We start from the raw sequence: 907112 nt of genomic DNA on the forward strand, positions 1-907112 counted from the left end.
TCAATCAGAGCTCGCTTTTGAGAGTGTGGGCTACAAGGCTACTTCTGAGTCAAAGATGGACGTTTCAAACATCGCACTTGGGGAAATTCGCGTTCTCCGAACTCGTGGGGTCGACATTGATCGCATCGTGGAACTTGCCGAACCATGGGAATGGCACGGCACGTTCTCAAAGTTCGACCCTCGATGGACTACTCTTACACTGAACGTTTCGAAAGTGTATCAACCGACAGGACAAACCAGAGGAGAGGCACTAGTCACCACACTGGTGGCCAATAACGTGGACAATTTGCCTCTCAAAGACCGACAGGACATGCACCATTTCAAGGACGTGGTACGGCGACTGACCTCCAGTTCAGTCATTCGTCATTTCCATCGCTTGTTATACTACCCTGATACTCTGGAAAGAAAAGCTAGCTACGAAGCTACGGTGTTGTCAGTGCTCCACGAAATAGACACTTTATTCCAAGGTGACAACACTGGCTTCATTGTATCTAGTTCTGATGTCCGCGACGCGGAGCAGCAAAGCTGTACATGCAAGACAAATCTTTCGGATCCAGAAATTAGCCGTACATCTCCGCTTCGTCCTCCTTCCGACTCCGAATGTCCTTACATGGCCGAATTCCATCGCCCAGATCCCATCGGCCATCCCTACAAGACTTCCATTAACGATCGCATACCACGCATTGAGACTGCAGCTACCGGTGCAGACATCAAACTAGACTGGCGAGATCACAGTTATGGCAGTACAGCCAATAGACAGGGTCAATATCGGCGTTTGGCCAGAACAAAGAACGGCTATCTGGGTCTGGTTCCAACTAGCTGTGAGGTTGAAGACGCAGTATGGCTGCTGCAGGGCGCTGATGTCCCTTTTATCTTACGGGAATCAAAGCGCCACACTTTCAATGAAGATATGGGAAAAACATGGGAGGTGATGGGCGATGCATACATCCATGGTGTCATGCAAGGAGAGGTGTGGCAAGATGTCAAAGATCAACTTGTTGATATTGACCTGGTGTGAACATTTCGAATGACCTAGTCAACTGCATACCAGCGCTTTACAACAGGCCGGAAGACCTTCTCCAATCTCACCTACTGGACCCAGAGGTTATGCTCACGAGCCTCTGAAGTCGTTGGTATTCCCTGAAGCCGTTAGCACGAGGTTCAAGTAGGGCACAGGAAATACTTACCGTAATGGATCGAACCTCCCTTACCCGTACCGATGGTCTGACTTCCGTAGTTGGCCAAGGCACCTCGATCGTTGTTACCAACGTGACTGACGTCGCCTCTCTGCATACTAGGGTCGTTCTCATCTCTGCGCTGCTCCTTCGTCAACTCGATCATTCGCCGCAGCTCCGCCAGTACATTCTTGTATGTCTGATCCTCTCTTTTGGAGAACTTCGTCATCTCCACATGACTCGCATCCACAACGATACGCTCATACCCCGGCGGAGCGGCCGAGTAATCTGGAACGATGATACCGAATTCGGACATTGGGACGCTCTCGCAGAAGCAGCATACTTCTATGGCACTCTTTGTTCCTACGTGCTTAGCAAGAAGTTGACGGAAGCGTCGATCGGTGTCTTGCAGCTGCGCATTCTGGCTTTGAAGCTCCTCGACCATCGAAGAGTTGACTGAGTGGAAGATGCGGACGATCTTGGTGAGGAACGAGGCAACATTAGCCAACTCTGAGCCACAATGAGGTGTACCCATGAAGATTACGCCGCGCGTATCGTCTACCAACGTTACGATGTTGTCGACATTGGAGTCTTGCGAATTGAGAAGGGCTTTCTTAGCTACTATACCTCCCATACTATGAGCGACGAAAAGGATCGGGCGATCAACGACACCAACTCGGAGGCTTGCTAGCTCTGAGCAGAGTTTCTCCGCGTGCTGCGTTGGGTTTGCAATCGATACGACATCCAGCAGCTTGATCGTTGCTGCGGCATAGCCCCATGTGATGATGCGTGCGTCGGGAAGGTCGACAGGAAGTAGATCATGGGGCCAGAAGCACGGTTGTTGTTTGGTATCCACGGTACGTTCCGTCCAGGTCCCTGTTCGATCTCCACCAAGGCCATGGATAAGGACGATACTGCTAGAGATTAGCAAGTTCTCTGGCAGTAGCGAAGCCTTCAGCACTTACTCCACTGCAGCCTTATCGGGGTTGCTAAGTACCAGTGGCCCATAGGCTTTGGCTGCTTCAGTTGGCATACTGGATTGTCAGAGTAAGGTCGCATGAACATCAGTGTCACTCACCTTGTCTCTATTGCTGACGATAGCACCAATGCTTGCTCAGTGGGTGCTGGCGCCGCCGAAATGTCTTGCTCACCGCCGCGGAGGTCTACACGGGGTGTAGCTGATTTGCGTTTCGAGAAGAACTTGCGCATTGTCTCGCCTTCCATTATCGCGGAATTCGGACAAGTATACATCGAACTCTGGCAGCAATCAATGGGCCAGCGCTACGACAGCTTTCACATCAATCGCTTGATGGTTTTGCAAACTCAGGCTGATGTCGCAAGCACGATTGCCGAAATTCCGTGATCAGACGGAAGCATACTTTGCTATGGTCACACAACGGACGCCTGCAGCTTTCGGTCTGTTTTGGGTTATGGCCTGGGAACAGCAAACTCATGCTCTCGTAACATATCTCTTGGGCCCGCCCTTCATCCCCTAAGGTCATAGAGAGGAAGATATGGCCAACCAGATAGGGATTCATCGTACCCAACAGCTTCCGTTGGTAATAATACGAAGGGCTCGACTTTTGATCAAGGAATTGTTCATGCTGAGGGAAATCTTCACTCCGGAAATTTCAACATAGCAGGCGGGATCCTTGAAGCCGCTAACATTCCCTTAAGTCGTCTCACCGATCATTATGCATGACACATAGCATGTTATATGGACAGTAGTGCCATTTTCTTCTCTCCCGAAAACATAGTACATTACCATTCCCTATATCCACATCGTGTACACTTTCCAAGAATTCTACATGCCGCATATTAGCACTGACGATTGAAACAGTGACCCATTTACTCACCCAAGTCCATGTTCGTAACAATTGTGTGGGGCTACTTGGGGAGGCTCAGTTTGTATGCGCTGGGGCGGTGCGAATCGCTGCTCGTATGGATTGTCGTATGTTAAGCTACGTTGTGGAAGGCGAGTGTGAGCTTGTTGGGGTGGCTCTGGACTACTGTGCGTTGGTGGCGACGACTGGAAACCTGCCTCCGGTGAGGCGTTCAGTGCAGGCGGCGGCCCGTAATTACTGTTATGATGATAGCTTTGGTTGCTCTGGTACGAACTCCCGTCTGCATTCAAGGGCGCGAAGGAGGCCTGACCTTGTGGGGGTGAGGATGGCTGCTGAGGATTGCTATAGCCTTGCTGTTGGCTTTCATAACCCTGCTGCGGTGACCCATACTGCTGTTGTGTACCAAGGCTCTGTGTTGGGGCCTGTGGTGATTGATGGTAGCCTGGATATGGAAGGGCTGGCGTAGGGTTTGCGTAATAGCCCTGTGCTGACATCGGTGGTTGAGGTTGCCAGCCACCGTAATAAGACGAGTTCTGCCCTTCACCAGGTCGAACAGGAGCAAAAGCTCGGTCGGGTGGATCTTCTGGTTCCGCTTGTGGGGCGTATCTACTATCATGCCTCTGGTCGGCATGCCGAAATGCCTGGACAGCTTCGAGTTTGGCCTTGCTAGACTTCCACGGGTTCATGACTTGTTATTGGCCCACGGAGCGGGCCGTGTGAACGGGCTATGTGATTGAGACCAGCTGAGCTTATCAGGGCGACCAATAAAGTCTGAGTCGATGCGATCGTGATAATTTCCGGTCAGGTAAATCGTGACGAAGTGTTTCAAGCAGGGCTGAGCAATGCTGGAGGAGGACTCTTATCTGCCCCGCGAGGCAGCAAGTCAGATGCATATTAAATTAAGAGGTCGCTTCCAGTGAGGCTCTGGAGAGTGAGCTTTCCCGGTGCTGGAGACATGTGGCGCAGAGACGGCACGCGCGAACCAGTGGCGTCGCGTTCCGGTCAAGCGTAAGACGAATGACATGAACAGTGTATGCACGCGCTGCGTATTTCATGCGGTCTCCTCTTCAGCTTTCCGTTTGCGGCTGTGCATATTTTGACTTAGGTGGCGGCCAATGAGAAGTGTAGTATGTAACATGGCACTGCCTGGACGGGCGGGGTGTGCAGCTCAGCCCGGCCTTGTGTCACCGTCATCAAACAAATAAGTAATGTGTTGGCCCGGGCAGTCGATAACAGCGACAGACGGGCATCATGGCAAATATATTTCGCACTCGCGATCCTATACTGCCAGGTCCTGGTGCACACATACCCACTACGTTTACTCAGGTTCCTATGCAGAACCTCGCTCCAGCGGCAAGTACCCTTAGTAACGCATCGGTAACCGATAAGGAAAAGTTCGTGAAAGCCTGGAAGTATGAGGGCTACAAAGAGTTTGGAAAGTGGATGGCTTCAGACGACGACTTTTTTGTGTTTCGGCGCTTTGAGAGTCTAAATGCGACAACAATAGCGTACTTGCAGTACCGGATCTCGGAGCTCGAACGAACATTGGAAGAGATTCATGAGGCGAATGAGCAGGACGAAAAGGGGAAAAACTCCAGCTTCAAATGGGATGAGAAATATCAACAGGACCGCTTCCAAATCATGAACGAACTCTCATGTCTACTCCTACATTACAGTAAGTACCGAAGGGTTCTACAACGCGACAATACTAACCGCGACAGATCAATTTATCGACGCATTCTCCAAGATACGTAAACGCCCACGAGCAGAATCCCGTCAAGTGGACTATGCCGAAAACTGGCTGAAGCGTGGTGCCATCACCGCGTCAGAAACACGTTTCGTCAAACACAAGAGCGATTTGATATCGATCAATGAGAGAGTTCGTCCACCACTAGGCCGCTGGCTAGAGGCGTGTCGTTCCTTACACACATGGCGAATCTTCAAGGCGAAGTTTGTAGAGGACCTGCATGTCCAATCGGACGCTACATCCTACTCTAGCGACCATGCCTTCGAGAGCTTCACCACACTCAGCATAATAGCCTTAGGACTTTCTATGCTACTTGCGCCTTTATGGTGGATGCAGAATGTTTCTAACAACAACGATCGGCTGGGGATTATTACGGGGTTCGTGATCCTCTTCACTTTACTAGGGACAGGCGCGACCATCAATAGGCCTTTCGAGGTGGTGGCAGCGACTGCGGCGTACGCGGCGGTGCTTATGGTGTTTATGCAGATTGGGGGTAAATAGCAGTGCTAGAAAGGTGTCAAGTATCTCGTTATGCGGATGTTGTGGGCTGGTGTTGGGAGTCGGGTGCGTAGTCGAAAGCGAACCTTGGAGGCAGGCCCAGCCCCGCTGAAACATGACTAAGCAGCGAGATTGCCTCGTTTCCACATCAGCCACTTGGACCTTCATCTCCCACCTCATCGCGCAAAGTCAACCTTGTTTTCAAAGCAACCAGACAGTAGGGTGTTGGCGACTCGCAAGCCTTCTGCTGTTGCTTTCCACCTCGCTCGACCCTGGAGCAATGTGGATGGAAACTGCCAATGGAAAGATGGTTTGAAGCCACCATCTGTTCTTCTGGCGTCACCGGGCATGATGCTCACCTCCCGACCAACAAAAGTCCGTGGTACGAAGTCATCGGTTCGCGTTAGCATCTCCGAGCTGCAGTTTCGAAGCGAGGAAGTCCGTGGGCCGGTCCTGCATCGCATCGCATTTAGCCTATAGTCTCTGGGTGGCGGTAGCTGATCTGAGTGGTAAGATAATACAATGGACTATTTTACGACTGGTGCTTGGATACAGACGAATACTGCCTAGACGATCATGTTGATGTACAGAAGAGATGCAGATGAGATAGTATCTTGATGATCGGTCTCGATCCGCATCATGCCTCCCTACTACAGTTCATCTACGCCTGCACCACCTCCTGCAGGCCATCGTTCGCGCTTAGCCCATCTCACCAACACCGCTTCCGTACGGCTCACCAAAGAACCTAGCGCTTCCGCTACCATGCGGCCCCTTCGGAAAGCCTAGACCTAGTCAGCGGCACGGGACGTCCAGCCTCGCAGGATCGCCTACCAGGGTAGCAGACCAGGTTCATACTAGAAAAGAAACATATCATCGATTCGATAGCTGGCGTCAGGTAAACGAACGTCAGAACTTCTGCTTGGAAATGCAGGTTGGTCACATCACTTGCATGTCAGCTTCACTCGGAATGCGCCACATCCAGTGACAGGTCGGGTTATGCTTACGAGAGATCGAGCAACACATCGGATCGGAGAGCTCACAGCCTTTTCTTAGCAATGAGAATATCGGACTCTACAAAATCAGCGTCTGTCTTCTCATCCGCGTACTCAGACGTTGCTCACAAAGTACCTCGCTGCGAAGACTGTAATGGCGTTAAGGAATATGAGTTCCACATATTCGACGATGAGGTGCAGCAGGATCATGCAGAAGATGCATACCTTCTCATCTTCCTCGACCTTAGCGGCTCCCATCTGCATACTGTTTTCTTACCTCCAACAGGTACCAGTCGACCCGACGATCCGTTCGACTCATCGCGGCCTTAACCCGAATGCTGTTACGTGTTCGCAATTGGTGTTGCGCTCTCTGAGTGAGCTGAGCAGTAGCATGTACCTATAGGTCACACAACTATTGCACAGTAAGATGCGCTAAGAAGGATACGGCCTACCCACGAGGGTGAATCAGCCTTCTAGAAGAGAAGGAGGAACAAGTTTGGCTCACCACCAACACGATTGACTACTGGCGGTGAGGCGAAAGTGTGCATCCCAAGCTCTCAACAGCATCGCGAAAGCATCAGCCTAGTCTCATAGGTGTTGGAAATAACGCCTCTTTTGGCCTGGAGCCAGACCTCCTAGAATCCTATCCAGTGGACGACCAATGATCTCTCGCAGGGTCGGATGTGGGAGCTTGATGCACCATGATACCTGCGCCGTAGGCCGACATCGCCAGACGTCAGCCCTCGTATCTATTCACACCAACATCTTCAAGAGATCCATAGGCCATGCAAACTTCGTTGAGACGTCCGTGCGAAGAGGCATCCCTCGTGTCAGCAGAGGTAGGCTAACGAAACTTTGTGAACAGCTAGGCATACCTGGCCTAGGAAATGAGCCTCACGACAAAGTATAAATATTACAGCATCTACCCATCATCTAGTCTCCACCACAACAGTATCATTAACACCTTCAACTACATTTCGCTCAAGCAAACCAACCCCACACACCCTTCGAAATGCAGTTCACCACCACCATCGCCCTCCTCATCGCTGCCGTCAGCATCAACGCTGCCCCAACGGAGATGAGTAAGCGCCTCGACACCATTCCCCTCAAGTTCTACTCTGGCGCAGGCTGCAACAGCGGCATCGCCGTGACGACCGCTTACATCCCCGCCGATGGCAGCTGCTTTCCTACCTCGCCCATCTTCAGCGGAAACACAGACTCCGCGTTGATCCTCCCCACCGACTTGCCGGCGCTGCCTGCTGGTTGCACTCGTGAGTTACCTTCACTGAAGAAATTGGTTTCGGGATGTTGAGAACTAATCTGATCGTATTAGTGGTTGCATACTCTGACAACACTTGCTCGAGTGTCAACAGCATCGTCTACGATGTCACTGGTCGTTGCGGTACTTTCGGTCCTAACAAGCCTATCTTCTCCGCGAGGGCTGTTGGTACTTGCCAGTAGATCTCTACTCAAACTTGAGGATGATATGGCAAGCGTTTCTGCGAGAATGGTTTAGTGCTCTCTGGTCGATGTTCGGATCTCTTGAGTCAGCGGCGCCGGGTCCAACACTCCGATACCCGCTGACGAGAGAGGGGTGATGTGGTGTAACACCGTGGCGATGAACTCTTCTCGTCGCTCTTTAGCTAGATTCTTTGTATGGATGGGGACGCCACCTCTTACTATTACACTTTTGTCATAACCAACGTTGCCCAACCTTATATACAATCGTGCGAATCTCTTAACATTACCAAACATTACAAAAGCTGTACATTCTATAACATGTCTAATCCTGCTTCCTCGAACTCCTCTTAACAAGCGTCTCATCCGAACTCGCAGCATCCTTCGTACTAACGACATGGAACGAGAAGTCTAGCTCGCCCACCAGTCCCTTGACGGCCTTCAACAGCCGTTCAATATCCATGTGTATACATCTCGTACTTATACTCATGACTGCGAACGCGGCGTATCCTGGCTCGGCGATGTGTCTCAAGCTCAAGATCTCGGGGTCCACCATTTCTAGTTTCCGGCTGAGCTGCCCACCTGGTGGGGCGTGTAAATAAGGGGGCAAGGGCTGTGCGTTTGTGACGCTGGAAGAGAGCATTGCGAGTAGCGATGTGATCTCATGCGAAGTTACTTTTGCGGAGAGGATGACGCGGCGGAAGTCGTTGAACCATTGCGCGGAGTGGTGGTCCTGGAAGGCGGCTTCTTCTGTTTCGGGGGATGTGGGGTCGGCGGATTGGCGGTTAAGGGAGGGGTGGGTGAAGGCTTGGGAGGCGTAGCCTAGGAGGGCCGTGTAGTTCACGATGCTGATGTGTGTTGTTAGTCACGCTCAAGCCATTACAGTGCTGCATTGTTGGGGGTAATCCGTACTTCTCGACGTAACCAATGATTTTCTCGTACTCTTCTTTGGGAAACTTGCCTCCAAGTGGGAACTCCCACTTGACAAATCCGGCATGCATCTTCAGCCCTTGCAGGGTGAGCATCTGTTTGGCGAAGACCTTATTCCGAGCCTTGACAAGCTGGTAGCCTGGACTTTCTTTGTCAGTCTCTTCGTCGCCGCCTAGCTCACCACGAATGCGGCCCATGACCTGTTCGTGCATGATGCTGTACATGTTTGCGGAAAGGTATAGCGCGCCACCAAGTTTCTGTCGGAGCGCAGAGTGCTCGGTGATGGGGTAAGGAAAAATAGTCCAGAAGAAGGCGACAGCTAGACCACCCACCACAGTGGCAAGACGGTAGGGGCCGAGTGTGTAGATGGGGTATGCAGGTTGTCCTGTTGTTGCTGTCGCGGCTTGTTCTCCAATCTTGCGAACTTGGAGTTCATAACCGACGATCATAGTAGCAGTGACCACACTGATCATTCCGACGATGACGAGATCCATGCGTTTCAATGGGATGTAGAAGCCGATTGCGACGAAGAACCAAAGGAAAACCAGGATGCCCGCAGTTTGTTGCCCAGGAATGTACCAAATGAGCCAGGCTACTATCATTGCGACGGCGGTACCTGCGATCCTGAGTATGAACTGGAAAATTGATTGACCAGCTGTCGGAGTCATAGAGATGGCCACCATGATCAACGCCCAGACCAAGCGCTGCTCGACGAAAAATTGTTGTGTCGGACGGAGGAAAGCGACAACGGCTATACTCATCGTCGCACACGCAGCACGGAAACCAAAAGCCGACTCATCACTTCGCAGGAAACGTGAGATGCCACGCACACCATTGCCAAACTTCTGCCATGCGTTTGCAGGCGGCAGATGCTCGGGGTCTTTTTTCTCTTTATACGCTTCGCCCATGTAAACAGTCGTGTTGCTCCTGTCGAAACCTGCAACTGTCGTTTCGTCGTCGGAGGTGGAGTCCTGGCTCGCGAAAATGCTCTTGGCCCACTTCTTGAAGCGCCGTCCACCAGGCCAGATGAACTTGCTTTTCAAAGTCGCCTGATCGCGCTCATCTGCGAATTTGACGAATTCGATCACGGATCGACTTATAGAGTTGAGTAGGAACATGACATAGAGTACCATGAAGAGCTGTCGTTGATCCCGGTTTCGTGTGGTGATGCTGGGCATGAGCTTCAGAGTTTCCTCGTCCAGTGCTGATGGAGACGAGAAGTAATCATCGCGAAGCTTGATGCCCTTGGTTTCGACCCAATGGCGCAAAGTAGGCTCCTTCCTGCTGAAGAAGGCGTCGGCTTGCTTCTGCATATACTCCGCGAAGCCCGGTTCTCCTGGCTTGATAGCGTCACCCTTCGCCTCAGCGTCGTCCTGGTTCTGGCCCTTCTTCTTTTTCGGCGGCTTGGCCAGCTGCAACTTGAACATAACGTGTGCAAGTCCATCATCGAGAGCCTGGAAGATGTTGTTGAACGGCTCATGAACGAATTGAAACATGTTGTTCCATTCCTGAACGGTTTGCCTTCTGATCTCCTCGTCATGTTCGTCTTCTTGTCCATCCCAGTGGTTGATTTCAGCCGCCCGCTCGAAAAGATCCATAACTGAGCCGAGACCCAAGATTGGAAGCATGATCGCCCTAAGGTTCTTGAACATGCCCTCGAGGTCGTCTGGCGTGAGTTTTCCATATGCGATCTCGCGCTTTGCAAACGGTAGGTCCGCGGTAAGCTTGCCGTGCAACGCCTGCAGTGAACCAGTCATCTTCTTGATAGCCGTTACTTCCGATCTGGGTTTTGCCTTCTTCTTCCCATCTCCGTCCTCTGGCACGTACTTTTCGCCGAACATGTCGCTTGTTTCCAGGCTGTGGATGTAGTTCTTGTGTGCGCCCAGAGTCCCTCGCAACAAACCAATGTATCCCGCTGCTTCCTTCATCACCACCTTACGCGATGTGACAGGAAAGATGAATAGGGCCACCCCCGTTGCGATCGCAAAACCAGTCAAGAACGCCACTAGCAGTCTTCTGATGAAGGACTCGCATTGCGGTACTGTTTGGAACAAGAAGCCATTAGTCGCTGCAACATTGACCTGAATTGCATAAATGATTGCCGGAAAAGCCAGTTGCGGAAACTTCGCCTTCATAGCATTGATGACATAGATTTGGAAGAAAAGCCACACTCCAAGGACTGCCGACTGCGAAGAGTTATACCGTTGTGGTGGTGCTCCAGGTACAGTCGTATGTTGTCGGGCTTTGACTCCCGACCAAACCATGAGCATAGCGAGAGCCGAACCAACGCAAGTCGCCAGTATGTTCATCGTCATCGTCTGAATGAACTTTGCGCGCGGCATGATGCAGAATCCTAGGATACTGATAATAGCCGTGAGGTAGCCCAAGGTAGTGAAATATTGCGCAACGGGCGTCGCCTGATACATCGCAAGGCAAATTGTCGGGGGCAGTGCCGCCTTGCCCATCATCATGAGCGTACCCGGATCCAGACCGAGTTTGGTCCACGCTGCCTTGAGTTTTGACGGCTTCTTCTCTTTCTTGTCTCCATCTTTCTTGTCCTCTGTAAGTGTCGCATCCTGGTGGTATTCGTTCGACTGTCCCTGCTCGCCGCGTGGTGATTCTCCTGCTGTATTCGTGGAATCCACCTCTTCCTTATCCGCAACATTCCGGCCCGTCGCGGTAGACGCCATTGTGGCGCTGTGAGTTCAATCGACTACCCAGGTAGATGAGCAGGTAGCGAGAGATGAATCGAGCAACAGTCAAGACATTATTGAGAGTCCACCAGGGCTAGATCTCCCAACGAATCCCCATAGGGGTCACCGATCCTCCGCACGCGAGAGTCGCGCCGCGTTCGGCATTTTTCACACGCGCGGTCGACGTCATGGTCCGTGATGTGAGTGGCTAAGCAGCGCGCTAAGACAGATCTAAGGTTTAGCCACAGGGACATCCCAGCCATTCGGGCCTTCGGTCTGGTTGTCATCCGCTTGTAATTGCAATGTCGCAATGTCGGCATGCGGCGTGGGCACGCGAAGGTTTATCAGATTCGTCCGGTCTATCTGTATTGGTAACGCCGAAAAGAAGATGCTTGGTAGTTCGTACGATCTGTGGTATATGCTGCTATATACAAACTTCAAAAGCAATGCCCTATACAACAATGCGCTCGAAGCTGTACTTCGGCACGCGTTTACTGATCAGCATTCCCATCTCTCTCTTGCTACGCGGCTCCTTCTTTCCTCCCTTGCCGCTCTTCATCTTCTCCACGCCCTGGTCTGCCTTGGCTCCAAGCGGCAGCATAGGCAAGTCTTCTTCCCCACTAAGCTTGCTGGCGACACCGAATGGTTTGCCTTGTACCTCCAACGTCTTGTTAGAGGGCTTCTTGGATGTCGGTACGGTGGAAGCGTAGCGTAGGAACTCTGAAAGTAGACCACGGATGAAGTGAGCTTCGAAGAAACCACTAAGTGCTACAGATGCATCCCGGTTTAACGATTTCAGCATATCTTCTCCGGTTTCTGAAGCGGAGACTGTGCCGACAGAAGCCAACCAAGCTCCTGCGCCAATGGCGTCGAGAGTGGTAGAGAGAAGAGAAGCGATAATGGCGACTGCATGGTCGTCGGGGTCATCGCCTGAGTTCTCAGCATCCGGCGACTCTATGTCTACAAAGCCCAGTGGCGAAGACCACCCACCGTTCTTCAACTCCAGATGCAGAAGGCGAATCAGCGATTCGAGATCTCGTCGCGGCAACATTGAGCGAAGAGTTGCACTGACTATTGGTGCTGAGAAGGTATGGAGCCGGATCAGAGCGGGTCGCAGTGTGTGGCTGCGCGTCAACAGACCATGGTCAAGCACCGATAAGGCATGATCGATTTCGTGCGAGGCTGCTTCGAGCTCGGTAGCAAAGTCCAGGTCCATGTCATCGTCTGATGGATTGGTGCCATTCGTCAAAAGCTTAGTTGCTTCATTGTCACTTGGCTCGTCATCTATACTTTGGATGAGAAGCTTGATAGCTTGAACGACCTCGCCCACTGGGAGGAACTGGGTGTGATTGAGTACCGCCGAGAGGATGTGCAGATCGGGATCGTATTCGACCAAAGCCTTGACGATATCCCCATCCACGATAGCGGAAGCTGACTGCATTTTTTCGTTTGTTCCATCAAAAAGGGATCGGCGGATGGACTCCTTGGTAAGATGTCCAATCTGTAGAAGCCACTGAAAAACGTTGGGTGGGAAGAAGCCGACCCTCAAGTGTCCTTGTGATTCCTCTTCGGTGGCATCTACCCAATAGAAAATCTTACTCAATGCGTATAGTGCATACTGGCGGTATTGCTGTCGTTGGTGGCCAGGAATGGTTTTAGGCATTGTCCATCGGGGCAGGTCGTCCTTGGAAGTTTCATCGTCGAGTTTGTCAACGACCATGGCGTCCTCGTCAGGAAGACTCGGGCCCCCTCCGTTCGTCAAGGGTCCGCCGTTTATCTCATTCTCATGCTTCTGAGCGGCATCGGTAGACTCAACTTCGATACCCAGGTCTGTCGCAAAGGATCGCTCGAACTTTGCAATCTTACCCCTTGTGGCGTATTTGTTGAGCTTCCATTTTCGCTCCTGCCACTTCTGGGCGTCGGCTGTACTGAGAGTCGATTCTGGTGCGATTCCCTTACCAAGAGCGTCGATAAGAAGAGTACCTTCGGTCTTGGTCCTCTTGCGCGATCCTGCTCCACCAAACTGCATACCAAATATCTCGTCCTCTCGGGCAGCAACAATCAGTCCGGTATCGGCGTAGTACGCCACGAGGCTGCATGGTGAAACCTTCTGCTCGTCGCTCTCTGGCTGGGTATGCTTCCTCTTCTTCGATGGGCTTAGAGACTCTGATGTGGACGGACTAGGACTCATGGATTGCACAGCTTGCAAAGAGTTGTACTTGACATCGAACACTCGGCATGTATTTTGCGACGTGGTGAAGATGACGTCTTGTGAAGTTCGGAGGAACGAGTCGACAGCCGACCCGGGAAGCACAAATTCCGACTGAAGCTTTGGTACGGTTCCAGACAAGTCGTAAGATAGCAGATTTCCGCTTGCGAAAATGTGAAGGGCACCACTGGAAGGGTATAGAGCGATCTGGGATGTAGGAGCCCGTGCAGCTGAGGCCTTTGGTTGCGGTAGGTCCAACGAAACTAGGTGTTTGAGCGGCGAGAGCTGGTTCGTAGTGAGATCGACGGATCTTGGCTGTACTTGAACAAGGGTGAGTGTCCTCGTCTTGTCTGCTTTACGTTCGATGATGCAGAGAACCTGAACAAGGTCGAGAAGATCCGAGGTTTCGTCTGGAGTGGGATCCAAGATGGTAGCGATGTCTTGTCGACTTCGCAGGAGCCCTCGTATGACCGACCTGGCACTAGCGAGCGTGACATGCTCGATATCCACGTCGGTGCCTCTGGACGGCAGGAGGACCTTCAAGTTCACGGCCCACTTAACATCCTGTAGATCGGCCGACAGAGACATGACATCTCCATTGTCGTATGTCGCCAGTATATCGTGCGTCGCGTCATTAGCTGAGCCGCCAGGTGCGACAGGGAGCGAGTCGAGTGTCGAGATGCGCGCAACATCGGGGGGCGTATACGAGGTCTTGCTGGTCTCAGTGTGGTCGCCAGATGATTTATCGTGGAAGCACACGAGTGAGGGCTTCTCGGCCGGTGACGACGCGGCTAGGGAAACGTAGGTGAAGCGCTGTGTCGAAGTTCTCGAAGAGCCCTTGCGATAGATCGAGTATGGGGCGGCCGCGAAGGTTGCGCTCGGCGGTAGCGCATAGGAAGTGACGAGTTGAGGATTTTGGAGCTGTAAAAGATTTGAGCGCATATCACATGTCGCAATATAAAAGTACCTACGCTGTATATAGAGACGCCTTCTCCATCAACACCGACTGCGATTTCGGTGCGCTTCCTCTTCTTTATGCCGCTAATGCTGCATACTCCAGCAGCGTGAACATGGCCGTTGGTGGAGCCGATGGGCTTGGACAGCGACGCCAATGTGAAGGGAGCGCCAATCGGTTGGTCGAACGACATGATGTTTGCCAGACCCGGGTATCTATTAAGCTGAGGTCTGCGTGAACCGTAGGGTGAGGCGCGTGCTTTGGTTGCGCGGTCGATTGTCTGTCGAAAAAAAGATTGGAGCTTCGGCAGAAAGGCAGGCGGTGCGAAATCTTGGCTGAGGCTAAAGTGTGGCTCTTAGTGGCGCCCTTAGCGCGTCGGCGCGTCACGTCGCGTGTCCCCAGAAGTGTCTTCGATCATCGTTGACGGCGACGACGACCACACGCCTTCACCCTGCACCTCCGGCTATTGCAATCACCTGCCACACCCTGTTCCTACTATATCTGCTTCTCGCTCATGTCTGGACTACTCGCATAATCTCACAATCTGTAAATGGCCCTCACAGCAGTACAACCTGCAATGAATCTAGAGGGCAAGAACGTACATCCATTCTTTACCAAAGCTACCAGTATGCCACCATACTACTCGTAAATTTCGCGCTTACTTAATTTCTAGACGGCCACGCACCAGACCCATCTCCAATCGCACACGTAACTCCCATCGATCATGCACACGACGATCCAGAAACCACCGAGGCCGATGCCAATTCCACTCAAGGACAGAAGAAGAGGGCACGAAAGGCCGATCCCACAAAGAGCAAAAAGGTAGCTTCTCACGCGAAGAACCAAGCCTCTCTAGACAAATTCACTCGCCCTCCGACGATACAGAACAACGATCAAGCCAACTCGGGCAACGCGAACATACCCGTGGAGGCTTCATTAGAGGTCGACCCAAACCACGAGCGGAGGAAGAGACAGAAGACTGCGTCGCCAGAGCCTTCCATTCCACCAACTTTAGCCCAATCTGAGCCCAATGCATTCAATTGGCACCAGCAACTGCAGGTGGAAGCTACGAGGCCAATTGAGGTGCAAGGGTTACCAGAAGCAGCCCTTCATACAGACGACATGGTGGTAGATTCTATACAGGAACAAGCTGCCGCGCCCAACACACAGCCTCTGCCAGACTTGGATGCAGCCGCCTTCCCATCCGGTCCCGTCGCAGACGAATCTCAGAAAACAACCCCGAAGAAGCAGATAAGAGTCACCAAGAGCGGCAGACTAGTCTCCAGCCCACCGAAACCAGCCTTCGATACCGTAGCGTCACCGAAGAAAAGGAGAGGTCGCCCGCGCGCGAAACCAAAGATACTTCCCACCGTGACAGTCATACGATACGGAGCTGATGCAGCAAGCCGATCTGCTTTGGGCCAGAAGATTGAGGAGATTCTGAACGCGAAGAAGAAGCTGGCAGCGCGTCCAGCGGCCCAAAAGAAGGCGACATCGAAACCAGCTGGGCCGGCCAAGAGCACACATCCCTTCTTTCTCGGAAAACCCCCGAGTGACGCTCTCCCGGCAAAAGTCGTCGCACAATTGCCACCTCCGACCCCAAGGAAGAGCGCTGTGACCCCGGGAAAGCTGCGCGCCGAGACTCGACGAGACCCATCGCCTGAGGGTCCACCAGTTTTTAGGCGAGGATTGCAGACAAGTAATGCGGGAAAACAATCTGGCCTCAACGAAGTCTCCTGGCCCACTTGTGAGAACGCGCATGTCCGCAACCTGGAATCCCCATCGCTGCGTCTGGACAATACCACATGCATGCAATTGCCACTCAGACCTCGCAAGTTGAAGCAAGCTGTGCTGATACTACCGGAACACGAGAACGTGGTCGCGAGGCTGGCGCGAGGCCTTCACGGTTGCAGTAGGAGCGAAAATCGATCAGTTTCTGAGTTTGAGCCTCCTGAAGATGTTCGTCTGCCCAAAAGGCTACTCACTACGGGGTCGGAGATCCAGCGCCGGGTGCGTGAACAACTGCTGGCTCACTTGCCTTTTTCAGAGCTCCCAGAGAATCCGCCGTCTCACCCCGCTGTCAAAGATTTGTTCCAAGAAATCGAGCATTGTCTTACGCCATTTGACGAAGCCAGATGCGAGTCCCAACCTTGGACTCTGAAGTACTGCCCGAAGAGTACATCGCACGTTCTGCAAACTGGCATGGACGCAGTGGTTCTCAAAGACTGGTTACAAAGTCTGACCGTCATGGCTGTAAGCGGCGCAGCAAAAGTCGCTACTACGCTGGATGTCAAGCAGCCGCCACGGAAGAAGCGGAAGAAAGCTCTAGACGATTTTATTGTCGCGGACGATGAAGAAGATGAGGAGGACATGGTCATGCTCCCAGCTGTGGAAGGGGCCAGCTTCACACAGCCGAGATCTTACAGACTACCGCAGTGGACGCGTAACAAGAACGTCGTACTCATTAGCGGTCCACACGGCTGCGGGAAAAGCGCGACTGTGCATGCTGTCGCAAAGGAAATGGGCTTCGAAGTGTTCGAGATTCACGCCGGTATGCGCCGTTCAGGCAAGGACATACAAGATAAGGTTGGTGATATGACCGGGAACCACCTCGTAAATCATAAACGCAACGCACCGTCTGTGCAAGAGACTGCTCAAGCGCTCGACGACGCGAATGATGCCGAAAGAGACACTGCTCTAGAAGAGGACATCAGCAGTGGCCGACAAGGGACAATGACATCCTTTTTCCAAGTCAAGTCCGGAGCCGGAGCGGTCAAACCGAAAGTCAAGGCAAAGATACCAGAAGTCAGCAAAGGCCCAGCACCCGTAGCTCAGGCTACACTGCCCATGGCACAAGCCTCTCGCAACTCGCAGAAGCAATCGTTGATCCTCATCGAAGAGGCTGATATACTCTTCGAGGAAGACCAGCAGTTCTGGGCGCAAATTACAAAGATTGCCTCTTTGTCCAAGCGTCCCATCGTCATCACCTGCAACGATGAGCGACAGATACCCATGCAAGACTTGCCCCTTGCAGCTGTCCTTCGGCTATCACCCCCTCCCGTGGAATTGGCTACAGATTACTTGCTTGTTCTTGCTGGCAGGGAAGGTCACATCTTGGAGCGGCAGACCGTGAAAGAAATGTATGAATCGAAGGACCACGACCTACGAGCTAGTATCATGGAACTTGACTTCTGGTGCCAGATGTCTGTAGGCGATAGGAAGGGAGGCCTCGAGTGGATGTACCAGCGTTGGCCACCTGGTAAAGATTTGGACGAACACGGTCAAACATTGAGAGTTGCCAGTGAAGGCACATATACATCTGGCATGGGTTGGCTATCACACAACGTCTTCGAAACGCAGGGCAATCCGGCGTTTGATAAGGAAGAAGAGCTTTTGCAAGAAGTCTGGGCTGATTGGGGTATCAGCCCGTCGGCGTGGGGAGTCTCTGAAGCAACCGGTGCACAGTCACCCGGAACACCCAATACGGATCGGGCTGGCCAACTGAAAGAGCTCGCGCGTCTGGAGGATTACACCGACTCACTCAGTGCCGCTGACGTGTTCTGTCGTGTCGACCTGCCTGCATACGAGTCCAGCTCTGACCAGCCTACCGACTCCACCCAGCCACTGATCACCGACAAAGCACGCCTTAGCTATACCCTTGCCGCACCTCTACTTCAAGTCGATCATAGCTCAGACTTCTTGAATCTCGACACTGCCTTTTCCACACAGACGCATCTCCTCATCCAGCGTACATACCCGGACCTCTCGCAAAGCCACAGCCTATCAACAACCTCCCATTTGCGCACAGAAACCGACTACGCAAAAGCCATACTCCAGCATCGCAGAAACCGAAATGCAGACACTACCCTCACACGTCTTGACTTCGCGGGAGCCCTTGACCCTCTCGCCGCGCCACCAGATCAACTCCTCCCCGAGCGCACTTCATTTACTCTCACACCATCGTCGTTCGACCGCACATTTAGCATCATCACGCTCGACCTAGCGCCCTACGTCCGCAGCATCGTAGCCCACGAGCAGATCCTCGAAGAACAACGTGTCCGCATGTCGAGCTTACTGACCAGTGCTGGTGGGATAGGAGGCAAAAGAGGTCGAACCACGCGAGCAAGTCGTGTAGCACTTGAAGGAGGCGTTAGGGAAACGAAGAGGAAAGATAGGTGGTTCGATGCCGATGTAGACTTTGACGCTGTTATGCGTACCGCAGGTAGGGAGTGGGCGGGCATGGGTTGGAGGGGTGAGAATTGGAACGAGGAAAGTGGAGAGGAGGGCACGGCGAGTCTGGCGGGGACGCAGGAAGGAGTTGATGATGGGGATGGGGATGGGGATGTTGTGATGCAGGGCTCTCAAGTGTGAGACCAAGATCTGGTTGATGTATAATGTATATAGATGCATGATGTATGGGAGCGTTCAGCATTGCATTTTGGGAGCGAAGTACGGGATATTAGCATAGATGAGTACACACATAGTAGGGCTGAGAATATTACTACCACACACCACGTTGAACAAAACTTAAAGTACTACGGTTGAGGAATTGATAGCATGACACTCAAGAATAGCGATTACCTCAAGAAACTAGCTATGCACTACCACACAGAAAGATAAGTCAATAACGCCAACCTGACCCTGTCGGGCAAACAGGTAACCTCAGCGCCAAATTCCAAAGAAAGACGAAACTCTCGTTCTCATCACGCGCCAATACTATACGCCACTGCCCACTGCCCACTACTCTACACAACACCATACCACGCACCCTCAAGCTTAATCCTTTTTGCGCCGCTAACAAACTACGTAGCCGACACCAACGGCAAACTCTGCCTCCCGCTATCCCCTCTACTCGACGCATTCCCCGCCGTGCGCATAAGGTGCGGACTAACTTTTGGCAGAGTAGGCGTAGATTTCGGCGGCGTCGAAACATCGGTTTCAGACTCGTAATCCGAGGTGAGTTGGGTGGAAGGCGCGTCTTCGGATTCTGCGTCGCTGGCTTCGGTTTCGGGGTCGTTTTGGGTGACTGGGTGGGTGGGTTCGGTGGGGGTGCTAATTGTGAGGGAGGGAGAGGCGGGCTCTGAGGCTGGAGGTGCTGGTGACGCAGAGTCAAGAGTGGGAAGTGGTTGTTTTGGTGTGGGAAGGGGGTCGAGGAGATCGTCGTCATCGTCTTCTTCAGGCAGGGCGACCTTGATGGCTTCATCGTCCACTACTGTTGACATGTTGATAGAAAGATCAGCTGGTGGTAAAGGCGCTTCTTCTGCTACAGATATGGATTCTACCCTGGCATCTGGCGTTGAAGGGTTGTTTTCATCGATGCGCTCGTAGAAGAGCATGAAGACGTTGCCTTGGTGCGCTTCTTCCTCGGATACTGGATATACGCTGTCATCGCTGAAGCGCCACCACTGCTCTGACTGTGATGCCGATGAGTCTTCTTGTGAGTCTTCCATCGCAACGTCTTCAGCCTCCTCGTCTTTTGTTGACGAGACTTCGGCGTCTTCATCGCTCTTGGGCTTAGGCGCAGGTTTAGGGTGCGAACGGTAGCAGACGTAGTGACCGTTACCATGCGAACCGTAGTGCGTGACAGCGGCGCGCAGTCGGTATTGGAAGGGCGAGTCTGTCATGGGCTCATCCCTTGCTAGCATCGACTGTCTAGGATCCTTTGGCCACTCCTCTTCCGATGCAGCGGGCTTTTGTGAACCATGAGGAACGCCACCCAAGCACCAGTTGCCAAGATCCAATACTGATGGATATGCGACGCCTGCGGTGTTCTTGAACGGCATACCAGTATACTCGTTAAAGCTGCTTCGGTTGACGTGAAGGACTAACGATTGGGGCGCTCGCGCAACAACTGCCTGTTTCGACTTTGTGCTCTGCACCCAGTTTTTCTTTGGCACGTTGAGAGTCTTCAGCAGTGTCTTGTCTTCGAAATCCTCCTTTTCAAGTGCTTCCTGTACAGCGTCTAGTCTAGCCTTCAGCGGCGATTCCGGCTTGCCAGCAACTAGGGGTGCAAGTGTCTTCTCCAGTTTGAGCAGCGTGCACTTTGCGCATTCGACGCCATCGATGAATTCCAAGGTGGTATACTCGTCCAGACATTCTCGAACGTCGTAGTTGTAGTTCCTGCCAAGAGATACGGTGATGCAGTTGAACGGTATGAGCGTGAGGCCTTCAGAGTAGCCGCAAGATGTGCAGCCAACGCGCTGGGCAAGACGTCCCTCGAGCGGGTTCGATGGAATCTGAGGCGATGTCTCTTTCTTGTCCGACCCGTCTTCCGCTTTCTCATCCAGGTCCTTAGAGTCACTGAGGCTCTTTGTAACTTCAAGCCACGAGACAGACGATCGCCTCTTACTGCTCGCAGTCTTCTTGACCTCCTCGTCGAGCGCATCCAATATCTTGCTATAATATTCTTGCGCGTCCTGCTGCTCGAAAGTGCTCATCGACTTCAACTTGCCACGTATCCAGAAATGCTGACCCGTATTCGCAGGGTCGTTAAGCTTAGTGATGATGTCGAATAGCGCGCCATTTGTGCTCTCGGAGGTAAGCGCGGGGTGTGCGGAGGTCGTCTTGGAAAGGTGGTCGCGTAGCGATGGGAGGGAGGCGAGGCCTTGGATAACGCTGTTCTGGTAACAAGAGTTGCTGATATTGCCCAGGCCTGGCGGCACGTCGCTGGGGCCATGCGAGAAGGCATTTGCGACACCTCGTACCCCTTTCTGTAGTAGATTTCCCGGACTCATGCCAAAGAGGCTCCCGAACATGCCGCCCTGTTGTGTGGTGTCGTTGTCGCTGGTGTTGGAGGTTGTTGAGCTGAAGGAGGCGCTGCGCATACGCAGGACGTCGGTCGCCATCTCGAGAAAACGCTGTATAAAATCCCAGACGGGAATTCCGAGTATGTCCAAGGCTTTGAAGAGGACGTATAGGCCGATGATAGCGCCTAGCAGAGCGGACGTGATGGTGGTATGCGACTGGGTTGTGTTCCAGCGTTGTTGATAGGCCTCGAATTCGGGGTACTCTGCGTAGCTCATAGCTGGGTGCAAGGTAGGAATAAATTTGAAACGCTAGGCTGCTACAGGCAGGCTGTGGGAGCGGCGGTAGCGAAAGGCTTTTGAACTAGGAGAATGGGTAACGCTTGCAGGCGCAAATGGTGGGTCTTTCAACCTTCGGGCCAGCGCATGGATGTAGTCAGACAGAGCAAACGCGGCGGTGTGTTTGTCTGCGACATGGGAGAGAGACTGGGTGCGACAGTCGGGGCGAGACGGGCGGCGGTGGTGGCGGAACGGCGTGAATATCGCGGGCAAGGGCGAGGCTTGCGATTCTGAAGGGTCGTCGGGGAAGGTGCGGGAGCGCGCTAGCGGCTCAAGTGGATCCGGAATTTTGGGTTCGCGTTCACGAGCCAGTGGGGACTTTTGGCGATTTTGGGTCCATTTGAGACTTCTTTCGACTGCACACGAGATTTCACTAGAGAGTATACCACGTACTGCGATTAGCATACTAAGTCGCGCGTCCTTGCTCAATCTCTCCATACCACCGGAACTTTGTAGCGACAGCCAGAAACCAACACAATGGCCAAGACAGCAAAGGTCAAGAAGCGCCGTATGTTCCATGAATACATCTTCCTCAAGTAATAACTCCTAACAACCACGCAGCGGTGAGCATTCACTCCCGCACCGCCCGTCGCGCCGTCTCCCCCTCCCTCAACCTCGACAAAGCCGCCCAAAAACCCGCCCATACAACCCGCGACTCTGCCTCGCCATCGCGGCCCTCCAAAGTAAACACCCACGCCCTCGCCGCAAAAGATGCCGGCATCCAGAAGAAGCAGAAAAAAGGCACGAAAATGACCCGCGCCCAACGGTTACGCTACGAGAAGGGTCTCGAACGTGCCGAGGAAAACATGGAGAAGCTCGAGAAGAAGCGGATGAAGAGTGTAGGCAAAGAACAGAAGATCAAGGATAGGGCCAAGGGATGGGAGGATGTCAATGGCGATGGCACGAAGAAGACGAAGAAGCAGGTTGCGCTTGAGCAGTTGGAGGCGGAAGAGAAGAGGAAGGAGAGGGAGTGGGTCAGTGATGAGGATATGGACGAGGAAGAGGTGGCGGCCGAGGAAAGTGCTGAGGTGAAAGATGGCGAGGTCAAGGGCGACGGCAAGGAGGTGGATGTTGAGATTGCGCAGAGCGTTCCGGCGCCTGTGGAGGAAGAGGAAATGCTTTGAGCTGGAATAGGCAAGAAAGAAGGGTTCGAACACAAAAGTCACGAAGCATATGATACCCAAAACTTACGAATTGATACGTTGGAATTCTCTTCATCGTCAACTCAACGACCACGCTCGTTATCGATTGAGATGATGTGCTGATATACAAGCCAGCTCCTTCCTCAATAACAGTAATCCAGCTACCAGTACCGCTCTGTCCATAGAAGCAGGCGCACAAATCATCAGCCCCTCCTACCCCATCCATTCGCATAGTCATTATCTGCCTCCACCGCTGCCCTAAGCTGATCCTTGTACGAGTGGTAAAGATGCTTGATGCGCCCGTTCTCCTCCATAGTATCCACGATCTTTCGTGCCTCCTTCTCCCTCTTGCGATCACTTCGTCCATCTCGTTTGACCAGCTTCTCCGCGGTCAGATGTCCCTCATCCTTGAGGTAGTCTTTGACCCATTGGTAGAGATTGTAGCGCCAGTGATACAGTGTATGCGCAACTTGAGCATTAGCTTTGCATGTTGAGCCGAGTGGGAAGCGGTGGGATTCGGGAGGTATCCGATCTCCTTGGTAGTTGAAAGTTGGCTTTTCGCCGTTGAGGTGGGTTTCAGAGTCGGCAGATAAGGCCGAGTCACTGTCGCTATCGCTGTCGTCTGAGGCATTGGCGAGAGGTTCCAGTGTCTCCGGGTGGTAGGGCTGGCCTTGGAAGAGGACCTCGAAGCTAGCTGTGTGGTTGGTTCGGTTGCATGCTTCGCAATGTGGTGACATTACGGCCCTTTCGGCAGCGCTGAGTTCGTTCATTAAGAGCAACGGTCTTGCGCGAATGGCTCTGGTAAAGTCTGCTGTCCAGGCTGAGGAGGTGTATTTGGACCCTGCGAGGCCCTTCACCTCATCGTCCAGCTTGCGGAAAGTCAGCACGTAGACGTTCTTCTCCGCATCGAAAGCTGGATGGATCTTCTTCATGACCATCCACTCGACAGCGTGCTTGAACAGATCCCGTGTTTTCGCGCGCGACAGACTGAACGCTAGACGCATTTCATCGAGATCGTCATTGACAGACGGTTCTCCGATCACATTGTCCGGATCGTCGTCGATGAAATGCTCATCTTCTTGGTCTTCTTGGAACATGTCAAGGGCGTTGGCATCGCGGTCTGACTCTTGCTCGTCGTCTTCGATGTCATCCTGGTCCAGGATCTCAAGATCGCTGTCCGGCTCTTCCTTGATAACCTCGAGTTCAGACTCGGAGTCCGTTTCCACCACAAACGCTCTTTTGCGCCCAGGTGTCGCAGAAGAGGGCGGTTCATTGGTACCAGCACGTCGCCTTTTCAATGCCTCTAGAGCTTCCTGGCGTTTGTTTTTGGGCTTGCCTTGCGTGCTTCTCAGTCTGCCGCGATCTGGTAATGGAGACGATCGCAGAAACGCAAGTTCCTCTTTCAATTCGTCTTGCTCCTCGTCGTCCTCGTCCTCGTTTGCGCCTCCCTCGCCCTCTTCCTGTTCCTCATCGTCTGACGCAGAATCCCCACGATTTGTAAGTTGGGGCGTGGCTGACGGCTCTTCCTCGTCTTCTGAAAGTGACTTTCGTCTTTTCAGTCTGCGCCTCGTGCTTCGAGGTGGACTCTGCTCCTCTTCTTCCTCAATGGACGGAGAACGCCTGCGAGCAGGCTTCCGCCTCGAGCTCGGTACCGGCGTGAGAGGTTCGTCCTCTTCGTCATCTTCGTCTGGTGTCGAGGCCTTCTTCGCAGTCTTTCTTCGGCTGCTGCGAGGTGCAGACTGTGACTCTTCCTCCTCTGGTGTACTCTCCTTCCTTTCTCGCCGTTTGCTGAGCTTCGAGGACTTCTTCTTTTTCTCTTCTTTCTTCTTGCTCTTCGGTTTCTCCGATGTATCAGATCCGATCTCGATAACACGGCGTTGTCGTTTGCGCGGGATGACTGTGACTGTCGGTTCCTCGTCTTCAGATTCGCTGGGCGTCGGTGCTCGTCTCCGCTTTCGCGACTTCGGTTGCTCCACTTGTACTTCGTCCTCCTCTCCCGACGTATTTGAGCTGGCAGAGCCATTGTTGGATCCGTCAAACATGCCACGCGCTGTGCCCCCGTCTAGCATTCCCAACCGCATCGCCTTGTTTGTTTCCACTACTAACTCGTCATCGCTCGAATTATCATGCTTGTTGTTGTTGCTCTTGTTGGAAACTCTGCTAGGCGCTCGTCTTGTCCGTGTCGTAGCCGTGAGGTTCGGCCGCGACGGCGAGGTTCCCATGGTCGTGGCGGTAGTCGATTTAGTCGCAGGTGAGGATTGGGAGGCAGGTGAAAAGTTGATTTTGGTCTGCCGTTTGCGATCGCGCGCCTTCTTGGGTGCCATCTTGGCGTGTCCAGTCTTGGAGTCTGCTTCACTCTGAACGTCTCTCACTGATGTGTCGCCCCAGATTCTATCTTGCGCAGCGCCGTCGCGTCGGACGATCGCGTTGCGGAAACGTCGCTGTAGATGTGCGAGTGTCGCAAAACTCCGGGGAGAAATGCGCGACTATTATAGTACCCAAAAGTTTGTAGAGAATGCTCTAAGACGGCAACAATGCGTCTTCTTTTCGATGACGGTGGGGCGACAGAAAGAGTGCGCATCTGCAAGGGCCTGGCGATTCAGGCAGGCGCGCGAGCACGTGCGCTAGCGTCATGCGTCTACCGTCAACTGCATAGAACGAACCTGCAACACAAACATTCGTTAAACAACATCCAACAACCTTACGAAACGCCTTTGCCCTGAGATTTCTTCGCTAAGACATTATTCTAATTAGTTCGATTCCACGCATGTCCCACTGATCTTAGCGCTGAGCAGAAGTGTCGTAACCTTGGAACTGGTCAATGTCACCGCACTCGCCAATCAACAGTCAGGTTTGGATTCCCGTCGAAAGCGCCCCATTCAATACATGTATAACTCCTCTTTGTCTAGCTCAGCCTGCTTACTTCATCTCATCTGGATCCAATCCTCCTTGAAATCCTGCTAATCATGCCTAGCTGCAGTCTAGTAGAGTGCTCTGAACAGTCCAACTGGTCTCTTCTTCAGAAACTCTACATCACGCCTTTGACGCAGACTTTCTTCTGATCGTAATTCGATCCGGTCATCGATATTTTCTCTCTTGCGCCTCGCTTCGAGTCTTTTGTCCTGGTCTTCGAAAGATTCTTCAAGCTTTCTCAGCATAGCATCATGCTCTCTCTCAGCGGCTTGTAAAACCTTCACCCTCGCTGCTTTCTCCGCTGCTTCCTTCTCCTCGTCTGTTGGAACATAATAAGTTGGAACTAAAATGCCCCTTTTGTTAATTGCTGATTGACCGTACGCGTTGAAACTCATTCTACGAGTCGGGGTTTGGGCCGAGGGGGTCGTCAATTTGTTGTACAGTGCCTTCCCTTTGAGTATTTCTGGCTCTGCTTCTAGCTGCGGCGGGCTTTTATGCGCGGTCTTGTCGGCCTTCGACTTCCCGCGAAGGCTTGGTCTACGAGCCGGTACATCAGCCAATAGCGGTATAGGAATCTTACTTCTCTGCGCTCTAGTCGTGATTTTCGGCCCCCCACGTGGTTCGGAATCGCACATGTCTATCATTTTCGCAGCCGCTGGCATACTCTTCCTGAAATAGGTTTGTGGCATGCCCCTAGCTCGAACAGTGTTCGCGTGGTCATTCCTCTTCTTCTCCGCTCTAGATCGAGCGCTGTTGATGGCTTTGAGGTTCTTTTGTGCCTGTGCCTCTTTACGTTCAATACGCTCAGCTTTTATCTGGTCGTCCCAGCCGTTCCCCCAATAAGAATTTTGTCTCTGCACCACAGTACCCTTTCTTACAACTGCAGGTGGTAGGCCCTTTCCGTCATCTGGGGGCTCAACCCACTTTTTTCTTGAATTTGGGTTCTGGCTCTCCGGCACGCAGAGCTTCCAAGGCTTTGACCTGTTGGCGATAGTTCTTCATCTCGATTTTGCTCTTTGGTGCCAACACGGGGTCATACAGGCCCTTTCCCTCGTTTGGGGGCGGAACTCGCTTCTTCTTGAAATCGGGTTCTGGTTTTCCAGCCCACAGTGCTTCCAAGGATTGGAGCTGTTTGCGGTATGTGCTCATCTCGATCTTGCTCTTTGGTGCTAATACTAGGTCTTTCATCGTGTTCTAAAGGACTTGAATATATCACTTCTTGCGTGGATGGATGCTATTTCAAGAAGTGGGGTTATCGATGGGAGATTGGGCGTAATATAGGTATGTGACGTTGGAATGGTGTCTTTGTAGTTGTATGTGACTGGAAGAAACATGGTTGCTTGATATGCTGATGTTCGCTCCAGGCGAATACTGATTGAAGTGATGAGTAAGTTAAAAGGTATATGTAGCTGTCGATAGTATAATGCGTGTTCTAAAGAAGCAATGCAAGGATGGCTATGTCGAGGGATACTTATACCCAGCACATCAACTAGGTTCACATACTCCTATGTGAAAACGCGTTCGTTGCATTGAATGTGGCTTCACATGAATGTCTGGTAATGAAGTGTGCCCGACAAACAGTTCTAACCTTTACGTACGGACTTACGTACCCAGGTTTCCACAAGACGTCTCATAAGCCACTGCTACAAACCCGCTTGATATCCTCAGAGGCGACGATACCCTCGTTTGACGAGCTTCAGGACACCACGCTACCCGGTTCCGATACCTCAATGCACCTAGAAGGTCTTGGATTTACACTTACATATAAATATTTTTAATCCGCAGCAAAGCTACGCCGTCCCAAGGTAATGAGAGCAAACATAAAAATACTGCAGGGGAAGTTAAAATAGAATAGCACGCGTGTTGGAAGGGCGATCTGGACCGACATGTCAGCAGACATACAAATCAGTCGCATGCGGTATTCAAAGTATACGCTCGACTTGAGATGTGAACATCTTTTTGTCGAACTCCAGCATATACCCGTGGAGACGATGGTTTTTGGTAATACCTGTTCGCTGTATACATAGCCCCAAGCTATCGCAAGCGGTGAGAGCTGACAAGAGAGTTCGGCTGACAGCACGTTCCACAGGTTCGCCATGCTGCGCGACACTGACTGCAGGCGTCAGAATCGGAAGTCGGCAGCATGTAGTGTCCCTTGGCGCACAGCTGCAGAGGTGTTCACGGAAGGATCAAGCGCGTCAGACCAGGCTGAACTGTGTTGGTGGTTCTAGACGCGCATGGCCAGAACGTGGGCGTGTTCAAGCTTTCCCGGATGTTCATCCGCACGAAGCAGCTTGTCCCGATTGCCTCTTAAGGTTATGTTTTCCAAGGTTGAACAGATCGAGAGAGCTCGATTCGTATGTCGAATGAACTGAATGCGCTCTCTTCAATTAAGCGAAGAGCATGCACGTAGTAGGCCTCTGAAGTGTTTTTCGGACGACACCCGGCTACAACGGCTGGTATACAGACCACTGGGTCGCGATGATGTGTTCACTGGTGCACTGCGATGATGCGAAATCCGGTTTTGAGAAGTATTCGACGTTGAACTAAGGATTTCAATGTTGTTGTGCGGACTGGGCTTCAGTCATGGTGCAGCTGTCACCGAGATCACGCCATCTGTGAGCCTCAGGCCTGGGCTGGGATGGACGCAGTAGCAGTAGTGAATCTTAGCCCCAAGCTGTCGTTTGAAGCGTGAGCCGGAAACGGTCAAACTATATTTTCTGCAGTTCGTCGTCGCATGAACACGATGATATGGCGGATGCAGTAGCTGCAAGGTGGTTAGATTTTGCTGTCAGTGCTGGGGAAGGCATCCAGCTTCCCCAGTCGCGAAAAGAGGGTCCCCCATGTCTCCCCGATATGATCCGAGGCTGCGCGCTCCCTGCCACCCTGCGCCGACGAGATTGGTTCATGCGCGGACGAGACTCACCCTGAGGAGGCTGCACAGTGTTCGCGAACGATACGGGCGAGAAAGGCCAGAGCGCGCGTGAAGCAGTCTGGAGTTGCACACGCGGCCCACTCTGCTGGCTTCAGTCTGCGACGTTTCGGGCTGCGGAGTGACTGGGGGCTCCGCGGTGCAACTGGTAGTTTCTGACTTTCTGTTTGGAAGGGCCGAAAGACGCGCCAATCAGCGGCGGGCAGTGGCAGTCTGGAACGGCAGGTGCCACCGGGACCGCCTGCATTCCCTCAAGCTTCGCCCAGACACCTCCCACTTGGCCTTGACGCTTAACCCACGACGGCCACCCTCGACCTCAACACCACACACAGGCCATGTCGCTCGTCTGAATCTCCATGGGCTTCTTCTACCGGACACGAACTGCTGCTGGACCAGTATAACCGCCGACCGAGCATGTGGGAGGCCGAGTCCTGGCGGCATGGAGCGCCTCTCCTGGACCGTCGCGCGCCCGATGCCACCCGACCCTACGTGAGTATCACGACCGCGACGCCCTCCACGCACGCGACTGACGACCGCTACCAGCACTGTCCCTCGTACAAGCTGCCTGCCCACGGTACCATCGAAATTTCGCCCGGCAACACCATCACGCTCGACCAGAATGCCGTCTTCCGCCCGCTCTGCACCAACACGGCCACCCAACAGGGCAACATCGACGACGGCACCGGAGGAATCACCAGCGTCGCCGACATGCGCGACCCCTTCCACGCCTCCATCACGCCCCAGGCCTACGCGACAGGCGCCGCGACCGTCATCGCCTGGATGCTCGTCATCATGCTCATCATCACACCACGCACCTTCTTCGTCGGCAACGCTTCGGGACGCTCAGGGCTCATGGGACGACGCGGCATGATCAGCGGCGCAACAGGCAGCGGATCCATCATTGGAGTCGGAAGCCGTCCATGGCTGCAGAAGGCCGCGGCCCTGACCGTCGCCATTTCCCTGACGCTCGCCACCGCCGACACGTTCAAGATCGCCGAACGCCAGTACGAGGAGGGCTTCATCGACGCCATGGAGCTGCGTGACCAGGTCGTAGCTGGCATGGAAATCAAGGTTTCGCGCGTTGTTTCCGACATCTTCCTCTGGCTTGCACAAGTACAGACTCTGATACGCCTGTTCCCGCGCCACAAAGAGAAGGTCATCATCAAGTGGGTCGGATTCGCTCTCATCCTGCTCGACATTGCATTCAGCTGTCTCAACAGCTTCGGTCCCTATGAGAACCAACGCCGCCCCGCACATTTCGACACCGCGATCCCCGCCCTCAGCTACCTGTTCCAACTATCACTCAGCATGCTCTACGCCGCCTGGGTTATGTACTACGCCATCACCAAGAGACGATACGCCTTTTACCACTCCATGATGTGGAACATGAGCGTCGTTTCCCTACTATCTATCATCGCCATTCTCACACCCGTCGTATTTTTCATTACCGATATCGCCAACTACACCATTGCCGGATGGGGGGACTACTTCCGCTGGGTAGGGGCTGCTGCTGCTAGTGTCATCGTTTGGGAGTGGGTGGAGCGCATCGAAGCACTGGAAAGAGAAGAGAGAAAAGACGGAATCTTGGGGAGAGAAATATACGATGGAGACGATATGCTCGACAACACCCCATCCGACTCCAAATGGCCTTCAAAGCGCAAGGCCCAGCTATCAGAAAAAGATGAAAAGAAGACTGGCGGAGGCTCTGGCGGCTTCGGCGCGTTCACATCAGCACATGCCGGCCGCTTCAACGATCTTGCCCAGAGGTTCGGACGCAAGATGACCGAATCGCCACGAGCAGAAGCACGAAAGAAGCGTACTATTCACATTCCTGCACCACCACCAGTTGTGCGACGGTCGGCATCTGCTACACGCGGAGACCGCAGCTCGCGGAACTATGTACGGGTGCAGACCCCGCCTCCGGTACCAGTCATCGCATCACCGGTCAGTAGGACAGACACCACCAGTGCTGACTCGACTGTGTACACAGTCCGCTATCATCCCATCAGCGATACACCTGTGAATCCACGGCACGCACCGACAGATGATCGACCAGGAAATCGTGAAACACAGCCACAAACACAAGATTCACCACAGGAACCTCAGGCTCAACCAGCTGATCCCGAGGATCCTGAGAAGGGAGGAGAACTGGAACCAGTTACCAGCAGGAGTAGATTTCAATGGCAAGCACTAGGAAACCCATTCCGACGAAAAGGACGAACCCCGCCAAAGGAACTCCAGAGGGGGCAGGTCATCGAACCACTCGCGGTGGACGATGTTGCAGCCAACATACCCCCTCGCAACTACAACGGGTTAGCTCTAGCCGATCGCCTGGGCACCTTTGCCGCGCAGCAAGGCGAAAAGCTCAGGTCGAAGAAGAAGCCTGGGTCACAGCACGAAACGACTCTACCAGTCACGATCATTCCTGCCCAACCCCGGGGCCAAACCTGGTCTCCAGACATCATCCGCCAACAGCAACAAGCTCAACAGGACGAGTCCTCTGCCAGTGCGGGTACGCAGCCAGCGAGTGCGCCAACTCCGAGCGAACAAGATCAATCTCATGGAGGGACTAATTCAAGCGAGGTCATCAACTTGTCGGCCTCGCCAAACTCAACACGCACTCCCCGTATCCGGTTCTCGCCGGCAGCCCCGCTTGGTCGCCAACACAACACTGGTGGTCTCGGGACAGAGGTGCGACAACCGCCATCTGCACCGAGTTCACCGTTGCCACAAGATGAGTCGACATCCACCATCGACTTTAGCAGGCCCGAAAACCACACTCGGACAGATCACGACAGGTAGCTTGTTGGCGCACCATCTTCTCTCGCATGTTTCTGTTTATATTTCGAACGTTGATAGCACGTATATACCCCCACATTGAACGGCGCATTGGTGGCATGGATCGAGGACAGTGGAGACTCCACACAGCATTGGCATGGAATGGCGCAATTGGAACTTAAAAATTCTTTGGTGTTTGTATGAGGGATGGATACCCGCCGGCCATAAGGTCAGGCTCTTTGATTTAGGTGGAATGGCGCAAGCCTGCAATGATAGGTGAAGCAGTGGATACTGCGATTTATCAAGCGCCATAGCATGTACAGCAAAATATCAATGAATAAGTAAATCATGTATTTGCACTTGTCAGTAACTCATACGGTTGTTAAATGTCAAGCAGATGTGCCAAGGCATTGATAAGGCTGTGACGATCTGGTAGGGCATGGGACGGGCGTTAGTGGAGCCCGGTTCCTTGCACCGCCGCATCATAGCTCCATGTTATCATCGCGTGTAGCACCTCCAGTCTAAGCTGTGGCCCTGCATTCTGTCCATCGACGACGTGCAGCTTGGAAATAATTAGTCGGCCGCGCATCTTCTCCAGGCGACAATGTCTTTATTCGGTGATGATGACCCGCCGCAGCGCGCGAAGCCGTCGTCGTCGCTCTTCGATGACGATCCCAAGCCCGCGGGCAAGACGGGCAACAGCTTGTTCGCAGACGACCTCGACGCCAACGACTCGCCCTGGGGCTTCCCCACGCCCAAGAAAGCCGGACGCGAAGCTCTCGTTAAGTCGCTGCTGCCTGCCTCGGACGTGCCCGACTCGTACATTGACGCTTTCGACGCACTGCTAGATGCTGGCGACCGCGAAGGCAATGGGGTCAGCGTGGAGGGTGTCAAGAAGCTGCTGGCCGAGAGCGACATCCCCGGTCACGCGCAGTCCAAGATACTCGAGATTGTACTACCGTCTGGTGGCAGCGCCGAACTGGGCAGGAACGAGTTCAATGTTGTCTTCGCCCTGATTGGGTTGGCGCAAGAGCATGAGGACATCACCCTAGACAGCGTCGACGAGAGGAAAAGGAGTGAGTGTTAGCATTGTCGCGCGTGCCGCGAAAGAACGACATTGACGCCCCGCCAGATCTTCCCGTCCCAACGGTGACGCTGCCGCAGTCCACCAAGGCCCGCGAACCATCACCTCCTCCCCAACAAGCCCAGCCCCCGACTCCTCCCGCGCCGCAACGCCAGCCGTCTGCGCAGCAACCGTCTCCTGCAAACAAGTCGAGTGCGCCTATGCGCAAGCAATCCTTCGGCGACCCAGAGGCGGATCCTTGGGGCAGCCCCGACCTGCACAGAGGCCACAGCCACGCGAGCTATACCAGCTCCCAACCGCACACCAACGGCTCGAGCTTACCCCCAACCGCACGAACGACAAGTCAGTTTACAACACAATCGACCGCCGCTTCTTCCAACATCCCGCAGCCCGTCCAGCCAAGTTCTTTGAGCAGTGAAGGTGGCTGGGGCGGATACAATGGCGGAGCGAGCCAGCCATTCGCTGCCCCCGGCTTGGGAGAAGAAGGCTTTGGCGCACCCGCAGGAGGAGAGGGTGGGTCCAATGCGACACCAGAGTTGGGCAGATCTATTGGACGACTGAATCCAGGCGGTAGTGGGAACGAAGAGGTCATAACCATCACTGCGCTCTCAGAGAAAGAGGGCATGTTCATGTTCCAGCACCGCAACTACGAAGTTGCCAGCTCGAAACGCACCACAAAGGTTGTCCGTCGATACAGTGATTTCGTCTGGCTGCTGGACTGTCTGCACAAGCGGTATCCCTTCCGACAATTGCCATTGTTGCCCCCAAAGAGGGTCGGTAGTAAGTACACATCCTGCTGTGGCCTTGATACGTATTGAGATTTCTTAGTCAACGGCAACCCAATAGCTGCAGATGCCACTTTCCTCGAGAAGCGAAGAAAGGGTCTTACGCGCTTCACCAACGCGCTCGTACGGCATCCAGTCCTGAACCAGGAGCAGCTGGTAGTCATGTTTCTGACAGTACCTACGGTAAGTTTAATCAGTTTGGGGACCGTCTAGCTTGTACTAATTGGAACAGGAACTCGCAGTTTGGCGCAAACAGGCCAACCTTTCCGTCCAGGAAGAATTCACCGGCAAACCCCTACCACCGGATCTCGAAGACTCCCTCCCGAAGACCCTCCCTGAGCTCTTTGATACCGTCCGGTCCGGCGTCCGGCGCAGCGCAGAAACCTACATCACCCTCTGCAGCATGATGGAGCGCCTCTCCCGCCGAAACGAAGGAATGGCAGCAGAATATGCACGCTTCTCCTCTGCTCTCAGCGGACTCACAGAGTCAAGTCAAGAAACATACGCCGTCGACACAAACGACGTTCCATTGTTGAACGAGGGTATGAACGCTACAGCGCGACACCTCGACTCCAGCAGACAGTTGCTAGAAGACGAAGCAAGAGGATGGGAAGAAGGTGTTCTCGAAGACCTGAAGAGACAGAGAGACACTCTAGTCAGTGTACGCGACATGTTCGACCGCCGAGACAAGTACGCCCGCGACAACATCCCCCAACTGGAAAAGCGCATTGCAAACAACGAAACCAAACTACACAACATTCGTCAGAAGCCCGCCGAGCAGATCAAACCCGGTGAGGCGGAGAAGGTGGAGGATGCCATTTTCAAGGTTAGTTTCCGAATCCCCTTTATACAATGAGATCATATTCTAACGCGTGATACTAGGACAAGGAATCCATCGTCCAACAACACGCCCGCGGCGTCTTCATCCAAGAATGCATCCGCGACGAACTGCTCTTCTTCCAAAAGTCGCAATATCACGTTAGTAGACTGCATCAAGAGTGGGCACAGGAACGTGTCAAGTATGCGGAGCTGCAGGCGGATAACTGGAGGGCTTTGAGTGAAGAGGTGGAGAGTATGCCTCAGGCGGAGTAAGCAATACGTACCTTTGTGGCATTGAGAGAAGAGGAGGATAATGTTTTCTTGTCATTTGACCAAAATGGCCAAGGACGAGAAATCAGCGGGGATGGATGAGTGGATGAGGGATGCTCGTGCTCTTGTTTTTGGAACAGTTGGTTGTCGGAATGTCATGAGCCAAGGTTGTAATTTGTACATGTCTCTTACGTCTTGTTTTGTTGGTTTCGTTTGCGCGCATTTGATATCAAGAGATCGACGTATATACCTGTGTATGGATGAGGTTGGATGCTTCTGCCTTGTCTTCAATGTGCATTTGCTGTTTGCTTGTCCTGTCGATACTGTATTATGTTCTGCTTAACGAGTTCTGTGAGATGACGAGGAAGATGAGCGCTCGCCCTACACGACTGTGGTATAGTGGGACTAAGAAGACCGAGCTGTCGATGATGAGATGTCGTGTCGGGGTAACGTGCTCCAGGTCCCAGTTGCCGATGATAGCCTGCATCACGGGTCCTTAATTCGAAAGAAGCCCCCCTGTCACATCAGTACACCCAAACCCGTATCTTCACACTGCAAACAGGAGCCGTGTTGTGAATTCAGGATTGATTTCTCATTGCATGCAAGGCCGGGTATCCCCCATTGCCCGTAAACACAGTATGAGGAAATACGCCATGCAGAACCATCCCCACCCGACTACAAAGCCCACTCTCTCAGCTTGCTTTTCCTTTTATCTCAGACCCATATCCGTCGTCTTGCTTGATCATGTGGGCGGTCGGGTCGAGGTAACATTGTTGTATCGTATCGTCAGGTAATCATCGTCACATGCGCCTTCTACTCCAGCCCTCGAAGCGTACGGTAGAGAAATAATCTATCGGTGCTGTTGCAATGTGAGTTTGCGTGCTTTTGTATTGTTCAAGTATGGGTGCGAGACGTACCTTGACGAAGCCAATGTCGGAGCTCTTCTCGCGGAAGCACTGACGGCAGATGTTGAGGCCGTACTTGCGGATCAGACCAGCGGGGTGGGTGCAGACGCGGCTGTGAGTACTGTGTTAGCCATCGCGTACTGGTATCCTGGCCCGTTGCATCAGGTGCATCCAATCCCTCCCCTCGCGCAGACCAACACGGTGCGCTCGCCCTGGCCCCAGCCGCGTATATAATCGGCGCCTTTTCCCCCTCCTCCATCTACTGTATCGAGGTTTTGGATTCAAACGTACCACTCGCGGGAGCCCTTGCCGTAAGTCCTAGGGCGCGAATACCAGACCGACTCGTGAGACATGATGTGTGGTTTGGGGGTTGTGGACGGGGGATTGTCGCTTGCTATTTTCGAAGTCAGCTAAATTTGTAGCTTTATGAGAAGCCCTGTGGCGACTTCGCAGAAAGGGCTACTGACAGTATTGACTTGTTGTCGGCGGAGTTGAATCGGGCGTGCGTAGGCTTGTCGGGGTCACGATGCTCGACTGTCGAAATCGAATATTGTGTGGGGTGGTCTGTGCTGGCCGCTAACCTTGCCGGCGCCGCCGCGGGGGGCAGCGCCCTCTCAGAACTGATCGCGACGTTTCGCTGTGCCAAGAGATCGCCATAATCCACGGTTTTACTCCCAAAGATGCCGCATGCGGTAGTTTCACTAGTAAAAAGTGGGGTTTTGGAGCTGATTAGATCTGTGACCGCCAGATGCTGTATCGCCGGAGAGCGGCTGCTTGCTTCTGCACGTGCACTCTTGTGCTCTTCGGGACAGAGCTTGGAGTCAAGAGCGTACAATGGAGGGATGGAAGCAACTTTACTTGTGTAATGTGCCAGAAGCTCTCGGATAGAGTATAGTAATAATGTACATATGAAGAACATGGAAGATGAAACGACTTTTGAAAAGTGGTGTCTCCCTGCACATACCGCGCCATAATGAAACTGCAAATCTGGTGCGGCATCCATACACAATTATATCGTACAGGTAAGGATCTCGATCTTCAAGCACCGATCAAATGTCTACTCACGACGGTGATTCAAGTTGACCACTAGCGTGCCACTCCTGCTCCTTTTCACTGGTCAGTTTCGGTACGCCTTTCGCTCTTGTGGCTGAGCGACTTACTCTACTTTGTGGAATCTTATCCTTCCGCCATTATCCAAGGTAGTTGGACTGTATGTGTCGGCCTTGAGGGGTGCCCTATGTATAGGAGGAGAAGGCTCCACCCGTTTTTCCTCATCCAGAGATGACGATACTGTTTTGTGGTATCTGATCTTCGCGCCGCCCTCAAGGGTCTTCGTCTTGTATTTGCTGGGGAGGGGTGCGCCTTCCTCTAACAAAGATATCGCTGGGTTGTGGATGCGGGGTGGATTTGATCCCTTGTTTGTAGCCGAGGTGTTATTATTTGTAGCTGGTGTGTGCCCTTTTGTGAGGTGCTGCTCTTCGGCTGTGAGAAGCTCCATCTCTCGGTCAAGAGCCGCGATCTCTTCTTGCATGGCCCTCCGCTTTTCGCGGTTCGCTTGCTGCCTTTTCCACTCGTCGCTTTCTTCGCGTTTTCCGACATTGAGATCAAGAGGTTGATCAAAGGGATCGATGGGTCCGCCGAGCAGCCGGTTGACTCTGTGCTTCTCCTCCTCTAGCATCGCTGCGAACTTCTTCCTGGTCTCCTCAAAATGCGGTCTGTTCCAGTAGTCCTTTCCATAGTTCGCCCGCAAATCGCGATGAAGGTCACCCACAAGGTACAGACTACCTGTCAGGACGATCGATCCTTCAGGTTCTCGAAGATACTTCGCTGTACAAAGCGCTCGGAGCGGCCCGCCTTCTTCCACAGCTAGCCCAGTGATAGTGGGCTCGATTGATTTTGCTATGGCGAGGAGTCGTTTTGGATGCATTGGTTTCACCCAAGGCATACCATCCACCGGACCAAAGGACGTAGTGACGACATTGTCTCCTCGGTGTAGTATGTTTCTCAGGAATTTATGTGCATCTTTCCCATCGGTCATTGCAAGTACCCATGTGATAGGGCATCCCCTGCGTGGCTTTTGAACACCAGGAACCTTCTTCGCCCGGAAATTCCGTCCGACGTGGCCACTCAGCAGTGTGGCAGCATCGGCGTTATGAGCTCCATCTACCAGGATAAACTCTCCTTTTTGACTAACTCCAGTCGTGCCATCCGCGCTTGGCACACCAAAGATAGGCGGTACTCGAACCGGCTCTAGTCGTCCTGGGTATGGAATGTTCCTCGAGCCGTGCAAGCTATGTTGCATCACAAACGGTTTCATCTCTTTGCCGAAACTTTCCATTACTGCCATGGTAGCCCTCGCTGCGAGGACAATGTTTTCTCGTTGATCGGTCGGTTTTGGCGGCCGATCTTCGTTCGCAAACAGAGTCTTCGAAAAGCCCGGGGGATCGTATTCCAAACGAGGTCCTGCCCCGATGCTGCGAGCATGTTCCTCAATGACGTCGACGACGTTACCCTCATTCTTAGGATTGATAAGGTAGGGTACGTCGGGCCTGAGGATGCCAGCTTTGTGGAGTGCGATCTCTTCTAGGGTGTCACCTAAAAAGCCCTCATGGTCTCGCGCTATCTTAGCGATGACGGAAACCGCTTGGTTGTTCAGTATATTGGTAGCGTCGAGCTTTCCGCCCATGCCAACTTCCACGATACCAACATCTATCTTGGCTTCGTTGAAGATGTGGAAAGCAGTGGCGGTCAATATTTCGAAGTTTGAAGCACTGATGCCATCTCTTATACTCAGGTCCAGGTAGTGCTTCTCGATCTTGCGAAAGAGGGCCTCTTCCACGGGCTTATGGTTGATGCTTATACAGTCCCATCTGGAAAAGTTAGATTAGAACCACCTCACGTGACAGCGTGCCTACCTGTCGATGAGATGTGGAGATGTGAATTTGCCAATCGTGAGTCGCTTGGAAAGAAGTCTCGACGCATAGTGGCAAATGGATCCTTTGCCGTTGGTGCCAGCGACATGTATCGATTTCCACGGAAACTGGACATTTTTCAGAAGCAGACTGATCCGTTCCAAGCCAGGCTGGATCATGACCACGAGACGAGTAATTTACAGTAGCATAGGCAACTAGGGGTCCAGGCAGACGCGGAATGTTCTGAAACGATGTACCTGCAGATTATGTTGACTCATTGGAGCGAGTGGACCAAAAGCTGCGGACAGGTGCGACCTTGCTGCATTGGGTAACTACGGCTTGGCGGTCACGGTCGCGCCTGGCGAAGACGAAGGGTCGTTTGCTGTGGGAACATCGAATTGTGATACACTGTGAAGTGAAGCTGAGACAAGCTATTTAGAGGCGATAATACAGACTAAAGACGCTTGCTGTATTAATGTTGGGCAGACAAGTGCCAGCGCTGTCATCCCATTTGGAGTTCTGCGCCTCCCCCGGACCCTTCAGCCTCACTGTCCTGGTTTAGGCGGCTGCGACGTGCGCCGCTCTGCCGCCCTAGTTCCTTCTCCGACCCATCCCATTAGCATCATCCGGCGCGTCACCATCAACACCGCACCTCACCCATCTTTTCCGAAACAAAGCAGATCACACATTCGGCGCAATGGGTATCCCGATCGGATGGAACATAAATCGCGAAGAAGACGCGAGGAAAGACGCACTGAGGGCTGACATTGCCGGCTCACGCTCCCCCATCCGCCGCCGCGTCAGACCCAACAGATCACCGCGCCCTCGCAGCGCCCTCGACACGGATTTCCTCGTCTCCGGTCCGCATATTGAATGGATACCTCGCTCGTCGCATCGCGCGCGTCTGGCACCGCCACCCGTCCCCGAAGTGTCGAGGACCGAATACCGCAGCAACGAGCCTTCGAGACACCCACCTACTCTACAACGCGACGAGAGCAGCGTGCGCCGGTCGCGCAGTCGCCTCGATAGCTACATGCGCGCGTATGGAACGCGCGCCACTCCCGACCATGACCGCCCCTTGCCCGCTTTCACACCGGGATTTGCGCCAGCGGCAGCGTCGCGAACGCCCGAAACGGAAGCACAAGGTGACGCGCAAGACCCTTTCGCACGCTTGCGCGAATATAGATCTTACCGTCGCGCCACCAGACGATCAACGCGTTCTCAGAGCCCCCGTGCTGATCGATCGACGCGAGATGATAGTGCGAATGCGCCTGAGGAGAGCCACGAAACAGGCGAGAACCACGCTGTGGCATTCCCCCCGCTGCGTAGAATGGGTCGCCGCACCATTGCTGATGGACCGTTGCCTGCCAGCTCTTTGCGCGAGTCTTGGAGTCCAGCAGGTGCGCTGGATGGCTTAGGCGACCGGAATCGCAGCGTCAGTCCCTTTGAAGATCAGTTGCAATGGGACAGCTTCCTCACCACCGTCGTGGACGATCCTGTCGCACCAAGTGCGGGGTCATCATTCGCATCAGCCGCAGCGGCAGCCTCATTCACAAATTCGCATCCCAGCTCACGAGCAGGAAGTGCCAACTCGGCGGCATCTTCGCAAACTCACCTTACAGTGCCATCACGACGGCCTTCACCCCCACAAAATGAGCAGTTCATGCGGGCATGCGATACCTCCGAGGACGACTCAGCCTCCGATACCGAAGAAGAAGAGATGGACGTACGCGGCAGCATACGCCGTCGTACCGGCACAGAGGCCCGCAGGAATCGCTTGAACATTTCAGACTCGACCGCTCCCCGTCGAAGAATGCGCCCATCGTACTTCTCCAGCGAACCTCCTGCGCGCGATACAGAACGCTACGGACTCCGCGTAATCGACCGATCCCGCGACGCCAGCGAGGTCGTTCACAGCTTCTACAACTCTGGCATCTGGCGGGACGCCGACACGGAAGCGCCGTCGAGACCGCAGATTCCCCAGCTCGACGGACCAGCAGAGGAACCCGTGAGCGCTAACGACTACGAGGGTATGCCTCCGCTCATACCCGCTGAGTCGCCGCAACCGCCACCACTAGATCAAGAGCTCCGTGATGCGCGGTCCTTGCTGGAGCGCCTCGCGCGCAGGGAAGATGTCAGCGACGACTTTTGGGCATCAGTTGGCTTGACGCGGTCTTTTGCTGACCCCGTCGAGCGCTTCCAGGAACTTGAGCGATTTTAATCTGGCTTGTTTCTTCTGCATTCTTAGGTTGGCTTGGCTGGTCCCGCCACTTTGGTTTTCCTCTTCTGCTGCTATCACGCTGTTTGCGCTGTATTCATTCACCGATTGGCATTTAGCCGCTTAATGCTCGTCTTACGAAAAGTTATGGTAGTAAGGACGATGACCTGTTTGGATTGGTTGGATCGAACTGCTTCAACGATTCCTGGACATGGATTTGAACATCCACTTAAATATCTTTACATAGCTAGCCATCATCCCCGAAGAAGGGTCAGAATACAATAAAAGCTCACCCAGCACATAGCAAATCACTCATCACTTCTAACCGCGTACTCCGTAATGTAAAGATTGCAAGAAGTTGAATTCATATCGGATCCTAGACTGACTCCTGAAGAGGGATGCAACCGCCCCAATGCTCATGTGTGGTATCGAAAATGTCCAGTATAAACGCCATGCTCCCAGTTTTGTGAACCGCTCCTTATTTTGCTGTGCGCTCGATTTGCAAAGCAACGAGCTTCTCCGTGTTCTTCAGCCACCTCTCCGCAAATACTTGATCGGTAAAGCGCTCCGCTGACCTGCGAGCCCTCTGTCGCATGTCCAGTGTGTCTTCGGGAGAAAGCGTGAGGGCTTTGCGGAAGCCGTCGGCGTATTGCTCTGCGGTTGTGGCATGGAAGCCTGGTGAAAGGTTAGTAGTGTTCTGGACGTGGTATTGCGAAGTGCCTAGACTTACCAGTAGGTTTTCCGTCGATCTCAATTACGATATCCAGCTTGGGTCCACCGGAGTTGTTGACCACAGAGATCATGCCAGCAGCCTGGTATTCCACCACTCCGATTCCGAAATGCTCGTTCCACATGGCGTTCACACCCACACTGGCTTTGCGCATCCACTCGAGCATCTGCGGCCACGGCGCATCGCAGATGAACTCGACATTATCCTTGATGTGCAGCTCATGTGCTAGAAGCCTCAGTTCGTAGACGCGCTTCGCATCGTCGTGCGAGTTCCGTACTGAGCCTATCAGGACGAGCTTCGGGGTATCGTTGGGGTACGCTGGGAGTTCGGGTTTGGAGTGCAGGAAGGATGCAAAGGCCTCGAGGATCAGTCGGTGGTTCTTTTCTGGTCGGAACTGCGCGATGTAGAGGAGGTAGGGGCCGCGTTCTTTCTCGCTCGACTCGGAGACTGGAACGGCTTCTATGACTTCTTCGACTGCTACGGGCGGGAAGACGACGTCGATTTCGATTGCCTTGCTTCGCTTGATACGGTATGGTTCCCAGAGAGACTTGATGTGGCTTTGCGTCCATGTAGAGTTGGTCATTACCACGTCAATGGTGCTGCCGATTTTGCTGTACAGTTTCGCAAAGAGTTGCCAATACTTCTTCTTTGCAACGCCTCGATATCCTGCGCCTGTCCCTGCATTTATGCCTTGACCTCCAACCTGTAGCGAATCTAGCATGTCGGTGGAGATGGTCGGATAGTGGACGTATGCGCCGGTTGGTACGGTCGGGAAGAGGAAGGACGATAGGCCGAGAGCGAAGGCGTAACCCATGGTGTCGATGAATATGTCGGGCACGAGAAGACTGAAGGCGTCGTAGGCGAGGATGAGAGAGCCGAGAGATTGGCCCAGTAGTGTGAATCGCGGCCATGTGCTTGCGAGTACCCAGTCGCGGGTTGTGAGGTAAAGGAAGTGGACGGTCGGGGGGTGTAGCTGGATGTTGAAACGGTCCTTTACACGCTTCAATATGGCGGCTTTGTCGACGTCGTGGTCGCCAGTGTAGACTATACAAGTAGCCTTCGGCCAGCGCTTCTGGTTTGCTCGGATCGCAGCCCAAAGGACTCGTTCGCCGCCGCCTCCTGCATTGCTACAAGAATAGCCTGTCAGCGAGAAATCCTAGTCCCTCAGAGCATGCCACCCATACCAGAAAGGGTGGAAGAAGCCCACTATGCCGTCCCACTCGCTATCCGCCGGTCCGTCCTTCACTGCACTGCCAGGAGGTGTGTTCCCGACCTGTTCCCAGTCATCGTCCTCTTTCTTCTTGTTCTTTTGCTGCGCCTCGAATGTCTTGGTCTCGCTTGCTACCCTAGCCAGTAGTAACTCTCGTCGTGTACGGGAGGATCGTCGGAGATGTTGTCCCACTATTTCCGCAGCGAAGCGCAGGGTCTTGGGAAGAAAGACGGTAGCCAAGAGTGCAGGCAGTAGTAGCGAGAGGAAGATGAGTAACAGACCCATCGTGGAACAACGCCGAGCAGGGACAGTGGGGAGAGACAGACAACAAAGACTCAGTCAGCCATGGGCAAATGTTTGGGCAAAGCGACAGCTGTTCAGGTGGGATGACGGTTCCTGGCGCCGGCCCGAGAGCGTGGGACCCTGACGCGCTAGTGGGAGCCTCTTCCTCTCGGGAATCGGACATTTTGATATACAGCTGCAGCACCAAAACCACTGCAAGATGCTGTCGTCGCGCCTCCTGCGGCAGCCAGCATGCCAATTGCTTCCGAGAACCTCCAACACGTCTACATCTTCGATATGCCGACCATCGGCTCGCGCCTTCCACGCTTCGACCCCGCGACAGGATCCCCTCGTCGATGCCATCCTGTACCTTCCCCACGAGCTGATGTCGCTCGTCCACACCGCCGTACCATGGTATGCCGCCATACCAATCACCGCCTTCATCACCCGCGGTCTTCTTGTTACGACATTCGGGACTCGGTCGCGCGCTCTTATGGCCCGATACATCGGTCTCCAACCGCTCCGAGAAGCACTTGCTTACAAGAAACGTGACGAGGTATTGAAGCGCGGCGGTTTCAGATCAGTAAAACAGGGCATCGTAACTGCGAGTAAAGAGATAAAGGAAGTCACGTCGGCGATTGATAAGAGATGGAACGTCAGCTTGAGTGGCCAAATCATGTGGACGGTTGGGCAACTACCTATATTCATCGCCATGGCCGAGGTCATACGGCAGAAATGCGGCGCTCATGATGGTCTGGTAGGCATGGTGGTCGCAGCCGTCAAAGGCGAAGGCACAACGATGACGAACGAGCTTGGGGAAACAGTTGCGCGTGTAACACCTTCTGCATATTTTGAGCCTTCGCTGGCAACAGAGGGGGTGCTCTGGTTCCAGGACCTACTTGTTCCAGATCCTACAGGTGCCCTCCCATTCATTGCATCAGCCATCATGTTCGCAAACATCTACACCTCGAAGAATAGTGTCGAAAGCACTAAAAACCGGAGGTGGCCTGGTATACTTCGAAGGACTTTACTCTGGGTGGCTCTATTGATCGGCCCTATGTGTCAGCATCTACCTGCCGCACTCATGCTGTACTGGTCATCGAGTACAGCCTCTGTCATGCTATGGAATCTCTGGCTGGACAGAAAGTACCCAGCGCCACGCGGATTTACGGCGTGTAAGAGGCCGCTTATCATGCCACCACCACCACCACCTGTTTCGAAAGGGCGGAAAGTGTGAGGTCTCGCCAGTGTTGTACACTGCCATGAGCCTTGGACTACCATCAGAACACATCGCTGCCACAGGCGAATCTTAAGAGAGCATCTGGGTGAGGAGACAGGCGGCGCAGGAAACATCTGAACGAGTAGCTTACAATGGAGCTACTCGCGTCTTGTTGCCTCGACCTTTTCAGTGTGTCTTGGGGGCTGTGGTCATTACCAGGAGGTCCGAGTATACGGTTTCTCACCACAGATGCTCGCAGTATCCTCTATACGGTCTAGACTGCGTGTAGGTCCCAGTCTTTAGCCAGCAGCTTACTGCCTCTGGGGAAGGGAAGAACACAAACTTTCCTACCTAAGTCGGAGACACGACAGAAAACAGACCACCCGCTCTATAAACGCCAGAACAAACACCCCGCCTGCATCTGAACAAGTCTCAAACCCCGGTTCCTACTCAACAACAAATTCGCCAGTCTTGGTCTCGGCATCTACGTGAGTTCATTTCATGTGAGTACGATATTGAGCATATCGGCACAATGGGGCATGATTGTTGTCGAAGTTAGAGAACGGTTGTGATCGACTGATCGCAGACACGTGATCGCTTAGCTCTTGGGTATATAGCTAGGGATTTTATCCTAACTTTCTTTTGTAGTAGAATAATTACAATATACTTAATTATCTCTAATTGTTAATTGTCTCTAGCTCTAATAGTTATAAGCCTAGCTGCTTAATTGTAGAACTAATTCCTACTGCGCATTAAAGCTTGCTAGAAGATAGATTAATTAATCTTATTTCTACTCTACTCTCTCTAAACGTCCTGCGATTAGAACTCCTCCTGCGCAATTACTTAATTACTGCCTACCTCTTTGTTATCCTCTGCATCTATACATTAATCCTACGCTCTAACTCTATAGATACAAGTAATCGCGACATAGCTATTATAGCTACAGGTGTACTTCTTAAAAAGCAATCTAACTAGAACACCTAGTTCGCGCTTCTTAAGCAATACTATAATAAGAAGAGCATCTAGAAAGAGATTAATTCTAATCTTCTAGATATTATATATATAGATACTTAGAAGCCTAAGTTCTCTAACCTTCTAGTTCTAGAGCCTATAGCTCTAGCTTCTCTTCCTATAGATCTAACTAAAGATTAAAAGAATAAGTACAATAAAGCTACCTATAAGTATAATACTCTCTTATAAGATTATAACTATAAGACTAAGAATAGTGCTGCGCTTATAGCCCGCTAGAACTATAATTCTAAGCAATAGTTAAGAAAAAGCAAGAAGATTAACAATATTAAGAACTAGATTATACGCACTATTGCGCCTAAGCACCTATTACTTGCAACTATAAGTAATAATAAAAGAATAGTCTAGTCTTTTATAAAGACTCTTAAGACTACACTTGCTTCTATAGATTAGACTATATAGTATATAGTTTACGTAAAGTATTGTGCTTATCTTAAGAAGACCTAGAAAGAAACTACTAAGAAGTAGTTTAATAACTAGTTAATAATCTACTAGGAGGTAAAGATCTTTAAGCTCTTAGAGGTCGAAGAACCTTTTATAATTACTAACTTTCTTGCTATAATTAAGAAGTTTAACTCTAAGTAGGCCCGCTAGTAGTAATATAATTAATTATTTGCTATAGCTCTTAGAAAGAACACGTTAAGCCTTAATAATCTTAGTAAGGTGTTTAGCGTTGTTCTCTAGAAGATATTAATTACTACTAGAAAGAAGAAAGCTAACATAATCTTTAACGTAGTTACAGGTTAACTCTCTACTTCTACTAAGTTAGGCAAGAAGTAGTTAAGCTTACTACCTAAGCCTTGCCTCTGCAAACCTAACGCAAAGTATAAATAGAAGCCTATCTTATACTTCTAATTATAGACTATAATTACTAGATCTAGGCTACTAGGTATTCTACTAACTAAACTCTTAGCTTAAGATAAGTAAAAGATCTAGAAGCGCTATTGCGAAGAGAAGTAGAGCAGCCTACGTAAGAAGATTAAGTAATCTAGCTAGAAGATAAGCGCTCTAGCTTCTAAGTACCTAGGTAACATAGTCTTAATAATTATTTACCTAAAGAAGCTAATTGCTAAGTTTAGGCCTTCTATCTTTAGTATAGGCTTTAAGCCTTACGCGCTCTTAGCTAGTATAATTCTTAATAGTAGAGCTGTAGTCTACTTAGTTAATAATAAAGCTTTAATTAAGCCTAATTCCTTTGTTAAGACTAATAGAGAAATAGTTAAGGCAGGCAGCTAGATTCTTCTAGTAATTAGTATTAGTAATTACGTACTTTGTCTTGTTCTTAGCACCTCTAAAGAACCTAGAAAAGCTAATCTTACGCTTACTAGCGTTAAGATCGTCTCTAGTTTCTACACTAATATTGTCTTAGAGAAGCTTCTTAGAAATAGCAGTATATAGTATATAGGCTATAATTGCATAATTAGAATAGGTACGCTAGAGGCGTCTATTATTCTTATAACTCTTAAGTGTAGATTTAACCTCTTGTTTATTAAATACAACACTTCTATCTATTCTTCTAATTCTATAGTTGTAAATGCTGTTGCCTGCTTATAAGTCCTATAATTGCGCACTAGTAACGCTAACCTTTAGCATTAAAGATTAGGCTACTTAGGTAAGCGAGCTCTTAAGGCTCTTATTAAAGCTGCCTAGAATATAGAGATTACTAGCATACAGCGTAGTAAATATAATAATTACGCTACTACCTATACGTCTTAAAGAATCTCTTGTTAGCCTTATAAGCTATTACTACGTCTCTTCTTTAGAATATTATAGAACCTATTTAACTTCTCTACAAGCTATGCGCTTAATAAATAGGCTCTAATTATTAAAAAGAATTATTTAGGCAAGCTGTATAATTACAACCTAAAGAATAAGACGCTAGACTCTATAATAGAAATTATTATAAGCTTTATAGCTATAGTTAAGCGCTGCTATTAGTAAAAGATTATAGAAATTTATTAGAATAATAATACTATAACACTGCCTTAGAGAGAGCACTTAAGATATAAGAAATAGGCTAAAGAGAAGAGAATTATAATTATAACGCCTCCGCTATATACTTATAAGCCTAATAGCTTAGCAGAGAGAGCTAGCTAAGAGCTTATTACTAAGTTGATTAAGATGCGCACAAGCGCTAATCTTCTAGCTAGGCTCTAGCTAGTAATTATAAATATAGTAGCTTAACTCTATAGAATAAGTCTGTTAAAGCTTTATAGCTATTAATCTCTAGATTAGGTATTACATAAATAGTTTAGAAAGTATTTCTAATATTATTAGCTACCTAAGATTAGGCACTAGGCTACTAATCTTCGCCTAGATTAGAGTAGAATCTATGCTTATAGCTGTTAAGCGTATCTACTTAATAGTAATCGCGTAGCTAGAAAGCACTGTTAAGACTTTAAAGTTAAGCCTCGCGGCTATATAGAATATCTTGTTAGCTATTAAGCTTCTAATATATATTATATATAGGTACTAGCAATTAATTAGATAATTACAACTCGCAACGTTACCTTTAATAAGTAGAAGTTCTATTAAGGCAAACGTAAAGAGAAGCTAACTAAAGATTAAGCACTTAAGTAGATTAAAATGCTTAATAATAGCGAGCTTATTAATTCTATAGAGGAGTTTAATATTCTTTCTATTAATTAAATAGTAAGCATAGTAGAGCTGTTAACTACTAAGTAAGATCTTAGAAGTAACGTAGGCTATAATTAAAGTAATAAGGTTAGCCTATCTATTAAACATAATTAAGGCTCTATTAATTTAACAGAGATAGAGCATAAGGCTAGTATTCTATTAGGAATTTCTAATAATTAACAGCTTTCTACTAGGCTTACTACTCTAGAACCTACGCCTAAGCGTAAGATTTTAGAGGTAGGCAATTAAAGTAATTACAGAGTTCCTAACAGTTAAAGAGCGGTGCACACGCCTAAGAGAGCTAACCTGTTAGAGCCTAGAGGTAGAGAGCCTTCTATACACAGATTAGAAGATCTAACTCTATCTATTAAGCTTATTATAATAGACTTTAGTTCTACAGAAATAGATAAAAGACTAGCTTAACTAGAGCAAGCGCTAAAGAGACTAAAAGGTAGACTACCTAAATTAGCAGCCTTCTCTTAATAATTAACGTAGCTACAGAATTAGCTAATAGCTAAATTCTCTAGAACGCGCTGTAGCAAGAGAATTACAGGTAAATAGCCTAAGCGCTCTCTTTCTATAAATGTCTATTAACTATTAAAATACCTAAAAGGTAAGAGCAAACAGCTAGCTTAGCCTAGTAATTAACTAGAGAGTAACAGCGCAGGTAGCGTAAATACAGTAATTGTAGGCTTAGTTAATAAGTAAGCCTAGATTAACTTTTATAAGACCTACCTCCCTAGTCTTTAAGAAGACTAGAATAATTAAGCTAGCTACAAGACTATAAACTCTATTATTATAGCTGCTGCGCTTAGTAAGTATAAGCTAAAAGCTACTTACTAACACCGCGATAATCTTTAAGAGCCGCCTAGATTATAGAAATAACTAATCTAGTATCTAATGCGCACGCTCTTTAAAGATGCCTCTAAGAGAGAGATTAATTAGCTAAGTAAGAAGAGAACCTAGACAGAAATCTATAGGTTATAAGCCTAAGATTAGCTACTTCTATTAAAATAGGTGTAGACTTATAAGTACAATTAAGATAGCTATCTTCTTAAATACAAAGCTTAAATTATAGTTTATAGTAATCTCTAGAAGAAGAACTTAATTAACTTAACTTATATAGTAATACTTACTACAAAGTTCTTCTGCGCTGCAATAGTAATCGCCGCCTAAGACAATCTAGAGATTAAATAGTTTAATGTTATAGAAGTATTTCTTAACGCAAAGATTATAGTAAAGAACCTAGTAATCTATAAGATGCTAGATAGCTTTAGAAAGCTAGAATTATATATGCAGCTTAACTGCGCGCTCTATAAATTGCAAAACTCTCTACTATTATAGTATAAGAAGTTCTTAGAAACGCTAAGAGCTATTAGCATAATAGCTTCTTAAGAGAAGCTCTACCTCTTCTTTAATTAAGAATGTAAGATTCTTATTCTCTTCTACGTTAATAATATCTTGTTACTCTATTATAAGAGTATAGAGTAACGCGCAATAGCTATATAGGCTAAGATCTTTAGTAAGTATAAGATCTAAGATTAGAGAGATATAGAGTAGTTTCTTAGTATTTGTGTAATTAGAGACTAATATCTAAAGATAATTACACTTATTTATAATACGTATATAGATAAGATGCTTAAGAAGTTTAAGCTTAGAGATAGATCTTTCTCTTTAACGCCTCTGCTATTAGAAGAGCTAATTAAGAATACTAGAGAAGTAACTAAGCCTAAGATTAAGAGATACTAGAAAATAGTTAGCTCTATGCTTTATACAGCGATTATACTCTAACTAGATATAGCGTATACTACCTTAAAGCTCTTACACTTTCTTACAAACCTAAGTAATAAGTATAAGAAGGCTGTAGAGCGAGTAATTATATATCTCTACTATACCTGCTTTAATGCAATCTAGTACAGCAACTATAATAGGCCTAATCTAATAATTACTAGAGACGCATTCTTTGCTAATAACCTAGAGACCTACTAATTATCTTATAGATATATTACTATATTATATAGAGGCGCGATCTTCTAGAAAGCTATAAGGTAGAGTATAGTTACTACCTCTACTATAGAAGCAGAGCTGCTCGCTTTTAAGCACACTACTAAGAAAGCTATAGCGCTTAGGCGCTTTCTTAAGAAGCTAGCGCTTAATCTTAGAGAACTCTAGACTATCTAGTGTAATAATTAGCAGACTATTAGGCTAGTTGTTAGAAAGAATAAGCGAATTAACACTTAGCTTAGGCATATTAATATCTAGAATATGTAGCTGCAGTAGGAATATACTAAAGAATTATTTAAGGTTAAGTATTTAGAGACCGCAATTATACCTATAGATAGATTAACTAAATTGCTTACTTAAAAACAGTTTAAGAAGTTTAAACAGCTACTTAACTTGTAAGATTTATAATATTTAATTCTTAAGAAGTAGATAGAGTAGAGAGATCTTTATTTAGACTACTACTATAAAGGTTAATTATACTTAAGCTAGATCTTAGTTACTCTAAACAGCGCCTAGTTATAAGAAAGTAATTACTAATAATTAACGTAAGCATAAAGTAGCTAAATTACTAAACTTTTCTACTAGACTAACCTACATAGCTACTAACTTACTAACTACTATAGCAGCAATCTCTCTAATTATAACCCTTATAGTTATTCTTATTAAGAGCTAGCTTACTATTCTAGCTATTCTTAAAATTCTTAACCTAAGCTCGCAGACAAGTAGTCTTAGTAGCTTAAGCCTGCATATAAATCTTAAGCTATATCTACTTATACTTAGCACGCATTATCGCCTTCTTGTACTTAGCCTGTTCTAGCAGACGCTAAGCATAGTAGCAGAACCTATTACTTGCAACACTAGATATAGAGCTATTAGATTAACAACTACGTAGCTAAGAATTGTAATACTAAGAATAATTATCGCGCAGCTAAGACTAATAATTGCGCTACTAAGACTAGTAGTCGCGCTACTAAGACTAACAATAACTATACTAATCCTGCTGCTAATCCTGCAGCAGCTAATTTCTAAATTAAAAAACCTATAGCTAGAAAGTTAGTAGCAGCAGCTACTAGATTAAGCTCTAATAATAATATCCTAAGTATTACGATATTAGATTAAAGGCTACAGGCAGACAACTCTAAGCAGAAAGCGCAGGTAGAGCTATCTAGCTACTACCTATATTAATATCTCTTATTCTCTTGCTTAGTATTATAGACTTACTATAGGCACTGCGTTAATTAGACTTATAAAAAGTTGTAGGCAGAGCACTCTTTAAGCTCTTCTTACTTAAGAACTTAGAAGTTCTACCTAATAATTTAGCTAGAGTCTTAGAACTACTCTTAGCTTCTTTCTTCTACTTCTTATAAGCGCAGAGATTCTTGTAGAGCTGCTTACAATGCTTAATAGCGTTCTTAGATCTCTAGCGCTATTATTAAGTTAGCAAAGAATTAAAAGAGCTAAAGAGAAGAGAATTATAAACTTACTTAAGCACTATAGTAATCTGCTATACCTATAAAGTAATTGTAAAGGTCTTAATTAGCTAGATAGCAATTATAAGAATTATAGAATAAACACTATGTAACCTAGTAGAGTTGCTTAAAGTAATTAGGCTCTAGAATATTATTAAGAAGTTACTAATAGATATAGCGCTTACACTAGAGACGTTAAGAAGCGTTATAGTTAGGTATTACCCTAACTTACTTACGCTAATAACTAGTATGCGCTAGGTGTAGATAATCTAGAAGAGTCTTAGGCTTAGAAGCCTTACTCTTAGACTTCTTAGAAGAGTAACTATAACTATAGTTTTTACTTAGAGACGCTTACTTCTCTTAATTTTAAGCGCCTTAGTTCTTAACATAGTTAGATTGCTAAGAGCCTAAACTCTAAGTCTAGAAAGCATTATCTTTAACAAAGATACTACTCTTAGAAATAGGCTTAATAGTCTCTTAGACGTTCTTGTAGTTAAGCTTAGTAAACTAAGAGCTTTTACAACCTAAGTAGGCACGCTTAATATATAATTCTAAGCGCTAGCGATTCTTATAGAGGTTGTTACTAGAGTTACTAGACGCTATAAAGCTCTAAGATAGTTAAGTGTTAGAAGCCTAATTACCTTATGTAAAGCTGCTAGAGAATAGGCTATTAGCTGCTGTTATTCTAGAAGAGAGAGGTAGAACTTAATTAGTAGACGCCTAGAGTTAATTAAGGTAGGTAGGTTAAGCGCTTAACCGCAGAGCGCTGTTAAGCAGAGCGCTATTACGCTAAGTGCTTACTCGCGCATTATAATTGCTGCTGCTAGAAGTATTGTAATTAGAGCGCGAGACGCTGTTACAGTAGAAGCTAGAGCGCTAACGCTCGCGGCTGTTGTTAGAGTTAGAAGTAGAGTTATTAGACTAAATTATAATAGTTAGCTATTAATTTAGGTATAAGAGCAAGAACTTACTATAGTAATAGAGAGAACAGAGAAGTAAGCAGAGTAGTGTGTTAAGAGGAGTAGAGAATTAAGCGCAGGGACTTAAGAGCGCTAAGGCTTAAGAGCTAAGGATCTTAAGTAGACAAGTTAATTAGATAGGCAGCTTATTAGATTATTAGCTTAAGCGTCTTAATAATATAGAAGAGGATAATTATAGTAGAGAAGAGAAGAATTAGAAGACTTATTATTATAAAGTCTCTAATCTTAGCCTAAGCGCGTACCTACGTAGAAAGCTAGCGTAGCTTATTAAGCTGTTAATTACGCTACAAACTCTTACCTAGAAGAGATTAGAAGCCTAGATCTTACTGTTAGGATTGTCTCTTACTAGTTAGATGCCTAGATTCCTATAGCTATTAGCTGCATTTTAGGCTATTATAAGGCAATTCCTAAACTAATAGAGTTAATTCCTAGGCTGTTAGGCCTTGTTTAAATAAACAAAAGCTTACTACTATTAGTGTTAAGCATAATTAAACGCTTAGTTAGGCTGCAACCTACTACTACGCTCTAGATCCTTAAGCCTAGACTCCGCTAGAGTATACTAATTACAGCAGATTTAATAGGAATAATTTTAGTAGGGTAGATTAATGCTCTTGCTGCCCTAGAGGGTGTGTTAAAGTTAGAGAATAGTTATAATTAACTAATTACAGACACGTAATTGCTTAGCTCTTAGGTATATAGCTAGGGATTTTATTCTAACTTTCTTTTGTAGTAGAATAATTACAATATACTTAATTATCTCTAATTGTCAATTGTCTCTAGCTCTAACAATTGTACACTAGTATAAGGGGATGTGCGTATAGTAATCACCTAAAACCTTGCGACCACCCCAAGTGAGGAATAGCCTATGTACAGAAAAGTTTGTGGTTTTCCATGATTCGAATCAGACAATCCCCAGGAAGGCGCCGTGTCGCATCGGTTTGTCACGCCGTAATAAAATCCTGCAAATTCTTTGGGGGTACATTGTTTCAACTCAAAGTCAAGTAATCAAGCTTTGCGCAGTCATGAATTCCGCAGTGCAGATGATCAAGGGGGTGTTCAGCTAAACTGCTCTTCAACATCTCGAAAATGCGCTAGCGGTTTAGTATGACCTGGCACAGGAGCCAAGGATCTAAGATATACCAGCTCACTCCAAGACGAGCTGAGGTCGTAAAACACTCAAAGCATCCATCGTATGATGCGCTAGCTGATAAGTGATAGGAATGCAAGAGCGTTGGTGATGCACCTGTACCTGTTGGTCGTGACTTGGGGTGTAGGTGTTTCGAGATGACATGATGTTCACCGTAGAACATAATAACGGCATCGCTGCTGCAGATGTTCAGAAGTGGTCGAGAGGACCAACATACGCCCCCTCACGAGAGTCGACTGTTCTGGAATTCACTGCCATTTTGATCTCGATCTGGATCGAGCCACGTGAACGTCGTCCAGGGTTATGAACCGGAACATACCGAGCCCGCTCGTTGCCAAGTCGCATGCCCATGGTAAGCGAAGTGGAAGCTGCTGGAATGACAAAGCAGACGGCGATGACCATATGCTGAAAAGATCCAGGTGCTGAGGGAAGTATTACCGGATGTCACCGCCTGGAATTGATTGGGTATAGTGTATCAGCTTGCTGGCTGTGATTCGATGTGGGAGGGTTGTCCGGCTAGAATTTCTTCCCCGCGTCGAACTTCGCAGAGCACCTGCATCGACGTCACGGCACTCTGCGACATGGGAACGACAGCTGCGTCTCACACCGTGAGGAGGCGGGCATCGCGTACTACAAATGTGCTGGGTAGACCATTCTAGACTCGCAATCCTGGCGCAGATCGTATGATAAAGCTAGGCGCCGCGAGATTACCAGCAGTTTGGCCATTCAAGTGGCGGTTATCATGGCTGCAAGAAGGCCATGAAAAAGTCTTGTCACCGGGGTTTGGTTGGAGCTGAGATCTTGGTGTGACAAGTGGTCCAGCGGGTTGCTTCTCCGCCGTCTTCGCTGCGCGCCCGAGCTCGGAATCTTCTAGGCGCAGCGCAATCAAGCCTACCGCACTGTCTGGGAGCTGGCAAAAGCCGGTGTGTTTCCCGTTGATCGTTCGATATTCTGCTTCCACCCGATCACCGGCTCCATCACTAGCCAGGATACCAAGGTAGGGCTGATGACAGAGTGACGACAGGACGAATAGCCCTTGAATATATACTGCCATAAGACTTCGCCAAACCTGAGTGACTAGGAATAAACGCCCTCCCACACGACTCCGCGGCAGCCAGACACCAAGATGGACTTTTCTAATCTGCCTGCCTTCCCCATGGCCGCGAACAACCCGATGTACTCTCCCAACAGCGATGCCTTCCCATCACCAGACGAAATCGACGCTTACCTTACGGAGTCGTATCCCGCAGTTTCCGACTATGGTTTCAATACCTACGACAGCAGGAGCGGCCAGTGCTTCAACCGATCCATCACGCCAGGAGCCCGAGATGTGAACTGGAGTGCACCGGTACCCAACAGCTACGTCAGCACACCATCACTTGTTAGTGCAACGAGCGCAGGCGGTGAAGCTCCTCTGAATGCATGGCCGAATTACAGCTCAACGCCCTTGAGCTGCCCAGCGGATTTCCAACACACCTACACTGCAACCGAATTCCCCAACGGCTATCCGTCCAATCCCTCTCCCTTGCCGACGCCGCCCACTGGCCACGGCAGCCCAATATCCCTATCGCCCACCGCACCCCACGGCATCTCTCCCGAGGACACCTCCCTCAAGCCGCCTGCTCCACGCAAACGAGGCCGACCTCGCATCCACCGCCCCGCCTCTGAGCCTTCCGCAACTACTACCGCCAAAATCGCCCGGACGCAATGCATGCCCCACACTGAAGTCGAGCGCAAGTACCGCGAGAAGCTCAATGCAGAGCTAGAGCGACTACGTCGGGCTGTACCCATGTTACCGCAGAGTGATGCCACGGATACGGGCGCAGTGAAGCCTAGCAAGAGCATGGTACTGGCAGTGGCCATCGACTACATTAAAGAGTTGGAGAGGCAACGAGATGCAGCCGTCGAAGAGGTAGAGCGACTAGGAGGCAAGATGAGATTTGGAAGGGCAGGGGTTAGGAAAAGGGAGGATGGGGATGTTTGAGCGGTGGCGTGATACTTTTGTAGTAACGCCGAGTGGTCATAACGGCGTCATGACAGGCACTTGGGATCGCACGATGGGCGACCATGACTCTCAAAAGTCCGTTCTGGCTTCTCACGTCCTTCTTCGAATTACGGCCTTCGCATACGGGTTCAGTCTCGCACTTTGGGTATACATAATGCTTGGAGTTCACGGTGTTTTACAAGGTGTGGAGGGAGGGTGGCAGAGCGTGGCTGGTACACGCTGCATGGTACACAGTATCTTGGGCACGATGCAGCGGAATTACGTACCACTTAACATTCGGATACACGATTAGATACCCAGATTATTATTAGTTTAGGGGGGTTGCGCTCTTATTGCGCGGGGTTGCGGGTAGACAGCAGTGACACACTGCAAGAAGACAGTTCAATGTAATATATACCTTAAATGTTGATTCTCCAGCTGCAGCCATGTATGCTGATGAACGCAATAAGACGGCGTAAGACGCCTTCTAACGCCAGGTACTCAGCTGCATGTCGCTTTAATGAGAAGCCGTAGAAGTTGCGAAGTGTTGGACGATAGGGATTGTAGCACAAACAGTACTTCTCTTATGTTGCTGCGTCCGTAAATACGGGGAAGCAAACAGAGCCAGTCCGCTGTAATTGATCGGCTCACTAACTGCATATCAGACTACACTGAAGCACAATCCAGATATCGCGAGCCTCGTCGCCTCCACTTCTGCTTAAAGTCATCATCACTCATTACAACGACTTTGAGGTTAGCCGCCCACGGTGGGCTGCGTTAGACACAGTCCCTCCAAAAAGATACCTGCTCCGATGTGAGAACAAGTGGAGACCGCGATGCATAATATTCGCAGATTTGTTGCTGGGTTTCAGTGAATCTTCGTCACAACGACTACTTCATTGCATATGAAATATACATTCCGGATACATTGTAACCTAATAGATACAGGAGGAAAGACAGTGGTCTGATCAACCTTGCTGTCAGACCAGCTTGCCTGTTCGCATCCACATGCCCCGAAAACGTCAATACTTTCAGCGTGTATTTGATAAAAAGGTTAGCTACAGCGTTGGATAGGGAGACTAACAGCAACACAGCTGACCGATCAACCCGCCATGCACATAAGCAAAGATGACACATACATATCCTCCGCCTCATCCCGCTTCACCCATTTCTCCCTGCGCCAGTACGTGTACCAATCGGTATCCTTCCCCCAAAGCCTCCAAGATCCGCTTCTAACACACATCCAGCACATCACCCACCCAAGACACACATAACCAGAATAATACCTCCGAAATCTCACATCATTTTATAGTGCATGCCAGCGGCTCACACACAGCCATCTCATGTCGTATCCGTATAGCACTTTCCGGTCTCAACAACAAGCACCAACACGGACGGCTCACCTCGTCGCAGAGAAGCCGTTTGTGGGAACGTGGGATACAGTGCAGCATGCGGATTTGTTGGGATAGCGATACAAGGCAATCAAACGAGCATACTCTGCGATAGATGAAGAGCTGGAGCTAGCTTCATACAGCTGGGGTGCACAGATCACAGTCCCACGCTTCCATGGACGACAGGAGGGGGATGGTAGGTAAAGCGGCGCATCGTCTTCCACACTGTCGCAAAGGAACGGACGTCCTGGGAACGATACCACAGAAAGTGGAGTGAGACGTCCATCAAATCGTGGAGAAATGTGTTTGATGTGGAAGGTAGGTAAGCGGCGAATGGATCTACACACAGGTTCCGTTCGTTCCAGCCCCTCTCCCCCATCGATCCTGCCCACTCTCCCCGCGTACTTCCACTCCACCACTCCACCAATCCACCAATCCGTTTACGGAGACAGACACTAGCGCGATATTTCGAAGCCACCTGCACCAACCTTGGGCGTTCTTACTCGGCACCAGTCACACCATTCTCACACCACTCGACTGTCTGCACGCGTATCGATGGCGCTGGAGATAGCCGAGAAAGACGAGGCGGGGAATCTGGTGGCGCAGTATGTTACTTCTGCGGAAGGCAAGAGGGTTGATGTGATTGTATGTTTTATGCACGTTTCGTGTTACTACGACATGAGTTACCAGGTTTACTTCCAAGGTTGCGTTTGATATCTCGGTGTTTGTACTGCAAATTCGACCCCAGAAACGCGTTGGCGAAACAGGTGTTTACGGTTACTGACATACCATCTCCACCATTTTAGTACCCCGGAGAAGCAAAGAGCTATGTGCAACGCCTTCTGGATGTGTTTCTCCCGGCGGGGTATCCGCAGAGTGTGACGGAGGATTATATTCGTTATCAGATCTATGTATGTTCTACTGAGACCTTTCCTCTTCTGATCTATGATAGTTTCGGTTAAAACATCAGGAACACAGGAAAGCTGATGGAGATATGTTGATATAGGACTCGCTTCAAGCGTTCTCGTCGTCAATTGCGGGGATGTTGGCGTCGAGGGCTGTTCTGGAAGGTATGTCTCCGTGTGCGGTATGGAGTATACTGAGCATATGTCTTTACATTCCTTGTGAAAACCACGCGCTCTGCATGGCCAACAAGGCTCTCAAGAGCAATCACCGTACATCACAAGCACCAAACATGGAGACACTCCATCACGATGACACCCAACAACAAATCTCGTCACCACCCATCTAACCACCCACCCAGGCGTCGGCGTCGGCGACTCAACTGCATCCCCCACCTCCGCCCTCCTCCTCTCCGTACTCCAAGAGTCCACCGGCCGCATCGCTACGATCCTCTTCGCGCACCGTCTCGGCACTGCCCTCGAACCAGAATGCAAAATGTACCGTCTAGCCGCCGACGTCTTCAACGATACAGCCATGGTGCTCGACTGCTTATCGCCTGCATTCCCCAAACCCATTCGCGTGGCTGTACTGAGCTTCTCGAGCTGTCTGAGGGCTCTGTGTGGAGTTTGTGCAGGGAGTGCGAAAGCGAGTTTGAGTGCGCATTTTGCGAAGAAGGGGAATTTGGGGGAGGTGAATGCCGTGAGTTCACCATTTTCTGCTTTTCTCCCTATGAACCAGCGAGCAGAGAAGTAATCGGACGACTGCAAGCACGTGTCTTACAATGGGTATTAAGACAATGTGCTATCATGCCCAATACACAGATCTGCATAGATAGCTTACGACTTATGCTGTGGGGCACAGTGTAGGTTGGGTACACATGACCGTGACTGACTAATGCTTAGAAAGACTCGAGCCAAGAAACAGTCATATCTCTAATGGGTATGCTCGTAAGTATCGCCGAGCTTACACGCTGCTGATGTAATGACTAATACGCCGGCTAGGCAGGCAGTCTGGTAGTATCCTACATCACCTCACCCTTTGCGACATGGAGCACACTCATCTTCCTGCTAGGATTACATCTAGTAACCAACTATGCCGCTGTGAGAGCCGTCAGCATCGCATCCCTCAACAGACAGCGCGCCAACATCCTGTTCAGCAACATGTTCCAACACGGCGTTGTGCTGAGTCCGACCGAAGTGTCTAAGCGCGAGCGCATCTTCCACAGAGGTGACGTATTGCGCTGGTCCGACGACGAAGTGCTCGGCCAGTGTAAGATTGGCGTATCTCTCCAGGATATGCTAGGCCGGATTGGGGAGCAAAACACGCAGACGGGCTCGCTCGCTCTGCGGACTATACAAATCTCCGAACTACTAACCGTCTTCGCCGGCGAGGCCTACATCATGTGTCCCGCTGCATCCGCATCTTATATCTCCATTGCACTGAAAGCAGAGTGTGGACCGACGGATCATCTCAAAGCATGGGCTCACGCACTGTTGTTTGCGAAGAGGGCCCGAGATGGGAATGGGCATTCGGGTGATCAGCCCAATGAAGCACTACCTCCGACCAAGGATCGCCTGAAGGCTGAGTTGAGGCAGACGTTGGAGGACGTCCGGGCGACGTTTGGAAAATATGGGGACGAGATGAGGGGGAAGGGATGGGATCTAGATGTCGCTGCGCTTGAGACGCAAGCCGGGACACGGTTGCAAATGGGCATCCAGAAAGTCGGATGACGAGGTTGCATGAACCTCAACTGCCTTGTCAAGAGCCGTGAAACGAACGACGTGAAAAACACCAAGGAGATACCTAGACGGGCGTCTTGTTGGGGAGACAGGTAACCCGATCGAAGCACTCGCGTGTTGCAGGCTGTCGTGGGATCCAGGGCAAACGTAACCAACGTCGCTTGGTAACGACGTCAGCAGATTGACTCATCGGCAACGGCATAGGATCGGCACCAGCATGTAGCGCTGGCCCTATGTTTGAAGCAGTTTGATGACCACCAGCATGTCTTTTACCTCTTTCCTTTTCCTGCTCACACAGTGTGCCAGCGCAGACGCATCAGTGCATCGCTCAAACAGTGGTTACGGTCCACATCGGTCCGGTTTCATGTACACCTGGCGTCTCTTCGGCGGGCGGTCGCCGGTTCCGAAGCAATCAATGCTTGAGTCCAAGCTCAACACCACAATGTGGAGTGTGGACAGGCAATGCTGTGCAAAGAATGGAAACTAAGGCTAAATGCCATGAATCTCGTGATTGCTCAGAATCATGACACAGGGCCCATATGGCCTTGGTAGTGAGGATTTCTTCAAGTCAACGTCGGGAAGCTGGTACCGAGGGCGTGGTCGTTGGGGCTCTAACAAGCAAAAAGGCGCACATTATGGACGCCACCATGCAAGGAGAGGACATGTCGTTCCGACATGACTGAGGCTCGAACAACAGAGACTCCGCCAAGGTCAGCGTGTAGTTTCAGCGATCGCGGTGCTCCGACGGAGCGTGGGATGCGGCTAAAAAACGAAACCCCACGAAGCGGTGAAGCGGGTGAATCACGACTACGCGAACAAAAATGGCCCACTTGCTGCGTCATGCTGTGTTCCTGAGGCTCCGAGCTTTTTTTGTTGGCGGCTCAAAATTTTCGGAGCGGAAAGAATTTGGGTGCGCGTCGGCGCGAGCTGAGTCGTTAGCCGGCTACTGGCGGTGCTGCAACGACACAGCAGTCCTTCTAGAAGCGCCACATTTGCATCTTCACGAAGCACGGCAGGGTCGGCGCTTGGAGAAAGCCCGAAGGCGCCCTCAACAGGTGGCAGCGCTACATCGAATGGGTGAGCGATTTCCGAGGTGAAGGCTTCGAGGGTGGAGTGTTACAGGCGTTTCGCTGGACATGCAGGAGGTTGACGGAGATCCTGGATCGACGCGCAGGGCAGATGGATGCACTAGGCAGGTTCGGGTAAATTTCTAGAAGGATGAAATCGTTCTAGAAGATATCTTCGGTGGCACGGTGAAAGAAAGTGCGATGGGGCAGGGATTGGGGGTGGTGGCCTGATGAGTGATGGTAGCGCTGGTGGAACGTCAGCATTCGCTCGTTTGACGACAGCGAGACGCTGGCGGGATACTAGATAGTAGGACAGGATAGTATAGCCGGGTGGATAGAGCAGCGAGGCCAAAAGAAACGGCATGCACTGCAGTTGGAGGTGAGTATCAGTGTGCACTGTTTGCTAGAGAAGCATGCTAGAAGGCGCCGGCGGATCCCAGGTGGAGCGCGGTTGGCTGAGGGCGGGTTTGCGTCAGTAATGGGCGAGATTGGGGAGCACTTGGAGGACGAGTCTGACCCCAGGCGTAGGGCGAGGGCCAAGCGTGTGGCCGTGCGGGCTGGCGTGGTGTAAGACAGCAGGAGCGTGATTGGCGAGGACGACTTGATCAAGTACCGTTGCGCGTGCACATCACGCGGCAGCAGGTGACACTGGGCATGGTGTTGTCGTGGGCTGTACATATCGTGACAAAGCAAGCAAGAGACACGGGCGGGCGGGCGTGCGATCGATCTACTTTCCTTTGTTGTGTAGGCAGAGTCATAGGGTGGATTAGTGGGCGGCCGTCGTTTGCGGCGTGCTGGGAGCTGCTCGGGCTGCGCATTCCACGTCCCTGGGACATCCACTGTGCACTCCAACTTTCCTTACGAGAGCAATGGCGACAATCAATTGAGAGAAACTGGAGAAGGGTGCTCTTTATCGTCTAAAAGGGCCGTTTGGCGCAGGCTACGCCCAGTCGGCTGCTAGAGGGTGCTAGAGAGGGCTGCGGCGACGCACAAGGCTGGGGGGCCAAGGTAATCTATGCACGCAGCTAGTGCCGGGCGTCGCAACCAGACGGGCATGGCTCGTGGTGATGGGGCTGCGATGGGTGAGATATGTCGCGACCGTGCTGGCAGTCTGCGGTGCTACCTCCCACGCCCTCGGAAAGCGACGCGTCGTTCGTCGGTGACGGTGTCGCAGTGTCGCAGTGTCGCAGTCTGTCACAGCAGGCGGCCAGGTCGGGCAAGGCAGCGCCCATCGGCGTGGCAAGACTGGATAGCAGGGGGCGGTTTCGGCCAGGATGATGATGCGGGCGTGCGTCTTCCAGAAGACATGGGCGGCCAATGCCCAGGTAGCGCGTGCCGCCGCTTTTACGGCAGCGAGCCCTCAGCCATGGGCCCTCGATCCTTCGTGATGGCCAAACCGCTGGTGGGCCCTGGCGTGTGCGTCCTGACTGAGCTTTCCGCCCAAGCATTGACCCAAGACTCCCTGACTCTCCACTGCCGCTTGCTCAAAACCACGCTGAGCCGCACCTGTCCAGCCCATGCCTAGGTAGCCCGTCCCATAGCCACGTCCTGACGCATATCAACCCACACGCCTACACCACAACGTATATACCCGCCCACCACCCACCACTCCCCCCGATGCTGCCGCCGCCGGAGCGTTAACTTCCCACCACGCCCAAGACACTAGGTTCGCCCGAACCTCGTGCCGCCAACGCCAAGCTGGCGCAACAACTGCAACTCTGCTCCTGTGACGGCTTCGACGAGCAGAGCAGGAACAACGCCCGCCGTGTCTACAAGCACTTCTGGCGCAGCGTCATGGTCACACGCAAACCCGGAACCAACGCCCTGTCCATCCGCACCGACTCGACCGCCTCGTCCTCGCCCACGCCCTCGCTGCACGACTTTGATGCCCGCGACGTCAAGATGGCCCTGTCCGACTGCCAGCCCGCCCCGCTGACCGTCTCGATACCCAAGAACATCCCCAGCCCCCAATGCCGGAAACCAAACCTGCAGGAGATCCTCAGCAACACCGCCCCGCCGCCCTACACCCTCACCTCCTTCATGGCCTTCCTGTCACAGAACCACTGCCTTGAGAACCTCGAATTCACCATGGACGCCTCCCGCTACCGCAAGCACTACTCCAAGATGGTCAACCGCCATCCGGGCAGCCCCATCTCGCCCTTGTCCGAAGAGTGCGGCTACGTGCTGATGCTCTGGCGTCGATTGATCGATGCCTACATCCGCGAGTCCGGCCCACGAGAAGTACGTTCTTTCAATCCTATCTACCCAACCTCCACTAACAATCGCAGGTCAACCTCCCCGCCGAAGTCCGCGACACTTTACTAAGCCTCTCCGACTCATACGTCCCACCCCACCCATCTGCATTAGACAGTGCCGTGGCCAAGATCAACGAGCTCATGGAGGAGAGCGTACTAGTCTCATTCCTCAACTCAGTCAGCCCACAGAGCGCCCACCCCGCCAGCCACGACAGCTACGCCGGCAGCAACATCTCGCGCTCATCGACCCGCAGCTACGAGGAGCGGAGTATGCTCTCCCGCTCGTCACAGCCACCCGTGCCTGCCCACCAACGAGCATCGGCACCGTCGTCACTGACGTCTGGCTTCATGGCCTCGAGACCCTTCTCACACTCTCGGTTCCACTCCCAGCCGACCTCTTCCGGTCAAGCACACACCCGTGTTACATCTGGCTACACTAGTGGCAGCGATGCATTGACCGATGACTCTGGCAGCGCCAGCAGCCCGTCGGGCATGAGCGACCCACTTACACCGCCCGGCACACCGCCCATGAGCGATTACCCCATGGCAGACTTCCACCAAGCCTACTACGACACTGGCTCACATAGCGGCACACCCAGTCCTCGCAACAGCCGAGGAGAGCACAATGGCCTCGCCAGCGCTACTAGGGATAGCTGGAAGCGAGTAAGCAGCAAGCTCTGGCCCAAGAAGAAGAGCGGTGGCCAGCTCCGAGACGACGAACCAGGCGTTGTCGAGGGTGGTCTGTTCTAAGCCACCCACTCTTACATTCTTCACCACACCGACATTCCGTCATTCAAAAGCGACACGATTACGAAGATGCAATCAGAGCGATTTGCATCACCTTGACCTTGCATACTGGGTTGCATAAACACCGGCGTAACTGATTTCCCACCCCGAGTCCACGGGCATGCGAAGGCGCAACTGGCTCACACGACCCGGCGAGGTTGTTTTCGGCATTTCCACTTCCTTCTCAACTTCAAACTACTAGACATTTTGCGAAACGGCGTTGCGAAACTTGGCGGCCACACTTCCTATATCCACTTGTAGTGGCTAGGCCCTGGCGTTACATTTGACGTTTCCATCTATCAAGAGCATATCACGAATGACCTACTGGGCGGACGGTTCTGAATATTTTCTCTGTATCATTACGGCTACTTTTCACTTTGCCCCAAAGCGGGACGTGCTTCGGATTTGTTTCCGAGGTGCATTGACTGTTCATAGGCATGGATGGGGTTCGGATTGGAGTAGATACCAAAGCGCATGAAGCGCTAGAATCACGACTGTTTACCATGTTGGTCAACAACACACAAACACTGTTTCAATGCCGTTCCCTTGCTGTGATGTTCTTACTCAATTAGGCAATATCGGATACAGATTGTCTACGCCATCGCAATGGTACCTCCGACTCCCTTTCTGTACCAACATATCGGAACTTCACTCCCTCCACATCAACAAATCGCATCTTACAAAGCGCCCACCAACCTGATGCCTTGCATCGGAGCTCTTTCGTCCGGGACAGCATGTAGATCTTCTCTTGCGCATAGGCTGCGCAAGGAATCGCCGAACGCAAAGCAAAGGGATATCCTCAATCAATCCCTTTCGGCGTATAACCGGGACGCCCATCGGTGGTCATATGGGACACACCGATAATAGCAGTCTCCTTTCCACTCCTTGAACACCGACTCCGCGGTATCCCTTGGATCCTTTCCGCCCCTACTCCTCCCCGCTGGGCTGGAGACGGTCGCCGAGGACCCGGGCGAATGAGCTGCTGGATTGGGAAAGCCCTTCTTTCCATCGTGTACTTTCAGCTACGCCATTGATGTGCTACCCATGGCCACGGGTTGGGTAAGGGATGCGGTGCCCGAGGTGCCCGGTGCGAGGGCAATCGGGCAAGGAAGATGCGTGACGTGTGAAGCGTAGACCAATGTGTTGGGTGGTGAACTTGAAGTTGGGGTGGAAGGATGAGTAGGCGGAGACTTTGTCATGGCAGTTGTACCATCACGGGGTGGCGTCTTAGGCCACGTGCTGTGAGTCGGTCGATAATTCCTCCATTTCATGCGTGCACGATGAAATCCACATGGCGATTGCTATTTTCTTACACGCCTCTCCCTTTCCTATTCGGATCCGAACCACACGCCATACTCCGAGTACGAGCACACCAACCAAGGCGTAACGATAGGCCGCCTCCGCGGATCTCTATCTCACATCATCCCATTGAACCCAAACTCTATCCCTAAATCACATACATGGCACACCGATCAGCCTCGCGCTCCAGCTCACCACGCAGCTCCAACGACGTGTAACCGAGCGCGCCAGCCCGCTCGCCGACCCCAATCCTCAGGAACATGGCCATTACCAATCCCATGCTCGCGGAATCCGCCCTTCGTGTCCAGAACGCCGTTCACATGTCGTTGCCAAGCCCGAAGTCCTCCTCTTCGTTGGGTCGACTGCAACTGTGCCGCACGCAAAGGATGCGAGTGCGAGTAATGTTGGTGGTGGCGTAGGGTAAGGTAAATCACAAACTCATGCATAACTCTTGATCCTCCCTCGTGCACGAACGTTTGGTTTGTTCTATTCTCTTTTTAGGTAGTCCCTGGGGAGAGCTGGCACGTGGAGTTGGCGTGCATTGCATTGCCGCGAACGTGGTTTCGGGACCCCGTTGTGCTGGGCAGGATGAGGTAATCGCTCCTGGGACGACGATGTGATGTCTAAGGGGAGTTACATTGCTGATGGTATACGGTATACGGTATGCATCTACAAATCTCCTATACAAAGTGCCCGGGCCAGGTATCCTCTACGGCATCAGCGATATCCGTAATGTGCTATACCATGGCTCCCTTGATATTGTTGTCGTTCAGCGCTTACGGCGGCTCGAGGTACCATGCGGGTAAACTCGTTTCAAAGATGGGACGTTGAATCGATGTTCAGGCATGACATGTTTCACTTGAATACTGGTGGAAGACTTGACTCGGAAGCCTCTGGGATGCCTTGTCTTGACGAAGAGTGTTGTTCCGAGAGGTATTTGATATCGTGTTGGCGTGTGCTGAAGCACGACCTCAACCTCAGGACCGCGACGCTTGGGGCGGTAGATCTCAACAGCGCAGAGTCATGGAGCTTTTCGCGTTGTTGATCAACTATACAAGCTAGCGACGTCGCTCCGTGTATGTATATCCGAGTTGAACGTTGTCAAGGTCACAATGGAAAGATACCCAGGTATGAGGTACGCTACATGACTAAATGTTATCGCTTTCAACGATTGCCCTCTCGTCAGGTATCGCGCACACACCAACCAAGAACATGAGCACTGCAAGTGTTCGTTCGCAGTAATTCAGCCTCCATCAATCTCAGAATCTATTCACGGTATCGCAATCTCCCATTCCCGCAACTCTATCGCTTTATTCCCGCGCGCACACCGAGATTGTCCTGTCTTTTTCCCCATCCACCCAAGCCTGCCCGGCACTTGTACCCAGCGCACAGCCTCCCGCGCGGCCATTGCATTGCAGATAGACTTGCCAGCAGCGCAGCACGCCGTCCAAACCTACCAGTAATCATTACGTTCCAAGCCGGACTACAATATACCAAGACCAACCGACTAACCACTTGACGGCAACACCCGTTCGCCGATGCAAGATCCCCTCCGCGGAGCAGAAAGGGGAGGTAAAGCCGTGATTCGTCAATGTGCAGGTAACATCGTTATCGACGGACTTGTAAACCGCGAAAAATCACTCCACCGGGCTAACTTAATCCTCCCAGCTAAACGTACAACCAGTCTCTCAATTGCATAGCTATTACCAACGACGTCGAAATTCGCGCAGGCACGATGACGAAGCTTGCGCAACGTAATGACCTGTTTACCCTGGCCGCTGCGTGCGACTTACCCCTCATCTCTCTTCCATCATCGCATCCACCAGCGTGGAACACACGACCCTGGGCCAAGAGAGGGGTTTCGCAGCACAGGCAAATACGAGAGTGGCAAAACTTCTCGAAGCCTTCTAGAAAACACATCCGTTCGCTGGAGATAAGCCACACGATGTGACGTCGAAGGTTGTAATCGTCACCTAGTCTCGACGATCACCTAGAGATACAACAGCAGCGTTGTGGAGTACCAAAAGCCCGCTGATCTTTTGCTCGTTACATAGTGGGGATGTTACCCATCTATGTTCACGTAAGACATAGTCAGAGTATGTCCAATGTCCCTGCGCGTCCTCACGAATAGGAAGATGGGGAACTGGCGGAAGCAAAGAAGTTTGTCTTAGTATTCCCGACCCCGCACGCACATTAGGGGGGCGCAGCTGAACCGCCGACGCCATTGCATGTCGAACATCGAAATCGCGAGTTTCTAATGACACAAATCTCCAGGCAAACCAATCGACGCGATATGGCCCAAGCATGCAAAGGGCTCGTCCAACCCGCGTGCAGCATTATACCTTTCCCGCCAGCTCTCCTTATCCCGTTAGCGCGAAGGACGGAGCAAAAGCAGCGCACACTGATCGTCGCCTTCCCGTTGAGGTCAAGATAGACAGCTGTGTCAGCGGATCAAGACACTAGTGAGGGGCAGGAAGCAGGGCCAAAAGCAGCACGCCGCTGATCGCATGCGCCATGAGACAAGATCGTGTGTGACGAGCGGCGCTAAGCAGTAACTGCCGTTAGGATAGTGGGCTCTCGCAGCCACTGCAGTTTGTTGATCTTGGTGTGCGTGTGGTGGGATGGATCGGAGCACATGTCGGAATGGAGAAGGAACAGGTTGTGATGGTGCCTTGCATGCTTGCAAGTAATCGATGATGGCGATATTGGTATGAATAGCATCACAATAACCGACTAAGCGATTCGCTCTGGTCGGTGCTTGGCCAATACCTTGTGCCTCTCTTACTCGGTACGTATATCGGTGTAGGAGTATGTATATGGGATGTATTCCGGATAGCTTATGCCTCTGCTTACAATTTTCAGCCCCGCTTAAACTCACGATCGGTAGGGCAGTTATCTGCACTACCCTCATCATGTTAAGCAAAAACGGCATGATGTAAACTCGAAGTTCCGCCCGTACTACTGCACACACGGGTCGCTAGTGCATTCAAACATGTACAATCTGTGTATACCATGTCAAAAGTTTAGACAAGGCGGCACGTTACACCGCGTCACCCCCATGCGGCCATGCCGCATCGTGATCGAGCAGCAGTGATCGTGGATCGTGATCGCGCTTTTCGCGTGGACACCAGCACAACATCATGGAGATGAGGCATCACCCCTACTTCCTAACCCCCGACAACATTCTAGACCTTCCAAACCGAGCAGATTAATCAACTTGCGCTGCGCCCTCCACCATCGGGCCTCCTCTCACGGTCTCTGCAATAGGAAGGTTCCCACGATACATTCTTCCCTGCGATCGACGATGAGGCTGACGCAAAATGTTGAGCTAAATACCAACACCATGGGCTATCGGTCCTGTAGGTTTCTCACGATACCATGGGCATTCTACAGAAGATTGGCATAGAGAGGCACGTGAAAGCACGCCATTCCATCTGTACTCGCGCCTTCCTCACCGCGTCCGTTGCAGAAGGTTATTCGATATCCAACGTTCCTGTTGGTTCGGTTTCTTGCAGAAGGTTAGACGCAAAACTCCACTGACTGACCGATCCGGGCCGTAGACTGCCATGATGCCGTCTGGGCGCGTGTGTCGAGTTATTTCCATATAGTACGTCTTTAATCTATTTCGCTTACTATTTCCCTTGTTCCCCGGTAAACCACATGAAGGTCAACACACGACAACGACAATGTGTTAGAATGGGCTTCGCTCAACGTATGCTCGCACAATCTATATCGCGGGTTCTAGAAGGCGAATGCATGATTGAGTGTACTTTTTGCGAAAGTAGAATGGTCTTGCATGATACGGGAATACCCTTTCTCGCTTCCCCTGGTCTTGAACAGACTGCTGGGAATCGTCTTTCTTTGTTCTTCTGGTATTCAGTATTTACGATCATGTCCTATCATTTACCTCTACGCCTATAGTGCAATATTTCTCGTCTATAGCACTTTACGGGAAATCTGCTAAGTTGAGTTTGGTGTCCTTGGGTATGTCTTCTATGTTAGAGATGGGAGAGTCGATTCCATACTGAACCCTACGACCTGGAATATGTTCTCCCTTTTGTCCCCAGTGTAAGGAGACAGCTGTTCAACTTCATCGGCAATGGTTATCACACCACCATCGAGTCTGCTGACAACTATGCGGCGAAGTCGCTTGTGGCAGGGTGTTCCGATGTAGGTCAGCACAGGGAAGTTGAAGGCGATCTTGCGGCAGGGTGGTGAAGTAGCGGATCCTTTGGCGATGAGATGGCATACGAAGGGCGAGAGTGTAGATCTATGCTTTGTGAATGCGTCGGAGCGTACTTGGATCAGAAGTGTGTTTTTGAGGACTGACCAGTGTAGACGCCTGAAGTCATCACTTAGTGTCGTCACTTCTTTACATTCGATTGCACTTTCGCTGTCACTTCCATTGCCGCTGTCTGGATCGATTTTCTATGTACTTTCATTTGAGCTTTTGCTGGCTATCTACCCGGCCGCCAGTGTCACGACGCGTCCTTGTTGTCGTCGTTAGACATGGTGGGTTCATCTTGTGACAATGAAAGTGCGAGATGTCGTAAACATGAGGGACACAGTAAACTCTTCATGCAACCGCGGTAGATTGGGTAAATGATACTACAATCGAAGCTTTGTACATCGATATGGCTACCTATATTCGAGTGAACAGAGGTCGAGAACATATCCCTCATATTCAGGGTAGACTTCGCGATGGTCAATCTTGATAAGGTGTATTACTATTGGTATCTGTAGATGGTGAAACGAACCGAGACTCCATCGCTTAATACCATTACCAGTTTCCGTTATGCGCCCCTTGGACATATGAAAGAGATATATAATACACCATCAGCTCAAACCCATTCGATGACATACGAAAAGAACAGAAATCGGACGATGCGCTCACGATGGAGCGGCAACAGTAAAAGTGCAAGAACACCTGCATGAGCTTACACACAACATCCAGGTCAACGTGTCTAGGACGCGATACACCGTAGACCAACACGTTGACGATGCACCTAAATCTCAAAGTGTATTGGAAGCAATTTGCGTACACCACCTCGCCGTACGCCTTCTCGCCGATGTGGAGAGCTACACCCGAGGACGGCGAGATGTCATCCCTTTCACCGATAGTCGCCGTCCGAGAAGGTCCGTGGAACGGCACGATGCGCGCGGTTGGTGTGAGTGAGGCGTGGGCGGTGGAATGAAGGACGTCACATGTCTGGGATTGGGTCGCCAAGCATTGACACGAGGATAAGGTTTCCAACCGAAGGAGGACTTGTACGGTGTACTCGCTGCTGGGCTCAAGCCACGCACCATAGTCTCGGAAATCGTAAAAGCAGCAAGTGTATGAAAGTCGTGGCGGTTGCCGGTACGTAAGGGGGATCCTACCTCCCAGAGGGTCGGGCGCATCAGCGGAGGTGTATCGTACTTCCGAACCGTGAACACTAAAGGAAGGTATTGCCAGCTATGGGGCTAGTCCACTTCCCCTTCTTAGCTGCCCGCATCTCAGCGTACAGGGCCGGGTTGATGCCTTTCTTCTTACACCTCTTGAGTTCAGCTTCGGACAGAGTACTTGTGTCGAAGTCGCTCGCACTCCATTTACTACTTCCGCTTGACTTTGAGCCAGATCGACTTCGCTCGACGTTGTCAAGTATAGACTGAAGGGAACGTTCCTCGGGTATACACCGTTGCTCTTCTGATATGGACGTTGTTGATCTTGAAAAGTCGGAAATGTGGGCAGACGTCCGATCAACCGAAGTCGACTTTGCTATGACTAGGCGAGTAGGGCTTGGAGGAGGATCTTGCGACTTGTCTGTCAACCGCCGAGGCATCATCTTCCGGAATAGTGACTGCGGTGTGTGGTGATCGAGGCTCCCATATTCAAGGGGTGTCTCTACAGGTGTCGACGTTCGTCTCGAGCTTCCACTTGATGAGTTCATTGAAGACGGTTTGGACATGATACTGGGTGGAGGATTGGTCGGCGGATTATCTTCCAGGGTGAACCAATCCGGCGAAGGAGCCTCCACTTCAGGTGGATCATGGCCATAGATGCTCTGATCATCAGAAGCTGTCGTGTTTACCGAATTGATAGTTTCCAGTGAAGTCTGGCGTCGCAGATGGGGAGGAAAGCGCTTGATGTTACTGATTTCCCTCTTGTTGTTGCGATATGATATGAGCCCGCGTGGATGTCGTCGCGTGGATTGCGGCTCAAGTTGGGGATCCGGTTCGGCTGACCGCACATCTTGAGGTTCTTCATTTCGAAAGGGACGAGAAAACTGGCGGGCTGGATTCTTTGGCGGCGGCGCATCGACAGGATGCGCTCGGAGTGGATTGAGGCCTGATGAGGCAGGACGAGATGTCGCTTGACCGTCAATTGAGGCAGATCGACTGCGCGCTATTGGGGGTGGGGCAGCTTCATCCAGGTCTTCGTCGGATTCGTCAAAATCAAAAGTTCGGTGGTCTCTGTACTGCTTCTGCGCCTCGAGGGCAGCTCTCGGCGAACGACGGATGGCAGGCGGCAGGGCGTCGTCAATGTCCATGGCAGGTTGTGTGAGGTCGGATCATGGCATCTGGAAAAAGGAAAATAAGATGTGAAAATGACCCGATACCCAGCCTTCACGTCCCCGCCCAACCAGCCAAAGTACGTTCAATCATGACGCAGAACGGGCTGCCAGAATCCTATGGCGTGGGTTAGCGTGATCGGAGAATGCCTGTACCTTGCATAGCGTTCACGATGGGATCCGTCGACATGTCAGATCAGATCTGGTGTTGAGCATTAGCGTAGATGTAGAGACGCACGCTGATTGCAGCTCGTCAGCTTCTATATACGAGTGCCTCGGAATGTGTAGACAGTCTTCTCATTTGCAGAAAGGCCGAGTGGGATGCGGAGACGGACGGCAGGAATCCTGTCGATTACGCGGGTGGCTAAGGTTTTCGGCCGTTTTGGCCGTTGGAGACTGGCCAGCCGTGCCAACGGTCTCGCCAGTCACATGGGCAGGCGGCGTTCTTACCTCTGCTGGGGAAGGTGTTCGGCGTCACTCGAGGCAGGCGCAAAGTCAAAACGCGTTTCAAGCGACCAAGACGTGTCAGCAGCGGGCTGGGACATGGATGGGGCGCTGTGGTGGCTCCGAGCTGATCAGCGATGTTTCGACTTGAGGCGGGACCGACAGGCACAGCACGCTACAGCCGAAAGGGGCTAGGCGACGACCACCCAACCGCAGGTGGCTCCTTACTTACTTGAGCTTCACGGTCGCTGTGCACGCGAACAGCATGTATGCCACCACCACGACTCTAGGAACCCCGCCGCGCACCCTCCGTGCCCGCTCGCCATGAGCAACGACGCGCCCACGCCCATCTCGGACGACGAGGTCGTGGCCCTGACCAAGGCGGCCTTTGAGCACTCCCGCCAGGACATCAACCACCGCGCCGCCGCCGAGACGCCCCGGGAATTGCAGCAGCAGCAGCCCGGCATTACGATTGACCTGGGCCACAAGAACATCGCCCGCCTGCCTGACGAGGTTATCGATGTCATCCGGGCCGAGATTGAAAGGTACATGGCCTTGCCGCCCGCGCCTGCTTTGCCTGTAGTCGGCGGTAGAGAAGACGTACTGACCTGTTAGGCTCGCTCTTTCCCACAACCTCCTCTCGACCCTCCCCTCGCGCCTCATCGAATGCAGGCGCCTCCGCTACCTCAATGTGCGCTACAATGCCATGCGCGAGATTCCCAATGCCGTACGTTGGCCCCCGCAGTGCTCTCCGCCGGCAAGACCCGCTGACACCGCCCCAGATCCTCGAGATGACATCGCTGGAAATCCTCGACGTGAGCCGGAACAAGATCAGGGTCATCCCGCCCAAAATTGCAAACTTGACGTCTTTGAAGGTGCTGGCAATCGCAAAGAACAAGATTGAGGAATTGCCCGTGTGTCTGGGCGAGATCAACAGCTTGCAGGTCCTTAAGCTAGACGGCAACCAGCTGGTCTTCCCCCCGCCCGACGTGTGCACCATCAAGGACAACGCCCCCTCACCCGCAAACGAAAACGAGCGCGATGCTGTCATAGCCACACAAGTCAAACGCTTCATGCGACAACACATTGCAAAGGAGCGTCAGCGGTCCGATTTGGAAAGACTGCGTGTCGAGTCTTCTGGGGACGAGAGCTGGACCGAAAGCAACCCGGAGACACCCCGTCCGTCCAAGCGAGCCAACGGGGGGCGCTTCCCAGTCAGGCCCAGTGTAGGCAACATCGATGGCTTCTCCGACGCCAAGGCAGACTCTCCTGGCCTGCCTGTCCCGCCTATCCCGGTTCGATCACACTATCGCGTCGGTTCCACAACGAGCAACGGCAACGGCGCGGGCATCGTCGTTTCGAAGAAGCCTCCGGTCTCGCCACTGGTCTTGACAAACGGGAATAACGAGCGTAATCGAAGCCAGAGTGAGGGTTCAGGGCCTTCGTCGCACCGCCAGAAGCGGATGGGCATATACACCAACAAGACGTCTGAGCTGGGTTCCGTCGACGAGCTACGGCGGACAAGTCACTTCCGCGGCTTCAGCCAGGGAATTGTCGTTCCTGCACACTCCGCCGCGAACGGCCTGTCAGGTCCTGCGACTGCTGGTGTTTATGGAGATACCGGTACCGTCAGGTCCCTCGCGAACCGACCACTATCCGACGTACGAGAACACCGACGGAACTCGCGTGCGCCGGACATTGTCGTCGAAGCTGCCAAGAACTTTCTCTATGCTATTTCTCAGCTGCACGATTGCGTTTCACACATGGTACGCTCAATCAAGCTGACGGCCAAGACGAAAGAAAGTTTGCGTCGCAAGGAAGACTTCTACCGCAGGTACTCAACTACATACCTGAACATCCGAGCGCTGAACGAGGTCTTGCATAAGTTTGACCGGCTGGTCGAAGAGGACGAAGAAGATGCCCAGAAGCTCTCCAGAAGCGTGTACATGTATGCGCTGAGGTGCCTCGAATCTTTCATGTCCATCAGTCTCTCAATTGCCGAAAACCGCGTCGAGATCACCCAGAATGCAAATGTGCACATCATGCGGACTTTCTTATTTCTCCAGCAAGCAAGCATGATCGAGATGAGGAATGCCTGTTCGATTCTGGGTGCGCAATTCAAGGACACCTCGGCAGCTTCGCGCAAGCCCATCAATCCTGACCCAGTAGCCACAGTGCGCGCACGCCCATCGAGGGTGAATCGTCGATTCCAGGCATCACCGCCTCAGCGCAACGGCGGCTATCAGATGCCTCCACCAGTCATACTGCACAGCAACGATAACAGTCGATCGAACACTTTGACGAGCATTAGTGCTGCAACGCCGCGTTCCGGAGAATCGTTCTCAACACTAGCGCCGTCCATGACCCGATCGAACACACTGACCAGCAGTTTCGACGAAGCAGATGAAGACGCTCAATTCGACCGAGTCTATTCGAAACTCAGGAATGCATCCGACAGCTGCAGGCAATCCATGCCACAGATCACACGCATGATGCGAGAGCAGTTTGACGGTCTGCGACGCGATCTCGACAACGAGGATCCACGAATAAAGGCGCTAGCGAACCTCATTGATAAGAGCAATGATGTCCAACAGATGACAAATCCTCTTGCGGCCCGCCTGTCACAGATGCAGCTTAAAGACAGCTACACTAGGAACCAACCCGAGTTCTGGCAGCAATGCATGGGTTTCATCAGGGTACGTTGATCCATGTTTTGTTTCGAATCGAAGTTTCGCGAACTGGATGTTGACTGACATTTGTTTCAGGCTTGGCAAGAACTTGCCGCAGCGTACACCCAGCAGGGCCGAGAACACAAGCTGCTCTCTGGAGAGATCAAACAGCTCATGCGGCCACTGCACAAGATGGTCAAGGAAGCCACTCTGGCCATCAACGACAGCCCGTGGTCGCATCTCACTAGTAGCAATACGGGTTTGATGGGTCCACCGAGCTTGTCGTCTATCACTTCACGTGTCCAACCACCTAGGTTCATGAAACAACCCAACGGGACGATGTCTTCGAGCGGCGGACCTTCGTTCCCGGGCCCCATCAACACGTCTATTCCGGCAATGGCTTCAGTCTTCTCGGCGCAGCCATACTCTAATGCAAGCTTCGGGTCGCAAGGCTCGGGTGGGTACGGCACACCCGTTCCGGCGACACCCCTCAGTGCCGCCCTAGGAGCAGCTGCTCAAGCGACTGTCCCAAACACGCCTCGCGTCTCTCAACCTTCCAACACGCTCAACGTCTTTGAGCGGGCTGATCGCTTGCTCAGCCAGACCAGTCGACGTGTGTGATTTCATGATACATGGGCCTCAAGATACACATTACATTGGACCGTAACGTACCTCTGACCTCGCCTACACAAGTCATGCTGATGCACAGCAACGTAAGTACGTATTCTCTCTTTTACTCTCCTGCTTCCTATACTTGTACTTTCCAGAATGATCTTTTTGTTTTGTATTGCATACTATTAGCGACGGCGTTTGTCCGGATTTCACTCTTTTTTCCTTTAGCAACGGACGGGCATATTCGGGCTTGCATATTGGTCATGGGGTTTGAGAGTGGTTGGGATCAATCTTTTTTCTATTGCATACTGGGCGTTTTCTTGTCTTTGGTCTTGATGGAGCTCGATGGAAGATTGCTTGATCAAATGGTCGGCTGGATGATGGATTGGTCGAACCTCTGGTTAGGTCGGAATGATATGGCGCACATACGACACGAGTCTTAATGTCTACAATGAGGGCTGGCTGCCTGGTTAGTGGCAAGAGATGGGTTTCCAGTTCGCTGGCAGAAATCGTAGCGGAATATATGGCGTTAACTGCCATGACGCTGAGAATGAGAAGCGATTGTTCACGCACACAAAGTGCCCAATGCAGCAGACACAACGACAAGGTGTACTCGTGGAGTGAAGAACACCTAGAAACCGGAACACGGATATTAACAAGATGGAAATATGTCTTATTGATACGTCAAGAGCGTTATAGTAGCCAATTTCGAGAACCTCAACGCCGTTCCTGCCTTTGTAAATGTAACCCAACCAACGCTACCAGGCGTGTATAGACCAACCCAACCAAGTATACACACGAATACAACATCCTCGACTCACCCCTCAAAGCCTAACATTCGCACCAATCTTCCCACCCTTGAACCAAATATCTTCCCTCCACTCTCCAATCCTCACGCCCACATACGCGAAAGCACTGAGTTTCAACTGCCCACCCAGCGCCCTTTTGATAGCCTCATACCCAAGACTACCAAACGACCAGTCCACGGGCAGACGAGGTGATTCCGACAGGCCAGGCGGAACAGCAAAAGGCAAGTCGTAGACGATTTTGCCCGCAGTGTGGCCTTCGTAGTAGGCAGTTGCGTCCATGCTGGTGATGTACATGGTGGTGGAGCGGAAGGGGGAGGCGAGAGTGAAGACGGCGGTGCTGGTTATGAGGTGCATGGTGGTGCCGCGGATGAAGTGGGATCTGCCGTCGTCGTCTGGGTCGGGGTTGGAGGGATCGGAGCCGTCGTCGGGTTTCTTTGGGGTGGACATGTGCGGCATGGGGCGTTCGATGGGGAACTGCGAGAGGAAGCGGCCGATGAAGGGAACGGCCGGGACGGACTTTTCGTGAGTTTGTACAGTTATCGTGGTGTTGTAGCCTAGTAGCTGAGTTAGTGATTGGATGCGTGGAGGTGATTGTGAAGCACGTACCTGAGATGTACTGGGATAGTAGTTCTGCTCCTATCTTCTTGCCCTTGTCGCCACCGTATGTGTAGGGATCCCAGAGGACAGAGGCAAGCTTGTTCGTGTTGTTACCAGGAGAAACTTCCATATCCTTAACCGTCGCACTGCCGATGTGAGAGCCATTGGCAAGGATGTTGATGTTAAAGTAGGGGACTGTAGCGGAGTATTTCGAAGGATTCGTGAAGTTGACGAGAGCCGTGATGGTAAGGGAAGTAGGCGAAGTTTCGACAATGGCTAGATTGCCAACCTGTACATTGATCTTGCTCGCCTCGTCTTTACCGTCACCGGGCTGAGCGTCTTTGCCGCCACGGATCGCTGCACGCCAAAAGTTAGCTAATTGTAAGAGTCGCGGCCAAACTTGGATCACGAACTGGTTACGAACGTTTGACTGGTACGACACCTTGCGCCGGAATGCCTCGCACTGCGAGTTTGCCCATGGGCGTATCCACGCCAACGCTGACGGCAGCCTTGAGGTCCATCAGAATTGATTTGCCGCCGAAGAGCAGAGCTTGCACGACCTCACTGAAGAGGTCGTCGTCGAGAATCTCAATGGGTGCGTTCTTGATAACGGATTGAACAAGGAGGGAGGGTCCTTCGGAGCCATGACCTTCGATGCGGGTGGAGTTGGCCTTTTGCCACTTTTCGAGGTTCATCTTTCCAAGCTTCTTCTTGTGGTAGTAGATGTCAGCATCAGCCTTGACTTGGGTGACATCAACGGGGAAGTTCATCTCATGGGGGAGTCCGATATCGACATTGACGATACCAGAGATCTTGGGACGGGCTTCAGGTGTGCCAGGCTCAGCGAAAGGGTTAGGCAAGCTGAAGTGCATGTCGGCAAGAGAGAAGTTCTTGATGAGGCTTCCCATAGACTTTCCGGCAAAGGGAACCGGAACGGTGATGTCCTTGAGCAGCTCACGGGCCCAGTCGGGTGTAGCTGGATCAGGGAACTTGCAGCAGTTGATGTAGATGGTCGCGTCTTGGCCCTTCATGTAGTCGCCCAAGAAGGCGTCGAGCGGAGACTTGGCCGAGTTGGGGCAGACTTCAGTCATGCGATCGGAGAGCTTGTCGACGTTGCCAGTGACATCGACCTTGACGTCTGAGTTGGGCTTGATTTCGAGCTGGCCTGTCTGAGCGGTTCCAACCATGATGTGCTTGTCGGATGCCGAGCAGCCCTCAATGCCCACGTCGACGGCCACTGGGGGCAGCGTGATCTGGACAGGGAAGTCGTTCTGCACGATGATAGAGGCGTCGGCACCAAGACCCTTTTGCCCATGCTTGGCCTCGCCTAGGTTGAGTTTCGTGATGTTGTAGTGAGGAAGAGTAGGGATATCGCCGCTCTGGAAGACCATGGACTGCTCAACGAGCTGCTCGCCAATGTTGATCAAGCCAGACTTGAGAGGGACTGAAGCCTTGCCCTTGAGCCTTATCTGCCCCAGTCGGCCATCGATCCAGTCGTTGGCGACGCTGCGAATACCGTCGGGCGAACCAGGCTGGACGGTTGCAATGAACGAGACATGTGTCGTGTGGCCGTTCCTGATATTTACCTTCAAGCCAGGTATCTTGGCCGTGCCAATCAAGACGTTGCCGTACTCGGGCAGGTAGACGTCGGCATCGAAGGGCCCCGTCTCAGCCTCGTGCGCAATCCAGGTGCCGAAGCGGCCGAGGTTGCGCACGCTCTGCTTCTTCACTTTGTTCGCGTCCATTGTAAAGTCGCCTTCTATGTGCACCTTCGCGCCGTGGTCCGTCAGGCCGTCCATGGAAAGCTTGGTGGGCTTGAAGTCGGCGGCCTGCATCGAGTACTCCTCGATGCTTTCCTTGGCCAGGAAGCCGAGCATGATGAAGACGACGAGCAGACATAGCAGGATGAGGGCCAGTATGCTCGGCCATCGCTTCTTCCATAGCGGGACTTTGCCACTGCCGCTCTTATCTGAGGAGCCACTGAGCGAGCGCAGCAACGAGCGTGTCGCGGGCGTGGCTTCCTCGTCGGCTGGTCTGTCGTGCTCATCGCGGTCTTCCTGCGACAGGAGCGGCGTCTGTTCGGTGGTGCGACTCGACTGCTGCGAGCGTGCTGAGCGCGACGAGCGGGCGGACTTGTGCGAGGCCGGGCGCGAACTAGAGTCGCGGGTGTTGGCGGCGGAGCCCCACTGCTCCTCTTCAGGGTTGTCCATCTTCAGACGGAGGGGGGTCCAGGCGAGGGACATGACATGCGGAGAGATGGAGGGGGTCGAGGTGAAAGGAAGAAAGGAAACAGGGCGGTTGACGGGCGGTGGTGGGTGTTGTTCATCGTCTCGTCATGAACTCAGCCACTGCCTGGGCCGGATAAGACGCCCAGAGCGACGTGTGCCCGTGCCTGCCGCGGCCGCTAGCCCCGACCCCAGCGTCTCCACAAACATGCGTCACCCGATTAGTGCGCTTTCACAATAATTCACTGCTGACAGGCCAGGACGTGTGACTCAATTGTCTGCTGTTGGGACGACATAAATATTTTGGTTCACTCTGTCTAGCTTCAGACACGCTATTGAAGCAACATGCCCGCTTTCCGTCCCTCGCCCGCTGCTCTGCGGAGCTTGCGCCGCTGCTACTCTACCTCACCAGCGACACCGCCGACATCGCCATTCGCACCCCGACATCTCCTCTCTATAGCAGACCTCACGCCTGCTGAGCTGACCACACTCGTCCAAAATGCGCACCAACACAAGACGGCCATCAAGCAGACAGGCGAGGTGCCGCATTCCATGCGCGGGGCATTGGCAGGCAGGACCGTCGCAATGACCTTCAGCAAGCGGAGCACGCGCACGAGGGTATCGACAGAAGGCGCCATCGCGGCATTTGGCGGCTCTCCCATGTTCCTCGGCAAGGACGACATCCAACTTGGTGTATGACGGTTCCTTCCACATCCCGAAAGCCCGCTGACATAGTATTCCAGGTCAACGAGTCTCTCTACGACACCTCGCTCGTCCTCTCCAGCATGACGGCCGCCATTGTAGCCCGCGTAGGCCCTCACTCCGACGTAGCCGACCTCGCAAAGCACTCCAGCGTGCCCGTCATAAACGCCCTCTCCGACCTCTACCACCCCCTCCAGATCATCGCCGACCTGCTCACCATGGCCGAAATCTACCCCTCCACTTCCCCCACCTCTCTCGGTCTCGAAGGCCTGAAGATCGCATGGATAGGAGACGCCAACAACGTCCTCTTCGATCTAGCCATCGGCGCAACAAAACTCGGCATCGACATCGCCGTCGCAACCCCCGCTGGCTACGAAATCCCCCAGGCAATGCGCGAAGTCATCTCCCACGCTGCGCAAACCTCTCCCCACCCGGGCAAACTCATCGAAACGAACACACCCGAAGAAGCTATCAAGAACGCTGATATCCTCGTAACAGATACCTGGGTGTCCATGGGCCAGGAAGAAGAAACCGCCAAACGCCTAAAAGCCTTCTCGGGTTTCCAAATCACATCTGAGCTGGCAAAACGGGGTGGTGCCAAGGACAACTGGAGCTTCATGCACTGCCTTCCTAGGCATCCCGAGGAGGTTGCCGATGAGGTCTTCTACGGACCCAGGAGTGTTGTATTCAAGGAGGCGGAGAACAGGTTATGGGCTGCCATCTCCGCGCTGGAAGCGTTCGTAGTAAACAAGGGGAATATTCAGTGACTAGATCCGTGGTTCGAGTAAGAGATAATTATACGAACTTTGATCTTCACATCTACGATGAATATATACCAAACTACCTAAACAACTATTCAACTACACGTCCACCTCACTCCCTCTTCTTCTCCTTCTCCTCACCAGCCTCCTTCCCTCCTTCACCATTCACCTCGTCTCCATCCGTCCTCTCTTTCAATCCTTCAACACCCTTTCCCCAAGCCCCAGCCTTCTTCCCCCACGTCATCATCCCCCAAGCATGTGTCCAACTAAACTTCGGCGGCGCATCGGGATGCGTTCTGAACGGACTCGCACCATGCTTGAACATATCCTCCATTTCCCTTTGTCGATCTTTTTCTAGTTCCTCTCTAGACAGGATCTTCGTATTCGGCGGTAGCGACTCTGGTGATGGCGCTGGAGTGGCAGAAGGGGCAGGACGAGATGCAATAGATGAAGGTTTCTCCCAATGTCTCGACTCTACCGGCAACGGCCTCCACCACCCTGTTCCATCCCCACTCTCAGCACCTGTCGTCGATGCCGATGAGGCAGCGGCAAACCTCTCCCACCACTTCCTCGAACACATCTCCCAAATCCTACTCTCCGCCCTCTTCACCGCAAACTTCTCATCTTCACCCGTCAAGCCCCCTATATTCGCAAAGTCCGGACTGCCAGGCCCAAACTTGCGTTCGTCCGTAAAAGACGTGCCCGCCCGGCGAGACCGATTCGGTGGGTCGTCTTCGAGTGCGTCTTCAGCCAGCGTGTCAGAAGAGTAGGAAGAGATGTTTGGTCGGAAGGGAGAGTTGAGATCTTGGTAGATTTCCGAATAGGTTTCTGGGTACACGGCGTCGGAGTCTAGGGTCTCTTGGCCTGGTTCGCTGGATGCAGAGGGAATTTTGGCGGGGAAGAAGATGCCGTCGGGGCCTGCGGCTGCGGTGATTATCAGTCTGCAGCGGGCTTCGTACATGGCGTCGAGGAATGTGATGAAGCGTCGCGCTTCGCTCTTCATCAGCAGACCCATGATAGGCACGTCGGTTACGATGAACGTGTGGTACGTTGATGCCAGCGTGATGTAATCTGCGGGACCAAGGACCGCGCCGCAGAGTTCCGCGAACGTGAAGAATGCTACGCCGTTACATTGCGCGGGAATCTCCAAGGGCCGGTTGTACACGGTGAGTGTTGCGGGTTCCCAGGGGATGGGGTAGGAGTGGTTGGTTGCGGACTCCACAATGGTGTTGAAAGATTCTCCAAATTCGATCATCGTTTCGGCCGTGGTGGGTTGGATGAGGTAGTTCTTCGGAAGGTAGGTTGATGGGGCGGTGGAGTCTGTTGATGCGTCGGAGACTTCTGCAGTACCCGTCGCCTCAGCTGCTGAAGTTGAAGTCGACGTGGTGTTCGCGAGAGCTTCGGATGCAGGCATCTGCACACTATCTCTTTTTCCCTCCTCTTCCTCCCTCTCGATCTTCCTGTAATCCTTCTTCCCTTCCATCTCCCAAACCTCGCAACGCGCCCTGAGCACCTCTAAGAACGCGGCGAACTCTCCCATCTGGCCCGCTCCATCGTCTCTACGCGTATACGTGCTCTTGCTCATACTCCATCCCAGACGACTGAGACGATTTACCGGGCGCGAAAACTCCATTCCTGCGGCTTTGGCTAGCTCCTCCGGCATACGATTACTAGTTGCGATGAGCACGCCGCCAAGCTGGAAGAAGGACGTCATGAGATTAGACAGGATCTTGCTGGCCGCACGATCGGGGAGTTGGAATTCGTCCAAGAAGAGAATGGGAGACTTCTCGATGAGGTCGCGTGCTACGAGGAGTAGGGAGTATTCATCGTGAGTAGCTCCTGGACCAGCGACTAGCGATCTCGACATGCGAAGTTGCTCGAGACGCGAGATGGTGTCGAGCATGAAGGTGTTGAAGTGCCAGCGTCGCTTCTTGCGGTTTGGTAGACAGTCTTGAAATAAGTCTATGAGCATGGATTTTCCCGTTCCGACCTCGCCGTGGAGCATAAGACCTTTTGGACTTTGCAGTTGCATAGCTTCATCGTGGCTGGTCAAAACGCGCGTCAATGCTACAGAGTCTCTTTTGTCTTTTTGCGCAAGGAGAGATGTCCAAACGCCTCTTCTACCGAAGCGGTTGACGTGGGTATCCGATGATGATGCATCTTGACCCGCATCGACGGCTCTGGTGAGTTGTTGGAGTCTCTTGGAATACTCTACACTCGGTTCATAGTCAATCAAACGGTCGTAGAGTTTCTGTAAATGTAATGCTGCATTTAATGTTAGTACATCCTCACACTAGTTTCGGCCAAATGGTAGACGTCATACCCAAGCGATGCTGCGCAGGATCAGGTCGGATCTTCTGTGTAGCAATAAGACTGCGATAAAGCACCAAGGGGTTGGTGATGGTGACACCGGTGGAAGGCATTGGTAGTCATTGGTTGGAAGAGTCAAAGTCTATGTGGCATGATGTTTGAGTGTTCGATATGGCCGAGGTGATCTGCTATGACATTGGACTAGACTGCAATCGGCGCTAGCGCTTTTGGGAAGTCCCGATATTTTATCGACGTGGTACGCGGCATCGAACGAAGAGAGGTTGGAAATCAGAACGTAGAAATCGAATGTTTGCTATAAACGCCGGCCTTATGCAACGTGGTATCGTGCTTGGTATAAGTTGAATCAAATGCTTGTGACGCCTGGAGACCACGCGTCGGCTATCTTCTTGACTTCTTGGATGAACTTGCGACTTGTGATTTGAGTCGAGCCGATTCTTTGCTCGGCATTTGCTGTTACTGGAGAGTGCTCATCTGGGTCGTAGAATCTACATATTGGCACCAGAGTCAGTATGCGCCTTAACCGAGCATCGTCCAGGAGTCTTACGGATTTCTCAACAGCTTGATATAAGCTGTCTGCAACGCTCTGAAAGCCTGATGAATGTTAGATAATAACGCTTTTCTCGATAGTTTCAAGCTTACGGGTTTCATATCTGCATCTCGCAGCCCAACAGCAGTCGAAGTCTTGCTGTCAAGCGCAGTAGCTGGCCTTCCTTCCATGTCGACCACAATGACAAACTTGACTCCGGTGTTGGTGAGCCAGCCATACATTGCTAACCTCTCATCGACGGCCTGGAGAAGGCCAAAGTCTTGATCTGCTGTTTTGTGTGGTAGGCGGGCTTCGAAGATGTCTAGACATGACGAAAGAAGGAACTGGAATTCCAGTGGCGCCCTCTCTTCTGCTGGGAAAAGTGATATATGGAGAGGGTTGTTCTATCAAAACGGTTAATTCTATCTGGTTTGGAGATGTATACCACGTGTACTAACATGCTTGCCAATTACGCCGATGCACGCAATGGACGGGACCTGGGACAGTCATCAGCGCATACTCCAAATCCCTGATACTTTCACTCTTACCCGGCCTGACATGTTGAAACGATGTCACAAGCTTTGATAGGTTTGGTGGATCTGGGAGTATGCGGAGTAGGCTGGCCGACGTAGACCGAAAGGGTGATGGAGGGAGGAGCGATCGCCGGCTAACCTATCAGACGCCACCAAAATCAACGACTAATCGATTTCCGCCAAGCACTTTGCTGCACCTACCTCATCGACACAACTTCGCGACTGCTCGACCGCCACCCCACATCTCGCCTCTCCACTCCTTCCCTCCCGCCCTTCCTTTGTGTCTGTCGCCATCATGTTTTCGACAACACGGTCTGCGGCCTCAATGGCTCTGCGAGGTTTGTCCCCGCCACCCCGAAAGCTCGCAGCCGACCGGGACTGACAGTGTGGACAGCCAAACCCGCGACGGCACTCATGCCCTTCCGCGCCGGAAGCGCTGCTTTCCTCTCCTCGAGCTCATCGGATAGGGCTACGACCATGAAGACACCCGCGACGATCCCCGGCAACCCTGGAGCGCCACCACCGATGAAGTCCGCGCGAGTTGAGGTGCCATTGCCCAGTCAGGAGGGAAAGAAGGGTGCTATGCAATACGCATTGTATGTGATATCTTGAACAGGCCCGGGGCATGAGACAGGGCGGCAGGATGGGATGTACACAGGCACAGGCTAACGTGCGGCAACAGGACCACACTCGACCAAGTAGCCAACTGGGCCCGCCAGAGCTCCCTATGGCCCATGACTTTCGGTCTCGCATGCTGCGCCGTCGAGATGATGCACTTGTCCACCCCACGATACGATCAGGATCGTCTCGGTATCATTTTCCGTGCCTCGCCCCGACAGTCCGACGTCATGATCGTAGCCGGAACCCTCACAAACAAGATGGCGCCAGCGCTGCGACAGGTCTACGACCAGATGCCTGACCCACGATGGGTTATCTCCATGGGCAGCTGCGCCAACGGAGGAGGATACTACCACTACAGCTACTCGGTCACAAGAGGATGCGACAGGATCGTGCCAGTAGACATCTACGTACCTGGCTGCCCGCCTACTGCCGAGGCGCTCATGTACGGAATCTTCCAATTGCAGAAGAAGATGAGGCATACCAAGATCACCAGGATGTGGTACAGGAAGTAGAGAGTGTGTTGGGATGTGCGGTCTAGTCATTGGTCGTTTTATCTGCGTGTTTTGAGGGAGCAGATTCCTCTTGTACAAATCGATCTTCTATATGCATAGTCTATACCAAGTCAAGGTGTGATGGGGTTACGCTGTCTCACCAAGTCCAAACATCTTGATCGAGTTCTTCCATGCTCTAGATCATGATCAGCATCTTCCTGTTGTACACATCAGAAGGGAAAGTGTAAACTTACGCGTCGCAAACCTCCTCTACGGTGATCTCCTTGATCTTTGCAATCGCATATGCCACGTGTGGTATCGTAGCTGGCTCATTCCGCCCCTTGACCATCATACCCTTGGCGAACTTCTCCTTCTTGACCGCCTTGGGTAGCGGAGGTGCGTCTTGCAAATACTTGGCTGATGCATGACTGGGTCGCATCTCGCACCACGGGCCGTCTGTCTCAATCTGCAGACGCTCAAGTGGTATTTGCTTGACGACTTCGATGTTCTCATCGGCTAGAAAACCAAGTCAGCCGAATAAACAGTCGCGACGAGCTCGAAAAGACTCACTCTTCATGCTACACCCGTTAACCCCGATATCAAATCCTAAATCAACAAGCCGTTTCATCTCCTCTGCCGTTCCAGTAAAACTATGCACCAGCCCTCGTTTCGGCAACTTCTCCAATTTCGCCGTGAGAATCTTCTCAAAGTCCCCGCTCGCAGCCCGCGAATGGAGGAAAAGTGGTAGCTGCACATCAATCGCGATATCCAACTGTGCATCAAAGTACTTCAACTGCGGCTCCTTCGCCGTCAAGAACAGTCGATCATAATCAAGTCCAATCTCGCCAAACGCCACCGCGTGACCCGCTTCTTTGGCCTCGAGCGCCAGACTCTTCAACGCAGATAGCAGTTCAGACGGGCCTCCAGGATGTGTGTCGAAGTGTTTTGCTGAGCATGGATGTACACCGACGGTCGCGTAACATAGTCCCGGGTGCGCTTTGGCGATTTCCACGGCATGTTTGGATTCTGAGAGGTCGGAACCTGTTACCATGAACTTCTTGCAGCCGGCGTCGACGGCGCGTTGGATCACGTCTTCGAAGTCATCTTCGTGCCGTTTGGTGCCGTGATATTCTCCCCGGTAGATGGGGTCTGTGAAGTTGATACCGATCTGGGGTGGGTTAGTGGCGGATGGGACAAGGTGGTGGCATGCAGACCGACATCGATGTATTTGAGTTGGGGGGTTTCTGTTGCCATGTTTGAGATCTTGGATTCTTGAGTTTGGTTTAATGCAGATTGGGCTAAATTGTGATTAGTATGGAATATATGAGGATGGTAGTCACTATATGGAAGAAAGCGTGATGACGCACTTGCAAAATTGCTAGACGGAGCTCCGATGGGGCTGAAAGGGCGCAGGTTAAGAGGCCGAGAGACTTTCGGGCTGAAACTGAAGTGTCTCGAAGTTCGAAAAGATCTCAGAATCATTGGTGACACTGATGGATGGAACGTATTCGTTGGATTGATCATTGTTGCCTCAAAGTGTATATGACTAAGCCGCTTCTAGCCTAGTTTCAATGCTGGCATCTCTCGCACAGCCACCCTTCATCACAACTACTAACCTCTACGCCCTTTTTTGTCACTACAAACCCAGACTGCATCAAGCATTCATATCCCCCGGTTGAATTCTGGAGTAATATAGACCATAGACCAGCCAGGAGACTAGTCTGTTCCTGTTTTACGGCATTCTGCGTCATCTTAGATACCTAGGTACTTTGCGCACTTGCGCGCTTCTACTGCCGACTAGACAACAACCGCGAGCACAATCTGGAATTTCGATGGAGAATCTGTGGCATCTTCGCCGTGTGGCGGACAACGCCGCGAAGGCTTGCTGGATCTGCTACAAGCCATCTACCAGTGTTTTGATTACTCCTACCAACAAGGTGCGAAACGATGAATGGTAGGCTGTATCTCAAGCGTACTAACTTGTTTAAAGGACTTCTTTTACATATGTCCTGGACACTTGGTCGATCGTGGCTTCTGTCAGCCGGAAGCTGATGAAGCCAAACGAGTCGCAGACCAGAAGAAGCAAGAAGAGCTGGATCGCGAGATCGAAGCTGTGAAGAAGGAGTACGAGGAGAAGCAGAAGCTCAAGAAGGAGAAGCGAAAAGGGAAAGATAAGGAAAAGGACAAGGAGAAAGAGAAGGAGGCCAAAGGCAAAGAAGCAGAGGAGGACAAGCAGGATGAGAAAGCCAAAGACGACAAAGCATGTGATGTGCACCTTCACTTCATCACTGCGCTAACTCCCTATGCAGATCAAGGAGCTCTCCAAAACCAAGGATCAAGCCCAGGCTGAACTTGGCCCGCGCATATACCAACTCAACAAGTGGGGCCGCGTTCACAGACTCCTTGTTCCAGCTACATACTGACCCTGCACAGGAACTTCTATCAAATGCGTCTAGACAAGTTGCGGAATGCCGAGATTGCCAAAAGGAATCGCGAACGACTGAACAACCCTGCAAACTTTCCGTCCGTGCCTAGCGGAAATCCTTAGACGCAGAGCGCGTCCTAATATCGACAATGGTCAATGTCACAGACCAGTCGTTGTTCCCGTCACCTTGGAGAATTCATACCCGCATTCCGCCCGGCAGCAGGCAGGATCGGCTTATGCGAACAGCGACGGACCCCACGGCCGCCGGCCTTAGATCCTTCGAAGACGATGCAGTCAGCTTTTAGCGGCCGGTTCAAAGGCCATGCTTACCGAATGTCATACGTGTCACGCATATCATCTGTTTATAGTTACGGTCAAACCAGATCTTTCGCCCTTTGGTACTCTTCGCCTAGGGACGTTAATCGCTAGCAGTGTGACGGGGATATTCGGATACATTCATCCGTTCGACAGGTGCTACTTTCGATCGCCCACGCTCACACACTGCAGATATACTCGCAGGATTCAGCCTGTCACACTTCGCTTGTGCAGACATTGTGCGGAAGTGGCTTGGGAGCTTGTAAGACGGCAGTAACTCCTATACCGATCTAAGCTATCTTCATGCAAGTTTGTATATCTGGTCTTGGCTACTCCCAATTGAAGTGGGGTTCTAGTTCGCTGCATCTATCGTCAAAGTCCTGGGGCCAGAGAATAACTCATGGCCATCGAATCTGGTGCGCTCATGATGATGAAGCAATGATCAGCTCACTCAGTTGGCTCACTCCAGCCGTACACGAACCCACATGCTGTGTCATGGCCCTTCATCTATACCAGAGTTGCTTATCAGTATGTTCAGCAAGTTGTGGTACCCCGAGATCTTGGTATAACAACCAACGTTGTATATCCAATCACTTCCGACCGGCACGCGTCGTGACAGGTACAAATCCTCGCTACGCAAGCCTAAACGAGAACAAACTATACTGTAATCGAACGAGTTGCAGTCAATCTGACAACAGTGACATTGTGACCGATCTCTATGGGGCAGAGAGGAAGTGGCATGGGTACACAGCTTGTTGTTACCACGCAATCTCGCACCCCGCCTGTTCACCCTTTCGCTTATACCATTTGTCACCACATCGCGTCTACTGAGTCATCTCATATCTGCGCGGGTGGTGACACGATAGGAGTCTTGGCGATGTGCTATCTCAGGAAGGATGCCCTTCTTAACGGCACCCGCTGTGCCAAGCATCGCAACGGCTTGGGCACTTGGGTGTGTGTGCAATGAGGAAAACTGCTCAATAGTAAGCCGTTTCGAGTATGATACTATGCAGCAGTCAAGAGCCATACGTTGTCTCCAACTTCCCCAACTTCTCCAACTCCTGGAGGCGCTAATGCTTTCCAGCACTTGGCACTGCATGCCATCTACTCTCCGCCGCTTCGCAACGCAGTCCCTCCAGTCCTATAGTGTCTCCTCATACGCTCACCTGTGCATGCCTCAGCTTTACACCACATCTTCAGATCTTCGCTAAGACTACAGTGTAGGCCGTCTAACTGCCGCCACTAAACGCGCCCTCCAGCCAGCCTCTTCTTTAAGCTGCTGATGGGTGAGCACAAATGGGTAATCACGCGAACAAATCTCGAACCCTGCCTCAAACAGCGGACTGAACGGTAACAGTAAGCCTCGCTTCCGATCTGCGCGCGCGTCAGCATCGTCCCGCGCATCTACTCAGCGACACATCACGTACTGTATCACATGCATGCTAGCAGCTTAATTTCCCGCTTGACTCGTCTTCCTTTGTATATTGGAATCGCTTATATCTTCTCACATGGTGAAATCTATGACGGCGCAGATTCCCTTTGCAGCATAATCTGTTGGATGCGTAGGGCGTAATGTCAACACGCATCTTGTGACACCTGTTCACGTTTAGCCTTACAATAGGGTAATCCTACGATCCTGCAGCCACAATCCTGCCAGCTCGTGGTGCCTCCGCTGCTTTAGTCTGTTCAGGCGTCCCAGGGAAAAGCTTTTGCGAGAGTGGACCGATCCTGCGACCCTGGGTCAATGTCAGCGTAAGCGCTTGACTGAGTACAGTGCTTCGCGAACTCAGTTCCCGGTGATGTTGAAACACTTCCCTATTAGTTTTAGTTAGTATTGAAGTATGTGAGATGCCGTATTATGCGGTTGTAGATCTCGCGAGGTCGAGTATCGGAGATCAAGACGTGCATGCGCCACCGATATGTGGATTTTGGTGACGGGTGACAATGTATAGTTACGTGTAAGACATTAATTTAATGAATGCTGGTGACAGCGTCACAAGTCATGAAATTGCGGACTTGCAGTGGACGAAACTTGACAGTATGCCTTTCAACAGCAGTAGCAATAGCAATAGCAATAGCAACAACCACTCGAATCAGGGCGTCTCGTCTGTCATACTATACAGTAAAGCTATAGCAATCACTGGAGACCAGAAAAGAATGTATCTTATCTGGCGGACAAAAACATTGAACCGAATTGCTTCAACTCCATGTTTTCCCTCTCCACACTATCCTCTAAAAGTGTCCAACGCATTTTTCGAAACTCAACCCGAAAGCCTAGGAACTTGGGTATATGCGTGGAGCAGGATGAGATCTAGTCACCCTTGGATTATCAAGGCTTTTGATACCTGAAGCAATGTAGTAAGGAGAGGATGCGGGAAAAGCACAGCGATGTGGCTCTGTCATAGACGTTCTCACCTTTGGTTCACCACCAAAGCATGATGTAATACCTTAGTCAAGCCCATTCTATCCTTTGATACAGCGATGACAGAGAGACGAGGTCACTCAAAATTGCGAGACTTATACCTTGCCTACACGGTGAGGCCATCTCAAACGTGACCATGGTGAATATCAGACCTAGATATAGGACACACCGAAACTTACACAAGCAGCATGACTTAAGAATCTGACGGGAACCTCAGTCAAGACGTAGCTATTCCTCGAGTCAATGCAACTCATGTCATATCTCACCTGCACAATCCGTTCCCCTGGGGGCAATGTTGCAAGACCAATTTTGGAGAATAAAGATCCGTTGATGTCGCTGACCCACATTTCACGCGAACAGAAAAAAAGACCTCCAAGGCACCACAACCCGTACGCATCTACAATACATCTTCACCCGCCCCCTACATCACCCCAACACTCCCTCACTCCCTGACCACTCCTTCCAAACCACCCAACCCGCAACCTAATCTCCTCCGAAACACCCTCACCCCACGCCTCGCATGACCCGTCCCGCTCCGTCCTGTCAGAGAAGACCGACATCCGAAACAGGACATGATCCGTGCTCCGTTCGGAGAAATTAACATGAACGTGGGATGTGGAGAACCGAGACCGAGCTATGAACGGGTTGAGCGTCAGCACTAACGAGCCGCACGTGTCAGACTCGTCTGAACGCGTGTGCTTTTGCTCCGTGTAGAGAGGGAAATACGCGTGTCTGGGTCGATGATCGGTTTTGTTAGGGATTCGGTAGGGTGGGAGTGGCGTGGGTGGTATAGTTGGTGTGATGGGTTCGGTGAGAGTGTGGTAGTTGTTAAAAGGTATTATGACAGTGGAACAGATTTACGTGAAGGGGTTGGAGTTTCTTGCTGTTGATGATGGCATGGGTTGAGGCAAGATAGCTCAGGTAAGAGCTTGGGCAAGAAGTAGTCTATGAAGCTACCACTAAGACACCTTCGATAAGCTGGCCTTCTACTTCGATGTACAATCAAAGAGAGAGCATCTTCGAGAAAGTAAATGCACGGTTATCTGTCCTTCCAAGTTACTATGCACAAGCTCTTTAGACGAGCATGCACACGCGAGCAGATGATAGCATATGTTCAGCTTGCTGTACACTTACTTGCTGACAGGACGCGCACGCCTCTGCCCAGATACTCTGGTCCATGGGCATGTGCCTTGAAGCTTGGCAAGTATCGATTCGCCGCATACAACTGACGCGGAGTCATATGGAATCCTGTCGACGAAGAGAGTCGGCGTAGCTGATGTCCTGTGAAAAGGGGGTAACGAGCGTTGGCTGATGGTGGTGGCGTGCCAAGGCCAAGTGCTGAACGCCGACTGACAGCTGAGCTTTTTTTTGCCCCTTGGCTGTGCGCCAGCAGGAAAATTCTTTTGCATCATTGTTGATGTCAGATGGATCGAATCTACCGTACAGGCTCGCGGCTCAAACGGGTGTCAAAAGCCGGGAAGTAACGATCCTGCTTGCCAAGACTATGGTTCTAGTGTTACTTTCGGCCTCGCCGGCGAGGCTTCAGGTCAATGAGACGTTGGAAAGATTTTCTTCATGCATTGGCTTCACACACATGCTGTATAGTAGGTCAAAAGACTGTTTGGATGTCCTCGCTTGAAACAATGATCCTGGACTTCCTGTCCTCTCAACGCCCGCTGAATCGATAAAACATCCTTGAAATGCAACAAATTTGCCGCTCTGAAGGGCACCAGAAATGTCTTGGGCCGCGTAGATATATCTCTAATGTGTAAGACCAAATGTCGTCATCAGTGTCGTTATACCAAAGCGCCCCGGCTCCGCCGCCGAGGCAAAAGAAATTGTGAAGCATTCTGCGCGCGTAAAAACTTTTCGTGAAAATGAGGCGATGTCTGAGTGCCGCTCTATGGTGCGAATGCTAATGTGAAGATAGTCTAGTGTCGGCTCGACCCAGACGATGTTGCTGAAGGGTCCGGTTCGACAGGTAAAGCTGCTCGGATAAGCCACAGGGTTCGTTACTATGAATATTGTATGATCTCCAACATCCGGCGGCGCTGTACATGGCTCCAGGCCAATGGTATCAAGTTGTTCGAAATCATGCCTCGTCGTGTGCTTCGTTAATAACACCTGGCTTGGATGCTAGGCTCGAGGGGCCGGATATTGAGCCCATCGAGCCAACACGCTCTTGTGGTGGGGGCTCGTCTCTCATGCAGGCGTTTTCTAGCATGTTGGTCCATTTCCCACTGGTTCCAGCATGACTATGCTTCAAGTGCTGTCTGAAATGGTCTGCGCGGAAGAATTTCTTGGCTTGGTTGCATTCACCAAACTTGTGCACGTGATTAAGATGCTCAGATCGCGCTTCCCAGTCGGCAGGGTTGGGGAACTCTTCACCGCAATACCCACAAACATCTGCCACGGCTGGACGAGTAGGTGAGGGATGGAAAGCTGCCTCGATCTTGGCCAGAGTGGCGCACGACCAAGAATGACGGCGTAGATGAAGGGAGTTTTGATGGCGCTCCGCCTCGTTCTTATTCTTGAAGCGATTGGGACAATACAGGCAAGTGTACTGCTTCTCTAGTTCGTGTGCTCTATTGACAGGGTCAGCGTGGTCAATCAAGGGTGGGCAGACCAAATGGCGGTGGGCAAGCGAGGATCCATGCACTTACCGTAACTCATCTTCACTGTCGAATTTCTTGGGTTTCTTAGGGCAGCATTCGCAAATATAAGCCCCTGGTATGCGGCTTGCAATTGAATTTTGACGCGAGTGTAGCATGCTCTCCGTAGACATTTTTCGTATTTGCGGATGCTCGGCCTCTGAAAAGCCCCGTTGATGCGGAGGTCGCGACAACGACCCGCGGGGACTAGGGTCCAACGACCTATTAGCTGCATATGGCGAGACTGCGCCTAACTCTGTTTCGCCCAGAGGCGACAACGCACTGGGCGATAGGCGCTGATCTCCGCAATAACTTGCCATGCTACTTGGAGCGGTTGAAAAGCCAAAAGAGGAGCCAATCGAGCCACTACGTTGACTTGCGGATCCAGCGGAGGACAGTGAGTTCTGGGTTGACTGAAAACGCGAAGCTGTGCAGTTCCGGTTGACGAGCATTTGCTGGGAGCGACGGTGGTAAAGGTCGTTATGGCCAGTCGGAATGGGGCGGTCATCGCGGGCGGCTTCAGAGGGCGGGGACGAGGCCCGCCGTTTCAGGCCACCCTTTGGGCCTAACTGATAGTCCTCTGACTCGGCAGGGCTGCGCTCGTTGATGTTCAAATCGCGCATTCCATTCTCTTCCATGCCAACAAACTCAGGGTCCGAAAATATGCTATGATCGTAGCTACCACGGTGTTGTGAAGAAGTTTCGTCCAAGGGACCTGGCGTTGAGATGCTGCCGTAACGTGATCTATATGAATCCGCCGAATCGAAGCCGGGACTTCGCCAGCCGCTGTAGCCAGGTGATGTAGCCGGTACAGTCAGTGGCTTCAGTTGGCCGTTGAGCTTGTGTGAAGAAGCGTGTGTATCGGTGGCGGGGTCTTGGGTGTTGCCAGAGGGGAGTGGTGGTGCAGTCGTCCGTGTGGGTGTATTCGGGCCGCCAATTTTCGAAAGCAGTTGTTTGTCGTAGGCTTGCGATGAGTTCTGGAGGGCTTTCTGGCCGAGTTGTCGCTCACTCGTAAGCCTGTCGCTCATTGTTAGTTACTCAACTGGCACACAAGACGACTGAAATGAGAAAGCCAGCCATTTGTATGCACAAGGGATACCAGCAACCCTTGACAAGTTCTGGACCAATCGAACAGCCTGGGAATCCTCCAAGAGACCGGGATCCGCCAGAGAAATGACAACACGGCATCTTAACCAAAGACACTCAAGTGCTGCAGGGCCTTGCAAGAGCCCTGATGGTACTTGCTCTATGATATGAAGGAAGATATAATAGCGTGTTCCGTACCTGTGGTTCCCGAGAGAGGGCCGAGCTTTGCTACTACGGTCGTCTTCGCTGGTGCTGTGTTCGCTCATACCGTCGATGGATCTTGAGACGGAGGGTTCGCGGCCGTGGTTAAACATATCGAGCGAAGGCTCCCGCGGGTGGCTGCCTGTGGCTCCACCGTATAAGCTCGAGCCAGGTTTAACTGTCGCGAGCCGATTTCCGCCAAAGCCGGTATCCCTTGGGCTATTTGTGTTACCCCATTGCCAACCAGGGTCTTGACCACCTCTGACTTCGATGTGACGTGGAGGAGGCAAGGGAGGTGGTGGCTGTTCGCGTGCCTGTGAAAACGGTACAGTCAGTGAGGGATTCATATGACGTATTGTGTCTCGGATGAGGCTGAAGTGCTTTGCGACTCAACCAGGAGCTATTTCTGGCGTGATGAAGCCACAAAGTGCTCTAGACCTCTCCGTTGTATCCAATAGCTGGAGCACAGGCTGACATACTCTCGGGATAGCCATGGCGACAGCCGGGGTTGGTATCGACGGTCGGCGGTGGTGTGGTAGTTGGTAGTGGTGGGATTCACGCTGAGAATCATATACGCGAATACTCGGTGTGGAGGACATGGCTCGTGAGGAAGATGAGGTCGCCGGGGGCCCGCCACTAAGGTGCAGCTGAAGCGTACCCGCGCAGCACGCGAGCAGCGCGAATGTGGCGAGCGCGACGAGCAAGAGTGAGTATGCTCGCTACTGGATAGTGTATGCAAGCACGGACCCTGGAGTAGAATCGTTAGCCGGAAAGTACACGGACTGGCCGAAACAGGCAGGGAATGGTAGCAAGAGGGCGGGCAGAGGCAGCTGAGCTTGAGCGATTGCGTACTAACATGCAACGTACCTGTGCGGTCGGTCGAGGGGACGTACGCGTCGTGGGATGGCTTCTCGACGGCGAGGCTTACAAAAGCGAAAGCGGGGGCGCTAGCGCTTGCGGCTGTTGAAAGTTCAGCCCTACGAGGGAGGAGGGTCCTTCAGCTGAACGGGAGGGTTCTGGCCAGCACCGCCACACAACGATATTGCTTCTTCTCACCCGAAACCAGTCGTCATATGACCAGTCTGGCACAAGCAATGCAGTGGAGAGTCGTCAGGTCCTCGGAAGCGCACAGTTCCTGCTACACGGCAGCGAACAAGATGGCGCGGGAATGCGGTAGGGTCCCTAGCGTCGAGGCAAGTGGAGTAAAATGGAAAAGGAAGCGTGCTTCGCCGCCGGCGTCTTCTGTTCCGAAGAGTCGATGTTTCTGCAGAACAGAGGCACCGCTGGACAGCAGCAGCAGCAGCAGTTGGCAGACGGAGCAGAAGAAACGCCCTCCACCGGGGAGTGCGGTTAGCATAAAGCATACGCTCGAATGTCGGTGATTGGCCATGCCTGGTTGCTCCTGGCACGGAGCGCAGTGGAGCTCCAGCAGGGGTAAGATGCAACCCTTAGGCGGTCGGAGGAGGGCTCTGGCTTTCGAGAAGCTTCAAGGTCCACGCCGCGACGCTCGTCTCGTGCATAGGGCTTGCCCTTAGCGCCTCGACGTCGACTCGTAGATTGCAGTGACGGCCGACGACTTCCCAGCAGCGTGGGCGCGCGCGCAGGCGAACCAAAGGAAGGCGGAACAATCAATCGAGGATTGGCGCCCGCTCGTCCAGCATCGACAGGATTATTACGCAAACCAAGTAGAGCCGACGTGCGAGGACGTCAGGCCGGTGCAACGGTGAGAGGGCTGGTAGGGCAGGCGCAGAGGGCTGCCGACGGCGCAGGCCCGCTGGCTGACGAGGGCAGCATGGCTGGAATCTGACCAGATTGTCCAACATGCAGACGTTGCGCTTCGCCTGGATGGGCATGGGGGACTGAGGTGCAGACGGCACAGCGTCAGACGCAACCGTGTGGGTTAGACTCGAAGGCGGGTAGCGGGAGGCCAGTGCACGGATGCTGAGCAGTTCCAACAGCGTAAGCCCCTCGCAGCCTTACACTCGACTCTCTGGGCATCAGTCAGGCTGAGACGGCTGTCACCCAGATGCGCTGATCTGCTGATCCGTCGTCCATGGCCTGCACTCAATCACTGCGGGGCGTACACACTATGCACCCAATGCACCCATGGTATTTTTGGTACCTGCACCCGTCGTACAGTCCGAGAACGGCTCCCTCTATCTGAGCCCTATCTCGCTGCATCCGGGGTACCTCGTGCTGTCACAACACGAGTATACTCCGGGGTATCGGCTTGGGGCCGAACCTACTATTGCAGTCGGAGGGCGACAGTGGTACCTCGTAGCATTCACCGGCGAGTGGGTCCTGCTCTGTGGTCAGGTAAGCGGCGCTCCAGCTGCTTTGAGACAGCGCGAACCAGCAACGCGTGCGTGATGTCAGCGACTTTGTCAACCTCGTCGGCGACATGGAATATGGAATTGGCAACTACCGCTTCTCTACCCGTCGCCAGAGTCTGATGCGATTCGCCGAGATGCGGGACGAGGCGGCACCGCCAGCCTTGCGAGCAGCCGGGGAGTACAAGCAATTCGCTATTTCTGTCTCTCGGTAACGGCTGCAATATTGCCTGTCTCACGATGCCAGCAACACCACACCACCGACACGACTCAAAACATGGCATTCATTGACCGCTGTCCAGAATTCCGGCTGCTCGGGCAACTCAAATATGCTGGGGGCGCAGCAACAGCGGTCTTAGCCCTTCATAGAACTGGAATTTGTCGATTCGGGCTATAGACTCATCCATGTTAATGGTATGCAGTCCCTGATCCACTGTGTGTAGCTCCGCGGTCTTGCGGAAAATACCGCTAACTACAACGACACATGACTCTCTCCATGACAGTTATTATTGCAAAGGGCTTCACTAAACACTGTGAACTACGGGTCAGTACGGGCAAGGCGTGGAACATAGTCCATGCGCCTATAAGGCTACGAACTACTAGCTCGGCAACGTAATTGAAGCTGGTGGTGTCTTCACTGCGATGCTTGGCCGTGCCCTCTGGTATGCAACTTTGGAAACTCATATATCGATGCAAAGATTTTGAAAGTAAACACACTACGTAGCAGTCAATCGAGTGTGTTGCAGCATCTCCAAATTTAACAAACCACTTATCTGATGCAATTACGGGTGGTCCGCAATTTTGGCGGGCACGCGCGATCAGAGACCCAGGACCCTCGGCCAAAATTAGACCCTCTTCTTGCACACCTCCAACAACTCGCGCCTCTTCCAAGTTTATTGATCGTCATACCCTCATCTCCGGCGTCCGATTGTTCTCGGAGCCCTTTCTTTGGCTATCATGGCGCTCATCGACAGAGTGCCCGGGGACCTGAACCTGTACATTGGTGGGTACGTAATGTCGACGGTCGACCATCGTTTCGCATCTACCCCATGGCCCAGGTCTGGGGTCAGCGGACTACTGTCTAACCAGTGTTGCGTAGCATGTTCACTCTGCGACGGCGCGAAGCCCTCCAGCAAGCCAATATCACGCACGTCTTGTCGGTATTGCGTACACCACTAGATCAAGACTTGTTTGGCCCCTTCAAGCACATGGTTGTCGAGGTCGACGATGTCGACGACGAGAATCTATTGGAGCATTTCCCTGCTACAAACCGCTTCATCCAGGAGGGGCTCCAGGGAGGTGGCGGAGTCTTGGTGCATTGGTAAGTCAACATCCCGGTCAAGCTGAATGAAGCCTTGCATATTCCAACAACTCTGGATCGCCGCCGACGACTGCCCTGCTTGGCAATTTTGCCATCTTCACAAAAGATGACCGCCCCAAGGCGTCGTCACCAGCATGCAAGTCATGCAGCCGCATTTTGCTTTCCGCGCGTCCTGCATCCTCTTTTCCATCTTTTCTCGCCTTCCGTTTTCCGCGTTTTTTTCTCCGAACTACACCGCCCTGTCGCCACTCTATTTGCCCTCAGCCACTCGTATCAATATGCCAACCACAACCTCTATTCTAGTGCTATGGGCAAGTCACGGTCGGCTACCGTCGTCATCGCGTATTTGATGCAAGAGCACAACATCAGCCCATCGGAAGCTCTGTCGCACGTTCGGCAAGCGCGATCCATCTGCGAACCAAACGAGGGCTTCATGAAACAGCTCGAGCTATACGGTGAGATGCAGACACCAGAGAACGTCGATGACACCCCGGCCTATCAGCGCTGGGTCTACCAACGCGAGATTGAGCTGAGCCGAGCGTGTGGCCAAGCTCCAGAGGCGGACAAGATCCGCTTCGAAGACGAACATGTCACCGATGAAACTTCCGGCTTCGAATTGAGATGTCGTAAATGCAGGTAAGTGGAGCTGTGCGAGAGAGATTTGATGCCACCCTACTGCCTGTTGCCGCCGTCTTGCTCAGCGCTTACAAAATTTCAGACGAGCATTAGCAACGTCAACGTATCTACTATCGCATGGGTCCGCTTCCTCCGTCAGCGATGAGACACCGGAAGCTAAGAAAGCCTCTTCGCAGAACTGTTCCCACTACTTCCTAGATCCCCTGTCATGGATGCGCCCCGAGCTCGAACAAGGCAAGTTGGAAGGCCGACTCGAATGTCCAAAGTGTCACACCAACGTAGGCAAGTACGCCTGGCAGGGCATGCAATGTAGTTGCTCAGAGTGGGTCGTCCCCGGTATCAGCCTGGCGAAGGGTCGAATCGACGAAGCAAGGAAAGCAAACTTTGGTATCCGTCGGCCACCGGGAGCATCAGGTGCGCCTCCGTTGGGGGCAGCTCAGGCAAAGGAGAACCTATGAGATGGTTGGATGAGGTTGCCACGTGCTGTTCGGTGAGATGGAAATGCGGCTCGTACTTAGCGTCTTCACCGGCGGCTTGTACCTTGATCATATACTCAAGATGGATATACCTCCGATCCACTCACCACCACGAGGTCGATGGTGAGGTCCTCTTCCGATCGGAAATAACACTAGCCGGGCAGCGACAGGCAACGAGCAGTAAGCATGATTGATCGATGGATCGCTACCAATCGATCCAAATCCTTTCCGCCATCTCGAAACCCACGACCAGAGCACGGGTACGCCGCCCGAGGGGTATCAATGTGCTATGATTCATAGCGAATGAATTAGTGATACTATGTCATCGAAGTCCTTCACTCCACATCTCCTGATAGCTATGAGCCAAAGGTGCTTGTACCCGGATCATTTCGCCTATCAGCGTTTTCAAACTCCGTCACTGTGACACCTGAATAGTCATTCTTGATGACATGACACGCCCCCAAAGTAACAACGTCCCCATAACCAATCTCTTGCTTGACAGACCCCTCTTGTGACAAAGGCCGGCCCGAATGATACTCATCTCAAGCATGAAGATTGTGCTTGAGTGCTGCTTTAAGGACACGTGCTCATTCGACTCCTATATCATTCGTTCTGTATAAGTTCACTATCATAGTACGTAGCATACAAGATAAGACAACGAAACCACCACCACCAAGGGTTCATCGAATCGACGTCGCACGGTTGCGTTGTTGGGACCACATTCATCCAGCAGTATTATAGCGCGCATGACATACACCTGACTTTTTCGCAACAACACTACACGGCATACGTCACAGCACAAGAATCTTTGAAATGGGTAACAGGTAAGATCGATGCAAGTATAGAAGAAGTGAAGTGTATTTTTCAGAACGCCTGATATGACCCCCCTCAGCCCCAAATAATGAAGAAGCTATCTGCTTCGTATGTGCTCATAACCCGTAGGCGTGTACCAGACCCAACACCAAAGACTATAAAACACCCCAGCGCCATGCAGTGAACGACAGTAGAACAACATGAAAGCCAAAGAAAGAGAAGTAATATGAGCAAACTGGTATCCGCGCCAAGAAGAATACAAAGGAAGGATAACGCCGGTTATCGCTCCCATGTACACGCAAGAACAGCTACGCAGTCATTCATCCTGACATCTTACACAGAGCCCTCCGAGCTCGTCGAGGCAACAGCCTCACTCTCCGCACTGGAACTCCTTGTAAGCTCCTCACCACCCTCACCACCCTCGAGACCCAGTCTCTCCATCTCTTCGGCAATCTCCTCGTACCACTTGCCGTGGCACTTGCGATCGACCTCACCAACCTTACTCAGCTGCTCACAGATATCCGCAACTTGGGATACGAACTCAGGTAGACCCGTAGTAGCAAGCCCCTCCGTGGCTGTACTGGCAGCCTTAACGCGCTCACCAGAACTGCTAGCGCTAACGCGGTTGAAGATGTGTGTCTTGAGGCGCTGGAAGAGGACTTTCATTACGGGGTCAGACAGCTTGCCCGCTTCGGCTTGGGTGAGGAGACGGGTGATAGTGGAGGAGAGCTGGGAGCGTGTGGAAGGCGGCATGTTGCGGGAGGACTCGAGGAGAGAGGAGATCTTCGAGGGCGTGGTGGGGTCGGACATGTAGCCGTTCTCCTTCAAGACCAGCCACATCTTGTTGGCTTCGGACTTCCATTGCGCGCGCACGTCGCGTTTGAGCAGGTTCTTTGCTGTGAGTAGGATACCGCCGATGGTTGTGATGCGGAGCGCGTCTTCGCGGATGCGGGAGATGCGTGCGCGGTCCAATTCGAGAGTCTCTGGTAGCTCGGACTTTCTGAGCGGTGGTGTAGCGATTGCGAGGTCGACGAGACCGCGGGCATAGATCTTGTGTGCTGTAGGGCGGTTGATGGGGTTGGCCTGACTCCAGGGATCGCGACGGTCGGCTTCGGTGTGCATGTTTACGGCTGCGCTGCGCCACCATCGGCGAGTGCGATCGAGAGTGAGGTTATGCTCTTCCAGATCCTGTGTGAACATGCGCTGTTCGTAACCAACAGCCTCTTTGATGAGTGTCGGTGCGGCATTCATCAACAGGAAGTTGGAGTAGTCTAACGACAAGAGGTCGATCACATGCAGGATCTTGAAGAGCTTTTCGATCATGCTGGAAAGCTCACCCTCTTCTTGAAGCTCCTCAGCAAGCAACTGAACCTCAGTGTCTCGGAAGGGCGCGCAAAGCTTGGGAAGAATGCTAGCAATGAAGTCGAAGAACTTTCCGTATGAGAAGACACCTTGACTGCACTGCCTGCCAACATGCTCAGGGTCCAAAGTCTCCGAGATGAGTGTATGCATCGAGTTGCCAGGTTTGAGAAGTCGCAGTAGCTTTCCCCTGATGTTCTCTGCCATCGCGGCAGTCCAGTTCGTGCTGTCGCCCTCCTCAAAGCCCCGTCGCATCGCGTCGCAGAGCTCACGGTTGAGAGCATCGCGGAGGTCGGCCGTCGGCGAGGGGTCGATACGGTAGTCTTTGTCGATGGAAAGCTCGTGGACGAGAATGCGATTGTCAGGCACAACAGTAAAGACCTTCGAGAGCGACTGTGCCTGATGGCCCTGAGCCGTGGAGTCGTGAATCTCAGATTGTCCAGAAGCTGCGAGCTCCGAGGCGGCCTCAGCCTGCTTGGCCGCACTATCGGCTGATAGTGGTGACTCCGGTGTTGACTCGCTCGCAACGCGCGGTCGAACAGTGTCTCCGGCGAGCCTCTTCTTCGGCCTTGACCTCCGGCTTTCGCGAATGGCCTTCCTGATCAAGGTAAGAGCCTTGTCGGGCCCCGCCAATTTCTTAATTCTACTAAGTAGAATAGCCTGGTTATCCCTGATACCATTCCTGTACTCATTTGCGACCTCATCCACCGTCGCATCCTTGACGCTCTGCCAGATCTCGTCCAGGCTGACGAATGAAGCCACCATTGTCTCGACGAGCGCAGAGGAGTCGCGAGCTTTCCAGTCGTTGAAAGCGGTAACGAATGCGCTATGGGCTAGCAGTACGGTCTCGGTACGCGTGGGGGAGGGGGTGTATGAGTTGAGCTTCGTCAGCTTGGCCAAAGCAGACTCGAAGCTGATAACAAGGTCCTTGGCTTTGGTGATGAGATCCTGTTCTTGGTCTCCGTCTCGACTGAAGACGTGTGTAGGGTGTCCCAGGATGAGGTATGAGGAGAGGAAGGTTCGGACGGCTGCGCTGCGGGAGGCCGGGTCTGCGTCGGGCAGTAGCACAAACAGTGTCATGATTCTATCTGTTGTCTTGAGTAGCTTCTCGTCTGCGAGCATGCCGGTGATAACTTCGAAGCTGGTCTCCTGGACCATCTCAATTGACAAGCCAAGTTGTAGCCACGCTGCGACGATGTTGTGCCTAACTTTACCCCTCCAAGCAGCTTGGATCCTCTTCGCAGCGTCTTCGGTGGACACGATAGGGCGCTCGGTTCGTATCTTGACGTCGGCCGGGGGTGAACTAGCAGTCCGTGGCCGTCTGGGGTTGCGCTTGTACTCCAGCCTGCGTTTCTCGGCCTCTGCAAGCTTCTCCTCCATCTCGGTGCGGTATCGTCGTTCCTCGGCGGCCTTGCGCTCCTTCATGTCTTCAGCGATCTTCTTGGCTCTCCTCACTTCCTCAGCACAGGAAGCCGCGACCTGTGCCAGATGCTTCTCGCGGGCCTGCTGCGCTGCCAACGCCCTCTCTTCACTGTTCGAGCCACGTGGGGTAGCCTTGGCCAACGCGGCGCGCAGCCTAACTTGCTCAGCATGCGCGGCGCGGTCTGCTAGTCGCGCTTTGCGATCCTCGAGTATAGAAGCACGGCGGAGGTGCTGGGCAACATGGTGGCTCTGGCAGCTGTTGCGAAACGATCGATTGGACGTGTGCGAGTGTGTCGACGACAGCGAGTTTCGGCGGGACGAGGTGGCCGATGACTTGCGACGATTGCTGGCATGGCGGTAGAAGCGGGCGGCGATGCGTGGTGGTGGAGCAAACGACTGGCCGTTCTCGGCGTCTGATGAGAGGATCATGTCGGGCTCCTCGGGGATGTCGTCGTTCTCCCGCTGCAGCTGCGAGCTGACCAGCTCCAGTTCGGAGTCGGTGAGGGACATGGTGTATGAATGCGACAGCGCTCTCTAGCTCAGGAGTCGCGCGAGTGTGTCGGGTTCCTTGGGCAGTGTGCTGTGGAGGGTGTTTCCTAAGATGTGAAACAGAGCACGGTCTCGGTGATGCTTTTTAGTGTAACAAGCCACAAGCGGACGCAGTAAGGAATAGCGAGTATCTTCGCGCAAGAGTCAAAGATGGGAACGGGAACGAAAGGTGCAGATGTCCGTGGGGAGCGTGGTCACCGGACGAGTTGTATTGATGGATGATTGATAAGCTGTAGTGCCCCGAGAACGCCTGAAGGTGGGCACCGTGCGCACTGCAATGTATACACCGTCGTTATTGTAGCAGAGTAGATGCGCGCGACGGCCTCTGTCGCATGCAGAAGAAGGTGAGATTGGTGGCTGGGGAAGGGTCCATGAATCACCTGCCTGACCGGAATACAGCATATGACGAAGTGAGGCCGCATACTGCCAAGACCTGGTAGCGGCTGAGCTGCCGAAGTTAATCGAACCGCGAAGATCTTCGATGCAATCCACGTCTCCACTCTCAGCCTTACCGACAGTGCCCGTCTCGTTCCTCGTCCAGTCGGCCTTTTTGTGCGCTAGAGATGATCGTCTGTGGTTCTCTCCAGCCTGTATACCGAAGGGCAGGATGTCCACGTCACATCAGACCTCGAAATACTACCTAGGTGGTGTCTAAACTCGCGTCTTGCTTGGTCGCTGACCCTTGGAAATCTCTGAAAAGAAAAGGCAGGCTGGAAAATGGTACACGCGCTATACTAACACTATATTTCAGAAATACTGCGAGGTCCTATGCATCACAGCGGCCTCCATCGGATGTCACGTGGTATCGATCCATCGATAACTACCTAGGTAGGTACTCGTGTATACCTCTCCGCGATGCCTGTCGCTTCAACGCTTTCAACAATCTCAATTCTGTTCGACCCATAGCTGCCCGCAGGCCGATCGTGGATACGTTATTCAAACACTGTATCCTGTCGGCTTTGCCTTTGGGCGCTTCTCGAGACGTTTCGTATTCGATTTCAGTCGTTCTGTGGACAAGTCAGTATACTGCTCTACGATCGGGCACGCCTTGGTCTTACAAGGAAGCTCAAATATCTCCACCGTCTTCGTCCGTCGTAGCATATGCCGAAGTTGGAAAACGGCGATCGATATGCCAACAACTGCGACAAGTAGCCCAAGTACGCCGAAGATTATTGTCAGACTAAGTGAGTCCTCCTCGGTATGAGACACTGCGCCTGCTGAAGGTTTCGTATTGGAAAGTTCGAAGACGGGTAGTGTTCGCGCCGACAACGTCGAACCAGGGGAAGTCGTGTTTGCGATGAACATATCTGCTGACGACAACTGCTATCGAAACAGTAACCGGATGATCTTGGGTGGGTCCGGGAGTATACGTCGCAGTGAAGATTTGTCTGGCGAGTGTATCTGACTTGATGTACGGAGCAAAAGGGCTTGAGTATGGGGGACGTGAAGTCTGAGTGGACTCCATGTTCTCTTATGCTCATGGCGAGAAGGAAGTCGCGTGCGCCACCTTGGGTATTGCACCCTCGAAGATGCGATCAAGTGCGATCAGATTGCCAGAAAGCACTCATACCCACACAAAAACTGTGCGGAAACGTGCGACAGCTGTCAACCGGTGTGGCTTTCCCTGATAGTAGACGTCAATTCAACAAGACACGAGGTGCGATGAACTGCGACCGCGAATGAGAAGACGGCATTGCTGTCAGCCTTGTCAGTGCGGCGCATGCGCAGCCGTTCTCACGCGTGGGAGAACTGCGACCAAGTGCGATAGACCCACCAAGAGCACCGACGTATGTGACGCGCATCGCCAGATATGGACGGCATCCAAGAAGTTCGACAAGGTTTGGGGTCTTCGGCTCAATTCTTGGGAGGCTCTGCCAATGCGACAAAGTGCGACTACCAATCAAGATGACCAAAGTTGGCGGCAGGCAACAAGGAGTGAATTGCTTTTCGACCCAAGTGGGGCCAGACGCGCTGCAAAGCGCGTCTGGATACATATCTTTACTACACAGCCCATCAGCAGACATGCGACAAAGTGCGACAGCCAATAGACGGGTGAGCCGCTGTTCCACCAAGTCGTCAGCCACGAAGCGAGCTGCATAAGCTCGTATCGCCAGTGCAGCATGGCTACGAGTCGCTCCCGCCGTCGCACTTCGTCGCAGAACATTTAGATTGGCCTGCTCGCACTTTGTCGCGCTTTCTGAGCTACCTACATGGAAGAGACTCTTACTGAAGCATGGTCTTCTAAGTAGGCGAGATCTGTTCAGTACGTGCGATAACCCCTCCACTCTCGCCCGCAACTCGCCTCAGGACCTCGTCCACGACTATTTCCACGTCAAATACTGAGATGTCGGCTTCCAATCGTAAACGACAAGCTAGTCAATCTGGGCAGGTTATGAACGCGAAACGAAGGGCCCAGGAGTTAGTCGCGACGCGAAGCCCAGAAGATCACCATCAAATTCGTGGCCAACGTTGCTGCAACTGTGCATCTCCAACACCCCGCACCTTGCCCTCTTGTTCTGAGTGCCAGCACACTATATGTACAAGATGTCCTGTCGATGATCCGCTCCTTCTGTTTCCTCGCCTGGTGCTTGTCCAACAGCGATATGAGGATATGAGCAATGAGGATGAGGATGGGAATCTAAGAATGGGGTTACCTACATTCCGGAGAGATCAAGAACACGAGATGGGCCATAACGCCGAAGAGGGGGAGCATCAGCAAGAACTACAGTTACAATCACCGCCACAGCCGACCGAGAAGCAACGACAAGTGGAAACAGGCGTACCCAGCAAGCGCAGTTTGAACATGAACAAATGTGAACGCTGTAGGTTGGATAAAAAGAAGGTGTGTTGTCTCCCTATCCTTATCACTGTATACACCAGTGCAGCTTTTGAAGACAACAAATATTTGTGACTACTACTATGTCTCACCTAAACAACCCGAACCAAATACTAACAAAGGAGTGATAGTGTCTTCCCGTGGATCGAGTCTGGCCGACAAGGTGTGATCTCTGCATCAAGAAGGGCTTTTCTTGTTCAGAAAGCAAGAGAGTAGTTCGCTCGACTAAACATGCACCCGCCACCCCACCCTCACCGATTAACACAACTCCTCCACCGACAACCACTTCTGTCTCTTTTGAAGAGCGCCTCAAGCAATGGTAAGTGTATCTTTGTGCAGAGATTATAATGTAAGATCGAGAGAACATAAAGCTAATTTCCTTTCTGCAGGAGCTTTCTCTTAAGTTATCGCAAGATGATGCTAGCGGCTAAGAATCGGCTCCAAAATCTAGAGAATGATTTGACTTCTCTCTTCTGGTCACTAAAGCCTACTACCAAAGATATTGGATCAAGCTCGTATTCTGGGTTTTCGCATTTTGCAGAGCTTGACCTTGCCAACATCCTCTACCGGCATTCTAATAAGCTCCTCACACAGAAATCAACGTCACAGGATCTTCCAGGCTGGTTTCTCATCACTCATCTCGATCAATGTTCCCTTTTAGAAGACGAGTTTTTCGCCTGCTCCGAGTGCTCCACTGAAAATTCGAGATCAAGCCCTAGTAGATGGGGAAGTCCTCAAGATACATGTGGTGAACTGTTGTTACTTCAACATCGCGCCATCTGTCACGACGATTACGAAGACTGCAACGACTACTCCGGTGAATATTGGGACGCACATGTACGTTTATCACATGAAGTACAAAAGCGGGCAAGTGAGTTGTTCGAGTCCTACGGACTCTACGGAAGCGCGGAGTGCGCAAAGAGCTTTGGCGTCTACCATCCCGATGTACTTTGGAAGCATATACGCAACTCTACTAAAGATCTCTCCGATAGGGATTGTCTAGAGAGATCTCAGCTGCACATGTGTATGGACGATCCCGGTTATCTTGGCCTCGACGATTTGGATGTCTCTGAGCTGAAAGATAGGCAGGACATTCTTGGAAGAACGCCTCTACTGATAGCATGCCGGGAAGGATGGTACGAGGATGTGGATATCTTATTGGAAGAGGAAGCAGCAGACCCTGGGCTCACCACCATATATGGCAGCCTTCCCTTACACTACGCAGCTGCGAAGGACTCGATCGATATCTGCCGGCTATTGTTATCGCATAAGACGAGATTTGACATCAAAGCCAAGGACTGCGTGGGCAAGACCGCATTAGACTATGCAAGGGAGAAGGGACATTACGAAGTAGTAGAACTGTTGTCTGCTGAATACGCAGCAGCAGATCAAGCACTTAAAGAGCTGGAAAGACCACGTAGCCTCCGGGCGTGATCAGAAAACCATGAGGTGCAGGGGTCGTATTTTGCATAAAGAGCGACAACATCGCGAAGTCCAGATCTGGTACATGAGCGAACCTTAAGTTTTTCGCGGTAGGGAACGCTTCGTCGGGGTATACATCGATTCAGTGCCTACAAGGGCTACATGCAACCCACATCCTTCACTCCAAGTCCATCCTAGCTATTCCAACCCCGCGCTCAAGACATCAACAAGTTTCAGCCCTGTCACACAACATATCCCACAACATGACCAGGCGTCGAGCGGCGAGCGGGGAAGCGTGAGATAAGCACCGGGATCGATCGATTAAGAGCACCTGCAGAGCCACGCTGCTTCGCCTACGCCTGCATCAACGACCAAATGCCACTGAATCCGGGGTCTCGGAACCGACATCGCTGGCGTTTTACACAACCGCCGTATCTCGACATGTGGTGGAAGAAGGCCGAGCCATATGCCGTACCACGCCGTTCAGTGGGGGCGATGAAAAGACAGTGCTGACACATGATCGTATTCCTAACCGCTATCACGAAGGCGATGCAGCATGTGCAGATGTTGAATATCGAAAGCGAGTGGTGAAGGAGGGTCGGAAAGGCATGTGTTTGGCGACGTGTCAGATGAATAGAGTTTGGGGATGTGACTAGAGAACTCACACTGCTGCCGCTGTTGTCAGAGGGAGAACTACTGCGGTGAGGAATGTCGTGGGTTGTAATGCGATGCGGCACGAGCCGTAGCTTGTTGGCACTGCAGTAGTCATGGCGTTGCGGCACCACGCTATTCGCTTGAGAAGACGTCAGGTTGGGGTGTGGGGAAAGATAGACATCACTCTACCAACATCTCTTCTCGATAACGATCTAGAATCTGAAGAGAAAGTGTCAAGTGACAGAGATTATAGTCAACTCGAAACATCAACTCCCATCACCGCCTTCCGCGGACGCCACGTCTCAGCTGCCGGCCGGGAGAGCCGTCATGCACCCAAGATAGAATGACCTACATACACGCCTGCCCTCTCGTATGCACGATCTTCCGAGATTCATCTTCGCCGCATATGCAATGTCTCATGTAAACAATCACTGTTCGTCATCAGACCTGCGTTGCGCATTCTCCGATCGGAAGATCGTCCTCGGAACTGCCTGAACCGAAGGGAAAGTCTTCCGCAACATATGCCTGACCTTCAGTATGCATGTACAGTCGCGCAGCCTACAGCTGACTCAAGCGCGTAACGAGAGGGAGAGGAAGTGTGGACGATGACCGGCATCTAACATGTGGAAACGCCCAAATGCACAGCCCGCTCAAATGCCATACCAAACCATACCGCATTCCAACACTGACTGACAGATGACACTTTAGACTCGCCAGTAACCTTGCACACCCTCCCCTGTCCCACCATCTTTACCATTTCGCTTCCACCAATCTGAGTAACACTCGCTTCCCCCATCGCACAACCGCAGCCAGCAAAGATCCCCACTGTGACGCAAGGAGACAAGAGTATGTGTGGTACAACCGGTCCCGCCCATCTTTCGCTTGCAAAAGCTCCCGTGGTGACACAACGTCCTGCAGTTCCAGAAGCCGGATACGAGTAAGCGCGGGCTGCGCAGTGAAAGATGGATAGCCCTACGTTGCTTGCAGCACGCGGATGTTGTACAAACGTCCGCATAGTACAGCCAGCCACCGCCATTAGGTACGGCCTCGAGGGTCATCTGCCGCGCTAGGAATGCAGAACATGGTGGGGTTCTCGATGCTTATCTGTGATCGATATGTGGGTTTGGTTAGTAATGAGACAGTGAGAAACTGGGCAAGAGAATGTTGCGCGTTGAGGTGAAAGAGGCTTGTTTGTGCAGATGCAATGGCGTGATGGAACGGGGTATGAGGTGCAGTACTGTGCATCACTGTGCGTCGGGGACTTTGCAGGAAGAAAAGGCGTAGTCATGTGCCGGGCTGGGCGGTGTAATGGCTTGACCGGGAGCAGAGGTTGTTTGCGCGCAGTTTGCTGCGGGCTGCTTCCCGCCGGCAAGCGCGCCATGGCTACTATCACAGATGAGGAAGAAGGAAGAAGACACCACAATCAGGTTTGAACAAAGTATGTGTGCTTGGCTAGGTGTTTGAATTGATGTTGAGCGCTTGTTGCATCTTCTCTCGAGGACACGCTAAACTAAGGCTGTTGGTACAACACACCCATTGACCCCCCATCCGTACCACCTCCGTAGACCAATTACAAAGTATCAATACTGAAACATGTCCGAAGAAGCTTAATCCTTCCTTCTACTACTACCAAAAGGGTAACAAAGACCCACGACTGCGCTTGCCCCCTCGAGTCCCAGACAAGGACGAGTAAAGGTATAGCCGCCGAAACCAAAGAATTGGTTTTGAACGCAAGGAAAAGAGTACAGAGATTGTGAAAAGAGACTTGGCTGAAGAGCCACCGCTGCGTGAATCATGATGTGATGATGACGCTCGCTTTTATCGCCGCAGACCTTTTTGGAACCGCCCAAACACCAAACAAGTAATCCCAGTGAAGGGAAAGCGCAGTACAGACAGACCACTGTACTGCGCAAGACAAGAAAAGCCTCTCTAATAATTGTTGTATCAACATAGGAAATTCGTGACTCTGTGATGAGAGCCGTGGTGGTCGTGGCTCCAATGAAGGGCCGAGATCTTGTTGTCATACAGTCGTACACTTTCGTAGAACATGCCCCTTGGGCCCGACAAGCACAAGGGGAGGGATAGTAAGGGTACAGGTTTGTGCGCAGGATAGAAAGACATTACTCGCACGCAATTATCGACAGGGGAGAAAGGAAAAGGGTTGCCCGTTTTGTTGGAGGTTGGGGTTTAGTGGCCCCGGACGCCACCCGACGAACGACCGAGAAGGGTACCAGGGAACCGTAGGTCGCTAAGGAATTTGAAAAAGGCACGCTTGCGCGAAGGCGTTTTCGGGAGTAATGCGGCCGCCTGTTGCATGGGACCGACAATGTCTTCATCGCCGAGTTGGGGGAATTTTCCCTCGCTCTTGGGGTCGTGCAGCGTTGGCATCTTGCTAAGAGGGCCTGGCTCCGTGGGTGAATAGGGAGCGAGCTCCTGGCCGGTGGCAGCCGCATGTGACTTGGCCAGATCGTGGTTCTTCTTCCATTCGGCGTCGATTTCAGCCCACTTTTGCTCGGTAAGAAGGTAGTGCCTGGATGTCACTCCATAGTGTTCCGCGGTTCGCACTTGGTGCTTCGCGTAGTTGCGCCGTGCTTGCGCCCATTCGGCAAGGTGCTCTTCGATGGACGCGGCAGTGCATACCTCAGGGACGTAGGGCTCGGGTAGGATGGTGAAGTTCGCATGACCCAATTCCATGGCCCACTTGTCCCTTGGGTCGGCGAGCATGAGACGGGGTATGTCGGATGAGGGAACCATGTACCCGGCATTCGGTCCTCGGATTGAGGCAAAGGATGTCTTTGAGGACAGAGGGGGCGTAGGGTATGTGCGCATTGGCGGGGTGCCGGCCGGGGTAGGGCCCACAGATTGGGCTGCGTCTGCGACTGCTGGCGACTGCAGTGGCGACGACGCTGGTAGGTCATCGTTCCGGCAGTTCACAAGCAGCGGCGGTAATAGTGGCGTCGTGGCATAGCGCTCCCGTTCCACCTCCTCAGGGTCAATCTCCATGGCGTTGGCCTTGTTGACGTCGATGGCCATTGGCGTAGGCGCATCATCGCTCAGTTGTTCCTTGCTTGCCAGGGCAGGCGTAGAAGTTGGCGACGCGTAGTCTTCTGGAAGATCGACGGTCGAGACATGGTGGATAGAACCAGCGAGCGACGAGGATCGCGTAGAAGGAACCCTTGAGGGGGTTGCGCTGCGTGAAACTCTGCTGAGGGTCGAGCTACGGTCGCGCACTCTGCGCGACAACGAGGGAAAGCGCCTCTCGAGCTTGCCGGCGATGCTGTGCGCGGAAGCCTCCAAGGACCGTCGGCGCTTGGCCAATCGCAGTTCCGAGTCGCAAGTGGTGAAGTACTCGTCCTGAGGCTCGTAGGCTTGGGATATCCTGCAGTCTTGCGCGTGGCTGTAGGTGCCTCCGACGTCACCTAGACGTGGATTAGTATGGCGAACACGGACGAATCGCGCGTAATACTTACAAGAGCAGCGGTACGGGTCCTCACTGCCATAGTCGTATTCACGCTCAAGAGGTTCCTCGGTAAGCTTGGGCAGCTTGCCTGAGCTGTTAGGGGCCTCGGTGGGTTCGTAGGTTGGCGGGCTTGACGACAATGACGAAGCCGAGCTGGGAAAGCGAAAGTGGCCCCGGGTGTACTGACTTGGCGTGGGCGGTGTCGAGCACTCGGACGCCGAGTAGAAACCAGAGTCGGCATTGGAGTAGATGGACGCAGTCGGGTCGTCGTACATGTTGAGTGAGCTTTTGGAAGACTTGCGGGCAGCGATAAGCTGGGGAAGCTGGAGAGGTTTAAGGTCGTGCATGGTGGTTGTTGGTTCTTTTGGCGGTCGGGACGTGACGTGAATGGGCGCGAGCGACCAGGATCACATCACCAGCTTTCTCAAGCAGCTATGCGCGGGCGCGACAATACGCCAGCACGTCGGGGTTGCGGCGCGCTGCTTTGGGACGGAGAGGCGGTCGGGCAATGTTTGAGAGGATGCCACGATAGCCGACCACGTATGTCGCTATGTACTCTTCGGCCTGTTTATGCTGCAGCAGAGACGTCTCTGGGGCTGGATGCGAAGTCAGCGCCTAATGCGGACGGCACGTGAGCGCGGTGGGCTCGGATAGGTCAAACTCACCGAGGCGCGCGAGATGATCAGACTGCAACCGGATTTGCGAGTGCAAGCGAGAGACAGCGCAGCGATAAGGCGTCGACTTGAATGGCGAGAGAGTGTGACGTGGGCAAGCAAGAGAAACGGGCGGTGGACGGGGTGTGGGATAGTCGAGCATTTCTGTGTGGACAGCGACCGCACGGGTTCCACTGCTACGGTGCAACTCAAGCCTGACCTTGCGCCTGTCTCGATCGGGCATGGCCGCCCGGCATGTCGACTGCTTCCGCGCGACTCAGATAGCCCGGTACACGAGGCCGTGACACTGACACCAGCCCTGGATTGTCTCCGCGCAGCCAGCACGCCAGGGCGCCGTCGCTTCAAGGTCCCCCAGCCTTCAATCCGCCGTTTAGACCACCGCGTCCGTGTCGCTACAGCCTGACCACAGCAGGTGGCTTGAATCAAACCCTACTCAACAGTACGGGGCCTGCCTCGGTGTTGAATTTTCACCTGCCCAACCTAATTATGCGATATGTCGTTGGTGGAGGCGCAACAAATCATCCCTGGCCGTTCCCACTCACGCACTTTAAACTTTGTCGTCGTGGGAAAGCCTCTGAGCAAGCCATGCAGGAACAGACGCTCAGTCACATCGTCCTCTCCAGCCTTCACCGATCGACGACTCGTGGTGTTGAACGGTGCCTCGTCTGTATTGCAAAGTGCCGTACCACCAGCGCTGTGGTTGTCATCCGCTGTCTACCACTCAACTACTGCGACCGCAACCGTGGCTGCCACTTGACAGACTCGTTTATCGGGCGGTGCAAAGGAACCGGCGTGGTTCGCCAGGCCCTTCTGCCCTCCCGCCGTTCTTCTTGCGCCGTTCTTCTGGCCCTTTGCCGTCTCGCAGCAGTGACATCGACAGGCATCTTCTAGTAGAGTCCATTCCATGTCGCTTCTCCCGCCTCTATCCCGTGTCACGCCTATCCACCGATTGGCCCACTCTGAATCGTCAAGATCGGCCAAGGAGGCTGTGACATGTAACCGTGAAAACAAACAAACAAAGCCTCACGATCTTCAAAACACTGACTGCTCCAACTGAGTCCGTGTCTCAAACACGATGCCTTATTGACGAGTCAAGCGGTCGATCACAACGTTCTGCGACAAAACAAGGCGCGACAACACAACTTCGTGTGGGCGGTACCTGACAGGATTCCCGGAACTTTCCCAGAGGAGGTTGGGACAGTCTTTCAGCCCAATGAAAATCCTCCAGACAAATCGGGGAACTTGTTGGAAGCGCTAGACCGTTGGGCCGTTGCTCATTGGCGTTCAAGCCCCTGACGCACTATCTTCCATTCCTTCTCCCCGGTGCCTTGCTGTCGCTTGGCTCAACTCCCTGTTCGCACGCTGAGCAAGCCTCACACCGCCAGCGCATTGTCTAGCTGAACGTCCGCCCGTATGGCGTTTCTCGTAGCGGCCGGCAACCTTGCCGACATGTACTTCGCGACCCACGATGCTATGTAAGCAGGGTGTCTCAATTCGAAGAGAATCGCGCGGTTTGATCGCCGTGCTGTACCTCACACGATCGAGCCCAGCAGAAGAAAAATCGGAGCGGGACTATTCTGTTCCAGGCTCTCGGGACCTCGCAGCATGACGACAGGGAGAAAAAGCAGCTGGTTCCGGTCTCAGGTCGGCAGGCGCCCCGCCTTCTTCGCTTGTCTCTCTCCTTGGCCAGACGACCGGACGGCACGGACATGCAGAAGCGGGAGAATACCGTTGCCAGTCCACCCATCCACACCGGCCGGCAACGCTCAACGTGCATGAAAGAACAGCCAGTTCAGTCTTAAAGCTGACTGCACACGGAAGAAGGAAATCCTGTACCTGAAAATTTTGCATGTTCTGGACAAACACGTGGCGGGCTCATATTGACATGCGCGCGCGCACTTTGCTCGCATTCAAAGACTGCATTTTCCCATATTGAACTGCTTTGCTGTGGAGGTGCGCGCAATCATTCCGACGGTTCGTCGCAGGATTTGGGCGAGACCGGTCTGGTGTTGCTGATCTCTCAATTTCACCGGATGATTCCCTAGACTAACGTGGCACTCCACCGACAGTACAATGCCGCGGCATGGACATGGGACATGGGGGTAACGACGAACGTGGAAGTACATCTACGGGGATCATTTTAGCTAGGCGCATGAGATGAATCAGCACACGACTTTGTGGAAACGATGATGTAATATTTCTCCATGTCAATGCTGTTGCGCGCTTTTCTTCTTGTCGGCAGAACGGAGTATCATTGCAGCGATGTCCATGTGCGATCGTGGTATTCCTGCAGAAACTTGGAAGAAAAGTAAGCAATTTTACGGTCGAAATCAAGAATCTGTGCGTGTGAACTGCCGTTTTCGATTAGCACGGAAGCCATGCGCTCAACGGCGTAGAAAAGGAAGAAGGCGTAGACTAGAGCTGCGAACCTGCGCTCGGGGACGGCCCCTCAGCAACATTCTCTTCCCGCCCAATCATAGCATTCGGACTTTCTGTCCACACAGCAGCGTTCGAAGAAGACGCGTTCTAGGCGACGTAATTGCCAGTAGGAGTACTCGCGCGGTGATGGATGCTCCTTAGTCACATGATTCGCTTTCGCTCGCATTCGCGTCCTCGATTGTGATGAGGTCAGATCCAGTATTTGCTCCATAGTAGTTTCTGCTCCTCGGAGCCTTCAAACTACGCAATGCATACTTTGGTTAGCCCATGTTACATTTCTGCAGCCCAGCCTCCATGGAAAGTCTTGGGTTACGCGTACCTGGAAGTCGTTCTTGATTATGTTTGTAAAACCTTCCGAAAGCTTAGGCTCGCGGTATCTGGAAGCAAAGCCACTGAACGCAACGTGCGGCAGGATAGTACGAGATTCGCGGTTCGTCTTTGGTGGAGATCGGATGTTAGCATGGGAGTTTCTCCGTGTGGTAATGGGATTTCAAGGATTCCGGATGTTCCGCACAACCAATTTCCACATCGGATAGTGTGATAATAGGTTTGAAGCGACCGCAAAGTCTATCTTCCGGCACTCACACACGGGAGGAGGCTCAGTAGGTAAACTTACTTCTGGACTAAGGTTCAATGCGCGGAACGTATCGTTGTGCTCGCACAGCTTTGGTGTCGCAGTAAAAAGTACGCAGCGGATGGGAACTTTCAGCTTCTGCGCCAACATAACCCACACAGCGCGTGTTTCTGGATCGGCGTTGGTATTGTCTGAACAGGTTAGCTTAGTATGCGGAATGTATTGGGGCCCCAGATCAACATGAACATACCGATAACCGCGCTCGTGCCTTCTTCGATGAGTGCAGTAGCAGCCTTTACGCACTTCTCGCGCTGTTTCAGAGTGTTACTCGGAGTATAGAAGGGTCACACGACACGTGCGGCAGGATAACTCAGTCAGCAGCTTACAGTCTTCAGAATGTCTTGGTTGACACGCCCGTATCCGAGTGGCTGTAGATGTTTCCAATAGAACGATGATTTACCTGAGCCCGGACTGCCGCAGAACATGACGATCTCGGGGCTTTCCGTTTGTGCAAAGGCGTTTGCTGCAGATAGAGTTAGCACACGGACGACGGGGAGACGGCTGAGAGCTTGCGTATCAGACTTACGTGCAGGTGTTGAGTCTTCAGCACGTACTCCCGTGTAAGCGGTCGGGTCAAAAGCCCTGACGAATGGTCGGGGATCTTCATGGCGGAAGTACTCTTCTGGCGTATGAAATGGTATACCGACATTAGCAGCAAAGTCTCTGCATAGACTTAGTATGCTGGTATCCATGAATGCAAGACTCGGGATCTTCACGAACCTGTCGACACACGAGTGGTCCTTTACACCGCCAGCCACCGCCTCGCGACCACCAGCATCCCCAACGAATACAGAGTTCTCTAGATCGATTGATTCTGCATTCTCAAGATCATAGTCCTCCAGTAGCTCATACCACATCCCGGTCCTGGGCTTCCTGTACCGGTCACGACTCGTCGCAGCGTAAATCGATATCGGAAAGTCGAGGTGGTTGAAGACTGCTGTCACCTTGGTCTTGAAGTCTGCTAGTCGCTTCTGATCTGACTTCACGGTCTTGGGGTCTGGCTTTAGACTGATTCCACCTTGATTGCTGATGATAGCGACAAGGAAGCCTTCTGCATGTAGCTCTTTCAGCCGTCCTGGAACGCTACTGTCCCACCACTTCCAGTCGTTTGCATCACGAGCGAATGTTTTCCCCGACGCAGATGTAATAAGTGTCGAGTCGAAGTCAAATGCTGCTATTCTGCGCCTGCCCTTCGTTGCCGACTGCGCTGCCACGCCAAAACGTCCGACTAGCAAGCTGTCTTTGACTATCCGCCAAGTCATCTTTTCTGGCTCTTTCTTTGAGGCAGGTGTAAAGAAATTGGCCACTGCCTTGCCTGAGTCATGTCAGCAACGACGCACATCTAGCGATGGCTGACGAACTTGTTGTAGTCGACTGTTGCCGCCGCTTCGATGGAGGTGGCGAGACGTCTTTTCCGTTAGAGCTCGGTCGCTTGCTGAGGCCAGGTCGAGTAGACATTTTGCAGTTTGTGTTATTGCCAAGGTGGGTGCATGGTGATGAACGTTGATCTCTGTTGATAAAGCAATGTCGGTGAAGTTGCTCGCTTGCGCTTTCCTTCGGCGCGAAACGCGACCTCGCGCGAGCACGTGCCTGAACTGAGCTCACCCGGGCAGTCACGACAACACAGATAGCACTTCTTAACGGCATTTCGCTACAATTATTACATGTTCTATCCACTACGAGGTGCCGTTTATATCTATACTGGAGCCATATCCGCCGAATCAAGACAGGTGATGTACATCTGCAGTTGCTCTCGCTCGTCACTGAATCAGATACACGATAGAAGACCGAACCAGCCCAGCTTCTTGATCGAACACGCGATCGCTATGATTATCCTTTTGCCTCTAGGCCGATATGATGCATCGGTAGGAATGCCTTCTGTTGATGATCCTACAGATCAGAACCCAACACTTGGTATCTGAAATACCCTCAGCCTTTTAATGGTGACTATCATCCGGAGACTATCCGGTCCATATCCATTACTCTCGATCAGGACGAGACTCTTAATCACCTAGGCCGTGCTTGGGTAGCAGGAGCTGCAGGAGCCTTGTATTTGACACGGGGGTCTAGTGCGAGCCGATCTGGCAAATCCAAGTTCACGCAACCCTTCATCTGCGCCTGGAACTTTTTCAACTCGTTTACTCCCTCCTCGAGTACGGCTGCATTATTGAAGTCTTCAATCCGGACCGTAGCTTGAAGTGTATATACGCCACTCGGGTCGAGGAGCTTCAGACCTCTCCATGTCGGCAGTGTGGCCTTGGGGCTCTTCTGGACGTTGCGAACGCCGGGCTCGTGGAGGATGCGGTGGAGGAATATGACGACATTGCCGAGCACGAAACGGTAACCCTCGACGTAGAACTCAGTCACAAACCTGCGCTGTGGTTAGAGGTGAAGGCAGGAACAGGAAGGTGGTCTCACTGATTGGGCCCTGAGGCAACCATGAACGCATGTGGATCGCCAGACAACAAGTCGGTGGTGTTGGTGAAGCGGATGGAGACACCTCTGTCACCAGTATCTGGTACATCCCTGAAAACGAAGGACCATGTTGGCTCTCCCCCATCTTCTACATCAGCGGACAGAACCTTTGTGCTCTCCTCTGGCACGCCATCTTCAGCAGCAAAGTCGTCTTCCGACAGCTTTTGGACCAGCCGGGTGTGGTACAGGACGACGAGAGCAGCTTGTTTGGCCTGCTTCTGCGCGACAGTCTGGGTACCGCCGCGACGGCCAAGATTGGAGCCCGGCTCTTCAGGCTCGCGCGTGGGCTTGTAGACGACATGGCGCTCAAAGACGCGCTGGGGCTGCATCATGGCAACCCCCGCCAGGATGTTCAACACCTGCTCATAGCGCGCAAAGGTGACCTGGCCGTAGAGGCTCAACTCGTGCATGGTGAGCAGGTCGGGTCCGCACGTCCGCACCGCAGTCGGAGAAGCGAATATCAATATGCAATTCCCGCTGGTCAGGATCTGGAGAAGGCGGCGGGGTGATAAGGCGAGCGGGCGTGTGCAGCGTTGTCATTGGCGGCGAGCGATGCACTTGTAAAAGTTTGGAAAAGACAACCGGGGCGCCATGGGAGCTATGACCGCGAACGTTCAAGAACGACTCCAAGTGTTGCGCGTAAGCCCACAAACGCCGAGGCTTGCGCTGGAATTGGCTTAGAAATACCCATTGCCTTGACATCTGCTCATTCGAGTGTGGGGAGATGCCGCTCACGTGTGAGTGGGAGGGTTGTTGGTTTGCAATCATGGAGCGGCCTTCGGCGCAACCTAGTCTTCCTTCCGCAAACGCGAACAACATATATGCGGCTCCCCTCAACCTAACTGCTCCTCAATAACTCAACAAGTTGTTCGTCCACCAGCATCTGTCCCGAGATCGCTTTCTTCCGCTTCTCCAATACAAAACACCGTCTGAAGTCTTCTGCGCAAGCTTTTCAGTGATACCAATCTCAATCGCAACCTGCACATCACACCACCACCAACAACCCCACCTCACCTCTGTCACAATGAACGCTACACGCGCCCTCGCTCATCGTCAGCCCATGATCCGCTTCCTGGGCAAGCGCAGCACTCCTCAGAGTATGTCTCGCCATTATATGGTGTCATAATACACGGCTAACGTTGGTTTCAGAGGTTGACCACACCCCGCACGTCCACCCTGCCTCTCCCATGAGCGAGCTTCCCTCATCCTTCGCGTCCTACCGCAAGAAGGCGCAGCAACACGGCCCACTCAACCACATCCCCAGCGCCTTTGTTGGTGGCCACATTGGCGGCGCAGCCGGCAGGAACCTGGGCCCCATCGAGGCAGGCAAGGGCCTATACTTCGACCGCTCCGAGCTGCCTGCACGCTTCCAGAGCCCATCCATGACAATGGCTGAGATCGAACTGCTCGAGTCTGGTGGTGCCAGCGCATTCGCATAGAACAAGAAGACACGAGGAAGCGACGATAAAAGAAGGCTCGGACCCGGATACGCCGGATGAGCTGGTGTACATATATACCCACACGCGCCTGGAGGCGCACAGCATGCGGACTGCGATGATTTGCTTGATGAGGTTCGGACACTAGGTTTATGTTGAAAACTTGTTATATTAAGATGAAGTTGTAACGATGTAGGAAGTACTCCTTATAACCCTCCTACTTCTCTTTGTTATGAGGTTTGACAGTAAAACAGCTTGTCAAAACAACAGTTTAGGGTCAAAAGCGACAAGTACTGGTATTACTTTCATTTTATACCCATCAAGATCGATACTCGGGATGAGATGAAGATTTGGGAGACTGCCATCGACTGGCACTGTATGAAGTTACTGTATGGGGATATGGACTACTACGTTTGTAATTCGAGACAAATTCACAAACAATTGATAACACAACCATATTCTGAAGGACCAACCATCGAGCTTACATCAAGGTCGGAACAACCCTTACGATGCATCTGTCTCCATGCTCAGCATTTGGCTCATCCTCCAGGAATGAGGACAACTATATTCTCCTGCCGCAAAGAACGAGCGCCTATGACGAGCAATTCAACGTAGGCGTGACTGAAGCCTGCAAACTCGTCAAAATAGACATTCTTTACGAACACATTTAAGTGTCGGCTGCTTCTTGAAGCTATTGCCTTAACCACTTCAAGACGCGTTCAACGAACGATATGCAGTAGTCTTTCAGCTTTTACTTTACTTTTGGCATTGCTGCCGTCCATCACTACTTACTCTGCAGGCTCAACAAACCCACCAACACCCCACCAATACGTCACAACCCAGCTACTTCCTCCAACACTACCGACAATTTCTCGTATTCAGCGTGGGCGATGTTTGCTTATTCCTCGCTGCCAACGCGGGCTCCAACGGAGGAATCTCGGGCGCAAAATGCCACGCCACCACCAGCTGGCAACCCACAGCCTAGGCTCGCCAACAGCAACCCTCCACGTGCCTAACCACGTTGGCACAAGGCGCGCACGTGAGATAGCGCTCGATAAGACAACGCATGGCACCACGCGCCTCGCCTTTTCCCACGCGAACCAGCGCGCGCACAAAGAAACTTTCTTTTGACCACCGGATGAGTGCTGGTAAAACTCACACCCGGGTGCATCAGCTCAGCTACCGGTTTCGGTAGGAAAGAAGCGAGCTGTGGAATGCAGTCTCTTCCGGCGGTTAAAAGATGGGTGTTTTGCGTGCGAGCTGAGGGTTAAGTTTGGGTCGGCGGGTAAACGTTGTGCAGATGGACAGGGACTGTTTCTGGAGATATGGAGAACAATGTGGATTTGGAGACGGATGATGGAGATTTGGGATATAGGATATAGGTATCGTGTACTGAATTCGGTTCGCTCTGTTTTACTCCAGAGCTACATCTCTTTCTGATCCAAGGTTCGCCGAAGTGAGGAACATCTGGAGACAAGACCTTTGTCCTATATTGCCTGCGGATATAGTCTGGGACTTTGAAAAGAACCGTTTCGTTATGCTTTATCCGTCACATCCAGTGTACCTGGATTATGCGCTACAGCTTTCCCCTTCTGGTCTGTGAATAGCACCTAGTCAATCAAATCAGTGTCTCGTTATCTTTACCTCTCCCTTCGCAGATCTCGAAAACGCACCTTTGGTGGATGCTTAACGCCCTCTGCATCAGCTTCTTCTTGGTTGTTCACGATCTTTTCTACCTTCTCATGCTGTCAGCTCTAGCCTCAGAGACTTGTGTGCTGCAGATGCAGGCGTGGCTAGCATACATCGCCCTCGTGCCTTCCACCTCTTATCCGCGTGTATACATGATCGCCTTCTTTTATCTGCTCGCCGTTCTTGGAGGTGACATCGGTATCCGCATCTTGGGACTTGATCGCGGGAGTGTGCGCTTCAATCTCATCGAGAGAGTGAGAGAGGCGGTTCGCCATTCTGGACAAGTTGTTGCGACTGTGGGTTTAGTTTTCAGAAACGTTGGTACGCAATTGACTTGTGTTGGTTGCCATTACAAACATCTCTCCGTTCTTTCCTTACTGTTGGTCATTGTGGTGTTGGCCCACGGTCACGATGATGTCATCCTTGCTGGCACTCTCAAGGGGGCAGTTGCGTTGTCCATCAACCGCGAACAAAACATGATCAACGCAGCGGTTATCCTTTAGTCATGTTCTCAGCCGGAACAACGTCGGTCTACAAGAGACTTCAACACGCACAAAACTCCTGACTGAGAAAACCAAACTACCTAGGTAGTGTTCACTATTGAAACAGCCAACATGTGGAGCCCAGCAAAGCACCAACACCCCGTGCTAGACCCTTCCCCGGCGCATTATGAGATTACCAAGGGGCAAACACCTCGCACATCGCAACTTGGTTCCTTCTGAAACGAGCCGCAAGCGTTGTTTGGACGTCAGGCGTTCAGTGTTTTCTTTGTGTGCTTGTCGCGACATAGTCTTCGCAAATGGCCAGAAGTCTCATTGCTTTTGCGGATCGAAATTTCACAAGGTCGGTCTGCATCTGGGATCTGTGGCTGAGTAGCCTTGCTTAGGAGAGTGTGATGGAGGGATGAAGGTAGCATGCATTGCGGCCCAGCGTTGTATTTTCGGAGGCATCGGCGCTTCCTTTTGGCAAAGTACGCACGGTGGCTAGGCGTGAGGCGCAGCCACATCGTCGCATCGGCATGAGTCGAGTGCTTGCGCGTTCGTTAATAGCTCAGCTCGTATAATCAGGGGATGTCGTATTAGCTACTGTAGAGCGTTTTGCCGATGCCGTAGAGGGAGGTTAGCACAAACAATGCGACTTTCATAATGGTTCACGTCAATGCAGGAAGATGATGATTTTGAAGTTGCGCAATGCGTCATGTATTTTCTTTTGGTAGATGTGAACCTCCGATGTCCAACTTGTATGGGTATCTAAGATGTTCTCCCATACACCAGCCCTAAAGTCTTATACAAGGAAGCGAAGAAAAGCAGGGCAAGCCCGCTCTAGTCAATGAGCGACAAGAAAAGTGAGAATGAGCCCTCCAATGCGCAAAGTATCCCCATATACATCATGGAATCTGCGATGCAACAAAATGGCAAGGCGAAATCTAGAAGAGCAAAGCTGAACAAGAACCGCGGTATCTGACGGTTCCCTTTCCGTCTACTCCGGTCACCGGTCCCTGCCTGATGCGTGAAAAAATGAGTCGTAACTTGGTCGTGCAAAGCGCTGACCCTGCCTGCGCTAGCGAGATATCAGAATCTTGGGTATATGGATCGTGGCGTGGCTGAAAGATGCGTTTAGATGATCTTCCAGTTGACGCCGTGGTAGCGGGTGGTCTCAGACAGACCGAGCTCAGACCAGACAGAGCGGGAGAGATCGATGTCGTACTTGTTGACACAGCCAGGGCACATGTCCATGATCTTGGCTGTGGCAGTCTTGCCTTGGTACTCAATCTCGATTTCCTTTCCGCACCATGGGTTGGAAGACTCGCCAGTCATGACGTCGTGGATGCTTCCGCCCATTGCGTTCCAGGCACCGATGCTGATGGCAACGACCTTGGAATCATCGGTCTGGAGCTTACCGCAAGCACCAAGGTCGCCTACGTTCATGTCGTAAACGGTGATCTCGACATCGTCGAAAGAGGCACCAGAAGTTACGCCACCACTGGAAGAGCCAGAGCCGTAGCTAGGCGCAGCGCTTGAGGGAGCAGGAGCAGGAGCTTGAGAGTAGACAGGCTCAGGGGCTGCGGTAGTGGTTGGCTCAGGCGCAGGTGGAGGCGCGACGTAAGAGGAGACTGGGGCAGGAGCAGGAGTGGTGGGAGCAGGAGGAGTGTAAACGGAAGTAGGGGTCTCCACGGGAGGAGTGTAGACGCTGGAGGGCTTCTCGGGAACAACTGGAGTGTAGGCTGGGGGAGCGGCCTTGGAGGAGGTGGGGGCGGCCTTGGTAGGAGCAGCCTGGGGAGTGACCACAGCAGAAGACGAGGGTACGACTACAGTGCTGGTGGTGGAAGGCTTGCTGGGCTGCTCGTAGAATTCGCCAGCGCTGGTGGTAGTGGGCTGAGCGGTCGTCTCGTCGTCCCAGACGGTGGTGTAGACTACGACGGTCTCAGTGACGACCTCGGTCTTGTAGACAAGGGCGCGTCTGTCGAAAGGCGCAGCCACGGCGTAGGAGCCGAAAAGGATAGAGGCGAGGACAGCGGAAGTCTTCATTTTGGCGGTTGGGAGTGTTGGATAGCTGAAGGAATGGTGCTATGGATGTTTGTTTGGGATTTGCAGGAGTGACAGAACCGACTAGCAGTTCGAATGAGTGGTATTGTGAGTTGTCGCGTTGACAATGTATTGTGTCAGGAATGACAGTGTTGAAGACAGAATGTCTTTAGGGAGTGAATGAATGAACAAGAAGACCTCGAGCCTGTAGAATGAGTGTTACAGGAGGGAGGGAGCAGGTTGAAATATAGAAAGAGTGTGTGGGTGATGGTGTGGGTTAGTGAGTGAAGGAAAGGTGGGCAGAGTGGATTCCCACGAGCTTTTACGCTAGGGTCGGCACTAGGCCGGCCCCTGGCAACGTGCCTGGTGCCATCGGTTGTGCATCGCATCCTCCGCTCACCACGACGCATCTAGCCTGCTTCTGTCATCGGGGGGCCTGCCACTCCGGGCCGGCTGCTGGTGGAACGGCGTGCCATGGCGGCCTCAACAACACCGCAGACAAGCTCGAGTCGTCGCCCCACTGTCACGCTCATTCGCCCATGGCCGTCGCTCGATTGAAATTGTCGGCGCTCATCTCCACCGCAACGAACTCCAGACTTCCTTTTCCTTGTGTTCATGTGCATGCGCTTGCCAAGGGCCCTCCCACCTCTATCGATTGCCTTCTTTTTCCTTACACTGACAGTGCGCTGGTTTCCAGCTAAATATGGCCAAGCTCAAAATATCGCAAGCTGACGGGTTTCATGCTTCCGCAAGTGGCATGGCGACGGACACAGTCAGCCAATCACAACGCCGTGCCTGACGATCACTGCATCGCGGAGCTCTTCGCGCCCTCTTCCGCCAGGGGCATGGCTGGAGCTGAAGCCGGTAAACGAAACATCCCAGGCACAGCGTGTCTGCGCCTCGTTCGGGCACATGTCATCATCGCAGATGAGGCACCGACCGCTTTGACTGAACCTGTCTTGGGGAAATGCTACACACGTGTATCGCAAGGAGTCGCGCCATGTCTCCCTGGACTGACAGCAGATGGGCTAGAACGCAGAAGCGGTATGGCGACGACGGCGCGTGGCTATGTGGACACGCTCTCGTTATTCAGACTTTGCCTCTCCGTACTCACCATTGGCTGCGTACGCTCCACTGCCTGCCAGCCAGCTCCAACTTGCTGTGCGCCGATTCGCAACGTGGGACCGGTTGGCGAGCCGTCACAGCGTCAAGGTGACATATCCTCCTGCGGTTCTTCTGCCGGACCGTCTCAACGAAAGCTGTCGTTCGCTCGCTTTGTTCTGCACGCTGCCAACTCCACAGCTTCTGGACTTTGTGATGATGGCATTCACAAGCCGTCAGCATGCGCTGGAAATGAATTGTGGGGCTGCTGCACCTTCGGCGTTGTCCTACTGGGCGGCACTGGTTCCGCGCGGCAGCCATGTGCGAGAATTTGCGCCCTACCTTATCCACTTATCGATTGCGATACCTATCCATCTCCACACGCATCGCATCGCGGCCTATCACATGTGTGTGGTGAGTAACTCAGTCTCGCTCTTGGGTAGCAAAAGAGTTTTCATCGTTCGCTTCTCGGCAGCATGATGCATGCTCATCGAACGACTTTGACGTTCACCCGTCCTGCCCGACCGCGCGTCCTCACGGAAGGCCTAGGTCGTTTCTTGTGTGCAATATGAGAACCTTGATTTCGTCACCACTAAACGACTGCTCTTCAAGTTCACCTGGAGAGGTATTCCGGTTTGACGGGGAAAGCCGCAGAACAGCAGTTGGCGCTACGGCACTTCTGATGCACTGCTCGTTCAGTTCCTATGGTTCGCCAGGTTTGGCTTGAGCAAGTCTACCAAACATGGTGGATCGTCCAGGACCGAGGATTACCGCATTGTTCTAGATCGCAGGATTCTTCGCTTGTCTGTGCCAACAGACCTGTCTCGGCATTTGTGACTAGAAGTTCGGAAGAAGGCTCATGCGTGCGTAGACCTCTGTGCGTATCCGATGTCAGCTTTGCTTATGGTACGCTAGAAGACGTCGAGATGCTTTTGCCGTCCAGCCTGCAAGACATCGTCATCGTTCAAAGGCCGCGGCAAGTTTCTCGTCAATAATGTGCGTACCATGAACATGTGTGTGAAGGATGAAATCCCCGGCAACAGATCATACCGTTGCCCCGGCCGATCCTGGTCCGATCGACTTTTCAACAGGTGATCTTCGTTGCTTGTATGCACGCGATCTCGATCAACTTTGCATTCTCCCACACATACATCGGACTACTCGGATGGACGATGTATGCTAACAGACTACGCTAGCTGAGGTGTGGTTGTGCGACATTAGCATCTGGACAACTAGCCGAGAAAACTGCTACAGCAAGGTTACCGATGATGAGAAGAGACTGTATGCGCTGAGTAGCGGCAGAGATCTGTGTGGTGTGCAAGCGTGGGAAACGGAAGATGCACCGATGATGAATACGCCATCGGCTGGTAGCTGACTTTGAAATGTGTATTGAGCACAGTACGTAAGAGATTTCGATTGTTATCGCAGTTGATTGGCACATGTGGGTCTTTGTCGCGGCTTTAATCACGACTTCGTCTTCCCAGACACGAGTATCGCATTTTCATTCAATTGTATCTTGCAAGGTGGCTCTGTGTCCATGGCTTTCTGTAGTGTCTTGCTGGTCTTCGTACTGCATCAATTTCGAGTGCTGGCCCCAAAACCACCGCCTCCAATGACCATACAAACAAATAATCTTTCTCTTTCTGCTGGCCACAAGACTATTGGCAATAAATATGTAAGAAGTTGACGCAGGAGCCAAGGCGTTCAGCTTCATGTCACACGAAGTCGTACCGGAAGTTGGTACATCTCCTGTCTCTTCCGAGTGTTAGCTCATGGTCACACAATATCAAGTCAGCTCGCGTGAATGTGCCATCATTACCAAGCAATTGTACCTAGTGATCCGTGCGGTTCGGTTGGTTTGCTTTCCTATGAGTGTGAAGCTCAAGGGTTGCCTACTAGATAGTACAAGCCCTCACAGCTGAAACCGAAAACAGCATTATCAAAACACTCATCGCTCGTCGCCTCATTTCTGTTTGCAAAACGTCTCATCAAGAAACTCTTTCCTAGCACCCATTCTTCACCAGGCTCTGCAGATTCCGAAGGCCTCAAATGATCGTCGTGGAACTTGACCTCATACACCTCTCCCTCGTCCTCCTTCTCCCCAGCTACCCTGCTCGCCTCTATGATTGGTAGTCCAGACTGATGAACAGCATTCTGATTGTACAAGCCCATAACAAATATCGGCGTGCAAACGAGTTTCTGCGTACCTAGAAATCTGTCCACATCTGTTTGTAGCCAAAAGACGTTCTTCTCGTCTCGAACACAAGTGTCCATGTCGAGAGGTAACTGTTCGTCTACTGCATGGTCTCCTCGCAAAAGGTTTCGTAGGAAAAGCATGCCTAAGCTCTCTGCGACGGCGACTACAAATAGCTTGGGTGCATGCTTATAGACTCGATAGGTGAAAAACGAGCGGCTGTGGTCAGGGAAGTATATCGCTTTCAGATCTGGATCGCGATGTACAACTTCTCTGATATTCTCGTGCGTGGCAAGAGCGTTTATGGCGGCTATGGGAAGGAAGGAGTTCTCTTCGCCGAAGATGGTGCACCTTATGGTATTCTGCTGTATGAAGTGCCGGATGAGGATGTATTGAGAGGTATCAGGTATGGTTGTAGGTATGATCATTGACGATGACATTGCTTTCTTGAAGTTAACAGATGAGAGCTTGAGCGACTAGGCCAGTGCTGTCAAAAGCGATTTTAACTTGTTGATGAAGATGCCAGGCGATGATAACTCACGACGATTAGTTCATAAAAAACTCATGCTTCAAGCTGTCGTTGAGTTTGCTTGCTCGTACAATGACAAGCATATCGTATTTCTTGTGCTTGTTTTAAAGTAATGCGTATGCGGTTATACATGTGCTACTGTTAATTGAAAACTTATGTACGAAGACATCCTGGTTATGTCTTGTCTTCCGCCTTGTTGTTACAAAACCCATAATCCATCTTCCATCTCGTTTGTCTTGCCCTCGCCCTCCTCTTCCTGCTTGTCGTCATAATCTTCATCGACATCTCGGTCCGGAAATCCGCGGAAGAAATACCATCTCCCCTCACATGTAACGCCCCAATCGAACCGCGACTTCTCCGCATTTGCATGTTTTTCACTTCCGAAATCCTCCATTTCCCATACGGCCGACGGTTCCTCTACCTCGTTTCTGAGATGTTCTTGGGGGAATCCCACATCATACACATCAGGCTCGCGGACGTCATGCTGAACCTCCAACGGGAAGCAAGACAGCCACGGAACCACTTGATCAAATGTTCCTGTATCAAGTACCGGCGCACAAACCAGCGCTTGGTTGTTGACAAGCTTGAACATGGCCATACGGTGTGGGCCCCTAGGAATTATGACGTATTTCTTCCTTTCCATAGGGAGATCATTGTCGTCCACATGAGCCAAGAGTGCAGACAAAAACTCCATACTGAGTCCTAGCTTGGTGGTGAGGAGGAAGAGTTTCTTACCCCTTTGTTCGATGATATCCGCGAGCTCGAGGGCGTCATGAACATGAAATAGCACGTTTTTTGGATACTCAGTCTTCTTTATGAATGCGGTGACGTCTTGACGGTTTGCGAGAGCGTTAATAGTGCTGCGCCGAAGATATGATATCTTTGCACCTTCGAATGTGAGGTTGAAGGTGCGATCGTCGATAGCTTTGATATACTTGGCGTATTCTTGCTCATGCGCATGTGTGACCAATGGTTGGGCCTCTTCAGATAACATTTCGAAGTCCATGCTTCAGGTGTGCGGATGAAAGATGATTGGATTGTCTTAGATCAGTGACTGTCTTTTATACTTGGTTTGGTGCTTTGTTGTTTGGTGTGATGCTGTGCCCACGTGTATGTCTTGATCACGAAGTAGAGCAGGGTGACAGGATCTTAAATCGTCGTGCCAATGGTGTAGTTGGTCCTAGAAGTCCATCATGCACACATTCCCTCTTTCTTCATACGCACAACGAAATATTGCCGGGCATGAATGCCAACGAGGAGAGGCGTGTACGACGAGCGGTCGGGATCGGAGATCATATCCATGTCCAGCGGTGATGTATTTTCGGGCTGTACACACAGGACTGGTTGTTTGTGAGATGTTTTGGTGACTGCCAAAGCACCCCCGGTATTAACTCAGTGCATCTGCCCCCCCCCCCCTTTATGTGAATTTTCAAACATCCACTTTTCCTCTTTTGATCAAAGTGCTCTGCCGACCTGTTCTTTCATCATAGCGGTACCGGAGTTACATATACGATGGGAAAGAATACACGTCATGGAATTGTTGCAAAACTGCTCTTTCGATTTACCCATTTTCTGGATCCGAAAGCCATGTTCTCAAGTGTATCCATGGAAAGCTCAGCAAGACTCATAACAATAGATCACCGCGCTCATCCCATCGCACGCGTTGTATGCGAGCAATATCACTTGACGCACCCCGCGGGAATGGTATTGCGAAGCATGATGCATAGACCCGAGGTTTCAGGCTGGTCTTAGAAGGTGCATGACGTCAACACCGCTAAACTACCTACCTAGATAGGTAGTCCGCCATTCTACCTAGGTACGCGCGTGACCACGGAGGCAAAACCGAGACACTTTTCATTTGGAATTTCAAAGGTGTACATAAGCTTTCGGGGTTAATTCATACGAATGCTGCATCACTCAGATCATTGCAGATATTTGGTAAGATATGATGGATCGTAATTAGTTTTACTAGTTATTACACCCAAGGACTTGGTGACCTTAATGCCATGAAGTTAAGCCTCGCTCTCAAACGTCATGATTCACTAAGAAGTGTCTGTTCCTCAACTGGAGCTCAGCCTGCGCTGTAACAGCTGCTGGCATGCTCAACAGTCAAGCGTGATTTACTTGCTGACCATCAACGGGCATCCAGCATCCTTGAAGATGGGGTTCAACTTTCCAGCGGAGAAGTCGATCAACGCATCTGTAAGATCGGTAACGCTGCTGACGGTGCTGGGAATGAGGTTGACAGCCAGCTGGTAAAGCAGGCAAGTAAGCTGAGCAGCGGTAGCATCGCTGGGCAGCTTTCCGTCGACGATGATATCGAATGGAGTAGAGAGAGCGTCGAAGTTGCCCTTGCCAACGTTGCCACCGAATAGCTTGGGGTACTTGACGTACTGGGCAAGAATCTCGTTGGTAACATCCATGTTCTTGTAGGGCTCGACACGCGAGAACCAGTTCTCGGGGATGCGCTCGGGGACGTGACGCCAGCCACCTGGGGCAGAAGAGTCCTCAACGGCACCGAAGAAGGACTTCATGGTTGCGAGATCTGGGACGCCCTTGTCGCCGTAGCTGGGGAAGAGCTCGTAAAGGAAGGAGGCAGCTCCGTAAAGGAGAAGCGAGAGGGGACCGAAGTAGAAGTTGGGGTTCTCTGCGACAGAGTCGTCGTAACGGTTGCTGCGGTACTTGGAGAGGGCCTCGCGATCGAACTTTCCACCGGAAGTGGTGTCGGCAACCGCCTTCATCTGCGCGAACAAAGTGCCGTTGAAGTTGTAGTTGTCTCCGTTGGCAAGGAAGAAGTCGTTGCGGGTGAGCGACGAATCAGCCTCGAACTTGTTGTGGCCGTTGAGACCGGGCTGGCTGCCCAGAAGAGGGAGTGTGGCAGTGCGAGACGTAGCGTCACATCCGATACTGAGACGTCCGGAGAGGACATCACCACCAGCCTCAATACCGAGGACAGCGAGAAGGACGGCAAGGTCGTAGCCTACGTTGTAGACGTTCTGCTGCGCGTCTACCAACTCCTGGAAGTTGGTAATACCATCGTGAGAAAGGAAGTTGTGCTGTCTTCAGTTAGCAAATGTCTGTCAATCTATTCAATGAATAGAACGTACGTTGGCTGCGGCGTTCAGTCCTGGGCAGGGTCCACGGATATCGTTGGAACCAGGGGGGGTGTAGGCGTGAGCCGTGTCACCATCTGCTGGCACCTTGATACCACCCTTCTGGCTACCGGGAACACCGTTCTTGGCTCCAGAGTAGGTGTAAGGAGCAACGTAAGGAGCAGCGCCCTTGTGAACAGGATTGAAAGGGCAGTTGGCCTGGCGTTTTACTACGCCGTTGCTCGCGAACAACCTGGAGTTGACACCAGGCTGGCCAGCGACCCAGCCGTAGCTCATGGCACCAGAGGCCTGGAGGAGGAGAAGAGAAAGAGTATGCATGGTGAATAGTAATCCCGAAGTGTACTGCTGTGATTTACTCGAGATGACCTGAGAGGATGCTCATCTTTCTGTCGTCTGAGTCTTCTACTTATAATCTTTTGCCATCATCTCCTATCCAACTTCTGTTCCTAGATCGAGAGACGTAGATCGGGACCGAGGCAACTTCCTTGCACGCTGTCAAAACCCTACATCTCCGCCAGCAAGTCTTCGATATCCGCGCACCTCGATTGGCTGAGACATTGCTTCCACCCCTGACTTCGCACTGTGTAGTCGATGATCGACATACCCCGGAGTCGATCGGCGGCAGTGTTCTGAGGTCTAGGCGGGGCAAGATAGGTAGTTAGGAGCCATGTCCGAAAGCGAGTTCGCATCCGCTATGGGACTATTGATGCGTACCTGCTTGGTAGCTCTTCATATGGCAGTGGCGTTGCAGCTGGACGGAAGGTTTACGCTCCGCACGGACTAGTTCACGTCTCTTGCCCGAATCAGCTTGGCGTGTCGATCATTTTCCCAAAGAAGTTGTTTGCGCTCACAAGGTCCCATGCGGATGGATTGCGGGGAAAGCAAGTATCCAATGACGCATGGCCTATTTCCGCCAGACTGTGGTCATGTTGCATACGCTCAAGAAAAGATCGACAAGAACTACTATGATCGAAATAATACCGAGGCAGCTGTCTCAATGCCGCAAGATCTATAGGCTGATGTAGAAGTTGCAAAGACGTAATTGACGTGGGAACTGGCGGTCATTGCCATATCAGAGACTACGTTGGCTCAACGTCTCTTGTTGTGTGCGTCGGTATGTGGAGGTTGCCGGCAGGTGCGAGACCAGTCGCCGAAGCCACGTGTGATGATGCTCTGAGGCCCAAGATCTGACCAAGGGGTGTTCAGACCTGGTTCGAGGATTGAGTGGTAGAACAATAGCCAGAAACCTGGTAAGATCAGTTGTGCGGCGAAAGACACCGATACATTCCTTTTTTGGAATGCCTGCTCCCGCAGTGTTCATAAATCTCCGAACAGTAATATCGATCAACTCACAGGCTGCAATTTCCCTTAACCCAATGCTGTGGACTTGATCCCGGATACAAGAATTTCCAAGCCTTTCGAACAGATCACCAAACTCTCATCACGGTCTATTCCGTCTGTTGCGCGCTTGAAATGACGACCTGTCTTAGAACTTGAAGCCTGCCGAGGCAAGTTCCAGCAGTTTGCGAGAATTGCCCCCACGTTGGAGAGAGCGTGACGAAGAGCGTATCAAATCATGCTGAACAGTTGCGTAGGTCGACGCCGTCAGAAGCCGGCTCAAAGGAATGGACGAGTGCAGCATGGGCTACAAGATCATGGTGTCACACTACAACGCGTGAGCCTCGAGATCTCGATGGAGTTTTGCTTGATGGAGCATTCTACTTGCTCGGCGTGCAAGTCCGTCGTCATACTCAGTCCACTTTACGATTTTGAGTAGAATGAGCGATCCAGAGTATGAAAAGTCATGCACAGCCCTGCAACGAACATGTAGAGAATACTACAGCTCTACCAGGGTATCCATGAGGGACCACAGGCCATGACGGGAACGCGGAATTGCACCGTGCAGACTGCCAGAATTTCTCCCTTCCCAGTAAAGCATAATCTGACTCGCGTCCAGCCTGACGCTACGTATAACGGCAAACCTGGGGCTGACACCACGTGGGCGAAGATCCCTGAACGAGACATCATCCCAGAACCCCAGAAGACACTGAGTCAAGCAAAGGGCATGCATAAATCTTGCGTTGTCTCTTGATGCCTGTCCCGCATACCTATGATACCATGCACGACGTCGATTCCGAGCTCTTCATAAGATCATGGCGAGACTCCCGGTATGACCCCTGGTCTTCGATGTAACTGCCATGCTATTAGTCCAGGCTGAGTATCGCTTGAGTAAGAATTGCACACTTACCTCTAGCCCCTCTCAACAACGGAGAAAGCATATGCACCTTCCAGACTTGGGATGGAAGGCCTAGGATAGCTGGAGGACGAGCAGTAGTATGTCGAAAAAACTGCGTCGGGCTTCACTGATTAGCTAGGCGGCCTTTTCGACAGGCAGCTCACTGTCGCAGTAGCAGCACTGGAAAACCAAGCGACAGCATGGAGCTTCCAGGCCGTATCACACGTGAGCTCTGTCTGAGCAAGGATAGCTTGATCATGGCAGGCAAAACAATTCAACATAACCGAAGCCGTCCACTATAACCATCCTCACCGACCAAAGGAACGCCAAAAAGAAAAGCGACAGTACTCTCCAGCGGGGAATTGAACCCCGGTCTCCCGCGAGTTGCCAATGCTGGTGACAAGCGGAAATACTGACCACTATACTACTGAAGAAGAGTTGGTATCGCTGATACCAGTGATAGCAAACCTCAAAATTGAAACACATAATACCACAGACAATCAAACCCACTCAAGATCATTTGTAAAGATAATCGACCATGCTCTTGGAAGATGTTGTAGTAAAGCAGCGGAATGTGGGTATCAGTGGAGACAGAAGAAACTAGCGAGCGGTGAGAGCAGCAAGCCTCGGCAAAAAGATAGATAGCAACGACAGAACTGTAGCATATCGAGAGCGCAACAAAGTCAACTCAATTCTTTCAGGTAACGCTAAGAGTAGACGATTATATACATATCGCGATATGGAGACAAGGACGCCAGTCATGCGGATGGTATCGAGCGCCAACAATATGATGCAAGTCGACTCGAATACGCCTCCGCGCCGAGTAGGATGGTACAGTATGCGAGTGATGTGTATCGGGGAGAGGATGTGACAGGTCCTCAGCCCCAATGTCAGATTTGTGAGTGCGTAGCTGTACGCTTATTTGTTGACCTTGGACTCGCGGCCGATAACGGGGTTCTGACCGCTTGCGAACTTGCTGTCGGATTGAAGCAGCTCGTCGGGTTTATCTGCAAATACTTCATTTAGCCGAATTCCAAATGCAAAGAGGTTTGCACAAGCTTCCTCGTCGGAGTTTGACGTACCGTGACGAGCGTAGAGGTGGTAGTCCTCATCTGTGTACTTGCCGACGTGGCCGCTCTCAACGTCCTTTCGGGTGAGCGAGAGCTTGTTCTTGGGCAGGCCCATGGAACCGAGGTAAGTGACAGAGTTCTTCCACTCAACGTCCTTACGCTTGTTGTCCCATTTTAGCTCCTCGGCCATGATGTCAATAACCTTGGGGAGAGCTTCCAGAGCAGCCTGGGCGTTCAGGAAAGCCAGGCGCATGCGGCGCGCGATTACGTCGGTGGCCGTCTGGGCGTACTCGTGACGGACGCAGTAGCGGACCTCACCATCGATGTATGGGTAGAGCTCGGCCATCTTGACGCCGCGGACAGGGAATCGCTGTTCAGTGGGCGATGCGAGAGCTGCGACGGTCCATGCACGGTCACCGTAAGCCTGGCAAAGGTATTTGGCTACGTCAGTCTCAATGCCGTAGTGCTGGATGAGGTTGATGAACAGGGTCTTGGAGAAGCCGTGAGCACCAACAAGTCGAACACGGTGGGTCTGGCAGGTGCCGTCAAGAGGAGCCTCGTCCTTGACCTCAGTTCCGCTAACGAGAGTGGGGTTCACAAGCGGCTGAGTCTTCAGGCCGTACTCCTTGATCGCCTCGTCGACAGTCTCTTCGGCCATCTGGCGGTAGGTAGTCCACTTGCCACCGGAGCAAGTCATCAGGCCGGAAGGAGAGGTGGTCACCAAGTGGTTGCGGACAAGACCCTCAGTCGCGCTCGCGTTGGGGTCACGGACGAGAGGGCGGATACCGGACCAGGCAGCGAGGACGTCGCCGCGGCGAACGTTGATCTCAGGCTGCAGATAGCGCTTAACCTCCTTGAGAATCCAGTCAATCTCTTCCTCGCCAGCAACAGGATCTTGCTTGATATCACAAGCAGTGTCTGTTGTACCGGCGATGGTGTTGCCCTGCCATGGCAGGAAGAAGATGACACGGCCATCGGAAGTGTTAGGATCAATGAGACCCATGTTCGAAGGGCTGTAGTAACCAGGAAGAATGACGTGAACACCGGAGCTAGGGGCGACGATTTCCTGAACCTCTTGGTCGTCCATCTTGCGTATGGAGTCGGTGAAGGGACCGGTAGCGTTAATGATACCTTTGGCCTTGATGGAGAATGATTCAGCCTTCTTGCCATCGCGCTCAGCAATGCAGTCCTTGGCCTTTGCTCCGCACAGACGACCATTGGCATCCTTCTCAAGCTCAGTGACTTCGAGATGGTTGACAACAGTTGCGCCGTACAGCGCAGCGGTCATGGCGATTGAAACGTTCATGCGCGAGTCGTTGTGTGCACCATCTGGTGACGTCAGTTCCTGCTGCAGAATGAGTGACCGTTGAACGTACCGTAGTAAACAAGGGCTCCGACAAGGCCTTCCTTCTTCAACATAGGGAACGCATCCAGAGCCTTGCTCTTTGTCATGTAGTACGAACTCTCAATGTTCTCTGAACCAGCGAGGAAATCGTAGAACTTGGTACCAGCCCAGAAGTAGGGAGCTTGCCACCACTTCTGGATCGGAATCATGATCGGGAGCCATTGTGAAAGATGAGGCGCGGTGTCCAAGAAGTAACGACGCTCACGGAGAGCTTCAACGACGAGAGCATATCTAAACGAAGTCAGAAATCGCATGGATAACATTCTGGGGCAACTTACTGGTTGTAGTCAAGGTTCCAGACAGCCTTCTCTAGGTATCGCACACCACCGTGTACCAGCTTTGTACTCTTACTGCTAGTACCACTGCTGAAGTCGTCGCGCTCGACGAGCGCAACCTTCAGACCTCTTGTAACAGCGTCAAGCGCAATACCGGCTCCGGTCGCGCCACCACCAATGACCAACAGGTCATATGGCTCTTCCTCAGCCTTCTCAGCTGCTGCCGCTGTCGAGCCACTTCCACCAAGCCACTTCTTTGCCTTCTCTGCGACCTGCGAGACGACGCCTGCGCTGCGCTTCAATTGCGCAATCTGCTCATCGCGGCTCTTGGCAGAGGGGAATGACGGTGGTCGGAAGACACCTCCCTCGCCATATGTGGGTGGTGGGACTGCGGCGGCTTCTGAGCCGGGAATATCGCGAGGTCGTAAGGTAACGTAGAGGGCGGATGCACCGACTGCTCCAGCACCAGCTGTGTAAAGCAGCGGCTTGATGAAGCGGCTTCCTCGTCGGGCAGCCATGATGCTTTATGGGTGGGGTATAAGATCTGGAGATGCGGTCGCTCCAGGCGGTGTTGGTCTAATGTACAAATGCGTCGATGGAAAATGCTATAAAGATCTGCTGAGCCTGGGAGGCTTCATCGACTGTCAGCGCGCCCGCGCATCGGAGATAACGTTGGGTGTAGGCGCGGAATTCAACTCACCTCAAAATTGAGTTACAATGGCATGGCGACCATGGCGCTGTGTATAAATTATTCCGTAGGTTTAGGATGTAGGACAAATGGGCAATTGGGGGCTGCAAAATCTGATTATCATACGCTTCGGATGACGACAGGTGGAGTTCGCGGCGACTGCGGTCCACTTTCTCCTCCATAAACTCTGGCGGCTCATCTCCAGCCGATTTCCACGCGTCTGTGCATTATCACGCCGAGATAATGCGGCGGGGTCGTGCCTTGATGTCCTACCAAAGCAGCGCGTGGCATGGCAACTTTTCCTCGCGGCCGCGCATCTCTCAAACCTCAAAGCCGCTCATGTAGACAACATAAATGCACAGAGTCGACATGCAGCTAGCTGCCACTAGGAAGAGGGCTTCCGCTCCCATCACAGATTCGGCGGGTGCGGCACACCCCAACGCCCCAGCCCCCGGTTTGCCAAGAGCAGAGCCTCATGATGATCTCATGCCATGTGGGGACAAGCCTGACATGTGTCGGAAGCATTGACTTTTGTTGAGCATGTTGGTGACGATCCCGTCTTTTCTTGGACGCCTCACCCCTTTCACCGTACACTCAGGTGTGGCTACACGAGGTATGACAGCCCTATAAACTTGTCGGTGTGTCCTGTGTTGCGGTGCTATCCGCTTCAGGTAGATTCGCGACGTGTTCCCATTATTCGATGACGGTCGTCTGAAACGCAGGTCCAAGTCTTCCAACGCAAGACTGGCATCAGAGAATCCCTCCTGAGTTCCGACTTCGTCCATAAGCTTCCGTAAAGTATCAATTGGTTGGCGTGAAGAGTGCGCTTCTCGAAAGGTGACCGCCTGGTCGAGATCCATACCCAACGTCCGCATGATCCCTGGAGCGATCTGTGATACCCCGAAGGTCGCTCGACAATCATCAAGGAAGAGTGGCCGAAGGAGAACCGGCTCATCAGAAGCATTCTATTTGGGCAGCATCATCCCACCGCGATGGCAGATTCCGCTTGGAGAGGCCGTATGTATTGCTTCCGGCGGAATACGCAGGTTGGCCTTCCGAATAATTCATCCAATGACCTGGCGCGGGCCTGGTTGGCTGATGGTTCGAGAGTCGGGCGTGTTGTGGGCCGTTACAAACGGTAGACCGTGTTGGGCATGCCGGGCGTTGTCGTCTAGATCCAGCTTATCGATTACTGGAGCTCGAGCCCAGACACCAGAACGAGACCGCATCACACCCATATTACAGTATAGCAACACCAATGTGTAACAACAGGGTATATCTCGAACCTACGTACAACTGATTAAGCGCCAACAGCTCCATCATCTACACTTGAAAGCCCACAGCACCGCGGTAGACGGCACCGGCCATCTCAAACACCCAAACGCCTAGCTACCCAAACACAACACCACACATGCAAAGACCCGTCCAAATCATTACTCCATCCCTCATATCCTCAACACCCACAGCAACAACAAAACATCCAACGCCACAACCGCAGCAGCGATACTCAGCACAGCACCCTGATGGACCGCACCCAGACGCTCTTGCCTTGTCCGCATGCTGATAACCGCAACAACGCAGAGCACCAGTGTACTAATAGTGCCTAACAGGACAGCCGCATCAACAACACCTCTTTCCTTCTTCCGACTCGTCATCGTCATGAGACCCAAGATGAGGTCCATGACAACGGCTGCACCCAGCGCGGTAGAGTAGAAGCGCAGTTTAGTCATTTCGATCTTGTGTTGATGCGTTTCTACCTGGCCGAGCAGTGCGCGACGCTCATTGAAGAGGTCGGCATCGTGGTGTGGATCGCGGAGAGAGCGGAAGAGCGTGCTGAAGTAGCCATCGCGGTTCGATGACTGCCCGTGGGTGTCTGTTGTCCCGTAGTTTGCGGCGTGTATTATGGGGGATGAGTCGATCGTATCATCATCTGAGTCTTCGGCAGCGGAGAGTGATGCCTCATCAGCTCTGTCGTTCCTGCCAAAGAGCTTCTTTGTCTTTCTTGCTAGTGCTTCGACAAAATCTTGGCCGGGGTATTTGATGGGCGCGTCAGGGTCGACGTAGATGTAGTAGCCAGTCTCTTCGTCTTCGGGGTGGTCGTACTCGTTCCAGTATCTCTGCTGCACTTCCGGCTCTGGCTCGGTCCGGCTCATTGGTGGAGGATAGTCTGAGTAGGGCTTCCGGCTCTTCTTCCGGAAAGCTTGTAGTGGTGGCGGATCGACAAACTCCTGCACTGAAGTCGCAGACGACTCCTCATAACGAGAAGCCAGTGGGCTGGATTGTCCATCGTATGAGGTGTTGGATGTCGAAGTTGCTGGAGGCGATAGTCCGACTTGTGAGCCAGTTGCGCTCTCCCGGCCTCTACGACTCCGCTTCTTCACCGGCTCTGGTAGTTTCCGGATATCCTTTTCAAGAAGGGATATCCAGAAGGGGGCGGACATGGCGCTGGGTTTGCAGCAAGTCCAGACAGCATGAGCTTCTAAAGAGAAGCCTCGAACGCGTTCAACCTGCAATTGTTAGTATACGGATTGTGTATAACTTTGAATATCGACGTACCAAATGACTGCGGTCAAGGGTCTGGATGAGCGCCATTGCTTGGTTGCCTTCACGCCGAATCTCTAGAACAGCATGAGGGAACTTTTTTGCTGATTCTGCTCGAGCGGCCGAAGTCCAGTCGTCATCTGCTAGATCTTTGTACAGTGTATCTTTCAGACAGATGTCTTTATCCAGTGTCGCCCATATGCCTCCTGTTGAGTTGTTGTGGAGTCCGGTGAATCGTGTGCGTTTGGAAACCGCACCAGCGATGGGCTTGGTAGATTGGTGCTCAGCGAGCCACTGTCGAACCGCCGGTGCATCGTCCTTAGCCGATCCGTTCTCAGAATGCTTCATGTTGTCCTCTCTTACGGAAGTGTCGAGAAAGCTTTGCAGACGCTTGCGCTCCATCTTGGCTGTCTTGACGGCTACCGGTGACTGCCCCTGCGCATCCGCCTCTGTGCATACAACAACCGCGGCTTCGCCAGATGCGCAACACCGCACTTGACCAGCGGCCTTTATGCCGATGCTTCCCTGCAGTTCTTCCGTCGCTCCAATCGTACTTGCGTTTTGCTTGAACGCGAAAGCTTCAGGGTGGTCCAAGACAACCACCCCAGTGGTGTCTTCGCTGCCAAGGTACGGGTCGAGGTTGGTTGTGGAGGAATGACGGCGGAGAGGCGTTCCTTTGCCCGATGCGTGCCGTCTGGCCTTGCTGACGTACAGGCGCGTATGTTGGAGCAACAAGACCTGTGTCTCGACGATGTGGTCTGGATGTATCCAATACGTAGCTTTGTTGCCCTTGGACCCCAAAGGCACCGTGTTCATCACCAAGTCAAAGTCGAGATCTCCGCCCTTCTCAATGCTTCTAGAAATGTGTGCCGCGGACGACTGACCGTTGGTGTGCTCGGCATGCGACGTAGACGTGCCATCGGCATCAAAAGCGGAGCGGAGCGCGTCGAGCACATCGATGTATTGGTCCAGGAGATAGCCCAGATCCAGCTGGAACAGGCTATCCGGCCGGCTACTGATCTCCTGCTTAAACACATGACTGAGTTCCCTGTCCTTTGTCCAGCGCTTGTATTTCTTGAGGATCTTGATGAAGCCCGTCCGTTGGGTGACTTGGAATCGCGAGAGCGACCTGATCTCCTCGCCGGTCCTGCGGTTGTGTCAGCGGGCGTTCTCTCTACGCGTGTTCCGGCGCATCCCGCGTACCTTGCGACGTCTGCATCTATCTTCGCATATCTCTCCACGATCCGCGCGGGGAGACGCCCGCTCGCCGGACTGCGTCGCGCGCGCAGCTGGACTAGCGTCTTGCTGATATGCTCCAGCCTGCGCTCGATCTCGCCGCTCTTGCTGCGCACGAAGAGGTTGATGCGGTCATGTTGTTGTGCCAAAACATTGAAGAAGGTGTCGCCGAATGCGCGCTCGGTGCTCTCGCCCTGGCCTGGGATAGATACGGCCTTGTTCGTGCCGGGCGTCGTCTGGTGCTTGATAAGGTCTTTGAGATAGTCGTAGTCGATGTTATCTGCAGGCGCGTGTCTGTCAGCGGAACGCTCTCCGTGTCGCGCCGTAGCGTGCGGGCGTGGTACTCACAATGGCCCCATTCTGGTATGGACCTCTGTCTGAGAGTGTCGCCGTACTTCATTCCAACAAATTGATAAGTGGGGTGGTGGAAATAGGCCCAATTGGTTGCGTCGTGTGGGTTTGTTATGAATTATGAAAGCGATAAACTGGCACCGTCAGATAAGCCCTCGAGGGTTCATGATTGCACGGTCGTGCAATATACGTGCGAGCGTTGCACGTTCACACAGTCAGACAGCAATTGAGCCGTTGGACCGTTGAACCGCCGAGACAGGGCGCCAGCCGGACTACGTACCGTTGGTTTCAACTGGGTGAATCAAGATAACACCTCCGCCCTCGTCATGCCAAGATATCCGGCTTATGACGCGCTGCTAGCCGAGTATGTGAAATTCAAATGTGAGACGAGTGCGGAAACCTAGAGTGAAAGTGCCAGAACAACATGGCGCTATGAAGGGTGTATGTACTTATCGATCGAGCGCAGGTGTTCCTCGATAGCTTCGATCCACGCTATGATGGAACCTTGGAACCCTTCTCCGGTGCTACGCAGGCATCCTTGTACGTGCGCAAGGGCCCACATCCCATGCAGCCGGGATATCATCTCCACTCAACACCCAATGTTATCGTATGACGGGGAGGGAACTGCTGAACGTGTTCCCTGGTGTTGAACCTCGGTTGGTGAGGTAAGCTTATCATTCTCCAAGGGTCAGCCCAGAGTGTCTACAGTACAGCCTCTACGTGTGACCAACCACTACTAATAACCTAGCATCTTCAAGGTCCATGTCTCCGCTAGAGAGCTTGTTGCTTCCCGCACGCCATAATCGATTCGAATTGAGCAAACGACATTAGCCGTCTGCCGTGTTGCAGAGAAGCATCACGATCCACAGTTCAAGGCGGCAATCGGCATGTACCGCGCAATGCCGGCACGTTGAACATCGAGACGAAGCCTCAGCTGTGGCTGCCATCACAGTCAATCTAGATCGTCAAGCAGCAGGAGGTATTGCCAGGAAAGACGACAGAATGTCACTACACCAACGCGATTGGCCAATGCAAGTATCTGGAGAAAATTGGAGAAGAAAAGCTTGCATCTAGACAAGGATAGACGTGCAGCTTAACGAACCTCCACTTGCCTGTTGCGAGACGAACCAGGGATGTTCTCTACACCACACAAGACATCTCTACATAATTGGAGCCGCGGAAGAAATTTGTCGCATGATTATTCCTTGCACACAACCTTCTCTTCAGTACGATAACAACATGTCCCCGCATCTATCTGGTCAATGAGAGACAACAGCAATGAATACTCATCAACCGTCCCCACACGATAGCACTTGCGGCCGCCGGCCACCCGTCGCAGGGACCTGGACCCATTGCCGAAGTGGAGCTTCATCATGCCCATCCCGTGGAGCCGCGGTAGTGCTGGCTCAATTGAGCGCCTCCGAGAAGCCACACGACTCCGGAAGTGCTAGACGATGGAGACGAAGTGAGTCAGACCAAACATTATGAAGTTGATATACGAGAACGAAGGATGAAGGTAGCCGTTAGTCTCATCACTAAGTCTACCTTTTTTTCAAATCACAAGTCCTGAAGAAAACGAGTGGCAATCCCACATATCCAAGTGCACAAATTTGACTGTCGAGACGAGGTTTCTGCAAAAGAATCCGCCAAACCAGTCCATATTTCCTCAAAGGATCGATATGCATACCCGAGTTCCACGGGCTACGGCACTTGTCCGCCACATTGGCGATGCTTGTATCAACATCTGCATGCACGTCTGCGCGTCGCCATTTCATGCAAGTAGTTCTGCGTCTTGAAAGGTCGCGTGCTCACCTGCCTATACCAGCTCCGCTATGACGGACAGGGGTGCTGCATATGTAGGATCGCTAGAACGCCTTTTATGACATCGCGCTTGCATGATCCAGACCCAGACGTTTGGAACCTGTCTGCCACTTGCGATGCGTGTGTTGCCCACGTGGGTGATCGGTGTGGTTTTCAGGGCTTGAATGTGGCATGTCGGTTCGAGTAATTGTGAGGATTCGAGATGTAATACTGCCGGTGGTAAGGCGATGAGGGACTGAACGCGACTCAGAATTGAGGTTTGTGGGCCGCTTCGCTTGCTTGCTTGCTTGCTGCTTCATGTGAAGGACGGGTTGCTTAGATATCGGTTACATATACGATTGGTCTTGGTGATGCGGTCACATATGACTTGGCGACCGCTGAAATGTCTTGATAATGATGATATAATAGCATGCGCCTCCACACGTCTGAGTCCAATGGCTCGCTGCGAGCAAGATCAGTGATGCGATTACCCTACGTAGTTGTCAGAACGCGTGAGCTGTCTCCAAACAGTACGCAATGTACGCACAGTATCATTCCAGCGCACTCCCTAAAACGACATGCACGCCGAGAGAATCTCAGCACTTCATCATCGCCCAAAGCTTCACACCTTCACCCCCCTCTTGGCCCCTCCCTTCCCCATCCACCTTCCCCTTTCCCACAACAATTTCCTCCAACATCTGGAACCCCAAATGCGTATACACATCTCTACTCCTCGGTGACGTAGACTCCAAAACCACAGGCCACCCCTTCTCCCTCGCCATATCAAGGACAGGGCGAATGAGGTCACTGACTTTAGCCGGGTTTGAAGTAGAAGGGTGAGTGCGGTCGTTTGCTAAAAGGACTAGATGTAGCAAGTGAGTTGCCTGGGGAGGAATAAAGCGTTTCCGGACGTGGTGAGCGAGGGAGTTTAGTTCCGTTACGGCGGGTGGGTTGTGTGGCTCTTCTTTGTAGTTTTCTGTTACTTCTTCTAATGTCCTGCGTGAATTATCGTTAGTAACTTCCGACATCCTCTCCCAAAACATTTCTTTCCCTCTCGACTCCTCCAATCCTTGAGGGAGAAACATCTCATAATAATGTATCCAAAACTTACCAAACACTAGCCACCCCACTCCCAGGAACCGTCATACTCCTCGATCCAGCCTTGAGGAAATCAGGCACGATAAACGCAAAAACCTCCTTGTTCATCTCTTCCCCAATCTCTGTCTTTCCTGATCCCTGCATTTCATCTAGGAGAATATAGCGTTGGAATGCGTCGGCTTCGAATTGCTTGCCGAGAATTTCGATCGCGTGGTCTAGCGTGTCTTCTACGAGACCGGCAGGGACGGGTATTTGCGACATTATGCTGGTGAATGAGGAATGCTCAGGAGTTTGAGAGTAGGGCTTCAGGAAGTCAAGAATGGTGGGTGTTGATGCGGATAGAGGTAGATGGACTTTTGGTAAACTAGTAGGTGATGGGGTCGGTCCGAATTTTCAATGCTCCGGTCCGAGTTCTCTACATTATGAGCCGGCTGGGCATCGTGTAGAATAGTATGTATTAGACCTCGCTAGCTTCATCCGATCGGTTGCTTGTTCGTACGAGGCGTCCGCGGCCCCCGCAGCCGTACCTGTGCACCTGTCATACGCTGTAACATACTCGAAGGACTGGATTCTGTTGTGGGGCAGGACGTGGGGTAGGCCGTGCATGACATGTATACATCACGCGTAGTACGTCTCACGTTGTGTCGAAGAAGATGGTGTTTGGTCTCAAATGAATGAAGCGTTCCGACTTGGAATGCCGTCTTCTGCCTTGATTGAACGCCATACTATACACGTAGATTAAACGCCCGCATATGTTGACACTGAACAAATTTGGTACCGCCCGCTTTTTAAGACGTTTAACCTGGAGGAAGCAGGCTGTTGTCGACAACATCCTGCGCCTCCATTTCCTCCACGTCGGCACTGTTGTGTAGCGGGGAGCGCGGTAGAGCCATGAGACCTGTATGTGGTTAGCAACTCGGCTGTGCCTGAACATGCCACGGTGCTTACCAGTTCTTGCGGACTCCAGGATACCGAATGGAGCAATTAGCTTCATGAAGGAGTCAATCCTGGTAGGCTTCGCGGAAACCTCTACTATGCAGTTGTTTGTGCTGATATCGAGCACCTTTCCACCGAACTGATGAGTCATGAATGTAATGGCGCGCAAATGCTCGTGCTTGTGTCGGAGTGCCTGACTGACGGGCAGGTTTGTCGGGTGGTAGTCTTTCCGCAAAGACTCGCGAGCAGCCTCCTGTGCCATTGCGTTGCGCTCCTCATCCGTCATGTCTGGTTCGTATTGCTCTTCCATCTCTGGGGTCTGAGCCATTTCTCGGTGGTGCGCAAGCAGCTCCTCAAAGTACTCCGGGCCGAGAATCGAGACCTTGGCGAGGAGCAGTTCGCGCTGAACGAGGGGCGATTGGGTGTAGTCAAGCACAGCCCATACGGGGACTAGGTCCTCGAGCTGGCGGCGGGCTTGTTCTATGACACCATCCTGCCCTTGCAACACAATTGTCATGCGGGAGAGGTCGTCCACCTCGGTGTTACAGACGACCAAACTGTCGATGTTGAAGCCGCGGGCAGCCAGGATACCGGATACGCGGGACAGCACACCGGGCTCGTTCTGTACCAAACAGTTGAGGATGTGGCTCTTGGGCGGAGCTTGGGATGGGAGCGGTGTTTCGTAGAGGATGTTGCTGACGGCAGCGGGCGCCGACCACGCCGGGGGACGGTCTTCGGTGGGCAGAGGCGCGATGCGACGGTGAAGGGCCTTGTAGGCCAGCGCCTGGGTGGACGAGGAGCTGGATGCCCGTTGTTGCTGGCGGAGAGAGCCGGCGCATTGCCTGTTGAGCAGACTGCGCAATGGCAGCATTGCTCTCCGGGAAGCCATGGCGGGCAGTGGTCGCGGTGAAGGCGGGTAGTGACTGCGGATGGGAATGGGGTTCACGTCAAACCGCCCCAGAAAGTGAAATAGAATCCCCGGCCGATTGTCGGAGGAGCCACCAGGCCACGAACAGGCAGGTTCAGCCGCGGCACGCTAATAAGCGAGTCGCTCCTGCCAGAGCCTAAGATTCATCGACAAACACCAACTCGAGCCTCACTCAACCGCAACACGACAACTATCCCTACGGCCACCCGCATCATGTCTGAGGAACGTCGCCCCCGATCGCGCTTTGACAGCGACGATGCTGAGCGCCCTGTTCGCTCGCGCTTCGACTCAGATCGTCGCTCCAGGTCGCCGTCGCGGAGGGAATCCGAGTCGCATCGCGCCCGTAGCCCTATCGCCCGTGAAGGCACAGACAGCCCTGCATCGTCCAACTTCAAGAACGAGGCGGCAGCAAAGGCGGCGGCTGCGGCTGCGAGGATCAACGCGCAGATTCAGGCGAAGAAGGGCATCCAGCATGTCGACGTGCCACCGATTCGCTCTGTAAGTTCACCCATATCTTTCCAAGCACGACAAAACTAACAGCCCAGGCCGCTACTCCTCCAGTCGCCAAGTCGCCTGCCTCAAACTCCGCCGCGGCCATAAACAACGAGACGTATCAGCAGGATGGTGACTACATCAAAGACATTGAGATCAATGATCTCCGTAATCGCTACACACTGACTAAAGGAGCTACACAAAAGAGGGTAAATAACTGTTTTTGCTGTCCACTGATCATGTAGGATCATGCCTTCTCCATGCTCTGCTGCGCTGCACCTGGTGCGTGTGTAGCGGGGCTGGAGTTGGTCTCTGTTTGCGCATCTCTCTATGAGAGTCAGAGCTTACTTGATCTAGCACCCCACCCCATTCATCAAATGCTAACCTCCATGTGCCATCTAGATCAAAGACGAGACTGGCGCCGGTACGCATCCCCGATTACAACCATTAACCTTTAGAGTACCTGCTTATACATGCAAGATGTCACTACTCGCGGAGAATACTACCCTGACAAGAACATGGCCACTGCTACTGTAGGTGGACACACAAGATCTCGTCGACGAAGCTAATGGGAACAGAACCCGCCGCTGTACCTCCGCATTACTAGCACCTCTAAGGAAGGTCTGGACAAGGCTGTAGAGATGATCGAAGAGATGATGAAGGAAGACCTTCCTAACCTCGTAGACGAACGTCGCTTCCGCCGCAGGGAGCCGGAGAACTTCGAACGCGACGAGTTCGGCAGAGTATGTTGCCCTGTCCATCATCCAACATGTCGCTAACTGTTCCCAGCGCAAGTGGCCCGAAGAGAAGATTTCCGTAGGTCTTGAGCCTATCAGCGGCTTTAACTTGCGCGCACAGGTTGTCGGTCGCGGTGGCGACAACGTCAAGTTCATTCAACAGGAGACAGGCTGCAAAGTCCAGATCAAAGGTCGCGGTTCCGGCTTCATGGAGCCAAACAGCGGACAAGAGAGCGACGAGCCCATGTACCTTCACATCGCGTTCGTATACCCCGCCATTCTTACCCTCCAATTACTGACAGATCATAGTGGACCCCGCCCAGAAGGTGTAGCCCAGGCCAAGCAACTTTGCGACGAACTCCTCGACAAGGTAAAGTCGGATTATCACGCTTACAAGGAACGCCCTCCACCGAACCGTTACGGCGACCGAGATGGCTATGGCGGTGGACGACCGGGATACGGCGATCGTGGCGACCGTGGAGATCGCGGAGACCGTGATCGCAGCCAGAGCTACGGATACGGTGGAGGAAACGGAGGGGGCGGCGGCTACGGTGGCTACGGTGGCTACGGCGCTCAGGGTCAGAACGGTTACGGCGGCCAGGACACAATCATGTCTCCTGCTGCTGCAACGCCGACTGCTGATGCTAACAACCAAGCCTACGACGCGAATGCGGCACAAGCATGGATCGCCTACTACCAGCAGAACCCAGAGGCTGATCCTTATGCGGCCTACGGTGGGTATGCAGCGTATCTCGCACTCCAGCAACAGCAGTATGCGGCGTACTATGCTCAGAACGGTTATGGCCAGACGCAGTCGCCTGCTCCCGGCGCTGGCGCGGCTGCACCACCACCGCCGCCGCCTTCAGAGCCATCCGGCTACGCTGCTCCTCCGCCGCCTCCACCGGCTGCATCGCCTTCCAACTATGGCGCAGTCCCTCCACCTCCCGGTTTGTAAGTCCGAAACAACGAGTATGATTTCGCGCTTACGACAGCCACTCAACTTGACTTGATTGATCGAAACTAGTCCGATTTGCCTTTGCATATTGACTGACGGCGGGTTTGGTGGATTGGTTTGAGGGTTTCTACGCTTCGGCACGTTTAGTTACAGGTACGGAGCATCGTCTCGGGCACGGTAATAGTCTGTCAATCTGGAGTTGTCACTTTAGTTAGGATACCAGTGCCATTGCTATAGCATAAATTCCAGAATGGCACATCGCCCATCGCGTCATCTCTCAGATTACTTTGACACGTGCTGTGATTGGGTCAGAGGGTGTCCCTCTCCGCGGTACTGATGACTCGCGTGCCTCTCCGCAGTCGGCTCGGTATATTCTGAAGGCACCATTTTTGACCTGCTCGCACCGCGTCGCCGCCACAGACAACCTACGAAAAGATGCGGTCGCAAATCCTTCGTGCTGGTCAAGCAGCCAACTGCAGGGTGAGTCTACACATGCCATTGGCCGCTCAACATCTCTCCAAACCTCATGCGACTTTCGCAGTAGTCATCGTCATCGCGCTTCTTTACTACACCTTCAAACAGCACAAAAGCGCTGACATTACCTCTATAGACCCATCTCTCCTCCCTCCGCCAACCGCTCAGATGCCTAGCCACATCGCACTCGCCACCATCCGCGCGCAACGTCGACCTCGCCTCCCGCACCCCACCGTACGCCAAACTACTCTCGCGGCTCGAAGAAGTCCGGCGCGTACTGGGTTCCTCTCGCCAATTGACTTTGGCAGAGAAGATTTTGTATTCGCATCTTGAGAGTCCAGAGGAGTCTTTGTTGAGCAACACAAATGGCGGGAGGGATATCCGGGGCCAGGCGAATCTCAAGTTGAAGCCGGATCGCGTGGCCATGCAGGATGCGAGTGCGCAGATGGCGCTGTTGCAGTTTATGAGCTGTGGGTTACCGAGTACGGCTGTGCCTGCTAGTATACACTGCGATCATATGATCGTAGGGGAGAAGGGCGCCGATACCGACCTTCCACAATCGATAGCGGGTAACAAGGAGGTTTTCGATTTCCTTGAGTCGGCGGCGAAGAAGTACGGAATCGAGTTTTGGCCACCGGGCGCTGGTATTATCCACCAGTCTGTTTTGGAGAACTACAGCGCTCCGGGCTTGATGATCTTGGGTACCGACAGCCACTCGCCGAATGCTGGAGGTCTGGGATCGATTACAATCGGTGTTGGTGGTGCGGACGCGGTGGATGCTCTTGTGGATGCGCCATGGGAGCTGAAGGCACCCAAGATTCTGGGTGTGAAGCTCACCGGAGAACTCAGCGGATGGGCATCGCCAAAGGACGTCATCCTGAAATTGGCTGGCGAGCTGACCGTCCGGGTATGTCAATCTGAACATGACCAAGTACTTCTGGCTAACATATATGTAGGGTGGCACTGGCTTCATCATTGAGTACTTCGGCCCTGGTGTGCAGTCTTTGAGCTGCACAGGTATGGCGACTATCTGGTAAGACCCTCACACCTTTTCAACGAATGGAGAAATACTAATACGATGTAGCAACATGGGCGCTGAAGTCGGCGCAACTACCTCGCTCTTCCCCTTCTCTCCTGCGCATATCCCCTACCTCCAAGCCACACACCGCGGACCGATCGCTGAAGCCGCCGCAAAGATCGCCGGTTCACCAATGCAGCAGAACTTGCTACGACCTGACCCGGAAGCCGCTTACGACAAAGTTATTGAGATCAACCTCTCGGAACTTGAACCACACATCAACGGACCATTCACCCCTGACCTATCAACACCTCTATCCAAGTTCAAGTCTGTAGTTGAAGAGAAGGGATGGCCACAAACATTCGGCGCGGGCCTGATTGGTAGCTGCACAAACAGCTCATACCAGGACATGACACGGTCAGAAGAGATTGTGAAGCAGGCTCTGGCAGCGGGTCTCAAGCCTAAGGCAGACTTCTTCATTACACCGGGCAGTGAACAGATCCGAGCAACGTTGGAACGGGATGAAACCCTTCAAACGTTCACTGCTGCTGGTGGCACTGTATTGGCAAACGCTTGCGGGTGAGTTCTCAGTCTGTCCTGATTCATTCGAAATACTGACAACCTCAAAGTCCCTGCATTGGGCAATGGAAGCGTACCGACGACGTAAAGAAGGGCGAATCCAACGCTATCCTCACATCCTACAACCGCAACTTCCCCGGCCGCAACGATGGCAACCGAGCTACCATGAACTTCCTCGCTTCTCCCGAACTCATTACTGCCATGTCATACTCTGGCTCTACGACCTTCAACCCAATGACCGACAGCATCCCGACACCAGACGGCAAGCCTTTCAAATTTTCGCCGCCAAAGGGCTCTGACCTCCCTACCGCTGGTTTCGCAGACGGTAACCCAGACTTCATGCCTACGCCAGGCGTTCCAGACCCCAGCGTAGATGTTATTGTCTCGCCTACCTCCACCCGTCTGGCACTCCTTGATCCCTTCCCTGCATTCCCCGGCTCGGAGTTTACAGGCCTGCGGGTACTCTACAAGGTCAAGGGACAATGCACAACAGACACCATTTCGGCTGCCGGTCCATGGCTCAAGTACAAGGGCCATCTACCCAACATCTCTGAGAACACACTCATCGGTGCAGTCAACGCCCAGACTGATGAAGTCAACGTTGCCTACGACTTCGACGGTAAGACTTCTGGTATTCCAGAACTAGCAAAGAGGTGGCGCGACCAGGGCATCGAGTGGCTAGTCGTAGCAGAGCATAACTACGGCGAGGGCTCTGCCCGTGAACACGCCGCCCTACAACCCCGATACCTCGGCGGCCGCATCATCCTCGCCAAGTCATTCGCCCGTATCCACGAGACCAATCTGAAGAAGCAAGGTATCGTCCCTCTCACCTTCGCCAACGAAGCCGACTACGACGCTTTCGAAGCATGCGACCAGGTCGCTACAAGGGGATTATTGGACGTGCTGAAGAGTGGTGGCAAGGGCGAAGTCGAGCTTGTCCTCAAGAAGAAGGACGGTAGCGAGAAGATCGTCAAGACCAAGCACACTCTATCCCATGATCAGTGTGGATTTGTGATGGCTGGTAGTGCGCTCAACCTTCTAGCTGCGAAAGGCAGGGAGATGAAGGAGGAGGTTACCCGGAGTGCGGAGCTGACTGATTGAGTCAATTTTGTATAAGCAGGCAAAAGTGAGCATCTACGGCGCTATTGGTGTCATGGCGCATGAATTATCCTAGCAATAGACTATTCCCAGTCATTTCAATACGCAATGAATTACCTACGACCAAACCGATGTAAAGAGTGGCAGCCTGGTTTTGATGTTCGATCCCTCCCCCACCAAGCCTAAAAAATATCTGACAAACTTCATCTGCCCACCTCCTCACAACATCATTTTTTAATACGTGAAACAGATGAGTGGAGAGCAGCAAAAGGGAAGCAAAAAGCATCTCGGGCGGGGCTCGAACCCGCAGCCTTTGGATTAACCATGGATACAGTTAGTAGAAGTCCAACGCGCTACCATTGCGCCACCGAGACCGTCAAGCGGAAATAAAGACTTCTGGAAATTTCCAAGATCTGTGCGTTTATATACTGAGCACGCATCACAGATGTGATGGCTGGGGAAGCTGTGTTTTGTGAGATCGTATGACTGGATGAAGTTTGCATGTGAAAACGTGAAGGGTGCCACGTCACGGGCGCGAAGTGGGGGTGTGCAGGCATGGTTCGTTCTTTGTTCGACACGGGTGTGTCGAACCGGAACCGGAGCAACACACAGAGACGATACCTTTGTTGTTGCTTAGACACTTATACATAGATACTGTGCCTACTTCTCGAAGGGTGGTACAGATCCATGGCTAGAGAAAAGATAGAAGAAGTCCACATCAAAGCCCCTCAATCTTCTCAACCATCTCCAGCATAACCTCATCCATCAATTCATCCACCTCTCCATCACCGCTCTTATTCCGCTCACACACTTGCCGCAGCTGCAGACGATTCGACTCCCAGCTGACCCACGCAGCAGCCTGAAGAAAACAATCTGTGACGTCGTCCAGCTTCTTGAGCGCAGAGCCTGCGACTGCTGCAGCTGGAAGCACGTCGTCTGATTCCTCTTTGGCTTTCTTGCGCCGTTTGGATGTTGATAGCGATAGGAGCGCTTGACGAGTGCTCTCTGCATCTGGCGCGAAACTGAAGGTTATGCCGGGTACCGTGTCTTGTGTTACCGATGCCGTGGACGCGGGTGTTGCGGTGAGCCAAGAGCGGAGGAGAGCAATCTTGACCTTCTTTTCTGCTTTGGATCGATTTAGAGTCTTTTTGGGACTCGCCGCTTCGTCTTCGTTACCCTCACTTGATTTGACGGCTTCTTCGTCTCCTTCTGCGAGGCGTCCAGCAGCTCGGGTGAGCCAGTACTGGCCGACGCGTTTGGGATCTGCACTGAAGACTTCGTAGAGTTTTGCTTCAGTGGGTAATGACGCTCCCTTTTCTAGTCTTTGGGCGTATATGGTTTGAAGTACGGCCCATAACATGCCTTCCAAGGTGTTGACCCGGAGAGTCCATTGTTGCACCGCGCTGCCACCGCCCGATCTCCATCTCTGCTTTTCGATCAAGATGATGTCTGGCGAGCCTGCTAGAATCGTGTTTTTGATTAAGCTGTAAGCTGTCTTGGACAAAGCATCCGCAGAGTACATATCCGATACTTCGTCAGCACCCTCAGTACTTTGCTTTGTATTCTTGCCCTTTCGTGGAGATTTCTGTTCGCTCTGTATCCTGTCCCCTGGGGCTTCCGTAAGGTTAATCTTCTCCCATCTCAAAACCTTCATGTCCGCATCTAGGCTATCCTTCGATGGGTAAGATACCTCCGCCTCGCAAAACGCCAGGTTCTTGATTCCCATGTCGATGCTCATAATACGGAGCTTCTGATTTGCAGCTCCAGATTTTGGCCATGTCGGTTGACTCTTGGAAAGATGAGATATTCCGATATCACGTCGGAACCGTTCCTGTAGTACTGCTTTTGTTCCCGATGATGGTGCGCCAATATGTACGAGTAGTGTTTGCAGGACCTTGGCTGTCACGGCGCGAGATTTGGGTGCCATTGAAGCTGTCGGCCTTTTTGTCGGGTTTCTAGTAGTCTAGGATGCAGAATGATCGACGAAAAGAAGTGCTATTGACTTAGCACAAGCGGAGAGAAGCGCCGGAGGCATTGTGACCGCGGCGCGTTGACAGAACCATGCAAGATGAGCAGTGGCGACTCAACGAGTTGTGGCCATGTTATCAAGCCCCAGCTTTGGTGTGTAAAGGCGTGTTGGTGGATAAAGTTCTTGAGTGGAGAGTTGGAGAAAAGTCGAGGTAAACGCGTCCAAACTTAGCGTCGAGCGTACCCACGTGATACGATCATGGACATCACGAACTTCGCAATAGTTTGTTTGATATATAAAATGTCGTTTCTATTCTGCTGATATATCGTTATAGTGCTCTTTGCACGTTTGTTCTTAACGCTGCGTTAATCTCCACCACAAAACCAGTTCGTGTCTCTTCACCTCCATACCAAGTAACCAGATGCTTCTTTCCCTCGACTACCCTTCACAAATAAGATCGAAATCCGGAAAATCGGGATCAGGACCAATGTTCGTACTCGCAACCGCACTATTGAAGTCCTTAACCTGTGCATTCTTCTGCGCGTCGTTGCATTTGTCTATCAAGTCTGTTAGCGATCCGTTCCAATCTCTAGTGAGTAAGAGAAGAAGGATGACTTACTCTTCTGCTCATCACAATCATTAACACTCAACCCCCCATCCTGCCTCTTCTTCCCCTTCTTTCCCCTACCTCCACCTCCCCCATTACTATTCGCAGTGTTACTGCACCCTTGAAATTGATTATCGCAACTTCTCTGCGCCGCAGAATCAAAACTGGTAAATGTGTCCCCATCGACTTGGAAAGGTCGTTCTTTGTCGCCTGAATTTGTAATGGGTGATGCACGCGTTCCGCCGAGGTTGCCGTCAAAGGTCTGCAGATCGGATACTTGTCGTAGGAAGAGGGTGTGACGAGGAACTAGTGACATCTCCCAATCCGAGGAGACTAGGGCGGGTTGTGGAGAGGCATGTGAGAGGGCGGGGAGGGCGAGATGGATTAGAGCTAGGAGGGCTGTGGGAAGGAACATGGCTGTGGAGTGGCTGGTAGTTGTTGGCACGTGTAAGTGAGGTAGACAGAGACGTTTGCCGGTGCTGGAAGGATGCCGGGCGTGAGTCGTTGCCGGTATGAAATGATTCTGCCGCGCCTGAAAGGTGTCGATATAGAAAGGTGTCGCGCGTGAAAGATGCCGCGCGTGAGAAGTGCCGGTATACAAAGATTTGCCAGGCGTGAAAGCTCTTGCCGTGCGTGAAAGCTCTTGCCGTGCGTGAAAGCTCTTGCCGTGCGTGGAAGTTTGCCGTGCGTGAATCTTGCCGGTGCTGGAAGATGTCGGTATGGAAAGAATTTTCCAGGCGTGAAAGGTTTGTCGTGCGTGAATCGATGCCGGTGTTGAATATTTGCCGCGCGTGAAAGATGAAAAGTGCCGGGCGTGAATGAACGTCGTGCGTAAAACCTCCTCGATACCAAAATCGCCAATATCCTCCGAACGTATGCAGGCACAGCCTTTGAAAATAATTAGTTGAATCGCACCAAACGAATGTAAATATCGCAATCTCTCCAGAGAGTAAAGGACCCAAATCCCCGTTCCAAACACCCACCCGGGGCCAACCGCACCTAAGTATAACCTACGACCCCAACGCCAAACGCCTCCACATGGCGTGGAAGCGCCGAACATGCATTATCTCACGCCAAACGAGTTTGGGGCCCAGCGGTCACAAAGCTTGTTTGGGCAAGTCGACACGTTGGTTGCTTGCGACGGTGCTGAAACACGATCCTTGACTCGACCCCTGGCAACGCATAAACATGTGCACGCTGCACACGTAAGAAGGACGAGGCGGGCAGAAGGACGGCCTTGTCTGAGAGTGAGGGGGAAAAGGAGAGCATGATAATGGTGATGTAATAGAAGGAATTGGACAGTAACCACTTTTTGGCTATGTTGATTTCGATATTTCGCGCTATGGATTGGGGTATGACTATGCTAAAACAAACAAGAAAGACAATGACGCTCTATTACAACGGACGTAAAACAAGTGTAACGATGCAAAACGCAACGTACACTGACAGGATGATGATGGGGAGTGAGCGGATGAAAGTGGTTGTTGTGGTGCCTCTTCCGTAACGTGATGGTATACGTCTAGTTCTACATTGTGCGCAGCCCTTGCGGGACTGACTGACCACGATGGTGACGGTATACACGAATCTAACATCGCGGAATCAGCGCCTGGAATGCAAACTCACAGAGACGCCATTCGTGCATTATAGCCGCGATTGCACATATATACATCCTCCGCCGTGCTGTCGTCTCTCAAAATCGCTTCTAGCTCTGACAAATTCCGCAGGTAGTCGTTGGTATCGTAATGGACCCTCATGGGCCTATGTACTTTGGTCGGGCTGCGCTTCGCCTAGAAGTTGGCAGCCGCGTTGGGGCGTCCTCCTGGGTTGTGGTACTGCTCCAGGTTCGACTGGAAGGGCGACGAACCAGTGCCGTTCTGAGGCTTGTCACCGAGGGCTGAGCCAGTGCCGGCCATGAGGTCGTCGTCATCCTCGTGAACACGTGCTTGGCGCTTCTTCATGCGCCAGAAGACGAGGGCGATGCCACCGAGGAGGAGGGCTCCACCCACGCCACCAACAACACCTCCGATAACCTTCTTGTTCGAGTCACTGATGCCACCGCTGTTGTCGCTGTCGCCTGCTTGTGCAGTGGGCGGGTCGGTGATGACGGCTTCACCGGTGGAGGAGACGGAAGTGCTGGTGCCTGTCGAGGTCGCCTTGGTTACTCTGCCATCGCTCAGGGTTGTGTCGACAGTTGTGGTATACTCGAACACCGAGGTGGAGAAGAGGGCGGAAGTCCTAACAATCGGAGTCGTTCGTACGGAAGAGCTGCCATCTTCGGTGGCCGTTGGTGAGTTAGCGGCGCCGCCACCTCCACCAGTGCGACTCGTGCCCGCCGCGGTTGTTGAAGCGTCGTTGTTGTTATTGTTGTTGCCGCCATCGGAAGTGGGTGCGGCAGCGGTAGTCGAAGGTGCGGGAGCGTCGGATGTGGGATCGTTCGACGGCGGTGGGTTGTTGGTAGTTGAGGGTTCTGGCTCGGGGGTCGCGGATGTTGCTGGAGGGGCGGCCGACGACGTGGCAGGTGGTGCGGCGGATGAAGCTGGTGGTGCTGCTGACGATGGCGCGGGCGTGGCGGATGGTGATGAGCCGCCGGTGCCTTCGGCGTCCTGCCTCTTTCCCTGGTGGAGGTACTGGTTGATGCCGTCCATGTGTAGATCCTCGAGGGTGAAGGCCGACGATGCGACGGTCAAGACAAAAACGGAGAGCCAGGCCTTGGGCAACATGGTGGGCGGTTGTTGTTGGTGGTAGCAGGCGGACTGGTAGCGTTTTTACGATGGAGCTGACTGACGCGCGTTTCACGAACAGCCAAAGTTATATTAAGGGCGATACAGGGCGTCGCCTATGAGCTATGTGGATGAATCAAACGAGTGAACGGGTAGAGACAAGAGAAGAGTGTAGCGAATGTTAGCCGGAAGCCAGTGAAGGTGCCGAGTTGATGGACACCTGGGCAGCTGATCACTCTCTTCCACCTGGGCAAGGTTGACGCTTGGTCCCGAGGTCACGTGGACGAAGCTAATTTTACAACCCCGGCGATTAGCCTGCGCCTCGGGGGCTCAAGAACTGGGTTCCAGACTCTTCATAGGGGCAGAATCTCACCAGCACTGGCCACGCAAAACGGTGGTCAGTCACAGTCATTGAGTCAATCTTGCTTCGAAGGTTTTGCATAATAACCATGAGTTGACGTTGCACAGTGAGCATTCGTCCTATGGGATGTAGAACGACTGCACCTAGGTAACGAAGGCTTTTTATCCTCTGTACGTATCTGGCCGTCGTATACTGTACCACAGCACTTGAAAGCGCCCTCAAAGGCACTGCATCAGTTGTCGAAGTACAGACCTCGTTTATAAAAAGCGCCTGGGACCCTCACCACCCTGCATATGCTCCCAGAGTTTTGTCGAACAAAAAAATCTGTCCCTCAACAGAAACACCAGGGAGATTTGCATACAGATGACCCGAGAGACTAGTAGTCTTTTACTAGCCCACCTCTGCTTTTTTAGTCCGACGTCCCGCTGCATTGCTCGACGCGCATCGTGACTTATCAAAGCCTCCCATCCCATTCGTCCAACCCGCCAATCTTTACAACTTTTGCTGCTTCTAAATCCGTTTCTGCAGCGGCCCCATTTCGCGGCTCCCTCGGCTGGACAAGCTAGTTGCGGCATTCTCTCCGTCTTGGACGGTGCGTCATCAAGCCTTGCATGCAGCCCTGCGATTTAACAGAAGCAAGAAATTATTGTTCCCTATAGCCGTACGCACGCGCTGTGTGTGCTGTAACCTTACTCGTCCACCCCCCGTTGTCGTCACGTAACGCAACCATGCTCGCAGCTGTCATGTCGCACAGCGTGTCGCTGACAACTCACGAAGCGCTTTCCGGTGTCTTCGGCTCTATCTCGCTGGCTTCGTGGATCTTTCTATTGGTGAGTAACAACTTGATACGGCGACGTCGTTGTTCTTCATTTCCTATGCTTTCGCGGTATTGCAGGGAGCTTGACACGTATCTCTGATACCGACCTGAGCTATTGATAGAACCGCGACCGGAAGCTGCAGCACGCGACATGATGCATCACCAACTCGTACTCTAACACCACGCAGGTTCCGCAACTAATCGAAAACTACAAATCATCCTCCGCTGATGGCATCTCCCTCGCCTTCCTCGTCGTCTGGTTCGTTGGCGACATAACCAACCTTGCTGGCGCCCTCTGGGCCGGTCTCGTCCCCACCGTCATCGCCCTCGCAATCTACTTCTGCTTCGCCGACCTCGTCCTCATCTCGCAATGCGTATACTACAACATGAAGAACTCGCGCCGCGGCGAGCGCAAAACCTCCGTGCAGTCTACAAACAGCGTTGAGGCGCCCCTGCTGGGCAGACGCGATAGCAGTAATGTCGGCCTACCGGGAAGTCACAGGCGCGATTCGGCGGCTAGTCGCAGGCGGCGCGCGAGCTCCCTGCCTACGATCCCGGATGTGGGCGATGGCGCGAGCGAGTGGGTTAAGAATGCGCTGAGCATCGTGGGCGTCTGCGTTGTTGGTGCCGCGGGCTGGGCTATCGCGTGGAAGACTGGTGTATGGGTTCCGCAGCCTCAGCATAACACGGAGGACACCACGGATAACCCTGTCGGCGCCATGATCTTGGGATACGCAAGCGCGGTGGCTTATCTTGGAGCGCGCATTCCTCAGATCATTAAGAACCAGAGGGAGAAGTCCTGCGAAGGCTTGTCGCTGCTCTTTTTTATGTTGAGTCTTTTGGGCAATGCTACGTATGGCGCGGGGGTAAGTCATCTTCACTTTGCTAGAAGTCACGGCGACTAACATCTGCTAGATCATCTTCCACTCGCAGGAAAAAGAGTACATACTCACCAACCTCCCCTGGCTCATCGGCTCCCTCGGCACCATGGTCGAAGACATAACCATCTTCATCCAATTCCGCGTGTTCGGTAACGGCGAGGCATCTTCTGCTCTCGAAGCATGATGCGCTCAGCTGTGTTTATAAAATCATCTGTCTTGGTTATATCTGGCGTTTTGATATCTACCGCAGAGTGACGGTATGATCTACTCTAAAAGTTTGTGTGTATGTATTTGTATCAGTGGCTACGATACCCAGTCGAAAAAAGATAAACGTATGTTTGGGCGCCGGTGGCGAGGTAATGTTGTATTATGAGACCACTTCATTCAAGAAAAAGGTGAACACCCTAGAGGCTACGTTGACTTTACTATCTATATTGCATGTTTTAGATCAATGTAGGCTGCGGACCAGTTCACTTTTTCTTGTATGAGATGAGACCAGATTTCGTATGTCACCTCACTTCAACCTGCCTTGGTGCGCTTAATGCGCAAGCACTCACCTTCACTTCGTCCGCCTACAATCAGCCTACAACCTTGGAACTCATTCGCGTAAGACGTGATCAAGTACAACCAACAGACACCGTACAAAGACGTCGCATCGACGCGCAATTCGATACGACTCCAAGAATCGCAGAAAGTATCTACACGGCCAAATCGCAAGCGCCATATCCCTATCTGAGCGTCTACCTATCCCACGTCGTGAGACATGGCTACTTCTTCGTAAAGTCAACAAATGCATCGTGCTCTATCACGCATAGTCAAGAGCGTGAATTGATCAACAAGTTTACGCAACATGGTGCATTAGTGTGCTAAAGACCGAACCCTTTGATAGATTTCCCGTGGGGTATATCTCCCCTTAAGCAGTCTATAAGCGCCATAAGAGACCTGAAAATGAGATCCGTAGTTTCTACCATACCAGCCTTGCCTACTCATCCCGAAAGAACAGTCTACTTAGCATGAGCGTACTTCTGCTCGTGAACGCCAATGGCGCTGCATTATATTAGTCTCTTGTCTTGATCGTATCTTGAAAGAGAAGACTTACCGTCCAGAAGGATCTGTCTGGTTGCTCCAAGTAGGCGTCCATCGCATGACGGTGTCGGCGCAGTAGCTGGGGAAGTGCTCGTCGAACATACACCTGTACCAGTACGCCTCCTTGGTATCCGGGATGTCGTTGCCCCACTCTGGCTTCGGGTTCTTCATCATCTCATCGGTAACGTGGAGCTCGGCAGTGTCCTTGAGCGCGTCGATCCATCCGTAGCCTACACCATCAGAGAACTGCTCCTTCTGTCTCCAGAGGATCTTCTCAGGGAGGTAGGGTTGGGTTTCTGGCTCGTCCGTGGTATCGAAAGCCTTGCGCAGAATGTACTTCTCGATGCGTCCAGCTTCCCTGTCAATAAGCTTGTCGGCGGGGTCAATGTTCATAGCTGTGTTGAGGAAGTCCTTGTCCAAGAAAGGCACACGCGCCTCGACACCCCATGCGGATGTTGATTTGTTAGCGCGAAGGCAGTCGGCAAGATGGAGGTTCTTGACGCGGCGAATGCATTCTTGGTGGAAAGCAGCCTTGTCGGGCGCGTTGTGGAAGTAGAGGTATCCACCGAAGATCTCGTCACTTCCTTCTCCTGAGAGCACCATCTTGACTCCCATAGCCTTGATCTTTCTGCTCAGCAAGAACATGGGTGTTGAGGCGCGGATAGTCGTTACGTCAAAGGTCTCGAGGTGGAAGATGACATCTGTGAGTGCGTTGAGGCCGTCTTCGATGGTAAAGGTAAAAGTGTGGTGCTTAGTTCCGAGGAAGTTGGCTACTTCCTGCGCAGCGATGGCATCGGGTGCGTTGGGCAGACCAATTGAGAAAGAGTTGAGCTGTCCAAGGAGGAGATCTGTCTGGAGCTCGTTGGAGTCATCGATACCAACAAGTTGGTTCTGTTGCTCGCTCGTGTTGCCGGTAGACGAGGCAGCCTTCTTCCTAGTGAGCTCGTTCAACCGCAGGGTTTCCCGCTGCGCAATTGAAGCGACCAGACTCGAATCAAGACCACCAGAGAGAAGTACACCAAAGGGAACTTCTGCCATCATGCGTTTCCGCACTGATCGCTCGAATGATGCCCTCAGCTCCTTGTAGTCTACTGGTTTTGTAGGGATGTTCTCAGGCTCGACGAGCCACTTGGGGTCGTAGTAGCGGGTGAGCGAGTCGGTCTTCGAGTCGTATACGTGCCCGGGAGGGAAGGAGATGATGTTGTCGCAGACGGGGTGTAAGCACTTTAGCTCGGAAGCGAAGAAAACCGCGCCTGGTGTTGTGCTCGATCGGCCCATGTAGAAGGTGGTGATACCGATCGGGTCGCGTGCTGCGATGACACGATCTTGCGCCTTGTCGTGAAGGACCCAAGAGAACATGCCGTCGAGTTTCCGGGGAGCATCGATGTCATGTTCGAGATACTGCCATCTGTCAGCCTCCGTCCCTTGTGGAAGGTATGCCCAATCTCACCAGAGGAATGATAACCTCGCAATCCGAGTGTGTCTTGAAGTTGTACGGGTTCTTGAGGGACTTGCGGAGGATTCGGTGGTTGTAGATCTCGCCGTTGACAGCCAGGGAAACGGTTCCCTCATCGTTGACAAGCGGCTGTGCGCCGGAGTCTGACCCACGTTAGCTTCCGCCAAAAGTAATATATGGCTTGTGATCTCTTACCGACGCCGACAATGCTCAAGCGCTCGTGAACCAGGACTGTCTGTCTTTAGTACTGTGTGTGACTCAGTGCTCCAAGAGTGCCTCACTGGTGTTGTTCGCAACATGATTACCAGCTGTAAAGTGTCAGTCATTGCGATTGTTGGCGCATAAAGAGTCACAAAGAATGCTTACACCAATCCGGACCTCGATGGCTTATCTATCAGTCAGCACAGAGGTTCTCGTGATGCAGTCGCTGAATGGAGGGGTTTCGAGGAATCACGCACCGAACGGCCTTTCCCATCTACAATTCGTTAGAATGTGCTCCTATGCAGTCGATACAGTCGGAACTTACCTTCAGGGCCGTAGGTTTGAAGGTCTGCACATCGGGGTGCCTTTTTGGAGGGTCAGTATTTAATCAACATAATCGCAACACGTCTGAACGAGAGCCAATTCGACATTATCGAGCGCGCAAGAGGTGTGACTTACTTATGGCACGCGAATATGCCACACATCTTGTCTGTTGGAGTTGATTTGGGGTGAGATTATAGGGCTTTGTCGGAGTCAAAGAGAAGGCGCGTGTTTTATCTTGTCTTGGCCTTCAAATTTACCAGTCATCACTCGCAGCTATCGCTCGCCCGCGGCGACTTCGGGCATGCTCCGACCCGCTTTTGACTGTGCGTTCTGACCAAGGGATTGGCACTATCTACCGTCTCGAACTGTAGGCATGTGACGTTGCGAACCGTCACTCCACAAGTTTGCTCGCACTTTGTGCTGCTCAAATCCCAACCCCACAACTGCGATGACGGAGATGTCGCATCTTGCTATTGGCTCGTGCGCTTGCGAACATCGCCGCGACTAGACACCTCTCACGCGACACGGTCAAGGCACAAGCTTATACAAGTATACGTAGACATTATTTTTGTTAAACAATTTCGCAACTTTGCAACTCCGAATTATGTAGCTGTTGATACATGGACGCTTCCACACAATCGTGGTCATGCCTCCCTAGCAGCTGCCGCTTCGTATGTGTAACCAACAAGCAGCCCCAGTTCCATACAAGCAAGAGATACCCACATGAAAGAAAAACACAGTTGTCCATCCTGTCGTCCAGCGCCATACCACCACCCTATCTCCTCATCTCCGTGTGTTGAAAGATGCCGCCCAGTATCCCGCCGTCTCCGCACAATGTAGATCCGGGGTCGCTGTGGGCGCACGGTGCTTCACGGGCTGTCCTGGGCCAGGTAGCGTGGAAGGACGCTCAGAAGAGGAAATAAGCAATCAGGAAGCTGATAAGGCAAAGAAGGGCTGTGATCTGGACAGACACGCCACCGGCGGGGACTGGCCGTGTGTCCATGGATGTCGAAACTCCTTGCTTCGAGTCTTGGGCGGATCCTGTCTTTCGCTGGCGAAGACCAGTGGCTTCGCTGACCTGCTGTGTCAATCGCGCGATCTGGGCCTTGGCTTCAGCAAGCTGGGTCTCCACGTCGCTTGAAGATGGCATAGCACTAGCGACAGTTCCAGCAGCAGAGCTGAAGCTCGACTGCATGTTGCCGCTCGATGAGGGGTTGTAGGTCTCGTTCCTGATCTCGCCCAAGTCTTTGCTTCCTGACGGGCGCTCCGAGGGAACGGAGACAGGTCCAGAAGCGTCTGATACGCCGCGCTGAGGAGTCACGGCCTCGGGTGACGGAGAGGAAAGCATCGAATCGCGGCTAACGCCGTTGGTTCTCGCAGGAGTTGCGCTGGAGGCATCGTCGGGTGCGAGGAAGAGGACTCTGATCTTCTTCTCTTGGATAGAAGACTTGGCGGTCTGCTCGATGTGCGACCACTACGAGTAACTATTAGCACGCATATAATCGTATCGCCCTACTACCATGACGTACCAAAGACCCGACGTTGGTGAACTCCTTGTCGGCGGTGACGAGGACAGATTGCACGAGGAACTTGTCGCGGCACTTCGCATCTGGCGGTGGGTCTTCCTTCATGGCTTGGAGGAGAACTGGTCGCATGCGTTAGTTTGCTGCAGACTCATGTGGATGCGCGCATAAGGGTATGCATACTCTGAACTTCGACATCTTTCCCAGGCTCGATGCGTCCGCTGTTCGGCCTCACACAGTATCTAAACCCGTCATCAGTGATTGTGGGGAGAGGTATCGCGGGCGTCGTACTGCTTGGGAGCCGTTGTTTTCACCTTGATTGTGTCAGCTGGATGTCCGAATTCCACATGACTTCCAGAAATCCACAGAGAAGCGTGCTTACCTTGAAAGCAATGGGGTCAGAGTGCGGGTTCTTCAGGCGGAGGGTCTGCGACACCTCGTGCTGGAAGGGTCCTAGCCATCTCAGTATGTTTGTCCGCTCAATGCCATGGACGAAGCTTACGTTTGAAACCAAGCTCTACGGGGTCGAGCTCGACGGACATGGCGGGCGCGTGTGGGTTGCAGGTATTGGGTGGTGGTCGTGTCTTCCAGGGTTGGTAATCGGATCCGCGGTTACGGGGTACCTAGGCAGGGTCGCGACGAACCTCGGGAACCAGGGGAAGGGAGACGGGCGCGTATAATGTATTGAGAAGCTGAGTAATCTGGAGATGGGGCGCGCAAACGGCGTGGGTATCGCAGCGGGTGTGGATTGGGGTGGGTGCGGATAGTAGGGAGAGGAAGGCGGATGGTAAGGACAAGTTGCTATGACGTGCAGCGACGCCTCTTGATTCTCGATCGCGAGCTGCCTCTAGTGCCCACCCACGTAGATACTCCCAAGGCGACGACAACCATCACTCCTCCTACCGAAATAGGCTGCAGTGACAGAAGTAGCCAACAAACATATTCATAGTGAAGATCACTGTACCAAGACAACCATCCGAGGATCTCACGCGCCTCATCCACGGTCCACCTTCTCTGTGGTTCCACCGCTACCGCCTTACACCCACATCCCACGTATAAAGCTAGTCTCCTCCACTACACTCACTTCTCACTTTGATTCGCTACTAAACTACAACCTGCGCGATCCAAACGACCAGATCCATCACCAAATAACCCACAACTTCCCACATACACGATCGTCACCATCGCCACATTCACCATGGCCGGAGATCTAGATACCCTCATCGACATGGGTTTCCCCCGCGAACGCGCTGAGCTCGCCGTCAAAGCCACCGGCGGTCTCCAGTCTGCCATCGATTGGCTCGAGACCAACCAGGACAAGTCCGTCGACGAGATCAAGCAAGAGCAAGCCACTGCCGCCGCCAACGCCTCAGACGAGCCACCTGCCCTCCAGCCCGGCGAAGAAGCCAAGTCGCTCGTCTGCGATGAGTGCGGCAAGAGGTTCCGCTCCGTCAACCAAGCCCAGTTCCACGGCGAGAAGACTGGCCACGAACAGTTCTCAGAGTCCACTGAGGAGATCGCGCCCCTCACAGAAGAACAAAAGGCACAGCGCCTCCAAGAATTACGCGAGAAGCTCGCCGCCAAGCGCGCGATGCAGTCAGAGCAAGACAAAGAAGACCACAAGAAGAACGAGCAGATCCGCATGAAGGCCACAAAGGAGTCGCAAGATCTCCGCGAAGAGCTACAAAAGAAGGAGCGCTTAAAGGAAGCCGCCGCCAAGCGCGCAGAGAAGAAGGCAGACGAAGACGCAAGGAAACGCGTCCTAGCCAAGCTCGAAGCCGACAAGCAGGAGCGCAAGCGCAAAGCTGAGATCGAGAAGGCGAAGCGCGCTGGTCAGGCTCCTCCACCCGCCCCTGTACAGGCGCCCCTAGCTACGTCCTCCGGCCCTACTACCAGCAAGCCTGCGAGCGCATACACTGAGGCGCGTCTGGCGCTGCAGACACCCAGTGGAAGGGTCATGAAGAACTTCCCGGTTGAGACTACGCTGTTCGAGGTTGCGCATGCGCTGGAGCAGGACGGCATGACCGTTTCGACTTTCACAACCAACTTCCCCAAGAAGATATACGATCGGAGTGACTTTGGCATGACGCTCAAGGAGGCGGGTATGGTGCCCAGCGCGGCTTTGATTGTCGGATAGAAGCCGGACCCTTTCGAGGGCATACGGTGTAGATGTTTGTGAACATGTATGGGGCGGCGTTGAGGTGGTGCAGGTGGTAGATACCCACAAAGGGATGTTTATGGTAGCGTGGATGCATGTGTCGGCAGCAGTAAGCCAGACCGTAGATGAAGTCACAATGAATGACCCATGATATACATGAAGTACAGATGCAAATATGTTGGTATGTGCTAACGCCTCTTGACGCCTACTAACGCTCGTCCGAACCTCAGTCATATTCATCAATATCATACCTCCCCGCCTCCCTCTGTGTACTGCACCACTCCTCACTCGCCAACCCACCCTCCTTCCTCCTCACCAACGCCTCCGCATCCTTACACCAATCACACGCAAAGTCACACTCCGGCGTCTCCTCATCCGCAAAGTACTTAGCAATGAGCTTATGCCGACACTTACTCGTAGTCTCACAGTAACCCACTAGTGCCTCTAGACTCTTCGCTCGATGCGTCATCTGCTGCTGCTGAGCCTGTAATCCTGCTCCTGCTTTGGGCTGACGAGCAATATCCCTCGACAGTGAATGAGCAGCGCGATCACGATCTTCGCGGCCGTAGTATAAGATGCAAATTGATGCTTTGCCGTCTCGGCCTGCGCGACCGGCTTCTTGGTAGAAACCCTCGAAGGATTTAGGGATTTGCCAGTGCACCACGAAACGTACGTTTTCTTTGTCGATGCCCATGCCGAAGGCTGTCGTTGCGACAACGACGTCGTACCCGGCTTTATTGGCTACCCAGCCTGATAGCGCGTCTGCGCGGTCGGAAACAGAGAGGCCGGCGTGATAGGGTTTTGCACCTATGCCGTCTGAGCGGAGGCGTGCGGCCAGGGACTCGCAGTCCTTGCGGAACAGCGTGTAGATGATACCCGGGACGTTGTCTGAGCGCTGGTTCTGGGATGCCAGTTGCGAGGCGCGCTCAGGATTTGCGGCACGGCGGGCGTGAATGGATTTGAGAAACTTGATGAAGTCGTCGTAGTGGTCCTCTGCATCGGATTTAAAACGGACTTCGTAGTGGAGGTTTGGTCTGCTGGTGCTCATGCGGAACATTTTCAGCTTCTTCGGGTCCAAGGCGAGCGTAGTGATGATGTCGTCTCTTACACGCGCTGTTGCAGTGGCTGTCAGACATATGACTGGTACGTCCGGGAACTCTTTCTTGAAGAATGACAATTGCTGGAATGAAGGGCGGAAGTCGTGTCCCCATTCGCTGACACAATGGGCTTCATCGACAGCGATGCGAGCCAATTCTCCTTGAGAGTGGATGACTCGAAGGATCTTGCGGAAGTTGTCGCCCTGGCAGAACTCTGGTGTTACGTAGAGAAGACGAGTCAAGGGATGACCGCATTGGAGATCAGCTATGATCCTCTTTTTGTCTACCTGTGGTGTGGTGCTGTTGATCGTCTCGACTCTGATGTTGGCATTGCGCAGAGAGGCAACTTGGTTGTTCTGATGACAGGTAAGCTTTTGTTCTGTAGATGAGGTAGTGCGGAACGTACCATCAGTGCCAGCAATGGAGATATCACAATAGTGACTAGCAAGATTAGCGACTATGGTGGTTGTCCGTCAGTTTGAACCTACTGCCAAAGTCGACCACTGCAGGCAGCTGATAGCACAAACTCTTTCCAAATGAGGTCGCTGCCTGTAGGAAGACATCTTCACCCTCCAAGGTAGCTGTTACGACTTCACGTTGTAGTGGGCTGTGAAGGACATCAGTGAATGCAAAGAATAATGAGCAGAATGGCATACCGAAAGCTTGCTTTCTTGAATACCTTCCTCAGCGTAAAATCGAGATTCGAGTACGGTCTTTTCCTTTTGGCAGGCATGACTCGTGAAGAACGGGGAAACGAACGGATGGGAGGGTCGAAGAATTAGATTCAAACTTTTCACCGCCCGTGTGGTTGTAGCAGTGGCTTTACTGATAGGCGAAGGCCCATGTTGGTCCTGCCAACTGAGAGTGATAGTACAAGAGTTTCGGGAAGTTGCGTGTTAGCTGCAAGCAAGAACGGGACGCGTCGCGCACGTGGAGGTCAACCGCGCTAGCACGTGAGGCCCCACAGAAATATCCAATTGACTCCAGCGACTGCCTTCTCCATCATTTGTCAACTAGAGCCTACTTCTGCGCATGTCAAGGTAGCCGGTTCGCAAAATGGCTAAGATGCCTGCATAACCCGCCCACCACTGACGCGCCGCAAACACCCGTCTTCACGTCTAGATGCTCTCACCAGCAGCATCATGTCTGCTCCAAACTCTCCAGCGCAAACCCCACCTGGCTTCGTAATCAAAGACTTCTCTACCTTCCCACCAAAGACCCGCCTCTCCATCGCCGACAAAGTAGCAAAACTTGAGAGAAAAGTTTTCCCAGCAATCGAGCATTTCAACTACGACGTAGAACTCAAGAAAAAGAACACGGGGCTCCTCTTGATCTTCAAAGAAGAAGACGCCGACAAGCTGATCGGGTATCTTGTCTACCAACGGATGAAGAGATTGGCTTGGCTACATAAACTCTGTGTCATCGAGCAAGAAAGAGGGAGAGGGCTTGGTAGAGCTCTGATACACTGCTTCCGCCATCAGATGGAGAAGGGGGGCTGTAGTACAGTCTTTCTATGGGTAGACGAGAGTCGTGCTCCGGCTAGAGCACTGTATGCATCGTGTGGATTTCAGCAGGCGGAATGCCGGCCTGATTACTATGGGCCGGGACGAACGGCCTTAAAACTTGAGCTGCCACTCGACGACTGAATATGACGTTGAAACCGGTATGTGGAGTATAAGAGGTTGTCTCTAGTTCAGTTGCAGCGAAGGTAGACACTGTCAACGAGATGGAATGGGCAATTGAGTGTTTATTCAAGAACAGGACATCAATGTCCTTTCATTCATTTCGTCATTTTGCCATCTAAAACCCCAAAAAAAGCTATGTAGCAACGTTATCTATCCCAGACTGTCGAAGCCCCTACTCCATACGCCATACCATGCAATACTCGTTCTGTCGCCGGCTCCTACAACTGAATGTCGTTGTTCAGCAGCCGTACTTCCTCACCCGGCTTGAACGCCGGCAGACCAATGTACGGACATCCGTCACACCTGAACGCATCGCCCAGTGCACAGTTTCCACAGCTGCCAACCTTTCCTTGTACTGTGAAGTCTACCTCGTCGAGGTCGTCGGCATCCAGCTTGAGCGAGTTCAATGCTTTATCGGCGGAGGTACGTTTGGCGACGTCTTCGGCTTCGAGTTTCTCCTTCATGCCGCAGGTGCAGTCTTTGCACGCGCGTCGTCGCTTGCCGGGCTTGGGTTGACATTCGAGTGCTGAAATTATGTTAGTGGAGTCATATATGGCAGTAAAAAGGATTGACATACGTTGAAGGACTGGACGAGCCATATCTGCCTCTGTAATGAGGTCGTCTTCATCAATGAGGTCGTCATCCTCGCCTGTGATGATTGGATCGTCGAGATCATCACTGAAATCGACGAAGCCCACGCCTGCTGCTGGCTTGACGGGCTCAGGCTGGTTGCGCTTGCGATTAAGGTTGAGTGGGACTGAACCATCCGGGTTGACTGTGCCATTTGCACCATTTGCGCCGTTTGTTCCGTTTGTTCCATTCGCGCCATTTGCCTTCTTGCCGAACTTCAGCGGTATCGACACAGGCTCCTCCTGTTCGTGCTTGGTCATGCCGTCGGCCGTCTCCGTGAGTCCTGCCAGGATAGCCTCTGTCCTCTCTGCGCCCTGGAAGGGGCCTGCCTGGCTCTTTAGAACACCTCCCACATTCAATGCGCTGACAACTTTGTTCATGACATCCCGTGCCAGCAATTTGTGACTTTCGCGCGTGGTACCGTCGGCGTCGGCGAGGAGGAGAACAACATCGTATGTAGACGCGGGGAGGTTGACCAGACCAGCGGCGATACGGTCAAGCATCTGCAGGTCGGTCGAGTTGCGATCGTGGATCTCGTAAACTTGGTCAAGTCGCTCTGGGTGCGCCGCAATCGACGGCGTGCCGATTAAAAGACATCGCGGGGCCATGGTGGGGTATCGTGGCGTTGTGTGTCGATGGAGGGGTAGATGAGTGTTGCAAAACTAAAGTGTATCGAGATATGAACTCTGCGAACAGGTAGTAAATACGTGAGTGAAGAAATGAGTGTTTTAACGAAAGGCGCGTTCTCAAAATAATCTGCGGCCTCGGAGGCGGAGAAAGCGCTGCTGATGCAATCACTGAGAAATCCGCGGCGATTGGTCATACCACCCTGGGCTGATTGGGAGCTGACCGGAACACGTGATTCCGGATCAAGTGGGATGGCGGCATATGTGCGAGTGGATCCAGGGCGCATTAGCGTACGAGGAACAAACATCTAGAATCTGGGGTAATCACCGTTGCGCTGAAGCCATGGCACGCAGGAGGCTATTGCAAACGCATTTTTGAATTTATGTCTTCTTGATAGCATCGTTGATCTGCAATTGACTCATAGACTAAGTGTGTGCATGGTTGTGGTGCTGCGTCTGAAGGAAATATCGCCCACGCGACACCGCTGGGGGGATTCAGGTACCAGTGACGTACCCTTCCCCTCGTTCCTTCCTCAAAAGCTCAGGGTCACCGAGATCCGACCGACAACAATGTGTGTTAAGTTACTCTATACAGGTAGAAGCTATGAGCACAGTTGCAGTAGCTGGAGCTGGGCAGCTGAGGGCGAATCTTCTAGAGGCGCGTCGTTCCAGGGCCCATCTTGGTTGCGATATAAAGGCAGGAGCTCCTCCCAGCTTCCCCGCCTTTCAACGCCAGTCGCGTGAGATGCATTGCGCCTTCCTTTATCAAACCAGCCACCATCGTCTCTGCTAACCTCGTCTTCACTAACACACTGCTGCCACTTGTCCACAGATCTGCAAGGTACGCATCTGGCCGCGTTGCTTCACGCAAGACGACGCCATCGGGTCAAAGCTCCCATCACGAGACCATGTACTGACCCGCTTGAGCTTCTTACAGTCACAGTAGCTCCGAGCCCGCCGTTGCAGGATACTTCAATCCGTTCTGACTCTCTTCCATCACATCACAAACAACCTCTAGTCAATCCATCGACTCAAGACATCAAACAGTAAGTACTGTCTTTCATCTTGTCTTGATACGCTCCTGCCTTCTTTGCATTGAGTCTCTGAGGTCTATACAGCCTCAATTGCTCATCGGCGTCAGACGGCAGGAGGCTCTGGAGCAACCCAAGCTTGTTCGTACACCGTACTGACATCTGAAGTGACTCGTTCTCACAAGTTCACTGATCGCGACCATGCCGGCATTGCTGATGGCACCGCCGAGCGTGAGACGCGACTTCCCAAATACTTCGCCAAGTCTGGCCATGCTGACACCGACCCGACCAAGACAAAGAAAGGTGGTAGCGGCAAGGGCAATTGGTGAGTACAGTCTACCTGCTTCCTTACTATCCACTCCACAGACAGTCGCACCTCGCGGGACAGCTCTTCCTTCGTGAGTGGTTGTATCATAGAACTCATGACTGACAACATCGTTCTAGGGGCGCCGCCGGTGACGAAGTCGAAGACATCAGGCCCAACATGGCCTACGCCCGCCGTCGAAGCAACTCGTCCACCCACAACATGAAGGACTTCAAGACCAAGTTCGAGACGATCGAGACCGAGCCCGTCTTTGAAGAAGAGATTCACGGTCCTCTTGGTGAGGAGCTCGAGAAGCAGAGCACCACCTCGACGGAGAACAGCATCGCTGAGGAGGAGCACGACAAGAAGATGTAAAGGCTGAGTGTGGAGCCTACGGACAATGGCATGGCTTTGTGTCGACTGGCTAGTCGACATGTGGGAAGCCATTGCTTACCGCGAACAATTTGACCGAGCAGATATCGTCATCTTTACGGGCTGATCTGCTCACACATGTACCATGTTTCTCTGGGAGGAGGTATTACGTTCTCTAGTACGGCCATGCAAGTTCACACGGGCATGCATGGTTGGAAGTTTACCACAATGGCGTTTTCTAACAACTGTAACGAGTATGATAAATGATAATGAAACACAAATACAAAGCACTTGACTCTTTTACTTGGTGACTCGACGCAGATGGTGTTCTCGTCTGGACATATTACTTAGGCAGATTGCGAATGGAATTGGGTGAGTGCTTTAGCAGATGAAGGTAATGATCAAGCGATTGCATTCCGTCTCTTTTGTGCATAGCGTCTGTTGTTAAGTGTAGTGAATCGCTACAATGGCGACTCGAAGGTTCGTTGTGAATCATTTGGACTAGCGGGCAGCTGGCTAGTTACCTAACTCCGTGCGCTAGCGTTACTTTGTTGTCAAGCAACCTTGGAACGCAGCGAGGAGCAACCTCATCACCGGCGCGCTCTTTCGCGTTTCAACCGCCATCTCCAGCCTCTCGCATCATGTTCTCGCCCGAGGCGTCCATCGCGAGCGCGCGCAGCTCTTTGCGCAACCCCCGACGCAGACCGCGCATGGAATCTGAGAGCCTACGAAGCAGGAAGCGCAGTAAACTCAACGACGCGACCTTCAAGGACCCTGCCGACGCCCACATCAACGGAAACGGAAGTGCCTCGACAAATGGCCACGCGGTACAGAGTGTCGACCACTCGGTTGTTGTGGTCGACATGCCCTTGAGCATTCGAGAGAAGAAGGCGGCACCGAAGCGCGCGCCCAAAGAGGACACGGGCACGTATCTTGTGAGTAGATGCGCATCTACGCGAGATGGCACTGCTAATGTGAGACTGCAGACCAAGAACGTAAACTACAGTGTCAAGAAGCTGCCTGGCTTCCCGTCAGCGCTCCTCCGCCCATCGAGTACGGCCTACACATCGTCACCCACCGCAATGCGCGCCTGCTGACAGATATCTCTAGCTCCGATATATGCCACTGCCCTCCCCTCCGCCGGCCTCGCGCTTGCCCTGACATCAGATCGAGCCCTCGTCTGGGACTACAGCGCCCCGAACGGCCCTTCAAAGGTCGTCTCTCTAAACCTCAACTTCGGCCTAAGACCAACTGAACCTCTACCACTCGGCGCCATCGTCCGCAACGGCCCCACCAACGACTACGGTATCGTCGCGCTCGCGCCTTCGACAGGCAAGATCAGCTTCTGGGAGAACATCGACAGCGCAGACACTCGAAGCTTATACCCCCAGCGCCAGCAAGGGGTGGATGGATTTGTGAAGCTGTACTCTGGGGAAACCATAACCGGCCTGGTCGATGTCGAGCACGCGGGCTACGTCCTGGTATTCAGCAGCGGCAGACTCGCTCAGCTAACCCTGCGCGATTCCCAGGGTCGGCCAAGCGTTGCGACAACAGTCTTGAGCGCACCGACTGGCTCAGGAGGTAGCTTCTTCAGCTTCAAAGGCCTTCTCGGAGGATCCATCCGGAAGACCATCGCCTCCGTCAAAGCCCGGACATCGCAGTCCAAGGGCCACATGGAAGTTATCTCGGCGACGCGGAACGGCCTCTTTCAGACCTGGGACTTGAGCTGGTCAGGACAGAACAGCCACCAACGAGACGTAGACGTATACGATGCGATCCTGTCTGCAGTTCAAACAGACACCGTTCCAGAAGTACGCAACCAGCAGGATGTCCACGTGCTGGACTTTGCCATAATGGAACAACAACAGGGTCGGGATGCTGTCAATCTTCTGGTTTTGGTGGCACTCTCCGGTCGGGACTCGATGGACTACTTCCTCCTGGAGGTGGATCTGTCTAGGACAGCCGGTTCCATTAGCAGGGCGATACCAGTCCGCAACTTTCATCAGCCGCAGCTTACCAAGGAGCCGACCGGAACGCTTCTCCTGCCACAGCCTGGACACACAGCCTACGTCCAGTTCCCAGGAGCCGTCTTCGTCGCATCCCTCGCTCAACCAGAGGAGAGCCCTGAGGCACAGCTGCTCGCAGACTCAGGCCGTTCTAGTTTACCTTTCCAGGACACCGTATATTTCCGCCCAGAAGTGACTCTTGCAGGCACTGCCCTGGAGACCGCGATACGGAAGGACAAGAAATCGACTGCTCTCGTCTTCGTCCAGCAATTCGGCCTTTTACAGATCAGCGCATTGCCTCCTACCACAGACGATCAGGATAGAGAGCGCGTGAAAGTGACCGCACGCAGCAAACTCGAGCAGGCCACCTTCTTCAGTACCATACCCTCCAACATTATAGACTTCTCTGTCAAGTCACGCTTTTCCTTCGCAGAGGAGGAGACTGCGGAAGCTGCTCTTGCTATTAGTACCGGTATCTTGAGCTCCTCGTACGACTACTTGGAGAAGGGAGTTTCGAACTTGGACGACCAATTCCAGCAGCGCTCCTTCGCCCTCCGTACCCTGATCACTCAACTACAGACCGATTATCCCCCCATATCATTCCAGACAAGGTGGCGGCTATTGTGGCATGCAGAGAAGCTCGCGGCTGCACACAAGCTCTGGCTCTGGTACCAAGACAAGCTGCAGGACCAACAAGCACACCCGGATACCTACCCAGAGAAGATTCTGATGAGCGACATTATCAGAGCCTTGAATGAGCGCTACAAGAGCGGCCTTGATTCTGAGCTAGGCGAGAACGATACCATTCGGCAATTCTTCGTTAAGGACGTTGACAGTCTTCACACGCTGATACCTTGGGGCTGGTTCTATCTGAGGACCTTCTATATGAAAGAGGGACTAAAGCAAACACCGTCCATCATGCAGAGACTCGGTGAGGGCACCGATGTCATGCTTGTCGCTTTGGAAACAGCTTTCGAGTTCCGTCAAGCAAATGTGGAAGTATACGGTCTCGACCCCGATTGTCTGGACGACAGTATCCTCAAACCGGATTATGGCTACGATATGCTGCCTCCGTTCTGGACTTCGTCTCACAACATTGTCAGCTCGATTCGAAGCCTTATCGACGTTGGCCGCAACCTCGCGGTGGACAACTACGAGGAAGGTTACCAAGAACTCCTGGCACAGAAGATCGGCAAAGATAACCCTCGCTTGGTGAAGCTTGGATGTCAGACTCACATTGAACGATTCGAGTGGGCTCTCGCTCAGAGTGATGAGAAGACACGAGCCATGGGCCGCAGCCTCAAGGATGAGTGGAACAACAACGTCCGGCCATCGCACATCATGGGTTTGATGGAGATTGGACTCCCTACCGAAGGAATGGAACTGGCCGAGCAGTACCACGACATGTCGACACTCGTCAATCTGATCTGGGAAGAGTCCAACTGGCTCGAGACGGAGAAGGCGAACACCCGCAGCAAGATGGAGCAGGCAGAAAGCACAGTCAAGCTGAACCGGATAAAAGAGCGCATTGCGCGCTACTTCGAGGTCTATGGTGATGACTGGGCTGGAGCGTTCTACTCAAAGTACATCAACGAAAACCAAGCAGCGCAACTCTTCATGAAGGAGTATCTCAACCAGCCGGCACTCACGAAATTCCTGCGAGCCGAACCGTCACGCGCCAGGCTCGCATGGATCAATGAAGTCTGCGGCGAGAAAGACTACGAAACTGCTGCTGAAGTTCTCTTTGAGGCTGGCTCCAAGCAGGAGACGAACGCGTGGTGCCAGCGCGTTGAGCTCTCCATGGCCAAGCTTGCGTTACTCTGCAAGAAGGAGGCAAAGCATGGCGACGACCAAGCAATAGTCGACCCGCGCAGGGAGAAGCCCAAGGCGCTGAAGGTGCGCGAGGCCATGTACCAGAGCATCGACCAACAACTTGAGTACACCAAGATCCAAGAGGAGGTCTATGAGCGCTTGCTACCCATCATCACCGGAGCTCTAGATGAAGATTCTGCTGTTGAACTCCTCATGGCCGAGTTTGGACAAGGCCGTTTGAAGGATCGACCAGCACACCAGACCATCCTCAAAGAAGGTTTCGAGGCTCTGGTTCACCACAGGGTTATCGATCCTGCACTCATGGTTGATATTCTCACGCTCATGAATGCAGACGACACCGAGGAAGGTGTTACTTTACTGGGGAACGACGAATTCATCTACGCTTTCAAGGTCTTGACAGTCAACTGGAACAACATCCACCGGACCACTCGCGATGGTCTGCTCAAGCTTTTCTGGAAGCGACTGTGCATCAAGGACAACTGGGCTTTGATCAATAATGAAAAGGAGGTGCCTGATGCCAAAATCCACGATGTGTTGCAAGGCACAGTCATGGCATGGACATTCCGCACCTTGTCGGCCATGTGCAGTAAGTTGATATCTAGTACCATATGTTTGTCCATCACTAATCTGTTGCAGTTGACAACTCTTTCATCCGGACCTTATGGCCCAAGAATCTTCGGGACCTGCTAGGCGCTGGAGGAACTCATGGAGAGCTCTGTGTTCGCTTTGCTGCCGAAGATCTTCGCAACCCGATCATCAAGGACAACCTCTTGGACGACGACATCCTTCGCGAGCAGGTTAGCAAGAACAGGCTCACCGATTGGTTCAAGGCAGCCTGGAACACGGGCAAGACCATGTACGCCCGCGAGCTGGCACTGCAGGGCAAGGTTCCTCCTCAGTCTATGCCGGCAGCCCCTCAAATGGCGGAGGAAGAAGTAGAGGACGAGGCGGAGCAGGACGCTGCTGGGTCGGAGACGTTCGACGGAGACGACGAGAGCGCACAGCAGGAAGACGTGGTGATGCAGGATTCATGAGAAGTCGTGATCGTATTCGGGGTTTCATCGGGCGCAGTGCATTCAGGACAGGCGCGCATCAAGCATTGGGCACGGCGTTTGAAACGTGTACTCTGCAGACGCGGACAGCGTTTATTTTCTTCTTTGTTATCAAGTGTATTTCTAGCGATGGTTTTGCCGACGACAGGCGTCATATCTCGTCCCATGTCAGTATCTGACTAGAGATGAGAAAGAGGATGATTAGAGTTGGAACCCAATGTACAAAAGTGACTATCTGGGTAATGCATGAAGTGTTAGGGGAGAGCCATGAATAGTGACATGCATAACCGCCTATCGGCAAGGGTCTCGACTCTGTTCTGTGGAGTCAAGCGACGACAAGCGTTCATTTGCGCGGTGGGTACCCAGCCGTGTCAGGGAACCGAGTGTGGCGCGAGCGAGAGGGCGCGGAAGCCGACACGCACCAATGACCTGACTCGGTAACAGCCGTTGGGTGACTTGAGGCCGGGTTGTGAAAAAGTGGTGCTGCGCGTTGAGATGAGAGGTGGGAGATGGAGATGGAGTACATGTCAAGACGACTACCTTTGCTTCTTTCTCGTCGCACCGAAACCGTTGGCCATGCCGTGAGGCGAAGCCACCGACTTGACGTAGGCGGCATGCATGAACAGCATGAGGCACAGCAGCGGTGAGGCTGGACAAGACACACGACAGGCCAATACGTGCTAGCCGTGCCGGTACTGTTGCGGCTCTACAGCAGGAAAGATCGTCGAGCTGCGACGGCGATGGCGATGGAGTTGTCGATGGCGATGGCGATGACGAAAGACAGAGTCTTCACCCTGCTGATTGCCGTCGCGAATCCGCTGACCAGGCTTCCCTTCGCGCAGGCGCGCTTGTTGGCTGGGAAAGGATGCGTCGAATTTCCGAAGGCGTCCCAGGGCTGCTTTTGCTCGGAGGATGCTAGTTCTGGTGTGGACTGTGCTGCAGGTACAACAACAAAGTGACAGCTCAGTGGGGAAAGGACGGCTGCGCCGCGAGCAACCTGGGATGGGCTGCGGAATGCATGAAAGCCAGAAGTGAGCCGCTGCATCGGGCTGCCTACGCCTGCGCCCACGACGACGGCCAGCGTGCACTTCCGTCTCTATGCAGGCGGGTGTAAATAGCTCACGGTGGCAGTCCCGTGCTCTCAGTGAATTGGGTGCTACTAAGAGTCTAGCGAAGGGTCGGTTGATAGGTTGCTAGTGCACGCCCCATGCCCAGTCGCTCCTTCCCCTTCTCCACGTCTTTTCCGCGTCGAGAGTCGGTCGCTCTTTCTTCACTATACGTGCCTGTCCTACGTGCCTTCCTCTGACCTCCCCGTCCATTCGCACGCTGCTCGTTGCAGCACCACAGGTCGCTCCCGCCTCGCCCTCGACCCGCCGTCTCAGCAACGCCGAGTCGCGTTCGCCGGTTGCATAGCCTCGTTCCCGGCCTACGGCTGCGGCTCTGTCTCGCTGCTGTCACAACCACCAAGCCACGCATCTCTGCACCACTCCCGTCCTCCCTTCCTCCTCCCCTCCATTATCCGGACACCATCGACACCATGGCGAGCGGCAGCACGAGCTCCAACGTCGTCGGCGTGCACTACCGCGTCGGCAAGAAGATTGGCGAGGGCAGCTTCGGCGTCATCTTCGAGGGCACCAACCTGCTCAACCAGCAGCAGGTCGCCATCAAGTTCGAGCCGCGCAAGAGCGACGCTCCCCAATTGCGCGATGAGTACCGCACATACAAGATCCTTGTGGGCTGCCGTAAGTACCGACCTCGCTTCCCCTTTACCGCTTGTTTTGGCGCTCGTGATCACCACCACCCTGTATATCAACGCAGATATGCACCTCGACTACGTCGCTAACCATCTGCAGCCGGGATCCCTAATGTCTATTATTTCGGCCAGGAAGGTCTACACAACATTCTGGTGATCGACCTCCTCGGCCCGAGCTTGGAGGACCTGTTCGACCACTGCAACAGGAAGTTCTCCATCAAGACGGTTGTCATGGTAGCCAAGCAGATGGTATGTCCCGACAGCATCACTGCGCTCTCCCCTGCTTACACCTCATCTAGCTGTCACGGGTTCAGACCATCCACGAGAAGAACCTCATCTACCGCGACATCAAGCCCGACAACTTCCTCATTGGCCGCCCTGGCTCAAAGAGCGCCAATGTCATTCACGTCGTCGACTTCGGTATGGCGAAGCAGTACCGTGACCCCAAGACGAAGCAGCACATCCCGTACAGGGAACGCAAGTCCCTCTCCGGTACCGCTCGATACATGAGCATCAACACCCATCTCGGGCGCGAACAATCCCGTCGCGACGATCTCGAGGCGCTCGGTCACGTCTTCATGTACTTCCTGCGCGGTGGACTGCCATGGCAAGGTCTCAAGGCTGCCACCAACAAGCAGAAGTACGAGAAGATTGGCGAGAAGAAGCAGACCACCCCCATCAAGGATCTGTGCGATGGCTTCCCTGGTACGTTGGCTGTATTCACTAATTCTATCACTACTAACAATGCGCAGAGGAGTTCAACAAGTACCTCAGCTACGTGCGTAACCTCGGCTTCGAGGACACACCCGACTACGACTACCTACGGGAGCTGTTCACTCAGGCTCTCAAGAGCACCGGAGAGGTCGAGGACGGCGAGTACGACTGGATGAAGCTGAACAACGGCAAGGGCTGGGAGGTCCTCAAGTCGCACCCATCGGCTGCGCAGGCGATGCACCACTCCAACGCCAACCCCAACTCATCCATGGCTGTGAACATGCAAGGCCAGCAACACAGGCAACAAAAGACGCACCTGCCTATCGACCACCACCGTCTCAACGAGCCTCTGCCAAAGCCTGGCGCGACCCGCGCTCAGCCCGGAAGGAGCCCACGCGAGACCATGAACCGTGATTCGCAAATCAAGCGGAAGAGCATGGGCGAGCTTGCGCCGCCCGAGGGTGCCTCGACGCAGGCCCAATTCCAACACAGCCAGCCCAACCTGGCACAGAACAACCGTGCTGCGCCTGCCAGCAGTCCGAACCCGCAACCGACGCGACAGAGTGCCGAAAAGCCTAGCTTCATGCAAAAACTGGCGAATGCCCTGTGCTGCGGCGCCAGCAAGTAGTAATCGCCGTCGCCAAGCTTGGTTTCCTTCCCTTTGCGTTGCATCCTGGAGTCCGTTCTTTGAGCGATAGTGTTCCCGGTCACGTTTTCTTCCTGTATAGGTATCTTGTAATGATTGATAGACGGGATCGAAAATCTCCTTCCACGGTAATAGTTACGACGACCGAGCGACCGAACCGCCTCCCACACCAGCCTGGATTCCTCATCAGCGCCGAAAAACATCATCACCACCCTCTCCTTCACCTCTGCGCTCCCGCGTTGCGAGACTACACCAGCTGGCAGTAGTGTGGGAGCGATTTTCCATTGGGCGCTTGCGGCGTTGCGGTGTGCTTGGGGAGGCTCGCACTTGTGGCATCTCATTTTCATTATTCATTTTGGCACGAGGAAAATATAGCATGTAAAGGAGTCTCTTCTGACGGCCCATCGCGTGTACAGGGCGACAGACGGATCTCGTTCTAGTTCAGGTAGAGTAGTCGGGCGAATAGACGCACTTACTACACCAAATTTCATCTTTGTCCAGTCGTGACGTTTGCCATGGCCAAGCTGACCCATGGATGTCTGTCTGGCATTCTTGGTAGCGGCGATCTGAGGGGTCGGTCATGGGAGGGCACCAGGGAGCTATGGCCTCTTTGCGTATGCGATTGGAAGGTGCCGTAACAGCGGCAATCCATGACTCCATAGCTGTGCGTGCCTATAGCGCAAGAACTTGACTTGTAGCTTGGTTTGCACTTGAATCTCTTCGAAAACCCCTGCGCATTCTTTTGGATTTGAGTATCCGCCCATTTTGACTTTTTCCTTCGCCATTCCAATATTCCCACACGTGAGGTACCCGCGCAGGGTCCAACGCGACTTCCCAACAACGAAATTAAGCTCGTCCACCCCGGGGCCCTGCGATTCCATCACCCGCACCCTCTCCTACTACCGGCTCATCGATCAGCGGCGCCTTGCGAAAGTTGCGATGGCGTCGGGACGCGATGTGCGCGATATGCTCGGGCTGCCTGCTGCCGGCGGTGATGCGCCAAAGGCAGTAGGTCCAGCAGCCGTGGCAGCGCAGACTCAGAAGCGCTCAAAGCCTGCAGGAGGGAGCAGGAAGATACGTACGTTTGGCAGTCCTTACGTCTTTCCTTGGGAAATCGTCAAAAGGTCGAGACTGACTCTCATTCGACCAGAGGGCGTCGCGCGCGAGGTTGCTGCGCTATATGGCGAACGGCCGCCGCCTGTCGCCGTCTACGAGGAGAAGAAGGCGTATCGGGCGAAGAGACAGAGCACTGGCCCTGCAAAGAGATGGTATGTACGCGCGAGGCACTGCGGAGGATTGGCTAATTCGCGCTTCTAGGGTACAACAGCCGTTTATGAATCCGGCGCGCAACGATGGCCTCGTCCTCAAGCACTGGCGGCGCAAGCCCACGACCGCACCACCCGTACAGGAAGCCGACGACGCGCCGATGCAGGAAAGCGACACCGCCGACAACTACATCGAGACGTGCGCCGACTACGCCAAATACGACATCAAAGTAGACATGCCGGGCTTCACAGACGAGGAATACAACCAGTACCTGCGGAGCGATGACTGGAGTCGCGAGGAGACCGACTACCTATTCGAAGTAGTGAAAGACTACTCGTATCGCTGGCCTGTGATATGGGATCGCTACGACTACAAGCCGACGCAACCACGCCCGTCAGAGCCAGCAAACAGCGAGGACCAAGCGCTAGCCACCATGCCCTTTGCGCCGTCAAAGAAGCGGTCGCTAGAGGACCTCAAAGCGCGCTTCTACGATATCTCCGCCAAGCTCATGAAGCAGCGCATACCAGAAGTCTCCATGGACGCCGACCAGTACAGTCTGTACGAGATGCTCACAAAATTCGATCCGGTTATGGAGCGGAATCGAAAGATGTTGGCCACGGCGCTCATCAACCGCACAATGGACGAGGTCAAAGAGGAGGAGTTCCTGCTCACCGAGCTCCAGCGCATCAACATGGCAGCCAACCGACTCGATGCCGAGCGCGAAGAGCTCCGGGCACGACTGGACGCACCACCGCAGAACCAGGCAGTTTCCGCAGGACTACAAGCCTTTACATCATCACAAGCCCTCCAGGCCCTCTTCCAGCAGCTATTCCAGCAGGATCGTAGTAAGAAACGCGCATCTGGCGGTGGAACAGGACCTGGTAGACTCAGCCTCTCCGCAAACGACATGGTACACACTCCTGGTTCAGCACAACAACAGCTCTCGGCAGCAAATCGACGGCAAAGCATGGCACAAAACCAACAACCTACCGCCCAGACGCCTGTCAAGCATCTCTCTCCACATCAAGAACACCGTTTCAATGTCTCAACACACGAGAGACTTACCTCGGGTGTCACATTTGGTTCGGACAAGCTGCTTAAGATGCGACAAGCGAAGAGCAACGTTCAGACTCAAAAGATCGGCCAAATGCTCGCGGCGTTGGGCGTTAGTGACATCGTCAGCATACCAACGAGCAAGGTCGGCGAAGTCTTCGAGAATCTTGTCTCGAAAGTTAGCAAGCTACTCGACGTGCGCAAGGTCCGAGAGAAGGAGGAGGGAGAGTGCAAAGTCTTGCTTGCTATGAAGGCTCGACGAGACGGCGGTGGTGAAGGAGGCGAAGGACAACCAAAACAAGAAGTCCCTGATTCCCAACAACAAACACCCGGTGGAAACGACGACGACGCCGACGGGGAGAACGACGATGAAGAAGACGAAGATGACGTTAACAAAAACTACGGAGATGATGCCGAAGCCGATAGGGATGACCACGATGACAACAACGATGCTGATAACCCCGACGACGATGCCGAAGGCGAGGAAGACGAGGGTGGTTTCAACGGCGAAGACGACGACGGTGACGTGGATGCAGAAGGCGAAGATGAGAGTAGTAAACAGCAGTCTCGAGCGACGAGTCAGGGGGCACCCGGACAAAGCCATAAGAGGAGCGCCAGTGTGTTCTCTCAAGGCAGTGAAGTCAGTAGCAAACGGGCGAGGAAATGAGGGGTTTGGCTTTGACTGGAAGTGTGGTTTCTACTTTTGACTTCTGCTTTTGATAGCATAGCGACGGCGTTGGGGTTACATTGGCAAGAAGAAGGGAAAACATTCGTCATTGGGAATATGATACGGATATGGATATGGATAGGGAGCTGGAATAGCCCTGTTGGTATTGTTAGCCACGATGCATCACTATCCACTGCATACGCAAGAATGTACAACATCATCCTACCACATGCAACTATCATATCTTCGCCTTGGCCTCCCCCTCTTGTTCCAGCCTCGCAAACAATGGCGCATTTCTCCCCCCACGAAACAGATCTAACATCTCCTTGCCCATCCAAGCTTGCCTGCTCTTCGCCAAACCTGTCTCCAAATCCGCAAATCGATCTGCTTGGATGAATATGCCCGCACCATTTGCCTTGCTGCCCTCATTGAATAACCAGCACACCGCAAGCGCCACAGCTTCAGGTCGATTGATCGGCACACCCGCTTCTGCCATCTGTTTCGCATAAGCATCAGGCTGCATAGCCAGCTTGGTGTTGTTCGCCGTTAGGATAGGCGTAACCGTAATCGCAGGCGCAACAACAGATATGCTAATCCCCAGTTTCGCACATTCCTGCTTCAACGCCCTCATCAAGCCCACCACCCCATGTTTCGCCGCAGAATACAACGGCGCACCCGCTGAAGCCAGATACCCCGCTAAACTCGCTGTCAACACGATAGAACCACCCTGTGGCCCGTTTTTCCTCAGGTAGTAGATGGCGAGTTTGGTCGTAGCAGCTGCGGCATTCATGTCCAGGGTCAGCGTCCGGTGATCTGGTTCCGCCAGTTCTCCCTCGCTATCCAATGCATCGTCGAAGAATTGGTCACCGTGTTCGGCTATTCCCGCGTTGACGAATACACAGTCTATACGGCCGAAGCGCGCGTAGCCTGCGGCGAATCCGGCGCGTTGCGAGGACCAAGAGGTGATATCGCAGGTGTGAGTGAGCAGATTGGACGCTGCATGCTTGAAAGTTGGAGGTGGCGGTTGCAGATCGAGCAGGATGAGGTTGTGGGACGGGTTCAGGGACGAGAGGAGCGTTGCTGTTGCGAGACCGATGCCGGAGGAGCCGCCGGTTATGAGGATGGTTTTTGGACTGCTGGAGAGTGTTCTTAGGTCGGAGGGTGAGGGCGTGAAGAGTGTCATTGTGCGTGGTTTTTGCGTGGATGGTGGGTAATGGCGAGCCTGAGATGGATGTGGTTTTGCTAAAGTAGTACTTGACAGGAAAGAAGTTTTATAAGATCAAATCCAAAAGAGACGGGAGACGAGGGAAAGAAAAGGTGGACATTGTCGATGCGGTTGGAAATATGAACACAATCTGTTTACCTAGGTTATATGTTGTAGTTGCGGGGTTGGCCTCGGAGGTGTCTAGATTGAGTCGACTCCTGGTATAATCGCCGCTGACTCGACTGTAGCAATAAGGATAGTCTTACGTGAGCTCGCAACTATCCACCTGTATGTAGTAGCATACTATATTATCTTCAAACTACTACGACAGTACTTTGAGCCTGCGATCAGCGACAACGACCCTTGACAGTTGTTGTATAGAGTTTTCGGAACCTAGATATCATCGAAACTTGATGTCCCTTTTGAGAAACCGAGAACCGAAAGGAAAGATAGTAGATACCTACGCATAAAGTTGCGGTGGTGTAGGCCCAACACGCCCCGGCGCGAAAGAGGGAGCGACGCACGTGTCGGAGGTCTAACCGCTTTCGGAACGTACACCTGGAGTTTCGCGATCTCGAGCATACGAGCTTCAAGATTCCCAAGTGACCAGCTCACCCAACACTCAAATTCCGCGCTACAATCAGTCCTCCGCGGGGAATCAGGATCGCAGACATGTGGAAACCAACATTAATGCTCGCAGCCGCGCTGGCGGTGCCGTCACAAGCGCTGCACTTCTTCATGGACGGAGCGGTCCAGAAGTGCTTCTACGAGGAATTGCCCAAGGACACACTGGTTGTTGGTACGACGCTTCCTCATGATTGAGTCTCTCGGCGCGGAAATGTCATAGAACCAGCGGAAGAACCCACGGCTAACAAACCCCAGGCCACTACCACGCCGAAGCATGGGACGACGCAACCAAGACCTACCAAACCAAGCCCGACGTCGGCGTCTTCGTCACCGTAGAGGAGACCTTCGACAACAACCACCGTATCGTTGCCCAACGGGGTAGCTCGAACGGACGCTTCACCTTCAGCGCTGCCGACAGCGGTCAACATAGAATCTGTGTGACACCCCAGAACGTACCGAGCAGCGGCGGTGGCTGGTTGAGCTCAGGCGTACACGGCACCGTCAAGTTCACGTTGGACATGGCGATTGGCGAGACGAGCAGGATCGAGAGCACGGACAAGGACAAGGTCCAGACGCTGGTACAGAAAGTCAAGGACTTGAACTCGAGGTTGCAGGACGTGAGGAGGGAACAGGTCTTCCAGAGAGTATGTTTGGCGTCCACTCCTCGCTCGGGGGAAATAATAGGGAAACACCAGCTAACATCTTTTCTAGGAACGCGAAGCCGAATTCCGCGACCAGTCCGAACACACCAACTCCCGCGTCGTCCGCTGGACCCTTATCCAGCTCGTTATTCTGGGCGTCACATGTGTCTGGCAACTATCGCACTTGCGAGCTTTCTTCATCAAGCAGAAGCTTACCTAGAATCGTCGTCGATTATACACAACTTGTTTCGTTTCCGGCGGGCGCGATGATATGACAGGAGATAGGGAACAAAAGGCATACTTTACCTGGTCCGGTGAAACGCTCTTGTATGTGAGCTGTAGGATATGGCGTTGCAATAACGGATTGGTGGGGTTAGCGTTTGTGTATTTGAATGAAGCATGGCATTACGCTGAGTGTATCTCCAGAGATGTGCGATTACGTCCTATTTCCTAGTCGTGCATCTGAGCGGATGCTTGATTCAAGCATATGCAGTTGGAAGTGCTAAGTTGATTCAGCACCGAGAGATTACCAATACCGGCGAATGATTCACGCCCGACAGATCTTGCCGTATCGATAAGTGATTCACGCTCGGCATCTTTACCATATCGGCAAACCATTCAGCACCGGCAGATTAATCCCGCGCGGCATCTTGCTATACTGACACTATTCAGTAGCGACACATTCACGCGCGGCATGTTTACCATACCGGCAAACTATTCAACCCCGTCAAATTGTTCAGCCCCGTCAAACCATCCATGCGCGACAGACCATTCAGCCCCGTCAAATCTTTACGCCCGTCAAAAGATTCAGCCCGTCATTTTCCACCACTCACATGTTTACCATACCGGCAACCTGTTCATCACCGACAGACCTCGGGATGAATCACGCCCGGCAAACTGTTCATGCCAACATACACTATATCGATATACTCATACTGTCACCAGATCTAGTACCCACATATACGCTGCGGCAAGGTATCAGCATGCTAACCATCTGATTCAACCCCAGCACATTGCCAATACTAAAGACAACCACTGCCAGCAATCTAGCCTCCAAGGCACGAGTAGAGCGGCCTTTCCCTAGCTCATGTTCCCGCGCTTCGTCTGCTGCATGTTCCCGCCGTTCCCGCCCCCACGCAGCCAAGCAGCCTCGCGCAGTCCAGCCTTGCATATGCAGTACTATCAATGCAGCCAAACCAATCGAAGCATCTTCTACTTACATGGGACCTGATAAACCTAACCTTGAACGGGTTCACTCGACCCTTTCTGAATGTTCATGATGCAACGTTACTGCAGTTCAATGAATTTGTGTAACAGTAAGCAACCCCTGAATGCGAACTGCCGTCGATGGAAACAGGGTGTACTGTCTTCAGCCTCATCTCGATAAAGTCGATGTATCTAGGTACCGTGAAGAAGACAATTATACACACAATCACGCCTAAAAGTCTACGCTGATTCGAGAACCGGAATTATCCCACACCAAAACGAATGGAAACGCCCCTGGTCAACGGTTGGGTCGCTTCGCCAAACGCACGTGGGACGATCGATATAATTTGGAGCTGCGCTGTCACTGTGTTCTTATGCAGTTGGTCGGTGTTATTCCTCAATGTACCCGATAAGCATAGCTTCCGATCGTATCTGTCGACAAAATTATCATGGGTCGCCTTTACCATTTTCTTTCCAGAGATCCTTGCGTCGTTCGCTCAGGTCCAATATCTCTCCGCACGACACTCGGTAGCCGCTTTCCATGAGCTCGGATATTCCGACTGGTCCATGACCCATGCCTTCTTCGCCGACATGGGCGGCTTTATGCTTGATTCTCCGGACTATCCACGCTTTCCAGTAAACGCCCATCAGGTTCGCTACCTTGTGGAGCATGGATTTGTCGACTACCCTAGCATACACCGCGACACCATACAAGACAAGAACAAAGCAGACGCTTTCGTTCGTATCCTTACATCTATCCAGATACTCTGGTTTGCTCTTCAATGCATCGGACGCGCCGTTCAGCAGCTCCACGTCTCGATGCTCGAGCTCGACGTGGTTGCTATCGTGCTATGCACGATCCCGACATTCTACTTCTGGTTCCACAAGCCATTGGACGTTGATACGACAGTCATTTTGTATATGGAGGGATCACTTCAACTGAGCGATGTGCTGGCATTAGCAGACCCCGACATAGCGAAAAGACCGTGGAAACTTACGCCGCTCGACTTTATCAACCCGCATCCAGATCCTTTCCAGATCCTCGATCCTATCATGTGGGCTTTCGAGTACTTGTTACGAATTGGTACTGACTCCAAGCACGTACCCATCACGCGCTTCAAAAACACTGCGCGTATGAACCCGGGCAAGGTGACTGTGACGGAATGGATGATTTCCACGACTGCGGCACTCACATTCATCTTGATACATTTCATCTCGTGGAATTTCCACTTTCTGACATCTTTGGAACAAACTCTTTCGCGAGCTGCATGTTTGACCCTTCTCGGAGTTGGCTTTTCTTTTGGCAACCTATGGATCTTGATGATATGGCAACTACGCAATCTTTGTCGATGGGCGGGCGTCCCACAGGTCGATACTGTTACAGAGTACCTCCCTCATATACATCCTTTCTTTCAGTACTTGCTTACGATAACCCATATTGGGGCATATGGTATCGCGCGAACCTTCATCATTGTAGAAGGATGTGCTGGTCTTAGAGCACTTCCCGAGAGTAGCTTCCGTAGTGTGGAATGGTCGGACCTGTTGCCTCATATATAGCAAGGCGGACGTAGACTATCTCACGCAATCATGATGGTGATGATTACCATGAAATTTCGACATATGTGTATGACACCATCCGTAGGAAAGATACATAGCAATGTTACTGAAAAGAAGATCCCGATGTCTAAATTACAGACGATTGCCCGGCAAGGGATTGTCGTCCAAAACAAGTCCTCAGCCTTTGCATATGTTGGCGATGCATAGTCCTGAGTGAACCATATTGTATGTGGTATATAGAAGCCAAAATCGGAAAGAGAGACAGAACCGCGTAAAGCTGCAGCAACGATCATAATGAAACCGTAACATAGCAACATGTCTGACGATTGAGACCATCCAGATAGAATACAGCGTATGATCGGTCTCTGTCAATGTTTCCGTCCGTATCAAAGACGTCCGTACTGCCGGGCAGCGCTCATATCAGCCACAGCTGAGAAGACGCGCCATCGCGGTCCATCACTCTGCATCTCAGATCTCCGAACATCTTTCATCAGATTACATGCGCGCAATATATTTGCACCGCGGAAGAATCATGCACGCGCGCATCCATAATAACAACTCGAACCAATCGTTCACGACCATGAACAAGCAGCGCATCATGATCAGTAAACGCTGACGCGACAACTCCCTTCTGATGACTTCACATCATATAACCCTCGCGCTTAATTTCGCAACGAGAAATTTATCCAAAACAGCATGCAGCATGCGTCGCGGAACATCGGATGTAGTCGAAGTCAAACAGTGGATAACGGGCGTCATGCGCGTGGAGCCGACAAACCTTGAAAGGGTCACCGCTTAACACACACCCAAGGGCGTGACGATCTTCTAGCGTAAGAACAATGACACCTTCTTCCAGGGCGAGTAAAACCTTCCGCGGCACACGTCTTGGACGCATGAACCATTTCCGTCAATATGTTCCTCGCTATCTGACACTCTGACGTCGACAGATCCCGAACCGGATTTCTCCAGAACTCTAACACCCACAAACGACGTCAACAGCCGTATCTTGTCAGGACCAGCCAGCGCCAACGCCAGCGCCAACAACAACGCGACCTTGGTTTTCTGAAACAAGCCATGCGAACTCTACAGCCGCATCGGCAGCATGGCTGATGTCGTTCCTGCCGTCGAAGCCGTTACTATCGATACCACCAAATCGCTTCGCGCGATCCCCAGCGCTCTTCTCAGCCCTACATGACGGCATGCAGTCCAACCGCATCGGCCGGTTCCCCCAGCACGCCAAACCCACCTAACGTGCGTCCCACATCACTTTCAGCGCAATTCCGATAGGCCAGCGCAGCACGAATCGCTGTGGTACACACCCACCCACAGGCCAGGGCCCCGACGCACTGCACGTCGTCGTTCGTGGCAGGCCCAGATCCGACGTTTTTCGGTGGAGCCACATGCGTTGGGTCACCTCTGCTCGGTGAAAGTGTACCGAGCGGAACCACGCCATTCATGTCAAACTGTTGAAAACTTGTTATATTAAGATAATGTTGTAACGATGTAGGAAGTACTCCTTATAACCCTCCTACTTCTCTTTGTTATGAGGTTTGACAGTAAAACAGCTTGTCAAAACAACACAAACCATGTGTCTGTATGTGCAAGCTGATGAATTTGGGTCTGGTAGGTACTGCGACGGCGTGGAGTGGTTGGTGCCGGGCTATGATACCATTGTGATACTCGCCATGTCCACTTCTTTCTTCTTTCGACAACGACAGGCAGTGAATGTCACGCAACCATGGAATCATAGATGCATTGCATCCTTACACCACACCAGGTGTCTGTCTAGGCACACGCACATAATACACTACAGACACATTCATCGCTATCCCCGAGCCTCGGCCCGATTTCCACTGTTCTTTTGCTTGCAAATCTCAAACCTTGTGCAACATGTCAAGGAAAAAGTTAAGGGCTACTAGAATGCCCGAAAATTCTTCCTTGGGGTTTGATAGGAGATGCATACTCGAAAGCAAAAAATGAGAGGCTGAGGGCTGTGTTACTGCACCCCGCTAGCGTGGCCGCGGGCGGCACCGGTAGGTGCTGAGTCCAGATCTCGCGGCGCTCTCATTCTGCCGCTTATTTGCTTTTCAGCCCGCGTTTGTGCATCGTCTCCGCGGCAAGTCGGATGCACGCTTGATGGATGTGGTGGTGGAGGCAGCTGGCAGGGGATTAAGGTGCTGACAGGTGCTGGGTGTGGAAACTAGTTGCTGCCCGTGCAGATGGTTGTGCTTTTGTTTGTAGTATGCAGAGCCGATGAGGTTGCACTTGGGTCGAGAGGCTGAATCTAGAGTGTGAGACCTTGATGTGGTGTCAGCTTGTGTTGTTCATGCTGTAGTGTAAGGAGACGTACGATGCTTGCAGTAGGTGGATGGTAGAGTTAGGCATTTTGGTTGAGACCGGCGTTGCCGTTGCTGAGTGCAGCGTTGAGCAGGTAGTAACTGGATATGCAAGCCATGGCGACCGCTGGAGGACTATCACAAAGGAAGGAGGCATCACTGAGCAATGTTGGACGCTGAAACGGAAGATTGCTTAATGCTGGTATTGCTATGGGGTATCATTGCTAGCTACAATGCATGTATACATCCGCTTGTTTTTCCCTTCTCTTGCTATCGAAACTTTGCTGAGTACGATGTAAAGACGAAGAACTGGCTCTCGCAATCTGAGGAATAGTGAAGTGTTGTACAAATTAATAATGCTCCAGTGGAGCCGGGTGTATAGAAAAAAAGTAATGAAATCTAGTCGCAGGCGTAACCAAAGCCCACTGGAGCCAGCGATGCCGTCTATGGAAATCATCGCTTTTTGTTGCACATACAAAGCCATCTCTTTCGTCAAATCATCGTACCATGCGCCCGCTGGTTCGTCGCTCAAAGTCATGTCCGCAGGATTGTACTGGAAAATCAAGGAAGAATACTATACAGTCGAAGAAAAGTGACCAAAACGCCGGATGATTCAGTTCGGACCAGCGACAACTGAATGCAATGTGACCGCGCGACCGCAAATGCAAGAGGCATGGGCATCAGCATCGCCCGGTTTCTGGGAGAGCTTTGGGATGTCGCAAATCGTCCGTGAAATGGTCAGGTGCGTGTCATGGAACGGTCGCGGCTGTTCTGGAATGTGCGCGATAGTGCGGCAGAACTTGGCCTCCGCGGAATACCACCGCGCATGCCATCGGGTCACGCTCAGTCGTGGTTACCTCCGCGCCTGCGGTGCTTTCCGGGGAAGTCAACCTCAGGATGCACGACACGCATGTGGCGTGTCAATGCGTCGTTGCGCGAGAAAGTTTTTTCCTCGACACAGAGTGCGCAGCGGACCTTTTGCTTGCGCGCATTGTGTATCGTGTCCTCGTGACGGGTGAGGTCATAGGGACGCGAAAATACGGTGTTGCAGGGCTTGCCGGTCGTGGGGTTGATGCGCTCACACTTGTGGGGTCCCGCCTGCGAATTGCGCTCCAAAATAGCCGCCGACGTCATAGCCTGGCTGAGATTGGCACTTCGATGACCCTCACGCTTATGCTTCTGAAGCTTTTGTGGGGTCTCAAAACGCTGGGAGCAGCCATGATACGTGCATGAGTAGGTACCAGACTCGGCGCCCGTCGATGTTGGCTTCGTAATGTAGCGGTCTGAAAGGACGCTGTTCTGGCTGCCACTCGGTGGCTCAGCTTCGCTCGCACTTGACTCCATTGAAGTCAGGTGGGCAGGGAACTCAGGTGTCTGGTCGACGCCCGACGACATAGTGTTGGGAGTTGATCGATACTGAGATGGTGCGTTCATAGGCATGCTGTGCATGTTCTGTATTGATGGAGTGGCGAAAGTAAAGCTCGATGACTGTGGTAATGATGGAGCGGAGGTTGTGGAGAAGTTTGGTGAGAACTGTGGTGTTACCCAGCTGTCGCGACGGTAGGACTGCGATGATGGAGTGTCGAAGCTGGATTGGGTGGCAGTCCTATATTGGTCGCCACCGGTGTATTGGCTGTCGTACTCGCTAGCGCCACTGTCCGGGAACAATGGAACTTTGGATTCTTCGTCGGATTCCCGGTAGTCTAACAGAGCGTCCTTGGGCGAGATGGTCTTTGGCTCAGAATCGTCGCTGGGCTGCATCTGAGACTTCATAGCGTAAGCCGCATCAGCCTGGCGGTTCTGCTCACGTGCCGCAACAGCAGTGTTCATAGCCGAGTTGAACGTGTTGCTAGGCTGACGGTAGGGTGAGCTCTTGCGGAACGGTGAGTCACTTCTTGAGGCAGTGCTGCTTGGCGACTGTGAGCGAGCGTACTGTGCTGCCTGGAGCGCACGCTGGACGTTCTGGTCGCTGCTGCGGTATGGCGACAGCAGCGACGACTGAGCTGGCTTGGAAGACACCGCCTGGGCTGAGGCACTGGGTTCATAGAAGCCAGTGTCGGCAGCAATGTCGGTGTAGGTCCTTTCGAACTTGGGGATAGGGCGGGCGTCTGGGTCATCGTAAGTACAAAACTGATTGAAAAGCCAGGAGTCTATCCTGCAGAGGTTCTCACCATTGGCAGGCATCTTGAAGTCGATGTCGTCCTGTGCAGTGTGTGGCGTGGCAGGAGAGTCGTGGCCGTAGCTTGATACTGATTGACCGGCCGAGTGTGCGTAGTCTGGTACGTCATCACTCTGCTCCATGAGCGCTTGTTTCATCGACATGTGTGCAGACATGGTGTGGTCCATGCTGACCGAGTTTGGTGTGTAGTTGCTGTTGAAGTTGTTTCCGCTCATAAACGAGTCCTGGGTAGGTGTATGTGTGGGTGTAGGAAGATGGTTCTGGAACGACCTTGGATATATGTCAGCCATGGTCGATGAATAAGCCGACGCAGATTCGTGCGAAGGCGAGTATTCGGGGGAAGATACGTACTGGTAGCCCGCGGAGGGACCGACGGCCTGATATTGCGAGGCACTTGAGCCTACGGAAGACGAGGACGATGCGCGCTGGTGGCCGCGGTTCTGGTTCTGGTGTGGTGTGTGGAGCGATTGGCCCTGCACGTTACCATAGTTCCAGGACTCAAGTCCCGTGCTGGTGTTGCTGGCCGAGAGCATAGGCGGTTGTGCGAATCCCTGGGGAAGCTGCGGTGTGGGTGTCGACTGCTGGATTCGGATGGCCGGGTTCGCGAAATCGGTATATGCGCTCGTCATGTACGAGTTGGGTGCACTGCTGGATGGAGTGCCGTAAGACTGCTGCTGGGACTCGAGGTAGTCGTTGAGGAGCTTCTGGTCGTAGAGATGTTGTGCGGCGAAGTGCTGGGGCAGGTGTTGGTAGGAGGAGTGTGAAGACGGAGGTGACGGTATGGTTGAAAGGTGGTGACGTTGTGTGGGTAGCGCTAACATAATGGTCGGGAGGGAAAGTAGGGGACCAGCGCGGGTGGCAAGTTGCTTTATACTAGTGGGCTACCGGCCGATGACTCGGTTAGTCTTCGCCGATTTGAGTGAAAGACCACTTGATGAGGTGATCTGGGGCAGCACGCGGTCGAAGACGCTCGAAGAGTTCAGAGTCTGCGTCGGCTGTGCTCGGAGTGTCGGAATTAGGGTGTATGTGTGCGTCGTAAGAGATTGCAAATTGCTGAGCGACAGTTTAAACGGCTTGGGCTGCTGAGTACGCGGAATCGGTTTCCTTTCATACCTCATCCTATGACGCAACCCATGTTGGGCGTTGCAGGGGTGGCTACGCTAACGATACGCCGACGCGCAAAAGCGGCGCGATCGACACCACCCTCACGCACCCTGCATACGGCCGCCGCGGACCCTGCCTGTCCGACCGAAGGCTGTGCACCTCCCGGCAGACGCTGTCTACCATACAGAGTTTTCCACATGCCTTCGGATGCCAGCCGAGAGGCCTTCCCCCAGCGTCCATGACTTGCTCCCAAAATACTGTGCAATCGCTTGTACGCATCTAGGCGATCTCTGCAGGCATGCTCTCCACGTGAAACGGAGCCCTACGAACCGAACCGTTACTCATCGCTGTGCCAGTCGCTCTAGTGTGCCGTCGGCATGTAGCTTGTAGGGCATCGTGCGACGGACCAATTCCAAAGGTCTGCCATGGTGACACGCCCGTATCTGGTCTAACAGCTGGCCGTTTAGGCTCGCTGGGACTACGATGCTCCAAGATGGGCTGAGCAGCATCGTTCCATGCACAACCTACTCGACAGCGCATGTGGATTACGAATACCAGATGGAGTACGCGACGGGCACCAGCCACACCTCGGCCAGCCTGTCCATGGTCACATGTCCTCACGCGTGACTCACAGCGGCTCTTTGACATTTGAGTTATTGATCCAAGACCGTGATATGCTACTGCTTTCAGCTCGTGTGTACTGCACGCGAGGCCACGCGGTATCGTTTGGAGATAGCCGTCAATGGCCTACCCCATACTCTGTTCTATTGATAGTGGGATCTGGTGGCCAAACGGCTCCCGAGGACCACTCTGCTGGCTAGTACACTGCACATCTCTTGAAGAGATGCTGAAACTGGAGATCGATCCACGAACCAATAAACTGGGATGCGCACCTACCAGCTGCGATACTACTAGCATCCGAGGTCAGCTCAGATACCGTCTATCCTGCAGGTGGAACCTCGACTTCCGCTTCGGCATTGGCAGCATCCTCTACTCAACAACGGCACTGCCGTGCGACATCCCTACACGTCGAGTACAGCCAAGGTCACACAAGGAAAACTCTTCACTGAGACTCTCCCTGCTGAACAACGGCATATGCAACGTGCTGCAAGCATCTTGTGGAGTTGCAATGCAGCCCTAAACCAACGTGGCATCGCATCGAAGGCCTCGAACGGGTAAGATCGGTGGAGAAGGACACAAATGCAGGGTCCATCGGTGGCTGTGCAGCCCTATCGCATGCACGGACAATGTAACTGTTCCGGCGGCCGCGAGGCGATCTGGACCGTTCATTCGCGCGTCAAAGTCACTAGCCACATTTCTAAGCCGGTGCCCTGCGACCCGAGGCTTCTGTGACCTTCGATCCTATACTGCAAATACTCTTTGATATTCTGCATTCTTCTGCCATGGAGAATACTTATCCTTCCAGTCGCATTCGTATTGCGTCCATCTCCGTCGGACCGAACGAATGCTATTTGATCGCTTACGAGGGTCCATGACATCATCCCTCCGAAGTCTCCTCACCATCCCTTCCCTCACCATCCATCCAAACGACTGCCGCGCAGAACTCCTGCTTTGCGATTCTATTTTTGCGAAGCAATATGTCCCCAATGAATATCCTTTCCCTGACGTCTTAGTCGGCAACCTGCTGGTCATTGAAACTGCCCATCACTTCTGGAAGGCCGCCCGATGTGGTCATCGATCGCCAACGGCTGAGCGGGCACCATCCCTAGCCCCTGTGCCCGCCAATCCGCGAGCGCGGGATGATGAGACCCTGCGTCTGCTTGTTTTCGACAAAGTTTCTTCCGGTCCACCTGCTATGACAGGAAGTTTGACTGCCGATCATGACGCCTGAGGCCTGATAGTCGCGTGTTTGTGACTTCTCCACTCACAACGCAGCTGTGACATATTGGATGCACCGGTCACTACACATCTTCAAGTATGTATGGATAGCATAGTAATGCTCGCTCAGGGATTTCTATTCCTATCCTCTTATCTCTTCTCCATCTGCCGGGACAAGAATTTTACAAGTTCTGCTCGCATATGCAGGGCAAGCGCCTTCCGACGTTCTCCCACCCAACGGTTCTTTTGGGGTTCGTGAGGCTTGGAAATGTAACAGGGCGTCGACCGTTTCCGGTTTTGTGCCTCATGGCATTTCGGGACCTGGTTTGCAACGTCATCCGTCATGCGCTCAGTCACAACCGCTCTCCTGACTGATGCATCACCAAGATAATTGCTTCTTTGTCACTGGAGATGCGACCTGATCTAGCGGGTGCTGCGACACCAATACCGCGATGCGGAGTTCATCCGGCCGTTCGGTCGGTCGAGTTCGGAGATCTGCCGACTCAAATCTCACCACACCCTCTGCGCTGACTGCATTCTCCGCAATCTGTTGGCCCTCAACACTGCAAAAGCATTCCTGCTTCCCCTTTCGTTAACCGGTGGCATCACCTCGGCCGCACCATAAAGCGACTTTACGCCGAGATACACTTTAAGCGCGAACACGCGCGGAGTTGCGTTATCTCCGGATTTCACGCGATCCGTTGCAAACCATTCATGCGTTACTCAGCGCTGACAGAGCATGAATCTATGTCGCAGTCGGTGGATTATCCGTCGCTGCTCCGAAGTAAACCCATACGTGCTGTATACGAGAATCCTATACACCATCGGCGCAAAATAGCCGGGTGTAGGCAGCTAGTCCACGTTACGAGCCTCTTGCGAGGCTGATGATGGTAAGCAAGCTAGCTTACGATGGATCAGGCATCGGTACGCTCAACGCGGGTCTCAATACGGGTGTTCGTGCGCTAAGCCCTCTGTCGGTGGGTTGCGCTTTCTCAGATCTTGTTCTCTCGCTAATCTGCGATCAGTAGTGTGTCTCCACATGGCGACACTGTCAGCGCTGCTCGTTTGGGGCCGCGTAGGCTTTGGCCACCTGCATGTCAGCCTCGCAAGCCTTGATCCTTGATGTAGGTGTAAGCTTTTGGGCTGTATGTAAGGTTGCCTAGGTATGCTGGATGTCTATCGGCGAAAATGTACCGTGGAACTGGATTCCACGTGTACATGGGCATTAGCGTTAATGTTGTTGATGCCTTAGCAGCGATCTTGGCCTTCGCAAGCATGTGGAGAGTTTTGAGATATAGAGAGCTTTTGTTTTCATGTGATGTTCAGAGTTGGATGGTCTATGGTGCACATCATTCATCTAGTGCGGCTGCTTCAATGACTCCGCACTCTATACTCCTTCTCCCCTGATCAAACTTATTGCCATTTCTATAATTACGATCCGGATCTACCAAGGCCACACGAACATCTCGATTTGCGAGTGGGAAGCAGACGTATCTCTTGCAAGGCTACAAATTCTTCGGTCGATATCAGCACTGATTGTAAACGACTAGCTTCACGCCAAAGATTTACTCAAGTAGATACTCAGATATTCCAAAGACATAGAGAGCAGGGTCTTTACCAATAGCCTTACCTAAGAGCTCAACATGGTACGGATTCTCTTCATTCCTGGCGACATCATTTCCTGGTGCTTCACGCAGTCCGTTACCAGCCTAGGTAGGTATTCCAAAACCCAAATGCTACGTGGTCAGTCGCCGCTTTGCTAGCTACACCTATGAGCTTGATGTATTCCAAATCTCATACGATTAAGCAGCTGACTCAAGGTATATCTCCAGTTTGTTAATCGCATGCTTTTTGTTCGAGACAGCTCTTTATCGGTGCAACCCGTGCCACGGGAATCTTTGTTGATATTCTCGCCATATTCACCACAGAGGAGATGCGCCCGTCGTATGAGATGAGAGCCGAGTAGTTTGATCCCGAAAGCTTTGCAAGCAGTGTCATTTCGTGTTTGGCTTTTCGGGGCTTAAACTGCTGGCATATTGGACACGAGGTGAGTCCGGGCTTCCGCCTCAGCGAATGCGCAGGATGGCGCTCAAACGGGCAGTGGCCTCAGTATTCCTCGCAGTACTCTGATATCCGTGAGTACATTATATTCTTGGTTGCGCAATCGTCAAGAGTGCTGGGGCGGATGCTCCTGCTTATGCTGTTGTCCATCAGCTCAGCAAGGGCACGCTAGCAGGAGCGCCTTGCCATATTTGGCATAGACCAAACATTGAGCATCGAGCCTTGGGCACCTCCTTCCCCTCCAATCCTGCCACAGCCGCACCGTTGCGGATCGCGCTCACCTGCACCCACTACGCTCGCAGACGGGGTGGCGGTCTTGTTTATCTCACACCGACGCTCTCCAAATGCACCACGAGTAGCGCATCTTCGTTCTGGCACCCTCGCTCGCCGCGGATCCGACAACGCCTCCAGCTCAATTACTCAAAAGCAGAGTAAAATGGCCATCGCTCCTGGGTATCCCGGCTTGGAAGTCACGATCAACGTTGATGGTCAGCCTTTGCCTGAGTACGAGGACGAGGACGAGGACGAGGACCCGGCACCGAAAACAACTACAAAGTATATTGAAGCGCGCTCAGACAGTCATTTCTCGATCGTGACTGAGTTCAAGCCACCATTCCCAACCCAGTATCATGTTAGGTCGTCACTATGTATTGACGGAACCGGCATGGACAAAGCGCTCTGCTTGCGAGAGGACCTCTTCAAGAAACCTTTCGAGAATACGGGTATTCGCCGGCGAGAAGGTGAACAATGGGTCAAGCAAAAGTTCTCTTTTGCTAAGCTGAACATTGGTAAGTACCCTGGATACCGTCTGATTTCGTATGCTGATAGGGTTTTGCAGTCGAAGAGGCCCGTGAATCCATCCCTAATGTCGCTGCTCTGAAGCAAAGTCTCAGCACCACTGGGTGCATCACTTTATCCTTTCAACTCATCAAGAGTTTCAAAGAAAAAGTGATGGAACATGTACCGTCCGGTTCGCACACTCGACTTGCAGCCATGAGGGAAATACCTGAGAAGGCGCTCAAAGGCGACGCATTATCGCACCAAATACTGTACGTCAGAACGGACAAACCTGCCACTCATCGAAGAACTAACCCTTTGGAAGCTTTTCAGAGCCTCAAAAATGCCGTCCGAGACGTTCTGAACGTACCCACAGGCTGTATAAATTCCTAGACGAGGAGCCATTCGCAACCTTCCACTTCAAATATCGGTCACTTGGTGAGTCATGTTTACGCTCACACTGTAATATTGGCTGATAACAGGGTCTCTGCAGAGAGCCTCAGGGCACTTCGGCTTGTTACAGTCAACGATCCTCCCTCCGTTCCTCTGGAAGAGAGGCCCGAAGAAGAGCTTACACCTGCTGAGCTGAGAGAGCTGCTGCGGCGCGTACGAAGAGTATGTATGCGGTGAATCGCTGGTGTTGATACTGACGTATATGTAGCGAGACCCAGAAAGTGCTTCCATCAAGCAAGAAGCCGAAGCCACTACTAGAGTTAAGCGCGAGAGGACCACCAAAGACGACGATGAAGTGACCTATGTCGAGACGCCACAACGCAAACGTCCGCACGTGGAGCAAGAGATCATTGTGATAGACTGAGAGAGGACATCTATTCTGTCTTGACGTCGCTGAGCCTAAGGAGGTGTCGAAACGTTGAAAAACCGTCTACTTCGAAGTGGAAGCGAACTCCAAACCCTGGGCCAACTCCAGGTTTACGCATGGAAGTATGCTATCAAGTATGGATGCATGGAATCGCCTCTAGGAGCGTGTATGAATGATTAGGCTAATCGTCATGGGAGAACATATCTTCCTCCATATCTAGGAATGTTTAGAGATAGCCACTCGGGAACTTTAGTCCCCGCTCATGTACCTACAGCATGTCAGCACTTGTTAATATGACATTTGCCTTTACCTCCTTCGCTCCTTTCACGCCTTGTCTGCGTCTCTCACCTCGACTCAGCAGTAGTTAGTATTTAAGAACCCGAGCATCCTGCTTTCGAGATCTTCCTTTCTTTTTCCTTCCCACCAGTAACACGACTTACTTCCAGATATCTTGTTGCACCATGGCTGTTCATCCATTCTTGCCTGGCCTTGCCGTCGAAATCATCGTCAACGACGATCCACTTCCCGGGTACGACGACGATAGCGATGATCCCGCGTCGCCGACGACGGTCACAAAATACGTCGAGGCGACATCTGGAGTAAATTTTGCGATCAAAGTCTCTATCACCAAAGGATATCCCTTCCCAGTCGGTGACATCAAAGCAGAGATCAGCCTCGATGGGCTAGTTGTGGCACACAAGGTAATCCTCGAAGCAGAGTTCTTTGGGGAGTATCTGTTTATGGGACGTCGTACCCAGATCGGTAGGCACCCAAAGATACAGAAGTTCTGCTTTGCCGAATTAGAAATTGGTAAGTTGACTATGGAGAACCCAATCATATAATCTTCTTTAGAATGTTCAAGTTGAGCTGATAATTCTGAAGTTGAAGGTAGCATGTCCCTCCCTGATCTGGCCTCGATTGGCACCATCACTGTGGGCTTTACGTACGTACGAAATCTGCGGTTGACCTCACCGAAACACGTGCTTCAGAGTATCTCAGCATCGGAACAGGTTTCTGAGAAGGCACTGAAGGGACATACCCAAACTCATCGAGCTGGGTACGTTATTCCGCACTTTGTGAAGGTAACGCTGATATGTATAGTTTGTCAGAGCCTGTTGCGCATCCATGTACAAGGGTCTGGGATTGTGACTCTGTAACTAAGTCTCCGTTCGCTACCTTTAAGTTCAAGTATCGCTCCCTAAGTAGGTCAAAGTAGCTTCGCGACGTCATTTCACTAGCTGATTCGTGTAGATGCTTTACGGATCCTAGGTCTCATTCCACGTGAACCAACCCCACTACCTCTGGAAGAGCGGCCTGAAGAGGAGCTCACTCCGGATGAGCTACGCCAACTCGTCAAGCAATTCAAGGTATGTTGATGGCACAGGTTCATGATACCACATACTCATTTTTGTAGGATCGCGACACAGCTGCAGCCAAGGTGAAGAAAGAAGCCGTCGACAAGCGCAAGCGGGTCGATGAGGCTATCGAATCCAGCAATAGCGAGGAGGTCATCGTTGTAAGGTCTAGAGATGGGAATCGTCGCCGTGGTGCGAATGACGAGGTTATTGTACTGGACTAGGAGTGTCTTTTCGTCGTGCAAAAGTTCGTGCTTCATGGCTTTCCTCGGTGGGAGATGATGGGATAGGGATATAGTGAGACCTCTTGAAGGATGCATATGCTTATACTCCCACTCTATATACTGGTTGAGTGCTATATTTCTCGAAAGCGACCTACTGCTGTAGACAGTAAGGCCATCATATTCAGTTTCCATCATCACTCGTCCCCGAGTTCTACGTAATATAACTGTAGTCAAAATTTGTGCGTGACATCTCTCACCTTCTCGGTTACATGCACTCACATCAAACCCAACCGGGATGTCATACTGCCTTTACCTGACTGTCGCTACACGCTAGCGTACAGTTGGCTTCATATATATTCAGCGCCCTTCTCTCCCACCTCTTTCCTTCTACCATCATCACCGTCTCTCAAATCGGATTACAACATCAACATGGCGATCCATGCCGACTACCCTGGCCTGACGGTTGAGATCTACGTCGACGGCAAACCACTTGAGGAATACAAGAACCCGGAAGAGGAAGATGTGCCTAAGACAACCATGCGATATGTTGAGTGCCGGTCAGGAGCGGAGTTTGCGATAAAGACGAAATTCAGGGCACCTTTTGGGCCGATGGATACGTCGATAATCGCTTGTCTAGACGGAACAAGGGTGCACTCCCAAGCTGCGCAGCCGCATGAGATGCTCACGAGGGTCTACAATCAATTTCAGCACGAATGGAAGGAAAATGGCGGATGGCGAGCATCTAACTTTCTCTTCTCTAGCCTCGATTTCGGTATACAAGTTCTTATCACAAGCTGCATTGGAGCTTTCACATGCGGAGATGCAGAAACTGACACGTCAAAGTGGAAAATAGCAAAGGAACCGCCTGCGAAGAGAATCTCAGCTCGGTGGGAATCATATCCGTCACATTTACAAAGGTTCTGAGCAAGAGACCATCGCCACGTCCAATCAGTAGGAAGGTGATCTTGGGGATGATTGGGCCAATATTCGAAGAGGATTTCAAAGGCGACTCACGCTCTCATTCAATAAAGTAACTACGCAATCTAGTATCGCTGATTCATGCTAATACTAAAGTAGGCTTGCTGCAGATCGAACCATAAAAACTCCTTCACGGATTACAACTGTGAAGGAAAAAGAGCCTTTCGCTACGTTCCAGTTCAAGTACCGCTCGATTGGTGAGTAGTCAACCGTTGGAACTAAGTACAGAACTTACATAGCAACAGCCGCACTCAAATCTCTCGGCATCATTCCACCCTCACCGATCCCCTCGTTAGACCCGCAGCCGGATCGAATGCTGAACGAGGAACCACCTGCTACTACTCCACAACCAAAAACCGCCAGCAGCACACCCACTCCGTCCCAACAGGATTCCAGCCAACCCATTCTTACCGAACACGACGGACTCAGAGATTCCGAAATCATTGCTCTCATCAAGCACTACCGGGGCGACACCAAGGGACTGGCGGGTCAAAGCCGGAAGCGTCTACTGCTACTGCTCAAGCATTACGAGGTAAGGACTTCAAATTCGGGATCTGTAAGCCATTAACCATTATGCAGGAAGAAGACGCGGAAAGCGTACAGATCAAGCAAGAGCCCATCTCGAATGCATCGCAGACGCGGATCAAGCGCGAGTACGCTGATGATGGCGCTGCACGCGGACAGGGAAAGAAGCGCAAGCCTGAAGTCATAGTCCTGGATGATTAAGCAGCATGAACGGCGACTAGATGAGAGGGTTGAGAGTATGGTTTTCGGTGGTTTGTTCAGTGATATTGATCTGCTTTGCGATCTGGGTTTTGGAAAGAGACGTGGTATTTAAAAAGGACTTGGAAGGGAACGGGCTCAATGTCTCCTTCAGAGGCCCCTGCGATGAAAAGCTTCCAGAAAATGGACTGTGAATGACTGTCAGAGAAATGAATGCGTTCTGATTAGCGTCGAACTATTGCACACATCCTCTCGACCACTTCCTACCAACGTGCAGCCGTTGCGGTAGGTGTAGCATACGTGTCACTCCAACTCGCAGTGTACTTTGAACTCCCCACAATCGTCTGACTCTTCACATCCGCAAACGTCGCGCTCGTCACAATACTATCGGTACCAATCCATGTGCTCCAAGCAGTAGCTGTTGTAACACCATCGACAGGCCCGACTGGAACAGCGGTAGTCTCAGCCCAGGCACCAGACCACACGGTAGGTCCAGGGATGATGTAGTCGGTGACGCAGGGAGTGGTAGAGGTCTTCGGCTTCCTTGTCTCGGTGGAGCAGTATACCTGCATCGTGTCAGCGAACAAGCTACGAGCCAGTACTTAGGTAGAGGAAACTTACGTTGTGCACAACACCAGGATCATCGTAGAAGTACGCTCCAGGGAAGCTCACGCCCTCAGGTAACTCGACCTCGCCATCGCCTTCAACCTCGATCTGAACACAGTCGGGGTAAAACTGTGCGCCTCTCTTCGGGTTTGCGAGATAGCTCACATCGCCCTCATGCAGACCAACCATTTCCGCACGGATGATGTAGTGTCCTGCCTTCAGTCCATCCGGCACCCTAACATTCATATGACCAAAGTTCATCGCAATATCACCGGTAGTACTCCACTTGCCAGCCTGTGGGAACGGATTACTTTCAAACTTGCCCTCATGCCAGATCTTCACAAAAGAGTTCTCCGTCGGCGGATCAGGCGAGATGTAGATGAGCGAAGGACCGTGGTGAGAATTGGCGATGACTTCGTCTTTGTTGTTGCGGTTCTCGTGGTGCCAGTCGAAGGTTAGGTTGTCGCCGGGTTGTACTTTGATGGTGTCGTGGGCTTGGATGTCGCCCATGACGTTGCAGCGCATGTCGATGGAGTCGAGGTCCTTGACGGGCGAGTTGTTGTAGCCGCCTTTGCCATTTTGGCCGTTGTACGCGGGGATGCGGACGCCTTTGAAGGTTCCTTGGTCTATGCCGTTGACGAAGACGCCCTGGATCGATTAGTATGAGATCTGGGTGAGCTAAAATTGTAATGGTCGTACCCAAATGAAAGTATGGGCGCAGGCCTGACCTGCAAGAAGCGAGAAGAAAAGAGCAGAAGTGCGAGCCATGATCACGGACTGTAGGACAGACTAGACTTGAGGAATACAGAGAGCATCAAGCAAGAGTTGCTACACATATCGCAGATACATATATATCCAGTTTTGAACAATCATACCTATGTTTCGATGCGTCGTACAGTACATTGGCAGGTGATGAGGCTAGTGTATTGGGATGCATTTACCCGATCGGACTCAGATTGTTAATATATCATGAGTTCGCTGCCGTCCAAACAGAGCTGCAGATCTGGAGGCTCCAGCGGGAACATCGGACGTGTCTCCGACAATGTGTAATTGGATCCGTAGACTGTGTTGGATGATCGTGATCGACGGGTGTGTGGTAGTATATACTACATGAAGTCCAAATGTTCCATATCCATGGGGCGCTTCTGGCAGGATCATGACGGCCACGCTTGCCTCGTAACGAACCACTTGACCAGGGACGTAGTGATTGGGGCTTTTGCACCCGCGTAAGGACATGAATTCGCTGCATAAACGCGTGGTCGAGGAAGCCCTTAGATGTCATCATATCGTCTGGCTGCTGACAAGCGTAGGCCCTCTTGAGAGAAGGATGGATCTGAACATCAGAAGTGACGTGTATGATTGCCTGAAGGCTACAGTGATCGAGTCGACATTACTTTCAGCAAGACTCTGGATCATGGTCAACAATAGGTACGGTACAAAGAACACGTCGCGTGACAACGCGGATTGAAATAAGCCTGCCTTCAAGGCTTCTTCAAGATCAGACGGAAGGTCCACGAGATTCTAATGAGGAATACTGCACGATGATGGAATGTGACCTCTGCTGATTCCCAACCTATCAGTATACTCAGAATGAGTTTTCCAGATCGGGCGCCCAGCCATGGGTCTAAATCTCTTCTTCGCGCAGCGCGAAAACAGGCTCATTCATCAGAGAAATGGGAGCCTGCCGTTACGTAGTGTATTTGTTGCTGGCGGTGATGAAGAGAAAAAGAGCGACGGCGAGGAAAATCGCGGTTTTGAGGCTGGGGCGGAGCGGAGCTTCGGTGGTGCTAGGCCGGATTGGGAGCGCTAGGGCAAGAACATCTGGCCGCATCGCCAACTGAGGTATCCACGCAAGTTCAAGTGCGTGAGCTTCCTACGACGTTGCATTATCCTGTGCAGTTGTTGCCTTGAGGGAGGAACACTTGACACGTCTCGGCACATTCTGCTGCATACAACTACAGCTGCCCGTCTCGCGACTGCTACACTTCACACCGCCCCGCCAAATCTCCCATCGTGGGCGCCCTCGGTCCCTCCACCACCAACCTTCGACAACCCTCACCCACCCCAGACCTCCTCGCGCAGCCCAGATAGCTGCAAACGCCCAGCATGGCCGACTTCGAGGCGCTCAAGGACCAGTGGAGCGACATTGAAGACAGGGATGGCGTCCGTCTCAGCTGGAACACGTTTCCCAGCACGCGCATGGTACGATAGGCAATATCGGCGCGAGGGACGCAACGTACTGATGCGGTCTACAGGAAGCTTCCCGCCTAGTCGTTCCCATTGGTGCACACTACACGCCTCTCAAGGAGAAGACGGACACTCCGCTGCTCCAGTATGAGCCTGTCAGCTGCAGGGCGCCATGCAAAGCTATCCTCAACCCCTACTGGTATGCCTGGCATAGTCTCTTGCAACTTATCTCATACTGACATTGAGGCAGTCAAATTGACATGCGCGCCAACCAATGGATATGCCCCTTCTGCTTGAATCGCAATCACCTGCCCCCGCACTACAAGGACATCTCCAACCAGCAGATGCCCCCCGAGATGCACCCGAACAGTACCACGATCGAATACCGCCTTCCCCGACCCATACCGAGCCCGCCCATTTTCATTTTCGTGGTAGACACATGTCAAGAGGAAGACAGCTTGAAGGCGCTGAAGGACTCGATCATCATGGCTTTGAGCCTGCTCCCAGCATACGCGCTGGTTGGTCTGGTCACATACGGTACAATGGTAGGTACAAGAAGCTACAATGAGTGTTATAAGCTGACATTCATAGACACAAGTACACGAGCTGGGCTACACCGAATGCGCCAAGTCGTACGTCTTCCGCGGAAGCAAGGACTACTCCACCAAGCAAGTGCACGAGATGCTAGGCCTTAGCCAGATGGCTCCTCGACCTGGTGTCCCACAGCAGCCTGGACGACCACCTATGGGCGCTCCAGGCGGTGTTGGCACGCGCTTCATCCTACCCGTATCGCAGTGCGAATTGCAGTTGACCAACGCTCTCGAATCAATCCAACGGGACCCCTGGCCGGTCGCGAACGACAAGCGTCCCTTGAGGTGCACCGGTGTGGCGCTCAGCGTCGCTGCTGGACTCCTGGAGACGAGCTTCATGAACAGTGCCGCCCGCATCATGTTGTTTAGCGGTGGTCCAGCCACCGAGGGACCTGGCATGGTTGTTGGCCCGGAGCTGCGCGAGCCTATCCGATCGCACCACGACATCGACCGCGACAACATCAAGTACTACAAGAAGGCACTGAAGTTTTATGAGGGCCTTGCGAAGCGCATTTCCCACAACGGCCATATTGTTGACATCTTTGCCGGATGTCTGGATCAGGTCGGCCTTCTTGAGATGAGGGGTCTTGCGAATAACACTGGTGGACACATGATTCTGACGGATAGCTTCACCTCATCCATGTACAAGCAATCCTTCGTGCGCGTTTTCAACAAGGATGCGGACGACAACCTCCTTATGGGATTCAATGCCGAGTTTGAGGTGCTGACAACCAGAGAGTTGAAGATCACTGGTCTTATTGGACACGCTGTGTCGCAGAACAAGAAGTCAGTCTCAGTTGGTGAGACGGAATGCGGTATCGGAAACACATGCGCCTGGAAGATGTGTGGCATCGACCCTGAAGCCTCATACTCGATCTATTTCGAGATTGCCAACCAAGGCGGGTCCAACGTGACCTCTACGCAGCAACAGGCTCTCATTCAGTTCCTCACATACTATCAGCACTCCGCTGGCCAGTATCACTTGAGAGGTATGCGTTCTTTGAAATGTGTTTAAGCTAAGCACGCATACTAAACATTCACAGTTACCACCGTGGCCCGACCCATGAGCGGTCCATCTGGCGACCCTGCTATCGCCCAGTCCTTCGATCAAGAAGCTGCTGCTGTCCTCATGTCGAGGATAGCAGTCTTCAAGGCTGAGGTCGACGATGGCCCTGACGTCCTCCGATGGGTCGATCGCATGCTTATCCGACTATGCGCTCGCTTCGCCGAGTACAGAAAAGATGACCCGTCGTCATTCAGGTAAGTCTTTCATCACTTTGGAACATATAGTTCTCGCTTCAATATCAAATACTAACTACTCGATCAGGCTTGAGAAGAACTTCACACTATACCCGCAGTTCATGTTCCATCTTCGTCGGTCACAGTTCCTGCAGGTCTTCAACAACTCGCCCGACGAAACCGCCTTCTATCGTCATGTCTTGAACCACGAGGATGTTAGCAACTCCCTCATCATGATTCAGCCGACACTTGACAGCTACGGCTTCGACCACGAAGGCGGTCAGCCTGTTCTGCTCGACTCTAGCTCCATCCAAAACGAGACGGTGCTATTGCTCGACACATTCTTCCACATTCTCATCTTCCACGGCGAAACAATGGCTGAGTGGCGGAAGGCTGGATACCAAGAGCAAGAAGGTTATGAGAACTTCAGGGAGCTTCTGGAGGCACCGAAGGAGGATGCCAAGGAGCTCATCCAGGATCGTTTCCCGTTGCCTCGATTCATTGTCTGTGATGCCGGCGGGTCACAAGCTCGTTTCCTGCTCAGCAAGCTCAACCCTTCGACCACACATCAAACTAACAGCTATGGCGGTGCTGCGACAGCTCAGACCATCTTCACCGACGACGTCAGTCTGCAGACCTTCATGGACCATCTCATGAAGCTCGCAGTATCGGGCACAGGCTAGATTCGCTGTACTTTGTAAGCTTAGTTGTCATCGATAATGCAGCGACGAGGCAAAATAAGGGTTGTATGTGTGGTCTTTGTGTTACATCATTAGCGAAATGAAATCCTTGAATGTCTACATATCTTTGGGTGCGACCTATGGTGATCTCATCAGGTTCGATCTTATTGTGGATGAACTCTCCACATTCGTAGCAGTCTCTGCTTCAACATCCTTGTGTTGCCGTTATGTTCTCTTCCATGATCTAGCGACCTCTCCCTCGTTCATCGAATCTGCCATCTACTCGGCTACATCTTACTAACATCCCAATCTTTAGCCTCACTCCCCTGGACATGTTCCTCCGCCAACACCTCCCCGGTACCCGGAACCTGGAACGGCTCTGCAGGCAACGTGATAGCAATGAACCTCGCGGGCTCGGTCTCGGATGCGTTATGCCACTTGTGCATCGTGCCTCGCTGGATGATATGATCCTATTCCCATTCCATCAGTAACGTTGCAACAAAATCACGCATCCTTTTTAACAGCCCCAAAAACAAACCGAAACGGGGAAAGAAAGGAAGAAAGGGGACAGAAAGAAGGAGTACGTACACCAGGTTTCAAATCTACCATTTCTCCAGTAGCAGTCTCCATACGGACATCGCCGTGGGTGCAGATTACGTAGTCGATGGATACAGTGCGGTGCATCATACTGGCCTGACCAGGAGCGAGGTCGCAGACAATGAGGTGGGAGCCAGATCCATTGGCTACGATGCTGCGGCCTGTGTAGCTTGACTCTCCTTCTTGCGATGTGTAGGCAGAGATATCTTGGTCATTTTGGAGGGAAGCTGGGATGGAGGACGTGGCGTCTAGTCGGCGAATTGTGTTAGTATGTCTGCTTGATGATATGTCGACGGTGTGCAGTATTATCACCATTTTCCTACAGTCTAGCAATGGGATGCCGCGCACCGTTAGAAGAACAAGACTTACAAGATCGAGATGTTCCACCAATACCAGGGTACCCGTAGTATTGCAACGCTGGGCTCGAGTGGACAGTGCTTTTGCCCTCTTCGTTGTGGGTGATGATGTGTCGTTTTGCTGGGGGTAGCGAAGTAACTGAGTCGTACATCTGAGATGCCGCGAGACGTGCGTCGTTCTCTGCCATTGTGAAGTGATGGATTTGATGAGGAATGCGAAGATGGATACGATGAGGTACAGACGAAGAGACACTTCTTAAAGCATGTCAGCAATGTAGAGGTGATAGATATCTTGGCGTAGGATGCATTGTCATCTTATACGACAACTACCTCCCGTGTCTACTAGAGTTAGAAACCACTCTACGGAAACTTTCCACATTTGGACAGGTAGCCCGTGTAAGCGCAAGTATCCCTTCTGCATGAGGTTTAAGTGTGGAGCAGACGCAGGGGTGGAAGTGCCCACTTGAAAAGTACCACGTCAAATCAGGTGGATGGCCTGTGAAAAATACACATAACGTGTGATAGGGAACGAAAGCGAATGGCAGAATGCTGCATTGGTATGGATACGCTAAAACCACGTTTTGTCTACGTAACGCCGGCTCATCGATGAAGAATGGTGCAGGTGGTCGAATGCAGAAAATCGTAAACTGCCGCGGCCATTAAACATGTACAACGAAGCTGACAGCTGTCAGAGCTGATATCAGCGCGTCTAGGCCTTCGCCTTCTTGGCCTTCTTAGGCTTGGCAGCGGCCTTCTTCTCCTCGACCTCCTCGACGATGGGCTCGACAACGACCTTCTCCTTCTTGGTGCGCTTGCTCCTGGGCGTTACTTCCGGGACGGTCTCCTCGGTGACGGTAGTAGTCTCGACTGTGACATCTGACTTGCGCTTCCTAGTCTTCTTCTCTGGGGCAGGCGCGGCAACCTCCTCCACCACCACCTCAGCTGCCTCAACAGGCTTGGTCTTTGCACCCTTCTTGCCCTTCTTTGCTGGCGCAGGTGAGACAGCCTCGACTACCTCTGTGACCTCAGCAACCTCTGTAGGTGGTGCTGCTGCTTGAGCCTTGGCGCCCTTCTTACCCTTCTTGGCCTTGGGGAGCTCAGCAACTGTGGTCTCCTCAGTAGCCGCCTGAGTAAGAAGCTCTTGGGGCTTCGCGGCTTCGAGCGTAGTGATGCTGGTGTGCTTAGGGACACTGTCGACAGTCTTGAGCGCCGGTGCTTCGAACTCGTAATCAAAGACCTCCTTGAGCTGCTTAGCCTTGCTTGTCCTTCTCTTGTTCTCGTTCTCCACGCGCTTCTCCCACTGCGCACGCTCAACACCGCGCTCCATCTCGAGACCGGCCTTCTTGTTGCGAGGGTCGACCTTGAACCGCTCATTGGCACCCTTGAAGAGGTCGGGGTGTACCTGTTCGGCAGGAATAAGGTGGACCTTAAGAATGTGACCGAACAGTAGGTAGTTATTCATAGTTCGTGCAACGATGTCAGCGACTTCTTCAGATTGGAACTCGACGAAAGCGAAGTGCTTGGAAGCACCAGTCTTCTTGTTGCGTGACAGGCGTAACCGGTTGACCTTGCCGAATTGCGAGAAGTACTGCTTCATCTGGGGCTCGAAGAAACCGCGGGGCACACGACTGGACGCATTGTTAGTAAAGTGTGGTCTAGAATGGACAGGTTTGCATACCCAACGTAGAGGACACCAGGCTGGTTGGACTTGGGTGCCGCCTCCGCCTGCTTGATAGCTTTCCGTTGCTTGGCGCTGAGCTTGGGAACCTTTGCTTCTTCGTCAAAGTTGACGTCCTCATCGGCGTCGTCTGAGTCTGAGTCGCTGAAGCCAGCGAGGAGAGCTGCCGTCTGGTCGTCTTCGCCAGCATCGTCTGCGTCATCTTCCACCGCTGTGACCTCGGTAATCTCGACCTCGGGTTCAGTCGCCTTCTGCTTCTTTCCTCCCTTTGCCTTCGCTGGCTTTGCGACTGTAGTAGTCTCCTCCACTACGGCGACAGCGTCCTCAACTGGCTCGGCCTCAGCAGCTTTGCCCTTCTTGGACTTCTTAGCCTTCTCCTTAGGGGCCTCTGCTACGACGGTCTCCTCTGCGACTACCGTCTTGCCCTTCTTGCCACCCTTCTTGGGCTTTTCTTGCACTTCAGTCACCTCTACGACGGAAGCGACAGGCTCAGCGACCTCTGTGTTGGTCTTGGCGGCGGCCTTGCCCTTCTTTGCTTGCTTCTTAGGCTTCTCCTGTATTTCAGCGACCTCGACTACCTCCGCGACGGGCTCGGCCATCTCGGTATCGACGTCGGCAGCGGCCTTGCTCTTCTTGCCCTTCTTTGGCTTGACAGGTTCGGCAACGGCGACGGGCGCAGCTTCCTCTTCAATGTCCATGAAGTCGGCGGCTTGCTTGCGCGCAGATTTCCGCGTTGGCTTGGCTTCGACGGGCGCGACATCGTCCGACTTTCTCGGCTTCTTCGCTTTGGGCGCCGCCTCTGATGCGCCTGAGACAAGTTAGCGAACGTGTTCAGGAATTATCAACGTCGCAATTACTAACCCTTGCGCTTCTTTCCTTTGGTGTCTTCGGCAGCCATTGTGATTTCGTGTAATGGCGTGGGGTCTGTGTGGTCGCGAATGTTGTTACGCGCAAAAGTTCGGAGGAGAGCTCAGACGCGGGAACTTTTTTCGTGGCAGTCGCGCTAATGGACACTTGCCAAGATAGTCCCCAGCCCTCACCATTAACCTTCAACTCCATATACTCACCTCACACCAAGCGAAATACTTCGAACCGAGAATAAGTGAACGCCCTTACAGCATTTTACTGGGCTATCAACTCAACTTGCTCTGTACACCACTGTTTACCCAAACTTCAACATGGCACCCATTGTAGACATGAGCGACAAGAACGCGTGGGATGATTCTCTGCTGATCGATTCCTGGGATGAGGCGGTGAATGAGTACAAGGTACGTTTCTACACGCGTCGTTCTCGTAGTTTCCGCGAGGATATCGACTAAACAGAACAGAAATACCACAGTATCCACCAATCGGGCAAGAAACTTGAAGACGTCCTGACGGAGGAAGAGCTAAAAGAAGCACGGGGGTAAGCAGCTCTCCAAGCCTTTACATCACGATACTAACGTTTCTAGGGAATATGGGGACCTGATGGATGAAGCGGAGGCCGTATCGGCAACAGCAGAGACCAGCGGTGTCGCGGATCATGAAGATGTAGATACGCCGCTGTCAGAAACCAATGGCGTTGCTCAAAGCGGACCGTCGCCGCAGCAGGTACGTGTACATATGAAACAGCCCAGTGCCGAACCCTGTCTTACGAGAACCAGGAACCAGATCTCTCCGGGCAGCAAGAACCGCAGATCCAATTGCCAAGTGCTGAGGCTCCTCCGGTGCCACATGCTGCCGGCACTCTTGCAGATGCCATGCCGCAGGCCATCCTTGGAACAGGTAAGTGGTGGTTTTGACAGCCGTTACTTCCGGATAGTGTGGAAGTTTGACAGTTGGTGACATGCTGCTAACTCTGAACAGTGCAAGACGAGAATATGAAGAACATTATGATGTCTTGGTACTATGCCGGTTACTACACCGGTCTGCATGCTGGCCAGCAGCAGGCTCGCAAAGAGCCCCCAGCGACTCAGTAGCGGATCCAGAGAATGACGCATTTTGGAGGCAGTGCGCATCACACTGTGGCTGCCGAGCAAGTTTAGAAGACGAAGCAGACATATTGAGGCTTGAAAGTCGTTGTTTTGAACCAATGGGGTGAGGATTGCCATGGTCTAGTCCCTGCACACGACTGACGACCTACACAGTTCGTGCCTCAACTTCTCGGGAACACAGGCTGCGAGATGAAAGCTCTGCAGTTCCATGCGGCTCACGAGTTCCCAGCCCCATAGTCCAGGCATCCTGATTAGTTCTGTCCCTGCGTCTATAGCCTTGGTGGTTCTTAGATTACCGCATTGGGCTTGTCTGGCGAGAAGCGAGACGGATCTGCGACACCACCGCGACAGTCTCGAACCCACCTCCAACGGTTCGAGTCCCAAACACCCCCCGCCGTTGCGCCCAAGCAAGTGCGCATCACCAAAATCTCGCCATTCTTGCAGCCGATCAACGTTTCCCCCATGCCATGCCGAGCGCAAGGGGCTGGTGTTTCGCCATGTGCGCAACGGCCTGCACGCCTTCCAAATCGAACAATTTCATGCGTGGATTTAAGGAATAGACAATCCCCAGGCATAAACTTTCTCCTCATCTCATCGCTCTTGCCTCATAATACCAGTGCTTCACTGTCTCTTTCTCTTACTTCATCTGCTTCTTACTGTCCGAGCCGGCCCTCGTAGTGCCCTTTCAATCCTTCAAACCTTCTATCGTATATTCTAGTGCTTGCAGCGCAGGCTTACGTTCACTTTCACGACACTTTTACACGATACGCAATCTAGTCATAATGAAGTACTTCACAGCACTACCCCTAGCGGCCGTACTTGCCTCCGCCGAGATGCAGGTTATGAGCCTTGCCCCCGAGGTCGCAACTGGTGCGATGACGCACACCGTAAGTCTACTTCTATTACTTACTATTGAACTTAATCTGACATACAATAGGTCGTCGTTGGTGGAGTCAAGCCCGTCGAGACTGGTATGGCACCTGTACTAGGATACAACCCCGAGTCCATCAAGGCCGCCGTCGGCGACATGGTCGTCTTCGAATTCATGCAGAAGAACCACACCGCCACTCAATCAACTTTCGCCGAGCCCTGCAAAAAGATGGAGGGAGGCATGGACTCTGGCTTCATGCCCAACCCCGAGGGCAAGCCCGGTGTCACATGGAACATGACTGTTGAGACAACAGAGCCTCTCTGTAAGTTTTCTAGATTTGGCGATAACATGAACGACAGCTAACATCATCAAGGGTTCTACTGCAAGCAACAAAACGGCATCCATTGCGGAAAGGGCATGGTCTTCAGCATCAACGCCGCCGAGACTGGCGACAAGACCATGGCCGACTTCAAGGGCCTAGCCATCAAGACCAACGGCACCGGCCTCGTCGCCGGAGACCTCCAGTCCGTTGACCCCGGCGCCGCTGCCGCCCCTACCACTGTCACCGTCGAGGCTGGAGGTGCCGCTGCAACTGGCACTGGTACTGGCACCGGTGCTCTCGCCTCCGCCACCGTCGTCGCTGGACAAGGAACCGACGGTGCCGGTCAGACCTGCTCCTGCCAATGCCTCTGCGGCATGGCCTCCTTCCCCGAGACCGCCGCCATCAACAACTTCGGCGGTTTCCCCGGCATGATCGCATAGACGCCTTCACGAATATAAACTTGGAGAAACGGTGTAATGAGAAGGAGCAGGAGAATGGATCGACTAGGTGTATGCGCTTGGTTGATCTTGTGGGAGAGGTGGTTGGTCGAGAAACAACATTCTTACGACGGGTTCGGGCAAGAAAGCTTCTGGTTTAGCATTTGTTCCCCCCGGATCCTTATACCATTTTTATCATTTGCTGGGGCGTTTCGCATTATACCGTAATCCACATGCTGCGATGGTAGCCGCGCGGTGGTGCTGTTTGAGTTAAAAACTTGATTGTAACGTTGTAAAAATCTTTAGTATTAGAGCTAGATCCAAGAGATCGCACTTTCACAATCTTTGCCATCTCTAGAACTGCTGTTAGTGCTTGTTGTTTGCGTTGTAATCGTGAGAGAGACTCGTATGTTGCATGGGAAAAGGGCGCAATGGGCTCCTCACGGCGTTCAAAATCAGAAATCGGTGTATTCGGTATATCCATAATCAATCCAAGCACACCCCTTCGCCTTCTAATCCAAACCAAGGAAACTCCGCTTCATGATGATAGGCTTCTAAACAGCTTGACTGTGATGGTGGTGGTGGCGTCAAGATGTTGTCGGTTCTCGCGTTGCGCATCTTGTCTGACCGCTCATTTCTTAGCGCCCTCAGCGGCCCTCTTTGCCTCAGCTACACAAGGAGTCAGCGTCGCCGTCTCGACAGTATCGCATGGCCATTTTGTGGCCTGGAAACTCGAAATGCGAGATGGGAAGCTTACCAGCTGCCTGCTTAGCGCGCATGATCTCTGCTACGTTCTCCTTGGTGCGCGCGAATTCGGTACCGGATTGCTGCAGCCTGTTGTTAGCCAACACCCCCCTCGAGGCTGATATAGCGAGTCTTTCTAGTGTAGACATACAGTGTTCTTGCCTTTCTGTTCAGGAAGTTAGCGATTTATTGTTCATAAGACCAACGACAGAGATAGCCGTTGTTCGCGGCGGCAGGAACGGGGCTCGAACATACCTTTCCAGCTTGCTCCTTGAGGTTCTTCTCCCTAGCCTTGTCGCGCTGGTTGCCACGCGCCATTTTGTTGTCTTTGTACTAGGAAATCGACCAAAAATTGTCCAAGGCAGTCTTCTAGGCTTTCTGTGCCGGCGTGCAGGCTGTTGCGAATTAGGAGATTTATTGAGGGCGCGCTGAGGAATTAGAGGTTTGGGTAGTCAGCGCGGCGGAAGTTCTGATAAAAATAGCGCGTTGTTTGTTTCCGCTGGCCAATTAGGGCAAGGGCCAGAACGTGGAAAGTGGAAGCCGCGATTCGGGGCTTCTTCGCCACGTGCGTGGGCATTCACGATCTTCTTTCCTTATCGAGATCGTTGTTCGCTTTTGCGGTCAGTGTTCGTTGTCGCACCGAAGACATCTGTTTGATGGATTTGATCTTCCTTGCTCTGCGCGCTTCGTTGGCGGCGGCGGCAACAGCAGCTGCTAGCATGGGAAGAGCGAGCTAGGTGCGACAGTTGGTATCGCGACACCGTAACGCCTCCTCAGCACGCATTCGCATCCCGTACATTCAGCCCTTCTACACCGATAAGCCATACATGACGTTTCCCACATTTCTGATCATCCAGCGAATCACCGCAACAGTAGTCACTGCAGCAGGCTGAGCACCCCGCACAAGGCTGAAAACAGACATTACAAGCCGTGGTGCACCCCGTTGTGTGCGCTGATATTGGGCAGACAAGATGAGCCACCAACTGTATAAGAATGCTGACCGTGCCTCTTTTTTCCAGTCTTGTCTCGTGTTCGTAAAATCATCAGTCCCCTCACACGATACAACCCATGCCTCTCTATTCGCCCTCTTCCCTACGGTGTCGAGCCAGGACTTATCGTAAGAGAATACGCCAGCTCTACAGCCGCGACAGAGATCGAAGTAAAGACTACGTCTACCAACCACTGGACGAACGCAACGATGAGATCCGACTGATCACTTTATTACCCGCGGCGGATCGAGATAGCGAAGTGATTTGCGACCTCAGCATCGTTCGACTTACAAAAGAAGATGTGCCACAGTATGAAGCGCTCTCATATACCTGGGGTTCAGCCGAATCACCATGCAGGCTTCGGGTTTCGTCGAGTAGCGATTACAGCATCGACATTACCGAAAACCTTGCGGAAGCCTTACCGTATCTCCGCGACCCCGTCTCGCCCAGAGTGTTGTGGATTGACAGTATTGCTATTAATCAGAAGGACTTGAGCGAGAGAGGTCAGCAGGTCCAGCGGATGGCTGACATCTTCAGCTTAGCAGAAAGAGTTATCGTTTGGTTGGGGTTGGACGATGCCGCCAGCAAGACAGTCATGGAAACATGCGAGTTTCTCGCTACGAAGGTCGAGGTCGATTATGGAAAGGCGGATCTGAGAAGTCTGTCGGATGAAGCACATGATGCCCATTGGAGCGACGTAACAGAACAGCTTCCCTATGACATAGCAACCTGGCAGTCGATTGTGGGATTTTCGAGGCGACCATGGTTCCAACGACTCTGGATATGGCAGGAGATCCGCCTGGCTAAAACAAACGCAATGATAATGTGCGGCGCCCACACATTGCATTGGGCAAAGCTCCAAATTTTGCTGTGTTGTATGGCGTACAAGAGAAGTGTGATTCCATGGGAATCGGAAGACGCCGTAACAATCTTGAATCATTGCTTTCATCTTGCAAGTGCATTTGATGAACGGGTTTTAACTTTGTTTATATTTATGCGAAATTCTCGATGCATTGATCCTCGAGATCGTGTATACGGTATTCTGGGGCTGTCATCCAGAACGGGAACCCGAATAGATTTGCGGCCCGATTACGAGAAACCAGTGATAGATGTATACATCGACCTGATGATACACTATACAAACGTGTCGCATCGCCTTGACATGTTGGGCCTCTGCCAATACGACGAAGTAATAAGAGACTGGCCATCATGGACACCTGATCTCAGGACCTTGGTTGTAAGCACCACCGCGCAATCGCACGCTTCCGGAAGTTCCGCGTGCGAGGTTGCGCTTTTGCGAGACAGGGTGTTGAGAGTGACGGGAATAAGGCTGGGTAGGATCACCAGCGTAGATGGTTTTGATGGGTCACGCGAAGATTGCAATTCCAATATCCAACGATGGGCAAAAAGCCTAGATATGGCTTCTGAACACGTCGATGGCAAATCCATGCCCGAAACGTTTTGCCTTGGTATCTGCGGAGGTGTTGTATCGGACTATTACGTGCCACCTTCCAAGGCCTTTCCAAGTCTAGAGTCAGTTCTAGCGTTTCTTCAGGACACTGTAACGCTTGGTGACAACGAGGTTGCCATGTATCAAGCCGGGGACATTCTATCAGATCGGGTGTTCCACACGTGCAACCGGCGAGCGTTCTTCAAAACATCCTCTCACCATTTCGGTATATGCTCCCCAGGTGCGTGCAAGGGCGACCAGATTTGTGTGCTGCTTGGATGCGACACTCCCCTGGTCATTCGTGCAGATTTAAATGGGAGATATAAGATCATCGGAGAAAGCTACGTATGTGGACTCAGTAACAACGAAGCATTCTTGGGTCCCTTGCCAAATGCATCTAAGGAGGTGTTACATTATGACGCGGAATCAGGGAGCTACTTCTGGGCCTTTCTACATACGGAGACCGGCAAGATTCAGGTCGAAGATCCAAGATTGAACACTGAATTGCCATCGGGATGGCGTCGAAGAACTGATGCACAAGGCCAATTTTGGCAACAGTTTAGCCATGGGAGTGCACCAGACGCATGGACAGATGATGATCCGAGGTTGACGAAATCAGAGCTGCTAAAGCGCGGAGTGCTGCTGGAAGACATTGAGTTTTCGTAGTCAGCAAACATTACCATCTCACGTTGCATCACAAAAGAATATTACTCCTGCCTAGGTAGCAATGAAGTCCAGATTCGCGGCCTATCCGTACCATGTTCAAGCGGACAAGACGCATCGTGATTAGTGCCAAGTGCACACCGAGATTTGCGGACGGGAATTCTCTTGCTCGAGAACTTGCTGTATCTTTGCGAGCTGAGCTTTCGAAAGCTTGAAAGCGATGTCAGTGGTGTGAAGGTAGTATGGCTCGTGGTGTGAGGCAAGGCGGCGATAAGCGGGGCTTATCTGTCAGACTACGCGCTAAGCGAGACCCTGATCAAAGTGATCGCGCTCTCCCGCGCTATTTGCAGAACATTTCCCCTCGCCTCTACACCAACATATCCACTCGATCCACCACCATGCCTATTTCGAAGAAAGACAGAGTACGTTGAATATTAAGGTTATCTACATAGTATGGGATTTACTGACATCACCCAAGATCCAGCGCGAGCACAAGAAGGCTGACAAGGCCGGCACCCGCGCGCCAGTCAAGGCAAACGGCCTGCCCGTCAAGGCGCCTAAGCCGACGTCCATCGTAGGCACTCTCGCGCTTCTCACCTGATGCCCTTGCATTGCACGGCATCATAGCGCATAGCTGACCACCCGATTCAATACAGTGCCAGAACTGCCGCCGCGAAATCGTCAACACCAACAAGGCGCAGCTCGAGGCCCACGCCGCTAGCCACGACGCTACAACATGGCCCAAGGAGAAGTGCTGGCCGAACGATTTTTGAAGAACTGGGGCCAGCTCCGAATAAGAGGCTTGATTGAAGTTTGTGGAGGCACACGGACACGGATACCTTCGCTATGAAGAGTGAACAAAAGGAAGGCGAATGGTCTATTTCGCTCCACGATGAGGGACGCCCTATCGAAACATGATCAACACACAGTCCCAAGGAAGGACACGTCACACCGTGGTCACGTACGCTCGCTGTGGTAGCCGTACGTGAACGTAGCGTGCGAGCAGTGAGTAGCTATATGGAAGACTCAGTATTTGAATTGCACCTGTCACATACCCTAGAACAGAACTACTTTTACTTTACGCTATTTAGTCGCACATACAACAACTTGCAAGGACTGTTCTGGCCAGCGACCAGGGTTGACTGCTTCTCCAAATCTGACATCTAGCCATCAGAGTCTCTGCGCAAGAGTGTTCAAGATATGTAGCTAACACCACAGCGCTAACCCAGGACCCTCCCGCTGTTTCTCGATAGCAGCGGTGATCTTTCTGCTCGATCCACTCCCTCCTCTTCATCGTCGCCTACGCGCTCAACGTCTCCATGGCTACTCTTCGTCCTCCAAACAACATACGCGTACCCAAGCGGCGGATAGAAGAAGACGCTGCACAAATTTAGCCCTGGCTTACTTCTTCCGACGGCCGTAGACTCACAGCAACAATAGACTGGCGAGCGCATCACGCTGGACCCGTCTCCTAACATATTTCGGATCTGTATAGTAACCTCGACCCGGGCCAAACGCAGAGTCCAAGATAAGCCAAAGCCATAGTCCTGTAGCAAGGACCGACTTCGCGATCTCGAACAGGAACGCCTGGAACGGTGTCGCAATGGCCTTGCGCTGGACGTATACGATGAACACAATACCGGCGGACATGAGCGCCGTTATGGAAGATGCGCTGCAGACGTTAGTTCATCTGCGCATGAAGGCATTGGTGAAATGTGTCTGTGGGTGGACGGTGCACGTACAAGAAGTAGTAGTAGTTCTCTTCCCAGGGATATGTCATCTGTTCCCATGCAAAGAAGCCAAGTATTACCATTGTCGGTATTGAAACGATGGCTTGGAAGATACCAAAGCCGCGAAGGGCCTGTTGCCCAAGGGGGCGGCTTTCGATACTCGCCATACTGGTGGAGATATTCAAATGTGTAAGCTGATGGCTCAGTGCATACAACAGGCAGAAGAAAGGCCTGATTTTGCTAGTATCCTACTTAAAATTGGACGGAATATTGTCGTATCTTGTACTCTCGAGACCTGATACCGCAATCAGGTGCAACTGCTGCTGCCTGGCGTGCGAAACATCAGGCCTGAAGATTGTGGCGCAGCATAAGCATCCTATCAACGCAGCCAAGATATGCGAGGTTCGCCTTACTGTGCCATTTGATTGCACGCATCCTGAAGCCTTGCCAGATAAGAGTTATTTAACAGTGATAAGCTACTTCGCCTCTCACTTCTTCTCCAACCTCGCCTTCTCATCCTTCAATATTTCCTCAACAGTATCCTCAATACTCGGTCCCTTCGGCTGCCATCCCACCAACTTCTTCGCCCTCTCCGCCTTACCCCTACTGTTGAACCCCCAACTCACAGCCTCGAAGCCCGCCTGCTCGATCGCCTTATCTTTACCAAGTTGTTGCTCCTTCAACTCCTTCTTGCTAACAAGACCCAGCTCCGTCGCCTTCTTACCCATAAGACGTGCGAGGTCAGCCCAGAGGTGCTCGCCGTTCTCAACGAGGTAGTAACCCTGTTCGTTCCAGAGCTTCGCGTCGGTGTTGTTGTTCACCGCGGCTTCGGTGAGCAGGACGAAGAGTTGTGCGAGGTCGGAGACGTGTACGTTGTTCCAGCGTGCTTTTCCTTGGCCGATGATGGGGATGTATTCGCCGGTCAAGATCAAGTGCGCAAGTTCATACGCCTGTCGACTCCGGGTGTTCGATGGGCCTCTACCGCGTCCGTAGATGGTGGGTGGGCAAAGGATAGCTGTTTTGACTGATTCGGAACCGGCGGAAAGTACGAGGTCGTCGACGTTCTTGTGGAAGGCGTCTTTTGGTAGGCCGGTCAGGTCTTGCACAGCGGTCCAGTCGTTGTACTCGCGTTCTGACCATTCGCCTAGCTTGTTGTCGTCACGCATTGTTTCCCAGCATAGGATGCCGGTGCCGCCGGTGTGTAGCCAGAAGCCGGGATTTTCTTTGGAGTGACCGGATGCAAGGCCCTTTGCGATGGCCTTTGCGGCGCCTTCGTGATCGGATGCATCTGCGGTGTCTGCGATTGTTAGTGTCGACTCTATGGCTGAGTGAGGCTATGGGTGGCTCACGAATGACTACGTCTGCCTTTGCTGCCTCATCTTCCAGGGTCTTGGAGTCGTCCAATCCACCGATGACGATCCGCACCTTGGGGAAAGCTTCTGTGACAGTCTTTGCTTTTTCCTCTTCACCATTGTCAGCATAGTGCACCGTCAATGACACGAAGGATAGTATTCACCTGTTCGTACAAGAGCCGCAATCTCGTAATCAGAGTGCTTGTCGTACAGCGCAAAGAGGGTGTCGCCTCCAATGTACCCGGTCGCGCCAGTGCTGCATGGAAAGAAGTGTCAGTAAGGTGGATCAGCTTTGCGATGCATATACGTACAGGAAGATCTTGGGTGCCATGATTAAAGTAATTGGGATATAAAAAAAGTGCTTAAGTTCTCTAGAATGCTTTCTGATGCCTGGTGCTGATACACTCCATATCATAGATGTAGCGCGACAGCTGCGGGTGACGTCATCACGCTAGAAACATCGGGACCACTGGAAGAACGTTTAATCGCACGGCAAGCGTCGGATCTAGCCCTCCTGGTTGTGCACCTCACACGTCACTTTCGCTCCTGTTGTTCTTACTAACGATTTCAAATGTCGATGTATTTTGGAAGAAGCCGATTAGCAGGTAGGTGGCGCGCCGCATAGCCGCACTTCTTACAACTTGTATCGTCACAGCACGTTATCTGCTCCGTAGATCATCCTTCACTTACAAATGCGGTACAATGACATATCGGGAGGAAAGAACACCAGCTCTGTGGATACGCTTGCGCTAGTACAGGTACATGCGATTGTGCCTCACGATCTCGGTAGGAACCGGCCATATCGTTTCTGCTCAGTCGTCTTTGACACCTACCACGCGCCACCGCTCGTGAGGTGGCATGAGCTGTCACATTCGACACGTGACGGTCTCAATGGTGTGTATGTCTTGGTATGCGACCCTAGAACAAGGATCTACGCAGAATATAGGGCTCTAATACCTAGGTATGCCCAGGTGGGACTGCAACATGACAGTGTATGATACTTCGATAGGGCGTATGCTGACGAGGGTAGTTCTCGTTTGAGCAGATGGAGTTGATGCATGTGCTGATTTGCAAAGATCTAACATTCTTCTCGTAGCGCTCAAACCGCCTGTTAAACTCAGATCGCGGCCTTCTCATGTACTTAGTGTCTTCATGATTCTTCGCGTTCCAGCATCTCCATTCCTCTAGCACGACTCTTGTCAATCAAACTCTGCGATACCCGGACGGATGTGTTGGTATATTGGAAGATTTGAAAGTCGAACAGGTCGTCAACCATATCATCCAGCTCCTTTGCAGTTGTGTGAATCTGGGCCTGCAACTTTCGTATTCCGATCCAGTGAGCGACACGCGCATGAACAACATGGACAAGTGTTTTATGAGCCCGAGCCCTCGTCGTCATATAATGCTCGCCTAAGAAAGACGGCATCCGTTGCCCATACAGTCGGCCCAACCTTTTGCGTATTTCGTAATGCATGAGACGTAGGATAGAAGCTGGCCATAATTGAGAATGCTTGTCAAGAAAAGCAACATGGCCGAAGAAATGGTGAATAGACTTGGCCCGAGCTGCACCAGCTGGGTTGTATTCTGTCGAGGTGGAGGTGTGCCTTGGCCGAGATGTTTGAGTCTCCCGAGGATTGAGAATCAACTGAAGCCAATGGCAACCACGAAACCGTGATGGCAAGGCATAGATACGTTTCCACAGGCCAAGTCCAGAGTCTGAAATGGATGGCTCGACAGTCGACCGTACATGTTCCGATTGCCTACGCACATTTTGGAAAGCTTCTCGATGGCTTTCCCTCATACGATGAAATTGTACCTTGATCTGGAAATAGTCCCTGTCACGTAGTGATGCTGCCGATAGTGCGCGAGTCCTCTCCAGTTCTTTGAGCATCTTGTTCATGAGCATCGCATTATGAAAAATGTTATGGACCGTCGAGCGCAAGTCTCGAGCTCGTTTCACAAAATACCGGTTTGCGAGGAGGTGTGCAGTCGTCAATGCGTCACCTGTAGCTATCCGTAGTGGTAATGTGCTAAGGATAGCTTGCCGTGTACTGTCATGATACTCTACAAGGTATCTGTGTAGCTTAGGGCATTTCTGTTCGATGTCTCTACGGCTATGCAGATGTTCATCCTTTACCATCTTGTGATACTGGCCTCGGCATAAAGAACGAGTCGTCTCCCCGGATGTCGTTCCCGAAATCCATGGCTTTTTGGGCAAATCTTTCCAATTATAGTTGTAGAAGGAATTAGTGTTGCGGGAAAAGCTTGCGAGCAGTGAGTATGGAGAGTTGCGTGTCAAAGCTTTGAGGTCTTCTCCTAGCTCTTCCAGTCGTTCTTCGAAATACAGCTGAAATGATGCATCATCAAAGCGTTCTTGTTTCCGGCTATCCAGACTTGACGGTGGCGATCTATCGTCGAAAGTGCGCAACCTTGAGTGTTTTGGGGCATTTTTCTTCCTAAATCTGCTGCGAGGGGGAACCAGGGACGGATGCGTTGTTGGAGTAGGTACGCGCGCACCAGAACTGAGCTGCTTTGTGGTTGGCTTTGGCAGCCTCATCATGGAGGTGAGCTGATGAGTTGGTGGGCGCTATTGCTGTTAGAGATGCGTGGCGTGAAAGAAGTTCTGCTGAAGACCGGGATTCGTGCACGGCAACGGCGCTAACACCAAATTAGGCAAACCCTAGACGCGATTCTTGTGAGTAAGGGGTTACTCAGGTGCAACACAGCAACGACGATAGAGTGCGCCTTTGACCAAGAGAGCAGCCTGATCTTGGTTCGTCCTGGTCGTTGGGATGGTGCTTTGGTATACTTTATGACCAAGTACTCGATATTAAGACAGGTTCAGGTAGGCCACTACGGTTTAATAATGAAGAACTATCGGCATAACTATAGAATACTAACATCGTCGCTTGTACCTCCCAAACCAAGGTACAGCTCCAATCGCATCCTCCTCCTCATCGCCTAAGCCACCTCCTCAACCTCAATGAACCGACCGCCAGCTTTGGTAAAGGCACTTCCCTTCCCACCCTTCAATACCATATCCAAGAAAGCCTCAACATACGTAGTCGTAAGGCCCGTCATCTTACGACCCTCAATAGAACCCAGAAGCTCTCCAACCTGCGCTGGCAACTTCCCATCCAGACCCAATGCAGAAATGACCAAGGGAAGATCCGAGAAGCTGTAGTGCGCTGAGCGCTTGACTTCAAACTCCTTCTTCCAGCCAGTGAGGTTTGGCCAGATGGTCTTCCAGGAGGGATCAGTCTCTTGTGTCTTGTTTTCGTGACCCATCAGCATGAAGGGGCCGTTGAAGCCGGTCGTTAACACAGAACCGAACATGGAGCCGTCGAGGTTGACTCCGCCTTTGAGGGAAGTCATTGACATCATCGCGCTGGCAGCTGCTGCGCCTCCTAGGGAATGTCCGATAACAGCCATTTTGGGCGCTTTCTTGGAGCTCACATATCCCGGGAGTAGCTCCATGATGGCTGAGGCGTTCTTCATTTGCTTGGAGACGAATTCGATGTCGGCGACTCGTGTGTTGAGTGCAAGCTCAATCTCGGCATCGCTCTCAATATCGACACCCGTCACTATGGTGCCACCCGGGAACTCAACCATATCTGCATCGTAGGGATGGTCAATGGAGAGCACTATGTAACCAGTAGCCGCGATGTTCTGGAGCATCGCGTTGTACAGGTGTCGAGATGTAGCGAGTGCGCCTGAGAAGAGCACAACTGGCAAGTCTTTCGAGCAACCGCCTCGTTTCGCTAGAGTCATGCAGGTCTTGAGGTCTAGTGATTGGAAGCTGCCGTTGGGAAGACCATATGCACCGAATTTGGTGTCCATGAAAGATGCCGTTGCGGGAGGCATGTAGGGTTCGATCTTTTTGCGACGGCATTGGGTGGTGGGGTAGAAGCCGGATACCATGATAGACCGAAGGCGGCCATCGTTCGCGTATGGATCTGAGCGAGTATGGTCGGTCAGTGAGGCGGAAGCAATCATCACATCTTGATGATGAGAGGCGACGATTGGAAGTGTAGTTTTGGCAAATGTAAGGCCAGGCGAGGATGCCAGAAGTACCAGCAGAACTGAGGTGCGAAGTCCCATGATTTCGATAGTTGATGACGGTGGAGATAGTATGTGGGATCTTTGAGAGTTGGAAGCGAATGCAGAGGAAGGTGCTGAGAACCAAATTCTTCGAGTGCAGGAGTGGTATCTATAGTTTTGGCTGGGTGTTAGCATCTACTTGCATGAGATGCTCGACCCTCCTCCGGACGCTCTATCGTGACCAAAAGCGGACATGAAAGTGGATACAACTATACTCCGGTTCTCTTGCTAGTGCTAGTGCAGCAGAGCCGCATTTTCGACCGACATGGGTAGTGGAGATGACATCGCTCGGCGGCTTGTCGGTGCCATTGGCCTCTAGTCCCAAGGAAGTCTAGATGCGTTATTTCATTTCCTAACATGGTCAAGTTAGCTGGCACCGCCTCTAGTGGGCCCGTTGCTCGTATACTTCGTCCTTCAGCGACGCGATACCACTTCCCAAAGCATCTTTTTACGACATCCTGCAAATCCCCGGTGCTGTGATAGACGACACCTCATCGCTTGCCTTGCATTAGCAATCTGCCTCTGTCGCTACACATCTTACCTTCGCACAAGCGCCACACATGTCACCCAGCATCGGGCCGTATGATGGTCGTAAGGCTAGACGGAAAAGGTGCGAAGCCTGTGTTAAGCGCAAAATCAAAGCAAGTGATTCAACCCTACCAAGTCTGCCAGCACTAATTGGTTATAGTGTAACGGCGGCGTTCCTTGCGATTACTGCAAAGGGAGAAGACAAGCGTGTGTGGTGCCCACGAGGTCGGCAGTTTCGAGTTTTGTCTTCGTCAACCCGGGGGCCGAGAAGCAGCTTCAGCCACAATCGCCAATTAGTCCAGGGAGAACTGAGCAAAACATGGCGTACTTTTTCAGCTCCTTCTTACCGATGAATGTCCTTTCCAGTGGTGGTCTACTACTGCAAAAGGAGTTGAAAAGCATGATGCATTCTTCGATCGCTCTGAGGGATGCTCTCTGTGCAGTAGCCGCCTTGCACCGATGTCAACGGACCCAGTGGGAAGTTTCAGGGACCAAGGACCCTGGAGAACGCCAGAGCGCGATGCAGCTTTACGTAGGATCCGTGAGAAGTGTCCAAGCCCGCATTACCCACAACAAGTTTGCGGACGATCCATCAACACTGTGGACGACCTTTCTGCTCGGCCTTTTCGAGGTAAGCGCCAACCCCATATAGGAGGTGACAACGGCTAACATGGCTTAGCTAATGTGCGATGCCAGCGGGACCAACTGGCTCTCGCACTTCCTGCACGGGACTTGCGCAATCTTGCGGCTCCAACCACCTTCATGCCTTGCTCTTCAAGACCAAGACAATACACAGAAGCGTAACTTCTTCCTTTCAGCCCGTATATTCGAGATATCGAGGGCCTTGATCTACTCTGAACCGACTTTTCTCAGTCAGCCTGTGTGGACTACCGCACTAGCAGAGCTCTGGAGTGGCGAAGGTGCAGCACTCTGGCACCCGAAAGAAGCGCTCTTCGACATTTTGCCCAGCTTTTCGGAGTTGAGTATACGTGCTATCCACTTCTGTGAATTTGAAGCAGATCATCTGACAGAGGAAATGCAAGCTGAGCGTGCACAGTACCTTGCTGCTGAAGGCTTGCTACTTCAGCAATCCTTGCATGAATGGTGGGAGCTCAGCAATTGCTGGCAGCATGCATCAGGCGCATCAGACTCAGAGCTTCTCGTGGCTCACATATACTACCACGCCATTAGCATCTACCTTTCGGGCACTTACGACTATCATGTACATTGGACCAAGCCAATAGCACCATGTGCGCCGATTCTAGCTCGCTCTCAGGTCGAGTGGCACATGCGTCAAATCCTTTGCCTGAGTCGCAAGTTGCTGGCTAATGGGGTTGCGGGTGTGCTACTGCTTTTTCCTTTGAGGGTCGCAGGAGCGCGTGTCCGGGATGCTCATGACATGCACGAGGTCTTGGATTTGTTTCGTAGCGTGCTGCAACGCGGGTATGCCGTCGCTGACGCAATGATAGCCGATCTATTGGAACTGTGGTCGGATACAACTACAACTTAGTTTCAAGGTCCAGATGCGCACTCCAATCCTGGGTTTCCGTTGTCTTCTGTGATGGCTATCCGGTTTGATCTTACGATATTGCGTCGACGGTCCAGACCAATAGACGCGTAGGAACATTCGCAGCCGCGTGATTACGGGCTTGGATAAGTGACCATACATCACGAGGTAGTCGCCGTCATGTGAAAGCTCCTCCAGCCCGGTAATAAGAAGGTGAATGTTCGAGAGGGTTGTATCGGGGGTGAGGGGCCAATCAGGTTGGTGTTATTCGCTCTTGCCGCGCCTTGCCGCATTCGGTGCTAGCAGGAAAGGCTTGGCATCCCAGCACCGCTCGCAGCTTTCTGACAGCAACGTCAACGCCGCCGCCCACGCATTGCACCTCCACACGCAACTCTCACACCGTCAAAATGGCTATGGGACCGTCTGAAACCCTCGCAAAGACCAAGACCACGTACGTCCGCGCTCCACCCGCACGCAGCCCCGGCCACCTTCCCCAAAAGAATCCGTTCTTCGACCCGCCTCGCATCGCACACCCATCGGAGTAGGAAGGAGATCATGCTGACAGTGGCATAGTTGGCACATCGGCTCATGGGGTAACCCCTACGAGGGTGGTGGCCGCCCCGGCAAGGGCGTCGTCACCTACGCCTTGAGCCCTAACCGACAGCGCCCTATGGCTACCTTCATCGGCAAGGGCTTCTGGAACGTCATGCGCCGCTCAAGGAACCAGGTCCTCTACTTCATCCCCCCTCTGGCTATCGCATACGGTACCATGCAGTGGGCTATCGAGAGGTGAGTCAATGGATGTTACCAGGAACAGCAGGATCATATATGGGTAAAGGTGCATTGAATGGCAGGCTGACAATGACATCAGGAACGAGTTCCTCAACTCCAAGACTGGCCGTGCCATGTTCGGCGACGAGGAGTAAGCGGATGTATAATAAGAGATGAAGGAGGGTGTATAGCACCAGGAGTTGGAGGAAGGAAGCGGAACACTACAATTCTCTTTGCATCGAGCCAACGAATAGACTGTACAACCAACATGCACCTTCTTTTCAATCGCATCGCATTCCTAGTCTACTAGATGAACGTCTGTCGCCCCATACACGGCCCTTCGTTGATCACTTCATACTGTGGAACCACACCATCGTCAAAAGGTGCAGTAATGGCGACTGTGTCTTGGTCACTCGGATAAGTCGTTATGTGTCCCTTGCCCGTTGTATCCGCAGCGACCACCAGACCGCCCTTACCCCCAGGCAACCACAGCTCCTGAGACGGGTCCTGGGGTAAAGTGATACGCGCGAGTCCAGATAGGAAGTGTACGATTCTTCAAAGTGTCAGCGCAGCTCAGCGTACAGCCAATCTACTCACTGTGTTGTAGGCGCATTATGCAATCCGCCGTCAAATCGCGGTGGCTGGATGACATAGCCTAGACTCGTCACATTGCCTAATGCTATGGCACGGCTTCCCGCGGTCCCTGCTGTTGTAGATACTGTAAAAGGGTATTTCAGGCGCCAGCATTGAATGGTGGTGGTGTTCTCAGGTGTGGTGACTAAAGCAGGTGCAGTCAGGTAGGTAGCGTTTGAAGCATTGGGTGCTTGGGCGGATATGAGAGAGGAGAACGTGAGCGCAGCGAAGGTTATGACAGAGCGACGCATTGCTATGGTGGGATTGATTGGGAAATGGAAGTCTTTGGCAGTTCGAAGACCTTGTGTGTCTATTATACCGGCCCGGATGAATAAACATGGCGCTGACTGCGTGTGAATAAGGTTGGTGCTTTCGTGCGCTATAGCTGCGGGCTGACGACCCATGGTAATCGCCCCGGGCCAGGATGGATGATGGAACTAGTCGGTCGGTGCATGTATCGTGCATCTGCATGATCTACATGCAGTGGCTTGACGGAGTTGTTCGGGTGCGAACTTTACATGAGATCTGGATGTCACATGTATTGTAGTGCGCTGATCAGAGACTTTACTGTATTATCACTTGAATTCCTACTTGCGCGTCTCTTGGACATGGAGATGAATACGCGTGGCGGTCGGACCGAAGCAGGGAACCTACTCTAGAAGGAGGCAATTGGTGTCTACACGTACCGCACATTCTTGTAGAGCATTGAGGCGGAAATATAAGAGCTCAAAAGCAAAAGAAACAATCGAGTCAAGGCGTGGTTCTAGACTCTGGCACATGTTCACGCGTAATGCGGGCAGGCAGCCCCGCTTAGTAAGGCGGTCGGCGTGTCGGTGGCATGGGTAGAACTTCGATGATTCTGTCATATCCTAGCTTTCGCCATCGAAGCGCACCCGCCACAAGACATTCTTCTACTGCCAGCCCGAGGCAGTGAACAGGCGCGGTAATACAGTCACTCTTCTTTACTTGTCACATATCCCATTCCATTGTTATATTATACCCCACCCCGCAGTCCCGGCACCTCTGTTCCGCCGCCATGTCGACACTCCTCCGCCGCCCAGGCAACCTAGCGCGCCTATCCCGACCCTGCCTCAACGTTGCCACGAGGGCACCACGCACATTACGCACACGAGCACCGATACCACAATGCATATATACCCAGCAACGAGTGCGGAGGTTTGCGACCGGGCCCCCGGAGGAGCCCAAGGAGAAGAAGGATGACGAGCCAGCGAAGAAGGACGGCACGCCTCACAAGCCTGAGTTCAGATTGTCTGGAAAGAAGGAGGGAGAGCCTCAAATGGCCAAACTTACGCCAGAGGAGGAGAAGATGCTGGATCAACTAGTCTCGTTCGTGTCGATGGGCGTCCCCAAGTCACAGAAGCAGAACATCAAGGAGGCAATGGACGAGATTAAGCGCACTGGAATACCACCAGAGCTGCGACAGGAGATGGACAAGCTGGAGAGAGGCGAGAAGCTGGATCTGGCCACCGCGGCCAAGATCTCGCGGTTAACAACCAATATGGCACGCAAGGCGGCGGACCAACATCAGCAGAAGTTCAAGGACGGCTCCGAGGAACCACAGCAAAAGTCGGGTGCACACGACCCAGGCCCAGGCAAGGGATCCAAGGGTGGCGCTGGCGGAGCTGGTGGACCAGTGGGGCCCATGTTCGGCGGCGGTATGGACACCAACACGATCCTCATCAGCGCCTTCCTCGCATACCTCACATACAAGACCATCTTCCCGAGCGAAAACTCCAAGGAGATAACATGGCAGGAGTTCCGAACGACCTTCCTGGACAAGGGTCTGGTGGAGAAGATCGTCATCTTGAACGGCAACAGAGCGAAGGTCTACCTGCACCGCGAGGCCGTATCGTCCATGTACCCCGACTCGCCTTCCGTAAACCAGAATTTCTACTACTACTTCACAATTGGTTCCGTCGAGGCCTTTGAGCGCAAGATGGACGACGCGCAGTATGAGCTAGGCATCCCAAGCTCCGAACGCATACCCGTGGCATACTCGAGCGAGATCTCCTGGTTCGGCACCTTCTTGTCCTTCGGTCCCACCATCCTCGTCCTTGGTGCGCTCTTCTACTTTACAAGACGTGCGGGAGGCGGCGCTGGCGGAGGCGGTGGTGTGTTCGGCATGGGTAAGAGTCGCGCCAAGAAGTTCAACCACGAGACGGACGTCAAGGTCAAGTTCTCAGATGTCGCCGGTATGGACGAGGCCAAGCTAGAGATCATGGAGTTCGTCTCTTTCCTCAAAGACCCCAGTCGATTCCAGAAGCTCGGCGCCAAGATCCCTCGTGGTGCTATCTTATCTGGATCCCCGGGTACTGGTAAGACGCTTCTTGCCAAGGCGACCGCAGGAGAGTCCGGCGTTCCTTTCTTCAGTGTCAGTGGTTCTGAGTTCGTCGAGATGTTCGTCGGTGTTGGTGCATCGCGTGTCCGCGACTTGTTCGCCAATGCGCGCAAGAGTACGCCTTGCATCATCTTCATTGACGAAATCGACGCTATTGGTCGTGCCCGATCGAAGCAGAACTTCGGCGGTGGCAACGACGAGCGCGAGGCTACTCTCAACCAGATCCTGACAGAGATGGACGGATTCAACACCACTGAGCAAGTTGTTGTGTTGGCTGGTACTAACCGACCTGATGTATTGGACAAAGCGCTTATGAGACCTGGTCGTTTCGACAGGCACATCAGCATCGACAAGCCTACCATGGACGGACGAGGACAGATCTTCGGTGTCCATCTGGCGAAGATTGTCACCAACGAAGACATGGAATTCTTGAAGGGTAGGCTAGCAGCTTTGACACCGGGCTTCTCTGGTGCCGACATTGCCAACTGTGTCAACGAAGCTGCTTTGATTGGTACGTAGTGACGCTCCTCGTAATCGCACATCTACTAACAATACGTAGCTGCCCGTGCTAATGCCGAGACTGTTGCCATGGTACACTTCGAGCAAGCCATCGAGCGTGTCATCGGAGGTCTCGAGAAGAAGTCCCTCGTCCTGAAGCCCGAGGAGAAGAAGACCGTCGCCTACCACGAGGCCGGCCACGCTATCTGCGGTTGGTACTTCAAGTGGGCCGACCCTCTCCTGAAGGTCTCCATCATTCCCCGTGGCCAAGGCGCTCTTGGATACGCCCAGTACCTCCCCAACGGCGACACATACCTCATGAACGTCAACCAGCTGATGGACCGCATGGCCATGACACTAGGTGGCCGTGTGTCTGAAGAGCTCCACTTCGACACCGTCACCTCCGGCGCATCCGACGACTTCCGCAAGGTGACCGCCATGGCCACCGCCATGGTCAGCAAATGGGGCATGAGCAAGAAGATCGGATACATCTACTTCGAAGACGGCGAGGGCCAACAACTCACCAAGCCCTTCTCCGAAGACACCGCCAAGAACATCGACATGGAGGTCAAGCGCATCGTCGACGAAGCCTACAAGCAATGCAAGGACCTCCTCACCGAGAAGAAGCACGAAGTCGGCCTCGTAGCAGAGGAGCTCCTCAAGAAGGAGATGCTCGGCCGCGAAGACATGATCAGGCTACTTGGACCCCGTCCCTTCGAGGACAGCCAAGATTTCCACAAGTACTTCTCTGGTGAGTATGGCAAGGCGCCTGGATACATCGAGCCGCAAGGCAACGATGGTGTCAAGGGCCCATTGGTTCCTCCCAGCCCAGCGACTTTCAAGGACCTGGATGCCAGGAGGTGATGGTGGCTGAAGATGTAGTTTTATCGATCTCGTTTTTTTCTTTCCAAGGTGCATTGTGGCATGGTTTTATGACATGGAGGAGTGCTTGGCGATGATTCAAAGGGTTTCATTCCACTCTAGACGTAAGCATGCGTATGGTGTCGTGGCTTTTGTAGCATGGACAAGTGCGCATTGGCTTTGTAACAGTATTGTTCGCCTGGTCTGCAAGAGTAGGCTGGCGACAGAAATATCCATTGTAAAGTTCAAAAACTTCATCTGCTTGAACTTATTGTGACCCGCCTGTGAGCCTTCATTGTCAATTTGCGTCCGGGACTCCAGGCAGGCTATCGCCTCATACAAGGAAAACAATGAACAGGCCTGCAGCGTGCAGCCTATATCAGGCCAACAACAGGCGACTGAGAAGATGTAGCGTTAATTCAGGCCTCACGATGTTCAGTTTCTCACCTAAATAGGGTGCTTTAACTGGATTGTGGGTCACAGTAGCGCAATTGGTAGAGTGTTTGTCAGAGGTGGATGGTGTATTGCATTGATGAAAGCTATGGAGAGTGAGAGTTGAAGCCCACTGCGCGTGGACAAAGAAAAGAAGAAAGCAAGTACTTTTGTTGAGTTTGATGGATTCGTGGATTCGCATGCTGAGAATAGAAAGGTAAGGACGGCAGAAGAAGAAAATAGCTTTTGAGACGTCAGAGACATCCCGGGACATGAGCAGAAACGTGAGAATTTGAGAGAGCGCAAATGATGTGCAGAATCCCAAGGGAAGAACTCTTGTCGCAGTTGTCATGGATCGCAAAACCGTCATACTGCATATGAGTGCTGGAGATGTTGTCGAACATGGCTAGGCGTCGGCGAAAGCCTATTTCCTTCTCCGGTCTTTGGCTTTGGCGGCCTGGCGTATCAGTGCTGCAATGCTCTCGGTGGTCCTTTTTCCTCGTAGCCTGACACGACGTAATTGTTCCAGAAAGCTCGTGACGGGCTTTTCAGGACCGTTGACAATCCAACGTTGCGCTGGCTTTGGATCGGCGTCATGATCAAGGAGGAACTTGACCATGGCCTCGTCGCTCTTCTCCACGGCTCGGACCAGAGGATGCTCGAGGTTGCCTTCTGGGTTTCGCAGACCATTTGGACTCAGACCAAGCTTCAGGTACCCTGTAGCAAGTTTTATGTCGCTTCTCTCAACTGCTAGGGTCAAGAGAGAGCCGGAGCTGGAGACTGCGGCTGAACGATTCAGATAGAATTTCGAAGGATCCAAGAGATTTCGATCGATCAAAGCCCCAGCGAGACGGCTCATGGCATCATTCTCTGTTTTCATGTGAGAATAGTAGAGACATTCCACTAGCTGGCGTTTCGTTGCGGGGGTATGGTTATGGTCCATTATGCGGTGGAGAAACTCAGTCGTAGGAGCACTAGTAGCCCTCATGACCCACGATGCTATCTGATTGGGTACAGGCTTACGAAGATGCTGAAACCACCAGTCTATAATGATAATGGCAACATCCCAGTGTCCAGAAGTGGTAGTGATATCGAGGGTGTATCGAAGCTGCATCATCGACTTGGCCTTCGCTGACTTTGTAAGACTGCTCTTTGCGTGCTTCAAGAGCTGAGCCACGAAGTCGACAGCTCCGAGTTTTGCAGCGACAGTGAGAGGCATATCAAAGACTTCGGTGCTGTTCCATACGGAGACGCCTTGAGAGAGGTAGTGGGAGACAAGTTCCTTGTCTTTCATCAAGATGGCGATCGTTAAGCAAAAGATTTCGACCGGATCGCTGGCGAATTTGTCACACATGAGGAGGGTGGGTTTGGTGGCGAGTTGGAACAGCCGGCCCTTAGGAAGGTGATTGACGATGGCGTGGCAAACCCGGTCCGTGTAGGCTGCCCGGTCAGTCTCCGATGTTTGTGATGTAGTAGTCATGAATTTTTCAACGACGTTGCGAACGAGACTGGGTAGGAGTTTCGGAGCTCCGTACAAGCTTCTGCATCGGTACGAAAAGAACAGCTCTGCGTGCCGGCAGAGTAATCGTCTGGCTGCCGGGTCCGCGTACTTGGTCATAGGCTGTCTGCCAAAGCACTCTTCAGAGAGGAAGGCGGCGAATGTTTCTAGATCCAATAAGTTGATGTCGTGAGTTCATAAGATGACACTCACTGCAGACATCGCGGCGCCTCCATGCCTTGCTGACTCCAACACTCTTAACGTGGTTGGCGATGATCTTCTGGAAGATCTCCGGCGGAAGGTCCAACAGATCCATCATGATTTTGCTGGAAGGTAGTCGTTGAAGGGCTAGTCGAAGTTAACCCAGTGGGGTGCAGAAATCCAGAGATGGTGTTGAGGAAAAGAAGTCTTATATGCGAGGCATAGAGTCGCCTAGAAGCTGACTTCGGCAAGAGCGCTTGTGGGTGAGAGAGTCCCAGATGAGAGTGAGTGAGTCGAGATAAGATGAGAGAACTTCAGAATCTAGGTGATTAAGGTAAAGGGAGGTTTGCTGGATATCATGCCGCGCATGGCGAGAGACATCACGCTGTGCAGTGTGTTCAAAGCCATATGGAAGCGCGTTTCGCACCACCGGAGGAGTATTCGGGAAGGTGGGAGCGTATGCAGCATCTGGAATAGATGAAGGCATAATGATCGTTCGTCGATGAAGTCGCACTCGTTGGTGGGGAGAAGAGGTGCACGGATAGTGATGACGCACCTACTTACCTACCTAGGTAGGGAAGGAAGGCACCGTCAGGGCACGTGATCTGTCAGACACGACCTCGGGAAGCTCGAAATCATAAACATGTGGTTGAAGCAGAAATCCTGTTCTCGCAAAAGCGTCTTTCTAGAAGTAAATATGTACACTAATCAAAGTTCACCAACATTCTCTCCTACCGGCCATTCCTTCCGCATCGAGCAATGCGATAAGTACATGCAGCACAGCAGCTCATCCCCGATTCAACGGATCTAGCAGGTACCCTGACCGTTAGGAGTACCACTCTTGTAAGCACCCTGAGCATCACCGAGGCACTCAGCAACCGTAACCATCTTAAGACCATTGTTCTTCGCCCAGTTAATCAACCACGGGGTAAGCGTGTTAACCGTGCTGGCATAAGTCTCGTGCATGAGAGGAATGTGGCCGTTGCCACTGGTACCAGCCTGTTGGAACACCTGCTGGCTCTGCTGGGGGGTCTTGCCGTTCCAGTCGCCGGAGTCGACGTCGTCGGTGATGACGCGGTAGCCGAGGGTCTTCATCGTGGGGAGCACGTTGCCGCCGGTGGCGAGGTAAGGCGGGCGCATGTAGGTGGGCTTTACGCCGATGATGTTGACGAGGGCTTGCTCGAGGCGCGTCATTTGCGACGTGAGGTCGTTGGTGGAGAGGGAACCGAAGTTCGAGGGGTGGGACCAGGTGTGGGACGCGATTTGGTGACCCGCTTTGTAGGCGTTCTGGAGGGCGCTCTTTTGGTTGTAGATGCAGCCTGTTCTTGTTAGATGGTGGTTTCATATGGTAGGACATGGAGCATGTGCATACCGTAGAGCGATCCAGTAACGAAGAAAGTACCCTTAGCTCCACCAGCGGTCAGAGTGTCGACGAGCTTCTGAGTGTATTGAGATGGGCCGTCATCGTAGGCAAGGGCGATTTGACCAGGGTTGGCGCACTTGGTGATGACTTGTCCGGCAGCAGGCCCAGCCCGCTTCATCATGTCGAGGGGTTCGGGAATCGGTCCAGCGATGGCAACCGCAGCAAAGGCCGCGACAATGAAAGACTTGACACCCATGTTGATGAAAGAACGACTGTTTGAACGACTGATGTTTCGAACTGCTCACATTGTAGGCCAATGCCCTCCATCTTATGTATAAACGCCAAGGCCCCGCCCGCTGTCCTGAGGTCATTCCCGTGAAGCTTAGGGGCTCTTGGCTCGTTTATGGTAGACGACATGCTTAAACTGCTTGAACCGGGTCATCGGAGGCGGCGAGAAACCCTGTCCGGTAGTTGCTATAGTAGAAGCTCGGATGTTTGGTGACACCTGTCAGTGTGCCGATGTTCTGGCCAAGCTAGGTGAGGCATGAACTCTGTGTCAATGCGAACACCCAGGGAACCAGATCCGCCTGTGTTGAACGTCGCTCAAGATCCTCTTGGATTGACATCACATCAATGAAGATGCGCCGTTCGCCCGGAGCGCGTTCAGATGTAAATTCGCCGCGTTTCATTTCTCAGATTCCCGCCGGCTAATGTCTAAATCCGGGGAAGCTTGGAAACACGCCATGTGGAGCCGCGTGACATGCCGCGAAATTAATATAGAGGTCCAGAAGGCGGTGGAAGAAGTCTTCTGATGTATATTGGGAGTGGCGTGTCCGTGTAATGTACTGCGACATCGCATCTTAAGGATGGATTCCTGTCGACCGCTGCTAATCTCGTACCGGCTACATACAGTAGCTGCACCACACTAGAGCGGCGCGAGTGTGGTCTCTGAAAAGAACTAGGAGGGCGTGCTTAGCTGTTGCATGCTGAATTCGATGACCCCTGGAGGCCCATCAGGCCACAAGCCGAACTCGTTTCCAACACACGCCGCGCCATCCGGTGCTATAAGAGGTATCCTACCAAGGAATTTCGAGAATAGCGACTCTTCAACATAATGGGCAAAGGGCGACGCATCAGACAGCGTAGATGCTCGTGAGAAGACGGAATTGGTGGCAGACTTGACAGTATGTGCTAAGCGCTGTCCTTCCGGGGAGTTGAACCCACCCAAAGCTTGCCAGGCTACCTTGATAGCTACGAAGGCTATAGTATTGGACTGCGGTGCACCTTCACGCTGCTCGTACTCTTTCAATTCCAGGCATCTGGCGATCTTCATCGCGGCGGCGTTTCGCAATGCGGCGTTGACAGGCGATGGAGATAGTGAATCTTTGATCTGAATGACGCATATGTATGCGGTGTTGTAAAGCATCAATGCTGTTGCGGAGACGTGGTTTGCCACTCCCAGTGTCTTCGCCATGTAAGATCGCTCAGTCGTTTCAGCTAGTTGATTCCGGTTCAAGACCTCCCAGAACGGACGTAGCGCTTCCAAGTTATTAAGCACATCCTCCACTTCAGTGAGCAAGGATTCAAAGCTCTCTGGACATGCTTTCGAGTGCAGTAGAGCATTTCGCTGGCTGATGAGGCGGGTGCAGTCAGCCAAGATGGAGAAAACGTGGTGTTGGAAGAGTCCCGACTCGTTGGAATGCGCAGATGGAATTCGCTTCCACTCTTCGGTAGCGTATATGGAGGGCCTGGATTCCGCAAGTGCCCCAACGATGGAAAGAATGCGCAGGCCCCGAAAGATGATAGCGTTGATGCCTTCAGACTCCTTGGGCGGGCCTCGTAGCATTGCAATGGCGTCGAGACCTCGCAGGTGTTTCAGAAAATTTGTTGGTCCAGTAGGTAAAAAGATTTCGAGAAGCATGCATGACAGGGCCGTGAGGAGTGTCTCGTTCGTCGTCTGAAGCTCTGATCGAGCAAGATGTGAGTTGAGCTGTCGCAGCACCTTCCCATACTTTTGATAGCCTTTAGTCGTGATGTCACTTTGTCGATGCTGGCTACCGAAGAAGGTGGTAGACAGGCTCACTATGCCTTTTCGCAATAAATCAAGGCCAGGGTCGTCATTTCTCATGGATGCGGCATGGCTCTCGATCATGTTGCAGGCTATCTCAACAGGTCCACCGCGTAGCAGGTTTTTTCGCGTATATGCTAAGCAGATATCGTCTTCAAAGGCTGCGAGAGATAGCTGGTTCGGACTCGCTATCTTGACAATTGCGTTCTGGGTTGTGTTTGTCGGCTTGCTTTCCAACGTGATACTCTCGTTGATCCAAGTTAGATCTTTGGGTCCTTGACATTTGAGTCCACGCTTGATGCATTGTCCACATTCGGGGCGGTTTTCGTCTTGTCATGTCAGCACATGCAGCAGGTCTCCGCAAAGGTTGACCAGGTGAACGGACATACCACATTTCACACGCCGACGACGACAATTTGCGCAACCTTTCGAACGACCACCGCGACTGACCATGCTGTACTATGCATACAAAAGGACAGAGTTGCGCTGTATCGGCTCGTCAACTTGCAGGTAAGCAGGGATCTTGTAGACGGGATGTGTCGCGATATTCGACGCGATGCGAGGATGACTTCGGGCTTTTGTTCGACCCTCGATCGACAGAATGCACGATATACATGTTGAAAGATCAGCAGCGAAAAGGGCAGAGAGCGTCGAAGCTTGGTGGCTGAGTTCGCTAAGTGTTCCCTGTATGTCAAAGGAGCGGGTTAGGCAGACGCCAAAATCTCTTGGCAGGGCGCCCGAAAATGACCCCTCGACTGGCGCGGTTGGTTTTCCTCACATCAGCAACAAGTGCATTGGATCTGAGAGAGTCACGATCACGGAATTCATAACACGCACGGAAAAGGCACTGGCAGTGGTGTGAGGCAGGCTCATCTGAACCAATAGTATGTTTCAATTTGAGGACCCCTGAGGTAATAAGATATTAGGTGTCTGTAAGGACTGTATGCTATCGCAATAGAAAGAAATGAGACGCTCTGGAAAGTCTCTATACGGGAGCGGACATCACACCATGCCACTCAACCGTCTGATCACAAAAGCAACCGCATAGACCAAGAACTCATGCTGAAATCCGATGTTACTCAGGCTTCAAGGTTCTTGACTATCGATGTTGGCGCTACATGCCAATCATCCTTTTGACCATGCCCTGCGCCAATCGGGCAACCTCACCGTTGTTGCAGCGGTCCTCGTTGCCACCGATGGCACTGGCCTCACAACCGTCGGGGTAGAAGAAACTGGCCAGCGCAATGATGATATAGGCAGCGATCAGTAAACTACCTTCGAGATAGTTACTGCGACCATCCAGTACCAAGAAGTTCACCACCAGAACTGTGACGAATAGTGCAACAGTCTCGAAGATGTTGAAGTACAGTGTCATCTCCTTGCCCATGATCCAACCGAGGATAACAATGACAGGTGTGATGAAGATAGCGATCTGGATGGAAGAGCCGACAGCAATACCGATAGAAAGATCCATCTTGTTCTTCATCGCGACAGTGACTGCAGTGACGTGCTCTGCAGCGTTGCCAACAATGGGAAGAATGATAAGACCGATAAACGCTTGGCTAATACCAGAACTCTCAACCATGGGCTCGATAGCGTCACTCATGAAGTCGGCGCAGACAGCAACGAGACCGGTGCTGATCAGAAGCATGAAGATAGCAGCTTTGATAGACATGTCAGGTGCTTCATCGTCTTCGTCATCCTCGTTGAGAGCCATGGCAGCCTGTGGAGAGACAGCAGGGTGTTTGACTGCACCACCAGTGGAGTCGGCGCGGCCAATCTGGTCTGGGAGAGACTTGGATCGACGGAGGGGTGCACGTAGAGCTGTGTTGTCGCGAGGTGCTGCCATACGAATATTGGGTGCAGGACCGCCAAGTGGGGCGAGGTTCTGAGGGTTCGAGAAGACGTTGTTGGAGAGCAACGAAGGAAGAGCAGGCCGGTTGTATCTGCGAGGGTTCGAGTTCATAGTAGTGGCACTGTCGTTCTGTACTTCCTCAGCGAAGGTAACCTTGGGCGTGGGCTCATTCGGCACGACCTCCTTTTCGGGAATGGTGTCGACCTTGTTGCGATCACGGCGGTCCTTTTTGCTCTTCTTATGCCTACGTTTTTCCTTCTTCGTCACCGAGCGCGAAGTTTGCGAAGCGACTTCGAAGTCACGAACGACTGGGACGTATTGATCGTTATCGGCCTCGTCACCACTCATGACATCGAATGAGTGTCGGCGAGAAGTAATAGGAGCTGCGTTGTTGGCAGTGGCGACGCTATTGGTTCTCTCCGAATCGAAAGGACTCTGGTTTAGCTCACCCTCTGGCGAATTGAGGGCCGAGAGCGCATCTGCATCTTTGGAGCTAGCGCTAGACTTGCGACGAAGCCTCTTCACCATACGCTTGGCCTTCTTCTTCATAGTGCCATCAGAGTTTTTGGAGGAGCTGTCGCTATCGCTACTGCTGGAGCTGGACGAAGAGTCGGAGCTGGAGGAGTCGAAAGCACCGGCAAGGACACCAGGATGGGACTCTTCGTCAATGATATGTTGGGGAGTGCTAGCATAGAGATAACGATGACTCTTGAGCTGGAAGACGAGGTACAGGCCGTAGACTAGTAGGAGGATGACACTGGTTCCACGACTGACGGACAAAGTCTCGTGATCGGCGATGGCGTTGTTCTCGAAAGCAGCGTGGAAGGCAGTGGGTAGCAGAAGACTCATTACAGCGAGGGCCAGCATAACACCGCTCATCTGAGTGACGGTGTTGTTGTAGACCTGCTCCTGATACTTCAGACCACCGAGTAAGAATGCCATGCCCAAAATGAGAAGCAGGTTGGCAAGAATGGATCCAAGTAGAGACGCTTGCACGACCTCGATCTGGTCAGAGGCGAGCAAGATGATGAAGAGAATCAACTCGACAGCGTTTCCAAAGGATACGTTGAGCAGTGCACCGAGCGCATCTCCGACACGGGCAGCGACGACTTCGGTCGCGTGTGCGAGCAGGCCAGCCAGCGGAATGATGGCGATGGCGTTCATGGAGAAGACAATCTCGGGCTTCAGGTGCACAAGCTTGACTACAATACCAAGAGGCACGAAGACGAGCAGGAGATTGATCCAGCTGTGTGTGATGGCATTCTTGGTGTGGGATATGAATCGGAGGCTTCCGTTCTTGACGCGCACGAGCGAGTAGAACGGACGCTTCTCGGATCCTATGGCGGGAGGCGTCGTTCCATCGGGCGCGGTATTGACGCTGCCATTGTCGATGTCTGTGGAGCTATTATCGCTGGCAACGGGCTTCTCGCTGTGGTCGCTGGTGCCATTAGCACTACGCGACGGGTTGCTGCCATCTAGGCCAGGATGGGCGGTCGTGTGGGGGTTGTGGGTCGGAAGGACGTCGGTCTGCGTGTCTTTCTTGCGTCCCAAGCCAAGTGCAGATGCTGCCTTAGACTTGAAGCTGCGTATAGAGGGGTCGTCGGGTTCTCCCATCGGTTTTGGTGTTGTAGAGTTTGGGGGTGGTTGAGTACAAAGATGTACTTGGGGCGGTGGTAGAAGTGTGGCCAAGTAAGTGAGGCGCGGCCACCGCCTTCCTTATCAATGCTCGGCAAGCTTGACCCGGCTTGGTACGTGCTTAGTATGCAGGTGGATACCGGAAGTCGAGCGAATGACGTCGATCAGCCAGATTGGCTGCTACACGTGGACGGCGCGCACAGCCTCAGTGGCGCGCTATGGCTTGCTCAACTTCTTGTTTGCGCGCGCCGAGTCTAGAAGGTGGCTGAAAGATGCAATCATCAAACGCATCCTTCATAGGATCTGTGTGTCGTGACATGTAAATGATGAAACTTAGATGGGAAGGTGCGCCTACCACGCGTTATCGTAGCATCCCTGACATGTTCTGGGAATTGGAAAGCGTGAGGCGACGACTAGGAAGCCGCGAACGTCGGCTTTTCCCCGCACGGTCATCATCATCAATACAGAAGCCGCTGATCGTTGACATCAATCACACAGCGCCGCGCCTCCTGACATCCACTCTGCCATCAGAACGTACAGGCTCCCAATCTAGACTGCACACGACGCCTCACGATGCAGGGATCATGCCGAGACGGATAGCCTCGCCAACGCAGACCGTTTGTCACCTCCCTTATCCCCGAACGCTTAGCGTTCTTGTACTACCTGGGCATGCAACAACAAAAGCTTGAGGTATTTCTTGGATCTACTGCTACCAGGTCTATTGTACCCGAAAGGATGCAATATTCGCATGTGGGCCCTTGATTTCCTCAATATGAACCTGTTAATTCGGAGATTTCTGCTGATATCTGGTTGTGGTTCTCGCTACCATGAAGACCCTCTTGATGTTCACTTGGAAGACATTCTCGCTCGGGCTGTACTGTCGAGATACTGGGACCACATGGCATCTCTGTGGACACTCTTTGAGCACAAGATCAAAGGTTGAAAGCTGATCGCAGCAACAGCGCGCCAATCCTGCACTTGGAGTCAGATGACTACGCGACTTGATACCTGTCGATTGCAAACGCGCAAATTGCTTGGCAGCGCAGCGATGAGTACAACTCAGTCGTAAAGCCTTGCACCATAAGCTCTCTACCTTTCGGACACCATCATGAATTTACTTGATCTCCCAGCAGAAATTTTCTCTGCTATCATACACAACTACCTGCGCGACTACCTATACAATGGCCGCGGATGGGCTGTGGCAGTCCAAGTACGACATGTTTGCAAAGCCTTCGCGGTCGCAATACACGACGACATGTTTGGCCGATACTCCGCAAGTTTCTACCGCAGCTTCAGTGACGACCGCAAGCAGCGTCTACTCGCACCGAATATGTACACTATCCTCTCCAAGATGGGCCCCACCCGCTGCCACTCGACGTACATTCTTGATCACATGGAAGCCACGGTCAATTTCCTCATGGAATTCTCATATTATCAATCGCAAGCGCAGCGCGAACGCTACCGCCTGGCCCTCTGTAACGCCATGTCAGCGGCACTCTCGGTTGACGACATTCTCGCATATCTCTGCCAGGGATCATTCGATGACTCGGTCAAGGTCAGGAAGAACATGGGCCGCGCAGATACGGTGGGAATGCTCGCTGCTGCCGCTGCTGTCAATAGTGAACCTGCCCTTCGTTTCCTTGTTGGCAAGGTATACGACGTAGGTCTACGTAGCGAGCTTTACGGCACGCCGCTTACCGCCGCTGCGGTCAATGGGCATCTTTACTCCGCTTCTTTCGTTTATGAGCGTATGGAAAAACGCTTCTACAGGCGCAAACAACTGCACAACGCGATCAACGCATGCATGTTCGAGCAGTGTACTACTATCCTTCCTACACTCATGTCCTGGTACCTGAAGTATTGCTACTCTGGAAGACTGATCAGGGAAGCAAAGAGGGGCTGGATCGACTGGGCAGTTCGGAATGGTGAAATGGACGTACTACGATTCAGTTACTATCCCGAGGATGCGATCAATTACATACGCCGACTGGAGCCAACGCCCTTCCACTCAGCCTGTCGATACGGCCACGCGCACATCATTCAGTACCTGCTCCAAGCCGATCCTACCCTGAAATACGCAATTCGTAATCATGAAAAGGGTTCTATCGGCTATAACGAACTATGGCAGGGTCTTACAGTGGCGGTGGAAAATGGCTGGCTTGTGGCTACCAGGCTGCTTATCCGCAGTGGTGTACAGATCACACAAGGAAAGGAAGGCTACGACACATCTATGCCAGTGCTGTGGTATGCACTCAAGGGAGGACATATCGATATGGTGGTGCTATTGCTGGCTTATGGTGCTGTGGTGCCGAAGAGGAGCTCTGAGCGCAATGGCATTTGGAATCTGGCTGCGAATCACAGTGTAAAGACGGCAAGATTGCTTCAGGACATCTGGGATGAGCAAGAAAGATGTAAGTGAAGGTTAAGGTTAATGGTGTACACTAGTGGGTGTGCGCGTTCGTCATCCTATAAGCATGCGACTCGCCGTAGCAGCTGCCTCTTGCTATCTAGTCGAAAGGGTTCATCTAGACCTACAGAAAAAACCTTTGTTCGGGTGAGCATCATGCAATAATCGGTCCTGTAAGCTTGTAATGGAATGATTTACCGTGAGTTGGCTGCGGTGTACAAGTAGCAGTAACGCCCGCCCATTAGGTCAGCCCGATGCACGCTGTAGATCCACCCGTAGACGCCACGGAAAGGCCCCACACATCCCGTCGTCACGTCTCTTCCGCGCCGCCGCCACGCGTCACAGCGTACAACGTACCCTCCTGCGTCCAACTTCGCTTCCTGCGCAACTGGCAGTAAAAGCGACAGCGCCATATGATACCTGGATTCTTGTAGCGATCCCGAAATTAGCGACAGTGTAGCCGCGCATCCATAATCATCCCGAGGTCTGGAGAACCACCAGCCTCCCTAGCATATCGCAATCAGCATCTTACTTACCCTCACAACTCACCCTACCTAGCCCAGCCCTCTCAAGATGGGTCGCTGGACAGACATGGATAGCGTAACTTCCCTTCTACACCTCATCTCCTACCAGACCACTAACACAACCCCCAGGACGCCGAGCGCCTCCCCCCAGGCTTCGAGCGCATAGGCTACGACGTCGACACCCAAACCTACACCTTCCGCGACGCATCCGGCCGCATCTACGAATCCGAGCCCGGAAACCGATACGGCGAGCTGCGTGCAACGGGTGAGCACTCGCAGCCCCCGTCCGACGAACAACGGCGCGAGCAGGATGAGATGATAGAAGAGGGCAACAAGAGTGCTGTGCGTATGATGTTGCCGTTTGCGCTGTTGGTGCTGGTATTCCTGTTCCTGGTGTTTAAGCTTGTGAACAGGAGTGATGGGAGTGACACGTATGTTGCTGGCTGTGGGAATGGGGAGCGGCAGGCGCGGGTCGAGAAGGGGGATACGTGTTGGGCGATTGCGGAGGCGAATGGATTGAGTGTTGAGGCTTTGCTGGGCTTAAGAGCGAATCAGGGTGTGGATTGTGTGAACCTCAGGATAGGGCAGAGCATCTGTGTACCAACGTTGAAGTGAGGGTGGTCCTCTGCCGCTCCTACAGGCCCGCTTTACCTACCCATAAGGATGTCAGGAAACGGAAAAGAGCACATTAAGAGGAGGAAGTGGTCACCGCATTCCATTCAGGTCAAGATGCTCCCGAATTGGTCACCCATCAAATACCGACGAAGAGATCCTTCCTCCCAACGCGGTAATTTGTTCATGAAGGGTTAATCGACTATGCAACTGATTTCTCCAGAGGCTCTCAAAACCTTTGGAAGACCACTATGAGTATACCCGGAGTAAAAGGAAAGCGTTGGTGACCCTTGAGATGCAGGCACAAAACGGCTCAGAGACGATCAATCTCAATGTGCCAGACCAAGCCCACAACACCTCACGCATTAGCTTCAAGTTGAATGTCGCGCCACGAGCGGCTCGGAAGTTCTGACTGTATTTCTCGACTCAGGCTAGACGCAAAATGTGCATCACCACAGCTTTAGGCGTACCGCGCGGATTACAGCCCCGTAGTTTTATTGATACGAACCGCACATGTTCATCATGTGATAGTTATATGCATAACTTATACCTTCTACTACTTTTATGGCTAATCTAGAACAGGTGTTTGATGCGCCGAGAGCTAGCTGACGCGCCGAGCATTGCAGGAATCAGCCTTGTTCGAGGTCTCCAAACTGTAGGAATGGTAAGCCGGCGTAACTTCCTCTCATCCAGGCAGACATTGCGCTAATACAACTTTCAGGGTCGCTCGGTAAAATGTTGTTCGGCCATGAGAGTGGTGCAAAATCTGCAGGTTCACAAAATGGGGATGGAGATACAACCTGAACCGGTAAGGCGGCGCTCGTCTGTTGTCATCCTTGCTCTTCAGCCTCTCGTAGCGTCGGTTCTTCCCGCATTAAGCAGGTCTCTCGTGTTTACCCATTTAAGATTCGGATATAGCGGTTTTGAAAGGATTCTGGGTGGACGTTACTCCACCAGGGCGTAATTTGGCCCACAGCTACACCTTGGTGTATTGAACTATCTTACGCCCGATACTTGGCTGAGAAACATTCATCGGAGGACAAGTCTTTTTCCAATCCTACCGTCCCAGTTCTCTCGTACGCCCATGATTAGCGTAATCCTTCACAAGAGTTGCCTGTACGCGGATTGGCTCATACTTCCCGCAATCTACATCTTCCCGTGTAGGATCACGACCCGGCAGGATTCCAGCCTTGCTCTTGCGACGGTCGATATGCGTGCAACCCGAGTGAAAGACAGGTAAAAACAGCACGTTCCAGTCGGAGTCAGTCGCATAAGGTATAAAGCCAGCAGCTTTTCTTCTTTGTTCCATCTCTCTTTATCCTCATCAAGTCAATAACAACAACAACACCACCACACTCGAATTTGCCTCTCTTCTCATCGAACTCTTCACGATGAAGCTCTCTATTCCTCTCATAGTTTTGGCTTCGGCCACCAGCACCATGGCCGGCTGCTATGGCAGCGGCAAGCCCTACCTCAACGACTGCAACAAGAATTCGTTCCTTGATGCTGCTGACGACCTGTGTAAATCATTAACCCTCGCGGGATATTTCAACTATCGCCAAACGAAGACAGCATGCGCCCCGGCCAGGTGCAATGGCATCAAGATGAACTACGAAGTGGGATGGAAGGGTAGCAGCGGAGGACATACCTTGGCTGTAGAAGACTGCAAAAGGCGACTTAAAGAAAACATCAACAACTGTCCATTGGGCGGCACTCAGACGGTCGCTGATTGGTTTTTCAAGTAAGTGGCTGTGTACATGTCGCGAACTGTGCGATGAGGACGAGAGCTAACGCCATGGGATTGTAGGTCTGACCCCAATGACGGTGGCTGCTGATCGAACCAATTCGGTTGGTTCAACAGCGTCGAAGAAGTTGAGATTGGGTTCTGTGGAGGCGGGCAAGTGAGGGCGATATACCAGAGACACAGCGTACCGATTTTGGATAGACGATTAATGGACTGCGATACTTGCCGACTTGACTCCTGTGCTCTGCTGGTTTCCTCCCCATACGTTGAGTTTTGAACCGCAGCCTGCCCAGGTTGCGTTCCTGAAGTGATATTGTAGTCAGAGTGACTAAGGAGTAGCTGACGCAGGTGGCAGGAAGTCCAGATTAGGCGTCCCATTAGCTCAATTCCACAACAGTGCATCGGTCCGCAACCCTTCTGAGGTTGCATCCAAGGATGCCAACACGCCTTTTGGATACGACTTTAGTGTCCTGGGTACAAACCAAGGGTCGAATACATAGCGAGAGCGCACACTGCGTAGCCTTCACAACCCGATGTTCAAGATTATCACGTGTTCGACACCATTCAGGTTAGCTTCGGTCGCGACGGCTCCACTGCGGACTTTCCCTCCAAAGTCACATCAACCGACAAACCTCACTCCTCAACTCTCCCAACACCATCATCAGTGCATTCAACTAGAAGCGTGCAGGAGCTCGATGGCTCTTCACTCATTTCGATTACATTCCGTCATCTACCTAGGTACCCAGGTTACCATGTAGTAGGTCAAGGCCTCGCTCCTGGATCCTGCGAATCTGGTCACACCGAGGCATATCTACATCATTCCTTCGTCTACCCGCAGCCGACCTCTCCATAGTCCTTCTACTCGTATCCACCACATGAATGTATGAGTCTCTTCGCTGTGTTACTACTGGTAAGCATGGAACGTCAAGTAATAAGTAACCATCAATCCAGATACGCCATCTCTTGAGACTGAATTGCTCCGGGCAAAGAAAAGCGAAACTTACCAGATTGCGAAAGACGGATCTATCTCGGGTCTTTAGTACCCAGATTGAGATCAGGATCGGCGCCGTGATCTATCAACAACTTGCAGATATCGAAACGGCATTGTTGAGCAGCGAGGCGCAGAGAAGTTGACAGACCCTTAGCATTGGGGCGTAGGCGATCAGAATTTGCGCCGGCCGCCATGATGCGCTCAAGTACATTCAAGTCTCCTCTCCGTACCGCAATGTTAATCAAACCGTGAAATTGGGCGCGCTCTGTCCATTCGGCTGAGTTCATGTTGCTACGGTCAAACAAACCGGTATCCAACAAGAAGGATACGAGAACACCGAATAGCTGAGGACTGAAACTATGAAGCCTGCCATATACGCTGAAAGGCGGTTCGGCTATAGTGAGGAAGCTCCGTCTGAATTCTTTTCGCATACTTGGCGTGGACAGTGCAATCAGCCTACCTAGGAAGCCCATCAATTCAGATGCGCAGGCTTCTTCGAACCAGTCCCTGAGGTGGCGTATCTCCTTGTGCTTGGTATTTGAGATGTACCATTCGAGTAAATCCAGGGCAATGGGCTCATTGCTTCGTATGGCGTGCGTAATGCCTCTTACGACCGTGGTGGTTTGAACTTTCATGACCTGGCTCACACTTGACCGCTGAGTATGAGATAGTAGAGTCTCGATAAGATCGAGGTCATCGTTTTGCACGGCCAACTCTAGCGCACAACCCAACTCAGATCCTGTCGATAACTTTGTCCACATAGCACCCTGTTCGGTAGTAAGTGCGCAGACAGTATCCTTCTGGCCCATGACAACCGCGACACTGAGAGCCTCTTGACGCCCCGATGACGAAATTACCCTGCTCTTGCTCTTATCACTCGGGTTATAGACGAGCTTGCAGATATTCGGGGTTTCGATCAGAGCGCCGATTACGCCACGGACCCAAACACAGCGCTTTTCAGGCGAGGTATCACCGCTGACGCTAACGAGAACGTCGACAATCTTGTTGATATGCGTGGGGAGAACGTGATTGGCGCCGTACAGCGCTACCACTCGGTGCTCGAGGAAGGGTCTGAGTATGTTTCGCAAAAACGCCGAGTCGCGCTTACTCAGGTTCAAATAGGCTGAGGCCGGCTGCTTGGAAAACACCTGTATCTTAATATGGTCGCAGAAGGTCCCTGTAGTCGTCAGTAATGCTGTCCGTTATGAGTGGTGACATAATCGATTACTGCACACACTGCGACGAAGCCAGGCCCGTCGGATGCCCTCCCCATTGACGTAGTGCGCCATGACGCATTCGAAGATTTCGGTTGGAAGATCGAGCAGTTCCATGGCGGGATACGTCCGGTTGCGAAAGGTTGTAGTTGCAGCAATGGCGAGGGTTATACCGAAAGACTTGTTGACTCGCCGATATTGTGTGTGGCGAGGTACAGACCGCAAGCACGAGATATCTGCAGCTGGTGATCTTTAGAGTCTCGGTAATGGTGAGTGATCAAAAGAGAAAGCGGGGTGTAGTTTGACCTGGTCAATGCATTCACCGACGTCGAGGCGCTAGGTAAAATTAAGGTCTAAGATCCTCGTCATGAGTTTAGGCTACGTAGAGACCCTATTATACCAATTCTCGCACCGCCGTGCGGATATCACTAGTAAACGCTCATACGACTGGACTTCTCGAAACCCCATCTGTATCATCACATTCTATTCTTTTTCCAACAAGCCGCGAATGTGAAGATCGACCAAACTCAACAATTGTTGTGCGAAGCTGCAGATCAGGTCATTAGTCCGTTCAATACTTCTAGAGAGAGTTTTTGTGAGAGAGCTTACCTTTGGCAAAGAATGCGTAAGTGTCGGCGTTGTTGAGGTTATCCGTGGAGTTGAGCGTGATAAAGTTATCGTATCCGTATTTAACATCTCCGACGCTGAACAACGCATGGGAGAGCTCATGCGTCATCGTCTTTGTCTTGTCGCCTTCATGACACTCTGGATTATCAATCTGGTACCACGCATCGAACCATAACGGGCAGAACCTGACGTGAAGTTCCTCGCCAGCCCACACAGTCATCCCCAATACACCCGGTTCACAGCCGTCGAGGTTGTTGCAAAAGATCTTGACACGACCCTCGTTCATGTTTCGACATTCAGATCCCATCGCGAGAAAGCCGTCGTTGAGCTTCTTGCGAATCTGCTCAGTGTCGTCCTTGAAGAACTCCAAAATCCTCGTGTGATTGCCAGCGTCGGAAAGCGAGTTCTGCCATGCGGAATAGGCGCGATCAGAGCACAGACTGCGACATTGGTCTAGAATGTCGTACTGTTCGTGGGTGCAACCGCCTTGGAGGTTGAATTCGGTATTCCACTGGTTCGAAAGCCACGTCTGACGGGTCGCGGCTGCTTCAGATCCATCAACATTGACGGTAAGAGTGTTTGAGACGAAGGAGATGGTCTCTACGACCGATGATCCAGAGGTCGCATAGAGGAAGGTGCCTTGCGACACCAAATCTATCATACCGCCAGCCCCAAGATCGTAAACATGGGCGATATCGAAGTGCACGTCGACTGTCTCTGAGGGTGACAAAGCCTGGAATGAAGAGTCATTCAGCACATTGAGGTCGATGTCAACGTGGATACCGTAGAAAGGGAGCTTGTTGCCTGTACAATGCATTAGTATCTGCTCCGCCGTGCATTGGAAGCGACCTACCATCTTTCACGACAGTGATCTTATTGACGGCCAAGTCGCTTAGAAGACCATCAACTTTGACTAGGCGCAAAGGCTCGGATCCGGCGTTCTCGATCGATATCTTGACATTGGTGTTGCCCGCCATTTCCAAGTTGACTTTGACTTGAGGCGAAGAGGAAGCCGAATTTGATATACTTGGAAGAGCTAGAGAACTAGTAGCCAACGCGAACGCTGCAATTAAGCTATAGTAGAGGAACTTCATCGCTTCTAGCCGTTCAGTCGGTTGAGGTGAGGTGTACGGGAGACGAAGTCTATGATATGGCAGTATATTCTATACAGCACAAAGATATGACAGGAAGAATACGCAAGAAAGAAGTGGTCAAACGTAGTAAAAGAGGGATATATAATACGGGGGATACGACCTACCAAAGGAGTGGGGCGAGAGAGGATCTCGTGATTAACCCAGGGGCTAACGTCCACCTGACGACGTTGACCAGGACCTTTTATCCTTTACAGATGAGTTTATACCGTTGTTTGTCTATGAATAATGCCTACTATATGCCAACTGCAAGGCAATTTGACCAGGTGTGTCGTGGGCCCGTCTTGTGGCCTTGCTATGCACTGACGCCTATCAGCTCCTTCACTACCCCTTCCCAGTAGATACCTTGATCAGTCATCCTCTCCAAACGCGCCAAAAGGAGCATAGACTAGTCTTGATCTTTCACGAGATGAGTTCTCATCCTGCGACTAGCGTAACATGATCAGCTGAATACGTAACACTACCATCACGTCAGCAGAACTTGTCGAGTACCCGTAGCGACTACAACCATGATTCGACTGCCCAAGGATACCTGAGTAGTGTGTCTGCCGCATAAATGTAGTTCACCTCTTTCATATCACATATCCAAACCAATCACTTGGTGCATACATCCTCATTATCTATACAACCTGGTCAAGGTGTTCTGACTACGTCTCCTCCTGCCTCAAACTCAGAGGCTCAACTCCACAGAATACCAATTCTCACCCACCAACAAAGAATCCAACATCTCACCCTCGTCTATGCCTCGATGGCCAAGAACAGCCTCTAGCAGAGGCAAAGTTCTCTTTGCGGGGCCACAATGAAAAATTGTGACGAAAAACCGAATCCGTTTGCCCAGTTTCTCCACCTCATCTCTCGCCCAAGCAATGTAGCGAAGTTTTCGAAGTTCTGCAAGATCCCCAGTCTCGTAGTACTCGTACTGGATTTCGACTGCCCAGTACGTATACTTGTCCTTCGCCATTCTCTTGATGGCCCCAGCGAACTGAAAGCGACTTGGCCAGCGCAGTCCATAATGGACTGTAGCTTCTCGACGCATATCTCGGTTTTGACAAAGGTTTGCCGATGCACGTGTATATAGCTTGAGAGCTTTGAACAGCTCCCAACCGTACTGTCTGGTGCTCACCTTCACCGAACTTCTGCCTTGTCGCATCCTCCTCTCGTTCTCGACAGGGTACTGAATGACGACCCGCATGAACGAGTTCAGTGTGCGTTTTGCAGTTCGGCTGAGTCGCTCTGTGACTTGGAGATCGATCTCTGCAGGAGTGAGTTCAGCGAATAGGGATTCAGCCTCTCGGCATATTGCTTTGCAGGCGAGTAAGAGGTTCGTAGACGATTGGTGTTGCTCCAGATGTTCTTGTAGATTGATGGAGCCGGGCGCGGAGGTGCGTTGTGCCGATCTGCGTGAAGAGTGTATGAAGCACATGTCAAGTGCGTAATAGTAGATCCTGTTGCGGATTTCTCCGGGCAACTGGAACAGCGGACTCTGGGTTTGGGCGTGCATGGGTGGAGTGGGATCATAGGAGAGTTTCGCCATCTTGATCGTCGATCTTGATGAGTGTCAGCTTGTGCGCACGCATTACGAAGAGGTTGGTTTTTGCGAGCTGCATTTAAGTAAACCATAGCCTGATCGCCAGAGGTATGTCCTACGTTAGCAAAGAATAAATTAGTAACCATCGACTCCCACTACAATACAGAACACGTTCTGGCGCTCGCTGGCACAACCCAAATCTGAACGCTTGACTGAAAAGTATCGCAAATGACAGAACGCTCGATTAATTAGATTTCTAGAAAAAGCAGTACTTACTGGTCTCGTAGCGGATGTGACTGATCGAAAAAAATGAAGCCACAGCACTGGAGATCAAAACAACAAGAGCGTTTGCAACTAGCGCGGTGTCACCAGATGGTTGCCTGGCAAACGGACGGGGACGCGTTGATGACGTCGAGAAGATAACGTGGGAAATGAGCGGTCAAACAAGACTACTCAGTCTGAGAAGGGAAACTCGCAAAGAGCGGCGATTATAATTTGGATAAGGCTGCTGAGATATGACAGGATGACAATAACAGGGAAACTACGTACTTACATCGTGTTCTTCTGGCTACAGTTACCATCCTGGTAGCCAATCGCATTGAGCCCGTGGACTGAAGCGTTGCCACGAGCATACAAATCCTGGGTAAACCGCGATCTTGTGACCAGCCTTCGATCACCTGAAGAAGCAACATTCTCCTGTCGCGGTGAAGGCAGATTACCAAAACATCGACCCTGCATCGCATGTCTTCCTGTTGCTTTTTTACTTGCTGCTGCCTACCTTCTCTTTCTCTACCACAATCTCATCGCCGCGAACCTCTTTTGCCGGCACCAGGGAAAACATGACCGAAAGGATGGAAACTGACTGTTCCGATAGACATCGAGCTGCATCGCCAGCACTGACGGACATCTCGGAGCTGACCACACTATCAAGATCTCCAAGCCCGATCCCTGAGTACGACGCCTACGCTTCTCCCAAGAAGTGCCAGGCCATTTCGAGCGCATCAGATGAGCAGGAGCAAGGTGGTTTCGGAACTCTCGATAGGATTCCCATGGAGTTACGACAAGACATATACAGCCTCGCGTTCAATATCTACGAGCCTGTCGTAGTCAAAGAGTGCTGCCACCCTGGAACAACGGAGCGGATGCTAGAGCTATGTCCCAAACATGGCGCCAAGGCTCAATCTGAAGCAGGTCGTTTTAACATCCTCCAGGTCTCCAAAGCGATCAGGACGGAGGCGATGTGGGTCGTCTTCGCCAAAACCCCTCTTCTCCTCAATACAGAGGGCAGTATAAGCAAGTACTACTCCACCCTCCCCCGCCCGCGTACTCTCCGCAAGGTTATCGGCTACAGGAAGCCCACTACATGCAAGAGCGCAATCTGGAAGACAGCCAACCAGTTCCGTACCATCAAGATCGATCTCTCGGAAGACCTGCTGCAATACGGCAATCCGTACGCCTTTATCGATCGTCTGGTATGCATCGTAACACTGCTGTGCAAGGAGCAAGACAAGGAACCGGTTGCTTCGAAGTCGATCCACTTGAACCTCGGCAGCTTCTTCCAGCAAATGCTCCCTTTCAACGAGAAGTCCCAGCTAGATTCGCGGTATGGAGAGTATCTCGACTGGTTGTTCTTCCATTCCGACACCCACGAGCCAGACCACGGCAAGCTCGCGAAAGGTGTAATACGTAGCCTGCAGCGACTGGTGGCTACGATCGGCAAGCACTCTGGTCGCGAGCAGTGGAAGATCTTCGTGAAGACTGAGCTTCCGGCGGAGGACGAGGGCGGTGCGGAGGCGCTGCTCGAGTTTCAAGCCGCTTGCGCGGAGCAGGGTGTGGAGGTGTGTGAATTGGAGAGCTGAATGCTCGACTTGAGACAGGGCGCATGACCATCGTGTGCACTGAAGCAGCCATAGGAAAAGTCGTCGGTCACGTCTGGTAGGGCATCGGCGCGTTCGTGAGGGGTGCGGGAGGTCGTATCATGGCAGATCGATTACGGGGTTGCAAATGTCAGTATAGCATAAATGAATAAAAGCGTGATATTCAGCTGCACGTTTGAACTTTATGAGTGCGCTTGGGCATTATATCGCGGAGCAGGCTTTGAATCGCGTGGTATTGACGCGTAACCTGCGAGAGTATGCACTCTGGGACGGATGACGCGACGAGGCGGACATGAACAACGACGCTAGTTACGTCATCCATCCATGGATCTGCCATGGATTCACGCACAGGGGAAAGAACACCTGACCGCGCAACACAGGAGCATCAGCACATCTACGTGCAGCTATTGAAAACTCCTATTTTGGATCCAGGAGTCTTAAGTCTGACTATCTCAGGGCATAAAAGACTATCCCAAAAGGCTAAGCCTCTCAAACATCTTCACCACAGGCGCCTCCCTCTTCTTCCCAACCTCCTGCAAGCTATCCCAAAGCGTCGCATCCCCACCGGTTGGCTTCATCGCCTCGCCCTCAACTCCAACCAGTACCCCATTGACACCCTCAGAGCTTCCAGCAGCTACAGGCGGATACATCTCCTTGATAGCATCTTGACACCGTTGCATGACCTCGTTGACAGCGTTGGACACAGCGTCAGCACGCTCTCTCATACCCCGCCTAACCAAACCTTCAACAAGCCGCTGAATCTCTTCTTGCATGCTATTGATACGCTCAATGAGGCGTTCGATGGAGTTTGTGAGATACTCTTCTTCGTATACTGTACCCTTCTTACCACGCGCACGCTTCCTCTCTTCTCTCCGCTTGTTCTTGCTTGTCTTGCGTGTGGTTGTTGTGTTCACCGTACCAGTCTGGTTCGTGTACCTGGTCATGAATGTACCACCGCTCGTTGTATCTGTGGGTGCTAGAGAGATATTGTCGGGGATGTTGGCGTCGGCAGGACCGTCGATCATACCCTCGTAGAAGGCCATTGGATCTTCTGCTTTCTTGGCCCTGAGTTCCTTGAGCCGAGGTACCTGGGCTTGCAGTTGGCCCTTCATGTCGGCGAGGAACTCTGTCATGTCTGCACTACGCTCGATGAGGCCGGGGTCGATGACTTCGGTGATGAGAGTGGGCTCGCGGCGGAGTGTGACGATGCGAATTGCTTCGGCGAAGTGGCAGCCTCTGCATAAGAGACGTGCCGCGGACGCAAGGTCGGAGAGGTAGTCGAGTGTTATTGATGAAGCTGACAGGTAGTCTTTGGATTCTGCGAGGCCTTCTGCGAGATCTGTCGCAATGCTTGAGAGTTCATCTGCGCTTACGTCGGCGAGAATAGCAGACGACAAAGCCTCACGCCAGAGGTTGGCTGAACGATAGCAAGGCCAAGCGGAGGCATGATCGTTGAGGTATTCGTACGCCAATGCAGCTTCTTTGTTCTTGTTGTTAGTACTCAAGAAGTCTGCGTACAACCTCATGATTTCTTTCAGACGGGTGCTGTCGTATTGGTACATGCTCAAGGCTTCAGGGTAGAGATCGTGCTTTTGCACATAGTCTTGTACCTCATCGTAGGCTTGAAGATCCTTGAGATGCGTGAGCGCTTTCGCTCTTCGTCCGAGCTGGTCGTCGATCTTGAACTTGCGACGAGTTTCGGGCAGATCTTGCAGAGACTGCAGGTGTGGCAGATACTCTCGCGGATCCTATTGAGAGTCAGCTGCTAATATGACCCATGCATTCGATCAGCATACCTTTTGTGACTGTTGAGCGATCAGCAGGGCAAGGTCAAGGTTGTACAGTCCCAAAGATGTGTCGTATAGTTGGTTGACGTCTGCAAGGAAGCATATGTGTTCGGCGGCCTTGTCAGTGAGGGGATCGTTAGATGCTGTGACATGTTAGAACTGCGGAAAATGCAAATGTATAAGGCTCACCTTGTAGGCGACCTATCATAGCAAGACCTGTTTCCAGAGCTGGTGGTGTCTTGGAGACATGGGCTGTGATGATGTTTTGCAGGTGCGCGTCCTTGTACTGAGACTTCTCTAATACGGTTAGGAAAGCGTCGCATATCCGGTTTACTTTGTTCTCGACTTGATCTTGGGAGAGCTTTGACTTCGTAGCTAGATCTTTCGTCTTCAACGTTTCCTTATACATGGTTTCTGATACGTCCTCGTTACTAAAACAGTCAGCAACCATCTTCCAAGATGTATGGTTAATCGCTTACCGGAGCTGCGCCAGGAGCAAGTCAATATGTTCTATCTTCTTGATCTGTGAAATAATCTTCTCCAGGCTCGCCATGAACCGCTCCGGATCGTGATCATGAAGTATGTTCAGATCGACGCGCTGATTACGACAAGCAAAGAAGGCTTCATCGTAACGCTCTGCCTCGACGTTGCGACGGATAGCAGCAAGCACAAGCGCTCGCGGATAGATCGTCTCAAGATTACCTCTTGGCATCTGCAACACGACTGAGTATGTCGTAGGCATCACAGTAACGATCTTTGCTCCTCTTTCAATGCTCCTGCATCTCTCATCCTTTTGTGGCTCGTCTGCGGGTACTTCGAGCTCTGGTGAATGTCAGAACATGCTTCCTGTTCTCATATCGTAGGGTGGGCTTACCATCTGCACTAGCGAGATGCACAAACTTGAGTAGATGTTGTGTCGTTGTGAAAATGAGATGCGCGGTAGTAACCACGAAAGAAGTGCAGTTGCGGACCAGTATGCGCTCATTGGCGTATAGCACCCCACTCTTTGTCAATCCAAATGCCAATGTCTGGCCATGTTAGCTAGCTGATGCGACCTCGCGGAGAGTAGATTTGCGTACCTGGCCTTCAACATTGATCACTTGAACCTCGGGCGCAAATGAAGGAAACTTGTGCACAAAAGGCGTTAGGGGAGCACAATCCGATCTCAGCTCATCTACAACAACCTGATGTAAGGCACCATTCTGAAACTCGATGTACGGAGTTTCTTGATGGACATTAGCCAAAAGTAGAGAAGCGTTCTCGGTCTCCATTATGTGTCCTTGGGGCAGTAACACATCGCCTTCAGACTGCCAGAGCGAGCTTTCCTCTTCGTCCCAGCTGTCTGCTAGTACAAAGATCTGATCCTCACCAAAGAATGTGACGTGGCGTGGTGACCCATGACTTATCGCATCACTGCGCCAGAGGAGACTAGGCTTGGGTATAGGCCGCTTGTTGAGATCGAGAGCATATACGGCAAGGTCGCTGTCGGAGAGCACTGCCAAGCGATTGCCAGATTTTGAAAGCGCTACGTCCATGGGTTTTGAGTCGAGAGCCAGAGTGTGAAGTGACATGGGAGGTGGCACATTCGCGATGCGAAGTGGTGTGAGTTTCAGGAATACTTGCAGTAATCAGTATCAGACAAATCACGTATCTAGAGTTCATCACTCACATCCATCTATTGAAGCAATCATGCCAAAATCGTTCGGTGGGGCGACTGAGCCGGCCGAGATTGTAGACGCGTACTCAAGCACTTGGAGCGCATCTAGACCGTACTTAGTCATATTAACCTTGCGTTGACGAGGGGCAACTTACCAGGAGTTGACAAAGCTACTGCGAGCGGACGCTCGGCATGCCAACTACATATGACTGTCCGAGGAGCAGCCTCCGGAAATCGAAGTTCTTGCTTGAGATAGTAGTGGTAGTTACTCATCGTCCAAAGTTGTACTTTGTCAGGATATGATACAGCTAACACATTGGAGTCGCTATTCCACTTAAGTGTTAACGGAACCGAGAGGGCCGCAAGCTCTTCCGGGGTAAATCGAAGATCGAATTGGCCGTGGCGAAGACCATTCCGCTCGAAGAAGACTACCTCAATCTTATCTCCGGTCCGGCGAGTACTCGCAATCAGATTGCCTGATGGTCTCCAACTGAGAGCCCCTTCAAGGCCATCCACAGGCTCGCTCACGCTGTCCAGCTGTCCTTCCCGGGAGTAGACACGGATCATGCGCCGGCGCTCTTCTTCGACCTTGCTTACTGCAAACCATGCGCCGTCACCTCTCCAGCTTATTGTGACAGAACGATCGTCTAGTGGGCTAAGTACACCCTCGTCGATACTTTCGGGTACTGTTGGATCTTGCAGTGCTCTGGCTCGTTTGCCTTTGAACTGTGTCTCTTTCTTTCCCCAACCAACCGAGACATGACTGGAGACGTTGACATCTTCGGGAGTGAGATTGATACTCGCAATGTTTTCGATATCGCGACTCATCAATAGTAAGGTGTCGGCCTGTGTGGTGATGGCGAGAAGTTCTTCATCTGGTGACCACGCAGCAGCAGAGATACCGGCATCGACTGAGCCCACGATCTCAACTAGCTCTTCTGTGGATGATGGCTCCTCCCGCACAAGCACGATGTCTCCTCCGGCCAAAATCAAACATGATGTCGAAGTGTCGGCGAAATGGTGCAGGCTCAAGATTGAGTCATGGGTAAGCGAGGGCAGCGGGCACGGCGCATCCCACGATGCGATGCTTTCAAGCTTTTCCTCGACGCCGTTGCGAGTATAATGCAGCCTCTTGAGTTCGATGGTCGCACGTGATTCCGAAGGGCCGAAGGCGCATACCAGTGCATTTGAGGCGGCGTCCCATGCAGTCGCCGTTAACGGTAGTGGCTCGTCTCCAGAAAATCGCAGGAGCGACCTTCCTACAATCTTGAGGTTGCGCATTGCCGAAGAATCATGGGCTGTGTTCGTAGCAGTGTTGCGTCCTGTTGCTCGAATGACTGGTCACTAGCCCGTTGGCAGAATCGCGCTTCCGAATTTTTGGTGATGCTAGCGCCGAGCTTCTACCGAAGAGTAATGCAACCCATCTCATCGTCATCGAGGTGTTGCAAATGAATCACGTTCTCTCACCTTCCACCCCCTTATCTCTATCTGCACAGAAGCAGATGCTTCTTTTATAGGGCCAAGTTATAGTAGAAGAGAATTGCGGCCCCTTATTCCGGAGTCGAAGAGACAGCTCTTACCCACTGAGGTATCCAATGAGTAATATCACGACTTGTGATTTGCATGCGTTAGATCACATGGAAGACAGACAATGAGATTGATGCTGTGGTGTCTATACAGGTCTCCGAGCGACCCTCCAATATTCTACAAATCCCGTGTCCCTCCCATAATCCAGGATCGTGCCCACGCTCCGAATGACTGCATCTATTTGTTCTTCTTTGTCTGCCAGACTGTAGTAGGAATTCTGTTAGATGTGTTCGTGTAGTTGTTATCAGCGAATCGGGCGCCTCACCAGCAAGGAGGAATGGCAGGGAGAATCCGGTGGCTGCAGATGTTAGCACAGCCCAGTAATTGCGACGCGCCAGTGCGTACCCATGAATCCCCAGTACTTGAAGGCGAAGCCTTTCTTCAGCGGGTCAAATGGCAAGTTGCTGCGTGGGCCCTCGGGGTAGTGGTATGGGCTGGCGAACTGGGCGCGGGTGGACTGGAAGCCGCGGCGGGCGACGAGCGTTGGGGCCGAGGCGGCGCGGAAGGTAGCACGGGCAAGCATCTTCGGAGGTCAGCTGGTGATCCAATTGGCGTGGAGTTGGGGCGTACTTTGTCTGTGTTGTAGAGTGGAGAGGTTGCGGAGTTCTGGTCGCGGTGGTTCGATGAGTTGCAGCTCCCACGGCTGCCATGTCTTGGCAATGACCCGCTTAGTAAGGCCCATCAAAGTTTCTCGATCTCCGTTGCGCCTGCCTTCTATAATCTTTCGCGACAGGTCAAAACTGCCTGTCTGGTCCACCACGCAACCCACGAGACAACCGCACTCAACCGCGCACAGAGTGAAACCAACCACCCACCATGGACGACGACATGTTCGACGTCTTCGAGGGCGGCCCGTCCACGGACACCGCGCCTCGGAAGAACAAGAAGCGCCAGGCGAATGGCACCGTCAAGTCGCCTGAACCCGTCGCTGACACTGCTATGGCGGATGCGCCTGCACAATCATCTGAAGCCCCGAACGACAGCAGTAGCGCGCAGGCTCTGAAGAAGAAGCAGAAGCGGGACGAGCCCGAGCCTATAGTTACCGACGATTTCGAGACAGAGCAGACGCGCGAAATGGCTGCCGCAGCGGGTCTTCAAGCGCAGTCGCAAGAGGGTCAGGCAGTGGTGCTTTCGCATCAAGTCCGCCATCAAGTCGCACTCCCTCCGGACTACGACTACGTGCCCATTTCCGAGCACAAGGCCCCCGCAGAGCCCGCGCGCGAGTGGCCTTTCACTCTAGATCCTTTCCAGCAGGTCTCGATCGCCTCGATACAGCGAAACGAAAGTGTCCTGGTCTCAGCGCATACCTCGGCCGGAAAGACCGTTGTGGCAGAATACGCCATTGCACAATGTCTCAAGAACAACCAGCGAGTCATCTACACCAGTCCTATCAAGGCGCTCAGCAACCAGAAGTACCGAGAGTTTATGGCAGAGTTTGGCGACGTCGGTCTGATGACTGGTGATGTCACCATCAACCCCACTGCAACCTGTCTGGTCATGACGACGGAGGTATGTACGGAACGGGCTCGAAGATGATCACGGCTAACCTATTCAGATTCTGCGCTCCATGTTGTACAGAGGTTCCGAGATCATGCGCGAAGTAGCTTGGGTCGTGTTTGACGAGGTTCACTACCTGCGCGACAAGTCAAGAGGTGTCGTCTGGGAAGAGACTATCATTCTACTGCCAGACAAGGTCCGCTACGTCTTCCTCTCCGCCACCATTCCCAACGCCATGCAGTTCGCCGAATGGATCACCAAAACCCATAGTCAGCCGTGCCACGTTGTCTACACCGATTTCCGTCCGACGCCGCTACAACACTATTTCTTCCCTGCTGGTGCCGACGGTATACATTTGGTCGTAGATGAAAAGGGTGTGTTCCGCGAAGAGAACTTCCAGAAAGCCATGTCTTCCATCGCGGACAAGGGCGGAAGTGAGGCCAAGGACTTCATGGCGAAGCGCAAAGGCAAGGGCAAGGACAAGAAGACCAACACGGGTGGTAACAAGGACCAGACGGATATCTACAAGATCGTCAAGATGATCATGGTCAAGAGCTACAACCCGGTCATCGTCTTCAGTTTTAGCAAGAGGGAATGCGAGAACTACGCACTCTCCATGAGCTCTCTCGCTTTCAACGACGACTCCGAAAAGGCCATGGTGACCAAGGTCTTCAACAGCGCCATCGAGATGCTGTCCGAGGAGGACCGACAACTACCCCAGATTCAACACATCCTCCCCCTTCTCCGGAGAGGTATCGGTGTTCACCACTCCGGACTTCTGCCTATCTTGAAGGAGACCATTGAAATCTTGTTCCAGGAAGGGCTGATCAAGGTGCTCTTCGCCACCGAGACTTTCTCAATCGGATTGAACATGCCGGCAAAGACAGTCGTTTTTACCAGTGTGCGCAAGTTTGACGGAGTATCGCAGCGATGGGTCACGCCTTCAGAATTTATCCAGATGTCCGGTCGAGCTGGACGTCGTGGTCTCGATGACCGCGGTATTGTCATCATGATGATTGGCGAGCAGATGGAGCCTGCTGTGGCTAAGGAGATTGTCCGCGGTCAGCAGGATAACCTCAACTCAGCTTTCCATTTGGGCTACAACATGATTCTTAACCTCATGCGAGTTGAAGGCATCTCCCCCGAGTTCATGCTGGAGAGGTGCTTCTTCCAGTTCCAGAGCACAGCAGGTGTCTCCAATCTAGAGAAGCAGCTTGAAAAGCTCGAAGAAGAAAAGGCGAACACCAACATTGTTGACGAGCCGGCCATCAAGGACTACTACAATCTGCGACAGCAACTGGACACCCATACCAAGGACATGCGGGATGTGATCATGCAGCCCAACTACTGCTTGCAGTTCTTGCAAGGTGGCCGAATGGTCAAGATCAAGTTCAAGGATTATGACTTTGGCTGGGGTGCTGTTGTAGCATACACCGCTCGCAAGGCTAACAAGGGCGAAGTTCTGCCACCTCAAGAATCTTACATTGTTGATGTTCTACTACCAGTCAGTAGCGACACCAAGTTTGTCCCAATGGTAAATGACGGCCTGCCGCCTGGTGTGCGCCCACCTGCGGCGGGAGACAAGGGCAAGATGGAGGTTGTCCCTGTGGTCCTGAACTGCATCGAATCAATTGGCCATCTCCGTGTCTTCCTGCCCAACGAGCTCAAATCGACAGAGCAACGGAACAACGTTCGCAAAGCACTGAGCGAGGTCAAGAAGCGCTTCCCTGACGGAATCGCTATCTTGGATCCCATCGAGAACATGGGCATCAAGGACGACAGCTTCAAGAGGCTGTTAAGGGTAAGCTTCACTATCAAGAATCTGCATTCCTGTCTAATATTGTGCAGAAAATCGAAGTGCTGGAGTCCCGTCTCCTCTCGAACCCTCTCCACAACTCGCCTAGGCTCCCCGAACTGTACAGCCAATATGCGCAGAAGATTGCGATTGGTGAGAAGATTAAGAGCATCAGGAAAGAGATTGCGAACGCTCTGTCTGTCATTCAGTTAGACGAGTTGAAGAGCAGGAAACGTGTGTTGCGACGCCTCGGTTTCATCGACGATGCCGATGTTGTGCAGCTCAAGGCCCGTGTTGCATGTGAAATCAGCACTGGTGATGAGCTCGTGCTTAGCGAGCTGCTTTTCAACCGCTTCTTCAATGAGCTGACGCCAGAACAGTGTGTCGCTTGTCTCAGTTGTTTCATCTTTGAGGAAAAGACGCAAGAAGTACCAGCGCTCAAAGAAGAGCTTGCCAAGCCATATCGCGAAATCCAGCAGCAAGCTAGGGTCATCGCAAAGATGTCACAAGAGAGCAAATTGACAGTCAACGAGGAAGAATACCTCAAGTCGTTCAAGTATGAGCTGATGGAGGTCGTCTTTGCCTGGTCAAAGGGTGCTACGTTCGCACAGATTTGGTACGTCCGCTTTGTTTCCGTCGCATGTAACGACAACTAACTTCGAGCAGCAAAATGACAGACGTGTACGAGGGAAGTCTAATTCGTCTGTTCAGACGATTAGAAGAGTTGCTTCGACAAATGGCTCAGGCCTCCAAGGTCATGGGAAGCGAGGAACTTGAGCAAAAGTTCACGGCAGCACTTGAACTCGTCCGCAGGGATTTGGTCGCAGCCCAGTCCCTGTACCTGTAATGCGTGAAGCATGTCTTGTATATTATGGTCTTGGTGGGAGTATTTGGTAGCATCATCGTTCAGCAGGTAAGTATGGCACTCACATGGCGTTCTCCTTTATGCGGTTGAATCAAAACGCCACTGGACATACCATTGTCTCAGGCGCACGCAAGGAACTTTCGACGCTGTGCCCCTCAAAGGAAGGGGTACAGCGTGAAAGCATCCTGGATAGAAATTCACTAGATCTGATGTTGTGGTCTTGCACCACGGCTGAGGATCCCCCACGTACATTCATCCAGATATGCATGGTGACATGATGTGCAATATAGCTTAGCATGGGTCTATTCGCACTTTCAGTACAGTCACATTCTATGAACGACACTGCGATGTACCAACGAAGAGTGATGCGTGAGATAATGCCAAGAAAGTTTAATATATTCTCAATGTATGAAGAATCGCTTGTAATCGCTATCATTATGCAAAAAGAGTACAAAAGATTTCCACCACAAAACGCCTTGCCATGCTTATGCACATTTAAACCTCTTCTCCATATTATATACCAACTCTCCGATTAGACGACTTCAACCGTCGAAGAAGGTCATAGAATCAAGGCAGCAACGATCGCAACGACGAAACCAAAGTACGTCGCGCTGGGCTGGAGCAGCACGTTGCCCAGAGACGCAGTGCCGCAACATTCGCGGTCATATGTAACGTTGTTTGCGCGGGCGGCGACTTCGAAGACGGAACCGTTGATGGGGCCTTGGTTGTAGAAGTCGACGAGGAGGAAGTTTGGTGGGCGGTCCCAGTTGGCTGTGGGGGATATGTTAGCTATATGCAAGATAGAAAACGGATGCGAGGATACATACTGGTGCAGGTATTGGTCATGCGACCTAGACTACCTTCACCTTCCAACGCATTGGTCTGGTTGATCTCCGCTACGTTGGGCACAAGGAGGTTCAATCCAGCGAACGAGATCTCGGCGTTCAGGTTATGGTTGGCCATGTACATGATTTCCCTCATCTTCTCCTCGGACATGCCCTCGGGTCTGCCCAGTGTGCAAGGGAAATCGGGGTCGGTGGGGGAGAAGGGTGTCTCCCACATGTTGTAAAACTCCCAGAGCAGGTATGGCACCGCATCAGTGTCGAAGTTGTAGTCGATGAAGGTGACGACACGGTTGTTGTGGAGAATCAGTTCGCCGAGCGTTGGCCAGTCGTTCAGCTCCATGGCGGTCTTGGGTGGCTGGTAGACATATTCGATCAAACCGGACTTCTCGATCGCCTCGGCGAAGTTGGAAGATGTCACGAGTGGCTTGCCGTCGTCGGTCATTTCATCCCAGTTGGAGTTGCCGAAGAGAATCGTGATGACGTCGAAGGGGTGGTCTGCTACCCATTCGGTGACTTCGCGGAGGTAGTCTTCAACAGTACCGGCGTTGAGCAGGTCGCATGAAGAATGGCAGTAGTAAAGCGTGCCGTTGACGTAGTGGGCTGAGCCCTGCAGCATACGGATGCCATCATTGAGTTGTTGCGTCACGCCGTACTCTTGGTTGCGCGCAATGTTGTTCTTTCGCGTGTAGGGCGAGTTGTGCGCAGCTACTTCGGTGATATTGGAATACTTGCGGTTGCAAAACTCGAGGTAGTTGTTGCAAGGCTGAGTGTTGGAGGGCAGCGCTGGAGCGGTCTCGGTGCCAGTCGGTGTGAGTGTTCTGTTGTTTCCTCCGATATTTGTGACGGGTGGTGCGCTGCTTGTGATTGAAGCCGTGCCGTTGGACGAGGCTGTGCTACCAGACGCTCCAGACGACGCGGCCGATGTTACTGTCGCAAAGGTGCTGCCCTCGAAATCCGAGGGGACGGTTGGGTTGGGAGCCGCATCATCGCCTGTCAGACTCCGCTGCGACCCAGATAAAGTTATGACTGAGGGAGAGACCGAGGCCGAGCTACTCTGGGCTGCAGTGAGGCCAGCAAGCCACACCATGGAAAGTATCGCCCCTTTCATGATCGCCGCAGGGGTGATATGTCCCTAAAATCCACGACCGAGTTATGGGCTCGCAGGCAGGAACAGATATCGGCTATGTCAATCCTGCTCAAGCGATAGTGGTGATGGTGCAGTCGTCCCGACGTATGCAGTGAAAGCGCCGGCGGGTTTGGTTGCTATGCAGTGCTGTGCAGTGCCGTCCGATCCGAGTACGGGGTAAATGAGTATGGGCTACAACGTCGTATAACAAAGTCGCGACCGAGTTCCCCAAGTGAAAGGATGCGGGGAGAATGCAATGGAGAAGCAATACTTTTTGGAGAAGAGCCGCTGCCGTTGAGAAATCCCAGACGACGATTGTTTTCCAAGCGCTCGAACGGACCATCCGGGACTCCCTAGTTAGGCAATGTGCCATGACGTAAGGCTCTGTTTTAAGGTTGCAAGCCACGCGGGTCTCTTCTCTCATCCAACGATCTGCAACAGCCGCGCCACCATTTTAGCGCGACACGTCATGTGCGCGAGTCTGGAACCATCAAATTGGGGGTGGCTGCAAGAATGGCCCACCTGGAGATCTCTAGGCATATCAACAATAATTCATCGCATGTATATATGTGAATGCATGCGTGACTCGGAATCGTCAAGTTATAGAAGCGCTTTTGCATTGATGAACGATGCATTCCGTGTATATTCAGGTACAGATTAAGATGGGCAAGTATAACGCCTAATTGAGACTCCACTCACGTACGCGACCATGACTCCCTACATCTCACCGCTGGGACTATATTCGTGGCATTGGCTCTATGCACTAGACGAGCCACTGCTAAAGAACTCTTCAAATCGACTCTTCCCCTTCAGCTGCTGAATCTCCCTCTGCAACACATCAATCCGATAATTCTTAAACGCTTTCTCAATCCTCTCTTTGCTGTCTGGGTCTTTGGTCACGGTCCTGGCCGCGCTTGCTGTACCCGTCAAAAGGCCCAGTTCACCCCCAAGGAAGAGACCGCCAACAGAAAAGAGAAAGTAGGTCGCCGCATCGCCCCAGCGCGAGGGCCCGGATATTTGTGCGGTGATGTCTGGAACGGGCTCGGTACGGCCATCGGCGAAGCGTACTTCTACGGGCTTCTCCATGGCGCGGAAAGCCTTGAAGTACGCAAGGCGCATGCTTCGCAGTCGATATGCTGTGTAGATTCCTAGACCCAGTCCGACTGCTGACGCGAAACCAGCGTGCATCGACACCTTTCCACCTGCACTTTTGAGTACTTCGCGATCTTGTTGATTGAGGCTATTTCGGATTAGCTATCGACAATCAACGCGCAAATCTCGCCCTACTTACTCATGTTGCAGATGCTCCTCTGCCAGCTGACGGAGATCTTTCGACCTACGGTCACGGAATGCTGCTAGTGACTCAGCCATGTTATTTGTCTGGGTAATCGTAGATATAGAAAGCTTGATGATAGATCAGATGAGGTTAGATGACTGGCAATTGCTGGCACTCGAGGACTTTTTTAACTGAATTTTGTAGTTCGTGACAAGTTCGTGATGCTTCTAGTCGCAACGATGACATCATGCGGACATCGCGGAATCTAACCGGGAAAGCTCCAACAACACGCGAGCACGGGGAGAAACTGACAGACAGGCCGAGAACATGGTTATTTCAATTCAGGGTCTTGAGACCAAGCCCTGCTACATGCATTTCAAAAACAAAGTCGCCATGCGCGTCATGCTTCCGTCAAACGCCATGCTCGGAAGAGCTCGTAAACGCCGTGGGACCATCAGAGGTCGCCTAAGGATATCGCCCGTAGAAATGTTCAGAGTTAAAAACAAGAAGATGTTCTATAGTTTGGGCTTGACTTCTGGTTCTGCAGCACTGGCTTCTTGGTTCCGAGTGACATTACCGGTGCCTGCGCCTTCTCCGAAGAAGATGACCTCGACAGTCAAGTCGTCCCTGTATCGGCGCGAAAAGGGACTTGGGAGGGTGAGGAGAGCACTTAGTTGATCCTGATCCTTTCCGCCAAGTGCATTCCGAACAAGATGCGTGGCTGCGTTCTTGTCTTCAACCACGAACCGCTCGTTCAGGCTAGTCTTGGTACCCCACTGTTGCTGACGGATTGGTGCACGTTGACCCTCTCCCTTCTCCGCTGCCTTCTGCTCGACAGGCAACTGCTTTTGTGTGGACCACCAGCTCTTGAGCCAGGACTGAGTCTGTGAACCTTGACTGGCCGGATTGCCCTGAGCGTCGAGCCACTGACCAACTAAGCCTACGACCTCCTCGTTGGTAAGCATCTCCCATAGACCATCAGTAGCCATGACGACGAAATCACCCTTCTCTGGCTCTACCTTGGTAGTTGTGATGACCGGCTCGGCAGTGACGTATGGAGGAGTCTTGAGTAGTGTTGAAGGCGATCGCGAAAAGTAGGACTTCTTGAGCTCGGCGTTGGTCTCTGCGGACCACTTATAGGATGCATCGCCAAACGCCCGGGATGGCTCCAGTCCACCTAGAATGCGACCATTCCGGACCACGTTGGGCTCACCCGGATGCTCTCGACGCAACCGCTCAGCCTCGCTTGTAGTTCCACCGGTTTGATCTTCAGACAGGGGAGTCACGGTCCACTTGCCATTGGGCCCTCGTCGACCCAGAATCGCGCGGGAATCACCCGTACAGGCGACTCGCAGGAGTTTGGATCGGCTGTCGTAGAAGGAGAGGAGTGCGCAAGAACCGGAAAGGGCGGGGGCCAGCAGCTCAGCAGCAGCAATCTTGGATTGAGCCTTCCGGACCTTCTTGACAGACTCGTGTACGATTTCGTTGTCTAGTTTGGTGAAGCCGGTCTTGATGGCGCGGTCGATAGCATCGGGGCTCGGAAAGTGGAGTGCTGGGTCCTCGACGGCCGACTTGTAGGTTGTGTTGAGCTCGCGTGCGACGTACGAGATGAGAGTCTGACGAAGCTTGGCTGAGGTAACCCAGCCGCTGCGGAGATTAGCACTGGCGAGACATGCGACCACGATCGACACCTACCTGTGTCCGTCGAAAACGCCCCAGAACATCCAGTCGCTGGCCGAGGCGCCATTCTCCGTGGCTGCCAGGTTCGATGGTACCTCGATGATCTTTTCCGCATGGTCGTCTTCGATGGGGGAGTTGCTGGGAATCTGCACCACGTCGTACCGCACAACGCCTTGCCCTCTGCCCACGAGCCACGACTCCTCGTTCTTCCTCAGCTTGGCTGTGGCTTGGTCGGGATCCAACATCTCCAGCACCTTCCTACCGTAGTCATCCGTCTCTTTTGAGATGGGCCCAGTGATGGTTCCGGTGTAGAGTTCGCCGGGACCAACGACCAGTGCCTTGCGCGCGGGCTCGCTGCTTCTGGCGCTGGTCAGGTTCCTGGCTTGGTCGGCGGGAGACTGCGAGTGTCCTGTGGAGGATTTGTCGTTGTAAGCGTAGAACGCACCCGAGGCGACGGCGGCAGCCACTAGCGCACCTGTGAGGGCGCGGAACTGCATCGACGACGCGAGGACGATGGGCGAGGTGCGCTGGCGGTAGTGATGATGAGCCCGGAAGCCTAGGCCATTGCTCGGCGCAAAGACGCCGACACGGCAGCGGGCAAGCTTGCGCAGGCACGGGCGACGTGCAGAGCGAAGCACTTGGAAGGCAGCCCGCATCTGGCAGGTGGGGTGAAGGGGAGTGGGAATGAGGTTGGCAGCAGCAGTAGTCCACGGGTGAAATCATGGTGCAGGCTGGGAGAACGCCTAGTCCAAGCGCTTAAGCGGGGCCCAATCATCCACTGCGAATAATCCAAACCACTACGACGTCATCACGTTACCCCAAACACTTAATTTTCGACACTCCAAAATGTCTTCACGAGCGTTGCGGCGGGCGCAGCGGGAGCTTGAAGAGAAGCAGATACAGGAACAACTTGCCCAAGATGACCAAGACGAGGAAGAGTCGGAGCCTGACGTAGCCCCCAAGACAAAGGCGAAACCCAGCCTGTTTGCTATGTTGGGCGATGGTGGCGACCAAGATGAAGAGGACGAAGAGGATGAGGGAACAGATCAAGACGCCGCGCGCAAGGCCGAAGATTCCGATGATCACGCGGATATCGAGCCAATGCCTGCATCGAAACCCTCAAAGAAGAGCAAGAAGAAGAAAAAGAAGGCCAAATCCAAGGGTAAAGCTGCAGAGGCTGACAAGGCCTCCGCCTCTACCACAGGAAAGTCAGATCTTGATGAGATTGATCGGGCATTGCTTGCCCTCAACCTCTCTATGAACAGCCAAACGGGACCTGGATCAGATCAACACGACCCCATTAGCGAAGAGAAAAAGCAACTCTTCTCTGTGCTGAGTGTGGACACGCAACATTTACATGCCGCAAACGAGATGAAGAGGCTCTTCGGTCGAGCCGCTGTGCAAAGTGCCGAAGACGAGGCGCGGCCTCGACAGCGTGGTCAGCAAGGTGGCATCGCTGCTGCAATTGCAGGACGTAACGCTCCTGGTAATCGCAACCTTGCATCGTTGGGACTTCGACGGAACATCTTCATCCAAGGTAAAGAGGAGTGGCCACGAGCTACATCTGGCGGCCTCGGCATGGAAATTGTAGAGAAACGAGCGGACGGCACTGTCGAATACAGATTCGTTCACAACAACATGTATCAAGATGTCCAGCGCCAGTTCCAAATTTGTGTCGCAAGTATGGATTCTGAGCGTATGATCCAACTCTTGCACCACAACCGTGAGTTGAGCACTTTCCATGTCATGTAGAGTACTAACGTCATTCACAGCCTTCCACATCTCCACTCTGCTTCAAGTCTCAGAGATCGCTAAGCAACAGCGAGAACCTGCTGCTGCGTCCGAGATGTTGGAGCGCGCTCTCTTCACTTTTGGGCGCTCCGTACATTCTACCTTCTCTGCGAACTTGGCGGCTGGTAAAGCCCGGTTGGACTTTCGCCGTCCAGAAAACCGCGAGTTCTGGCTTGCAGTATGGCGCTACATCAATACATTGGGTGTTCGTGCGACGTGGCGAACATCGTTCGAGTGGGCTAAGATGCTACTTGCAATGGACCCTGAGAATGATCCTTACTGTCTTCGACTCCTCATTGATCAATTAGCCTTGAGAGGGCGAGAACCGGGCGCCCTAGTCAACCTGGTGGAAGCAGATTACCTCCAGCGGCAGTGGAAGGTTCCACCGAATCTCGCTTTCAGCGTTGCGCTTGCTCACGATCGCATCAAACAGCCACAGAAAGCACGCTCAACGTTGCGCAACGCAATCAAAGAATATCCATGGCTAGCAGCGCGGCTGTGCAAGGAGCTGGACATTTCCCCGATACCAAAACCTGTGTGGGGAAAGGAGCCAAACGGCGAGTATCAAGAGCTGCTATGTCAGCTGTATGTACCCAAGGCGAAAGACCTGTGGAACAACACCGAAGGGACGACTTTGCTAGTGGAGATGTGCTACGCTTTTGAAGAAGAGCTGGGAGCAGGAGAGGATCCATACTGGCTTGCACAGATACCAGAGACGGACCTTGCTCGACATGTCATCCTTTCGGATAACCAAACGCTCATGGCCCTTCTTGACCCTCGCGTCAAGTCCAAATTCACATCCGTTTCCGATCCACTAGCTCCCGATGACAACATAGCGTCGTACGATTCCTCTGTACCTGGGCGCCCTCATGACCCTGCCTTACAAGAACGGCTGCTCGCCGAACTTGAGCAGTTCCGATCCTACTATGAACGCATAGGGATAGATGGGCTTATGCGGCCAGGTGAGGATAGGCAGGGCTTGGTACGGGCGCTAGAAGCAGCGGGCAGCAACATGGAGGAATTCGAGGAGAACACACGACGCTTTGTGGTTCTACGAGGGAGGCTGGCACAAGAAGGCGTGCAATTAGAATTCGACGAGCAAGCAGCTGATGGCAATGGCACTGGCTCGGAAACGGACGAGTAGCGTTGAAGAGTCATTGTGCGCACTGTGCGACCTGATCAACGGGAACGCATCATAGCAAACGCGTCTCATGTCACGGAATGACGCTGGATACTTGGAAGTAGAGTTTGCGGCCCAGGCGAAACATGATGCCTAATCTGGTGGACTCATGGATGTCATGTCTTGATAGTAATGCGTGATATTACATGTGCAGCCCCACGCGTCGACTGCAAGGGTGCATAGATGCAGAGCTTCCCTGTACAGGCGACGCGGCATCTGAAACACATGGGACTCTGGAGTAATAGAGTCAAATCAGAGTCAGCCACGTCCGTGCTTGGGTGCGCTAAGAAAGTTGAGACCCTCGTGGCGCTCATGACAGTGACGTACCCAAGGTTTGTTTATAGATGCAGGCTGAGGTGCTGCATCTCCGCATAAGCCGCACCGCACCGCCTCAGGCCGTCCATCGACCCTTTCCACTACATGTATATTGTCCGCACGTGCTCGTATTCCTGATTCGCCCTCGGTTCCTTCCTACTGCCAGCGGCAAACCTGACTGAAGCTTGCCAGCCCCCTCACTCGTCGCCATGAGCGGCGTGCGTGCCCACATCGCCAGTCGGCTGCGCAGCTCCTCGCTCTCCGCAGTACCCCCACCACAGCACAGTTCCAACTACTCGCCCGACCTGGCCAAAATCGCGGCTTCCGTTCTCTGCCGGTCGCCGCTGCCTTCGCAAGAGGGAAGGCCCGTCTTCATCCTCAACGCCGCCGCTCTCCCCGACTCGCACGAAGCCGACTACGACTCCCTGCTACCCTATGTCCTTGCGCGCCTGCCCGAGGAAGACGAACTGCTGAAGGGATTCGAATACGAGGTCGTCTTTTTTGCCGGCGATGGCGATGGCTCAGCGACAAACAAGAAGCACCGGCCTGGCTGGGGCTGGTTTCTGCAAGCGTACCATGTCCTGTCCAGGGCCATGCGCAAGAGGCTCCAGCGCCTGTACATTGTGCACGAGAAAGCTTGGGTACGGATACTGACCGAGATCTTCTCTACCATTGTCAGCCCCAAGTTCAGGAGAAAGATCTATCACCGTGCGTATTCACAACCCCGCAGCGCGAGCAATGCTGACTCCTTCTAGTATCCAATCTGACGCAGCTTGCCCGCGAAATCCAAATCGAGAACTTGCTTATCCCTCCTTCGACCTATCTTGCCGACCGTCGCGTGTGCGAACACATCTCCGCGTTCAATGGCAGCGGGAAACGAGCATTTGGCGCTCGCGCCCCTTTTCCCACAGGCAGCAATGGCAAGACACGCTTCCCACGCGTGCTGCGAGAGACGACGAGCTTCGTGCTCATGGAGCAGAACATTACCTCGGAAGGCCTGTTCCGCGTACCACCACACTCGAGGCTGCGTGACGCACTGAAGGAAGCATACGATAGGGGCCAGAAATACATCATCTGGAAGGACAACGAGGTGACACTGCCTGTACCACCCTACCCGCACGCCCAACATCAAGAGGAGATACTGGCTGAGGTGGCCCCTACCGACGCGTACTCAGTCTTCATGGCGGCAGCTCTGATTAAAGCGTGGTATGCATCCCTGCGCCAGCCTATTTTCCCAATCGACTCGTACCGGGACTTGAAGCGACTCTATGGAGACAGCCAAGAGGTTCTTGAACTCGACAAACTGACCGACCTGTTCTCCCCTTCTTCGGAGTGGTCCTTGCTGCCTGGCATATCCCGCGAGATCCTTTGCAGGCATCTTCTGCCTCTCATGAGTGCCATTGCCGCACGACAAGAAGAAAACAAGATGACGGCAGAGAATCTCGCCGTTTGCTTTGCACCCGGATTACTGTGTGGACCTGATCAGCTTGAAGACGCCAAAATGTCCTCGATAATAAGAAGGATCTTCACACAGGCAGTCGATATGTGGACCGAGGGGCTTAGAGAAGCATGCGGGCAGAACGAGGAGGCCTTCTACAATGAGCTCGAGCTACCCAAAGACGAGAATGACTGGGAGGATCCTGCGGATGCGAAGCGTGATTCTGCAGATAGCAAAGGCTCGTTGGAAGATCAGATGAGCGGTATTACGCTACTTGACAATGAGAAGCTGCCTACCTATCACGAACCACAAGAAACACAAGGCGAGGCGTTACCACCTCCTCTGCCTCCACGCTCACGCGCACCGTCGGCCAAATCCTCTGCCGATTCTGTTCAGCGAAAACCTGCACCACCCCTTTCAGTACCACCTCGCTATTCTACTGTCATATCTGACGCGCCCGAAGACGTCGCCGAGTCACCCATAACTTACGCTGCCACCACCGATGGCTTCGCCCCACCCCGAAACGACGACAATCGCATCGGTCAGCCCCCTAATATACCACCGCGATGGAATGCACAAACGGATGAGAAGAAGTCTGGTACGAGCAATCCAGTTCCAGTCCTTCCTATGTCAGCACCAACTCGCGCTCAAGAAGATGCGCCATTTTCTCACGTTTCTTCTACTACTACTGCTACTCCTCCTATTGTTGCGCCTAGACTCAACATTCCTAAGAGGAAAACCCTGACTGCGATGCAGATTGACAATGTCTCCAAGGCCGTCGTCGCACAGGATGAAGCTCATAAACACCCCATGGGCGGCATGGCGCTTCCAGGTCTTACAGGTAATAACTACAGTAACAACTCTATCGCGAAGAGAGGTCCATCCTCAACATACGCATCGAGCGAGGGCGTGAGTTCACCTCAATTGACCTCTCCCCAAAGCGCAGTCTCGGCACCGGCGTCAGAACCTGCCTTTCGCCGTCCCAGCATTCCATTTTCCGCAACATCATCAACAACAAGCCGTAGCCCTAGCATCAACTCACTCGCCCGACCCGTATACCCGGTAACGCCTCAAGTTCCCATTATCAACGCACCCACCAAAGCATCCACACTCCCCATTCCAGCTGCTGCGCCCCGTCTGCGTACCCCGAGTCCAAGCCTGATGCAGCGCATGCCCAGCTTCGAGAACTTTGCCAAAGATCAACCAAAGAAAGATGACGCAGACGCCGAGACTGGGGTTGCAAGAGGCCGAACATTGAAGCCAAAGAAAATGAATCTCAAAAAGCAGTCTGTCGAGGACCTGAGGCGCTTGTATGAAGAGCGTGCTGGTACTGCTAGTGTGCTTGTCCAGACTGCAAAGCAGAAGGGAGTTTGAGTGTGTTGCTGGTTTTCAGGGTGGGGTGTTATGTTGAGTCGATGTCGATGTCGCCGGCGTGCTGCATACTTTACCGTTAATTGGGCCTCTATATCTTTCCCTGGCCTTTCCTTCATATAGATCTATACCCTCTCATATCTCAGTATCTCAACTATATTACCCACACATATCTCTATGTAGCTGCGCTGTAATTAATACAAACATTCATACTCTTGTACCTACTATTATGTTCTGTCTCATCGATTTGTGCGCGCAAGACATGAAAAGACACATGATGAATCTTGGATAACCGGATGTATGAAGTTTGCCTGCTACTGCTAGTTTCTACACTGCACATCCGTACGAGCTCTTAGTCCACCGACCTTGAACACCTTCATTTGAGAAATGCACTCGTCGTTCAGTACCTGTGCGCCTTAACCCCGCTAAATGATGCCGCTATGCAACGCCACTCGAAATTCATCAAGCCTCGAATCCTCCGATAAAGCTCACCGAACCAACTGCTCCATCGAATGGGGAACGCTCCCATCATCAATCTTGGAACCGTACATCTGTCAACTCATCGGTCCTTGGTTTCCGTTCGTGTTCTGCCACCATCCCGGGTCGTACTCTTCTTGCGCATGGTGGTGCCCCTCATGTGTAGTTTGCGGGTAGCTCACATGTTCTGTCGGCTGCACGTAGCTCCCTCGATGCGCATACCCAGTGTCTGCCTGGCTATGCGGATTGCCGTATACACTGCCGCCAATACTGGGATTGAAGCCGTTGATATGGCTCGATCGCCAGTCCTCGCTGATTTTGAAACCATCCCGACCAAGGCGATCGCCTACGTCTGTGTTGTGGAGAACGCTCTCGAGGCCCATCGGACTTATTTGCTGATAGGTATGACGTGGCAGAATCGGTCCTGGCACCCCAGGAATAGGGTTCCAAAACATGGATTCTGCCGTATCGGTAGATGGAGATGTCATTGCCGTAGACATGTTGGGTGCGGACGACATGGGCTGCGAGTACTGATATGTCGGTAAAGGCATCCCTGTATTATAATTATGATGGGTGGGTGTATGCCCTACAACAGGAGATGGTTGGTGTTGGCTCGATACCACACTACCCGGCCTCGAGTTGGCGGGATGCGTAGCCAATTGCAACCCTGGTTGAGGAGCAAACATCGACAGGCTCTCCCTCCTCTGAGGAATAGGCGGATGAAGACGGCCAGGACCTATGCGATTGCCGGTAATAGTCGTTGTATTGGGGGGTATCAAAAGAGGATCTGCCGGAGGACTGATAGTGCCCTGCGGCTTATTGGGGTCACGTGTTGGTATCAAAGAGGAATTGCCCAATTCTTCAGGAAAAGGCAGCTTCCACGTCTTCGCCAGGGTGTATATGATGCGGAAACTCCTTGCCCCGAAATAGTGACATTCGTGAAGATCGTCTAGGCCCTGCATGCCGTCGATGAGATTTTGTCGAGAAATGCTGTTGTCCTTTGAATATAGCAAGTGCACAACACAGACAGTGAGTAATACGTGTGGTATGAGCAGGTGAGCCTGACGAAAGTCGTAGAACTGCCGGTAGACCCGGACTAGGTCAGATACTTTGTTGGCCGCATCTACGCAGATGTCGCGGGGGCGTATGTCGGAATGAATAAGATCGACTTTGAGCAGAGGCCGGAAAAGGTGGACGATAATGGTCCAGTAAAGCATACTACGTCTAGTGTCAGTTCTGTTCGCAAAATGGACACAATTGTTCAGACATACTGTAGTACCAAGATGTGTGGCTCGGGTTCCTTCTTTCCTTCCAGGCTTATCGAAGCCGGCAGTTTTCTGTACCAGGCTTGGTATCTATGATAGCAATCAAGCAGTTTACTGCTCGTAAGCCGCTCTTTTGGCGCAAAGAACATGTGGTTGTTGTCATTGACGAGTTCCGAGAGCGATGCGAATTCCTGGAGGAACATTCGAATGGTTACAACTCCACCTCCTGCGATTTGTGAGGGGGCAGGATAAGCCTCAGGAAGGTCAGACGTCTCTTCCAGCATAGGCTTTTCGAGAGTAATGGCAGCTCGAGGAAGCTGAGATATGCGGCCAGTAACGATCGTCCAGATTCTGCATCAAGTCAGCCCAGTCAGGGTAAAAGTAGTCGAGATAACATACGTATCCACAGTGAAGCAGCCCCAGAATGTGACCTTTCTCACTTCGATCTCACTTGGTGTCAAGCCAAGCGTAGGGTTGGCGCCATAGTTCAAGTGCAAACCAAGCTCAACACACATACGAAGACACCTTCCCATGTATGAAAAGCCTGAGCTTTCTCTCCCTGTGCTTGGCTCACGCATCGACATAATGCAGAGCGCCTGAACAGTCGTCAGGCTCGGGGTTTCATCGTCGAACAGAAGTCGTCTGGCCTCAGCGAAGAAGTGATCGCCTGCAGTACGGAAGTTGTCAGGATCCGTGCGACCTGCAGGATCATCCGTGAGATGACATGCATATGCGCATATAGCATTGACCAGTAGGGAGCAGCAATACTTGTCGCGCCCCGCTCTGAAGTCCTTGTAAAAGCTCTCTCGGCTGAAGAGCACGTAGAAGGGATGACTCCAGGTGAAATAGAGGTCAAGCAGCGTCTCAACAAAAGCCAAGTCATCGGTCACGTTGGTCCACGTTGACCCTTGACGCTCTGGCTTCACGCTGTTGGTACGCAACCGACCGCCACCGAAATTCTCATCCTCGGGTACCAGGCCTAGGCTTGCGGAATGTCCAAAGTGCCTGCTCTGGCCGGTGGACGTCACAGCTGGCTTCCCAAGCAGCACACTCAGATCTGACTCGAGGCTTTGAACGTCAATGGGCTCGCTCTGCGTCAGCGTCACGTTCTTGCGCCATGTTTCAGCTAGGGAGGCGAGGTCGAGGCTGGGGTCTCTTCGGATATGATTGAGGAATTCTTGGACATGTTCCTCAGGTAGGCGTCTCAGCGAATTGACAATAAACTCGGCGCTGGATGCATTCTCGGGGCCAGAGGCGGCGACAAGGGAGGCGTCGCGCTTGGTCCCAGTATTGTTTGCGATCGTCGGGGCAGCCTTAGTGCGACGACTTTCGCTTTCAGCATCGTAATGACATTCAGTCTTGTAGACGGCAGTGCAAGTCGCGCACACGGGTGTACCACCGTCACACTGTAGATGAGGTGTCAGCAGGAGGGCACTTGGCGAGGGACCGGGAAAGTTGCCCGGAGAGTGGCCCAAACAAGAGTTGCAGACAATCCTCGCTGGTAACGAGCCGTCCGCGGAGGCGAATCTCCAGCATCGGGCCAGATGTAGGAGCTCAATGTGGAATTGGATCATGCAGTGGGAAGATTGATGCTTACTTTGGACTTGCGTTTCCGGCAGGGCACACAGGCCGACTGGACACAACGCCGCTTACTGGCTTTTGTGTCCTGCGCCTGTGAGTTATCTTGGTCGTCTCTGTTGGAGGAGGTGGCAGTAGCGGCGCGGGCCATGGTTGATCACGAGGGGAATGAAGTGACAGTCCGCGTAGGCTCCGAGGACGAGTTAGTTATTCCATTCTCTGGGCCGGGTAGGAAAGTAATATGGATTAGCCACCCAATGTCGAGGCAGGAGAACAGCGGGCTCGGATTAGGTAGCTGTGACGTTGGCGCCCGTCGCGACGTTCAACGTGCCTGCCTTAGTTTGCGTTCGGCAAGATACAAACGCCCATGGATGATTTTCGGCAGGGTGGCAAAGCCAGAGGCGGCATCCAAAAGGATCGATGCGCGACCACGACGAAGAGGCTCGATTGGCCTGGGACCGGATCTAGATTGGAAGTTAAACGCCTACTGCAGTAGCCGATGGGCTGTAACAGGTGAATAGCGTGCGACAGGCTGTGCCACACGTGGGAATTCGAATCGAGATCCCGGAATGGCATGCGTCACCTGACATGTCCGCACGCGAGGGGCCTTTGCGGAGATAGAAGCGAACTTGGGACGACTCTATCGGTGGAGCCTGGTTTCGGGTACTGCAGCATCTGCTTGCGACAGGACAGAGTTTTTTGGAGCACCACCAGCATCAACGACTAGCTTCGGCATGGCGCACCGAGCAGTGGACGAATTTGCCATGGCTATCTTCACATGGATGATGCAAGGCGGCACACATGCTTGTGCGCGATCTCGATGTCGGCCGGACAAGGGAGCGACACTGACAAGAGCTGCTTGTAGACAAGAAGATAGACTGGAGGAAGAGGGGTTCGCGGAGCGTGTCCTATGTCATGTTGGCTCGCGGCTGCAAGCGAAGGGATCTCCAACAGCCAGGGTTCTTGCTTTTGGTGGAGGGGAAGGCCCGATAGCATCCGCTGCCAATGCATCCTCCTTGCCCTCTGGTCGCCCTCTTCTCACTGTGTGGCGACTTTGCGGCCCCCACACTGTCTTCCGCGAGGCTGGAAGTCCTTGCCGGTGAACATCGGCCTCTCTATGGACAAAGACACCAGGGGCCGGTGCCTATTACCATTCTATCGGAATGTCTGGACTAGTCTACAGTTGCATGCCGTATCCTATAATTTACCGATAAGATGCACGTAGCAAAGGTCGAGATGCAGTTCTACACTTTTGCCCAGTCGGCTCGCATGTAAACTATTCGTCTCGCCGACGGACCCGTCAGCTCGGCCGAGGGTTGTAGACAAGTTTGTATGATCATGGGTAGCATCTGAACTAGTTCTCGCTGCTGAACTTGCTGTGTTCAGACTCAGATTGACCTTTGAGCCCCTCTGTGGACTCTGATCTTGTGGAGTCGTGACACTTTTATCTATACATCAAGTCTAATAACTTTCATCCATCTCGGCGCAAAAACATCGTACACTTGCAGCTGGCGCCTTAACTCCCGTTATACCCGACTTACATCATCCGGCCTATCAAGCGCCATTGACAGGTTGGACACCCTTTAGCGGTGGAAGCAAGCTCCTCGCGCCTTGTCTCGCCTGCTGGGCCAGCACAGCATCCATGATGACCAATGCAGCCATCATCTCGACAATGGGTACTGCACGAGGCACTACACAAGGATCGTGCCTGCCCTTGGCCTCCAAAACTCCTTCCTCCTGGTCGTATGTGACTGTGGACTGCGCCTGTCCAATTGTCGCTGCCGGCTTGAAAGCTACGTTGAAGTAGATGGGCGCGCCGTTGGTGATACCACCCTGGATACCACCCGAGTTGTTGGTCTTGGTGGTGAGCTTGGGTTTTGAGCGGTACTTGCTTGCATCGGGGTTCTCGCCTGCCGGGACAGCAGGAGCTTTGACGAACGCGTCATTATGAATTGAGCCTGGTAGTTGTGCGCCTCCGAAACCGGAACCGATTTCAAACCCCTTGGTTGCGGGAATCGACAGCATAGCGTGTCCCAGCTTGGCCTCCAGCTTGTCAAAGCATGGCTCTCCCAGGCCTGTCGGGCAACCTCTTATTACGCAAGTCACCGTGCCACCTATGCTGTCTTGTGCGTCGCGGTACTTGGCGATCAAGTCCTCCATGCGCTTGGTGACATCGTCGCTCGGACACCTGACGGGCAGGTACTCGTCTACCTTGTTGCGTGTGATCGAGTCGATTAGCTTGAGGTACTCTGGGTTCGTGGATGCGGTAGGGTGTTCGGGTGTGGGAGGGAAGAGGAATTCGTTTCCGATGGAGTTGGTGAATGCGATGATCTCGATACCGTAGGCTTCGCGCAGGTACTTCTCCGCGATCGCACCCGCTGCTACTCGTCCTGGGCACCATTAGCAATGGTACGGTGTTTGTGCCGGAATCCGCTCACCAATGGTCTCTCGTGCGCTACTTCGGCCACCACCTGAGCTAGCCTTCACGCCGTACTTCTCCAGGTATGTCCAGTCGGCGTGGCTCGGTCTTGGGTACATGTCCATCGTCTTGTTGCCGTAGTCTTGCTTGCGCTGGTTCTCGTTCATGACCCTGACGCCAATCGGGGTGCCCAGTGTGATGCCAAACTCTGTGCCAGACTGGATCTCTACGCGATCTTTCTCGTCGCGGGGGGTTGTGATGGCGGACTGGCCCGGTCGGCGGCGCGTCATCTGGGGTTGGATGTCATCCTCAGTAAGGGCCATGCCCGGCGGGCAACCGTCGATAATGGCGCCGACGGAAAGACAATGGGATTCGCCATAGCTATCGCAGGTCAGTAGACGTCGAGCAGCTATACGGCGCGTATGCATACGTGGTGACCCTGAAATGCGTGCCAAAGGTAGACATTGTGGTTGTGGTGTTGGCGGGATTGTGGGGATTCGGCTCCCTTGTGAACGGCGACTAGTCAATGAGATGCGTGCTCGGTGTATCCAAACGTCTGTCTATGTGTTAAAAGAGCGCCGGTTTGATTATTGTCTTGTTGCAGGTCCAGACGCGTGCGCTAGAATAATCAATGTCAGAGTCACTCTAGGAGTTTTATTTATTTAGCGGGGCGCGGAGTACAGCCGTCTGGGAACCCGAGATCGGCCCCCGATGGTAAGGCTGGTATGAACCAAACGACGGTACCCTCCCATCGGTGCGTCAACGCAATCCCATACAACATTTAAAGTCAGCATTGCTGTGCGAGGAAAGTCATTCGTTCAGAGATTGATGAGGTTGCCAATTTGCAGACACCAAGATATCCCCGCAGGCAATGCGAGCGAGCATGGCTGGATCCCACTCCGTGCATGTAATTGAAGCATCTCAACTGCATGATCAGATTCAGAAGAAACATGGAACAAATGGCAAGTAAGTGGGCTGTCTTCGCCATCGGGATGGTGACTGGATTATGTTGCCATGAGGATGTGCTTGCAGGGTCAACGTTGTCGCCCAGACAGACAACCCCACACCACATGACATGCGCTGTTCTTGCGCTGTACAAAGCTTCCGGTCAAGGAAAGACTGGCGACCACATGTGCGTGGGCGAGTGGGCCGAACAACTCAAGACGATGCCACGCGCGAGGGCGACTGCGCCTGGAAACGGGTTCCTTGGTTGAGGGCGCAGATGGCAGGAGTGGCAGTCGCATCATGCTAGTATCAAGTAAGATGAAGGGGCGCCTAATCGACACTGGCGCAGAGAAGGCGATGAGAGAGCATGGCGAGAACAGAGTTTGGACGTGTCTGAAGGATGAATGGAGAGTGGGTGGACTGGCAGGCACGAAGATCATCCGGGATTACTAGCGCGGACCCTGCCGTGACTTCTCAAGAAGTTTTGCTTGCAGCCAGCAACACGACGCCCTAAACACCCCTCTTTCCCCCATCACATCCCCCACCAAACCGCCCAACATGACTGAGTACGTCAAGGTCGAGAAGATCATCCCCAAGTTCCCGCCGCCGGCGTTCAGCGACATCGCCAAGGCCTCCAACGACGTATGTTTTGGCTCCCCGCGACGAGCTTCCCCATGGCGCCATTGCTAACGGAGCCGCCCTCCAGCTCATCAACAAGGACTTCTACCACACTGCCGCAGGTCCGCGACTCCAATTGATCCGCCTGCCCTCCCACTGACGCGCCCACAGCTGCCCTTGAGGTCAAGCTCAAGGCCCCCAACGGTGTCAACTTCACCGCCAAGGGAACCTCTGCCCACGATGGCCCCGTCACTTCCTCGGTAAGCCCGCCATTGCACGCGGAAAAACGCCATGGCTAACGCGTCCACCAGCTCGAGGGCAAGAAGTCGCTTTCCAACGGTACGACAAACGGTTCCTTTCTCCCCCGCTCCACGAGCTTCTTCATACCCCTTCATACGTCTTCCAACTTTCAATCTTATATATTTCACGTCAAGCAGCCTCCCGGCAAGGGGGGCTTTTCGGACGCCGGCTACGGAATCAACTTGCTGACAACGAACGACGCAGGCATCAGCATCACCCAGTCATGGAACACTGCCAACATGCTGGCCACCAAGGTCGAGCTCAACGATACCTTTGCCAGCGGCTTGAAGACTGAGATTCTCTCCAACTTCAACCCCGCTGCTGGCAACAAGGGCCAGAAGGTCAACCTGCACTTCAAGCAGCCTGCCTTCCACGGCCGCGCTTTCGTCGACTACTCGGCTGCTGGCGCCATTGGCACCACCGCTGATGCTGTCGTCAGCCACGAGGGCATGGTCGTTGGTGGTGAAGTTGGTTACGATGTGCAGAAGGCTGCCATCACCAAGTACTCCGCCGCTGTCGGATACACCACCCCTCTCTACAACGCTGCCGTGACTGCCACCAACTCCCTGAGTGTTTTCACCGCCTCGTACTACCAGCGCGTCAACCCCGCTGTCGAGGCTGGTGCCCGCGCTGTCTGGGACTCAAAGTCCGGCAACAACGTCGGTCTTGAGCTCGCTGCCAAGTACAAGCTTGACCCTGCGTCTTTCGCTAAGGTAAGACGGTCCCTGACATGCACGAGGGCGTCTGTACTAATCCCATCCAGGCCAAGATCAACAACCTCGGCATTGCTTCCCTCGCCTACAACACCAAGGTCAACAGCGGTCTGACCTTCGGTATTGGTGGCTCTTTCGATACCCAGAAGCTGAACGAGGCCGGCCACAAGCTCGGCACCAGCTTCACCTTCGAGGGTTAAGCACCTCGGAAATAGATATGTTTGTGGAAAAGAGATGAAGGAGCTGGCTTTTAGATTCTTTTGGTTCTCGCGAAGCAGTATCATGTCAATCTAGTGCCGATGAGCGAACGGAGCATACTCCATGGGTATGTGCGACGATTCGTCTCAATACAATTTACTAGGACTCTGGACCCCGATCTATATGCTCCTAGTGATGATGTGTAGTTACTGAATCCGTACCCGTAGTGAAGGCATGGGAGCGTGATAACAAGTTCGTTCAAAGAAGAGGAAGGCAAGTGAAAGCTGATCAATCGGGTATGGTATTTTTTACTTCTTGTTAATTCCGGTATATGCAATGCCCAGTCGTGGTCATGTAGCCGTCGCCTCATGAGCTCGAAACATATAGCTTCGTTCTACTTGTTGTCACATGTCGCTGTGAAATTGCGGATGCTTCATGTTTGACGTGTAATTGGAGCTCAGTAGTCGTCACCGCGACTAAGAATCTCCTTGCAGTTGGGGCGAAGCACGAATGTCTGTATTGCGTTAGCAAACATATCCACAGTGTTGACCAATGAGCTTGACTACTTACATGTTCACTCTGTGCTGTATAACTGCCCTTGATATCGCACAGCGGGGGGTAGGCCTCGACAATCCCCGCGCTGACCAGGTTGTTCAAGCCCAAGAGGTACTTGTCATGGCCCATGCGATCAAGATACCGCCTGCAGAATGGCAGAGTACCGAAGTTCTTGGTAATGGAGTTGAGGAGTGTCTTTGCTGACGAAACGCGGAGAGCGACTTTGGGTGCGTCGGCCTTCTTGGCGTAGTGAGATGTTTCCATCTGTAGTACTTGTTAGATCAAGCGTAGCCTTACTACTAGTCGAATGACTTACGTCGTCCCGAACGTATCCCTTTCCTGTGCTGCCGAATGTTTCGATAGCGAATGTTTCTCCTTCTTCCATCTTTGTTTGGTCGCCACCCTTGACGATCGGTACAGTCTTGCCGCCGTGGATGGTGTAGTGTCCGATAGAGTGTCCGTTCAGATTCCTTATGCACTTGACGGGCAGCATCTGTCCCTTAATTTCCACCTCGTAGCTCTCCATGACTTCCTGGATAGCAGCGCCAATATCACTCATGCGGACGTCGATACCGGCCTCCTTGATACCAGCGTTTGTCGCAGCCTTGCATGCGTTGATGAGATTGTCGTATACGGGGTCGAAGGTCAGGGTGAACGCGCTGTCCACAATACGTCCGTTGATGTGTACGCCGAAATCGACCTTCATGACATCTTCGTAGTTGATGACCATTTTGTTGCCCGCATTAGGGGTGTAATGCGCTGCACAGTGATTTATGCTCAGACCAGTCGGGAACCCCATGCCCGCTATTTGTGCGTCACCATCCTCCAGACCCTGGTGTCCTGTCAAGGCGCGAACCGAGTCCTCGATACCCTCCGCGATCTCGGTAAGCGACATGCCCGGCTTGATCCAGTTCTGAGCCCATTGCCGAACTTGACGGTGAATCTCTGAGCCTTTGCGGTATTCGGTAAGGAAGTCATTGTTCATGCGGTCAAGGTGGCGCTTCTCTTCGTCGGTGGTCCGGTAGGCGTTCTCGTTGACGTATTCTTGGATTTCGCCCTCGGGGTACGAATCGTTGGGGAACAGCTCATCGATGCGGACTCGTGGCGGTGATGTCTGCACTTTGGGCCCTCCTGCGCCGCCTGCTGCGCCAGCCTTCTTCTTCTTTCTGGGCTTCCTCTTCTTCTTCTTTTTCGCAGCGCCTTCGCCGGTTTCTGGTGCTCCATCTTCGGCCTCGTTGTCATCGTCTGAGTCATCGTGATCCGCGTCGCCTGTGGGCTTTTCGCCGTTCTCTGCTGCGCCGTTTGTTGGTTTGCCGTTGGTGTCGTCCACTGTACGCTGTTAGGCGATGTAACGCGAGAAGTAGCGTTTCCATACACTTCATGTTGGCGACTTCGTCCGCTACCTTGGCCGCCATGTTGGCCGTGTCGAGAGTGCAGTAGTGCGTGTCTCGTGGACAATCTCGAAATTTACGAGCGTCTGGAAACGCCCCGCTAACTGACGCCGGTGGAGTGTCGCCCACTGACTGGGTTCTGAAGCTAGGCCATGCTTGTCTTAGCCTCGGGAGCTTGGCGATGACGTCCTCCATGCGCGCCGAACATTCACCCAAACTCATGTTTCTGCATGGGCACCCTCACCTTCGGATACTGGTAATGGGCAATGCCACCCCGCCCATCTAGTTTACTGCGATCAATCGCTCAAACGTCGACTTCTCGACTGTCGCGCATATCCTCGCCATACGTCTGCCACTCATGTCTCCGTCGCACGGGTCCCGCTCTTTCGCGGCGCGTACAAGTCTCGCATTTCCATGCTACGGCTCCACGATACGCGGATGCCCTAGTCAATCACTACGAGACGCTACACCTCACTTCGGCGGCGTCTGCTTCTGAGATCAAGCGCCAGTTCTACACGCTCTCGAAGAAAAACCACCCGGACCACAACCGCAACGACCCCGAAGCCTCCACACGTTTCGTCGCAATAAGCGAAGCATACCACGTTCTCTCTGTACCAGAGAAGCGGGCGCAATACGATGCGCAACTAGAGCACTCGCAAAGACAATCGCGCTGGGGAACGAGCGGGAGTGAATATCCGCAAGGGAGTTACAGTTCCGCTGCATATGGCTCAAGGCCGGCCAGCGGGCTGAACAAGAAGCGCAGTACTTTCCGAGGGCCACCGCCCTCGTTCTATAAGGCTGGCGGCTATGGACGTCACGGTGCGAAGCGAGCCGAATACGCATATTCCAACGCACAGGAAAATGGGGAGGCTTCCAAGCATGCTGGTCAAGAATCCTACGGCGAATGGGGTGGATTTGGCCCTGGTCAGCAGAAACAAGGGAATCAAGTTCCACACTTTGACAACATCAGGCATAAAGAAACGCAGGACAATGTGAACGAGCACATTTGGGCCAGGCGGAAAAAGCTGCATAGGAACATCAAGGTAGAGGAGGAGTGGGAAAAGGGCAACATGATTGTTAACTTCCTCGCGGTTTCTGCTGTCATCGCCATGATCGGGATCACGGCCAAGTTTTTCGAAAGCCGGCATGAGTCGCACCCACGTAAAACTAAAGAGAGCGCTTGAGCTGGTGGTGTCATCACTGTCTATCCTAGCGAAGAAAACAGTATAAAGATGAATCATATTCGCAGAGAATTTAGAGGCCAACGTGAACGCTACATTCATTGATCTACCATTTGTACTGGAATTGAGGCTGGAAAAGAGACATGTCTGGTTTCGATCCTGTATGAGGTGCCGCTGCTTGATATACTAGCGACCTGCACATCTCCTCAAATTCTATCCGACTTCGTTCCGATCTGTTTGGGCGTTCCCGTCCGTCTTCGGCTCTATTGCGATTCTCTAGGTGTTCTAGGGTAGGCCTCAGAAGGTTCCATAACAAGTATGGCACCGTACGCGTCATCATGCAAGCTGGCTCCTGCTTCGCGCCATGAATGTACATGGTCCAGTCCATGCTCAATCCTGGTGAGTGCTTCCGGAATGCGCACCCGCTTTCGAGCTCCGTCGGCAGTTGCAGTAGGCCTTCTTGATGTAGTTGACTGAAGTAGGTCCATGTCGGCTGGAGGAAGAACATGTGTACCCACCAGCGTGGTACGATGATGCGCGTATCATGATCCCTACGACCAGTTGTTGGATTCAACGGGTGATAATACGTCGTAATCTTGTCCGGATTGTCGATAGTCCAGATGTTGCCGCCGAAGGTATAACGCTCCCAAGCATCCCCTAATTTGGGGCTGATGTCAGCCAATTGATAAAGAGGGTCTCCATGAGTAGTCGTGGGTCTACAAATATATTAGTGGCAACTCGTAATGAACATTTTCAAAGATCGACTTACGAGGGTGGATTCTCGATGCTGCTGCGATGATACCAGACGGCATGGGCAAGTTCGTGGCAAAGAGCGATAGCGATTCTCAGGGAAATCGCCTCTTGATCGTATCGAGACCCATGATTGACAACGTGACGAATTGCGTAGAGGTGGTGAGTATGGAGCTGGATCCGTTGACAGTACGTAACCTCGGAAACACTCGCGCCTGTGCCGAAATATGCCATGGCATCGAATTGGAACCCGTCCTCGTCGAGTTCATCAAACCCGAGCCTTAAATATCTTGGCAGGGTGATATTAAGCATTTCAGTTGTCATCAGGTGAGCTGTTTTAGTTGCCTCATATGCCGATGGGGCAAGATAATACCTTCGCTTCTCCTCAAGGTACTTGAGTTCCCCATGGAGGACATGGTTGTGGAAAGACATGGAGGATGCTTGTCTAGTAAGCTGCGTAGCAACCTTCAGAGCAGGTAGTAGCCGCAGATAGTCCTCGTGGCTTAAGTTCACCCACTGCGCTGGCTGGAATAGCGGATGTATGTCTTCGCAAGTAGCATTTGTGGGCGTTATGTTGTTCAGAAATGCCAGTGCAGGCCGATGGCGAGCATAATCAAGACTTGTAGAGACATCGGGAAGTGACCGGAGGTATCCGTAAGGGTCCGGAGTGGGTCGATTTTCATCGGGCAAATCCAAAGCGCGCGTGCAGCAGTGCGACATGGTTGAACAAATCTGAATGGTATTCTTCTCGACAGCGGACATCTTGCACAGATAATATAGAAAAAGAGACAAATCGGGAGTTTGGCTATCAGAAGGGGCTACCAGGGTTCGCGACACTCTACCCATGGACCTGCACTGAATGTCGTGACTCGCAGCCAACCATCTATTCAGATGCCAGCCCACCACAATCTTGTCCTTCCATCAAGTAGTCTTCTTCGTTATGCGATAACTGCACTAGTTAGCTGTGGCTCATCAGAGATGTTTTGAACTTACAGGAACAGCTTTTCCCTCGAGTATACCTCCTTATCAGGATCATCGTCAACCTCCTGTACGTTGAACATCTTGCGCGCCGTCTTCATGAACGTCAGATCCGCCCGTCTCCTCCTCTTGAAGCAGAAATAGCACACAGTGTTGTCGCCGATCAAGTCTTGCAGAGTCTTTTGCAGCAACGGAAAAGCAGGCTCGAAGTACACACAATCTGCTGCCAGGATGATGTCCGGGTGTGCTGGTAGGTGTGACGGTGTCGGTTCTCCCCAGTCGTATATCGAGGCGTTGACGCGAGAATCCAAAGAGTTTAGTGTGATGTTGCGCTTCATGAGTTCGAACATGGGCTCTTGATCCGTGATATGTAATGTGGTGTCGACTTTGCATCCTATCGCGACCGCCAACCCGACAAGCCCGCCTCCGGCACCAAGCTCGACTATCTCTTTACCTGCGACATCCTCTCGATGTTTTCGCAGCATGTATTTGCTCAGTACCATACCGGCCGGCCATAGTTGACCGCCGCAGCCGTTTTTCAGGTCCTCATGTAGTTTGAGTGGGGGTGACAGGAGGCCGTCAAAATCTATCTCGGAGGCGCCCGCAGGTTTGATGGGCGCGGGAGGAACGAGGTCCTGACTAACACCGAAAAAGTCGTTTTCCTCGGCATGCAACATGTTGGACAGGTCAATCAGGAACCGTGGTCACATTTCGTGAGCATTGGTTGTGCCTCTGCGTAGGCCCAAAACGGCATTAGCGTTACCGGATGTAGGAAAGCGCCGTCCCGGCCTGCGATCGAGGCCTTTGTGACACTCCATCGACATCTGGTGCCGGCACTCCATCGAATTGTTGAATTACCATGCTCGCGTATGACGCGCCGCAAAAGCATATCACGAAGTCACGAGCAGCAGAAAGTGGTGCTAGAGATAGTTTCGGCTAATGCACCTTTCACCCGGCTTTCCTGTTATTGACCTTGGAGAGCCTTCCTTATCTTATCGTCGCGCAGCGATCGACACGATCTCCTGGTCAAGCCAATGGCATCTGCACATGCTGCCTATCAAGCGCCTCAATGCTGGGCACTTGTGAAAGGGAGGGAAGCGGACACCGGGAACAGGCTACGCTCAGCCGAGGTGGCTTGCTTGTACCTGCTGCAGCTTAAACCCTTGCCCACGTCTTCCCCGCTACATAGCCTCGTACTCATTACCTGGATCTCTATATACATCGTTATAGCAGGCTGATTAACCTTGACACCGAACCTCTACTGATAACTCACAACATGGGCTTGCCTACCGAGGTCCTGCAGGCCTGGGAAGCTTGCGACAGGACTGATACACTCTTTGTGCTTGTCTGTTCGGTCTTCTGTATGTATACCTTCCATGACTATTCACTATATTGGCTGACCCTGTCAAGGCTGGGGTATTATTCCAGCTGTAGGCATAGCTTATTCAGGTTACACTACACGCTCCAATTCCCTAGCAGCAGTTATGCCAGCTATCCTAGCAGTGATAGTCTGTTCGATACAATGGTTCCTCATTGGATACACCTTGACATACGGAGAAGGAGGAGCTATCTTTGGAGATTTCAAGTACGCCTTTCACAGGAATGTGCTAGCAGAGCCTGTTGGTACCATTCCAGCAGTGCTATTCAGCTTCTTCCAATTAGTATTTCAGGCCACAGTTTGTGCCATTGCGGTTGGCGGCGCGTGTGAGAGAGGAAGAATACTGCCGTTGATACCATTCATATTTGTGAGTCCTACCTGTAGATCGATGGCATATCTGTGAGCTTGACTGAACAACGATAGCTTTGGTCTACCTTCATCTACAACCCGTTAGCCCATATGGTCTGGGGCGGAGGTTTCCTTATGGACTTAGGCGTTCTCGATTTCGCAGGTGGTACGCCCGTACATATCAATTCTGGAGCAACAGCAACGGCGATTTCCGTATACCTTTCATACCCCTTGTTCCGCTCGCGCAAGTCCTCGACTCGTACACCAGCGCATCTGGTCATCCACCGGCCGGTCAATTCTTTATGCCAACTTCTCGCGATGATTAGCATATGGGGCTCATGGCTCGCTTTTGACGCTGGTACCACTCTGGCCTTCAACTTCAAGTCAGTGATGGCCTTGTGTGTCACGAACCTCTGTGCTGCCAGTGGGGCGCTCACGTGGATGCTCTACACCTATGTAGAGGTTGGGCGCTGGAGTCTAGACTCATGCTTCATGGGCGCCATCTCTGGACTCATTATGATCACACCCTCGGCGGGTTTCATCGATCTACCAACAGCCTTCTTCTTCGGAGTGCTTGGTGCACTGTTTTGTCGTCAAGCGCTTCGCATCAAGTTCAGCGACTTCGCTCGGCGCTGGAGATGGGTTGATCATGGAGACACCTTTGCGACACATTGCCTTGGTGGCATCTTAGCAACGATCTCGACAGGGTGTTTTGCTCGGAAAGAAGTCGCAGGGTATGATGGAGTCACGGAAATTGTCGGTGGAGTATTCTTCGATGGGAACGTACGGCAGCTCGGTATCCAGGTTGTGGAGGCTCTCGTCGGGTTTTTATGGTCTTTCATCGGAAGCTATGTTATGTACGCGCTTATTGACTGTGTACCGGGCTTCGAAGTACTGGCCGAAGACAAGTAAGTCGCGTTGACGATTGGAAAGATGGGGCTAACAGATGATCAGGGACATCATAGCAGGCCTGGATGCAAGTCAGATGGACGAAGAAACGTTGTGGACCGAAACACAGAAGTATTATCCCTATGCCGAGCGCGAAGGCGAGCTGCATCTCGAATGAAAGACTGGAAGTTCACAGTCACAAGGATATGACCCGGTTCTACAGTGGTGCATGAAACAGTCACTGTAAGATGCATCGGTAACAATATCTCAATCACACCAATACTACTCTTTCAGAAGCAACCAGAAATCACCCACAAGTCTATTGACGTAGCGCAGGGTCGTTATGTTGATATTCGTAACTCGCTTCAGATTCATGTAGCAAACCCACACTTTCATCCTGACGGACGTCTCCAAGCTTTAAGTACACAAGATAAGCACCAATTCGAAACGCTTAGCTGTTTATTCGCGTCTTCGTCCCGCACCCAAGTCTCCTAGCATACTTACGCAAGCGCCCACAGACTTCACCAAGCGTCGTTCCTGGAACATCCCGTGGATCAAAATCATCACCTGCATAATCACCAAACCTTCCATTGGCCATAGTAATCTCACAATATGGATAAGAGATACTCCGGATGCGCGCGTGCACCCAAAGTGTCGTGAGTTTGGGATGGAAGCGTTTGCCAAGACATGCCTACGCGTCTTCTTCGGAGGAAGCTAGCAGTTCCTGACCCGCACATACGTAAGGCACGTCAATAGCAGCGTAGCCAATCTAGACGGATGTCAATGAGCTTTCGAGACTAGATCGCAATTTTTGGGTCCTCCGCCTCTCAAAATCGTTTAGCCTCGCGCTTGCGTACCCGCTCTAGACTTTACAGCCCTTCCCAGTATAACATAGATAGCCACGTAAGCCTCCAATCACAGACTACGCAATTGAAATGGGTAGAGTTTAGCAAAGAATTCCGTTCCAGGGTCAAGATTGACGTTGACGCTCGGCGTGGAGATGCCGATTGTGGAGATTGAGAGGTTGGGAGAAGTATCGATGGAACAGACAGATTACACAGAGTTGCCCGACAGTGAGAAATCTTTAGAGAGCATATATGCATATAGATACATAGCTTCTCACATCATTTAGGAGAATGTGTCGCAACATTGCCACCGTACAGTGCGTAGTTCAACAACAAATCCGATCAACACAGATGAAGCTTTCAGCGGCGGGCCTAAACGTGCACAGCTACCCGCCTGCTCCGCCAAGGATGAGGACACTACGAAACAATACAATGTCTTGCGTATGCTTGTGACGACTCGTACATGTAGAGGAGAAACATGCAGGACGGTGGGCCTAAGACTTAGAGAGCAAGGGTAGGGGTGCGAGTACCATGCCTCTGTTTCGTTTCCCCTGTGGACATCGCGATCCAGATGTGACGTCGAGACGTCTGAACAATACATATAAAGCTCCTGGTCGACAGCCGTGCAAGCCTTCATCACCACCACTTCTCTTTGCATTCTCGACCCAACAAGTACCTGCCCATCATGAAGCTCACAGCTCTTCTCAGCATCGCCCTCCTTGCTCAGGATTCTCTCGCTCACCCAGGTCAGAGCGCCGCAGAGCATGCACAGGAAGCTGCTGAGCGAAGAGCCTACCTCGCGAACAACAAGCGGTCCCTTGCCCACTGTGCTGATACACTGAAGGCGCGTGGCAACGACATCGCTATGCACGCTCGTCGCAGCGCCATGGTAGAGAAGCTTCGAGCTAAGCGGGCTATCTCCCAAGGTACACTCCCTCCCATAGTACGCCGATGGCTGGATACTGATATGTTGCACAGATAAACCGTACCTCCGGATCCGCGACCTGGATACCGTGCTCGCCACTGATCACAAGTCAAACTTGACTGGCATTACCACCGATACTGATCCTGCCACCCTCTTTGCAGGAAACAACTCCTGCGTCCTTACACCCGAGGTGACCCAAGGCCCCTACTGGGTCGAAGGCGAACTCGTGCGTGAGGATGTTACCGAAGGCCAAGAGGGCATTCCTATGACACTGGACATCCAGATCATCGACGTGAACACGTGTGAGCCTGTTCCTCAGGCTTTCCTCGAGATGTGGCACTGCAATGCTACCGGCGTATACTCTGGTGTTGTAGCGCAGGGCAACGGAGCCGGCGAGGACGACGAGTCAAACTTGCAGAACACGGCGTTGCGTGGCATCCAGCAGAGCGACGAGAACGGCGTCGTGTCGTTTCAAACTGTTTTCCCAGGGCATTATACGGGACGTGCTGTAAGTGTTCACCAGGTCTCTAGTACCCCTTTTCTTAGTACACAAGAACTAACTCGAGACGATGTTGTAGACGCACATTCACGTCATGTCTAGACTCAACGCGACTGTAAACGCCAACTCGACACTCTCAGGCGGCCACATTACACACGTGGGCCAGATGTTCTTCGACCAGGATCTCATCACACTCGCGGATACAGTAGAGCCGTACGCCAGCAATGAACAGGAAATTACTTCAAATGCCGACGATTCCATTCTTGCGGAGGAAGCTGCGGATGTTGACCCATTCGTAGAGTATGTCATGCTCGGCAACGACATCTCAGAGGGTCTTTTTGGTTGGCTGGCATTCGGCATGGACTCCGCCAACGCCTACAACATCACCCCAGCGGCGTACTGGACTGACGAAGGCGGCGTCGAGAATGAGGACGCTGGTGGTATGGGTGGGGGCCCAGGTGGTGCTCCTCCTTCTGGCGCTATGCCTTCTGGCACCGCTATGCCTACCGGTGCCATGCCATCGGGAAGTGCTATAGAGTCGGGTACAAGCATTGCTGTAGCATCGTCTTCGAACATCGCAATCGCCACATCTGCTACCTCCTCAGTTACCAGCGAGGTTACCCCTAGTACCTCCGCGTTGGCCACGCCCTCGAAAGCCCGTCCGTCCAAGGTACTACTTTCCAACGGCCCCCAGATCGCACATGGACGTGGCAAAGGTCAGACGGGCCAACCTCACGACCAGAACCAGTGGGCTCAACACGATGTTCCGGCACAGGGGCACTAACAATGTGTCTATTTCAAGATAGACCATAGTAGTTCGAGGAGAGAGTCAAGCGTAGAGACATGTTGCTTGCAGGACTAGGTTGCGGGTTAGCAGTGGTATTTCGAAGTGTGCTAGAGTTTTGAACTGGGGGAAGCCAACTTCAGCCACTCATTTGGAGGAAAGTCTTTACCTGTATATTGTGTACCACTGGACAAAATTGTCACACTACCAGTGTGTCCTGGACTTCGGTGTTCCTCGTTTCGATGCTCTGCGTGATGATTGACCGAGAGCTCAGCGGTGAGCGTTGACAAAAGCGCATGTCTCCCATATGCCTGCATAGCCAACCGCTTTATTCGAAACTGCGCTTCTCAATTTTCGAGTGCCTTCAATCCGTCGACCAACGCGCCAAAGCTCTTGACCCTAACGTGCTTCTTTGGATCCTCACCACTCCCTGCGTCTTGAGCGTCATGTACCATGCTCTTCTCTAGCTCGGCGTCCAACTGCCTTTGAACTTGTTCGCGATCTAACACTTTTCTCGCCTCCTCGAAGCCCCCAATATCTCTTACGCTCTTGAACCCCATCTCCCTCAACCTTCCCAGCGCAATACCCGACCGTCTTCCACTCCGACAATACAGCGTGATTCGATCGTCCTTTCCCACGTTTATGCCTTTCGCTGCGTAGATTTCGGGTAGTTGGTCGATGATCTGGTATTCGATATTTACGGTGGGTGCGATGTCGGAGGTAAGGTAGCCGGTCGAGAACTCGGCTGGGGAGCGGACATCGATCAGAAGGTCTTGGGTGGTCATCGTGGTCATCGGCGTGCGCATGCGGTATGGCATGAATCGGTATAGACGTGGGAGAAGAGAGGATGTCGGGGCAGTTATGCGACAAGATGGCGGATGCAATGGAGGGGTGGAGGGGTCGCTGCGATCGCTAGCTTTAACCCCACATGGCAAGCCCACCCTGAAGCAACAGCAGCCATGATTGATCTGCGACGATGTACTTTAGCTCTGCTACACTATAATCCTATACACACTCCCCTATATTAGAAGTCTATGACGAAAAATTCCTCATGGGCTCACGGCGGGGACTCGGGATCTGGTCCTTCCTTCTGACGGCCGCCTACATCACTCGATGTTTGTCTGTCACAATGCGATTCGATAATAGTTGGTTTGAGAATTTCTTTGATTCAGAGAGCTGGAGTCCAGTGGACGGCTCAGTACATGGTTCTATGGGTACGAAAGAACATCTTTTGTCTTCCGGTGCTCATCATGTAATGCTTTTAACCGCTAATCGCAGCAACACACCGTTTGCTGTAATAGCGACTTCTTTCCTCTTCCGAACGCCAAAGACCTGATCGATACAGGCTTCCAAAAGCCCCAATGGGTATGCAAAAAGTATGAAATGTTGCGCAGATACTTGTGATCTGCCTTTGCAGAGTATGCGGAATACAAATGAGCCCACCCGGAAAAGAAATCGCTGAAGTGGTATAGAACAAACAAAAGAAACTCGGGCATTGGTATCGTAAGTGTCCGTGACATAAAGGACAAGAATAGATGCAGTGTGAACGCAAACATTAGGGTATGTCGGTGACCAGGCGCCATCCAGAGGCGGTCTATGAAGAAAGGCGCAATGAAGCGCAGTACACATGTCTATGAACCCTTTAGGTTCGCGGTCGAGAAATTGAAGTTGAGGAACTCGAACTTGTCTTTCGAATTGGTTCGGCTCTCTGCTGAAAATGTGCTTTGTGCACTGTTGTCGATGGAGGGTGAGCCTCTCGTAGAGTGTTGAGCTTCACGCGGCTCAAGAAGCAGCGATCGGCGATAGTAGCTTTGGACGTTGGCCTGGTCGCTTGCGTGCATTCGCTGGATTTGGCTTTCCATCCAGTCCTGCATTTCTGGTATGGCAGCCAGTCGGTAAGGAACTTGGAATGATTGGAGCTGACCGATGATCTTGGCTGTCTTCATGTGTTTGTCGAAGTTGATAACGGAGACGCTGTCAGAACCGGAATCTCCGGGGAGCTGCCGTGTGGTGCCATTGCCAACGTCGATAAACGTTAGATCGGTTAGATAGATACCAACAAATGGAATGCATGGCGCGACGTGGTTCTGCAGACGCTGTCGGAGGACAGCATAATTACGTCCCACGTCGGTAATCGCCTTCAGTTCTTCCAGGCGAGCCTTGGTTTTCGTGGATACAATCTCCCATGTACGTTTGAGACGCATAACCATGGATGAATTGAGTGAGCAGATGATTGCCATCAACGAGTCGTAGTTATTTAGTTCCAAGCATTTGGCTGCAACTTTGACCCACTGCTTGATAACAACTGCACGCTTCTTTGCGTCCTCGAGCTGCAGGATGGTGTCGGCAACGAGGTTTGCCAGGTCGGTTGAAAGCGTTGACATTGCTTTGACGTTACGAGCCTTCGAGTTCTTCTTCTTGGTCCATTCCAGGGCAAGAAGCTCTTCGGGTTGGATGGCGCAGAAGAGTCTTGACTCGATGATGGTGAATTGTCTGGCAAGTTCCAAAGGATCGAAGTCCAAGATGCTGCATTGCGTCCTGCCCTCTTTGCTACCTCGCAGAGCGTTGAGTTGGCTCTTAGTCACAATTGGCGACGGCACATTGCTGTCTGCAAGAGTGAATGCAGGGTTCGAAGCGCCTGTCTGACTGAGTGACGATACCAACCGAGGTACAAGAGCCCCAGCCCTTACTTCCGTTACCTTGGAAGTGAGCTCGGCGAGTCTTTTACCAGCAGCAGGCATAGCAGCCCTAAGCTTTCCGGTGGCGAACGCAAGGATGACGCCTAGAGCAACAGCGTCGCTCTCACCACACCAATGGCTTTCCAGCCAACCCTTGAAGACATTGTAAACACGAAGACGCACCGGCACACCGACGGTCTGGCTGTTACCGATGTAGTCAAAACGGTCAATTAGACATTGCGCGAGGTCGAGTGGCGTAGTGAAGAGGCGGAACGTCAGATAGAACGCGTTGACGAAGACGACATCTGGGGTAGATTCGAAAGTAGTCAGCTGTTCCACAAGCGCTGGGAGGGAACCGCCGGAGATTTGGCCCTCTTTGTTGTAGATCAATTCGTGGACATAGGTGGTCTCTAATAAATGCTCTTCGCCAGCAGCGACATCTTCGCTTGCTAGAGACCGGAGCTCAGAGGAGCTGCCAAAGCTGCTGATCAAGGTTTGGCAACTCTCCTTCTTCGTAGGCGAATGATCTGGGGTAGTGGCACGCGTGGACGTGTGGGACAGAATGCTTGCAGAATCGCCTTGTGCACTGAAGTAGGTGCTGCTGCCATCGTTGACTGAAACGTAGACGCTGTCAGTTTTGGTCGAACCGGCAAAACTTCCCTGAGTCGTGCTTAAGGGACTATCGGCGGAATCAGACGCATGCGGTGGAGCCAGAACCGGAGTAGGCACCGCATTGAGAGGAGGCAATGATGACCGGGACGATCTGAACGACACTGCAGTTGGGCTCTCAACAATGACGGGCTGGGACGAAGGCTGGAGGCTAAGCCTGTTGGTTTCGAGTGGTGATGGTTGCGGCACCTCAGGTAGTGGCTTTGACTCTGAGATGACTAGTGGTGGAGGCATTTCGCGTTCCTCGACTGGCGTAGCGGGTAGTGGCTTGTTGGTTTCCATGACGGTGTCTGTGGGCTTGGGCGATGCGGACCTAGCTGTGGACTCCTGGTTGTCTGTGTCGGGTTCTTGAAAGATCGTTTCTGAGATCCCGAGACCAGCAGGTTCGGTTTCGAACTCGAAATCACCAATCCTCTCGATCACAACCCTAGCCTTGGTGACGCAATCACCAGCAGAACGTACACAGCTTGTAGCGGCAGCCACGATCTGCTTGCCTGCTTCAGGCGCCACCACCTCTTCAACGTCGGTGTCGGCATTGATAAACATGTCCTTGGTCGCTTGCACTAGTTCCGTCAAACGGGTGTACATGGTGTCTCGTGCTTCTTCCAGTTGCTCGGATCGTCGCGAGTCTCGTTCCCATACTTCCTCGACAACTTTGAGAAGTTGGCGGCACGCAATCACGGAGTGCTGGGTAATCTGAGCAAGCTCTTCCGAAGACCGTGATTGCAGGTGCAACCCAATAAAGGAGCCAATGTAGCCCAGGAAAGCGTCGTGCGCTGCGTTCAGCCTCTCGGTGGCCAGGTTTCCTTTGCGCGCACTTGCTGATTTACCGGTGTACGACAAGCGATGTGTCATGGAGATACGTTTCGACTGTACTGAGGAATGGGAGGGGAGTATTGGTGATTGCAGAGAATCTGTCTCTGAGGGCAACGAAAAGGCGACTGATAGGCGGTTCAGGTTTCTCTGCGGCTGAGCAGTGGTGGTGTACCAGTCGTCGTGCACCGATGGTGCACCTTGCGTAACCGGAGAGTCGCAATCGTTCGCCGAAAGCCTGTTCTCGCTGGAGGGGGCTGATATTGCTTGTGGTTCCACAGCAGCATCGACCGAGTCGGACGGCGGGGTGAGTGGTCGATGACTACTCGCGTCGCCAAGCTCGAAAAGTGACAGCGCCACTGCGTCCGTCGTCCAGATGTCAAGGAAACGCACGGCCCGAGTCACCAACTTGAATGATTTGAACACAAGTTCGTCCATGTGTTCGAAAACGGGCACCTGCAGCTCGTTCGACTGCAGGGCTTCTTGCAAGGTCTTAGCTGTCTTGACGAGTGTGGAAAGATCTCCCAAGAGAGCTTTCCGCATGCGCCGCAGACTTACGTGTGTGAGGATGAGGCGTGAATCCTTCTGCAAGCACTCAGTCCGTTCCTGTTTGGAGTCAGTAATCGGGCCACAAACACACTCTATACCAGTCCACAAGCTTCACTTACAAGGAAGAGGCGGACGCCAACAATCATGCCCTTGACGTAGTCTTGTCTCGAGAAGGCACCGAGATCGCCATTCTCTCCGTCGCGGACCAGATCCCACAAATATGTTAACGCGGTCAGAAGATTCCGTATGATGGGGTTGTCGTAGGGTTCGCAGTAGTTGGTAGGCAGCCATCCGCGGGCCCCTGAGGCTAACAATGTTCCATCGGCCCAGCCATTAGGATGAACAGAGTGGACGAGGATTACATCGCCTTGATTGATGGCGACGGTGATTGACGACTCGTCGGTGGATGACGACACTGTCGTACTCGGGCTGTAATGGTAGAAGGCACGGAGGTAGTTGTGAAATACGGGTTGCGGATGTTGTTGCTGTTGCAGAGCCATGGCTTCACTTGAAGTCTTCGGGGTTAGAGGCGGCGATATTTGCGACTGCGATCGGCTGGAATGTGTTCCCCTCGATGAGGATTGACGACTGTGGCCAAAGGCTCGCGAGCGCGACCTCCCGGGCGACTTGTGAATGTTTAGTGGCGCCACTAGTGCGCTCGATCGCTTATCCATCTCTTCTTGCTCAAAGGACGCCATGGCGGAAGAACGAAAGGTGGATGAGATGCTAGAGTAGAATGCTCCGTCGATAGTACGCTAATTGGGCAGCATTTGGTAGACGATACAGAACGAGAGTCAATTGGCGTGGCGCAATACTTGACGTTGTTCGAGTCCTGGCGTATACCGATTGCTTTGCTCGGCTGTTTGCAAGTTAATAATGTGCTCAGACAACTACCACGCGACAAACGGAGACTGACATACCCGACGTGACGATAGCTAGCTGTAGTGTGAAGCAGGTGACAGATGACCCGATGTGGATGCGAGGCCGACGGATGGGCCTGTCGACGTGGTGTTCGGCGAAAGCTGGGACGGGCGTCGTTTCCGTTACACAAAGACAGTAGCAAGGAGAAGCTCAGACACGGTCTGTCTCTCGTGAAAGTGTGCAGATGTTTGAGAGTGAAGACTCTGGAGCTAACTGGAAGGAGGGGCCGCAGCTGGGGATGGGCCAGTGTCTTGTAATGGCAATAGCAGAGCAGCGAAGACCTAGAGGCGCACAAGGGTCGTGCCTGCCACTGCAGGGGAGCGTGGGGTTGTCGCTTCCAACGGTTCGTGAGGAAGTCGCGGCCCAAGCGAAGGAAAGAGCGACCAAAAGGAAAACAGACGCGCTGCCAGCAGGTCAGGTGGGTTGGGGATAGGCGACCGAGGTGCAGTCGAGTGACAGGAACATTGCCCTTCTCCACAGTGGCCGGCTGGAGCTGTTATTATCACATCCCGATGGAGGATCCTACCGCCCGCCTACTCGAGAAAAGCTTCGTGTGAACAGGACAGGGGCCTTCTGTCAGGCGCTGCAGGGATGTTGGGCCAGGGCTAACGGAGCGTTGGTGCGTGTGGGATGCGGCTTGCTCCCAACCTCGACTATAGCCCGCAGGCATCCTTAATCGCGGCGGCGAGACCACCGACCGTGCAGGCCAGCCAAGCCAGCACTTGTCCCCGGCATTTCTCCCCTGCCCGCTCGTCATGTTGAGATACCGTGCATGGGCTGCATTCACCCAGCCGATCCGCCCACGGCAGGACGACAGGACGACAATAACAGCAGCTGAGTGTCTTCGCCCTCGCCGCTGCCTGCTCATAGGCTGGCAAAGTCTTCCCAACGCTACTGTTTGGCGCCGCGAACAAGCAGCAAAGCCGCAGCCCTCATAGGAGTACGCTGGGTGCAATCAAAGCATAACAACATACAGTACCCGCAAAGCACGCGGACGCGCGCGGACGCGAGCCAGGACCTGCAGCATCAGGCTTGTCGACCCACCGCGAACCTTCTCCCCGGTCGCAGACTCGAGACCTGCATGCGGCAAAGATCAACCCTCTGCGTGCGCCGCCTCTAACTCGGCTTGGCAACTTCCGCCGGCTCATCTTCCCCGGCTCAAGTGCCTCGCTCCCAATCAAGTTGAATCAACCTAGCCCAATTTTCTTCTGCATCCTCCGCAGTCCGTCCTATTGGCCACCTGCGTGAATATCTCGACATTGCTCTTCGTACGCCTGCACCACTGCAAGCCTCCGTCTGAATCCCCCGAACGGTCGGGACGCCGCAAAATTGATTCGGGCCTACCCCGTTTGCTATCCGTCTACCGTACTGAGCATAATCAACCACACGAGAAGCGAATGGCCATGCAATAATGCCCGCCCGCCGTAAACGTCATCTTCGATATGGGCCTCCTGCCGGCTGTGGTGGGATCGAGGCCACCACCCGCCCTACCCCCACTTGCAGCAATGGATCTGCAACTGTGACGATTCTGCGCATCCTGCAGTTATGAACGCCGACCTGACGACAGCATCCCTACCGAGTATCACATGCCGGTTTGCAAAGCATTGAACTGCCTAGACATATCCCTGCTGTTGTTACCTTCAACGTCTTAAGCATCATCACATATACCATCTGTTCACGCTTGCCATTGCCAATTGGACCTTGGTCAACAGCAATATACTTTGCTGGGATCCAGTAGTTAAGCGACTCCTACTTCACGACGAGCATTCCACGACCACATCTGAACCTGACGACGGGCAGCGTGTGGACCTTGACTTCTTCACGGCGTGCATCCTCCAAGGCTTGCTTCAACGGTGCATTTCCAACAATCTGCGCAGCACCGCTTCGAATGGCCATCAAGAGAAGATGTCTTTCAAAGACTGCTACGTTCTCCTAGAACTCTAGTGTACGCCCTTGAACGCCCTGGCCGGCCGCTTGTCCCAGGCTTGGTCTAAACCCCCACTCCCCACTGTTGAGCGACTGTCCTAGCTATCGAGCAACCTACTACGGCTAGACCCGGCCAGACACTCTGTGAGTCTCTTCAAGCATCTCCGCATCGTCGCAGTGAAGATGCGCCCAATCCCGACGCCGATCCCTTCGTGAAAATCCACATTCGAAGTCTTCACCCCTGTTGATATGCTCAAAAGCGGCTGGCTCTTCGATTTTCATACTGAAAGAGACTTTGATCTACATCTTCTCTTTCCTAAAGCAGCTGCAAGCGGACCGTGAGCTCTTCTTCCGCGGTACAGACGCGGGTAGTTTGTTTTACCAATATCAAACACCAAACCGTCACGCCTGACTACAATCTTTAACAATGCAGTATGATAATATCATCGTATGCGCAACTGGACAGCACACAATGGGGGCAAAATAACTGGTAGACGCCACTGCGAACTTGTTGTCACAACAATAGAAGGTGTGAGACTAGCACTGGCGAGGCGACTATTGAAAGCGGCGGAAGGTAACGTACCGCCAACCCCCTTTAGCCAGGCAAGTTATTAGTAGACGTTCCCAAGGACAGTGCCAACAACGAGAACGCCGTCATTCGGTTCACGACGCTCCCGTGCGCGACGGACCCTGGCCGAGTTTGGAGGATACGCGGTGACAGCGGACGGAAGCCAGCCGTGAGGGTGTGAGTCAAGATACGTTATTGAGAACTCGATCGTGCTTAGCCTTTGGGCTATCTCAACACACGGTGCAGCTTTGTTGATCGTCATTCTGGAAATCCCCCATTGTCGCACGAGACCCAAAGAGAAGTCTAGGTCGAGAGATCGACATCACAGGCCATTCATCTCAACCTCAGCCCTCGCAGGAGTGGATCTTGGTACAGGTGCAGTTGTTGTGTAAACAATCTCGAAATCCTATTTCATCGTGGTAGCGTGCAGACGGCGCAAAGAGGTGTTTCATCGTTTTGATGCCCCCGCGTCGTTCGCTCTCGGAACTACTCAACAACTCGGCCCTTCTCTCACTCGGATTTTCATGATAAACATGCCACTGAACAGCTCCCGCCCAGGAAGCTAAGGGCTGTAGCTTGGTCACCAAACCTACCAACCTCCCGACCGCGGGAATGCGTTAGCTGCCGGCAGCCAAATCGCCGACTTTGCACTGCTGCGCAATGCACGAACCAACACAACGAGCCCAATATAGTAGTCTTGATACGACGTCATGTCGAACCTGCTTGCTCTTTCGTAAGTTGGCCGACAACATCGACATCGGACGTTGCTGTCCATCCATGATTGTGAACTGTTTCTCTGTCACGGACCTCCCAACTGCGCCGCAAACCCTTTCTCAGCCACCAAGCCCGGACCACAAGCCACATGCGAAATGCAACACCGACCCAGGAACGCGGTACGCATGGTGGATCCATTGCAGAACGGACATCACTCCGATGCAGCATTACCGAGGCTCGGTTGTTACTATCCCTTTGGAAGGACTGCGGACGTCATGTGAATGATGTTGAATGCGCCTCTGCGGCGTGGTTTACATGGACACGAGGTGGCACAGCTCCGGATCACATTCAGACGAGCGATCGATATGACCGTTGCTCCGTCTGCACAAACGAGCGATCGATCGGTACCCGTTTACTAACGAACATATCTTTCATGGTACTGGTCATGCCTACGGCTGACGGCGCAAGACAACCACTAGGCGGCAACCAACGGCGACTTGTTGCGCTCAAGTCCGTTTGTTTGGGCATCTTGTGCAAAGTAGGTGTATGTAACGTTAATTACACATGACTCTGCGGCATGAGGCGATGCCAAGTGCCTGAAATACCACCAGGGAACTTACCAGCGGATGGGAATCGAGGATGCCAAGCGATAGCGAGTACGATGCGCCTCACCCAGTTTGCGCATCCCTCTCGGTTGCCATGCACGCATGCGTCTCATCACGTCTTCCGTTTCCACGCGCGCTCGGCCCATACCCCTGTCACCAATGTTGCGTAGGGCGCTCAAAGATCGGCCAAACAGTTAATTCGTCTCCTTAGACGTTCAGCATACCTGTTGCCCAAGGTAAAAGAGCCGTGGCTATCGTTTCCCGCGTTTGAGAGCGTCCCAAAAAGTCGCTTTCTTGATTGAACCAGATTACTTGAAGAAACCCATCAGAGCACCTCAACGTTGTATGTTCCTCCAATATCTTGAGGGAACGACCCCTTGGTTCCTGTAGGATCTCACCTCGCCCCGCCACCATAGATTTCTGCCTGCGGCGTAGTCACCAGTCCTCCGCGTCATCTCCCCGAAGCCTCGAATACGCCACATTCACATCAGGAAGAATGGCTGTGGCTGCGATGCGATGCGACGAGCTCGAGAGACCCCTGGCCTTCGTTCGCAGGCGACTCGACGCCACAGCGCAATGCTGCAGCACACAGTTTCGTGCAAGTATGCAGGTCTGACCCATACTGTGAGGCTGCCTGTACCTGCATTTCCTCACACGCGGCTGCAAGGTTTACTACATGCAACTACAAACACCACGCGTAAAACGTCATTTTACTCAGGGATCTGATACTAATGCAATTTGCAGGCAGTTGGCATCACACGCATCTCCAGAGCCAACTTATTACTACACAGCAGAAACATTCATGCGTTGCAGCTACATCTCCATGCGCAAGCAATTGTCATTCTCAAAAACCTCATCCGAAAACATTGCGCAAACACGAGTTCCCCGTACAATCCACAGACCAGAGCTCGTCTCAGTATCCGCTTCATCCCCATTCGCGGAATAAATTCTACATCCCTGTCAGTCTCTTCATGTACAAACCCGCTTCCAATTTCGCCTCTTCGTGAACCGCGCAAGGTACCCGCATGTTCATCTTAGAATATGTAGGGAAAGCTGGTGTCAGATCATACTTGAGGCGTGTGAGGCCTGTCTCACGTTCTTCTTTGTTCTGATCTCGTTACTGGAACAAGTAAGATGGTGCAGAGGTGTTGAAGACTGCTATTAACACCCTGGTAAGCTATTGCAGTGGTCAAGCGGAAGGTATTGCGTATGTGCGATCTGCAGTGAGCATTGTTGGTGGTTGTGGGGAATTGTTGGTTCCGGCTTGAGAAAGAGCCTCGGGAAGGTCCGACACGAGATGTAACGTGCACACGTGGCTATGCGGATGGAAAAGAAATCAACGTACCTCCAGATAAACGGTATCGGGTTGCTTTTCCGTGTCGCGAGGAACGACAGGACCGCTTCTAGATGTCGGCTTATGCGGAGTTTGCTGCTTTTGGAATCAGAAGCAATGTCTTCTCGCGACACGACACAGAAAGAAACGATTCAAGATGCAACAACACTTCGGAAAGGACGGCAACGCAACTCGTAACTCTCGACCACGTTTCGATCACAAACGTCTATCGGGATCGATTTGCTTCTCATCATGCGTTGCGATGCGATGCGATGCGCGCCATCGTCACATAGATCCCAGAACGTGGTTCTAACGAATCTAACTCTCGCGCCAGGCGGCGGACTGCTTTCGCCATCGTGACTGCTTCAAGATTCCGACTTGGCGACTACAATTAAGTTTGCTGTATGGGATCCCCAAGAGACTACTGTAGGTCGGATCAAACAGATCTTGGTACTTCGGACAATACTAACAAGATTCTAGTGTGTATACTGTATCCTGTTTTCGCTACAACTTCGCCCGTTACAGCTTATTGCATATACGAAACCTACCTTCTTTTTTCCTTTCCATCTTCGTCAGCTATCCGTACTCTACCAAGATTCCGATTTGTATCATACTTCTTTATTCCGCCTCCACACGACTCACGACCCTGGTCAGTTATGCCATTGCCTTGCGCATAGCCGCGACTCACGTACACGCGCTTTTCATGCGTCAAGCCTGATCAGGCGTTGCGTGCTTTGTCACGCACAACACGCATAATGTTTTCGTCATATTTGCTTCTTGTATCTATTGGAAGGATACAGAGTTTACGATCTGCTACGAACACATGAACGGCATGACGAGAAGAGACACTTGGCTGTGACTGTTATCGTCAGCTTGCCAGGCTCACTGCGGTGTTGCGATATAGTGTTTAGCAAAGTGGAGTAGGACCGCCAGGGTATATGCGCGGAGAGCGTAAGCAAAGCCAGGCGAGAACAGAAGGTTCCATCCATGTCTTCACCCACGTGTCGGCTTGTCCGGACAAATGGGGGTGGGTAGAGAGTGCCTGGGATCATTCTTCAGTCATTCTAGTTTTTAATTGCTGTTGTTAAGCTAACGTTTCATAGTTGACAACTCGTAAGAATGCGTGACGCAACACTCATTCGCAATGCAACATCGCGACCTTTTTCCGACATGCGCACAACAGCGTACTTGCGCTGAAGTACTGCGCGGTGTCTAGACTGCTGCTCCCTATCACTTGCTACCTACCACCGGAAGTACATGAATCAGCTGCTTGTGCGCTGTGGGCAGTGATCGACCCCGTCACGCGCATTGCCGCCCTTCACGACACGGGCCCATCAACATGAGCCTCTCAGCCCAAGTATTGCTGAAATTTTTATCGAGCTTGCACACCTTGGTATCTGCAGTCGAGACTCGGTCTGGGTGAGATTGTGCGGCTCCGGCGCGGCTCTAATATTGTATACTGAACTCATCCGATGAGGCCGTAGAATGGCCATGCAGACGGCGCCTCGCACAGGCTATGATGACGCGCATGCTGACAGGACCCCTTCGCATCGAGGCGTTCACTCATGTTATCGCAACCCTCTTCTTGGGATATTGCCTGCGGTGCTGTCACGCAACGTCGCTCGCGGGCCGAGGAACGGCCTTGACGGGCCTTCTTCAAGGTTGCTCCTTGTTCTAGGCTCGGCGCCATGGGCAGTATCGCGCTGTCATGACTTGCATATCAGCGTGTTTTGTCCCTTGAATGTGAAGGGTCCCTGGGGATTACACAGCGGAACTTGTGGCCGATTTACATGGGGCAACAGAAGTCAGGTGAACGATGTGGATCGCGGCTGGAGAATGGCGTGTTATGGTTACGCTCGCGACGCCTCGGATGTACAACAAGTTCTATTTGGTATAGATGATCGTCTTCGTCGTATGCAATGGATGTCTCCGAATCGAACACGTCAGTCAACAATGCCGAGTAGAGTGAATGCATTCTACTGTGATAGTCTCGTTTTGGAAATATCGCATCCCTCCACTCCATATTTCAGCTAGTGCAATGCCTTACAATAGCATCTTAGACGAGGCATCGGCGAAAGCGACGCCAATCTGAGAACCCATGCTCGTTCAAAGTGTCAACTTCAAGCGTGGCTCTCGCAGACTCGCGGTCCCGGGTCTAACGGCGTGTATGGCCGTGGAGTGAATTCTTAAATCCCTCAACCTCGGCAAGATTTCTAGATGCTATGATCCTCTCTACCATGCCGATTACATCCGGACTGAGCGGATGCGAGCGTATTGATAATAATAGTGTACTACGCCGGGTCGATTTCGGAATGTCGTCGGATTGTACATGTGGAGAAGACAACCCCATGTTGTCGCGAGGAATGTCGATGAGGTCGATGATGAGCGTCGCTGTTGATGGCGCGTAGCCGATGCCTCGATCTTCTACTGATGCAACAGTTGCTCCAGTGGAAAGCTGATGCGAAAGATAGTGCTACTTCGGCGCTTGAGCGAGCTCACTGCATATCCATTTCGTCGTCATCATAGTCGGCTGTACCAGAGTAGCCGTTCTCCAGCTCTTCTCTGTCCCGATCTTTTCGTTGTTGCTCTCGTGAAGCTGCGATCTTCCTACTGACTGTTAGCACTGACTGCTCACCACTGTCGCCCAGTACGTACCTCAGTCCATCGATGACACCCGTAATGAATGTTCTACCCTCTCCTACCTCCATACCTCCTACACCGTTCATCTTGAATCCGCCGCCCGCATCTAGGACGTCTACACCACTTCTGAGCTTGGCCATGCGCACTTCCCTCAGACCTCGCAGCAGTTTCCGTACGTTGTCCGGTTCCTCAAAGTCGTCTGAGGCCGTCTCGAGCAGCATTTCGCCTAGCTCGAGCCAGTGGTATGGTAAAGCGTCCGCTGATCCACCTGCCGTTGAGTTGAGTAGGAAGGGTGGAGAGGTAGGAATCGTGTTATTTGAGGGCTGTGGCGGCAGTCGAGGCGGTGGGGAAAATGTTTCTGCGTATTCGATCTCGTGCTCAAGAATGGCGTTCAGAGAGTGCGTGTTCAGCCATGGCGGTGGAAGTATGTTGGCGCGGCGCTGGCGCTTGAGGAGTAGGGCTAGCCACAGAGGGATGTCTGTTCGGTGTGGAGGAACGAGGGGTTTTATGGGGCCCTATAATGCATCAGCATCTCAAGTCATGCAGTGCGAGTATACAAGTAATCATGGCGGGGTGTTGGAGGGGCAGACATACACCGAGAAGCTCCAGTCCCTCGAGTCTTTGTCGCGGTATGACAGTAACGAGCTCCATTTCGCATAGGAACGCTATTTCTGGGGGCGTCAGCCCCGGTGGAAGAGGCAATGCCATGTTGCGACGCGTCGTTTCGCGACTTTGGGTGGCTGTTTAACTTTTGGGATCGAACATTGAAGACGCGCCCGGGCCGCGGTGCGCTAGCTTGATCAGGATTACCCGTGTCTTCAACTATCCATTGATGTGTGTCATTACCACCACCCCTCTAGCTAATCAGTCAACTGGCCAGAGCAGACCGATGGCACCTCTGGTGCAGATGTGGGCTTTCCCCAGCGCTATAGCGTTCATTGTCTGGCTCATGGCCACGTGGTATGGCGAAGTGATTCACCAAGTCCCGAACCCCTACCTGGCAAGTATCGACACCAAAGAAGCGCCTCAATACTAACAAGTTATCAGGACGAGTACTTCCATGTTCCCCAGGCCCAAAAATACTGCAAAGGCGACTACTCATGGGACCCAAAAATCACAACTCCACCTGGCCTGTACGACTGCCTCTAATAACGGCTTACTGAACAAAACTAATGAAAGACCAAAGATATTTGATCTCCAAATTACACAAGCCACTGTTAGGCTGTGAGATAGGTTCTTTGCGCCTTGTGAACGCCCAAGCCCTTTGCATCATATTGGTCCTTAGCTATGGTATCCTGCGTATACTGCGAACGCGTGATAACCCAAGCAAAAGCTCGCCCGAGAGTGAAGAGAAAGCAAGGCCGGACCATGCCACGCAAGACTCTACCTCTATGGTTGATGTTCATTCCGCTCTCAATATCGCGCTGTTTCCTCCTCTTTTCTTCTTCTCAGCGCTGTACTACACAGATGTGTGGTCGACTTTGGCGGTTTTACTGGCGTTTTACGCGTACCTGGCGAACTCAGAATCGACTCGGACTGTCACGAAATATTCCAGCGCGGTGTCTTTTGGTGTCTTTGCACTTCTTTTCCGGCAAACTAACATCTTTTGGGTGGCTGTATTTCCCGCTGGACTTGCCGTTGCCGATGCACTCAAGAAAGATGCACATTCGACGATCTCAGACAAAGCAGACCCTATGTTGGCCATGCAGTCCGCTTGGAAAGACGGCACTGTTCAAGACTGTTCTGTTCAAGATGCGGGGCTCCAAGGTATGATTTGCAATGGGTAATTACTAATGCAGTTGCTGACAGTCTATCAGATGTTGTTGTGTTTGTGCTATCTTTGGTCGTTGCAGCCTTACGGAAACCCTTGCTCGTGCTCAAGGTTGCTTCACCTTATATCACCCTCTTAGTTTTGTTCGCTGGCTTTGTAGCCTGGAATGGGAGTGTTGTCCTTGGTAAGCGTAACCCTGCGCCTCCACATCGACAAACTGCTAACACGAAGAGGGGACAAATCGGCCCACACAGCTACCATCCATGTTCCTCAGATGCTCTATATCTGGCCATACATAGCATTCTTCTCAGCGCCCCTGGTGGTCGGGTCTTTGCTTGGACCGCTTGTTCCTTTTCTACCCATACGTCTGCAGACAATGTGTCACGACTACCGCATCGCCTTCAGCTTGGGGCTTCCAGCGCTGCTCACGACTGGGCTTTTCTTAGCCTGCAGCTTTCTCGCTGTCCGTTTCAACACCATCATCCACCCGTATACCTTGGCCGATAACCGACACTATGTTTTCTACGTCTTCAAGATGCTCCGACTATATCCAGCACTGAAATATCTTGGGATTCCAGCATACTATGCCTGTGCATGGTCCACGATCCAAGCGCTTGCCTCACCAACGGAGACCGTCTCACGAGTGGTGGAGAAAGCACCGGAAGAGAAGATGAAAACCAGCACTTCGAAAGACACAGCTGATCGCCAACCCTGCCGGATAAGCTTTGTTGTTATATGGCTAGCCACGACTGCTCTATCAGTGGTCACTGCGCCTCTTGTAGAGCCCCGTTATTTTATCCTTCCGTGGATCATCTGGCGGCTTCATGTGCCGTGTGGTCAAACCACGAAGTCGAGCAACGGATACGACATCAGACTGGTTCTGGAGACTGTCTGGCTGCTCGCTATTAACGTGGCAGTCTCATATACGTTCCTGTTCCGCACATTTACGTGGGCTAGCGAGCCCGGTAACTTACAGAGGTTCATTTGGTAAGGATATAAATGTCGAATCTCAGCGAAGTTTGGTGGTACTACGGATCCATGTCTTCAGCAGGTACCACCACAGTTGGATTTAATTTGAGTAACTTTGCGCTTTTGAGCGCACTTGAGCTATTGTGGCAATCTCGGCTCTTTCAACATGGTGCTCGTCTGAGATGAATCACAGAGACACATCCTTGTAGTATCGCCCTCCGTTCATGGGGTTTCCCCCTTTCTGAACTAAATCCACTTGTATCTAAATCATTTCTATCAACTTTAAGAGACACTTCATTCTATCCAAAGGACTGTCCCCATAGTTAATATGGTTCATCCGAGAAGTGCGCCCGACTTGCAATTTCCCTGCTCTGCTAGCAGAGTTTGTATAATTAGCACCTGTTCAAGCATGGAATTGGTCGAATGGCCTAGGCAAACATGATAAACGCCTCACTTCGACGTCCATGACATTATGTGGTTGTACAATACTCCTAAAAAATAGCCGTGTTCACTCGCAAGAATGAACGCCCTCTCCACCAATCCAACGATGTGCTCTTCATCGGTTCTCGTTGCCCATATAACTTTTGACTGCGCGCCCTGATCCTCTTTTTGCATATTTTGTCCTTCGTCCTGGAATGTGCATACTCATTCGCTCTCATAGAAACGTAGAATGAATACCACCCAATGCGCCCGCCGTGCACCTATCCATTGTATCATCTCCTTTAGTTCTTGCCATGGTGCTGCTCACCCATTGTCAATCTCAGCACGAAGTTGACAATGACGGCGGCAAACAAGGCAATGGTCAAAATGGTAGGACCCAGCCTGTCGTCGAAGCCGCCCTGGCCCCTAAGTCTTATGCTCCTTGCGCGCCAGTGGAAGGTGAAGAGGGCGTAGATCATGGCCATCATGGCAACGAGGGTGAAGAGGCCCGCGGAAATCTTGCCAATCTTGTCGCCGAAGTTGAGCAGGCCAATCGCGAGGCCGCCGAGGATGACGGTGAAGTTGAGCCATGAAAGGAAGGTGCGCTCGTTTGCGAAAAAGACTTTGGGCTCGACGCGCGTAGGGAGAGCGATGCGCTTGCCTAGAACAGAGGGTTAGTAAGCGCAGTTGGTGAAGGTAGAAGGACGCGACGTACCCGGGGCAGTCTGGAGAAGCGGTTGGGTAGACATGACGATGGTGATAGCAGCCCCACTGAAGTTGCGACGCGAGCTTTGCGATGGTGTTCCTGACAAGGTAGAATGGACAATTGACGGGCGCCGGTTGATCCAAGGCTTGGTGCAGCTTCAGACGAAGAGAGTGGTGGTGAAAGAGGGTTGGAGAGAAGAAGTCTGCTTCACTATGCCGTCAAAGCTCGATGTTGCGGGTCGCGATGGGAACCCATGCACTCGCGACTTGCGTCGGCCTATCATGACGCCCACGTGACAGCGTTGCATAGGCGACGCTCATTGGCTGTGAGGCTGCATGCGGGGATGGCCCGGTCCCTCTGTGCCACGTCCAACTCCGGCCGCCGACGCTAGCTGTGGCCAAACACTGATCCTGGGAGTAAACACGACATTCACACTGTTCACTGCACAGTATTACCGTCCTAGGCATCGACACACTTTAAAAGTCACAGGTCCCTACATCAATAATCCCTACACACATCAATCATCGCTATGGCAGTACGTATCTCCATCGGCCACAACATAGAAAGTATACTGACAGAGGACAGTCCGCGTCACCGCTTCCCACCACCGAGCTGGAGCAGATTGCCCAACAGGTATATCATCCTACATATCTCAGGATGAAAGTGCATGAGCTAACAATGGCATTTAGGCCTGCGAGCAAGCCATCGGTTCCGCAGAATCATATGACCACACCAAGGTTGGAGAGTGGAACAGCGAGATCATCGTAAGTCTCAATTACATTTCCCTGCGCTAGCTTGCGCAACCATATGCGCCACTAGCCCCGTCAAAAGCTCGCGTCCGGTCTCCAGTGTAGAAGAAGCCAACTTCAGGCGGCTTCGCACACCTGCGAGTGCCTCAGGGCTCTGTTGTTGACAACAGAAGGCGCCAGCGAATGGTTGCGACACCGATATGCGCAGCCACGCACGCGACCTCACCCCATCTAGATCTTCTGCTAACGTCCACGCCAGCAATCCATCCTGAAGACACTCATCAGCAAGACCACACCTGCATCCGAGACCTCCACCCCTGAAACTCCCGCGCAACCCGCCTACAAGTACATCGCCAACAGCACGGTAATCCAACACATTGGCTCTCCTGCAGAGCCCGAGAAGCACGGACGCCGCGGCATGCACAGCGCAGTCGGCGCCTTCTGGAACAACGAGAAGGATGGCACATACAGCTACAAGTGGGAGGCTGCCGAGAAGAAGGGCATGGACATCGTCATTACCATTACCTGGATCGCTATCTAGAGGGATTATAGCGCACAGGGCGATGATGCTCCCGTATGGGAGCGATCGCATCTCCCGTACAGACGATCTATCAAGATAGAAAGAGCCAAGACCCAGAATGCGAAGGAGGGGGCAAGCGAGAGCTATGTGAATCGCTTGCTCCAAGGTGCGAGGTGAGCTTGGGATGGGTTTTGCGAGATCGATGTTCTTCTTCTCCTCATGGTTACGGCGTTGAAACCTCAAAGTGACCTCAGTGTGCATAGTTTTGCGCTTCTTCGAGTTGATATGGCGAAATTGATACCTACTACTTTTTTCACTCGATGTCTTTTGCCGCAATGACAGTTGAGATTGCATTGTATGTGTTGAATATGGTATCGACTATTCACTCATGGGCTCGTCTACATGGACATCGTGGCATACCGCTACTGATCCCACTGCATATCCCGTCCGCCCATACAACCACGGAAGCAGTGTGGCAGAATATACGCTCAGTACGCGAAAGTAAGGAATGACCACGTCAACTAAGCAACAGGGTACAGAGAAAGAAGGTCAAGAACAAATAACAGCTTTTAGGCCTCTGCCTTTTGGCTCTCGGCCTGGGTGCCTACGCCATCTGTGTGCGTAGTGCTACTCCGTCCGTTTACGGCTTGCTCCCGCTTGCTGATAAGCGCCCGAAGCTCGTCTGTGGTGCTCTTGCCGCCGTTCTTCTCAGTGATGAGGCCCTTAAGCCAGGCGTTCTCTGTCTGCAGTTGCTGAATGGTAGCCTCTAGCTTGGCGACCTTCTCCTGGGCCTCCTTCTGAGATTGCTCGAGAGCCTGTTCACGCTGCTTCTTCTTGATGCGGAAGCGAGCGCTCGCAGCAGTGTTACGGCGACGCTTGTCCTCCTCGGCGGCTACGCGGGCGTTCTCGTCGAGGGATTGTGGGATGACGGGAGCAGCATTGTCGAGCTTGCGCTTCTTCGAAGCCTGGTCGTAGCCTTGTGCGGCAGGGGATAGTGACGAGGCAGGCGAAGCGTAGTTGGGTGCGAGCGGGTAGTGGGCAGGCTGAGCGTGCGCCAGTGGCATAGACGGGTCAAACGCTGGAGCCGTACCGAAGTTGTTGAAGTCGGTGAACGGGAAGTCGCCTATGAGTGTATCAAAGTCAGCCATGGATGTTCAAGGCTACTACAGTCGGATGGTGATGTGAGTGTGTGGTGCTTCTGCTCAGCGCAACAACCAACTACGTGCTTGCAGGGATGTTTAGCTGCATCAGTATCCCATGTGGTGAGTGGCTAGCACATAGGGTGTGGGGTGACGATGCATACTGCACACAAGGCGGGGTGTGCATGCGCCTCTTCGACGCGTAATTGGACGAAGAGTACGATGCCTGACAAGGACGAGTCTCGATTGGCAACAACACAATCGACAGGATAAAAGGACGGCTGTAAGAACGGGCGAATGCTTACCATTCAGATTGAAGTCCATGGTCGCGTCGACGCTAGTGCTAGGGTTGCGCGGAAACTCTCCGTCCGTCTTCAACGGCTGAGTTTGCTCGGTGTCGAAACCGAGGCCAAAGTCACTGGTAGAAGCAAAGTCGACGCTGGCGTTGCGAGCGCCGTCCGCGTCGAAGAAGTCGCCGTTCAGGAAGTCGGAGAAGTCCTCGGCGGGCGCTGGATCAGCGAGCAGATCCTGCTGTGGCGACAGCTGGTTGAGGTTCGCGATGTACTGGGACACGTTGGGCCCTCGCTGCCCTTTGTAGGCGGACATGGGCGTTTGTTTGCTATCCGGACGACGATGTAGTCAAGTCGCTGGTAATATGCTGTCGAGAAAGTGGGAGTCGGCTGTCTGCTGGGCCCGATCCGATCGCGCTTGCGTGGCAGAAGCTGATATCGCGAGATTGAATTTTGCTGCGGCGTCGTCGGGTAGTTTGCTGAATTGGTGTAGACGTTCTCTTGCGCGAGCCGTTCAGAGAGTACAAAAAGCAAGAGGGATGTGTGCGGGTGTCGTGACGTGGATGAACGTCAAAGTGAGTAGGGCGTTCTCGATCAATGGGAGCCCCGCGGTAGCTGACTACTTGGTATTAGCGACCATAACCCCAGGCCGCGTTTACGCCGAGCCTCACCCCACGTGCGGTTGGACTTACAAACGACTGTTGCCTTCAAATTCGAAACTTTGAATGTAAAGGCAATTGTGGGTAACTGCTTAGACCGAGAACGTTGAACTTTGATGAAGCGATGCTTCTCTCATGACCGCTCTCACCGTCAGCATATAGGACTCTGCTCACGGCACCTGAACACTGACTGTTTGTAATCAAGACGTTCAACTCGCCGACAGCCAATCGTGTTCGAGCATCTTTGTCCGAAACTGGACCGGCGATCTAGGTGGATCCCAGACTTGAGAGGCGGCACTTTCCATGCGGCATTTACATGCTATCTTCGGCAAGAAATAAGTAATCAATCCTCACTTGAGTCTTGCGAATGTGGTAAAAGATTCCTAGCCATGATACAGCTGTATGTGACTGTAGGAGTACGTATGGCTGTCAACGAGACACAGTCTTGAATTGATCTTGCAGGCCTCTCTGGGTCAGCTTCACGTGTATCAACATTGGTAATACTATATGGTCATCTATGACGGACCAGCACCATAGTAGGTCTCGAGACTACCTAGGAAGGGGAACAATCATTGTGCCTAGCCGCACAAGGGCCAAAATCAAAGACACCAGATCAGGAGTGTTCACATTCAAAAGTTTCGAGGCGATTCGTGGCTTAAGAGCACATGTCTGCCGCTACGTGGTACCTTCAAGGCTGAGTGCGATGGCCAGGTGGGGAGGCCATGTCACGTGGTGTCCCACGTTCCTCCTCGACGCGTCGCGACTGCACTATCGATAACATCGTCCGATCAACAACGTCCAGCAACCCCTCCATGTAGACCAAAAGCGCATCGACGTAATGGCTACCGCCCCCGACTACAAGAATATCCCCCACTCCCACCGTCTGCCCGTAAACCACCGCGAAGTCCAGCGAACCTTCACCAAGCTCTCCCGCCAGTCCCTCGTATCGCTCGCGCTGCAATGGCTCAGCAAGAAGAACCGCGATTTCTGCAAGCCATACCTCCTCAGCGATCAAATACAGGATGAGGATGAGGAGGAGATATACGAGCCGGCGCAAAGCTATGAGGTGCTCCAAGAGACGTACAAGCAGCTTGCCGCGCGCAAAGGTGGCAGGAGGGAGGTGCTCGACCGCATACTCGAGGGAGACTGGCGACACGGCATATCCATGTACCAGCTGGCAACGGCTGAGATCCAGTACCTCCTCGACCATCCAAATGCCTTGCGCTGGACAGCCAAGCGTCTTACCAAAATACCGAATGCGCGATCACCAGTAACGGACATGGAAGTCACAAACGATTCAGACCACCTCCCACGCTTCCAGGCGCAAACCTTCATGTCAAATCTCGCGAGAGAACTGACGCCACTAATGAAGGCGCATTACCTGATGACACGGATAAAAACATCGCCCATGACCATACTACGCGTCTACATACACGATTCGCCCTACAGCAACGAGGCATCGCTGACCGTAGAGTCCAGTAGCACGGACAGTGCGAAAGCCGTATTCTTCGTCTGGCCAAATGGCTCGCCTTTTGTATATTCTTCGCTAGCAACGCTCACCGGCCAGGTCGTCGGGGATGAGGGGCGGCATCTGAGGGACATCGTACAACAAGCAATACCGAAAGCCTTCTCGAGACCTTCTGCGCGTTACCAGTTGACAAGCACAAACTTTACTACAAAGTCACTCGATGCGCTGCTCACGTACCGCGGTCCCGGCAAGAGCAATGCGGCAGCAGGTGGTTGGAGCATCTTTCAGGATCATAGTTTCAGCCAGAATGCACTAGATTTCATTACCACCCAGAAAGGCGACGGACAAGACAAGAGTGCAGGCGAAAAGGGCAGTGCCGCCGGTGGACCCAAGACCGGACCAGGTAGGCCTAAGCGACCATTGGACGGCAAAGAGTCTTCAGAGGCCAAACGTAGAAAAGAGATAGCTGCTGGCCGGTTCGGTAGCTCGGCGCAGCCCGACGATGGTCAAGGCCTTGAACGAGTCGAAGTTCGCATTGATGACCCATTCCCGTCTCCCGTCAATGGCAGCACTGCGACGCAAGTAGACGGTGACACATCGAGCCTCGATGTCCAAGCTTCCCACCAGGCACGTCGTGGTCGTCCGTCTCTTCTTGATAGAACCGCGGAAGATATCGAGGAGATACAAAGCGAAGAAGGCTGGGTACCGAATGTGCGAGTCACTTTTCAAGGAACGCACGTTTTCGCTGGCATCAGACAACTGGTTGAAGAGGGTATTGTAGATGGGGAGAAGATGCCAGGTTGGATGACTGGCGAAGCAGGTGTCACAATAGGCTCGGTCAAGGGCGGGCGCATTCGGAGCAAGGGAGGTGTCCCAGGTGTATGAATTGGTGCTTGAATTCACAATGCGCGGCGCTGGCAGGTGTTTCTGATATCTATATACCCATTACGATGATGCGGCGTATGGCGTTGTTCTTACACTACGACACAAGTCATGATATTGTGCTTCTGTAGAGAAAGTCTAGCTTCGAATGTCAACTTCAAGGATTGAAGCTGCGTTTCGGCTTGCAAGCGAACCTTTGAAGCCATGACCAGTCAGATGCAGCTTCCTACTCTTGTTTTTGTATGCTCAAAACTCTTTAGCGCCTCATGGCACTTCCAAGTCTACAAAGTAGCTTAAGCAGCAAGCTCTTTCCTTGTCTCCTTCTGCACGTCATCTTCCATACATCCTGACGCGCGTCCGAACCTGATGTTGACCACCGATAGCGCATCGTCGGCGACTGTTCGAGACGTTCCCAACGCTTAGGGGCTTTTTATTCAGAGTTGTTTCTTGCGCTTAAGATGCATAAGTGCTCTGCCCTCGCAATTCTTGACATTCGTCGATGCCATCTGTCACCGAAGACTACAGCTTCTTGTTGGCTATGACGCGGGACACCGGCAACGTGTTCAATTCCTGGCTAATCTACTGAGCATTTCAATCCAGCTAGTGTCCACTTTGAGGGCCCTTCAACGAAGCCTCGTGTGGCTTGAGCGACTCTTGCGGCTCAACTCTTCAGGCCGCAAGGCCGAAGCTAGTTGAATTCTTCACGAGCCACAGCTCACGAGCCACAGCTAGGCCTCTACATGGCTAGCCGGAAAGATCGGAGTCTCGCCCAGCCGTGGCTAGTGAAAACGATGTCATGCTGCAGGAGCATGCATTCGCGGCCTTGCATAATGTGTTGCTACTGAACCGGGGATTGGGTGTGGCTTGCTGTGGCTAGAGCACGGTCGCGTTGCGTGCCGATACAGCCGTAAGGCTGACCGTTACGCGCAAGGGTCAGAGGTCATGTGCTCTCGTATTTGGCGTAGAGTAGCGTTTAACCGAACGAGACTGAGAACACTGCAGGATAAAGTGGGTTATTAGCGTTGGATGAAGCTTATGGTTGGGCCAAGATAAACGTTTGTGCCGAGCCGACTTCCCCTACGTCGAGCCCGTGACTCCACCCAAGAGGCTTGGGAGCGGGAATAAGTCTTGACTGCATTTTGAGCTGATAGACATAGTCTTGGCGTGCTCTGAAAGAAAGCATATATACTCGAGTAATACCCCTAGCATACACTGCCACAGTCGATGGTAGCACCACCTACAAGCATCAGTTCCAACCCAGTAGCCTCAATATCAAAGTCAAACAAGATTCGAGACTATCAAACACACTCCACTATCAACCAAGACCCCAACGTCATCACCTTTACCACTCAGTCCCCGACCTTCCTGCCGATGACTGACTACAACAACCAACGCATCGACGCACAAGACTTGACTTCAAGGCTTGTCTCGTTCGAGAACAAATCCAACAACAAGAACTCCACCACCAAAACCAATGGAGATACCGCCTCCAATTCAGTTCTGTCCCAGCGACGTCCCCGATCCACCTCTATTGACAGCGGCATCATGCCCCGTTTCACCAAATCAGCAACAACGTCCACAACGGGCACCAACGACTCGCAGTACTCGCAGTACTCTGGTCTCCGCGTCATGCATGCTGAGCCCAGCTCCAAGACCCACGCTGAAAGTGTCGGCGTCGCGCCAGGCGAGTTCAGCAAGTCGCGCGTTCACAAGCGCAGCCGCAGGAACACCCAAAGCAGTGTTGGCAGCGGAAGGAGTGCAAAGAGCGAGGAAGCCAAGGAGTTTAAGTACTATGGCCGACACAGCAACCAGTGGCTCTTCAATGACTTTAGCGTCACTGACGCTGTCTCCAAGGGCTTCAAGAGGGTCTTCAGCAACAACAACGGTAGCAAGGATTGGTACGAGGACAGGGACCGTTAGATGTGGCATTCAGAGAGAGACTGCTTCGGGCAAAGGGACTGGACACTCGTTTCGTCATGTCGAGGGAAGGCAAGAGGCGCGTTTGGAGGGAGAGACATATATCGAACAACAATACCATCATTCACATCATCATCATCACCATGCATTCTTGTCCGCGTGTAGCTTGCTAACAGGAGAACTTTACTAACTAAAGCGATAGGTATAGTCATATACGCCGTCGACGCATAATTTCACACGTACTACCCAAGAGAATCCTTCTGATGGGCAAATGGTAAACCATGAATGTGTAAAGATCATGCTAACATCAAGACCGAGGTAAAGAATTGTAGAATAGAACGTTACATCAGACTTCATAATAGTCGTAAGGCGATCCAATTACACTAAACCAGAGACGATCTCGTGAGATCAGGTATCATTCGCAAAGAAACGCCACCGCTATGGAGAAAGGGCTCATGTCATGCCCCTCAGAACGCCAATACACCAGAAAAACGCCTCCATGTCTACATTGCACTCTGCACTTATCCCTAAAGCATCATACTTTTCCGTCGACTAGCGGCGCGTTCGGCTCTCAGCGTGCTCGTCTCCCTCTCTCTGTCCCGTACTTTTGCGTCCTCCACACCATCGACCTTCGTCCTGGGGTCGTTCGTGCTAGCACTGGCCGCCGGTACGCTTCCTATAGTGGGAGGCTTCTTTTCTTTCACTGCCGTTCGAGCACTCGACGTACTCCTAGCAATATCATTAGTACTATTGCTCCTCGCTAAGCTCGTAGTACTACTACTTTTCACATTACCGCTGCCAGTGCGCTTATGCAAAGAAGGGAGCGCGCCCTCCGCCTTCTCCCTTTCAGCTCTGCGCTCGTCTGACACCGTTGACGTGGAAGATGTGGGCATAGCGGAGTGGCGCCGTGCGCTTCTCGCTGTTTTGGCAAGTTCGTTGACGCGGGCACGTGGGTTGGACCCAGTGTCAGCAGGTGAAGAGTCCGTGAAGTCGAATACAGCCAAAGTGTCCTTCTCTGGCGGTGCTTGTCTCACAGCTATCGTATCTTTGCTTGAGAGAGCAAGATCTGCAGATTTCGCGGCGAGAGGCTCCGACACTGGTCCTGCAGTTGTAGTAGCGACTCTTCTCTTAGCAGTGCTAGTCTCGGTAATGAGCGCAGATATGGCTTTCGAGGTCGTTGACCGTTCTTCTGGCTCAGTCATTGACGCGGGCGATGCTTTAGAATCTTGGTTTCGGTCAAGCTTCTGTCTCAACGGGCTTCCAGCTTCAGGTTCTTCCTCGCCCCTCGGTTGCGTCACTGTCGATACTGGCTTCCACGCGATTTCGCCATCGGCGTCACGCTTGACCAATGTAGAAGGTACATTCTGAGTATCTACACTGGCCCTGCGGTCGATCACCGCGTCTACCAGCTTGGCGTCTGGACGCCGCATCTTCACGTTGAGACTGGGCTCTTTGTAACTGACTTGGGGACGGGCTCGTCTACCCGGTCGTCCGGCTTGACCGGTCTGATCTACCGAGTTGAGATTTCCTGGTGGTGGTGTATCCTTGTTGTCTGGTCGTTGTGTCGACGGCTCTGTGGATGGTGGAGAGAACGTCTCTTCCACGGCGGGTGTCTTCGGGGGTAGAGAGTCAAGTACAATCTCAGCAGTAGGCACAGGTTCAGGCATTGGTAAAAGCGGGAGTTCTGACGTCGCGTTGCGCGTGATATTCAATCGGGGGCGGCTGCGAGCCTTAGGTGCTGGTTTGTCTGGCTTCTCTGGTTTATCTTGGCCTGAAGAGCGTTGCTTCTTTGGCGACAAGACTGGATCGGTATTGACAGGTTCTACCAAGTCAGATTTGTGTACAACAATGCTTTGGGGGTACTTACTAGCTGAAAGGACGGGAGGGCGTTCTAGTGAAGAAGGCCTGGAGTCATCATTTGACGCCTCCACGTCTGAAGCACCTGGCGCATTCCGGCGGCTGAACCTGAAAGCATCACTCTTGGCTTGGTTCACTTCCTCATCCTCTTGCACGCTGAACTTCCGCTTGGCCCCAGTGCGCAGAGGCTTCGCGACTGGCTCTTCAGTCTCTTCCGGTGATTCGAAGAGAGATACACGACGTATATTGAGCTTGGGCCCGCTCTCGCGTCGCTTCTTACGCGTCTCGAGGTTCACTGATAATGCAGGTTCTCCGTCGTCTGCAGCTTCTTCTCGCTGTTCTTCTATCGCGGGGCTGGGGTCGAAACCGATGGGGTCTTCGTCTTCGAATCGGGCAACTGGCGGAGGGCCAATGTCTGGGGATTGACTGTCTGGGTCTTCTAAGGTCTGCTGAAGCTCGTCTGCACTACAAGAAGTTAGCTTCATGCGCGTCTGTACGTGTCACTGCTTGGAACGCGCTCCAGACGTACCCCATTGTCCTGCGAGGATAATATTTGTCTTCCGTGATAGTAGGCAGCATGGCATTCTCAACCTCCTGGAGACCCAGTCCACTCCTCCATTGCCGCTCTTCTCCGCTCTTCCTTTTCGCAGTCATCTGGCTTTTCCGTCTTCCTCTGTCTTTCCCAGACCCACTTCTCGTTTGCGATAGGCCAGCTACCAGGCTGCTGAGCTCTGATAGCTTGGCTTCAAGCTGTGTTTTGACAACATCAAATTGGTCGAGTGCCGGACGCGACTCAATCGTGTTATGGAGATTCAAGACTTGCTCGCGCAATGCCAAATTCTCGGCAAGAAGTCGCGAGCAGTCAGTTTCGAGGCTGCGGATGCGGATAGATTGGATCGAATTCGTCTTCGCGAGTTCGCGGTTTTGCCTCAAAAAGCGTCGTTTGAGGGCTTCGATGGATTCCGCCGACGGCTGGGGTGCAATCGGCGGCTCGTTGAGACGCGCCATATGCGCAGATAGGTATGTCGAGATTAATTATAGTTTTGTAGACGGTCGCGCAGTTGTCGTGGCGTTGCTACTCTAGGGCGTCGGTAGGTGTTCCTTCTGTGTTCGTCATTGCATGTTTACATAGCAACAAAGCTAAGTTCAGACGGGTTAGCGCCAAGGGCGCGTCCACGTGACGAGAGGGGCACCAACGCGTTCACCGATGCAACAGGGCAGCATCTGATATGGTGATAGCATACGCATCTCTCGAGACGAAAAACCGAAAAGCGCAACACATCAGTTTTCACGTGTTCACCCGGGGCAGGCTTTCCTCTTGTTGACGCATCTACACAAGCAAAAACACCTACCTACTGTTTCCGACCTCGACTTCGCCCACAACAAATCTGACCACGTCAACTAAAGTTGACAGATTGGAAAGATGTCGAACTTCACACGGCCTCTTCCGTCGCATCTTCGCAACCAGTCCATGGGCGGGTCCCAGCAACAATCCCCCGTGTTGCTCGCGCGCATTGCAGAAAAGAAGGCCGAATTAGCCAACTTGAAGGACTTGCAAGCGCTAAGCGGAGGGCTTGCAGACCAGATGCAGATGCTCGCTGACAAGCTATCGACATTGTCAGATGGAACAGAAGGTATGTCAGGCGTTGCACGCAGAAAGCTGGATCGATAGGTTTCGCAGCCGGCACGATAGGAACATCATACTAACGTTACGGTTGATCAGCGGTCGCAGCTGTGCTTTCAAACTGGCATAATGTGCTAAGAGCTATAAACATGGCTTCAAGTATGTTCTCCATTCTCACACATTCAGCAAGCACTAATCCGCAAAAGCAAAACTTCCAAAACCGAAAGACGAGGATGAGACGGAAAAGAAGGCAGAAGATGGGCCACCGTTGCCCCAGACGCTTGTCCGCATTCCTACACAACACGCTCCCGCGGTCATAGAACAGGCGAATGCAGCTACTGCGGAGGACTGAGCGGTCCTGACACGTGTGTTAACTTCTGATTGAGTTTTCGCGCTGCTGGAAACTCTACGAGTAAGGGCGGACGACAAGGGCGATAATCGACGCGTGATCGACTAAACGTGCACGTCTTCGTACTTTGATCCGCAAGACATTGCGAGCAAAGATGTCTCGCTAGGGGAGATGCATGCAGCGGAGCCCAACGTCTTCTGCGATTGGGTTTAAGCCGCAGAACAGCGTGTACGTGGAAGAACGGTGAAGACTGTACCAATCAGAGACCAGGAGGATGAGAAGACGTATAGTAGGAATTGAGGCTCCCAGCCTCGCATGTGCAATTCTAATGCTACAAGATAATGCTTATCTGCATCTAATGTCTCACGTCCAGCCACACAAGGCGACGTTTTGCGGACTATTCAAGTCCTTTCCCAGCGCTATGCAACGACGCAGTCCAAATCATGATGTGCCTCGTGGACACCCGTAACTCCAAGCAATGAAAATCGTTTTCAATTCGTACTGACCAACGCCCAGTGGACACCGGGAGTTTACCAGCTAAAGCGCAGCTTACTTCTTCTGCTTCGGCATCTTCTCGTAGGCATTTGGGCTTGGCTTCCTCCGTTGGCGCTTGTGCTTTTGCGGGGTACTAGAACCCTCGCCGTGATCGTGGACGTCCTCACAATCGTCGTGAGCATGTTGATGTGGCCGTCTACCGCGTGCTCCACCCATGCGCCCAGCAGGCCTTGCAGTGCTGTTGTCGGGCTCGGAGTCGGAATCTGAGTCTGACGATGAGTCTGATGAGTCGTCGTCAGAAGACTCGTCAGCGGCGCGGGGTTTGTGGTAGATGCAGCAAACTTCAAGTTTGTTAGTCCCTGCCATAACAGCATCGCGCGAACCGTATCATCGTACCTTTGGAAGACTTCTTGCCCATGCCTTCGTTGTCGACCACGTCTTCGGCCCATTGAATGTGTCGGCGTTCTGATGGCTCTGCGCGTAGACGAAGCACACCTGAAGGTGCTGACAGACGCAATACGGGCTGCGGTCGAACCTCCATCGTTCGGCTCCCAGAGTTTGGTGTGGCACTCCTGGGAGATAGCGTGTGCGGGGCGGCCATATTGGTGAAGTGCGACATGTTGCTGGCGCGGCTTGTGTAGGGAGATCGGACCCTTAAGAAGTTGGGGTGGCAGTGGGGCGTAGCTACGCAGCGCAGGGACCAAAGGGAATCGCGAGCTGCAGGGCTGGGGATGAGCCCTTATCGAGATCCAACGTCAGAGCTTGGGCGGAGTGGTGGTAAATGTAATCAAAGAAAGTAGCAAGAGGGTGTGAAGGGTGAGCAGCGAGTCGGTAACAGGTCAATGTCGTGTTGCATGTACGTCTTCGTTGTTCGATGGTGATTTGTCTCGTGAGAGGAGAATGGCCAATGCGTCATAGTCAATCGGTACTTCCTCGGTGCAACCGGCTCCTGGCCAGCCACGTTCCGTCCCCACGATCGCTTCTGTCGGCTTCCATCGCTAATGCTGTATTGCCGCACACTTGCAAGCCCACGTCGTGCGGCGTGACCCAGGTCACGCTGCATATATACTGCTGCACGGCTCGCTGTGCTATATTTTCTTTTTCGTCATGAGGGACCCTCTACTATCCGTCCGCGGACATCATCATCGGTGCTAACAAGAGCATGCGGTTTGACTCGCGAGGAAGCCCACCTCTTTCGAACATCCGGCAGTTGTGTATACCACACCCAAGAGCCCGAACAGATCAGTTGTTGCGTTGGAGCTTCTTCTGACGGCTTTTAAGACTCTGCGAACATGGCCTCAGCCTTGCATGGATGAGCAGGAAGTAATTGCGTTGTACTTCGCAAGACGGAGTTTGCGTGTGTCATCAACACCAAAAAAGCCACTGCATCACCAGAGCATGCATCATACTTTCTCGACGATACATACTAAGGTAATACAGTCATTTCATACTAGAAACCCGGATGCAACTAAATTGGCTTTCACTATTCCTTCAAACACGGTCGCCCCCAATAACCAGCGGACATCGGCTCGCTTTCCAGGCATCTCACGACTTCTACGCAGACGCTGTACAACCGATTACAGCCCCGGCTGGGCTTCTGCCGAACATGGGCGCCTAAGATTTGACCCAGTCAAAGTCTCGACAAAGAAGGGAAAGTCCAGCAGCATCTGAAGCCGTGAAATCTGCTTCGAGGCACTCAATACCAACGCCGTCGACTTCTACTCATTACATCAAAAACCGCGCGATAACATGAACATCTTCGCCTTCGGGAATGATGGCGTATTAGCCCTCAAATGAGCCCTTCTTAAACGCGTGCGAGTATCGTTTCCTGGTATCCCAATCCTTCCGTGCCATATAGGGTCTCACGCCTCCCTGTTTGGATCTTTCGAGCAAGCGCGTGGTTTTCGAGGCGATTCAAGGTTTAATTCACAAACGTCTTTCATTGGGTTAATCTTTGCATGAATCTCAGAAGGCATACGGCCAGACCAATCGAGTAAAGGATCAACCTGGTATTCCCCAGATCCATTAGGATTGTGTGAACCTGATCTCAGTCTACCTCAGTCTACAGAAGATCCCATGACATCGCGTTTTGGGGAGTACTGGAAACTGGCCTACCAGCACTGATTGCATTTCGAGGTGGCGGTGTACGTCCGTTTGTTTCGAACCGCAATGGGTATGGAATTCCCAATGACTGTAGTTGTTGATCGTCCACGAGTGCGAAAATCAAGGATGAAGCGACGCATACTCTAAGCGCTACTTTTCAAACGACAAGATCGAGCCTAGGTCGAGACCATCGAGAAATTCCAGCTCCCAGATTGTAATATAGCATCTGTATTTGTATGTGGGAGACTGGGAAAGGAAATTAGCACGACTCGAGTGTACTACCATTGAAACAGGACGCACATGGAAGAACGAGAAACTCCCCCAGGAATACGTAGGTCCCAGGACGCATAGAAAGGTGAAGGTCGCCCGCCACGAAGTCTAAGATGTGACATTTGTCGTACAACCCACTTTCTGGCGCTTAGGGTTACAGTTCACACCAATGCCGATCGATCCATGATTCAAGATTCGCAAAGAGTCGTTCTCGATGTGTGCGTGCGCGACGAGGATATACCCTTTCACTAACAAGTAGACTCAAGACTGAAAGTTAATGATGAATTACTCGAGTGCACTGTCGTCCAACATGACATCACATGGAGTAATCTCCCGACAACAAAGCCGGATACACGAGGCTGTAGTAAAGGCCTAGACATTATGCCGGTAACCATGCGCTCATCAAACACCAGAAGCCGATTGTGATGGCGATTTCGATGGCGAAAGACGGGTAATCTCCCTAGTGATGAAGGGGTCTCGCAGGGCGATGCTCATGGCGGTGAGGCAGATTTGGCTGTTCCTTCGTGCCTCAACAGTCGTCGTACAAAAAGCGATGCACGACTGCAACCACATTCTGCGCATTCAATGCTATGAGTTTCATAAGGTGCGATGAGTTTCACATGTCAAAAGGGGAGCAGAACAAATATGACGGGTGAAGGGCACAATCTCGATAAATGACGGTTGTTAAGCGGAAGCGGGCTCGGGGGAGCCTACATGCAGAACGCAGGGCCGTCGCAGGTCGTGCACAACCAACGCTCGGCCGCTGCGGGATCGGGAAATGAAGAGAGCGTGGAGCGACTTCGTTCTGGACCAGTTTGAGCTCCACAGCGTCGGAAAGGGGGAGGATTGTGTTTTTGCGGGTCCTGGGCGACCAGAGGACGAGAGTGGCTATGCAGCGAAAAAAGATCGCTGAGCTGCTGTGCTTCGGGGAACGTAGCACGAGACTGCAGCGTGGAGAGACGGGCGTTCGCGTGTACATAGTATGGTTCAGGGGCCCAGGGCGCTTCTGAGCGGTCGTATGGCCTGGAGCGCACAACGGGAGCCCTGGCCGACAATCTGTTGTTGAAGCGGAACCGACGAATGACGGAAGTTCACGAAAGGGTTCCTGCAGTAGCGACGCCCAATGCGGCTAGCGGGTCTGCATGGGGCGCGATTCAAAATAAACGGTGCGGCCTAGCTGCCTCCTGAAGCTGCAGGCCAGTAGGGGTTTCGGGTGCAGCGCGACGGGTGGATGTGCAGCTGGGAAAATACGACGATAGCTCTATCGATTGCGTGCAGAGAGACACGATAGCAGTGAAGACGTCGGCACGCAGCTGGCAGTGGGCGAGGGCGTGAATGCAATCAGCGGGCCGGCTCAAGGTCAAACATGTGGCTGCGCCTAGGGACGAACGCGGGCCCTTCACTCTCTGCTTCGGCGTAACAGGCCTGACCCGTGCAAGGCTTGAGACATCCGCCCAATCAGGAGGCCTGTCAGCCAGAACCGGAGATCAGGCTCCTGTGCGGCGCCTCATCTACCCTTCGCGCCCATCCGTCTTCTTTCCTTCAACTCACCTCTCCGTGGGCCTGTCGCTCTTTTTGCAACCACCACCAGCAACCTTCGCAGCTCTATCGTATCTTACCCCAGTCATTCTTTTTTGGGCCGAAGTTTGTTTGCTTGTGTTGCTCACCTTGGCTATTGCCGTCCGCTCACTCCTCGACTACCACGGAACGAGTTTCGCATATACTATTCTGCCGACTAGCTGTCACGACTGAGTTACGACTTCACGTTGTTAATACCTGCATCGTAGCGTCACGTCGACAATACCAAGGACGAGCTTCCCCGGACCATTACTAGCTCTATCGATTGCGACCTCACATGCGACATCGGTCTTAGAGCCATGCCGCACTCACATCACCAACACATGCACCATGTGCACCGCGACATCCACGTTGGCCCTCCCAGCAGTGCAAGCCAGACGATCCAACTAGCTGAGCGAGCCTCTCGCGTACTGGTGGCCCGCGCCAGCGCAACATGTACCAACGACAGCGACCCTGGCTGCACCAAGCCAACCCAAGTACCAACCATTGCTATCGCACTGGCTATCATGTGAGTTGGCTGACTGTTCAGCCGTGAATGCGCTAATGAAATGTAGTGTACCTGTCGTCGGTGTCACGATCGTCCTATTCTTTTTACATCGCAGGAACAAGAGAAAGCTCGCTGAGGAAGACTCCAAAGACAAGTACAAGTCGCACGACTGGGGCATGGAGGGTGTCGCCAAGGCCGGCAAGAAGGGAGGCCCTGAGATGAGCGTGTCGGAAAAAGAAATCCCAGGAGGCCACGACCGAGGTCTCTCGATCGAGACTGGAAGCCCGTACATTCTGCCCGTCGGCCTGCATGGCTCTCGGGAGTCGTTCCACTCGCTATCGCGTTCGCAACACGATCCTCACGACCCCTACGGCCCCGTAGCCTATCTCAAGGACGACCAGAGCATCCGTAGCGCAAGCCGCGGCCCATATGGAAACGACGCCAGATCTATGTACACCACTTCAAGCGCAGGAACAAAGAAGGAAGGTCTTCAGGCTGGCCTTCTTCAGAATGCACAGAGGATGTCGACCTCGCACCCCATCCGCGGCGAGTCTTTGTCCCCCGACGGTTCGCGATCCCCAGACAGCAAGTTCCCTGAGGCGGGTATTCCTCTCAGTCCTCTGAACCCACGATTTGAAGAAAGGTCTTCTCCCATATCGCCTCCGTCAGCCGCCTCGCCCTCAGATGCGCCCACCACCCAATATGCTTCCTTCAAACCCACCGACGTTCCCACCATCTCTATTCCTGAGCCTGGTGTCACCGAGAAGCAAGTCAGCAAGTCACCCGTCCAGACCACCAACGACATCCCCGCATTGCCACGCGTTCAGTCCCAAGCTGTTGTATTAGAGAACACCAACACGCACAGCATCATTAGCACTTCGAGCTACGGTGATGGTTTCCAAATCACACCGCCATCTCCCAAGGAAAGTGAGGGACCCAAGATAGTCGCACCTAAGCCTCGCTACTCGACTGGTCCTCAGAACGTCGGTCTTGGAGTGGAAGATTTCAGCACCAGCTCCAACCGTCTGTCCATGAGCCTCCGCCCCATGCCTTCCGATGACCCTCAGGAGAACCCCGAGGAGCGCGCCAACCGTATCCGATCTTTCTACAAGGAATACTTTGACGACTCGAAGCCCGAGCCTGCTGGCGGCCACCAATACACCGATTACGTTGAAGACTACGGCTCGGAGTACCAAGACGGCACTGTCTTCGACCCTCGCACCGGTGCCTTCGTTGTCGCTCAGCCGAACGCTCCTTTCGCTGAGCCCATCACTCGTCGTGCCATGACTCCTCCCCCACGTGCTCCTCCCCGGTTCCGAAGCAACACTGCCACTGGTCCTCGTGGCCCGCACATGTCGAACAGCTCCATGGCCTCCTCACAATATCCTCCCCCGCGTGGCATGTCTTCAATGAGCGGACGCTTGCCCCCGCCAATGAAGAAGCCGTTGCCTCCTCCATCTGCTTTGTCCTCTCTCCCAACACCCGCTAAGCTTACCGAAAGCTCCATGGTCTTTGACGCCGCCGACTTTGCACCGCCAGTCTCGTTCCGCGAGAGGCAAAACGGCATGCGACCTGACAGCCCTCTTGGAACTCCCAGGCCTTACAGCCCGGCCGTACGACCACACACCCCCCTCGTCGGATCCTACGACGAACTGCCAGCGCTACCCAGTCCCTACTTGATGCGCAAGTCGGGTACCTTCACTGCACTCGATTTCGCACCACCTGCTCGTATACGTGACCCTGCTGGTGGCGGTGCCTCAGATGCTGGCTCAATCCGATCAAATCACTCTGGTATCTCGGCAGTCGGCCGATTTGCTGTTCGCAGCGGAGCCAACCGCGTCAGCAGGATACCAAGGGACGTTTTGGGTACCAAGGATGACTTCATGGTGCAATTAAAACCCAGGATGAACATGGTAGAGGGCGCCTAAACTAGTCGCGACTTCCTCAGCACACATCTTTGATGACAGACATAGCGGCTCGCTGGCTGAGCTTTCCGCACACTCGACCGAACATTAAAAGCTCATATCATGTCGACTTCTTCTCTATACAATGCTTTTCAGCGGCCCTGATGATTTCCTTGGTATCGTGGCATAGACACAGCGCGCGTTGGCTACTCTCCGTCTTCACATCACAGCAACAACCTGTACAGACGGTCTGTCTAGTACGCTTTCCTATTTTTCTCCATCGCGGTTGTGCAACGAACGACCGGCAGATTACTCGTTTTTAGGGCGGTTTAGCGATGGACTGGCGTTTACCAATGTCTAATTTTTATTCTTCTGCGTTGCTGCGAGATGGCGAAGTTGAGACGTAGAGGCAGCTTGGTGGTTTGGAGACCGTGGAGGCTTGAGTGATTGTGGAACATCTAGCGGAGCACATAGAGGAATGGAAAGAAGAAACATTACTTCAAGCGCATTAGACTGGCCACGCGTGATGTTGTGCATTAGACGTAACTAGTGAACACGTTTTTGTCTAGTAAGGAGCCTCAACGTCGAGCTATGCAATGCAATAGTGTGGAACCTGCGATGCCCCTCTGCTGCCCAGGTGGCTGGCCGCGCAGATCCGAAGCCTAGCGCAATTTCGCATCCTTCCGCATCCGCCTGCGCCATCGTCGAGAGAATTATCCACGTAGATCATCGACGCCGCTCCTCTATTACCCGCGCAAATCTCACTCTTACATACATTGCCCTCCATTTTATCCACTCCACAGTAGGGCTTGCACAGCCACACAGTAGCCAACTCCACCCCCAAAGGTCACCAGTAAACAGTGCCCAGCGCGACGTCATGACCAGCCACGCACGCGCGTACCGGCCAGACCATGTTCATAGCAAACGTGCGCCACGCCGGTGCTTCAGTCGCGCGCAATGTCCAGACCGATGATTTGCCCTCTGGCGTCTTAGGCGCGTGGGCTAGTGCCGATGTGTGTCGTTGGTGAGAAGGGCGCCGCGTCGCCAGCGCCTTCTTGCGGTGTCTAGTTTTGCTGTTAGGGGTCCCGTACGTCATAGCTCGCGATCTTCGACCAGGCTCCATAAAATACACGACTGCTGCTGCTGCACGCGCGTAGGAGATTGCGTTGCCCCGGATTCAAGGCATTCTTGGCCTGGACATTCAATCGACGAAACGTTTCGGATCTGCGCTCTCTACGTCGTTCGTCTGAGACCCTGCCATTGCTTGTTCACTTTCTTCTCTCACAATCCTCCGCTGCAGCACGCCTTGCTTCTTCTCCCTTTCGACGCCTGGAAATCCCCAAGTCGTCCACCATGGGCATCTTCTCGCGCCGCCGCAAGTCGGACGACACCGCCGTCACGCAAACCGCCCCAGACCTCAGCAAAGAGCAAATCAAGCGCGCAACTCGCACACGCAAAATATGGGCGCTGATCACATCGTTCTTCCTCTTCATCACACTCATCTTCCTGATCCTTGTCAACATCTCCGGTGTACGCAACAAGGCCGTTATTAGGGATTGGTACTTCATCCGCCTTGACTTGAGCCATATCGTGCCTGCCAGCGTACCGAATTTCGCCCTTATCAACACTATTGCGCAAACGCTCGGACTGCATGATTTCTATCAAGTTGGGCTATGGGGTTTCTGCGAGGGATACGCGGGTGAGGGCGTGACTTTCTGCAGTGAGCCAAAGACGCTATACTGGTTCAACCCTGTGCAAATCCTGCGTAATGAGCTTCTTGCCGGGGCTTCGAGTAAGTTGCTTCACATCTCGAGTCTTAGATGTCATGCATTGGAAACAGAGTAACTAACATGCATGTCTACAGTCAACCTTCCCGCCGATATCAACGACATTCTCGACCTTATTCATCTTGTCTCCAACTGGATGTTCGGTCTCTTCCTCACCGCAACAGTCTTGTCCTTCGTCCTCATCTTCGTCATGCCCATCTCCATCTACACACGCTGGCTGACTCTCCTCGTCGCAATCCTCGCCTTCCTCAACGCCCTCTTCGTAACCGTCGCCTCGGTCATCGCAACCGTCATGTTCATCATCTTCCGCAACACTATCGGTGGTGTGGCTGAGCTAAACATCTCGGCAGAGATAGGCACCACCCTCTTCGCCTTCATGTGGGTGGCAAGTGCTTTCGCCATCTTTGCCTGGCTCGTACAGATGGGGCTTTGCTGCTGCTGCGCCTCAAGGAGAGATGTCAAGAAGGGCAAGAAGAGAGGAAACGAGAAGGCGTACCACATGGACGCTGCTGGTACAGAGGCAGGCGGCATCAGGGACACCAACATGGTCGCCGGCGAAGCGAACGAGAAGCCGCAGAAGAAGAAGTACCAGTTCTGGAAGCGTGGTTAGGAACCTCTTCCATCAACTTCAAACCTCTTCGAGCACATTACACGCATAGACATGGACTCGGACATTGAAGTCCTAGAAGCTAGCCCATAACACGCCGAGTGCTGGCTACGCAAAAAGAGAAATTTGGAATCTGTAACTTTCAGCGAGCGCGGCGTTGGTTTGGCATCTTTGGTACAGCTCAGCATAGCACAGCGCAGCGTTGGACTTTTGCATTCGACATGACATGACGTTGATCACGGACATATTCATTCACCTATACATACAACCTAATGATATCGTTATTATAGCTAGGAGACTCATTACGCATTCCTCGCTGGGTATCTTAGTGGTGACCGTCCCATGACTTAACTCCAAAACTCACAGCTTATCTGTATTCAGTTTGCTTTCCCCTGTGCTGCACCCTTGTTCATCTTCTCCAACGCATCCATGTCGATAATCCTCAACTCCGTCCTTGCCCACAGAATGATCATGCATATCACGCCCGGCAAGAAGCCGCCTCCCACCATGAGCCCTTCACCCCAGCCACGCGCCTGCCAGACTTCATACAGCGCCAATAGCCCACACACGGCCCTGTTGATTGGCACAATAGAGTCCGCTATCTTATCCGCTGCCTCTTCCGAGATGTACGGTACAGGCCGCCTTACACTCTTCTCAGTCGGTTGTTCCCATGATGGTGTCTTATTGTAGATTCCATATCCACCTAAAGGTTTCTTGGCCTGCCCCTTCCCTTTCAATGGCTGTTGGAGTGTCGAGGGTGTGACGTCCACACCATCGATTGGCTCCATTTGCGTCGGCGGTAGTGGCAGGAAATATAATGTATACGCCGTTGCTAGCAGGCTCGCTATAGAGACTAGACTTGTCGGGAGGGTGGACAGGGCGAAGAGCCGCGGGATGTAGAGGAGTGTGGGGAGTAACGGTAGCGCGAGGAGGAAGAGCGTATATTTGTGCGTCGTGGATGTGTCGTGCGTGCTAAGGGTCTGGAGGAGGGCTGCGCGGTCTGTGTAGTTCTGTCAGCAAGGCGGGGATTAGGCATGGAGGAGGGGAAAGGGTACCTTGCTCATCCATACCCGCTTCTACGGTATCTTCATCATCGGATTCGGACGGGTACTTGAACGTCTTGCGCAGGCGGTGCGCTGCTACTGTCTCGGCTTCCTTGAGTTTCTCCATCTTTTTCTGCGTCTTCTGCGCGAGTTGGTGCGAGATTTGGAGGATTGGTGGACGTTTGTGTATATTGTGAGGGAAAGGGTCAGACGAGATTATATTCACAGAAATCGGGTGATTGAAAGGTGGCCTTTCGTGGCTGCCTGCGCGCGTGCGGCAAGGCAACCGGGTTGTTGGACTGTTTAGGTCGGCGGAACGGATGACGACGTTTGTGGGGGAGATCTGGACCTGGACCCTGGGATTAGCGCCCTGGACCTGCATGCCTCATCTTCGACTGTATCACTCGACTTTGCAACCATGACAGCAACGTCTCCAATTCTCTACCTGTGTTATATGGATCTTCGGCTACGGTAAATTCCGATCCATCATGGGCGGCTCAACCTTTAGAGGTCTCTCGAGATCTTCTCCGCCAACGAACCGCGGTCTCACGTGCCTCCGACGAGGCCTAGCTGGCGCCTGATTGATCCAGATATCGCGTTCCATATAGCAACAGCAATTGCGAAAATCTCGAGCCGGTTTTTGGGACTGTAGCCTGGGGCTTCGTACAGAAGCTGAACTATAAACTCGGTCTAATCTCTTGTCCTGGTGGAAGCTCTGTCTTCTCCATCACCATCGCTTGGGTTTTACTTATCTTAGTTGCTTCGGCCCTAATACGCTTCTTTCGCAGGAATATCCCTCCTCCTCAACTACCTCGAAGCACAACATGCCCCTGGAACTCCAACGCTTGCCGAGCACACGAGAGCTGATATGCATCGCTCATCCTACCTACCTCGACGACACCCTAAGTATGCTGAGCGACGTATGTAGCGACGGGAAATCCAGTTGCCACCTCACTCCTCAAAACGAAGCCCTCGCCTCCAGAGGTCCTACCGATGCTGGTAGTCTACAAGATACGCAGTGTCAGTTCTTTGAGTTCCTTCCACGCGAGATCAGAGATGAGATCTATCGCTACGCACTCGGAAATCTCAGCGCTGCTTTTATGCACGGTAAGACTCAGGTAAGAGCAACGCATCATATTCATAAGGGACCTATTGTAGATACTTATAAAGCACAAATTCCGTGGATGCGCGCGAGCAAGCAGATGTACCAAGAGGCCACCGAGCAGTTTTATCATCTGGCTCGCTTCAACATGGACCTGGACATGCGCTACAAGTTTCCTCACGTCAAAGGCGTCACGCGACGGGTCAAGATACGCCACGCCCCCACACTTACCCGCGCGAGATTCCTTTCAGTAGTGAATCTAACGGTAGTAAATCTTCGCCAAACGGAAGGCTTGACCGAGACTCTGCATTTCGACGCAGAAACCGAGCAGTACAAAGCACTGATTGATCTCTTCCCACGCATGGTTGCATTGCGGCAACTTAAGATCCAAATGAAACTCAAAGTCCCGCCATGCGACGAGTTCTGCGATAGCGAGTACCAACCCTCACTCTTGTTCATCCGAAGTCTACCTCGTGCGTCTCTGGCAAGATTATGCGTCGAAATCGAGTATGCTTATGAGACATACCATTACAGCCCCACCGCTTGGACGCTTGCCGCGAATAACGTCGTCAGTAGGCTCTCTGATCCTCTCAAGAGAGAGGTCGAAAAGTGCGCACTGCATGCAGTCAGGGGTGACGATCATCAGTGGAAAGAGTGGAAAGAGGAGCTTGCACCTAATGTGAGGCGGTTTATCCATCTCTCGCTAGGTTTTGATATCACTATGGCAAACTACAGATGAGTAAGACGTCTGAACAGTACTTTGGTAGGCATATGACTGTTTTGCTATGGCTAGTTCGACATTTACGGGCCGGATTCCGTAGAAAACTCCATGCTATGGTATTGCAGTGCCAGAGCGAGTCACGACTTCCGAAATTTATACATTACACCCAACTCATCAGGTCTCTTCGAGAAAGATGTATCGCGAACACGAGAACTATTCCATGGTAGCCTACTTGATAATATCGTGTGAAGGTGAACATATGATCTTATTGGAATCTTGAGGCCATCGTTAGAGCATCTTGTATTGCATTACTATGAGCTCTCATCACTACGGCAACGTATTCATGGTCTCCGATCATTGTGTCGTGTGAAGGTCTAGATTTTGTTTATGCAACGACGCTAGAGCGAACTTCCAATAAGACAAAATCGTCATTTCTGTCAATCTACTCGCTTCTGATTCATCGCCTGTACTTGCCCGATGTTGTGACTGTGGTCCAGATAATCAAGGTGAGGCTTCCTGTCTTTGCGCTAGCTCTGTTTGCTCGTCTCCACCCAGGTCCTACACTTCTCGACCTTTAGACGTGCCGACCAACACGTAACTCCCAAACCAATCCACAATCATGGATGTCGATAGCGTCATGAGATATCTTGGTGTCTTCGAGGACAAGTAAGCAGATCAAATCCCGGGGTTCTTCCTTTACTGATCTCCCAGGACCACCAAGAACCAGCGCGATTCACCTCTACTTCGTCTCCCCGCCGAACTCCGCAATAAGATCTACGACTACGTGTGCTCAGATACTCAAGTCCGCATGAGAAGGCCGCGTCCAGACGCTCTTGCTCGCAATCACCGAGGAGCTCTAGCGCTACTGTCTACCTGTCGCCAACTTCGCCACGAAGCATCTTCAACTTTCCACACAATGGCCGTGTTCGATATCAGCACCTTTGTGCTCGATGATATAAAAGAGGGCAATATTGTTCTCAACTTAGAGCCTTGGAACTCAATCCAGTCGATTCAGATGCCCGGTCTAGAGGTGGAGCGATGGTGCTATTTCGCAGATATCTATAATGGCGAGTCTCTAGGGAAGCTATTTGGAGATCACATGTACACTGGATTTTTACCATCACTGAAGCATGTTCTCGCAGTGTATTGTATTGATGAGGGCGAACCCTGTTCGCAATTCAGCGACCATGAAATCGCCGACACTCTTAAGCTGGCTTTTGGAAAGAAGGATCTTCGCATTCACATTCAGGTCGAATTTCAGGGCAGCGTCTTGGGTAGATGGCCTGATATTTGAGCCGGTGCAGAGAAGTACGTAAGATTTTCCTGATTAAGCAAATGCGAAGACACGTGCACTGTCCAAATTTTGTTGTAGCTGAGCACCTAATCTTACCTAGTTTCTTATTAGCTCACGCAAATGTAGATTGCCTTGGTTATAAAAAACATCTGACGAGAGCATGATAGCGGCGATGGATGATCACATGCTACACGATCGTTTGACTTCAGGCTAAAGCCATCAGCAGTACCTAGCACCTAGGTAGCAACAACTGTAATCCACTACACACAAACACACATCGCCTTTCTTTCTCAGAAGTTCTAGAGTGGCTTTTTGACTGTCAAAGATATAGATCAGGCAGACAGAAGAGCGAAGCCGGAACTGATCGAGTTCATGTGAATCCAAACCTGTAGCAGCACGTACTATGGCGAACAACGATCAACTGGATAACACTATCCCCATATTTTGCACAGCAAAGATACCACGCGATGTTATAACCCCGATCCATTCTCCCAAAAAATGCGAGTAACTGACATCATTCTCAGCTTCTTGACGAGTTTTTCATTGAGGCGTTCGATGCGCCCGAGCTGAAGGCCGTGGAATGCACTCACGTAGGTAAACGGATCTAGCACACCCTCGAACGAAAGGCATGCTGATCCATACCACCCAGCCATCCTCGTCGACACGACCGACGTCACCAAACTCACATCACCCACACACGCCCCAGTGCAACAAGACCTCTCATACCCGTTCCTAGGCTGGAACCTGGACGATCTCGTCAAGTTCGCGTGGCAATTCGACGGCGCCGAGCATGGCATCGTAGGCACGGAGTTCGTCATAATGGATGAGCAGACACTCGAGGACAAAACCGTGATTCTTGTGACGCCATCCGAGGGCTACGACAGTGTACAGACAGCGCCTAGACTGACTGCACGATCGGACTTTCGCTCTAGCCTAATTACGCTGAACGTCAAGAGTATGGGAGTTGGTGGTGATGAGCCATGGGAGGAAGCGGCGGAGCAGGGTGGACGGGTGATTAGACTGTATGACGAAAAGAGTGTATAGTAGATGAGTTGGGGATTATAATGCGTCCCATTTCATTCTGCAGCATTCTTCCCCTTCCATTCCCCAGCCGCCTCCTCATAAGTGCAGAACTCCACGTCTCCTTCCCACGCCTTCAGCCACTTGATCACCCTCTCAACCATGCCGATGACATGCGCCATACCACTGGTATCTGGATGTAAGACTAACGGGAATACCACTACATCTTTCTCTCCATTACTCTCAAGCATTTCGCTCCTGATCCACTCAAACTTGTCCTTCCACATATTCTCCATAACGCGAACGTCGACGTAGCCGTGCGAGTTTGGTGCATTGGGAAGATACTGGAGAGGCGTCATATCTTCCGTGTACCAATTTGCCGGAATCTCAACGAGAGTTTTGGTTGTGGGCGCACTGGGTTTAGGCAGAGGTTTCATCCAGTCTTTCGCGGAAGCCTCTTCGGTGTACTTTGGCGCTTTGATGGGTGGGAGGTTAGGGAGGTAGTAGGGTTTGCTGTCGTGGTGGGAGAGCGAGGAGTCATAGAGGAAAGAGTACTCTTCTAGCAATTCCACGGTACTCTCGCGGAGTTGGTAGAGCGGTGCGCGATATCCCAGTGGACGCTTCCCTAATAGTTCCTGATAAAGACTTATACAATGCTCGAGAACTTCGCGTTCTTGGGTGGGCGTAAGCTGAGGGGCGCCTTCGTGGCAATAACCGTGTAAGCCTATCTCCGCGCCGCTGCTCTTGATGGCGGCAAACTCTTCTGGGAAGGATTCTGCACTATGCATCGGCACAAACCAGGTTACTTTGTTCGCGATGCCGTGCTTTGCGAAGAGCTTGAGTAGTCGTGGAACTCCGACATGGCCACTGAAGAAGCCAGTACTGTAGTCCGCGAGGTTATTATCGGGGTGTTGGCCAGTACCAAGCCAGCCCGATACTGCGTCAAAATCCACGGAAAGTAAGATCTTGATCTTCGGCTTCTGTATTGATTGAGGGCTGCCGAGAGACGCCATTGTCGGGATAGCCATTGCTGAGGGGGTTCTACTAGCTAGAGAGACTCCTTCGGTTGCGGTACCGAATATCTCGGCCTCGCCAGTCGCGTTGAGAGATGGTGTTTCGGGCTCGACAGCAGTGGCCTGTGATTTGCGAACTTCGTCCTCGGACCACACGATACGACCTTCCATACCGCCATCCACAGATATACATTGTCCGGAGATATGACCTGCAGCGCGATGACTTGCCAGGAAAGCAGCTGCTCTCGCTACGTCGGTCGGTTGAGCGATTTTTCGGAGCGGTACACTGCAATCGTTAATAAGATATCGGAGACTCAGTATGAGCGTCAGACTCACGTAGCCTCCGCCTCCCTCCACATCTCTCCTGGGTCGTCCAACCTCCCTTCAATCAACTCCGTGTCGACCCACCCAGGCGCCACAGCATTGATTCTTGCGCTCTTGTTCAATCTGACAATCTCGTTCTTCACTGTCTTCACAAGACCGTATTGTAGCCCTGCTTTCCCACTCGCATACTCCACATGACCTGCCTGACCGAAGACTCCACACTCCGACCCTGTCACCACGACACTGACATTTTCCACCTCCTTGCCGGTATCATTTTGCAACTTCTCAACGGATTTGAGAAAGTGCTTGATGGTCAGGTACGTACCACGCACGTTTACGGCGTAGGTGCGATCCCAGAGCTCGCTGGGCATATCCCAGATAGGATAGCTAGAGGATTCATCTGTAATGCCTGCGTTGGCGCAGAGGATGCTTATAGGCTGCGAGAAATGGCTGATGGCTTGGGAGATCGAACTCTGAATGGAGGCTTCGGAGCTGATGTCGCCTTGAAGGCAGTAGAGGTTGGGGTTCGTTGAAGCGAGAGGATTTGGGCGAAGATCGTGTGCAGTGACTTTACACCCTTGTGCTATGCAGGCGTTAGTTACGATTGGGTGAGAGCGAAAACATCAATCAAGATGATGGCGTTGAGTGCTTGTCTTGTAGGCCGAAACCCTGGAGCGCGCTTTCCACCGCAGGGTGACTTGACAAAGACCCTGAGTCTACCATGGACCCTGCGAATTTCACTCGATATGCAAGACTCTCTGACAATTATCAAAGACACAAGACCATTACATACCTAGGAACTCATCTACAATCGCACTACCAATTCCTCCGGCGGCCCCAGTAACAAACACATGCAGCCCCCCAAGTTCGAGAAACGACATGATGCACCTTGACGAGGCCTTCACTGCTTCTGCGGCCAGGTGTTCAAGTTCAGGCTGTCACTCTATCAACTCAGCTCCACAAGATGCGCGCCCGCATACGTAATGTAGCAACAGCCGACCCGGCACCCACGATAAGCCCTACGTTATCACCTTGAGGAGCTTCCAAAGAGGGTAATGGCCATCACTTGTCGCATACTGTGATTTCTCCGCGCGCAATCGAGATGGATGTGCACACGTAATCCTGAGTGCAGATGGCGATAGCGAGGCTCAGTTGAGCCTGCGTGAGGGGGTTGTGATACCTAGGTATCAACCCCTCTTCCGCACACCCCAGCTCGAAGGAGCTGGAGCTAGAACACGCGAAGAACGATGGACCAGCTTCTACGAACTAGCCTAATCAATCAGGCGCTTTGGGTATGAGGTGTGTCTGCGCCTACGGCCAAAGCTCAACAAAAGAAAACGTCCCACGCGTAAGGGCTCGAAGGGCATCGCGACTGCGTGCTTGTTTACTAAGAACGCCACTGTGCCCTTCCGCCCCGCCGGCCCACCTTGACGGACCGTCAAACTGCCCAACGTGGTAATTTTGACAAAAACCATTGATTTCAGATGGCCGAAGGGCACACTGCTAGAGGTTAGGTGACCAATGAATTGGTCGGTGATCTGCGGGATACGGGTGCTTGCAGAAGGGCACGAAGGCGCGACCAATTGGGAAGAAGGGTGTGTAGGAGGTGTTAGTTGGTCGGGCAGAGGGCGAACGGCACGGGTCGGTAATGATGAGGATGGTCGCATACGTGCTCTGAGCTGCATGGGCAATAAGTTTGTAGTAATGTTCATTGGTTTTGGCCACTGCATATCGCAAGCGCAGAGTTTCCTTCTCTAGATGATGTAACATGGGCTATTGTGCGCACTTTGCTTCCCATCTTAACTTTTGTTGGTATCATAACGCCGTGGCTCATTGTTGAATTACAAGGTGATGTCCTCGGTGCGGTAGTGGTCTGCTACGATGCGGTAGAGGTATGAAGGTGCGTGTCCGCCACTAGAAGACGTTAGCTTACATTCAATGCATCGAGCTGTTCAAATCGCGACTTACAGGTTGGTGATGTAGAGATCCACAAGGTCTGCGGGAACATAATCGTACAGTGGATTCTCAACATCGACCTTGTCGACGAACTCGCCGTCGTCATAGGGAACTACACTTCCGGCGTCACCGTGCTCGATCAGCTCGTCGATGTCGAATGGGTAGACCGGGCTGAGCTTGTATACACCACTGAGCACGACAACAGGTGTCTGGTGTTCCTTTGCAGCCTTTGCAATCATGTGTGCTCCAGCTGCGGCTACTAGACCACCGTTGGCTAATACGGTATGGGTCGCCAGAATGACCTTGTTGACGCGGGACATTATGGCGAAGACATGGGAGTCTGGTATGACGTAGACTTGGATACCAGCATCGGTGAGGGGCTTCCACTTGTCGTCGTCCTCATCGTCATCTGGATTCGCCTCTCGTTTCTTGCCTGTAAGAAGAATGCCATGCGTGGCAGTGTGGTCGTGGGGATACGTCTCGGCGTGCACGACTGTGAACTTGCGTTTTCGTGCGGCGAACAGAAGGAACTTCTGGACTGTGGTGGACGCGGTGTGGGTGAGGATGATTTCGTTGGCGTGGATGTGCTCGAGGGCGACTTCGGCAATCTGCTTGTCTGAGGTTTCGAGCTCGTCCTGAAGTTCCCTTATGCCCTCCATAACCTCGCCCTTCAGGTCCAGGTTTTGGCTCTTGTTGATGCCCTCGAGGCGCTCCAGATTGAGTGCCGTCAGCGTGCTCTTGCCGTTTGGCGACGCCTGCCCTGTAGGGGTGCTTGTAGTTGAGGGTGTATCTGCTGGCTGGGAGAAGAGGCCAAAGAGCGAGTGGACGAGAGGAGCGGACGAGGTAGGCGCGTACGAGGTGTGTGAGGTGAGTAACGGGGGCCGTCTCGAGGGTTCACTAACGTCGGAGGCGTTATCGGTGAAGACGCTCGTGGGCATGGGCTCGGCAACGGCATGCCGAAGGGGGCTGAATGTAGACATGCTCGAGTTGAGCGCTGGTCTGTGGAGGGAGTCGTGATGCGCGTGTGCTTGTGGTGTCGAATAGCCGGGTTCGCTGCCGGTTGGTGTTTGCCCTTCGGCATGCTCGTCGACCACCTCGCGTACCAGACCCAGTACGCGCCGTACGATGTTTCCTACAACCACCTCTCGTGGTTGCGCCGATGTCAACCGCCTGCCGACTTGCTTTATGCGCTCAATGAGCTTGGCGGCATCCCTGCCCTTGAACTCGCCCACTACGCGCAGAAGAAGGGCCGTCGTCGCAATGGCGCATGGTCTCGAGTTCCGTATTTGTCGCCGTTTGAGAAGTCTGAGGTAGGGATATTAGTTGTGGTTGCGCTACTGCGCGGAAAGTCGTATCTCACGAGATGAAATGCTCCACCGAGGCATCCACTGGAGTACTCTTCAGTGACTTCAGGTAGGTCGACAGACCCGGCGCCTGTATCGTCGCGCCCTGCATAGTGGGAGAATTTGCAGATTTGTACTCGAGAGTCCCAAGATTTCGAACGGTATATGGCAGTTATGTGGGGTGGTGGGGTTGTTCCTGGATGACTCTGCGGGTGTCTGTGTGCGTTTGAAAGGGGTTCCGGACGACCAGTATAATTTTAAGGGTTCGAAGTATCGGCCACGCGCGTTTTGTTTGTTACGCACTGTTGGGGACAGTTGCTTGTTCAAGTCTTGGTGGAGGGAATGTGTGAGTCGTATAACTAGATTGAGCTTTCGGCGTTCCGATTGGGCACGGGCTCTCCAGCGGTTCGTCATTGGCATGTCCCCAACCTTCTGCTTAGCTGCATAACCGTCTTCTCTCGACAAAGTCACGCCTCGGCCTGTTGCTAGTTTCGTCAGTGCTGGACGAGCATCTTGACTGTGCTGCCGCCGTGTACATTCGTCCCAATAGTCCCACCGTCACGGCCACGGAGGTCCTACCGGCTGCCTAGACATAAGCATCCGCGCACCCAGCACGCAGGCTACCCCACAGTCCTTCGCCATTCTCCAACCTCGGCCCTCGATCTCATCTCCCGCTGACGATGCGAGTGCAATAGCTGCACAGAGAGAGACGCGCAAGATGGGCGCCGACAGGAGTGACGGCTCCGGCTCCGGCTCCTCGAATACGGAAGCGGTCGCATCCGGATACGACGAAAAGACACCTCTACTCGAGCAAACCCAGAAGGGCCCCTACGAAGACACCAAGCGGCGAAGGAGATGGCTGTATCCGTCGCGCATATCCGACGGCATCGTCGCGGTGGTGGGCGTCCTCGCAACCCCCTTTGTCTATACGGGGCAATGTCTGGTGGCCGCCTTCTACTACGACGAGGATGGCCACTTCTCCTTTCTCGCCCCGATCTACCACATCTCGCGGACATTCACTCGCGGACGTCGGAAAAAGGTCGCGGCGCACGCTTCACGAGCCTCGGCTGCCCCGGACCGTAGCGAGAAAGGCACGCGCAAGAGTCGCAGTTCGAGTGTCGCGCAGCCCGTCATGAAACAACCCACGAGACGGTCACTGTCAATAGCATCAACCTCGACCGCCATGACGTCCGACTCGGAGAGCGAGCGATCTCCTTCACGCGACCCAGACACCGACAGCCCGTCGCGCCATACCCGCTCCAAATCGAGCGCAACCGCACGAGCAGACGAAATCGCCCCGGCCAAGCGGTCGATACGCATCACGCTACATCACAACGAGGACGCTTTGAGGCAACGCAAGGCAGCGAAGAAGGCCCAGTCGTCCAAAAGTAATTCCGTTTCCTCCGAGGCTGCCGCTTCCCTCAAGTCCCCCACTGGGCCGGCAACCGCGTCTTCGAAACAATTGACCAAGTTCCCACGAGCGCCCCAACCCCCGCGCCCCCTCGTGCCACGCCGCCAGCCCTCGTACTCCGCTAAAGGCGTATCCGCTGTCGGCCCGCACCAGAAGACACTCATCATCGATCTCGATGAGACCTTGATCCACAGCATAGTCAACGGCGGTCGCTTCCAGACCGGCCACATGGTAGAGGTCAAGCTCCAGGCATCCGTCGGCGCCGACGGACAGGTCATTGGTCCCCAGGTGCCGCTCTTATACTATGTTCACAAACGGCCGTATTGCGACGATTTTCTGAAAAAGGTACGCACACCAGCCAGGCACGCCTGATGTCACACTAACGAAACGACCAGGTTAGTAAGTGGTACAATCTGATCATATTCACCGCCTCGGTACAGGAATACGCAGATCCCGTCATCGACTGGCTGGAGGTGGAGCGCAAGTATTTTGCAGGCAGGTACTATCGACAGCACTGCACTGTTCGCAACGGGGCTTATATCAAGGACCTTGCTCAGGTTGAGCCCGATCTCAGCAAAGTTATGATTCTTGATAACAGCCCCTTGAGCTACGTCTTCCATCCTGGTAAGCTCACCTTCGGCCCAGTGCGCCCACATCCGCTCGTACTGATTGTGCATCTAGACAATGCCATTCCCATCGAAGGCTGGATTAGCGACCCAACAGACCACGATCTGCTGCATCTTATCCCGCTGCTCGAAGGCTTGCAGTATGTCACCGACGTGCGTGCGCTGCTTGCGCTTCGGCTCGGCATGCCCGCATCCGCCTAGTCAGGTAGCCACAGTTTTAGTGGCATTCGCTCTAGTACCTCGCTTTCTAATACTTTTTGTACTATAGACCCGTTGCGCCGAGCAGTTGACTATGTAGCTCGTTGGAGGAGATACCCAAGATGTTATTCGTTCATGATCCACGCCTCGCTTGAAAGACGTTGTTTTTGAGTTTCTTTTACTCATTACAAACAAGGGATTACCCGCCCGTCGGCATGCAGCTCCGATCTGCCACTTGCGACTTGTCGCATGGGCCTGTCGTCTCGCCCACGTTTTCAAGCCTGCTCCCCCACGCCTGTCAATTCCCTTGTGTCCGGGGCATGACATGCGTGGCGACGGGTAGTCACTCACCATGTTCTTACACATCCCGCTTATCTCCCGCAACCTTTCAGCCCCACGACGCCCATTTCTTCTCCCGTGGCTCCATGCAGGGCCGTAATTGCTCTCGCTTGAGTCCCATCAGAGCGAGCACGTTGAATGCTTATTACATTAACACACCGCTGCCCCTGTCGCTTCCATGCCTTTACAACGTGGCCGTCGCTCTGAATTGTTCAACCTGCATTTCAATATCTTGTGCCAATGCATTTGTTACAGAGAAGACGCCTGCGCTCAAGTTCGATTCCATCAAAGAACTGTCGCCCTAGGCTCAAAACATGGACGTAGCAATGGTGGATTCGAGGTTCGTCTACCACTGGTGGCCTGGCTATAGCTAACAATGTATAGCTTGGACCATCCATTCTTTGATGACGCCATAGAAGCAATACACAACACCATACTGCAAGAACATCGTCAGCATTTCGATCACCATATCAGCTCAACACTTCTGCTTGAAGAGCTCCGTCGTACATCCGCTGGCAATGGGTCGGCAGACCGAAGACTAGTCGTCTGCAGTCGAAAGTTTACATTGTTCATTCGCACCTATGCACCCTACTTCGATGTCCTTGGCACGTGTATCAAATTGCAGTCAGCATGGGCAGGCTGGTTCTGGGCAACTGTTCGATTGGTCTTCAAGGTATGCATGTAGTACATTTGACACACATCTTGGATTAACCCGGAAGCAGATGAGCGGCGACTGTGTGCTTTTCATGGAGAAAATTGCCGATGTACTTGAAGCTATTTCGCAAATCATACCACCTTATCAGGAAGTTTACAACATCTGCAAGCGAAACGGAGCCGAGTCCCATGGCGAGACTGAAGATCGTCATCTGGCTGCACTTCTGTCTTACGTATACGCGGATCTTGTACAGCTGTTCTTGGAGCTATATTGTATCTTCTGTCGCGGTGCACAAAGTACATCCATTAGTGGTACGAACGTCCTCCACGGTGAGACACTATGGCGACCCTTCGATTCCCGATTTGCCCACCTTGAAACACGGCTAGGCCAGCACAGGAGGTGGTTAGAAGCAGAAACCGCGGACCAGACTCAATACTACGCAGACATCTCACAGCACCGCAGAAGTTATATCGACTTTTTGCAGCGTCAAAACGGAGTCATGGTCAACGGTCGTGTGGAGCAAGACGAACAACGGCTTGCAAAGCGGTTGAGGAGAGTGGAGAAGGTACAGCATTGGCTGTCGTCTTCTACCGCGATTGCCACGAGGTCTCTAGGCACTCAACAAACTTGTCAAGAGTCCTGCGCTTGGCTCTTACGCGTTGCCGCATACACCCAATGGAGGAGTCAGCGCTTTGATAGCAGCACGGCAAATGACCAGGAAGCTTTAGTCGGCAGCTGGCAACATCGCGTGCTGTTTGTGCAGGGTAAGTCGCCGCGCGCATAATACAAATCTTCTATAAACTGACAAGAACTCAGCGAAATCTGGCTTTGGAAAAACCGTCATCTCGCGTTCAGTCGTTGAAGATCTAGCTGGTGAAGCGGACGATCCTGATTTGTGCGACGAACCGCCAGCCACTGCAAGCTACCATTTCAATCATCTCCTATCTGAGAATAATCAACCTGATGATGCTTTCCGGGCTATGGCATGCCAGCTGCTTCACGCTCGTCGGCACGACCGATCGACTTTGGACACTGTCAGCCTCTTATTGCGGAAAACGTCCTTTCGAGAGCATGCCACCACTGATGAAGCAGTCGATGTTCTTCTGCTTCTACTTCGGCAGCACCCCACTTTCCTTGTATTTGATGGCATCGATGAGTGCAGCGATACCGATATGCTCCTCGCATCGTTAGCAAGACTCTGTCGTGGATCTGACACAAGAGCTATCCTCTTCAGCAGACCGAACCTGAAGATACCTCTTGAGTACCAGAAATGGGCTTCAGATGCTCCTCACATTCTCTCGCTTACCGGTCAACACAACGTTGTTGCTATCGATCGATTTGTAGTACCAGAAATGAACCGCCTAGCAGATCAAGGCTTCTTCGGTATCTCTATGGATCGAGGCCTCATGTCGGAAGTCGCGAGGACGGCAGATGGCGATTTTCTCTGGGCCAACATGTTGTTGAAACTCCTTCAGTCGCCGCTATTGTCGTCGGACGAGCGACTGAATATTCTCCAGGGAATGCATTCAATACAGGGCCTGGAAGCGCTATTCCGTATCATGTTTGATGCATTAGCGCGCCATTCGCCGACAGAAAAACGCGTCATCACCGACGCATTCCGATGGTTGTCTTTCCCAATCAACCGCATGTGTCCGGGGGCACTACACGCTGCCCTAAACACACACAGACCCGACGTTCCCGAGGGTCCACATACGACCGATATCATACAAGCCTTGCCAGAACTGACATGTGGTCTTCTCTGCATTGTCAACGACGAGATCGCTTTCACCCACAAATCCATACGCGATTACCTTCTCAACCCAATATCTCAAGGCTCAGAGTTCAGTCTTTGCGATACAAGCAGCGTCCATGGCCACCTTGCTGCACGATGTCTATCATATCTCGCTTACGATGTACCAAAACGCCCTCTCGGTGCCCTGCAGCCTCATAGTCCAGCCATGCCACCTACCATACCTACTAGTAGTGGTGCGAGCCAAAGAACAAGCGCGTCGGTAGATAGCGGATACAAGTCCCTGTCTTCATCAGACGGAGACAACCACACCCATGCGATACCAACAATACCAAATCAACACAACAGCTTGAGGGCGAATAGTATCCGCACCGTGCCTTTCGATACCCATTTGCCTTTCCTACGGTATGCAGCGCTCTGCTGGCCCATCCATCTAAGCCGTGCTCTATCGTCAACTTCACACCATACCACAACCTCCTCAGCAGATACACTCGCCTACCTACCCACATTGAGCGCCTTTCTAGCTTCTCGTATTGCGGTCACTGCCTGGGTCGAAGCTTCTTTTCGGTACAGCCTACCGCCTACGCTCACTCGTCTCATTGGCCCGTTGTCGGATCTGAAGGGCGAAATATCGCCTGCGACTGTCGAGGGCAAGGAGCTAAGGCTTGTGGTAACTGAGATGAGGATTTTGAGTGAGAGGCTGGTGGAGTTGAAAAGAGAGTATGAGGGCGTCATGAGGCGGAATCCGAGTTTGATTTGGCAGATGGATGAACCGGGTGGGAATGCTTTTTGGCCGGTTTGGGAAGATATCCTTGCAAATGGGAGTGGAAGGTAACGGCGAAAGCGCGCAAAATTTTGGTTTGAATCATTCGGGGTTGGTCGCAGCGGAGTTCGGTATGTGTTTACACATGAATTCTCGATGGATGGCGTTTTCTTCATATTTCACAAAGTTATATAGACTGGAGTAGATTTTTGATATGCGTACCTTGTCGCTTTAGCTAGTTTGGGATCGCTAGTGATATATATATATATATACCCATCTTCTCGGTCCAGAGCTCTAATCATCCTCTATTCCAATCAGCCCGTTTTCGAAACTGAAGACCCGATCCACATGCTGTGCATTCCCGAAAAAGCAGAAGCAGACATGCCATGTCTGCTCTACTTTTGCTACTTGCGAGAAAATGGTTTTCCGAAACAAAATAGATCTACAACCGGGACATGTAGCTGGACGAGCACTTCGTCCTTACGGATATAGTCAATGTTCAGAAGCATCCACGAGATGAAACCTTTGCCTTCCTGCTGGGCTGCGAAAAGAATTGCAAGCACACTCTATGTGAATGTCAGCAACTCAATCTAGAAAGGCGAGAAAGTAAGAGGGTATAAAGATGCGTGTATGGAGGACTTCGGAACGAACTCTAAGTTGGCAAAACCTTCTTCTGTATCCAAAAACGGGCATCGTAGCCGTGATGGCCGGAGGTGTTTTAAAGATCGCATCAACAGTCGCCGTGTGATAGCATGGCCAAAAAGCACTGGTTATTAGTCAAATGAACTGTCGGTACATGCAAGCCTACCTATGTTTGTCTCTTTCTTCTCCCGCAAAACATCGTGAGAAGCATGATGAATCGAAAACGATGTCATTTCACTCCATGGTGTGAGTAGCAAGGTTGCGTTCAAGCATCGAGCTGTTTACTAAACCGAAAAACTGTCTCTGTGAGACTGATGTGCGCTTGTTCAGCACAATGGCTTAGATAGTCTATGTGATTGGTTTCTGTGGGAAGGTGCAGATAGCAAGATATCCAAAACAACACCGCCTCGTCCCAGGGAATTCTCGTCCTCTGAATTGATGGTACTAACACATAGATGCTTCCTCCTGGAACAGCCATCTCAACATTTGATGTTATGACTACATGGGTATAAATTATTCTTTCTTCTTCTACCCTGACCTTTTCAAGACCATACTTGAGCTTTCATCGTCCAAAACGACAAGAGGGGCATTGCGTGTCTTTTTTCCAAAAACCTCTTTCCATGCTTCATATGTTCTGCTCTTTGGGAAAGCTTCTTGGGATTCCAAAAAGGGAGAGACGATAATTGATGTTCTAGCAGCAAGTCTGCTTGCATCACGTTTCTCGACATGCCCGATGTTGAAGGTGTCTACGCATCCTCAGGTCGTTGATCTGCGGAACTTGAACGAGTGAATGTGAATGTTTGCGCTACCGTGGTTCGCAGTTATGATGAACTTACCATGTGGGGGAGGATGTGGAAGTAGACGTGGATAGTGTGGGACGACTTGCGCTGACGCCAAGTCTGAAGCATGTGATTTCGCGTCTCCGAGGTCCCCACGATTGGCCAATTGCTGCGACACGTACCTTCACCTGGTGAAGTTTACAGCCACGACAACGATGCTTTTGCGCTCAATTTGAGACACATTATCTCATCGTTCCTCAGCTTGGCACATTCGACCAGGGAATAACTCACCCCGACCTGACCTTCATCCTTCGCGACAACCCCACCATGGCGCCCCCGCCGTCCTCACTCTACACGCTCTCCTTCGCGATCGCGACCCTCGCTACGCTGCTTGTCGCAGCAACACTGCGTCTACTTGCCATCCTTCCAAATGCGCGCTCAAAGTCCACACCACTGCGCAAGCGCCCGCTCGCAACACGTATCCTCGTCGTTCTTGGATCGGGCGGACATACACACGAGATGTTCTACCTACTGCGCGATCTGGACACACGGAAATACACACATAGGACGTACGTGGTCAGCAGCGGAGACGCGTTCTCAGCACAACGCGCCGCGGAGTTTGAGCGAGGACTCGAAGATGGGAAGAAGGAGCGGCTGCGAAAGCAAGAATCGGAGAAAGAGGCGGTACAACCAGACGGCACGGGAAGAAGACCAGTGATGGAGATTACAGATGCGGACGGCGCAACGCATGCTCTAGAAGAGAAGAAGGCAGAGAGACCAACATGCACTGGCCCAGACCACTACAACATCGCCGTCATCCCGCGCGCGCGCAAGATACACCAACCGCTCCTCACAACGCCTTTCACCTCACTTTACACCCTCCTATCTTCCTTCACACCTCTCCTCGGCGCACCACCACTTCTGGCCGGCCAAGCTCCTACAACACCATACGAAGCCGCAGCTGCCGACCTCCCAGATCTCATCATCACCAACGGCCCAGCCACGGCTGTAATCCTTATCCTCGCAAGCCTCATACTGCGCTTCTTCAACATCAAGGGAGCGAACAGCAGAGGCAAGTGTAAGACGGTATACGTGGAGAGTTTCGCACGAGTCAAGACACTGAGTCTGAGTGGGAAGTTGCTGCTAAAGGTCGTGGATCGCTTCCTGGTGCAATGGGAGGAGTTGGAGGGCGCAGGAGGACGAGCGGAATACTGGGGCATTCTGGTATGAGCTCAAGGACGAATTCATGGGAAAGGTTCAAAAGATCATGGTATGCATAATGCAGGCGTTTGATGTACATTTACAGCGAAGATACCCCACAGGCCACAGAAAGCCTAGCTAAGTTTTCGGCTTCGATCCATGCTATATATACAAAAGGTATGCTACAAGTCTCGTGTCACAGGCGTGATACATTATCATGCCATCGTCTCAGTCACCCTAGTCGAGGTCGGCTGTTTGACTGGGAATCTGCTTCTTGCCCAGATACGGCTTCGTAGCACTCTTCTGCATGTGCTGACCCAATGCCGCCAGCAAGCTCTCCTGGTCCACAAGCGGCTTCTCCTTCTGGCTTTGCACCTTCTTCTGGTGCTCAAGCTCCCACCTCAGTTGCATGGGCGTCTTCATTGCCTGCGCCGCTCGGTGCTGTTGCTTTGCAATTTCTCGCGCAACCACACCCTGTTCGGAGTGCTTTGCAATCTTGATCGGACGCGGTGCTTCGGGGTCTCTGTCTTTCTTTGCTTTGATGGAGAATTCGTGGATATCGCCGCGGAGTTCTTCTGCAAGGGTGTCGGGGAAAGGTGGCGCAACGAGCGTATAAGCCATGGACTGCGACCCTTCGACAATGTTTCGTCTTGTGTCTACCTCATAGGCCGAAGGAAGCTCAGGGTCTATGCTTATTGGAGCGGCGGACTTGAATCGTTCCTGCTCTTGTCTTTGAATCTCAGCGAACTTTGCCTCGAAGTCGACTGGGCTCCTGCTATTCGTTGCGTCTTGTTGAGCTTGGTTCTCCTTGTTCTTGCTCCGCCAACTACTCAAGCTTGTGAATGGCTGGCTCACCTTGGCCAGGGCCCTTCTAACTAATGTTTGCTTGTCTTTGCCTGTCTCTTTTGTGGTACCAACGTTTCCAGTGTCTTCTACGCGTTCCCATGGCCATTCCAGTCTTTGCCGTGTGCCTGCGATGTATCGGTGGAAGATGGGAAGTCCAGTTCGAGGATCGTATTGGTGTTCTTCGGGTATTGTGTCGTTCCCGTAGTCAGTACCGGTGTATGGATCAATGCCGGTGGTATGCCGCTCCATGTAGATCTTCTCGACAACGACGTCCTCGTAACGCTTCTGGCTTCCCTGGTCTATCTCGGCTGGTACCACGAGACGTACATTGCTCAAGGGCATAGGCACCTCGTTCTCTATCTTGGGCCCCATGTCTGCGGCAGCAGCATTAAATACATTGCTGTCGTAGTATTGCTGGCAAAAGTTAACACTCAAAATTGATGACACAGCCAGGCGGTAATACCATGTTCATGCCTTGAATAATGACGTCGTGTGTTCGAGCTATGGTCTCTCGTACCACACCGATCTTGCCCGCCTCTTTTCCTTTCAGAATTACGACACGATCACCCTTCACAATTGGAAAGTATTTCTTGTCGTCCACGACCAGCGGGTACTCGAGCTCGAAGCCCTTCTTTTCCCTATCAGCGTTCCGGCTCTTCTGCATCTTGATAGGTATCTCAGGCTTCTGCACTTGGACGCCGGTGATGGCACCGTATTTCTCAGCATCTGAGCCGGCGGCGCGGTTTGGTCTCAACGGACCAAGCTTCCAGTCCTCTTTCGCATTGGACAGAGCTTGCTTCCTGACACCCTTGACGTGTTCACGTTCCCACCTTTGACGCTCAAGTATGGCTCGCTTGATTTCCCATTTGTCCTGTTTGAATTCCTGGCGCTTCTTGCGTTCCCGCTCGTGCCATTGGATTGCGTTTTTGACCTTGCGGATCTCTTTGAGCTTTTTGGCCTGACGGGCGGCATTGCGCCCTGGCCTGACGACCAATTGGCTCATGGTGGGCGGGATGGCGGCGGTAGAGATGGAGATGGATGTGCGAGGGTTTGCGGACTACCGAGCCATCGAATGGCGGGCGGCGGGGGTGTAGTGGCGGATACGACCGGGGATATCAAATCGATAGGGCGTGTCGTGAGGTTCGAGGCCGGTGTTGTTTCCACGGTGATGGGTTGTCGGCATTCGTCCCCCCAGAAGTGGTGAACAGTGCATTCGACATGGTGAGCCAAAATTCCGCGCCGGCGCCCGGGCGGTGTGGCCGCCGCGGCAGAATCCCAAAACACGTCGCCGATGACATGGTGCATCAACCCTAACCATCACCACGCACTTCAGGTGTCTTCCCACCATGGCGCTATTACGGCGCAGACTGCGCTGTCATTACTGCAACACACTGTCACGCGACACTGTCTCACAAATACCCAAGACATTTCACTGTCCGCAATGCGACGCCGTGAATCACTTCGACGAAGTACTTACTCTACCGCATAACACCCGAACCTCTCCAACTGACGTGTTCCCCAGCGCGGAAACATCACCGATCCGCCCATCGAAGAAGTCGCGACCGCCCCTCAAGCCTCCTTTCAACACCTGCGCTCCCGCTCCCCAACACCCGCCATGTCCGTACCCGGTGACGACATCTTCTGCGACACATGTCAGCGCAACCAGACCCTCTACGCAAAACTCTTGGGCGAATATCTTCCGGAAGAAGATGATCCGACGTATGAGCAATTCTTAGCGGCGTACGAGGACTACAAGGACGAGCTCGAGACCCGGTATCCGCAGGTCTGCAGCGATTGTCTGCCTCGAGTCCAACATCAGATCCGGAATGCGAACCATATTGCCAGAGCAGACAACCTGGCGCGTATCATGGAAGCGAGTAAACAGAAGCGCACAACTGTACGCACCTACCGACAAGCATGGACATTGAGGCTCATTTCGCTGGCGAAGTGGACCTACGTCGCGAGCACAGCAATAGGAATTGTCTGGCATGCTGCTGGACTGTACATGGGCCCGGATGAGGGTATACGGGCGTACCAAGTTTTCAGCTGGGATACTTGTTGGACTCAGGCAAAGTCGGGATGCTGGATGGACGAAATCTGTGTACTTTCGCCCGTGATACTCAAGTGGCTGAACTTTGCGATTATCGCTGATGCTCTCACAATCTGGTGGAACCCCAAGTTGAAGGTCAAGACGAACAGTCTGACAGGACGGATGCGCGGGCTCATGTCACTATGGATGATTCGAATTACTGCCGTGGCTCTTCGTTTTCTAACCCTCTACTACTGGAAAGGTCACACCATCAACAACGACACGTTGACACTATTCCGGTACACACATGTGTGTATGCTCGGCATATTGACCTTCTCGTCCATCATGACATGGAAGGCTGTCCGCATAGTCTACGGCGCCGCGCCCTCTTTTCTGAAAACGGCTCGCGAGCCCGTACCCAGCGCACCCGATAGCGCACAGAAGGCAAGAAGAGGCTCTTACCACCCAGCTCATCCCCAAGCAAGCGTCTTCGATAGTATAGCGCCCGATTTTGCAAGTGGCATTGATCAGTGCAAGGAATCCTCCCCTCTCCCCCCGTCCCCCACCATCTCAGAAGCCTCCTTCACCACACATGCTACCGACGTCACCACACCCTATGCTCAGCGATCTACATTCTTGGGCGCAGACGACATGGACTGGACACCGACCAAGAATTCTGGAAGTAGGTTCTCTTCACAACCCCCAGAGATTATACCCAACCACTTCTCCAAGACGACATCTCGTCAGCCAGCAACACCCCCTCGTTTCAGAGAACCCCACTCCATCTTCTCAAAACCAGACCCGAATCCGTTCCGTCACCGGGTTCCTGCACCGCCGCCACCATCGCTCGGCGCCAACCAAAAACCTAACCCCTGGAAACCGAGTGTCTGGGCGCCTCCCCTCAAGGAAAACGCACCCAAGTTCTTCAAAGGAGACCAGAAGGCACAAGGAGGTGCGGGAGAAATACCGGGTCTAGATGGCTTTGGTGTACCCAAGAACGTTAAGAGGGATGCTGAGCTCTTCGCCAGCCCGAAGCTCAAGTACGAATACTACGGGACTATGAAGGACACTGGACTGGAGGACACGTTTAATGCCATGTTTACGAAATAGGGTGGATTGCATACACAGGGATTCCCAAGATGGCATAGGTCATTGGCGTTTTGTTTGAGATACCCGGCGGCGCTTCTTTCCTATGTTGCATCGGTCGGAGTTTGTTACTACGGGGCGGATTGTGTAAATTACTGTCTCTTTTCGATCAACGAATCATGGATGACATAACACCTGAAACGTATTTGGTGCACCATATTCACTACCAAGTCCTAAACGACATGGCGACGCACCCAACATCACTCCATGGCATACGCATACGGAGTGGGCGCTTGAACGAGTCAGATTCTATCTAACTCTCCAGCATATCATGACTTTTCATATGCCGGGTAGAAGCACAGATAACCCCGATGTAAAGACTCCGGTAACCCCCCATAGTGATCCGCGGATTCCATCATTCGTTCATGGCGGGCTTGTGGTCCACGTTCGTTTCCTTCCTTGACTCCTTGCAGACGAGTCCTCTATGACCTGGGCTTCTCCTTCTTCTCCTTCCACAGTGCGGACAGACCGACACCGGAAACCTTGACGACCTTGAAACGCACACCGGGAATATCACCCTTGGCCTTGCCCTTACGACCGAAACCAGCAAGGAGGACCTCGTCGTTCTCGTCGACGAAGTTCAAGCAACCGTCGTTGGGAACTGGCAGATTATTAGCCCACGCTCTCATTGTTGCCACAGGCTCGTCGCCGATGCCTCTTCAATCTCCGCATAGTGACATACCGAAAGCGGTGACCTTCTTTCCGTTCTTGATCAATTGTACACGGACACACTTTCGGATAGCGGAGTTGGGCTGCTTGGCCTCAACACCGACCTTCTCGAGGACGATGCCCTTGGCGTGGGAAGATCCACCGAAGGGAGACGACTTGTAGGCGGTTCCGAGGAGACGCTTCTTGTAGTGGAGATCGGCCCATCGTCCCTCGCGGCGATGGTTGCGGAGCTTGCGGGCGGCGTTGAGACCTCTTGGCTTTCCTGATGATGTTGTGAGCAACTGCACAATATACGCCCGTGTCAGGACGGCGAAGGCGTGGAATTGTGCATTTCGCGTCGATCGAGGGCTTCTGGAGGGAGTGGCTGCGTACCTTTACCCATGGTTGCGGTATTGACGACGGGTGTGCTGGGGGAAGTGTGGTTAGTATCGCGGACGTCGAAGTATTTTCGAGAGCGGCTGGAATCAGTGTGCGCCAGAGCCAAGCCCCACAGCTTAGCGGCGTTCGCCCGAAGGGGCTAGTGCAACACGCCATCTTATCTTATCGGGCCATCGTCATCGCGTCTGGGGAGAACATCAATGAACACCGGCACGTAATTGTAGCTCAAACCAGTAGACTTCAAGATTCGTAGTGACTAGTCCAATTGCCTACCGCAATACTCACTCATTTCTATTACGCGAACCCAGCCTCATAACGCGCCCAGCGCATGCACTACCATGACTTCGAAAGACGACAAGAAAGTCACCAAGACGCAAACTAATCGCCTACCTGCGCCTGCGCTGTTTGTCGGGCCACCGTCACACAATGCCTCCAACACATCGCTGCACGAAGTCCGAACGCCTGCAAGGGCTCCGCTAGTCCGCCAGCGCTCACTCCTTTCTCCCGACAACAAGCGACCTCTTCCACCCACGACCACCAACGATGGCGACCACCTCAGCCTCACCTCCACGAACCCCTCGGCGCCATTCCAACGGCGACAAAGACAACACAGCCAAGCCGCAGATGCCGAAGCATCGTCGCGCGCCGAAGCGATATGGGCAGAGATGCAAAACACGTTGGAGGAGGTTGAGCTGAGCGCCATCAAGGGCCCAGGCATGACGGTCTTCGGCTCTGAACACTCTCGAGCACTAGATGAGTTGCGAAAAGCGCAGATAGAACTTGCGAAAGCATGGGCGCGCTCCGAAGAGGACGAACAGACACCCGAACAACAGAAGAAGTCGCAGGACAGTAAAGCGAACGACTTGCAACCCCAGAGTCTTGCGAATCACCCTCACGATGGAGCAGGGTCGGGAAAAGGCGAAAAGTTGTTCGACAGGATAAAACTGGAGGAAGAAACCGAAAAGGACATTGAGTTGAGTCGGAAGAGGAGAGAGGAGAACGACCGATACTTTGAGAAGGTGAACAAGGGTGTGCAAGAAGTCGTTGTAAGACTAGAAGAGGTCGCAAAGGCCATGCGAGGGGTTGAGAGCGAGAGCAAAGAGATTTGGGGTCACGGGAGTGAAGACAGCATGGACACGGCGAGCGTCACTTGAGACGCCGCACAGCCTGAGGGGGAATTATTCAAATCACTATGCCCATAACGGGCAGTGTGGTTTTAGGTGGACTTTAGGTTCTGGGTCCATCTGTCAGAGAGACGAAACAGGCTCTCGTACGCCCTCGTCATATCGAGAAGACGCACGCCTTCTATGGAAGCCTCTAGCAGAAGCAATATGCCCAATTGATGGGTCGTAGGCTTGGTGGTGATATACGAATAAACTGAACATGCTGATGTAAGCCACCGGCAACAACGACAAAGGTTACAACGTGGAAAATCGTTTACTCCACGACCAATGGGTTGTACAATGGGTAGCATGTTGAGGTCGCTACGCCGAGCAATACAGGTAGCGTCTCAGATTTAGTGTCATTATGATCAATGGTAGAGTTTGGAAAGACATCTCATATCAGCAGAATCAAGATTACGTGCCTTCGTTTGCGTAATCCATATAGATTAGATTGAACGCTTTACCGTCTCCTTTTCACGCTCTTCAGCCATTACATCTACACACACCATCTACAAGAGATAGCGGTACTCCGGATTCAGATCGCCCATTTCGGTCTTTTCATACTCCGTCAATCCTACATCCCTGACGCTCTTATTCCTCTTCCGGTTCGAGAGACTGCACATGACAAAGTACGCGCAGCAACTGAGTGCGCTGAGGCACACAAAGCCGATAGCGATTGAATATCCTCGTGTATACTTTGGCGCATCCGTCTTCAAGAATGAGTAGACAGCGATGATACCACCAATGTTGCCTATTAGGACCTGTTAGCATGCGAAACCTTAAATAGTACATGAGAAGAATTGACTTACCAAAACCGACTTGCCATGCACTCCCTACAGCTCGACGGTGGTGACCCCCCAAGTTCATGTTGAACCAACATACGATCACCGGCATGGCGGTGTAGGCTCCCATGGCGACAAGGAAGAGTGCTGCATACTGCAGGTCATGGTTGTCGTGTACGGTAATAAGAATAGCGAATCCAGCGATGCAGACAGCGATGGGGACTACGGTGAAAATGAAGCGGTGTTTGAGCCTGTCCGAGAACCACGCGACAAGCATCGAGAAACCAAACGCAGCAGCCCATGGAGGAACACTGTGCAGCTGTGTCTGGATCTTGGAGTAGCCATAGCTCTGGATGATGGTGGGAGAGAAGTAGGCGTATCCATAGGCGGGTACGATCAAGCCGAAGTACATGAGTCCGCCAATGAGGATCTTGGGGTCCTTGAACACATTGACAACGTCCTTGGCCTTGATAGGTCGTTCAAGTGCGGAGCGTCCTTGGTCGATTTGAAGTCTGGCTTTGACAAACGCGCGTTCGGGTTCCGAGAGCCACTTTACTTCCTCGGGGAAATTTGGGAGTAGGAAAAAGAAAGCGAACGAGACCACAACGGTCAAGAGTCCTTCCAGAATGAAAATCCATCTGCCAGAGTAAGTGACTGTCGACGACTTCCGCGGTCAAAACATACCTCCAACCCTGATATCCGCGCATACCGTCCATCTTGCCAATTGCAGAAGCTAGCAGTCCACCAAAGGCTCCGGCAAGAGTCGTTGAGCTGAAGAAAAACGAGTATCGCTTCTGCGCCTCGTGTCTGCGATACCACATACCAATCAAGTAGAAGGCACCCGGGAACATGCCTGTCTCGAACACGCCAAGGAAGAACCGAGTCGCAAGCAGACCAGAGTAGTTTTGGACAAAGCCTTGCAGCATAGTAACGAGTCCGAAACCAAACATGCAGATACTGAGCCAGACGCGAGGTTTCATCTTTTTGAGGAGGACATTGGACGGGATCTCGAAGAGGATGTAGGGGACGAAGAAGATGACCAGAGCAGTGTTGTAGCGATTATCTCGTACCAGATCAAGTTCCTCGCTGAGGCCAAAGACGTTCGCGTTGGCAATGTTGACACGGTCCAGGAAGGCCAGGAGATACATGATGCAAAGGAAGGGAATGACATGAAGGTCAATCTTGGTCACGAGTTTGGACTCCGTGGTGTTGGGCGGACATGGGACAAGCGCCGGGTCGTCGTCGTAGGTATTGTCATAGTGAGGGATTGGATCTGTCTTGTCAACGTCCGGAGACGGCACGTCTTCTGCGGATGATCAGCATGTTTCAACAACTCTGTATATATGACAAAGAGCGTAGGGAGATGCAATTATGATCTGTGCGGCATGAAGCTGACGATGAGCTTACAGCTGACAAGATGCGTCAAGCATTCCGCGGGAGTCATCAGGGCCAGCTTAGCAGAATGCGGCGACTTACTCTGTTTCCTTCCGAACATGACGACGGTTGGTGAGCTTGACTCTATCCGCCTGGGTGATTGACTAGTGTTCGGAGTAGGTCCGATGCCAAATTCACACTTGCATGGCACTTGCAGAGGCGGGAGCGAAGGCAATATATCCTGGAAAGCGGACAGTGAAATGGAGTCACAGCGAAGGCCGAGGTCGCTGGTACCCTAGCAGAGGTCTGACCACTCTCGCATCGTCGACGCTCGCCAACCCCGCATCTTTGGCTTTGGCCCTTTACCCATGCATGCGTAAGCGATAGAATTTCTCATTAGGGAGTGGCGCTGCCGGTCGCCAGCGCGAAGTCACGGGTACTCAAGGCCATGGCGCAAACACGGCGTGCTACTAAACAGCGACCGCTCGGCTTTGGAACAAGCAAAGAGGCAGGCGACATTGGCCGGCTCAAACCTGCTGGAAAAGGACCGTAAGCGTGCGCCTCGCGTGTGATGTAACCATGTGATCAGCAGTGTGGCGCCGGGCCTAAAGGGAAAAGATGCGTCGGCACGTATTGATGCGGAATAGCAAGCGCGCATCTTTCCGCATGGCATTGTCGGAACAGTTGCAGAACTCCACCTGCAGACGTAGTTGTTGCCAGGTACTGTCTGGGCTGATGTCAACTGGGGACTGCGATATGGTGGTGAAGGGCGTGTCGGCGGTCGCGCTGAGCAGAGGCCAGGTTTTATATCCGAAGGGCCAACCTTGTAGTTTTGGTTTGGTCGGGCAAGCTGGTTCGGCAGCCGACATCAACTCAAGCCTGGGCGCGCGAAAGTCTCAGCGTCGTCCACACTCCTTTCCTTGTGCCTCCTCTCCTTCAGCCTCTCGACCCTGCACTCTCAACCTCGCCATCCTCCCAGCACCGCATGCCAGGCCCGACCCACTGCGTGGAAGTGTGACTGCGAGCGACCCGTTACCCGTGGACGATACCCCGAGCGGCTGGCCTGCTGACCCGAGATGGTGAATGCCAAATATGTCGCCTTTACCGTCAACAAGCAGACTCCCTTCTTGCAGACGCCAGACCAGGCCTATGCCACCGTAATCAACTGCCGGCGGCCAGGCGGGAAGCGCGCGGGGCTGGCGCACGAGGTGCGATCCCACAATGTGCCGCTGGCCATGGTCGAAGGCAGTCTGAAGCGCAAGCGGGGCGACGAGTCCAGGAAGGACTCTGAGCAGGCGGCCAACCCGGCCGCCTCTTTCGGAAACGATGCGACTCCACTCACTGCGGCACCGGCCCGTCCACTGCTTAACCAGCAGTGGCAGCAGCGCAAGCCAACGCGGTTACGAAGGGGCAAGATCCTGTCCAAAGGCGTCGACCTGGACTGCTGGTTCATCATACTGTCCTACTCGGACCCTGCGCAGCTGCTCGAGATGCGTAGCAAGATTGCCTCGTGCTACCGGTTTTTGCGGGATAACCCCATGCTCTGGAAGCATAGCAGGGTTTACTATTACGGAACCGACATGCCGGACCCACCTCCAGGTCTCACCGAGTTCCAGTTCGCCCACTTGCGCCATGGGCATGGCTGTATGGACTGCGGCGCCCCAAACACTCGCAAGACCTTCTGGGCCTTCCTCCGTCGCATGTGCAAAGACTGTCTCAACACCCAAGTCATCAGGGAATACGATGCCATTGACCAGCTGAGAGGTCCAAACGGCGAGGACGTATCCTATATCCGCGCTGCATTGCCCAGTGGCATCTTCGATTCATGGGGTAACTTTGTTGGTGTGGGACCAGCGAGTACACATGCGTTGAAGACCATCTACTTGCGGTCAGACGTGCAGAAGCTCGTTGCCGAATTCCACAAAGAATCCAGAGAGAGGGACCCCAACACAGAAGAGACGGCTACATGGTGGACTACATGGCTTGCCGACAAAGCCAAGAAGGTAGAAGAGCGCCAGATGTTTGCAAAGAAGATGGAGCAGTGGGAAGAGATGCAACGCAACGCTAGAACTTCTGACTACACTGCAAAGAAGTTACGGCGCAAGAACTTCTTCAAGGAAAAGGCGTCCCAGCTCGATCCACCCATCAGTATCAAAGAGCTAGAAGCGTGTCCAGCATACAAGCGTGCCATTACCATCCCCAAAGACCCCAACAGCACCTCCTGGGATCTTCTCAAGCCCAAGATTGTAAAGGAAGCCGCCGAAAATGCGGCCAAGAGAAACATGGAAGAATCGCGGCCAGCAACAGCATCGACGTCCGGCATCTCTACGCCTACCGGCAGCCTGGACGGTTACCCGCACACGCAGCCATATCTCGGCATGATCATGGGTATGCCTCCGCACAATGGCATGTACTGATCACATTTGTTTTAAGAGTTCACGCTGCGATGATTAATACGCGAGAAAGCTAATGTTTGGGGTAATGATTGCATTAATGCCATGGCACAGGAGTTGGAAATTCGGTATGGCTTCTGGTTTCTTCACGCACACAAACCCAAGTGAGCATTTCTTTGCAAGGCGTTTATCAAGACTGGGAACTGCATTGAAGGACAAGCGATAGCAGGCGTTAACTGTACTGGCTTCTTTTTCATTACCGATACGTATCGTACACCCTGGATATAATTGAATCGAAATTTTGCTTGACAAATACATGCGCCGAGGACAGTGAGGTACCACAGCTGGATCGATAAAACTGCCTCTTCGAGCGATGCACCCACTTTTGTCGTTCACGCCGCTCATCGGAGGGCAACGGCATGTGGGCATGGCACGAGTCATTCCCGGCGGCTTAGTACACGAAAGCTCTGATTGGCCACCATGTCCTACCCAGAATAACAAGCAGCGACGAGACACCAGACACCGCCTGTAACACCACGTGTCGAGCGTGGCGATATCCACTGCTAAGGACATCAGACAAAGATGCCGCAGAGCCTCATCAGGTACCCCTCATCTCGCTGGCTGGCCTGCGTCGATCGACGCCACCACAGCGAATCACAGAGCGTGGAAGTCGGCTTATGCACGAGGACAAAAGCCCAGCCCTGCGAAGCTACAAAACCACGGGTCTCCCTGCCTGATAGCCTCAAACTCGAAACCGTCATCTGCTAGAAGGCGTGGATTATATAACCCAATCGGCGGAAATGGCTTCACGATCGGAAGTGTGTCGCGGCGGCATCAGATATCGTAATCCCAAGGGTCCAGACGATTATGCTCCGTAATGCGCCTGATTGGTGCAGAGGCTATCAAAGTGGGTCGATGCCGTTGTTTCCAGAAAGATTGTCGCCATCTGAGTCCGAGGCAACAAAACATTATCTTTAAAAGCTTTCCCGTGCCTACGCCCTATTCGCGTTTGTATCTTCACTCTCTTTGAACTTCCTGCCTTTGTGCTACTACCAATTGACCTTTTAAGAGGCAAACTGCTCCCCAAGTAGCCTATCAACAGACACCCAGCTGTTGCACAAATTATTCTGCTCGGCCGACTCGATCTCCAACCCACTGCCTGCATAATGGCATCTGCCTCGCGAAACTTCTCTCGTGCCCTGCGCACCGCCGCTCCCTCGTTCCGCACCACCTCGACCCGCTCCTCTGCCCGCTTCGTCGCGCCCACACAGAACGCTTTCCGCAACCAACGACGCGGATACGCTTCTCAGGAGGATGGACCAGACAAGCATGAGGGCAACCCAACTGGCCTAGCCTGGGGCGCTGGCGCTCTCCTCGTCGGTGCTGGTGTGTACGGCCTCTACACATACAAGCCAGAGTTGTTCGGCCAGACCAACAGCAGGAAGATCTTCACACCCAGATTTGAGGACTACCAAAAGGTCTACAACCACATTGCCAAGAGGCTCGAGGAGCACGATGACTACGATGATGGTAGCTACGGTCCCGTTCTCCTACGCCTTGCATGGCACGCCTCGGGAACGTGAGTATTTTGCTCTCTTGTCTACTAGACACATGAACTGACAGACAACAGCTACGACAAGATGACGGGTACTGGTGGTTCCAACGGTGCTACCATGCGCTTCGCTCCCGAAGGTGACCACGGCGCCAACGCTGGTCTCAAGGCCGCCCGCGACTTCCTCGAGCCCGTCAAGGAGGCCTTCCCCTGGATCACCTACTCTGATCTGTGGATCCTCGCCGGTGTCTGCGCCATCCAAGAGATGCAGGGCCCCAAGATCCCATACCGCGCTGGCCGCACCGACCGCGACGTCTCCTTCTGCACACCCGACGGCCGTCTGCCCGACGCCAGCAAGGACTCTAGCCACATCCGCGCCATCTTCGGCCGCATGGGTTTCGACGACCGCGCCATGGTCGCACTTTCTGGTGCACACGCCCTAGGTCGCTGCCACACCGACCGCTCTGGCTTCGACGGCCCCTGGACCTTCTCTCCCACCACCCTGACCAACGACTACTACAAGCTCCTTGTCGAGGAGAAGTGGGCATGGAAGAAGTGGAACGGCCCCAAGCAGTTCGAGGACGTCAAGACCAAGAGCTTGATGATGCTGCCCACCGATATGGAGCTTGTTAAGGACAAGAGCTTCAGGAAGTACACCGACCTGTACGCCAAGGACAACGACGCTTTCTTCAAGGACTTTTCCGAGAGCGTCATGACACTGTTCGAGCTCGGTGTACCGTTCCAGCAGCCTGAGGACCAGCGCTACGTCTTCAAGAGCTCGTTCGACTAAGCTTGTGCGAGAGTAGGAGAGAAGCAGTGGGGGTTACTTTGAATCAGAGATATCCATCTAGACTATTAGACCGTTGCTTTTGTTAAAGGCAGCATGCGCTAGATTACTTTTGGAGGTTATACATTTATTGTTACTTGCTTTGTAGACGTTTGAAATACAGTATATGAACAAGAAGTCGTGAACATTGTCTCCAGTCATTATGTTCTGGAGATTGGGCCGGGTGCCATTGTGACGATTGATGTAGATGAGAAAAGAATTTTGATTTTTTTATTAAACTGATGCTGCGTTCATGTATCGCGGAACATGTTGCAGCAGAACTGCCCATATCAAGTAGATAGTCTGTAGCTTCCAACATATCGTAGTCACTTGCGCTCAGGACATTGAAGTGAGTATGTTTCCGATCACCCATCGACCTGCCCTACTAGTCGCTCTTCAGCGCAACAGCAAGCTGTGCCGTCTTCTTCTTCCAGTACGCCTGATGTTCCTTTTCAATCTCACGCAGCTCGCCCAACTCCTGTCTGCCCAGTTCTTTCACCTCCTTCTCTAGGTGCTTGATGTCATCATCAGGGAGTCTTGATGGAAGAGGCAGCGTGTCCTTGCGATACCTCGAAGGTTGGTATATGAACTTTGGAAACATGGTCGTTGGGGTGGCGACGTTCTTGTCGTGGGCGTTACTTGGTCCTTTTTCTTCGAGAAAGGTAACTCGCTTCCTGTTGGTACGAGACTTGTCGCGTGCTGGGGAACTCTCGTGTTCGGGAACGAAGAGCGTGGATTCGGCGTCCGTGACTTTTGATGGCGAGGATGATACGGGCAAGGCCGATTCATCCGATGGCTGCTTGGTGAATAGCATATTTTCCATAGCTTCCTCGCCTAGGCATGTAGCTCCTAGCTTCCAGATCTCGCCCAAAACGACTTCCCACTCTTTCTGCAATTTCGCTAGTTTGGCCGTCTCTTTGGTGATCAACTCGTCGTAGTGAAGCATGCGAGTCTCAAGTGTCTGATCAAGACGTACACTCTTTCCCTCACTGTCAGTGCGCCTAAGTGATAGAGTGAACTGAGAGATGGGTTGGTAGAGCTGAGTGGCTAGACGTTCATACTTCGCTGGGGCAGAAAGCTTGAGGGGCGAGACATTAGGGTCCTGCTGGTTACTGCTGCGAGTAACAGTCTGCAGGGTACTTTCGTAGAGGGTATGAAGAAGCTTTCCGAGGGTCTTGTTGATCCTGGAAGAAGCAGTCTTGTAAATATGGCGACGGTACCTATTGCTGGCATCTGTGCAGTATGATATTAGCAGTCCGCACTCAGGGAATGAAATAGCTTAGCTATACCTTTGAATTCTACGCCTAGAGGATGCATGTTCGAAGACCTCTTTCTTGCTACTCTCTTCTCTCCGCTCCGTACGCTTGAGTGAGACCCGGCGCTCAGCAATGTCGTAGCGTCAGCATCGTCTCCGGTGAAGTTGGAGTTGCTGATATTCGTCTGACGTGTGATGTTGCCTTGTTCCCTGGAAGTACCCTGGTTTCTGAAAACGGAAGCAGCGGATACCGTCTTCTTCGTCGGCGGGCCCATGTTGCCGCGCGCCCGCAGTTCAGGTACGTTGCGCTCGACCTCCATTCAAGCGACCTGTGTTGGGGGGTGTCGAAGACGCGTTGCGAGTACTGAGAGAGACGAAGGCGAGCTTTGGTGCAGACGTAAAGCTTGTGTGGTGTTCCGGCTCAGTTGAGGAAGGCACGTGGTGACAACAGGAAAGAGCACTCATATTAGTCACATCATAGGGCAGGAAGCGGCCATTTTCCCTTCGAATATTGTGTTATTTGGAGTATATCAGGCATCCCAGCCTTGAAGTTGATGCGTATCCTGCTCTTCGTATGTATACATATAGTTGTTACACGGGTGACAGAAGCTGGCTAGACATTTGCAACCAAAGAAATACCGTGTGGTATCAAGACCATGCGCCTCTCATGCTCGCCGTTGTATTATCTACTTTTTACGGTGCCTGTCCCTCGGCTGGCACAACTACGCCCTTCTCTTCCAACATCTTTGCAAGCGATCCATCTTGATGCATCGACATCAGGATATCACAGCCACCGACAAACTCCTTGTCAACGTATAGTTGCGGTATGGTTGGCCACTCGGAGTATTCTTTGATACCTTTTCGAATTTGTCAGCATGTAATGCCCCGTCGCTCGTCCTGCAGCCACCCGAAATGTGCCGCAGGCTCGAGTCCTACAACCAAGTTGCCAAAACGGCGTGGGAACCGTGAAAACGTACCTTGCCTCAGATCCTGGTCTTCCAGCACGTTGAAGGCTGTGAACTTCTCCGGATCTACACCTTGCATGCCCAAAATCTGTATGCTGGCTCTCGAGAAACCGCATTGTGGTGTCTCTGGTGTACCCTTCATGAACAGGACAACGGGCGATGACGCGACAGCCTTGTCGATCGCAGACCGGACTTCGTCGGAGAGCAATCGTGCTTGGAACGGTGTGAGGAATCGTGCCGAGGGACTGGGTCGAGCTGTGCTGGCGCGGGTGGCGGCTCGGAAAGCCTGGTGACTGTCAGATTGAATTGATAATCAGATGTACGTTTAAGGAGCTTACCGAGGGAATTGCGCGTCTTGCAAACATCATGGGTGGTTGGAGTGGTGTAGGGAAGAAGTTCTGGTGATGCGATCACCTCCGCTGTTCGCCGCACCCGAAGTTTTGGATGAGGTCACAACGCCAAGGCCGCTGAATCACCAGCCTCCCATTCGTCCTTTTTCACTTTGGCTCCTCCATACATCGACCGAATAGTAGACACGATGTGAAAATACAGAGCACATGGTAGATAATCAACACCAGGTAGCATTCACGAAATGTGGGCTCACTAACGACTATCTACACACTGGGGCTTCGCGATGGCCAAGAATCCTAAAGCTACCTAGACTCACGGTGCATGCTAACCAACGCCTTTAGACCTCAGCGAATGTAGACACTACTATCGCCTCGATGGATTCCGTCGCTTCAACTTTCAATAGGTGGTCTGCATCACACTGTTCGTTCCAAAAGAGGGCATGCCTCAGACAGGTTACAAGACCTTGTGATGCGTCTCATATCTGGAAAGATGAGATCCGACCTTCCTTCGTGGGCATATGCGAAACGGTATACAAGCTACGAGCTGTCATATGGAAACCTCGTTCCCATGGCAAATATTGGCAATCGAAGTTGCTAGCATCGAACTTGATCTACTTGTTCTATACTCGGTTTGCTGATCTCATAACGCCCATGTGTGTTAGCAGCGTGGGACCGGCAGATCATGTCTTCGAATCACCTGCGATTGTCAACTGCTATGCACATTTGAGGAATACGGTCACTTGATAAACTTGTCCAAGGATATCCACAGTGAGTGTGGCCTCCCAGCGTTCGATATGATCACTGCCAAGCTCACCCGAACCTGATTCTTAGGCCTATACCACCCTCATCCTCACATGGTTTTTCATCTCATGCGTCTTTATCTCCGGCAGGACTCCTCTGCAACATCATGGTCTTCCCATTGGCTCCGCGACAGTGGAAACATCATACAATATGACTTCGGCGAAGCAAAGCTCGCATACATTCCTCAGTATACCATCAATGAAGTCGCCTCCGACGAGAACGTCAGAGCTGTCATGTCGTTCGACAATAGCCTCAGTGACTAGCTCCGACACCCAAAATGGTCTTATCACCGAGATTATCCTATCAGGGAGATGAGTGTTTGTCATCTGCATTCTGGGCAAGATCTCAATGAAGTATCTCCGGGTGTTGCTCGAAGAAGATCATGTTACGGACTCTGAACTTCTCATAGCAGAGAAGAGGGTCACCTCAGGATTTGCAAATTCACCTTACCTCCTCGCAAGCTTCCTCTGCGCCCAATTCCGGCTGGAAGGTTCCACGAGGGTGAGGTCAAGATGAGTGACTTCGTGAAGCAGCACCGAAACCGTTGGTATGATATTGCTCCAAGAGGGATGAAGCTTGCACGTACCGTGCAGCAGAAGATAGAAGAGATTGGCGATAGAGGCGCTGAGTGGAAGACTGTGGTCGATATCATCGGCCAAATGCTAGAAGTGGACGTGGTGAATACTAGCAGAGCAAGTGATGTAGCCACTGCTCTGGGCAGCCTCTTAGACACTTAGTAGGTCGAGAACTCTTGGAAATGCGTTTTTGAAGGTCGCTCAAATATCAGGCACTCTTATGGTGAGTCTCATCCCGTTCATTCTGCGATGTTCCCTTTGTTCGTGCAGCTCTGGTTTACGGGAATGGCAGGTTCACAATTTCTCAATTTCAATACTATACCCTCCACATAATCTTAAATCTTGTGATTAATACGCCCATCAACTTCTTTCCTGTCATGAGGATATTCTGCTCTATGATCACGAGCCTCTCGCAGGTCACATAAACAATACTGCAATGAAATACCACCTTCAATTGCGTTATCGGACTCTCATTCACCCACAAACAACAATCACTTCAGGTTCATGTGAGCTCACCATGAGTGCAGACTTGGTGTTTGGTGATTGTTGAACAACAGAGGTCATACAGAAGCCCACTGAATGCTACACATCTCCTCTCTAATATCTCATTTCTTGTTCTATCGCACCTCTCCTGTTTCATTATGGGAAAGCCTCTAAAGGACTACAATGATGCAATGGCTGCGTGTAGGACCCGGCTGATCCACAACACTACCACCGCAAAATTCGGCGACAAGACATTCGAATTCTTTCCGTTGACAACCATCCGCGAAATTGCTTCTGGAGGCAGCACCAAGAACATCTTCTTCTTCTCCGGGCTTGACACCGACACGGTGGATGGACTGAAGAATAGGATTCGGTCAGGTGGTGAGCGTTTGTTTGCTCTCGCTATTTACTGCGGTCTCTCGCCACCTGACATGGTTTTCGTCTTGACACACCACAATGATGATGCCCTTCCTTTCTCGCCAGAGGACTGGCTTGGGACGACCGAAGAACAATCAGACTCGGTCTACAGTACTATTTGCGACGCGCAACATCTCTTTACTGTCCCTGGACTTCACATATTTCAATACAGGACCAATCTCACGGGGCATACCGTTCCTATCGAATTCAACAAAGGCGTCAAACCCGACGTTGGCGAGGGATCCGGAGGGACCGTCTACAAAGCCAGAATCCACAACAGCTGTGCTCCCTTTTTACGGGAGGCCCCGGAACCCGATGACTGGTCTAGATACCTTGCACTCAAAGTCAGCAAATTTCGGGAAGATGCTGAAAGGGAGTGTGATTTTCTCAAAAGTCTTGCACGTTCTCCAGGCTCACACGAGCACATCACTACGTTCTACACCGGCTTCGTATTCGAGAAGAAGATATACCTCATCGCGGAGCTAGCAAATGGCAACTTGGACGAGTTCATGGCAAAGCACCCTGAACGCCGAGCTGTCAAAGATCTGGATCGGAACTGGCTTTTGGTGCAGCTCCGGGGTCTTGCGAGTGCTCTAGACGTTATTCACGGTCATATGGCATACCACCATCACGATATCAAGCCTGCCAATATCCTAGTTTTCAACGATCCTGCCGCTGACGTGAAACACAGGTTGAAATTCACGGACTTCGGCTGCGCAGGCTATGGCGGGCACCTCAGCGCGTTCGGACGTAGTGCAAAGTCGAAAATCAAGGGTAACACACCAACGCTGCCACCGGAGACGTATAGCAACGGGGCAAGCTCTCGCCCGCATGATGTTTGGTCGTTGGGATGTGTCTTTCTCGACATTCTGGTGTGGTATTGGAAAGGTTGGGAATATCTGAAGAAGTTTCGTTCCGAGGTGATGGAAGAGAGCGTAGCTTGGTGCTATTACACTATAGAGGACAAAACCATGACGAGAACTGGGGCAGTTTCGACTGCTCTAGATGCGCTTGGGCCGACCGAAGCGGAACTCGTTTATATCATACAAGATATGCTGGAGATCGAACCAGGTTGCCGACCGAACGCATCCAGTGTGTTGGAGAGACTGGGCGCGGTAGATTAGCAGTGACATAGATTCAGATACTTAGCTGAGAAGGAGTTTCGAATCGCTGACATATACACCCGCTATTGTTCGGTGTTTTGATCCATTTGAGATGTTCCAGAGGAAAAGCATCTTCGAAAGGCAAATTCCGCGTTGTCGCTTGGAAAAGGAGCTTAACCCTAAGATATGAGTAGGCTGACCGTATGATGTGGTGCGTTTGAGAATCACCATGCTCCACGCCCGAGCTACTAGTCTTATACTAGATTCATCGATCGGGTTAATTTCAACCCGACCAGACTAGTCCATGCAGTGTGCGGTAACCAACGATGTGGCGCGTATACACCCCGACAAACGAGATGGCATCTTTTTTTTTTTTGAGATCGCACAGCAACCCTTCTGACAAAATACATGGTTACGAGCGTACTCGTCTCTAATCCAGAGAGATGATATGCCCTTCACGAGTCCGAATTAGCTTGTGGCAACAGTGACTGTTTCTACAGCGAAAGCGTGCGTATCGGTGAGAGTCGCACGTGAAAGGATGCTCGATTTATGTCGTGCTCAAAATACGGAAAAAGCGCATTCAGAGATTGTGCCATGCGGATGATCGATTGCCGGTGATTGCTGAAGCTTAGAAGGCTGCGTCGCTTGTATGATCCGCTGGAAGGTGGTCTACTTGGTGGCCACGAGTACATATCTTCCTTTGACCGGAAATTTGCAGTACGGCTGATGTTCTAAGGCGTCCCGTACATGTTTGAACTTCGTTGTATTTATCCGTTCTGATACCTGGACGAGACCGGACGGCTGAAGAATGACGAAGTGAATCAATCAATCTGCTTCACCTCGCAGCAGCGATTGATAGGTATCTCGCCGAAACTGCGCGAAGACCCGAAGAGCAACGACCCCTCTCGCGGCCTCCATACTGGCCTGAACGTATTCCCGGCCGTCGTGACGTCTCGATCGCGAGAAACCAGTCTCATGATGAGCTAGTCATCAGATATCGACGATGGTAATGCTCGAGCAGGTGGGGTGGACCTAGGTTACACTGCAGTTTGGTGTCGGAAAATCCAAACCCGACGTTGACGAGGCGATCGAGGTCTCGTTAGACCGTCTGCACCTACGCCTCCTCCAGGTTGCCGGCTAAAGTCGTAGTGATGAAACGGAGCCTCAACTGGTGCCGAGCCTAATGTTGGTATATTGCAGTACTGCTCTTTGATAACATGTTGAGCTGCGTGTAGGAAACATGATGCCGATGCTGTCCACGGAGGTTGTCGATAGCTGTAGTGGATGCACGGTTTTCTGGTTGATGCCTGGGTAATAACACCACTTGTGCAAATTTCCTGCTCTTTCAAAGAGATTGCGGGTACAGGTCTTTGCAGCGAGATACGCCGGTGGCCCATTACTCCACTACTCTCGAGCGCGGGATGCCGCTCATGGTAAAGCCGATAGGGCTGAAGTTTGCGATGCGACGCCTCAACTATACTGCGGGTGCAGCCTCGTGCAGTTCCAGAGCCAGCCTCGCACAGGCGGTGCGCCTATAGGGAGTACCGATATACGCCTATCCGAGTACCAAGCTCGTATCTGTGGTGTTGTTGCTGGGCATTTCAAGCCTCGAGGCGTAGATATGGTATTCGGTTGTCGCCTCAGGCCTTGGAGGTCACTACGACAGACGCTACCCCCCATTCTCCACCAATCCCCACAGATTCGCGTCAGCAATAGACGAAGGCGATGGAGGTGATATACTTGGCGCACGAATACCTTGACTGATGGCAAATCAAGTGATTGGTGCGAAATTGGCGGCTTTTGCGACGGTATGGCAAGTCTACGGATAAATTCGAGCTCCAGCTATCGGCGAGCGCACCACGGTGCCCGCGCTGGTCCGTTCACTATCCTACTGCCCCGAGCAAGCAACGCCTAGTGGCCTTCCTAACGGCATATTCACCGTCCAGCCATAGGACGGCTTTAGAGCCAACAGACGCGCGGGTTTTACGGAAGCTTGGTGCTTCCATCTGCTCTTGACATGGTACTATCTCACTATCTTCAAACCTCACACATACCGCGATTAAATCCAGACCTGGTCCTGCAGCCCACCACCCCACGGATGAATCTACAGCGCTCAGTCTGAGACGTCTGTATTTCTCCAGACACAGCCCCCACCACCGCCTCATACTTTTCGACGTTTCGGAAATGGTAGCGACGGTTGTCGGAGTCCGCCAGTTGTATACCGCCCGTCGCATTCTCGCCGAGATCCAGCACCGCATCAACGGCTTCAACACGTACGGTTAACACTACTAAGCAGAACAGCGCACAACTCTACTCACCCATGGCCACCATGGTGCAAACCGGGAGCGTGACCACCTCCCGTCTCAAGGAAGGCGCGGTCATAGACGTGCAGGAGATCCCGAACGGCGCCCGGCCGGCGTTGCTGATCCTGCATAATGAAGGCGAGGAGGACATTGTAGGCATCTTTGCGGATGTCCTGGGCCAGAAATGGGAGTCGGCGACATCGGTGGACGAAGCGCTGGCAGGGCCGCGGGAGACGGTTTACGGCCTTAGCAGCGGGCTAGCCAAACCGCAGTTGGACGCTTGGGATCGCTCGAGGCTGTTGATCAACACACATCGAGTGGATGGCGGTCATGAACTGGACGAGAGCATCACCGACCGATGCGACTACGAATACCTCTACACGCGAGCGCCCTTTTTCCGTCGCGACGTGTCGCGATACCTCTCTTTTGTCCTGGGCCAGATCGGGCCTCACCGCGACCTCACCAAGAAGGCGCGCACGACGCTGATATCGACGACGTTCCCCGATGTGCACGCTGCACTTCCCAATCTTGACATTCTGTCGGTCGGCGCAGATGCCATCGAGATCCGAGTGGACCTGCTGGAGGAGCCTTTGCCAGATGGGACGGTCAGCAAGATACCTAGCTTGAAGTATGTCGGCGAGCAAGTTATGGTGCTGCGTCAACGCACGGAGCTACCAATCATCTTCACTACGAGGTGCACCAAGGAAAATGGCCGGTTCCCCATGGACGACCCCTCTCTGTTCTACCGATACCTTGCGCGCGCGATACAATGGGGTTGCGAATACATTGATGTGGAATTGTGGCTGCCAGAGGAGATTAGGAGGAAGCTGGCCGAAAACAAGGCGTGCACCAAGATCATCTCGGCGTTCCACGACTTTTCGGGCAACTTCAAGTGGACCTCGCCTGAAACACAGCGCCTGTTCGAGATGGGAGCGGTGTATGGGGACATTGTCAAGATGTACGCACTCGTCAATTCGATGCAGGAGAACTACGAGCTGGAATACTTTCGGTCGACTATCCAAGCCAAGTATCCTCATCCTCCCTTCTCTGGTCTCAATATGGGACCCATGGGCCAGCTATCAAGGACCCTGAACAAGATATTCACTCCGATTACTCATCCATTGTTACCCATGATTGCAGCGCCTGGCCAACTAAGCGCAGCCGAAATTAACGCAGCGCTCCACACAATGGGCCAGATGCCTAAGCAGGACATCTACGGCATCGGCAGTTTTCGATCAACGTCGCAAGCCATGTTCTTTGAGAAGTGTTTCAACGAGCTTAGTCTGCCGCATTCATTCGGCTTTGCAGAAAGAGCTCCGAAGGCTTCGATTGAGCACATCCTCCGACGCAACAACTTTGGCGGCGCCTACATCAACCCGCCGTTGGCAGCCTCGGCACCCTACCTGCCCTCCCTTTCGAATGCTGCTCGGGCCATCGGACAAGTTGATACAGTGTTAGTGCCTCCAGGGACCGGCAACGCCTCCTTCATAGGAGACAACACGCGGTGGAAGGGTATACGTGCGACACTGACTCGCGATTTTGTCCCGTCGGCATACAGCGGACAGGCAGCATTGCTGCTCGCCAGTAACGAGGCTGATGCGTCGGCGTCCATATTCGCACTGAAGAATCTAGGGATCGGGCCTATATATACCATAGGGTTCAAGTCCCACGGGCCCTTATCTACTGACGTGTCACCGGTTCGATCGATAGACGACGTGAAGCGCCTGCAGCAGCCATTCGTTATCATCTCGGCTCTGCCTGCTGAGAAGTCGCTACTGGTGGTGCCCCTGCTGAAGCACTACAGGGTTGGCGGAAGGAATGGAAGCCCCAACGGACATGGGTGCACAGGAACGAAGGCTGCAGGCAAGGTGTTCGTCGACTTGGCCAGTGGACCCCGAAAGGCCGACCCGTTGGCAATCGCGACGTCGGCGGGATGGACAGCATATGGCATTGCGGACGTCTCAGCGTGGACGACGGTTGAAACGATCCGGAAGCTCGTGGGGCAGAACGTGTGTTATGACTTTGTGCGTCTGGCGTCCGGAAGGGGACATTTTTAAATTCAGCAATTAGCAATGTACACTTGATGATTGATACGTCCTCACATGCGGCGTGACAGGAGCGAGGCAGCCGTGGCAGCCAGGGATGGCGGGTGGCTCTTGATGACGGGCCCTCGTTGACGGGGCCCTCGTGGAAGCTGTAACCGGGGACGGGGCAGCAGCTAGCACTAGGGCGACGCACGTGATTGGGCGACGGGCGATACCCCAGATTTTCTAGAACACATTGGTGCAGTCCGGCGCTACAGGCTGCAGCTACGCCGAGACGAGCTGGGTGCGTGCGACGGGCGCAATCTACGTGCCAAATTGCCAGTAGCTGCATGGCTGAGAACCGAGGCACGGGGCGCCGTCTGGGACGGCATGCGATGGGCGATTTCCTGACGTGCGGCTAGCCTCTTACCCCAGTGGCCTCATGATGGCCGTGTTTTTGACTGCTCGACTCGGCCCAACGGTTCCAAGCCTCGCTCGTCTGCATGGGCTGCTCTACCGTGCATGGCTAGATACCCCGAGATCGTCGTCACGCGTCCAAAGCTCCCCAGCGGTTCCATCACTACCTCTTCCTAGTCACTGCACACTCTGAGTCGCAGCCGAGTGGGCGCGCACTCCCGCCAGAGCAAGCCTCGCCGTCCGCGCACCCCCTGCCTGTCTCCACTGCCATAGGCCTTAATTTGAACCTACATCTCACGCCGTGCTGGGAGCGTGCTTTCTTCTTCCTACCGTCCAGTTCGCTATCATCAACATCACTTGCAGCCAGAGAATGCTTCTGGTCCACCGCCCTGTAGCGTCGCCATGTCCACCGAAGTTTCCCAGTCACTGGCCGCAATGGCAAGGCCGCAGATTGGCATCGACCGACTACCCGCCCGCCGCGTCTCCAACGAGCCCCGCGAGGCCATGAACTGCAAGAGCTGTCGAAAGCGAAAGGTAGTGCTTGTCTGCTTTTTTCGTCGTGCCCACGTGCTAACCGAAATTCAAGATCAAGTGCAATCGCACACGCCCGACCTGTGAAGCCTGTCAAGTGTTCAACTGCCCGTGTATATACGGTATGCTCCACCCTCAACACTACGCGAGTGCATCCAAACACGGACTGACAGCCATTTCCAGATGCTGTTCCCAAGAAGAGAGGCCCCAAGACCGACGTTCTCGAGGCCCTCTTGAAACGTGTCGACGGCCTGGAAAAGCGCTTGGTTTCCGAAGGCAAGAGCGATGACCCAACCGAGACCGACCCCACCTCCCAGGACAACACCACCTCAGCCGACGTCAAACGAAAAGATCTCGCATCCTCACAATCGCCGCATGCGTCCTCGCCCCGTCGCGCGAGTGGCACCAACCATGCAAACCAGTTGATGTCGCCCATCGAGCCAAGGTACCTACTAGCAGCCTGCCATTCTCGCCCCTGCACATTGCTAACAGCATCTAGTATACAGTCCCCGACCCTGGCTCCCGACCTACTTCTGGACACCTATTTCGCCAGGATCCATGGAAAGCCCTACTACATCCTGGACGAGTCGACCACGAGACAGCGACTACAGGCCAATCAGCTTCCCGGCCACTTAGCCTATGCTATTTACGCCGTGAGTGCCAGGTACGATTCGCCCATCCCTGAGCATTCTTGATCACAATTAATATATGTACCCCAGATATGCACCCCACTTCGGAGGATACAGCTCTGCAGTGCGCATCGGGCAAGAGTATGCCCGTCGTGCTCGGCTGGAACTCGAGATAGATGAGCCCTCTATCGAAACCTTGCAGACGCTCATGCTCCTCTCGCAAGCAAGCTTCCAGTTGGGCAAAGGCAAGAAGACCTTCATGCTGCTAAGTACGAAGTCACTACGATCCACACTTTGCGCAAGACTGACTCCATTCTCAAGATTCTGCCATCAGCATGGCCTTTGCGCTCGATCTACATCGCGAACTACCGACCGGCATCAAGGTCACGCCCGCCGAACGCGAAGGACGACGCCGGCTCTTCTGGTCATGTTACCTCATGGATCGCTTCGCTGCAACCGGCTCTAAGCGACCCTCGTTAATTGCGGATGAATCGATTGTGCTACGATTACCGAGCTGGCAGCTGCACTCTGGCGCAATGCTAATAGACGGAGACTACTTTCCAAACGGATGCAATTTGCAGTTCATGGGCGGCACTGGAAAAGGTGGACAAGGAAGCATGGGTATGCTCATTGGCATAGCTCGCATCCTGGGTATAACAAACCGCTACCTTGCAGCGGGTGGTGTTAAAGGCGATTCACATTTCCCTTGGCACTCATTATCCAACCTATCCAAAATTCGCCAAGAACTCGACATATGGGCATCGGAGACGCAGGATACTTTCACTTCCATCGAAGCCCTCTTTGGCCAGCCCGACAGCACTATACTTGTCCTCAGCAAGTTGATCTACCACCTCATACATTGCCTCATCTACCGGCCTTTCCTCCCTGTGGATCTGGCTGAGCTGTCTGGGACGTCGCAGCATCAACCCTGGCAAATAGAAGCGACCAACTTATGCTTCCTTCACGCCAACGCAATTGCCGAACTCGCCGAGATAGGAAGGGCCTCTTCCATAATAGATTGGCCAGCCTTTGTCGGCTATTGTATATGCACTGCTGGTACCATTCATGTACATGGGGCACATTACCCAGGAAGAGAAGGAGAGGTTTTCTCGGTCAGTGCAGAGTTTCTGTCTCGAGAGATGCAGCAGCTATCCGAGCTTCGTTTTGTTTGGGCTGGGGCCCAGCACCAGCGCGACACTCTGCAAACCATTTACGGATGTCACACAGAGCTAGTCCAGTCCTTGGCAAGCAACCCCATGCGCTACGCGCCAGTCTTTCAACTTGAGGACTTCTTCGACAGATATCCAGGCCAGGTATTCGATGGAGCGCACGTTACATTTATGGATATTGCGGTCGAATCCATTCAAGAAGGGTAGAGAGCCAGGCCCTTCCCTACATGTTCATAACGCTAATAATCTAGTAGCCTTGCCACTTTTAACATCGAACAACGGAACAACATGTATATGACCAGCGGAGTCATCGGGAACGCTCAAGGCTACCAAAAGCATTCAGCACCCTCACAACAACCGCAATATTCCAACGCCCACCCAAACAAGAGAAGGAGAGCTACGACTTCATCCTCGAAACCCCAAACACAGCCACAAGCTATCCCCCCGACACCTACATCAGCCACTCATCCTCCTACTGTCCATACTCACCGACCGTCGGATGCTGGTACCTCGGAGTCAAACTCAAACCCAAGCCCGGGAGACAGCAGAACACATCCTAATGACTCCGGTGTACGACCTTACACCCCACCGTTGCCAAACAACTCACTGAATCCACCGAATGCTAATGGTGGCGGACTTGCTCTTCCATTCTCGCCAAACTTCTCGTTTTCTCCATTGCCGCAGTTTGCGAGTCTGGCGCCATCACCGGTGTCGCGTGCAGCGAATCTCCACCAAAACCAGGATAACAACCATGCAATCCATTTCGACCCTATGCTGAGCATGCCGACGCCGTACGAACAGCACCCGACACCCGGCGCAGGGAGCACATCGGGCACATCGGTGCACACAGACCCTGACAGCAAGGACCCTTTCCTCAGCTTGCTGGAACAACTTGCCGAGAACGAAGTCAGCAGGGGCGGTCCAAGCGAGCTGGACTTTTTCTTGAGCGGACAGAGCACCTGAGCTTACTGCCGCTTGCGCCGAAATCAAGGCGGCGAAGTATGAACTCCCGCAATATCACAGCGGAACCGCGGAACGACCGTGCCACGATCATCACAAGGGTTTAAATTTGGTTGTGTCTTCATTTCACAGTACATTTTGTAGTAGCTTCGAGAGCTATCATTTACGGCTCAGCATCGACCGGCTTGGTCCGGTCCGGGGTCTTGCAACCAAAACCAGCGCGGCGCAAAACAGAAGGAGTCGGAATACAGGAAGGCTAGCTTCACAGCCTAGGATCTACGGAAAACGAATGTCACGGCCGCCATATGTAAAAATGTATAATATCATCAATAACAATTGAGCCAGTGCTCTTACAAGAGCAATCGATAGCAGCAAGTGCCGTCAGCTCCACATGGACCAGACAATCGTCAAACGAGTTCCACCACCTTGCGGACAAGGTACCGTTGATTTCCTTAGACGCCCACACCAGAACCCTAGTGTCGGCGTCGAAGTGGAGGCCCGTATTGAGTGTCATGACGGAGAGCGGCCTCGGTGCCTTTATCGGCAGCTCAGCCGCTAGAGTGCGGAAGCAGGCCATATCGAGTCAACTTGCATGGTGACGGCTTGGTGTTCGCGTCGACGCTAAATATACCCCGGTTCGATGCGCATTAGCGGTGTATCTCGCATACGAGTAACCCGGGGTTCGGTGCTGTCATGGGGGATCTCCAAACACTCGTACTCCAGGGACCTGCCTTGCTTGGGCGAGATGGTCATGAATAGCATCAGATCAAAACACACCACCTCCTTTCTAGCTGTCTAGAACACTGATTGACACGGAGCGGTGAGTCCGAAGCATGATTCTGGACGCTCGACGCAGGCACGAGGTGCCTGTGCTATGCAGGTCATAGCCGTTTTGGCCCTCCTCTCCGCTGCACTACAGCACAGCAAGTGTCTCCACACCGTGGCTTGCAAAAGTGTGTGCGCTTGTAGAGTGCGAATCCGGGGAGCATCGAATCCTTCGTGACGTTAACGCGGAGAACGCGCCTCCGGTGCCTAATGTGCCTACCGACAAAAAACAACGTTTAGGTACGATTCATCGTCGTCACCGCCGAACCACGTTCTGGAAGGCGCAAACTGCCACTCACATGGGCGGAAAGGCGTTCGCGCCACAGGAGACAGCTGCTAGGGACCAGGTTGCTGGCAAAACTCTAAGTGGTGGAACCGAGATTCTCCGCTTGACAGCATCGCGGCATCTACTGCAGGGTCCATTAACGAACGAGAATGATGATATTGTTGGAACGTCAGCAAAGCTCATTTCCTGTCACAAGTCATTTCGTGTGTAGAAGGTGTGCTGGCCCAGCTAGTAGCTTAGTTGCGATAGGTTGCAAATGTGGGTCTGATGGTGCCGGTGGTAATGCACGGTGAAGATTCGGACAGCATGCTAGATGATGGATAGGAAGCCACCCCGCGAAAAGCTCCAAGCGAAGGCGGGGAGGACCCGTTGGTCCTTTCCTGTCAATGCAGGGCTGCCAGGGCTGAGCGGCAAATGAAGTGGGAAATGAGCTTGTGATGAGATTTGGCAGGCTCGCATGATGACCAGCGCCAGCCACGCAATGGAAGCTGTCTGTCTGCCAACTACTCACTTAAGTAGCTAGTCGCTGCTTCACGTTGATTAAATTGTAACCCTTGTCGTTGTAAATTACGACGTTGAGGTGTGATGGATGAGGTGTACGTAGTTACACGTCCGAACATATATCGCACCCGACACCCAGGAACGCCGATGACTAGAACAACTCTAGAAAGCGATGGCCTGACCTATACCACACGTTAATATGAAGCGTATCGTCCACTTACCAGGGTCGCAAAATCGATATGAAGATCGACTATGATCATCCCTCTCCATGCCACACTTCGGGTAAAATCACGCTACGAACGTCAACCCTCTGTGTCTTGATCACGTACGAACAAGATTCAGATACGCGCACATGTACTGTACACGTAGCAATCGGCCTTTTACACACATCACGAGACGAGAAGCTACTCGAGTCAATCCTCACCGTGCATGCTTACCGTGCAATGGGCGTTTGGCCAATTTGCCCGTTGCAAAAGCCACCGGCTACAATGTGCCATCGACGTGCAGTAGAGCCTTTTCGCACGGTCGCTCGCTAAAACCCCGGATTCACGTATAGCGTATCGCGTTTGCATTAGTTTCGGTTTGACTATAGGACCCTTTGGCAGTTGGTGACGGGTAGGACCTGTGATGGCGGGGGAACAAGCTCTCTCCAAGGTCTTGGGGCTGCAGGGACTTATGTCAGAGGGGTCAGAAGGTCTGGTGCATGTTGGTATTGATCTCCGAGGAGGTGTGGGTGCCGTTTTTGATTCGTCATGGTGTACGGTATCGGTGTGGCACAGTGGTGAGATACAAGATTCTCATGCGAAGCAGGTTCGAGGGACAATGCGTTGGAAGTGCGAGTGTGTAATTAGCTAGATGATTCCTTTGACTGCTCTGATCTTTGCCAGTATAGGCTATCCCCTCTAATCTATACAGTATCATGCGTCGGACGACTATGCAAGATACCAACCGGTCTAAGTCATGGTGACGAGTTCTTCGGCCGACACGGGGTGGATAGCCTGCGGGAGAAGCACATGTTAGCATCCATATCCTCAAACGCCGATCGCAAAATGCCGTTCCTTTCCCCCGCAAACGTGGCAGCTGCAGCAGTCGACAGCCGATGCATTGCCGCGTATGCATGCACGGATGCACGACGAAACGGGGAAGGAAGCTTGGGTGATTACTTACCACACAGTTATCAAAGTCCTTCTTAGTGGCACCCATCTTGATCGCTACACCGAAGCCTTGCAGGATCTCACTGCTTCCCTGTCCTAGGATATGCAGACCGACGACCTTCTCGTTCTCGCCCGCGCAGATGATCTTGTAAGCTGTGGGCTGCTTGTCATCGGGGTCCATCATAGCGAAGTACATGGCCTTGAATTCGGTCTTGTAGATTTTGATCTTGTCGCCGTACTTCTCGCGGGCCTCGGGCTCAGTCAGGCCGATAGAGCCGATCTCTGGGTGAGCAAAGACGACAGAGGGGATGTTCTCGTATTCGAGGTGTGCCTTGGGCTGATTGTTGAATAGGCGGTCGGAGAGGCGTCTTCCAGCGGCGATGGCGACGGGGGTGAGTTCGAAACCGCGATCACATACGTCACCGATGGCGTAGATGTTGGGAAGAGAGGTGTTTTGGTACTCGTCGGTCACGATGTGGTTCTTGTCGTTGAGCTTGATGCCGAAGTCTTTGATCTTGAGATCTTCAATTTCGGGGTCACGCCCAGTTGCGAAGAGGACTTCTTCAACTTCAACGGTCGACTCGTTCTTTGTCTCGTTGTTCTGGTAGGTGACGCGCTTCATGCCGTTGCCAATATCCTCAACCTTTGTAATTTGTGTACCCTTGTAGAGATTGATGCCCTGACGCTCGTACTCTTGAGTTACGGTATCTTGGATCATGGGGTCGAAGGTTCGGAGGAGTTTGTCGCCGCGAATGAAGAAGTGTGTTTTCGAGCCGAGTGCGTGAAGCATGCCAGTCATCTCGACACCGATGTATCCAGCGCCACTCGTTGCGATGCTCTTGGGCTGCTTCTCGAGATCGAAGAAGCCGTCACTGCTAATGCAGAGTTCCTTGCCAGGAATATCGGGTAGCTTCGGTCGTCCACCGGTCGCGATGAGGATATGCTTGGCCTTGATGCGCTGGGAGCCTCCATCATGAAGCGCAACCTCGACTTCGTCCTTGGCCACAAACTTGGCGCGCCCTCTGAAATGCTCAATCTCGTCCTTGTTCAGGTTGTTCTCGTAGATGCCGTTCAGTCGCTTGACGTAGTCGTCTCGCTTCTTCTTGAAGTATGGCCAGTCGAACTCTGGTACCCCGCCAACCTTGAAACCGTATGCGGGCGCATCCTTGAAGGTCTCGGCAATCGCTGCTGCGTTCCAAGTAACCTTCTTCGGCACACAACCGACATTCACGCAAGTACCTCCGTATCGTGAAGATTCGATCGCGATGACTTTTGCGCCGTGTTTGGCGGCTCGTCGTCCAGAGGCAATACCCCCGCTGCCAATTCCGATTACTAGGTAATCGCACTCCTTGGGTTGCGACGACATGGTGATGCTTGAGGTCGAGAAGTGAGACGAGAGGTTTGATAAGCGTGCGGATGCCACTGCGGTTTGTGAAGGGCGGAAGTGCGTTCGGAGGAGAGAAGTTTGTCCTGGAGATGGAGGGGTAATGGTACGGAGACTCGTCGAGAGAGCTCGCAGTCTAAAGGTAGCTATTCTTTGCATTAAAGATGCAGCGCGGCCGACGGCGGATACTTATGGAGTACGTCAGAATAAATAGATTCCAAAGCTACTACTGCATTCAGGCTGGATTGGACGACTTAAGTAATCCAACCACGCAGGTGCAGTACTTAGGTTTGCGGTATGGCTGCTTTCTGTGCAGGCTAGAAGTTCCAGACTGGGGACGAATAAGACAATGCCTGCAACTATCACGCAATGCTATCTCAGCGACTGATGTGTTTCGCTTGGTAATGCTGCGATTTAAGATTTTGCGATTATGGGAGCAGCCGGCGATGACGCGACCTCGGCCTTACGCGTGCGGACATCCCGGGGGTGCATGCGCTAAACCGCTTCCGATAGCTACTTCGATCATCGCTTCCAGGCCAGCCCACCTGCGACACACGACTCCACGCAAGTTCAGGTCGGTCAAGTCAATTGAAGCTCGACCGGTGTTGGCAGGAAACCATGCCAGCCTATGAGAGTGGTTCAAACTTTCTCGGATCCTGAATCCTGAATCCTGAAGCATCGACAGTCACCCAAAGAGATCAGACCATCCCCACCACGGGCCTTGCGACATTGCCGAGTGTCGCACTCTCAGCTGAAAGCCTCTACACCCACTTCTACGTAACTCAACTACCCTCGTCATGGGTGGTAGGCTTTCCATGCCCAAGGCCGCCGATGGCATGAGCGAAACCTCCAAGCCGACGTCGGCCAATGCGCGAGCGCGTCTTTCACGAGGCGGAGGCATTATCAATGGCCGTGTAAGAGACTTCTTTCCAGATTTAAAGCTCCCTACGTCAGCTGATACGTCCCAGACCATCATGGCACCCTTAGCCGCCCTCACCATGGCCGGCCTCCTCTTCGTATATGCGCGGACGTCGATACGCGCGGCGAAGCTCAACGCGAAGAAACACCGAGAAGCAGACGGTGGGCAAATTAGTTGGCACAAGGAGAGCATGAGGCGGCATGGTCAGATGGAGAGGCTGGACGATGATAGAGGGACATTCAGCGAAGCTCTTATGGGAGACATTCGTAAGAAGAAACAACAGAAGGTCGAGGAGAACCAGAAGGCGCCAGTAGAGAGGTCCGATAACGACGCTGAACTGAGGAAGATCATGGGAAAGAAGGACTAGTTCCCGAGGGACAGGCAAAGCTCTGATGGAAGCAACGCACGAGGGTCATTCCATAGGCCATGATGTTATGGCCAAGAACAAAAACTATAGAAAGCCACATCAACATCGCAATCTATGTGTCTACGAAAGATCATTATCATCAGCTTCGTTGCTGTGAAGAGGCCAGAATTGCACCATGCTGCTAATGAAGCTGCACGCGAGCACGTTTAGCGGCTAAGGCGTTCACCGGTTTGCTCAGCATTGTCCAACACCAGTAGAGAGGTAAGCTTGGGTACAGCAGAACTTAAGTCGATCTAACAACACGGTCCGCGGCCGGTAGTGTCTTGTCACACGCACCCGGAGCAGATTCACCTCTACCTAGGTATGCAGTCTGTTTGATCACAGACAGCGAAAGCTTAAACTATAGCAATTGAACGTGGCGAAGTAACACAGCAGGACATGGTATACATATTCACAGCGAAACACATGCGCTCGAAATTGCTAGCTGCTGTAATGATGAACTGTGATTTGCCAGAGCTATAGACATGGATGTATTAAGCTTCACATGTGAGCGAACCCCGCATCCAGCTGTGGTAGCTTTCAAACGCAGGCCATGCCACGAGATTTGGTTGAGTGATGGCAGGCGCGATTCAACAGCAAAGTCATGTGTTGGTGTTAAGTTGTGGATCGATTGCCGAGCGGTGGATGAGGGATATTATAGATAGGTACATGTGCAGGTCGTTGCGTCGATCGTTCGCCTGCGGCCAATGGCTTCATCCTTCCGTGGCCGTTAGACTGTTTCGGGGATGCGAGCTGCACAAAGCGTGAGGTTAACCCCACCATTCCATGGCCGCCCTCCGCATCTATACACTCTCGCCAACATCAGCCATTGTCGCCCGACCTTCCTCTCCACCACAAACCTCCGCACTCGACACCAATCGCGCACCCACGTTCCCTCCATCCAGCTTGACGACGCCGCGGTCTTCATGGAGCTTGCCCGGCTGCTGGCCCGATCGCGATTGCCGTAGGAAGACTGCACCGTCTTCCACAGCTAGCGATAGCCAGTATGCCTAAGCAGGACGAGGGGAGGCCAAATGTACAACAGGACATTCCAAATAGACCCAGAGATCTGACCGAGGTTTCAAGAGCCGTCCTGCGCAGCGAGCAGGCCAAGCGATGGACCAAGAAGTACCGCACCGAGGTCGCTGCAAGCTCCAGCAGTCTGCTCTCTACATTTGCGGCTGTATGTGCATCCCTATCAGACACAGCGTCGTCGATTTCGCCAGTGCTGATAGCTTCCAGTATCCTCTCGACTCGGTCAAGACCCGCCTGCAAGCGTACGCCAGCCCCCCAGCATCACGCAAGACACCGCTAACACGGCATAGCTACAAGTTCAACTCCTTCGCCGACTGCGTCCGCCATACCTACAAGACTGAAGGCTTCCATGGCTTCTACCGTGGTATGCCTCACCGCCCACAGCTGCATGTCCAACACCCGCTAATGTACGCGTCATAGGTGTCTGGTCTCCTCTCGCAAGCATAACCCTCGTCCGCACCGTGTCCTTCTCCATATACCAGCGATCCAAATACGCGCTTGATAATTGGATTTACCAGACTACCGGAAGCTCTCCGCTTGTTATCGCTAATACCCGGGATGCGTGGCCTACGTTTTCGACGATTGCGTGCTTCGGGCTGGCAGGTGTCAACGCGGGTGCCGCAATCACGGTAATCGCATGTATGACAGATCTACTGCCGTTCATGTGTTGCTAGCTAATTCAGTCAGGTCCCTTCGAATTGACGAAATTGAGCGCCCAAATTTCCGTACTGATGGCCGAGCGCAACGATGGCGGCGGCAAGAACGAAGCGGTCCGCAAGAGCTACCAGAACTTGGGAACCTGGAAGACGGCACAAAATCTGGTCAAACATCGGGGTTGGACAGGACTGTACTCTGGCTTCCATTTGCATCTACGTGAGTGGGCCGCAGATCGCTCCGAAGACATACAAGCGCTAATAAGAAACAGTAAGAGATTCCATCGGCACCGGCATTTACTTTGTGACATATGAGAGTGTGAAACAGGTTTTAGCCAACGCGCGAGGTACTTCACCTACACACCCACTGGCTGTAGTCGTGGCTGGAGGACTCTGTGGACTTGTTAGCTGGGCCTGCGTAAGCTGTCCTTTTCCATGGGCTCTTGATCATGCACTAACAGGTATCGCAGATTTTCCCGATCGACACGGCGAAGAGTATCTACCAGCGGAACTGTCTCGTCGGTGGCAAAGACAAGGCCACGCGCCCGAAGATTCATTTCTTTAGTCGCCGGATGTATCGAGGTGAGCGCACGTTCCCCAATTTGCAAGGCTTCTACTGACTCAATCAAGGCCTCGGTGTTTCCATGTCTCGTTCCTGCATAGTCAACGCCATTTTCTTTACTGCATTCGAATTCACCAAGAAGCGCATCAACGGCATGTCTTACGACGAGGAGCTGCTTCGTGCCAACGACCTATAGCTAATTCGACATTTCCATATTTGAGGTTTCACTTGTACCTGCATAGGGGCATGGAGTAGGTGCATATTTCACTTGTATGCAAGTGGATATGTAGATTATCCTGGATCTGAATATGCCACTACGAGCATAGTCCTGAACATGACACGCGTATTGCGCGCCTGGCCTCGAAGATATTCTCAAACCCCCCTGTGAACTTCTCAAAGATCTCGTTCAGTCCTTAACCACCTCCGCCTGGCACTGCTTCTTCTCGTTCTCATCCGCATGCCCATGATAATTGCACGGCTTCAGTTCGCCCTCCGGTAGCACTGACTCGGCGATTTGACTGTAACGAATGATGACGCGCATGAGGAAATCGTGTGGCAGACTGGCTCGAAGTTCGAGTTCGCCATTTCCAGCAGTGTCACTTGAATCCCCAAAAACCCGGCAATGCGTCTCCACAAAGAGATCGAGGATTGCGTGATCCTTGGGAAGATGAGCAAAGCCATAGCTCACAGCCTCGTAGTATGCAGTCTCCTCGATAAGGTGGTCGATCAAGCTGTCGCGAACCATTCTGTAGAACAGTGGAGACAGCATTCGATCGCCAAAAGCGAGAGCTTTGGTACGTGCAAGTTGTGCCCGACCTGGCCTCCTTATATCATCCACCTCATCGCACCACTCGGAGTCGTCCTTTGGAAGCCTCTGCGAGTACACCCAGTCGACGAAGATGCTGACTATCACCTCGTTAGTTGAGTGATGTATACTTCGACATGTTTTGCACTCACATGTGCTGCTCTCAACGTCTTCCAGCGTAACGACACCATCTTGCGCCTCTTTCCAGGGACCATGCAGGGCCTTCTTGAAGTACTCGGAGTGCTCAACGAGCAGAGAGCGATGAACATGGTACCTGGTTTTAGTGTCGCCTACTTCGACGATGACGAAGACGGGCTCTTGAGCGGCCTCACTAGTATATGATTAATCCACAGAACTCTTAACCGAGCACCCTTCTAACGTACCTTGGACGCTTCATTCTTGCGATGTTCTCCGTTGGCGCTGTGTGTCCGTATCTCTGAGTTATCCTTGGGCTCACCCTCGTGTCGTCAAACGTGAGTTTCTAGGATTGTAGTTGCGGTAGGAGAAGGAAGGTGACGGAGGAAGTAATCGAAGAAGCTAACTTGTTGGTGAGAGTAGTAATTGGGTCTGCCCAGGCCGTCTAGCTTGCCTTCTTTCACTTGAAGACCCACAGTCACCGTGATGACCTGTGATTACGAGCGTAGTATCTCTTTCCGACCTCGTAACCGGCTTTGTCTGGTACAAGCTCTCAGCTACATCCGCGATGTCTCAATAATGCATTATAAGTGACATTCTCATGGCAAAAAGGACACGTCAATAAAGACACGCGACAGACTCTGGTGAACTGTGCCGTGTAGATGATGTGGGGTAGAAATGGGGAAAGTGGTTCAAGTATTGTTGGTTAGGTAATTACTGCTACCAAGTTGAACTATCCTCATTAGCCTGGAACGTGATTGCGGTAAGTACTTTATTTGTTTCCCTCATGGTAGAGATGGGCGAAGATACTGGCTTTGGGTCATGATATGTTGAGGTAAGCGGTCATATGAAAGGGTGATTCCTGACTCACGTTATCCGATCGAGGGACGCTAGCGCATGATTAGGGATTGTAATCATGTCCATGCATCACTTATATCAAGTTCCTTTCATAGCCACAAACCGAACATCACAATGGCTGGTATGGCGACCGAACTACCGCTCCGAAAAATCACGACGTGTACCCGTTTGTTGCACTTTTCGAAGTATTCATTGACCTGCCGACCTAACATATCTCATGACGCCGTCTTTGTTCTTCCGGGAGGGCCCGTATGCAAGTCGTGTCACCGAATAGTCGTGACTGTCCCACCCCAGCAATGGGAATATGCCCGCTGATGAATCCGTTTTGCAACCCCGATAAAGGCAAATGTCGAAGAAAGGAAGGGAAACGAGACGCTTAGTCGAAAAGACCGAAGCCCATGTCGTCGTCTGACTCCTCCTTCTCTGTTGTGTGTTAGTCTCCGTTCTATGCTCGGCGAGGGATGTTTGGTAGACGTACCCTCCTCCTTCTTCTCCTCGGCAGCTGGCTCGGCACCGGCAGCGTCGCCAGCGGCAGGGGCAGCGCCTCCGGCAGCGGGGGCAGCACCGCCGCCTGAACCGACGTTCAGGAGCAGGTCCTTGACATCCTTGCCCTCAAGAGCCTATTCACATATCAATTCCGTGTTCTGCTCCAGCGTATCCGTGTATGCGCACCTTGGCGAACAGAGTTGTCCAGATGGGCTCGACCTCCTCGATCTTTGCGGCCTTGATGAGAGATTGGAGCTTGTCGGCCTGTTCAAATTAGCCATTGTGTCCGCGCTTGCGAATTGCACCTCGGGAGTCGTACAGTGATGTCGACACCGTCATCAGCGAGGATGAGAGCGGCGTAAGAGGTGGCGAGCTCGGAGGTAGACATTGCGACGGATGTGATCGTGATATTGTCGTGAGTCGAGATGTTGAGAGTGTCGGCGCTGGTGAATTGAATTGATGGTGTGGACGGCGCTAATCGTGGCTTTCGCTTAGCGACGTCTAGCTGCATCTGGCGTTAGCGCGTTAGGCGAGGTTGCCTTGCCCCTCGGTGACGTCCGGGCACTTTCCCCGCTATCAAGCTGCATCTTGGCTTCCCGACCGGCTACTTCCAAGTTCGCATATTGCAGAGTTCCAGCTTTCACCACCGTTCGGATTAGCCTCAACCCCACCGAAAGATTCCCCAACCAGCGCCGATCAGCGTCTGCAGCACACAATGACTGACTCCCCACTCCCACGGATCCCGCTGGATCCGAAAGAGCAGCCCATCCTCGACAAGCTACAGTCCATACGGACAGAGCTGGAGCTACTGAAGCGCGACCGGTCCACCTATGTCAAGAGCCAAGATGTCTTGAAGCTCTACGACCAAGTCATCGAGCAGGTCATAATTCTCAATGAGATACGGGAAACCAAGCGCCTGGAGCAAAACAAAGGTATGTCACGTTGCCACCTGCCCAATGTGGGTTGTTGATGCTGACATGGTCGCATAGTCGATTACATGCTCGATGATTGCTTCCAGCTCATCTCACTTGCGTATCTAACAGTCGGAAAGAACCACGAACCACCAGCAGTGTTAGTATTCAGCGATGTCATTTGCTATGTATGGAATTGCTGACAGTGTTCAAGCTATTCATATATCTCGACGATCAAGGTATTAATACATGTCTGAGCTTCATACGCACGGCAATGTCTGACATCTCACAGCGCCTCTTGGATCATCTCAAAGAAGCAACCTTCTACTCGCAAAAGGATCTGGAAGCCCTGGACAAGAACTTGCAAGACTGCCGGCGTTATGTTGAAAGGGGGCAAGAAGGACACAGCCCGCACCTGCTTACTCTCCTCGATGCTCGTATCAAAGTTTGCGAAGAGACACTAGCAGAACTGAAGCTGAACCTATCCGGACTAACACCCGAACTGACACCGAAGTGGGAGAAGCTTGTCTCGATACTAAGATCCCTTTGCGGCTGCAATGCAAGATCCAAGGTTAGCAGACTCCGGATAGGCCGTTACCGTGTACTGACCGGAACTGTAGTTCCCACTTGAAGAGGTTGAGGAGTACTCAGAGGAGCTCAACAAACTCGACGAAGAGCTGAAAGAACACGGAATTCGCGCGTATGAGACCGAGGGAACCACTGAGGAGAAGCTGGCCGAGATGGTCGACAAGATGCAACTAGCCAGCGAACACCCCGAGGCCGCACCAGACGCGAAGACTCTTATCGGCACGCTGTTACGCCGTAATCTGCTCTGGGTCACGTTGATCAAGCAAAAGTTTGTGTATTTCACTAGCCTTACGACCCGGACTAACATCTGAGCAGGCAAGGACGCATAGCACCTGCTTTCAAAGACACATACGACAAGCTTCTTGCTATCCGGAACAAACTCGAGAAGCTCACCCTAACGCAGGCATGGTCCCTTCGTGAGACTGATTTATGGGACTTCCAGCGCCAGCTTGACCGCATAGACGAGGCACGCATTGACGGTAATTTCGTCGATGCACTTGGACGGCCATCTGAGATCTACGAGCAGAGGGTATGTCCTCACAAACATTGTTGTCTGTAAGCTCACAGGCTAATGTTGTATAGACACTACTATATCTTCTCAGGAAGAGCTACGCTCTCATCTACCAGCTGCTCTTAACTTCAGAGCCTGTGTCTGAGGCATTACTGCCAATATACAACCAGCTGACCACACTTCGAAAATGCTTACTCGAAGTCAAGAAGCTGGGAGGTGTATCCTCACCAAGAGAGCTGTACCCATACAGTATGAAGGTTGGTGCACCACGCCATGAATACATCGATACGTATACTGACTCATATATAGCTGAACTCAATTGACAACATGCGGGTAGATGGCAAGTTCATGGTGGGCGATGAAATACCCGATGGTCAAGGGCGTGTAACACAACTTCTGGAGGAATGTTTCGAGCTCGCCTACGACCTGAGGAATGACGCCGAAGACAACAACAGCTCCGCTGATGTCACGCCATCGACCGAAAAGCCCGAGCCGCTTAGCACCTGATCTATCCTCTCTTGTATTGGCGCTGTACATCCCGGCGTAAGACGATCGCTCCCAAACTGGCCACTCACATCTCTTCTGACCTGTCTTATTCCCGCGATTCTCTCACTTGTGGTAAACACGTGTAGAACCCTCGTACTTTCTGTACTTCTAACTATTACTTAATATGGGTCAATCATTCGAAGCTGTTCAATTTCGTCTTCTGGTGGCGTTGGTGGTGGAACATCTGCATCCTTGAAGGTTAGGTGGCTTCCGTACGATATGCCTACAATTATCAGCGTCTTTGCTATCAGCTTCGGCTCTTCCTCTTACAAAGCTCTTCGCCTGTGGCAATGTCTCTCAAAGCTCGATACGTAATGATTTGACGTCCAGTATCCCGCATCCATCCTACGTTTTGTTCCTGGGTCGAGTGATTGAACATGCTTCCCAATCCGAATATGATGGCTTGTGTGACCTTGCTGTTACCGTCCGTATCCACGATTGGCCAATTACTAGCATGAGTCAGATTTCGAGTACTTCCAACTACCTCTAACAAATACTTTGATCAAATGTAAGGCCATCAACCTGCTATAACTGCCGATGCCCGCACATGCGTACGCATGCTATATGTCCAGAGGAGGTGGTAGCGCGATAGTACAGCAGCTCAAAACAAAGAACTACGTACTAAGTGTAATGATAAAGCGAGGTCTGCTCTATGTGCTTCTTGTTTTCTTCTATTCCTAGGATCAATACAGGACATATGTCTATCGTGGTCCCCGCTGGTATGTCTTTGGTAGCAAAAACACCACGCCCTACATACCTTGTTAGTCATCCACTACAATTGATCTGCCATCATCTCGAGAAACGTACCTTTTGGCGTATCAACCTTCAAGACAATATCTGGACATCGTTGAAGTGGGATATCGTCCGGCGCTGTTTGGAAACCCATGGTACCTAGCAAGATGATCGGCGCTTCGCAAAGCAGCAAGAATGATTACAAGGATACAACGAGGACACCAGTCAGTAGTCCATTCCTTTCAAACCCACGACATCACTTTTGGTAATTGCATCACAAAAATTTATCACCGCGCTAAATCCGCGGTCCGAAGGCTTGGACCCTGAGGGTTGCGCCCCACTCAAGCTTCGCTCATGGCTGGCCGCTTTCGTCACAGGTCCTCGCAACACGACTGCCAGCACGATGGCTCAGCAACGAGGGCAAGCAATGGGCGACTCCCTTAAGACGGCACACTCCGTCAGCCTAAAGGTCCTGCGGTATGTTGGCGAGTCCTTTACGCTGCTTCCGCATAGCGTCCTGGCGCGAAGCTGATCGTCGCATCGTCTCATGACAGTCCAGCCGACTTGTCTATCGATGCATATGCCATGATATGCCAATCAACTGGGGACTCTGCATGTTGACGTCGTTTCTAGATTATCTCGTCCATCTCTCGCGGTCCAGCACCCTCTCCCGAACTCCAAAGATCTCGGCATATCGCCCAAGGCATCGCTCGCGTACCCCACACCGAAAGACACGAAAGACCAGTTCGTCCTCAGTCCCGTGTTAAACCTTCCTGAGGCGTTTGGTAGTGCCTACGTCGGCGAGACCTTCTCCTGCACTTTATGCGCGAACAACGAGCTCGATCCGTCTGACAACACAAAGGCGATTAGTGGTGTGAGGATACAGGGCGATATGCAAACACCGTCAAATCCTACAGGATCACCTCTAGATCTGTCTGGTCTACAAGAAGAAGCAGAGAACGCGTCCCCAGGACCGGCGGAATCATTACAACGCATCCTACGATTTGAGCTCAAGGAAGAGGGCAACCATGTCTTGGCTGTGACCGTCACGTATACGGAGACCGCACTAGGAGAAGGGAGGGCAGCGAGCGGCAGAGTCCGAACATTTCGCAAACTGTATCAGTTCGTTGCCCAGCAGTTATTGAGTGTGCGCACCAAGGCTGGAGAGATTGGCCAGAAGAGTGGATCTTCCCGATACCTCCTGGAGGCACAACTTGAGAATATGGGCGAAGCTGCAGTCTGCTTAGAGGTACGTCGACGCGTTCTAAGTCTCACGATTCATGTGCTGGTACTATCATTTACTCCAAACAACGAGTCAGAGCGTCTCCTTTACGTTGAGGATTTCGGCTCCATCGCTAGCTCGATCGCAGAGTCCGATCCGGCAGTCTTGTAGATCCGGCGCTATTTCGCTGCTTCAGATAGCCTACCACCACAGCCCTGCCCCTAGTAGGCATTGAACCACAACTGACTCCAAACAGGCAGTCAATGTAAACCCGAAACCACCCCTCAGATCTACGTCGCTTAATTGGGATATGCAAGCCTCAGGTATCAATGCGCCGATATTGAGCCCACGGGATGTGGTGCAAGTCGCGTTCCTTCTCGAGCACCGGCCCAGCGACAAGGACGAAGACATGGCTGGTTCCATGACGGAAGACAATAAGAGAGTGCTGGGTCAGCTTGCTATCCAATGGCGGAGCGCATTGGGCGACAGGGGCTCTCTCAGCACCGGATGGCTTACGGCTCGACGCTGAGCACGTCTTGTCCAATAGACTTTGCGCCGCGCTCCAACGTCGGTACGGTTTGTATATCTCCGACCGAAAGTTCTGACGCCCGTACCTGCAGTTCCAAGCGCTTGGTCTTGCATTGCCGATCTACCACGGTAGGTTTGTGTTGATTGAAGTCATTCGGAACCTGCTCCGTGCGCTGTGTCAACATGAATCGAGTAGCCCGGATTTCGTCGCCGAAGATTGAAAAGCAAACTCTTGACTATATTTATTCGCGTATGACTGTACCTCTGTCTACCACCGGCTATATCGAGGTCCATGTATAGATGCGTGGGATTGCGGAGATTTCGGTGGAAAATTGTAATGCCGAACACGCTCAGAACGCTGTCACGCAGTCCATGGCTAAGTCCAACACAGACAGCCGGAATGCGGAGGAGGATCTCTTGGACGATCGACGTGTGGAGCGAACGCAAAAGCAAGGTCGATATGGACGATCAAGACATTGGATGCAGCTGAGGCCACGCGAATAATTCTCCTCAAAAAGCACGTCTAGTCTTACGGCATTGACCACTAGTGCGCCCAGCAGACCGAACAACAGAGCAGTCAACTTTGAGGGAATCCGGAGAAATCAGTGGAAGCAATGGCAAAGTTGGTGAAGCGCGGCAGAAGGAGCAAGGAGCCCCATGATTCCGGCGTAATGGCGCAGATGAATAGGCGACAGACACGGGAACATGTCATGACAGTCTGACGAACTACTCGAGGGTTGGACGATCGTGGGGGAGTCATTTTATCTCGGTCAAATATGGGAGCTGGAGATGTTTGATCGTCGGGCCCCCAAGAATGCAAGATACGCAGACGCCGAGTGATGGAAAGTAGTGCTTGGGTGTATTGAGCAGCACAGACGGAGTATTTTGAGGTGGCTGCAGCTGTCAGATTACATGGGAGAGCACAAGCAGTAACCGTTTGAGGACCTTGTGTGTCGAAATCGGCAGCCTACCGCGGATCGACATGGCTATATGCTACATGCGTCTCTGGGCGGGCGTATGCAGCTCCAACACCGAAGACAAGACAGATACGGTGACATGTCCTGGTGGAACCGATGTGCACCGTTTTGTACAGTCAGGCAAGCAGAGTTGAAACGACAACGGTTTAGATGGTGGTCAGAGCATACGACGGCGGGCTGGCTAGAGTGTACCGCAGGTACATGTATGCGTGTATGTGCAAGGCAGTTGTAAGAGTTTGGGTGTGCAGCAAGAGGTACAGTATGCTGTGGCATTGGCCTGACATATGACAGGTTCGGTGCATAGATAATGCTGGACGGGTGGAGTGTGGGCGGCAGTTTGCAGGTCAGCGTGGGGCGGTCTATTTTCTTTGTCTCGGGAGGTTGAAGATGTGCAAGCACTGCGCAGAGTATGGGGTCGCGTACGGGACACAACAGGCAGGCCCCTATTCGTACCGCGAAGTTAATACCGTGTATGCGTGCTGTACGCTGAAGGTGAAACACATGCAAATTGCACACACACCACCATGGCTGTGGGCGCAATAACGGTCGTGTTGGTGAAGGCCGTCGACGACCCCTGAACGCGCAATGCAGCGCGGCCAGTGCCTCTTCGCCCAAAGCAGGCTGGGCTCAGGCCGTGCCTTCCCAAACCAAGCGGCGCCCCCTGGTCGTGCTTTCCGAAGACAGGGTCTAGCAGCGCGACATGGGACGACGGCACAGCGACGGGCGGAGACGCCTGTGCGTCGAGTGGAGCGACACGGCCACGCTGGGCGATGGAGGGCGTACCGTGGGACGCTGTGTCTACGCCAAACTCTGCGGGCAGATGAAGGTGCTGCGCGCGGGTGCCTTGCATGGACAGGCTCGCGTCGCCTCGCGGCCGGCCTCGCTGACAGGCTGCGCTGCACGAGAGTGCAGCAGTCCGGTCCAGGCCGAGGGGCAGTCGAATGCTCGACGCGGGAGCGGTTAAGCGCTAGACTGTCTTCCGCCAGCGATAAGAGTGTTTGTGGGTTAGCTGCTCGAACAGGCCGGAGTCTGTCCCTATGAATTGGCCTGCGACCGAGCGCAGAGCACTGAACCCTTCTCCGCCAACCCTCTCCCCATTCACTCTTTTCGCCCGCAATCCACCGACCGACAGCAGCTGCAGCTCCCTCTCGCGCCGCCACACCACAGAGCAACCACTCTGTCTACACGCAGCGCCGCTATCCCGCCCCGCCCGTCGCCCGTGCAACCGCGCTCTCTGTCACCGTCGCACTCGCTCTGCCCTTCCCGTGCATAAGCCTCACCACCACCCGTTGCTGCGGACCCCCAGTCTCCAATGACCTAGAGTACAAGGCGACTCGACGTCCCACACGCCGTGACCGCGCAACCCCACGACGCTCTTTAATCGCCCATCTTTTTGGATATCCTATGCCCACCATCTAACATGGCGCCCGCTCCCTCGTCCACCGCCGAGCAGTCGTCCACCCCGCTCGCCGACTATTTCTTCATCTCCGGCATCGAGTCGTCGCAGGTCTACGACGAGCGCACCCAGAGCAATGGCATAGTAACCTCACCGCTCGCGCAGCCCCCGGTCGACGAGACCATTGAAGAGGACCGCGCTCTCGAGACCGATTCGATCCGCCCAACGTCCCAGGATGGTCTCTCCAACGGTGACTCCACGCGCCGGCGCTCTGCGAATCGATTCAGCGAGAACCGCCAGTCCAATTGCACCATCATTGGCCCAGATCCCAAGCAGACTGCGAGCAATCGGAGCAGCGCCACCATCAAGGGCGTACAGCTTGGCGGCTCCGGCCTCAGCGACCAGGACTTTGACATTGCACTGCGCAAGTTCGCTTCTGAGCGCGACACCTTTCTCGAGGAAATACAGTTTACTGCTGGTGTTGCGCAACAGGCCCGCTCCACCCCCACGAGGCCGCGACCCAGGCCACAGCGCGTGTCACAAGCTAACAATGACGATGGCGTCGGCAATCTCAGGTCCGGCGTTGGCAGCATTCGCCGGCGCATCTCGACCATGCAGAGCAGTCTGAAGCGCCAGTCGTCAACAGCAAGACAATGTAAGTTGCCTTCCACACCATGTTCGACCAGGATCACTACAGGGCTAGGCCCTGGCCTTTGGCTTTGACATGGGTTATTTACTTTTTGATCGACGCATACTGACGTGCATGCAGCCTCAATCCGAACGTCGAAGCGCATGTCCGGGTACAATTCTGTCATACCGGCACCGCAGCCCTTCAACCCCGAGCCGGACATGCATCCTCTGCTACGCCGCTACGAACCTGTTCTCCTAGATCGCTACCCGCCACGGAACATGGTCGAGGAACTCAAGAGGCGCAATCCCTTTCCCGATTACGTGCCCATGTTTGCATTTCCTAATGATGTTAGTGTCGTCTCATCTGACGAGCGCCCAAAGAGCCAATGGCACGGTTTCGCCATGACCAATGGAGATGGCTCCAAGCTTTATGGCATCACCATCATCGTATGGCTGCCATTGAACGCCACAGCTGCAGAGGGCCTCGAGCGCCAATGTGAGGAATGGCGAAACTTGCACATGAATCCAGAGGAGCGCGAGCTGGCAAGCAGTTTGGGCGAGCGCCTAGCATTGGAGCGCGCAAAACTATCGCAACTACTGACTAAGCTTCCGTCTGTGGCCCCCGACTCGGAGGAGCGTGACGATTTGGACGACCAGATCGGAGCCGTTGAAGAGAAGATTCAGCTCATGACCGACTTACTTCGTCCCGTAAGGCACGGTGCCGCCTCCAAGATCGAGGGATTGACCGATGGAGAGACTGGACTCTGGATCCCCCGTGCCTATGGTGTCATGGGTCGAGATGCGAGTTTGACGCCTTTCTGGAAAGAGTGGCTCAAGGCCGTTGTTGTTCCCATGACTACTGGCGCCATCCTGCGAGTCCCCGCCAGCTCACCGCGAGTAGGCATGTGGCAGCCGCTCGAGCGGTACGTGGTCAACCTGTGTGCAGAGGCTCTTAGTCCGATTACCTCCATTACGCAGGTTGAACTGGCAGTCCGTGAGCTTCGCATGTACGCCCGCAAAGAGGCGGTCAATGAGCTGCCTGGATCCAGGAACATCGACATATATGCCCTCTTCCGATGCATGTCCATCCCCAACATCATTACGCTATTCGAGTATGTGCTCTCGGAAGCCAGGATCATTCTCCTCTCCTCACACACGGCCATGCTGCATCTGGCCAGTATGGCGATAACGAACCTACTGTATCCCTTCCAGTGGGCTGGTGTCTTCATTCCAGTCTTGCCTGCTCGATTGGTGCAGACGATAGAAGCGCCATGCCCATATATCGTGGGAATCGAGCGTCGTTACGAGCCCGCCGATTACCCCGACGACGACTATGTGCTCGTCGACCTGGATGCTGATTCAATAGTCTCTAACGGACCACCACCACCACCACTACCACGTCAACAGCGACGGAAACTCATGTCTCTCCTTCAGCAATCTGCACCGCATCATATGCGCTACGGTGTTCCTACTGGCCCCCCTGCTTATGCGATAGAAGCCTTCCCATACGATACCTTCGCCTCTGAGAATCCTGGGGTATTCTCGTACCGAGCACATCCTTCGACTGTCCAAAATTACGTCGGGCTGAACTCGACGTCTTTTGGCACAATGGTCGGATCCCCCAGCTCCCGACCTCTAATCTACAACGCCTTCTTACAATCGAGTGCGTCGAGCCGCGGAAACGACCGTCCTTCCACAGCGACTACCATAAAGACGTATCAATCTCCGCCTTCGCCCAAGGTTTCTCCTGTATCGACGGTCTTCCCACCCATGCCCAGTACTCCCATCTCGCGCAGCGATTCCGGCTATGCTCTCCAGGCCAATCTGCGTGAGAAACGATCCGCTCACTTCGAGACCTCAAGTCGGCGAAGTTCATCGGTAAGTTTGCTCTACTCTGTACACTCTGATAGCTCATTGACTAATGTGGCTAGTTTGGTTTCGAACGTGTCCCTCAAATCCGGCGCCCCTCTCAGCCGTTCCTTGGCCATGCACCGAGCGCATCAACATCATCTCTGAGCCATGAATACAAGGCGGGGTCCTCGTATGCGCCATCAGTGTATGCTCAGTCGACATTGGCTGCATCCACTATCATGCCCGGTATGGCTACGCACCAAGTGCGCAACACTGCAACAACACAATGGCAAGAAGGTCATTGCTTGCAGTGGAGACCGCACGAGGACAAAGCCATGTGTTCAATATGCGAGGAAAAGTCTGATGACGGGTTGTATCGTTGCACCGGTGAGTTTCAGATCCGCTTAGTGCAACTTACTTTTCTGACAATGAGTAGGCTGTAGCACATACGCCCATGGTAGGTGCGTCGACACGATCTGCATCGTCTGCCCCACAGCCTTTCGACCTGACCAAGTGCGCGCGTCGTTCGTACGATGCTTCGCTAGCCTGTTCTACACATACAGACGCTATCTTGTGCCCGCTAGTGGTGAGCGCAAGAAGTCTGGTATGACCTACCAATTCAAAATGGACGAGTTTGTCAAGAGCTTGCCAGCCGAGAACGTGCAGTATATCGAAACACTGCAGCAGACACAAGGTCAGTATTGCTACTACAGTCTTTTAACCACATACTAACAGACAATAGCTTTCAATGAATTCATTCATGAGCGCGAGAGCAAGCCTGCAGACGATCCTACCATCAAACTCTTTGACGAAGTTATCTTGGCGAAGCGCAACCGCGGAAAATCATCATTCTTTTACAAGTCGAAGGTCGACTTCTTGTCCGATACAACGGACCATCTTTGGCGCACTGCGTCTGCGACTCCACCGAACTCTCGCTTCCCGGGCGATTATCGTTCTGTGATCAGCCGAAGTATGTCGTCTACACTCCCTCAGCCGGACACTGCTAACATATTCGCAGTCCCCGCAAAGCTCGATCCCACACTCATGAAAGAACCGCGCGTCATTCAAGGCGTGCCACGCGTCCCTCAAGGGAAAGCCCGCCGCAAGCCCATTCCATCCATGCTTGGGCCTAATGGCGACAGCCCGCCACAAATTCATACCTCATGATCTCTACACCAAAACCTTACGCTCTCTATAACGACGAACCCGACCTCCATGCCTCTCCCTCCTTCGTCACAACCTCTCATCTTTCCGTCTCATCATTGTACCACATGTAACATACCTAGCGACGGAGTTTCGGCGCACAACGGCATTGCGAGTGGACCTCGATAGTCCGCTGGCCGGTGCTTGTTTCTCAGATTGGATATCTGATGGAAGGATAGAATGTCATCTCCGAAACCATCTTGCATTACATGGGGTGGTTTGGAAATGCTTTTTGCGCGGATCGATTTGGATTCCGACTCAATGCGTATTCTCTCTCGGCTGTATACTGGGCGGCGCAAAAGAAGCATTTGGTCTTTATGCGAGTATACCTTTGTAATGCGTTTTCTGCCCTCTCGCCCCAGATTGGCATATTCTATTGGTTTTTGCCTGCCACATGCAAGATGTTTTGGCAGCAAATAGCTAGGAAGCGGCGAGATTCTTTTGTATATTATTGCATTAAGCATAACATGAGCAGTGGAAGAAAGAATCCAAGTAATGGACAAAGTTTACTACAGCATGGAATGCTGAACAAAAGTCATCCCTTAGAAAGTCCTTATCCCGCGAAACTCTGTTATCGCCCACGCGATTCGAAACAACGCGTACCACGTTTCTAGCACTGCCACAGGATGCAGGAACCCGTCCAATCACGCACGTGTTTCTATTCTTGCTGTTCCTGACTAGCGTTTTAGCGCACCCCTTCTGGGGCAAGCGTCGCTAAGCTTGGCAAGCGTCCGCGTGTGCCGAGCCCCTTGCCTTGGGGATCAGGTCGAGACTCATAGAGCCGCTCTGCTCTTCTTTCTCTCTTCATCAACAGTCTTCGTTGTACATTCATTCTTTTGGATCCGGTCTCTTACAGTCACTCTTTAGACAACACTATCGTTAATACAAAGTTGCCGTTTGTACCACGTCTCCGTTCACCTTTTCAACCAACCAACCCTCCCACTTCAACCGCAACTATGCTCGGACGTACCGTTTTCGCCGCGACCTTCTTCGCGCTCGCTCAGTTCGCCATGGCTAGCCCTCCTGGCTGCCTCCTTGGCGCTGTCAACCAGTACGAGGACCCGTCCGACATGAAGGCTGTCTGCAAGTCCAAGGACTTGAGCTCGAAGGTGGCGGAGCTCTGCGGCAACGATGCTGAGGCTGCCATGGAGGCGATCGCGGACATTTGCAACGACGTGGATGTTGATGTTTGTAAGTACAGCCTTTCGCAGCGGATGCGCTGTCAGCCACCGGATGAGAAGATCAAGCATGGCAAACTCTACTTTCCATGACCGCATGCTGACAGGACATGTAATAGCAACTGCCATCTCCTCCGCCTCCGGCTCAAAGACCGCTACCGGTTCATCCCACAAGCCCACCGGCACCTCGGGCTCTACCCTCGTCTCTATGTACCCCACCGGCTCGAGCGGACAAGGAAGCAGCAACGGCACTGTGCCCGCTGCCACTGGAGGACCCAAGCCCTCTGGCAGCGCGACTGGCTCTGGCGGTCTCCCCGAGGCCACCGGTGCTGCTGGCAAGGTCGAGTTCGGCCTTGCCGCTGTTGTTGCTGGTTTGATGGTCGCTGCTTTGTAGATGTGAAAATGATACATCTTGCGAGGGAGATAGTGTGCAGATATGGAATAGATGAGGAACACTGGGCTGTTTATCGAAAATGGAATAGAGGCGTAATTGCATAAACGGGAAGAACGCTGCACATCGTGCTACTCAAAGTCACTTTCTTCGTGCGTCACTTCTGCTTAGTGCATATGCAGCATGAGATGCTTCGAATCTCACTAAAGTTTCGACATTAAAGGATCAAGGCAAACTCGCTCTACCTAGCAAGCCCCAACAGCATTCTACGTGGGTTATTCTCCCGCTGCAATTTTACCCGGAAGCGTTGAACTCAGTAGCGATTCTAGACCACAGCGAACGATGCCCGATATCCGGGGGGCGCGGTTATACGGCCACCACAAACAATTTCCACCACTTTCTCCAACAATAGACATTACCTAACTGCATGGTTGTATGTTGGGACCCAAACAATGCGCGCATTGCTACCGAATCTATGCGTTCAGCCGTTTCACGGAAGCCGTCCATTGCTGTGGATACTAGACAGAGAAAGTAGATGTGTGAACCGCAGGCTACGTGCCCCTCCTCAACCCCACCTTCCTTTGAGTCATACCATGCGCCATGAAACCTGATTTCAAGCAAGATACTGCTGGAAACTCCAAGCATCTATACTCAAACTCTCCAGATGGCAAATTTTCGTGTGACTATATTGCATCTTTTTTTCGGCTTAGTCATACAACAGGTACATCCCGTATCTTTCCGGCAGAATGGCCGAGCGGTCTAAGGCGCTAGCTTCAGGTGCTAGTAGAGCAATCTGCGTGGGTTCGAGTACGTTCCCCAACAATTAAGACGTTGTGACAGTCATTAACAGCAGTATAGATCCCACTTCTGTCAACATCGTCTCTTTTTGCTCTTTTAGACAACTCGAGAGTTTACAAGGAGATTATGCTTTTTTGACAAGCTCGTAGCATACGAGCTGCAAGACTATGCTATGATCAATTGGACTATAGAACAATGGATGACGTTGCGTTTCTGTGTGCGCTTCATAGTGCTGACAAGCCCTTCCGTGTGGGCTATGTTATCTTCACTCAACAGCAACTACTCTACTTGGCTTTTTTTTAGTCCGCAGACAGTTCCTCAATCTAAATGTCAGAATTACGCTGTATATACAGTAAAGCATGAATTCAAATACGGATAGCTACATGTACAGATCTGTAGTCCTAAGCATAGTAGAGTATACGCGCAGAAGATAATACCTAGGTAACAGATGTGTGATGAAGGACACGGAGAAGTAGACAATCAAGTATTGTTCATACGCGTTTGCACAGAGTATGTAATTTTCACTATCCCACGAAAAGAAGCTTCATGTGAATTATCCTGCGTTCCAGCCGAACAACTACATCACTTTCATGAAGTACGTCTTTCCAGTTCTGTGGCGCCTTCCATGCGGTCATCAGCTCTACGACTGCAGCCGCCCTGCGCTCAGAGAAGCCTGACGTTCCATCTTCGGTACTTAGAGGTTTGTTGATGGCCATCCTTCTGGTCTAGTGAGGTCGAATCACGAGTGCGAATGCAACTGCACACGCATATTACTGCACTCGGATCAGCTCCTGTTTCTTCGAAAGACCCAATGTAGTGCCCTAAGATGTGTTGTCCCCGGGTGGAAAACCCCCACCAAATGCACATCGCTCGCGCAACGGTATCTCTTACCTTTTGATCCTGGAAAAGGAATCACGGAAGTCTGTAGCAGGGAAATCGCGTTTGCGCCTATCCGCTTAGCGCCGACACCTAGCTCATCGTAAACATTGGCTTAATATTTGGGGGAGGTGCAATTGGCTGCGCGCGAGTAAAGACGGCTTTGGTGAAACTAACGTCCATTAGGCCCGCTAGTGCTTTCCTCGCATAGCCACCTTTATCAGATGTAGTATATTCGAGTTGTGCGTTCGCGTATCTACCCGCTCTAGCATCTTGATAACCCCCATAGTCATGCAATAGACGACCACGGTTCCATCAACTAGCTCATAAATGAATTCGATAGGTCTGTAGGTTTTTCGGGGTGTAGTCCCGCGTCCCTGCGGTTCTATCATGACATGTGCCGCAGTCTCGAAATGTTGCGACGAGTTGGTAGGGTACGAAGGATATTTAGCTCGACGCCAGGACCTCATTCCAGTGGTGCTGTGATTCATAATGGCTGCTCGCAAGTTTGGTTGTGCAAATCTGCCTATCTCGAGGTCCGCCGTTCACGCATCCCAGAGTGTTGTGACTCTGTGCCTTCTTCGTGATTCCATCTCGCTCCTTCTCTTCATCGATGGCGTTCTCTCGGAAGTCATGTTCCGGTGCTTATGGCAGGCGCTGGGTTACAAATCCGCTCGCGAAGCGGCTCCTGCACATTGAGTGCGTCTCTCAGGTCTCGGTTTCTAGGAAACCTGCGTCATGACTTGTCAGCGATGCAACCATTTGCTTATCCAGTCCGTGAAGCTGGCTCCGTTCCACTGTTGACAGGTGCGAAAATGTCCTCCTGACTGCTATACATAGCTATCTTTCCGTACCATACTGTTGTGCCGTAATCAGTTCAGCTGTGGTAGGCTCTACGCTGGTGCGTCTCGTCAACCACAAGTCCGACAATGAGTTCCGACCAGTGTCAAGCTTGAGATATTTTCATCTCGGTGTTTTGAAAGAAGGCGTGCCCTCAATTGGCCTCACTTGTGCGCGTGCCCAACATAGCCTTCCTCCATATCGTTGGATCTTCCGTCGTATCGTAGTGGAGTAGGAAGTTTCGTTCATGGAGGTGACATGGGAGCCCTCTGGTATTGCAAAGCAGTACCATCTCTTCCTTTCCAAACTGTCTGGGACTCCTTCTTTTAAAAGGTTGTTCCCTCTCCCCTCTCTTTCTCTTTCGTATCATCATCATCACATCGAGCCATCCCAGATACTAAAAGCTTTCTGATCTTTACCATCATTACCCATCATTCCACTATCGTTTGAAGGCCACAGTACGCCCTCAGCACAACTTATCATTTCTCATCACACCACCGTCATCATGATGATGAAGACACACACTGCCGGCGCCAAAAGGCAGGAATCCAGATTCTTGCAAGATTGGAGGCAACCAAACAGGACCTCTCCTCCGACTTCCCCTTCTCCTCCCACCACACGCCCCACTACGCCATCATGGCGGTCGCCATCAGATGCTTCGCGAAGCCGATCATCCTCAGATTCCTCTTCCTCTTCCTCTTCATCCAACTGGAGGACAGGGTCACCACCTCGACCCATCCGCAATCAGGCAGGACTACCACCACCTGATGAGCTGATGGAAGGGGATATCGTCTACCTGACCCCAAAGACGATCCCAGACTCCTCCATCATTAGGAGTCACGTAAACCAGAGCGGCTTTGAAGATCACCCTATAGTCGTCCTGGGTAAGGAGAGACGAATGGGCACCATGATCGTCAGTTTCCGGCTGCTTACCAGCTTCAACGGCCACACAGTTGAGGAGAAGAGACAGGGCGATCGAAGACATCAAAGAAAGTTCTTCATGATGGTTGAGAACCATCAAGATATGGTTAACTCCACAATCAACCCGGTAGCCAAAATGGCTCCAGGTTTCAATGCGTTGAAGAGACGGAGCTACGTCAACCTCTCGCCCAATTCTCGGTTCGAAGTAGAATACGAGTATCTCGAGGCCTTTGGAAAGGATCCACTGCGGAGGCTTGACGCCAGATCAGTCTCATATATCAAGAGCGCATGATCCGACACCTAAATTCCTCTTCCGACAATGCCGAACGCCACCGATGGCTCATGCCTGAAGGTCCCCGGCTCTTTTCTCTCGACAATGCTGATCGCCACCGATGGCTTACGCCTGAAGGTCCCCAGCACCCTTATATCGACAATGCCGAACGCCACCGATGGCTTATGCCTGAAGGTCCCCGGCACCCACCCCAGCGTCAAGGTCCGAATCCCGAAAGGGTTGTCGTCTTCCCGGTACGCCTTGCGAAGTCGTACGGATCCGAGGGACGCATCGACGACCTCCAGACTGCATCATGTGCTGACAGAACTACAAGTCACAGTCTCATGTAGTCTTCTACCGGGCCACTGTAGCTGGGTGATCGAAGGATGGTGCGGACGCGGTTGGATTGTTGGAGTTCATAACGTCTGCTTGCGCCGCTGTAGTACTATAATAATTAATGTCTCATTCGTTAGATCTCTGCATGCTCGCTTCATCATGGCTTCGTGATCGCAAATATCGGGTAATAAATGTGTCGTGGATGGATGTGTTGTGTGCGAAATTTGTGAGGGGACGTAATTACGTCATCCCGCACTAACTACGGTTGCGCGGTCACACTAGCGCGTACACACACAACATCGACCTGAACTTCGCTCATTCCAAGGTTGTTGATGCGAACACCTTCCTGAGGTTACCTAGTCTTCTGATCATCTCAGCCGCACACGCAACCGTATCTACGGTGCTTCCTCATCCTGAGCTCAGTTATGACCCATACTCAGGTAGTATCTTGTGTGGCGCAACCGACAATGACGATGGCTACTGACGACTTGTTATTTCGATCTCAAACTACGATATACTCACTTGTTTCGGTCTACTATCGTTCGTCCGCATTAGAGAGACTGCACACAACTTTTCTTTCTCGCCACTCGCTGAAGGGGACAGTTTCCACCACATCAAATGATCTCTCACTACCTACGGCCCTGTAGCGCTGTTGCGATGCTCTTCAATTGGATGTTCTTATCCGTTACTCCCACGTTATCATCCCAATGTCGACTGTACCACTAGCTACAAAGCCGGTCGACTGATGGCCTACGAATAGCCTCCCTTCCATCCGTTCATGAACATTGTACTAGTGAATACAAACATGACTGGAAGGTAGTGGCGAGATGACATCAGGAACTACGAGAATCACAGAGATGGTAGTTCTATGACCTTCACTTGCGTGCCTTGGCTGCTCCTCTCTGAGTCTCCTTGTATTTCCTTACGCACAAGCCATTTATTAACGCACATAGAGCATTCCCAAAAGCGCATTCCAAAAGTACTTGCACTCTTCAACTACTAGCAAGTTCCTGGTCCACTCCTTCGCTCACACCCAACTCTCGTTCGCCTCCAGGCCTGGCCTCGCTGAAACCTCGTGCGACCCCCTTTTTCAGCAGTCCCATCATATTGTTCTAACAACCGCGCAGGGTTTCCTTCTCTTCGATACACACCATTCCAAGTCCTTCGGGCGCGGAATCTTCCTATATCTGCTATCATACTTCTACAACCACAGCGCCCTTCAGCTCGTTGGCACACCCGATTTTAATCACCCTACACCCGACATCCACCGTGCCTTGGTCACAGGATACCTACCGTCTGCTCTGAACACGTGCACGCCCGTATCTCAGCTGCTATATAGCTCTGATACTCTTTCTCTTCCTGTATCACTAAGGCAACGCTCACCACCTACGATCGGAGCACAGTGTCAACTGCGAAATTCTTCTGGCCCGGCCGCTGACGAGTCGATGGAAGGAGATACCGGAGACTTATTCTCAGGTCTTGGACCTACGCACATATTCACCCAGTCACACGAGCGACAACATGAGCGACCATACGAGCCATCTGCTTCTCAATCGAACCTTGAACATGTTTCATACGCTTACGATCAAACCATGCGCCCTTTCTCTGGCGGATACGGACTCAACGGTATTTACCCTCGCGGATTAGTACACACTACCATCGCAAGTCAGGAGGAGCACGTTCAAAACGATATGGGAGCTGGTCGCTATTCTGATACCGTGAACAGCCCTGTCGACCAAGCTTGTAATGTGACTGAGCATGGAGCCGGCGCACTCCTCAACGTAGACATGGGGGGAACTTCCAATAGTCCTTCGAACACCTTGAATGGGTCAGAGCACGACACCATGATGTACAGACTGAAGGAGCCGACCCAAGAGCTAGGATTGGAACAACGCAGTCACGAGACCGCCATCTCCGATGAGCTCACGGAGCGCATGCCAAAGCTGCCACTCAGTGCCGGGGCGCCCCTAATACCAAGTCTGAAAACGGAGTTGTCTTCAGCGACGGAAGCGATGCACTCAAACTCGAGTGCGCTGACCGAGAACACGATGGAATCTACAACTCCAACGTACCAATCACCGCCACATCGACGGCATGTTACGTCACCCGATGGGGCAAGTCAGATGCCTTTCTCCACTATAGGATCTTCTGTGTCTTTGTTTAACCCTGTCCGGGACCAGACCCCACCCCTTCGACGGACTCACCATCCCATTACCAGCACACCCGTTGTTGGTAAGGTTTACTACATCCCTGATGGTGGTTACTTTCCTGCCTCAGTCATTCACATGCAGAAACAGCAAGAAGGCTTCTTCAAACATCCAGTACTTGTCGTTGATGTGGATCATAACTTCGCGTACTTCTATGCACTTACTAAAGCCCCACCAGTTGCCATTGGGGAGATGGCAATGTGCCTACGCATGGGCAATAGTACAGCAGATGAAGGTATCTACACATTAAGACTGGCGAATGGCTCACTCCCCATGCAGACCGAGACATGGATGAACCTTGAACAGCGCTTCTACATCGAGTGTGAGAACTTGAATGATTGGGCGATTGATGTTCGTATCGATACGGTTAATTTGTGGAAGCTGTGGAGGCGCGTACAGCAACTGGAGGCACGCCAGAATCGTTTCCTCTACAAGCCGCTTCCACGAGACATGAGTTTGTTGCGGCCTGGAACAGTCGTCATGTTGTTGAATAATCCGCAGTCATCGACTCTTGGCGCCCCTGTCCTCATAGTGGAAAACCAGTACCCTTGCCTCCGCTATCTGCGCATCAAAGCCTTTAGCGAGAACCCTCACTTCAACCCAGCATCACGGCGCGCTGTTGGACCACCTCGCCATCGGTGTTTGGAAATCTGCAAGTACCCAAAATGGGGACATGATGGCACGCCAGTCATGTTGGTTGAGTCTGATTCCCCTGGGATGCGTGAGTCATCTTATGTTGAGGTATACTCAGCTCCCAGTACAAGCACTTTCGACCTGTGCAAGACCTGGTGCTGGCCGCCTGTTGTCATTCGCCCCCAGTCGATGGCTGAACTTCGTAACTATAGCTCATCCGTAGGAGCGCGCTTCAATTCGCATACGTCTTTCAGGTCGTCATCTGTAGGGCCGACAACCCCCTTCCGCAACGGAATTCCACAAATCCAGCATGGCAACGTGGGATACCCGCCATTGCCACACCAATATGGCTACCAAACAGCCGCGTATCCTTCACCGCCGCATACTTCGTTGGGGTTCCACCAACCTGTCCAGAACAGTCAGCCCACTGGTGTTTATGGATATCCTAGCGACCCGTACCCACCAAGCACTATGGCATACCCGGTACTCACACCAAACATGTATCAATCTTGTAAGTGGCACACAGTACGACATGAATGCAGCTAAATGCTGACCTCGATAGACCCTACCATACTGATTGACGGCTATGGCCACCTTTACCCGCGCATGTAATTGTTCGCAATGGTTAGTTTGAAGAGGACGTTGATTCTATTTGGCCGCTCACGATTCGGACAGGATCGCTGGGCAATCTAAAAGTGCATGTGAGAGAGTCATTTTGGTAAACTTGTAGTTGTCAAAACACTCTGTAATTCAGACGATCGTCGGTAGTCTTAGTCTCTTGCGACCGCTTCATAGTGTTTCTATAGTCTAATCGACATGTAGTTGTGCTCTCCATGCCAATACACGCAATGTGAGCACCTCAGCTGTTTTTTTCCAGCAAGGAAAGTTACCCATTGCTGCTCAGTATATGGTTGCGAGTAACCTGCGAAGTGCCCCTCGTGTCCTGAGCTGGATGTGCATGTTGTCAAGGCCTTGATACAACCCTCGAGCTTCTTCCTCACCTGCCGCCTTCGCCCAGCAGCTGATACAACCACCCTCCCATTGAGCCACATTGTATCGTGGACAATTCCCTTCGCCCTCTGGTATATTGCGACCGCCGCTCTCTTTCCGGTAACAGCATTAGTCGGCACCGGTGGTACATTCGGCAGAAGGAGACACCGCAGAGGCCCCTCTCCCGTATTGCCCACTCGCTGTACACCAAGACAGGAAAGCCAAGCAGCCGGTAAAGGACTGCCAGTACCGCTTACTTGTTTCGCAATAGCAGAGAGATTAGACCGCAAAGCCCAGAAGCTCAACCTGGATGCCGGAACTGGGCCTGATCGCCGCGCGCATCACCCGAGTCGCAGAAACGCCAGTAAAGATTATTTCGCGAGACCCTTCTCTTACTATGCACATCCCTCCTCGAGACGAAGACTACCCAAGACAGCGTCGTGGAGATTCAAGACCGAGTGCGGGATGGGTCCTTCGGCGACAGGCAACCGAATACGCTCCACGCAGTCGCCGACCCGAGTCAGAAACAACAAACTCCCTCATTCTTACGATCTCGTCCGACAGCGACTGTCGTTGAGAAGCACCATTGTCTGCATGGCTACAGATCCTCGTGTAAAATCTTCCGATGCCACAAGCCACCAGGGTCGAGATTCGCTTTCGACACTCGCCGCGGGATGCCGCAACCTACTATAGTTGACGATAACCGCCATCCACGAAGACACTAGTCAGCACTATCACGCCTTCGGTTCGCACCTTGTCGAAGGACCCGAGGTCTAGTCCTGTCTCCACAAACGCCTGAAGATCCAGAGCAGCTCGTGACCCGTCACGATCGAAGAATCCCATCGCGACCCTCTTCCATCTTATCGTCTACCGACGCTCGCCGTCTCACCGACATTTCTACACCGAGCAGAGTGCGCTGCTAGCCCCACCTGGGAAGCCAGATGCGTCGAGGAAAATATCAAGTCCAATAATCGGAGGCAATATGGGTGGAGATAAGGTATTCAGAAGTCGAAGAGTGAGGGGATACGCTCAATATCGGCGTTGCACATGATATTGTGCAGCCCCTGTTGAAACAGGCTGCAAATGAGATGCGTGTCAGGGACTGCGTTTCGAAAGGCACGCTGACAGCGCTCTATCGAACCTCATTTAATACTCGGGTAATGGTTGCGTGCTGCACTGTCATCCACGCGAGCCGGAAGTAGTGCCTAAAGACGACCTGTAGAGGTTTGTCGCAGCGCGTGGACGTCTGGGCATCTAGAAGCGGAAGTGCGTGGGCATGTGCCTCGGTGTTACACAATATTGCATCGTTCACGCCAGCGGCCGCTACTGTAGGCAAAAGGAATCGGTTGCCACGTGTTGCTACCCCTGGCACCACGGCATTATCTTGACGAAAGCCTGCATGAGTCGTCGCGCTCTGAGGCTGCCGTAAGCGCCGAAGATCTTAGCCCTGTAGAGCGACCATGGGATTCTTGCGAAGATAACCTAACGATAATTCTCTCGCGGCTAGAGCGGGCACGCTTCGAAAATTCTAAAACCCTTCGAAAAAAAATCGACCCCAGATCAGCAGTATGGTCTGATGTTTGCCAGGGTAACGGCATTTGCATGCGGCAAGTCGGGATCTTTGGCGGCGGAGGATGCTGCACCGGCGTCGCTTCGAAATCACAGAGGCGCCGGGGGCTAAAGAGACTACCGTCGATTTTGATGATCCGAAGCCTTCGCTGGGATGATCAATACACTTGCATCGTCGTTTTCGCTGAGCTTGGCGAGAACGAACGCCTACTCATCCGCTAGCGGCGTCTGCGCTCACGGAATGTGGTTGAACGGGAAGGACCCTTTGCCAACCGCCCTAGAGCTCCGGGAGAACGCTACGATGCGAGCGAAGAATGCATTTTCGTCCCTGTGTCATCATCGCGTGGCTCCAAATTAGTTCCGAGCCCACCGCCAGTCTGAAACGCACGGGTGGATGCTTTTTTTTTCTTTGACCTGTAGCACGTGCTGCATCACGCCGGGCAGCTGGGCATCGTGAGCGGGACTATTCCGGAGGAGATTGTGGCGGACCGTATGGTGAGCGTATCGCTGCTTGGGCTGGAGATGTCGGCTATACTCTGCTTACCGTGCAATCAACGTAGAGGGATCTGCAGCAGCGCAGGCGTACAGAGGCTACGACTCGTGGGAGTTAAGTCGGAGCAATGCCGAAAGCGACAACGATGGGCAGATTGGGCACACCGGAGGCTTGAGGCTTGAAGGGTCCAGCATGGCGGAACTGTGGCAGTAATGCGGGCCACAGCCAAGGAGGGCGATGTCTCGCATGGCAGGCCAACGATTCGCTGTCGCTGAGGTGGGGTTGCACACGTGGAAAGTGCGGCACATTTACCACTCTCCAGGCTGAGAAACACGACAATCTCCGCAGGCATGACCGGCCCTCACAGTCAGGCATCGATCGCCTGTAGACGAGATGCAGATCTGCCGAGCCTCTTTACACATGATGACGCGCGGACATGGTTGCTTGCAGTGCAGCGTCGCGAGATTTGACAGAGATGCCGTCAGCGATTTGAGTGCATCCGACAAATGCAGCACCTCCTGCATGTCGAGGAACGCAGGCATGCTGACCACAGCGGACATGGTGCCAGGCAAGGGTGCAACGTGCATTCCACGTTGTGGTGGCCTCAGCAGCAAACCTCCGGGCCTCTCAGTAACGGCGACGTGTTCCACATGGCCGTGGCACAGTACGACCAGTTCGTGGCAGCGGTCGCCACCAGAACGTTACGCGAAAACGGGTCCCAGGAGGTGAGCAAACGGCGGTGCAGATGCGAAACCTGGGTGTCGCTGGCATGTAAGAGGCTGCTGTGTCTGCGCAACGGCGCTTTGCTGCCTGGGGCGGCGGCGTGACACAGGTCGATGCTCTGGGACAGGTTTGTGGAAGGGGCAGCAGTCTCAACAGAGCACAGAGGCACAACAGGATGCGCGTATCACTGGCCGTACCGGTCTTGCGTGCAGACGCAGACATGCCGCAGCGTCGTCCCCTTTGAGCACCGTGTCTCGCGTGGTGGCTGACTGAGATGGGGGCAGGCGCCATCGTCGCCCACGACAGAGTGCATGCAGCTGCTCGCCGCGTGCTGGAGACGTCCAAGTCGTCGCAGTCGCAGCGAGCCTCTTCCGGCGGACCATGGCATGGTCGCGGCCGGTCCCCTTTGTCGGCGTGCGGCGCTCACTACACCCAGTCATCGGCAGCGTCTCACCGTGGACAGGGGGCGGCAGAGGACAGGGATGCCTCGTGGAAGCCCTTGGCCAAATACTTTATTCCCATGCGTTGGTGGCCGTGCATGCCGCCATGTGTCTCGTATGCGACTAGGAGGCCGCTGCGGTTAGTGCCTTTGTCATGGCCCAGCTTCAGGGCTAATTCGGCGCCATGCTAGGCCATCTTAGCTGTCTTAGGAGGGCGGTGTGAGGACTGTTCAAGCGGCAGAAGACTCAGTGGTCACGGACCCCCAGACTGTGAAGGCCAATCCCAGCTAGGGTACCCACACATTGCCCTTCAGTGAGGTCCGCGATTTGATTCTCCGCGACCATCTTCTGCTCGGCATGCCCTTCCAGACGACATCTCTTCTCCCCTTGACTGTGTCTGTCTCCTCTGTGCCTGACAGCCTGAGCCCTCCCACCAGCGAGCCCCTCCACCCCCGACCCGACCAACACCACCACCACCACGACACCGACCGACTGCCTGTCGCACCTGCCTCCACCGGCTCAGACGCACCTTCCGCGACTTCTTCAGCGAGCAAGAACAGCCCGCCCCCGCCTTCCTCCCGTGCCAGCAGCCACGCGAGACGCTACACCCTCTCCCGCTTCCCTCTCCTCCGCAAAGGCAGCCGCGAATTGAGCAGAACGCCCTCGACGACAAAGAGCCCCGCCGAATCGCCCTTTTACGCTACAGGCGCACCACGCTCCTCGCAGTCTCTTGCGCGTGGGCCCGATCTTTCTCCCGCACGCGAGCCCGCCAGCCCCCACGACGACGGCGACGTCATAGCTGAAGAGGCGGAAAACACACATCGTTTGCCAGACAGGCCGAGAGCAGGCAAGCCCGACAAGATGCATCAAACAAGTTCGCGGTTACTCCGCATGACCGACGATGAGCGGCCCTTTACGAGGGTGAGTACAACCATCCAGCAACTTTTTGAATTCGCCGAGATCGGCCCAGCCCATAATTTCGTTATCTCTGTCACATCCCATGGAGTCGGATTCCATCGTAGGTATTCCTACTAGACAACAGCGACCACCTGGGGAAAGCTGGGGAAGATGGTCACAGTAAACACTGCGATCCACTTTCAAAAGCCACCAAAGAGTAAAGGAGCCACCTTTTTGAAGCTTGCGCAGAATCACTGGGCGATCAGCTGCGACGAGCAATATCTATGTTTCCGAGATTTTCACATGTCTATGAAATCACGGAGGTTTGTTGTAGTGCTGGACTTACTGCGTGCTTTTTCGGGCCGATTCGAATTTCCGTCGGGAATGCGTCCGCAATCTAACACCTGCGTTGTGCCTTGGAACTTCCCGCAGCCGCTGCTACAGCAGTACCGAATTTTGAGCATGAGCAAGAACTTCGCTAACACATCAGTTTAGGACTTCAAGGACCTCTTCTCAACGCTTATGGTTTCGCTTCCCCTCACAGCACACCGCGTTCGCTTTAGGATGATTGACTTCACCTTTACATCGGATGAAGCAATTACCAACCTTGGATCCCTCAAATTCTCTCAGTCCAACCGCATGCCAGATCCGAAGGACTCATCACGTGTTGTCACGACCACCACTACGACCACATTCTCAATGGCCAAGGAAATGGCTCGCTCCGTTTGCCAGAAGTTTCTTGAGGCTAAATTTGTGGAGTCGGTAGAAGGCAAAACAGATTTCATGAACAAGAGCTCGGTCTGGCAACTCACGCCCAAGGGCATTCACATTCTGGAGCGCTTTTGTACCCGCAACGGCATCGCTTCAGCCCACGTCAAGGCTGTCATTGAGTCTAACAGGAACCCGAGACAACTGGTTGTTCTTGAGCGCAACACTGAGACCGACAAACTTCATCATGATGAACAGACGGTTGAGATCATCTTCCGCCGCTTCATTGGTACCACTGCCAATGAGACCCAGTCAGATTCTGACTCGATACATGAGTTTTCAAAGTGTGATGTCGGGGTCAAGCTTGTCAAACACCGACCCACCTCTCAGCGCCAGTTTGAGTACACCTTCAACGGACGCAACGCCGCACAGTGGTTGATGGACTGCTCAACTATGGTTGACCCCCGTGAAGCTATCGAGGTTGGCTCGCTATTCTTGCAGCTCAAACTTATCGCCCCAGTTGATCCTCGCAACTCAGAACACCAGTTCCAACCTTCAAAGCAGGTGCACTACTACATCACCAACCACGGCGAGCGCGTTGCTGGCTGGCTTCTTGAGGAAGTTCCATCAGGCGGAGATGTAGCAGTCAAGTCAAGAGATGGCGTTGCCCGCGATTCCAACAGCAACCGTACCAACGTTATCATCCGTAACCCTTCATGGCGTCTATTGTACCGCGAGTTCCTCAAGGAAACCATGTGCGAGGAGAATCTCTCCTTTTACCTTGAGGTCCAACAGTTCAACAAGCAATATCGGGACGCTATCAACGACAAGGGTGACAACAAGGTCGAAACAATCCGGGAAACCCTTGCTGCCGCATACGGTAAGACTCAACACTGTCCAATTTGCAATTCATTTCTAATCAATCTCAGGTCTGTACAATGCATTCCTGGCTCCTGGCTCTCCCAACGAGCTCAACATCGACCACAGTCTTCGCACACAGCTGGCTACTCGCATGACTCGTGCCGTTGGCGACGATGCAGCCATGTTGCAGAGTCTTAACGAAGTCGCCTCCTTATTCGAGAAGGCTCAGCAGTCCATCTTCAAGCTGATGTCTAGCGTACGTGCTACCTACCACGTTTGCGACTATGATAGGTTGCTAATCTCACCATAGGACTCTGTGCCCAAATTCGTCAAGCATGCCAAGTACGGCCCTCAGCTCCGCGGTCTTGATGCCGCCGCTGCATCTGCCTACGTTGCTTCGCCTACTGCCACCCGATCATAGAATGAATATCGCGCCACCTCACGACCGATTCTGAATCTCTCCGCCAGATGAAACGACGACGATATGCGAATGCTGAACCATCTCTGGCCTAGTCGCCTTACTTGGATAGCTGGCATCACTTTCTTGGTGCATTTTTCTTTCGGCTCATCGACCTCTTCTCCTACTCCATTGCATCGAGTCATAGACTGCGGCGTTTTTGGGGTTCCTGGCCAAAACATTAGCATCGGGTGGTCGTTTGTGGGACTGTTCCTCTTTCCTTAGACCTACTCGACCTTTTGTTTACCTTTATTGTCATTTCTTTTTCTTTCTTCACCTGGGCGGTCATAGCGGGATGGCGATCTGCGAGCACTCGTCACGGCACGTTTCCAACAACCGAAGCTGGAAGCTGATCTCTTTTTCTTCTACTCCCCGATCGATACGAAAGTTTAAGACCGAAACTCGCAGTAGGTTGTCCAGATCACTCATCTGGGGCAACCGCGCGCGGCTGTATTCCGGCTGTTATTCCCGTAACTTTTACACCTTCCGACAAGCGAGAGTCTCAATGAGGATGATTGGGTCGACATAGCCACGGTTTTCTCGCCGAGTCTTTTGTCAGCTTAGGTTGAGGAAGGGTGACCATGATGTTGGATGTAGGGAAGGCACCCGTACGACAGACGAAGGCACTTGATGCGCATCGGACGGACGATGCAATGCGACTGAACCCTAGCGCACCCTAATAAGAGGTTTCCGATGATACCCTATGCTATAGAAGAACTCATAACGATACTACCTATTCTGTCTTATTGCTGGTAACGACGTCAACGCAACTAATGCGCTCAGTAATGGCAAGCCATAGTATGCCTGCATCGTTGGACTGCACGGCCGCCTTACCCTGAGCTTCCGCATTACATAAACATGCGCACCACCCTCGTGAAAACATCGACCACGCCTTTGCAAGTCTGAGCCCAAACTCTTTAGCATCCCCTAGCGCTGCCCCTCTGATCCAACATCTCAGTTACCATCTCACAAGCACGACCGAACGTACCCTGCCTCATCGTCTGTCAGAAGTCAGGACGAAAGACTTGACCGCACTTCGCGAATCATGTTGATCGACAAAAATGCTAGGGGTCTCTGAAGTTAACTCCGAAAGCTACTTCTGTGGGCTTTGCTGGTAGGCTGGTGACATTGATGGAGATCACCGAATATGTGGTGCGTTGCTGGCGCAGGCGATGTGCTCCGGGGTCTGTGGTTGGTGCGGAGGAAGACCGGGGAAGCTGTTTGGCGGAGGGCAAGGCTACGCATCGGAGCAGGGTGCCGGGAGTCGTTGTCGGAACTCGCTTTCGGCGAAAGCCCCGAAAATCGAATGAACGGAAGGTGTACGTGAGATGGGGTGTTCATGCAGTGATAAGGTTCAAGGGGTGAGAACTGTCATACCATCAAAGTGAATGCAGGGTGCGCAACGGCGATGCCAGCAACGCGGTAACACAAAGAGCCAAGCCTTTATTATCTTTTTCTACCGTGATATGATTGTCGGGTACTTGTGCCTCGATGCCGAGCTCAGATCTACAAGGCATATGCATCAGACGCGATCAAAACGCCGGTACTTGCTCAGTACGTCAGCCACCTGCATCTTCTGCTGCATAGTCAGCGTTTGCGACTCGACTTCGGAACAACCCTCTCGGGCCGGTGGCCATCGTGCATCTCCGACCGCATATAGCCGTGCAGTGGCTTTCAGTGGGTTGCAGATTAGGTTTGTCAGATAGGGTTTTCTTAGAACAAACGGCGCAGTTCCCATGGAGTTTGGTGTACTCCGCCGTCGAGATCTCTTCGGTCGGACGCATGTGATGCAGGGGAATATACATGGATTGCGGATGACAAATTCCGTCTCGAACGGCCGTGGTTGCGTCTCGCATTCGATGTATACGGCAGGTGGTTGCGTTTTGTCCCCATGAATACTCCGACGAGTCTACGAGCATCCTCTTCTGTCCAGTGTGGAAAGGGGGGACCCTGCATTGCATAGTTAAAGTTTGAAATGCCACATGGTCATGCTGGGTGGCAGAAAACGTGCACTCGGTCCCGAGGATATGGTAAGTTTTGCAAGCGTCGCTGTATAGGATGGAAGAAGAGACTCGAATGTCAGTGGCGCTAAGCTTACTCCACAGATTACTCATAGAGTGCGAAGTGAGAAGGTAACGGGAAGTTTCTCACCAGTGCAGGTGTAGTTGGAGAAACGCAGCCAGCGTAGAGGTCCTGGTGATTGGGGAAGAGCAGTATGCGATCTGCACGTCTGTTGTGCGTGTACGGATGGACACCTTGTGCATAGACATACCAATGGATTTGATGCGCAGGGTGTTCACTCGCTCCGTCATCGATGCCATGCATGGCTAGGTAGTCGTTGCTTGTAGCGCCAAACGTCTAGGCCCGCATACTCCGATCCTGCTCATGGTACGACGCTCAGCTGCGATCGACAGGTACACCTTCCCCGTCGAGCAAGCCTCTGCGAACCGAGGTATTTGTGGCTTGCAACGAAGAAGGCTTGTATCTCGCGGGAATTGCGGAATTTGATGCCATATTCGGGGTAGGGAGGCAATGACGTTTTAGAGCTAAGGAGGTAGTGCGGAAGGCTTGGGTGGAAAGAAGGTTTCGGCATGCGGTATCTTGGGCCGAGGCAGATCGGTTGACACAAGACAAACCTTGGAAGCGTCGCGACCACGTGAGCTGGCGTGAACGCGTTGCGCGTGGCATCCAGTCCGTGCGCTCTGTTTTCGGGTCTGACGCGATCTTCGAGACTGTTGCGATAGCAGCGATTAGGCACCAACATACAGTCAACACCACAAAGCACCACCGGGTCTAATTCGCGCATCTCAGCACCTCTGTCCTCAATCGCTTTCGACTCGCTTCCCCGCACATACCTCCTCTACACGTCGACACCATGGGCCCGGCGCCGCCCAACAGCCAGATGGCTCCTCTGCCTACAAACCTGCCCTTTCGGCTCGTGAGTAAGACGATTGGGCAAGGTGCATATGCCTCGTACGTTGTGATCTCTCCTCGTCGAGTTTTGGGAGTCATTCGCTCATGGTAGATCTCCAGCATCCGCAAGGCCGTCCCGCATAACTCGCCCAAACCCGTCATCGCGATCAAGTTCATCAATAAAGAACATGCCCTCAAAACCGGCCGCCTCACTCCGAAACAAATCAAGATGGAGGTCGTCCTGCACACACACCTCGGAAAGCACCAGAACATCATACACTGCCTAGGGTCTGGGGAGGATGCGCTATGGACGTGGATCGCCATGGAGCTGGCCGAGGGCGGAGACTTGTTCGACAAGATCGAGGCGGACGAAGGTGTGGGCGAAGACATTGCGCATCTCTACTTCACGCAACTGGTCAACGCCGTGACATATATGCATAGCATGGGTGTTGCGCACCGAGACATCAAGCCTGAGAACGTGTTGCTGAGCGCCGAGGGGGATCTCAAACTCTCCGATTTCGGTTTGGCAGCATTGTTCAAGAAGGACGGGCAATTGCGACTCTGCAACACTGTATGCGGCTCGCCGCCGTACATCGCCCCAGAAATCGTGTCAGGGAGGCGGAGCAAGAGGGCCGATATGCTAGACACTGGCTACGCGGCGAACATCTGCGATGTCTGGAGTTGCGGTATCGTACTCTTCGTCCTCCTAGTCGGCAACACCCCTTGGGATGAGCCAACCAAGCGCTCTGCGGAATTCAAGGAGTACGTCGAAACTGGGGGACACACTACTGATGAACTTTGGAGCAAGATCCCAGCGGAGCTACTCAGTCTGCTCCGTGGCATGCTGAAAGTCGACCCGAAAGAGCGCTTTACTCTCGATGAGATACGCACACACCCCTGGTGTACACGCAAGAACCCCTACTTGACTGCCAGCGGACGCAATGCGAACCCAGTAGGATTGGCGACCCAGATGTTGTCGCAACTACGTATCGACTTCACCAGGCCGCCAACGCAGTCACAAAGAGAGTTCTCGCAAGATGCAGACGAAGATGGCGATGCGATGGACATAGACACTGATGCAGATCCTCGCCGCTCAAGTGCTGTAAACTTCCTCTCATCCACACAACCCGAGACTCCATCAGCAGAAACACCCTTCGACTGGGAACGACCCCCACGTCTCGCCTCTCACGACGGCATCTCCGCCTCGCAACCTGTGACAATACCCGACAATCGCCCTATCAACTTGAGCTCTACGCCCTGCTTATCTCAACTCCCGTCATCGACACAGGACATGCTATCGCAAGACCCATCCATGACGCAATTCAGCTCAACTCCAGGTGTGCCTCTGACCTTTACGCAAGCAGCTCGAAAGTTCGCCGATATCCTTCCATCCTATTCCCTGGCGCGTTTCATCTCTCCGCATAACCTTGGTCTACTCTTGCCTCTCCTTCTTACAGCTCTGCACCGGCTAGGCGTCCCTTCGCCATCCTTTACCGAGACGCAGATCGAGGAAGCGGAAAGGGCGGGGACAGCCTCTATACGGGTCAAGATGGCGGATGGACGACGACAAGGCTTGAACGGCCATATCGTCATCGAAAAGGCCGTCTATGATGGAAGTGCTTACTGGGAGGTGAGGTTTGTCAAAGCCAGTGGAGATCCATTGGAATGGAGAAGGTTCTTCAAGAACATGGTGCTTTGTGTTGGAGATGTTGTGCTGCGGCCCAACTAGGCCAGGCTGGAAACGGAACGTGAAGCACGATAGATGACGATATACCCCGGGCTATATAATGATGGGATCGGGATACGGGGCTTGGTAGTATAGATTAATCGCAAATTCAACTTTGGTCAATAGTGCAACTCTGAGAAGTGCAATGGTATTAGGTGTCGCAATGTACAGGAAACGGACAGGCGAAGCCCTATGAACATTGATACACGAACGCAGAAACACCACAGCCTATCTACAGAATCACAGCGCTGAAGATAGCAGCAACGGTAATGACCAACCCACTTGCACCTGTGATGCTCGCAGCGCTTTCGTCATCCCCATCTCCACTGCCTCCGCCTCCGCCTCCATTTCCCTTGGGCTGGTCCTCCGCCTTCAGTTCACCTGGACCGTACGCCTTGAAACCCCCGGAGATGGAACTCGCATGTCCCGTAGAGCCCTCGACACACTTGGTGTCATCCTGGAAGGCGTCCCAGGCTTGCTTCCAAGCAGCGTCAGGATTAGCGTAGGTGGTCGCAGTGTAAAAGATCTTGCAGTCACTGGCTTCGTAGATGTACTGCAGAGGTGTTCCAGAAGCGTCGCCTTTTCGGACTTGGTCCTGGGACTGAAGACGCGATGATTGGTCTCCGGCTCGTGTAAGTACTTGCGGGACGTTGGCGAGGGCAGAGAGGGAGGCGTCATTGTCGGAGTAGGCCGATAGGGAAAGAGCGGTGCTGATGTTCAATGCGACTTGGGCGTACTGCTGCCAGAAGAACAGAGGGGTTACTTCTAAATCATGGCGCACCATGTCAGCGCATGTCTCATGTGTAAAGCTTACAGGGATGTTACTCACCACCACCCTTTGATCCAGTCACAGTTTGGATAGGCTTGTTCTCGGGACGGCCACCAACTGTCACAGCTTTTACACCGGCGATGTTCTTGAGCTCTTCGTGGAAAGAAGCGCAAGATGAACCACAAAGGGCATCGGTGTACATGATGATGTTGGACGCCTTGAATGGGGTAGGGCGTGTGCCGTTCGTGAAATACCAGTCAGGGGGAAGGATAGACACTTGATCGGTATAGTTGTACCGCATTGTTCTCGTGAATGAGTCGCCGTTCAATTCGACCGGACCATCAAAGTCATCCCAGCCCTTGAAGTCGGCCCCGTCAGCATTGCGGAAGTGCCACCATGACCAATATCTGTACATGGAGCCCTCTTCTATGCTCTCATTGAGCAATGAGGCATACTCACTAGCCTTGGCGGAATCACTTCTGATCTCATTGACTGCATCGCCAATCTTAACAAAGGCGTCGCTAGCCCTGTATCGCTGTCCAGAGAAAGGCTCCATTTCGGGGAACAGCTGAATGAATGTGTCGAGAAGTAGGTTTGTGCTGCCACCGCCGTTCTCGCGCAGATCGATGATGAGTTTCTGCTTGTTCTCGCCCACGCATTGAGTGAGGAAAGAAGCAACGGTTTGCTATGTGGCGGAGAAGATAACGTCAGTGTATGTCTGGTATGCATGCCGGGTATCGATGACTTACCTGGAAATCCGTGCCGAACTCACTTTCGGTCAAGTCGCTACCCGGGTTACTGAATGATATGATCTTGAGGACCGCTATATCATCATAACCCTCTCCGCTAAGGAAGGCTCCAACAACAACCCCATTCGAGTCTGCTGCAACAATGTTCTCCGCATAGGAACCAGGAGAGCTTCCCATAGTCTGTCGTTTGTTGCGGTTTGTACCGAGAGGGATTCGAGGAACTGGACCGGGAGCACTAGGTGCAACAATATGGTTGGATACAGAAGGTAACTTGGGTTTTGGAAGAGCGACGGGGGAGGAGTCAGAAGCACCCTTTGTACTAGCTGAGAGAGGTGATTCGTTTGAACCGACGCAGAAGGTATCGAAGAAAGATTGTCCATCAGTTACGCCAACGAAGCTGCGATCTGTGGCAGCGTAGTTGGGAATGGAAGCTGTCGAACCATTCGCCCAAGTGATATCAGTGCTAGGGCCGTCATATCTCTTTTGATCCATGAACGAGCCAGTGTTATCCGTGTCTCCCTTCGACAGCATGTCGTTGAGTAGTCCATCGGAGTCGATGTACTGTGACCAGGAAACAGACGTCAGGAAGTCGTACGGGTTCTGACCATTGATTTCCGTGATTTCGGAAACATCTGAGCTACCCTCGGCCACACTTGCAACATCATCAGCCAAATAGAGCTTTGGAAGCGCTTTGCCGTCCTCGGAAATGGAGGCAACATTGGCCTGTCTGAAGAAAGAGAACACCTGAAGTATATCGGGCCGGTAGTTGAAATGGAAGTTTCCGGTCCGAATAGTGATGTTTTGGATGGCGAGTTGAACTGCATATTCGCTGGAGAAAGAACCAAGGTTGTTCTTTACATTGTCCAGTTCGGCTTCGATGTCCAGGGGTCCGAACTCCCAGTCATCGCCAGGTTTCTTCAGCCATACGAGTTCAGACTGGAACTGCCAAAGCTCCTTAAGCTCATCGATAAGCTGAGAGTTTCCTTGGACGTCAACAGGGACTGAATCCAAACAGTCAAACGCGGCCTGTGCCTCGATACTCGTCGATTCCTGGAGTTGTGACGCAACACTCGCGCATGGCTCAGAGGAAGAGGATTGCGCTGCGACGAGTGCTGTCGAAGCCAAGAGCAGGGTGCTCTTCAGCATAATGATGTGTGTTGGCCACGAGGCCGATCTTGCTCGAAGAAATAGGAAGGATTATTGAACGACGCACGGGCAGTGAATAAAACAAAGTAAATTGCTCAACAAAGCAGTAGGAGACCCACGTGGCCGAGAAGGAAGTGACAGCTAGAATGCTGGGAACTCCAAAGCTGGTGATGTCTCAGCTGAAAGACAGCAGGACGTTCCTACCTGATATAGGAGTATAAACGAGTAAACGAAAGCAAAGGCGCACCCTGAAGTGCTTTACCCTCATCGGTCTAGGCTTTCGGGAGGCCTGAGCCGCAATCAGATGGATGAGTGATAGCGTCAGGATCTCCGCAATCGACACCCGCCTTTGAGTTAGCTAGCCTGCTAGTAGGGCTGAAAATCTACAACCTACCAATAAACATTGCTCAGCTGCGATCTATGCACCGCCCGTCCGGCGTCCATAGCCCATCTCTGCACGATGGAACAATGCGAGCCACTTCAAAGCGCATCGCGGGCGTGTCATTACGTCTTGGCTCAAACATACATGTGCATCGAGGCGTTTACTGAGGGACGTGGATTGGAATTGCGCGAGACCGTAGGCGAGTCCACCCGCCAATGAGATCATCAAACGCCAAGTGCAATAGCTTTTTCTTGCACCTTAACGTCGCTTTTGGCTGGTGTGCCACCGCACAGCAGTAGCGCGCCAAGCATGGCACTGTAGCCTGCAGCATTGAGGGTGAGGCGCGGATGAGTATCCAATGCAGCATGGCGCTTGCATGGCTAGGCGAGCGATCAGAGCTATCACGGCCACCGGTCAGGGTCCACCAGACAGATTCTTGACGAGAGATGGCAAGCTGTGAGAACAGTCAGAGTTTGTGAAGATGTGCAATGTTCAGGTGTTGAGCGTAATGGATGAATGTTGTTGTTCATGTTACGTTCTGTGACGTAACATGCCCCTGAGGTCGTGCCAAGACCTCCACGTTTGACAGGTACATCTCATGTCGTGCACGCAGTTCAAGCACTACCTCTCAAAATTTACCACATTTAGAAACATGACGAATCGGATCTGCCTGGCGGAAGCCTTATTGTACGGGAAGCTCGATGCATCATCTTGAGGTACACTACAAAACTAACGGGATGCCATTCATGGATAAGTGCCATCTGATACTCACCCGGACTCGCCAACACTAGTCCCGATCCCCTACCGGTGGGCGCAAACTTCGAGACAGTGCGTAGTACATGGCTTGATATGGCTGCCTCCCGAGGTGCAAGACAGCTCAGAGGCTGAAGTATCAGGCAACCCACATATTCGGCCCGTCAAATACGAGATCGACGTGTGGCAGGGCGAGAACACTAGACATACAATTCGGCCCCCAGCTGTAACGACATTCCACCGCCTCATCAGGCCCTCAAGCATCATGCTGAAGCAGCTGATCAAAAGATCGGATGCCTGACTGAACCGACTTTGGGACGTGGCTGACGATCCAAGGGTGTGTCATAACATCATCAAGACTCATCCGCTTTTCAGCATCCAAATTGAGCAACTTTTGCGAAGTTAGAACGACTTCGTTGCGAGCACACGTAGGGCATGTAGTTGTCACTTACCTCGCGAATCAGCTCTTCCGCGCGCTCGCTGACATGACCTGGAAACTTGATACTTTTGCCCTTAAAATTTGCAATCTTCTTTTGTGTACTCTTCACGTCTTTCATCTCGAATGGCGGCTTACCCACAAGAAGCTCGTACATCAGGACGCCCAGACTCCATTGATCGATTGCCTTCGTGTACCACCCTCCGCTCATCCCGGGCTTGAGTGTCATGACCGCAACCTCAGGGCTTAAGTAATCTAGTGTGCCGCACACCGTTGATCGAAATCCTGACTCAGAGTGTACGGAGTATCCAAAGTCAGCAAGCTTGATCTCGCCGTGGAAACCAAGAAGTATGTTCTCCGGCTTTATGTCGCGGTGCATGATGTTCTTGCTATGCATGTAGCGTAGTGCGGACGTGAGTTGAGCGATGTAGACGGCTGTTTGGTGCTCTGTGAACCTACCCTTGGGCTGCTTGTTCATCTTCGAGTAGAGACTGCCGCCCGGAGCAAATTCGAGCACAAGGTATATCGATTCGTCGTCGTGAAACCATGACAGTAACTTCAAGATGTTCTTATGCGCGAGGTTTTGGTGAATCTCTAGCTCGCGGCGTATCAACTTCTCCTCTTCTTGTGTTGTAGCCTGCGCCTTTGATATGATCTTGAGAGCGCAAACGTAATCTGTCGCGAGATGACGGGCGAGATACACGCGCCCGAATTTCCCACGACCAAGCGTACCGCCGACTTCGAAGTCGCGCGCTGTGAGCGAACGATGGGGATCGGAGCCGGTGGATAGGAATGAAGACGCTGCGGGGTCGCTCAGCAGTTCGTCGCTTGTGGAGGACATATCGCGGCCAGTAGCGGGCTCATCGATAATGGAAAGTCGTTTTGATGTTCGTTGGAGACACTCTCGCTCGTCCACCGTCTTACTCCTCGTCCCTGGGTTGGTAACCTTCGGTTGCCTGGTTGTACGGAGGGCGTTGAGCTTCGCTTTCGTGTTCTGTATCTGCCCACATGTCAAAAGCAAACACCAAGGTGAGAGAAGCGATTACTTACCGACGACTTCAAGGTTGCAAGAACAGAGCTAGAATAGGTAGCGCTGGGGGAGGCTGGGACATATGCGTTTGCTGTGGACTTGCTGGGCGCCATGTTGTTCTACTGGCGGTAATCGTCAGGTTGACAGTTCATGTTATTGGGATCGAGGACTTTGCTGCACTCCATAAAGTGAAGGCGCGTAAATGACGACATCGCGCTCTCATTGCTCTAGTTTCAGTCTCGTTTGGTCCTCGTCACCAGGTGAACGCAGGTCTCAGTTTTCGCAACACCGACCACCACAACAAACGCTCAACGCCCATCACCGTCACTGTCAACACTGCAACATGGCTTTCCTCACTTCTGATATAGTATGATTGGTTGCCTCTGGTATAAAGACATTGACTTTCAAGAGTTATTCATCAAGACTCGAGTCCGGCCTGGCGCCGTTGGGCATATCGCCTGTTCAGCTCGCTAGGTCAAGGTCGCCGATTCGAGCATCGACAAAGACAGAAGCGAGACAGCACAGACGTGGTCTGGTTTAAGAAATTAAGGAGGCTGTCAGCATACGGTGCGTGAGAGGGGCACCTATCTAAGTTCTGTCTTTTTGCTCTTTTGTGTACGCCATCTTTTTGCTCATGTGATGACGTCTACACGCATAGAGCCAAGATAGACCTTACGCTGCTTGACTGAACGTGAAGCAGGTTGCCCCTCTCCCTTGCTGTGCCATTCAGTGCTCGCGCATGCATAAGGTAGTGTAGCGCACTTTGGCTCAAATCCCTAGCAAGACTATTAGCATGCGTATAGCAGTAGGGCTCTAACCGTACAAGAGTGCATGTGAGAAGCTATCACGGCAGCAGGCCTAGCCGCTGCTCAACCACTTCCACAATCTCCCTCCAATCTTTCATTGCGCCACCACCAATATCTCCACACGCTAGCTCTTTCTCCATAGGTTGCAGTACCTCGTACCAGCCTCCATTCTTTACTCCCCACTCTTCTTCCAGTACATGCAACTGTTTCTTGGTGATGGGCTGGAACCACATGGCGGTATTCATGCTCGGAGCGACTAGAATCCTCTTTTTCTGTATGCCGCCATCTTCTTGCGGCCATTGCACGCCTGGTATGCTCCTCACTGGATCGATCAGACCTGTGGTGTCCCATGCGCGCGCGACGGACAGTAGGAGGTTATCTGACCATCCCTGTGTGATCTTGGCGAGTAGATCAGCACTCAAGGGTGCAATGACCATGATGTCTGCCCATCGCCGTAGCTCGATGTGGAGGATCTTATTGCCTCGGATCCATGGCTCTCTCCACTCGTCTTCGTCAAAGTATACTCCGTCCACGTTCGGCAACGCCTCTATTTCCTCGATCGAAGGCTGCTCCACGCTCTGGCCTTGCAGGAAGTTGGTTGCCGCAGCCGTGAAGATGAGCCGTATTCGTACGTTCGCGTGTTTCGCAAGCGCGTTGATCATGTTCGGTATCTTGATGGTCGCAACAGAACCTGAAGCGCATAGAAGGACGTGGATGGTGTCATCATGGTGGTCGAAGGCGAACGGTTCTGTCTTGAGCGGATCGTGGACTTGATGCTGGACGGGTCTGATGTTGAGCGGCTTGAGGTCGCGTACTTCGGCGGTCATACTGTGCTGCCTTTACTAAATTATCCGTAGGTGTAAGTCGCGAGCAGATTGTCTGAGGTTGAACGTCGGCGTCGCGTAAGCATGGCGACCGCATTACAAAGAAGGTACTAGGGTATGCATTGGTGGGGGAGGTGTGATGTAGTGAGGTTTGACGGACGCTAACTTGGTCATCGGGGAGCTTGGCAGGAACCTTGGGAAAGGAACCTTGTCGCCTGTCGCGACGCGTGAGACCTCGATGCCAAGCGACACAACGTGCAACACGTCAAATACACTCTGGATGCCTGATACTTCACTCCGGACCAACCGGTACCTCCTTCAGGCTTCAGTCACGGTAGTTCACGACCTGACCGGAGTCCTGGTGGCTTATCTCCGTCTTGCTCCGCCGACTGCAGAGCGGAAACTTCACGATACTCAATTCTTCGGACGAACAAAGAAATCGCTCACGAATTCGGCCCTTAAGTCTCAATATCCGTCGAGTTACTATGTACCAACGGAAGGTGAAGCTACAGTACTCGTGGCGGATACACAGGTATGATCTCATGCATAGCGGGGTTAAGGAGTTAGTGGCAAGTGAGGTCAATGCGGGTGGGATACCAGCGTCATTGTAATCAGGTACCCGATAATTAAGCTTAGTTTACTTCGTCCGTCCCAGTGCCTATCTCACACTTAAAACCAAGTCCCTTCCGGTCGAATTGCACAGCAGTCTGCCTTCCTTCTGAACCCAATTTCATCACTCGATACCACAATGTCTCTGCCCACTGCACCTCTCGGTCGCGATGGCCCTCAAGTCAACCGCCTGGGTTTCGGCCTCATGGGCTTGTCCTCGTTCTATGGCAAGCCGAAGCCAGACTCTGAACGTCTGGCAATGCTTGACTTGGCCCATAAGCTAGGCGAACGCTTCTGGGACTCTTCTGATGTGTATGGTTGTCGGGTCGTTGGGTCTGACAACAGCTAACAGCTATTCTAGTTACGGCGACAACGAAGACTTGGTAGGACAGTGGTTCAAGGCCAACCCCGACAAGCGCAAGGACATCTTTCTTGCTACCAAGTTTGCTTTCAAGAGCTCGATCGGTGAAATAGACACTTCCCCAGAACACGTCAGTCAACCAATGTAAAAACTGCGACTGAGACATACGCTGACTTCGTAAACCCACTTTTAGGTCAAAGTAGCCATCGAGAAGTCTCTTCAGCGTCTCGGAGTCGAGCATGTCGACCTTTACTATTGTCACCGTGTCGACCAGAAGACGCCTATTGAGCTCACCGTGCAAGCCATGGCCGACCTCGTCAATCTCAAGAAGGTAAAGTATCTCGGTCTATCAGAAGTCAGCTCTGAGACGCTACGAAGAGCGCACAAGGTCCACCCCATCTCCGCTGTACAGGTCGAATACTCACCCTTCGCGCTGGAGATCGAGAGCAAGCAGATCGATCTACTTAAGACATGTCGCGAGCTTGGCGTGGCAGTTGTCGCTTACTCGCCGCTCAGCCGCGGTATGCTGACTGGCGCCATCAAGAGCCCCGACGACTTTGAGGAAGGCGACTTCCGTAGCTATGCGCCCCGATTCAGTGCCGAGAACTTCCCCAAAAACCTGAAGCTCGTGGACCACATCACCGAGATTGCAAAGGCGAAGGGTGTTACGCCTGGTCAGTTGACACTGGCGTGGTTGATGGCACAGGGTGACGACATCTTCCCCATCCCGGGTACTACCAAGCCTGAGCGCCTGGAGGAGAACGTCGGGAGTGTGAAGGTTGAGCTAAGTAAGGAGGAGGAACAGAAGATTCGCAAGGCGTGCGAAGAGGCAGAGATTAGCGGTGGACGCTACCCTGAGAGCTTTATGAAGATGTGCTATGCCGACACGCCGTCGCTGGATGAGTACCGCGATAGTGGTGCGGACAAGGCTGGAGCTGACGGAAAGCCGACCCATACAGCGGATATCATTGGTGGATCATAGAGTACCACGTGGAACGATAAAGCGCGGAGAACGTTCATAAAATCCTGAGGCGTTCTACGGAATGAATGCTATGTAGATGCATGTTCACCCGGACACTCTGACCTTTCAACTCTTGAGTCGCATACCGAATGAATCTGCACGCTAGGTCGCATAGGTACTGACTGACCATGTATTGAATTTAGAAGCGAAAGAAAGCAAATACTCCGAGAAGTCAGCCTAATTCCAAAGCTGGAGAAAAGGATACATTCCATATCTAGCGTACAGCAAGCCTGACTATGACATCACTTTGCCTCACAAACCCAGCATTCCACGTCTTCCAGGGTCGATCATGAGTCATATGCATGTCAAAACAGCGGAGGAGCTCTGGGACGAGTTTGTGGATTTCCGCCAAGGCAACCTAAGGAAGATGTGTGATCAGTATACCAGCAATAGACGCGACCCTATTATAGCTCATCTCCTTGAGAAGACTTACATTCTTTCCGATACATGTCCTCGTTCCTGCACCGAACAATAGCATCCCCCTTTCCATGTCAAACTTTCTGGCCTCGCTCACTAGCCAGCGCTCTGGTCGAAACTGCAGAGCGTCTTCGCCGAAGAGCTTCTTGTCGTATTGCACTGTCTGAGCATTGACGCCGACGTGATACCCAGCCGGAATGTAGATGCCAGACAGAGTAATACCCTGTGCAGGAGCTATACGACTCATGTTGAATCCGGTACTTGGAAAAAGGCGAGAGGCTTCTTTAATGCACGCACTGACATACGATAGGTGTTTCGTTGATTCTGCGAAGCTAATAGGTGTGCTGAGAAGGTGTTGCTGGGTCTGTAGTTCCCGGGTCGCTTTAGACATTGCATCGGGTGTTCTCATAAGGTAGTATAAAACTGCCCTTAAGTTGATGGCGACAGAATCAGCGCCGGCCATGATACCAGCCCAGGACTCCAATGTGACTTCTTTGTGTGTGAACCAAGCTTCACTATCTTTCTGTCCCACTTTACGTAGGAGCTGAGAAAGGATGTCTTGACTCTGATCGTTCGCCTCCGCCGGGCATTGTAGGCGAAGTTGTGTCTGGCATTTAGCTTCCACCACGGTAGCTTGTACGGCTTTGAACTGCTTCAAAGTGCTAGGAATACACGTGGCTGCCAGCATGATGATGTTGCGCATGTAGGGCGGTGCCGCAGTAATGACAGCAAGAAGCGGGGCAGCGTTGTGCACAGATTCAATGAAGGAATCCACATGTGTACCTTTCTCCAAGAAACCGAACGATTGGCCAAAAAGGATGTGCCCAATTACATCATGAGCAAACAGTTCGAGCCAAAGCCCCAGGTCTACCTCTTTGTTCGTTTTAGCAAGTTCGTGCAGTCTCATTTTCAACAAGTTTGTGCAATCATCGATCGCATCTTGATGCTTCAGAATGCTGGCCATTAGATAGGCAGGCTGAACAATCCGACGATACTTGGTGTGCTTCTCTTCGTCTGTCTCGGTGAAAAGGTCTGCGTGCTCGCTAATGCCTCGGGGGCGGAAAGAAGCATACCTGCCGATTTAGCAGACATACGCAGCATACTCATGGTACCTGTAAGCGTGACTTACCAGTCCGTCTTGCTCAAAGGTTTCTGAGTAGTGTAGATGAGTGATATCGCGTCTGGATCACTGGAGCTAACTTCGTTCGGAGCGATGCGTATAAGAGGACCATACTGCTCATGTAGCGCGCGTAGGGCGACCTCAAAATCACCAAGAAACATCTGATACACTGTTCGTGAGTTTCGTGTTAGCATGATTGGCTTTTGAACAAGCTACTTCCCGAGGCGAGGAGTAAAAACAGTGGTTGCGAGTGCCTCAAGGCAGTCAAGAAAGCAGATTTGAGGGAGTTCTTACTACTCGTCTATTAGCATTTCTCCTACCGAGAGAGAGGTTGGAGCATGGGCACCTGAGCCACGTTCGCGAAACGGCAGGCCATATGGGGCCCGGTACACGTGCAAGTGGGTGTAGAGTACGACAATAGACGATCCACACAACCCAATATACCGCAAGGAGAAGGAGGATGTTGGTTGCAGAAGGCACTTGCACAAGTTCATTTAGTGCCATTTTCGCTTCTCGCTATTGTATTGATTGGACTAAGGATTTCCAAGGGCAGCTGCCATGTAGGCATTGGACGCTCTTAAGTAGATGTGCCAAGCTTGTGTGCAACCACTCTACGATGGTGTGTAGGTACGGCAGTTCCCTGCGTACCACTGGGAGCCCCGCGAGCGACATGTGCATATGAACCCTGGGGAGTGCAGTTACTACCTGGCCATGCACACGCTTGAAGGTGCATAGTCTAGCGTGAGGAGTCGCGAGAACATATGCGTAAGCACACCGGACGAAAAGCTGATGGTATCCGTAGAGATTGCGCGAGGACGGAGCATGATACGGGCATAAAGGCGATGAAATCGAGGGCTTGTGGGAGAAAAAGCATGGTTGCAGGGAGAGGCTGGAGTGTGAGGGCATGCGCCGATGGAGGAGGAACCGGCGCTAGTTGCGTTCAACGGATCTTGGACATGTTGCCGCATTGGGACGGAATAATCCTGGCAGGCCATCGCGCGATTCCGCTGACCTCACACTCGAGTCAACTTTCCACCACCCGGACATTCTCGTGTTTTCGCCCTGGCCAGCCCCTCACGTCGATACAGGGATAGCAAGCGGACGCAGCACATCTGTCTGCCCAGCCATTGGCCCCCGACGCATCCAGCAAAATACCCGTGCACGTCATCCTCGCCCACACGTCGACACATCTCCAGCGTAGCCATGGGCTTCATCACCGGCTTCGTAAGTGCTACCAGTCGCTTGCAATGACACCAGCTAACCTGTGCAGCTCGGAGGCGTCACACTGACCACAGGCGTTCTCTACCTCAGCATCTCCCTACACACACAAAACCGCATAACACAAGCCGCGCTCCTACGACAGCAACGCCAAGTCCTCACCGAATTCTATGAGCCCAAGAAGCCAGAGCCAGAACCCACAAGCCGGGAAGCTCCCGTCGGGCTAGCCGAGATGGCCAAAGACCGCTGGAACCGAAGCCTCGAGGAGGGCGTGAAGAAGGTTTACACAACAGATTGGCGGAGAGTACGGGAAGAGGCCGAGGACAGGGCGAGCGCCATCATGCAGAAGATCAGAGAGAGCAGCAAATGAGCATTGGGTCGCGCGTGTATACTAGGAACAAGTGAAGGCGGCGCTATGGCACGAATGCGACGATACCCCTCTGGCGACTGTACAAATACTCGGGTTTGCAATACGACCAGCATAGATTTTCCGAGTTGGACGGTAGGCTGCTTGTGCTCAATCTCTTTCGTTGCGTTGTCTCGTGATCTCAGTCCTCGACTTTCAAGCTACTCCCCGCGTTTCCGCTGATATTGTTCGTTTGCGTCCGCATGGCAACACCGCGCGTTTGCCTAGCTCCCCTCTCACCTCTCAACCAGCAACACCACAACACTTTGGTTTCGTCTTGAACAACAGCGCAGGCGCCTGCACAACCATGGCGTCTCATGGCAAGGTGATGGACCTATTCGACGAGCGCTATCTCGAGTTACAAGATGTTGTTGGCAACGTCGAGCCGCTACCCACTCTCGTACCTTATGAGCAGTACAAGGCTCACGCCATCACCTACCGAATGGACACGAACCACGACGTTTTCTTCGCGCTTCTCCAGGACTTCACGGAGCGCAAGGCGTTGGAGACCGACAAGGAGCTATGGACGTGGTGTGTGCAGTGGGAAGTCAGTCAGTCAGCGGCTCGCCAATCCCTCGCGGCACCGCAATCAGCAAAGAGACCTCGCCTTGATTTGGACCAGCCAAACACCCCTACCGCGCAGAAACCGGCCAGCAACGCCCCTCCGATGACTCTGCATGCTCGCTGTATCGATCCCGATCTCTTGCACGAGGAGGACATGTTGCGCATTCTGGTCGATATCGTGCAGGTCGACAGCACAGTGGTACCCAACTTTATCGAGTTCCTTTACAGGTGGATCGACTTTTACGAAGGGGACGGGAAGGCTCTGAAGGCGGCTCTACATGGCGAGATTCCGAGTTTGTGGGACTTTGAATACCATCCGTTCCTTGTTCCTCAGGAAGTCAAAAAGGAAATGAATCAAGCAACTGGTGTCGCCAAAGATGGCGGGAAGGACGGACAAGGCGGTGACACAACCACTCAGATGCGACAAAAGCCTGACCTAGCGGCACTTGAACGCAAGACAGAAGAAAGCGAACGTCTAAAGTACCGCGAAGTACACTTCGGCATACAGCCCCCAAAGACAGACGAACCCCTGCCGCCTCTTATCAACATCCCTCGAGACCAGTACAAGCGCGCCAAGTATTACGAAGCTTGCTTCAAATCGCGACAACGCGCTTTCTTCTTACTCGTAGAAGCAGGAGTCACCCCACAGAATATGAGAGACTACCAAAGAGATCAGACAATGAGCCTGCAAGAGACGCCACCGCTCGTGGACGCAGGCGGTCTCAAGAACTACGAGAAGGACGCAAAACTCGCGCAGGCTTTCAAGTCGCTCAAGGAGCGACATAGAGCAAAGCAATTGGAAATTTCCATCAGCAACAAATTGGCGGACGAGGCTCAGTTTGCTGCGCGCAGTGCTGCTCCCCAAAGCCCATCGGGTGTCCCTCTCATTCCTACCACGACCAGTCACGCCCATCGCCCGAATGTAACTGACAGTCTGTTGCGCAAGATTCAGCAGACCAAAGATGAGGGGCTGCAAAGGATCAACATCGTTCCTACACCGCTTGTGGGTAAGATGAAGAGCACGCTGTTCCGAGGTGCAAGAGACAAAGCAGGCTTGTCAGAGATGTTCGCGCGTAGTAATTTCCCATCCAACCCACGTTCTTCAGGCAACTTTGACGGCGGTAGGCCGAACAAAAACAATGACGGCGATGGGAGTACCGATGAGGATTCTGACGACGGCATGAGTGTCCCAAGGGCCAGAATGCGTCTGCTGCCTACACCCTCATTACCATCACTCGCAACACCCCCTCGTCCGAACCTACCATCGCTCAGGACGCTTCCTTGTCCATCTCTACCACCACCTGCATCGCTTCCTCGTCCATCTCTACCACCACCTGCATCGCTTCCTCGTCCGAACCTACCACCGCTACCGCGCCCACCGCCTGCGATGACCTCCACTCAACCTCTAAATACGTTCATTCCTGACACGACATTGTTCCCCCACCTGCGACACCGACCAAGCCATGCCGCTCTACCTACTACAGCAGTTGCTCCTGTTGCAGAACAGACACCACCACATGCTGCGGCGCTCGTGCGGGATACTACTCCAAATCGCGCAGATCAAATGATAGGGATGCTTAAGCAGCAGGTGAGTCAGGCGGTGAGTCGAGTGATGTCCCAGCAGAACGTCCAAGCTGGAGGAGCGAGTATGCAAAGCCCTCATCCTTATACTCAACCACCTGTTTCGGCAGTGTCTCAAACTCCGAACATTACTGTATCTGGACCGCAGTCACTTTCTCAACACCAACAGCCTAGGGGCTTCCAAGGAGGATTCGGTCCTTATGCTCGACCGCCGCTACCACCTGGATTCGAACACCAGCATCATTCTCCATTTGTATATGGGGCTCATCCTTTGAACCTTCCGCCGGCGGGTCTTCCCCCTGCCTGGTTCCAGTCTGCTACTCACCAACCAAACCTGTCTCAGCAAGCTTACACCTCATCTTGGCCGACGCCACTAGGACGCTCTGATCATGCACCACCTCCGGCTTTTGCACAGCGTCTCGTAGCTGCTCAAGAGACACAGGGTCATACCGCGAGCTATGGTCAGCGACTTCCAAATGCCGGACTACCCGAACCACGGGCACCAGACCTGCCAAGTCTTAGCAGACCAGTTGATCAGGGTGGATCTATTCAGCAGCGCCGACAGCTCCCTCTCAATTCTCTACTGGCTCCTCCTCAGACGACCATGCAGCGCACTGCTCCATCTCCGCTTAACCTGCGACCACCAGGTTCTCCTCTCTCATCCTTCGCACCAAGTCTGCTAGCCACTTCTCCCTTTACGACATCTCATCGCGGTATTCCCATTCAGATCTATTTGCCTAAGATCGTCGTACCCGCAAACACCATCGGTCCCGGCGGACTGAAGTTAGGCGACAATGGAGTAGCCGAGACTGACGCCTTCCTCCTTGGGTACACACATCCCAAGAGTGGGAAGATAACCCTCAATCGCGCAGTCTTTCTACCCTTGGGCGTATGGGCCAACGCGCAAGATAGAGTGCGAAAGGGTCACTACAACGTGCTGGAGAGCTATGCAGCACCGGATGGAAGACCATCAGTACCGCATCGCGCTGCCTATGAGAAGGCGAAGCAGGCTTACGAGATGATGATGGTGGAATCTCCAGTAGTGAGGGAGCGAGAATTGACAAAGAGGTGGAGGGCGAGTAGGGGAAGGATGACGGCGACTCAGAGGGGTGCCGTCTGGGAAGGTTGGGCTTTGGAGATTGACAGAGAGATCGCTCTGGACAAAGCGGACAGAAGGGGTGCTTTTGTACAGAATGCGCTGGTTGATGGAGTGGATGAAAATAGTGATGAGGCTAGGAGGAGGAGGGAGATTGAGGAGTTGCTAGAGACGGATGAGGCGTGGGATTATGAGGAGGACGAGAACGACGAAGACGAAGACGGAGTTGAGCAGGAATACGGGGATGAAATGGAGGAGGATAATAGTGATGATGATAGCGACAACGGTGACAGCGACGACGAAGATGACCATGAGGAGGATGAGGAAGACGGGGAGGATGAAGATGTGCACATGGAAGGTTAGGCTCAGGTTGATGAGATATGACGGCGTTCTGTAGCCGTTTCAAGGGATGATGTACCGAGCCGGCTTGACCCTTGTTCTCTTCTCCGTAGCAAAGCTAGTCTAGATACACCGTCCACCATCCACTTCCAGGTTAACTCCTGTAATGAAGCCAGCCTCTTTGCTCGCCATGAAGATACACGCATTTACCACGTCGTCCACTTCACCAATCCTACCCATGGGTACATTCGACGTGAACTTCGTCCTGTTCTCCGGTGTATCTTCCATTCCTGTAAAGGCAGAGAAGAGACCCGTTCCTGTAACAAGGGGGCAAATGGATACGACACGGATCTGATGAGGCCCGTACTCTGCCGCGAGGCCTTTTGTTGCCTGAAGTATGCATTAGTCATTGGGAGATCGATGCTAAGTTTAGATAGAGGTAGGAGATAACTTACATTCCAGATCGCGCCTTTACTCGCGTTATACCAGACTAATCCCGGTCTTGGTCTGGTAGCTCCAACACTGGCGATGTTGATGATCACACCTCCCTCTTTGCGCTCGATGGCTTGATTGACCCAAGCGTTGCAGCCAAGATAAACACCTTTGACATTGACATCGAAAACCTTGTCAAATTCGTCCTCTGTGACCGTCGTCGTGGGTTTGTTGGTATACGACCAACCAGCGTTATTGACGAGTATATCACAGCGCCCAAACTTCTCGATACAAACCGAGACGGTGGCTTTCCAGTCCGAGGTTTTGGTCACGTCCATCTTGTGGAAGGCGAGAAAGGAAGGGTTTGTGGCTGCGGTTGCTTCGCCGCCTGACTGGTTGATGTCGCAAACCAGGACTTTGGCGCCTTCAGAGGCCATGCCTTTTGAGATTCCGGCACCGAAGCCTGAGCCGCCGCCTGATGAGGTTGTTAGTGTGATGTGAGAGGATTGATGAGGATGCGCTTTACCGGTCACGATGGCGACTTTGCCATCTAGTCTGCCCATGATGAGAGATTTGATGAATTGAGCCTCAGGGTATAATGCAAGTGGGTCAACTGTGTCTTTTTGGATATAGATTTGAATTGCTAGGGTCGATGCTGAGTCTCAATAGCCAGCGGCGATGTTGATGTTATGATTACAAAGGGACAAGGCGCTCCTGCCTGCCATCTCATGGACCCTGATGTCTGCCACCGGTATCGCATCTCCAATCATCATCAGTCGACTAGTCGTTCTTCGGAGTCGAGCACAGCAGTGAGGGGTAAGCGCGATGCCCCGCATGGAGTTGACGTCGTGTTGGAGGACCACCGAGGTTTGAGCCAATTGGAGAACGTCTCCGCCGACGTTTCGCTGCTTTGAACGTCTTCGGCGTCTCTTCGGATCGCCTTTCCTGAAATATCCGGGTGTCGCTGCAGATACGCGTCTGGCTCGTGTAGGCTATACGCTGGAAAGTGGGGAAGCTCTGTTGTCTGCAGATGCTGGCCATGGTGGCCGCGGAATCCATGCGCCTTCCAAGATCGTCTCCTCCAGGCAACTTCACTTCACCCTCACCAGCTTTGGTCAACGATACGTAGAAACTTAGAACGAATTTCCGAGGCATCTCCATACGTGAACGAGTTTCAAGTCAAACTCCAAATGGCGTCAAATAGGAAACACGAGCTACCGTTCAAGGTGCGTCGATACGAACTCGATTGGATTGACTCATACTAATATACCCCAGCTGAACAATCCAGACTTGCTTCATAGCCTATCTTTCGTGAATGGCGATTGGGTACGAGCGAAGTCGGGAAAGACGTTCGAAGTGGTCGGTCAGTCATCACAGCATATCTACTTATCTGAACACCGAGATCTGACAGGCGAATAGACCCTGGAACAGGAAAGCCGTGGATAGAGTGTCCTACGAACGATGCATCTGACGTCGACAATGCTGTTGAAAGCTCGCATGCATGTTTCCAGGAGTACAAGAAGATCAGCCCGCGACAACGAGCACAGATGCTTTACCGCTGGGATGCCCTCATCAAGGAGAATAGGGAAGACATAGCGACTATTCTTGTGTATGAGACTGGAAAACCTAGAGCCGAGGCGTATGGAGAAATCGACTACTCGACAGGCTTCACATGGTGGTTTGCTGGCGAAGCCGAGCGTATTCAAGGCAGTGTCTTCACTCCCGCACTACCAAACAGACGCATCTTCACGATCAAGCAGCCGCTTGGTGTCGCTGTCGCGTTGGTGCCATGGAACTTCCCCATCGCCATGATTCTTCGCAAGGCTGGGGCTGCATTGGCTGCGGGCTGCACGATGATTGTGAAACCCAGCCCGGAGACACCAATCACTGTACTCACACTAGCTTACCTCGCTCAGAAAGCTGGGTTTCCCAAAGGAGCCTTGAACGTCCTCACTACAGATCTTGACAAGACACCAGAGCTCAGTGAGGCGCTTTGTCGGCATCCGCTTGTGAGCAAGGTCACGTTTACAGGCTCGACGCGCGTTGGCAAGCTAGTCGCTAGGATGTGTGCAGACAATCTGAAGAAAGTCACACTCGAATTAGGCGGCAATTGCCCTGTCCTGATTTTCGACGACGCGAATATCGAACAGGCTTTGACTCAGATCTTCGCGTTGAAGTACCGACATGCGGGTCAGGCGTGTATTACGGCGAACCGGATATACGTTCAGTCTGGAATCTTCGACAAGTTCCTCGAACGCTGGAACGCAGAGACACAAAAGATCGTCGTTGGTCACGGTTCAGATGAGAAGACGACGATGGGCCCAGTGACTACTCCACGGGGTGTCGAGAAAGCCTTCGCTCTTGTTGAAGATGCGAAGAAAAAAGGCGCGAAGATTCATACGGGCGGTAACAAGGTGGAAAAGGACGGTGGCTACTTCTTCGAACCTACCGTCATCACCGGCATTACGCCAGACATGGACATTGCCAATGAAGAAGCCTTCGCCCCGATCAGCACATTCATTAAGTTCGAGACTGAGGATGAAGCTGTCAAGGCCGCGAACGACACCAGTATGGGCCTCGCATCCTACTGCTTCACGAAGAACGTTGATCGCACCTGGAGACTGTTTGAGAATCTGGAGGCCGGCATGATCGGGCTGAACACTGTAAGTTGACAATGAAAACATCGGAAAGCATACTAACATATGCCAGGGCAACTCTTCTGCTGCAGAATCGCCATTTGGTGGCATCAAACAATCCGGCTATGGCAAGGAGTCAGGAAAGGATGTCGCAGTGAATGAGTACCTCATTACGAAGACGGGTACCTTTACGCTGGAGGAGCAGTCGTGAAATAGTAGGCGGTTTTAGAAAGTCGTCAATGTCTCGAGCATATATACATATATACATCGCTTTCAATTGTTACGCGTCGTGGCTAGCTTCTAGGGGCCATGTCTGCAAGCTTGATTGGTCCGCTGCAGGGTGTTATGACGACCCTGATCCAAACTTGTCTTGCTTGCACGTTCACCGTCACTCTGATGTTTATGCTATTGTTGGTGGCGAAACACAGTCGGGCAATCGTATTGTGCCGGGGCGTCTCAATCACGCACGTGATGACGTTAGTGCCCGCCCGCGCTTTGGAGCTTACCGACCGCGGCGCGCTGCTTGTACAGCTCTCGAACTTCCAACAACACCACCTCACCGAATTGCCGGACCTCTTTGAAATATAGCCGCCATCATGGACGACACGGACATGACTGATGTCGCTTACGATATTGACATTGATGTAGGCGCAGACATTGAACCGGTAGCACAGCCGTCGCAACCACAGCAGGTTGTCCAGGTGAGCATTGCGCCAGCCTGCACGAGAAGGCGCAATTGACTGACATGCGCGCCATCACAGGAGCCAGCCGAGCAAGAACGGAGCGTCCCCGCCGCCTACCTCGAGGACATCATTGTCCACGAAGCATGGCCCGAATCGCTAAACCTCCAGGGCGTGAGCGACTTCGACCCCAACGACCCTCTCTACTGGGCTATGGAGCATTGCCAATCAGACCCGCGCGTCAAGCAACTGCGCTGGGTGAACGACAACTCGGTCAACCTCGAATTCTACAACAAGGAAGACGCGACCGTCGCCCTAGGCATCCTCACTCACCCCGACGTGGGCGACACCAGCAACATCTCACTGCAAGAGCCCCGCACAGCGCAACCATACTCAAAGAAGCCCAACAGTCGCCTCGTGATCAGGCAGTCCAACGCCGGCGACCAGAAGCCGAAGGGCGCAGCAACCAAGAGCAACTACTACCAGCGCAACCCAGATGTGGCTGGCAACCACCAGAGGGAGCCGCGGCGGAATCAAAAACCGCAGAAGGACTTCCTAGATTATGGCGACGAGGACATGGGCTCCAGGGACCGATCAAGGCGGGGGTACAGCCGAGACCAGTCGATGGGCGACTCAGGCGCTGACCGAAGGGGCCCGCGCCGGAACGGACGAAACAACCGGGATGACCGCGATGGACGAGAAGTTCGAGGCCGCGGTGGCAGAGGAGGTCGTGAGCCCGCTGCTGGTAGACTCAGGAATGACGATGTTGATTCCTACCGGCCAGGCTCAAGAAGGTACTTCGGCGCATTGCCCCATTATCCTGTCCACAAGCTAACAGACCCAGTCCACAAGAGCCACGCTTCGGCCGTCTACGAGGACGCAGCGCCTCCCCTGCCTCCGACGAAGAAGGCGACGGCCGCTTCGGATTCGCAGAGAACGCGACCCACGCGGGCCGCCGTCGGTACCGCAGCCGGAGTCGTAGCCGCAACGACACCCGACGTCGCCGTGAACCCAGCATGGATCGTTGGACACACGACCGTGCAAACTATGATCGCGGCGGCCCTGCGAGTGGTGGACGTTGGCAGAAGGACTCTTCTTTCATTGACACTTCGCCAATGGGCAATCACCATCGGTCAAACGCCATCGACGCAACATACGGATCAAAGAAGTCAAGAGGAGGGGATTCGCTACTTTCTCGCATGACCAAGAACGGACAGCCCGTGCTTCCGCAACAGAAGCGGTCGCTAGCTGACAGAATCACACGCGATGACGACGATCCCGCTGAGTCGTTTGGTCGCCTCAAGGGTGACGACCGCGATCCCTATGTCACCGACTTCTCTGAGCCGTCACAGCCTCGACGAGGTCTCGCTGATCGCATCACACGCGATGACGATATCAGCATCCGTGGCCAAGGACGTGCACGCAGCCAGGAAGGAATCAACATCCGCGGATCTGCTGATCGGCGTGGCGGAGGAGGAGGTGGTATCAACATACGTGGTGTGGCGAGCGGTGCCTAGAATGCTTCCGCTACTGAGCGTGATGGACGCGAGACAAGGAGAGATCGCTGGTCTCCCCAATATAAGAAGGATTCCGATGATATTGGTCTGATCAGTCGCCGTCGTAGCTTTGGTATCATCATGGAGGATCCTGAGTTTTGAGCATGGATTGGGCATGGCACAGTATCGGCTGCTAACAAAGCGAGCCTGGAAGAAGTTGCATACTACTCTACTCTACGGTCTTACTCTGTAATTCTTGTCTTGCATACTATGCAGGGCAGTTGCCGCTTTTGGGCATCAAAATTGGGCGTCTTTTTGCATATGGCGAAACGAAGGTTCGAGCATAACTCGAAATACCAAATCATGATCACAAGTTCAAACATGAACCGGTTGCCATTCTTTTCAAGTCTAGTTCGTGTGAAGATATGTCTTTATGACTTAACATACAAGTTACTTACACCCGGACGACTGTCTAGCACGGAAGACAAGCGGATTGCTATCATCTCCTTGTTGTATCCCGTTCTGAGTCAATCGAGCAGCAATCAGTGATCACATCCACGCGAATCTGATATTCTCTTGTTCCAGCAAACATTTGTAGATGGTATATAACCTTCCCTCCCCACCTCACTCTCGTTCCCACACTCAACACTCCAACACCACCAAGCAACCACTATAGCCCTCATCCACCAAATGCATGTGTGCTACACTGTCCATTCTACTAACACCTCTGTAGGTCCCAGCCTGGCCCCAAGACGGCTTCCATTCTCGCCATTCATTCCCTCTCCAGGATTCCTCCCCACTCCATGACAAAGCGCAACTGAGCTCACGGTCTCGCCATAACTACAAAAATATAAAAAGATACCATCGGCACTAAAGGCAATATCGACATCGGGTGTCTCCAACCACTTAGTCACAGCGGACCGGTGCACGTTGTCCAGTCATCCATCTCCAAACCACCACGCTCCTTAACCGGCGCATACCTCCCCTCCGCCACCCACTCGACCTTCCCTTTCCCCCTTAATAACCGTGGGCAGAGCGGCTGAACCGTTCTCACAGTCCCTCGATTTCAAGTTGCCCAACATGAGCCGAAACTGCGGTATGCGTCGATGTCTACATCTTTCTATCATCTTTAGCTTGGGTTGAGTCAGAACGGGGCTCGGGGGGTTCTTTCTTTCAACTCTTTCTTCCTAATATATCCATACCGTTGGGTCGATCACCTTGCGCTGGGCGCTGCGAGATCAGACGTCTGGCATCTGCTGGCAGGTAAGTCGAACGAAATTTCCTACTGTTTCCTGGTGGATGGATGCTTGCTTGGTAGGTGTGAGAACAAAAGGGAAGATAGAAGAATGGGACTAGGTAAGTACGCCTCCTTTCATTTTGCGTACTGATACATTAGACTTCGGCGAACATGGTCGGAGTGGCATAGAGAGAGCATAAGTGGAAGTAGGTACGATGGATATATGTAGTCAACAGCGCTATTCAGAAGGCTACGGTAGTTACAGCGAAACCCGTCTAAAACCTCGCCTCAACCTTTTGCTCTGTGTCTTGCAGTGCCCATTGGCTCCTCGCCTTCTTGCTCCTCACAGCATCGACCTGTTCCTTTGTGAATCCCTTCGCGACTGTCGCTGGGTTGTATCCCAGTCCAGTGATCTTGGCGATCTGCTCGTCTGACTTGTCTGTCGCGGCGCTTCCATCGTGCCTCTTGTACACTGTGCATACTACGGCGCCTCCAAGACCCAGGTTGTGTTGTAGAGCAACCTTTGTATCCTTGATTGATCGGTTGTTTGCCCAACCACGCATGTGCCAGACGAGCTCAGCGCATTGAGCGAGACCTGTGGCGCCGAGGGGATGGCCCTTGGAAATCAGACCGCCTGAGGGGTTGATGACGACCTTTCCGCCGTAGGTAATGCCACCCTTGCGGATAAGTTCGTGAGCCTTGCCCTTGGGAGCCAAGCCGAGGGCTTCAATGGTCACCATCTCGTTTGCAGAGAAACAGTCGTGGAGTTCGCACACCTTGACGTCGTCTGGTGATACGTTGGCCTCCTCGAGCGCCTCGCGAGCAGCCAACTCGCTCATGCTGTATCCTACTAGCTCAATGGCGCTGCGGTTGAACAGTGACGGTGTGTCGGTTGCTAGTCTTTGGCCAGCAATCAGAATAGCCTGGTCTTTGAGCTCGGGGCGCTTGTCTAAGAATTCCTGCGAGACCAGGACTGTGGCAGCAGCTCCGTCGGAGGTCGGGCAGCATTGGAGCTTTGTGAGGGGTTCGTGGATCATGGGTGCGTTCATGACTTGTTCGAGGGTGTATTCGTCTTGGAATTGCGAGTAGGGGTTGTTCTTCGAGTGGGCGTGGTTAATGCGACCGATCTCTGCGAAGTCCTTGAGTTCGGAGCCGTATCTATGGAGGTGGTCAGTATGATAGAAACATGGGTTGATCCCGACGTCGGGACTCACTTCTCCATATGTTCCCGTCCAGCGTTTCCGAACATTTGTGCAGCACCCGGTGCCTTGGTAATACCCCGCGTCTCCTTCATCATGAGGCTCGTTGTGCCTGTGGGGTTTGCGCGATCTTGGAAGAAGCTCTGTAGACTTCCGGGGAACATCTTCTCAAAACCAACGACCAAAACGCAGTCGGCCGCTCCGTGCGCGATCATGTTGCGTCCCATGTAGAGGCCGGTCGAACCAGTCGAGCAGTTGTTGTTGACGTTGTATACGGGAATGCCAGTCATGCCGAACTGGTAAAAGACGCGCTGACCGCAAGTTGAGTCGCCATAGCAGTAGCATGCGACGCCTTGGTCGACATCGTCGTAGTTGATGTGCGCGTCGAGCATGGCCTTGACGCCTGCCTCAAAACCGAGCTCAGGGTAGTCCACCTTGCCACGAGGCTTGATGAACTTGGTCATGCCCACGCCGAGGACGTAGACGGGCTGCTTCTTGCCGACCATGATGGCGGTTGTGAGTTGTGAAGGTTGGGATGCGAAGAAGCTTTAGCGGTGGAGTAGGTGCGATGGAGACGTAGCAGTACAATCAAACTATGGTGGTTCTGAAAGAACGGAGATAGTGGAGAATAGCGAGACGCGCTCCATGGTGATGTATATAGCGCGACGGTTGTCCCCGCATCCGCAACACCCGTGGAAGTTTGGCGCGTGGAGATGCCGAGGTTGACTCGTGAATGACAGGGGCGGGTCTGAATAACCGACCCTCCGCGCAAGGGTAAACTTCTAACAAGACGCGACAGTAGACAACCACCACATAATATTAGTGACCCCCTCAGTATATACGCAGAAGCACGTATACTGTTCTATAAACATCGAGCCGCTCTGGGCGAGTTTGTTAGAGCAGTAAATTCGAAGGGGTACGCTGTATTGGATACTGACACCTTATTCTCTAGTCAGGAATTAACTATCTTTGTACCTGGATTCCAGCGTGTAGAATGGCGCGACACATCGAGTACGAGAATTTGGCATGGCGATCATTCTTCTTGGGACAATTCCATGAGCGTCTTGTATCGAAGACCATTTAGCCGACACAGATCTGAGGTTACTGTAGAAGAAGCCTATGTCTTCCTGGTCAATGTAAACGCTACCTAGGTACACTTGACTTCTACTTCTACTCTTTGCTCCACCCACTTTTTCTCTTTTATAACTCCTCTACCCTTCTTTATCTTCCATTTTACTAGGACGAAAGCAATTTGTACAAATACACTAATCAGGCCATTCTTTGCATCCTTCCCTCGTAGCGTATTTGACACAGTGATTCTGAGTCAACAACTCCATCCGGCAAGCGCAGATGATGAATTGAATCACCATGGGACCTGATATCCACGTTGTATAATGCTTCCTTTTCCAACCGTAGGTAGCACGGACCAGAGGCAACCTCCTTCCAGGACTCAATAACCTCATCACTGAGCTCGAGATTCCATGTGCCACGCCATGTAAGTGTAGCTATTGCACTTGCAGTATGTCGCTGATAAATTACCGCACAGGCTTGTCCGGGTTCACTGTTCCAGAGCACCATGGTTTGGAGCTGGGGCATCTTCAGTGCAGCCGAACTAGCGTTCCGCAACAGTGTATAAATGTTTTGGCGAGGAGCTGTCCGGACCAGTGTGGATGATGTGAGTGTCAACGACTGCAGGTGATTCCAGGTACATGGCAGCTGCTGGCATGAAGTGAAGAACTGCTGGGCGTCGATCATGTATGAAATAGAAAGGCGCTCTAGATGTTGGCTTTTGGCGGCAAACGCTCTGGCAAGGTGGAGTTTTGTAGCTGAGGGAGTTTCCACACGTTGGTTCAAATGTGGCGTGGCGTCATCAACTGCCAATTCAAGTTGGTTGTTGAAGTCCTTAAAGATAGATAATCTCCTAACGGAGTTTGGAACGCTTTCCAGGACCCAGGGGAACAGTACTATTAAGATTTCAGAAAAAACCAAAATACATGTTTGATGTAGGTGGAAGGGGTAGAGGTGGGTCTTCAATCTTATACCAGATCCGATATAAGACAATCTCAACAGAACGAGTACGGCCCCTCTACATTTCTAGGCACAAAAGCGTGTAGTGAAGAAAGGGCTCAACGTACGATATGCACGCAGGATCCGGTAATTGCGCCGGACAACCCACGACTCATGGACTATACTTCCTAGCCGAGGGAGTTTCTCCCACAAGGCCTTTAGTACGTTGGGAGAAAGCTCATGTCGAAGTTGTCGACGTATGCAGAAGCCTGTAACGGCATTAACGGCAGGGATGTTTTGAGGGATGTTCCAGGGGAGCTCAGAGAACAGGCGCAAAACGGCGGGCCGGCCAGGAGTCTCGAGCTGCTGACCATTGACCCAACCGTGTTTTGGGTCGTGCCATCTAATGGCTTTCTCCTCTTGCGTCCAGTCTCTTGTGTCTTCATGCCCAGGCCCAAAACAGTAGTTTTTGAACCAGTGTTGTGAGTCACTCGGTGAAGATGCGCTCAGTTCGAGTGTCAACTGACCGGCAGGCTGCCAGGTACTTAGGATAGAAAAGAGCTTTATGATAGCCCTCTTGAACGTGGTAGATCTATCACGAGACGCAATGGCGGGTCGTTCACAATCGGTACAGGCGTATCCAGGAAGAGCGATATTGAAACAGATGTGCCTGACAAGAGGCCTTTGTCGGATAACGAGGGTTTCTAGTTCGCTTAGACAGGATGGCTGCAATAACAATTGGGAGAAATTCTTGGGTTCAAGAATGGCCTGCCACTCCTTACAGACGGCTGCGCATTGAGCCCAGCCAGGGTGTTTCTGACCCGAGATTTCGTCGAGGATTGAAAGACGGATATCTGCAGGCAACGAGGGCCAGGGAAAGGCAGTGACATCGTGTCTCTCCGTTATTTTTGAGGTAGAAGCTTCTTTGGCAGTAGTCATGGTAGAAGGAATCGCGTAGGTTCGAGTTTTCGGGTTTTCGTGGTGAGATTGATGATGGAGGTGCACAGTGCGCTCCTTTTGTAGTCAACGCCCAGATGTCCCGGTTCCGCAGCGATTAAGACACCTGCTGACTTCAGTTATATGGTTGCCTCGAGTTCAACCGAGATTCGCTCTAAGGAATATTTCATGGTGGTCAATGATCTTTGGTTTACGTCTGTGTGCGATTCCATATCTTGGTTGCCATCCACTTCACCCCATGGTACAGCGATGACGCAGAGCCAAACGAACCACAACTTCCGTGACATCGACGACCTGGACGAAAAGATGATCTCAGAGATGAGAGATGTCGTAAGCATAATATACTGGTGGTCAATGATTATCCTCAGTTGTCCAGTCCCCACACCACGTTTTCAGTGCAGAGGACGCTCACGGGCAGCAAGAGCTCGTCTACGGCACAAAAGAGAGCCAATTCTTGTATCTATTCCATGCGACACGATTCCTCTGCGCGCTGCCGGATGTTAGGTTCCACGGACTACTAGCGAAGACCAACTGTTGTATATGTTTTGTGTCTCTTGAGACGAATACAATGAGCCACGTCCTAGCGCATCTATTGTATTTTTCTTGCTGTCTTCAGCAAGTGTCGTTCGCGTGATTGTTGGGGGAGGACAGCGTCTAAGAGTAAGCGATAATTATGGCTTGATCGTGACATTAGAATTTTGATCCTCCATGATGGACTGCAGAAAGTAACTTTCTTGTCCCCTCTTGTGACTCGACTTGGGTATCGTCCAGTCGTCTTCTCACGTTTCGATGCCCTCGTATCTGCGTCCTTGAGCAGACCCGATCGTCGAGGTTGCGTGTATTGACCAAATCGCATCCACCATATTTTAAACTCTCAACTGACGTCCTCGTCCTCCTCATCCCTCTTCCTTTCTCGCTCGTCCTCTTGCTCCTTCAGATGCATTGCCTCGACCAGCTCACTACCCTCCATACCCACCTCTTCTCCATTGCTGCCGTCTGTCGGTTGCTTCTCTCTTATGGCTTTCTGGGCTTCCACTCTCTCGCGGACCAGCTTTGCAATTGCATTGTCTGTTTGCACATTGAGTCCCTTCATCTTCTGCTCCAAATCCCTCTTCAAGTCCCAATTTGGCTTTTTGGGCTGCAACTTGAATAGGTCCAGTCCCTTGTCTTCTGCGGTTTCTGCTTCTTGTTGCGCCTTTGTTTCGAGCGCCAGCTGCTCTGCCTTGTATTCCAATGTGTTTGTAGGGTCGACGATCGGTGTATTGTCAAAGCCCAACTTGACATTCCGCGTCGTCGCATCGTAGTTTCGGCCGGAGAGGTATGTGGCTGCTACTGAAGCTTCTTCTCCTTCTTCTGTGCGCGTGAGAGCTTGCGACGTCTCGGCCTGGAGCTGGGTGGATGGCGAGTCGGCAGCTTCTGGCGCGTCTGATATTTGTTCTTGTTTCCGTTTCAGCGACTTGAGTTGTGCGAGGCGCGACTTCCGGTCGTTGGCGGCTGCGGATAGCTTTTCGTGCGAAGACATGGTGAGAGCTTTGCGGTTGCGCCGGGCAGGAGTATGCTTGCGTGCAGGGTCGGGACGTGTCCAAAGCTGGTCTATGACGTGATGCTATGCACAAAATTCCTCCTGAGAATGCGCGGAAAGAACAGAGTGTGTGCTGGGTGGCTGCTGGAGTGGTCGTGGTTGTTGTGTGGCTGCGGAGAACAGCTCGGGAGTCCAAGATCTTCTCCGGTTAGCGCTTCTGACCAAACACGCACCTTCTCAAGTTTTCGTGCTCCTCGCCATCCTCACCAGCTTGTTCGGCATTGACACGTCATGGCTCCGTGAAGACGACAGCACCTGCATCTTCTCATGCCCCGGTTTCGCGTTCCCAATGCTAGCCTCATCGCCAGCGCGGACCTTCCCATCCTGCCGTTCCTCGCTCCGAGAGTCTTCGCCCAGTCATCGACACCGAAAGCACACAGGCAACAGCATGGAAGGCCTAGTACAACACGGGATAAAGAGAAGGATAGACCACAAAGCTTAGAGGAAAACAATAGAGTGGAAGACCACGACGTTACCTCAAAGCGCCGACAGATAACTGTACCAACATGTCGCAAGCGACCAACACAAGACGCTCCTGCTGCGGGGCTCCTACGCACTTCTGGCCATTGGAACAAGAGAACCGACGGTCCTGTGTCTGTTAATCGTCTCTATGCGGATATATCGACATTCACTCGCCAGTATGCCCGCTCATACGCAACGACCACATCCAGCAACCAAGGCACAGCGAATGAGAAGACGCTCTCGCGACCTCAAGCTCGTCGGGCTCAGGCCACTCGCACTCGTGCTCCCTCATCCTCCGTTCAGCGCACACCTTTGCGAGCCGAGAGACATTCAAAACAACTCTCATTGGAACGGGCTCGACTCGACAACTACGTCTCTAGACTGCCTGCCTCGTTTTCACGTACAAGGCGCGACCAAGATGGCCGATACAGGTCCCTCCAACGCCGCGTGGCAAACCTCGTCAGCTGGAACCAGACGCATCTTGATCTGACTGGCACTTCACCAAGAGAGATCGGCCTTCAACACGCGTTTGCGGCACTGGATCGGCCCGTCTACGCATCTTTGCGAAGAAACACACGTAGCGTCGTTATAGAACACGACCCACGGTGTGCGCGATTGAGTTGGACGCTTTTTGCGGGAGACACTGGATCAAGTCCGCGCCAAGTATCGGACAGGTGGAAGGCTCTCGACATCTCGACGCGGAAAGCCTACGCTCATAAGTTGCTCATTTACCTCCTGGATCGTAAGCCTGGCCGCGCTTTATACTTCATCCAAGCTTTGGTTAACGATCCACGTGCCTGGAGCCGGAAGAAAGAAGCTATTGCCGACGCTCTCAGTCATCTTTCCAAGCTTCATCGACACCGATTGTATCATGACCGGAGTTGGGGTACTGACCTGGAAGCACGCAAGCGCGAATTCGTCCCGGCGTTCTTGCACGTCTTTGTCAAGACGTTATCTAGCAAGCCCGATCTCTGTTCCCAAGACTTACTGTACAATCTTGTTGAGCTGGCCAAGATAGAGGATCTGAAGAAAGTGTTCGATTGCCTCGTGGAACACAAGGCACGCGTTGACTACGATACAGTGCTACACTATGCCACAGCATTTGGGCAGGCCGGTGAAGTGCAGTATGCGTTGAAATGCCTCGAGGCATTAAAAAGCCGACATTCAGCTAAGTCGTGGGAGTCTGTTGTGGCGCGTCAAAGACTTCGCTGGGTGTGCGCTGTCATACTGCGAAGGAGCATGACTGCAACCAAAGACTTCTACCACACTCCATATATTGTCGCTGCCTTTGTAAACATGGGTATCCAGATGGACTTACTTCTTTACAATGTTGTCATACACAACGCAATGGAAGCTGGAGATCATGCCACGGCTTTCAAGGTGTACAACACCTTCGAAAATAATGACCTACAGCCAGACAAATACACGTTCGGGATAATGCTCCATGGATGTACCATGCAAAACGATCCGGCCTTTTTCCAAAGATTTGCACAGTATTGCGAAGAGGTAGCACAAGACATCCAGGACTCCTGGCTAGCAACGGAGTGTCTCTACTATCAGTATGTACGCTACAGAGTTGAGGGAAACGTCGAACAGACCTCTGCCATGCTATGGCACTCTTATTCCAGACTTTTCACGACCGCGCCTCTGCAGCCATTCGTTGGCTACGGAACCGCAAGCCTAGGGAACGCCGTAATGTCACAAGATTCATCTACGCCAGAGTCTGTGCGCATTTCACCTTCACATGTAACGCTATACATCATGCTGCAGACAGAGATTCAATCAGCCTTGGCAGTTAGCAACATGCGAGTCTATAACTTGTATCTCAAATTCAAGTCGGTCGTGCAAGAGGGGGGCCATCCGGCATTCAATGAAATGGCTCGACAGCCGCAGATCTGGAACGCCTTCCTCTACGCCTTTTGTCAAAAACAGCAATTCGCAAACGCATCTCAGCTCATCCAAGACATGACCAATGGTCCGGCAAAGCCCAATGTCTACAGCTGGAATATCTTTATGCAGGCTTTCTTCAAGACAGGCCAGATACAAGCGGCAGAACGGATTTTTGAGATTATGCGCGACAGGGGCACTGATCCTGCCAAATACACCTGGGGAGTCATGGTGCGAGGATATGCAAATGCCCAAATTGTCGACCAACTCGACGATATCTTACCACATCTAGACGCCGAGGACGAGTCGGATCCTAATCTACTGAGGTTTCTGGCGAAAATAGTCGATCGGAGAAAGTTGATGACTATATTGGAAAAAAGCAGGCTGCAGAAAGAGGCGATTGCGCTCGAGAGAGCGGAGCAAGAAGCTGAAGCAGAGCGATACTGGTGGCAGCGGGCGCTCGAAGCTGTCGAAGTAGCACCAACAAACGATGTTACTTCGGTCCAATCCAGTACGACTGGCTCTCCAGTTGGACCTTCAACTTCTCCAACCGAAGAGCGTTCTGGCGCGACTGGCTCTTCTGTTGTTGAAACCACTGTTTCTCCAACCAAAGAACAATCGGGCTTACATCAAGAACGAGCCAGCGATCTCGAAACTGCAATGGAGCCTCCTGGGGTGCCCCATAGCCAGCCAAAAGCACCGCGCATCAACCGGCAAGACCCTGAAGTCCAATACAGGAAGCTCCAAGAACGGTTGGGTCTTGTCCAGCCTGCCCCTCCCACGATTGATGATGTCGCGCTCAAACCGACCAAGACCTCCCAAGCGGCGCCAGTCTTCAAGAGTATGATAGACATAGACAAGTCCAAACCTAGGGTTACGGAGCCTGGTAAAGCTGCCAGCATGCGCAAGAGGGCAAGATTCAATCTCGCCAAACCCAAGGGTGGAGGTGATTTGAGATAATGCGGCTTTGGTAAGGTTGTTTATGTAGTTCCAATTGGATGTATGTAGTCTGCAAGCCCATCGACGGAGTTATCCATGACGAACTACACCCTGCTTGATATCCACGCACATGTGTTCACAGCCAAATCTACAATAAACCGCAGATGCGATTACTCATACAACACACAGTATCCAGACCTCGCCGTCCTTCTACTATTATTACACACGCCAAGCAGGCCGGCCATCTTTTTTCCCTCAAAAATACGATGAGGGACCAGTCAGAAGTCTGGAACAGGACGGATAGCTCATAATTCTAGCAAGCCGCTGTTGAACCAAACTCCACCATTGAACCCCGCAATGACACCAGAGAACATGGGAACTCTGACCGACAGCCCGGGCACGCCGAATGGTACTCTTGTCTTTCTGAAGTACAGATATGACTCCGGATCCGAATGTAAGGATATTGGAAGAAAGAGGCAAGCGTGACGACCCATATTCTACTACTTGTAATGTTGCATCACACAACCATCTCAATCGACAGACTGTTTGGTACGGTTCGGCAGGATGTTGACCGCGGGGTCGGGGCAAGATCTACGTTGCATGTACAGCCTCGCAAGCATGCAGCATGCATGCTACGTTACGTAGCTACTGCCGACTACTGTATACTAGCGGACGCGTTGGGAGCGAACCGGAGTCTCTCAACAGTATTGCCGGCCGCTGCCAGCTAGTGGTCTAGGTCTAGATCAAAACAGACCTGCTGTCGGGCCGCGTACACCTCAAGCACACGAGTGGCTGGGCGAGGACAGATAACCACATTCTTTGTTATGCAGTGGAATAGGGTCAGACGGAGAGCGATTTGGAAGTATTCAGAGTCGATGAACATGATGAAAATAGTTTTCTCGATGGCGTAGTGTGGTTGAACATAGAAAAGGGAGCAAAAGACCGGTGTAGAGTTTGTTGTCAATCTATTTTTCTCTCTGCCTATGTAAAGAGAGCTCCAACGTCATCTGCGGGCCCAAACGTGTAAAAGAAAAGGTGTATGCCCAAGTAATTGGCGTGCGTGTTAAATGGTAAAAAGATGGTGATGGAGAAAAGGCGTTGGCTAATTACAAGAGTGCTATATTGGTCGCGTGAGAAAGCGTCAATCCTCGAGATCCCAGCATCAGTGTGATAGAAAAAGGTGACAAGACAAGGAAAAAAGCTGCCAGCATGCATCATCTCACACAGATCCAAGAGAATCAAAAAGGTCCCACCTCTTGAATCCTTGCCGACAAATCGACGTGTAGTGAAATATGCATACTGCGCTGGTCCAGACTCAAAAACGCTCGTGCTTTTGTTTGTTGTGCCCTCCGAGGAAGACTCCCGTTGTGTGGAGTGGGGCATGCGGAAGGGTTTTCCGGCGTCCATATGGGCGAACTTGCATGTGCATGCAACAACAGTACAACTAACAAACGCGAAGATCGATACGATGCAAAATGAATTGATGACCACCCGATGAACGCCTCCGTTTGGATATATGTCGAATGAGAGCTAAAGGAGATGGGTAAAGATAGAGTCGCAATATACAGGTAGCGATGGATGGGAAAATACAATGACAACAAGCGCGGACGATTAGAAGTTTTGCGCGATTCCAGAGTTGCCTTGTTGAGGGAAGACACTTGGGTTCTCGATCCTCGTGTTCCGTCGTGCTGATACGTCTCTTATGATGGGCTGTTGTTGGGCAGCGTATGGATCGTTGGAGGCATATGGCCCGTTCTGGTAGTAGTCTTGGTTGTTGTAGTACTCCTGTGGGTGGCCATTGGCCATGCCAGGGTAGTCGCCAGAGTTGTCAGAGTGGTTGGCTGCCGAGTATGACGACGAAGCGTTGGAAGGCCCGCGGTGCACACCGGCCTGGTTGTTGGCAGAGTTTACAGCGGCAGCACCGTTGACGACACCGAGGGCGCCGATACCGTCCGAGTCCATGGTCTGGCGACGGCCATCTACGAGCGGGTCGTTGGAGTGGGCGTCGGAGTAGGCACCGTTTGTGGGAGAGTGTGGGCTGGTGTATCCGCCAGGGTTGCTGTTGCTGTCCGAGTAGGTCATGCCAGACGTGAGGGTGGTGGACATCTTGCGGTTGGAGCTGGTGGTGGTGTTGCCCCAGCCTCGGTAACCGCTGTCGTCTTCGGCCATGGCCAGTCCACCGACAGCAGGGAGGGTAGGGTCGTGGTTAGGGTTGAAGCCATACTCCTCGACTTCCTTCCTGCGTTCGTCCTCGGCGCTCTGGCGCTGCTTGCGTTTGCGCCAGAAGAAAATGCCGGCCAGGACTAGCAGAGCAACGACAACAACGGGAATGACGACAGCAATGGCAGTCTTACCACCAGTGCTGAGACCGCCATCGTTCTCCTTTTGCGCGTTCTGCAATTGGGTCGAGTCGGTGCTGGAAGGGTCAGCAGCACCTGTTCCGGAGGGGGAGGCGCTGTTGGTGGGTGCTGCAGTAGGAGAATCTGGAGTGAAAGTCCGGATAACGGTGACAACTGACGGTGTCTCTCCAGCTCCCGTGGGTGTCACGGTGGAGACGATGACTTGGGTGGAGGGTTCGGCCGACGGGGCAGTGAAGACGCTTGTGTCGACGAAGCTTGGTGCAGCGCTGCTCGTGGCAGGAGGAGGAGCCGCGGTGGATGATTGCGCTGGCGGTGGTGCGCTCGACGGCGCTGGCGCAGGAGTTGCTGAAGTTGATGGCGCTGGAGCCGCTGAGGAAGCCGGCGGCGGTGCCTGGCTCGACTGGGCGGGAGGGTCGCTGGTTGGGGCGGCGCTGGATGCGGGAGCGCTCGAGGCGGGTGGAGGAGGCTCTGAGGAGGGCGCGGCCGCTGAAGGCGTGTTAGAAGCCGGCGGAGGACTTGAAGGAGAGTCTGCAGGCGGACTGGACGAGGCGGCGGGAGCAGAAGGCTCCGTAGGCGCAGGCGCTGCGGACGGTGTTACAGACGGCGAAGGAAGATCTGACGAGGGCGGATCTGAGGATGGGGCAGAGGCAGAGGCAGAAGGAGCAGACGAGGACGGAGCAGCCGGCGCAGACGAGGCAGCGGGTGCAGAGGAGGGAGAAAGAATGGAAGTAGACAACGTACTCTCGGTCACATTGCTGGACATGATGGCGACAATGGCAGCCAGCAGCTGACGGGCCTGGCAAAGGAGCGACTGAGGCGACGACGAGCGGCGGCGACGCGAAGACGGATAAGAGGTGCCGCGCGAGGGAGACGGACAGTCAGCAAGGGGAGAGGTTCGCTGGAGATGAGGAAGTTAGAGTTCCGTGGTACCGCTGGCGGGCTGTAGCAGGCGCGGCGATCTCGTGTCTCCGCCGTGGGTCCGCAGTGATGATGTATCGACGGACGGAGGCTCTTGGGTTGCCAATGGATGGCGGGCGAGGTTGTGCACGAAGGTTAGTGGACCTGCACGGCAGCGGACAGGCGACCCCAGCCAGCACCTGTTGATAGAGCTGCCGAACCGAAAGCGCCCAACAACCACAAGCGCGCTGCTTTACCCTGCCGCCCGTGCGAATTGAGTCTGATTGCGATCGGCCGCTGGCTTTTGTGAAACAATACCGTCGCAGCTCGCACGCAGCGACACACGCGACGGGCCTGGCAGCTTTTCACCACGCCCACGCCAAGGCCTGATGCCGCTCCTGGTGTTGCATCCAGCAGCGACTGGCTTGGAGCTTCGCACGGAAAAGCGGGTGTCTAATGCAGCTTCTAATGCACCCTCGCTGACTAGCCGCGCTCCCAAAGGGGGAGCTCATAACTGCTGAGCACTCACTAGCGACCAAAGCGGCATGGGCGTGGCTGTGTGCGTCTGAAGTCTGAAATGCGAAATCTGGCACAGCGGCCCCTTGAGATCGCCTGCTCTCCCTGTGCTGGATGCAAAACACCGAATGCCCTGCGTTGCACAGCGCCGCGATAATGCGCCTGTCCTCGCTGCCATGGCCGTGGCATGCCGTCATCCGCCAGGCCCTTGCCTGAAATTTCTCCTCCACCCCAGTCGCAATAACATCATCCGCTCGTGTTCTGAGCGAGCTTCCTGTTCTTCGCAGCCCGTGCGCCCGTCATTGGCTCCGTGGCGTGCCACTCTATATTAAGACGGCCAGAGTACCCTCGGCACGTTACCTCCCGTCTGCTCTACTGTACGGACAGCGCACTGTGGCTTCGCAACTGCTGCAGCTACTGCTATCTTACGAGGCAGCACGTCGTAAACACCACCACTAGATGCGCGCTTTTTATCAGCTGTCTTCGTATCTCGTCATCTGCTTTTGCTGCTGCCGAGCGCAGGGTTCGTCTCTCCACCTGCGCCCTCACTAGTGACAAACAAATTCTCACCGAACTATCTTGTGAAAACAACCAATTCTCGTGTGATTAGACACCATTACCCTGTCGCAGTTCGCTGCCTTGCTCGGCACCCCAGCTGCAGGCTTTCACCTCACCATCTCCACACTGTCATGCTTAGTGTACCATCACCTGCGCCTTCCCCTTACTGCTAATGCTGCAACGCTTCATTGTTCACTAGATTGCGGAAGCCACGTCTATCACTCGTCCACTCTCTGACTGCGGAACGCCAGAAGCTTGATCACTAGCGTACCAGAGCATCGTCTGCGAACTAGCTAGAGCACGCCCGGAATTATCGCCTTGCGCCCTTGCAGCTTATCCTTACCAAACTTCTTCTCGTACCACCGCTTGCCCTGCAACGCGCGCGGAAGCATAGTAGAAATCTCGTTGAGAACAAACGTGCGTGCAGGCACGCACTGCCAGCCCCCAATCATCCACCACCCCGTCCACTCAATCCACTCGCACAGATAATGCGCGTGCAGCGAGTACTTGAACAGGCCGTTCTTCGGTATCATGTATACCTTGTCCACATTCTCCACGGGCTTGCCCTGCTCAGCAGCTGCCTTGCGTTGCTTGCGGTCTGCTGATCTCCGGATCTCACGCAGGTCGTCGTCGTGGAACATGTTGGCCAAAAGTCCCCAGCACCAGATCACGAGCCCCAGAAACATGTACTCTTGTCGCGCTGCCCACTCGTCTCGTGATGTTGGTCCGTAGCCCGCGAGATAGCCGCCAATGGAGATGGCGTTGAACATTTGGAACCCAAATGCCATGATCCAAACAAACGGGTGCATTGGCGACATGCTGGGATTGAGAAAGAGGGGAGATACAACTGCGCGGTAGAGGTAATGTAAGACCTGGTGTCTGATTAGTACAGCTCCTGTAGAACCTCCAAATATACGCACAAAGCAGCCAGCCATAGTCCAGTTGCCCAACGGTAGTTCTGCAAGCCCCAATTCTTTCGGGAGCGTAAACATGATGTACAGCAGGGTTATGAAGCCTGCCGACTCCATGGTCGCCCATCCTATCTTGCCATCGATGTTGAAACGCGACTCAATTGACGTCTTGCCCTGTGGGTACCAGTCCAGAACCCATTGCGCCGCAGTAATCTTTGTTCACGAAGAATGTTAGCAAGGACAGTATCAAGTGGCACTGGGTCGCGGCACGGTGCCCAGCCATCCATCGGGTGTATCCTTACAATAGGAAAGAACTGCCAGATCCAGCAAATCAGCTCCCAGTTCTCGCGCGACGGCGGCAACCAATTCTCCACAATCGCCATGCTTGTGTGATAAGGTGTGTCTGCGCAAAGTGAGATCTGACGACGCGTCGAGAGAATTGCTAATGGGAACCCGGTGATCAGGTGCCCTGGTGTGAATTAATCTCAAAACAATGATGTCACTAAACACTGTTACATCCGCGCCAAGCCGAAGCGTGTTTACGTTTCCTCGGTCGCGGTCCATTTCCATCACGCTTCGGTCCGGATGAATTGACCCGCTTGGACAGATCTACCGAGCGCACCACTATTCTGGATCCAGATCGATGCAAGATGCAAGATTCTCACTGCAGCGATGAGCCTCTCAGTGCATCTTGCTGGCTTGATAAACAGCCAGCGTTCAATTTTCTTCATCAAAAAACCGTCTCCTTAGCTCAATTGGGAGAGCGCCAGACTGAAGTCTCAGTCACTAAATCTGGAGGTATCGTGTTCGATCCACGAAGGGGACAACGTGCCTGAGTTCGCTCAGGATTCTTCGAACTTTCTTTTTGCGCCTTCGTGAACCAAGGCAGCATGCTGTCGTGCAGGGTAATGCATGCACTGCGAATCTTTTGGCGTTACCCCTTGACTTGCTTTTTGCACATGCACTATTGCATTGTAAACCCTGTCGAACGAGATCACCGTGTGTTGGAACAGAATTGAGTTGTCAGTCTGTGTGAATAGCGATCAGGCACGTTGGTGTCGGAATGGGAGTCTGGTGTTTAGATGAAGAGAAAACGATCATGTATAAACACTATGCTACGCTATGGTGCTCGCTAATAAACAGCTCGAAATACAAGAGCCAAAGCTCGAATTGTTAGAAGCGCGATGCTTACTCCGCTCCTCTCGCACCACTTGCGTGCATATCCGCGTCGGTGACGGGCACACTCTCCCTCCGCAATTGCTCTGGAGCTCTCGCTTCGTTGCCCTTCTTGATGCCTCGCCCTCCTGGCGTCAAGAATGTGTTGTCCAAGTTCGGTAGATCCTCACCAGGAGTCGGAGACCAATGCTTGCTCTTCCATGGTGTAACGTGGAGAATGTACATGGTGTCAATCTCTTCAAGAGTACGGCCGTGGGACTCGCAGAGGAAGAAGTAGACAACGACTGCACCAGTGAAACAGCAGGCGGCGAAGACATAACCGTATCTGTAATCGATGGCGGATGTAATGTAAGGTGTGACTGAGAGTGGTATTAGTAAAGTCGTGGAAGACTTGGACGAAGTGATGTCGACTTACAGAAAGAGATGAGGAAATTCCATGTCCAATTGCTGGCCGTTGCGAGAGCCATTGCCTTTGCACGGTATCGGCTAGGATAGATTTCTCCGATCACTGCCCAAATGATTGGCCCCCATGTCATAGCATATCCGGCGATGAAGAGGCACGCAAACGTGATCATGGCGTATCCGACGGGCTGGCTCGTGGTGCCGTCGCCGTTCTCCAAAGCGAAGTGCCCGAGCGATGCGAAGACGAGGAAGCACATGAACATCCACAATCCTCCAGTAATCAATGCGGGTCTTCTTCCAAATCTCTCAACGATGTAGAGACCAGGGAACGTCATACCAAAGTTGACGCCTCCCAGGATCATGGAAGTGACGAACGGATCTTCAATACCGACGGATTGGAAGATGGTAGTTCCATAGTAGAAGTAGCTACAAGGAAGTCAGTACAAAATGTGTGTCAATATTCAGCATCGACTGACTAGTTGGCACCCGTGAGCTGCTGAAGGGCTTGCAGACCGACTCCGAGAAGTACACGATACGCCATACGTGGTCCTGTGAAGATCTCGTACCAAGGGTGGTGACCTCCTCCCGCTTGCTCGGCCTCCAACTTCTCCTGGATCTCCCGGACTTCGCGCTGGACCTCGGGGTGTTCCTGAGGGACACCGTACGTGATGGCTATGGTGTGTATCGCCGAGTCAACCTTGCCCTTGCGGTATTCCCATCGTGGAGATTCCTGCATAAAGAGAATTCCGAATATCATCAGTGCTGACCAGATGAAACCAACGCCCATTGGAATCTTCCATGAAGCTGAGCTACCATCGGACTTGGTACCATAGTTGATACAATAAGCCGTAAAGATTCCGAGGGTGATGAAGAGCTGGTAACACGACACGAGTGCACCTCGGACGTAGCGGGGCGCAGTCTCCGATTGGTACATGGGCGTAAGGACCGAAAGTGCTCCTACACCCAAGCCGGCGACCCAACGACCAAGGGAGATCTGGTACCATATGTTTGTTGTAGTAATCTGCACAATAACTCCGACGCAAAAGATGATGTTCCAGAAGACGATGGAGTATTTGCGACCAAATTTGTCGGCAATAGGGGCGGCGATTAGAGCACCCATTAGAGTACCGATAGACAGCAGTGCGACAATCAAGCCAGACTTCCAATTGCTGAAAGCACGCCTGCCTGTCTCGGGGTCCGTCTGATCCGCGAATTTGTTCAGGAAATCGGGCATCTCCAAGAACCCAGAGATTTGACCAGTGTCGTATCCAAAGATGAACTAGAGGCTGTTAGCTGGATAACTACACATCTGTTCGATTGCAACATACACCACCCATCGATACAATAATGGCCATCGCGATAATGCGCATTCGGAAGATCTCTTTGACACCGCCCTTCAACATCTGCGGCTTCTTCTCCGGATCCTGGTCCATCATCGTGGAGGAAGCAGGCGAGGCATGCGAATGCCCACGGAATCGATCGAGTATCGCCATAGCTGGTGGAAGAGAAGAAGAGTGCCGATCGAGTGTGGAGGATAGTATCAAAAGACCTCTGGGTCGTGGGGTCTCCAGGTCTCTATAAAGCGCCCACGTTTGCTCCGCTTTTGGGCAGTTGGAGACCCCAATGCCGTCATAACGGCATGATTAACCGTAAGTCTTCACCGTGTTCACCACGACTACTGCGCGATCTAGCAAAATCCAAAGGCATCCCGTGGTCGTGCGCCGTGCGGTTGACGACGTCATGGTTTGCGTGATCCAGGGCGGCCACTAAATGCATCGCAATCGACCACCCCGGGCAATCAAATGCTTGATACAGTCAAGCTATCGGCAAGCGCTGCGGTCCTAGTGGCTGCGGGCACACTCCGGGAGCAATCTTAGAGCCTCCAAAGCTTGGCCTATGCACTTTCCCCCGGACATCAACGTCGCAGAACGTCATCTTCACTTCGACATGTGGGGTAGCGCAAGAGCCGTTGGGTGTCAGTTGAGTTGTTCGTTGGCTATCGTCGCATCGGAGCCGAGGTATGCCGATATGTCAGCGGAGGCTCGGACTTTGCCATGTCGTGGGAATGATGGTAGGTGAGGATGATGACAATGCAGCGCAAGAACTCCAGCCAGCGCTGGCTTGGCAACCGACACGACGATCATTCGAAGACAAATATCTACGCAACTAACCTGTCACCTTAGCATGCTTAGATTCTTACCACGAGATACGAGCAGGAGTACAGATACCACGATGTGCATCGGACGAACGTTCACGGAGCGGATCTTGTCGGTGTTGTTCTCCAGTTTTTTCTTTTCTACGGCCCTTCGATACATGCGTATTGTGGGTCACGATCGCCACACCACGGGGCTCCCACTGCCGTTACGAGCCTCCGGATTTGAAGAATTTGAAAGTCCCCAAGTACCGGTACCTAAGCATCTACGTCATCTCGCTTGGTCACCACTGGGCATGTTGTTCACGTTTCTAGAGTTCTAGCCTCCGCGGCCCAGCTTCCGGATCTAGAATTCGACATCAGAAGTTCGGGACTTGCGTTCTGCCGCAAGCTGCTGCATTGATAATAACAGCTGCGAACTTCGTACGAGAGTGCGTGTAAGCAGTGCATCAAGAGCTACTACCAAGTATTGAATACTATACAGTCTATAGAGAGCGCTGTTCCAATACTGTTAGGAGCGACTGGAGAACGTTGAAGATCTTTGGGTCTACGACTTCGTGTAACACACACGCATACATGTAACGACATCTCGAGCAGTCGTCTTTCCATGAGTAGGGAAAGTGCATAGGCTGTCCGTTGTAGTGGTTCTTTCCCCTTCCACGTTGACGCTGAAGTCTACACACTTCGCATCGACAGACAGAACCCTGCGCACCAATCGTACCTGCCATTTCTAGCGGTCCATCGGTGACATCAGCTGAATCGTAACTGGACTGTGGACGATCGAAGTAATCTCACCTCCTGTGACGAACCCGTTGACAGCCAAGATCTTCGCCTCCTGCTGCGACAAATACCTCGTCTATGCGATACATTGTTGAGAGCGGGTACACGATCCGTACCTTCCCAGTTCCTGACGTGGCGTGAGCCAACCACCTCCCCGTCTACCCACATAACAAATGAAAACTGACCCGATGCGGCAACTGTATTTAATAAGTGTTGATCATAGACAAGAGACACGGGTACGGCTTCCGATCAATTAGAATTCTACCCCGTTAGACATCTGTGGGTAGCGTACCCGAGACATAGTTTCTTTTCCAGCTCGATCTAGATGAAATTACTTATCCAGTTGTACGACTACCTTTCTCTCCAACGTCATTCGCAACTACAAAAACCTGTTGCTGTCATTAATCTTACCATATACATGCGTTTGAGGGCAAAGATCTGTTCTCGCGGATATAAGAACCGGGTATAGCGACCCTCTACCGATCAAACCTAGGAAGCTATATACGATACCAGCCCGTGCATCCGTATTGGCACATCTTAGTCTTGGTCGTACAGGTCTTGAGTGCGTACCACAATAGGCAATTTCGCAGTTCGGACCGACAGGCGTCGAAACTAGGCGTCAGACACGGCTACATTTGCCGGCGAGATACGCTTCATGTAGTGTACCAAGGAGTCTATCCGCGTTACTGTGACGCTACAATGGCTAGTTGCAATAAGGGACAGTAAACAACAGAGTCGATGAGTATACGGGCTTGAAGTTCATCAGTGAAAGCCGTGGTATAGATGCAAAGATTGCAATTTTGTTACAGCTATATGAGTACCGTCCCTTCCGACTTCAGACCAAGGAAAGACTACTTTTACCTAGTGGCCCCAACAAAGAGTCGAGACATCCAGACATCGCGGTCGAAGATCCTCAGCATCTGGGCGGAAAGCATAGAAAGCACATATGATACGAACGCCTTGATTTTCCTTTGAGACCTACCCGTACCCACCCAGAGAAAGATGCAAGTAAGTAGTATTGAGGCACCGTCGCAATGCTAAAGGTCATTTCGTGAAGCGTTAATTAGGGTTCGTCGTGTTGTTGAAGGTGCCCGACACGCCTCGATTGGGCATGGCAGGAGCGTTGTTAGCAAGCCCCGATGACGGTACTCGCGTCATAGAGGGTAGCGCAAACGGTGGGGCCGGTGCAGGAGCTGGAGGCTTTCGAGGTAGATGTGAAGGTGTACCATACTTTGCGATGCTGCTTTGGGATGAACCCGGGTCACCAGACTGAGAAGCAGTTCGGTTCATGGATGTGGCCGAGTTGTTTCCCTGCATACTTTGAGGCGACCCAAACGGCGGTGTGGAAGTAGCGGAAGGGTTAGGTCTTGACATCTGACCAGGCATAGAAGCCTGGGCAGACATTTGATATCCACCATACCCGTTCATCTGAGGCTGTCCCTGCATCATGTTTGGTTGCATTCCAAAGGGCATATTACGTCCACCGGGAACAAAAGCTTGGGTTTGCGGGTTGAACTGTCCCCGGTTATAGCTTCCAGGAAGAGGGTGCTGGTTGCGGTTTGGCTTTCCGTTGTAAGCATTTGAGGCGAACTGTCCATATGGGTAGCCAGGCATCGGTGGCTGGTGAGGTGCGGACATTGGCCGGTTACCGGGACCGTTTTGGGCACCATATGCGCCCTGACCCATATGGAATGATGGCTGCTGATTTGGTTGAGACCAGCCCGAGTTCATAGGCATATGTTGAGGTTGCTGATAGGTATCTTGGTAAGACGCCATCTGTGGATTGGCCATCTTTGGGGTGACCTGGGAGGGCATACCAGCGCTCTGGAACGATGACATGCCCCGCTGGAAGTCTGTTGAAAGGTCGTAGCCATTCGGCATCTGTCCATAATTGGGGTATGTCATCATGGACCCATTAGGAGCCTGGTACTGCTGACCAGCCCAGCCATACTGTGACTGCGCTTCTGGGGGCATCATGCCCGGGTACGGGTTGCTGTATGTTGCCGGAGGCGATGCACCAGGGTTCATAGTCGCGTACGGCGCATTCTGCCCAGGTGCTGGATAGCCGTTATAGTAGACCGCATTGTCTCCAGTATATGTAGCCACAGGGTACTGTTGCGGGTAGTAAACATTGAAGCGGGACCGAGCCTGAAAGTCGTCGTCGTCGTAGTTACGCTGCTTCTTGGGCTTCTTCTTCCCAGCGGCTGAGCTTGATCGTGAGATATCCTTCCCTTTGTCTTTGTCTTCTCCAGATCCGTTGCCTTCGGCCGTGCCGGGCTCTTCACTTTCCGCACTACCGAAGATGCGCTGACGAGCCTCCCGATAGCGCGCTTCTCGCTCCTCTCTGGATAGAGCGGCTTTGTCTTTGCTGCCTTCACCATCGTTACTGCCCTCGCTACCACCCATTTCAGAGGTCGTCTTCGAGGCATTTTGCGAGTTGGCTCCAGTGTTTGTACCTGATTTGCCATCGTCGCGACGCATAATCTTCCGAGCAGGGAGCTCTACGGGAGGTGTGTTGGTGCCCTTGGCGGGATCTACCATCTGTGAAACGGGGGGAGGACTAGTAGTAGTAAGCAACAGAGCACGCGAAGCTCGATGAGTACATACATTCTACAGTAAGGAGTACGTGTAATTTTCACACCCGTCATGGTGTTGTCAACTACATGGCCGAGCAAGTAGTAGTCGGCAAGACGGTGAGCAAGCATCCTGTAAAATGTATTACAGTTCGGCAGACACAATTCGTTTTCACTGCAAACCGTTAGTCAAAATTTCTAGCAGATCTGCCACACATGACATACCGAGAGTCTTTGATGAAATCAATGAAGTCTTGTTCTATCTTCACAACGAACAACCGGTCACGTGGAGACCGTAGCGCCTCGAGCAACTTCTCGTCTGGAATGGCGGGCATGTTCGGAACACCATTTAGTGAAGGCATGCCGTTGACCAGAGGCTGTGGCATGGGCCCCGCGCCGTTTAGTGACTGGTTAGGGTCGTACAATGTTTGCGGACCATTGGGTAGCGTCGGAAACCGACCTGCGGGAACCCCTCGATGAGGCTGAGGATTCATCACAGCTATTTCATGTAACTGGTCCCGAAAAGCACGCGCAGCGCCATGATCAGACCCCTGCCTGGAGTCTGCAACGACCGAGTCGGGCGGAGATGTGACATCCTCTTCCTCGACTGCCCTGAGGCTAGCACTATCATCCGGGCGCAAGGACTCCTTCTCGTCCAGTGCAAATGTTGTCGCAGAAGCAACGCTCTTTCCATCAATGCTGGGAGGTTTCCCAGATCCATCTGATGAAGATAGCTGAGTGCTGCTGTCCTCAGTGACAGACACCTTCACCACAGCGGCAGACTGAGGCCTATCGGGGACATCTCCTTTTGCATCCGTGGAGCGTGTTTCTGAAAGCTCAGCAGGACCTGTCTGTTGCGCGGGCTGCGATATGGCATTTTCAGCGCTGCTGCTCGCATCGATATCCTCTCGCCTTTCCGCGAGTATTCTGGGCGCTACTTCGCCATGCATGGGTGTGGAGCGCGGCTTCTGAGCGACCGCTGGTATTCTGGGTGTCGCAACAGGAGGTCTCGCTTTCGGAGCAGAATCCTTCGACATCTGGGGCTTTATGGCGGAAGCCGCAACCTAACGCTGTTAGTACACCGCCTATGGAAATTGCTTATTGAAATCCTACCTTGGCGAAAGACAGAGGCCTTGGGGGCGCTTGTTCTGTAGAAGCCGGTGTCGCAGATGCCATGGTTGTGAGGCGATGTTTGGTACGGTAGAAGACTAGGTAGGTGGTAGGTTGCGACGTAGATGGCCTATGCGCAGCGCGCGGTAGTTGCCCAAACGCGGGGATGGCGAGACGGGCTTCTAGGCAGTCTCGTAGCAGTAGATCTACTAATGAAGCGCCAGACGCCTGCTGGTATAGCCGAAAGAATCACCAAGCTCAACGCCGTACGTGGGTCGTCGGGGACGAGAATGAAGGTGGTGTTAACCGAAGTGATGGACGTAAATTTTTTCAGGAAATAGGGTGCTCAAGGAAAGTCGCGATAACCGGAGCCAGAAAGCTGGACATGTTGGTGTGCCGACATTCGTGGGAAAAGTGTAGAGGTGTATGGGTTTGCTGGGAGCCAAGGTGAAGTAGCCTCGACGACAGGCCTGCAACGGAGAACTTTGGACGTCTAGCGTGTAAGAAGCTGCCAAGCACCCAGAAGTAGGGCGCGAGACAAGGGACGACGGGTGAATTGGGTCGTCGACGGGGAGCAGTGCAGGGCGGGGACCGGGCTGTTATGCGGGGTGCAGCGCAAGGCGAGTGAAGGATAGAGAAGCGATGATGGAAGCCGCCCGTGGGCGGGCTTAGTCATGCCGCTCCGCCCAATTCTCCGGCCAAGCTGAAGCTGCGCTTTACCGCATGCGACCAAGGCCCGTCGCGTTTCCTCGCCGAAAGTGACAGAAGAAGATTGAACTTGGCGAGGCTTGATTGCATCTTTACCGGCTGCTGCTCTGACGCAAGAGTCGCGTCGTGCTCCTTTCCCTCCATTCCCACCAGCAGTACTGGAGGACTTCGCCAACAAAAACACCCATTGGAGTCTACTTCTGCCGCATCCAAGTCCGTCATGTTCCGCCGCCCGGGTGCAGGCCGCTCCAAGGCTTCCGCAGATACTCTCTGCCAGAAGTGCTTGAAGAGAGGACACTACAGCTACGAGTGCAAGGCGCCCGCGCAGGAACGCCCGTACAAGTCTCGACCGTCCAGGACACAGCAACTACTCAACCCCAAACTGCAGCCTAAACTCACCACCGAGGTGCCCGAGGACCTGCTGCGTAAGAAGGGCGTCGCCGATGAGATTCTGAAGAAGAAGGAAGAGGATCGCAAGCGCGCGCGCTCACTCTCTACGTCGTCTGCCGACTCTGTCTCCACCATCTCGACCAACCGCTCCCATTCCCGCTCGCGATCTCCCCCACGACACAAGCACAACGGACGAAGACATCATGGGGACCACGACAAAGCGCTGCGGAAGCGTAGCAGGCGCTCCGTCTCTATGGACTCGCGCTCCTCACGCGCATCCGACACTGCAGACAGGAACACAAGGCGGCGCATGAGCTCCTTCAGTCCTGGTGAGCGAGGCCGCCGAAGAACCAGGTCCAAGTCAAGATCCGGGTCAGCGCGCATGCAGATATCACATGGGAATGCCAGGGGAAGAGCGCCGCGAAGCATGAGTGATAACGACAGGTCGCGGAGCAGGAGTGTAAGAAGAGACGGGCGGCGACCAGCTCGACGGTCAGTCTCAAGATCGCGGTCGGGGAGCGCAGATCCCATGGATACGTCAGACGAGCGTAACCCACCAAACGGAGCAACAAGAGGCCAGCCAGGCAACTCGCATTCAGTACATCGTGAGCCTTCCAGGTCACTCTCGCCACACCACAGCGGTCGCGATCGCAGCCCGAGTCCCTACTCCAAGCGCAAGCCAGTGCGCCGATCGCGTAGCCCATATGAGGCAAGAAATGGAGGACGGGTTCGTGACAGTCCGCGGGGACCGACAAGAAACCGTTTCGACGATCGATCGACCATCACGAACAGCAGAGCTGCGCCGCCGCCAGCGCAAGCACCTCCACCCCCACAAAGAGAGCGCAGCCTGAGCCCGTATAGCAAGCGATTGGCCTTGACCAAAGCTATGCAATCAGGGTAGACAGAACCACGCCTTACAAGAACAGGCCTGCAGCCTACATCAACTTAAAACCCCACGAGATAGGCGACTTGGCGTTAATGTAGGCTGCAGGCCTGTTCAGGTTTTTTCTTGTATGAAGTGGAACAGAGGTTTTGGTGTCTGGGGAAGTGGCCAAAAATGTATATCGGCACTTGGAGACTCACAACGAAAGTAGACGGTGAACAAAGGAAAGTAGTACCACAATGGGTCAGGGCGATCAAGGTTGGAGGCGCTATGTTGGCTTCTGTGGGCTAGGGGTCTGGGACTGGACCAATTTCAAGCATTATGGGAAGGCGTCTCGTAATAATTTAATTGTCAAACGAATAGAGTCAAATAAGCTTTTGCATTGTTCTTTTCGATTCGTTATACGCCTCCTCTTTCTTCTTGTATAAATGAGTGTGGTATGATACCCCTTCCTTCTCTTCTCGCCTCATCTCATCACCGTCCCATGTCTTGACATGCCATCTGCCATGTTAATTCCCCCCCTTCAGCAATGTCAATAAAAGATCTGCTCATGGTTAATTACCAGACGAATACCATAACATACCGATTCCAACCGTGGCAGCCCTTCGTTGATGAAAGGCTACTAATTGTATGAACGAGGCCTCAATTGCGGATCCGAGGATTCTCAGTTGAAATCGAAGACCCACTGTCGTATCGAGATAGGATCGCGACCGAACGAGTCTTCTGTAACGTTCTCTTCCATGTCGTTGACGACTGTGGAGGGCGACTGCCCATATACCCACTTGAAAGCATTTTCAATTATTCCAAGATCGTCATCCCCATAACTATCGTAAATGAGGAATCTCGCTGCGAAATCGTTCCGAGTCTGTTGATGTTGGATATATTGTCCAAAGGTGATGTTGCAGCGTTCCCGAATTTTTCCAAAGTCTGCCATGGCCTTCAGGTAAAATCTCCCGAAAGCGAGCGCTTGGCGGCTCATCAAGTCAGCGCGCTGTATCTGTCCGAGTACATTGATGTAGGCTGCCTCAATGATAGCGTGTACCAGGTCCGAATCCGTCGAGCTTTCTAGACAATGCAGGGTGAGGCTGGCGCATATGTATAGCTTCATGGCGCAGTCCACGATGAAGGCCAAGAGGACTGTATCAGGCTTGTTGAACCTGCCATGCTCGATTAGCCCCAGTGACCATAGGGTCTCTTCAGATGAAAACCATGGTGTACCGTAGGGTCCTGGTCGTGGCATGAAGGTGTTGATCGAGGGTGCGGTAGGGGCGCAACATAGGGGCAGCACCGTCGTACCACCTCTGGAAGACCTCCGGGCTTGCTGATTAGAGGTTCCGAACATCATGGCGTGATGACCCGCTCCTTCCTGGGCCGATTGCATATGGAAGCTGGATTGATGTCGACGTGCGAAGATCTGACCTGGCTGAGGATCTGGGTAGAAAGACATACTGAATGATTCTTAAGAAAAGACGACAGTACCCTTGCGATATCGGAAAGTCTTTATACATGCTATCGATTATTATCTGTTGACTGCATAATTGATATTATGGTTGACTAGTAATTTTGAATGGGGTGCATGGAGAACCTTGGTTGACGCGAGCAAGACACGCAATACTCTAAGACGATACTGGAACATGATGTTCCTTTGCACAAATCAAAGATGTGATATGAAGTATCTCCCGCGGACTGTACACAATGATGATGAGTTGTGTTGTTGGCCAAACCCGCCCGAGGTCATGACGCGAGGACGGACGGCAATTGCGAGCTAGGTAAGCTGCTAGCGCGCCAAGCAAATTATTCGTGTCATTCAATTTTCTCCGCGAAGCTCCTGCTCTTCTTTTCTTCACATATTGTCAACGGTCTCCAATAACCCTAAGGTCCTTCCTTTACGAATGGATTTGCCTTTTCCAGAGCAGACCCAGAAGAAATGCACAGCCGTTCTAATCCTGCAACTCGTCCACGTCGACTTCGGTCGGTATTGGAGTTGCGGGTTCGCTTTAGGCCAACATACTTCGGTGCGCACCAATCTCAGGGGACTTGTGATCCTGGTGTCCACGTCGCCGTGATGAAGAAACGTAGATTTCATCGCGGAAATGATTCCCTGATGATTATTATGCGTGGCGTTGGTCGCTATATGCGCTGACCCGTCACGGGTATCTAGGTCCGCCCCCAACTACTAGTAACCATAAGCTGCATGGAGCTGAAAAAGGAACCAACCATCCTTGGTGATTGGTTTGCTGCCGAAGTTCGTTGTCGTGCGGATCTAGACTGTTGGGGTCAATGGCAACGAGTAATGCTGGGACACCCAGCTGAAAGACATCCCCGCGCCTCCACCTTGTGTCACTCCACAAGAAGCGAGATACGCAGCTTTGCATTGGCGGACAAGAGAGCGGCTGAGAAGCGGCTTCGGATTCAGCCTGAGTACGACGCCAGACCACTGGTTCCAATAACGGCATTTTCGTATCCTGTTGCTTTGATTCGGTCGTTCATTCCACACGCGGTATTCGTTGCAGCAGGGCATTCTTGGCAGGTCGGCGCCGCATTCTCGCTGACTCTAAACCAGACCTATGTCTTTCTTGGGTCAGACGCCTCTGTCGGGCCTGCAGATCACTCGTGTTTCCTATGCTGTGACTCCATTGGCGACCTGCGTCCCACCGCTGCTTGTATGGCTGAGTAGAGGGTCGCCTAGCAATATTACGATGCAGTCAGATCGGTAAACCGGATTGCATCCCAACGAAATGCGCCACGAACGACATTCGCGGACTTTCCACCTACACACTCCTGGTGCCTTCTGTGAAGCACGATCACAGGCCTACACATCTCCGCTCCAACGTCTGCGGCCCGGCCCTCTTTCTACGGCATCCTACAGCTGTCATTGCTTTGAAATACAAACTTCTCGCATTTCCTGCGTCTCACGTGTGCATGTTCAGGAACGTCATGAATGCATATCATGGCCTTCAATCTTCCAGGCGTGCTTGTTCTGCTTAGCCTAGTCACCCAGTCGTCATCACAGCAGGATGATCCCGTCAAAGGATTCTGTCGACGATGGGGCCACTCAACGGCGCAGGTCGACGCAAGGCTATACATCGATGGCGGCATGATCGGACAAGTCCCCTTCAGGTCAAACTACTCAAGTAAGTGAAGGGTGATATATTCATAGATTCTATTTCAGCTGTCTAACTATCGACCCCTAGATGATTGGCTTTTGTTCAGTGATTTGAACACTTCGACCAACGATGCGGGAATGCCAATGCAGTCCGCATACTCGAAGCCCGGTCATATACCTACCGTTTCGGGCGGCTATACTTGGGCAGATGAAACGAACAAATGCTTCTATCAATTCGGTGGAGAATTTGCCCCAGGCACTAGCCCCATGGATTTCAGCATGTGGACCTACGATGTTCTTCTCAACCAATGGAATACTACTGTAACAATTGGCGAAAAGGACCCACAACGAGTATCGTATGGCGCAGGAACGCAAGTCGAAAGTCGTGGGCTGGGGTTCTACTTTGGCGGCTGGCTCAGCAACAAAACAACACCCGGTTGGACTGGACCTCCAATGGCTACGAGCGGGCTGGTTCGGTTTGACATGTCTACCGGAGATCTACAGAATACAACCGGTCCAGATGACATTGGGAGAGCTGAAGGACAACTAGTATATCTACCTGTGTCGGATAGCGGCGTGCTCGTTTATTTCGGTGGCATCGAAGACTCGTACCGCAACGGCAGCTTTGACGCAGTAGGTGCAGATGAAACCTCAGCTAAGTCTCCGTGCTAACTAGTCGTATCAGGCAAACATGAGTGTATGTCATCGAGAGAGCTGTTATGTTTGGCACAGCTAATCCGTCCAGACCATACATGTCTACGACATGGCTTCATCGAAATGGTATACACAGACTGCTTCCGGCGATATACCTGACACCCGGAGGCAATTCTGTGCTGATGTCACCTGGCCCGATGACCATTCGTCGTTCAACATGTAAGAAAATCTTTCTGGTCGTACAATTGTGGAACACCTGAAGCCGGCTCCTGAGATCGTCGATATACAAACAAAAGAAAGGCCATCGAAACTCAAGATCCCCCAAGATGGTTCAGAGTCTAAGAAGTCGCTGGGATATCATACGCTGCCACTGTTGCAGTATCGTCTGTAGACTTAGTGTATAAAGTGTGCTATGTCGATCGACTTATGCTGACGCGCAACAGATATCTATATGGTGGATACGGCTTCGAAAACGCAACAGCGTACGACGATGTATACATCCTATCGCTTCCATCATTCACATGGATCAAGGTCTTCAGTAGTGATGAAGTTCCCTCTCAAGTTGGTCACGGCGGTTGTAGCGCAAATGTCGTCAACCACGCGCAGATGTTAGTCATAGGTGGCTGGTTTCCCCTCTACGACAAATGCGATGCGCCCGAGGGACAAGGACAACACAACATGGTTTTAGGATATAACGGTGGGGACTCGAAGCTTTGGGATAAGTTCAGCCCTCAGCTAGACGACTACGTAGTACCTTCACCTATTATTGCCGCAGTTGGAGGCGGGTACGTCTTTACGGGCCATCATCCAAAGTTGCCACGGCTAATAAGAACAGGCCTACCGGAGGCGCTACAAAGACCTCGCCAGCAACCTGGGGTCATCCAGATCTCGCTACTTACTATACACTCAAACCTACTTTCACAGCAAGATCGGCAACTCGCTCTCTTCCGTCGGCTACGGAATCAGCATCTGCTGGAAGCTCAAAGAAGTCAAACATAGCAGCCATCGCTGGCGGCACAGTTGGAGGATTGGTGGCACTGATCGTCATTCTGTGCCTCATACTGTTCTGTTTACACCGACGAAAGAAATCTTTGAAGAACAAGGAGGGTGAGACTCCATCTAGTCTCCCACCTGCAGAACTTGCCGTCACAGTCCCCCAGGAGATGGCCGACACAGATGCTAGCAAGTATGTTTCCATGCACGACCAGGCAGACTCTATCGCTCTTGCTCACTATCCTGGTCATGTTCAACAACACTCACACTCCGCTAGCCACGACTACAATTCGCCCTACTCGGCTCAAGGCCCTCCCTCGTACGGTCACGCTCCCCCATACATATCTCCTGTTGAAGGCGGGCACACAGGTCGGTCACCACCTGGAGAGCAATTCTTCACCGACGACATTCGCAACTCTCCGCCAGGTGCTTGGAGCACCCAGGTTCAGTACCCTCACTCTATACTGAGCCAAGATGGTCAGAATTCGTATCCCACTCCAACCACAGCACGACAGTCTCCGAGTGATGCGCCTCAACAGCACGCTCCAATCTACTACCCACGACCCAGCGATCCATCGACGCGTGCGCAATACTCTCCACCTTTGTTCTCTGACAATCGAGGAAGTCCGGCAAGGACTCAATATAGTGGCGACGAACAACCCCGCAACATTAGCACTACGCACACTCCTGCGCAGTTCTACGCTCAGTCACCACCACACGGTTCCCCTGGGAGAGACAACAGAAGACCTATTCAAGGAAGATTTGTGGAGGAAGGACACATGTGAGATGGATACATCTTCAAGCTATTTACGAGTTTGTCGAAGGAGCTTCTTGGAATCCCGGTACATAGCTATCATACCTCAGCAGTGGAATATAAACTTTCCTCAACACAGCTGTTATAAATCCCTTCTGCCAGGCCACAGCTAGAATATACGAAATCCGGAGCCAACTCTTCCATGGAGAAGTCTAATATCCATTTACGTATCGTGCATACGCAACTAAATTTGGATACGGTAACATCTCGGGCCATGTTCTCATTGGAAAGAGCGCTTCCACTGCCGCCATATCTTCGCTTGTCCAGTTCACTACAAGATCGTCCCATGCTCTCACATCGAGGGCCTTGTCGCACTGTGCTAAGTGGAAAAGGGCGAGTGCGGAATCGAGTTTGGTTATTTCCCATTCGATGGGCCAGATGTCTGTGATGTCGTCTTCACGAGCTACCGGCATATCTTCGATAGAGAGTAGGTCTATGCTGGTAGTCTGCTTCTGCGTGTTTGGAAAGCGATCGGTCATTTTCAGCGATATATGGCTACTAGGATAGATACCAATAATTAAACAGCGAATTGGTTAAGAAGAAAGAAATTTGCCTGTAATGTACCCTTCAAAGTCATCCAAGCCATCACAATGGACATGTTGTAGAGGTTGTGAAGCTGTCAGCCTTCGATCGAACTTGCTCACAAGCGTGACGACAGATTAGATTACTAGGAAAATTCTGCTGAGAATCAAATGTGAAGCTGTACTGTTCTGGATCAAGTGAGTGTTGAAGGCTGACCGTCATGTGGAAGTTGGGGATTCAATACTAGCGCGTTAACACGTGTGATCGCGCCTCAGTTCCGCCGACGTTCACACGTCACCCACACGTTTGGTCGAATGCGAGGACACATGTCCTCAGCGACACCACAGCCCTCGCCGACTCGCCCATGATAACGCGACACCTACAATGTTCAATGTGCGCTCGATTGTGCTGCTGGTAGTGTCCTACGTCGTCATCCCGCGCCTGACGTTTCTCCCCCAGAATGTCCACTCCATCCTCATCATCTTCGGGCCCTTCCTCATACCCCGCGTCCTCGACTGGATCAACCTCGCGCGCGCAACCGGACGAAGTGTACCAATACGGCCGACGCCCCCGAGAGTCCAGCATGCGCTGAACTTGCTCTTCGCGAGCGCTGTCGCGTGCCTCATCCTCTCCTTGTCGCGCTTCGCGCCGGACAACATATTCCTCAAGACACAGAGCCACATACGGACCGAGACCAGTGTCTTGTTTGCGCGGCTACGACATCTCCGGCCGCTTACAGACGAGGACGATGCCCTAAGGACAAAGTTTACCTCGAGTGTGCGCAACAAACTGCTATACCTGGCATATGGCCCGGACACGCTGTTGAACTGTGTCTGGTGCACCACAGCCAACGGAAACGACCAGCAAAACCACTTCTTGTATTCGCTCCCCAAGATCGTCACATCGCACATCTTTCAACTAGGGGTTCTTGGTCTCGCGACATCATCGCTTGTGGGAAGCGAAGGCTCGCGGTTCCGCACACACGCAACGATTGTGGGACTGCTCATGATGGTGGTGGAAGTGTGGTACATGGGCACGTACGACATCACGCTCAACAAGCGCGCACAGTATGTACAAGACATCGATTCAGCCTACTGGCGTGTCCGCTTTCTGCGCTACGTCACCTTCGCAGTGGTTGACATGGCTTTCGCATTTGTCCTCTGGGCTACAAGCACGAACCGCTGGCTCGCCAAGCCTGTTTCCATCGCCGAACGCATCGAAGCAACCACACGAACGTCCGAAGACACCTTCAACAAGATGCGCGCGCTTGCTCTACTTACAAACTCGGTAAACCGCGATCCAGCGTTGCGAGGCGTGCGCGAGGAATACTGGAGGACGGAGGGCAAGGTTACAGCGGAAGTCGTGCAGGACGAACTTGTGACGGAACAAATTAATGCTGCCATTAGCAGAATGGACTTCAGCACGCTTGAAGGACGAGTTGGCGAGGTTGCAGATGGTATCATGAAAGGCATCGATAGTTTGAGGGCAGGTCATACATTGACGGCGAGTCAGGTCAGCGATACGTCGTCATCTCCGGCATCGTGAAGTTCACTTTGCGACGGATAGAGGTGGTGGCGGGCTATGTACGGAAACTGTTGTTTTCAACAGAAACCTATACAGAAGTACGTGCATGCATCGTGACGGGGCCTCGGTAGATAGCGCCATTGAAAAGACTGCAATCGGCATGGCCGTCCTAGAATATGATACACTGTTGTTTTGAAAAGGTCACTTGAGCATTTTTTCCCTGCGGTGAAGTTCCCCATCGCTTGTACCGCTGATTACCGAGCTACTTCGCCCTCTCCCACAGGACTCCAACTTCATGCTCTGGGTGTTCAGTCCGACATCGCAGATACTGCGCATCATCACTCGTGCTACCCCGACGTTCAAACAGGCCCGATATTGCACCGCTATGTTATACAACCCCCCATCTCCATGTCCGGGGATCGGACGCGCGAACTGGTCGCGGATACTAGCGGTAGGTACAAGGATACCGCAGGCTCGGCACACACGCCCTACGCCCGCCATGCGCATCCTTAGTCCTCAGGTACGCTAACGTCACGACCCCGGTTTCGACGGCTTCTGGAAGACGCGTCTTTCGGCGCTCTCTTCGACGGCAAATTGCTTGTGTGATGTCCAACCAACGGTAAAGACGTTTGATGTCATAGAAGGAAGAGGCAAATGGGTGCAATCAGTCTCCAAACTGGTTTCTCTGGAGAGAGGGTCCAAATCGGCTGCAAGTGGAACCCTTTATCTTTGCATTCTTGAAGAGAACACACTAGACCGCCGCCGTAATCCGCAGGCGGCTGGGCAGACATTACATCGATGGATCGTTCGGGTAGGTGGGTTTGCTCCCGCGCGTGTGATAGGGACGCGTGTGACTCTTGACCGAAATTTTTCAAGGCCTTTGTATAAGAGCACGTCAGGGTACCCATCTTCTCATTCCACATTAGACTGCTTACTTCCCCTACCACACAGAAGCAACCGTAGACTCTATTCTCACCCGTTGCTATCTCAATTGACAGCTTAACGACCACTCGATCTTACACTCAGCAATCATGGCACCCAGCGCCGTCACACCCCCGAACCATATCGAGACTGTTACCGAACTCACCCAAGACGGTATCAAATCTGCGCTTCTCAAGAACGCCCCAGCACAAATCGACTCTGCATCCCTCACAAACTCCATCACAGCCACATCACCAAACGAGCCCGCAAGCAAAAGCCAAGATGTCGTCGACGCACCTCTCGCTGAACTCGATGCCTCCAAGGTTTCTTGCACATACACCAGCACCCCGCGCTCCGTTCCTGCTGTAGGCTCAGCAGAGATGGCCAGCCAGAAGGTTTGCACCGACCACATGGTGCAAGCTCAATGGAACGTCGAGTCCGGCTGGGCAGCACCTGAGCTGAAGCCCTACGGCCCGCTTTCTCTCGCACCCACAGCCTCATGCCTGCACTACGCAACCGAATGTTTCGAAGGCATGAAGCTGTACCGCGGATACGACGGCAAACTTCGTCTCTTCCGCCCTGACCTGAACTGCCGCCGCATGCTCATGTCCACGAACCGTATCGCTCTCCCCGCATTCGACCCCGAGGAACTCCTCAAGCTCATTGTCAAGCTTTGTGCAACAGATGGAGCCAAGTGGCTCCCCAAGGACCGACCAGGACAATTCCTCTACATTCGTCCCACCATGATTGCTTCCGACCCCGCTCTCGGTGTTGAGCGACCAAAAGAGGCTCTTCTGTTTGTCATCCTGTGCTGCTTTGCACCCATGGGCGACATGAGCGGTGGTATCAAGCTGCTCGCTTCCCAAGACGACATGTGCCGCGCATGGCCCGGCGGTTTCGGTTACGCCAAAGTTGGTGCCAACTACGGTCCCTCGCTGGTTGCCCAAGGCGAAGCGAGAAAGCGGGGATACCACCAGATCCTCTGGCTCTTCGGCGACGACTGCACCATCACCGAGGCAGGCGCGAGCAACTTCTTCGTCGTGTGGAAGACCAAGGAGGGAAAGCTTCAGCTTGTCACTGCCGACCTCAATGAGCGTATTGTCCTCGATGGTGTCACAAGGAGGTCTATCCTAGAACTCGCCCGTTCAAGACTCACTTCTTCCTCCCCTTCAGCCGATTTGGAGACTCTCGAGGTTGTTGAGCGCAAGTTCAACGTCTTTGAGATTGAGGAAGCGGCCAAGGAGGGCCGTCTTGTCGAGGCTTTCGCGGCTGGTACTGCGTGGTTCGTCGCTCCTATTAGCCAAATCCACTTCCGAGGAAAGGATATCGAGGTCCCTATGGTCAAGGGCGACTCTGGCGCGTACGCGAGCTACTTCAAGAACTCCCTCAAGGGCATCATGTGGGGTAGCGATGGTATGGAAGGACACGAGTGGGGCCGTGTCGTCGACGAGGAGTAGATGTGTTGACACACGTGGTGTTAGAGTTGCATTTGCATGGAAAAATGGCGTTTGTTTCTTTCGGTGGTCAGCCATATCTTTCGGTATTAGGCAAAAGCGAGGAGCAGAGGAACTGTTTAGTTGTACGTGCGTGTCATTTCCTTGCAATAAGGGTTGCTGAGAATATAGAGACTAGATGATCAATCAATATTCAAATTTTACAAGACATCACCTGCATTATTCTCACTATCTCAATCCGGTTACTCACATCACACTTTCTTGTACAAATCATGAAGTATAGACCTGTCTCTTCGATATCGAGGTATTGAAGAGTCGATTACCACAACAATAGGACGAACATCACAACACACACACATCACTCAAGCACGCAGCTCAATACACCCAACCAATCGCCAACACTTCGTATCCCCGATTAAAGATTATCCTATTCACAACTACACGAACCACAAGTCCATCTCTCGAACATGCTACTCTACAACAGACCAGCGAACATGGCAACGATGGCAGCACCGGCAGGGACACCGAAAGAGCTACCGGCACCCTCGAAGCTGCTGGCAGTCGCGCTGGGCGCAGACTCGGACTCGGATCCAGTGCCAGTAGCGCTGGTCATGGCGCTGGTAGCGCTGGCAGCGGCGTGGGATTGTGTGGCAGCGACGCTGGCAACGGAAGCCATGGAGGAGGAAGCAGCGGCGCGGAGGGGCTCGGCGGCACCGCAGTAGGAGGTTACGGTGTTCTCGACGGGGGGCTTGTCGAGGGAGTCTACAGTAATGGGTTAGATCATCTACCAGCTGTTCTCTTGTTCAGTGGATGGACTTACCAGGGCAGTTGTTGTAGCAGACGAGAACGTCACGGTAGACGTCGCAGAGGCAGATGAAGTCGTTGCCGTTCTTGTTGCAGTCGTCGATACGAGATTGGTAGCCCTGGACACAGGTGTCGACAATGTTCTGGGCGTCGCACTTGTCCTGCGCAGCAACGAAGCTGGCAGTGGCGGCAAAGGCAATAGCGGTGATGAAACGCATCTTGATATTCGACGTTTGGATTCGGAAGTGTGAAGTCGGTATGGATATCGAGGGCGTCGGTTCAAATTAAAAGGGTATTAAGCTGTAAAACGTTGATGCCCAAAGCGAATGGTGGGTATCGTAGTCTGAGTAGTGAATATCACCGAGAAAGGTAGGAGACGGATAGACTTCGAGGAGTGCGACGACGAGAGAAGAAGAGGGAGAGAAGAGAGCAAGACGACAGGGAGTAAAGAAAGGCCATGATTTAAACTTTCCACCCCTCGGGAAACCCGCAATCCCTAATCCCCTCTTGTCAAACACCAAACAAAACCAATAACCTTAATCCCCTTTCCCCGGAAGTACCAAGACTGAGAGTCAAGGCGAACAAAAGCATCAGTGCTTCCCCTTGCCGCGCATCTCCTCAAGACACGGACTAACGCCGTGTCGCTTAGTGTGTGCCAGGCTCGGAAGATAATAGCGGAAGAGAGCTGCTTTAGCGCGCCGGACGCTGTCTCCTCCCTCCTAAAACTAAAATTAGTGATTTCAATGCACCAAGAGCGTATTTTTTTGGCCTCTTGTCTGCTGTATCCACTATTGCTTCCTTCGCCGGTCGAGGTAGGTGGGTAGGACGCAGCTGAGCTGGCACATGCAAACACAGCATTGCCCGGCAACCTGCGTGGGCGTGTGGTGGTGCAAGGAGTGAAGACGACGCCGGAGGGAAGCCACAACAGAAGCAGCTTGCATTTCGCTTGTCGAAGCTACCCGAGTCAGGATCTTAATTGGCCAGCGGGCATGATGAACGCCAGGGTGCTGGTCACTTCACGAACCAGCGACGGGGATCAAAGCCGTTGCAAAGGGGATGGGCGCCAAGAAGAGGCTATAATACGGCCGCCGGAACTGCGCCCCTTCCTCTATGGCTCGATGCTTGCAGCTAGCTAACGATCTATGGCGCATCTCCGGACTTTGCGAGATCTTAACATGGGCAACTATACATCGTAAACCCACATCTCATGACATGCTGCTATGCATTCCGTGTCCATAATTCGGCTTCTGCCGAAGACGTTGCGGTTCTTCGTTGTAAGCTAGCGTCGATGGAATTGTTACCCAACAAATAGCCTCATCGTGGTGACTGATCGGCAGGCACGGGCGTTTGCTCCCCAAATCTCGCTATCCACGCGCTTGAGGCCCGTGGCTGGCACATGTAGATGAGTTCCCGATGATTTTGGAAATTACATTGGGAGATCATGTGCCGTGCCGCGATGGACTGATATATGTTCCTCCGGATTACCTCCATGAGAGGCGATCAGATTGCTTAGATTCATGTGAACGATATCATGTCACCAAAAAAGTAGCATCTGAAACCTGGTACACGCCAATTCAACATACATCAGACGTATGAAGATATCACGTAAACTCTTTTCATACCTCATCATCCTTGATTGTCGCAGCGCCCATGTAAGAAAAGCGCTATCCTACTTCCAATCCTCTGAACCCCAAACGCCACATGCACACGTGCAAGCAATGCAAATATGTCCCACGCATACGCTGGAGGTGAGCCAGATTAGAGACAAGTTCTGAAAGCCAGGTATCATATACCATCCCAAGGAGCGTGCTCTCGCCATATACTAATAATGCTCCTTTCCTTTCGCAGATTTTGTACAAGGACGACAACGCCATGTAGTAGTCTTCCACACTTCCTCGACCGCAAATACAGTCAACGCGTACGGCTTCTCCGGGACAGCAATGTGTTTATTCTTGTCCGAAACCGACGGTTTCCTCAACGGCAATTGTAAGTTTCTGGTTGAGTGCTTCGAACGTTTTGTACGGTGGTAAATCGAGACGGTTGAAACTGAGCATCTTGTTAGCAGTTGACGCGTGTATTGACTTGGATGGGTATCGTACCATGTATGTGATTTTGGCAATTGGTTGGGCTCACCAGCCTTTTCGATTGTGAATCTTCTCGGTCCATCACTACCTTGCAGATCCTTGAATCCGTTGACGGGGATACGCGATGTACCAGTAGCGAATTGTAGGAGACGGGACTTCTGCTCAGCGTCCCAACTGCGAATGCACTTCCAGAAGTTCTGGATGACCTCGTCGTTCTCGGTGTAGCCACGGTAATCGGTGTGTTTCTTCCAGTCGTCGACGTCGATATCCGCAATACCACCGATGAGCAGTTCGAGCTCACGTTCGTCAAAGACGTTCACAAGATCCGCAGGGATGAGTTCGTGGAATCCGGTGATGAAAGCCTGGAATTGCTCTTCAACTCGTTTCTGGATGCGCCATTCGGTGATGAGCCTAAGCAATTAGTACAGCTCTGGAATTAAGCAAGGTTGGGGTTACATACTCAACGTATTCGTGTTTGTTTTCGTTAGTCACCTCGATGTCATCACCGCCGGGCTTCAGCTCAATGCTGACGGTTTCACCGAAACGTTCGTCGTCGGTTGCAAAGGTCAGCTCTAAAGCGTCTGTGATATCATTGTTCCTACAGTTGTTAGCTCATGTCAACTTGCAGCAAAATGTTGAACTTACAGCATCCATTCCAAGTTGCGATGGAAATCCGCATCGACACCCTCCATATCCTGGAGAGCGACCTTCTTCCTCAAGATCATCTTGTAGAAAGCTCCGATGAAGAAGGCATCCAAGAAACGGCGGTGGAAAATGGCCAGACCAACAACACGACCAATGAACTTAAAGTAGTTCAAATGTTCGGGGTTAATGCCAGAATGAGGGTTGATCTGAAGGGTGTAGTTGTCGTGTGCAGAGTATTCGAACAAACAGTAGAAGGGGTTAAACATCTCGTGGGAAAGCAGGAAGAAGAATTCTCGAGAAAGACCTCCGTAATCCAGACCGTCTTCACCGTCGAACTTGATCATTAGTCGCTTCTTGAGATCGGCAGCACTCTGGCGCATAATCTCGTGGTAAGAATCTTCGAAAATATGCGTTCGGCGCACCTTGACGTGACATTGGCCACTGACAATGCGCAGTGCGGGTTGCGATCTGAAGTAGATGAGCTTGCGACGGAAGTCGCGCTTGTACTGAGGTACGTTCTGGTCCAACGAAGAAGGCAATCTCGGATCGTCCCACGTGGTGGTCTTCGTGTTATGGTCCACAAAGTACACTCTGGCTGTGTTGGTGAGGCGCATTTCCCATCCAGATGGTAGTGGTCCAAGTTGAGAGACGGGCTGTTGTTGAATTGTGCTTCCGTTCGCGGCCTGACCACCGTACATCCTAATGTACTGTTGTCGGCGCGGATCCACCCAAGTTGTCGTTCGCGTGTTGTGATCAACAAAGTATGGCCGACCCTCGGGGGTATGTCGCTGCTCCCAACCAGACGGGAGCTCTCCTGTTCCAGCAGTGGTCGCTCCAGTCGCCATCATGCTTGCGGCGTTGGCTGAGCCAGCGGGCGGCGATGGCTGGCGCTCGGTGAGGGTGGGTGAGTTGGCTCCCGTTCGGTCTTCGGGCAACATGCGGTTCTGATGTCGCATGCGCTCCTGTTGAGTCTGCGCAGCTACATCTCGGCGCTGGTCTGCTTCGTTGAAGCCTGCGCCTGGCCTGATCCAGGTGGTCTGCCTGGTGTTGTGGTCGACGTAGTAGGTTCGCCCTAGGTGATCCTCACGGCGCTCCCAGCCATTCGGTAGTCTTCCTTGCGCATCCTCAAAGGCGCTGTATGCACCACCGCTGTTGCGAGCTGGGTTTGCTCCATTTGGCGCGGGACCAGGTCCAGCGGGCGGGCCGGTTGGCGTGCCTGCTGGAGGCGCTTGGCTGAGACGCTGGGCGGCAGGTTGGCCGGCGACTGATGGTCGTTGCTGACCAGGGTATACGTCAGGAGGGTGGAGGTTCGTCGTCGACTGTTGTGGAGTTGGCACAGCGCCAGCAGGAGCCCCGTTTACGGATGGGTGCGGGGATGCGGTCGGGCGGGTGGCGTTCTGGCCGCCTTGGCTGATGGGCGCGGTGAGGTTAGTAGAGAGGTTGAGGATAAGCTTGCCGTGGACGACCATGTTGTCGTTTGACTTTTTCAGGTCGCGCGTGAGCATCTCTGAGGGGTTGTTAGCATATGGCGCAGGAGCGGCATGGATCAGGCCTACCATCCCCGCCCGCGTCGAGGTCTATCACCGACCCTATGCGGACATTGATGACGCCCAGGAAGCCCTGGTCCTTCTTCTTGAACTTCTTCTGGTCAAAGATCTGAACCGCGAGGACGCTCTCTTCGTTCACTTTCCTGTGTCGTGTGTTAGCGTCATGCGAAAGCGTGGGAGGCGAGGGGAGGGCCCGGGGCAGCGTACATGTCGAAGCTCTCGTTCCAGTAGGGGTTCAGCGTCTTCTTGATGACGCTCGTGGTGCGCGTCTGCTCGCCATTGATCGTGGCCACGGCGAAGGGGTCCGGAAATCCTGTAGCACATGCATGAGCAACGTGACGCCATAGGCCTGGCTGGGGGCATACATACGGAATACATCGCGCTTGTAGAGCCCATCGGCGGCGATGACTGCATCGTGTCAGTGTCGTCTCGGGGGTCACGGGAGGTCAGACGTACTGGTGATGCGCAGGTTGGGCTGGCCGGCGCCGTCCATGATGCGCGGATATGCAGCGCACCAGCAGGGCGCGCGGGTGCGTGAGGGCGGGAGCTGGAGAGGACGGTCGGGGGGCGGCTCTCAGAGCTCGCGGTGGTATGGGGGGCCTCTTCGCGGAGGGCCGTCGTGGTGGTGATGTATGGCGTCTCTGGGCTGCGGCGGAGCGACGAGGGTACAGTACACCAGTACTGGAGGAGGCTGTGCGGTGCCAAAGCAACCGTGCGCAGTCTACAAAGGCAAATGCGGCGGGCGTTCACGGTCCTGCCCGAAGAGCTCCCGGCCTGCGATGGCAGTCGCTTATACAATCCTTTGCAATCGCTGCCAGTCTGCGTCCCGCCTGTTTCTCTGCTGTCCAGGCCCGGCGGCTAGGGCGTTGAGCGCTGCGGCGTGAACGATGCGATTGCGCGAGGATGCCTTGTGCTGCCTTGGCGCTTGCCCCGCCTGGTTGGAGACCGATGCGAACTGCTGACAACTGGAGCCGAACGACTTGCGATATATGCTTTCCGCTGAGGATTGGGTTCAGAATAGTAGCAACAAGACTTCTGGCAGGTGTACTCCCTGTCTGGATGGCGAACGCGTGTCTGTCAGGATTGCGTTTGCCCTCGAGACGCATGGCATCGATGATGTCAAACCCGCCCGACCTCCCTGTCACCGCCCGCTAGCATATCCATGGACCGAAATAACAGCGTCTCCCTCGACCACATCTTTGCTGCCGCACATGGTGCTGGAACCGTCTCCAGTCCCATCTACCTTTTCTTGGTCTCATCCGTACATGTTTCGAGCTTCTGGGCGCTCGCTGCAACGCCTCAGCTGCACCCCATCAGCCGACCTCGCCTCAAACACTTTGTAAACCACCAGTCAAACACCAAGACTATCATTCGTCTGGACCCGAGCCACATGCAAGGCCACACATTCCTGGGTAAACGGCACCGCCACACGTATGGTCCAGCTCAGATCACGTTCCGCCTGTTCCGTATTGCCGTATGCTCAGGCCGAGTGGGTACTGCCGCCAGTTCACTGTAATACTGCACCGCCACATGTGCCCATCCAAACATGTCTATCGAGTTTCAGAATGAACTTTTTTCGCTGTACTCCTAATCTAGTGCGAACCATCCACCTGCTCCAATGCAACCATATGCTGAAATCTAATCTCTATCACGCCAAACTCCACGCTCATCGTCTTACTCTCTAAAACTATCCCCAATCTCGATCTTCTGCATACCCAACAGCGCCCGTAGTTTGAGGTACGTCTCGTATCCACTCAATTGCATTTCGACTCGCATGTGTCTCGTCCACGCGCCCAGCCAGCTAAGGAAGTTGCTCGGCCAAAGCACGCTGCCGTTGAGGTTGTCCAGACTCTCTTCATAGACCGTACGACTAGCGTACCGGGCTAGAATGAGAAAAGTGCGCATGGGACCTTGGCGTGTATGTAGACCTTCGTCTAGAGAGCGCGCTTGAGGAATAGTTAGTATGGAGGTCTGATGGAGAATAATAGCACGACTTACTTAGATCGTTCGTCTTCAAAATCAACAGAATCACCCTCGGAACCTGTCCAAGCAGCTCAATCAGGCTCTCGATCAACCCGTCTCCCAAAGCATCTCCAATGACTTTCTTTTCTTCGCTGGTCCTGCTCGTCATCACACCACCTGTGCCACTCTCCTTCTTCGCCAGCACGGTATAGTCTCTTCCTGTAATTGCCGACGCGAATAAAGGGAAATGCTCTTCTTTGATCCCTGCTACTTGGTAGGCGTACTTGCGCATGCCAGCTTCATCAGCGTCCAAGACGGCGAGCCAGAGCTTTGCATAGTTGCGTCGCAGGGGCAAGGGGATGTCGCGATAGAGACCGTGATCGTATAGGATAACATCGAAGTTGGCCTTACCTCCGCGAGCGGGGTTGTGCCGTATAGCGATGTTTCCGCCGTGAGGGTCGCAATGGAGGGGTGCATCTCTGCCAAAGATCATCTCGTTGAATATCCTAGCTAGTGCTGCCGACACTTCATCCCTATCAATGCCATGTTCATCCAAGCTCTTGAGATCGTCTGTCCGAAATCCGGATACGTATTCCATGACCAGCAGTCGGCGCTTGGCCCAGAGAACTTTAGGTATGACGACGGGCACATCGCGGACGTGGGAGAAGTACTCTCGCGCGCGCATGGCGTTCTTCCCTTCAAGGGCGAAGTCGAGTTCTTGTGGGAGAGAAAGTTGCATTTCGTCGGATAGCCAGGTCAGGTCGTACTCGGGGAACCAACGCTTGAGCGTGGTGAAGGAGAAGCTTGTCAAGGCCAGGTCGAGTTTGGCCCATTCGTCCAGCGCGGGATGTTGTACCTTGACGGCGACCTTCTGGCCAGTCTCACGGACTGTTGCGCGGTGCACTTGAGCCAGCGAGGCTGCGCCTATGGGCTTTTCCTCGAACTCCGAGAAGAAGTCTGAGAGCTCTAGACCCGTGTCTCGACGGCACATGTCCTGTATGGATTCGAACGAGGATATCGGGCATTGGTCTTGTAGCGGTATAAAGGTATCGCACCATTCGTTCGGCAAGAGGTAGTTCATGCTGCTCAGATGTTGTCCCAGCTTTATGAAGATGGAGCCGTTCTTCTCGAGCGTGCGGAGGGTACGTTTGGCGCATCGGAGGTGGCAGGCTTTGAGTTGCTCGTTGTAGTCGGGCTCATCGTCACGCTTGAGTATGTCGCGATAGCTGTGGGAACAGGTATATTAGCTATCGAGTGTTCAATTGGACTGTACCAGACACATACTCTCTGATGTTGAGGACCAGCGTCGCAACCACCCTGTAGCTGCGCTGCGCTGCCACATAGGCGTGTTTGGCATCGTCGTTTACTGTGACGACAGCTGCGCCGATTGCGACTCCACCGCCAGTTATCAGCAGTCGTCTCCTTCTCTTGCTACCCTTTGAGCCCCTCCCCGCACCTTTGGCCGTGGCATTGGCTGCCTCGTTGGCTTGGCTTGCAAACGTCCTCTGCGCTCCCAGCCGGGTCGAGAATGCATTGTACCCGGCCGACGTGTTTCGCTGTTGCCATAGGCCTTGTCGCTGCGGTGTCGTGTGTCGTTGGGACCGTATACAAGCTCGGCAAGTCCACGTCCTTCGGAGGAGCGGACTAGTAAGGGCGCTCAGAGTCGACATTATGTGTATACCATGGTCGGCAGGGTCCAAGCACTGCAGAGAGTAGGGCGCTCAGACAGAGATGCGAAAGCGAACGACAAGCGGCAACAGACCATGCGCTTCTAGCCACAAATGTCGTCGTTCGACATTTTTCGATGGAGGCGTCGCGCGAATCGGAACGCGGACGCCACACCCTTGTCGGTTTGCGGCGACCATCGACACTGCCGAGCCCCATCACATGCTAAACCACCTTGCCCAGACACAGTACTGCTTGAACAATCTCACTTGCATATCAATTTTGCTAGCTTGACTACCTAGGTAACACGCGCCTGTAAAACATATTCGGTATCCATAACCAGCTGCACCGGGTAACAGACGCCGTCTAATAGTTACCACTCGTTAATGAAAGCATCATGACACCCTTCCTTCTACTGGTATAGTAATTTCCCCCGTAGGATATCCAGTCTATTGCGCAACGCCTGAACTGCATCATCATTATCCGTTCACCCATTTGCCCACAACCGATCCAGCAAATTGACCATCATCCCATGCCCATGTCTACATATCGACCGTTTCGTTGAAGCAGAGTACACCGTTGCCCTTGAGATAGCCATCGACTCCGTCAGGTGTGTTCTGTCGACGCGGATTTGCCACATGAAGGCTCGCGGGTTGGGCGGCATCTTCGGCTGGGGAATCGGTGATGTCCGTAACGAGGACTAGGCCGGCTGTTTTGATCGATTCGATCAGGGCAGGAGCGAGTGACTAGTCTTTGTTAGAATTGAACTGCGTATTGAGTCGTATTCCTCTCACCAGTAAACGTGAACTGCAAATCAGGCCCATGAAGTTGTTGTCTCTAGCGATCTGTACAGCCTCCTTTACAGACGTTGTCGTGCGGCCGCTGCTCTGAATGATGTTTGTATTTCCAGAAGGCGACTGCGAAGTGTCGGCTCCGAGCTCATTGCAAAGGAGAACGGGATCTATCTCAATGTTAGCATCTGTTGCATCGATTCTTTTATGACAGAACTCACAGTTGGGCTGTTTCCAGTTGATGACCGTGCAGATATCCTGGTTGAAGGAGCTAAACAGCACACTTCTCAGTGTCCCATCTATCTCGCCCGCACCTTGCTCCCTCAATTGACGTGCATGTTCAAAGACTACTGATAAGATCTTGTCTGCGAAAGCGTTCATGTCGTGCGTCGGGCCGAGCTTGAGGCGTTCTTCTTCGAGCCGAGATGGGAAGAGAACGTGCAGCTCCACATGAATGTGAGCCGGAAGTGCCGATAAGGCATCTTTCAGCGTAATGAACGACGATGCCATGATTTGGTAGATGTTTGGTATGTTGATCGAACCATTGTTGCCGAGTTCTGCAGCAAGTTGGTCTGCGGCTGTGGTTGTTTGCGCGACGCCGATCGCAGCGAATTGCGCATACGTAAGGATGTTGACCGGGACTTCTAGACCGTGATGATTGACCTTCCATCTCGGATGTAGCACCGGTATGCCATCTGCAGTCAGTTGAACAAACAGCCGTACATATTCACCAGACAAGCTGGAACCCGTGATGAGTGTGTGCGGCTGTGAGTCCAGTTGACTAGTAGCCTTCCAGTAGGTTGCAAAGTGTGTAATCTCGAGCGGTATTCCGTGGAACGGCTTCACCACCTGGAAGTCGAAGGTGACTCTGCCAATGGCTCGTAGTCTTGGGTCAAACAGTTCGAGATGCCATCGGCCCGTGCTTTTCGAACGCTCCGTAAATACCTTTGAAGAAGCCACACTGCGAGCGATAACCTTTGATCCTATTGTAGGGTACACGTCGAAGTCGATAGAGAAGGTATCGAGATTCTCGATCTGGAAAGAGATGACCTTGAACTCATCTTGTATGGGTAGCAGGATATTGCGTGGTATGAGATCGGAGCTCTTCGAAGAGATGGTAAGCCTCGCGGCAGGGTACTTCGATTCGTCATAGAATCGAATGGCGTCTTTGCCAACCTTCTCGAAGTTGATGACTACGAACGTCTTCGTGTCCAGGAAGTTGTGACCATATCTTCGGAAGGGTATGATCGGTGGTGGTAGGATGAACTCGGGAATGCCGTCAGGATCGCCTTCGATATCCATGGCTGTAGGCATTGAGCTGGATAGCTGAGAGGATATTTGAGGCGAAGCTTGTTTCTGTGTCATGAGCCCGACACCGCGTCCAACAGAAGCAAGCAGCTGCATGCACTCTAGATGCCCTTCCCATGTCGCGTAGTACATGGCAGAAAGACCCTTCTCATCCACAATGTCTACGTCGACTTGACATTGGAGTAGCGTCTTAAGACACTCCACATGACCCTCGCTCGCAGCGTGGAAAAGTGGCGTCCATTGATAGAGTTTGTCTGGTTGGTCGAGGTCGGCACCGTATTTTCGTAGCATTAGCAAGGCTTCTGGCGTCTTGCCCGATCGTGCCACCAAGTGTTGAGGGAACAGTCCTTCCGCATCCGAAAGCATCTCTGCTGACCTTTGTAGAAGGAGCTCCAGGATTTCTAGCGATGCATATTGGCATGCGAGATTGAGCGGCACATGCTCTCCAGGACCCAGACGCGTAAGATCAGCACCTCGCGAAAGGAGTATCTCCACGCAAGCGAGCTTTGAGTGAACGATGGCATGTATCAGGGGCGTGAAGCTGTCCTGATCCCGGAAGTTCACTGTTTCTGGAGCAGCGTTGATGAGTTCCTGCACCAGCTCCACGTACCCATGCATACAGGCGTAATGCAACGGTATCCTGCCGTACACGTCCGTCGCATGCACATCCACGTTACTCGACAGGCCAAGTTTGAGTACTTCGATCCTTCCGCTGATGGCTGACTTATGGAGACAATTTCGCTCGTTGATCTCATCCTCTTGCTGGAGATTCACAAGATTCGAGTCGAGCAAAATTCTCAGTGCAGACTCTGGCGCTTCGGCAACAGTGCTGAGGAATGCCCTAGAGATGTGGTCGCGTGCATCGGGGAGGGTCGATAGGCGGGCGAGGCATTCTTCGATCTTGCCTTGGTTGGCAGTGTTGATGGCTTGCACAAATTGGTTGTCGAGCTCGAGTTTCGCTTCGAAAGCAGGTTCGGAGACGCTCGGTTCGGCTGTGGGATGGGGGGCTTGCACTCCTTCGCCTTCAGCCCATCCTGAGAAATCAAGGAGTGCCTGGGTTGCTTGGTCGGACAGCGTGCTGATGACCTCTCGGTTGAAGCATGGTTGGACTTCGACGGCGCGCGCGAGGTAAAGCTGCTTTTCCCTTGACTGGTATGGAGTCAGCCAATGTCGGTGATGCGCAGGTGATGGTAACGGACTTTGGATGTTTTGTCCCACTAGGCACAGTTAGCAGGCCGTTGACGACAAAGGGTGGGTGCATCAAACCTTCTTGAGAATCTTTGAGAAGGCTGTTTCGTTCACTTCCACAAATTGCTAAGTCAGGTTAGTGGGGGCAGCCCCGAGTGCGTGCGGACCAATCACCTCAAGTTTGTTAAGATCCATGCTAAACTGCTTTAGCCCCTCCTCGAGGGCAACATATCGCGAGGATGTCTTGGAGACAGACTGCGGGTGTTGCTGCATGACTCTCTTCTTATCGAGAAGCGTGGTCAAGCGCAGACGCAACTGCAACAACGGTGAGCGCTGGGCACCCCACACGCAACGAATAGAACATACCTCTGCCTCTTTCTGTAGGTAGAACGTGTTGACCTTTTCGAGCTCACGTTCCTGCGCATCAAGTAAGAATCTATGTATATGTCGCTGGCACAAAGACCTACCACTCGGAAGAAGAAAGTGGCCTTGTTTGCCTGCAAAGACGATTGCGGATCCAGGGATTCATGTTGAACACCCTCACTCTGTGGTGGTATTACTGGGGTAGCGCTAAGTTTCTTGATGAGCTACGGAATTCATGATCAGTGAAGCCTTGATAGCAGGGAAAGCATAAGGACCTTCTTGAGTGCTTTGTAGTCGACAAAGCTGGCGGCGTATTCTGGAATTTCCAGTTGCCGTTTCTGGATGTGCTTTCCGAACTTCCTGGAAAAGCGTGCTGAGTCAGTAGTGTCTTCTTTGGAAGCAAGACTCGTCGATGAGGCTGTCTTTTTCAAAACCACCAGTGGGCGGGGTTGAAGGGTCTCCATATGATGGGGAGACGTACATGATGCTAGTAGCAAGAAGAAACTCAAAAGTGTTGTTCTCGAAGCCTCGCGGCAATGCGCATACGATGCACAAGCGATGGATCCAGTTCCGGGTTGCGTTGCAGATCCAACCATACAGGACCCACGATGTCAGGTGTGTGGTCTTCAGCCGCCGCCTATTCGGCAGTGGAGACAGGAGAAAAGCTCAAGACGTGATGAGGCTTGCTGGTGACAGCCCAAAGAACGGCCGTGCGTGGTTGGTAGGGAAGTCGAGAAGTGAAGTCACTCACGATGCAGCTGGCGGTACCCTGCAGTGGACCGCTCAATCCATAGACTCGCTTGGGCCTGGTCAGACAGCGTGTTAGCAGGTATTTGGAAGATGCCGAACGAGGGGCCTGGTTTGAGAACGCCACCGACGACTCATTGTAGGAGGGCCACGAGATTGTGCATACGCTGGCAGAAGGGCAGAATGCCCATGTCGTTCACACGACTGTAGAGCGCGGGCGAATCAGCGGGCGTATAGCCGCCACGAGGTTCAGCAACTGCTCACGGACGGATGTCGTTAGGTCGGTCGCATGGGGCAGGGGAGGTGTCGCATGCGGATATTCTGCCGAACAGTAGTCCCGTCGCGCTGCTAGGATGCTGCGAAGGATCACATTGCCCAATTGACGCGTCCGACGTTGTAGTGGCAGCGCCGCCGGGTTACGTAAGGGCCAGCTGTGGCTCCTGCTAGCTCAGCTAGGTAGCTCAACCGCAGAGGATTGCATCTCCGGGCACCTGATCGCGACTGCCGATGCACACGCCGCTCATCATGTTCGCACGCGCGCGCTGCTACAGCCATCATCGAGGCTCATCGGCATGTGGGTCTATACACACGGGATGGCAAGATTCTCCGCGATAGAGCCATGAATTCCGGCAGGTCTCGTCATCCTGCATGATGCTACCTATCTCATCTCCAACCTACAGTGGGACAGTCCAGGAGTGAGCTTTATATACACATGCGCAGTAGCCGCAAGGTAGTATCAAGGAAACACAAGTGGAAGATGATTCAATGCTTGAGCTTTATTCTCCACTCTCAATACGACGTTGCCTTGACGCCTACAGCGCTCCCTTCAGTTTTAGTCTGTAAGCCAAGCCAGGCTACGTCCATGCCAGCTAGGTAATCATGTATCAAATGAACAAGTAACAGGTCTATAGGGTATTAGACCAAAACGAACCCATTTTCCCACCCTCGCAAGTTTGCCGACACGACTGACTCTTCGCTTCCCATCCAACGCAGCGTTGCGACCGTCTCTTCAGTCACCATAACCACTGATACTCACAAGCCATACATGTCCCATCCATCGAGAGGATCGTCGGAGCGTTTGTTTTCTGCAGACTCGTGGGGAGCGCGTGCGCTATCATAGGGCGTGCGCGTAGCCACATTTGCGTTCAACTCGACGTCAAGTCACAACTCATCATCATCCATCTCCGAAGGCTTCAGCAGACCACCGACCTTCATAGCCCGTTCACGCTCTTGCTCCTTCGCAGTCTTTGCAGCCTGTTCACGCTCCTCGGCAAACAACTCAGCATTGTCGCCGGAGAACTCCTTCAGGGAGATCAGGAAGTCGCGCAGGATGACCTTGAAACGGTTCAGGTCGGAGTTGGTCGCAAACAGTCCGTCGATGAAGGATGCGATTTGAGCACTGAATTTCATTAGTATGGGTCGTACAAGCTAACGGATATGACTTACGTCTGGAGGTTGGGGAAGGCAGTCGCCAGCAGGTTGCCGACAAAGTTCCGCAGGAACTCTCGGTTCGGGGTGCCTGCCTGTGCCATATCTGGCGACGTGTAGATTGGACCCTGCAGCTTCTCTGAGTCGACAAGCCAGAACATCTTAGCCAGCAGCATCGACTGGGACTTGAAACCGGCTTTGTGATCGCTATCAGTAACCACAAAGAATACATCCTGAAGAATGGTCGTGAAGAATGTTTGGAAGAAGGAGTTGCAGGTTTGCTGGTCTGTTTCGGACATGTTGGAAACCAGCTCGAAGCACATGGACAGACCGGCGCTCTCAACCTCACGGTTGTCGTGCTTGCTTGCCCACATGCAGGAGTCAATAACAAACTTGAATGATCGGGCATCGAGTCGCAGCAGAGCCGGGAAGCAGCGGAGGTTGATGGTGCGTAAAAGCTTGAAGAACTCGACACGGTGTTCAGGGTATTCCGAGAAGTCCTTGTTGATCATGTCCAAGGTGCATTCGAAGACGCTGTCCATGATGTTGATGATCTGGTCCTCCATCATGCTCTGCGAGAAAGTTAGCATATATTTTGATGGTGGCTGAGCGAGTCCGACCATGTGCTTGCTCAGATTGGGTCGCCAACGTACATGTAGCTTGTTGATAATCGTCGTCATGACGTTCAACACTTCGGCCTCGCGAGCATCAGGTACATTGTTCTTGTAGTCGATCAAGACAGCTTCTAGCAGCTTCGGTACAATGTTATTGTGAATCATCTCCAGGTCGTCGGCCTTCTCAACGTATGTGTTGATAAGTTTCAGAATCTCCTTCTTGATCGTACGAAGGCCGCGGACCTTGGGCATCTTTGTTGCGACGTTACCCTCTCGCTGGACAGCTTCGTCGATGAGCTGTGAGCTCGCGCGGTACATTGTCAACATGTCGAAGTATATCCGACCGATCTGGGGGTAGAAGTAGGGTCCAATTGAACCACATGCTGCGACATTAGTCTTCATAATGTTACCAACAATCTTGATGACTTCTGAATCTTGGAGGCAAGCGGGGTTCTGGTTAGCTTGGGCGATAATGTTGTCCCATGCGGAGTTTGGCAGGGACATCAGATCGGCGATCAGGCGTTCCTGCATGCTCTTCTGTCCTTGCGCGCTAATCATGTAACCGCAGGCTTCGTAGAAAGTGTGGACTTGCTGGGGTGAGAGGTCGGCGGTGATCTTCCTCAGGTTGCGAACAATCTCGTCGATGAAGGGCTCGGTCTCTCCGGGCTGAAGAGCAACAAAGTGTCGTCGGCACTTGTTCGCGATCTTGATAAACGTATCGCAAGCCATGTCCTGTACACCCTCGTGGGTCTCGTGCATGAACTCGAACAGCTTGTTGACGACTGTCTTCAGGAACTTCCAGTGGGCCTTGAGGAATCGAGGATATTGACCGACAATATACATGATGTTACTGGCGACAACGGCTTTGTTGTCCTTTCCTCGCTTCATCTCAGTCAGGCCGAGTAGATCCTTGATGACTGTGACCAAAAAGCGCTTCTCTGTCTCCTCGTTCATGGCGCCAGAGATGGAACCGATAGCCCAGCAGAGGGTGTTGCAGTTAGCCCATGACCACTCTGAGCCGTCGACTTGGCGGGCCAGCTTCTCCGACATGATTTGCTCGGTGTCGTTAACGTCCAAGTGGGTAAGGAAGACGAGGCACTCGCGAGTGGACTTGTACAGCTGAATCGTATCGCTCTCCTTCACGAATTCACGGACGATTTCACCCTCATCGTTCTCGACGATGAGGACTTCCTCGGGCCTCACCATCTTCTCAATCATGACTGTGCGGAGGTTGGACAGAATCTCAGTGTACTTGTTCTTCCGTAGAGGGTAGTTGGCCAACTCGCGACCGCCGTTGCCGGGAATGCCCATATTCAGGAGAGGATTCATGTCCGTTATGGGAAGCGCCTGCATCTCGTCGTACAGCTCCGAGACGAGCTTGGTCCAGTATTCCAGGCAGATCTTGAATACCTCGCGATCGTCGATCTGGCTTATGCGAATGAGGTAGAAGTGACCATGCGTAAGAAAATCCCTGTTCATTAGGTTTTCGATGACATTCAGGTGCATGGTGAAGAAGTTTGTCAGGAAAAGCGCCAGATTCAGAACGAACTCCTGGTCCCGACCATTGCTTGCAGAGTATGTGCTCTTCAGGTCCAGTGAAAGAGGTATGATTTTCGAGATGGCCGTCAATGTCTCGGTGAACATGGAAACGAGCTTATCGTCGTACGCGGGTTCTGTGTGTAGACCGGCGATTTCAGTCAAGCACTTCAGGGTGATGTTGCGGAAATCGGGGACTTCGAGGAATCGGCTTCGCAGGGTTTCGATCAGGCTCTGGCCGCTAGGGGGCGTCTCGAAGATGTAGCCGAGGGGAATCCAGTTGAGGAAGCGCAATAAGGTTTCGAGTGTGGCCTTAATCAGAGACGCCTCGGTGGCTGTCCGCAGAACCTCTGAACAGAGCTGGTAGATGGCCGTGAACTCGTCGCACATGCTCTGCTTCAGTTCCTTTCGCTTGACCGAAGTCATCTGCTCCTCCGAGTAGTCAAAGACTTCCTCAGACAAAAGTCGCAGGATGACCATGTTGTTCTCGCATATTCCTAAGCTGCTGTGGCAGGACGATATGATCTCGTTGATGAAGGTCGGCCAGTTGTGGGGCCACTCCTGCTTCAGGACGGAGACAAGGACGAGGTTGAGCTTGTTCAGGAGGGTGCGCTCGTTGCGGAGGCTTTCGTCGTTGTTGGACAGCGAGATGATCAAGTTCACGATGAAGTTTCGGATACCTGACTGGGTTAGCAGCGCTCGGAAGACGGAGTGTTCTGTAGCATACCCTGACACTGGTCTCGAGGCAGCACCTTCCATCTAGTCATGATGACATTATCGAGAACTTGGAGTCCGAGGTCTGCCGACTATTAGCAACGAGGACCACCAGCCTTGTAGCACGTCGCTGCACTCACACTTCGTCTGCGGGTACTGCGCATCGGATAGGATCTTGTCAACAAGAAGCCATGCGTCTGGGTTCTCTTTGAACTATGCGAGGGTTAGCGGGACAAGCCTGTAGCGATAGTAAGTGAAGTCGCCTACCTGGTTCAGCGTGGCCTGAGCTTGCTTTTGCTACAGTGGGCGACATGTTAGCCGTGTTCTCATGAGACGCCTTGGTCGGGGTCGCATAGATACATACTTGCTCACCGCGGCCCTCGTAGAAGGCGCGCACTGTGGCGTCGAGCTCTTCAATTGACAGAGACATGGCGGGCTGCAGCGCGGCGGGAAAAGCTCCCAATCAGCCTCTTGATATCGTCTATATCCCCAAGAAGCTCAAGCGTCGGCTCAGCTTCTTGCAGCGGTTGCGTATGGGCGCGTGGGGCGTGGGCGGAGGGCGGGCGCGCAAAGGTTCGCTGCCTTGCAGAAGTTGTGTACAGACAAAGGTGGGGCACTTGGGCGGCGGAGAGATTGTGCGGGCACGCTTGCCGAGCTGCTACTGAGGCTACTAGTAGTCGGCGTTGCTAGAACTGAATCGGAACCGTCTTCCTGGCTGCTCGCAGTGGTGGGGGTGTGAGGCGCTGACGTTGTTGCAGAGGCACGGGTTTCGCGGTGAAGTCGCGTTTGTCAACTGGAACTACCCGTGCCGAGAGACAAGCACTAGTGCTAAGGGCTCCACCTGCGATCGACTGATACCCTGCATCCTTCCTCCTCACATCACTACCTCCGTGGGGTTGTTGATGCATGCAGTTACCTTAATGCATTTATCCTGATCCAATTACTATATTTAACAATGCGGCTCACTGAGAATCTCACCATGGCGACCAAGACTGCCCACTCTGCGATCACGGCACCATTTACACCCGAACTAAGCAGTGTCTAGAGATGGTATACGGCTTCACACAGCTTGGTGTTCTCATTATCGTCAAGACATACGTCTATCATGATCCGATCGAGCGACCAAGTGGCCGATGGTGGTCTTAATCAGACTAATGGACAGCTTGGTTACAGCTGGACGCCTTAAGGCAGCCCGTCTGATGTATGCGAGACATCTGATGGCTTGCATTTGCGCCAGATGCAAAAATTCCACCTCAAGCTTTCATCACAAACGATTACTGCACTATAGGTCGAACATATTTGATCGTCCCAGACTTTCGGAGGAGAGCGACAAATGATCACTTTCAAGCTACCTCTCTGTACACGGCTCAGAGAAGGAAAAATTCCCCTTGAAATCATTACATCAATCATCGCTTTTCGTATCCATATCTTTATGGTATTCCTGCATACAAATTCGCAGCCATGGCGTTCCGACACGTCGGTCGTGCGATATGTGCAAAGCACTCACTAACACTGCTATAACATACAAAGAATCAAGGACACGTAGAAGCAGTAATGAGGCACATCTTCTCACCTTCGCGGTGTTGAATCTTACGTCGACGCAAGATGTTGGAGGCCTGCACAAAACACATCTGAATGCATCATCAAGGGGCCAGAAACAGTGGGGTGATCTATCGAGGGGCTCCTTGCATAATGTGTGCCTTGCCGCCCGTTCGTTACAAAGCCACGTACGGCTTCCATACAACTACGTGGTTGTTTTGCAAAGCCAAAGTCAACTTCCCAACTGCGTGTAAGCGCCAGGCGTGTCGCGCGCGCCAAAACATCGCACATTCGAGCCGTACTCAGATAGATACACTCATATCAGTATCTGGGCCCTCACAACTTATAAAACATCATAAACGACTCGCATCATCCACTACGGCAATCTGAACATTTTCAGAACAGCACTCGTACCTTCTGTGACAAGCAATCGCTTTGTGAGTGCTCAACGTTTGGTGGGTGCCAATCGTTGCGCAGCAGATTCGCTTGTGGCACAGCACATCATTGATGGGTCTTATCCGGCTACTACTTCCAACTTTAATTCACATGTTGTCGGCAGTGCAGAGCTAAGAAAGGATCGACAGCCATGAATTCACACCCGAATAACGCTGGCCATCGTAAGTCAAACCGAATATCGCATCGCTGAGCATGACCTAACCTCAGCATCACCTGGGCAGCCTACCACAGCATCCAAATTCCCAGTGATGCTCCTTTCAGGCTCGGCGTCTCACCTGGAAAAGGATGGGGTGCATTTGCCACGCGAAAGATCCTCAAAGGACAAAAGATCCTACAAGAAAAGCCACTTTTCGTCATCCGGAAGCCCCATTGGATGATCGAGGAAAGAGATGTGCTTGCCGCCTACTCCGCACTATCCAAGAAAGAGAAAGCCCAGTTCCTCAGTGTTCGAGACAATAGCGAAGGCATGTTTCCAACCAAGGAGAGAGCTTTTGCAGAAAATTCGATCACTATCCCCGCACAGCCTGGCAAGGCGCATGGCTTCTTTTTACTGCATTCCCGATTCAACCATTCTTGCCTTCCCAACTGCAAGATTCCGGATGACGCTCAAGCTGGCGATTGCATAACCAGCTACGCCATCCGTGACATCGAAGCCGGCGCCGAGATACTCTTTGGTTACGAATCAGACTTTGACTACAGAACCAGGGACGACCGTCACCGCATACTACGCTTCGAGTGTACCTGCCGAGCGTGTGACAGAACTTCAGACTTTCACATTCTCAGCGAAAAGCGACGTATCCTTATGAGAGGTCTCGATCACCTCAATTCTGGTCGCGATATGGATGAATCATTTCGTGGCTCTAGTACCAGACCGATCATCGCCGATGCCGGGTTGAGAAAGGCAGCGAAAACATACAGTATCCCGTTGTCTTCCAGGTTCATATACACTGTGCTAACGATGGCGCTATGTGAGCAGGAGGGCCTGTTAGATGAGTTTGTCGAAAAACGTATGATGCCAGGTATTGTGCAATTGGCTCAGTATTTTCGCACTGAGAGCAACAGAGGAATGGTCATCATGTCTCTAAAGCAGAACGGTTGGACTGAGAGATTCGTTATTGCGTCGCATATATGGGGATCGCACGATGCAGCGGACATCGCTTTTGCACAGCACTATCGTTTGCTAGCTAGCGGTAGTCAAAGATGATCCTGAGTATGCGGAATCATCTGATTGCCCAGGTGTAGATACAGCCTCTGCATCAGCTCACAAGCCGCTTTACTCCTTGATCCTCCCATCCTTTACCATCTCCCGGATAGCATCAATACTGCTCTCGACCGCTTTCTTTGCCATCTGTCACCTGGTTAGCAACTGATCTGACACATGCACATCTCATATGCGCAGTCTCAACAGAATGATAGGCACTTACACCCTTAAACTTTTGAATCTCCTTCTCCGCCTCCGGAGTCCCCTCCTGCACATGCGGCACAACAAACTCAAACATGTACGTCATGTTCAAGTCCTCGATCTCGCCAGACGGGCCATCGGAGACAATATTGCGGATATGCGTTCCATCCTCCTGCTCAAAATCGACCTTGAAACATCATCAGCCAAAACGTCGACTTTGCGAACTATTTCTACTTACCCAACTTGGCCAGTAGCTCCTGACAACTTCCTTGGCCTGGTCCTTGGGCCCCATTCCTTTCTTGAACTTGACATCCCGGGTTACCACGCCATCCTTTTCTTCGAGTACGTCGCAGCTCTCAATTACAGGGACGAATTCTTGGGCAAAGCGTATCTTGCGCTGTAGGCCAGCCCAGATCTGTGCTTGGTTGAGGACCGGGGTTGCGTCGGTAGGATTGATGCGGGAGGTGTAAGCTATGTTGAAGTTCACCATGTTTGCGTTTTTTCTTCAGGATGGGATATGGTTATGTGGTGCGATAGTTGGGTTGTGGAAGTTGGTGGTTCGCGTGTCACAGGCGGGGGGCAAGGCGAGTGTCTGACGTCAACTGGAGATGATTGATGAAGGCCGGAAATATACAAATTACACGTTCGAAGTCGCTCTATATGCTTTATCTGTATTCTCTGCTAGGGAATTATTGGAGCAACTAACATGCCGAGCAGTATCCAAGGCTTTGGTAAGCACCTAATGTTCGGCTCCCCCCAGGGCCGAGCTACGTAGAGCCGCTTATGCAAGGTACTCCTAGAAAAGCGCGAAAGCCGAACATGACTTGATAGCTCGCTATTGTAGTATTTAGCATAAATGATGTGCACAGTAATGAGCGAAGCTGGCAGCACCTAGGTAGTATCTGCGATACCGTCAGTCTTGGTGAAGTCTTTGACCATTGCAAACAAGTCTTCATCAATGCATCACTCATTTTAGCAGCCGGAAATTAGAGTGGTTCAAGTCTCCAAGTCCATCAAACGTGGCGGGGCATGATCTGTCATTGAGGTATCATTTCACCAGCTTTTCGCTCTAGATATCCATAGTAGCTACTCAGCACAGCCCGCCGGAACGCCATGCTTTTGATATGCACATCATCCTTCCCCCTTGTTCGCGGGATTCCTCTAAGCATCCTCAACAATCTGGGTGTGGAGACCCTTGGGGTCCTTGACGTTGACGGCCTGGACGTAGGAGTAGAGCTTCTCCTTGGCGCCCTCCTCGTCGTTACGCTTACGGGAGATGCGGACACGGAGGCGGAAAGGAACGCCCTTGATACCGGACTCCCAGACCTTCTTGTTGAGCTGGGGGTCTAGGCGGACGTCGTTGGTGCCCTACATCGAGACAATTAGCCTGAGTTTGTACGAATGACGACACCATGGCAGCACTCGCACGTAGCGCGCGTGCCATGGGCCGTTGGTTCTTCCATAGCACATACCATAGCCTGCTTAGCGAAAGCGCGGATCTCCTTGACAGCCTTGGGGGCCCTCTTCTTGAAGCTGACGCCATGGACCTATACCCAATGTATTAGCCTTATGTTCTCTTCAGTCTTCCGCCCGATGCCTGCGTGACCAAAAGTGGGTGCTCAAGCCAGTGTGATCGGCCTGGTTGAGCACCCACCCAAGGTTCCGCGAGACCATCTGTGGACTTCACAAAACTGAATCAACATACGCGCTTGTGGAGGTGGATGGTGTATTCGCGGGCGACGACGTCGGCGATGGCGCTGCGGCCGGTCTTTCCGGCAGACTTCTTGCCGGCGGACTTGGTGGTTGGGGCCATTTCTGAAGGGAAAATGTGTTAGCAAATGCTCATTACAGCGATCAGCTGGGATTGCGATTCGCGACTATTGCGCAAATCGACTGATCTGAACACAGACTGGGAGCGCAATACATACTGACAGAGGTTCTCGCTGCGGGGGTTAGTCGACGATGTGGATGCGAGTTTGAGGCTTGGAGGTCGAAAAGTCACGATATTCGAAAATCGGATGCCACCGGTGTGCCCGCTTACTTAGCGCGTCGAGCACGGACCATCGCGCACGTGAGACCAGGCTGGTGCAAGCCCTGGAGTAACTGGAACACCATGATGCGTTTGGCTCAATAACAAAGTGTTTCTATTTGGGTATCTGTTGCTTTATAAAATGGCTTTTCGTGAATTTTTAGGTTGTTATCCAGGCCCGCACCAAAGCAATATTCGTAGAACATCCTTTTGCCTTCCCAGAACGCCCGCTCCGCAAACTCCTTACACATGACCTGGCAGGTCGAATTCCTTACCACGCTTTTTGGTAACATCTAGATCATCCTCGTCATCATCTTCATCTTCATGGTGTTCGCTTTCATCGCTGCTACTCTCCTCATCTTCGTCGTCCTCGTCGTCTTCATCGCCCGCAACGAAGCGATTCAGCCGCCCACCATCTTCACCCCAGAACTGCAATCCTTCGGGATCACGATCTTGCGAAAGATCCAATGTCGGGATGTCTTCGAACAAAGCTGGGTTCAGATCGTTCCTAAAGCGCACGAGCGACTGCGTGAACCGCTCTAGAACGTACTGTGGGAGTGACGGTTCCTTAACCGTGGTACCATCTGTCGCGGGACGTTCGGCGCGGTCGTCGTTGCTGAGATCGATGAAGGGCACATCCTCAGCTCGAATATCTCCCGTCGGGTTGAGATACGCATCGAAGGACTGTCGCACGCGTTCAAGCATTTGCTGTGCAGCATCAGGCATTTGAGGCATCTGTGGCATCTGTGGAAATTGCGGTATCTGTGGGAAGTTTGGCAGCGGTGGAAACTGCGGCAAAGATGGAAATTGTGGCATCTGAGGCATCTGCGGCATGCGCGGTCTGCCAGGAAACTGCGGCATCTGGAAAGGGAAAGAGGGCAGCTGACCTGGTAGCCATGTCTCTTCAGGCTCATCTGGTTGAAAATAGTACCGAGGCGAACGAAGTGGTGCTTGGGAGGAGGGCGAGCTGACGCTCACAGGCGATCTCGAGCCTGAATCGAGGTCGGCGTCTAGTATCGCATTGGCAGCCTCTTCACTCTCTGGCCCGTTCAGAATGCGAAGCTCGTTGGTGTTGTACGAATCGCATGTACCACATTGGTTTCCAAGCCAGTGATATTTGACAGAAGATTTTGCTGAACAGTCGTTACACTGGACGACTGCCCGTGTGTTTGCGAACTGCTCTGGCATGGGTTGACCCTCGATTGCTTGAGTCAACTTCTGCCACTGCAGATCCATACACACAGCACTCTTTTTGCAAATTGGGCATTTATACGCAGTCTGCATGTAGAGGTTGTAGCAGCCTTTGTGGAGGTAGTGTCCGCAAGGCATTGACACCACAGCAGTAGACGAAGTGAAGAGATGGTCGCCGCAGATAGGACAGTCGCCCTCGGTAGCACGCGGGAGGCATTTGTGCGAGGTCGCGTGAGAGATGGATATGCAGACATTGCAACTCTGCACACCGTCAGTCTAAGCCAAATTCTGTCTCAAGTAGGATCATACCTTGCAGTGATAGAAGTCTTTGCCCAGACCCTCTCCTCGCCGGCAGATACCACAATCTGGGCAGTGGTAAATCTTCTTCTTGCTGTTGTTGTCCCAAAGCTTACAAATGTCACAATAATAGCATGCAGCTTCAGTCTCACAGTTCTTGCACACCTCGGCTGCAGGCTGGGGCGTACCGCATGCCATACACAGCATGTTCTGTGTCAGCTTCCTATTCAGGTTATGGTCCTCGACCGCATCGTGGCAGTGTCGGCACGTGTACCAACGGCGGCATTCGAAGCATTGTACTTTGACGTTGCGTTTGTAATGCTGGCAGCCGAGAACAAGCTCCCCTTCCGCGCTGTCCTCCTCCTCGTCTTCGCCGTGCTCTGCGCCGTGGTTGTGATGTGGCCGATACGTGGGGTTCGTGTCGCCCTCGCGAAGATTGTACGAGATCTCGGGGGTCACGTCCGTCGTGGACGAGTAGGGCGATGACGCATGGACATCGGAGAAGAGGGACTGGCCGGAGGTAGGGGTGAAGGGGCGGTCGTGTGATATGAAGCTCGCGGGGGACGTCGGGCGCATGTGGTTGTACTTCTCCGTCATGAGATTGTGGATCATGCGGGCGCGTTCCTGGTCGGATATGTTCAGGGCGCGGATCTCGTGGATGCGCTCGCGGAGATGGGCCATGCCATCGTCAGCGGGGAGCAGCTCTGCCATGGCGCTGGCATGCTGGCTGGGGGTGCTGACGGGACGGAGCGACGAGGGCGACGGCGCAGTCGAGCGTGACGAGTCGACCTCGAGGTGACGGAACTGATCAGCGAGGGAGCGGGATGGATTCGCGGACATGTCGACTGGGGTGTCTATTGGCAGATCGTCATGGCTCTGCTCCTCGTCAACAACAGCGCTGCGAGGCCGCTGCGAGAAAGACGAGTAACGTCGGAATCGGTCCCCCAGCGCTGTGGGTCGGCCGTGAGGTGCTTCGGTGCTGTTTCTTTCACGTGCGCTCACGGAGCCCGCGTCCGTTTCGTGCTCCCGCCGTGGCACTGCTGCAGACGCAGAGTCGTGATTGTCACATGCTAGAGACCGAGCTCCGTCATGGCTCGCCTCGCCAACGCCTGAGAAGCGGCGTACATGGCGCACAACAGGCTCGATAATAAAGGACGAGAAGAGACTCATTGGGTCATGGTGCTCATTAGGGAGGTGTGGGAGAAGAGAGGCTTCGTTTCAGGACGCCCAAAGGCCCGCAGGCGCTGCTCGCACTGTGCTTCTCTTGACCACGTTTCTGTGGCTCAGTTCTGGTCATGCTCTCGAAACGCCACACTTGCCACGAGAGAACCTTGGAAAGCCTGCTGCCTGTCTATTCTCGGGCCTGCCTCACTCCGGTCCGAATACGCAGTACGCTCGTTGTCGCTTTTCGTCTTGTCTTGCGAACTCGACATGGCCGATCCCGCACCCGCAAGCATTTCCGAAATAGGCCCACATCAAAACATTCTTAATCGCTTTCACAGACGCGATCGCACTGTTATCACGATCACATCGGAGGCCCACACTGGATCCCTTCGCCGTCACAGTCCCACAGGGCGTGGTGCCGGCGGATCCCCCTAGCCCCGTTACCTACACGCTATCGTCAGCGTCCTCAGTCCACCCGGAAGAGCTGGAAGGCATCGTACCTGAATACGCCAAACTCAAAACCACACCACGCAGAGGTCAAGACAGCCGGTGTTGACGTACATCTCGACTGGATGTATGGTTTGTTTTTGTGCGGGAACGTTTTCACCGCACGGCAATGCATCCGTGGTCCATTCTCCACGCGACAAGCCCTTCTCTCGTCCGACCTCACAAGCGTTGGTGTCGTAAGGCCACCGACTCACTAAGCTGATGTACCGTATATCAGAAAGATTCCGCTTCATGTCTCCCAATTGAGCAGGTTCTGAGAATATCCGTCGATCATAGCAGAAATCCATGGAAATTACAGAGGACGGTTTGGCGTTCCGGTGCCTTCTGAGCCACGCATGACGGCCGCCACAGTGGCAATCCGCATCCTTCGACACCTGGGCAGCTCCACCTACTCCTATACCCGCTCTGTACTACACACCATTTGTCGTGGCGACTTCCTGACAAGGCAGTTTAGATGAAAAACTATGGATTGCGGCGGACTTTTCGCGGTCGCTAAAAGGACCGAAGCCATCCATCGTCCTCTACCGTCCGCGGCACCACGATACAAAGACATACTTTGCCCGTTAACGCCTGACTCAATTTAAAGAGTTTTCGGTCGCGCATGCACGACCACGCCTCATAGAGCAAGTCTTGGAGAGAACATTGATTACTGCTGCGAAACCTGGGTGTAGAGACGAGCCATTGCAGCCTCGATGTCAACAATTCCACGGTACGACAGCGGCATGACGCATCTCGCATTTATGTCGCCGACCTGCCTCCCATGGAACCGTACTTCACGATACTACCGTAACGAGCAGATTCCACAGTATCCATTGATTGCAGTCGCCATATCGTGGATGAGTGAGTAGACGGCGTGAGATGTTGACATGTCTTGTTGTTCACGCTAGACATCCACACCAGACAAGCTCCTGTAATAATTCCCTGGATCGTCGCGCCAGCCCCTGAGATACCCGCAAAAGGCAATTCTTTCGCACTCTGTCGAAAGCTGTATGCGATCCAAGGTTGAGGTCGTTTCGAGGCGCGTTCTTCCCGCCCGTTACCCGTGGGTCGCATCGCCAGGTCAGGCAAGATGTTGGGAAGCGTTGATTGCAGTCACGATTTTCTGGATGACTATGAGGGGCGGTGCCAACAGCTATGACTCCTCTAGAGCACCAAATTTCCACATTGCTATAAACAGCGTCGCCAGAAAAGGTATTTCAGCGTAAAGCGTTGAAGATAGCAACACTTTCACGGTTCACAATGAAGACTAGATGTGCGCTATCGAAGTTTCCATTCACCCCTTAATCTCCTCTATATATCATTTCGGCATTGTCTCCGTTCGCGACATGAGAGTAGTTCTCTAGCATAACTTCCACTTGGGGCTCGGCATTATTATCCACTGCTCTCAAGGTCACTTCCTCCTATAGCAACTTTTCCATGAGCCGAATCTTCCCATGTCAAGGACTCGTACCTATTGCCGCCATCTGGGTACGTCCGTGTTCAGGGTTCTCATTCAGCCATTTCGCTGTTTCTTTCCGATACTCTATCTGTGTCAGAAAATGTACAAGCTCCTCGGGGCAGTCTTACCCATGCAGTCCTTCGCACAGCCCTTCAGTATTGGGAGGATTTGGATGAGCGCTACGACCTGGCCAAATCCCCACGTGTCTTCGGATTCGCCCTGGAGATGCATGCGATTTGCGGACCGGATGGTCCATACCATATACAAATGAAGCAAAAATTGGGCGACGGGAACAATCACCAGTCCTAGTTCCGTCGATGGGTTTCGGAGATTGAAGATTGGGGGCAGGGGTAGTCTTGATGATAGATCCGTGATCTTGGCTCTTATCGGAGTTGGAAAGAAGCTGATGCACTTGGTGAGAAGGGCTCCGATCGCACTATTGACCTTCTTCTCGCACGAAGCCATGGCGCCGTCGTATGTGCTGTATATCTGTCGAATGGAGATAGGCAAGAACATACCGACCAACACCGGGGGTTTTTCCGATTCGATGAAGCTTCCATACAGTAAGCCGAGCATGTACAAGCAGGTGATACTAAGGTATATATGGTCGGCCTGAGGGTGCTGTTGGTCTGGACTTGTGATACCCTGATCGCGGTAGCAATAGCCAAATTTATCGACGTTCCACTTCCCTAAGGCTATACCGAAATGCACTGCATAAGCCAGGTAGAGTACACAAAATACCGTTATCCACAGCGAGGTGGATAAAAGAAACTTCATCCATGGTAATCGTCGTACCTGTATAGGTTCTCGCCGGGTATCGTTCGGATGCAGATCTTCGCCATTCCGTTTTCGTATCTTTCGAGAAAGCCAGACAACAAAAATCGAGGCTGTGAATGAGACGCTGCCAATGTTTAGCCAGAATGGCCTAACATATTGCACTGGCTGCTTACGCGGTAAAGTTAACAGTGTCATAAACCACATGTAGATGATATAGGCTCAGGCTGTTTCGTTGAACTATGGCAGCGATGAGGAGTGCGATGCCTAGTTAGATTAGCAACTGCGTAAATGCATCAGCAGCGACGGAAATGTATTACCGTTGAAAATCTGGACTTCGCTGATTGATCGAAGAACCTTTTCCGTAAGTTCGAGTCTCTGTGAACGGAAGAACTGAGTTCGTTTCATTTCCGGACTGTTCTCATCTATCAGATTGCCCAAGGCGTCAAAACGCTTGCATCTTGCATGCAAAATTGCGCAGTAGCCAATGCCTGCAATTACCAAAGACAGACCTGCCAGAATGGCAAAGGCTAGAATGATCTTGGAAAGAGTAAGCATAGATAAGATTTATGTGCATCAAAGTTGAACTCACCCCAACACCAGCGATATCAGGGATGGAATTCCCGATGTTCTCACTTTTGCAGTCCATGGCTAAGAAGATTAAGATACGAAGCAGAGGAGCGAAGTACAACATTGCGGAACCACCAGTGGGGCGTGCTGACCTCTTAAGCATGCCGAGTACAGAATCCATAGAAGGGTCTGGGCTTCAGCTTTGGTGGCGGAAACAGCAAGACGTGATTGGCAAGGAATATAAGAGGGGAACAATCAGCCTCAGCCCGCTATTGAAAGCTGAACAGCGATCCAGCCTTCACAGTCAGCTATGCAAGTGCGCAGAGAACAAATGTCCGCGTACTCATTAACCACTCATTAAACACTCATAAATCATTACATACATCAAATCGTCCTCTACCATACAACAGCCCTCCTCCTTCTCGTCGTCGCAGTACCCTGCCTCACCGCACTCTCCCCCTTCAAATCACTCACACACTTCAAGTTGTTCGGCCTCGCGGTATCCCTCGCGCTGTATGTCCATTTTCCTGGACTTCCACTCACTGCTACCATGGTCCGCTTTATGGTGCCGTTCAGAAGCAGCGTCATGACCTTGTTGTCTCCGTTCTTCACATTCGAAGTGCATGTCGCAGTGATGCTGCCGGATTGCTTCGACTCCCAGGTGTACGTGTCCAGGGTGACGGTGTCAGCCAAAGTGGGGTTGATCTTGACAGTGACGGTTGCCTTGCTGGTCTTTGTGGCGTCGGTTTTGGAGGTGACGGTGAGTTCGAATGTGAAGGATGTCTGGGTTGTTACTTTGGGTGCGAGGAATGTGGCGCTGGGGCTGTTCGCGTTGGTGATGCTAACGGTCGCCGAGGAAGGCGCGGTCTTCGTCCAGCTGAAGTTCAGATCAGTGTCTTTGAGACCCTCAGCGGTGTTGGAGCCCAAGAGTGTTACACTGGTGCCGACGCGCAGAGCAGATGCGAAACTTGCGACAGAAGCAATTGGGGCAGTCTGTGGTGTAGCTGGCTCATCTGGGTTGGGGGTGGGCGAAGGGGTAGCCGAAGGAGTCGGGGTTGCGTTAGGGTCTGGGATGTCTGCGGGACTGCAGGTCTTGGATGGCGATGGCGGGCTGGGACCTGGGAACGGTGACAGAGGTCCGTACTGTTTACCATCAAGGAAGTCACCCTGAACCAATCCCCGAATATCGTTGAAAGGATAAGCTGGTGGGTTGGTTCCGGGCACATCAACCTCAGGGAAGATCCATTCGCTAACAGCTGCAATAAACTGACCAGCCTTGATACCGTCCTTGGTCTCCTTTACTGGTGTGTTGGTCGTAATACGGTACTCGCGGGTGAAGGGGGCTTGAGCTGGCGAAGCAATGCGAGCCTCCCATTTGCAACGAGTCTCTTGCTTCGGAGTGGCTGTACCTATGCTGCGATATGTCTCCTTGCCCGTGCAAGGGTCGACGTCGATAGCACTGATGAAGACTGTAGCGCCGGAGCAGCTGGACAGGAAACCGATCACGCGGATATCGGCAAACTCCACATTCGGTGAGTTGTCAGGAACGCCAATGAGGAAGTCCTCAACGCGAATGTAGTTGGGTACACTCTCGCTAGCTTGTGTCGTAATGTGCAAGCTGATGCACACGATCGACGAAGCGAGGATTTCATTGCCACCAACCTTGAGACCAGAGTACTCAATGAAGTCGCCGACCCTGAATGGGACCATGCTGAGTGGATCTTGGGGCGTGAACGACTGACTGTTGGGCCGGTTTGAGCTTGAGCACTTGGCGGTGTTTCCAGAGTATGGGATACACATAGGAAATCCCGAGAACGATGTTACTGACGGACTAGCTGTGTCGGCAATCCAGTATTTCTGAGAGTCGTATTGGGGTCCGAATAGGCCATCAGGGTCGTTGATTCGGACAGTTGGACCACTGGCGATCTGGAGCGTACCGTCTTCGTTGATTGCCGAAATATATCCTTGGCTGCCTTCGAGTCCAAAGCGTTGGGCGACCGAAACTTGTCCAGCAATGACTTTGCCGTTCACAATGTTACCAACGACGGTAGTCTCGAAGCCAAGGGCTCCAGCATCGCAGAGTTCTCGGAACGGTGCCCACACTACGGGGAACTGAACGATGAGATTCTGTGGCACTTCGATATTCCAGTTGTTAACTGAGATTGAGCCACCGGAATTGTATTCTGTGCTCTTAGCATTGCAACTGCATGATATTAGCATCGAAGTCATATCCGAACGTGACAGACGTACCCGTCCAGAGATCCAGTAACGGTGAACGGCTGGATGTTCGGAAGTTGAGCTAGGCCAGTTGAGGCCAGCGCAAGTAAAGAGGCGATCCTTGATACGCGAGACATCTTTGATTGTCCAATTGGATGGATTGTGGTTTGATCTGGTTTGAATACTATCAAGGTGGAGAGATGAGCTGGTTATATATGTGTCGTGGAGGCTACCGTCTCGCACCAAGTTGCAAGGTAGTCTTAATTCTCGAAGTCGGACAGGACGACATAGTACTAGTGCACTAAGACGAACACTCAGGGCTTGTTAGCCTCAGTATCATGGAGATAATCAAGCGAGTACTGGTCTCGAAGCCTACCTAACGCTTCAGCCAGATCACAGCTGCCTTTGTGACCAGTAACACATCGATGGCGGACGCCGTCGATATTTCCAAGACGTTCGGTAAGAGTGTAGGAACATGGGGCGGGCTGCCACAGGATGGTTATTGCGGTGTAGTTCAAGGTGCCGGGATACTGCTTGGACTTCCTCTTCTAGAAGAACAAGGATCTTTTCTCTTTCTCAGAGATATGATAGGCTTCCCCATGATCTTTCGCTAGTTTAGTAGCCGCAAGAATACCAGAGACTGATCTCGACCTTCTCAGCCCTGCGTGGGCCATCGTACCCATATGGGGAAACCTGGGGTGCGGAAGCGGCTGACAACTGCCAAGACAAAGCTTCTCGTATCCAGATGTACGACTACCAAGATCTGGGTCGCCGATGGCTTGGATCGGAGTTTAGCGACCTGAGCTGGAGTCTCCGCTGCCGACAAATTGCCGCATCTCTTGACGATGGTCGTGCTTTTTTGTACCACGGCTGCAGAAGGAGTGATTTGGAACTTCCCAGGTTTCGTAAGATTAGTTGCACGCGCGAAGACTTCAGAGGTGATGCGGAGCATGAGCAAGGCGCTCAAAGTAACATGAACACAAAGTCAAGAAGCTGCTGACTGCATGCGCTGGCAAAGTCTTCAGCTACGAGCTTGTCGTGCCAAGAATGAGGCTTGCAGTGTGTGATCTGCATCATGGACTATTTTGGTGTCTGTTAAGCCTCGCGGCCTGCAGATCTGACAAGATGCGAGAAAAGAAATGCGAAAACTCCGACTTGCGACAGCCGAAACGGGAAGAGAGAAGCGATGAAGTGAAAGCGTGGCTGATCCAGAGCTACTCAGCTGGGTCTTCCTCGACGACGTCTGCCTTGGCATTGCATGTGCGGAGGCAAGTGCGGAGTGCTCGTATTGGCGCTGCCCCCATTACGGATGCTCATCAGAAATGTCAAATGCGCATTCGGATCAGTAGGGTTTCGTGGAGGCGACATCGCATTCTGCGGGCTCACCGGACCAGAGGTGATCGTGGACGGGAGGTGGTGAGGTTCCAGACTTCCGGAGTCGCTTAACCTTGGAAGCTAAGGTTATGCGCGCCATTCACGTGGCCTGGGGCTGGAAGCACTGACATGCATTCCTAGAACTCGCAAGTTCGCAGTGGCCACTGGGCCATGAAGCAGCGCTCGTCAAAAGTTCAGCCAGCCAGCCAGTCACTCAATAGCTATCGTGCCATCACATGTTTGCAAACTGAAGATCATTGTTCTGAATCATTACATCGTGGCAAAGCGAAAAGAAATCGTCTTTTGGAACTACGTACACGGGAAGCGCCAAAACCATTGTAGCATTGGCCGGACGGCCTACCTAGGTATCATGGTAACGCCGGAGCGCCATGCTGCAGCCGTGATGTACAGCGACAAATCGATGAGAAACTTCAGAGGACATGCCTCTGGACGTCCTTTGCCGTAAATGTGCGTATAAAACGAACTCGAAGAGACGAAGTAAACAATTCTAAAACCACATTCATACTCAATCGCCGAGAATGCTCTCCTCGTCACCATTAACTTCGGCATCTTCTTCACCATTCGCAATTGGCTCCACACCATTAGTCTGCTCGGCATCGCCATCAGCCATCTCTTCATCCTCAATCCCGTCACCAGGAACCTCCTGTTCGTGCTCCTGCTCTTCTTCATCGTCGCTATCTAGCTCAACTACTTCTGCGCTCTTAGCCGATGTGGCATTCGGCTTAGCCGGCTTTGATATCTTCTTAGTGACTTTGCGCAGTTTGGAGGCATCGAGATGGTTCACAACCTCTCTCCAGGTTGGCGTGAGCTTCGATCTGTTACGCTCGAGACGCTTGCGCACTGCGTCTGAACCATCGCTGTCGAGGGCTCCGGCATGTATTGCCTGTACAATGCGGGCGCCGAACCGGCAGAACTGATCGTCTACTAGAAGGGCGCGCACTTGCTTTTCGGATACACCATGCTCGTCCGCAGCATCTTCTTCGTCACTTTCAGGCTCGTCGTCCGGATCGATAGGTTCATCATCAATGTCTGGCTCTTCTAGGCGCTTGTGAGTGAGCTTGGCCAGATAGTTCTCCCAAGTCGTAAGGATCTGGAGGATGAGTTTCGTAGTGTTGCCATCGATGTCGCGACAGAGAGCTTCCCAGTCGTCGTTGGCTGCATTTGAGCCGCGACCCTGCGTCTTCTTGGGCGTCTTCACCATCCTCTCCTTCTTGACCCTGAGGTTGCAAAACATGGTGTGTATGTCTAGGAAAAGGTTCGTCGCGTTTAGTCGTACTTCTGATGTGCCTTTTCGACCCTCCATGATTTTCATCAGTAATGTGACGCAGTTATCTCTTCGCTCGACCAAGGCCATGAGTTCGTCTTCAGGCATGCTGGTACCTTCTTCAACATGAATAGTGCAAGCCTTGCACTTCCACATGAAGTATCCGAACATTAAGTAGATTGCATGGCTGACAAGAGTGTCGTCTGCCTCCTCAACTTCTGCGTCTGCCTCATCGACCACTACTCCGCGCTCGATTATCTGCAGTACTGAGTCGACGGGTGGCGTGTTCAGGGCGGCTTTCTTCCCCTTGCCTTTCGACTTTGCAGGAGTAACAATCTGTTCAAGCAAAATAGCGTTCGAGACAACTGCTAGTTGCGACATCTTCAGTACGACATTGGATACCCCACGAAGAACATTCTCATCAAGATTACCTCGCACGGAGAAATCCTTGTCTCGTCGGAGCGCGTCGAACGTGTTGATCAGGTCATCCCAAAGCGCTTGCACCTTGAGATCCACGGTTTCTCGTAACTCCTCGCTCTCTTGGGCGTGGAGTATAGACTTGATAGCTTCTCCAAGGACGCGCTCGTTGTGATGGGTGAGGAACTGTTTGTTGATGTCGTCAAGCAGGGTTGCAAGAGCAGCATTCTGCCGTAACTCCTCAAATACATCGAGGTTGAGCTCACGCTCCAATTGAAGACACAATGCTGCAGTTTCGGGTAAGGCGCCGAACTTCTTCAGAAGCTGAGGAATGAGCAAGGAAAGCCGCCGAGCCATGTCTGACTGCTCTTCCTTGTCGCTCTCGCGCTGCGTCTTGGTCTTCTTCTTATCTTTCTGCATGTCTGCGAAGCGCTGTAGCCGAATACGGACCACAGCACTCAGAATGTCCAGGAGAACAGTCTCGTGCTTCTCTTCGAGCCGACATGTTTGGCGAAGCATGATTTCGGGATCCTCGTTCTCGTCCTGCGCAGTCTGAGAATGGTCGTAGAGGAGATAGCCAGCTACAACCTCCCATGATCGAATTTCGGGAACAACGTCGTACAGCGCTTGAGCCGCGAGCGAGCAGCGAGTCTCAATTCCTTTGGCAATCAGCTCCAATTCTGTGCCAGGAGACATGCGTTGGATCTGTGAAGGGAGCTCAACCTCGTCTTCATCGTATGAGAGCAGCTGATCGACGAGGCATTTCAATTTCAGCCATTCCAGCCGGGGGTTGTGGTATTCTTCCTCCTCTTCGTCGGCTGGCGCCAAGGCTTCATTGAGAGCTTCTTCGCCTCCCATGTCTTCTACGGTGGCCTCATATGCGGCGTTGACGTTCTCAGCGAAGAAGCCTACCACAGCCTTGCGGACCTTTGCATCGGAGTCGAAGATGAGTTTACCGACGGAATCGATGTCATCAGGCTCTAGGAAGCCTGCCTCGCGAAGAATGTCGAGCAAGTCTACGGCCGCAGCACGCACATTGACCTCGGCGTCGTGCGTGGCCATCTCAACAATACGTGGTCGAAAGCGTTCCGTGAAGGTCTTCAGCCCCGCCAATTTACTTTCATCTTTGAAGAGTCGCGCGAGCTGGTGGAGCACCTCTATGCGTGTCGATGGATTTGGATCTGAGAGAACCCAGCCCAGGTAGCGAAGTTTCGTGCCATCGAAGAATTTGTCGGGGTATGCGATGATCCAGTCTGCCAGCGCTACCACACTGTCTACCCTAATCTTAGGATCCACGTCGCGATAACGATGGACATAGACTGCGGCGAACCAATCATCTAGCTGCCCTCCCACAAACTCTAGCTTCTGGTTGTACTCTTCTATCTCGTGGTCCGCCGCGGAGACACGTGCTTTGTTGACTCTAGACTTCTTGGCTTCCGCTTCGCTTTGACGAACGCGCTTTGCTGTGTTCTCGACGAGATCTGCGGCAACTTGGGCTAGTGCAGTCGTGATGGCTAACGAAGCAACCGTGCTTGTGTGACGGAAGGGACGGTTGCCGGTCGAGGACATGGCGCCCAGCCACACCGAGATGTTCTCGATAAGCTCTGCGCTCTCATACAGGAGGCCTGACTGCGCAGCGGTTTGTATGAGAGTGATGAAGAAGCCCTGTAGCGCGTTCCTGAAAGCATTGCCTCCGCCGTCTTTGGCCTTGGCAATCAGCGGGTACTCTGTGACTTCGTACTGCGATGTGTTAACAAGTGAAGAGTCGTGTGCGAAGTACCGCAGCCTACCTGCTGGAATTCTTCTTGAATCTCGGCTACGCGGTTTGGCGCGTTGTCTGGATCTGCTATGTCGTCTTCATTTATCCGCAGATCGCAGCCTGAAGCTTGCAGCACCAGGTTGACGATCTCAGCCACAGCTTTTGCTTCATGCTCGTTGAAGCGCGCGACCCATCGTGCAGCGACATCCTCGAGTCGGTCTCCGCTGGCAAACACATCGGCTGCCGCATGTTAGTTTGTGTGTGTTCCCGACGTACCCGCACACGTACCATATAGTCCTTCGGTCTCATCGGGCAGCGCGCTCTTGCGCACAGGCGCCTTTCGCGGCCGCTTAGACGTCTTCTTGGTCGCATTGCTGGCGGGCCGAATCGCGAGACTGACACTCTCGCCGTTTGTCTTTGCCTTCTTGGATGCGGGTTTGCGCGCAGAAGCCTTGGCCTTGTTCCTGCGCCTGCGCTCTTTCAGTTCCTCCTCATCTGGCTCGTCTTCGCTGCTCTCCTCAGACTCATCATCAGACGGCGGCTCCGTCGCGTCGACTCCGCTGTCGTTGTCGTCGCCGCGCTTGCGCTTCGTGCTGCCGGTTGGACTTGCGCCTGGCGCGAATCTGGCTGGTCGCTTGGATACGCGTCCGGATTTGCGTCGCGCGGCCGAAGATGCGACTTGATCAGTCCCCGAGGGTGATTCGGTCGCGCTCATGATTTTTGCGCGCGATTGGCTCGTTGATGAATCTCGAGGTGGAGGTGGAAGTGCGCGGCGCGATCGGTACAGTTGAGGCGGGGACGGTGATGGGAGACGCGTTGTATGTCCGAGCACTTTTAGTGCAAGGTTGCGCGCACGTGCGTCTGACACTACGCCATCGACGTGTCGCCTTAACGCTCCGTCACGTCTGCGTGCACTTGTTGCCGCCCCTTTGTCAGTCAAGCGTTGGATTCCCAGATGCATGTGCTTCACTTGGCAGGGGAATACTCTCGATACGGGCAGCCATCTGGTGCCTTGTCGGATGAGGTCGATTGGTCTATTATGTACAGTGCTTATAGGGAAAGTGGAAGTGGAAGATCAACAACCGCTCAGGCAGCAGCCTTGACTGGCTCGCCTTCCTTGATGTCCAGCTTTTCAACACCCTCAACAAGCTCTGTCCCCTCGTTGGACGCGGTGGTGGTATTCTCGGCTGCTGCAGGCACTGCAGCCTCGCCCGCAGTCTTCTCTGCCGTCGCACTTCCAATACTAGGCTCGTCTCCTCCCCATAGGTAGATCTCGCTTTCTCCTATGATCTTACCAGCCTTCTCCCATCGCTCTTTCCTCTGTTGTCTCCGCTCCGTGGAGATCTTCTCAAGCGCAGGCCAGTAGACGGAATGGTCGTACTTGAAGTCGATTTCACCGCCAGAGACTTTCATGAGCTGTGATGTGGGCACGTGGTTGGGTAGAGGCTCGTTCGACTTGATCTTGGACTTGGTGACGGGGTCGATAAAGGGGTTGATGAGCTTGAGGAAGGCATTGACATACCATGGGACTATTCGTGATGTCAGTAGTGCATACGTGGGGCATTGAAGTGGTCCTTACGGTGTGTGAGCAATGCCCTACCAAGTCGCTCGGGGTAGTGGTTCTGCAAGATGTCAAGGACCTGTTTGGCGATGCCCATGCTAGGGGTGCCACCAGCTCCCGTGTTCCTGAAGTCGATCAACAGTGCAAGACTCTCCTGGCCAGGCGGGTGCAAGTCTATGGTGCGCTCCAGCATGTAGACCAAGTGCTCTACCCGCTTGGGTGTCTCCTTCGTGTTCTGGTTCTGCGGCAGCAGGTACAGACACGGCCTTCCCTCGTTGTCGAAACCAAGCAAGACCTGCTTGCCGGTTTCGTTCTCCTCTGAGATGTACTCGGCAGTGAAGCGGTCGGTGCCGTACTCACGACGCCATACCAGCGTCGAGCGCAGGCGCTGTATTGCTTGGGGAAGGTTCCACTTGGTGGCACGCAGGTATCGGAGGAGGCATTCGCGAGTGAGCCACATGCGCTCATCGTCGCTGATTGGTGAGGTTTCGGCAGTCTTTGCAGACGTGGTGGGCAGTGTTTCCCATGTGCGGACATCGGCGAGAAGCTCGTCGTATTTGGTTTGCTGCTCGGCGGTCAAGGCAGGGGCAGCGGCGGGCTTGCAGCCGGGTGCAGGCTCCGCAAAGGGGCCAATTGCAGACATTATGTTCAGGATGTAGTTGATCTGCCCAAGTTGATCTCGTCTCCTGTTCTTGTTCAAGTATCTTGGGTGAGGTCCTTATTGCCGTGTTGGCGATGGTGTCAGCCTTGGGCAACTTTTTGGGAAACATGGCGGTCCCTGCATGCACGTCGATCGCCCTAGGCCGCCTCCATGCTAGCCCCACCGACACGCGCGACGCGTCTTCGGAGTTCGCACGCGCAAAGTGCTCTCCCGGCCATCACCCAGAATACTCACAGTCACACACAACATGGACGACCTTACGACCGAACTCACCGAGCGCTTCGAGCGCTACTGCGACACCAAGGATGACCAATTCCCCGCCGATGTCCTCGCTGAACTGCAGTCAATGTCACGGCTGTATTCCATCTCGCCCGAGGAGCTGGATTTCAAATGGCAGGCATACAACATGAAGATGGGCGGAGAAGAGAGCAAGATGGACGTCAAGACGGCACGAGACTTCAAAAAGACGATACAAGATGCATTGGAGCGCGAGAGCAGAGGGAAGGCCCAGCAGAGAAACGAAGTCAAGCGGGGCCAGCCAACACCACGAGCAAAGGGTGGGGACATGTATGATATGTATGTTTAAACAGTGGAAAGACATCTAGGACATTGTCATTGACTGGACGCAGACTAGAAGGACTCGTGCCGGGTACCCCACGTCAAAGCACAACGAACGGCGCCAATGGCAGTACAGTAAAGCGCAAAGCCAACTTCCAGACACCGGGAGGCAAGGCCACCAAGGCTCACGAGATGAGTTCGCCCGGAGGATTCATGACACCGAAGGCTGACGCCCCAGGTGGTCCGTATGTATACTGGGTGCACACCGCAGACATGCTCTAACGCCCACTCAGTGTCTTTGACTTCGCTTCCCGTACGAACGCAAACGACATCACCGAACAATTCATGCAAAGCGAAATTGCCATCCCGGAGCCGCCGTCAGAAGAACCGAAAGAACCTCGCATTAAACTCAAGGCGAATACGGACATGTCCAAGTTCTCATACCGCACCATGGCCATGAAGCTCTCTGAAGCGTCTGAAGTCTTGGATGATAGGATTGACGAATTCCGTGACCTACTCAGGGACACAACGGGTCTGGACGAAAGCGCCTTCGGCAACCCCAATTACCCGTCACCGAGCGAGATCATTGCAGTCGGAAGGATTGCAAGCGACACAAGCGAAGGCAAACTCAACACGGCATCACTTGTTCTTGAAGGCTCGCGAAGACACGGCTCAGGCCGACGTGTACCGCTGAACGTAGAAGGGCTATCGTCGTATGACTTCTTTCCTGGCCAGATTGTTGCGCTGCGAGGTACCAACGCTTCGGGTGACTCATTCGTAGTGTCGGAAGTCCTATCACTTCCACTGCTGAATCCGCCTGCTACAAGACCCGAAGAATTGGATGCCATCAACGCGAGATATCTCGACACGCCCGATTCCGATCCGGAGAATGTCCGACCTCTCACCATCATGATTGCGTCCGGACCTTACACGACCGACCAGAATCTCGACTTTGCCCCATTACACACCTTCCTTGACAATGCTGCTGAGGCATACGCGGACTCTATCATCCTAGTGGGCCCATTCCTCGACGCAGAACATCCTCAAATTCGGTCAGGAGACTTCGATGCTCCACCAAATGTAAGCCCAGATCAGGCTACCATGACTGATCTATTCAGACACCACGTCTCGAGCGCCATCCAAAGCTTCAACAAACGCGTACCAACATGTAATGTTCTTCTGGTCCCCAGCTTACGAGACGCGCATCACCACCATGCTGCATTTCCGCAGGATAAGTTCATCAAAAAAGAGCTTAGCCTGGGCGCTGCAGGAAAGATGGTCCAATGCGTGACCAACCCAATGACTGTCAGCATGAATGAAATGACTGTGGGCATGTCGTCGATCGATATCTTGGACATGCTACGTAGGGAAGAGCTGGCAGGCGGCAAGGCACGAAGTACGAATATTTATGAACGGTGTGCTCGAAACGTCCTCGAGCAGCGGAGCTTCTTGCCCATTTTCCCGCCAACTGGAAGAGAAAAGCAGCAATTCATGCCCGCGCCAATCGAGGAGAAGGTCATGAAGAATGGGGCAGGGAACAGTGAGCGGAAAGAGGGTGAAGAGTTGGAAGAGGAACCGTTACCCAGCCCTTTTCTTCCCTTGGGCACCATGCTCGATACGAGCTATCTCAAATTGGGCGAAATGCTGAATGTACGGCCTGACATACTCATAACTCCTAGCGTGCTTCAAGGCACAGTCAAGGTATGCTAAGATGGCTCGCCCATTAGAGAGCAATATGCTAACCCTGACCAGGTCGTGGAGTCTGTACTGGTCGTCAACCCTGGCACTTTAGCTAAACGGCGCGCGGCAGGAACATATGCCCGCGTCATAGTACAACCAGCTGTCGTCAGTGACGCAGAAAGGGAGAAAGGGGTTGCAGTCGCGCACAAGCTCTGGGAACGGACGCGTGTGGACATTGTAAAGATATGAACGTTGGATGTTTGTCATAGGTATACCCTGGAATTGAGCATCAGAGATGTGTCTGGCGTTCCCCCGTGGCAATGGGCATGGAACGATCACTGTCAGGTGCAGCTCAGCGTGTGGTGTTCGTGATGATCATGTCAGAGGCACTCGCGTACACTGGCTGTATACTAGGAGATAATTAAAGAAGACACTAAGCTGGTGCGCTGCAGTCAGTCTACGTCACACTTGGTACTTGATCTGATCGCGGAAGTTGGGATGGTAGGTGCATAGTCACCGTTGAGAAGTGCATGTTTGCCCTAGGCAGACGGCGAACACATGATGCCGCGTCACTTTTGCGACGCGACTAGTAGGTCGACAAACCGATGTTACTCCATGTCACTTCGTCGCGCCTCCTTTGCGCATGCACTCCTGAACTTGATTGGACCCGCACCTTAACCAAAGGTCACCATAGATTTTTTGCATTACACATTCACTGCGAGCATTTTGCCCGCGCCTGTATTAGGAAGGCACTAGCTACCCGCGCACGTCAGCAATATTTACCAGTGAGAGCAAGCGGACTTGTGATGGTCTTTTGCGACCTGCTCCGTCGGTTTCTTTGCTGTAGCAGCAAGCGCACAGATATTAAGGAGACGCACGAGCTTCCTCGTCGACCAGAGCAAAGTTCGCCTATCCCCAGCATCCCAAGTCACAGTCCTCAACACCACGCTGAATCGCCTCAACGTCCACGCGACTCCCTCGACGGTACTCAAGAAGACGACTCCGCATCCTCTATGCCGCCCAAGCGCAAAAACACAGACAACGCCGCCGCTATGGACCGTCCAGAAAAGAAGACCAAGGCTCCCAAGAAAGGAGCAAAGGCGGCCCCCGAAGGTAAGTCGACGGTTTCCTCCTTTCATTCATGATTATCAGTCATTGGTTTGGCGGCGATGCATGTCAAGCTCGAAAGATGCAAGGCTAGCTTGTCGCCGCGGCCTTAATTCCGGGGCTTGGGTGCACGAGCAAGGGTTGAGTCGACTCGGCGGGGTCGGCCCTACAATTGCTGCCTCGTCGGTGCGTCACAGCTCGCCCAAGTATCGCCAACTCTGTCTATTGTCCACCACGGTTCGGCGACCAAGACGCGCACCCAATCTGTGAATTCACTTTGCGCGATCCTTTGTCTCTCAACACTGCACCCATTCCCTATCACCAAATTCTGCGCACCGACTTGCGCCCTCCACCCCTCCACCCCGCCGCTTCCTCACATCGAGCTCGCAATCAATAGCTGGAGTTCGATACAAGGCGCTAATACAATATGCCTACAGTCTACACTGCTCAGCAGAAAGCTGCAATCCAGCAGTTTATCAGCTTTACTCAACTTGACAAGTCCACCGCGGTCAGGGCACTCAAAAGCCATGGCTGGGATGCACAGAACGCCGTGAACGCGTAAGTACAGCTTTTCCTTTGTTGTTCATATATACAGTACACATTTGTTGCATGCTTGTTATATCTACGCACGCATCGCGCCATCCTTTCCAGACGCAGCGACCGACCGACCGACCAACCACCCGACTGGCACCCGAACACAAGACGGACATACTTGCGGATACATATCTGGGAAGGGGCAACACGATACTTCTGGGAGCTATGATAGTACCATGTCACGGACAAGGAAGCACGAGGGATCAAGTCGTGCAAGAAGCTGCCAGTCACAGTGACAGATCGAGTTCAAAGCAGCTGCGGTCTGCGGGCACACGCACCTGCGACTTCCAAGAACACAACGCCATTGTAAAGCTCCTGCACTTGCAGTCCAACATGGTCTTACTTCGTCCCGTTCGAGGCGCTGGCACAATAGCACGCCTTCTCCTGCGGCATTTTCACACCCACAACAAAGCCCTCGACAAGCCTCCTCGGTGCAGTCGTCCAGACACACGCCACATTCGCTCGTCAGGTCAGATCAGTCGTGTGCTATCTCCGCAGTCCGTCATGTTCGGTTCCTCACAGGACAGGGCTAGGCAGCTAGCCGGGCGTAATCGACGAGAACGCATCAGTTCCATCAGCTCATGCTCTAGCTCTCGATCTATGAGCCTTTCAAGTCGAACTTCTCATCTGAGGGATATCCATCCCGCTCAAGTACACGCAGTCAGCACAATCAACACCGTCGACGACGAACGCCTCTCTTCTGGCAACACCGCTACTTCCTCCGATTCCACCGCGTCCAGTATCGAGACCTACACAGTCAAGGGAGCTTTCCAACCGCTTTCCGTACCACACCTGGTTGAGGGTCTCGACTGTTTACAAACGGAGCAACATCGAGTCCAAGCGGAACACCTAAGCCGGGTGCTACACAGCAGTCTCAGTCTTACCAACGTTACCAACGCACCCGAAAGTCGATTCGCACTAGCCCGTCATGTTCGATACGGCAGTCTGGGAACAGACTCGGTTATTCTACAGCATCCGCGCAGTATCACGGCCCCCCTTCCAACTACATCCTTGCCGCAGACTACACTTGAGGACTTACTGGAGCTCTTGCACACCACTACTGTGCCTCCACTCCGCACTTCCGTATCTGATCATCACCTAGGATCAGAACCGACTGTGTCGTTGCGCGGTGGTTCTGGCATCGACGTTGGCTCTGGGAGCCACAGCAACGACCACAGCGAGCATGACATCTCAGGAAGACGCAGCCCCCAAGTTTCAGGCACTCCGAAACAAGATGGGACCTGGACTATCAGAAGCCATTACTTGAAATGCATGGGTCCCATGGACTATGCTTCATATGTGCACTCCCACCAACAAGAGACTCGTCGGTACGAGTCTCTGGGGATATCCCAAATATGGCCGAGGATGCAACAGGCCTATTTGCATTTGCCCATAACCGTAGGCGTACACTACAACATCTTTCTCCAATCACTCCCACCTGGAGGTCGGAGTGATCTCGCCAAGTTCTTCGGCCTTGTCCCATTGATCCACCACAAAACGTTCTCGGATTACCTTTTCGACAAATGGAGGATGACGCGCCTGGAATTCTTTCATCGCTTGGGACCTGTTGGCAGGGCCAGATTCTGCAACGTCATCGTCGAAAGAATGAGTTTGGTGACAGGGGCTGAGGAATTGCCCGTGCTCAGTGATGCCACGTCGTTGCCCATCGACACAGTGCATATGTTCATGACTGCGGAAATGTCTGTGCAGCTCAATCCTCCCATAACACTGAAGAATTATCAGTATCGAGTGTACCTTTACGATGTGCCTAGATTCCAAGTCACTAACCACGAGCTTTTCGTATTTAATTGCCAACTGGCAACTCATTAAATACATTGACAAAGACTGACAAGTCGCGCAGTTACTACACCACCAGCAACAACAGCGGCAGTTCCCAAGCCACATCTGCGATGAAGACCAATCTCAACAAGCTGTTCGATCGGTACCAAGAGGCTGGTGCACCACACAAAGACATCGTCGGAGTAGAGGGCACGATGCGGTATTTCGATGATACTGGCGTCGATGCCGAGGGTCTCGATGCGTTGGCGGCTCTTGAAATCGTCCAGGCTCCTACGATGGGCGAGATGAGCCGCGATGGCTTCGTCAAGGGTTGGTTGGAGCGCCAGTAAGTGCCAACATTTTCCAGATTGTCTTCGAGGTCGTTTAGAAACTAACCCAAATGCAGCTGCGATACCATCGACAGGCAGAAGGCGTATCTTAAGAATCTCAAGAGCGAGCTCTCGGGCAACAAAGACGTCTTCACCCGGGTGTACAAGTACACATTCACCATCGCCAAGACTGCGGACCAGAGGGCTGTTCCACTCGAGATGGCGACAGTGTACTGGGAGTTGCTCTTCAGTTCGCCCTTGTCTGCTGTTCAGTGGTCAAGTCCTAACACTCCATGGCTTACTTGGTGGACTGAGTTCCTCAATACCTCGTGGAAGAAGAGCGTCAACAAGGACATGTGGAACGAGACACTCAAGTTCGCGCAACTCTCGCTGGAAGATGAGACTATGGGCTTCTGGAACGAGGAGTCTTCATGGCCATCTGTCATCGACGACTTTGTCGAGTTCGTCAAGAAGGAGAAGCGGGGTGACACCGGGGAGCAGCCGATGGACGAAGACTACTATTGATCTGGGTCAAGACGGTCTATGAAACTAGCGGGGAGTTATGGTAGAGGATATGCTTTGCTGCTATAGCAGCTGCCGGCGTTTTGCTCATCAGAAGGCGGGTTTACTTGATGCATGTTACGAGATTCACGGGAGCATTCCATACCATGGCCAGGTTTACAGCACTTTGAGCATCTTCTAGAAATAGTCTAGCTCAGCATGATACATCACCGTGCGCCATATAATTTGTTTCGTTTGTGCTGGGTGATTACACACTGGAACAAGTGACCGTCGACAGCAGCGCAGAGCAGGCGAAGAAACAAGATGCCGCTAAGTATAAGATGCGCGCAGGTCGTGCAGTCGAACCCAAACATATTTGCATTGCTGCCACGGACTGCATGACCATTGTTTGTCGCGTCCGTTGTTGTTCGGCGAGGAAGGTTGGTGGTGGTCGCTGCGCGCTTGGTGTGGCTAGGGCCGGCGTAAGCGAGGTGCCACTAGCGTGTCCACTGAGCTGCGGCGCCTTCGCAAAATCCATCAACGCCAACTTTTGACGACACCACATCGACAACTAACCACACAGCAGTCAAAGTGCGTATACCGAGGCGGACTGCTGTTACTGTACTGACGATATCCCAGATGGTCGCCGCTAAGAAGCATGTCCCGATCGTCAAGAAGCGTACGCCGAATCTGCCTCCATGACCTCGAAAACTCGCGACTGACGTATCCGTTTACAGACCGCAAGCGCTTCAACCGCCACCAGTCGGACCGCTTTATGTGTAAGAGACACCGGAGCTGGAAGTGAAGGAATTGGCATCTGACACTGGACAGGCGTCGACCCCTCATGGCGCAAGCCTAAGGGTATCGACAACCGCGTCCGCAGGCGGTTCAAGGGCCAGGCTGCTATGCCCAAGGTACGGACTACCAACCACCCAGACGGAGGAAGAATCTTGTCACCGAGAGGATACTGAGCGGACACGGAATGCTTGATGGACCAGGGCTGACGGAACGCCTCACAGATCGGATACGGCTCCAACAGGAAGACCCGCCACATGATGCCCAGCGGCCACAAGGCCTTCGTCGTCAACAACGGTATGCTACCTATCGAGTACGACACCACCCCAGGATTCCGCTAACGGATGCAGTCGCCGATGTTGACCTCCTCCTCATGCACAACCAGACCTTCGCCGCAGAGTACGTTCGCCAGCTTCTGTTCCACCATCCACCATACTAATGAATCCTTCAGGATCGCCCACGCTGTATCAGCACGAAAGCGCATCGAAATCATCGCCAGGGCGAAGCAGATCGGTGTCAAGGTTACTAACGGCAAGGCCCGCGTCAAGACCGAGTCGTAGATGGGTGTGGATTTTCACTTTGGGGCGGGGCATACAAGGCGTCTCTCTGATTAGTTACGATCTCAATGGGAAGGCTTTTCATCCTCTTCGGCTCACGGTACCCTTCGATACGGTATGGGGAGAGGCATGCACTTCAAAAAGCATTGCGACATGTTACTGCGGAATGACCAAAGATATCAAGGGACAGGAGCAGTAGGAATGCAATGAAAAAACGAGCCAAATCAGGATCTCCTAGATGACGTAGAATGTGATGCTTTTTGATCTTAGACTAACTGCAGAGCCACTTTGATGTCGCAACCTCAACTGCCGGCCGCGCAGAACAAACGCGTGTGTTGCGGTATCGTCCGTAGAGTGCTGCATGTAGTCTGCGCCAAGCATCGAATGCGCAGCAATCAGGCTGATCTTCTTCACATGCCACAGATCAGGTCATGGCTATCGAGATGACGACTAGAGTTTGCGGTAAAATATGCCGCGCCGGTTGCTGCTCAGTCTTGCGAGCTGTTCTTCTTGGAGTTAATGGTACTGCATCCATGATGTTGGAGTGGGTTACAATTTTCAGCTAGACTTTTATCGCAGAAGCCTTTGACCAGCGACGAGTGTACCTTGATGTCGATTTCGCATACATGTCATCGACAAGCAACATCGGACCTGCATGATAGCACTATGCATATTCCTGTTGGATGTAATACTACCGGTTATTTTGGTCAATTGCTTGAGCTGCCTAAGCATCAACATCGCTGACGGGCATGTTTCCGCATAGGCATCGCCTGCTCGGAAGATGCGCAGCCGCAAGCCATGTCCACTCCTCAACCTACTCACCGCCATCAGATTGATGAGTGAACGCGACGCACATTGATAAGGAGTCTGATAGTAAAGCCGTACGATACGAGTCACAAAGGGGCAGCGCAAGAGCCATGGTTGCTTCTTGGCGCCGTCGCACGTACGCTGGGTGCAGCCGCGTAGAAGCAAGTGAGGCGCCGCGTGGGCTCAAAGGAAAGCTGGTATTTGTCGCGTGGCAGCGGGCGTTGTAGGCAGGGTTTCGGCTGTCTATTTGCTTGTCTGGCATGGGTTGTGGAGATGGAATGTTTCACGAAGTTGGAGAATCGGCGCGAATGTTGCAAGTACGGGGAAGGCGATCTGAGGAAGGTTGAATTGCGCAGGCTGGCGCTTACTCTGCTTTGACGCACGCATCAGATTGTCGAAACATCCAAGCTGCTTAGAAGAATGCTCTTTGTTGCTCCAGGCGACCCGGGGCTCCGAGTCCGTTGTTTTGTCATGGTTCCTGGTGCTGGTGCTGGTTCCATCGGCGGCGGACATGTTGAGCGCCTCGCTACCGGCTGCGCTTACGGAAGTTCCGCGCACGATCTAGCAACGCCTGTCGGTCCACTCAGTCCCTTTCGCATCCGCACACCTCAACCCAGCATCACACCGCTCTGAAGCTGCCCTCAGTCTGTGCCTGCCCTTGCAATTTCACACTCCCAGGCGACTGCTGGACAATCGACCTTGCTGCGTCGCGTTATCTGGCATTATCTGTCCACGAGTGGCTGGCACCCCAGGTGATTGGCCCAGGGCGGCACTCTATCAACGCATGTGGGTTGCTGCGAGGGAGGCACGAATGCGGAGCCTGGCATGCCACCACGACAATCAGCGGATCCGTGGGCGCGCGACAGGAAAGAACCGGGAACGTGTACCGCTGAGAATAGCTGATTGAGGCAGTGTGTCATGACGAATTTCTGATGAGGCCCGTTTTACTGAGGGTCCGATACGCTCGGGGGCGGCGTGCGAGGACGCGGTGCTCACGTTGGCATTGGCCTTGGATGTCTGACTATTGCTCCCCGGTACATGGTCCACACTTGTACCCACGGTAGGTCGAAGCGCATCCCAATTTCCTTCCGTCAGCCTGGGAAAGATTTTCAGACCCAGCACTAAATTAGCTCCCGTCTTTTAAATATTTCGACACCCCAGCGTCTTTGTTTCGAGATTCCTCCTTTCACGCGCACTCAGTGAACCACGCTCGTCGAAGGCTTGCCTCGCTCCTCATAGCGACACAGTCGTGCACTTGCACGCAGTGACCGGCGGTCTTCGGCTAGTCACATTCACAACACACTCCTGAAGTACCGGATTTCTATACTACCAACTCGCCTCTGTTCAAGCGGAACATCGCAGCATCCAACATTGCCACTGACGATCACGACCACGTGCTTTACCGACGGCAGACTTTGCTTCAAGAACTTTCCGGAGTACTTGCCACCCCCGGAATCTCAGACCCACCACGACTGCCGACTGTCCCCGGAGGACATCACCGACAGTGACCGGAGGAGTTTTATCAAACGTTGTTCGAAAACCATCGACATGGCGCCCAACCTCTTCATAGCTACTCAAAAGGCCTTCGCGCCCCACAAGTGGTTCAAGTCGAACAAGGCAGAGCAGTCATCGAAGGTCGTTGAAGAGTGGACCAGCCCAGTACCCGGCCAGTACGAGAGTATCCCCGGACGAGGCTGGTTCCTGATCGCAACTCTCAAGGACGATTCCAAGCCAGAAGGCCATCCCAGTTCATACATCAAGTCATCAACTGGCAGAGTGTACATTCCCCTGGACCGTCCTGTTCCTCTGAAATACTCCCATGCTATCGGTCGTTATTTCTTGGAACCCGAGTTCAACAAGCGCAAGAAGACTGTCATGATCAAGAACGACAAAGGCAAAGAAGTACAAGCAGGCTTCTTCCGGGTCGACGACGTGGCTTGGGTCAAGTGCTGGGACGAACACGACACCTTCATTCCTGGGAACGCAAATGGCGCTGCGGGTTATCAACGTTGGGTCTTCGATCAGCAAACACAGCAGTTCCGTCACATGATCAAGCGCGACGATCCCAACTACGTTCGGTCCCGAAAGAACTCTCCTGCCCGCGATGCCGACAACCGCAGCCAAGAGTCAGTGAGCACTGAGTATCGCACTAGCCGTCCTGGTAGCACCAAGAACGGCTTCAGCGTTGCTAGCACAAGGGCCAACAGCTTCCGCTACCAACCTCCGACTCCTACTTCAAACCCGACTAGCCAACGCCCTTCCAGACAGAGCAGTCCCAAACGTAGCGACAGCATACCTCTTGAAGAAGCCAAAATCGCCCTCCGACGCTTGGCTCGCGAGCACGAAGAGGCAGCAGCTGCCTTGGCTCGATCTCGCATGAAGCGCACCGACTCCAAGGATCGCGTGGAGCAGATTGAGCGCGGTCGTGTTTCCGAACGGGTCGGTAACTAAAAGTGTTTTACATTGGGCGTTCGGCAAAGCGATCTGATGGCGCCCGGCTATCCTGCGACATGGAGCTTGGCATTCAACACGTGGTAGTACCGACTTCATGGTGCTACGATTCCCCTTTACAGCCTTGTAATCTTTCTAGAGTCATGATTTCCTTTTCACGGCCTGAGGTTCAACGAGTTCAGTTCATTAGCGATTATCGGTCCTTGTGCGGCTGAATGCCAGGTGGAGTTCAGTTTAGGTTTCCTTTTAGACTTTTGGCGCTTCACTTCTTCTTCTGTACGGCGCATTACTACAAGGGCATCATGCACGGTATACCCAGATATGGTTTAAGCCCTTCGCGGCTCTGTTGTCAAGCTTCATAGACATTGTTTTGTAGGTACAACGTGGCGAATGTATTCTTTTCTCATGCGTTCGCAATGCTGTTTGCGCTTTTCATCCACGTCGTTTGACATTCGCAGCTGTTGTATACCCCCTTGTTAGCTGTTGGGTCCTACGTGTAGAACGGTATGATAATCTTCGGCCGTGCTGTGTGCTGAGCGCATTCACCTCCGCCTCTTCTTTTAGTATACGAGCATCAAATTCAGCTTTTCTGTCACGGCGACGACGCTTCAATACTGCGAGTCGCTTCACGCATACCGCGCAACTTCACGCAGAATTCCTTCCTTGAAGCAAGTGTCGCGTCTACGGCTCTTTTCCTTTACATAAAGTACGCTGTTTTCGCAATCTGTCCTTGTACCCTTCTATTGTCACAGTATCGATTTTGATCTCTTGACAACTACCATATCAGCATTCCCGCTTATCACCATCTGCTACATCCCGGCCCTTGCGCAACCAAGCAAGCCTCCTACATTTCTCTGAGAATCAAGATACGAATACTGCTGAAAGTCTTCTGTACGAAGATGCCGCGATCATCGAGAGCAGCAGGTGCGGACCATCACCGCCGAGTCCGTTCCACTCACAGCTACGACGACCGCGAAGATCATGCAGCCACAAGTCACCGCGTGCAGTCTATTCCTCATCCACATATTGTCGAAACGGAAATCAGAAACCTAAGCCACGATCTTGCCCTCGCTTTTTCCCAGATAAAGGTGCTCGAAGGAGAGCTCGGCTTGGCTGATCAAGAGATCAGGTTGTTGAGAGAGGATAACGCGATGTTGCAAGATAATAACGCGACGCTGAAGGACTGTCTGGACGGCCGAGACGACGCCGAGCGCGAGGTGATAACGGAAATGGAAAGCCGTCTTGAACACCTACATGAGGAGTTACATGACCTAGATGCCATTCTCCAAGCAGTATTGGATGCTGTGGGCGTGACGGACAGCAATGAACCGTCTGGGGTCTACTTTGAGGGGGACTGGGAAGACATGGCGAGGTTATGGCGGGAAGGTCATAATGGACGGAATGCAAAACATGCAAGGAACAATCTGGCACCTGTTGGTCAGCAACGAGCTGATATCAGACTTCCGCACGAGTCAATGACTGAGACGAACGCTTCTGGCCCGTCACGCCACTTCGAGCGCAGCAACGCGCCTAGCCCGGAAGAAAGACCTTCACAGCAAACTTCCCCAGATATGTTGCGACAGATCGAATCGGAAATGACTATACTTCAACTCCAGGATCGTATGGAAAGAACGGAGGCTGGAATGAGAGCCTTGACAAGCCGATGCGATGCGCAAGATCAATGGCACGACCTACTAGTTGAGATGTTGCATAGACAGGAGATGATCTTGGCGGATATACTCAGTACTATCTACGAGGCGCAAGAGGAGTATGACGATGACGATGACGAGTCATACTGTATGTGCGGTGAGCATGGAGATGAGCTTGATGGTGAAGATATGAGTGCGATATTAAGAGGTGGAATGGGTGGGAGAGACGAAGACGAAGAGTTTGTGTATGATTATGGTGGGTACACGAACTGGGACCAGATGGACGCGACTTCGCAACAGGAGAGTGGGAATGGAAGTCACGGTAGCGATGACGACGAAGAGGTCATCCGACAATTGCGACAGCGGGTTGAAAGCTTGAACGATCAGGTTCGTAAGCTTACAGAGACGGCGCACCAGGACAGTGTTTCTCGATCGGGAGGCGGCCAAGAGGAGAAAGAGGATGAACCGAGTCTACGTGGTGGAAGTGGGGAAAAGGAGGTTGATCACGATGGCAATCGCGAGCATATCGATACCAGCAGCGTCCCTACTCTCACCCCAGCCTCACCACACTTGCTTTGTCAACGAGCCGCAACTCGAGTCGGCAATTCGACCATCGACTATATCCTCGTATATCTACCTCCAGGTTTCGTCATTCCCGGAACCAACAAGCCAGAGCTTGTTTTCCACAGCGCCGCGACAATCTACTATTTCCCAACAGGAGCAACAGAAGACTTTGTAAAGCGAGAAGCCTGGAAGCAAAAGGCTTGTGGAAATGGGCACTGGCAAGAAGTCGCGATCCACAAAATACAGTCAAAGCAGGTGTTCAAGAGCGCGATCGCAAGCTGGTGGGAGACCATGGGACTAAGCTGGAATGTCCTGACCGGTGGGGTCTGGAACTTTGACGGCGATGAAGGTGATATGTACATGGTCAACGACAATAATCTCTTTCTTACGAATCGCACAAGAGACGTAGCCGGTGCACAACTCCGCGGCGGAAGTGACTACGAGACGGACCCGTCGTTCCAGAACGAGAGTGCAGCGAATGAATCTAGCAGCATGTTTGAGCAGCTCATGCAAGAGGCCGCGACATTGTGTGTGGGCCCTCCAACCTCTCAACGTGGAGATTTTTGGATGACTCTGGCCAATGTACTACAAACACGCAACTACTTTCTCGAACGCGAACTCGAGAACTTCAAGGAGCTAAATCACAGTCTCATGCAGGATCTACATTGGCAGATGGATGTACAAGTGGAGATGGAGGAGCGGCTTGACACAGCCCTAGCAGAAAAGGACGCAATCGCTGAAGAACTGGAGGTTCTCAAGACCCGCTTGATGATTTTATTCGAGAGTACTACATCTCGTACGTTATGCACAGATGAAAAGGAAGACGCCGTTTCGACTGACCAAATCCCCGTGGAGTCGCCATGCCTGGGAACGATGCGAGGCGGTAACGAAGATCCATCATCACCGGCGACATCTACGAAGGACACGACTCTACAAGCATTCTCCTCCGACCCTTCCCATGCGTGTGCCGCTGTCAAAGCGAAGTCTTTCGAGTTCTATCCAAGACAATCCATCATCGTCTTTGCTGGTGCCTCTCCGCACCTATACCAGTTTCCTCACAGGTCGACATTGCCAGAAATCTGTCGCATCCTCGAGATTGATGACGGAGAGGAACCGCTCTCCAATGATCCGTATATCGCGCGCGTCTTGGAGATCATGAAGATCCGCGAAGAGATGGGCATAGAGTTACCTGAGAACATCAGCGATGAGCGTGTCACTATCAGCATATGCGATGTTCCAAGTGACTGTCACTTGGATCGCGAAACAAAGATAGCTACATGGGAGGTGCATGAAGGAGATGTGGACGTTCTCGGGAAGCTACTAACAAAGCTGGAGATCGATCTAAACGCATCGAAGTCGTCTACCAGTACCTCGGTCAGAACCGCATCGAGCGAAGAAGAGCACGACTACTATCAAGATGTTGGCGATTTGGTCAATTCGCTCAACGACGCACTCAAAGACGAGGTTGAAACCAGCTCGCCGAAGTTCTGTACGTGTCGGATAAATCCCGTAGATGACAGTGAGAGTTTCCCTGAGATGGAAGAGGCAAAGCAACAATGTTTGTTACCCGTTCGTGGCGGTGGCAGTGATCCCGGTCACTGGAACCATGATGCACACGGCAACCGAGAGTTCCCGCTACAGTCTCCCAAGTTGCCTGCTGCACCAGGTGTCCCACCTATAACGCCGAAATCCTACGGTACGTTGGCACCAAATACTTCTAACTTACTTCCAAACGAGGCGATCATTCCGGCAAAAAGTCCCTTGAGCATGCGACTGGGCCGCCTCATGTTCCCTGCCAAGTTCGTTCATCGGCACGAGGATAGCATCAGCCACTTTGACTGGCAACATACTAAGCGACTGAATCCTCAGTTCAAAGACAAGCGCTCCAGAAGTTACAAGTATACAAGAGGTACTCAATGCGAAGTTTGGGCTATGCAGCTGGACGAACATCGAGAGCACTGCGACTATTGTCAAGTAATGTTCATTGAGGAAGACTACGCTAGAGTTAATGCTATATCTACGTATAAAAACGACGCTTCGAGGCCGCCAATAGGAGCTAGGAGATCTTCGGAGAACACCATCTGGCCTGGAATCCGCAACGAAACAACCCTCCGCACTGATGACCACCCAGACTCCGGCCTGAGGGGCGGTGCTGGTCATGAAAGAGATCTGAGGCATGGAGGGGAGGAAAGTGAAGACTGGCGATCCGAGTGGGATGATCTGGCTAGCCAAACTCAATCCTCAGGCTATCAGCCTCGCACGTTCCGCAACTCCAGCACGCTTTCCACAAAGACAATGACTTCACCTCCTTCGCCCGTTGACCGCAACCTCCGCAAAGATCGCTGGCCTCAGTCATGGGATGTTTGTACCGCCGAAGAGTTCCTAAGAACAGAGCCCTGGATTTCAGATTCCGAACACATGAAGGCAGATCGCCGCGAATTTCGTGCAGGTGAGTCCCCTAAACCACCATACAATACTCGGCACAAGAGCCCTGATAGCCTGACGCCATCAAAGACTAGTAATCCCTTTCTTTTGGAGCTACGAAGGTCACGGCAGGAGTCAGTCCTTGAGAGACCACTTACGAACTGCGACACCTTGTCTATTAAAGATAGCGACAGTATTTTGGAACTCAAGGCTGACGCTTGGCTGGATAACCCGAGGCCGGCACCCCCAAGCCCCTTCCAACGCAATTCCGCAGCGCCACGGCAAGTCTCCCCGGGCTCACGTCAAGCAACCTCCAACGGCACATGCGTATCCACATCTACAACGCCGTCCAATTCGGTACCTAGAGAGCTGTCATTCAGAAGTGATCGCCGCGAGTTCTTCCCAGCCAGCAAATATCACACCTCATCAGATAATGCCTCCAGTGTGACGATGCGAACAAGGCGCAAAGACGTGCCTTTGTCTGAGGTCTTGAGTGATGAAGCCTACGAGGAACACGTTAGATCGAGACCCATGGGGAAGACCAACCCAGAATTACCAAGACCAAAGCTGGGTGTGAGGCTGTGCAAGAAGTGTGCAGAACTCTTGAATTTGCTCGCTGAGTATATTGCAAAGTTGAGTCAGCGACTGACGGCCAGGGCGTCAAAAATACCAACGAACACACCTAAAGTTCCTCGTCACAAAACTTTAGGTCCGAGCGCGAAGCCCAAAAGGAAGCCAAAGAAGAGTACTTCAAAACTAGCCATTCGAACGCCAGCAGCGCCAGCGCCGTCAAGAACGGGCTGGGAAGCCTGGTACATGAACCGCCGGCTTCCTTACCCACCATTCGACAAATCACTTCCGGTCACACCTCGCGCATCAACGTCAACTCTCACCAAGGCCTTTGAACCCAAAGGGAAGTTTCCAGCAACGCCTCGAGCCTCTTTTTCACGCATCGACTGCGCGCGCATCATCGCTCAAGCACAGGACAGTGCACATGCAAACTTTGTGAGCCAAGGAACGGACCAATGGCATGTGCCAACCGTTGCCGGGCCATCAGATCTGGTGAAGGAAGCGCTCATGTGGTTGGATTATGAAGATAAGTCGGGGAAGATAGGAAAGACAGTTTTTGATGGAAACATGGCAGACGAAACTGAGTACGATTATTCCCGTAACGCCAAGCTGGCGGTAGTGTAGAGGTGGGAAGTTTGATTGAATGGTAGTCTTTGCTAGTCTACAGACTCACAGCTCTCTGTCCCGAATAGTTCTATACTGTTGATACTTCATGTTTGCCTCGTGCTCTTTGGTCATATTCTGCATGAAGCCCTGGGCAAACTCCGTTTTGACCGCCCATGAGGCTGTTATGCGTAAGAATTGCAAGGCGAAGACCGTCCAGACTAGCTGGATACCTTCGATAAAGATTATCTGCTTGTAGGCTGGAACGAGGATGAAGGCGAGTAGGCGAACAAGCGGAGTGACGGAGAAAAATGTACCCAGGAAGTTGAAGATAAGGTGCTAGTCGGCATGTTAGTGAGATGCCATGCCGAAAAATGAAGATAAGAACTTACTTCGCCCAGGTCCTTGAAGATCAACATTGGTGACTTCATCTTGAGAAGCTGCCGAAGCATATGCTCCACGGTGAATATAGACAGCATGCCAACTGTCATATCGAGCACCCATTTGACGAAAGTATTGCGCCAGTTCAACGACGCTCGATGCACTCTGCCCTGTGCGATCCATTTCTTCACCACCTCTTCCTCTCTATCTTCGTTCTCTTCGACTTGCTCCTTTTGCTGTACTGGAGCGTCTCGGTATCTCGGTCGAGCGGGCAAGATCCTTTCAAGGCCAATGAGCCACCAGTACTGCAGTATAGCGAGCGCTAGTGAAATGATCACTTCTCTTGGCAACGTTCGCCGATAGAAAGATTCCGGTATCTCACTATCTGCAGTTCCATTGATGCCATTGGTTCCATTGAGTCCATTTCTAGTTTCGTTGCCATGCTGGAGGGCAAAGGAGAGCGAGGCACCGTCGGAGGTGTTGACCGTGTGTTTGGCATCGATTGCTAGTTGGCCAGTTTGGTCTGTTAAACCAGGAATGGTAGCATTGGGCATTGTCCCATTGGTGAGAAGGTTGAGAAGTGTCTTGAATGTTTCATCCTGCGTTACTTCGTCGAATATGTTTTCTTCGGCATAATGGAAGTAGAGCAGCGAGACGGTGCAGATGGCGGTTGCCTGGAGGACGGCGTTGCGCATCACTGGCGAGAAGAGCATGGTTGATATTGTCGGTAGAGGTATGCGATGGATGACGGAAGAGAAATATGAGATGGACGCAATCTTAAGGCGGGTTGCCATATGAATACTGCGCCGCGTTAGGCAGCCACTCGTGTCTGCCTTGCAGTGCTATCACATTGGACGCCTGATACGCGATGCGGTCCGAATATGATGCAACGGCATCAGTTATCCGCCATCTTGATGTCGTTGTCAAGAAGGCTATGCAAGGACATCCGCCTATTGCATCGCATCAGTCGATGATGCTACCGGGTCTCGGAACGTCTCAGACACTATCCTCTTTTCGGAACGCGCTGATCTCGGCACGTGCCAGGGGTCCTTCCCGACACCCGGTGTTGCTTCAGAACGACGTCAAAGGCCAGTTTGGAAGTGAGGCTTTGGTTCTATCTTCTGCATTTTACCGTAGGATCTCGTCTAGTAGGAAGTCGGAAAGATGTGAATACCTATAGCGGGCCTGCACTCTTGCGTCAGACGCAACCTTGGAACTCAGCTGAATATGTCATCTAGCGAGAGCGATCAGTAATCTGTGCTCAACATTTAGGTAAGGAAGATCTTTTGCTTCAAGACATTGCGATCAAGGTATCACAAGGCGCGCGTTAGGAGTTACAAGATACGCGTAATCTTTCGGCGCACAACGTACAAGGAAGCCCAGATGAGAGCCTATAACCGGCGAAGCCAGTTGTTAAAACCGTTGGATATCTGCGGATGAATAATGCGGTGGTCAAGTCAAGAGATACATCGTAGAATGTTGAATGAAAGCTTGTACCAGAATCGGCTAGATGGCCAGTTTCTCACGGCACCTAATTCACCACACTTTGCCACCAACCTCGAGGCAGCAGTATCGTGCCTACTATTTCTCATGCGCACATGTGCTCAGATCCGTTCCTTCGCGACTTTTCACTACTATACAGTCCGGCGACTTCGTTGACCTTTGATCGGCAAGTTCTTAACGAACGCTTTCTACGTTCACCTGCACTCGTCACCTTGAAGTCACAAAAGTCTCCGTTAATCCCCCTTCCTCATTACCATCAACACACTCGAAGAACTTCAACTCAACCTAGACGCAAAATTCAGTATGATTCGCTTATTTCTCTACGCAGCCACCCCCTCCGGACTCAGAATGAGTTGGTTACGGCACGCAAGCCTCGCACTCTTTCCAGAAGAATTCCGCGCCGATCTCGATGAACTCCACAGATACTTTCCTAGCCTGGCTATGGTGGTACCAGGAGTATTGTCCCAAGTATCGGCAAAAAACGTCGGCTGGTTCTTCGCGACACTAGAGAGGACTGCCATCATGCTGACGACTTTTCTAACACAGCATCCGACTCCGGAGCAGATCCAGCGTTACTGCAAAGACCTGCAGAACTACATGGAACTGGAATGTCGTGAATGTCCCGCACTCCGCGAGTTAGATCTTAGAGAACTCGCCACCTTCTGCGAAGCAAAGCTAGAAGCTTGCCGCCTTTACGGCCCTTGGGCTTCCAGGGAGGAATCCAGCTTGCCTCCGCTAACTAATCGTGAGGCCTTCTGGATTGTTCATGCTTTCCTCGAGCCCGTGACAATACAGGTGTTAGGTGCTATGGCCCAAGCGCACATACCTACGTGCCGCTCGAACATGAGCTTCCGCGAGTTCGTCCAAGCAAGTTGGGGTTACAAGAATGGGATGTTGCACAGCACTACAGATCTTCCCTGGACATATCTAGGAGATTATGACGATGATGTCGACCCTGACATGGATGACGATCTTCAACCGACTGGCGAGCGTATTCTGATTGAGGATTTCTGCGTACCAGTGCGGATCGTTCCTGAAGGTGTCGCATGCGCAGTATGTATGGTCGACGTCGACGAAGACAACAAGAACGAAGAACGACCTGTGATCACCAAGTGTGCTCACTACTTCCATCAAGTCTGTCTAGACAGCTGGGTCAATGAGTCAGCTATGAACGGTGCGAACGCATGCCCACAATGCCGTGCAGAGATGTGTCAAGCTCGCGCACGTGAACCTGTTTCACGGCTCGAGAGCGAGGCGCAGGAGGCCGAGGATGACGACTTCATCGACTCTATGCAAGAGGAGACATTGTACGCCGAGGGTAAAATCGATCGCGAAAGCGGGTTGTTTTCGCGTCTGCGCAGCCGATTCCGCCGGAATTGAGGAAGCCTGTCATCTATAGGGGCAAACACGTCGGCAATAACGGCTTAGTGATATCTGGTCAATTCCTGCCCGGGCTCCCGGCCTCTTCGATAGCGCCGTATCATGCAGATGGGGTGACGGAGTGAACCTTGGAATGCAATGGCCTTGATAACGGCCTTGGAATGTGGCAGTAGGGCTAGAATAGAAACGCTAGATGTATAACATAGTACCATTCATCTTGGCAGATGGTCTGTTCAATAGTGTAATGGATTTCTTACGCGCATTTGACTGTTGGGAGATGTACAGACGAGTGATCGCGCTCGCATTAAAGGATGAGGATTGCTGGCTCGTGATGTGAATGTAGCAGCCGTGTCGTGCCCCTCACAGAAGGCATGCGCGGAGGTTATTGAGTTTTCGAAATGTGATAAAGATAGTTAGGGCGTTTAATTGCTGGGAGGCATCAACAACGATGATGATGACCTCAGGTACCGAGCTGCTCGAACAGTCGGCGCCACTAGCCCCTTCGGGACTAGTACCCCACCATCGTGCCGGCAATTTTGAACTGCTCGAACTTCTGGCGCACCGCGCGACACTCACTCATTCTCCAACCCCTCCGAATCAGACGCAGGATATCCATTTCTTTGCGCTCCCACCCCCATACCGCAAAAATGTCCACCACCGTACGTACAACCGCTTTGCTGTCCAGCGCAAGGGAGCACCCCATGCGCACAAGAACAGTAGGCTAAGTACTCAAGTTACAGAAGCGCTCCGCTGCCGCCAAGAAGGGCCAAAAGGTCACCAAGAAGTTCATCATCAACTGCTCGCAGCCCGTCAACGACAAGATCTTCGATATCCAGGCTTTCGAGAAGTTCCTGCACGACCGCATCAAGGTCGAGGGCCGCACAGGTAACCTTGGTGATACCATCCAGATCAGCCAGCAGGGCGATGGCAAGATCGAGGTCATTGCGCACCAGGAGTTCTCCGGCCGCTACCTGAAGTACCTGTACGTTTAGCAACTGGCGCTCCAGATGGGAAGAATGTTGGCTAATAGCTTGACAGCACCAAGAAGTTCCTCAAGAAGCAGCAGCTCCGTGACTGGCTCCGCGTCGTTTCCACCTCCAAGGGCGTTTACGAGCTCCGCTTCTTCAACGTCGTCAACGACGAGGCCGATGAGGACGACGAGTAGATCTACGATACCACTTAAAAGATACCAACATGGCTTGCATAGTATGGAGTCTAGGGTTCGGACAATAGGATGGGTGAAGGTCTACATGGCACGTAGCACGATCTAATGAATTGATGCACCTGCCACCTCAATTGCATGCTCATGCGTGATTTACTCTCTACTTTGAAAGTCCTGGTTTCAGCGCGATGTCCGAAACACTCAATTCTACGCTAATGGAGTTTTCTGAGTCTGACGGTGGGGCATGTATGGCGTGAGTCTGTTTACAGGAGTAGGGATCCCTGAGAAAAGTTTGCGATGTCACACGCGAGAACACGTTTAGCTCGAATCGAATGGCATACCCACTTACTCCACACGATGCTAGGGAGAAGGGTGCAATATCTTCCGCGCAAGCGCAGACTGTGGACCATGCGTCGTGCCTACCCAGTCACGATCCTGAACACAGCTGCGAAAGAAACTCAGGCACAGCGCATCGTCTCTAATAGTACGAATGGCGGCGGAATCAAAAGCTGAATCCATGTAGAATGGTTCAAGTCGTCTGAAGATACGCAACGAAACGTCGAATCCACCATGTCTTCAGTCAAGGCTATTCCAGGTAGGAAGTGATGATGCAGATTTGCGCCGCTCTGGTGTTTTATGGGGGTGGAAATCTTGTTACATGTACTAGAAAAAGTTGATGCATCCTGTTCACGGTAGATCGACGTACGTGGGACATCTGGGTACTGTTCCCATGCGGGTACTAGCGATGCGTTGGTGCGGGTACACTCGTTGCGAGAAAACTATTTCTCGCCAAACGCGATCCACTTGGTATAAGACGTGTTCAGACGTGTCCTGGTGACGCGCTTGCGTGTATTACATGTCCAGCTGTCAGTGGCATGCGCAGAGATTTCTGAGTATGCCCGGAGGTAGTGCTATAGGATCAAATACGAGCGGTTCTCGGACTGGATGGATTTGAGATGTTCCGGGTTTTACTCCGCATTCCGATCCGGGGTTGCTCGGCGTTCAGTACAGAAAGCGAGACCGACGAAGCTAGAAGCCATGATGCTTATTTTGGTTCGTGACAATAACAGCCTGAATGAGACGGAAAAGACCCCGATGCAAAAAACGCCACAGCGGGAGCGCCGTGCAAGACTGGGTTGAAGATCAAGAGAGGTATACCGAATCGGCCCGTCGTAGATCGAAGCTTTGCGGATGAGGCTACAAAGAGCCGCAATGCAGGGCGCTGCTCTAGAGGTCTAGACACCGCGAGTTGTGTCTGCATTCAGCGACCACAGAAGCGGTGAAATGGTGTTCGTACTGCCAGTGTGGTCCCACCATGACACGTTCACGGGCCATTGGATGGCGTCAGTTTCAGGTCAAATTTCGCCATGATGACTCTAACCCTGAAGCTACGCGTGGCATGCTGAGTTGCACATGTCAACGGGAATGAGATCCTTGAACGAACCATGGGTGCGCCACATGGACTCAGTGTATGGTTCAGGTAGCCAGAGACATGCAGAGAATGCAATTGTTTTACCGAATCGGGCGCTTCAGTCTTGGCAGATCGCGGACGCCATGCAAGCGTCGCCGTTGTTAAGCGAAGTATCGTGAGATTTCTAGGTGGTGTTTGGAGGTTTCGTCTGCCCTGATCCACATGTACTCGTCGGGCATTTCCGACGCGAAAGTGGCTGCGTGATCGGAACCGGTGCGGTTTCCATCGAGTAATGTAGACCAGTCTGGTCCCTCAACAAGTGGATGCTTTGACACGACGCATCGTAGGTAACAGCCAATATCGGGCCGGAACGCCAAAGTGTGCAAAGAAGCTGCAAAGGATCTGGGACAGGTGGAGTACCCAGTCAGCGTTTCTTCTCGCTCCACGGTGGGTGTAGGAAAAACTCGTTGCATTACCTAACGCCGGCGCGGCTTGGCATCTGTCGCCATCACGATGCAGCACGAATATGACTGTGAATTGACGAAGACGTTGCACAATTAGCAATGCGCAATGTAGTCGAGTAGGGCGCATGAGCGGTGATCAAGTACGTGTCAGGTGCACCTTCTGATGTGACGATGCGCGCCCTTGAAGAGTGCGGGGAGTCGCGCCGGTCTATGGGCAGTCCGAGGAGATGCTCGAATATTCGTCCCCAGAGTCGCACTCTGCAGGCGATCACAACGCCATGTTGCGGGGAACAGGGCATCAGATGTGCGTCAGCGAATGATGGCTAGCGGGCGGACAGTGTGCCGTTGCGATGGACGAGCACCCCCAGGGTTTCCGGGTGGATACCCTCTGGTACAATGTGCGTGCTGGAGTGAATGGCCGTCGGCGAGTCACATATGTTGGCCGCATAGTCAAGCCACCACGGTGCTTGTTGGCGGCGGCCAAAGCACGAGCTGGAATTCGGAATGCGTTCGGCCTGGTGATGAATCGGCGGTCAGCAGTACAGCGAGCGCTTAGTGATGCAGAGTGATGGGTAATCAATCCGTTGCATACACCGGTATAGGGCGCGACAGTCACGACGCTCTCGTACCAGCTCAGCTGAGAAGGTTTCCCAGGTGTTGACGTCTTTTTAGTTGGCAGGCACGACAGCTACTGGGCGATCGCGAGAGCGGCAGGCCGTGCGTTCCTTCCTCCTGACCCAAAAATTCCATGGAAGGCGCAGGGGTGGGCTTGCCAAAACCCGTTAGCGGGGCGTGCGCAATCCCTGCATCTGGTATAACCGATGAAATCATGCGAAATCGAGTTTCTCTCATGTAAAACTTCCCTCAGAATGCGTCTACGCCTTTAAATAAGACCACGCCCTACCCCGAGCTACCCCTTTGGTTACTTTGACAGCTAGAACATGTTCCTGCCACAGACTCTCTATAATCACCTCCATTCCCACAAGGTCAACTCTTGAACGCCGCCGCATTCAACAGTTGCTGCACCTGCATATCGGATCTCGGCCCACGCCCTCACTCCATTGGACAGCTCCTTATCTCGCAGGTTCACAGCTGCCAACATCCACTCACGTCACTCAATCTCAGCCCTACCCCGGATTCTTTATCAGACATGCCCGGTCGCCTGTTGAGCACCCTCGCGAGGGTGGCTCCCACGCCATTGCCTAAACTGGACCACGTCAAACCGCACGCCGAGGGCCTGCTTCCGCCCGTCTACTCCTACGACGCACCCCGCGTAAAAGCAAAGTCAAAGTCGGAAGAGTCGCTCGTCATGGACATCTTCAACCGCCACAAGCATGACAAGCATGCGAAGGAAAAAGAGGAAGTCAAGAAGAGCCCCAAGGTCGAGGCTCAGGGCGCGGCTTCCATGAACATGAGCGTTGAGTCGCCGCCCATTGTCTTCTACAACAGCCCCCAGTCTTCGACCGGCGCTATTTTCTCGGGTCAGCTCGTCATCAACGTTCATGACCCCTACGTCACCGTGGAAAAATTCGAGATGCGCATGCTCGCCATCGTTTCCACTAAGAAGCCTGTCGCCCCACACTGCCCCGATTGCAGCACGCAAACCACCGAAATCCACAAGTGGGAGTTCCTGACGCATCCTACTTCGCTGCGTCATGGCCCACACACGTTCCCCTTCAGCCACTTGCTGCCGGGACACTTGCCTGCGACTACACATGGTAGCCTCGCCACAGTCGATTACTACCTTTCCGCTGTTGCTACTACCTCATCGGGTAAGATTACCTACAAGCGCAATCTCGACATCAAGCGCGCCATCTTTCCCGGAGCCGAGAAGCACTCTATTCGCATTTTCCCTCCCACCAATCTTACCGCTTCGGTGAAGCTACCACCGGTCATCCACCCGATTGGTGACTTCCCCATTGAGATGCGCCTATCGGGTATTGTGCAGAACAAAGGAGATTCACAAACACGATGGAGGCTCCGCAAGCTCAACTGGCGCATTGAGGAGACGCAGAAGTTCATTGCTCCAGCCTGTGCCAAGCATATTTCCAAGGTCGGGGGTGAGGGCAAGGGCGTCCTTCACGAGGATGTTCGCGCCATCGCCAGCGAGGAGGTCAAGACTGGCTGGAAGACCGACTTTGAGAAGGGCGAGATTGACGTTGAGTTCCAGGCCGCCTGCAACGTCGGCCTCAAGCCTCTTTGTGACATGGAGAGCCCAAGCGGCATGAGCGTCAAGCACAACCTGATCATCGAGATGGTCGTCGCCGAAGAATGGGCGCCCCTCAAAAAGCTCAACCAAGCCACTCCTACTGGCGCCGCTCGCGTTCTCCGCACTCAATTCCACCTCGTGCTCACTGAGCGCTCTGGTATGGGTATTGCTTGGGATGAGGAGCAACCTCCTCTCTACGAAGACGTGCCTATCAGCCCCCCGACTTACGTCGACGACTGCGAGTTTCCTTTCTCCAACAGCAGCTCCCGCTCCGGCAGCTTCAGCCTTGAGCAATAGCTACCAGCTTTCTATTTCCTTTCTTCGCTTATACCCCATTTTACGATGAGATCATCGACGCTTCACGAATCTCCTTACTGTGCCATTGGTCTATTTTCGCTTGGAACTATCACTAGTGGACTGTAGGATATACCCGGCGTCGCGTTTACATGCTCGCCACTCTTATTGGAATTTTTTACGGCGTTCGGCTCATTGCTGGTGTATTTGGGTTGAGCTCAGTGTGAGCCGCTCTTGCATCGCATGGACATCCAGCAGGCGTTTTTCATTGGCACAAAGAAAAGTTCAACTCATACATCACATTTCGCGACTAGCATAATAGCAAGTAATACATAGTACAAGCAGAATCAACTTCTACGCTCTGACATATTCTGTTCCCATGCTTTCTTAGAGTATATTGCAGACCACTGACTACGTTCCCTTCTAGGCGCATGGACAAAGCGGTATACATAAGCCACTGAGGCCTCCCAAGAACTGTTTGCGGCGTACACGTCTTTACACATACTAACAGTATCACCGGACCCTACCCATCAGTCAGATCAATTCACACCGCTTCGTCGTACTCTCACATCGGTTGCGCCTTCCTAGAAGGGATCTCACGATACTCGCCCCTTACAACTCGTACCACAAAGCCACGAGATGAAAATCCTGCAACCACGTTCCACACTAGCCAGTATTCTAGAACACACTCCCCACATCCCTGATACATGCACCATGGTACCACCAGCACAACTCGCATCGGCACTTCGGTACCATACGCCAGTGACACATAACATGCACTTGAGCGGGTACATTACCTGCTCGCCCTGACACCTTCCACCCTGGCCCCTGTCGGGGATCACTCGCATGGTCGGGCTTCTCTGCCGAACCGGTACTTTTCAGGCTGCCGGCCTAGAATAATTGGCATGCCAGGGCCCGGACGTGCGCGACAAGATGGGAATTTGATTTCCTCCATGTTTTGGTGATGCGATATGTCTGGATGGTATTTCCTATTTAGGTTATCCACTTTTGACCGAGGTCGTCAGCCCAGACCAGAACCTTCATCTGCATGCCTGCGCATATGTCACTGAAAAGCTTCAGGATCGCGGCTCTTCTTCCACTTTTCGCCTCTGCCGTTCAGGGTCACGTACGGGATAGGCGTGTGAAGACGTCGGTTCATGGATGCTGTTGCCGAGGTTTATGTGGGGTGCGGCTACATGACGTACATCACATACTTTGTTCCAAGCCATCACCACCCTGAAAGTATATCCCCGACGAACGGTGTGCACCTTGAGTTTCTAGAGATCACAAAGTGTACATTCCTTTGGAATTGCAGCATCAATCTTACCATCGCTAGCCGTATCTCTTGACGCACATGCCCTAGGGTATTCACAGCAACTCCTACGGTTGCACAATCGTTTTTTGGCATCTAGTCGTGACAGTCGCTACTTCATTGGATCAATATGGAACTGCTCCGAGGATGAGCTGGCGTCAGGTGGAAAAGACCAGAAGTGTCCCGGCACTTGGCTATATAGGGAAGCTGCAAAGAAAGCATGCCGACTCGCTCCCACACAACAGGATTGGAACGTGGTACCTTTCGCAACGTCAAAAACCGTGCCGTGCTACATTCAGGTGTACAAGGTCAGCGTATGTCTTATATGCAGGTCGCACGGATACACTTACCCATGTTGAACGTCAAGAAATTTTCCCAAAAAAATCAAAACACTTATGAACTCGCCGGAGCCGTGCTTGGCAGACCACTCCTGCTGGGTTATGCGAATCGACATACTGGTGAAAGCGAGACGACCGCCTATCCTCCACCAGTCTGTGGCTTTGTCAAAACGGTCAGACATGTACTGCTCGCGACCAATCCTCCCAACCAGTCTGCCCCACGACCACTTTCGTTCTCCTTGCTTGACCGGTTGGAACTTGTTCAGAAGATGCGGATTCTTTATTTCCATCGTGGAAAACGTCCCGTGGGCCACACGAACCGCTGAGCTTCGGTCCAACAGCCGTACTACCTCTGAACGCCCGGGTTGTGAGAGATAGATATTCGCTCCCCATACGATACTTGGGCTTGTGGTGTTGATGAGATCGCTCACATAAGCGCAATACTCGGTGTTGGGAGGCAATCGCCAACTGACTGTACCGCCCCAGCCAGCCCTGCAAAGATACAAATACCAAGTCAGTCTCTGTCCTACATGAAACTCGCAAAGTCACTTTCTTACCAAGTCCACGACGGTAGATGGGTACGTCGTGCACATGCCTCTGAGATAAACATGGCCTGATGCGAGCCCGCACGGTGAAACCACGACGATATGGCCAAGGCGAAAGTGATCTGGGCGGGGGCAGCGGTTCCAGCAATGTCACCCGACCACAACGGGATTCCATTGAACATATGCAGCGATGTGGTTCGTTCGTACATCCCAATAACACCCTGGACTAGAAACGGCACAAAATTTAGTATTGCTAACACCGGCAGTTCTCAAAGGCGGACTACTTACAGGCTGGTAGAGTATCTGTATCCTGTGTCAAGTTTCGTTTTGTGAATTCACGCATGTGTTCGCACAGTCCTCGCAATTGGGCTCCAACAGTTATCTCCTCGACGACAGGAAAGCCATAGTCAATCCGATACTCGTCGTCATTAGCAATGACCAAGTTTCTTTGATGCGCATTACTGCCTCCGCTGAACGCACCGCCTTTGAATATGCCGCTCAACATGAAGTCTACCAAAATGGTGTTGGTGTCGTTCTCATGACTTACGGGTTGGTGGAATAGCGTTACATCTGCGCTTTCATGCGAAGCCATGCAGCGACATTCCCAGTAAGTCTGGTGTTCTGTGAAGACGATACGGCGATTGGAGAGCACTCCTTCTTGGTATGTCCAGCCGCGGGTCCAATGGTGCGATTGAAGTATCTCTCGCCGCGGGTCGGGGAGTATGGAAAGAAGCAGGCTTCCGCTGTCGATGTAGTACTTTGGCTGAGGTTTGCGAGGTGTCTTTCCTACTCCAGGAAGGCCATGGCTAGCACCACTTCCTGCAGCTGCTACGATGGTGAACTCGGCTGCTTCGTATATGGTAGTCATTCTTGAAATCAGGTAGTCTTTTTCTTCTGAATCCGCCTGGTTTATGCAGCTCCGGTCCACCCAGAGATAGGTAAAGTCGAGTTTGCGTGTGACCTCGACTGCATCCATGACCGTCGCCGGCCAGTCTCCCCGATCGGCGGGAGTAGATCCCCAAACATAACTCAAAGCAGCGTACGGAGTCCCCCAGGGCTTGTCCTCAACCTCGGGAGGATCTTTAGTACAGTCGATAAGACGAAAGCCTCTGGTTATCGGTTCTTCTGATGCGCGTTGCTTGCAAGCGGCACCGTGGCCACTGCGACAGAAATCGAGCCAAGCTCGTATTCGCTCAAGATCAAATGAATCCATGAGTTCTCTTGCTCCCAGCAGACTCCGATTGATGCCGTCGCTGGGCTCGGCTGCCGACTTGCAGAATATGGCTCCCACAGCCGGAATTTCGTAGTCTAGCCATGTGGCATCGTGTCCAGTTGGTGGGACCCACTCAATATCTGGAACGACTGCCATGAACACTGTATCGTGGCGCTCTTCGAGCCAGTCTGGGTCTTTGAGCGCGGTCCTCACCCGGTCCGCATTGAAAAGCCAAGCATCGGTGCTACGGAACGCGAGTAGTTTGTGACGTGCGTGTACATCTGGCTGAACTCTGACGGATCGAAAGAAGTCGCACAGGGAACACTTTGAGGGCTTGGACAGCCGAGTGCCAAACTGATGCACTAAGACGGCATCATCGTAGAAGTGCTTGAATCCATCGCAAGCTTTGTAGATCTTAGACAACTTGTCCGGGTCGTGTGTTCTGAGATTGTAGTATTTGTAAGCCGATTCGAAACCCTTTTCGATGTCAAGCATTTGACATGCCGTGCACAGTGGTGATGTTGGATCAATGGCTGGTTTCAGTCGCTTCCTTGCTTCAATTCCGTCTTCTGGGCTGTCTTCTTGTCTTCTCTTGCCTGCCTTTCTCGAAGATAGGGCGCTCATATTGCCTTGGAAGGAGAAGTATTAGGTGGTATAGGCGCGTCGGTTGTTTTCTGTAAGATACGCGATGATACCTATGTAAGCCTGTCTTTTGTTAATGATTGCTAAGATGCATTCTGTCACAGGTGTAATATGTTATTTCGCAATATCGGAATCGTTCCATTTGGAACGTGATGGAATGCATGCTCGTATTGATACACACAGCTGAGTGCAGATCGGCGTTCAACACAGCCTCCTCGTTGCCTGAAACCACCTGGGCAGCGTTAGCGCCGCCACGAGCGCGTCCACCCAAACTGAGCGAATGGCAACTACGCCCAGTTTTTTCGCCAGATTATCGTTATCGCGCACTATTCCCACATCAGGAGGTTCTGCGAACTGAGGCTGACCATTTCCTATGCAGCGAGCAATTCGTTGTCAGGCGCGAACGCAACTGCGGGTATGGAACGACAAATTCCCACAGCCTGGCCTCGCTTTGGATCTAGAGCGGCACGCTTTGCTTCCGCTTCATGCAGTCGCTTACTTCGTGCCCACTTTGACGACCAGCTTTCCCTTTGCTCTCCCTGTTCTGAGCTTCTCATAAGCTTCGGGTACATGTGCGAAAGCAAACACCTCATCCACAACAGGGTTCACTTTTCCATCTGCAACAAGCTTTCCCAACTTCGTGAAGTCTTCGAAATTCGTAGATGCAAGTCCGAAAGAGAATGGCCGTTGCCCTCCTCCAAGCCACGTCGGTACAAGGAAGCGGAACGCGAGATCATAGATAAAGGGTAGGCTCACTTGAGATCCGATCTGGACGTACTTCGCTGCAGGCTTGGTGAAGGAGGGTGATTTCCAGTATAGCTCAAACTGGTGTCCAATGTTGTCGAGGACCATGTCATAGTGTTTTGAGCTATTTGCCAGAATGGTAGGTACATCGTTCTGGCGATAGTCGATGACTTCGTCGGCCCCAAGATCCTTGCAAAGCTGAGCATTTGCGCCTGTAAGGGATCAGAAAATGCGTTATTGTCGCGACTGCTGGACTGCGAGAAGCTTACCAGAGCATGTCGTTATGACATAGCATCCTAGGGCTTTTGCGATCTGAATGGCAAAAGTACCCGTACCACCTGAACCACCGTTGATTAGTACTCTGTCACCGGCTTTTACATTCGGTGCGAGGCACTGATATGTAACAAGACCGCAGACTCCCAGCGTTGCTGCTTGCTCCGCCGAGACACCATCGGGTATAGGCACCGTTCCAGCTTTTGAACCGATGATGTATTCGCCCAACGTGCCAAACTGTTGCTTCGGCTCGAGCTTGCCAAAAACCATTTGCCCGACCGTCAGGTCGCAATCCGGTCCTACTTCAGCGACTCTTCCGGCAAAATCAAGTCCGGGAGTTGCTGGTTTTGGGATGGCCATTCGCCCAACAATGGGTAGCTCTGCAAGCTTGTAGTCGACCTGGTTCAGAGCAGCAGCATGAACTTGAATCAGAGATTCTCCACTTGCGAGTGGCCGCTTCGCTGTCGGCAGCGGTACTGATTCATTGAGCTGTATTGCCTCCTCGAGCGTGGTACTACATGTTGACCATTGCCATGCTCTCATCGTTGCTGGCAGGCGCATCGTCTCTGTTCCGGTAGTAGTAGTTTGCGACATCGTCCAAGTAACACTGTGTGCGTGGTAGGAGAAATGAGAGGTAAAAAGACAGAAGTGAGTTTCAAACCCGATGCGCTGTCATATACAGTTGCGTTGCGGCTGGTCGTCAACCAAGACTGTGGCTATCATACGGATCCCCGCACGGGGAAGCTGCGAAGAGACCATGGTGTACATCGCAGGATGAGTAAACCATCAAGACCCATCAAGATCGATAATCAGCGAGGTTTCATGCAGAATGGAGTTGATTGTCAGCACTGTGCATAGGACATCATTGACACGAGTGAGGAAGCGAAGGACATGCGGGCAGAATGATCGCGATTGCTGCGTTGCTAGCGCCGGACTTCGCACTACCGCTACACAGGCAGCTACTACCCAACACCACCGCCAAACATCCTTCACTCGCGTGGCCCTCAGCATGTTAACTACGCGGTATCTACCGTTCGCGCCAGAAGTCACTATCCTCGGCAATGATAACCTGCTCGTCGTCGGACACGTTCCCTTCAGCAATGCCATCCATATCGTGCCTCATTGGCGTGTCGGCCGTACGACCCCTCCACTTTCGACGCTTTGGCTCGCCAGCTGCATATTTTGCAAGCACAGCACTGACAGATGGAGGCGGGTCTTCTTCCTCCATGTCCTCTGGTTCGCCTTCGATGTGGTTGTCCATCGCTTCCTCATGTCCTTTATGGTCTGACATTCTTTCCTCTTCTGTCTCGCCAAGTATTTCGTCATTCATGACGCAGTCATTTCCTTTGGATTTCTTCCTTGTGCACTCGTCCTGATCTTGCGCCTTTCTCTTTGGACCGGCGCGAAAAGGTATCCGGGTCTGATTACTGTTGTCGTCCTTCACGAGCATGGCGTCTAGACTTGCAAAATCGTCATCGGCCTTCTTTGTAAGAAAATTGTCAGTCTCATGCTTCGGCCTATCCGATGGCGCCTTGGGGTCTTGTCTGTGGGACTTTGGCTGGTCTTTCGCCAGCACACGTCCGTTCCGTGGCCCGCTCGTATCCAAGATCACTTGCGCTGCTCGCTTCTCTATGGCATCACGGAGACCCTCGAGCACCTCAAGGCGTGTTCTTACGTCCCACCCGAAGACGATCGTTCCTTTGCGGGATGTTACGTCGATGCGATATCTGTCGGATGATATTTGGATAGTGACCAGGTTGACGTCGCGAACACTGGCGACGGAAGGATACTCGGTACGGACTAGAAATACCAGCGTATCTAGATACTCATGTCAGTTTTCTCTCATAGACAAGGAGCGTTTGGGACGATTAGTGACCTACTGATCAGCTGTATACGCTCCTGCTCGGACAAAGTGCCTCCAATATTAGTGAGCGCCATGAAATGCGAGTGAAGGGGATCCGCATTAGTCATGGCAAAGGATTGATCTCTGGAGCTGTGACACTCTAGATTGATGCGGCAAGAATCAGTGGTATTGCCTGGGGTGAGGAAAGAACGCACTATCGACGCTACAGTTATAGTGAAATCGACGCTCTAGCAAGACGTGTTTGCATTCACTGGCCGAATCGCGTCTCTTCCAGTTCACTCGATCAGCAATCAACGATCGAAAATTATTAGATTACTGATAGGTAGTTTGACTGTGTAAGTTTGCTATCAGAGACCAAACATGCGTAGTCTGACAAAGCAAAGTGTTCGCGCTATGCTTGAGGAGCAAAACATCTGGATTCTCTTTCACCTCAGTTCTTTGATACGATATTCTTTTTTGAGATGAACGGCTGTCTCACGATCTCTAGAGCTTTCGAGTATACTCTTGCTCAGCACTAGAGCAAGAATGCAAGATAATATCCCATTTGGTGCCATCTAAATTATCTAAAGCAAAGTTTGTACAGATGGTAAGTGCAGGTGTGGTGTCCAAGGATTGCATCTAGATCAGGAATTTTGATATTGGAAAGCTAGTTCTACGAGCGACATGTAAGCAGGACCGTACTGGCAGCCTTAAACTTTACCGCTTAGGCGATCTATTGGTAGCCCTGGGGGTATCGGTCAGGTTCGTGGTTGCGCTAGGTTGTAGATTGGCGATGACACCAGCGACTTTGATAACTTGATATATAGATAAATCTCCTTCAAGGACATTCGTAGATCAGCGGCGGGGGTAGTCGGTCAATGTATGCGGTGTCAGGTGGGCGCGTGGGTTGACCACCTCAGACCATGGGACGGGCGGTTAGCGCAATGTCCGTGCCCAGCTTGACATCAACCATCATCGATCTCTGGTAACGAAGCTGCACCTATCCTCACCGTATCTGCGCCATAAACGCAGTGCATTGATTTCCTTACTCGACCAACGTCCTGGAGACCTAGATATTGGCGTCGCATACCCTCTACCTCGGCCTAGTATCAGCGCAGCCAACTCCGCACCACCTCGAAGCATCTAGCTTCGCGCCTCGAATCGACCGCGCCGTACCTCGTCTTCCTACCAACACACACTCTCTTCAAGATGGCATCAAGGAAGAAGGTCCTCCTCAAGGTATTTTAGCTCCCAACAAGGTCTGCCCTTCACGGCTAATGCGCGCAGGTCATTATCCTCGGAGACAGCGGGGTCGGCAAGACGAGCTTGATGAACCAATATGTATGGAGAACCCATACTAGAGCTATACACGACGCCAGCGATGGCTAGAGGATATGGACACTGGCTTATGCAGTCTCTACAGGTCAACAAGAAGTTCAGCGCAAGCTACAAAGCCACGATCGGTGCCGATTTCCTGACCAAGGAAGTGTTGGTCGACGACAGGCTGGTTACCATGCAGGTGTGTACATGTGAATCTGCGCGCTTGGATCTTACTGACGTACGATAGCTCTGGGACACTGCCGGCCAAGAGCGCTTCCAATCGCTCGGTGTTGCCTTCTACCGCGGTGCCGACTGCTGCGTGCTCGTATACGACGTGAACAACTCGAAGAGTTTCGATACCCTGGATAGCTGGAGGGACGAATTCTTGGTTCAGGCCAGCCCGATGGATCCTGAGAGCTTCCCATTTGTAGGTGCATACGGGTAGATTGGGTGTACATCTGTACTGACGCGGACAGGTCGTCATTGGCAACAAGATCGATAAGGAGGAGAGCAGCAGGATGGTGAGCCTCTATAGCGACCGTTCAAGGCTTCATGCTAACAGCCCCAGATCTCGTCCAAGCGCGCCATGACGTTTTGCCAATCGAAGGGTGGTATCCCGTACTTCGAGACCAGTGCTAAGGAGGCCATCAACGTCGAGCAAGCTTTTGAAGGTAAGCCAGGCCTAGAGCCATCCGAATCCCCGCTTCCGGAAGCTAACATCCGTAGTTATCGCACGACAAGCTCTAGCACAGGAGGACGTAGGTGACTTCAGCAACGACTTCCCCGAGACAATCCCGATCGACCTCAAGGGCAGCGAAGGCGGTTGCGCATGCTAGTGTATGCCATCACGAAATAAGCGACGTTTATGAGAGCCGACAGTGGAACCTCATCTGCCGCAATGCCGTCTTGCATCTGGAGTTCGCATGGAGTTTGGTGTTGAACATGCTTGTTGAGCAGGAGGATCTCTTACTCCTGTAATCTATCATCACGGATGGGATCATTGTCACCTAGTCGATATAGCTGTCTAAGAATATATGAATACATACATGAACAGTACTTTGGCCTGGAGTGCTATGAAACGCGTGCCTTCCGCCCGCGTATCCGTGATGACGTGGGTCCGTGGCTAAGGCGGCACCGCCACAATTCCGTCAACGGGCCTCTTTGAGACACGAGGACACATGAAACTCGCAACCCCCGGGACTTAGCACCCTCTTATCAAGTGTCCGCGTGTTACGCCGAACCACCCCGTGCCACGAGTCCATCACTTGCATAGTTCTCTGCCTTTGACAAACGACTGATTTCATGGGCGCTCGCATATTCTTCCATGCCTCGACACGTACCCCGACCGTGAGCCCGCTTATCACCGAAGACCCTCCTTGACGGACCCGTCCTATACACCTACAATAATTTCTATTACACCCTGCCAACATGATACCTCGGAGGGAAGAGGATGTTGAGACGACGCCGCTCAGTCCACGCGTCAGCGACGTCTCCGACGAGAGCGCATACTTGCGCGGGGAAGACTACCTCGAGAGCCCTGCGAGCGAGGCCAGCCAGTGGGCCGAGGGACAGAAGAAGGGACTGTGGACGAGCAAAGTGCGACATGCAGTAGGAATAGCCCTCCTACTTGCGACGGTGCTACTGTGGACAGCTAGTAATTTCCTCGCGAGTGTACGTATCTCGCATCCCCTGGAATGGCATGGGTATTGGTAAGCGCATAGCTGACAAGCCAACAGACAATATTCGCAGACGATTCCTACTCGAAACCCTACCTTGTAACCTACGTAAACACAACATTCTTCGTCATCCCTCTCCTACCCATGTTCCTCCACCACCTATGGGTCGACCGTCACCGTCCCAATAGCGCGCGGCAGCACCGCCAACCTCTCCTAGCGCACGCACGCGACCTCTTGCAACGGCGAGCAGGGAAATGGAAGCTCCTCCGCGAACACGAGACCCCCTCTTCAACCTCAGCCTCGAACAAAGCTCGCAATGACGAGGCAACCGAAGTCCTGTTATCATCTTCGCTGCACGGCTCCCAGAGTTTCGCAACAGGGAAAAGTGGCGGTCAGGACGATGACGACGGCTTGACGATAAGGGATACGGCGAAACTGGCGCTGGAGTTCTGTCTCCTTTGGTTCCTGGCAAACTACTTTGCCGCCGCATGTCTTGAATACACAACCGTCGCAAGCTCTACCATCCTTTCTTCCACGTCATCCATCTGGACCTTGCTTTTGGGATCCATAATGCGCGTCGAACGATTTACGCTGCTCAAGTTCCTCGGCGTGCTCGCGTCTCTCGGCGGTGTGGCCCTCATCTCCATGGTCGACGTATCCGGCGAGACAGACGAGAACCGCGGCTCCTTCCCGCACAAAACACCAAAGGAACTGGCCATTGGCGACGTTATGGCCTTTGTGTCGGCTGTACTATACGGTTTTTACACAGTCTTCATGAAGTCTCGGATTGGCGACGAGACAAAAGTCAACATGCCTCTCTTCTTCGGCCTCGTTGGATTGTCCAACATCTTACTACTCTGGCCCGGATTCATCATCCTGCATCTTACCGGCATAGAACCTTTTGAGCTCCCGCCCACATCGCGCATTCTCAACATCGTGCTCATCAACAGCGCATCATCTCTCGTCTCCGACTTTTGCTGGGCGTACGCTATGCTGCTTACCTCCCCGCTGATTGTCACTGTTGGTCTTAGTCTGACCATTCCGTGCAGTTTGGTTGGGCAGATGCTGTTGGACTCACAGTATGCATCGGCGTTGTATTGGGTTGGCGCAGCGATCATGGTGCTATCTTTTCTGTTCATCAACCATGAGGATCGGAGAGACGAAGCAGAGGGACTGCAGGGCGCAGATGATGCTGTGACGGAGGTGCAGAGGGGCTTTCAGAGTATAAGACAAAGCTTAAGTCGAAGGAATTCGAGGACGGACGTTTGATGTCGGATACCTGGGTCATATTCCCAACCTGTTCATACACATATTCTTTGAACAATTCTCCATAGCCAAATACCAAAGTCACTCCTATTGGTTCATGGGGTATCATAATGCAAGTCATAGTAGTACCAATTCCTCATTTCCGTCCACCATCCATGTTTTTTGAGTACCCATTCCGTCCATACTTTCCCTTACCCTTCGAGTTCCACTTCTTACCACCGCCCTTGTAACTCTTCTCTCGGTCATTGTCTTTCCTCTGCTCCTTCAGATCCTTCTTCCTCTCCTCCCAGCTCTCGTCGTCGTCCAGTTCCTCAATTGGCCAACCCTCCTTCTCCATGAACTCCTCGAGCTGCTTCTGGAGTTGGGGCTCCCACTTCGATTGGTCTTCCAGATCCGTGTATTCTAGGACGTTCCGACCGAGCGTGTAGTCGCCTTGGCGAGAGCGGATGAGAGACGACATGAGGCCGAGCGAGTTACAGGCTAGACCGAGGTCGTGGCAAAGAGAGCGTACGTAGAAGCCAGATGTTACTGTCATACGAAGGCGGGCTGCTGGGGGTTGCGGAGTGGGCGCAGATGTAGTGGTGACATCGGTGGGTTCAGCAGCGTTATCCTGGGTGATTGTTGATGTGTTTTCGGTTGCTTCAGCTTGCTCCACTGAGACTACAGGCTTCTCTTCGGTTGGTAATGATGCTTCAACACTGGCGTCTGTGACTTCGTTCTCCGCGGGGGTCTCCTCAACGGGTGCTACCTCTGCTGGTAAGGCGCCAGACATGGCGGGCTCGGAGTCTGTCTTGGGTATCTTCGGTTGCTGCCCTGCGCCCTCAACATGGTCGTTTTCTGGTGACCTCGATCGTTTCCGTCCTCTTCTTGCCGCTGTGTCGGAGTAGACTTTTGCATCTTCTTTCCGAATGCCCATTAACTTCTTTGCGCCCTCCATTTCAGCACCATCCACTTCCTCCTTTGGCCAAGCAAAGTCATGACTTCCGGGCTCCAACCACTCGACAAGCTCCAACTCCTCCACCTCGACCGGTCGCGCAGCCACCTCTGGTATGTCCTTGCCCTCTCTAGCGTATTCGTACATCTTCTTTCCGTCGACCTTGAGCGCAGAGAAGACGCTTGGCTTTTGCAAGATCTTGCCGCGAAATTGCGCTAGCTTCTCCTCTACCAACTCCTTTGTGACATGTTCGTACTCCGCCTTGCCGACAACCTTGCCTACAGCGTCGTAGCTGTCTGTTGCCGCGCCGAACAGTACCACGCATTCGTATGTCTTTGTGCACTCGAGGAAGCGTTGTAGGCATTTGGTGCCCTTGCCCATGCCGACAATCAAGACACCCGTAGCCATTGGATCGAGGGTACCGCCATGACCGAGTTTCGCTTTGATGTTCTTGAGGTGTTTGGGCTTAGCGTCCGCGATAATGAGGGAGCGTTTCTGGGCTTCGAGCCAGGGTGCGAAGAGCGGCGAGCGAGAGAAGTGATCTTGGAGGTCGCGCAAGACACCGGCGGAGGAGGCCCATTGAGGCTTGTTGATGGCGAAGATACCTTCGAGCACCTTGCGACTCTCGGTGGGTGGAGTAGTCATAATTGCGCGCTTTATCGAAGACGCGACTTGCATCAGTGGGGTGATAGAAGGAAGCTCGGAGCTCTAGCTACTGGGTAGGGCGGGATATATCGAGGCCAATAGAGATTAACAGACTTGAGTTGCCTACAGGCTAGCCAGACGTCTATTCTGGGAAATCAGGCTGGAGTATACATCGTCTTGGGTACTACTTGTTTATTGAAATATAGTACCATGTATGCGGCAACGCGAAATTTCGTAGCCGTTCCGAGAATATGCGCCAAGCCGGAAGGCGCGCTAGTGGGCGATCATCTCACATGTTTCTGCAGCTGCCTCGCGCTTGCGACCATTCACACTCCACTTGCGACTTTCGTCTCCCCTCTCGATCCTACGCGCCAACGTCCCGCTCTGGGCCCCTGAATTCTCACGTATACCTTGGTCTACCGACATCATGAGCGACACCAACAAGGACCTCGAAGATCTCGCGAAATCAACGACCGAGGATTTCTACGAGTTGCTTGGTGTAGCCTTCGATGCGCCGGAAGCTGCAATCAAGAAGGCTTACCGTAAAGCCTCGATTCGTTACCATCCCGACAAAAATCCCGACAATAAAGATGCTGCGGATCGCTTTATTTACTTAGGATGGGCTCGAGATATCCTCATAGACGAGAAGCTAAAGGGCGAATATGACCGCGCGCGTACCAGGCGGCGGGAGAAAGCGCTCCAGGATGAGCTTCTGGACGGTCGGCGGCGCAAAATGAAGGATGACCTGGAAAGGAGGGAACGAGAGGGCAAGGACTTCATGAACAACCTAAAGAGGAAGAGGGCGGAAGATATGAACGAGGCGGAGAGGAGAGAACAGGAGATACAAAGATTAGCCGAAGATGGCAAGAGGCGCAGAAAGGAGGCACAAGAGCGCATGGAGAAGAAGCGCAAAGAAGAGGACGAGGCAAGCTTCGTGGATGTAAGCCCTGAGCCACAGGCACCTAAGCCTGGGGACTCCGCCGAGATCGATCGCACAGTCAAGGTCCGGTTCCAACGAGAAGGTGACGCTATAAACTGGGATAAAGACAAGATATCGAGCATGTTTGCGAAATACGGCAAGATCGACAGCGTCGTTATGGGCAAGGACAAGAAGATCCGACCATCAGGAGAGAAGCACCGCAAGGTCATCGCCATTGTCTTTATCATCTATACACGTCTCGATCACGCGCACGCCGCTGTCCTGGACGGGAAGGCCGACTACCCGTCGCTCGAATCCGTGGCTTGGGCGAACGGCGAACCCGACCTTAAATCGCCAACCAACGACGCGCCCTCCGCCCCGTCAACGCCCATATCTACGCCGAAGAACCAGTCATTCAGGTCATCGTTTGGACCTGGCGTAGGGAAGGGCGTTGGAAGTACCACGCCACTAGGAACACCAAAGTTCTCTTTCAGCCCGAAGACACATAGCTTGGAAGAGGTCACCATGATGAGGTTGAAGCAAGCAGAGAAGAAGCGCTTGGAAGATCAGATACGCAAGCAGGAGGCTGCCGAGGAGGCTGCGGTATGATGAGATGACTTGATGAATTCGTTGTGTTAATCCAAGATACCCACTATTAGTATAGTTTAATTTGCCGGCTACATTAACTTTCTCCATAGTTTATGCTGCTTTCAAGTACTGTTGTATGCTCCCGGCGGTGCCCTGGAGTTCTCTTTCGGAGATGGCCTTTCCCGTGTCGTCGCACAAGTCAGATCTGGTACAGCTACATTTTGTAAGAATCCCTTCAGTGATATATCGGCTTGCCGACTACATAAACTTGGATGCAACACCTTCTAGCTTATAAAATGTGTTGCAGGCTGCAACGTTTGAGTTTGGCTTTCGAGTGACGCAAGTGACCTCGGGAAGCAGCTATCGATAACACACGCCTTTGACCCTGGACGCGCATCCCGTCTCGCGCCCTTCGCGCCCGCCCGCATTGCCCATCCCCACTACATCTTTTACCTGACTTTGGACACGCAGCTCTGTTTTTGTAACACCGCAGCATGCAGCATTCCCGACATTATTTCTTAAGATGCCGACTCCAGAATCCGAGATACTCAAGCCACTCGACGCCTCCAACACCAACTCCGACGACTGGGAGATCTTTGTCCTGAGCGATGCGCGCATCGTCTTCGAGAGCAATGGAAAACCTGCGAGCCTTCTTGCTGCATATGCAGATACTCCCCTCCGAGTGGAAGGGCGACTGGAGACTCCGGGGCGCAGCCAGCTGAAATATCGTATGTGAGACATGCTTGTCGGATGTTGGACGCGACGACTAAGCATAGAGCTCTGGCTAACGCGGCTGCAGTTTTGAAGAAGCCCTACAAACCCATGGAAATCGAATTACAACATGTAACGCGCTTCTCCTACGGCGAAATGACCGACGGCGCATACGTAATCTGGGCGCAAGGCCAGGCAGGCTGGTTCGAGATACGACCGACAGCGCAGTACAAGCCCATCTATGACCAGATGGTCCAGGCTGTGGAACTTCTATACTTCGTCACAGACATCTACGGCGAGTCGCGGAAGAAGAGCAGCGGGCCCAGTGCTGAACTGGTCTTCCAAGAGGTCAGCATGTCTTAGAATCATGCAACATTGTGGCGCTAACACTATACAGTATGCAGAGGACGAGCGTTTTCCCTGCAACGATGTGGCCACGGCCGAGAAAATATTTGACCAACATCACCTGTTCCTCATGATGTGCTTTCTGAACAAAGCCCAAGGACTGAGCTGGAGTAATACGCCTGTTTATCAACGTTTCAGACGGCGGTTTCCGGTAGGAAGCATGGAGCTCGAGCGTGTGCTGAATCTGACGTACGTTTAGAAAGACTTCGATAATTGTAAGGCACGAATCGAAGGGCGCTATTCTCAGATCCAACCCGAACGCTCAACGAGGACCCAGAAGTCCGCGTCTGCACCAACACCGGCTTCCAAATCGGCACAAGCGAATGCGACACCGAAACCATCGGAAGCGCCGAAGAAAGACGACAACTGGTGGGAGGCGGCCGCACTCTTCGAATTCATGCAGAAAGCAGTGAATCAACGGGTTCTACGAGCAGGACGGAACCACATTACGGTGGATCGCGTTGCCGAACTCATCGTCAGACGATACGAGATTGAGGAAGTGGACACTGCGAAGAATGTGCTTCTGGTACATGCACAGAATTTGTGCTACATGATGGACCACCCGCGGCGGAAAAACGTACAATTTTTTGCCTCCGAACCGATATACCAAGAGCTGGCAGCTGGACACACACTTTCCGCAGCAGAACAACGGCGAGCTGAAGGTGTGGAACTGAAACCACGCAAAGATCACGCAACTCTGAGAGACGGTGAAAGCGGTTCTTCAGATACGTCCGACGAAGGAGACGACGCCATAATAACACCTGTGCGTAGGCCACCAGGTAGACGGAAGCAAGGCCGGTTATCTGTGCTACGACCTACGAGTGGAAAGTTTTCTGGCAAGAGCAAAGGGATCAGCATTAAGCCAGGGAGACAGAAAGGCGGAAAGGGGAAAGCACCCGTGCCGGCAAGTGATGACTCGGAAGCCGAGCAAAGCAGCAACGCCACAAGTAGTGATGAAGATGATGAGGAAGAAGGCATCGAGACACCAACCCACGCCCTATCACCAGGTCGAGAGAAGAGGAAACTAGACGATACAGACGGCGATCAAGACGAGAAGGATCGACGAAAACGTACAGCCAGTGCATCCATAGCACCTGAATCTCCTCCCACAACTGGCGACTCGGACTCTGCTTCTGAAGGAGTCAGCGCCGTACCACCTCTTCCGCTACGCTCCCGGCCCTCCCATCTCCCTCCCCATGCGAATTCAGCATCATCATCAGGAAACACCAAATCAATAGTATCACCACCGATGATATCAACACCCTTACCGACATACGAAGCAAATGGCCCCCGCGACTCCTGGATCTGCAGTTTCGATGGTTGCACCCAGAAAATCTACGGATGCAGTAAAGAGTTGGGTAGGCAATTGATCACAGAACACTTGGAAGATCACAGTCGAGGGCGAGAGAAGGTTGTTGGTATTCTTTGGAGAGAACAGGATAGATTGAATCTACCTGTTAGGTAAGTCAATGTCTCCGAAGGTAGAGATGCAAGCACAGTAAGCTAACACTTTGACAGCAACTTGATCAAGAAAATCCGTGAAATGAACGAGGCGGCTACGCCGCTGTTCCCGGTGCCTGGTGCTCCGGCGACGGCAGTGCAGCCAAAGCCTATACAAAGACCTGTGTAAATTCAAGAACCTATCCATACTCCCACTTGCTTTGGAATGAAGAGCCCAGTGATTTGAGTCCTGGTGTAATTATTGACTACTTTTCAATCTTCTACGCATCTCTAAATCGCTTCCTCTTTACATTCTCGCAACCCATCTCACACATATCGTCCAACGTCCTCTTTTCTCTTCTAGTGTTTTTTTCCAAGCCGTTCTCCTTGTCACCTTCGTCTCCCACACGACTTTCAATACTCTCCCTCACTTCACCTACACTATTCACGTATCCCACTTCAACATCATACTCCTCCCAGATCGGACTCGTAACTTCATACGCCTCTCCCGTGCCGACTTTGACATGCCATTTTGGATGTGGGAAGGGTAGCGCGCAGATGGGTGTTCGGAGGTAGGATTCAGGGTAAGGGATGTCTGTCATATGTGTTGTTTGGGGCCATGATTGGCTATAATTGTAGACGCCGGTCATGGCATTGGTGTTGGAGTGTAAGATATGTTGCTGTGCTGGAAATCGGAATTGGTGTTGGTGTGTTACTGATGGAGTTTTCGAAGCAAAGTTTTGTGTTATATGCTGACTGTGGATAGCTGTCTCTTGAAGCATTGAGCCATCGATGCCAGATCTGATATGCGCCATTGGGGATTCAAACTGGATACTAACATTGCGGGAAGGCGAGAGCATGACCTTGATCAAATATATTGACATATTGAACGAAATCACCGTACAAGATGCATCCGAATACGACGGTTAAAGATGCTTTCGGAACATACTGGTCTTCCGCTCTTTGTTGACCGGATCAAGATGAAGTACAGATGATGCGTAACAAAGAAGAAAAGGCGCATCGGAATGCATGTACCCAAGGAGGGTAAGAGATTTGAAATTTTGGGTCGATGTGACGCTACTTTATACACTGATCGTTTTGAAGACGTTGAATCCTGATCCTCCTGTGGCCATGATGGCGCCCGGAATCTGCGGGTGCCAGTGCGCCTCCTTGATCTGCTCCATGTAATGCACGAACAGCAATTGCGGCGGTACATCTTGGACACCTGCTGTGTACTTGCTCTCTTCGTCGTCGAGTTCGACAGCCAGATCCCACAGAGTGAGTGTGTTGTCGCCGGCGCATACAAGCACGATACTGTCGTCTGTGGGATGCCACTCGACTGAGGTGATTTGCTCCTTGTGGAAGGTGTATGACGCAACTGGTGAAGGCTTCTTCTCGCTCGACATATCGGTAGAAGGCTTCCATTGCCGCAGGTCCCAGACTCCCCACTCGCCGTCGTCTGCGCCGGTAGCGAGGAGATGAGCGGTTTGGTGCGACCAACTCAGTACGTTGACATCTGTTTTTGAAACCTGTACACTGAGCACCGGCTTCCGTGACTTTGACCGCGCATCCCAGATCTTGACTGTGCCATCGCTCGACGCAGAGGAGAATACGTGCTTCTCGGTTGGTGACCACTGGAGCTCCTCTACTGAGCCACTGTGGCCGGTATACGGCGTGGTGTCTGTGACAAAACCTCCACCCTGTGTCCGTGTTGTCGCAAAGATCTTTCCGGTACAATCACCCGTCAGAAGCTTTCCCTCTGGTATCAATGGCGACCAATCTAGCGCATAACCTTCGTTTGATCCATGTGCGCGAATCGTGCAGACAGGCTTGTTTTGTGTAGGCGAGATGGTGGTACCGGGGGTGTCGAAGGCTGTGAGGTGTGGGGTAACGTCATGGATCAAGACCTGTCCCGACTCGGTCATGGCGGCGGTAAGAGTCGTAGGAGGTTGTGCGGAGGTGGCTTGCGGTGTCTGGTGGGCACGTATGCGGTTCGTGCAGCTCGTCAACGGTATCGACTTTGTCTCGAGGATAGGATCTGAGGCCTCGTCGTCGGATTCTTCGTCATCGTCCTCTTCATCCTCCTTCTCCATTCGTGACAGACTGCTCATCTTCATGACCATAATCTGGTTTTCCTTGTCCCTTCCTCGCGCTGCTTGTGTGCCGGCTACTGAGTAGACTGTTGCAGGGTATGTTTTGCGGTCTGCGCCTAGGTTGTCGGGTACGATGTCGCATGAGAGACAGGGCCACGGCGCTTCGAGCGCATGAAGCATCTCGTATGTGGAAAGATCGGGGTTCAATGTCTCGCCTGGTGAGAGTTTGTGTCGACCGGGAATGAAAGTATCTTGGTCCACGTCCATGCCATCTGGAGGCGTTAGTTTTTGGATTTTCGATATTTCCCTCCGGCAACCTACTCTCGCGCTCCTCAGCTTCGCGCTCTTCGTCTGGTCGACCGTCTACGCCTGCCTCGAGAATCTCATCCTCGCTCTCGAATTCATCTTCGAATTCATCCTCAAACTCGCCCGCTTCGTTGTGTTGGTCGATTTCCATGGGACGATCTCCATTTTTGATAGCCTCTTGCTCTTGCTCTGAGTCTGCGGGTCGCTTCGCCATGGTGTGTGATTGTGTGAGGTTGTGTTTTGGGGTGTCTTGTGGCAGGCGTGAAAAAGTTGGCGCTGGAATTTGTCCCGCCAAATGTTTTTTGAGGCGGCTTATCGATCGGCGTATCGGACCACGCTATGACGCCCCCCTCTCTTAGGTGCCCACCGGGGCTGTTGCGTGCATCTCTGGAGCGAAACACTGCGCTTACCCCCAGTCCAATCGCATCCCGCACATCCCAGGTCAACACCACAGAGGCCGCGCCCATAATACCGACTCTCCCCCTTAAGGTCGCATAGAATTGTTCGAGGAGCAGAGTCGCCAAGGAAGAAGAAAACACATTGTCAGCTTGCTTTCACCGTCTTGACGCGTGCCAGCGCGCTTTCAGCCCAGATCAACAACCGCGGGGACGCTGAGACATACTAGCCATGGAGCCAGAATACTCGAGTCAGGAACCCGCGCAGCAGCCCTACGTAGCTGCCACAGAAGTGCAGCACGTACAGCAAGTGCAGCCTGAGCAGCTGCCGCCCCAGCAACTGCAACCCGAGCCAATGCAGCCCGAGCAGGTGCCTGTCGAACCAGAACAGGAAGCGCAGAAGCACATGGACCAGACCATGGACGTCGCCGACGACAGCATGAGTTCGACTATCACCGCCTCCACTGTCACACCGCTACCAGACCTCACCCAGAACGCGAGCCTGAATAACAGTCCCAACCCCTACGAGCAGCCTCACCGACCGTCAACATCCTACTCAGACACCGCGTACCAGTACACAACACACAACGGGACGCGCTTCAACACATCATCAGACGCCGACACACCTCCACGGCACGGCTACTACGATGCCAACAAAGAAACACACATGGGCCAGTCGCATTCGCGGCCCAGCTCGCAGATGGGACGCTATCCGACTTCGGAGGGCAACACGCGGTCAAACTCATATCAGGACCAGCGAGGGAGCGCCCAACAGCAACAACAGGAGGCCGCCAAAAATGCCAGCGTCGTCATCAAGGTCGGCATGGTCGGAGACGCGCAGATCGGAAAGACCAGTCTAATGGTCAAGTATGTTGAGGGCAGCTGGGACGAAGACTACATCCAAACGCTCGGTGGGTTACACAGGCATGTTTCACAAACTGCAGATTCTGACAACCACAGGCGTCAACTTCATGGAAAAGACCATTTCGATCCGGAACACAGAGATCACCTTCTCCATTTGGGATTTGGGTGGTCAACGTGAATTCGTCAACATGTTGCCGTTGGTTTGCAACGATGCTGTTGCTATACTGTTCATGTTCGACCTGACACGAAAAAGCACATTGAACTCCATCAAGGAGTGGTACAGACAGGGACGCGGTTTCAACAAGACTGCCATCCCATTTTTGGTCGGCACAAAGTACGACCACTTTGTCAACTTCCCGCGGGAAGAGCAGGAGGAGATATCTAACCAAGTACGAGTCCCTGCCAAAAACAATTTAGAGCCGAAGGACTGACAGCACCTAGGCTAAGCGATTTGCGCGAGCAATGAAGGCCAGTCTAATATTCAGCTCAACCAGCCATAGCATCAACGTGCAGAAGGTGAGAGCTGTCCATGCCCATTACCAAGCCCATACTGACTCTGCGTCAGATCTTCAAGATCGTGCTATCCAAAGCCTTTGACCTGAAATGCACAATCCCCGAGATAGAAAATATTGGCGAACCCTTACTCCTCTACCAGGCCGTTTAGTCGCCGGCAGACCGTAGAGTCAGGCCCAGGACAGAGGGAACACGTATGAACCTGTCCGAGGGTCAGATTGGGCGCGTCTTCTACCGGAACGTTACCATGAGCGAATGATTTTCATGACTGTTTTGCGTGGGATTGCATGGCTCGGCGATTGGAGCAAGGTGCTAGATACATGGTTGGTGCAAAACCGGCGTTCTTCTGCTTGTATATGCGGAAGTGATTGTATGATTCGGGCAGCAAGGCCTCGGCCGGGGCACGAAGTCTAGCGCCCAGGACGCGCAAGATTTGTAGCTTTACAGCAAACATCCTAGTGTAATACCGACTTGTCAGAATCGACTGCATCTTATTAAGTTTGCGTGACTTCCAATCAACGCGCATAGCGGCAAGTTTAGGCGAATGACGTAAGCTTCCGCAGCTAAAAAGTTACGGATCCCAGCAAGCAACACCAATTAACACTGCTTCAAAACCGCATCCGCAGACATTGCCCCAACGCGAACGATTCCACACTACCGACAGACCGGATCGCGAATTGATTGACACACTGGAAATCGAAAGCAACGTACTGCCTTGTCACTGAAACAGTCGTAGAGACTGAAGAAGAAAGACTCTCACGAACACGATCTTGGGAAGACACAGCTTCATCCATCCACTACAATGGCGCTTCCTTCAATAGCGCTCCCGGGCCAACTGCTCGGAAGTGTCGACAAATACAGTCCAGGTCCAGGAACACACATCCACGACTCGCAAATCTACGCCTCAATAGCTGGACCCGTTTTCTCTTCGCCATCACATCCCTCCACACAAAGCGCATCTTCCAAGTCCGGCAAACTCGCGCCGCTCCTCTCAATAACGCGTCCTCCCACCTCCACCGACCCCGGTATCCTCGGTCCCAACTCTGGCGGCGGCGTACCCCTCCTCCCGATCGTCTCCAGCACAGTCCTCGTTCGCATAACGCGCCTCGGCCCACGCTTCGCCAGCTGCGAAATTCTCGTCATCGACGACGCCGTATGCCGCGAAGCCTTCCTAGCGCAGATCCGACGCGAAGATATCCGGGCTACAGAGAAGGACAAGATAAAGATTGAGGAGAGCTTCAGGGTGGGTGATCTGGTTAGAGGTACGGTCATCAGTCTGGGAGATAGCGGAAACTACTATGTCGCTACGGATCGCAATGAGTTTGGTGTTGTGTTGGCTAGGAGTGAGGAGGGGAGGGTTATGCATCCGGTTAGTTGGAAGGAGTTTAGGGATCCCGTCAGTGGGAAGGCGGAGGCGAGGAAGGCTGCTAAGCCGTTTTGATGGATCATGGATCATGGATCATGGATCATGTGGAATACAGTGGAGAAGATGGAGAGGGAGGAAAATTACATTGCTGAACAAGCATGGCAACAGGCGATAAGATACCCATGATGTGGATTGAAGAATAAGATCAAGCAGCTTTGGCACGCGAAGAAAACACTAGCGGGCTAAAGGAGGCATGTATCTTTGGGGAAATGACACAATTTCAGTCTAAGAGCCGTGAAACCAGGCAACGATACCCGCTATCAAATGTATAGAGTGGGCTGTTCTGGTTGCACCAGCCGCGGATTGCATCCATTCCATTTCTCCGGCCTCAGGCACACAGCAACCTGCGCAACAGCATCACCAACGGAACAAGCCGCTGCACACCAAGATCCAGCTGAGACAACGAGGGGCAACGAGCTAAATATACCCTCCTTCCTTCCACCTTCATACATGTTCCCGATGGCGAAAATAGCAACGAAGCAAAACCAAACACGGTCGCAGCGATTGATGTGACAATACTCTCGGTACCTGCATCGTGACGCGTATCATGTATGCAAGGCCGGGGAATCACACCCAACACGTAGTGTTCCATGACTCGAGGCAACACACGGGGCCAAGGGTATGTAGTAGCATGTGTAAGGTAACCCGAGAAGATGAGCTAAGTTTAGTGGCCAGGACTGCAGTTCTTAGTGCTTCCCATGCATGTAGTTAGAGCTGCACCACGAGAACGATTTAGAGTGAAGTTGAAATGAACGGCGAATAACACATGGTTGCAATTGTGAGAAATAAAGTAGAATATACTACGATTGACGCTTTCGCTGTAAGCGTCGAAGACGTTTTTGAATGAATCAGCAGGTGCTCGCTGCACACAAATCCCCTATGATGTCGTCATGAAATAGCACAACGAGGTCGTCTCTGAAAATCCCATCTGTATCCCACCGCACCGTCTTAATCCTTCTCCTTTTTCTTCCCTCAGATTTGCTTCAAAAACACCCAAAATCGCTGCCTTTCCCTAGGCGTGAATGTGAATGGTACCAGGAACCGTAGATACGCCGAAACTCCGACCATGCTTGGGTCGACGCTGATCGCGCTGGATGAGCGTCTCTCGCTAATCATGCCACGCAAGATGCTGTAAAGATGACATCTTGTGTAATCTTTGACCGCAATTCTGATGCTTGGAAAACACTCCCTCTTCCATGTATGCTGTGGTGATGTCGTTTACAACGGCGACGATCGTTCGACAGCAGTATCGAAGGGATTCGTTCTCGACAATACCCATAGTCTTACAATGCTATCCTCTTCTAGACAGCAACGTCTCTTCTATTCGGTAGCGTAGTAGTCGTCTACAGAACGCCTCCGGGCAGGGGTGTCCCTCTATTCTGGTTACCCCACCCGAAGCTCTCTGTCTGCGGATTGACGGGCCGTACATCGTTTCCGCCCACAGTGCTGACATGGCCTTCTTGCGGTGCTGCATGCTTCCTAAGCATGAACATGGGTTTCCGGCCTTCCTTGTCAAGTTGTTTGAACAATATCAGCGGCCTCTCGTTGAGTCCTAGACAGCGCTCCTGATCACCATGTACAATATACAGGGCATACTGGCGCCAGTCTGCCGTAATGTTGTATTTCTTAAGCGCGACCGGGAGCACCTTGTGGCACGGATCGTCGATTGAGACTCGGAACGATTTGAAGATTTCAACTTGCGGGTTCGTGGATGGCGTGGATGCGGGATTGGATGCGGATGTGTTCATTGAGCTTGAACCGCCAGAGAGTGGTGGGTCGCGATCGTCGGGGGTTGGTGTTGGTGCAGCGTTGTTTCGCATCTGTCGTGATGACAGTGGTGCGGGCGTAGCGCGGGGGTCGCGATTGCGGTCGGATACAGCAGTTGTGTCTGAATTCCATGTGTTTTGACTCCACCCTGAGTTGCCGTCGTGGTCGTGCCCGCTTCGGGGTATTTCGCGGTTGTACTGGCGGCCTTGGCCTTGTGTGTATGCGGGGGATGTCGGGGAGGGTTGGGCGATGGAGTTGGGCGACAGTTGCGGGCCACCACCGAGAGATGCTGTGAGGTGTGAGGAGGCTGCGACGGCTGCTGCGGAGGGGTCCAAAGAAGAATGATCGACAAGAGCGCGATGTTCTTGGATTGTTGGAGAGGGGTTCTTTGGCGCGGATCCAAGGAAAAGCTTCTTGGTAGAGAACTTACGCGAAAGACTGCTGCCACCAGATCTCTCTTGAGTTGCAGGTGGCGATGTGACGGAGTGCTCGTGGGGCGTAGGCAGGGGTTGGTTATCCTTGAGCATGCGCACGAGTGGCAGGATCTCCTCTCGTAGCCGCTTGTTCTCGTCCATGACCCTGCTGAGGTCTTCTCTAAGATGTCGCAGCTCCGATTCGGCCGTGTGTATGCGCTCGTCGCGCGCCTGGACTACGCGAATGACCTTGGCGAAGTCGTCTTGGGTTGGCGGCGCTTCCTGTGCCGACGTATCCGCGGCTGAGGTGGTGGTTAGACGTGCAACGCCATGGCAAAGGCAATGGACTCACATAGCGGGACGTAGTCGTCGGGGTCCATGGGCACATTCTGCCGTACCTTGATCTCGTAGACGGCCTTGAGGATTGTCAGGCGGTGGCCTACACTGCCGACGCCCAGCTCCTTCAGCTCGGCATGCTGGAGCGCGGCGAGCACGTCGCCCGTGATGCCCTCGTCTACAAACAATGGGTTAGCAAACAATGCGTGGCGTGCGCGCGGTGCGACGTACTAGCAAAGGTGTCCGAGTACTGCTCCAGGCCCAGATCCGCGATGAAGTCGGCCGTCTGATCCTCGTTCCACTCCATTATGTGCCCCGTCGGGCTGCTCTTGCTGTCGCGCGAATGGGTGAAGGTGGTGGGCGTGTGTTCAGTGCTCAGCGGGCCGGAGCTCGTGGGGGAGCTCTCGTACTCGGCGGGTAGGGTCGGGCTAGAGATGCCCTGGCGCTCAAACTCGTCATCGGCGTCCGAGTCCTCATGGTACTTGGTCGTGTAGGCCATGGTGGGCGTGACGTCGACGGCCTCGTCGGGAGTCGGAGGGTTGGCAGAGGGTGGAGTGAGGTGATGCTGCCAAGCCCTCGCAGCAAGCTCGTCGAGGGGACGACGTCTGTGTTATCGATGGCGATGTCGCGCAGGCCGGTCGGTCCAGTGTCGTCGATAGGGCACCCTGTCTGAGACGAAGCGAGATTGAGCCGGCGTGTTTCGTCTCCAGCGGGAGCAGGTCGGGCTATCCTGGGCGCAGTCTCAGATACACTGCTAGCCGTGGCACGCAAGAGTGCAGGGCGGGGAGGGTGAAGGTCTTCGCAGGCGGCCAGGCGTGCCGGTCCCTAAGCGCTTTGTCGTCGACGCCTGATGGGGAAGCGCGTATCCTCGGGGGCTGCGATGGTCCCTGCAGTCGCCCTATGCCTTTGCCTGAGGTAGAAAGAAGTGCGCCAGGATGACTATGGAGAGCAGCGAGACGACGAGGCAGTGCACAGCAGGAGGAAGAGCGCTCTGCTCACGACGGCAACGTAAACTGGCTCGCCTGCTTCTGGATGCCAATACCAATACCGTCGACAGGCGGCTAGCAGGGCCACCCAAGCCAAAGCGGGAAAGAGCCCTCTGGGTCCGAGCTTCCCATACCAGCTGGAACCAATATTGCGATAAAGGATGCAGGTACCAAACACTCAGCTTTCACCACCGCCTGCCTATCCTCGTCGGGCAGCTTTGCACATGAACCCTCTTGCTCCAGTCTCCTAGCCTCGCCCTCGCGCTGCGCCGCTCCCGGGATCTCCCCTTCCATCGCCCACGCTGCACCTGCTCGCTTTCGGATCCGGCAAGTGCAATCTTGCAAGTTATCGTTCGCATCACGAGCCCGCAACGGCACCCGGTAAACCACGCACATGCGTCTAACGATCTTCACCGCCAACGTTGAACTAGGGCCATCTCTGCCGGCATCTGCCCGAATACGGCTACCCCGGCCAGTCGTTTAAGACGCTGCATCCCATATTACGACATCTGGCTACCTCCGAGCTTCAGAGCACAATCCCACGTGCGCCCAGCTCCCCGTCGTCTACGCGAACAGGATCACCCACTACTTCGCTATAAGGTAGCTCGCCCGGTATTGACAACTTTAGACGACCCTCCTCCTTTTTTCCTTTTTCACATCAATCTCACACCTGACGACTCACGAGCTCGGAACAATGTCTCAATCCATCAATGTAACTACGACTCAGGCCCAGTCCGGCATCTCCCAAGACCTGCGGAACAACATCTACTCGGCCCTTCTTTCTGGCGATGGCATCCGCAATATTGAATCCACCCTAGACGAATCCCTGCGGGCCTCTGGGTTCAAAGACGATCTAAGAGCCTACATTACCGATCTGTTCCGCTCGGGCCAAGCTACTACCTGCGAGGAAGCCCGGAATCTGGCGATGCAGAAGATCAGAGAGCAAACACGTGGTCTGGAGGAGCAAACCAACGGCGTAAACGGCACCAACGGAACGACGAATGGAGATGGAGAGAATGGAGAGGAGGTCAACTTGAAGATTCCGAAATCGGCAATCGACGCTGGTGCAAAGACAGTCATGAAGGAGTTGGAGAAGGTGTGCGACATCACATACGAGGACGACAAGTGATCGTCCCTCCTGCAATCTGAGAACGAGTTCACCTTTCATGCCACAGCAGACATGCAAGCTCATATCGCCTGAGTCAGGGTAGTTGAAAGGGAAGACTCCAAAGCAAAGGCCTTAACGAACGATACTATCGGTCGCGCAACCGACACCGATATAATGTGGGGCGGGCGACATCGTCCAACGGCATCGATGGGTTCCGGCCGCCATCTCGGATGATTAGAGACCTCGCCTATACCCATGAAACCTTGCCTCAAGACCACTGCGTCAAGTGGACAATGTTGGAGTCAGTCATGTTGGAGGATTGGTCGTTCGTGGAGTATGGATGGATTGGTGTAGAAAGTGCACGGTGATGGAACAGGGAGTCAAGGCAGAAATTGTAACACAGGTCAATACGAGGACATGATAGGCGCAGCAAAGATTCATTGATGACATGCATTCTCATTCAGGCCATTGGTTCGTGAAAGATACTACTGATATCCTGTCAAAGCGCTAGCAATTACGCGCGCCTCCATCTATCTATGAGACGTCAATCGCCCCTCATGCCGTGTGATGATGAAAAAGGGAAACCCATCCGTCGTGATCCTGCAACTGTCTAGTTGTACAGGTCCTCGTCCTCACCACCAGCGCCGAAGGTGTTCTGCTCACCACCGCCCGCTGCGTTCTCAGCGTCGGGGAAGCGGAAGAAGCTTGATCCTCCAGAGTTCTTCATCGACTGTGCGAAGGCCTCGTACCGGCGGATCTCAACATCGGTAACGGAACGACGAGCGGAGCGCATGGCCTCCTCGAAGTGAGCCTTGGTCAGCACAGGTACTGGGTCCTCCTCGTCTACCTCCATGTCAACATCCTCGCCAGCAGCCTCACGAGCCTTGCGGCGCTCAATGTCAATGGCAATAGACTGCTTGATGGCGAGCTTGACCGCACGCTGGGTGACGAATCCAAGATCGGCACCGGAGAATCCGTGGGTGTTCTGGGCGATGAAGTCGATGTTGACATCCTCGGCGACAGGGGTCTTGCGAAGCTGAGCCTTGATGATGCTGGCACGCGACGCCAGATCGGGCAGAGGAACGTAAACGAGAGTGTCAAGACGACCAGGACGGCACAGAGCATTGTCGAGCTGTTCCGGTCGGTTGGTGGCACCGATAACGAAGACGTTCTTCTTTGATGTCATACCGTCCATCTCAGTGAGGAGCTGGTTGACGACACGGTCAGACGCACCACCGGCATCTCCTTGAGATCCACCACGCGACTTGGCGATAGAGTCCAACTCGTCCAAGAAGACGACGCAAGGTGCGGCAGCACGCGCCTTGTCGAAGATGTCACGGATGTTGCTCTCAGACTCACCAAACCACATGGAGAGTAGCTCAGGACCCTTGATGGAGATGAAGTTGGCCGCGCACTCGTTGGCAACAGCCTTGGCAAGAAGCGTCTTACCAGTACCAGGAGGACCGTAGAACAGTACACCTCGCGATGGAGACATACCGAACTTGAGGAACTTGTCGGGGTGGTCGACTGGGTACTGCACGGACTCAATGAGCTCGCGCTTGACTTCCTCCAGACCACCAATGTCCTCCCACCGGACGTTGGGAACTTCGACAACGGCGACTTCACGAAGGGCTGATGGGTTGGATACGCCAAGAGCGAAACGGAAGTTCTCCATGGTCACGCCCAGTGAGTCCAGAACCTCGGCGTCAATGGTGTCCTCGTCGAGATCGATGAGGTCCATCTTCTCACGAATCTGCTGCATGGCAGCCTCAGAGCAAAGCGAAGCCAAATCGGAACCAACGTAACCGTGAGTCTCAGCAGCGATAGTTTGTAGGTCGACGTCGTCACCGAGCTTCATGTTCTTGGTGTGGATCTGCATGATCTCGAGACGGCCTGTAGGGTCGGGAATACCGATGTCGACTTCACGGTCGAAACGTCCGAAACGGCGGAGGGCGGGGTCGATGGAGTTGGGTCGGTTGGTGGCGGCCATAACAACGACGTTGGAACGAGCCTTCATGCCGTCCATGAGGGTGAGCAGTTGCGAAACGACACGGCGCTCGACTTCACCGTTGGTCTTCTCACGCTTGGGCGCGATGGAGTCGATTTCATCAATGAAGATGATCGCGGGGGAGTTCTTCTCGGCCTCCTCGAACGCCTTGCGCAGATTTGACTCTGACTCTCCGGCCATCTTGGACATGATCTCGGGACCGTTGATCAGGAAGAAGAAAGCACCGGTCTCGTTGGCGACGGCACGAGCCATCAGTGTCTTACCGGTACCGGGAGGACCGTACATCAGGATACCACGCGGAGGCTTGATACCGATGGACTTGAAGAGCTGAGGATGCCTCAGTGGCAACTCGACCAACTCTCGGATCTGCGCCATCTGCTTTCGGCAGCCACCAATGTCGTCGTAGCCAACCTCGTTGAGGTTACCCTCCTCGTCCTCGCGCTGGATGGGCTCGCCCTCGCAGTGGATGACCGTATCTTGTGCGACGATACCGAACTCTGGTGGGTCGACCTCAACAACCTTGAACTCCACTTGTCGCATACCGCCGCGGGCTGTGAATGTGTCGCCTTGACGAACCGGTCGGTAGGCTTCGCGGAAGTATGGGGCGAGGAAAACGTCGAACAGCGAACCAGTGATACCCTCGACGGTATCGGCGATGGGAAGAACTGCGATGCGCTTGGCCTGCAAGAGCATTAGCTTTGAATCAGCGTCTCGGAGATGTAGCTACGTACGTATTTGATGTCAGGGCACGGGTGGATGGTGATAACATCACCGTGCTTGACACGCAGGTTGTGGCGAACGACACGGTTTATCCGCGCAGAGCCATCGTCGAGATCGTCATCGGCGAGCACGATAAGAACAGTGTCCTTCCGCTTCTTGCCCTTGACGAGGACTGTGTCACCACGGAAGAGCTGGAGCGTCTCCATGGTGTTGTTTGAGAGGGCGATAATCGAGTTGTCATCGTTGACGGCGTCGGTGACACTGCGAAGTCAGTATGGCTTCTTTGTGTCGCTTTGTGGCGTACTTACATCAGCGAGTTTGGCTTCTTCTTCTTCTTGAGGATGGCGGTTGCGGTCTCATCGTTCTGTGGCGGATCAGTAAAGACGGTCTCAGATGAGTGTTTGGCAGTGCCTACATCCTTGGGCTCAGCGCCATCGGGGTTCCTGAAGTTCTGTTAGTCGCGGTTGCAGATATGCGGCTGGTGGCAATGCACGTACTTGGAAAGATCCACCTTCGGCTTGGAGTGGTCTGGTTCAGCGGACATCTTGCTGATGTGTCTCTATGGAATGCTGCGACTGTACTTTTCCGGTGCAAAGAGGGACGCCGGGATTTGCAGCGCGGTGGAATGGGTTGTGGGTGGGGTGGGGGGTAAGATGGAGGTGATGGGTCTTTGGTGTTTGGGGCGTGGTGGTTTAAGTAAGTTGGAGCTTGAACAGTGTCGGTGATCTCACTGCTCGAGCTAGCTTGATGTTGCCTTAGGGTCCGTGCTCCTTCCGCCGCCGCAACATTGGAAGTTGCTGGAAACGCTTAGACAAGCCGGCCTACTGGGAAACACTGTGTCCCTTTCACCGTCAATTGCTTCCCGCCTCCCTCGGGAAGGCTCCATGCGGGCCAATCAGGCCCGCTTTGTGCTACTTTCCGCATCTTCAGGGTGAGACTGGCGTTGTTACGCGTCCGACTGGAGCCTGCTGCAGCCTCATTCGCGCCACCAAAGCGCCAAGAAAGTCTCCATGTCGGTCCTTCGTCAGTGCGCGCGATAAGTAAACCTACATGTCCGTTTGGTCCATGACAGTCCATGTACCCGTCCGACGCTCACTAAACCGTATGCACACCATGAGTAGCTATGGTAGTCACTTTCTGGCACACATAAAAAAGGAACCCTTGTTGTTTCACATCACCACACTTCTGGATGTTTTCAGGCCGTCGATAGTTCGCCTGCATATTCTAGTCTTCTAGACTGCTGGTTGCTTTGTTATCCTGGCCTCACGATCATGTTGCGGTACCGGATAGCGTTGAACTTCACGACATGTATTTGTTGATCTGACAGCTGAGTGAGTCTTGATCAAAATGAGTCGGCAGTTTGATACTCTCTACACAACGACGAACTCGGTTTGTCATGGTCACAGTCTTCTAAGTGGACAGCGTCGGAACAATGTGTATATATGTATTAGGATATACTGACTTCTTGCACTAGACATTCTTACACGTCCTGCTGTTGCATTCCAGCAGACGCTGCACATGCTTTCTTCTCCATCTCGCGCAAGCACGGTGCTTGAAACATATTGCCATACACGATGTTCTTCATAGTACCGACGGAGACTAGTAGCCACAGAAGTATAACACTGGCACCAAGTACTGTACCTAGAATCCCGAAGAACGCGGATGGAAGTTCCTGTCCGATGGTAATGGTAGACATTGTAAAGACGCCAATGGGAAAGGTGAACCCCCACCAACCCATATTGAAAGGGAACTTGCTCCGACTGATTGACGCGACTGCGAAGAATAGCCATACCAAACCAAAGCCCCATAGCGTGATGGCAGTCATCCAGCCTAGTACGTAGAGAACTTCGCCGGCCATTGGATGCAACGTGTTCGTCTCTGGAAAGGTCCTTGAAGCCTGGATTCCGAGTTTCAAAGCGGCATATCCGCCCTGTCCCATAGGTCCAAGAGGCAGGAAGACACTGACGATTACTTCCTGAGATGGGAGATTGTGGATGGCGAGACGGTGGAAGTACATGACCATAACCACGAGTGCCAGTGGCACGCCCATACCCCACAGCACATAGCTGGTGACTATGGTGATTAGGGCGTGGTTTGGCTCAGGTAGCACTGACGCGACAACGCCACCGGAAGCTGCTGCAACAATACAGGCTACAATTGGTAGGAGCCACGCTGCTGTCATCGTCTCATGGCGATTATGGTGTTTCGTCATCCTGTTGCTATGTTAGCTGGCGATGTTACCTCGTTTCTGTCACTTTGAATACACAGTCCGAGACTGATACGATCGAAAGCAAACATGGATCAACTTACATTTGGAAAGGTAGCCATAGGCAACAGGCGACGCTCAGCGCAACATCGATCCACCACATGCCCCAAACGATATACGGCGTCGAACCACCCCAAGCTGGTACGCAAACCGTAGCGAACATGTTGACGATGGTAGCAAATCCCATGGGTATCGTGCCGAGAAAGAGGGATTGCACCGGATGCCGAAGCATTAATGTCCATGTGGCGGGATACAGTGCGTATCTCAGAATGGATATCAAGAGTATAATGGAGAATATGAGTACGTTCAAGATAAAGAACGCGATACTGAGGGTTCTCAGCGAGCCATGGTAACGAGGGTAGAGATCAGAGAAGGCATTGAGCAAGATCGCAACGATGCCTGTACCCATTGTGACGGCGAACTAGGCTTGGTCAGTCTTGTATTCCGCTAAAGCTGCGAGGGGATTCTCATACCCATGATGGAGTGAAGTTTTGGACAACGCGTCGCCAGCCTCGTCGGTCGGCAGGTATCAGCCATTTGGGCAGCACTTGAGCATGTGCATATTGTTCCTTGCTTCGACATGTTTCGCCTGGTGGTATACGAGCCTCGCGTTGTATGGCGCATGGTGTCGACATTCTGATGATGTTTGAGTGAAGGGTTGGAGCTAAAGAGACCAGGAGTGATTGACAATGAGAGGATGAAACTAGAGAAGAGGAAATCACTTCACTTATACAAACAACCGCATCTTAGAGTCATCGTGTTTCCAGGCTAGGCCTTTCTTTCTTCACAATCGCCTGTATCTTCGTCGAGATTTGCTGATTATACGGCTTGCACAGGCCACAACGGCCGGTTCCTCGGCGACGGTCCGAACTTCGTTACGTCAAACTCGATTACTCACACCATCGCGATAGCGTTAGGAATAAGTTTTGTTCATACACGAATGTTGTGCTAACGATTTTCTGGTTGTCACGCTTGCGTGATGAAGGGTTTACAGACCCGAGCAGGGAGTCCATGGGCAATTCGGAAGGGATGATTGATGCTAGCTGAACTAGGCCTAGAGCAGATTGCGGCTTCCGGACTGCCCAAGTGCGGAGGCGCGGGCAGATAGGAGCACTCCACGGGCCTGTTCGTGGTCTTCGCACTCGAGCCCTGATGGAGCTCATCGCTGCAACGCGGTGTTCTGCTCCGCACCGTGGTAGTTGCACCTGTGGATGTGCTGCTCTTACTGTCACTGCACACGCGTTTCATTACTCCCGAAGCGACACCAAAGACCTGCTTTGTGGAGTGTGTCGGTATTGCTGACGTTACTTTCACGGGTTTACTTTCTGACCGGCAACGTCGCGTTCGTTGATTGATTGATTGCTGGGTGAGGGAGTAATGTCCCTCCTAGGGCCATCGTCGCACCTGCCTGGCATGTATCGTCAGACGTACATGCTTTCGGGTTACGTTAGGTATAAAAGTTTCTGTTCCGACATCAAGTATACCACCATGCGAGCTAACAAGTTCTGTCAAGCCTACGGGTCGGGTGTCACCAATGCGACTCTGTATTTCTTTCATTGGAAGAGTTGCGATCACACGAACAGATCACACACAACTTCTGTCAGAAATGTGATCACCAGTTTTCCAACTGGACAGAGCTGAAGCATCATTGCCGCAAACGTAAATGTGCTTACGTCTGTGACGGGTGCGATGGAATCGGGGAAACTGCTTGGCTTTTTCAAAAGCATGTTGAAGCATTCAATGTCTGCAACGCTTGTGAGCGGCACTTCGACACTTCCTCGAATCTAATACATGTAAGTCAGTGCCAGTTGTTAAGACGCAACCAAGGCTGATTGCGAATTACAGCACGAGCTGACGCACCGCAAACCTGCCTACGAGTGCCTTGCTTGCACACGCAATTTCACAACCTACGGAGGAATGATCATTCACCTTGAATCTGGTGCTTGTTCCTCCGGTATAGACGCGTACGACTTGGCGCTCACCACCGCAAGATGCTTCCAAGGAGGCAAATTCTTCATGCACAAGGAAGATCGAGAGGCCATCAAACAGGGCATCGACTTGCTGCGACTATTTCGCGAGCAAGGTGGTAGCATTCTTGTCTTCTGTTGTCCTACTTGCGGCACCAATTTCCCGAAACTATCGAGTGTGTTCATGCACGTTGAATCGCCTGCTTGTTCCCAGCAGCTGGGCGAAGGGGCAGTTGGAAAGCTCCAAACGTGGCTGTCTAACTGTCACGGTTGAAGAACAGCTTCACGAAGAGGTTATTACTCATCTCGACGTCTCGAGATACCAGCAACTTCTATGATGTACATTAACAACGCCCGCCGGTATCCGCATTTGACCTTCACAAAGGCTGGTCAGAATTCGTGTCGCATCTTGCTGCATACACATCAAAGAATCCTAACAAATGATTACTCTCCGAACTCATGTATACTTCTTGACAGGAGAAAAGCAACACGAACTGATGCAGGAACAATATATGTAATCGGCATTACTTTTCACACAAGCTACCTCTATACTTCTAAAGGTTGTAGACTTGAGCCAGTGGCATTCATCTTCGCCTCTGCCATCAACATCCTCTTCTGGTCCAGGTCGAAAACGATATACGCCCCTTGCATGAATGGGGCACCCAGGCTCGCGAAATCGTCTCCATCCGAAGAAAACATTGGTAGATAGCATCGAGTGCCGCGTGAGGAGGAGTCGCGTACCAGCATTGCAGCCAAAGGGGTGTTGACTTTCGCTAGGTTGTTGTTGAAGCCAAATGAGAGGCTTTCTCCGCGAGAGCCTAGGTCGCATGACACACTACCCAGTTGACCAGCCTGCTCATCGAAGGTCGTACCTACAGCCATAGCTATAGTGCGGAGTGAGGCTGAGGGGACATTCAGTGCCGGGTTTCCGGTATCGATTAACACTGGGGGTAGCCCGCCTCGTGGTGCCAGGCCGATATTGGAGCCAGGAGCAGATGAGTCGCCACCCACTAGCTGCATAGAGCTCCAGTTGATCACGAATTTCGATGCCACTCCATTGTTGTTTAGCAAGAACGAGCCTGCGTCTTGGAGTTGGCCCTTGAACTTCGCCGTGTCAACGCCGCCAAATACAATTGAGCCTTCTGGGTTACCTGTCGAAACTATTTGTCAGTGGGATACATGATAAAGTAGATGCCGCGACTCACGGAAGTCGTTCATGAAAACACCATACACATTGGCGTCAGTCGCACCAGCTTCTTTGAGTTTGACGGGCGCGTTCTGATAATTCGGCCGGACTACTTCATTCTCAACAGGTCCGATACCTAAGATAGGGAACAGTGGAGTGTCGGCTGGTAGGGAGCCTTGTTCGATAACTCCCAGCTGCGCATTAGATACGGTCTGCTTCCCAAGCGTCAACGCGGTGGTAACGAATCGCCCTCGAAACGCAGCACCATTAGCGAAATCGGTGTTTAGCTCTATTCCAACGTCTTTAAGACTGCTGTCCTTGTCCGTGTTGAATGAGCCAGTGACGAAAGGAGTGCCGGAGCATTGTTGCTGTTGGTCCTGACATATACGACTGCCAGTCCTTGGAATGATTAGATCGCTGCTCCCCGTATCCAGAACTGCTGTTATCGACTGCGGCGGCGTACCGATTCCTATCGAGATGAGAGGAATGAACGAACCCGCATTGTTGACATGCTTGATAGGTATTGATAGAAGTTTCGGAGTTTGCGCCTGTGCGATTTGTACACTAACGAGGAAAGATATGCAGAATGCAATGCAAGAGAGCGAAGATGCCATAGTAAGTAAGTAGGACGAAGAAACCGGCAGAGATGAATAGACCTGACGATGTAGTAGACTTGCTGGTTGACTAGTCGGACCGGAATGACCTCGCCGTACTTACCTTTGGCAAGCATCTCTATACCCAGCGCAGTGGATTCCCACCGAGTATCTCGTAGACACCTAGTTGTGTCATATCGCGTTTTGTGGAATTGGGAGGGGTCCTTTCACAATGTCGATGGTGATGGTTCAGGCTGGAAGACCAGCAAAGGCACCAGCCATTGGCCAGCCTCGAGCCTGTCAATTAGGAATCCCCACCATTGCTGGGAATATCTCTATCGCAATGATTTATCTGACGGCTGCTAGATATGTCAAAAACACAGGTGCGGCAAAGTGGCGTGCAAAGTGTCAAGTCTGCCGACGAATGTGAAGGCATCTTGCAGCGATGGTCGGGGATTCCTTGTCCGCACCCGTCGCTACATTGCGGCTAAGAATGTCGCGATCTTAGCACATAGATTGCTTGTTTCGGAGGATGTTTCGTCTGGGACTAGTGACAGGGCAAAATGAAAGAGCAAAAGTAGAGCAAAAAAAGAGTTGTCTCCCCACCATGAGTCGAACAAGGGACCTTCTGATAACAGCAGATATTACAGTCAGACGCTCTAAACCAACTGAGCTACGGGGAGAATACTTCAAAGCGAAGTCGTGCTTGCTGGATGGAAATTTTGACAAGAATCACATACATAACGGAATTACAGTTGAGATTCGTTGAGTGCGGGTTGCGGTACTCTGAATTGCAGAAGTGGGGTTGAAGCGGTTGGTGTTCCCACATTGCCGATTGCTAACCCAAAGCGAAGAACACGACATAAACCGATTCGAACACGTAACATCCACAGACTTTGATAAAATTATCTACAACCAACACCTCCTTGGTAATCGCCGAACAATCATCAGAATGCACGACATCAGCAATCACTCCTAGCCGCGCCAAACCGCTTCAAGCACGCACATGAAGCTCAACGGGTCTGCTTCCACTCTAACCACATCAAACCTCTCATCGGCCCGCTTGAAGACATCCTTCCACGCGTCCACTGGCCTCTCCTTCGCATTGAACAGCGCCATCATCCTAAGATCAGTCGCCGTACCAAAGCCCTGTATACTCCTCGGCAATTCCTCCTCGCTCGGTCCCTGCTTACCCACGTAGTCGATGAAGATGACGCGCGCACCGGGTTTGAGTGCAGGGCGTAGCGCTTGCAGTATCTTTACTGACTCGACGTCTGGCCAGTCGTGGAGAATCCACTTGAGGATGTAGATGTCTGCTTCTATGGGCTGCGGATCGAACATGTTGTGTGTGCGGAAGGAGACGCGAGACTTGAGCTCGGATGGGAACTCTTTCTCGAATACTGGAGCAACTTCTGGAAGATCTTCGACGACGATTTTGAGCTTGGGGAATTTGGCTGCGAGGACAGCGTCGTCGTGGCCAGCGGAACCGGCGATCTGGTCGTTGTTAGTAAGTGGAATGATGCTGAGATAAGTATACTCACGTCAACGACCGTGACCTCGCCGGCGGCCTCCCAATCAACAGCATTGAGTATGATATTCTCGGTGTGGAAGAGATCCTTGATGTACGCCATGAACTTGACAAAGTTCCTCTGCCGCCAGCCCTTCTTGTCGCCCTCTCCATCGTTCTCAATGAAATCCCAGCTGTTATCATAGTCACCCCACGCACCACCAGAGTGACAGAGTCTGAAAGCGGTCTCCTTGATGTCTTTACTCGGTTCTGCCTTTCCTTGCGAAAAGCGACGCAGAGCTTCGGGAAGCAAAAACATAGGTGGGCCCGTTTCATCCAAAACCGTCTGTACCAGCGCAGATAAACCAGGGTCCTTAGCTAGTGCAGCGGATCGAGAAGTGTGCCTGACTGTCGTTGCTGCAGGCGAATCTTTGGCGAAGAAACGCATCGTTACCGCATGATCGATGACACGGCTCACGACCTCAAGAGGGTGCTTGGTATAGCTCGCTATCTCTTCGAAGGTCGCCTCGCCATCCACCGGTACTGCACCCCAGAAGTCGAACTGGTTCAGGATGTTCAAGCACGCCGCGTCTGGGATTGCCATGTGTACGTAGTTGAACACACTCTCGCTCGGTCCTTGGCTCAGAATCCACATGTCCTTCAACGCATCCTCGAGGAGTTGCCGGGTCATGAAGACATCTCCAGGAAGTTTCTCGTACTTGATCGGACTGTCGGCTTCAAGAGTGATCGGTGTCACGTTCTCCGCCTCCAGCTGCTTCGTCATCCTAGCGGCTAGCTCGCTGATTTGGGCCGCGAGGCTGTTGAGTGTTGCGATCTCATGCTGTTGGATTGAACCCATCTTGACGTCGTCTGGTTCAGACTTGAAAACCTTGAAGGCCCGGAGTAAGGAGAAGCGTGCCCTGTGTGTGAGGGGCAAATATGCCCGCTATATGTCGGATCCTTCAGGACCCGAGTAGGAGCCTTCTCCGTCATCGGAACAGAGGAAGCTCAGCACATGGACCATACTCTAGTATTTGCTCATCATGCTCTGCATTTTTGGCTCATGGGTACTGGCTAGGTAGCCAAAACGATGTTGACGGCGGAGGATGGAGCTCCTGATTGGTACGTATTGAACGGGCAGTTGCGTGGAGAGGGGCTAGGGGCAGAGCGAGCCCGGAGTCGCATCCGGAAGCAGGTACGTCTTAGCCACGATGTCATGGCCGCAGCATTGCGACTGGAGCGATGATGGAGTAGGCCAGCGCTAATCAGATCATCTTATCAGATTGATAAGATTATCCACGATCTAGGCCTGGGGCGCCGCTGCAAGCCACTTCAGCTGCTACCACATTTGGGCAACTCCTCGCATCACGCGTGAGTCTAAGCGAAATTCTATACGAGCATTGTGGAGCCCATTATCACGATTAGTGATAATATAACCTGATCTACGACTGTGGTGAAGCGAGAAAAACTTCACAGGAAGACATGTTATAATGCATCACCGAATGGCGAATGTGGTGAACAGTGCCCGCATGCATCACATTCTGATCCTGGAAGTACAAGGGTAAATGCGTTTTATTTCGAGACATGCTGTGTCTCTCAGACGGATGTATCACGTCAACTCCATATCAACATCGCGGCTCATTTATGTCATCTAGAACAGCTCATCTAAACCCCGCGGCGCTATGCAAGCACAAATCCATCAACCCCCCAATTAAACATTCGATCCAAAGAAATATGATAATGTCAACATCCTATTTTCGTCCAATGAGCTTGCTGAGCCCACTCTTCTTCTTTCCGTCCTTCTCCTTCTGGTCTTCCTCCTTTACGCGCGCATCCTCGGCGGCACGCTCGTCCTTTGTCGGTACTCTAGGCTGGTCCGCGAAGCGAATACCAGGTGTGCGTGTCGTAGGTGAGAGTGTCTTCTGGCTAGGCTCAGCGGCACGTGAGTGTGTACCACGGCCAGTCTCCATTGGGTCACCAGTCTCCTCATCTTCGGAGTCAGACTCGGGAGTATCGTCTTTGCCGACACCGAGAGCGCCCAGACGACGCCTTCGCTCCGCTGCTGTTTCGCCTTCGAACCCTTCTTCAGGCTCATGTGATGGTGGAATAGCGGAACCGCCTGAAGTTTCAGCTGGAATGTTCTCTGCAGCTAGGCGACGTCGGCGTTGTGCCGCGGTCTCGCCACCCTGATCATTAGGTCGGTCCTCGAGATCCTGGCGTACAGAGTGGAATGGCACATGCTCGTCGTTACTGTCCACCAGCGTCAACCCTTCGGGGCCACGTGCGTGACCCTCCTCCTTGGCTGCTGGCGACTCGATCTTGTGAAGTTCTGCCTCTCCCTCTTCACCGACAACTGGGGGAACGTTCGCTTGTACGGAAGCTGCCCGACGACGCTGTTCTGCAGTGTGATCTTTGGCGTCCTGATGGGCGGCATCCTTGACTGCTTCAGGAACATCGCTAGCTTGCACAAACTTCGCCCTGTCTTTGGGGTTCATTTGCGACATTTGCTGAATAAACTCAAGCTTGCTCATGCGACGACCACCAGCTGTCACGGTGAAGCGAAGTAGGTCGTCATCTTCCTGCTCTTTCGCCGCCAGTTCCGCTGCCTTCTGCTTCTTTTTGTTATTCGAGGCTTGAGTGCCGGATGCTCCAGCTTGTTGCCCCGCGGGCACGCCCATGTGAGTTCCCATCCGCTTCAGACTCTGTACAGCACGGCTTGACGTCTCTACCATGGACTGGCCACGAGGGTTCGCAGGACGACCTTCCTTTCCTTTCTTCGGGGCAGCTGGAATGTCATACTTCTTCAAGACCTCACCATCCTCGTCTTCGACAATAATGGTATTACCATATTGGTAAGCAAGAGCGGGGCCATGCTTTCCGGACTTTTGTGCCGACTTCTCCGCCTTTGGAGGTTCCGCAGCCTTATCTTTGTGACCATGGCCTGTGTAGCTCTGCATTCGATGGCGCCAAGTTTTGTGAGGGTGTTCAATGGCGTTCTCAATCCGGCTAGGCGCTTCTTCAAGGGCACCGCCGTGCTCGTCTTGTGACACACCACCCTGGACATGCTTTGAGCGCATGAGCTCTTGTGCCCTCTCACTATCGTGCCTTTGCCTCTCCATGCCGTGCTCACCATGACTGTCTCTTACGCCGAGAACATTCCCTTCCTTGTCTTCAAAGACGGTCTCGTGGCCCTCCTGGTAGATCTCTTCCTCTGGTATCCGCCTCTTCATCTTTCCTTTCTCGCTTGACGAACTGTCGCTAGAGATGGCCATCGTGTCAGCAAAGGTATCGGTGTCTTCCTCAGGAGGTATGGCTTCCGCCTTCTCTTCGTCGCGTCTATTGGGGGCAATAGCTGACTGCGAAATTGGTCCACCTGGACCTCGACCAGCATCCCAGCGCCTTCCTCGGCTCGTAGGCTTCACAGAATTGCTGTCTTCCTCTTTTTGACGGCGCAGGAAGCTATTACCGAAACCCACCGCTGCGAGTTCCGACTTCTCATCCAGGGATGATTCAGAGGGGCGGCGAGCCATGGAAGATCTGGAGCGTGATTGAATACGGGGAAGGCGATCCATCCAGCCGGGTCCATTCTCGTTGGCTTGAGTATAGGACATCGAAATTGTCAAAGTGTTGATGCGCTTTCCGAGGGTGAAGACGGCGATGGAACTTCCGTGAACAATGATACTGACAATGACCAAGAAACATGTGATTGGCCATATCATCTCAATGATGTTCAAGTGGTCGGATCCTTCCTCTCCTGGCTTTGGCAATTCGGCCAGCGGGCTCGTGGTATCGGTCTCGAGTTCGGCCCTTGCAAGGATTGCGACAAACAGACCGCCGACACCAATGGGTCCGAAATGGCCAGCGAAAGAAGCTTCGCGCCAGGTCTTGATGTCGGGAATGACTGGTTTGAGTGCCAGCATGATTGGTATACGGCGGAAGAAAAGTACCAGTATACCAAGCACCACCAAACGCCATGGCGAAAGCCCGATGCTTGGCTCGTTGAACAGTTGCCAGGGAATGATGGATCCGAAATAAACGAAGAAGGCCAAGTTGATCAGCAGATCAATAACGTTGGAGACATGAGATTCTTCTGTCTTCTCAAGGAACCATCCGTCGTTGGAGAAACCCACACCGCAGGCGAAGCCCACAAGCAGATCATCCATACCAAGCAGGGCACCGGAACCAGCGCAAAACAAGGCCAGGACGAAGTAGAACACGAGGAAACTCTCTCTATCGATGAGGTCCTTCTCGTGTGCCCATCGAATCGCGCGACGCGCAATGTATCCGACCATGACTCCGTAGAAGGCACCGAAGACACACTCGTAGAGGATAGTGTAGCAGAACCAGTGGAAGGCTACCTGGTTGGCGTCTGGCCGGTAGTGGAGCAAGTAAATGGCGAGGTACACGAAAGGAAAAGCCATGCCATCGTTGCAGCCAGATTCACAGGACAGCAAGTCTCGAAGATGCTTGGGTACTCGCTTGGCGAACTTGCCTTTACCAACGACGGACGAAGCCAAGACAGGGTCGGTGGCGGTAACGCAAGCTGCAATGCACAGACTGTCAAGCCAGTTAAGGTGGGAGTGGAACAAGCCCCAGATGAATAGGCTAGTCACTAGCCAGCCAAAAGTCATGACGGGGAGCAGAAGTGCTACGATAGACTTCCAATGCTTCTCCATGTACGCGCGAGGCAACTCGACACCGACGGCGAAACATTGCACGACAAGGACGATGCGCGAGAACTCCAGAGTGATCAGGTCGACATTGCCCCAGGTCGACGGGTCTATCAGGTTGGCGGCGTGTGGGCCGAATATGATACCACAGATCGTCGCGACCGTGGCTTCACCAATGTACAGACGCTCTTTGATCACGGAAGAACACAGCATGAACAGACTGGTGAAGCCTCCAAGGATCAGGTAGACCAGATGCGGCTTGGTGATGGAGAGATGGTCCCACGCCATTGCGACGGTTTATTCCTCTCACTGTCCCTCAGGCTTATATGAAGTGTGTATGTGTATGCGCGAAGACGGTTCGACGCGCTCGATGGGTTGGAGGGTGGGCGAGCGAGTGTCTCGCGGGCGAGAGAGGGTTATGTAGGGAGGAAGTTGGCACTGGGGCCGCGCTGTCGTGGGAGTCGGCCAAAGGAAGAGAAAGATGGTAGCGAGACCGAATGCATGTATATGGGGATCCGCCCAGACGCCGGTCCTTCACAGCCTAGTTGGCGAACGAGGGTCTACTGTCGAAAGTCTGTTGGCGACGAGTTAGTCAGGTTATAGGATGAACAAGAAAACCCAAGCCGAATGCTTACGAGTTCAAGTGCTGCTCGGCAACTGCATCCGAAAGCTTGGATGGTGCGCGTGGTAGTCGGGTAGCAACCAAAGTTGAGCGCTCAATGCTCGTGCGCAGATTGCAAAAACAAAGGCGCGATTTCAATTAGGCCACTCCAGTCGCGTCTCGCAGGGCGTCGTAGTTGTCGCACTCTTCAGCTCTACAGAGAATGAGCGGCAGAGTGAGAGATTAGAATACGATTATCTCTCTTCTTCTATGCTAAAGCGCTTGGTACTTGGCAATGACGTTGGTTGGCTCCAGGACGGAATAGCCATCGCCTAATCGGACGCCACCGAGATTCAACAGCCACACCGTTGCTCCATCTTGCATGCCGAAGGTTCGCCGAACATGCGAGAACACTGCCGCTGCATCAAGAACTATTCTAGGCTGTTCAGAATCCAGTGAAATGCGTTGAGAGGCAGTCAACATCGCAACTTCTTCTTCCCCAAAGCTGGGGGCGGAGAGCACTTCGCTCCGATAGGCCGTGCTCCGAGCCGCCCCAACTGCTGTGCCCAGCCTTGGACTCACTCGCCATCGCGTTCCGTGGAGGACCTCTTCACTTCCGTCTGTCGTGGTGCTGTGCGCGAGGCCACCTGACAAAGACTGCTGCACGATGCTTATCACATGATGCTCTTGCATGCAGGGTGCTGCACCCTTTCTGCACCTAGGCCGACCAACGGAACTTCAGTCAGCAAACATGATGAACGATGGTTGGCTCGATGATACGACTCATGGAGCATGGCCGGTAGATGTCGACTGACTATCGCTAACTCGTCCGGTGAGAACACATGGGCCCCCACGAACACCCGCTACGCAGAGATTTCCGCTCTGGAGTTCGCGGTGAAGATGTTTTGTGTGTGAGGGGCGGAAGGTGGGCTTTTGTATATTGCCTCGCATCCTCGCGGAAACAACGTCATCGGACATCCGTAAAAGCTGTACACACTTACCCCATGGTTTCAGCGGGAATATTCATTCAAGGCTCGAACGCAGACAAGGTCTACAGTGTGGATCAGACATGCCAGGGAAGTCGCGATCTCAACACCACGCACCCCGGGAATAAGCCTTCAACACGCGATGCAACCCCAGCGCAGCGCAAAACATTAACCTTCTCAACAATGTCCCGTTCACGCGAACATGGCACGTTCAACTCCTCAGCGTTAATCGATCGATCACGCAAGGATGCAGGTGAAACCGTAGTTCTCAACACCATCTCGTTCCCTTAGATTTCCCCATGCAAATGTCCGATCTACCATCTACTCAACAAGGCCAGCATGACCACAACCATCGACGTCATAACCTCCTTCCACACAACCTACTTTACTCCGCAACAATCCTTGCCCATCAAAACCTGTCAAGATCTCGCCAAACGGTCCGATAGCCGCGTTTCACCATGGCAAGTCTGCCGTCTACACAATGGTCGGCAGGAACACCAAACGCTGGTCACCCTATCCAGGAGCCTAAACTACGGCAGAAAACGCGCTTCCGCGCACAGAAGTTGCGGTATCGCGAATCTTTACCTGGGCAGATTAATGAGGCTGCAGGTTGGGTAGTCGTGCAGAACTTCCCTTTGATAGCAACCCAAATACGAGAAGCCAAGAACTCACAGACTGCAAAAACCACAACAACAAACACAACAACAGCAACACCCGCGTTCGCATCTAGATGCACCGAAAAAGAATTCCCCTTTCCTTGTTCCCACTACCTACTCCACAATCTCCACATACGTCACTTCAGCAACGGGCTACTAAATGCGACATTCCAGGGCTGTGCCTGAAATGCAAAAGGAGTAGATGGTAGAACCTAGTTGTTATAGTTGCGGATGTAGAGATGGTGAGCCTGGTACGAGGTAGGCGGGCTGACCTTGCAACATGGAACCTAAGGCAAGGCCCGTGTTTGATGGATGTGTCCATGCTTGACTTGATGGGCGTTGCGCGGGCGCTTAGCACGGGGAACACGGTTGGATGACGGGTGAAAGATGGATGTTCGTGACGTGTGAGTTGGTTGTTGTGTATCAATGAATGGTCATGAAGGATGCTGAAGCAAGGTGTGAAATTAGTTTCGAAGAGGACGAAAATAGATTTTGTATGTTGGCGTAATTCCATGTTTGGGACATGCGACCTGGCTCTGCCTTTTGCGCTGTACATCACTCTGACAGACGCATGTAACAATACATCAGTTGAGGCAGCACTTCGAGATAGTTAGTCAGAATTGATTTTCTTCAATACTCCTTGCACGCGACAGTCAAGGTCAGACGAACAAACATTGCAAATGGTCATGAATATGAGCAATATGTACGTCGTGATATTTACAACCGATATGGTCGACTAGATATGATGATTACGGGAAATGTGAAAGCGCGAAGTTGGGGACCTAAGGGCCACCCATCTAACATGAAGCTTGTGCCCATGAAACAACAAAGCGCCTGGTCCAGCGAAGGAACATCCCAGCGAACCCTTGACCCAAACACGCGAAACAGCCCGAGAGCGAGCAATGCGACAGTAACGAAAATGCGCTGCAGAATTTTCCGAATGCACCGTGGTACCGGGGGAATTCCCTATATCTCCCAGACAATGAATGCACAGACCGCCTAAAAGCGAAAAGAGAAACGTCGTAAATGTAAGTAAAATGTATATGCATGAACTTGAAAGAGAACGTAACACATGACGTCATGGGAGTATGGTGAGCTCAATGGCCGACAGGTAGCCAGGTCCGGCGCTCATCCATACTCCTGGCGGTGCGACCTCCTGGCGTCAGGGGGATCTCGACGCGCGCTCGGTCGTTGCGCTCGGGGTCGCTGTCAGAATCGTCGTATGCATCAGACAAGCGGGAGAAGTAGTCGGCTAAACCACTCGTGGGCGATGCGATGCTTTCGTATAGAGGAGGTGGGGTTTCCAGAGGAGGCGGTGGTTCTATTTCCGAAAATGCGGGTGGGTTGAAAGACGGTACGCGCATTAGGTGAATGGGTCTTTGTACCGTAGAGTCATTCGGCCCGCCGATGTGTGCTGCTTGTGGGCGGGTGAGATTTGGCGATGGTGTTGGTAGTACGGCGTCCGAGTTCCCTCTCGAGCGACCCAAAGAGCTCAATGTAGGTACGAAGCTGGTTGGTGAGTTGCGCCGGGATGGTGCATTGGGGCATCCGCACTCAGGTACCCGTGTGCCGCTCAGGGCAGGTTCGGGCGACGAGTATGCTGGAAGTGCTGTGTTGGCTTGCGTAGCTTGACACGAAAGGATATGGAAGGGCGAATCGATCGAGATCTCGAAATGCCTTCTTTTGGTCGGGTCCGTAGCGTCCGGTTTCGAGAGGCGCATGACAAGCTAGTCGACTGTTAGTGTGTACGACGATGAAACCTAAGATTAAACGTACCTTGATCCAGTGGTGCACTTGTATGTTCTGGTACGTAGTGTCGAAGTGCAGTTTGGATGACTTGTCCTTCTCTTTGAGGTTGTGACAGCTTGGCAGTTGCACATTGAACTCCATCTCAGTGGGCCCAATGTTTGCGTCTCCTCCAAGATCACCCAGGAGGTTGGTGGGGTCTTGCACCTGTACATCCTCGCCTCGAGAAGCGGCTGCCCGCTGGTCATACGGGACACCCCCTCCAGACACTATCCGCATCGTACTGCCAGGGAATGTACTGGTCGGTGGGCCATCCGCGCGTTTCTCGAACAGCTGAACCTTACGGACAGGCTCCATTCGATGCACTCGCTTGTTGTTACAGAAGTACTCGACATTCTCCGTGACAAACACCTTGATACGATGACATTGCACTTTCGCCAGTGGGGTCAGCTTGAAAGCGATAGGAACCTGAGCGCCGAGTGGGAAGGATTTGCCGGAGATGACGATGTCGTAGTGTAATTGATCCTCCCAGCTGCGGCTGATCGCAATAGGCTCGACCTGCTCTAGTGACCCCTCTGATGGCGCGCGGATCAGGGTAACTTCCTTTGTTCCGATGAGGTTTGTGCGGAAGGCGCCAGCGCGTTCAACAGTCGCTTCCAGCTCGTACTTGACGGAACCAAGGTCGACATCGATGGTTTCGGGAAGGTGGCTATCCAAAGGTAGCTCGAAGTTGTACATGTACTCTCCGGGGTTGAAGGTCCTGTAACCCTTCTGTGCTACCGAGGGACCGCCTCCAGGGGTGTCGCCCTTACCGAAGCTTCGCGATTGGTTGACTTGTAGCGATAGTCGTTTGGCCTCTTTTGTCGTTAGATTCAGCGAAGAGTTGTTTGGCGATCCAGTCAATCCGTTGGAGCCTTTGTAGAGTTCCACGTGATCTGCACCAGTGCCGTTCTCGGCAGTGGGGAACTGAGAGTTGAAGAAGGGCCATGTGTGGCTCATCAGAGTATCCACCTCTTCAAATTCAACCTTCTTTGGAGGAATGCCTGATAAACGTTAGTTTAGAATAGGAAAACGATCAACGAACGTACCTTCTGGCCACTTGGTCGTCGCTCTCCCTCTGAACTTGAGGGTCACAGCCTTCAATTTTGCGGGTTTCGAAATCTTTAGGCATAGTGTTCCACGCAGCATAGCTGTGCTCCGCTCCGCGTGTTCAGCTTGCTCGAAGCCCCGTAGGAACAGAACCGGCTCTGTGAGTTGCACGTTCACACTGACGCCGCCACCTGACGCCACTGGCTTCTCTTCTGGTAGGCTCTTGACATTGGAGATTATGCTCTTTGCAGAGGCACGGCCGGAAGACCAATGTGACTCGGCGACGGATGGTCTCGGCATGCCTGCTGCAGCCAATGTGCCTCCAATTGCGCCTACTGCACCGCTGCCAGAATTCCTCGTGAGCGACCGCATGTCGGCGGTCCGTGGTTCTGGAACAGAGGCAACCGAGTTGCGGTTGCTGCTAGTGGGAGTCGTCGACGATTGAGGGGTAGGTATGTCTGTAGTTTCGGGCTTGGAGGAAAAGTGGGTGTCGATAAACGACCGTAGGAAACGTTTAGCGCCGTCGCGTGGGGCCGCCAGCTTTTCTGTGAAGTACGACTGACTAGTCGTCTGGCGCCTCTGGGTGCGAAATAAAGTCGGATCAGGACCGACGTGTGCGATGTGAATGCGGTGCGGTCTGCGATTGCGGCCAGCAAAGATGCCGCGATAGGCTTTCTTGGGGGTGTCTAAGTGGTCGGGTAGATATCTTAATCGGCCACGTTCAGAGTAGACGGTGTGGTACTCTGGCATAGCGACGATGCGTTAGTGACTTGAAGTGGAGGTGGAGGACAGGATCAAGGTGTGGCGACAAGGCATGCGGCGTGTTGTGTCTTATACGAGGTATAATTCAGGAAGTAGAGAAGAATTTGGCTTGTGCAACACCTCAGAGTCATGAGAGGGGTACAAAGGCTTCTTGACCAAGGTAACCCAAGCAGGTTCCATATGGATGCTTTGGGAAGGGACGTTGAGGTTGGGCGCTACTAGGACAAAGGGCCCGAACGCGGTGAAGGGGGAGATGAGACAAGGACTCACGAGCAGAGACAGGGGATCCAAAGGCGTGGGTGAGGCTACCTAGTTAATGATGTGTAAATGCGATCAGCACGACAGGCCACTGTAGGGTAGTGGAGCGGTGAAGTCGCCGGTGCGTCGGAAGCGTGCGGGAATACCCTGGAGCGAGGGTTTGCGCTGGCGACGGAGAGGAGTTTCTTGCCAGGACAACAACGGCGAATAACAGGGACTCGCGGGTGTTTTGAAGTGAGTTGCAGCTAGCCAGCGAGCAAGCATGTTACGAGGACGCGAGCATGTCAGACTAGGGCAGTGCAGGGACGGCGAAAGTGTACCGGCGTCGAGCGTCAAGCGTCGAGCGTCGAGTTTGCAGGGAACAGACGGATGACGCGGACGCTGGACGGTGTGCAGCGCTGCTGGTCGGCGGGGTCGCAGCAGCTAGGATGATGAATTTGAGATGGGCTGCTACTGCTCTAGCAGAGGTATATCAGTGGGTACCCGGATGGGGTAAGGAATGGTCGTGAGGGCGTGCAAGCAGCGCATCAGGGCAGGATATTCCCGCAGCGGGTATATGAGCTGCTAGGCGTTACTAGGAGCGGCATGGCAGCGCAGCAGTAGCTTGCGCGGACGGAGGCTCGGATGCATTACATCATGCTGAGCACCAAGAGTTTGCCAGACTCGATGCAGGGGTCAGATCTCAATGGGCATCTGCTAGGGCTGCTTCTAGACCCGTTGGCGGATAGCGACCGACTACGGCATACCCGGCACGTTACCTTGATCGACGACGACAAGGCATGCTTCATCCTGCCACTCAGCACGCACGGATGGCAAAGCCCCGACAGGCACGCTGATTACAACTATTATAGATGACAGGATATGGCATCGCTTAGACTCCAAGAGGGCAGAGCCACGCTGGGCACGAGCAACGCGCAATCTCGAGACAGACCAAGCGATGCTCCGCCAGCGCATGGGCGGAGAGTTCGTCTTCCTTGATTTGGGACTATCGAACAGATGATAGATCATGCCCGGGCATCTTGTGCCATGGTGCATCAGGACAATCACATAAACAGGGCGTCACCTCCCACGATCGCCGAAAAGAAACCTGACAGCCCAATCGCGTAGTGATCAGCGCCTGGGGTTCTGAATCTGGAGTTACAGCAAACGTGAGTGGGCAGATCGGCGCAAAGAACAGGGCGGGCTGCCAACTCAGCCGCCCTCAAGTTCGAGGCCAGGAACGAAGCAGTCGTCATGCTTGCTGCGGTGGATCCTCGGCAGTGGGGTGGAAAGCTTTTTTTTTTCGTGGCATGTGCGAGCTTCGGCGCATCTGGGGGAGGGTTGAGGAGCGGACACGGCAGGGCGGGCAGTGCGGAAGGAATGGCGAGCGTGAGGCGGCACCACGTGACCACGCTGGCTTCCCCGCAACGCGTCTGGCGAAGGGCAGGGCTTAGCTCAGACGCGCTTTCGCTCGGCGTAAGCACACGACACCGCGACTTTGCAAGTAATGGATGCGCATGATGGAGGCTATGGTGGGTGCAGATGATACCTGTGGTTGTAATGAATATACTCACATGATGCAGGAGCAGGCCAATTGCCTCTGGCTGGGGCCATCCTCTGCTGCACCTCTATTGCCCCCGAGCAGCGCGTACGTCTACTCCATATGCTAATGTCTTGCTGTCTCTAACGATCGTACAGGCCAAACTCGCCGCCATTGGCGCGCAGATGGGCGCGACCATCAAGCTCGACCTCACATCAGACGTAACCCACCTCATCGTCGGCAGCACCGACAGCGCCAAATACCGCTATGTCGCCAAGTCTCGCGAGGACGTCAAGGTCCTCTCCCCGGAATGGCTCGAAGCCTTGAGGGAGGTGTGGATGACTGGCGATGACGACCTGGACATGGCCGCGCTGGAAAAGGAGTACCGCATGCCGACCCTCGCTGGGCTGAAAATATGCCTTACCGGCTTCGACAACCGTACGTCGCAAGTTCCAAGTGCATACGGCCATACTGACCATCACAGCTGAGCAACGCAAGACCATTCAGGAGTCGGTGGACGCCAACGGAGCCGAGTACCACGGTGACCTCACCAAGTCCGTCACCCACCTCATCGCAGCGGCGCCATCGGGCAAGAAGTACGAACACGCCCTGAATTGGAGGATGAAGATTGTGTCGCTGGAGTGGCTCGAACAGAGTCTGGAGAGAGGCATGGTGCTGGACGAAGCCCTCTACAACCCCACCATGCCTGTCGAAGAGCGCGGCCAAGGTGCTTGGGATCGCAAGATGCCTGCGTCGCCTGCCATAGGCAAGCGCACGCGAGATGCAGAGCCGAGCCAGGCCCTGAATCCTTTCCGCAGGAAGCTACGTCGCTCAGCAAGCACCAAGGTGGGCAGCCAAAGCGATGCCTTTTGGGCGGGCATCACAGCGCCCAGTTTCGAACGACCGATCGATGAGGATGAATGGACAGAGGAGATTGTTACTAAGCCAGATAGTACGCGGACAAGCACTCGCACACATACCCCAGCATCCCCTCACAGACATGCATTCGTCCATGAGAATGATACGCTTATCGAGGCGCACCTTGATGACGATGCAGACAGTCATGAACCATCATTGCCACCACATACGAACGACGTGTCTCAACATGATGGCATCTTTCAAGGACGACTCGTATGCACGCATGGCTTTGATGCAGAGAAGGTTTGTCAGATCACCTTACATTTCAGCCCTAGCTGACGTTCCCGCTAGACAAGCATTTTGCGCCAACACCTCGAGAGCAACGGCGCGCACGTAATCCATGCGACCGATCTCAACAATGCGCCATCCGACGATCTAAGACGAGGCTACTTCGTAATACCACATGACGTCGAGGTCGATTCGGCGGCACTTCCGGGGCGTGCCGGATCACACATGAACCTGGTCACTAACTGGTGGGTCGAGCGCTGCTTGTATGGCAAACGTCTAGTAGATCCATCGGACGATGTGTTAAGTCGACCATTCGAAAAGCTTAGTATAAGTGGTAAGCTTGTGCCCCACGGTTGTTTTATTGGTCGCTGACGTAGCCAGGGTTCTCTGGACTCACCATCAACTCTACGGGCTTTTCCGGCATCGAGTTACTGCATGTGACCAAAGTTGTCACGCTTATGGGTACGGGATCAGCTCCGCTGCCATTGAAATCGTCTGACAATTTTGACAGGTGCCTCGTACGATGAACAGCTATCGGCAAAGACCTCGGTTGTGATCTGCAACCCTCCTACCGTAAACACACCGAAACTCAAATTCGCGACGGACAAACGGATACCCGCTGTTCATGCCACATGGCTTTGGGAATGTCTGCGTAGTGGTCGGCTACAGTCGTATGCCGAGTATCAATTGAACAAGCCAGCGCCGCCTCAGCCACAGAAGCCTAAACAGAGACCTCAGCCACAGGATGATGTGCCCACTGCACTGTTGTCGACGGAGGAGAGCCTTGAGCTTCGTCAGAAAAAGCAACTGCCTACCAATGCCGCGAAAAGGCCTCTGCACCCACAGCAGCGTGGTGCTCTTGCTCTCACTGCATCAGCAGATGCAACACCTGCATCGACTACAGATGAGGCGGATACTTCCAACAATGATACTAACGGCCTAAACTACGATGACGATGAGTCTGTTATACCTGGATTGGATGGCGCAGGTTCCCACCCCCTCCAAGAAACCAGCGCCAACTCCTCGCGCCGCCCATCAACGTCCCCGCACGCCTCAAAATCGTTCTCACGACCCAGGAGTTCATCGGCCGAGTCTCTCATAGCCCCGGCACCCCGCAAGTCCAAGGCTGGTCAAAACCCAGATCCGGCTGTTCCTGTTCCTGAACCCGACTCCGTGATTCCGGCAGATACCGAACCGGTACCACAGGAAGCACCAAAAGAAAAGGAAACGATAAAGGCAAAAGGGCCGGAAGAAGAAAAAGATTACTCTTCCATCTTAGCTCAGATGCGCGCAAACCGCAAGACCGTGCCAACGTCCGTTGATCAGGTACCTGGCAAGACGCGGAAACGGCGGCAGCTTGGTCGCGCAGCGTCCACGCGGTCAAACGCGTCAGCTGGCGATAGCTCCGGGAATATACTGGCTGGAGAAGAGGAAGAAGAGGAGAACACGGTGCTGGTGGAGGAATACCAGCCTAGTCAGGAGCTAGGTTGGGATTCTCCTGGTGCTGCGAAAGCGAGGGAGCAGATGATCAAGAAGTTGGGTGGGACTATGCAGGAGAAGAGCGTGGCAGTTGAAGGAATTGGCGTCGTAAAGGACGTTGGAGGAAATACCACGGGAAGGTCGGGTAGGAAGAGGCGAGGGTGAAGAAGACCCTCGTCCTGTACAGTCATAATGTAAGTGGTGTATGTGCGAGGAAGTTATCTTGGGTTTGTCTGCATGGGATGGCGCAAAGCATAGCGAGGTGTTCTTTGAAGTAACAATGGAGCATAGCGCAGGCGTTTGAGAGTAATACCTTTTGTCAATTGAATCTGATTTCATCATATCCCATATGTCACCTTCAATCTCCTCTCCAAATGCCCTTTGGCTGTTATTACTTCCTCTCCGAGCCCATCTTCTCTCAACCCCAATCTCTTCCTCTGACTCTTCAACTCTTCCTCGCCCTTGTTGCCAAACTGCTCGATCACGGGACTGGGTACGGCGTCCAACCTTGCTTCATCTAGAGGGTGACAGAAGTACGCCATACTATATCGCTCCTGCCCGCCCTCAAATGTAACACGGTGGACTGTCGATTTCAGCATCCCATTTGTCCAATAACACAGTAAATCTCCTATGTTGACCAAGATTGGAGGCGACGACGATGGCGATGGGCTCACAGGTACTGCTTTCCACCCCGAAGGCGTAGACAGTTCAAGGCCGGGCTGGCCTGGCAAACGGAACAGGAGCGTTAGACTACCGTAGTCTGAATGTGCTCCTGCACGAATACTGGTTTCGCCTTGCTTGGAGTCTTTTCCTTGGGATATGGTAGATGGGTAGTAGAGCATGCGGAAGATGGTGCCAGAGGGGCCGAGAGACTGGTCGTGTCGTGTGCTGAAGTACTTGGGGTCGGGAATTTGGAGAGCGGTGTTGAGGAGAGAGAGAATCTGGGTGCATAGGGTGTGGCAGGAGTGTTGGAAGCGAGAAATCAGACCGGATGATTCTTGGAGAGGTGAAGGGAGGGGCTGGAGGGATGGGTTTGGTGGCCCGATGTTGAAGGCTTCCTTTGGATCACCTTGCTATTATCCATTTCGTCAACAGGCAGTTCTATCATTTGTTCTGTTGGCGATTACCTTTTGACCTTCAGGATCAAGAGATTCGCCTTGCATCTGAACCCAGCCGCGGTTTATGCCCCCTGCTCTCTCAGAGTGGATTGCGTATTCAGATTTCTGCTCTTTGGGGGCGGCAAAAAACTCCTTAGACTGTTTTCATCAATCAACAGGTTTAGTTTCGGGCAATCGTTGCATCATACCAACTTGAACATGTCATCGATATCCTGGGGTGGGATGGTCACACCATCGTTCTTGATGTAGAGGAAGCCATGTGTGGAAGCCGCGTCCAGCACCTGCCGAGCGATGTTTTCGGAAGGGGCTGAAATATCGATAACCGGTATGGCTTCTGAGTGCTGTCCTGAACTAGCCATTTGGAGAGATTGAGATGTGACTCGTGAAAGCCTGGAGCAACGCTAGGTGAGGGGCAGAGGTGAGACGTGAGACGCGATTAGGCACTAAGAAAGCAAGAGAGAAGCCACGTTCGTATTGGGGTGTGTTTACGGAAGCAAATCACATCAAGTCTGCACCTACCCGTCATTCATCCCTCTAGTCGGCGCAATTGCGTTCCCTCGTACGCCTAAACGCTGTACCTGAACTAGCGCCCGGCTGATCAGGGATCGTGTGGTTGCCAAGGCGTGGAGCTGCATCGGAGCTTCCAATTTACTGTCCACACCCCCGCAACCCTCTACAACTTTACCACACGTCGTCGCTACATACAGTAATCACGCCAGGCGAATCTCTTAGTATTACTCGAGACTTTACTGCCATCGTCTCCGTTCATTATCAATCCCTCATTCCATTACTTTCACAACAGCCCCACCACGCGACTGGCACCATGATCCGCGACTTCGTACAATGGACGGCCACACTGGGCGAAACGGGCGAGCTCGAACAATTGCGCAATTGCCGCGTAGGCATCGAAGCCGCCGAATATCTGAACCAGCGGATCCTCAATCACCCGCGCGCAAAGGAGCCGCTTGTGCCTGCGCTGGGAGGCCTTCCGCTGGCCTTGACACAACACATTGAGGACGATCTGGCCCAATTCCGCAGCTTCGACATCGAACCCGTCTTCGTCTTCAGCGGGCTGGATATTACAAAACACGATGATCCTTTCAGGCAAAAGGAGACCGAGGCATCGGTAAACATCAATGCGTGGACTCTGTACGACAGTCACGAGGCGGAAGCCTCTGTCGCTAAGTTCGGACAGTCAAGTATGGCCACCGTCAAGATGCGACTGTGTATCGTGCTGACTCTTCTCAGCATACGTCACGCCTGAGGATCTTTTCCGCGCCCTACAGTCAACCCTGACCGAGCGCAACATTCGTTGGACAGTCGCGCCATACAGCGCCTGGGCCCAGGCAAGCATATCCGTAATCTCTGTTCGCAGTGGCTAATTATGGACAGCTGGCATATCTCGAGAAACACGAATACGTCCACGCCGTCTACGGCTCGTCAGATATCCTCATCTTCGAATGCTCCAAAATCATAACATCTTGGGACTTCGAGGCCCGACATTTCAGCTTCGTCCGGCGAGAGAAATGTGTAGCCGACCTTTCGAAGTTTGTCAACGCCCCCAACATCTCAGATGATATCTTTCTCGACACCTGCATACTCGCCGGCACGCCCTTCCTCCCGACCCACCCGATCCTCGACGCGCCTAACAGGGCAGAGCTGATCAAGCCGTACAGCGCTATTAAGACTATCATGAACAACGGTCAGTCTGGATACTCTGTGGTTGTCAACAATAATGATGTCCCGCCCGCGGGCAAGGAATACGTCACGCGATACCAGAAAGCACGTCTGGCCGTCAAGAATCACCCTGTCTACACAGAGGAAGGGAAGGTCGAGCCCCAAAACTCTGCCTCGATGCCTAACGATGCGGGTCAGTATCTGGGTCAAAGGCTTCCAGACGAGATACTCCACTACATGTCGAAAGGTCTCATCAGCCCGCACATCATCCAATGGCGCACTACCTGCGAGGTATTCGAAGTCCCTCCCATGGATGGTGGCCTGTCTCCAGAATACAGGGACCTTGTCAGCTCCAAGCTGATTCCACTTCGAACACCCGCTGTCAACCTTTTGTCCAGTACATTACATAATTGGTATCGGCACCAATCTCTGCACCAGACGCATTGGTATTCTCCCGTAGAACCCAATGGGAAACGCGCATCCACAACGATCCCTGTCGAGAAGCCATCAGAAGCCATAGCTCCTTCGCTCGTTGACACCTGGAACGTGAAGGAAGCTACATTCAAGGATGTCGTCGGACAGTACAAGGTCAGCAAAGCCGCATCCGCATTGACAGACCAGTACTAACACTCTGACAGGACTGTGGAACTCTCGGTGCAGCCATCTTATCACTGCAAAACTCCGACTTCGTCACCAAATCGGTCGCTAAGAAAGATCCTAAGAATCCCCTTTCCTCCACTTCCGAGATACTGTACAACTCGATATGGCGCTTCCTCGCTCTACGGGAGTACATTGACCCCAAGAGCCATAACCTGACACAATGGGGTAAAGTCCTTGTCTCTATCATCGCTGGTCTAAAGGGTAAGCCAGAGCACGAAGAAGCTGCGGTGATCGCGGTCGAGCTGATACGGCTGGGCCTCTTGAACTCCGACATCGATATGTTCTCTATGTACAACGGCGCACCGATGCGTGGCAGCAGTAAGTGGGAAGCCCTTGACAAAGTCCTGCATAGCTGACAGCCGCCTAGCGAACGACAAGGAGTACAATATGCTAGTGTCTCGTGTTGCTGGCTTAGGTACTCTGCACCACCGACCGATTGGCTTCACCGGACCTCTCAGTCAACATTTGCTCGGTTACAACTCCATCATCAACAAAGTCCGTCAGTCACTTCGAGATATTATCGAGGTGGCCGCCACACAGATGTTCTGTACTGGCTGCTGCACTAGACATGCTGATATATCAGTCATCGCGATGAAGTTAGTTGTCCCGAATCACAGTAACCCAAGTCTGATAAACTGACGCTCCTTAGACTTCCTTTCCTTCTCCCTAACAATTGTGCGCTTAGCATAGCAGCCAAGTCGTACCTCGATGAGCTTCTCACTGGCGATGCCGATCCGACCTCCCCGACAACCAAGTCACGTGTTATTCAAACCGCATCAGAACGCTACTTCCCGCAATCACTCAATCTCGCCGGCGATCTCAAGTCCGCATTCTCATTATGGGACGCCATATCAGCCGGTGTCAAGTCCGCGAATAACTCTACTGTGCCAGACGCGACAAAGCAGGTCTGGGCAGAGGCAGATAAGTGGCTCGCTGAACGACGGTAGAACCGCGAAATCCACCCAGAGCTGTGGCCGTCGGCACAAGAGGCCTTTGAGTTGAGACACTACCGCATAAGGGCTCAAGAGAAACGCCTTCACATTGCCAAAGGTGCCCTTAGAGGTGTGGCGACATGGTACTCCGCATACGAAGATAGACGGGGGGAGATGAGAAGTGCGTGTCATCTGCACAGACGAGTTGAGGAGTTGGAATGTCGCTTTCAGGGGAGACAAGGAAGTCATTTCTACCATACTTGAGCTCTATTGTACTCTTCAAAGCAAAGCCATACCCCAGGTACAGCGTCAAGTACGGAATATAATCCTTCAGGCCCACGTTGTACATCAAATACTGCGTCTGATGCTAAGGCCCTCACGAACGAATAAAACCGTGGAAAGCAAGTTGTGTACGGTCGTGACCCGAGCAAGAAGTACAAGTAGTCTCCAGCCTTGTCTTCACACTAGCACATAAGACAGTATTGAATGTACTGTATACCAGAGAAGACCGAACTAGAGAAGACTGACAGTTGCAAACAGACTCTGTAGCCGACTAAAGCATGGAACAATTAAATGAAAGATACGTAGGAGTAACGTGTACTTCTAATTCATTCGATATCTGTTCCATTATTTCCGTACGCGATTACTTTTCGTTTGGTAGAGTGGATCCACAACATCAATCCATACGCCTTCTCATCAGTGGGAAAACCTGAAGTCCAACCTCTTCATCCCTTCATCCTTAGTATTGAAAACATAATCCTCCTGCTCTTCCTTGGTCATAGCTTTCCACTGCCCATCCCTTACGCGATTTCTCCAAATGTAGAATGCCTTTACAGCATAGAACAGGAAGACATTGTACACACAGATACCAAGCAATATCCTATTGCCCCTGCGGTATAGCGGTTGATCGTCATCGCGGTAAATGTTAGTAGCAATGATATTGCCAGACTGCACAAACATGTTGTAGAAAGCTGCGGACACGGCGCGTGTACGGACGGAATTTGAGTTCTTCGCATTCCAACTCACGAGGATGGCGTGGCAGTACGGATAAGACAGTAAACCTGTGAGGAGCGCGTACCTGACCCAGGGATTTGCGTCCGCAGGCAGAACGACAAGAGCGACGAGCCAGGGGAAGATCCAGATGTTGGATAGACTGGATATCATGGAGCGCTCTTTGAACTTCTCAGATAGCCAGGTGACGGCAAGGAGTTGGACAGCGTAGAGGAACTGGCTGGGTATGGCGAGCAGGTTGGCTTCGAAGACGGAGAAGCCGAGCTGGCGCAGGATATACGAAAGGTAGTTTTGCGGTGGGTTAGGTGGGACGTAAGCGGTGAGGCCGATGATGTAGAGGGGCCATTGTTCCCAGTCGCATGCTGCTTTCCAGAGGAGCGGGAGGCCGACTGCTTGTCGGTTGTTCATGTCGCCTTTTGAGGGGTCGTCGCGGAGGATGCGGTTTACGAGGATGTACTCTTCGTGTGGGGTGAACCAGCCGTTTTTGCCGCGGAACCAGTGTTGCGTTTGGCATGCGCCCGGGGGCATGAGACCAAAGGAGAGGATGCCGATGGCTAGAGTCATGATGCCTTCGATTAAAAACCTGTCTGTGTTAGTGATCATGTAAGTTGAAATACAGGTCGTTGGAAGCTTACAGATACTGCCAACCTCCCCACCCATGAAGACCTCGCATCTGCAATATACCCGCTGCAAGCAGCGAGCCGACGATATTGCAAGTACTCAGCGCAGTCCAGAACCACGCTAGCCGGTGCGGAAGTTCATTAGATTTGTAAAAGTATGTCAACCAGAGGACGATGTCTGGGATGAAGCCGCCCATGAGTAGACCAAGGATGCACCTGATGGCGAAGTAGTGGGCTTTGGTCTTCATGGCGCATTGTGAGGCGCTCACGATGGACCATATGCAGATGATGGTCGGGATCCATCTGTCATGGAGTTAGCTTGAAGCTTGACAAGACGATGGCTAAGCAAGATGAACATACCGGTCCGCACCAAGCTTCTTGCTAATCAGACCACTGGGAAGTTCGGCAAAGAGGAAGGAAGCGAGAAAGATCTAGCTTTGCGTCAACGAGAGTTCAGAGAGTGAAGAACTGTATTAAGCTTACAGTCTGACCATAATTATAGTCGTTTGTGTTCATGCCTGCTCCAAGTCAGTGATCTGCCATATGTTATGCTTCATCTAGATAATACACACCTAGGTCTTTCAGCAGATTGTCTGAGATCGCTCGATTGATGTTCCTTCGATTCAACTCCATCGATATGAACATAATCCATGCCCAGAGAGCTATACGCCAGTCCAGCTACACCGAGAGAGTCAGCCCTGATTAGTGCCATGACTTCATCTACTCACCTTCTTGACTAGACGCCTCTCTTCTTCAGCTTCCCATGTATACGTCGGGTCGAACCGATGACGTCCTTCGTACTCCGCATCATCGTATATTTGACGCCAGCGCTGAGCCGTTGCCGGGTCGCTGAAGGGATTGTCTTCGTGTGAGCCATGGTGTGGCGGTGGTGAATTCGAGCCGTTTGACGACCTTGGGTCAGCGGTTTCGGTGATGGGGGCCTGCTTTTCTACTGGTGTAGATGCAGCCATATCTGCAAGGATGGATGAAAGCGGACTTCTCGTGATTCTTTTTGATCTGGCTTAGACCAATCGGTCGGTACTGATTATCGAATGTACCGAGGGAGTGTTATAAGGGACCGGATTTGTCCATGATTAGGAACTGTATTGACAGATGATGCAAGTCCAGGTACATGTGACAACATGCGCTAAAATGAAGAACCTTACCGTCTAGACAAGGCTATGAAAGCCGAGAGACTTGGTTACGAAAGCCATAGATAAGGAATGACGTTTATGCGACAGAAACTCGATACCAATGATTGCATGCAAGGAGCTTCATTGAAAGTGCATACATATCCAGCCAGAGATATGCTGATAGGTCAGTTGACGATACACTTGAATGCCGTCGTTACCCTGCGATCTGAGTCGAGGAGGTGCCTTCTGCGGCCACATGTGGATCCCAATTTGGCGTGGGAAGCAGACAGTGCAGCTACGAATCGACCGCATGGGAAAGTTCAGCCGCACGATAGCGTATATCCCACTGTCGTCGTAGATCAGTCGGTGTCTTTGAACATCGATACAGCAGCCGTTCATCGGAAGGATACGACATGCATGCTGGCAAATTCGTTCCGACAAGCCTACCCATAGCTCCGTGGACTTGGCATGAACGCGGTCAGAGTACCTCGATTGTCATCTACAAGGGTCGATATCAGTTTTTGGAGAAGAGGATCCGTCTTTGATCGCCAGTGCATCGTAGCGAGGTATGTTGCGAAAATGGCGAAGATGTTGTCAGACACTGCAGGAATAGCCTACGCGAACTTTGCACTTGGCAATCTGAGTACCTTCTAGGTGTAGCGATGTCTTTATTGAGACGGTTGAAGGTTCCTGTGCACATGCCAGCGATGTTATGGTGGATGATGCAGCTCGAAAGAGCAAGGGGCTGGGAAGTCGCGGTCGCGTCGCGTTCGGTCCAAACTAATCGAGGACTAGTGTGCTCACTCCACCCTACAGGTAGGAAAGCAAGAACGACGAAGCATCTCTCTGCCATACTAACACTACATCCGCCGTTGCATGCGCGGAAAGGTCACGACGCGTTATTTCCGGATCGATGTCATTGCGAGCTGTGAATGGGACTCTGCCAAGCAGCACGCCATTCCACCCCCACATGTCGTAGCCTCAACCCCGCAACACCTCGTCGATATTGCGCATCATGGAAGATTGTGGTTGCAGGAAGCGACTACCGCCACTATCATAAGTGTGCCGAGAATGATTGCACCATAGTATCCATGCGATGATGCTACGATGCCAATGCACAAGCCAACGAGCTACTGTTCATCAATCTTTTGATGCAAATGCGCTCAGGGATAGTAGATGTGGCGAACGCGAGTAAGAGATAAGTGTGAAATCGCTCTGTCGGAATGCGAAATACCCTGTAGCAGTGCAAATCAGCATCGTTGATCATGGCTACGAACACCTTAACCACCACTACCATTGAGGACAAGGGTATCACGACGCAGCCTGGATATCCTCGCGAGCCTCTAAAGACCAAAGGCGTTCTGGATGCCTTCGAGTCTTTCGACGTTACACCCGTCATCGGCCGCGAATTTTTAGATGTGAACCTGAAGGAATGGTTGCGCGCGCCAAACTCGGACGATTTGATCCGCGACCTGGCAATCACAAGTAAGCAACACGCAATGCTTTCCCAGTGACTCCACAATAACAATTCGGAAAGTTTCTCAGCGCGGTGTTGTCTACTTCCGCAAGCAGGATGATTTGGATGATGGACTTCAAAAAGAGCTGGCCCAGCGCCTCGGCGAGCTTTCTGGCAAACCAGAAACATCCAAGCTGCATATCCATCCCGTTAGAAATGCGGGAAACCGTCTTGGAGGCAACGACAATGAGATCAGTGTCATCAGCTCAGATCTGGCGAAGCAACTCTTCAAGGAGCGCTCACAGACTGGTAAGCATGGCTGGCACAGTGATATCACTTTCGAGCCGGTACCAAGCGACTATGCAATCCTGAGAATGACGCAACTACCAAAGTCAGGTGGAGGTGAGTGCGAGAAGTAGTCATACTCCCGTTGACTAGGCTAAAATTACTCTAGATACTCTATGGGCATCAGGGTACGACCTTTATGACCGCCTTTCGAAACCGTATCAGAAGTTCTTCGAATCTCTCACCGCAACGTACGCGCAACCAGACTTCAACCGCGCGGCTAAAGAAAACAACTTCCCCGTTTACACCGCTGCGCGAGGTGCACCGGAGAACACTGGCGACTCTCTAACCGCTATCCACCCCTGCATCCGCACGAACCCCGTCACAGGATGGAAGTCTCTCTACAGCGTTGGTCACCACGTCCAGCGTATCAATGAGTTGAGTTCGGAGGAATCAGAGCGTACTAAAGCCTGGTTCCTACAGCTCATCACTGAGAACCACGATCTGCAGATCAGACATAGATGGCAGAACCCAAATGACGTGGCGATCTGGGATAACAGAAGCGTACTTCATACAGCGACGTACGATACCGATGGTCAAGGACCACGGAAGGGGTATAGAGTGGTCAGCTTGGGGGAGCGGCCATATCTGGATCCACAAAGTACGAGTAGGATGGAAGCGTTGAGGCTGGCGGAGGGACAGTAGCGTGAGATATGTGCAGGTCTTGAACGCGTAGATGTCACAGTTGCCCAAAAAGGGACGCTGCAGCATACCGCAACCAATGAAGAGAAATACAAAGCCTGTCGTGTAGGCTGCTACCATCACGTGCCCATGCATGTCAGCTTCTGCCTACACTATTGAACGGCCCTACAACTCAAGACACGCTATCGAATCAGTGTCGCCATTGTTACTCTCGTATTAGGCATCCTCATTCACGTGATATGACCTGACTCTTGCTGCCTTCCCACTAAACCTGTCTGTCTTCTGAACCCATTGTCTATATAAGCTCGCATCGCTTCCATTTGTGTTCTTCATACATATCAGCTGGGGTCGGCGAGCACACACATTCGCATAGACCGGCTTAGATCAACTGCATGGCACCATTGCGGGACTGGTCTTGTCTGATGGCTCTTTGTGGGCGGTCTCTGGCATAATTTTTGATGGCTTTTTCATTGGTCCTTCGCACTTTGGTGGAAGGACTGAGGAAGGAATGGGTTATGAACGGGAAGGACTGTGGAGCATTGGATAGTATTGAGAAGTAGCTCAAATAGATAGTACCTGTTTGATATCATGATGTGGGTTAACCCAAATTGAACTCTTTGATCTCGGGTTGTAATGCATCCCAAGAATCTTTCAGTACAACACCTAATCCCCGTCTTTCGGCGACATTCCCAACCCATTTAATCCACATGACATTGTAGAACGATGCTGTCCGATTATCACTCCTTAAAGATACTCCTTTGAAATACTTCTGGTACTCCTCGAAATCAAAGTCAGGCCATCCATACTTTTCTACTCCCATTTGTTGCGAGGTTTCGGCTTCTGAGATAGCGACAAGCTCACAATCATTACCATCTTCGGGTTCATGATCCAAGGTCTCGCACGTTATGGTAATATTGCCGATCATCTGCTCATCGTTGCGCAGCATACGGTGTCTGTTGTCGCCAGCCATCGCACGCCCAAAAGTCAGGTGTATGCATGGAGCTCGGCAGCGAAGAACAGTAGAAATTGGAACATGTGGCCTTCGCTCGGTTGGGTCCACGGTAGGAAGTGGGAACGGATATCTAGTACTTTGCGGATAGGCAGTGTTCGTGAAGTAGTCGCCTTTTGGGTCGTAATTTCGGCTCCATCCCGTGGGAAGTGTCTCGTCAGGGTTTTCCCGAAGGGCTTGATATCGGTAGAAACCATTGAACTGCGAACTACTTCCATCTACCGCGTTTGCCAACCGATACTCTGCCACCGGTTTCAAGGTCGCAATAGCGACCCAATCTAAGTCAAGGCCGGTATCACGAAAGATCCTGGGATAAAAGGGATACCAAGCAGACAGGCAGTTTATGGTTCCGTTCTTCCAGCCTGTCCACGACCAACTGGGTTCGCCCTCACGTCTACGTGCGGAATTCCGAGGTCGCCAAAGCAATGCGATATCGAAGAAGAACTTCGGTATGCCGTGGAGTAGACCGTTTGGGAAAGTAGCGTCCATGATATCAGTAGCACCCGCGAATGCTGCTCGAGCGTCTTTCTCGTACTTGAGATCCCGCGAAGAGAAGTTTTCCACAAGCATTCCCCATCGACCGAGGGTCGGTATCTTGGGAATCAAGGACATCATGCCCATTGGGACGCCGAGATGTGGGCGTTCTGCTGGCCATATAGTGTCTTCCATCCTCAAAGACGTGCTGCTTTCGCGATCGTGGCTGTCTTGCGTGGACGTGATCTTGTCAACGCCCTCTCGCCATTCACAGCGTCCACATACCCACGACACAGTATTTCTGAAAACAAGGAGACGGCGCGAGAACAGCGATTCTTGAAACGTCCAGCCCCTAGTTGCCCATTTCGAATCTCTTGGATACGCATTCCATCGGCGGGAAAACGAACTGGGATTAGGAGTCCGGTTCGTCGAGGGACCCCCAATACCCCTCAGACCGTGTCCTGCATCCTCGCCACCCGCTGCAACGATCGTGAACTCAGCGCTTGCGTAGATACGGGCCATAGCCCGCAACGTAATGTCCATCTTCTCTGAACCGGCATGTTGAACAACGGACAGACAATCCACCCACAGGTACTTCTCGCCTAGAGCTTTGACTAGATGAATGGCATCCCGAATTGTGTCAGGAAGCACTACATTGTTCGATGGCTCGTACAAAGCTCCTCGCTGCAGCAAAGTTTCGATGTTGTTCGTCGTCGTCTTGAACATCGGCGCATTGCCCCACACATACGAAAGGGCGACATACTTGATTGGCGACGAAGTGGGTAGAATGGTAAGCGAGCCACTAATCACGTCGACCAGCATGAGCTGATCGATGCTCTTTGCCAAGGCGTCGGAGTAGTCGTCGTTGCAGCAAGCGCCGTGTGTTGCACGACAAGCTTGACGCCATTGTTGAATGTGCTGGAGATCAACGGTAGGCGTGATTGGGATAGAAGATCTTTTGGCACGAGGAGGATCAATGCTAAGGAGCCCCGATGATAATTGCGGGATACGAGCTGGCGGTGGGGTTGACCGGTCGCCGGTAAACCACTGTTCACCGCGACCAAGATCGGATGACATTCGGGAGGCAATAAAGATTCGAAGGACACAGAGAACTATACTTTCGTAGTCTTTCGTGATGGCGTAGTTAGGGCAAGCTTGAGTTTTGAGCTCTCAAGGTCAAACAGAAGCGGGGTTTGTGACGTGGACAATTTGCGGCTGAACAGTATTCAGCTGCCTTACGTGAGAACGCACATGGGTATATTGATGATTCGCTGTCATAACTCGAACCTTGAGTTGGTCGGAGAGCATTGACGTATTCTGAATATCCCGCTTTGTTGGCCACTGGTATGCGTGTATAAACACCCAGTCGTAAGCGATAGCGGATACGGCTCGTACTGTATGACGCAAGACGTACTGTGCTTGCTATGCGGCCGAGCAATTCCAAGACTCTCACGTGGGGGCCGCAAATGAATGTATCTCTAGTTCGCTGCCTCAAGCAGAGGAGGCCCAGTTCTCGAGAAAGCCGGGTGCCGACAATGGAATTGGGATTGCCTATATTGTCCGCCAGAGGCATGCGTGCTGAAGACCTCGTTCTCAAGTAACGTTGTTTGCGACTTGAACCGGAGAGTATACTTGCTACTACTCTAGAAAAAGTCGAACCCGTTCCACCAGATGTATCCAAGTACAACGGCCACGCTTGTGACTGCAAAAGGCAGACTCATTTCCACAACGCTCCAGATCCAGAGCGTACCAACTGGAGGAGCTGACTTCATGACGTAGAAGTAGCCGTGCTTGTTGCCCGAGTATATCAGATAGCACCCCGCCACGACAGAGCCTCCAAAGAACGTAGCGTCTCTGAGTATGGGGAATCGGTACGAAAAGTCGACGTGGGTGAGGTAGACTGCTAGGATGAATATGGGCCACGCTGTAAAAGCGCGCCACAAGATCTCATTCCAAAGTATATCCTCCCGGTATTGGCTGTATACGAGGACGTCGAGGGTGAGGTGGAGGACTGCCATGGAGATGGAGTAGAGGATGGAGTCGCCGAGGGGGCCGATCGGAGGAACATCGTCGGGCAATGCGGGTGTAGATGCTACTGGTACTTTGACAACTCGCGTTCTGCCGTTTATCTTGTCTAGCTCTCGCTGCCTCTCTTCGGCCAAGTCGAAAAGTGTCTTGCCCGTTGGCTTGGAGAAGTCGGGATGCTTGAGGATCATTTCGACGCCATCTTCATCGATCTCGTTGGTGGGCTGGAAGCCGCTTCCCTTGCCATTTGCGCTTGTCTTGGACCCCTTGGCGCGTCGCTCTTTCCTGTTGCCGGAAGACATGGTGATGTGCATTTGGTGAGTGTGGTGTTAGGGTCGAGACACGTCGCGTGCGGCTCTAAGGAATCTCGAAGATGACGTGGGTCAAAGCTCGTTCCAGAACCTCGATGGCTTCATGCGCACGCGCTACCTCTCCTGACGCAAGTACATAGCAGCAATACAGTAGCGAACACCAAATCGAACATACTACTTGTATGCGCTTGCTGACCATGAATTGGACTGTGTGGGCATCGGTGCCTGTCCTCATCTTTGTTTTCTGGATGTACACCAGCACCCTCGGCGCGTCTTTCCCCACATTACAAAACAAACGCATCCTACTGCTGATCGCGCATCCTGACGATGAGGCCATGTTCTTTGCGCCGACTTTACTGGCATTGACGCGTCCGGAACGCGGAAATCACGTCAAGATATTGTGCCTCAGTAGCGGTATGGCCCTCACAGCTCCCCAGTGCTCTCAGAGGCAATCACTCATCTCATTCGTGCAACAGGCGATGCCGACGGTCTTGGCGAAATCCGCAAGAAGGAGCTGGTCAAGAGTGGACTGCAGCTGGGAATCGGAAGCAAGGACGACATTCTCGTGGTGGAAGACAAGTACGCATTTCCATGCACGTCCGACTGCAACATACTGACTATGGACCAGGAACTTCCCAGATTCCATGACAGTAACATGGCACCCTCGTCTAATCTCCAACCTACTCACCACCGCCTTCGCCCCGAACATGACCTCAATCTCTTCCAAGGAGGCACCGCAGGCGACCGTCGACACTATAATCACCTTTGACGCACACGGCGTCTCCGGCCATCCCAATCACAAGTCGCTCCACGACGGAGCGCATACATTCTTGAAGGCGCTCATGCACCGACACAGCGGGTGGGAGTGCCCTGTCAAGCTGTACACCCTCACCACCACCTCCATATTCCGTAAATATCTTAGCTTGTTGGACGCACCAGCTACAATTATTGGCGCAATTCTCCGCAAGAAAGAGCTCGGAGGCTTTCCGACTCCACTCCTGTTCGTCAGCTCACCGGTCGGTTACAGGACTGCCCAGAAAGCCATGACCACGGCACACGAGAGCCAGATGCGCTGGTTTCGTTGGGGCTGGATTTCCCTGTCGCGCTACATGATTCTCAACGATTTGAAGAAAGAATAGTCGCAGTAGTATCGGGAGGCGCACCGGGAATCTATTGTAGCCATTGAGACCCTCTAGTCCGAATTCTAGTAGGCCCATGCTGAGGCGATAATGTGCCACATATACGGTGTGGCTAAAAAAACGGGCAAAGAACACCCCATCGCAATTTCCGGACCCTGAAGTCGTGTAACATACCAAGGGAGGCAACTGGCGGAACACGGCAACAATGCCGCGGACAATGGGCTCCACCATTGGTCGTGCCTGAGGAACCTAGGGATGCGCGGGCTTGGAGGTCCGTGTGACTTTGGCATTACACAAGAGGCGTATATTGTGCTCACAGCCTGCTCACTCTTGCAATTCTCATGACCTAGGAGTGCATTGCACGTCCTCTCGACAAAAAGCAGAGACTGCGACTTGCTTTCATCCTTCGCGTCCTGCACACTTCACACAACAGGCAGCAAAGGGCGCCGGGGAAGAGATCCGCAACCACTTGGAAGGCATCAATCGTAAGCTGGACGCCGATCTTCACATAACACCAACTGACGCGCTGGTGTTAGACGAAGCGATTTCGAAAGCCCGTTCGACGCGCACAGCGTGTGCACGCCATGTCTTCTCCGCCCCTCCTTCGCCTGCCCGTCGAGCTTCATCTGGAAATAATCAGTCTTCTTGAACTGAACAACAAAGCCAACTTGGCTTTCACAAGTCGCCATTTCAGATCAATCATACCCACACCGACGCATGCCGAGTTTCTGGCCGCCGAAGGAACTACCTGGGCCAAGACTAAACAACTATATACTTGCAAAGGCTGCATTCGCTTTCACCGCTGGAAAGCCTTTGCCGACGATATGAGAAAAGGCAAATGGTGTCGTAGTGGTATTTCGGCCCACACAAGATTTTGTCTCGAATGCGGGGTAAGCAATGCGCTGTACGTCCCAGGAACACTACTCACAATCTGCAATCGAATTCACGTACTCTGCATTCTCTGCGAAGTTCTTACAGATCAAGTTGGCGACCGTCGTGGTAGGTGCGCTGGTTGTTCCCCAGGCCCGTCACGCAACTACAACTGTGACTACTTCAACAGCGACGATGACGACGGCTGGAGGCAAGAACGCGCATCTGATCGAAACCACCTACGGGACATGTACGACTGGCCTGAAGAGGGACGCCTCTCTAGGTACTAAGACCGGGAGCGTTGTCAAAGACTGTGGGTAGGCAGTATGCCGTTGGCCGCAGCCGGAAGCAATGACAACCTCGCGTACAAAGCTGGAGCATTTCACGGCCACGATCTCAGCAGATATGAGACTATGCATTTTGTATAGGCCACGGTTGCTGTTATTCCGGCGTTGTCCTCCTGTTCACGTTTGCCACTGTGTTCACCAATAGATCGTTCGCAGACGTTCCTCACTCCACCACGTCATGGCTGCTGTCAATATTAACAAATGCTCTACCATTCATAAGGCGCCCAACATACGATCCAGATTGAGACTTTCACAGTCCACCGATCTCTGACGTTCGAGCATTTAGAAGTGACGAAAGCTCTCAAATCACACCTTCGCTTGCTCTTAATCTGCGCTTCGCTATCCAAATCTCCCATAACCATAGCCTCAATATACCGAAAATGCCGAACCCAGGGAAGCCCATTTCTGAACCTGACTCGCCGATAGTTCCACCCGAGCGACCAAGGACCCTCAAGCGACGTATTTCTTCCAGCTTCAATACAATCCTGGCAGCCCTTCCCATACGAAGATCAAGCCCGCATATCAGCTCCACTCTACGATCATGCACGGAACTCGGAGAAGAGGCCATAATACAACGAGGCGTTGCTGGCGCTAATCAGCAGGTTCCTCAACCCCCTCCAGTCATTCGACTACAGGTACCATCGCTGTCTGAAACCAGCCAACCCTGTCCATATGATGCGAGTGAATACCATTCCTTCCCCAGTGTGGAACGTCAGCGCTGCGATTTCTGCGGCATGCGACCACCGAAGTCGCCCTCTAGCGAACCATGCGGTGAATGTCGGTCCCAAAGCGCACTTTCCCACATGAAGTCAGCTTTCAGACGGAAGCCGGGTCTAAAGGTCAAGGAGGAACCAGCTGTTCAAAGCTCTCGTCCACAGCACAGTCCTTCATCCGAAGAATGTCCGCGTATCGTGCCTCCAGAAATCGCGGCGAAAAGGATAGGCAACCCACCGCGGAGAGCAGCACTGCCTGTGCCGCGACCCGGTGCTATTAACCCGGCGCTGCAGCAGAGAGGTACTACCAGGAGTGAAGATAGTCACCAACGATCGAAAAGCGCTCTCGAGCACAACGAAGTGAGGCCAATCAGTCCCAAACTACATTATCATCGTTACTTACGCAACTCAAAGGACTACCCTTACGTTCGCGAAAGCGAAGTATCCCAGCACTTGGATGCCATACGTGCCGGAGCTCCAAGTCCGCTAATCGATTTCGCCCGTGCTGCCCGTCGCAAGAAAACTTCGGATCCGACTACAGACTTCTCCGAGACAGTCTTCTATGGCCAGAAATTTTCAGCCGCCTTCACTAATAGCGCAGAGCAGCGTCAGGCGTCGCAGCCGTCGCGTAGTAATCTCGTCGTTGAGGGCTATCTAGAAACAGGTGGTCATGTTGTTGTTGAACGACCGCGCCCTGAGCAGCAAGCCAACATCGATGCACAATTGTACCATAGTAGTGTATATCCTAGACGCTCCCCAGAGCAATCAGGGCGACAATCGCGGGCTTCAAGACGGTCAGCTGATAGTCGCCGTCGCACGAGACGTAGAGAGTCAGAAGATTATCTTAGACCAAACGACCAGTTACCGGATTTTCAAGAGGGTCCTGTTTACGATGAAATGCCAAGATTGCGAGGTGGTAGTGGAGGAGAAGAAAACATCCATACTCGTAGCTATGGCCTGACGGTGAAGCAACTGCTACTTACTTGTCACAGGCCTGGTCATGGTTTCAACACTGACTCAGGTAGCGATGACCACTTACCACCAGCGAGAACCCCTAATATTGCCGAAGTTGCACGCGCTTTGAGGAGGGCACATGGTACATCTCGCCTTCCGAAAGGTATCAAGAGACTCGATGGAAGTCAAGAGACTCCTCGAACGGGCAGATCCACATCTGGCGGCGGAGACGTTACCAATTCATCCTCGCGCACAGCAAGCTTTGCCGCTACATACCCGCAGCCACGCTCGATCTTCTCTTATCTACCGTTGTTCGGTCTCGCCTCCATCTTTGCTCGCATCACAGGCCCTTCTACCGATACTCCCGCCGTCTCCGCGAGCCACACCATACAACCAGTCACACTCCCTCCAACAGTCAGCTTTAGAGGCGGCGCCGGCTCACCTTCCGCTCTACGAGATCATCAGCGTGTTCCGTCTACGCTCTTCTGGCTCGCAGGTGGGAAGGGTAAACCGATTACAACTGCTAGCTGGAAGAGCCAAAAGCCCCAAAGAAGAATGGGCGGAGTGTTTGGGATGGCTCTCCACGGGCTGGATGCCGGCACCGAGTATGGAGCAAGGAAGAACACGCAAAATAGCAGTAGCAGTTCTGAGCTTCCACGCAATGTTACCGTCACAGTCGCAGTCGCACCCGAAGCAAGCAAGCCTGTCACGAAAGAAAGGGCAGAGAGCGTGAAGTCAGGCAGGTCTCACTCTTCTAGATCATCCTCTTCGTCTTCATCAAGGAGTAGCACAAAGAGCCACAGCAGTCATTCCTCGACTTCCCATAGATCTGCTGCCGCAGGTGGCGAGGCAAAAAGAGAGGTGTCCTTAGACCCGGTGCCTGAAGAAGCTGCTGCTGCGCCAGCGACAGATCTTCCTCCAGCTGATCCTGCAGCTGCAGAGGATCCACCAATACAAGCACCGAGGAAAGGGGCTCCTCCGGCCGAGGATGCGCAACGAGAGCATGTGGATGATGGTGATCAGGGTGCTGCACCCGCTCCGAATGAGAATGAGCACGAACATGTAGGACATGCAGCGGCAGAAGCGGTGGGAGAGGCTCAGAAGTGAATAGGAGGATTGGTAAAGCTGTGAGGAACCAGGGTAATAGGTACCGTATCATAGTGTTACCGTGCTCGTATCGAACGAGATCTTCATGCTTGCGGTATTGCTTCCGACTACACTTATGCTTTTTCAATGCTACCCCAAACACTCGCACTTAATGGGCAAAACTCTATATCGTACAAGATCTCTTCCCCACCATCTAACTCATCAATCCATGAACCTGCTCTCCACTCAACGTAGCCTTCGCAGCTGGTCTCTTCCCCGCCGCTTTCTTAGACGTAGGCGCACTCGTCCTCCTTCCACCTGCCGAAGGCCTACTCGCACCTGCACTTCCACCACCCCTCTGCGCCTCAACAGCAGCCTCGTGTTCAATCTTGCTAACGGCCCTGGTAATAGCCATACTATATCCACCAATCCATTCACTCCAACTCTGCTTCCCATCGCTATTATCAACGGCAACCTCCATCGTCGAGCTCATGCTTCTCTTTGGCTTCGGCGTGGTTGCAGAGGAAGATTTAGAAGCGGGGACTTTGGTAGTTCTGCTGCTAGACTGCTGTTGTGGTGAAGAGGCGTTGTTCTCGGAAGCGCGCACGGCGGCGGCGGCGCGTCGTTGCTCGAGGAAAGAACGTGCTACGTTTTGTGCAGCGGAGACGCCTGATTTGATCGTTTTGACGTCTTCCAGGTTGACGTTGGCGGGGATGGGGATGCGGTAGCTTCCTGATAGGGTGACTTGTCTCTCTGTACCTGCTCTTGCTCCAGGTACGTCCCTGTCGATCTCCTCGATGTATTCTGTTCCGCGGCTTTTTGCTCCTTGGCTACGAGGATTGAAGTGTTCTAGATCTTGCCGTGCCACTTCCAACTCGCCCTCTAGACGCACGAGTTCTTCGTCTGCTTCCTCCTCTTCGTCGTCAGCGATTTCCTGGACCCGAGAATCGCTTTCATTGGCTGTAGTACTAAGCGTGGGAACCTGCGCTGTAGATGAGGCTTTTCGCCCTTTTCCTCGTCGGCGAGGGGACCGGCCAGGTCGTGAGTCGGGAATGGCACCGGCTTTGTAGAGCTCTTCTACTTTGGCTTCCAAGCCTCTGACACGAGACTTGAGCGCTTCGAGTTCAGAGGGCGATGGTACATCTGCCGTTGTTTTACTTGTGACCGTAGGCTTTGCTGCCTCTGTAGATGTTGATATGGGCTCCTTATTCAGCTTCCTGGGTTTCTTTTTCGGTGTCTTCGCTGCCGGTGCAGTAACGTCATCTGTGGCTGTTGTTGCTGCAGCCTTCTTTGCTGAAGATGCTGAAGCCTTTGCAGTGGGCTCTTTTGGTAACACGACTCCGCCTGCGGACCCTGCTCTTCCCTGTTCAGTCTGGCTTGGAGTAGCAGCCTTCCTGGATCGTGCCTGCTTGGCTGGCGTTGCAGGTGTCGCATTGGGTCCCGGCGATGATGGCTTCGACGCCATTATGTGAAGATGTCCTTTCTGTTTGAGCCCAAGAATGATATGTGCCAAACCCCTAACAACGCGCGTCGTGTCTATGGTACGCTTCCGCTTGGTTTGTATAATGACGAATGGGGGCAACACCCATGGACGTGTCGATTTCCTAGCTCAATTAATTGGAATGAAACGCTATATGCATCGCAAAACACGAAAAGGAAAGTGATAGCGTAGGCGATCGCCGCCAAAGCAAGATATCGAAGTTGGACACAGGCCGAGCACATCTGACGTATTGTGGCGCACGTACCGGGATCCTGCGTCGTGAACCCTGTTCGCGGCACGTCAACGGCGATCGACTAGACGTTAGCATCGCTGCACCACATGCAAGGGAAAGGACCAGAAATTTTTAGCGGATTCTTTCTCCTAGGCTGCTACAACGGGTGCAATCGAAGCAACATGCCACTGCATCAACAGCCCAGCAGCCTACATCACCCTGGCGTCCATCAGGTCTTCGGTATCATGTGTCAGTGTAGACTGCAGCATCATAGAACAGACTACCTACTGACGAAAGCCAAGAACTCGCAGCCGTCAGGCAAGTCTCCAAACGGCCACTTTATACCGTCCTCCTTGATGACATCCAGCGCAGCCAGGGGCTCAGCGTGATCAACCCAGAATGCAGTGTCAGCGCAGCAAACAGCACCTGTCTGATCACCCTGATCAAACAAGGAGCCCGTAGGTTTAGCCATCTTGACATAAGGAACTGGCGAGGACTTCATAACGGCGGGTACAAGATCCTTGATCCCGCTCAAATTCAGCTTTTCGATTCCATCTCCGAAGGCTCGAAGAGTGGCGCGAATAGTAGCAGGATGAGAAGAGAGAACTCCGAAACTGCTGTCGTGCTCGTTTTCGCGCAAATGTAATAAGATCTGTGAGGTTCAGTGAATGCTGGCCGAGGTCAAAACTTCGTGTGAAGACAAACCTTTGTTGCCAGCCCGTTGCGCCTGAAATCGCGACTAACACATAGTTGGGTGATCCAGCCGATTTTGCGACCCTCATAGTCCCAGAAAGTTGCAAAGGCGTGTCCTACAAGTTTGCCGTTGACCGTAGCGCGCACCAGAACGCTGTCAGTTCCCGGAGCAAGGGACTGCTCACGAAGCCGGGTTTTGGACATCTTCACGGGGCGTCCTACAAGGGCATTAGCATTGCATTCATTAAAGGGGGAAAACATGGACATACCCGCCTTGCAGAAGTTACCAAATGTGCCCATTTTCTCTTCAGCAAGAGGACCCCAGATTCCATAGTCAGAGGAAAAGAGCTCAGCCGCTTGAGCGAGCATCTCTTCTGAAACACCATGGCCCTGAATCTTCTCAATGACAATAGTGCCAGGCATGACGTGGGTGATGTTTTGTTTTGTTTCCCAATCTCGAAAATTGTAGTGATGACAGGGAAAGATGACGACCAAAGAACAGATTTCATAGTCCCAAATCGAACCATGGTCTGCATGCTTGAACCCTTCACAACGACCCACCCCTGTCAGACCCTCATACAAACTTCACATACACATCACAGTCATTAACCGCATTATCGCAAACGTGCGTCAAGCATTGGAGTGTAGATACTTTCGAGATTCTTGTTGCAGCTAAATACATGCCAGTGCATACCATCCTCTAGTTCCCTAATACAGATCCATCAAAGAGAGAGCTTGGCTGGGCCACAACAACAGACACACTGATGGCGAGAGGAGATGATCGAAAATATGGCATATCCTATATTTACCGGGTGTGGAAGGTCTAGGAGGGCGACCAATACTTTTGGAAACGAGCAGCGCCAAGGAACGGCATCGTAAGGGGCATGCAGAAAGAAGCTCGTAAAACGTCCCAAGTCCAGCCGTGGACGCCTTGCAAATCGCGCTCGGATGAACAGGGCTGTCGAAAGGACGATGATTGTGCAGTGATGCAACAATATGGGAAAACCGCCGAACAAAAACAGCTGTGATAAACAGCAAAGCCCAGAAACACAAAGGACGCCACCACGCCGTCGAGTATGCGTTGCGTTCATCCCAGATACAGCATCGGGGCTAGTCTCAAAATTGATACGCCCACCTAAGACGCGATGGCGCGGGCCGGGGCACCTCCGCCTCCTCGGCGGTTGTTCTTAACGTTCTTGGTGGCCTTGGTGACAGTGCTCCAGCCATCATCGTCCATGGCCTCGGTAGTAGTGCCTTCAGGTGCCGCAGCTGTGCTGGACTTCCGCCTCCATGAGCCTTGTTCAGCCTTCGGTGGGTCGCGAGTGACTTCTTGCGGCTTGACGTCCTTGTCGTGTACAATCTCTCCCTCGGCGTCCTCATCCTGGCCAGCAGAGTTACCCTCTTCCACCCGTTGGAGGATCTCGAAGTTGGACTTGGGCTTCTCCTCGCTACCATTCTCCTCCTTCTTTGTCGGCGTTGGCTGTGCTGAGTCCTTGGGTGCTGGCTTCTCCGCGGCATCCTTGGCCTTCTTCTCCTCGCGCGCCTTGTCATCAGCTTCCTTCTTCTGGCGCAAAGCAAGTTGCCTCTTCTCCTCAATCTCTTTCTCACGAGCAGCAGTGTCGATGGGGCGGGCGGCACCGAATGGGTTGGGCTTGTCCGAAGGAGTGGACGCGTCTTGAGCTGGTTGAGCCTCGGAGACTGTTCGCTTGGCCAGGTTCAAGCGAGGGCGGCCTGCGGGTGCAGCGGCCTGCGGTGCCGGTGATGATGGCGTGCTAGCGTCGGGTGTGGATGTAGGCGACTTGATAGGCGCATCGGGGCGCATCTTGGATCGCCACTGGTTGTCATTGTCTGCCGCAGTAGGCTGCCTCTCAAATTGCGGTCGCTCCTGGAACTCACGGCGGGGCCCACGAGAGCCCTCAGTGCCTTGACCCTCGCCCCAGGCGGGGGACTGTCGGCGGCCCTCGCGGGGACCTCCTTCGAAGCCACCTCGAGTGCGGCCGCCTTCGCTGGGAGAAGGTGCAGCGGCTGGAGAAAGGGGACCTCGGCGCTCCCAGTTGCCAAAGTCGCGTGGCTTTCCGTCGCTCTCGAATGGAGGTGGGCGGCGACGCTCACCTCGCTCGCTGCCGGCGTCAGATCCTGCGTCGAAAGCGCGGTCACGGCCCGAGCCGAAGCCGCCGCGTCCGGAGCTGCTGCGCTGGCCGGGTAGATCAGGGAGGGGTCCCTTTCGGGTCCAGTCTGTGATGACACGGGCTTCTTCGCGGTCCTTGGCTGTGACTTGTCAGTAATTGTTTAAGTGCATCCTGTAGACACATGACGTACGGGGTTCAGCAACGCTGACACGGATATTCCTGCCCTGGAAAGATGTGCCAGACAGGTCAAGCGCCTTCTTCAGTCCATCAACGCTGCCAAATTCGACGTAGCCGAAACCCTTGGGCTTTCGGTCCAGTTTGTCCTCGACGATGCGCACGTTGGTCACCTCGCAGTCGGCGAAGAAGTCGGTCACGTCGCCCTCGGTGGCATCGAAGGAGAGGTTGCCCAGGTGGGCGGTGTACGGGGGCTTGGAGGGCATGGGCAGCGCCTCGCGAGTTGCGAATCCACGGTCGGCTGGGAAGTTGTTAGTATATGCGAATGCGTCTAAGTATGCTCTCCTCACCAAAGCTGCCAGCGCGGTCAGAAGCGAAGCCGCCGCCACCAGAGCCAAAGGTAGGTCTGTCGCCGCCATAGCCAGAGCTTCTACCGGCACCTAAAAATGTGTCAGTCTTCCGTCGTGTGTATGTTCGCGCTGCGACAGTTGGTGGGGTGTATTACCGGCTCCTGCAGACGTTAGTATATCAAGGCACTCCCTAAGTAGAATGCGTGTAACTCACCAGGCATTGGCGCGTCCTCCATTTCGTCGGCCCATGATCCTAGCGCTGCTACATGTCAGTCTTCTGCGCGCTCGGGGGCAGGTAGGCGGGGCGTACATTGGTCATTCAGGAATTCTCCCAGGCCCATGGTTTGTTGCTTCTTCTTGGGCGCTACAACACATCGTCAGCCATGGCTTCTTGTTTTGGGCGCGGTACAGAGCGGGGCAAAAAAGCCGGCTCGAGTGACGCCTGCAATTTGCGTGCGCACCACGTCTACGTACCCATGATTGCGGTTTGGCAGACTGTGCGCGAGTAGGTTCCGCGCGCTGTCTGATTCGGGTTTGGAGAGCGGTTTCTTGCTCTCGAGTTGGGTTGCAGGTGGTTGCGGGGTCTGTGGTTGAAGCGTGTGTGGGGTGAGTTCTTGAGACTTTCCCGAACGGAAATCTTAAGCTCAGGCTGTGCGTTCGTTGGGCCTCGCTTAGTCAGCGCCTTTGCTTTTCCAACGGCGGCGAACCTTGCATTGTCATTACCCGAATCTGGTCCACCACCTTCAGCCCCCATGAAAGAGCGATGAAAGCCAAACATGACCCCGAACAGGTCACGCAGCCCCTGGAGGTTGCCCGGCAAGCCCTCTACATTGGCGGAGCCTCAGGTACGCCCATAATCTTTCACCATTCCACATAGTTTCGCTTCATTGTAGTCGTGCGCTTCGAATTCACTTCTGCATAATCGTCGTCTTGTCAGCCTTTTCTCACCTCATATATCTTGCCTAACCTGTTCCAGCCGTCCCTGGTACTGTGATTGGTGCCTTCTACGGTACTATCCGCACGCAAACTCCAGTTCTCTTCTCCATCGTTTCAGGAGCGCAATGGTTCGCCATTGGCAGCACGTTCTGGGGCATCCGCACGTCAGTCCTCAATCATGCTGGCTTACTCAACTGGTGGAACCTCACTCGTGGGGCACCCGTCTACCCTCGCACCGACCTTAACCCAACCACGTCTGACAAGGTTCGCGCGTCAGCCCTTGCTGGTGGACTGACTGGATTTAACCTCGGCCTCCTCTTTCGCGGCCCTCGCAATGTCATCCCTGGTACCATCATGTTCACTCTGTTCGGCTGGGCAGGACAACATGGGTACAATTACCTCGACGCCAAAAACTCCAGCGAAATCCAGGAACGAGCGAGAGGTGAAGCCAAGCCCAAGGAGAACTTTATGCAAAAGATTGCAAAGAGCAAGTGGAGTCCTATGCAAGTCTTGACCGACGACGACTACGAGAACATGATGCAGGAAAAGCTTCTCCGGGTCGAGGCCCAGATCGCGGTAATTGACGACAAGATTGATGTATTGAAGAAGCAAGCGTTTGAGTTGGAGACGCAGCGGAAGATGAAGGAAATGCAGCAGCAGAAACAAACCGATAAGTGAGAGGATGTCTTTCTAGTAGTGCATGTCGTAGACCTGACATCTGAAATGCGTTGTGTAAGATACATTTCATTTCTCTTTCTCGGTAAATTCTATGATCTTTCTTTCCCATTGCCCCACAGGTGATCTTCCTCTGTGTTATCATCATTTCACCGAATACTTGTCTCACTCATCGTTCCGCTTCTTCTCTTGACCCCCATTATCATTGTACATATGCGCTTGGTCATCTAATTCTGCTCCTTCATTATGCAAATCCGTCGTCTTCAAGTTGTGGCTCGAGTATGGAAGTACATCACAGCTCGAAGTGTCGCTACAAGCGAGGTCCTCCATGTCAATGGGCGCATAGCTGACGTTTGGTACTTCCGCAGTAGCTACGCATTACCATTGCCTTTTTGAACACCCGGCGTAGCCTCCAACCTCTGCTCGACGCCTCTCAGTAGCGATGGACCTTCGCTCTGGAAAACGGCCATCAAGCACTGCGGACGCCTCCTCCGGGCTCGTCATCATTCTCACCACCATCACTCTCGCTTCCCGCCGGCGCCCCGACCCTCCGCCATCACACAACAAACACCCAAAATGCAAACGCGCACGCCCGCGCACGCAGCGCTCTCACCAGGCACCCAGGCACTCGCCTCCAGTTCCGCCTTCACCTCACGTTTGGTCTCACCCCACACTCCACACCATCTCCCCCAATATATAGCACTCAAATCCCCAATCTTCCATCAACAAGCCGCCTTAGCTGAAGTTCGAGAGGAACGACCAAAGACAGGAGCCCGCAACCACAATATTAACGGCTTCAGAATGGTTAATCGTTCCAGACCCAACTCACCTAAGGCGCCTTGTTCGATTCCCCAGTCTGCCTTTAGGAACATGTGGACCCTTGAAGGATACAACAGACAACAATGTCCAGAAACGAAAAACCGGCAACGGTTAGACGTCGTCTTCTATCTTCGGATAGAAGATGCTTTTTTGCTCTTTTTTGCAACATTGTTTTTACTATGTTCTAATTTTTACTCGACCTGTATGTTTTACCTATACACAAGGTATCTAGCATTATCTACATACATTTGCGTTGCGCGAAAGCTAGAGAAAGAAAGAGAGGTGTAAGATAGCTAAGAATAACTTGCCTTGTAGAGACAGCAACTTGTGAGGGACTTAAGATAATTGCAGAGAAGCTTTACTTTGGGATTTCTTTGCGAAATATGCACACTGCTAACGCTACATACTCTACTGCTTGACATCAATCGGCTTGCCGCCCTGCTCGCCACTCTTCAAACAGCTCTCCAAGATCTCCAAATCCTTCAATGCCTCCTCAGGGCTCTGCATCTCGTTTCTCTTTCCTTGCTCTAGACTCTTTGCCCAAGCCTTGATCTCCTGGTTCACGCCGTTGCCCTCATCCGGGAACTCCTTCGTCTCTGGGTCTTTGCCATCCCTGGTGATGGTGACCTTACCGCGAGCGACGTGTACTGAGCCCTTCTCGCACGCAACAAGGTACTCAGAGCCGGTGTCGGTGGTACCAAAGGAGATGGACAGAGTACCAGAGGCGTCGTTGTCCAGCTGCATAGTGGCGTTGAGTGTGTCGACAGGCGGGAGGTGCTCCTGAAGCTGCGCCGTGAACGCGCTGACCTTCTTGATCTTTGCGCCGCCACCTTGTAGCAGGAGACGTGTCGCTGCTACGAAGTGCACGCCACCGTCAAGCACGAAACCGCCCTGGTGATCCGGCTTCTTGCGCCATTCCGTCTCGTAGTACTTGCTGCCTGCCGATACCATGGCAGCAACACGTACACGGAAGGTAAGAACGCGGCCCAGAGAAGCAACCTGCTCAGAGCCCCAGACGTAGGAGTCGATGAAGCGGAAGTTTTCGGCTACAGTGTAGACTGCAGAGGTGTTGGAGGAGTCTTGTGTCCATGCGAGTAGTTCGCGTGCGGTGGCTAGGTCCTTTGCGATCGGCTTCTCAGCAAAGACGTGTTTCCCAGCTGCGAGGGCTTTCTTGATGTAGTCAGGTTGGGCAAGGATCGGTAGTCTGAGTTGCGATATGTTAGCAACTCATTTTCTGTACTCTAGCTAGCAGTATACGTACGCAATGACTACGCCTTTTACATCGTCCCTCTTCAGTAGGTCTTCGAACTTCTTGCCATCCTGGTCGTCGCTGTAGAGTTCGACATCGGACAGCTTCTCGGACAGAGCTTTTGCCGATTTCTGTGATCGCGAGTAAACTGCTTTTAGGCTCAATGACGGAGTGTCTTGAATGGCAGGCAGGTGTTCTTCCTTGGCGAAGATGCCGCTTCCGATAATAGCTACGCCGATGGACATGTTGATGGAGATTTCGCAAGTTGATGGCACGAGAGTTCCTGGAAGATCTTGAACAGCTCACTCTCTTCGAGATATGTAGTCCCAATAACGGCTGTACTGCGGCTAAATGGCAATTGTAGTGGAGGAAGTAGTAATTTCTTCCAATAGCATCTACGCCATGACCCGTCGCGGGGTACATGTCGCTGCCCCACGATGGCGATGACGTCGGGCACCATGCCCTAAATGGTTAAGGGCGATCAGCTCCACGGGTTGCCGAGTCCGTCGCAGTCGGCCTTCCATCAACATCGACATCGTACAACACCCATCGCACATCTGTCAAGCTTCCTGACCTGCATGATCGACGCGACTTTCATGCATACCATGTCGCGCATTGGACACGCGATCATCACGCGTCTTGTCTTCGGCAGTTGAAGCGAAACGTGAAGAGCGCTGTACATTCACGCATGAATGCGTATGCTATGCTGATAACAGTCACAGAGGGCAGCTTGGATTACTGAGTGTCGTCGCAATGCTTACAGAAGATTTGCGCATTCGCACCCAACGCGCAACACGCCAACGATTGTATCATCTGTTCCAGGGTCAGGCACCACACGCACCATCGGATCGACTTGTCTGCCTCCACCTCCCGATAACATAAAACGGTCTCAACAAGACAGCACCGTGGCGCACCATGTCATCAGATCACCGCGTGGATATGCTTGTGATAGCGTCTTGGTAGATGTCAAAGTTCTCGAAGCAACTGGATATGGCTGAGACGCGTTCACAACCAACTACCAACGATTGCATCGATAGATATACTGCCAGTCAGACATGGCTCCCGTGTGACTCGGACACTGGAGTTTTCTACCGCCGCGGACTTTGCTTTTGGTTGGGCCTATATACCTCTGGGAAGTCCCGACATACTGAAACACGTCGCGTTGGATGTCGCGTTCGGCTAGCCCTGGTCAGGCTTCGGCAGTCAAGCCCATGCAAGGCGTCGATCGACGAACATGGTTGGTATATCGCTTTGTCTCAAACGCTTCAGCGTAGTTTCGTTAGTATCAGGCTACCCTTGATGCCTCGAGCCCTATCGCAATGCTGTCATAAGAGAGGTTGGCCCAAGGCACTCATTGTTCAGAGCTGGCCTCGCTGTCCTACTGCTGCTGCTTCATTCATTATACATCTTAATTACTCTATCTCAACGCAGCGCGTTGGATAAGACTGCCGGCAGTCAATTACATTCTTTCCATTCTCGTTACCGTTCTTTCTCTTTTAAGTCAGCAGGCCTAGGTACCACCAAGATGGGTTTCGGAATTCTAGAAGACCGCCATATGGCAGCTCCCCCGGGAACATCTACTATTAACGATTCTGAACCTGCCCGTAGGATACAGTCATCAGAGCATTAGCGTGGTGTCACTAATATCTGTTCAGTAGATTCAAAGGTTGACTTTAGCGACGTCAAGCGTGATGGCGATGTTATCCTGCAGCCACAGCCCTCGGATAGTCCCAACGATCCGCTCAACTGGTGAGTTACGACAACTGCGTTACGAGGTATCGTCTCACACGCGGCAGGTCACCGAAGAGGAAGGAATGCATCATGATTCTGCTCGCTTTCAGTTCAGGTGTTACAACAGCGTAAGCATCGAAGAGACTCCATTGTTTCCACAAGCTGAGTCTCCGCCAGTCTTGGACCCATGGTGACACCCGCACTTCCACTCATCGCCATGAAGTACAACGTTAGCATCGATATGGTATCGAGTTTGGTCATCGGCTTCCTCGCCTTTTGGATTGGTTTCACCACGTTCTTCACGGCTGCTGGAGCGAACATCTGGGGCAAGCGACCCTTCTTCATCATTTCCACCGTGATCCTTCTTGCAACGAACGTGTGGGGATTCTTCACTAGAGTGCGTATTGCAATATGAGTTAAAAGGTTTTTCGTTGACTTAAAGCAGTCTTTCGTCTCTCTCGCTGTCATGCGAGTCGTTCAGGGTATTGCATCAGCACCTCTCGAGACACTCGTCACCTCCACAGTATCCGACATGTACTTTGTCCACCAAAGAGGTACTAGGATCGCAGTCTGGGGTTGTATGTTAGCCTCTGGTGTGCTTCTCGGGTAAATTCCTCTCGACCTAGTTCATCGCATCTGCGTACTGACCCAGTCTTAGTCAGACAATCGCTGGTGCTATCATCCAGAACATCTCTTTCGAGGCAACGTTTGGTATCTCCGCACTGATCTTCATCCCAATTCTCCTCGGCATGTACTTTTTCGTCGTCGAAACCACCTACTATGGCGCCCGACCTACTACGGACAAGCTTGCCGTCAATGAGAAGCACAAGTCCGTTTCCTCCGTTTTCGAGCTCGAAGAGGAGAGGGAGCCATACCGCAGCCAGCTGGCGCTCTTCCGTGGCCGCTTATCACAGGAGTCATTCTGGAAGAACGCTTGGAAGCCTGTGCCTCTCATCGCATTCCCCGCAGTACTGTTCAGCACCATCGTGTACGGGTCTTACTTTGTGAGTAAAGCCCATTAGCTTTCTGTGAGACATGCGTTGACTTTCATCTTCCCTTCCAGACTTGGCTGCTCACCATCTCCGTCCTCTCAGTCAATATCTTCTCCGCGCCACCGTACTCGCTGAACCCGGCACAAGTCGGTCTTACCAATTTACCTCTCCTCGTTGTCGCACTTATCGGCTCGCCCCTCTCCGGCTGGACAGCCGATGCTCTCGCAAAATTCATGGCCCGCCGCAATAAGGGTGTCTTCGAACCTGAATTCCGCTTGACTCTCATGGTACCTGCCGTCATTTTCGCGACGATTGGCTTCCTCGGCTTTGGTATGAGTACTTCAGCTGGCTACCCCCTTGTTTGGCCATTGGTCTTCATGTCCATTCACTCCCTCTCCGTACCGTTCGCGTCGACAGCCAGTCTGACCTACGTAATTGACTGCCACCCCAAAGATGCGAACCAGGCTTTCGTTACCATCAACTTCACAAAGGCGGTGTTTACCTTCATTGCGACAACCTACGCGAACGGCATCATGGCCAACATCGGACCACGCGCGGTGTTCGACGGAATCACGGTCATCAACCTGGGAATCTGTGCGCTTACTATTCCGGCGTATGTGTTTGGCAAGAGGTTCAGGAGTTTGGTGGCGCGGAGCTCATTTGGCAAGAAGATCTCTGGCTGAGAGCTTGGGCCGTGCGTCTTCTACTGCGACGACAAGGCATGAGTTTAAAGGGACGGCGATGACATATGTAGTTTCTTCAATACACACAGTCGTTATAGATCTGAATTACCATGAGTCCATCGTGTTCATTATGAGACGCACCGAGCTTTGTGCTACGTGAGCGATTTGGTTCGCGTTGGCTTGATCGCAGGAGCAGCTTCAAGTTGGAGGTGTTGACATTGTGACTTTGAACCCGTGCTGAATTTCGCAGTGTACAGAAGGGAACATGTTGTTTAAACCCCGAGAGAAGGTATGATACAGTGAGCAAACTTTTGAATTGAAGGGAATTCTTTGGTATCGTGAATCTAAATATAATGTAACCACACCCAAACGCCGTTGGCAACTGCTGTAGTTCCCTGTGCCAAACATCTCACGATATATTCGTGAGTGAGCACATGCGTCCCGCGCTTGCTGCCAGTTGTTGCATAATGATACTGGTCTTGCAATACACCCAAGCGGTTCTCTACGCTCTGCGTCGTCACTCTTGACGGCGCGATATGGTGGCGCAGGTCTTCGCGTCTCGGCGTTCAGGTCGCATGAAGGTCTATCTGCTAGACAAAAGCAAGCGACCTGCTGTTGACTGTGACGTCCTTGAAGTCGTATGTTGGGCGAGCGTTATTCGCTGAAAATGAATAATAGCTCGATGTATCAGTTTGTCACTCGTCTCGCACCGCCATCCATCTCCCTAGCCCCTGGTCTTTGCGACAGCATCTGTGCCATGGACTGCGACGCATTCGAAGCTGACGAAGTTGCGTATCTGGGGCTTAGTGGCGATGTCAGGCTGGCTCGTCGTGATGTCGAGATGTTGATGGATGATGGAGATGATGAGGTTGCGTTCTTGAGGAAGACGCGCGCAGGTGGGAATTGGCTGACTGGCGGCATTGTGATAGTGTATGCGAGCTGTATTGTTGGTCTGATGTGGTATGCTCGAGGGTGAAACGTGATGATCGTTCGGTGGTAATAAGAGCAGGGCTTGTTGTTTGATGCCGTCGATATGGTACGATGTGTAGTAACCTGACGTTGGATGTCTCCTCCCAGCTGATGGAATGTCTGTTATAAGCAAAAGCGTAGCAGGAGCAGCAACCACTCATCTTATATCCATCAACGAACCCAAATTGACTCACCCAACTAGACCCACACTAACTCTCTACCCTCGGAGTCACAAGCAACTCGCCCATCCACGCAAGCCTCTAGCGCGCGTGCCCCCCAAACCCGCCCGCGCCGTGACATGTGAAGCCCTTCCCGTTTCGAGCCATGATCACCCCACGGCATCGTGAGCATCACGTCTTGCACCTGCGGATCCGGACCCAATCGGCGGATAATTCTCGTTCCAAAGGAGACGAATACGATCAACGCAGCCTAAACGACATGCACGCGATCGTGGGTTGCGTCCAGCTCATCTAGCTCCCGTTACCCCGGGTGGGTTTTCCGTGTGCGACTACGGTGCTTTGAGCAATTTGTCTTTTCCCCCAGTTTGCGCGAGCCGACCCTCCACTCCACCCCCCAAACGCCCGGAAAAGCAAAAAAGGGCCGAGAGGCGCATCGCATTGCGCATTGTACTTGCAGCGTACACACCTACACAATTCGAGAAGCAGCCAAGGTGCCGAGGCGTGTGATGGCAATGGGTGCATGTTTGAACTTTGTATGGTGCTCGTGTGTGTGCTTGTTTGGAGATGGGAGGCTGCGACACGTCATGCACGGAGCCTAAAGTGCGGGGTGGGCCTCCGCCGTTGTCCTGTAGAACACTGGCTAGGGCGAAGCAACGGCGTCTGGTTTGACGGCCATAGAGCTTCTAGCATGTTTCCACCGAATGTTTGGACATCTTTTAGCCTGAGATGAAGGATACGATGCGAGGTAGATCACCGACGTCGGAGGATCTCCCGTGTGTCTGGATACGAGAGATGTTGTTTTGAGCGGAGTAAGTTTAGATGGCATGTACGACACTGGCGTGGAGATCGCGATGCGGGGCAGCTGATGGATCACAGGTAACCTCAGCGAACGGTGTAATACCTGCTCTGCTCTACAATGTTTCTTTTGCGGCTTGCACTAGCGCGAATATATATGCGTAGTACACATGTATACTGCGGGTGTAACTGCAAAGCAATGCATGTGAGGAGCCAGACTCCGCGGATATTGAGAAATCAGCCCGACATGTGAGCCCAGTCTCGTCATTGTTGCGGTGTAACGGTGTTCCAAGGCTGCATCCACGACAGCACGTTCAGGCAGATGTCTGGCAAGTCGTAGTCAGAGCAATGACATTACTTTTCCTATCGTACAAGGTCGGCCAACTTTTAGACGTCGCAATATAGTACATCCAAGTCATTATCCAAGCCTTCTGCATCCGCAGCATTAACGTAGCTTCCAGCGCACAACTGCGCCCAGGTATCCGAACATGCAAGCATATCCACACGGCACGCATGCTGACATGCCGTTCGTATTATCCAATTGTCCCAAAGAATTCAAAGTCGAGTTCAGGGGATCTAAGCTCGGCCGCTGCGGACGCGCTTGGCTTCGGGGCGCTGAAGGTGCGAGGCTGGGATCCAGCTCTCATCGTAGGCCTTTGCGCCGGAAGTGACAGCAGGGCCATCAGCACCAACGACGGAAACTTGGTCGGCGGGGTCGACCTTCTTGCTCTGGCCCGAAGACGCCTTAGCACGCTCGCCACCCTTGCCGCGGCCCTTCTTCTGCGGGAAGAAGGTGGAGATCCAGGTGTTGTAGATGAAGTACACGGTTCCACCGAACGCGCCGAGGAGGACGAGGTACAGGAAGATGCTAGGGAAAAGTAAGTACATGTGTCCAGGCTGGGTGGTGGATTGCTACGTACATCTGGGGGTCGAAGAAGCTAGTGGGCGCCTCAACAATGCTGACAGTCTCGTTGTAGACCGGGACGGTGATGAGGTTGTTCTTGCTGTCCTTTAGCACAGTCACGAGCTGGAGGCGGAGATTCTGGGGGTGCATCTCCGTCGTGAAGCTGTAGGGAATCGTCTCGTTGGCGCCAGCGGGGATCTGGATGGAGTAGCGCTGGCGAGTGAGGTTGCGAAGGATCTGAGATTCTCCCTTGATCTCCTGGATCAACGAGCCACCGACAATGGTGACGCCGACGGGGGTTGGCTCATTGTTGACCACGGACAGACGCGCCTGGGTGGCCTGGCCGTTGACGAGCTTGACGCCGAAGATCTCAGACTGGGGGAAAGAGACGGAAACGGCGACATTGAGGTTGGGCGTTTGCGGCTCGTCTACTGCTTGTTGCACCTTCTCAGCCTGGAGACGCGACCGTTAGCTATCTGATGTCATGCTGCGTCAGAAAGTTTGGAGCTTACCGCGGGCTCAGCATAGGTGCCGAGAGCTCGGAGAGAGAGCAGGAGCAGAGATGAAAACTTCCAATTGACCATGACGAAGACGACACAAGACGGGGAGAGGGATGAGAGGAGGAGGGACGGCGTGTGGGAACTGATGGGGTAATTCGAACGTGGCTTCTGGGAAGTGACGTCCGGGCGCAGCTGCCTCTTGGCGTCGGAGGACGGAACTAGAGCCGCGGCAATGCGACGCCGTCACTCCACCTCCTCTTCTACAACGACGATGTTGAACAGGCACACTGCAGCCTACATCAGTATGAGAACGAGACTTCACAAAATCTAAGCACAATGTAGACTTCTAGACCATTTTGTTTTCTATCATCTTCGCGATAAGACGAGCTGTCGCTTTTGATTCTATGAGGTGGCCCCTTCCAAGTATAGACTGTTCCCTGGTACGCGCCATATCGCGTTGCACCAGGCATCCGCGCCGCAAATGTCGCTCGTTCTATTACGACCCCAGCGGCACCTATGGTTCTGTAGTTTGCTATAATTGCAAATACACCGCCTTGAAGTGGCTGCCCGCCGGCAATGCGCATGGCTGCATACCGTCAAAAGCCAGACTGGCCGTCTTCACTGCCTAGTGATATTTAATGTCACCACAATAACTCACCTTCACTTGCGGTTTCCTATTCGGGCTTGAAAAATCTGTACTAACCGCAGAAAGAGCGCTCGACCCTCCTCCACCTGCTTTCTCTCCGCCCTCTCTCATACACGTAAATCGCAGCCATTCGATTATCTATCATTTCAGTCACAAACCTGTTCGCCGATCGCCTGCGCCCTTTGCGACATGTCGCCTTCGCTCAATGGCCTTGGCCTGGCTTCACCGGGCCCCTCCGACGCGGATTTAGCAGACTTTACCAGACGCTTCGACCAATTTCAGCTGTACGAGGATGAAAAGGCCAAGTTCATGACCGTACGTGCGCTGTCACTGTCACCATCGCACCTCAACCTAGGAAAAATCTGAACAGGTCTGCAGTCTACATCGACGTTAGGTCACCTACTTTGCATGTTTCCATGTTGATGTAGGCTGCAGGCCTGTTGAGTTTTTTTCTTGTATGAGGTGATCGCTCAACATGACTGACGCGCAATAGGAGATGAAAGGTCGGTATGATTATATGTACCAACAGGTAAGCTCTGATTGTGCCACGTCGACCTAGGGAAAAACTGAACAGGTCTAGAGCCTACATCGACGTTGAGGCACCTACTTTGCAGGTTTCTATGTCAATGTAGGCCGCAGACCTGTTCAGGTTTTCCCTTGTATGAGGTGGTGCGAAACACGTGTGAGGCATGTACTGATTTCGTACGCTGCAGTACCAGGTATTGGTCACCGAACGCGACCGCGATCGCAACTGGATCCTTGCATGGCAAAATGAGAAGCAACAGTATGAGAGGTCGCACCGGAATCTGCAGCGGAATATGGTAATCCCGTCCAGCCACACATCGCTTTGGAGCTGACTTGGATGTGACAGGCTGAGAATCCATTTGTCATGGTACTGATTGACGGCGACGGCATGATTGTGAGCTTCACGTACTGCGTGTTGAGTGCAGCCGGCTGACTACATACCAGTTTGGTGACGACTTCCTCCGCGAAGGAGAGCAAGGTGGCCGCCGGGCTGCTGTCCAACTGTTCGCAAATATCCACGAGTATATCGAGAACGAGTGTCAGGATATCCCCTTCGGTTATCGTGTCGTCTGCCGCATCTATGCGAACGTTCGGGGGCTCGGCGACGTGCTTGTGCGCAGGGGAATCTATGAAGACATTATCGAGTTCGAGGACTTCGTGCGTGGATTCACGCGGGGAAAGACACTGTTCGATTTTATCGACGTCGGTGCGGGAAAAGATCGCGCCGACGAGAAGATCATTGGTGAGTACATTGCCTGTCATCCCTTTGGCATATACTGACTGTAAGCTGTAGAATTGTTCAAGTTATACTCCCAGGATTATCATTGCCGTCGGATCCTATTCGGCTGCTCCCACGATAATGGCTACGCGCGAACGCTTGAGCAGTGCTCCGATCGCCTTCAGGTGACAAACAAGGTGGTTCTCCTTGAGGGCGTTCCATTTGAGAAGGTACGTGGAGTTGTGCAGTCCATCCATGGATGGCTCGCGCGAGTCAGTCATGTGGTATATATGCTAACTTCACCTCTGTGTAGGAACTCGTTGGCCTGCCGTACCAAACGAAAAAGTTCCCAGGTCTCTTCAGGGAGACTAAGCTTGTGGTTTGGGGATCTGGACCCACATACGCCGCCAGTACCCACGCCAACGGTCTTCCGCCAGCATTTGTTCCGGGAAGAATCAACTCAAACGATAGTTCTAAGGCGTCTGTAGCTTCGACAGGTCTCCCAAGCCGGTTCCCAGCCCCATCGAAGTCCCCGATCATGGATAGTCCTTTGACAAACCGAGCGACAATGATGACCTTACCTAGGACGCCTTCCACATCAACACTGGCTTCGGACAGTACGTTCCCAGCACTCAAGCCAGATCCGCCAGCGCCACTCTTGAATTGGGCCGCTAAGGCCGCAGCTCCGCCGCCACCCGTTACCGACATCCCCGTGTACAAGCCCGCGAACCGCGAGGAAATCATCGCACGTAACCGCGCCGGCCAACGCGTTGATCCGCCGTGTAAGGACTACGACAAGACTGAGGTGGACCGCATGAAGAAGATCAAGTTGTGTAACGTTCATTTCCTCCGAGCCGAGTGTCCCTACGACACAAAATGCACCCACCTCCATGCGTACAAACCTACCAGCGACGAGTTGGCTACCCTCCGTCTTGTCGCCCGCATGGCACCTTGCAGCAACGGCAGTGTTTGCCAGGATATTAGGTGTATCTATGGCCACCGCTGCCCAGCACCGCCCAACAAGATTCACTACGCCAAGGGCACGAAGAGCTGTATTTTCGGCGAGTCTTGCAAGTTCCCAGCGAGCTTGCATGATATCGACACTAATGTCGTCAAGACCCTGGTTGTTCGCTAAGGGGGATTAGGGAGGTTCATGTGATCAAGTTGGCAGATGTAGCTGCTGGATTTCATCTCGGAGACGGAAGGGTGTTTGGCAGAATCTCAGACGTTAGCAAGTATATGTGACTTGAATCAAGTTGCCACCCCATTTAAGAACACTCTGCAGTCTACATTGGTGTCAGCAACGAAGGTTCGCATACTCGTGATGCAATGTAGACTTCTGGGTCAAAACATGTTCAATTTAGAGACCTTATTCCCTCTTCCACTCCTCAAACTCTTCGTTGAGATGTTGTTTCAGTGCCGCAAATTTATTCTTAAAGTTCTTCCCACATCGCCAACACTTCATGTCCCAGCTAGGCCAATCTCCAGGATGAAACCTCTTACTATCTTCTTCTAGAGGGAACTCATCTAATTGAACCAGGAAACTACTGTTGAAGCTCAAGTAGTGTTTCTTGTGCTTCATCCAGTCTGAATGCATGTCCCGACTGAAGATATGTATGTGTAGATGGTTCATCGAAGGGTGGGTATGTACGCCTACTACGATATCTTTAGACCAGTCGCGGCCGGGCGGGAGCAGTGCTGCGCGCTCCTCGGGTGGAGGTGGTGGGTCGGGAGAGCTCATCATTGCCTCGAGGGCCTCGTTGTGGGGTTTATCTGAAGCGCTGAACTCGCCATATTGACGTTGGAGTTCGTATGCGGCGAGTTCTTTGAGACGGACGACGCGTTGTCGTACTTCGGCGAGGAAGGCTGGGTCTGTGGAGAGGGCTTGGAGTGGGTGTTGATCGTAGTAGATTTGTTTCCGTGGAATGAGTAGAAGATGTACGCTTGTTTGTTGTCAGCCTAATAGTTCTCTCCAGCTATCTAATACCATGTATACATACCTCGCCTTAGGGTACTTGTCGGTTATTACGACAAAGTCCTCGTCGTACTCCAGTATCTTGTTCTCGGGGTTCGTCTCGGGGGTCTCGATATAGACGCCTAGTCCGTTCCGTCCATCCCAACGCTTAGCTGTCTTGGAAGCCTTCTGTGTTGTAACTGGACCGTCTGCGGCGGGAATGATGGGTTGTTTTGGTTTCTTCGACTGCGTCATGAGTTCTGTGACTGCACCGTGAGTTAAGGTTGCGCGTTGAGATTGTAGGAAGCGTGCAATGGGACGTACATGCGTTGGGGCGCTTTGAAGAGGCCGGGTCAATTGCTGGCTGAGCTTGGTTTGGCGGCTCCGTTCCTGCTATCTCTTTGTTCGTGATGGCATCGTGGGTATCCGTCTTGTTTGGGCGGTCTGTCATTGTGGATTCGTTGTCGCGTTTCGGTTTGCGAAAAGATCTTGTATGCTTATTCGAGGTTTGTATGATAGAGACGCGAGATAACCAGGTTGCTATCCAGCTTGGGGCCAACGGGCGCATCGATACTTGTGAATGCTTCGTGAGAGTTTCGTGAAGCAACGATGACGATGAGGCTCGGAGTGGGTCCAAGCGTACCGAGGCATCCCTGTAACCATCGGAATTTCGGATTGCGCATCGCGTTCGAGTGAAAGCGCCAGGAACTCGCGATGGCTACTGTCTCAGATTCTTCTTTCCTCTTTGGACTCGCTGAAGGGTGGTGCAATATTGATCCCGGTGGTTGAGCCCCTTCATTAGCGACTGCGCCCTTTTCACCGCCCACGAACAAACCACGTTATCATACATCCACTCTTTCTGCCTGAGTATACTTATATGGACTCTGGTATATTCAACTACACTATCCACATCGCGCACGATGCCCAAGAACGCTCACCCACCCCGCGGCAAGCCCGCCAAGAAAACTGTGCCTCCTGAGGAAGACACATCGTTCATTGTTTTCGGTGACGGCAAACCCAAGAAGAAGAAGGGCGAGAGTTCTGGCGGAGACGCTGCCCAGAGCGAGAGTAAGGGCAAAGGCAAACCCGCAGCTGGAGCTGCTGAGGACGGTCCCAAGAAGCCAGATACAAGGACGCTCATCGCTGGCGCATCATGGACAGGAAAGCTTCCGGTGAACCTTCTGTCGGAACACTTCCAAAAACAGCAGTGGAGCAAGCCTGACTATCGCATCGTAAGTAGTCGCTCCGGAGTAGCAGGTCATTGCTAATTACAGCAGCGGAAAGATGGCGACCAGCATTTTGCCTATGCTGTGGTACTCTCCAAGATGAACCAGAAGACACGACAGACCACCACCCTACCTCCCATCAAGATCCCGTCGGAGCTTGAAGAACAAGCGCATCAGCCTACTGCCGTCGAAGCGCGCAACTTTGCCGCCGCATATACTCTCTTCCGAGTCGCCAGCGGGAAGAACCTCCACACCATGCTTCCGCCCACGTATAAAGACCTTTGGAAGGGACAATTCATGGACCTCAAGAAGAGGGATGAACAAGAAGGCAAAGGGTGGATGTATGAGGCGGACCCCTTCTTCGGTTTTGCTGAAAGGGAGAAGGCGAGAGAGGCAGCAGCAAAGGCGCGTGAGAAGAAACAGAAGCAGCAGGAAGAGGCGCAGAAAGCCCACAACCAACAGCCAGGTGCCGCCATGCCAAATTCCAACGGCCCAGCCCCTAGCCGAAACTTGCTCAAGGGATGGGAGAGAGTGCCCAAGATCGAGCTTGGGAAGAGAACACGCAAAGAAGCCGAGCGTCTCATCCGCCGGGATGCACTTTGGAACCCGAACGGCATCGAAATGCATCCGTTTACAAAGAACCGACTAGTCGATGAGATCGCGAACCTTGGCTTTCGGAGAAGCCACGTCGAGGAGGCCGCCGATATATGCAAAGATCGCGAGGAGATTATTGAATGGCTTCTGATTCATGTACCTGAAGACGATCTACCATCGTGGTCACTACCAGAAGGCTACGTTGCTGGCGTCAGTATGGCTAGCTCTAACCTCAAGCGTGAGGGTGCCGTGAAGCGCCTTGCTGCAGCTGGATACTCTATGGACCTTTGCGAAGAAGCATACGATAGTCAAGGCAGTGATGAGAGAAAAGCCGCAGCTTTGCTACAAGCTCGTCTACTCCGACCAGACGAGGAAGAGAGTAGCCTAGTACAAGATCTCGAAGATCTCTCGCTAAGCAATGGTGAGCCTGAGACGTCTCCAGAGGACGATCCGTGGGAGGTGGAGATGTCATCACTCGAGGCAATATACGACCGTCTGTTTTCGCGCCCGTCTCCTGAATCCTGTCGCATCGAGCTAGACGTCAAGCAACAAGGAAAGCGACTCATACTGCAGGTTAGAAAGCCTTTCGGTCCTTACCCTGCCGTCGTTCCTATCATCACGTTCGAGGCGGCTATCCCAGCATATATTCGTTTGAGCATCATTCGCCAAGCGCTTCTCCACGCTGAAGCCAACTTCATTGGCATGCCCATGGTATACGATGTCGTAGACTGGATCCAAACGAACGCTGGTGATATCTTCCAGAACCCAGGAAGACTGACCGATGTATCGTCTGGCCTTGCTGCAGCAGATCACTCTTCAGAACAGCAAAGTCAAAAACGAAGGGCGAAGGGGCGACCTAGAAGGCCTATCGACTGGACACCCGCCACGCCTCCTAGCCAAAAAATATTGTCAGACTGGCAAACTAAGCAAGGATCTCCAGTGCAGCAAAAGATGATGAACGCTCGGCAGTCACTACCTGCGTGGAGGTTGAGGGATGAAATCGTCCGCACTGTCAACGACTGTAAGGTCACGATCATCTCAGGTGAGACTGGATCGGGAAAATCGACTCAATCGGTGCAGTTCGTCCTCGATGATCTGATACAGCGACAGCTTGGTGCTGTTGCGAACATCATCTGTACCCAGCCACGCAGGATTTCCGCGCTTGGTCTTGCTGATCGTGTGGCCGATGAGCGATGCTCCCAGGTCGGCGACGAGATTGGGTACACTATCCGCGGAGAATCCAAACAGAAGCCAGGAGTTACTAAGATCACGTTTGTAACGACTGGTGTACTTTTAAGACGTCTTCAAACGTCGGGTGGCAATGCCGACGATGTTGTTGCCGCGCTAGCCGATGTCAGCCACGTTGTCGTTGACGAGGTTCACGAGCGTAGTTTGGACACAGACTTTTTGCTCGTTCTTTTGCGCCAGATTTTACGAAAGCGACAAGATCTCAAGGTCATCTTGATGAGCGCCACTCTCGATGCTGCTGTTTTTGAAGCCTACTTCAAAGAGGTTGGACCCGTAGGCCGTGTCGAGATTGAGGGTCGCACTCATCCCGTGACGGACTACTATGTCGACGATGTCGTACATTTCACCGGGTTCAAGGGATATGGTATGGGCGACGAAGATGCTTCAGAGGACAAATCGTTCTCAGCAAATCTCCGGAGTATCGGATTCGGCATCAATTACGACCTCATCGCGGAGACTGTTCGTCACATTGACCGCCAGCTCGGGACAAAGGATGGAGGTATACTTATCTTCCTACCTGGTACTATGGAGATTGATCGCACGCTCCAAGCGCTCAGCCAGTTCGCAAACCTCCATGCATTGCCTCTGCATGCATCGCTCATGCCAGTTGAGCAAAAGCGTGTGTTCCCTCCCGCTCCTCACGGCAAGCGTAAGGTCATCGCGTGTACCAACGTCGCAGAAACGTCGATCACTATCGAGGATATCGTCGCTGTCATCGACACGGGTCGGGTCAAGGAGACAAGCTACGACCCGCAAAACAACATGGTTCGCCTTGCCGAGACCTGGGCCTCAAGGGCAGCATGTAAACAGCGACGAGGTCGAGCGGGGCGTGTCCGAGCAGGCGACTGCTACAAGCTATACACACGCAACGCTGAAGCCAAGATGATGGAGCGACCGGATCCGGAGATTCGCCGTGTGCCACTTGAGCAGATGTGTCTGTCCATCAAGGCAATGGGGGTGCAGGACGTTACAGGCTTCCTTGCTTCAGCGCTCACACCGCCAGAGAGTACAGCGGTAGAGGGTGCTATCCAATTGCTCTCGCAGATGGGTGCCATCACAGACAACGAGCTCACTGCACTTGGTCGACACATGTCTATGATCCCAGCAGATCTCCGACTGGGCAAGCTTCTCGTATATGGCGCGACGTTTGGCTGCCTTGAAGCTGTGCTGACCATCGCTTCTGTTCTCACAGCTCGCAGCCCGTTCATATCACCACGAGAGCGAGACCAGGAAACTCGAAATGAGTTCGACCGTCTCCGCGCTTCGTTTTCTAATAACCAGGGAGATCTGCTTGTAGACCTGCGAGCATACGAACAATGGTCTGCATTGCGCAGCAAAGGCACTTCAACACGAGACCTCCGCTTCTGGTGTCAAGACAACCGACTGAACCCCCAAACCATGTTCGACATAGCGTCCAATCGCACCCAGTACCTGTCGTCTCTCAAGGAGATTTCTTTCATTCCCACACACTACTCCTCCGCCAACCCTTCCACACACTCGTACTACAACAAACACAACGCGAATGATGCGCTCTTACGCGCTTTGATCGCCGGATCTTTCAACCCGCAAATCGCACGCATCCAGCTCCCCGACAAGAAGTTCGCAGCAGGCATAGCTGGAGCCGTAGAACTCGATCCCTCAGCCCGCGAAATTAAGTACTTCAACCAAGAAAACGGACGCGTCTTCGTTCACCCGTCGTCTACCCTCTTCTCCAGCCAGACCTTCCCGCACAACGCTTCTTTTATTGCGTACTTCAACAAGATGGCTACAAGTAAAGTCTTCATCAGAGATATCACGCCATTCAACGCATACAGTCTGCTGTTGTTTGCTGGAGAGATCAAGGTTGATACGCTGGGCAGGGGCTTGGTGGTTGATGAGTGGATTAGGCTGAGGGGTTGGGCAAGGATTGGTGTATTGGTGAGTCGGCTGAGGGGCATGCTGGATGGCGTGCTGGACAGCATGGTGAAGGAACCAGGGATGGGGGTTAGTGATAGGCAGAGTGAGGTTATTGATGTCGTTAGACGGATGGTTGAGAGGGATGGATTAGACGCTTAGACGCTAGTGTTCTTACTAGACGAGACTGTTAGATCAGAGGCCACGGTTCGCCTTAGACTAGCGGTTTCAATGAATGAATCAATTACTCCGGGACAGGTCTGGCTGCAAAATAGGCTTTAGGGCTTTAATGTTATTGGGTGCTCCTTCCTTTTCAGCCCTGCAGTTGCCGATCATTAACAGAAGCAAGGGTTAGCGCTGGGCGATTTAGGTCACGGATGTCGCTTCCTCAACATCCTATACTCACACCTGGGCAAACTCACGTCGAAAAGGATACCGCGTAACATCATAACAGCTGGCACTTACAGTTCTTGCTGCCGATTTGACCCGTGCTGTGTCAACACACTTTCGTCGGCCCGGGGCCCAACCAACGACGTGTTACCGCTCCAATCAGTGACCGCCTGATTGATTGACCATGTACCGCCTAAGGCTCGGCATGTTGGATGCGCGAATACCAAAACGATGACGTTCATAATTACCTGTACGAAGGATGCGACTGCTGCGCCTGTTCTTTCAAGCGCCGATCGCAGCATACCCGTCATGTGGCACAGTTCACACGGGGTGCCGGGTCACCCTGTCTTCCAGAGCTGCCTGGGGTAGCACGCAGTTCTTTCACCTCTATTTCCGCTACAAAAATTTGACAGCATACGAAGCAGGCTTCCAGTACAAGAGCAGTCATGGCCGCCAGTAACGGCTTGAACGACAGAACAATCCAAGGCCACACCCAAACGCAAATCGAATTCGCGTTGCGCACTCCATACACATACCGTCCTCTCAGCAATATCAATGAAGAGATTCGAGTCGTTAAATTCATGGCCGGTAACGGGGTCAGCAATCCAATCGAATGCGACATCGAGCACTGTCTCTTGAGTGAAGAGGGAGATGGTTATGAAGCCATCTCGTATGTTTGGGGTGAACCCATCCGCAACCACGACGTTCTTTGTGACAACGGTACAAGTCATTTCAAGGTGACCTCCAATCTTCGCGACGTCATCTTCGCGACTCGCTTCGGTGCCCGAGAATGATGGCCACCAACGATACTGGGTCGACAGCATATGCATCAACCAAGATAACACAGCTGAACGAGACAGCCAAGTCAAGAGAATGGCTAAGATATATGGCTATTCAAAACGCGTGCACGTCTTTCTGGGTACCGTGGAGCCAGGCAGGCATCCAGCAACAAGTAGCTGGTTCTCGCGAAGATGGGTAAGTCAATATCGCTCGTGAGGTCAGACGAGATATCTGTGACTCTAACTTACCCAAATCAGGTCATCCAAGAATACCTGAATGCAAGGATGACTAGTGTTCACTATAACAGACAGGATATGTGGTACCGTCACGATGATTGGTATTCATTTTGGCAGGACGACCACACGGCATCGGATGACAAGCCTGAGTCGCGCGGGATCGATGATTCAAGGTTTCACATACTCACGATGATGTATGGTTTCAACGACAGGCAATGCAGCGATGATCGGGACCGCCTTTTCGCACTCTTAGGCGGGTCTTGTGATGTCGTAATCACGGACACCCGTCCGAAATTGTCGACGGCCAAGGAGCCAACGATCTACTACATGCCCACATACACGACGACTACCGAACAAGTCTATCTCGAATTTGCACAAGCAGCACTCGCCTCTACTTCAGCTTACAACCTTCTATCATGTGCTGGCGCTTTTCAACAAACCCATAATGAGGTGCCACGAACTATGCCGTCATGGGTACCTGATTGGAGATGCACTCCTCCTCTATATCTTCCTACGATCGACGGAGACGGATGGTTAGACGTGGAACCGTTCACAGCGTGCACATCAGAGTTCACAAACGGAATGTCATTCCGGCACAAACCAAGTGTTGTAGTGAATGAGGATGGCCGTTCCATTACCCTTGAAGCCATACCGTTTGGAACAGTAAAGCGAATCTCAGAGAGACCACCGTCCTACGGTTTCAGTCGCATTATCAACATAGACAACGGATATCAAGCGCTGGCCCCTGAATCTGTCGCCATTGGGGACCAAGTCGTAGTTCCCATTGGTGCGCCGACCCCAATTATTTTAAGACAGGATGAATCCGCAAGCTACACATTGGTGGCAAACTGCTGGTTCACTGAAGACCCCACTTCAGTCCTTCCACCTGCACAAAATTGGATCATGAACGCAGACTGCGAGGGCGAAGTGGATATTACATCTATTCGCGACTATCGTATCCTTTGAACATGAACTTTCCGACCGCATCCGAGCAGAATGCAAATAACTACTGCATCACGTCTTTCCACGCCCACACCACCAATATCAATGTGGATTTGCACACAAGCAGCGTAAAGTGACGCTGCTCGAGCGCGTGTGCTGTATGGCGAGTTGGATCTTCGCAGCGGCGCGAATACTTCTTTGGTAACGACCCGACAAGGAGCTCGATGTGGGAGTACCGCGCGTTATGGGCCGCTCCTATGAGGACACCGTCGCTGGCACCGGTGCTAGAGTTCCGAGAACTGGAAAGACTGCATACTTTCGCGCAGTCGCCTGGATTTGTGTACTCAACGGCATTCCTAAACACTGAAGTCTGAGAAGCGCACATTGCAGCAATGCGTTCATGATCCCGTGGCGTTCACCGTGGCTTTGGGCAGTGACCTTGTGCAGCCATAGCAAATATCCCTTCTGTTATTTGTGGATTCGAAGTCATCGCCATCCTGCTGATCGCCACCCCAGCCGTGTATGCCAAAGCGGCCGCCAGATACAGGCATGCTGCACAGGCTGCATTGCGGATCTGAGAGAGCATCGGGGCGAGCTTCGAGCTTGCTTGTCGTACGTACCACATTTGCAACGATGCTTGGGAAGTTTTCTTCGACGGATTCGAAGTACTGCGTCATGAGGTCGTCTATGGTAGTATTCTTGGAGCTTGTCGACGCTTGGGTAGCGCCTGTTGATGTTTCGTGTACTAGTTCTGATAGTCCGGGTTCCGCCATTTTAGTATATGACACTAGCTCTTTCTTCAAGACATCTCGAAGTGGGTAGTGGAAGTTGAGACCAAAGGGCGACATTCCGTCTGAGACTTGCCATGGCAGAGAAAACCCTCGGCCTTTGGCAGTTTCGGCAAGAGTCTTTTGAGCGAGCCTGGTCGTGCTATCTCCCCAGAGAATACTTTCGCACCCGGCCAACTTCGCGTGCTCTACGATCAGCCGTGTTCTCAGGGTAGAGAGCACGTCCGCACGAGCCGTAGCCGAGGTGAGAGAATTGATCATGTGAACGAACTGCTCTTCGGGACTCAAGTCTGCCTTTTGGTCGTCCTGCGGCACCAAGGAGCGTATCGAGGCATCTTCTGGGACCAGGCGAAATACATCGTGCAGCGGCAGTGAGGCGTACTGATGGTCCGGATATTGCTCGCGAGCCTTATCGAGTAGCTGCGGAGCTTGTACTTTCTGATCTGGATCCTCGATATATATTGCACTAATTTCAAATCCGGTACGACCAGTCTTGCTCTTTTGCGTCTTGAGATGCAGGTCCAGTACGTGGAGGAGAGTGGTAGAAGAGACCCCAAAGGACAGGGGTACTAGGATCTTACGTTGCTGCTCTGCTCCAAAATTAACGCGAAACGATTCCAAGCGCTTGATGCACTTTGTATGCACGTAGCGGGCGAAGCAGTCACTATAGTAAATTTAGCGAAATCTTCTTCCCCTCCAGGTGGCGCAAACTGACTGGCAAAGCGGCTCGGAGCGCACAACAAGAACTGAAGGGTCTTTGCATCGTCTGCAAGGCTCGTCAGAGGCACCAGCAATGTGTTTGCCTGGCATGATGTGCGTGTGTTGGGCTGATACTGGTGAATGTGTTTGGTAGGGCTGACTCGTCGGCGGTTCTGGTCGTGGTTGCCCTTTGACGCCCGGCGGCTGCGCCACATTCTGGGAATGCGCGCTAACAGCTACCGGGAAGGCGGCCGTAGGTGACGATCGGGAACGTTGACGCGCAAGCCAAACATCGTCAACTAAACACCAACTCCCACCCATGACCCGCCTATGACCAGGAACTGACGGGAAGACTCTGTCGCCAGTTCGAATCGAATCGCATACCTCCGCCTGAAGCGCCACACACCTCCAGCCGTCAGCTCCGCCAGCTGGCCTCACATCCGGCAAGATGAAGGCACGGCTGCGCAACATCGCTCTACTGCTGTTCACTACGATAACAGCAGTAGCAGCGATGGACGTTACGCTCTCCGACAAGGAGACTCAAAAGTGCAGGTATGTAGGAAGATATCCATCTTGGGTTAGCCAGAGGCAGCATGCTCATACGAGTCCAGCGGCATGTATAGCAAGAAATCGTGGGGAGGCAAGGTCGATCCCTTCATACTTGTCAAATTCATAAAAGATCCCAAGAAGAACGAGGGCATCAAGGACCGCACCGTCAGCCTGGTGATCTGGGAATGGAAAGACACTTTACTTCTGGGCGCGCCTTCCGACTTGCCCGTGAATGATGTACGTGGGTCCCGATGTTGTTCGCATAACCAAACTGACTTTCCCCAGGAAAACCGCCATTACATTTGCGACGACGAATCGATAAATCTGAAACTCTGCGACGAAAAAGATAAGGGCAAATGGGTACTTGCAGAAGACGTCGAAGACGCCTCTCAGATGCCTATTCGAACCGATGCCATCAATCTCGACGACCCGAAACCGATCAAATACCCAGTCTCCACCGCAGAAACAAAGGTCCCAATCAAGACGGGCTACTATTGTGTGGCTGCGAATGCGGCAGACAAGGAACTGGAATTCGAGGCTATTGTGACATTCCGGAATGCCTATGGCGAGCTCCAGGCGGCCCAGATTGCGAAACTCCCATTTTACGGCGGCATTACAATTGTATACTTTGTTGTGCTGGCATTCTGGGGCTTCCTATACTTCCAGAATCGCCACGACATTCTTGCCGTCCAGAACTACATCACAGCCATCCTAGTCTTCCTAGTCGTTGAGATGCTGATGACCTGGGGCTACTACGACTACCAGAACCGCCACGGTAACAACGTCGGCACCAAAGCTCTCATGATCGTCGTCGCTGTACTGAACGCTTTCCGCAACTCCTTCTCGTTCTTCCTCCTGTTGATCGTATGCATGGGATACGGCGTTGTCAAGCCTTCTCTTGGCAAGACCATGACTGTCGTTCGCTGGCTTGCTGTAGCTCACTTCATCTTCGGCGTAATCTACGCTGTAGCTTCGCTTACTGTTCGTCCCGATGACGCTGGACCTCTGGTCTTGCTGGTCATCCTTCCTCTGTCGGCTACCCTCACGGCTTTCTACATCTGGACTCTGAACTCGCTAAACCTCACGATGAAGGACTTGATGGAGCGCAAGCAGCACGTCAAGGCTACCATGTACAAGAGATTATGGTGGTGCATCTTGACGAGCATCGTCGTCATCTTTGGTTTCTTCTTCATCAACAGCTTCACTTTTGCTGGAGCGTCGACACCTGATTTTGCGCCAACTCACTGGCAAACACGATGGTTCGTGCTCGATGGCTGGCTAAACCTCGTCTACCTGGCCGACGTCTGTTTTGTCGCGTATATGTGGAGACCAACGGCCAACAACCGAAGGTTTGCCATGAGTGATGAGGTACGTTTTCGCAAATCTAGCACCCACAGTTTTACTAACGGCTTTTAGATTGCACAAGATGATGAAGGCTTCGAAATTGCCTCGATGAGGGACTCTCTTGATGAAGAAGAGAGGGGAGCAGACCAACCCCCTTCATACGACCCAGCCCAGAGGTCGAACAACAACATTGCGCGCGATGTATCGCCTTTGCCCGCACCACAAGCACAGAAGCCTATCGTACCTCCCAGGGAGAGTCTCGATGGCGACACTATCTTCGCGGTAGGCGAGGACGACAAGTGGAGCAGTGAAGAAAGTGGCGACGAGGAAGAAAGTGAGGATGAGGAAGATGATTCGGACGACTCGGACGATTCAGACGAGTCAGGGCCATCGAATTCAAAAGCGAAGGACAGCGAGCGGTCCAGATTAACTGGTCGAAAGAACGACTAGGTGTTGATTTGGCGCGTCAAACAACGGCGTTGGATGGCCAGCAACACTTTTTATGATGTTAGCGTTATCCCTAACATGTTGTTTGATAGATTAGGCGTTCCCAGCGTTTTTGTAGTACATTTGGCCTGAAGGCCCAGATCTAGCATATCCGATGACATCAATTTGTCACCTCTCGCACTAGCCGTAACTCCGTAATTGCCGAGGCATCTTGAGCTCTGATCAAGCCCTCACGCACCTCACTAAACACCTTCACAACTGCCATGGCGACCTCTTCACTGAGCGCACCGCTACGGACGCCTAAGTACATATGCGACGCTTGCCGGACGAACGTGCGCTCTCTGCGCAGACCTGTCGTCGATACCTACCGAACCTTCAGCACAGCGTCATCTTCCAACGGCAAAATCCCCACGCGACCGATATCACTTCCGTACTGTCGCGATCGAGTTATCATCTCACCACTGCGTAACGACAATGCTTGCGGACGATTCGAAAGGCGCCAATACTCGATAACGAGCTCTTCTTCGCAGGCTGCAAGCTCAGGCTTTGCACCGCTCCCGCATCGCCGCCTCATCTCCCTTTCTGGGCCCGATACCGTCAAGTTCCTACAGGGGCTGATAACGAACAACGTCGACACGAGCCGTCAGTCGCCCTTCTACGCCGCCTTTCTCGATGCGCGCGGCCGGGTGTTGTGGGATGTCTTTGTCTGGGTGTGGCCAAAATTAGTAGAGGGCAAGGAGCATTGGGCATGCTATATTGAGGTGGATGAAAGCGAGATGGAGTCTCTGAGAAAGCATCTGAAAAGACACAAGCTGAGGAGTAAGGTACAGATCGAAGAGGTAGAACCGGACCAAATGCGCGTGTGGGCGGCTTGGGGCCCTGAGGTTGAGCATGCCAACACCAACGGTGTCATCGCTGCGATGAGCGATCCGCGTGCATCAGGCATGCATCGTTACCTCGTAAATTCCGACGCGACGACGATAGTGGAGGGTGTAGAGCCAGTGGACATCCAGGAATACCACCTTCAACGCTACAGGAACGGCATCCCCGAAGGACCGCAGGAGATACCAAGAGAAAGCGCGTTACCTATGGAATGTAATATCGATCTCTGGCATGGTATAGACTTCAAGAAAGGTTGTTACGTTGGCCAGGAACTTACCATCCGCACGAAACACACCGGCATCGTGCGGAAGCGCGTCTTGCCCATTCACATTGACAAACCTGCCGCATCTGCAGCCCTTCCAGACCATGGCACCGACATCAAACAGCTAGATGAAAATGGCAAAACCAAGAAAGGTCGTGCGACAGGCAAATTCATCGCGGGCATTGGGCAAGTAGGCCTCGCAATGTGTCGGTTGGAGAATATGACTAGCATGAAGATCAGTGCTGAGGGAGGCACATGGAAGCCAGAAATGGAGTTTGGATGCGAGACAGGCGAAGGCGTTGTGAAAATCAAGCCCATTCTGCACGACTGGTTTGTACAGAGGGAGAGGGAGCTCTGGGAGAAGAACAAGAACAGACCAAGCCTATAGACATGTGATGAGCTATTCTATCTGCGGAAAGCTACATCTTCTCTACAATTCCTGTCGAATCTGGTTCTGCGGATTTTGTGTTCACCGGAACGCCTTGTTCGCAATAGTCCGTGAGCTTATGGTCGCAGGTGGGGCTGTGTAATTGTGGCTTAGCTCGTGTGGTTGGGGAAACGTCATCTAGCCATTCCACATCGTGCCTTCGATATTTCCGTGCCATACCCGCAGTCATAATCGCTACCCTTTTCTCATTCTTCTACAAGTACTCACTCCCCTAGAATTTCTCTTTCGCGTCTCGTGTGTTCACATCCTGGTTCTTCGAAGAGATGGCCGCAACACTACCCTCAAGGCCATCAGAACATCACTTCTCCATCTCAAACATCATCTCCAAATTTCGGTCAAAAAAAGGGACGACCAACAAAAAGTCCGATGCGCAACCGTCGCGGGAGATCTTGCAAGAGACGCGCCTGCCACTAAAGCCCGCGCCACTACCCTTAGTCCTACCAGAACATCAACAGACCCTGTCAGCTCTCGGCTGGACAACCGTCACTTTCCCTGAATCATCACCATCCCAATTTGAAGCGAAAAATCACGAGCATCAAGCCCCAGCGCCTGGGCCTCACCCTCTGCAGGCCGCATACGAACAGCTCTTTGCAGCGAGCCAAGCTTTCTTCAACCAGCCCGATAAGGAAAAGCAGCGATGGAAGCACAAGCTCAAGTCTGAAGAAGGCTGGTCCAAGATCCCCGGCGAAAAGGAATTCATCACTTTGCGAACTCTGGAGTACTGTCCAGAAGTCTTGAGAGGGCCTGCAAAGAGGTATTGGGATCTCATTGGACAGCATTGCTCGAACACGTTGGGTAGAATCTCAACATCCCTTGGGCTACCAGATGGCGAAGATGAAGGGCTGAGACAGTTTGTTGGACCCTGCGGTGTATTGCAAGCTTCTGATAAGGAGAAGACTGCGACGATGCTGCGATTGTTCAGATATGAAGGGTGGGAGGCGAAAATTGTGGCCGAACCGCATGCTGATCTGGGCCTACTAAGCGTAGTGGTTGGCGATGTGCCTGGCTTGGAAGTTTGGGATGGAGCCAATTGGTTCGAGGTTGAGAAAGTAGTTGAGAGTTCTGGGAGAAAAGGTGCTACCATGCTCGCTGGACGGCAACTCGAAAGACTATCCAATGGTAGATACCCGGCTGGCGGTCATCGAGTGGTAGCTTACGGGTCTCCGGAGCCTTCGCCAAACACCCCCTCGACCGACGACAAAAAGTACCGCTTCTCGATCGTCTTCGTTCTTCGCGCCCACGAACCTCTCATTATCAACTCCGATTCCTTCGAGACTGAAGTCACTGGCAAGTGGCTTGAACCCATGAATGGTATTACTGCGGGTAGGTTCTACGAGAAGATCAGAGGCCAGCACTTCAACATCAATATTGACATGGATGAGAGGGAGAAGCAGAGAAATAAGTTGAACGTCAAAGGCGGGAAGAAGCAGGGTTGGGAAGTTAAGGAGGGTAAAGTGGCGAGTAGTGGTTAGATTGCGTGCATCGAAGCGCTCGTACCTAGCTATCTGGACTGTTCTCTCCTTCTATCGTAGCTTTGCTGTTCGCCTGAATGTTCAGAGTTTTCGGACTGGGTATATATTCTCAACTGCAACGTGACTACCACATCAGAGTTCTGTAGCCTGGTTGGTACTAGTACACAAGCTAGCTGAATAGAGCTTAGTGGTGTTGCCCAGGTGGTATCCATGTCACCTGGGGTAGCTCTCTGACGCACCCTGTAGGCATGCACCACTCCTGCGACCGTTGACATGTACACGACACGGAGTAAGAATTGAATTTGATCATTGATCTGTACCGCTGACATAAGCTGACACACAATGGACGGCATGATGCATATCGCGAGACGCTAGAGGACACATATGGACTCAGCCGCACCTCTTGCAGCGGGGTCAATATTCGAGGACATCGCCTCCCGCCCCCGAAGATGCTTGAACATGCATCAATAGTTTGAGTTTTCTGAGCGTACTTCACCCCACATACACTCCCGAGGTCTCCTCCATCATGATCTTTATCGACACTACGACGCTAGCCCTCCATGTTCGTGATCATGCAGATCCAGATCAGCGATATGCCATCCTATCACACGTGTGGGGTCTGACCAAGGACGAGGTGACTTACGAGGAGATGATGGTGCCGCCGCAAGACCGTCCGAAATCAACACTGTCGAAACCAGGGTACCAGAAAATCGTGGAGACCTGTAAGATGGCTGCTTCGTCGCGATACAAGCTACCGTACGCATGGTGCGATACGTGCTGCATAAACAAATCCAGCAGTGCAGAACTCAGCGAGGCGATCAACTCCATGTTCAGATATTACAAAGAAGCTTCGGTGTGTTTCGCCTATCTGCACGACATCGATCACAGTGCTTTCTCTTTCAATTCTTCGAAATGGTTCCTTCGTGGTTGGACACTCCAAGAGCTCATCGCACCGAAGAACGTCGTGTTCTTTGATCAAAAATGGGAGTTTAGAGGCACCAAGGCGAGCCTAGCGGCTCAGATTACGGAGATCACAGGTATTCCGGACGATATCCTCAGACATCGGATGGAGCTAAGCGAAGTGCCTGTTGCTCAGCGGTTTTCGTGGGCGTCTACGCGCAAGACGACGAGGGAAGAAGACATTGCCTATAGTCTCATGGGCATCTTCGACATAAACATGGCAATGCTCTACGGAGAAGGGTCAAAAGCGTTCATCCGGTTGCAAGAACAGATACTGAGCGAGACCGCCGATGATTCGCTCTTCCTTTGGAATGATGCCTTCTCGTATCACAAGCTGTCAGGTCTCCTTGCTCCTTCTCCAAGCTGCTTTCGGCAGATGCGATCAATCACCCCCGAACCGGCTGTTAAGCCGCGAGACTTTTACATGACAAACCGTGGCATCAGGCTCAAACTAGGTCTCGCTTGGGACCACGATACTGGACTTGCTATACTTCCAGTAAAACACTCGCTAGGTGCGGTTGGCAGTCCTGTTGGAATTTACCTCAGAAGAGTAGGGCCCGACCTGTTCGTCCGCGCGCTGCCTCAAGAGTGCCCCAGGGTCAAGACTGAAGTGACTTACACTGAGTTCACTGCAGTCAAGTCATTGACAGGTCCACAAGCTTCGACGATCATGGAAAAGGTCATGCGTGTAGAAAAGCCTGCAGGCGTGCATGTCAGTCGAGTCGAACCTCGCGGCATATGGGATCCTACTGCGAAATGGCTGCACGCAACGCATACAGGCGCGATCATAGGCTACATGGAGTTCAAGAAGGAGGCGTATCCCGCATTTGCATTCGTCTTCTTTTTCAGAAACGGACATTGGTCGGCTACGGTAGTAGTTGGAGACCAGTGGACAAACATACAGAAGAAGTTTCACAAGCATTACCGCGACAACCTTGAAGAGCTCTGGTACTTCGATACAATGGGCGACGCCAGGATGCAAAAGATTGAAAAGATCAAACCCGATTCGAAAGTCCTCACATTGCACATGCGAGTGGCGAGAGGCACTGGGCGGCCCCATTTGGCGATACGCGAAGTAGACAGGAAAGCTGGCGCAACTTGATATACGTTGTAGCACGAGCGTATCTGAGCTAATCTTATAACAGACTACGTATATTTACAAAGAATGGAAAAAAGTCGCATGTCCCGTCCTCCTCACTGGTAAAAGAAATCATACTCCTTCTTCAACCTTCCGAAACCGATCTTCGGCTGATAGTCCTCGACCTTATCAGCGCCAAAGTCATAGACAGAGTAATGCCTTCGCAGGAACGAAGAGCCGACCAATGCAAATCCTTCATTTTCGCTACTGTCAAACGGCGGCATGCATTGGTGACCGGGTACGAAGAACTCGTCGCCCCGAATGGTGAATGAGACATCGTCCTCTGGGGTGCCCTCGCCAAGTGTCAAGGTAACGGCCCACGAAGCGTTCAGGTGCTTACACTCCATGATCTCTTGGCCGTGGTTGAATAGCTTAGTGTAATTCCAGCCGAGGTTGAAGTACATGGCGTCGATGATGTCACTTGGGACGGAAAGGCGTCCAGATCCAGTATCGAAAACGGCTCGACCTTGTGACATTGGCCATGTCACATTGGCGTCTGGCTGGCCACCGACCGATAAGGTAGTGGTAGGAAGGTGGCCATTGCGTATGTCGACAGTGGCGTTTGGATCCGACGGGTTCTCCGCGACGAGTACGTTGACGCTTCTTAGTGCCGTACGCCAGAGCTGGTATGGGTCCTCTTTCCTCAAGGGTGCGTAGGCCATCTCACCATCCACGTATTTGTCTTCGTGACTGCCGCCAACGGTCAGCACACCGTCTTGCGTACCATTGCCTGCATCCTTCATATTTGTTCCATAGAAAAGACCGAAGCGTGGTGCGTCCAGTTTTCCGTCCCACAGCAATGTTTCGACCAGGGTCGACGTGTTCTTTTCCGCGATTGAGGAGAAACCCAGGCCGAGGAACCCATCAGCAGTGATGAAACGCCAGCTGCTCTGGTTGGCAGACAGGAAAGTCTGGTTCCATTCTACGCTACCGTCTAGAGTGCTGAAAACGTCCTGGATAGTTTCGCCAGCGACGTCACCGCCGAGGTATGGAATCGACGCGGGGATATTGAGGTCGACGGATGTGGACGAGGCAGATGCGTTGTATTTCTCCCGAACGTAGGATGTGACCCTACCATCTGGGCAAGATTCCTCGGTGCAGTCGGTGTTGACGACGAAAAGCGTTGACGATCCGGTATCGAACATCAACCTGTGTTCCTTTGGAGGTGTTCCGATTTCGAATTTGACGCTGGCATAGCTGTTGTCTATGACGACGGGCAGTTCAAGAACTGATGCCGACACGGTGGTGGCGACGGCCAGGAGCTTCTTCATTTGGCTCACCATGGTGAAAGATGGTGTTTTGATAAAACGAAGTCGTGAGTGTTAAGGAGGGAGAAACAGACGGCAGGATGGAAAGGTACATACCTGCGCTTGCGCTGCTTAATTATAGCGCATAGACATCGTCTCTACAAGGGTATCCACGAGACGTTTCAACGGTCCTGTCCATTTAGACCCAAGCGCAACGAACAAAAGACGATGGTCGTGTTCTAAAATTAACAAAAGTGGTCTTCTGGAAGGCTTGAAAGCTAGATGAGGCTCACGGGCCGATGAGAGCTGACCGCGAAGGGGCACGCTAGAGCCGTCAGAGGACAAGCTCGTGTGCATCGGCCCGGAGAGATCCACAGGCGGCGCCCATTTCGTACGGGTAGGGCTGGAAGGGGCATTGGATAACCTTGGCTATGACGACGTTTGAATCGAACGCATAAAGTACGTGAAGCACGTAGAGAAAGATGGACGTTCTTTCACAGTACGGGACGGATCTCAAAGAGGTTTTCGGCAGAAGCTAGTGCGAAGATGCCACCGCTACGTAATACGGAACCCATAAGCCGAAGACATTCCGTGCGAACAAATCTCCGGGAGATCCGCTTGTTTTGTTACCACCACACGAACTTGAGCTGCGCACCGTCATTGCCTTCTGCACGCCTTAGATTTGATGCGTGCGGTTGACCTCTCACGATGGCAGCATCGCCCACGTCTGCAACGACAGAATGGAGCTCGTCGGCATCTGGTAGTTGTTGCGCCAGCCCTGCAAGTGTAAGGTCGAGACTCCCATCGCGAGAGCCTTCCTCGGCGGGTCTACAACCTCTCAGCGTCTAGCAACTCTTCTCCATCGATGAACGCAGACATCATGGCATTGGCCGTTACATCTGTCGCAAGCGTCTTTTCTTGTGCGAAGGAAATTCCTAAATCCTCGAGTCACTCTGGACGGCGACGACCCTGTGATCTGCACGCTGTTCCTACCTTACCTAGGTACCTGGGTGTCGAAGCTGCCTCGGACAATTCAGCGCAGTCGAAGCCAGAGGCCGTGGCGGATATGTCGATCAGAACAAAAGCTCATTGTATTGCCTACCTAGGTAGTTCGCGAAGGAAGACGTGTACAAGGTAAAAACGATGTTGGAAGTTGAGGATGCGAGACGCGCGACGCTGCCGCACAGCCTCCGCATGGCTGACTGCGGCTGAGGATCAGTTCAGCCTGGTTGAGTTGGTGGACAGGCAGCACTTCAGCCTTCCGACCGTTGCCTGTTCATTCCCATCTTCCCCATAGACCAGAACGGAGAATACAGAACATCTTCATCAAGCACTATTTCGTGCATCAAAGTCGCGCATGTCGCGCACCACCTGGGCATCCCCTGAACTCCTCAATTTCCCAACTACGCGCGAGAATGACCAGCGGAACCCCATCCTCCGCTTTCGAGCACGACCCACTGCCCGACTCTACCACACACTTCCGCCTACTACACATCCTGCGCGGCGGTTTTGGCCAGCACGTCGAATGCGACATATCCTCATGGCCAATCGACGATGCACCGCCCTATTACGCGATATCTTATACCTGGGGCGACCCAGCCGACACGACCGAGATCACTGTCAACGGCAAGCCTTTGGTTGTGAGGCGAAACTGCGAATACGTGCTTCAGCAAGCTTTTGCGACGAAAGCTAGTCGTCATTACTGGGTTGACGCCATCTGTATTGCGCAGACGAGTATACAGGAGAGAAACCACCAAGTCGGCATCATGGGCAAAATTTACTCCGGAGCGAAGCATGTTTTCGCCTGCGTTGGGCCACATGCAGACGATAGCGAATATTTGATGGCCGTTGATGGAAGGAAACGCCCTTTTCTCGAGACTGTTTACAGCTGGGGCCAATCGCTTCAGGTCCATGATATGATTGAACCATACTCTCTGTCCCGGTATCGGTTCATGGAAGGGCGTGGACGTGCGTGGCGGAGGTTACGATGTCTCTTTACTATGCCTGCCTCGGAACGAATACGAACGAGCGAAGCATTCCTCACATTTATACGGAGGCCTTACTTCACACGCGTATGGGTCTTACAGGAGTTACATCTAGCCATTAGAGTGTCATACTGTTGCGGGGCAGATTTACAACCGGGCGAGTCTTTCCGAGCACTAGACTCCCTTGTAGAATACTGGGTCAACCGTGAATACCTCGAAGGTCACTTTGGCATGATCAGAGCATTCCTGAGACGGACTTTAGAGACATGCATCCCCGCCTACATACTCTCGAATCGTTCATGGCGGTCGTTATGGTACGGATTGTATTATACCGTACCACAGAGAAGCTGTTTACGGCTTGGTGTATCAGCGCAAAAGCAAGGTCTCGATGAAATGTTACTGGTGCTTCGCGATTTCCATTGCGTGGACGCTCGAGATAATCTTTATGGTATTCTGTCCCTTGTAAGGTGGCCAGAGGGACAGGAGCCGACTCCGGATTACATCAAGGATAACTTCGAGGTTGCTAAGCACGTTCTCAGCTTTTGGGATGTCGATCACGAACTCTCGACATATAATTGTTCTCTACTATTCAAGCTCTTCGATGTTACTTTGGAACTAGAATCTTTACGCAATGCCATTGCGTTACGTTCGAGTGTCACCCATCAAGCGTACTTTCGAATACAGAGCAACCGTACTTCCCAGATTGCCAATGTATCAACGAGTTGGAGTGGTGTACAGATCAGCGATGGTGATCTGATGTATGAATCTATCGGTGATGGAAGGCAGTCTGGGCCGAACTCATACTACATAGGGCGCGAGCGACATGGACGCTTTATTCGGATACAAATAAGCTCAACAGCTACTGTGTGTGCGCCTGTAGATACGAAAGTGGGTGACTGGTATCTAACCGAGGATGACCACCCTACTTCAGAGGATGCGTATAAGCTGATAGTCAGGGAGTCGAAGGGTGGCAAATACCTTGTGGTTGGACCAGCACTGGCAGATTACCAGAACGATCAACGAGATTTTGAGCTCGGAAACGACTATAGGTCTGTGAGAACTTTCGTAGGGTTGTTGGATATCGAGGACATGATGGTCATGGCATGGACGCTGCATCCAATTGCGGCCAACCAAGAGATTTCCGATAAAGAGATCGAAGAGTTTGTTAAAATGCGCGTCTGCGGCTGGAAGAACTCTTCGTATTTCGACAAACTCCCAGAAAACCCTCCGACAAACAGCTCTTACGTGTGTTGAACTGTTTCGATTCAACCCTGGAGCAAGTTGCTCGGACGTCTTGTAGTCAATGCAAAACGCAGGGGGTCTTCCTTTCGACAGTCAATAGCCATTTTGGTACACGTGGAGAGTATATGTTCGACATAGTGCTGGACGACCTGATATGGTTATCGGTCTTTAAGTAACATGGTTGTTTTGGGACAGTAAACAGTAGTGTTTTACCCAGACAAGTTACAACATTAGTATCTTTTCTGCTCGTTATCTACGTTGAACAGCTTCTGCCTTTTATGTGTGACATTTGTGTAACGAACGTCTAGTCAACATGGTGTAGAGCTACAGAGGACGTCGCCAAGCCTCTCATATATACACAGGAGTACTAAGCCGTTTGACGCCCTCAGGAAGATAGGAAGAACCTTGTCTTGTGCTATTAGAACATGTTTCTAGAACCCATGAACTTGAGACAGTTTCTGCGACATGGCGTAGTGTTGCTGTCGCAAGCTGCCAAAGTCAATGACGTTTGACATTGTTCCAAGTTAGTGTTTGGCGGCTTGTTGTTGCAGCCGGGAACCCCACATAACGTCGCCCATATGGAAACGACTCCGCGAACGCATCATGCGTTCAGGACAAGACAGGCAATCAGACAGGAGTTGGCTGCAGATGCGGTCATTAGAGCGGTGATATAAAAGGACCGAGCCGCATCTCCTTTTTGCAATGGGATGGCCAGGAACAGGCTAGCGCAGGAACTAGAAGTGAGGTGTTTCAAGTTGACCTGAACAGGGCACAACTTCGGGAAGGCGCGACCCCGAAACAGTTCACTCTCGTGCCATACGACGTTACTTTCACCACTGCACCGCCCACGACGTGCCCCTCACTGCCAGCAGCGACGCTTTCATCGCCATCCCCTCGCCCTCTTGCTGTCTCGCTGTGCCGCCGTCTCGCCCTCGCCGCCGCGTCAGTGATTCGCATGTCCCCCAACGGATCTCACTCCGCTTCACGCTCCCCCGACCCTCAGCCGCTCCTTCCTCGAAACACGCCCCAATAACGCATGCGACACCTGTAACGCCCTGATAGACCCACGTCCGCGATTCTTTGCGCTTTGTATTGTTGTATTTCCACGGCAACTGGAGTCGCGCTACGGTGACCCTGCGCAAGTCGACCCAGCCACCGATTGCGCCTCATCTCACCTAGCCATTCCTCCGAACGAAGATCCCCCAACGTTGCACGCGCAGAGAGGAATGAGCTAGGATGACGCGACCGCACATCATCAGAGCAGGTACGAATATAGTGAAGAGCGCGCAATTGAAGGTGCGCAGGCTAACTAAAGTGCGTAGACACCATCGACCTGCAGGACAAATCATCGCCCACCGCCCAAGACCACTCCCAGCAGCCCCAACATCCTGCGCCGCTCGGTATTGGCCCAGCAGCGCCTCATCAGCAGGCTGCGATACGGCATGTAGAGCAGGAGCGCACCTCAGAGGAGGCGCGTCTGCACGATGCATGGAGCGATGCTGGCAACACGCTACGAGACGATCCCGGCTCAGACGACGACCGCACTGTCATCAATGGAAACAAGGGCTCAGAGCAAGACGAGCAGGCTGTCAGGCTGAATGGTGGAACGTCCAACGACGGTGATGATGGCGACATGCAGGACGCCGACGTGGAGGAGGACATGGACGACGACATGATGGACAAGATTTCGAGTTCGCCCTCGATAGACGATGGTGGGTATTCTTTACCTTGTTTCCCCTCGACCTGGGCGGCAAGACAAGAGTCTACGACTCCGCAGTCTTCGCCGTTCCTCTCAACGGTCGCTTCTTCCTCCCCGTTTACGAACACGCCCATTCATTTTCCTATTTCTGTCGCCAACGCTCGAAGACCACTCAGCGTCCCAGCGTCCGACATTTCTCATATGTCAAGGGGTCGACCTACATCGATTCCCATTCCTTTTCGATTCCCTATACCCACGGAAAATCAGTCAGCGGAGCATCATCGTGGTGAGTATTCCTGGACAAGGGCCACCAACGCACCGGACGACAGCGATACCATACGGGTCGAGGTCGGTATGAGCCCGAGGACGAGACAACTCAAGGCCGTCGAACGCCGTATTGAGATGAGAGAAGACTCACATGCATCACTAATCTCCGAACTGGACGAGGAGCAGGTCAAAAGCATGTTGAAACCGATCAACCGCGCACTTCTGGACACGCCGGACGATCCGTTCTTAGAACCCGGCCCAGGTCCACCTCGAGGGACGAGCAGCACCCCTTCCCCCGACGATGGTCACTCCGAAGATGAGGAGGGCTCTTGGACCACCGACAGCGATGCCGACTCCTGGAATGAGGACATGGACCAAGACAACGATGATGCATCCAACGACGTCTCTTTCTCTGATGATTCCAGATTTATCGACTCAGGATGGGGAGGCGAATGCTTACGAGAAACAGAGGACATCGATTTCGAATTTGTTTACGCCCTGCACACGTTTGTCGCGACCGTCGAGGGTCAGGCAAATGCAACCAAAGGTGACACGATGGTGTTACTTGACGACAGTAACAGCTACTGGTGGCTAGTACGAGTAGTCAAGGACAATAGCATTGGTAGGCATCCGTCACCAACCTGAAGCTCTTGCTGACTCAATTTACAGGTTACCTGCCCGCCGAACACATCGAGACACCGACAGAACGTCTGGCTCGCCTCAACAAGCACAGAAATATAGACCTCTCCGCAACGATGCTTGGTGATACTGCCGAGAAATCCAAGAACCCGCTCAAGAAGGCTATGCGACGAAGGAATGCTAAGACCGTACAATTCGCTCCTCCAACCTACGTTGAAGCCTCGGACTACGACTACTCGTCTGACGAGGGCGAAGGTGAGCTTTTCGGTGGCCCGGAGCCAAAGCAAATGCAACAGCAACAGGCAGCAACACAAGATGGCGATTCTACACAGGAAGAGAACCTCGAAGTGCAACCTCTCAAAGTTAACGGCGCGAAGAAGGATGGCCAGACTGATGGTGAAGCACGAGGCTCAAGCGAGGAATCTGCCAAACGAAGCGAAGACCGTGAAAGAGGTAGCGAAGACGCGGTCGATCGACCTTTGGATCCCAAAGTCTCTCGGAATGGCACGCTTCGCAACACAGACTCTTTCTTCAAAGACGAAAACACCGAGACACGCAAAATCACCCTCACTCCCAACCTGCTTCGCGACGACTCCAGTACATCGACTACAGGCTCCCGCGAACGCGGCCCTAGCCTCGAAAGTTTGGAGAAGAATGGGTTCGCGGACAAGGTCAAGGACGACAAGAAGAAGAAAGAGAAGAAGTCTGGCATGCTCAGTGGGCTTTTCAAGCGCAAGGATCGTAAAGGCAAGGGCGCACAAGACTCTGTGGACAGCGACATCGAGAAGCCGGAAGAAATGGACCGCAGCTCGCCGCAATCGAAACCATCGGATGAACTTGCAGAACGACCGTCAGCTGAACAGGCAACAGCTCCAGCACCGCTGAGACAGTTGAGCAAGCCCAAGGTGCACCGAAGTCAACGTAACCGAGACGATTCGCCGCAAAAGACAAAGGGTATTTTGAAGACTGAGAGTCCGACTGAGTTGAGCGCCGAGCCAGATGCAATGTCGGATGGACTTGACAATCAGTCGGCCGCACAACATTCTACATCGACCATGCGTTTAGTTCCGCCCGAACAGGATCAGGCAAACAGGCCTTCTGTAGAAGAACAGACCATGTCGCCAGACTCAACATCCGCGCCTACAGGTTCAAGAAACCCATTCAGTAGTATGATGAAGTCACCACAAGAAGGAGAGGTCAAGCGCGAGAAGGTTACCAAGGCGAAGCAGCGCGTGCAGTTGGATGATTTCGATTCAGATGAAAGCAGCGATCCTTTCGCGGATCCTGATGCTCAGGATAAACCAGGCGAGGCTGAGAAGTCCGAGTCTGCTGGGCGCCTTTCTGAGTCTCCAGTACACGTCTCTGCAGCGGACGCACAGCCTTCACAGAAAGAGAGTGTTGCTGAAAGAGAAAGAGAGTCTGAATCCCACCATACTCCAGGCCTATCTACCGATAGCTCAAGCCAAGAGACCAGCTCCCCCATTTCGACGCCTACGCCTGACGACAGCCCTATGAAAACCATTCCAGAGAACAACACGATTTCGACTTTCAGGTCTGACAACACTTCCTCACCCACGCATCATGCATCTGAACCGGCCGGGCCTCCACCTTCACGACCAGCACCGATCCCTACCAAGGATCGCGAACCTTCGCCGCCCGTATCCTCGGAAAGCACAATGCTTCCTGCATGGTCTGACGCCTCGCTCCGCGCTTACCTCGATGATGGTAGCGAAATTCGTGATATGCTCGTCGTTATCAACGACACTACGGGTGTTGTACCTGTTGGTCGTGATCATCCACTGATGAAGGACTATCTCTCCGAGGAGACAAAGACCATGCAAGGCCTGAGTGGCGAACTAGATCGTCTGCTCAACGGGCTTATGGAGAAGCGCATGAAGCGAGCTGGAAGTGGTGCTAGCACCGCACGCAGCACAAGCGCAAACGGCAGTTTGAGGGCGGGGTCGAGATTCTAGACGCTCGCTCATTGTGAGTCACATTATTTGCTTTTTCAGTATACCCTAGGGGCTTGTTTCCTCTATCTTCAACCGGCGTTCTGGGGATTGTGGGACGCATTATGTGGAACGAAATCTTGGGAGAACTTTGGTTTTTTGGGCTGGGGTTCTACTTTCTTGTTCGCTTCTTTATACCTTTGCTTGTCATCACCCATTTTACATCTCTGTTTTCCTCCGGCCTGCATCGTTCGCTCGCTCGCTGCGCGAAATATGTATCCTTATAGGAGCCCTGGTGGTGGCTGGTTTATATCTTCGCTACTGTCTCTAATACCCCTCTTGATTGCTCTGACATAGCGCTCGCTTTTTTGGTTTTCCTTGCTCGTGTATCACAAGTAGCCTTGTACTCGTTAGTCGCATCGGTGCGCTCTTACTTTCTTCGGTGGCGGCGTCGTATTGCTAGCATTTAGTGTACAAACATATACCTCCTGTGGGGGTTCGCCATGCACTTCTTTGTTACCTTGGTGTTACGTGATAAGCAGAGGATCGAAACGCTTTCACTGCCATTGTTAGTCGGATGAGTGTTTGCTACGTCCAAGCTTTTGGCGGTAAAAACAGTCTTTGCTCCTGCCCTCCTTCCTAGCCGCACTCAGACGTCGAAAATCCATATCCGATCCCGTCAAGACCGCGCCGATGCACGAAGTCGACAGAGATTGCGAACTCGACGATCGCGAGCCTGAACCACGTTATATTCCCGAACTGTCTAACGCCGTCGAGAGGTTCCTAGACGCACCCTATGGATCCCAGCTCATCATCCGGTTCTTCGCAGGTATACTCAGTCAACGCGAAGCCGATGAGTACTGCCTTGTGTACACGCCCACCCCTCAACGATACGACGATGTGTGCGCCACAATACCGGAACTCGTGGACCGGGAGGCACCGCAGTTTCAAACTAGGCAATCCGTAAGACAAGCCCTGCCTGGTATCTTCTACCGAGGATTGTATTCGCACGTTGTGGATGAGTACACCCATCAGACGGACTTGATGTCAGGAGAAGTACTATGGGACAAGGGCGAAGGATATACGACAGTAACTCGCAGTATCAAGTGGCTTGTCGAGTGCGCACTGATCCGCCTACCGGATGGAGTTGCTTGTTACGCCGGAGCGAGAACGGCGCTTCAACAGCTTCTCACGCCTCAGCCAAAATACAACAGTAGTAAAGACTACCAAGAGGGGGACCACTTCATAACCATGAAAGCCATCCAACCCGCGCTCTGTCTTTTTACCATGTGGCCCCGTTGCGACGAAGCATCGATAGCAAGCCTGGTCGAGATCGTAATGGACATCGCACTCAACGTGGCCGCAATCTGGGACAGGAACCCATGTTTCTATCCATCATACGTGACCTACCTTGGCGGCTTTTTACAGGCACGCGCCCGCTTCAAGAACATAGTTGAAGCAACTCCATCACTTTACGGAAGTGAGACCACGGTGCTTCCTTACCATACAAGAGTCGCATTGAGGAAGATCAAGTTTAGGGATATCTGGGATGATTTGTGGGCCGAGGCTTTTGCCCTTACCATGGATAAGCCGATTGCAGACTATTTGTACCAAGGAGTGATGGATCAGTTTGCCAGAGCCATGATCAAGTCCAAATCGCAGACTGTGGATATGAAAGCTCTGCTAAGAGGGATGTGGAGAGACGGACGCCTGCAGTTCCAAACATGGAAAGAGATACCCGAAGCGGCTTCTTCGCTGTCAGCAGACAGGATTAGAAAGGGCAAGTTCGGAGGCATTCCACGAAATATGGCTCAGGCGCAAACTATTGGCACCGACTCCTACAACAGCGAGGAGATACACGCGTTTTGGTGCGCAAAGCTGAACGGGCCAGTAGCTGCATCGGCTGGAGCGTCATCAGCAGAAAATGCAAACAACCTGCAAACCGACAACGGAGAAAACGCTGGAGATGACTCCGAAGATGAATACAATCTTGACACGAAAACCCTACGCAACCTCTACGGAAAGGCTTATCTAGAGGCCTACGGAGCTCCCATAGAGCCATTGAAACATGGAGCATGGGATCTAGACATCCCTCAAGATCAGCTCTGCGTTGTGTGTCTTGAGACCCACGGCTTATTAGGTGCCAAAATGAGCGCTTGTGGCCATTACTTTCACTTCGCTTGCATCAAAGAATGGATGAACGGCACTTCACCCAACTCCAATCTTTGTCCTGAATGCCGAGCTCAGATTTGTAATGAACGGAGGAAGGTACGGATGACGGGGTGGATTACTGACTCTGAGGATGACTCTGAGGATGACTTTGAGGGTGACTTTGAGGATGACGAGTATGAGGGAAGTGATTATGGTTATGATGAAGATGAAGACGAATCAATGCAGGATTCTCAAGACCAGCTATCAGGCCTGCAGCCTACGTCAGGATAATATTGAGCAAACAAGGAGACCTAGTGGCAACGTACGCTTCACGGTGTTTAGCTTCTGTCTTTTGCCTTGAATAGGAAGATTTGTCATGATTGCCTACAGCATCTGTTATAGTGAACGGATATCTGATGTACTGCCGCCATCTGGGTAGACGATTCTTACACGTTCGTCACCTCAGTCTGCAGCGCCTTCATAGGCTTCTCATCGAATGCCGCAGCCTCAGCCTCTTCCAGTCCCAAACTCTGCGCAATGTTGTACAACCTAGTCTTCTCCTCGTGCGCAGTGCTGTCACCGAACACAGTGTCCATCTCTTCCAAGCTCTTGCCCCTAGTTTCGGGAATCAAGAACCACGTGAACACAAATGCTATCAAAGCGAAAGCAGCAAAGAAGATATATGTACCGAAGCCAATGGTTTCCAGCATATCGGGTGTGACGAGACCGATGATGAAGTTGCACATCCATGTTGATGAGGTGGTCAGAGACATGGCTTTTGAGCGATTACCAATGTTGTAGATCTCCGATGGAAGTACCCAGCCGATTGGTGCCCAAGAGTACGAGAAGTTGACATCGTAGATGTAGATGAAAGCGATGCCCGTCCAGCCAGCTGCGGGGTGGTCTTTGAGAGTAGATCCGTAACCGCCGATGACACCGCCGACAATCAAGAGGGAGATGCAAGTACCAGCGGCACCACAGAGGAGGAGAGGTCGGCGGCCGATCTTGTCGATGAGGAATAGCGCAGGAAGAGTAGACAGTGTGTTGACTAGAAGATAAAGTTAGTCATCAAGTCTCGTTGCATCTGATGCTGAATCTGATGATCATATACCTATTCCATATACACCAGTTGCGAGCAGACCAGTCGTCTTCCCACTAAGGCCCAGCTGACCAAAGATCGTTGGCGCATAGTAGATGATCGCATTACATCCGATGAACTGTTGGAAGAACATGACACAGCAACCGATAGCGGTACGCTTGAAAGATGGCCAGGTCGAAAAGAGAGTCGAGTAGCCGGAAAGGTACAGCGAGATTCCAGACTTGCCAGGGAACTTCTCGCGATTGTACTGTTCCTCGAACATGACTTCGGCTTTGATGGAAAGATACTCCTTTTGCAAGGACTCATCGTCTGGAGTGGTGCGACGAACTCGAGCGAGCGCTCGCACACCAGCCTCCTCATTATCGCGCATGCAGTAGTAGCGAGGTGATTCGGGGAAGAACAGCATTCCAATACCGAGAACGAGACCGGGGAAGATCTGGAGCGCAAAAGGAACGCGCCACGCAGCATCGCTCTGACCGGTGCAGCCGTTCGGGCCAACGTCGTTCCGTGGGTCGAAGGCAGGTTCTGCCGCAGTGCCACCAGTATACGGGATGTCGGGCGCGCAACGTATGCCTCCAATGTACTGAGTACCGAACTCGAGCCAGTAGGAGACAAGGATACCGAGTGTGATGGAAAGCTGTTGGAGAACGACTAGAGTGCCTCTGATGCCGGCAGTCGAGACCTCACTCATGTACATTGGCACGATCATCGTCAACATGCCAACAGCGAAACCAGCGATTGCGCGGCCTGTGCGTATTGTCAGTATAGATTGCAATCATGTCACACTGGAAGTTTCGTACCTGCAAAAGCCATCGGGATATTGATCGCGCCAGCTTGAAGCGCAGAGCCGATCGTGAAAATGACGACAGCTATGATGATAGACCCTTTGCGACCGAAGCGATCGGCTACTGGTCCGTTGACGAGAGAACCGAACCAAGCGGCGAGTAGCAATGTCGAGACGAACCAGCCCTTAAAGGAGCTGTCTGTAGAGATTCTCGGGAAAGATGCCGCGAAAGACTCCATGGTCAGCACTCCAGAGACGACACCTTGATCATAACCGAAGAGGAAACCGCCCAACGAGGCGAACTATGCATATTAGTTGAAACTGAGGCGAGTTGGGCTTGATACCAACTTACAGCGGATAGCCCAAGGAGATATGGGTTTTGTCTCAGCTCCTTGTAGACACCAATCTTTGGCGCAGCTCCAGCGGCGCCAACATCCTGAATTGAAGACATGTTGGTGATCTTCTTTGTGGATATGCCAACGCCGGCTTCGATGGTTGGAATCAGCTATGAGTAGGCAGCCTAGTGGTGGTAGTGTCGCGTGCTTATATACCTTTGCCGATCGCGTGAGAACTTCACGATCGCAGCTGGAATTCGACACCTTCGGAGCACTGTCGTCCGACTCCATGATTCTCCATGCGTCTACGCCGGTAGTCGTAAGTGCCATGCGGGATCCCCGCATGGTAAAGTTGCCTGATTCAGTTGTGGGAACTGGGGCTCCAACATGACTTATGCTCGGACAGCTGTCGTCCGAGCTCCACAACGCCAACGTGATCTTTAGATCATAGTTCGTCGCATGTAGTACTGCAACACTGCTCACCTTATGCCAGCCCTTTCATGCGAACATCTCAGACACTTTTGCATCTCAATAGGAATTTTGTATCTTCTATTCCAGGATAGCCGATCATGCCAGCCGAATCGAAGGTGGACGCCTTGCGTGCAGCCATACTCGATGTAGCCAAGCGCACGGAAAACCTTCTGTCTCGCCAAGCGACCAATCCCGGTCATCGCATGCTTGTTGCTCTTGCGGGCGTGCCAGGCGCGGGAAAGTCAACAGTGTCTGATGCGCTCGTCTCCGAGCTCGCTGCACGAGGCGTCAAAGATGTTGCTGTTGTACCGATGGTAAGAGCCAACTGCAACCCGCGATGCCGCATCTCTGACGACCACTAGGACGGCTTCCACTTCACTCGGGAGATCCTATCGACTTTCGATGATGCCGAAGTAGCGTTTAAAAGACGTGGGGCACCGTTTACATTTGATGCGGAGGCGTGTGTGACACTTGTCAAGACACTCAAAGAAGCCCCCGTCACCAAGGATGGCGAAGCCGACATCTGTATTCCTGCACCCGGCTTTGACCATGCTGTCAAGGACCCCGTGCAAGACGCTATCAAGATCTCTTCTCGTACTCGACTTGTTATTGTCGAAGGCAATTACACACTTTTGAAGCAAGACCCATGGGATCAGATTGCAGAGATGTGTGATGAAAGGTTGGTCATGGTCATATTTATCGCCTGGCGGGTTGGTACTGACACTCTGTAGATGGTTTGTCGACGCGCCTGTGGACACAGTTCGTGAAAGGTTAGCACAACGTCACCTTGCTGCTGGCATCGAGACGTCGATGTCAGCTGCAATCGCACGAGCAGAGGAGAATGACATTCCAAACGGCGAACTGATACGATCCATGATGGTGAAGCCGGATGTCATCATCGAGAATTGAGGAATCGTGCCATTAAGATCGCGCCTGAGGTCAGAACCCGGACGTAGTGAAGTCCCAATCGAAAGAGTTGAATAACTCATTGGACTCAACGGACCATGGAAATGTACTCAAAGCATCTTTGTCCAGCTCCAGATCCTGTAGTGTACCGGAGTCCAGCTCGCCGTCAGATACCACTTGGTCGAGGATGGCCACGCAGCGTGCTGACAGCGAATCCCCAACAAGCCGTTCACGGAAGGTGGTTCGGGCCAAGCGAACATCGTCGTACCAGATTGCAGTCTCCTCAGCGCGTGGGAAGCTGATGATACAAAGAGTTATTACTAGTGCCGCGTGGAAAAGGAAGTACCTGTAATCCCATTAGCTTAAATGTTCATACGGAGGGTCCAACTAAGGTACTCACGTTGCGTACCAGCCCTCAAGTCTGTTCAAGTCTTGTGTTGCATATTGATGTATCGAAACCACTGTAGAATGTGCAGCTTCAAGACAGATTCGCTTACAGTCCTCTTGGCTTGACTGCATGGCTAAGTCTGGAATCTGGCCTCGCTCGGAGATGGCTCGGCGCAACAATATCTGTCGGAAGATGATGATCTTGAGATTCCAGAACCTCCACCATAGCCGAGAGCGGGCGAATGAATACCATGGAGCTGTCGATCTGGGCGCGTGCGAAAGCTGGAAATATGTCGGAACTGTGTGCGCCCACGCATCCATGGAAGCGTTCAAAGCGAGAGCAGCCTCCGCAGAGAGCCCGGGTTCGGCTAATAGTTTGTTCGAGATATGGTTCGTCTGTAGGTGAAAACTACTCTGCACTCTCAGAGAGGAGTACATAGTCGGTTCATCAACCTCAGTGGGCAGCGTTGTAGTTTGTGGCGTAAGTGACTAGCATGGGTCAGTTTCGCAACGGCTAAACAAACTTCGCTGGATGACCATACCTCGTCGTGGATGTTCAGCACAGGATGAACATCCATAGTCTCTTGATCAGGCAACATGATGGCGCGACCAAATGTCGTCGAAGCTCCACTGTCGAAGATGTAGAGACCCCACCATACTCTACGTCTCGTCTCGCGCTCGATCAGGGTGATGTTCCAGTGAGGAAGTTCTCTGTGGAGGGCTAAACTAAGCGCTGTGCGAACACCGAGGCCCAACAAATTCCACCCCGTATTTGGGCTGTTGCGCTTTTGACTGAGGTTGCTTAGGAGTATGAGTGCTTGCACAGAGGTCAGACTGGCAGCTTCAAACACCGACTCTTCCTGACCCAAGGTCAAAGCCCGGCGGTATAGGTAGTCTTCCAGTCCGATTTGATCGTTATTCAACGACCACGCCCCAAGTGCTATGATCGCATGAGAAAGCATGTTCCATGACTTCTTCGAGGGCCGCGGGACGACTTCATGGTATTGGGCTCGGAATGTTGCTTCGTGAACAAATGGATAGACTACGTGGTAGTTGGCAAAGTAGGCATCAATCAAGCTCGATGACAGCTGTGTTGTGAGAGCTGCATGCGAGATATGCGATGATGCCAATACGTTTCGAAAGGAAGCGGATGGGGTCGCCACACTCTGTTGGGGTCGAGGAACAGACTGGTGCAAAAATCCGGCCCAATCAAGCAAGCATCGAAGGAAAACTACCCCAGAAGTCGAGCCTAGATAGTTTCAGTCACGCGTTTTGCTCTTTGAATGAAGCGACTAACCCAAGTAACCTACACCAGTAGGCTCGACTGATAGGGCGGCCATGCCATCCGTCAGCCCATCCACATTGACGTCTTCTTCCTGCCAATTGAATCCATCGACATTGTTGGGCACAGCTTCAGGTAATGCAGGCTCATGTGTGCTTGAGTGGGTGCTCCCCTGGGGGCTTGGAGCTACTTCTGGCGTTTGAGACTGAATGAGAACCGACCGTGCAGAACCAGCCACATTTGGAGATGACAACAAGTCTTCAATATCAACTCCGGGTAGCAGCTGCGTGACCAGTGATTCCAGGCTATGCAATCGCTTCTCTACACCCGTGAGGTATGCCCGTGTCAAGGGTGATCTAGCGACTTTGCCACTGTAATGGCAGTGCGAGCCGCTATGGGCGCAGGAAGTGCATATTGGCGCGTCTTTCGAACACTTTAGCTTCTTCGCGCGACAACGATCGCATGAGAGAGCATCGCGTGGTCTTCGGTGCTCCATGCATGGAGCTTCTCTAGTGTGCAGAGGTGGGGGCGGGATGCGGATGCAGAAGCATCGCCGCGCACCTTGGAGTGCAGCTCACGCGCTGATCTATGCCGAAATCGGGCCGAAAGGCTGCGCACCTCTCGCGTCCTCGACTCTTCAGCCTCCAGAGCTGGACAACTTTGTCATCCTCTTCAATTGAAATATAATCGGCACCACACCCGCTCGTCATTGTGAACCTTGGAAACGTCTGGAAACGCCGTCGCACGTACCAAACTCGCTGTCATTTTTTATTTGCATAGGCACCCGAATCTACTCCCCGCAATGATGCAGCTACAGACAGTCAGAGAGACAGTTTACACAGCTCTAGAATGGCTACGAGTTCCTATCCTCGTCCAAAGTCGGGGCAATCATGATCGCTAAGATCCTCCGTCTCCACCCTCTCCACGGAATGCCAAAGCCAATCCTCGAAGTATCTCTTGTCGAAGCCCCTGTCTCTTGGAGCATCACACCTGTTAGACCTCCATCTATCCGACAGCGATCCAAAGTCTCCGTGAGAGGCAGGGTTGTCTATCAGGGCCTTCATCTCTTGTGTATTCTCACCGTCTTCGCCCACACAGACGAGCAAAGCCTTGTACGCCTTCTCAGCGAATACACTTACTCGCGCCTCATCACTATGGAAGAGACTGAGCTGTACCGCATAACAGTAGATATCCGCCTCGGGGACTTTGGCAGCGCCTTTGAACTCCTGGAAGCCATCAGTATAGACTTACAGTCTCACTAAGCCAAATCACGTACCTTGTTCAAGAGGTCGACTATCTTCCGAAGGTCGAAGAATGCCTCTTCAGGCTTGGAGCTGGCATGATCTGTTGACTCAAATGCGTCCTGGAGACGAGAGATTTCCTCACGACGCGCGTCGCTGGCATTCCGATGAGTAGCTGACAGCGAGCAGATTGCACACGAACAGTGGAACCCGAAATGCTTCTTCAGGTAAGCTTGGCGAACACTGGCACTTCCAGAGTCGGTGTAGCAGATACTTATCTCTTCTCCAGCGCTGAGATCGCGAGTGACATGGATCGTCTGCACCCCCATGGAGTCATTCCAATTGTAATGGCTATTTGGAAGGCAGCTGTGATTGATGAAGCTGATGGTGGGAAAGATTGCAATGGCAGACAAGTCGCTGCCGCAAGCCATCGAGTTTGTTTTGAAGATACCACCGAGGACGTACTTGCCAGTGTAGCTGTTGTGAAGTGAAAAGAACTGTCGCTGCTGAGTCTTGTCCAGGGCCTTTAGATCTCGTGCGAGTCGAGCCTCCAGTTGCTCGTTGGACATGTTGTTAGGTATCATGAGCAGCGGTTTCTCGGAGAGGATACGGGTGCCTTCAGGAACGTCGGAGCGGGTGACCAGGCCTCTGCCTTTTCCGGGGATCTTTCGAACATCGTAGAGTGAGGAACTCATCGTACGGGATGCGGCGGTAGTCAAGCTGACTGCAGAAGTCAAGTATAATCTTTTGCAAGCGCCGATGATGTGGTAAACTTTTGTGATCTGCAAGCTCTTACCTGACGAGCAGCTACTGCGCACACTGTGTTGCAAGTGAGGGCAAGAGAAGGGTAGGGGCCTAAAAGAAATGCATTGTGAGTGAGTGAGTGAGCTATTCACACCAGCTAAGCGCAAACCAGAATCTCATCACGCTGTCAAGCCGCTCTATCACCGCTCAAAACCACTGTTTGCTCTCACCCAATACAATCAACCTTGTGGGCTTCTGTCCAAGGATATCTCACACCCTCAAGTTTGCGGATCAGCCTGATCACGACCGCCAGAGCCAATCCTCAAACTCCGTCTCGTCCAGATTTCTGGGAACCGCGGTCTTGTTATTCCTCCATCGCTTGGAGACTCCAAAGTTGCGGTGTGTATTCGGGTTCCTCTGGAAGTCCTTCATCTTGCGTGTCTCCGGGCTATCGTCCCCGTCGCAAATGAGCCGAGCGTCGTATGCTCTTCCCGCAAAGACGCTAGCACGAGCTTGATCGCCATGGGTAATGGCGACCTGGAACGCATCGTAGTACAGTCTTGCATCCAGGATCGTGACGCATTTGAACTCCTCGTTCAGGACACGTACCATTTCTCGGCAGTCTGCTAAGACCTTGACCTAAATGAGACGGACAGGAGTTAGCAAATGTCTTCCTAGATATTATCGAGCCAGTTCAAAGGGTATGGCTAGCTTTAGTTGCGGTACGTACTACAGTGCGTCAGTGGTTATAAACACGAGTAGGGGTGTCCAGGTGAAGGTACCTGGGCTGTTCATGACGCGGCTCGGGTCACCGATGTCTTCATCGAGTTGCGCGATGCGGGTGCGGCGAGCATCACTCTTTTGTCTTTCCTCAATTGGCAGTGAGCAAAGACTGCAGTCGCAATCAAACCCGAACAAGCCTCTAAGCTTAGCGCGTCGCGCCTGATAGGTCTCAGGATCTTTATAACAGATTGTGATCTCTTCTCCCGCTTTGATGTCTCGAAGGGCGTGTATGGTCTCGCTGCTTATCGTGTCGTTCCAGCTATGGTGGGAGTTGGAGTCGCAAGAGTGATTGATCAGGCAGATGGTTGGATACACGCCACCGATCGGCGAGCCCGGTCCACATGGTAAAGCATTTGTCTTGAAGATACCAGAGAATATGTTGCTATTGGAATGGTTGTTGTGAAGACCGAGGTACTGGCGTTGTTGGTCCTTGGAAAGAGATTTCACTTTCGCCAACACAGCATTATCGACCATATCCGCTGTGGAGACTAGAGTGAACAACGGATTCTCACACAGAATACGAGTCCCCTCCGGTATATCGGCACATGCGACAAGGCCGTTTCCCTTTCCCGGGATCGATCGCTTTTCGTAGAGCGGCGACGTCGTTTCGTCCGCGTGGGATGAAGGTGTATCGGGAAACATGTCGAATGAACTACCAAGGTACGAGGATGGAATTAGTTACGTTCCGGGGTTTAAAAGACTTTATAGAATATGATTGCTATCATTTAAGTAGGCAGGCTTGCAATCTGTTGATAAGCAAACGGGGCAAGCCGTCGCGCTTTGACCTCTTATGTGAGTGATTGCCTGCGCTGCTGTGTAACCTCGACTATGCAGTCTCAAATATTGGCTGCTGCATGCAGGATGAAACGCGCATACTGCGTACATGAGAATACACTACATCTTTTGATCACGTATAACGACTGGGTACTTAGATAGAGGCTGAAGAATTGACAACAAGTCATTGCAAGCCAGAGATGTTCGCCGTTCATGGGCGATTGCACGTTCGCATTTGTTTCGGGTCTCGTAGTAAGAGACTACACGAGCTCCAATAAACATAGCTATGTGTTTCGTAGTTACATGTGGAGATGTTTAGGGCTTTCCAAGGTTGAATTTTGGAATGTACTGTCTGCAACTGCCAATCGCGAACAAAGTAGGGTAGCATCGCATCAGCCTTGGCAGCCTGATCCGGCGTGACATTATGCACAAGTTTATACCTATCTACGCATCAGACAATGGTGAGCGTCGCTTCAATTGTTGGACTTTTTACACGTACGTAGCGCCAAGTATTGGAGTATGTACCACAAGTTGCAGATGTCTCTCACATCTTGGGCAGCATTCCATCGACAGGTGGCTTATTGGCGTAATGACAAACGCGCGATCGCCGGATCTGTCAGGAGAACTCGCACCAGAAACAAAGAATTGCGGCTCGGACGGGTATGAATTTTGGTTCGAACGTGGATCCTGAAAGCCCAGTCGTGACCCTGTCCCAGGAAAGTGCAGTGGAACTCTTAACCCTCGAACCACCCCTTCATTCTCAGAATTACCACAACACATTCATTACTTGAAATGCCCAACGTCTGAGCGTTTGCGACCAGCGATCACGTCATATCACTTGTTACAACACTCACCTTCCGCCCCAGCCTATTCCTACCCTTGATACCTTCCTCAATCATCCCGCCGGCTTGGAAGCACCCTTGTTACCAATATGTTCATCAGGTCTACCCTTGTCGCCTGCGCGCTTCTCTTGTTGACTACCTCTGTAGTCGCTCAAGGTGTCAGCCCCGATTTCACACCCGGTCGCTGTTCCTTCGACGCCGTCATCACTCAGGATTGCTGGGACAACCACGACAACACTTACGTCGATCTCTCACCCGTTTATGATGGCGCTGGCAACCAGTTTATGGAGCAAACCGACTTCATTGACTTGACCGATGGACAGACGCTCACCGGCGTGGTTGCTGGAAAGAAACTAAAGATTGGATATGAGAGGGACAGTATCGGATGTGTGTACTATCGCGAGCCCCTGGGATTCCAAAAGTACTGACACGAGATAGTCATCTACGGCGACGCTGAATGGCCCAACCAGAATGGAGACAGCGAATTCAATTGCACCACTAAGCCGTGGGACAACCTGCCGCTGGATTGCAACGATAGTAACCGCAATCACCGAGTTAGTTCCCAAGATACTCTTCTGTTTACTCCTACTGACTATCACTGAAGTCTCAAGCCCTGACCTGCGAATTTGACTGCGCAAAGCCCGAGTCAGACTTCACCGTGAAGCGCGCGCGCTCCGAGGCGCTCCCCGAGATGCTTTCGATACCACCCAGTCCAGCCGCTATCAACTCATCCTCTGCAGACTACGCCCCAGGATTCTGCTCCTTCAAGCTGCAACTCTTCCAGCAGTGTCTTCACACGCCCGCAGAAGGCTGGCACAACCAGATGCTTGGCATGCTTTACAGCGTCGAAGACAACAATCGTAAATCCGTGGTCACGTACCCCGAGGGGGCTGGTCGTATCGACAAGAGTGCTGTGAGGCTGTCGGGCATGGGTGGCTTGATTGTATACTACAATCCGGACGACAGGCAGATGTACTTTGCGTTTGAGCCGAAGGGTGGCTACTGGAGCACTCTGACTACCAACACCCCGGATGCCATGGGCATGTGCTCTTGGAACCCGTGGACGCGCGCCGAGACTAGCTGTGATGAGAACCACCAGAACGATCACCCGAGGGTAAGTCATCCTGGGATTCCTTGATGGTACGATGACTAACGGCGTTGTAGCTTTCGGACATGACCTGTGGGTTCTGGTGCTAGGGAACCCAGGGTGAAGCCAGCGATGGCACATTGGAAGGATGCAACATTGGCGTTTTGTTGACATTGCCCAAGATGGCTGCCTGGATATACATTGCGTGGCCAAAGGGTGTTGGAGGATATGTTGAAGGTACTCGTCTTCCGGCTTAACAGGTGCTAAGCGTGCTGGCGTTGCATATGTCCATATCTCCAGTTGGGATATATTCCTGCTTTCTGTCAAAGGCCTGCCGCCATGCTTCCGACCTGGATACATGCTTATGCAATCGTGCGCTAGTAGAAGCTATGGCATGTCATCGAGACGCGTTCTGGGGCTGTTCGTGACGCGTGAGTTGCAACAATTTATATCCCAGCCACCAACCGTGCCAGATCGAGACACGGACAAAGACGACAGGTATGACGTTTGTGGTCTCCGCTCACTGCCCATTGGCCGGATTGGGTGCTGTGCCACGCGCAGAGTGCACGAGCAGATCACATGCCGCGAGCAGCAGGTACAGCCAGGAAGCATCGGTCGCCCTGACGTAAGCAGCGGATTGCACGGCCACACTCAACGCGTGACCCGGCAATGGATCGTAAGGTACCCGAGGGAGTTTGCGACTGTTACGTGGTGTTGTGGTTCAAGATTGGAGGAGCGGACACGCCATTCCGTAATAGCCAAAGCCCCCGCGCTCGTGACCCGCTCCCGAGTCCTTCGACGCCTCAGTACCGTAAGCTCAAGTCGACGATAACAAATAGCAGAATTGCGCGGAGTCATACACGAAGACCTTCCTGTAGGCGTTACCGTTGCGCACACACGTTGCATATTGCATGCAGGTACCGTCTCGCTGGATTGAGGAGCCTCGGCGGTATTCCAGCCCTTATCAGAGCCAAAGTCCGCCAGCTCTCAGCCGGTGCAAGCCGACCGTAATCCACCACCACTATGTCGACGGCGGGCTCCAATGCTTCTCCACCGCCGCGCACGCAGAATGCCCAGCACACGCGCACCTACCAGGCCTGCATCCCGTGCAGACGCAGGAAGGTGCGATGCGGTACGTTGACTCTGTAGTGTGCTTATCGCGCAATTGCTGATATACCTCAGATCTTGGCCCTGTAGATAACCCACACGACCCGCCCTGCGTGCGATGCAGGAGGGAGAGTAAGGAATGCTTCTTCTCTGCGACACGCCGGAAGCGCAAGGCCGACGGCGAGGACGACTATGACGAGGTCGACGACTACGAGGTGCGCAATGGCAGGAAGCGCCAGCGCTCAGATGGCCTGCCCGAGCCTCTGATCACCACGACGAACAACCCGGCGTACATATCGCAGCCTCTAACCCCAGGCGGCTCCATCGGACGATACGAACCGTTGCGACGGCCGAACACCTCGGGCGGCCACCAGCGGACGCCCAATGAGGAAGAGGACCAGAAGGTGAACAACGAGACGGTCGCGACACTGCAGGCGGGCGAGGTCTACAGCGGCCACGATGCGCTGAACCTCCTGTTCGAGGCGGCTGGCATGAACAACCACCACCGCACCGGAAGCAGCTCGAGCATGCAGCGACCGACCCTCGGCAGCACACCAGGCTCGCAGACCAACTTCGCAAGCCCCCGGCCCAACACATCCCATGCGCGCGCCAACTCGCGCGCCACCGTCGAGCCCTCGGTCGATCCGGCTATACAGCAACCCATGCTGCCCGACCCGCCGAACGAAGCTGCCTTCGCCGACGCCGTGAGAGCCTGGTCAAAGTTTCGCTTTGTGCGCGCAGGATGGCTCACGGCAAAGGAAGCAATCGCATACATCGACTACTTCTACGCCTTCCTGTCGCCGCTCACACCAATCGTCGTGCCCGACTACCGCGATCATGCCTTTCACGCAAAGCTGCTTAAGGAGGAGCCTATGCTGGTCATCACCCTATTGACCATCTCGGCGAGGTATTCCCAACCCAGCGGCTCGAGTGGTGTTGGCGCAACATCTCGGTCATACCTCATCCACGAGAAACTATGGAAGTACCTGCAGGGCATGATAGATCGCATGATCTTCGGACAAGAGCAGTTCGGCGGCGGCTTCTGTGGCGCAGGCCAGCAGCCTGGATCCGACGTGAACCCTCTGTCGCGGAAGGGCCTTCGTACACTTGGCACTGTCGAGAGTCTGATGCTCCTTACCGAATGGCATCCTCGCGCGCTGCACTTCCCTCCTGGCGATGACGACGACGAGCTCGTTCTCCCCGACGATCCCTACGAGGCAGGACCGAAGGCTGATATGTACAAGGGTGTGGGCGACAAGCGCATCGATAGTTGGCTGGAGCCGTGCTGGCGCAGTGACCGTATGTGCTGGATGCTGCTGGGCAACGCCATGACGCTCGCGTTCGAGATTGGCGTCTTCGACGAGACGAACGAGACCGAGTTCGAAGAGGCAAATCAGCACCTCTCACATGCGACAGTGAAGGCCTACTACCGGAGGAAGAACCATCTTCGCGACTTGCTCATAATATACGTCACCCAGACCAGTGGCAGACTGGGCCTTACCTCCATGCTTCCCAAGCTTGAGCGAGATGAGAACCTAGTTGGCGGACCCTCACCACTTGAGCTATATAAGGAGCGCATCAGTCGCATCAAGGCCCCTCCAGCTCAGTTTGGAATGCGCTCAGATGGCCAGCGCCTTCCGCTCGAATCCATCGCTACCCAGGAACGCCACGCTGTTCAAGATCTTGTGCTCGACTTCTGGGCTCGCATTGCCAAGGTCATGGAGATGGGTAACCTGAAGTTGTTCTCCAATCGACGCAAGACCAGGGAGTTGCTCAAGTCGGGAGGCTACGAGGAGATGCTTAAGTTCTTCCAAGGGCCATTGGTGGAGTGGAGGAAATGCTTCGACCGAGCCCCTCAAGGTAGGATTATCAATGCATTGCTCTCACACACTCTGTCTAACAACCTCTAGTACCGGCACAACTCCGCCACGTCCTCATCATCGAGTTTGAGTACACGCGTGTATATCTCAACTCCCTCGCTCTTCAGGCGGTGGTAGAACGCTGCACGCACAACACTCCGCTACAGACACATGCTCAGCCCAACGGCATGAACGGACGCACTCCAAACAGCAACGGCAATGGCACTGGTAACGATGACGGCGGCGCTATTCCCTTTAGTACACTCGTCAAGTGGTACGCGAACGATCGCCACTACATCAACGAAGTCATCGATGCGTCACGCAACGTACTGAAAGTCGTGGTGGAGGGTCTGCATCCTGGTGGCTATCTACGGCATGCGCCAGTGCGCACGTTCTTCCGCATCGTCAGTGTGGCCATAATTCTGCTCAAGACATTTGCGTTGGGCGCAACCGAAGAAGACGTGGCTGTCAGCCTTAGCCTGCTCAGCGACTCGGTCGATGCCCTACGAACGAGCATAGTCGACGATGTGCACGTCGGTAACCGCTTCGCTGATCTCGTCGAAACCCTGACCCACCGCATCCGTTCGCGCTTCGTGCGCCTTGCTGCCAACGGCTCGAGTGGCATATCCCGCGCTGGAAGCAAGAGCCCGAACCAGCCACCGTTGATGCCTCCGCCCGCTCCACTCAACAACACCAACCACCTTGCACCGGCATACATGGGATCACAGCAAACAGGTTTTTCTGGTACTGGTACCAGCGTGCCCGGCTCCCCTAGTATGGGCCTCGGTGCCAGCGGTCGCGCGACACCTCTTTGGGGTATTTCAGCCGAACCCTACGACCCCAACAGCAATTCCATCAGCATCATGCCTCCGCCTGGCAACTATCAGAAATACCAGAACAACAATACAAACAACAACAACTCCAACGGCAATAACAATACCAACTGGAGTCAGTGGGCAAATAGTGGTGCGAGCTGGGGCGCCGGCCAAGATCAGGATTGGCTTGCGCTGCCACTTGATCCTTTGCTGGATCAGTGGGGTGCGGAGATCAATCAGACGGCTATGGGACCGGATATCGGTGGCATGGACATGTTAGATATTCTTCTGAATATGGGCGGGCCGCCGGGCAGTGCCTAGGCTATGTGTTCTGGGCCATGCGGACGGGAAGGATGATGAATTTTGGTATGAGAGAATACGTCAAGGTATCCTGCTGGAGTAGGATGCCACGATGTTATGAAAATGTCATGGAGATGAGATGGACGTCTATATCTCTATTTGATGTGGTCTTGGGACGGGAAAATATTCACAGGCGATACCGATTTATGGGTTGCGGTTTCGAGCCGCTTTTCGTGTTCAATTCGTCCAACGTCGTTTCTAGTGAGACACATAGGAATGACAAAAGAAAAGCACGGTGTCTGCTTTACTTGGCACATGGGATTCTTGTCTCCTGGAAAGACCTTGGTGGTGTGAGGCGAGTGCTGAACAGCACATTCGTTCGTAACCCGACGAAAGCCACTTTGGGAAATGTCATGTCTGTGGTCTTCGGTGACCTCTCCAGTTTGTTGACGGAGGGTCGGTTCACTGGACTCCATACTTGACTCCGAACGTCCTCATGGAAGTTGTGATTAGATGCGTGGCGATTACGTTAACCTACATAGGCCACATTCTCGAGCGGTGAACGCATTGTAGCCTCTAGGGTCGTCCCTGACACTGCCGAAGTAAAGAGAACTAGTCCTCCCTTTCATTGTCGCGACATAACTGAGCATAGTACATTTCACTTGACTCAAGCGAAAGTCAAAGGTTTTGCCCTCTCTACTCCTCTTCATCGACAGACGCAGACCATCACAACACACTACCCAGAGATGGCCGCTAAGGAGCCTTCATATTTCGACGCGGTGCCTCTCCCCAGGTGAGTTTAATGCCGTATAGCACGACACAACACTAACTATTAGATAGCATCGCAGTAACTTCACCTACTGTTATTGTCAAGGTCGGTGCTGAAGGCAAAGAGTACATCCTACATACCGAACTCCTTAAGCACCACTCCGGCTATTTCCGTGGCGCACTAGCCGGCGCATTCAGAGAAGCCGAAGAGGGCGTTATTCCCATTACCGACATCGATACCGACGCATTCGATGCCTTTGTCGACTGGATATACCGCAGTACCCTAAACACCTCGCTACGACTCGGTTCTCCCAAAGCCGACAAAGGTTCTTCCGTCTCAAGTCGAACCTACATTCTAGCAGATCGGCTCCTCGTCCCCGGCCTCAAGTCCGCGCTTATGGACATTTACTTCGAATTTTTCCTTCGCCCGAAGATAGTGGTACCACGCTGCCGCATGATCGTTGAACTTTTCGGTAATTTGCCTGAGTCGGATCCATTGCTACGGTTTGTGGTGGATATATGGGTTACTCGCAAGGCGGTTTTCCATATGATTGATTGTGAAAAGGTGGATGCGTTGGATTTACCACAGGATTTTCTTGTGAGATTGATGTTAAGGATGAATGAATTGGGGGAGACGCCGCCGGAGCTGGAGAGTTTTAAGAGGGAGGATTATAGTGAGGTTTTGAGGATTAATTAATAGCGAAGGTTGATTCCGAAGGTTTAAAATAGTAAACACAGCTGTGATCCTCGATTGTGCATTAGAATCGTTGACGAGGGAGGTGATGTTGAAGAGTAAGAGAATGCACTGTTAGGAGATGTTTGAAGTGAGAGAGCCAGATATCTCTCACCTTATGCGATCTGCCGGCCATCTTGCTATAAGTGGCAGCGATTGTTGCGGATCTTCTTCGTACTTCTTCTCACCTACACCCTGCCTTCCGCTATTCATCCAACTTGATCCTTGCTGACCAAGGGCGACATCTGCATCCAGCTATACCAACAATAAACAAAGACACACCACTTCAAGAGCGATGCTATGAAGAAGAACGAAGCACCTCGCACAAGGTATATGACTGATCACATATATATGAAACATTCGAGATGATGCTCATGCCGTACAGTGCCGTTGCCGCATCAGAGACCGTCGTCATCGTCTTCAAACTACGCGAGAAGCAAAAACGCTATACCATACACAAACGGCTGTTGACATACCACTCAGGATACTTTCGAAGCCGCCTTGCCGACGGATCGGAAATCTTATACTTTCCCGAGCTCGGAGATTTCGATACCATGGATTTCGACATTCTCGTTGACTGGATGTATGAAAGGAGCCTTCCTTCCCTGATCGACATGGACAGTGAGGAAAACAGGCTGAACGTTTACCTACTAGCGGAAAATCTATCGATCGGAACCTTGAAGAACGCATTGATGGATAGCCTGTTCGATTGGCTGTCAGATGGCTATCTCAGTGCGTCGAATGTCGACTTGATCTTCCAAGGGGACTTGCCCAAGGATGATCCTCTAATCCGCTTGGCTGTAGATGCGTTCTGTTACAATGAAGGCGTGGAGGATATCATTGTCAACGGGGAGGAAGGTGCTGATCACCTGCCACAAGAATTCTTGGTTCTTGTTCTTCGAAAGATGCATCATCTCAGCAAGCTACCGGAGGCCGATCGTAAGCTCAAACGCGAGGACTACAAGACCGCTGAGTGTGTGTCACCTGAGGACAAAGACGGAGAGTGAAAGGTCTCACGTTTGGAGAACGGAAGGAAAATGTGTCAATGCTTGGTGCAGGCAGTACAAGAATGGATGGCCGCTTCGGCAAAACAAGGACAGCATGGCTAAGAAAAGCGTGAATGACTTAAGAGAAATGCAATCAGTTTCAAAAACCCCGGTGGAAGGCGTTGACAATGACATGACTGAGTGAAACAAAGGTGTTGGTCGTGAGTCTGACGCAGCTTTGCAGCTGGCCCGTGCTTACATAAGTGAGGCTCCGCTGCCTTGTTAGCGTCGCGCTACGAGCTTCCCCAGCGCCATTCGTCATTTCGTATGAGCAACATTACCTTCACCTCCGTCAGCTGCCTTTCAGCCTACACACCCTCCACCAGTCATTTACACGTCGTCGCAATCTGTGATTGATCTTATCACAGCAAAAAGGAAATTCAACCGCCAAACGGTCGCGATCTAATTACCATTCACGCCCCCGGAACATTCACGTTAGCCCGGTAAGTCATGGACGGCCCGTTAAATGCTCTCATTTACTGACGTGGCTCCTAGACTTTCAACTACACCCAAATCATCATGTCCGACGCCGAGGTTATCGAACAGAAGCGCGAGGAGGATGAGCGCCTCGATACCGCCGAAGACCCCAACGAAGAGGTACGATACCATCCACCACAACGCGCGCGTTAGACTCGTCGAGGATAGCCGGCGGGTGTCGCGCATACAAGTTCCGATATAGAAGAGCAGGCTGACAGTGCAATGCAGGAAGAGATCTCAGCAATGAGGCGACGCGTACAAGAAATGGAGGAAGAAGCCCAGAAGCTACGCCAGATGCAGAGCGAGACGGACCTAGAACGCCACGAGATGCGCGAGAGCAAAGAAGACGTCGACGCGCGCAGTGTCTTTGTCGGCAACGTCGACTACGGCGCTTCCCCCGAAGAGATCCAGGCACACTTCCAGAGTATCGGAAGCATTAACCGTGTGACGATCCTGCTCGATAAGTTCACAGGTCATCCCAAAGGGTCAGTACTAAGAGGAGGCTTTCCTTGAAAGATTTGCGCATTTCCAAGTTTTTTTGTTTTCATACATCAACAAGTATGCGCGCGCACAGTCGCGTACATGTTGTTGGGTTAACAGTTGGGCGAAAGTATCTTTCGCTACCTGGCAAGAGTTTGGCAGAAAGATCGGAACGCTAATGAGCGTATGCAGGTATGCGTATGTGGAATTCACAGAACCACATCTGGTCAATGAGGCCTTGGTCCTTGACAACAGCCAGTTCCGCAGCCGGAATTTAAAGGTATGGGATACACAACACATTCCACGGAATGCGCGAACGCAAACTTACATATTTCCAGGTCGTCCCCAAGCGAACGAACCTCCCCGGTATGACACGAGGCGGACGCGGCGGCCGAGGCGGTCCTCGAGGCGGATACGGCGGACGCGGCTCACCATACGGCGGCCGTGGTGGCTACGGTGGCGGCTACGGCGGCGGCGCTCCACGAGGAGGCGGTTACCGTGGTGGATACCGTGGCGGAAGAGGCGGATCGGCATACCGCCCATACTAAGGGTATGACACGACGACACCGGCACGCGTTATACCACCCAGAGACTTAGGTCGTCGTTTCTGTATTGCTATATTGGGATTCTCGAGGCAAAGGTGAACAAGGAAACAAAGGACACAAAATTGGATTGGGAGTCGCGGTGACTATCTGTAAGATCCGAGGCTTGTACTATTAGGATGATTGTTGGACACATGTCGTGAGGATGCGGCGAGAGGGCTGCTGGACTTCTTATCAACCGGGTTTTCTGAGGGACCGGATGGGTTTAATATATGTTTCTTTGCTTCGTTGCGTGCAGTCCTTCGTCTCGTGTGTTTGTTACTTTGGCGGGATCACGCATCATACTGAGTACATCTACAGCCATCATGGCTTCGTGCAGCCGATCACATGAATATCAATTTGGAATACGACAAAGATGAATCAATCGTGTATGTTACTCCATGCGCAATATGCCAGGAGGCTAAAGAAGAAGTCAGGTATCATAGCCACATGCGGCTTTTCTCCCACCATCTAAGCACCCATACAATGCTTGGGAACCTACCCCAAACGCCGGGATCCGTATCTCATCAAAAAGACGTTTCCATACTAAGCGCGCCTCAACCAAAAAGTCAAGGCAAAGAAAGAAAGAAAAATGCAAGAGCACATCCACCTCGTCTGAGCAGTGTCCGCCGCGACTGAGTGGAAGACAGCTTGACCACTGCATAACAGCTCATCAAGGCCTGACCACACCATCCCGTACCCAACCCAGATAACGGCCCTCGCGAACCGTTAGTCACATATAACCAAAAGGGATCCTCACCCCACGGTACACCACCTCTCCCCCCATCTCATCCCCGACAATATGTAGCCCTTCCTTTGGCGCACTGACAACGTACTACGGCGCCGGGTTCTCCTTGACGATCTGCTTGACCTTGCGCTCGTACGCCGCCTTGTCCTTTTTGAACAGGTTGAACGCGTCGGCTTGTGCTGGGCTCTCTGGGTTGGGTTCGTCGAGGAGGGATTGGATGCCCAGCAGGATCTCTTTGATGTTGATGGCGGGCTTCCAGCCTTCTTCTTCGTTGAGGATGCTGAGGCAGACGGTGCCGGAGGGGTAGACGTTTGGGTGGAAGAGGGGTGGAACGAATTTGCCTGTGAGCTGATTAGCTGCTGTTAGGCAGATGGGTTGAGGTTTGGCGGAGGAGGGATGGACATGGGCTGAGAGATGTGTGGGGACGTACACTTCGGTGGCTTTGTTGGGTACTCATCTGGGAATGCGACTTCGAGCTTGAAAAGACCGCCTTCCCATATCGTCTTTTCTTTTCCTGGTATGCCGCATTCCCACCGCTTCAGGTCCATCATGCCGTTGGAGCCGCGCATGGGCTTTGCGAAGAAGCCGAAGGGGTGGTCTCGTCGCCATGACTTTCTGGCTGCCGCGTTAGCGAGGAACATATATGTGGAAAACGGAGGGCGCGTACCTCTCTTCCGAGAGCCTGTTGACGCAAAGAGACATAGTGTCGGTGTAGATGTAAGGCTGGCCGTTGCGCCTCTAGCTTGTCTCGTGGATTTCCGTACTGAGATACCGGCAGAGCGTGCGGTAAAGATAGAGAGAAAACTGCAAAGACGGCGTCTTATATATCGCGAGCTTGAGCGTATGGCGTCGCGCTTGTTAACGTGCTACGATTGTGGTAAAGGTGAGGATTGCAGACGGTAAGAGGACCAGGTGAAGTCGAGTTACGGTTGCACGTGACCTGACAACAATTATCGGGCGCCGCAGCGTTGGGATTCGGGGCTAGATCCCGTCGCGCGAAGGTGGAAGGTGCGATGCGCGATCTGCCCCGCGCTAGGTCTTGGCTCTGGTGCCTGCCCCGCTTATGTGATCCAATGCCTACATCGTATGCGCGGGCCGAGGCTGACATGGCATGTGTCTGGTCTAGGTAGCTACGATCTTCTTTACCTGTTCCTCTCTCTAATTCTTGGACCCTTATACAGCCTTACCTATATCTCACAGTGAGAGCACACCAAGATGGCGGATACAGCCGTAAAGAAGGAAGAGCAGCAGCTCGCTAAACCCACCACCACCACAACTGCCCCTCCCCCCGCCGAAGTAGCCTCCGACCCCGAAGAAGACGACCTCTCCGACCTCGACGATGTCCTCGACGAGTTCGCAAACACGAAGCTCGACGCCAAAGCCCCTACCGCCTCCTCAATAGAAGCAGCCTACCCCAAGTCCAGCGATGCGCCGTCGTCTTCCGGGCCAGGCAGGCCAGCCTCAGACATCTCCCCCGCTGAACTCATGATGGAAGACCAAGATGCGTTCCAGGCACAGCTGCAGAAGGAGATGGAGCAGCTCCTCGGTCAGGGCGACTTCCAGAAGCAGTTCGACGAGATTATGAAGGAGATGAGTGCGGAAATGGGTGGCGCGAACCCGTTGGAAGATCCTGCGCATAGGCATGAACATGGGCATGCGCATGTAGGTGAGGGTGCGGGCGAGGCGAAGGAGAAAGCGGTGCCGGGTCAGTCTGAGAAGGCGACTGCTGCAAAGGCAGAGAAGACGTTCCAGGAAACTATCAAGAAGACCATGGAGCGCATGCAGTCATCCTCCGATACCGCAACCTCCGCCGCCGCATCTTCCTCCCAAGACGATATCCTCGCACAGATGCTCGCATCTATGGAATCAGGCGGCTTCGGTGGTGCTGGTGAGGGAGGCGACGAGGACTTCAGTAAAGTGCTCATGGGCATGATGGAGCAGCTCACCAACAAGGACATCCTGTACGAGCCGATGAAGGAGCTAGACGATAAGTTCCCAGCGTGGATGGACAAGAACAAGGAAAAGTGTGAGAAGGATGATCTGAAGAGGTACGAGGAGCAGCAGATGTTGGTTAGGGAGATCGTAGGCAGGTTCGAAAGGAAAGGGTACAGTGACGACAATGCGCGGGATAGGGAGTATATTGTGGAGAGGATGCAGAAGGTATGTGATTGCTTTCTCATGTGTGATGCGATAAGCGCTAATATTAATGTAGATGCAAGCCGCTGGCTCTCCACCCCCCGATCTCGTAGGTGATATGAATGCTGCGCAGGAGGCGCTTCAGGATATGGATCAGGGCTGCCCGACTCAGTGATCTCCTTGTGCGATAACTCGTCTGCTTCATTCTTCCCAGATACCCAATGTACATATGATGCCTTCCCCCAAGCAATCTGTTATACTGAGATGCCAAATTCCTTCTTACAACATGTGTAGAGTCCCTATGATGTCACTACCAAGTCGCCTTCTTTGGGGCGGTATCTGGTTAATCTCGATAGTCTCCGATTTCAAGTCATTTTTCAGCAATCCATCATATCCATGTCCATCACGTCTCCTTCGAACGCGTCTTGCGCGCGTTGCTGCTGCTGCTGATACTGATCGTGCCCCGCCGTCGCGCACTCCATGAATATCGAATCATAGTCGTCGTCATCACTACCGTAGTGCTGTGACCGAGCATCCGATTCTTGCTCCATTACCGCGATCAATTGTTGTAGCTCGTACTCTTCTTGTGCGGCGACGTAGTCGGCTTCGGTCATCTCGGGATCTGATTGAGGCGCGTAAGTTGGAAGTACAGGTAGCGGCGCGTCGTCCATGGTCTCTTCATCGATGTCGTCATTCTCTTGGGGCGCTTGACGCGCTTTTTCGGCTTCCCAGCGCTTCCGCTCAGATACGAAGTCTAGTTGTTGGATCTGCGTCATCAATTAGCATGGTTGATCGCGTCTGTGTACGATTGAATCGCGTACCTGTTCCCCTCGCGACTCCCACTTCTTGTCATCCCGGTTGTTCTGTACGCGCTTGAAGAACATGTCCCTCCTTCGCTTCGTAGTGGCGTCGCGCGTTTGCATCACAGGATTGGCCTTGAACGCGCGTTGTGGCATCGCCGACTTCTCCTTAAGAGGTGACGACATAGTGAAGTCGAAGGTTCGTGGGGCTGCATTTGCGGAGCGCTCGGATAGTGGTGATGATCGCGGTGGCGTGTATGCTGAGTAGTGCGGCATTTGGTGTGAGAAGAAGGATGTTGTGAGCATCATCGTGTGGTGAGGTAGTTCAGTGGTGATGGTATGAAGATAGATCGCGTGGGTGTGTGGGGTGGATATGGAGATGTGATGGGTTTTGGGTGGATGAAGTTGGGAGGGAAGGTGATGATGCGGGCGCGAAATGATGGGCAGTCGCGCTCGCGCGATGGTAGGTGCGTATCGATAAGTCACGTGCACCTCTCGATTGCAGACAGCCCTAAAGGGTCTGTCCCTTCCTCCATGCCGTCAAATACACCGCAATTTCTTCATTCTGACTGAGTGGCTATGACATGCGGCTATATTCGTCCTTTTGGCCTTTGCATCTTCCATCCCTTAGCTACTAAACCGGATCGACGCGCCACATGCCGCAGATGCGGAGGTACTGGATTTGGCGGCTGCAATGTCGCGACACGAACGTTCTTCGAGCTTGAAGCAGCTGCACTACCTCGATGCGAGTTTCCATAAAGGACGAGCAGGGTTTTTAGCTCACACCCTGCGATTGAGCATCGGTCATTGATAAGATCAAGATACTCGCGAAGTCGATTGCTCCAATCAGGATCGTGTTGGTAGGCCTTCTGAAGCGCCTCGGTCTCGATGATCACGAATGCTGTCGGTAACTTGGAAAAGAGGAGGCAGACAAGGTCGACCCATTCGCGCTCCGTATGAGTGGCGTGAATTCTTGAGAGGTTCAACTGCTCGGCACAACTGTTGAACAGATCACCCGAGTGTTGAAGTACCTGGAAGATGATGCCTCTGAACAGCCCCTCGATGGTTTGCGCGTCTGAAGACGTGCGGCCCGAGGGTAAGTTCCAGAAAACGCGCTGACTTCCGGATCTCATTTTCTGGATCACAGTCGTTGCCAATTCTTTCGCCTGCTTTTGCGCACGAACACCGACTTGAACAACGAGAAGCGACGACCCCTTCCCAAAAGCCCAATTCAGGATGGTCCTGCGCACTTTTTGTTCGTTAGGGCTAGGCAAGCTTGGCGTCGTGTCCCGACGCACGAGTGATCGCACTTTGAGCAGGGCCGTTTCAGGCAATACCTTGGGTTCGAAGAACTGCATCACTCCGCTGAACTCGAGACGATACACTGTCTTGCTTATGCTACAGACGTCGATACCTATCCGCTCCGAAATGCTTTTGTGCGAAGTTGCGACCTGTAGAAGTTGGGTAACATGGGCTGCAAACCTCTTCTGCCCTTCCATCACGCCCGCCAGCTTCGCATCAAGCTCTCGAATCTGCGCATGTTGCAGCATTGCTAGGGTATGGACGTCGCGGATTTCGGCTCGAGCGCCAGCGCTGGCAAGGTCGTCCACCGCTTTCGAACACTCCTGGATATGGTTCACCAGCTCTTGGTAGCCAAGCTCGAAAGGCGTCTTGATGGCAGAACATATTCGACCCAGAGGGCTCTTCTTGTACCAACGCACGCAAAGCCGGAGGAAAAGAATGATGTATGTGAACAGCCGTGAAAGTGCAGCTTCCATGTACTGAGTTTGGTACAGCTCCGCACTCAGATCCATGCGTGGCAGTACGTCGCCGATAGCGATGAGGGCTTGCGATAGCTTTTCGAAGAGGGTCGCTCGGTTGATCACTCCCTTTGGAGCTATGTGTCAGTACACCACAAGCGGTAGGGCAAGCTTGGACAAGGTATAACCTACGGTCAGAACGAACTTCATGGCACCCCATACCAGAGCCACGTACTCGGGATGATGCTGCGCCAAGGTGTCGATGACTTTGCCATAGTACATGATGCGCGCAGACAGCCTCTCGAGCGACTGCCTCATCTCTGCATGCCTGTCCTGCTTGCTCTTGTCTTCGTAATCTTTCTTGGCATTCTCCACCACGCTGAAGACATCCTTTATGGACGCTTGGAACTTGTGAGGGACTGAATCGTCGAGGGAAATGCCCAGCTCATTCTTGAGGTGTTCGATGGCAGCCCGATATGCTTCCGCTGCGATGTTTCGGTTCCTACGACTTTCAGCCTTCTTTGCGCACCTTGTGATTGGTCGATTATACCTACTCCTGGCCCGGCGTTGGTGTATACCAGGACGAATGCGGATGGCGTACTACTATCGCGGACATGTCGAACTCACAATACTACTACAGCCGAGGAGGAGCCGCTGCTGAACAGTTGCGATTCTATCCTTGTGAACCATTGCTAGCCTTCTCTTATGCAGCTCCTGAAAAGTGGGCTGTGCAGGAAGGCTGCGGCTGTGCCAAGGAGACGCGGCAGGCCATGCACACGTCGACACATGCACACCGATACATCCCTTTGAACGGCGACACTCCCATTGAATACGCCGCCTCCATATCATATGATCGGATGATACAGCTCCCTATTACTTTTGTACCCGCCCTCCGTTATCTTCACGAGTCGCGCCCACACGCCATCGGTCACTCGACCGTGAAGGACTAGCGTTGACACCCACACAGCCGCTCAGCCGCACTTCTCGAGCGAGGACCCAGGATTCTGTGATCAAGGCCAACCCACAGCGAGAGCTACCCACGTTCTTCTGTTCGAACCATTACCTAAATGGTTGCGGTGCTCACTGGAAAACCGAAACTCAATGCGTGGAGCGTATCACCAGAGGCGGAGAATGGCTTCGCGATCGCTACAGCCGAGACCGCCGGGAAAGGGGGAACAGTCTACGATTGAACGACGGCCATCAAGCGTATCAAGCGCTTTGGCACAGATGACGATCCCGCCGCGGGGAGGGCTTTTGGCAAACACACGGCCTGCGTTACAAGCCCCCTTATCTTGGCGTGCTGGAGCAGTCACTTCGCCTAGTCAGCAGCTACTTTCATTTCGTCGTAGGGTTGAAATAGCGAGACAAGCAATGAGTGAACACGGAGCCGAAGAGTCAGTACGTGAGACGAGGAGACGTGAAGACGACGAAAATCTGCTGTTCCAGAACTCGTCAGATGAATCAGACTCTGAATGGAGATCCCGGAGGGAGTATACATCCTCTCTCGGCCCACCGGCATTGGCTTCCCAAGATCAAGCCAATCAACGAGCCATGAACACTGCGAGCGGGGAAGGACAAGAGAGCATAGGCTCACGTATAACGGACTCAGAGACAGTTCCCAACTCCAAAGTTAACCCAACTCTAGCGCCCCCAAGAATGCCGCCTCGGATTTCACCTCAAAATATGAACGTCCTGGGCGGCGAGCCATTGATGCGGCCCCCGAGCTCGCGCGTCCCCCCGCTCACGCCTAGACAGACTAAGCGCGAACTCAAACGTCAGCAAAAGATATCTGCCCATATTTCCTCAGAAAACGCCCGAATACATCCTATTAACGAGCTTCATGATCGGTCTCGAGGAATCATGAATGAGCGGACGGCTCGCTCTGGGCATGGACGTTTTCGTGGAGAGCTGAAGTACACGATCTCAGAAGACCGCACTACAGACACTTTCAAGCGCCGTAAATTGCATCTCACAGCTTTGGGGCAGTATAATAGCCGAGCCGCTGAAGTTGAGGAGGTCGACAAGTCTGACGCTGCGAGGGTGTCAGTCCTAGTCGATTCATATCCACGCGACGACATGGGCACCATGGCCACGGACGACCTCGAAGATCTTTTCAACATGGACGAATATGAGAACCCCGAGCAGTCGACATTTGACGACGCCTTGTTCAATTTTGAATAGGAACGAATCTTGCATGTGCACCATAACGCGCGGAAGGGGGTTTTACTTTCAGAAAGATTGCTATGATATACTATGTTTATCTAAGTGTAGACACTGTGCCCGCACGCGAACACTGCACAAACACTCTTTTGACGTTGCTACAACACTGTTTTGAGGACAACACAACAATATCCATGTTACAAGACGCCACCCCTCCCCCCTGCGCCGTACAGTAGCGTTACTCAATCGATTTGTAGCGTCAAATAGCGTTCTTATTATAGTCTTAGACATTCATGGAGTTTTCTACCAAATCGTGATGCAAGACTGCAACAAATGCTTGGTGGAACGAATGTAGCTTAAAGAGTCTTCGATACGGAACAGGGCTTGCATGCTGCATGTGGCGCGATGGAGCTTTCCCTAGATGGGATTAGCCCTCGTATAAGGCCCCTCTGACCGGTGACGGTTGGGTGTATAAGTTGATCTGGACTGCGCTCTTCTTTCTAGCATCACCAAAATCAGCTTTTACTAGGTCCTATGTTCGATCCGGAGCCATATCACATAGGGCCCTCAGCGAGGGCAAAACGCCCAAGGAGCACTGGCGAAGCTCCAGCAAGCAATGACGCTAGTTCTTCGCAACAACCGCTCGAGGCTGACGCCAAGCGTCCACGTCTATCAGCGGGGAAATCTGTCACGCAACGAGTTACCATACATTGCGTAACCTGCTCACGTACACGAAGACATCATGGAAGCCATTCCTCAACATCATACTATCTCGACGTTCCAGCTATGGTCAAATCCGACCATCAGGCTAGAGCCCTGCATGGTCAAACTCGCCTGCGAGATGTGCATAGCTACTTGGACGAATGTCTCGGGTTCAGTATTGTGGTGTTCGTTAACTACGACTGCGAAGCATACCACAATGACATTTTAAAAGCATTCAAACCTATCCCCATGCCCTCGATGCCTGACGATATAAGTATCGACATGAAGCCATACTTTCGAGTTCTTCAACAAGATGGACCGATAGCGAACGCGACTTCAGAGCGGCTGCAGTTATCAGAAAACCTTGAAGAAGCTCTGCATACGCTGCGAGACCAGAATGCGGACACGCTCGAGGACTGGGATTTCAACAAGGATCTTGATCACCCTTATCGGAAATTTGATCAATCCAAACATGTCTTCATCGGCCCCTTGGCACAAGCGCTAGAGACACAACACCAGAAGGACCTCAAGATACTATCCGATTATATCACTGAGCGTTTGGCCCTGGATTACGAGAAGCTAGAACAGCTGTCATCTACAGGATGGGTCAGTCAAAGAAGTTGGCTGATGCTATTCCGACCAAACGATACAGTAGTCACGATGCGCGGTGACGAATACCGTGCGTTTGTTGTGAGCTCTTGCCGTCAACGCAATGCAAACACATTGGAAATAGATTGCTGGACTTGGGAGTACGATGGCAACTTTTTCCGAAAGCACACTACAATGCCCATCAAATGGCCATCTAGATCGAACCGAGTGGACATTAAAGAACTTTCCGTGTATCCTATTCGCCACGCAGAAGACGGGGTTCAAGCTATGTTGCGCATGCGCGGTAATACCTTCTGGAGTTGCCGACGACGGAAGTACGTGAGTTACGATGTGCCATTGCTAGGACCTGGATCGCAGCTTGTAAGATATCAATCCGGGTGCGAACGGGTTGTGCTCACACTGCCAGGCTAATCTGCGATACATGGTCGATGCTGAAGCTTACAAGTTGATGCATCGCCGTGCCGATGAACCGATAACCGAAAGCGAACTGAGCAATGACGAGTTGGAAAACGATGAACCTCCAAGCGAAGCATTCATACTCATGTTACCCGCGACGATTAAAGGCTATGGCTTTCACAACAAACAATGGAGTATGTACACAAAACTACCAGATCTTGGAAATGCTAAGCATCGTCTCAGATGTATTACTTGTGGAACATATACAAGACATCCAATGGAACAATGAAGTCTTTCAACAGCGCTTAGTTTTGGATCAAGACAAGAAGGATTTGGTGGAAGCTCTGGTTACGGTCCATGTCGAAAAGAGCCGCGACATCAAGACTGACTTCATGGACGGAAAAGGTGAAGGGCTCATTATGCTGCTACATGGAGGACCAGGGACCGGTAAAACTCTTACAGCTGAGAGTATCGCCGAACTCGTGCAACGTCCATTGTATAGGGTAACATGCGGTGATATCGGCACCGATGCTGAAAGCGTTGAGAAATATCTTGAGAACGCCTTATCTGTTGGAAGCACCTGGGACTGCGTCGTTCTTCTGGACGAAGCTGACGTGTTTCTTGAAGAGAGGAACAAGATGGATCTCCAGCGCAACGCGCTAGTCTCCGTGTTCCTGCGCGTTTTGGAATACTACGATGGAATATTGATCTTGACGACGAACCGCATCGGCACCTTCGACGAGGCTTTCAAATCTCGTATTCAGCTTGCGCTTCATTACCCGCCTCTTGATAGCAAGGGCCGTTGGGAAGTCTGGAACAACTTTGTTGACTCCCTCTCGGAGGCTGGAGAAGACATGAACGCTGAAGAGATCGGACGGAAGCTCAAAATCCTTTCGCAACATAAACTGAATGGACGGCAGATCAGAAACACTATCAACACGGCTCGCCAACTGGCTCGGTTCAAGAAGGAGGTTTTGCGCTATGGACACTTGGACAAGGCAGCCAGAGTGATCAACGAGTTTGAGAAGTACGTGACCGACGTACACGGTCATGATGATGAGGAGTATGCGCGAGATCAAGGCTTGAGAAATGATGAGGTCTCGCGTGAGGTGGATTAATCTCGGACTTTATTTACCTAGGTAGCGTACTTAGCACCTCTCGCACAACAGCTGCTACCATATCCTACATCCAATGCTTTCGGTCACTAAACGCATAGCTGAAAACATACCGGACAATAGCTTTACAGTTTCGAGGCGTAGCATCAGTGTTGGCACGAAACATGGAGTTGTTTTCGGTGCCTGGCTGCTCCGCGGAGTGTCTTCCGGATGCTGACGTCATGACGTCAAAATAAATTCAACTTCTCGCTTCGCAACGCTTGTAGTCATGCACACCTGCAGCCTGCGGCTTCAAGACATCACACCGTCGAATGATACAACGTATCAGCACGTGTCTTCACACCAATTCGGTTACATTGCTTAGATCAGTGAGTCCAATGTCAGTTCGCCGCATATCTGGCCGAGAGAAACTAAGTGAAGCACTAGACCAGTTTTGTACTCCATGCCTAGCGCCTTGAAAGACCGAGATCCAAAAATGCCTTCACGCACTTCGAGGTGCTCTAGTACGATTCTAGATGCCATCGGATTGTGGAACATCGCACTCAACCAGTCACAAGGCGTATTAGCTTGGCACCGCCCAGGTAGCAAAACCACGCTAATTGACTTGCCGACCTGCGAGACCTAATGCCAGTTGCCGCCTATGTTGAGTCGGCTGGCCTGGTGTGGCAATGCGCAAACTTTCACCTCATCCCCCACCGATGTCTTGATGTTCAGTAGATGCAAACAGTGGCGATTCCTCCCTCCTAGGCCTAATGGCGAAGCACACCTAGGTACCTACGGTCTGAGGGAGCTTGTGGATGCCGCTGGCCTTCTGTGGGTTTATCGCCAGTACTGCGCATCATGAGTCAACATTCAAACAGCAGCAGGGGGACTAGGACAGACCGATATGGGATGAGGAGAGAGCGCGATGTGCTGCTCCTCTACGGCGCAGCGTTTCGCAATGTTCCTCACGTCGACAATCTGGAAAACCATGTACCCCGCTTATCTCCAGATTCGACCCTGACAGCCTTGTGTCAGCTTACAGCTATCCGGATGGGAGCCCAGCGGTCCATGATATCGCTCCTCGACGATGAACGACAACACATACTTGCGGAGGCGACCTGTGACTTACCGCTGCGGCCAGAGGCACCAGGAGACGCCCCAAATAGCTGTTGGCTTGGGAACGTGAGCATACCGCGGAGCTGGGGCATATGTGAAAAAGTTCTGGAATTGGACCGAAGTGAGAACCCAGTCTTCATCATCAACGACCTCACGAAGAATCAAGGGACATGCTTTCGGGATGATGTCCAAGGAAATTCTGATATGCGCTTCTACGCCAGCGTCGCGTTGATGTCTCCTAACGGCGCAATAGTTGGATCGCTCTGCATCTTCGACAACAAGGTTCGAGCCGGTCTTTCCAAAGAAGAACTTGTTTTGTTCAAGGACCTGGGTTCTACCGTCATGAGCTACCTGAACACATATACGATCAGAGATGAGTACAGGCGAGGGGAAAGATTCACTCGAGGTCTTGTCTCTTTTGCGGAAGGCGCATCTGTTCTGTCTCCGTTCGAGGGAGACCTGCGGCACGATTCGACAGCAGTCGTTCAGACACCGTCAGATTACTCATCCGCGGCGTCCAAAACGGACATGGACGGATCGAGGGATACGCTTGCAAAAGCCGAAACCAGGCAGACTACGCCTGGTCAATCACCGTTGGCAATCTCGAAGACGAGCCGTGCCAGATCCAATCGACATCGGTCAATTGGCACACTTCGTAAGGACTGTCCATTCAAGATTCATACGGGATACGCACTGACTTGATTTTCTGAATTTAGAAGACTCTATCTTGCCCACTGACTCGAAGTCCATGTTCTCGCGTGCTGCAAATGTAATGATGGGCTCAAGCGATCTGGACGGAGTGCTCATCCTGGATGCGAGCGTTGCGGCAAGCGGGGGACAGCGTCGCAACAACAGCGCCTCAAGGAGCGATACCGAGGCCCACTCCGAATCGTACCGATCTAGGTCTTCAAGCGATGAGGCCAGCTCCAATGGTACCGACAGATACGTCCGCGGCACGTCTTCATCAAGTTCCAAGATGTGTCAACTACTTGGAGTGGCAACTCCGACCGACGTGGACTCTGATTATGGAACATTGCTTGAGCCTGATCTTTCGCGCTTGTTTCATGAATATCCACATGGCAAGATATTCACTTTCAACGCGGACGGCCATTCTTTATCCTCGACGGAGGAGTCCGTTTCGAGTCCCAACGTTGCTGAACATCTCTCCCCTACTACGCCATCGAGGCGCAAGACCAAAGACAGGCCACAGCGTGGATCAACCGCCATACAGGCAATGTTTCCCAAAGCACGTAGTGTTGCTTTCATTCCCTTTTGGGATTTCGAAAGAGCCAGATGGTTCGCCGGCTGTCTGTGCTGGAGCAACGACCCCTACCGGTTACTATCCGCTTCCGTGGATATGGCATACTTCAAGATATTCAGTCACTCAATCATGAGGGAGCTGTCAAGGCTGGACGCCGCAGCTCTAAACGAGGTGGGTAAAATAAGTAAGGTGCTGCGGTTGCAAGAGCTAAACGGGTGTCATAGGCCAAATCGACTTTCGTCTCATCGATTTCACACGAGCTGCGTTCGCCCCTCCACGGCATACTAGGTACACTAGAGTTCATCAAGGATACGCCGCTCGACTCATTTCAGACAAGTATGATGAACTCTTTACACGCCTGCGGCACGACTCTTCTCGACACCATCAATCATCTCATGGACTATGCCAAGATCAGCGAGGAGAAGAAGAGCATTTCGTCGAAGAGACTGAAGAATGAAAACACTATTCGACTATCCTCGAAACCATTGAAGAGTCGGCGAAAAAGGGTTTCCGCATTTGATCTCGGGGTCGCAACGGAAGAAGTCGTGGAAGCAGTCTTTTCTGGATCATCATACATCCCAGCCACCTCGAAGCTCATGGAAGCACCTATCTCGCCTACGGACGAACATGCTCTCTCACTTCCGCAGCGTGCGGCACGCTTCATCATCCTCGATATTGCTTACGATGACGATCTGGTTTTCTCCTTCCCAATTGGATCTTGGAGAAGAATAGTGATGAACCTATTTGGCAACGCTGTCAAGTATACCCAAACAGGGTATATCCATGTTTCTCTGCGTTCAAACAACCTAGCAGAAAATGCCGATGCCCCGACAGCAATCACACTCACCATTACAGACACTGGCTCAGGTATGAGTTCTAGTTTTTTGGCCAACCGCCTCTTCCAGCCCTTCTCCCAGGAGAACCCGCATGCACCAGGTACAGGGTTGGGTATGAGTATCGTGCGTCAAATCATCGACACGAACGGTGGCAAGGTTGAAGTCAGCAGTGACCCCGAAATCGGTACTAAGCTCATTGTCAAACTTGCTCTTAACAAACCGGAACTACCTGGCGCGATGACGACTGAGCGAGCGCAATTCATATCTTACCTGCCGAGATTACAGGGTCGAAGGATATGTATCCTTCGCAAGAAGATAGAGTCACCGACTGGAGACATCCATCTCTCGAAAACGGACGAAGGCCTGCTACGCTTCACCAACGCACTTGTATATACCCTGGAGACACATCTTAAGATGGAAGTTGTGAAGACCAATGAATGGGAAGGGCATGATGCGGACATGGTCATCTGCCCGGAGTTATCCTTTGACTACCTCGCTACTATCCGGAAACGGAGGCCCAACGGCCAACGCGCCCCAGTGACCATCTTTGTGGGGATGGACGCTCTCGAAGCAGCGACATTGCGCTCCGATGTCCGCGTTACCAACAGGGAGTCGGTAGTCGAGATCATCACGCAACCATGCGGACCTTACAAGCTCGCATGGGTTCTCAACCGATGCCTAGATCGGTACGAACATCCAGCTGAAAACCTCCAACCTGCTGGAATGTCTAGCCCGCCACCGCAGCCCCAACAACAGTCGTATCCCTTCACACCAACGAAGTCGATGCAGAATACCATGGAGTCTCTCAGCTTGACGTCACCAGAACCAGTCGCTCCTTCTACCGCTGGATCTACAAGTGTGCAACACTCGCTCACATCGCCTCCCCAAGAAGAGGAACCTTTGATATCGCACACCCTTATTGTCGACGACAACGTATTGAACCGACGTCTCCTCGTCGCGTTCATGAAAAAGCACGGCCTTCAGTTCGAACAAGCGGCGAACGGACAAGAAGCTCTGGACAAGTACCAGGAAGAAGCGCGCAAATTCGACGTTATACTGATGGATATGTCCATGCCGGTCATGGACGGCATGAGCGCAACTCGTGCGATCCGCGAATACGAGCAGAGTAACAATCTGCCACGGTGTTCCATTGTCGCACTTACTGGCTTAGCGTCTTCAAGTGCGAAGCTGGAAGCATGGAGTTCGGGGATTGATCACTTCATGACGAAGCCGGTCAACTTCAAGGCGCTTGGAGAGCTTCTCAAGAGCGATGAGGCGCGGAGACATGCGAGAGCGAGAAATGAGGAAAATGAACGGGCGGGTTGACGTGCCTTCTGAGGACAGGTCGAAGAAGTAACCATACGCTATAGCTCTACAGCAACAAGCCGCTTCCGAGCGGATGAAGATAGGCCAGAGATCTCTCTGGCAGTGGGGCCCTACCACAGGATCGGCAGGTCGCAAAGATCAAGTACATAGTGCAAAATGCACAGAGACACATACTCAACGACGTGTTACTCTTCCTCCACCGTCACAGTGAACTCCGGCTCTTCCAATCCATACAGCACCCTCCCATCCAAAACCCAATTGAACAAGCAAGCTCCACACCCGGACAGCGCGCCAAAAGGGTTAATCTCCACCAACTGCACACTACCATCCTGTTGCAGCGCAACATCATAACTGAACCCGTACCTCAATAGCAACCTCATAACGTCCTTACTCAGCTTTTTCTCAGTATACGCCACAATCTCCCCTAAAACCTTCTTCGCCCCCACATCAACCAACTCCACTGTCTGCTTCAGATCAAACCCCCACGGCGCCTCAAACCCCATCGGCCACCTATACTGGCTGATTGCGCTAATCGAGAATTCCGCTGCAACAGCCTCCCTCCCCGTCTTCGCGGCTGGTGGCGGAACGAACACGCGGAACTCCTTTCCGGCATCCATACCCTCATCCCACGGATTCAACACGAGTTTAATCTCCATCTCCCTCCCTTCCTTCCTCGCGTCTTCGAACTCCCGCATTAGACAGCCGTACGCGCGCATACTAGAACAGATCTTTGTAATGACGTCTTCGCAGGTAGAGCTAGGAAGCTTTCCTCCCATGGGCGAGTCTTTCGGCGACATCTGATCGAGACGGATGAACCATTGCCGCTTTCCATCGAGGAGGCCAGCGAGTTTCTTGCCGGATTTAGTGCAGAGGAGTGTTTCGACGACGTCGTTGAGGAGCGAGGTGTGGATGCGGGATGTGGATACCCAGGCGCTGTGGCAACGTAGTAGGTCTTCGTAAAGGAAGCTCGGGAGGAGGATCTCGTGGTATTCGGGCAGGTTTTGGGAGGATGCGATGAGCGGGTGCCAGAGTGTGTAGCCGTAGGCTGTCCATGGGGGTGTTTCGTGCGTGAAGTGTGGGTTGGATGGGACGACGGGGGTTATTTCTGAGAGGTGGTGGTGAGCGGTGCTGAAGCGTTGGGAGCGTGAGGATGGGTTAGAGGAGTCGGTGTTGGCGGCTATGGCGGCGATGTCGGTTGCGACGAGGGAGTAGGGGATTTTGCGGAGGTGCATGTTGGGAGTTATTGGTTGGTTTCTGGGAAGCGGAGTGTGATGTGGAGGGGAGATCGTAAATGATTTGAAGAAATGAGAGCGCCGTATGGACGAGTCTTATATGGCTGGTGTGCATTGCTGATGTTGGGTGTGGAAGTTGCGTACCGTGGTTACGATGGAGTCACGGCATCCACATTTGGAACGTGAAGGGCGTAAGTACAGTTCGATCATTTCACATTGAGCATTTTGCCTTTTCAAGGGAGCAAGGAAGCTCGATTAAGGAATCTCATGCTCCTATTCTTATTCGCATCATGCGCCCTACCATCACCAGCCCTGGATATCGTCTCCACAGCCCCGCAAACCACATTTCCTCTTCCACTGACCTATCTCAGCTCTTTCCATCCACGAATATCGATGATACAGTCCTGTTCATTGTCAAAGGTTCTTACGTCCTAAAGCGTCAAAACTCACCTCAATCCGAGCCTTTCTACCGCTTCCAGCCCAGGTCAAACACATCAATCTTCCATCCCACACAACCACCTACTCACCCACTCATCCCCACAGGAAGACAAGGAAACAACACTTACCTCCTCCCAACATCCCGTCCCTCGCATGCCCTAAAGGAAATAGTGCAAAGCACATGGAAAGGATACAGGTGACACACCCGCACACACGAATACCCTCCAACAAATTCCCGTCTCTGAGGGCTAGGTCAGCGTTTCCTTGTGCATACGAGTGCGTTGTCATCCCTCATCTCAACTGCGTGACTTGCCGAAGCAGCAAACAACAGACAAAGATAAGGAACAGACGGTGGAGTCCTCCGCGCGGAAGCAGGGGTCAGAGGACCCGCTAGATCCCCCTGACCTGAGATGGGGTATTCATTGTTCAGTTTAAAGCCGGTACTGGAAAAGACATTGTGGTGATGAAAGAGTGCATCTGCATACCGGTAAACGGGCTGGGAAGAGCAGAGAGGCGTGATAACTTGGAACGCGGAAACAGTGATGGACGAGGGATGCGTGGGGCGAGTGTTGGCGGAGCAGCGTGATCGCGAACGGATGGTTGGTGGGATGGACTGGTCGAACCGTGAGCTGCTTGACTGGGTGATCGTTAGCATGGCGGTGGGAATGTGGAGAATGGGAGAAAATGGGGAGGGTTGAGTGGGTGAGTAGGTAGTTGAGTGGTTGGAGAACAGGATGTAGAGAAGATCGTGGAGGCTATATCTACTTGAAAAGACCGGGTTTGCTGTCAAGCGGTTGGTATGATCAATCACGCGTGTTTGAGTCTGGATGACCATCGTTCCTGCTCGCAAAGTTGACGTTTTATCCGCGTGATCACTACACTGCACGCTAGACGAGGACACTACATAGTATGAAGTGCTAATATTCCCCTACACTCACTGTCAACGCAAAGACTACACAGTAACAAGATTACATTTTCCTGCCTATCCTACTCTGGAGCCTCCACAGCCCATGATACTATATCTCTCTATACGCCAGTCCCTTGAACGCTAATGCAGGAAACCAAGAAAAACATCAAACACCGTGACATCGTTTGATCAAGCACAGAGAGAGTACGTAGCGTGCGCCGAGCGATGTCGATCTGTAAAGACCAGGTATGCACGCACCGTTCTTATAGACCTCGTAATCGACGACTCGGCCTTCCGGGCGGCAGACTCGCAGCCAACAAAGCTTCGATGCCTGCCGCTTTCGCCGCCTCTCTTGTCTCCGCTCTCGTCTCCACTTCTTCAGGCACGCGTTGTCAGCAAAAGTGCCAACAAGTCAAACAAGAAAAGAAAAAGGAAATCCTCGAGTTACTCAGGGATTACCTCTTCTTACTTCCAGGCCTGGGCTTGCACTCGTCTCCCAGAATAGGGTGAAGTTTGATCTTGATGGGGTAGTTTTGCGTGTTGCCACCGTAGCCCTTGCTCCAGTCGTAGCTGACGGCGTAGGCGAAAATGTTTCCGTCCTTGCTGAAGCCCGTCGCGACGATGCTGCCGCCAACCTCGGGGTAGCCCTTGAGACGGTGCTTGGCGTCCTTATCCCAGAAGTGGAAGGTACCGTCGGAACCCGCAGTGGAAAAGGTGCCGTGCTGTGGGTGGAAGGAGATGGCGTTTACGGAGTGGACCTTTGCGATGTCGCGGTTGGCGGGGTCTTGCTGACGGTGGCACTTGAAGGAGAAGTTGAGGCTAGGTATGAGTTAGATGGTGTGATGAGATATGTAGACTTGGGAATGCTTACCTGGTGTCCTTGTCTTCGACGTATTGAATAGCGCATCGTCCTTCGATGGACCCAACGGCGAAGCCAGTAGCATCTGTGAAACAGCTCACAGCCCTTGTCTGCCACTTGAGAGGACTGGTGATGGTCTTGTAGATGGTTGTGGGGTTCGAGAGGTTGACCATGTGGATGTGGCGCTCGGCGGTTGCGATGACGAGCAATTGATCCTTGATGTCCATGCTGTAGACGCGCTCCTGGCACGTCAGAGTACCGACGGGCTCGGCACCCTGGAGGTCCCAGAACTTGACGGTCTTGTCCCAGGAACCAGTCGCGACATAGTCCTTGCCGCCGGTCTGGAACCAGCGGACGCACTTGATGCCGTTCTCATGGGCCTTGGCTTGTTGTGCAGGGACGGTGCCGCTGGCGGGGGCAGTGCGGAAGTCGACGATATTGAGCATGCCTGTTGAGTCGCCGGCTGCTATACGAGTGCCATCCTGATTATGTTAGTATTCGGACATGACTGCCAAACATCCTGCTAAACGTACCTTTGACCATCCGAGACCCAGAACATGACCCTGGCATTCGAATATCCACTTTCCCTGCGCGCCATTGCCGTTGACCTCGTAGATGTAGACCTTCTTGTCCCAGCTGCCCACGGCGAGGAAGTCGTTCGTCGGCGAGAATTGGAGGTCAGATATGCTGTCGCTGGGCAGTTGGCCGGCCGGGACTTCGACGTCTTTGCTGGTGTCGCCGGTGGTGGAGCTAGCAGATGCGGCCGCTGCGGGCTGACCGAATAGAGCCATCTCTTGTGATTACGTCCCCGTATCTGGGCGCGTTCGAAGTGCGGGTGTTGGTTGTTGCGAAGCTTTGCGCGAGGTTGCGGTGTTGATCCCAAGCTTAGACGAGAAAGTAATTCGTACGCGCTCGTATGGAAGTTTCCAGTCACGTGGAGGTGTTTCGAGACCGGCAGCAGTGAATAGGGTTGCTACGCGCGCTGAAGACCAGATGACTTTATGTTCTTCACCGACGACGCGCTCAGCAAAGAAACAGGCGCACCAAAGCTCTCCAGGCACCCTTGCAGGCGCCAGGCCGCTTCAGCCTAGCGCGCCTAGCTCGGCCCCCGGCCTCCGCCCCATGTTAAAAAGTTTCCGTCACCCACCTCTTTCTTCTTCCAACGTTCCTCGCTCGAAGAATCGCAACGAAGCTTACGCACAGAGCGCCCGCAAGGGTGTCTCGTCTCGCGCTTTGGGAGAAAGTCCCCGGACAACGATCTTTCGCGATCGCACTTTCAGCAACGAACCGCCATAGAAGCCGCGGCTTCCACTGCCGACTACGACTCTTTCCGCATCTCTTTACCCGTTCGCACTCCCTTTTGGTTGGCTCTCCGAGGTGGTGGGTGGAGGGGCTGACACCTGGATGATGATATGAGTCCGTTGGCTACCTTGCTCACGTGCCGAGGTTCGCTGCAATACTGGGAGGAGGAGGGAGACACAGGGAAGCGCCAGGTATGGAGGGTCTTCTCGTCCAGTTTATGGTTATGCGATTGCCTTCCTGCACTTTGGTCAAACAAGGTGTCATGGATGGTAACTCAATGGGGCTTATTCTTGAGGCGAGGAACGTTCACTCACCCACACACTTTTCGGATCTGAGGGTAGACACTCTCTGACAACTGTTGGAGTTGATGGGCTACTACGCGCTTGGTCGAACAAGCCAGATTCATCCAGCCATACACGGTTCATATGATGAGACAAATGGAAATAGAGTCAAGCTCTGAGGCTGTGTAATCCCAAAGTGGTATCACGGCCTTTGCTGAATTTTCTACGACGGTATCTGATGAACCTTATGGCCTAGATAGTCATCAATTGAAAGAAACTTTATTATGTCACTTTTTGCATCTCTTCTCATTCTTGACTTGTTCCTGTGGTATCATCTGGGAAGCTTTTCGTCTTCTCGCTGGTCTTCATGCCTCGCTGCCAACAACAAACTCCTTGACCTCCTTGTACGCCTTGTCCAAATCGTCGTTGATCACAATCTTGTCATGCGGCGCCTGTCCACTATGCGCAAACTCCATCTCAACCTTGGCCTGGTTGAGTCTCTTCAAGATAGCCTCCTCCTTGTCCGTCGCGCGACTCCTCAACCGCTTCTCCAGAATCTCCATAGAAGGCGGCTGCAAGAACAAGAATCGTGGGCGAGGGAAGGTGGGGTGGTTTGCGACTTGCTTAACGCCCTACAGTAAACTCCGTCAGCAAAGATGCGCTTCATGCTAGCCAGCAAACAACAACTTACCTCCATCTCAATATCCAAGATACAAATCTGGCCCTTCTCGGCAATGTCGTTCACAGCCTTGACACTTGTACCATAGTGGTTCCCACCAAACTGCGCATGCTCCACGAATCCCTTCTTCTCCACGAGGTCGAGGAACTCTTCTTTAGTTACAAAGTAGTATTCCTTGCCATCTTGCTCCTCTCCTCTGGGCCCGCGCGTGGTGTGCGATATGCTGAAGCCGAATTTACCGGGAAACTCGTCGAAGAGGCGCTTTAGGATGGTGGATTTACCCGCGCCAGAGGGCCCGGAGATGACGATGGGTTGGTTGGCGGAGAGGGCGTCTTTGGAGGCGAGGACGGGGTCGGTGGGCGCCATGGTGGAGGGGTGGGTGGTGAAGGTGCGGATGGGAAGTGTTGTGAACGTGGGGTTAGTGTGTAGGGATGGCCGCGAAGGGTGAGTCAGGCGTAGATGGGAGGATAGCTTTAGGCTGCCGCTTCGTGACTCTTTCAACAGGTTCCTGGAGATCCACGAGAGAGTCAATGGCATGCCTAGTTGTGGATTGGGAGCTGTCGGGCGCGGCGGGGTGTGATTGGCGGTCAAGCTAGGGGTCCTCGTCGGTGTTTGGTGGGGCTCAAGTGGGATGGTCGCGTTTTCGTGTTGCCCGTACTGACGACATCGAGCTGGAATCTAGCTCGCAGTTTCAAGCTCCGCGCATGTCACGATAATCAAGCCCAGGAAACAGATCCTGGGAGCTGCAGATAAGTCACCATGGTATGCGCCTTCTGTAGTACCCCCAATACCATTCTAACAACCCCCAGTCGAAACAATACCTCACCCTCCACACGGTCGACTCGGCGCATCCCAAAGCAAGCGACATCTTCGCCGTGGCACCAACCAGCACCCAACTCCTCTCAGCCTCGGGCTCAAGCAGCATCAACGTCTATGACACCACACAAGCCGAATTTCCCGTAATACAAACACTCGACAAGGCGCATCCGCTAGGCATACACCACCTAGTAACCGCACGGGAAGAGAAAGCACGACGAGCCGCGAGCGCAGGCTTCGAGGGCAAGGTCAAAATATGGAGCCAGGATGAGGAGGGAGTGTGGAGTGAGGACGGGGAGATTGTTGGTGGGTACGCCTCCATGCTTTCTTTGGGATCGCAGGAAGTAGTGTCGTTGAAAGAGGAAGGAGCTGACAGCTTTAGCAGACCAGAACAAGCCTGGTGAGATATGGGCCATTGCGCTGAGTGCAGATGGCCAGTATCTAGCTAGTACGAGCATCAACGGCAAGATCAATGTCTGGAGCCTCAACAAAGATGAGGGTATGCCTCGGATACGCGAGTACGAAACAAAAGGCAGCTTCGGTCTATCTGTAGACTTGGTACGTTCCCTCCCCTTCTCCCTTCCCATTTCACATCCCCTACTAACTTACCCACTCACAGTCCCGCAACGGCACATACACAGCCTCCGGCCACGAAAACGGCTCCATTTACGTCTTCAACAACGAAACCGGACGCCTCGCACACTCCCTCTCCGGCCTCGTCCACCCCGTGCGCGCCGTATCCTTCTCCCCTGCCTCGAAACTACTAGCAGCAGGCGGCGACGCACGCATCATCGCTCTCTACGACGTCACATCCGGGGAGCAAGTCGCAAACTTCACTGGACACGGCGGGTGGGTGTTGAGTTTGGATTGGAGTGATACGGGCGAGTATTTGTTGAGTGGGTAAGTCATTCCCAATTTTCCAACATCATACCAACATAACATCATGCCATCTACATCGATTTGGCAGCGTGTAGATCTGGACACTTTGCTGACACAACAACCCACAGATCCCACGACTCCAAAGCAAAAGTCTGGCGCATAGAAACGCGGTCCTGTGTAGCCACGCATTCCCACGGCGACAAACCGCTTTGGAGCGCAAAGTGGTTGCCGAAAGCGCCTGGCAAGAGCGAGATGTTTGCGTTGGCGGGCGGGAATAACTCGATTAGCTTTTACCGTGAAGCTGCTGGTTGAGCGAAAAGGCTCGATACCAATAGGCGTTGGAGAGAGGGGATATGAGTGCTCTGCCACCGAGTCTGAAGGACGATGGAATGCAGGGAAAGCGTGTATCATGCAAGGGCATCGCGAAACACCGTCCCAGATACCTGGCAGCTGAGTATGGAGAAGTGTGCGATAGTACCACCGAGCGTAATGAAGTCAATGACTCTCAAATCCTTCTCTTAGATGCTCCCTCTGCGCAGAGTCAAAGCATATCTATACCAGTGTATTCCCAATGAAGCCCGAGAAGCAGCAACCTTGAACACAATCATGTCTCTGTGGTGGTCGGTATCAATGTATCGATTGCCTCTACTCTTTTCGCGACAGAAACGCTCATTTACACTACCCACCCCGAAAAAGACAACGATAACCCCGAAAGACATATCCCCGCTAAAACAGTACCGGCTCGTCACCCTTTTCATAACGCCAAAACACCCTCGCCTTACCACCAGAATAACGCCCTACCCACTAACACAGCAGTACGAAAGCAGCTCGTGGAAAGCACACCGGTACCTCACGTACTAGCAACACCGTTATTCTCAACACCAGCCGGCGCATCAACCCTCTGCTTCTTAGGATCCGGCCCTTCACTCCCCACACCCCCATTCCCATTAACTCCCACGTTGCTAACATCCTGCAACGCGGCTCTTTCTCTCTTGACACCCCCGGGACCAGCAGCAGCAGAATTGCCATTACCAGGCCCCGCACCGTTGAATGTAGGCGGCTTGTACTGGCCACGATTCGCACTAGGACTCATGGCGTAGTTGGGCGCGCCTGGCATGCCGATGCGGCGATCAGGTTGCATGTGTGGGTTTACAACGTTAGGGCGGTTGAAGGAGCCGTTTGATGTGACGCCGGGTCGTTGGGGTGGTGGTTGAGGGGCGGGCGGTGCGCCGACAGCGTCACGTTTGATGGGGATGCTTCGTGCGTGGTCGACGCCAGGAGTGCGTTTGTCTTTCGGTATGGGCGAGTCGGCATTGGGGTTGAAGGATGGGAGGTTGGTCAGGGAGGCGGAGTCTGAGGCTTGAAGGAGCTCGGCGGCGCGGGAGGTTACGAAACCTACGGGTGGTCGGTGGTTGGGTGGAGGTGCGTTTTGAGCGGGTGCGGTCGTTTCTTGGGCTTGTGGTACTGGTCGTGCTTGGTTCGGTGGTTGTTGTGCTTGAGGTGGGGTTGGTCGGAGAGGTTGGTTGTTAGGAGCAGCTTGTTGGTTCTGGGGCTGCTGTCCTACGGGTCTCGAGGCAGCACCGTTGTCTATTGCTGGTGGGGCCATGCGACCGCCATTCTGTACCGGTCGAGGCTGCTGTTGAACAGGAGTTTGTGGCTGTCTTCCGTTTTGCATGTGAGGGGCAGGTCTACCGGGTGCCTGGTTTGGTTGCTGTTGTTGCACGCCAGGTTGGTCACGTCCGGCTTGTGGAGGTCTACCGTTGGGCTGGCGAGGGGGTCCCGTGTTGCGGACGGGTGAGGTGCGACCAGACGATACACCATTTGGTTTCGCTGGCTGGATACCGCGCGGTGCTGCCGTCTCGGGAGCGGACAATGTCTCTGACAATGAGAACTCGTCACCGTGGCCCTCTGAGACATCAACTCCATCGAACAAGTTCTCGTCCGCGTCGTCGTCAAAGTCAGCGCCGAACGACTCGTTGTTCAAGTGATCTGTACGCGTGCGAAGGACTTGATTAGGTCGGACCGGTGTCTTGTGCGGCTCCTGCTTGACCACAGATTGCTCCTCAGGTTGGGGTGGCGGTTTGAAATCATTATGTCGGTAGAGGTTGTCCTCCTGGAACTTGATCGGTTTGACCTTCATAACCTGGACCTTCTTGAGATACTCTTTGTCGTATAAGCAGTTGCCGAGGACGTTGCCGAACGTGCGTAATGAGCGCTTCAAACCATCTGTTGCCGCCTCTTTCTTGGCCTTTTCGAATGATGCTGCTTTGCCTTTGCCGTTCTCTATCGAGCCGTAGCCGATGTCCTACCGCGATATTAGCAAGGGTAAGATGTAGAGAGCGACCTCATTACCTCGTGATATGTGCCATCCTTCAGCGTGATCCTCACTACTATTGAGAGACCCAAGCTGACCTTGCCGTTTTGATGCTCGTCGACCTGTCTTTGTCAGTATGCATCTGCCTCTCAGATAGACCAAAACATACGTAGTCGATCTGCACCTGTCCCAGCGAGCTTGACCAGCCATTGAAACCAAACACTTCATTCGCAAGTGCTATCGCCTTGTTCCCCTCCAGGTACGCCACCTTACCGCCGCCATTACCCGGTCGTTGCGATATGTATTCCGGGCCGAGTTGTTTGTTCAGTCGGCTCTGTAATGTCGCGATTTCTTTTGCTGTGAAGCCGTTTACGACGCGTTCTTCGAAGGGGTTCTTGACGTTGCCGCCGTTGTATTGGTCGCCTGGCCTGCATCGTTGTTAGCGGACTTTGTTGATGTCGGGAAACGGTGCGTGAGGAACGCGTAGAAATTCTGTACGTACGCAGGCATTGTTGTTGTTACGATGTGGTGCGCATGGGTCGCCGCTTTGCTGAAGTCGAGGCGTCGTGGCTGAAGATGACGCGCCTTGGGACGGCAGGAACGCGGTCGCGCTAGTCCCGCACTCACGTGCTCTCAAGGCAGCATCGACCAGACCCACACTCGAGTGCAGCACTAGCAAACCTCAACCAGACTTCAGCCGCCTGAAGTCTCCACATACTCAAGTAAAGGGAGGCCTCAGTATACTCAGTATACTCAGTATATGCAGGTCCACGTGGGATGGGGCAATGCCTAAGCTTGCGCGTCACGATTAGACAGCCACCGTATAAAAAGTATATGTTGGCAAGACAAAGTGATGTAACTTGGCACCTTAATGCGCCTGCAATGCTATAATATCCCGACCTAATATATTTGTGAAGCGCCGTTACAAACATCCCAATCTATCACGATGCTTCCTTTCTCCTGCCCCGATCGCTCGAGCTAGCCTCCTCATCGTCACTATCAACGCCCAAAGAGAACGTAGAGTCATTGTGCGACTCTCGCCCCTTCTCCGTGCCCACGCTCGCATAGCCATTGCCCGGCTTCTTTGGCACATCATCGAGATCGTCAAGCTCCCTCTCGTCAAAGTCGGCAGCTTCAAGATCCTGCCTGCGTTCTTTCCTCCGAAAGTTGTCGAGGCCCATACCGGTGAGAAGAGACTCGCGTCCTTCGTCATTGTCGGTGCCTTTGTATTCGCTGGTTGTGCGCCTGCTGCGCCACCACAAGAAGCCGCAGAGGCAGGCGACGATGATGACAACGACGAGTGCGACCTGCCCGGAGCGAGCGTAGGCCTTCCACTCTGCGGCCTTGAGCTCCTTGGTCTTGTCTTCTTCGGCTTGCGTCGAGTTGGGGTGGTCGCCAACGCTGGTCAACGGACCCTTCTCGCCATCGATGAGGCTGTCGGCAGGAGCACCACCGATAGCCTCAATGTTCACGCCCATGAAGCGGTCGAGCATGTCCCGAGTACGCCTGGGGTAGTCGAAAGGAACCATGTGGCTGGAGTTGTAGAAGACAACATATGTGAGGTTACGGGCCTCCTGCCATGTTCCAGCAGCTTCGCCTTCGAACATCCAGTCTTGCTTTGCGTTCTGCACACCAGGGGATGCTTCGAAACCCTTTCCGCCGTTCCACTTCATGTTGCCAATCATGGCCTCTGTGCCAACGTGGTTGCAAATGAAGTCCTTGTCACCAGAGAAAAGGAGAGTTGGAACCTGCTCGATGAGTTCGGGTAGAAACTTGACGGCAGGCTCGCTCTTCCTGGCACGGAAATGACCAGAAACAGCCCCGTTGCACTCCTGCCAGCCGGTCTTCTTGTCGGGGTTGATGTGGAGAGCCTGAATGACATCTGGGCGGCGGAGGTAAGGAGTGACCTGCGCAAGATCCGGGGGCCAGTTCATTCCACAAGATGAGTCGTCACGGAGACGGATGTCGTACATGTTGAGACACTGGTTCATCGTATCGGCTTTCTTATTCTTGGTTTCTTCCAGAATCCTGACCATGATTTGCTCACACTCGCTGGTGTCGACAGTGTTCATGCCACCTTCTTCGAGCTTCTTAACACATATTCTCTGTTGCTCTTCAACGCGCCTTGCTGAGTCGGTATCAGCCCGCATGAGACCGTTCTGGTAGGCAAAGGGTATGTAGGCGAGATACTGATCGACGGGCGATATCCATCCGTTTCCGATCATGAGACCCTTGAGCGCCCATGGTGTCTTGGAGAGGTTTTCCTTGTTTCGTTTGAGGATAGCGCGAGCGATGTAGGGAATGTGCTGTCCAGCGTACGATTCACCGGCGATGTAAAACTACCATATGTCAGTATCCCGCGGGTCCACTTAGTCAAGCCACTCACATCGTCATGCTCGTATTCGGGGAATAGCGCAAACCACTTCTCCAAGAAGATAATCATGTGGTCGGCCATTTGGTCCAGTTCCGTGAGGTAGCTGTTGGTGTTGACATAGCTGAAGCCAGTGCCGACGGGCTGGTCCACGAAGAGCAGGTTTGCGAACTCGTCCCATGAACCGTTGTTGTATTCGAGATTGCCGCCTTCACGCACTCTGTATGGACCGACTTCCATCATGGCGCCGTCCATCGAGGAGCAGCCTGGCCCGCCGTTCAGCCATAGTACAGTGCGCTGCTTGTCCGCGATGTGGCGGTTCTCGTAGTGCCAGAAGAAGAGGTTGCCGTTGTTCTCTGCATCAACTTCGATGTGTCTGTACGATCGGGTTAGTATTGCCCTGTACGCGCGCATGCCTCTCCCAGTCTGCTTACCCTGCATGCATCTTAAGCAACGGCTTCGGCGCACCGGGCAGGTCGTGTATGAAGTAGTCGGCCTGCGTCTTCTCCTGTGCCATTATGCTCGGTAGCCATGATACCGTCGCCAGGAGGCCACCCAGGAGCGCCGTCCGCCATCGCAGCGGAAAATGTGAGGAGGCCATAGTTAGGCCGCGTTTCGGAGTTGAGGCCGCGGAGGTTGCGGTGCGCAGTCGCTATATCATGGGAAGTGAAGGGAAATAGGAAACAGCGAGTGGAGGCAGAGTAGTGATAGGCGAATGCGCAGCCTGGCACAGTGTAGGGTATAGGCGCTGAGATGTGAGAAGAGCGGACTCCAGAGTACAGCTTAGGTGGCTACTGCGGCGGCGGCTGACAAGTCCGAGTTGGGATCCAGAACAGGGGCCTGTCAATGTAGATCGTGAGACACAAGACACGCGAGCGATCCACAAGGAGACTGGCAATTTCAACGAATGAACTTATCTCTTCAACAGTCGCGAACGAGCGAGGAAAGCTAACTGATATCAATATTATAGCGAGATGCCTGTTGAGGTACATCTTTGGGGTACCGTCCAAGCTTCGTCCCACGGCCAATCACACGCCCCAGCGCCCATTTCGGCTACTGCCATCTCCGCGTCTCGAGAACGCGCATCGCGCCCCAGCATCTGACACGATGCAGCGTTCACTCATGCTTCACACATGTGTCAGCTCCGTCCTCAGGCCGCAAATCTTCCGAATGCGAACCCCAAATAAGATGTACACGCGTCCCTCGCCGCCGATGTTCGCATGCAGTTGTCAATCTCATATCCCAAGGTTCGCCGGGCTGACAAGAACTCTTTGGACTACGTAGACTACTATCCTCTAGCACCAACTCGTTATGCCGTCATTCCGCGCCAACGTGAAAGACGTTCTAGAGCACCACAGCATCCGATTCGGTCCGTCTGGTCGATGCCCCGACAGAGAGCTAGAGTCCTGCCTAGTACTACACCGCGGACCCCTTTCCAATCTTCAATATGCTTTTTTGGAATTCCCGCAAGCGGTACATGTCAATGATCGTTGATGACTGTGTGCCACAGTGGCGCATGCTCATCTTCCGTGCTGTTGGTACGCGAAGATGCGCGCCTGAGATGCAAAGCAGCCCGTGTTCAGAAGAGATCGTTCAGGCTCTTGGCTGAGTCTTTGACGATCAGCTCACGCATTCCCTGTGCATCCGATTAATATCGCGTATTGAGGCATGACGATGTCGGGCACGCTTACCTTGGGCATGATAGGTTCCCCGTTATCGTCCTTGACGTAGCGGAACGGCATCTGCGTGCTCTCGTTCTTGTTGATCTTTAGATCAGGGTGGTCGATGTACGGGATATTGTCGACGGGTACTGCGCCTCGTCAGCAACTTGCATCAGCGTCGAATTATACGGCATACCCTTGTCTTGCACGCAAATCCTCGTGACACGTACTGCTGTGTCGGTCGTCATCTGTACAGGTCCCAGGCGGCGTCCTTGATATCCTTTCTTGCGCAGCTCTGACGTACGGTCTGAGAGAAAATTAGTCGACTGTACACGTTTGGAAAATGGTGACAGCATTACACACCTCGTGGTGGGTCGTCTCCTACTCAAGAGTCAGCTCTTTTCATTGTATTTCTTCTCTGGATGAGGGCGGATGCTTACCAAGTATACCGCCGAACAAGAAAATGTCAAAAGTCTCGCCATCTTCTGGGCTCAAGTCCTTGGCTGCGGCAGGATCCAGTAGACACACCTTGTCTTTCTTATCGGCATAGATTTCTTCAATGCCTCTTATCTCGACATTGAGTCCTTTGGCGCCCTGTAGGTTGGCTGGCAGCTTCAACGAAGCTGGTACTGAAGACAGCAGGAACTGTGCGCCGGATGCATGTGACTCCGCCGCGATACTGGAGTACTCGAGAGATGACCATTCCTCGAGCTCAGGGTCCAGATGTTCCACCACAAAGGTCTTGCCGGTGCCAGCCATTTTCGGAATCTCTGTGATTGGAGGTGGGATGCGCTCCCGGTCCTGTGTGTTTTTTGGCGTGATATTTTACTGCAGTGGTTAAGCGAATTACTCAACAGGCGGGGCTCTGTAAGATGTTTTCAGGCTCGACGTCGTGTCTTGCTTCCTGTATTCTGGATCGATGGTGAGAACCTTGAAGCCCTGCAGTAGTATCTCGCTAATCAGAGTAGGTGGTAGTGGGGAGCATGGCTGACCTTCAGGGTTTGATAGAGTCTAGAGTTAGCGCATGGAAGCAGCCTATCACGCTCAAGCAAACCGTTTATCGTGGTAAGCGGGGAAGCATGCTTTCGTAGTTGCAAGACAAAAAAAGTGCATCGTGATTCAGTCCAAGCAGTGTTCCATGTGACGTCGCCGCACCCAAACTCCAATGGTACAAAATACCGACACGGCAAGCTCTATCGAGCTGGGCCCTGGCGATCATGGTGGGTTCAGAGGCCAATGGTGTGCACGCGTGACGTTGTGAAGGTGCCGCGTCTGGTAAAGTCTACGGCAATCCAGCGTGCAGCGTGCATCCGACCAACACGCGTAAGAGCTAACGGTTACACTTTTCGCGGAAACGGCTGCTTTGCCTTGGTGTCTTTGTGCGAGTTGCGTCAATTCATCCGTCAAGTAAGCCACGTTTGGGGGATTGTTCACGTCGGCCCACTCGTCGCCTACATATGTGCTGCATCTGCCCCTCTTTGAGTGACAACCTCGAGCGAAGCAATTGAAAAGACAGCAACGCCCAAGTCTATTACATCACCCAAACTGTTCTACATCCTGCATCTACTGAGCGCACTGGACCTTCCTCAACCCTCAGCATCACCAGTTTTGTTTTTTACTTTGTTGCTCGATTGACCTCGTGCAGCATTCCGAGCATCTGGAACCTCGGGCGATCCAGGCTTATCGCATAGTCGAGCTGGATAGAGGGGCACTCCTCCCACTCCCACCCAAACATCGTCGCTTCAACAGCACCAGAACCACAAGCCAAGCGAGTCATAACACGTCGACGTTGTTGTGTTGTCAGGCAGCAGCAAAGACACACGCCCGAGCTTTGTCGGCACCCAATCGTCAGCGCTGGAAGCCGGATCAATCACATCTATTCACCCTGTCCCTGTCACATAACGGGTAACGGTACTCGCCCAAAGTGGTCAGCGCGAGCCAACGACAGCAACTTTTAAACAAATTGCGACCCTTGACCCTTTTCTGTGTCGACCATTCAACAAAGAATCCACACGCCAGACACTCTGCGCCTTTCGCGAGCAGCTGCCCCTCTGACGAACGTCACTTGCGATCCGCAACACCACAATCACCACCACCGCAACCATGAACCCGCACCAGCAGAACAAGGTCGATGTCAGCGTACGTCATAGCCGCACAGAAGCCATGCGCGATCTCTAGGAATGTGTCTAGCTAACAGCGATTTAGAAAATGTCGGAGCAGGAGGCCAAGCTCTTCCGTCTCTATGGCAAGCTGCCCAACAAGAAGGACTTGCTCCAGAACAAGCTGAAGGTATGACAGTCTGCGAAACATTCAGGGCACTGCTAAAAACGGTCACAGGAGCGCAAGTACTTCGACAGCGGCGACTACGCCCTCTCCAAGGCCGGCAAAGCTGGTGACGTCGGCGTCACCCAAGTTGGCCGCGAGCACCCCAACCCCGAAAAGATCCCACACATCGCCCCGCCCACGCCCACCGGCCAGAACGGCAACGGCAATGGCAACGGCCACCCCCACAGAGACAGCGTCACCGCCAACGGTCAAGGCGAGTTGGCAGGCAGCCCCGTCAAGGAACACACCTTCCTGCACCGCGAGACGAGCCTGAACCGCGAGACCTCCGCGTCAGACTTTGAGAACAACGAGAACGTCGAGGAGGGCGGCGCAGTCAAGGCATAGACGACATACACCCGTTTGTCGCTAGCACTTCTGCGCGCTCCCCCTTTGCCTTTCTTTTGCTGCACTCACTTGGCGCAACCTTGGATGACGGGTGCCCAAAATGTATACATACGCACCCACCCCTTTTCGAACGGCCTGAACCCGGTTCTCATCGTCATTTACGGAGTCGGATGAGGCGTTCCCGGATGAAGCGAGCTTTTCCATCACATGGCGGGCCGAGCCTTTTTTGTATCGGCGCCCTCAAACGCCTGTCGGCAAACAATTGTTTCCTTTGCATATGAAGTTGGGGAGCACAGGCACGTTCTTCACTTCTTTGTGTAGTATGTTTGATAGGGGATGAGTGGGTTTTGCAGAGACCGGAGCATGTTCCGGGTGCTCTTGCAAGGTTGCCAGACTCGGATCTTTCACGGCCGCGAGCGTGTATGCTTGTTTGAGTAGAAGACTATCGTAGCAATATGATTACTGGAAAACTCAGTTTGGGCTGTTTAACTGCATGGTGATGACTTGCGCGTGTCTGAAAGAAGGATGCGCTAGTGGTTATTAGAGCACGTGACTCGCTGATGCCTGCCCTCTCAAGATACCTCCGGGGCTATGTATGTGCACCCACCACGAAAGCGCTCTATCCTTTCGCAAGCTTTTATCTTAATGTAGGCTCTAGGGTGTTCGGCTTTTCCCTTGAATGGGGTGCCGCCGTCCTGCGGCAGCCGTTTCCACCCGTGGACTGCTGGAAAGTTTCTACCGGACACCAGAGGTCCCCAGCTATCCATCTCGCGTAGTCAAGCCAGCATCTCAGATCTTCCGCTCGATCACCAACGTTGACTCCCAATCGCTGAGGTGGATAGGACTAACTGCCGGTGCCACCTCCTTCCTAGTCCAACGCACGCCTATATCCTCTCTTGCAGTGATACCCACGAGTCGCCGTGAGCATTTCCTAGCAGTCTTCATCATCTTTTGCGCGAAGGTCCACTCCGCTCCTCCATACCTAACATGAACGCAAACCTTACGGAACCGCCCAGTCCACCTCTCGTCAAAACAATCCATCATCTCTTTTTCGCCCTCCAGCCACTCCGCACCGTAATAGTGGCTTCGACACCACATACGATCCCAGTATAAGTCCAAACACGCGTTCTCTCCAAGACCTTGATAGATACAATCGAGAAACTCGGTGTCATCCTCTTTCGCTTTCTCGAGAAAACGTGCAATTTCGCCTCGCGTGTACTTGGGACGAACAGGCCAGTGCAGTTTAAACCGCACAGTACGACCAGGTTGGAACACAACGCGATCGACATTACCGCTGCCACCGTAGGTCACACTGTTGAAAGCAGGTAGTGCCCGCGGTTCGTCCAACAAATTTAGATCTTCCATCACAGGTATCGGGTCATCGAACACGAACGTACGCCATCGGCGAAACACATCCATCGCTTCGGCGTGGATCTGTTTGTTGGCTAGCAACCATTCGGGTAGACCAGTGATTGCATATCCGGGATAGTAGCGGGAAGGAGTTGGGAAGTCGCGAACTACAGCCTGGACGCAGGTCTCTTTGCTGGTGGTAGATGCGCGGGGGGAAGGACCAAAGACGTAGGCGTATATCTTTTCTCGAAGCTCGGCTGGGAGGTCGAGAAGGAAGTTATGCGATGAGATGAGTGCTGATTCAGTCGGCGCGGTGGACTTGGATGTTTCGAGGTGGTCGAGGTTTGAGGTGGCCTCGATGCTGCCGCGGTTTGGGCATGTTGAGTCCATCGCGGCTTCCGAGTTGGCAACGAGTTGATTTGAGGGGGTCAGGGGAATTGGTGAGATGAGCGGTGTTCTCGACTTTTTAATCGGGTCACGAAGAGGGTAGCCCAGGCAGCATTTGTCGCGCCTTCCTTCATTACCAGACAAGGACCGTACCCGTAATCACGAGAATGTCTAGCGTTGCATAGCAGATGCTTTCGCATATTTAATCTGGTACCTCTGGATCTTCTGACCTACGCAGGACAGACAGTCAACGATCGACGCTCGTCCATCACACAACTCGACATCATAGCTCACTCATAGCTTGGCCTGGCTGCTACAATCGCTCCTTACCACTCGAACTCACTGCCCACATACGCTCAGACGACGATATGGCTCCTACCAAGAAGGCGCCGTCCAAGAAACGCGCTTTGTCGCCGGCAAAAGGGACCCGCTCCTCGAAGCGTCTGATGACCAAAGCCCGAAAGGCTCGTCCTACTGTCTCGGAAATCCCTTGTCAGGAAGGAAGCGCACTCTTGAACCTGCCCCGCGAAATTCGAAACCAGATTTATTTGGAGACACTTGACGATCTGAATCTCACGTTCCGCGTGGATAAGCTCATCATTGTTGCAACACGGGACACCGAAGGTTACCTGGGCATCCGGCGCTTGAAACCAACTAAGCGGGGTCTCCTATTATGGTCGCTGTCTAGCCAGCAGATTTGTTACGAGTTTCTAGACATGATAGCCCGAACCTACGCCTTCCAACCCTTTGGTCGACCAACATTCCCCGAGAATGAGTTGCCTGGACTATCGAACTCGCTTGTCTTCACTCCTGGTGGCGTAAGAACTGTTAAGCTAGTCCCCGGAGATCACATTCCGAAATATTGGACTGAGAACAACGGTGTCTTCTGCGATCTGACTGCTCTTTTCCTCGAGCTAATGGACAACCTACTTCTGGAGGATGCGCGTTTGGAGCTGATTTGGTACCACGTCGAAACCGAGTACTACTATAGGAACTACATGTCTCGCGACCTCGCCCGTCAGTGGGAGGACGACTGGCAAGAGAGATTTCGTAAAGTCAAGATTACTGTCGTGGTTAGGTCAGATCCTGAGAAGGGTGGCACGTCATTGTCGATTATGGATGATGCGGAGAAGTGTGCAATGAGGCTCGTCGGCATGGGTGGGGCTTTATCTTGGGACGGTCTGGGTCGTGTCGACGCTTGGGAGCCCTGGACGCCTTATCAGCCGGACTCGGTGTGGGTGAGACATGTGACGGCCGTTGAGCGGAAGGTGGAAGAAAACGCATCGAGGAAGAGCACATAACTGTGTATGGTACCTAGATCAGATACAAAGGAGTCACTGAGGCTGTATGGATAGTCGACACACGTCGGCTGCAGTTCCAGCCAATATAGTCGCCCATATGAACGCCTCGGTCTCCGTCAGAGATACCACGCTAGCCACAAGCAGTTAGCTTTATACTAATATCACGGCTATTTAAACTTCGATCCCACTTGTGAGGCCATGTTTTCTTCTCATCGCCTTCATCGCGGCGTACTTTCATCTCGCCCCTTCCTGCCAGGTTTTCGCCAGATAGCAATACCTCTGAACATGCGTCTCCGCAACGAAAAACGCTACTCACCTGATGACGGACCCTACATCCCCCGTAAGCGTCGCCAACTCAGCACCAAAGAAGATCTTGACCGAGCAAGACTCATCACCACTCAAAATGAGCAGTCACCACTCTTTACCTGCTTGCCTCGCGAATTGCGCGACATGATCTGGGAGCACGCATTCGGCTCCGATGAAACTACCTTTCAATACCGTAATCTAGCAATCATCGCCAGTAACCAAAACTACGATTACTGTGACAGACATCTCCAGGGTCTCCCGGACTGGCTACTCTTGTGCAAAACGATTCTTGGAGAAGCGCTCGAAGTGTTCTATTCGACGCAGACATATGCTCCAGCCACAGATTACCTAAGATCAAGACCTAGACCAATGCCAATAATGGGAGGTAAACGCAGGCAGCTCGGTGGAAAATCCTGTTGTCGCCGAACACCCCGAAACCCGATAGATCGCAGCGAGTACAAGAACACGCTCGTCTTCAACAAAAACATCAAGAATGTTGGAATCCCATTGGCAACCGATTTGGTTTGGCCAGGAGCCGTTGGAGCTCCGCAGTCAAATCTGTACTTCTCGCCGAACGCGGTCCACAGCATGTTCCTGCGATACCTGCAGCGATTCCGAGTCGATCTCAAAGACGTCCGCTTAACCTGCGATTTGACATTTCTGTGTCCATCATGCTTCAATGAAAACACGGTCGCAGACATGGGAACGCGAAAGGGCAAGGGGAAAAAGAGACTGAACGGCACGCTAGAAGGGCTTCGTGGGTGCTGCAGAAACCTCATTCTTAGAGTTGATACTGACGCGTGCGGACACTGCGAACTGGACTGCTCTAAACCACTCGTTGAGGCAGATGCACCGGTGGAGGCGTGGGCGAAGACTATCGTTGGTACGGATGCAGAGGTGCACGTGCACGAGGAATGGAGGTATGAAAGCCCATATGTTAGGAAACCAATGTTCAGGACGATCAGAGTTTGCAGGCAGAAATCATGAATGCGCGGTAGTTGCAGCGTCTAGATTCGGGGGCCGAGAAAGCGAAGAAAGCCAGGCTATCCACTGTCAATGCTAAATATCAGCAAACACACCATCATACCCGTCCCGCCATCCCCCCTTTACTCCCCTCGTCCGCCCCATCCCCCACTCCCTGCTGTTCAGGCGCCCACTCCCTATCCTCCACACTCTTAATCAATTCATGCACATCAAGCCTCAAATCCACAATCTCCCTCCCATTAACAAGATCATTCTCATCCGCCCTCTTGCGCGCTTCCTCCTCATTCCCCGCAATCCCCGCCTTAACATGGCGATGCACCAACCTCTTCCTCGCAACATCAAAGTCCACATCCACGAACCAAAGCTCATCCATTAGTTTTGCAGCTTCATTCCAAGGCGCCTTATTCAAGGAACAGTAGTTACCCTCAAAGATGACAATGCGGACGGATGGTGCGATGGCGATGTCATTTTCGACGGGGTCTTTGAGCGCGTGGTCGAAACTGGGGGCGTAGAGTGTTGAGCTCTCTGGACATATGGGATCCCGCAGCTTCTTCACAAGGCTGTAGAAGGAGTCGCCGTCGAATGTGAATGCCGCGCCTCTTCTCGCGTGGGCGCTGTCTGGATCGGGCATCGCGTCCAGTTGTTGCCGCGAGAGGTGGAAGCCGTCCATTGGTATGAAGGCTGAGAGTGGGTTGCTATTGGCGGTACCAGGGGATTGCTGTGCATGTTTCTCGTTGAGTTTGGTTGAGACGATGGCTGCTAGTGTTGTTTTGCCTGGTCGTGGTCAGCGGGTTGGAGGGTTGAGGTTCGTGCGTGTACAGTACGTACCAGACCCTGGGATACCGGATACGGCGATTAGCAAGCGCTTTGATGCAGGGACATCTTGATACTGGTCTGCAGCTTCGTCAGCACGTGTCTCTTATTTCCAACTCGTAATATCACATACCCCAGACCTTGTTTGCCAGGCGCTCTACTTGTTCTTCCATATTGATGTAATCTTGAAATGGCTCCAAAAACTGTCCTGTGTTAAAAATCGCGTAAAAGTCTTTATATCTTGTTATCCTAGAGTCGATCAGGATCGCCAGCATCCAAGGCGGGATGGCTGGCTTTTAGTTCGCTCATCCGCATTTGCAGATTGTGGGGGCTCGGCGGCGTGAGTGGACCGCTGACGTCGCGCGGGAGGTTGGCGGGTTGGCACTGCCAGTATCCTTGCTGTCTGTTCAGCCTTATAACGTCTATTGGGGCCAAGTGTAGGTGTTATTCTGTGTAATGTGTACTACCTAGGTATGCTTCGAAATGCATCCTGGAAAGGTTGAAGTTTATGTGGCATGGGAGGTACCGGATGAATGCATTCGTAGTAACATGCGGACAACCAGTCGCTGTTACTGACCCGAAACCCATCGCAGGCGAATACAGCTGTAGATCTTTCGGACGATGAGTAAAGCGAATTGTGATTCTTATCGCGTGCGACTGATTGAAGATGGAAGTAGAGTTCTTTTGGCCATGGCGTAGCGCGTCATCCAATCACAACGCAGCAGGAACCAAGGCCGCTCTGCCTGGGCAAATATGTCCGATATAGCCGGCGCATTGCTGTCGCTGTCAGCTAAGAGCTAAGTCAACGTAGCAGAGATATGCCCCGAAGCCTCGCGCCAGCGCAGTCGTCCCGAAGAGCTTGAGAGCAATTGGTCAACGCGTCGTGAAACGCGTCGCACCTGTTCGACGTCATCATGCTCCCGCCAGCCCTCCTCGCGCTCCTCTTCACGCTTCTCCCACACGCGTCCGCCGTCGACCACAAGGTGCCGACTAGCAACGAATCGCTGCTATGGGGCCCTTATCGTCCGAATCTGTATCTGGGCTTGCGCGCCCGCATGCCCAAAAGTCTCATCGCGGGCGTCATGTGGGGAAAGCTGGAAGATGTAGAGACGAGTAAGTAGGCACTATGAGGATATACGTACAGCGCTAACGAGTTCTAAAGCACTCCGACATGACGTGAACCAGAGCGACGGCATGGCCAAATACGGTTGGATCTCATACGATACACGAGAAGGCGGCCGGCAAATGATAGAAGACGTTGGGAACAAGATAAACCTCGTAACCGAGTTCATAAAGCACTCTGAAGGCCAGAGTCAGGGGAATTGGGGCCTGCGCATCAAGGGAATGCCCAGACCTGATGCGCCGAAAGACCTTAAGACTACCGTAGTCTTCTACATTGGCATGGAGGCGATGGAAGCCTGTGCCGACTGCAAGCTCGAGGCGCGTCAACAGTTTGAGGCCGATGAGAAGACAGTTCAAGCCGTGAACATGAATATTGCGCATCCGAAGTTGGGTAATGCGGGTATTCATATCCCTGTACCCATCAATGCAGATGAGAAACGTGAAATCGCGTACATCAAGACGTTGAATGTCACAGAAGATAGGCTGTGGCAGGGCAAATGTAAGTACGATGAATGCCATATCTGTTTTCGTTCTAGCCACCTGTGATAAAACTCCTTCGTCATCATGAACAACCAGCTGATGAGCATGTGTAAGAAGCTACCTTCTTGGAGTCGCTGGAAGACCAAACGAAAGACCGCACCGAGCCAGGACCAAACGATATTGTACTGCGCAACGCTCCAGGCAACGGCAATTTGCAGCTAGTGCAGATGGTGTGCCATGGGGAATTCGAGGTCAGCACCACGATCATGTGTTTATACTGAGACTAACCTCAAGCAGTTCGACATCCTGTACTCGAGTGATACTGCGAAGCGAGCCATGACTTGTGAGTACTCACCTTCGCCATGCTATACGGAGAAGTGCGTCCATGAACCAGATATGCTAACACCTTCCAGCCGCCGGTCTTAGCACGAGTCTAGAGGAAACCCTCGCATCCTTCGCCAAGAACTTCGACGCAGTGTTCACCCCAAAACCCCCCTTCACAACCGTCATGCACCGCGCCTTCTCTCGGAATACTTTCTCCAATCTGCTAGGTGGACTGGGATACTTTACTGGCACTGCCAAGGTCGATACGTCGAAGAAGGCCATATACGCTGAGACCACTGCAAACTTCTGGCAGAAGTCGGTCGATGCGAAGAAGCATACAACACCGGAGACGAAAGGCCCGTATGAGCTTCTCACGCATACGCCATCTCGTGCAGCCTTTCCAAGGGGCTTCTTATGGGATGAAGGCTTTCACCTTCTTCTTGTCATCGAGTGGGATGCCGATCTCGCTCTCGAGGTGATACGCGATTGGCTCTTAAACCTCATGGATGATGATGGCTGGATAGCAAGAGAGCAGATTCTAGGCGCGGAAGCCGAGGGTGCCACGCCTGCTGAATTCGTCACCCAATTTCCACACATTGCGAATCCGCCCACGATGTTTCTGGTAATCTCAAAGTTTATCGATATACTGAAAGGGACGACCAAATATCATGGTCACGACTCCCTGTACCTTGCCAAAGGAGAGACTGGGAAAGCTTTGGTGACGAAGATGTATCCGTACCTCAAGAAGCACTACGACTGGTTTCGGAAGTCGCAATCTGGAGATGTAGAGGCCCATTCCATTCCATCGGCCAACTTAAATGAGGGCTACCGATGGCGTGGACGAACACCTGGGACGAACTTTGCCAGTGGATTAGACGACTACCCTCGAGCGGAACCTCCCGATATCACCGAGTTGCATTTGGACGCCTTGTGTTGGGTGGGCGTAATGGCACGAACACTAGAACGCATCGCGTTCTTCACCGAAAACGCACACGACGCGCTCACATACCAAAACCACATCCGCGGGATCCAAACCAACATCGACACCGTACACTGGTCAAAAGAACCAAACACCTACTGCGACGCCGTTGTACGCAACGACCTGCACACACACGCCTGCCACAAGGGCTACATCTCCATCTTCCCGCTCCTCACCGGCTTCACCGATCCCTCACATCCACATCTACCCGCAATGCTGACCCTACTCCGCGACCCCAACCACCTCTGGACCGACTTTGGCGTCCGTAGCCTCAGCCCCGAAGACGACGCCTACGGCAAAGACGACAACTACTGGCGCTCGCCCATCTGGATAAACATCAACTACCTCCTCCTCACCAACCTCCTCGACCTCGCCCAAATCCCCGGCCCCTCACAGCAACGCTGCCGCGAGATCTACATCGAACTCCGCAGCAATATCGTCCACACCGTGTTCAACTCGTACCTCCAAACGGGATATATCTGGGAACAATACGACCCTGTCAAAGGCGCTGGACAGCGTACCCAGCACTTCACGGGCTGGTCGGCGTTGGTGGTTAAGATCATGGCTATGCCTGATTTGGAGAGGGATGATGGTGTCACGGAGAAGGTGAAGGGGTATTATGAAGAGGCGAAGAAGCAGGCGGTGATGAATCAGAGGACGGGGGCGGGGAGTGTGGTGTTTGCGGTGGTGTTTATGGGGTTTGTGTATGTTACGCGGAGGAGGTTTGCGGGGACTTTGAGGGGGTTGCGGAGGGGGAAGTGAGGGGTTGGTGTGGGAGGTGGGCTTTTATTACGCTTTCTGTGGACGCTGATTGTCGTAGAGGGAAGTCAATGAACTATGCTGCTTATGGTATACCTATGCATTGCTGGATCTACGGTCCTTTCACGGAAATCAGCGATGAAGACTACGCGGTGTATGTAGGTTATTCAATCTGGAGCCAGGGCTTAAGTTCTTCCAATGATAAGAATATATGGTAGGAGACATCACATGAGAGATTCGGCCGTATGCGCGTATGTCTGTAATGGTATTAAGTAGAAAAGACTGAGACTATTAGAAGGAGCTCAAATTTGCTATATTGGTGTTGTTGACTATTGCAAGGCCGCAGTACTAATCCCCAATGTTGTTGAGTGCTTCTATGCGACATGTTCAGCCGAGTCTTCGCGCCTCACATATGGCCCTAAAGTACGTTCCCGGAGGAGTTCCATTCTTCCAATTACTCCTTCCGTCATTCTCGTTCTTCAGTAAGAAGCGCGTGCTTCCGCCGACCAATTCCCTCGCCCATGCCTCAATCGACTCACACAAGTCGGCGAAATGTTGTCTCTTGTGCTCAAGCTTAGGTTCAGCCCAAGCTCGTGCGTTGTCCAAAAGCTTTTCATTCTCCTGAAGACCGTGAGGGACTTTGATTTCCACTGTCATGCTCTTGCACCGTCCGCGAAGCTGTTTGAACCGATCACGTACATCGGGGTTCCGCACAGGGACCTTATTGTGCCACTTTGGTACCTCGCTTGGATTCATGCGAGGTCCTTCCGGGTCATTAGAAAATACCTCACAGCGTATGTCCAATTCCGGGGGGTTCCATAACGCAAGACACTTTAGAAACGTATCGTTATATCCGGGATGCCAGGAACTTGGTGATGGAAAGGAATTTCCGACCACTTCGAGTGGCTCGTTGAGTCTTACGTGACGTATATTTTGGTTGAATACCAGGGGGTTCCTCCGGGTGGGCGAAAGTTTCCATTGGGCGTATGGCGGAAGGCCGATGTGCTCAAAGCACTGCGTTCGGTGGAAGACTTCGAGTGCTTCAGACAGAATCATCTTGCTAGATAGCATCCACGTCGGAAGACCGTCTTCCTGATCACAGTACACGCGACCCGGCGCGTAGATTGGGAGCATTATGATCTTCGTCTCGCCGAAACTCAATATACGCATCATGTCGGCACCCAGGGCATACTCGTAGATCTGGTCGCGTAATTCGCGCGGTAGACGAGCGAGCGGAGAGGGGTTGCCAGAATACTGCTTGGTACATGCCGTAGCCGGTAGACTCTGGAGCGGGTCGGATATGCCGTTGTAGGACTTGTCATTGCGGAGAAGCATGGAAAAAGTATCGAAAATAGGAAAAGATGAGGTATGGATAGTTATGATCTCCAGCAGATTCTCAAACTCACTTCTGCGAGTCTATCCAGCAACAGAGATCCGTGTCTGTCTATCTGATTTATACCGTCACAGTTATCAGGGCGGGTCAGGTGCTTCCACCGTTGTCTCAGCAGCGATGCCAAGCTTTGACGCAGGAGACTTCATTTTGCGATAGCACCGAGCAACGCGTAGCGAAAGGGCAATGATCGACAAAGGATCATGACCGACAGGAGACCGTGCGTCCGCATTTGGTGCTTCCGAGACCACATGTAATGCGAGAATGTTCGATGATGGGGGTGCGTTCTGGAGAGGCCATGGCTCTCGGAAGGGCCCACCCCACACAGCACCTCGATGGCACGGGCGGGGAATGTACACACTCACACGCCGTTCTCTATCCGACTCATCACTGGCAGATTCATATGTGATACCAGCTTATCGCATCTTCGTTTGATCAAGTGAGAGACGTGTATGCTATGCAACTTTTACGACTCTACACGAGTCATCGTGAAAACTGATGTACGTTGGTTGCGTTCATCGCTGCTCAGATAGTCCGGGGGTATGCTGTATTAGACAATGTCGCAGTTTCGGCTAAGAGTTGATTGAGTCGCACTCTATTTATTCTGAGGATCTCAGAACCTGCTACTTCACGACTGTGCATTGATAGTACCGGGCGCCCCTAAGGTTGGTGTTACCCTGAACCAAAGTTGGATCATCACGTGACCCGCTGATGCCTGATGTCCCGAACGCACTTAAACCATCGTTTCCCATCGGTTCTCATCGTCGCGGTTTTCCATATCCACCGTCATTCTATTGCCATCTTGCCATTACTCGTTAGACATAACGCAATCATACTTCTCACGATGTTAGATCAGCAACAATCCCCTCTCTTCCGCCTACCTCGCGAGCTGCGCGACAACATATACGAACACTATTCGCATGACGAGAAGGGCCTTTTCTACGACTATGCCTCAAACAAGATGCGGTATGAGAGCCAGAACAAACATCAGGACAAGAACGCGCTGACACGCTGTTGCAAGCAAGCAGCCGAGGAGATGAAGGGTGTGGCCAAGCGAGCTAACACTCTAACTTTCCTTCCTGCACGCTCGCACCGAGACGGCGTCGAATTCAACAATCTTGACTCCAAAGCCGGCCGCTTCGAACGCCTGCTACAGCTGTCACGGCGTATGAAGATGCACATACTACATCACGTCGCTCAAGACGGGTGCGTCACCCCGACCATTGTAGATCGGGTTGCTGCGCAGTTTCCCGGCATATCTCGTTACTATCGCGCCGTATACAGCGCTATCAAGCATGGGCGAGACTTGTACGCGCAGAACTCGGTTTCGCGTTCGGACCATACCTGGCGATGGCAGACGTCGGCGACTTTGTGCGACGCCATACAATACACCCTCGATCTAGCCTCCTCCCATCCTGCATTCGAGGATGCAGCTGCCAGGGCATCTTCCAGTCCCTACATGTGCCATGGCATGATGCCGCCCTTCCTGCCTGGGTCCCACAACAGTGTCCTTGCATGGAAACCAAACTGGTGGCTGATACCTACAGAGTCTGATCTGACCCTCGAGTCCTATCTAGCGGACCCGTCGCGTCGCGATCTTATCGGCGAGATCGACCCGCGCTCTGAACCAATGGTGCCTGTCGCCTGGTACTTTTCCGCAACGTCCCTTGCTATCAACTTCTTGAAAGCACTACCACCAACCGATCGCATATCTCACCGTACGACAATCATAATCAAAGAAGACAAGAGGGGCGTGGCATACCCAGAGTCGCACGTGCGGGGGCTCACGCCTTTCCTACTGGAAAATCCACATCTTCGTGTCGAACTACAAGTAGGGTTCTGGAACAACCTGATGCATCCAGTATGGTTAGAATCAACGAAGTATCATCGACGGAGCCAAACTGTCATCCCCAAAGAGAATATGTTGCGCCCCTTTGCCGATTTTCTGGACGAACTTGAATCCTTCTCCGCCAACGAAGTCAACTCCAATGCCCTCAAGGTAATGATCGAAGGCCAGAAGACCGAGTCAATTTTGTTATGGGAAGTATTAAAGCACGCTGCCAGTCTGCAAGAGGCCCTGGCAGAATCCGACTACATGAAGCAACACCATGAGATCGATCGCAGACTGGTCCGCTACGAGCCTGATGACGACGAAACTTTACATGACTACGCTATGAGAGACCGCTTCCAGCTGCCATGTGATCTCCCACCTTCTTTCCATGCCATGGTTCGCCGCATCACTCTGGATGAATCCTTCATTCATTTTGATGGAGATACTGGTGCATTGTGGGCTTCCGCAAAAGAGATCTCGGTTAGGAAGGCCTGGTCGCCACAACAGTTTTACGACGAGTGGTATGGCTTCTTCGGATACCAGTGCACAACATTGCCGGCCGGAGGAGTTCCAGCCTTCTTCGCAGCGTACGAGCTTCAGCAGCTACTATGTGGAACTCACCCATGGAAGTGGGTGTCTTCAGATGGGTCGGAAACCTTCGAGTACTCTCCATCTGGATTAACTGGCCAGAATTACATACCCTTCGTCGTATAGACCAATGGATATTGCCTACTACTGCGAAAGCTTAGTAGCCACAGCGATTCTTGTTTGATTGACCACACTCGAGATGAGGAACTGAGCTCTCGCCTGTTGTAAATCCATCCAAAGTTATCTGCAACATACCCATGACGTAGTCACACCGATGTCTAGTCTACTAGAGCTACCTGCACATCCCATCATACAACTTTCTTGTATGCCTTTCCGACCCTCACACCCTTCAGTCAAGTCCCGCACGCGACAAAAGAAAGGTGGAGATAAAAGCCAGGGAACAAGTTCATTTGCGTCTGGACCATCGCTTCTAGAGTATATTTTCATAGCCAATGCTACTGTACCTGCCAACGCTGCACTTATTCCATCATTCCCATTTGCAAGCACCCTTGTACCCATCCGCTTGAGCAGCGGAAAGATAACGGCACACATTGTACGTATCAGTCTCCTTGTAGTAAACCACCGCCAGCGCACCACCATTACCAGCGGGCCACTTACTTCCCTGCGACCACTGCGGGATCGACACCTAGAACGCAAAAACAAGACTAGTCAGAAACCATTTCATCAAGCCAAGCTGTATGATCATGGTACTCACCCATTTATACGTATCATCCGAGTTCGAAGGGCAGAGCTTCCTGTCATCAGGCGCAGTGAAGGAGCGCGATGCTTCGGGAATTTCTTGCGTAGTCGCCCAGGACTTGACGACGATGTCTTGGAGTTGGGTTGCTGTCATGGGGATGTAGGTGCCGTCGTATTGTTGGCAGGCGACGTTGGAGAAGCCGTTGAACTTTGCGGCCATGGTTGAGGCGGCAAAGAACGCGGCGGGGAGGAGGTACTGGAGCTGCATCTTGAGGTGCTTGTGGGTGTTTGGAAGTGAGGTTTGGAGTGGTGATGCGCGACTGTGGAACTGGCGTGGTGGAGAAGGAAACAGAGGATGTGAAGATCTTTATGTATTCATCATTGTACCTGCGTATTGTAGGGCCGAGATATTTAATATTTGCTCATGCGCTGGATTGCTAAGAGATGCGCATACGTCAGATGCACTGTGCTATGCTGCGCAGCGTTGGAAACGCGGTCAATCATTTTACGAGGTAAGTCTAGATGCGAGAAACACCGAATACGCAGATATCGCATCAATCATCGTAAGATTTGGCACATGCGACAGTTCAAACAACCACTCGATTAGCGCACGAGGTAACGACACGGAGAAATTTAATGCGATGATGCGGTGAACTTGGCTGACAGAACGCTTACAGAAGAGCAGATTGTGTGCGTATGTACATGATACCCAGCCGGAGGTCTGGCGTCGGACCGAAAATATAGTGATGTTCATTCATTGTGCTTCATAAACATCCGTAGTACGTCGCAAAGGAGATGTCCAGACCGCTAGAAAGGTGGCTGAGCCGGCTAATCAAGCGTGGCTGGAAAGACAGAAACGCGCCGAATTGAGGCCGGTCGCACACTACGCGATCACACCAATCCTGTCAACATCCGGCGCGTACGCACTTCCAACACCAGAGATGGTGATGGTATTGGTACCCGTGGTGCTGAAACCCGACAACTCGACGCCGTAGTTCTTGTATACATCTTTGTCCCAGTTGTATCCGCTCAGAGGGAAGCTGACGGTCTTTGCCGCGCCTCCGTTCACGCTAACCGATGCGACACGCTCGTTGCTGCCGCCCATGTAGTCGACCTGGCCGTTAATGTAGTCAAAGTACACTGTTTGTGTCGCTTTGGAGGTGCGGATGTTGGAGAGCGTTACGCGACCGTTCGACGAACCGCCCAGGTTGCCGACTTTGTTGGACGAGGTGCAGCCGGAGCAGGACTGGGTGGATGCGCCCGAGGAGAGGGAGCCTGTCGATGCAGAGACGTACTTGTAAGTAGGTTTAGCAGCTGTCGAGCGGCGAATGTTCGAGAGGCGGATGGCGAGAGATCCGTGCGCTTTGACTTGCTTGGAGAGGGAAGCCTCGCTGACAGTCTTACCCGTCCAGAGATCTTTGATCGATGCCGATGCGATGTCGAGTTCGGATAGCTGCAGGCTCAGCGTACGCGCAGTGTTGCTGAGGTCTACGACCAAGACGGCCATGTCTCCATTGGCGAGGTCGCCAGCCCAAAGGTCGCGGTCCCCGCTCCAACGCTGACGGAGAGTGACCGGCTTGACAGCGGAGTCTTGGTTGATCGCAATCAGGTCTTTGTTTTGCAGAACAGCGACGAGTTCGTTCGACAGAGCCGCTACGTCGGTCGAGACCATGAGCGCGGACTTCAGCATAGCCCACGCGGCGAAGTGCGTAGCTTGCTCGTCGAATGACATACCAGAGTTGCCGACCATGAGCAGATCAGCATCGGCGATGTGTCCTGGAGCGACTAGACCAGACTTGGCGATATGCACAGCTTGGTTGTAGATGCGGAACATGGACGCCCAACCTGATGTAATGTCGTCCGATAGTCGGAAGGATGTCGAGATGGGCTTCGTCCATTGAGCGGGTCCCTGGAGACCTGTAGAGGTCGTGAAAGGAACACCCCATTGGCAGATTAACATTCCTGGGATACCGACTCGTTGTAGCTCCTTCCACATAACACCGAATCGGGTGACGAAATCGGTTCTGGCGTTCTTGGGAGCGTTCTGGCTAGCTGCAGGCCCGTCGGCGTAGCAGTTGTCATCTGGAAGGCTGTCAGCTTGATGATCACAGTGCGCGACCACGTTCCTTCGGACATACACTTGACGTATTCAGTGTTCAGCGTCTTGAAGAAATCCGCGTCGGCAGCTTCATGACCTAATGAGCCCAAGACAGGGCTCGGCGCCTCTGGGTCGCACATTCTCACACCGGCATCCGAGTACATTGTCCATTTCATGCCCTTTGACCTTGCAAGGTCGCTCAAAGGCTTCAACCCACCCGGAAAGGCTTTCAGATCCACCTTCAGTGCACCGCTAGTAGCGTTCCGTTGTCCATCTCTTGAAGCCCATCCGCAATCGATCTGGAAGAACTTGTAGCCAGCATCGACGAAACCGCGACTCGCAAGCGAGTTAATGGTGGTGGTGATCTTCTGGGTGTTTGGGCTACATGACATCTGGTTGTAGGAGTTCCAACCCATAACAGGCGTCTGCTGGAACGACTGCGACGCGACATGGGTCGCTCCAGCGAAGGTCAAAAGAACAGAGTTGGTTAAGATCATGGTGTGTATGTCCTGGTCGATGTGCTGCCTACCCGTCTATACGAACATCCCGTCTCTTTATACTTTCGCATTTTGAGTTCATCATCAACACGAAGAAGCCGCGAGCGACCTTTTACCGGTGGAAGGAATGAGTTCGTGCGTATACATCTCGTATGCCGGAAGTACTCCTCGAAGTGGAAGACCTTGCGCTCGACATGTTTGGATATGATGCGCAGATCAGGGGACTATGATGCGCGACTTCAAGTTTAGTCTATTTCTTCCGTGGAATATATTGGAGGAGAGGAGTACTGCGGGGAGTTTCCGAGGCTACCTCCCTCATTCGGCACTCGCGTGGTTGAATGCCCGGGAAGAGCCTGGGCATGATATACCGGCTGTATTGCCAGCTTTGTTTCAGAGGCTCGTACAAGAATGTTAAGGTTTTTGTAGCTTTCGTGTTGTGGCGTTGAACCTCAGCATCGATTTTCCCCACACTCGGCGCACCTTCCTCGCTACCCCGCGCTCGCTTCACCTTCCGTGCTCATCAGCCGACGTATCTTTCCGCCTTCCCTGAATAAGTATTCCGCGATGCATCATGTCCCTACTTGCAACCTCAACATCGCTGCATTCGCCTTACCACCCTTGCGCTTTGATCACTCATTGTCTCCTTGCTCGGCTAAAACGCCGCCATCGCCAATCACAGAGCTCAAGCGTGGACTGAGTGGGCCTTCGGCCTATGGGGTATGGGGTAGGTGATCAGAGTCTGGGGAAGCTCAGTGGATCTGGAGACGACCAGAGGCTTGTGAGGCTTGACAAGCTTCGCATAACGAGGATAATGATAAGCGGAGAAAATCCCGAGCCAGGGCTCATGCCCGGTATAAAGAGCTGATCGACGCTACGACCCCGTTGCAGATGACAAAGTTTGGTACAGGCCCAGTGCATTGGACCGGCTATTGACATCTCTTGATTTGGGGTACCTCCTTCCACGACATCTCCTACTCCGCATCCACGATCACAAACTTCGTGACATCCGTAGCTGGACAGGGAGTACGCGACCATGGCACGCAAATATCTTGGAGGCTCTGGTGAGCGGCTGACAGTATGGATTTCCATCGCTGCCAGTACGGTGCTCGTGTAAGCTACGATCAAGACATCTTCCAATGCGGTTGTCTGACACTCATTAGCTTCTACGGTTACGATCAAGGTGTCTTCGGCAATGTCATCATCTCAGAAGACTTCCTCCACACCTTTGGCTACCCATCTGCCAACATGCAAGGTGTGATGACGTCCATCTACAACATCGGCTGCTTCATCGGAGCAATGAGTACCATATGGACTGGCGACATTCTCGGACGCCCAAGGCAGATTCTCCTCGGTTCGACAATCATTGGCATCGGCGCAATCATTCAGACATGTAGTTGGACTGTAGCGAGCATGATGGTTGGGCGCATCGTGGCGGGGCTTGGTACTGGCATGAACACAGCAACGGCTGGAGTTTGGCAGGCTGAGACCAGTAAGATGAACAGTCGAGGAAAGCTCGTTATCATCCAGATGGGTACGGCATTTGCAACATACAGTGTGACATTTTGGCTAATTCGTCAACAGCGAACTGCATCACCGGCTTCAGCATCTCGAATTGGCTTACTCTCGGCTTTTCGTTCGCACCGCGCGATATCGCATGGCGTTTCCCGCTCGCGTTTCAGCTCTTCTTCACCCTGTGCATCTACGCCATGTGCCCGTTCCTACCAGACTCTCCTCGGTTGCTGATTCGCAAAGGCAAGATCGACGAAGCTTTAGAAGTTCTTGCTGCGCTGGAGGGCCATGGAGCCACCCCAGAATCACCCTCGGTTATCACGCAGTACAACATCATCAAGGACATCCTCGATCGCGAGCAAATGAATACATATACATGGACGCAGCTTCTTACTGGCAAAGGTCCAAGCGGTGTGCTGCGACGCATGCTTCTGGGCGCATGGATGCAGGCCATGAACCAGATCTCTGGAATCAACGTTACGAGTTACTACATGTCTTATATCTTTATCAACGCCTTGGGAATATCCGAGCTACTATCGCGCATCCTCGCTGCTGCCGGGTCTGTCGACTATCTCATCTTTGCTTGCTTGGCATGCTTTGTCATTGAGCGATACGGGCGTCGCAAGGTCATGATGGTCTCGGCTGCAGCATGCTCCATTTGTTGGATCGTCATCGCAGCATCGCAGGGTCAGACCGAGAAAGGTGGCGATTCATACAAGCTGGGTATCGTCGCTGTTGCGTTCTTCTTCGTATTCTTCGCCAGCTTTGGCATGGGCGTGTTGGGTGTGCCTTGGCTGTACCCGACCGAGATCAACGCGCTTGAGATGAGAACCAAAGGCGCTTCCCTCGCGATGGCGACCAACTGGATCTGCAACTACGGTGTTGTGCAAGCAACCCTTCCTGGTATTCAGAACCTAGGCTACAAGTTCTGGATCATCTGGGCAGTCATCTGCTTCTCCTTCATCCCGATCACGTACTTCCTCTACCCAGAGACGGCGAACCGGACGCTTGAAGATATCGATCGCTTCTTTGAAACGCAACCCGGTATCTTGATCCATCGGAACAAATTTGCCGTGCAGCTACACCGCCCAGCCGAGTTCATCGAAGCTGATGCTAGGATTGCTGCGCATGAAGAAGAGAAGTTTGAGAAGGGGCTCAGTACTGAGCATGTTGAGACGAAAGAGGCAGTTTGATTAGAGGCAGAGATGTCGTGTAAGCGCGTTAAGTGACGTCCATTTGGTATATGACATTGTACCTGTAAACATCTAAACAATGTCATGGTAAACATTGATCCATTGCTCCGGGTGAATTGCCCATTCCATCGCTCAATCCCGAAACTTCGCCGCGACAATACGCGGCCTCATGTCTGTAAAACCGCTTGATCTTTCATCCGCGTGAAAACTTCGCTACAGGCCTTGCACAGCAAAAGGCTTCCAAAGCGTATGCAGCGAGGCTTGTCTGGAAGAAGGCTCTTCCAAGCTTGGGCCACATCCACGCTAACCGAGAACGCGTCTTCAGCTCACGTCTACGACCAGCAAGCAGCCTTCGAGTGACGCGGCGCAACGATTGATACAGCCGGCGCACTATGTTTCTTCTCTCTTTGCATCACTAAACACGTACTGCAATGCCGCGCAAGGCGGAAGTTGCCGTCATTGCACTGCCAGACATCACCGGCCAGACCTCTGACAGGGCACGCATGGACAAGAATCGTTCCACAGATCTGATGACGGTCAACTAAGAGATTCCCAGGGGGACCATTGTGAGTATGGAAGGAGTCTACGGCCACAGATTGGGTTTCCTTACAGCGACTGCGATGGTGGAGTCAAAAGCCCGAGTCAGGACTGGTAGTGAGTATATAATGCTGGAGATACCGCGACAGATATCTCGAACACCACCCCGCTAATACAGCTTCTCTATCTTCTACCTTCGCTTTGTTCCTACGTTCCTCTCGGTTATTCATCCATCATGCGACACTCGTCCTGCGCAACGGCTGCCGCCATGGCAGTGGCCGCCAATGCAGCCTCGTTAGCAGAACTTTGCACAGTATCGAACGTGCAAGCCGCTCTTCCTTCTAACGGCACTCTTCTCGGAATCGAATTGCTACCTGGCACCGTGACTGCCAGTGCGCTCTACAATGCTACCCTTGAAAGCAGCGGCATGGGAGCGTCGACAACTGATAGTGCTACCTACTCCTACTGCAACGTCACTGTCAGCTACACCCATACTGGAAAGGGAGACGTAATTCCCCTCAAATTCGCCTTCCCTGATCCTTCCAGCTTCGCGAATCGCTTCTACCTTGCTGGTGGCGGAGGTTTCTCTCTCCAGAGCGTTGCCACCGGAGGTTTGCCATACGGCGCAGCTTCTGGAGCAACATCAGCAGGCTACGACGCTTTCGACCAGAGCTATGATGAGGCAGTGCTTTATGGCAACGGAACCATCAACTGGGATGCTACCTACGCCTTTGCCTACACCGCGCTCGGGGAATTGACGAAGATTGGCAAGCCGCTCACACAGGCTTTCTATGGTCTGAACAAGACCAAGGTATACACCTATTTCGAGGGCTGCTCTGATGGTGGCCGTGAGGCTATGAGCCAGGTTCAGCGCTGGGGCGAGGAGTACGACGGCGTCGTAGCTGGTGCGCCTGCTTTCCGCTTTGCGCAGCAGCAGGTGCTTCATGTCTACCCTGCCACCATCAACGTTATCAACGACTACTATCCTCCGCCATGCGCTTTGGCTAAGATAGTCAACGCCACTATCGCTGCCTGTGATCCTCTGGATGGACGTACTGATGGTAAGTACAGTCTCTCCTGCCATGTGGTAATGCACTAACATAAGTCTCTCCAGGTGTCATTTCTCGCACCGACCTTTGCAAACTCAACTTCAATCTCAGCTCCTTGATCGGCGAAAGCTACTACTGCGCAGCGAGACCAGCACCTCCCTCGGCTTCGGCTTCAGCAAGCGCGACTTCAACAAGCGCCAGATGCCGGGCGGCCAAACCAGCGCTCAGCCCGAACAGAACGGCACCATCACTGCCGACGACATCGCGGTAGCCCAAGGCGTCTACGACGGTCTACACAACTCCAAGGGCGAGCGCGCTTACCTTTCCTGGCAGATCGGCTCCGAGCTCAGTGATGCCGATCCAACATACAATAACGCGACCGGGAAGTGGGAACTCAGCATCCCTTCCACCGGTGGCGAGTATGTGACCAAGTTCGTTCAACTGCTCGACCTGGACAACCTTACCAACCTCGACAACGTCACCTACGACACCCTCGTAGAATGGATGAACATCGGCATGGTCCGCTACCTCGACAGCCTGCAAACCACTGTACCCGATCTCACTCCGTTCCAATCTTCTGGCGCGAAGATGATCCATTACCACGGCGAATCCGACCCGTCCATTCCCGCTGCATCTTCCGTCCACTACTGGCAGTCTGTCCGCTCGATCATGTACTCCAACATGACCGATGCTGAGGCCCAGGAAGCAATGGCTGACTGGTACCAATTCTACCTCGTACCCGGCGCGGCGCACTGCGGTGCTAATAAGCTCCAGCCTGGCCCTTACCCGCAGGATAACATGGCTACGATCATTGACTTGGTTGAGAACGGGGTCAAGCCCAGTCGCCTCAATGCGACTGTGTCGGCGGGTGATAACGCTGGAGAGGTGCAACAGCTTTGCCAATGGCCTGCACGACCACTTTGGTCTGGCAATAGCTCTGACTTTGAGTGTGTTGAGGACAAGGCGTCCATTGAGAGCTGGACGTACACGTTCGATGCGTTCAAGATGCCTGTTTACTAAGTGTATCCCACAGGGGCCTTGGGTTTTGTCACCTAGATGTCGCGAAAAGAGGAGAGTGATTCAGGAGGTCGATTTGAGTGGAGGCGAGGAAAGTTGGCGGATTGTACATGAAATTTGTTCTGTTCTTGAGTATTTGTCTTTTATCTTATGATATGCCGACTCTTCACCCCTAGAATATACATTGGCTTTTTGTTCCAATCATTATGGCTCGTTGCAGTATCCATCGATGAAGTTCACTGTCAGCCTATTCCGGTTCTCCTTCAGTAGTGTTTCTCGTCCGATGTCCAAGAGCTTCGTCACATCTTGTCGGCAATCTGTATGATATCAGTCCCAAGGTTTTGATATACAGTTCGTGTGCTCCTTACCCAGAAACAGTCCTCTCAACTCCTTCCCCTTTCCACTAGCCAACCACGCACACGTCTGGCCGCAAAGCGACGGTCCATCCTTGAAAAGGTCTTTGAAGAACTCTTCGTCCGTAAGGTCACCGTACTTCTGCTTCACATCGTCTGGCGCGCCAGCTACATTACGTTAGCATGCCTCTCGGCGTGGTATACCGATGAGAAGTATTTACCTCCGCCCATGTTGCCTCTCACTCCACCTGGATGCAGCGCGTACATATGAATGGCTGGGTCCAGCCCATCAAGTTCCATCTCCAGCTGCAGTGTATGTGTAGCACGCATCAGAGCCGCTTTTGACGTCACGTATCCCAACGTCATGGGTACATCGACGGTGCCGGATCGAGAGGCGATGTTGATGATGCAGCCGTGGCCGCGGTCGCGCATTTGTGGGAGGACAGCGTGGATGAGCATTAGAGGCTGGATACACGTTTAGCAAAGAACTTTTGACGAGCGTAGAGACAATCTTACAGCCTTGAAGTTGACCTCGATCTGTTTCCAAAACGTGTCAAAGCTACCCATTATGAACGGTCGCTGAGTAAATATCCCCGCGTTGTTCACCAGTATATCAATCGGTCCCAAGTCTTTCTCCACTTGCGCGAAAACTACCTTCACGCGCTCCATGTCCGTGACATCGCAGCCATATGCCTCAACCTTTCCTCCGAAAGCTGAACATGTCTGCTTGGTTTGTGTGAGGTTGTCGGTGTTTAGATCGAGGATGGCTAGATGAGCTCCAGATTTTGCTAGCGATTCTGCGATGGCGGCACCGATGCCTTGTCCGGCTCCCGTTATAAGGGCTACTTTTCCGGCATTGGATCCTTCTAGAGCGGATGGAACGATTGGGCCGTATGGCGCGTGGTTGAGAGGAATAGTACTGTAACCGAATTGCGCTGGATCCATGGTTGCGGTGTGTTGATAATAGATCTTGGGGTATCAATAGCTTCTTCTCTCAGACTAGAGATTGTCGCAAAGATATGAAGTTTGCCATGCCGTACATGCGGGCGGCATAGTTCCGACCGGTACGTGTCCGATGCGGGGCGGTCTCGGGGTAGCTGTTGCCCCACACGATGTATGTGGGGTAAATTCAAGAGCCGAATCGGTATTTCGTGGTAGGCTTGGTGGAAAAGACGAACGTGTATATAAATCCAAAGGTGTGATCGCTGACGAGAGTTGAGGACGGTTTGTGATACTTCGCGAAACTGACGCGTGGTGACGTCTTCGGGTGTTCCTAAATAGGCATAGTGCTGCCGCCACAAATGGCCGACCTTGCGTCGCTGGTCGCACAATTATCCATGCTTCATCAACCGCGATACGCGACGACCACACGAAGACAGTGCCCGATGCTCGCGGCCTGAAGCCACACAAACTCGGTTCATGGGATCTGTTCCACGGAACGTGGTGTGCCGCGCTCAAAGGGTACAGAGACCTCGACCATCAACGGTCGTCATCCACTACCACTTCATCTACGGGTCTTAACAAAAACAACATCTGGAGCAAGAAGACATGATTCAAAGCGGCACAGCATATTGAACAATGCAAGACATCGCGTTAACAAAATGGCCTCAAACCCTCTCAAAGCGCCACAACAGGGGTTTAGATTAAACGCCCTTTGTTTCAAAAGTTTGAGGCGCGGCTCAAGTCATGAATACATGACTCAGCCATTGTCCACCAATTTGCATACTTCAATCGAGGAACACGCTAGAATCGATCATTGTCACGATTGGATGGCAGTAGAGCGCCTGATGGCAGCTGATACTCCTTTCATATTAACGTGGCCTCAGCCTTTGTAGCAAACTGACCAACATAGGCATCCCTATGGGTATTCAGTTGAATCCTTCGGTTCAGGATGAATGTGCGAATGAGTCCAGTATGCGCTTGCTATATGTAATGGAAGCAATGTATGCAGTGTAAGTAACCCTTGACGAGTAACTTTTCCAGTGTTTCCTGCGACTACGATGCAGCACACAACTCCATGGAAGAGACGAAGTCTCATTTCCCTCATTTCTATATTGGGTTTCCTGACATGCCCAGCTCTTGGAGAACCAGTCTGCGAAGCTTCTTCCTTCCAAAATCTTGAGCTGCCAGGCGGCGAGATTCTCGACATTGCTACAAAAATACACACGAACTTATCATTCCAGGCTCCCGCGGAACAAAATCATTACGCCACTGCCGTGACCGATCTGAACGCTTGTGGAGTGATCATCAGGTATACGCATCCCGGCTCCAATGACACTATCCACACCGTCGTTTGGCTACCCTCGCCTGAGAAGTGGACAGGAAGACTCTTGGGCGCCGGTGGTGGAGGATGGGCTGCGGGACCTGAAACCAACACCACACTCCCATGGGCGGCCAGTGAGGGTTTCGTTACCGTCGCGACAGACGGAGGTCACATCGGGCAGGATATCAGCTGGTCGCTCACTAACTCTGGCAAGGTCGACTGGGTGTTGCTAGAAGACCTTGCCTCGATCTCTCTAGATGATGCCGCGACGCTGGGAAAGGCGGTCACTCATTCTTACTATGGCAAAGCACCGAGCTATAGCTATTGGAATGGATGTTCGCAGGGCGGCAGACAAGGTTACATGATGGCGCAGAAGTACCCAGATCAGTATGATGGTATCTTGGCGGCTGCACCAGCTATCTACTGGAACGAGTTGATGATGCAACTCTTCTGGCCGCAGGTTGTCATGAACGAGAACGGTCAGTACTGAAACGACGGTTAGATATGCATGACTAACACATAACAGGGTTTCCGACTCCGCAGGAATTCGAAGCTATGAACGTTGCTGTTGCCGAAGCCTGCGATGGTCTCGATGGTATGGAGGACGGCATCATATTGGCACCTCAAGACTGCACCTTTGACCCAATGACCGTCGTTGGCAAACAATACCTCTGTCCCTCTACCAACCAGAGCATGACCATCACGAATACCCTAGCCAAGGTAGCAAAGTTGATATGGCAGGGCGCAACAACTCCCGAAGGCGAATTCCTGTGGTACCCCGGCAACATCGGGGCTTCATTCGCTGGCCTCGCATCAACGACGTGCAGCAAGAACACTACATGCGTCGGCGTACCGTTTGCCGTACCTCAAACCTGGATAACCGACTTTGTTATCCGCGACCGCGAATATGACACCGCACGAATGAACATCACCTATTTCGAGCAGCTTTTCCATGATGCTGTAGCCCGCTACGACTCCGTTATCGGAACCGCAAACACAGATCTCGACGGATTTCGGAAGGCGGGTGGCAAGCTCCTTTCGTGGCATGGGCTGGCGGATCAGGCTATCGCGCCTGATGCGACTGCGCACTATGCGCAGCAGGTGCATGAGCGCGATCCGAATTCCAGTGATTACTATCGCTACTTTGAGGCGCCTGGCGTGGATCACTGCGGCGGTGGGCTGGGTTGGTATCCTGGCGATGGTCTTAAAACCCTTATCGATTGGGTAGAAAAAGGTGCGGCACCGGAGATGCTGGAAGCGGAGACTACGCAGGGTAGGAAGGCGCAGCTTTGCTTATGGCCCAAGCACATGGTATATGTTGGAGGAAACCCTAACGAGGCTGCCTCATTCGAGTGTCGATAGATTGTAGCCTTGGTCACAAATATCGTGATAGATGGTTTCTGCAGGCTCGGGTATCTATCATCGATTCTCCCTTGTCGCATTATCCGCACATCTCGGTGCCACATTGATGTAATCGCAGTAATGAAGTGACCTCAGCAAAAATCATGAATGTTAGGCATAGACTTAATATGCTAAGCCCCACTTCTAGGACCTGACTAACTACCAGTTAACTACCAGTTGACGAGTAGGCCGCGAGGGCCTGCGCCCATCTTGATCTATTCAATATACCGTTGCGACAGCGACAACTCGATGACTTAAGAAATCTTCCCTTGTCTCATGCCACTCACCTCTACAGAAATCAAGATTCCGGGATTCGGCTGGATGATAGCCGCACCAATCAGGTTTTGATGAGGCTAAACTCGTTGGCGCAGCGTGGGGCTGTGTGCTGCCTGGCGCTTCACCCATGAAGTGCGCTCCAACTGCTTGCCACTCTCTTTTCCTCAGAAAGCGCATTATTTGATTTCTTGTTCATCAATTCTCTACATCTCGCCAAGTAACCTTTACTAAATCGAGGTGTCAATTGCCCTGTCCTCGGCAGAAAGTACTTCAACACGTCACAAGGCTGCATGCGTCATAAACATGGCTGAAGTCCTTGCGGTCCTGGGTAAGGCTTTTGGTATCATGACTACATTTGAGACGCACGCTGACTTCTTACATCGCCGATCTAGGTGGAGTAGGTTCAATCTTCAGCATTGTGGATGGCATCAGCAAAGTGATTGGCATCATCAGAGATCTTCAGGCTAGATGGGGCGAAGCGGATCTCACTTTGCTCAGCTTGGCGTCCCAGCTTACAGCCTTACGGGCGGCCTCATCCAAGATCCAAGAATGGATAGACCAGGATCTGCAAGACACTCACCATCAGTTGGTCATGGATCTAGATGTCTCAATTTCTTGCTGTAACCTGTTAATGAACAAAGTTGAGAACTTCTTTGCCGATCTGTCACAGTCGACGGAGAAACCATTAGACCTTTGCGAGAAGTGGAAGGTCGTTTTTGGAAGCAGCGGAGCTGAAGGCGTACAAAGGCTCATCGAGCACCAGACAAGTGCGCTGACTTTGTTGCTGACAGCATGCAACTGGTAAGTATTACGATATCTCTGACCCCTACGACGCTGACTGAAGTACATAGTAGAACCATTTCAGCGCAACAGAAATATCTTGAATCCAAAAAAACTCGCAAAGTGCTTCAGCGAGCGAAAGCGGATTCAGTGTCGCTGTATGTCCACCGTGACACAGCATCCCTCACCAGCAAGATAACGGACAATCTTTCCAAAATCTCGCGGACTTTTGAATTCGACTCGAACATATTCGCAACAGGGGTTTACGAGCGTGCCTTTCGAGGTTCAATCAAAGATATCCTTAGGAGACGACAGTACTCTATGAACAACCCTTTGTCACCTCCGGACAGGACAGAAATTCCATCACCACCAAAGCGCCGGAAAAGGATTCGCATCCGAGGACAAGACCAGATTGGCATGGATTTGCTTATCAACACCATTGAGACAGATCGGATCTGGCAAAGTAACGACTGGCTTCTGCATCAGTTGAAGCTGCAGAAGATTTGCTGGGACCTTTTATGCAAAATCGTCCATACGCATCCAGGCCTGTGCGATCATGCGTATATGACCACTCTTGTGTTGTTGAAAGCAGAGGCACTACTTTCTGAAGTACTTGAGCCTCGTCCTGATGTCCTAGAAACTTGTGCAGAGGTCTGGAGGCATGCAACGCGACTGGACAAGGAGTACCCTATCACCCGCAGCTCTCACAAGTACAGGATCGAGCTCGAGGGTATGATCTTCTGGGTCCGATCCATTAGCGATCGGGGATTGAGTATTACCGGTGGCAACTATGCCGCGAGACTGTGTGTTGTTTTGCACAACTATATAACATGTAAGAGCTGACTGTGGCTAGTTTCATTCACTTGATGGACCGTGCTCTACCAGTAAACCCCTCCGAACTTCTTCCCAGCGGTCCTAGACTTGCAGATCGCCTCAGAGCAGAAAAGACATGTTATTGTTTTGGCTTCTATGCCTTTAACATCGTCCCAGGTAACCTTCTTAAAGAGAACGTACTTCAGGACGTCACTTATCAATTCACTGTTGGCTCTCCTGATACAGTGACGACTGTCAGCACAGACACCCGAAGTTTCGGAGACGAGACCGCAGTCGTATTTTTCTTTGATCTCCACGACTACAACATCAAATCTTATCCCTTCGAAGAGCTTGAAGGGAGAGCCGCAACAAGTTCATCTCAAATAGCAAATCTAAGACCGGATCATGACCACCCAATGATAGGTCTTGTCTTCAGGAACTTCAGCAGATTCGTACAGCAAGTTGAGAAGTTGGGATTTCCTCTACGAGATGAAACAACTACCAATGATCCCTTAGAAGCAATTGCACGTGTTCAGGAACTGCTTGAGACTCGTCGTTGGAAACCGAGTTGGCGCTTCTCATTCGTTTTGAATACCTCTGAAGATACGCAAGGAGCAGATCTCATGGTTCTTCTACACAATGCTATTAGCGAATCCAATACGGCATCTGGAACCACTCTGCAAGATTCGGGCAAGGACGAATGAGCTACAGATGAACTGGGTACAGATGGGGCAACTATAGATGGGCCCCAGGTAGACGGATCGCATATAGATGGATTGGATGTAGATGAATCGGTTACTGGCATCTGCATTGCCATCTGACATCCATCTGGTGTCAACCATGTACTCGCTATCTATTGAGCATATACGCCAGGGTGTATTTGGCTCTCACTCCTATCTACTTCACGCGTTTACACACATCTCCAACTAGCTTCACTTCGCGGATCAGTGAGGCCTTTTGGATTCATGGTTTCTTCGTCTGTATCATTATCACTCCGAATTAGTGTCGTCAAATGGCAGCTTGGATAGCTTGTACAGATGTCATGTCACTACCAACGAAGAGTAGCTTCACAATAGCATCGTTCTTGTATCGACACGAATCGACGCTTTCTATCTCGTGATGTAGTCTACATCCGAACTTAACATGCGAAGATCTAAGCGACCACTGCAATTTCACCACCAGCTTTGACTTGAACAAAGTGGGTCTCGCCGCTTTTCAACTTCGCGTCTTCTCCCTCGACCGGCCTCAGTCTCGCAACATACTCGTCATATGGAGCTGGTAGTGGCTTCCATGTACATGCTTCAGAATAGAGTGCAGCTTCGAAGGTTTTATGACTGAATCTTGCATCAATGCGAACCCGTATCCCCAGAAGACGAGATATGTCAGCAGTACTCTGCCGCAAAGGATTCGGAAGACGAAACTGTCTGTGAAAGATAGATTAGCTGTAGTGCATGTGTCGGTTCTTATCCCTCACTTACTCTACGTGATGGTTGAAACACAAGGTGCAATGCTCAGCAAGGCTTTTTTCCGTACGACCATCTTGCTCGTCTAGAAACCTCGTCATTATCTCCGCTGCTTCGTGAATGGGAAGACTGTGCACTCCAGTCACGTCTTGGTTGATCAATCCAGAACTCTGATTCTTTTTGTGATGGGTTCTTTCGTGCCACAGGAGGTTCGCCGGTATGGCTCCGTCCTCTTTCCAGTCTAGCATTATTTTGGGCCGGATGTGTTCCTGCGTCATTACGGATCTCAAGGCCTCAAATATCCAACCGTTAAGCTCTTTACAACTGAGGTGTAGTTGTTCAAGCGGGAAAAGAAGCGCTGGCAACTCGCGCTGGAGAAGCACACGGAGCATGAAAAGAGGCCCAGCTACCTCAGGCCCACTGAAAAGCTTCTGAGGAAGTATGTCGCTATTGTAGGTCTCGGTCTCCTTCATGAGCAGCTCCGAGATGGCTCGATTTGTAATATTGAGGAACGTTGTGTTGCTATGTCCGCCATCCGAGAAGAGGAGGTTGATGAGTGGAGTGCTGTGGACGCTCATTTTACCACCCACACTAACAATTTGCTTCTTCTTGCCACGGCCATTGGTACGCGCAATATCACTCGCCTTTATTCCATGCGCGCGAACCAGGCGATTGGTACACTGGTCGAGTGCTGTCGGTCTACTGCCCATGAAGATACTGGACTCTCCAAGCAGTGCAATTGCATTGTCGATATCTTTCCACTCTTTCGTAACTAACTTCTCCGATGAATCTGCCTCATTTGCGCTATGGGCGTTATGAAGGAAGTTGTAAAGGTGCGCATATCCCAGTACAAGTCCATTGCCGTTCTGCATAAGAAGGAGTAGGTCATTAGCAGCATGCATGACCACAAACGAGATCGTTCCAGCAAGGAACGGATTCATGGTGACCCAATCGGAGTGGTTGCGGTTTTCATATGTTATCGGCGACCAGGTCTCGTCGTGACCGTGGGTTTGCCGGGCACTCGCTAAGCGAGAGTTCCAGATTGGGTCTGAACTCAACCAGATCAGCCGTTCCATCGCATCGGAAGGGTCGCGAAAGAAGGAGTTTAGGTTTGTACGTCCCCATGGACTCTCCAAAAGCGGTGATGTCGTCAACACGTCCTGCAAAAACCCGCCCCTGTCAACGTACGTCCATATGTTCTGATAATCTTCCAGCACTAGGCCAGGGTTCTGACTTGAGACAGCATCCTGTGCGACTAGGTAGAGATCGGTATAAAGCCACATCTCTAGGGAAATGTTTCCTCCATAGCGGGTCTGGTCCGTAGGCTTACGGTCCTCGCAGTTGCGTCGATTTAGGTATGTATACCATGCCAGTGTAAAGTTATCCACAGTAGGCAGAGGGTAATGCACCCGTCTTATCATCCATACAATATCATCGAGGGCGTTTGAGAGCTGTTGTAATTTACGGTCAGGGAAGGTAAGATAGGCAACATCCCCTGATTCGACATAAGGCTCGATGTGTTGCAATACATCCCAGATGTGAATGTAAGATTGCAGACATCCATAGGTCAGCAAGACATCCGGGATCTTGACTTCACAGCGCCTTTCATTCCCTCTAAGTGTGTGTTGCATCGCTCGAATCTCGTCCGTATCTCTCCTCATAGTCTTGCAGATATCAGAATCAGCGAAGAACGTATGCCAAAAGCTCTCAACGTTTCTTATCTCGGGGAAGGAAAGCGAAAACTCATGCACTAAGCTCTTTATCATCTGCATAGCCGCTTGAGTCGTTGCCGCAGTCGAAACAAGGTCGGTGTCCTTCCGGCAATAACGAGCCCAGGTTGTTTGGATGACAACCTTGATCTGATTATAATCGCGCACTAGCATGCTCATGGCGATCAAACAGTCGTCCTTTTGGTTGTCGACAGTGTATGTCGCCTTCGAAGTTGGTGCCGGTTTGGCAGTGGCGGCTGCCTGTCCACCACTTTCCGGCTCCTGGTCTGCCAGATCTTCAATTTCAAGCGAGCTGAACCTGGTGTTCAAATCATTCATGGACGGTGGCATTATATGCTCATCGGGCTTGGGTATCGCTTTGCCAGTAGTGATGAAAGGCTTCAGTAGATCAAGTGCGTACTCTAAAGTCCCCGTGAAGGTAGCATGTGCCTCGTTGCTAGCAGCGAATGCGTGCTGTAGGTCTTCATCTACGTTTTGAGTCTGGGCTTCGTGCCATAGCGTCGACTTGGTGCGATGGCGGATTGCTCGAGCTGCGGCTCTGCTGGCGTAGAGTGGCACCGCAAACTTCTTGGGGGGTTTCTCCGCTACGGCAGCGGCGCATGTTTTCAGATCATTGATGGTGATTTTGCGTGCTTGTGAAGACCTGACTTTGGGTTTAGCCGCGCGCGCTTTCCCCTTGGGTCGACCACCAGTAGCTGCAGCAGTAGCTTGCGCTGGCGCAGTGGTAGAAGGGACGAAGCCACAACGACTAGCCGTTTCAACAAGCCACGTAACAAAGATTTCGGTATCAGCTTTATACTCTCGGTAGCTGTTGGCGATGTTATCCGGAAGCATTTTAGGCGCGTCTGTCGGTGTGTTGACGCTGTGAAATGTCACGTCGCCCTCGCACGCACTCGTGGACAGGTATCTTATCGTTATCGTCACGTGCGCTGACGCCGCGCTACCCGTCAACCCCCTGCAAACATCGTCATAACTCCTCTCATGATCTTCGATCCGTCATCCAGCCACATCACACAACTGCTATGACAAGCTTGCTGTTACTTCCCAACGAGCTCACACAGCATATCGCATCTTTTCTGCCCTGCTCCTCAGCCCTCAGCCTTTCAAGAGCCAACCGACAACTGCGAACCATCTGCAATGACAGAATAGTATTCCACAACATTGCAAAGTACAACTTAGGACAGCCCTTGCTCTCCGAAAATGGCATAGATCTATCGGAAACCCATTGGGCGGAAGCCGACTCCGTCCTAGCCAAAGCAACTCTCCCAGAGACGATCCGCATAGCATATGCAGCCGAGAGATGCATCGAGGCTCTGCTCGAGAGTGGCGACACATGGACCTTACGCAAAGCCAAAGCGATCGATACGTATGAATTGAGTAGATGGCTACCGCATATCATGGCTTTGCACCACCCTGTAGCTGCACAGCTCAAGCCCGAGACTTTCCTGGAGCTTCAAGGCCGCTTACAGGTTCACTTCCAATCAGATGAATTCTCACCCAACCTCCTCGACGTCAATTTCATCCTCAGCTACACTATCTTGACGCAACTGCGAATGACTGGAAACGGGAAGCAAGTCAAGGCACCCTTCGACCGCTTCTTCTCCGTGAACCACATAAGGGATCCACCAATAGTGGCGAGTAACGGGGTGAGATTGGATGGAGATGCAATCAAGAGCCTTCGGCAGCGAGTGCGAGACTATGGTTGCTTCCGCAAGAGACATGGCGATGGATGTGAGATGGACCAAGCTACGACTCTGCTGCCCACTTTCATTCTGGAACTGGCTGTACATAATTTGAGTCCAGGCCACATGTGCGGACTCCCGTCACCTACCAAAATACCCTTTAACTCATTCATGCACTTCTTGCCGACGATCTTCGCCAAGAATCCAGCACCCGCTTACGAAGATGAAGATGAGAACGTACCGTTTGGCGAGTGCTACGCTCAAATGCTCTCACCCAAATTCCTTTCATCCGGACGATGGACGGGTTACTACTCGGACCAACGAAGGGCTTTGGGAAGAAGACGCTTCGACCCGCGTATGCACAGTATCCATTTTGTTGCACGGGACACCACTGAACCAAAGTGGGATGTCGGCGGCTACACCACATATACGATTATCGATTCGCAGAGCCGAGGGACCGATTCTGTCGGAGAGTTCTCCCTGGAAGGTCGCGTGCGACACAACGATGGAGATATCTCCTTGACGAAACGATATCTTTCAAAAGACTTGTCATGTGATTGGGAGGCGAGGATGACACCGTTTGGTATGGTGGGTGCCTGGGGCACTGGACGAAGTATCGATACGAGATTTGGGGGGTATATTTGGATCTGGAAGGAGGAATGGCAGGGATCGTAGTATGCATGTCAGTCCATAGCAGAACACGCTCATTATGCAAACCCACACCACGAACGGGAGCAGCGAAATAGCTTTGACGATATCCATTCCATTGACTGGGAGAAAGTCATCATCTCCCAGGACGTTATGACACACATAGGTGTCTATCAAACCTCCATAATAAGGCGTGACACTGCACCGCATCCATCTCAGTAGACCTCGTGAACATCATCACCTCTACCCTAAATGTCCATACCCATGCATACTCTCAACTGCCATGATTCCTTGAAACACTCCGCAAAAAACGCCCTAACCACGCTTCCAATACAGCCTCACCATCTACGACGTATCCATAGCCTCGCCCGCCCCCGCCGCAGCCGCCGCCTTACTCCGCTCAGCCATCTTCTCCGCCAGCAGATTCGCCTTCCAACTCTGAATCTCCTCCCTGAGCTCATCATTCGGAATGACATCCTCAATCTTGAGCGGCGTCCGGTTAAACGGGTCATGCGGGTCACTCAGCAGATGCGCCTGGATAGTTCCTCGGTCAACAATCTGTTTGCTGACAGGAAGCGTAACAGGGTCTTCCATGAGCGACGCCAAGATAGGATCGAGGTACTGATCTGGAATTTCTCCGAGATCAGCTTCGACCATGTCCGCTTGTTCTTTAGCAGTCTTGATACGCTCGGACATGTTTTCCCACTGTGTCATTTGCTCAGGGGTCTTCAGTTTGAAGCGTTGGAGGATCTTGTAGGCTTCGTCCATATATTCGGGCCGGTAGGAGCGACCGTCTGTGGCGACGGCGTCGATGAAGGATTGCTTGGATTCGAGGTTGAGGTAGACGTCTGTGACTTCTGCGAGCATGTTGCGTGGGTTCCAGCCGTATTCTTCGGGGTTTTCGACTTTGAGTTGAGACTTCTTGGGGCCGACGAGGGCTTCGAGGTTGTAGTCCAGCATGTGGGCTAGGCGTACGACGACTTCCTTTTTGGTGAAGGAGTCGGCTAGGGCTTCGGTGAAGAGCTTCAACATGGCGACGGTTTCGTTGGTGAGTTGCATGTAGCTCTTGGCCTTGCCCTGAGCCGATGACAGCTTTTCTTCCCTCTCTTGACGCTCGGTCTGCTCCATGTTCGCCGGGGCATTCTTGAGCTCTCGTGATAGATCGTGGATCTCTTTGAAGGCAGTGAACGACTCATCCAGAACGAATGTTACATCGTTGAGAAGCAAGTTGACGAACTGAACGAAGAAGTCCAAGTTGACGCGCGCTTCAGTCGCAAGATGCTCGCGATACACTGGGTTCGGCCAGATACACTTGATGACCTGGAAGATCTCGTATCGAATGTTGAACTTGTCAAAGAACTGCGTATGTGTTCCGGTGCTCTCACATTCGATGTAGAACTTCATCAGAGCGTGGAGCAAGTGCTTCATGGCGAAGTCGTGTGCAAATAGCGTGTCGCCAAGCACGCCCTTTGGCTTACCATGAATCTCCCATACTCCGTGGAACAGAATGGTGACAAGACCAGACTTTAAGTATGGGTTCTTGATGTACTCTGAGCTTCTCAGGAAAGTAATGCAGATCTTGACAATTTCCTCGCACTGAGTGGTTGTGATAATATGCGGCATGTAGCGAGTGATGAACTTGAAGTTTCCAACAATGTCTTCAACGAAATATTCAGGTAGACACCTAAACTGCAGTGGTTGCTCTTCGGGGAGAGGCAGCTGCAGCTCTGACTTAGGGAAGTTGGTACCGGGCGAAGCAAGTCGTAGCAGCCACACGATGACGTATCGCATCAACTGCATAGACCGAGCTTGTGTAGTCTCATCAAGCAAGACACCTTGAATGGCCAGGATGCTACACTTGGCCTTCTCGATCTGGTCTTTCATCTTCTTGATGTGGTTGTCGAAGACGGCCAGTTGCGCCTGACTAGTCATGTACTTGGGTCGCTCGGGCTCGAGCTTAGCAAGCTCCTTCTCAAGGTACTTTACGTCCTTTTGAAGGGTACCCAATTTGGTATTGGCCGCCTCCAGACCATAATGATGAGCAGCCACCGTCAAGAAGAAGACCTCGCTGATGAAGTTGTTGGTACCCGAGGCTTTGGTACTGTAGAACTCATCCGATGCATTCTGGTCGGCATTGATCTTTGTCTCATCTTGGATATCAACGCGGGGTGATCGGCGAAGGTAGTCAATGTCGATGCGATCGATCTTGGAAAAGGTAGCGTCCATGAAAGGCTCACAGAGACGATCTAAAATCACTGTGACATTGACCATGAAGCCGTCTGATGATACTGTTTTCCTGTCCACTTGTATCGCACGCCTCTTGTGGTTCTTATTGACTGTAAGCGCTAACCAGTCCAGCATCTTCTCGCGAGATTCCTTGTTCTTGATGAAAGTGTTCGTAATGTCCAGCAGCTCTTCTTGGTGGGTTTGAAGTGTCATGCGGACAGCTCGTTGCGCGTTGACGATGAGTCCCTTGTCGACAGCCGCGGAGCCAGAGAAGTAGTTCATGGCTACGTCAGCCTGCATAGGAGATAGACGGAAGAAGGGCCCTAAGAAACTATGTGTTTCGATATGTTGAGCCTCGATGTTAGCAGGCAGAAACGTCTCAGACTGTGACATGGCAGCTACGAGCGGCGGAAATCGGACGAACACCCGCAGGATCAACATGTGTGCCTTGTAGTCCCCGTTCATAGAAACCTTGGAGAGACGACGGCTGACATCCACCATAGCTTCCACAAGTGTGTCCTTGATGATATCGTCTTCGCCTATCCGCTGGCTCGCTTCCGTGAGGAACTCGTAGCAGACGCCGCGCTCGTCGTCAGGTCCGAGAAGTAAGCGATCAGCCAGTGCGTTCTCCACGGGTGGGTCTTCCTGGAACATTTCTGGTATGCTAGCTGCAAAGATGCAATAGCTGAAGCACACTCGCCGGGCCTCTTTGACAACTTCGAACCGTGGACCAGTCTTATTGGCGAGGTTCTTCAGCGCTTTGGAAACGCGTTTCCAGCAACTCATCGTATATTCCAACGCATAGCCCTGTGGCTTTTCTGACGCTGCTTCCATTATGACGGAATCCAGTTGATCTGTAGTCAAGCGGATTGGCCTGCCCTGTTCCTCAAGATCGCGTCTGGCGCTTTCGACAAAGTGTAGCTTATGTCCGTGTGCATCGTGCGTATGGCTCTCGTCCAGAGTGACCCTAAAGATGCTGCTGATTGTCCGATCCTCCCACGCTTCTATGCTCAATTCCGGCGCCTTCTGGGCGGTCTGCGGTGCGGGGCCATTGCTCGACGACTGTGCGGGTTTGATCGTGATGCGCTTCTTGGGCGGCTCGTCGGTCTTGACGCCTAATTGGGAGAAGGGATTCGCGGTCGGAGTGGACTTCGGTGGTGGCGCCGGTGATTCAGCGGGCTTTGGGGATGAAGTGCCCGATGGTGCGGCTTCGGGTGCGGTCGAGGGCGGCCGTGACGGACCATTTGGAGTCGCAGGGCCGCCCAGCTTTGCAAGGCGCTTTGCACGGATCTGGAAGATATCCTCGTCAGCGTGTCTCTTTGACAGGCGGTCGGAAGGTGAGCTCACCTTGTCGGCGTCAGACATGGCATCGGGCGCAGCAGCGGGTGCGGGTGCAGGTGCGGCATCAGGCATTGCGCTGTCTTGCTGCTCGGATGTCGCGTTGTCTGGTTGGTCGGACATGGCCTTGTCTTGGTGCTCTGGTTGCTCGGGCGGTTGGTCGGCCATGATGGCGATGTACTGGCTTCAGGCTGCAGCGAGCTTCGGTGATGGGCAGCTGAGAGAGGAGTGCGAGCAGTAGAGAGGCGGTGGGGTAGATTAACGTATAAAGAGAAAGAAAGAAATAGGCCGTGGCCGTTTTGGTACAAGGACGTGGAATGAAAGAGGCGCGAACCGTGGAGCGGTACTGCGTCAGTGCCTGTGGTTAGGTACGGGTCCCGGAGCTTCTAGTCTGCCCCGCCACTCTAGCCTGCACCCTCGCTCGCCAACTCACGTGTACCAAAGAAGCTCGACGAAGCGCGACGAAATAGTGCATAGTCATATACTGTATTTCCGCTCTTATCTCCGGCTTATCTAGATCTGACAGATAGCTCCAGATGTGATCGCGACCCTGAGCCCTGCCCAATGCGATAGCGACTATTACTACAAGTTTGGTGCACGTCACCCACTTCTCCCCGCGCCCTGTCTTCATGAACCGCTCAGTTTCATAGTTTCTTTCACTAGATACACGCTCAAGTCTTGATAAGTATACAATTTCTAAGATAAGATCATGTATGCCTACCTTGGAATGCTCTTTGTAGAATGCGACCCGAAACATAGCCACCTTTAGTGTTATATCCAGAAGTAAATCCAGAAACTATGACTTGCCAGCTGGCCTGCGTAGTATTTATACCTCTCTATAATCACTCCTGACCGAGCCGAACGTTGGCATGTCTGTGTTGGAAGGCCCCGTGATGGATACACGATCTCTATAGTCGACAAAGCAACCCGTGTGACATACTTACCTACACACATAGCTTAAAAGCAACTCCAATCCGTCATGTAATCCTCGGCCGTGTCTTCCGTATCCGCTTGTTTCCATACATCTTCTCCACCTGCGACGCCGTGTTCATCAACGTGCCAATTCCCCTTCTCAATCAGGTCACACCAGTTTACCAGAACGGCGGCCAACGGTGTGCCATGTGCGTACATAAAGGGGCCACACGAATGATGCCCATACAAAGCATCTTGGCCTTGATCTTTCGGCTTCATAACAGTTCCATCATTCATGCGCACATGACCATTAGATCCGATTGAAAACGGAAGTAGTAGAGAGATGGAGTGTGTGTGTACCCCATCTGGAGTCAGATATAGACCGGCGCGATTGTCAAGAGTGTGGGCATCGCCTCGGAAGCCCACCCATCGGTCACGATCAGACTGGGAAACGAATTGGAGGCCTGGTGTCCGCCATGGGAAGAAGAGAAATCTGGGTATCCGGCCCATGTCGTATTCCGGCGTGGTGATGGTAATGTCGGGATGTAATTCCTGTAGTATAGTACCTATCCGCTTTACAAAGTCTTCGGTCGGAACGTCCAGTTGCGGAGCGATAGAAGTAAAGGTCGGCTTTCTCGCTCGAGAAAGGAATGCGCGTGCGAAAGACCGGATAGCGGGATACTGCTCTAAGATCTCAGAGGATACCAAAACAGCGTCCGGTTCTTTTTGCTTCTCCTCCTGGTGTGCTCCCGGGTCGTCATCTTTCCCTTGTCCCGGTAGGCGTTTAGTGATCGCGTCCACCAAACTATGCCACGCCTCCAGCGTGATCTCTAATTCTAGGTCCGTCCACTCCTGTAGCCTCCATCCCTGCGTTTTAAGGCCATCTACATAACCAAAGCCCGGGAACTCTACGTCGATGACGAATTTCTCTGACTCAACACAGTCCCAGTATATTTCTAGCGCAACCTGAAGCTCGTCGAAATACATCTCATCGGGTTCGAGAAATATGTTGTCCATGAAGCATACTTGCCCAGTTGACCACTTGTAGAAAAGACCTCCCGGATCATATCCGGTCCCTATGTAGAGCAAGATGTAGTCGTCGTATCCCTCCGATAAGACGCCAAGCCATGTGTCGGGAATCATGCGGCCAGGCGGTGGGACACCGACAAGGAAGGGGTTAAAGGCTAGGAATTGATGTTCTTCGGGCATGACGATGTCGATGCCCGATAGGAAGGCTATGAGGTCATCGTCGAATTCTACCTCGAGGTCTGAATCTGGGTCGTCGGATTCATCTTCCATACGCTGGGCCAAGGAAACGGATGAGGAAGGATCTATGGAGTGCGCGGTGAACCAGTTGCGTTGAATCTTGGGTTGGCGGTCGGGCGGAAGGCGCGAGCAAGCATGGGCGACAATGCGGTTGTGCAGCTCTATGCACTTTTCGACGTCCATGGTGAATGCAGAGTCGCAGAGAGTAGGCGGGGTTTGCGTTGGTGTACACGCGTTGGTGAGTTGAGGTAGCCGGAAGGCACGGTTAGAAGCGCCCCATTCAAGGGAAGAACTGACTCGACACCCACCTAAAGCTGTTAATCGAGAGGTCTACATTGCGTTCGGGTTTTGGAAACATCCTGTTCTACACCAATGTAGTCTGCAGCGGGTCTGTCTAGTCTCCTCCGTGTGAGTTGGAGGCGTCTTGGACATATTGAGGAACACAGGAAACAGCAGGAGCAGGAACAAGAACAAGATGATGGCCTAGAACGCAGACGAAGAAGGCGTATGGATCCACGCACTAGGTCGACCCTGCCGTTCGACAGTGGTTCCTGCCTGTGGGAGACTGGTCGCGCTTGCCAGAGCACGCGCACGCAGAACAAGCTGGGGAAAGGGCAGGCGAGCTGTCAGGTCCAATCTGAAACCCTTGTCACGACCAAGACCTTGCCGGGGCAACCAGCAACACACGACCGTAACAACTGGTGCAAGGCGATTGCAGTCGAAGAACAGCCGTCTTGTGCATGAGAACAGGGCTTCCGTATTATTGGCCGTGCTGGACATGTCAAACCGCACCGGGGGACAAGCTGCTGCCATGTGACGGCTCCGGGGCGTGTGCATGGGTAGTTTACCTTGTCGGTTAGGGCAAGGCGCTTGATGCAGATAGCTAATCGCCTTCTCCTCTTCTCTCGGCCAACCTACAGTACACGCCATCGCGACGACGCTTCACAAACCTTCTACGTGATAATCAAGTGAGCAGCTGTCCAGGTACGTCACGCTCGCTCTCATTTCGCTCCCGCTAGGCCGCAATCGCCGAAGCGCTGCGTGGCGCAAGCAGCACTCAGCCGCAGTTGTTGCAGCACGACCCCCGTTGCGGCCATGGTGCCTAGAGCCATAACACCCTGAAGCCGCTGTTCTCCAACTTCAATCACCGCCAGTCCAGCTCTCCATCCACATACTCACCACCTCCCTCACAGATCTTGCTGCCCCCACCGCCGCCTCAATAACCCATCCCCCACGACACCATGGCCGAGATTCGACGAAAGCTCGTTATTGTCGGTGACGGCGCCTGTGGAAAGACCTGTCTGCTCATGTACGTCCTCGCCCTCGCCATCACTCTTAACACTCCTGCGAAACAACTGCTAACGGTGCCGTCTGCAGCGTCTTCTCCAAGGGCACCTTCCCCGAGGTCAGTACTCGCCGCCCGCCTCGCCTGCATCCCTGAGCCGCGTCAGCCTAGCTGTTCCGCCTGCCCTCGCACCCATCTCTGCCTGCACTCCCTCCCAACGCACCCACTAACGTGCCCGCCTGCAGGTCTACGTCCCCACCGTTTTCGAGAACTACGTCGCCGATGTCGAGGTCGACGGCAAGCACGTCGAGCTCGCCCTCTGGGATACCGCCGGCCAGGAAGATTACGACCGTCTGCGCCCTCTCTCCTACCCCGACTCGCACGTTATCCTGATTTGCTTCGCCATCGATTCGCCCGATTCGCTTGACAACGTCCAGGAGAAGGTACGGCAAATGCCTCACACGCGTACAAGCAGCCGCTGACACACAACAGTGGATCTCCGAGGTTCTGCACTTCTGCCAGGGCCTTCCCATCATCCTCGTTGGATGTAAGAAGGATCTGCGCTTCGACCAGAAGACGATTGAGGAGCTACACAAGACCTCGCAGAAGCCCGTGACACCCGAGCAGGTTAGTAGCCACACTCCACCCACCAGTCACCCACTAACAGCCCCAGGCCGAGGATGTGCGCAAGAAGATCGGTGCCCAGAAGTACCTCGAGTGCTCAGCCAAGACGAACGAGGGCGTCCGAGAAGTATTCGAGCACGCCACCCGGGCTGCCCTGTTGACCCGGAAAGAGAAGAAGACCAAGAAGTGCTTGATCTTGTAAGCCTGGACAAGACTTTGCGACGATATAGGTCGAGAGCCGCCGCAACCGCGCGATGTTGAGCCTGGACAAGAGCAACACGGTGGCGGCTATCGGGCGTCTAATTAGTGGTCTATTTGAGAAGGAGGGCAACATGTCATGGGCCGGTAGGGGTAGCAGACAAGCCGACTCCTTCCAGTCTGCTTGCAGTCTCATCTCTGACGGCACCTATACGAGGCGTTACTGTGCTGGATCTTTTGTGTGTTTGGACCGTACATCATCTTGGGGTAGTTCATGATGGGGTTATCTTCTCAGAAAGCGTGTGGATCGAGATTGAGCAAATGGTAGGATCTTTCTAATAACCGGTGCTTTGTTTTGCTCTTATCGTGTCTACCCATATCAATCGTTGAAGCCTGTGAACTATACAACACAACTATCTCTGGTGACTTCTACACCGTGATCTCTATTTCTCCGCGATAAAGCATACTTCAAGACACATCCACACATGAATGATGGTCAAATCTGAAACACGCCTCCCCATCATCGCATCGTGCATCCACCCTTATCTCGCACCAAACACCGCATATCTCTCGCATTATCTCCCTCCTGACTCGCTCGTCACATCTCTCCACATACCAAGCCCATACTTATGCAACGCATGTACCAAGACTGTTCCTAAAGTATCCAATACTCTTGACCCGGATGTGATGTTCCGATGTACCGCCCCGCCTTTCCTGTCGCCTCGTCTCTCGCCTCGCGCTGCATGTTGTGTGCATGAGGTTAGAGGGTTATTGCTTGAGTTGTGCTGGGGCTGGGCCGGTGGATAAGCTTGGTGGGTGGGTACTCAGTACTGTGCAGTGGATAGGTGGATAGAGCGGAAAGTGGAGATGCTTGGGGGGATCAGGCCACCAAGCTATTGTCGGTGTCTGCATTGTCTGCTTTACGGTAGATGTGAGGTGGTTTGTGATGTTGGGCAAAGTATATGTTCAGTTGTTGCCTTGGGAGCTTGGGTGTTGGGCAGATGTGAAATCATTATGATGTGTGGATATATGTATTTATGTATATATCTACAATGTGTCCGCGTAGTGTCTCTCCCCAAGACCAGATTGCTGGTTGTATGTGCAACGCCGATGATGCTGTATCCCTGAACGCCCGTGCTAGTAATGCTTATCCGTACCCAAATCCCATATGCTACATGAATATTGAAAGCGCGGTAAATGCCCCAACGAGCGCGATGAAGGACGTCGAAGTCGAGGATCTCGCAGCAGCAGCACCTTCCTGATTCTGAGGCTGCCCACCACCTGCTGTAGTCTCGCTCGCTCCTCCATTTCCAGTCGCTGTCCTCGATGCCGAAGGAGATGCAGTGCCTATCAATTTCAAGTCAGTCAATGTTACTTCGATATTACTTTGAAAAAGGCCCAAACATACCAGTAGAACTCTCACTCTCGGCAACAACATCCTGCTCCTGTCCCAACACACCCAGTCCCACTCTACTGCCCTCGAAATCAAAAACACTGTATACGTTCTTGAGGAACACATCGCCCACCAGCCACTGGTTGTCGCCAAACGTCTTCCTGCCTACGATATTACTCCTGCACAACTCCGAATCGTCGTCTTTACTTCCCACCCAATCCGCCGTGGAAATGTTGTATACACGATCGTTGAAACTGAATTGTATGGCAGCGCTCGTATCGCACGGCACGAAGAACGTCTCGCCGTCCTGCTCGAAGCCTTGGACTTGGGAATGTAGAGCCAGAGCATCCGGTTCGGGTATGAGGATGAAGGATGTGCCCGTGTCCATAATCGCCGTTCGGTCAACTCCAGTGGTAAGGTTAGCAGGCTTTCCATCCACACCAGCGTCTTGCAACGGTATCTCCCAGAACCCTGATTCGTTGTCTACGCAATCGATGTAGTTGATGTCGCCAGTGAAACGATCTTTGTTCACTTCTCCCAAGTTCAGTTCACCGTCCATCTTGCCATCCTCGCCCCGACTCAAATGTATACCGTAGAGTTTCGCGCCGATGAGTTTCTGGCTCGACAGCAAATCCATGATCTGCGGTGCGTCGATTTCATCGTCGCTTGTGCCCTGAACGCCGCGACCGATGCCGAGAATGCCATCCATGGGGTACGCGCGGAACTCGTCGGATACGTTCGTTGCGAGGCCGAATGTGAGGGTAGGGGAAAGGGAGGGGCCGAGGTGGAGGACGTCGGTTGCGAGGTGACCGGAGGAGGAACCTGTGCCGTAGGTTACGCTGAAGGGTGTTGTTGCGTCGGTCTGGGTGTTGTGTTAGTATTTGTATTCATGTATGACCTGACGAAAGATCGCGTAGGTGAAGAGAGATAGAAATGGGAAGCATAACGTACTTTCAGCGTACTCGAATCCGCCGTACCGAAAGTCGCATGCGTCTTACACGCTTCGCTCTCGCACCCCTCGCTCATAACCCATGTATTGCTCGCCGCTGAATCGAGCAGCAGATGGTATTCATCCGCGCTGTCGCCGAATGTTACCGCAACCATGTAGCTGAGATCGTTGCCATCTTGATCTATGGCTACGCTGTTTTCTTGACTGGGGTTATTCGAATTGACGATGTTGTAGACGTTTTGACGGGATCGTAGTGAGGGTGTGCGTACGCGACGGAGCGGGAGCGTTACGGAGCGCGTGGTCCCGGCTTGGGAGGACGGTGGTTGTGGGGAGGTTCGGTGCGAGTGCGTTGATGTGGAGGCTGTCTTGCCGGAGGTATAGTGGTAGGGGTAGAATGCTGTCGCTGTGGGTAGGATTGCTGCCGTCGAGAGCGCAAGCCAGGTTGGGAGGTAGGTGAGCATGGTGTTGTGACGTCGGTGTCTAGAGTCTGAGCTCTTTAGTCCTTTTGCCTTTCCAATTTCTTTGTAACGTCTTCTCGAGGAATCGTGGTATCAAAGTCGCTTTCCAGATTCAAATGCGATGTTGTTAACGCGTCCCGTTCGCCTTCAGCCGGCACGAATCCAATCCAGTCCAATGGCCAGAAACGAATGTAAATAACAAGGCGCAGTAAACGTATACACAAGAAGAAGAAAAACAACGACTACGCAATACCCGCCTGAACGAATGGTACCTAGGTAGGACGTGCGGCTGAAAAGAAGGACAATGCGGGTATGATCATCCAAAAGGTACAAGTAGGTAAACAGACCCTCAAGCTTTCCAAACGCCACAGAAAACCCAAGTTATCGTGAACAGAAAGAAGACAAAGAGGAACGTAGAGCAGTCCAGACGAAAGAAAGCACCAACGCCATCGCGCCATGCACCGCGCAAGCCTCACCCAACATGACGTCCTTGGCTCTCTCTCCTTCCCTATCACGATATGGATCCATCGGACGCGCAACCCGTCGAGTTGAGCTATGTGGGGCGCTAGCGCGCCCATCGTGTTTACCCCTGGAACTGACGTTCGTTTGAAACAGCGAGGTCATGTCTGACAGGACCAATGACAGCTGCATGATGTAGCAATCTGGTTCGGTTGTCTGGCATCTGGCATCTTCCTCGTTGGGGGCGATGATGGGTTCAAGGCTTTGATTTGCTGGTTGGCAGAGCTGAGGCAGACGATCGTGGGGAGGGAAGGCGGGCTTGGCGTAATGCGATGGGCGACGGAGAGGCCGATGGGGGACGATCGGTTTGGAACTGTCGTAAACTGATTATGCGATGGTCTTGGGCGATGGGAAAGTCTTGGTAGCACTGCGATTGATAGGAGTTGGAAAGGTGTCTATGACGGGTTCATCCAAGTATTTCTACGAGATCTGGTTGCGAAGGTATTGACATCTACTGTTTCGCACCTGCCTGAATCATCTCTGGTGCCTTCTTGACACCCACCACCTTCTTTGCCTCCATAATCTCCAGCCTGCTGAGACCCATACCACTCAGGTATTCGTTGAAGCTGCCAAGGACCTTCTCAAGACCTTGTCTGAGACATTCTCTGGCTTCATCTACTTCAGGCACCTTCCTCCTCTCCGCTTCTGGCTTGCCGTTCGTCTCCTTGTCACTCCAATGGATCGGAGCTGTGTCCATGTACTCATCGATCTTCTTCAGCGCAATAGTAAATATGCGCACTATGCTTGGGATTCCTTGGTGAAAGCGTCCTAAGCTGTCTTCGGCAAGAGAAAATACCGCTAGATTTGCTAGCGCAGTCGCGGCATTGCAAACTTGGGAAAGTTGAGAGTATGGTGCACCGAGAACGACAATATTCGATGTGCGTTGGAAGGAATGTTGGAACAGTAAGCCGACCGGGGAAGAAACAAGCTTGTTGTAATAAGTCGTGAAGAACGATTCAGCTTCCCTGGCACCTTCTTGGGCCTTCTTCATTCCTTTGTTGATGGCTTCCCGACTGTATGCTTGCTGTGCGTTTCCTGGAGCGCTGTGTGACTTTGCAATACTGGCGGTTGCTGCCTCGACATGTTCCCACCTAGTACTTGGTTGTGGTGGCGCAGCAGCAATCGGCTTGTCGTCCTTCAGCGGTTGTGCAATACGAGGGACCAGACTGATAGGCCCGGCCGGCTTGTCTTGACCTGATGCGTCGCCGGGCTGGTAGGCTGGATCAAGACCAGCACTGACGCGTTCGATAAGCCACTTGAGCTGTCCTAGACAAATATCCGTAACTTGCTGATGTGTCGGGGCCTTTTTACGATCCATCTCGCTGTAGATAGTCTTGCGCCGTTCGGGAAAGGCGTCGGTGATGAGGGCTAGCTCCCAGAAAGCGATAGCCTGAGTGTGTTAGCAATGGACGTAGTGATAGTATCGCTTCCTCTTACCTTGACAGTATCCTTCTTCGACTTGAGTCCGTTCAGGAGGGATCCATTGGGGTCGGTAGAGTCGTTCGTAATGGGCACATCGTTCTTCAGGGGCTCCTGTGCGAGGTACACATCGAAGGTCTTGTTGACAAACTCCCAGAGCACAACGAGAAGCGTTCCTTCTGTGACGAACATGAAGCACAGAGGCAAAAACGGAGCAAGTCCTGTAGGTGTGGAAGTCTTGGACAAGCTCCAGAGGTATCGACTGAAGCTGTAGTAGTAGCTCCAGATCAGATTTCGGGTTCCGAGGTAGTAAAGACAGAAACCGGCAGCTGCAATGACCGAAGCTAAGAAGGTAGACTGTGTTGCAATGCCCTTGAGCGATCTCGTAAGAACATGTCTGGGCTTGGGGCCCCGTCGTGCAGGGGTGGAAGTGGTCGCGTCACCCCGCTCCTTCTTGGGCTTCATCGCCTGCAACTCAATCTTGTCGTAGTCTCTCCACAAGTGTACTCCAGATTGTGCTGCTGATAGTAGGTAGAAGAGATAGCGCAGATAGAGCGGCCTCTCGTTCAGCCGGAATCGCTCGTGCATGCGGCCCGCCTCGATGAAGTTGAGTCTGGCTTGGGTACCCCGCGACCAGACGTATGTCTCCACGAATAGCATGGCGGAGAAGGCGTATGCGACGAGCGTGATCAGCGTCGCAGGACGGAAGAAGTATCTTGTGAACGTCTCGACTCGGGTCTCTGTTTGGCGGCGGCCAACATGCCACTGGGCGACGCGAAGGACGTAGATGGAAAGGGCGGAGAGAAATATGAGGAGGGTTCGAATGCCAGTAAGGCCTAGAGGAAACCACAGCCATAGCACTGTTTGTGTTAGCAGGTGCGTATGGAATTCATTCAATATCGCTTACTATTGTCCCATTCTCCCATCCAGCACGCGATCGCATAGCATAGCAGCAGCGTGTATCGACTGGCCTTGTTGAATCTTCGGTGTAGAGCTGGCGTCAGGTAGTCTCTGTATGGGCGCACTTGCGTTCCCAGCGGTGCGAGCGCCATGTTTGCGACAGTTCGGGGCGGAGTGAGCGTATGAGTGAGGAACGGGCTATATCATAGCAAAGAAGCAGAAGGATAGCGTCGCGCCAAGGGTAATTCGAACGCGCTGGTGCGGCAGTCTGGTGTACTGCAGCAAGGAAAGCTGCCCGACTTTGTCAAACAAACATTGTTGATCGGCGCAGCTACCACTTCGTCGCCGACAGCTGCACGCTTACCTAAGGGATCCGCTTGTGCCTTGAGCCATGTGCCCTAGCCGCGGTCCTTCGTCATCGCCGCAGGAACCACCGAGCACCAACCTCCAGGTAGCCACGATTGGACTTGCGTACTAGGCTGCAACAACCCCACACACGATCGCATAGCTTCAAACATCGTCCAGACACTCTTCTAGAAGATTATCGAGTGCCGCTTCTCTTATCCGGCACCATGTCGTTCCAACGCTCCAGCGCCCTCGAATCGCAACCCACGACATGGCGAAGGGACGACGATCCGTCATACGCCGATGACCCAGAGTTCCGCGACTTCGCCGACAAGCTTTCCGACGACCTCTTCGCCCTGACCCGCAATGTCGCCCGCCTGTCGCAAGAGACGGGCAAGCTAGGGACTAAGCACGAGACCGCCCGCGTGCGCGAGCGCGTGAAGACCACCGTCGAAGAGACATCGGAGAAATTCAAAGAGCTTGGAGAGGGATTGAAGAAGACCACCACCTGGCCCGATGTTGGCGTATGGATACCTTGTTCTTGAGATGGAAGCCGTTAGCTAACAGGCCACAGCCCTCGCAGAAGTTCACGCAATCGAAGCTCCAGCGCGAATTCAAAGCAACGCTCACCGAGTTCCAACACCTCCAGAAGCAGGCACTAGAGAAAGAGAAGCAGTCGGCACAAGCGGCACGCACAGCCCTGCAAGACGTATCGTCGCCAAGCGAAGAGCGGGGAGGAGACTTTGGGCAACAACAAGAGCAGGAACAGCTGCGCTTGGCAAATCAGGATGAGGTCGACTTCCAGGAGTCGATGATCATCGAGCGCGAGTCTGAGATCCGCAACATCGAGCAGTCGGTTGGGGAACTCAACGAGCTATTCCGTGATGTTGCGCATATGGTGCACGAGCAGGGTGCGCAACTCGACATCATCGAGGAGAATGTCGAGGTCACGCACGACGCGTCGCGAGGTGCACATGTGAATCTCAAGCAGGCGAGCAACTACCAGAAGAGCGCAAGGAGTAAGGCGTGCATTCTGCTGCTCATCCTCGCCATTGTTTTGGTCATCATCATTCTTGCCGTCGTTTTGGATTAGATGATATATGAATCATCTCTGTAATGGTTGGTTCTGCTTGTTTCGGCGTTGCATTGTACATTTGGGGGGACCTTATACCATGGTGCATTTCATTGCAAATTTCTGTCGTTTTCGAATCGTGTTTTTGCCAAATGTGCAGTCTGGTTGTTTATCTTATGTCATAAGGTGGCACTTATGTTAGCCATGTCATATTTAATTGATGTTCAACATTTCCGCTCTCACTGTTGCGTGTCCTTCCTGTATCGGTTGCTCGCTCCTTCCTCCACGTGCGTGTCTGGCCAGGACTCACCTCAACGAGAAGCCGCGCTACGAAACTTTCTCTCACTCCACACAACCTCCGACAACTGAGTTCCAGCTGACGTCTCTATCTTGACGCCGGTCGTATGTTCGCGAACCTTCACAACGCTATCCGGGCTGCTGAAGAGAGGGCCTCAACCGGATATCGCCACCTGGGACTCGACGAGGGTAAGTACGACGCACCGCCTCTCTTGCTACTTTCCTGATTCCCATCACAGTCCAACCCTCATCGTTCGAAATGCAGCGCCTCATCCCTAAGGCCGGACCAGCTCTCCAGAAGACCGGGCCACTACATCACAGGTATGCAACCGCCATTAGTATGTGGATGAGATCTAATATACCTCCAGTGTCGCAGCACAACGAGGCGCTCCCGTCAACGTGGTCATCGAAGTCAGCCCAGAGAAGATCAAATACCATGTCCAGAGGCTCTTTTTGACACACTACTCGGATTACTTCACCAAAGCACTGAGTGGGTCATGGAGAGAGAGTGAAGACGGAGTGGTACGGCTTGTCGACATTGAGCCTGGCGTCTTCAATCTATTCCTGGAGTGGCTGTATACCCAGGCTCTTCCCGCCCCCGAAATTGTATACGCGAACGGCTTCCCCATCAACGACAATGACTGGCATATCAAGCTCTACGTATTTGCAGATAGGTTTGCGGTATCAGCATTGCGGACAACCATGAACAGGAGGATCGTTATGGGATCTCAGATTATCAGATCGGCCGCTTGGCGCATCCATCAAATCATCTACGCATTCGACAATCTACCATCAGCCGACCCTCTTCTGGACTATCTCGCGGATAGATATTACATGGATGGGCCATCTGCAGATGATACTGTCGAAGCATCGAGCATGGCAAACAAGTTGCCGAAGGAGTTTCTGGTACGTTTCTTCAAGAGGGTGAGTTTTGAACGCCAGAAAGGTGGCAATGAGGCTTCGGGCATCTTCAACATGGACTACTGTACCTATCATGACCATGCGAAAGATGGTGACAAGGGTTTCTGTCCTTCCAAATCATGGCTTGACCCCAAGAAGCTTGTATTGAGACGGCTACACTAGGAGAAGGATCTCAACATGATGAGATTGCTTAAAAAAACATGGAGGATCGAAGGTGATCATTATCTCGGTTGTCATCTGCCTGACTGGCACTACTCTATATACGGGTATCTACTCAACATTCGGCGTTTAGGTAGTAATAAGCGCTCTATGCGCTGTTGACAGGCTCGCCCTTCTCATCAATCAAACTCTCTTCAGTCTTGACTGGACCCTCACCAACACCCGTCAAGATGACTCTGCTAACACCCTCCTCCAAGAAAGTAATTGCGGGACCGGCGTCAAACTTGACCTTCTCGAGCGCATCGGCGTTGGCCTGAACAGCTTGACCCCTCTCGCCTTGCCATCCGTCCTTCTCGTTTAGGATCTGCTTGAACAGACCAGCAACCTCCTTTTCGTTCTCTTCAAGGTAGTATACAACAGCGTTTGGGCCCGCATCGAAGGTGTACGCAGCAATGATCTTGCCAGCCGCAGCGTTGATGCTCTCAACGACCTTGATAGCCGCACGGGAAACGTCGTTGAGGTAGAAGATCGGAGGGAAGGTATCAAGGCAGGTAGCGTGGAAAGAGTTGCTGTCCATCATAGTAAGCTTGCTAAAAGCCTCGAAGTCCTTGTCCTGGATAGCCTTTTGCATCTCCTTCATACGCTTTGGGACAGTCTCTGTGGCTCTTGACTGGAAGAGGCTGGATGTAGCAACAGTGATCTGCATACCGCTGGTACTCGACACACCCTTCTTGGCTGCGCTAACAACCAAGATAACAGCGCGCATGTTGGGCCAGTGGCTCGCAGGCGCAACTTGGAAAGCAACACTATCACTGCCATCCGAAGCGGAGCCTTGTTCCCAGCCTACATATCCGCCGAAAAGCGATCGGCACGCGGAGCCAGAGCCCTGCCTTGCGATACGGGAGAGGTCGGTTGGCGAGGAGGGGAGCTCGTAGAGGTTTGCAATTGCGCGGACAAGAGCAGCGAAACCAGCAGCCGAACTAGCCAATCCAGCAGCGGTGGGGAAGTTGTTCTCGGAAACGATGCGCAGAGGCAGGTCGGCGAGTTTAGCGAGGCTAGAGTCCTTCTCCTCGAGCTGCTTCCTCAGTGCCCTCAGCTCCCTGAAGCATGCTTGTGTCCTAGCACCAGAAACATCCTGCGATTGGCCGTTTAGGAGAAGCGTGTCTTCTTTCGGGTAGGTAGACGAGCACGACGCGGTGGTGTGGGTGCGGAGGTCGGACTGCGCGAGGGTGACGCTGAGGGAGGAGTTGGTGGGGAGGTTGAGCTTGGGGTCGCGCTTTCCCCAGTATTTGATTACCGCGATGTTGACCGGGGCGGTGGTGCTGGCACGGTGGATGTCGGACATTTTGACGTTTGCTATAGGAGAAGGAAGGGAGGGAAAGAAGCAAAACACTGAGGGTAGCGGTGAAAGTCAAGGGGGCTTGGTGGGGTTTAATGTTTATATGCAGGGTCTAGTTGGATGCGGTCTAGAAAGCGCGGATCTAGGACGGTGACTCGAGACAGCGGAATTACTTGCGCGATGGCAGGTTAGACAGGTTCAATCTTGGAAATTGGCCGTCTACTACAAATTATACTCCGGCTGTAGAAAGATACGCTCTTCGACGCTGTCCAAAGCGGTGGAGTGCGGTAGTCAAAGGCCAGCCAATCAGAACCACTTGATTCCCGCAAAGGCCCGTGCCCAACATTTCTCGATGGCTTCCGTCACCATCCCGAGTTTCTCGGAACCCGACAAACCCAACCTCACACATCTCCACCACAATGTCCTCGCAAGACGACCCAGCAGCCGCCTGCCCCGTCGACCACAAGACACGCGAAGCATGGCTCGCCCAAGCCCGCGCCCAAAACGGCACCACACCACCAAATCCCCATAGCACACCCATCCCAACACCCGCCGCCGCCGCCGCGCCAGCACCTTCCCAATCCGCCGTCCAGCAATCCTGCGACTCCTCCTCCCTCGACCAAAGCACCACCTCCCCACCCCCAAGCAGCACAAGCATCCTCTCGCAAATACGCCTCGGCACCGACCGCGAAGTAAGCACAATACCACGCGCCCTCCCCGACCAAATCGCAGCGACACCAGCACCAGACGCGCGCCCCGCCAACAGCGAGCGCGACACAGGCTCGGACAAGAAAACCGGAAACTGGATCTACCCGTCCGAGCAAATGTTCTTCGACGCCATGCGCCGCAAGTCGTACGACCCGTCCGCCCCAGACATGCGCACCATAGTGCCCATCCACAACGCCGTCAACGAACGCGCGTGGCACGAGATCAAGACGTGGGAAAGCGGGCGGGGCGCTGAGAAATGCGGCGGACCTAAACTGGCGAGTTTCTCTGGGTTAAGCACGAGTTTAACGCCGCGGGCGCGGTGGAAGAGTCTAATGGGGTACCAGCCGCCGTTTGATCGACACGATTGGGTGGTGGATCGGTGTGGGACGAAGGTTGAGTATGTTATTGACTTTTATGCGGGGAGGGATGAGGGGAAGGTGGGGAAGGCGTTGAATTTTTATCTGGATGTTAGGCCTAAGTTGAATAGTTGGGAGGGGGTTAAGATGAGGATAGCAAGGTTCTGGGGTTTTTAGGGACCAAACACAGGGGAGAGATGTGTGTTGTAGGATAGATTTGTATATATGTAAGATTAGTTGACTTGGATTGGGGTATAGACATGATGTCGATGAGTATGGATAGATGTATATTTGAACGCGAACGGGAATAGAGTAACTTCGCTCAAGAAGGGAATCCTGCGCCTGGATGCGCAGTCGATGCTACCATACGCCTCTATGCGCCATGCGTCCATCTGAGACTTAATTATATCCCCGGAACCACTCCCTCTAAGAACCTCTCCTCCCACCCTCCAACATCAAGATACGTACAGCTGAACGTACGACAAAGTCTATCCCTCATCGAAATCAGAACGCATTCATCCCAACCACCTCCTAACTTAATAAACATCCACACCCAACTTCCTCAACTTATTACAATTCTTCAACTCCATATTCCGCGCCTTGTTCATAGCCTCCTGGTCGACACTGAACCAGCCCTGTGCCTCTTCCATTGCCCTCCTCTGCCTCACCCTCTCATTCTGACACCTCGTATTCGTAATATGCACATACTGGTTCTCGGCTATATCATCCAACTTGCGCCACTTCTTCGGCGTGTATTCATGCACTTCCTTAGGATCGACGTAGTAATCTATCTTTATCCGTGTGGATACGCGCTTGAGTGTGTTGGGTGAGCGTGGTGTTTCGAAGACGATGTTGGGGCTTGCGGATGTGGAGGTTGAGCCGGAGAAGAGGGAGGAGAGGAGGGGGAGGACGAAGAGGAAGAGTAGGGGGAGCAGGTTGGCGAAGGCGGAGGAGAGGTTTTGTTGGCCTTCGCTGCCGGGGGGGACGGCGGTGCCGGGGCGTCTGCGGGGACGGCCACCGCCGAATTGGTGGACGCGGACGCCGGGGCCGCCGCCGAGGTTGAAGACGAAGCCTGGGCCTGTGTCCATGCCGCCTGTGGTCTGTTAGTTTGTCATCGTCCTCTTGTTGTTCCTGTTGTGCAGTGTAGACCACGACTTCGAGACCGAGGTTTCTGGGCAAAGGAAAACGTACCAAAAGGCCCCCCAAACGCGCCCCCAAAGAACTGTCTAAACAACTCTTCAGGCGTCATCTCCTCCTCAAACCCACCCCCTCTTCTCGCAAACCCATTCCCAAACGGACTCGCACCACCCCCTCCATTCGCACTCGCATGCGCCCTCGGATCAAACCGCGCATCTGGATCCCCGCCAAACTGATCGTACTTCTTCTTCTTGTCCGGATCACTCAGCACCTGGAACGCCTTGCTGACCAGCTTGAACGCCTCGTCCGCGCCATCATACCCATTCTTGTCCGGATGCGTGAGGAGAGAGAGCTTGCGGTACGCTTTTTTGATGTCCGAGTCTGAACAGGTGGCTTTTACTTCTTCCAGGCCGAGGATCTTGTAGTAGGCGGTTGGCGCGCATGATTTGATGCGTATTACGGCGGCTTTTTGCTCCACCGTGAAGGCTCGGCCGGCGCTGCCGTCGTGGTGGTCTCGCGATTTGGCGTCTGAGCCGGAGGTTTTGCCCGACATTGTGTGGTGTGCGAGAGTTGGTTTGTGGGGTATCGGTGTGTTGTGGTGGGAGATTGTGCTGCCGGGGCAGGCAGCGGTGGGGGTGGGAGGCCGATGCGCAGGTGTGGACGGCTGGTGATAATGCGGCGGTGATGGCGATAAGTATGCGTCGACGTGAATGTCGTCCCGTGACGGGGTTGTGGTTGTATTAGTCGTTAGAGCGTTATCTGTTGTCTGTCGAAGTTCGCGAGTCCCGGAGGCCAGTTTCCATGTGCTGGGTTGGCACGGGCGGGCGGTCCACTTGCCGGACCAACGTCATGGTCTTCACCCAATCTCAACCCATGTACCCTTCTGCGCGCATTTGTTCCTGAGCACCGGACATATTCACCCATCAGTCAATTCACTTACGCACTTCTATAGTATACACGAATTCCACGATGCCCGAACAACCTAAAGACTCCATGCTGCAATCGCTGAGGAACTGGGGAGGTACGTCTATCCTGTCACTTCCTGATTCACCTCGTCGCACGTGCCTCACATTGTCTTGTATACCTATCGAGGCAAGGTCACTAACTCAATCGCTTTTACACAGAAAACTCCGTACCGCCAACACTCCTCGCCACCCTAATCACAGCCCAACATGCTCGCCCGTTCCAGTTTTTTCCCATGACGTTTACACCCGTCTTGCTCTTCTCTTCCTACCTGAATTTGAGCAACTACAAGACCGATGCTGCCGGAATCACGGCTGCATGGAGTGGACTCTATGCATTACTCGCCATGCGGAGAAGTCAGGTATGTTTCAATTGGTTTTTCACGTGGAAGGATTTCTTCATTGGATTGGGTTGGGAGTGGCAACATCTAACCAAAAACAGGGCATCAAGAACAAGCTCAGCGCTCGCGGCATAGTAAGAGGAGGCTCACTCGCTCTCTGCGCGATCAACGTAGCAGGTTGCGGTCTAGCCTACACATTCGGCAAGCGAGAAAAGGAAGAGAAGAAAGCATAAAGCTCGACAAATGCCGTCATATGTAACATTATGTATCCCTAAGATTGTAATCTCTAAAACTAGTATCTTGATCTTGCAATGAGATCTATGAGGTGCAACCCATCTCAAAGACGCCGTCGCTATGCTGAATAACCGACATCATTCGCGAGACACCTTGTTAATCCCAGGCATCACCCCATCCTTCCTCTTCTTCTTCAGCTTTCGGCTCTTCTTTCTTGACCTCTTTCTTAGGCGGCACGATGACCTTTCTCGTCGTCCCTGTCGTGCTCGACCTGCTTCCTACTGCCGGTCTAGCGGCCTTTGCTGCTGGCGTAGCTGATTTAGTGAGACCCTTTGGAAGAGCGTTCTTCGTGGGCTTCTTCGCGTTCGATTGAGCTGCCAACCATCCCGCGAAATCAGGCTCGCCCTTATCATCGTATGACGTGGTAGATGCTGGCTTTGATACGGCTGGCGTACCCCATGGGTCCTCTTCGTCTTGCGGCTTTTCCTCTTCGTCAGCGAAGCCACCCCAATCGTTGTTGAAGTCTTCTTCCCCGTCATCAAAGGCTGCTGCTGGGTCCGGCGATTTGATGGTAGGAATTGATGCGGTACTCTTCGCGCTATGAAGAGTCATTCCTGGCTTTGTTGCTACAGGGACCGGCGGTTTGCTGGTTGCTGTGATAGCTGGTGGTACGGAGGACGACCTTTGATCCGCTGCTCCATTGGTTGTCGAGTTGGCCTGCATCTCTCCACTTGTAGTTGCTAGCTTGTTTGTGAAACTTGAGATAGCCCAGCCAGCCCAAGATGTATCGTTCGCAGGTGTTCCAATCCGTGGCGTAGGTCCCCCGCCAGCGGCAAGACCTGGTGATGGCAGTACGGTGTCCGGCATTGTGGCAGCGAACTTGCGGATCCGTGCGATGTAGATGTCAACGCTCTTTTGTGCTTGATCGCGAATGAGCTTTTCCTTGTCTACCAATGAAGGACACATGATGGGAAGGAGCTTGGTCGCACAATCATCTTCAGTGAAGAGATCGGCTGTTGCGGCCAGCGCAAGAAGAGCGGCGTTTCGAGCGTGCACGAACGGATCACGCAGCGAGCGAGAGAAAGCGGCTGCGAGAACTTTGGCTCGGCTCTGTCAATATGTTAGCGTCGGTTTTGTACGTCGAATAGATCAAGACATACGCTCGCTCCTAAGTTCCGCGCAATCTTTCCTAGACAGATTGTAGTGTTGGTCCGGATGCCAGGCTGTTCGTCATTTGCCGTCTTTGCTAGATGTCGAAGAAGCTCGCCATTCACCGTTCTGTCTGATAACTTGGGTACCACAGTGAGAATAGCTTTCACTGTCTGTTCTCTCACTACCGGTGCGATGTCCGAGAAGCCAGTCACCTGGTGATGTTAGTATATCGTTCAAAAAATTGAATTCGCGCTTACCATCTGCGGAAAGATCTTATCGTTCACAAGCTTCTGAGGTAAATGGTCGATCATAAGCGGCAGATTGTCTAACAAGCAGACCCGTATCCCTCGATCTGGGTTTGCGAAAAGCCGTACAACAACCGGTGTGATTTGAGTTTCGTACTCGTCGTCGGAAAGCTTCTGTCCTATTTGCATGACAGTACTGAATACCTTGGCACCTCCGCCTCCAAACTCGACAGACTTCAGTAGTTCAGGAAGTACCTTCATCTTAAAGAAATCCGCTGGGAAGTCGTCCGCGACCGCATCGAGCTTCCTATGATCGGTCAGCATACTGGTTGGAGATCGATTCTCGAATCACCTACCCGAGTAGCTCATTCCGCTCGTCCTCGGCTTTCAGTCCCAGATTCTCAATGTCGTCCGTCACTTGAATCAATGGTGTTTGGAAGAAGCCTCCGATCCGCTTTCCCTGATCCAAAAACTGGCCCACGCTCATACGCGACTTAGGGTTTGGGTTGAGGAGGCGTTTGTATGATTGGTGCATGCTTGGTGGAATGCTCTTCATTTGCCCTAGCTGGTCGCTACTGTTGTAGCCGCCGTTGAAAACCTCGAAGATAAGGATGCCATAGTTGTATGCATCTACAGCATGCGTCGGGTTCTGCTTGACGACCTCCCACCCTCCTTTCGAAACCTCGGGAGCCATGTACCGTCCCGCATCCGGTATGAGACCGCCATAGGTCGGTATTATGGAATCGTCCTCCTTCACAGAGCTCAGCGCATCGAAGCCGCCAAGTTTCCACTCGCCGCTTTCGCTGAAGAATATGGATGCCGGGCGGATGCAGCCGTGTATCGACGCAGCATCGGCATTGACGAACTTGAGCGTCTTCGCGATGTTGTGTAGCCCCCATTTCGTAGTCTCTTCTGTCAGACTCTTCCTCTTAACATGCCAGCTGAGTGGGCTTAGTCGTTCGGTCGCGATATAGATATATGTCTCCGTCTCAACGGTGTCCAAGACCTTTACTACTCCTGGATGACGCAGGGTCCGTAGTTTGCGGAGCGCATTGCGAGCGAGGGGCAGTCGCGACTTGTTGGCGGTTATGTCGAAGGAGAAGATACTACATTTCGAGCCGTCTTCCTAGCAGGCGTACGTTAGCAAGTGTTCGCGCATAGGCAGACCTCCGGGCCATACTCGCTTTGTGCCGTTGTGCAGTGTCCAGATGGAGTCGTTCAAATCGACCCGATCCCCAAATGTGTAACCAAAGGCAGGGCCTTGCGATATCGCAGATGCGACCGCTGACTTGAGAAAATTCATAGCAGCGGCTTGGGATAATGCGCTGCTGTAACCTTGGTGAATCTGTACAGCAAGCACATGCAAGTGCACGTAGAGGCCAGATGCGCCTGCCCCACCGGATCATCGGCACGTGATAGCGTGATCCACGCTCAACGCACAGCCCTGGAGCCCTTGATTCTTTCCGTCCTCAACACCGGACGACACAACAATCGGTGCACTCTCGCCTTTACTTGCCGCCTCGCATCGTTGTCTCACCCACACGCATGAGAAATCAGAAACTCCGCATGGCCGCTCGTAGGCTGTTCTCACATCGTCATTTCCCGTATGTCGCGCGAAAGCGGCACCTTGTCATAGACGCGTCTCTCTGGACTAAACCCACTCTATTCCAAGTCGGGTCAGCGGATTGAACCACACAGCAAGTAAGTGACCATGCACTGACAACTGACGCGGATCCTTTATTTCATGATGACCATTGGTAAAAGGTTAGATCGCTGAGAACACTGAGATGGTTTGCCTTTGCGCCTGCTGCGTGGCCTAGTATGTCGCGGCCTTCACTGTTTGCGCGTGCTTGCCCGTTGAAGAAACAAAGCGGAAGCCTCCAGTGCAGCGAGATGCTGCCATGTAAAAAACAAACTGAAGAGAACTGATCCACACCGTTCGTTGTCACTCGACTTTTCTAATGATAATCTAAAATTACACGCTGACATTCATGTACTATTGCAGGTACTAGCTTCTACCTCCGTCCCATATTCCAAATGGAACATCATGAGAGCCAACAACAGGCGCCTTCTGAACCTCGTCTCAAGCTACCACATCATGATCGGCCTGGCATTGTCGACAAGGAAGTCTCAGAGAAGCCTCCCACATTGAGCCAAAGTCACGCGCAGCCGCGCCGAAAGAGTGTGATATCACCGCCTCCATTGAAGCGTCAACGTACAACATCCGGCAAGCCCAACTCGACGATTCGAAAGGCAGGTCTTTCGACTGACCCTAGCGCAATCACGCACAGGTACGGAGGATGTTGAGGAATACTTAGCTATACTGACGAGTACTATAGCTTTAATGAACACGTTGTAGCCACCTCGACTGCGCAAAGCAACCGGAACGCGGGCATAATACCTGTCTCCATTTCGTTCCCAGCACCAACTGCTCCTCAACCACATGTAAACCGGAACGCCCGCGATATCTCAGGAAGGCGCCATGTATCTCAATCAAGAAAGCCCTCGAAGTCCGGTTCATTGCCTAAAGCTACCTGTCTCATCTGTGATAAATCCAGTGCCACGAGCTATAACCCGATAGTCGCATGCTCGGGTTGCTCTAGATCATACCATGATAGCTGTCGAAAGCCTCCGCTCTCCCCAGGCACTAATCCGTAAGGCGCTCACACCTTCATGATGAATAAAGGCTAAAGAAAACAGACTACAGTGGCGATGCTCCGCATGCTTGAGTGACATCGGAACACGTAAACCTTCTAGCGTGTCCTTAGCACCGGCCCCCGCTAGTCACTCTGTCGTGAGAGAATTGTTGAAACCGAGATTCGCCCACCGAGCTCCAAATGCCGTGCCACCAGATCGTGTCCCAGAGGCTGTTCCTGAAAAGCGTGTGGAGCCTGAGATCGTTCTAACCACTCCCAGTGATGCTACATCAGTCAATCTCAATAAGCCCAAGGATGTTTTGGGCTCCTCTCGGCCACTTGAACCAATGCTGCTCGAGCGCACAGAGGTTCCGAACACACCATCACAACCTTCGAGCCAGTTGGACAGTTCGATACCCGAGCATTTATCAGAAAACCTCCCTAACGCCCGTGTCTCCCAACAACACTCCTCTACGCAAGATGATGAGGATGCATCGGCCCTCGATGATCCGAGCCACACCCAAAACCAGGTCCCCTTCACGGCTCTTTGCTCGGGATGTCGAAAACAGACCGCATTATTCAAGGCCGGAGAGAAAGATGCTCAGTGGTACGTAGGTGCATGTTTTATTGCAGACAAGTCTGATCGATGTATAGTCCCGGCTGTCGCACAAAATCGCGTATTGCAGAAACGGGCCGACAAGAGATACCCGAGACTCCGGATGTCGACACCGCTCGTCGTCATGCATCACTCCTACCAACGAGCTCGTCAAATTCGATCATTCATTCATCAGCCGCAAGACTAGGTAGTCATGAAGTGGAAATAGTTTCCTCAACACATGTTCCGCCCATTCCAGAGGACAAGCCTGGTTCAACAACGGCCAAGACCAGCCCCTTGTCCTGGTTCGACCCAGATCGGGCAAAGATCCTGCCGGATATAGGGAAGGTTCGTGATAATGCGCTGCCTGGCTTATCCTCCGCAGATACCCCAGCTCCAGATGCCTTGATCACGTCACAAAAAGCCTCACTTGAGCAGAGTGCGCCGATAGAAGTAACGTCGATTGCTGAAACTCTTGGCCAGAAGACTATGTCAAGACCCAACGAGATAAGACCAAAAAGCTCATCGTCCAACAGCGCTTCAGTACCACAGGTCAATGAGCCGCGAGAGCGCTCTGTCCAACCCGCTGAGACGTCAGATCTCGACGACTTAGCAGGAACGTCCGGTCCGCATGTTTTTCACACCGGCTCAACACATAGTTCAGATCTGCTGGGAGAAGACGAAGCTTGGAATCCGGCATCCACTGTTTCTGAACCTATTGAAGTGGGTACGCACATCTCGTCTAAGCATCCTTCTACAAATGGTTTGCCGGATCGATCTGCCCCTGCAGCGGCCATGGAACAAGAGTCAGCGGTTTCAAAGTCGAATGAGACGGTTGAAGGAGATCCCAATATCTCTGAAAGCCCAATCGAAGCACACTCAGGTCCGTCTATATCAACGAAACGTCGCACAAACCGCGAGTTAGCTAGGATAGCCCTGGTGTGTGCAAACGGCACAGGTATGACCGCGTTGGAGATAATCGACTGGTTGGCTTTGAGGTTCTCCCACTTGAAAAAGGGTCAAGGCGGCTGGGAAAAGAGTGTTAAGTCCGTTCTCTCCTTTCAACCTGAGTTCTACGGCGTGAAGCCTTCAAGACGGCCATATGAACGGATTGTGTACAACTTCACCAGCACAGCCAATAGGGCGAAATACGAAGAAGAGTACCACGAGTACCTTCCTTTGGCTTCAGTACCGGGACCCCAGGACGGTCACGGGAAGGCCGGGAAGAGTGCACCACAGCGTTCTGTAGCGGACAATGTCATGCAGCCCGAGGAAATCCAGGATGAACAACCAATTCAGACCAAGAGAAGAACTGCCAGAGCTATCAAGAGTGCACCAAGCCGCCGGAATGCTATAACTGACGATTCTCTACCGACATTATTGGTGGAGGAGGTTACTACAGATGCTGAACCAGGATTCAACCCATTCGAGCGTGCTACTGTCTCACGTCCGACAAGGGCGCCTTTCGACGATCTGGAGGCCCAACGCGGAACGGACTTCCGTAGTGCATACTCGCCCAACACAGCGCCCTCCATTGAGACGATGACTTCGGAGGAGAAGGCTGCAAAGATTGCAGAGATCAGAGCTAGGCCATCACGGAAGCAGTTCTTCGGAGCGAACTGGCGTTTGGCACATGTGCGAAAATACGGGCGGGAGGATATCCACGATGAAAGCGATGGTGCATGGAAGTCCCACCACACAACGGAGAGATCGACGGCGGATCGCAACTCTGCTACGAACGATCGCGACGAGAATCAGTCTTTGCTACAGGTCTTCAATCTTCCGGCCAATACGCGCCCTTTCAGTGACGGCAACGAGCTGGTTTTTCGGAACGTCACATCGGTAAGTGACACCACACCCAGTCTTCCAGGGTAACAGAGCAGTGAACTGACAAGCTTAACAGGTCAATGGTCGGCTGCCCCGGTCGCGGCAGGCATATCGAGTGGGCAAAGTGTTTGGGGGCGAGCTCACTATTAACTGAACCATCGGTTCTCTGGCGCACGTATGGTCTTTTACCGCATTATACCCTATCGTTCTTGGACTGCAATATGATGATCTTTCCTTACCCATCGATTGGGCATGTGTGACGCATACATCTTCTGTGGTGACTAAACATTCTGTCTCCGGCTCTTCACAAGACTCTAGAAGCCGATCATGGTTTGATCAAGGACGAGCATGTGGAGCGCACTTCGAACAAACTTCCGTTGCTGACAGACCCTCGCTTGGCGCCCTATGTACCCGCCAGTCTCGCGCCTTCCATCTCCACTGCAAGCACCCCAAAACAACGACTCCCAGACTGTGGCGCCTCACATTGGACAGACGGGCTACCAACGATTGAAGGCCCGCTTATGTCTTGCCGCCCGCGGTGGTGCAGCCCATGGCGTGCGGATGTTTCTAGCTCTGAAACACGGCCCTTGCGGCTACGCGAGCGCGTTTCAAGGCGTCAACACCAATCATTACGCGACTGCCACACCTCGACCAAACCGCGCCTCATCGGCTGGATGCCAAAACCCCACGTTAACCCTGTACGATGCCTTGCAACAATTTCGCAGCCGAGTCTGCTCGCTGCGAAATGATTGACTGGGCCGCCCTCTCGCAGTGCCGTTCCCGCCGAGTCTAGCGGGGAGCGTTTCACATGGGCCGGTAGTACGGGCGCGACCACGGTCGCTGGAGTTGTTTGGGCCACTCGAAGGTGAGGCGACGAGCCTTTCCCAGCGCGATGGTCGATATTGGATTCTATTGTAAGGTTCGCGACTATGGGCAGGTCAGGCTAGCGGCGAATTATGTCCTGAGGCTCCCCTCCTCCTTCACCTTGGGTTCTTGCTTCTCCATTTTACTTCAGTCTTCACGTCTCTATTGTTCGTTATTGTTACTATTGTAGAAGGCGTGCTGCCTTGACGGCGTGGGACACTCCCTTTTACTCTTATCTTCGTAAACTTAACTTGTTCAATCTATACGCTCTCTCTCTTCTTTACCCCTACGCTCGACGCGACTGCTGGACAGACCGATTGTATCTCTCTACGAACTTGGACGATTCAGTATCCTACGACCCTCTCTACACGAAAAAAATGGCCCTTCTCTCAGCCGAACACCTGGCTGGTCCGGGCTACATCATTCTTAACGTTCTGCGCGGTCTGAACATCATTGCTCTTGCTTCCGTGGTCGCCAGCAGCGTGGTCATGCTGGTGAAAACCTTTATCATCTCCAAGGTACGTCAAATAACCCACTCTCTACGCTTGCAAAAGCTCACAGTCAACAGTTCTTCTTCTTCGATGCCACAAGCCATGTCATCACGGCAATCGCAGGACTCTTCTTCATCGTCTCAGAATGCTCTCTGTTCCGCAACTTCTACGCTCGCAACTGGCCTCTCCTGAGTCCCTCGCACGGCTTCGTCACTCTAGGCTGCGCGATGATGATAGTCGGGCTCAACATGCTCGGTAACATGAACAAGGAGGCCACAAGCCAAGAGTCGCTCACCCTACCTTTCTGGCGCCTACTCGTTGCCTCTGGCATCCTAGCCATTGTCATCGGCTTCTTCAACATCGTCGCGAGCTTCGTCTTCCGCGACAAGTCTCGCCGGATCACCGCCCGCATGGTCCGCTCTCGAGGAGCCATGACCCTCCACGAGGACGCCGAGACGCAATCCCAATACGACCCCAAGCACAAAGCCTTCACCATAACCACCCACCACACAGGCAGCACCTCTTCCCGCAGCAACTTCAACAACAGCCCACCACCCATGCGCACAGGCACCCCACCCGTCGACTGCGGCTCCCCTCAAGTCCCCTCCCCCACCAAGGAAGACCCAAACCGCCTCTCGCAATTCGACTTCAGTCCCCTCCGCGCCTTCCGCAACGCCCGCCAGTCCTTCCTCCCCTCCTACCACAGCCAGTCACCAGCTAAACCCAGCTTCTTCTCGCACCGCCCCTCCAGCTCCATCTACTCACGCACCACGTCGGGCGAGCCCGCACGGAAGAAGTTCTGGCAGCGCCAGCGCGAGGAGCAGGAGGAGGAGACTGCGCGCATGCCTGAGATTAGCTATCCGTTGAACGTCAACCCGCAGTTCGCTCATCTTGTTAAGCCGAATCTGGCCCATCATCCTAGCGTTCGGAGGCCCGAGGCGGATTACGAGAAGTTCTAGGTAAACTGGGTTTGGAGGGATGTCGGGGTCGGGGATGAGGTTGTGGGGAGGCAGTACGATTACTATGATACCATTTTCTTTTTCTTCTTTTCTTTAAGTTGTTACATCAGCATACTGCTACACACGGCATTGGCGTTTGGCACATTGAGACTACTATCATTGACGCTCCAGAAAGACGCCTATCTGTCGAGCGAGCTGTCCTTCATTGGAAGCGCTACTTTCTTTTCTGGGGTTCCTACTAGCATATACTCCTCTCTTAGCAATATACAGTATTGCTATTCAATGACTTGGTTCTCATTACATCTCAGTGATATGTGATGCGTGCGTATATTTACATATGATACACAGCGTGAGTGTTCGCTGATCTTTCCTGGCTTGGCGCTTCGCGAAAGTGCTTTCCAACAGCCAGAACATGTCGAGCTGTTGGTCTTCGCATTGTCCAGTCCCTAGCTATCCACACCCCTCGTAGATCAGAGCTGCTGTTCTTCCCATAACACCCACGGCATCCTCGCCATCCACCTCTTGTTCTACTCCTCCACAGCAATCGCCTGGAACGGATCAATAGCATTCCCCTGTGGATCATAAAGCTCCATCCTCGTCCCATCCTCCAACGTCAAACTATACTCCTTCGTATAATACAGCCCACCCCTTCCCCTCCTCCTGCACGTCAACCTGACCTCGCCCGCCCTCTTCGTCCCCTTGACCCAAAAGCTGATCTCGATGCGCCCATGCAACTGGTTGATCTCGCCCTTGATCCAAGGATATTTACTCGCAAAGTAGATTTCGTCGCCGAGCTGCTCGCGCACGAGCGGGTTTGTGCGCAGCGCGTAGAGGGTTGCGGTTACGACGGAGGATTCTTGCTTTTGGTAGTTGAAGAAGGCGAAGAGGCAGGCGGTCATGGCGAGGATGAATATGGGCATGGTTTTGAGGATTTGCGGGGATATTAGGGGTGGGACTCTGGAGGGGGGTTGTTAGTGGATTGTTGCGAAGACGAAGTGTAGATGGAGGGTCAATGGGTTTGGGATGGGTGCTGGGTAAGGGTGGACGTACGGTGGTAATGCGCGGTTTGGCCGGCGCTCAAGCAGTATCTCGCCATCTTTGGGTGGGGGTATGAGGTTTTCGGGTGACCAGACACTTGTGGGTGTTTTCCAGGGTACGACGGGCTTTATGTCGCTTTGCGGTGGTGTGGTTGATGCGCGGCGGAAGGGTGCGATGCGGCGGAGACATTGGTAATTCGCTTGCGGTCGCGCACGAAGTAGCGCTGGGGAAAGCCGTGGAGGAGGCATTGTGTTGTGGTGGAACCCCAATTCGGTGGATTTGGAGATGCGTGGATGAGATCAGTGGATTCGGTGGTGATGATGTTTGCATGGTTTGCATGATCGCGCTAGTGGGGCATGGCCTGGCTGGACTTGCTCGTCGTCGACTTCATCATTACTTTCATCAACACGAACATAAATCATACACCTTACGCGCAGCATATTTATGAGATAACATCTCTGATGTAATACTACTCGAGAAGACCGCGAAAACACCTGAGCGCCAGCAACGGACCGTCCCTTGCACAATTGGATTGGCTCCAGAGTACTACACAATACGCGTCTTTCTGGGATGGATCTAGCTCATTTTACCATTATATGGTACGATACACGGCGTATTGCTTCATTGGCTGCCTCTCGTCATTCTACTCGGACATGGCCGTGAAGCACAGGCCATTAAGTTGATACGGAGTACAAGCCCACCTCATACAAGAAAAAACTGAACAGGTCTAAAGCCTACATTGACGCTAGGTCACTTGTCTAGTAGGTTTACATGTTAATGTAGGCTGCAGGCCTGTTCGGTCTTTTTCTTGATTGACGTGAGCCTCTATGTCTTATCTTTTCCTTGTGCAGTCGCGATATCAAAGCTCTCCTCGAATCTCTTACCTAGTATCTCCTCAAGTCATCATGTTACTCTATTTATGACATATCTATACAACCCATCCTTGAGCTGTACGCAATAAGGCAAAGTCCCTACAAATATTTGCAGCGTTGAGGTATGCTCGTACCAGTGTCAAACATATCGCATGCCTTCAGCGCACTTGATACCTAGTGGTAGATTTGGAAGAACAGGGTTCGCCGAAGTTTCTAGTCAACTGTGCTCGGTGGTGTGGGCTTTGCTGCCCTTTGCTCTAGCCAGTCACATGAGAGCGTGTTGTTAGCGGCAACGCCAAGCGTTGCTCTATCTATCTATTGTGTTTACACACGTTCCGATTTTCAAGCTGCGACTCTCTCGGATACAATCGTCGCATCAGCAAATCGCCCACGATGCCAGGACTCACCGCCCACAAAGGACCGGCAGTATCCCTAGTCCAAGATCAGGACATCGTGCTGACGACCGAAGCTGGCTTGGTAAGCGACCTTCACCTGTGCCCTGCAGTCTACAATAGTCATGAAGACGAAGCTCGCCGAGAGATCCAGGCAATGTAGACTTCTAGCTGACATTTAGTGCAGTCTGATCTGTGCATTACCATCATCGGCTCGGTCGATGACGATGGCATCAAACACGTCACAGACCTGCTCGTCAGTCTAGATACCTGCACGAAGTCACCTTACCTGAAGGCTCTCCTCGAAGCTAGCAAGGACAAGACAGAGCTTACCTTTGGTGGTGACGCCAAATCCGACTACGACGGTGAGAACAAGGAGGGTACTCTCGTCTGGCTCGCCCATCTCCACGAGCTCCCCGAACAGCGACTGGAAGAGTTGGGTCTCTTCAAGGGTAGAGTAGCCGCCACGAATAGCTCTCAAGATATCTTGCTAACTTATTACTAGTATGTAGCTCCCTTGCTATGCTTTGCCAACGCAGTCCTGAGACATCTTATTATTCGTGCTAACAGCTTGATAGGTCTCGCTTGTGGGAGTCTGGCATGCGATATCGCTGTGGGACACCCGTCAAGAAGGCAACATCAAAGAGACTTTGGGGCCTTGGTTCAACAAGTGGTACGAGAAGAAGATGGCCAAAGTCGACCTGACCGTTCCGACTGCTCGAGCCCTCGCATACCCTTGCTATATCTTCGACCATGCTGTCGGCTATGCGCGCGTCACCAAGTACCTCGCCTATGAGCACGTTGGACACGTCAAGGAGCGTCCGCCGAAAGGTTTCAAGGGTCCCAAGCACCTCCATATTAACGAGCGCATGTTTGTCGGTAAGTCTCTTCCTGTCTTTTCTACCCATCTACACGCATGTACTAGAAAACTCCTAATGCCGATATTGATTGACAGGTCCTCTGAATCATGCCCGCGGAGGCCTCCGTAACTCTCTTCATAAGTCCCTCTATTCGCGCGTCGGCAGAATCCTTCGTTCCGAGACTTCGCTGTGCTCCTGCTGGGATGCCACTATCGGTCGCTACCAACTAGCCCTCACTAAGTGCGATGCTTGGCCAGTCGACGATGTCCTCAACTACTCCAGTATCGGTCAGGTCGTACGTCGCCTCAAGGCTTTCGATTACGCGTACACTGCGAAGTGCAATCGCTCCCGCAGCATCGACTGGGAGAGCACCGTCCTCAAGGCGATGTCCAACACGCTCGGATACTTCAATGGCATGTGCCTTGATTGTATGGATCGTAGCAAACCTCACGGAGATAACCTGGACGACGAGTATGAGAAACACAACCAGTCTGTTGGAGGTCGCTGGGATACAAAGTGTCGCATCAAGCATGGTCAGCCTACATGGTACATATCCTGGCTCGGTCGACCGGATCTCCGTGAGAAGATTCTGCGAGGTCCTGACGGCTACCGTGCGCCCCAAGAGGACTGAGTCTAGAGATGGCTGGATGTAGCTGACAGAGTGTCAGTACATCACGCGTTCCTAAATATCTTGTATGTTGCTGCATAAGCACGCATAGCGGGGACATGCGAGCCGATGGGAGTAGGAGTAAGCAGAGATGACCCAAGAAAGGCTTAGCTCATTGAGTAGTCACATATAGCTGTTGATCACGATCAAAACACACAGCGTTCAACACATGGATTGAACTGAAAGTGATGAAGTTGGATCTTGATAAGATTCATTAAGTGCTAAACGCTCGAACATCGGGTATCTCCATGCCATATCGTACACTCATCATACGCTCATCGTCATGCTAACAATAAAGGAAATGTGCTCACTGCCTCCATCATAGGGAGGCTTAGTGCACACGGCGGGCGTTGCGACCGTCAGTACCGTGCATGCGGCGAGTACCAGCAGCCTATATAATGTCAGTAAAAGACATTCCATTAAGAAGAACGATTATTTACCTTGAGACCTGGCCTGCGAGTCAAAGAACCCCTCAACTTCATCATCATTCCGCTGACCTTGTCACCCATGGTAGCATGACGCTTGTGGTGGTGGACTGGGGCCGCAGTAGTAGCGTGACCGTGACGACCACCAGTTGTGCGAGTTGTCCTGGTAGTCGTGGTAGTGGTGACGGTAGTCGCGGGTGCGCGCTTGGTGCGAGTCTTGCGTCCACCCAGCAGGCGGGTCTTCAGGGACGGGCGAGCACGAGTAGTGGTACGAGGAGCGGCGCGGCGGGCGAGAGGCATGATTGCTGAAAGGTGTTTTGGTAGGATTGGTTTGGTTGAGGTAGAGATAGGGTTATGCTGTAGAGTTGGAAGCTCTTAGGATTGATAGCTTATAATAGATTGGATGGTGTTGTGATGTGAATACACAAAGGCGTGCTATAACCCCCCATCTTATACCACCCCCTCCCAAAGGACCCAAACCCAGTCCACGCAATCTCATTCCCTCCAAGTCCCTGAAATCAAGTTCTACCATGCCCAGCGCCCTGCATCTGGCTGCGATCGTCTATCTCACGTCATGCAGGGACCCGGACAAGCTTGTGCCCTGGTACATGAGTCGTGGCGCATGACGTGCCCTAACAGCTTTTTACCTTGTCACAACGGCATTGGTGTGGCTTGTTCCATGCAAGAGCGAGTTACGATGGCCGTTGTTGCTAGGGTCTTGGAATCGGAGTGGTCGGGCGAGGCTGGATGCGGTCATAGCGCAGCGCGGCTGGACCCTGATTTCAGGGCGGGAAGTACGTCATACCTCTGAATAGCTTCATGAGCGTCATCGCTGGATGATGAAGATTGCGAATACGGCGCCGAGGGTTAGGTCAAGATAGTATTCGGTGGTAATACGGTACTGAATTCGTTAACATAAGGTTGCGAGCATGATGAAGTCTAGAAAGGTATTGTAGGCCTGATGGGCTCGATGACGTCGTGACCGATGAGCCTGGTGGGGTTGCTTCAGAAGGTGCCCCGACTGCATTTCTCGTAAGTAATCCGAGCTGCGTCGTCAATTTTGTCTCAGCTGGAGATTCTTGTATCCTACATCCTTCAAACAATGTACACGTCGATCATAAGGCCGTGCGAAAAAAGCGCGTCAAAGCTACGGGTAAGGCTGAGGCGACGTTAGCCGTTCCCACCAGTTCGTACCATCGACGATAGAATGCCATCGGTCGATGTATCGACAATGAACAATCTAGTCCATCCTTCGGTGAAGTTCCGCCTAACTCCTACCACATCAGGCTCCACTCTTGCACATGAGCGTGCCGTGACAGCCTTGTGATGTCACAAGAAATCATGAACGTCAATAAAAGTTCCACTTCGAACGGCGCTGGGTTTGACAACTACACCAACTTCACCCTGAGTCAAACAATTGCACTCAGTTTCTCGTCTTCAGATACCCTCTACTAATCCCGAGATACCCACAAACAACCACACAACATGTCGTCCAGCAAGGGACAATTCGAGCAGGGTAAGCACGCATGATAGCGTTCGAATACTTTCTTGTACTGACTTGGTATCACAGGCTTTCAACCCGATGTTCAGCACCAACAGGCCCCCGGTCTCGAGTCCAAGCTGGACCCCCTGCCCAAGGTCGATGAGCTCCCTACACCAGAGGGAGGTGCCGAGAAGTACAAGGCGGCCGGCAAGCTTAAGGGCAAGCGCGCCATCATCACCGGCGGAGACTCCGGCATTGGCCGCTCAATCGCCGTTCTCTTCGCCATGGAGGGAGCCGACAGCTTCATCGCCTACCTTCCCGAGGAAGAGAAGGACGCACAAGACACCAAGAAGATGGTAGAGGAGAAGGGACAGAAGTGCTACACTCTGGCCGTCAACTTGAAGGAGAGGGCAAACTGCCAGAAGGTCATTGACGAGGCTGTTAAGCAGATGGGTGGCATTGATATCCTTGTCAACAACCACGCTTACCAGATGATGATCAACGACATCCACGACCTTTCTGAGTACGTATCACTTCCTCTTCGTACTCGAGAACCTACTAACAACACACAGGGAACAATGGCTCCACACCTTCGACACAAACATCCACCCCTTCTTCTACCTCTCCAAGTACGCCCTCCCCCACATGAAGCGCGGCGCAACCATCATCAACAACGCCTCCATCAACGCCTACGTCGGCCGCCCCGATCTCCTCGACTACACCTCCACCAAGGGCGCCATCGTCGCTTTCACCCGCGGTCTCTCAAACCAGTATGTCGGACGGGGTATCCGCGTCAACGCCGTTGCACCTGGTCCCGTCTGGACTCCTCTCATCCCTGCTACTATGAACGACGAGGCTATCAAGCAGTTCACTGCGCCGATTGGCAGGCCGAGCCAGCCTAGCGAGATTGCTACTTGCTTTGTCTTCTTAGCTAGCAATGATAGCAGCTCGATCAGTGGGCAGACTATCCACGCTAACGGTGGTACTATCGTCAACGGTTAAGCAAATGTCACTGTTACAGTGTCCGTCACCTTGACGCGGATGATGCATCTTACGAGTTTACGAGCATGTAATATAGTCAAATGAATGAATCATAATGCAATTGACCCTGTTTCGCACATTGTGATACATGATAACGCTGCCTGATGTCTTTCCATTCTGACTTCATGCATGCTACTTCGTAGGTATTTTATACATATTGCTCAACTCACTTCCACCCAAAGTAAAATATAATCATTGCAATCATCGTATTGAAACATCATCATGGTATCTGGCCTTGCACAAACTCATTGCATCGTATTACAATCCCATTTCAAACCACATTCTCAAGGATGATTGGCAGCCCCATCCTGCCTCGGAGTAGGCCCCTCCTTCATCTTCTTCATAATATTACTCAACTTCCCACCTCCACCACTCCTCCCCTCAAGCTGAGACCCAGACACCGGCGGCCCTTGATACGCCGTCTTGCCCGGTACCGCTGACTGCCCTACACCCGCTTGAGAAGGGGGTGGTGCAGCCCCGATTGTAGGTCCCTGTGGCTGCGGGTGTGACACCGATGTATGATTCCCCATGTGTGGTTGCTGCTGCTGCTGTTGTTGAGCGGCGTATTGGCGGGCGCGTGCGGCCTCGATTTCCGATCGGCCTTTGTCGATGACGGCTTGGTTTTTTGCGTGCGCGGCGGGGTTGCGGCGGTCGAATGTGTCGTTGAAGGTTCCGCGGAGGGTTTCTCCTGCGCCCTGTGAAACAGTGTTAGTATCCGTACGCATTAAGATGTGGTGGTATGTGAGTTGCTTACGTGAATACCCGCTGCTGCAGCTTTGAGGTTTGCCATCGTGCTCTGCTTGTTCAGATCGTGACCAGCGCGGTATGGCACCGGGCGATCTGAATCGTTGAGATTGTTGGTGTTGATTCCAGACTGTAGGCTAGGGGGTATGCTGGATGGTTGTTGGTTCGGAATGGGCGGCATGCCGGACTGCTGCTGTTGGTATGCGGGCATTTGAGGGATGCTCGATCGCCGTGGTGTTTGCTGTTGTCCTGGAACTGGGGGTACGGGTGGAATGCCATCCTGGTGTTGCTGAGAGTCCATCCGCTGGTGGTCTGGATGGATGCCATTCCCAGGCACCTGGCGTGGAACTCCTTGAGGCGGTGCTCTCGCAGGGTAGGAGAAGTTCGCACGGTTCGGACTGCTGGGAGTGACTGGGCTGACAACTTCCTCCATCGGGTTCGGCCTCTGAACTCCAGGCGATACTGAGTCCAGCTCTACCCTATGCCGTATGTTGTTCTTCGCTGGTATGGGTGGAGACGAAGGGCCGTCGGTGTTGGAGACTTGTGGAGATAGTCTGTTGCCTGGCTGATTGTTGCTCATAGGCACTGGAGGAGTGATGTTCTGAGGTATAGCAGACTGGGCTGAAAGACCGGGGCCTTGATGGTAGTGGTTGTCCGGCTGAGGAGGAGCCGGCTGTGGTGGGCTGGGACCAGAAGTGTGTACGCTTTGCTCAGACGGAGCAACGCTGTCGCGGGGCTGCTCTACAGTGGTGGAGCCACCTGGACCGGTTGTAGTGGTCGTCGTCGTTGTGGTGGTCGTTGTGACGGTGACGATGTTTCCCGAACCGGCATCGCGATATGTCTCTCGGCCGACATCCTCATGGCTCGACCGGCTTTGAAGCGTTTGTTGCGTTTGCGTGGGAGGCGCAAGGGTATTCTGATGTTGCCCGTTCGGTGGTGTCGTATGAGTGGGAGGCGCTTGGTTGTTCGTAGGTGGATGGTTGTACTGTTCACCGGAGATGGGACGAGCTTGGTTCTTGAAGCTCGGATCTGCGCTGCTGCGCTCGCTACTGTAATACGCCGAGTCGGCATCCCTGCGCGCCTTTTCCTTTTCTTCCTCTTTGTGAGTAGGGTTAAGACTATCTTTCGATGCCTTCTCTTTGGAAGAGAATGGATTGGACATGCGCCATTTCGATCGCTTTTCCTTCTCAGCCGACGTCATGTTGTCGGAGCCGGACATGGGTTGCGAGGAATTGGCTGCGGGTTGACCACTCAAGCCACCGGTCATCTGCTCAAGCTCCTGTCGTTCGCGACTCTTTCGCTTTTGAAGTTTGGCTGGCTGTCGGAAACCGTCATCCATTGCCAGCAGTACACCGAAATTCGGTAGACAGGTGGGACCCGATTACGATGAGCACGTGGAGAGCAGGTCTAGGGAACGGTGGTCGAAGCTCTTGACCCTGGAATAAGAAAATACTGGAGGTATATCAAATAGTATCTGAGTATGTGCAAAGACGCATCAATCTCAGTAGCGGGGAAGCCTTTGTATCGAGGACGAAACCCGAAGCAAGACCTCTCTGCCCACTGAAGACCCCATGATATCATACCGTAGGTTTGTGGCGCAGGACAAGTGTGGCACCCAATTGGGACGGCCAGCGCGTGGCGATCAGTGGAAAGACGGCTGACAGGCAAGGATGTTGACGCTCGATGATGCTTGAGGGAACCCTGCGAACGAACTATCCAAGTTTGCGGTCTAAGCTATGCTTCGCGCGGCTAGCCCATTGGGAACTCTATTCGCGTTGTGGGATGTTCGCAGTGTTCTCGCGATGAAGCGCTTAATCCATGATTGTTTGCGGGATGAGATGCAAGGCTGTTTCATCATGGGCCATGTTCGTGGAGCGCAGCCGGGGCGTGCTGCCCCGCGCACTCAGCCGCAACTCAGCCCGCTTACCTCGAGGCATCAACAGACTGAAGACGCTACAATCCCATTGTTGTCACCATGCTCTTGCAACATTCGCAACGACCAAAGATATCGTTGCCTTTTCTTGTTATGCTTAAATCCCTTAACCTCTCGTAGCTGCGTGCGATCCCATCATGGCGGAGGTGGTAGGCCTGGTCGCGAGTGTCGTGCAGCTAGCTGGCGCAGGCTTGAAGCTGTCCCAAGCGCTGTACCAATATGCCGATGGTGTGGCTTCTGCCAAAGACAGAATCAAGGATATCGCGAACGAGGTCAAGCTCACAAGCTTCGTCATCCAAGAGCTAGGGGCCATCTTCGAGAGAGACGAGACTGCGAACCTGATTTCGGAAAACGCAGTCAGGACAGCCAACGAGACAATCAAAGAGTGTTTTGCAGTTTTCACGGAACTTGAGTTGAAAATCAACAAGGACAAGCCAGGGAAGATGAGTCGGCTGATGTTGCCATTCAAAGACAACAAGATTGAACTGCTGCGAAGCCAGATTGATAAGCTCAAGAGTACGCTGGAACTGTTGATGCAGGTGCTCATACACGCCCATCAAGTTTCATCGGAGAAGTACAACCGCGAAGCTGAAGCGAAGCACCGGGAAGAGATCAAGCAATTGCTTGAGAACAAGAAGCAGGCCACGAAGAAGTACGAGGAGTCGCTAAGAAATTTCAGTATCAGCGACGGCAGCACTGTTGTGGATGATGGCGATCGATCAGTAAAGGATAAAGACGACGTTGGTTCGTCGTCTAACCTCTTCGACGCTGCGGGAGCCATGGGCTCAACAATCAACCCTGATACGATTGCAACATGTGTCGACCATGTACGAAGTCTGCTCGCAGACATCGAGACATTGCAGCTTGCTTTGGCCAGACAAGTGAATGGGGATGACCACTCAGATCACCATCAGAAGGCTATCGGATCTTACTTTCTCGCTCGCTCTCATCTCGACATTGTCCTGCTTGGCAAGTCTCAAGCCAATGCCACTGATGCGAAAATGCGGCAATCGATCAGCGAAGCGAGCGGAAGGAACATAGCATCTGCTGTGGCGGATGTAACGCCGCCCGATAGCCACGCCCTCGCCGCTTTGCGTCACGAAAGGGCACGAAAACAAATGAAGATGGAGATGGAAATGGAAATGGAACGAGCACGTATCGTTGCTGAAGCGAGAACGAAGTCAGCCGACGTAAACATAAATGACAAGGAGAGAGAGGCAGCTTTAATGATAGAACGGGAAGTGCGCCTTGAGCGCGAAGCCAGAGATCAAGTGAGGGCCAAGATGGAGCTTCAAAGCAGACCACAAGACTCAGTCTACCGCCCTGCATGGCGCGCGGATAGTATCGAAGATCTGCCCATCGAATTCCCTCCTGGTGCTGAGTATAGGCAAACCAAGTACCGCGAGGAGTATGCATCGCCTCGCCGCACTAGTTCCGAGGACGGTGGATTACGAAAAGCTAAGGAAGAGCGTGAACGCATACCACGACCTCCAATCAATGGGCCCGATACAGCTGCACTCTTGCGGCGGCCAATTCTTCAGTCCAAACCCTCGAGTTCTTCTGCAGGTGACGTCCCGCCCCGTCCTATAAGTCAGGCGAAGCTGGAAGCTCGCGCTCGAGGTGAGAGGCTTTGGCAAGAAGAGCTGCGAAGAAGAGAAGGGATTACCACTCCTGCAAGAGACGATGTATCTTCCAAGCGCGGCTCACGTCCACGTGCATCATTACAGCCACCGCAGTCAGTCCGCGATAAACCACGTTCACTATCAGCTTCATACCTGTTAGAAGAGCGCCGTCCATCTGTAAATGCCATTGATCCTACAACCTCACCTCCTGAGAAAGAAAACAAGAAGTTGTATTCGATGGATGGCTATTATGACAGCAGTAAGCCCCCACCGCGTCTTCATGGCATGAGCGATAGCAATAGCAACTACCCCACAGAGCTTCGCGACACAGAGCCAGCCTGGCGAAAGCCACGTCCTTACAGCTTAGAACGTGGCTCTCGTCCCATCAGCATGATCTCGGAACGTCCTGGGCCGTCGCGCCGCAGATCTATCGATGAAGTCGAGGACTACACCGAGTCAGCTGGCCTAGGAGGTCTCAGCGGCGCAGCCACCAGCAACCGTGACCAATCCCGCTCACGCTCTCCTCTAGGTCACTCGAACGATATTGCTGGTATCCTTAGACCGTCCAAACGTGTACAAGAAGATGACAGGACCAAGAACCGAGAAGAGGAGGTGTTTGACGAGTGGGGATTGAAACCAAGGAGGGAAGGGCTAGAGAATGCGCGACGCGATACGAAAAGGAAGAGTACAAAGAGTAGGTCTAGTCCTGTTTTTGAAGTTGTGGCGTCCTAGTATATACAATACTTACGTACTACAACATCGACGATACATTGCTAACGATACCATCAACAGAACCAACGGGTTTGAAAGAGAAGCAACAAGGGAGAATAATCTTACGAAACTCCGCTGGAGTTATATGTACGTTAGACATATTTACACGTTACAGCATGTCACTGACACAGCATAGCCAGCTACCCGCAGTCTGAGATGAAACTTAACGATATGCCAAGCGCGGTAGTAGTCGACGAGGTAGATGAGTTATTGAGAGACTGGACAACCGTACTTGGAAAGTAGCTTCATCATCGCAAAATCGTACACATAACGCCATACCTTCTCCAGATTTCGTTAATACACATCCGTTATGACTTGTCGTAGCATACTTGCCACCCGTCCTCTACTCCTACATCTGCAAAACCATTATCGCAATACCTTAGTGCTCACGAAATCTTGTAATACAAATGCAGCACCAAGGATTTTTAAATTCATCAACAAACCATCCCGTTCTCGCACCTCCAATCAATCCTTCATCCCATCCTGTTCCATCCGACCCTCGCAAACCCAACCCAACATCCCCCGACATCGCCCCTCGCCCTCCGATATCGAACCACACCAAACAAGGTAACCCATCCCACCTCACGCTTTTCCGTTCCGTGCCTATCCAACGCCGACAACTTTTCCGCACATCGGCGCGCCCACTGTGCGACGCGACACTCACGCGCCGGCATCTCATCACGGTTCGCGGTGACAATTTTGCAAGACATACCCGTACCACCCCGTCACCCACGTCGCGGCGAACCCTGACAAAATCTATAACATAACACCAACTCACTTCCTCGCCGCGGGCGTCCCGCTAATCGAAAGCGGTAATAAGCTATCGCGCCCAACTCGCATTTGGCGTGTGGGCTTTTTTGCTTCTTCGACGTGGACGGGCAGTGGGGTCGGGATCTTGCTTTGCTTTTTTGGCGGGGCAGGGGCGCGTGGAGGGGCGCCACGCGACTGCCACCTGCTTGAGCCCTGACTAGGAAACTTTGAGCGTTGCTTTTGTTGGTGAGTAATTTTCTGGGTGGCTTGGTGACGTGATGGCGTGATGAATATTATGAGTCGTGAATGCTGAGGATTGGGTTGTGATCGTGTCTATTTTGGATAGCTGTGTCGTGTTAGGAGCGGTTTTCTCCGTTGTGCATTTGGGGAAGATGATGCGCGTGTGCCTGTTTGGTGATCGATTTCAAGTGAAGTTTCATACAGAGAGCGTGATGAAGTATTTCATGGTTCTATTCATGTAAGGTATCTATATACAAGTGGAAGCATCCAGCTTCCGAACGCCAAAGACTATGAAGGTATCGTAAGGTATCATATACAAAAGACAATCCGCTCAACAGCGAACTGTTCACCACCAGTCACCCTGGTCGTGCATGGCAGCGGCGACCTTGCGGAAACCAGCGACGTTGGCACCACCGACGAGAGATGGGAACTCGCCCTCGGCAGGGGTGAAGTACTCCTTGGCGGTACCTAGGCAGTTCTCGAAGCAGTCCTTCATGATGCCCTTGAGCTTCTCGTCGACCTCCTCGGCGGTCCAAGACAGACGCTGGGAGTTCTGGGCCATCTCGAGACCAGAGACGGCGACACCACCGGCGTTAGCGGCCTTTCCGGGTGCGTACCAGATGGCCTCGCCCTTCTTCTCGCGGCGGTGAGCCTCGAAGACCTCAATGGCCTCCTGTGTGCAGCCCATGTTAGAACCCTCAGCAATGAACTTGGCACCAGACTCGATGAGAGCCTTGGCCTCGTCCTCGGAGACTTCGTTCTGGGTCGCTGAAGGAAGAGCGACGTCGACCTTCTTGACCTCCTTCCATGGGCGGGCACCCTCAATGTACTTGAAGCTGTGGTTCTCAAGAGCAGTAAGGGCCTTGCGCTCCAACTTGAGGGCGGCGATCTGGTTGATGATCTCGGGGGTGAAGCCCTTGTCGTCTTCGGCGATCAAAGCGCCCTTGCTGTCGCTGAGGGAGATGACGGTTCCGCCGAGCTCGATGATCTTGAGCGCAGCGTACTGGGCAACGTTTCCGGAACCAGAGATGGCGACACGCTTGCCCTTGAACGACTCCTTTCCGCCTGAGGCGTAGTTGATCATGTGGTCAACGTAGTATACGAGACCGTAACCGGTGGCCTCGGGACGGATCAAGCTGCCTCCCCATGAGCCACCCTTGCCAGTGAGAACGCCCTCCCAGCGGTTGCGCTCTGCTCGGTACGCGCCGAAGAGGTAACCGATCTCGCGACCACCGACGCCGATGTCGCCCGCAGGTACGTCTGTGTCAGCACCTGTAATTTACGTAAGTGAAATGTTCCAAGTGGAGAACTAAGGACGCAGCGCGAACGTCGCCGACGGGGCAGTGCCAGACAGACGGGAAGATAAGGCAAGATAGACCCGCCAGATCTCGTTGGTCTGCTGTCGGAAGAGCATGCGAACCGTTAAAGGTGCATGCCCCACTGAGGCTGAAGTGAAGGGACGCGCTAGGGTCAAGACATACCGATGTGCTTGTTGAGCTCCCTCATGAAGGCAACGCAGAACTTGCGGATCTCGTTGTCAGACTTGCCCTTGGGGTCGAAGTCGCATCCTCCCTTACCACCACCCATGTTAACTGTAGTGTATTAGCTTGGTGTTTGTATGCGATCGACTCGGGTATGACGTACGGCCGGTGAGCGCATTCTTGAAGATCTGCTCGAAACCCAAGAACTTGAGAATGGATAGGTTGACGGTAGGGTGGAAGCGGAGACCACCCTTGTAAGGACCGAGAGCAGAGTTGAATTGCACGCGGTATCCCTTCTGGACCTGGCACTCGCCCTTGTCGTTCTCCCAGACAACACGGAACTGGATGATGCGCTCGGGAACGGAGACGACCTCGAGGGCCTTCTTGTATTCGGGGTTCTTGGAGAAGAGGGAGGAGGCCTCAAGGGTGGAGACGAGCTCTGTGAGGTGTTAGATAGGTCGCGGATATTGAGGAACCATTAAGTTGTGGTACAACTTGATGGTGCTGTGGTGAGGCGCAAACGTACCCTTCCTGGCTTGCTCAAACTCGGGCTCAGACATTGTGATGTTGGATATCTTGGGGACTGGAAGAAGATGTGAGGTGATGGAAATTGACACAGTCGAAGAGTCACAAGTTGATGGAGAGAAGAGGCAGGAGAGAGTGTCTGGTATATATAATTGCAGTCGGCGCAAGCTAGATAGTTCGCTGGGCCTGCGGTGACGGTGCGGAACAAAGTCGCACTCGATTTGAGTACGTCAGAGGCCGGGAGATTGGGGTGCTGGACCCGTCTCAGTGGTCAATGGGGTCTACTGCACGCCATGTTGATGCAAACCATGGTGTGCACTTTTTCCACTGATAAGGATCTGGCCAATGGGCGGGCGAGGACAAGTATCGCGGGGTGGTTGCACGTGAAGTAGCGGGGGCTCCGGCCACTCGAGGCTCGTGGCGGGCGGTAATAGTCGAGAGTCAAACCATGGGAGGCGACGCGATGCCGACGTCGGCGGGCGCGCGACTGAGTCTTGTTACGTTGGGCTTTCGCCTAGTGGCGTGTCAGGGTAAAGAGAACAGGCAGGGAGAGTGGGAGAAGCCGGAATGTGGGCGTGAGCTTGGGCCACGGAAGACTGTCTTGGCGCTGCGGCCGCTGGCGACCTCCTGCTGCGGAGATGCCGGACATCCTCACCTTTGTATGCGACGTCAACCCACAAGCTTAAAACCTATACGATATAGATATAACCTCAGCCTCTTTGCGACATTGCACTGCCTCAATCTCTACCGTCGCGCCCTCCGTCATGCGCATATGCGCGCATTGCAGTCATTGCGCTGCAAGATCATGACTTGAGACTCGATGGCGGCGTAACAATATCGACATAGTCATGCATCGGAAATAGGAATAGATGAGCATGCTCCATTTCTACATTTGGTGACATGTGAAAGAAATCGATTTCCCACCCTCCACGCGTTGACCCCCACGCCCGACATCTCTGCCTCCACACCGAGCACGCTCACGGGCAATCGGTAGGGTCCCAATCTGGAGAAAAATTGCACGTCAGTAAAAGCAGCGGGATGAGAGTATTGACATGGCTGCGTATGCCAGGCACCCAAAGGAACTCACCGGTCACCAGGTATTCGTCCAACCCGTCCATCATGTCCATGTCGCCATCCTCGATTACGAAGCCTCCAATCTCCGAGTTCTCGACGATTCGCTCCTTCTTCACACTCTTGGGTAGTGGAACATAGCCGTGTTGCAGACTCCAGCGGACTAAGAGCTGGCCCGGAGTGCACGAATACTTCTTGGACAGGGCAACGATCTTTGGATGCTTCATGCGCAAGGCTCGGACCAGCGGCGCGTAAGCCTCTACGACAATGTTGTGTTGCTGGCAAAAGGAAGTAATGTCCTTCCGCCTAGTGTACAAAGTTAGCACAGTTTTGCATGCAATGCAGTCCCTACGGGGAACTCACGTATTGAACGGGTGAACTTCGATCTGGTTAACCGCTGGAGGAACCCGGGGGTTGGAATCCAATAGCTCTTGCAACTAGCATATCGTCAGTGATTGACTTCGGCGACGTCAAATGTCCGGTGACGCTCATGACTATACTCCAGAGTCCAATGAGGGCGACTACAACGACTTTCCTATCCTGGGTGTATGTTCGCACTAGAGACTGAATCCGGGCCTTCCCGAGACAACTAAAGCAAAAAGACGGGAACCAGGGTCTACTTACATGTTTGACACCATAATTAGAGACGCCTCCAATCTTGACTTCGCCGTCATGGATTGCGTCTTCGACCGCTCTCCAGCTGTCGAGACGCGCCTGCTTGCCGCCATATGGGGAGTGCAACAGAAATAGGTCAATGTAGCCAAGACCTGCTTCCTTGACAGATTTCTTGATGGCTTTGCGGGCCGTTTCGTATGCGGAGTTGGACGCTAGCTTGGAAGTGAAGTGGATGTCTTCGCGCTTGAGCGACTCGGTGTTTGCATCACTTGCGAGAAAGTCTGAGATGGCTTTGCCAGACTCCTTCTCGTTATGGTACATCTGAGCTGAATCGATTCTGTGTACGCGTCATCCGTCAGCCGTGTGAAAGCTTGGTCTCGTGATGCTACTCACCCTCGATAGCCAGCCTGCCGTGGTGAGCATTATGGTTACTGATCATCAGGAACGGCAAAAGCATACCTCGAGCGCCCAGCGGACGGCTTGATAAGTCTCCTTACCGGACGTCAGATAGACGCCGAGATGAATTGTTGGCATGGACAGGCCATTGGAAAGCTGCCACTGTCAGACACGGGCGGCGTCTAGTACGGTCTTGTCGACGCACCTTGGTCCGCGACGCCAATGAGAAGGAAGATTGTGCCATGTTCACTGCTGGGGGCTATGTTGTGCATAGACGAAAGTAGATGTGCGATGCTGCAAGAGGCAAGCCACGATGGCAGCAGAGTTAAATGGTGTTCCTCGGCGAACTGGTTACATCATGGCCCGTCACGACCGGGGTGTGAACTTTATTGTGGAGGCCTCATCGTGACGAGTCTGACGACTCTGTCACGACTCTGACATGTCATGGCTGCGCAGCGTCCCTTGTCTGTTGCAGTTGGAGTAAGAATGCGTTGCACGCACAAAAGCAAAACGGGCCATATGCGCCCGCAGGCTATAGGCTTCACCAACCCGTGGACTGCATCGTGCGGACGGTGCCTGCCGATTGGGGCGCCTGCCCCCACCTCCCGATGTCCTCGACTAGCCCTCGCTGCAGCAGACCCGACCATCCAGTGCCCTGTCGTACAGTGTCTCGTTAGCCACGTAGGACAGCCTCACCGAGGGCGTGCGGGCTTGGATGATCGGCGAGGAACTATTCTTCTTCGGCGGGATGCGCTCGTGAAGCTGGAGGGGACGGGCAGCGCATTGGTGGGCGCCCTGGTATTGTGGCTCGCCGGACACACGAACATCCGTTTTACATGCCATGGCAGTGGATCCCCTACCGCGATTGACGAGATCTATCGCCCGGGCGTTTGGAGGCGCCTGTCACTCTAGTCATTCTAGCCAGACTCAAGCATGACAAAAACAACCCGGCACCCTCAGAAGGGCTCAGTCGCAAAGCCGGCTCGATGCGCCTGCAGCTCGGCCGCTCCGTCGGTCTCTGCCACTGTCTTGGGTGACCAAACGGCCATCATCGCGCAGCAATATGTACAAGGAACAGCAAAAAGGGGGGCAGCGGTCGGCTGAAGCGCACACAAGCAGCCAACGGCAGCGCAGATAGCGCAGTCTTGACGACACTTGGTTCACTACAGAGTTTTTGAATAGACCGCCTCGGGAGCCGTCGACCTGGCCGCCGACCCGCGAACTGCGCAGCCACCATCGCCGGCTCCACCAGGCCCTGTGCTGCTGCTCATTGGCCCGACGCGCTGAACTTACTGGTTAATGATCAAGGGAGCCGGAGTGGCTCGACTTGATCATCGCCAGGATTATTCCAAAATCGCAGCCATCTCACGGAGGCTTCAATAATTCCTCGCAAGGTTAGCAGGGCGGCGTCGACCGAAGCCACCCCATATAAGCAACTTCTCAAGCCTCAGCATCCGTATACTCAACCTCCCCATGTATAAAGCATCTTATCGCGCCCGCTATCGATGCTACCAGAACACCAAGCAACAGACACTGCAGCAGCCTTGAACTAGCCGCCCACTCGGTCGTTTCGTCATTGATCCTGTTCCTCGTCTCATCCTGCCTAAACCCTGAGACCCTGGCTCCCTTGGGCTGCTGTTAGCCAGACCCGACATTCTGCACCGGCACGTTTATTTGACAGTGGTTGCACCCAGCTCGGTAAGTTGCGAGCTGCGAGTACACAAACTGGTGTTCTCCTCCAGCCAACCAACCAGCTGTGCTGACTTTTGCCGTTCCTGCAGTAGCTTGCGCTGCCCTCATCATGACAAGTTTACCCGGCTTCACCACAAACTTCCCCGCGGGATACCCGACCTTTCAGACTCGTGGTGGAACTTTTGCGCGCGGCAGCACCTCCTCAGGAGGCTCGCCATCTGTGCCAACTGCCTCTTCTGAGCCTCACTTCGACATCTTCGACTGGCACCCTGCATACCAAAGTTGCCAGCGCTATTTCCTCGACCATGCGCAGCACGACAACGGTGTGCAGGCAGTGTGCGCCCTCATCAACATCTGCCTGCCCTTCCAATGGACGCAGACTCCCCTCATGAACGCCTCAGGACCGCTGCCTCACTCGTCGGGCGCTGCTGCATACAACATGCCCTGGCCCCGCCAAGGCCCCGTCACCAACTCGCGAGGCCAGCCGGCGCCGGCATGGGTCTCCCTTGTGCCCTTCATTCGACGTCTTGTCATCACGGGAATGGACAGTCCAGGCATCATGCACGGCTTCTTTGGCGAGGACTGGAGGAAGGGAGTCGGCCCAATGCACGAGTGTGAGCGTCGCAACTACCTTTTCGCAGCCAAGAGCGTGGGTTGGGCAAAGGTCAAGTGCCAGTACGACATGTCGCCACACGAGTCAGTACCTTTCCTGAAGCCATTGCAGGAGGTCCAGCTGGCCGAGATCGAGGGGGCCGAAAAGACGTGGAGTCAGTGGCTCGCAATGGAGGACTGGATGGTGGGCCCACGGGCACCGGATGCGGACGAACAGCTACAGGATGCCCCTCGCCGTCCATCTTGAAGCTTGGCGTGGAGTATGGCGTTGTCTAGTGCACGATGGTCGTCAGCATCACGACCGTAATTTGCGTCGCACCAAGACGTGTGTGGATTTATTTGGGTTGGCGAGGGCTGGGGTTAGCGGTCAGTCTTCAGCGATCAGCACTTCGCGCCATCGCTGCGCAATGGTTGTACATGTCCCACGACATGCGCGAGAACGCTTCTATCATCCGGTAGTAATGTAACTATTCCAATACCATCAATGTTGTGTATTAAACTTGACGGCTTGTGTTCCCCGCGCCATCATTTCTTAACTTTCAATTTAAGACACGAACTCCGATCCATAGAAAATAATTTGGGGAGCTTGGCGTAATATTCCTTTTGCTGAACAGACGCGTTGGAAGGTTCGCGGGTTCTGTGCGCTGTCCGCATCTGTGCATCGTGCCTGCCAAGGAACATCGGCCAACCTCAGCTAAGCACGACCACCTTTGTTCCTCGCCAGACCACATCCCATATTCTTTTTCTTGTCAACTATCAGCCCAACGTCCAGGGCGCATTGTTAAACTACATGGGCTATGGAGTCCATGGTCAAGGAATGGACGACTTTCTTGGACAGGTGCCTCGAGCGCCGCGTCCAACCTGACCTGTTCGCTGCAGCCGTCGCGCAGCTGCACGCGAAGTCTCCACTGCCTGGCCGGAAGCTTGCTGCTCTGGTCCTTCGACCACGCGTTGCAGGATCCAACAGCGTCGACCCGCGCTCGATAGTCTTCCTCGAGCAGTTACTAGCGCTTAAGAAGGTGGATGCTTCTGATGTTCTAACGCTGACGTTCTTGTACTCCAAGGACCGCCTTCCGGTCAAGACAGGCGACGAGAAACCTACCAAGGAGCCGCAATGGGACAATCCACCAGAACTCGAGGAAATCGTCTTCCACCGCCTGCACAAGGCTTTTGCTGCCGAGGAACGGCCTATCAACAATACCGAAGGCTTGCGCACGCTTATTGTTGTAACAAGATGGATGCAGGCGATGATCACTTCGCATACCAGTGATAGTATGATTCAGGCCATGGCTGGTATCCAACAGCCACAACAACACTCTATCAACGTCCGGGAAGGACTTGCGATGCTTGTGATTGGCATAATAGAAAACTCAAGAATTCTGCGGATACTGAATAATCCCAAGGGGAAAGGTAAGCGCATCTCTAATTGTTCTGATGTTTGTACGATGTTTTCGAACGGGTTTGCTCAAGACTTAAGAAGTACACTACTCACATGGATTAGATGTGCGCAAACATTTTGTCCAGTCATTCTCTTCATTCATCCCATTTCTATCCAACAACTCGGGCGGATCGCATCAGTCGTTGCAACTAGCTGAAAGACTTGAGCTCTCGCAAAAACGACACGACTTTTATGAGAAGCTTCCCAATATGAACGGAGAGGGAAATGGGAACGCCGGTCTCGAAGTCGCTGCACTTCAGCTCGATGCCGTGATGGAGCTTCCACAAGTGAATACACGAGCCGGTCTCTACGTATTTTTGAATGCCTTGGTACGTCTTTCAGCTGACGATATAGCACGTTGCTAACATTTCAAGCTTGTCGCGCGGCCTCTTACTGATGATTTCATCATTATCAATTATCTCCATTCGCGATACAAGGTAGGCCAGAATCGTTTGATCTCGAAGGAATGCTAATCTCCGTCAGCTGGAAGCACAAAACATGGCCACGGACTTGATTACTGCCGCTTTCGATGTCCTTGCCAACGCCATGTATCGCAGTGAACCAACGCAGACGATGTTTCCCCTGAAATCGTTCCTGATCAACAAAGTACCTTTACTCCTCGTACAAATCTCCGGGTCGATATTCCCGATGACAACAGAAATGTGCGTCACCCAAGCACTCAGTCATGTGGATCCCCATGCTTTCCCGTCTTTCTCGCAGGGGTTCGACGATATCATGGGAAGTAACAACTCGCTCTCTGATGTCAAGCAAGACTTCCTTAACGCTTGCGCGCTCCATGGGCTCATCCCAGCCGGTGCTGTAGAGCGGTTGCTTGGTGAAGCTCCTATGCAAGGTCCTCCATCGAAGAGATACGAGAGGAAGGAATTACTAAGCCAGTGCAAGTCGAACTTCGACAAAGTCAGCACATACATTGACGAGCTTGAGAGCCTGGACGGAAATGCCGGGGCCATCGTCGCTGCTGTCACAGATGTAAGACATGAAACAAAGGGTTGCGAGAGGGACCTACTGATGTGATGACAGTTCATAGCACATCTTTGCGAAACACAAACAACTATGTACTTGAAGCAACTGTCCTCGTTGATATTCAGGAAACCGCAAGCGATGGATGTCATGCTTCAATTCACTTCGCCGGCAAGCATCCTGCGACCACTATGCCAATTCCTCGATGAGTGGCACTACGACAGCGATCAAGGTTTGCTTCATTACATGGTGCAAAGATCTGTGACTAACGAATATAGGTGAATACCAACCGGTCTACGACGAGTTCGGCGCAATACTTGTCCTCGTTATGGCCTTTGTATATCGCTATGATCTTACATATCACGACATTGGCATCCAGCATAATACATTTATCGCCAAGCTCATGAAACGCGGTCACCATAGCATGCTCCCCCATGAGTTGAGCGAAGAACAGGGCAAGCATCTCGGCAACTGGCTCAAAGGGCTCTATGATGCCGACAAGGAAGGGCTAAGCAATGAGGTGTTTGCATCCTGTCGGCCACAGGATTTCTATCTTATAGTTCCGACACTTTTCAGGCAGACTGTCGTGGCATGCTCGACAGGCGTACTGTCATTTGAGTCGGTCAAAGGTGGCTTGGAATGTAAGCTTACCCCGATGTTCTCGTCCAACTCAACACCACTGACTCGATTTCAGATCTCGGAGAGACTTTCCTATTGCCATCTTTGATTGAAGGTCTCACGTGGATGGCCTCCTACGCGCTTCTTCAAACACACAAGGACCTCGACTCAATGATACGCATTTTCAATGAAATCATACTGACTACTCCTTCTTCTGGCGACGCACAAACTATGCACTCGACTATAATAGCGATGGTGGCTAGTCGCCTGGAGAAATGCTTCCGTACGCTACAGCGGCGCGAGCCAAATCGCACGACACTTGAGCCTTTCATCCAGGCGATCAAAGTGCATGCGCACTACGAACGTTCCATATACGCTAGCTTAAAGGAAGTGGACCAGTGGACGAATGCGCCGAACAGCACTCTGAACACGTCTCTACGGCATACAATACAACAACTATGTCAATGGGCTTCGACTTCGTCGTTACAGCCGAACCCACCTGGCTACACACATCGCCAAATCTACGCATCGCTCAAGATGCTTGGTGCCACCAGAACGCTACGCGCAATCATAGATGAGGTAAAAGCGCAGACCGATGCTGGCAACGGAGCCGCCGCGCTTGACATCGGCGTGTCCATCATCTGCGCCCCGACCGTTGAGGACAGTCCCATCACAATAGACTGGGTGGGAAGCTCGATACCAGCGCCGCCTCAACAACGAACCCGAATGAATCTCCGCGAGATGCTCAAGCAGGAATTCGAGAACGCAGCCAATCTGGTCGCGACAGATCCTCTGACTGCAGAGACGATAGTGCGTCTACACCGCCGAGTAGAAGCGCACTTTGCCTCCCTCAGCGAAGCCGGCCTCCAGGCACCACCCATCAACATACCGAGTGTCAACATCGGGGATATGCAATCGCAAACTATATCCGATGATCTGAACCGAGCCATCGACGATGCAGCAGCCGCGACGGTGGTAGACGACATTTCCAATATGGATAACAAAGCGCTGCAACGCAGTATGGACGAACTCACTGGTGCCGAAGGCTTGGACCTGTCAAACATCGGCATGGGCAATGGCGATACAGGCGCAGGCGATATGAGCACAGATCTAGGTAGCTTACCTGGTATGGATCTGGGTGACATGGGTAGTATGGGCATGGATATGGATATGGACATGAATATGGATATGGGCGGTGGCGGAGGAGATGACGACTGGGGCTTGGATTTCGATAACATGTAGTGAGTGTTTGAGGAGCGCTCTTCATGGAGTCGGTATCTAGGCACGTAGATTATCTTTTCAAAGGCAATGTTTGGATAAGCGCCTGGGCGAAGTTGGATCGGAATCGTTGGGTTATCACAGATTATTTCTCATCGTATTTTTAAGGCGCCCTGCAATCAAATAGAACACACATGATATCAAATACTCCAAGGCTGATTCGGTATACATCGTGTATGACTGTACCGAGGTAACACTACTAATCCCAAACCGGCAAGAAGTAAGGATAGAGGGGAGCGGGGGTTGTACCTGCAGCTGCATAACTCCGGCAAGGATTGCCCCACCATGTTTCCCGACGGTGACGTTCGGTCACTCAGCTTGTAAACAACACCTCCATAACCTTTGGAATTCCACCACGTCCTAATCTTCAATTACCTAGCGAACAACTCTCTTCTTACTCTAAACCTACATCGAGGACTCGTTGATCGAATACATTGTCCGCGGTTGGAGGTTGAGAAGAACAAGTAAACAGTAAACAGCAAACAGCAAACATGCCATACGACCTCAAAGGCAGAAATGTGCTTATTACCGGTGGATCGGCGTGCGTATAATACACCTTCCCATACCATGTTATGACGGTTACTGACACGCTCTCTCCCAGCGGCCTCGGCGAACTCCTCAGCACGACGTTTGCGAGTGAAGGTGCCAATGTAGCGATTAACTACTTCAATCGTATTGAGCCCGCGCAGAAGGTTCAGAAGGCTTGTCAAGAGCATGGGGTTAAGGCTGTTATTGTTAAAGCGGTGAGTTTGCTTGTTTACTTAGGTAGGGGTGATGTAGTGGACCTACTTGGAAGTAGAGATTTGGGACTTAGGATTTGGAAAGAAAACATGCTAATATGAGATAGGATATGACGTCGACGGATGAGGCGAAGAGAGCTGTCAAGGAGACGATTGAACAGCTGGGAGGGCTGGATGTTATCATCGCCAATGCAGGCTGGACGCGATTCTCCGAGTGGAAAGATCTCGATTCCATGAGCGAAGAAGAGTGGGATAAGTGCTGGAATGCAAACGTCAAGGTACCCAAGGCATTACTGTCCGAGGCGAGGAGCACGTTCGATGCGAATCCAGATGGTGGACTGATGATCACTACGGGCAGTATTGCGGTAAGTCGTCAATCTCCCTTATCTTGCCACAACTACGGACTATGGGTTTGATGATTGAGTACTAATCCCGAATCACAGGGTGTCAGCCAAGGCGGCTCCAGCATGCCCTACGCCGTCACCAAAGCAGCACAACTCCAGCTCGTCAAATGCCTTGCCGTCACCGTCGGCCCCAAGATCCGCGTCAACACCGTTCTCCCAGGCTTACTGTTGACCGAATGGGTAAGGATGCAGAAGCTATCCTGTCGTCTCATGCTGACAGTCACGCAGGGCCTCAAGTATAGCAAAGAGAAGATCGAGCAGCTCACAAATGCTGCAGCACTGAAGCATGTAACTTTCATGGATGACTGTGCTTCGGCGTATGTCATGTTGGCGAAGAATACTAGTATGACTGGTATGCGCATTCAGGTTGACGCTGGACTCAACATCCAAGGCGCGTAAGAGTATGATGTGGAAGTATCCACTATCGAAGATATTCTTCGGTCTAGCAATGAATCTGATAATTGTCACGGCCTGTAAACATGTCACTCACTGCCTCGGTGAGGATTGGTCGCGGAAAAGCAAGACCTCGGCCGTGGGTGGAAGGGTGACCCCACGGCGCTAATTCAAGCTGCAGGGCACCTCACGTCAATTCCCCGCGCCCGAACCTCCGCATCTCCGCAGAGCTTCTGGAAATCAACACCATGACTCCCCAAACTTCATAGCCAGAAACACGCCATGTCTTCTTCTTGTAGTACCGTATCCAGAGCAGCCCCGCGTTTGTCGCGACGGTGTATGCGATGCGGCGAGCGGAGCGCCAATTGCCAGCCTGCTCGGCGGCGCTGGATGAGCAGCGTGCGAGATGCGCCAGCTACAAGACCCAAGACTGCCATCTTCTTCCCTGGTACTTCTTCCGCGCTTCCAAACATTTTGCAGCTCTAGTATACTAAGCAATATCAGGCCAAGGCGTACAACGCGTGGGAATGTGCACACCGTGGCTGCAAGCCTTCCCCAAGACGGCGAAACCCATCCTCGAGGAGATTGACGAGACCCTCAAACTCCCCCTTACCAAGACAATAGAGTCTGGCACCAATGCCGAACTCACACGAACCGAGAACGCGCAACCTGCCATCATGGCAACCTCGATCCTGATACTGCGGATACTGGAGAAGGAGTTTGGCTTCAAGACTAGCGAGCGCGTCGACATCACACTGGGCCACTCGCTCGGCGAATTTGCAGCCCTCGTAGCAGGTGGCTACCTCACCTTCCACGACGCCCTGAAGATGGTGCGGCGACGAGCCGAAGTAATGAGCAAATGCAGCCAAGAAGCTGTCGCAGAAGAAGGCGGCGAGTTCGGCATGGTCGCCCTCGTCTGCGAATCCGAAGAGCACATGCAATCCCTCATCAACGGCATCCACGAGTTCCTCGCCCTAGGCTCCAAAGCCGATTCCCACGACCACCTCCCCGCCGTCCAGCAAGTCGCCATTGCAAACCTCAATTCGAAGAACCAAATCGTCCTCAGCGGCAGCATCACACGCATCAGCACGCTCCTGACCAACCTGCGCCAATTCGGCGGCCACGACCCCCGCCATGTACGACTTAAATCCGACGCCCCCTTCCACAGCCTCCTCATGAAGCCTGCGGCCGAAACAATGAAACGCATTCTGCACAAGCCTACAGAAGACGGCCGCGATATCATAACATGGCCGGGCATCATGCCGTGCATCTCAAACGTGTCCGGCAAGCCCTTCCAAGACAAAGAGCAGTTGAAAGACTTGCTAGCGCGGAGTTGTGTTGAGACGGTGCAGTGGTGGAAGAGCGTCAAGTATCTGCACGAGCAAGAGAAGATTATGCGGTACGTGGGTATTGGACCGGGGAAAGTGGGCAGGAATCTGGTGGGGAAGGAGGTGGGTATGAAGGGAGCTGTTAAGGGGGGTGGGGTTTGGGGGATTACGAGTCCGAAGGAGATGGAGGAGGTGGTTAGGGCGTTGGACGATACGGAGGATGTGGATGGGATTGAGGTGGAGTGATTAGTGGAGGTAGGATGGAGATGATCATACGAGGGAGGGCGATGAAGAAGGGAATTCTTGATGTTAAAAGCGTACAGATATACCCCAGTGTAGCGACTTTAAAGTTAATGGAAAGTGTTCGTCAAGGTGCGTTTTTCGTTCAGTTCTGATCTGCCAAGGCATGTCTTGCTGAATATGCCCTTCGTCGCTCCTTCCTCCACTAATCACCCACATTCTGGACAGTGTCTTCTACCCACAACACTGCAACCTCGTACCACACGCACGAACACGCACAATGTCGACGTTGCAGGAACAGCCAAGCCCATATTCTAGAAAGCCAGACAGCGGGTTTAGACGCGACAAGTGACAAAAGCAAGCATTACCTTTGCATACTTTATGCAGTCACAAAGCCATCGCAATCACACCGCATACCAAAGTACGATCTCGATGGCCAGCCCGAATCAATACCTGGCCCCAATTTGAGTCAGAGGCGCACTCTATTCGAGTTGATCACTTTTGCAAAATCAGTCAACCCACGTCGACTGACTTGTCGGTAACAGATGTTCATACGACTGTTACAGCTAGCCGGATCCGCACGATATCAACAACAGACACGATGCCCAAAATGTTTTATCACATGATGGCGAAAGCGGTGGTCAAGATGTGTTGTAGCTAATCGGGCCGCTCAGCATTGCCGATTGACGCGTCGTGTCAGATCTGGAGATCCCTGGTCATTCATCAACACCTCCTCCTCTGCAACCTCAGAGTTTAGCGCGGCGCTAGTTGGTGTGCTCAGGACGATATCAGTTCCGGTATCTGCCCGACCATCTTTCCTCTTGGAACATGAACATCCTCCTCACACTGCCCGGTGTATCGGTCGATTCATTGGCACTTTCAGCACGACCTTCGCCGCATCCTCCGGCAATTTCTAGCCAACATGCTACCCGACAACATCTACAACAGCTATCTTGAATACAAAAAAGACACTAATACGTACATCAACTGGCTCTGCAGCACTGCAACACGTATAGGCTTTCCGCCGCCCTACAAGTCATCGTTGGAATCAACGGCATCAAAATCACAGGCCCGGAAAAAGAAGAAGCTAGAAGAGCGAGAAGTCAGTATTAGCGGACTGATTGCATGTGCGGAGGCAATCGCCGAGAAACCGCCCAAGCAATTCGTCGTTCCTGTATACGCTGCTCAGTGTGCAGCACGGGCCATCAGACAACGGAAGAAGTCGTCGCAATGGCATGAGAGTCAGGTTGATGGGTTGGATGGAATTGAGAAGGTAGTAAAAGAAGAAGATAACGCCGGTCATACTTTCTTCACTGAGACGCTGGAGCATACGCTCAATATCTTACGACCGTTTATACGCAACGCGCAACACGGCAACAAGACTGGTGACAAGGCTCAACGACATGATTCTATGGATGATATTACCAATCGCTTCAGCAAGCTTGAGATTGAGGAGTTGGCTGATCAGGAAGTCGAGAGTGCTGCGATTGCTGTCGCCGAGAAACCGCCAGCAACGTCACGGATCACATACGTTGTCGATAACAGCGAAGAAGAGCGCCAAGTCGCTATGGAATCCCTTCTACATGATCACTTACGAATCAAACAGGCCATCCGCAAGACATGGCAGGAATATTTGTTAGACAGAAACCTTGACCTCATCACGACCGCGGCAACAACTCAAGCCGGGATGCAGATGCTCCGGAGTCTCGTTCACGAGTTCACGATGCAGTTCCCCGGACTTAACTCGATGGAGACATTCTGCTTGAACTATCTTCGCAAACGCAAAGACATCCGATCAGGTTCCGAAGAAGCTATTCCGGTAGATACGAGCGACGCGGATATCCAGATTCCAAAGCACGTGGCCGAATTCGGCTGCCTAGACACTTATACCACTATCCGGCATGCGTTGAGTCGTTTCTTCCAGGCTGAAAACTACGGCGGTCAATACCGAGCAATGGAGCTTGTGCTTCAAATCGGCTATTTTGACAACTACAAAACGGACATGCCTGCCCTCCAACCACTGGTCAACGCCCTGGAAGACATCTTAGGCATGGACGTCGACGGAATGGGCAGCTTCCAAGATCCTCCCATTATGGACAACTTCACTCAACTCTGGCGAGAGTATCTCCAGACTTTATACTCCGCTCCCAAACCGGAGGGACAAGAAAAGAGGGAACTTCCTGATCTGAGCGTGGAACTGGTTCTCTGTACGGATCTATACCTGAAGGTACAAGAGGTCGTCGTACTTGCCGAGCCAAACATCATAAGAGACGACTACAAGAATAACTGGGCAAACAAGAATTACTATCAGAATGACAGCGACTCTGGTCATTACCTGGAATTGTTAAAACAATACCCGTTCACATCCAATCCAATCCGCAAAACACTCACCTCTTTCTTCCGAAGCGATGCAGACACAGCAAAGGTTGTAGAGTGGCATACCACAGAAATGTTTTGGGGTCGACGCGCCATGATGAAAGAAAAGATAACAAGTACCAGGATAAGTGGAAGAGAAGAATGCGTCGTTGGAGTCTTTCGTTGGGATTGGCCACGATATAACCCGTTTCTAGCTGGCCTGATAGCCTTTGTCGTCGCCCAAGCTGTTGATGAGTTCAATACGGTATATCAGAACCACAGCGGCAGCCCGGTTGCGACGGCACATCTCTATAACTACCTACGACAGGCTCACAGCGTGATAGCCTCATCCCCCTGCACGCCTGTGTTGGCAAAGGAGTGGCCAGATATGGAAACCTATCTCAAGATCATGGGCGACAAGAGTGTATTCGGTGGCGATCGACCGTGGACTCTGCGACATTGTTTGCAACGTATATTTCTGGCACACGGTCGCTCCCTTTCTAGCCTCGCTCGCAATTCACACAGCGCCAACGACTGGGTAGTCAAAACCAAAACCAGACTGCAAAGCCATAACACGCCCATCATAGATGCTCTTTGTGAAGGGGGAACGCAGCGACGAAACTTTCTCAACATCACGAACAAAACCATACAAGAGGTCATTCAGCGTGAGGCCACTCGCCGTGCAACCACCTCTACAGGACAAAGTAAATTCTCCATCAAAACCCTGACCGGATATCTCACAGCTTTTCGCCGCACTCTGCAGTACGAAATACCGCGAATGCATTTCATGCACTCTCTACTTGCCATAGTGGCTCACTGGCTTCACATTCAGCTAAAAGGCCCCTTGAGAGCTATCTCGGAAAATGAACATGGCTACACACCGGCCGCGTGGGACAACGATGACACTATACCATTACACATTATCTGGCATGAGAGTCGCCACCAAGAGAGAACCAGTAGCCTGAACTACGAAACGAGAAAAGTGGACTCACAGCCGACGTACAAGGCGGCGAATTTTATAAAAGAATGGTTGGATAGCAATCCAAGGGGATCGCCATCTGGTTCGCTTGCCACGAGAAAGTTTGAGGAGATGGTAAAGTACGTATATCCTAGCATCAATCATTGCGTGTACGCAAAAGACGAAGCTAGTTACTAACCATCACAAAAAGGGCGTTCCACTGTATAAACCCCCTCGACAAAGAGCAAGAAGAGTTTCACGCTCAACACTGGGCCGAGTGGGTACTCGCCGATGAAGAAGCGGTGCAGAAGTCTGCAGATGAGGTTCTACACCGAGAAGGCATGATGGAATTGTGTCTGCCACCTTCGTTCCGTGAACTCACCGCCAGTCCCTCAGCAGCGGAAAGCTCGCCCAACCTACCAGACGAGGAAACCAACACGCAAAACCAGCAGAACGAGATATCTACAGCCGATGCAAACAAAGCTGCATTCGAAGGAATACTCCGGCTTTTGCGCCAGGCTAGAGCGGACAACGATCAGAGCAAGACGGCGGGGTTGGTGCAGGAAGCTTTTGCCAGGCTGGGCGCGCTTGGAGGGGATCATACGTTGCCCCCGGAGGATCATCAGGAGATTGTCAAGGCTGCCGAGGAGTTCATGGGGAAGGGGGTGAGTAAAGATGGGAAGAGAGTTTACTATATTCGTGTTGGACAGGCTGCTCAACAGCCTTAGAAAGCAAAGGCGCTAATATGGGTGTATAATAACGACGAGAGAAAGGTACTCGCAGTCAAATGAAGAGTACTTCATGAAGTCGGGACGTGGTGCCAGTCGCTGGTCGTTGTACGAAAGGTTTCAGAAACCTTAGGTTTGAAGCACATAGTACGCATGGAGAATACATACCATGACAAGACGCTGAAAAGTGATAGCAGTGAGTTAGTAGACAAATCGAACCCCGTTCGCCCACATTGCTCCTTGCGTCACACTCTTTGCATTACCATGATCCACATACACATCCATATCAAAGGCCAATAAGGTATTTAGGTGAAAATGGTGATTTGATCGAATCTAAGGCCCGGTCCATATACCCGTGGACCCAACACCAACACGGTCATGTAATCTCTTACTCCAAAACACCTCCTATCTACCTGTTCAAACTCAACAACTCCTCAACATACCTCCTCGCATCAATCCCAATCCCCTCGGCCAACCCCTTGGGTCCCCACCCTGCCGCACTCCCTCCCATCCTCTCATTCCTCGACGTACTCCCGCCTCCCATACCAAGACCACTCCACATGCCACTCGCAAAGCTACTCGAGCTCTTCGCACTATGCGCTGTGGTATCCCTCGCCCTCCTCACAAGGAACGCTTCGCGCAGTTCATTGGAATTGAACTGGCCAGAGCCATGCCCTGAACCGGCGTTCTCGTTCGAAGCATTGTTCTGCGCGGTGTCTTCGTTGGAGACTTGCGAGGGGGGCAGACGCATCCAGACGACCCACCAGCCACGCGAGGTTTTGCATGTGCGTTCTATCTCAGAGAAATTGCGGCGCGTACCCGCTACCGTAGCGAGGATCTGAGAATGTACGTTCAGGGCTTCGATTCTGCTCCAGCCGAGCGAACTCGTGCTGTTGCTGCCCAGGCCTTCGGCGAGGAGGGTGCCAGGATCGGGGATATTGGGCAGGCTGGAATGCACGGTATAGGTACGTGGGTCGTAGACGAGGTCATAGATGGTTTGTGTGTTGGGGCCAGAGGCGGGACCTGAGCCGCCGGTTGAGGCTTCTGTTGTGTAGTGGTTTGAGACGGCGTGGAGACGCGCGGCGACGAGGGCGGGGGAGGTGCTCTTGTCGAGAGAGCGGTGGAGGGGCGAGAAGAAGTTGTGGATGTCGCGGTAGAAGGATGCGACGCCGAGGGAGTGGGTGCGGTGTTCGAAGAGGAAGGTGTAGACGAAGGGACGGTGCTGTCATGGGTGTTAGTAGGGGGTAGGAGTCTGGAAGTGATGCGGAGACTTACAACGTAGACAACAGGTCGTAGCCGTGATAGCTTGTTCTCTGTTGTCGGCTCCACCTTCATGTCTCTCTCGTACTGCGGAGTCGAGTCCGAGTCGCCGTCTTCTGTTTTCAGTGAAGCTTCTCGCCTGTCGACTTCCACATGTATGGTCCGCAGCGGGATACGGATGTTCCAATCGCCCTCTCCATTCTCGTCGTCGATGTCTAGGTCCTGTAAATCGCCTTTGAGTCCGACAAGAAAATACCCATCGTTCTCTAGACGTATTTGTTGCTTCATCTTCTCTTCCGCTGGATCCACATCAGGTGTTGGATCTACGTAGCGCATCGCTGCTGGTGAAGGCGTCCGTTCACGTGCCGGTGGTGGTGGTGCCGGAGTTGGAACACTAGGTTCCGATGTTTCGGCGCTCTTCTTTCCACCCCATGCTGTCCCATAGCCAAGTGTCATGTATTTCATCCATGTCTCGGTGTCACCCAGAGACGCCAGCATTGGCTTGGACTCAGGCGCAGTCGAGTCGGTTTGGGATTTGTTGTTTTGGACGGCGGCGGATGCCTTGTCAAGAGAGTTCTCAGCTGCTTTGACGATAGGCGGAGGGATACCCGGTGGCAGGGAGCCGTTGCTCGAGGGAGGGAAACGCGGCCTTTCCTCTTGTATCGGAGGCGATGGCTCTTCTGGTTCGGGTTCGGGCTTCAGATTTCTCCTCCGCCGTTTCCTGCGATCAGATGTGGGGTTGTCTCGTACGCCGTAAGCATACTCGCCGTGAGCGTATATAGTCTCTACCCAGTGAGACAAGTCTCGTAATGACTTCCTGCTCACAGCTCCCAGACCCGAAAAGACAACGCCATCTGCGGCATGGACGTTCTTTCCGACTCCGATCCAGGGCTCCAGCTCAGAGACTTCGAGTGTCTTCGGGTCTGTGGATGTCTTGGCTTGTTGCAGTGGTGATGCTTCGCCGAAGCGGGACACCATGACATCGACGAGACCTGATGTTCTGCGTGCGAAGTCTTCAAGTACGTCTCGCTCGCTGCTTCCCCACTCCTCCTCGCCAACGCCCATACCCAGCTCGCCACCTGCTGCCAGCTTCATGCCACCGTATATGTCCACCGCAGGGCTACCATGTAGGAGCACGTCCCAGCTGCTCGCAAATCGCGACCAGTACTTGTCGAGTATGCTGCAGAACTTGGCACGGCCATGTTTGGAGAACATGTTTTCGAGTGTGGAGCCATGATGTAGTAGGAAGACGGACTGGGCGCGTACGAGTTGCTGAATCAGAAGCGCAGGCGGGCTGACTTCGCGTGACGAGTATTCGATTATGGGCTCGGTGGTATCGGTGCTCGAGTCGGTTCGTGTGAGGCCGCCGGTTGGGGGAAGTTGGGTGAGATCAATGGACTATGGTGGTGTTAGTCGTAGTGTTTCTGAGCACGTGGGCATACATACTGCCAATATCCACCATCCATTCTCCAGTTCGCGTAAAACGATGCGCGACTTTTGTGTTTCCACAGAGTCAACCGCTTCGCCATTGGAGAAACTCCTACTCTTGGTTAGCTGAAGACGCGGAAAGAGCTCGCCTGCATGCGTCCTACTTCGCAAAGCCTACCATGCCCTGAGCTAGCCCGACCTGGCGAAGCTTCTCATTCTCTTGCTCGCGCAACTGCTCCTCCCTCTCTGTATCGCCATCTTTTAGCTTGGAGCGCGTCTTGGCGGCCTTTGAGTAGTAGAAGACAATCTGCTGGTGGAAAGTCTCATCTGATGTTCCGAGCGAGGGATTGTATATGGCTAGAAAGGAGAGCTGCGCCGGGACGACCTTGGGAACCGCTGTGGAAGACATGTGTGCATTCTGCGAAGGGCCTGGTCGCGCGGCGCTTCTGGTGGATTTGGGTGATGGATGACTACGTCACGCGTGCGGAGGAGACGCGGAGGAGAAGACAGCCAGCGAACGTGCCAACGCGCAACCCCAACAACGAGCGGTCGTCGTGGCCTATTTGTATTCCATAGTCAGGCACTGCAGTCCATCGCGATGCGGCGGCCGGGCAGCAAGGATCCCTCCGATTGTCGTGGTCGAGATGCCCCACGGGATCACGATCGCAACGTCCAGACCCTGCGGCGCGGCTTTTGTCGCCGAGCTTCCTCACCTCTGAACCATGATCTGGAGGCTGCGCAGCCCCGTCCGCTCCTTGATCGCCACTTCTCCCTGCCGATGCAGCTCTACCTCTGCTCCCGCTCGGACGTCGGAGCCATTGCGGATTCTCTTCTGTGGCTCTGACGCCTTCAGCATCGCGTCACTGCGCGCCGTAGCAGACGCGAAGCGGCATGTGCCGGGCCTCATTGAGAGCATTGATGTCATCCACCGACCAGCGAAGCCTACCGGACGGGGTCTGAAGACGCTGAGAGAGGGTAGGAACATCTCTTGACTATAACAAAACATCAATTGACACGTTACAGTACCCATCAAACACGTAGCTACCGAAGAGCTCAACCTGCCCACCCATGTGATCGATACCTTCACCGGCTGGACTCCACCCACCCCCATACATGTCGTCATCGCCGTATCCTTCGGCCTCCTCGTCCCACCGAGAATCCTCAACTATGCGCAATACGGCGGTCTCAACGTGCATCCCTCGCTGCTCCCCGATCTGCGTGGCCCAGCACCCGTCTCACATGCCATACTGAAGCGGCGGCAGTACACCGGTGTCTCTGTGCAAACACTGCATCCAAGGCATTTCGACCAGGGTACTATCCTTGCCCAAACCCCCATGCCTGGCTACGAGATTGCCCTTCCTACCGAACCTCGTCCTGAGACGGCTCAGATATTGGAGCAACGGCTTGCCGCGGCTGGAGCAGAAATGCTCGTAGACGTCTTGAAGGAACGGAGATTCGTACCTCCGCATGAGGATGTTGGATGGTACGCTCATTCCGATGGTCCTATCGATCACGCACCGAAAATCACAAAGCAAGATCGCTTTGTCGACTTTCGAAAACACTCCCTGGCAGACGTCATCGCCAAACGAAACGCACTTGGCGACTTGTGGTGTCTACTACCCACCGGTGATCGTCTGATAATCCACGACATCATACCTCATAATCCGGACGAGTCCCTATTCTCCACGATGGAACCTGGCCTCTTCGTAGATTTGCAGAATAAAAACGTGCTTATGTTCAAAGGAGCATGCGGCAAAACCGGACACGGCCTACAGAGTACATTGCAAGGGCACAAGAAGGGTCAGGGAAACGCGAAGTTGTTGCAGTTGTTCGGTCCTTCAGCGAATACAAGTGTAGGAACTGATGCGCTTACGAGCACCTTATACAGAGTTATCTGACAGTTTGCTCCGACCATTCCTCTTTGGCATCCTGGAAGTCTTCAATCTCTTTCATCACCCTCACGCTTTTCGACATTGTCTCAACCTGGTTCAGTACTGATGTGAAGCCCGCCGAGTCCGAAGTCTCGTAGAACAGCTTTCTCATCTTTCCAGTACTGCTATCGACTGCCTCGTTCAGCGCTCCTAACAACGACAAGACATGCCCGTCTTTGTTGGACTGAGTTGCTTTCGTGTCGTCGACGAAGCGAGCGAACTCCTGCGTCCATCTGCTTATCTCGTTCTTCAGCTCTTGCGTCTGCTGTTTACCCTCTGCTGTCGATTGGAAGATATGCGGTATGGAGTCCTGCAGCTCCTGGTTTGTAGGCGCCACACTCGTCAGGAAATATGGCTTCAAACTCTTCTTCGGCTGTGCGTGTCGCTGTTTGAACGCCTCGTATTCTCTTGCTCCGAAAGCACGGCGTTCAATGTTGAGCGCGACAGTGGCCGCTGGTAGGTCGACATGGCGTCTCAGACCCCTACGACGAGGTGTGCTCTCCGCACTAGATTGGTGTTCCCAAGACGTTACACCGCCAACCCCTCGCACGGATACTCTTGTTGAGGTAGGTCTGATATACGCATCTGCTGTGGGCGTCCTATATGGCAAAGCAGACATGGCGCACATGCTCACTGAAGGAACCCCTTTTCCATGTTGTTTGATGGGACCAGAGGGTTCGCCAATTGACGAGCCGCTCAATGAGTATGCAGCGACATCGAGTTGATCATGAGGCTGTTCCGTGCTCTGCATTGTGGTCATCCGCAGTTCTTCTGCAATCGAACTCGGTGATTCGTCAAACATGGAGCCGCTCGGTGAGTTTGCAGTGACATCGACCTGGTTCTGGGACCACCCCGTACTTCGTTTCGCTTTCATCTGGCCTTGTTGTGGCCTGGCAGTCGTATTGGTGAGCATGACGTGCATCTCCTCCACCATACTTCGAATTTCAGGATCTGCAACTGGATTGCGCAATACGTTGTCTAACAGAGAGTGCGTTATATCGTGGTTCTTCTTGCTATTAGCATTCGCGAACGCAGTGTTTGCCCTGAAGACTGATTAGCCCATGTCCTCCTACGGTCAAAGGCACGACGCTTACCAGACTATCGAGGTCAACATAAGATTTATCGCATCAGTGTGCGACTTTAGCTTCTCGCGATACTGTTGCAAGGATTGCTTCTCGCGGTCCCACCGCACTCTCTGCCAGTTGACCTTCATGCTCTTTCTCACATCATACAGCGTGCGCAACTTCGTGTTTCCCTTGTTCGCTTGGATCTCGACATCGCGATACTTCTTCGTCACAGTGTCCAGCTCCTGCAGTGTGGAAGCACATGACCCAATCATCATATCCAACTTCTCTTTGAGCGTTGACCCCCCATGTTGTAAACCTGGTCTTGCGAGTACGTCTCCGGATACGTCCTTGAGGTGATCCAAAGCGCATCTCAGACTAAAGAGTACCCCCTCAAGCTCTCTCAGGTCATGCGATGCAGCCTCTCTTCCAGAGCTGAGGGTCGAATAAAGATCGTAGGCTAATTGGCTGAGGAGGACTAGATGATATCAGCACTCTTGCAAAGGACCACACATTTGTACACATACTTATATCTCCGATCGAAAAGCCGAAAGACATCGTCTCCAAGATTATTTGCAGTGTGAGAAAGGCTGTTGTGTCACTCCGGTTGAATGCAATGGGAGTGGGCGCGCGCATGCGGCTGACACGACCCCACCTGGCAAGGCACAAGGCTGTCCTGGAGCCTGCTTGCACTCCGAAAGAGACTTCGCACAATCTCTCTCTTTTAATTTCTTCGACTCATTGACCGCAATTCACAGCTCGCCGACTTGTCGCATGCGATGGCCACCACAACGCCCCCAGTCGTCCCTACGGACTCTCGCAGAATCGTAATCAAGGGTCTAGAGAAGGCCCAAGATAATGAAAACACCGACCAGGCCGGAGATGGAGATGTTTACCTAGAGGCATCGACGTTCTCCATGATCATGCACGAAGAGGAGTCGTTGAGTGACCTTTGGAATCGGATTGAAGGTTGCTAAGCTACGTTCCTGGCATTCGAGCATTGTATTGACGTTGAACAGGTTCGGGCTTCCACAAGCCTGCTCTTATAACGATAGGCGACATAAGCCATCGCGAAGATGACCCCAGACGTATCGTCAGCGCCCACGAAGAAGTCGTCGTAGTCGCGGACGACCAGATGTCCACCAACAACACAATCAGAATGACAGAGTCACTAGTCTCACACGCCAACGCTCATCACGGTCACATAATCGACTTCAATATTACTCCGACACTCTCTTCAAAACGCGCGGTAGAGGTCGGTGGAGGGTTTCACCTATCTTTGGAGCGGACCCCAAGAATGCCAGACGATAACAAGCTGCATCAACTGCCAGAATCACTGGAAAGCTACGATCTGTTCAGCGTGGACGCCTACTCCGACCGTCTACCAGACAACATCAAGGACCGCGGCGGCGTATTCTTCCCCATGTGGCAGCGGGAGGCAATGTGGATCAGCTTTACGCCGACAAAACACAAGTGTGCCGTCCGCGTCTTCATGGGCCATGTCAACACCGTCTCCGGTCTCACGATGAATGAAACAGCTAACCAGCAAAGTGACAAGGTCGAGCAGGACTACATCGTTATACCAGGGCAGCGATGGCTAGATGGTATCTGTGTAGCGCCTGGTGTTGTTCGCCAATTCGTTGCTATGCCACGTACGTTCTTGACTCCGTTCACAAAAGCATGGACTAACTAGATGAAGTTGGGTCTGGGTACACTGTTGAAGGCCAAAAGACTTCAAAAGAACAACACGGTGGGCTTCAACTGGAGATCACACCTGAAATGGTTCCCAAACTACGTCTGTGGTCGGAAAGCAAACACGAGTATATTCTAAAACAAGGCCCCAGTCCTCGTGGTAGTCTTTCAGAGAACAAGACTCCTGAAGAGCTGGGTTGCAAGATCAGTGATGTGTTGAGATGCTACCCGACTGATAGTGCTTGCGAGGAGCGACTCAAGGTGAAGCATCTCGCAAAGCCGGGAGAGGCCATTGAGTGTGTTGTAAGTTCTTTCAGTAGAAATACCCGGACCTACGGCTAACTTGGGTGTGAAAGGCGTTTAACATACTGCGCAAGTCCCAGGATACGCTTGAGAATGAACAAAGTAGACAGCGAATGGGGGGCCTTAAGAAGAAAGCCAAACAAGTGAGACAGGAGATTCCATCGCATTTGTCCGTGGAAGACCTTACATCTAATGGGTCAAGTTCGCAGAGTCGCGCCGTCGAACCAACTGTCAGCCAGATGTTAACACCATATTCCAGCAGCAATTACGACGTAGAAGCAGGGAGTATGGGCGGAAGCAATGGCCTTCCTAAATTTTGCCGGGTTGAACAAGATAGCCTGGCTGTAGACAACGATATCGAAATGGAAGATGGCGGGGTCGAAGATGATGCATATCACGCCCCAGAAACTAGAGTCATGGAAACCAAAAATCTCAAAGCCATGGGTCTAGCCGCAGGCGGAAAGCTGAGTGCGTTTCCTCCCTTCTCACTCTCAAAATTCCCCTCATATTGACCCTTCACATAGTTCAAGACATATACAAAGACCCCTACCCACCCACAACATGGAACTACGCCGCAGCGCGCATCCTCCACATACACATCCTCGACCCTGTAAGCTGTGAGAAAGTGACGCACATCGTCCCAACTCCACCAAATACCGACGTGAAGGCATACACCGAGGCCGGAGGCCAATACTTCGTCGTCGAGGAAAAGGTAGATGAACGACTTGACGGAGGTGACTTCGACAACGTAAAGAGCGTCAGCCAGATGGACCAACACATTGGTATTAGCACTGAACCAGAGTTCGACCCAACGAAACCGAAGATGTGCACGACGTGCGAACTACGGCTTTGCGATTGCATGTAAGTAGTCCTCCTCCCTCCCTCCCTGACTACCCCTCCCCGGTATCTCTGCTCACATAGCCCCAGCATTCGTCCCTGCGATCACCAATTCTGCAACATCTGCATTAAGCGCATCGATCAGGACAGCGACGAAGATGTAGACTCAGGCCGTAGAAACTGGAAGTGCCCGACTTGCGACAGTGCTGTTTCGCATGTAGCGGGCTTTTCTGCCCCGATGAATCTACCGGGCGAAGAGCCGCTGCGCGTCAAGGTCCCGGTCAATGTGCTCAAGATTGAAGATGGGAGGATGAGGTTTACGAGTGTGCAGAGAAGTAGAGTTTAGCCCATAGCTGTTTGAGTGGTCAACAAGCTATCGATTGTATAAAAAGATAACTCTCTTTGGTAGCAATGGAGCTACTTCCTTGTACAAGCAAAAATGCAGCGACCTCATCGATTCTGCCATGATATTTTGACGCGTTGCAGTCTCGATACAAATGTTGCATCGACATGGTGGGTGCAAAAAGATGCCTGCGGAGCAAAAAGACAATCCTCCTCCGGGAAGGCTCGAACTTCCAACCTCCTGATAACTAGCTACTGTTGTAACAGTCAGACGCGCTAGCCAATTGCGCCACAGAGGATTTGTTGATGAAGTGCTGGCAAAATTATTGCATTATAAAGCACAGCAGTGTCGACGATGGTGGGCTAAGAGTGCCTGCCTGAGGGGCTTCTGGTCAACTTGATCACCTCGATTGCGCGTGGAGCGTAGGTGGGGTAGCTAATATCACTTCCGAGACCTCCGCCGTCGCATCACCCAACATTTCATGAGAGTACTAACAACGAATCAGAAATCCACGATGGCAAGAGCGACAAGAAGAGCGCACATTTTTAAAGGTCTGATAATACGCAATAGTTGTGTACAATGACAAGAAAAGGTTTCGCGAAGCGTCTATGTTCTACGTTTCTGTCTATCCTCAAGCACAACGTCTAGCGATCTCTGCGCGAAAGCGCATCAAGCGTTACAGTAAATCCAAAAGAGAACACTGAAGCATCATCTCAGTGGTCGCATCTGGATATCGGCGTCATCATCATCCCTTCGCTCGACGTCATAAACTGGCGACATCAAACCCCTTTCTTCCTCGCTGTCTCCTCGACCTGCTGGTTCAACATTCTTCTTCGGCTCCTCCTTGTTCATTGCGACGTATATAGCCGAACCCAGGATGAGCGACGACCCAACAATGGACAAGGCACTCGGCGTAGTGCCCCAGATCAACTTGTCGAAGCCAAGCGCGAAAAACATCTGCATGTAGAGCATGTTCGTTGCGCGAGAAGATTTCTCGTATTGTAGGCCGGCGGCTAGGAGGAATTGCTATTTCACGTTAAGAGATGCGCGACGTGAGATTGTAGACCAGACTTACCATGACGAATCCACAGATACCCAGAAAGAGCAGGTAAGACCAGTCTTTCACGCCTTTGGGGAGTAGAAAGCCGACGCCTGGCATGACAGCCATTGCCACTACGCTAACAATCGTGCACCATGTTGCAAAGTAGGTGACGGATATGAGTGGATGTGCGCGCTTGCCGATCCATCGAATGGTTGTGTATGCTCCTGTTGATCCTATCACACCCAACATCGCGACCCCCACTGCTGCTGCTCGTTGCGTGGGTGTCACATCATCGTAGTCCGCAGCGAGACGATCGGGCGAAGCCGTAGTAGTATTTGTCGGAATGGCGTCCAAGCCGCCAGAGGCAGGAGGGACCGGGTCGCTGGAGTGCGATAGCGCAGAGAATAACGAGACAGGTCTTGCGATTAAGACGACGCCGAATAGCGAGATGTACGCAGCTATCTGCTCCATCCTGGTGAAGGGTTCGTTGATGAAGTATGAGCACGCCCAGCAAGCGAGCGATGGCGAGAGGAATGTGATGACGGTGGCATCGGCCAGAGGCAGGTACATCAGAGAATCTATAAGAGTCAGCACTATGTCAAGTAGGTAAGACCCATATGATGTACTGTGGAATCCATCACAGCAACGCAGTAGCAATAACATTCAGACGCGATCTAATATCGGACGAGCTGAGACAAGTTACTGCATACACATGGTCCTAAGAAGGGGGGTAAGTGACTTACAGTACATGCCAAAGACTCCGAAGAAGCCAAATAATCCTCTGGCAACTAGCAACGAGCGCACTTCCTTCATACCGAATGGAAAGTGTTCTATCTTGCGATACCACATGTAGAATAAAGCACATGCCGTGGTGATACTCATCCTTGCGAACAAGATCTGGAATGGATGGTAGCCATTACCTATAATCTTAGGTCAGAACAAGCGCATGTTGTTACACGAGCATCTACCTACCGCTGTTTCCTTCCATTTCCAATATCCTCGTGGTAACATTCATAAGATTTCCAAAGAACTGAGCGAGCAAGACATACGCTAAACCCTTGTTCGTTGTCCAAAAAGAGTCGATCTTCTCTTTGAGAGTCCGCGGAGGGGCGGATGAGCGTGAAGCATATTCTTCATGGTATACAGGAGCATAGTCTGGATTCCGACCAAGTCGTACAATGTTCGCATCGTCTATTGATATGAGGGACGGATTCGGGGAGGGAACACGAATTGCCCCGCGATGAACGCTTAGCGCCTCATCGGTTTTATCGCCGGGTTTAAGTGACGATTCAGCCTCGATTTCGTGCTCGCTGAGACGCTGCGCGGTTTTATCATTGTCTTGAGGGAACGTGGGAAAAAGCGGCTGAACCATAATGCTTCATGAGGTGTTCATGGAGGTTTGTGAGTCGGTGACGACGACATGAAGATATGATGGAAAGCGCTCGAAAGCCCAGCCATGGGCGCCACTCGTCAATGAGGAAGGCGCAACCATCTCAACGAGTCACAGGCACGCGACACTGCCCCGGATCCACACATTCGCCCCTCCTTCGCGTCGCTTCTCCCCAGACCCCGCTGGTTCATGGAAAAGTATCCATCTTGTGCGCACCATGCATTACGCGCAGCTTGAGAGACTTCCGTAGATTGTGTTGGGACTTCGGATGTGGTTTTCTCACGATGACGTCGGGCATAATCGCTCACGGACGTACCTCGGTTCCATCTTCAAGAATCGTTCGATTGGTACCTAGTCCGGAAAAATGTCCGGAATCACAAAGTCGGTCTTCACGTAGGATGGGGTTATCCGGGCCTTTTGCAGCCCACATCTATGCGCAGCCCAAACACTGCATCAGACAACCACGAACATCGGTTACAGGCAATTTCGGTGGCAGCCACCCTCGAGAACGCGGAGATCCAGCTCAATGTTGACCTGATCACCATCTAGTCACATTGATCCACTTGTTGAAGGACCCATCAGCCCACCGTTGTTATGCATGGGTCGTCGAGACAAAGTTAGAGGCGTTCACATGGGCGCGTCGCGCCCACCGAAGGTTTACCACACCGATGAACGGCTGGAGACGTCAAATGTCGTACAGGACTAGCCATGCTTGCGCGCGTGGGTGTGTGGCTCAAACAAACTTCGAATACGAAGTTCAACGGGCCAACGGCTCGCAGCCACAAATTGGAGGCTTGAAGAGGTTGCCGCAGGTCTGGTGATAGGCTACCGTGAGGGACGTTGGAGTGTTGCAAACTGTTTCTCGGATCAAGGCGTCCCACACTATCTTCAATTGAGGTGTGACAACATATCACAACACCAAACCGGTGAATCCAGGCCAGACCCCATCTTCGAGCGAATTTGTCAATATTCGATACTTCACAGCACACCACTACCGGCATCAGTAGCGCTAGTTCACGGCCCACGAAAGCGAGATGCGGCATCTCCCAGCCCGCGAAACGGCGTCCACTGCTCTAGTGCACAACATCACCGTCTGCCATCCATGGACATCGCTTGACCATCACCAACGCTACCACTCGTCACACATTGGAATTGATGCAAGCGAAGCGCTCACCCCGGCCTGTCAGTCACACGTCCGCATACGGGGATCGCGCCCGGCAACCAAAACTGGGATACCCATTGTGTTACAGATAGATGAGAACCACAGCACCACGGCTGACAGCGATAATCTCTGAACTTACTTTACGACTTTCGGGAAAGAAGTGTGCACCATCCTTGCGTCATGTGTGGACCCATAACAGCACCAGTAAGCTGGAACGAAAAAGGAAAATGAGTGGTGGAGCGTTTCATAACGACCACCATGACTCGCAGCTATGTATGGATACTATGGGGCGGATAAGGCTGGAACACACGGCAGCACGCGCTACACTCGACGTGATATTGGTGTGATGAATGTCTTTCTCATTGTAGCGCTCCTTGCCATCGACCAATCGCTAACGGTTCCCAGGAGAGGGAACGTAATTTTCCAACACAGTGGATCTGCCTAGGTACCTCCAGGGGTCGGAAAGACTCTCTTCGCAAGACTGTGTCCGCGGCAGACAGCCTCAAACCCCCGACCTGCAAAGGGCATTCCTTTTACAAACCCTAAATGCGCATCCGAGACGAACTGCTCGCATTCGCATCTTCTTTAATTAGCGATAAACATTAGCCGTAGTGTGCTTGTTGGTTTAGCGATATTCCTTTCCTCCCTTACGAACCTTGGAATGGGCATCGCGCGGGATTCCTCTTGCACCAGGTAGACAATCCCCAGGCGAAAACCACAGTTCACGGTGCATTACCGATGTTTCAGGCTTGCCACGAGGAGACGCAGCGTACGCACAGATCGACTGCAAATCTCCCGCTCCAAGGCGCCCCGCGGGAGCGCGCGTTAACGAAAGCCCGTCGGCTAAAAGGGATTGGATTCTCCAACCAACGTGACCTAAGCGCGCTGTATCACCAACAACCTTTTGCATGATAGCCTTGACAACATGAAGCCATTGCGAATATTGCCTATTTGAAAGAATGCTAAAAAGGAAACTTCTTCTGTCATATACGCAAGGGATAATGATATTCTGCTTCGGACAGCTATACCGACGCTTTGCCTGCCCACTCAACGTTACGATTAGGTTTGAGGCCGCCGTTAAGACAAGCTAGGGCATATAAGATCGAGACTATGATGGCGCGCCTCGAGCGGAACAGACGATATCCGGTCACTGGTGTCCCTTTACCGTCTCTTTTCCCCTCCCCACATCACGACGGCACTGCAAACCGCTTCGGAGATGGCGACATTAGCGCGCTCAAGGAAGACCCATGATGTGAAAAGCCGCAAGAACCAAGGGTGATGGAAATACAAATCCTGGCTCCTGGTCGACGTTCTATGTGGATCGGCGTGGGGTACTGGATGATACATTCGGGTAAGGGAAGCTAGGCGGGATAGTATAGCAGCGAAGGTGATATAGGATAGGGTGAGGCGGGGCGGAAGGAAGCGGCATGAAAGCGAACTATCGAGTAGTTAGCCAAGATGGATAGCTGCAAGCGAAATTTTCGCTGTTAGCTGGGACTGCTGTACTGAGGGCATCATAGGACGATCAGTATTTCTTCGCCCGAATGACTATTTGCAAAGTTTATGCTGTGGGACTTGGTGGCTGGGAAGCCAAGACGTTGATGGCGAGATGAGGTGCAGGTGTGTTATACCACGCGACTCGTATTGCGACTACCATTGCGCTGGGAAGAAGGCCGTTGTTCCTCGGCGCCTAGCTGTTTTGGACGGCTCGGTGCATGGTATGAGGACACCGCGTTCGCGTTGTTGGAAGAGAATGCGAGTGCAGTGCAGTGCATTGAGATTAAACTATGCTGTCTCGCCAAACGATACCGAAAGAAGACTGACAGCGCATATGTCGTGAGAGCCAACATCAACGTCGAGAAACCGCATGCAGTGCGATAACGGAGAATAAATGCAGTGCAACGAATATAGTCATCCACCACAAAGGCCACCCACCACATCCCTCCACTTCGCTTGCTTTATCCCAAAAGCGAACTTGACAGCTAGTACGCACACCACCGAAAGTCCCACAGACTGTTAAGATGCCCATGCCTGTAGTGCCCCATCCATCCATCGCGTTGCTCGACACATGTCGTGCAGATACCGGTAAACCTTCCTTTCAGTCCAATGCAGATCCACCTCCACCACCGCCTTTACTCATCATGCTTCGCAGTCGCCTAAGCTGGCCCCCTTCCTAGCATCGCTCTAACGCCTGCAGCCGCATACTCATGCGCGACGTCTTGCGTGCCCGGCGCGCTGGGAGCGGCATACTTGCTCTGACCTCGCAGCTGACCGCCGAAGCTCTCGTCGTCATACACGACCGAGTCGTTGGTGGCGGCAATGTGCCTTTGGTAGAGTTGCTGGGGTGCTGCGTCTTGTGATCCGGTGGATACACCGCTGAGTGTGAGGCGCTGCTCTGTGCTGCCTGATCCGAAGGACTTTTTCAGTGCGGGGACCGAGAGGTAGGATGCTGTGCCATTTTGCCAGTTGTCCACGTCTGAGCCGGTGAAGGTCTGGTTGTTGTAGGGCGTCAAGCTTAGACGCGTGTAGTCGGATGTCTTCCAGTCATTTGGGAAGGCTAGGTCGCCTTGTTGCTGCACGTTTTTGCTTCGCGACATGCTCGCGTTGATGCTGACGTTGCCGCCTGCTGGTGCGCTGTAGGACGATTGCACCCATAGAGGGTATTCGAAGCTTTTGGAATAATCTGTTGATGCTGTATGTGTACCGGTCGTCGACTGACGTACGATTTGGTCGTTACCGCCGTTGCTGAGAGTTCCAACGTTGGAGTAGGTGAGCTTCTGGGTCCAGGTAACTGCTTTGGATCCTTCAGGCATGTCGAACGTGGATTGGATTTCTAAATCGCGAGTGACTTGAATAGAGTAGTCGAGGGAGATGCCTGCGCTGCTGTTCAAGTATCCGCGTTTCGACGAGTGTAGTACGATACTGGATGTCGAGGCAGAGATTGGTGCAGGACCTGTAATAGCGTTGTTATCAGCGCCGAGCCAAACAAAGATCTTTCCAGTAACCACCCAATTCGATTCGATCGCTGTCGTAAAGTTCCCGTTCCCATGACCGTCATCATCGACGCCCACAACCTGAATCTCGAAGCTATGGGGTTGGCCGTCGCTGAGCAGTGGTATGAACGGAGTGATGTCGATTTCGTCTTCTCGCAGATCGAATGCATCGATGCCTACGATGGGTCTCCAGAAGCCAGGAACAACGCCACCAGTGAAGATGACGGGAAAGGGCCAGGCGACTCCAGCCAGCGATCCGTCGATCAGAAGACGGAGTTCTCGGAAGGCCGAGTGACCGTATAGCGTAGTGTCGTTGCCGAACGCATTGATGTCGGATTGCAATACATTGCTCCACCAGAACTCCTCGGCAGCCTGGCCACATGCGGAGATGGAGAAGGCGGCCTTCGTCGCATTCTGCGGAAGCACAACGCTGTTGACTGCTCTTGTCTCCGGTACGACGAATACGCTGGATGCATCTTGACCCGACTTCCGTGCCGAGATTGGGATGATAACATCCGCGGGCTCGATAGCATCCTCGGCGGTAAAGAATGTTGCAGTCAGCGTGGTGTACCAGGAGCCGGTGTATGTATCATCGACGATATTACCGAGGTCGAAGATTATCTTTTGTGGCGTATTGAACAGAGATTGATAGCTACTCATGTCCTTGACATATGTCCATATTATGCCGGCTTGTGTTGGCTCGGCGGTGGAAGTACGGAACACTTCGGTATCATCAAGGAACATCACACCGAGTCGGTCAAACTGCCGGCCGGCAGAGGTAACGGTAAAGTTGAAGGTAACCCTGTTGAAGCTGCACTCCGGCGGATTGTATTCTCCCACGAATGGCTGTCCGTACGAGGAGGCAAATGTATGGACCATCAATGTCTGCTGGCATGCATCAACTGGACTCAGGACTGGTGGCGCAACCTGTAGGCATTCTAGCAGAGATGATTCGTTCGTAGCACGGTTTCTCAAGGACACGGTCTGGGGGTAGGGCTGCGCAAGCGGGGTAGTCGTGAGTAAAGCGGAAGTAGATTGAGATAGCGTCATTAGTATTAAGAGCAGAGTTACGAGACACAGTCGTCCGTTGTTGGGTACCGCTCCCATAGGTGATGCCAATTCTAATAGTTCGCCGTTACGCCTTGCATGAATTCCATCGCTCTTGCGCTTCCAATCGCACACGCTAAACGCCATTTTAGCAACCGGTCAGTGGCGGTCTGCTGTGGAAAAACGCCGTTACTCCGTTGGAGAGGTATCTTGCGGAAGTCCAGGTATCTTGGTACACCGATGAACGCCAAATAAGAAAGTCGATGACGATGCGATAGCCAGCTGATTGTAGTCAGTAAGTGATGTAATTTGTGACAGACAGGCGAAACTTACATCGTCAATTCAAAAATGCAGCTGTTGCCTCATTCAAAATGCGGCGGAAGGTTGCGGAAAGTAGGTGTTGTGGGCGAAGGCTTGGATAGGCGGTTGCGAGGTAGATCGTTGTTGCTTTGCCGTTCCGTTGTTTGCTAATTCCGTAGATCCCCGCCGTATGAGAACGAGAGCAGTTGTTTCCGGCAAGCTCTTATTGGCCGCCTTTATGGTTGTCCCAGAATCTCTTAGTAGCGTTGCGAACTATTTCGTTATCTCCGAATCGTGTGCGATAGTAGTTCATGAGCGCAAATTCGTCTGGCGGGAGGATGTAGGATTGTGGTTGAGCGTTGAGTTTTGACCAGACCACGGCAAGGCGTTTCTCAAGGAATTGGGCAAGTTGCTGGTCAACGCCTCCGTCACTGTTTTGAGCAACGTGAACAGCCTGGCCAAGAGAGAGGTAGCCATGGCCAGCTATATATTCCGTGTTACCACCCATGGTTGCTGTGTAATGCAGGATATATTGGTTGGTGATGAGGCTAAACGAGAGAGGAAGGAGCGACGGCTGATAGTAGTAGTATAGTAGTGTCGACAAGATAAGGAGCGTGGGAGTCGAAGATAATGTCAAGAGAGCGGTGACGGGTAGTGAGACACGGTGCAGAATAGGTGAGGAAGTAGTGCGGACAGGTAGTCTACATACGAAGGCATATTAATAGGCAAGTTGAGAATGAGACGAACCCACGTGGAGAAACAGGCAGATCCTGAACAACAACTCATGCAGCAGCGCAGGGTAAGAGCTTAGTCGAAGCCTCAAACAGTTGGCTCCGGGAGCGTGCCGTTTTGGGCGCTGTCAAGTTGTGAAGCGAAGGAATGGGTGTAACACGAAAGCACAGTATCATCCCGCCGAATAATGTGAGAGACCAGGGCCCTGGGCCGCCAGGAAGTCACAAACGGCGCCGAGCTTTTGCAAGGGCATGGCGATCAACTCCAGAGTCCAGCCGAGCTAGCAGGGGGGACAGACGACGCTGGCGCCGTTCAAAGAGGAGCCCTTGTCCGGTGCTTTGGGACGTCAGAGCAGAGGAACGCTCGTGACCACGGGCCAATCAAGGGGCTAATGCGGCGGCAAGAGAGCGATGTTAAGGCCAGGTAGATGAATAGTGGTCTCCATCACTCGTCAGCTCAGTACCCAAAGCTCAAAGTTTGAGACTGGTGCGGTTGCAGGGTTGTGGGAACGCCGAAAACTTTAAAGGATCAACTTGCAAACCTTCCCAGGCCCTCGCAGCCAGGCGCCGAGCCGTGCTGCAGGAATGTCGGCTAGAGAGTTGGACGAAAAGGAAGGGCGAGCCAGTTAATGACAGGTGAACGCCCACTAAAGCAGATGAGCATACTATACGGTCGGCGCAGGTTGACGATGTCGTGATGCAGTTCGGCAGTGGGAGTGGCGCCGGGAATTGCAAACGCGTCGCCAGGCATCAGGACGAGTCGGCGACTGCAGCGCAGCGGAACCATGTGTGGAACCTTGTCAGATCGAATCAGGCTAATGTAAAACGTTGGAGACTGTTAGAGGCCGGATGCGTCCGCGAGATGCCAACGCCCTTGAGCAGACGCTCGACCATGTAGATGCTGCAGGCAGTTGTCATACCTAAGGATGATCAGCCCCACCCACCGCCCACCAAAGGTCACCCCATGCGAGGCGAGGCGACGGGATAATGGCATGCGATTGCGAGGAGAGTGGGTTGTGAAACGATTGTATTGACTGGACTTCTGTAACGGAGGGCACTCCTGTTCCACTACTCCTGCGCTTTCGGTACCAGCGAACAGGTTCGCATACAGCGAGAGGAGGACCCGCACGGTCGATAATAAAGCTACGCGTGGTGACCCCGCAATTTAGAATTCAAGATGCACAGTAAATACGACGCGTGAAATGCAATCCGGCACGCCATGGAGGTCCATGCTGGCGCGATGCATCTCGAGTGTGATGCCGGCTGGCAGGCGGCCACCTAGTAACGCCACACTTCGGGCGTGCTCGACGGGCTTTTGGCACCGCAAATGACCGGCGCGCTTGCGAGACATCACACTGAGGTTGCTGGCCAAGCGAAGGCGAAGGAGTCGGGCGTGCGTCGCTGCAAGTGCTGCCCATGTTCCGCCCGCAAGGGGGCTTGGTGCTATGCCCTTCTGGTCGTGGACTGCAACAGATGTTTGCAGGAAACACGCTTCGAGACTCCCCGAGGAAGCTCTTGGCCACGGTTGGGCTAATGCAGGCTGACGCTTCTGTCAGGCAACTCTGAGATTGTGCGCACGACACGACCCCGGCGTGCTGGCTTTGGACGAACGGCAGGGTCAGTTCGCCGTGTAGAAACTGAAGGCGTTCAGGAAATGAGACAGTTCTGGCAGAGATGGGCGAAACTGTTGAGCGGCTGCTCCACCAGGGCTGCTTCACGCCATCAGTGCGGCGTGACATATCATCGGTAGGATCCGACATGCGACATGGCCACGACAATGACACGAGGGTTGAGGCAGCGACATTTCGGTCAGTGACTCGGTAAACTCTGGCTTCTTCTTTCTAGCGCGTCCACGGCGGGATGTTGTGCGTCGTCTTCTGCTTCGAGACGAGAACCACGCGGTGTATGGATGATGCCCGTCGCCGACGGTATGCTCCGGGCAGCAACTACAACGACAGCGTGTGGTGTCTACGGGTAAAGCAGAGTCGGCAATCGCGTTAGGAAGAGTGCATGCGCGCGCGGTGCAGCCATGGATGGCGCCATGGGCCCTCGTGCGGCGACGGTGAATCTGTCGGGGGGCGGGATTACCATGATCCGATGGACGGACCCTGACTAAATTATATGGCAATGGTGACGATGCACCAACGGCGGTAGCTTTGGCGAGGTTTTGAGAGTGCGACAACGAGCCTGAGTCGACCACACCGCCCCACGTGAAAGCCGATTCACCTGCCCTGCCCATCTCCGATCGTCCATGCCATGAAGCCACGAGTCGCCCGTCTGTGGCCTGCCACGCTGCCGTTTAGCGGTGCCGCCAGAGGTGCCGCCTCACGCCCATCGGCGCCCTTCCTCCGCAACTTCTTCACCTCTGCCCAACCCGCCGCCCGGTCCAGCCTAGGAAGCAAATCGCTGCACCAAGGCGCCCTGCTGCTGTTCCGCTACCAACGATCTGCCCTCGGCCGCCGCTTCCGCTCGCTGCGCTTCAAGAGCGACAAACCTCCCGTCCAGTCGCACAACCCCACGCCACACCTTGGCAGTCCCGAACCTGCGCCCTCGGTATCGCAGCGACTTAAGAAGCTTTCTCGCGAATATGGCTGGACGGCGGTCGGCGTGTACCTGGGCCTGTCCCTCATCGACTTCCCCCTCTGCTTCATGGCAGTGCGGTTACTGGGCACGGACCGGATAGGCCACTACGAGCATGTGCTGAAAGAAGCGCTCTGGAGTGTCGTCCGCCTCGTCATGCCCGACGCAGGCAAGAAGCCAGTACAGGTCGAAGCCGACGAGACCACTGCCGAGGCCACCGCGAGGGAAGGCTACGTTGAGGCTGGAAAGGCCGTAGGACACGACGGAGGGTCAAACGCATGTACGCAACCCCTCTACATCTGGTGCTATATAAATTACTAACCACCACCACAGCGATCTGGTCACAGCTCGGCCTAGCCTACCTCGTCCACAAATCCCTGATCTTCTTCCGCGTGCCACTTACCGCAGCCGTCCTCCCCAAGGTGGTCAAAACTCTAAGAAGCTGGGGCTACAACATCGGCAAGAGAAAGCCCAAGACGCCGCCAGTCTAATTGCCAACAGACTTTCACCCATCCGCCCACGGGCCATCGAAACCACTCCTTGTACATTCATGCATTACGACTTTGTAACAACACACACCTGTAGGATACGCATGTCAGACGAGCACCTCTGTTACATTCTACTAGTAGCGCACCAGCACATCTAGCGTCTCTTGACGTTGACCGCAATGTATATTCTCGGTCTTGCAGCGGCATGTCTTGACAATAGACAGCAATTACCGATACACCCAGATTCCCCTTTCAATATACCTAATTGTACAGCAAATCCCTGTGCCGGTTCTCTTGACTTTGACACCTTCCATTCATTCCCGCGCGTCTACTTTCCAATGCCGAGGACGGCATCTCAGGACAAGGAGCGTTTCAGGCCTCCCCCACGATCGCTCGCCAAACCTTGTCGGTCCAGACGAGCCGCGGAGTGCTCTCCGCAGATTGTGCTCAAACCTAGCGCCATGACCCCGCGGCTGGGAATGTTGCTAGAAGAACTTCAATCGTTGGCAAAACCGCGCTTACACAAGGAGCACCCTGTGCTCACGAGGGTACCAGCCGTGCGAACAGCAGCCGTAATGTTATGCACAACATACAAGGCATGCAGGGGAGCGCGGCCTAATCCTCGACCGCACCCATCACGTTGCTGTTGCCGGCCCTGAACGTTGGGAACAGTAGTAGCAAGACCAAGCCACACTACCATCGACTTCGGACCTTCGTCGTATATCGGACTTCTTTTTTGAGCTTTCCCGGAACGCGGTATCAAGACTGCAAATCTTCGCCCAAGTTGCAGAGTTTTGCCGCATGCGACATGGTGTTCTCATCCGAGCTTTACCCAGTCACCAAGTTCCACCTCGTTGGACTATCCCTTTTGCGCATCGGGCCTTCTTGTGTGGAAAGTTTCCCTACCTTCGGGATTTTCCCTACACTCTAAATCTACTCGCTTACCCAATTCGTACCCTGAAGCCGTTCACACCGATGTATCTTTTAGTCTCGGGGGCATCTTTTCGAAACCTTGCAGTCTCCTAATCGATAAACCATGTGCTGCTCTGGCAGCGATTAGTCTACTTCATACTTGGCATCCATCATAATCGTACGATGGGCCTCGAGGCTTATATGTACATCAGTCTTATGTGTTGCTCTCGATTCTTCTGAAGCCCAAACTATTGACTTTTTGGACCGAAGGTTGATCAAGATGACCAAATACATGCTCCGGAGTAAAGGCTGCACGCGCGTCGACGCTCATCACATCAAAGTCTTGGATCACGATGTGATGCCAACACGCACACTACGGTAACTTGTTTCCGATGAAACGCGTTACAGGCATCCACTCTGCTTTTTGACAACGATGGCAGCCTCGCTTCGTGCCGCCGACAAGGCATCAGCCGCGAACCTGCAATTGTGACCAACTGCCGAATTGAGGCGTCGCGGAGATGATGTGTCTCAACGGTACAACAGCATTGACGGGAGCTAAAAGCTTAAAGATGTAGCTAAGCCGTCACATCGCAAGTACGCGGAGAAAGTCCTAAACAGGTAAGCAATGATTCATCTATCGATGATCACTTTTTGGTCGCCGTATACGGGTCAAGACAATGCCGTCGACTATCTACCAGATTGGTAATATACGGAGATGAGATCAGTCATCCAGAGTCAATATGGAAATGCTAAGATAATGTGAGGCGTTCTTGCACGTCCCAGGATACCCTTTCGAGGAATGCATAAGGCTGATTTCAAGTGCGGCTATGCCTATAATGTTCCCCACGGTCGTCCGTAACTACCGCCAAGGCTTCCCCGTTGTTACAAGGGCAGAGAGCACGCGGTGTCCGTATCATCATGTCGACGGGTAGGGGCACCGGTAGACCCATATAACAACCCGCTCAACACGTCTCGACAGCCGTAGTGCTGCCGGAATCCGACATTCCAGATGCTTCCAAATCGTACAGCATCCTCGTAAAACAACGCAGGGCATCGAGGTTAGACAGGGAATGTATGAACGCAATGAGACCCGAGTAGCCACATAGTAAGGCAGCCAGGTCAATTAAACGCTCACGGGGTCGTTCTTGGAACATTCTTAGAGGGCTTGTATCGAAGTTGTAGCTATTCGAGCAAGCGTGACAAATTGGTTCCTGATTCTACAAAGGTTGAAAATCGTGATGTACGGACGAGTACGGGTGAGGTTCGCGGGCGCGTATATCCTGGTGGACCTCAGTCGTTTCAAACTCTGGAAACGACATAAGCACCGCATCATAGGCAATGATGCGCGCCATGCCCAGCATACACGACGTACACGCGTCAATACTGTGCGATGTGCAGCCGAAAATACTGCGCATCGCGAGCGCGGTGTCGAGTACACGAGAGAAGAAACTTCACGGACCGCGATTTTCTTCAAACCACGCCTGCACGTGTCTGCGCTAAACCCGATGGAACAACCCTGCATGTGCCCCTAACCCCTTTGATCCACCACCAACACGAGCAAGCCTCACCCACGCAACGCAACCACCAACGTGCATCCTCAACACACACCCTAAATACCTACCCCACATGACTTCCTCCAATCTCGCGCCGCATTCCCTACGATGAAAGATCGCGATCCTGAAATCCCATTGTACACCGGCATACCATGCCCCGCCTTCCGCTGCGCCTCTTCCGCCTGCCGACAACGCGAGCGAAGCGCCGTCGACGCATGTACACCATGTTCTTCCTTGTGTTTGTCATAGTGGCTTTTGTGCTGCCTTTTTACGTCATTTATAAGCCGCCGAATGCGTTGATACGGTATTTCCAGCGGAGGTGGCCCGATGTGCTTTGGCACGTGCCTTTACCAAAAACAGTGGGAGGGGAGAAAATCATTGCTTTGACGATTGACGATGCGCCGTCGGAGTACACAAAGGAGATTCTGCAAGTTCTAGAAGAATACGATGCGCACGCAACGTTCTTCGTCATTGGAGGCCAAGTCCCAGGAAGACAAGAAGCTCTCGAGGCTCTCGTGAAAAGCGGCATGGAACTAGGAAACCACGCCATGCACGACGAGCCATCCCGTTCCCTCAGCCCCTCCACCCTCACCGCAGAAGTAACGCAAGTAGAAGGCTACATCAACGGCACCTACGACGCGGTCGGAAAACCGCATCCGCCGCGCTACTTCCGCCCTGGCTCCGGGTTTTTCAGCACGAGGATGAGGGCGCAGATCAAGGAGATGGGGTACCAGATGGTGCTGGGTAGTGTGTATCCTCATGATGCGCAGATTGCTTACCCGGGGGTGAATGCGAGGCATGTGCTTAGTATGGTGAGGGAGGGTAGTATTGTTATTTGTCATGATCGGAGGGGGTGGACGGCGCCGATGTTGAGGAAGGTGTTGCCCGTGTTGAAGAGGAGGGGGTATAGGGTTACGACTGTGTCGGGGTTATTGGAGGCGGCGGGGAGGGGGTGAGGTGTGGAAGCGCAATGAGATTGCAAGATGAAGAAAAGCTGCGGGGGAACATAAACGGTTGACATTGAGAAGATGGCGATTGTGTGGATCTTGCATTCGTCGTTCGAAACGATAATGCAGCATCGCGGCCGCATCTGGAAGTCCTCCCAGATAATGAGTTCCGATCCATGACTTGTCCGCTTCAGGCTGAAACCACAGCGAAGACTGCCACAAAACATCGCTCTTCTCAGTATCACGCGCAGGACCAACACCAAAGAAATTATCAGCTGCTGTCCATACACCAGGAGTACACCTAGATACCGCAATCACGGTACAGCAGATCCTATGTCGAAAGAATCGGTAGTCACACGGGGAGCAAGTCGACAGAAGCATTACAGCATCCCTAAGAATGATCATTCTTTACAAAAGCTTTGTTCCGTCCCCAACTTCTTGTATTGACCAAGGCTTTTGCGCATGAATCCCAATCTTTCGAACTACAATACATCCAGTTCTTCGTTCGTGTTCAGTAGAATATGTTTATTCTAAAACTATAGTAAAAGACATCGTCACGAGTCTAACGACTAACATCACCGCAGACATGGAGAGCCTCTTACTAGCCGTGTTTACATCACACCCATCTTGGTAACATTTCTTTTCCTGCTACTAGTAAAGGCATTCAAAAGATTCCGCTCACAACATGATGATACCCACGCTGGCATACATATTCTTCTGAATGCAATCCACAGCTGCGGTCTTGATAAGCAAGCCTCAGTCTTCTTTGCAGCTGCAGGCAGCGAACATATCTAGGTAAGGTATTCAGGAAGACTTCCGGGTAACTCATAGCACGAAGTTGTTCAACGTCATAGTTGTCATGCTTCGACATCACCATCACGCCTTCGCAGAAAGACAAGAGTCAATCTCGTCAATGTCGTCAATGTCATGTAAAGCAAGTTGAATTGATTTTGTTTCCCGTAACAGCTTGTCTTCGGTCACTAAGACTTGTAAGTTCTATTGTCATGTCATGCGAAAATATAGGAATGGCAAAGGTTGTGCGAGAATAAATCAACGTCTTCATGCACGCAGCGTGTCCAAAAGAAAGACACAGGGCACGTCAAAGAATGAGTCCGAGCAATTCATACGTCCGGATAGGTGCTAACATTACCAGGTTTCCAGGACATTATCTCATAGACGTATATGACTTTCAAGCGCATTGATTAGAAACACGATCAAGATAAGTCACAATTGCATGATCAAGACGACTGCATGAATTATTTCCTTCATTGAGGTATATTACATCGTAAGAAGCAAGCCTTTTATCAAGCTTTTGCTAGCTCATATCATCTGCATCATTCGCTGACTGAAGCATCAATCTAAACCGCCAAAGATGAGAATCCCTAAACTCCTCTGCCATTATAGGGCGAGACGCTTAGTCGAAGGGGTTGGTGCGGGTTCCCCAGTAGGTGAGGAACATGCTGAGACCGACGGTCTCGAGGACGCGGGCAAGAGCACCAATGGCGATGGTGTCCATGGGGCGCTTCTCGGTGACGACCTGGGAGACAATCTGATGACACGTTAGTGTATATTCGGATAACTTGGTTGACATGTGTGGTGACGTACGGAGGGAGCAGCGGAGGCGAAGAAGATCAGGGAGCCGAGGTAAGCAGCACCCTTGTAGGTGAGTGTTCCGGTAGCGTTGATCAGAGCACCGACACCGTAGGCCTGGATACCAGAGCCGAGAACGGAGCTACCCCACGACGCGGCGGCGGTAGCGGCCTCCTTGCTGTGGAAGTACTCCTCCTTGGAGTTGGCCTGCTGTGCGCGGCGGTAAGCGTCACCGAAGACGGGGCCGAGGACAGCGAGGGAGACGGCGTGGTTGAAGGCCGTGCCGAGAGCGATGGCAGAGGGCTTGACGGGGGGAAGGTCTGAGATGAATTGTTAGTCAAACTCTTCAATTGCGATGCGGAAGCTGCCTGATATTGCCAATTGCCCGTGCAAGTGCGGGCAGCAGCTCAGACATGGAGTGAGTGTATGCTTACAGTGTAGGGAAGCCATTGTAGTGTGTGGTTTGATGAGGTTATGGGGAGGAGTAAAGTGAGATTGCTTGTGGTGATGGTTTGCAGGAGACCAGGAAGACGAGCTCTTTTGTAGTCGCACCCGCAGCGAGGGCCTGCACCTGACATTCCTATGACGTAGATGCCAAGGCCCCACTCAATCGTGGACAATCGAGCCAGAACCTGGCTCAGCCCGTCCCAATTGATGCAAGTCCCGTCCACTTGCCCTGGAGCGGGCCTGGACTGCACGCCATAGCAACTTTAGCATGGCCACAGCACGGCCAAAGACTGGCTTTTCGACGTTCGACGTGCTTCCTTCGTGCGTTTCTCATTCAGGTACGTCACTTGGAAGTGGAGTGAGCAGGGAGCTCGGACCCACTACCCCATCCGCTGCCAGCAATTTGCGGCTGCGGGCTGTGTGCTTCCAGGATTTAGCGCTCGCATCCCCCTCGGTTCGTCGACAGGTACACCTTGCCTTTGCGTCGGGGAGGGGGATGATTTTCCCTCTATCCTTGTCGCACTTTTGCCAATGCGCTTCCGCTGTTGTCTTGCAGCAAAGTGCGCGCATAGATTTGCTTTTGCATTGAACCACTGCCAACTTCACGCGCTCCACGGAGCTATCTCCTAGCGGCATGATGATACCAAAGAAGGCCTTCGGGCTCGTTGTCTGCCTGCTTCTCGCGACAGGCCTTATACTTTTCTCGCGGACGGTGGGACATTCGCTCGCCGAGTACTTTTTCGGGCCGTATGGGCCAGTCATACCCTACACCACGCATATCGTGTTGTTCCAATTCAAAGATGGCACCAGCAAATTCGCTGTCAAGGAGGTTAGACGCGCGCAAGACCCACGCTGATGAGCGACGCTGAGACCACTTCTTAGGTGATTGCGCAATTCTTTGGGCTGAAGAAAACATGCATACATCCAACTACGCTGAGGCCGTACATCGTTTCGATCTCGGGAGGGAAGGATATCTCGACTGAGAATCTGCAGGTATTCCGCGCCGATCGATGCATGGAGATCGTCAACAATCTGACCTTGTCGACCAGAACGGCATCAGCCACGCTTTCGTCCTGCAGTTCCATTCCATCGAAGACCGTGATTACTACGTTAATGATGATCCAGTTCACAAGACGTTCAAGGAGGCGGCAGCATCGGCACTCGAGAAGGCAATTGTCGTCGACTATCAAAATGGGGTTTTTACAAGTGTGTGATTCTAAGAAAAGCAGTCTATCTTGCGTTCGAAGGAACAACGCGTCCGAATACCCTCGCCAAATAGGCCTTTCCTTCGTCGATATACCATTACCCGCCAATTCGAAATACAAAATTAGTCAATCAACTCCGGTACTCCAAGTTGTTACCCTCGCCAACTAGACCTCCATGCCGTAAAACACCTTGCAACTCCAGCTCATTCAATCGTCATTTTCAGGAACCCACCAAAGCTTCTCTCGATCCTCAATCCTTCATCATATCCCTCGCCTCCTCCTCCCTCTCCCGCCTGTTCTCACATGTCTCCCTCTCTTCATCCGTTGCATGACCATGATAGTCACATAATTCAGGCTCCTTAACGTCTTCTTGACCATAATCGCGAAAATCGCTAAGATGTCTCATAAGCCGTGCTATGAAAGGAAGCGGCAAATTCTGGATCTGGTCATCATTCCAACATTCACTGTTACCGTGGTAGCAGAAGCCGTCGACGATCATGCGAAGAAGCGGATCCTCATCGTTCAAGTTCTTGACCGCGTAGGCAACGTCGTTTAGATCCGGCAGTTGATATCCAGATGCATCGCCGAGATGCTCGAATAGCGCATCTAGGCACTGTCGCTTCAGCTTAGGGACATTGTACTTGTCGGAGAACACGTAGAGTTTCATCAGCCTAGCGGATTGGAAGTATGGGTTGTCTTCCTGGCTGTAGAGCGCGAGTAGTTGGGGAGAGTCTGCCTGCGTAGGAAACCGTTGACGATATAGCCAGTTGACGAAGAGCTCGAAGATGTTCGCTTCAGTGTCGGGCAGGGTGACGACTTTGTCTTTGGCTTCTTTGAAGGGTCCTTTAAGGGCAGCGAGGAAGAAGGGTGAGTAGTAGACGATAAGGTTGAGCTGCACAGTGAAGCGCTTTGCCTTGGGGCCAACCACAATCTTTGCCATAGCGGTGTTGGGTGCTCTATTGAGGTTAGCATCTTGGGTAGTACTGGGACTCGGGTATAATGACTTACGATATACGCGGCTGTGTCTGTGATTGCTGTTGTTGGTTGGTGGACGCCATACTGGTTGTTGCGAAGATAGCGTTTAGGGGATGAAGGAGGGAGGGAGACAAAGTCGCAGAAGATCTGTTTATATATACCTAGGCAGCCTTATCTCGGATTTGATATCGTGGTCACTGCGGCGTTTAGCCCAGTGAGGGGATCCTTCACTACGACATATCAGACTTCGAGATCTGGGTCACCTCGACATCTCGAGCGTGTATATGAGCAAATTACAAACTGGGTGAGACAGTGGCACTGAGATTCCTGAGGGACTTGTGATCACCTGCGTTGTTATAAAGACGTACGCTGCGTCACAAAGCTTGCTCGAAATTGGCTTCATCAATCCGCATAGAAGGAGTATTGAACACCTGTTCGTTGTACATGTACACATTTGCTACAGAGGCTTCGCGGGACAGCGCCCTCGCTTTCAGGGTGACATCTCACGCCTTGACCTTCTTCATCTTCTCCATCCTCTCCTTATGCGCCCTTGTGCGCTCCTCCTTCTCTTGCTGTAACCTTCGGCTCCTTTCTATCAAGTATTTCTGCTTTCCTGGTCCAACGACCTTATTGGGGGCCTTGCCCATATCAACCTCCTCAAAGTAATGCATGTCCCTCTTCATCCCAATCTCTGGGTACACCTTCTTAGGCGCGGGCAATGTCCTCCTGTCCAGACCTGTGGAATGTAGTATCCGTAATCTCTCGACCATGTCCCGCAAGCCATCTACACCGTCCTTGCGGAATTGTGTGACCTTCTTGACGTGCGTTGTGATTCCTGGTGTCAGACCTAGATTTGCTGGTCTCCTCGCTAGTGTCTTTGCGGTCATGGCGAAGCGCATGTCTCGTGGTCCGTCTACGAGTTCGAGGATGGCGGATTCGGCTTGATCTTCTTTCATGGGCTCGACGCGGAGAACTCGGGTGTAGCCACCGGGCCTGGATTCGTAGCGCTCTCTTATGGGGCCGAATAGCTTGGGTACCATTTCATTTGGTTCCTGATATCATCAGTGCGCGCTCTGGACATGCCATTGGGGCTCGTACATAGAAGATCTGTGTCGCTCTCCGCCGTGTCGCCTCGGTGTTCTTCTTTCCGAGGGTAATCAGCTTCTCCGCTAACCGCTGTGCCTCCTTCGCCTTGTGCCATGTTGTCGCTATTGTCTCGTGCTTGAAGAGCGATGTGACGAGGTTCCGCAGGAGCGCTTGACGATGCGACGACGACCGACTGAGGTGGCGATATTTCATGTGACCGCCTGCCATGACGGGCAATTGGTTCTTTATAGACCGGAAAGGGCGTGGAGGGAGTCTTGATGTTGCTGCACTACCTCAGCCTCTTGCACGCCGCGATGCTGTCGCCCGCGAAAAGTTCGGGCATCGGCGGTCGCTTCCCCGACTCCACATCCCTGCCACGCCTGCTCTGCTTATGCAAGCAGCCACTTTAGCACTAAACGGATCCGTGACCCAAGCAACGCGACGGGACGCGTTTCTTCTCTTTACGCGTTATAAGTGTCCCTGCGTCCACCCACCCCTCACTCCTGCACTCTCCTCAGTACACTCTCTTCACGATACCCACACAGATACCCCCACTACTTTTCTAATTCAACATGTTCGTCCTCAAGCGTGGTATGTACTGCTTTGCCTTCACCGCCTCAAATCTTCACCACTAACGATTGACTTCAGATGGACGCAAGGAACGCGTGCAGTTCGACAAGATCACAGCACGAGTCTCAAGGCTGTGTTACGGCCTCGACCCAGACCATGTTGACCCCGCTGCTATCACCATGAAGGTCATTTCTGGTGTCTACCAGGGTGTCAACACCGTCCAGCTAGACGACTTGGTACGGCTTTCAATGAATTCAATGTCTTTCCAGTGGCTAACAGACGACAGGCCGCCGAGACGGCAGCATACATGACCACCACACATCCCGACTACGCCATCCTCGCTGCGCGTATCGCCGTCTCGAATCTTCACAAGCAGACACAGAAGCAATTCTCTGTAGTTGTAGAAGAGTTGTACAACTATGTCAACCCTAAGAACAACACCCGCCAACCCATGATATCTGATTACATCTACAAGGTCATCATGGACAACGCCGACGAGCTCAACTCGGCTATAGTATACGACCGCGACTTCAACTACCAGTTCTTCGGTTTCAAGACGCTTGAGCGCTCATATCTCCTCCGCATCAACGGCAAGGTCGCCGAGCGCCCACAACACATGCTCATGCGTGTCGCTGTCGGTATTCACGGAGCCGACATTGAGAAGGCCATCGAGACCTACGACTACATGTCTCAAAAGTACTTCACACACGCCTCGCCGACACTTTTCAACGCGGGTACACCATCGCCACAAATGTCGTCATGCTTCTTGATCGACATGAAGGAAGACAGCATTGACGGTATCTACGACACACTCAAGACATGTGCGTTGATCTCCAAGACTGCCGGCGGTATTGGTCTCAACGTCCACCGCATTCGTGCTACTGGCTCATACATTGGTGGCACCAACGGAACATCTAACGGTCTCATCCCTATGCTCCGTGTGTACAACAACACTGCTCGCTATGTCGACCAGGGTGGCAACAAGCGTCCCGGTGCTTTCGCCATCTACCTCGAGCCATGGCACGCCGACGTCTTCGGTTTCCTCGACCTGCGCAAGAACCACGGCAAAGAGGAGGTCCGTGCTCGTGACCTTTTCTACGCTCTATGGATTCCCGACCTGTTCATGAAGCGTGTCCAAGACAATGGAAACTGGACACTCATGTGCCCCAATGAATGCCCCGGCCTTGCCGATGTCTATGGTGACGAGTTCGAGGCTCTGTACGAGAGCTACGAGAAGCAGAACAAGGGTCGCGAGACTGTCCGCGCCCAGAAGCTCTGGTACGCCATCCTTGAGGCTCAGACCGAGACTGGTAACCCCTTCATGCTTTACAAGGATGCTTGCAACCGCAAGAGCAACCAGAAGAATCTCGGTACCATCCGCAGCTCCAACCTGTGCACTGAAATCGTCGAGTACACTGCTCCTGATGAGGTTGCCGTCTGCAACTTGGCTTCTCTTGCCCTGCCTTCCTTCGTCGACTACAAGCGTGGCGAGTTTGACTTCAAGAAGCTCCACGAAGTCACACAGGTCGTCACTCGCAACCTGAACAAGATCATCGAGGTCAACCACTACCCAGTCGAAGAGGCACGCCGCAGCAACTTCCGCCACCGACCCATCGGTATGGGTGTCCAGGGTCTCGCTGATGCCTTCCTTGCCCTCCGCATGCCTTTTGAGTCCAATGAAGCGAGGAAGCTCAACATTCAGATCTTCGAGACTATCTACCATGCTGCTCTCACTTCTTCATGCGATATTGCAAAGGAACTTGGTCCTTACGAGACCTACCCGGGATCTCCTGTCTCCCAGGGTCAACTGCAATATGACATGTGGGGTGTCGAGCCTACTGACCTTTGGGACTGGGCTGCCTTGAAGGCGAAGATCGCTGAGCACGGTGTACGCAACTCTCTGCTCATCGCGCCCATGCCGACTGCCTCTACTTCTCAGATTCTGGGCAACAACGAGTGCTTTGAGCCATACACATCCAACATCTACTCTCGCCGTGTCCTTGCCGGTGAGTTCCAGGTCGTCAACCCATGGTTGCTCAAGGACCTCGTCGACATGGGCCTCTGGTCCGAGAACATGAAGAACCGCATCATCGCTGATGGCGGTTCCATCGCCAGGATTCCCAACATCCCCGAGGAGACAAAGACGCTCTACAAGACCGTGTGGGAGATCTCGCAGAAGAGGATCATTGAGATGGCCGCTGACCGTGGTGCTTTCATTGACCAGTCTCAATCTCTCAACATCCACATGAAGGAGCCGACTATGGGCAAGATCACTTCCATGCACTTTGCTGGCTGGAAGGCTGGTCTCAAGACAGGCATGTACTACCTTCGCACCATGGCTGCCTCGGCACCCATCCAGTTTACTGTCGACCAAGAGGCCCTTAACGTCGTAGACACCAACGTTGCTCGTGCTCTGCCCAAGGTGCGAAAGCAACCGGGTTTCCAGCCTGAGGCTATCCGACACTCACCTGTCACTGCTTCTCAAACCCCATCCTCAGCACCTCGCCCAATGTATGCCACCAAGCCTACCAACGGCGAGGAGAAGAAGGAGGAGGAGAACGGTGTTCCCACCCCAGGTGCTACCTCAGATGCTACCCCAACGCCTGTCACAGAGACCCGCAACGCTCTCGCAAGCAAGCCTTTCAAGGCCGATGTGGAGGAGGGCGCGAGCCCAAAGATGGTAGCTGCTGATGCAGCCGTCAAGCCCGACGAGGAGATCACCAGGAAGGACAAACAAGAAGAGGACTCCAAGGATGACAGCGAGGACCGGGATGGTGACATCTATGCTGAAGCCGCCCTTGCTTGCTCGATAGAGAACCCTGAGTCCTGCGTTATGTGCAGTGGTTAAGCAATGCAATGTACATTGGCAGGGCGGGTTTAGCTAAGAGCAGCGCTCTTACGCATATGGTCTTTCCGCTTGTTTTCGGCGTTGGTGGTCTTTACGCGTAGGTACGCTTGGATTAACGCAAGGAGGTATGAGCTCATGAGTTGGATGTGTTTACTGTCAAGCCATAATGTATGTAGCGAACACAACGTTCTTTGTAACACTTTTTTCCGCAGCAATTGCATCTCGCCCACACCGTGATGTCTTCAATTTCCCCACGCTCCAACATTAGCGTGTCACGTTCCGAAAGCCGCGGCTTAATTCCGAAGAGGAAGCTACATCTTCCCCACATTGCGCCCTACCACAGTACAACCAACACGCGCCCTTGGAAGTACTGCCTACCGTACGTATCTTTCTCCACTCAATTCCCTCTACCAAGAAGCTAACACGCGCTCCTTCTCGTAGCTCTCCCAAGCTCTCATAGCCGCAGCCCCACACGCCCACCTTCTTGCTCCAAGAGACATATGTTTGCCCTCCGCACCTTCCGTCCCGTCCTCGCAACACCAACACGCTTCGTACCGCAATTCCGACACCGTACAATGGCATCGTCTACCGCTCCACTACAAGAATGGCTCATCATCGTGCCTGATCACAAGGATGCGTTGCAGAAACGTATTGCGAGTCGCCCGAAACATTTGGAGGGTTTGAAGGCGGATAGGGAGGATATGTGGTTGTGGGGTGGTATGTTCACATCCTTCCTTTGTACGAGCACTTGAGATAGAATAAAGCTAATGCTACATGTTCGTAGGAGCGATGCTCGAGGAACCCATCAAAGAAGGCGACACGAACCCACCGAAGATGAAGGGCTCGGCGTGCCTCATCGGTGCTAAGACGAGGGAGGAGGTTGTAGAGAGGTTGAAGCAGGATGTTTATGTTAAGGAGGGTGTGTGGAATTTGGATGATGTGCAGATCATTCCGTTTAAGAGTGCGGTTAGGAAGGCGTTGTAGGGTGTTTGGGAAGGGGAGTACAGGAAGGAGGTTATGGTCATGATGTCTGCCAATGGCAGTTGCGCATTTCATTGCTAGCCGCCACCTTCGTCTCTCTCTAGTCTATCCACCTCTCCAGAATCTCAAGCCACGACACTACGACTTTGCCGGTTATGCGCTCGCAGTGCTATGCGATCCCATCCAATCATTCCTCGCTTCATATTCCGACCTCTGCATATATGTCTTATCCCACGGGTATTGGCCATGCAGCTCGGTGACGTTGTGTAACGTGAGCCTCCAATGGTACGTCTTTTCCGTTGTTTTGGCGCTGAACAGCAAACACATTGCTGCACGACTCCGCACTGATAGCTGGTCCTGCATGTCCTATTGGACATGATGCGCAGGTCAATGTAATGGATGCGCAGTGTGTGGAAGCGACATGGAAGCGTCAGCCTACTTTAGTTCTCGACCGAAGGCTTAACATCCCGCTCTCTTATCAAGCATTTCAATTCCGTGTGACGCCTGGTTTACAAGGCCGCCGACACTTTCACTCGTCTCGTTACATGCCCTTGTACATCAATCATGGCACCCATCGTCCACATCATCGATCCTGATCCGGATACAGTCATTGTGCTCAAGAATCCATGTACAATCTTCGCGCTTTGGAAGCCGGCACCAGGGCAGCAGCCAAACGATGTCGACGACTGGAGTTCAACTGCAAGGAAGATCATCAAGAAAACGAAGAAGGAGTCGAAGAAGGCTCCGCCACCTGCTCCATCCCCACCTCCGGAACTTCTGGCCGCCGAGATCCCTGAAGACAGCAGTATGCTTCCTTTGGATAACGGATCTACCGCGCCTGAGGAGGCTTCATCTGCCACGCAGCATACGCCGCCACCAATTGCACCGAAAGAGCCTGGAGAGCTTGAAGAGCAGTCCATACACTACCATGTGTCCTCGCGCCACTTGATGCTCGCATCCTCCACATTTAAGCGGATGTTGGCACAAGACGGCTTCGCCGAATCCGTACGCAACGAAGCCGATGGCCTTTACCACATAGCGGCTAGCGATTGGGACCCTGAAGCATTCCTTATTGTCTTGCAAATTGTCCATGGACGCAACAAACAGGTTCCACGTGACATATCGCTCGAAATGATGGCCAAAATCGCTGTTTTGGAGGACTACTACAGCTTCGGAGAATCTCTCTGTCTGTTCACTGAAGTATGGGTCGAATCTCTCAGACAGACTCGTATACCTGCGACATATCGCAGAAATCTGGTGTTATGGGTTTGGGTCGCATGGGTTTTCAATCTTGAAGAACAATTCACTCAGGCCACCACCGTTGTTATCAGAGAGAGTACCGAATCTGTTCAAACCTTAGATCTTCCTATTCCTACGATAGTATCAGGTACGTGTGTTCGACTGTCAACGACAACATGATATCTTATGCAGTACAGATGAACTCGACTGTAAGCGATATCAAGCAATTGAATCTGTCGTCGCAGAGCTCTACCAGCACCTTGACAAGTATCGTCGGACCGACTATGCTTGTCCGTCCAATTCTAATTTGTCATTCGAGTGCGGATCATTCTTTCTCGGAAGCATGATGAAGGAAATGAGTCGTCTAGGTTTATATGAGACTCGACCCGAGGTGCCATTCCCCGATATCAGCTTTTCTGCACTTTGTGGGCAGGTGCAAGGCATGCAATCCCCTTCTTGGATCCACGAAGCATTTCATGGCCATGATTGTACCCTCGGGATGGTAACGGAGACCCTCATAAAAGATGTGTCAAAAACAGTTGTAGGGTTGAGCTTGAGCGATCTCAAACATAGATAGAACGACTATGTAGTGCAGCGCAAAGCCGAGAAGATGTACAAAGATGATGTTGTATTGCTCAGCCAAATCCACCCCACAATTCTCGCCGAAAGTGACGATGGGCACTAGGCCATATACGACCTAGTGGCGAAACAGGGGTCCAATGTCCGATGTCAGAAGTCGGGAATGACATGTCGACGATCATTCAAGCTGCAAACCTCCCTGAACTTCGACAATGCCACGATGAGCGAAAGCCAGAAGCTCCTGCATGAGCAACCTTCCGACAGCGACTCAGAACCCGAACACGAGCGCAAAGCAAGTCCGCGACACCTGTCTCCATCGCCCTCATCATCGCGAACCACCTCCGCGTCTCCAGCACCACCGGGGTCACGTCCAAATGGCAACATCAAGCGGCAGTCGTCGTTCGCGCAAGCCCGGCCCGATGGCGCACCGAGAACTCCCAATCGGGTGCGCTTCGAGGAACCCAGGAGGAGCATGAATGGAGACAACAATGGCGGCGATTGGCTCGAGCTGGATGGAGACGACTACTTGGACGGCGGCGATGGGCGAGAAAGAACGCAGCGGCTTCCTCTGCTCACTGGAATCGAGGCGCCGAGCGTCACAGTCGCCGAAGAATCCTTCAATCCGGAAGACCATCTCGAGAATGCGCGACCACGGAGCGGGATGCGGAGCGCGTTCATGAACATGGCCAACAGTATAATGTATGCCGCCGAAAACGAACCCATAGAAGGAAGCTAACACAAAGCAGAGGAGCTGGTATCATCGGCCAACCCTACGCTGTTCGCAACGCAGGCCTCGTGACAGGGACCGCCCTCCTCATCGGCCTCACCATCGTGGTAGACTGGACCATACGCCTCATCGTCATAAACTCCAAGCTCAGCGGCACCGACTCGTTCCAAGCCACAGTACAGCACTGTTTCGGCAAATCAGGGTTAATAGCGATATCCCTCGCGCAATGGCTCTTGTATGTTCACCCTAAGACTTGTGGCAGCAAGGATATTGACAACATACAGCGCTTTTGGTGGCATGGTCGCGTTTTGCGTCGTAGTCGGAGATACAATACCAAGGGTCTTGGATTCGATGTTCCCTGCCTTAGCAGACATGCCGTTTCTCTGGCTACTGACTAACAGACGGGCCATCATGATCCTGCTCATTCTTGGCATATCATTTCCACTCTCGCTATATCGGGACATATCAAAGGTACTAAACCTATGCTTCTACGCTGTATATGGGCTGACAATTTGTAGCTGGCGAAAGCTAGCGGTCTAGCACTGGTCAGTATGACCATCATCATAGTGACCGTAGTCACGCAAGCCTTCCGCGTACCCGCCGAGCTGAAGGGCCAACTTCGTGGCAACCTCATCATCCGACCCGGAATCTTCGAAGCAATTGGCGTAATCGCTTTCGCCTTCGTCTGCCACCACAATAGCCTCCTCATCTATGGCTCCCTCCGCAAACCTACGATCGATCGATTTACACGCGTTACACACTACAGCACCAGTATATCTCTAGTCGCATGTCTTGTCATGGCACTAACAGGCTACTTGACCTTCGGGGACAAAACCCTCGGCAACGTGCTGAATAACTTTCCGAATGATAACCTCATGGTCAATATTGCGCGATTGTGTTTCGGCCTCAACATGCTTACTACGCTTCCGCTCGAAGCCTTTGTATGTCGGGAAGTCATGACCAACTATTGGTTTCCAGACGAACCCTACCACCCGAACCGCCATCTCATCTTCACGACCTCGCTCGTCGTCTCCGCCCTTACACTCTCCCTCCTTACCTGCGACCTGGGTATAGTGTTCGAATTGTTCGGCGCAACATCTGCATGCGCATTGGCGTTCATTCTGCCGCCTCTGTGCTACATGAAGCTGAGCCAAAGAAGCTGGAAGACGTACTTGGCTGGGGCTGTTGCGGCATTTGGAGGTATCGTTATGGTCATCAGCATCATTAAGACGACGAGTAAAACGATGATGGGTAATAGTGAAGGGGCCAAATGTAGTTGATCTATATTGTATCATATATATAGCGAGCATTGGGTGGCGTTCTGGTATACACGTTGCATGTGCATGGCGTAGAAGGCCGGTGGGGGTCACCGATCTTGTTAGACAGAATCTTGGAATACAATATCATCACTTGCTGCCAATGAGCACATGCATTGTCGCTTCGCCGAAAAGAAGGCTTGACGAAGACTATTCTCGTCTTCCTCGGTTCAATCGGCACCAAATCTCTTGAAATTGGAGTCTCGTTAAGCTCACTAGCTTTCCTCAAGTCCGGTACACCAAGTGCCTCCGGCACCAGATCCGGCGCAGGACGCGTACTCACAGACCCACAACAAACTTCAACACCACGCTAAGCTTCAATTCACAATATCGCGATGAACGTTTCGCGATGACCGTTTATTCTAGTCCCCAATTCATCTTGTAGATTAGCGATGACGATGCGGCTGCTTTCTGTGATGTTGGAGGCGCAGATCACCCCCTGCTTTGGGGCATTGACGTCACGCAATGCAGGTTCCCGAACCCTGCTTTCGCGACCTTGACAGACAGCTGGGAAAGACACGACGAAGGAGCGCTATGACAGGGAGGACTTCACATATAAGACCCGGCATGTGCGTTCCGAATCTTCAACTCTAAATCTCCAAATTTTAGCATCTCCAACGTCTAGCCAAGCACGCATCTCGCAGTCCAGATCTCCTGTCCGCTACCTAGGTATCTTGAAGCTTCTCATAACTTCTATACCCAACCAGCAACATGCCTCTCTTCGGATCCAAGCGGGAGCCCAGCCCTCCTCCTGCTCCGCCTCAGAAGCACTCCATGTTCTCTAGGCGTCGCTCTTCTTCCCCTTCGTACAGGGATTCGCGCCATAGCAGCTCCACCAGCCGCACCACCACAACATACACCTCCTCACCTAAGCGTACTTCTGGCATGTTCAGCCGTGGCTCCGGAGACCCTAGCATTGCGACTGCTAAGCAGAGTTTGATGACTGCTGAGGCTGCGGAGAGGGACGCTGACCGTGCGCTCTTTGTTGCCAAGAACGCTGTAAGGGAGGCGCGGGAGCATGTTCATCGTTTGGAGCGTGAGGCTGCTGAGGAGTAAGTACTACCATGTATCAATGATATGATGTTGAGTGGTTGCTAATGAGTATACAGGGCGAGACTCGCGAAGATCAAGCAGGGCGAGGCCAAGGCTCTCGGCAAGAAGGGCAAATTGCTCGGAAGACACGACCATGTCTAGATCAACCCAATGCGCCACGCTTTGAAACGACCATCGATACGGCGGGTTGGGCTGGTTCTCATTTTCTTTTATCATGATGTTGAATGATGTGGAGCGCGGAGTTGTTGGATTTCTTATGTCGCTATGAGCGCTTGTATAATACCCCTGATGTCTCTATGCATATTCGATCTGTTTGTCTACTGTCTTTCTCACCTTATGCGCCAATTTGAGTGATCACGTCAGCCTGACAAACGTCATTCCATTGTCTAGGTTCACATGCTCTACCGCGCCTGATAGAAGATGGCAAACAGACCGGCGGTCTCGTGGATGCGAGCATATTTTGCAAACACACACTCTCTACTACTTATACCGCAGGGAGGCCCTCCTATACGGATCAAGGCAGGAAACTCATGGACTGATCCATCAACAGTAAGTCTTCATATATCCTCGTCGCCGTTGTGCAGCCCACTGACCTGATAGCAGAGACTGAGCGCGACCACTCGATGCGAAAGCCCATACGCTAAATCTCTCACCGGCGCCGGTCATGTGAAGATCAAAGCAAAACATCAGACGACGGAAAAACTAGGAGGCGGTGCGGTCGTCAAAATGAAAGAGCTTTTCGACAAACGCACAAACTCCCTCATTGCCCACACACCACCGATATTCCCACCCCACCAACACAACTTTACCTCAATTCTCTATACTCCTCCCTCTTACACGTATAATCACTTCTATACACTCGCTTCATTCATTCAAGATGGCCCGCACCAAGCGTGAAGCGCGCAGGGCGCCCAACTCCATCGGCGAAGCCAAACGCGACATCGCGGCCTACTACGCAAAGCTTGTCCAGGACAAGAACACTCCCGCCCGTCGCCATGCACTCGCGTACTCCTCACTACCAGAGGAGACGCCCATTCCCGTCGGCTTCGTAAGTCACCATTACCTCAATTCAAGGATAAGCAGCCACTAACTTCAACCCCTCTTCAGACTGGCCAGGTCATCAAGGAAGCGCAGAAGTCACCGCAGCAGCGCGAAGTAGATGAGGTCAACCGTATGGTCGCCGCTCGTCTGGAGGGCAGGGCCACATCGGTTGAAAAGGCCTTGTTGAGAGTCCTCTACGACCGCGAAACCAAGATAGAGCAAGAGAAGCTCGAGCAGGTGGCTGCGACTGAGGCAAAGAAGCAGCAGTGGGTCCTAGATGGACAACGTCGTCACCAGGGTATCCTGTCGGCTGGCGGCGATTCTGTTTGGAGGGATCGTCAGCTCAACAGGGCCCTTGTGGGTGACGGAGACAGGTCAGATTCCGACGAGGACAGCGTCTTGAGTGAGCCTCCGAGCGACATCTCCGACCTCAACCGGGGTCGTATTCGGGAAGACGGCACTGTCGTGGGCGGAAAGCCTGCTGCCGGTGCTACGTCGACTCCCACTCCTGAGGTGGTCGAAGAAGAGGTAAGTCCGTCCATCCCATCACATGTACCATCAGTACTAAAATGAGCCAGGCCAAGGCCAAGATCGCCGACGCCATCTCGACCCTCACGTTCGAGAAGGGATCAGACTGCCCCCTCTGGATCGGCCACCTCGAAAAGCCGCTCCCACACCCCTCTCTGACGCCGCTTCAGAACGAACACGTTCTGAAGCGTCTCTACCACGACGAGATCGCGCGTCTGAGCGCCCTTCACGACACCCGTGCCCCTCCCGCCGGACACCCTCCGGATGGAGACTGGATGTATACATCCTTATACGGTCAGACGCAGCAGGTCAGGGAGGAGCTGGCTGGAAGTCACCGGGCTGCTGCGAGAGGCTGGTGGACGTATAGTGTAGATGGTGAGGATTTGGAGGAGGTTTGGGAGAAGTGGCCGGTTGGCCTTGATGGGACGCCGGTGGGCTGGAGGAAGGTGAACTGGAAGGATGGGACGGTGGGGACTTCTCTGGTGAGGAACTGGTTGGAGAGGGAGTTGTGGGCGATGCCCGAGCAAGATGCGATGGAAGTAGATGAGTAGGAGGATGGCTGGCTCGCGTGTCTTCCTGACCATGCAGGGATGATGCGAGGATACGTAGTTGCGTTAAGATACCATAAAAGATGCATCTGAACAACCATGACCTCACTCAGTAGATAATACCACATTGGTTCAAGTCAAGTCTCTTGCACCGACCACGAGGGAGCCTGTCGTAGACAAAGGACTTCAGTAACCGCAACCACAACACCCCAAAGGTCATGTCGCCTATATTAGACATATTGACCTTGCATGTCACCTCCAGTATCCCCATGTATAACCCTGGAGGTCATGGCATCCATGTCTTGATCATCAGACTCGCATTGTAGATTCCTTGCTGCTCTCGTCACCAACCTCTCAAGGAATGTATTCGCCAACTCGGTACTCGATCTTTGTAGATTTATGCATAGCTCTGCAGTACCCACGACGCAGACATTGCACCTTGCTTCTTCTGTTTGTGCTTGCGAGCACCCATGTAGACGTTTTGGCCCATCCATGTATGATCCTGTTGAAGCCTCTAGTGTATATATTCATAAACCCTGGCTTGCAGAAGCCGCATGGCACCTCAGATCTGCGTTGTAGTACCCTGGCATGCTGGTATACTCCTCTCCGTATACCCAAAGCCGTTCGCCGTCCCCATGTCAGCCTGTACAGAATTCTGGACGCTCAGCCACCAACATGTATCCCACAGTGCTGTGTAGCTTTTTCCTGCTGCGAGGCCTTGAATCTGATTCCCATAATGTCTCTAACCCGGGGCTCTACTGTCGATCGCGGGTTCGGGCTCTATGGTGGGATGAAATTGCGGTGAATCGTCGAGGGTTGTTCGCGTTCTCGAGGCAGCAGCTCTACGGTAGCATATGCGACTTGGCCCAGGAAAGTCGGAGGGTCTAGGTATTGGTGTAGGCAAGCCCGGGGGCGTTCGATGTTCGGTGGCTCTTCGTGGTCGTGACGCTGCAGGTCGGCGCGGTGGTCTTGGTGTTGCACCGCCCGCCACCTCCGCGGCCAACTTGATGTTCTCCAAGTCGTAGGGCAGTGATTTACCCCCAAGTCTCGAGGGTCTCGCGTTGTCCGAGCTGCGGTTCCATAACCACTTTGTCGATTCTGTCCAAAAAAGTGTGAGGAGAAAGGTACGGTTCAGGGCTTCGCTCTCGTGCTTTGTCAACCCCTATGCACATCTACTGCCGCGTTGCATGGAGCTGACAGCTCCCCCTTGTGAAGCTTCCGGCGAAAAGTTTGATGTTCCTTTACTCCTTGAGCTGGTTTTTGCGGAGGAGCCTCGGGCAACCCACTCCCTCCACGCTGTATCTTCACCACCACCAGACCAAAAAAATTCTGGAGAGTGCCAAAAGCAGCGCAGAGCTCACGATATCCTCCTCGAACTTTTCTGGTGTTTCTTTCTCGACGTGGTGGAGTTGCACTCCCACATTTACACCCTTGGGGTGAGCCTCCGCCACCGCGCACGGTCGCAACTGCTTCTCTGCTTCACCCCTAGTGCTATCTGGAAGCTCAGGGTCCAGGTTATTGAGTCTCCCCTCAAGCCTGTCTATACCTTAACACCCATCCTCCCCAGAGCCCGAAGGGCATTACGACGAGCACCGTCAAGCCCATCGCAAGCTCCTCCAACTTTCCTGGTGTTGATACGACGTCAGGGGCATCTTGAGCGTCCATTGATGCCAAGTGATGGTGAGCGTGAGGCCGTGAGCCTTAGCTGCAAGCCTTAGCTGCAAGCCTGGCAGCCTGGCCAGGGCTGCCATATAAGCTCGTCCACCGACCTCCCCCTCCAACTCTTCAACCACCCACCACCACAGCTATATGCAAACTTTCGAGCTGGACAGCGCCCTTGTGGCTTCCTGTCGGAGCGCAGCAAAGTGCTCCACATGAGCGGTCTGCCCCACGATACGTAAGTCAATCCTTTACTCCGCTCTGGGTCTCTTCGTGCACTCTCTGACTACCTCATCAGAGCCGGCGGGCGAACGCAAGGCTTTTTTCGAGCCTGATACGTGCACTCATGCACGCTTGTGCGCCACCTCCTCGATGACGACGTACCTGGTAAGTCATACTCACACTGCTTGCCTGCTTGAGCGCTGTACTCTCTTCGCGCTCTGTACTGTGGATCGCACGATATACCCATCCTGCCCCAAGTCGCTGCGAGGCGCCTTCAACCCCGCCTTTGGCAACGTCTTGCTCTCTCCCCTCCAGTACTCTTTTGACTCTTCTTTTATAACCTTGCTCCATCTCTTGCATACTAACATACTATTCAGTCTCGCCTTCGGGCAGGTCCCTCCGCACTCCTGACCAGCACAAGCCCACCGGAACTGGATTTGCCATCTTCTTGTCCCATGAAGAGGTATGTACCACATTAGCAATCTACCCGCTTTTGCTAATATTGAATAGGCTGCGGAATCGCTCTGCATGAACGGGCGGCTCATCAACGCCACACGCTTCGCTATGAGGTGGAGTCGGAGTGGTTCGTATCTCGTCAATTCCAGGCCGTCGCCCTGGAGGTATTTTACGAAGAGAACTACTTCGACTTCACCTCCAAGACATCATTTTGGGCGTCGCTCAAGGTATGTGCTGCGTTAGCAATCTCCGCACTAGAACTTACTAACACAGCTCAAGGAGAAGCATGCCCGCATTGTGGACCTCAGCAAGAACGGTGATGTCTTCGGGGTGCGGTGCATGTGGTCCCGCGCCTGAGCAAGAACGAAGCGTACCCGCAGCCTACCTTCAAGATATCATGGCTAACATGCATGGCCCGAATCTCTCAACCTCCAGGGCGTGAGCGACTTCGACCCCAACGATCCCCTCTACTAGGCCATGGAGCACTGCCAGTCAGAACGACCCAAACCAGCAACTACATGGAAAACGGCCGCTGGTATCATGGCTTCCGGAGAGGCCTCTACATGTACCCGTGCGACGAGCCCGAGAACGACCGCATGGACATCTACCACCAATTCTTTGCCGTCGCACGGAGAGGGCAGCTGCACCAGTCGCCGCACGCAAATGTCAAGCTCCCCGAGACCGTCGTCGCAAGTGTTGAGTGCGACAATATGGCGCTGTTTCGATATATACGCCCTCTTGTGCAGTGACATCTTCTAACACATCATGTCCAGTTACAGCGCTGGTATGTTGAACCCTCGTTCGCCATTAGTCCACTCAATGCTAACAGGGTATGTAGAGCAAGTACGGGTTCAGAATCCGACTGCACCGCCAGAGCCGCAGACCACCAAGAAGCGCAAGGCCGAGAAAGAGCCTGAGGTTAGTACCGTCTTAGTCTTCTAGACCACTCGCTGACATGATGCAGCCGAACAAGAAAGCCTGTGCCGCACCTCTTTGTGATGTTCCTCAGAAAAGGACTTGCCCTCTTCAGCCTCGAATCAACATGTACAAAGACGAGGAGGGCAAGTTCACCGGCAAAGTCGTGCGAAGAGGTACGTCTGTCCGATCCAATGCCGACTCCAAGCGCTAACTCAACAACAGCTGCATCGCGAGTCGGTCCTCGTGAAGCCCGTCAACACGAGAACACCCCATCAAGAAGTTCGATACCAGAAGAGAACTCGTGTTGGCGGGTCGTCACACCGGAAACGACCACGGCATGGGTGGCGGACACATGCGTGGAGGCGCCGGCGCTGTACACTTTAGGGCTGGGCCCCCCTCAACATCACATGGGTCATGGCCACGGCCACGGAATGGGCGGCGGACATATGCGCGGTGGCACTGGCGCTGTGCCCTTCAGGGCTGGAGACTGGAAGTGCGGAGAGAACGGCTGTGGTTACCACAAGGCCACCCCGACGTCTTGACCAAGCCGATGGACGCTCGCGCCGACGTTCGCGCTTTCTTGTCAGAGCGAAGCAAGGTTCTGCACATGAGCGGCCTCCCCCACGACACTACTCAGTCAGAACTTGAGAGCTGGTTCACTCAATTCGGCGGACGTCCAATCGCATTCTGGACCTGCAAGCAGTAAGTCGCCTTCCCCTAATGGGGTTGGCGCACCGACAACACGCCATGCAGCTGCCCTGATGACCTCCGCGAAAGCTTCCTGCATCATGTAGGACGCAGAGAAGTTTGTGGCCTGGAGATTCGGCGGCCAGAGATACGACGGACGCGATCAAGTGCTTCTGCTTGCCGAGGACAAGCCGCGCTTCAAGAAGTCTGGCCGTGGCGATATTCCTGACAGCGATTCAGAGTAACCACCTGTCAAAGCCAAGGATCGACGTATAGCTTTGGACACGAGTAGGATACGGGATGGAGGTTGATACGCAGGCTTAGATGCTTGAACGGGGAATGATACCATCGCCCTGGTCGTGCAAAGAGAGAGACGGCAGCTACCACAACTTCGCGAAGAACACCGCCTGTCTCCGCTGCGGTGCGAGCCGCGCAGGTGCAGCTGTTGTTGCCGACTTGGAAGATCAGAGTCCCTCCGGCAAGAAGAAGCGCAAGGCGCGGAAGAAGCCACTCGTGAGTACTTTTCGCATACTCTCGTCCAGCCACTGACAAGCATAGTCCGATGAAGAGTGCAAAGTTACAAACGCCGAGTATCATCAAGGACGTCCCAAGTTATTCGGTTGGGGGCGACTGGATATGGGCGAGGTCGGGGCCCTATCCACCATCGGCATTGAACTCGTTGCGCAGAGTTGTTCGTTCGTAAAAGCTTCTAGCCTTGGTCTTCGTGGGAAATCGTAAGACGCTGACATCATTCGGCGCGGTGACGGAGACCGTGGCAACCCTCACATGGGACCAAGTCCGCAACGCCGGTTCCATCCGTGGGTGTCGTAGAGCGCTTGAGCAACTTCTACAACGAGCACATTGGACCGAAGAACCTCGAGTTCGCGTTCGTAGACTCGTCGGAAGAATGTGTTCGTTATGGGAGGATCGCTCGCGCCTATGCCATCCACGGAACGTTTTAGCATGGCACCGCAGCGGTACGTCCAAGCAACATCCTATCCAAACCGCACATGAGGCATGAGCTAACTTTTCTAGGCTTCGGCCGGCGTAAGCCGCCTTCACACCCATCGGGTCCCCCGGTGGGTGGTTGGCGCCTCAGGTCGCCTGCGACCTGATGCAGAATACTGCCGTCGGGCTCGGTACTGAGCGCCGTATGGAGTGTTCTGTGTTGGGTTCGCATGGCACCTCTGCGGCGCCGCTCCCAACGCTGTGTCTAGAAGAAACGGAAAGGCCAGCCTCACAATGCAGCAAACAAACGTCAGCGCAAGTAGTTGTATGTTGTGAGGCTGGCCGGCCGTGGAAGAAAGAAGGATCCGACGAGGACGAGGACCCGGTTTCGCCACCCATTACGCCACTATGGACGACCTCGCGCGGTCCATGGCCAAGGACATCCGAGACATCCAGCCTTTCGAAGGCCAGATGTTCCTTGCCATGTTCATCGATGCCAATCCCGAGCACGCTGTGTGGGAGTTCACCAACGACGACTATGAGGATGTCAAGAACCAGGTCGACCTCATCTCTAGGGGGTTGGATCGGTGAACCCTGCAACGTCGTCCATGTCGACACCATCCAGGAAAAGGACAAAGACCTCGGCTTCCTGGCCGACAGGACATCGTCACCGCCCTCGCACAAGAGAAGTGCATCTGCGAGAACGTCATGTGCTCGGCGTGGCAGATCCGCATGTTCGTCAACGCACCTAAGGCGTATTCCAAGCGGAAGGATATTCCAGATGTAAGGATCAGAACCGGGAGGTATCCTGCCACTGACCCGACTATCGAGCTGGTTCGAACGCGATCGCAACCGCAACGTAGAGCGCATCTACAACGCGATGGTCAGCGGCGATCATGCTAGAGACAACCCCAAATCAACCGCGCGGAAGAGATGGATCGAAGAGCCACATTACCAGTCCGACTTGTGGGAAATAGCAAGAGGCCGAACGCGAAAGGTCACAGTGTATGACTGGTAAAGGGTGGGAGATGTCGTCGGAACCCCCGGCGCGGTGTGTTGGAAGTTTGTGGCGGCTTGTGGAAACGGATTTGGCGATGGGATATGAGCGATGTCTTGGTTTCGAGTTGAGGTTCAAATGCGCATGAAGTTCTCCAATCTATCTCCAATAAACCACATGTCTTCGTTAGCCCGCGGGCCTCATGCATCGAGTCGTGAGCGAATGAGTGTTGCCACACTCGCAGCGGTATGTAACCCCCATCTTCATCATCGGATGTTTGCTGACGTTTGCCTGCTCTGGCCCATACCAGAATGTACTCAATGTCGATGGCGATAGCGGCGAAGCATTTTGGAGATGCCAGATCGCCCGTGAGGATGGCAAGGGATGGTCTGCGGCTGCACGTCGACGGTGGCTGGGCGGAAGATGGCGACCCACACTCGCTTCCGCGCGTCATCCTTCCCGGAGTTCCGACCGCACGTCTTCGTCCCTTCTTCGCAAACTTCATCGAGAAGCTCGCCAACTCATCTTCCATTGTTCCGTAACACCGGTATATCATCGCTCATCTCGCTGGCGATAGAAAGAGCTAGGAAAATACTGTCGCGGCATGCAACGTGGAAAGCTGTGCGCCATGGTCTTCGGATTTCCGTTGTGAGGGCGTCGAATGGCGTGGAAGACGTCCTACGAACCGCGCGACGCTGCGCAATCTGCTCGCATCTCATAGCGGCATGCTCATGCACATTTTAGCCATGATTATGCGCACCCCCGATGCTATTCTCATCGCCGTTCCGAGCTCATAAGGACATTCAGCCTCAAGACATCGCTTCCGAAAGCCGGATCTTGACCACCTGACGAGAGTATGGCCGGCTTCGCTATGCCTGTCGTCAAACGTGTCTGTCTGGGCTGGCTCGTCTTATGATGAACACGTTCCAGGCTATCCATCGTTCCAACTGTCGCGTCGATTATGCGGCTCATTGGCCTCTTGCCGAAGACTCTCAGCACGGACGGCTTGATGCTTGGCCGCTGAGGATGGGTAGAGAGGATAGCCTTGTTCCGTCATGCGAGGTTTACGGGCGACAGGTCGCGCTGGCTTGCCCGCGTTCTCCTACTCCAACGTCCTGAGGCTCGTGCCCTCGTTGTGTGCTGCTGGGCGTCTCAAGCTTGAGGCTGTCCGCAGTCGATGGTGTTCCACGCGCCATTCAAGCAACCAGTCGCGATTCGTTGATGGCATTCTCCAGTTGCAGTGTGCATGCGGGAGAAGCAGATATGCCGCTCGAATGTCGCTGTCTCTCATCGCCGGTATCCGTCGCGTTTGGAGCCTCGGCCGCCGTCTCGTCGAGCTGCCCTCCATCCAAGGGGTGCTTCTTCTATCTCGCTGTTGTCTGGCCTGTCGCCGCTCTCGCGTTCCGTATGCAGCTCATCCAAGCCTTGTTTTGCCTTGCGATCAAGATATATTGGCGGTACTGGTCTAGGCGGAGGCGCTCTGCGGCTTCGTGTAAGGTTGTGCGCGAGGATGGCGGCGATTCGGAATGGTCATAGGGCGTGCTCAAGGTCTGCTCTAGATCACTGTATCCTTTGTCAGTCGCTCTTGGATCTTCCACCTCGGCCTCAGATCTGGTGTGTCCAGTCGCCGTCTTGAGGCAGCAAAAGTCTTCAAGCTCGTTCTCAACGCCGCGGAGGAGCCCGCCACCCCGAGAGTGAACAAGCCGAACATGGGTGTATCGTATCGCTACTGCCCGTTGTCAGGAAGCCGCTCGTCTGTCAATCATCAGTAAAGGTTGCGCAGTAGCTTACCACTCCGTCGGCTGGCTTTGCCTTGGGGTGAGTGAGCTCTCCGTCAGGGGTGAGGGGATCTTAGCCATGCCTTCGAAGAGACGTCGCGCGATCCTGCCTGTTATCGACGATACTCTGATGTCGGAGAAGCTCGCAGGAAGCCTCTCTCGTCCGCTTGGGTGTCGAGGAGCTCGTGGCGCGAAGTCGTGCCTTGTTGCCGTGTAATGACCTGGAACGAGCCTGCCGTCGCGGGTCATGATGCCTTCTGATTAAGCGGTCGCAGTAGAGGCCTTCGCGCTTGACAAGACTCTGGTCAAGTTTTGGCGAGTAGCCGCACTCCTATGATGGCGTTGTGGTCGTGTGTGTGGTGAAGCTGAGGCGGCGGTCGGCGGAGCGAGACGAAGCACGATATCAGCCCCACCACGATGCAGCCCGCCCTTCATCAAATCTGAGGAGATGCGTCAAGCATAGGGTAGCGGGAGACCCTTTGTGAACGAGCAAGCCAGATACCAGCATGCGCCCAAGCACAGCTGGGAGTTGCGCCTTGCACAACTAAAGGTCTGCATTCCAAACCCTACTGGCCTTCTGCGGAGCGGCTAGAAGAAGACTCCCACGATTTGGCCACGTACAAACAGCGCCTATCGTGATAGCATGCCTGCGTCCAGCCCTCGAACGCTGCAAAATTGCATGCAACGCGCTCCTGAGTAGCTTGCACTATAGACATCGGGGATCGTCTCATGCGATGTCAAGCACGAAGGTCAAGCATGGAGATCAAGTAACAAGTGTACAAGGCATGCGATCAATTGCTCTGATCGCCTGCAGCTGCTACATGCTAGATACATGTTCCTCATCGTCTCAAGAGCCTCCTACGTTGGCTCATGGTATCCCCTTGGCACATCGTCCCGCCGCTGCTGTCACACTTCCATGCTTGCTCAAGGCGTCCTCGCCATTCCTACCGCCTCCGTCTACATATGTCAGGAACCGCGTACCCCCTTGGCCTCCCTCCTGCCCGCCTATCGCTTTGCCTTGTACCCATCGTGGCTTTCTTGTGCTGGCTTCGGTACGATGTAGGCCGTAGATTGGAGAGTCTGGAATCGAACGTTGTCCTAGTAGGTCGCCGTCAGAGGTTCATAAGACTGCTGTCAGTGAAAGATATCCCGGACAGGACTGATCAGTATACATTCTTGGGATGCTTCTTCAACAATACCTATGACCTTCGGTGGTCTCTCACCATACCCGCCTACCCTTGCAGTCAATAGAAGTCACACAACCCCAGCAGAATCCCGGCGCTAGTGGGTCACCCAAATGGTCAACAGTACTTCACGCAGACAATAGAGGTGCTACACGCCCCGGACAAGCTTGCAACTGCCTGAGCTGGTTGCCACATGGCCATTGAACAATAGTATCACCTCTTTAGGTCTCAATAAAGGGTCGTCGTCGAGTACAGGTCACCGTCGCTCTCGTCTTGGCGCGGGCGCTGGGGCCTCGGGGCGCCGACTATATAAACAAGCGAATTTTGGGATCCCTCTTCTGCTCTTTGGCAACCACATCACTCTGCCCAGATCAAGAATTGTTTACAATTCTTAAAAGTCTCTTCCCTCCTCCCTCAACACCAACAACAAGACCTTTCGGCAACCTCCCACCATCCTACACCACCAAGTCCGGAACACCACCGGCAAATACATCATCATGTGGCGTTGCTTTGCCAATGTTGGGCCTGAGGCCGATGGAGAGGAAGTCCCTCCCCCCGCCAGCGCCGGTTTCGCCCTCGAGGGACGGCGGATCCCGCCTTGGGTCAACCCACCGGCGCCGCCTCGCCCAGCAGGTGGCTTTCCTCCTCCCCCGCCGCCGCCTCCGCCACCGCCTCCTCCGCCCCCTCCTCCCCCTCGGGTCTTTACCCAGTGGGAGTTGCACGGGATCCGGGGCTCGGCGCTCCACCGCTTCGTCAACTCCCTCTCCACCGCCGACGAGTACCGCTGGCGAGCCCTCCAACACAACTGAGGACGACGGGGCGGCGGGCGACGACGATGACGACACGTCTGGGGCGTTGTGACCTCCTGGGTGGTCTTTTGGGTTGGGTTTGGGGAGTTTGGGGTGGGGTTGTGGTCTCTTGGGTGGCTTCTCGGCGCGCTCTGGCCGCGTATATACTTCAATGGAGTCTCTTGGCTGCAAGCTTGTTTGCCGGTGGCGTCTTCCCGCTCACATTGTATTCTGCAAACCTCTTTCGTGATATATGTATTTGGCGTGATATATCTCTACTCAAGACGACTATGTCCACAATATGACTTTCACTCAAGCACCCCCCTCCCTCTTAGCATACTCATCCTGCATCCTCTCCTCGTACTCCCTCTCCTTCACCTTAGCTTCTTCTTCCTCCGTCACATCCTGAATTCGCTTCGCATCCGCATATCTGTGGTCCTCTAGCTGTCTTCCTGCAGCATCTGTTTCGAATCGCTCAACGCGCGGCGCTTCACCTGGAGCTTGATGTGTGCGCTCGACACGGGTGCCGCTGGGGTCTGTGAAGGTGTGTTCGGATTTTGAGGTTGTTTGGCCGTTGATGGTTGTGCTGGAGGAGGAGGTGCTGAAGGATTGGAAGGTCGAGCTGGACATTGTGGGTGGTTGGTGGACTGAGTGTGTGGTTTGGGTTGTATAGTTCGATGAGTTGGGTTTACCACGATTAGGTAGGATGAAGTTGTTCGTGTAGATGTTTGAGTTGCGAGGTTGTTGGGTTGTTAAACCTACTCATGGCCCGAGGTCGTGTTACGCGTTGTGATCTCATGAGTGACGTCATAGTGTCCAGCAACACGAAACGACAACCAACCACTCCACGACTCGACGCGACTGATCTGTCGCGTGCCCCTTTCGCATCAAGGAACGACGCCCACAGTTCCGTCATCTCGACTAGCATAGTGTAGCCCAGCGGCTGAACCGTGGGCTTTGCGGAAGACCAATGGACAACGCCGATGACTACGCGAGCGACGCCGGGACGGACCGCGAATGTAAAATACGCCAGGGGCGGAAACGAAAGATACTGAGATGCGGGATTGGCTGATGTCTGATGCGTAGATTCGTGATTGCCGCACAGGAGTTGTGACGCACTTTGCACGCTGTATGGGAAGGTCGTGGCTTACTCGACTGATCGACATTACCAACTCACATCAGATATTTACCTACGAGACAAGGGCCTTTAGTCAATCTCCAGCTTGCCCCTCAATAGATCTCGAGGGGTCGCGGTACTCTACGAAACAGTACCAAAGGTTTTGTTGATGCTGGTTCGGGGTCGAATTTTGCGAGAAGGCCATCGATTCCATGCAACCTCTCTTCTTCTTTGTCAGTCTCTTCAAATCTGGGCGCACCAAATAGGTCGCAAGCTGCTTTCGAATTGAGCATGCGAACATTGAAGATGGTTGTGCGATGTGGCTCCCATCCGATAGATGGATAAGTGTCGAGTTTGAGCAGGCGAGAGTGTAGGTGTCCGTCGCGGTTGGTCACTACTACTGTATGATCCTATCAACGGTTTCAGCGTAATCTTCGTCGTGAAAGGACGTTAAGACGTACATGAAGATTTTCGCAGTCAGCAACTAAGAAAGTGTCTACGATCGAGTCAGCTTGTGTTACACCACATGATCGCTCCTAATACCGTCAACCTGTTCCCCTTTACTGGTAAGTCTAGCCGAGACATCAACACCATCTTCGAATTGAAGTTCGTACTTCCTCGTGTAATCCTTAACAGTCATGCCGGGTAACGTTACTACAGTTCGGTTAAGTACTTCACCCTCAACACCCATACCGATGCCTGTCAGTATTCCAGTGTTCGTGGATGGGGTTACCTCGAAGCGTACGGTCTGAGCATCTTGCTGTGTAGAATTCGGTGCATACGGTGGACGGCGAAACTGTCTCGTGAACGCATTGATGTTGGACTTGTATCCATTGACGAAGGCCTGATCCGGCACGATAAAATAATCTTGCTGGCCTTGTACTTGCGATGTTTGGCCTGTTACCACGTTCACGTTGTCAATGTAGATACAGATCACGTACAGCCTGTCTGCGTCAAGCTTGATCCACATGGCTTCACTCTCTGCAGTTGCCCCATGGTTAGCGCGTGTGAGTGGATTTGCTGGTATGCGACTCACGCTTCATATGTAGATAAAGCCCCCTACATTTTGCCTCATCAAATTGCTGTCCATTACTGTCCCTTTGCAGAAAATGCAGAGGAAATATACCGTCTTCAGGAAGCAGATCGGCCAGGTCGCGGTCGGGATCGATAGATGTCCTGTGGAATTCGATCTCCAGGTGATCGTCGACTCTGATGATATTCCCACTACGTCGCTCACAGGAAAGCTGCGCCATGATTGCGGTGAAAGAGGAAGGGAATAGCAGAGAGAACACAACTGAGTAGACATGCGTTCGACATGGTTTGCTAGCAAATGAAAAGGAATCTGCGCGATGGATGACAGCACTTGTAGCAAGCAAGCTTGATATGTGCAGAAGAGGTGTCTGTAGTGCCTTTTGCTCAGCCAGCGTGGTGTCACTAATCGTCAAAACCGCCGGCTCTACGCAAGACAACACGGTTTATCACCTTCAGTCGAACGCCGCCGGGTTGGACCGTAATCGTAACAGAGTTAAGAAGCAAGGAAAAAAAGATACCATGACAGAAAAGAAGGTGGTACCCGATGTGTGGTCCAAACTCGCCACGCAAGCTTCACTTTCCAAGATAGGATCATGATAGGCTGTCTGGTCGATGCGACCCTACCAGCCCAATGGTGTATGACACATCAGATTCAGTACGAGATCCAGATGCAGCCAAATCGGCCCCATTTGTGGATGTTCACAGGTAGACGAAAAAGCACAGAACTTGCGTTGTACAACCAATCGCTTACTGGAGGATTCCTCCAGCCACTCAGCACGCCCTTGCATACCAACTCTATTAATGGCCTGGTTTACGCCCCCAAAGGCTCAAAAGCAAAGCCACTGTGTGCAAAATCTCCGTGCCAACATGAAAACACGGTTCGCGATATGGTATAAGAATCCTTCACACGCCGTGACGAAGACGATCTCGCATTTTCAACTCCACCCGAGCCTATCTTTCACTATGAACTCAACCGAAAACATCACGCAATATCATACCTGGAAGGCTGAGCCTCAGAACCGCGGAACCTTTTCGATACTCTCTACATGCATCCTCACTCTAGTGTTGTGCGTCTGGAAAGCCATTCATGTAAACATTCCAGAATATGGTAAAACAGCCGATCTATTCTGGAGGAAAGCTGGTTGGGTGATGATGGCGCTGTTCACCTCAGAACTGGTACGACCATCCTTCAAGTGCTGACAACGACTCCGCTGATTCTGTCCCAACTGTAGGTCGTGTTTCAAGCATACTGCCATAACAAAGAGGCGATGGAGCTGGGCGATTACATGCGAACGCAGCTCAACCAAGATCCGCCTCCAAACATCATCCGCAGAGCTTACCAGCAATTGCAAGACGCCGTCCGATACATTCCCTCGAAGGTACGACGTCAGAAAACGGTCCAGGACAGCAAAATACCATCAACCCATCTTTGGACAGACACCTATTCGTTCTTCGCCGTCATGGGCGGCTTTGTCATCGACACCGGAGATAGAGAGAGTTACCTACCGCGCGGCGAAACCAGGCTGGTTCTATCCGTCCCCAGCATCAAATTTATTGCAAAGCACGTCCCCAAGTTCTTCGAAAGAGTTTCAGAATCGTACATCCTGGACAAGAGCAAAGGGAACCCCATGGTGAAGATTCTGGCATGCTCTCAAGCGGCGTGGTTCTGCATCCAATGTCTGACCAGACACTCGCAGGGTCTAACGGTTTCGCTACTGGAATTGAATGTAGGGATACACAGTGCAGGCGCTCTGATGCACCACGTATTCACAATGTGGAGCAAACCACTGGACGTGGAGGAAGGGTTCGTTCTACAGGGGAAGGATATCGAACTTCTGGGGGCTTTCCTAGCGGCCGCGGATTCTCTACCCGGTTCAGATCTCAGTCGCTTGTCGTTGGAAGGCGAAGAAGCCGCGGACTCGCAACAATACCTTCTCCAGCTCGCGTCTGAAGCTGCCAGAAAGTTTGATCTCATGCCACTGCCGCAAAGTGGCGGAGGGAAGAAGGTAACGCTTTATGACGCCCTTGTCCATGCCGACGTCGGATTCAACCCTGTACAAGCTAAGCGTCATATCTTATCGCGAAGGATCAAGGCGCGACCTACCTCTGAACAGCTCAAACTCAAACTCCGCGACGAGTTCAGTGGACCAGACCGTACCTGGAAGATAGTGCTTACACACAGGTTGGTCTTTGCCAATCTCTGCTATGGTGGAGCTCATATGTTGGTATGGAACCATGTCTTTCGAACTGCAACTGAAGAACTTCTGTGGAGGATATCCGCCACAACGATTAGCGTCTTTGGGCTGCTTTTCATACCAGTCTATCTGATAGGGGAGACTGCGGTCGACTGGGCGTCGACTTTCCCACCAGAGGGAAAGGAACTACACAACGGAGTGCTAAGAATAGGTATGACGTGCCGCTGGATCTTGCTGAGGCCTGAGCTGGCATGGTCGCTGCACACTACTGTGTGGCTCTTTTACATATTCTGCAGAGTTTTCATTATCGTCGAGTGCTTTTTGGACGTCTTCCATCTTCCCGAGTCGGCTTTTGACACTCCTGAATGGTCGCATTATTTTCCCCATTTCGCATAGCAGCCGATGTTTCGCAATAGAACCATTAGCCACTCTACGCACACATCAACTCTTGATCTAAAATGGCATCGTTATGGCTCCATAGAGCACTGATGATGATGTTGTCTGAGTTGAGGTAGATCGTGGGCGCGTGAGCAATGGGAGCCGTCGAAAGTTATACAGCACTGAAATTATGGGAATACGATGATCGCATCGTCGTCGATATCGGTGTTTCCGCACGCTGTGAGCGGAGGTGGCAGAGAAGTTTGGCGGGGAACCAGCGTTCGTGCCTCATGATCGCCGGCTAATCGCGCGACACCCCTGCAAGGCTCCGCCACGCTACGCCCCTGACAGCGGCGGCAGCGACGAGCGCCAGGCACCTGCCCTCGATCATTCCACCACCAGCCCACCATGCTGCTGTCCGGTATCGCGCTGCTGGCCGGCCTTCTGTCTTCGGCCTATGCTGCAGATATTCCCGAAGTCCTCGACTGCGAACTGGATGGAAGAGGGAAAGTGCCTGAAGGGTGCGAGGCGCCCATTGCACCGGTCGCAGCCGTGGTACCCGGATCGTCCTACATCGCGAAGATAGAATGCAAGGACTGCCCTTATGAGGACCCTGATGATCACGAGGTCATAACTAGTGATCATGTGCTTGTATGTATAAGTGTCAAGCCTAGATCCAGCATGTGCCTAAAGAGCGGTGCTAACCAGCCTGAGCGCTATAGCTTCTCAACGTAACCCTCACGCACGATAATCGCACAGTCCTCCTCAACGATCGCCCACTATATCCCTTACCGACTATACCCACACCCTCCACCTTCCTCGTTACACGATATCGCCAAAACCTCTCCCACGCGGAACTGTACTGGGGCCTAAATTCCGAAGACCCGTATTGTCGAGAAAGCTGGAGTGACAGAGGACGATGGTGCCACGAAGTACCTTTGACACATGCCCCGCGAATGTATATCGATTATTTATATATCACGAACCCGAGCGATAACCAGGAGGGCGATGACGCGGATGCGGAATACTGGAGCGTTGCGCTGGACGTGATTGGGAAGTCGCGGTACCCTGACGACCCTCTTTGGAAGTTCAACAACCCGGAGCAGCAGATGCTGTGGATGCGCGTCAAAGGAACACCTCTGAAAAGAGGAGACAAAGGAGGACCAGCCAAGGTCGCCGACCCGTTCGGTCAATCCACCACGGATGATCAGATTTACGAGTACCAAATCGTCGACATGCGCCTGGTAGCTCGAGCCTACACCTTTCCCCTCAAGAAGTCTTTGACGATTTGGGGCACGATAGGTCACTTCCTCGGCAGCGATGTTTGGGAACTAGAGGGGAGTCGCTTCCTCTACCGCAAAGAAGAGTGGGGTTACTATGGCAAGAAAGGAACTCTCCGCGACATGTTCGGCGAGTTCGTTCACTGGGAATGGTGGGGCCTGTTCTGGGTTATCTTCAGCAGCGTCGTTGGCGGCCTATTCGCCATCTTTCTCTTATGGAAGGTGTGTTGGTGGATCGTTGCGCAGCGCGAGCTCATGAAGTGGGACGGTATGGAAGATGTTTGGGAGAACATGAGGAGGGATAGGGTGGCTGAAGAAGAGGGCGCGCTGCTGAACGCCCACGGCGCGTATCGCGATGACCCGGACGAAGGCAGCTCATCGAGACCACCGGCATATGAGGATGCGTTGAAGCCGTTGCCGAGTAAACCGCTGCCGGAGAAACCTTTACCGGCGGTACCGTTGATCGATGCTTGAGCATTTCGATCTATGACCATCATTTTCTTCACATTTACTTACAGATACCTCATCTATTCACCATTTACGCTCTATCACTTCTTCCGTCTTTCCAATCTTTTCTGCATTCTCATTTTCAAACCTGTTTGGTCAATCTATTGTCTCACATGTCTTCACAAAGGCGTTTCGATTCGCCGCACTGTGATTTTGAAGTCAACCAAGATCAACAGTCAACGTTTACCAAGCAATACAACATATCTGGTCGCACAGCATGGTACCAGGGCGGCAGCTCGTATGAGATTGCCACCAAAATCGGTAAAGAGCGCTCAGCCCAGTCGTAGCTTATCATGTAATCGATATGCGTCGAGCATCACATGAAATACTCAAACATCGATGATATCGCGATAGCCGAGATCGTAGCTTCAAAACTTGGGGTTTTGTGACACGAGTCAGGACCATGCCGTCATCCGCCGAAGACACGCCTTCGCAGCGAAAAATTGCGGGGGCCTCGAAGCGGAGCAATAGATAGCGGCCGTTGGAGATACAAAAGGAGGGAGCTTGTATTTCGTAGTGCTTACAGTTGGATCCTTCAACATCGAAAGCGCGATATCGAATCACGTGCAATCATGGTCAAAATCGCAGTCGCAGGCGGCACCGGAAGTATGCTTCCCCTCATCCCACATGCCTGCCCCGCCGCTGTCAAGACAGCAAATGGCTTTCATCCGTCGCTATCATTATGATCCCATCATCGCTTACTAACTCGTTCCAAAGACGTCGCAACCAACTTGCTCAAGTCGACAATCGCCTCAGGCAAGCACGACATCACCATCTTCACGCGGTCCGCCCCAACTAAATCCCACCCGTCCCCCAAAGTAACCTACAAGCAAGTCGACTACACCGACCTCAATGGCCTCACCACGGCTCTCCAGGGCTTCCACACCCTCCTATCCTTCTTCGTCGTCCACCTCGACACCGACAACGTCGCCCAGAAGAATCTAATCCACGCCGCCATCACCGCAGGCGTCTCCCGCTTCGCACCCAGCGAATGGGGCATTGCAAACTACGCCGGCGTCCCCAGCTACGACAACAAAGACTACATCCGGAAGTACCTCGAAGACCTAGACGCCAAGGGTGAACTGGGATCTATGCAGTACTGTCTCTTCCAACCCTCCATCTTCATGGACTACTTCGCGCATCCATACCCGCTAGAACGCGACCTTTACACCTGGCCTTTCTTCCTCGACTTTGAGAACCGACGTGCTATGATTCTGGATGATGGAAACCAACCCATCGTCATCACCGCCATCCAAGACGACTGCGAGATACTCGCTCGCGCCCTCGATGACATGCGTCCGTGGCCGAAGATCGGTGGTATCAGGGGATGCCGTACTTCCATCAACGAACTGCTTGCTCTAGGCAAAAAGATCAGAGGCGGAGACTGGCTCGTCGAGTATGTCAAGAGCGAGGATCTGGAGAAAGGGGAGTTGAAAGCCAGCTGGTTGCCGTTGATTAGTCATCCTACTGTTAAGGATGATGTGAGGGAGGGTTTCAGCAAGGCATTTGTTATCATGTTCTTTGAGGCGATTAGGAGGGGGGCTTGGGATGTGAGCGATGAGTTCAATCAGCGGTTCCCGGAGTACAAGTTTATGAGCGCGGAGGAGTATTTGAGTAAGGCTTGGGAGGGGAAGCCTTAGATGGGGGATTGTTGGATACATGACGGGGTACATCAAGATGAGCAGGATAGCAAATGAGGGCTTCATCGTACGAATATCTACAAGAAGAAAACAGCAAAGTATATACAACCACCTTCCACTTAACCTCGTTTCACGAACCCTTCCCCTCTACAAAAAGTAACTCTTAATCTTGGGCAAAATCCCCGTCCAAGCCACGCCCGTCGTAGGCTCCATGTTATAGATGTAATCGGCCCACCACGGTCCCGCTGCCCACCAAATACCCCCAAGCCAAACATCGCTATTCTCGCCCATATACTTCAACCCATCCTGCAGCGCAGAAATGCACTGCGCGTTATTGCCACCCGCAAACTCGCCAATAACACCCTGCTTCTTGTTATCCTTGAGCCACTTGGTCGCAGCCTGCAGTCTCTCTTTGAAGATCGTCGCACTGACGCAGGTAGCTGAAGTACCAGAGCCGTCGGTATCGAGGTACTGATGCATTTGGTATACGAGTTTGTTCTCTGGGTCCTTCAGGTTGACCATGCTAGCGCCGTTGCCAGAACTGATCCACGTCCACGCGCCGGTCCAGCTGTTGCCTTCAGGAGTGATGTATTGTTTTGTGGCGCCTGCGGCGCGGATGCCGTCGATGGCGGCTTGGTTTAGGTCGAAGACGAGTTGTTGGTCCATGTCGTGGTATTCGTTGTTTGTGTCGAAGACGACGAGGTCGTTGTCTTTGTATTCGGCGGCCACGTTTGTCCACCACGTCTTGAAGGCGGCGGTGTCGGTTATGATGTTACCGAGGAAGCGACCTGCAGAGGTGAAAGTACGAAGTCAGTATACGTCTTACATGCACTTCGTATAGTTAGGTCTTACCGTAGTTGTGCGGTTGGATCATGGCGTAGGAGCCTTTGGAGGTTATGTGGTTTACTTGCTCGGTGAGGTTACCGAGGTAGAGCGGGTCGAAGGCGCCGGTGAGGGAGTTGGGGGTTAGGCGCTCCATTACTGGGTAGTGTTAGGTCGGGGGTTTGAGAAGTTGTGGCGTATGGAGGTATGACTTACGGAAGTTCAAACGGAACATGTTCATTCCCTCGTCCATGAACTTGTCGATGGTGTTGAGATCGTACCAGGTGTATTCTTTTCCGTAAACGCCTGTAAAGTTCTTCTCGCCAAATTCGGCACCAGACTCGTTGATTCCGAACCATTTCATCTTGCGAGAAGTTTGGCGTTTCTCAGCAGGAGCCGCGAAAGCGGTGCTGGCCAGAGCGGCCGCCGCCAAAAGAGTCTTGAACAGCATGGTGTGAAGGTTTGCAGAATGCTTGTACAATTCTATGTTTCATCTGCTGGGCAAACATCACTCTTATACCGCAAATAGTTCGCATGACAATGATTCAATGCCCCACAAATGGACGGGCTTTGCCTTCCGTTTCTGCCATGGCAATGAGTGGGCCTTCATCTGATGTCGATATGAAAGCGCTGAATGTGGCATCATAGTTCTGAAGCTTTGAAGCCGCGGTGCCTGATAGATTGCTTGGCCATATTAAGGGAAGCTTCAATGACCGGGATCGTGGGTCATGCGCGGTGGCTTTGCGGGGACGCAGGGATTACGATTCGTGGGGAGGCTATAACGGCCTGTCGGCGAAGAAAAACGCTAGGATGAAACCATCGCGCCAGCTGGTGAACTTCTGCAACATGGACAATCAGTAATCAGGTGTGTACGTGAAACAATCAGATGGACATGATAGTCCGCCAATGAATGTCATCGAAAACCGGCATTGGCCCTTGCATGCCGAGGAAGCTTCGTTGCATAGTCCTCGCATATTAAACCTCCTTGATCCTTACCGCATTCGTCCTAGCTTCCCATCTGCCGGCTGTCTACCTACATGTGAGTCGAACTGACAGACTCCGTGTTGAGAGAGGGAAGGCGTGGGCGTGCTAAGCATCATGGGGCAAACTCTTGATTGAACGTGATGCGCGACAGCAAATCTGCTCGCTGCGAGGGCTTTTGATCGCCGCACGGAACGGTGTGCGGAATGCGGTGCGAATCTCCGTTTTGCATGCTGCAATCGTAGTCATGAAGGGGCGATTAACACTCGAGCATATAGACGAGGTGGACGCTGATCGTACCTAGAATTTAGGCTCGCAGCAGTAGCTCACGGGTGAAAATTCGCTGACAGCAGAACTGGAGATCTAATCATTTTTTTGCCCGGTCATACATACGCCGAATCCCCATGCGAAAATGGCCATCCATAAAGCCAAGTACTCCAGTTCGCTGTTTGATAGGAAAGGAACAGAACAGGTTGCCTTTACCGTCTGACATTGCGCCGACCAGCGCTGGGGAAGCCATTCCTCGAAGGCGCAGCAGGATTCTTCCCAGCAACACTACTGAAAACATTGCGGCTACTCCTGACACCCGCTCGCTGCAAGTTCTCCCATTGAGGTTGGACCCGGGCAGGTGGACGGCTTGAAATGATGGAAGGCATGGTAGAGGGCACCTGACCGATGCGGGAATGACTTTGGCGATATGCGGGTGGTACATTAACCGCTGCTTGGGAATGATTGAGTGCGTTTCTATTGTATAAATCTCGATCTTGGGAAGAGCCATAGGCACTGTCGTTGGTATACGGTGAGCGTCCCTCTTCCGGACGTATAATGAAGCCACGCGAATTAAGATGACGTCTTTGATGCTGATGCGAGTATGGTGTTGGTACTAGCTCTACCAATCTGCGACGTTGGTCCACCGCGATGGGCTCATTTCTAGAATCGACCGGTGAATCGAAGAATGAGAGGCCGTTGAGACTGCGAGCTTCAACCCAGCCGGCCCGAGGTTGGTTCGTCCTTGATCTTCGTGACTGATAATCGCCGGAATGATCGGAACTATCCTGAGGTTCAGCGCGGCCAGGTGATTGGTAAACGCGGGCCTGGTCATGACCGTTTCGGAAATAGGGACTTACCACATTCTCGATCTGATGACCGGGATGTTGTTGACGCCTTGGTGCTGGCGTGGCGGGGCCAAGATCCGGCATATTGTGAGCTCTGTTTGTGTATCCGTCAGTCTGGTGGTCGCTGGAAGGGTATTGGCGCGCATCAACAGAGGTCGAAGATCCGTACGGCGGCTGGTGCATGAACGGGTGTCCAAGATCCAAAGGCCTCCGGTGATCAACTCGTTCTGCAGCGTGCTCATGTCGATAAGCAGGTAGTACTTGCCTATTCCCGCCATCGCTACGATAGTCCGTGTTCGTCTGCTCGCGAGGATCTTTCAGACCTAGCTCCATCCCATTGTCGCGCGACAAACCGTCCATAAGGCGAATGTATGAGGGCTCAGTAGGCAAATGAACCGGACGATGTCCAGTGCTTTGCTTGTTCATCTTGACTGGAGACGATGCTCGGAATGTGAAGTCTGACCGGTTGTCTTGGAGGCCTACACTAGCAAGTAGCTGCGATCCTCGAACGTCAGAGGCTTGATGGGGTTGTTCTACGGGCAGCGCTCCCGACATGTACGGTGTCTCACCGCGGAAATCATCGCGTCCTGGGTGACGACCGACTTCAGCATCTTGCCAGTGTCCGTTGTCATACATTTGCACGTCTGCATCGTCCTCGAAGGACCCATCTGCTGCGGACCTGGAGCGGTCACTGGAGAACTTCTTTCGCAGGCTCGGAAACATCTTGCGCATGGATTGCATCCTGGACATCGGCTTTGGAGGAGGTGGCATGGCATCTCGGCTCGAAGGATGGCCGGCTTGGGTGTTGGTGGGAAGGGGTGAATCGAGGCGTTGCCGCTTCATGGGTCGCGGGACAAAGGACCCGGAAGATGCTGTTCCCAATCGCCCAGTTGTATGAGCCGATCTACCGGCGGTATGGCTTGAGGCAGTCGTTCGTAGTTTACCGTCCGATCGTCTGCTGCGCTCAGGTGAAGCTTCGTCGCTATCGAATGCGTGAGGGTCAATGCCTTTGAAGTTAGGTACAGGTTCTAGTGCCATCGCAAAGCCGAGTTGGGCAAGTCGCTTCTGCATCCTCTCGTTTTGACTGAAGCGGTTAGCAGACACCTTGTAGCATGGCATATTCAGCCTACTCGACTAGCATAGGAACAAGCTTCAAGTAATGGCGTATTGCTGACTTGTTTGCCAGAAATGTTGCGAGGTCCTTTGGGTTGACATCGCGAAAATGCGCAACCTCTTCATCGAGACCCTGGAGTCGCTGAACCTCGGCTTTCATGGCTTGAAACTGATCCTTTTGCAGTCGTAGTCGCTCGTTCTCTTGTTGGAGTGTGACAACTTTCGCGTGCTCCTTAGAAGCGAGATCCTGCGCACTAGCCAGCTTCTTCTCCATGTCGGTAAAGGCTTCTTGGAGGGGCTTGCGGGTCGCATGAGTATTCTGGCAGTACCGAATAAGCGCAATATACTGAAACTGGTTGTTGTTAGCTAGTGTATGACCTGTGAACGACATGACGTACGCGCAGTGCCTCCATCTCTTTTCCACTACCATCGAGGCGGATGGGAGGCGCGGTGAACCATGCGGGCGGAATTTGAGGATCGTATTCATCTTTCTTGAAGCCGCGTATCGAGAAGAGATCGCGCGGCTCGCTGTCGCCTTTCTCCTTGATACAGACAGGGCAAGGAGACTGGGGTCGCTGTCCAGCGGTATGGAAAGGCGGTCCTGTCGTGGCTGTCAGCAGCTGCCTGATGTTCGGTCGCGCTTCACTTACCGCCGCCGTCCAAATGACTGCTGCAGAAGACATGACAGCAACTGGCGAGAAACAGGCGCGTCACAAGGCGCTCTTTGGGGTTGATACCATCTGACAGGCCACGGACTGTCTCGTTATGACCTTCGTATACATCGGCGAAGGAGGCGCAACACACCGAGCAGGCGTAGATGAAGTTGAGGGGATCAGTACCCAGCTCCGTTGGTCCCTTCTCCGATACGGCGCTCATGACTGCGGTTGCGACGATGTGGAAAGAAGGACAGGAGTGACGCGCGGGTGCGAGGTGGGTGCAGTTGGGATATGGTAGTGACGGCGAGGCAGTCGCTGTCAACAGCGCCAAGACATCAACACACGTCGTGCTTTCCTTTCTCGACGCAGTGACGGACGATAAGGAACAACAAAGGATGCAAGGTGAAGAATCGACACAAACGCACGGTGAGACACAAGGAGACATGAATCAGACATTCGGACACGTGCGCCTCTCCTACAACACTCCCACGCGCTCATGACAAGGAGTGGGAATAGCAGTTCACTGATGGCTACACGAAAAGCATGGAAAAAAGGTCTCCATATATACAGAATGCGGATCATCTTTCTCTACCTACCCAGTTTATCTTATACTCTAAGCAAACGTCCGGCATGGGTATCTGTATCACATTAGTGTTGTTCCTGCAAGATCAGATAGGATGACCTACGCTGTGCCATATGACTGCTCGTTCTCTAGCTCGTACCGCTTGTGTCCGCCAGCAAGGGTGGTGTGCAGCCCGCTCGGTAGCGGAGGCATACCACCAGGACCGAGCACGTCCTTTGCAAGTCCAGTGTTCTTCTCAAACGCGACCGCCAGTCCCTTGGCACCTTCCTCTTTCGCCGCTACCAGCGACTTTGTGCCCGCCTCGCCAATCAGCTCATGCTTGGGTGCTGCCGCGCTTCCAACTTCGAGCAGCGCAACCGCGTCGGACTGGGTGACTGTCGAGAGCCTGGGGTATCGTCGTCGCACGTCGCGCTTCCAGTATGGGTTCTCGGCGATATCGGCAGCAGGGAGGGTGACGGGGTCGTCGTAAGAGTTGGGATCGAGACCGCCTGGGGGTGGGTTGCGGAATTGCGGGTTCATGGGGATACCCGTCGAGCGCTTGGGGTCGAGCGCGAAGAGCCTGTTGATCGCGGCATAGATTCCCGTGGGCTGGACGGTGTATTTCTACAAGTCTGCAGTCAGTACCCGTGTTCGCAGTGGTTGTTGGCCGAAGAGGGGCGGCAAGGTAAAGGCATATCGAGATCGGTTCGGGCTGCGTACCGAAAAGACAGTAGTCTTCACATTCTTAGCGACGGACATCTCGAGGAATTGGCCTTCCAGACAGGCTGCAAGGGCGTCAATGGGTCAATGGGCGGGTGCCGTACTGTTGCGCGTTTGGGTCGACTATCGTGACGCTTGGTGATGTTCGCGAAGCTCGATGGATGCCAAGACGGCACTATCCGCTTTGATACTCGCGCCTTTTCATTCGTCAGGCGTGTCGCGAACATCATTGTCGTTCCCTATCCAGAACTGCGACTGCAGTTGCACACTGTAGCCTTGGCTTTGATCTTAATCGTGCTTCTTGATAAATCACTCAGTGTCAACTTCCGCTGTAAACGTTTGTCCCGCAAGGTGCTGGTGCATTTTACTGTCAACGTGGCAGACGATGAACTCGTCAGCGACACTCTCGATTGCTCACCTCTGAATTCTGGGCCTATTGATACTTTGCCGGGTCTAAGAAAGCATCCAGCATGAGGCGCTGGTAGTACATGACTTGCAGCTACAAGCTACATCACGGCTTCCCACCCGCTAGCCGCAGCAAAGACATGGTGTGACTGCTAGCTCGAGATGATATGAGCTCGCGTCTGTGCATGCGTTGCTGGTAATGCATGATGATCCTTCTTACCCGCTGCCCACTGCGATCGTGATTGTTGCCAGGCTTACGCGCACGATATCCGCGCCCTTCCAGTCCCGAAAAAGGTGGGATTGCACGGGTGTCCGCACTAGTGTCCTCGCTTGCTGTGATATCCGCTGCACGTGATTGCGACACGGCGTTCTGCATCGATATCCGACATTAGCCGTGGCACGCCGCTACGTATACCCAAGACACCCGCTCGCCGATTCTGCGATGAGAAGGGCACGAGACTACTCCACAACGCTGTTATTCTTTGTCATCGCGATGGAGCTGGGATGAGGGAGGGTATTGCGGGAGCTGCGGATGGCGGTGGAGGGTGATTGAGTACTTATGTACCTTTATCTGCACAGGATCTCGTTGGTGAAACGGTTTTGGTACTCGCTCTCGTGCACACGAATTGACAACTGCACGCATGTTTGTGGCAATGGTCTTTGTTCGATACCAATAACACAGCACACATTCAACTCGCCTTGAGCTGTCGCAAATATGGCAATTCTATTCCTACTGGCCTCTATCTTCGGAGCGCTGGTTCTCTACGTACGTTGCTCCCCGTTCTCATGCCATTCAAAGCTAACATCGTGCTCAGATTTTTGGCGTCATCGTTTACCGCCTGACTTTCCATCCTCTTGCATCATACCCAGGCCCTTTCCTCGCAAAGATCACAGATATCTATCTGGCGTACTACGCCTACAAGGGCTCTCGGCATCTCGCTTTCCACCGCGCGCACGAGCAATATGGACCGTACGTCCGTCTTGGACCGAATCTACTTTCTGTCAACACCGCCACTGGTCTAAAGACCATCTATGGATTCCGATCAAACGTCAAGAAGGCGTCGTTCTACGAAGCCTTCCCCAGTACACCCAAAGCTGTCAGCGTCCATAGTTCTATCGACAAGATGCAGCATGCACGCAAGAGACGTGTGATGAGCCACGCTTTCAGCGACTCGGCCATCAAGAGTCTCGAGAAGTACATCCTGGCAAATGTACGTGTTGGTTGCGAACTGCTCGGACGCAAGAGCAACAACTGGTCTGCCGAGAAGAGCCTCGCCGATGAGAAGGATGGTGGCTGGAACGACGCTTGGAACGCTGCACATTGGTGCGAGTGGCTCGTTTTCGACATTATGGGTGATCTGGTATTCGGAAAGGCTTTTGGTATGCTGGAAAGCCCTACCAATCGTTTCGCAACTCAGCTGGTTGGCAACGCGGCACATCGACATCTCATCTGCGGAACGCACCTTACCATCCACAACTGGCACCTGGACAAGCTCTTCTTCCGCAAGATCGCAGGCCAGCGTGCACAGTACATGCAGTACAGTAAGGGCCAAGCCATGGAGCGAACAAAGTTGGGCGTCGACGTTGACCGTAAAGACTTCTTCTACTACCTGCTTAACGCGAAGGACCCAGAAACCGGCAAGGGCTTCAGCATGGATGAGTTGTGGGGCGAGTCGAATCTGTTGATCATCGCTGGTTCCGATACAACTTCAACGGCCATGGCTGGTACCTTCTTCTACCTCGCACACAACCCCGCAGCGATGCAGAAAGTCTGCAAAGAGATCCGGGAAACATTCAATGATGTTGAGGAAATCGTGACTGGACCCAAGCTCAGCGGCTGCTCGTTCCTACGCGCTTGCATCGACGAGACCATGCGCATGACACCCCCAGTCGCCGGTGCTCTTCCCCGAGAAGTCCTTGCCGGTGGCATGGACATCGATGGCCGCCATATTCCTGCCGGATGCGACGTGGGCGTCCCTATTTACGCTATCCACCACAACGCCGACTACTTCCCTCAACCGTTCGACTACATTCCTGAGCGATGGCTATCTGATCCATCCGCCAACCCGCTTCATAGCAGTCTCCAGGCAGCGCAGTCGGCGTACAACCCCTTCAGCATCGGTCCTCGTGGATGCATTGGCAAGGGTCTCGCGTATGTTGAGCTGTCGGTAACGATTGCCAGGGTACTTTATCTGTACGATCTGAGACTGGCGCCAGGCACGACATTGGGTGCTGGAAGCAAGGACTTGGAAGTCGGCAGGACAAGGGCGTCTGAATATCAGATCCAGGACGTCTTTGCGAGCAAGAAAGACGGGCCGGTCTTACAGTTTAGGGCTAGATGATACCCAAGTAGCTGGATCCATGAACTATCTTGATAAGTTTCTCTCAAGCATTTGATAAGATGTTTTTTGCCGTGCCAATATATCCAGTGGGCGAAAGCTTCGTCGAGCTATTCGTTACAAAGGACTGAACGGCGTGACGGCCGCAGTTTCGCTGCTTTCGTGACAGTGTTATCGATAAGCCAGGTCTTGGCAAGCCAAGGAACTTTCTCTGTTTAGCGCGATAATGGCTGGCGTGTTTTCGAGCAGACGCGAATCATTCGCCATCATTGATTGCGGATGCACATACCATCACCTTCGGATCAGCACAATTGACCATGGCTGTACCCAGAATACTCTCTCGTGGGTGCTGTCTCTTTGCTCGGACAACGCCTTCCGTACGCGTTGCTCCATCGGCTTTTCCGTCGATCAGAACATCAATTACGAAGCGAGAGTTTGCTGTCAGCCAACTGAGGCGAGAAGACATCATCGAGACACCGTCGAGGGGACCAGAGATTGCACTCACTGATGCGCGCACTCCGGCATCAAGCGCATCATCAGGGGTTGCTTTATTGGGTATACCAAAACGACTGACAAGAGGAGAGGTCGAGGATCTACTACGATCAAAAGGATGCACCGTGTACGTCTTTTAACATTTCTTCGGAGATTTCGCAACCAGGGTTTCGAGCTAATGATCACCCAGCAAGAGATTGCAGATGCGTCTTGATCGTTACTCTTTCCAGAACGACACCAGGTGTTTCGCGGAACTTGGAAGCGAAGCAGAGGCTGCCAAGGTCATTGCAGAGCTTAATGACGCAGAGATACAGCGCAAGAAGCTTGTCGTCAGGCCTCTCAAAGACGACTTCGTTTGGGGTCCTGTGGAGGACAAGCGAGACCACAAGTACGCTACTCGCTACTTCTTTGACGAGGGCCCCGCCGCTGCACTCGAAGCTGTACGCCCATTGCTCGAAGGTCGTCGCTTGATGATCAGAGTCCAGACACCCGGTTGGACGTCCAATGCCAGCATTGCCAAACAAAAACAGAACGCACTGCGGATCCTTGATGAGCATTTTGCCAAACACGGTACCATCGAACGCATCAGTGACTTCGCGCCATTCTATGGCGATAAGAAACAAGAACCGCGCATTCTTTGCTTCATCGATTTCGAAACCAAAGAGGGCGCAGATAAAGCGATCGAGAACATCCACGATACGCAAATCGAGGGTCGTTTGACGTGGCTGATACGTTCTGAGACCAATCCATTCAGGAGCCACCAAATTGGGAAGGTAGCTCCAGAGGCGCTGAAACAACTACAAGAACGTGGTGTGGCGCCTAAAGACGAAGAGCTCCACGAGGACAAGTTTATCAATCCGCTACCGAAGAAGGAATAGTCAAAGCAACGATGGTGGGACGTGCGTATTACATGAGCTCAGACTTTACTCGAATTGCACCATAGTCTGTTGTCAGCACTGTCAGCACTGTGTTGTACACGTAGGCATTTGTCGACCTTTGTACATTAGAGAAACTTTCAACATTATATGAGGGGGGTGGCTCGGAAGGGCGGCCTGCAGACAGGCAGTGCGTGCCAAAATAAGAAATCCACAGCACGGCTTGCATCTTGTCTCACACCTATCACAAGTCTTGAAATACTCTGTTGTACCTCATTTTATGGTACAGACTTTGCGCATTCGCAGAACGCTGCGCTACCGACGTGCAGGTAGCAAAGAACTCATACGCAGCATGCATTTATTTGGGCGGGCGCTTGCCCTTACTTTACCAGCTTATATTTTCCAGCTCTTCGGCGTCGCTTTCCTCCCAAGGAAACAATTGCTCTGAAGCCTTGATCAACCGCTCATGATCCTCCGATCGCGGTTTGATCGAACAACGGTATGGCACAGGGTGACTGAGCGTTCCCGGCACAAACTTCACCTCCGGCTCCACAACGCGACCATCTCCATCAACGAACTTGGTGATGTTAAACACCGCGAGGGTCTGGGCGATAGTAATGAAGAGCGCGTTATCCGCCACGTATCGGCCCGGGCAGATGCGGCGACCATATCCGAAGATGAAATTCCTGGGATCGGGCTCACTTTTGTGTGAGGCTGTTTCGAGGAAACGCTCTGGTCTGAACACCATCGGGTCGGGATAGACTTCGGGGTCGTGCGTAAAATGCCAGTTGTTGGGTAGAAGGATGGAACCTTTCGGAATGCGGTAGCCGCGGCAGGTGTCTTCTTCCGTGCTGCAGTGTGGAAGGCACATTGGTGCGACGAGGTGCCAGCGGTGGGTCTCTTTCATGATTGCTTCGATGTAAGGAAGACTTTCGCGGTCTTTACTGACGGGTAGCCGGCCTCCGCCAATAACGCGATCTAGCTCTTCTTGGGCCTTCTTTTGAACTTCCGGGAAGACAGTCATGGCAAGGAAGAAGGTCATGATGGAAGACACGGTCTATTGGTTGAGTCAGTAAAGCGACTCTGGTGTGGGAACTTGCATATGAGCTTACTGTGTCAGCACCACCAAGGTACAGCGCCAATGCCGCCCATTTGTGAACGAACTCCATCTCGGCATCCGAGCCAAGACCTTCGATGCACTGCGATAAGAAAGACGGCGAATGCTTCTTCTCTCTCATTTGCTTCTTCACGAACTCATACGGTTGATTCGTGCATTGGCTGAGCTGCGCCGCCATTCGTCTCGCTGTGTCTTTGAACCCCGTACCTGGCAGCCATGCTGGCAAGTACCGCACTAGCCGATATCAGAAGCTGCGTGAATCATCAAGAAGCGATACTCACAGAATGGGAAGATGTCTACCGACCACTTCCCAGGAACTGTAGCATCGGAGAACTGCTCCATAGTCTTGGCGGCCAGATCAACGAAAGGGTCGTTGCCATTGGCGACAGTAGTGTAGCCGTAGGTGATCTTGAGAATGACACTGCCAGCCTCTTTTCGTATATGATCAAATAGCTTGTCGGGCGACTCTAGAAGGTTGAGCAGGAAATGCGCGGCTTCCGTCTCTTGCACTTCATCAAACACGGACACCGAAACGTTCGTGTTCGCTATCTTGGTGATATTTTTACGCTGAATTTTCCATTCTGCGGAATACGGCGTCATCGCAATTGCATGACGCCATCCTACCCTGTCCGCATGGTCAGCGAGCACTTCCCTCACTTTGCTATGGAACTCTCCACATACATGTCACCACTAAAGGTTTGGCTGGGTCTCGAAGAATGAATCGCTGAGCGATCGCGCAACAGCTCGAATGCGATCTCAGGGTCGTTAATGATGATGAAAGTCTGCCCTAGCACTGTGACGGAACTAAGAGGGCCATAAACATCCTTGTGTCGTAGCCAGTGGTGGCACTCAAGCATGCCGGATTTGGGCATATCGTTGACATTTCCAAGAATCGGGAGGCCCTTTGGGCCCGGGGGAAGAGGTCTCGCATTCTTTTTCCCCAGATGCCAACGGGTAGCGTAAAGTATGGCAAATGTAGCGAAAGCAATAGCGATCGTGGCTGATAGTACGATAGACATGATGATGACAGTGATGAGGAAAGCCAGTTGCCGGGATTGTAACATGATCGAGATATATGTCCTGCCAAGCCAGATCTTTCGCCGTATCAGTATCTTCCTGCGTGATGACGGTTCGCTTAGAACGGCTGCGCCGCATCAATGCAAATACAAAGTGCTCGGGAACGTCTCCGCCAGTAGAACAAAGCGTAGCAATTCCCGCAGGATTTGGGCCGTGTCGAAAGGGTAAATCTGTCAAATTCTGGACGTCAATGTTATCGGTTGCGGCACAGACCTGTCAAGGAATGACAAGCCCTGGAATCTACCAGTGATTGTCTCCTATTGCGCGCGGATCATTCCAAGGCATGGTCGTTCGACAGGGCGACTGAAACAACGTCCATGATCCATCGGATCCTGCGAGCTGTCAGACTCTCAAGAAAGTAATCCCCTTAACGGATCGTCGCTGACCTGAGCTATGGATCCTGCGTCATGTTGGACATATACCCCAAATACTTCCTTCGTGGCAGATATTGCGCCGCTACACATCTTTTCACTCGACCATAGTCGCGATGAAGATCTTCCGGTGCTTTGCAGCACTCGCCATCTTCGTGCTACCTATACTTGCGCAAGACGATTTCCTGCGAAAACTACCGAACTGTGCAGTTAGTTGATGATTGAGCTTTCGTGGCACCAGCGGCTAAGAACCACAGGCAAAGTGTTTCCAAGCTCTTTTACCCTCGAGCAATTGCAAGCCCGACAACTTCGACTGCCTGTGTGCCGACACCACCTTTCAGACAGCATCCGCGAATTGCAATGCTGAAAACTGTACCGTTTCCGCATCACTCAGTGCGACCAACGAAACCTACGCGGCTTGCGGCATACCGATCAGGGACGAGAGCGAGACAATGATCGCTGTCGTGACATCTATCGGCGCTCTTGCTGTAACAATGGTTATCTTGCGACTGACAGATCGGTTCTTCTCAGCCAAGGCAAAGCTTGGGCTGGACGACCTACTCATCGGGCTGGCTGGGGTAAGTCATGAGCATTGAGCGTGCAGGGCGCTAGAGCTGACGAAGGGTAGTTAGCCTCGTTGTTTCAGAACGTCCCTGTCATTATCGGTAAATCTCTCCCAACACTCCGTCTATAGATGAAATGGTCGACTGATGGGCCTCCTAGCGGGTCGTCTCGGATTCGGCAGAGACATGTGGGGGATATCGCCAGCGGCGATAACAAATAGCTTCAAGGTAGGCCTTGCCTTTAGCGCCCGTTATGAAGCTAAATTCCGCTGCAGTGGTTGTACGTTAGCTATTCCATGTACCAAATCGCAGAAGCCTTCTGTCAACTGTCCATCCTGGCTTTTTACCTGCGGATCGCGACCTCGCCAAAACTAAGGACGTCTACGCACATCCTGATGGGGATCGTTACCTGCTTCGGTATTGGTAATACAGGAGCTATGATGTTCCAATGTCAGCCTATCTCATTCTTCTGGGACGGGTGGAAAGGCGAAATTAGTGGACGATGCACTGTCGACGTTCGGCTATTTGGATTCATTCGCGGCGCCATTGAGATCATGCTCGACGTGGCGATCCTATCGTTGCCTTTGCCCATGCTAGCGAGACTACAGATGTCCTGGAAGAAGAAGGTCCAGATTATCTCTATGTTCGCTGTGGGCTTCATCATCTTCATCGTCAGTTGCCTTCGCTTATGGGCTCTCGTCCGATTCGATCAGAGCTCAAATCCGACTTGTGAGTACTGCTCCTCCTGTTGGCTGCACAATGACTGACCGCGCAATCAAAGACGACAACGTATCCGGTCTTTACTGGTGTGCAACCGAAGCCAACCTCTTTATCGTAGTCGCATGCATGCCGGCCATGCATGCAATATATCAGCATACGCTTCCAAGGATATGCAGCAAATCCGAAAGCTCCGGGAAGAGCAGCTACGTCTCTAGTGACGAACGTTATCGTATGCGAAGATCAGGACATCGACTGTCTCTGGGTGGTATCTCGAAGGCTATCGATATTCAAGTCAAACGCGAGGATCTCTCGGAGTCGGATGTCGAACTCGTAGGCCGCGCAAACTATCAATGAGGCTTTTTGGTGGCGGAAGAGCGCGTGTGGGGTTGCGAGCGACGCATCAGGCGTGTAGCGAAGACTGGCGACATCTTTGTTCTCGATGACCTGTAGACAGCCTGACTAATCGCCGCGAAGTTCGTTATGGGAATGCAGGTGCTATAGCTTCCGCACTGCACATGTCTGCTGAGGTGTGAGATGGTAGAAGCTGATTTCTAGAGGTAGCAGCCAATGACGTCATTACCTACCCACGAAGCAGCTAGCCTGTTCGGGCAGACCATCAAGACTGAAGGGCAACACTTCCGTCCGTTTTCGTTCTTCTATTGTCTGGCGCCCATTTTGCGAACATAGCAACTACGATTTACTACAGTGACCACTGCATCATGGCGCTCAACCCTGAGTCGACCGGTCTGACGACTACAACAGGCGACCAAATGTAAGCTCTCCACCTTGAAGGCTAACGCGTACGATACTGTTCGAGACATGGGGATGTAATCGCTGACCAGAATAGCGCGCAGGTCAACCAACTTATATCGCCTCTTCTACGACTTCCTGCAGAACTTCGTAACCTCGTCTATCTATTCACGTTTACAGATTCTGTGATACGTATGCACCCGCGGAAAGGCGAACAAAGCGCGACCAACGCTATCGGTCTCATTTGCTGCTGTCGGCAGCTCCGCCGTGAAGCCAACTCACTCTTCTATTCTACAGCGACCTTCGAAATGGAACTGGCTATGCCTTATAGCCATGATGCCGCTATCGTCGCCATTAGAGCTGAGCGGTGTGCGCGGATCACCTCGATTCAAACCTCTATGTTGTCGGTAGAATTCCAATATGTACACTGGGCCTACCCGGCGAAATGGTTCCAGGAAGAGGTTGAACCTCAAGGGAGGGCTAACGCAATCGCGTTCCCGGCTTTGAACACGCTGCACGTCAAAGGTTCAAGGCTACAATTGTCAGCCCTCAGTTCCGATACTAGGGCTCAACTTGTACGCGCATTGCGCCTTGTTCATGGAAAGCCAGCCATCGAGGTTGTATTTGAGGCAGGACTGGAGGGTACCCTGAGAGCTGCCGATGATGGACAACCGTGAAGGCGAGCCGATTCTGGTCATTCTCAGTTGCTAGTGACTTACTCCGTTTTCACGACGCATGTATCGGGTCGATTGCAGGTCGTCAAGGTACGGGGGTGAATGGAAAATCGTATGTTTCCGGAAAGCTTGAGCTGAGGCACTGCCATGAAACCCTCACGCGCTCTTGAACCCGCAGTTGTATCTAAACACCTACAATCTCTCATAATTTTTTCCAGTGTCCAACTTTAACCACCAATATGTCCTCAACACTCACATCAGAGATGCAGGATTGAATTATGGCTCCCAATAGAATTCAAGCCATGTAAGCATTCTTCCATTTCGTTGATCAATCGCTAATAGACATAGTACAAAGAGAAATCAGCTTACGTCGGCTCTTCTTCGGCTTGCTAGTGAGCTGCGTAATGAGATTTGGGATACAGCTGTCTAGGCAGAACGATCAAGTCGGTTTCGTCCACATAAGAAGGTGCGCCAATCTCTAACCGCGAGTCTGTTGGCCTCCTCTTCCATGTAAGCAAATGCGCTGTGAAGCGACTCCACTCTTCTACCGCCTGTCCACCTTCGATATCGGAGACTTCAAGAGGTGGGAAGACCTAACGTCCATTCTGTTCACGCCGCAAAACCGGACGATTACCACGATTTGGTTCAAACGGGTGTGTCGCCTGGTTCCACATTCTCAACGCGCGCCCCAGCATGCCATTAAGCGTATCGGCCTCCGGAATGTCAAATCCGTATCGTGGCGCCTGTTTTGGGGCACTGATTTACAGGCATACTTCCATGGACATGACCTGGACGTCGGGATGGATGAAGACTTCGAAAAGGTACCTTCGCCCAACCCAGAAGAATAAGGTAGGTCGTGACTGTAATCGCTTGATGGATGGGCACATGATAGTCTATAATGATGCCTAAAGTCATGAGCGCCAGCCCGATGCCTTAAATTAAAAAAAGTTTATCGACTGCCACCGGAAGTTAAGTCGGGGATCGCGTGATCGGAACTGTGCCCGGGTAGAACACAGGCGACGTTTAGGCGAAGCAGAGATGGAATAGATTGCAACTTTAGCATGTGTGCCGCCAATTCAGATGGTCGGACAAGGAGGAGGATGGCTAGAATTCAAGGATTTTTAGGAGAATCTCTACCGGTGTGGTCGCGAACTGGGAACATTATGATTGCTGACAGTGACGTAAGCTGAAATGGGATGCGGGGGGCGTTCGGCCGAAGCGGTTAGCCTCGGTATCGGGATGATGGCCGCCCCGATGGCATCTTCGCAACAACGCGAGCTGTGCCCTTACGCATTGCAGTCGTTTCGACCCACTGTGATAACAATAATCGAAATGAGCGCGGATGGTCAGACGCCGAGAGTGGTACCTCCAAGTCGACGAAGAGACAAGCCCATCTTGAGTTGCACCCTTTGTCGACGACGCAAGTAAACGATTAGCTTACCTGCCCAAAGGAATTGCATGCTAATTGACTGGAGGTTGAAATGTGATCGACAGCAGCCGTGCAAAACATGTGTCGATCGCGGACTCTCACTGTCGTGCGTGTATGTTCGCAGCACACCTGCGCCAAAGGAACCCAAAATCCCGAACAGCGTCCATGACAGGATTGACCAACTCGAGAGGCTCGTCACCAATCTCATCGGTGGAAACGCTGTTAATACAGCTAATCCCGAGCTTTCCAGCCCATCACAAGCGCGCCAACATCATAACGGTGGAAGTAATGGCGAGTTGCCTGGCACGCCGGATCGCGTAAATCTCAGCTGCGATGCAACAAGCTATACGAACAGCAGTCACTGGACAAGCATACTCGATAGTGTATGTGATACCTCTCACAGACAGTCTTGCCTCTCTAATTCCAGCCCAGATATCAGAGCTGCGCGAACATCTCGATCAGGTGCCCGTATCGCCCGATCCGGATGACGAAGTGGTGAATGAAGTACCCGGTCCAGAGCTGCTGTTCGGACGTAACGCCCATGCGACCAGAGAAGAGCTCCTTGCCGCTCTTCCTCCACGGTCAGAAGCAGATCGACTCATTGATACATTCTTCATATCAATGGAATCACATCCGAGTATGTTCACTACCTCGATTGCAGAGCGCTCACTGATGTCTCCAGCCCTCATCCACAAGCCGACGTTTCTCAAACAGGTGAGACCACATGGTCATCTCCACCTCTGATAGCTAATCACCATACAGTACAATGAGTTCTGGATACAACCATTCGAAACTTCGACGATGTGGTTGGGTGTACTTTACGCTGCACTGGCTCTCGGCTTTCGTTTCCAAGCCGCGGTGAACACTCATCAGCCTGGTGATACTGCATTGGCTCCCGATCTGGTGCGGATCAACTTCTATCGCGAGAAGGCTGCGCAATGTAAGCAGAAACTGAGTAGAGACCACATGTGACGCAATTGCTGAGTCAGTACGTCGACATCTAGGTATGATTCTTGCAAACTATACCAAAACACCGCCATACACAATCGAAGCGTTCTTGTTGTATTTTGGTACCGAATTTCTACGCTCAACCGACAGCCAATTCAGCATCTACATGCTTGTTGGCATGCTTGTACGTCTTTGTTTCCGAATGGGATACCATAGGGACCCGTCAAGATTTCCGAACATCTCGCCTCACGAAGGTGAGCTGAGACGTCGTAAATGGCTCGTAGTCATGTCGCTAGATTTTACCACTTCTTCTCAAGCCGGACTACCACGGACGATCATGCCGTCTATGTACGACACTCAAGAGCCTCGCAACTTGAGAGAAGGTGATCTTCACGAAGACATGTTAGAACTACCACCGTCAAGGCCCGAAACTGAGTTGACGCAACTACTTTACTCCATCGTTCTCACAAGGTTGCGAAGTGTGCAGGCCAGGATTGTAGATCTCGTCAATGCTACATCGCTGCCACCGTACGGAGAGATCACCGAGATGGACACCACACTAAGAGATGTCTTCGGAAAGATACCCCAGTCGCCAGCATCAAACACCTTCGACGATTTTAGTACCGATTTATCACCAGACTTCATGCGCTACACGTATCTGCACGTAGCCTTCTTGAAGGCCGAACTTATGTTGCATCGACCCTACTTCGTACTCGGCCGAACCGATAGCAGATATGCATACTCTCGCAAGGTCTGCTTGAACGCTGCTATAGAGATGCTTCGCTTTCAGAGCAAGCTTGACGCTGAGGTCCAACCAGGAGGCAGACTAACTTCACCAGGGTGGCGTCTCTCTACCTTGAGCTGGTACATGTCCTCCATCATTGCGCAAGACTTCTTACTCGCGACTACAGTCTTGGTAGTCGAGCTTGATGAAGACCTTATTGCCCCCATCCCACCGGCTTCTGGGCCTATGGAAAGCGGGGCGCAACTGGACCATGCGTCCCCGACGCAAGAGGAAATTGTCGCGTCGTTGCGCTCCGCTTATCATATCTGGATCAGGGCTAGCAAGAGATCGCAGGAGGCGCGGAAGGTTGCTACAGCCGTGAAGCTTGTTCTCTCTAAAGTTCACTGCAGTGGGGTACAGGCTACCGACCCGGCGCACGGTAAGCGGCATCTTATTTACTACCCGCTTACATTTACTAACGTCATCGAAAGCGGCTCACATAGGTGCCCAACCTGATTTGACTTCCCCATCCCAGGTTTTCGACACCAACAACTTTGGATTTGCTGTTCCCGACTCGGATGCATTTGACATGGGCAATAGTGCTTTTGTTCACCCGTTCGATTTTGGCTTCATGCCAATGGACCTGGACCAGTATACCTTACCTCTCGACTGGGTATGTTTAGCTCGGCTCATAAGGTGCTACTGGACTAACCCATGATTAGGGCGACGCGTTTCCCAACCTTCAGCCACAGCCTCTTGCACAATATCCCCCAGGATCATTTTTTCAGCAGTAGAACAGCTGCACGTTCATGCATTTGACGAGCTCTCCGTCGTTCTTCGACAACTACTCCTAGAAGGCTTTGGCAAATGTAGTTGAATAACGTGGAGAGGCCACGATCGTCGCTCCTAAAGTTTGGCGTTTCAGTCGCACTAGTGAAGCGCTCCCCGTTTCTGCGTGAGCTACTACCTCGCATTCGCGAACTTCACGACCGCTCTCAGTTCGGCACGACGCGTACTCCCAATGCGTGGGCCCGGCCATGCGCAAGTTGTTCGGATGTCGACGAAACATCTCAGACCCCATCCATCTGAAGCTGGTTGTTGCTCAATGCCACGCTTTGGCCACGTCCTGCGACGCCGAAACAGGAACGCTGATCGCCGAATTCGCACATCCATCGCGATCTGGCAACTAGCAGGTTGTTTGAAACCACCGGTCTATCCCCGCGCAAGGCTGCATGTGCCGTATCCGCGACGGTATATAGCAGGTCTATCATGCAACACTATAATCATGCGACAAGGCTACCACGTACATCCATGCTTCCCAGACATCGAGATTGAAGATTCCCGATAACCAGGAACATTGCGTCATGCTGCACGCATGTTGAAGCGCCTTACTTATCATCTCTCTGCGACAGTGCATATGTCTTCTGCTATGGACATCTTGCACTTGCCTTCATGTACTGACATCCGTCAGCACTGTCAGTCTCGCTGTTAGCGCCGTTCAACCACACGGTGTGTCGATGAGCAAGATGGATCACATAGAGGAGACCTTCTACACGGGGAAAGAGATCGCAATTGAGCCCGATCTTGGAGACTTGCGGAAGTCTACCGACAAGGCCCTGCCGGCGCCGCCCAAGACACCGAAGAGGGTGTTGATGAAGTACCGGTTCTCTGCGATCCTTTCAATCGCATTCGCGGTCGCAAGCTTTGTCTTCACGCTGGTACTGGTACTGGCTGGGAGCGATGAACATATGTTTGGTGGACAGTACATCGTGGCAGTACGTATACAGATCTAGGTGAAATGAGGTCAGATACTAACGAACCGCAGCTGAATACAACTACGATCGCCCGAGAGAGCTCGCAGTCAGATGCAATATCGAGACGATCGGAAAGCGTGGACGGCGACGCACTAGCAGACGTCTACTATGTCTACCTCAGGACAGTTTGTTCGGGCTCTATTTCTGATGCTCAATACGATTCTTCCGATACTATCATCGTAGAACTATGCGAAAGTTATAGCGAAGCAAGTGACAGTGAGTAAGACAATTTCAAAGGCGTTTGAGGTTTGACTGACCATACTTCTGTAGGGCTATTGACACTGACCACGCCGACTGATGGGTCTCAAGACCCACTCTCCCCAATCATTCTAGTCTCAACGCTCCTCAGGACCATGGCTACCATATTGGCCGGCGTGCGATACACCGTCTTCGCTTCCTTACTCGTCTCGCTCGTCGGCGCTGGGTTTTCCGCCGTCTCCGCCATTCCAGCCATCATCTTTCCACACTCAAAACTTCTCGCCTACTTCAACATCTTCTGGTCATTCCTTGCGAGCGCATTCGCCTTTGTCGCCGCCGTCTTGCTCACGGTGTTGATCTCTGGGGTTTTCTCGGTGGCTGGTGACATCATCGATGTTGCTGGGGGGAAGCTGGATCAAGGTACATCCGTGCTTCTGATCGTATGGCTGGCATATATACTAGCGTCGTTGTCGGTCGCTTATTGGGGCGTGGTATGGCTCGTGGAAGTCAGGCGATCAGGCCTCACCCGGAGAAAGAGAAGTGATGAAGAGGTCGGGAACTGGAAGAACATTGGGAAAGAAATATGGAATGACGTAAAAGGAACGAAACGATTATGATACCCCGCCAGCATGTCGCACGTCCCTTAGATTAGCAAGAGCATACAGGTTGACTGTGCTTTACATTGCTGAGTATCTCGTACTACGGTGAACGTGCACACACCCAACTTGCGCAGGAGCTGATCTGTTCTTGGTCATGTGTATTGCAGAATACACAGTCAGACCGCGGTCACTTATCGATGAGTCTACATCTTGGGGTGGGATTCAAGATTAGTGCGGCGCGGAGAGTCACTTTCTGATCTGTGTCAAAGCTCCAGGTTTCTTTGTCTCGAGTTGGCTCTCAACGGTACGCGCCGACGATTGGTTATCACGGATACTCACTTCCATCAGAGGCATATTGACTCCTGTGTTGTAGCACGACGAGTGTCAGTAAGTATACGAGGCGCTCCTGCGTGCGCTCAGGATCAATGATCGGCCATTCCTGGCTCCACGATCTTCCTCATCGGAGTCATGCCTAGGTTTGCTATGATGCTCACGCGGAGTAGAGTCATCAAACTCTTCACTATATAAAGCCTTCTCTGGGGCTTCGTTACCTTTGCGCCAATGAAGCAGCTTTCAATAACCCAGAAGTCAGTTCAGCAGGCACACATATCCATTGCCGACATATCAGCATACAACACATCAGTTTTTGAGTCTACCTACAACCAGAGATGTCCACTCGTGCTAGAAACCTCAAGCCGGAGGAAATCACCAAGGCTGACAGCCGACAACCATGTCCTTGGTCTCTTGAGACTCTCAAACACCCATCTAATATGACTGGAATTTACGCAACCACGAGATTGCTGAACTCTCAGGTGGAAACTGATCTCTTCTGGTACGAAGGCAAACCTAAGGATGAGAATCCGAAGCGCGACGCCACAAAAGTATTTGCAGGCTTAGCGGCGGTTACAGAGATGAAAGATAAAGGACAATGGCCGGGGTTTATTGATTTATCGAATAACGAGCTGGCTCTACATCTTCGGGCGGCTGGAGGCAATATCCATAACATTGTGGCAATCGGTCTTGGAAGCCTTCTCTACAGCGAGAACGATGACTATGAGGACAGCTTGTGGCAGCACATGTTGGTTCGTAGGATCTTCGAAACCGCGTACACAATGAATACAGCAAACGAAGCACGTTGGAGGGTTTTTCTCGAGGATTGTCGTTACTATGAGAATGACCGCCACTATCTGGATAATCGCTTCCTGGACCAGAAATACCTTAACAAAGGGGTCAAAGTCCAAGCGACCAACGATGGAACGGGCTGGACCGGCACTCAAAAAGACAGCGGCGACTACATCTTTGTGACTTTCAAACCCATAGACTCCATTCGACAGATTCTGGCCTAGTACACTTGGAAGGACGGGGATCATAGAGAAGACTGGGACGATACAGAAGAACCCAATGCTATCATGCCACGCGCGATCATCTGCCGATATTCAACGGAGATCCTATTTCCAAAAATTACTCGGGAACGTGGAACATTGGCACCGAATGAGCGTCGTGAAGATGATACCGATACGCGTGTCGACAAGTGGTTCAGCAGATACAAAGAAGTCCATAGGTTTACAGTAGATGACTATCGGCCATTCAAGGGAAAAATGTATCTTTGGATCTTGAGGCCTAGAGAAGAATGGCTCGCAGGCTGCCGAACTTTTGACTAGGTGCAGGCTGGTTATAGAATAGCTCATGTAAATAGGTGTAGCTAGATAATTTATGTAACGATACTGTGGTAGTCTAATCAATGCTGGAAAGCTTTTGCCGAAATCCCACTTATCAATGTCAACATGCCATCATGATGCTTGATTGAGATGTTGGCCTGCTCAGATAGACACTCTTTCCTATGCGTCACGGACTTGCTGCAAAACCTTGGAAGACAGTTAGAGGATCGTGAAGTATGACGTATTTTGTGTTTGCTGTGCAAACATCAACCGCGACGGAGTGTCAGATCCCATCTTCGTCACACTATACCTGAGCATTGGCCATGACTGCATTCCAGGCTGGCCCACATGTTCGGACTCATTGTGCGACCTTTTTGGAGTCACTGTGAACCACTCAGCCGCTACATGAGCCAATATATGGCACTTGCAATGGCTGCTGCCGACTTGTGCCGTTGTACAATAGCCCGAAAAGTTGAATCGAGTAACTTGAAACAGGGTCAATCGCGTAGGATTATTGCTCAGATCATGGACGATACCAGGCTGTGGTTCGAGGATCGTGTTAGTCTATACTAACTCGGTGGGACTGTGCGCCTCATCGCATGGTCATACTCGTATACGGATGTGACTCTGACTTTGAGTAGACAGTGTTTCGAGTCATACAGGAAACAGTATAAAAGGCGGCTTTAGATACCCTTTTCATTGACCACCATCGACTCGATATTCCTATCTGTACAGTACACCAGCTATCTACAAACCCAACAAGTTTATCATGCAAGCTTCAAAGTCATCCAAACAGCCAGCAACCGCGGGATCGGCTTGGAATCCTTGGAAACACTACAATAACGTCGCTCACGTCGAATGTCCCGTCCCAGGTCGCCATGCCACTGATTTGGAACTTGCTCAAGGAAGTTCCTTTTGGATACCCGGCAGCCATGATGTTATGGATTGGGACAGAGCCGTCAGAAAGCACTGGCACTCTTTACTTGGATGGCGTCTGAACGAAATCGTTTCCAGTCCTATCGAGTTTCCTCTTGAGGATCCGGGGAGACCAGAACCAGAGCCATTGCACAAAGAGCCCGCACTGGAAGACATGCTCCTCAAGATGGGTAAGACGGTCCGGAGGGTTGTTGTAGCGGGGCTTGGGACGCTCGAAAAGTGTCCAGGAAAGGATTTTCCTGGCAATCTTCGATCTTATCTTCTGGTACGGCAGATTGTACGGTCTCTAATGGAGACGACGCATGGTGAGACCAAATTTGATCAGAAGTAGGTATTGGTTGTGCGAAACTATCAAATTGTAAGCGCTACGATCCAGAGACTAACAAGTACGAAATAGCGAAACGCCGACAATCAAGGTCTTTTTCGAAGACGCCTATTACACCGATGAAGATTTAAGATTCTTGAGGAACGAGTTCCTGGTCGTTCCTCCGACCAAGTCCAGTGTTGTGACCGTGGAGGTCGACGCACGCAGAAACGGAAGTGGATGGAAAGCGGCGTGGCCATCCGATAAAGTCACCCCCTGGATGGCCGACGATTGGATGTTCGTCACATTCAATACGAAGACTCCCATACGCCAAGTTCTCGCTGGGTACATCTCCGACCAGCCGAACCCTATCCCGAGAGATGAGAAGAGGCGGATTAAACCTAGAGCGATCATCTGTCGACCTGGATGGGATTCCGATAACGACCCCGACAACGAAACATCCGACTTGACAAACGATCGCGTTAAAGAATTGCTAAGGAGCTACTATACGCTGCCGATGCCGCTGTTGGAAGGTGATGACAAGGGGCTAGGCTCTTCAGTCTTTCATTATCTGCCGCCAAGAGCTGCCGGCACTGGTACCTCTTAGGTACTTAGGTACCAGCAGGCGATAGTGATATTGGATATTTCTTGGGTATGGGTACAAATTGTATATTGGATGAAATAACATGTTTGTCTGCTACTACTGTTGTCACTTGAAAGCTGTGAAGAGACAGAACGTGACGGTTCTAGAAGGCAAGCTTATCGTTCCTGCGCTAGCGGGGTGGCGAACGGAGCGTAGTTGTCAGCCAATCATGGCGTGAGACAGCCCCACTGCCTCCACTAGCGCCAAGCTCAGGGTCAAGTACTCCACAAACTTCGAGAGCTGGACCCCTCTGCCCTTCACACACTCTGCAATTGTTCCTCACGACTGCCCAACATGCGGTCTTCAGTCTCTACCGCGACAGTGCCGTCAAAGGAGCCTGTTCCCCGAAGCTTCACTGTGAAAGGGGAGAAACAGCAGGAGCCAAAAGCCAAGAATGAACACGATCACTTTTTCTGGACATACACCGAAGAGCCCCATAGGACACGACGTATGGCTATCATCAAGGCACATCCAGAGGTACAATTCTTACGATACCATTGCAATTGAGCATAACCTAACCGAATACAGGTAACGAAGCTTTGTGGCCCTGAGCCTCTCACCAAATACGTCGTCCTACTCGTCGTCTCGATCCAAGTCCTTTGCGCATACCTCCTCCGCAATACGCCCGTCATATCATGGACTTTCTTCCTTACCGCATACGTAATCGGTGCCACGGCCAACCAGAACCTTTTCCTCGCCATTCACGAGATATCGCACAACTTGGCTTTCCGATCGCCTCAGGCAAACAGGATCTTTGCCGTGTTTGCGAACCTGCCAATTGGCATTCCATACAGCGCCTCCTTCAGGCCCTACCACCTGACACATCACAAGTCGCTGGGTGTCAATGGTCTCGACACGGATCTGCCCACTGCTTTTGAGGCTATCTTCCTCGATTCGGTCGCTGGCAAGGCCTTCTTCGCGACCTTCCAGATTCTCTTCTACGCCCTCCGACCTATGTTCGTCTACGCCCTGCCAATGACCAAGATTCACCTCTTCAATGTCGTTGTACAACTCGCTTTCGATTTCGCACTCGTCCGATTCGCAGGAGGCAGGGCATTGGGCTACCTGATCATGAGCAGCTTCCTCGCCGGATCTCTACACCCGTGCGCAGGTCACTTCATCGCCGAACACTACGTTTTCGAGAAGCCCAAGAAGGACCCGTCGAACCCCGCCAACAAGATCCCACTTCCCGAGACCTACTCGTACTACGGACCTCTCAACTTCTTCACCTATAATGTCGGTCTACACAACGAGCACCACGACTTCCCTGCGATCCCCTGGACGCGCCTCCACGCGTTGAACCGTATCGCGCACGACTTCTACAAAGACTTGCCGCAACACAAGAGCTGGGTATACGTCATTTGGCAATTCATCTGGGATAAGGACATCAGTCTGTGGTGCAGGATTAAGAGAGAGGAGGGCGGACGCAAGGTTGGCGCTGGCAGTGGATGGAACGAGGAAGAGTTGGGCTCCAACGAGAAGAAGGGACCCATCCCTGGTGTCCTATAGATCATTGTTAGATGGTTTGCATATTTGGCGTTCTGAGCGGCCTGGTTTCATAAGAGCATAGAATCAAGAAGTATTATTCGTTATCAACACATTCACTGTTGAATGCAGTCCATCCCCGTAGTAGTGGCCGCTTTGTTTGTGCTGACAACATATAGCACGACCAAGACAACTTAAACATGCCCAACAGCAGCAAGCTGCCAAAACGTCTTGCCCTCCCTCTTCACCTCCTGACAATAGAACTGTCTCGTCAAACCCACATACGCCATCCCTGGAAACATGTTGACTAACTCTGCCGCCGGCGACCCCCTCAGAAAAGGCTCCTTCGTTGGTGGCGTCGCTCCATCCACGCCCACAGCATGCACGGGATACTGCGGATAAAACATCAAGTGTGTCGCCCTCAATGCCTTATAGAACGGAACCAGGAAGCCCAAATCGATATCCCACGCCCACATCCACGACTGCTTAACTTCCGGTGGTGTATTCGTAGTAGATGCCGCACCAATCCCTGCCATCGTAATCCAAAGATCTATACCGTCTTTCCTCTCGGCGAAGATGGAACTGACCGCGATACTCCGGCTGTCAGGCGTGGACTCGACGGTTAGCACAACGTCTTTGATGAATGCGGCGGCCATGTTATATTTGGTGCGGCGCAGGCAGAACTTCACCGTAATCATGTCTTTCGTTTCTTCTCCCAGGAGAGGCAGTGTGGGGCGGACGGTCCATTCGTACTTTTTTGAGACGCCGATACTGAAGATCCACTTGTCGTTGTTGGAGTAGGTGAGGATTGTGCGTTGGGATGTTTCTGTTACCGGGGCGTAGAAGTAGGGGGTTGGTGGGGGGTAGGTGGTTGGGCTTCCGGCAGTGAAGGGGTGTGGAGTTTGGGGTGGCGTCTGTGTTGCTTTGCTTGATGGAGGTTCTCTTGGGCCACCGAAGTAGTGGAACTTCGGAGGCTGGAACGCATCGGGACGCTTTGGTGTGGTTCGGGGCGGCGGAGGCCTTTTGAAGCCTGGTGCATCGGAAGCAGGCACTGGGGGAGGTCGCGCAGTTGGTGCACTAGATGGCCTCACTACCCGCGCTAGTGTTCTGTTGTAGCTCTTTCTCTTCGCGGAATCGAGCAGAACTTCCTGCGCAGTAGTCGCTAGCTTGAAGATTCTAGTCCGCTGCTCGATCTCCGCTGTCGACAAGTGCAGGGTCTTGTCGGGATGGTTCTTGAGCGCAACCCGCCTATATGCCTTTTTGATCACGGCGTCATTAGCTTGGATATCGATACCGAGGATCTGATAGTGATTCGCGTTAGCCATGATCTCATGCAGAAAGAAAACGAAAGTCAAAGAGGTGGCGTTGGCGGTGGGGTGTTCGTTCGGCAAATACGATTGTGCTAGTACGACGCAGAACTAATCGCGGTGATGGTGAAAGTGACTATGTTGGACAAAGCGCACACTGTGAAAAGATATTCAGCAAATCTCCCCATCTCATGATCGCCGGTTCAGCATCTCAGTTCTGCTGTTCCATCATCCCTTCTAGTCTTCTGCTATCGTCGGCTAAGAGTGGTTGAACATCGATGTGTAAACACATATCTTCTTACAGCTCCTCAATCTTCTGAACACCTCGCTCTTTATCCAACACCACCCTAACCATCCTACCCTTATCATCAAATAGTCCTTCGCGCAGGCGCTCTAGATATATCTCATAGCTCGGCATATACCCATCAATGAACGCGCGAACCTGCTCATTCGACATCCCCGACCCCTTGACCTCAATCATCTTGTGCTCTTGCTGCAGCCGCCACGTGTACACGTTCCTCAGATCATCCGTGTCGATGTGAATGAAGAAGTCAAAGTGCTGAGGTCCCATGAACGCATCACAGTAGCGCTTGAGGTTCTCGTTCACTTCGAGCAAATGAGGAAGCTGATGATTTGCAGGCGTGTTGACCGTGAGCTTTCCCGCTTTTGCCAATGAGTGTCGTTCTTCGATGAATGATTGCGGGACTGGCTGAAAGCCGACGCACCAGCCTTCGAAGACGACAACATCAGGCTTTTGTGAAATTGTTGGCCATTTTGATTCTGGTGCCCGGTCGCCTTCGCCGTTGTACTTGCTCTTATCGAAGCTCGGTATCTTGAGGTCGCCTTTCCCGGTGTACTCTTTCAGACTACCGAGGAACTTCTGGGCTAGCTGTTCGTCATGTGTACCAGGCTGTCCACGAGTACGGTAGAGGTTGTTGTTTGGATCACGATCCCGCTGGGCCACTAGCTCATCATGCGTCTTGTAGAAATCGTCCAGTGAGACCGTTATCGTATGGAGGCCATGGTCTTTTGACAGAATTGTGACCAGCTCTGATGCCCATGTCGACTTTCCTGATCCTTGCAGGCCAGTGATACCAAGTATGATGGGTTTTGATGACTTCTGATGTTGCGATCTGATCTTGGGAAGTAGGACTTCAAGCGTCTTGCGGATGTTGTCTGGTAGGCTAGACATGACGTAAACTTTCCGGGTATGTGTAGTCCTGCAATCTTGAGGTACGACCAGTGTTGGCTCTCGTCTAGCCCTGGCTGTCATCCGAAGTATATATTAGCGGACATGTATAGTCCGGAGTGAAGTCATTCGTACCCGCCGCATCGATGTCGGCCCGAGCGCACCCCGCACTTTCCAAGAGCTGTCAGAGAACCATCTGTCACGACCCCAAAGGCAAGCTGCAAACTGAGAATTTGAAGATGTAACCACCCATGCAGAGCCATGCGCTTACGGTCGTACAAACCGTTATCGCCCCTGTCATTATATTGCCTATTCCCTCGCTACCGGCAACAACGACCTAGCACGACACCGCCGTGTCAAATTTCCACAACACCCAAACCAATAGCGTTCGCAGCGGCACAACACCAAGCAAATTACCGCTGCGGCCTCGCTACCATGATCTAATGCCAGGGCGAGCAGAAGATGAGTTACAAAGTTACTGCGTTAGGAAAGAAAAGAGGAAAAGTGTGGATTGTGGCATACGATTTCACGGTTCCGACTGTGACAGTTCACCGCCTCTTACGCTCGTGAACCACTGCAGGTGACGGGGTCGAAATTGCGGTCGCGCAAGCGTCCCAGACATGGCTACGGAAAGTTGTGCGCTGTTCGTGTTTTCTTGTGGTTCTGCGTGCTATTTTTGGTAGCTGGGAGAGAAAGAAAAGGGACGGTCTAAGTGCGCGAGTCATGTAAGTACGAACTCCTTTCCTCATATAACCGCGATGGCAGGTGCGGGCTCCATGCTCGTCAATTTCTCGAGTCTTTCGGCTGTCATCTGGTACACCTCCGGCAATCCCGTCGCAGCCCAGTCTTCACCATTCATGAGCTTCACCAAGCCAGGCGCTGCTGTAAAGATTCGCCCCATCCCACTGTCCCGACGTTAGCCTCGCACTTCTTTGTAGACTATCGAACTTACTGCCCATGATGGCCAGCACAGATATATTGACCAGACTTTCCGGGCAGTTCTCCGACGAACGGCACACCATCCGCACTCAACCCGATGATGCCGCTCCAACTATACTCAAAGCCTTCTCCAGGACCTGCATGGGCGTCTTTCCAACCATCGAATGCCGAGTCCGCAAACTTCCTGACGTGCTTTGTCACACTCTCTAGGTTCGCCAGTCCATCATTGATGCAGTTCTCTGGGTTCTTCTCAACCCATGCATCCAGTTCCTTTTGTCCAGGGTTGGAGCCACCGAACATGATGTTGCCATCGGAAGACGAACGCGGGTTGATACTGAAAAATGCACCATCCGGTAGCAGAATACCGTAGGAGTTGCTGATGGCTCTGGAGCCGCTGAAGGCCTGTGGTGGAACCACTCTGTTGCACACATGTGGCTTGGGCGTGATAATACCGCGAAGTGACGGCTCGAGGGCTGCACTGTATGCATTTGTAGCATGCACGACGGTGTCACATGCGATGTCTCCTCGCTCCGTATGGACGATCCATTTTCTAGATCCGTTTCCGTCAGAGATAGACTTCGCAGTAGTGCGAGTTTGAAGATTGGCGCCCTTGCTGATGTTGTCGCGCATGATGTGCGCTGTCAACTTCCAAGGTTGCAAGGTTGACGCCTGCCATGCATAGCAAGCTTTCGCACTCTTGATCCGAGTCTCTTGCGCTGCTTCGACAGGATCGTGGGTAACTTGAATGCGGTCCACCTTTCCGCCTGCTGCTGCGAACCTCTCGAACATTTCTTTGGCTATTTTCGCAACTTCGTCGTCAAGGGGAACATCCAGGGTCTCTCCAACCCAGAGATCGCAATCCACGTTATTCTCCTTCACGTACGCTACCAACGTTTCCCACGTAGCTTGCTCGTTGTCCAAGATCTTTACTGCCTGCTCGTGTCCATATGCTTTGGCATGTTTCTCGTAACCCCGCCACTGATCAGGTTTGCAGTGGCCAGCGTTGCGACCCGTTGCGCCGGAGCAGAACTCTCTCGCTTCGAGAATAACGACTTTCTTAGTGGGAAACGTCTCGAGATGGTGCTTAGCAACGAGCGTCCCAGTGATGCCTGACCCAATGATGACCGTATCGGCTTCTTGTGGTAGCTCATCGGTAGTGCGGTGGTCCAGGAGTGGATCGCATCGAACTTGCTGCAACCAATACGAAAGTGACTGTCCACCTTGTTTGGGGAAACCTGTGCGGCCGTGACTTTGTGGATGCGATGCGTACTCTTCTACGTTGAGTGCGGCTGATGTTCCTGGGAGAGTGACGCTGGGTGCACCGCCCATTCTGGGGTTATCTGAGTCCACTTGCTTCATGTTGGAGTGCCAGGGATTGTGTGTATGATGCGGCTCCGGGAAAGGCTGGATACGTTAACAAAAGTCATGCTTCCGGCTCTCTATCATAGTATCGCGGCGATTTCACACATTGCCACATCACCCGCTTACTTACTCTTCGCTGAATTCGACTGCAGTCGCTGCGTGTGAATCAGGCGTTAAGTGTTGGGCGCGCAGCCCGGAGATAAGCTGTCAGTCGCATCTTGCCCCACATGCGTCACTTGCTGCAGCATCATCGTTTCCATCAGACTTGCGGTATTCCAGCCACCTTCACAGACTTTTTAAATGCGTTCGCCCATCTTCGTTGTATGATCGTTATTACACAGTCGGAGCAGTCGCAGTCTCTACCTTCCAAATGTCGCCATTTTGCGACTGAAGAAGTGTCGGCAAGAAGCCAACCAACATCATCACACGAGACATCGCCTGAGACGTTACATCGTATCCGTGGCTAGTCGATCTCTCCGCCGTCTTCGGCAGGCGGGTGCCTTGTCTCTCTGATGCTGATCAGAAAGCCGCATCACGTGTCCGAAGTAAGCCTTAGGCTTTAGTATTTCTTAACTATAAAAACTTAGACGGTGCCTTATGCCTAATTTTGCAGACTCTGTTTAGTAAAAAGACGTTAAAAAACGCCTAGCTTTCGTTCTAGGACCGCTAGGAAATTTTAAAATTTTAATATATTTAGTGTATATTACTATTAGCACTAAGGCTTCTATATAGACTAATAATACATTACTTTTAAAGCCTCGCTAAGAAGAGAAACTTTTTAACGTCTTACTATATTTAATCTTTAGCTATTAATATAACACAACTTAAGTAGCTAATAAAAATAACTACTCTCTTAGTCTTTAAGAGCAACTATAATAGTAAAACGCTAACATAGCTACTATCTATTTAATAGTATTATTATACTAGAGGTAGGCTTTAAACGTTTTATTCTCTTTAGTCTATTTATTACTACTTTAGCTAAAGATTCTAATAAACGCCTTACGCTAGTATATAATAGCTACCTTTATCTTTATAAGTAGAGCTATCTATAGCCTAAGCTTATATATAAAGTTATAGGTATAAATAGTATAAATAATTAATAAATTACTCTAGGTAGAAAGAGTAATACTAGTAATATAATAACTATTCTATTACTTTCTTTAAAGTAAGTATAGCCTATAAAAAAACTTCTATATATTACTAGTAAGTTACTTAAAAGCTTAGCTATAATAAAGAACTATAAAAAGTCTTAGTCTATATATTAGAAGCCTTTATAGCAGTAGTATAATAATCTTAATAGTATTAATAGTATTAATAGTAGTAATAGTCTTAGTAGTCTTAGAACGTAATATAAAATAGGTAAAGTAAGTCTTAAGAGCTCTAATAATAGCCTTTATAATAGCCTTAATAATAGTCTATATAATAATTACTAGAACAGCCTAACTAAGAGCTTTCTTTTTAGTAGTAGTCTTAGAGCGGTCTATAGAAGCTTTAATAAGTAATATAGTATAAGAATGCAATTAATATAAGTATAGAGAGAGGTAATACAACTAGTAATAAGATTAGCTTTAGATAGGCATACTTACTAACGCTAGAAGAACTTATAAAAGAGGTGTTAGCAACGTAGTTAAGAGCTTATTTAGTGTACGTATTAGTGCAGCTTTTAGTATTAGATTTAAGCTACTATTTACGTCTTTAATAAGTTTTTAGATCTCTAATTTTACTATAAGCTATAGAATAAGAATAGAAGTAGAGAATAAAGAGTATATATGTAGAAGTATAATTTTGCAAGCTAAGATTTTAGCATTTTATTACTTCGCAATCTATAGCTTAGTTAGTTATAAGCTATTAAGAATATATAATTATATTATAATTCTCTCTACTATAGTATAGGTAGATATTAGTATTTATAGAATAGTTACCTTACTACTCTAAATTTTAAAAGCTTTAACTACGCTAGAGGCAGCAGCGCTAAGAACCTAAGTCTTAGTCTACCTAACGCCTACACCTCTAAACGTAGAATTTTAACCTTTTTAGAAATACGTCTTTTTATATACTAGTAACAGACTTTACTTTTTTTAGACTAGTTTGCGCTATAGAATTAGTTTACTAATAAAATAAAAACTTAGAAAAATCTTAACTTAATAACTAAAGTATACTATTATAGTTATATACTACTTTAGTACTTAGAAAAGATAAAAAATAAAATCTTTATACTTATATATTAATTATTTTTTACTTATTTATTACTCTGCTTATAGAGCTCTTAAAGTTGTAAACAATAGAGCAAAAGCGTACGCTATAGTTAGCCTAACTAGAAAGGCCTATAATTAGCTATACCTACTTACTATAATTATAGAGGTTAGCATTTTAGATTATATAATAAATATTAATATATAACACTATAACTTTAATAACAAAGTAGCTATCTACTTACTCTAATAGCTTTATAGAGCCTCTAGAGAAGCTTTTAGTAGAGTCTTTAGAGAAGCCTAGCTAGTAGACTAATATTCTTACTTTTATTAAAAGTAATAATTATAACGTAGGTAGTTTAATAACACTACTATAATAATATAATATAACGTAATAATATAAAACTATAATATAACGTAATATAATAGATAAGTAATATAATAGTAATTATAAAGAGAAGAACTAGAGTAAGCTACTAGCGAAAAGTAACTCTAGTAAGACTTATTAGTCTAACTATTAATATAGTAGTAGGTAGGTACTAGAAATCTAAGATAGAGAGAATAGTGTCTAATACTCTAATAGCTTTATAAAGCCTTTTAGAAAAGCTTCTAAAGAAGCTCTTAGTAAAGCTACTAGAGAGGCCTAGCTAGTAGGCTAATATATTTCTTCTTAACTATATAAGTAAATAATATTATTAGTAAGAGTAGTAGTAACTAATAGTTATAGTAGAAGCCTTCTCTATTATTTTTTATTACCTTTCTATACTCTCTATTATCTCTATTTATAAATATAATATAGAAAATAAGTAGTTATCTACATAGTAGTAAAATAAGTTAGTAAAACTAGTGCGCTTTTAGTATTACGCTAGTATAGTATAGAGCTTAATTATTTAATAAAGGTTTCTTTATATAGCTACTTAAAACTTTATAGTAACTTTATATATCTAACTTTATAACTATAGACTCTAATATATTACTATAGGTAAATAAGCCTAGAGAGACTCTAGAAAGAGTAATAGTAGTACTCTACTATATTCTACACTAATAACTTTAAAACTCTACTATTAAGTAGCCTAACTAGCTATACTTATATTTTTAATTATTACACTTCTATCTATAACTCTAATAGCCTTATAGAGCTTCTAGAGAAGCTCTTAGTAAAGCTACTAGAGAGACCTAGCTAGTAGACTATTAATATAGTCTCTACTCTAATAAAGATAATTTTATATTATCTAATAAGATAAAAAGAAAAAGAAGAATTATAGCTATCTAACGCTACGCTTCTATTTCTATTAATATTAATATTAGTAGAGTTTTTAAAAGTTATATTATTAGGTCTACTAATATAAGAAGCTAGAGATAGTAGTTAGAAAAAAAAAAAATAAGAAGTAAGTTCTTCTTCTCTTTCTTCTAATCTTAACGCTAATAGCTTTAACTTAGAAGACTACTATTATTATCTCTAAGAACTACTACTACTGCTATAACTCTATACTAAGAATATAACTTCTTAATACCTTCTTATCTCTAGAACTACTACTAACACTATTATAGTAATATTTCTTACTTCTATAACTCTACACTATAAACATAACTTCTTAATAGTAGTTATAGATAATAATAATAGTAGCTACGCGCTCTTAGGCTTCTTTTAAGTCTATACTACCTAACTTTAATATATATACCTCTATAGAGACTATAGATTCTATAAGATAATTACTAATAATAGTATTAAAGTCTTTAAGAAGCTAGTAATAAGAGTATTAGTAGAGTCTTTAAAGAATAAGTATAATAGACTTAGACTTTATCTAAGCCTTAGCTTAGTATATAGAGTAAGGCTTACTATAAGCTTTCTCTCTAAGAAATATAATATCTTTACTAATACTTATTATAGCTATACTTTAAGGCTAGTCTATAATATTTATATTTCTTCTTCTTATACACTATACCTAAGTATTATAATAGTAGAACTTAGTATATAGAATACTTAAAGATCTCTAGAGACCTCTTTTCTTATATTACTCTACTAGCTCTCTAAGTAGATAGTAGCTATTTATAAAGTGTAGGCCTAGAACTATATTATAATAGTAATATTACGCTTCTAAAATAAGAAACTATATAACCTTATTACTTTAATACACTTTATATTTAGCTCTATAATATTACTATTTATTACTATAACTATAACCTTATTAGTACTTACGCTATTCTTTTTAGTAGCTATAGTACTACTACTTCTAAGTTCTTCTACTACTATAGTAGTTCTTACTTTACGCTATAAGGCCTTACCTCTAGAGAAGCTATTTACTAGTAATAGAATATACTTTTATTTATAGTGTATTATAATAGAGTATAAATTAAATATAAACTAGAAGTTTATTAGAGATATAAAGGCCTAGTTTATTTATATTTAGTAGTTTCTTTTAATTATAGTATAGCGTAAAGTTACTCTATTCTATAAGCTTAGTAAGTAGAACTATTAGAACTCTATTACTTTTCTAAAGTATCTTAAGTTCTATTATAGTAACTAGCACTTCTAAAAGCACGCCTAAGTATAGTTAAATTACTTATAATAAAGTAAAAAGTAAAGCTTTACTAAATTTCTTATTTACTTTAGCTAGCTTCTTACGCAAGTAGATAGACTTAGCTAGAGTAGTAACTAGAAGCTTACTAAGCTATACTACGCGCTTAATAAGCGTATATAAGTAGTTACTCTTAACTAAAATATTTAGTGTTTAGACTTTAATAGCGCTATCTAGAAGTATAAAACTATTATAGTAAATATTAAAACTACTAAAGTAGAGAGTTTATATTATAACTTTATACTTTTAGCGCTTTTAGCTTATAACTATAATAGTAATATCTAGATAGTAAATATAGGCGCTATAAAGACTTTTAGTACCTTTATAAAGTATAGCGTAAGTAGTATCTATACTAACTAGATTTTCTAAAATATTTTTAACGCTAGGTGCGCTTTAAGAGCTTATAGTTACTATAGTAAGTAGAAGTATTTTTACTAAAGCTACACTAATGTAACTATACTATAGATAGTAAAGATTAGATATACTATAATAGAAGAGAGATATAGTATTTTAGAAAACTAGTAGCTCTTAGTCTAAGTCTAAACTAGAGATAAGTAAGTACTAACTTAGTAGAGAAGTCTATAGGTAATCTTCTTACTAATAATATTTATAAGATCTAGTAGTCTATAGATAAAAGTTTATTTCTTATTCTACTACTACTAGATAGTATTAAAGTAGTATAAGCTCTAGTAGACTTAGAGTATAAGTGCTATAGCGCTATTAGTAAAGTAGTAGCCTTATAGCTATAAGCTAATTATATTATAATTTTTTCTAGAACTCTTTACTAGGCTATAGAGTTCTTAGAGAGAACTAATATTTCTAGACTTATAGCTATAATATATAATCTAGATAAGTAGATATTATAGCTAGTAGTCTATATTATTCTAAAGCTTATTTATAATATTATTTTAGAAAAACTATAGATACGCTATAAAGGTATTATTCTTAATATACTTTAGAGTAAACTTTATATTAGAGTAGTAGAAGGTATAATTATAAAGAAAACTACTACGCGCCTATTTCTTCTAGAGCTTAGACCTATAGTAGTATCTATAGTATCTATATTTATATAGAATATAGAGAATAGTAGAAATATAGCGTAGATATTATAGGTAATAAACTTTTATAAACTTACTTTTACTATTAATATACTATACTCTATTACGCTTATCTTTACGCTACTTAAGAAGTTTATTATAATAAAGCTTTCTAATAAGCTAGTAGATTTTAGAACCTTTTTAATAAATTTAAAGCTTTAGAGTTACTCTTTTATAAAGGCGCTATAGACTATTATATTAAGTTAGCTAGACAGCTTAATAGAAGCTTACCTACGCTCTCTTAGAGCTCTTTTTACTTTATATTATATAATTAACTATTAGAGCTATAGTAGTAGCTTATAGAACTTATAAATAAAAGCTAGATTTATACTAGCTTCTTTACTATAGACGTATCTATACTTCTAGTTAAGAAGGTATTAGGTAGATAGCGCTTCTGCGTAGATTACTACTTATTAAATAAGATTACCTAGTCTAACTACTATTTACTTCTACTAATTAAAAAAACTCTATATATAATATTATAGGCGTAGTAGTTTATAAAAGTTAATATATAGGCTATATTCTATAAGCTCTACGTAGCTAAAGAGAATAAGCACTTAATAGTATTCTATACCTATTTTAGTCTCTTTAAGTAGCTTATCTACCTATTTAGACTAACTAGCGTCTCTACTACTTTTTAATAATATATTAATAGTATACTCTCTAAAACTTTAGAGTAATACTCTACTATATATTTAGATAATATACTAATATTTATAGGTAGATTATATACTAATTATATAGTAAAAACGCACTAAGTACTTTTACTACTTTAAGCTACTAGTCTAAATTTAGACTTAGAGAAAAGTATATTTATAATAAAGAAGGTACGCTATCTTAGCTATATAGTTTAGGTAGAGAAGGCTATCTATCTAGACTTTAATAAACTAAAAGTAGTCTAGAATTAAGAGCTTCTACGCACTATAATAAGTATTTAGAGTTTCTTAGAGTTTATAAATTTTTACTAGAACTTTATTAAGAGATTCTCTAAGATAGTAGCGCTTTTATATTATCTTACTAGTTAAAATATTTTATTTAAATAGAGTTCTACTAAATATAAAGCGTTTAAGCGCCTTAAGGTATACTTTATTATAAAGCTAATATTAGTTTAGTAGAATCTATTCTAAGATACTATTATTAAATATAACTACTTAGAAGTAGCTCTTAGTAGATACTTATTATAGTATATTAATAGCGTTCTTTACTTTATAGCGTACTACTCTACTACTCTAATAGTAAAGTAGTAGAACTATACTATTTATAATAAGAAGCTTCTTATAGTAGTATAGTACCTAAAGGCCTAGAGTAGTAAGCTATAAAGTATTTTTTATCTATTTACTATATTTATAAACTATAAGAACTTAGAGTACTTTATAGATTTATATAAACTTAGTAAGTACTAAAGTAGATAGGCTAAGTTACTATCTTAGTTCTACTATAGCCTTAAGTTTAGGCCTAGGCGTCTCTATATATAGCCTAACGCGCTAAGCTAATATCTATAGAATTAGCTCTAGAAAAGCTTTAATAAAGTAGTAGTTATATGCTCTATTAATATTATAGCGCTTATATTATTAGAATATACTAGTAATATATATTTATCTAAAAGGTATTTTCTTTTTATAAATATATATATATAATATTTATAGAATAAAGCTATTATATAGAACTATAGTTACGTATCTAGACTATAGACTATACTAGATAAGTTCTAAAAGTTCTCTACTAAGGCGTATACTAACTAGTAGGTTAGTAACTATATAGTAAGTGTATATAGTATACTTCTTTAGTATAGTATTATATAGCTACTTTTATAAAAGCTTTTAACTACTATAGTTATTTAGCGTATATATAAAGGTAGTCTAGTAAAGTACTTTAGAAAGAATACTATATTCTAGCTACTACGCTATAACTATTATTAGAATAGTATATTAGCTAATATAGCGTAATATATTTATAACTACTACTACTATAGCGTATACATTTTAAAAAAGAAGTATTAGAGTTTTTTATAGCTAATACTAGTTACTATATAATATTAAATATAGATCTCTATAGATTTTATAACTAAGCTCTTTTAGAAGTTTTCTAACTTACTATAGTACTTATTAGTAATAATAGACTAACTATTAAAGTATATATAGTTAGAGGCTATAATATTAATAGCTATAGAGTATTACGCGCGTATTTTTTATAATACTTAGTAGTATTTCTATAGTTTTCTAACTACTATTATTATAGACTAGAGTTCTAACTAGTTAGATAGCTTTTAGAAAACTCTCTACTAGCTTATAAATATTAAGTAGCTTCTATTTACTATATATTACCTCTAGACTAATAGTAGAATAAAGCGCGTAAACTAGAAAGTTTAGGTAGTGCTTTATATAATAGTAAACTTTAAGTAGACTAACTAGCTTACTTATCTCTTTACGTATTAATTAGTACTAAATAATAGAAACTTTTTAGTTATAGGTATAAGCCTAAACCTACTTCTAAATAGCTATATAGTAGACCTATTATAAAAAATACTAGTTTCTAGTAAGATAAATACTTTTTTAAGTAGTTTAGCTATAAAGTTTCTAGAATACCTATATAATAAAGCTAAGTTAGCGTAGATAGCTATTACGTTTTAGTAGCAGCGCTAGTAAAAAATAACTAATTATAGCTAATATTCTATAGAATATTTCTAACTTAGTAATAAAGTTTAGTTCTTAATATATAATATTAAGATAAATAGGCTAAGTAGTAAACTTAACTAGCTACAGGTTAAGTATATAGTAGTTACTATACCTATACTACTTATAGTTATATTAGACCTTCTAGGTAATCTTTATAAAACTATTTATATAGATTTAGTAGAAAAGACTACTAAAAATCTACTTTCTAGCTAGGTGTAGGCTAATTTCTAGCTAGAACCTACCTTAGAATTAGAAGAAACTAATCTAGTACTATAGAAATTTAGAGTAGAGAAAATTCTATAAGCTAAGAGTGTGTAGAGTTATAGTAAGTATTAAGTACTAGTAAAATAGGTTAGCTACGCTAACTTATTATAGTATTCTCTAGAGAATTTTCTAAATATAGTAGCGCTAGTATAGTTTAAAGTAAAGTATAGAAGTGTATAATATTATAATAGCGTAATATAAGTTTAAAGAGAAAAGCTTTCTATTACTAGCACTATAAGAGTACTAGACTTTACCTATAATAAAAAATAAAAAAGTAAACTAAAGTTTATATAAAAGACTTATATAAAAATAAAATAGTACTAAACTAAATTTTAAAGTTATAATCTAAGATTACGCTATATTCTATAAGTAAGAACTTTATAGCTCTATCTACTAAGAATCTAGTTCTAACTAAGTTTTCTAATACTACTATAATAGGCCTAGCTAGTTACGTTAGCAGCGCCTCTCTAAAGAAGATAGTAAATAAAACCTAGACTTAAAGTAACTATAATAGCTACTATATAAGCTATTATAGAGGTAGTATATAGAAAAGCTAAAGTAGCTATAGTAACGTTTATAGTAACTTTAGCGTAAGCTATAGTATAAACTAAAGCTACTACTTATATAGTAGTCTTAGAAATAGTTATAGTATAGTAAAGTACGTAAGTAGAAGTAGTAGCGTAGTAAGCGCAAATAGTAATAATTATAGAACCTTAATAAAGATAAAAAAGAAGCTTTAAGAAGGCGCTACTAGCTAGTAGTACTAGTAGTCTAGTAAAGTTTAAGTTAGTAAGTAAAGCTAGAAGTTTACTATAACAGCACTTACTATAATATTAGAGAGGTTAGTAATAGTATTACTTTAGGTCTACTATACTACTAATATTTATGCTATTATTTTACTTATATTATATATAATAGTATTAACTAAGACTATAGTATTACTACTATAACTATAAGAAAGTATTAATAGAGCTAGCTAGACTTTTATACTACTACTACTCTAGTTATTATAGCGCTTAGTAGTATAAAAAAGTACTAAAGTTATAATAAAGCTTTAGGCCTAAACTATCTTAAGAAGCTTAAAGAATACTCTAGCTAAGTAGTTAAAGGTAAATATAAAGATAGCTCTCTAGCTCTTTCTTAGCTCTACGCTAGTACTAATTATACTAGCTATTATAATATAAGAGTTATTATTATTAACACTATAATAGACTAGCTTAAACTAGTAATAGAGGTAAACTTAGAGCTCTTTATTAGTAGTAAGAAAGTTATTAATACACTTATAGTATAGCTTCTTATATCTATAAGTCTAATAAGTAATTTCTAAATAGTATATTAGTAGTACTATAATAGTAAACTTCCAGACCTAAAACTTACCTTTACTATATAGATAGCACTAAATAGTTCTATAATTCTTAGTAAATTTAATATAAGAGAGATATAGTATATTAAGATTTATCTCTTCTAGTATAAGATTCTTCTTATTACTATTACTATCTACTTTAAATCTATTAATAGCTTATTTTTTATATATAATTCTACTATTAGCCTTATAGCCTAGTATAAAGTTACTAAGAGAATTACTTAGAGAGTAACTAGAAGGCTATCTACTTAAGGCTAAGCTGTAGCTACTATTAAGTACTATTAAATACACTATAGTAATAGTGTAGCGCTAATATAAAGTATAATTAGAGTAGTAAAAATATAAGTAGAGTAGCGTAGTAAAGGTTGCGTAGATATATTATAGTAATATATATATAGTAGCGTATTATTATATATAGCCTAAAAAGATTTCTATATAAATCTACTTAGCTAATAGTATCTTAGTATTATAGGCGCACTAGCTATACACTCTACTACTATAATCTATATATATAACTACTATAGCGCGCGCGCTATAGGCTATAAAGTTTTCTAGCACTAGCTATAAAAGTGTTATTACGCACTTATCTTACTTTTAGAGTATTTACGTAGAGAAATCTATTCTAGAAGTTATTTTTTATATTCTATTATTACTACTTTTAAGCTATAAAAGTTGTATAGTACTTTACCTCTACTATTATAGTTAAGAATACTTAGCTTTATTTCTTAGTATTAGTTTTGTATAAAGCATTTTTTAGCCTATAATAGTAAATTATATAGAATTTTATAGGTACTATAGAGAGTATATAATAGGCTTAGACTTTACCTAAGCCTTAGCTTAGTATATAAAGTAAGGCTTACTATAAGCTCTCTCTCTAAGAAATATAATATCTTTACTAATACTTATTATAGCTATACTTTAAGGCTAGTCTATAATAATAAAAAGTATTATATCTTTAGTTTTCTTTTTTATCTTCTTACTTTAACACTAATAGCTTTAACTTAGGCTTACCTCTAGAACTACTATAAAAGTGCCTTACGCTTCTATAACTCTACACTAAGAATATAACTTCTAGATATCTTCTAGCTACTAGCGCTCTTCTCTAGAACTATTACTTCTCTAGCTACTATAGAGATACTTTACACTTCTATAACTCTATACTAATACTAATAGTCTTAACTTAGAAAAAAGTAAGATAGCTTTATTTTATATTAGATATTATAATAGAGATATAGCTAATTAGCTTAATACTTATTAAAATCTTTACTATACTAAAAACTAGCTAATCTATTATAGAAGATTTTAGAGTCTACTATAGCCTACTTCTCTCTAGCTATTACTTTTATACTTTTCTAATTAAGAGCTTAGCCTAGTTAGTTACTAATAATATTAAGTTAGCTGTTTTTAACCTATTTCTAAAGTAGATATATATCTAATAGGTTTCTATTATTTAGGCTAACTACTCTTATATTATAAACTAATTATGCTAATACTAATAGCTTTAACTTAGGCTTACCTCTAGAACTAGCGCTACTATAAAAGTGCCTTACACTTCTATAACTCTACACTATTATAGTAGAATATCTACTTATTACTCTAGATTTACCTCTATCTATTACTTCTAAGAAATAAAGTAGTATCTATAAAGACTTTCTAGCGCAGTTTAGATCTAAGAGCTTAGCCTAGTTAGCTACTAAGAGATAACGTATTATCTTTATATAAGGTTATTCTAGTCTATATAAAGAAACTAAAGATAAAGCTATACCTATTACTTTAACTTAAGATAGCTCTATTATTAGCTTCTTTTTAAGTATTATACTATTAACTAAGTTACTACTTCTACTCTACTACTAATATATAACACTACTATAAGTAGCTATCTATCTAGCTATCTATCTAGCTATCTATCTACCTATAGTTACTCTAGCCGCTAGCTTATTATTAGTAATACTCTAGCTTCTAGTAAAGCTTTAAGGCCTATATAGACGTCTATAGGCCTCTATTAGAGTTTTTACTACTATTTTTATTATTTAGAAACTATAAAATTACTACTAAAACTTCTCTTACTATACTAGTAGCTAATAACTATATAAATAGCTTATTCTCTATTCTTTTAACTATAGCTTTAGAATAATCTACTTTACTAAAGATAGCTAAATAATTACTTTATTTAGAAACGTTTATCTAAGATAGTTATTTAGTAAAATAAACGCTTTATATTATTAAGTCTAATTAACTCTTTCTATATACTTATACACTATACCTCTAAGTCTACTTAAGTAGTTTTAAATAAGATAGTACTCTTATTCTAATTAGAAAAGTTCTATAGATACTGCCTTTAGGCTTTTTTTTTTAACTTCTAGAGTAGCTACCTAATCTACGTTATCTATATACTATTTTATAATATATAGTTTAAAGCTTTAGTTTCTATAATACTAAGTCTACTAATTATCTTCTAAAAGAGTTATAAGTTAGTACTTATAACTAATAATCTAGATTAGAGACCTAAAAAGATACTTATTACTTAGTTAACTTATAACTTATATACTTTTAATTATCTTTTTTTATTAAAGCTTTTATAAAAACTAAAAGTATAACTTTAGCTTATATAGTTAAAAGGTATATTAACTCTTTTCTATAGCTTTATTACCTATTACTATAAAGTTACTATCTAGTTTAGTAGCTTTCTTTAAGTTTAGAGAATATTTAAGTTCTAAAACTTAATTACTTAAGATTATATATAACTCTAGAAGTTATTACTTCTTCTAGCTTACTAGTTAAGTAAAAATCTTTACACTTTTATCTTATTATTTAAGCTATTCTATTCTACTCTAATTATACTAGAGTAAATAATATATATATAATTTCTGCCTTATACTAAGTAGTAAATAAATAATTTATCTATAATAATACGTATATAATACTAAAATCTCTTAAATTTATATTTTTCTTAATTATAATAGTATACATAAGACTATCTCTATCTTATATTACTACTTCTCTAACGTCGCGAATAGCGCGCTAACGCTTTAATAAGTATAGTATTTCTTACTACTACTACTAGTAGTAGAGAGCTACTCTACCTATCTAGTAATTTATTAAAGCCTTTACCTTCTTCTTTAAAGCTTCTCTTATTCTTAAATATTACTAAAAAGTAGTGTTCTATCTATATATATAATATAGACTTATCTATAGATAAAAGTATAACTAGAAGATAGAAGAAGAAGTATTACTATTATTCTACTAGAACATCTTACTCTAAGAAATAGAATATATTCTTTAGTTTAATAAAGTGTAAGAATAATATTATAACTTCTAATAACTAGCCTACTAAGTAACTTAATTAAAGTAAGTACTCTAGTATAAAGCTTATTTAAAAGAACTAATATAAGTTTAGATCTAACGCTTAAGAACCTTTATTATACTAGATATTATAGCTACTTAGCTATAGACTACTCTAGATTTCTCTAGACCTCTCTAGACTATACTAGTCTATATAAGTATAGGCTCTACTAGCGTAGGTATCTAAAGAGCTCTTTTATAAGTAGTAGCTCTACTTAGATTATTTAGTAGAAGTTTACGTTTATATAATTCTATATTAATTTATTCTACTTTTATAATATAAACCTCTATTTATAACTATTAGTAATACTATAAATATAGTTTAGTTATAATTACGCAGCGTAGTAAGAAACGCAGCGTTCTAGACCTAATCTAGACTAGTTAATACTTTATTAGCTATAACTACTACTAAAGAAAAGCTATAAGCTTTAATACTTACTAAGAAAATACTTTTAGTTAAGAGAGAGGTACCTATTAAAAAACTAATACTACTAACTCTTTAGTAGAAACTTAAATAGAAAAAATAGCTTCTACTAGAAGTAGAATAGCGTATAAAAATTACTACTTTATATACCTAACGTAAAGCTTTTAAAGCTATAATTACTAGTAGTAATCTTTATACTCTACCTCTACTTATACTAATACTAGCTTTAGTTACGCTTACTAAGAGTAATCTATACTTAACTAAATTTTTTAAGATTCTACTTCTAAAGTCTAAACCTTTAACTTATTTTAAAAGTAAAAATAAAGTATAACTTAATAGCTAGGCTAGAGCTTATAAATACTTTTTTAAAAGTAACTCTACTCTATCTAATCTAGTTACGTAAGTTAATTTTATAATTAAGTAGCTTAGAGACTACTAACTTAATTACTAAAAAAAGATAGCTAAAGCTATTATAGTTAACTTAAAAGCGCTAGTTCTAATCTAAGTTACTCTAAAGTTAGCTATACTTAAATCTCTTAGTTCTCTTTTTAAATATAAGTAGATAGCTAGAAAGAAAATTAAAAATATAAGGTAGCACTATTATACTTCTACTAAACTTTTTAACTATTTTAAAATATAATAGAAGAAGCTTAATACCTAGGCTACTTTTAATAATACTAATAAGAACTATATTTATAACTTCTACTCTACTTTTAATCTAAAGATATATAAATAACTAGATAATATTAAGTAGAAATAGTATAGTCTAGTAGCGCTAGAGGCTAAAGCTAACTAGTAATATAAAGCTTTAAGGTCTATACTCTAAGTTAGATAGACCTAGATAAGTATAGATAATACTAAAAGAGACTAGTTACTCTTTAAGTAGATATAGTATAATATAGACTAGCGTAGTCTATCTAGTTAAAAAGTAAAGCTACGCGCTCTACTTAAGAGAGAGTCTACTATAACTTTAGCAGCTTAAATAAGTATAAAAGATATTAGCTAAATTAAATACTATAACTACTACTATAAAGAATACTATAAGAAGAAATATTCTAACTTTACTAGTACTTAGAAAAGAAAAGTATACTTTTAGACTACCTAACTCTATAGTCTAAGAGACTTATTATATACTTTAAAAGTTTTATTACTACTGTAAGTAGTAAACGTAAAACTAGACTAGAGATAGTAGACTTATCTCTAATTACTATAGAAAGTATAGTTTTATATAAATCTAAACCTATCTATATTTAGGCGCTTTTTAATAGTAGCGCTAAGGCTAACTTTTTTAGCTAGGCTATAGCTAATAAGACTAGATACGTTCTATACTATAATAGTATAATCTAGTTCTATAGCTTTAATAGCTAAGAACTAGCTATATTAAGTTAAGTAAATATAAAATATACTATAACTAATAGCTATAACACTACCTAAGAAGAATAAAAAGAGTTCTACTTAAAAGATCTTAAGAGTTTTAATATAATTCTAGGTATACTATAGCTAAAATAATAGTAATTTACTCTAAACTTTACTTTAAAGTTTATATAATTTATAAAGTAGGCTAAATACTATAAAATTACTCTAGAAACCTCTAAGTAGTTTATAGCTACTTTTCTTAATAAGAATAATAATAGATTTCTACTAGTAGTAGACTAGGTAAGTTCTAATAATAGTACTTTACTTTATTAGTACTATAGCGCCTAAGCTAAGACCTTTTCTAAAGAAGATACTACTATTCTTACTAAATATAGACTCTATAAGATATCTATTAATCTAGAGAAAGAGAAGAACCTACTCTATAGGCTACTCTATAGCTTATTAGTAACTAAAGCTAAGATATTATATTAATATATTAATAAAAACCTTACTAGAAGATAGATTAGGTAGTCTACCTCTAAGATAGAAGCGCTAATTCTATTTATAAAAAAGAAGAATAGCTTACTCTAATTATACGTAGACTACTATAGCTTTAATACTATTACTATAAAGAACTACTATCTACTACTACTTATAGAAGAGTCTCTTAATTAACTTAGATCTATATTAATCTATACTAAACTAGATCTAAAGAATACCTACTACTATATTTATATTAAAAAAAGTAATAAATAGAAGATAGCCTTTTATATAAAGTATAGCTACTTTAAATATACTATAATACTATCTAGCTTTACTAATACCTCTATAGTATTTTAGAATTATATTAACTTAATTTTATTAAACTTACTAAATATCTACTATATTATTTACTTTAATAATATTCTTATCTACTTATAGAATAAGAAAAAGTATATTAGCTAGATCTAAGAGATACTATCTAAACTTATTTAGTATAGGCTATACATAAAACTCTCTAAGTATAAGTTCTATACTTAGAGAGTAGGCTACTTAGGTTTTATAGTTACTCTCTAAGAAGTAGAAATAAAAACTAATTATATTAATACTATTTAATTCTAGTCTATACCTACTTTAGTTAAAAACGTCTAGATCTTTCTAAGTTTTACTAACTACTACTAGCGCTTTATTAAAAAGTTCTCTAGAATAGTAGCTTCTCTTTACTAGATTATTTAAAGGCTACTTAAAGTAAGTAAAGAAAGCTACTACTAATAATAGAAGAAATTACGTCTAATTAAGCTAGAATCTAATACTATTAAAGCCTTTAAGATTCTTAAGAAAAAATTTACTATAAACTCTATACTAGCTTATTTTAACTCTAGCCTACTCTATAGAGTAAAGACTAACACCTTAGACTTTATAATTTTTAAAATTCTAAACTAATCTAGGCTAAAACTTAATAGTAAGAACTTATAGTATCTAATTATATATTATTTATATAAGATAACCTTTACTAAGCGTAATTATAATATATATAATAAAGAACTTCTTATAGTAGTAAAAGCCTTTAAATACTAAAAGTATTACTTAGAGAGTATAGTTTATAATATTACTTTTTATATAGACTACTATAACTTATAAGAGTTTATATTTACTAAGGTACTATTACGTAGGTAGGCTAAATAAGTAGAGTAGCTAGTAGCTTTTTACTTTACTATAGTCTACTACTTTAAGTAGACTAACTCTACTAATAGACTATCTAGATACTTAAATTATAAATTAGGTAAGAATATAGTAAAGTTAGCTAGTAGTAATAAAAGGTTACTAGTAAAGCTCTAGCGTAAGCTATAGTTAACTAATAAAAATAGCTCTAAAAAGCGCGTAGTTACTCTAGAAAAGATAAGAGAACTTTAGATTAGAGTAGTTATAAGTATAACTAAAGCTATAGCCTTAGATTAACTATTATTATCTACTAACTAGACTAGGCTACTATACTTAATACGCAACGCTATTAGAGAAAGTATACTTAGTAATAAGTATGTAGGCCTTACTAAAGAAGCACTATTAATACTAGATAATACTTAACTATAGTAGGTAGGCTATTAAAGTATAGAACTAAATAATATACTTCTATATAAAAGAAAACTATATATTCTAAAAGTAGCTTATATTAAAGTTTTATAAGCTTACTATAATAACTTTTTAGCTAGTGTAAAGGTTGTTCTAAGATAACCTAAGAGTTAGTTCTTAGAGAGTAAGTAAGTAAGGTAGAATAGGTTAGTATACTAGCATAATTAGAAGATTAATATAATAGTATAAGAGTATAATAGTACGTTTAGTAGAATAATATAATATTATAAGAGGTTAAGAAAAAAGTATAATTCTTAAATTAAATACTAGAGTCTTATATAAAGTTAAACATACTAAGCTATAAGAGTTTAGTGCCTAAGCTATATACTTAATAAGAGTTATACTTATAGATAAGTATATAAGTAATTATAGATAAGTAATAATATATCTTACTAGTTATTAGCTTAACTACTTATACTTGTTAATAAGCGCCTTATATAGGTCTAGCGTTATCTTACTTATAGATAAGTAGTTACGTAACTATAGCGTAGTTCTATACTATAATTCTATAACTATAACGTATAATTCTTTAAAGTAATTACGCTAACCTCTAGAGTATCTCTTAGGTTAGATTATAACACTATTCTTCTTCTCTATAGATTTATTCTTAAATTATATAACTAATTTATTATTCTATTAATAACTAAGGCTTACTCTACGTTATAAGTAAGGTAGTTGTTATATTCTCTTTCTACTAACGTTGCTTACGCCTTAGCTCTAAAATTACTTAAGCTAACTATTCTACTAAAGCTTCTTATAACTATTATTTTCTTAAAGAAGTTATTTATCTTATTATACTAGATTCTTATCTAAAGTGCACTAAGTACACTTAGTTAAGTTAGGTATATATAAATATATCTTAGAAGTCTTTAGACTATACTTAGAAGAAGTACTAAAAGAAAGTTAATAATAATAAAAAGTTATTAGCAGCAGTAATTTCGTAGTTACTATAGAATAAGAAAATTCTAAAATAGGTAGAGAAATAAGCGCGTAGAAAGGCGCTTTGCTTAGCTTTTAATATAGAGGTAGCTAGCGAAACTAAAGTAGCGTAAGATATTAACTATTCTACTTCTTCTATTAGTATAGAGTTCTCGCTAGCTATATAGGCTATAATAGAGTTAATTAACGCCTTTGTTACTAGGTATAGTACTTCTAAAGGTGCAATTAGTAGTTTATAAAGTTTATATCTAGCTCTTATATATTATTACTGTTATTATATTCTAACTATTTAACTAGGTACTCTATTCTATTATTACTATTTTAATATTTAAGAATTTGTTTAACTTTAAAGATATTATCCTCTTCTATTTTAAAGTAAAAAGTTTTCTAGAGTAGTGTCTTAGAGTCTACTAGTTCTAATATACTAATATAGAATTATAGGTAGATTTTTAAATTAAGTAGAAGGTTAAGTGTAAATGTAACTAGTCTCTTCTAGTTGCAAATTAAAAATAGTCTAACCTTAACGTTATTAAGCTCTTTATTAAGTTACTTAGTACAAAGATTTTTTATAAGTAAATAAACTTTATCTCTCTTCTTTAGCTAAGGTACTATTTTTTGTTTCTTATTAATATATAAAATATTCTAGCGTTGTACTTTCTTAAGTATTGCTTTAAGTAACTTATATACTATCTTTAGCTTATTAGTAGTAGTAATAGCTACTTCTATCTTCTAACTAGAAAAAGTACGTATAAAGAGATTTAGGTGTCTTCTATAGTTTGCGTAGAATAGAGTCTATTCTATAAACTTAGAAAGCTTATTATTATACGCTATCTATGCTATAGGTAGTAATAATACCTAGTTATTCTATTATTTATTAATATAGATACGTAGATAGGCTTTTATTATATAATTTATTTACTTAGTTTATCTATCTATCTATAGATAATAAGCTGTTAATAGCTTTCTCTTAGTTCTAATAGTAGCTAATAACGTAGTCTAGAAGTTTAAAGTAAAGAGCTTATCTCTATTACTAATAATTAACTTTAGAATACTATAGTGTTAGATAATATAATTATTAATAATATATATAAGCTATACTACTATAAAGTTCTTACAAAAGGTAATATACTTAGCTTACTTTATAAAATAATCTACTACTATAAGAATAGCGTTATAGAATACTTATATTACAAAGTCTCTTAAGACTAGTAGGCCTATAATAAAGTCTATAGAGATATCTAACTAAGACTAGTTAGGTATCTCTATTACCTATATTTCTCTATAGAGTGCGTAGGCACTATACTTATTCTTCTAATAGTCTACGCACTTAGCAATAAAGGCTATAATTCTATTTTTTATATATAGAAACTTATAATTACGTTAGATAAGTTTTATAGTTCTAGTAATACTAGAGTAACTATATACAGAGTTATTATAGTATTACTTAATAATTACTTCTTATAATTCTTCTAGTACCTCGCTAGTAACTTATAGTATTAAGTTTACTATCTTAGCTAGTTCTAATAACCTATTATTATTAACTTTAAGTATTATAGTCTCTATAATAGATTTAGTTTCTATAATATTATATCTATAGCTAAGAGCGTCTACTCTACTATTATCTTTTCTAGGTATATATATAATCTTAAACTTATATTAGCCTAACTTCTCTAGCTATTAAACTTATTAGTAGTTAAGCTTCTTAGTAGTTATAAAGTTAACTAAGTTCTTATAATCTATAAATATTATAAGTTCTAAGTAGCTTTTAGCGTATACTCTCTAATATTCTAAATAGGTAATAATAGCTAGAAGCTTCTTATTATAAACGTTATATTATTCTTTAAGCTCTAAGAACTTGCGTAAGTAATAGGTAATTAGGTGCTATTTACTTTTATATAGTTAGCTAGCGCAGCCTCTAAGTATAAGGTCTAACACGTTAGTCTTAAAACGTAATAGTTATTCTAATTAGAATATATAGAAGTATAGTAGTATAATACTTATATTCTTAAGTGTCTAGAACGCGTCTTCTACTTTCTTACTCTAGACAAAAGGCGTATTCTTTTATATTAGCTTAGTTAAGAGAATAGTAATCTTAAAGTAGTTCTTAATAAACTATTAGTTAAAGTTTAGAAATCTTAAGAAGAATTATATCTTCTTAACTAATATTAGTTAAAGCTATTTTTTAATAAGCTTAATCTTTTCTTTACTTATCTATACTCTATTAATACCTATAATATAGCCTAAGAAGAGTACTTCTATTACGTAGAATATATACTTCTTTAGCTTAATTTATAAGTTATACTAGTCTAGGTACCTTAGTACTATATAAATATATTTAATGTAGTCTTCTTTATTCTTAGAGTAGATAAGAATATTATCTAAGTAAGTAATAATAAAGATATCTAGGTGCATTCTTAATATATTATTAATAAGTACTTAAAATATTACTAGAGCGTTTATAAGCCTAAATAGTATAATAGTATATTTATAGTATCTATACTATATACAGAACGCTATCTTCTATTCTTTACCTTTCTTTATTCTAATAAGGTAGTAGCTATCTCTAAGATC

At 52.1% G+C, this 907112-nt stretch overlaps 310 protein-coding genes and 6 non-coding genes across 316 annotated transcripts; 153 read left to right on the forward strand and 163 right to left on the reverse strand.

Moving 5' to 3' along the window:
* Window positions 1–1111: 1111 nt before the first annotated feature.
* J4E93_002370 (uncharacterized protein) lies at window positions 1112–2399 on the reverse strand (the record flags this gene model as incomplete). The annotated part of the gene is made up of 4 exons (XM_049340317.1): window positions 1112–1140; window positions 1188–2089; window positions 2141–2209; window positions 2254–2399. 4 exons carry the CDS (start codon window positions 2397–2399, stop codon window positions 1112–1114), a joined length of 1146 nt encoding a protein of 381 aa, XP_049202639.1.
* Window positions 2400–4351: 1952 nt separating this feature from the next.
* J4E93_002371 (uncharacterized protein) lies at window positions 4352–5267 on the forward strand (the record flags this gene model as incomplete). The annotated part of the gene is made up of 2 exons (XM_049340318.1): window positions 4352–4694; window positions 4741–5267. The coding sequence occupies 2 exons, from the start codon at window positions 4352–4354 to the stop codon at window positions 5265–5267; spliced, it is 870 nt and encodes a 289-aa protein (XP_049202640.1).
* A 2001-nt stretch (window positions 5268–7268) lies between these two features.
* On the forward strand, window positions 7269–7717 carry J4E93_002372 (uncharacterized protein; the record flags this gene model as incomplete). Its single annotated transcript, XM_049340319.1, has 2 exons — window positions 7269–7527; window positions 7590–7717. 2 exons carry the CDS (start codon window positions 7269–7271, stop codon window positions 7715–7717), a joined length of 387 nt encoding a protein of 128 aa, XP_049202641.1.
* A 4071-nt stretch (window positions 7718–11788) lies between these two features.
* J4E93_002373 (uncharacterized protein) lies at window positions 11789–14694 on the reverse strand (the record flags this gene model as incomplete). The annotated part of the gene is made up of 2 exons (XM_049340320.1): window positions 11789–14467; window positions 14518–14694. The coding sequence occupies 2 exons, from the start codon at window positions 14692–14694 to the stop codon at window positions 11789–11791; spliced, it is 2856 nt and encodes a 951-aa protein (XP_049202642.1).
* A 384-nt stretch (window positions 14695–15078) lies between these two features.
* J4E93_002374 (uncharacterized protein) lies at window positions 15079–18872 on the forward strand (the record flags this gene model as incomplete). The annotated part of the gene is made up of 2 exons (XM_049340321.1): window positions 15079–15127; window positions 15175–18872. The coding sequence occupies 2 exons, from the start codon at window positions 15079–15081 to the stop codon at window positions 18870–18872; spliced, it is 3747 nt and encodes a 1248-aa protein (XP_049202643.1).
* A 431-nt stretch (window positions 18873–19303) lies between these two features.
* On the reverse strand, window positions 19304–21523 carry J4E93_002375 (uncharacterized protein; the record flags this gene model as incomplete). The annotated part of the gene is made up of 1 exon (XM_049340322.1): window positions 19304–21523. One exon carries the CDS (start codon window positions 21521–21523, stop codon window positions 19304–19306), a length of 2220 nt encoding a protein of 739 aa, XP_049202644.1.
* A 537-nt stretch (window positions 21524–22060) lies between these two features.
* Window positions 22061–22707, forward strand: J4E93_002376 (uncharacterized protein; the record flags this gene model as incomplete). Its single annotated transcript, XM_049340323.1, has 2 exons — window positions 22061–22091; window positions 22145–22707. The coding sequence occupies 2 exons, from the start codon at window positions 22061–22063 to the stop codon at window positions 22705–22707; spliced, it is 594 nt and encodes a 197-aa protein (XP_049202645.1).
* A 221-nt stretch (window positions 22708–22928) lies between these two features.
* J4E93_002377 (uncharacterized protein) lies at window positions 22929–25049 on the reverse strand (the record flags this gene model as incomplete). Its single annotated transcript, XM_049340324.1, has 1 exon — window positions 22929–25049. One exon carries the CDS (start codon window positions 25047–25049, stop codon window positions 22929–22931), a length of 2121 nt encoding a protein of 706 aa, XP_049202646.1.
* Window positions 25050–25706: 657 nt separating this feature from the next.
* J4E93_002378 (uncharacterized protein) lies at window positions 25707–26826 on the reverse strand (the record flags this gene model as incomplete). Its single annotated transcript, XM_049340325.1, has 2 exons — window positions 25707–26507; window positions 26563–26826. The coding sequence occupies 2 exons, from the start codon at window positions 26824–26826 to the stop codon at window positions 25707–25709; spliced, it is 1065 nt and encodes a 354-aa protein (XP_049202647.1).
* A 2158-nt stretch (window positions 26827–28984) lies between these two features.
* On the forward strand, window positions 28985–31372 carry J4E93_002379 (uncharacterized protein; the record flags this gene model as incomplete). The annotated part of the gene is made up of 1 exon (XM_049340326.1): window positions 28985–31372. The coding sequence occupies one exon, from the start codon at window positions 28985–28987 to the stop codon at window positions 31370–31372; it is 2388 nt and encodes a 795-aa protein (XP_049202648.1).
* A 580-nt stretch (window positions 31373–31952) lies between these two features.
* Window positions 31953–34309, forward strand: J4E93_002380 (uncharacterized protein; the record flags this gene model as incomplete). Its single annotated transcript, XM_049340327.1, has 5 exons — window positions 31953–32424; window positions 32481–33212; window positions 33261–33400; window positions 33450–34043; window positions 34100–34309. 5 exons carry the CDS (start codon window positions 31953–31955, stop codon window positions 34307–34309), a joined length of 2148 nt encoding a protein of 715 aa, XP_049202649.1.
* Window positions 34310–35156: 847 nt separating this feature from the next.
* RPS29 (40S ribosomal protein S29) lies at window positions 35157–35564 on the reverse strand (the record flags this gene model as incomplete). Its single annotated transcript, XM_049340328.1, has 3 exons — window positions 35157–35165; window positions 35224–35323; window positions 35503–35564. 3 exons carry the CDS (start codon window positions 35562–35564, stop codon window positions 35157–35159), a joined length of 171 nt encoding a protein of 56 aa, XP_049202650.1.
* Window positions 35565–36367: 803 nt separating this feature from the next.
* Window positions 36368–38302, reverse strand: J4E93_002382 (uncharacterized protein; the record flags this gene model as incomplete). The annotated part of the gene is made up of 2 exons (XM_049340329.1): window positions 36368–38081; window positions 38127–38302. The coding sequence occupies 2 exons, from the start codon at window positions 38300–38302 to the stop codon at window positions 36368–36370; spliced, it is 1890 nt and encodes a 629-aa protein (XP_049202651.1).
* Window positions 38303–38820: 518 nt separating this feature from the next.
* J4E93_002383 (uncharacterized protein) lies at window positions 38821–40344 on the forward strand (the record flags this gene model as incomplete). The annotated part of the gene is made up of 1 exon (XM_049340330.1): window positions 38821–40344. The coding sequence occupies one exon, from the start codon at window positions 38821–38823 to the stop codon at window positions 40342–40344; it is 1524 nt and encodes a 507-aa protein (XP_049202652.1).
* Window positions 40345–40819: 475 nt separating this feature from the next.
* ALG11 (asparagine-linked glycosylation protein) lies at window positions 40820–42566 on the reverse strand (the record flags this gene model as incomplete). Its single annotated transcript, XM_049340331.1, has 3 exons — window positions 40820–41016; window positions 41072–42198; window positions 42256–42566. 3 exons carry the CDS (start codon window positions 42564–42566, stop codon window positions 40820–40822), a joined length of 1635 nt encoding a protein of 544 aa, XP_049202653.1.
* A 217-nt stretch (window positions 42567–42783) lies between these two features.
* On the forward strand, window positions 42784–43800 carry J4E93_002385 (uncharacterized protein; the record flags this gene model as incomplete). The annotated part of the gene is made up of 1 exon (XM_049340332.1): window positions 42784–43800. One exon carries the CDS (start codon window positions 42784–42786, stop codon window positions 43798–43800), a length of 1017 nt encoding a protein of 338 aa, XP_049202654.1.
* A 10374-nt stretch (window positions 43801–54174) lies between these two features.
* On the forward strand, window positions 54175–55032 carry J4E93_002386 (uncharacterized protein; the record flags this gene model as incomplete). Its single annotated transcript, XM_049340333.1, has 1 exon — window positions 54175–55032. The coding sequence occupies one exon, from the start codon at window positions 54175–54177 to the stop codon at window positions 55030–55032; it is 858 nt and encodes a 285-aa protein (XP_049202655.1).
* A 2789-nt stretch (window positions 55033–57821) lies between these two features.
* On the forward strand, window positions 57822–59056 carry J4E93_002387 (uncharacterized protein; the record flags this gene model as incomplete). The annotated part of the gene is made up of 3 exons (XM_049340334.1): window positions 57822–58025; window positions 58229–58273; window positions 58328–59056. The coding sequence occupies 3 exons, from the start codon at window positions 57822–57824 to the stop codon at window positions 59054–59056; spliced, it is 978 nt and encodes a 325-aa protein (XP_049202656.1).
* A 2442-nt stretch (window positions 59057–61498) lies between these two features.
* On the forward strand, window positions 61499–63137 carry J4E93_002388 (uncharacterized protein; the record flags this gene model as incomplete). Its single annotated transcript, XM_049340335.1, has 3 exons — window positions 61499–61534; window positions 61792–62373; window positions 62421–63137. The coding sequence occupies 3 exons, from the start codon at window positions 61499–61501 to the stop codon at window positions 63135–63137; spliced, it is 1335 nt and encodes a 444-aa protein (XP_049202657.1).
* A 6770-nt stretch (window positions 63138–69907) lies between these two features.
* Window positions 69908–71002, reverse strand: J4E93_002389 (uncharacterized protein; the record flags this gene model as incomplete). Its single annotated transcript, XM_049340336.1, has 1 exon — window positions 69908–71002. The coding sequence occupies one exon, from the start codon at window positions 71000–71002 to the stop codon at window positions 69908–69910; it is 1095 nt and encodes a 364-aa protein (XP_049202658.1).
* A 789-nt stretch (window positions 71003–71791) lies between these two features.
* J4E93_002390 (uncharacterized protein) lies at window positions 71792–74757 on the forward strand (the record flags this gene model as incomplete). The annotated part of the gene is made up of 4 exons (XM_049340337.1): window positions 71792–72012; window positions 72083–72194; window positions 72250–74163; window positions 74233–74757. 4 exons carry the CDS (start codon window positions 71792–71794, stop codon window positions 74755–74757), a joined length of 2772 nt encoding a protein of 923 aa, XP_049202659.1.
* Window positions 74758–75572: 815 nt separating this feature from the next.
* Window positions 75573–78397, reverse strand: J4E93_002391 (uncharacterized protein; the record flags this gene model as incomplete). The annotated part of the gene is made up of 3 exons (XM_049340338.1): window positions 75573–76111; window positions 76164–76511; window positions 76579–78397. 3 exons carry the CDS (start codon window positions 78395–78397, stop codon window positions 75573–75575), a joined length of 2706 nt encoding a protein of 901 aa, XP_049202660.1.
* A 327-nt stretch (window positions 78398–78724) lies between these two features.
* Window positions 78725–79848, forward strand: J4E93_002392 (uncharacterized protein; the record flags this gene model as incomplete). Its single annotated transcript, XM_049340339.1, has 2 exons — window positions 78725–79072; window positions 79123–79848. The coding sequence occupies 2 exons, from the start codon at window positions 78725–78727 to the stop codon at window positions 79846–79848; spliced, it is 1074 nt and encodes a 357-aa protein (XP_049202661.1).
* Window positions 79849–79954: 106 nt separating this feature from the next.
* On the reverse strand, window positions 79955–82265 carry J4E93_002393 (uncharacterized protein; the record flags this gene model as incomplete). The annotated part of the gene is made up of 2 exons (XM_049340340.1): window positions 79955–82107; window positions 82166–82265. 2 exons carry the CDS (start codon window positions 82263–82265, stop codon window positions 79955–79957), a joined length of 2253 nt encoding a protein of 750 aa, XP_049202662.1.
* Window positions 82266–82516: 251 nt separating this feature from the next.
* Window positions 82517–83259, reverse strand: J4E93_002394 (uncharacterized protein; the record flags this gene model as incomplete). Its single annotated transcript, XM_049340341.1, has 5 exons — window positions 82517–82658; window positions 82718–82764; window positions 82813–83103; window positions 83158–83196; window positions 83248–83259. The coding sequence occupies 5 exons, from the start codon at window positions 83257–83259 to the stop codon at window positions 82517–82519; spliced, it is 531 nt and encodes a 176-aa protein (XP_049202663.1).
* A 387-nt stretch (window positions 83260–83646) lies between these two features.
* Window positions 83647–84365, forward strand: J4E93_002395 (uncharacterized protein; the record flags this gene model as incomplete). The annotated part of the gene is made up of 2 exons (XM_049340342.1): window positions 83647–83828; window positions 83915–84365. 2 exons carry the CDS (start codon window positions 83647–83649, stop codon window positions 84363–84365), a joined length of 633 nt encoding a protein of 210 aa, XP_049202664.1.
* A 126-nt stretch (window positions 84366–84491) lies between these two features.
* On the reverse strand, window positions 84492–85564 carry J4E93_002396 (uncharacterized protein; the record flags this gene model as incomplete). Its single annotated transcript, XM_049340343.1, has 4 exons — window positions 84492–84540; window positions 84599–84860; window positions 84915–85512; window positions 85559–85564. The coding sequence occupies 4 exons, from the start codon at window positions 85562–85564 to the stop codon at window positions 84492–84494; spliced, it is 915 nt and encodes a 304-aa protein (XP_049202665.1).
* A 612-nt stretch (window positions 85565–86176) lies between these two features.
* Window positions 86177–86892, forward strand: J4E93_002397 (uncharacterized protein; the record flags this gene model as incomplete). The annotated part of the gene is made up of 4 exons (XM_049340344.1): window positions 86177–86281; window positions 86335–86604; window positions 86654–86724; window positions 86778–86892. 4 exons carry the CDS (start codon window positions 86177–86179, stop codon window positions 86890–86892), a joined length of 561 nt encoding a protein of 186 aa, XP_049202666.1.
* A 4706-nt stretch (window positions 86893–91598) lies between these two features.
* Window positions 91599–94043, reverse strand: J4E93_002398 (uncharacterized protein; the record flags this gene model as incomplete). Its single annotated transcript, XM_049340345.1, has 4 exons — window positions 91599–92091; window positions 92170–93174; window positions 93442–93758; window positions 93924–94043. 4 exons carry the CDS (start codon window positions 94041–94043, stop codon window positions 91599–91601), a joined length of 1935 nt encoding a protein of 644 aa, XP_049202667.1.
* Window positions 94044–96731: 2688 nt separating this feature from the next.
* Window positions 96732–98189, forward strand: J4E93_002399 (uncharacterized protein; the record flags this gene model as incomplete). The annotated part of the gene is made up of 4 exons (XM_049340346.1): window positions 96732–96781; window positions 96874–97095; window positions 97399–97731; window positions 97814–98189. The coding sequence occupies 4 exons, from the start codon at window positions 96732–96734 to the stop codon at window positions 98187–98189; spliced, it is 981 nt and encodes a 326-aa protein (XP_049202668.1).
* A 1164-nt stretch (window positions 98190–99353) lies between these two features.
* J4E93_002400 (uncharacterized protein) lies at window positions 99354–102311 on the reverse strand (the record flags this gene model as incomplete). Its single annotated transcript, XM_049340347.1, has 1 exon — window positions 99354–102311. The coding sequence occupies one exon, from the start codon at window positions 102309–102311 to the stop codon at window positions 99354–99356; it is 2958 nt and encodes a 985-aa protein (XP_049202669.1).
* A 7138-nt stretch (window positions 102312–109449) lies between these two features.
* J4E93_002401 (uncharacterized protein) lies at window positions 109450–111069 on the reverse strand (the record flags this gene model as incomplete). Its single annotated transcript, XM_049340348.1, has 2 exons — window positions 109450–110681; window positions 110733–111069. 2 exons carry the CDS (start codon window positions 111067–111069, stop codon window positions 109450–109452), a joined length of 1569 nt encoding a protein of 522 aa, XP_049202670.1.
* Window positions 111070–114024: 2955 nt separating this feature from the next.
* J4E93_002402 (uncharacterized protein) lies at window positions 114025–115927 on the reverse strand (the record flags this gene model as incomplete). Its single annotated transcript, XM_049340349.1, has 8 exons — window positions 114025–114075; window positions 114155–114271; window positions 114452–114600; window positions 114660–114720; window positions 114796–114932; window positions 114996–115132; window positions 115190–115784; window positions 115831–115927. 8 exons carry the CDS (start codon window positions 115925–115927, stop codon window positions 114025–114027), a joined length of 1344 nt encoding a protein of 447 aa, XP_049202671.1.
* Window positions 115928–116476: 549 nt separating this feature from the next.
* Window positions 116477–117354, reverse strand: J4E93_002403 (uncharacterized protein; the record flags this gene model as incomplete). Its single annotated transcript, XM_049340350.1, has 2 exons — window positions 116477–116840; window positions 116888–117354. 2 exons carry the CDS (start codon window positions 117352–117354, stop codon window positions 116477–116479), a joined length of 831 nt encoding a protein of 276 aa, XP_049202672.1.
* A 614-nt stretch (window positions 117355–117968) lies between these two features.
* On the forward strand, window positions 117969–118383 carry J4E93_002404 (uncharacterized protein; the record flags this gene model as incomplete). The annotated part of the gene is made up of 2 exons (XM_049340351.1): window positions 117969–118041; window positions 118094–118383. 2 exons carry the CDS (start codon window positions 117969–117971, stop codon window positions 118381–118383), a joined length of 363 nt encoding a protein of 120 aa, XP_049202673.1.
* A 3302-nt stretch (window positions 118384–121685) lies between these two features.
* J4E93_002405 (uncharacterized protein) lies at window positions 121686–122597 on the reverse strand (the record flags this gene model as incomplete). The annotated part of the gene is made up of 1 exon (XM_049340352.1): window positions 121686–122597. One exon carries the CDS (start codon window positions 122595–122597, stop codon window positions 121686–121688), a length of 912 nt encoding a protein of 303 aa, XP_049202674.1.
* Window positions 122598–126617: 4020 nt separating this feature from the next.
* J4E93_002406 (uncharacterized protein) lies at window positions 126618–127424 on the reverse strand (the record flags this gene model as incomplete). The annotated part of the gene is made up of 1 exon (XM_049340353.1): window positions 126618–127424. The coding sequence occupies one exon, from the start codon at window positions 127422–127424 to the stop codon at window positions 126618–126620; it is 807 nt and encodes a 268-aa protein (XP_049202675.1).
* A 1114-nt stretch (window positions 127425–128538) lies between these two features.
* On the reverse strand, window positions 128539–129849 carry J4E93_002407 (uncharacterized protein; the record flags this gene model as incomplete). Its single annotated transcript, XM_049340354.1, has 2 exons — window positions 128539–129474; window positions 129526–129849. The coding sequence occupies 2 exons, from the start codon at window positions 129847–129849 to the stop codon at window positions 128539–128541; spliced, it is 1260 nt and encodes a 419-aa protein (XP_049202676.1).
* Window positions 129850–132114: 2265 nt separating this feature from the next.
* Window positions 132115–132201, reverse strand: J4E93_002408. Its single transcript has one exon. It is a non-coding gene; the product is annotated as a tRNA-Asp (tRNA).
* Window positions 132202–132685: 484 nt separating this feature from the next.
* Window positions 132686–135035, reverse strand: J4E93_002409 (uncharacterized protein; the record flags this gene model as incomplete). The annotated part of the gene is made up of 3 exons (XM_049340355.1): window positions 132686–134166; window positions 134214–134473; window positions 134521–135035. 3 exons carry the CDS (start codon window positions 135033–135035, stop codon window positions 132686–132688), a joined length of 2256 nt encoding a protein of 751 aa, XP_049202677.1.
* Window positions 135036–136650: 1615 nt separating this feature from the next.
* On the reverse strand, window positions 136651–139382 carry J4E93_002410 (uncharacterized protein; the record flags this gene model as incomplete). Its single annotated transcript, XM_049340356.1, has 4 exons — window positions 136651–137712; window positions 137762–138893; window positions 138950–139262; window positions 139331–139382. 4 exons carry the CDS (start codon window positions 139380–139382, stop codon window positions 136651–136653), a joined length of 2559 nt encoding a protein of 852 aa, XP_049202678.1.
* Window positions 139383–141729: 2347 nt separating this feature from the next.
* On the reverse strand, window positions 141730–142492 carry J4E93_002411 (uncharacterized protein; the record flags this gene model as incomplete). Its single annotated transcript, XM_049340357.1, has 2 exons — window positions 141730–142129; window positions 142245–142492. The coding sequence occupies 2 exons, from the start codon at window positions 142490–142492 to the stop codon at window positions 141730–141732; spliced, it is 648 nt and encodes a 215-aa protein (XP_049202679.1).
* A 536-nt stretch (window positions 142493–143028) lies between these two features.
* Window positions 143029–144056, reverse strand: ILV6 (acetolactate synthase, regulatory subunit; the record flags this gene model as incomplete). Its single annotated transcript, XM_049340358.1, has 2 exons — window positions 143029–143129; window positions 143180–144056. 2 exons carry the CDS (start codon window positions 144054–144056, stop codon window positions 143029–143031), a joined length of 978 nt encoding a protein of 325 aa, XP_049202680.1.
* A 252-nt stretch (window positions 144057–144308) lies between these two features.
* J4E93_002413 (uncharacterized protein) lies at window positions 144309–149451 on the forward strand (the record flags this gene model as incomplete). Its single annotated transcript, XM_049340359.1, has 11 exons — window positions 144309–144593; window positions 144641–144796; window positions 144990–145011; window positions 145068–145120; window positions 145166–145330; window positions 145377–146255; window positions 146700–146828; window positions 146890–147660; window positions 147710–147786; window positions 147838–148350; window positions 148401–149451. The coding sequence occupies 11 exons, from the start codon at window positions 144309–144311 to the stop codon at window positions 149449–149451; spliced, it is 4101 nt and encodes a 1366-aa protein (XP_049202681.1).
* A 280-nt stretch (window positions 149452–149731) lies between these two features.
* J4E93_002414 lies at window positions 149732–149822 on the reverse strand. Its single transcript has one exon. It is a non-coding gene; the product is annotated as a tRNA-Arg (tRNA).
* A 344-nt stretch (window positions 149823–150166) lies between these two features.
* On the reverse strand, window positions 150167–151375 carry J4E93_002415 (uncharacterized protein; the record flags this gene model as incomplete). The annotated part of the gene is made up of 1 exon (XM_049340360.1): window positions 150167–151375. The coding sequence occupies one exon, from the start codon at window positions 151373–151375 to the stop codon at window positions 150167–150169; it is 1209 nt and encodes a 402-aa protein (XP_049202682.1).
* Window positions 151376–151855: 480 nt separating this feature from the next.
* Window positions 151856–152439, reverse strand: J4E93_002416 (uncharacterized protein; the record flags this gene model as incomplete). The annotated part of the gene is made up of 2 exons (XM_049340361.1): window positions 151856–151974; window positions 152037–152439. 2 exons carry the CDS (start codon window positions 152437–152439, stop codon window positions 151856–151858), a joined length of 522 nt encoding a protein of 173 aa, XP_049202683.1.
* Window positions 152440–153811: 1372 nt separating this feature from the next.
* J4E93_002417 (uncharacterized protein) lies at window positions 153812–154744 on the reverse strand (the record flags this gene model as incomplete). The annotated part of the gene is made up of 1 exon (XM_049340362.1): window positions 153812–154744. The coding sequence occupies one exon, from the start codon at window positions 154742–154744 to the stop codon at window positions 153812–153814; it is 933 nt and encodes a 310-aa protein (XP_049202684.1).
* Window positions 154745–155833: 1089 nt separating this feature from the next.
* On the forward strand, window positions 155834–156987 carry J4E93_002418 (uncharacterized protein; the record flags this gene model as incomplete). The annotated part of the gene is made up of 3 exons (XM_049340363.1): window positions 155834–155935; window positions 156111–156788; window positions 156838–156987. The coding sequence occupies 3 exons, from the start codon at window positions 155834–155836 to the stop codon at window positions 156985–156987; spliced, it is 930 nt and encodes a 309-aa protein (XP_049202685.1).
* Window positions 156988–157807: 820 nt separating this feature from the next.
* Window positions 157808–160031, reverse strand: ASN2 (Asparagine synthetase; the record flags this gene model as incomplete). Its single annotated transcript, XM_049340364.1, has 9 exons — window positions 157808–157850; window positions 157903–159290; window positions 159340–159488; window positions 159541–159576; window positions 159627–159653; window positions 159712–159736; window positions 159800–159820; window positions 159872–159911; window positions 160006–160031. 9 exons carry the CDS (start codon window positions 160029–160031, stop codon window positions 157808–157810), a joined length of 1755 nt encoding a protein of 584 aa, XP_049202686.1.
* Window positions 160032–160777: 746 nt separating this feature from the next.
* On the reverse strand, window positions 160778–161935 carry J4E93_002420 (uncharacterized protein; the record flags this gene model as incomplete). Its single annotated transcript, XM_049340365.1, has 6 exons — window positions 160778–161344; window positions 161400–161515; window positions 161577–161635; window positions 161685–161707; window positions 161776–161846; window positions 161896–161935. 6 exons carry the CDS (start codon window positions 161933–161935, stop codon window positions 160778–160780), a joined length of 876 nt encoding a protein of 291 aa, XP_049202687.1.
* A 656-nt stretch (window positions 161936–162591) lies between these two features.
* Window positions 162592–163530, forward strand: J4E93_002421 (uncharacterized protein; the record flags this gene model as incomplete). Its single annotated transcript, XM_049340366.1, has 1 exon — window positions 162592–163530. One exon carries the CDS (start codon window positions 162592–162594, stop codon window positions 163528–163530), a length of 939 nt encoding a protein of 312 aa, XP_049202688.1.
* Window positions 163531–166551: 3021 nt separating this feature from the next.
* Window positions 166552–167571, reverse strand: DRE2 (electron carrier; the record flags this gene model as incomplete). Its single annotated transcript, XM_049340367.1, has 2 exons — window positions 166552–166859; window positions 166911–167571. 2 exons carry the CDS (start codon window positions 167569–167571, stop codon window positions 166552–166554), a joined length of 969 nt encoding a protein of 322 aa, XP_049202689.1.
* Window positions 167572–168159: 588 nt separating this feature from the next.
* Window positions 168160–169299, forward strand: J4E93_002423 (uncharacterized protein; the record flags this gene model as incomplete). Its single annotated transcript, XM_049340368.1, has 3 exons — window positions 168160–168184; window positions 168789–168945; window positions 169065–169299. The coding sequence occupies 3 exons, from the start codon at window positions 168160–168162 to the stop codon at window positions 169297–169299; spliced, it is 417 nt and encodes a 138-aa protein (XP_049202690.1).
* A 638-nt stretch (window positions 169300–169937) lies between these two features.
* On the forward strand, window positions 169938–174169 carry J4E93_002424 (uncharacterized protein; the record flags this gene model as incomplete). The annotated part of the gene is made up of 4 exons (XM_049340369.1): window positions 169938–170231; window positions 170283–170349; window positions 170407–173721; window positions 173772–174169. The coding sequence occupies 4 exons, from the start codon at window positions 169938–169940 to the stop codon at window positions 174167–174169; spliced, it is 4074 nt and encodes a 1357-aa protein (XP_049202691.1).
* A 1555-nt stretch (window positions 174170–175724) lies between these two features.
* CKI1 (bifunctional choline kinase/ethanolamine kinase cki1) lies at window positions 175725–177282 on the forward strand (the record flags this gene model as incomplete). Its single annotated transcript, XM_049340370.1, has 4 exons — window positions 175725–175929; window positions 176041–176189; window positions 176240–176645; window positions 176693–177282. The coding sequence occupies 4 exons, from the start codon at window positions 175725–175727 to the stop codon at window positions 177280–177282; spliced, it is 1350 nt and encodes a 449-aa protein (XP_049202692.1).
* Window positions 177283–178239: 957 nt separating this feature from the next.
* J4E93_002426 (uncharacterized protein) lies at window positions 178240–180286 on the forward strand (the record flags this gene model as incomplete). Its single annotated transcript, XM_049340371.1, has 2 exons — window positions 178240–178568; window positions 178618–180286. The coding sequence occupies 2 exons, from the start codon at window positions 178240–178242 to the stop codon at window positions 180284–180286; spliced, it is 1998 nt and encodes a 665-aa protein (XP_049202693.1).
* Window positions 180287–180524: 238 nt separating this feature from the next.
* On the reverse strand, window positions 180525–181469 carry J4E93_002427 (uncharacterized protein; the record flags this gene model as incomplete). The annotated part of the gene is made up of 1 exon (XM_049340372.1): window positions 180525–181469. The coding sequence occupies one exon, from the start codon at window positions 181467–181469 to the stop codon at window positions 180525–180527; it is 945 nt and encodes a 314-aa protein (XP_049202694.1).
* Window positions 181470–182228: 759 nt separating this feature from the next.
* On the forward strand, window positions 182229–182978 carry J4E93_002428 (uncharacterized protein; the record flags this gene model as incomplete). Its single annotated transcript, XM_049340373.1, has 3 exons — window positions 182229–182289; window positions 182373–182761; window positions 182829–182978. 3 exons carry the CDS (start codon window positions 182229–182231, stop codon window positions 182976–182978), a joined length of 600 nt encoding a protein of 199 aa, XP_049202695.1.
* A 5722-nt stretch (window positions 182979–188700) lies between these two features.
* On the reverse strand, window positions 188701–190857 carry J4E93_002429 (uncharacterized protein; the record flags this gene model as incomplete). Its single annotated transcript, XM_049340374.1, has 1 exon — window positions 188701–190857. The coding sequence occupies one exon, from the start codon at window positions 190855–190857 to the stop codon at window positions 188701–188703; it is 2157 nt and encodes a 718-aa protein (XP_049202696.1).
* Window positions 190858–195476: 4619 nt separating this feature from the next.
* Window positions 195477–196634, forward strand: J4E93_002430 (uncharacterized protein; the record flags this gene model as incomplete). The annotated part of the gene is made up of 5 exons (XM_049340375.1): window positions 195477–195828; window positions 195879–196089; window positions 196194–196255; window positions 196311–196432; window positions 196479–196634. 5 exons carry the CDS (start codon window positions 195477–195479, stop codon window positions 196632–196634), a joined length of 903 nt encoding a protein of 300 aa, XP_049202697.1.
* A 464-nt stretch (window positions 196635–197098) lies between these two features.
* Window positions 197099–198216, forward strand: J4E93_002431 (uncharacterized protein; the record flags this gene model as incomplete). The annotated part of the gene is made up of 5 exons (XM_049340376.1): window positions 197099–197447; window positions 197520–197580; window positions 197669–197694; window positions 197889–198004; window positions 198052–198216. The coding sequence occupies 5 exons, from the start codon at window positions 197099–197101 to the stop codon at window positions 198214–198216; spliced, it is 717 nt and encodes a 238-aa protein (XP_049202698.1).
* A 429-nt stretch (window positions 198217–198645) lies between these two features.
* On the forward strand, window positions 198646–199920 carry J4E93_002432 (uncharacterized protein; the record flags this gene model as incomplete). Its single annotated transcript, XM_049340377.1, has 4 exons — window positions 198646–198767; window positions 199294–199391; window positions 199440–199726; window positions 199774–199920. 4 exons carry the CDS (start codon window positions 198646–198648, stop codon window positions 199918–199920), a joined length of 654 nt encoding a protein of 217 aa, XP_049202699.1.
* Window positions 199921–200180: 260 nt separating this feature from the next.
* On the reverse strand, window positions 200181–201291 carry J4E93_002433 (uncharacterized protein; the record flags this gene model as incomplete). The annotated part of the gene is made up of 3 exons (XM_049340378.1): window positions 200181–200483; window positions 200539–201171; window positions 201223–201291. 3 exons carry the CDS (start codon window positions 201289–201291, stop codon window positions 200181–200183), a joined length of 1005 nt encoding a protein of 334 aa, XP_049202700.1.
* Window positions 201292–202629: 1338 nt separating this feature from the next.
* On the forward strand, window positions 202630–205222 carry SEC23 (GTPase-activating protein S23; the record flags this gene model as incomplete). Its single annotated transcript, XM_049340379.1, has 6 exons — window positions 202630–202725; window positions 202779–202909; window positions 202961–203255; window positions 203302–204289; window positions 204344–204560; window positions 204628–205222. The coding sequence occupies 6 exons, from the start codon at window positions 202630–202632 to the stop codon at window positions 205220–205222; spliced, it is 2322 nt and encodes a 773-aa protein (XP_049202701.1).
* A 284-nt stretch (window positions 205223–205506) lies between these two features.
* J4E93_002435 (uncharacterized protein) lies at window positions 205507–206360 on the reverse strand (the record flags this gene model as incomplete). Its single annotated transcript, XM_049340380.1, has 3 exons — window positions 205507–205689; window positions 205808–206064; window positions 206186–206360. The coding sequence occupies 3 exons, from the start codon at window positions 206358–206360 to the stop codon at window positions 205507–205509; spliced, it is 615 nt and encodes a 204-aa protein (XP_049202702.1).
* Window positions 206361–206881: 521 nt separating this feature from the next.
* J4E93_002436 (uncharacterized protein) lies at window positions 206882–208748 on the reverse strand (the record flags this gene model as incomplete). The annotated part of the gene is made up of 3 exons (XM_049340381.1): window positions 206882–207800; window positions 207851–208658; window positions 208712–208748. 3 exons carry the CDS (start codon window positions 208746–208748, stop codon window positions 206882–206884), a joined length of 1764 nt encoding a protein of 587 aa, XP_049202703.1.
* Window positions 208749–209028: 280 nt separating this feature from the next.
* On the forward strand, window positions 209029–209808 carry J4E93_002437 (uncharacterized protein; the record flags this gene model as incomplete). Its single annotated transcript, XM_049340382.1, has 5 exons — window positions 209029–209118; window positions 209179–209255; window positions 209302–209440; window positions 209494–209614; window positions 209696–209808. 5 exons carry the CDS (start codon window positions 209029–209031, stop codon window positions 209806–209808), a joined length of 540 nt encoding a protein of 179 aa, XP_049202704.1.
* A 797-nt stretch (window positions 209809–210605) lies between these two features.
* J4E93_002438 (uncharacterized protein) lies at window positions 210606–211456 on the forward strand (the record flags this gene model as incomplete). The annotated part of the gene is made up of 3 exons (XM_049340383.1): window positions 210606–210710; window positions 210761–211016; window positions 211068–211456. The coding sequence occupies 3 exons, from the start codon at window positions 210606–210608 to the stop codon at window positions 211454–211456; spliced, it is 750 nt and encodes a 249-aa protein (XP_049202705.1).
* A 4241-nt stretch (window positions 211457–215697) lies between these two features.
* Window positions 215698–216072, forward strand: J4E93_002439 (uncharacterized protein; the record flags this gene model as incomplete). The annotated part of the gene is made up of 3 exons (XM_049340384.1): window positions 215698–215721; window positions 215778–215873; window positions 215956–216072. The coding sequence occupies 3 exons, from the start codon at window positions 215698–215700 to the stop codon at window positions 216070–216072; spliced, it is 237 nt and encodes a 78-aa protein (XP_049202706.1).
* Window positions 216073–216724: 652 nt separating this feature from the next.
* On the reverse strand, window positions 216725–217112 carry J4E93_002440 (uncharacterized protein; the record flags this gene model as incomplete). Its single annotated transcript, XM_049340385.1, has 2 exons — window positions 216725–216971; window positions 217042–217112. The coding sequence occupies 2 exons, from the start codon at window positions 217110–217112 to the stop codon at window positions 216725–216727; spliced, it is 318 nt and encodes a 105-aa protein (XP_049202707.1).
* Window positions 217113–217517: 405 nt separating this feature from the next.
* Window positions 217518–218712, reverse strand: J4E93_002441 (uncharacterized protein; the record flags this gene model as incomplete). The annotated part of the gene is made up of 4 exons (XM_049340386.1): window positions 217518–218326; window positions 218379–218492; window positions 218546–218637; window positions 218693–218712. The coding sequence occupies 4 exons, from the start codon at window positions 218710–218712 to the stop codon at window positions 217518–217520; spliced, it is 1035 nt and encodes a 344-aa protein (XP_049202708.1).
* A 2630-nt stretch (window positions 218713–221342) lies between these two features.
* On the reverse strand, window positions 221343–222221 carry J4E93_002442 (uncharacterized protein; the record flags this gene model as incomplete). The annotated part of the gene is made up of 1 exon (XM_049340387.1): window positions 221343–222221. The coding sequence occupies one exon, from the start codon at window positions 222219–222221 to the stop codon at window positions 221343–221345; it is 879 nt and encodes a 292-aa protein (XP_049202709.1).
* Window positions 222222–224924: 2703 nt separating this feature from the next.
* On the forward strand, window positions 224925–225443 carry J4E93_002443 (uncharacterized protein; the record flags this gene model as incomplete). Its single annotated transcript, XM_049340388.1, has 3 exons — window positions 224925–224968; window positions 225091–225306; window positions 225389–225443. 3 exons carry the CDS (start codon window positions 224925–224927, stop codon window positions 225441–225443), a joined length of 315 nt encoding a protein of 104 aa, XP_049202710.1.
* A 1514-nt stretch (window positions 225444–226957) lies between these two features.
* On the forward strand, window positions 226958–229642 carry YTA12 (Mitochondrial inner membrane m-AAA protease component; the record flags this gene model as incomplete). Its single annotated transcript, XM_049340389.1, has 2 exons — window positions 226958–228791; window positions 228840–229642. 2 exons carry the CDS (start codon window positions 226958–226960, stop codon window positions 229640–229642), a joined length of 2637 nt encoding a protein of 878 aa, XP_049202711.1.
* Window positions 229643–230495: 853 nt separating this feature from the next.
* On the reverse strand, window positions 230496–231888 carry J4E93_002445 (uncharacterized protein; the record flags this gene model as incomplete). Its single annotated transcript, XM_049340390.1, has 2 exons — window positions 230496–231736; window positions 231783–231888. 2 exons carry the CDS (start codon window positions 231886–231888, stop codon window positions 230496–230498), a joined length of 1347 nt encoding a protein of 448 aa, XP_049202712.1.
* A 689-nt stretch (window positions 231889–232577) lies between these two features.
* On the reverse strand, window positions 232578–233389 carry J4E93_002446 (uncharacterized protein; the record flags this gene model as incomplete). The annotated part of the gene is made up of 2 exons (XM_049340391.1): window positions 232578–233089; window positions 233143–233389. The coding sequence occupies 2 exons, from the start codon at window positions 233387–233389 to the stop codon at window positions 232578–232580; spliced, it is 759 nt and encodes a 252-aa protein (XP_049202713.1).
* Window positions 233390–234091: 702 nt separating this feature from the next.
* J4E93_002447 (uncharacterized protein) lies at window positions 234092–235054 on the reverse strand (the record flags this gene model as incomplete). Its single annotated transcript, XM_049340392.1, has 1 exon — window positions 234092–235054. One exon carries the CDS (start codon window positions 235052–235054, stop codon window positions 234092–234094), a length of 963 nt encoding a protein of 320 aa, XP_049202714.1.
* A 1261-nt stretch (window positions 235055–236315) lies between these two features.
* J4E93_002448 (uncharacterized protein) lies at window positions 236316–238670 on the reverse strand (the record flags this gene model as incomplete). Its single annotated transcript, XM_049340393.1, has 1 exon — window positions 236316–238670. One exon carries the CDS (start codon window positions 238668–238670, stop codon window positions 236316–236318), a length of 2355 nt encoding a protein of 784 aa, XP_049202715.1.
* A 1069-nt stretch (window positions 238671–239739) lies between these two features.
* J4E93_002449 (uncharacterized protein) lies at window positions 239740–241110 on the forward strand (the record flags this gene model as incomplete). Its single annotated transcript, XM_049340394.1, has 2 exons — window positions 239740–239743; window positions 239825–241110. 2 exons carry the CDS (start codon window positions 239740–239742, stop codon window positions 241108–241110), a joined length of 1290 nt encoding a protein of 429 aa, XP_049202716.1.
* Window positions 241111–241689: 579 nt separating this feature from the next.
* J4E93_002450 (uncharacterized protein) lies at window positions 241690–242237 on the forward strand (the record flags this gene model as incomplete). Its single annotated transcript, XM_049340395.1, has 2 exons — window positions 241690–241698; window positions 241752–242237. The coding sequence occupies 2 exons, from the start codon at window positions 241690–241692 to the stop codon at window positions 242235–242237; spliced, it is 495 nt and encodes a 164-aa protein (XP_049202717.1).
* A 2764-nt stretch (window positions 242238–245001) lies between these two features.
* J4E93_002451 (uncharacterized protein) lies at window positions 245002–247787 on the reverse strand (the record flags this gene model as incomplete). Its single annotated transcript, XM_049340396.1, has 3 exons — window positions 245002–246146; window positions 246793–247614; window positions 247664–247787. The coding sequence occupies 3 exons, from the start codon at window positions 247785–247787 to the stop codon at window positions 245002–245004; spliced, it is 2091 nt and encodes a 696-aa protein (XP_049202718.1).
* A 2541-nt stretch (window positions 247788–250328) lies between these two features.
* J4E93_002452 (uncharacterized protein) lies at window positions 250329–251348 on the forward strand (the record flags this gene model as incomplete). The annotated part of the gene is made up of 1 exon (XM_049340397.1): window positions 250329–251348. The coding sequence occupies one exon, from the start codon at window positions 250329–250331 to the stop codon at window positions 251346–251348; it is 1020 nt and encodes a 339-aa protein (XP_049202719.1).
* A 485-nt stretch (window positions 251349–251833) lies between these two features.
* Window positions 251834–256091, reverse strand: J4E93_002453 (uncharacterized protein; the record flags this gene model as incomplete). Its single annotated transcript, XM_049340398.1, has 8 exons — window positions 251834–253114; window positions 253163–253296; window positions 253343–253584; window positions 253633–253975; window positions 254028–254181; window positions 254233–254771; window positions 254823–254915; window positions 254966–256091. The coding sequence occupies 8 exons, from the start codon at window positions 256089–256091 to the stop codon at window positions 251834–251836; spliced, it is 3912 nt and encodes a 1303-aa protein (XP_049202720.1).
* Window positions 256092–256574: 483 nt separating this feature from the next.
* Window positions 256575–256920, reverse strand: J4E93_002454 (uncharacterized protein; the record flags this gene model as incomplete). The annotated part of the gene is made up of 3 exons (XM_049340399.1): window positions 256575–256600; window positions 256663–256695; window positions 256743–256920. 3 exons carry the CDS (start codon window positions 256918–256920, stop codon window positions 256575–256577), a joined length of 237 nt encoding a protein of 78 aa, XP_049202721.1.
* Window positions 256921–257213: 293 nt separating this feature from the next.
* Window positions 257214–260536, forward strand: MTR4 (ATP-dependent RNA helicase mtr4; the record flags this gene model as incomplete). Its single annotated transcript, XM_049340400.1, has 4 exons — window positions 257214–257906; window positions 257953–259695; window positions 259743–260305; window positions 260356–260536. 4 exons carry the CDS (start codon window positions 257214–257216, stop codon window positions 260534–260536), a joined length of 3180 nt encoding a protein of 1059 aa, XP_049202722.1.
* Window positions 260537–261113: 577 nt separating this feature from the next.
* J4E93_002456 (uncharacterized protein) lies at window positions 261114–262507 on the reverse strand (the record flags this gene model as incomplete). Its single annotated transcript, XM_049340401.1, has 2 exons — window positions 261114–261325; window positions 261382–262507. The coding sequence occupies 2 exons, from the start codon at window positions 262505–262507 to the stop codon at window positions 261114–261116; spliced, it is 1338 nt and encodes a 445-aa protein (XP_049202723.1).
* Window positions 262508–263281: 774 nt separating this feature from the next.
* On the reverse strand, window positions 263282–263896 carry J4E93_002457 (uncharacterized protein; the record flags this gene model as incomplete). Its single annotated transcript, XM_049340402.1, has 2 exons — window positions 263282–263765; window positions 263817–263896. 2 exons carry the CDS (start codon window positions 263894–263896, stop codon window positions 263282–263284), a joined length of 564 nt encoding a protein of 187 aa, XP_049202724.1.
* Window positions 263897–264316: 420 nt separating this feature from the next.
* On the reverse strand, window positions 264317–266137 carry J4E93_002458 (uncharacterized protein; the record flags this gene model as incomplete). The annotated part of the gene is made up of 2 exons (XM_049340403.1): window positions 264317–265448; window positions 265497–266137. 2 exons carry the CDS (start codon window positions 266135–266137, stop codon window positions 264317–264319), a joined length of 1773 nt encoding a protein of 590 aa, XP_049202725.1.
* A 190-nt stretch (window positions 266138–266327) lies between these two features.
* On the forward strand, window positions 266328–268416 carry J4E93_002459 (uncharacterized protein; the record flags this gene model as incomplete). Its single annotated transcript, XM_049340404.1, has 2 exons — window positions 266328–267204; window positions 267254–268416. 2 exons carry the CDS (start codon window positions 266328–266330, stop codon window positions 268414–268416), a joined length of 2040 nt encoding a protein of 679 aa, XP_049202726.1.
* A 560-nt stretch (window positions 268417–268976) lies between these two features.
* Window positions 268977–271579, forward strand: J4E93_002460 (uncharacterized protein; the record flags this gene model as incomplete). The annotated part of the gene is made up of 2 exons (XM_049340405.1): window positions 268977–269475; window positions 269523–271579. The coding sequence occupies 2 exons, from the start codon at window positions 268977–268979 to the stop codon at window positions 271577–271579; spliced, it is 2556 nt and encodes an 851-aa protein (XP_049202727.1).
* Window positions 271580–272130: 551 nt separating this feature from the next.
* Window positions 272131–275047, reverse strand: J4E93_002461 (uncharacterized protein; the record flags this gene model as incomplete). Its single annotated transcript, XM_049340406.1, has 4 exons — window positions 272131–273271; window positions 273325–273669; window positions 273718–274724; window positions 274916–275047. The coding sequence occupies 4 exons, from the start codon at window positions 275045–275047 to the stop codon at window positions 272131–272133; spliced, it is 2625 nt and encodes an 874-aa protein (XP_049202728.1).
* Window positions 275048–276450: 1403 nt separating this feature from the next.
* ARO2 (bifunctional chorismate synthase/riboflavin reductase [NAD(P)H] aro2) lies at window positions 276451–277780 on the reverse strand (the record flags this gene model as incomplete). The annotated part of the gene is made up of 3 exons (XM_049340407.1): window positions 276451–277286; window positions 277335–277696; window positions 277746–277780. 3 exons carry the CDS (start codon window positions 277778–277780, stop codon window positions 276451–276453), a joined length of 1233 nt encoding a protein of 410 aa, XP_049202729.1.
* A 1038-nt stretch (window positions 277781–278818) lies between these two features.
* Window positions 278819–280091, forward strand: J4E93_002463 (uncharacterized protein; the record flags this gene model as incomplete). The annotated part of the gene is made up of 6 exons (XM_049340408.1): window positions 278819–278902; window positions 278967–279000; window positions 279050–279138; window positions 279190–279217; window positions 279383–279891; window positions 279942–280091. 6 exons carry the CDS (start codon window positions 278819–278821, stop codon window positions 280089–280091), a joined length of 894 nt encoding a protein of 297 aa, XP_049202730.1.
* Window positions 280092–280546: 455 nt separating this feature from the next.
* J4E93_002464 (uncharacterized protein) lies at window positions 280547–282059 on the reverse strand (the record flags this gene model as incomplete). The annotated part of the gene is made up of 4 exons (XM_049340409.1): window positions 280547–280603; window positions 280660–280908; window positions 280961–281973; window positions 282020–282059. 4 exons carry the CDS (start codon window positions 282057–282059, stop codon window positions 280547–280549), a joined length of 1359 nt encoding a protein of 452 aa, XP_049202731.1.
* A 242-nt stretch (window positions 282060–282301) lies between these two features.
* Window positions 282302–283219, forward strand: J4E93_002465 (uncharacterized protein; the record flags this gene model as incomplete). Its single annotated transcript, XM_049340410.1, has 1 exon — window positions 282302–283219. One exon carries the CDS (start codon window positions 282302–282304, stop codon window positions 283217–283219), a length of 918 nt encoding a protein of 305 aa, XP_049202732.1.
* A 1668-nt stretch (window positions 283220–284887) lies between these two features.
* On the reverse strand, window positions 284888–285621 carry J4E93_002466 (uncharacterized protein; the record flags this gene model as incomplete). Its single annotated transcript, XM_049340411.1, has 2 exons — window positions 284888–284915; window positions 284960–285621. 2 exons carry the CDS (start codon window positions 285619–285621, stop codon window positions 284888–284890), a joined length of 690 nt encoding a protein of 229 aa, XP_049202733.1.
* Window positions 285622–286988: 1367 nt separating this feature from the next.
* J4E93_002467 (uncharacterized protein) lies at window positions 286989–287736 on the forward strand (the record flags this gene model as incomplete). Its single annotated transcript, XM_049340412.1, has 2 exons — window positions 286989–287578; window positions 287625–287736. The coding sequence occupies 2 exons, from the start codon at window positions 286989–286991 to the stop codon at window positions 287734–287736; spliced, it is 702 nt and encodes a 233-aa protein (XP_049202734.1).
* Window positions 287737–289088: 1352 nt separating this feature from the next.
* Window positions 289089–290611, forward strand: J4E93_002468 (uncharacterized protein; the record flags this gene model as incomplete). Its single annotated transcript, XM_049340413.1, has 3 exons — window positions 289089–289329; window positions 289382–289836; window positions 289907–290611. 3 exons carry the CDS (start codon window positions 289089–289091, stop codon window positions 290609–290611), a joined length of 1401 nt encoding a protein of 466 aa, XP_049202735.1.
* A 347-nt stretch (window positions 290612–290958) lies between these two features.
* On the reverse strand, window positions 290959–291405 carry J4E93_002469 (uncharacterized protein; the record flags this gene model as incomplete). Its single annotated transcript, XM_049340414.1, has 1 exon — window positions 290959–291405. The coding sequence occupies one exon, from the start codon at window positions 291403–291405 to the stop codon at window positions 290959–290961; it is 447 nt and encodes a 148-aa protein (XP_049202736.1).
* An 837-nt stretch (window positions 291406–292242) lies between these two features.
* J4E93_002470 (uncharacterized protein) lies at window positions 292243–296018 on the reverse strand (the record flags this gene model as incomplete). Its single annotated transcript, XM_049340415.1, has 2 exons — window positions 292243–295377; window positions 295440–296018. 2 exons carry the CDS (start codon window positions 296016–296018, stop codon window positions 292243–292245), a joined length of 3714 nt encoding a protein of 1237 aa, XP_049202737.1.
* Window positions 296019–303882: 7864 nt separating this feature from the next.
* Window positions 303883–304735, reverse strand: PSF2 (DNA replication protein psf2; the record flags this gene model as incomplete). The annotated part of the gene is made up of 3 exons (XM_049340416.1): window positions 303883–303994; window positions 304043–304542; window positions 304622–304735. 3 exons carry the CDS (start codon window positions 304733–304735, stop codon window positions 303883–303885), a joined length of 726 nt encoding a protein of 241 aa, XP_049202738.1.
* Window positions 304736–307489: 2754 nt separating this feature from the next.
* On the reverse strand, window positions 307490–307936 carry VTC1 (vacuolar transporter chaperone; the record flags this gene model as incomplete). Its single annotated transcript, XM_049340417.1, has 2 exons — window positions 307490–307848; window positions 307903–307936. 2 exons carry the CDS (start codon window positions 307934–307936, stop codon window positions 307490–307492), a joined length of 393 nt encoding a protein of 130 aa, XP_049202739.1.
* Window positions 307937–308422: 486 nt separating this feature from the next.
* On the forward strand, window positions 308423–309183 carry J4E93_002473 (uncharacterized protein; the record flags this gene model as incomplete). The annotated part of the gene is made up of 4 exons (XM_049340418.1): window positions 308423–308428; window positions 308479–308526; window positions 308583–308657; window positions 308902–309183. The coding sequence occupies 4 exons, from the start codon at window positions 308423–308425 to the stop codon at window positions 309181–309183; spliced, it is 411 nt and encodes a 136-aa protein (XP_049202740.1).
* A 548-nt stretch (window positions 309184–309731) lies between these two features.
* On the reverse strand, window positions 309732–310907 carry J4E93_002474 (uncharacterized protein; the record flags this gene model as incomplete). Its single annotated transcript, XM_049340419.1, has 2 exons — window positions 309732–310285; window positions 310607–310907. The coding sequence occupies 2 exons, from the start codon at window positions 310905–310907 to the stop codon at window positions 309732–309734; spliced, it is 855 nt and encodes a 284-aa protein (XP_049202741.1).
* Window positions 310908–312088: 1181 nt separating this feature from the next.
* On the forward strand, window positions 312089–313603 carry J4E93_002475 (uncharacterized protein; the record flags this gene model as incomplete). Its single annotated transcript, XM_049340420.1, has 1 exon — window positions 312089–313603. One exon carries the CDS (start codon window positions 312089–312091, stop codon window positions 313601–313603), a length of 1515 nt encoding a protein of 504 aa, XP_049202742.1.
* Window positions 313604–314824: 1221 nt separating this feature from the next.
* J4E93_002476 (uncharacterized protein) lies at window positions 314825–315520 on the forward strand (the record flags this gene model as incomplete). The annotated part of the gene is made up of 1 exon (XM_049340421.1): window positions 314825–315520. One exon carries the CDS (start codon window positions 314825–314827, stop codon window positions 315518–315520), a length of 696 nt encoding a protein of 231 aa, XP_049202743.1.
* Window positions 315521–316044: 524 nt separating this feature from the next.
* J4E93_002477 (uncharacterized protein) lies at window positions 316045–318382 on the reverse strand (the record flags this gene model as incomplete). Its single annotated transcript, XM_049340422.1, has 3 exons — window positions 316045–317339; window positions 317385–317839; window positions 317904–318382. 3 exons carry the CDS (start codon window positions 318380–318382, stop codon window positions 316045–316047), a joined length of 2229 nt encoding a protein of 742 aa, XP_049202744.1.
* Window positions 318383–318845: 463 nt separating this feature from the next.
* J4E93_002478 (uncharacterized protein) lies at window positions 318846–319350 on the forward strand (the record flags this gene model as incomplete). The annotated part of the gene is made up of 3 exons (XM_049340423.1): window positions 318846–319008; window positions 319098–319157; window positions 319205–319350. The coding sequence occupies 3 exons, from the start codon at window positions 318846–318848 to the stop codon at window positions 319348–319350; spliced, it is 369 nt and encodes a 122-aa protein (XP_049202745.1).
* A 546-nt stretch (window positions 319351–319896) lies between these two features.
* On the reverse strand, window positions 319897–320461 carry J4E93_002479 (uncharacterized protein; the record flags this gene model as incomplete). The annotated part of the gene is made up of 2 exons (XM_049340424.1): window positions 319897–320183; window positions 320239–320461. 2 exons carry the CDS (start codon window positions 320459–320461, stop codon window positions 319897–319899), a joined length of 510 nt encoding a protein of 169 aa, XP_049202746.1.
* Window positions 320462–324092: 3631 nt separating this feature from the next.
* On the forward strand, window positions 324093–326208 carry J4E93_002480 (uncharacterized protein; the record flags this gene model as incomplete). The annotated part of the gene is made up of 2 exons (XM_049340425.1): window positions 324093–324301; window positions 324348–326208. 2 exons carry the CDS (start codon window positions 324093–324095, stop codon window positions 326206–326208), a joined length of 2070 nt encoding a protein of 689 aa, XP_049202747.1.
* Window positions 326209–327537: 1329 nt separating this feature from the next.
* Window positions 327538–328581, forward strand: J4E93_002481 (uncharacterized protein; the record flags this gene model as incomplete). The annotated part of the gene is made up of 2 exons (XM_049340426.1): window positions 327538–327976; window positions 328049–328581. 2 exons carry the CDS (start codon window positions 327538–327540, stop codon window positions 328579–328581), a joined length of 972 nt encoding a protein of 323 aa, XP_049202748.1.
* A 374-nt stretch (window positions 328582–328955) lies between these two features.
* Window positions 328956–329748, reverse strand: J4E93_002482 (uncharacterized protein; the record flags this gene model as incomplete). Its single annotated transcript, XM_049340427.1, has 2 exons — window positions 328956–329578; window positions 329634–329748. The coding sequence occupies 2 exons, from the start codon at window positions 329746–329748 to the stop codon at window positions 328956–328958; spliced, it is 738 nt and encodes a 245-aa protein (XP_049202749.1).
* A 697-nt stretch (window positions 329749–330445) lies between these two features.
* Window positions 330446–331462, forward strand: J4E93_002483 (uncharacterized protein; the record flags this gene model as incomplete). The annotated part of the gene is made up of 1 exon (XM_049340428.1): window positions 330446–331462. The coding sequence occupies one exon, from the start codon at window positions 330446–330448 to the stop codon at window positions 331460–331462; it is 1017 nt and encodes a 338-aa protein (XP_049202750.1).
* Window positions 331463–332063: 601 nt separating this feature from the next.
* On the forward strand, window positions 332064–333782 carry J4E93_002484 (uncharacterized protein; the record flags this gene model as incomplete). The annotated part of the gene is made up of 4 exons (XM_049340429.1): window positions 332064–332110; window positions 332156–332246; window positions 333263–333332; window positions 333388–333782. 4 exons carry the CDS (start codon window positions 332064–332066, stop codon window positions 333780–333782), a joined length of 603 nt encoding a protein of 200 aa, XP_049202751.1.
* Window positions 333783–333814: 32 nt separating this feature from the next.
* J4E93_002485 (uncharacterized protein) lies at window positions 333815–335466 on the reverse strand (the record flags this gene model as incomplete). The annotated part of the gene is made up of 2 exons (XM_049340430.1): window positions 333815–335057; window positions 335108–335466. 2 exons carry the CDS (start codon window positions 335464–335466, stop codon window positions 333815–333817), a joined length of 1602 nt encoding a protein of 533 aa, XP_049202752.1.
* Window positions 335467–336936: 1470 nt separating this feature from the next.
* On the reverse strand, window positions 336937–338506 carry J4E93_002486 (uncharacterized protein; the record flags this gene model as incomplete). The annotated part of the gene is made up of 3 exons (XM_049340431.1): window positions 336937–337009; window positions 337064–338356; window positions 338412–338506. The coding sequence occupies 3 exons, from the start codon at window positions 338504–338506 to the stop codon at window positions 336937–336939; spliced, it is 1461 nt and encodes a 486-aa protein (XP_049202753.1).
* Window positions 338507–339112: 606 nt separating this feature from the next.
* Window positions 339113–340632, forward strand: J4E93_002487 (uncharacterized protein; the record flags this gene model as incomplete). Its single annotated transcript, XM_049340432.1, has 3 exons — window positions 339113–340150; window positions 340201–340429; window positions 340487–340632. The coding sequence occupies 3 exons, from the start codon at window positions 339113–339115 to the stop codon at window positions 340630–340632; spliced, it is 1413 nt and encodes a 470-aa protein (XP_049202754.1).
* Window positions 340633–341282: 650 nt separating this feature from the next.
* Window positions 341283–342351, forward strand: J4E93_002488 (uncharacterized protein; the record flags this gene model as incomplete). Its single annotated transcript, XM_049340433.1, has 4 exons — window positions 341283–341308; window positions 341353–341641; window positions 341691–342188; window positions 342238–342351. 4 exons carry the CDS (start codon window positions 341283–341285, stop codon window positions 342349–342351), a joined length of 927 nt encoding a protein of 308 aa, XP_049202755.1.
* Window positions 342352–345884: 3533 nt separating this feature from the next.
* Window positions 345885–346787, forward strand: J4E93_002489 (uncharacterized protein; the record flags this gene model as incomplete). The annotated part of the gene is made up of 1 exon (XM_049340434.1): window positions 345885–346787. One exon carries the CDS (start codon window positions 345885–345887, stop codon window positions 346785–346787), a length of 903 nt encoding a protein of 300 aa, XP_049202756.1.
* Window positions 346788–346994: 207 nt separating this feature from the next.
* Window positions 346995–348606, reverse strand: J4E93_002490 (uncharacterized protein; the record flags this gene model as incomplete). The annotated part of the gene is made up of 2 exons (XM_049340435.1): window positions 346995–348017; window positions 348067–348606. The coding sequence occupies 2 exons, from the start codon at window positions 348604–348606 to the stop codon at window positions 346995–346997; spliced, it is 1563 nt and encodes a 520-aa protein (XP_049202757.1).
* A 612-nt stretch (window positions 348607–349218) lies between these two features.
* On the forward strand, window positions 349219–350742 carry J4E93_002491 (uncharacterized protein; the record flags this gene model as incomplete). Its single annotated transcript, XM_049340436.1, has 1 exon — window positions 349219–350742. One exon carries the CDS (start codon window positions 349219–349221, stop codon window positions 350740–350742), a length of 1524 nt encoding a protein of 507 aa, XP_049202758.1.
* Window positions 350743–351200: 458 nt separating this feature from the next.
* On the reverse strand, window positions 351201–351829 carry RPS23 (40S ribosomal protein S23; the record flags this gene model as incomplete). Its single annotated transcript, XM_049340437.1, has 3 exons — window positions 351201–351379; window positions 351461–351709; window positions 351820–351829. 3 exons carry the CDS (start codon window positions 351827–351829, stop codon window positions 351201–351203), a joined length of 438 nt encoding a protein of 145 aa, XP_049202759.1.
* Window positions 351830–352163: 334 nt separating this feature from the next.
* J4E93_002493 (uncharacterized protein) lies at window positions 352164–352979 on the forward strand (the record flags this gene model as incomplete). The annotated part of the gene is made up of 1 exon (XM_049340438.1): window positions 352164–352979. One exon carries the CDS (start codon window positions 352164–352166, stop codon window positions 352977–352979), a length of 816 nt encoding a protein of 271 aa, XP_049202760.1.
* A 518-nt stretch (window positions 352980–353497) lies between these two features.
* Window positions 353498–355265, reverse strand: J4E93_002494 (uncharacterized protein; the record flags this gene model as incomplete). Its single annotated transcript, XM_049340439.1, has 4 exons — window positions 353498–353739; window positions 353798–354408; window positions 354455–355076; window positions 355247–355265. 4 exons carry the CDS (start codon window positions 355263–355265, stop codon window positions 353498–353500), a joined length of 1494 nt encoding a protein of 497 aa, XP_049202761.1.
* A 955-nt stretch (window positions 355266–356220) lies between these two features.
* Window positions 356221–357561, forward strand: J4E93_002495 (uncharacterized protein; the record flags this gene model as incomplete). Its single annotated transcript, XM_049340440.1, has 1 exon — window positions 356221–357561. One exon carries the CDS (start codon window positions 356221–356223, stop codon window positions 357559–357561), a length of 1341 nt encoding a protein of 446 aa, XP_049202762.1.
* Window positions 357562–358703: 1142 nt separating this feature from the next.
* Window positions 358704–359879, forward strand: CCP1 (heme peroxidase; the record flags this gene model as incomplete). The annotated part of the gene is made up of 2 exons (XM_049340441.1): window positions 358704–359116; window positions 359168–359879. 2 exons carry the CDS (start codon window positions 358704–358706, stop codon window positions 359877–359879), a joined length of 1125 nt encoding a protein of 374 aa, XP_049202763.1.
* Window positions 359880–360300: 421 nt separating this feature from the next.
* Window positions 360301–361490, reverse strand: J4E93_002497 (uncharacterized protein; the record flags this gene model as incomplete). Its single annotated transcript, XM_049340442.1, has 2 exons — window positions 360301–361148; window positions 361205–361490. The coding sequence occupies 2 exons, from the start codon at window positions 361488–361490 to the stop codon at window positions 360301–360303; spliced, it is 1134 nt and encodes a 377-aa protein (XP_049202764.1).
* Window positions 361491–361863: 373 nt separating this feature from the next.
* GRX5 (monothiol glutaredoxin grx5) lies at window positions 361864–362500 on the reverse strand (the record flags this gene model as incomplete). The annotated part of the gene is made up of 3 exons (XM_049340443.1): window positions 361864–362027; window positions 362148–362421; window positions 362474–362500. The coding sequence occupies 3 exons, from the start codon at window positions 362498–362500 to the stop codon at window positions 361864–361866; spliced, it is 465 nt and encodes a 154-aa protein (XP_049202765.1).
* A 5693-nt stretch (window positions 362501–368193) lies between these two features.
* On the forward strand, window positions 368194–370224 carry J4E93_002499 (uncharacterized protein; the record flags this gene model as incomplete). The annotated part of the gene is made up of 1 exon (XM_049340444.1): window positions 368194–370224. One exon carries the CDS (start codon window positions 368194–368196, stop codon window positions 370222–370224), a length of 2031 nt encoding a protein of 676 aa, XP_049202766.1.
* A 786-nt stretch (window positions 370225–371010) lies between these two features.
* Window positions 371011–371834, forward strand: J4E93_002500 (uncharacterized protein; the record flags this gene model as incomplete). The annotated part of the gene is made up of 4 exons (XM_049340445.1): window positions 371011–371142; window positions 371195–371261; window positions 371323–371584; window positions 371639–371834. The coding sequence occupies 4 exons, from the start codon at window positions 371011–371013 to the stop codon at window positions 371832–371834; spliced, it is 657 nt and encodes a 218-aa protein (XP_049202767.1).
* A 269-nt stretch (window positions 371835–372103) lies between these two features.
* On the forward strand, window positions 372104–373144 carry J4E93_002501 (uncharacterized protein; the record flags this gene model as incomplete). Its single annotated transcript, XM_049340446.1, has 1 exon — window positions 372104–373144. One exon carries the CDS (start codon window positions 372104–372106, stop codon window positions 373142–373144), a length of 1041 nt encoding a protein of 346 aa, XP_049202768.1.
* Window positions 373145–376462: 3318 nt separating this feature from the next.
* J4E93_002502 (uncharacterized protein) lies at window positions 376463–378029 on the reverse strand (the record flags this gene model as incomplete). Its single annotated transcript, XM_049340447.1, has 2 exons — window positions 376463–376507; window positions 376677–378029. 2 exons carry the CDS (start codon window positions 378027–378029, stop codon window positions 376463–376465), a joined length of 1398 nt encoding a protein of 465 aa, XP_049202769.1.
* Window positions 378030–378844: 815 nt separating this feature from the next.
* Window positions 378845–379333, forward strand: J4E93_002503 (uncharacterized protein; the record flags this gene model as incomplete). Its single annotated transcript, XM_049340448.1, has 2 exons — window positions 378845–378961; window positions 379016–379333. 2 exons carry the CDS (start codon window positions 378845–378847, stop codon window positions 379331–379333), a joined length of 435 nt encoding a protein of 144 aa, XP_049202770.1.
* Window positions 379334–380378: 1045 nt separating this feature from the next.
* Window positions 380379–381818, forward strand: J4E93_002504 (uncharacterized protein; the record flags this gene model as incomplete). The annotated part of the gene is made up of 8 exons (XM_049340449.1): window positions 380379–380555; window positions 380615–380649; window positions 380698–380771; window positions 380828–381046; window positions 381095–381280; window positions 381333–381478; window positions 381531–381642; window positions 381691–381818. The coding sequence occupies 8 exons, from the start codon at window positions 380379–380381 to the stop codon at window positions 381816–381818; spliced, it is 1077 nt and encodes a 358-aa protein (XP_049202771.1).
* A 210-nt stretch (window positions 381819–382028) lies between these two features.
* On the reverse strand, window positions 382029–382824 carry J4E93_002505 (uncharacterized protein; the record flags this gene model as incomplete). The annotated part of the gene is made up of 3 exons (XM_049340450.1): window positions 382029–382528; window positions 382580–382758; window positions 382811–382824. 3 exons carry the CDS (start codon window positions 382822–382824, stop codon window positions 382029–382031), a joined length of 693 nt encoding a protein of 230 aa, XP_049202772.1.
* A 972-nt stretch (window positions 382825–383796) lies between these two features.
* Window positions 383797–384294, reverse strand: ALTA12 (60S acidic ribosomal protein P1; the record flags this gene model as incomplete). The annotated part of the gene is made up of 4 exons (XM_049340451.1): window positions 383797–383843; window positions 383899–384040; window positions 384093–384170; window positions 384226–384294. The coding sequence occupies 4 exons, from the start codon at window positions 384292–384294 to the stop codon at window positions 383797–383799; spliced, it is 336 nt and encodes a 111-aa protein (XP_049202773.1).
* Window positions 384295–384621: 327 nt separating this feature from the next.
* J4E93_002507 (uncharacterized protein) lies at window positions 384622–386423 on the forward strand (the record flags this gene model as incomplete). Its single annotated transcript, XM_049340452.1, has 8 exons — window positions 384622–384838; window positions 384896–384977; window positions 385032–385056; window positions 385110–385388; window positions 385438–385673; window positions 385721–385934; window positions 385988–386173; window positions 386226–386423. The coding sequence occupies 8 exons, from the start codon at window positions 384622–384624 to the stop codon at window positions 386421–386423; spliced, it is 1437 nt and encodes a 478-aa protein (XP_049202774.1).
* Window positions 386424–387597: 1174 nt separating this feature from the next.
* On the forward strand, window positions 387598–388945 carry J4E93_002508 (uncharacterized protein; the record flags this gene model as incomplete). The annotated part of the gene is made up of 3 exons (XM_049340453.1): window positions 387598–387671; window positions 387828–388443; window positions 388673–388945. 3 exons carry the CDS (start codon window positions 387598–387600, stop codon window positions 388943–388945), a joined length of 963 nt encoding a protein of 320 aa, XP_049202775.1.
* Window positions 388946–391341: 2396 nt separating this feature from the next.
* On the forward strand, window positions 391342–394965 carry J4E93_002509 (uncharacterized protein; the record flags this gene model as incomplete). The annotated part of the gene is made up of 6 exons (XM_049340454.1): window positions 391342–391972; window positions 392087–393825; window positions 393879–394185; window positions 394235–394492; window positions 394541–394768; window positions 394817–394965. The coding sequence occupies 6 exons, from the start codon at window positions 391342–391344 to the stop codon at window positions 394963–394965; spliced, it is 3312 nt and encodes a 1103-aa protein (XP_049202776.1).
* A 992-nt stretch (window positions 394966–395957) lies between these two features.
* Window positions 395958–396573, forward strand: J4E93_002510 (uncharacterized protein; the record flags this gene model as incomplete). Its single annotated transcript, XM_049340455.1, has 2 exons — window positions 395958–396192; window positions 396299–396573. The coding sequence occupies 2 exons, from the start codon at window positions 395958–395960 to the stop codon at window positions 396571–396573; spliced, it is 510 nt and encodes a 169-aa protein (XP_049202777.1).
* Window positions 396574–397310: 737 nt separating this feature from the next.
* Window positions 397311–397401, forward strand: J4E93_002511. The gene has a single exon. It is a non-coding gene; the product is annotated as a tRNA-Leu (tRNA).
* A 2319-nt stretch (window positions 397402–399720) lies between these two features.
* J4E93_002512 (uncharacterized protein) lies at window positions 399721–400297 on the forward strand (the record flags this gene model as incomplete). Its single annotated transcript, XM_049340456.1, has 2 exons — window positions 399721–399726; window positions 399833–400297. The coding sequence occupies 2 exons, from the start codon at window positions 399721–399723 to the stop codon at window positions 400295–400297; spliced, it is 471 nt and encodes a 156-aa protein (XP_049202778.1).
* A 7727-nt stretch (window positions 400298–408024) lies between these two features.
* J4E93_002513 (uncharacterized protein) lies at window positions 408025–410554 on the forward strand (the record flags this gene model as incomplete). Its single annotated transcript, XM_049340457.1, has 4 exons — window positions 408025–408588; window positions 409060–410152; window positions 410202–410389; window positions 410444–410554. 4 exons carry the CDS (start codon window positions 408025–408027, stop codon window positions 410552–410554), a joined length of 1956 nt encoding a protein of 651 aa, XP_049202779.1.
* Window positions 410555–413465: 2911 nt separating this feature from the next.
* J4E93_002514 (uncharacterized protein) lies at window positions 413466–415232 on the forward strand (the record flags this gene model as incomplete). The annotated part of the gene is made up of 2 exons (XM_049340458.1): window positions 413466–413563; window positions 413624–415232. 2 exons carry the CDS (start codon window positions 413466–413468, stop codon window positions 415230–415232), a joined length of 1707 nt encoding a protein of 568 aa, XP_049202780.1.
* Window positions 415233–415461: 229 nt separating this feature from the next.
* On the reverse strand, window positions 415462–417893 carry J4E93_002515 (uncharacterized protein; the record flags this gene model as incomplete). The annotated part of the gene is made up of 3 exons (XM_049340459.1): window positions 415462–415994; window positions 416059–416683; window positions 416748–417893. The coding sequence occupies 3 exons, from the start codon at window positions 417891–417893 to the stop codon at window positions 415462–415464; spliced, it is 2304 nt and encodes a 767-aa protein (XP_049202781.1).
* Window positions 417894–419399: 1506 nt separating this feature from the next.
* Window positions 419400–420607, reverse strand: J4E93_002516 (uncharacterized protein; the record flags this gene model as incomplete). Its single annotated transcript, XM_049340460.1, has 2 exons — window positions 419400–420464; window positions 420515–420607. The coding sequence occupies 2 exons, from the start codon at window positions 420605–420607 to the stop codon at window positions 419400–419402; spliced, it is 1158 nt and encodes a 385-aa protein (XP_049202782.1).
* Window positions 420608–421338: 731 nt separating this feature from the next.
* On the reverse strand, window positions 421339–422127 carry J4E93_002517 (uncharacterized protein; the record flags this gene model as incomplete). The annotated part of the gene is made up of 1 exon (XM_049340461.1): window positions 421339–422127. One exon carries the CDS (start codon window positions 422125–422127, stop codon window positions 421339–421341), a length of 789 nt encoding a protein of 262 aa, XP_049202783.1.
* Window positions 422128–422872: 745 nt separating this feature from the next.
* J4E93_002518 (uncharacterized protein) lies at window positions 422873–424076 on the forward strand (the record flags this gene model as incomplete). Its single annotated transcript, XM_049340462.1, has 3 exons — window positions 422873–423045; window positions 423095–423224; window positions 423288–424076. The coding sequence occupies 3 exons, from the start codon at window positions 422873–422875 to the stop codon at window positions 424074–424076; spliced, it is 1092 nt and encodes a 363-aa protein (XP_049202784.1).
* Window positions 424077–426855: 2779 nt separating this feature from the next.
* On the forward strand, window positions 426856–427240 carry J4E93_002519 (uncharacterized protein; the record flags this gene model as incomplete). The annotated part of the gene is made up of 2 exons (XM_049340463.1): window positions 426856–426876; window positions 426923–427240. The coding sequence occupies 2 exons, from the start codon at window positions 426856–426858 to the stop codon at window positions 427238–427240; spliced, it is 339 nt and encodes a 112-aa protein (XP_049202785.1).
* Window positions 427241–427583: 343 nt separating this feature from the next.
* On the forward strand, window positions 427584–430880 carry J4E93_002520 (uncharacterized protein; the record flags this gene model as incomplete). The annotated part of the gene is made up of 2 exons (XM_049340464.1): window positions 427584–429045; window positions 429799–430880. The coding sequence occupies 2 exons, from the start codon at window positions 427584–427586 to the stop codon at window positions 430878–430880; spliced, it is 2544 nt and encodes an 847-aa protein (XP_049202786.1).
* A 99-nt stretch (window positions 430881–430979) lies between these two features.
* Window positions 430980–431851, reverse strand: J4E93_002521 (uncharacterized protein; the record flags this gene model as incomplete). Its single annotated transcript, XM_049340465.1, has 3 exons — window positions 430980–431246; window positions 431312–431763; window positions 431815–431851. 3 exons carry the CDS (start codon window positions 431849–431851, stop codon window positions 430980–430982), a joined length of 756 nt encoding a protein of 251 aa, XP_049202787.1.
* A 627-nt stretch (window positions 431852–432478) lies between these two features.
* Window positions 432479–434135, forward strand: J4E93_002522 (uncharacterized protein; the record flags this gene model as incomplete). Its single annotated transcript, XM_049340466.1, has 4 exons — window positions 432479–432514; window positions 432564–432651; window positions 432708–433951; window positions 433998–434135. 4 exons carry the CDS (start codon window positions 432479–432481, stop codon window positions 434133–434135), a joined length of 1506 nt encoding a protein of 501 aa, XP_049202788.1.
* A 385-nt stretch (window positions 434136–434520) lies between these two features.
* J4E93_002523 (uncharacterized protein) lies at window positions 434521–436121 on the forward strand (the record flags this gene model as incomplete). The annotated part of the gene is made up of 3 exons (XM_049340467.1): window positions 434521–434625; window positions 434686–435398; window positions 435449–436121. The coding sequence occupies 3 exons, from the start codon at window positions 434521–434523 to the stop codon at window positions 436119–436121; spliced, it is 1491 nt and encodes a 496-aa protein (XP_049202789.1).
* Window positions 436122–437612: 1491 nt separating this feature from the next.
* J4E93_002524 (uncharacterized protein) lies at window positions 437613–439042 on the reverse strand (the record flags this gene model as incomplete). Its single annotated transcript, XM_049340468.1, has 2 exons — window positions 437613–438495; window positions 438552–439042. The coding sequence occupies 2 exons, from the start codon at window positions 439040–439042 to the stop codon at window positions 437613–437615; spliced, it is 1374 nt and encodes a 457-aa protein (XP_049202790.1).
* A 3332-nt stretch (window positions 439043–442374) lies between these two features.
* On the reverse strand, window positions 442375–443022 carry J4E93_002525 (uncharacterized protein; the record flags this gene model as incomplete). Its single annotated transcript, XM_049340469.1, has 1 exon — window positions 442375–443022. One exon carries the CDS (start codon window positions 443020–443022, stop codon window positions 442375–442377), a length of 648 nt encoding a protein of 215 aa, XP_049202791.1.
* Window positions 443023–444988: 1966 nt separating this feature from the next.
* J4E93_002526 (uncharacterized protein) lies at window positions 444989–446391 on the forward strand (the record flags this gene model as incomplete). Its single annotated transcript, XM_049340470.1, has 2 exons — window positions 444989–444994; window positions 445039–446391. 2 exons carry the CDS (start codon window positions 444989–444991, stop codon window positions 446389–446391), a joined length of 1359 nt encoding a protein of 452 aa, XP_049202792.1.
* A 1590-nt stretch (window positions 446392–447981) lies between these two features.
* Window positions 447982–449493, reverse strand: J4E93_002527 (uncharacterized protein; the record flags this gene model as incomplete). Its single annotated transcript, XM_049340471.1, has 2 exons — window positions 447982–448901; window positions 449472–449493. The coding sequence occupies 2 exons, from the start codon at window positions 449491–449493 to the stop codon at window positions 447982–447984; spliced, it is 942 nt and encodes a 313-aa protein (XP_049202793.1).
* Window positions 449494–450994: 1501 nt separating this feature from the next.
* Window positions 450995–451995, reverse strand: J4E93_002528 (uncharacterized protein; the record flags this gene model as incomplete). The annotated part of the gene is made up of 3 exons (XM_049340472.1): window positions 450995–451573; window positions 451622–451825; window positions 451915–451995. 3 exons carry the CDS (start codon window positions 451993–451995, stop codon window positions 450995–450997), a joined length of 864 nt encoding a protein of 287 aa, XP_049202794.1.
* A 357-nt stretch (window positions 451996–452352) lies between these two features.
* J4E93_002529 lies at window positions 452353–452438 on the forward strand. Its single transcript has one exon. It is a non-coding gene; the product is annotated as a tRNA-Phe (tRNA).
* A 362-nt stretch (window positions 452439–452800) lies between these two features.
* On the reverse strand, window positions 452801–454683 carry J4E93_002530 (uncharacterized protein; the record flags this gene model as incomplete). The annotated part of the gene is made up of 4 exons (XM_049340473.1): window positions 452801–453147; window positions 453204–453616; window positions 453667–454469; window positions 454519–454683. 4 exons carry the CDS (start codon window positions 454681–454683, stop codon window positions 452801–452803), a joined length of 1728 nt encoding a protein of 575 aa, XP_049202795.1.
* Window positions 454684–457181: 2498 nt separating this feature from the next.
* On the reverse strand, window positions 457182–459871 carry J4E93_002531 (uncharacterized protein; the record flags this gene model as incomplete). The annotated part of the gene is made up of 4 exons (XM_049340474.1): window positions 457182–458682; window positions 458730–458870; window positions 458921–459759; window positions 459809–459871. 4 exons carry the CDS (start codon window positions 459869–459871, stop codon window positions 457182–457184), a joined length of 2544 nt encoding a protein of 847 aa, XP_049202796.1.
* Window positions 459872–460733: 862 nt separating this feature from the next.
* Window positions 460734–461602, forward strand: J4E93_002532 (uncharacterized protein; the record flags this gene model as incomplete). Its single annotated transcript, XM_049340475.1, has 2 exons — window positions 460734–461232; window positions 461514–461602. 2 exons carry the CDS (start codon window positions 460734–460736, stop codon window positions 461600–461602), a joined length of 588 nt encoding a protein of 195 aa, XP_049202797.1.
* An 848-nt stretch (window positions 461603–462450) lies between these two features.
* J4E93_002533 (uncharacterized protein) lies at window positions 462451–463128 on the reverse strand (the record flags this gene model as incomplete). The annotated part of the gene is made up of 1 exon (XM_049340476.1): window positions 462451–463128. One exon carries the CDS (start codon window positions 463126–463128, stop codon window positions 462451–462453), a length of 678 nt encoding a protein of 225 aa, XP_049202798.1.
* Window positions 463129–464736: 1608 nt separating this feature from the next.
* On the forward strand, window positions 464737–466657 carry J4E93_002534 (uncharacterized protein; the record flags this gene model as incomplete). The annotated part of the gene is made up of 6 exons (XM_049340477.1): window positions 464737–464920; window positions 464981–465525; window positions 465578–465589; window positions 465638–465765; window positions 465990–466331; window positions 466471–466657. 6 exons carry the CDS (start codon window positions 464737–464739, stop codon window positions 466655–466657), a joined length of 1398 nt encoding a protein of 465 aa, XP_049202799.1.
* A 1602-nt stretch (window positions 466658–468259) lies between these two features.
* On the forward strand, window positions 468260–469420 carry J4E93_002535 (uncharacterized protein; the record flags this gene model as incomplete). Its single annotated transcript, XM_049340478.1, has 1 exon — window positions 468260–469420. The coding sequence occupies one exon, from the start codon at window positions 468260–468262 to the stop codon at window positions 469418–469420; it is 1161 nt and encodes a 386-aa protein (XP_049202800.1).
* A 1010-nt stretch (window positions 469421–470430) lies between these two features.
* Window positions 470431–471777, forward strand: J4E93_002536 (uncharacterized protein; the record flags this gene model as incomplete). Its single annotated transcript, XM_049340479.1, has 1 exon — window positions 470431–471777. The coding sequence occupies one exon, from the start codon at window positions 470431–470433 to the stop codon at window positions 471775–471777; it is 1347 nt and encodes a 448-aa protein (XP_049202801.1).
* Window positions 471778–472249: 472 nt separating this feature from the next.
* J4E93_002537 (uncharacterized protein) lies at window positions 472250–472796 on the reverse strand (the record flags this gene model as incomplete). Its single annotated transcript, XM_049340480.1, has 2 exons — window positions 472250–472536; window positions 472595–472796. 2 exons carry the CDS (start codon window positions 472794–472796, stop codon window positions 472250–472252), a joined length of 489 nt encoding a protein of 162 aa, XP_049202802.1.
* Window positions 472797–474524: 1728 nt separating this feature from the next.
* J4E93_002538 (uncharacterized protein) lies at window positions 474525–477347 on the reverse strand (the record flags this gene model as incomplete). The annotated part of the gene is made up of 8 exons (XM_049340481.1): window positions 474525–474624; window positions 474678–475073; window positions 475123–475260; window positions 475308–476814; window positions 476864–476997; window positions 477062–477167; window positions 477224–477262; window positions 477311–477347. The coding sequence occupies 8 exons, from the start codon at window positions 477345–477347 to the stop codon at window positions 474525–474527; spliced, it is 2457 nt and encodes an 818-aa protein (XP_049202803.1).
* A 1181-nt stretch (window positions 477348–478528) lies between these two features.
* J4E93_002539 (uncharacterized protein) lies at window positions 478529–480486 on the reverse strand (the record flags this gene model as incomplete). Its single annotated transcript, XM_049340482.1, has 3 exons — window positions 478529–478800; window positions 478853–480042; window positions 480101–480486. 3 exons carry the CDS (start codon window positions 480484–480486, stop codon window positions 478529–478531), a joined length of 1848 nt encoding a protein of 615 aa, XP_049202804.1.
* Window positions 480487–481023: 537 nt separating this feature from the next.
* On the reverse strand, window positions 481024–484595 carry J4E93_002540 (uncharacterized protein; the record flags this gene model as incomplete). The annotated part of the gene is made up of 9 exons (XM_049340483.1): window positions 481024–481227; window positions 481276–481442; window positions 481494–483729; window positions 483780–483797; window positions 483847–483894; window positions 483943–484083; window positions 484135–484185; window positions 484236–484355; window positions 484407–484595. The coding sequence occupies 9 exons, from the start codon at window positions 484593–484595 to the stop codon at window positions 481024–481026; spliced, it is 3174 nt and encodes a 1057-aa protein (XP_049202805.1).
* A 1444-nt stretch (window positions 484596–486039) lies between these two features.
* XPO1 (Exportin-1) lies at window positions 486040–489600 on the reverse strand (the record flags this gene model as incomplete). The annotated part of the gene is made up of 7 exons (XM_049340484.1): window positions 486040–486277; window positions 486325–486878; window positions 486960–489136; window positions 489184–489255; window positions 489311–489383; window positions 489438–489467; window positions 489535–489600. 7 exons carry the CDS (start codon window positions 489598–489600, stop codon window positions 486040–486042), a joined length of 3210 nt encoding a protein of 1069 aa, XP_049202806.1.
* A 2838-nt stretch (window positions 489601–492438) lies between these two features.
* J4E93_002542 (uncharacterized protein) lies at window positions 492439–493057 on the reverse strand (the record flags this gene model as incomplete). The annotated part of the gene is made up of 3 exons (XM_049340485.1): window positions 492439–492513; window positions 492590–492754; window positions 492806–493057. The coding sequence occupies 3 exons, from the start codon at window positions 493055–493057 to the stop codon at window positions 492439–492441; spliced, it is 492 nt and encodes a 163-aa protein (XP_049202807.1).
* A 671-nt stretch (window positions 493058–493728) lies between these two features.
* J4E93_002543 (uncharacterized protein) lies at window positions 493729–494042 on the reverse strand (the record flags this gene model as incomplete). The annotated part of the gene is made up of 2 exons (XM_049340486.1): window positions 493729–493913; window positions 494036–494042. The coding sequence occupies 2 exons, from the start codon at window positions 494040–494042 to the stop codon at window positions 493729–493731; spliced, it is 192 nt and encodes a 63-aa protein (XP_049202808.1).
* A 797-nt stretch (window positions 494043–494839) lies between these two features.
* Window positions 494840–495457, reverse strand: J4E93_002544 (uncharacterized protein; the record flags this gene model as incomplete). Its single annotated transcript, XM_049340487.1, is given in 2 exon segments — window positions 494840–495437; window positions 495450–495457. 2 exon segments carry the CDS (start codon window positions 495455–495457, stop codon window positions 494840–494842), a joined length of 606 nt encoding a protein of 201 aa, XP_049202809.1.
* A 633-nt stretch (window positions 495458–496090) lies between these two features.
* On the reverse strand, window positions 496091–497254 carry J4E93_002545 (uncharacterized protein; the record flags this gene model as incomplete). The annotated part of the gene is made up of 2 exons (XM_049340488.1): window positions 496091–497124; window positions 497251–497254. 2 exons carry the CDS (start codon window positions 497252–497254, stop codon window positions 496091–496093), a joined length of 1038 nt encoding a protein of 345 aa, XP_049202810.1.
* A 3679-nt stretch (window positions 497255–500933) lies between these two features.
* Window positions 500934–502891, reverse strand: J4E93_002546 (uncharacterized protein; the record flags this gene model as incomplete). The annotated part of the gene is made up of 2 exons (XM_049340489.1): window positions 500934–502740; window positions 502788–502891. 2 exons carry the CDS (start codon window positions 502889–502891, stop codon window positions 500934–500936), a joined length of 1911 nt encoding a protein of 636 aa, XP_049202811.1.
* A 1763-nt stretch (window positions 502892–504654) lies between these two features.
* Window positions 504655–508304, reverse strand: J4E93_002547 (uncharacterized protein; the record flags this gene model as incomplete). The annotated part of the gene is made up of 3 exons (XM_049340490.1): window positions 504655–507570; window positions 507621–507829; window positions 507878–508304. 3 exons carry the CDS (start codon window positions 508302–508304, stop codon window positions 504655–504657), a joined length of 3552 nt encoding a protein of 1183 aa, XP_049202812.1.
* A 371-nt stretch (window positions 508305–508675) lies between these two features.
* Window positions 508676–509793, reverse strand: J4E93_002548 (uncharacterized protein; the record flags this gene model as incomplete). The annotated part of the gene is made up of 2 exons (XM_049340491.1): window positions 508676–509118; window positions 509169–509793. 2 exons carry the CDS (start codon window positions 509791–509793, stop codon window positions 508676–508678), a joined length of 1068 nt encoding a protein of 355 aa, XP_049202813.1.
* A 265-nt stretch (window positions 509794–510058) lies between these two features.
* Window positions 510059–512298, forward strand: J4E93_002549 (uncharacterized protein; the record flags this gene model as incomplete). Its single annotated transcript, XM_049340492.1, has 4 exons — window positions 510059–510387; window positions 510441–510614; window positions 510663–512070; window positions 512122–512298. The coding sequence occupies 4 exons, from the start codon at window positions 510059–510061 to the stop codon at window positions 512296–512298; spliced, it is 2088 nt and encodes a 695-aa protein (XP_049202814.1).
* Window positions 512299–513062: 764 nt separating this feature from the next.
* On the forward strand, window positions 513063–513718 carry J4E93_002550 (uncharacterized protein; the record flags this gene model as incomplete). The annotated part of the gene is made up of 2 exons (XM_049340493.1): window positions 513063–513162; window positions 513594–513718. The coding sequence occupies 2 exons, from the start codon at window positions 513063–513065 to the stop codon at window positions 513716–513718; spliced, it is 225 nt and encodes a 74-aa protein (XP_049202815.1).
* A 1942-nt stretch (window positions 513719–515660) lies between these two features.
* J4E93_002551 (uncharacterized protein) lies at window positions 515661–516383 on the forward strand (the record flags this gene model as incomplete). The annotated part of the gene is made up of 2 exons (XM_049340494.1): window positions 515661–515875; window positions 515936–516383. 2 exons carry the CDS (start codon window positions 515661–515663, stop codon window positions 516381–516383), a joined length of 663 nt encoding a protein of 220 aa, XP_049202816.1.
* A 615-nt stretch (window positions 516384–516998) lies between these two features.
* On the forward strand, window positions 516999–517714 carry CRP63 (60S ribosomal protein L32; the record flags this gene model as incomplete). The annotated part of the gene is made up of 6 exons (XM_049340495.1): window positions 516999–517038; window positions 517097–517138; window positions 517191–517273; window positions 517379–517451; window positions 517505–517553; window positions 517606–517714. 6 exons carry the CDS (start codon window positions 516999–517001, stop codon window positions 517712–517714), a joined length of 396 nt encoding a protein of 131 aa, XP_049202817.1.
* Window positions 517715–520066: 2352 nt separating this feature from the next.
* On the forward strand, window positions 520067–520969 carry J4E93_002553 (uncharacterized protein; the record flags this gene model as incomplete). Its single annotated transcript, XM_049340496.1, has 1 exon — window positions 520067–520969. One exon carries the CDS (start codon window positions 520067–520069, stop codon window positions 520967–520969), a length of 903 nt encoding a protein of 300 aa, XP_049202818.1.
* Window positions 520970–522333: 1364 nt separating this feature from the next.
* Window positions 522334–526800, forward strand: J4E93_002554 (uncharacterized protein; the record flags this gene model as incomplete). The annotated part of the gene is made up of 2 exons (XM_049340497.1): window positions 522334–522341; window positions 522387–526800. 2 exons carry the CDS (start codon window positions 522334–522336, stop codon window positions 526798–526800), a joined length of 4422 nt encoding a protein of 1473 aa, XP_049202819.1.
* Window positions 526801–526845: 45 nt separating this feature from the next.
* J4E93_002555 (uncharacterized protein) lies at window positions 526846–527873 on the reverse strand (the record flags this gene model as incomplete). Its single annotated transcript, XM_049340498.1, has 2 exons — window positions 526846–527118; window positions 527172–527873. The coding sequence occupies 2 exons, from the start codon at window positions 527871–527873 to the stop codon at window positions 526846–526848; spliced, it is 975 nt and encodes a 324-aa protein (XP_049202820.1).
* Window positions 527874–529185: 1312 nt separating this feature from the next.
* J4E93_002556 (uncharacterized protein) lies at window positions 529186–530043 on the forward strand (the record flags this gene model as incomplete). Its single annotated transcript, XM_049340499.1, has 1 exon — window positions 529186–530043. One exon carries the CDS (start codon window positions 529186–529188, stop codon window positions 530041–530043), a length of 858 nt encoding a protein of 285 aa, XP_049202821.1.
* Window positions 530044–530690: 647 nt separating this feature from the next.
* On the forward strand, window positions 530691–531208 carry RPL22 (60S ribosomal protein L22; the record flags this gene model as incomplete). Its single annotated transcript, XM_049340500.1, has 3 exons — window positions 530691–530702; window positions 530778–531025; window positions 531082–531208. 3 exons carry the CDS (start codon window positions 530691–530693, stop codon window positions 531206–531208), a joined length of 387 nt encoding a protein of 128 aa, XP_049202822.1.
* A 3022-nt stretch (window positions 531209–534230) lies between these two features.
* On the forward strand, window positions 534231–535586 carry J4E93_002558 (uncharacterized protein; the record flags this gene model as incomplete). Its single annotated transcript, XM_049340501.1, has 1 exon — window positions 534231–535586. One exon carries the CDS (start codon window positions 534231–534233, stop codon window positions 535584–535586), a length of 1356 nt encoding a protein of 451 aa, XP_049202823.1.
* A 2472-nt stretch (window positions 535587–538058) lies between these two features.
* On the reverse strand, window positions 538059–539615 carry J4E93_002559 (uncharacterized protein; the record flags this gene model as incomplete). The annotated part of the gene is made up of 1 exon (XM_049340502.1): window positions 538059–539615. The coding sequence occupies one exon, from the start codon at window positions 539613–539615 to the stop codon at window positions 538059–538061; it is 1557 nt and encodes a 518-aa protein (XP_049202824.1).
* A 2062-nt stretch (window positions 539616–541677) lies between these two features.
* Window positions 541678–542588, reverse strand: J4E93_002560 (uncharacterized protein; the record flags this gene model as incomplete). Its single annotated transcript, XM_049340503.1, has 2 exons — window positions 541678–542468; window positions 542531–542588. 2 exons carry the CDS (start codon window positions 542586–542588, stop codon window positions 541678–541680), a joined length of 849 nt encoding a protein of 282 aa, XP_049202825.1.
* Window positions 542589–543702: 1114 nt separating this feature from the next.
* On the forward strand, window positions 543703–544649 carry YPT7 (Rab GTPase ypt7; the record flags this gene model as incomplete). The annotated part of the gene is made up of 7 exons (XM_049340504.1): window positions 543703–543732; window positions 543781–543834; window positions 543917–544012; window positions 544061–544240; window positions 544290–544334; window positions 544382–544484; window positions 544540–544649. The coding sequence occupies 7 exons, from the start codon at window positions 543703–543705 to the stop codon at window positions 544647–544649; spliced, it is 618 nt and encodes a 205-aa protein (XP_049202826.1).
* Window positions 544650–545241: 592 nt separating this feature from the next.
* J4E93_002562 (uncharacterized protein) lies at window positions 545242–546758 on the forward strand (the record flags this gene model as incomplete). The annotated part of the gene is made up of 2 exons (XM_049340505.1): window positions 545242–545484; window positions 545550–546758. 2 exons carry the CDS (start codon window positions 545242–545244, stop codon window positions 546756–546758), a joined length of 1452 nt encoding a protein of 483 aa, XP_049202827.1.
* A 133-nt stretch (window positions 546759–546891) lies between these two features.
* Window positions 546892–548367, reverse strand: J4E93_002563 (uncharacterized protein; the record flags this gene model as incomplete). The annotated part of the gene is made up of 1 exon (XM_049340506.1): window positions 546892–548367. The coding sequence occupies one exon, from the start codon at window positions 548365–548367 to the stop codon at window positions 546892–546894; it is 1476 nt and encodes a 491-aa protein (XP_049202828.1).
* A 394-nt stretch (window positions 548368–548761) lies between these two features.
* On the forward strand, window positions 548762–549862 carry J4E93_002564 (uncharacterized protein; the record flags this gene model as incomplete). Its single annotated transcript, XM_049340507.1, has 1 exon — window positions 548762–549862. One exon carries the CDS (start codon window positions 548762–548764, stop codon window positions 549860–549862), a length of 1101 nt encoding a protein of 366 aa, XP_049202829.1.
* A 502-nt stretch (window positions 549863–550364) lies between these two features.
* J4E93_002565 (uncharacterized protein) lies at window positions 550365–552587 on the forward strand (the record flags this gene model as incomplete). The annotated part of the gene is made up of 5 exons (XM_049340508.1): window positions 550365–550569; window positions 550641–550900; window positions 550950–551067; window positions 551161–552418; window positions 552476–552587. 5 exons carry the CDS (start codon window positions 550365–550367, stop codon window positions 552585–552587), a joined length of 1953 nt encoding a protein of 650 aa, XP_049202830.1.
* An 892-nt stretch (window positions 552588–553479) lies between these two features.
* Window positions 553480–555010, reverse strand: J4E93_002566 (uncharacterized protein; the record flags this gene model as incomplete). Its single annotated transcript, XM_049340509.1, has 2 exons — window positions 553480–554762; window positions 554812–555010. 2 exons carry the CDS (start codon window positions 555008–555010, stop codon window positions 553480–553482), a joined length of 1482 nt encoding a protein of 493 aa, XP_049202831.1.
* A 413-nt stretch (window positions 555011–555423) lies between these two features.
* Window positions 555424–556719, forward strand: J4E93_002567 (uncharacterized protein; the record flags this gene model as incomplete). Its single annotated transcript, XM_049340510.1, has 4 exons — window positions 555424–556102; window positions 556152–556444; window positions 556497–556571; window positions 556621–556719. 4 exons carry the CDS (start codon window positions 555424–555426, stop codon window positions 556717–556719), a joined length of 1146 nt encoding a protein of 381 aa, XP_049202832.1.
* Window positions 556720–557370: 651 nt separating this feature from the next.
* J4E93_002568 (uncharacterized protein) lies at window positions 557371–558009 on the forward strand (the record flags this gene model as incomplete). The annotated part of the gene is made up of 1 exon (XM_049340511.1): window positions 557371–558009. One exon carries the CDS (start codon window positions 557371–557373, stop codon window positions 558007–558009), a length of 639 nt encoding a protein of 212 aa, XP_049202833.1.
* A 1328-nt stretch (window positions 558010–559337) lies between these two features.
* On the reverse strand, window positions 559338–561009 carry J4E93_002569 (uncharacterized protein; the record flags this gene model as incomplete). The annotated part of the gene is made up of 4 exons (XM_049340512.1): window positions 559338–560050; window positions 560192–560476; window positions 560527–560688; window positions 560742–561009. 4 exons carry the CDS (start codon window positions 561007–561009, stop codon window positions 559338–559340), a joined length of 1428 nt encoding a protein of 475 aa, XP_049202834.1.
* Window positions 561010–562190: 1181 nt separating this feature from the next.
* Window positions 562191–562625, forward strand: J4E93_002570 (uncharacterized protein; the record flags this gene model as incomplete). The annotated part of the gene is made up of 1 exon (XM_049340513.1): window positions 562191–562625. One exon carries the CDS (start codon window positions 562191–562193, stop codon window positions 562623–562625), a length of 435 nt encoding a protein of 144 aa, XP_049202835.1.
* Window positions 562626–563214: 589 nt separating this feature from the next.
* CDC48 (AAA ATPase cdc48) lies at window positions 563215–565876 on the reverse strand (the record flags this gene model as incomplete). The annotated part of the gene is made up of 5 exons (XM_049340514.1): window positions 563215–565293; window positions 565344–565593; window positions 565641–565696; window positions 565748–565775; window positions 565830–565876. The coding sequence occupies 5 exons, from the start codon at window positions 565874–565876 to the stop codon at window positions 563215–563217; spliced, it is 2460 nt and encodes an 819-aa protein (XP_049202836.1).
* A 4235-nt stretch (window positions 565877–570111) lies between these two features.
* Window positions 570112–571481, reverse strand: J4E93_002572 (uncharacterized protein; the record flags this gene model as incomplete). The annotated part of the gene is made up of 3 exons (XM_049340515.1): window positions 570112–570716; window positions 570771–571315; window positions 571408–571481. The coding sequence occupies 3 exons, from the start codon at window positions 571479–571481 to the stop codon at window positions 570112–570114; spliced, it is 1224 nt and encodes a 407-aa protein (XP_049202837.1).
* Window positions 571482–571941: 460 nt separating this feature from the next.
* Window positions 571942–572027, reverse strand: J4E93_002573. The gene has a single exon. It is a non-coding gene; the product is annotated as a tRNA-Tyr (tRNA).
* A 292-nt stretch (window positions 572028–572319) lies between these two features.
* J4E93_002574 (uncharacterized protein) lies at window positions 572320–573710 on the reverse strand (the record flags this gene model as incomplete). Its single annotated transcript, XM_049340516.1, has 2 exons — window positions 572320–572838; window positions 572886–573710. The coding sequence occupies 2 exons, from the start codon at window positions 573708–573710 to the stop codon at window positions 572320–572322; spliced, it is 1344 nt and encodes a 447-aa protein (XP_049202838.1).
* Window positions 573711–574602: 892 nt separating this feature from the next.
* On the reverse strand, window positions 574603–577809 carry J4E93_002575 (uncharacterized protein; the record flags this gene model as incomplete). The annotated part of the gene is made up of 1 exon (XM_049340517.1): window positions 574603–577809. The coding sequence occupies one exon, from the start codon at window positions 577807–577809 to the stop codon at window positions 574603–574605; it is 3207 nt and encodes a 1068-aa protein (XP_049202839.1).
* A 3052-nt stretch (window positions 577810–580861) lies between these two features.
* On the reverse strand, window positions 580862–583349 carry J4E93_002576 (uncharacterized protein; the record flags this gene model as incomplete). Its single annotated transcript, XM_049340518.1, has 3 exons — window positions 580862–581491; window positions 581541–582553; window positions 582599–583349. The coding sequence occupies 3 exons, from the start codon at window positions 583347–583349 to the stop codon at window positions 580862–580864; spliced, it is 2394 nt and encodes a 797-aa protein (XP_049202840.1).
* Window positions 583350–585105: 1756 nt separating this feature from the next.
* Window positions 585106–587928, forward strand: J4E93_002577 (uncharacterized protein; the record flags this gene model as incomplete). Its single annotated transcript, XM_049340519.1, has 7 exons — window positions 585106–585130; window positions 585182–585246; window positions 585297–585576; window positions 585623–585984; window positions 586348–586618; window positions 586666–586746; window positions 586796–587928. The coding sequence occupies 7 exons, from the start codon at window positions 585106–585108 to the stop codon at window positions 587926–587928; spliced, it is 2217 nt and encodes a 738-aa protein (XP_049202841.1).
* Window positions 587929–588101: 173 nt separating this feature from the next.
* Window positions 588102–589240, reverse strand: J4E93_002578 (uncharacterized protein; the record flags this gene model as incomplete). Its single annotated transcript, XM_049340520.1, has 3 exons — window positions 588102–588836; window positions 588891–589019; window positions 589070–589240. 3 exons carry the CDS (start codon window positions 589238–589240, stop codon window positions 588102–588104), a joined length of 1035 nt encoding a protein of 344 aa, XP_049202842.1.
* A 464-nt stretch (window positions 589241–589704) lies between these two features.
* Window positions 589705–592165, forward strand: J4E93_002579 (uncharacterized protein; the record flags this gene model as incomplete). The annotated part of the gene is made up of 6 exons (XM_049340521.1): window positions 589705–590080; window positions 590130–590227; window positions 590274–591146; window positions 591197–591536; window positions 591586–591814; window positions 591904–592165. The coding sequence occupies 6 exons, from the start codon at window positions 589705–589707 to the stop codon at window positions 592163–592165; spliced, it is 2178 nt and encodes a 725-aa protein (XP_049202843.1).
* Window positions 592166–592846: 681 nt separating this feature from the next.
* On the reverse strand, window positions 592847–594752 carry J4E93_002580 (uncharacterized protein; the record flags this gene model as incomplete). Its single annotated transcript, XM_049340522.1, has 6 exons — window positions 592847–593744; window positions 593797–594084; window positions 594142–594212; window positions 594265–594299; window positions 594354–594459; window positions 594510–594752. 6 exons carry the CDS (start codon window positions 594750–594752, stop codon window positions 592847–592849), a joined length of 1641 nt encoding a protein of 546 aa, XP_049202844.1.
* Window positions 594753–596179: 1427 nt separating this feature from the next.
* J4E93_002581 (uncharacterized protein) lies at window positions 596180–597360 on the forward strand (the record flags this gene model as incomplete). Its single annotated transcript, XM_049340523.1, has 3 exons — window positions 596180–596399; window positions 596452–596772; window positions 596825–597360. The coding sequence occupies 3 exons, from the start codon at window positions 596180–596182 to the stop codon at window positions 597358–597360; spliced, it is 1077 nt and encodes a 358-aa protein (XP_049202845.1).
* Window positions 597361–600483: 3123 nt separating this feature from the next.
* J4E93_002582 (uncharacterized protein) lies at window positions 600484–601179 on the reverse strand (the record flags this gene model as incomplete). Its single annotated transcript, XM_049340524.1, has 1 exon — window positions 600484–601179. One exon carries the CDS (start codon window positions 601177–601179, stop codon window positions 600484–600486), a length of 696 nt encoding a protein of 231 aa, XP_049202846.1.
* A 179-nt stretch (window positions 601180–601358) lies between these two features.
* On the forward strand, window positions 601359–602315 carry J4E93_002583 (uncharacterized protein; the record flags this gene model as incomplete). Its single annotated transcript, XM_049340525.1, has 3 exons — window positions 601359–601590; window positions 601653–601755; window positions 601805–602315. 3 exons carry the CDS (start codon window positions 601359–601361, stop codon window positions 602313–602315), a joined length of 846 nt encoding a protein of 281 aa, XP_049202847.1.
* A 4184-nt stretch (window positions 602316–606499) lies between these two features.
* On the reverse strand, window positions 606500–607874 carry J4E93_002584 (uncharacterized protein; the record flags this gene model as incomplete). Its single annotated transcript, XM_049340526.1, has 2 exons — window positions 606500–607821; window positions 607871–607874. 2 exons carry the CDS (start codon window positions 607872–607874, stop codon window positions 606500–606502), a joined length of 1326 nt encoding a protein of 441 aa, XP_049202848.1.
* A 403-nt stretch (window positions 607875–608277) lies between these two features.
* On the reverse strand, window positions 608278–609113 carry J4E93_002585 (uncharacterized protein; the record flags this gene model as incomplete). The annotated part of the gene is made up of 2 exons (XM_049340527.1): window positions 608278–608561; window positions 608960–609113. 2 exons carry the CDS (start codon window positions 609111–609113, stop codon window positions 608278–608280), a joined length of 438 nt encoding a protein of 145 aa, XP_049202849.1.
* A 712-nt stretch (window positions 609114–609825) lies between these two features.
* Window positions 609826–611579, reverse strand: J4E93_002586 (uncharacterized protein; the record flags this gene model as incomplete). Its single annotated transcript, XM_049340528.1, has 5 exons — window positions 609826–610958; window positions 611010–611294; window positions 611344–611433; window positions 611499–611504; window positions 611558–611579. 5 exons carry the CDS (start codon window positions 611577–611579, stop codon window positions 609826–609828), a joined length of 1536 nt encoding a protein of 511 aa, XP_049202850.1.
* Window positions 611580–612106: 527 nt separating this feature from the next.
* J4E93_002587 (uncharacterized protein) lies at window positions 612107–612957 on the forward strand (the record flags this gene model as incomplete). The annotated part of the gene is made up of 2 exons (XM_049340529.1): window positions 612107–612188; window positions 612320–612957. 2 exons carry the CDS (start codon window positions 612107–612109, stop codon window positions 612955–612957), a joined length of 720 nt encoding a protein of 239 aa, XP_049202851.1.
* Window positions 612958–614181: 1224 nt separating this feature from the next.
* On the reverse strand, window positions 614182–615267 carry J4E93_002588 (uncharacterized protein; the record flags this gene model as incomplete). The annotated part of the gene is made up of 2 exons (XM_049340530.1): window positions 614182–614977; window positions 615035–615267. The coding sequence occupies 2 exons, from the start codon at window positions 615265–615267 to the stop codon at window positions 614182–614184; spliced, it is 1029 nt and encodes a 342-aa protein (XP_049202852.1).
* Window positions 615268–616970: 1703 nt separating this feature from the next.
* Window positions 616971–618428, forward strand: J4E93_002589 (uncharacterized protein; the record flags this gene model as incomplete). Its single annotated transcript, XM_049340531.1, has 4 exons — window positions 616971–617150; window positions 617199–617287; window positions 617412–617757; window positions 617817–618428. 4 exons carry the CDS (start codon window positions 616971–616973, stop codon window positions 618426–618428), a joined length of 1227 nt encoding a protein of 408 aa, XP_049202853.1.
* A 2519-nt stretch (window positions 618429–620947) lies between these two features.
* Window positions 620948–621859, reverse strand: J4E93_002590 (uncharacterized protein; the record flags this gene model as incomplete). Its single annotated transcript, XM_049340532.1, has 3 exons — window positions 620948–621239; window positions 621292–621728; window positions 621788–621859. 3 exons carry the CDS (start codon window positions 621857–621859, stop codon window positions 620948–620950), a joined length of 801 nt encoding a protein of 266 aa, XP_049202854.1.
* A 751-nt stretch (window positions 621860–622610) lies between these two features.
* J4E93_002591 (uncharacterized protein) lies at window positions 622611–623726 on the forward strand (the record flags this gene model as incomplete). The annotated part of the gene is made up of 2 exons (XM_049340533.1): window positions 622611–622736; window positions 623391–623726. 2 exons carry the CDS (start codon window positions 622611–622613, stop codon window positions 623724–623726), a joined length of 462 nt encoding a protein of 153 aa, XP_049202855.1.
* A 476-nt stretch (window positions 623727–624202) lies between these two features.
* On the forward strand, window positions 624203–624799 carry J4E93_002592 (uncharacterized protein; the record flags this gene model as incomplete). The annotated part of the gene is made up of 2 exons (XM_049340534.1): window positions 624203–624209; window positions 624294–624799. 2 exons carry the CDS (start codon window positions 624203–624205, stop codon window positions 624797–624799), a joined length of 513 nt encoding a protein of 170 aa, XP_049202856.1.
* A 234-nt stretch (window positions 624800–625033) lies between these two features.
* J4E93_002593 (uncharacterized protein) lies at window positions 625034–626069 on the reverse strand (the record flags this gene model as incomplete). Its single annotated transcript, XM_049340535.1, has 3 exons — window positions 625034–625607; window positions 625665–625884; window positions 625943–626069. The coding sequence occupies 3 exons, from the start codon at window positions 626067–626069 to the stop codon at window positions 625034–625036; spliced, it is 921 nt and encodes a 306-aa protein (XP_049202857.1).
* A 469-nt stretch (window positions 626070–626538) lies between these two features.
* J4E93_002594 (uncharacterized protein) lies at window positions 626539–630741 on the forward strand (the record flags this gene model as incomplete). Its single annotated transcript, XM_049340536.1, has 2 exons — window positions 626539–626850; window positions 626896–630741. The coding sequence occupies 2 exons, from the start codon at window positions 626539–626541 to the stop codon at window positions 630739–630741; spliced, it is 4158 nt and encodes a 1385-aa protein (XP_049202858.1).
* Window positions 630742–633325: 2584 nt separating this feature from the next.
* Window positions 633326–634525, reverse strand: NCS2 (cytoplasmic tRNA 2-thiolation protein 2; the record flags this gene model as incomplete). Its single annotated transcript, XM_049340537.1, has 2 exons — window positions 633326–634379; window positions 634431–634525. The coding sequence occupies 2 exons, from the start codon at window positions 634523–634525 to the stop codon at window positions 633326–633328; spliced, it is 1149 nt and encodes a 382-aa protein (XP_049202859.1).
* A 2492-nt stretch (window positions 634526–637017) lies between these two features.
* Window positions 637018–638286, forward strand: J4E93_002596 (uncharacterized protein; the record flags this gene model as incomplete). Its single annotated transcript, XM_049340538.1, has 1 exon — window positions 637018–638286. One exon carries the CDS (start codon window positions 637018–637020, stop codon window positions 638284–638286), a length of 1269 nt encoding a protein of 422 aa, XP_049202860.1.
* Window positions 638287–638609: 323 nt separating this feature from the next.
* J4E93_002597 (uncharacterized protein) lies at window positions 638610–639818 on the forward strand (the record flags this gene model as incomplete). Its single annotated transcript, XM_049340539.1, has 1 exon — window positions 638610–639818. The coding sequence occupies one exon, from the start codon at window positions 638610–638612 to the stop codon at window positions 639816–639818; it is 1209 nt and encodes a 402-aa protein (XP_049202861.1).
* A 526-nt stretch (window positions 639819–640344) lies between these two features.
* Window positions 640345–641880, forward strand: J4E93_002598 (uncharacterized protein; the record flags this gene model as incomplete). The annotated part of the gene is made up of 1 exon (XM_049340540.1): window positions 640345–641880. One exon carries the CDS (start codon window positions 640345–640347, stop codon window positions 641878–641880), a length of 1536 nt encoding a protein of 511 aa, XP_049202862.1.
* A 92-nt stretch (window positions 641881–641972) lies between these two features.
* Window positions 641973–643199, reverse strand: J4E93_002599 (uncharacterized protein; the record flags this gene model as incomplete). The annotated part of the gene is made up of 1 exon (XM_049340541.1): window positions 641973–643199. One exon carries the CDS (start codon window positions 643197–643199, stop codon window positions 641973–641975), a length of 1227 nt encoding a protein of 408 aa, XP_049202863.1.
* A 4427-nt stretch (window positions 643200–647626) lies between these two features.
* Window positions 647627–650968, forward strand: J4E93_002600 (uncharacterized protein; the record flags this gene model as incomplete). The annotated part of the gene is made up of 4 exons (XM_049340542.1): window positions 647627–647654; window positions 647713–648102; window positions 648361–648978; window positions 649026–650968. 4 exons carry the CDS (start codon window positions 647627–647629, stop codon window positions 650966–650968), a joined length of 2979 nt encoding a protein of 992 aa, XP_049202864.1.
* Window positions 650969–651637: 669 nt separating this feature from the next.
* On the forward strand, window positions 651638–653386 carry J4E93_002601 (uncharacterized protein; the record flags this gene model as incomplete). Its single annotated transcript, XM_049340543.1, has 1 exon — window positions 651638–653386. One exon carries the CDS (start codon window positions 651638–651640, stop codon window positions 653384–653386), a length of 1749 nt encoding a protein of 582 aa, XP_049202865.1.
* Window positions 653387–653541: 155 nt separating this feature from the next.
* Window positions 653542–655429, reverse strand: J4E93_002602 (uncharacterized protein; the record flags this gene model as incomplete). Its single annotated transcript, XM_049340544.1, has 4 exons — window positions 653542–654143; window positions 654207–654941; window positions 654995–655280; window positions 655331–655429. The coding sequence occupies 4 exons, from the start codon at window positions 655427–655429 to the stop codon at window positions 653542–653544; spliced, it is 1722 nt and encodes a 573-aa protein (XP_049202866.1).
* A 453-nt stretch (window positions 655430–655882) lies between these two features.
* Window positions 655883–656693, forward strand: J4E93_002603 (uncharacterized protein; the record flags this gene model as incomplete). Its single annotated transcript, XM_049340545.1, has 3 exons — window positions 655883–656098; window positions 656147–656463; window positions 656516–656693. 3 exons carry the CDS (start codon window positions 655883–655885, stop codon window positions 656691–656693), a joined length of 711 nt encoding a protein of 236 aa, XP_049202867.1.
* Window positions 656694–656723: 30 nt separating this feature from the next.
* On the reverse strand, window positions 656724–659069 carry J4E93_002604 (uncharacterized protein; the record flags this gene model as incomplete). Its single annotated transcript, XM_049340546.1, has 5 exons — window positions 656724–657036; window positions 657091–657566; window positions 657620–658326; window positions 658375–658730; window positions 658978–659069. 5 exons carry the CDS (start codon window positions 659067–659069, stop codon window positions 656724–656726), a joined length of 1944 nt encoding a protein of 647 aa, XP_049202868.1.
* Window positions 659070–659222: 153 nt separating this feature from the next.
* On the reverse strand, window positions 659223–660295 carry J4E93_002605 (uncharacterized protein; the record flags this gene model as incomplete). Its single annotated transcript, XM_049340547.1, has 2 exons — window positions 659223–659585; window positions 659636–660295. The coding sequence occupies 2 exons, from the start codon at window positions 660293–660295 to the stop codon at window positions 659223–659225; spliced, it is 1023 nt and encodes a 340-aa protein (XP_049202869.1).
* A 2537-nt stretch (window positions 660296–662832) lies between these two features.
* Window positions 662833–667932, forward strand: J4E93_002606 (uncharacterized protein; the record flags this gene model as incomplete). The annotated part of the gene is made up of 6 exons (XM_049340548.1): window positions 662833–663130; window positions 663355–663857; window positions 663908–663923; window positions 664926–664952; window positions 665013–666797; window positions 666848–667932. 6 exons carry the CDS (start codon window positions 662833–662835, stop codon window positions 667930–667932), a joined length of 3714 nt encoding a protein of 1237 aa, XP_049202870.1.
* A 725-nt stretch (window positions 667933–668657) lies between these two features.
* J4E93_002607 (uncharacterized protein) lies at window positions 668658–670419 on the forward strand (the record flags this gene model as incomplete). Its single annotated transcript, XM_049340549.1, has 4 exons — window positions 668658–668704; window positions 668752–669277; window positions 669689–669741; window positions 669798–670419. The coding sequence occupies 4 exons, from the start codon at window positions 668658–668660 to the stop codon at window positions 670417–670419; spliced, it is 1248 nt and encodes a 415-aa protein (XP_049202871.1).
* Window positions 670420–670977: 558 nt separating this feature from the next.
* Window positions 670978–671963, forward strand: PAB2 (poly(A) binding protein Pab2; the record flags this gene model as incomplete). Its single annotated transcript, XM_049340550.1, has 4 exons — window positions 670978–671055; window positions 671164–671420; window positions 671608–671695; window positions 671754–671963. 4 exons carry the CDS (start codon window positions 670978–670980, stop codon window positions 671961–671963), a joined length of 633 nt encoding a protein of 210 aa, XP_049202872.1.
* An 868-nt stretch (window positions 671964–672831) lies between these two features.
* On the reverse strand, window positions 672832–673446 carry HUS5 (SUMO conjugating enzyme Hus5; the record flags this gene model as incomplete). Its single annotated transcript, XM_049340551.1, has 3 exons — window positions 672832–673085; window positions 673175–673359; window positions 673412–673446. 3 exons carry the CDS (start codon window positions 673444–673446, stop codon window positions 672832–672834), a joined length of 474 nt encoding a protein of 157 aa, XP_049202873.1.
* A 513-nt stretch (window positions 673447–673959) lies between these two features.
* J4E93_002610 (uncharacterized protein) lies at window positions 673960–675055 on the forward strand (the record flags this gene model as incomplete). Its single annotated transcript, XM_049340552.1, has 2 exons — window positions 673960–674904; window positions 674957–675055. The coding sequence occupies 2 exons, from the start codon at window positions 673960–673962 to the stop codon at window positions 675053–675055; spliced, it is 1044 nt and encodes a 347-aa protein (XP_049202874.1).
* A 202-nt stretch (window positions 675056–675257) lies between these two features.
* J4E93_002611 (uncharacterized protein) lies at window positions 675258–675989 on the reverse strand (the record flags this gene model as incomplete). The annotated part of the gene is made up of 2 exons (XM_049340553.1): window positions 675258–675647; window positions 675702–675989. The coding sequence occupies 2 exons, from the start codon at window positions 675987–675989 to the stop codon at window positions 675258–675260; spliced, it is 678 nt and encodes a 225-aa protein (XP_049202875.1).
* Window positions 675990–677584: 1595 nt separating this feature from the next.
* Window positions 677585–678056, reverse strand: J4E93_002612 (uncharacterized protein; the record flags this gene model as incomplete). The annotated part of the gene is made up of 2 exons (XM_049340554.1): window positions 677585–677942; window positions 677995–678056. The coding sequence occupies 2 exons, from the start codon at window positions 678054–678056 to the stop codon at window positions 677585–677587; spliced, it is 420 nt and encodes a 139-aa protein (XP_049202876.1).
* A 2495-nt stretch (window positions 678057–680551) lies between these two features.
* J4E93_002613 (uncharacterized protein) lies at window positions 680552–682425 on the forward strand (the record flags this gene model as incomplete). Its single annotated transcript, XM_049340555.1, has 2 exons — window positions 680552–680908; window positions 681523–682425. 2 exons carry the CDS (start codon window positions 680552–680554, stop codon window positions 682423–682425), a joined length of 1260 nt encoding a protein of 419 aa, XP_049202877.1.
* Window positions 682426–684295: 1870 nt separating this feature from the next.
* Window positions 684296–686943, forward strand: J4E93_002614 (uncharacterized protein; the record flags this gene model as incomplete). Its single annotated transcript, XM_049340556.1, has 2 exons — window positions 684296–684952; window positions 685006–686943. The coding sequence occupies 2 exons, from the start codon at window positions 684296–684298 to the stop codon at window positions 686941–686943; spliced, it is 2595 nt and encodes an 864-aa protein (XP_049202878.1).
* A 185-nt stretch (window positions 686944–687128) lies between these two features.
* On the reverse strand, window positions 687129–688175 carry J4E93_002615 (uncharacterized protein; the record flags this gene model as incomplete). Its single annotated transcript, XM_049340557.1, has 1 exon — window positions 687129–688175. One exon carries the CDS (start codon window positions 688173–688175, stop codon window positions 687129–687131), a length of 1047 nt encoding a protein of 348 aa, XP_049202879.1.
* A 1800-nt stretch (window positions 688176–689975) lies between these two features.
* On the reverse strand, window positions 689976–691170 carry GLE2 (RNA export factor gle2; the record flags this gene model as incomplete). The annotated part of the gene is made up of 3 exons (XM_049340558.1): window positions 689976–690339; window positions 690392–690861; window positions 690913–691170. 3 exons carry the CDS (start codon window positions 691168–691170, stop codon window positions 689976–689978), a joined length of 1092 nt encoding a protein of 363 aa, XP_049202880.1.
* Window positions 691171–692327: 1157 nt separating this feature from the next.
* J4E93_002617 (uncharacterized protein) lies at window positions 692328–693007 on the reverse strand (the record flags this gene model as incomplete). Its single annotated transcript, XM_049340559.1, has 2 exons — window positions 692328–692594; window positions 692654–693007. The coding sequence occupies 2 exons, from the start codon at window positions 693005–693007 to the stop codon at window positions 692328–692330; spliced, it is 621 nt and encodes a 206-aa protein (XP_049202881.1).
* Window positions 693008–693400: 393 nt separating this feature from the next.
* On the forward strand, window positions 693401–694648 carry J4E93_002618 (uncharacterized protein; the record flags this gene model as incomplete). The annotated part of the gene is made up of 5 exons (XM_049340560.1): window positions 693401–693403; window positions 693451–693763; window positions 693843–694015; window positions 694077–694357; window positions 694465–694648. 5 exons carry the CDS (start codon window positions 693401–693403, stop codon window positions 694646–694648), a joined length of 954 nt encoding a protein of 317 aa, XP_049202882.1.
* Window positions 694649–695186: 538 nt separating this feature from the next.
* J4E93_002619 (uncharacterized protein) lies at window positions 695187–697160 on the reverse strand (the record flags this gene model as incomplete). Its single annotated transcript, XM_049340561.1, has 4 exons — window positions 695187–696641; window positions 696689–696772; window positions 696820–697078; window positions 697153–697160. 4 exons carry the CDS (start codon window positions 697158–697160, stop codon window positions 695187–695189), a joined length of 1806 nt encoding a protein of 601 aa, XP_049202883.1.
* Window positions 697161–697591: 431 nt separating this feature from the next.
* Window positions 697592–699622, reverse strand: KEX1 (Cell death protease; the record flags this gene model as incomplete). Its single annotated transcript, XM_049340562.1, has 3 exons — window positions 697592–698989; window positions 699037–699397; window positions 699456–699622. The coding sequence occupies 3 exons, from the start codon at window positions 699620–699622 to the stop codon at window positions 697592–697594; spliced, it is 1926 nt and encodes a 641-aa protein (XP_049202884.1).
* Window positions 699623–700600: 978 nt separating this feature from the next.
* On the reverse strand, window positions 700601–701441 carry J4E93_002621 (uncharacterized protein; the record flags this gene model as incomplete). Its single annotated transcript, XM_049340563.1, has 5 exons — window positions 700601–700657; window positions 700713–700831; window positions 700879–700989; window positions 701046–701063; window positions 701123–701441. 5 exons carry the CDS (start codon window positions 701439–701441, stop codon window positions 700601–700603), a joined length of 624 nt encoding a protein of 207 aa, XP_049202885.1.
* A 1344-nt stretch (window positions 701442–702785) lies between these two features.
* On the forward strand, window positions 702786–703352 carry J4E93_002622 (uncharacterized protein; the record flags this gene model as incomplete). Its single annotated transcript, XM_049340564.1, has 3 exons — window positions 702786–702821; window positions 702888–702971; window positions 703020–703352. 3 exons carry the CDS (start codon window positions 702786–702788, stop codon window positions 703350–703352), a joined length of 453 nt encoding a protein of 150 aa, XP_049202886.1.
* Window positions 703353–705457: 2105 nt separating this feature from the next.
* J4E93_002623 (uncharacterized protein) lies at window positions 705458–706390 on the forward strand (the record flags this gene model as incomplete). The annotated part of the gene is made up of 1 exon (XM_049340565.1): window positions 705458–706390. One exon carries the CDS (start codon window positions 705458–705460, stop codon window positions 706388–706390), a length of 933 nt encoding a protein of 310 aa, XP_049202887.1.
* A 1387-nt stretch (window positions 706391–707777) lies between these two features.
* J4E93_002624 (uncharacterized protein) lies at window positions 707778–708666 on the reverse strand (the record flags this gene model as incomplete). The annotated part of the gene is made up of 3 exons (XM_049340566.1): window positions 707778–708454; window positions 708509–708574; window positions 708627–708666. The coding sequence occupies 3 exons, from the start codon at window positions 708664–708666 to the stop codon at window positions 707778–707780; spliced, it is 783 nt and encodes a 260-aa protein (XP_049202888.1).
* A 741-nt stretch (window positions 708667–709407) lies between these two features.
* Window positions 709408–712160, forward strand: J4E93_002625 (uncharacterized protein; the record flags this gene model as incomplete). Its single annotated transcript, XM_049340567.1, has 5 exons — window positions 709408–709606; window positions 709656–710114; window positions 710213–710346; window positions 710393–710438; window positions 710509–712160. The coding sequence occupies 5 exons, from the start codon at window positions 709408–709410 to the stop codon at window positions 712158–712160; spliced, it is 2490 nt and encodes an 829-aa protein (XP_049202889.1).
* Window positions 712161–714391: 2231 nt separating this feature from the next.
* On the forward strand, window positions 714392–716092 carry J4E93_002626 (uncharacterized protein; the record flags this gene model as incomplete). The annotated part of the gene is made up of 1 exon (XM_049340568.1): window positions 714392–716092. The coding sequence occupies one exon, from the start codon at window positions 714392–714394 to the stop codon at window positions 716090–716092; it is 1701 nt and encodes a 566-aa protein (XP_049202890.1).
* Window positions 716093–716453: 361 nt separating this feature from the next.
* Window positions 716454–716885, reverse strand: J4E93_002627 (uncharacterized protein; the record flags this gene model as incomplete). The annotated part of the gene is made up of 2 exons (XM_049340569.1): window positions 716454–716612; window positions 716682–716885. 2 exons carry the CDS (start codon window positions 716883–716885, stop codon window positions 716454–716456), a joined length of 363 nt encoding a protein of 120 aa, XP_049202891.1.
* A 663-nt stretch (window positions 716886–717548) lies between these two features.
* J4E93_002628 (uncharacterized protein) lies at window positions 717549–719260 on the reverse strand (the record flags this gene model as incomplete). Its single annotated transcript, XM_049340570.1, has 2 exons — window positions 717549–718747; window positions 718804–719260. 2 exons carry the CDS (start codon window positions 719258–719260, stop codon window positions 717549–717551), a joined length of 1656 nt encoding a protein of 551 aa, XP_049202892.1.
* Window positions 719261–720293: 1033 nt separating this feature from the next.
* J4E93_002629 (uncharacterized protein) lies at window positions 720294–721962 on the forward strand (the record flags this gene model as incomplete). The annotated part of the gene is made up of 3 exons (XM_049340571.1): window positions 720294–720370; window positions 720421–720791; window positions 720842–721962. The coding sequence occupies 3 exons, from the start codon at window positions 720294–720296 to the stop codon at window positions 721960–721962; spliced, it is 1569 nt and encodes a 522-aa protein (XP_049202893.1).
* Window positions 721963–722767: 805 nt separating this feature from the next.
* On the forward strand, window positions 722768–724568 carry J4E93_002630 (uncharacterized protein; the record flags this gene model as incomplete). The annotated part of the gene is made up of 2 exons (XM_049340572.1): window positions 722768–723564; window positions 723614–724568. The coding sequence occupies 2 exons, from the start codon at window positions 722768–722770 to the stop codon at window positions 724566–724568; spliced, it is 1752 nt and encodes a 583-aa protein (XP_049202894.1).
* Window positions 724569–724769: 201 nt separating this feature from the next.
* Window positions 724770–725863, reverse strand: J4E93_002631 (uncharacterized protein; the record flags this gene model as incomplete). Its single annotated transcript, XM_049340573.1, has 4 exons — window positions 724770–724882; window positions 724934–725086; window positions 725140–725383; window positions 725435–725863. 4 exons carry the CDS (start codon window positions 725861–725863, stop codon window positions 724770–724772), a joined length of 939 nt encoding a protein of 312 aa, XP_049202895.1.
* A 915-nt stretch (window positions 725864–726778) lies between these two features.
* On the forward strand, window positions 726779–728543 carry J4E93_002632 (uncharacterized protein; the record flags this gene model as incomplete). Its single annotated transcript, XM_049340574.1, has 3 exons — window positions 726779–726830; window positions 726995–727660; window positions 727708–728543. 3 exons carry the CDS (start codon window positions 726779–726781, stop codon window positions 728541–728543), a joined length of 1554 nt encoding a protein of 517 aa, XP_049202896.1.
* Window positions 728544–731925: 3382 nt separating this feature from the next.
* J4E93_002633 (uncharacterized protein) lies at window positions 731926–734478 on the reverse strand (the record flags this gene model as incomplete). The annotated part of the gene is made up of 1 exon (XM_049340575.1): window positions 731926–734478. One exon carries the CDS (start codon window positions 734476–734478, stop codon window positions 731926–731928), a length of 2553 nt encoding a protein of 850 aa, XP_049202897.1.
* A 563-nt stretch (window positions 734479–735041) lies between these two features.
* J4E93_002634 (uncharacterized protein) lies at window positions 735042–736001 on the forward strand (the record flags this gene model as incomplete). The annotated part of the gene is made up of 1 exon (XM_049340576.1): window positions 735042–736001. One exon carries the CDS (start codon window positions 735042–735044, stop codon window positions 735999–736001), a length of 960 nt encoding a protein of 319 aa, XP_049202898.1.
* A 318-nt stretch (window positions 736002–736319) lies between these two features.
* J4E93_002635 (uncharacterized protein) lies at window positions 736320–739706 on the reverse strand (the record flags this gene model as incomplete). Its single annotated transcript, XM_049340577.1, has 2 exons — window positions 736320–739490; window positions 739548–739706. The coding sequence occupies 2 exons, from the start codon at window positions 739704–739706 to the stop codon at window positions 736320–736322; spliced, it is 3330 nt and encodes a 1109-aa protein (XP_049202899.1).
* A 789-nt stretch (window positions 739707–740495) lies between these two features.
* J4E93_002636 (uncharacterized protein) lies at window positions 740496–741899 on the reverse strand (the record flags this gene model as incomplete). Its single annotated transcript, XM_049340578.1, has 1 exon — window positions 740496–741899. One exon carries the CDS (start codon window positions 741897–741899, stop codon window positions 740496–740498), a length of 1404 nt encoding a protein of 467 aa, XP_049202900.1.
* Window positions 741900–742957: 1058 nt separating this feature from the next.
* Window positions 742958–743827, forward strand: J4E93_002637 (uncharacterized protein; the record flags this gene model as incomplete). Its single annotated transcript, XM_049340579.1, has 5 exons — window positions 742958–743025; window positions 743094–743121; window positions 743247–743444; window positions 743494–743628; window positions 743675–743827. The coding sequence occupies 5 exons, from the start codon at window positions 742958–742960 to the stop codon at window positions 743825–743827; spliced, it is 582 nt and encodes a 193-aa protein (XP_049202901.1).
* A 1167-nt stretch (window positions 743828–744994) lies between these two features.
* Window positions 744995–746626, reverse strand: J4E93_002638 (uncharacterized protein; the record flags this gene model as incomplete). Its single annotated transcript, XM_049340580.1, has 3 exons — window positions 744995–745170; window positions 745232–746078; window positions 746168–746626. 3 exons carry the CDS (start codon window positions 746624–746626, stop codon window positions 744995–744997), a joined length of 1482 nt encoding a protein of 493 aa, XP_049202902.1.
* Window positions 746627–747593: 967 nt separating this feature from the next.
* Window positions 747594–749613, reverse strand: J4E93_002639 (uncharacterized protein; the record flags this gene model as incomplete). Its single annotated transcript, XM_049340581.1, has 3 exons — window positions 747594–748532; window positions 748580–749421; window positions 749469–749613. 3 exons carry the CDS (start codon window positions 749611–749613, stop codon window positions 747594–747596), a joined length of 1926 nt encoding a protein of 641 aa, XP_049202903.1.
* A 420-nt stretch (window positions 749614–750033) lies between these two features.
* On the forward strand, window positions 750034–750899 carry J4E93_002640 (uncharacterized protein; the record flags this gene model as incomplete). The annotated part of the gene is made up of 2 exons (XM_049340582.1): window positions 750034–750330; window positions 750381–750899. The coding sequence occupies 2 exons, from the start codon at window positions 750034–750036 to the stop codon at window positions 750897–750899; spliced, it is 816 nt and encodes a 271-aa protein (XP_049202904.1).
* Window positions 750900–751282: 383 nt separating this feature from the next.
* J4E93_002641 (uncharacterized protein) lies at window positions 751283–752258 on the forward strand (the record flags this gene model as incomplete). The annotated part of the gene is made up of 3 exons (XM_049340583.1): window positions 751283–751364; window positions 751415–751496; window positions 751544–752258. 3 exons carry the CDS (start codon window positions 751283–751285, stop codon window positions 752256–752258), a joined length of 879 nt encoding a protein of 292 aa, XP_049202905.1.
* A 145-nt stretch (window positions 752259–752403) lies between these two features.
* On the reverse strand, window positions 752404–753600 carry J4E93_002642 (uncharacterized protein; the record flags this gene model as incomplete). The annotated part of the gene is made up of 1 exon (XM_049340584.1): window positions 752404–753600. The coding sequence occupies one exon, from the start codon at window positions 753598–753600 to the stop codon at window positions 752404–752406; it is 1197 nt and encodes a 398-aa protein (XP_049202906.1).
* Window positions 753601–754013: 413 nt separating this feature from the next.
* Window positions 754014–754835, forward strand: J4E93_002643 (uncharacterized protein; the record flags this gene model as incomplete). The annotated part of the gene is made up of 1 exon (XM_049340585.1): window positions 754014–754835. The coding sequence occupies one exon, from the start codon at window positions 754014–754016 to the stop codon at window positions 754833–754835; it is 822 nt and encodes a 273-aa protein (XP_049202907.1).
* Window positions 754836–755194: 359 nt separating this feature from the next.
* J4E93_002644 (uncharacterized protein) lies at window positions 755195–756348 on the reverse strand (the record flags this gene model as incomplete). Its single annotated transcript, XM_049340586.1, has 2 exons — window positions 755195–755751; window positions 755850–756348. The coding sequence occupies 2 exons, from the start codon at window positions 756346–756348 to the stop codon at window positions 755195–755197; spliced, it is 1056 nt and encodes a 351-aa protein (XP_049202908.1).
* Window positions 756349–756764: 416 nt separating this feature from the next.
* Window positions 756765–757331, forward strand: J4E93_002645 (uncharacterized protein; the record flags this gene model as incomplete). The annotated part of the gene is made up of 3 exons (XM_049340587.1): window positions 756765–756816; window positions 756920–757119; window positions 757200–757331. 3 exons carry the CDS (start codon window positions 756765–756767, stop codon window positions 757329–757331), a joined length of 384 nt encoding a protein of 127 aa, XP_049202909.1.
* Window positions 757332–757488: 157 nt separating this feature from the next.
* Window positions 757489–760032, reverse strand: J4E93_002646 (uncharacterized protein; the record flags this gene model as incomplete). Its single annotated transcript, XM_049340588.1, has 5 exons — window positions 757489–758442; window positions 758493–758696; window positions 758742–759036; window positions 759086–759855; window positions 759910–760032. 5 exons carry the CDS (start codon window positions 760030–760032, stop codon window positions 757489–757491), a joined length of 2346 nt encoding a protein of 781 aa, XP_049202910.1.
* Window positions 760033–762755: 2723 nt separating this feature from the next.
* Window positions 762756–763835, forward strand: J4E93_002647 (uncharacterized protein; the record flags this gene model as incomplete). Its single annotated transcript, XM_049340589.1, has 1 exon — window positions 762756–763835. The coding sequence occupies one exon, from the start codon at window positions 762756–762758 to the stop codon at window positions 763833–763835; it is 1080 nt and encodes a 359-aa protein (XP_049202911.1).
* Window positions 763836–765028: 1193 nt separating this feature from the next.
* J4E93_002648 (uncharacterized protein) lies at window positions 765029–766101 on the forward strand (the record flags this gene model as incomplete). Its single annotated transcript, XM_049340590.1, has 2 exons — window positions 765029–765169; window positions 765220–766101. 2 exons carry the CDS (start codon window positions 765029–765031, stop codon window positions 766099–766101), a joined length of 1023 nt encoding a protein of 340 aa, XP_049202912.1.
* A 527-nt stretch (window positions 766102–766628) lies between these two features.
* On the reverse strand, window positions 766629–767387 carry J4E93_002649 (uncharacterized protein; the record flags this gene model as incomplete). The annotated part of the gene is made up of 2 exons (XM_049340591.1): window positions 766629–767058; window positions 767152–767387. The coding sequence occupies 2 exons, from the start codon at window positions 767385–767387 to the stop codon at window positions 766629–766631; spliced, it is 666 nt and encodes a 221-aa protein (XP_049202913.1).
* Window positions 767388–768404: 1017 nt separating this feature from the next.
* J4E93_002650 (uncharacterized protein) lies at window positions 768405–769894 on the forward strand (the record flags this gene model as incomplete). Its single annotated transcript, XM_049340592.1, has 4 exons — window positions 768405–768488; window positions 768591–768860; window positions 768982–769282; window positions 769359–769894. 4 exons carry the CDS (start codon window positions 768405–768407, stop codon window positions 769892–769894), a joined length of 1191 nt encoding a protein of 396 aa, XP_049202914.1.
* A 1946-nt stretch (window positions 769895–771840) lies between these two features.
* On the forward strand, window positions 771841–772840 carry J4E93_002651 (uncharacterized protein; the record flags this gene model as incomplete). The annotated part of the gene is made up of 3 exons (XM_049340593.1): window positions 771841–771871; window positions 771926–772361; window positions 772411–772840. 3 exons carry the CDS (start codon window positions 771841–771843, stop codon window positions 772838–772840), a joined length of 897 nt encoding a protein of 298 aa, XP_049202915.1.
* Window positions 772841–773163: 323 nt separating this feature from the next.
* Window positions 773164–774962, reverse strand: J4E93_002652 (uncharacterized protein; the record flags this gene model as incomplete). Its single annotated transcript, XM_049340594.1, has 2 exons — window positions 773164–773574; window positions 773634–774962. The coding sequence occupies 2 exons, from the start codon at window positions 774960–774962 to the stop codon at window positions 773164–773166; spliced, it is 1740 nt and encodes a 579-aa protein (XP_049202916.1).
* Window positions 774963–775693: 731 nt separating this feature from the next.
* Window positions 775694–777910, forward strand: J4E93_002653 (uncharacterized protein; the record flags this gene model as incomplete). Its single annotated transcript, XM_049340595.1, has 2 exons — window positions 775694–775702; window positions 775733–777910. The coding sequence occupies 2 exons, from the start codon at window positions 775694–775696 to the stop codon at window positions 777908–777910; spliced, it is 2187 nt and encodes a 728-aa protein (XP_049202917.1).
* Window positions 777911–779285: 1375 nt separating this feature from the next.
* On the reverse strand, window positions 779286–780980 carry J4E93_002654 (uncharacterized protein; the record flags this gene model as incomplete). Its single annotated transcript, XM_049340596.1, has 4 exons — window positions 779286–780211; window positions 780421–780531; window positions 780584–780859; window positions 780947–780980. 4 exons carry the CDS (start codon window positions 780978–780980, stop codon window positions 779286–779288), a joined length of 1347 nt encoding a protein of 448 aa, XP_049202918.1.
* Window positions 780981–781922: 942 nt separating this feature from the next.
* Window positions 781923–782952, reverse strand: J4E93_002655 (uncharacterized protein; the record flags this gene model as incomplete). Its single annotated transcript, XM_049340597.1, has 3 exons — window positions 781923–782322; window positions 782380–782453; window positions 782641–782952. The coding sequence occupies 3 exons, from the start codon at window positions 782950–782952 to the stop codon at window positions 781923–781925; spliced, it is 786 nt and encodes a 261-aa protein (XP_049202919.1).
* Window positions 782953–784828: 1876 nt separating this feature from the next.
* Window positions 784829–785578, forward strand: J4E93_002656 (uncharacterized protein; the record flags this gene model as incomplete). Its single annotated transcript, XM_049340598.1, has 1 exon — window positions 784829–785578. One exon carries the CDS (start codon window positions 784829–784831, stop codon window positions 785576–785578), a length of 750 nt encoding a protein of 249 aa, XP_049202920.1.
* A 550-nt stretch (window positions 785579–786128) lies between these two features.
* NUT1 (mediator complex subunit) lies at window positions 786129–789610 on the forward strand (the record flags this gene model as incomplete). Its single annotated transcript, XM_049340599.1, has 7 exons — window positions 786129–786741; window positions 786833–787098; window positions 787144–787206; window positions 787253–787759; window positions 787856–787982; window positions 788029–788391; window positions 788445–789610. The coding sequence occupies 7 exons, from the start codon at window positions 786129–786131 to the stop codon at window positions 789608–789610; spliced, it is 3105 nt and encodes a 1034-aa protein (XP_049202921.1).
* A 1525-nt stretch (window positions 789611–791135) lies between these two features.
* On the forward strand, window positions 791136–792757 carry J4E93_002658 (uncharacterized protein; the record flags this gene model as incomplete). The annotated part of the gene is made up of 2 exons (XM_049340600.1): window positions 791136–791142; window positions 791688–792757. 2 exons carry the CDS (start codon window positions 791136–791138, stop codon window positions 792755–792757), a joined length of 1077 nt encoding a protein of 358 aa, XP_049202922.1.
* Window positions 792758–793397: 640 nt separating this feature from the next.
* Window positions 793398–796262, forward strand: J4E93_002659 (uncharacterized protein; the record flags this gene model as incomplete). The annotated part of the gene is made up of 2 exons (XM_049340601.1): window positions 793398–793404; window positions 793669–796262. The coding sequence occupies 2 exons, from the start codon at window positions 793398–793400 to the stop codon at window positions 796260–796262; spliced, it is 2601 nt and encodes an 866-aa protein (XP_049202923.1).
* A 939-nt stretch (window positions 796263–797201) lies between these two features.
* J4E93_002660 (uncharacterized protein) lies at window positions 797202–799889 on the reverse strand (the record flags this gene model as incomplete). The annotated part of the gene is made up of 4 exons (XM_049340602.1): window positions 797202–798014; window positions 798068–799450; window positions 799499–799592; window positions 799645–799889. 4 exons carry the CDS (start codon window positions 799887–799889, stop codon window positions 797202–797204), a joined length of 2535 nt encoding a protein of 844 aa, XP_049202924.1.
* Window positions 799890–801370: 1481 nt separating this feature from the next.
* On the reverse strand, window positions 801371–802345 carry J4E93_002661 (uncharacterized protein; the record flags this gene model as incomplete). The annotated part of the gene is made up of 2 exons (XM_049340603.1): window positions 801371–801917; window positions 802038–802345. 2 exons carry the CDS (start codon window positions 802343–802345, stop codon window positions 801371–801373), a joined length of 855 nt encoding a protein of 284 aa, XP_049202925.1.
* A 3514-nt stretch (window positions 802346–805859) lies between these two features.
* On the reverse strand, window positions 805860–805948 carry J4E93_002662. Its single transcript has one exon. It is a non-coding gene; the product is annotated as a tRNA-Asn (tRNA).
* Window positions 805949–811400: 5452 nt separating this feature from the next.
* J4E93_002663 (uncharacterized protein) lies at window positions 811401–813344 on the reverse strand (the record flags this gene model as incomplete). The annotated part of the gene is made up of 2 exons (XM_049340604.1): window positions 811401–813233; window positions 813336–813344. The coding sequence occupies 2 exons, from the start codon at window positions 813342–813344 to the stop codon at window positions 811401–811403; spliced, it is 1842 nt and encodes a 613-aa protein (XP_049202926.1).
* Window positions 813345–816571: 3227 nt separating this feature from the next.
* Window positions 816572–817386, forward strand: J4E93_002664 (uncharacterized protein; the record flags this gene model as incomplete). The annotated part of the gene is made up of 2 exons (XM_049340605.1): window positions 816572–817175; window positions 817229–817386. 2 exons carry the CDS (start codon window positions 816572–816574, stop codon window positions 817384–817386), a joined length of 762 nt encoding a protein of 253 aa, XP_049202927.1.
* A 4823-nt stretch (window positions 817387–822209) lies between these two features.
* Window positions 822210–822835, reverse strand: J4E93_002665 (uncharacterized protein; the record flags this gene model as incomplete). Its single annotated transcript, XM_049340606.1, has 3 exons — window positions 822210–822344; window positions 822401–822705; window positions 822820–822835. 3 exons carry the CDS (start codon window positions 822833–822835, stop codon window positions 822210–822212), a joined length of 456 nt encoding a protein of 151 aa, XP_049202928.1.
* Window positions 822836–824287: 1452 nt separating this feature from the next.
* Window positions 824288–824977, reverse strand: J4E93_002666 (uncharacterized protein; the record flags this gene model as incomplete). Its single annotated transcript, XM_049340607.1, has 1 exon — window positions 824288–824977. The coding sequence occupies one exon, from the start codon at window positions 824975–824977 to the stop codon at window positions 824288–824290; it is 690 nt and encodes a 229-aa protein (XP_049202929.1).
* Window positions 824978–825515: 538 nt separating this feature from the next.
* On the reverse strand, window positions 825516–826057 carry J4E93_002667 (uncharacterized protein; the record flags this gene model as incomplete). The annotated part of the gene is made up of 2 exons (XM_049340608.1): window positions 825516–826005; window positions 826050–826057. 2 exons carry the CDS (start codon window positions 826055–826057, stop codon window positions 825516–825518), a joined length of 498 nt encoding a protein of 165 aa, XP_049202930.1.
* A 613-nt stretch (window positions 826058–826670) lies between these two features.
* On the forward strand, window positions 826671–829516 carry RNR1 (ribonucleotide-diphosphate reductase subunit rnr1; the record flags this gene model as incomplete). Its single annotated transcript, XM_049340609.1, has 3 exons — window positions 826671–826689; window positions 826747–826904; window positions 826955–829516. 3 exons carry the CDS (start codon window positions 826671–826673, stop codon window positions 829514–829516), a joined length of 2739 nt encoding a protein of 912 aa, XP_049202931.1.
* A 3019-nt stretch (window positions 829517–832535) lies between these two features.
* J4E93_002669 (uncharacterized protein) lies at window positions 832536–834322 on the forward strand (the record flags this gene model as incomplete). Its single annotated transcript, XM_049340610.1, has 4 exons — window positions 832536–833014; window positions 833062–833277; window positions 833309–833513; window positions 833561–834322. 4 exons carry the CDS (start codon window positions 832536–832538, stop codon window positions 834320–834322), a joined length of 1662 nt encoding a protein of 553 aa, XP_049202932.1.
* A 747-nt stretch (window positions 834323–835069) lies between these two features.
* On the forward strand, window positions 835070–835552 carry J4E93_002670 (uncharacterized protein; the record flags this gene model as incomplete). Its single annotated transcript, XM_049340611.1, has 2 exons — window positions 835070–835410; window positions 835468–835552. The coding sequence occupies 2 exons, from the start codon at window positions 835070–835072 to the stop codon at window positions 835550–835552; spliced, it is 426 nt and encodes a 141-aa protein (XP_049202933.1).
* An 11925-nt stretch (window positions 835553–847477) lies between these two features.
* J4E93_002671 (uncharacterized protein) lies at window positions 847478–847931 on the reverse strand (the record flags this gene model as incomplete). Its single annotated transcript, XM_049340612.1, has 2 exons — window positions 847478–847812; window positions 847928–847931. 2 exons carry the CDS (start codon window positions 847929–847931, stop codon window positions 847478–847480), a joined length of 339 nt encoding a protein of 112 aa, XP_049202934.1.
* An 868-nt stretch (window positions 847932–848799) lies between these two features.
* Window positions 848800–849325, reverse strand: J4E93_002672 (uncharacterized protein; the record flags this gene model as incomplete). The annotated part of the gene is made up of 2 exons (XM_049340613.1): window positions 848800–849263; window positions 849319–849325. 2 exons carry the CDS (start codon window positions 849323–849325, stop codon window positions 848800–848802), a joined length of 471 nt encoding a protein of 156 aa, XP_049202935.1.
* Window positions 849326–852530: 3205 nt separating this feature from the next.
* On the forward strand, window positions 852531–853641 carry J4E93_002673 (uncharacterized protein; the record flags this gene model as incomplete). The annotated part of the gene is made up of 2 exons (XM_049340614.1): window positions 852531–852538; window positions 852879–853641. 2 exons carry the CDS (start codon window positions 852531–852533, stop codon window positions 853639–853641), a joined length of 771 nt encoding a protein of 256 aa, XP_049202936.1.
* Window positions 853642–854246: 605 nt separating this feature from the next.
* J4E93_002674 (uncharacterized protein) lies at window positions 854247–855314 on the forward strand (the record flags this gene model as incomplete). Its single annotated transcript, XM_049340615.1, has 2 exons — window positions 854247–854280; window positions 854392–855314. The coding sequence occupies 2 exons, from the start codon at window positions 854247–854249 to the stop codon at window positions 855312–855314; spliced, it is 957 nt and encodes a 318-aa protein (XP_049202937.1).
* Window positions 855315–855461: 147 nt separating this feature from the next.
* Window positions 855462–856371, reverse strand: J4E93_002675 (uncharacterized protein; the record flags this gene model as incomplete). Its single annotated transcript, XM_049340616.1, has 2 exons — window positions 855462–856102; window positions 856365–856371. The coding sequence occupies 2 exons, from the start codon at window positions 856369–856371 to the stop codon at window positions 855462–855464; spliced, it is 648 nt and encodes a 215-aa protein (XP_049202938.1).
* Window positions 856372–859358: 2987 nt separating this feature from the next.
* Window positions 859359–859775, reverse strand: J4E93_002676 (uncharacterized protein; the record flags this gene model as incomplete). The annotated part of the gene is made up of 2 exons (XM_049340617.1): window positions 859359–859691; window positions 859770–859775. The coding sequence occupies 2 exons, from the start codon at window positions 859773–859775 to the stop codon at window positions 859359–859361; spliced, it is 339 nt and encodes a 112-aa protein (XP_049202939.1).
* Window positions 859776–860683: 908 nt separating this feature from the next.
* J4E93_002677 (uncharacterized protein) lies at window positions 860684–861322 on the reverse strand (the record flags this gene model as incomplete). Its single annotated transcript, XM_049340618.1, has 2 exons — window positions 860684–861187; window positions 861284–861322. The coding sequence occupies 2 exons, from the start codon at window positions 861320–861322 to the stop codon at window positions 860684–860686; spliced, it is 543 nt and encodes a 180-aa protein (XP_049202940.1).
* A 1081-nt stretch (window positions 861323–862403) lies between these two features.
* On the forward strand, window positions 862404–864030 carry J4E93_002678 (uncharacterized protein; the record flags this gene model as incomplete). Its single annotated transcript, XM_049340619.1, has 2 exons — window positions 862404–862454; window positions 862504–864030. 2 exons carry the CDS (start codon window positions 862404–862406, stop codon window positions 864028–864030), a joined length of 1578 nt encoding a protein of 525 aa, XP_049202941.1.
* A 607-nt stretch (window positions 864031–864637) lies between these two features.
* On the forward strand, window positions 864638–865397 carry J4E93_002679 (uncharacterized protein; the record flags this gene model as incomplete). Its single annotated transcript, XM_049340620.1, has 2 exons — window positions 864638–864646; window positions 864750–865397. The coding sequence occupies 2 exons, from the start codon at window positions 864638–864640 to the stop codon at window positions 865395–865397; spliced, it is 657 nt and encodes a 218-aa protein (XP_049202942.1).
* Window positions 865398–865779: 382 nt separating this feature from the next.
* On the reverse strand, window positions 865780–866563 carry J4E93_002680 (uncharacterized protein; the record flags this gene model as incomplete). The annotated part of the gene is made up of 2 exons (XM_049340621.1): window positions 865780–866451; window positions 866555–866563. The coding sequence occupies 2 exons, from the start codon at window positions 866561–866563 to the stop codon at window positions 865780–865782; spliced, it is 681 nt and encodes a 226-aa protein (XP_049202943.1).
* Window positions 866564–866745: 182 nt separating this feature from the next.
* Window positions 866746–867194, reverse strand: J4E93_002681 (uncharacterized protein; the record flags this gene model as incomplete). Its single annotated transcript, XM_049340622.1, has 2 exons — window positions 866746–867060; window positions 867189–867194. The coding sequence occupies 2 exons, from the start codon at window positions 867192–867194 to the stop codon at window positions 866746–866748; spliced, it is 321 nt and encodes a 106-aa protein (XP_049202944.1).
* Window positions 867195–879138: 11944 nt separating this feature from the next.
* J4E93_002682 (uncharacterized protein) lies at window positions 879139–879883 on the forward strand (the record flags this gene model as incomplete). The annotated part of the gene is made up of 2 exons (XM_049340623.1): window positions 879139–879142; window positions 879360–879883. The coding sequence occupies 2 exons, from the start codon at window positions 879139–879141 to the stop codon at window positions 879881–879883; spliced, it is 528 nt and encodes a 175-aa protein (XP_049202945.1).
* Window positions 879884–880213: 330 nt separating this feature from the next.
* Window positions 880214–881428, forward strand: J4E93_002683 (uncharacterized protein; the record flags this gene model as incomplete). Its single annotated transcript, XM_049340624.1, has 2 exons — window positions 880214–880396; window positions 880448–881428. 2 exons carry the CDS (start codon window positions 880214–880216, stop codon window positions 881426–881428), a joined length of 1164 nt encoding a protein of 387 aa, XP_049202946.1.
* Window positions 881429–883009: 1581 nt separating this feature from the next.
* J4E93_002684 (uncharacterized protein) lies at window positions 883010–883903 on the reverse strand (the record flags this gene model as incomplete). Its single annotated transcript, XM_049340625.1, has 1 exon — window positions 883010–883903. One exon carries the CDS (start codon window positions 883901–883903, stop codon window positions 883010–883012), a length of 894 nt encoding a protein of 297 aa, XP_049202947.1.
* A 945-nt stretch (window positions 883904–884848) lies between these two features.
* On the reverse strand, window positions 884849–886168 carry J4E93_002685 (uncharacterized protein; the record flags this gene model as incomplete). Its single annotated transcript, XM_049340626.1, has 2 exons — window positions 884849–886137; window positions 886162–886168. The coding sequence occupies 2 exons, from the start codon at window positions 886166–886168 to the stop codon at window positions 884849–884851; spliced, it is 1296 nt and encodes a 431-aa protein (XP_049202948.1).
* Window positions 886169–907112: the final 20944 nt, after the last annotated feature.

This window comes from Alternaria ventricosa, assembly GCF_023758065.1.
Source record: "Alternaria ventricosa strain BMP 2768 chromosome Unknown scaffold_3, whole genome shotgun sequence".
Lineage (NCBI taxonomy): Eukaryota > Fungi > Ascomycota > Dothideomycetes > Pleosporales > Pleosporaceae > Alternaria > Alternaria ventricosa.